Source organism: Bombus vancouverensis, chromosome 4, assembly GCF_051014615.1.
Source record: "Bombus vancouverensis nearcticus chromosome 4, iyBomVanc1_principal, whole genome shotgun sequence".
Classification (NCBI taxonomy): Eukaryota; Metazoa; Arthropoda; class Insecta; order Hymenoptera; family Apidae; genus Bombus; species Bombus vancouverensis.
The window spans coordinates 17680240-18652136 of NC_134914.1; the positions used below are offsets into that span (position 1 = coordinate 17680240).

Genomic DNA, 971897 nt, shown 5'->3' on the forward strand with positions numbered 1-971897 from the left:
AAAAATAGTCGAAGGCCTAAGACACCATTTTTCAACACAGAGATACTCAACTTCCAAGACATGATTGACATGCTCCACTTCTTCCCCTACGAAATCCACTTTTTCTTACTTCACCGCAAGGCTGGTAATCATTCTTTCTCTCTACCTTCATTCCCACGTGATCTGGAGAAGGCTGATCTCTCGGTTGCGTTGTCTGCGCCGAACATTTTAGTTTAACAGTCTTTGCAAATTTATGTTCAGACCCGATCCTTTATGCGTATGTACGTACCTCCAGATTCTGTAGCGAGATTTTTAAGCAAATTTTCACCAAATATTCGTGTAGTTGAAATAGTGGCCACGAAAAATGAAACACTTGGTAGAGACAGAGTAGAAACGTAAAGGACGAAAGTACGTGATACACAGAAATAAACGGTCAATAAAGATTTTATAGTTCTCAAGGATTTAGCTTAGCACGTTGCTCTCGTAACAGTATTTTCCAATATATATGTATCCTAAACCAAGTTTTTTCTGTGTCAAATATGAAGTCTCGCTCGATTCATTCTACTTTTTTTTTTTTAGCTAGAATTATCATTCTAAGATGTACTTTATTTGTTAGCCAAAGTTAACACCAAACTTTTCTACGAAGGAAGTCGATTCATTGTTATGTAACAAAACAACGAATTAAAGAGGATAAAGAATCACTCATTACCTCTTTATGATTAAAGCCGCGGTGTCAGGCTTCCTTCGCAAAAGTTCAGTTACCTTCACCCTTGTACAAACTCTCTTGATTCTCATCGCTTAAAAGCTTTGCAGTTTCTTCTTTCTCTATGTTCTCTCGAACACGAAACTCTAGCAAAAGGATCCGGAAACGGAGCAAACAATTTTCTAGTCAATCGTATTCCGTGAACGAGTCGATCGTTGACATACGAAGCAGAAGATACGCGCGAAGGTCCGTGCTGTGATAATTAGACAGAGATCAGAGTTTTCTTCTAGTTTCGTATACCTGAGAACGAGTTATTTCAGCACGCGCCAACTTCGAAAACACGCGGCTAAGATTTCTTTCTTCTCAAATGGACCATCGATCGTGATGCAACGAGACGGATAAAAAAAGGAGAAGCTCAATGTATCTGGCAAAAATACTTTGAACGATGCTTAATAGCAGAGAGCGGAGAAAGGAATTTTTGGTGGGCTATCGACATACATCACGACTTTTTCCACTATGCTTCAATTTCTAAGCATCATGGGATCCTGTCGAGCCGCCCCCAAAGCAGAAAACGAATCGATAAGCCGGCGGGAATCGGGCAAGAAATATTCGCGTGAAACACGCCATTTTAAACACCGACTAAATTACCGAAGCGCGTGAGAAAACGAAGTGGCCGATTTCTTTTTACCTTTTCCTTCTTTTTTCTTTTTTTACTTCGAGTTGCGACGTGGTTCGTTGCGAGACAAACTTAATGTTGACGTTGAAGAACTCCATCCTTGCCACCGCGAGCGATCTCGACGCTATTTTCAGCTCAACCCTGAATCTTAATGAGCGTTACAATCATGCTACTAGAGTAGGCAGAGCTTTGGGACCTCTGTCGAGGTTCTTGGACGAATTTAAGAATCCTTCCACGCACGGGACGCTATATCTCATCGTCATAATTCGCTTTCTCTTACGAAAGATTGCTATCATTTGCTTATAAATCTCTTTATACGCTATGAGATTGTCGAAGATGAAGGTTTTAAAAAGCGCATTACGATGCAAAGATAACGTAATGGAAACTTTAAAACTTGCCCAAAAGGTTTACAAAACAACGTGTATGTATAAAGCGCACAGTCGTAACAGTCTTTTTCAAATGTCGATACTTAATATACTTAAACGTCGAACGACAGTGCAACGATAAACGTTCTCTTCAACGTCTTTGAATAGCCAATAAACTTTACGCGAACTATATTATCAGTCCTTCTATCTCCGAAGAACAGTTTCGTTTGTTAAAGATGAGATATAATCCCAGTCTTTAATTTCACCTGCAATACCAATATTCAGACACCAGTTTTATCGCAATCGACGCTCTGGTAAGTTCGTTTCTTCCGTTCTATATTTAAAAAGCAGCGCAAAAAGATTTACTCTCTTCGCTGCCAACGGATCGATGCTGTGAGCAAACAGCGAACACTACGTCAAAATCGTGCAACGTTAGTATTCATCCGAAGGGAACGTTTATTGCGCTTTACTGGGTTCAAAACGAAGAAAAATATCATCGACATTGCGCAGAGCGAGTTTTTTGAGTGACTTGCACTCTCTACTCAATCTCAGAAACTATACATATATCATTTAACAAGGAGCGAACAGAGATCACGGACGATCAAGAACGCGTAGAAACGCTCGAATATCATGGAATATATGCAAGGGGAGACTCATGCTCGATTGCCTGTATCTCCATGGTTAGAGATGGTTAGTGATGGTTAGAGATTGAAACGTGGTCGCGGAAAGAATTGGTTGGATTTATGGCCGATCGAAGTGGCTTCGTGCTTCTTTCTTCTTTCTCTTCTTTCACGTTTCTCTTATTTTTCTTTTTTCTCTGCTTATTTTATACTTTTTCTGTTCTTGTATCGACATTGATACAACCCGACGGAGAGTAGACTTCTTTCTGCGAGTGTCCAGATACTTGTATTTATATCGAAAGTCTTTGGAAAGTCGAAATCTCTGAAGTTAGACGGAGATTTAGTTATAGCATTATATAGAGTTTAGTAATGGACTATAGATCGTAACGTGGGATATCAGAACGAAATGCATATTCACCACACCGAATCTCGTTAAAATCCCTAAGAGACGCAGAGCCAGATAGTTCTGCTGTTAGCCTTTCTTTTTCCATGGCTCTAGTTGAAAATACGCATCGCCGTGTAATATCGATGAAGGTAAAGAATGCTCCATTCGTTTGTATTTATTCTATCTTCTGTATCGAACATGGACGACGCTTTGGAAGTCTTCTTGAAAAATTCTAGTAACACAAAATTCTGATATAATTTTTTTTACATGACTTAAAAAAAATGGGTAATCAAATTTCTTTATATTTATTCAAAACATGTTACTTTGCATTTACTTAAATGTCTAAATGACTATACAAATCAAATACTACAATTATCTTACCATAAACGTTAAAATCAAAATGACGAGAACAGTTGATTTCCCAACGAAGCTTTATCAGGTGATTAGCAATGCGAGAGTTAACGTTAGCGCGAAGATTAGATACACCATGCAAAGATGTAGTCAAACATAGAAGGGAAGGGTATAGCAGCGCTGATATACTAATTGAATTAGTTATTTCGAAGCAGAAAGTTAAGGGCACGTCTGCGCCAAGTTTTCAAGCTGAAATAACTCGGAGAATCGACGTGCTGGTAAGGGTGCTCGCGTACTCACCCTGCGAAGTTCTTATTAAGCTGAAAGTTTCGTTTGATATCGAGTATGAATATTATTTAATTATTAATTCCGGGGTTCACTGTCTGATCGATTTCGCTTTTGTAAAACGATTCGATCTCGTGCGAAGTACAAAACGACTGTGATCAATATGAAATAGTTAGCTAGTCAATTCTCGAAAATTCACTACGTACCATCGTACACGCATTACACTTTATAGTCTGCTCGTTTTTCCGCCGATAAATCTGCGCTCCACTGGTCAGTCCGTTGAAATATTTGAATAGTTTGCATGAGAAAAGGCGTGGAATACAAATTACGAGCAATAGAATCCTTTTTTTACTCGAGCGAACACAAATGGAAAAGAAGAGGTGCGTGTTGTATGCTAATTTGGGAAAGTTTCACAAATGTAAAAAGAAAACGAAGAAAACTTGTACAGTGCATATGATAATTGGAAAAAGAAAGTAAAGAAAGAAAAATTATTACATTACTTCTTAACCGAAGTCGAAGAATAAAATCCTCGGTTGCATGATCCTCCTTTATGTAAAGGGAATATATGTATAACAAGGTCGGCGCAGCGCAGTTTATGTGTGATATAAGAACTTATAACGCAAACCATCCACGGCAGTAGTAGTGCCTATATTAATACTATCCGTGAAACTCTGAATTAAAATTTATACTTTTATTACGATTATTTGTGATTAAATCGCAATTCCGATGTAATACCTATCTAATCAGAACATATAATTCTACGATATTCACATTTCTTCTATTTTCCCTAAAAAATAAACAATCAAATTCAATTTCACTTTATTTTAATAAGTTAACTAAAAATTGATGAAATAAGGTTATAACATAAGGAATTGTTTGGGGACCTGTATTCGCTAATGAATTGCGAGGATTCCAAAGAACGAGAGAAAAGGAGAGGAAGATAATAGCGTGCCGGTCCTGTGTCAGGTTATTCTACTTAGGCATAGATATAGACTGGGACGATTTCAGCAGTTTCGCCTCACTTTCAGGACTATGATATATGCAAGCAGCTTCTCCATTCACGGCTGTAACAATAATGTACAACGTATTAACACGTGCCAGCGATGTAAATTGAGCGCTGGCGCAAAACCGCACTAGTTTTTCGATACATATTCATTAGTGGTAATCAAATGATTAATATTCCTTCGTATCGTCTAATTTCATCGAGCTTCTCTGATATACATTATTATTAATGCCAACTAATTAGGCGAAGGACGCAATTATAGTTGACGAAACACTCACGGCCGAGTTCCACTCGTTCAAGTGGAAATTCCCTTCGAAATTACGGAACATGAACAGAAATTGAACAAGCCAGCAAGTGTCGTGTTTCGGTAAAAGTTACAAAATATTTCGAGCGTGGAAGCATAATTAAAACTGGATAACACATACCGTTACCGTGGCATCGATAATGGCACACATGTTAAACGAAAAATATTTTATATGAATCATTGCCAAAACAAATATCAGAATAATCGAGGATTATAATTCATGGGCGAATTGAAACATAACTTCAGTTATTTTTCGAAAAAGATTTACTGCACGTGAAATAGAACATAAGAAAACCATTTTCTCTAAACATGATTCTGAAAGGAAATATGAAATCTGAAGTAGGAATCTGAAAGGAACATTTCCGTTCTAAATATATAAAATTGTACAATTTGTGTACTATGCATAATGTAATTCAAAGATTTTTAAATTACATAGTTTAAAAAACAAATCAATCACCAAAGTATAACATCCTGGAAAGTATTCACAGTGCAGAAAATAGTGTAGCATTGCATGTTTAGTCTCTAGATATGTTTTTGTCGACATGGTACTTGAATGATCGCGTGCCGATTGAGCGACATTTGTCGGACCACTGTCGGACCACTGTTTCACTTGTACGATCAAATGCTATCGTCACACAGTGATTGCACCAGATACATCTAAATACGTCTGTCGGTTACTACTCCGGCAAAACTTATCATTTCGGGGATAAGGTTTCTATAACTGTTCCATACACATGAATTATCGAGGATACATGGATAGGACCAAATAAAAATTAACAAGCACTATATGCAACTCGCTTAGATGATTTGATTGATTTGTGATGTAGTCCTTGACAACATATTTTTAGAAATTTACTGCTTTGATACCGTTCACGAAAGAATTTAATTTATTATAGAATTAAAAACAAGGTGGATAGGAGCGCGTGGGAGAATCCATTGCTTCATGTGTATGGTTTTCTAAAAATCTCAATTTTTTCTTTATTATACATAGTAACAATCGTAAATAATACATTCTTACCAAATTAAGTATTATTCTAAAATTCTTTATACGAAGATATAGTGCTTCAAATTCGATATTACCTCAATTCATAGAATTCGATCCTCAAATGTTGTACGCACTAAGAAATCTCGATATCGCGAGCTCTTTGAAATGCTGAAACGAGGGCATTTAATTGTACCGCTTCACTACAACCAATAGATACTCTTTTCTCTATTTCGGCTAGTTTAATTACTAAATCGATAAGTATGGAATCTGGAAATTCAACTAAAACGAAATGATTAAACTAATATCTTCGCTTATTTTTTATGAAATTGATAACTAAGAGACATACTTTTATTTACAAACAGATGCAGTTCTGTTAATATATCCTGCAATGCCAGTCCTTTCTTTAGTTTTATGTCTTGTATTTCTAAACATGTGTTAAGGCAATCGTAATTTAAAAATGAATAACTGCAGTTAATTATATAAAAAGGATACTACAATAACATAATTCATATGATTCATTCAACAACCAATTCATGATGTTTTTTATATCAATTGGAAGAGGATGTCCTACACAAGAATAAACATTTTCTTCTGTTACTGCACTGAAAGCAAGCGAAGTACTTTGGAGGACATTCAAAACTTTCCTCATATCTCCTCCACTCAATGTTATCAATGCTTGTTTTCCATCCTCCGAAACATTTAAACTGAAGCATATATAAAAGTGTTAGTAATAGATACGATATTTTATCATAATTTATATACCTACTTCTCTTCTTTAATAATGGTATCTAGCCTTGGTAAAATTTGGTCTGTAGACAATGGGCCAAACCTAAATTTAGTGCACCGAGACTGAAGGGCAGGGATAATTTGACTGAGATAATTACATATAATACAAAACCTTACATTGTCTGTGTACTTCTCTATTACTGAAACAATTTTTGCATAGAATGTGTCTTTCATACTTAAAGCAAGTAATTCATGTTACAACTTACTTCTCCTAAGAGCATTCTGGGCATCCTTTGTCATAGCATCAGCTTCATCAAGGATGATTAATTTAAAACCAGATCTGTACATTGTGCCTGTACTTGCAAAGCTAAGGATCTGTCCTCTAACTATACCAATACCTCTATCATCTGAAGCATTCATTTCTAATACCTGTATGGAAAAGAATGTTGTATATAAACCATAGTAAGTTGTACAAAATAAAGATGATATATAACAAAGAGTCAAACCATTGAATTAAATTGGGCTGGTGTATATAATTTACGTGCACAAGCAAGTATTGTACTTGTTTTCCCTGTACCAGGAGGCCCATAAAAAAGGAGATGAGGAAGCTGATTTTCATCAATGAATTTATTTACTGTAATACAAAATAATAATTTAATAAACGATAATCATACATTTTTGCAACATCATTAAATTCACACATATACTAACTAGTTTTGATGATTTCCTCGTGAGATATCAAATCATCTAATTTTTTCGGTCGATACTTTTCCACCCTGAAAGAACAAAATAACAATGTTATTGTTTATACTTATTCGATTATTTTTGAAACTCCACTGTAGATGACATAAACTTTACCATGGTAAATTGGTGGTTTGAGTAGGTTTCTCTGTCATAGTTTATAATTCGAACTTGTATGATAAACTTTGAAAAGTTACCTAAAAGGTTAGAATCTACATAGGTTTTGGCGCTCATTTGATCAATGCCGGTTGCGAGTAACGAAAATGCGCCATTTCTTTATTTGAATAGCACATGCTGATTGGTTGATATATCTATCGAAATACATTATGCAAAATATGTTAATAATTCAAATTGTTTTACATCTAATGATAAGCGAATATAAATCGAAAAACAAAAGACTGGCATCGTATGATATTCATTAGACTAATGAGTAAAAATAAAAGTCATGAGTAATTCAGAATTGTGTCACAGAACTCCTGAGCATATATTCCTTATCAAAATCCGATTTAAATTAACTCTGCCAAAATACCAAAATGATGAGAACTTAAAAACTGAATTACTCGATATAATAAAACGCGGAAACATGACACGTTACTACGAAGATGTATGTAAGGCATTCGACTGGAAAATTGACGAGAATCTTCTCGATGCAATGAAGCATGAAAACGAGCTTACGTGGAAGGAATTAGAGTCCTCTGATAATTTGACTCTTGAGGACACTGAAAAAAGAAATTGGCGAGAGAAGTTCGAGTTCTTTTGTGAAACTGGTAATCTCGATCGTGCCACAGACATTGCGAACTCCGTCATAAACGACGAAACTAATTCATCCAGCATCAAAGTCGAAGCTGCATTCGGTTTGTTTAGAATAGCACACATAAAAAATAATATTCGCTCGATGGGGCAAATAATTACCAAGATAACAAATCTGATGGAAGGTTCTCATGCATCAGGCAGCAATTGGTGTTGTCGTAATAAATTGAAAGTGTACGAAGCTGTTTACTATCTGGCAACGCGAAACTTTCCTCGCGCTGCGTGCCTTTTGCTGGACTGTATCCCAACCTTTGAATCCTATGAACTATTGCCATTCAAAGAGGTCGTAGAATACACAACATTATCAGGAATAATTTCCTTATCCCGATCGGAACTTGATTCTCGATTCAACAACAATGGCCTCTTGCAACAAGCTTTGCTCACTGAGGCTCCCAAATACAGAGCATTTTTTTATTCTCTCTATGATTGTCACTACAAAGAATTCTTCGAAAATCTCGCCTGGATAGAATGCGAGCTTAGAGCAAATCCTTTGCTTCATTTCCATTATCGTTATTACGTAAGAGAGATGCGTTTGAGGGCATACTGTCAGTTATTGCAAGCATACAGGACCATCAATTTAAGTAGAATGGCGACAGAATTTGGCGTGACAGAAGAATACATAGAACAAGAAGTGGCACATTTTATTGCCAATGGCAAATTGCATTGTAAAATCGATAAAGTGGCTGGAATGATCGTTACCATCAGCGCTGCTGGTTGCAACAGAGGGCAAGCACCTGATGTTTCATGCGATCGAGGATTAATTTATCAAAATATCATAAAAAGAGGCGACGCGTTACTTAATCGATTAAAAAAGCTTGGTCAAGTTGTAGATTATTAATTTTATGATAATTTATTCTTCAATGATAATCTGACATGTCATTATATCAGTGACAATATTATTATATACATATGTAAGTTTCGTAAACCTTCATGGCTCAAGATTTAAGATTTACTAGGATATTCAAAAATTTTTAATGTCGAATTATGTTTAAAGTAATTCGTATTCCCACGGTATTGAAAAACTTCAAGTCGTTTCGAAATTGATATTCAAACGTGCATTCACTAGTTACTAGTTATAAGTATAAAACGGAAGTGATTGAAATATTTGCGTCAAGTATGTCCAGAATCTGACGTATTTTTAAGTGTTTGATAGTATCTTAAATAGTATTTGTCAATTAAAAAAAAAAATATGCTTTAAGTTTTTTTGTTTACAAATGTTGTAACTAAATAAGTGGCGTTAGGAATCCTCCAGTTCAATAAACCATTTATTTTCTAACCTTATTTAATCCTGTATATATTCTGGAACGTTTTGTTTCGTTTTAACAGAGGTTATAGTAATTATTTTTTTCGTGAGTTTAATGAAATAATGGCGAAACGAATTCTCACGAAATATCCTCGATCAATTTACAAAGGAACCAAAGAAATTAAGCAACCGTTCAATTATTTGCTTGTACTGGACTTTGAATGCACTTGCAAAAAATACGAGAAAATTGATCCACAAGAAATTATCGAGTTTCCCTGTGCAGCAGTGTCTACGACAAGTTGGAAAGTTGAAAACGTCTTTCACGAGTATATTAAGCCAAAATACCATCCTCAGCTTACTCCATTTTGTACAGAACTTACTGGAATCATGCAGGACCTGGTAGACAATCAACCTTACTTTCCAGAAGTGTTTGGAACATTTTGTAATTGGTTAGAAGAACACAAATATTTTAAAGACGGGAACGATTCTGCATTTGTTACATGCGGTGATTGGGACTTAAAGTTCATGTTACCAAGCCAATGCGAGTTAGAAAATATATCATTACCTAAGCAATTTATGAAGTGGATAAATTTAAAAGGTAGCTTTTGTGACGCAATAGATCATTATCCACGAAATTTAACAGATATGCTTTTACATCTTAACCTTCCTTTGATTGGAAAATTACATTCTGGAATGTCTGATGTAGAGAATATGGTCCAAATAATACAAGCTCTCCAGTCACGGCATAATGTACAATTTAAGATAAATAATGTACACCATGATGCATTAAGGGAATATGTTATGAACAAATAAAGATTTTATTGATTAATTTATTTATAGTAAAAATATTGCTGATATAAAAATTAAAAGCTATAGGATTGTAGTATCTGTATAATAAATACTTCAATAAAAAATTAATTCTAAGATTTCAATTTACAATTACTTAACTGTTACTTTTATTTGTACATCAAACTTTTTGTTCTCGGTATAAATTTCAAGAACCGCGTTGAGATTCCGTTCGATTTTTCGTTTACACTGTATTTTTAGTTGAAAATCTCTTCTAGTAGGTATCATTCCTTCCGCAGGAACGACTCTTAAATACTCCGTATTTGATAAAAAAGTTTCAAACGGTTCTGCCACAGTACAAGGACTTCTTATTGTTACAACTGCTTCTGATCTAGTCGGTGGAGTTAAAATTACAACAGATGGGCTAATCATAAAATCGTCTGCATTCATGCCGTTTTGAAATGTACTATTTGCTACAAAAGTCCTGAAGATTTCTTTAAGTAAACATCAATGTCTATTGAACTTTATGACATTTAAGTTATTTATTACACTCACTCTGAGGGTAGGAAACTTTCACCATTTCCTTCATATATATGACTATTGTCACTACAAAGAGAATAAAACATTTGTGATTCGTCGGCATTATCGTGAAGAACGGACATAGTTTCATCGGCGCACACTTCCACCGTTAACATTATTTCATGTTGATGAATCCCTTGACAAAGGTCCCCAAGATTTTGCTAAATAATATTTAGATTTATAAATAATTTATTAATTAGAGCAGTTAGTAAATTCCTTGTTACTTACCACTGAATCTCGTACAGCATTTATATCCGATATTAATTGTTCTCCAGAAAAAGTTTTACATAATGGTTGAATAATATTCCTAAAAGTTTCATTTTCATTTCCACTCAATTCGCCTGTTTCTTTCATTTTATTATATAATCTAAAAATAAAAAATAAAAAAATGAAAAGTAGAATAATTTTTTATAAACTTAACACGTTGACTGCCACGCGTGTTTTCAAAGAAATCTCCGTCAGGCCACGCGTGCAGCAGTACCAAGCGTTCTCTGCTAGGTGCTCTCATCGATATTTTAGTAATGCGAGTCGCTCATGTGGTGGTCTCAAGAATCTTTCGTTTCGTTTGTTCGCAACATTAAAACCACTAGCTGTTGTTGAATATAATGAAGGAAAGTGTGGTATAGATTATTCCGACCAAATGGTTTTTTATGCCACCACAATTAGAAAAAGAATCAAATGGTACAGAAAACTTGGCATTCAACTCCTTCTGGGAAATTCTGTTGTAAACGCTTTGACGGTTTACAAAATTGCAACAAGGAAGGATATAAATATTAGAATATTTAGAGAATTATTAATTGCAAAATTATTAGGGTTGCCTGAAAATACAAAAAATCCTTGTCTTTGACGGAATCAGCATAATATCGCCGTTCGGAAAAATGATTCCGGAAGAAGCATTAGAAGATGCAAACTATGTTATGCGAATAAAAGACGTCGAATGGACCGAATAAAGGCACAAAAGAATTTGAAGAATACAACAACTTATTGTCCAAATTGTCCCAACCAACCTCAGTTATCTATAGAATGCTTTAAAGTTTTACATTCTAAATAATTTTTTTAATAAACCATTTTCGTATTACTTTTATAACAATTCAACAGTTCTATTATTTCCTCTGGAATATCTTTTCAAATACCTATGACGATCCTTTGCAAGTAGTCAAATAAGCGCCACCCGAATATGGGTTACGCGGCCCGACCTTTGCCGACACCCGAATACAGGTATCGTGACAGTCAACGTGTTAATATCACTCACCTACGAATTCGCCAGCGCGTAGGTTCATCTCCATGGGTAATTAATAGGGTTCCAACATGTGAGACATTAGATCGTTGCAGTAAAGCTAGATCTTCCTTTCGCGGTTCAAATTCCACAGTCACCCATTGAATTTCTTTCGAATTTAGCAACAATTCAGTTGGATTTACTTGCCAACTCGATGCCATAGTAGGATATACAGCTGAGATTATTAAAAAATAATTTAGAAAATGATCATTTACAATTCATATACTTAAGATACCTTTGGGTATTAATTTGATTTTAACATAGGAACACAGATCTCCAATATTTTGTAATTTGATCTTTGCACGTGGAGTTCTTCCGCACCTTAAAATACCAAGGGATAACCACATTTTTCCGCCTGTGTCTTTAAATGCTTCTGAAATTTCAACTTTGCTATAACCTCCATAACCATATAGAAATAGCTGCAAATGATATATTACAAATAGATTCAAATATTAATTAATTTATGAGAGTTTCAACAAACAATACGTTTATTTACCACTTTCGAAGATCCAGATTCAGACTCTTCTCTTTTTGGCTCATAGTGTCTGAATATTATTTTTCCAGCCGCTGCGCCTATATGATGAGGACTAAATAGAACGGACAGCATCCTACTTTCCAAACCTTGCAGAGCTAATACAATAATACCAACGGGCTGTCGTTCTCGAAGAAACTGAGAGAATGTCAAATGTTTTTATAAATGTAAAATATTAATTAAATGATATTCCAGTGGATTAAATATATTACTCGAAAATTTTTTTCACTGTCCGATATAATAGCTTGTATCCTTATTTTGTTGTTACTTGTATTACGAATAGTGAATTCCCTAATTTCTGACTTTCCTGTTTTCACGCTATTCCATATCAGAGCAGCGTGAGTTGTTCTGATAGGAATTTTATCGCCAGTAACAGTTGAACCAGATACTGAACTAAGAGGCGAATTTCTGCCAGATACGCCCGACCTATTATCGTGTAAAATGTCAACATGTAAAACTTTGTAGAAGCTTAATATAACATATAATATTAAATTTACTTGTTTGAAACCACGCTATGCGGAGACGATGGAGAACTAACAGGTGGTAAATACTGAGGTGTTTCACATCGAACATTTTCATTTTCTGCCTCTGTATATGTGTTTGATTCTCCGATTACAGAATAGTAATGATCATCGCCACCAGCAGTTAATTTAATTTTTGCATACCTATAAATATATGCAAAAAACAATAAAAAGACATTTATGATATTATATAGGTTTATAAAATGTCCTCTCACATTTTAGGAGTGCCTGATGTTTGTTGCTTGTATGTAATAAAGAAGCACCCAGTTTCCCTAGGTTGCACAAGTAAATTTTCTGGTTCAACTGAGAAATATTTTGAATTTTTTGTTAATTCAATTTCTTGGATAAATGAAGCTGTTATTAGCGTCGGTATCGTCCCAAGATTAATCACGGTCAAGGGCTTGCTTTGTTTGTTAGGAACGACCAAAGGTAAGTCTGTATCAATAGTTTGTATCTTATAAATTCCTACTTGTACAATAAGAGGAATTTCTTGGATTATTATACTGTTCTCTGGAGTACTTTCGTTTTGAATTATTAAAGTGCCAGCGTAATGTTGTAAGGATCGTTGTTGCGTCTCAGTATTTTTTTGCGCAACAGCCTTGCATTGAACATTTGTAGTGCGTACTTCTTGAGATTTAAGAGTAATGTGTTGTGATTCTTCTGGATTTTCTAAGCTAAATATTGCTGGTTCATTCTACATTGCATTAAAAAAAAAAAGATAGCAGACATAACAAATAAAATACATATGAAATTAATTAGATGGAATTATCACCTGTAGTATAGAAATTTTGATGGGTACATCGACATTATTTTTATTTTTTATTGTAATAGGTAAGACTGCTATGCTATTTTCAGCAATATACTGAAAATCTAATTCTTTTTTTTGAGAAGGGTTTGACACGTTTATATCAATTTCTTCGGGTTTGAGACATATAATATGTTTCATAATCCATTCAATTCTTGTTACCATATCTGATACTGTTATGTTTAAAACTGCAATAATTGGTTTACACATTTTCACCACTATTACGGTAATCTGAAATAATTATGTTTTAATTTTTATATTACTGTAAATTTGTAATCGTCTTTTTTTTACCTTAACATGTTGTTCTGCATTTGGTTTAATAAGAATAACATCTTTCGGCAGTGTAAGTCGGACATTATGCTTATCTCCTTGAATTTGATTTACGCTTAATGCACAAATGACCCATCTATCACTTTTATTTAAGAGTTCGATATCAATTTCTCTAGGTATAGCAACGATACAACTGCACAATTCTTCTGTACTTTTACCAATCACGACGTCTATAAAAAATAAAAATTAACAAATCATAAAAGAACAAATTAGAGGATGATATACTTATTGTGTTATATCTTACTATTAACATAAGATTCTTGTAAATTTGAAATATTTTCAATTTCTGATCTATCTTTACACGAAACATTTTCCTTTTTTATATTTTCTTTTTTTCCTATTTCTTCTTCTTCAAGACCGGTAAACTTATCCTCGTGACTAATCATTGCGTTAATTTTTGAAGTATAAGGTGATATTTTGTTTTCTGTATAATTTGGAGGAGTTAATGTAGAGTCTACCAACAATGACTTAAGCTCTAAAAGAGATAATATTCTTTGAGTGAAGTGAAATATAGGAATAGTTTTAAACTTAATTTATTCAAACAACTTATTAGTTGATTAAAACTTAAAATTTTTAGGAAAAAACTATACCTTGACTGTATAAGGATGGTAAGTTTCCACTACTTAACTCTTTCTTAAGTTCCTGAGAAATCGCCTCATAGTTTATTTTTGTACCTGAGTTAGAGTCAAATGAAAGCATTCTTGGAATAGAATGTTTAATATCTACAGTTTCATTGATGATTTTACTATCTAAAGATAATTTTGAAGAAAGATTTAGTAATCCCACATCTTTTCCAAAATTATCTATATTTCTATTTGAAGTAGCAGGCATGGATTTTCTACTTGAAGGCGATAATGTGTAAGTATCTCTAGCTACACTCTTCTCTTGCACTTGCGTGGATTTTTTCTTTTTCTTTGCCATGATGAGTTGATCCACTAATCTTCGTGGCGTGCCACTATCGATATCCTGTAGTGCTTGAGCAATACTGGTCAAACTCATAATACTTTGCTCTTCCACATCTCTTGTTATATTTGGAATATTTTGAGTTTTATCTTTTGCGATATTAGATCCAATTGAGGAATCTACAAGAAGAAATAGCCTTTTAGATATACAAGAAATTTATTTCAATAAATGCAAATAAGTAATACCTTCTGTTACAGAAGAGCAAGTTGAATCAACTAGAGGTATAAGATGATCTTTCTTTTTTGGACTGTTTACTGATAGACCCAAACTTGGCCTTTCTAACCCAGTATCCGATAATTCTCCAAAATTTCCACATTTTCTTCTAAAAAATTCACTCACAGATACCTTATGTCCAGCGCAGGATCTAAAATTTAATCGTATTTGATTATATTTAATAATATTTGCAATGCAAAATATTTGCAATTATGTACTTACTCTACTGATAAATCTAGTTCACCTATGATGCCAGAAAAACAGGATAAGTTTAAGTATTCTTTTTCAGAAGAAGCTGTTGTGGGAAGAGCATAGGGATAATTTTGTTGCCAAGATACTTCATCAGCTAACATTTGATTGACCATTTCAGAAGCTGGACGAAACTCTTCATTATTAAATTGAGCCATCAATTCAGCAGTTGTTGAATCAAATGTTATTTGATTCAAACTTTTACTTGAAGCTGATGATGATAAATTATTTTCTGAATTTCTACTTAATCCGGATGAACGTGCACTGATCTCTTTTGGCTCAAAAACAACCTATATATGACACTCATAAATTATCCCAACCAATTCTTCATAAAAAATCATACTTACACTATTTGCTTTATCCTTAACTGAATGTGAGATATTTTCATTCTGAAGATTAATTTGATTGGAACATACGGATTGACCATAATCAATTAATGTTGAAGGAATGATATTACTAGATAAATTTTGAATATTTGTATTGTTTTCTTTGTTTGTATCTGCAATGGTAAGAAGCCATATTCAATATTTATCTACAAATAGAGACTTATGTTTAAAAAATTAAGGTTTTTACCATATGTAATAGATGCACTTTTTATATCACTACATCTTTGAAGTAGCTTTCTAGCACATTCTATGTCCAATTTATTCTCACTTTGTTTCTCTACTTCTTCTATTCCACTTACTTCAGCTAAAACTATAAAGATACATTATTTATCATGACCATCACTATAAACTATATAAAACACAGTACAGAATTTACAGGAAGATATACTGTCCAGTATTCCAAGAGATGACTCAGTAGACTTCCGCGTAATATCATTTTTGTCTTTAACAAATTGTTTACAAATAGCCTCTTCAATATCCCTATTAAGAACATTGTTTTCCAATCTGAAAAGAGTAATTAATTTTTTTTTTCTAATAACATATCATAACCATTTGAATTATATCGTATTATTCAGAACTTGTGAAATACAAAATTTACAGACAAGACAAACTCACGTGTTTTTTCTTTGTACAGTTGAAGTTGCTTGTGGCTGAGGAGTACTTAAAACAGTCACGTCGATAAAATCTGCTTCTGTGGGCTTTAATGGTGTGAACATTATCAAAATTTTTCTTTGTCTGTCGTTCAATCACTGTTGACCGCTAATCTCTCATAGATACAATTCGTACACGTTGAAGATTCTAAGCGATTTATCAATCGCCAAATTAATGAAACAAAGGAGAGATTGTACCATATTACTCGCAACTCAACGTATTGTTTGACAGTTGATCGATCTTAGCGTTCAAATTTGAAAGTATTCTGTGATCATCAAACATAGAACATGAAATTCTTACTATGTTGGATCAACGATTCACATACGGTGAATATAATGAAACTGCCATCTAGCCTAAATATTCCCGAAGCAAACCATCACGTGTATCATTATCATTATTCGTTATAAGAAGGAATCGACAACATGTATGACACTGTACTAAATAATTCATAAACAGTTATTAATTTTCTGTAAGAGAGATGTTGAAAAGAAAAGATATTTTTATCTTAATAATGCATCGATAAAAAAGTATCGATAAGAAATTATTAGAATTATATGTTTTATAGTAAATATCCTAATTCGTTGTGACCGCATTAAAGTTTACATTTTCAAGATCACAATAAAAATTGTAACATATTGACAATAGAATGAACGAAAAGGCAGGGATGACGATGGAAAGGAAAAGATTAAATTATGAGAATAAACTTATATTAGCACCTATGGTACGAATTGGTACTCTTCCTATGCGTCTTCTTGCACTTGATTATGGAGCTGATATAGTGTACACGGAAGAATTAATAGACTGGAAATTATTACGATCATTTCGTCGTGAAAATGGTAAGAAAATGTTAGTATTAAAATATTCATCAAAACTAGCCTGGTTTAAAGAATTAGAAAAGTTACTTTAATGAATTCTTCTTTAGATGTTTTAGGTACAATTGATTACATAGATAAAACAGATGGTACAGTGACTTTTCGAACATGTCTTAAAGAGAGAAATAAAGTAGTTTTACAAATTGGTACTTGCGATGCAACAAGAGCATTGAAAGTAGCCAAAATGGTAGAACAAGATGTTGCTGGAATTGATTTAAATATGGGTTGTCCCAAACTATTTTCCTTGGTAGGAAAAATGGGTGCAGCTCTTCTGAAAGAACCAGAAATAGCTACAAATATTTTAAAAACTTTAGTAGATAATTTGAGCATTCCTGTAACTTGTAAAATTCGTGTATTGCCAGATTTAAATAAAACTTTAGAACTTTGTGAACTTTTACAATCGACTGGTATATCAGCAATTGCGGTTCATGGTCGAACTGTTAATGAAAGACCACAACATATGAACCGTAATGATGTTCTGAAGAAAATATCTGATAGGCTTGCTATACCAGTTATAGCAAATGGAGGGTCAAAAGAAATACAAAAATATTCTGATATCTTCAAGTAATGCTTTACTTGAATTTTACCTTTAAAAATACATATATTGTTTGCACAAATTAAAAGTAACTGCAGTTATTTATTTACAGATTTAAGGAAATAACAGGATGCAGTAGTGTGATGCTTGCACGTGCAGCTCAATGGAACTGTTCAATATTTAGTAAAGAAGGTTTACTTCCCATGGAAGATGTAATAAAATCATATTTAAAATATGCTGTGGATTGTGATAATTCACCTTCAAATACTAAGTACTGTATACAAAATATACTTAGGGAACAGCAGGAATCAACATTAGGCAAGAAGTTCCTTAGTTCTCAAACTTTAGAGCAAATATGGTATGATTAATGTTGTTAGAATAATATGACCATTTATTGTGACATTAATCAGTATCTTGTTTTAGTGATTTATGGAACTTAATTGATTATTGTCTTTCAAAGAAAAAAGAATTTGAAGAAAAAGGTCTATTGGGAAGATCTCAAGTTTCACCTATGAGAGAAGACGGAAAACAGGATGAGGGACAAGCATCAAATAAAAGAAAGATTTCAAAGGAGGAGGACGTAACCTTAATGCATTGTGCGTTTTTAAGAAATAATTATGTAACAGATCTTGAACTACCAAAAACTATTTTACATAAATGGACGCAAACTCAAAGGAAAAAAAAGCCAAATTATGATACACAACAAAAGGGAAAATTATTTCAATCCATCGTTACCGTCGATGGACGGAGATATGGATCATCCTTCTGGTAATAGACAGAATTGTATATTATGTTACATAGTTTTATTTTATTAACGTAAATGTACTTTAATTTATTTTAGGGAAAAAAATAAAAAGTGGGCAGAACAAGGTGCTGCTCTGGTTTGTCTTTTTTCCTTAGGTCTAGTCAATAAGAAAGCTCTTGCTACAAACTGCAATGTTCCTTGTTGATAACCTATGAGCGAAGAATAGGAGTAATCAATTATTACATCACGATTTTTGAAAACTGACCTCATATTTTTTTATTAATTTTGTTATTAATAAAAAAACATTTTTCCAATACAGAGAAATATAATGTTTTTACTTATCCTTTCTAACAGCAGCGTTATATATGAATAATTTTTAATATTTCTAGATATTTTAAAAATATCACAATATTAACATTACAATATTCGTTTTATAATATAAATTTTTCAGTAACAACAAGAAGTCATTATAATCAGTGGTTATCATTCAAGAATAATAGAACAATAATATCAGTGGTTATCATTCATAATACAAATAAAGATGCTTTTTTATATAAATCAGTCTAAATGCTAAAAATATAAAAAAATGTATATCATATCATGATATCATTATTTATAGAGTTAAAAATTCTTACTAAAGACTTAAGTAGTTTAACTTTTGTGTATCTAGCCTAACAAAAAATTACATCCGATGTTAGGTATATCTATACTATATTTTGTCTATGACTAACCATTTTTCGGATTGTGTTAACGTTGTTGGTATTCTAGTCTCCTAAAAAATTATTAATTCTGATTTAAGTGATAAATAAATTAGAGAAAATAATAAATCAGCGTTAAAAGTAACTATTTATAATTTAACAATTAAATTGTTAATTAATAATGGGCCCACCAAAACGTTTTAAAAAGGACAATGGTATGAAGGTATCTTATTTCATTAAAATGTTTTACAATTTTTACCTATAAATTTTATTATTTTTAGAGCAATTTCAATAAAATAAGAGTTAAGATAATTTTTATTACAATTATATATGAATGTCAAGTTATTTGATATTGTAATGAAAGCTGTCACTTACTTTTACAGATAGAGGTAAATGGAAAAAGCGTAAAGAGGATCCAGAAGAATACAATGACGATGATACTTTAGATGATAATGAAACTGAAGGTATACCTGATGCAGCCAAAAATGATGTTGAAAAGCAAGATGATACAGCATTGGAAGATGAATTTGGTGCAAAGGATTATCGTTCGCAGATGATTTTAAAATCTGATTGTACTTTAAGGCCACTTTGGGTGGTAATGTTATTTTTAATGTTAATCAATCTCTTATAATCTGATTTTTTGAACATATGTATACAGATTATGTTATTATTAAAATTTTTTTAGGCGCCAAATGGGCATATTTTTTTAGAATCTTTTTCACCTGTATACAAACATGCTCATGATTTTTTAATTGCTATCTCAGAGCCAGTATGTCGTCCAGAACACATTCATGAGGTAAAAATATAATTAAATATCAAATTTGCTCATATTAAATATAAAAAATTTTCATAATTCAAATTTTATTTTAGTATAAATTAACTGCTTATTCTTTGTATGCTGCTGTTAGTGTTGGGCTTCAAACTCATGATATAATAGAATATTTAAAAAGACTTAGTAAAACTAGTATTCCTGATGGGATTATAGAATTTATAAAATTGTGTACATTGTCATATGGCAAAGTAAAGTTGGTATTAAAGCACAATAAATATTTTGTCGAATCTCCATATCCCGAGGTATTACAAAAATTACTGAAGGATCCTGTAATTCAAGAATGTAGGTTGAAAAAGACTATAGAAGATGAAAAAGATGAGATAATCACAAATGTTCAAAGCAAAACAAAAGCACCACAGGTAATACTTTTTGAATATTAATAGCGTAATTATTTTGATGAAGTACAATACCAATATTTTCTATCTTTCCTAGTTTGGAGCAAAAGCAGTGACTAATGTTCCAACTGGAAACACTAAAATAACAGAAACGACTAACGATCAGGTTCCAGCAGAAGTAGCTGCTGTTCCCGAAGATATTACTACCTTCTATGATAAAATGGATAAAGAGGATGAAGATGAAGAAGAAGAACACGAATTAAAGACAGTTAGTTTTGAAGTAAATCAGGTACGGAATTTTTATCTTAATTTACACGAAGTAAAATTTCACGTGTTATTGAATATTTGTAAAAAATTATGTTGTAGGAAAAAATTGAAGTTATCCAAAAAAGATGTATAGAATTGGAGTACCCATTATTGGCAGAATATGATTTTCGCAATGATACCGTAAATCCAGACATAAAGTACGATAGAGTAGTATAACAGAATTGTGTCTTATATATGTAGCAAAAGGTGTCTGTAAAATTACTAAATTATATTTTAGCATTGATTTGAAACCGTCGGCTGTACTGAGGCCCTATCAGGAGAAGAGTTTAAGAAAGATGTTCGGAAATGGGCGTGCTAGATCAGGCGTTATTGTTTTACCTTGCGGTGCCGGTAAAAGTTTAGTTGGAGTAACAGCTTGTTGTACAGTTCGGAAACGTGCGTTAGTCTTATGTAATTCTGGAGTATCGGTAGAACAATGGAAGCAACAATTTAAAATGTGGTCCACCGCGGACGATTCAATGATTTGTCGATTCACAAGCGAAGCAAAGGACAAACCTATGGGTTGTGGAATTTTAATCACAACATATTCTATGATCACTCATACACAAAAACGTTCATGGGAAGCGGAACAAACTATGCGATGGCTCCAAGAACAGGAATGGGGAATTATGGTTTTAGATGGTAATATACTTTTTCAAAACAAAATAGATCGAATTACAGATTTTCATTAAATTATTTAATATACATATACATTTTACATTTAATATACATATACATGCTCTTAGAGGTACATACGATTCCTGCAAAAATGTTCAGAAGAGTGTTAACAATCGTTCAGTCCCATTGTAAATTGGGATTGACCGCGACATTACTTCGAGAAGATGATAAAATTGCTGATCTCAATTTTCTGATTGGACCTAAACTGTACGAGGCCAACTGGTTAGAATTGCAAAAAAGAGGCTTTATCGCAAGAGTACAATGTGCCGAAGTTTGGTGTCCTATGTCGCCGGAATTTTATAGAGAATATCTTGGTTGCAAAATGACTAAAAAATTGGTAAATAATCGCATATTAATTTAATTTCATTTGATATATTTGACAACTTTTAAATACTATTCTATTTGCAGTTACTTTATGTGATGAATCCTAACAAATTTCGTTGCTGCCAATATTTAATACGATATCATGAAAGGCGTGGCGATAAAACCATTGTTTTCTCAGATAACGTTTTTGCTTTGAAACATTATGCCATTAAAATGAACAAACCGTATATCTATGGTCCCACTAGTCAAGTAAGTATAAATATAAAAATGGAAACCATATCAATCGCAAGATACCTTACGACACAAATAATTTCAGAGCGAACGAATACAAATTTTGCAAAATTTCAAATTCAACACTAAAGTAAATACCATATTTGTGAGTAAAGTGGCAGACACTTCCTTTGATTTACCAGAGGCTAATGTCTTAATTCAAATATCTTCGCACGGCGGTTCACGACGTCAAGAAGCACAACGTTTAGGACGAATTTTAAGAGCTAAAAAAGGTACAATTCACTAAAAGTTATTTTACATGGAACGAATTAGACATAGTAAATATTAAATTCTTTCACAGGTGCCATCGCGGAGGAATACAATGCGTTTTTTTACACTTTGGTATCACTAGATACGATGGAAATGAATTACTCGAGAAAGCGTCAGCGTTTTCTTGTAAACCAAGGATATGCTTACAAGGTCATTACAAAACTTGCAGGAATGGAAGAAGTGCGTATTATGTAACTAGTAACATTGAATAATGATTTTGTAAAATTACTTTAGATTTTATTTCTTTGATTATTAAAATAGGAACCAGATTTGATGTATACATCTAGAGAAGAACAGGGTCATTTGCTACAACAAGTCCTATCTGCGAGTGACATTGATGCGGACGAGGAAAGAATACCTGGAGAAGGACCCAGACCTGTAAGTTTTAAGATATTAATGTGACTAAAAATTATACTCATCAAATTAGAAAATGTCATGTATTTTGTTGTTTGTTTTACTTTACCTAAACTATTATTTCAGATTGTACGTAAAGCCGGAAACATGACTTCGATGTCAGGCGCGGACGATGCAGTTTATTACGAATATAAAAAGGCTCCTAGTTCGTCTACAGCAAATAAACATCCGCTGTTTAAAAAATTTAGGACATAAAAAATTTGGATTGTATATATAAAAGTATTTAAAAAATAACATATAAAATCTTTCCTTAGTGTACATTTTTTAATATCAATCTTTTACTATACAAAAGAGCTTGAGTTCAGAGATATGAATTTTGTATTTAGGTTTGCAAATCACGTTTTGTAAAAACGGCGACCAATAACTTGCGACGTGAGTGACATACTGATTATTTCTTTATTCTTTGTATACCTAATACGTCTGTTTGCACGATTTACGTGGTAGCAATACGATTTACCAATGTAAACTGGATCCAAATAATGCGATAAAGATATTACTGATAAATGCGTTAATTTGGAGCGATAATATTGGCACACCTATAATACGTTTGATATTGCATTCATTCGAAGCTCCTTAAATAATCTCGGCGAGGACATAAAACTTAGATGTAGTAGATAAAAACAGTATAACGGTAAAACGCTATAACGGTATAATGTTCGTAAAATCATCAAAAGCTAAAGTTTACGCATTTTGGTCGTCTAAACATTAAACATTTCATTCGTAATTATTTAATTCTTTCATACCATACTCTTATACCATACATCCTAATTTTTAACAAAGATGAATTAAGTTTTAATGATACTATCACATAATTTTATCGATAGATCATGGACAGAATATCAAGAAACGATTTTACAAAAAGGCGCATAAATAACTTTAGGAAATGGCATTCAATCGCGTTATATCCTTCCTACCTAGTATGTATGTACTAGATACAAAAAATTCCAAGCATCTAAAATATTAGTACAAAACATAATAAAGAGAATCAATAACAAGGGATTAAATTATTGTTTCAAACCTTGTTACACAATTCATTTAACATAAAGATTAATTTCAAAATTACAGAATACCGCCAAAATATACACCTACAAAAATAACGTATGAATTCATAGAAATTCCAGTTTTCTATTACGTAACGATTCATTTCTTTTCGATTAGAATGTAATCGAAATCGTGCGATAATGGCACGATAACGATTAACAGATTATCATAAAAGTGGTAAGTTACGCGCGGAGCACGTCAGTTGATTGTAAGGTCGTCAAGGTAAAGTATGTTGTGAACATAGTAACGAACAAGCGGTTGAGTTGCCGGCTGTCGCCGTCACATGCAGCCAGTTATCCCGTCGACGTTAGGCGGTGCGTCGTTTGTACGTAAGACGTGTCGTTCAAACCGCTGTTTCATCTCTGTTTTTCCTCTATCGCCTTCTTATTCTACTCATAATCAGCTGGAATCGAGCAACAGAAATTTGGTTATCGACATGACATGCATCGGTACGCGTTGGCAGTGGCGTAGTTGCGGTCGAAACAGAACGGACCAAAGCCGTGTAGGCGCATCGTTATGAAAGGGACCAGTCGTCCATGAACACAAACGGAACGTACTATCTTGACGTTACACATGTTGCATTGAAAGGATCGGTGAACTCTGGTTGCTGAACGTGCACATAGTTAAACAACGTTATCGAAAGTTATTAATTGTTGGAAAGCGTTGTGCGCGGAGTAAAATGAGGTAAGAGGCAATAGAAAAATTTACTCTGCTAACCAATACGAAATAGATCCGGGGAATAAAAGGTGGACGCATCGTTCGAGGGTCGTGTTTGCTCGTATTGTGTCGTCAAAACTACATATGGGTGCGCGTAAGGAACGAGGAAATTCAATGTATCGGTGAAAATTGGGGAGGATCGCTGGTAGTACGTAGTGACAAAGAGGGTGCTTTGGTGTCAATAACTGTGAATAGCAGGGCGATCCTCCTATCTCTCCTATCGTTGTTCCGGTGGAAGGTGGAAGAAAAAGAGAAAGAGAGAGGGACAGAGAGGAGTACGTTCGGTTGGTATACCTTCGTTGACACAGCGTGCCGGCGTTTTGGAGCGCTCGTAGCCGTGGACGCGGCTACGTAGCTATCCTATACCTACCCTATAAACCGCGCGGGGGAACCTAATACGTGAATGTGTTGGAAGCGGTGGCCACGTCTTCGTCGTCGTCGTCGTCGTTGTGATCGCCGTGAAAACGGTGTTACACCGTGGGAATTGCCGAAAACACATCATCGATGGCCCGCGCGATTTTTCCACACACTCGGTATCCGTGATCGCGGCACGGCGAGAACCTCGTCAAGGATGCCGCGGATACCGTTTATTAGATATCCACGAAGGATGGCGGGCTTTGAGATCGTCGCTCGGATCGATAGGTACGAAAGGATCGAATAATCACGGAGGAAACAAGAGAAAGAGACAAACAGATAGAGAGAGACAGAGGGGGGGAGAGAGAGAGAGAAAAAAGACAAAGTGGTGAGGTGAGTCAGGAGACCTTCCCCTATCCGGAGGTTAGGCCTCCGAGTATCAAGGATCCTTATTCGAAGATGAACTCCATGATATATACCTTGTACGGCTTCGCTATATTTTTCATGATATTCTGGTCGGTAATGTGGATCGTTCATGTACTGGCACTGATAGCCGGTCACTGGAAGCTGCACCGTAAAGTCACTCAAGTACCAACCTACGAAACGCCCTTACCCGGTGTGTCGATCATAAAGCCTCTGATGGGCGTTGATCCGAATCTGTTCAGCAATTTAGAGACATTCTTTACGATGCAATATCCCCGTTACGAGTTACTGTTCTGCGTGGAAGACGACTCGGATCCGGTGTTGATGTTAGTACGTAAACTGATCGAAAAGTATCCAGAAGTGGATGCGAGACTTTTCATCGGCGGTTGTAACGTGGGCGTGAATCCAAAGATCAACAATATGCAACCAGCGTACGAGGCGGCTAAACACGAGTATGTACTGATTAGTGACAGTGGTATCAAGATGAAGGAGGACACGCTGTTGGACATGGTTAATTACATGACCGACAATGTTGCGTTAGTGCATCAGATGCCGTTTACCTGTGATCGCGAAGGTTTTGCCGCGGCATACGAGAAAATCTTCTTCGGTACTGTACAGTCGCGTATGTACCTAGCCGCTGATTTACTTAGGATCAATTGTCACACAGGGATGTCAGCGTTGCTGAGAAAAGCTCCTCTCGATGAGGTCGGCGGTTTAAAGACGTTCGGTGTGTATTTAGCCGAAGATTTTTTCTACGCAAAGTCACTGACCGACCGTGGTTGGCGAATCACTGTGTCCTCGCAGCCGGCGTTGCAGAATAGCGGTCACTGCGAGCTGCATTCGTTCCAGGCGAGATTACGAAGGTGGGCGAAGCTCAGGGTGGCTATGTTGCCTACCACGATCGTTCTCGAACCGCTTAGCGAGTGTTTAGTGTTAGGTGCCTGTGCTTCCTGGGCGGCCAGCGTACTCTTCGAGTGGGACTCCCTTGTTTTCTATTTGGTACACATACTATTGTGGTTCATGTTCGACTGGACGCTATTGAGCGTCGTCCAGAACGGTCCGTTGCCGTTCAACAAGTTAGAATTCGTATGCGGATGGTTACTCAGCGAGATCACAAGGCCTTATCTTTTCCTTCAGGCAGTTCTAGATCCTCTGATACAGTGGCGGTCGCGTGTCTACAAACTCAGGTGGGGTGGAGTCGCGGAAGAGGTTAAGGCAAAAGTCAAATATTAAATTGCACTATGAAACCAGCGGTTTTACTTTTTCCTCCTTTCTTTTTTTCGTTTCTTTCCTTTACTTTTGTTTCTTCCTCTTTCTTTGATACGTATGCAGGGTATTCCAGTTTTCTTCGATCAAATCTTGTCAGGATATTCTATGATCATAGGTAAATACAAAGAGAATGATACCAATCTTACGATTACTATGCTATAAGACGAAAATAGATTCGCTGTCAATATACAATGCAAAGTTCATTTTCACTATATTATTTGCTCGATGTATGTACATAACATTTTTTTTTTCAAAGTTAACTAGATATAAAAGTTTAGGGCGATATCATCGGAGGCCTAACCATCGTTCTCTTCGTATTTCTCTTTTGTTATAACTTTTTAATAAAGCTTTGAACAATTATATTATAAAATCGGTATACGTTTACACAAAGTCTTTTCCTTATTTATATCCGTAAAACATCCTGAAAATATTTAGCCCGAAAAGACTGGTACATCCGATATACACGTAGGGATTAATATGCACACATTGAGCTAGAAGCGTGGATGTTTTGTAATATCCGATATATTATACTATTACGCATGTAGTTCTTATTATACTTGAATTGCGTTATACCGTGGAAAAAATATACGCCGTATATACACGATATTTACTAGATAGGGGTGTTTACGCGTCGTGTGTACATGTACACGTATATACGTATGATTCGCTTACGTGAAACAATAATCGCGACACGCATGTATGCATGTGTGCCATCATTTTTCAATTATTCAGCATATCATCTCCGCCAGCTCGTTGGTATGCTCATTTCAAGTGCAATGTTTACAGAAAAAAGAAGAAAAGTATAACGTAAAAAAAGAAGGATCTATTATAGGTTATGTTAGAAAGAGAAAACACGTAGTAAATAATCGATGGATATGTGGCTTTTCTTCTTTTTTGTTTCTTCTTTTTTTGAAATCCTCGTCTGGAACGAGGTCCCCTTAAATCGTTATTGTAGTATATTCGGTGCGAAATTATTCATACGTTTTAAGGAAACGATTCCTGTAAAAAGCTATGGTTGCGCTGGCTTCGCGATCAATTTAACATCTTATCGACGTAGTTGGTGATTTATCTCGAAATATCTTTCGCGCGTTGTAGTAACTAATTGGTAAGGTTAATGTTGTTTTGGTTTTTAAGTAAATATTTATTTTTAACATTAAAAGGTATTTAACAAATGATTATATGATTAAGCGAAGTATAAGCACGTTCGATTATGGAAAAAGAATTTTTTACGGGTTTGATGATAATAATATTCGCTGCTAGTACTAACCAGTGTTTCTTTTCGACGTCTCCGTGTCGGTAAACTAGGAAGAAGTAGAATCAAATAAAAATATACATACGTGTTAGCCGAAACGATTAATTAACGCGTTATAGACGGTGCATATGTAGTAATTGAACATAACAAAGAAGCACATTTTTAGGTATCAAAGTGCTTAACCCTATCTTATATTCTTTCCTCTTCTTTACTTTTCTTTTCTTTTTAAGATTACAATCTTTGCTGAACTTTTTGTTTTATTACGCAAAATATTAATTCCAACCTAATTTCGATAAATCGCTAGAATGGAACAAATACGATTATGTAAATATTCATTTATTTGATATGTACCTTTTTTCGTTTCATTCGTTTAATACGCAACGCGTATATGTACATGCATATTTTCAATTAGAACTAATTGTTATTGTAAAAATCGTACCCGTGAAAGCAAGTACCTTCGCGTCGAATAATCGAAACAAATTGATTGTGTTACGTAACGTTCAACGTATTGACCATGTTACTTTCTATTGATGCACATTTCTTTCTTCAACGTCTAGTAAAGTTTGAATTCAATTTCATCTGTCCGTGCTATTATCGAAACACGTTTATATTTCGTACATAAGATATCGGACGCTTCATTACGATATCTCCCCCCCCCCCCAAATAAGAAGATTAACAAGTATTAATAAGTATTAAGAAGATTATCAAGTATTCAAAATAAATTCGGATTTATCTAAATCCAAATACTTGCCTACTTCTCGCAAGGTGTCGAGAAAAAAGAAATCGCACCATGTCGCTTAATTGTATTTTTCTACGAAAGAACTAATGTTTTCTAAGCGGTACTTGTCTCGCTTAATCGCTTACTAAGACTAATTAAGGGCATCTGCACGATGCATCTTTCGTGATTAATTTTTCTTTGAAAATTTCCTACAAAATTTAATCCCTTGTAATTAATTAATCATCAATGCTCAAAATTATCGCCAACCACGATAATGATTTAGATTATAGTTAGATCGATCGAACGTTATTATATAAAGAGAAAAACACTCGTGTAGTTTGTAGATTATCGAATGACAGGTATCCCAAAGGTTGTGTCGCTTCTTGACGCTAACTTTATGCTTATAATAATAATATTTACGTTGGTAATTATTTTCAAGTACTGCAACTTCACCCATTCCGACGATTTTTGAATATGTTGTACAAATTAACGTTTTCAACAACTTTTTCCTACCGCATAACCTTAATTGTCTGAAATGTTCGCAAAAATGTGTCGGTACCAGTGAATTCTATCTATAATCGTGCGTCCGTGATAGCTTATGTGTTAACATTGGTAAAATGACGCTTAACTAAATCTATATATGCTATAAACAAACGATAAGAATTAGTTTTGGGCCAGGTGCTATTTTATTCGGCCACAGTAAGATAGTCGGCAACCAGTACCAGCGCATACGTTGCCATGGATACACAAACAGGCAAAATTCACTGTAGTTGTACCGGCAGCCTCTTACGAATATCTCGGAAACTAAGGTCAGCCGAGGATTATATGTTTAGGAAAACGTTGTTCAAAATATTGATTTCTACACATATTAAAAAATCATCGAAATCGATGAGGTGGCAGTACTTGTAAATAATAACAATATTCCCTTACGTTTATTTTTGCTGGTAGATCGAATCTTGTTTTACGGGGAAGTCGAAAATTTACCTTTGATATTCTCTTACGCTTAAACACGTTCTCCGTACACGTTACGAGTATTGTCAGCGGCACGTTTAAATATATTGCCTCTTTACTCTTTTTATACTCGTTGTTTCTCGCCTTTTTTTAAATAAAACATATCCCTTCTGATTGCTTCGGATACATTTTGTAGATTGACGACAACAGTATCTTGTAAAGCATAGAAAAAAGGTTTCTATAAATATATCGCATAAACAAGATACGGACATATAAAATTCGATAAGAAACGACACGATTTACGAGATGACCTAACGCGATACTTTTATTTAGTAGATTCAAAATACTTAATATCGATTCTTATCCCTGCCGGTACAAAGTCATACGTTTCTCGTGCCTGCAGTCCTAACAATAAGTGAGATGACGCTAGTCATCCTCGCATCTAGGATGGCGTCGTAGAACTAAACGCTGGTTAACATAACGTTCGTGTACGTTCTCATACGGCACGCGTTCGATCGATTTCCTTGATTAGTTAAGATCAGAAAGGTTAATAGGGTTTGTCGAATCTAGTCTTGAGTGTAATTCGCTGTAGAAGCTTCGACAATTGTACATGGTATATATTATCCTTTCAAATACGAGTGTTCCTTGCTTTTTCTACATTCCATATTCATCGTGTATGTGTGTGTGTTTCTACGTGTGTGACGGTCGCCATCCTTATAACGTTTCGAACGAAACCATCGACTCTTTGTTCTCTGTCTTGCGAACCAATTAGTACAAACTAAATATGTTTGTAACCAGTGTTAATTACACTCTTCTATTGTTCCGTGCGTTTTAATTACTCGTGCAGCGCAATCTATATCTAAAACTATACCGCTTGATTAGAAAACGCACGACAACATCATTACGCCAAGGTCCGCTGTTATTAAGATTTTCCTGTGTTCCGCGAGCACGTCACCGGGTAACAATGAAAAAACAATCTATCGGGCAGGGTCATCTATACTCTGTGTTTAGTAAGTGGAGTCAGTACAGGTAAACAGACGCACGTGACTAGGGCAGAAACGTATTCATAACTTTCAGTTACAATGAAAAAGAATATCGATGTATTATTCCTTATACATTTAAGTATCTGGTGTAGCAACATCTTTTTATTTACACAAAATTGTTGAAATCGAGTTTTGTCCGGGTTTTCGGTACAAGCACCATCGTGCGTGTTACTCATCCGAGAGATAACGACGTAGGTAAATTTGCTCCTGATGTCAAATACTATCAATTTATTATCGAATAAGAAACGAACACAGAGGCAAAGGGTCGAAATGATATAAAAGTCTGTACAAAAAAAAAACGTTCTAGAAATCAATTTTCTAATTCCTACTTTTGCTTTTCCAATTTTCGATGTTTTTAATTTATTTCAGTGAACGAGTTATCTAAAAGGCTAATTGCTGTCGTTAATTTTTCAGAATATAAATATAGAAAAGAGATAGATCCGTGTTATCTGGCTGTTATCTGGTTCGATGGGAAGCGGGGTTTTAGCAAGTTTTCTACACAACGAGCGGCGCTGCGGTGTTTAACGACAAAAGTGAATCTAAGGCTTTTGAACCCTGACACTTTCATCAGTGAAGTGGTCAATTAATTGTGATATTTATATCGTACCCGTTCCACTACACAACCAATAACTGTTTAACCCTTGCCTCGTCAGGCTTCAACGAAATAGTGTGCGTGCGTTTAATTAATAGCAATTGTAACCGTACGATTTCGAATGGTTGGGGGCTATTGTGATTTTTCAATCGTAATAGTTTGTAATTGAAGGTCATTGATCGTGTTTACATTCAACTTATATTCAAGGTTTACATCCTAATTTCTTATTTGCTATAAGCCGTTAGTTTTCAGCATTTTTCTCCTAAATGAAATAATGCCGAGTTTACGAATATTTCTAAATCGATAATTATAATTTTTTAATTTCTACAACGATAGAATTTCATTGTCGTAGCAAATAAATTGTTATAAAATCTCTAAATTATTTACTTTATTCTTGTATTTCGGATACTTTTAATTCTATTACGTTTTTGTTGAACTCGTTCCAATAATCGCTATCATATAATATAAAACGGATTATATCCGTCAATTCGAAAATAATCGATGGAACTCTCTTTGGCCAAACATGGTTCTTATCAACGAACAGTAACTGTTTTTATTTAAACAATGAATTCTTATTTCGTAACTTGTCCGTCGTCGATATTTCGTTTCCTTTTGTCCTCGTTCGATAGTTCTTTCACTCGACGATTTCGCTTCATTAGCGCAAAAGAAAAAAGCGACATTTTTTGTGATTCTGCTGAAATCGATAACTCGTATTAAAATTGAACACTGTTTACGTGCGAAGAACGTTTCGATTCGCGGAACTAGAGGTCAGTTGTGTCGGCTAGATCTTTTTCCACGAATTGCCACGAGTACACTCTTTTTTATGCCGATGCAACACGGAATATTGGCCGCCCTCTATCTTATCGTGATTTATCGAAAGTCAAACGATTATTTCAACTCACTCGTCGACGTTTCCATTTATCAGGGTTTAAAGTCTTCAATATCGCACGTAATAATCTTCAATCTATAAAATTTATATATTCTATGTGTAGAACTAGAAAAAGGCAGGAAAGACGAGGGAGTAACTAAAAATGTGACAAAGACGTTATCGTCCAGTTTGAATGAACGAAGAAAACGGAACGACATTGGAGGCAATCTCGCGATGGGAATCTTTCAGGACTTGTTTTGCTCAGAGAGGAATTCCTTTTAAAATCTATCGTATAATAATTTTGAACGCGATTAAAATTTAGTTGAATCCACGTCGATATATTTTATCAGAAAAGACGTGAGAAGTGATGTCGCTTTTCTTAACCAAAAGGTGCAATAGCTTAACACGGAGGTCCCCTCCGTGTTAAAAATTAGATCGAATTATCATCGAGAGTATCCAGAGAATTTTGAATATTCTTCTTTTAGGAATTTGGTAATTTAAAATTATTGCTTCTAGCTTCTACAACGATATTTGTTTTATTTTTTTTTTTATCTTTCGAATAGAAACCTCTTAATACATGTAGTCCTGATAAAATTTATTTAGTAAGAGATACAAACACGTTTAAGGAATACACCCTTGTTTATTTGTAGTAGGATAGTTGGAAAAGAAAATTCTCGTAACTTTACGTAAAGTATTATCGAAACAGTCACGTTACGCTAACTTTGCTTTTTGGTTTTTTACTTTTTCCAAGACACGTAATCTATATTCCAATGTGCTGATAAGATTAAAACGACACGATCAATAAAAATGAAACTGCTGCTGACTCTATGTACAGGCAGTGCGAGACTGACTCGTGAGGCTGCCTCGGCACGAACCAACGACCGCTGGGTTCTTGGCGAGATCAAAGGTGCCTCGCAGCTCCTTCGTTTGGACACGTATATTGACGAAATGGATCGAGACGACTTTGTCGAAAGCGTAACCGCTGCTCACTTTGCTTCGCGTAATTACGTCGCGTACTCTGTGTTACGACAAGAGGCAGGCTCACGGGTAAACCTCGCACTGACTGTACATAACGTTAGACACAAAATCGCTTGAAATAGAGCGTCTTTTGCTCAACGTCGCTTTATTTTAACGTGCAATTCGAATCAGGCGTTTCAAGACTTTCGAGGATTCCTTTCATCCCAGAAGTTCGTCCAATTCTTCTTAATTGCCAAATAACACCATCCATCATTTTCAGCCATTTAAGTCACTGACGTAACCCTGTACTCCTATTGAAAGTTTATTATGAACTATGACTTTAAGATAATGTTTTAAACTTCGCAAAGAGATACGTACTCTGAGATGGACCATCGCTAATCTCCACGTACGGTAAAATGTTTCTAATCGTTATTTTTATTTTCAAGCAACGAGTTACTTAGTAATTGTTCCCAGCAATGTATAGTGTACTCTTAAGTATGCCCTACCTACGCAATGAGATTTGCCCCGAGGTATGTCTCCAAGTATCGTTCGAGGCGAGCTCATGAGACCTACTTATAAGAGTAGTATGGACATCTTTCGAGCAACGAAATGTCATTTCTATGCGAGAAACAGTTGCAATTGTTTAAGTATAGCAGTAGATATGCGTATGGAAGAGCAAACAATACCACGTAAAAGAAGAAAAGGATCTCGAAGAATCAGCTAATTGCCAATAGAATCGCTTTTTGGTCTCAGTTCGATCAGGACAATCTCGCCAATACTTTAATGAAATTTTTATTAACGAAAATATAGAAAATAAAAAAATTTCGTCGTTACATTAGCGTTTTATCTCACTGATACGAGGGCGAAACGCGTGGCTCTGCTGTGCGACACTCTCGAATACTTGAGATCAGGTCACGAGGACAAGGATGATACAATGACGGTAAAGACTGATGATACAAACAAAGCAATCTCACCCTCACCGTATCCCATCGAAGACGAAAGACCAAAAGTGACCATGAGGTCAGATAATATCTTACTGACAAATAAACGAAAGGCATCTGCTCTGCAAGAACGCAACCTACTGCTATATGATTAAATACAGTAACTTTCCGTCCGTTTTTATGGCTTTACATCTACGTCATGGAGTACAAGAAATTTAATCATGTCCAATTTATTTAACTTCAATTAGTATTACCAAAATACCTTGGTCTACCGGACTTCATCCCATTAGCATTTCCTGGCAAACTATAAACAAATTGACTTTTTATCGTTAGCTTCCTACGTCATCGAGTACAAGGTCGTAATAGGGCTTAAATTAAAGTTTATGATTCCCACTTTACGAATGAAAAGATCTGGCTGACTTCCGCTTGACTTCTGCCTGCCATAAATATGCAGTAGACCAGTTCTTTAATACATACGAGACCGTGGCTATTTTTATATCTTGACTAAAAATTATTATTAATGCGTTTTACGCTGTTATAAACATATATATGTATATATTAGTTTATTTACAGATATTTTACTCTTTATTTTGTAGAACCAGTCGTATGAAGGACAAGGAAAGGTGTGAAGCAATTATTACTTTTGTATTTGTTTTCCTCGTCTTTCATACGATAGGTCTTACAAGATAAAAGCTAAATTATCAGTCATGCTAGTGTTTTTTCGGCATATGTAAGTTAATAATTTGCTATAAAGAATATCAAGACAGGGCATTAAAAATTATACGATTCCATTTAAGGGAACATATATCACCTTCGTATGATCTTTATGCGCCCATCTATAAGAAAATTAATTACATCAGATTATGGTCCTCTTGAAATCATCCATTTTTTATCTGAACCATTTATTATATAACTGTCATTTTTACCAGTAATTCGTATTTATAGATTAAAATCGGTATATATACATTTATATGTTTACCGTAGTGAAAAATGCTCCCTTCTTCATTTCGCATTGTCGACGGCAATTAGTTTATTTCAGAAACAAATTTTCTAACGCCGTTTCACTTCGAAGTCAGAATGGATACTGATTGTAAGTAAGCTTCATGAGACCCAGAACAGGTCTCATGAGACCGAGAACAGGTCTCACGAGACCCAGCTCGCTTCGCATATTAGACCGAGGAAAATCCCATTGGGTAGGGCTCGCAATCATTGTAATCGCACTTTTTTCGATACGATTGCTGATTACTGTATAAATTTTCCAGTAGTTCTAGTAGACAATTAAGTCCTCGAGATTATATATGCTTAACACTGCGTTCTCCGAATTCCACCGTCTTATCCGTCACACCAATCAACATTTATCCTGAATTCAAGATTTCACGCAATCAGATATTACACAATCTTTCTTTATAAAATAGATTACAATCTTTATGTGTGTTTCAATTGCCTTATTCTTCAAAAAAGAAAAAAAATACGATTTCACGTAGCTCGTTCTTTATCTTAACTTCCTTTCAATTTGTCAGACCTCCATTGGGGTTAGGTTGGGGTTAGGTTATAGAAATAGCTTCGTGGTTTCAGGTTATGTAATTCGATGTTCCGACGATCAATTTTTGGTACACGAATATGTAGGATTTTCCTGTAATTCGCGATAAATTGTATCATTCTCAGGAAAAAGGGTTGCTGGGCTGCGCAAGGTTTGCGTTTTCGTTGAAACGACACGGCCACATGGAGAGCAGATCTTTTTGATGTCCTTTCTAGCAAGATGAAAGGAAAGTCGTACGAAAACACTTTTTGCACGAACCAACGGTCGCTTGGACTCGAGTGCCATTATGAAAGTGCATTTAACGAAAAAGGAACAACAATGGCGACTGTTACGAGGATCCATCTGTAGCATAATCTTTTTTTGCCGCGGCATAATTTGTCGCATCTTCTTTATGGGAATCATAATTTTAATTTAAAGGTGACGATTTCTTTTCTTCCTTCTTTTTGGTTCATATTTCCTTTTTTCTCATAGGAAAAGTAGCACGTTTTTCACCGATAAAATGATCGATCGTTGTTTGCAAAAACCAAGATAAATCAATCAGCTTTCTGTCCTAACTCATCGCCTTTCTATTTTGTCGTTTAGTGTTACTTTTCAGATAACGTATAACCACCAGTATATATGTTTGCTGATATAACTCAATGTTTATCGTATTTATCATATTTTTCATAAAAACGGAGTGAAAAATCAAAACGAAGCGTATATGAAAGCGGATATAAAAATAGCAATAAATGGTTTATTTACAGATATTAGTCGATATCAAGCGAACGATGATACGTTCATTATTTGTAAAAATTTGATGCAGCGTTGTAAAAACTTATTTCGTAGAGTGACTAAGGATTGATATCTAAAAATCGGGAAATATAGGATTATAAGATCATTTATGTAATAGTTATTAGTTAGTTTGATTATTATTACTTTATAAAGTTCGATTCTCGATGTTCCTGTTTCCTCCTTTCAGATTTCTTGCTATTAAATAACTAAATCAAAAAAATTCCTTTATTCCTTTCTGTCCTCACTATGAACGTGTCGTTTTGATATGCATAACAAAATTTGTAGAAACTTGTCCAGAGGTTGTTGAAAATGCTTCGTAAATATCGAAGAGTTTTCATCAAAGATGTATCATAAAAAAGTATATGTCGTACTTACAGTGCTAATTCGAGAATTAATAAAACAAACAACATCCAATTCCTGTGAGGGAAAATACGCGTTCTATAAATTTTAGAGGTTATGGTTAAGCGATATCGGAAATTCTATTCTACGACTGTTGTGTCAAATTTTCGATCCTTATCTCTCTTGTAGAGATACAGAGTTTTATAGTTTTTGGAATGTATTAGAGAATAGAACTCTTAAACGAGCGTGTCCAACCCAGTGATAAAATAACACGGTACATAATAATTGTGTGATAAACATGACATGACTCACGCGTGAAACATTTCGCTTCTCTCTTTTTCTTTGGTTCGTCGAGAGATAAAGTGACTTGTTGAATTTTCTATATCTTTAAAACACGCTAACTGAGAGATAATTCTCGGATTCGTCATCAATTATATTTTTCTTTAAAACTTTGTCCGCCTAGTCAAGAGTATACGAGGAAATTTCTTAATTTAAGAGGTTAAATCGCGAATTGTCCCTTTTCATATAAATATTATTTGTTAATCAGTTACCTGCGTTTGACGAGTATAGACGTCGTTGCTTGTATTTATTTACGCACTCTAACCTAACCTAGTGAGAAATTTCTAAAACTAAATTCTGCAGTTAACTGGCTAATGTCTTAATGAACAATACTTCTGCTTATTTTTACTTTTGTTTTACTTTTTGTTAATGAATATATGGAAATTTTTAATTTTACATCAGATGTCTATCTATCTAATATCTGTATATGTACAAGAATTCTAAAAGCTTTGCAATTTCCTTCGTTGATGATTTTTAGTTTCTAAACTTTCAATGTTCTAAACTTATTCATGCAAAAATACATATGCACAAATTGTAGTAATACTTGTAAGACATATCATATCATCGATAACAATAAAGGAAACCGTGTTGTGGCGCTGTTTTAAAATCAATAAGGAATTTCATTCAGCTAAATTTAGTAGTTAAACCTTTGAAGAAATAAAATAATCCGGTTTGTTATTTTTTAACAATGATTCATATCTGAGACATATGTCGATTCATTTCGATTTACCGGATATATATCAACATACAAATCATATCAAGAGTCTTGTTTAGTGTCACTATATAATTGAATATCTTGTCCTCGATTGCAATTCATTGTTTAGACTAATAAGTAGTCGTACAGGTGTTATTAAGCATCTGACGAACATCTGAATTGTCGCCTCTTAATTATCGAGAACCAGTCTTGTTCTTGACTATTATCGAAGATTAATTTTCATCTAAAATTTAGTTGTTTAGCGATCTTAATCGTTAACGTCGTGTTGTATACAGCCGAACGTTCGTAAAAAGAATTATTTTCAGATAAAGAGAGCATGAAATGTTTTTATTCGAAATAGTATCTCAACGTTCATCATTATTGGTACAATGAAGGTTATGAAAATCAAAGTAATCATCAGGCAAAAGGTTAATTGTGAAGAAAAGTGTGTTAAGGCATTGACTACCACATTGCTAGTCATCCATGACTCATCTTTCTTTTTTACTAAATCTTTTAGAATGATTAAAATAAAAAAACAAAAATTTTCGATAATGTTAATGGTTTAGATAACATTGTCAGAGGAAAAGCGAGCAAATATAATATAATGTTTTACAAGAACGAAACGTTATAATATAATATATTTCAATTTATTTCGGCTTCCAGGACAAAATACGTATATAAAATTCGCATGGCAGGCAACGCGTTAACGAAGATGTGGTCTCGAGGAAAGTTCGGCTAACATGAACGACGTAAAAATTGCTCTGAGCGTTTTGAATGCGAAACATGTTGACACAGGTCGACATTTGGAACTTCCATTGAAGGTTTCGTGGATCATTAAGTCTCTCGAAGGTTCTCGGAGGAATCGTCGCGCATAGAAACTGACGATGTTCGTTCTGTCCATGGATAGAATCGAAACGCGCGTCCGATAGAAGGAAACAAGCGTTCGATTTACATTGTGCCGGATGAATCATCGAGGGAACACGCCAGGCGACGAGAACAATACAAATGAATGAAGTTGGCCCGTTCAGATAGCACGCGAATATCTCGAAAACGCCCCGTCGCATCTGGCCGTGCCGTTCTGATGACTAATTTTTGCTTGTTATAATCTGTGATTCGACAGAATTTATTTGTAGAATGCCGTGTTAATATTTTACATTTGAAGTGAAAGTCGAAAAATTGAAAGAAAAATATCGCTAAATATCTTCGAAAAATCATCACAAGTCCATATTAATTACACGCACGTTAAAATGTGAAATCCAAGCACAATATAAAACAAAGGAAATAACGATTCGTTGAGGTAATTAAATCGAGTTATTTCCACGCTCTAAATGCGTCATTTCGAAGTCAGTTGTAAACCAAACTGGAATTTCCCCATTATTTTGTGTATCCGGGTGATGCCAACTGCTCTTGCAAAACCCCATTTCTATGGTATTCGCGAATCAACAACGCCGACAACGTTCCAAGCTCTTGAACGTTTTCGCAGCACGTTTCACACGATCGATTTCAAGGTCTGTGGTTTATTCTTCGAAAAGTGGAAGCTACACTGGTCTCAAGGTTCTCCAAATGCATCGTACTTGAAAACATCCAATACTGGTCCAAGTTAGTGAACTCGCTATCATTGATCTCCATTCACCGAAGAAAGACCATTCCACGCTGTGTCGACTCCGCGCTATTCCATGCTATTCCGCAGTAATGCCAACCTAATCTTTGATAATTTCACTACCATGATTTCATCGTGACGAATTTCATATTAATTTCAAATATGATTTCAGGTGACTCATTAAATATCGTCTAAGAGTCATTAATGTCCATAACATGTACTTATCGTAACCTACTATCATAATATGTAGTACTTAGTTTCATTCCCGTACTCACACTTCATTTTGTGATTGACAGCTTATGCAATCGATTTATATAATAAGTTAATTAATTATCGTGACTAGATATCTTACGACTATGTTATCGCCAATATGCGATCTTCAACTTGAAATTCACAGGTTGATTAAAAGTACAATTTAGTAATTTTTCTTTAGAAATTAATCTTAAAAGATCGGGGAGAAGTGGGACAGTGATAATAACACGAATAAATGAAATTATGCATATCTACAATTAATATCATAAATAAAAAATATATATATCTCGTTTTTTCGTATTTCTTATTTCATTGTACAGTGGGGGAATTACGATGGAAGAATGTAACGTATTCTCGACTGCGTGTCACAATGAATAGTGAAATAGTAATTTCTATTGTCATTGGGAAATTGGGACAATCATGAACAATACTTACCAGATTTTCTCTTTCTTTTTTTAACAATTCCATTGGCACGAATTTTTTTTATTACTCCGGAATCGAATTCCACGAAGTGCAACGAAATCAAAGGAACAAATTGATATTCAACGATAGGATTAAATTTGTTTTGGCGAAAGTTATCGAAAGTATCGTGTTTATTATTGTGATATCTGCGGTTTTATGGCAAATTTTTAAGGTAGACGAACGAAAGTTGATGAGCATGCGGAGAAGATATGACCTGAATGATGTCGAAAAAGGAAACACACGCTCTGTCTCAGATCTAACCTAACTACTTAATTCAAGCATAATTCATACGCATAATTTAGACTTAAAGCGCTCTATTTATTTAGTTTGCGAATTATTCAGCTTTTTGTATATAGATATATAGAAATCTGCCTCACGCGTTACGTTGTTTTACCCAACCTAACACACGATATTCAAATCTATTCCATTCTAATCCATAATCCAAATATTGGACCAATATACATATATATTTACACACTTCTTCCAACTAGTTTCAACTATTATAATTCAGATAAGCAGTCTGATAATGAGTATCGTGTAAATACGCGTGCGTATAGGTACACGTGGCGTTAAATATATGGCGTTAATTAGGTAGGGAAAATTTTTAACGTTTTTTTGTATTATATATTTCCTCTTCTTTACGTTCCGTTTCTATTTTTACGTAATTAATCACTCGATTACATTAAACGATTAGTAACGACCACACAAATACAGAGGATCCAGAACTTTCGAAATTCGTTCGGAATCGATATTTCTGTCCAACGAATAACAGTTATACTTATCAGTCAATGTGAAAGTGATACGAAACCTTTACAACTTTTTTAACTCCAAGATGAGAGTCAAATTATTTTTATCTTCTTAATTGTGACTTGGCTGAGATTTTCATTTCGCGCACATATCATTCACAGCTGCTATCCAATCCTTTTCTATAACAATTTAATATGTACATATATAATGCATATAAAAATTGAGTATTCGTGTTTATTTATACCAAATTGGCTGTACGATATTCTTCGAACAGAAAATTCCGAGTGTGTAGAATATCGAAAACAACAGAAATTTATCGATTCGACGAAACAAATTTTCGAAGCTTACAACTATTATATGTATTAAAATTCCACATCTCGGAATCGTTTCTCGGATGGCAGGTGGGTTATAAAGCGTCCTATTGAATTTTCTTCATTAACGTTTTTTCGTAAAGAGAGCGAGGAAAAAACTGAAAAATGAAAAATCGACCAGTAGTTCGTAAGCGTGTACGACGGAAGGAAGGTATACTACTTAAGAGTAAGAGAGATCCAAAATGTGACCAAGCGGAAGCAGCTGTGATCTGCTTAAATAGGATTTCCGCGCCTTATGTAATATATGTCATCGCGAAACGTCGCTGTGTCGACGGATATACGTTTTATCGATCAATTTGTTTTTACCTGGTGGTGCAAAGCAACTTGTATTCATATGCTGCTAATGCCAACGGATTCGAGTGATTTTTACTTTTTAAAGTCTTTATACATATATGCCCATATAATCGATTTTATTTCATTTATACACGTCGGATATCCTACACGTATATAATGTAATTATTAATGTATAGTATCGATACAGATATTATTAATAATAATACGAGAAAAATTATTAATAATATGTGTGATTAATAATATTATAAGAATATTATACATATAGATATGTATGTGTGTGTATAAAGACATCAAAGACTTACCGTTGCTTTTACTTAAAGCGCTTTATTCTTTTTGCGCCACCTGGTACATTATTTAAGTACGAACTCGTTAGTCTAACTAGTCATTCGTTCACGATGTCGTGTCATCGCGCATTGTAAAAGTCATCTTTTTCCTGTGAACCGTTTTGGATCTTACCCGGAATTGAATGACGTTGTGTCCGGCCAAGATTTAAAAGTTTCAGAGGAGACGATTCACCTGCGAGTGTGACGCCTATGCGCTTTATCTGCGAACAATTTATATCTCGTTTTGTAATTGAGTACGTCCGTTCCGGTTGGTAAATTCGAATGCATCAAACGCATCTCGCTGCAAGTGACTTTTGCCTTTGACTTGATTGTCCGACAGTCAATCACACCAAATTCGACACACACGGAATTCCCGCCAGCCTTGGAAAACCTTGAAAAGTCCGCAAAATAAAAAGTCGATTACGGATATACTCCCGACTATGAAACCAACCACTAACCTAGCCGGCGCGCTTTATTTCCAAATAAAACATTCCCATGGTTGAACGTATTAAAGGCACAGATTCGAACGTTCAATTATTCAGGGCTAGTAATTTCAAAGGCCGTTCGAATAAATTGGGAACGCGTTCTATAAAATTACACGCATAATAGGCGTGTTGAAATATCAAACATCACAAATCAATTCTAAATCAGGTACGAATTCTCGTTTCTTTAATCCAATATTTACTGTAAACAAATGGAAAGAAAGGGAAGGAACGAAAGAGATTTGCAGCGAATAGATCGATCTTTCATTTTGAATAGTAACTTTCATTCGATTGTTAATGGATGATCGATTGAATTTTCAGTTCGCGTAAAATGAAAGCAACAATAGCGATACAATTCCTAATTATTCGTCCGATTTGGCAAATGTCTCCCTTTCAGAGTTCTTCGCGCACGCGCTCTCGTTTGGATTATCCAGCGATCGTTCGATTTGATCCTATTATCATCATTGACGATAAGCCGCGTTAAGAGGATTTCAGACCGCGTTATTACGCGTGTGGGCGTCCATTTTCATTGAACATTCACGTCGAAAAACTTCTTTAAGCGTAATAAAAGATATCGTTGTACAGTACGCTTCATCCAAGTTCGTACGTACATTCTTATTTGGATCTCACAGATTGAAAACGTTAGGAGAACGTAAGTACGATCGTTTTTACCGGATTACATTTATTTGTATTCGCATGTGTGTGCGTGTGCGCGTCGCGCCGTCTACCATAGAACGCCATAAGTATCCATTCGCGCAAGTTTACCGCCTTCGCTTGGAGAGGGGAAAAGGAGGCCTCATGAATATGGGTTCGATTCGACATTCGTCGAGAGGCAGCAATCGATGATTCATCGACACTTTGAGCTGTGATCCGCGGGAAATACTGCGCTGTTATTGGCTTCGATACTACGTATCTAGGATCGTTTTGATTAAAGATCGAAAATATAATATGTAAGTAGTAAATTTAGAATACGATTGTAAAATCAATCGTATAATCATTTGTCAATAAATTAGCAAGTAAATACGATCGTTGAACACGCTGCCTGTCACAGTATACAGAAAGATATGATAACATTACTATGCATTGATAATCTGTGGTATTTTTACGCTACAAGTGTTCATTGTTGAAGATTAAAATCTACTTTCAGTTCCTTTTTATACTGTGATATCTTAAAATTTTTAATACATTGTCGACTGACCAGAGAGAACTCTTCTTTCCGAAATACATACGTACGTTACGATTACTGGCATTTTCATTTCCCCGATTTTGCCTCACGTTCTTTCCTTCTGGCATGGACGTATGGTTTTAAATTTAATCCAAAGCAAAATACGATGTTTGTAATTATTTTATAAAAATTCTGAAACGAACGAGTATACACATAAAATGCCTTGCTCGGTGATCCTTTGACTACAATTATAAAATTTCAATCCGCAGTCACAGTCGGCAATGTTTTAACAAACAAAAATATAACATAATCAGTTTCCTTTTCTTTTTCATTTTATTCTTTGACTTTCTCCATAATAATCGTTCGTATCTAAATGCTGCATGACTGTGAGCTAAAATAAATCGAATAAGCGTAAAAATTCGGCAAATCCGCTTGAATTTTTCTTTCCATCCAATTCCGACGAGGCGGTAAAGCGGTACGCTACGCGTTACTAACGCTGCATGCATAAATGCGGTTGCGAAAGACTGTGAAGTTGTACGAGGGTTGTTTCGATTCGAGACACTACAGCAGTAACGTTCCGCTGTTACGTTAATTAACACTTTCGCTGCGATATACGAGTCGCTGGTGGTTCGTACATTAGTCTTACCGTAATTGTTCACTTTCAATGATAATTCGCTCTACCTGAATACGCAGTGTGATTTATTGCTTAAGATAGTTTCAAATGTGGTAGGAATAACTCGACGCTACAAAAATTTCTTACTGCACAAATCGAAAGACAGATGCATCTCCTGAATAATTAAACGAACTGGATCAAGAAATGTATTCGTAACGAACGTGTTAAAACAAAGTGGCGAACAAAAGTTAACATGACAACCGCTAAACATTAGTACGTAAGAACGCGTATTCTATAACCACGGTGAACAAAGTGGAACTGTAAAAAGGCAAAGCTGACAGTTCAAACGAGGAGGTGGTAAAAAGATTGTAAGAAATTTTGTCGCTGATAAAAACAAAACACTCGTTACTTGTCTTAATAAATTTTAACGCTTCTCTAAATCAATAAATATGCAATTTTTGTTCACCGGTATACGTATACGCATAAATACACACGAAGATCTCATCCTGTCAAACAGAAACCGTGTACGAAATTGTCTTTGCTTTTCCTTTTCTTTTTCCGTTTCCTTTCTCTTTTTTTTGTGTGTGTTTTTGTTTATAAACGTTCCTTTCCAAATATAAAGGTCAAAGTTTCAGGATCGAGTTGGCCCTCTCCTCATTTCCAAGCAAACTTCTTTGCGTAGCTTTGTAAATAATGAATCTTAGATAAGAGAAACGTTGCATTATCACTCTAGGTGCGTATAATTCCGCAAAATTAATTCCTTAATTTCTTTACTGCCAAATAATAAGTGGTTGAAACGCTACAATCGAACGTTGTACAACTCTGTCGACGAAATCGATAGCCTGAGGTAATATTTGATAGCAATATATGTATCTACCGTTCGTTGGTGGAGCCTGAAACGTGAATATATCAATGGGGTTGTGTGGGTGTGAATATGAGTGTAGTGTTCGGGATGCATACGCGTGTATGTACACGTATGTACGTGCGATGTTTGTATGTAAAAAAAAAAAAAAATTAGGCGGACGTTCGTGTATTCTACAACGGTCTACACTCATGTGATCTGGATATCAGCGAGTTAATATCATCTTTGTCAATAATCGTTGGATTATAATTTTCAAGTTTCGTATTCGTAATTATAATTTGTTAAACTTTGCTTTGTTCTCAACATCGACATTGTCTTTAGCGAAATTTTATTTAGTGCCACTTATTTACGTATACATTCGTATCTTCAAATTTTCTCACTCGTTTCGATCATCGCCGAAATTACGTAGAAGAAATTCACGCGTGCCTATTTTCCCAACACGAATGTTCGCCGAGATCGAATCTGCACCATTTTTTGCGCACTTCTGTACAATATTTTTCCGCGATTTTTGCCGCACGAATCGTACTGTGACAGAGAGACGCAGGCAAAGAAGAGATTAATAAACTGAATGATGCGTTTCGATAAACTATCGCTATCTTTTTCTAAATCTTTGACAAGCTACAACAATCGCGCGCAATTTTTTTAGGCGTCAATTGTGGAGGGATGAGTTTGAAAAAAAACATATAAAAAGGAAGATGGAACGATAGCAAGAAAAAAACGAACAATTGTTACTTGCTGTAACTTTTTGTGTAACGCGAAACATTGCCAATTATAGTTTATAATAATTTAATCCAATGTGTACTAGGCGGGTTCGAAGTTGTTTATCATTTTACTGTGTTTCTCGGTCATTGTAAAATGACTCTACGAGTCCGCCCGTGTTCAAGAGATGATATATATGTATATACATATGTATTTACGTATGTATATATGTATAATATACATATATATATATATATCGTCAAATAATAATAATACGTTCAACAGAATACGTTCAACTGTACATGTTTATTAAAGTACCTGAATGGAAACCACTACCTTGTGTTTTCTCTTCGTCTTATAAAGGGCAGAACATGTTCTCACCGCATGTAAATAATACCAGCACACGTACTTTTCAGACTCTACCCTTTTTCTCACTTGTGTACATGTTTGTGTATATGTGACTGGTTTACCGTCACTTCCTTTATCTCCGGTTTCTACACCCAAATGCACTTTTCCATGCGTATACACCCGACAGGTAAACGTTCCCTCCACCCTTGTGCTTTTGTCGTTTCACTGCTTCCACATATCCGGAAGCCTGCCGTGTCGAGTATTTATCACAATACCGAGCTAATTCCTTTTTCGAAAAAGGAAACGCGAGCTCGATGTGAAAAACATCGGATAAAAGGGGCGGATTATTACTTGAAATCCACGACTCGTATCTGGCGACGATATCGTTTCCCGGTTTCCTGCATTATCGTAGATGATAAATTGTTACCGATCGGTGGTCGATACGCGACTTACGAATCGTTCTTTTTTCTTTTTGCTGTCCGAGCAAGTTATACAATTGCAATTCGGGTAATTTTAAAAGAGATAATGGTCCGACGGAAATTTTCGACGTCGATCATACACCGTTTCTCTGTTTTATTTGTTTTCGCAGCAATTGTCGTGGATACGCGGAACAAAATAACACGATGGGAAGGACTGATTCGGACGGAATACATTGATCGGCGTACCCCGTGAGAAAATGCATTACTTGGCTATCGCTACTTGGATATCGATCTTGTATCTACATCACGCGATACGTTAATCCAGGTATCGTGGTGCAGGTTTCGTATTTCTGTATCTAAGTAAACAATTTTTTACAGTCGAAGGCTCTTATACGCTATTAAGTTAATCCAAACAAGATTAAATTTGATAATGCTATTTTGCTGAATTTTCGAGAGAAATTGCAAATTTTCTAATTTGTGACATAATCGGAACAGCCTACCGTGCCAACAATTCTGCAAAGCCAATTTCTACTCGGCGGATTAAATGTTTTTATTTATACACATTCCGGATAGCATGGCATTCCCGATCGTTTCTTTTTCTTTCTCTATGTACAAGGCCGCTAGTAGACATTTAAGTATACCGTACAAGCTACATTCATTCATTTCGACAAATTATTTATGCGATTCGCGCAAAATTTATGATGCGCTAGATCTATCCAAGGCCAGAAGCTGTTATTTAAAGGAACCGCCTGTAATTCTCGAACGAATTACTCGAAGATTATACGAAATCTCGTGTTTGACACAGACAACGAAATCGAGCTTCTGAGTGCTTCGCTTTCTGGTATTTTAAAGGACCGGAATATTCGAGTTCTCGAGTGCCAAGATACCCGGGTAAGTCAAACGCTCGAGTGTCGACTTTCAAATTTCAAGTACGCGAACACTCGAATTTTTGATTTCCTGAATTCTCAAGTATCAAGGTATTCAAGTAATAGAAGTGGTCGAACAATTGCAAATTTAAACATAATTTATACGTATATTTATAAGTCGAAACAGGAAATATCATGGAGATCGATGAAATCACATGTGGAAGAGAGAACACAACACAGGTATATCTCTGAATGGAATGGATGGGAGACATCTGACAATGAGAAACTCGAGAGAAGTTTTCACTTTGTCCCCCGTCGGATTTTCTCTGTAACGAGCGCATTGAACCAGACATTAGCCAATAAAGTGAACGATTTCACGTAGTATTTAAAATCCGAAAGCAGAATTCATTAAATTTCTCCTTAATTGTTTCGAACGAAGACGAAGTAATTCTCTGCCGCCACCAAAGAGAACTTTACGGAAGCTGTTTTACAATTTAAAACTTTCGAAGACCGTCTTTTATCCGACGCAATGTTGTCCACTCCTGGATATCATCGGATATTAAAATATTCTATTTTCCCGATCCAATCTGAAAAAGTATACTTTTGCAACGAAAATACAAAATATATGATATTAAAATTAAACAGCTCAAAAACTAGACATCAAAGACAGAAGAAAGAAGAATATATTTTGCGTCGATGATTCTAACGAAATATTATTGAAAACTTAGAATGACTGTATGCAACAAGCGGAGAACAACTGGTCTGTCAAATAGTATATCAATAACTGATAACGGTGCATCTGGAATTTTTAAATATCAGGGATGGGGCAGTGCTGCGTGTCTAGGTCAACAAAGTTTCAAGATCCGACCCACTTTCAACATTGTAACTTCTCCTGCTCGCGTTTCTTTCTTTTTTACTTGCTTAATTAAACCTGAATCGTGCGGCACCGGCATCGACTAAATCGTTAACAAGCCAGGGTTCCGCAGTCGCGTCTTTTCAATACGCGATAGAGCTTCATTCGGGCAAAAATGAATGCTTTTCCGGCGTTGATAAGCTGATGTTTGGAAGTAATACCGCCGATAATCGTTTCGACAATAGCGTCTTTTACTGACAAAAACGATAGAAACCGTCATATGTTATCGTTGATTATGCGTCTTTATCTACATATTCGGTTCCGTGCATAAAAAAATAAAAAGGAAAAGGAGCGTGAGTGGGGGGCGCTCTCCGAAATGAAGAGGTGGGGATGTAAGTAGTGACGCAGAGCTGTTCTCCACTCGTCCACGCATTTAATTTACTATACGGACACCCTATTAAGACCTTTAGAACACAATTCAGAATGGCGATTTTGAGAAGGTATTTATTAAAAAATTATCGAGATTGGGGGTAACTGTTTCTTTGTAAATGTCTATCTTTCTTTAATTTGTATTGATTAATAAAATAACAGTTAGCTAAAGCAACTTTTATCATTCCATTTTACTTTTTTATGCAAACGAATATGCAGATAAAGATGCATAATTAACGATAACGGCGAAACTATAGAAGGATCGTAGAATGACCGATTACTTACTATCGTGTACGCTGCACACGATTGCTAATGTATACGTTGCCACAGACGCACAACTATAGGCAGAATTCAATAATGCAGTAGCGGTAGTTTGCCGCGAATATTTTGGAAACTAAACGAGGTCAGTCTTTATATAGAAAAAATTGGTTGGCGAGTTGATGGAAAAACGTTGAGCTTCGTAACATATCCAAAAAATCTTTTTAACAGTTTCAGCGCGATAACGTGGGTATAATAATTGTCAGCGAAAGATAATGTCGGTAAAATGGCTGTTGATGAAACGATTTTCGGTTATTTAAGATTTTATACCATAGGCTGACTTTCTTGTAATTTCTTTGAAATATTTTAATATATTATTGATAATATAATATAATATTTAGTATATTATCTATACATGATTGATTGGTCAGAAAGCCTAGCCTTACCGAAATGGAGATATTCATCTTCAGAGTTAAAAGTTTTAACATGTAGCTGCTATAGTAAGCCGCTGCGAAATTGATTTTTTCATTAATCATGGAAAAGCCATTCTCACGAAGTTGTTAAAATGTTAAATATCGGTAATTTCAGCGTTCTACTTGCGGTATACGTTATAACATAAAGTTAACGTTCTGTCCATTTCTGAACTGTTTGTTAGCGTACGTAATGCGAATTCTCAACTAATTAGCGATTAGTCAGGATGCAACTGATCGGTTGATATCGCGAACCGTGAACGCTATTAACGCTCAAGGTGGAGGTAGATTAAAGATGCAGAGTAATGTGATGTTTAGTGTATTTATTTCCACTGTTTGGTATAACACGAAGAGTATGACTGTATGATGAACTGTTTGAAGACTTGTTTTACACTCCCTGAAGAAGCCTTGCCTGGTATTTATGTACTAACTCCGCGTACTAACTCGCGCTACAAATACCTTAAAAGTAACTAGTAACCAGTTTACTCTTACCATTATCCTTATTAGAAATTTTTCCAAATTTCCCGATAATCAGTTCGCCTCTGGAACAAACTGATAATTTCCATATCTCCACTTTACGCGTATATTACCCAGTTTTGCGAAATAAAAATTAGTTCTGTTATCTTGGCCAACGAAAGTGGTCGTCGTCTAGATCGCTAAGCTTCGTAAGATAAAATGTGACATCATTCGTATTTGTGATATCTAGAAATCAATCAATCGTGCAATCTCACTGTCGTCATCATATTATACGGAAACGTAAAGGGTAAGAACGATACCGGAACAATTCTTTTTCCAACATGAGATTATCTTTAGATTCCAGGAGCTCTATCACGTGACATTCCTATCTTGTATTATGGCGAAAGTACGACGATGCACTTGCGACGCGAAGTTGAAAAATATAAAGTTCTTTAACGCTAAAACTACCAACCTGTTATATCGTATAATAGATACAATAAATTATATCTCGTTAGAAGTCAATTAATTTTGCTAAAATCGCCTGTATTTGTATTTTGAAATTGAAAAAATACGAAATTTAAAACAGACCTTTTCTGCTAATTTGATAATCGCGGTAAAGCGACCTAGCATACGCTGGAACATAGATATTGCACTGCACGCATCGACTGCTAGGTTTTATGATGCAGGTTAGTGTAAACTCGCATCGACGTATCGATTTGGGAATGGCTTACATCGATGCGTAAATCGATATACCATCCTAGCTGATGCGCAAGGCTAAATTCTAACGCAATTTCGTGAAATCTAGGAATCGATGTGCACAACATGTATCAGTGTGTGTTGGTCGTTTTAGAATATGATAATAAACTTTTTTGCCAAACTTTCTCAAGCTCGATGAATTTAAACGCTTTAAAATGTTCCAGAACTTCGTATCCTGCAATTCTACCTCCTCGTCCATGGTCAAAGGTCTAAATTATCGCCTAAATTGCAAATTTTATTAATAACTAGCTTCTTGTGTATCTTTGATTTCGATCCTACGTAAGTAACTTGCACACGTCGTACATATAGCAACTCGCAAAACTATTCGGAAGCTTATCAGAGATTTTTTTCTATGAGTATATTACGTGCAATATACAAAATTTGTTAAAATTTCGTTTGCACTGTAACGAGACACGACTATCGTGATTATACTAATAAAATTTGAAATCAATCTGAAAACATATATAAAAGTTACAAGACGTTTATTGCAAATATACTCTTAGTAAAACATTAGTATACGCTACAAATAATATCTAGTCTTGAGCATACAATTAGTGCTAAAAATGATCTCAATACATACTGTGACTTATTAATATATTCAATAATAGGCTGTACAAGTACTTCGGTAATTTTTGTGAGGAGTATGCTTCCAATAAATGTCTTCTAACTTCTACATACATACACGTATATGTTTTCAGATCCGTTTCTTTAACAATAGCTCTATCTCGTTACAGTGCTAATGGGATTTCAAAATATTTTATATAATATATACATAAAAATTTTCTAGGAGCGTTCGAATATTCTCGTATACTGCTATACATACGTACGGATATACGTATATATATAATAACCGAATATGCAAATTACCGAACATTTAACAATTTTAATATCCGCAATTCACTGGAAACGAACGTAAGCATATAAAAGGTTAGGATGTAAAGTTATTCGGAGAATTTCGATTGTGTTGCATAAATATTTCATAAGAAAACTTTTCTTGAGGAATTTAACAATATTCGTTAGAATTTTTTTTAGTAATAAAATTGAAATAATGGATTATAATACGAAGGGCTGTTTCTCTTTTTTTTCTTTCGACTTTGTGTAATGTAATTACGGTGTATTAAGTAATGCATCGTGATGAACAATAAAGTATACGCAAAAGGAGAAAACCCAAATACATAGATACGCATCGTTGACATTGGCAAACGGAAAACAAGATCGGTAATTTCCCCGTTCCTTCCGTCGCGTAACCTCGTTGCAACAGCGTTGTAATTTTGATCGTTAGGTAATGACTGATCTCTGACAAAACGAAGAAATATGACTCTGAATACATAGAATGTAATTAAAATCTTGCAATAGCACTGCAAATAAGGAGAAAATTAAAGTCAGAAAATATCAGGAATTTAAGGTAATCGGAAAGTCATTACATAAGAAAAATGAAAGTCGTTAAAAGAGTTTATTTTCTTATACAATGTTTGTAGAAGGGAATCCTTTCCATCTTTCCCTTGTCGAAAATCGTAATAAATCGCGATAATTTTTCTCAATATCGGTTTATAAATTAAATTATAGTTCATTTCACAAGGAGTTATGCGGTTACATTTTAAAATAGCATTTCTAGTGTCCAATGTAAAAATATCGCAAAATTCTATTTTTAGTAGTTACCTGCATAGGCGTGCAGGGGAAGGGAGAATGGTTATCTAATTATAAGAAAATATCCTGTAAACATAGGAGAATACGAGAGGCTATCTCGTTGTTTCAAGGTGTAACCATCCTGTTGATGTAAAGGTTTCGTTATCGTGTAAAAACGTTTGACAAAATACATCATCATACGGTTCGTGACGTTGTTTGCCAAAGAGTGATAATAAAATCATATTGGAAAATTGTGCTAGGATCATCATGACGATTATTAGGATTAATCCTCCTATTAATGCGCTGCACTAAAAAGTAGTACTTGTTAAATAATATTGCTACTTTTTTGTAATTCAAAAGATAAATATAGCTATTTGTAAATGAGATTTTTACCATCACATCGATCATTCTTTAATTCCAAAATAAACACATACATTGACACAGCTAAAATAAATCTTCGTTTAATACTAAATGTCATATATTAAATAAGAATTATTACTGGTACTACGTATTTATTTTTCGTAAATTTTAGAAATTTGTGTATTCCATAAGACCGATTGCCGAAAAATGTGATTATTTAATTAAACAAAAGTATCACATATGTGAATAGATAGCTTTTATGGAAATAATATACACTTAAGATATTAGAATTTGTGTGTACAATCATTTTGATATATGTGTAAAACGCGATTAGCAACTTTGTCAATTAGTATTTGTCATAAGAGCGATTTTGATCTGACAAATACCTTCGAATGTTCACTCGATAGATGGCAGCACTTACTTAATAATAGCTACGGATTCATAAATGAAGTATGTACCGTTTAAAGTCAAATATTAACAGTTATAATTTATAAATATCATTTTTAATCATTATCGTGTACTTTTACGAGATATGTAAGAAATTTATAAGAAATGAAAAAATAAGAAATTTAATAAATTAAGGAAATATATTTGGATGATTTTGTTCACACATACACAAAAATATGTTGCATACGAAATCAACGTTTCTCATTTGGAATGTTAAAAAATAAAAAAATATGGATCAAATGAATTACATCTTTGCGATTCATTAAAAATGCCTTATTTGTAAATCATTGGTATAAACAATAAAATTAAAATTTTTAATAGTATGAAGTTCGCATAAGGTTTAGAGTAGTGTAATGATTTCACGTCGTCCGCGCACGAACGTTTAGCGCGATTACACGGCAAGTTGTCAAGGGTAAAAATACTGCAGTACTGCTGCAAAATTTTTAGTAGAAGTGACAACACGTATCAGTGATGTACTCATTCTTATTAGTCATATTGTCGTTCTGAACGAAGGAAAGACGTTGACCTCTAGCATATCCTTCCTCTTTCTTTTTTTTTGCGCAAAAACCTCTTTCCTTGCGTTTGCTTAAAAAACTTCTTGATCCAACGCCAACAGTTGCTTGCCAATTCAATCCTTGATACTTCCCTTCATACGCAAGTATAATTATAGCTATTTGCACTGATATTCCTCTAATCATATTTATGATTCTCATTTTTTATTCACGTTATATGTAAAATGTACATAATGTTTTTATATGTCATTTGTAAATTGTTAAAATATACATATATATATATAAGCTTAAATGTCATTATACTAATACTTACTTTCATGAGTTACGAGTATGATACCTTTCTTTATCAACCCTCAAGGATAGAGTCATCAATTTTCAATCATATTTTTGCATAGATTTTATATTGAAAATTGAATAGAATATTTGAAAAGACGAATTTCTAATCAATCCAAATTTTTAATTAAATTATTAAATTAAATGTACTGAATCTATTAAATTTCAGATGTATTGTGATAATTAAAATATGTGGCAAAACCATTTGGAGACACAAACAAGATACCTACATATATGTACACATGTATATTGAGCTATCTAAAGAGAATACGATGTTCGTGCTGCTATCTATGCTGAGGATCGTGTTTTAATAAAGTTGAGCAAATTCAGAAACATAAATATAACTCGCGTAATGTAGAATGTAGATCAATCGTTAAGAGATAAAGTTTGATCATTACAGATCCAAGAATACATAACCTCATTCAAATATCAAACAAATTGTAAAAGAATTAGTATTTACCTTGTCAATAAAACATAAAGATATTTGTTCGTAACGACGTATTTTAACTTTGATCGCATGGAAGTTTTCGTTAACTTTAACGTATTACGCGATCTTAAATTAATTAAGCCAGAAAGTACAGTGTCTGTGAATAAAAGGTAGCTATGATCTGTCCAAGCAGCATCCTAGCACATTTAGCGAAATTCTTCGTGACAGTTGCTTGCATGAGAACTTTCAGTAATAAGTATGATAAAACAAGCACCTGGTCATTTCATGCCTTTCAAATTCTACTTTCACACTCCATACTGGGATTACTCAGGTTTGGTAAGAATGTATCTTCTAATAATTGCCTATATTTTGCATCTTGATATTTGCCTAGTATATTTTTAAAGCAGTGTTATCTGTACAGGGCCCCCTAAAAGTACGTCTTATATGTTAGTGGGGGTCATGCAGAGGATTAGTTGGTATGAAACTACATAAGGGTATTGTACTTATTTTTAAGTGTAAAGCTCCAAAAGAAGAAACATTACTCTCAGTTTATCATTTTATCAAAATTTCAACTTTGTTGGAACAGGTGGGAAATAATAACATAATTCAATGCACTTGTTTTTAAGCAAAATGTAAAACATAAAGAGTGATCCCAAAAAATGTCATCCTATAATAGATACATAGTATCCTATAATATATCCTTTTAGTTGCTACATAGTTTGCATAAGTATGTATATAGTTGAACATTATGAGAATTAGTATGGTAGATAGATAATAACTTTATTTATGTTTTGCATGCTTATAATTTCTTAATTTTGCTTATTACAGTATTATAAATACTGCGTTTTTAGCGTATTATAAATAGCGTTGCTTTTCTATATTTATTACTTACATAATAATGAAATTCAATTATGTACTATAGCTTTCATCCTGATATTATATAAATTTTTGTAACAATTTAAAGAAGTATAAATAATATGGATAAGATTTAAACTTTTTCTCACTTATAACAAACTTTTATTCTCTAATTCAAATAGTGATTATCAATTAGTTTTGGTTTGAAATATACGATATTATTTAAATATTAATTATTTCATAGAAATTTCATGAAGTAGAAAATGAAATAGATAATGAAATTTTTATTTTTGTTAAGAGCTAAAAGTATCCATTAATTACATTATTTCTCACAAGTTCCAACTGTGCATTTACTTTTATATCTGTAACAAAATTATTGATTATTCATTTATATATCATATTCAAAAATTAAAAATTGTTACTTTTTACATCTTTTTTGTGTTTTCCTCTAAACTTCTGGAAACTGATATGAACGTAGGTAAACAGTCAGAAAAATTGACTTTTTCATAATAGTTCTAAGAACATTAGATCTAGAAAAACATTTACAACTTCGATGTTTAAAAACAACTAGTTCACGCTATAAAACATAGTTAATAGTAGCATTCATAATATGTATGTGTGGTATAGAGCATATTATCTTTAGCAATATTGTTTCCAGGAGCTCCATTTTTTACATCAGCAACCAGTGTAGCAAAGTATTTAAGAATCTTCTACAATTGGTACTCTATGATCGTTGATGTTATATCAATGGCATTATTCACTGCTGGTATCTTACAAGGATATAGGATTACTGAGAGAGTTTGGCTCACAATATTTTCTTTGAGCATTTTGCCAATATTTTTTCATCTACAACCAAGGCGAAAAGAAAACCAAATACGAAGGCATCAGTTGTTCTTGAATGTAACTATTACTCTCCAATTGCTAATGATTATGTTGGTTGGTTTGAGAAATAGTAATTACAATGTTATTAGTTTAATTATCTCCTACATATTCGAAAGATTTTTTATTGATGAATTTTGTTATTATTATGATATTCCAAGTACTGATTTGACCCAATATTCTCTCTGTTTTGTAGAAATTTTCATGGTTTTCACTTTAAATGAAGTATAAATAATACATTTTATTGAATGTATAATATTACTCTTTGTATTATATATATATATATATGTCTGAAAATAAATAAACATTTATATCTACCCCTTTTGGATTCATAAATATTGTGCGATGCGGTAAATTCCCTAGAATTACAAAATATCCCTAAGCGAATGAATGTAGAGCGGGGAGCGGAAAATATGGTACTTTGAGGCCGCATTGATGATTGGTTGTAATCACATAAGCGCAATCGACAATAAAAACAAAAATTAAATTGATATTTGAATTTTGAATTTCATACAATTTTGCGGATTTATGCTCAAATCAATGCTCCCCGAAAATATATATAGCCTCCCCTTGCCTATAGTAGAAGTTTATGATCGTGGTATATGAATATTGTAAAGTTACTAGTATTAATAAAGTATATATAAATTTGTAATGTTAATAACAAATTTCATTCCTGAATAAAATATTTTAAAAGACATATGGTTTGTTTAAAATTCTTTAAATTTTATACATTCTCAAAAAATGTTAATAAAATGCCGATATACACAATGCTTCTCCTTTCATACGTCACATCCGTCAGACATTTTAGTTTGTAGCCTATCTATATTTAATATAGATTCTATGATAATACTTAAATTCCTATAATACAGTGGAAAGTTAATTTTCGATTGATTCTGCAAATCTTTGCTACAATGCTGTTGTTGAGAATTCAAATCTTCGAATTCGAGAATTCGAAATCAATGATGTAACGCGTGTTTTAGTAATTATTAAATAAATTAATGCAGTAAATGCGGATATTGATGAACGCAGATACTCAGACGAATTAGGTCAGTGAATCGTGTTGTAGTGAATTGTGCTATTTTCGCTTGATTTTTCTTTACCATATGAATTGTTCGGATTTGTAATGATAATTATTTTGCTTACAAATGACAGAAGGAACGAACGTGCAAGCAAATTAATCGTAACAGGATAAAACGAAGCAAGAGTTTACGCAGCTGTTACCAAACTGAAATGCAAATGCGCGTCTCTGCCATATTTTGGCAGGATAACGAATAAAACGTGCAATAGTTAATCTCAGTCGGCCGTAAATTCCGTGTGCCTTCAGCACTTGTTTTATTCATATTATCGAAAGGGAGATTAATAAAATCGTACCCAATGAAATCAGTCACATCTGTTCCGGAAACAAACTTCCAAGGTATCGGGCGTGACATGGCAGAGCGGCTTGGTCTGGGTCCTGAGATTCGAGAACTCAAACTGGGATCAACTTTTACCAGTAACAGATCAACGGCCTTTCACACTTTGAAATGTTAGTCAGTACATTTTTTTCATTTATAATCTACATATCCATAAATATTTTGACTATAATTTTCTTTCGTGTTTTTACATACTGCAAGAAATATCGGTGGTTAATAATATTGAAAATATAATTGATTTGTAGCTAATAATAGAAACATTAACGCGTTTTTTTATTCAGATGATTTTAAACCAGCAAGTGTTGATGTTTCCAAGGTGGCAAGAGTCGATGTTGGAACAAACAACATGATGACAGTTACTGTTCCACATTTAGATGGTGCTGGAATTCCACACACCGTTTTCAAGGGTTCTCAGAAACCTTATCACAAAGAATGTGTTTTGATAATAGATAATGTCACAGGCGAAATTACACTAGAAAAATTAACAGCAAATATTCAAGTGAAGAAAACTCGGTATGTAATTTTTTTACAAGATATTAGATCATCCAAAAAGTTTCTTTCATTTTATAAGGAAATAATGGCTGCACAACATTTTCCGTTTATATTATTTTATCGAATTACATATGATCCATTTTGTTCTATCAAAATAAAGATCACAATGTTTGACAGATTAGGTTTCATGTTTGTATAAAGATGCATTGTTGTAAAAGACGTGTTTATAAAAGAAAGATACTTTTCGGACAAACTAATATATTAGATCATAATGTGTTATATCATCTTTTAGAACAGAACCAAAGTCTCAGATACATTTAGGAGTTTCTGGGGGAAATAGTAGTAATAGACCTATAACTCCAGTAGAAAACAAAAAGAGCCCTACTCATGGTAGGGCAACTGGAAGAACAAAGGTTATAAGTGGGAAAAAAAGGGAACCTAGTGTTCAGTTACATCCAAAACAATATAGTCCTCTTAGAGTATCACCATATCACAGCAAAAGTCCACCTTCTACCTCAACTAATAGGTATAAAACGTTTTTTGATATTTTTAAGTACAAATATAAATATCAACTTTGATGAAAAAAATGAAATTTGTGATGCTTTTTAACACGTTGACTGCCACGACACCCGTATTCGGGTGGCGCTTATTTGACTACTTGCAAAGGATCGTCGTAGGTATTTGAAAAGATATTCCAGAGGAAATAATAAAACTGTTGAATTGTTATAAAAGTAATACGAAAATGGTTTATTAAAAAAATTATTTAGAATGTAAAACTTTAAAGCATTCTATACATAACTGAGGTTGGTTGGGACAATTTGGACAATAAGTTGTTGTATTCTTCAAATTCTTTGGTGCCTTTCGAAGTCGAAGTCAAGGATTTTTTGTATTTTCAGACAACCCTAATAATTTTACAGCTAATAATTCTCTAAATATTCTAATATTTATATCCTTCCTTGTTGCAATTTTGTAAACCGTCAAAGCGTTTACAACAGAAATTCCCAGAAGGAATTGAATGCCTAGTTTTTGGTACCATTTGATTCCTTTTCTAATTGTGGTGGCATAAGAAACCATTTGTTCGGAATAATCTATACCACACTTTCCTTCATTATATTCAACAACAGCTAGTGGTTTTAATGTTGCGAACAAACGAAGCAAGAGATCATTCTTGAGACCACCACTTGAGCGACTTGCATTACTAAAATATCGATGAGAGTACCTAGCAGAGAACGCTTGGTACTGCGGCGCGCGTAGCCTGAAGGAGATTTCATTGAAAACATGCGTGGCAGTCAATGTGTTAAAGAATGTAAAATAAGTTTTTAAAAGCTTGATTATGTAATAATGTCACAGTAATATATTCAGATTTTTTTGTAATCTTACTAAAAACACGGAACTTTAGTTCAGAAGTGCAATCTTCAGTGGCACCGTCTACTTTAGCCAGCTTACCAATGATTGGTTCTGATAATGATGACTGCCCTTTAACATCATCTGGGACATTCCCGACTATCAATTCTACTGCACCTTCAAGGTCATCATCCATAACTAATACTCAACCCAATATGAAAGCTCCTGTCATTATAGATAATGATGTAGGTGCTCTGAGTGATAGTACTTCGAGTAGTTCAAGTTCAGATAGTTCAGAAGATAGTGATTCAGACACTGAAGATGTTCCAGCTTCGACAGAACTTAATGGTATGCTTTCAATATGACTATTTTTACAATTTTTCTTTTTGAATATAAGCAAATTTCCTTTTTTGATCTATTTTACATTGTACATATTTCTTTTTAGGAGATTTAAATAGTACAACTCCATCTCCTCCACTTCTTATGCCAAATAATCTCCTAAATGATGATTTACAATTATCAGAATCAGAATCTGAGTGATTAAGGGTAATATATGTTCAAATTATAATATATTTATATCGATAAACGCGTTTCTACCAGAATATTTTCCAAGGGCAATAGAAGATTTCCTAAAGGTCTCTCCGCCAAAAAATTCTCTATTTTTACAACGCTTTATTTGCTGTTATATATTGAAGGATTAAAAAAAAATAGAAAAATTCAATTGTATTCCATATCATACACAGGATATGTGTCTAGTGAATCTGACAGCATACTCCACATATTCTGTATGTATTACAATAAGTTATGGTATATATGAAACAAAAACCTTTTGCTTCTTGTGCAGTAAATATATGAAAAAAATGTAATGAATACAAATGGTAACATATGTACGTTTATTTATAAGGTATTAGGGATTGTACAATTACTACTGACCAGTATTTAGTGTAATTATATGATCTTTACTTTCTTATATAATTTAAAGCTGGAAATCTTGCCAAAATATTTTATGTAATTTTTAGGAAACTGGCTATTTTTTTTCGATTCTATAGTTTTCAATTTGATTATTTGTGTTTTTTTAAATAGTTGTAAATATCTAAATGTCGTGCATAGCACATCTTATTGATTTTCTCTTACAACCTCTTTATAAATATAAAATTATGTGATGCGTTACGAAAAACAAAAGAATTGAACGCTTGTATTATTTACGAACTTATTTATTTAAATAAAATGTATAAATTTAATAAAGTATTCATTATAATATGAATTTTATTTACATGCATAACATGTAGAACATTTTAATATCCTTTATATCAAACAAAATAGTAGTATCATTTGGTAATACTTCCCTTACAATTTATCTTAGTAAACTATTTTTATAAGTTTCATAGTCTAGTATTAATCTAGCAAGTTGACTACGCCGTCCTAAATGATGATTCTTCGATCGTGTACAGAAATTGCTGATATTATCAGTTGTATCAAAGCAATCAACATTTTTATACCTTACTTTGAGAGCTGGTTCTATTGCGCGTAATATATGTAGGTTACTGAAAGAAACAAACATCTCGTATAAAGAAGTATCGGGAATATTCTGTGAAAGATTTAGCATCGATGAAATATCTCGATCGGAGTGTATTATTGGGATGCTAGCCTCAGTGGTTTTTCTCACTGCAAGAAAATGTAATATATTATATGAAATTAATAATACAAAAATATACATATAAATAGGAAAATATACATACTGGTGTTATAGTCTCTAACATAAAAGGCGATATTATTGAAATTATATTCGTCGTATCTTCCATGATTGCGATTAATATCCGTGTCAACTTGTTTTATATCGTTCATATGAGCTATATCAGGATGGTATTCCATGAAAGGAATTGGACTGAATACTTGGTATTGGTTTATGGTATTCATACGGATCTAAATATTAAATTTTTAATTAATTTGTATATACGAGATTTTTGTTAGTATTAATAATACACATACCCTATTTAAATAATCCAGCCGAAGTTGTATTCCAGTTTCGACGAGAAGTATTAAACTTTCGGGTGAAAACTTTCTTATACATAAATCTGCAATAGCTATGTTCAGCAACTGATTTGTTTCAATGGTCGTTACAATATTCGGTAAGCGTACAGAAAGCCAGGTAATTTTTGACTGTTGTTTCTTATATTTATCAGCCAATGATAGTGCATATTGTTTAATCTCATAGTATATATCTGCCCTTCCTTTAGATGCAGAGTCAAAATTATATAAAAGGACCTACATATAAATAAACAAGGTTAAAAAATACATAAAAGAGATTTTAAAAAATTAGCTCAAAAGAAATATTAACCATCATAAGGAAGGTTTTGTACTTTTTTTCCATACAGTCTATAGCATAGTGCTCCAAAAAGTTCAGCGCATCCCGTTTCTTTGATGGATTTATGGTTAGTATTATATTTATTCTCGTGTTTTCTGTTACATACGGAACAGGCAAGATCTCAACTTTTCCAAGCGGTTTGCACACTTCAACCCTCTTCCTCAATATTTTACCAGTATTAACATTGGTAAACTCCAAGTCTAATATGTAATTCATTCCTCGAGATGCATCGAACTTTTGATATCCATTCAATAATTTATTAAATTTGAATGTATATTGATAATCAGCGATTATACTAGAAGCTGTAATATTAATCGTTCGATCTATGTCAAATTTAGCATCGGTTTTTAATTCTTGTACAGTTGAAAAATCAGTATTTAGAAATATGTGAGTTTGATTAAAATATGACCATCGTAAAATATCAAAACGACCAATAGCTTTATTTCCTGGTTGATTACCGATTGGCCATGAAACATTGCGTTCTTGTGGAGGCCCTAAAATTGCCATATTTAAAATCGATTTCCGAATATTGGAAATCTTTTCTTGAATTTCCACGGACTTTGTCTAAAATCATTAAAAATTTGTATAAAATGTAGATTACAACTGAATTAATTTTTAATACATTCAACACACTCACTGCTGCAAAATAAGTGTTCAATTTGTAGGCAAGAAGATGGTCATATATTGGATATATTACAAGTGAACTTAGAAATTCTTTATTTCTAACTAATTCCTTCAGATTCATCTCAAATAAAAATGTTGGTTTCAATTTGGTATGCCAAAATTTCTGACCTTGTATGTGATTAGAGCAAGGTGTCGAGGTAGAATGAACAATACATCGTCCAAAATTGACATCATCCGAATCAGAATAAGCATTTTTTACACACCAATCCAAATTGTTCTTTAATTCTTGTATTATTGAATTGCTCAGAAGAATTCCTGAATCTGAAAATTAGAAAAAATTTATTATTAGTGAAATATTAAAGGAAAAAAACTATACATGTGAATAAATGAACAAACAATATTTAAACATGCTAAGTTTACCCAAGGAACAATAAGTTGGAGTGTCTCCAAGAACCCCCACATGAACATTTTGACTTACACTAATCTTGGTAACGAATTTTACTAATTTTTTAACATTGATGTAGCTTACATCTTTGATTAAGAAATAGTAATCATAATTTTCCAAATAATTATCAATTATATATTTCATAGTATGGAATGGTTTCAAAATGCTTCTGGTATCTGTAAATCCAACTATACCAGGAAGAGTAACATTAGGCTTTGTTCCTTCAGGTATAGAAATGAAATATCGTACTTTGTCTACAATGTGTGCAATAGTTTTATTAATTGCTATGTCTCTACTATATAGGTACTGTTGACTTGTTATCACTCCAATGAATAATTTCTCTCTGATTCCAAGTTCTGTAGAATAATATCTTGGACGTACTAATGCTTTAGAAACTTTTTGTGCCTGTTGAGGTTTGCTGTTAATATTTATTTTTGGTTCATATTCGTCCAAGTCATCTTGGTAATTTAAATAATGCATTGAATACTCTGTGTTCCCATTAGAATTATCTACATTAACTGGTATTAACATCATACTGAAACTTAGACCCATGCTAATCCCAATTATTAAATGTATATTTGCCCAACAATGGGTTAAAAATATTTTTAGCATAGGATTCATTTTTTGATAGTGTTTGGTCATATACTATATACATGCAATGAATACATCAACATTTATTGTACAAAAATCATTTTCTTTTATATTACAGATTTTATGTTATATTCAATCTTATGAGCAATCATCCTTTACATTGGAGCATTAAATATAAAAATATATATTCATTATCTTTAATAACCTGTAAAACAGTCTGCAATTATGCAAAGTTTAATAATTTCCTGTTAGTATATTATTCATCAGCCACATCGTTAATTTATTGCAAAAATACTGTGTGTATGTGTTTTTAATTATTTACCTATTATATTTATTAAATAAGATTGACAGAGTACAGGTTTATCATTCATTAAAAATATTCTAATACTTATGTAGTAATTTTTAAATATCACTGGTTTTAATTCGTTTGTTCCTTAATGGTAAATGACATATAATGTGATATGACAATAATTTGAAATTTGAAACATTTATCCTCCATTATATTAAATACCACACATATAATTATTTCTCTAATACATTTACAACAGTGGTTCTCAACAAATTTTGCAATCAATTTCTTCTATAAGAATGTTAAACTAGAGAGGAAATTTCTTCTCTGGTCAAACTATGGTTAAAAGATTTCACTAGAGTATGGATAGATAATAGCAAAGAGAAAACGAGAGTGTTTACAATTATAGTCCAATGTTCTCTGAAGGTGTACTTCACCTTCACTCTATATATACATATACATATAATATGTACAAGACCTATTTAATTCCATCATAAACGTTTATGGTGGAACTAAATAGGTTCTTATATATGCTAGTGTGGAAACGAACTGGGCACATTATAAACTTTGCAGGTTCTTGTATATGCTAGAGTGGAACACCTTCAGTATTTGGCCGTTGGGGGCAGCACTAGTCCGTACACACCCGGAACTATAAGCTCTCATTCTCTCTCTGATAATAAATACCAGTTAGTAGTGGCTATATATCAACATGCTAAATCTTTCATCAATAAGCACTTATACTTTTTGTTCAATAGATATGTATTATTGAAAAATATTGTTATAAAATTGTACTAGTATTAAATACTGACTGATAAATCAGTACTAAAAGTAAATTTATGTAGAATGTTATTTGTATATTTATATATCTGTATTACAAAATTTATTAATTCTCAAGAGGAAGTTATACAGAAAAATCATTGACGACGTTTATTTATATTTAATTGTAATATTTATGAATTGTATTTAAATTAAAAATTATAAAATTTTCTTTAATAATATGAATATGTTAATGAGAAGCATAATCATCTCGTTAAATAAATCACAAGTAATTAAAAAACATGCAAGTGTACAACAGACAATTGTTAACAATTTTCATAACAATAAAATTTTATATAATAAAGATAATCCCGATAGCGACATTACACCTTATCGTTTTAAGGTGCAAATAAAAGAAAAAAAAACTTTTTTGGAAATTATACGTATATATAAAAGGGATGACCATGCTAGAAAAGCACAATTACAATTCATACCAACTGCTTTAAAATATATGGATGAATTTAATGTAAATAAAGACTTAGAATCTTACAAGGCATTATTTGATATATTTCCAAAAGGAAAATACATACCAGAAAATAAATTTCAACATATGATGTATCATTATCCAAAACATCAGGATACAGCTCTATTAATACTTAACAAAATGGAAAGTAATTTTGTAATACCTGATTATGAAATGCAAAAGATGATTAAAGATACTTTTGGTAAAAATGGTTCAGTTATGAAAAAATGTTGTAGCATGTTTTATTGGTTACCAAAATTTTCTCATCTAAACCCTTGGCCACTGCCAACACCTATACCAACAGATGCAAAAGTACTTGCCCAATTTGCAATAGCAAAAATGTCGAGCATAGATGTACAAGCTAATGCTACTGTATATAGTACAAAGGATGTACCTGATGCAATTGACGATACATGGATTGTATCTACCATGAGTGAATCACAACAAAAACTTCTTGCTGTACAACCAATTGATAAATCATTAACTGTTGAAGGTCCTTTTGCAGTTTGGGTTGATAAATATTATATAGATTATTTTGTATTAAAAGGAGAGGCAATAAAAAGGGAGATCATTTATGAAAATTGTGATGGTAAAAGAAAATAAAGAATCTCGTATATTTCATATTAAACAATAAAAGTATCAATTGTTGTTTCATTTTCAGATATAACTAAATTGAAAATTCCATTTTGGGAAAAGCATAACTTTAAAATACCAGTTACTATTCATGAACAAGAAGATGGTGTATATTATGCAATGTGTGCTACAGGTACATCTTCTAAAGATTCCCTATTATCATGGATAAGATGCTTGCAAAAAACAAATCCAATTTTAGAAAAAGTACCAGTAACATTTAAATTAAAATCAATTACAAATGAACAATTATACATCAAAAATGATAAAAAACCTGATGTAAAACAAATATCTGAGAATGTGGATGCAACAGAAAAATAATTTATTAGTTTATGTAAATAAATTCCAACTGTAAATAAACATGTTTGTACAATAACAACTATATAATTTTTAATATAAGTTTTCTTCAAAATGTATAATAAAAGATTATGTTTTCTTAAACTTAGCATAGTTTTCCGAATATAAATTGAAGTAATACGAATTCAATTTTAATTGAAAGTAATATTTCAGCGCGGTTATCCATTACAAATATGTATTCACAATGGAACACTCTCGCCTATCAATATTCTTAAAATATTTTGACCTTTTTCATACACACAGAACTGAACGTGCCTCATACATACTTTATGCGCGAATGTTTATATGAAAATAAATTTGCTTAACTTTTAAATTCATGCATACATAATCGAGTAACATTCGTAATAATCGTAGTGAGTGTTCGATTTTCAAACAGTTCAAACATACAACAGGAAACTCGTGCAAATAAAGATAAATATTTTTAATACAATCTAATAAAGATAGAACTTAAATTATATTGTTAATTTCCTCCAAAAGTATAAGATAGTATTCATACTCTGATAATTAAAAAATAAAGTTTGTAGCAATATGTTAATAAATAAGTGTGTTCAAGTCACCACAACTTCTGCTAATTTATCATCTTTTATAAACTTAAAATGTAAGTATTTTTTTATTTATTAAATTTCAACTAATTTATTAAATACTGAATTATTTTATTACCGAAGAAATCATTCATTATATTCAAATGTGCTATACGAGTTTTGATTTTCACGATGCACTAATTGCTTTTCAACCGACGAATTTTTTAAATCACAAAAGATGAGTAACATATCATTATTATCTTAGGGTTCACTATACAAACCAGAAATTTCGTCACTACGGTGACAGATGTTTTAAAAATGCCTGATTGCGAATACGTACCTTTTACCTACAAGGTGAGATCTTTTGTTTGCATGTCGAAATTATTTTTTCCATAATACAAATACATAAAAATGTCTACTATTACATTTGCTTACGAAACAGATTACAAATTATAAAGAAATTAAAAAGGCATACGAATCGATCATATCTCCTTCTTTGAAGCAATTTTACAAAGAACCATTATTAATACACGAAGGTCGAGGGCAATGGTTGTGGGACCATCGTGGAAAACGATATTTGGATATGTTCGGCGGGGTTGCTACTGTGTCTGTTGGTCACTCTCATCCGTAAGAATAGCATAAAATAGAAACTAATAAAAAATGCAATAAAAAAAGATTCATAAATATAAGAAATTAAGTGATGCATATTTTCCAGAAAAATAACAGCTGCTATATCTGAACAAGCGTCTAAATTGAACCACGTATCTTCCGTTTATATGCATACCCATTTATATGAATATGTAACCAAGTTAACAACTAAATTTTCAAACAAATTGAGAGTAGTATATCTAACAAATAGCGGATCGGAAGCAAACGAATTGGCGTTTTTAATGGCTAGGATTTACACGCGCAACCAGAATATCGTATCACTAAAAAATGGATATCATGGTGCAACTTATGGAACCTCAGCATCTACAGCCATGAGTACATGGAAATTTCCATTCGTTGCACAACCACCTGGCTATTTACATGTATACATATACAAATTCCTTCCGAGATTATTATTGGATCTTTGATTTAAATGCCTGAACCGGAAATAGATGATTCTATAATCAATGTGTAACCATTTCAGGCGGTATATCCAGATGTATACAAAGGTGATTGGGGTGGATCAAAATGTAGGGATTCACCTGTACAAGTGATAGGAAGGGAATGTGATTGTGGAGATGAAGAATGTGTAGCTTCTGAAAAATATTTTCAGAAATTCGATGAATCATTTCGTTTTAGTTTTGCAAGTACGCACAGCGTCGCAGCGTTTGTAGCTGAAAGTATACAGGTATTCTGTGCTTCATTCTCAATTTTTCTATTTATAATTATTGACAATTACTAATTACAAAGGTTGTGCAACTTTTAGGGAATAGGAGGTGCAGTTCAATATCCCAAATATTTCCTTCAGAAAATATATAATTATATCCATGAAAAGGGTGGTCTTTGTATAGCGGATGAAGTTCAGACTGGTTTCGGTAGGACGGGAGAACATTTTTGGGGTTTTGAGAACCACGATGTGGAACCGGATATAGTAACTTTAGCAAAGGGAATAGGAAACGGATTTCCTCTTGGAGCTGTAGTGACAAGTAGTGAGATTTCCGAAAGTTTGAATTCAGCATTGCACTTTAACACGTTCGGAGGAAATCCACTTGCGTGCATCGTAGGATCAACGGTATTAGATGTAAGTATATTTCACTCTATATATTTTTTTACATGTTTCCAAAATTACTTTATAATTTTTTTAATTATTACAATTATTAATTAATTATAATATATAACGATGAATTAAAATAATTTAGATTATAAAAGAAGAAGATCTTCAACAAAATGCATATACAGTCGGGACACATTTGATCGATCGCTTAAGTACTTTGTTGTTAGAATTTCCCAATATCGTTGGTGATGTTAGAGGAAAGGGATTAATGATTGGAATTGAATTAATTTCAAACTTCGAGACGAAAAAGCCGTTACAAACGGAATACGTGCTTGAGATTTTCGAGAATATAAAAAATATGGGTGTTCTTGTTGGTAAAGGAGGGTTACATGCAAATGTAAGGTAACTGATGATTAAATATTTATAAAATGTAATAGATGAATATTTATGATGTTCAATGTACATAGGTGCTTCGAATAAAGCCACCTTTATGTGTAACGAAAATGGATGCAGATTTTACTTTTGCAGTTATTAAGAGAACATTGGAAATACACCAAGAAAAATATAAGCAGATTAAAGGATAAACGAATGTAATACGTGAATTCAGGTCCTTTTATTTGATATAATTATGTATGTTACATTTGTACAGTATATGTAGTTCTTTCATTTTATTCATGCAAATTGATTGTGTTTAAGTTTATTCTGTACATGGTCATTTACGATAAGCATGAACAGTGAAAATTAATAATTATATACAAATATTTGTTTCCTTCATTTGTCCTTCAATGAAGTACACTCGGGTACCTATCTAACGCGTTCGAGTATCTACCTATCGTGAACATTCGCAAACGCTGTGTGGCTGATAGATATCTGAATTAAAACTATAGTATCTACTAAAAGCAGATGTTTAAATTCAGTTTGAAAAGAATCGTAATTTTCATCCATACATATAATAAAAGGACGACAGAAATTGTAATCAACATTTTTATCTGCAGCTTCAATTATTAAACAGTCAGTCTTCGAAAAATAAAATGCGCATCAAATTTACTTGATAATTCGTCATATAGCATTTAAATATTATTTGATTATTCCCTGTTATTTTCATGCAAAATGCAGTTTTTTATATATTACATGTAAATTGCGGAAATTAAATACTTAAAATCACATATACGAGTACGTAAAGCAACTTGTACGAATTAAATAAGTTATTGCTTTTGATCTTAATACTTTAAAATCTCCATATTTCATATACTTGTTTAATTGTACATTTTTCTTCTATAATCTTTTCTTTCTAATCAGTTTCTCAATATGTTCTTTCATGTAAAATTCAAATTAATACATGTTTTGGAAGACTTTTTATATTATGTAAAAATACTACCCAAAGTAAATGCAAAGCTGCCAACATTACATAAAAACTATTGTATATCAACAAATGTAAATGCACTCAAATTTTTTAAATATGTGAAGACAACAATATATGGGGATTTCAAATATGTAAAAAATAAGATTTGGCACAAAATCTGTTTGTTTGAGAGAAAAAAATAAATAAATAGAAAAATGTAATATCAACATGATACTCTATTTGCCCTTGTTATTGTCTAAAAATGCTCACTAAAGTATATTTAATAAAGCAATTATTCATTATACTGTTGCTTGTATCACAAAATACTCAGTACTTTTAGAGTAATATTATGTGGGAAAGATGCATGTATAACTCTGTTATTAATGAATAATAAATTGAATTTCTCCAATCTACTAAACATTCTTTCATTAACTAGCCTATAACAAAGTGAATATAATAGTGTTAAATATGAAATATGTAGGCACCTAATTAAAAAATAAAATTTCCAATTTTTAAGCAATCAGATTTGTTAGAACGATTTTAGAGTCTGGTAATGTATCAAGAAGGTAATGAGAGGTTTCAGCCATTGAGGCAAGATCAGCTTCTAATAATGCCAGTTGAAGTTCCCTACGTGCTTTTTGTAAAACATATACCATCAGTGAAATACCTATTAGAATCTGAAAGTAAAATGGAAAAATTATTAGCACTTTCAATATCATAAAAAATGAATCTTAATTTTTTTTATACTAAAAATATACTTGGAAACAGAAAACAATGTAACCAGTTGCTGCTGTTGATCTATCTTCAAGGACATCTTGCATAGATCTTAAACTACTGCCCAGGTAAATATTGATGATTTGAGCAGGTAGTAAACCTAATGCACTAGCTATATGGTATCGAATACCACCCATATTGCTTACCTAAATATTTATGTATATTGTTAACAGTTTTTAATATGCTTTTTATCTATATTGTTAAATATTAATCAGAAAGTACATACCGCAAAAATGGTATTTTGTAGACCGAAAGGAATGGGAGTTAATCTTGCAAATAACACAACCTTGAAAGCTTGTGGTCCAGATATAACTCTGAGAATAGCTCTTGCAGTATCATTTTGTAAAAGAGCTCCAATAGGTAATTTAGATGACAACGCACTAAGAGTAACATGTGCTATAGCTATTCCTAAATTGGCAGACAAAACTACCATGACAATGCCTCTTAATATGCCAAATAAATAACCACTAGCAATGATAAGGAATAAATAACCGATTACAATAGGGAATGAGACCACTGTGAACAATGCAATGAATATTACAGTAACAATCCATATGTTCTGATGTTCAATCCAATAAAGCAACACTTTAATATAGTCTCTGCAGATAAAAACAATTGCACCCAAAAGTGCCAGCGTGGCAATTGTTACTACAATGTAGCACACTGAATTTGAGTTGATACAGTTACACTGTATCGAAGTAGAGTTCTTAGATGGACGAACACCAGTTTCCACATCTTCTATATTAATTATATCCATGTCCAATATGTCTATTCCTCATTATGAATAAGGAAAAAATCATTCAATTCTTTTGCTATGACCTGTTTGAAAAATGTCAAATGATATGTTAGGTACATGTAATACATTTACTTCTTATCAGTTTAATATTAGGTAATCAGTAATATTCAGTAATATATTAGTAAAATATATATTATATTAAAGGGTAATGTATTTGATGGTATTAGAAAGAAACATATCAGTTCATTTGCCTTAAATATACGTATTGTTATGTATGTTATATATAAATCATTTATGCAATAATTTTTTTTATAAATTTTATGATACTTAAATATGTACTTCAACTAATTTATACATTTATAAAACACAAATGTTTGATTATAATGTTGCGATCATTATAGTACCATGATTATAAATAAGACCACAGAGAACTATTCAATTTTGTATTTATTAAATATTTTTATATTGTTTACATAAAAACTAATTTCCTCAGAAACACGCGTAATACGGGAAAGAAACTTTCTGGTACAACAGAAATAACTCTACATTATTGTCTTAAATTACTGTAATAAATCCGTAAAAAAGCATGCAAATAAAAAATAACACGTAATAATATTTATTTTTACCTTATCACCTACCATAATAAACAATTTCGTAAATCGCAATTTTCTATACTTTTCCTATTATCATCAGATATTAGCAATATTATGTTTTATTTTCGATTTTTCTTTCATCCGTTATCATTCTTATCGAAAAATATAATAGTTTTGTGATAAAAAGATAAATAACATAAACTCGTAGAACATAATAATTGAAATCCGTTTATGATTTTCGTTTACGTCAAGCACTCTGTTGGTGTGAAAGCAGGAACATTTCATTTTCCAATACCACGCAGATTTATCAAAATAATTCCCATAACAATTCTATTATCTAATATTTAAATTAACAAAATTCTAAATATCATACTTAAAAACATATTTTTAATAAAAAAATTTTTCAGGATCTAGATATGGTGTCTATAAAATTATAGTTATATTTGAAGAAAATTTATATTAAAACTTGAAATATTAAAACTTTGATAATTAACTATTAACGGGTATTATTTAAATCATAATTTTTATTCAAATTTGATAACTCTGTTTTCGATGTATTATTCAAATCTTTTATTGTGTAAAATTTCAACTTTTTTCTTAATTACATATTATATCATACTATATAAATTAATACATTATATGATACATTAATTTAAATTGTAATACAAAATACACATATAATAAGTATTTTTGTTATATACATTTTGTATTGTAAATATATATGATTTATATTATATGGTGCATTTTCTCGAAAATTACTCGCGGTTCACGGTTTTATATACGAAGAAAACGAAGAAGTAAAAACAAAGAAAATCATGAAGTAGAACATTGAAGAAAAAATTAATCCCGGGCTTCTAAAACCACAAGATATATTCATATAACACTAAGGACAAATCGGTTAGATTTCATTTAGAAAGTGATAGGGCTAAGAAAGTAATATTTCCAGTTGCGCACTTGTCAACCTTGTTTGCGGTGACCGCGTCGTTATGGCGGCATAACGAATTTTTGCAGGTTACAAGCTAACAGGTGTAAGCTGAAAAACAGGATGGTCGTTCATACGTTCATTTGCTCGAATTAATTATTGTTGATAGAATACTGTGGTTACTAATATCAATCCACAATTTTAAGTAAATTCCAAGGTATCGATGTCACCGACACACAGTGCATTCTAGTTTTCTATGTGATATCGAATTTTGTAACTTGACAGAATGATTGTCAAGAGGATATTACAGTTAGGATTTCTAGTAACAGTGCTTGTAAACGTGCATAGTTCAGCCGATGAAAGTACGAACGTAAATGCAAAATGTCAATTTGGAAAGACCCTGCGGAAGCAAGTAAACGCGGAACCGCTTAATGGAACCTGTTTACGAGATATTGTAGTTCGACTGTCGAACGAGTTTCGGTCTATCACTGATGCCGAACTCGGTTTGAAACCGTTCCAAAGAATGCTCGGTGAAATGGAGTTCATGAATGTCTCGAGTAGCTTGAACATGAGACTGAGCTTATTAGTGGATAAATTAAACAACAAGCTATTATCCTATGCAAAGCTTGTGAAGCAGAGCTATAATATTATAGAACCTATTTTGGCAAAGAACGAAAATCAGTTTGATTATTTTGAATCTATGAATGGACTAGAATTGTTATCAAATGGATTGGCTGATTTTTGCTCACAAATTGCGCAAAGTATGTAAGATAAGTTTATTTAGAACTTGTAAATTCCAATCTAATGTGATTTTATGTATTTTAGAATTGGCACTTCATCTAAAAAATCAAGAATGGAAAAACTTACATTTGTTGCCTTTTATGTATCCGGTCACTATGTGTGGTCCATCTAGTGCAGGACATAATATTGGGCCTCTTTTGTTGTCTCAGTATTGTCCAAAAAAAAATGTGCTGTTGTTGCTTGAACATGCTGTGTTTATGTCTGAGGGAGATCTTACTCTAGCTCAAATAACTGCAGAGACAATAATTGACATGTTATCCCACACAGATTATGTTAATGTTATTGGCCTCTCTACTAATACTTCCATTCATTGCAAAGATGGTTTATTAAAAGCTACAGATGTTAATAAGTTTCAATTAGCACGTTATATTCATAGTTTAACAAGAATAGGTACAATTATCTTTTTATCTGTCATATTTCCTATTTATCATTATTTATAGAAATTTTTTGTCCCAATTTTAGAAACAAATGACACAATTGAATTTGATCTTAATAAGTTATTACAGAATGTAAAGGGTGAAGTAGTGTTTATACATTTGACTAATACACTTAAGCCTACTTCACACATAAAAAAGATAAGAAACATGATTTCTGCAGAGAAAGTAAGTGGCTATATAAGAACAATATTAATTCTTTCAGGTGAGTTTAATTATGTAATTACGTGCATGAGTTGTTTGTAATATATTATTAATGTAATCGTTTTTTTACAGATCAAGAATCACATTCAAACACTAAGGATTACAATGATAGCATTCTAACTCTTCCAACACAAAATATACTCGGTTTTGAAGTATCAAAGCTGTTTTCTGATTTAAAATGTTCTGAGGAACATAAGAAAGATTATTATTTATCTGATCCATACTTTGATTTATATAGTAAAACAATGACATTGTCTATTGGGCACATTACAAATAAAGCATTAATATCTTTAGATATTAAATTACGAAATTTCCTTGATGATATAACATATTTTAATGCTGGTATGCACGCATATGCTATACTGTTCGATAATAAGGGTATAGTTTGGATTCACAAAGATTTCCCACGAATGGAAACGATGCTAGATCAACCCCTCAAAGTTAATTTACATCACATAGAAAATATTAGTTCTGAAACTGTAAGAACAATGATAGAAGAATACGAGGGTGTTATAAACGTGAAAACACAATTAGGGAGAAAGGTACATCGGCATATATAAATATACGTAAAACTCATATTGATTTAGTTTTTACATTTCAGAAGTGGTATCGGTGGAAGCATTTGACGTACATGGATTTAATAGTATGCTTAGTATCGGCAACTAATGAAAGCGTATTACCTGTCGCAAAATTAGTACCGACATTATCAATGAATATTTTGCATCATCGTCTCGATCTTTTAATGCATAGTATCACCGATAAAAGCATTCTATGTACTTATCACAACAAGCTTTTGTCCTTGTGTAAGTTAATGAATTTTTGATAATTTGAAGAAATAAAAAACTTATCTAGCATTTGTATGGAAGAATATATGTATTTATGATTTAGCAACAGGAGTGGTCTATCTTTCTCCATGGTGTTTCCAGTCTCCAATAGAACAACTTAAATTGTTAGAAACTGGAACCGTTGTAACAATGCAGAGTTACATGGCATATCTAAAGGACTTAACAGGATTACTAGCTAATCCTGGTTTATATCAATCTGTCAGACCAGATGTAGCTATGTTGACTCAAATGTTGGGATACTTTAAAGGCAGGCATATAGAAAGCGCTTTAAATAAATTTATAATAAGAAGGTACATGTTATACTATTATATGGAACGAGATTTTAAAAGAATTAGAATTTTTATTTAATTTTGTTATAGATATATCGTTGGAGTTGTAAGTGGCGTATTAGAGATATATCCAGGAATTATGCTTGATTCTGGTTTTGATCCTAAGAGAAGAATGTGGTATGGAAAAGCACTGGAGCATTCTGGAAAATTAGTTTTCACACCTCCATATTTGGGTGTTGGTAGTTCTGGATATGTTGTTACTCTAAGTCACACGGTTCATCGTAATTCGGAATCAACTGCAAAGGATGATGCTATTGCAGTTGTATCTATGGATGTAGCATTAGGCTTTATTTCAAGACTTCTGAAAGAAATGTTCCCATTTTGTAATAATTCGACGGTGAAATGTTTCCTAATGGATGATAAAGGATATTTAGTCTCACATCCAGCATTATTAGAACCAACTGGTAAAATCGAGCAGCAACATTTGACTCACAAGGAATTATTGGTTGCAAATGACATATTAAATCACGAGCTTTTCGTTAAAAAAAAAGCTTGTGCAAATTACTTAGATGGTACTGTACAAAGGTATTACCAGTTTAATACTTCACTCGATGAGGTTCTTACAAACATAGTTCACGGCGAACATTGCGTCAAATACCAAGTAGCAGCTGTACCAGGAACTAATGTATTTTTAGGAGTAGTTAATGTGACTTGTAATTTATTAAGAGCATTTTGCCCATGCAGTACTATGGATCACTCATGTTTAAACTGCAAAAGAATGGAACAAACCGAATGCGAATGCCCTTGTGAATGCGCATTATATTACTCTAATTGTGCAGAATATACTATAAATGAAATGAACCTCGAATCCTGTCCGGTACCATACGAACAAGGAGGGAATTCGCAGATGTCCTGGATACAATCTACGAATTTGAAAACGTGTCCGTCCATTGACTGTAAGATATTCAAAGGAGAAAATGAGTGTCTCGGAATTGTAGGTTGCCAATGGTGTCATATGGACAATGATGGAGAAACGCCATTGCAAGCACCATTTTGTAGCGATATGTCCGTATGTTTTAGAGGTATTCTTGGACTTTTTATGCCACTTAGTGATGGCACGTACAGTAAGTATTGTATTTTTAATATATAATTTTTTTATATATATTTTTTTCTCTTACAAAATATAATTCCTTTCAGATTCTCAGTCAACAGAAGAAATTGCAGTACGCGACTGGCCATCAGTTGGGCCTGTAGCTGGTGGAATACTAGCATTTCTTTTGATATTAGGTATATTGTTATTTTGTTATAGACTTCGATCTGTTCAGTCTAGTGTAGAACATCAGTGTTTACATATACATACATCACCCGATATGCTGCGTATGACGCATTTAGAGGGTGATGCAGAACCTATGGAGTTAGAGCAAACAAAAAACAATTTAGATTCTCTGATAAGGGATGGCATAGCGCCCATTTCGCCATATAAGGTTTCCACAAATTATAGAAAACCACCTGGTGGTGATAGTGATCATGGATATAGTACAATGACACCTCACGACGATTCTGAACAACAAACATTTGCTGAACCGCTATTAGTAGTTGGTAGTAATACTGAGCCCGATCTGAAAAGACAGTCCACTTGTCTTCCCTCTCCAACAACAAATTTAGGGTCCCCTTATCATGTTTTAGCGCCAGTCACGGTTCATTGTAATATGGAAGCAAATTTTTGTTAACATCTATAACAAACAATAACCTGGAAATTTTTATGCAGGTATTGTTCCTTCAAAATAGTAAAACTTCGTTTGATTGAAATCAATGTTATAAAACATAATGTAAAAAACACACCTCAACCCTTATATCTCCAACTGACAAATGCAAACCAGCATTCTACTCCAAAGGAGTAATAAGGGCTAATTTTGAAAAGAGTTTATGATTTTTTATAAGTTCTTTTTATAAATATTAAGATTATACAAGTTATATAGTGATATATAGACGTGCATGTCTATTAGTATTATTTTAAATTAGTAATAATATTTCATTCAGATAAATCATACTTAATTCAATAATGAAATTGGATATGATTATTGACTGTTATCACAACTAGCAATGATACTGTTTTTTTTCGTTTCTATAATTAAGAATAATGCAGCAATTGTAAATGTGTTCGAATATTACTTAAAATAATCATATATTTTTTATATAAATCGGAAACGAACTATGTAACTGAGGTGTCTTGATATCTTAATGTAATAGCAAGATATCTTACTCCATAGTTCGTTTTCATTGTATACATTTTTTAGAAAACAACATCACAAATTAGCTATTTACGTACTGTGTAATGTAAGCCACGTAGTTTAAGATTTTTAATAGAATTTATTGGTAGATATAAATTCGCGTAAGCATAAAATATATATACATTTTTATACATGATAGTACTTTTGGAAAAAGTGTACAGTGACCTTTTTACGCATAATGAAACAAACTTTTATAGCTAAGAGCTAATCTCTTAGATATTTACATTTTATACGTATATACGTGACTGACTACTTATCACTTGATCTTGCCAATACACATAGTTTATTATAAACGCAGGTTTTACTATTTTTATAACTTGTAAATGTAGAACAGTTAGTTTTTGAGTACTTTACATGTTGATCAGTATTTTAATTATTAAAGTATATAATTGCTGATAAAAAAATGTAATTTTATTGTTATGATAAGTAAAAATACAAAAATTATCAAAACTGTTTGTTTATTCATTGTTATGTGTTTCAGTGACTCGTAAAAAATAAATCCTCGGTAATTTGATTACTTTAGATCTATTTAAATTATGAATTATATACCAAAAAGTCAACAACATACACGCAATAGTTTTCATTATATGTTATACTAGAACTTATATAAAATATTTTTTCCATGTAATTGTTTTATAGTTAAGGTATAAAGTCTGGATTCTTCCTTAAAATTACGAAACCTTCCATGATGGGTGTTAAAGGTATATATTCTTCGGTTGCAAGTTCTGCTCTTTCACCATATGCTAGTAAAACAGGAGTTGTATGTGTTTGGAAACCTGTAATCGTTTTGGGTTTTCCCGCTTGACCCACAACGTCTACAGCAAGACCTACCCTTACTGGTACAGCTAAAGGATTTAACTTTTCATCAAATGTTACTAACATCCTCGGTTGCATTGCAACTGCTAGCGTGTACAACAAATAATGAGATCGACCTAGAATGACTGAAAACAAAAATAGAGTCATAGTTATTTAATACATCTTAAATAATTACAATATCTAAAAAAGATTGATATACTTACTGTTTTTTACGTCGAGGAAACCAATTAAGGTAGCTAAAAGTCCAGCAAGTGCTACAGGACTTAATACTTGTCTATCACTGTGATATGGAGATAATGTCAAAGTTCCTTTACCAAGATGCGTCAAACCTTGTGCGATGCGAACCATGAATAAATTGTTAGGATCTTTCGCATGGAACTGAGCAAGCTGCCTTAACATTGCAGCCAATCTTGCGTTGTTTGTTCCAGCTCCGACCAAACCCATTGCGAAAATTGCATTATGCGCTACTTCCGGATCACTATCATGGGAGAATTTAGATAATGTATCGAGTATATTCAGTTTTGGATTGGAGACTGATATGAGTCCAAGTGCGAGTGGAACGGATCGCCTGATAACAGGCTCGCAATAACGCAATAAATGACCAAATGTTCTGTACGCCATCTCAGCACCAATTTCTTCTCCCATGGCAATTAAAGCAATGCCAAGCACGGCAATTGCTTGTCTTGAGCTGAGGTCCTTTGCTTTATCTTCCTTTTTTTCTTCTTTTTTATCTTTATCTTTACGATCGCTCTTGTCTTCCTTCTCGTTGGATGGTTCATAATGTTCAGAACAAATATGCAATAGATGTTGGATCTTCAAAACATTTCCAGTACCAGCGTACGCGCACACTTCTACTAAAGTCGTGGACATTGATTTGAAAGGTTCAGGTACTATTTCTAGGGCTGCTATTATAGCTTCTGCCGCTTCTTGTTTTCCTAAAAAGCATAATCCGAGGCCTAAAGGTAGAAATCGTGCGTACGTGTCTTTTAAATCTGCTTCTGACTTCTCCATGAGGGCGTGCATTATCGTTGTTGTAACGTAAGCATTGCAAGAACCTACTGCTACCATTCCTAGAGCAAGACCTGCCACGCCTATGACTTCCCAACTAGACTTGGGATCGCTAAGTACAGGAATTAAAAGACCATAAACAGCTTCCCGATTCGAACCCGCATATGCCAATCCAAGACCAACAATTGCACCAATACGCATTGTGTTACTGCTGTGTAATACATAATCAGATAGAAGTGCTAATGCAGGATCGCATTCAATTCTTACGCGGCAATTGACCAGACCACAAGCTAATAGAGCACCAGATTTGATATAATCTTCAGAAGAATAAAGATACTTGTCTATAGGTGTCAAACCACCATCAACGTCCCATAATAGTACAAGACCAAGGGATGCTGTTGCACTGAGCATTCCATGTTCTTTATTCTTATACAACCATTTATTCCCATCTTCAACCAATAGTTTATCTTGACCAAAAGCTGCATTGACAAAACCATTAACGAAGCTCGCAGCAAGATTTTGTCTTGCTGAATCTACTTGACCACCCCCAAATGGAGATCTAGAATTTTCTAAATGTGACTTGTATACATCCTCTGGTGTTTTTGGCTCCATTATGTCTAATTCACGCGCAAGATTAAGGAAATGGTAATTCAACAAAGAATTGGACATGATTTCAACTAGATCATCATATTCTGGAGTAGATTCTGGAAGTTCCAAGAAAATTTGCTGTCTACCTAGCATAAATGCTAGTTGCTTTTGAACAGAACTAAAAACGATAGTATATATTAATACAATTTTTTTTTAAATATTTATTTTAATAGCATCTTAACTTACAGATCAGTGCAGTTTGTAAATATATCTTCAATAAGTGGTAAATCATTCAGCTGCATTGCCAGCCTAACAGCCTGAGGGTACTGGCCAAACTTCCTATATAATTTGGCAGCAGCATGAAGCAGAGTACTATTTTCTGGATCTGCTACATATGGTACACAGCTTGTTAAATATAAACAAACTCTTTGATACGCACTTTCATCTACGTATTGCTCCAATAGATCTAGCCTTTCAATTTCCATTAGCAGATCACAAGCTTCCGTTTCAGCATTGTGGGCCATGTTATAAGGTACAATTTCATGTACCAGAGCTATTAGTTTTTTACTAATAGCTTCTGCATTGTCTGTTGGCTCATCCCATTCACCAGCTAATTCTCCTGATAGATGCCTAACATATTCATGTCCCCATTCTCCAATGGCTATAGCAGACCCAGTAAGTCTATACTTAAGACATTCTCTACCTTCACCCATAGTCATAGCAAGGACAGAAATGACATCAGAACATAATTCCTTAGACTTTACGTCTGTTATCTTTTCATAAATAGATTTCATAGTATCATAATGAGGTCTCATAAATTTAAGAGGTTTTGGAACACTAGTCATTGATGTTGTGGATGCACGGATATGGTTACGTAGAGACTCCAAAGCTGGATAATATAAACTTGTATTAGGATCTTGCAAACGTTCAACAAGGTGAGTTAACTCTTCTTGCAAAAGTTTGTCCTCTTCAGACTAAAAAAATATTAGAGTAAATAAATGTTATAATATTAAAGCTACATTTTTTTATATAATGAGAATTTTAACTAAATTTATAATAAAATCAGATACGTTCTCTTTTACTTTTCGTATTTTCTACTGTTGAAAATGTTTTTTTTATAATAATCCTGCAGCAAAAACTACAACTCACCAATTCATTTTTATCTTCTTCTTTTCCGCTTCTGACTTCTTTGCTTGTTTTTGACTCCACTTTCACGCTTTCAGGCATTTTGTTTCAATTATCACTTAAAATGATTGCAAAATATAAAACTCAATCCACCCTTCGACCCTAGTTGGAGCGTAGGTTAGAATAAATGTAGACCCTATTTGCGAGTCACCACTATTCATCATGGGTTAGGGATGTAATAGAATTGTGACATCAATTTCTGCATTTCTGACGAAGGTTTCCAGTTCCTCCACCAGATGGGCGTTCGACTTCCACGACTGTATAGTGCACGATTGATACTGTGAATATACAAGAAATATAGTAATCTATGTATCACTTTGTGCTTAAGGGTATATTTTGTGTAACGCTTCGCTTTGCGACTATCTGTGGATTGAACGTGGAAAATTGAAGAGTTAGTTATCCAATGATAATTTATAGTTACGGTATAATTGTGTAAAATATAATCGTGTTGAAATAAATCACGTTGTAAACGTTGCGACTAATTAACACGATATATTCAATTTTTTAAAAAATGAGTCGCAAAAGAATACATGAAGAGGAAGATGGATACGGTACATTCTCGTTTTTCTTATATTACCATTAATTAAAAAATTAAAAATTGTATATGTTGAAAGTTACTTTTTTTTACTCATGAGGAAGTATTATATTTTTATATAAATTTTATAGAACGGACGTATAAGAAACGTAGGAGGGTATCAGAGAATCAAGAGATTGAAGATCGACTTGAATCTCTCATCCTGAGAGTAGGAGAAAAATCTACATCATCCTTAGAGAGCAACCTTGAGGGTCTAGCTTCAGTGTTAGAAGCTGATCTTGGACTATTTCGCAGCAAAATACTTAGGATTCTAACTGAATGTGCAATTAGGATGCCAGAAAAATGTACAATTTATACCACTCTTGTTGGATTGTTGAATGCAAAGAACTTTAATTTTGGTGGTGAATTTGTTGACTACATGGTAAAGAACTTTAAAGACGCATTGAAAGCTTGTAAATGGGATGTAGCTAGATATTCATTAAGATTTCTAGCCGATTTAGTAAACTGCCATGTTTTATCTTGTGGATCTTTAATGCAATTGTTTGACAATATGTTAGATGCTGCTAATGAAGATGGTGTACCTCAAGTAAGACGAGATTGGTATGTAAAATGTATTCTATGTGATTTTGTGGATGAGTGTAACAAAATATATTAATTTATTATCATTTATTATAGGTATGTCTATGCTGTATTATCAACATTACCATGGGTAGGAAGAGAATTATATGAAAAAAAGGAACAAGAGTTAGACCATTTGATGGTTACAATAGAAATATTTTTAAATAAAAGAAGTAAAAAGCATCAAGCAGCATTAAGAGTATGGTCAAGTGACACACCTCACCCTCAGGAAGAATATTTAGATTGCTTATGGGCTCAAGTGAGAAAACTTAGGCAAGACAATTGGGCAGAAAAACATATTCCTAGACCATATCTTGCGTTTGACTCAATATTATGCGAAGCATTGCAACACAATTTACCTACTATAATGCCACCGCCGCATCATGAATCTTATTCCTATCCACTACCTACAGTTGTTTTCCGCATGTTTGATTACACAGATTGCCCAGCTGAAGGACCGTTATTACCTGGAAGCCATGCTATAGAACGTTTTCTTATAGAGGAACATTTAAAACAAATTATCAACAATTACTTCTTTGAAAGAAAAGATTGGTACGTATTTCCTACTCTTATCTAGTTTTTTTTTCGTATTTCTGTTCTGTAATTAAATATTCGCTTATAATGAATTACAGTGCAGCCCAACTATTGAACTTTCCATATAAAGCAAAAATACCATTGGATTATTGTATAGTTGAAGTAATATTCGGTGAATTATTTAGACTACCAGCTCCAAAGCATTTAGAAATATGTTATGGGTCGATTTTAATTGAACTTTGCAAATTACAACCATCAACAATGCCACAGGTAAAATGATAAGCATCATTATATTATAAATTCAAATATTTATCAGTACTTTTACTTTATGTTGATGTAGGTTTTGGCACAAGCAACAGAAATTTTATTCCGTCGCATAGACAGTATGGCCGCTACTGCTTTTGATCGTTTCGTATGGTGGTTCGCGTATCATTTAAGCAATTTTCAATTTCGTTGGTCCTGGGAAGATTGGGATTCTTGTTTGCAACGCGATCCAGAACATCCTCGGCCAAAATTTATTCGAGAAGTACTTCTAAAAGCTTTACGGTATATATGTTAAATTAATCATGGAAACGTTTTAGTGATATAAATAAGTTCATAAAAATAATATTTTATTTGTAATTTATACTTAGATTATCATATTACCAAAGAATACGGGATATGATGCCAGGATCGTACGCTGACTTAATTCCAGCACCTCCAGAGCCTATTTATAAATATACTTCAGAGGGTGCCAGTAAATACAAATTTTTTAATAATATTATTTATAGATAATAGATGAAAATCCTATCTAGAAAAAATTGTTCTATAGGTTCACTTCCGGGCACAGCAGCAGCTCATGAATTGGTCGTTTCTATAAGACGTAAGTGTACTCCAGAAGAAGTTCTCAACGTATTAAATACGTTACCAGGTCCTAGAGAAAATGAAGAAACGAATAATTTCAATCCTTTGAAAATTGATGTCTTTGTACAAACATTATTGAATTTAGGTTCAAAAAGCTTTAGCCACAGTTTTGCAGCCATAGGAAAATTTCATTATGTTTTTCAAGTAAGATTTTGAACAAAAAATATTTATAATCTGACAAAAATAATTGCAGATGTAATAAGTTTGTATTTTCAGGTTCTTGCTGAAACTGAAGAAGCTCAAATATGCATTTTGAGAAATATGTATGCATTATGGAAGAATCACTATCAAATGATGGTAGTCTTGACTGATAAATTCTTAAAAACTGGTATTATTGAATGTAGTGCAATCGCAAATTGGATATTTTCTAAAGAAATGGTATCAGAATTTACCAAGTATGTATAATTTTATAAACAATACTGTTTTAAAACATTTAACAACATTTATATTTACTATATCGCCTTTATAGATTATATATTTGGGAAATTCTTCATTTAACAATCCGAAAGAAAAACAAACATGTAACAAAGTTAAGCACAGAATTAGCGGAAGCTCGTGAGAAGTTGAGGAGAGCAGAAAGTAGGTCAGGTTCATCGTCAGAAGATGAAGACAATAATAAAGACAGGAATAGGGAAAAACCTTCGGAAGATGTTGTAGAAAGAATGGAGGAAAAGCTGGAAACAGCTCAAGCAGATCAGAAAAATTTGTTCCTTATCATTTTCCAGGTACATATAATTATCTTATTATTACTATTATAGAAATAAAAAAGATATTCACTAATATCTTTTTTCAGCGTTTTATAATGATTCTATCGGAACATTTAGGACGCTGTGATACTGACGGTATAGATTATAATACTCACTGGTACAAATGGACCATTGGCAGACTACAGCAAGTGTTCCTAACTGTAAGCTTTTTATCAAATGATAAAAATAAAATGATGAAATTCTTTTGTTTGCACACAATGTTAATTGTTTTTTCTCTTATTAACAGCATCATGAGCAGGTTCAAAAGTATTCATCAACATTAGAAACTTTACTTTTTACTCCAGACCTGGATCCGCATATCTTGGATGTTTTCCATCAGTTTGTTTCTCTACGAGCATGAATGTCATTTTCTACAGTAATCGTTATGTTAAATGTATTTTATGTTATCGAAAAGTTGGGAGTCTAATATCCAACTTTTGAATATTTTATATAATCATTGTTAGACACATTGTGACTTTTCATGACGCGATTGGCGAATTAGAACTAAAAAGAGGAAATTTTTATATTGCAATATATTCTGTGACAAATTATTTGATTTTCAGGACAGCATAATATCATGTAATATGTAACATAACATTATGTGTAAATGCTGAATGCGTTATTACGCGTGATGTAAATATATTTATCCAGCTTTAAGTGTATTTCTTTTCAACAAGGCATTACAGTATAAATGATAGAATTCATTATTTCATCATACATATGTATTGTAAATAAAAATACAAAGAACAAAATATATTATACTGATAGTTTCTATTAAATATATAACTAAGATATATTCATTTTTCATTTAAGTTTATATAGTCGATAATAACATAGTGAAGTAACTCATTGTGGTTTGAATAATCTGAAAATATAAATAATAATAAAATTACGTATACTTTTACGATTATCTAAAGAGTTACAATAAGAAATGTTTACCGCGAGAAACGTTTCCATTGACATGACCGCCATTTTGAAAGCTGTTATTTTGCTGAATTTCATTGTCCTTGCGATTAATAACATATATAAACTATGAAACTTTTTAGGGAGCATATACCACACTACCTCACATCTAAAGTAATTGGTTATCAATTAATCGTTGGAATGTAAAAGTTGAAAAACATCAAAGAAATATAAAATATTCTTACGTCGCGACATATACTTCTTCACTATGATTTAATAATCTTTGTCCAGGAAGGCAAAGAATGAATATATGTATAGCTTGTGCCAATGCAAGTGATCCAAATCGCGTCATTTCGTCCGTATTACCTAAGTTCAAGACAGTCTAAAAATAGCAAAGCATTTCGTTATTATTTATTATTATATAGAATTAAGGAAGAAGTTTCTAATTTACAACGGCGTACTGGCGATATTTCTATTGATATATTTGTAAAAAATTTAATACGAATCGAAAGTACATCTAAAATACTAACGAATCCAATCTCCTCCATTATTGATTACAGTTTGGCAATGTTTCAGCATACTTTCTGTTAATTCTTCGGTGTACGGTACAGATAATGACCTCCATATTTTTTGAACGCGATCTATTAAAGTGCTTAATTTTAAAATATGTTTTTCTTTCAATTTGTGTTTTATAATAGATCAAACATTTTATATGGAATTTACGTCAAGCTACGAACAGCCAGTCCAGCAAAATACCGCTTCAAATCGCTTAACATATACAGTATTCATTTCGAATAGCTCTATGCTTTTCAGTAATATAAACTATGGTAAGATATTATAAGCCAAAGCGTAATAACCACTCCCTCATTAAATATCAATTTTCGTAGATATTGCCAGTACGGTCTTGTGGGATAGACTGTAGTTGCATGTAAAAATACAATACCTACTCCAACTCCACCAATGCTAAGACAGATAATGTGAAAAAACATTTGAGCTAATATAAATTTGGCGAACAATGATTCCACGAGATTTGAGTATCTACAGAAAAAAGAAAAAAAAAAAGAAATGGATTAATTTCTCACACGAACGAAATAAGTAATGACTGTACATTAACAATAAACTATCGACCTTATTGCATTTTTATGTTCTTTTATACAAAGTAACAGTTTTCTAAAAATCTTCTCCTTTTCTTCCTGTGATAATTCGACATTTTTATACTTTTCGAGTAAACGATGATCCTTTAAGTTTATCAAGCTACTTGTATCCAAAATGTGTATAGTTCTTAATTGATAACTGTAAACAAATTTTTGAGATCAAATGTCACAGAATATTTGAATCAATAGAGATGAATTTTACCTCACAATTGCAAACAAAGCACAGGCATGTTGGACGTATAACATGTAAGCGCTATAGCTAGTAGAAATTACCATAGCTACTATGAATATTGCTATATATACAGGTATGAACACATAATAAAAATATTGTTGTGTATCCACGCCATAATCGACTATGACTGGTAAGCTTTTCTCCTTGGAATGATTCGATTGAATGAGATCAATTACTAGTGATATGGTTGGACCCAGTAAGAAAGCCAAAACTGTTGAATAAAGGTACGCTAAAATGGAAAATGCCTTTAAAGTCGATGAAAACAATTTCTCTTCATTTTGAACTAATGCACTCTTACAGAGATAATATAATATAATTTTGTTTCCTTGCGTGGTATAAAATTGAAGAATCTTATTTTCTGGCCGGTTTATGTAATAATTATGATCATGTTTAATGAATAAGAGTACATCTTTGACCTGTAATAAAAGAAAACAAAAAAAGATCATTTAATAAAAATAAAAAGAGTTTATTATAGAGTACAGAAATTTCCCCTCGTGAAAGTCCCCTCGTGCTTTAATCATCGCGTATAAATTTTAACTGCAACGAAAAACAAGTTGCTTTCATCCTGAGAATATTATTCCTTACTAAAGATTGAAATAGAATTAAATGAATTAATCGTTTTCAATTCTGAATATTCGTAGAGTAAACGAGGCAAGAGACAGTACCTTCTCCGTGTTAAAAATTAGGTTCAAATGCGACGACAAGCAGAGAGAGATTGTCACCAACGGTGGTATGCATTCAATGATAGCATTTTTGTTGACACTCCACTCGTTGGATAATCCTCGAATCTAAAACAAAAAAAGAAACGAAGTATTGAATTACAAAAGCAAATAAATAAAAGCTTATTCAAGATACTGGTGCTTGAGAAAAGTACGAAATTCTATTCCATGCCAAATTATCGCATTCTGCTATAATAATTACAATTTTCACTGATATATAAATAATTCATTAAGCTCAGGGAATTATTCCTTTAATTTGTTGCCAACCGATCATACGAGATTCAGACATTTTTCATTAGTTAAGTGATCGCGAGCAGATTCGTTTCCTGATCATTCATTCAGTGAAGTACTGTATATACTTCGAGAAGGACAATTAAATAATTTCTATATCACACTTTTTATTTGTAATTATAATTGTAGGATGTTTTATAATATAAAAAAGAAAGAGAATATGTGAAAAAAATGTTATACGCTTTAAAAATGTCAACGCGTAAGAATAAAACTAGTTCACACATCACATTGCCAATTTTGTCTACTGAACATCGAAGACATCGAAGAAGTTCTCCGCGCGAAGGGTTTATTAAAACTTACTATAAAATGAAAATCGTTCTAATGCGGAGAATCAATTTTCTATAGTCTACTTTTAACAGGACGTTTAGTAACAGTCGATCGTTTCGCTTATTAAATAGATCGTTCTGTGTAAAATGATAAAAGGAAAAGAAGAAGTACTAATATTCTTTAATTAGCTATCATTCTACGAATCTATCATTTTAACATTAAAGGAATAAAACCTCGAGGGAGAGCTTTTAAAGAACGTAAAAATCTCGTTTTTTTTTATTGAACGAACGCAGGAAGACGGACGCTGTGACTGTTTAAATAATTAACTAACTTGTTAATAATTTAACGAGCAAATCATCGTCGATTTTCCTTGTGTTTCGTTCGACTTTTTATTACTCGCCATCGTCGCAGTATATTATACTATGTCTTCGTCTCTTAGCTTCAATTATGAGTCGAAGAAATGAAAGAAACGCGACGATAATCGACATGAATTTCTTCGAGCAGCCTGCCTTTCGATTGAACAAGCGTCTTTTGTCCATCATCGGAGTATGGCCGTTTCAGAGTACTCTATCGAAAATATTAACGCAAGGCATCGTTTACTTATTCTACTTCTCTCTCTCCATAGCCGAGGTAATCCTAAAAATACGAATTATGTATAAATAAATTGATGTTACTAGAACAAAAGCCTAGAATAATACTTTGCTCGAATGATAGGATGAAATTGTAAAAAGAACAATGGCATGAAATTTATGTTTAAAAAGATATTTAGTGGTAATAATACACGATAGGATATTATGTAAGATTGTGTTGCAGTTTTATCAATGATTCAAGAAATTCACTATATTCCATGCCAAATCATTGTAAATCATATCTACTTACATATCTATGTACGTGTGAATTTGCACTATATATTTATGATAGCAAAAATCCATCGTTAATATAATATTTACTACTGGATTGAACTAGTATATAAAAATTGCCAGAATTATATGATAAATTTAATGCTTTTCTAACTATGCAGTGTTAATCCAATTTATGATTTAACTATCGAAACGTACCGACAAATATAATTCTTTATCTTATAACTGTAAACAAGACAGTCATGTTACTACGAGAATACCAATGTATGGCGACGACGATAATCATAACGAACGCCAGTAACGTCTATAAATTTGTATAAGTTTCACTACAGCTGAAATTTTAAAAATTAGATCTTCGTATAATTACACGCCTTAACACGCTTCAAGAAATCCAAAGGGGGAAAAGTAATAGACGCAAAATTGATTAAAGATGGATGAGGAATATCAAACGATATTGGTATCACAGAATGACGAATTCGAACGGTGGAAATACATTTTCTTCCAATAGTCTAGACATCCATAATTACGCAGGTCTTGCATAATGGTAATTCATCATTCCCAAAATTTATGGGAATTCTGTTGTTTTGTAAAGGATACAATTATTCGGAGATGGTTAACTTCAGTAACACTTCAATACTAATATTAAGTACAATAACAATTATTGTTTTTTAAATTGTTGAGGACAGAACAGTGAAATACGACGAGATTGTCTGTTTGTCCTATAAAAAGAAGAGAAATTACTGCAATTGTCGATACATAATTGATGAAGAGGAGTATGTAAGTATTGAGGCGGACGTTTGCACGTTCAGTTATATCATTTTTGACTAATTGATAAGATCTTACAGTATTTGCACTCAATTACCATGATACATTAGATGTTGGTGTCATAATCTATTCCGCACGATTCGATCGATTTACTTATCTGAGAACATAAGGTAACTTACATTTTAAAAGATATCGCTTAATCAGAGTGGATAAGTACCAATATGTTACAAAAAATATTAAACAAAAATTATATTTCGTATATAACGTCAAGCAGATCTTCCCTTGTTCAAAGACAATTGTTTGATGATTGGTGTTGCATTAATTTTAGAAAAGAAGTTGTTAAAAAGATAAATAAGACGTTCATGATAGTCGAATTATACGCCATGATACTTGTAAGGCCAAATCCTAGTCTTGCACAAAATCTATTTCACAAAATCTCAGGTTCAATTTTAAACCGTAACCGTTCAAACAACTGTAAATAGATTTTAAGCCTTAATTAATGGTATTCATGGACCATTTAATGGAACATTCTGTTATTTCAGACAATTGATGATAATGTGAAATTATTATAATTATTTACCATTTCGTATATCAATCAAAGTAGTTTGTATAGTTTTCTGCAAAATTTTTTATTTCTGTCCGACGAATAACTCAATAGGATACAGGAAATCATTTATGAAGAACGTAAATCTCCTCATCTCGTCCTTTCCTTAAACAATTTCATTTTATTAATTGATATTCAACAACAACGTCAAAAAATCAAAAAGAAAGAGGTAAGTAATAAGGAATTAAATCGTCGCTTTATCGGAAGAGTGATACAAATAGAAAAGGTATATTTTTCAAGAAATCGGTTTTATTACTTTTTCAGCGAATCAAAAGTAACGACTTTTTAGATGTGTCATTCTTCTGGCACTAGTTTCTGCTAGCACCGATTAAATGTGTATAACATGTATATACATGTATATAATGTATAGTGATGTCTCTAGAATGTTTTGAATCGTTTTGAATATATGCATGTGGCGGAAAATTCGGACCATTTCGAACATGATTTGATACTTCAAACTTTCGAAGGTCTTGACAAGTTTTAAATCTTAAGTTTTTCGATAGTTATTGAGTATTTAAATTTCGGATAAATCTTGTTGTGAATTTTGACAAATTTCAAATCACTCCAAAATTAAGATCCAAATGTCTATCACTAATAATACGCAATCTACACATGTAATATAATAAAAAGCTAACGATTCTTAATTCGTTTGAAACTGGCGCCATGCTAGTTATATAGACGTAGATTATAGTAAGAAACAAGGGAATTTTTTTCCTAGATTGGTGGCTATAACGCCTTCCACTCGTATATCTTTCGGTCGTGTCGTGATCGGTGTCGTGATTGTTCGATGAGTATAGTCTGGTATAGTTTATGCGAGGTACTTACGAATAATCGGTGCGTCTAGCGATTATCGGGGAGAAAAAATATCGGTGTCTCGTTTATCGTCAAATATTTATTCATAGAATTTTTTTAGTTAGGGTGATTTTATCCCGATAATATTGGTCCGTGAATCCGTGTGTGCCGTAATCATGAATAAGAGGATCATCAGCGCGATACTATTCGAATATCATGAACATAGTAACAGTGTAATCTAGAAATGGAAAATTAAATTAAGGCATAACAGTGGACAAATGATTTTTATACTTCGTTAGTTTTTGTGCAAACGATCGGTTGACTGTTGTTGCGTGTCTCGAACGTGCGGCGATAATCGTTTCTGAACGCAGAGCTCAGCATGGTGATACGGTAAATAGACCATCGTTTCTGAATGCCTAGGTTAATTAAAGTTGTTTGTACATTGTGATTCCTTTACGATCCATTCGTGCTCGATATTACTCCCTTTCTTTTTCTATGTTCCAAATCGGTAGATTTTTTCCCAAAGTTTTTAGTTCGCTGTTCGATCAAATAAACATTTACCTACATATATATTATTATTATTATTTTTAAATGTAACTTATAGAATGCCATCCAAATAATATTTTTCCAAAGATTGAAATCTATTGCTAGAGTTTAATATTCATTCTTAATATTTTTCCATAGGTTACAATGTTAAATATGATGTAAAATTAAAATGAAATTTTCTTTGTTTATTATCAATTTATGTGCCATAAACGATTATATATAAGACGTTTATATCGTGAAAACGATGGATAAAAATAAATTGGCAGATATATTCTACGTTTAATGAAAACATTTTATTTAAAATGACGATTGAATATACAATAAATATTTTTATATTTTACAAAAAGTGTTTTATTATTTTCTCCAAGGAAAAATATACACAAGTGTGTGTGATAGAAAATGATGGTATTAAGGATGCCTTAGCATTTATATAATGGTTGTGGTACTATGTTTATGATTTATATAAAATCAAATTAGAAATACTTAAAATAAGCACAAAAATGTAAATACATTATTGAATGTTTGTATATTTCTACAGTAATATGAAATAAATTAGAAGTATTTAGATTTAAGATTTAGTGACATAGAAATTAAACATTAGAAATTAAATAACTGCAGTTAAATATTACTTAAAAAAAAGAATATTTAATTTATTTAAATGAGAAGCACGTATCATTTAAATAAATGTTATTTGAATAAGTATGCATGCATCAATTCTTGGTTATAGTAATGTTTAATGTAATATATGTACTTGTTTATATCAATGCAATTGATGGGTGCAATATTTTGATAAAAATGAATATATAGATAAGATAAAAGAATCAACTCTTTGACCAATACAATCAGATGAAATCAAGAATAGCTATATCAATTAAACAGTCTCATATTGGTAATATATTTTCCTTAGAAGATATAATGTATTTTTTATTTCTTGCTTGTAATATCTGCTGTTCTAATTTAAATAAATATGTTATAAGTAAATTTTATCACGAGGGTATATTTTTTATGAACAAATCTATCTTAGAAAATATCTTGACCATACTGTATGACATCATGTATAGGAACAGACAGTTTTTCCTACAAAGCAATATCAATGTATAATGTTACAGTTATGTATAATTAATAAAATAATAAATTAATGTTCGCATAATATAACATAATATAATATAATATTCCAATATACCAATTTATTATACCAGGATAACAAATCCTTTCTTAGTTTTCTACTATTACTAGATTTTTTATCTTTTCTTAATCAAAGAAGTAACTAGATTGTTTGAAACTTTTATTAAATCTAGGAGAATGCTAAACTATACAATAGTATAGCAATTATTATTACACTGAATGTTTCTTATTGCAGATTATAATTACCAATTCACAGCATCCCATGTTGCACTTGCTCATGTTTGCTCAACTTTGCAAAGATACTTAAGACTGTCTGTCCTTATGAGTATCTTTTGAAGTACAGTGGAAGTAGTAATCTGTTAATTTTACTCAAAGGAGGATGCCAGTAACTAAACGTATTCCATGCCCTTCGCGGTAAGTAAGTGGTTTACGTATTACATACTGTAGGACAAGAAAAAACAGAGATCTACAAATAGGTGACTTATATTATATCTTTATATTAATTTTCAAATCTTTCTTTTTGTAATTCAAATTATGTAATCCTTCTTAGGAAGGTTCCCTTTTGTGATTTTTAAAATGAATTACAAAATACTGTTATTTCTATCATTTTAAAAATAACAGGTTTATTTTCTGAATTTTAGCACTTATGTTACTGACATCCACCTTAAAGCTATAAACTACTTATAATGTGTTAAAATATATGGAACAATTAATTTAGTTGTCCATTTTTATACATAATGACTGTATATTTTCTAGCATAAAAAGTGTAAGTAAATAAAAACAAAACTAGATACTTCCACACCATAAAAATGTTTTAAACCTATGAAAATATTTGTAAAAATATCTATGTTTAATACTAGGCTTAAGAATACCAACAGTGATACAATGTGTAAGGAACATAGACATTATATTGCACTATACAATATTGTAAGAAAGAAAAAAGGCAAAGGTGGCAGAAATATTAATCATTCACTCTTTCCTCAAATATTTCTCAATCTTAAAATAAAATTATTACTTGTAGTGTTATATCAATAACTATCATAAAAATAATATCAGTTACTAGTTTTGCTATTAATCATTACATTACATTTATTTCAGATCTGACGGTGGTAGCAGTGAAAGTCCATTACTTGTGGAAGAAGGAGAAACAGTTGGTGCACCTCACAGTCCACGCAGCAAACATAATCACAATCATACACATGCTAATCCTCATAGGTCCCACAGTTACCGCCATGAAAAACCAAAACAGCTAATAAAATATGGAGAATTAGTTATTCTTGGGTAAGAAGCTAATTTTTGTCTCTTACATTTGAATAGAAATATTAGTGTACGAAAGTATAAGTTAATTAAATATTTTTTAGTTACAATGGATTCCTTCCACCAGGGGATAGAGGAAGGAGAAGAAGTAAGTTCGTTTTGTTTAAAAGACCTGTACCAAATGGCGTGAAACGCAGTAAACATTACATCGTTAAAACACCTCATAGTTCGCAAGCTATTCTTAATACAAAACAACATTCGATATCGTATACTCTTTCTCGAACACAAGCCGTTATCGTGGAGTATACCGAAGATGAAGGAACTGATATGTTTCAGGTAAGTTTAATATTGTTTAATTCTTTTAAATATTGGAATATTCTCATTTACATCAATGCATTTATAAATATAGGTTGGACGTTCTTCCGAATCTCCTATCGACTTTGTTGTCATGGACACATGTGCAGGCGGTAGTGACGGTTCGAACGAAGGACGCGTTGCTCAAAGTACAATTAGCAGGTTTGCCTGTCGAATTCTCGCCGATCGATCGGATCCTAGAATCGCCAGAATATATGCTGCAGGTTTTGATAGTTCAAGAAATATCTTTTTAGGGGTAAGTTTCCTTTTATACCATATATAAATACTTGTTTCGATGGGATTATAAGAAAAACATAAAAATTGATTGTTTTAGGAAAAAGCAACAAAGTGGCAAGAAAATCGTGAGATTGATGGGCTCACAACAAATGGCGTTTTAATAATGCATCCGCGGGGTCAGTTTTGTGGCGGTGAAGCACAGTGTGGTTTTTGGAGAGAAGTCAGCGTAGGTGGAGGAGTTTTCTCGTTAAGGGAAAGTCGAAGTGCCCAACAAAAAGGAAATGTCGTAGAAGATGAGAACAATATTCTGCAAGATGGAACTTTGATCGACCTTTGCGGTGCCACGTTACTTTGGAGATCAGCGGAAGGTCTGGCAAAGTCGCCAGTAAGTGCAAATAATTTATAATCCTTATATTCGTATGAAGATTACAAATCGAAAATATAAAATATGTTTTACACAGACAAAGCATAATTTAGAAGAACTAGTTGATGCTATAAATGCCGGAAGACCACAATGCCCCGTTGGTTTAAATACATTAGTTATACCACGTAAAGCAGCTGCAGATTCAGCACAACAGCAACCATATGTCTATTTGAAATGTGGACATGTACAAGGTCTCCATGATTGGGGTCAAGAAAAAGACAAAGCCACTAGAAGGTGTCCAATGTGTCTAGTAGCCGGTTCAGTAGTTAAACTTTCTATGGGAATAGAACCTGCATTTTATGTGGATTGTGGCCCGCCTACTTATGCATTTAGGCCTTGTGGACACATGGCTACAGAAAAAACTGTCAAGTTAGTATTAAGTATACTACAGTACTTGTGGGTTTTCATTTGTTTAACGATATATATTTATAGTATGTAAAATTGTATCGTGTTACAGATATTGGGAGAAAGTTGCAATTCCACATGGTACAAATGGTTATATTGCAATTTGTCCGTTTTGCGCAGTCCCTCTTGAAGGAACACCAGGATACGTAAAACTGATTTTCCAAGATAATGTAGATTGAGGTTCGTTTATTGTAAGATCGTGAGTATGTGTAGAAACTATTAACTTCTTATAAAATGCAAGGACTATTGAAATTAATAAAATGTAAATAATCTTAATACGAATATATATATATATATAATATATATATATTAACAAAGTTCTATCTTCTTCCCACAAACATAAATTTAAGCAAAACTTTTGTATGTACAAATAGCTCTGCAATACTTACTATGTACATGGCTCTTAAAATAAATATCCCTTCTTAAACAGTATTAATTATATATATTTTTTATATATCGTGGAATCTCTTAATTTAATAACGCAAATTTTTTAGTTTTTAAAGTCTTAACGTCTTAATTTTGTAGCTACTGTTTTAAAACCAAAACTTCTGTTTTCTTATATGATTTGAATTTTTCAACTGGTGAAATGTAAGGTTATGAGAAAATGCATGGTTGCAGTGTTTGAATCAATAATTATTTAAACGTATATATTTTTGAACATATTTTCATTCTTTATGCTCGTATAATATTCACATAAGATCATGTAATCATGTTATAAATATGTAACATTTCCAAATATTATAGAATTACGCCTGAACTATCCATATTTACACGAAATAGTAACTAGATTTAAAAGTATACTTAATATATCAAGATCGAATAGAATAAGTATATCTAATAAATTTACTCCTGTTTTTACATTGACAGGTAAATATGTTTAGTTTTACACAAAGATATTTCGAAATATTGGTGTCTCGAAAAAGTTGTGACGGACAATGTATAAATCTCAGTTTATTTTATTCAGAAAAGATCTCTATTGAAAAAATGATGTTCAACAAATGCGATCCTGTTTTCTTTTTTTTTTTATTCTTTCTCTTTATACGTAATGTGCATAAGTAAGCACGTGAGAATTCATACGAGGAAAAAATTATTGAGCATAATTAAAAATGGTAATTAGTTTTATCTTTTCCGATCATTGGACCCACTACGACGAGAACGGGATCGACGGCTACGGCTACTACTCCGTGAACGTTTCGATCTGAAACAAATCAAACAATTATCTTTAATAATCATAACGTAAGCACTAATTATGTTTTATTTGTTTACAGATTCAACTCCGTAAGAACAAAAACTTATACCATCTAGTTTTTACGCTAGAGAAATTGTTAAGAATTGTTAAATTACATGCTAGTGCTCAATCAACTGTAACCAACCTTTTTCCACGACTGCGACTTCGTGAGCGAGACTTTCTCCTATCTCTATCTCTGCGTTCGCGATCTCGATCTCTGTCACGATCACGATCACGATCGCGGTCGCGGTCACGGTCTCTGTCGCGGTCACGATCACGATCACGATCACGATCACGATCTCGATCACGATCACGATCTCGATCTTTGTCTCTATAACCCAATCCTCCACGTCGACTGTCTCGATCTCTGTCGCGGTCATCTCTATCTCTATCTCTGCGTCTGTCTAACAACGATTCTCTTTTTTCTTTACGTCTTTCCTCCACGGTTTTTTGAAGCTCTGCCAATTTCTCACGGATCTTGATAAAGCCCAGATGTAATTTTCCACCGAAATGATCCGCTAATCGTCGATCGTTATCATGAATTCCAAGATATGCACTGCAAACTTCACAGACTCTTAGCTTTTGTTGTTGATAACTGGATGCTGGCATACTGTTCCGATATTCTTGTTCAGCCTCGTTCTTTTTCTTTCGTAACTCGTCAATCTCACCCATAAGCTTCATCGATTCTTCGACAAAGCCTTCTTCTCCAAGTTGTTCAGCTTTCGCCAACTTTTTGCCGATTTCTTCTGCGAGTACGTGAACGTTATTTGCTTTCGCCGCGACTTCGGCGCTAAGCTCTTCCTGCGTTTCTGCGAGTCGTTGCTTTGCTTGTTCTGTACGACGATCGCAATCGGCGATAAAATTTTGTAAATGTTCCATAGCCTTGAAACGTACGGTAAAAGAAAAAATTCAATTAAAAAATAGGCTATACGGCGTAAGTAAAAGTAAATTTTCTATTCAACTTAAAAATTTGATAACAGAAAGGAACAGAACTTACATCAATGTCGTAGAAATGGTCCTTTTTCTTTTGTGCAGCTTCATAGTCAGCCCGTAAGGCCAAGTCGTGAATCTGGGGGCATTCTCCCAGGTCCATGCGCTGCGATTTACAAATCATTCGATATTAGCTTATTATTACATTCGATCCTAAGAAGCCTTATTGGATTTATTTAATATATACATATATATATATACACACATATATATATACACGCATATATACACATATAGTCCCTCCCGACTTGTTTTATGAAAGATTATATTACGACAAGAACAAGGTTTCTCAACTGGCTGTTCCGTAAATAGAAAACCGAACTGGATAAATCGATAGCCAACTAAATAATTTAAAACGCAACAACCATAGAAGTTAAAGACCCTAATTATCCAGAAAAATACGGTCCAAGGATGTTCTTTATTATTCTTTTTTTTACGAGAACTTACAAATTGTAGACAAAGTATACAAATGTACACTTCCGGTATAGACATACGCGCTTACAAAGTAATTATATATACTTGTATATATATTTTTATCGAATAAATAAATATACCAATACATATTTATTTATTCTTATATACATACACGTATATACGCTTACATTCAATCGATATTATCATTATTTATTTTTTTGATTCACAGAAATTTTAAAGTAAAAATGCAGTTCAATTTACAGATAAATATTTTGTTATGTTCACTTACAGAGTGGCAACACCTCTCCGCCTGACACGACAATGCGATGGCAATGAAGCTACAATCAGCACACACCTTAAGTTCATATGTTCAATGGTCTATGAAACAACTTACAACCTAATAGGTTTATTATACTATTTACGGTAGAACACGAAATTGCGATATGTGAATCAATTCTAGACGATTTAGAAAACGAGTTCAATACGTACATCCAATGCTGAAGAAAATTTTTCTAACAAAACTGCCGTGCTGTATAGTTTCCCCTAAATAAATGACTCTCTCCCTCTCGCTCACTGTTCATGCCACTTTTCACTCTCTTTTTTCTCACCGATGACTTTATTATCTTGCAAATTGCCAAAATAAATGTTTAATCATTAACAATTAATGTACGATTTTCCCTTTGATTTTAGTATCTCATTTTATTACTGTTATTGTCGTTTTCAAATAAAACGGAGATTTAAAGTTAACTGCGTATGCATATCAACCGAAAGGTGCGCGTTACGATAGTACGGATTAGAATTAGTTTTGATAATAGTTTGATTATACATAAATCTCCCTAGTGGTACATACGTTTGAAATGAACGAATGAAAAGAAGAGTTATAGTATATCTGATGTCAAACATCACAAGACTAACATACAATGAAATCTCGATTGAACATTTCTCTAAATAATTTTTACGCAAATCTTTAAATTAATCGTTTACATAAAACAATAATATTCTTCTCTTTGTAGAAAAGAAAAATCAGTATTATAATATTTTTCATAAATCGAAAAATTAATAACACAGTGAATTTTCATAAAATGGCCAATCGAAGTTTCATCGCATTTCAAATTGATTGAAAATTTATTGAAAAAAAAGTTTAAATATGTTGAAAAAACATTTACAATTCCGAGACTCGAATTCGTAAAAAATTTAGTGTTCTTGGCAATTCGCATCCATTTTTATTTTTTTCCTTTCCTTTTTAAAATCTTTTTCTTTCTTTTTACTTACAGATCACTGCTTCATTTCCTGAACCCACTATATCTCCGAGGATGAATACGATTTTCACACATACTTTCAAAGTAAACTTGATTTCTACCTGCCGTAAACGGCATTATTAGTAAGAAGCGACAATAAGACATCGTCTCATGAGAATCAGCATGGCGCTACTCACCAACTTTACACTGGCCTTTTGGGGTCTCGGAATTAATATTCGACACTCAGCCTCGCCACCGTTGACCGGTAGAGGGGCTGAGGTAACCGCCCGCCTTTATGTATCATTAATCAAATTAATATACCTAGTACTTGAATTATGTTAAAGAGATAATCAAATTGTAGAATTGTAATACGTACGTCCTCTTCGCTTTTTCAGTACTTACAGTAACGCGCATGTGAGAGCGACAAGTACAACACGACATATGAGCGGACAATACTCGCAACAATATTGTACAATGGATCTGATTGGAATTGCTTTTTCCAGAGACTCTGGAAATAGAACTGTAGGTACATTGACATTAGTGAACTTGTATATTCATCATTCTCGCGAGTATTTGCCAGAAGTATTTCGTTTTTTTTTCTTTCTTAACAATTTCATTCATATAATACTCTTTATTGTGTTTTCAAATCAGTCTTTAAATACTTCGTTTTATTTATTGTTATTTTTTATATCTTACGTAGCTATTTTTAATTTTACCGTAATAAACCTGAGCGTAAGACATATACAAGGGTGCTTGCTAACTGCGATAAGAGACACCACCCTAAGCACCGAATGCTAGGTTGTAAGTCTCCTTTTATCATCCCTCAACATGCTACAGTACTTTTCAGCGGTTCAATTTCTTAAACACAAAATAAAATATACTTTTCTCCTTTTTATTTTTAGATCGAATTATTTAACAAAAGAAAAAAAAAACAAATAAGAACTAAAAAGAAATTCAATGATTCCCAGCCAAATGATACTATAGACTATAAACACTTAATATATATGCTTTATATAAAACGCATTTTTTACATTTTAATGAGAAAAAATTTTTTAAATGGGTAAAAGTTTTCTGGCCCTTCTATAAAGAAATGTGATATTATGATATACCAGTTACTAAAAACATTTTCAATATCACTTTAAAAAATGTGCAATCTATTCGAACCATCACAGAAATGCAGTTTACTTGTTAAGATTTTATTTTTCTAAAAAAATTCGCGTGAATATTTAATACATGAAAAAAGATTCATAATGTCGCCTTATTGCAAGTAATTGAGCGGATATAGAATCGAAAAATCTGAATTTTTAATTTTTCTTTTAACAAACACCCTTTAGACCAATTCGCACAAGATGACAAAGAAATGCGCGAAGCAGTACTAATATGATCGGTATTACGCTTGTCGTACGGAAAATCATGTTCTCACTGTAAACGTAGACGTCATACGTTCGCGATTTCCTGCATGTAGATACGTTCCGCGATTATACGGGGCCACTAGACTAAATGTCGTTTTAATTTCTAAGTTTCACGAAGAAAAGAAGTAAAATGAATTTAAGAACTTTTAGAATATTCTTAATATTATTTTGAGCAAATACTAATTTTTATTTACTATTGAAAATACTATATTATATCATGACATGATATTTCATATATTGATAAAATTAATAAAATTGATAAAAAGACAGATTGTTAATGATTTCAACCATAAATATTCCAAACTAGATATTAAAAGTTCTGCATCTCACTTCTTCCCCTTTCTGAGGAATCTGAAAGGCTTCTCCTTATTTATCATAAGTTGCTGCCCCGTGTTGCACTTCAACGCCTATCTGGTGTGAATTGATCGGAATCAATTCTCCGAGTCTATCACACAAATGTTATCCTATTATTTGTATGCCATAAGATTGACTTGTGTTGTTCAATTATTTGATATAATGTGTAAAATCGATCCGACCAATTGGCACAGATTAAAAATGGTATGATTCACAATATATGTATTTTGAACGATTTTTTTATGATATTCAAAACTATATAAAAACTACCATATGATAATATATGAAAAGAGATTTGTCAATGAAAATATATGTTGAATATAAAACAGTTTAATATATTATTAAAATAAGAAACGCTTCACTTTTTCCAATTGTCCAAATAAGATAGGCAACCATTCATCATTGAAAAACTTGACATAATGTGTACATAAAACTTAATTATGATAAATAATATCAATATTAAATAATTATTATAGTTACAGGATCCAAAATATATGTAAATATTAGATATAAATATGGATATTACATATATTATTTTGATCATTCAAATGAAATGAAATAAATAATGCATAGGAGCAATAAAATGATTTATAATATTTGATTATATCAATATTGAATATTGAAAATATATAACACATTTATGTGTATACATGTATGCATGTGTATGGTATATATAATTGCTTATAATGCATTAAATATATGAAACATTATGTTTTGTGCTCTTATAATATCTATACACTTATCTATAATTACTATGTTTTACTTGAACATCTTATAGCAAAATATAAATGTTTGCTTAATTATATAAAGCTACAATACAAAGCTTTTCTTTAGTGCACTTTTTTTATTCAAGTTAAATGCAATATTAACTCTAAATGGTGCCATTACTAAAGTATTTTATATGAGAAATATACAGCTTTTCTTATAATTTATATATTGTCATTGACATTATATGTTATCATTTATATCATATTAAAAACATATCTTATATGAATCATAACTCGTATAAAACACATACCTAATGCTATTACAAATTACAGGTATGCAAATTGAATGATATTAATGTAACAACTGCATCTGTAATCATCTTTGTTATGTATTACTCTCACTTTATATCAGTATAAGAAAAAAAACCAAATGTTCTTTACACATTGAAAATATATATAATTTAATCATTAAATTATTATAGCTTTTGAAAATGATATTAAAGCAATGTTACATGTGAGTGTGGAAAATGTATTAATGTTTTACAATGTATGAAAAAAAAGCTCAAAAGGAAGGCAAATGAGTTTATTAATAAAGTGAAAGCAATTGAATCACGTAACTAGAAGAGACTGAAAAAAATACAAATATAATAATGAAATAACTAACTGTGACATCAATACATACTGATGTCTGATTACTTTCATATTAATGCAAAGACGTATCAAAAGAGAGATACGATAATGCTCTATTATAGCGCAGAAGTGCCAATGGTATGTCATCGATATTCAATATGTAATAATTCAAGTAAACTCACTGTTGATGATAGGATTTCGTGTGGGCAGCATGCCAGCAAAAAGCTCTTGCAGACCTTTGGATCGGAGTATTTCACTTGAAATTTGTTATTTTCTCCTAAAATAATGATATATTTGTTAGTAATCAAGTCTCATAAACAGATGAGTATACATGTAATAGTAAAAGGTGTAAGCCACCATCTTGTATTTTTGTACGAGATTTCAGATAATTGTAAATAATAGTGTCATACGAAGAATAGTTAAATTCCATTTCTGAATCAATAATACGTACCATTCCGTCCAGTTCCCATCAACTGGTCAAGCATAGCACGCATTTGATCATGAGCAGTCATTTTTTATGGAAGTACAATATCTAAAATGCACTGTCAAAAATGGGGGAGAGCAATCAGCCACGCCGCCAGCCTTCGAGATTCGAGTTATTGTCCAACTCGTACTTATCGATCAGAATATCGTACGTACACCACTAATCGTGTGCGTGTGGCTTGCACAGGTCGTTCTAGACAATGTATAAAACTTCCGAGCATAAGTCAGTAACCAATAACGTTTCAGATCTTATATTCACATTCAGAAATTGTATTTGATTGGTAGTCCCGTTAATAACAATTCCATAATTTAGCCATCGACTTAATATATAATAAAAATAAGACAATATACGGAGTTGTTAATATTTGATATAAACCTTTTTAAAATTATCAATATTTTCTACATTTCCAATGTCTTTCTGAAATATTTCTCTATATGGCTTTAAGTTGGTAATAGAGCAACAAATTTTGCGAATTTCTTTCAAAAAAGATACACTTAATAATTCACAATTATAAAAAGCTATATAAATAAACGAACAGTATAAATTATAAAGGAAAATATTACCAAATTTAGAAAAAATTCACGTCTAATATACCTTAAATTCTAGATAAAATACGAAAATATAATAAAAAAAAATATGATATGGAAGATGCAATTATATATGAAGTTGCGTCGGCGCAAGAGAAACGCATTTTATTAGCCTCCGGAACGATCATCTATGGTCATTGTGAATCTAGGGAGTTCAATTAACTGCTATACATATATTCAGTGCACTAGTAACCCTACTGCGCGTGTGTAAAACGCGCCGGGGGTGGTTAGTCGATGGTTCAGTCTACGAACGTGAAAAATTGCTATTTCAATCAAGATCCGGTTATATTGTTTGTGTGATTTGTATAAGAAGAAGTAAAATCACATACTATATTCTTTTCACTGATAATTTTTCGAATAACGACGTTAGAATAGACGACAAGCACGATAGAACCGATTTGCGGAACTGCAGCGTACAATACGCACGCGGTGTCTAAAAATGGCGAAGGTGTTTCGCGCGGTGACAGTATCGACTTTGTCAAACAATGGACAGTCAACAGCAAAATTTAACAAGCCGGTCACGCTTAATATCAATTATGATCCACAAGGTCTCAGTGTTGAATTCCTTGCAGGTACTGGTTCACTGATAAATAATCAATTATGAATTATGTTAGCGTCGTTACAAAGTAGACAACATAACCATACTTAAATGATCGTATAAAGTCTCTTTTTTTTTTTTTTTTAATCAAAACTTAATGACTACTCCTAATAATATACCTCGTAATCATCGAATTTTTTTTAAAGACTTTCCTAATTTGTCATACAAAACGATTGACAAAATGTAGGATACTTATCTTTCGTTAAATATCCATTTAATTCGATAGAATTTGTATTTACGATGTGATTGTTTTGCTACATAAATATAATTTTCATTTATATTAAATGATAATAAATAGATTTCAATAGTCTCTTTTTTAAACATTTGAAATATTTAAAATATTGTGTTTCCATTATTTTCTGAGAGAGAAGATGCATACTTTATAATCTCTTTGTATTCATTTGATGTTTTTAAATATTCCCTTTTAATTATTATCAATTAATGAGTTTATTTTATTGTAGGAAATTTTTTATATAAAAGGAGAATATTGATAGTAAAAATTGCAGATGATTGTAAGTTATTTTGTGTATGTGAAAGGCAACTTTTTATGTTCTTTTTATTGTTTCATAATAGGAGAATCAACTGGCAGAGATAAAACAACACTATTGGAATTCCCAGTAACTCCTAGTACAGAGTGTTCTAGAGTTTCATCTAGAAGCTATGTATTCACACTTGATACCGATAGCTTACTTATAACATTTGTCAGTGAAACCGGTGAGCTAACAAATAGTCATGATTTAAATTGTATTGTTTAATTTAGTTTCTTATATCACACTAAAGATGGTATATTTTCCTAGATTTTAGAAATTTTCATTCACAAATATTGAAATTAAAGAACGGCAAAGGTGTTTCTGCATTTAATGAAAGGACTGAAGAGTCATCAGCTATGCAATATTTTCAATTTTATGGTTACCTATCTCAGCAACAAAATATGATGCAAGATTACATTAGGACTAGTACATACCAGCGGGCAATCTTGGGAAATTTGTCTGATTTTAAAGATAAAGTTGTGTTAGATGTAGGTGCAGGTTCTGGAATATTATCATTTTTTGCAGTCCAAGCTGGTGCAAAAAAAGTATATGCAGTAGAAGCAAGTAATATGGCAAATCATGCAGAACTGTTAGTTGCTGCTAATAACTTGTCAGACAAGATTATTGTCATTGCTGGTAAAATAGAAGAAATTGATTTACCAGAAAGAGTAGACTGCATAGTGAGTGAACCCATGGGTTATATGTTATACAATGAAAGAATGCTTGAAACGTATCTTCACGCAAAAAAGTGGTTAGTTCCAGGTAAATGTCATTTAACTGTTCTCTTGTTCTAATTTATTTTCAATAATTGTTATAGTAGAAATAATAAAATAATCATTTCACAGGTGGGAGAATGTTTCCCTCTCGAGGTGATCTTCACATTGCACCTTTTTCCGATGAAAATCTTTATATGGAGCAATTTAATAAAGCTAACTTTTGGTACCAAACATGTTTTCATGGTGTAGATCTCTCAGCGATGCGAAATAATGCGATCAAAGAATACTTTAGACAGCCAATAGTTGATACCTTTGATATAAGAATTTGTATGGCTAAATCTATCAGACATATTGTAGATTTTCAAACTGCTAATGAGACTGATTTACATAAAATAGGTGAATTTGTAGATCATGTATGATTTTTGCAATCAATGTATTTAACAATCAACATATTACATCATTTTATATATTGCTTAGAAATTGATGTGGATTTTCACATATTGGAAAGTGGCACTTGTCATGGTCTTGCATTTTGGTTTGATGTTGCATTTATTGGATCAACGCAACAGGTTTGGTTAAGCACAGCTCCCACAGAACCTCTTACTCATTGGTATCAAGTTCGTTGTCTTTTGGAAAATCCTTTGTTTTGTAAAAGCGGTCAACTGTTGTCTGGAAAAGTCATTCTTATTGCGAATAAAAGGTGAAACAATATAATTATAATGATGGCCTCTAAAGTTTGAGAATGTTCTTTTTAATATAGAATGTATGCGTAATTTCCTATAAAACAATGTTTCAGACAATCGTACGACGTAACAATAGAATTGAAACTAGAAGGGACGAATATGGAAAGTAGTAGTAATACTTTAGATTTGAAAAATCCGTACTTCAGATATACAGGAGCAGCTGCACAACCCCCACCTGGTTTAAATAATACGTCTCCTAGCGAGTCCTATTGGACTACTCTAGATGCACAAGGTGCCAGACAAGCGGTAAACATGGTTAATGGAATGTCTGTGAACGGTTTAGGAGAGGTTTCTATGGATGCGACCGCAGCAGTAAATCCCAGTAATTTGCTTGCAATAGGTAAAAAAAAATGTTTGTAAAAATGGCTTTTTATTTTAAGAACATAATATAATTGTTATTTGCGTGATTGTAATCTAGGAGGCCAACCAAATATTCATCCCGGTTCGATTTCGAGTACAGGGCGGGGACGAGTAGGGGGTACAGCGACGAGTACACAAGCAGCACAGTTAATAGGTGGTGGAATCACTCCAAATATGTTTACATCTCCCGCTACGGTAAGTGTAAAAGTATCTGAATTAGACTTCGAGCGAGCTACTGCCAAAATGTGGTACTAAGTGTACTAAGATATTTATATGCTCCGTACTCATGTTCAATATGTGTAAACATCTGCACCAAACAATAGCTCGCTAAATACTCGATTTATAAATCTAAAGCAAAAGGATACTAAAGTGTACGCCTGCCTGCGTGTCTTTCGCGCTACAGCTTGGTGTTACTTTCCAGCAATCGCTGGTCCTTGGCAATACTTCACATTATCCAGTGAATCCCAGCTTGATGATTGGAGATTACGTGACACCTGGTAATGGCATATCATCTCAAACGTATCGACAATGATCAATGGCTAAATCATTTTGCACCGAGTATTCTCATTCAGCAAAACAATTAAATGATCGCCATAGCTCTAGCAGTAGCGGAGATATCAGCAACAACAATAAACAGAGCCGCAAGTTGGTGTTTAGTTCCCCAGCAAGCAAATTACGACTCTCATCTGCTGTTCGTATCTTAAACGCGGTTAACTTGGCCAATCTTAATACGAACGTTGGTCACGTTAGTGGCAACAGCAGCAACAACTTCGCTTACTTTAATAAAGTCATCATTGGTTCTGGTTTTGGATTTGGATGGAGCGTTAGAAGAAATAAGTCACAATGGGAAGCACGTTGGAGGAGAGTGCGAACCGTCCTCTCGTAGTTGTCATTAATTTCTAATTAGCCTTTATTTAATTGAAATCCCTTGAAGGTTTGATCTTCCAGATCGAGAAGTGCATGCTTGCCAAATGTACCCAAGAAAATAATATTTTTTAACGACAATACAGTTTACTAAAGCGTAATGTTCCACGCGACAACTATTTTACGGGATCCTGATACAACATCGATTGTACATCAAAATCAAATTAACGAAAGCAACAGGAGTAATCACAGTTGCAATCTTTTTCCCCCTATTTCCTTCGATGTACACTGTTTCAAAAAGGTTTCAGTATCGGATTAACCGTGCATCTAACGATTAAAACTCTACTGTGTATACAGGTTTGATTGAGTTTCGATCTTAAGCGATTTTTACACAACGTTTAGGTATATATAGCGTAATAACGTTCCGAATATTTCGAAAAGTGCAAAAAGCAATAATTCGTTAGGGATACGATATGGAGCACTCTGTGGCATTGCCTGTTATTTATATCGATTTTATTTTCCAAGTGGTTATATTCAATGAATCCTTCTTATACTTTTCCTCTATTGAAAACGAAAAAAAGGAAAAAAATAAATCGAATATGAAAAATTCCGTATGGTTACGTCCACCATAATTTCATTTAATTTCTGAACTGTTATTTTTTATTTTTTAGTACGTAATACTTCCGTTAATTATTTATAACTTAGAGAAGAACAAAGAAATTGTATATAATTAATTACGTAAATCGATCGACCCGATGATATAATTTGCATTAACAATAAGAGAAAGAAGAACATATTCCAATAAAACGATGATAAATTATGTTGCGATTCGTATGTAGCTGATTTACTGTATTGTATTATTGCAATGTACAGATACTAGAATAGCATGTATAGGCACAATTTCAAATTTGTGACGTTTGTATTACATATCGGCCTTCGGTCAATAGGATTAATTCTATACTTTTAGTGTACTTCTATTATAGTAGAATTCTACATATATCATCCCCATTTGTCTCATATTGATTACTCATTTCATTGAGTAACTAAATCTTCATTTGTTGTAAATTGAAAGGAAGTGGATTTTGTTGTTTTAGTAAAATATGACTTATAATATTCTAATATTTATAAATTTATGAAATAAGAATTACGTAAACAATATGTAACGAAACAAAATCTTGTTTATTTAAATAGGTTTATTTTTCTTTTACTTGTTTCTCAGTATACATATTTTGTCTATTTCTATAAAAAGCATACATTAAACAAGATCCATTTGTTTCATTCTCCAATCTTAACAAATTTTTTTACGCGGTATATAATAAAAGTAGGAAAACATTTTTTTTATAGTCTCGAAATAACGAACGACTTATTTAATTGAATGGGTAATGATATATTTCTAAATTAAAGATTCAGGTAATCTTCTGATAATAAGGTATCTTTGTGATATTTGTAGAAATGGAGTAAACACGTGTAGTGATGTCAATGCGATTTTTACATCTTTCTTTGCTACAGTTTAAAGATACAGAGTTATAAAATCTTTCGCTTTATTTTATAGCAAAACCTGAAAAATATATAAAAAGTATTATATTTTTTTAGATTCTTGTTTTTTTTTTGCATATTTATGTATTCATTGTCACGGTTTCATTCTATATATTTTGGTGATCCTAAATTTTATTATTCGAAGATTATCTATTCATAACATAATTGTACATATGATACTCTTAATTTTTACAAATTGATTATATTCAGATCTCGGTAATAACGTTTAAGTCTCATTAGTTCCTAAGGAGTGCTCTTTAGTTGCTATTTGCACAAACTTGCTTTTCATTTTAAGATACTTGTTTTTTCTTTTAATATATCAGTCCTATATATCTCGGAAAGTACTTTCAAACTTAATGAACCAGTTAGGTATACATTGCTCTCACAAAGAAGGGAATCGTTTGGTTTGAGACCAGCTTATAGTCTTGCAGATTAAATTTGTCGGATTTGATGTGTATGATATAAACCTTTATTTTAACGTTTATTTTATTGATTTATTGTCATTCTTACAAAGGGTTTCCTTTATCGACGATGTAATGTTAGATGTGTAAATAATTTGCTAGTATTCTTTGATGTTTGTTTAAGGAGTGGTTGTAGTTGTACGTAACGGAGCATATAATTTTTTTAGTGTACGTATTTAATATTTGAGATCACATTGACTGCAGGCATTCCACAAGTGCTGATAACATTATACAATTCGTTACTCTATATAAAACATGAACATGCCTCTTCCAATCTCGTTCTTTCTCTATTTCTCTTTCACTCTTTCTCTTTCAGAGAAAAAAAATTGGAAACATTAAAAGCAATATTTAGAATCGAACGCGTACAAAAGTATTAGTTACCGTGTGTTTTAAGTTTCAATAGGAGAGACAAAAGATTGAGTAAAACTAAGCATATACCTTTTTTGATATTTTTCTAGATATTGCTTTCAGTGTTAGCGCGTGTACTTTCAAGCGTATGTTCTTTCTTTTTTTCCTTTGCCGTTTTTATTTCTCCTTTTTTATTATTCCATTTTAGAAAATTTTTAACGACTGAAAGATACAAAATATCTCAGGTAGCCAAGTAAGTTTGAAGGATACTGTTTTTATACATTTTCTGCCACTTTTCAATTGTGCGCTCGGATTTCGGAAATTTATGGTTACGTGTGGAAGAGAAAAAAAGAATAAGTTCTTCCCGTTTACTCTTCATAATATTGAGTTTAATTAATTCCTTTCATCTAAATACGAAATATTTGCAAGTAAAGAAAATGTACACGTATTAGTTTGGACAACAAATAATTGATAAAATGTTTGCGTACCACAAAAGATTTATTACACAATAATGTCATTTCTGATATTGTTTCCTAGTTCTCTTGTAATGTGTGATAAATGAAGAGTTATTAGATGGTGTAGAAAGTATTAAGTATTAATCGATTTGCAGCAGGAAGTATAGTTTTAAAATTTGAGATAAATCGTTTGTTTTAATTAATCAATAATTTATAAAGCATTAAATTTTATAGAGTGACATTCATTCCTAACAGCAATTTCCTGTTGCTAATGGATTAAACATTTTTCCATTTTCTTTTGAGTGGCCAAACTGAAGAGTGATTTATTTAATTATAAACATTTTGTAACTCGGTTTCGATTCTTTTTTCTACATTAAAATTTTTTACAATAATCGAAACACCCTGATTTCAATATTATTGCGAAGTATTTATTTCATAATTAATCGAAATTTTTTATCCATTCCAGATATCAAAATCTTAAAGTACATGTATCGAAATTTTCATTCTTGGACATCAGAAAAATTGCTTTTTAAATTATATTTAAATTATATAATTATAGGCTTAATTTAAAGACACGTAAATTATCATTATTCATTTAGAATTTATTATAATTAGATAAGAATAAGTAATTGTACATAAGCTCAAAGGTGACATAAATTTTTGTTTCACAAGCGATTGTTTTAACATATAACGTATAATCCACATTATGCTTTGTTTACCGTAAACTGATTAAGGAAATGAAAAGAGAAGTAAAAAGAGATTGATAAGTATGCACACTTTTTACTTAAGAAATTAGACCACACTAGAATTCCAATAAAAAGGAAATGCTCAGCTTTGTACAGTGCATACATATAAACGTATAAATTCGTGTATGCATACACACTCGTGATATATACAGTTTGCCTATGTCTTTTTTATGTATAATGTCTATATATGTATAAAAGAATCATGTTTTACATATACGACAGTCGCAAGGAAAAAATCTGCTTACACACACGTGCATTGTACTTCAACAAAACTTCGATTACTTTATATTTAGTGCATTGACAATTTATCCTGTAATTATTCTCAGGTAAAAAATGCCATAAAGTTCGATATGTACGGTGTGAATTGATTTCCCTGAACGGCCAGGAAATCATCAAATAGAATAGAAACAAACTGAACGTTGATATATGTTATACTAATACATCATCGCCTTTGTAAGCCCCATCTAATGATACATCCAGAAGAAATTATACACAAAACGATCATTCGAGAACTGACGAAGAAATTCAACTTCAATAACTGAACACGATACATAATTCGACTTAATCGATTTGTATTGATACATTTAATAGAAGCATTCAACGTCAGAGTGAATTATATATTCGCTTTTAATTCTATTTGAACATTTCATGATTCTGAAAATTCGTAAAATTACTTGAAATTTTGTCTGTATTATTATATACATATTACTTTAATTTAAAAATTTATTTATTGCATTGCAAATATTTGTAAGTATTGGTGTGTTGATAAGTTAATTCTTAATTCCTGTATAACATATCTCTAAAGAAAAGTACAGTAAACGAGCGAACATTAAACATTTGTTCTCGACTATATATAATATACTCATCTTTTAACATTTTTTTGATTGAACAAGATAGGAAGTAAGCACAATATCTAAGTAAGAAGCGTAACATATTAGAACAAATTTGCCTAGTATTTGCAATCTACTTATTTGTAAAATATTAATATTTGTATTCTGCCAACGTTTCTACAGATAAACGGAAAACGAGATTGCTCAGATTATTTCACCTTAAATCTGAGATTAAGTTAAAATAAACTTATTTACTTCAATATCATTGTGAAATTCATTTCCAAATGTCGCGTGACAACTTATTTTTCTGTTCTTAACATTTTAAAAGTTTATGTTATTGAAATAAATACATAATTTTTTAAATTCCTTTGTTTTCCCGCCTTTTTCTCAAATCGTAGTTTCTATGAATCGATATATCAACTCGCTGATTTGAAAATATTGATATAACGTTTACTTCACAATGAAAACGTTCTAGTCGTGTTCTAATTACAGAATGTTCTTAACGTCATATGTCTTAAATTACATCGCTTTGGGATGAAAATTAATCATTAAAGTATGATTATTAAAAAGTTTGACAATACGGTGTTATTTAATAATATGTATGAATGGAATGATCATCGTAATAAATGAATGTCTTTAATTAAGTGTGATTAATTAAGTAAATTGTTAGTGGTCAATGTGTTATAAATGGTTCTATTTTTTATCATTTGTGAATTATAATCACATTTCATTTTAATTTGATTTCATTTCATCGATGAAATGATGAACCAAATCTTACCTAAAGACACTCAATATGTACAAAAAGTTCTGATGTCGTTAATTTTTTTATGTATTACACAGTTATTTATTTATTTGAACCATGTACAACCTTATTATTTCATTGATGAGGTTTTTCATGTACCTCAGACTTTGCGATATTGCGCTGGCAATTTTACACAGGTATGTTTCAATTGTTTGTAATTAATCTCTATTTTTCATAACAAATTATTACAGTTTTTCTGCTTATTGAAGAAATAAATTATTTTCAAACTAAAAATTTAATTTTGATGAACTACGTTTATGAGATATATTACTGAAAATAAAATAAAATGTATTTCGTTATTTCGTTGAACTACATTTGAGGGATGTTATTTTCAGTGGGACCCTAAAATTACCACTTTACCTGGGTTATACCTAATTGCAACTCTGATATTATCACCCTTAAAACTCTGTAATATTTTTTATATGAGATGCATAAATTTGTTTGGAACATTTCTGAATCTCTATCTTGCTCACAGCATAATTAAACAAATTTCAATAACTCATTGGACGCAAAGATGGAATGATTGGATGAAATTTACTGTGGCTTGTAACATTATGTTTTTTCCACCGTTATTTTTTTGGCATTTTTTATATTATACAGATGTAGCATCAGTTAATGCAATATTACTAATGTTATTGTTACATTTATATAAAAAATTTAAAATGGCAGCTTTAGTAGGTATGTATAAAAACCAATGAACAAGATATATTGAATTTCAAAAGTAGCAGTTATCATTTATATCATGCAGGTTTTTTGTCTGTGTTAATTCGACAGACAAATATTATTTGGATTGCATTTATTACTATGGAACATTTATTTGACTTATTAGATCATAAAATGCACAAACCAATTTCACATGAACAGTATACTTCAATAATGTATTTAAGAGTGAGTAAATTATTGTTGAAATATTTGTCAAAAGTCAAATATTTTGCTTATTTAAAATTTACATTAAATGTGCTTTTTAGTTGCTTTGGGAAAAAATAATGCAAGAAACATGTCACGGATGGAAGTTATTTATGAAGTTCATCATTCAGTTGGGTGTACAATTGTTCCCATATATTGTAGTATGTTTTATGTTTATTGCTTTTGTTGTATGGAACAAAGCAATTGTAGTTGGAGATAAAACAGCTCATGTTCCCACTGTTCATATTCCTCAATTGTTATATTTTTCTACTTTCCTATTTTGCTTTTTATGGCCACATATGATTATTTACTGGAAAGATTATTTAAAGTTTATTAGTAAACACTGGGTGTTTGCAAGTTGTATCTTGATCCTTTTAACTATAATTGTTCATTTTAATACTCTTGTACACCCATATATGTTAGCTGATAATAGACATTATGTATTTTATTTTTGGAATAGGTTAATGGGAAGATATAAACAATTTAAATATTTTTTGGTACCAATATACTCATTCACTTTATATACAATGTTTCACGGACTTAAACATTTAAGATTTATGACACAAATTAATTACATCATTATGGTTTCTGTAGTACTTATTCCTCAGTTACTAATAGAACCACGTTACTTTATTATTCCATATATACTTTATCGGTTCCTTGTTAAGGAACCAAAGAAGTGGCAAATTATTGCAGAATCAATAACTGTAATTATAGTAAACTTTTTACAATTCTATATCTTTGTCAATAAAGTTTTCTATTGGAATGATCAGCTTTATCCTCAAAGAATTTCTTGGTAAATTAAAGGATGAAATTTTATGACTACAAACTTGTTATTTGTTTAATAAATTCTAAAATTTCCAAAATGTATGTATTTATTTCCATCCTGTATAATTCTTACAATACCTTTTAAATTCATATTTATTTAGAAGAATATCTATACAATATATTGTAGATAAGAATATAATATAATAAACATGCTTACACGTGTGTATATAGCACTTATATATATATATATATATATAATAGCAAAATACATCATATAATAATTCATTTTAAGATTCACCTTTTATATCATTTTTATAAGTCATTAATACTTATTCTTTTTTAATACTTTTCTCATAAATTTTTACTCGTAGAATACTTTTACAGTATTTAACAATAGCGCTTAACAATAATTGAGATTCAATGAGTGGAAATATAACAATTCAAGATTTGGAGTAAAGCTTGTAAAATTTCGCGTCTTCTGTATTGTATGTAGATTCTTATAATCTTCTTTCGCTTCTTAGAAATATATCAATATAATAGCGTAAATCATTTGTAACACATTAAGTGAATAACAAGTAAATAAATAAATATATGGACATTAATATTCGACAAATTGGCCATTAAATGCGATGAGATATAATCTCACATTTTTTGTTAATATAGTTTTAAGAAACAAGTGCTAAAAGACATTTCTTGTAATGTCCGGAACAATCACCCTGTAAAAAACATAGTCATTAGACTTAATCAGTTAATTTTCTTGCATTTTTCTATTGAATATACTAACGGATATAAATTCTTCTAGTGATTCATTATATAACTGTCTGAATGTTTCTTTGATTTCTCCCATGTCCACTTCGCAACGTGTGACAACCAGTCTGATTAAACGATCATCATCTGTACCAAAACCTTTCATGCTTTTGTATAATTGTTCAGCAAAGAAACCAGCTCTGTTTTTGACGCACTTCACTGTGGTGAAATTAATTCGATATCAATATACCGTTTCAATCAAGATTATAGTAAAACATAATATATTATTTACATACCGATGGCTAGAAGACCTTTTTTGATATCACCCGAGAATTCGTTCTCGATTGCATCTTCAATAGCATGTCCCGTAATATTTTCATATTCTTGGAATACCTGTTTCAATTGTGGAACATTTCTTTGAACCAGTATCGCATTAAACGTTGATTCATCAGTTCCGAAACGGAGTTCCCCTGAAAAGCAAAGGAAAGTGCAAATACCATATATTGATAACGTTATAAATCAGTTGCGTTATTTATAACATTACATACCAGCTCTGAGAAGTTCTTTGGCATCTTCTATAGCGGCTGCGTGATCTATGTCGAATGACTCATCTCTGTTGGCACAACATAACGATACCATTAACCGCTTGAAATTCCCGGAAGTATCGTCTGTTAGATCATCCTCTAATGTTCTTCCATACACTAAACAGTAAAAGAGAAATAATTGTGATTCTTCAATAAGGAAATTTGTAATTCTAAAAAAATTATGTCTAGTGGGACTTACTCGCTTCGTAAGCTTGTTTAATCACGCGAATCTCGTGATTGCACATAGTACACAATACTTCTATGAGGACGCATTCGTCGGTACCGATACCCGCCATTGCGTCATGTAATTCTTTGGCATAAAATTGCGGTAACGGCATCATCATAGCAAGAACTAATCTTTCGAAGTTGCCCGACAATTCAGACTTCAAATCTTTTATAAGATCCTATTAAAGAAAATTTGAATTAATTTAAAATAATATATACATATTAGTCTTTTTATAGCCTATAATTAAATTTTAACGTTTTTACCTTCCCATATAAGGTTTTGAACTGGACTGCAATTTCTTGGCGTTGCAGATTACTGCGATTGGCAAGCACATGAATAATAGCTTTTTCATCCGTCCCGAAACCCTTCATTGCTTTCCTTAAAACTTCTGCATCTGCTCTGGCATCAAAATCGTTGTATGGTACAACTGTAGGGGACAGCTGTAACATAAACCAACGATCATACTTAATATCTTCATTGGAGAAACAATGATTAAAGTATATTTTTTGTATATTAAATCATTCTTTGGGCAATGTAGGCTTTTAGACATCTTTTGTTAGTCTCACCTTAGGCGTAAACTGATTTCTCCGGGGGGCTGGGGCTGGGGTAGGTTGATAGGGAGAAGATCTACCTGTGTGTGGAGAATAATATCCTGTACCCTGCCCCCCAGGATAGCTTCCGCCTTGATAGGAACTTGAATTATTTGAGTGAGCATTGGAAGCAGAGGTATAAGGAGAAGGTATATTAAAACATTCTTTTGCATCTGGTGCATTCCGAAGATTTGGATACATATTATAATTTTGCTGTTGTGGATATACAGAAGGTTGTCTTGGATATGGTTGCTGCATTTGTTGGGATGGGTAAGGGGAAGGGGATTGTGGCATAGGTAAAGGTATTTGTTGAGCAGGAGCTCCTGGTGCTGGAGGAGGACATTGGTTTGATATAGGATGATTAGGTTGCACAGGATATGGAGAATAAGGTTGTGGCATACCAAAAGACACAGGAGCGGGACTTGTAAAACCTATGTTGCCACTTTGAGGATAAGGCAGAGCACCGGGGGCAGAGGGTGTACCAGGTGGAGCCCCAAATGATGTTGGTGGTGGTGCATGGCCAGGAAACTGAATCACTGGTGGTCCCTTTGATAGCAAGGTGCAAATAAAAAATAATACAATCACACTTTCATGTTCATTTGTTTTCTGACTGTAAATATTTCATGCTATTTAGATGTGTTTTTACGTCGCACAAAGATATGTGAATAAAAACATATTTAAAAAAAAGACGTAAGAAGTATCTGTAATAGTAAGAAAAAGTAAATACTCACTTGATAACCGTAACTCATCTTAGTTGACTTCTTGTAAAATGATCAATAGGCACAAAAATCTGTAATTAAATAATTATTATTCCAATTAAATAAAAAGCGTGATGTTTCGATGTTAATCTAATTGTAATAATTAACAAACCTAAGGATAAATAAAAGACGAAAAAAGGAAACTGTAAGGTTGGAAACGCCCAGTAAAGACGCACTTGTTATGAAACAATGACAAACAAATCGTATTTCTTCAAGCTTATATCGAAGTTATTTCTGTTGCACGAAAACGGTTTAGAACTGCTTAAGGTTTCGTAGAATTGTCACACTCTATAAGTATCGGGAGATTTTATTTTTGTGACGTATTAGTAACGGGACTTGGAACCTAAGCAGATGTTACAAATCCGAATTCAAGAGAAACGATGTTTCATCGAAAGGTATACGTACAATGTAAGTACGTATACGCAGTCATGGGATTAGTGGGAAAGGATAAAAAGCAATCGTTTACCAGTTACTGACGTCACATCGAACTGACGTAGCGACAGCGAGTTAGACGGAAATGCCACGATCAAAGTACGCATGTGTGGTCTAGGCGCGTAAAATTCAAAATATTTTCATCAGCCGTCCAAAGCTGTTTTCACTTTTCTTTTATTTTGTCATGATAAAGATTAAATGTATCGTTCATTTCCTTTTTTTATGATTGTTAAAGTCATTAATATCCACGCACGCAAAGACATGATTCGCACAAAGCCAACATTATCTAACAACGAGTTTATTGCTTTCATGATATAGTATCTCCGCTTAATTAGAGTACGAGTAAATTGCAGGAAATTGCAGACTTGGTTTAACAATTTACACGTTGTGCTCGATACGCTTTCACAAAACTATGTTTATGTGTCGACAAAATCTGGCTAATATATATAAATATATTTATAGTTTGTAACATAAAGATTATAATAGTGCTTCGCTAATTGGCCACGGGTTGGGACTTCTGGCCAGTTATTAAAGGAGGTATATTTCTAGAAAATTCCAATTATCCTTGATGTTCAAAAATGTCGGTCAGTTAACGCAGCACTACTGTAAAATCTTCAATATCGAATATTTCAAAAAATTATAAAAAATGAATTTGCGTTTGTCCTGTGAATTTTCAAAGAAACATGTAATATACAATTATATTCGCTCGACACTGCGGTAATAGATTTTTTGATAATTTTAATATTCATTACAACGTTGTTAGACTAGATAATAATGTTCCAGATGCGTGCAGCATTCTAAATTATTTTTCTTATTTATTTTGAGCAACAAGAGCGCGGAGAACTTAAACGTTTTGATAATGAAACATCGAGTTCCAATAATCAAGAACTAAAAAATATCTCTGTTTAACTTAGATTTTTTTTGTATATCACTTGCATTACTTTGGTAGGTTAATGTTGCATATTAAGATGAAGCTTCAAAAGGTCTATTAAAATTTCAAAATAACTTTTTAATTTCCATATTATACTCTACTTTCGACTTTAATCGTTGATCATTTAAAAGCCGTATAAATTAGCATTTCTTTGCGAGATTTGGTTACAGACCTTTTGAAACGCTTCGTTACATTTCATTTGTTTCCTATCTACGCATGCATTCGATATGAATTCACGTTCGACGATCGAAGTTCTTCCTGCCGCGAACTATATATAATCTTACGATATTTCATACAATCCATTAAAAACCGGTGTGCATAATGTCTTCCTTCATCGACGTTTTCTTTTTTTCATTTAAGACTGACTAATTTCATAATACATTATATTATACACGTAGGCAATCTCCTTAAAAGTAACACAAAATAATATGAACTAATAATATTAAGGATCCTAACTATAAAAACAGAACGTTAAAATATTAAGGGTTTCCTATTTGCTATTTCGCAAAACACTTTGTATTTGTTCGTTGTTTCATAAGACAAAAATATATTACGCTGTTATAGAAATATACTATAAAACAATATTTGTACAACAACGATAAGTATAAAAGGTAACTTGCATTCATTCTGTTTCATTAAAGATTTGATGAACGCTATTCACTGTGGAATTCTAAAAAAAATTGATCCGTTGAACACATATCAAATTTAGGGTACCTACACAGAAAACAAACAACTTGCAAGGCGAAACGGAAGATAATGCAAGAAGTTGTATATACTGAACAGTAAAGATCTTTCTTTCTCACAGTTCTCTTAGTTTTATCGTAACTCGATCGAATTAATTTTCTCGCGCTAATTGGTCTTTACCCTACGCATTATATATTATTCATTACAACTAAAATTAATACGTTAATATGTAAAATAACGCTCTATACTCTATGCTATACAGAAACATACCACTGCAACAAAGTTTAGTTAGTTCCCATTTTCTTCGCACATTAGCTTCTTTTAAAAATTTTGAGTTATAAAGAAAGCTATATTTTGTTTCAAATCTATCAGTCGCTCAAGATTAAATAATCTACATAAGATGGAATAACATGAAATAATCTAATATGATTCTATCATAGATCATAATTCCACTTTACAGTCTGTTTAAGAAAACAGCAACGTAAAAAGATAGCCTATATAGTGTCTTTTTATAACAAGGGAAATAACTCTGTTCAACCAGTCAACCAATAAAAAACCAGAAAAGAAGATCATTGCTACGCCAATCGTACTTTACAATACTTCAGGCACTGAATCACTTTGTTTGTCGTACTTATTAATGATTAAAATCAGATCGAACTCGGAAGTGCAATCGTAGTCAGACTACATCATACTATTTGTTGTTTCAGTTTAACTAGGTTCGTTTCACCATATAGTTTCATATCAAGGGGCACACTTGGTTCATTCTTTTTTGTTTGCGTGTGCCAAGCGAGCACCTTGGTGCAGTTGTCGGCCAAGAATTCGATGTCCTTTGGTTCGAATGGCGCCAAACTTTTCAGAAAACCGTCTTCCTCGTAGCCGGCTTTAAACGGCATCGATGCATTTGGCCTCTGAAGTAGAAACTTCACGCTTACCGCGAAACCTGCCATATCGACCGGGAATTTTCGTCCAGCGATCCAACCGTCGTAAAATCCAACGAACTTCTCGTTTTTAATGATGGGAGAACTTAAACCAAATTTGGTGCATAATCCAACGGGGAACATGGAGACTCGTTTCGTTTTACGGATCTAAAATACATAATTGCATTTCTGATTCTTACAATAATATTTTGAACTAACCGTAACCGTGATAACTAAATTACCAGAAGTAATATACAATTTTGTGCATTGCTTTAAATCAGCAATACTCGCTCTACGTAAATTAGAAAGAATTATATGCTCGCAGAAATAATACCTCGTCAAAAAGAGTTATGTCATAGGTATTATCGTCATCAGCAAAATAAAAAACGCCATTGGTCGCATTCGCTCTGATCCATTGCAAGCCACGATTTCGATTAGATACGCCTCGTGGTTTGGCACCCTTTTTCTGCTTATACTTCTCGGGCATTGGAGCTGGAAAAGAAAACGCAAAAGCGTCCGGGTGAGGCAACACCGTCGAATTCTGTGTCACGATCCAATATAAATTAGCTTATGCAAAGACCGACATGATACCCCGTTTGGGAGAATCGGCCATTACAACTACATATTCAAACACAGACTGGCCTGGCCAACAAAATCGATATAACGCTTTTTCATCGAGAGCTTTGCGGCTGTTTCAATTAATTCCCGACGAGACGGCAGTCGATCAACGGAATTAATTCTCACCGGAACTATTTACAGCGCGTGTGTCGACTCGATGGCGGGATATTTTGAAAAGACTGGAAATTACTTCTTTCGATCATGTCAATAAATGATATATATGAACAAATACAAAAATAACACGATCTTTAATTTTGACGGTTAGTGACGTATAACGAAAGAATTACAACGATATAATAAATAATGTAAATAATTAATATATCGTTGTTCCAATCAACATCGTTATGAGTCGCCCAGTCGCATTATGTTTTTATCACTCCGTAACGATGTCGTTACGAGAAACTCGACCGAAATACGTTTAACTTGGAACGAGAGGTACAAAGCGACGCGAAGAACATTTTTCCTAGGACAGAGTAATTATCTCGAAAGACGCTTGAAACATAGAAAGGAAATGGAGAAAGTATGGTTGAATAGCCGACAGATTTCGCCCAGGCTAACGATTGATACCATTTAGTCGTAGCTCCGTTTGAATTCCGTTCCAATTTCTAATCTATTGGATTTACCCGTCAGATGCTCGAACTTCAATCCTGTTCGCTCCAGCAGCCTCGTGACTTGTTTGGTAGCAACGGTCGCGTCCTCGATAACGAGCCAGTAAATGTTCTTTACCAACATCAAAGTATGCGACATCCTGGTGAGCTCGGGTATTTGTTCTGGTCGGCGATACGTCGGCGTGATTATGTACAGCGGTTCCGGTGTTTTGTTCAACTTCATCGACGATTCTTGCTGTTCGTTCGATGTGGCGTTTCGACTAGGTTCGAATCGCGCGATCTTCGAATTGTTCTCGCCCAGCTCGAAGATATTCTTGTGCAAATGATTTATCAGCTGTTGCACTAACATCGACGCTATGTCTGGACTAAGTCCGTTAATCTCTTGAACTCTGCGCACAGCGCTTTTGATCTACAAATAGAAGGACTGTGTTTTAAACGAGCGATTAAACGAACCCGAGGCGAAGCTTTCATCTTCCAACGTTTACCATTTCTTCGCTGAATTTCGACGTCCTTACGTAGCGTTCTACTTCTTCCTGGGATAGAACGGGACCATCTTCCGCGGATCCACCCGTGTTAAAGTCACTTATCTGATCGAATCTCACACTGGTAGACAAATGATATTGGTAGAACACCACGAACAGACCTATTATGGCTACCACACCCATTTTCATGGATGACTTCATTATACCAAAACCTGCGAACAAAAATTACCATTTATATACAATAAATTTATATACAATATTTTATTTTAATTAATACAACTAATAAGCCAAGCACTCTGAATCTCGTATAGGATTAGAGAATCGTACAAGCACGAAAGAGATAGTTATATAATTACTTAATGGCTATCGTAAATTGATCGTGAGTTTTGTAACGCTAATTTATTAACTGTTCGGAAGGTCTCGAGCATCTAGATAACGAAGTCGTACAGTCTTCGTTTTTCTCGCTTCACTGTCTTTCGTTTCTTTTTTTTTTTTCGATCAAGATGCTTTGCAAATAAACGAGCTCGTAAAATTAGGGAGTGTGTATACTGTCGTATACCAAAGCCGTTATAAAGGGGAAACGATAAGATATATGTTTCCGGTGATACGCATGCTCTTTTATGCATACATGATTTTCAAAAGTCATTAGGTTTTATTAATTTTAACATACGCCAGAAATACGTGATGCATCGTAAGTGTTTGTGATCTTCTATCGGCAATTATCGAGCTGCAACGTCCAGTTGCGCGTTATCAAGAATGAAAATTATCGTGGCTTACCGTTTCGCTCGAAGAGTAATGCATCATGATACGTTAAGGAACCGACAGCGAATGCAATTCTATTTCGCGAAATTATCTCGGCGATGGTATTTCCGATCGTTCGTTTCTACTTTCGCAGGCGATTCAAAATTGAGAAATAAATGAATAATGAGAATTGAGAATATCTTTGAATAAATGTTCCATTCGAAAAACTGTCTTCGCGTGTATTCATATATGTTCTATTTATCGGTAATCTTCTTCTCTCTAGATTCTCACCATTCTTCGATTAGTTTAGTCCAAGTTGCGTGAAACTTGCTTCGGTTTATTAATTCGTTACAAATCGAACCGATGTTTCGAACAACGAGTTTAATGCTTGGTATTTAAGTAAATTCGCGAACACGTCGTGGGTTCTCCAAGAGGTTGTTTCGATACGGATTCGACGGATGCTTAACGTCGACACGAATATACAGATTTTCAATCGTCGATACAATTGTAGTTCCTTAACTGAATTACCTACTGCGGTTTTTTAAATATCGTGAAAAATTTCAAGGACGTAACTTATCTCTGTGAACAAATAATAAACTGACGAACGTCACGCACAACATCCGAGTAATTTATTACGACGTTTTAAACATATCGATCAATATTTTCGTTCTAAACACAGAAACGATCGTCGTCTTATTCCTAGTCGATAGAAATCTGTATAAATGTATCCGCGCGATTAAAAGAGAAAAAAGGTAAAACAGAGACACCGACCTGCGATTGAACCGATCCGATACACATCAATTGATTTAGCAACTGACATACCTTTACGCAAGTGTTTATTCAATTCTTATATGATTCGATAAACTAATCTATTCGCTTTTATGACGATAACGTGTGTTTTCTAGAATTTAGCAAAGAAAAGAACTTACGTATCTATAATATTTTAGTTACTCGGTTAGTGTTAGTAAGATTAAACTTTGATAACGTTGGTACATATTTGTACGTTACTGTCTCTTTCGTATGGTCGATTGATTTATAGTTTCTATATCTCTTATAAACGGTGTATAGTCTAATAAAGGAAACGAAATAAAAGAAGTTAACGCAATGGAGGAGAATGTCTTTGCGACGATTGGCGATAGTAAAGTAGACGTTTAACACAACAAGTGAAACAAGTCGAAATTGTATCTTGTATCACCTGACCGTCTTACACTCGGCAAAATGATACAGAAACAAGCGTAAATATAAAAACTTCTGTTTCTTATTGCAAGTACGTCAATGATGGCGAAAGCGTTGATCAAATATTTATAATTACGCTCGATTGAAGATAACATTGACAAAAGAGGAATAAAAAAAAAGTAAAGAAATTCGATATTCGTGTGATACGATTGGAAATGCACCGAGGCTGAAATAATCCGATAAATTATGTATATTTCCACTAATTGTGTTTAATTACTACGGCGAAGAACCGCAGGCCTTGTCTGTTTTCGTCCAAAGTTTCGTTTAACTATCATTTAAATTTCTAAAATAATGTTCGATCGTTTCGTTGGAAAGAAACAGAAATAGAGGAAAAATTATTGGTATTTTTACACCGTTGAACGAAGTGCGTCGAATTTTATGGTTGTGCGATTATTTGAGAAGTAAAATTAAAATGGATTATATACATATTATTACATATAGTTAATAATTTCAGCTCGGGAACTATTTAAAATAAACAATGTGTAAAATATATTAGACATATTAAATACAACGTAGAGCAACCATATTTAATTCGAGCCCAAAGTGAATTGAGTGAAATGTAAAATAATCGCACATAGGCCCGTCACCATTATTCCTTGATGCAATATCAAAGATAGTTTCGATGAAAGCGCGCGTTTATTTCACTATGCAGAGCCGCAAATTTGCCACGAGAATGAGAATAATCTTCACGCACGGAATTCCATACAATTTCATCTGCAAGATAAATTACGCTCCGTTGCTGCTTCCACGGAATTTGCGGAACGAGTACATTTTTTAAACGTTAAGTTTTCTTCAGCGCGTTGTTGCTGATTGTTGTGTATGATTAATCGATCAAAGATAGTTTCTCTTTCATTCAGAGTTTTGCCATTTAATCTAAACTTTTGGCCTTGCAATACATAAGCTGCATAGAATACAAAAGCTGCTCGAACTGGAATTTTTTAGTTGAAAAATTATTCAACCATTCGTCCGATAAAATATGCATGTCTACGTTTTTGAGGCTGAAGAATTTATCATCTACTCGTTCATAATATATCTCACGAGTTAATTGTTTTTTCAAACATTCTTTTCGTAACTTTGTTTGTTCAAACAATCGATGAATTATCGACGACTATATTTCATCGTTACGCTGAATTACTTTTTCTCGAGCCCGAAAGTAATACGGAGCAGCTTCAACCACACTGGATAACAAAAAAGTTTTCACCAAGTTTGAACCAAAATTTCTTCCTCTCCGTGTTATCAGCCACTAACTCGAACGATCCCATGCGAGCATATGTGTTTGTAAATATATATAATCTGTCTATTCTTTACCACCTGGAATTTCATTTATCAAATTATGCTCGAATATAATAAAAATAAATATATAGATCGGATTGTTCGAACTCAGATATATAGAAATAGTTTTACCATGCATATACGAATAGATATACCAAAATATAATGATGTATTATATTATCGTTATTATTACATGTATTATTAAAATTATTAAACGTATTATTAAACGCGATATAAGTTTATCAGAACGATTCCGCCTGTATATATCGAAACCCAAATAGTCGATCGACCTGCAGAATATATTTCACGTTAATAACGATACAATTAATATGTGTAATTAAATTGATCGTAAAGAGTCCTGCGTGATTCTTGAAAAGTGGATAAGAATGCAAATAAATTAAAACGTGACAACAACTCGGGGCTTATAATATTACCGTTAAGTACCTTATATGTGAGCAGTTGGTCCAACGTAAGATGTCGATGCTCGGCAGTTCTACAAAAGCTATCAAATAAAGTGTAATATCAAGAAAATAAGAAAAAGAAAAATGAGAAAACATCTGTGTTGAAATAAAGACAGAGTGGAAATTGTAACGTGCGCGGCATTACATAATCAAATCAGAGGATTGCAAATAGTCTACTAAAGGATCGATTAGACTTAATTTAGCGCCATGACAGACGTACATCACTTGCTGCAGTATCAACTTCGGCCATATATGTAGGTCACAAAAAGCTGCAATTCTCCAACTCTTTGTTAACCCTTTCAATTTAGTGGCGCCACTTTAATGGCACCGGCGAATTTTCCTCTGCTTTTGAATGAAATCGTGCCTTTTCTTTTAATCAAAGAACTCCATCTATGTTCAATGTATGTTTCGAACGTTTCTAACTCAGTTTCCCCTCCTTTTCTAGCCGGTAATAAGCAGCAAAGTTACCGACACGCAAAATCAAAGTAGTTCGGTGGTTATAACCTCATCGCCTGGTTAACCCTCGGATACCGGGCCATGGGCTACTTTGTTTGGGTTAATTCTAACTTATAGTAATTTTTTCAAATAATTCGCAAAAATAGGAAAACAAAAACGTATGTGTCCTCCATCGATCAAAATCAAGTATGGAACATCAAAATATATTGCATGGACCGTTAAAAATACATTCCTTTGCTTTTCTCCAGTAGTCAGATCTCGTATGAGTCAACCATAGCCGGACAAAACGTACGAATAAGCCTGGATTCTTGTATACTACTTTTTAGTTATCAAAATTAGTTGTGCGAGCGTTAAACTTGGTTTTAATTTAATAATATTTAATCAATAAAGTTCAAAGCTACCAGTTTTAAGCATTTTCTCGAAAGTCCTCTTTCCACTTGATTTCTGTAGACTAACATGAACTTTCACGATCGACTAATTCATCTTCGATATTAGTATCGATCTAACGAACCATGAATGCCCCCTATTCAATCGAGACAATTAAAACTTACCTGATAAACGGTGTTCATGCTCCGCTCACGAGTAGTAATTGTTCTGCTTCTCGTTTATGTAACTTGTATAGAATTCGGCTTATCGCACATGTCAAATGTTCGCGCGTTTTTTACAAGACGAGAAACAATGGCACGGTAGCTATGTTACTGATATCGTTTAGTAACATTATTGATGGGACGTGGGGAGTCCCGATTGAAATTCGACACTAGTGATTTTCCTGCATACGTATGTTCCGTGATTGTTTCACCGTACCATGCATCCGTGCATCGAATTTAATGCGTTCGATAAAGGGAACAGTATAAACGACGTTGTTTTCTCATAATTTTTACCAACAAATTTCGTCTATATTTTCACAACGAATTCGCAAGTTTCGAATATAGTTGTTGCTACAAGGAGAAGATCCATTTAACAACTGCGACGGACTCCATCGATGCGCGATGATGTTTCACCGAATCGCGCTCGTTTCCCTGCGCGATGCAGATAGACTGACAAACGATCACGAGGCTTTCACGGCACGTGAATAACTAAGGGGATAATCAAGAGATTGCTGTCTTCGGTTGAGTTTCATAAATTTTCATGATATCACGACTACGTTCGAAAGACCGGGTGACGGAAGCACGTTGTCACTGACATGATTCAGAAAAAGAACGCCTTTCATTAGAACGTATCACTGATCTCTGCTTTCACTCTAATCTTGTAACACTTTGATAGTTTGGCAAATGTATTTTTAGCGAAGAGTCTTGAGCCGCTTCGAAATTTTGGCCACATGTCGTGTGTCTCGAACGAGAACTGATCGTTTTGAAGTCGACCACAAACCGACTGGATGTTCGTGACGACGTCGAACCCTAGTCGATTGTTTCATTAATCACGTGCCTGTCCACCGTACGTTTCATTCGTGTTCTGTCAGCGAAAAGCGGAAACAGCATAGTTGACGGAGAATTCGATCGAACAACGACAAAACGACACTCCTCCGTCGGCTGATACTGAACTGTTCCTTCGTCGCATTCCCCTTGTGCGATCCGTCTACGTTCGCATATCCCCACTATTTCGTTTCAGCTGGCGCAGCAGCCGACACGCCGCCGTCACTGCTCTTATATGTGTACATATATACATTATACATATACATCTATCTATCTATATATATACATGTATGTATGTATGTATATATAATACATATGTATATCGCGATATATATGCGCGCTGCACTGAATCACGTGGGAGAATGTACTTATTTGACGCAGAGTAGGTGTTTTTATCGATCTTTGAAACATCCGCGTGGTGACTGTTTCGGATCGAGCGATCAGATGGTCAATTGAATTTTGGTATCAGTTTTCCAATACATCCTCTACCTTTGTCGCCTTAATAAGTACAACTACCATACCCAATAGTCAAAATGACGAACTATGAATTTATTTTTACAATTATCAAAAACATGTAAGTGCTTTTGGCAAAATGAACTTTAGTTTTATTCAGATATGAGTATAATTATGTACATCCATTTACATCCACTATACCATTGTAATTATAATCATCTATATACAGGTTTATGACGTTTACTACTTGCAATGAAAATTGTACAATTTTAAAATACACTATCGAAGTTTATCGAAGATAAGTTATTGAAAAAAGTGTTAAATCCTGTGTCTCCTCGATAAAATATAATAACATCGATAGATTATACATCATAAATAGCAAATATATAAATCAAACTATAGATTAGATTGAATATAAATCTCTATCTGTAAGTAATCATCATACATGATAAGTACATTATTTACAATGTAAAATAGCTTTTTTTTTCTTAAATCCTTACGGCAAGTTCTAATTTCTTTGACTTTACTTCTCTTGATTACAAATTCTCGTGAATCCTTACCAACTACGATGGAAAGTTAATTTAGAAATGTAATCTCCGTCAAATGAAAAACATTGTGATGCAACTATCTGGATTAAACGTGGAGTTACATTACAAGCTATTGTTTAAGTGGGGAAATATGTTTTGTTGGGTACGATACAACGTGACTCAACTAAACATTCGCCGGTTGGCTACGATAGCGACTGGTATTCGAGGGTTAAGTTCATATATCGATTAAGCAAAAATATAGATCGATCATCGAACGGATAAATCTTTCAAGATATACCGATCCCAACTCTTAAGTTTAATCTATGACGTATTTAATGAAGCAAATAGATCGACCGGTTTTGTTACCATCACAGAAATGTAATGAAAGAGTGAGAGAAAATTTATTTGGCGGATTAATGAATCGGTTTTTAAAGCACTTTTTCGATCAAGTTGTTTAAACAAATTAGTTGCTCATTATTGTTTGTATACAGTGACAAAGTAAACTCAATACGAATTTTCCCCAATGTTTTTAACTCAACGGCCCCATAACAAGTGGAATCGCTCGATAACCATGCTCAACAGACACCATGCGGTAGTCTCTCTCTCTCCGAGTATCGTCGTTTCCACTACCTCTCACCTCGTCTTTCAGCGACCGGAGTATTGATCCAACCTGGCAATACTTATACACTATACACACGGTAGTGTGTAGTATTGTAAATGGCCACGGTTGCCTACGAATCTCGAGAGGGACTTGTAAACGATGTTGTCCGAACTTCCTTGTGTTTTTGGTCGTATCCTGCACTCGTTGCGGTTAAAATGCATAATGCAGGAATTACGTGTTCAATTGTCAAGCGTTGTTGCGTGAAATACGTATGAAGAGAGGAATGAAGGAAAAGAGGAAAAGAGAAGCATACAGTAAAGTCGAGCCATGACCTACACAGAAACGAACCATTTTATAAATTTAGAAAGTAGGTACTTTCGGCTTTTGCATTACCTAATCAGCAGAGTTCGAATGAGTTCGCGTGTAAATTCGATTATCAACGATCTAAAATAGAGCATGGAACTTCTATTAGCGTGCAGAATTAGGAAGGAAACGCTTGTTTAATTATCTGTATTTCTTATAATGCCTGTCACTGATTTTTATCGGCGGATGAGATAGGTTAGGAGAACAATAGAGATACGACATTTTTAAAGGAATCTCTTATCACGCAATTTTAACAATATATATTAGAATTGTTTATTTATTTAAATAGGTGAACGTCGTATCCGTGTTCAAAGAATGTTGCAACATTGAAATATGGACATATTATGTAAATTACGTAATAAGTAGTTATAGAATGAAACGTATGATTTTACGTTGACTTAAATGTAGTCGTTTCTACGTCAACATTTAAAAAGTAGAACGACTGGTTTCAGTGGGTAGTTTAGAAGTTGGCTCGTGTCTTTGACAACGAACGTGGAATTTGCTCAGCCCTCGGAACTATATATAACATATAATTTTCGAATAGGTAAAGAACGGAAATATAATAATGTACAGTTTCATTATTTGTAAAATAAAATATCTCGATAACCGAATGAATATAGTTCCGGATTTCTGTCAAAGATATCCTAATGTCGATTGTACGTATTTTTTAAATAAAAAATTTAATGTTTATATAACTGTTAATAAGGGTTCTAATTATTCATGTATGAATTTCATTTTAATACCATTGAGATATTAATGAAGGACAGTGACAAGTAAAAAAAGAAAACAGGAAAGGATTCTATAGCTATTCTACTGCGTTAATTTAACAACGTATCTTGGTAAATGAAAAATGCAAATCATACTTTCATACAGTGCGAAACGTGGATTATTTAAAAAAAGAAATATGTACTTAGTAACAACGCGCGTTGATGCAACTTCATTAGCGCGTTCTACTGCGTTCACGACAATGGTACTTCTCTTCAGTCTTTAAGGTGCACAATGCTGCGAATTTAATACAACAAAGTATTATATTAAAGCTAGATTATCGATCGCACTCAGTGGATCCACTTTAATTCTCCTCATTCGATGATTTGCTGAAATACGATCTTCTACGTAGGTATTGTCTAAAAAGTGTATGTTCGATTCTAACATTTTTCCTATTCAGTTATCAAACAAATAGTCGTTTGATCATCGATCGATCAAAACAGGCTATTTCACAGAATCTGACAAGCTTATCGATTTAATCGTATCAGTCATATCACGCAAGCGCGTCTTCTTGCTCATTTACGTGATTTGACACGCGATATTGCCATCACAATTCGACGTTAGACCCGCTACGACGAACATAGCGGTTGAAGTAATCGGGACGCCAACACTTGCAGCTTCCTGGCACCAGGAACCAATCGTAGTACAATCTTACCTGTATCGCATACAAACGGGGTCAAGAAACTGTTAAACAAAATTTTCACTTGGAACATTTTAAATCGTCCGATTACCTGGAAACAACCCATTTCGTCGACACCGTCGCAATGATGCTGGGACGATCCGCTGTTGCGAGCTTCATTCTCCCCGGCACGTTTCTGTAAATATTGTTGATAATTCTGGAAATCGTGAACAGGCGGCGGTGAACCGGCAGTATCCCTCAGGCCGTTGATTCTAGAATTTTGATTTTCTTCCAAAAACGTGTCAGGATAGAAGATCTCTGCTACTAGCAAACTAGTCCATCTTGGCGACGACAGACAGCCACCATCCAAGTAATGACATCTTGATTGCCTGTGAAAGATCGATTAATATTAAAAATCGCTCGACGATAACAATTGGTTACGATAATTGCATATGCTCTGTCATATTACATGCATCGGGTTACTTCGATCGTCTGAGTGAAGTAACCCTCGTAAGGGATTTGCACCACGTAGCGCCAAACTCCTTGATAGTTCTTGGCGAACACTGGTGTAGCGTACTCCACTTTAGCTGGACAAGGAGTGGGTGGACCGGTGTATTCTGGCTTCTCTTGTGGCGGTGTTCGTTGACGGTACTCAGGGGTGGAGGGCTCGTCACGGCGTTCAGCTGCTGAGGTAGCCAATGGTTCACCTTGTATAGCCTTGTACAGCATGCAAACTCTTTGGCGTAAAACAGAAATTATAGTTCAAAATTCAAACTTGTATTTTTGAAAATAATTCGTTTAGCGACTTACACTCCTCCACCATTTTCGCAGAATTTACGACCGTTTCTGAGAGTATCCAAGGCGCTTTCCGAATCGGACGATCGCTTGCTTCTACTTCCTTTCTCGTCGGTGTCGACACTGTCGATATTAGGAAAAAAAAGTACATTTTACAAAACGACAACCCAACGATAGATTTACGTTTCTATATAATTACTAACGAATTCTGGAAATAGGATTGCACCGTGGCGACCTTCGGCAATGAATCGTCAGCCTTGAGTATAGGCAGCGCTTTGCTTAGAAATTTCAACGTGTGATTTTTCAACAGCGCGCTATAAGAAAAAATGAGAAAGGATATCAAATCACGGTTAGAATTTATCATGATATCTCATCATATAAATAATTTTGTTACACTTACAAAGGATACGACGAGCCATTGAAATACTGATTCATAGGATTTCGCGGGATATAACCCTTGTTAAGATCCCCGCAAATATTGTGTATGGAAACGTAACCCTTTCCCTGTTTACCGGTGTCTAGAATCATTCATGTACGTTTATTTGGAAGTAGCAGAGAGAATAATTTGTATTCCTTCTTTGCTGACGCATGATATTAAAGTGGCACAACTTTGAAATGCGTACCATAGCATTCTTTGTCGCTATCTATATAAGGTGGCGGCCTCACTTTAGGCGGTTCTGCGTTCGGTGACTTCACGAAGGCGTAATATCCTTCTGGAGGTTCGTTAGATTCTGTCGTCGAATCGACGTCATTTGGTTTCGATTGTTTCGTGTCCGAATATTCATTTGCGTGGCACAAAATGCATAAAAGTACCATCTACAAAATTCACACATGATAAGTACAATACCCCTAACCTCTTTCGCATAAATATTTACACTGGTTCTCTTTATTTGCGACATTGCTTAATCACAATAATCATCTTTTTATGCCGTTTGTGAAATTAAATTATATAATCATTGTTATACATTGATTTCCTCTATTTTACCTTTTCGTCTGGATCGCGTATTTATCAGTGTCTCAAAACTACGAAACTTCATTCGACTTAATCGTTATTGTAGCTTAATTAAAATCTTAACTCAAAGCAAACAGACGGTTCGTGCTAACATTTCATAGATCCAACAAGTTGGCTACAACAGAAGGGAAGCTTTATTCGAATGGAAGCCAGGATCAACGAAATACAAACAACAAGTTGTTTGAACTAGCTTGTCGATGATCCTTCGTCTCTACGCGTTTCGGTCTTACAAGGTATTCCCCGTTAGTAAGATACCGACGTGTATCGTATTCGGCCTTAACGGTACTCGGTCCACGCTCCGCGGACTATTAATACCCCGAGACTATAGTCTTGTATACTGACTGCCCCACTAAGCGTGCACGTTCGCCAGCCGTTACATTCTTTCGGCTGTTTAACCTTCAGGAATTTCGAGGATAAAAATCGTCATGTGGAACTATCAGAGGATATTTCATTAATCGTGTAAGCTACCATAGATCATTTATTTTGCTGCCTCTTTGACTACACATTTGTACAGATTCACAGAATGATTATTCGTTTGACCAAGAAAATTGTGATAATCGAATCGACGAGAAATTTGGTTGCCCAAAAGATTTTTTCAAATTTCTACGCACACTGTACTATTTGTATCATTATTATATGTAAGCTGCGGATGTTTACGCGGATTCATATCTTTATAAACATCGATAAAGGAATGAAACCTCTTTATAAGAAAAAATGATTTATACTTTAAGTGCGAATATTCTCAAGAAATATATTATGAAACTACTTGAAAGATTATGGAGGAAAGATAATTGTTAAGTAAAATATCTAATACTACATTATCCAGACGCTAAGGTTTGTATCTGAGACATGCATGAAATCTACCTTTAAATTTCTTTAAAAATATACCTAACCTAACCTAACCCCAACCTAACCCAATACATATACAGGTTGGTAACTGGTGGTACAAGCGGAAAGAGAGTGATTCTACGCGAAAAAAAGAAGTCGAAAATATAGAATAAAAATGTTTCGTTCGAGGCTTCGTTTTCGAGAAAATCGACTTTGAATTTTCGCTCGGTACGCGTGCGGTAAGTTATAACGGATCTCACTGTAGATCGTTGTCTCGATGGAAAAATTAAAAAAAGAAAAAAATTAAAAAAAATATTTTTATTCTATATTTTCGACTTCTTTTTTCACGTAGAATCACTCTCTTTCCGCTTGTACCACTAGTTACCAACCACCCTGTATATAGTATTTTTGTGGTTGCTACTATCAAGAGTACATTTATTGGCTGTATCGTATGTTTTATCAGGAAAATAATACCGAATTAAGATTTCTGTGAATGAGTAGCATTTTCTTTCTATTATTTATCTGTTCTAATGCCTAGGGCACGATTAGGAAAGGTAGGATGCCAGTCCCCTGTCACTCGGTATGGATATGACAGGCAAAATTTGTATTCATAATTCGTGTCAAATTAGTCTATGGTGATGCTTTGTATGATTGTTAATCGAAATATTTACTCCATTCCCAGAATTGGAAAAATATTGTTTCAGCAAGAGTTACATAGTTTTGAGAGAGACATGTGGTTGAAAAGATCTTAGGTTTCTATTTTGTTTAATAGGTTATGTACTACTTTCTTTTTAGTTGGTGACAACTCTCAAAAGCAAGTTTTAATGATAAACTAATAAAATGAGATAGAAGTCATCGTTAGATTCCGTTACGATTTCCGTTGGTTTTGAAAATTTTGTTCATTGTAAAGTAAAATCATAAATCATTTTCAGAATACCAAGGCAAGGTATCAGTCAGATTTGTGATTATTTAAATCGCGTTCGATTAACATTTGACATTCCATTGACAAGAGGCGATATTAAAAAAGACGTAAAAGTATACTTTTCCCGCCATGACATTTATTACGCATTTGTGTAACGGTATTACTTTATACCGGTTCCCTGCGATTACTGAATGCGGGACATTTCTATAATAAGCATCGACTAACGTGAAGGTATTGAATTTATTGAACCTTTTCCGCTACAGTTCATCTAGAATGCGCACCGATCGAGTATATTTGGCGCTTGATTCCATAGAAATTGTAATCAGTTATACTTGTACGAGGTCAGTTTTGAGAAGAAGCGATTTAAAAAATATTATGGTTCTATATTCACTTTTATATATAATTCGTTCCAAATTATTGATTCATTATACTTACATGAAAATAATTTATTATTAAGAAAGCAATAGGATAAAAATAATATGATAACAATTCTTAGTGATTAAAAGATAAAAGTAAAAAAAGAAAAAGGAAGAGAAAGAAAATAACGATTACATTGTCAACTCACGATAAATGTTCGATATTCCATTGTAGTGTCGCTTTTTTTCTTCTTTGACAGGGAAACAAAATGTATTAAACTCAAAATAGGGGTTCTACCTCGGAGATGTCTCGTGACCAGTCGGCGGTCATAGCAAAACTGAACACATCGAACCCGTGCTATGGTATAAGGAGCCACCTGTCTTCGGTCCCGTACTCATCACCACCAAAGCCATCCACCATTCCACTTCAAATCACGCCCCAACGCACTTCAAAACTTAGTCATTACGTTTAGAATTTTTCGATATGCTTTAAAAATGCAAAGACGTTAAATTAAATTTTATAAACCCACAAAATTAAAAATTCGGAAATTCCAATTACAAATTTTTTTTAATTAAACGAATTTTTATATGTAATCTGTTAAACATAGACGAATCACTGTTGAATCATTATTAAAATTATAATTTCCATTTCCGCTTCTTACGAATATATAATTAGAAAAATTTTTTTTCCATATGTATATGTATAGTATAGTGTTCCTGTAATTAGAATAAGTAAAATTTATACCATGGCGCGCCGCGATCTATCGCGCATGCGTACGCGCGAGATATGCAAGATAGAAGTGACGATAGCGGGAAGTGATTCTGTGAGATAAAGATACGAACAGCTTATAAGCTATAGGTAACTACAGGTTATCAATGTTACTGTTACTCATCGCCATTTGTATATAACTGTCGCGACATTCCAATATAATCATTACTTTCCAGAAAGGACACAGTTTTTGAAAGGAATTTCTCTCGAAATCTGGATAAACAAATATGCACAACCACTCATATTAAGATTATATAAATAAAGTAACTAGAAAATTGTATACTTACATTTCAATTTTCCAACACTTCTATAGTTTTATTTTGTTTTCCGCTGGTTACAAATATATTTGTGATTTAATAGTATGAACACAAAATCATAATTTCGACATTTATTTAATGTATTATAAATTTTCCATTTATTTTGTTGAAAAAGTATCACATCGTAATACTATACTCCGTTTTTTAATAGAACATTCTTACCAGTTTTCTTTTGAACCACTATTTTATAGCTACATGACTTGTTACATAGAAGAAAGATCTCATGAGGCGAGAGCAAAGCATTTCCGGAAATGCACGTCGCTATAGTAGTTGGTCAAGGCCATCGACTCATTGAACATCCTTCCATGGCAAGGGTACAAAGAGGAATGTGGAACGGCAACCTGTCGATCTACGCATTGGCGTATAAACCGTATTTTTTATTCTTCACATGTTAATACGTTATGGTCATCCTAAAATTTTATAGTTACGCTTATCGTATTTAGGCGAATGATTACATATGAAATACTTGTCCTCTTCGAATTTTGGTTAAGTTCAACTTATACCGAAGTTTAACGATAAAATACATTGGGAAATGAATTTTTTTAAATTTCACGATTCGGAATCTATCTCACAACGTTATATATTTGGAAAAATCGTAGATATGAAAAAATCAAAGCGCAAAATTTGTAGCACGTTTCGTCGAAATTTAAACAATCGTGTTTACGACATTGGCGAACGAATGTATCAAGTTTACCGCTTGGAGCGCTGCAGGTCATTGATTCGTGACTCCATAATAGTTCTTGATGTTGGTTTAAAAAACGTCAACAATGACCTAATACTATATGAGCTCTAGAAAGTTTAACTGGTAATGTAGGAAATCCGTATACCGCGTCATGCTGCTCTCACATACTTAACCTTCATGACACAATGAAATTGAATTGCATGGATTTTCTATTGGGATCACATTAAGCGATATATGTATAATTTAACAAACTTAGAGAATTTACGATCAGTTTAAAAACCATCTACTATTATTATCATTCATCATATTTTCTATTTTGAAGATTAACTGTCAACCATCACAACCATCGCAATATTGTATTCGTTTTCCTTTCCTTTTTTGTTTCAAAAAAATATAATCATAAATAAAATTACCAAATTATTTTCTCCAATTTTATAATTCAAATAAAAATATAATATATAACTTACCAGCAAAAATAAGATACAACTAAATAACGAACGTTCTCGAGTCTTCTAGTATAACGATGTCGCCTTCTGCAGAAAATAGATGCATAGTAGAATTTGCTAATAAGCGGAAGGTATTATACAGAAAACAATTTGGACACTTGGTAGGATAGATGACATTTATTCCATTATTTTATTGTTATTACTTACTACTTGAATGCTATACTCGTAATAGATATCTATAATTATGTCTATAATTATGCGTGAATTTAAAGAATACGTGAGGTCAGCCGCAAGATGTACAGCTCGTGTCAGTTACATAGTTATATAGGTAAATAATTATAGAAAGAAATTTACGTTTTTAATTCTGAATGCAAACATTCGTTAAAAGGGTTGGGAACGATGGCAGCTCATTGATTTCTGTTAATCTCTAGTTTTTCGCTATCGATCGATTTTATAATTTACACACACTTCGATTCTTTTTATCGCGGCTAGGATATTCTTCTGTTCTATTATTTTCCTCTTTTTTTCGTTTTAATACGTTTTTAAAAATTACTCGATCACTGTTTTCCTGCCAACCTAACACCCTTACTTATTATAAATTCCTAATTATCTTACGAAATCGTAACGCGCAATAATAGTACACGAGATATCATTTCTTTCTTTTCCTCTTACTTCTTCTCTAATCACGGCAAGTTCAACTCTCATTTTAAACAATATACAAATATCTTTTCTTATATATATCCTCTCGACATATCGATTAAACTCGTGATCTTTTACAACTTATTCTGCGCTAAAAACGATCAAATACAAACTATATACTTCTTTCGTCTGAAAGTTTTTGGTCTACATTTAACGCAACACATCCCTCTAAATTTTTTTTACATTAAAATTTTGATCATAATACTTATCTATTCCATAAAAGAAAAAAAATTGTTTGCTATTTCGTTGGAACGAATCGCTATGGACGACGAACGAAATAACAGAAAAATAAAAAAAAAAAAAAACTCGTAAATTTTTGGTGACCATACAAAAAATGATCCCCATAAAAAAATTAAATATACATTAAAAGTAGACGCGCGAAACGTTCCGAAAAGTATTGAGATCCGAACGTGTCGTATCTTTAAATTCGGGTAAAAAAATATCACCATATATAATCCATCAACTTTTCCATTCTTCCTCTTTGCCATGAAATTCTTTCGCCCAGCTGTAACAATACACACAGATGATAACAAAATATATTTACCCGAATTCAAAAATTTCTTAACGATAAAAGGGCGGATGTCAATACAGTTTTGATGTTTCGCGCAATTAGCAGGAACACCGTATCCCGCTGTATATGTTATTTTAATCCGAATTGCACTCGACATTTTGTACAACTTATACATTTATATTTAATTACGCCGGAATAGTATACACGTGTGTGTATATACACGCCGCCATTCCCAGATTTGAGGCACGAACTAGGAGATAAACAGGCGAACGTAAAATTTATACACTTTATTCAATTTTCTTTACCCTTTGGACGAGTTACGATCGTACTTTATCGTGATTCTACGGTGACCAGGATTATTCCATCGAATGAGGATCGGATTTCAAACAACAAGTTAATTCCTGTTCCATCCTGTTATATAGTTACGTTCACGTTTGTCCGTTGCGCAATTCGCTGCTTTTACGCAGCTTCATATTTGCGAATGTCGCTTTTTATCAAGCGACAAACACGATACTATATGTGATTAAAAGAATTAACTCGCCTATGTACCGAATGCATAGTCGATGAAAGAGATATAGTGAGGCCGTAATTGTTAATAAATCTTTAACTAATTAATAATTACTAATTAATAATTACCAATTTAAGGATTACTTAATCGTTATCTATTCATCGTCGTAAAACCGGATCTGATGAAAAATATTTATGTAATAAATAATTAATCGCAGACACCGATTAACGCAGCGGTATCTAAACTGTGTCTGCGTTATATATTAGGAACAAGAAACAATTCTACATTCATCCATGTCGAATTATTGTTTCACCTTGTTAAGACTTGACTGATTTTATTACCTCCCTGTATATGTTTCATCAACAGTAAGCACCTTCATTCAACGTGAACGTAACGTTGCTATTGCGAATACTGAAAAATTCAATGGTAAAAGAATGAAATCTATAGGAAAGAAAGGAAAAAAAGAACAAATTCCATTGGCAGTTACACATAACTTGTTTTTTATCCGTAATCGACAAACGACGATCGTCTCGAATGAAAGTTTGTTTCGTGTGTACTATCGACGCACACTGGCCGGATTCCCACCATATCGGATTAAGTCCTAGGGGGAGTTTTAACAATGCGTTCTCTCGAGAACCGTTTCGTCGGGTTCCCCTCGTTCGGACACAGATAATACAAGCGAATTCTCGCGAATTCCCTAATAACCGAGTGTTCGATTTTTTTTTCGAAATAATGTTATTGCAGCCTTTCAGTACTGTGCGCTTCTCGAGTTAAATAAAGATCTGATCCAATTGTGCACAACACAATCGAGACTGCAACGTCTGTGCAACTGTTAACAATGCCCGTGAAGTCCTCCCTAAACGCAAATGTACCGATGTGAACAACGCTATCGATGCAATCGCTTGACGTTGCATCGCATTAGTCAATTTTTCGACACTCGATATCATATCGTTTCGCATGTTCCCGCCTTGCCATGTACAGTAGTGCTTCGCTAATTGCCCGCGGCTCGACATTTTAGCTGATCAGTTATCGAAAGAGGTATATGTCTAGGATATTTCGAGAATCTCTCTTCTTTATGGGATACAAATGAGATATGGAAACCTGATACATACACTGATTTATTTTATGTAAGTAATACCAGAAACCTGTGATAAATTGTCAAGCACATCAAATCGCGTCAAATGCATGCATGTAATGAAAAATTGGAATAACCTCAAATAGGATTCGATGCCCTAAAATTCGGGTGTTTTTTAAGTCTTAGAAGTCTCGTCGGTCTTGGATATTTTGATAAATCTTGAAAGCTTGGCGCGTAGTCGATATTTCACAAGCATTTTAAATGCCTTAATCTAAACGGTCAATTAAAAAAAAAAACCAGTCGAGGTAACAAAAATGCATTTACGGGAACGATTTACAACGCTTTCACGAGGTTAGGTTATCGAATCTTATTCGTTGTGATCCGAATTTTAAGAGTATTGAGGAGCACCAAACTCTTCTCGATAATATCAGTTTCGAGAATCGGTGAGGATAGGCGACGGGCAGTTGACAAAGCAAAATCTTGGTTAGTTAACGTGGCACTATTGTACATACTATACATAGAGCACGTTGAACGATCGATAAACCTAACGTACCTAGTTTCTTACTCCCTCTTGTAAATAAATTAAGAAGTCACTTTTTCTTCGTCTCACGCACACGATAATATCGATACCATTGACCACTCTAACACTAGCATCTATCGGGACCCCTTTTAAAATCGCATTCTTTGTATTGACAGAAAAAGAGCACAAAGGCGTTGCGTTCTCGTGGATCTTTCCTCGGGTATATGTATGTATATAACTTCATGGAAGATATCGATGCTTCTTTTCTCGGAAGGAATAGCCGACAGATCGACCGTAGAATGATGCCACAATAACGAGTACAGGTATTATGCTACCAATACTCGCAAATTGCTGCGCTGACGTACAATCTTACGCGGGATCGATCGATCGTTCCAAAAAAAAAAAAAAAAAAAAATTTAACAAGCATTTACGTCTACAAATATTTCACAACAAAACGTAGATGACATTTTGTGAAAAGAAGATCTTATTTTGAATAGAAATTATAAAATCTTTTTATTTGTAACACGACCCAAGCTATAGCTCTCAATAATGTATCATCTCAAAACTTATTACATTAAAGTGACGATAGGTTTTCTTTTCAAACAGAATCATGAAGTTTGTCGTATCAAAGATATCAGTATCGATCGATCTCGTTTCGAGAACAGTTTCGCAGAAGGCGCATGCGAAAAGTTTCGATTGTTTGAATAAAAATAGAGGAATCGTTTCGTCAACGTACGGAACCAACATTTGTATCAATATTAATTGAAATCAGTACAGAACGTACGTATAAAAGTGGTGTTACTCGAGCGTACACTCGATGTGTGTACTACGATTGTTTGTTATTCTACCTTCGAACAGATATACGATAGTATAAGTATGTTGTGTAATGTTTCATTTAAAACGCTATCTTATCACAGTTACTTATGTTTTTTTTTAATAATTTTATACACTGAAACTATTCGCTGTGAACAGACGATGTAGGAAACCGATGAAACGTCACTCAAGTATACTCCATAAAAACGTGTAAATAAAAACCGAAGGGTTCGAAGAAAGGGACAGAGAGAAGAGGAGAGATGACTACTACTTTCATATATAAAAACATCACATGTACCTCTTGAACTGTTTCTCGAACTGTACAAAAAATATACTTTTCTTTTAACTTAGGGCCAATAAGGAAGCACTTATTATTTTCCTGTTCTTATTTCCGGAAACAAAATCAGGTTCCCTAAGAAAGAAGGAGACGATGTAGGAGTTTATAAGGGGAAAAAAAAAAAAAAGAAAAGAAAAGACGACGTCGAAACGGGTCCACTTGTATGAATTGCAGACGGTAATGAGCAATTAGGCATTCGACTTTTCGTCGGCATGAAAAATCCAACTCGAGCGTGAGTATTGCTCGAAATGAGAAACATTCGAGTATGTTGGAACGTAATAGATTTCATAATCTTAGAGAGCATACTCGAGGACGCTCGAAACATCTTGAGCCCGTGCTCACTTACAAAAACGGTGAGTATCATCGATTGACAATGATTTAAGATGATTGTGTATATTATTATGGAGACATTTTGAAGAATGTACGTCAACGCGAAGTTACGAAAGATTTTACATGAAACAGTGCTCTCTTACTTTAAATGGTTAGATCCTTTCCGTGATCCGGATGAGGATGAAAAAATCTTGGGATGTGCCCCCCTCACTTCGCAAAGGGAGAAAACGCTTCTACAATCTCTACGTAAATCTCGTGCACTCTCACGGAGCTTAACCTTTTCTTTTTTCAATTTATCTTACTCTTTCCTTTCCTTTGTCTCTGCACACTGTTTTCAGTACCTCGATTCGAAGTTGCAGGGGGTTGGGGGGTTGGTGAAAGGAAGGAGATTATTGCGGAGTACAAGTGCAGTGAGGAGAATTCTGGATTTAAGGAAGAGAGAGAAAAAGAGAGAGAGAGAAAGAGGGGAATCGATTTGCGATTTGTTTTTCTTAAAACGTTAGTTTGGTCTCAGGGCCCAACGACTCGTGACGAGTTATTGTATATAATAATCGGGGTGATCTGAGTCCTTTTCAAACCTCTTCGCCTCTTCCTGCATGCTTTCCTTGATCTTGAGTATGGCCGCTGACTCAGTCTGATCCTGCGAATCAACCAACACCAGGTCGGTTACACGTAAGAGGTTAGGCAAGTCCACCATTAGGCGATACCTTGCCCATTTTGTTTTGGACTGGTTTCAGCGTTTCATCAGCGAGCTGAGAATACTTTTCCCCTTGATGTTTCAATATTCAAATCTCTGAATTTTTTAAACATGCAAATATTCCCTGGAAATGTAATTTCCTTTTCCAGCTTCTTGTTAAAATATAGAATCAACCGATTATAAAGTACATAAAGAGATTAATCGAACCCAGTCACGGTGAAGGTACTGCAAAAAGAAATTCAGGTGACGGAGGAAAGTTCGTCGCAGTTCGCTGATCCCAAGTGAACTCTCGGGGAAAAAAACGCTGACATGCTGCGTAAGTGATTGCGCAGCGCGGTGACGGTGCGTCGTGAAGGGGCTGGGCTCGTGAAACGCAAAACTTAAAGAGAGGATATATATGAAAGAACTAGGAAGAGAAACTTGGTTTTGATTTTTTGGGAACCGCGAATGAAGAAGAGAGAAGTGTGGTTCCACATCTCCAGGGCGCTCTGACCCACAACACATGGACTTTATGTAAAAAAGAAGCCCGTATCGAGCACAAAAAGAAAAAAAAAAACAGAAAAAACATTGAATAAAAAAAAAAGAAAAATATAATAAAATGTATAAAAAAAATTTCTTGCGCATTCCGTGTGCGCTGCCTGCCCCCCACTCACGCACACCTCACCGAGTGAACCAACAATGAAAAATTCTTATTTAGAGATTAAGAAAAAATTGTAACATAGAAACTCGACGTGTCATTCCTCACGGATTCTTAAAATAATTTTTTTTTTCACTCTTTGCTTAATTGAAGTACTTTTTTCCGTTTGAATCGTTTCTCGATACGATCTCGCAATCCACCAATCGCTTTGCGCTCACGCATCCATGTGCTACAGGTCAGTACAGGCTAGTACTATATACAGCTATCAGATTTCACTATTTCTTCTTTGTGTTTCAGAGGGCGATTTTCGTTCGATGAAAAGACATTAAAAGATCTTAAAAAGAAAAAAGATGAAGAAATTGAAGATATTTACCGTTCGATTAGGACGGTTAAGTAAATCACAAACATTGTGTTCCACAATATACGATAGTATCCGTTTATGGTGTGTTTCGATTTGTACCAGATACCGGAAGAACAGATCAAAATTGTAATTCATTATGCAGTGTATATACGCGTGCATAGTATTAGTTTGAGTTTACTGTTTCTGATCATGTAAGCAAGTGTCATCGTTGTTAATATTAGCGGCAATTTGTATAATGTAGACAATATTACGGCGACGTTAGAAACACATACTTTAGTTACATATATCGCCTTTGTTGTAAAAGCAACGAATGTTAATGTCTTCCGTGTACCTGGGTGTGTGTGTGTGTGTGTTAGAACCAATATCACGTGATTTGTGATGAGAAAAAAAAACAGAAAAAAAGACAAAAATACATGTAACAACTATATCGTATCGACTAAATTAGTTTAAGGATTGCATTCGGTTGCAACTAACGCGGAAATACGAGGACAGTAAGTGATCAAACGGAAACATTCGTTTGATGGCGGTATCGACGTCGCGACGTATAATGCAATGTGAAACACAAGTGACATGTGATTACCAGTGTGTCTAAGACAAAAAAACTTAAATCGATCGACTGCGTAAAAATAAATAAATAAAACAAGTAAAAAAAAAGACATAAAGTGTATATGAAAACAGATAGTCATATATAAATGTCTAGTAGCCAGCACCCTGCGGATTTGAACGCAAATAAAAAAGAAAAACGCAGTATTCTCAGTGTAACAGGTTTACATTTATTGTCTCGATCTCCCCTGGTTTAGGCATATATTAATAAATGTAATATTCATTGCCATTCATTAATGTGGCTTACAACGTGGGGCTGTATTAAAAGTAAAATCGACGATTTTCTTTTAAAAGTACCATTCTGATGCGCTTCACGCCATATATATATATATGTATATCCGTATATTATACATATGTATATATTGGTTCGAAGCACGCTCTCTCGAAATTTCTTTGAACAGCGCACGACGACGAGTCGTGTTACAAGCAACGAAAAGACTACTACCTACTGCTCTTATCATCGTTAACAATTCCACGTTTACTCTTTCTATTTTGGCTTATTTCTTCGTCACGAACTTCGAACCCTGACCGCGTGCTATCACCAACTTTTTCGCCTGTTGCAACAAATTAAACGAGCGTTTCTTTGTATATACTGTGCAAGTCGCACCGATTAAACGTATTAAAGTTGGTACAAGCGAATATTTAGTTATCTTTCGTTGTATATATGTATGTGTGTGTACTTCCTTTCTCCCAATTAAAAGTACGCATTTCATTGACATGGCGAATACTCCGGAACAACGGCAAGCAGCAGTCATATCTCTACGATGATATCCTTACAAATATTGAATGCTAAAAATACTAAACAAGACAGTCTTCTTTCACTATTAATAAGTCTCAGTTTATCGATTCTTTGCACTTTCAATTCGGTAAAACGAATTGCAGAACATAATATGTATATGCGTATGATCCGACTAGCGTTTATCAACTGTTTCGTATAATAAAAGCTTTGAAAATCGTACTTGTATAATAATTGCAAAGTCATAGAAAAACAGCGAAGAAGTGCGCTAGAACTGTTATACCTGATGTCGCTAACTTTTTCGTTCCTTATATAATCGTCACATTTTTCCTTCATCTTATAATATAATGTCATAAATATAAAAGATGTGTACTTTTTAAAATATATATATACATATATAATAAATATATATATATATGTATTATATATTATAAATATATATGCATATATTATATATATATATATTGTAAATATATATACATATATTATATATATATATTGTAAATATATATACATATATTATATATATATGCTGTAAATATATATACATATATTATATATATATTGCAAATATATATACATATATATTATATATATTGTAAATATATATATGCATATATTATATATAAAAACACATGTATATTATGTATGAATGTATAAAAAAAGATAGAAAATATGTAAAATTAAAAGTAAGAAAAGCGTGGCTCGTAGTATCAAAAAAAAAAAAAGAAGAAAAAAATTAAGAAAAAGAAATAATAATACAGAATCTTTCTCGAGAAGTCACAATAATCATGTGTAAAAAGACCTGCGTGTTTGATCGCCCTCGAGACCATAATCGATCTTGCCGGTGCTCCCAGAGCATACCCTTGCAATTGGCGCTCTCTCTCCCTCCCTCTCGCTCTCTCTTTCTCTCCTCTCTTATATCGTTTTACATAATTTGATATCAATACCTTTTACTTTTTTAATAGTTTAAGTTAATTTAAACACAACTAACAGCAGCACAGCATAGTCCGGTACTGACCTATAACCATTACGGACGGATGGATTCCGGGAGGTTCGCACGATATATTTTTCTCCATTATCGGCCCGTATTACCTCTTTCTCTTTCTTTGTATTTTTGTCACACTCATTCATGTAGGTTCAGTACTTACACCGTCTATGATTCTTATTCCATACAAAAATAATTACGTTATATATATATCGTCTATATATTGCCATGCGTACGTTATATATATAACATCTTTCTTTATACATTTTTGCCCAAGTACTTTTTTTTCGTTAAGTTATTCGCAAACGCCATTCGCCTCGCAATACTCGCCGGTACAGCATATCGTTCAAATAGGAAATACGATATTGCTGTACGCTTTCATTAGGAAAGAAAGTTGAGGAACTTGCTACGAAGCTGTTTTCGATGTTATCTCGTTTAAATTAAATCTTAATAGGAACTTTCTAACGAAATAAGTATCTGAATCATAGAATATTCGTACGTTTAGGAAATATTATTCAACGGGACAAGTAGCAAAAAATAAAATGCAAAGTGCATGTAAAATGAGGTTATGTTCGAATACCTGCATTAGTCGATCGATCGATTAAAAAAATCCTCATTTTTAAAATATAGTTCGATCGTGGGATCGCATGACTAGATTTGTACGCGTTCATTAGCTTTCGGTTCACTAAGGATATCGACGTTTTGCATTAAAATACACGATGGTACCTACATTCTTTTTCCAAACAAGGCACTAGGCGGAAATGATCCATTAATTCTAATTAGTCGTGTATATACTCGCGCGAAGTATTGCGATGTCAATGGCTGCGAATAGATGGTGCGCAAACTTTACTTTTCTACCAATATAATGAATTCTGAGCAAATAGTGGAGGGACTCGGTCTGAGTTCGGCTAATTTGATCACCTCATTACAGAGTTTTATTGGTTCAATGAAAAGGAATTTGATTCGAGAGATTAGGCAAATGTACCTCTAATACGTCTATCGATACGAAAACGATTATTCGAATAAATAAAATTTGAAATTGTTTATCGATGTAAAATTCATTAGGCGTTTCGCAAAAGCTTTGTAGTGAAATTTCAAAAGATTCTTTTTCCATTTTTCAACGACTGTTACGTCTTACCTGTCATACACTTAATATAGCGTATATTATTTTCTAACCTAATACTGCTTAGAATCCAAACTCTATAATAGGATGAGAAATAAGCCAGTTAGCTAGCGACGAGCTAGCGGTGCAATTAAAGAAAGAAAAAAGATGGCAGATGAAGTAGAAAAAAAAAAATAACAATCATCGAAAGAAGAAAGATAGGATAGAGAAAAGAATTAGAAATCGATTAACAATTATGCGATTGATAATCACAGTAGTTCGTGTTTTTCAGGCACCTTTGCTTACAAGCTAATATTCAAATAAATATAAATAGACGTTGGCGTTGATACGAGTCGATAAAAAGTACTGTCGATAATAAAAAGTATAGAAATAATTATATTTAAAAAAGAAAAAAGTAATAATAAAAATAAAGAAAAAGAATCATAAAATTCTAGTCATAAAATTCTAGTCTGCAACCTTGTGAGTATTTAGCAAGAAAAGCATATATATATATATAGAATATATACATATATATATATATACTTTTAAATATTTATGTAATGTATTTTGCGCGCGCGCGCGTGTTATAAATGATCCAAGTATCATAGTTTCGTAATAATAGCGTAATGAGCACTTAAATGCTAACCTAACTGATTAGGAGCGATTAATTAACAAACGCAAGTCGAGATGCGTCGACGCGAATGTATGTCTGTATCTTTTCTTTTCTCTCATTTCGTTTGCTTTCCGTTCTCTATCTTGACACGAGCGAATAATCGTGCTTGAGCCATTGACGAAACCGTTATGAATCGCGTACCACGTGACGATCGCACGTGACATAAAACTCAGGGTTTGCGTATCATCCTTTTCCACATTGCATGATTAATCGGGAAATCTACGGCATCTACGAACTCGGGGCTGGATCCAAGGCGACTTGATTTTTTAAAAAAACTGTCGGGAATACAGAAGGCGCACGTGCGAGATTACTGATTATTCTTTTAATTTAGAATCCTACTCACAATCCGAAATAATAACGTAAGATTAAAGAAGGAATATACCGTTTGTGCGCGCTCGTTAAAGAAATCGATTATTTTATACTATATTATATATACGATTTCCCGCAAGGCGTATCGTACTTGAAAAATATTAATAAGAGACATGGTTGTAGACGAGAATATCTGTCATTCGAAATAATTGTAAGTATTTAAAAAACCATCAGAGTTATAAAACGGAATTCGGTCTTATATCGCTTATCGTATACAAATGCCGCAAAAGTATCACACGATCCTTTATACTGTTGCCATGAAAATGAATCACATACGTCATATATGTGTATATACACCATTAAATTTATATGTACCAAGCAAGTTCATATTTTCTTATATTTTCTAACCATGATCGAGATTTGTATACAAAGAATATTGTATATATTTAAACAAAATCCATGAACGAATGAATATAGATAGATTACTAAATTAATTTTATTATGACAGTTATTAAATTCGATTAGCCAAAAGGAGATTTAAAATTAATATTGCACTGATAAGAATATTTTGAAAATTATTAAAAATCATCATCTCGACGTGTCTTTGTTATCATATACGATACACCTTATGGAATATCTTGTGTATTATTTTATGAAAGTTGATTCATACTCTTTTGTAAGTATAAAATGGGTAGAAAATGTTTTGAAGCATTTTATTACTGCAGGCATTAAAGAATCATTAAAGAATGATTTTTAGCTATGACCTTCCACTAATATTATGCAAAGTACTTTAATAAAACAGCCCATAACATAGAAAATTTATCTTATCACCAACATTTAATTTTTTATAGATATAAAAAATACTACTTTTTAACAAGTTGAACATTTCATTGTTTAGTAAATTAAGAATTCTTTAAATGTTTCGTGATTTTTTATACCCATTTTATGTTTGCATCATTAGTCATACTGTTAGTATGATAATAGTTAGACACAATATGAGCCAAACAGTTATAACATTAGATGCAAGTGGGTAATCTAAATTAAATCTCCCAAAGAAGCCTAAATGATTAAATAAGAATATTTCGAATTTTTATCAAATATTGATACTTTTTAGATTAAGCATTAACCAGGTGGTTGGAATAAGCTTGAGGATAAGCCCTCTAAATGTAATAAGACCCAAATTATTTTAACAGAATAATTAACTAACTGACGCATTGATGGAAGCACCTGAATCTGTTAATTGCTGAATAATTAGAAGAAAAGTCAGTTCTAATATGGACTTATATTTCAAACCAGAAATATCAACGATAAAGATCAACACTAATTTCTTTTTTAATTATTATTAATCCAAAAGTATTCACGTTTACTAGGAATATAAATTTACACAGAAAAAGAAATGGTAGCATATAAGTCCATACTAACACGTCGAGTAACTGTTACCGAGAGTATAAAAAACTTACTAATACTTACATTTTCACCAGGGCCTCCAAAACCACCCAGATTATAATCACCCATTCCACTTCCACTATCTTCCCGAGGTGTCCCAGGACCACCGTTAGCTGGACTGTTTTTCATTCCATCAAGGCCATCACCATTCAACACAGGACCCATTGTGTTTGGTCCCATAGGACCCATCGGACCACCTTCTGGCCCACCGCTCATTGGAAAGTCCTGATACAATCGAACAAATTATTATTGCTATTATATCTGTATATACTTTATTAACAGACATGAACAAAACTAAATATTGTCTTATAATGAATCATATTTGATATTACTAAATCAAAATCATACAAAAGTAGTAGACAGTTACTTACACCAGGCATATTTCCTCCAGGTACAGGTTTCATCATGGTATACATATTTTCACCACCGCTATTACTACTATCTTGAGGGCTGGGCATAATTGGTGTACCTGGACCTGGAGGACCTGTTGAACCAGGTGGACCTCCGTAATTACCAGGTGATGATGATGAATAATTCATTGGCTAAAATAAAAATTCATTATCGAATTATAATATGAACATTTATCTAATTATATCACTGACAATATATATAAAGACATATATAAAAAACATTTTGTTAATTTAAACAGGAATAAACTCTTTAAATATGTACAGATCGTAATCGTACCGTGGATGTATTAGGTTGCCATTGTTGTCTACCCCCTGGTCCAGCCATACTCATTGGTGGCATACCAGGGCCTCCTGGACCTCCAGGTCCCAAACTACTATTAGGTGGTGGTCCTCTCATTCCAGGTCCATAACTTCCTGGTCCCATTGGACCCATTCCTGGTCCTCGTGGAGGATTCATCCTTGGATTCATAGGATTCATGCCTGGAGGAGCTAGTAATAAAAACAATTTTTGATGCATTTTCCCAAAGATGTAAATATTAATACTGTTCTAGTTTATGTTAATACTAAACACTAATCGTGAATCTTTGGATCAACGGCAAATCATGTGTCTGTAAAATATTTCAACATATGAAAAAGAGTATTTTAATTTAGATCTTTATTCTTTTGTCTGTCTTCTTTTTTACTACAGAATTAAAACATTCGAGTCATGCTTTGCCGAAGTCATATGTAATAGTAAAGCAAGTGGATGACATGCTAAATTGGTAATTTGCATCTACACAAATTAATGAAATAACAAAGCTCATGCGAAGGATGAAAAACAACGCTACTAAGTAACTTTTACAAACGTATGAGCTTTTAACTTGACAAAGGAAGATAATAGCGCCAGATACATAACAAACAAGACAATCATTCAATTAATACCTAGTAAAAGGATTGCGACATCATACAGCAATATTTTTATACATTTATGTGATATGAAATCAATTGTAAAATATTGTAAAGTTATTGTTCTATAGTTGAAGATGATATTTTCCTTTTTAAGAACACATGAATCTTTTTCTCTTAAAACGTTACGAATGAGAAAGTAATGAGCAAGTAACTGCATTATAGTTCTTAGTATATGTTAAATTTACGCTACAATGATTGACAATGACAATAACAAACAGATATATTTTGTTAGCCACAAAATTATTGCATTATACCTATGCAATGAGAAACTGTAATGTTAAAACAGTTATTCCTTCTTCTTTTACAAATATAAATATATCTATGTTAATATTTCACATATAAAAATAAAGAATCTCTTTAAATGTGATCATTTTTTGTACATAAAAAACTGTTCTCAAGTTCAACACATTGATTCTATTATTATTAAATTACGATTGGCATACTGAATGCAAGATCGGACGAGCAAGTATCGCACAAAGAAACGAAGCTAGTGCATTTATTCATAAAAAGTGAGAACAGAAACTTTAAAACGAGCAGGAGAAAAAATAATAGTTAGGCTTGACTAAGTCATGTGAGTGTGATTTGGTTGCTGGGTTGCTTCCTACCTTGCCACCCTACAAATTCTCCAGCTTCGCCTGAGGAACACAAGAGCACACATTAGTACGGCAGGTAGGTAAGGTCAGGTTGATGGCGGTAAGGTCTAGTTACTTTGCGGTCGCATAGTGAATAAAGTTGTAAATATTACTTTAATGCTACGAAAATATATCGTTATAGCATATACCGACAAGTTGTATTGTATATTTAAATACTAGTTTAACGAGTTGCTTCTAAATCCTTATTGTTAAATATTGTTAAATAATATATTCACGTCAGATTTTTTTTATTTGAATCCTTATTTATATGTCGCAATAAGATTATAGATCATTTAAAACGATATTTCTTGATAATCAAAAAAATGTATAAAAAAATATCTAGCAACATTTTTATAATAAAAAATTCTTAAACAATTATAACAACTATAGGATTGTATATAGGACTATTATATATACTAACATTACATTATTATTAAGATGTTTAGTCTAATCATCACTGAAACATTAAATTTGTATCTTTATCTCGAATGCAAAAAAAGAAAGCAAGAATACATAGAGTCATATAAATATATAATGCTAATTATAATGATTTAACTTGAAAACTACACCACTGCACGTAACTAGACAATTCAAAAACCAATCCACTCCACATCACAGCAATCCAATCCACTTTTAATAATTACTGATTTATTTATTGCTGTGTGGTTTTTGGTATGCATGCGTCTATGCCATTCTCCTCTCGCAATTATTGTCAATGCCAGAAAAAAAATCAATGTGAATCTAGCATATAACTGAGCCCTTACCTTGCCTAGTTGGGTCCATACTATTTGGCATCATCGGTTGTCCAGGTGGCTAAATAAAAATATCAATATGTCAATAATTGTTGCAAATCGTAATTTAATGTACATTATTTACAATAGTTTGATCTGTTGGTAAAATAATAATACATACCCCATTAAAATCATTTCCCATTTGTGGCATACGTACTCCAGGTCTTGGTCCAGCAGGATATCGAGGCCCCATGAACTGTAACAAGTCAGGAAGTTATACATTAAGTAAATTATGTTTGCCAATATAATTATATAGCTAAAACCCCAGAATGTTATAACTATTGTATATCACAAAACTGACACACCAGGCAGCCGCAACAAGCAATTGATCACACATTAGGCAATATAATATATGCACTTTGATAGAAATCATCATAGTGCATCTGGAGGACACGTGTTATATTAATGTGGAAATAGAATTGCAAACCATAGGGGTTTATACTCAACAAAGAACAGATTATTTGAGTCGAAGTACGATGTGCATTTAACACAACTCTTACCTTAAAATAAGCCCATTACAGACAAAAATGATAATTTTTTTTACATTGTGCAATATTAAAGAAACCTTTTTTCTTACCTTAAAATTTCTGTTGTTACACATATTCAATAAAACTATTTTGTTTCTTTTTGGAGTACAATAAATACAATATTGCAAAATCATGTATTAATCGTTAATGTATTTAAGTGTAGAAAAGATACAAAAAATCTGTGCTTGAAACAATATCATTATCCGTAACCATTTAAGCGAATCCTGTTTGTATATTCTATACATTGTACTTGAAGAATGACGGGTTAAAAATTGTACAGTAGAAATAACTTTGGTAGGAAAAGAAGCGATTTCGAGCAAACAGTCATAGGTACACGATGATATGGTATAATGAGAGTGGACTGAGTGATTTTCCATGAGTGATAGTGTATGTGTCGAATGAGGCTTACCTGAGTGGACATCATCTGCGAGTGTGGAGGCGGGGGTGGCTGGGGGTGCTGGGGGGATGGCTGTGATGAGGGGTGTGTGGGCGGAGATGGTCGCATTGTCGAGTTGTTCTGCAACAAGCAACGCAAACGACAGACATGTAGCAACACTGCGATCCAGGCAACAGCTAGACTAGAAGGCTTGGGTATGATTGTGTTAATACTATGTTGGTCAGCACCTTAAAAATCTAAAAGTTATAATTACGAAAATACAATGTTATAAATATTGTTTCCAATAAAGATTACATTTACGATACTTATTTCAGCCTACATACGTTAATCAATACTTTATTTCGTAATTACGACTTTGTCCACGAAGTAAAATTTGATACTAAATGCCTGAGGACACCCTCCCTCCCGCCCATTTCACACTAAAACAAAATTTTGATAATTAAAAAAAAAGATAAATAAATAAATAAAAATATATATATAAAATAATTTTCTTTCATGGATATATATGGATGTATCAAAGTGAGATCGTGTTGTTTCTATCTGAACGTATACATTGTTATCCTAAAATGATTTAGAAGGCAATAAATATTCGAACAAGCAATATATGCATAACTAGACATTTTTTTCACCTACTTATATTGTTATTTAGATGTTATAATAAGCGGTCAACGAGAATATATTTTTCTCATAGAATCATTAAACTATCCATTTATACAGAATACAATGTTTATAGTTTCTAAGGGTATACTTAACTTATACTACATAAAATATGTGTATTTCATATATAGATATAAATTTGATCTTTTCCATGATGTAAAGGATGGTCATATATTATTTTCACTAAATTCGTAGACCGCTTGTACTGAATGCTAGACTACTATCTATGCAGGCTTTTATATTAAATATATTAGAAATCCTAAAAAGTGTGACCTTAGCTGACATTTTTAATCTTTATAGTTTGTTATATATTAAGAATTGTAGAAAGATAAATCCGTCTTAAAATATTATTCTAGGAGTAAATATATGCTTTCATTTTCAGAACTCAGACTGAAAATCGTTATACTAAGATATCAAGGTAGATCAGAAGTATTATAAGTAATAACTTGAATGAAGGAACAAATATATTTTGTCAATGTAGTTCAATAAATATATTCAATACTTTGTTATTGCAAAACAACTGTGAAGTTCTTGCACAGAACTAAAGTCAGCACAAGGTAGAACACTGTCAATTATAGACCTACAATATAAAATTATTCAAACTAAAACTATTCTCTAACATCTATACAAAATTTTTCCTGGTAAGTTTCTGAAATCTGCTTTATGCAGAGAGGAGATCAAAAAGTGAAAATGGTAAAGGAACGCACATACAAGTGTTAGATACATAGCAGAGAGAAAATAAGTACATAGATACAGTATAGACAAGCATGGCATGAGAATCTTATCCAAATGTACACTTGTTTCAAAACAAAATATATGTTTCAAGGGCACTGTGTACATTGACAGTAATCAGACGAATAACATTGTACAGGATTGTGTTATTATGTGTAAGAAACATTAGTACTAATTAGTAACACTTGGGTCTGATTATACATGAATTAAGTATAATATAACAGATTTTTTATATGTAGTATACAAATTACTATCATATTTATAGAATTGTTTTCCATAAAATATAGCTATTTATTATGACAGTATATCATAGATAATTAGATTATGTATTATGTAAAATTGAAACATTATTGTTTATCCCGAAAAATCAATGTCAAGAAATATATATATATTATTATAAGGTGTATTTAATAATATGTAATGTAAATTTATTAACAATCTGTACTTGATTAATAACAATCTACAGTTAGAAGAAATTTTATTTACTAACGTTTATTATACTTGATGTATTTAATAAAATGTTAAGAGCTTTGAATCAAGTGTAGAATTATAATGCATGAGAATTGTAACTAGGCATAACAATGATAACAGATATTTATACATATTTATGTATGTATATACATATAAATATTGTGATATGTGTTTATATACAGTTAATATGTCTGATTTCCCTATAATAAAGATTGTAAAGATTATAATGTTTTTATTCCTTTTAGAAGAATTAAGTTTAAAAATTTTTAATAATATATCTTAGATTACAATGTTATATTATATATAATCATATGCAGTAAAACTATTTCTTTATTTTCTTGCCCTCCCTTTCTTGAAACACAATATACACATGATGTATGTATATGTGCACATATAGACATAAAAGGCATATTTCACAATATTAATTATACTATACTATAGACTATAGTAGGAGAATTTCAAAATTCATAGTTGATTGCTTTGAAATAAGAAACTATCGTTAATAAATAATAATGTTTTCTATAAAAAATAAATATTTATCTAATCTTTTTACTCATATTTAAACAACAGAACATAAATGTAATTATTCATTAACAAAATACATAAACAGACATAGATAATTCAAATACTCTTCAAATTTTTTGATTCACACAATGAAATTAAGTGAAATAATATTGTTATCAGTATAAAGATGTAAAAAAACTTACTGGAAAGAAAGCAGGAGGCATTGGACCACCAGGCATACCATCATTGGGTGGCATTTGCCCTATAGGTGAAGGCGCTGGACCAGCATTCTGTAATCATTTGATAATTATCTACCAGTCAAATTTCAACATCTAATAATTTATTTAAATGCCAGTTAGATGTACATGCAAACTTTAGTAACAATCCCTGTTATCTACATACTCTAGTTTAGAAGTACATGGTCTTAGATCATATCAAAATATTCATGTAGGGTAGAACACTATGATTGAATAAACATATTTCTTATGTATGAAAAATAATACAACTCAACTTACATGGGCAATGCCATTAACACCATAACCGCTATTCACAAAACCCTGAGAACAAAAATAATCTCTTGTTTATACATTTGTAATATATAATTATAACTTTCACATTATAAAATTATACTAACATAATCATGAAAAGCTTTGGCTTCATTGCTGTGTTCACAGGAATCCCGTCGTTCTGGTGCTGCTGAATATAGGTCCCAAAATACGCTGAAATATTTTTAATTGATTATTTTGTATGTATATAAATAGGAAAACTATATTAAATTATGGATGTTTTCTGAAGAAAATTAATATTTTATAAATAAAATGCAATTTTGTTATTTTTATAGCAGAAGAATAAAACAATGTCTAATGCTTACCACCACCAAGAATGCAAAAATCCAGGCGGTTCACCAAGAGTGATATTTTTTTCCCACCGTATCTATGTAACAAAATAAGATATAATTATACCAATAATATATAATCGTTTTTTTTCACAGGTTTCATTAAATTTTCAAAATAATTTGAAATCATTACCTCTGACAAAAATGTTTGCGCCGCCTTTTGTGCACCAACATGTAATAAGTACTCGTACACATACAGGGCTAATCTGAAATATTATAAATAATCTGTAGATAAATATAAAACTAATTTATTTTTTTGATTTTAAATTATTTTCATATTATATAATAATATCTTTATGTAACATAAAAATGTTGTTTATCGTTTCCAAAGAGGTATACTCGCAACGATAAATGTTTAATTTATAAAATATTCATATTGAAATACCAATAAGTAATACAAAATACAAGCATCTGGGCAAAATATTTACGCATATTAGATTTTATAATATTTCACAATACAAACACAATATAAATAATGTACAATCACAGTTAATAAGTGATATTTCTATAAAGTTTTATTAGTATATAAACGAACTTATCAAACAAAACTAAAAAATTAGAAACTTTTTTAAATGCAACAAATTAAGCAGTACAGTCGCAGAATAATATTTTTAAAACTAAGAAAGAACAATTAGAATTATCAGTATTTAAAAAATTACATTTTCAATAATTGGTGTCATGGAAGGTGTTATCGTACTAATTTTTTCGTAAACTGTTTCTTGGTTGCAAGTTGCAAACGATAAAAACATGGCGCCCGATCGGCCTGCTTTGCCAGACAAGTAATTCTAGTGAGTCATAGCATACACTTCAGTCGAATTTACGATAAATCACATTGCAGGGAAGACAATTTTAGATAAACAATAAGATTCATAAAAGTTCAAAACTAAATTTGTTAGATTAATTTCACAACGATAATTAATTACAATTGAAAAAAATTAATTACAAAATTAGATTTTCTTAGATTCCTTATAAATCACAAGAAATTTTACAAAAATACGTATTAACTATTTTATTTTAATTCATTAAGTTTGCATCAAGATTTTCTCATATTCATTATAACAGAGCTCATAAATATTATCTTCAATAATTATAATATAAAACTTGTATCAAAGAAGTTAAAATAAAAAAATATATGAAAAAATACACATATAATGCAAGGGGAAAAACAAGAATTTATCACAAACAAACTTTATAAAAAAAAATCATTCGAATCCAGAAAAATGTATTGTAATAAATCTATAAAATTTCCATGAGAAAATAGAAATTTGTGATTTTTATTACTGTGGTAGTTCCAGCGTTAAGTAAGCCGGAATTATTCGACGAATCCGATCGCCCGGTTTGCAGATCAACTACTACCTACTACACGCATATACGTAGTATACGCACGCTTGGTATAAAGAAAAAAAATGGAGTCACTGGTCGATCAATTGGTAAAATTTTTTTCTCCTTCTCGCTTATTTCAACAAATACATAATGCACGATAGATTTTATTATAAAAAATAATACTTACTTTTCTCTTGCTTGAGAATCTGAGGGTACCGTAGTCCCCTTCCCCTTCGAGTACATCCTCGAAGACTGTCAATTTTTCCAATGTAAACAGAACCACCGTTTTCGTTCCACAGATAGCAATGTCCGACACCGTGGCAAGTCCCGCACGAACTGGCAGAAAGTACAACTTAATATATGCTTCTAATTACTATACCTATACTCGTGGTTCTTAGATTTTCGAAGGTATATGTTTCTACTTTCTAACACACTTGTTTCAATGGAAGAAACGTAACTATCAGAAACAGAGATTTATTGTATTTTCTATCGGGTCACACACACGTTACGAACACGTCGTACCACTGCCGCGGCCAGCAGCCTATACTAGATAGAGTACTTCGCATCATGGCTCGGCCAATTGTGGACGCATGACCGCGGAACGAACGCGCGTCGTCATCGTTCGTAGACTTCCCACTATATTCTTTCTCCCCCCTATAATGCAGCTCACTTTGCCTTTTTTCTTCCCTTTTGTTTCCCTTCCTTTAACTTTTTTCCTTCACTGATTATCAAAAAAAACCTACGTGGTACATAAGTTGCGTCTTACAAATTCAACATAAACGACGGTGCGTCCTCTCACTGCGATGCCCAAGTAGCGCTCGGTCACTTCACTCTCTTCACTCTTCACTCTCTTTAGCTGCGGCTCGCTCTCGCTGCTCACCTTACCTCACCTCACCTATAACTAAGCTTCACCTCGTCCCGTCTCACCTCATTAAAGATACAGACAAACAGACAGACATACACACTCGTATTTCACCTCGTCAGAAGTGAAGTTCACTTTAGCGACACGCCGATTTTACGATCCTCAATGCGTATACTTCGATGGTCTTACATACAGGACGACCAATAGGAGTTTGTTTCTATTTTGTTTCCTTTTTCCTTCTTCTATCACACCTACCTAGCAGGTAGTGAACGAACCACGGTGTCACTTTTACACACACAATCACAAGATATAAGTGAACTTATTTTTGTATAAACACGCACAAGATCGGAAATGTGTTTCGTACACGGCTTACGCGCAGTTCTCACACGCACACATATATACGGAATACGGGAAGCACTGCTGTCTTTCTCTTTCTTGTCTCTTCTCTGTCCTTTTTGCGTCTATAGGTCATAAAAGCTGCGCGCGCAACCATTGGTTTTCACGTCAGGACCGTACGTAAGTTAAATTTTATTACTCCGCTTTATTATCTCACTTTAACACTAGGGCCACCAGAGTGATCAGAGGGCTACCAGATTTTTCAAAGATTATTTATTTAGGTTTTATTTCAGATTTATTTAGATTTACTCATGGTGCATATTTGAAGATTTGAATGATTTTTTTGTATTATGTATCTTTTCATAAATCTTTTATTTTGATTTCTTTAATAGAAATTTTACTGTATATCCATCGATAGTTGTAAAGTTGATATTTTCTCATTTTAATAAATTCCAAATTGAATAGTCTAAATTTTGCTGTAACTATCCTATGATGTTTTCATCTACCATCTTTTTCGTTCATTTTATTAATGTATATAAAACTAACATTTTTTATGTACTTCTATCTTAAAAGTTTGAAGAACTCATTTTTTTTATTAATGTAAGAAAAATACAGAATAACATTTTATAAAAGACTAGATATATTATTTGTGAGATATTTATCGGGGACGCGTTGTAAAAATTAGTAATAGAAAAATAGATACTTATGTGCAATTGCACCTATTATTGCTACATTCCTGGTTGCACTTTACCTGCTATTGGATGCTAACTGTTCCATGGTGGGTATATCTGTGTATACACCGCACACGTACATTATACAAGCTCTCGGCGCAGGTATCCAATAGCGGGGATAACCGAACATGACCGAATACTAGCGAACATTGCCGATGCAAAATAGCCGACAATTGACTGAGCGTCGAGGGGTCGGACAGAAAAGAGACAAGCCATTCCTTCGGGTGTACAGCTTCCCCTTTCTCAACTTCATCATGGAATTAATGTATCATTGATTTTTATAAACTATGAACAATTATTTCAAAAGGTTCATACTTATAAGAAAACAGTAGAATCTATTATGATTAAATATCTTTGTTTATTCTATGTACTATAAATTAGTCTCGAGTCTTTCAATTAAGAAACTCAATTGTAAGATATTGAGTTTTAAAAGGAAATGTATAGATCTTTTTATCTTTAACTCTGTTGCGTTTTTCTATTGTTAAGGAATTTCTTCAATTTGAGGAAAATGCGGAAGAATTTCTAACATTAATTTTTTGCTAAAGTTCTTCTTAAAACATTAAAGCAAGATTTTTATATAAAAATCTGTGAATCGCAGCAGAATTAATATTATTGCTGGCGTAGTAGCGTTTTATTTTCGCGGAATTAAAAGGACTCCTTGATTTGCAATTTATTTTCGTTACTTATTAGTAAATACCCATATACTTATACCTTGTATAGTACACAATGTAACAAATAATTCATGCGCTGTGTAATGTATAAAGCTATAATTCCATAATATAGAACTGAATACATAGTAATTGTACATAATAAATTTTTACGAAATTTGTTGCTTGTCACCAGGGCTGTGAATTCTTAGAACGTAAAAGATTACCTTCGTAATACATTGCAAACAAGTATAGAAACAACTAGTACCACATTTGTCTGATTTGACAAATATCAATGGACGGCCCAGGTACGATCACGTGGGATGAATTTCTCGAGAATGCTGAAAGGTTCGTAGAAATGTCGAGTGAAATTTCTGACCGATGGGAACTTCGAGGTAATAAGGTGACCGTTATTTTTTACTGTTTGAGACCCCTAAACAAATAGAGACTTTTAAAATAGCAAATATCTATACACGATTTGCAGGATGTGCCAGGAGAGGCGTACATTGTCCACCAAGAGAGACAATACATATGCAGTAATAGTAACTTAAATGATTATTCGACACCAGAAAATAACGACTCCGCTGATGATTTCGACTTTGTATTGAAAGAAGATCCTTTCGAGGCCACTTGTCCTATCGAGAAACCATTAGTTACAGAACATCATGTGTTATGGTCCATGAGCTACAGCGTCCCGATACTTTATTTTAATGGATGGAAATCAGGTGAACGCGCCATATTTATTCGAACTATTGGAAAATTCTAAAGAAACGTTACAAAGAAAAAGATCATCTTTACGATTCATTTTTAACGATATCTTGTGAATGTCGTTAATTTTATAACGACTATACATCAAAATACGAAACATCTATTACAATTGTTCTCTGATCACCACTAGACCTTAATCGGGTATGTACAGCCTGTTGAAAGCGGCAGGCGATATAATGCTGATTGTTCCTTCGATTGTAGCCTATCTCAAACTAGGCTAAGAAGTCAGCAAAGAGATTAAGAATGACTGAAGGAGAGAGAAATAGAGGAAATCTATGTTTTACGGCAATGCATGAATTTGCGAATAATTTTTCAGTGTCTTGTATTTTTAAACGAATTCGCCGTTTTCTTATCATCTTTTCATACAACCGTTTCATGTGTTTGACGTTTTTTTTTGTATAATTAACTTTTGTAGATTTCCCAGGTATTAATCCAATATCCGCGGAAGAAGCACAATCCCTCGTTCGTAACGGAGAAGTGAAATATAAGGATTTATCTCAAGCTATACATCCTATATTAGGTACACCTTTTCTACACTTGCATCCTTGTATGTCTCATGAGCTTCTGCAAATTACAAGTAACAGGTAAGGGGTATAGAAAGAAATAAAAAATCGTCTTGTAAATATTTACCAATAGTATAATTATTTATAATCACAAATGAATGAATTATTTTCTTTCCTTTCAGTAAAAACAAAATAGTCAGTTGGTTGAGTACCGTCGCTCCTGCTGCCCTCAATTTTAAGCTACGTCCTGAATATTGTCAGTTAACTATGTAATGTACATACACTTTAAAATATTCGAATTGAACTGTAATATTTCCTATTGCTTTAAGAAAGTACACGTATACACGCGTGTATCAAATAAAAACAAATTAAAATACTTTACTTCAATATGGAATATTCCTTATATATACGCATATTTTATTAATTTTAATTATGCTCTTAACAAACGGATTTAGCAATACAATTTAAATTCCGATAGAATCGCTTATGGTTTACCGCCTTTGCGCAGAGGACGTGCATCAACTGGTGGAACTACAATTCAAGTAGGTGAACGCGATTGGCCCAACCAGTAACTGAAAGTTACTCGAGCACCAATCACGTCAAGCGGCCCATAGAACTGGTTTCTTTCTCCCTTCTTTCCAATTTCCCCACCACCCGCGCGCTTTTCGAACATTTGGCTCGAATTAGATGTTTCTAGTTGTAGCACAGTCCCGCGACTGTCATCACAGAGTATAGGTACATGAAATCGCGAGTGGAGCGTCGTGTTTGCACATGCCTTTTGTTCTTTCTATCATCTGAGTCGAAACGAACCTGTTATCATTTTTCCAGTAAACAATCGTCTTCGTAAACGCGTTTTGTCGCAAACGAAATCGGTGCGTATTTAATGTGCACGCGTAGTGTTTTGTTCCAAATACAGAAATAGACAAAAATCATCGACGCACAATTGCTACAGGTAAGAAATTTCATTTCTACTTTAATTATGCGATAGTTTCTATTAATATTCGTACGCTCTTTAAAACAGAGCAACTTTATTAAAATCGAACCAAACGACGACTTTTTTTTTTGCAAATTAGAAGGATTGTTTAGTAGATGACGTATAAACAAAATTAAAAAAGAATTGCAATTAGTTTTTCCTGATTAGTTTCGAAGATTTGTGCCAGTTATATACATGCTGAACATTTTATCGAAATCGGTTGATGCGAAAATATGCGGCAGGTGTCGAGAGATGTACGAATCTTTAGATTTTAGACTGAAAATCGTGGAAAACTGCGATTTTCATCATTTTTTCATCAATTTCGACTTGTGTACAACCGGTATATATCTTTGAAACGTGTCCTTTAAATTTTCTTTAGAAGTTGAGATAAAAATGTTACAAAATGTGGCCTTTACTTATTTCTTCGTGATTCCGATTAATTGCAATTTCTTTAAAATTTTGTTTATACGTCATCCGGATGATCCCTCTAACTCGTCAAAAAACTTCAAGTCGTTTGGTTCAATTTTAAAAAAGTTATTATGTGTTTTAAAAATTGTTCAAATATAAATGGGGTCCACTTATGTCCTGCATAACTTGTCACAATCGTCACAATTCTATCAATATACGAGTTTTAATTAACGTTAAAAAATTTAATATTTTGTTTGTTCAAAGTTAGAAAATTATAGCTTGTAAATACAAATATTCCTTGGTATGGGGAAATACAGAATGCAATCTTGTGATTTGCAAATTTGAAAGAAATATACGATACAGTCCTAACACGTGTCGGTGATAAAAATATAAAAGTATCAGGAGATAATTACGAAAAGATACTTAAGTCTGTTTTTCATCGTTTATGATTTTGTATCTTAGACTTCTACGAGCTGGATGTATAATAAAACGCAGGTTTTTAATTTTAAATTGAAATTTCCGCGCGCATTATGTGTTCTACAAAAAAGATATAATACATACGAGACTTTCGTACCTACGCTTTTCATTAGTAAGTATAATGTTCTTTTAGAATATAATCTATATTTAATTGCATACGTTTGAAGAACTGTATAGTCATAGGCGTAATATCAAGCATTTGGCCATTATATTCGCATCTATCATAAAAGAGATGCATATTTTGTACTCATTTATCATTTTAAACAAACAGATACAAGTTTTATACAAGTTTCAAGTAATAGAAGTAAAATGTATTGTTCTTGCTTGTCTATTATCATTTTGGAAAATAGAAATACGCGTAAGAATGAAACTATCGATTACACTATGGCAAGACATCATAAAAAGAGATTCAAAGCTGAACTTGTTATATTCATCGAGTCACCTTCCTCGAGTGATTTTTCATTTCAATCTCTATTCAATTTCTCATTTTCATTTTACGTTAGCTCTTTCTCAATCATTGAGAAGCTTCACATTTATCGAAGTGAGAGCGAGATTAGCAATTCGAGAATCGTAGCACAGTTAGATTATCGATAAACGTATTACAAACTGTGATCAAAACTATAGAGATGGCATACTCGCCATAGACTAAAACTTCCAAATATCACATACATATATATGTACATAATTGAATGATCATACTCGTTGGCAGACTATGTCATTTTACCAGTCTTACAATATCCGTAAACATGTTGCCATATGATGATACAAAATTATGTAAGTACATATAAAATGAGCAGGAAATATGACGCCTTGTTGGTTACCTTGATAAACTCTGGGGCATCTTATAATACTTATCTACTAAATACATTGATCGTATAATACAAACACAACGACCAACATTTGGAACACCGGGATTTCAGTTTGTTTTCAACATGATGATTTTCAATAAATATTTATTTATTAACAGGATTATGAAGATAAGAGTCGAATACGTCTGCTTAAACTTGTCACCTATTTGAACAGTGATTTCCTTACCGCGCATTAATTTTATCATCGAGCGCAGACAAATGGTTCTCGCATTAATCTTTTCAAACTTCATTACCATTATGTTAATGTACGTTGGAAGTTTTTATCACAATCGTTATAGATCGCTTTATTTCTAATAAGTACTATGTTTTCGACAAACGAATTGTTTCAGTCATGTTTCTATTTTTTGGAGAACTAAATAATAAAATTAATTTAATCTTTTTCTTCTTTCTGTACATCCTAAACAATTCTTTTTCTTCTAAATAAAAAATATTAATGTCTAGATATATAACGCTAAACAAATCGTCATGAATAATCAAATCTCACTCTTAAGTTTGCGGATAAATGCAACTTCATCCTTTTTTTATGAAAAGATTGAGATACCAATACCTTATATAAACCCGTGAATAGAAACGAGGTTATGGTTCGTTCGGCCTTTAACTTGCTCGATCGTTTCGCTCGTAACTTAAGAAAGGAAACCACGTGACAAATACGAATCTCCAAACCGATACAGTATATTTGAGAATAGCGAGAAATGGGCATCGATGACGTTCGATTTGACGAAGCGGCCATCGTATCATCACCGAAAAACGAAACTGCTGATTGCAAATAAATATGTAGTCACAACTAAATATAATTGCTAGTTTATCGGAAATAGATGCATTTTTTTTCTTATGCTCGTCGCGGTTCCGCGTCTAATTGACTTCATCTTCTATTACTTGCATCTTATTTTTTACTGTCTTACTTCGCCATGCTGTTTATAGTTACGTAAGTTTCTTGATCTTGAGTCTATTAAATAGTACACTGAAACATTTGTTGTAGCTGTTTGAAGAACAAGAATTAACTGACGAATAAGAGAAAAGATATTGCGATTCGATAAAGTATCAACTTTCTTAGTAGCGTTGAACATTATATTGATTCGTTTAATGTAATGTAAACAGTGTAGTAAAAGTATTGTTTACGTTTTCGTCGTGTTAGAACATAAACTGCGTTTCCGAATAACAAATTATGTATACAGGGTGGTTGGTAACCGGTGGTACAAGCGGAAAGGGGGTGATTCTACGCGAAAAAAGAAGTCGAAAATATAGAATAAAAATTTCTTTTTTTAATTTTTCCATCGAGACAACGATCTACAGTGAGATCCGTTATAACGAGACGTGGTAAAGTGCACGCGTACCGAGCGAAAATTCAAAGTCGATTTTCTCGAAAACAAAGCCTCGAACGAAAAATTTTTATTCTATATTTTCGACTTCTTTTTTCGCGTAGTATCACCCCCTTTCTGCTTGTACCACCAGTTACCAAGCACCCTGTATACTTTGTTAATGAATACGCTGATATCGTGCTGTTTGAGAGTCAGGTAAGTTGTGCGATATAGTTTTATCGTTGAAATTTGCATTGAAATACGAGCGTGTAAAAACTTGCACGATATTGCTTAATAATACTCTGATTATTGTCTTAAAAATTTATATAAAAAGATGATAATATACGTCGTTTTCTTTGGACCATCTTGTCGATTTTGAAATTAGAACTATTAGCCAACTGATACGAATAATTCGATAACAAAAAGACCCTCTTTTCTAGGTCGTCCAGCAAAGATCAAGGTTATCGTTTATAGAAAAATATCCGGAAAAGTCATTTCGGAGGTCATGAAAACTTATTACGTACATATATGTATTTCGAACTGTCGGAAGACCTTGATTGATAAACTTATCTCGTATAATATTCGTTATATGAGAAGATAATGTTTGTAATAATACCCGTGCAAAATTGAAAATTATAGTGTTTTTACAATTGTAGCTAATTGGTTGATTCAAGGTTTATAAGAAAATGAAAGTTGATAGCCGTTGAAAATCATTTTAAATAACTGTTAATTAGTGAAACAAAGAAAAATAGTATATTAAGTTAAGGTGGGGAACTAATTGCGCATTCGCCAAATGACAAATCGCCACCGAGAAGTTTCAAACGCACGAAATTTGACTGCCATCGGTGAGAATTAAAATTTTTTAATAGAAACTTCCAATGTTTCCAGATTGGAAGGAAAAGATTTAAATTCTCTTGTATCGCTTATTCAATTTCTCCATATTTTTAAGCACGCTATGAAATTTCATTTGCATCGTGCAGGACGATCAATTTACCGATATAATTGCACGTAATGAGAAAAGGGTAACGCGTTTTCGTTCGGCTAAATGTACGGGTAAAAGTGAACCATTCACCTGACTGAACATTACAATGAATATGATACATCGTGCGTATTTAACACGGTACACTAGAAGTCCATTTATAGGAACGAAATTTTAATTAATGCCCGATTAACTGAACTTTTGCTGGTTGGATTCACGCGAGCGCCTATTATGTGAACGAAAAATAACAGGCAGCGGGGAAAATACGCGAGCTCCTATTATTATATCGAACTCCAATTGTACAAACTGTTTGTCCCTTGGTTCGACAAGTTCAGATAAATGGAATTCTACTGTAATGAAAATACCTTTTCTATTAACAATAATGGTAAAAGCATTCTGCATTCGATTAAACTGTGTTACTGCCTATCAAGAGATAGAAGAGCCAATTTGGCTCTCAGTGCATTCTAATTGCCACTTTTACTGTCCTTTAATCCCAAACGAACGTTTTTATACGTTGCTCGTTTTATTCGATATAACGGTAAAATATGCGTATGTCGTGCTGCTGTTCACTAACTCGATAAACCAAAAACGGTCTAATACGATGGGTACACGTTTACTTAAAACAAAGGAACGTTCACAAAAGAACATTCGAAGTTTCCGCCTACGTTTTGATCCCATAGCTGCTTGTAATCATCAGCTGATTGCGTCACGGTCCGGTTTTATAATAGTTCATTAAATTGCCGGTAATTCGTGGTTGTGGGGCTATTTTATGTAGTATAAATGAATGAACATTATCGTGCAACACTTTGAAGCTGTTGCACGTTAAGGCCAATTTACGAGTCCGTGAACTACGTTGACTTTCCTCAGTTTTTCTATTTTTTAATTTCTTTTGTATAATAACAGAAGACAAAGATCGCGTGCAAATCTATAAACTAAGATGAGAGTTCGCATTTAAAATGTTGTTAATTTACCTTGAAATTCGAGCAGGTCTTGCAATTAGTCTGGGTAATTAATGTTCTTTACTCCTCAGATCCCTTGCGTTAAATTATGCGAAGTTATGATCACGTAACATGCGTTATGATCACGTAATGAATACGCGTCGATGACTAATCGCGAATATACATTCGCGCTATCGTATAATTGTTTAATTTATAGTGGTTCTTTATGGACGAATACGTAATCGTTTCCATAAATCGGCGCGATAAAAGCCACTATGTGTTCAAAGAATTGTTATTTCGTATCTTCTGCTTTCCACTCGTCGCCATAATAATAAGAAATAAGAAATAAGAGAAGAATAAATCAAGGTTTCGTTCAAACGTAATATCATTTACACGTATGTCTATAAAATTTGATGGAACTCCATAAATCTCGAAAAAAGGAGAAAAATATGATATTTGGAAACGTATTTTCTACAGATCGTGATGTATATCTGGGCGGAACACGCATTGTTTCTAGATTCCGTCGAACTGAAGAAACACTCTAATGGCCCGAATAACAGCGAAAGGTGTTGTTTCGCGCGAACAATCCGTTAAAGCTTTCTTCCTCTTGACACGAAACGACAAAAATGACCTACTTATGCCGCTTTGCCGTGGCAATCCTTACGCGTGAAAGGATTTTACGATTTAGGACTCCGAGATACGAGATTCGTGAAACGTACTGGTGGCCATCCTTCGTTCAATTCGGCGCACGACCCGAACGAAATTAATTATAAACTTGACCCATCTCGACCCGTCCTGTCAGCCAGAGATGCCCGAAAGTATTACAACTTCCTTCCTCCTTTCGAATGACCGCCTACGGAAAAGAAGTTGCCATTTCTTTTTTTCGTTCCTTCTCTTTATCCATCGTACTTGAACCGAAGAAACAGTTTCGAAGCTGTAGAACTTTACAAATTTACATTAATCCATTAATCATTAAGGGTCAATGTTGCGAGCATAGGATTAGTTTAAACGCAAAGCAGAGAAATTTTGGAAACGACAAGCTCTTCGAGACTAATAAGTCTAATCAAGTAACTTTCCTTCGCAGATCGAGAAACCATCGATCTCCGAAGAAGCTGTACGTCGCGATTCGCTCTTCGATCGAAGATCCACGAGCACCGTCGTCAATATCGTCGTTATCATCATTGTCGTCGATTTAATCCCGCTAGGAGAAGAGACGTCGGAGGAAGAGGAGGTTTATTGTGGAAGTCGGAAGGAAGGGATCGGTGTACATGATCGGAGGAAGGTGATTTGAGGAGAGAAACAGAGATAGACAGGGCAGGCGACAAACAATAGACCCGGTGCTCCCGATGGGGTCGTAGTTGCACGTATTTGTAATATATCTGACGATGATAGGCCAGCACGGCAGGAAGAGATCGTCGTAGGGGGATCACCATAGCTAATCGTACCACCCAAGGTGGCACAGATTGAGAGCTCTATCAGCACACATCCTCTCCTGGTCGAGCACGAGTACCCGTCGACGTTCACCCGGTACGCGAGCACCTAACCACGTATATACGTGCATTTTCATTAAAATCTCGACTCACTTTCTCCCTGAGTGTTTACACCACGAGCACGATGTATCTGCCCACCTTTACCTTCCTCTCTTTCGAAGAACCACTCGCATCCGTTCTCTGCCACTTCCACGCTCACCGTTTCCAATGGTGTGACGAGCTTCGAGACTTCCGGATGTAATTACTCTTCTTTTTCGATTCATCAGATCGATGATCGCTTCGTATTCGTAATTGGATTTCGTTGGATAATCGCAAGCGATAGTTAAAGTACACTGTACGATACGATCTATTTGTATGCAAAAGATCTTGGGAATTTCAGATATTAATTGAAATACTTCGGATCGATGAATTTATCGTTCTTGCATTCAGAACATTCGAGCAGCTTCCGGCTGTTAATTAGAATCCTTCGAGTCCTTTGTATCCTATTCTCTTAGTATCTTTCGACCGTTAAAACATTGGTAGTATATAAGGGTTGACGGTATATGAAGAAGACACGCATGAAACCTGAACGTTTTGGTCAGCCGTAACGACCTCCCACTCGTGAAAACGTCGACTTTAGGCGTAGAAACAATTCAACGTAAAAAGATTCGACAACTCCCGAAGGAAGTTTCCGGATCACTCCAACGTTCGACAATGCGAGAAAGTGGTACAAGTGCATCTTTCGCAAAACTTTTATGAGCACATGTAATAATATATATTTTAATATTTAGAAGCACATACACGTATTTTGTACGACGTATTTAATACCATCTCTCTAATACCATCACGCAGTTTATACCTGTACATCCTCGAGATCATTCTTTCGCAAATAAGATCTATAAAGATCTATACGTATAATGGTTCCTCGTTCTTTTTTTTTTCTCTTTCCTCCCTCTACGGTGACAACAGCGATCCAAGAAGTTAGAATCCGAGGCCAATACCATCATCGGCGATCAACGGATCAACGGATCGGATATCGTCGATCCCTTTTGAGCCTCTCGACCTCTCCTGCTCGTTGCACGCCGCCTTCCCTTCCCCATCGGGGCGCGAGCCGCACACACAGCAGCCGCTTCCGGCTAACCGGAAGTGACGCTCTATGCGAACGGTTGACCACCGTCTTTCGTCGGGATACCAACACCACGCAAACGTAGGCCAGCACTCCAGACGGGCATCATGGAAGTCGCCACTGAACTGTACGTATTCATTCAGTTTTCTTCCTTTCCTCTGCTTCTTATCGCTAACTTTGTCTTTGCTTTTCTTCCATCCTGCTATATTTCATTTTTCTCACCACAGATTACATTCAGTTTCGTTTTCTTTGGATTTTATTCAAATAATTAGGACGCGTTTAATTTTGAAGACGGACCTAATGCTTTTGGATCCAATCACTGGACAGTGATATTTATGCGAGTTTTGGAAATTGGATATCGCGCGTTGGTCACTCGTGGTAACAGAAACATCTTTGAAACTCTATAAAATACCTTGACGAGCTTTGTCGTCATCGGTGAGTTTTATCGAATCTTTTTGGAGACCTTGCAGATCCTTTGGATCGGTGGATTCGCGCTAAAATCGTACGAGACGCGCACCCATTAAGGCGACATTGACAGACAGATGAAGTTTCTCGTTCGTGTAATTCACTTACATCACCGGTTCGACTAATGAATTCGCGTAAAAGGATACAATTGCGAAACTGAACAGCGGCTTACCCGGTGTCTACTTTTAAGCCTATGAAATTTCTACGAAAAGTAAACAGTCCCTTCACTTTTGCCATACCGTTTCCTTTTGCAGTATTCCAAGTGACATCAGAAAGCACAGAAACTGATCGCTCGAAAAGCCGTACCGTGAAAGTACAATTTGATAATTGTCGGACCAGTTAAGATTAATCCCGGCCAACGTCGATGCTAGTTTGTCGGAATGATCCACGTTAGCGTGACCTTGTCGGCGAAGAACATTTTATTCGATCTTTTGCAACATTTAAACGTCAAAGTTCAAGGAGTTTCATATTAATTTGAATCTTTATGTAATTTAACGCTACGCATCGCTTAATTGCCATATATTTGCAAAAGAAGAGAGGAAGAAAGCTTGTAAGAAAACAAAGGAAGGTCTGAGAAAACGAAGATTGCATCATCGTCTAAGCTGGTAGCATTTTATTGTTACGAAATATGCGTGAATACCAGCTAAAGATTCTGATAAATTGGATAAACAAATTAAAGTTCTACGGGCTTTAACAGAAAATTATCAACGTTTGAGAATTTTGTAATCGGACTAGAACAGCCAAGAACTGGCTGAAAGGGCGACGACGTATCTCCCGGCAAGGTCATCGACTAGCGAGCAACAAGACTTTCAAGAATGGCCAGCAACTCTCTCGAAGCATACTTAACACGAGGTCACTCGTAAAGACTCAATCAAATCATAACGAAGACTACTGACCCTCGTTTCAAACGATAGGTTACGATAAGCATCGGCGCCTTTTACTTTGTTCGCAATTTGTAAATGTGCGAGGAAGATCTCGATCAAAGCCAACTACTGTTCGTAACCGTAAACTGGAAGCGCGTGTGTCACGGTATAACCACGGAACGTGGTTCGTTTGAAAATGAGGAATGTTCGATAGAAATGGATTTTTAACTCGCAACATCACTATAATACGTGTGTTGTTTTACGAGCGATTTTCTGCATCACGAGGAAGAACTTGAACGACGATGACAGATATCTGAAACCGATGAATTCGATGAATTTGAGACGTGGATACGTATACGGAAATTTACGTTTCGTATTAAAAAACTCTAAGATCCAATATCTTTGTATCTATACTTGAGTTGTATCTATACTTGAGATCAAAATAAGAGTTACTAGTCTCACTTGTTATTCGGTAATCGTAGAAAGTTAGTCGAACTATTAGAGTATTAAGCGTTCGAGTAACGTCTAATTCTACGTGTCAAACGAATTGACTGCTTTAATTCGATTAGACTCAAATGTTATTCACGCATGGTTGAATTAAGGCGCAGCGAAATATGTGCGGAGAAACAATAATAAAGCTAGGACAAATGACTGCCAATCATCGTGCTTTCCTGCACACTCATCGCACGCGTGGCTTCAACACTCGGCGTTTTGCTAATCATGGCTAGCAAATTACGTTTATCGTATGTCGAAAATCAGATCTAAAAGGCGTCAAAGTTACTCGCAAATTGAATTTAAATTTATGCTACGCTGTGCGTGTTCGATAACGTTGTTTGTAACGCTGATGTTCGATATGCATATAGGTAGTAGATAAATAATATTTATACGACCAGATACCAATGTAATAAGATCGATATATATTATAGCTATATTTAAAACTCCTGTTACTCGCATGCATATTTATCAATGAGCTATTAATCATTCAAGACCTTCAACCTTTCACGCTGTCACGACTAAAATATTACACCATAAAAAGTCTGCTACTATTTGTACACATTACGTAAATGCTATTTTATAAAAATATAATGTATTCGTAGAGCCTGGTAGAGTAGGTCTTCCACTTACGATCAAATATGGAAGATTAGAAAAGCTATCGATTTTAATTGAATCTTTATTTGTGTGCGTAGGTAACTTGAATGACCTAACGTAAACGGTTTGACTTAAACAAACGGTTTGACTGACTTAAATAATTTTTTAGTTTCTTTGGTAAGCAGACGCTATCGAAACCATTTCCGAAGGAGCACTCTAAGAATATCGCTTAGGATAGCTGTATACTCCGCCTAGAAATCGATCGTGTTAAGATTCTTAACTCGCGTCACGCATGCCTCTCGATCGTTCACAGATCGAATATATAAAATTCATCGAAGTTGCCAACGCATATGCAAATAGGGAATGACACATCGCGCAAAGAAGCAAAACAACATGCCAGAAAAACTACGATCACTCGCGATTCGAAGGAACTACCAAAGCAGCTACTACGTAAAAATAACTAAATGAATATTATAGAGAAAAGGTTACATAGGCGAAAGAGTCATGACTATTTGAACATAACGTTACCTTCCGTCAGAATGTAACGGAATTCTTTGTCCTTCTTCTAATACTCGCGTCATTTAGTCGGTTGTCGTTAAAACTAGCCAAACCAAGTTATCAGACCCGTTAACGCCGTTAAGGGACTAATTATCGCAATTAACCCCTTGTACCAGCAAATCATCTGTTTTCGGAATAAAAACCATTGCGAGTACGTTGTAAAAAAAGTCATTTAATCGTGAATGTCTATTTCAGGTCACCATTGTCAGGGTCCGATACACAATGCAAGATCACCGAACGAACTTCGTATTACCCCCAGGAGCCGAACAAAAGGCCAAAGACCAGACAGGAGAAGATTCGATCGTGTTTCAGGCACAATTCTCTGACTATTTTAACCGTCGTCGGTGTGTTCGGAGGAGTGATCCTTGGTATTATCTTGAGGAACGTGCGGAGTCAAGGATGGACGCGCCGCGAGATCATGTACATCAACTATTTAGGAGATCTGTTTCTGAGGATGTTGAAGAGCTTGATCCTACCGCTGATTATATCTAGCTTAGTCTCGGCCATTGGATCTCTCGATTTGTCATTGAGCGGCAAAATTGGCATGCGCGCTATAGTGTATTACATGGTGACCACTGTTAGTGCCGTTATATTAGGTCAGTAAAGCTAAGAGATTTCTGATATTCGAAAGTTATTTAATATAGATACTAGAATGACAACATAATGGCAGTAGAGCAGGCGGAGTATCGTGTAGATTGTAGAGGAACAACGTCATGACATATAGGAGTAATGACAAAAAAAAAAAAAAAAGAAAAACGATATTAAGATGATATAGTAGATGCAAATGATACAGAATTTACATAAACATCAGTAGTTTCGCGATAACAATATGGTATTGGTGCGATATAAAGCGTATTAAAAAAATGTATGATTTCGTTTCAGGTATCATTTTGGTAATTAGCATTCAACCGGGTGTAGGAAATGATCCGGATATTAAACCAAAAGAACGATCTCAAAACGTTTCAACCATCGATACGTTGATGGACTTAATTCGGAATATGTTTCCTCCGAATCTAGTAGAAGCGTGTATCTCTCAACATAGGACGGAAATGCAGAAACCGGCAAACAGTACATCAGGTTGAAATCTTCCTTAAAAAAGAAAAAGAAAAATCGTCTAATTTTATTAAAATATCTAGCAAACTATAGTAGTTACAATGAATATCTTAATACATTGTTTGTTGAAATAGATAACATGGATGATTGGGAACCAGTGCAAAGGAGCGTGCCGGGAATGAACATCATGGGCCTGGTTGTCTTCGCCACGGTGCTAGGTATAACACTAGGAAAAATGCAAGAACAGGGCAAACCGCTGCTCCTGTTTTTCGAGTCCTTATCCGGCGCCATGATGTTGATTACTCATTGGGTGATTTGGTAAATTCATATTTGACGAAACTACCTTGTGAAAGGTATTCCGGTCTCCAACTTTCTCGCGGTACCATTCAGTCCCAGACAATAACATCCCGAATTCTATCTACGTTATCACGAATTTTTATACATCACGAAAATAAGCTGTATAATTCTTTCGCGTAATAATGAAATATTTTATTCTGCAGGTTGTCGCCTGTGGGTGTCTTCTTTCTGGTAGCCTCGAAAATTACTGACATGCAGTCGCTGGACGAAGTGGTCGCTCAGCTAGGAATGTACTTCCTCACTGTCTTAATTGGTCTCTTTATACACGGTTTCATAGTTCTTCCATTACTATACTTTGTAATAACAAAAAAGAACCCGTTCAGATACATATCCAACTTAGCCCAAGCGTTGGTCACTGCGTTCGGCACATCCTCCAGTTCCGCTACGCTTCCAATCGCTATCAATTGTCTGGAAGAGCGAAACAACGTCGATCCACGAATTACCAGATTCGTCTTACCGATTGGTGCTACCATTAACATGGATGGTACAGCCCTGTACGAAGCCGTGGCTGCGATTTTCATCGCGCAAGTGCGTCAAGTTAGTCTGAGTTTTGGCCAGCTGGTAGCAGTCAGGTAACTGAAATATAAAACAAAGTTTTCTTTATATAGCGTTAAAACTTACACAAAAATTTCTATAGTATTACGGCGACTGCTGCAAGTATCGGAGCAGCTGGTATCCCACAGGCAGGTCTGGTGACGATGGTAATGGTGCTGGATACGGTTCGACTTCCGGCTGACGATGTTTTCCTAGTTATCGCTGTCGATTGGTTGTTGTAAGCACTCGTCTTTGCTCATTCCCCACCAATATACTTCGTCTTGTTTGTTCATTAAGCTAATATTGGATTTATATGAAACGTTAATCGTTGGATTTGCAGAGATCGTTGCAGGACGACGGTGAACGTGGTGGGCGATTCCCTAGGAGCGGGAATTGTGAATTATTTAAGCAGAAACGAGCTGGCTTCGTTGCCACACAATACACAGGCCCAAAACGGAGCGGATCATCATACCACAACTTCTATATGAGATGAAAATCGTATCGGTATTAATCGGTATTAATTGGTATTAATGGAGAAAATTTGAAAATTCTGGCAGGAACGATGAGCGTTCGCTTTTTTCAACACTTTGCTCGTTAAATTGCTGCACACTCCCACCGAACTTAACATTTTTCAGGTCGAACACGAAGTTCAGTAAGCATAATAATTCTTCGAAAGCAACGACAACGCATAGTAGCACTTGTGTAACTACTATACATACCATAATCCGTTTTGTTCGTAGCAAGTTCGTAGAGATCAGTCTTCCATTACTCAAGAAGAGAGTTCGATGATTCTTGTACGATAACGTTAGAAGAATTAGAGCGATATTTTTTTATATTTAACCGTACAGCTGCCAGATTCGTTCGATTTGCGTACAAAAAATAATCAAATAATCCGATCATGTTTTAATGGTCATATTTTCCGTTGATTTTATGTTAAGTTGCGAGGTCTAATTGAAATGGTACGAAACGACAGGGATTCGAAGAATCTAGATCTGATTTTATCCAAGTTGGAGCGTGGAAGCATGCTGGGAACGTGATTTGTTCAATTGATTCATCATGTGCCATATACTTTAAACTGTTAGAAAGTACAATTGTCTAGCCTGGTGTTGTTAAGTTTCGAGATATTCCGATATTTTAAAATTTGTACGACCTCATTTCCTGAAGACCATTTATTTATTCAAACGAATTTATCCGATATCACGCGAAAGCGTTATAAAAGTTAACGGTATAATCAACATATTACTGCCTAAGTGTTTTCTAATTTATTCGAAAAGTGTTCTTCTTTATCTTATTACCTCTGAACTCGTTTACGGCGAAATATCATTCTCTTCTCGCGAATCAACGAAGTTGTTGTGCAAACATTTCATTTCAAATTGCATCTTTTCACGAGTTATAACTTTCTTACGTATGTATACTTAGAAAATTCGATGGTACTTCAAAGCAATACAGAAATAGTGCGAATACAGTTGAGATATATCAAATCCTATTGTAATATATGGTTATTTTAGTCACACCGTTTGTATTAACGATAGCTATATCGCATCAAGCTATCACTTACATTTCGATCTTTGTCTTCCATTATTACATTACGACCTATAATCTTTTTATCGATTTCTAAATTCTTAATGGTACACCTATAAAATATTTCGAATTGAATTCAATTCCTTATAGATTTATACGCCTGTAAAAAGATTACGGAAAGATGCAGAAGAGATGTTGTTTCAAACTAGTTTCAAACTAGTACTATCTATAGAGAGCCAGTAAGAAGAATATTATGATGTTCAATATACCTCACTGCACTAGACGAAAAAAAGTGTTCAATTATTAACTAGAAAGTGAAAAAGCGTATTTTATTATCATCTGACGAAAAATAATCGAAGATGCATTATCACGTGTACTCTTTTGTGCAGTTACATTGGTGCATGCAGAGAATGTAACTGAACAGTTAATTTATATTTGTAATTTATTTACAACATTATATCGTATGTGGGGATCATTTAATTGACTCAAGAGACGATTAAGTATGTTACACTCTTTTTCCTTTTTGCATAATTAACGCCATTTTTTTAATGACAATTAAAATAACAATGTCAACATGATATTTTATTATAAAATAAATTCGTAAATTATTTAAAAGACCTGATCAATACGGATACATACTAACTTTCTAATCGTAAAAGAAATTGTGTATAAAGAAAAAGGATAACCATGATTTAATAAACATTCAGGAAAAATTGAATTGCTCTTCAGTATCATTATTTAGGAAGGAAATCAAGTTACAATGCATGTTTAATATTAAGGTATGATTCAAAACTAATAATCGTATTATCGTAATTAATCCCGTGAATCGATATACAGTTACACCTTATAATCAAATTCTATTAGCAGAATTTATGTACCTGTACGTAATTAAGTATTTGCCATAGTTGCTTAAAAATATACTGTATAATATTTATTTGTACAATAAATGTACAAACTGACGTAACAATAAAGTTATTGCTTATTTCTAAACAAAGTTAGATAGATTTTTTGAATATCAGTTGTTTTAACTCGTCGAAAAAAGAAAATATATATATTTTTTATACTTAATATTCGAATTGCTTCTCCTTCGTTGCATGGGTTAATTCAAGATATGAAATAATTCATTAAAATAATTACTGAAAATTATTTATTTCAATCGTAATTCTATCTGTGCATAATATAACATTTTTTTGGTTTTATCAATTACATTTCGATTTGCGTTGTCATGAGTAATATTAAGTGGCAGTTGCAGAAAAATAAGTGTATATTTGGGATGTTAAAAATCTGTAATATGTATTAAAAAGAATCTTAGAATAGTATTAAATGTACGTAAGAAAACAATAGTATTGCAAGGGCTTCTATCACATTTTAAACATAATCTATGGTCACCTACATATTTCTATTGTCTTGTTTGCAAAATGGATATGCAGGACTGATTCATATTGTGGATCACTGATTGATTTTATTATAAGCTGATACATTATTTGCATTAAAAAGAAACATATAAAAGATAAAGGATATTTTTGTTGTATATTTAAAAACTATAATGCATAATAACGTAATATGACTAGATAAAATGCACTTTATAATAATACTTTCAAATAACAGTATATAAAAATGCAGAAATAAAAATAAATTCAATAAAACAACTGGCAATTTTGGAATTGTACAATTTTGATATTTTTTCCATTATCATCTATATATAGTCGTAGATATATGTATAGATATAATAACAAACATTACTAAATATGCTATGCAAATATAGATGTTTAATTTTATTTCTTTGTCAAAGTAAGATCACGTTACATTCACTTTGTTTTATCCATAGATAGATAGAAACCAATTCATTATTTAATGCAATGATTAGCGATCACTGAATTGTCTGAATTTTTATTAAGGATAAAAAGCACTTATGATAACATTAATTATATAAAATTTGTATAGCTGATGTTAGGTGACCCTATAAAATGAAGCATGTTCTCGTGATACGATTTTCATACTGTCATCCCTTTTTCGATTATTTAAGAAGAAAAGTATGATAGTAGATCAAATCGCAAAATACATATTTATAAAGTTTTAAAATTTTAAACAGGCGTTGTTATGTACATAATATAAACAATTCGCTATATTATTTACAAAATTAAAATAGTTCACAAGATTTCGCGTTAATACTAAACATCTATAAATCACAATTGTCATCGATTTCGACAGTGTGTGTAAAATATTCTTCGTACCACGATAATAAATTGTGCTCAATTGTGTGAAAATTTCGATATAGAGAATAACTTCCGATGCACCTTTTCTTAAAACAACTTTTAATATTTAATTTAGAGAAATTCCTTGTATCCATGAACTTAGATCACTTGTGTCTTCGCAACTGAGACTCAATGAATTCTTTTCGTTCTTTCTCGACTCCAAAAGTACTTGGGCAGCTGTCCGACCGGTTAAATACGCCCCGTGTACCGTACTATAAAACGAAGAATGCGTATGTTCACCTGCAAATGCTATTACTATTTTCGAAGGATCATCTTCTTGTAGTATAGGCTCAGCTAAACAATTAATGTCTAATTGACTTGCACCAACAGCCATAGCAGTGTAGGAACCACGCGTATATGGCTGTGAATGCCACGAGGTGCACAAACAATTTTTTGGTGCTGGTACAAACGGATCGTTAAGAAATCTCCTTAATATTGATGTGCATACTTCTGCTACTTCCGCTCCATTTAATTTCTCCATGTATTCAGCAGCTTTTCCCGATATCCAACCCAGTAATAAAGTTTCCGAAATTTTCGTAAAGGAATAGATCTTTCTGAACCATGTTTTGCTGATGTCCTGCTTCTCTTCTTCTGACAGTCCTCTATCATCCCATAGGAGCATTATTTCTGACACACCAGGATTTAAAAATGGTCTTTCATATTCTAAAAATATTTTATCTACACAACCAAATAAAAGTCTATCTATGGCTTCAAGTTTGTCATTTGGTAAAGGTGGTTCAAATATATCATTGGCTTTTTCCTTAAGTACTCCTAGTGGCAATGTACAAATCACATGATCAGCTAATATTGTTTTTCCATTTTCACATTGTATTTCGACAGGTGAATTTGTATTAGAACAGCTATTAGAATTGTCATTGTTCATGCATTTGTTTCTTTGCCACCTATAATTAATATATTTATGTGAGAATCCATAACATAAATTTAACATTGAAAAGAAACCAATTTCAAGCTATGTTTACCTAATCTTAGTGACAACATGTTTAGTTAGAATGGTGTTCTTTGGTATGTGTTTTGAAACTGGTTCTAATATAGCACTGTATCCATTTGGAAGACTAATATTTCCACCTTGAAGTTCAGCATAAGATCCCATTTCCAACAAATCAACATCTTCCATGCTATCACAGCCAGTAATACAAGTTTCTCTTTTGAGTAAACAATCAAACAATAACTGTCTGACTTTTCTTTCTTCAGATGGCAAGGTTGATAAATAAATCTCAGCCTCTAATGACACATGTGCTCCAACATTGTTTATTCCATCTGGGGGGCTATAAGTACTTAAGAAATATTCCTCGCATCTTCTTAAAAAACATACATAAGCTTCGTAAATTTCTTGCAAAACTGGAAAAGGCAATTGTTTCCCATCTTCCATAGCAGCTACAACTTTGTGAGGCCTTGGTACACGTACTATATCTATTAATCCATTTGCCATAGCTAATTCAAACATTGGATTCCCTAGGACACCATGGATCCAATTTGCTCCTAATTCTACTTTTTCATTGCCTGTATTAAAGTGTATGGGTATTTAAATTTCAAAAGTTTTTATATAATTATTTCCATTAGAAATTAAAATCCATATGTACACATATATACAAATTTATATTTTTGTTTTATTTTTTAACAAGAATCTATCTTTTAATGGCAGTGCCATTAAAGTCCTAACCAAAGTATAAATGCATAGGTCAACAAACTCTTAATACCTTTTGTACTTTATCTATTTTTGCGTGTTTATCAAAAAATAATTTGTACAAAATACAAATGTAATGGTACAATCTTCAATTTATATTTTCTATGATTGCAACAATGATTGAATATTATAAATACATAATATAAGAAAATAAAAATTCAGGTACATATTATAATGTAACAATCATATTGAGAGGATAGGTAAATGGATCGATTAAAATCAAAAGTAAAGACCGAGAATCGAAATACTTATTGATTGAGAAAGTTCTAAAATAGGTTAAGTAGAAACTCACCGATTTTGGCAGCGATTATACGCCCACCTATGCGACCTCGTGCTTCGACAATCAAAAAATCGGTCTCTTGATTCTTCAGTAAATGATTTGCAGCTGACAATCCAGCCATTCCAGCTCCGATGATTAAAATGTTACACTTAATTTTATCATCCTCTGTCTTCGTAGATTCCGCCATGATCATATCATATCAGTTGTCAATGACAAAATTTACATAGCTTATTAATATTTATTTAAAAGGAAAGACAGTTAACAACGTTTTTTCTCATATTGATTCGACCATCATATTTTCTAGCATTGTCATTCAAAAGTACTTCGTTAAAATCTAATCAAAGTTTTTTGACGTTTTCCATTTTAACGTACATCCAAAATACCGCAAACCACAGACCGCAACATATAAATCAGAGAGGAAATGAGAATGCTCTCGCTTATGATTTTGGTTATTCCCGAGCTAGTGCTGCACCATACGGCCAAGCAGTGAAGGAAACTAGAGTTAGCATATACAAGAACCTATAAAATGAGGGATCTGGCCTCTTTGGTCGCAATTTAGTATCCTATGTATTTAACAAGATCCTATGTATTTAAGCTTAAACTTAAGGATCTGTCCTATGTGCTTGTACACTAGCAATATAACATAATATTTTTTCAAACACATATCCTTTTTCCTTAGTACGTACGATGGTGTTTGTTAAGACGAATACAACAGCCTTGTATATGAGATTATATATTTTCATTTATAACAAATCAAAAATAAAAAAGTTTGAGTTTTGAGTTAAAGGTCTTAGCTTATCGCAGTCCTATTTGTTGATCGCTTCGATTCTCAGTCCTTCTTTCTCTTTCACTAGCATTATCATTTCTTACGTTCGACACGTCTAAGATCTCAATTTCGAGAAATAGAATCGTTTCTACATCTCCATTATCGCAACACTTGGGTCCCGATTTTTGTGCAAAAAAACCAAATGTTTCCTGTATTATCACAAAACGCAATATTTGAGAAAGAATTGCTGTAAGAAAATACCAAAGGCGAATTCAAGGCAGTTACGTTTATAGCACGTTCTGTAGAATCGGAAATACTAAATTCGCGTGGTTCTACTTCGACGCTCGCCTACGTCGACGATTGTACAAATAACACTCGAAAAAACCAAGCGTCGCAGTTACAAAACGTCGGAGCCAGCTGGCCCATGACATCATACGGGGGAAAGCTTAATTTATGGCACTCTCAAGTGTTGACGCTTCTTTCCACAGACTAGGGTGACGAACACCAGGCGACTGTCTGGAGGAGGTTCTTGTAGCATAGAACTCAATAGGTTCTTGTCTATGCTAAATTACGGCCAAACAATACATATCCCTAATTTTATAGGTTCTTGTATATGCTAATTTTAGTTAAATTCAGCACCTGGTTGCACGGAGCAGCACCTGTACTATGAGATAATTAGAACTACGGGCGTGAGCACTCTCATTTCCTCTCTGATGTTAATAGGGTAGATCCCTAACTGTAAGTTTAAATACATAGGTTCTTGTATATGCTAAATTATGACCAAACAGGGCAGATCCCTAATTTTATAGGTTCTTGTATATGTTAATTTTAGTTAAACTCAGCACTTGGCCACATAGCACAGCACCTGTACTGTGAAGTAATTAGAACTACAGGCGTGAGCATTCTCATTTCGTCTCTAATGTTAATAAATCGTTTACCCCACTACTACTCTTCCGAATATAGATTTCACGAGCGATCTCCATATATCCCTGATCGAGAATCGAGGAAGTCTTCAAATTGAACCATATTACACACCTACGGAGCGCACATCTCCGCCTTGGCATAAATTATATGAAATATCAGTGGTTCATAGCATGTAACAAATAATGTAGCTATTCATTGATAAAAGAGCATATATGGTAATATTTGAAGGGAGGATTCGCGACAAAGTGAATCTTGACTTTCTAAAATGTTTGAACAACTCGAATCCAATAGACAACTAGCAGCGTCGCTCGTACAGCGCGCGATGTACGCCAAGGGTGGAGCCACACGTAAAGACACAAACAGCGACATCCACAAGAAAATTGAAGAACTCAAATCACTCATGAACCACTTTATTCGATCATAGATTCTTAACAATTCTTTCATTTTATCATTCTTCTCGCTTTCTATATAAATATCTCGATAATCTCGAGCGAAAACAAATGGAAATTTTCTCTCGATTCTATATATCTGTTCGCATTTACCTTTCTTTAGTAAGGCTGTGTCTCGCTTTTGCGCATAGCTGAATCTTTTTGTTTCGAACATCTTGTAAGATGGCGCTCCATATCTAAACGTCATGAGAACTGTCAATTCTTGCATCTACAAATCCAAAGTGCAAATGTCAAATCAACGAAAGTAAACAGTAAAATTTTTTTCTACTTTCGTTTTCTGCAAACGGTAAGTATCATATTAAAATTATTTTACTTAGTATGCTGTCGATCGCGTGAATACATGTAAATGTTCCTGAAAAATTAGAACTTGGATTTTCTTACAAATTTACATTTATTCGAAGATTGCCAGCAATATCAGCAACATTGATTGTAATTAATTTATTTCTTTAAATTGATAAAGATAAAGTTCATGTTTTAGGATGTAGAGCTAATCTCCTTAATGCGATTTTTATGTACTTAATACTACATATATTGAAGAAAAATGTCAGACGAAGAAGATACTACAATACTGTTAAACAGTGCAAATAAAACTACCGAAACATCTATAAGTAAAGTCCCAAATGATTATCAATGTTTACCACCGAAAAATTTAAGGAAACCACTTCCTAAACCAAATGACAACTTAACACCATTGACATCAGGAAATAAAAATATTTTTGTTTCCATGGTAGCAATTTTTGCAGGTATTGCTTTTGGAAGTGATATGGGTATTGCAAAACCTATAGCTCCTTTGATCAAACATGAATTTAATTTGAATTGCTTTGAAAAGGATTTTGTTATTAGTATTTGGTTCATTGGAGCTCTTGTTGGTGGTTCAACGGGTGGTAAGTGTAAATAAGTTTCTAAAAAATATAGAAATATAAAAATTAATAAAATGGATAGTACTAACGACACAATACTTTATAGGTTTGCTAATCGATTCATTCGGTCGACGTTGGACAATGATATCAACGCTCGTTTTTCTAACTTTTGGCGCCACATTATCAGCTTTGGCAAATCATTATATCTTGTTACTTGTCGCTCGGATAATTTGCGGATATTCTGGATCTGTTTCAGCAATAGCTCACTGCATATATATGGCAGAAGTATCCGAGCCAAATAAACGCGGATATAATATAATGTTATATCACTTGGGCACAGCTACTGGATTCTTAGTTTCAGTCATTGCTGCTGCTATAAAAAATATAGACTATCAGTGGCGATTTTCCATTGGTATAACAGCTGTTCCTGCTTTAGCTGCATGTATAGTAACCATTATATTTCTTCAACGATCTCCCCCATTCTTACTTTATAAAAGAATGGCAAACGTTTCGAAGACACCGTCCAAAAAAGCTTGGTATACGATTTTTGAGACTTTAACGATCATGGCTTTCTTACTGATATTGCAACAAGGTACCGGAAAACGACAAGTTTTGCATTATGCACCAAGATTGTTTGCATTATTAGGCATTTGCTCTAGTAAGTATTATAATCATATATTCTTTTTTCTATTTTTTTTTGTTTATTTTTACATGAACATTTCTTGCTTTATTCATTTCACAGACATTGCAGAAGTCACAGCTTTAATATCCCTTGGCATCGTGAAGGTATTTAGTACGATGTTATCTCTGGTTATAGTAGAAAGATGTGGGCGTCGAACAGCTCTAATTACATCGGCAACTATTTGTATGACAACAATATCATTATTGTCTTTACTTGCTACGATAGACAGGGGCGACGACAATTTAGATGTTGTAAATAACCATTGCAAGAATCATCATAACGAAGAAGTTAAAATTCATTCGATTTTACCTACTGGATCACCACCACCGTTCCCTTTATTGCCAACTCCATTAGCTATAGTCCCACCCAGCCCGGAAACCTGGACGCAAATTAAAGCATCTTGCGAAGTATATTTCTTTTATCTGGTATATTTACGATCATTAAAAGAATTCAATAGAATTGTTTTTATTTTATTGCAGACACAGAATATTGCTGTTTCTGAAGGTCTAACAGGTGGTTTACGTATTTTAGCAGTAATAACATTACTTGTATATGAAGCAGCATATGCTTTAGGACTTGGACCAGTACCACTTTTAAATCTTACAGAAGTTTTCCCTGCAGCTATACGGGGGAAATGTATTAGTTCCGTTTCTATGGTAATGTGGATAACACATATTATTGCCACGGAATCCGTCAGTGCTATGATCAGTAAGTTTCCTCCAACTTTTCTCTTTCATATATTTTAAACAATATGTAATAAACAATATTTCTTATCCAACTTATGCATATAATTGTTCTTCTTTCAGGATCATTGACATTAGCCGGATCCTATTTGTTTTATAGTTTCATGTGCCTCGTTACAATATTTTATGTTTTTTTATTCATTCCCGAAACAAAAGGTAAGTCTCTACATCAAGTTGCACAAGAATTACGGAAAATTTCTCTTGGAACACGTATATGTAATAATTTACGCAGTTTACCGCTCATTTGTCATATTCAATGGATTAGAAAATATGACGAAAACGCGAGTAACGGGCAAAGTACCCTAATTTGAGAATAAAATTCCCGACTATCAAAGTATTGGATTATCTTAAAAGTTTCCCGTAGTCTTTAATTATCAGGTTCAAGATCATTTGTAGGTCACAGAGAGTCACTAAACTTGTTTTATAATTGCTATTCCTGCTTTATAATTGATCGTTTCAAAGTCTTTTCAAAGTCATTTCAAAGAGATTTCAGTAACATTACGATCATTCAAAGTGAACAGTTTAAAAACTACAGCAAGTTTCAGGATAATCCAATAATTACATGTAATCCCTATGTGTCTACGAAAGTATTCCAAATACTATTAACTTCATCTCGTTTTGCAAAGTCGTAACTCTTCTATAAAGTATTGTGTTCAACAAATATTGCATAAAAGTAACACACACGTATTTCAATAAAATTTTCTTAACTACGGATTATTACAGAACATATCACACAAACGTAATAAAGAATATCGAAATATGTAAAACATTTTCGATGCGAAAGACTGACTAGTTTTTGAATTTCAACTGTTCATCTTTTCTCAATTTATTAAGTAAAAGTACCTAAGTAATAATTTTTTTCATTATTTATACATGTCTTATGTATTTTATTATAATTTTTAATGTTATTCAATGACACTTTTTATAATACTCACTTCTATGAAAAGTTTAATTGAGAAGGTGTGATTAGTAATCAAGTATTAGACTAGATATGTTGAGAATTAGATATTTTATAGTGTAATAACAGATCAAATTATGTTTAGAAATGCGTACCTTAGAAATTTCAATAAGGAAATGTATATGTTATATAATATATACCACCTCATATTAAGAATAGTCATCTTTTTTATTATACGTATCGCTACGCGTATAGAATTCTTCAAATATTAATTTTATGATGTTCATTTGGGTGTTCATTGCGATTTCTCTACTTATTACAATAACGTGTAATGTTCTTCGGTGCCATTTAAAATAAATATCACTATGTAAAAAATCTTTTATTATACATAACATTGCTGTATATAAAAATAATTTTCATATGTATAATTATTGCAGATTTACAATATTGTAAAATGTAATATTGTACTTGGCAATGATACAGTTGGTTTATGTACTTAATAAAATGTATAGAAAATATAACTGTTTTTTCCTTACATGTAAAAATGATGTTACTCCGAAGAGTAACTTATTTCAATTTTATGAAAATATTAATGTGCATTACTTTACATCATTCAGTCGACTTGTAAACCTTAAAAACATTTTCATGTATTGCGTAAATTAAATTCGATTTCTGAATTATATGTATATACATTATTCTTATTTCCTCCTTTACTTCGATCGATTAAAATTAATCGCGCGAGTACGGGAAAATGACATATTCTATGAAATAAAATTAAGTATCACTCTTGTAAAAACGTTTATCCTAACGAACAACAATTAAGTACATTAATCGTATTAAATCACTATCGCAATCTTATTTTAGAACTATTAAAAATGTTATTTATTCTATGTAACTAATCTTATGCAGGTTTTTTCACAGTAGATCCACTGAAAGACTTTCTTTTATTCCATGTTAATAATTTCGGCGGCGATAAAACTTGCTCCAAAAATATATGTCTTCTTTCTTTCAAATTTAAATCGCTACCGCACAAAGACTTATCGTTTTCGTAAATAAGATCGATATTATCTCGATTTGAATGACACCTATCGTTCGAAGTATTCTTTTCGTGACTTACTTTAAACGATGCGATAGGAGCTAAATTTTCTTTGTCGTACCTTGTACAATCGGATGACTTTTTTAAAATTACCGAGACATTTTTTTTCGATACATCTAATTCCGAAGAGGCAGCGGATTGTCCAATTTTAATAGCATTATTCGGTGTAACAACGTAAACTAATTGCGACTTGGATTCAAATTTTTCTTTTAACAGAGAAAATTTTCGTTTCGGATAATTAATCGGTTTTTTACGTTTGTCGTCAGACGGTTCTAATTTTTCTTCATTATTATTAGAATTTGCCGACTTTGCCGATTGCATGCAAATATTTGGCATAGTGGCTGCCCGCGTAACATCCGTAGAATTCATATTCATGATATTAGAGGACACTGTCTCGGATAAATTATTATGTACAACCTTAACATTTTCAACAGGTACCAATGGACTCATTTCAACGTATAAATCGTTCTCCTTTGAATCGGATTCATCCTTTTGACGTGCGATAGAAGCTTGTTTTTGCAGCTTCGCTTTATTTCCTAAAATAGGTGAATCGGAAAGTATAGCATCTATCAAAGGCGTCTTCTTAATCGATTCTATCGTACAGTATTTAACTAAATCTTTGATAGTATCTATTTCGCATTTACCTCGAACAATCGATTCTGATTCGTCCAAGCAATTAATGTAATTTCTGTTACACGTTGCGGAGTCATTTTTAAACAACGCTTTCGTCAGCTGCGCCTTCTTTATCAAATTTTTCGGATCAAAGTCTTCCCATTGACTACCCGTGGTATGATAGACATGCCTAGGAGAATTTTCCGCAGTATATTTCCTGATTTGATCTATCGTACTAACTAACGTACTAACCGAATCACCGGGACCGGGTTGGGTATATTCAAATTTTTCTTTCGTGGTAATTTCATCATGTTCCTCCAAAATGGTATCCAATGCGAACATTCCACCTTTATCATCTATTACCACCGGCTTCGCGATATACAGAGTGGGGTTTTGTTCGTCAATGTCGGAAATTCTTTTCGTAGAAATATCTTCATTGTATGTCGTTTTTAACTCTCGAGAATCTATCAAATCATATGTAAGCGTGTCGAGATAATCGTCTTGTTTCAGAATTCCTCTTAATACCGAACTCGCGCAAGTCGTGTCGGAAAACTCAGAACTGTAAGTAGTGCCGGTAGTTGTACTTGTTAAAGTATCTCTTCTTCTGTCTCTGACAACGCTATCGTCATGGATGTAAGTTTCTATATCCGTATATCCTTTCCAACTACGAATGCACCACGGTGGTCTAGCCACACCAAGAGGACAAACATTCTCATAGTCGTGAATCGAGGTAACACAACTCATCGTTTCATCCCTCTGCTGCAACTCCTTCGTCAATTTTTCTGTTTCCTCCGTTGCAATTTTCTCGCAAGTATCGTTAAAAATCGTTGGAGTTTCCAATCTCTCTCTTAACAATGTAATACTGTTAATATCCTCGCAAATATTACCACGAGAACATTCTTCTAATTTGTCGCGTTTCGTACTTACGTCCGGTACCAAATTTCTATTGGTCACAACCTTTTCCTGAACATCGTTCTCCATTTCAAGGATAAGCTGATTTGAGAAACAGATACCTCGTCTCTTTTGCAATGGAAGACAAGAATTTGGATCTTTCGTTGAAACATCTTTGTCGATATCTAATCCATGAGTCGTTGGCAAACAAATACCTCTGCGTTTCTGGCGATGAATATCTTTCTCATTGGAATCGTTACAATCGTTTTGAATTTCAAGGTATTCGCAGGTATTGTCACCAGTTACGGAAAATGTGTTTTTTTGCAAGCCGCTCGACGACATATTTTCGTCTTTCGAAATGTTGTGCGCCGACTCGCACTCCGAAATAAGGCAAATAGCAGTTGTTGCTGGTTCGTTTTCAATTTGACAGATTTGGTTGATAATACCATTTTCCGTGCATTCCGAATTTTGTACGATATTAGTTAATAAGTACTGTTTATCCGTGGTGATTTCCTCGGAAGTAGCCCTTGGAGAATGATCAATAGAACAGGAGGACGACGCGAATGAATTGGGATAATACTGTTTGAAAGATCTAGGGGTGACAGCTTTGTTGGTTACGGTCTTAGAGCTTTCATCGGTAGCTTTAGATATACCTCCGATTTTTGATGGGTGAAATTTTCCATAGTAGAACAACATGCTCGTCAAGCCGATAATCATTCCTCCAATTATTAAACCTGTCATTATCGCTATTTCTTCAGCTTTTATCGCATCTTTAAAACATAATACAAACACGATTAAAAAGACTATGTTTTCTATTACAATGACAGAGTAAAACACGAATACTCTATACCGAGATTTGCCTACGCGTAAATTAAAAAAATCGAAGCAATAAATAAATCCTATAATACAATTATAAATACGCTCTTCCCATACAGTTGGGCAAAAGTCTGTGTTTTGGAGAAGTACCCAAATGGTCATAAAAAGCCAGTGGAATCCTGTAACATTCAGAGTGGAACACGAACTACGTGAAAGACATGAGTTTATTTTGAGCAATCTTGCTAGTTCGCTCTCATACTTACCAAGAAACAATAAAGACCATTCTTTTAAACAAATTACTGTTAAAACCAAAACAGCTATTCGGGATATCAGCATTCCAGCTCGCCAAAGACCTTGAAGAGTCAGTACTATCCATGTTGCTTCATTATGATCAGGATTTATTTTGTGCATTGCTTTTGTATATGTACTTATAGCCCAGCTCAATGAACAAAAGGAGACTACAGCGGATAAACCTATTTAATTATTTATTTTAAAATGTATTAAACATTGTTAATTTTTTTATTTTTAAGATAATTGCCATTTGTATTTGCTCAAAACTTTTAGTCAGTGACAGTGACAGTGGCGGTTATATTATTTTTAGCACTACAAACACCCACCCTACTGGGAGAAGAGAACATTATTTTTAAAGTTTCAGTGCTGTAAGTTTCCAAATAGAATGCTTAGATAGTAACTGTGTAATTGGTTTCTAATAATGAAACATCTTAGAGTCTACAGGAAGATAGAATACTGACAATTATATCTATGCCACTGCCTTTGTTATCTATGGGGGCGGGTCAAAGGATGTGAAGATATGCAGCCATACAATATTAGTTTCTCTTCAAGTTCTTTAAATTCTAATACCTCTGTGTCTCAAAAGTATTATTATTTTAAACAATAATAGCGCATTTATATTATTTGAAAGTGAAATATATGTATGTTTTTACTAACATGTTCTCAGGACTACAAGTGAGTACTATTATCCATTTAATATAAATATTAAAATAATAAGCCGTTTATATTATACATGAACTATTTTTCTACAGAGACAACTTATACTATTAAAGTTAGTTATGATATTTGTTATAATATTTATGTTGTTTATATTATTATTAAGTTTGCTATGTAATTCATATTTACATGCAAGCAAACATGTAAAAATTGCAAATTATATCAGCAATGAAAATTATAAGCATAGAAATCTAATAAGCAATAAATCTACTATAGCCCTGTTTTCAATAGAAGAGATGAGGAATATAAGAATGGAATTAAAATCTAGAAAAAATGAATTAGAACAATATTGTAAAATCATTGGTAGAACAAGCTCAAACTTAGACAATGTATTATCGAATATGATTATTGATACGTGAGTATCACATAATTTACTGCGTCTATTGCATTGAAAAGTGTAAATTTATTGAATTTATATTCTACAGAACACATGGATTATCATGGTGTCCTATATATAAAGCAGCAAGTTCTACTTGGATGAAGCACTTTGCTACACTTGGAGGTGTATTAACAGAATCAGCTATGGAATTGATTCGCAAAAATATTTTGCAGATTAATACTATTGTTAGAAAAGCATTTCCACGTGATCGAGATGTTAAAAAAGTGTATCAAGTATGTAATATATAAAGACTACAAAGTAACAAAATATAATATACAAATATTTGAATGCCAAACATTCTTGTTGCAGAAGTTAAATACAACAACGAAATTTCTAATAGTGCGTCATCCATTTGAACGTTTAGTATCTGCATATAGGGATAAATTAGAACATATAGAAGGAAGAGATTATTATTATAAAAGATTTGGACGTCATATAGCACACAAATACCATCGCTATAGGAAACCAAATGAAACAAAATTAGAACCCACGTTTACTGAATTTCTTCGATTTATAGTGGAAGAAAAATATTTTGATGAACATTGGGCACCATTTATCGATACTTGTGAACCTTGTTTAATTCAGTATAATTACATTTTAAAATTTGATACTTTTGATAGAGATCAAAAGTTCTTAATACAAGAATTAGGTTTAAATGAATACCTGTATGAAAAAAATGACTTGAAAAATATAAATCCACGCGGAGTTACAACTACTACTTTAGTTAAACAATACATGCAAAATGTTCCTAGATCATTGCTCGATGAAATTAACAAAGTTTATGAACATGATTTTAAACTTTTTTCCTATTTACCCATATAATATCTCAAGATATTTAAGAGTAACAGTAGAAACAAAAGCATAATAAATCTAAAAGTTATATTTAATTCTTTTTAATACAATTTAAGCAATAATAATCTCTGCCATAGAATTAACAGTTTTTAAATTTTTTGGATTAAGATAACTGTTTTATTTGTTCTTACTTGTCCATAATGGTGTATAACGTAATACTGCCATGATATACAGTTGCAATATTAATTGTGGAGCAGCCCCCATAAATGATTCAAATAAATGCAACATACATATATCACTTTCCTGTCTATATACCCAATTTTTATCCTTCACAAATCGTTTGTTCCTTAATGAATATATTGTGGAGTAAAGTAAAATTAAATACCTAAAAATAAAATAATTCACCCTATCAGAAAAAACACAACTAACTGCTGGCTGGTAAAAACAAACTTAACACAATACCTGTGTAATACTCCCAAGAATAAAAAATGTAATAACCAATGTATGTTCTTAATGGAACCATCGCTGTGATACCATCTCAGACTAAATATTTGAATAACACCTGCAGGTAAAATTGTAAAGCTCAAAGCAAAGCATCCCCAAACAAACTCCCCTTGTAAAAAGTATTCCAAAAATACAATACTATCTATAACAAAAATTTTGTTTCATGGTAACTATTGTATACTTTTTATGTGTATATTAAAATATTAAACATATCTTCTATCACTTTTATTTTATTGTTTCAAAAAACACAACTTCGTTTTTATGTTTCAAATGTATATATTTTTCACTTAAGTAAAAATTAAAAAAATTTTAGTTATCATGTAATATAAATGATTTTAGGAAAGATCATTCAGTTCAAGCTTATACTCATTATATACTATACCCCAAGTATAAAAGAAATATACAGAACTTATAGATAATTTTAAGATGTAATTTTTATCTTACATTGTTATAATTATGTCATTAAAAAGTATATACAAATACAATGAATATGTACTAAATTAATTGCAATTGTAATATTCAGGTTTAAATATAGAGACCGTATTAAACATACATTGATTCAATAATTATCCTTTATATCTATTGAAATATGTTCTTTAATAAATTGTACTATTTTTCATACAAAGAAAAGCATTTCATTACAAGGAATACGGAGTAAACATTCATTCTTTGTTCACCTGTTGCTATATCGATGAAAAAAAAACTGACAGAAGTTAAGTAGTAAAATAAGTCTAACAATCTAAATTGATAACATTCTATTTCCCTGTGTAATGTTATTATCGATACATTTTTTTTCACAGTTTCATAGCACGAAACATTATCATGTTTTAACTCTGCCGCCGCCATCTTCCCGGCCATTCTTGATTTAATTTTACACAACAAATGAAACGCGTTCCGAAATCAGCCACATACTTTCCACTTTTTCTTTACTTAAAATTCTTTATGTCATTAAGTACGGTATATTTTAAGTTATTAAGTATCTTTTCAAGTATGTTATCAAGTTATTCCTTCGAAAAACAGAATTGAATATGCAGAGTTAGCTTGATTCATCGAAGGAAAATCATGGACATATACAGGCATAAATTTTACAACACATTGCACGCAAAACCTGCATATACACACGCGCAGGCGTATATAATATCTACGATTTTCAACATGTCGGTGAAATAAAATATGGCGAGTATTTGATGACTAGACGTATACGTACGATCTGGTGCTAGTTGCTTTTTGCTGACATTTTCACAAAATAAATGTTCTTCTGAGAATATGCCCATAGTTTAATTTTCAACGTAAATTGTACCGCAATATAAATCGAGAAAAGTAGTAATTATTGTACATCTTAACCTTATAGAGCAAAAAAATTTTTAACTCTATATAAATTAGAATTTTGAACAAAACCGGCGATGCCGTTAATTTTGAAATCACATTAACTATTGTCGAGAATACAAAGATAAATGACAATATTTTTCAATTATTAAGAAATGATACTTTTCTGCAAAATATTTATGTTTGGAATATATCAGAAAGTGAATCATTGAGTAAAACTGTCATCAACTTTGCCAGTAAATTGTAAGTACTGAAAAAATTATTGCTCATTCTCAAATATATTGAATCATAGAAAAAGCTGTTAATTGGTGTTGTTATTATTTTTTTTCAAAAGAAGGAATAGGAATGTTATGCTATTAAAAAGAAATCGAAACATCATGTACAGTTTTGAAGGAGATTACAGACGTAAACCACAGCAAAATTTAGCAGGTGCAAGTAGAAGAGATGAGAAGTCAGTTCTGCTGCAGCATGCACAGTTAGAACGTTTAAAACGAGAACAACAGCGTAAAAGACATAATGCAGCACTGAAGATTCAGGCACTTATACGTGGTTTCATAGTAAGGAAGCATATGAAAATAATTAAACGAAAAGAATTTGATGAAGAACAACAAATAAGTAGTCGTAGAAATTTAAATTTAGATGAGTTAACAATATATTTCCAAAAGTTATTGTTCTTTTATAATCACACCTTGGATGCTAACAGACTAGTTTGGATACTTCAACATTTTTTGAAACACCAACAAGAAATCAAACAGAAATGCGTGAATTGTTCAGAATGGCTATGGAGATTAAGGTAGGTTGTACAGCAAAAAATACGACATAGTAAGTGTCGCCTGTTGTTTAAAAATGTGAATAAAATGTATGTCATATATACAGATGGATTCTTCGCATGTGTATGCAACATAACTCAGAAGCTTTAATGAATGGAGCTTATTCATTGGCTATACCATTAAGAGCATTAGAAACATTTACAAGTCGAGAAGATGCAGAAAAAGTCCTACATGAAAATAGTTATAAATATCTAGGAAATATCTTTATTTATTTGATAAAACATAAATATTTTGACCAATTAAGAAAATTAATAGATAATAAAGTCCCATCTATGTTAGAACCAACCTCTGTTGCACCAACACCAATTTCAAAATGTTTACTGGACATGATTAAACGACCATTAGATTTAATTTCTTTTTTAGAACATGAAGACAATTTTTCTATGCTTGTTTTACAAGAACTTTGTAAAAGTATATTATCTTCTAAAATATCTGATCCAATAAGAATGTTTATCATTCCATCCTTATCCGAATTTGTAGGGTTTCCATATAATCAACTAATAAAATGTATCGATAGAATTGAACTAGAACCAACAATAAGTTTACTTTATTCCATTTTATCTCTGGAATCAAATCGAATTTGTAAGTATACAAAATAATCGACAGTACAATTAATGAAAATAGAAAAGAACATTAATTAATGAAATTTCCTCTTTATTACAGCCACATGCAAATCTAAAGATGTTGTTATTAATTATTTACAAGTTCTTGCATCTATGAGTTCAACTATAATACCATTAACTGTCGAAGAAAATATAGAACAAGGAAGTGATTCGGACTCTGAATCTACTGCAAATATGATTGATCAGGATCAAGCCGATATTTTACACGAATGTATAGAAATGCTAAATGAAGAGCAACGTGTTCAAGGAATACTCTTAGCGGTAGATCGAAGCAAAGATCCAGCTGTATTGCAACCATTGTGCCAACTCTGTCACCATTTGCTAATTACTGACAAATTAGCCATTCATAAGTATAAACTATTATATATGCTCGCTTTTAAGCCAGCATTTTTAAAGAATTTATGGTCTGCTCTATTATCGGCTTGTCAAATGTCCCTATTTGGTGGAGCAACCCCTCTCTTACAAATCATATCACGGGGAATTGGTCTTTCTACGGAAGATACGAAAAAAATAGTTCCACTGTTAGCCGTATTTTGTTCACTATTTAGTTTACTTATAGCAACGTTACACGACACGGAATTTTTCATTCAAGATCAATCTTTAGACATTAACGGACAACAAACGATGCCGTTTACTACTTCAGAACTGGTATTGCTGTCAAGTCATTTAAAAGGCGTTTGCTTAGGTTTAGTAGAGCTTGCATTTCCCGATAGTCGGCCGACCGTACGAGACGATTATAAGAGAGCTGTTCTTGGTCCTTCATGTTCTCTACAAAACCAACAGGACACGCAAATGTGGACGCATTTGTTCAAAGTAACAGTCGGCTTATTACGCCAGCTGCATATGCGAGACTTAAGACGGCAATTTTGTCCAGAAGGGCACTGGATAGCTTCGAATATTGTAATACCAATTGATAAACCTCAAGATTTCACATTTCGCAGACGTAGATTGAGAGGGTATATTCCCTTTCAAGGATTACGAGCGTTCACCCGAGAAGACTTAGAAGAAGGGCCACCTCTTTCCGCAAAAGAAGTTCGAACGTTGACACTCCTTCGCGAAATACCATTTGTTGTGCCGTTTAATAATCGAGTAGTGGCATTTCAATCGTTGATTTATCGAGATAAAACGGAACAACAAGGTGAACTGACGCACTTCATGCAAGGACCGTCGATACAAATATCGGTAAGAAGAAACTACCTCTACGAGGATGCGTTTGAGAAATTGTCACCGGAAAATGAGCCAGAATTGCGATTAAAAATGCGTGTACAGCTTTTTAATACAGCTGGTTTAGAAGAAGCTGGTGTAGACGGTGGTGGTCTGTTTAGAGAATTTTTATCGGAATTGTTAAAAACAAGCTTCGACCCTAACAGAGGCTTTTTCAGGCTTACCAAGGATAACATGCTGTATCCAAATCCTACAGTACAATTATTGGTTGACGATTTCCCGAAGCATTATTATTTTATCGGTAGAATTCTTGGAAAAGCTTTATACGAGAATTTATTAGTCGAACTTCCGTTCGCAGAATTTTTTCTATCAAAGATCGTTGGACGTCAGTCAGACGTTGATGTTCATCATTTAGCTTCCTTAGATCCGATTATGTATAGGAACCTTTTGTACCTAAAAAGTTACAAAGGCGATGTTGCGGATCTTGGTTTGGATTTCACTGTATTATCAGATGAACTCGGTGAAAGACGAATCGATGAATTAAAACCAGGCGGTGCTAATATTCCTGTTACAAATCATAATCGTATCGAATATATTCATTTGATGGCCGATTATAAGTTAAATAAGCAGATTAGAGCGCAATGTTATGCATTCAAACAAGGTATAGGTAGTGTGATTCCCTTGGATTGGCTTCAAATGTTTAATAATAAGGAGCTGCAGGTTTTGATATCGGGTGCACAAATCCCGGTCGATGTGAACGACTTAAAATTGCATACTAACTACACAGGAGGATATGCCCCTGATCATCCGACAATCATTGCATTTTGGAAAGTTGTTAATGAATTTAACGACCAGCAAAAAGGACAGTTACTCAAATTCGTTACGAGCTGCAGTCGACCGCCTTTACTTGGATTTAAGGTACAAAGCGGTTATTTCTTTTTTGATGACTAATCGATAGGTACGTGTATATGTATATAAATAGATGGATATACATATAAATATATGTTGATTTTTTTCTAGGAACTTGATCCGCCTTTTTGTATTCAACATGCCGGCAGTGTTGATCGCTTGCCGACTTCCAGTACCTGTATGAATCTGTTAAAGCTACCAGAATTTCCAGATGAGAAAACTCTACGCGAAAAACTTTTATATGCGATACAAGCTGGTGCAGGTTTCGAATTGAGTTAAGCTCAATTTTTTCCTAATTTTAAGCAAATTCTTTTAGTTAAATCGATGATACCTGATTGTATATAAATTGTAAACGTAATTAACATTAAGCACGTACTTGAAAACAAACTATGCAAAAGTTGTCATAATTCATTAATGGATAGGTGATTTGATGTTAATTAAGTACTTTAAATATAATGTGTTTATTTATAACAGCGAGTAAGGACAAAACAGATTTCATTTGAGCCATTTTTCGCCCGCCAGAGGGCAGAATAATTTGAGAAATCTTCGTCGGATCAGGCAATAAACATATAACATTGTAAGGAGGGGCCAATTAATTAGCGGTAACGTCTATTAAGGAGACAACTACGAGTACAGTGAACAAATATGTATTGTTTGTAAAAATACGTTACATTACCCTACAGGATATATACCAACTTATGTGCATATATGTATACATCCATATATACGCACACATATATGCATAGATATATATATATATATATACACACACACACACAACACATATTTCATTTGTTATAACTTTTCTGCCCTTGGCCTATAACTGTAAATTGTGTATATTTTTTGTATTCCATCATAATTACCGGCAACTATATATCAATATTAAATATACATGAGAGAATAGAATATATGTATTTATGAATTCGTTAATTTAGTGTAAATAATGAAAAGTCCTGAAGCGTTATATCTACATTTATTACAAATATGTAATTTGAATTTTACAAATAGTGTTCTATGTTTTAATAAAGGTTGTACACAAATAGAGAATAGGCTGTCTTAAAATATTAAAAATTTCAACTGAAATTTATTTAAATGAAATTTAATTACAATTAACTGCAAAATTAAATTGTACATTAAGGACATTAAATCGTTCACCGGGTCATGTTTTCATACAGCACTCGTCCTTAGATATGTATCTATAAAAATGGTACACATATGTATTTAGTGTTAAAGCTTATGTCATTTGTGTAACATGGCGTCCAAGGAGAGTAGCAATTTTCAAAAAGTTTTGGAGTTCAAAATTTATAAATGCTCCAGTTTTTCCTCATGCTATGTGCCAGAGTAAGCACTTTACTAGTATTTAAACGATTTTCCTTTGAATACATTTTGTAATTACAAAACAAAAATCAGTTATTACATGGTAATGATTCTCTAACCTAAAACGACGGTTATGTTGAACGATAAGAACCACTATATGTGAAATTATGAAATGAATATTTGCATTAATTACGCCGGATTTTTCGCCAAGTATTAAAATAATATTTTCTTTTTCTTTTTTTAGAAATATCCTTGTAGATAAACCATCAGATCAGACATCGCGCTGGTCTTCCGATATTGACACTTATCCACAGGTAAACATTGCTTAAAAATAACACGATTTATAATCAAAAGATTGAAAACATTGTTGCGAAATTTATAGAGATATTCAAATTACGAGTCTTTCTTTAATTACGTCAAAAAAATATTCGTTATTTTATGTCGCTGAAACTAATATTTCATAATAAATGTGTACAATAGATAATTTGGATTTTTCAGTTTCTTATATTGAAATTGCGATTTCCCTCGATTGTGAAAACAATTACATTTGGTAAATACGAGAAAACACATGTATGTAACATAAAAAAGTTCAAGATATATGGCAGTTTAGAGCCACAAAACATGATGGAACTTCTAGAAAAGTAAGTATTGAACTTGCAATAGAAAGGAATAATTTTAGGTGTATTTATATATTGTTAATCTATTGTTTACTATCTCTTTCAGTGGTTTAAGAAATGATTCAATATCAGAAACTTTTGATTTGAAGCATATGTTAGGAAATGAAGAAAATTATTTTCCAGTTAGGTATATAAAGATTGTTCCATTGCAATCGTGGGGTCCTAGTTTTAATTTCTCTATTTGGCATGTACAACTAACTGGTACTGATGATGTTAACATCGTAAAACCTAGTATCGAATGGTTTAATGCGGTAAATATATAACAATATTTAACTAAATGACAATGTCTCTTATGACAATATGTTTATATTTTAAGTATTCTACATACTTGTTCTGTACGAATATATTACAGTATCGCCAAAAAGAAGTTATAAGACTGTGTATGAAACACTTTAGAAAGCTAGAGCAGTCTGAAATTGTAGAAACATTGCAAAGAGTTACTGGTGTTCCACTTGAAGACCCTACATTGACCAGATTATATGATTTATTGGTTATAAAAGGTGACCACTTACAAGCTGAATGCTTCATAAGTAATGCTGTAATGAGTGAGTATTTTTCTCCTTTATTTATTGTTTTATATTATTCTGACACAATCTTAGAAAGTAATATGATTTATAATACAGTGGGTCTTTTAAATGACTATATCAATGCTCAGACTTATAGAGCAGTTTGGACTAAGTTATCATTCAATGATGGTAAACCAGGAATGAGAGGAGGCCACCAAATGGTCCTTGATCCAATTGCAGAACTTCTATATCTTTTTGGGGGGTGGGATGGCAATCAAGACCTTTCAGATTTGTGGGTGTATAATATAGCTTCTAACAGATGGACCATTATATGTAAAGATACAGAAGCTGTGGTAAGTTGTCAAAAGAAAATATATATTATTCTCGATAGAGAATTTAAATGTTAAATTATAGGGTGGTCCAAGCGCAAGATCTTGCCATAAAATGTGCCTTGACCCAGATCGCAGGCAACTGTTTACTCTTGGTAAATACTTGGATGCAGAATATAGAACGCCAGAAAATTTGAAGAGTGATTTTTTTGTATATGATATTGAATCGAACAAATGGACACAAATATCAGAAGATACGTTCGCTGTAGGAGGACCTCAATTAATTTTCGATCATCAAATGTCTATGGATGTTGAAAAACGGACAATTTACATATTTGGCGGTCGTGTTCTTGTATCCCCAACATGGTAAGTAAAACAATAGCTGCAACTGTATCAGTTGGTGCTCTAATATGTTCATTTATAATCTACAGTTCCGAAGATCACGTTATGATGTCAAGTTCGACTGAACCCACTTTTTCTGGATTGTATTCTTATCATGTACCAACTGGTACCTGGAACAAACTTGCCTGTGACATTGCAAAACCATGTCCTAATGCACCAACTATTAGATCTAGAGCTGGTCATTCTATGTTGTTTCATCCTGTATGTATGCATAATATCGTACGATGTATATTATGGATGTAATATAATTGAAAAATTTCATCCTCTTACAGGGATTGCGGAGATTATATATTTTCGCAGGTCAGAGAGGTAAAGAGGATCTTAGCGATTTTTTTACGTACGAAGTTGATACAAATCACATTGAACACATATTTAACGATTTCGGTGCTAAAGATTCAAATCATGTTCCGGCGGCTGGATTTACGCAAAGAGCCACTATTGACCCTGAATTGGGAGAAATATATGTTTTATCGGTTTGTATCATATAATTATTTTTGTTAATCATATCCTTAATACAAACAATACTCATTAACAGTAGTATTTGAATTCTTTTCTATTCCTATTTATTCAGGGTTTAAGTAAAGACAAAGGTAAAAGATTTGATAGTGTTCAAAATTCTTTTTGGGTGTACAGTATTAAGAACAATAAATGGTCTTGCATTTATCGAAATGACAATGTTGGAGAGAAATATTGGAGTAAAATGCAAGATTATGAACCATGTCCACGATATGCACATCAATTGGTTTATGATCACGTAAAGAAGGTTTGTTGTATATTATTTATAAGAAATTATTATGTTTGTGCAGTATACAACAATAACGTTACGTAATATATTATTAGGTTCACTTTTTATTTGGAGGGAACCCTGGTAGGTCCTGTCTTCCAAATTTACGTCTCGATGATTTTTGGCAATTAAAATTATGCAGACCGTCTCATGAACAAATCCTAAAGAGATGCAAACTACTTATTAGAAAGCACAAATTCAAAGAGCTAGCTTTGAACAATAGCGTCGAAGCACTCGAATATTTACAGACCAAAGTATCGGAAATAATTGATCATAACGATGTGGAACAAACGAAAGAGGTAGTAGCATTTTTTTAATCAGTAACGAATGAATACTGAATACTCCTTGCCAATGTTGCCTTTTCAAATGTATGCATTTCTTCGTTACAGTTTCAATTGTTAACATCCCTTCTATTCAGAGAACAAAACTCCTTGTTAGGAGAAGCCACAAATTCAAATAGTTCAGACGCCGTATTAGGAAATTTAATTAACATGGATACATCGTCGTTATGTTATTCGACTACGCGCGATATTCATAGTTTGAGAACTGAATTATACGATAAACTGACAGAATTTTTTCCTGAGTCATCGACACAACCCCGTGCTAATTTGATCGATCTTTTACCATTGTGATCCAACAATAATTAAAATTTAATTAAGGATATTTCGAAATGTAAAGCAGAGAGATTCCTTTCATTTTCGTGTAAAGACATTTACTATGATATCAAACGAATTTTATCTTTAAAAGAGGAACGTTATTTTTATAGCGTAATTCTTTGTATCATTTTAAAAGGAAAAGAATTCTCATAAAGCATGCAGCCTTCCCCTAACATATAAATACACAACTTTATTTCTTTTACATAAAGGATAACTTTTTTGGAAAGGAAAAAAGAAAAAAGCATATGTCGATATATATTTCACCGCGATGCACTTAAGCGAGGAGTTAAATTAAAACAAAAATTTATCCTTTACATTTTTTTCTTATTGAGTTTTCGTTTACATTGGATTGTTCTAGTTGTTTTTGTTACATGTAAATTTGTTAGATTTATTTGTTAAGTTTATTTCATAGAATGCGATTAATAAGTATCATAATTATTCACCCAAGTACTGTTACACATTGTTCAAATCGGTTCTCACTATTAACAAATCGGAATTATCTTGTCGATATATATTAACCATGTGTCTACAAACAACTATCATTCTTAAAGCAATTAAAAATTGACTATTTTTTAAATTTCTTTTTTATCCAATGTGTATATACTGAAGGGATGCTTTACAAACTCGAACGAAAACTCGTTAAACGTTGTAACGTTAATGAGAAATTGCAACATAAGTGCAACAAATAGGCGACGCATTAAAAAATATATATTCTTCTATTTTTATGGCTTCGCTTTGTTCGCCATTTAAAATATTTTATACAATGTATTGTTATCGAAGCATCATCTGTACATCATGCGAAATAGGTCAAACTAGCATTACCATTTATATTCATAATAAGAATTTACTATACATACTTCGCGATAAATGTTATAAAGCTTAGTACATAATAGTAAACTGTTATAAAGCATGGAGCTTTCTATGCATACTATGTATATCTGCAATATGTTTTATTATACTCTATGTTTGTATTATTGCTACATCGCTATTTAAATAATCAGTTATCACGAAGAAGACGCGTCAGCATATTTGCTTGTGATAGAATTGGTATAAAAAGCATTACCTTTGTTTTCGCGATCTTGTATATATTCTATGACCATAGGAAGTAATAGCTAAAGCCACCATTATTGTTAATCTTTTTGTATTATAAATGTTATTCAATGACATGCGCGGAACATCTTGTACATAGCATTGCTTTATCGGTGTATTTGTCTGAGCAATTATTTGTAGCATTATAAGATACGAACAGCGAAAATGTGATTATAGCGAACGTTATTAATTATTCGAGATACATGTACGAGAAGGTATTTCTCTTAAGCGTATCTTTGTATATAACTTTGTGCGCTAGAGAATGAAACGATTGTACAATTCGGTTATAGGATAAGAAGTAGTGGATCTATACGACGAACATTAGAATAACATAACAAGGAGAAAAGATGCGAAATTTTTTTAAAAATATTTCATTGCTATCAATCTTTCTCTGCGATTTTCAACGAAAACAGGATAAAATAATTTTTGCCCGGTAATCTGTTATAATTATTGGTTTAGTTAAGCGTGACTCTGGTATGTATGCGCAGTACAAGTATCTTCGATGTTTATCAGCTATCGTCGAAATCTATTTTATACGCGATCGTGAAAGTTACGTTGGTATTCGAAGGTACGTTGCGTATATACGTTCAACAAATGAAAAACATTACTTCCACGATGTTATGCATATATATCAAGATAGTAAATATCAGATTTGTCTCAGGATTTTATCTGATCGTTTTATTATAAAATTCGACAAGAACGTTGAGTAGAATTCTAAAGACGTGATATTTGAAGTTCTAGTCAACTAATATACGATTATGGGGGGAAAAAAAAAATAATCGCCACTCGATATTTACAGATGAAACGATAAAAGTATAATTTATAATGATTAAGAATCATAATCATATTGTCATGTAATTTTTCTGGTTTCATCTTGTTCGTATACCCTATCCGTTTCTAGTGATAATTCGACGTTTCCTTTACTCGAAAGAAAGACAGTTATTTGAGAATTTTAGAGGATCAAACCGTCAACACGTGGTATAGACAAAGATTAGTGGGAAGCCCTCATTCAAATGTCTTTTGTAAATTTATGGGCGGAATACCTACTAAACAGAGAGATATCCAAAAATTTTGCCTTCTTTTTTAGCATATCTTTACTAATGAGAACATATTATTTTCAACATGTATTTTTATTCTACTATTCGAACAAAGTATATAATATAATATATAACACGTGGATAGTTTGATCTTCAAATTTCATTTTCAAAAAGCACCTTTTACTTGTTTCTTATCTTCGATCATCTGTTCTATTTTTCTTTTTCCTACATTTAAATATAATCATTTCATTGCCAATGATTACGTGCATTTATTTGAAATCGTTATTGTTTTTTAAACAGTACTAATTGTAAGATAAAAACGAACTCGTGTCACATATGTGTACATATGAAATAAAAAAGGTGAACTTTTTGCAAGAATTACTTAAGCGTAATAATTTGAATCGCTACACGAGCACTTATAATTTGCGATAAATAACTTCCGGCAAGTTCAAAAACAAGTGGCGATATTCAACGTCGATTTTCAATTCTACGGTTTCATAACCCATTCTCGCGCGGATGCGAGCACAAAAGGGAAATTTATTCAAAAATAAAAAAATAATAGAAACAAACGACCCAGAGAAAAAGTTAAAGATGCCAGACGCAGAAGAAGAGGAAAGAATAATATGCGAAGTAACTGCAACATCTGACACCAAATTTCGCTGCGATATGGAGCAGTTGTCTAAAAATGCAATTAAACTTCGAAAGGTATATCGATCTATTTTTCTAAAAACGAGCGAAAATGAAAAGTTGATTATCGTTCGAAAGATCAATGACGAGAGCGGAGATGCGCGAAAGGTATTGGAATTAATGGCAACGAAGTCAAAGATTCGTCATGAAAGGAAGGAAAGTAATTGTCAGGTTATTAACGAATGCCAACTGGAACGGCCTCAGAGTTTCTACTTCGCGAAGATGAAAGAGTTTGCAAATAACTTACCCGCAAATACCCTGTTACCTGTACGTAATTTCAAAATGCATTATGTCGTTTCTAACGTATAATAAACGTAACGTATCGTTGCATGATTCAACGTTTAGGAACAGGAAGAGACCATACGAAGTTTAATATCGGCTGGGTTACGATACAAGTACGCGAATATTTTCGAGGAACAAATGCTCGAAACGAAGATACGTTATTACGAAGCGATGCACGATTTAGCTGTGAAAAGAGTAGTAGCGATCGAATGTCAAGATGTGTGTAATGTAGATTTAGAACAAATTCCTCCGTACAAACTCGCTGGACGGACAGAATTTTATTCAAAGTATTTAAAACATCGATGCGCAATTAGAAAAAAGTATTATTTACCTCATAAATTGATGAGGAACATTGTTGCAAAAGCTCATATCTTAATGCCAGAGTGGATTTGTAATTTTGGCCGATATCGATTGGATTTTGATTATCTTGATTTCAACAGGTGATATATGTAATGATTGTATAGTTTTTAAAAATTAATACCCGAACTGAACAGCGTTCCGTTCTTATCCCACACACGTTAGCGTATATCGAATAAAACTTAACCAATGAACGTTAATAGCCTTTCGTAACGGACAATCGTAGGTTCTTGGATTTGGTGGAAAACGATACGAAAAAAGGCGCGCTGATGATCAGTAGTACCTATTACAGCGACATCGTGCGATTAATTTCTCAACCCCGCTACATTTACGACGTGCCTCAACCCTCTTTGCCAGACTTTCTCAATTGCGCTAATAATTTGCTCGCGCTTCAAGTGGTCACGCGCATGATAAACACTATTGAATACTTGCTTCAAGTTTTAAAAGACAAACAATCGGTGCCTTTATTCAAGGTACAACAATTTATTTGAATATTTCGAATTTTTATCGTTCGATCGATTGGTATCGATCGATAAATCGTTCAAAGACAACTACTGCTGCTAACTTCGTAAAGTATGATTGAAGATCATTATTCAAATATGCAATTGGCAATGAGTCGAAGAAATATTCATTGATATTTTTGCCCTGCAGTTACAATTAAAATGCGAGAACAACAAGCTATTTCTTAGTCCGACGATGCGTGAGATATGTCACGCATTTCATAGCATAGTTGATCAAATTAGTCATGTCGGTCAACAATTACCGCCACTGGATTCTTGGGTCGGTGTAAAGATTCAGTGCGAGAACATTAAAGCTGTATTACCAGAACTATATCTAGAAGAAACGCATCGACGTCTCGCAGAGACTTTACAAGATACTTTTCAACCTTTCAATAGTTACATTGAAGAATTGTCTAATAAATTTCAAGTTGTTTTCGATCCAGAAACGCACAAAAATATCGTTGCTTACGTTAGGACGGGACGCACGTTTCAAGAATGTGTATCCAAAGTTGAAGATTTTAACCAATTCATTCGAGAAATAAATGGCATGGTACACTATTATGCACATACATAGATACACATATGACACAACATTTACTTAATTTGGAAGAAAGTAATGGGAGTTCACGAAATCTAGTTTTATTCCAGCCGGATCACGAATATTTTTCGATCGGAATAATTCATCAAGTCGCAGCAAAAGCAGGACTTCTTTATTATACGGAAGAAGTACGTAGGCTAATTATCGAGAAGTTGGTCGAAACCCATCGAAATTACAATCTTGAAATTTGCGATACGTTCGAAATGATCAGAGAACGTGCTTTGAACATTCCTCATACTACTAAAGAATTACTCGAATTAGGTAAATTTCTTAAATAAACGTTTTTAAATAAGAAGATTTTTTAAGTAAAAAATCTATTGGATTGGGGTTAGGTAGAAATAGAAGAAAATTTGTAAATGTACCAGACAGAAAGGAATTAAGTGATATAATTTCCTTTCAGGTGAATATATGTTAATTGCTGCATCAACGTTAATGAGATCGTTAGAAGAAAAAATTACTTTATCGTTGCGCATGATGGCGTCGTTAATCGGGATGACAGCATTAACCAAAGATCATATCGAATTAAATAACACCACTATTCATTGGTTAAAGCGGATAAGACCGGTATTCGAACAGAATAGCGCAGCGTATGAGCAAATTAAATTTGAATTAGAGGAGAAACTTCAGAAAAGAATCGAAGATTTAAACGCGGATGTAGAAAACATGTTTCCTAGGTAAACCCCTATGATAGGAGAATTGCTTGACAATTTTGAATCTCTTGTAATATATATTATAATATTGTATCATTATTTTGCTGATTTTAGATTGCAAATTATGAACGATATGGATGACGCAAATCGAATACGAGATTATATAGAATATATGCGAAAGTTTGCGCGTGATTTAGATCGTATGGATGAGAGAATAACATGCATCAACGACGAGGAGAAACTTTTCAAATATCCTCTCTCGCAATATCCACGAATCAATGAATTGAAAGACAATATAATGCCATATTATGAATTAATTTATCGTGGCTATCAGTGGCAAAGACATCGAGATGTTTGGTTAGATGGTCCGTTTGAGTACTTGGATTCAAACGATATCGAAAATAAGGCAACTGATTATTTTACTAATTTTAACAAAATCAGTAAACAGTACAAAACAAGAATAAAGTTAGAAATCGCAATGAATTACCCGCATAGGTAATGGATACAATATCGAACGTATTTAGTTAATAAAGATATCGAGTGTTAAGGGATCGCGATATTTTCGTTAGTTTCAAGGGATCGCCAGACGAACCGGACCCTTTTCAACAGCCGGCGCCCTTAAAGCTTTGTCATCAGCTTATCGAAGATATCAAGTGGTTCAAGGTGATTTTTAAGACACGATAGCCAGCTGTTTGTCAAGAATATTTTCTTACTGCCATTATTCTTAACGCAGCAATATATACCGTTGCTAGCTGTTTTTCGAAATCCCGCGATCCGGCAAATCCATTGGGACGAAATGTCGGCTATAGCCGGTTTCGATCTTACTCCTGATGCCGGAACAATATTTCGAAAAATTATAAATATGAATTTAATGGAAGACTTGGAAAAGTAACAGAATTTTTATTACTTTCATGCTTTTTTCTCTAACGTATTATAAATTAGATATTTTCCACTCTGTTTTATACAACAGACAGTTGATTTAAGTTTATATTCGATCAAGGTACGAAACGATAAGTATAAGCGCAACGAAACAACTTATGCTTGAGGAATTATTAGCAAAAATGATCGGCGAATGGGACGATGTACTATTTACCATTTCGCTTTATAAAGACTCAGGAGTAAACATCTTGACGCAATTAGATGATATTTATGCTCTATTGGAGGAACATATTATAAAAACTCAAACAATGCGAGGTTCCGCGTTTGTCAAACTTATCGAGGAAGAAGTTAAAAATTTTTACTTTCTTCTACTTCGAATACAGTCAACGATCGAAGAATGGACCAAAGTACTTTCAGAAGCTTCACGGCATATTCCCTTTACGTTTGTAGATATAATTTTTACATTTCTACATTAGGTTCAAGTACAATGGATGTATTTGTTACCCATCTTCTCAAGTAAAGATATTGTAGCACAGTTGCCCGATGAAGAAGTACTGTTCTCTCAAGTCGATAGAATATTTCGTAGCGCAATGAGCGGCGTTGCAAAGGATCCTCGTGTACGAGAAACTGCCGGTTCCGTAAGTTTTTGAATCGTTGTAGTAATCGTAACGTTAAAGTAACGGGACTATTTACACAGGTGGGTCTTCTAGAAATCATGCAGGAGGCTAATGAATTAATGGAAAAGGTAAATGATGGAGTACTAAACTACTTAGAGAAGAAGAGACTTTTCTTCCCAAGATTTTTCTTTCTGAGTAACGACGATATGTTAGAAATACTGTCTGAAACAAAAGAACCCTTTCGAGTCCAACCCCATCTTCGAAAATTATTCGAAGGGATAAATAAGCTGCGGTAAACTATCCTCGTTGGATGTTAATGGTTAGGAACGCGATAACAATTTCGATTTTCTAATAAAGTATAATACGATAGATTTGACGAAGATATGGAAATATGTTCGATGTTTAGCGAAGATTATGAAGAAGTTAGAATGCAAGAAAAAATTTCAACCATTGCCGCAAGAGGCTGCGTAGAACGATGGCTTATTCAAGTATGCGATCACAACATATTTACAGGAACAAAATTCGAATCGAATATACAACGGTATGCAACCTGTCTCGAGGTTATAGGTCGAAGAACAAATGTCAATATCTGTAAGGCATGAAATCCTTATGAGCTACCTTGATTATGAAGTTAATAAACGGGTCATATGGGTATGTATATGGCCTGGTATGGTCGTCCTATGCGTTTCTCAAATTTACTGGAGTATGGAAGTTCAAAATAGTCTCATGACCCATATTCCTTCGACAATGGAAACACTGCATACTAAACTTAGATCTCAAATCTTAGAGATGGTTGAGTTAGTCAGAGGTACACATGGTTCGCTTAAAGCATTTGCTGTTATTAAATAAAACGTACCATCCTTAGGACAATTATCGAAGCAAAATAGAACTACGTTGAATGCTCTTATTACTCTGGACGTGCATGCTATGGATGTGGTAAAATCATTGATCGACAAGAAAATCATAAACGAAACGGATTTTGATTGGTTAGCGCAATTGCGCTACTATTGGGAAGATGATGTGTTTGTTAGAATTATATATACAGCTGTGGCTTACGCATACGAATACATTGGAAATTGTCCTCGCCTCGTTATCACTCCTCTGACAGATAGGTAAGAAAGAAGGTGTTGAATTGTCGGAACAAATTTAACGGGACTCTACTCCATAGGTGTTACCGCACTTTAATCGGTGCATACTCGTTACACTTGAACGGTGCACCGGAAGGTCCAGCTGGTACCGGTAAAACGGAAACGACGAAAGATTTAAGCAGAGCTATAGCGATACAATGCGTAGTTTTCAATTGCTCCGAAGGTCTCGATTATAAAAACATGGGAAAGTTCTTCAAAGGTCTTGCTTCGTGCGGAGCATGGTCTTGTTTCGATGAGTTTAACAGGATCGAACTAGAAGTATTATCTGTAGTTGCACAGCAAATGCTTTCCATCACCCAGGCAGTACGAGCTAAATTGGAAACGTTTGTCTTCGAGGGCACCGAATTGAGGTTAAATCCTGCCGTTTACGTTTGCATCACAATGAACCCTGGCTACGCAGGTCGTACAGAGTTGCCAGACAATCTGAAAGTTCTATTCAGAACTGTAGCAATGATGGTACCGGATTACGCTATGATCGCTGAAATATTTCTTTACTCCTCTGGATTTAGTAGCGCTCGAGAACTCTCTACGAAAATCGTGACGACGTACAAGTTATGCTCCGAGCAACTGTCCACGCAATCTCACTACGATTATGGCATGCGAGCTGTGAAAACAGTCTTAACAGCCGCGCAAAACATTAAACTACAATTTCCAGACGAGGATGAGTCCATGCTTCTGCTTAGATCCGTGATCGATGTGAATTTACCAAAGTTCTTGGCTCACGATGTTCCACTTTTCCAAGGTATCGTATCCGATCTGTTTCCTGGATTGGAACTTCCATCTCCAAGTTACGAAGTACTTTTAAGAGCTGTTTACGAGGTTGCTGACAAATATAACTTGCAACCAGTGGATGGTTTTCTCCTAAAAATCATACAAACGTTCGAAATGATGATCGTTCGTCACGGATTTATGCTCGTTGGAGAACCATTCGGTGGGAAGACCTCGGTTCTCCATACCTTGGCCGATGCTCTAACTTTAATGCACGAACGGGGCGACGAGAACGGAGCGACGACGAAATATTATACGATTAATCCAAAGTCTATAACGTTAGGACAGCTGTACGGATGTTTCGATCCGGTTTCTTCCGAATGGACGGACGGTGTATGCGCTGTTATATTTCGAACGTATGCCGCCGAAGACTCACCGGATAGAAAATGGATTATTTTCGACGGACCGGTCGATGCACTGTGGATCGAGAACCTGAATACCGTTCTCGACGACAATAAAAAACTTTGCCTAACGTCCGGTGAAATAATACAAATGTCCAACGTGATGTCCATGATCTTCGAAGTGATGGATCTTGCACACGCATCGCCCGCCACAGTGTCCCGTTGTGGAATGATATACGTAGAGCCGCGCGTTCTTGGCTGGCAGCCATTCGTTCAATCTTGGATAAATAAACTGAATCCCGCGTGGAAGGAAGGTCAAGAGAAAAATATTCAGGAACTGTTCAATTGGTTGGTGGACCCATGTTTGGAATTTATTCGAAAATCCTGCCGCAAAACCATCAGTGCTGGTCAAATTCACGAGGTTGTATCGACGATGACTCTTTTCGAAATGTTGATGGAAGACGCGGTAGAACAGAATCCAAAAACGTACGATCAATTCATTGTACCTTGGCTACAGGCATCTATACTAACTTCGATAGTTTGGGGAGCCGCCGGTACGTTAGATTACGCATCCCGCGTCAAATTCAACGCGTTTTATTTGACTTTCTGGAAGAACGAACAGAAGGAACACCCGCTTCCCGAATTTCTCATCGAATCCCTGATCTCTATCCCAACAGATGAATTGATTCACGATTGCTTTTACACGTATCGAGGACGAGGAGCGTGGAGACGTTTCTCAGACCTGGCAAGGCAAGAAGAGTATTCGGATACCGGAAGCATCGTCCAATTAATGATTCCTACCATCGACACAGTAAAATATCAAAATCTGTTTTTAAAGCACGTTAATCACCGTAAACGTTTTTTATTGTATGGAGAGACAGGGACCGGAAAAAGTTTCTACATCAAAGATTTGATCATGAACAAGTTAAGCGAACAAGAATATCTACCAAATTTCGTTACATTCACTCCGCATATTACGGCTGCACAGACGCAGGAGCTGATCGTGTTAAAATTATACAAGAGACGCAGGAATCAATTTGGTCCTTTGTCGGGCACACACTGCATCGTATTTATCGATGATGTCAACATGCCTGCGAAAGAAACGTTCGGTGCCCAACCGCCGATCGAGCTGCTCCGGCAATTTTTCGATCATAAAATTTGGTTTGACCTAAAGCAACCGGAAATAATTTATATATACGATACGATGTTCATCTGCGCGATGGCCCCGCCAGGCGGTAGTAGACAAGAATTATACCAAAGATTCCTGAGGCATTTCAACCTGTTTAGCATCGACAACTTTACCGAGGATACTATCATCAGAATTTTTACAAATATCGCGTTTATCGGATTGCAACGGAATGGTTTCACCACAGCTGTTATGCCGACCATCATGGAGATTGTAAACGCGACTATGAACATTTTCCAGGACGCTCAGAAAGAACTCAGACCGACACCAGCGAAGTCTCATTATCTCTTCAACTTACGTGACTTTTCTCGGGTGATAACTGGTTGCACGATGATCAACGAAGAGTCCGTGAATTCGAAATCGGATTTCACAAAATTGTGGGTTCATGAAACTCTAAGGGTCTTTGGCGATCGTCTAATCGACACAAACGACCGACAATGGTTGTTTTTAAAGATCAAAGAAGTAGTTGGAAGCAATCTGAGAGAGTCGTTCGACATGGTGTTTGATTATTTACCAAAATTTAACGACCAGTTAACGGAGCAAAGTCTACGGAGTCTCGTATTTGGTACCTTCATGGATATAGATACGATTCCGAGCGATCGTCGTTACGAGGAAGTAAAATCGATGGAGGAATATTCGGAAGTAGCAATTTCTTGTCTCGAGGAATACAATCTTACACACAGGCACAAGATGGATATCGTTTTGTTTCGTTACGCTTTGGAACATCTCGCGAAAGTCTGCCGCATATTGGTAATTCCTTGTGGCAGTTTACTAATGGTTGGCGTAGGTGGATCCGGTAGACAATCGTTGACAAGATTAGCCTCCAATATGACCGGTCTCGGTATTTTCCAGCCAGAGATCGGTAGCGCATATGGCATACAAGAATGGCGGGACGATATAAAGAAGGTTCGTTCTTTAATCGAAATGAGATAATTAAATGGAATCCTGATAATAACTTGATAAACGCATGTGTTATATTTGCATGGTTTAGGTGCTCATGAATTCCGGCGGCGCAGGCAAAGATTTCGTGTTCTTACTCACCGAAGGACAAATTAAAAGTGAAATTTTCCTGAACGACATCGACAGTTTGTTAAATTCAGGCGAGGTGCCAAATCTATTTACTATCGAGGAAAGACAGGAAATTATTGAAATGGCACGGTTACCAGCTCAGGGTGGTGATCGAAATTTAGACATATCGGTACTCTCGATCCTTGCCTTCTTCGTGAATCGTTGCAAAGAGAAGTTACACATAATGCTATGCTTCAGTCCCATCGGGGACACCTTCAGAATTAGACTTCGACTTTATCCGAGTCTCGTGAATTGTTGCACGATAGATTGGTTCGATGTATGGCCAGAGGATGCTCTCGAACAAGTAGCTCTACGCAGCACCACTGCGATCGATATCGATGAACAAGTGAAGTTCAACGCAGTGATCGCGTGTAAATTTTTTCACGTTTGCGCCAAAGATATTAGCACACGATTTTACAATGCCACGGGTAGGCAAACTTACATCACAACAGCTGGATTTCTCGATCTCATACGAACTTATGCAGAACTGATGAAAGAGAAACAAGAAGCACTTATTCTCGCGAGGTACGCGTTCGGAATAAATATTCAGCGAAACTGAAAAAGAATGCAAATTTAAGACTACCCACTCTTTCTTTCTCTTATATCTTATACTTTCTTCTTGCGTATCGCAGAGATAGATATATCAGCGGATTGGATAAATTAGAATACGCGGCCGAACAAATTGGTCGAATGAGAGTAACGCTTTCGGAATTACGGCCTCAACTTGAAGCGTCTGCCAAGGAGACGGCCGATACTATGAAGAGAATTGAAACCGAGAATATCAGCGTGGAAAAGGCAAGAATCATGGTAAAGAGAGACGAAGATGTAGCGAATGTACAGGCCGAAATAGCGAGAAATTTGAAGACAGAATGCGAGGCGGATTTAGCGCAGGCTTTGCCAGCTCTAGAAGATGCAATAGGTACATAGATATATATATATACTCGTAAGCATCTTGCGCGCGGTTACGCTTTTCATAGATTTTAGTCACTTTACATTTTACATGTTCGTAGCCGCTCTAAATACTCTAAAGCCAGCAGACATAACGGTTGTAAGGACAATGAGAAGTCCTCCAGCCGGGGTGAAACTCGTAATGGCTGCGGTATGCGTGATGTTAAGCATACCCCCTCTCAGAGTTGAAGATCCAGTTAGCGGTAAAAAGGTACTCGATTACTGGACTCCAAGCAAACGTTTATTAGGTGACATGAAATTTTTGGAGACTTTACGGCAGTACGATAAAGATAACATTCCACCGCACATAATGCAGGTCATATTGTCAGTTACTGTTTATTCTCCATAGCAGCTTGTTTGCGTAAATATGATAAGCTTGACTCATAAAAAGAACCTTGGCAAATACAGGAAATCAAAACGACGTACATGACCGATAAGAACTTCGAACCGAAGATTGTAGCTAGGGCATCATCGGCTGCCGAAGGTCTCTGCAAATGGGTGAGAGCGATGGTTTTATACGACGAAGTGATCAAAGTAGTTGGACCGAAAAGAGCGAAGTTGGAAGGCGCGCAACGAGATTACGAAAATACTGTTAAATTTTTGAACGAGAGACGCGAAATGCTGGCCGAATTGACCGAAAGATTAGAACTTCTTAACGAACGTTTAAATGTAACTCTCGCCAAGAAGATCGAGTTGGAAAACGAGGTAACAGAGGCATAAACGGGTCGTATATTATGCTAAATGCTAATTGCAATTCCATAGGTGACAAACTGCAGAAATAAGTTGATTCGTGCGGAAAAATTAATTAGCGGCTTGGGAGGAGAAAAAAATCGTTGGATGATCGCAGCAGCGAATTTACAAAGTTCTTACGATACTTTGCCAGGAGATATTTTAATTTCCTGTGGCATGATAGCGTATCTAGGACCGTTCACGTCTAACTACCGTATCGAAAACTTGGAAAAGTGGATAGTCTATGTTAACAGTTTGAATATCCCATGCTCGAAAAGTTACGATTTCGTTGAAGTACTCGGCACCGAGATAAAGATCAATTCTTGGAATATATTTGGGCTACCTCGAGACTCGTTCTCCACCGAGAACGCCATTATCATGGATAATTCAAAGAGGTGGAGTTTGTTCGTTGATCCTCAGAGTCAAGCGAATAAATGGATTCGTAACATGGAGAAGCAAAACGAACTTGAAATCATCAAGATAACGGATAAGGATTACATGAACATCATAGAACAAGCACTAGAGTATGGTAATATATGTACATATGTATATGTATTATTTGACAAATATATCGTCACAATTCATTCTTACTGTTACTTTATGCACCTGCGTTTAGGAAAACCAGTATTAATAGAGAACGTTCTTGAAGACTTGCCACCGCCTCTTGATCCGATATTAACAAAGGCGATATATAAAATGGGTGCCTTGTGGTATATCACGCTTGGTGAAAAGTCAATTGAATACAGTTTGAGGTTTAGACTGTATATTACGACGAAACTACGCAATCCGCATTATCTACCAGAAATTTTCAACAAAGTAACCGTGATCAATTTCGCGTTAACGATCGGTGCTTTGGAAGATCAGTTGTTAGGTATTGTGGTTGCAAAGGAGAGACCCGATTTGCAGGAGAAGCGAGAATATTTAATCGTCCAAAGTGCCGCTAATAGACAAGCTTTGCAACAAGTGGAGGATAATATTTTGAAAACTTTATCGGCGTCAGGAGCTAGCATATTGGAGGACGAGGAAGCCATAGAAATTTTAGACTCGTCCAAAATTCTCTCTATCGATATATTTAAGAAGCAAGCTGCCGCGAAGAAAACGGAGGCACAAATCGAAGAATTCCGACAAAATTATAAGCCCATCGCAAGACATAGTTCCGCTCTCTATTATACGATCACCGATCTACCCAATATCGATCCTATGTATCAATATTCTTTGACTTGGTTTATCAACTTATACATCAATTCCATCGATACTGCGAACAAAAGTAAAATTCTCGAAAGAAGACTCGCGTTTCTGCGAGAAACTTTTACTTACAACTTGTACCAAAATGTCTGTAGATCTTTATTTGAAAAAGACAAGGTAAACTTACATACTATACTTTCTTACGATATAATTGAGTTGAAAATTTTGATATGTGTCATCTCCCCGATCAGATTTTGTATTCGTTTGTCTTATATACGACAATTCTAATATCGGAGAACATGATCACGAGAGAAGAAATGACATTCTTTCTATCTGGAGGCGTCGCATTGGCTGCGATACCAGACAATCCAGCGTCTAACTGGCTTCCACTTAAATCTTGGGGAGAAATTTGCAGAGTTCATATATTACCTAGCTTCGCCAATTTTCAATCAAACTTTATCCGCAATTTAAACAGATGGAAGCAGTATTACGATTTATCGAATCCGGAAAACTCACCGATACCAGACCCATGGGAAAAGAATTTAACGCCTTTTCAGAAATTGATCGTCACAAGAATGATCAGAACAGACAAAGTGATGATCATGGTAAAACACACAGACCATTATCCCCCTTCGTCCTTTTATTTATCCTCTTATACTTAATGCGAAAACACTAAAACGTTCTAGATACAACGATTCGTCGAAGCTGGAATTGGTTTGAAGTTTGTGTTACCGCCACCCTTTGACATCTCCAAATCGTTCGCAGAATCAAGTTCTCTAATACCATTGATCTTTATTTTATCTCCGGGCTCGGATCCAATGGAAGCGCTTACGATATTCGCAGAGAACATGAACTTCCATGAAAGATTTCGTTCGATTTCCCTCGGTCAAGGTCAAGGGCCGATCGCTCAGAAGTTGATAAGACAAGGACAAAACGATGGCGAGTGGGTGTGCCTGCAAAATTGTCACTTAGCTGCCTCTTGGATGCCTATGTTGGAAGATATCTGCGAACACTTCGATCCTTCGAATACACACAGCAACTTTCGTCTATGGCTTACTAGCTATCCTGCCACTCACTTTCCAATTACAATCCTACAAAATGGTGTCAAAATGACAAACGAACCTCCAACTGGATTGCAGAACAATATTATGAGGTGAATTTAACAAACTATTTAAACATAATCCATTAACTATCTATGTTTCAAACGTCCACAAATGAAACGAATAAATAAAGGAATGCTCGATTCAACCACTAGGTCCTACAAAGCAGAAGCTACCAAAACCATGGATTTATTTGATACGGAACCCAATAAAAAGAGAGCGTACTCGAAGTTGCTATATGCCTTATGCTTCTTTCATGCTGTAATACAGGAAAGACGAAATTACGGCGCTCAGGGTTGGAACATAAAATACGGTCCGTCAAACGCCTTTTTCTATTTTTTTACTTTAACTTTTCCTTTCATGTTCCTAAACTCAATAGCATCATACCTAAATGCTTGCAATGAGAAAAACTGTATAAGATAATTACATGCACAGGTTTTAACGAATCAGACCTTCAAATATCAGCCCAACAACTTCATCTATACATAAATGACTACGAAGATGTTCCTTTTAAAGCTATTATATATCTAACCGGTGAATGTAATTACGGTGGTCGAGTCACGGATGATAGAGATCGACGATGTCTAAACACGATATTACAAGATTTTTATAATCAGAATGTAATTACGGACCCGAATTATGCCTTCGCGGATATTGGATCTGAATACACTTTACCAAAGAAGTATTTCTATTATTTTTGCTCAGGCTTTTATCGCCGTAGAGTAAAAAGAGAGAAAGATTAACGTGCCGTTTTACATGCACGTAGGCACGAATACGAAGATTATATAAAACAAATTCAAGGAATTCCTTTAAATCCACCGCCAGAAGTACTTGGATTGCATATGAACGCAGGGATTACGCGGGATCTTGAATTGTCGAATGAATTCTTTGAGTCCATGATGTTAGTTCAAGGAACAGTGACGATAGGCGATACTACTAAGCAAGACGAAATGTTATTGAACATAAAAGATGATATTTATAACAGAATGCCTGAATTGTTTGATATCGAAGAAGCGCAAAAACAATATCCTATTATGTACATGGAATCCATGAATACCGTTTTGATACAAGAATTGATAAGGTATAATATACTTTTACATGAGATTCGGGAATCTCTCGATATGCTAGAAAAGGCGGTAAAAGGATTAATAGTGATGACTCCTGCGTTAGAGGTATTATGGAATCCAATGGCATTATACAACTATAATATTGTATATTTGGCGATAAATAAAATATGAAATATAATTATAGATTCTAGCTAGTCATATATTAAGCGCAAGAATTCCACCATCTTGGGTACAAGCATGTGCTTATCCAACTTTGAAACCATTGCCAAACTTTATCAACGATTTTCTTGACCGGTTAAGCTTTTTTCAAAAATGGTTAATACAGGATAAACCGAAAACGTTTTGGATATCTGGATTCTCGTTTGTACATGCTTTCCTTACGGCAACAACGCAAAATTTCGCGAGAAAATACAAGATACCCATCGATAGAATTGATTTTGATTTCGAGGTTTTACGATAGTTACAAACATATCTTTTATCGCGGTGAGGAGGATGTTAAGTATTTCCATCGTCATTTGTTCTAGGTACTTCCTACGTATGAATTACATACATCCCCAATTGATGGCGTTTACGTTTACGGAATGTATTTGGCCGGCGCAAGATGGGATATACAAAGCATGCTACTCGCTGAAAGTTATCCAAAAGTTCTTTGGGAGCCTATGCCAATCATTTGGATGAAACCAAAAGTAGTGGATTCCATTCATGTAGGAGAGCGATACGAATGTCCTGTTTACATAACTTCCGCGCGTTTTGGTGTTCTTAAGACGACCGGACATTCAACTAATTACGTGTTATCGATCCTCTTAAATACGAACTATCCTGTTAGTCATTGGATTAAAAGAGGACTGGCTCTCCTTTGTCAACTCGACAATTAAACAATCTCTCATAGTGATCTTTATCGCTAAACTTGTATTTTTTAGCTAGTTAATTACAAGATTACGAATCATACGTGTAATATGTATAATGCATAACATTTAATGAATATCCTATACATACATACATACATACATGTACATTAGTACATACATAAAAGAAGTTAAAACATGGCGCCTTTCTAAGCGCTTAAGGCATAAATGAAACATTTTGAATTAGCCAGTAAATGAAACTTGTTTTAATATATATTTTACATCTACATATTAACTAAGTTTGTACAACGGAATAAAGAAACAGTCGGATTTTAGCTTATCATTTAATCACTTTATTAATATGAGTAGTTCTACTTTTGTTCTTGATAATGGTGCCTATACCGCAAAAGTTGGGTTAGCTTCCGACAATGCCAAGTAAGTTATGATGCGGAAAACAATTAAATTAGAACAAAAAAGAGTACAATTATTAACGGATTTATTTTTAGATTAGTTCCAAATTGTATAATGAAAGCGAAAAGCGAACGACGAAGACCTTTTGTAGGAAATCAAATCGAAGAATGTCGAGATGCATCTGGTCTGTTTTACATCTTACCGTTTCAAAAAGGATATCTCGTAAATTGGGACGTTCAGAAGACTGTCTGGGATTATATATTCTCTAAAGAATGCTGTCTAGTAAACTTGAATCAGCTTTCTGTAATTGTAACTGAACCTTTATTTAATTTTCCAACCATTCAAGAAGCTATGACAGAAATATTTTTTGAAGAATACGAATGTCAAAGTCTCTTAAGAATCAATAGCTCTACTCTCTCTTGTTATCAATATAAAATGGAAAATCCTAATACAAAATGTTGTATTGTAGTTGATAGTGGTTATAGCTTTACACACATAGTACCATATATAAATGATACCAAAGTTAAAGAAGGTATTAGACGCATTGACGTGGGTGGAAAACTTCTTACAAATCACCTCAAAGAAATTATATCTTATCGCCAGCTTCATGTTATGGATGAAACTTATGTAATAAATCAGGTGAAGGAGGATTCTTGTTTTGTTTCTTCAGAATTTTTCAAGGATATGGAAACTGCCAAAAATAAGTTAGAAAACAATCCTATAGTCAAAGATTATGTTTTACCAGATTATACAACATTAAGACGTGGTTTCCTCAAAAATCCGGAACCTCCTAATGAACAACAAACTCTACGTTTAAGCAATGAAAGATTTGCTATACCCGAAATTTTATTTTTTCCCTCGGATGTTGGTATTCGTCAAATGGGTATTCCAGAAGCAATTATGGATTGCTTGAAAGCATGCGACGAAGAGACGTGGCCGCATCTTTTGTCTAATATTATTCTTACTGGAGGTAACGCAAAATTTCCTGGATTCCAAGAAAGAATTTACAAGGAAGTTAGAAGCTTAGCACCTGCAGAATATACGATAAATGTGCATTTACCTGAAAAGTAACGAAACATTTAATTTTATAACTGATACATCTGAAAATATTTCAATGTTCAATACATATTCTACTGTTACATATTGTTTCCAGTCCAATCACATATGCATGGCACGGTGGTAAAACACTTTCAAAAGATCCAATATTTTCAAGTCTTTTGGTAACTAGAGAGGATTACGAGGAAGAGGGCCAAAATCTTTGTTTCGAACGTTTTGATGTCTAACTTTAATAAATTTGTTGTATTGAATAACCCGTACATATGTGTACAATATTGTATATTGTATATAATATCGCGACATATATTAATCTCTTTTTTTTACGTGTGATACGAATAGTATAAAAAATATAAGTGGAATGTATAAATAATATTACTATTCGTATGAAATATTATTACTATTCTTGGAAACTCTTTGAATAAAACTCAAATGGATTTCATTTGTGCCATCAGTTCCTCTAAACTAGCATCAGATTCAGATGGAATTTGATTAATTTGAGATTTTTCATCCATTTGTTGATCTTGTTCGTCAAGAAGAGAAATTCCTGCAATGAAGCAATAGATCAATTTGTTAATCATGTACTAATATTTTATCTTTCCATATGTTACTTACCCCATTCATTATCTTCATGAAGAGGCTTATCTTCGACTGTTTTCTCTATCTTTTGTTCTGGTTTTGGTTTCAACGCATATTCTAGTTGATGTTTTCTACAATACCTATCTTCACAGTTTGGATTTGGTTTCAATATCATTTTAGGAAAAAAATCTTGCATAGCATTATAACCCAAATAATAGGTAACATCGCCAAAGTTTAAAAGATACTTCAATGCATTTTGAACTAAAAAGCCTGCAACAATTCCCATAGTTGTTGGCAAAGATGCTGCGCAAACCCCATCTCGTTTCAGAGTTTTTTCATCAATGTTTTCTGCTACTACTAATGGAGGAGCACACTAGAAATAAAATGATATTTTTCACAAATTAAGTTTAAGCTTTAATGCTTTGCCTATACTTTAATTTTTATTTTTATTCACCGCAAAACAAGCTGTTTCTCCAGGAATAATAAATTGAATATGACCTGAAACTGCATTTTCAGATACCCCACTTTCAAACCACTTCTGATTAAGTTCGTTACATGCGGTATTAATCGCCATTCGTGCTTCAAAATTGTCTACACAGCTCAAAACTAAATCTACTGGACCCTCATTTAAACTTGCTGTGCTAAAAATAAAATTTAATGTTACTTAGATATTGTTAATTACAATTATTCAAAAATTAGGTTTATGTACCTTATGATATTTGTAAAATCTTCAAAATGATCCATTGTAGTAATGTTGTAATTGTAAGTTTCAATCTCTACATCTGGATTAATATATTGCAATGTTGTTGCTGCTGCTTCTACTTTATTTTGGCCAGCTTGGTAAGGTTGGAAGAAAAGTCTATTCATATTAGCCATTTCTACTTTGTCATAGTCAAAAAGAATCAACTGAAATTTACTTGTTTGTTACTTAGAAAACAGATAAATTCTTCATTTATGACTTTATATAAGACTGTTACCTTGCCAATTCCACATCTTGTTAGCATTTCTGCAGTCACACTACCAACTCCGCCTATTCCAACTATAGCAATTGTTAATTCTTTTATTCTTTCATAATTATTTACTATACCCATACGTTTTAATGCCATCAAACGACTAAACAAAGGACAAAGAAACATTAAGATATTTTTCTTTCAATTTTGTATCAAAGAGTATATAATTGAAGTATTTATAATTCAAACTATTTAATATAATGGAAAAGTTTTATATAAGCAAAAATTACCTGTAAGGATTTGCATCAGTCACTTCACTTGACATATGTTCTATTTTTGCTCTTGTAGTAAACGTATTTTTATGTTGTTTTTGAAGTAGTTTGTCTTCAAGTTCTTTGATTTTTTGCCTCAATTCATCAATTTCATCCATTATGGATATTATAAGTAATTTTCAAAGATATGTAACCAGCTGTACTTACTTTAAACTGCAACTGCTGTTATGGCACGCTATTCTATTGCAGGTGCAAAGCAACGTATTTACACATGCATGTATACTTATACGATACGCGCTGCAAAATATAAATCTTTATACACATAACACACTGATAAAGAGAATAATCCAATTTTGAATAAAAATTATTTACTTGGTAATTAATCTCATATACGATATGTTCGAATTTTATAATAACTTTTACTGAATTTTATAATGATTTCTTAATTAGAAACATAACCTGTTCTACTTGATTTATCCAAGCAGAGTACGTACTTACGTATGCTACAAAATTAAAGGATATTTCGTATAGTTACTTATAAATTCCTACCACTTTTTTCCTACATTAAAATAATAAAAATGTTAATTTTTTCGAAAATCAATTATACAGATTTAAAATGAGATGTATGAAGATACGACTATGTGTAGAATTGTAATTATATGATAATGATGAAAAGTGAGAAATCAGTATGAGATATTGTTTAATTTCAGTAAAAAAATTCAATAATTATAAGATTTATTATTTCTTTTTAATACAAACAAAATTGTATCTGCTTCTTTTTTCAATTAATTCTATACAGCATTGTTTAGTATTACAGCGTTTCGTATCGTAAATTATACATATTGTTGTTACACTGCATATATGCACAAATGTTTTGTACCTGCATAAAGGAAAATTTTGAAACTTTTCGTTATTATTTATTTAGCCACTGTATCACTAATTTTAAGAGTAAATATTAGAAAAACATTAGAAACATGTGATCACGTAATACAGGATGGATAATTTTTTATTTTCATGCTTTTATGATCGATGACAAGTTTAAATCAAAGTAGATCCGTGCATTTTGGCTAATTTTATTGTCATACCTCAACCGCATTAGAATAATTCATTTTCCAATAGCCCGCGTTAGAAAAAAAATTTAGAACCGAAGAGAGAAACAGAAAACGAAGAAGTATGTAAACAATTTCACTTTATCGCTTTGGCATTATTATGAATGAATATAAAATTCGAATGTACATTTAGTATATATTGAAATATTAGGTGCACTTTCTTCTACCAGGATATAGCCGTTCTTAGACAAAATAGGAAAAAGAAATTTTTAAACTGGCCTATAATATATGATAATGATAGAACGGCTTTCCTAGTGATATTTGTTTAATAATACATTCTGTCCTCAAAATAGTGTTAAATTATGATGTTACAAGATAAAATATCAACGTTAAAATTTAGCATAATATATTAATTACATTAGTGACAATTCGTTATTTTAATTTTTTTTTTGTCTAAGTTAATTTGCAGATTTAAATAGTAGTTATTCAATAGTTTTTTCCTATAAAACTAAACTAGATTATCGTAAACTTAACGTATGAACAGGGAAGAATTATCAAATTTGGACAAACAATTATATTTGCGCCGTTCTTGCCATGTGAAAGTGACTTGAAATTAGATATTTGTCGCATTCGAGCAATACGACAGTTATAAGCAGAATAAATAAAATGTATTTATACTTGTACATAAAGTATTTCCTTTTTACATCTTTAACATTTATAGCGCAGTATGCATCTCATACGTCTACTCTTTCCACTTATTTTCACTTATCTGCGTTACGTATATATGTATATATATTTTTTATGCATTATTGAAAAATAAAATATACATATATATATATACATATAAAATCTTTAAATACATGATAATAAGGCAAAAACGGCGCAATGATCAGAATAAGAAGCGAACATTACTCTTTAACCGATAATATTCGAGAGCATACCTCGCTCTTCGAATTCAAATCCACACTCCGCTTGATAGGGTACGCATTTATAATATGCTACGTGTTTGTATATATATATATACATATACACACATATACACACACTTGTATATATATTTATATGTGTGTGCATGTATTATATATATATATGCATATGTAAAATTATTTTGTATATATATATATGTGTATATATATATATATATTGAATTGACCGTACTTTATGCATAATTTATACGTATAGGAACTGACGAATTCTTTCGAAATAATACGAAAGGACATGGTTTACAAGTGGAGTGTGCTCTATTCCTATACATTCTTTAAAAGTACGTCACTCTTCTTCTCTTTCTCCTTTTCTTCCTCTCAAAGAAAATTTTTGAAATGTACACAATAAACTGACTTACGGTCGTATATAAATAATTACATGTTCAATTTATAAACATATTGAATAAGAAACACATTGGTAATGCTGTATTCGAAATAATTCGATCGATTTAGTGGGTGTTATTGACATTAAGTTTTTGACCAGCGCGTTAAGCTCACAATGTACAGCAATACAAATGTTTCTTTTTTTCATTTATCGACGTGTGTCTTGTTCATGTACGTAGGCTTTTATTGGCGCCAAGTGTTTTAAGGTGCCTGTGAATTCTCGTTTTGATCAATGTATGAAAATTAAATTGAAAATCTTAACAGTTCTCTTTTCCTCTCTCTCTCTCTCTTTCTCTCTTACTTTTTCTAAATACAAACGGCGAAATGGTCATAGAAATGTGGATATTATGTTCTCAAAATTTGATCAATTAAGTCTTTACCAGTACTTTGGTAACATCTATTACTGGATATACAGGTATTCACAGAGCACAAAGAGTACTTGGCTATAACAAACATTTTATTCAACTATCATTGTATCAGATATAAACGAACATTTTTATCATCGTTAAAAGTACTAAATCGAGCGGCCTAAGGTACATGTTAAGTGTAAGCACATATGTGCTATGTGTATGTGTGTCGTACGCGCTTGTGTGGATGCAAATACATATAGTTTTTGTTTTGCATCATTTTTGTTATAATGTCTTATGACGGACGATCTTCGAAGTGACATAACATGATCTAATCGCATCTTTATGCATTTACAAATTTCCCGTGATCGTGACATTAGCAGCAGCGTTAAAGGAAAACAACAGAAATGACAGATTAAAAAAATAGAGAAAAGCAACATACAATTACTAATGGCACATGCATACCGGCCAATATGGACAGAGCACATACTTTGATAGATTTCATTTTAATATTCTATACTTTCTTCCGTTCCTAAATTATTTGCAATATAGTAGAATCGATAGTAGTTTTGAAACGTATCATTTGCTCCTCATTTGTGCCATTTAAGGTCTCGGTCGCACATAATGGATTGCTTCTGACATAACAAACGTAAATTCTTTTAAGTAATACCCAGGATAAAAAACAAGGAATGTCTAAAATGTAGAACTTTATACACCACGTCAACATATAATTGCCATTTACATAAAGAGTGGTCCGCCATCATACAAAATACTTTTCTTCTTCTTAATTTTGCAAGTTTGGGTGGAATGAAAGGTTTTAGTTTGTAACTAACCAAAAGTCGTAAACCGTGTGTTATGGATGAAACGGATGTGATGAATACTTCATCGTTTTCTGAGTCCCATTTCCAACTTGTCCTGCCACATTTTTCAGTCGGTTTATTCCACGAACCGGTACGCTGCTCACAGTCACGCTTAGGGATGGGATTAAGCCCCTCGCGCGAAGTATCGATACCTAAATGAAAATGTTTGATTCTTCGCACGCTCCTTATAAATACGCATACTGACTAAAAAGATGCCTGTTTTGAAATGACTGAGCAATTCAAGTCCAGTTGTCGTTTAATACGGATCGACTTATTTATAGAAAACACACTACATACGTATCTGTTATTAGTTACTAATCATCGAAAGATTTTGAAAATAGTGTATATCTGACACACTCTTTCTCGAAACTATCATTACGATTGCACATTTCATTTGTTATTTGCTGAACGTTCTATGTATCGATTATTCTGTTCCAATCTATTTACGGTTTTGGAGACTATTATATAAAGCTAGTCAGATCCGAATCTAAATAAATAAATTTCTATAATATTTATTGTTTGTCAAGGAGGAATCAAACATTTTCTTCCAGGTATTATTTCTAGTGCGTGCGACTTTTTCCCATCATTAATGTTGAGGGAAAAATGCATTCATCGCATAATCGGCGAGGTATCACTATAACCGATCTTCTGATGCGACAATATAAGAAAAATCAGCATTTTATACGCTTCATTCTAATCATACATTAATCGATACTAAACGACATAGACTTGAATCGTTTAAATATTTCAAATCAAACATTTGTTTAGTCGCATCTTTAGTCACATTACGACCATTTGAAACGATCTTCTTATTTCAAGAAACAGAAAGAAGATAAAAAAAATCAGTAGTCAAGAATATTTGAAATTCTGAAATATAATGTACCGCGAAAAATAAAACATATATTACTTGCAAAAAAAGATCGTTTTGCATTATTAACGGTCGACATTACTCTATTTCGTATGTTTTCTTTATAATATGACTATAAGTCGCATTGGTCATTCCATACACCTGAAATTTTAGATCAAAGAAGTATTACTAATGGATGTCTGTATTCTCGCCACAATGTAGTACATCTTGCTCTGGTTATTTAGATGCCTGGAATGACTTTGCGTAAAGCGTAACACAGTTGTTTACTTTAACTAATTCGCAATGGGAAAAATCTCCGTACTTAATAGCAAGGATTTGTTTCAACATAAATGTGTTTCCACGCTCAACGTTTGAACACTTTACAAGAACAGTGTTTATCATTGCGAATTAGTCAAATTCTACAGTGCCGGACGATGTCAACAATTGAATGCCAACAGAACTGCGTGTATTCGTACATTACAATACAAACACGACGTGTTCATATTCCCGGCATTCTTTCTCATTCTTTGTTTTTATAAATATCGTAAAATAGAAGTTGTGAATTCGAATCAATACAAACTTCATGGATGTTCAATTGATACGCATCATATTCGTAGATGCGAATGAATATTCACGGGATTCTCATGGTCGATTCAACAATACGTGAATGATATGGTTAAATAATTATAAATTGGAAATTGAGGTGGTGACATTACCTGGGCCGTTACTCACCTACAGGCAACGAACCTGTTATGGGAGTAGGTGACGATGATACCATGTTTAATCGACCTTGATCTTTTACTATTGGATCTAAAGTGAAAGAGAATGGAAAAATAAAAATGAAACTATCGGTTTTTCGAAGTATCACATCATTCATATTTTCTGTTAAAATTTATAGCGCAAAATTTAAATATACTTCATAATACTTACAAAAATAAGGATGTTCCATAGCTTCGCGTGCAGTAAGTCTTTCGTAATGATCATAACGCAAAAGTTTGTCAAGGAAATCAAGGCTTTCGTGCGATACCAAATGTTGATTCTCTGAATGCATAAAACGTTCCCAGCGTTTACGTGAATGTCGACCTAAAATATCATTGAAACGAGGATCCAATTCAATATGGTACTTTTCAAGATATTCAAATAATTCCTCAGTCCCGAGAACTTTTGCAATTCTCACTAGTTGGTCATAATTATCGTGTCCATGAAAAAACGGTTCTTTCCTGAATATCATACTTGCAAGCATGCATCCAAGGGACCACATATCTAATGAATAATCATACATCTGCAATACAGAAGAAGAAGCCATATTATCCATAAATTACTTATAACATACAGTTAAAGATATGAGAAATTGCACACAAACCTGATAATCTACAAGTAATTCTGGACCTTTAAAATAACGCGAAGCTACTCGTACATTGTATTCTTGACCTGGATGGTAAAACTCTGCTAGACCCCAATCAATTAACCGTAACTTCCGATTTTCATGATCTATCATAACATTGTGCGGTTTGACGTCCCTATGCATTATTCCCATACTATGGCAATAATCCAATGCCTAAACAGAAATAGGAGACGACCATTTCTTGTACATTATTAATGATTTTCTCTTTCGTTTTACATCTTATTCAACCACAGATGCAAAATGGATCAAACACTATCGACACATTACTTACTTAAATATTCATGAGTCCGAAAATTTTTAAAATTTCTGAAACTAAGGATTTTTTTTATATGCTTTGACTAATAAGAAAGAACAATTTCAGTATTTTTATAGAAAGGCACTACATCATATTTTCATTTGGTATATTCACTTTTAACCCTTTTGAGATAAGATACTTCTAAAATTATTATATTTTATTGTACTTCATGATTAGAATAAACTAATAAAAAGCATAAGAAAGAAAGAAACATAGAAAATTTATATATGCAAGTTTATAACTGTTTAAATACTTAAATTTCAAATATCATAACATTGAAAGAGTAAAGATATAGTTATAAGCAAAATAAAAATATAAAGATAAAATAAATTTCATATGAAGTATTTTTTTATCTAAAAATACTAATACTAAATAAAACAATGGTAATAGAGGGAAAAAATGAATTTGTATAAATAAAATATTTTCGAACTCTTCCTTGAACCTATGATATACACCTACATCTATCAAAATAATAATCTCGAAGATTCACATTGGACTGTTCCATTGCACTTAACAATACACGCACTTTTAATAATTCGTAGAGGTAGTATCTTATGTCGTAGTCTGTTAGCGTCTGGTATAATTGCTTGAAATCTGTGTTGTTCACATGTTCAAATATCAGTGCTGGCGTCCTTGACACCGGATCTTTGACAACAGCTTGGAGTGTAATTATGTTGGTCCCACCTTTGAGGTTTTCTAAGATTTTAATCTCCCTTTTTATTTTCTTCTTTTTTACAGGCTAGACATTAAAATCACATGAAAATTAGAGTTTTCGGCTAATTATAATTCGCTTACTAAAACATAATTTATTCTTTTTACCTTTAAAATTTTTACAACACATTTTTCATTATTTGTAATATTTATGGCTTCGAATACTTCACTATATTTTCCTCTGCCTAATTTTCTTACTAGTTGATAATCATCTTGTTGTCTATATAACAAAAAATTTGTTACAATTAAATAAAATGAGGGAAATACACAAATATATATATACATACAAACATAGATATGCACAAATATAGATACATTTATCTAAATACACACAGAATGTTTTATTGCACACTTACCCCCAGTCGACAACATAGGATTCATAGTCCCAGTAATCTCTGGATTTGTGTGAATTCACATCTGTGTAGACTCGCGCTCTACTGGGTAGTGCCATTTTTTCTGATATATCACTACTACTATTTATTTTGTGGATTGCTATTTTTTCACTGTTGTCTATTGAAAAATTACAAAAGCTAGTTAATTTATCTCTTCCACTCACCCAGTTATAAATGCGCGAGGACAAATATACACCTGAGTCATTAAAAAAAATCATATTAAAATTAAACATATTTTAAATTAATAAGAGAAATATAAAAAATTGATGATAATATATGAATATATATGAATGTGTAATAGTCTTTTGCTAAACACTAACTTATGTTTACATATGAACTGAATCAAATATTAAAATATTAGTGTCAATAATATAATTTATAATATCAATGATAATAGTATCTATTAAGGCAACTCAATATTGCACTTATATTCATGTATACATTGAAAAATTCATTAATACAATGCAATATTTAATCATAAATCTAAACATTCTCTTGATTCTTATATACTTTTTACTTAACTTGACACAACAATAAATGAGTAAATTCTAATATTTAAATACATCTATACTACATTCGATGCAAATAAATTGACAATTATGTGTATCAATTAAAAATCAATAATAGTTGCAACGTAATTAAAATAACATAGTAAAGAAAATATAAGTATCTCATTGAGTTATAATTGAAACATTTAATTTAATTTCTTGTAATATAAATTCTGCAGAATACAGATAAATTCATTTATAAACTATCTAATAGTATCTTTATTAAAAACATCTATATGATATTTAACTGAGTGTAATTACAAAAAGGAGTTATATGGTTAGAAGAATCAAAACAACTTCACTAAAAATAATTATATGATAGCAAGCAGACTAACCAAAGAAAAAACTGAATCCTGATATAAGAAACTAACAAAGTTTAAAACGTGTTCACCGATTACAACGAATGAACTGCATATTCCTTAGAAGTCTATTGATTGTGAGCTCACAGAACACTATCAATTCGTTTCTGTGATTTGAAGTTGTGATTTAGCAAAAGAGCAATTCTATATATACAAGCACAATTGGCATATAGGGAAAATTGGTATTTAAGTTAAAGATCAAAAATGTAGGTAAAAATTAATCTACTATCGCAACAGGGATTAGAACACGCACAAGCACAAGGCACGAACACACATGTACGAGATAAATCACACGCCATCGCAATCAGGAAATTAATGTTGACTTATTCTGGACTCACCTAATACATTCCGGACCCGAATCTTGATTAGTTTGACCGCAGCAGATCTCTAAATTCGTCGTGAAACCACGCAACCTGCTTAGGGAATACGTGAGGCCGCGCGAACGCGTGAAACTCAAAGATTTTTGCGGGCGGCCGGCTTCTCAAACGACCGAGGTCCAAGATGGCAGCCAACAATCCACCACAAACTTCAAATATATAGATTGAAAACTCCAACCTTCAACCGTCTCTTCAATCAAATCTTATTACTACTATTACTTAAATTATCGACTTAACCTTTAGAGATATTATTGTTCTTATATTATCGTTTACATCAATTAACTACATAGTTTTATATATACAGTATACGTGTTTGATATGTTTTATATAGGCATATAAAATTTAATATTAACTTCTCAATATTTTATACATATCATTCTCTTCACATAGTAATAAAATTCCATCCGCAATATGTACGTATTAAAATAAGATATTACTAACAAATAAATTATAAAAATATTAGTACTTATATAAACCTTTTTGTATAACAAGGTTTTTATTTAATCGAGGAATGTTCATTTTTATTCAAAAGAATTGTTAATTTTAATTAGAAGGGAAACTCATGTACATGTTTAGTAAAATATTTTAGTATACTTCATACATATTGACCAATCAGAATTTATGGTGATATCTTCATTATCGCGTGTCTCAACGTGTGTCTTTAATAAATTAAACGTGAAAAAGATATTAAAGATTAATATATAATGTAATATAATATAATAAATTATGCTTACACACGGCAGATGATAGTTTGTTATAATAAACTACTAGCTATATTTACGTTAAATGTTAAATAAACATAAAAATAAAAAAACATCTATATTTCAAATTTAACAGGGTTATTATTTAAATAATGTTTACAACATTTTAAGCTAAACAGTATCCTTGATTTGTGTTAATGAATGTATAGGATGTAATAAAGATAAGTCATTTTTTATTGAAAACCATTGCTGTAAAAGTTGTTCTATATTCTTAGCATTATCCTATAAGAGAAAAAATTTATGTAATAAATAACCAGATGGAATAATAATATGAATAACACTGCATATTTGATGTGCTATTGTCTAATTTACCTCATTCACATTCATATCAGTTATATGTAATTTTTTTTTAAGATTTTCAGCATCTAAAATCCAAATATGTGCAGATTTATAAACAATCCATAAATTTGTACGTAATAATCCAACAACAACAACGTCAGTATTTTCACATGGAGGACTGCAATGTTTATATTAAATGTTAAATAATAGTGTCATTAATGCATAACGATCTTCAATATTTACCTATCTAGAAAATTTTCAGTAACTTTTTTTAAATCTATATCCCAAGATACAGTAGTTCTCATGACTAAATTTTCTTTTTTCTCCATATTCATTGTTTTCATTTTTTCCAATGCTTTAAATAGTCTATTTTTATTCTTATTAATATTTACTATACATTTTTCTTTTGTTTCCACTTTGCTTTTATTGTGCTCTGATTTCTCATCGTGTGCCAGGTCTCTATAGTATCCACGTTCTTCAGGTGATAACTTTTTCCAAAGATTAGTTATTTGATAGGCAATTTGAGGTGCTGTCATATTAGGATCTTTTTCTATCACTAAAAATAAGAATACAGATCTAATATGTATATTTCGTATTTAAATTAAGTTGTGTATGTTAAATACTTTTACCTTCTGACCTGGCATATTTTGAAAATTTAAGAAAACCTGCACATAAATTTGTATGTGGATTGATATTTGGTGACTCCTTTGGTTCTATACAATTGTAAGATTCTATATCCGTACCTCCCTGTAAAAATCACTTTTTAATATATTTCATGTGATTTCATGAATTGGATTTCTTATAAATCTTACCTTCAACCCAGATACGTGTCCTTTACTCCATTCTTTTAATGTAATTGACTTTTTCATATTCAATTTATTTTCAGCATGCAAAATGTTTGTTTCTGCATTTTTTATCTTATTTTCTTTCTCATCTGTATTTGTATTAGAAGAATCGAACAATACAAAATCCTCACCTAGATCTACTATAGGTAACTGACTGAATGTTTCAGATGATGGACTTAGTTCAAATGGTGGAGTATCTTCTGTGTTTTCTTTTGTATTACTATCACTATACAAAGTAAAAAATATATTAAAAATAATTAGATTATATTTTTTATCCTATATTATAAATACTAACACTGAATTATGAGAAATATCGTTATTGGAATAAGTCAATGCAAAATTCTGTGATTCATTTGAATCTGATTCACTTAAATCTAGAGATGGTAATTGAACATTGAAGTCATCTACTTTTTTTCCACATTTTTCAGCACTTTCGTCATTACAAATTTGCATATTTATAGAAATTTGCGGTTGTCCTTTATGTTCGAAATTATTAATCTCGGTAGAATTTAAATTATTTATTACATTTTCATCGGTATTTATATTCCTTTCAATAGGTTTATCAAAATTTCCTTCTAAGCGTAATTTTCGTTTTTTGCATGCAGGTTCCTCATTTTCAATATTGTTAATGTTTACTTTCTGTGTATAATCTTGATAATCAGTAAATGAACTTTCGCAATTATTTTCTGGTTGCATTTCTCTTTGTATTCCATAAAAATTTTCTAGATATTTTTCTATTATATTGATAACCATGTTCTGTGCACATAATATACATCATATAAATTTTTAAAAAAGTATACAATTAACCATTTTTGCAAATATAACTACCTGATCCTTAAAAAGGAGAGAAGTTTTATTTGGTTCTAGATTAACATCTATGTTTGCTGCATTTATTAAAATATATACAAGAAATATTGGTTTTTTCCTTGATGACGATTCTTGTCCTAATGCTTCGAAAATTATTTTAATCACTACCTGGAAATAACTCTTAAATTCTTTGAAACTGCATCATCTAATTAAAAGAAAGGCTAAGTAAGGTATATACCTTTTCTAATTCTTTATATTTAATTGGTCTATCATTTACAAAAATATATTGTCCTCCGGATTGTAACACTTCAGTTGCTTGTGTCATCTTTGAAGGAACCATTATTTTAATTTTAATCTAAAACATATACTTTCATATATTAAAGTATGAAATATAGTATTAAATACATAAAATTTTGTATATAATTACATCTGTATCTGTAATATCTATCCAATTCATACAGCATGTTATTTTTTTACCAAGAGTATATGTAACTGCTTCTTCGAGATTACTTATACTAGGTTTTGCAAATATTATGTTATTATTTACTTTATAATTTATTCGTACATTAAATTTGCATATTCCATAACTTTTTATTAAGGACTCCAAAGTTCTAATATCTTGAGTAACTTTTTTTAAATTTGTTATTATTTGCCTTCTCACTGGCATTTGTTTAAATAATTGTTTAACTTGTACAGTTGTTCCTAAACAGAGATATATAAATGTATATTTAAAAAATTTGAAGCAAAATATTTGAAGTTGTCTTGCTACCTGTAGATCTGTGGCAATGTTCTGAATTTATGATATGACCATTATGATCTATAGTATAAGATATAGCTGCTTCATCTTGTTCTGTTTTTGATATGATTGTAAGATCCGATACTGCACTCAATGCATATAAGGCCTCACCTCTGAATCCATATGTTTCTAAAGATTCTACAAATAATAGTATGATTATAAATGCAAAATCATATTATGCATTGCTATGTAAATGTTTTCTTTGTAATATAACTACATACCTAAATCGGAGAAACTAGACAATTTTGATGTGTAAGATGATAAAGCCATGTAAGGAGCATCTACTTTTGAAATACCACATCCATCGTCCTTTACTTCTATTAATGTACATCCATTATCTATCTAACATTTTTAAAAATATGAACTTTATATAAAAATTTTTAAGTACTTTGAAGTAATTATTAAAGAACAAAATGTGCTCAGAATAAGAAAATTAATGTAGTACCAAGTTAATTTCAATATTTTTAGCACCAGCATCAAACGCATTTTCTATTAATTCTTTTACAGCAGTAGATATCGAAGTTATAACTTGAGTGGTAGTTATTAGTTTCACTGTGTCTTTGTCTAAAGCTGAGATGATCATTTTGAACGTCAGATTTATCGAACATCCATTAAGGCATTAACATTTCTTTATACATCAAATTTATATCTTGTGCATTTTGTACATCACATAATGTATCCACTCATAAATTAATGAGATCAACGCGCGAATATCTGTTTTAAAATTTGTTTACAAATGAAATGGAAAAGATAGATCGTATACGACTTTAGAAATGAAGAACGCGATTATAACGACATTCAGTGGACCGCATTTTCAAGCGCGGGAATTTATAAATATGAAACCCATAAGTGTCATATTTTAAAAATACGTAATTGACGACGGACCTAATTTAATAGTTAAAATTTAAAAGATGGGAGAAGAACAATTTAGAGATAACCCAAAATAACAATTTTATTTCAAAATATTATTTCGAAATATAAATCATATAAAGTCATACACCGATATAATACAGCGTCGTATTTGGATAACAAAATAATCAAACACTTTATTTATACTTCTCCAGCAATTTGTCCACGAATTTAATGTACCCTTCTTTCGCATCGTTCTGCGACATACCTTCCTTCGATTTCCATGCGTCCCATTTTGCTTTTCCCTTTAAATCCAGCATACCAGGTCTCGCTATACAGAATAATGGAATGATATAAATAAAATAATTGCATAAAATTTTATACGAAGTAAGACAAGCATAATCCATATACTTCTTATATAATATGTATTAAACATGTATGTAATAACTCACTGGTATTTATATTTCCCACTGTTGCTTGTTTAAACAACGCGTACAATTCTAAAAATTCTTCGTCAGTAGGACGTTTGGTAAGAGCTTTTACAGCTTCTGTTGCTTGCTCGAATTTCTACAAAATCACATATACAACTATGTACTATCTAGTCATATTAGTTATTGCAGATGCTCGTAACTATATTTTCCTTAATATTTAAATTTCGTATTTACTTTTATAGCACAAGACATTACTGAATAATGGAAGACAAATTATGACGTTGCACAAAATTTCACCTTTGAATCATTACGTTATCTAGTAGGAAAATATCGTTAGAAAATAAATTTCTTGTGAGTGAAATTGGTAATATATTATTTACGTAAATCATAGTTCCTCGTTTTCTTCCTACTGAGCAATCTTAAGCACTAACTATTTATCACAAATGACAACAACAATTATTATAACAAATTTTTCTTTCTGCTTTTTACAATTATACAATCCGATCTTGTATCAATACATAGTGATTTATTTACCGAATATAGTCACATAAATGAAACCGAACGCGCCGAAAAGTATTGAATCGATAAAATCGTAATTACCTGATCAAGAGACATCCTTTTTAGCAGTTAATGGTAGCTTTCGGTTAAGTACTGCCAGTGACCAATGGATCTACCTATGCATGGATTAAATATTGCTTCTGGAGTCCCCACCTTTTTACCAACTATGCTACATAACTGGCAATGACAAAAAGAGGTACATGTAAGATTTAAAAAAACTTAGTACGTACATACATCTACGAATAATAATCAATCCATGTCGATGTTTTTAAGCCGATTTATATATTTCATATATAATTTACTACCAATAGTTTACAAATTGTTGGCTTCGTAAATTTTTATCGATACTACCGAAGGTGCGATATTTTAGTGCACCTTTAGCTCTAAATTTTCGAATTATGTCTATAATAATTAAAAACGAATTTATATATAAATTAGGATGGTTGCTCGCTGATCTACTTTTGAGAAACAATGTCATGATACGCATGATTTGGTCCGGTCCAGCGATGGGAGACCAAGTCAACGAAAACCGCCTGGAAAGAATGGGGCCAACCTGCCACATCATCACCCAATACTCAGCTACGCAAGAATGTAGAAATTCTTGACTACCTGATACATCGTTTTACCTTTCCCTAACTTTGCTGTGCACGAGAATCTCTGCTCCTCAGGGCCGTGTTCGAAGACAATGTGTACATCGAAGCTCAGGCTGAATTTCAGAATTTCGAAACTGAACGAAATGAGTTTCAATCTCTCGAACGTCTCGCACAGATTACACGGAGAATTCTATTTCTTAGCACGTATGTTGTACGATGATGAAATTATACATGACAATATGGAATTAGATGTTTTATAGATGCGCATCGGATAGAAGCAATTTGATTGTGTAAATATCGAAAAAAGATTAGATGATAAACGTAATAAAGAAAGGAAGACAAGGAGGATAATTTCGTTGGTATTTAGAACCGCAGAATAAAATTTGCTACATGCCATAGGACGAAAGTACAGAAATAGCACTCATGAAGCTACGAGAACAGGGAGGGTGAATCATTTGAAGAATACGGGAATGGTTGACGAGTAGCAACGAAAACCGACGGAGACGACCGATTTCGTGTACGCGGGATCGCGGCCGCGCGCAGTCAGAGCAAAGTGGTTTCAAAATTCACCGAGTATGCGTGATTTGTCACTCGATCGCCGATCAGTTCGATCGGGACAGTGTTACTCTCTCTCGGAAGAGTACGCGGCCAGCTAACACTAGTGCTCGACAGACACGTCTGTCATCGTGTTTGCGATTTATCCGATGAACGGTATCGTCGGTATAAATATACTTGTAAGCGGCAAATGTATCCGTGGCCTTGTTAACGATACAAGTTCTTTACATCGAGTGTCGAATAAATTTTGTGATTGTTTACTGTTTATTAACCAATACGGGAAGAGAATCAAAGAGTAACAGTAGCATGGGAAGTCAGGAAGTTTGGTGTGAAATATCTCAAGTATCTCGGCAAGCGGACAAAGTACACACCGTGAACAAGGAAATTCAACGAGAATAAAAATATTTTGATTGTTGCGATTGCGTTTATCGTTTATTTAATAAGCGGTGATATGTATTTCGTATCGCTCGAGAAAACGGGCATCGAATAACGAACGATCGACAAAACGTGCAATGTGTCTTTTTGAATGTTACACGTTACGAAGGAACAGCAGACAGGCTTAGTTGTTCATTCCGAGAATCGTGATCTCTACGGCATTCGATGCGACACAGTCGACAAAGATATGGCCAGACCGCGTTCTCGTTTAATCGCGATTGCTCTCTAACAAGCATTACGTATCAAGGATATCAACGTTGTTTGACCAGCTATCGTATGATATCGATCGTATTATGTTAAAAATTTGTGCTGACAGTGGAGAAAAAGTTGTTGCTGTCACGTATGCGGCGACTACTGTGTCACGTTGCATAGCATCGAAAAAAAAGGTAGATAAATTCAATCGAATTCTTAATAACATACACGGGTATTTGCCGGTATCTGATAACAGATCGTGTTCCTTTCGTTATCGCTGGATCGTCGAAACAGCGCATCCATGGACTTTCTTCATTATGCGACACGATATTATGCAGTTGGACTATGATTTTCGCGTGATCGTTATCGAGAAATCAACTTTGGAAATAAAAGGTATTCACAATAGTAACATGACAAAATGACGATTCTTTGGGTGAACCGGTAATGACTAATTAACATATGATACCACTGGCTGACGTTGAAGTAAGAGAAAAGATGAGTATTGTACCAGTTGCGAATAGGAGTTTTCTCCACGGAGACCGGAAACCATCTCCAACTTCGGAGAAAATTCTTTATGCGACTCTCGATAGTCTGGCTCTGAAGAGAGCGACGTTACCTTTGCAATTGTTACCTATCAACGATGATAGCAACGCTACGACCAAAGCAACGAACGAGTCGATGAAGCAGGGGAAAATTCATACTGAGATGATTGCCAAGAGATCCAGCTTCAAGGTTCGCGTTAATTGTTCTTTAATAGGTGTTCAACTTCCAGACGATTTCTTTCAGCTCGATAAAATTGCAATTTCGCAACTGTCAGCGCTATTTCACGTTTGTCATTTCACAATCGTTGGAAAAACACAACGAACGGGGTAGTTGGAATCCCGTCGCGATGCGAGTTCGCGAAAGTTAAAACGATGCTAATAAAGGAGTGGCTTGGAAGCTTGTTAGCTTCCAACGATCGTTATTCGCCATTCGGTTTGAATCCTACTGACCGACTGATTTGGTAACAGATTCGAAATCACTTCGTTATCTTATCGCACTCGTACTATCGCCTTCTTCCTCGTACTTACATCCGTTAATTACCGACCGACGAGATCTTTTTTTTTCGCCCGTTTACATGCCTTTGTCGGAAATCAAGTTCTTCCGGTCAAATCAACTAGTTCCTCTGGTTCCAATTCCTCTAGAAATTGCAACTCGCAGAGCGACGGGGCGGTTACTATTTTGAAACAGTTAGGATTGCGATTTTTATCGTATTCCTTGAAACCGTATCCGCAAAACCGTTATAAATGTCCTAACTATAGTATAAGTAGGTAGGTATACAGGGTGGTTGGTAACTGGTGGTACAAGCGGAAAGGGGGTGATTCTACGCGAAAAAAGAAGTCGAAAATATAGAATAAAAATTCTTTTCTTTTATTTTTTTTTTTTTATTTTTTCCATCGAGACAACGATCTACAGTGAGATCCGTTATAACGAGACGTGATAAAGTGCACGCGTACCGATCGAAAATTCAAAGTCGATTTTCTCGAAAACAAAGCCTCGAACGAACAATTTTTATTCTATATTTTCGACTTCTTTTTTCGCGTAGAATCACCAATTATCAACCACCCTGTATATACGCAAAATAATGAATCGCGTGAAACGTTTCGTTCAGGTCGACGCGACGTGTCCTTCATCGAAGCAACATGCAAAATACCTTGTGGTTGCATCGCCGTTGTCGTCGTCGTCGTCGTCGTCTTCGTCGTCGAAGCCAGACTCGCAAGAAACGCGGTTGAAAGTCACCGCGATCGAACCTAATCTAAAAAAAGATATCGCCTGTTTGCAACGCAATTGGACCAATAACAGCGATATCGAGGATACTTTGATAAGAGATAGCGCGTCGGAGACTGATATTTTCGAGGAAACCTATGCCGGAGAAATTGCACGTAATTCCAGTTATTGTTGTTATATCGCGAACGATGTAGCAGCGAGTTCCACGAACGATAAAAATGGATCTCCATCGGACGATTATGAGAAAATAGAATCGGTGATCGGTACGGACGCGTGTTGCAACTTTCAGGCAGAAACGAACGATGACGAAGAGAGTCTCGAGAACGAGGAAGATACTTCGTGCACGAAAAATGTATTTGTCAAATCTAAATCTACCAATGATTTAGCTAGCAAGAGTTATTCGGACATGAGACTATCCTTAGACGGACAGTCTTTAGTGGGAACGTTTTCGGATGGAAAGTTAGCGAAAAGTTTGCTCTTTAGCAACGAATTTCCAAACTGCGGGAAAAAGAAGAAACATTTTGCGAAAAATGTGTTGCATTTCGTACCGGAATATCTGGTAAAGGGACAAAAAGGGAAGAGAAAGCAGAAGGAAAAAGGTATTCCGAGTCGATCGTTGAACTCTCTGAAAATTTCATCATCGGTAGATACAAAGATAGGGATAAATTCCAACGGCAGATACAGATCGAAAAGTCTTTCTCGGGAGGAATTGAAATATCTAAAAATTTCTTCGCCGACGAATTTTGTTCATATCGCGTCCGCCACGAATCCGAATCTGGTTTCGAACGAAAACACGATCAGATTTAGTTTGGGGCAAGTGGTAATTACACACGAGCAAAAGTGCGCCACCTTACCTCTTCTCGTTGCAACGAACTACGAAAATTCAATGGCCGAAAAACGAAGCGGCCAATCGTCGTCGTCGATCGTCGCAGAGTCGACTTCTTTCGATGCAACGTCGTCGGTCGTTGATAAATCAAATGAGAAAGCCAAACGTACGTTTTCTCTTTTGGGATTACTTTTCTCATTTAAATATCCATTTTCTTCGTCTCGTTTAATCATAATATTTTCTAATTTTAGGAAGAAACGACGGGTTCAATGTTGAAACCCTAAAACGCCAATTATTATCCGAGTTGCAAACGCGTTCGGCAAAACTATTGGAGTTAAGCCAGCAGGTGAAAACGGACGAATATCGGGCAAATATACGCGAGGGGAGTGACACAACGTACGAACTAGCGTATGAACCGTGTACCGAATTACCTGCCAATTCCAGTTTTCTCTGGAGCAATCGGACTAAGAATTTCCTTCTGGAGAATACGCGGACGATCCCCAATGAAAATACCGAAAATATCGAAGACGCCGTAGGTGAAGTATACGACGACGTTGGACCTCTGAATCTTAACAACCAGGTGATAATCCAATGTGTGTGTACGATGTATTAATGTTCAGCGAATCGACGTGTTTCTCTAATTCTTTGTTCGCCAGTTATTTGATACATAAATATTGGTCGCATCAGAACGCGACGTCATTTCAGCTTTTTCATATTGCGTTTTTGTTTATCTTAAGAAATATAATCGCTTGGCGGTTTATAGCGAATTATCGGGTTCTTTCGTGTTGCGTTACGATGCATTAATTATGCATTAATTAATGCATTAATTAGGAGGACGATTACGACGATGTGGGCACGCCTGATGCATTACACGTTACTGAGAATCGTATCAGCGAATCTTCGACTGCTTTCCAAGATTCCGATGACATTTACGACGACGTTATGGGTCCGAGTTGCGCAGTAACCGATTTTAAGGACAACGAGATCGAAATTTGCGATAACGAAGCGAAGCAAGAAAGCAGCGAACTATTCGTCACTAACGAATATTCTAGCGTAGACGAAAATATCGATGTATCAAATAACGACCAAGATGTATATGATGACGTCGGTTTACCGAGCGAAGAGCGAGTCAATAGCCTTTATACCGGCTCTACGATAGGTTCGATCTTGGGATCGAGTTGGATGTGCGGCAAAGAATCCGAGTGGGAGGATTTAGAGGATTCGACTATGATCGGGCTATCTCAATTTGCAAACAAATACTACACGTCGTAAGTAAGATCGGATACGATAAAATACTTCCTTATCATTTCTCTAGAAAGTAGTTTTTCTCTTGATGAAAAAAGGATAGAGACGCAAGTCGTTTCGAGTAGAAAAAGGTCGGGTCAGAGATGGTCCCGGATGATGAGAAAACAACGATCCAGAATATCAAAGAAAGACTTCAATTCGTCGTCGAAGCCATGCGAGTCTACGCTTCGTGGTAAGTTATTGCAAAAATATTATAAAAATATTCTAAGATGAAATACGTCATATGTGTATCGGTAATGTCAGGTATATAGATGTTTCTATAATTGTTTAACAAGTGATCGATTTTAGGCATTTTATGTACAAACGCGATGTCGTGAATAAATTGTCGTATCTCACAGACGATGAACGTTTCTGAGATTTTCAATGAAACTGATTTTCAAAAAATATCTTGTTCCCATTTAAGAGTTCGTATAGCACAAAGAGTTGAAACATCGACGACGCTTCAATGCTCGATGCGATCAATATACACGTCGTTTTTCTTTTTCAAAAGTATTAGACAGCGTAAAATGAAACATTTGCTACAAATTTCCGCTGGTTCACGCGACACGTGAATAGTATACGTAGGTATATACAGTAATAAGAGTAAGCTGACCATATAATTGATTCAGCGCTATTTGCATTCTTAAATTAGACGAATCATATGTCAAGATAATGTTCAAAATCGAAACATACAGCAATGAACGGAGTGAAAATTTTCCATCGATTGTGACTTCCTTTGCCTTCGTACATAATCTCGTTGGTTCGAGATTAAGAATCTCGAAGTAAAAGAGCGAAAAACGTACAAAGTAAAAGAAAGAAATAGACTTCTGGAATCAACGGCTATGGGACAGCTTGTGGAGTGCATTGTGCTGTTATATCGTTGGAACAATAGTCGGTTGCTCCAAGTAAAAGTTACCTAAATACATACTTACTTGTCGTATCTCACATGTCTCGCGATGAACGAACATCGCTGACAATCTACAAACGGTTGCACGTAATCGACCGATCATAAATTTTCTATCTGAACGAGATTTGCCCATTGAAATTTTTTTTGTTCGAAATGTTTGACACAGTTGTTATTCCTGAATTAAAAGAGAAATTGAGAAGGAGGAGAGACCGCATCAATCCTTCCGATCGCTTTCACGGGCATATTGCCCATACCTAAGGCGATTTATCGATATCTTGTAAGAATTAGCAACAGTGGGATGGACGATAGTAAATAGACAGAACGTAGGCGATGATTCGATGCGCGTGAAAATATTTTATCGAGGAATTCAGCCTGGAAACCGGACTCGAGCACACAGATGAGGGAGGTGAAAGCGCGTATTGCGCTCTCTCAGTGTCAGTCACGGCCGAGACGCTGCGCTGTTTGCGTCGCGTCGTGTAGCGTCGCGCTACTTCATATCGTATCGTGTCGGAACTCTCTATTATACTTTCGCGCGATTTTTCGTTCGTCGATTGCACAACGATACAATTCTTTCTTGATCATCGCTACCTGCTTAGTCTTTTACTTAATTCCGACACGAATTTGATATTTGTCCATCGGTATTCGTAAGCGAGACTCGTCCGCAACGAGTCGACATGTCGTGGAAATGAAACAGACCTTGAAAACTTTCCAACGACCGAATACACAAGGTAAATTACGTCGGTTATTTCGTACGATATTTTATTTTATACACGACATGATAAAGACTTTACAAAAATCGAGGTTTGTCCAAGACATAAACAGGACGAAACCGTTTACAACGTATCCCTTTTGTCTGACTGATCTCAACTTATTTGCTCGCCATTCAGATACTAGAAGTAAAAAAATCTCTTTTCGTCGCTTTTGTTCGTTCGTTCGGAAATATACATATATATAATGTAGATTTTAATTATTCTACTGAACAAACAATACGTTTTAAAGTATCCGATCGCGAGAGTTATTCAACGAGATCCGACAAGACGATCTGTGTTTAGAAATGAAAGTAAAAAGAAATTACACGCGACTCACGATCGAAATAATTTCACTTTATTCATCCGATGCACCATGGCTTCTACCTGTCCCCTTCTCCTCTTTGATTTCTCGATTTCTCGATCTTCCTGTTAACGTTTGAAACTTGGACAAATGTCGAGCACCACACACACACACACACCCACGTTATACCACATCGCACCACATCACGTTACACCATATACATATGTATTTGTACACGTGTGTGCGGTAAGAAAACGACATAGTAACGCTTGACCGTGAACGATGATTTTAAGTGGCTGTCAGCCTTGGCAACGGATCGGTGTTGCTCGTTGGCTGTACGCAGAATATCGAAGAATGGAAGAAAGAAGAGAGCGAGGACCGAACGACGCAACAAGATCCACAGAGAACACAGGGTCTTGTTCAAATGAGGGTCATCGACCTAGACGAAGACGTGGACACGCAGGAAACATCGTGCTACGTTCACGAAGGTCCTTGCAAGATTTTAGGAAGTTGCGCTGATTAAAATTTTCATATACTGTTAAACAACAACGAATTTCTATCGATTGTTTGTCCGTCTGTCTTACGGGAAGAAAAGATCTTCTATGTATCTCAAAATCAATCTTAGAAAAGAGATCTAATAAATTCTATGATTTACCTTGAAATCGTATTAAAACAAAAAACCACTTTCCTACTAGTTTGGCAGATAGAGGTTGGAACATAGCGCGAGCGCGTCTCGTTTTTCATCGACTTAGTCATTAACGTTTTACAGACGATACATCCGATGACAGCACGTACGAGAGTCTCCATTCCTTCCAGCCGGACGACTTCTGCACAGATTCGGAAGCGGAGACGACAACCGACGAGACGACAAGGGAGCGAGAATACGAAAGTACCGAAACAGAACAAAAGATTCCGATAGATTCCGATCGATTAGTGATCGCGTATTTGGAAGCACCCACAAGACCGAATCCTCCACCACCGCGCGAAGTTAGTCTGACTCGAACTCTTGGTAAAAGAATAAAGATGCTTCGAAGGACATGGAGTATTACCAAAGGAAGTCTGGGCCGCATACGAAAGAGAACCACGGTTGACGACGGTCATTCTTGCGACGAAAGTAAGGAATTCTCCAACGATCATTCGAATTTAGACGGTGGAAGATATTTTAGTTTTGCCAGACATTTTAAAAGAACCGTTACCGGACCTTTTTCAACCTTTTACTTAAATGGTTACATCGATTCCGCGAATGGCGATAACGATCTCTCAACGTCCAAAAATTCAAGCGAGGAACCAATGTATAGCAATACCAATGACGAGATGGGTAAGTCAGTGTTTGAAACTTATATATCTCTCTCTCTCTCCCTTCTTTCTTGATCTTCCTAATTTCTCACGTAATTGCTTTAGACCACTACAGCGTACTCGTCGATCAAGAACCACTCTATCAATTTTATGCAGCAGCTGCTGCTAGGATCGCGTCCGATTTCAGCTCAGACGATTACGAGGAGGTAATGTATTATATTACAGACCATTCGGAATATTCAAATGCTTCCGATACAGTCTAATTATCTATCTATTATCGATTATCAGGTCGAGGGTATGATCCCGTCGCGATCTACTACGGATTTGGCAAAACCGGGACATAGAACGTTGTGGTGTCAAACACCACAAGTCATAAATAATGGTCTTTTACGTAAGCGACACGTTACATTGTTGCTGTTTTGAATTTTCATATTTTATCCAAAGTCTATCCAAGATCACGTTTTACTCTTTACTAGAACGACTAAGTACGGAGGAGAAGAAGGTTCAAGAAGCGAAATTCGAGATTCTTACTTCAGAAGCGTCCTATTTGAATTCTCTACGTGTTCTAAAAAACGAATTTCTCAACGAACCCTCACTCGATGAAATTTTAACTCCGTTCGAGAAAGATAAACTGTTCGGCGGTATTCCTAGCGTATTGCAAGCATCGGAACAGTTTTTAGCTGAACTAGAAGCTGTATGGAGATACGATCCCATGTTGCACGGTTTGCCAGACGTGTTGCTTAAATATACCGACAAATGTTTAGATATTTACGTAGCGTATTGTTCTAATCAAGTTAGCATAGATACGACTCTTAAAGATTTAAGGTAAGTAGAAAATAATTCCTTCGGATGGTGATAAAGTTATATCGGTGAATTAATTTTTCCAGAACACGAAAAGGTTCAAAATTTATAGAAACCATATCGCAAATAGAAGCTCGTTCGACTTGTCAAAGTTTGTCATTGCACTCATTTTTAATGTTACCAATGCAGCGAATAACGAGGTAAAATAAATTCTGTTTAAATGTTAAAATTTCACACATGTCGAATAACGAATGAACGCGACAAAAGCATGTAAATTATTAAAAAGTATGTGAATCCAGGCTTCCTTTATTGGCCGATGCGGTTCTCTCTAAACTGCCAGTAGAATGTGAAGATAGATCACATTGGGAAAAAGTTTTGTCGAGTTTAAGTTACGTCGTTGCTGAATGTAACGAAGGCGCCAGTACCGCAGCGAAAGAAATCGAAATGGAAAATTTAATACGGTAATGTTTACGGCTTAATATAGCCCAAGAAAGTTGTATCGCAATCTTCCCTATTTATTTCCATATATGTGTATATATATTAAACAAGAAATTTTATTTTAACAGAAAATTGGAATATTCCGCAAAAATTAAACCAATTGTATTAAAAGGGAAACATTTGGTTAAAAGTGGACCAACCGTACAACTATCGACAAAAGCCGATGCGGAATACAAACTCACGTTTGGAAAAAGATTTAACAAGACGCCACTTTATTTATTATTGCTCACGGATCTTCTTCTAGTCGCAAAACAGAAATCTAAGTATGGGCTTTCGTCATAATAGCATTCTCCTGCTCTGCTATAAAATAGAAAATTATAGTTTCGTATAACGTGTGTTTTTTTTCTCTATGTCACAGTACTCACGACGAAATGTACACCGTTATAGATACTTGTAAGAGAAGTTTAATCGCTTTAGAACCAGTTCCTGAAGACTCGCCATTTGCTGGACGCAATGCGATGCTGTTGACGCTCTTAGAAAATTATTCTGGACATCAGATCGAATATATATTAACGTGTGAAAGCGACACAGAAAGACAAAGATGGCTGGAAGCAGTTTCATCCTCGAAACGCGGATTGCCAGAAGAAACTCTTTACGAAGTGTGGGATTGTCCTCAAGTAGTAGCTTTATATTATTACTCTCCAAATCAACCGGACGAATTGTCATTGCATCCAGGTATATAATATTTTTTGTGAAAAGACTACTTAATCTACTTTGACCGATCCTGCGTTTCAATTAACGCAAAAAGTTGCTTTTAGGTGATATTATAAACGTGTTTAGGAAAATGTCAGATGGGTGGTATCAAGGAGGAAAATTGTTAAATGGTGAACAGGGCTGGTTTCCTGGAAATTATACGAAAGAAGTAGCTTCAGAACATGTTCGTGCAAAAAACCTTAAACAGAGGCATCGTTTTCTTACACTAAGCGGAAACGCATTACAACGAAGAGCAAAACAACAATCAGCGACTCATTAAATGAATAATGATTCAACTATCGATTATTAATTTATGCAATTTTTAATAAATCAGATTTTACGATATTCTACAATAATCTAATCCGTATCGTTCTCACATAAATAACAATAAATGTAAGGATTAGTCAAAACTGAAAACATGTTTATAATAAAAGTATCTTATTATTTATTGTCTTAATATAAATACTATTATAAATGTTCCCTAATAATCTCATCAATCTATAACTGTACTTCATATATTTTAGCTAAAAGCCTGAGAGTAAAAACAAATGAAATTAATATTTGAATAATTTATAACAATCAATGGAATGTTTTGTTTATGCAAAAATAGGACATGACACGTACAGTCTTATAAGGCAGGCTTTCCAGTTCTTTCTGAGAAAAGAAGAATATCGTATCCTGACAGTACAGCGAACTTTAACTTAAACAAAATAGACTGTCTTCTATTACATCCTAAATAAACAATCCAGTATATTCGTTATTATCCTTCCCGCGATAAACGCACAAAATTTGTTCGTTAATCGCGCTCACAATCACAATGATACAATATGTCAATAATGTTTATATACCTGCTCTAGAATATCTAGATGGTTTCACTTCAAATAATTTTCTTACAAAATATACCTGTATCGTTGTTGTTACCATTATGACAATTATTTGGGCAATAGACCATGTTTGGACATAAGAATTATTATCCAATAATAAATTTAAATCTCGAGCTTCTCTACTTCTGCTCAAATGTTGAATTTGGAGCATTTCATTAATGTTTTTCTCCACATTGATTATTGCAGACTAGGAAAGAGAAACACATCATGAACAAATTGTCGCTTTGAAGTAAAAATAATAAATACTTACTGTAAAGTTTTCCACAGAAAGATTTAATTCTTCTAGTTCCATTGAATATTTATCCCATTCATCGTATCTGTATCAAATAAATAAATATATAAATTATGAACTATAATTAAAAGATATACTTTACAACATTATATATTTTAAAATGTATATACATATATGTATTTATTACCTGATTACTGTAATATATAAATTAACTAATTTTGAAGCAAATCTGGAAAACTGATTATCTATACAAATGCTATAATAGCCAGCATTTTTCACAGTATCTTGATAATCTGAGTTAGGAAGCCACTGATAAGGATGAACTATTACTCCTTCTGGATTTCGTACTGCGAAACCAGCTTTTCTATCTCCACCACGTACCACCTGCATTTATAAATATTCTTAAAAATTTTCTTATTTTCTCTTTTTTTCGAATATTTAAAAATCTCTAGGAATTTACGCTTAAAGAATAGAACCATATGGTTAAATATATTCAGATAAATCATAAGATTATACATATTTAATCTTGTACGAAAAATATTCGTTGATATTATACTATACTGATCCTCAATTTGAATAAGTGAATAAAAAAAATACTTTCTGTGAAATAACCGTGTGAAAATTAACTGTATACCTGGAAATTTACGTAGAAAGTAGCGCCAGCATTAACATATTGAAAGTAACAATCTTCTTTTCCGGCATCAATATGAACTTTATAATCTAAGGCCACCGCGGGTAAAGTTTCATACCATGGATAAGGCATGCTGGCGTTCGCGAGGCTAAGAAACACTCCGAAAACCAAACTTCGTAAAAAATTAGACATTGTTCACGTTTAATCAAACAGACCATCACAACAATCCACCCGGCCAACAATCGCTTTCACGATCACTGACAAATGTGTTTCAATGTGCTTCTTCTACATCCACCACAATCTTCAGTGGTTCACAACTGTCTTTATTCGACTCTTTATTGTAATGTATAATTCAAAATATTGAAATCTATTACAAATTTTATTATTGTTTCATATTAGAAATGTAAAAATAGAACAGTTTAAATGTACAAATACTATGATAATATTCAATGTAAAATATCGTTGTCAATATTTTACGAACGCCAATTCTACTATCATATATAATTTATTTAAATCGTTGCAATTTCACGGTGTTTTATGAAATGTATAACGAATTTAAAATAAAATCCATTACCTATTCACTGTCCATTAAGGAAACAAAAAAATTATAACTAATAAAAATAATAGTAATTTGAATATCTTAAATTTAAAAAGCTCTACTAGAAGTTGAAAATCATTAAATATGAATGGAAAACGATGAACAAAGAAAATAAATACGTGAGTAAGTATCATATGATCTGAATTTTGGCTTTCAATGCCGAGTGAAAACATCTGTGAAAGAGAGAGCTGCTTGGATTTAATACAAATAAAGATCTAGTCTAAAACAAATTAATATTGATTCAAAATCTTATACACTGAAGTTATTAAGCTCAGTACATAAGAATAAAAATCAAATGGTTGTATGTAACGATATGATAACATATCACATAATTTACAAAACGATCTAAATAATTTTTAAAAAATTTTTATAGGTAGAAGGTCAAGAGAAAGAAAAATTGAAAGTTTTATTCTGATATTCTGATATAAAATTATCCGTTATTTAATTATTACAATGAAATATATTTAACTTTTGTAAAACATTCAATATGAAAAATATCGGGCTATGTAAAGTCAGGGACTTTTATTATAGTAGCTATCCTTATACGTTTATATGATCATGGTTCGCTATACTTTTCAAATAATCATCTAGAGTGCACAACTTCAATTCATGAAAACGTTCAGAACGGTTCAGAGAGTTGGATTTGCTAGTTCGGAAATGAAAATTGTGGTGTAATTTGTAGTTGGTAGGTTACGTTTCTCTAAATAAATGGATATAATTGACAGATATGCAAAGAAATATTTATGGGAATACGTGGTACGTTTTTGAGAATGGAAAGTGTTGTAAAAATACAAAGATACAGTAAAATATCGTTGTTGTCTGTGCGGTGCATAGCATAGGATATGGTATCGCCATCCAAAATTCAACATCAGGAGCACAAGCAGCCATCAAGAGAAAATAAATTAAACAAACACTCACGTATGTCTAACATATATACAAATTTGTATTTATGTCGAAACAATTGATAATTGAGATTATTGAACTTTTATGAACAATTTCCTTTCGATGTACATACATACGTAATAAAACGTGCATTTGCATAAAAAATTATTTCTTCTATTATATTAACATAATATACGTATAGAATGATCTTTCCGCGCGTAATATACATATGTCTATTAATAAAAAGAACATGTGATATTTCATTTTTAATCAGCATATTCTCTTCTCTTACATGATGTATTATCTTGATATTTTTGTAAAACTGCTACAGACTTAAATCTGTTCAAAACTGTACGTTTTAATAGCATTTTAAAATTGTATTTTATCACAGGTATGGGAAAAAAGATAAAAAATTCTTATGACATTTCTGTGACATTTCAGATGTTCATACAAAGAAGGAATTGAAATCATTGGAAGGAAAGTCGTTTTACTTGGATATCAAGAATCATGCTACTACAACTAAAATAGAAGCTAAGATTAAAGATTTGGGAGGAGTAAGTGTTTAGTTATATGTAGATGGCATATATGAATGATGTGTTGTTACTTCATTGCATAGTTTCTCATAGTGTATTTGTAGTAACTCTTTTCTGACACATATATCCCCACTATGTCTCTCACATTTATTTAGTTTCTTGCTCATATTTGTGATATTTATCTTCTCTTTTGTTTTCCACCGCTTTCTATTATGACTTAGCCTATTAATATTAACTTTGCAAAGATATGATTTGTCATTTTCAGAAAAATTAATTTCTCTCATAATATTTTTTATTCATATCTATTTAAAATTTTTAGTTGAAGTTTAAAAGTTGAGATAATAAGAAATAATTTGGAAACATGTTTAATTGTTAACTCTCTGCTTATTGACAAACTGTTTTCCCTTGTACAATAATTAAAAATCACCGATATATCAAAAAGCAAACTGTATTTCGGACAATTTGAATATGGTACAGAAGGATTTTCGTAAAATATTTCTGTTGACAAACAACCGTTAAAAAACCGGGTCGTGTCACGCCATCTTTAGGAAAAGCTGAGAAGTAGAAGTGAAGTGGGGCAGATTCGTCGCTTTCAACTGTTGTGTTGTGGTTTGAAAAAACAAAAAATATGGACGCGAAAATACAGGGAAAAAGGATTTTCAAGTATTCAGCGAGGCTACCGTATTCATTTAGTCAGAGTATTCATCGGCGGAGAGCGAGCAAGAATGCAAAGCGCCGCCTCCAGGCTCGTCTGCCAAGCTGTTAACGGCGAATGGCCATTTTGTGCGTGACAGTTCTCCCCCGCGAGTAACGATCTTGTCGCGCGTCCCAGCGCTCTTTTCCTTTGCCTCCTTCCTTTCGTTTCACCGCTTGAGATATATCTCGACAAACTTCTCCCTTCAAACCCTGTACCGTGAATCGCATTTTAAATATTTTACAACGCGAAGTTCGAAATATTTGCGAATTCATAAACCGATAAACAGTGTGGTTCGAGGAAGTTGTTTTGTGTGAAGGTTTCATGCGTTTCAAGACCGCTTGACAGTAACTCAACATAAACTCACTGATTATTTTCATTACCATGAATTTCTTTCAAGAAATCCTTTTCAGTTGATTTCCCGATAAAAATTCCTTGAATTATTCCCTTCATTTGATCCCACGTGCTTCGTTATTGTCTTGATTGTGCGATTCGTAACATATTATTAGAACGGTGTGTAACAATGCGGCAACCATTGTTAACTACATGAGGATTTCCAACTACATACGCATGGCTCGCACTTCTGCGAATTCGATTGATAGTAGTGCGCTTAGTTGCGCTTGAGAAGAACACGAAATTGTTTGACGTCAGCATACCGCGATGTAAACGTGTGTATTTGTGCATCCGTCAACGGGTCACTTATCACCGGGCATCCACACATTACGTATCCTTTTGATGCAACTTCCAATTTTTTTCCCGTGAGTTCAATCACTATAAAGCCGGCAAACTTTTCTTCTTTGTTCTTGCTATTTTCTTCTCCTTATTTCTACCTTTTTCGCTTTTGGTCTTGCTATCTTTCTCAATTTGTTTTGTATTTCATTTTACTTTTACATTATTCATTGTAATTAATCTATAGTTCTAGCAATCTTATTTAAGTTTTATTTATAATTTTCTAGGTAATAGAATTATTTTTAATACGGAGTGTAGACCTGGTGATTAGTGACAGAGTAGACAAGACTGGTTACATAAATTTTGAAAAACATAAATGGGGTTGTGCCAGTGGAGGCAGCGGGGGACCTCCCTCGCTGAGGAGTTTAGAAACTCCAACCCCCATGCCAACTCCTCCAACATCATTTTTTAGTCCTGAATGCCCCTTGTCTAATACAACCAATCTACGGGGTCAAACTACCCAAAGATCTGTGAGTACCATGTCAAAGTAAAATTTCACCTCTACTTTTTATACAACTGAATTTTGTGCTTTGTAATCTATGTACTATTTTTTAGAAATCGCGGGTGGAGGCAATGTTGGAGCGTGCTCTGATACAGCCACAACAGTGTTCCGTGGATCCACTCTACAACGCTCAAAATTGGGGAATTCCTATTTGGGCAATTGATAAACTTCAGTCTTGGCTTGACAAAATCTACTCATCTGTTAAAGACACGAATCATTTGAAACAATTAAGACACTCACATCAACAGAGTTCAACTAAAGATATAAAGGTCAGACACCTCAAGGGTCCTTATTTGAAATTTGAATCCTTTCAGAGGTATGTTATTTAACATAAGATCTCTATAACTATACGTCAAATTATTCTAATATACAATGACATATTGACATAGGAATACTAGACCTGTATTTGTTGAACTACCTGTGTGGCCAACATTGAATTTTCACGGTGATCCAGGCTCTTGTCCTTTCAATACGAAGAGACGAGAAAAACTGGAAAAATTAGGGAAAGAAGTAAAAGAAAACAGGGAAGGTATTCCGGCTATCAACCAAGAGGAGGTAATGTTTGATACACATATTTATGTTGTATAAAGTTTGATCGTTAGACGCAAAACATTATATTGAATGTGAATAGAAAAAAGAAATGACTCGGCGACCACGAGCAACTGTCCGCACTCGAAGAACAGAACAATTAGCTTCCGGTTATTGTGAAATTTGCCGTATTAGATATAGAGATCTGGCCAAACATGTGCAAAGCGATCAGCATCTTAGCTTTGTTCAAAATGATGATAATTTCTTGTCTTTGGATAAATTGATCAATGCAGGAGCCAATGTAGAAGCGTTTTTAAAACTAAACAGAGGAAAAAATATAGAGTACGTAAAATATATTAATAATTAAATCACTTCTTTAACAATAAGTGTTAAAGTATTGCTTAATATTTTTTTGTAGAAAAGATTGCAATTTGTTTTCCAATGGGGATCGTAATCTTCATGACACAGTATTGCCAGAAGGGAAGGTTAATAGAAATGCAAAAAGTTTAGGGGATTTTGACGTTGGAGACATAAAGATGGTACAACGTAATGGCGCACGTCGGAATCTCAGTTTAAGATTAAACTCCTCTCATAATTTACGTACACGTACAAGACACGAAAGCGGCCATTTATTAAGATCAAAAGGTAGTCCCTGGCATGAAGCCGATAAAACGGAGAAGTTCTATGACGAATTCGAAGGTTTTACTATCAAAAAGCGAGCGAAAGGGACAATTTGGATCGAAGAAGATGAACCAGGAGACAAATATATAGAAGAACATGAATTAAAAGAATCTAAGCAAAATGAATACAAAATTAAAACATTTTCGGCGGAATTAGAAGAAAAATGTTGTAATGAGAAAAATTGTGAAACATATAACAAACTTAAAGATACTAACAATCAGGACATACAAAGGACAATAAATTGTAATAACGAAGAAAATAGTATTGGAAATGACCCTGAACGCATCAAACAAGAACAAACTCTTCCAAAGAATAAAAATCATGATCAAATTAATGGAAACATAAAAAATGGTTGTAATGAAAATCTTTTAAGTACAAATGATAACAGTCGTATTAAACCTTGTAAAGTTTCGCCTGGAAACGAAACTTTAAAAGAATTGACTTGCAAATTACAGTTAGAAAATACTCCATCAAGTGCAAAAAGGTTATCAGAGCACAATGATATCAATACAGGCACAATCTGTAATGGTCATTCTGTAAGGGATGAACAGAAAATTAATAGAACACTGAATAATACAGAAAAGAACGAAGTAGCAAAAGAAGAGAAATCAAAATGTTGCAAGTCAAATAGAAGAGGTAGTCGGAGCGTCAGAGGACGGCACAGGTTGTCCGTTGAAGAACGTTTGATTGAAGATAATCGTGCATATTATAAAGTGGAAGTGTTAGGAAGTAAGTTAAGATCGAGTGTATTGTCAAACAATAATTCTCAATGTACAGTTCAAAAAGATGGGGATAGTGAAGAAAAGAAGGAAGTGCCATCTAGTGAAAAACCAGTAGTTGTACGATTTAAACGTGTAAGAAAGTCGGAACTATCATTACTAAGCGATGAAGCGGAGTCTTTTATGTTTAGGGAACTTAAACGAGATGATTCGAGTGAAATAGGCGATGACGAACAGAGTAGCGTATTACCAAGGGATACTGAAAGTGAGTGCAACGTTAGCGGCAATTCTATCTGTCCTAGTTCATTCTTAACTTCTAGTTCACCTGCAAAATCGGAAACTACCGAAGACGATTCTCAAGACTCTTTAAGTTTGGGACGAGCTAGAAAAAAAAGACGGACACAAGCAGAAGCGCTGATCAAAGATAATGTTGATTATTACAAATTCGAAACTCCTGGGAGCAGATTAAGGTATCAGGCGCCTCTAACTGGTATTAAAGAAAATCAGGAAAAAATAGAAGGTAATATTGTCGAAAAAGGTATAGAAATAGCAAAGGTGTATCCGTCCAAACCCTCACCAGAAGTTGAAAAAATGCAATTTTCTTTTGAAGCCGTACCAAAGTCTGAACCATGGTATCAAACGTATCAGCGGCAAGATGAAGGAGCAGAATTTTGGCACTATTTTAGCGAAGGGGACTCACAAAAGCCATTTCTTTTACCATATGAAATTGAAAATTTTCACGAAATTTTGATAAAAAACCAAAATAGAGCGGAAAATAAAAGAAAAGGTCGCGGACGGAGTATAGGTTGTATTGGACGATCTCCTAGGAAAAGCCCTCGTTGTCATGCTTCCACATTAGCTATTATGTCAACAATTATAAGAAAAAGAGAACAACAGCAACAACAATCTTCGAATTTGTACACGATAGATGAATGCCAATCCATCAGGTCACATGCAAATACTCCCAGACCTGATCAGAAAACTGAGTTGAAATCTGATGTAGATGAAGATCTAAAAGAAATGGTAAAAAGTATCGATGAGATGCTTAATAACGCAAACGACAGTTTCGAGTTGATTGAATCGTTTGAGCCAGATACAACACAGATGGAATTGAATTTTTATGAACCAAATATCCCAAGAGGACCACCTCCAAACTTGCTTGAATTATTGGACAGTTGTCACGATATCGTAAACTGTTTAGAAAATTCATCATGTGCAAGTTCCGAGTGTGGTGAGGGAAGTGTCGAGTCACCTTTAAAACGAAGGAAGAAGAGGAAAAATAGAACCGGATGGCCTGGAATTAAAATGAAGAGAAGACTCCAAAGCAAACCTCTGGCAGACATAAACTGTGACAGGGAAAACCTAGTGGAGAAAAATATAGGGCAAAGCGAGAAGGATTGTAATGTGCAGGTCACGAATATGTCTAACAGATTAACGGAAGAAGGTAATATTAAAATAGCCACATCCGTTACGAGTTCCATCACAGAAGATGAACAGTCATTAGGCTTCGGCCAGAGGAAGGACGACGGACGTTTATTCGAAGTGTATACCTCGAATATTTCTTCTAATACGTGTCACGACGAAAACGAGAAGAAAGACGTAAGTATAGCGGTTCCTGATAATTCCATGTTACATACAACAAATGCTGAATCCTGCACAGGTTCACTTACATCTGATATATGCAACGAGACTGACAGGAATTTCATATTGAACAAAGACTATGGATTCAGAAAAAATTTGTCGAAGATCGAAGAAATGTCAGAAAATGATCACGGAAACGATGAAAATCACGAGAACGTGTTTCGGAAAGATGTTCATTCTATATCGGAACGTCGCTTTATCTCGAACGCAACCATCAAGAAACGACAACATGACAACACATCTTCTGAAACTTGCGAATCTCGTGTAGAACTCGAAAATCATGAGATATTGTGTAGAAAGGACGCCGAGACCAAAATTGTTTCAAGGAAACATCATAATACTAACGGATTACCGAGAAAGAGGCAACAGAAGACTCATTCTGAAAACTCTGACTCTGAAATTGAACAGCATCATCGCCTCCATCATCATCACCATCATCACCTTCACCATAGTAATGTATATAAAAGGAACAGAGTAACTTCGCGAAAACGAATTTGCGCGAAGAAACGGACGAGAAAAACTGACATATCTTCAGATACAGTGTTCGAAGATGAGAATTGTAAAAAGGATTCCTATTTAAGTATTACATGTAGAAAGCAACAAACTATAAAAGGTACAAAACGACGAGCCGATACCATGTCATCGGAAACACAAGATTCTGAAGTCGATTGTGCATTATCGGGACATGTCAGTCCTACGATTATAGCTACTTCAGAACTTGAACAAAGACGTTCGAGTATTGAGTTTCAACCAGTTGTTAGAATGATGAAGATTGACGATCAAGTTGAAATGGACCACAGTATTCTCTCGGTAACGATTGCAAGCAACAGACGGTTAAGAAGTTCCAGTTCTCCGAGATCGAATACTCAACCGCCGAAAAAACGTTTAAAGACCAACCGTGGTCAATTCGGAAGGTGGTTAAAAAGTAGCTGAAATCCTCAATACGACTTTCGTTATAGTTTAAATTTTAAAATCGAGATTCAGTCTTTTATACGATCTCGTTGTTAAAATTTAATCTATATGTTCTACCAACATGTAAATTATGTATAAAATATTTGTGTATGTAGAATAGTATTTAACACTACTGGCGCACCATCGATAGGGTTTTATTAATATTTTCCTTCATGTCCTTTTCCGATTTCTAAAGTTCTATTAAGAACTTTGTACATTGATATTTTGGTGCAGTCTTTGCGTTCTTGAATCAGAAAGTTGGCGTATGTATATATATCTGTGTTTAAAGAAAGTACTTTCTTTTATTTTCTTATTTCGGTATATGTACAAAAAATGTGTACATCTAAAAGAAATTATTTTTATTTGTAAAACCAGGCTTTAGAATGCGCTGTGCTGTAAACAAGCTTCATTATAGCAAATCATAATTTTCTGTCACAAAACGCATCATTGAGTGTAAGATATAATTCAATATATATGTATGTATATATATGTTATGTATGTATATACATATATATATACATTGAATTCCTTTGCGAGAGTATATCTAAATATTTTATTTCAATGAAAAATAATGTAAGCCTTTCGCGATTTCAAAAAAGAGATGACTATTAAAGATATGAATTTTCCATTAAAAATGACAACGAGATTCTACATGCTCCTAACCTATCTTGATTTATATTATACTTCGTTATTGTGTAATATACAAAAATAGTATTGTGTTTGACTTAAATTTTATTAGATAAGATATTATATAATATCTAGAGCAACAAATTGTTTAAATAATATATTATATTTTCGATTATTTTAAGTTCTCGCGTTCCATAAACGTATTCTTCAAATCTGCGAGTTTTTTTTTCTTTTGTCTCTTCTTAATGGAATCTTTTTTCATTAATCGTTCCTGTTGACTTTCCAGAGAATCCAGACCATTCACTAAATTATCTAATTTTCTTAACAATATCTCTCTAGCAATTTTTCTATTTTGTTCTAAACTTCTAGTTTGATGACATTTTATAACTAATCCTGTAGGTTTGTGTTTTAAAATTACTGCATTATTCGTCTTGTTAGTTGCTTGACCGCCAGGTCCAGATCCTCTAACATGTTGTTCTTGTAAATCATTTTCTTCTAGCCTGGGTACTTTTGAATAATCCAAGAAGCGATTGTATGATTTATATCGAATTTGTTCCTGGCTATTTAATAGGTTACTCCAATTGTTCTTGACTTCACGACATAAAAATCCGTACATTTTTTTAACAATCAATGGTGATATATGAGTATCATAAGATTGATTATTATATGCTCTATTTAACAGCTTCAGCATTGCTATAAACAATATATAATTATATTTGTTCAATTTCACTATAACGAACTATAGATTTACAATACTCGCTGATTTTGTAGAAGTTTTTGTCCTTTCTAAAAAAAATAACCTTTACGTTAAGTAATGTATATTGTTTTACTTTATTTAAACGCATTTGCAACTGGAAGTTTATAACAAAAATGCATTATATTTTATGATTACTTACTTGCAATTGAAAGTCAATCTCTATTTGATCAATTAAATGCTTATTTTGTTTAAAATTTTTACGAATTCTGTATCGAAAATATTCTTTGTCTGTATACTTCAAATTATCACCATAGCGCAATAAATCTTTGTATAATTTTAAAATCGTTTGTCTCATTTTATACTTTTATTTTAAAATTACAATTTTTCTGACGTTCGTTAAACTATTAGATTATTAGATTTTCTGATCATTAAAACTACGAATCGTCCTAACCTCCCAATGTTAGCGTTGCGTATTACTACTAAGGGATAAATCATCCGATCAAGTTTTTTCTAATATTTTAACATATATATGTATAAACACGCCCAAATAATCACAGTTGCAATTTTTCAGTTACAAAAAAAATATATGATTAATTCTTTTGATTACATTTAACTTTATCACTAATGTTATTACCATTACTAATTTATTAATAATTTTATTAAAATATTTTGATACCAATTTTATTTTTACAAATAGATTTAACATAAAAGAATAAATAAATTACACGTTAGTATACAAAGTAATAATTTATTTAAAAAGTTGTACTTTTGAATAAAAAACATTTGAAAAATTATTTGGTTTGTAAATATGATTTCCTATATTAATCCCATATAAACGAACGTTGCGCTGTTATAATTCTTGAAATTCCATTTCAAACAGTTTTTTAATTACATCATTCATTTGTAACTCTTCTGTTATTTCAATTATTAACTCCTCTATCAATTTATCAGATATCCTGTTTAAAAATATTTTTATCATTTAAAATTTGTAAGAAATATATAGGATAGTATACTCACCATGCCACGATATCCCATGGTTTATTTTGTGTATTGCTAGAATACATTGGCTTTGATTGACACAATTTTTTATATTCACATCTGTATGTTAGAAATAGTAATTCAGTTTCTTCTGAAATAGCAAGCTGCACTCCATTTTTGATGTTTGAATCAGTAACCTTTCCATTATGAATAATCTAGAGATTTTGTTAAAAAACATATATAATTTCTATCTATTCTAATTAGATGGAGTATATTATGTCACATACTTTTAGTGCTGTTTCATAATCTACTTGACACGAAGCATCACAATGTGTCATTTTAGGAACTTTGCCCATAGAAGATATACAAATTAATTGTACATTTTCATTGTGTCTTTTAATTTCAGATAAGCTGTCGCAATTCATAAAATATTCAATTTTATTGTGCTTAATGAAGATGTATTTTTATTACTGTATTCTATTTACCCATTAAGATTACAATGTGATTGTTCATAACTGGTTTTTGTTAAAGAAGCTTTAGTATCACAATCTTTAGGTGACTGATATTTTTGTAAAAATTCTCTTAATGTTTCCACAGACGTTTCCGAAACAGGTTGCATCTCCAATTCATTTTTCTATAATATAATTCACAATAGTGAATATTAAATAATATATTAATTTTCATTATATATATATGCATATATGTATATATAATATAAAATAAACTGCAATGAGTGTTACCTTTTTTGATACAAGAGCCACTAAGTCGTTTATTACAGGAGCTAGTGCAACCAAATGCTCCTTGGGAATTGTAGTTACTTTTTTAATTAAATCATCCTCCTCGTTAGTAAAATTGTTTGCTTCAATATTTACTCCTTTGCTTTTCGTATTTTTCGCCTCTCGCATTTCTGTAGATGTCCTTTTACGTATTGCAACCGATTGTTGTCCACTATTTGTTTCAGGTTTACGCTTAGTTCGAATTTCTATATTACTATCCTATTTTATAAAACCCAATGTTTTGTTAAATCCTCCTTAAGATATTTTATTTTTAATATGTCTTACATTTTCAGAATCTATCGTTAATCCATCCATCACAGTTCGAATGTCATCTTCTTTAGAATTATTTATATTTTTCGTGGAATCAATCTGAACAACGTCCCTGGAAGATGTTGTACGCGTTATAGGACTAGGATATAGTAGTTCTGGTAACGTATAATCCTGAGCGTATAGATTTCCGATTTCCTTAGTATTATTCTCATTTTCTTTCTGATAAGTATAGCCTGCAAAATATACACTTAAAGTTATAACATATTTAGAATAATATGTACCAAGTAATATAAAACCTGAAATAATTTTCGTATACTTTTTCTTCTTATATCGTTTCTTCTCTTTAGATTACCCTTAGACATTTTAACATCCATGCTGTACATGCTTAACCGATTAGATAGATTCTTGCGATTGCAACGCCCTTTGTTAGGTAAAAATATTGGTGCAGTAGTGATTACAGGTTGTACATTCTTGTGACTTGTGGATCCATATCTACTTTCTAAATTTAACTTTAATTTAGATAAAATAGCATCACATTTATTTTGAAGATTCTTCCCCTGCAGAAGAATACATTTTTAATAAATTGTATAATTTATAAATATTAATAATAAAATTTCCTATTTAAGCATTACCAACGGTATAATTGTAGTATCTCCTGAACAGAAATAGTAAGTAGAAATCTCAACTTTATCACAAATATTTATCAGATTGTAGACAACCTGTAACACATCTTGAAGTTTTGTAGAATGACCCTCAAGAATAGAGTTTGGAATATGTTTATAATAAGCAGTTAGAGCTTGTATTAATAATTGATGTGCAGCAACCAGCTTTTGCTTTATCATATCTTGATGAAATACAATATTCTTATATTGTTTTAATCCTAGTCTGGGAGAAATAGCTCTGATATGTCTTTGAATGCTTGTAACAAGTCTGTTAAGATTGTACAGATAATTTCTTGAAAATCTTATGGAAAATTCTAGTGTTTGCTGTTGTCTTCTTTTCAAATCACTATCACCATCTGGTAAAGGAATTCTGCATAATCTAAATGATATTTCATCTAGTAGTTCAGCAATTTTCTTTTGCATCGATAATAGTTTCTGTATGGTAAATGGATCTGGTTGTATATAAACAATATCATCTTTGTTATTACTTGAATCTGTATCAGAATTATTCTCAAAATGGTTGGTTGCACGAAGAAGTTGGTTTGTATAACATTTTTTCTCTGTGATAGAAGAATCTGACAAAGACTTTTTAGCCTTAGATTTAAAAACTGTTTTCTGTCCTTCAGATTCACTATACATATAAATATTACTGCCCCGAGAAGTTGGAACTGAAACATTAGTTTTACATGTACCCCTATTCTTTGTTAACGTTTTCTCCTTTGAATAATTGTCCCCGATGCTGTTTACCTAACGTAGATGAATTAATGAAAATTTGACGTTAGAACAATATAGTGAATTAACACATTATGGTACACATAACATAGATCAAAATAAAAGCTTCAAAACACTTACTTTTGTATAAATCACTTCATTTTTAACATTAGATTTAGGATTTCGAATTCCTTTACTTCGTTCAGGGAGGGCATCTTCTTCAAGTCTTTTAAGTTCTCTATCTACATTTTGCATATTTTCTTGCAACAGGTCTTTCATATTTTGTATAGAATAGTCAACATCTTTTTTGTCAAACCTCAAACTATTTAACTCCTGTTCTTTAACGAATGAAGCCCATATACGTTCCTCATCCTCTTTGCGTCTGTGTCTCTGTACATTTCTTACTATGTGTTTAAAATGACTTTCAGGTATATACTATAACAAAAGATATTATTTTATATTAATGGTTTTTGCCATTTTAATTATTATATATATTTAAATATGCTTGCATGTTTATATATGTGTATATATATACATATATATATGTTTACATATACAAATACCTTAAAGCTATAATCTTCAGTTACTTCTAAAGAAAGAAAATGTTCTCTATCTTTATTGCTTATTTCATTGGTTGGTATATTTTCTACCATAAAAGACATTTTTTCTAGGATGAATTAAAATTTTGCAGAAGCGACAATCAAATCTTTTTGTTTACGCGACAGTATGGCAAAAATTATCTCAAAGGATGTGTGAACTCGAGGAAAATGGGTGTAACCCTATTTGTTTCGAATAGTAATATAGAAGAAAGTTAAAAAATTGTCTTCTATTCGGTTTTTGAACAGGAGTTAAATTAGCATCTTAACCTCGATCTTTTGACAACATACCAAAAATACTTCAGAGTATTCTTTTACATCGAAATTAGGCCTCTATTGAATGTTATATATTATATGTATCTATGTACATATATACATATGTATGCATAGATGTTTAAAAATTAAAAACACACGTTTATAAATACACGTCTATTTTAGTTGATATAAATAATTTTTACTTATATTTAAAATAAAACACAATTTAGATTGTAATTTCTCAATGTTCAATTTCTTTAATACATCGGAAAATATTATATCAATACAAAAATTCTTTTGCTTCGTTAGAAATTACAATCAATTAAGTGCAGAAAACTACAGGAAACTTTACAATAGAAATATTTTGACAAATGATTCTTAATATGATTATGTATTAAAAACTAAGCAATTTTCTTTTAGTTGGACAAATTTTTAACTCATGAAGATTTACAGAATACAAATATAAATAAATAAGTTAAAATAGTATTGATAAAAGCTTGGGTGCGGTTAAGGCGTGCTACCATTTGTTAAGTATCATTGGATCAATACTCATGCGCGCAAGGATATAGAAAATACAAGTGTCATGGTTGTGAACGAGTTTTGTCCTGCGTATCTGAATAGTCTACCTGACGATCTATACCTTTGCGCGCTTGCTTTTCAAATTATCCAAGTAATCAGCATTACGATCAACCTTTATTATTCTTCTGTTATGATATCATTAATACATTGCTATACGTGCTCCCAAGAATTTCAAATCTCCTTATCTAAATATATTTAATCAACTATTTCTTAGAAACGACTAAATTTCTCTTAACAGTTTATTGTAAGTGACCGCAAAATTGTTGCTAAACCGTTAACCAATCCTTAGTTAGTTCGACGTGACGTCAGGAAATTCAGGCGCAGAATCACAATTCACCAGGCTCCCGATTACTTGCATGTTGTCGATTTTTCGCCTTTTATTACGCAAAACGTCTGGAAATTTAAATCTGATTTGGTAATGTATAAGAAGACAATTTCTTCATTCTTTCTGCAGATTTAATTTATTTTTATTTCTTTTTATTTTCTGTACTTGTCACATATCATTTTGTAATACTTATATTTTTACAATGATAAAATATGCCGAATAACAATTTAATATTATGGAATGATCTTAATGGTAACGAAAAACAATATGTTACTTTTCTGTTAAGAAACAAAACGATATTGCTGTATTTGCATTTTAAAACATATTAAATTTTCAAATTAATAGTCATTTAAACATTTTAAACAGTGTATTTCATTATATGAATATTTTATATTTCAATGTTTCTTCTATTTTTTATATCAGATGATGTTTTATTTGAATTGTTTCAAATTATAGTGTAATACCTTTTCAGATTTCCAAAACATGATATACATCTAAGAAAAGCTTTTTCTAAATAAGAAAGTAATTTATATCTCTGTGATTTCTGTTTGTGTGTGTGTGCAAAAAATTTTATATGTCATTGAATTTGCTAATATTTATGTCCTTATATATCAAGTAAACATACATTTTTTCAAAATGGCATCTACAGTATTAGTTAAATTATCAACTGTACCGTTTCCTCAAGTAAGTATCAGTTATATTTTATTTAAAATATAAATATTCATCTAAATAATACACATATTACTTTTAGGGAAAGAAATCACCATCAGAGAGAGATATAGTAACATTAACAGATAGGAATGAAGGATTGAATCAAAGTATAAGACATCAAACTATAAATATTGATAGAATAGCTCAATTGGAACAAAATATGAAATTTTTACAAGAACAACATCAAGCAACTTTGGTGGCTTTACATCAAGAAGTAGAATCATTACGTCAAAAAAATAGAGGTAAGCAGTAAATCATAACATTCTTTATCAATAATATGTTTGTTTCTCCATGGATAAATAAATCCCTAATACTTCGTAATTATGTGTAGATTTACAGTTTCAATTAGTATTCTCAAAAGGATCTACTTATGTACCTAGCAGTCCTTCTTCTCCTGAAGATAATGGAAGTGGGTTTGTGAAACCAAAGGTATGCTTTACAGTCTTGACGTGTTTCATGTAGATGTATACGCGTATATGCTCATGTGTGATATCAGGAACTTTAATTAGAAATTCTCTTTTACAGGGTAGCCCAGTATGTGTGAATGTTACACCATTACAAGTGGAACTTTTGGAGAAAGATTTACAAGATACCAAAATATCTTTACAAGTACTTAGAACAGAAAATCAGTATTTTTCTGAAATTATTGAAGAGCAGAAAAAGTTAGTAGTTGCAATAATTATCGGAAGTACTTAATTATAAATTATAAAAATAATTTTGTTCATTGCAGAAAGTTGAGTTCAATAGAAGAACAAAAGATAAATAAGAAGTCAATGATAGATGTAGGAATTCAAGTAGGACTTCATTCCCCTCGAGCACATTTAATTGCATGCTTTGAAGGCACAGAAGCAGCGATAAAACGATTACGCAAACAAAATGAGGAACAGAGAGAACAAATTGCAACATTGAAAGCAACATCACCAAATATGAATGGTAATAAAGGAGCTCGATCCCGTGACAGTAATAATAGTCATCATAGTCGCGGCTCACCTACAAGCACTATACAAGAACAAACTCCTCATATATTTCCACCATTACAGAGCTACTGGCATCACAAGTCATTTAGGTAATGAGGACTTAAAATGTTTATTACTATTTCAACATATATATATTTTACAGTTTATTTATAGTACCATATTGCAGGAACGGAAGAAATCGACACAATAAATCAGACCATCAGACGGAGATGGATTCGACTATGTTACCACAACTTCAAAATGGCAATATAAAATTAGATACGATGATGTTTGAATCTCTATGTTATCGATCTCGTGGTCATCGTAATTATTATCGCGATGAGAGTAATCGAAAATATAGAGGAAACATTTCACAAAAAGATCGTAGAGATAGTGAAAATCATCACCATCATCACCATCATCATCGACGAGATTACAAGGATAGGAGTTCTAAAAGTCATCAAAAAGAATTTCCAGATTCAGCAGAAGGATCTAGCGAAGCTGATAATTCTGCAGGTGGTAAATCATAAAACAAAAGTAGTCTGTTAATATACTAGTTATGTAGCAGACTTCCTATTCTTTACCTATATACGAACAATTACGAAAGACTCTAACAACGGTATATTTGTTAATAAAAGAACAATCTACGTTTTCTTATATCTGCTTTAATAAGATAGTATTAGTTATATGCATACAGCTTGGAGTAGGATAGTCGTAATATCAAATTAAAATTACGCAATCTTTAATGTAAAAATCTAGTCAAATTTTACTCATTATAGACTACTAATATAAAAACAAAATATTCGTGCTTAATGGATACAAAAGTATTAGCTTGTATGATTATTTCTGCTGTTACAAAATAAATAGAAAAATATATGACTGTACCATTTTTAATCAGAAAAGTGACAGTATATTTCTCTCCGACAGAAAATATGATCACAATGATGATTAGAAAGAATATGAAAATGAATAATAATAATAGTTACAATAATAGTAATAGTAATAATACAAATAACAATGAAAATGTTACAATCGATATTTGTGCAATGCTATGTTCTCAAGCTTTGAATGATAAAACCTTACACTTAATGTACACGTATGATATTTCAGTATTGTGTACATATATAATTTTCTTTTCTAGTATTATTTATATAAAATTGAGACTTAACATATAATTGAATGATTCAGTGATTATTTTTTGTTATATTTTTTAAATAATTTGACATAACATTTAATAAAATGTAAGTGATGTAAACATGAAAACTGTCCTGTAATGTTTATTTATTTAGTAAGATTGTAAAAAAATAATTAAATGTCAGTTTTTGTTTTATTTATTCTCTCCTTCACCTGAAACCTCTTTTTGTATTTTTCATTAAATTTTAATAAGAATAATTAATATCATTAAACATATAAAAGAAATATTTTAAAAGATACAAAGATATCTATATATATACTAAAAATGTAAAAATTAATCAGTTATTAGCTGTTGTCATAATAGAGAATTATTCTTTAAAACAACGGTACTTATAATTGCCGCGCAATAGCTCTTCGTATTAGAATCTACCAGGTATGGCAATTTTTATGGTTATGACTTGATATTGGATAGTTAACCAAGATAATCGAGATGTAAATTGTATGGACGATAGTTACTGTTTAATTATGCAGGACTGTATAATTTAAAATAAAATCTAATAAGAGGTATAATAACACATCTATATAAAGATTTATTTCTACAAACGTAATTATTATTAAATTTTGAACCTTTCTATATCAATTGAAATGATACATTTAAAAAAAAATGTATTTAGTTATTCTCGTTAATAGTATCTTGACTATTGAAACAAATATAATACAAAATATTAAAAGATTTTTTTATTTTTCATACTATATAACGTATAAAGATGAAAATGAATTAAACGTTGGTCGTAGCAGAAATGGTCGTCTCTGGAAGAACTCATCTCTGATCGTACCATAGTTATATAACTGTAATTGTATTTATATGTATCATAAATCTATTTGAGAACCACTGAGAAATGAAAACGGTTGTGTTGTGCGTTGTGAGTTGTGCATTATATTTGAATTGGTAGAAAATCTTGAAATTACGCGCGAATGTTGGTTGGTTTAGATATAACCAAAAAAAAAAAAAAAAGAAAAATAATAATAATAAAATAAAATAAAATAAAAAGTTAAATATACGTAGATTTGATGTCTTAGAATTTAAACAGTAGGTGTATCATTTTAATTTGTATCTCTCGATATTTATTAGTTGATTACAATGTTAAGACATCTGAGATGAACATCAATTGAAATCCTTATGCTAAATACTTAATAAATATATAGGAACTATATTATAACTACATTGTGTTTGTGTATCTCAGATGGTATGAAAGTGTAAGATAACAAAATTTTAAAGAACAGAAGAAGAATTAATTAAAAACAATAAACTTTAAATATATACATATGTATATGTGAATAACTAATTGAAATTTTTAAATGACACACATGACTGAGGTAAGTATATTCTAAATATTGTAATGAAAATTACATTTTTTATAAATTTAAAATTTATATTGCTATAGGTAAACTTTGCCGATTTTCAAATGGAAGAAAGATACAAAAAATTAGAACGAACTTTAAAATTAGCTTCACTTAGACAGGAAAACAGAACTGAAGATGTATCATGGCCATTACTTACATCCCCTAGTATTTCAAGCATTAATGCAGATCCATTTGACTCTACTACTAATATTCCATCTTTACAAGTTTCCAAAATTGATAGTGAAGTTGTTTCTTCAAGCAATAATTTGAGGAATATACTGTTGAAAAAGAAAGGCATTAATAGTAATCACAAAATGATTGCTACATCTAGCGTTAAGAAGTTTCGAGAAGAAAATGACTGTTTAAAAGATCGTCTTATGATGCCACCACCCAACTTTAATAATCATTTTTGTATCAAAAAGAAATTAAACAGCTTAACATCTCCTAATGCAAAATCTTTACCACGAATTAGAAGTAATTCTTCTGATATTGACATTGAATCACCTAAGAAAAAAGGAAATCACAGATTTTCTAGTAACGATGGAAACTATATTGACAGCTTTATTCCCTCACAAATTAGTTGTGATAATTTTGAAAATAAAAATGTTAGAATGTTTACAAAATGGAAAGTTATGTTAAATGAACAAAATGAGTTGGTTATTAAAGGAAAAATTGAGTGGTAAGATATGCAATATATACTGAGAGTTTTAATTTATTTGCTTTTTAATATTTATTTACTATCGATTTTATTATGTTAGTGGGAAGGTTGCTCAGAGTAAGCCTATTGTAAGAAGATTAACAAGTACTAAGATAGTATCCGTTTTTAAACATTTGTATCACTTGCAAGGAAATATTGTTGATGATGAGTATGGTAAATATCTTATAGTATTTATGTATGTGTGCACATGTTTATGTTTTGTATATATTGTATATTATTTCTTTATATTTAGAATTACCAGATTATGTTCGAGGTAAATTTTATAGTGGATTTCCTGATGATTGGGAAAATGTTTATCAAATTTGGAGAACATTTGTACAGCAAGGATGTAGTGCAACTTTTCGTTGGCCTACTCCCATTACAGATAGTGATGATGATTTAAGAAGTGAAATAACAGATATCACATTTTTCAATTCAAAAAGCCCTAAGAATAAAAGATCAAATTTGATGCCTTTTGAAGAATTCTATGCATCTGAAGCATCAGTTAATCTTGACTGTACATATAATATTTTGCAAACAAAGGAAAAACAAAATCTCAATTCACGTAGCTGTCAAAAAAGTGATTCATTCACACAAACATGTTTATCTGATACAATTAAGAACTCGCCTTACAGAGAAGTCAGCATTCAATCTTTAAAAAATCAATATGGTAATGATAAAGAAAATATAAATTTGAATTGCACTAAAACTACAGTGAACAGTTTGAAGGATAAATTGAACGTTATTGTAAACAACTTAACAGATAAAAATTGTGATGAAGAGTGTGTGGGTAAAATTATTGAAATATTTGATTGCTTAAATTATGTTGTATCATACGGGACAGTTAAATATAATGGATCTAATATTGAAAATTCAAAATTGAAAGGAGATAAACATGTAGTGGAAGAACGATATAATGGGATAAATGATAAGTCTCAAAATTGGGTAGAATCTGAATCAATTTCACTGCAACGTTCTGTAAATAGTACAGTTGCAAATCATAACAATTCATTACGAAGAAAGAGAACTTTTGCGGAAATGAGTAAAAATAATGATATCAGTACTTCCGATAGTGAAAATGAAATTTATGTAGGGGTTCCAAGGATACCGATAAATCGAATAATACGACAGAAAGACATATTACTGAAGCCTTGTAAACGTAGAATACGAAAAAAAACAATGTATCAAAAACATGATGCCATAGAAAAACAACATATTTCAAACGCACCATCAATTATGTCAGATAACAATAATGGAAGCTATATAAAAACAATAAGGTCTGAAAAAGAAAATGTTACAAATTTTAATGATTCTAGTATCAGTATTATAGAAGACGAGAGGGCTCATTTAAAAGTAAAGAGATATATAAGCTCAAATATTCAAAATGATGTAGATAAATATGTGAAATCTGATATCATGGGAAGAGAACAATGGAGAAAACCAAATGATTTTACGAAAATCGAAGATACACAGGAAATCCAGAAACATTCTGTACAACAGAATTCAACAGTTATTAATAAACCCATCAACTATTTGCAATATTCTAATAAAAATACAACAGACAATCCTGATCCTGAACAGACAGATCCTGAGTTTACTATGGCTAAAAAATGCAATAATACAATGACGCAAACGAATTCTTACTTACAGGAAAGCAGACATAAGAACGATCAATATCAAAATCATTCATCCTGTCAACAATATGAAGAATTATTATTACATCCAAAAAATACCATGACTGAAATGACGAAGCCTGCTGTAATTAGCTCAGTTCCTATTGATATAGAAATTAGAAATACACAATTACGTTTCTTACAAGATCCAAAGGTAAATGTAATTAAGGACGAAAATAAGGCCATTAAAGATTTAAATGAAAAAGTTAAAAATAGAAATTTGACAAAGAAAAGGTCTCCTATGAAATCTAATGCTATTTCAATGATGAACTCAAATTTATTATCTGATAGTACGCAATATTCTGAAGAATGCAGTAACATTCAATCGAGTAATGTCGATCCTATTATTTTGAAAAAGTCATTACAGGATAATTTAAAAGTTTCTAGAGATAATAAATTTATGAATAATTGTAAACCGAAATTATTATCTGCTTGGACACCGAACATTTTATCCAAATCAGGATTACATTTAATTTTTGAGGGAAAATTATTAAAGTAAGTAATTAAATTGTATAATGCACATTATTAATTTGGTATAAAACATATCATTATATTTATGTAGCGAAGTTGGCCACATCATACATAGGAAGTTTAAAACGGATATAATATTTCGCCGAGTATCACAAAAATTGGTCGAGACAATTCATCATGAATTTTATCAATTAATTGGTGACTTAAATGATACGAAACATGGTTAGAACTTGAAATATAATATTTAATAACATTAAAATATTTATAATTATATTTTATATATTAACGATATTATTCTATTTCATGTAGTTGTACCTAAAGAGTTGGTGAACCAGTGTCGTTATGGTTGCCCCACCAATATAGAACAGTTTTGTGAAATATGGAAATCATTAGAAAATGGTAAGCTCGTGATAAATAATAATAATAATAACAATAAGTAATCAATGATATTGGAAGTATGTATCTATTTCAAATTCTAAATAGAGAAATTATTTGTGTTTAAGCTGATATTACCGATTCGGTACACATTATAAATGTTGGTGTGAGTTCAAAAGGTAGAAGAATAATACCTCCATTAAGTTATTGGAGAGGTAAGAAATAAAGATTTATTTTTTCTTATCTATAAAATGATACATATCATACATGACATGATTATTTTTGAGCCTTTACCATTTTCAGGAGAGCGCATTGTTCTAAAAGACAATAATCCAGTATATAATCCTGGTACTTCTCAAAACTCTCTAATAGTTTCTCCTCATAAGTCTTCTGCTAAAAGCAACGACATAAAAAAGAGGAAAAACAGAAGTGATAGCAGCAAAAACAAACAATTAAACATATTGGCACAGGTAACAACTATAATTAATTAATGTAATCGTTATAATGTGCTGAGCTTTACAAGAAAGTGCTAAATTTATTATCGTAGAATGTACCTACAATTTCACCAGAGAAATTGGTTAAACCTACTAAAAATGATACAAAATTAGTCGGACACAACAGACCCACAAGGATTGTAACAAGAAGGAAGAGAAAAACTTTGCAAGAAGTATCAGAATCAAGCGTTTCCAGCGATGATAAAAATATTCCCGCATATGAGGTAATATCACTTATTTAATTCTTTGTCTTTCTCTTTCTATAGGTTTCTAATCCTTTTCTTTACTTTAGTAGAATCAGAAAATGACATTTAATTCCGGAAATATAATAAGTAAAGACGATGTAGAATCCATAAATGTTGAAAATTTGGTAAGTGATTCTTCAATGACATTTATATTTATCAATACATTTTATAAAATAAAAATGTATGTAATTACATTATTTTCGTAGCATGAATCTCGCATAAATCTTGTTACAACGAAACCGACAAAAACAAGATCAAACGCGAGAAAAGATATCGAACCGAATACGTCACTTAGCACTCTTCCTAAACAAATGTAAGGTATTTACAGTTATAATATCAATTTTGTGATCTTACATTCAATAGTATTGATACCGTATATTTATTCAGTCTTGGAAATCAGCCATCAGCTGGAAAATATCGTGATGTAGCATATACGTATTATCAAGATGTTGCAGGTAAAAACGACATATTATCAGATGATCAAGTCTCTCATGTATAAAGCAATACGACGTTGAAAAAATTTTATTTATACGCACGTTTTACAGTTATGACTAATATAGTGTAAGTGTTTTGTTACATTTTTAAATAAAAAAACAGATATATGACTATTGTTCGTTTGCTGATATATGTTGTTTATTTTTGTTTCAATTGAAAGAGGATATTATATGTACTACCACTTACTAGAAAAATTAAGTAAACTTACAAGATAAAATTGAGTTTATTGTTTAATGGTGTAATTTAACAATTGTATAAAGTATGTAAGAAACATGCTGCATTTCTAAGTTAAAAACATAAGAACTGTACAATAATCCAGCATCAATAAAATTAAAATTCAAATAAAAATATATAACTTTTATATGAATTAATATATGCTAAATAAAAATATAAGAAAAAATTCAAGGTTTTACTTTTTACATTGCACTCAATATATATATATATATATGTATATATATGTATAAATAAATATATATATTTTTTAAAGACAATCGAGTATGTAGTTTAATAATATAACATATATATACATATATAATATATATATACATATATTATATGTATCGTGTGTATGCACGCACACGTACACACATATGCGATACATATATATATGTTTTATTGTTTATTTAAATATATGAACGTAAAAGAAAATGCTGTTAAAGTTAATAACTGGGCTCGGTAAATGGTTTTATACAGTACTTTTAATGCTCAACGTTAAGAGCATTTTGAATGAGATATAGGTCGTGATTCTTTTACAACTTCTATCAAGATCTTTCTTTTTATATCACATGATATGATATAATCGGAAAGTATGATATATTATGTATAAGCGAACCTGTTAACTTTCATCATATAAAGGAGTACCATCTCCACTAAGAGACATACTTCGAGGACTTGAATTAGTGTGTGGTGTACCTCGAGGAGATTTATAAGAAGGTGTCCGATTCGAAGTTCTATTTCGCGGCGTTGTTCTTCCAACCGATTCTTCGTAATTTCGTGGAGTTCTCCTAGATTCTTCATATCTTGGAGTAGAGGTACTAAAAAAAAGGCGGGGAGGGAAAGAATTTAAATAAAAGAAAGAAACGCATAAAAAAATTATATAAGTTAAAAGAAATGCAAAAAGAAGAGACAAATACTTACGACACACGTGGTCCACTTTTTAATCGTGCCCATGCTTCCGCTGCTTTTTTCCAATCCATAGGATCGCCTGGTGTTGACATTGGAGGCGTAGGTCTATGTGATGGTGTTGATCTGTGATGTCCTGTAGAAGTTATCCCTGAAGGTGGAGGTGGATGAATGAAAGGACCTTGCTGATGATTAGGTGTTTGTTGCCCATATCTTGGAGTTGGTTGACCATGATGATGTGGAGTATGATGTGGCGTTTGATATGGTGTCATAAAGGGTGTTTGTCCCGAAGGTGTGTATGGAGTATTAGGATAAGTATGAACTCCACCATAACCAGCGGCATTCGCAGTTCCTGGTGTGTGTGGTGGATAATGATGAGGAGTCTGATTCGCCACTTGCGATAAAGAATGTAACATATGATGCGGAAGATTTTGCGCCACTCTTTGTATGGCTTCTTGATTCATTCCTATAATATTACAATAATGTTGATGTCAAACAATTTTGAAAAATTGATGAAAGTTGAAATACGTACCACTCACTGCTCCTGGCGTTGTATGATAAGGTGTTCTAGATGTCATTGCTCCACGTGGAGTACTAGGAGTAGATTGTCCAGGTACCGGATCACGAAAGTGTTCTTTGAACCATCGGAACAAGTCGCTCACTCTACCAAACATTTGCCCTCTGAATCTAAATCCTTCTGGTGATACTGTTACATATTCGTGACGACATCGAGTTCGCGGAAGATAAGATAGCAAAAACTTTCCAGGATAGTTCTGAAACAATGCAAAAACGTACACGAAATGTTCGAATCTTATTGCACGTCCGAACATATTTGAAAACGAATCTTACTAACCTTTGCAGCAGATATTATATACGGAATTCCTCCAGGATTTTCCTTCTTTTGTTCTTTTAATATCTCTTCCGCTTTATCCTTAATGCCTTCTACAGCTGGTTTATAATATTTAAAGTCCAATAATTCCGAAGCATATGCAGCCATAGGATTAACATGTCTCGCAATAATTTCATCCAAATCCTCGAATTCTTCGTTTCCAATCCACAAGCTTTGACCGAGAGAAAAGGCATTTTCTTTTCCCTCCTCTCTAACATCGATATGCTGATAAATCTCATCAGTAACTTTCCATGTGACAGTTAAATGATCAGCACCTTTACTGCTCGGTCTAACTATTGCTTCCCCTTGCTTCATAGTCTGCATTAACTTTTCAGCTTCTGCAAAACTGATGTTGTGAAAAGAAGGATGCACGATTACGCGTTTCACATATGTCTGCCGTTGCTTCGCTTTCTTGGCATCCTCTTCGACTTTCGCATCTCTTTGTTCTGCTTCTGTGTCATAAAACGGATCTCTTTGTGGTCTAAAAATAAGATTAAAATAATTAGAGAAAATAACATTTTAAAACAAACGCACGCACATATACACGCACGCACGTGCGTTCGCGCATACGGACACATTTACGTACCTCCATTCGTGATTTTTATCCGCGAGGTCGCTACTTTTACTTGTACATTCGACGCTGAATCGCTCCACTTCAATCTTTATTATCCGACAATGTATTATTTGTCCTATGTTTACTCTCTCTTCAGGATTCGCAACGTGTCTGTCAGATAAATTTTTTATATGAATATAACCAGATATTCCATTATCTAATCTTAATCTCACGCCAGTAGCTTTGCCGGGGCAAGCTCCGGCGTCAAAATGATTCCATACTTCGGATAATTCCGGAAAATCATTTTTCAAACAGAATGGACATTGCCACAATCCAGTTTCGTCGTTTCTTACAGGATTGGCTTGATCCAATTGATCACCTTGCGGTTTTCTGTGGCTTATCCCTATTACTGTGGCCAAGACTAATTTCCCTACGTAAAATGTTTCCGGGGTTTCCTTCGTTAGAATATCGAACAACCTTTCTGCGCTCAGTGACTGATATGGTACACGTAAATCTTTATATCTGCAATTTAATTCTGCTCTGATATCATATAAAGTGACACATTTATTGCCAAAACCTTGTCTTTCAAGTTCTTCCGCGAACGCGTCCAAATCAAGATCTTTCAGTCTCTCAGGAGATTCGAGAATCTCTTCCAGTGCTCCGGCTGGATTAGCATCTTCGTCGTCGTATTCTAAAGCGTCGACTGCCATTTTTCTCGCCCATTCATACGTTTCGGGATGTACTCGAGACCCATCAAGGACTTCGACATATGCTTCGGTGCTGTCTCCTAAACTGTTTGTATCTATCTTGATAAAACCCGCACAGTTAATAAAAACCTTAGGTCCCATGTGACAAGAAGTTACAAGCTGAGTTCTATTTTCCAACCTTTGATTGGTTTGTTTCAACATTTTGATCAATGCCTGTCCTTTTCTCGGCCCCAAACCACACACAAATTGAACTAAATTCCCGCAATAAGCTTGTTGTACCGCCTTATTCACATCAACACCAACTTCGTTTACACGATTCACGAATTCTAAATATAAATTATCCAAAAGTTCGTCTTTCGGCAATTGATCTTGCAAGTTGTGATACTTTAAACATAAAATTTCTTCGTCAGCGGTGCATAATTGAGAAAATTCCACCAAGGGATCTTGCATTCTTCTGCCCAATGAGATAGCCTGTCGCAATAATTCCGGATAATCCCGAAATTCGGATATACCTTTATTACTGTTCGAGTAAATTTTAGCCAATTCATTGTCACAAATTTCTATCTTAATGTTTGGGAATTGTTCTTCTTCTACTAGGTTCGCGATACATTCTTTAATATCAGCCGCGATCATCATTGCCTCTCTTGATTCACCACCTATAACTACAACATGCGGCTTTTTTGTTGCTATAAAATTTCGAATTGCTAACAAGTCGGCTTCTTTCATGGCTTTCTCGTCCTCTCGGTAACTATTCTTTCGTTTCATTATGTGTGGCAATCTCAAATAATCTGTACATTCCCCATCCGGTGCGATTAGACAAGTGAATGCGGCTTGAGAGTATTCTGGGACATAAGCTAAACCCATTACCCGAAGTCCTTTACTAGTATCCCATTCCTCATCTTCTTCCTCTGGAAATTCACAGGTATAAGGAGCAACTTTAATCCAATTGTACATTTTACGACCACATGCTCTCATTACGCATTCTTTAGCTTCTGCAATAAGATTTGCTTTTAGCTCTTTCTTTAGACTCGGTAAAACAATACGTGTAAGTGCCATTTCAACACTCCCAACTCTCAATGCGTTCCAATCCTGGACATTTTTACTAAACTCGTCTCGGTAGTAAAGTTGTTTCATTTCGTCAACGTAGTTGTTACTAGTATTCCCTTCGATACTATCACTCAATGTTATCGTAATTAATTTATCTTCTTCGGCTATAACCAAATTTAGGAACTGATCTCCAACCAGATCTCGCACTGGCTTATCCTTCAAATACTTCATCCCATAAACTGGATGGTTTTCGTCGATCTCTTTGATTCCTTTTTTTGTAGGTTTTACAGATATCTTTGCTCTTTCCATGTACATTTCTCGGACACACCTCCTTACCAAAGGTTCACGTGCTAATTGAATAGCTACCATTAATTGAGCAGCTTTTAGTACTTCTTCCGAACTACTAAGTATTTGACTACAGTATTCATTAGCAATGGTTAAAGGTTCCGTTGGCTCCTGATCTACTTCGTGTCGCTGATAATTGTCTCGTAAATTTTCGGCAAAATGTTCGGGAGTGAGACCGAACTTTTTTGCGAGGTTATCGAGGCCGGCCCGCCTGCAAATAGAATATGGACCAGTCCGAACAGCCTGTTTTAATGTTTCATCTGTTTCCTCTTCTTCCTCTACGTCCGCCTCCTCTTCCGGCAGAGGATCTTCTCCGTTTTCCTCGGCATCCGCAATTTGTTGTTTTCGTTTTTGAATCTTTGCTTCTTTCCGTGCTTCTTTCTCCTTCTGACGAGCAGCTTCCTGCATTGCTGGTATCTCATGACTATAATATAACATGAAGTGGTGATAAACGTCATTTAGTTCCTCGCTGGTTTGCACATTTTTCAATCGTTCTATGTCGTCATCTTTAATCAATCGTACGTTATCTGGTAATGGAGCATCAGGATTTTTCATAATTTCATCTAACTGATAATTTCGCATTTTATCAAATAATTTTAATAAATTTTCTTTTCTCTGACGAAGTTGACACCACTTGGCATCAAATTTGTACACTTTCCAGAGATCGTTAATGTTTAGTTCCGGTAGGACATATTCCTTTCTATAAAACGATATGAAAGGTACTTCGAATTGTTGATTTCGCATAAAGTCTAAAGCTTTTTTAATTTTACCGATCGTTTGAGGTCCTTTCCGAGCTCTTTCTTTAGCCTCAGCGTTTAGGTGTGCATCTTGAATTGAAATAGTTGGTCGACAGAACGCCTGTTTATAGATCCACTCTGCCTCTAAGTCTAGTTCATCAGAACCCTCTGCAACTGGTGTAACAGGAACAGTACGAAGTTGCATTCTCTCCGGTATATCTGTGTTCCGTATTTCATTATCCATATCGGTAAAATGACCGCGTTTAAGTTCGCTTGGTTCGTAAATTTCGAAAATACTTTTTCTCGTAGTTTTCTTTTTCAACTGTTTTTTCGGCCTTCGCGGTCTCTCGGCGTCTTCATCGTCCATGTATTCATCTTCTTCTTCTTCCTCTTCTTCCTCTTCTTCCTCCTCATAGTCCTCTTCGCCGTATTTACCAAATTCATCATAATCAAAATCAACACCAAAAATGTCTTGTGCTTCTTGCAAAGCTGCATCAGAAAAAATTGGCTTTTTCTTTTTGCGTTTCTCGGCAATTGGTCTACCATCATCGTCAACAATAAAATCATCAGCGTCTGTGTATTCTCCTTCACTTCCTTCCTCGTCAAATGTGTCGACTTCAGGTCTGTGACTACGTTCGCTCCGCCTTTCATCTTCCTAACACATAATAAAAATGGGGAATGAAACGAAAAAGAATAGATACAGAATAAATGAAACAATTTTTCTTCAAAGGTATTTTTATGTCCATTTTTACATACCATAGCAATCTCCCTTTCCTGATGTAAAGATAGAAATAAGCGCAAAAATATTGGGTATGTAATAGAAAGAAGTACAAATTTTGGACTAGGATATTTTAATAGTAATATAACTTACATCGCCAGAACCTTCGAAAAGTTCGTTTGCAATAGCATCTCTATCATCGTCTGCCTCCTTTTCCTGTTCCTCCTCTGATTCCTCATCTTGTATCCTTCGGAGGCGTTTAAAACGTTTCTAAAGTAAAGAAGTATATCACTTCATTTGTACTTCATATATAAGTTTACATACTTTAAATAAATGCATCAATTTGCACTTACTCTTTCAACTTTGACTCCCAAATTTTCTTCTATCAAGTCATAATCTTCATCTTCTAAACGATCGTCAAAGTCCTCATCATCACTTTTTTTACGTTTTTGAGATACTCCAGAAGCATCACTATCATCTCCCTCACTTTCTTCTATAGGGTTGTCGTCAATGAGATCCTTAAGTTCCTCCCGTAAACGATCCTCATCATCTGTAAATAAATGATAAGCATATTATGGTCATTCACTAATTATAGAATAAAATAAATGAAATATTACTGTATTTAGATGCATAAAAATTTAAAAAAAAATTATGATGTATGAACCTTGGAATGTATTATTCTATCCTCACCTTCCTCTTCTTCTTCATCACTTTCTTCCATAGCTTTTATTTTCTTCAGTTTCTTTTTCTCATTATCGTCTAATTCCTTCTCCTCCTAAATTTTAATAAAAAATCGATTAGTGACAGAAGTTTCAAACGATTAAAGAATATACATATAGATATACATATGATATCATTATAACAGCATTATATAAATAATGATAATAAACTCAACGATATAAATACCTCGCTTTCTTCTGCTTCTGAATGTAAAAAATCAGCCATTTTGTGAAACAAAGTTTGGCGTCTCAATTGACGGGAGTCTTTGTTCGTCTTCACCGACGTGGAACAACAGAACGTTTACAGATGAGACAAGAACAAGAACTGAATGTTGAACATTAGACCCAACTAGGTGCAAGAACAGTGAGGAAATGAGAATGCTCACACCCACTGTTCTACTTGTTCTGCAGTACAGGTGCTGCACCCACGCGGCTAAGTGCTGAAGTTGTTCTATGTTATTATATATAAGAACCTATTTAGTTCCACCACAAACGAGCTATACTGGCTGCAGCAGTTCTACGCTACAAGAGCCTATTTCATTATACGGGAAGTAATTGGTGTTATCGGCACTCCAACCAATCTCGAACGATCATAACATTCGATCAACCACGGGGAATAAAAAGAATGAATGAATCTTTTACCAACACATTTATTACATTTTCCTGATAAAAACGAGGCCTAACATGATTTAATTTGAAGTATATTTGCTTACTTAATAAATAATAATTGTGTGGCGGCATCATCACGTCGGGGTCACCAATTTGAGGTGTATGTGTTGCTCGTGGAAGAAATATAGATAGGACACGGGCGCCGGAATTCGAACCCGGATCCCGAACGTTCGTAACCTAAGGCGCTAACCACTGCGCTACCGTCGTCCGGTTGTAGTTCGCGTCGAGTGGCGGTATTTGTTGTCGGGTGCCGCCACAATTGAATACATATCAGATATAATATATGATAAACTAATAAAAAATATAAAAGATAAATAAATAATATAGAACCAACTAAGTTTAATTATCGTTATTATCTATCTTGGGTAGGAAAGTAGAACCATACAATGAAATAGGCTTTTATAGCATGAAACCACAGCGAGTATACCTCGTTTGTAGCATGGAACTAAATAGATTCTTATATATGCTAACGTCGAACACTTGGCCGCTGAGAGTAGCACTAGTCTGAAAACAACCAGTATTATAAATGTGAGCATTCTCATTTGCTTGGCAGAAATCTTTTAGTTTTGGCATTTCTACATGAAAAACTCTAGTGAAAGAAAACCATTGACTTACTTGATAAAATTTTTATATTTTCGTTGATTCTCAATTTATAAATATCTTTCCAATATCTTTAATAAATATCTTCCCAGTAAATATCTTTCCATTTGTTCTTGCTTATTTCATTAGTATCACGATTACTTTTTATAACTTTCGTTTCATATCATTAAAAAAATAATATAGCATGTCATACTATGTTATTACATAGTTCATATTTACGTGATACTTCACAATTTGAAAGTTTCGGTTAAACTTCTTGTCAATAAGTGATTCAATTGTAAGAATTAGATATTTATTTATATCCTGGATTATTCCAACATTTATATATACAATTTAATACAAATGTTGTACTTTTTACAATTAGGTAGAATTGATAAAGTTTACAGAAATTCAAATGGAGGAAAGCTTGAATCAGTGGCAAGATTCGCCCGGTGTTACAAAGAAAACGAGATCTTATGTTATTTCCGATAGCGATGAAGACAGTGAGAATACCGAGAAAGAACAGATTTTTGTAATTGAAAGTAGTGAAGCTAGCGTAAATTCATTAGCGGAGGAGTAAGTAGTACATTTTATTTAATGTAATATTCCGAAATTTAATATTTAATTATGTTCTTTATATTTTAGAGATTCTTCATCCGAAGAATTATCGTCAACAGAGGAAGGAATTAGACGTAGGATTAAAAAGCATATCCCTCAGTATTCTGACAGTGAAGATATCAGTGATCATAATGAAAATGATTCTGTATCAATCAGTAGTAGCGAAGAACATAATACTGATGACAGTACATCAAATGGTATCAAATTCGATTATTTTCATTAATAAATATAATAGCTTTATATTTGATATGATTAGTTATGTTTGCTAGACGAGATTGAAAGAATGATGAAGAGTAATGATAAAATATTAATGGAAGAAGGATTGAAAGATGTTCCAAGGAAAATCCAAGATAATTTAGAAACTAATGCTTCTAATATATCTAAAAATATATCCAGCAATAATAATTTGATGAAAGAACATGTTTCTAAAAAAAGAGAAAAATGTGAAGAATCATATTTTTCATCTGATTCGGGTATAAATATTTTCAACATTTCTTACTTCAAAACTATATGTGTATATATATATATATATATACACATATATATCATAAATTTATTATGTTTATGTTTTAATTGTTTTACAGAATCACATACAGATGAAGAAAGTAGTTCACAGCTTGGAACTGCAATATCTTTAGCAAAACAAGAAATAGGTGTTAATAATATAGATCCAGTGATAGCACAGAAAAGAGCTCTGCTTGTTTGTAAAATGGAACAGTTACAAAATGAATTGAGTAAGACAAAGGTAAATTCCAATAGTTAATAGGTAGTAATGGTTAAGAGCGAAATATACATTGTAAATGCTATATATATTTCCAGTTATTGCTTACTGCTGGTAATATCGATTTATTGCCAGATAAAGGAAAAAGATTACATGAAAGTATTGTAAGGCAAGAAAGAGAAATAGAAACAATTGCAGCTGAATTAGAAAGAACACCTTTGACACAAATTATTAAGTCTGAATCACACTCTGTAAAGCAAGAAATGTCATTTGTCGAAGAAGAAAAGAAGGAGAAAGAGCCATATTCTGAAAAATTTAATTCGTATTATGATTCATGTAGTATACCATCGAAATTAAAGTCATCCGCAGAAAGTGGAGAACTTGGGAAACAAGCTCAAGCAACGTTAGACAGAGAACGATCCTTGACGGTTGATAGGTTGCAAGATTTACATGGATCTCTTGTAGCTAGACCGACCGAGGAAGACAAAGCGGAAGATCCACAAGGCTTAAAAGTAAAATTAATGCCTCATCAACAGCACGCGTTGGCATGGTTAATGTGGAGAGAGCAACAGAGGCCTCCTGGTGGTGTCCTCGCTGATGATATGGGTTTAGGTAAAACTTTAACAATGATATCTCTGATTATAGCCAGCATTGCTAAAGGAAAATCGGAAGAATCGAATTCCGAGGAATGGATGCATTGTGATCCATCAATGGTACAGCGTTGTAAAGGGGGTACACTCGTAGTTTGTCCCGCTTCCTTGTTATCACAATGGGAAAATGAAATAGACCGTAGATGTAAACGTGGTATGCTCTCTGTTAAAGTTTATCATGGTACAAATCGGGAAAATGTACCAAAAAGATTAGCAAAAAACGATGTTGTTATTACAACGTATAATATCTTGCTCCGTGAATTTAAGAGTAACTCTATGGCCTACAAAATTCATTGGGAACGCATTATATTGGACGAAGCGCATGTAATCCGGAATCATAAAAGTCAAGCTTCTCAGTCAGTGTGCGGTTTAGTAGCGAATAAACGATGGGCTCTTACTGGTACACCCATCCAAAACAAGGAAATGGATTTATATCCTATTTTAAAGTTTCTCAAGTGTACTCCTTTCGACGACTTACGAGTATGGAAACGCTGGGTAGATAATAAGTCAACCGCTGGTCGTCAACGATTGGCAACTGTGATGAAAACGTTAATGTTACGTAGAACAAAACAAGAACTTCAAGCAAATGGCATGTTAGAAAGTCTTCCAGAAAAATTTGTAGAAGAGATACTTATAAAGCTAGATCCAGAGGAACAGTTGGTATATGAAAAAGTGTTAATATATTCTCGTACATTGTTTGCTCAATTTTTGGCTCAAAGAGCTGATAAGGATCATATGGTTGATTTAGCTGCTGGAAAATATGATAAACCAACGTTTCTTTCGAATCCAAGTAAGTACTTATATACATTATATTTTGTTAGTAATGCATTAAAATAATTGTTTGTTTTTTCTACCGATTGTCAGATAAAAATACTCAGTTTACGAAGGCGCAAAACAAGTTATTATCATTACACGCTGATGTCAAAACGCACGAAATTTTGGTTCTTTTACTAAGATTACGTCAAATTTGTGTTCACCCGTCACTTATTCACTCGATGCTAGATGAAGAAGATATAGAAGATAGCGATATAAGGGAAAAGGAAGACGTCAATTCAGATTTATTATCACAAATGAATAATATAACATTAGAAGAATCAGAAAATAACGAGGAGGAGACAAACGAAAAAGAGATTGGCATTGATCGCAGAGTAGCTAGTAATTTACTTACGTCTAAAAATCCTGTGTTTAAGTGCGATCGCGTGAGCTCGAAAGTGAGTTATCTTGCATATTCTCAAATATGAAATATCACGCATTTGTATTTGTTGTTTGGCATCGGTTGGCTGATTCGAATTTACTTATACTTGCATCTTAAACGCAGATAAGGAAGGTGCTTGATACAGTTACAGACATTTTACAAAAAAATGACAAAATAATTATCGTTTCACAATGGACGAGTACGTTGAATATTATTGCATCTTGTTTGTCCTCGATAAAAGGCGCTAGTTTTAATATGTTCACAGGCAATGTGCCGATTAAGGAAAGACAGGTAGTTTTTTAATGAAGTGATAATTTTCGATCATATTAAGTAATGCTGTTTGAAACGTGTGAGGTATTTTTACAGGGCATAATGGATTCATTTAACGCTCCGAACGATGACCCGAAAATATTATTGCTTTCGCTTACCGCTGGAGGGGTTGGATTAAATTTGGTAGGTGGAAATCATTTGCTGTTAATAGATATTCATTGGAATCCGCAATTAGAAGTGCAAGCTCAAGATAGGATCTATCGTTTCGGACAGAAAAAAGATGTCTTCATATACAAGTTAGTAATAGTCTTTGCTGTAACATTTGCAAAAGTTCACGAGAAGAGACCGTTATTTAATGTTGTATTATATTTCGTAGATTTATCTGTCGGGACACCATAGAAGAGCGTATAAAAAATTTGCAAGAAAGGAAAATCGAAATAGCTCAGAATGTTCTCAGCGGCGATAAGAACTCCGCTGTCTCGAAACTTACGCTTAACGATCTCAAATCTCTCTTTGGCCTTTAAAATATAAACTTTTTATATAATTTTATTTTTTAATAGACTCGATTATAATATAAAGAACGCTCGTTTTTAAATATCTTTACCTTTCTCTTATCATTAAGGCATCGAATCATTTTATCGCAATATTAAATCATTTACAAATTAAGTAACTTTGGGTATATACAAAACTTTTATTATGAAAATAAAATACAGGAAATAGCGTATCATTGAAGTCTGGCAAAATTGTTGGTTTCCCATGTTGCTCCGTTATCACAACTGTTTTCAGGTAATTTCTTGCATTTATCTTTCCTCATTTTACTATGCCAAACGCCATAACAGAAATATATTCCAAGTCCTGCAAGGAACAAAAGAATCATTTCTTCGATTATTTAATTTAAACGTAATCGATTATTTTGATATAGTCTACTTACCAACTATCATCCATATTAAAAATCTCACCCAAGTCATTTTGTCTAACATCATCATAAGATATATATTAATAAGAATACTGAAAGCAGGTAAAAATGGCACTAACGGAACCTAAAAATATATTCTTGTATGCGGTCAAAATTGTTATTGAACGTTCATAATAAAAGTGAACGATAACGAGAATGGAAACAGTATATACCGAAAAGGCAAGCTTCTTTCCAGAAGAAGGTTGAAGATAAATAAACGTAAGAGTAATGATTAGAGCTAACAGTAGAATTGCTAATAGAGCGACAAATGTAACATTACCGCTCGTTATTTCATTGATAAAAATCGAAACAGTAATGCCGACGCAAATACACAGAACATCTGTAAAACATATGTTACTAGTAAATGATACAATATTTGTAATTGTTAAAGATCAATAGTAAAACTCTTGGTTAATCGAAATAGTAAATATACAATACTATACCATAACACACGACAAGACACGTAACGATTTGGGATGTTAATTTTGTAGAATGATTTAAACCATTAGCGTTAATTAATTGTTTCGCAATGAATGTCAAGGTTCTTGGATCGCGATCTCCCTTTTTTTCATACGCTTCGCTTTTTTCATACCTGAAATGATACAATATATATACATAATAGAAATTGCAAGTTATTCCATCATTATTAAATCGCCATATTTTCTATGAAAACAAACGAATATTATTCTTTTACCGAAGCATTAGTACGCATGTTGCGACGATCGAATAAGCGAGCAATGTTCCGATACTCATCATATTTACGAGTTGTTGCAAGTCAAATATCGCAGCTAGTACACCTGAAATTGTAGTTGCGTTTCATACATTTAGCAGTTAGTGTAAATACCCGCTGAATATTGGGTATTATCAAGCAGTAGAAAAATCGTAAAATACGAACCTGTGAGAATCCCTGCTGAGAAGGTACCCATGAGAGGCGTATGAAATCGTGAATTAACTTTTCCCATCCACTCGAATATCAATCCGTCGGATGCCATTGCATAAATAATTCGCGGCAAGGGAAACATCGCACCCAGTAAACTGCATAAAAGGTTGCTGTCATTTACATCGGAACATCTCCGTAGGTGTACATGCATTTACACATATATTTGTGCGTAATTATATTGTATCGTACTTGTCGGAAGTTTTACCTGGAACATAGACCACAAATAGCACCTATGGTTACCAGCCATTTCGCCCAGTTCCAACCGATACTCTCGAATAGATGAGGAAACGGGGTTTCTGCATCCTGCTCGTAGTAAGGAAGGACGGTGGTTAACACCATAGAGACACCGAAATATGCTAGAAAGACGACGGTCAACGAGGCAACGATCGCTATTGGGATCGATCTTTGGGGATCTTTCGCTTCTTCTCCCGTTGTAGCGACGCAATCGAAACCGATGAATCCGTAAAAGCACGTTGCTGCTCCCGTTATAACACCCGCTATGCCATAAGGCGCGAATCCACCACTTCCGTAATCACATTTTTCTTCCGTGCACGTGGGCTTCGTTTTCCAATTGGTTATATCAGCTTTACGCCAAGTGCATATAAATAGAAACACGCACGTACACACGAAGAAACAATTACTTCAAGTTTAAATACTCTGTTACTCACCTTTGAGAGATCCGGCGATTATCACGAACAAAACTACCATGAGATTTGTAAGGGTGAAGATATTGTTCGCCACCGAAGACTCCTTTGCTCCGAACGCCAGCGCAGCTGTGTTAAATTTCGAATAGATTGGGATTGTGAAATAATGGATATTTTAGTGGGTAAATGCGTGCCTAGATAATTTGTATGATATCGATGTTTATTCGGTCGATAGTTCTTTACCAGAAAAGATTAGAGTGATCCCAAAGGCGAAGAAGTCCGGATAAGAAGAGAGGTGATTGATGTCGATATGCGCTGCCGTTTCAAACGCATTTCGCATAGTGTTGTTGAACAAGTTATCCACGTAGGTGCTCAGTCCTCGTACTACGCTAGCCGAGCCAATTACGTATTCGAGAATTAGCGTCCAACCGATCAGAAAAGCTGTAAATTCTCCCATCGTTACGTAGCTGTATATATATGCTGATCCAGCACGTGGAACTCTTGCACCAAATTCCGCGTAACAGAGACCTAAATAGTTTCTTCTTTGCTATTCATATTATTTAGGGTAAAACACAACGAACGAATCGGATATGAGTTGTACCTGCGAACATGGACGCGATTGCGGCAATAGCGAACGAAATTATTACGGCTGGCCCTGCGGTTGTTTTTGAAACGGACCCTGCGAGAACGTACACACCCACGCCGAGAGTTGAACCTATTCCGAGAGCTGTGAGATCCAATGTTGACAGACATCTCGCCAAATTTGTATCCTGAGGAAGATCCACTTCTTTTTTCCGACTAAACGTTCTGTACAGATTTTGTAACTTCCAATTCTTCATATCGCATAACTGAAAACAACGTTTGTTACGCGCGATATGCAGGAATTTCTTTTTTAGAAAAAAAAAAAGAAAATGAAAAATAAAAACGACGAAGAAGAGACGAAGAATCAAGACGGTTTGTTCGAAAATATCGTGATATCTTTCTAATTTGCTCACCGGGTAAAGTACGGTCAAAGGAGAATCCATTTTTGTCTGCAGATGTAGAGAGACTACAATAAGCGACCGACTATAGACTGAACATTCGGCACACGACTAAAGGAGCGCTAATTAATGTCTTTAAATCAAGCTCAACCATCAGTCACGGTGCGAGCACATAGAATCATTCAATTGGTCGGAATCGCTTCGCCGCTGTGAGTATATTAGAACTGTTCAGCGTCGTCTATATCGATCACTTGCTTGTAATATTGATCTTAAATCACACGATCTTTTATTTTGTTGATTTTTGTCGTCGATAAGTTCAGATAGCTTTTCTTTTACTGTTTTATGAAACGGATTTATGAAACGGATCGTACTTTTAATTTCATCGGATCGTGGATTAAACATTTTCTCTCGTATTTGGACGTACTATTGTATTTTAAGCGTGACCGATATACATAACTTTAAATTCGATTATAATAAAAATCGTCTACATTTTTCAAGTTCGAATATATATATTAATTTGATATTATTTCGATCGTCCATGACGTCAAGCATTGTGTTTGCAAGCAGTAAAGTTCAATCTATCATCCACATAGTTGATACGTCGAATAACCGATGCACATAGGCGAGCGACGAACATGTACACGTGCATACATATATAGTTATTACGTACGCGTAATATTTATTCCCGTTTCTCTTCGATTATATCTTATTTTACCAAATATTTCTTATTTAATATTTCTTACGCAGTAACACGTATATTTTCCCATGAATATATGATATCTTTATTTATTATTTCAACTAATTTAACCGGATACTATAGCGTATACAGAATGAGGAAAAATGCTGATTTTGTATATACTTACACAAGCAATGTACGCAAAAAGACGTTTATCCAAGGGTCGATTCGAACGATGCTGCTTGATGCTGTGAACGATACGAACTTATCCTTTGTGGGAATTGCGTCCCTAAATAATAACCGTGTTTGATTCTGCTTATCTGCATCAGATATAGAATATCCTCTAAGCGACTTTAAGTGATATACGATCCATTGTAAAGAGATACGTTGGTAGATTACGATAAATGGATGTATAATATACATTTTAAGATATTTTTCAGAGAAAATGAGTTTTTTATATGTTAGCTGCGCGTTGAAAAGGATATAATGTACATCTTTTTTTCAAAAAAATTTTTATATGAATTTTTTGGGATTTTTTGGGATTATAGGAATTTTTCAAAAAAATTAATATATGATGTGAAACTGTGTTAGAAATTTCATATTAAAAAATGGGGAGGCTTAGCAGTTCCACTTTTGAGGTAAGAAAGTACTAAGTATGTGATTCGATAAAGTTCTGAAAAAATAAAAAGCATGCATGTGTACAGATATAACACATCTATGCGTGTCTCTACGTAAGACGCGGGACTAGCTTATCAAAAAAGTTACTTCTATGCCTTCGCGCGACATACTTTTACGAGCGATTGTACTAGAAGAAATACCTTAAAAAAAGAGCGTGTTACATATTACATGTAATTTTATTAATTTTATCAACAAGTACAAAATATTTGTTAGTGCATTATTTAATAAAATTCTCTTAACAAAATGTATAAAAAGAGTGTTTGGACGGATTGGACAGATGTTATATTACCTTATATTATAGATTATATGATACGGAGAGTATGAATTGCTTTTATCGCAGAAATACTCCGCATCGTCTTTTTTTCCTAAATATGTTCCTTTCAGATACATGCAAAGTATCATCTTATATATAGTTACAATTAAAATATATATAATATATAATTATTCGTTCCATGCACGGTTGAAAAACATTGTTTTTCTAATGAAAAGGAATATCACTAGTTGCGAGAGGCCGACGCTGGAGCAATATCTTTTGACATTATTCGTCATTTCACTATATGCCATAAACTATGCAAAGATATCATTACGATCAGCCAGGAAACATGTATTTTCTCCGCTGCAGACTGAAAGAAAAGAAGCAAATTCCACGTATATAGTATATATCGCTAATGAAGCTTTTAGAATCAGTATGTAAACTATGACTTACGATAACATAATAATTGCATTTATCTCCTTGACAACAATCGGAACATTTCCAGTCTTCGTACCATATATACGTGCAATCTCCCATATTAGAATGTTTTATTCTTTCGCATTCTTTTCTTGTTGCACATCTCTTTGAAACATAAAACTGTTTCTTCGCACCTTGTGACCAATATGGTGTACCTATAAACGATATACGATGTTACAAGGATTTAAATCATCGCGCATTGGTTAGTGTAAACATAACCTCAAATGTTGCTTTCAAACGAATTGTCAGCTATGGAAACTTTAAAACTTACTTCCCCATTTTATTTCCGTTAAACACGTGTCTTGACTCTGTTCACAGATTTTTGTACTCTTTAAACATTTTTCTCGATTACCCTCTTGATTGGTACATACATAGCATTCCAGGGCGTGGCCTAAAAACATTCGTAAATAAACAAAACTATTCGATGAACCAGTATTTACTTAACATACTAAATGATAAGCAGCATGCGATGAAAAGGGCACAATATAATCCTGTTAATCTCATTGTGGAACAACATGTACACAAATTCAGATAAAAAAAACCAAAACCACTGTACAATCCGACACTTGTTCAAATCGAATGTAGGAAAAGATCGACGACTATAACGTTGGTACGAATGATGACGTTGACGCTCTCTATGAAGTTCGAATAATTTTATGGCTACGAATTAAAAGGGAATATCTATCTATCATGCTAAAATAACAACGAAGTATTATTAATTAAGCAGTCGAAAGTTCTTTAGCGTTTACTTCGATATTATTTCAGTTTATTCGTTTCTCCGTCGATCTCGTTGTAATTGGTAAAAGTGCGAATTAAGAAAGACGTACATCGATAATACAAAAATCGATCACGTCTACAAGAAACATTTCGTGTGAACGTAAGAAGTTCATGCATGATTTTGTTATTAAAAATAACTAGTACACACAATATTGACTCGCGAGTTAGAACTCGAGGTATATGCATCAATTTTCCGGTTGACTGGCTTAGGGTCGAATTATATTTGCTCCAATCTCTGATCAATCCGGTACATGGTTCGAAAATTCCGTACTGAATTTTTTCAGGTGAATTTGTTGACGTTGATCTACGTAACGACGTAATGTAAGAGCAAACGTCAAAATTTCAATCTTCCGAGCCTGTGCAATGCTATCAAAAGACATACGTACATCCAACGATGAATTCTAACGATGAAAAAACAGAGAACATGATGGAAATGACTTTATACGTATAGGAATGGATAAAAGAGTAAAAACGGAAGAATGTTAGAACCATTTTAGCATAGTAGAAGAGAAACGATATTGATTATAGAAAGGAGGAAAAAATCAAAGTCGCTATTGAGAAAGCACAAGAAGAAGCAGCGTATAATAGAGAAAAATACGGTAGAAAGTAAGAAAGCGAGGAAGCGAAGCAGCAAGGATGCAGGGGGAAGGTTAGCTAGTGCATTGATACTCCCCTCTCTAAGTACGTAGTCCGAACTCTCCCTCGGGGTTTCGGTGAGGTCGCATGTGCTCGCGGTTCTCGCGGATGTCGAATGTCGATATTCGAGTGCGCGGCGCAGGCTGAGCAGTAGCAGTGTCGAGCCACTGCGCCGAGAATCTAAAATTATCGGCCGGTTCATGAGAGGGGAGGGCAGGCATATGCAGAGGTGGAGAAGGCGAGAGAAAGGAAGGCGGGGAGGTTGACAGAACGATGCAGGAAAAAAGAAAAGAGAGCGAGGAAAAAAGAGAGAAGCAAAAGGATAAGGATGGAGAAAGAATACGTAGCCAAGAAGAACGGTGGCGAAAATTCTCATGGAGAACGAAAAGAAGGGAAAAAGGGAAGAAGGTCGATCGGAACGAGGAAGATGCGTGGATCGTTATGTTCGATGATTAATTTTATTCCTTGATAGGAAGGGACGAATCGACGAAAGTAGAAAGAAACATTAGAGTCAGGCTAAAATCCAAATATGAAATGACAAGGGCACGGAATGCAAAAAAAAAAAAAAAAGAAAAATGGAAGATGAGAAGGTGGATGATACGAAAAGGAAAATGGAAAGCTGGAATGGAGATGGAAGCTGCGGGTGGGCAATGGCTGGGCATTGGAGAGCATGGCTGGAATGAGGAGGGCGACGAGAGAGGAGTGCGGGTGAGGAGAACGGGCACGCGCGCGCGCCGTTTGGCATAGGTAAGAAGAGAGGAAAAACGTAAGGGAAGGGTGGTGAAGCGGGGATCAGATGCAGGCATAGAGAACAGGGTAGCGATGGTCGCGGAGGAGGGTGAGGAGGGAGAGGAGGTGGAGGAGGAGGAGGTGAAACGTTGTAGTGGTGGTGGCAAGCAGGCAGCGGCGGCGGCGGCGGCGGCGGCGGCGGCGGCGGCGGTGGTGGCGGTGACGGCGTTGGCAGCGAGCGAGGGCAGAGTCGTTGACGGTGACCGTCGGTCTCGACACGAGTTACCGTGACAAGTGCATTACTTATCGCACGTCGAGCGAGTACACATTGGACGCGCACGTCGAGCATTTCGACAACCGCGCAAACAAACGGCTTTTTCTCTTTCCTCGCTCCTCTGGTTTTCGTCTCTTTCTTCTCGACCGTACTCTTTCCCGACTTGTCCTCCCTTTCCCTGAGCGTTTCCCTGAGCGTTTCCCCGAGCATTCCTGTGGTTGTTGGCTCTCGCTCGGATAGCTTACTCTTCCCCAGCAAGGGTCGATTCGTATACGCGCGTGCATCTTTCGACTGACGTGTGACAGTCGAGGAGAAGCTGCCGCAGCTCCATACATCAAGGGAAGAGTGGCCTGAAAGTGTGCGAGCCACGATCAAACTTTCACAGATTTTTGCTCCGATCATTATCTAGGGGAATCGATTAGTCGACTGCACGATGGCGGACGATCAGGAAGCAAACAACACGTGTGAGGATTCCCTTGGGCCCGGCGACGCGAACACTGCATTCGCCAAAAAGATTAGGGGACGAAAAGGAGCTCTGAAGAAGAAGAATGTCTACGTCGTCAAAAATCATAGCTTCATGCCGCGCTTCTTCAAGCAACCGACCTTCTGTAGTCATTGCAAGGACTTTATATGGTGAGTCCTTTAAATCGTCTTTTTCTTTATCTCGTGTTCCATCCTTCTCTCGCGGTGTTCTCTGTCCTTACATCACCGCTCCACTTTTGTCTTCCCGCTCCTCTCCTTCTATCGATTCTCCTTTTCGCAATCGAATTTAATCTACGTACAATCGAATATCTGTCGCGTCTTGAGTTCCACTTGGAATGCGCGATTGTCTCTATTTTTCTCGTCTTTTTTTTTCATCCTTCTCCTCTTTCCCTTTTTCTTTTTTCCTCTCTCGCTTTCTCTTTCTTTCTGTTTCTGTCCTCGATGATACATAAATCCAGTGGCCGGTAGCTGCCGGTAGAGTAACTCGAGCAACGGTTAAACGGTCCGGCCTTGAGAATACTCGCGCTTCGTCTAAATTAGAAACGACGACCGAATGAGAGATCAATTTGAGCGCGGGATTTTCGAACGATTTCAAGCAATCCAGCATCCACGAAACGAGTCCTGCTTTGTCTCTTTCAAGCTGTATCGATTATGGCGCATCCGATAATTATGCTTATATTTTCCGTTGGTAAGATCGAGGAAAGTAGAATCACATCGAATATATGCGTCGGCAAGCAAAAACAATCGGCGATCGAAGCGATGACAAATCTTTGACCGACGATATTTCGTATTTGCTTAAGAAATATCGGATCGCGATTGTCCGATCTTCTCCGTATATTTTATACGATTTAGCGTACGATAGACGACGATACGTAATTAATTCGTTGTAAAGCGTCAGGTGAAAGAAGTTTACGGCATCGCATAACCCGGATGATATCTAACGAGTAACATTTACGTGCAGTTGAAACGGTTACAGGCATTGACGCACAATAGCGAGCGACCCAGTAACCAAACTAACTTGTTTCGCCGACATCGATTTTGCCGTTGAGAACGGACGCAACAGACGTTTCCGATCCAATTCTTCCATACCTTTTGTCGTTGCCTTCTTGCGGAAAAAGAAACGCGAAATGATGGAGAAGTCGTGCCGGTATCTTGCTTGGACTATCCCAACGATTCTCTTTCTTTCTTCGTGACGCTCCTATGCTCGCGCTTTCTTCCAATTTGATTCGGTTAAAAACATCGACGACGAATAATTCGGTTAAATTATCGTGTCAAATATGGTTAACCGTGATCCTACCCGTGATTCTTTTCGATCAACCGCGACGATCCGATATTGGATGCGATCCGATCCGATCCAATCGAATCCAAACCGATCTGATTCGATCCGGTCGTGTATAACCGGAATGTACGAGTCTACTTTGCTCGCCAGTGTTTGCTCTCATTTACGATCGACACTTGGATGTAACGTTCCGCCACCTTTTCTTCTCACGCTCGTTCGAACCTTGAACGATTGTCTTTCAAATATACGTCGATCGTATTTTTATTACGCAATATGCAGTTCGAATAAAGAAAGCCAACAGCGATAATGTTGTTATCGTTATTATTATTATTTATTACTCTATCCACACAGAATAGCGTTTGGGCATGACAATTGCATTTAACATACCGTTTAAATCTCAACTCGACTCTAAAACCTTAAACCTAAGTGCAACGTATTACCATACCTTATCTGATCACATACAAAAGCAATGTATGTTGGCGAGCTTCTCTCGAGCAAAATAACAGATCATTTCTCGGATTTCGTTACCTAATAATGGAAGTGAAGCGTCTTTCCGAGGATTGACGAACCTACTCGCGGTTCACCGCAAGATTTATTTCACTGGCTTCTGTCTATTCGCGAATCACGTGTTGCGATCGCCAGTAGTAACGTATTTAAAACTATAAGTCGTTATCGAGTTGTGTGGTTTCGCGTGACGAACTTGCATTATCCGTCAGCAATGGTGAACACAAGCTCGCCATTCATTTCTAATTACATGCTTAGGTGTTCTTTGCCACACCGCCACACCGACAATACCGACTGATTTTATTTACGCGAAGCTATAACGCTGCACTCTTCTCTCCTTCAATTGCTTGCTACACGCTAACGAGAAGATAGAAGCACGAAGAAGAGAATGTGCCTCTTGTCGAGGAATCGGTTGCACAACGAGCGATGGTTGCGCGTCGATATACATATACATACACACGTATACGGCGGTAGAGATGACGAATCACATACCAAACGATGCATTTGAGTTTCGTGAACCTTGAGATCGAGATGACGAAGCCAATCGACCACGATTCGTCTTCGACTCTGTGCAATCTTCGTCCACGGAAGAATAATACGCGCGATTCTAACGGAATATCGTAGATCGTGGACGTCGTTGCGTATTCGTCTATACATAGGAAGAGAAAAAAAAAAAAAAAGAGTAAAGATAGGTTGTACGATGCTAAAGAGGGTCAACGACGACCAAAAGACTTCCACTCGTTAAACAAAGGGATTGGCCCGTTCCCTTTGGATAAACATCGACTTGTCGATTTACAACCAATTGCTCGGAAGTATCTGCTTCCGACGTGGCTTGCTTCTGACAGGCCGATAAGTATACGACCGAGTTCAATGAAAAGGAAGCAAACGCGTTAGCTCCGTTGTCGAATTTCGAAAATTTCACCGCCAACGGTTATAACACGGATTCTAATCTCGTCTGCTTTTATTAAACGGTCGAACGCAAATTGATCTTTGGCTCGAAAAATTGCGAATCCAGCGAATAGGCAGAAATATTAAGTTCGTCGTATGTTACTTTAAAGTTTAATGCTTTCGACTTATCGATCGCATTGCATTGTAACGAAAGGAGAACAGCCTGTATCTACCTCGTCGGAATTCTCAAGCAACGCGACTATTATTTTTGGATCGTTGAAAACGCTCTTTATTTTAGAGATCGGTTACTTTTCGGCACTAGGAAGCTGGTTATCGAGTTTACGCAGAAGAGACACCTAACAGTTCGATCGTGAAAAAATTGAATACTCGTTCGAACGGAAAACTTTGCTTTACTTTTGGCGTACTCATTTTGTTCGTTTCTGCTCGTCTTTGCCTTTCGCTTAAACTCCCGTGTTTCTTATTTCGCGCGAGTAGGACGAACAAATATTTTGCACACGGAAGAACGCACTCTCGCATCGCTCAGAGTGATTTTCGTCGTTGGGTATCTTATCGGGTAATTTCTTTAAGCTCCTCAAACGATGTACGCGCGTCCCTCTTTCGCCGATCGATACTTTATCGATTTTAGACGTTTCCGCTTAGCGAATCAACAGACCATCCGATCGATTGGCTCTTTGTCGTATCAATTGTACCGTTTTACGATGTCGTATCGTTGAATACCTACGTAGTCGTTGATTAGACTGCACACGCGTGATGCAGGCTTATCTCGTGGTACGTTTCGTATTTCGCGAAAATGCGAACACGATGTGCCGGTAAATGGACGTTACCGTTGCTACGAAACGAACGTTGCGATTTATTCGTACGTTGGTTCACTCGTATTTGAGATTCGATGGAATATCAGGACACGGATTCCGACAATCCTGCCCATTCCTCGGAAATTCATGAGAATCCTGTCGCGTTGATCGTATCGGTGCGCCGCACACGCGCGTTGTGTCCACATACCTATCCAGTAGCTTTCAACTTCCATTTAATCATGATTTTATGGAATCGTGCCCGAAACGTATTCGAAGCTTGTTCGTTTTGTCAACGAGTTGGTCGCGTAGTCGTGTCGCGTAGCGTCAGTTAAAACGACACGCGAAAAATAGAAAATTCTCTTTGAGAATTCTCGTAGGAGACTGGTCGCTACAATTTATCAACAATATTTTTCGCCGCCATCTATTTCACCGCGTTCGCAGGAATTCCGTAAGCACTGGAATCTAAAAAAGCACGTTCCGTGAAAGCGAGCGTGCTCTGGCCGAAGGCCAGCGCCTGTCAGCTGCCTGTTGAATTTTCCATCGAACGTTAAGGATCTCGTTCCGAATCTCTCGTGCATCGTTCGCAATGCCAATACCAATACCAATCGATTCGGAAGAATTCATATTCATTTCTTGCAAATAAGACGTACGGAATCAGCGGATAGGAAAACAATCGCGTCGCGGACAAACGACCGATCGCTGTTCGTCGCCAAACTAAGCATCGCGACTACAGCCGTTCGTCGTTGCGCAAAGGTTTCGTTGCGAAAAAGTACTCGCCACATCTATTTCGGACTAATAAATTCGGGATGAAAGACGAGAGGCGAGGATAAACGCGAGTACGCTGGACGCTTCGTTTGGGAATTTTTAGCGGTCCGTTGCGGTTCATTGCGGTCCATGCGGGGGAAGAGCGAGGCCAGGCAGGCTAGAAAATCGATGGGAACCGAGCGAACCCAATTAGCTTAGAACAAAAGGCTTTCGATGGATTCTCGCCTGGATCGGTAAGGTCGTCGTGAGTCTCGATGAGCCCAGGAAACCCGTCACGGTCCAAGAAGCACCTGCGGGTTAAGCGAATATACATAGATGCGATATCGCGATCGATTACCTTTTCTCGAGGAGAGACTATAAAACCTTACGTTTGTACGATTCCTCTGGCAATCGCCAATATGTACGTTCATTGGCAATTTTCCGATCGAACTGCTCTTCTTATCGGTGCTTCCTTGTCGCTAGTCATATTTGTACGATCATTTGCGTAGGAATGTTATATTATAAGTTTATAGAAAACAGTGTGATAAATACGATATCGTCGCACTCACACGAAATCGAATATAATACCGCGTTTCGCGCATTCGTTTCGTATACTAATCCTACGACACTACGACGCAACGAAGCTCACACGACCACGAGAAATTCAACTCTGACGGCATTTTCCACGCTCATTTTTCCCTTAACATACCTTGGTAACGCTCGCGACGCTCCTTGACAACGTTAACGTATCTTGACAACGCTAATAAACAATTACCCCTCGCGCCACGTCCTTCCCTTGACGTCACATTATCCCACATTTGCATATTAGACACGCGTCGCGTATGTATTTGCGCGCTTTCAAATTTCCCATAAATGCGTAAAAATCCGTCTATTTTATTATCAGCTTTGCTATCCTTCCCTTTGCTACCGGGACCTCGATTGATCGTATCGTCCGGTCAGAGTGGAAAATCGTATTCGACACACGGTGAATTTTCATCGCGCGTTCCTCCTCTTTCACCGGATAGTCAGCAGGACGGAACTAACTCGTTCCCTCTCCACACTCTCTCTCTCTCTTTTTCTCCCTCTGTCTTTCATCCAGCTAACCCATATCGGCTTTCGCTTGAATATCCAGCTGATTCGACTAAAAAAATCGACAGCGCTGTACCGAGCGATGTTGTTCGTTCGTTTGGGACGAAACGAACGTCAAGCCAAACTCTTGCAGCGATAGCTGGTCAGAAGATTAACAGTATTTGGCGATCGTGTGTCGGAAGGTAGAGAGTATCGGGTAGAACACGGTGGCCGCCGGTCTGGTGCTCCCTTCCGGCTCCGTTACAGTGGTACACGAGTAGCGGATAGCCAAACCAGTCGACTAAATCGACCTTAATTTTCCAAAGGGCGGCTACTGACGATGTATCCCGCATCGAAAATAGAACCGATCTACTTGTTATTCCAGTTATAGTAACTTCCACGACATAGGCATGTATATGGTGCGTGTGTATACAATATATATACGTATATGCGTATGTACATCAAGCGTACGTATACGAAGTAGCAACGCTGATTGATGCGGCGACACTTAGAACGCTACGCAGCGTTCTATTTTTTCTTAATAGGGATTCGTTCCCGGACAAGATGTACGCGTTTCTCGATACGGCCAGGTTTCACGTTTAACGGATTTTATCACCGTGTTACGTAGCTTTAACGTGCGAAATCCAGTCTCTTTTATAGCGTTCGACGTACCTGCGGATCCACCGAGCGAATAAACTCTCATTTCTTACCGTGTAGTAAGCGATCGAAGCTCGTCGTTGAGCTCGTGGCACGGCATCGAGCCAATTGTCCAATGCATTCATCGCATTTGCCACGCACGCCTTATCGATATCGATACGGCACAAACGCCATGAAAAGGAATATACGAGACTTAACGCTGCGACTACCGATAGTTAACACGAAGCTATTTCTACCAAAACCAGCGAAAATGACTGGTCTTTGAAAGATACCTGATAACAGAATGCTTGTATATTTATTGATTTATTTCTTTCTTACAGAAACGATTCCATTATTATTAATCCACCTGCGACTACGATCGACCTAAACGAGGGTCGACACAATTAGAAAATCGTAGAACCAGTCCTTTCGACTGCCGTGGTGTTTCCAGCGTTAGCATCTAGCGATCTAGCGATCGATCTGCAATTTTCTTTGTCGAGGTTATTCGATGTGTAAAGAGAGAAAACGCGTGGATAAATTGTAAGGCAGAAAATATATTTAAATAGAAGCGTAATTATAAGTAAGAATAGAATTTGAGCTGGTGCAGATCCGCACGCTAGCTGTGTTACCCAATAACTGAAAAACCTCGAAGCCAACGTCGCCTGTCTACCGTTTATGGTCTGTCTTCGTCGCAGTCTTTTGTCTACGCGCTGTCGATGGCTTCGGTGCTTGAGAAAACTGAAAAGACCGGATGTAGAGTTTTCTTAGAAGTGGTAACCGCTTCGACATTCTTGATAACCGATATCATCGTATCGAAGGATACGCGGTAAAAATTTTGAAAACGTGTGGCGAGTCGTAGAAAACGAGGACACTGGTTAATCGGGTTTCGATAATCGGATCGCGGTGTCCTTTTACGCTTTGACGAGTACCGGTCATTTTGACCGCTATCAGGTACAAGTAGTTTCGATGCAAAATTATTTTCAGTTCGAATACACGAAAAACAAAATAAAATTCATTGTATTATTCTTTTGGTTATCGTTGCGGAATGAAAATATAACACGAGGTAGGAATTTTCGGATAAAATTGTAGAACCAGTCGATTTGACCGGTGTGGTAGCTCCAGTGTTAAGATTCGAAAGGAAAGACAGGGAAGGGAAGCAGAATGAAGAAAATAGGGAAGAAAAGAAAGGAAAGAACTTGGGTTTGTTCGATTATTAAGACGCCGTTAGATACAACCGAATATCGTTTATTCGCAAACTAACGCGAACAGATCTCCGTTATTCCGGTAAAATAAACAAAGATTAATAAGACGACGTGGAAAACGCAATTACGAAGAAAGCACACGGTTCTGAAATACGAAATGCCACTGTATAAGCATTTACGTGGATGTTGGTTCGATGTCGTTCACGTGCCCCGCTGTTAAGTGAACGATAGCCTTTAAGCTTCGAAGAAATGTAGGCTAATCTGGGATTTGTATCGATTTTTCTTCTTTCTTCCTTTTCCTTATTCCTTTCTTTTCGTATTCCACGTGTCCTTTCCGAACGTCTTCTTGTGTTTCATACACTTTCAACTTCTAATCCCCGATCCCTTCGTCAAAGTGGATAAAACGGACCAACTTGTCGCTATCTTTCTCTTCTTCGCTACCGTACGAGTTTCATTCTCGCGTTTCATCTCGCATTATCCTTTCTGTCGATCTGTCCTCGCGGCTTATCGTACGTAAGGTCGTTACGCTTTACGATCCGCCAATGATTCGTCCTTTGTTCGTTATCTTCGGTTCGAGCGACGCCTTTGAAACTGCGAACACGCGAATTCCGTTTGATCGCCGGCAATACGATACGCGTAATCGGAAGCTACGCTCACCCAAGTCTAGTCGTCTCGAATCGAAACCTTATTGGTATAGGAGCGAAGCCTTGAAATCGAACGATTTGCTCGTTAAAGCTGTGTTAATCACTCACGGACCGGTATAGATGGTTACCGCGCGTTGCATCACTGGTAAATAAACTGGTTATATCGGAAATGTACTTTGGATCGTCTCCCAAGATCCGACAAGTTCTCTTTCCTAGACACGCGTTCGTCCTGTTTAAGTTGAAGCTTCGCGGCTAATATCGAGACCTTGTTTACGTTGTTTGGCCAAGGTTTTAATATACGTGGTATAACGATTCGATAAAGTAGAATTCGTATCCTTTCTCGTTTCATTGAAATCGCCGATAATCGGGACAAAAAGATCTACTTTGAACGTTTATCGAAAGGTTTTTATACAGGTACTTTCTTATTTAACGGACTAACGTAGTAAAAGTGTACAGAGAGAACGGCTCGTTCGCACTTTGCTTTTGACAAGCCACCGAACGAAATGGATGCTGTTTCAATTGATCGAACATACAGAGACCTCGAACGCGTTTCCCCGTGCAGCACGAGACTCGTCAGTCCGTCGTACTACAAATAGTTGTTAGGTGCTTTGTTAGTCAGAAATAACAACTACAACAACAACAACAACAAGAACGAGAACAACAACAACAACAACAACAACAACAACAACAACAACTGGAACAACAGAGAAGGATGGAGCGTTCGATGGAAAAATTAATTTCACGACGAAAACTTTTGTTTCAGGGGCTTTGGAAAGCAAGGATACCAATGTCAAGGTAAGAACGTCCGAGGCTTCGACGCGATCGACCTCTTGTTCAGCCACGATTCGTCCCATGGAACAACTTTGGCTCCATTTTTGCCGCTTGTGTTTCAGTCTGCAGTTTCGTCGTTCATAAACGATGTCACGAATACGTGACTTTCACGTGCCCTGGCGCCGACAAGGGAGCTGACTCGGACGTGAGTATCGACGAATTGCATATCTCGTTACACACGATTCTTTTCGTTTATTATTCTTCTTTCTCGAAGCAGTTTTATCGCGCCTTTCTCTCTTTCGTCCGAAGCCAAGGACGTTCTAAACGCGCTTCGTTTCGAAAAAAAAAAAAAGAAAAAAAAGAAAAGAAAAATATCGCAGTCGCGATTTTCACGCGATTCGATTAGCTCGCATACCCCGCAGCGTGTTACCTGAACCGCGTATACGATTCATGGGATCGGAGCGAATTTCAAGAATAGCAGAATACGGAAATTCTGGGAGCAAAGAAATGCGCGTGTGTTGCGCACGGGTGTCCACCACGGACTATTGTATTACGCCGAGACAGCTTGCAATTACGTTCTCTGTTTCTTCTTCTCTGTCTCTCTCTCTCTCTCTCTCTGTCTGTCTTATAATTCTAGCTCGCTTACAATCTCTGTCATCTAAATACGTGTTAATTAATAGCAGCAGCGTTAAACACGCGTAGAGGGCCGAGCATATATTGGTAGCCGCTGCGAAAAGTAGCGACCGGTTAAGGAAGGTCGTTGCCGGATCGATATCGAGGTCGAGCTTTCCGTCGACCAAACGCGCGCGGATCGTATTTTTACAGTGTAATCGATTCGATGGATTCCGTATTTTAGCAGCTAATGAAATTCGTTCTATCGAGGAAAACTCGTGTTACCTAAGCTTACTTATGTCCAATGATAATAAGACGAAAGAAAGAAAGAAAGAAATACGCGTTTTACGTTACACGTCTGATAGAAACTGTAGATGAATTTATCTGGCGTTTAAATACACACGTCCATGTAATTGGAAGAAATGGACCAGAACGTAATTGCTTGCGCGTGTCGAGAAGAAGAGGAAGAAAGAGAGAAGGGTAACGAGCTAAAACGAATCGTCTAATAAACCGATAAATAAAGCCGTAACGCGACAATTAAAAGAACAAGGATGATCCTCGGCTGGAGCAAATAGGGAAAGGACACCCGGGGCTAAGAGCTATATATTTCTCCACGTTTTCTCGCACCGCGCACGATTGGCCTAAGCGTTTACTGCGCTTCGTTTAACCACGCTTGTAACACGGAATAATTATGCGGACGACTATAAGGAAATTCGTTGGCCCGGATCGTCTAAACGGGAACAACGCTCCCGACTCGTTGCGAGATCGCGACAAGCGAATCGGAAAATTCACCGCTCCCGTCGTCCTCCTGAGCCGACGCCTTCGAGAGCAACCTGTCGAAGGATCGACGAGTCGCGAACGTTTTTCCAATCACTGCGGAAGGAAATGGTTTTTATTTACATTTGGGTATTCGAACTAAAACGATCAATGTCCTAGCGTCTTCCTTGGCCCTGGTGCTGATTTCCTTGTGCTTCTGTGCTTCGAAGATGACTCTTTCTCGAAACCCCTGATCCCCGTACGTCCTTGCAGATCGAATTACGGCACAATTTCCCTGAAGGCGATATCTTTGCCAGCCAACGAAAACGTACGGTCGATCGATCGATGGAGAAACTAAATTTCAAAATTGGCTGCGTTTTCACGTCGGTTAACTGACACGTCCGTGCGCGTAACGGTTTCGAGTAACGGAGTCGTGCCAGGCAGAGTAATAATCGAGTTGGCGCTTTCGTAGTTTGAAAGCGAAGCATAACTTAGAGAACTTGATGGACCACAGCGCGGACGACACAGTGTGCCGCCTCGTGATAACACGTCACACGGAACCGTAGTGTCGCTTGTTCGTTTCAGCTGCGAAACTGGCTCGTTTCGCGGTTACCGCTGCCACCGATTCCGATGCTGTTCCACGCGACGGCTAGACGACCCGTTTCTAACTTCGACCAACGTACTACATAGCAGCGGTTTATTTCGAACGACGCGCTACACGCCTCTGTCACTGGCGAGCGCGTGCAAGCTTCGCGCAATGGAAATAAGCGCTGGAGCAGATGTTTCGAAACGAACGTGTCGCTATCACGTGATCGTTCTTTTCGATATCGTTGCGATCACGTGCCCGTGGAAAGCCGAGCACTGCGTTTATTCGCTTACCAGGGAAATCGATTGCCACCGATATGTCTTATATCCTTTCTATTCGATCTCGATCCTGATTTTCATTCCGTAATCCCGATTACGATCCCGGCTGCAATCCCGATCACGATCATGATCCCTACGCCATGACCCGAGAGTCTGCGTGTGTGTGCACGGTGTAATGGTGTAATAACGCAGGACACGCGGACGAAGCACCAATTCAAGCAACACACCTACAACAGCCCCACCTTCTGTGACCACTGCGGTAGTCTTCTCTATGGTGTCATCCACCAGGGCATGAAGTGCCAAGGTATCATATTAAAAAACGAAAAAAGAAAAGAATGGAAAGAAAAAACGAGTACACGCAACCAGTCACACGCACACAGACACACGAAAAGAAAAAGGACACAGACACTATCGCACTTTATACTGACCGTACACATTTTGTCTATGGTCCACCGTTTGTTCGTGGTGTTGCTTTATCTTCGTCTTGTTTCCTCTGATCTTCTTCGTGTCTTTTGATCTTCTACTTTTTCTTCTTTTTCTTCTACTCTCTCGTTTTACTTTCCCTCTTATTCTTCTTCTTCTTCTTCTTCTTCTTCTTCTTCTTCTTCTTCTTCTTCTTCTTCTACTACTACTACTATTACCATCACTGTTTCTTCTTCTTATTCCTCTTCCCGATGTTCGTACTTTGTAAATATTCTTTCGCAAAGCTTATCTCTGCCGCGCAAGAGTTTAACATAATCGTGCGTACGTAGCAGCCTGAACGCTCGCGAATGTCACAGAACAAGTTATCGTCGATGAGCGATGTATCGTTTTCGATCGGTTTTCTCGATCGCGCGAAAATCAATTTCTCCTTGGTGTTTCCCCGTTTCGGATATTACGATTCCGCGGCAAGTTCTCACGTGGAAAGCGACGCGCGCACAACTCGATCGCTATTTGCGCCTTCGAACGACTACGTATTCGTTGACACTCGTATCCGCGTACGTTTATCTCTATGTGCGCACAGAAACGTGTACCTATTTACTTTTCACGGGACGGGGATAAAGAAGCGAAGAGAAGAATAGAAGAGAGACAGCGAGATACAGAAGAAAAGAAATGGAAAGCTAGGGGAGAGAGATACACGATGTACATACGTAACAGAGGATACGATTCGACTTTGGTTTACTTTTCTGTCCGCTTCTTTCTTTCCAGTTTCCGCTCTCTGTTTCCCTCGCCCCTTTGCTCTCCTTGCGATCGTCGTGGTGACCGATGATCCGGCGATGGGACAAAAATCGGTTTAACGAAATCTCATCAGACTCGTTTCGTTGACGTGGCAACCGGGAAACTATGAAAATATGGAAACGTGGAAACGGCGTAGGTACATACCCATCGCTGGACGAATCCTGTCTTTTTCACACACGACTTGTCTTTTCTCTTTTGAAATTTAATGTGTGTGCGCGTGAAACGTTTCCTTCCCACTTACACCTTTAAACCTTTTCACACTTCTCCTCGTTCTACTTTTCACGATGTGTGTGTGTGTGTGTGTGTGTGTGCACAGACTTTGATGTTCGTATACATATGTATAATAGTTACACGCAATATTTAGCTTGGCCTTTTAGACGTCGAAGCTTGATATTTGCGTTACTTTGTTACATCTACGATCTTCTCTCGTAGTTGTCGGTGTTTCTCGAGATAGGCAAAATTGTGAATTTGAGGATGACGCGACCACCTTGAATGCACGAAGATCGCAAAGAACTCGCGATAGAAATAGCGAAAAGTAATAGTTTTCGCCACGTTGCTCGTAAAATTTCGAGTAGAATCGGATAGTAGCCAGCAGCGTGAAAGAACGAACGATAATATTAATTATGGTTTAGACGATAGAAAGGGAACGCGTGATTTCCATCATGCTGTGAATAACATCATCGACTCTGAGCTTCCTCCGAGTAAAGGCGATCTTCGATCCTCTACGATATTATACATATGATACATTACGTTTTACTTGTTATATTTTTGTAAATAACTCTTCTATTTTGTACAGATTGTCTCTATGCATTCTGTGTCTTTCCGCTTCTACGTGTTTTTTTTCGGATAATCCGATGTCCCGCACACTTTATACGTTGATCTATGCCGCATCATGTGTCACCGCAATTCGTGTTCTATAATGTACATACGTGTGATTTATGTGGCGCGTCCCTCTTTTCCCTTACGCCCCTTTCCGCGAGATACACGCGAAATCGGACGAATCGACATTCCTTTCCACCGTGTAATTTCCACTTTTCTATTTTATCGACGAGCCATGCGTAGAAATAACGAGAAATAAAAGGTAGAAATAACGAGAGGAAAAGTCGCAAGGAGACTTGCAGGCTCCACGCATACGGTATAGAACGTGTTTGGCGCCAAGAGAGTAAAAGAGAAGGAGCGTAGTAGGGGGCGGGCTGAATTGGAAGAAGAGCGGCGTGGAAACGAATTAAACGCTCGAGACTACCGGGGTCGGGAGAAAAGCCTGGAAAATCGAGGCAAAGGAGCGGGGCCGCGTTAGTGCCCCGAAAGACGGCAAAGGCCTACTTTGCTTCTCGCTTCCCTCGCTCTTCCTCTTCCCATCTTTCTCTCCGTTAGCTGGATCCCATCTTACTCACGGGCTAGTCCATTTCAGCTCGTCCTAGCCTCCCCTTCGGCCCATCAGCCCGACCGACCAAGCGGCCGCCCACCCTCCTACTGGGATTCTTCCATTTTTTCTTTCTCATTGTACGGAAACTAAGAAGAAAAAGAGACAAATTCAATTTGGCGTAGCAAACCGTAACCTTAACTGGGTTCCGAGTGAACGTTACCGAGCGACTAGCTGGCTATCTTTATCGCGACAAGGATTCCTTCCCGACAAATAGGTTTACACCGGTGGCAAACCACGTTCCTCCCTTCGCTCGAATCGAAAAAGATGTTAAAATGGCTTTTCCGTAAACCGTCTCCGATTAAATTTCAGATTAAATCGAGAGAGCGGTTGATTCGACCAACCACTGAGACGGACGCAGCAACACCTTTGTACTTTCAATTTCGGCCATCCTTTCTCTTCGTAGACTTTGTTCAGCAGCTTCGACCGGAATCCGAACGCGTCTAATCGTAGCGAAAAGCGAGAACCGGGAAACCATCTTTTTTTTTTTTTTTTTGGTCGACGTTTTTTTTTTTTGATCGACGAAACGATCGCCGAATTAGCTTCGAGCGACTAAATCGGTAAACGCGATAATAGCAGTTTCGGTCGAGCTTACGCGGTAGAGACGAAGTAGCGAGGATTCGGCTGGTATCGCTCGGAATCAGAGCATCAGATCACAATGAAGGACCGGGCTTTCCCGGGCCGCTATTTCTTGTTCCCAGATGAGCACCGCACACAAATGGGAGGTTTTCACGTACCTGACGCCAACCTTCTGCGACCACTGCGGCTCGATGCTTCACGGTATCGCGCATCAGGGACTTAAATGTTCAGGTAGTTAACAAACATTCAAATCAAACAAACTCAGTCCGCAATACATTCCACGAAGCGGCTAGATTTCGCACTCGTTTATCTCTTCACGTAGTTATCTTCGGTATAACGTACAAGTTCGCATTCGTCTAGATTCGAGTAGAAACAGCTGCTACCGGCATATCTACCCTCCGTCGCGTCGCTCGTATCGAGCGGCGCGCCTCTCGATATAATAAACTATGAAAACGCGTTGCGCTGTCTCTCTCTCGGATCCAGCTGGACCGCGATACCCATATATTACAAACTGTGCGATCAATTTTTCAAATCCGTCCTCGATTCTCGATTCAACGATTCAACCCGAAGAGAGTAGGTACGACGCCCCTCCGTACGTACTTACATTCTGCGACGACAAGTCGATCGAATAAATTCCCTCGATTACCACGTAAATGCGCGAAATAACGCAATACTCGATAGAGCTTCGCTTCTGCGTCTCACTTTCAGTATCCTTATATTCCCCGATCTTAATCCAACTACCATCTCTCCGACCTCGAAATCGCAGTTTAAGAAAATTCTCACTCGTCGGTGATCGCTAACTGCATCTACGATTCAAACGTATCCTTTTCTACGTTTCTTTCGCTGTTCTCGACTCGACTTTGGAAACCTCGGCAATTCCCATCGTTGCTCCCGTTGCTCATGTTAATTTCTAAAATAAGAAAAACATTAGGAAGGTTATCCCCGTGCATGACAAAACGTTCTACGTTCCCACCGTATTTTCCTCGTCGCTGTCATCATCGTGCCACCTGTTCGATGCTATCTCTCCGTAGTATCTTCTTTCCCTTCCTGTCTCATCTTCGTTGACATCATCGTCGTCGTCATAGTCCGTTGTTGTTCTCGTTTCCGTTCAGCTCTTCCACTCTTTTGCTATTTCATTCTTCGATTACGATGCTTTCCCAGCAGACCGATCGGTTGGTTCGCTCTCAGAACCTTCACCGGTTTCTTCCAACGACCTGCATCCTCGATTTACTTGCCATAAATTTCTCATAAAGCGTATATCCCACGTATCGAACTCGTTACATCGATATATCTACATATCATATCTACATATACATAGATAAGTCGCGTTTTCAAGCGATTTTTAAACTGTCTCGCGTGGATCGTGTACGTGGCTCGTAAGATCGACCATCTTCGACCTCTGCTCCGAAACGTCCGTACCCAACGTTTACGATGTTCACGATTCGTTGGTAGGTACGAATAATTTTCTTACCCTTGGAATATCGTTATCTCCGTGTCTCTGCCTGTTTGTCAAGAAGGAACGCTATCCCGTTCTGCTCGTATCTTCGTTCGATGATTGTCGGTGATACTGCACCCTCATTCGCTGCGAAACGTTACCCGTTCCGTTTAAAGTGGAAGATGGGAACACCTTGCACTTGGTTGTTTGCCTATTAGCTCCTCGCTTGCTTACCCCGTTGCTCTTTTTGCCACATCCTATCGCACAGTTAGGCGAGCTCACCGCCTCCTATACATATACATATACATCTATATAAAATACCTTAACAACACCTGTACGTACGGTATTTGTTCGCGATCTCTATACATAGATATTGTATATACGGTACATAATTGTTACACGATTGTACATACTACGATGCATGCTCGTAATTATCATAATACGTATACGTAGATTTGTCCTTTGCTCATTAGCGAGTAAACATGAACGCAACACCTACCTTTCTTCGTTGATTATGCCACCCTTTGATTGCATATTATTATTTTCAGATCATGCATACCATTCATACGTGTCAACTGCGATATTAGATTTTCCAGTATACTACTATATGTATATACAGATACATATGTACATACGTATCTATGTATGTGTACTCGCGTGTGTCAAAACTTTCCTTCGTATCCTTCGATGGAATTTCGTTAAATGGTAACACTTTGTTCTCTTCTGGTTTCTCTGTGATGCTTGGTATGCGCACGGGAGAACATATCTATGTACATATGTTTCACGATCGCTGTCTTTTCTTTCCTTTACGAGCTATCGATACCGATGCGAACGCGTAGATATCGATATCCAACGATAATTACCTGTTCGGTATAGATCTTGTATATATTATGCCAGATCACGTGGTTTGTCATAGTGGCAGCTTCTCGTTGTATTCCACTTCTCGCAGTCAGGATTACGAGGCGTTATCGACCGATCGATTCGCGGATCGCGCGAGAAGAACGTCTCGTGAACGAAACGAGATAGAAATAGCGAACGAAGAAATGGCCGTTAACTGCGTTTACCGGCAGTCGATAATGTCCTCGTAATTCGTACAAACTCCCTTTGTATTACGATTTATGCACGAACTTCCGTCGATCGAGCATGTCATTCGGACGGTTGTTCGTTCAAGTTCCGCGCGTGTGCACTTTCGACTGCAGCCGCGATCGCGCGTCTCGAATCGTTTTTCCATCGAGGAAAAACGAGAAGAACGGACCGAGCCAGCTTCGATCGCGTGTAGCGTTCGAGTAGCGTAAACGATAAGACAGTTGAGAAAAATGAACGAACGAAAAAGACAGAGAGAAGGAGAGACGGTCGACAGCTGCAGTTTCGATGGCTAATGAAACGCGTAATGAACCGCGCCCCCTATTCTGCATCCTGCTGCTCGAACCAAGACTTTCAGACAAAATATGCCGAGAAACCGTACGAAAGAAAAGAAGTAAATGAGTAATACGAAAAAGAAAAGAAAAAAAAAAACAGAAAATATACGAGATTACCGGTCTGGCTGCAACGTAAACGTGCCAGCGAGTAACGGACAACGATTATAACCGATCATGATCTAATAACGTAGCATGCGACATGAACGTACACAAGAGATGCGAGGAGAGCGTGCCGAATCTTTGCGGATGCGATCACACCGAGAGACGTGGTCGTATGTTGTTGCACATCTCATGTTCCGGAAACAAGCTCACCGTGGAAGGTACGTTTACCTACCGCTTTGCGGCTCTCGATTTTTCCTACGACGATTCCCCTCTTCGTTGTACGAGAGAACAACGGAGAAGAAAAGAGAAAGGATTTTCTAATTATATTTTCTACAACCGGAACGGAAGTTGTCTCTAGTTTAAGGGGGCGTTCTGAATTAGAACGTTTTAAAACGGCGTCTTTTTGTGATTTTTTTTTTAGAAGGGAACGAAAGAAACGAAATTATCGAATTTTGAGCTATGGTTTTATATACATTTAACGAATACAAAAAAAATTTTTTTAAAGCAAAAAAGAAAATTATAACAGATTTCTAAGCCTATTTCATGGGCCGCGGTTTTCAATCGAAATGAAAGATCCACCTCGTAATTCTTGACCGAAAGAAAAAACCAAAAAGAGGATCAAATTATTATACAGGGTGGTTGGTAATTGGTGGTACAAACGGAAAGAGGGTGATTCTAGGCGAAAAAAGAAGTCGAAAATATAGAATAAAAATGTTCTTTTTTAATTTTTCCATCGAGATAACGATCTACAGTGAGATCCGTTATAACGAGACGCGATAAAGTGCACGCGTACCGAGCCAAAATTCAAAGTCGATTTTTTCGAAAACAAAGCCTCGAACGAAAAATTTGTATTCTATATTTTCGACTTCTTTTTTCGCGTAGAATCACACCCTTTCCGCTTGTACCATCAGTTACCAACCACCCTGTATATTTTTCTTCTGGGTAAACTAAACAATGGCAGAAAAAATTGTGAAGTTAAAAATTTTGGAGGGTTTAAAAAAAAATGCTTTTAAAAAAAATAAACCAAGATACTATAAGAATTATTTAAATAAACCTTTTGACGAACTCTTTTAGTTCACCCGGAAGAAAAATATACAATAATTTAATCCTTTTTTGGTTTTTTCTTTCAGTCAAGAATTAAGAGGAGGATCTTTCACGCCGATTGAAGACTACAGCCCGTGAAACAGGCTTAGAAATCTGTTATAATTTTCTTTTCTACTTTAAAAAAAATTTTGTTGTATTCGTTGAATATACAGGGTGGTTGGTAACTGGTGGTACCAGCGGAAAGGGGGCGATTCTACGCGAAAAAAGAAGTCGAAAATATAAAATGAAAATATTTTTTTAATTTTCTTTTTAATTTTTCCATCGAGACAACGATCTACAGTGAGATCCGTTATAACGAGACGCGATAAAGTGCACGCGTACCGAGCCAAAATTCAAAGTCGATTTTCTCGAAAACGAAGCCTCGAACGAAAAATTTTTATTCTATATTTTCGACTTCTTTTTTCGCGTAGAATCACCCCCTTTCCGCTCGTACCACCAGTTACCAACCACCCTGTATGTAAAACCGTATCTCAAAATTCAACAACTTCGTTTCTTTCTTTCCCTTCTAAAAAAAAAAAAAAAAAAAATCACGAGAAGACGCTGTTTTAGAACATTCTACTTCAGAACACCCCTTTAAAGATAGAAAATATATTTTTCAAAAACCGCGACCAACCATCGCAGATTGCAATGGACCGACCGTTGCATCGAATGCCAAAGAGCGACTATTGCTGGTGTGCGTATTACGCGCGACAATCGTCTTTGTTCGATGCACGTACATAGATTTGCAACTTGAACGCCACAGCTGTGTAGCACGGTTCGCGTATAAAATGGATTTAGTCTTTTTACAGCATCCTGCGATAATTACCATTAAAAATACCCTTGTAATCGATTTATCGATTCTTTCGTCAAACGGCTGGCTCTGCAAGAGGTGAAATAGGGCCCCGGAGCGGCGCGACGCGACCAACGCAACGTCTTTATTATTAGATGATTATTACCGGTCAAATTAAGCTTCTTTCGTCTCAAGGCCGTGATATTAAACGGTCGTTGATTATCGTAAATGAAATTCTACCCTTTCTCCGTTGCTCGTAGAACGGAACAGTCGCGTAGGACGGTTGAAAGCGAGAGCGAATACCGAACCAAGCAATGTACCGAACACGAGGAAAATTATCGTAAATTTTGACTGCGATTACAGTGAAACAAGGACGAAATCTGATTCCGATGGATCCAAACGGTTTGTCGGATCCCTACGTGAAGCTGAAGTTGATCCCGGATTCGGACAACGTGAAGAAGAAAACGAAAACGATCAAGTCCTCGTTGAATCCCGAGTGGAACGAGACGATCATTTTGTAAGTGACGGTAAAATTCGTTTCTTCTCGAAACGATTTCGAGAGATATGGCTTTTGATCTCGACGCGAAGAGGATGTGTGGTATTGCACGCGAATAGAAGTAAGAACGTAGGCTAAAGAACGATCGATTCGATTTTTAGCGATCTGAAACCGGAGGACAAAGACAGACGACTTTTGATCGAAGTTTGGGATTGGGATCGGACGTCGAGGAACGATTTCATGGGTTCGCTGTCGTTCGGCATATCGGAGCTTATCAAAGCGCCTGCCAGCGGATGGTTCAAACTTCTCACGCAAGAGGAAGGAGAATACTACAATGTACCTGTGCCGGAAGAGGGTGTGGATCTGGCCGAGTTGAAGATGAAAGTGCGAGTATGTTTCTTGCTGGGCAATGTCGCGACGACGAGCTTGCGAAAAAAAAAAAAAAAGGGAAAAACAACGAAGCGACACGTTCCGATAATAAACGATCATCCTGATTTTTTCTTATCCCGTAGAAAACTTCGGTAACGAGGAAAACGACGGCGACTCAGGACAAGGAAGTGCCACACAACATGGGCAAGAGCGACTTAATAAGGGCGAGCGATTTCCACTTCCTGATGGTGCTCGGCAAAGGCAGCTTCGGAAAAGTCAGTCGTTCGTTCCATATACATAGATATTTAAACAAATAATGATTAATAAAATGAGCGTACGTTAGGATCGCGTCATGTACATTACGGGGGTCGTGTTTAAGGTGATGTTGGCGGAAAGGAAAGGAACCGACGAATTATACGCCATCAAGATCCTGAAGAAAGACATCATAATACAGGACGACGACGTAGAATGTACTATGGTGGAAAAACGCGTGTTGGCGTTGTCAAGTAAACCGCCGTTTTTGGTGCAACTACACTCTTGCTTCCAAACCATGGACCGACTGTATTTCGTGATGGAATACGTAAACGGTGGCGACTTGATGTACCAGATACAGCAGTGTGGCAAGTTCAAAGAGCCCGTCGCAGTGTAAGTCTCGATCGTCGAAGAGAATCGCGCGCTATTCGCGTGCCTAGCTATCATTCGCGTTAACGACCATACTCTCGTCGTTCGTAGATTCTACTCGTCGGAAATAGCGATCGGTCTCTTCTTTCTTCATGGCCGAGGTATCGTGTACCGAGATCTGAAGCTGGACAACGTTCTACTGGATCAAGACGGCCATATCAAGATCGCGGACTTTGGAATGTGCAAAGAAGGTATCAACGGAGACAAGACTACCAAGACGTTCTGCGGAACACCCGATTACATCGCACCGGAAGTTAGTGTTACGCTTCTTCCTCACCGAAGCTGTCGCAACATATACAGCATACTATATATACATACTATACGTACATCGCATGTATACGAGGATTCGCGACTCGTATCGATTCGTTTGCTCGTTTATTGCAGATTATATTGTATCAACCATACGGAAAGTCGGTCGATTGGTGGGCATACGGCGTACTGTTGTACGAAATGTTGGTTGGTCAGCCGCCGTTCGACGGAGAAGACGAAGAGGAACTGTTCGCCGCGATCACGGAGCATAACGTTAGCTACCCGAAAAGCTTATCGAAGGAGGCCAGAGAAATTTGTAAAGCGGTAAGCGTCGGCCGACGATTTTGTGGTTTAACCGCGATTAAATTATCTGATTTCGACGTTGGTTTTTCAGTTCCTCACCAAGAACCCGGTGAAGAGACTCGGTTGCGGATTACGCGGAGAGGAAGACGTCCGCAGCCACGCGTTCTTCCGACGGATCGATTGGGAGAGGATAGAAAATCGGGAGGTGCAACCGCCGTTCAAACCAAAAATCGTGAGTATGTCGCGTACACGCGAAGGCGAACGGTATGAAAGATAAATAACGCGTGAACGTTTGCCCGTAGAAACATCGCAAGGACGTGAGCAACTTCGATAAACAGTTCACCTCGGAGAAGACAGATTTAACGCCCACGGACAAATTATTTATGATGAACCTGGATCAAACGGAGTTTATGGGTTTCTCGTTTCTCAATCCAGAATTCGTGCAACACGTTTAAATCGATAGAATATTTAAGTCACTGGATAGTTTTAATCTCTCCATTTCCTTCGACGTTCATCTTCCGACTCTTTGCTACTCAGGGCTTTCACCGTCATTTCTCCCTATTTCTCTCTATGTCTCTCTCCCTTCCGTCCTTTTCCTCGCGTCCAATCACTTTCTCTTTTCGATCATTCTCCGTTGCAAATGCAACCCGAAACTTTTCATCTTGTATCTTTGAAATAAAGATCGGGGTAGTCTGAGACGTCTGGTCGCTCGTATCGCGCTAGTATCGTGAAAAATGACAGGACCGGCGTGAATAACGGATTCGTCGAACGAATCTGAGATCGTAAGAAAAAGAAGGAAAATAAACTACGATCATTCTCCGAGGAAACATCGTGCTTCCTCTTGCCCTTTTATCGATAATCGAGGATATTTCCTAATTACGATACTCGTTCTTCTCTCCCCCGTTTCCCTCTCCTCTGTACGTTATCGTTATACGTTTACTTCGGTATGTTCTACCGTTGCCTTCCGGAATACACATACACAGAAACACAGAAATACACGCGCATTTATATATAAACGATGCATACCGAACAAACGAATTATATTCTTACTGTCATATTATCACGGTTATTATTATATAGATAATCTTATAAAAATAGTCTGAAATTGTTAACGTTATACGTATTAAATTTCCATCCGCGTTTCGTTAACGTTAGATACAATTTTTCGTCTCTACGATCTTTACAAGTAGTTAAAGTACGTCTACGCATAGTATTCGAATGTTCTCATGCACCGGTTTTATCTCCCATTGAAATTGAAATTTCCTAGCGTTATAAATATTCGATTCATATTCTCCTTTCGTATATCTGCACTCGTTTACACTCTAACACACGTATACACAGGTACATGCTTACAATTTATACACATGTGCCGAAGCAGAATTATTACGCGATACAATCATTCTTGTTTCCTACTGTTAACGAATTATATATCGTCGGAGCACGAACCTGACGCGTGTTTTCTTACGAATTCTATTAATTCGTTCCCAGGAACGTGCTCGATGACCACCATATCGGTAATAAGACTTACGATCGTAAAACTAATTTCATACCACGCGAGGGTACGCGGTGAATGTCGGTGATGTTGTTACACGGGTTACATATACAACACATGGTTGGACCTGCTAAAAGATCGACGATGCGTTTAACGATCGCCAAGAGTACACGGTTGTTTTGCCTGTTCGATCGGACGTTCTTCTTGTCTAGTTTATAACCAACGTCCGTCAGATGTTTGCTCCCGTTTCAACGTTCACCGCTCGTTGAACGTTGTCGTTGGTCGAAAGAACGGCTCTGCACCTCGAGCAACGTGTTCGCCACGTGAATAGACCGTTCTAGACAATGAACAGCTGTTCTCGACAGCACACACACCTCGTCACCTCTGCTTCCTTTCGTTCGTCGATTTCGACTTTGCTCGAGATCGTAAAACGAGCAACGCCTCGGTATTCCCTGATGAAACTCTTCTCGTGCCTGAAATCCTCGCTCCAGTGATATACGCCTTTTCTATCGAACTTGTTTCGGCTCGCGTCATCGAGGACGAGAACGATCCGACGTAAAAGGATCGGACGAGCATCTCGCGTACAACGTCGCGTGCAACAGGAAGAAACGCAAGAATTCGCTGAGAATCGTTCGAGCTCGTGAAACGTTCTCCTCCTCGATTTCTCTTTCTCGGTCGGTTAACACGCCGACGCTCGATAGTAGGATTAATTATTACTTGTCGATTAACTGCGCGTAATTGTCGTAGATAGATAGATATACACACACATATGCATGCGCGCACACGCGCGTCAACACACATACACAGAGTTGACTGACTCGTTAACTCGAACGGACATCCCTTTTTTTTTTTTTTTTTTTTTTTCTATTCGTTTCGCGTTCACGACTCGTCGAGTGACGGTGTAATCGTACAACAACGGAACGTCGAGACAAATAGACGCGTTTGAGTTGGAGCGCGAACTACGAATTGCTGAAATACCTACCGTCTAGGTATTTTACTTGGTATCCTTGAGGACGACGCTCACTCGCCGAGAACCACGTGTATACGCTAAAAACTCGTGTCTTTTCGCTGCGCTCCAACGTTCCACGATCTTTCGTTTATCGTCGCATTCGACGTAGCAGGAACGACGAAGGTAGTTTAGCACCAGGAATTACTATACGCGGAGGTACGGGTATTCGTAGCACGAGATGCTCAAACCGCGAGTTTGCAGATCGTTCGATCGTCGAAAATACCAAAAGATGGAAACGCCGGTGGATCCGTTAAGACGTTAAAGCTTGGACATTTAATGATCCTGTGTTATCTCGGTTGTTGGACAACGAAAAGGTACGAGTTTGCAAGTTTGGAAAAAGTCGAACATAATAATTACATCTGATTAAGCGTGTTCCAATAAATAAGTAATTATCGTGACGTAGTTCTCGCCCCCTTATTCAGCGGGTGATCCAATCTTGTTCTTCTATCAGCAAATCGGGCGAATTTACGTAATCTCGTCCATATTCCACTGTCGTTGTCTGATCGAATTGGCCGCGTTACCACGGTTCGCTCGTTTATTCGTTAAGGAAACGGGTATTGTTTGATTCTCTGAACAAACGGTTCGTATAATTAATAATAGAACTACGCACGTGCTGGTTCTACCGCGTAGCTAAAGTTCACCTTTAATTTACCGAAAAGTCGAAAATAGCCGCGCGTAAATTACGTTCCGAATTCGTTTTACACCGCAACATCGATTTCGGAACATTTACGATAATTCCACCGACGAATCTCGTCGAGGTCCTAAATACCCCGGCACGAGACTACGTAATCTACGCCCGAGATCTATTTTTGTACGAAAAAAAGAAAAAAAGACCAACAAAAAAAAAAAAAAAAAAGAAAGAGGAATGAAATTCGACGAAGAATTTGCTCTATGCGCGATGGCGATTCTTCTTTCCTCTCGTTGCTCGTCGTCGAGAAGGAGATAGTACTTTTTCCCATCACTGTACCGTGACACCTTTCGTAACGCTCTTTTAGCCTCTACGCGACATTCGAACGTTGTCGTCAAAGGAACGTTAACCAAAGATAATCGTCGGATGATTTCGAGAGCCGTAGCCATCGATTAGCGAAGCGTTCGAACAATTCGATTCGCGAAATATATTTCGAAACCGAAATAATAGAGAAACTAGAAACGTAGCGATCGATCGCCCTACAAGTCGGTACTCAACGACGTAAGTACCTGCGTGCTTACGTTTTCGTTGTTTCGTCGAGACTGCGATAGCGCGCGTATTTACTTAAATACATACGTAAGCTTCGCTCGACGCTGGTGTTCCAGCGGGGCGACACAGTGATTTTACGATCGTCGTGCCGATTTATCTCTTTTGTCCTTCTCTTTCTTTTCTTGTTTTTTTTTCTCCATAAAAGGAAACAATGAAAAAAGAAGGAAAAAAAAATGATGTCTTTCTATCGATTTTTCTTTATCTCGGTTAGGGATAATAGTTGACTGTTTCCTCTCCGATTCTGCTTCTGACCTCCTTTTCTATACCCCTTTTATCCTTCGCACTCCGTTCGCTGTTCTCGATAAACTTACATTTTAAAACTAAGGGATAGAGAACGGTACCGTTTGCGCAGTTTTCAGTGCGACGAACAAACATATTCGCGTACCTCGATTTTAACGCGAGGATCGCCGCTACGTGTTTTTTTCTTTTTTCGCGCATGAAATTGAAATTAACGACGCTCGAATATTCGAAGCTCAAGATTCGACCGCGGTCCGGAAATCTTTGCACAAGTAGCGAAACAGAGTGGTTAGATCGAAAAGGTTTACGAATTTGTTTGTTCGAATACGGAAAAATTGACGTTAATAAGGAGAAAAGAAGAGGACGGGGATATTGGAAATGTAGCGAATGTAATCCGCGTAGTTCCGGTCACTCTCGAAGTTGTAATTCTGTTCTTTTATCTCGATTACACGTCGTATAACACTATACACACGTTCGCTCGTACACACATATTTTTAAAATGTTTTCTGCATTTATAATGTCGTAATAAAAGTTTCGAATCGTGTCATGAGAAAAATTACTCGTACGTACACTGACAATGAAAACCACTGCGCGTATACGAAGAATCTCGTTTGAACTTACCGCGTATTTGTTGCTCCAATCGGAACACACGCACTGGCAATGGCAGCGCACTCTTTCGGTCGACGTTGCCGTCCGCGAGAAGACGCCACTTGTCTCGCTACAAGCGTCGACGAAAGTTGAACCGCTCGAAACGCGGTAAACGATTCGCTCGTCGAAATTACCAGAAGATTACGAGATCGTGTTCACCGTCGACCTCGCCGTCGTTGATGTTTCGTACGACGATACGCACCTGGGGTCGTATTCGGCGTCGCGATGTACCGGTGTACGATTTCCTCGCTGTGTTTCGCGTCCTCGACCATCGTGTCTCGCGCAGCACGTCGATCTTTGCTTTCTAAATCGTTTTCCCGGCTAACGAGAGTTTCAACGATGTAAATCGTTCGCACGTTCCCATCGCGGACTCACCCACGGATTAAACACGCGCGATATCTCGTTCGTCGTGTGTGTTTTACTCTGTCTTACGCGAAATCGGTTTTCGTTTAAAATACGGCGACATGGTCCTCGAAAGACGTGAATCTGCGCGCGCGCCATTGCTGCCAGCTGCCGAACGAAAGGATCGCGCAGCGCGGCAACTGCGAAGGGAGCGACCAGTTGGTGAACATGGTTATGTTTACCGATTACGCGCTATTTTCACCTCGAACATTCGACTGCGTCTCGAACTCAAGATACGAACCTGAATCGTGGTAAGTGAGCTCGTTTTTCTTCCATTTCTGTGCACGGTATGCAATGAAAACGTCGTCAAGTTTACGAATATAACTCATTTATTTCGTTCGTACTCGATGCGTGCCAGAACATCTCTATGCTATAGTCGATACAAATTGGCTAAGGCTTTGGACTATCTCCGGTATATTTGCGACTCTTTCGCGAGACGTTGACGGCCATGTCCATATAGTTGAACTTGTAGACGCATATACGTGTCGCTGCGCGTATGCGTACGCACGTGTCTATACTCGAACTATGTACAATTTGGACGCGTAACGTAAACGAATAGGAAAACGAGTAGTAGGAGCAGGATGCGAGAGAAAAGTAACGACGAAATGTAGAGGAGGTAATAAAGACGCGAGACAACCGAACAAAGGTATAGAAATCGCGGTGGGAACACGTCCCGCGAAGAATCGACTCGCTGTTTCGCGAGCCTGGTCCGGGGTATTTATGTACAGTCGACGACGTCTCGTCGAGATCGAACATCTAATCGTAAAAACGTGCACGTTTATATACATACGAAGAAAAGAGAGAAACGACGACGACGACGACGAGGAGGAGAAGGGGAGGCGGAGTAGCGTGAAAGAAAGGATGGAAAGTAGGAGTGGTATCGCGGTTTTACGCGATGTCGGCTTAAATCCACGAATATCGAGGATTTAACGAATGCCGCTACGTAGACGATATGCCGCGAGCCTGCTCATCGGCCGAAATACTGCACGGTGCTTCGGAATCGTCCGAGCTCGATAGGATTCGCGATCGGATGAGGAGAGGGAAGGAAGACGTCGTGTACTCGCGAGGACGAAGGAGGGCGATCGTCGACGGGACGCGGGTGTACAGTAGTTGTACGATGATGCGCGATGCGTTTGCTCGTCTGCGGTGCGAATCGATCGGTTCGTCGCGGCTAACAAACGCGGTGACTAGCTGAGAATTTCGCGGAGCGATCGCTCGCGAATCCGGCAAACGCGGACAGAGACCGGGAGGAGAAGAGGCGCGAACGATCGTTTCCTCGCGGTCGCGGGACGTCGATCGCCTTGGACACCTTTCTCTCTCTTTCTCTCTCTTTCTCTCTCTCTCTCTCTCTTTTTCTCTTTTTCTCGACGCTCGAGAGAAAGGACAAGGAGGGGACGTACGCATGGATCAAGGAAAACGCGGACCGAGAGATGGGCCAGATCCCGAGAACTGGTCCCAACCGGTTCGACATCTGGTCGATTTTCGCCAGTGCGGCAATTGAATGCCCAGCCTTTTGCACTCGTGCGCGTATGCGGTGAACGATTCGCAGTAGCAATTCTCGGTCGGGCATTCGCACATGTCCTGTAGACAAGCCTTGTAGTACATGGTCGGGTTCACCTTCTTGTGACAAGCGTCAAAGATCTGCGACCTCAGCCTGTTGCATAACCTGCGCGACACACGTCCATGTTGTTACATTTGCTGGCTACTGTCGGACGCGCGCAATTCGAATAGCCAATGAGAGTACGACGGATAGATCGAATGTCACCGTACCTGTGATCTTTTCGTCCTCTGCAACGTTTGGCCCGATCCGGGCTCACGCTCGGCTTTGGCCTGACGCAGCTCTTTTTGGCCCCCACTAGCCAAGATTGACCGAACGGTTGAGGATCTTGCAACAGTTTGCCCCTACGATTGGTAAAGTCGTCCTTTGGTAGGGAATTGAAGTTGCCGCAGAGACCGCAGAGCCGTCCCCTGTACGAAGTCGGCGCCGATACTTCGAGGAAACTGATCCCATCCCACAGAACCTTGATTCCGATCTGCGTGCTCACGATTATGCTGTCCGTCGTGCGATTCACGTCCAGCCGGTTCGCCATGCGATACGGTATCTCCACCTTCTTCCCGTTTACCTTCACTCGCATCTTCTGCCCGAGATTCACCTTCAAGTCGCCTACCTACGACCACCACCGCGGATAGAGAGAGAGTCGAGACGAGACTGAGCTCGATCGATCGATCGATCGGCGCGCACATCTCCGTCGCTCACCTTGATCGCGATCGTTTTCGTCCATGCGGAGAATCTGGTGGACCTGGCGTCGTTCGTCACTCGAACGCTAAACGTGTGTCCCGAGCAATCGCTGGCTAGCTGGTACTTGCAAGGTCCCTTGAAGCTATAAAACTTGCCATCGAACGTACGATAGTGCGGATCGCCGAAAACGGTGCACACTCCGTCACCTGCGAACAACGAACGTGCGAAAGACGTGAAGGATCGCGACCACGTCTCGACGCTTGGCGGTGGTGGCGGTGCGCTTACTTTCCACGCAACGGGGGCAGCATTGGCCCTCCGGATGTTCCAATCTGGAGTTTGGAGGGCAGGGCAAATTCAACGGTGGGCACATCGGCATCGCGCAGCGTACTTTACCTTGCATGCAGGCGCATGCCTTGCACGAGTCAAGCTTCCAACTTTCGCCATCCTGCCTAGGACAAAACAGAACCTTTAATAAATCTTTGAACGAGGTCGCGTTGGACGAACGACGAGCAGCGGATCGATCGACCGACGATGGTTGTACTTCTCGATCGGAATAAATACTCGCCCCGTAGGTTTTGCCGGCGTAGGTGCAAGATCGTCGGACCTCCTCGACCTCGGAGCACTGGGGACAGCAACGACCGGGAACAGCGATCTGATGTTCGGCCAGACAGTCGTGTACCGGACAGGTTTCTCGAACGCAGGAGACGGTGGAATTGGAGCAGCTGCACCGCGTACACTGATCCAGGTAGAACTGATTGCCGGAATTGTAGATACCCGTTCCCAGCATGCACGCGCCTTTCGGCGGTGACAAGTATCTTCGACTGCCTGTTGACAACGACGCGCGTGCAGGGCAACATCGACCAGAGAACCGCGCGTATCGCTCCGTCTAACAAACTTGGCCTACCTTTGCAACGTGGACAACATTCTCCGGAATCGTGAACGATCTTCGAGCCGGGACAATGTAGCACCGGGCAGGCCTGTTTCGCGCACGTTAATCGACCGGCAGCGTTGCATCTGCAAGTAACGCAGGGATCTTCGGTGGTGGTCACCGATCTGTCTGCCGTCACTAGCTGTCCGTTTACGTTGCACCCTACGAAAGAATCGATCTTGCGTGTAGTCCGACATCGAGGATCCGGCTTGCCGACGTACTCACCTGCGCACACCGGGCAGCATTGGCCGGCTGCGGCCGGAATAGGATTCGCGCAAGGCGTATAGCAGTGCAGTCGAGACTCCGTGATCACTCCGGCCTTGCAAGTGAAGATTCTACACGGATCGTTCTCCTCGATCCACTCCGTCTCGGATTCATGATGGACTCCATTCCGCGTACAACCTTGGGCCGATCGAACCAATTAAACTTTGGAAAGGCGAGGAAGCGACGAAGAACGCTCGGATTAATTTCGCAGTGGGAAAATCAGGGCTCGTGCCGAGCGCGTTTAACAGAGACGAGAGAAGAGCGAAGGAGAAGAAGAGGAAACGGACGATAAGAAATCCTCTGGCCTCGATCGAGCAAAGAGTCGGTTCGTGGAGCAACGCAACGCGACGGTTGCCGGTGTAAACAGCCGATCGCGATGCCCAAGTTGCTCGGGTTTATCGGCGTATCAACGCGACGTATCGACGAACAGAAGCGCCTTTGTGCTCTAGGAACAATGCTCCGCCCCGGACATTCCACTCGCGTCGAAACTCACACGCTCTCTCGCTCTTTCTCTCTTTTACTCCGCGCGAATCCGTTTCTCCGGGAGCTGTGCACGATGCAGCTACTCGAACAAGCCACGTCGACCCGTGCAACGAAATTAGACCGATTCGAACGTCCATTTCCGCTTACCTTTACACCTGTGACAGCACTCTTCCTCGCGTGGTTCCAGCAACGTGTAGCAACCCTCGATGCTGGGGCACTGCTGTTTCCTACACTCGACGAAACCGTTCTGCGAAACAGAAGAAACAGCGGATCGTTTAGCGGTAGATGAAAAGATTCGATGCCCAAGGTCCGAGATCTCGCTTCCAGCCGCGCGACTATCGTCCAACTCCGGCGTAATTATTTCTCGCGCCTCTTATCGCGCGGCCTATAATTAAAGCTTTGTGGTTTATCTGCCGGTTGGATTACGTAAAGCTATTTAACGCGCGGGTCACGGATGGTCTCGCAGCGAGAAGGTCGAGACTCTCGAAAATAATAGAGATTATCGGCGATGAAAGCATCGGACGAGAGTAACGTTCTCGACGGCGAATCCAAGACTCCATCGATCCATTCGGTCTATCGGTCCATTCGGATCGAGTACGAACCGAAGATAGTCGTCATCGACGTCGTCGTTTCATCGGCCGTCTCACTGACATCGCGTTCGCGCCAACGATCGCCACTCATTCGAAAGAATTTCTGCGTCCGACAGGTTCGGATAAACGCGAACCGATTGCGAACGTGGCGTGGCATCGCGTTAAGGATTCTCGTAACGCGCGCGCGGTTGAACGCCGTCCTCGCGGAGCCCCGTCCTCCCCGTTTACCTTGCACAAACAGTTGAAACATCTGGTATTCGGGATCTTGTCCACGGTGAAATCTTCTCCTTCGATGTCGCATGTTTCTCGGCTTCCTGTAAGCAAAGGCCGTGAACGGCGAATAACAATGCGAACGGTGCGACGCGATCGGTACGCGTCGCGGTCGCCCGATATCGATTACGAGTGCCGATAAATCCGACGTCTGATCGCTGCGCTGCGCCACATCGTACCGCGATCGAACGACGCTCGTTTCGAGAATCGACCTTCGCCGTTGTTCCACGCTTCCTCGTCGCTCGCGTCGCCTTGTGTACCAAGCAAGTACCAGAGCGACGCGCTCGCTGATCGCGGTCGTCGAGCGGCGCTCGGCGTCGCGTCGTGGCGGTCGATCGGAATCTCGATTCTCCGTCGTTCTTTCTTACTTACGTGATACACAGCTATCGATATCCAGTGGGATCGATCGTGCGCGCATCGAAGGTCAAATATCTATGGGAGGTCGACGGTTCGGCCGGCCTTTCCCCAGCCGCGTTGTGTTAGGTCAGCGAAGCCATCGTCGCAACGTCCCTCTCGGTTTCCTCGCGCACATATTCCTGCACACTTTAAACAACCTTCCTTTAACATCGTGCGCCCCTAACCTGTTCGCGATTCGCACGGCCGTCTATCTCGCGAGCGATGATCGCGCATCGCGTTCTCCACAGCGCTTTTCCAACGCGAACGCGACTCCCGACGCTGTTTCTTACGCTCTTTTCACACTTGCACCGGCCTTCCGTCTCCGCGCGTCTCCGTTCCATTTCGTTCGAATTTCGGGGCGCGATAATTCGACATCGCGCTCTATCGCTAGTCGCGCGGCTCCTCATCGCGCTTCCGTTCGAATTTCCACTCCGTGGAAAGTGGAAAAAAACAAAAAAGCGGAGAAATCCGTTCCGTCCTGCTGCTAAATCACGCGTTTCTTCTTCCCTTTTCGGTTGTTTTCTTTTTGTTTTTTCTCAAGTGCGCAGGAATGCGTGCGAGAAAGACGCGGCGGCGTTGGCGTTCGCGCCGTCCGTTTCCTTCGCATTCTCTTTCTCCTTCCCCTCCCCCACCCCCGACTGGCAGTGTCCTCCCCGCGGCCTCTCCTCTCTCTCTCTCTCTCTCTCTCTCTTTCTCTCTCTTGTTTTTCCTTTCGCCGGTCGTTTTCTCTTGTTCCGAGCCGCGCGCGCGCGCGCGTCTAGTTCCGTTTCGCGAGAAAGCCGCGAACGCGACGACGAAACGAGAAAACGCGAGAGACGTTCGACGGGCGAACGCGTATCGGTGAAAGATCAACGGCGATCGGAATTTTCTTCGGTCTTCGTCTCTTTCGGGTATTCCGTTTTCGGGCGTTTCGAGAAGCATCGTGGGACGAGACGCGGTTGGAAATGGAAAGTGGGAGAAAGAACGGGCAACGGCGGAGGCGAAGAGGAAAGAAAAAGGAGGAAAAAGAGAGAGATTCGATTTGACCCAGCTACGAAACGAAGATGGAAACGAACGGACGGACGAGAAGGCTGTTTCGATGGATTCGATCGAAAGTCAAGGCAAACGCGCGGGCGTTCGTTGCTGCGCGATTACGCAACTCGACTCGTCTCGGGCAATCGCTGGAATTTCTCGTCTACCGTGGAGTAACGCGAACGGCTGTGCCGTCATTCTCAAACGTTCGGAGACCTGTTTTGCCGCGAGTCGTGATTCGACCCGACCACTTGCGGTGCAAATAGACCGGTAGATAATGGAGACGGACTAAGAATAGAGCCTTTAAAACCCGTTAATAGAGCGTGACCCGCCTCGCGTTCGCGTTCGTTACACCGACTTTCGATCGCGATCGCGATCGCGGTCGGATCGGTTAGCGCGAATCCGCGAATCGAGCGACACCGCCGCGTCCTTTGTCACAGCGAACTCACCTATTATGCTTTCCGAAGCGCCGCACCGACCGATCGGCGAAACGAAAGCCAGGGCCGCAACTAGGATCAACGGTTTCGACAGCGATCGTCTCGTCCTCATCCTCCACATCGATATCGTTCCGCTGTGCGCGTCGCCTTCGCTTCGGTCTTCCCCTTCGCCGCCGATCACGACGATTTACTAGAAAAGAGAAAGCAAAAGCTTCCGTGAGTGATCGTCGCGTTTCTGCGCTGGGCCACGTTCCACGATTTCCTCGCATTTCGCCAGCAACGACCATCGAAATCGGAGAAACGGACTCGACGAATGGATTTACGGGAAAAAGCGCGCCGGACTGGCGCGCGAATTCGGATCAAGGCTGTGTGGATAGCGGCGCGCCCCGCCGTGTCGAGTAACCCCCGGAACGCGTCGCTTCGCTTCGCCTCGCTTCGCATCGCCTCCTCTCCCCTCGCCGCGTCTCGCGAACAAACGGAAAGAAAAGAAAGGAACGATCGATCGAGAGCGGTTGTTGAGAACGAGTCGCACGATGGTAGAGAGAAACGCGCTCGCCACCGTCTATCCAACGATTGTTGTCGTAACCTTCCTGCCGTCGGTATATTTGCGCTAGATCTTCGTATATTTTCACGAGTCGCGCGCACAACCTACGGAATCTTTCTTCGGAAATCCGTAACAGCCGGTTCGTAGTGGTTCCGAGAAACGCGCAGTTACGGCCGACCGACTCGCGTCCTCCTGCGTGCGAGCGCGCCGATTCTCGCCAAACGATCTACTCCATCTACTCGCGGCCACCACGCGGTCGCCGGATGATCAGCCGCCCGATTCACGGGGGTCGCGCACCGTGTTACGCGGTGCCGTACGCGCGCCTCGTTCGCGTCGCATCGGCTTCGCACGTCGTCGTCGCTTCGTCCGGGGGCGACCGTTGCCGACCGATATTTGCATAGAATCTCGCGACGCCTTCTCCTACGACTGGGAAAAATGCGGCCAAACCTACGATCGATCGCCGCGCGCCATGCCGTTGCCTTCGAAGCTTAGAAAGTCGAGCGAAATTTTTCCGTCCGCGGTGACACTCGCGATCCGACGCTTCCAACGCGATTTCCATCGAACGCACGCCCGTCTCTTTGTTTTCGCTTTTCCCCCCGAATTCTCACTCGCTGCGCCGTTTCTCTCTTCGCCGCGTCCCGCGTTCCCGCGCGTCCTAATGGACGGGACGAGTTTCGTTTATCTCCGATTTAGAAGCAGAGGATAACGCCTGATCCGGACCTGGTTCGGTCGCGTTCACGGAGATAGGCCGACGAGGATAAACCGCCGAGGATAAACGAGCAGGCAACGGGTATTTGGTCGGGTTGTCGCGTCCCTCGGACCGAACGTTCCTTTTCGAACGCGATCCTCGGGACTGGATCTTCCTGCCCGATCGAGAACCGACGTTCGAACGCGAAGGAGGCCGGTGTACGCGTCGCCGAACCGCGTGAAAACTTACTTCGATTACCTACGGTCGCGTTACGTAAACGGCTGTTTCCTCGAGGCGAACGTTTTCACGCGAAAAACCGTCATCCGCGAGACTCGGTCTCGCCGGACGTTGTCCGAAAGAGGCGCGTTATCGTGCAACGTGCCGGTACGTTGCGCGCCGTTCTACCTCGTTTTTTCATTCGGACGTTCCCCGTGCTTGGCGAGACGCGACCGCGCGAACGGTACCCTTGGCTTGGCTCGAAAATTGAAACGCGCGTTCGTCTTTTTGCGAGTAACGTACGATCGTCGATCACCGAGTACGGTCGGACAGCCGCGTACGAGAGGACGAAAGGAAGGTAAAGACAAGGAAGAAGGAGAAGGGAAAAGAGAAGAGCAGGTCGACTTTGCATCGGAGCTTCGTTCTAGAAAAACGCGCGAGATCGTTGGCCGGATCGCTCGGTCGGACGATCGCGTTACGCGCCGCCTACGACCAAACAACGACGACGGCGTTCCAGGCAAAACGCCGATCGGCGAATCGTTCGCGGAACTAGCGACCGCGCGAAGACACCGACGACTCGATCGCGACCACGTCCACGATGTGGCAATCCGTACGAAAGCGACGAGACGAAACACCGTCTCCGAAGGTGGAGGACGAACGCACGCGCGCCATCCACGATGCGGTGTTCTTACACGATCGGCGAAGAGGCCGGCTCTCGACGAGTAACTGGAGGTAAGTGGCACGAGCTGTCGCGTGCAAGCACGCCGTGGCGGAACGACAACAACGGAACAGGTGCGTGGAACGAGAAGGGCCAGCGCGCGATCCGGCCGCGCGTGCGTCGGTATGCGAGCACCTTGAACGCGCGAGCTGGCCTGCCTCTCTACCTCGTTGCTCGTTGTTTTACGCGTCGGTGCCGGTCGAAGGTAACCGCGAGGGCGAAACAGGGAAATCGGAAGAAAGAAGGAAATGGAAACGGCGGGAACAGCCGAGAAACCGAGAGGAGATGGAGAGAAAAGAGAAGAAAAGGAAAGACGGACGGGAGAAGGGGAACGAGCCGGCGAGTCTTGGACGATCACGATCAGCGGGACAAAGCGGATCGCGTCACTGGCGACATCTAGCACCGTGTTCTGGGCTGTCAGACGGCTACGCGCCGCCTTCGATCCTGTATCGTGCGCGACCGTTCTCTTCCTCCTCTTCTCTTTAACCCTGCTGGATCGAGCGCAAATTCCACGCGCCACCACTCGTTCGATTTCGAATAATCGTTGGCGAGCTGCACCGATCGATCGATCGATCGTTCGATCGCGTGCGAACGTCGCGGCTACATCCTCGACGTCGACCGCGTTATACATCGTCACAGGTGTTCGTCGTTTCGTCGCATCGACGTTTCGTTCTTCGCGTGGGATTCGCAGGATCGCGAAACCGGCACGCGCGAACGTATCGTTCGGCAAACCGCGCGTTCCACGCGTTCCAGAATACGAAGCACGAAAAATTCGCTGGGGAATCGGAACGAATCGACTTACCGGAACCGTCGACGTCGACTCGGTCGAAGTATCGCCACGCACCCGTGACACTCGGCGCCGACGCGTCGACGAGGCTACTGTCCGTTGGCCGCGATAAATCGAGACTTGGTACATTTGACGAGCGGGAAAGCCCGAGACGTGTTCGAAACGACGCGCGCTCTCTCTCTCTCTCTCTCTCTCTCTCTTTCTCTCTGTGGAATCCCCGTAACAACACTGTTTCGACTAACTTTCGCGTTTCTGCTCGCAACCGCGTAAAAGACCGCGCGCGCGCGCGGTGCGTCGCAAACGAAAACCACCGTTCGAAGAATCGAACCGCGCTACTGCGTTCGCGGGGCAACCTCGACTACCAACTACCGACGATTCCGCGTCAGCTGCTCGCCGCAGCTGCACTAAAGTTCCGTTGCGACTTCCACCACCGTGGATCGTTCGAGCGTGTAACGACTAACGAGGCTCCGTAGCTGCGTGTTGGACTAGCCAGAGCGGAGGTACAGCGGGGAAAGGCGACTGGAAATGGCCGAGAGTGGTGGCTACGTCGGAGATGGTCGTCGGGCCAGCGGCGGAGGTGACGGTGTGGTGGCGGTGGTGGCGGTGGTGGCGGTGGTGGCGGTGGTGGTGGAGGAGGTGGCGGCAGAGTAGCAGCGCGGGAAGCTGGAGGAACAAGAGCTTGGGAATCGGGAGAAGGAGGAGAAGAAGGAGGAGAAGGAGGAAGAGGAGGAGGCAGTTGCCTCCGATAGAGAGTGGGTTCGCTCGGAGAACCGGTGAAGAGAACAGCGGAGGAGAAACTGCGAGCGAGGTTTCGACGAAGAGGGGGAGAACGTTCGAACTCGGCCTCTCTCTCCTCTCCTCTCTCTCTCTCTCTCCTCTCTCTCTCTCTCCTCTCTCTCTCTCTCTCTCTTGGAAGCATGGGTTAGGAGTTAGGACATCGCCGATTCGATTACCCGGTAGTTTGACAATTTTTGTACGCGACAAAACGCGACAGCCGTCCGATTTCTATCGATTCGGAGCGAGCGGACGAGCGTCTCGCACGACGACTACCGATCTCGAGAAGCATTCTTCGACGTAGCACACGGCGGCAACTCGTTCGATCGTGGTCGCGTCCGCGGCTGGTCATACACCAGCGATAAGATAGACGACGGCAGCGGTCGACCGGATTGCGCGAATCGGTGCTGAGAAAGGTAGAAGGAAGACCGATCCGCGAGACGAGGCGAGAGAAGGAAGAAAGACGGAGGAGAAAAAGTTTGGTCGCGTCGCGGAGCACGAACGAGTAGCTACACACCGGCTACGAAACGTACGTTTTATCTTAGGGGGCCGGTGGCGAGAAGAGAGGAGAGAAGAAGAGAAGAGAGGCTATCACGCGCGTCCCTATTCGATCGGAATGCTGGAAAATGCCGATTCCTCGGCGCGGCGTACGACCACTCGAGACGACTCGTCCGACCCCGAACTTCGAACGACCAGCGACACCGCTGACTCGCTGGACCAGCGTTCCCGGTTCTTGGCCGGTCGCGTATTCCTCTCGATCGGTGCCGTCGCGTTCGTCAACGGCAACGTCTTGGAAATCCGGCCGTTCTATCGACGGTGTTCCAATTCGATAATCGTATCGGCCGCGCGCATTCAATAATACGGCGTTTTTACGAGATATCCGGCAGCGGAATATCGAGGATTTCGCACAAACAGCCTGCTCGCCGACCCGATCGATCCGCGAGCATTAACCTCGATACCATTAACGAGTTTACGATCGATTCGACCCGATGCGAAAGAAACGACGCGCTAGGTATGCACCTCTTCCTTTCTTGTTCCGCGGCAGCTTAGCGAGCACGACGAGCGGCTCCGATCCTCTCGTCGCCTCCCTCTCTTTCCATCTTTGCTCTCTTCTCCGTCGCGTCTCGACGATGTGGAGTATTCCGCGAGCGGATCTTCGTAACGAGAAGTACTACCTACCTTGTTAGCTTTGTTCGTGGAAGCGCGCCCTTGCAACGAGGAGCCGCTCTGTAAGAAAGCTAGACCAGAAGCAGAGTCGCACGCCACTCGTTATTAAATTCCACTCGGTCATCGCCGAACGTGCAAACAACGTTCGCGTCGAATAGTTTCGTTACCTCGCGACATCGCGGTCGAACGCGCGAATCGGTTTTCGCGCGTGTCTCTGGAAAAAAAAACGCGGAATTAAGACTCGATCGCGCTATCCGCGATCATCGACGCACGCGCGAGCAGAACGAAACGGAGGAATCGAAGAACGAAAAACAGAGGAGAGCAGATTGGACGGACAGCGGAGGGAAACGGACGAAGGAGAGACGAGTGAGAAACGGTCCTGTTTGCAACGAGCGGAACGTCAAACTGCAACCGCGTCGTTCGCTTTTGCTTTCTTTCGCGTAACGAGTGCAAGGTCGTGCGGAAACCTCGCTTGGCACAGTCCTCCGACCGGGTATCGCCTCGCGACCGTTACGGAGAAATTTCGCCTACTACGTAGGACGCGGGGCTCCTTCGATGACGCGAGGACCGCTCTCGCTGCTCGTTGCAACGCCACGGGACGAGCACGAAGCCGAAGAGTACCGTTGCTCCGCGATATCTCCTCTTCCACTCGAACCTTACGTTCGTTTTTCTCCACGTAACGGACAGCGTTCGAATCTGTTTCGACCGAGCGTCGGGTTCGTTACACGATATCGCTGTTGTCGTTGTTGACGCGTTGTCGGTAGCCGCGCGCGTGTCGATCGCCACGGCTCGTATCCGGTAGGCGCAACGCTTCGCTCGAGCCGCGCCGTGATCCGCTCCACGATAATAACGCGTATCGTATCGTGTCGTTTCGTATCGTATCGCATCGTATCGTATAATATCGTAAGGTGTGACAGGGGATCGGATCGGATCGAGTCGAACTCGGATTAACTCGCGCGAGAACGTACGCGTACGTATTGCACATTCGGTGTACGTAACGTGGGACATGCTCGCGGCAAGGTCGTTTAGGGATATCGCTCGCACGCGAGCCAAACATCTTTCGCGACCTGAAAAGGCAAACCTCGGCCAACGAGTTCGCTTTCGATTCACCGGTCGACCGTTGCTTAACGTTCGCCCGACTTCGGCCGATTTTCTCGTCTCGCCGAGTGGCCCTTCCTCCCATCTTCCTCCGAGGCTTATCGCGAGAAAGAAACCACGCCGCGAAAAGACGTGCCAGCCGCGCGCCATAAACGATCGATCGAGAGCATTTGTTTGAATTAGCAAAATAAACGAGCGGCAAACGCTGAACAGACGTTCGCGTGGGAAGCGCCGTTTTCGAAATATCGTTGGCAGCGTCGCGGTCCGCTTGGCTACGCGACCACGCGCGAGCCGCGAAACGCGAACCACGCGACTCGTCTTTCTTCCATCGTAACATTCCGATTCGCGGGATCAACGAAAAGAAACGATTCCTCGAACAGATTCCAGTCGCGAAATTTATTTTCTCTTGCGATTCTACGACGCGACGACGTTGGCCGATACGCGCGCGCGTTACACTAGCGGCTATTTTCGGCGAATCGAGCGTACGCAGCCTTCGCGCGCGTAACTACCGCGCGATGTTCGCCGAGCGTTACTCGAAAAACAAAGCCGCGCGCTCGTCTTCGCCACGCTTTTCCTTTCCAACAGATAGCGAGAGTACGACGTCAGAGTACGTTCGACTCTGCCAGAGTTGCGAGCCCACGACTCGACCGGAAGCTCGAGTTTTCCGAGTATCAGAAAAACGGACGATAAATTTGCGGAAGTCTCGAGGGACCCTGTCGTTACCGCGCCTTATCTTACGGCTCATCGTTATCTTTCGGCTCATCCCTATCTTCCGGCTCGATCGGAACGATTTTCGTGGAATCTTCGAAACCGTCGGCCGCTCCATCTTCCATTAGGATGATTTACGAGAGTCCATCGAGCGAGACGTTGCGCGCTGCTTTCTCTCGACCCAGGCCGCCGGACGACCTTCTCGGGCCGCGCGAAATTTTCAAACACGCGACTAACGTACAAAGAAATTGCAAGGCGAGGTACACGTTGTAAGATCGTCAGGTAGACCGTAGACGAGGAAGAAGGCGCAAACGCATCCTCGGCTGGTCAGCTCGCAGTTAGGTGGAGAACGTTGGAACAGGACGATGGACGGCCCACACGGCTGGCCCGCTCGGGGATATCGACCACCGAAAGAGAGGCAATAGGTATTTAGGGTAGGAGCCGAGAACCGAGGTAATTGGTCGGAAGAAGAGCCCTGTGAGAGAATTCTCTAACCGCGCGCTCCCCTTGCCGCCGTTTAGTCGGTTCGACCGCCTCGTTATCCCTGATTACCGCTCTCACGGAGATTCCGATCCTCTTCGAAAGAACTCCATTGGTGGTCCCAGGGGGGTTCGAGAATTTAGCGAGGTGGTCCGCTTTTAAATCATGCGCCGTGCCGACGAGCCTCTCTCTCTCTCTCTCTCTCTCTCTCTCTCTCTATCTCTCTCTGTCTCTTTCGCTCTACGGCGGAACGACGCTCGACCCCGATAACCATGGCACGGCGTGGCGCGAAATTCAAAGCGGGCAACGTTCTTTCCGAAGCAGGTTCTCGAGGTCGCCACGCTCGCGACGCAATCTCGAGCGTGAAAAAGGAAGAAGGTTGCGGCGTACGATTCGCGCGTAATCTCGATCGCGTTTCCGGAAACGACCGTATCCTGCTTTAGCCTGGCCGAGCAGAAGGCGGAGAGAGAGAGCAGAAGTAGGAGGAGGAGATGGAGGAGAAGGAGGATCTCGAAGCGGCAAGAGGACGGGTGTGCAAGGCACGCGAGCGCGCGGGATGCCTAGGCAGAGGGGAAGTCGGAGGAACTCGAGCCGACCGACCGTTCTCGGTCGTCCTGGCGAAGAGGCAAAGAGGCAAAGAGGCAGGTTTTATCGGTATATGGTAAGCTAATTAGCGGCGTTCGCAATCAATCGCTTCCGGAGGCGGTAACGAGCTGTCCGTCCTGCATCGGTCGCGAACCAACGCGCGCGCCGAATTTTCCGTATCGCCGTAGCGTTTGCGTATAGAAACGTGTGTTTTTCTTTCTTTTTTTTTTTTTTTTTCTTAAGCCGACCAAAACAAGCGACCGATCGATCGCGTAGCTGTCGCAATCGTGAATTACCGTGTAAGAAAGAAATCGCGGTCGTAATCGCATCTCGCGTCGGATCGTTCTTTCTTCCGAGAAGGTCGTCGATTGCCGACTCTCGGACGAGTTTCCGCGTAATCCCCACGGCGCACAGAGAACAGAGACACCGCGCACGTATTACCGTTCTTCGTCCGTTCTCGGCGAACACCATCGGCAGCTAAGAAACGAAAGACGACGCAACGACTGGCAACGAGCAACGGTGAAACAACAGAATCGCGACGATTCTCGACTGTCCGTGACTACCGGTACGAAGCGAACGACGCGATGCGACGCGACGCGACTACGCGACAGGGAGAAGGCGAAGCGGAAAGGTTGGCGAATCTATTTGTCGCTCGATGTCTCATCGAGGATGCGGTCTTTCCTCTAACGCGTCGCTTCCGACCGCGAACGTTCGTTCCTCGAAACGGCCTCGAACAAAAGCTCGGTTATCGCGATAAAACGCGTCCGCGCTTGTCGTCACACACGAAACCAACGTATATCACCGTGGTCGTTGCTGCGAACCGTTCGACGATCAAACTCGCTCGAAACGAACGTTCATCGACCGTGCAAAAGATTTATCGTGGAATGCGGTGCACGCGAGGTCCGATCGCGTTTTATCGCGGATGCGTCGGTGCGTGTAACTATCGGAAAATCATGGAACAAAACGCGCATTGTCATCGAATTGCCAGACGAAATGACGAATCTTTCGACTCGCGCGATTCCTTCGTTAACTAACGAGTCGGCAAAGCAGAATCACGGCGCCAGAATGAATCATCGTGGCGTGGCTCGGCGATTCGAGCAACGCGTTTCATCGCGTTTTATCCACTTCTCGAGGATACCGCGGTAGCGTGGCTTGGATCGCGAATCGCGGCTCGTTGGCCATGAAACCGCGCGAGCAAACTCGCAATAGGAGCGATCGATCGAGCGAAAAGTTTCCACGCCAGCGCCTCCATCACCTGTTTCGATCGATCCAACAACCAGCTTCCCGAAACGCATTTTTCAGGCCAATTCGACGGAGAAGTATCGCAGGAGGACGAACGAAAATAAGCAGAAGGAGAGCTACTAAGCAGACTCGACGTTGCCGTCGTTCGGCTCGATCTCCGCGATGTCGGATTCCCTGGAGCCTTCGAGTCGTCGAATCGCCTGGACCAGCCGCGTCTTCAACTTGTTCACCTCCTTGTTGGACGCGATGGGTGTGAGCGCGTTCCACGTCGACGACGATCGCGTCTCCGAGCTTCCAGACTTTTTCAAAACGGACTTCAGCAGAGCGGCCAGAGCCGCGTCGACGATTTCTTCCCAGTCCTGTTTGCACACGCGAAGCTTCGTTATGTCTGAATGAACCGTGCGAAGCTGCACGTTATCGACGTTGCGTATGACGTTACTTACGAAACGATCGCACGGACGTGGTTCGAACCCGATCGCTGCCCGCAGCGCTTCGTATTTATCGTTGGTCGCGTTCGATCGTACCAGCAACAATAACAACTCGACGCTGCATCGAAGCTCGTGGCCGGCCCGTTCTCGTTCCTGAGACAATTCGTTGTGTTTAATTTACTTATCGATTTAATACTTTGACTGCCACGTTGGTCAAATACAATACGATCAAATACAATAATCGGTCATTGATGACCGGAGCGCTTCAACTTCTTACGAAACTTCCTCTACTTCTTCGACTTCCGTTACAACTTGTTAAAAATTGTACGAAGATTGACAGTTAGGGCATTTCGAATATTACCGATAAATAGAAGATACTTTGAGACAAAAAGTGTCCCATTGAACGATTAAACACTTTTATCAGAAAATCGATAAAAAAAAAATGAGAACAACTCTTGCATCTAACGATGCACTGTGTTTGCGTCCATATGTTCGAGGGGAAATCTACGAGTATTATTCCAAACACAGCTTAGAAAATAATCGTAAATGCCGCTTTATAATCGTATAATTGAAGTTAGAAGTGTGCACATACCTTACTGTTATATATAGAACGAGCAAATACCGTTTACTAATATCTTCTACGCGTTTCAACGATATATTCTGCGCGTTTTGCTCGCGACGAAATAACAAATGCGAATGGTTTGTCGAAATAAACGAAGACTCGTTATAATATGTCGCTATCAATTGTTACCAAGGCGCCACGGTGGTCACCCGTGACCACCGATGAGATAAACTGTCCATTGGGCAAGAACGTTGTCTTACGTCGTTAATTTATTATTATTTTGCCGTTGTACGCTTCGAATAATAAAAATACTCTCGTGGCGTACTCAGCGAAACTTGTGATTTCCGCGTGGCAGTCAAAGTGTTCGAAACCAAAACCAAGTTACAGCATCAACAGCTGACGATGTCAGATAGGATACTGTAATAATAATAAGACCATCGCCATTTGCAATCTTTGTAAAAAAATACGTATGCGGAAAATGCACACGGAAGAAGGAATAATTTAAGCTATATTTGTATTTTATTTATTCTATCACGTTTATTACGCTTATTATTATACAGGGTGGTTGGTAACTGACGGTACAAGCGGGAAGGGGGTGATTCTACGCGAAAAAAGAAGTCGAAAATATGGAATAAAAATTTTTCGTTCGAGGCTTTCTTTTCGGGAAAATCGACTTTGAACTTTTGCTCGGTACGCGTGCACTTTGTCGCGTCTCGTTATAACGGATCTCACCGTAGATCGTTGTCTCGATGGAAAAATTAAAAAAAACAATTTTTATTCCATATTTTCGACTTCTTTTTTCGCCTAGAATCGCCCCCTTTCCGCTTGTACCACCAGTTACCAATCACCCTGTACTTGTTATATTTACCAATGCAAATTTATTTTAATATTCTTGTTACCAAAGATTTTGCTACTGAATATTCTTCGTTATTGTACTTATTGTTATTATTAAAGTTGTTATTATATAGTTTTTATGATCTCTGAACATGGAGTTTCTTTTGTAAGATAACGACAGATCAATAAATATAAAGATATTCTACTGTTACGTATTTTTTAAAGACCAGTCGTTTCGACTGGTTTTGGTAGAGAATAGCCGCTTCTCGAATGTCGGTAGTTCTAGAGTTAACAGCTGATCGAACTTAGCTTTAATAGCAATAGTACCTGAGCGAATAGTACTAGTAAAAGTAACGACTTCAAGCGACTCGCACCGTGCACACAAACGGGAAGTCTCGTACAACGATTACCTCGCTTTGCTTTTGTAAATCGCTGGCTAACAGCTGCTGCGACGCGTATACGAGTAGCGTGGAATTCTTAATCGATGCCTGGGACATTCGAAGCGATTTCTTCGTACTTTATGAATGAAACGTTGAAAACATGCTACCGTTTAATATCTCGAGATATCGCGTTATGCGTTTCACGCGGAAGAAAACACTACTTGATTTCGCCTACTCTATAAATGACGCAGCAGTGGACAAACAAGGAACTACAACCGCTTTAGACGTTACTTTTTCCTTCTCGTTATCTTTTGCTGACCGTATTAATTAACCGTGTAAGAAAAACAACGCCTTAAAATCATCGAGTGTCGTTACGGAGCACCACGCGAATTTCCAAAAAACCTTTCGCCCTTAACTTCTCTAATTAAAAAATTGCATAATTTTTTCACGTTCTAAAATAATTTCATGGCTAATAAACAAATTTAGAAAATCGCGTTTTGCAAGTACCTTTTCGATAATTACGTGGCGTGTAATAAATTTTGAAATACAAAATACACGATAATACGTTCTAGTCCGAACGGTATCTTGTCCTTTTTTTCATATTTTCGATTACCAGCAAGCTATAGTCATTTCGAAATACGGAAAAATCATGCGAATTTGAAAACGTACAAAATTTGGCCCGTGTTCGAATTCTGCGTTCGCGTCGACGATTACACCGGAACAAAATCTCTCTGTAAACGAAAGCTTGCTATTAATATAGAACACATTTTTTCACGCTTTTTATGGCGAACGGAAGTATTCTAAAATATACAAAATATGTAGATTTTCTAGACCGGAGCTTCTAATTTTAATAGACCGAAGGGCTAAACAGTTCTGACGCACGCCGTGCCGACATCGCACTCGGGATAAACTGTACGGTACTTGACGCTCTGCTCCAGTCATACCCAGGATAAACTGTTAAGGGATTAAAATACTTTACCCGTCTCTAGTTATACCATACTTCGAATACGCGTCTCAAATATGGAATCCAGCACGGTCGAATCGCGTGAAATTGCTCGAAAGTATGCAACATAAATTTCTATTATAAGCAAAAACTTGCCGTAAGTATGAAAATATTCTTATCGCTTCGAACATGCTCACGCTCCATCAACGTGCCACCATACAGGATCTGACTTTAGTTTTAGAGATCCTCAACCAATTCGTTCACCATTCAGAAATTCTCGTACTTTTGAAAATTATATGATCCTGAGGTCATCGTTAAAAGAAGGCAACTTTTCCATATCGTTCCATATAGAAGTAACTTTGGTAACTTCGGCTGTATCGATAGATTTTGCTCGATCGTGAACTGTCTTAGCGAGATCGCTGATTTTTTCATCCTCAAACCCCTTAACCCCTTAACCTACGATTTACCTTCGAGAATTTACGTTTGATCCGATCATCTGCTAGGAGCTATGCTCGTAGTATTTACGTTTGGTCAGATCATCCTACTACGGGCCATGCTTGTAATGTTTACGTTTGGTCAGATCATCGTACTACGGGCAATGCCCGAAATATTCAGGTTTGGTCCTATCATCTACTACGGGCCATGCTCGTAATATTTACGTTTGGTCAGATCATCGTACTACGGGCAATGCCCGCAATATTTACGTTTGATTAGATCACCTACTATGGGTTATGCCCGTAATGTTTACGTTTGATCAGATCATCGTACTACAGGCAATGCCCGAAATATTCAGGTTTGGTTCTATCATCTACTACGGGCCATGCTCGCAATATTTACGTTTGATCAGATCATCGTACTACGGGCAATGCCCGCAATATTTACGTTTGATCAGATCATCGTACTACGGGCCATGCTTGTAATATTTACGTTTGGTCAGATCATTGTACTACGGACCATGCACGAAACATTCACATTTGGCCCGATCATCGTACAAAGGACCATGCCCGAAATATTCACGTTTGCTCCGGTCGTTGTACTACGGGCTACGCCCGTAGTTGTAGTTTAAGGGGTTAAGGCATCCACAGTATCTTAGACGAAATTGCAAAAGTCGCCGCTTATATTCAGTGCTCCTTCTTCTTCTTTAAATTAACTCCAACTTGGAGTATCCGGTACCAACCGACGCATGCTCGTTGAATGAAATAAGCAAAAAATGAATAAACTCACCGCTCGCGCTTGCGCGAGTTGCTCGAGGAGCGCGAAGATCGCGTCACAAGTGGAATCGAAGAGGAACGGCAATCCGGTATCGGGCAGAGATCGCTCGTTTCTTTCTCTCACGGCTCGCAGCATTTTTCTTTCCACGTTTCTCAGCTGACTCGTCAGCAAACCTATCTCGTTCTATGCTCGACAATGAATACAACACCGTATAGTTTCGACGATTCTATGAAAGACGACGTTGATCGGTTGCCTCCGTACTTACCGTTATTCTGTTAATCTTTTGTCGCGCGGCAAAATGATCGTCTATCCGTTGATGCACCAACCGAATATGATTTTGTCCTATGGTCGTCCCGACACTTTCCTCCTTTTTGCTCCTCGATCTGTCGATCAGTCGAGAAACGACCAAGGTCGACGACAACCCGTCGTTGGACTGTACCCGATATCGATTTCCGGCATTGCCGGAAACGACGGTGACCGTGTGGCCAGAATTCAGGTGCCGCAAACCCAGAGCGTTCCACCCTTGTCTTTGCGACTGATCCGCGCTGAATTCTGAACAGACAACGTTCGCGTTCCTGAGCCACGGGTCCATAACGTTAACGTGCAAGAATTTGTTCAGAATGATGAAGGATAGATTGGCCGTTTTCGATTTTCGCAGGAGCCGAGGAAGAGGAGGAAGCGATAAAAAGAAAGCCATCGTCGATCGACGGAACGGAATTTAAGACGCGTTTACCGGGGAACAGCTGGGTGAAGGTGAGCGAAGGAGCGCCGCTCTTGATCACGGTGACGAAGGAGGCCGAGCTTTCAGGCGGGCAGCTTCTCAACATCGTCTTCAGGGGCAATTGGCTGGTTCTTCGCACCGATCTGAAGGCACCTGCGTCCGTTCGGTAAGTCACGGTCGCTCTAATTTCCGAAGAGATCGCCGGCAAATCCCCGTCCACGTACACTCGGGTCTTCGTCGCGTGTCGCTCGCCTGGAAGTTGAGAATTCGGCTGACGTAAAACGTCCAGACACGAGTGTCTTCGAGTTCGCTTACAGAGATTCGGAAGAGCGTAGAAATCGTCAGCGACGACCAGAGGTTTGGATACGTCGACGCAGACCTGGACGTCGCTGAGGACCGCGTACGACGACAACTCTATGGTGACGTTGCAGATCGGTTGTAGCTGCGCCTCCACCTCGCTGTCTGAACGATGATCCGACGAATTCGAATCCAGCGACACGTTTATCGATACTATGAGCTCCGCGTCCATTCCTGCGTCGCTGGTGCGATCCTCTGTCGAACGATCGTTGTTCAATGTCACTGCGATCGTACGAAACGCGTGGCAGTAGCCGTCGTCGTATACACGCGCTATAGTCTCACCGGAATCCTTGCTCTTCCTCGAGAGAGCTCGCAGTTCCGCCAACTCCTGTTCCGCTGCGGTGTAATCGTAACCCCGTGGATGAAGCGGCGGTGCGACGAATAAACTCGGCTCCGAACCTAAGTAGCAGGCTTCCAGTCGACCATCGGCTGACAAGACTACGATCACGCCCTGCAGGTGCTGTAAACATCGCGAGCCACGACAATTGTCCCCAAACGTAACCGTGAAATGCAAAGAGCGCGGCCCTGTTTCGCGATAAGCGAAACACGCGTTGGCTCGACTCGGCCCAACTCGGACTCACCTCTAATTGAACTCTGGCAACGGCAACCGGCGCGAAAGGCAGTTGGGCCGACCATTTCAACGTGCTACCCTCGTAAATCATGAGAGTGCTTGTGTCGGCGATTACGAGCACCATCAACTTCCCGTCCGGTTCTGAAAGCATCGTCGTCATAGAGGTGGATCAGTGCGTCTGTGTTTTCCATTGAACCGATAACGCACGAACCGACCTCAACCATCCAGCTAATTACCGATAACGTAAGCTCGAAAGCAGAGCGGCTTGTATTCCAGCCTCTTGGCGTACTTGACCGACGTACAATTGTCCTTTAGACAGTACAGATGTTTCTCGCCGAGAACCACTATGCCAACCTCGAAGCTGCTCAAAGTGACAGCCTCGATGCCGAGAACCGCTTCGCCGATGTTGTACGTCCAATCTGGCTCGAGGCTCGTGGCATTGGCGCGCCGATGCGGCGCGTCGCGCTCCTCCGCGCCGTTCGCGCTCCCGGAGACTCGTTCCGTGCTTCTCGACCACTCCGCCATACTTTGGTACCTACGCAATGGCAACGCAACCCACGCCATATATCTTACTTACTTACTTACTTATTTAATTACGCGTTACGCTCGAGTCGCCACCGCGACACCGAGTTTTATTAGCGGCCGTGGTCGAGCGGACGACGCGACGACGCATCGAGCAAGCACGTGCCTGTGACACTCGAGATACCAGGAGGAGCTGGCGGCGACGAACAGATCGTAGCGCGGAACGTAAATGATCGGCTCGGCCAACAACCGATTGCGCGTCACCTGGCTGAACGCGAACATCTCCTGCTCGTAGAACAGAAGCGTGCCGTCCAGGCATTGAACGCAGAGAAAGTCTCTGCCGCGAACGCCGCCGAACGGTCCTATCGTCAACGATGCCGGAAATCTCGGCAGCGGATGCTCGTAAGCGATCTTCAGTTCGCACCGATCTCCTGTCAAGCAAACGCGACCGTGTAAACTTGATGCGAAACTGGGCACTCGGCTCTGGCAGAGACGGAGAAAGGATCGCGCGACTGCCCGATACCATCCGACCGCCGAATATTCGACGTCCACGACTTTACGCCCGGAGGCGTGTTCTTTCGCCGTGTCGCGTCTCCCGTGAAAGCCGTTCCCCGCTCTCGTCTCCGCTCGCCGAGAACGAAGAACGTGCGCGATCGTCGCGATCTTTTCCAACGCGTTTCGCCGTCGTTGCTTTCCAGACGATTGCGAAACGCGCGCGAGGAACGACGCAGGAGAGGACCAGAGGAGAGTTTGTACTATCGGCGGACAAACCGTATTCGGTGGATTGGTCGACCAGAGCCACGTTGTAAACAGTCAACTTGGATGGCGTCAATACCGCCAAACGTAGATCTTGCGATCCTCTGCAACCAACGATCGTCGTGAACCTCTCGTAATTCGCAACGTTTCATCGACTTTCGACCACCGATACTCACGAGACGAACTTTCCCGCCTTCATATCCACGATGCAACCGTCTAATCGAGTCTCGATCATCAAATCCGTGGACTTGTAGTTGGTCGGTGATTTCGTTTCGTCCACCCATCGCGACGACGGACTGTACATCCTTAGGTAACCGTCGTGACTTCCCACCACGAGCACATCTTGTCTCTCCTTTCCGAACAACGGCGCTGCCAACAGGCTGTGCTTATCGAATGTTTCGTTCGCACCGCACCTCGTTCGCCACCACTCTTTCGTCTTGAACAACGACATCGCTGTCTAAACGCTCGGGGACCAACGAAAATGGTTTACTATCTCGCAGCCGCTTGCCTCGCGTTTCTCTTTTCTACCCTCTATCGGCGTTACTATGGAGTCGCTGCTTCAAAACACGGCGTTCGAGCGGAATTTGTTACGTAACTTAAGTCGACCGACGTGGTTCGATCGCGGCACTCGCGTGCGTCGCTAGCCCATTCGACGCTATCGCCCGACGATCATCAATCGACCGACCGTTTCGACAACTTTTCCGTGAGAAGGATCAAACGTTTGGATCCTTACGTTTCTTCTCTGTATTCTTTTTTCTTTTTTCGGTTCGCTGACTCGATCGTTCGCGTGTGGATCCCGCTCGACGATCGAATCGAATTTGGCGCCGCGGGTACGTTAGTTATCCGCGACGCCGCTAGATAGCGAGACTTACCGGCAGTCGCGCGCAGCGCAAGTACGCGAAAGCGTCGACAGTGGCTCTGCAACGTACGTGACAGTTCAGTGGTTTGAATTTTGGAGAAATCGAAGATTACTTGGAGTTAAGAAAATTAAGACGATATGGAGCCCCAAGACGTTTACTACAGTAAGGCGGAATACGTAGAAACGGTAGGAGAAGTCGAAACTGGTATTCGATAACGGTAAAAGAATACGGACGACCTTAACCTCTTTTTCCGTTTCTCTTGATTTTAACGTTTCAGGCATCCGGCAATAAAGTAAGCAGACACACTGTTCTGTGTGGTTCGCAGAATATCGTGTTGCACGGTAAGGTGATCGTACAGTCGGATGCTATTATCAGAGGCGATTTGGCAAACGTTAGGACGGGACGTTATTGTATTATCAGCAAGAACGCTATTATAAGGCCACCATTTAAGAAGTTCAGCAGAGGGTTGGTAGTTGGCGGCTCGGTGATCGCCGACGCATTAAAGAAACGACGGAAAGTTTATCACCGGCCTAACGTCTGATTTCATTTCGTCGTTTCTTCAGCGTTGCCTTCTTTCCTTTGACGATGGGAGATCACGTGTTCGTAGGAGAACGGGCGGTGATTAACGCAGCTATCGTCGGCTCTTACATATACATAGGAAAAAATGCAGTAATCGTACGTATAAGGCATACACGCGTAAACTTTATTTATACGTATTTGCACGAATTGAAGCAACGGGATAACAGAAAGAGTAAGTGCTTGTTGAACTACGCAGGGGAGAAGGTGCGTCCTGAAAGACTGTTGCTACATCGAGGATGGAGCGGTGGTACCACCGGAGACCGTCGTACCCTCGTTTACCCGTTTCGCCGGCAACCCTGCCAAGTGCGTCGAAGATTTACCCGAGTGCACGCTCGACCTCATGCTGGAATTCACCAAAAATTACTATCAACACTTTTTGCCGTCCAACGTTTAACGGGTTTGTACGCGCGTGGAGAACAGAATTTATACGGAAACATGTTAACATGCATTACTTATCTCGTACGTTTTCATTGAACCGAATTCACCGAATCCCCGATGGTCGAACGTGTTCCTCGTCGTTGACGATCATCCGCGTCCTCTGACACCGATCCGTTCTCCGTTTCCTTGCTCGGCAAGCGACGGCTCTCCTCGATGAACTCAAACGGATCGCCTTCGTTCCAAGGTGTCGCGTTGTCGTTCGGTGTTTCACCGGGAAACGGCAAGGCGTCCGAGGCGAACCTCTTCACGGTCCGGAGATCGATCAAGCTTCCTTTCCTATGCCACAGATGTTCCACCGCCAACACAACGAGACTGAGAAGCGCCCCGTAGCCCACCGCCACCAACGCGAAATAGCACTCGGTGAGTCCTATGCTGACGAAGCTCGTTTGTCCTTGGCATTTGGGCTTCTTCGTGTACAAGCGGCTGTCTTCGCGGGTTTGCAGACCGGTCTCGGCCAACGTCAAAGCCCTGAAAACGATTCCTTTTGTTTCCTACCGTACCACCGCCGTGTATCCGTGCCGTCTTACGCATTTTTTACGATCTCCAGATACGGCGATCGAGTTGGGATCACCAGAAGCGGATATAACATGTTCAGTATATCGATCTCCGTGATCCCGCACTTCTCTTCCTCCCGATACGTCTCCTGCATTATCTTGTAGAACGCGCCCAGTTCCGAGTGGAACGCGAACAGCTCGTCTTTAACGCGTCGAACCCCTTCTTCGACCGGTAACCACGAGCTGTTGTGACCCTTTGGTTCGATCTTTTCCACTATGGCTTTTCGCAGAGGATCTTGAAAGCTCTGCGAGAAGATCGGCAAACGGACATTGTTACTGGATCGAGTTGGTAAACTGGGTTGCAGCAGGTACGATTCTTCGCGAATTCTTGGTCCGCCTACCTTGAGGTAGTGTCGAACGTGGACCACGTCTTGCGCCCCCAATTTTAACGGGCTGTAGAACAGGTCGGCGATAGTTCTGATAGAGTCGGTGGTGGATTGGAGCAGAGCGACGATATTGGCCGTGTAAGAGGCGTACAGGTTGAGAGCGGCGAGTAAAAGCATCAAAGTGACGATTCGCGAGGGAACGCGATACGGCTCGTAAGAGTATCCTGCGGAATTGCGGTTCCATTTTACCGACTCGTCGGAGAGGGAACGCGAACGAACGAAAGGAAGGACATACACCACCGTTCATAGTATTGGAACACTCGTAGAAAGCGAGGAAAATAACGACAATTAGGAGATCGTTAAAATATCCAAAAATTACTGACTGCTTTGATAGTTACGTATAGATGTATAAAGATTCGTAAGATAAAATCGTATGTCGCGTTGTATAACGTTATAATAATAATCTCATGGTTCGTCGATCGTTACTTTAACCAATTCCGATACTCGTAATAGTAATCTCTTTCTACTTTATTTGTTCTTATTTACCTGTAAATTTTGATTCGTGCTAGGTAAACTTTTCTGAACTCGTAATTTACACGTTAGAAGGATGAAAACGTACGATACGTCGCGAGACTTTTGCAAAACATGTGGCAAATTTTTAAAAAATTTTAATCGCTTAATCGTTCGTCTGATAACCTAAGCTAAGATTATCGTATCCCGTAAAAATTCGAATCGTGCGTTACATTGTTCCAATACTTGGAAACGAGAGCGAACTTACCTTGTTGCGCAAAAGCACCCAACACGACCATGAAATTATCACTGAGCGTTTGTTCGTCCAGATGAAATTGCTGCCAATATGCGGCGCTTTTCGCCGATGCTCCCCGACGATATTCCCATTTGGAGGAAAAGTAGAGCAAGCCGAGTACCAGCAGAAGAAAAACGCCGATCGCTATCCAGACGGATCGTTGAAACGGCAGCGTGAAAATGTTGCTCACGGTGGACAGCAAAGGCGCACGGAAAATGAATTTCGCTCTGTCGCGATTTAAGCTTGTACATACGTTCGCGCAGATGGTCGTCGCGTCCTTCGTTATCCAACGACACGACTTACTTGGTGCGGGTATAAAGTTGTACATAATCGATTACACCGATACGCTGTTGAATAAGGTAGGTTGCCGTGCCTCCTATATCGATCTCTCGTCGTTGCAGCATCCCGGTGAGGCCGTTCCACGACCCGTTCTCCAGTCGATATCCCCAGGTGTTGGTCACGCGAAAGTCGATGCTAAATCGATGCGGAAAGAAAAAAGGCAGCTCGTTAGAACGCATGATCTCCTAGGAGCCGAAAAGTTCGTCACAGCGGGAGACATTTCGGCCCCTGTCGGATGCTGGTTGCCATGCAAGAGAAAGGAGAAGCGACGCGGCAGGGGAACGCGAATGCGACTCACGTTGCATTCATTCGGCTCGCTATATGCAACATCCAAGGATAGTTGGCCTTCGTAACCGCATCTATATGCTTATTTTCGTAATCGGTTAAGTGGTTGATCGTATCGGGATCCGTCATCTATGGGAATGCAAATGCAAGGCTAATTTATTAGGCGACGATTATGTACGCTCGCGAGTTTGAAAACTCCGCCAGCGAACGAGCGTTAGACGCGACGCGACGTTACGCTCGTTGTTGCAATTTGCAAAACTCGTTATCTTAATTTCACTTATCGTTGTTTGCGCGATCCAAAGTGAAATTCATCGCGACACGTGTTCGCAAATCCGCGGCGGATAATTCTTTGTTCGACGATCGCGTGTCGAGAGATACCACGAGACAGGATTTCAGAGGCGTCCGTCGAAGGTTCCTTCTTCGTCGCGACGCCGCGTGCAGATTCGCCGCTCGAACGCCGCCATCCATCGTCCAGTTTCCTCGATCCTCCGTTATAACTGCGTGATACGGGCTAGGCCTGTACACGGACGTTATTTCCGCGAAGCTATCGTCGACTCGCAGCTTCGTCGCCACGATCACCTCGCTGTCTGGATAAACGGCCATATCGCTGAACGTTCGATCCACGCGAGCCATCGAGTTTCCAGCGATCGTGCCATCTCGAAGCAAAAGCCATCTGATCGGCGCTGAGAACTGGCCGCTCGCGTTTGCCTGCGAATCGGATGAACGCGACGTCGTTAGAGATCGAGCGCGGCATTTCGCTGGCTTCTCGTTTCGAACGTGACGACGCACCGCTCGCAAGAGTGGAATCGCGTAGTCGCAATCCAGGTCCACCACGTACAAAATCCGATGTTCCCAGCCGTCGTGGCGCGTTCGTAGCTCGAATCCCTGCAACTCGCCATGTATGTCGTGAGCCAGACCCTTTCTCGACATCCTTCTGGACAGCTCGATCGCGCCGTCTACGAGCGGGAACGATCGTTCGACTTATCGATGCGCTGCGTTACCAAACGTTAACGAGATTCCCACTTTCGCCTTACCATGGTCGACACGACAGAGATGCGCCGATACTCTTACCGGTGGAAACAGCACGGTGACGGAGTCGTGGATCAGGTCGACGAACCACGAGTCGAACGCAACCGCTGGTCGAGTAGCGGCGAGGATCGCCACGATACCGAGAACTCGACCGAGAAACAGCATGACGTCGTCGAAGGAACGAGCGTCGGGAAATACCGCGCGACTGTCCCTCGACGACGTCGGACGTGGGACGACGCTCGCTGTACTTGAAATATTCAAAGGTTTGCGAGGAACCGCCCTATCCGCAAACTACCGGCTTCGAAAATAACGGGCTAGCTACTCGCGCGGATACGTCGTGGATTCTCCGTGCCGCGTGGTTTTCCTCGCGACAGCGGCAATTTGCCGCTTCGTGGAAATCGTCGCGACGAAGGGTACGCTCGATGCGGCCGATGTAAATGGAGAGGCAGGCCGTAACGTAACGCGGTTCCTCTTTCCAATCGATGAATCGCTCGGTCGAAGATAACTATCGGCGATTAGACGATTGAGTCGAGACACGATTATTATCGGGAAGGCTAAACCGAATCGAAAGAGAGCGTCGCGCCGGTGCGGCGGACAAGCGACGGAGTAGGTAGAGACGGACAAAGATGGTGCGACGTAGAAATGGAAGAAAGAGGACGATATGCACGCGGGAGAAGGTTATTAGGCAATCGCGCGTAGAAATTCTCACAAAGGGGAGATGCAGCGTTGCGCGCGGCTCCCATCGGTGTATCGCGTGACGACTTGGTGATAGACACGTGCGCCGAGCCCACGGAGTAGTCGATATCAGCGGCAGGTCGTTTGTCGACTCGCGGAGGTGGGCTGCCCTCCTACCAAACGTCACGCCGGAGTATGCAACTGCGATGAGCTACGCGTGCTAAGGATTACATCGGATTTACGCGAAAGCGGCGCGTCACGAGACCGCTCGTGCCTCTGCGTCAACATCGATGGATCAGCATCGACATAGCGGTATTTTCCTCGAATTTCCCTGACCGATTCCTTCGGATCACGTGCGCACACCAACGCGTCGAAACAGCGAACGGAACGAAAGGGACTCCGGAGTCCTTAAGCTGCGATCGTCGAACGCCGACTCATTAGTTTGTCGACCTATCGATGGCGAGGTCGAGGCGAACAAGCTAGCGCGAACGCCACGGCAATCGTTGATTTCCACCAACGTCGAGGTCTCGTTAACCGAGAGCATTCGCGTTCGTGCTCGGAATAAGTTGCGGCGGAATGGAGCGCGATGACGCATAACCAGGTTGGATTCGTCGAGTCCAGCGAATCGCCCGCTTCTTACTAGATCGGAAGAGCGTGATGCTCGGACAATGGTCCGGGCATTTCCAGGGAGAGGCGATAGATAGAAGAGTAGACACCTTCGCGCGTAGACGTAGACGCGAAAAGGATCGTACGTGGAATTTTTCGCTCGCGATCGCGCAACGCAGCTTAAGTTTATCTACGGTGTCGGCGAAAACAAAAAGATGGACGAGTGGCGCGCGACGGTGAAGCAAGGAGACCGAGGACGGTGGGCGAGGTGCGAAGCAAAGAGAAATCGGAGCGGAGCTGCGAAGCATGGGGGCAAGGGCGGAGAGGAAAAAATTTGGAAGCCTCGACGCTAGCGGCAAAATTCTTTGATTTCCCGCGGCGATTCGGTTCGGGAGAAACGATATCGGTGCGTGGGGAAGGCGGTTGCGTCGGTGGGGTTCGAACCGCGTGTTCTAATTGGTCGCCGTCCATTAGGTGTATACGGCTAAGTGTCGCGAGTTCGGCAGCGTTCTCAACAGTAGCGACGAGACCGAGCGCGCGTCAACCTTTGCGACAGATCGCTTCCTGCTCAGTTTCGTTCGTAAACATCGGGCTCCGAGATCCAGCTATCGACAGCACGAGACATCGAACGCGTACGAGCATCTCGTCCTGGACGCCTTCGAACGATACGATGTCGACGAACGGTGTTGCCGTGGGCTCGCGCAAGTCCGAGACGAAGAGGCCCGCCGAGGTGTTCGAGACGGAAGTGCCCTTGCCGTCCGGTGAGTTTGCCATTCCGGTGATCGTTGCCGGGACTATACTCTCTCGTTGTAATAGCGAATTCTCGCCGCTCCTTGTTCCACGCCGCAGGAGAAACTCGAGCCACGGACGAACGCGTTTGCTTTACGTAACTAGAAACGCTGTATTTGCATAACCATTCCTGCTCCCTCGTTATCTCGAATTAAAAAACCAAACCGAGCACCTACGAGTACAGACGCGAAGTTAAACTAGCGAGAGAACTGGCCAGCCAGCTTTGCTCCAAGCTATCGTCTACCGCGCGCAGCTTGCACGCTCGCGCGCGCATTTCTACGCTTTTCCCTCGCTTTCTCCGAAAGTTACCCTCCGCGGGGCTGTTGCGCGTTTGCCCGTTTACCACGGCCGTTCTTTGTCCGCGACCAACGCGATCGGAGACAAAATGCCACGGATGATGTACCGCGAGTCCTAAACGTTCCACCGTCACGCTATCTCGCGCGATCACCTTGGTGCGTTAAGACTTGCGGTGAAATTAGCGATACGGAATACGGGCATTGCGTCGCAATCTTGTACCGCGACGTGACGGTACGAAGGGGGGACACATGGCACGACTGAAAATAATTTTCCTTCGCTGGAAACAAGATACACGCGTTTCGCCTTTTATCGCGTTTCGCCGTACCATTTTAAAACGAACGATTTACGAACCAACGATTTCCCAACGATCCTGACGAGATACTCGAACGATGGCGACCCCATCGCGCGTCGACCATCGATCATAATCGAGTCCATCTATCTTCTCCGAGACGTCCGATGATAACGCGCGTTCCGTTTCCCAACTTGTTCTCTCGTCGAAAACTTCGTCTTCTCGTACGGCGAGCCCTTATCGATTCGTCCATCGAAACGAGCCACGCGCATCGTCGATTTCGTTTCACTTTTCGCCTCGGTCGATTCTCTGCGCAACCAGGAATTTGGAAGAACGCGCGACCGAAACGATCGCTGTCTTGCCGACAACACGTACATACGTATATACAGGCGAAAATACGTGACCACTGACGCTGGCCGACTATCGGACCTTCTTTTTCAATTATCGGATGCATAATCGCCAACTGACTCGAAGCGTCATGGCAACAACGTATTCGAAGAGTCGACGAGCCTCGAAATCTTGTCAACGTCCACCTATCTTATCGACCACCGTGAAAGTCTGTTTTCTTTCTTTCACAACGATGCTCGACCATGTCTTGTCTCGACTCGTCGTTTTACGAGAACCTGCGCTTTAGAACTCAATCGCCCAGGATAAGGAAAACCGGAATGAACGCGGGGAGAGCGAACGATCGTACCTCGTTCGAACGATTAACGACTTGGAAAAATGTGACCGTGACGGAGCGCGCGTGGGTGCTTCGTAAATATGTATCGAACAAACTTTTTTGCTCGTAAATCGACCTTGCTTCCAATGATATCGAATCGACTGAAAACCGTTCACCATACGTTTCCTCTTTCGCGGTAGGAATTCACCAGCCGACCACAAACCTTTTCAAAGTGTGTTTTTCGGAGGACGAATAAGGAAAAGGAAGAAATTCTCTGATTTCGATAAAAGTTCCCGTTGGGAGAGGAGACGAGCGTGTCGTGCTTCGTCGTTTAGACGCGAACCCTCTCCCACATCCACTTCTCTTGAATAATGTATTACGCGGCTCGTACAACGCTCTCCTCTGTAATCGCCGGTCCTCTGTCGCCGTGTTTTCTCGTAGAACGAATGGATAAAGCACGCGCATTCAATAACAAGCAGGCAACCAGGCGGAAACGATCGATCGATAGAACACCGCAAATCGTCGCGGAATTCCAACGATACCCGTGGACCGATCGATCTTTGTCATTGGTAGCGCGTGTACCGCGAATTATAATTCCTTGTGTTTTTCCCCTTACCGGCGCGGTGCTCGTTGCTCGATCCGCGCGATTTCACATTACTAGCGAGAATATTGGCAGCCGAATATCGACAGAGCGCAACTGTCCGAGGGTATATACCAAGGAGCAAATAATCTACGTAGTTACCAAAGCTATCCATTCACGGAAGCGCGATTCGACGGCAGCGACACGTCGAAAACACGAAAGTAGAAAGTTTCTAATCTGGCACGAGATGGCTGTCCCCTGGAGCGTTCGCGTTCTACCTCGCGTTCACCGGTCAACGTTCCGTGACGTGCGTGTGGATCAGGGCCCAGGTTCTCGGGCAGGGCTCGATGTTCGTCTATCAATCGATATCTCGGTTGCGAGTACGTATCAGGAAACGCGTTCACGGAACAAACGCGGCAGAAACCTTGACACGAATCGTTGGAAAGTTCAAAGAAAGGAAGGGAAAGGTCGATGCGCTCGCGCTCTCGAAGACGGAAATCGTGCCGACCTCTCGGCTCCTGGCAATTTTCGCAAAGCGGACGTATTACTTTCAATTTCGAGTTCCGCCGAAAGCTTCCTGTACAATTACGCTCGCGCGTGCACGGTCTTTCGTTGTTCGCCCGAGGCGGACGCTATTTTCCACTTTACAAAGTGGATAACGCGTTTAGGGGACGAAGCATTTCCTGTAGACACACAGGCGCGAACGCGCCGTGCCAGTTGACTCGTATCAAGTCGATTCTCGAGCATCGAGAACGTCGAACGTCGAAGAAACGGAACGCTCTGTTCGTTTGAAAATTAGCCCGCGATATAAACGCATTGACGTCGACGAAGAAACGGAGCGTCGATAAACAAATGACCGTTTCGAACGTATCGGACACTCAGAGACCTCTTTGTGTCGAGAACACAGAGACTAGGTACAGATGGGTGTTCGAAATAACTCGTTACCGACCAAATCGTTCGGTCGATAATTGGTTGCCGAACACGACCCGTTTTTTCCGCTTGCCTTCTTGTCCCGTTGTCGGTAACACACCTAATTGCGCAACGAGTTCCGATTAAAAGCATTTATGTATGTACATACGTACATGTGTACTTACATAAATGCGTCGAGAGGTATTACGTATATTTCCCAGAAAAAAAGGAAGTTGATACTTTTTTCAAGCACATCGTTTCGCTCGAGCTAATCGCCGAAAGAATTACGGCTGATGATCCCCGTAAGATAGCGAGTAAACGCGAAAAATACGAGACGCAATTCGCCACACCGGATTCGTGCGAAATGGCCGACTAGTTTATCTCGCACTCGCACGATGCAAAGATTTTTGGCACGCGAGATCCGCGAATCTATCAATAGCAGCCCCCCGCGTATCTTTTATTTTTGTACGCGAATTGGCGGCGCGGTTAATACGAACTTTCCAACGTTCCAAACATTCTGGCGTATATCGATGCGAAACGATTTCCGCCTTTGATTTCGAGGAAAACGATCCTAATCCGCATCGTTCCGATAATTCACGATGATGCAACTTTATCTCGCGACGAAATACGAAAGTCATCGACGAAATCGGAATTTGCTGTGTACTGTGCGCGTTATGTCATGTCACGTATTCGTTCTGACAAACAGAATAAATCCCTGACCTTGACGCGATAATCATCAAACGGATGTTTCGTTAAACAAATACGACTATCTTACCGATGTGACTCACGATCGACTTCCATAGCGATCTTAATCAGCGGAGGCGGTGTATTCGTCGACGCGACAACGGACTTTCGTTGCTCTTCCACCAAGATCATAAACGACGTATGACGTGCTACGATTACGCCATTATTAAACAGCGTTGCGATTCGAGAGATAATAAATTCCAAGGGTTGCGCGAGTTGATCCGAAAGATAAGCAGCCAGGCCAGCCAGCGATAATTTTACCGATAATTTTTCCATTACGTAATATTGGTAGATATTTTCGGGCCGAGAATTCCTCGCGATTCAGGCAAGACGAATACATTTTTCTATAGAAAAATTTTAATGGTCACGGTAACTACAGTGAACTCTCGATCTCGTCAATTACCACCGTTTGCTATCGGATCATCGAAGCTCTTTTACGCAGATACTCTCAACTGCAGGTTCGACCGCGTCAACGTCATAAGTGAAATATGTGAAATAGACAATAGTTTTTCCTTTTCATTTTCTTGTATTTTCCTGTATTTTCTTTTATTATGCTATATTTTATGTTTCTGCGAAGCTTCGTATCCGCATATATTTTTGTATTATCTTAATGTTAAAAGGACTTTCCCGTCTATCTCAATAAATTAAGTTAATTTAAATGATCGGGCGTAACCTCGGAAGGGGCGCAAAAGAATAACGCTGAAAAGTAGTACGTTGAATAGTAGGCGGGCCAGGTCGAAGGATGAAACGTGCACGCCAGATGATCATCGACAGGAATCGATCGTAAGATCGTCGATAAGATCTAACGCGATTTAAAGATATAGTGTGAAAAGAGACGTGGTTTCGCGCGCGAGCCTTTGATTGGTGGAATCAGGGCAGGGACGCCAGATGGCGCCGTCGCGTCCAATAGAGGAAAGGGATTGACGAAGCTAGCGCGACGATTGGACGGGAGGTCTCGGGTGCTCGGACGATTCGTTTCGTCAGACCGCACCCCGCAGTTCCCCGCGGTTCCCCGCGGTTCGCGGCTTCGCATCGAATCAACTGGCACGAGGGAGAAAGAGAGAAAGAGGCAGGTGTGTACTCGCTTCTGATCACGGGTTCCTTGTTAATCATCGTTATCGGCTACAACGAAACCGTCAACCGATTCGCAGCAACGAGAAGCTGATATATTACTGGCGCACAGTGAGTGCTCGGTCGCGCCCGTGAAAATCGTTCTCCATCGTCTTTCTCGTCGGCGTGGTTGTGACCGTCGTCGTGTCGTGCAGGCCAGGGCGCGTGTTCGCCGAACGATCGCGTGCAGAGACGGCGTTCGATTTTCCTCGGCTGGTGCTAAGAAGATAGCGCGAGTCATCGTATCTCTGTTGTGTTGGGAGAAGCAGACAGGCAAGAATACGCCGTTACGTTTTCCTTCGGTTCGCGACAACGTATCTCGTTCGCAAGATCCGAGTACGAGAATTTCGCATTCTCCTTTGGCATCTTCGTCGATCGTTGGTGTTCGCGTTGGCGATTTACTCGGTGGTGCATCGATTTCGTGTGTGATCGCTTGTGCGTAGAACGCGTATCGAGCGTGCGATGAACAACAGCAACGGCACTAACGGCAGATCGAACGGAGAAAACAGGGGACGAAATGGCCACGTGCTTGTGTGGGAGCAACCAGGTTTGGAGGAAGAGGACAGACCTATCAGAAAACGTAAAAGTACGTCGGCCCGGCAGGCGCACGCGCTAGCGCGCGTGCATTCCTTCGTTTACGTAGAATTCTGTGTGCGATTTTCTCGAATTTTGGATAGCGTTTCGAGGTTGAATCCGTCGTCCATAGGCCGCCACGAGTTTGCCATTCGGACGAAACTCCGTTTACCCCGTGAACCGCGCGTCGAACACGTGCTCCCGCCGTCACTCTTCGCTCTCCTCTTCTTTCACTTCGCCAGTCTCGCCCTTTCCTTTTCTTCTCTCTTTCGGTAGCGCGCGCGCGCACACGTATGCCGTCGCTTCGAAGCTCGCAGCATGACGGGTTCGCCGACGAACATTTAATACTTAAATGCGATCACAATGCGGCTGATATCGAGTGGCGTAAACGTGGTGGCACGCGGCAACCGACCCGGTTTCCGGGCCTGGCAGCGAACTCGTTAAAAAAAGGAAGGGGCGAGTGTCGAACGACCCGATCCGTTCGTCGACCAACGCGTTCCATTTATCCGTGCTGTCGACAGAAATCGTGCGTGGGTACGTAGCAAGTCTCCTCTCTGTCTCTCCCTTACGCGAACGCGCGCCATTGGTCCAATCGTTCGTTTCTCAACTTCTTGCACTCTGTCGTTGCCCGAGAGATGCCGGATGAAAAAAGAACTGAAAGAATCGTCGGGCGAATGGTTAAAGGAAACTTTTTGAAATCGGCATGGAACTTGGTAGTCGCATTCGTGGCCCGCGTCAAGGAACATCAAACGATAAACATCGAAGAGGCAAAGGTAACGCGCGCGGTCGCTGATTCCCGGCATCGTTGTTCGATCAGCGATTAAACGGAGACGGAGACGGTTGGTGGGCGGCTGTCGCGTCGAAGCGTCACGTGCGTGGTGCGACCGCGCCTCTCCTCCCATTCGCTAATTCCATGTTGCTTTACGTCGCAGCGATAGCAATAGCGTCCGCACGACTGCGGTGCATGCCGACGTGCCGAAGTTATTTCTACCGAGCACGATCGACCACCACGTGCTCGATGGATGCCCGATGAATGCCAACTCGATACGTTCTTAGGGAAAAGTAACGATCGCGAACCGTACGCGAAAACCGTACGATGAAAAACCTTGAAACCGCGAACCGTCTGACTAACTCGATCGATTATCGTGCCGCGGTTGTTTAACCCGCGCGACCACGGCAATTCCTTCTCGGCAAATTACGCTTGACGAGCGACCGACGCGACAACAGACGAAACGTTCAAAGTTCAGACGGCTGTTACCGAAAACTATTCCTATTACGTACCGCGTATACATACGTACGAAGAAGCGTATCGTAACGCGGAATGGTGGGGAGCGCCGAAGCTTCGCGGTTCTCGCTCGTCGTCGACAAATCATCGCGATAATCATCGCGATTGCATTCCGAAAATAAAGCTTACATCGTCCCTCTATTATTAATTCGCGTGTTATCTCGACATCTCGTCGCAAAAACAACGCGCTATAAATAACCGAGGAAATCGCGCCTTGCCAAACCGGAGAAAGGACCTGTGCAGCGGCGCGCTTTTCCGTCAACGACCGACCAACGCGATTCTCGATTCTCCCCTCGACCTTGTCCCCTCGCGTGCTCGAAACTGTCGCGTCCTTGGCGTACCTCTGACCGTGGATCGCGAACGCGCCGTACAATTTGCCTCCGCCGTCTTTTTCTGTCTTTCTTCTTGCCATTCTTTCTCTTCCTTTTCTTTTCTTCTTCTTTTTTTTTCTCCTTTTTTATCTTATCGTCGGAGGATCGTATCCGGCGCTCCCAATGTATCTGCATAATTACCGTCGTTTTTCAAGCGTGGTTACGTAATTCGCAGATGTCTGCCGCTAATGGACCAAATATTTCTCCTAATCGACCAAGGAATTTTCCGAAAGATTTTCCCTGGCAACGATCGAGACGACGAACGAAACTCGAGCGGCTGGCCGATCCGATTCTATGCGTATACGCTGGTCGCCGCGTATTTATCAGTTAACCCTTCGTCGTCATGGTCATCGTTGGGCCGATCTTTAAACGACCGCGTAACGAACGAACGTTTGCTGTTGCAGCGTTGGTGGGCTCGCGTCACATAGTGACTTTGATGCTGTTCCTCGGCATGGCGAACGCCTACGTGATGAGAACGAACATGTCCGTGGCGATTGTCGCGATGATCAATCATACCGCCATCGTAAATAAGGAGGAAGTGGTGGTGAACGAGTGCGGGATCGTTAATTCCAGCATCACGAGCGTAAGTACGAGGCGCGATGCCGTCGACGTGCGCTGTCCGTGATGCCTCTTATCTAATCGTTCCTTCTCAGGTGTAATCACCGAGCAAGCGAAAGATCGGTAACCGTAAGTCGCGAACAATATCCATCGAATGTTCTTTGTTGCGGCAGGACCACGCTGGAAAGAGCAGCGACGGCCAGTTCGTATGGGACAGCACTAAACAGGGCTATTTGCTCAGCTCGTTCTTCTACGGCTACGTGCTCACGCAAATACCATTCGGAATCCTAGCGAAGCGTTACGGATCCAAATACTTTCTTGGAGTCGGCATGCTGATCAATTCGTTGTTTGGACTGCTCGTGCCTATGTCGGCCCGTTTAGGCTACTATTATCTGATGGGCGTTCGATTCATTCAAGGTCTAGGCGAGGTAAGCGATCTCTACGGGATCTTTCGATCCTGCGTTCTCCCTCCATGCGCGTACTCGCACGATCGGTCGAACGAAAAAGGATAGAAAAGCCTCTAATGTTTTTAACGTTGAACGCTTTTTGATCGTTCGGGTGTATTTCCTGCCCCTAGGAATGGATTATCCCTATTGCAGGGTCCCATCGTGCCTTGCACGCACGCGATGTTGGCCAAGTGGATACCGCCGAATGAGCGTAGCAGAATGGGAGCGTTTGTATATGCCGGTAAGCTCGTTCGTTTCGACGATATCTTTTCTTCCGCCTGCGTAGCCCTGTCGCACGTCCATCAACACGGTACGATGCTACCTTCTGGGATCTACCGAGCGATTCACCTTCTTCTTCTTCTTCTTTTTTCTCTTCTTCTTATTCTTCTTCTGCCTTCTTATTCTTTCTTCTTCCTTTGTTAATCTCTCTCATCTTATTCGAGGTATTCGCTGTCGAATTTGCCGATCGATCTATTCATCGTTCTCCGTGTGTTTCACCTGTAGGAGCGCAGTTTGGCACTGTCATCTCAATGCCATTGAGCGGTATCCTATCCGAATATGGTTTCGACGGCGGTTGGCCGTCGATTTTTTACGTGTTCGGTGCTGTCGGTACCATATGGTGCATCGCTTTCCTGCTGATGGTCTACGAGGACCCGGAAAGCCATCCGCGTATATCCGAGGACGAGAAGAAGTACATTCTGAGCGCTCTGTGGGGTAACGCCGGAGCTTCCGTGAGTATGAAAAAGGGTTTTAGCCGTGACTCGCAGGTCGCAAGCACAAGCAAGGTCGCTCTCGCCTCTAACGACAACGTTGTTTTCGCAGTCTCCGCCCGTACCGTGGAAGTCGATCGTTAGTTCGCTACCGTTCTGGGCTATCCTGATAGCGCACATGGGCCAAAACTACGGATACGAGACGTTGATGACTCTGCTGCCGACCTTCATGAAACAGATTCTACACTTTGACATTAAATCGGTAAAGAAACCGGGAAACTGGACAGGCGTCGCAACGATCGTAAACACGAGCGCAAAAAGCAAACTCGTCGTCGAGACGATAAACATCGCGTAAATGTGTTACAGAACGGCACCGTTTCCTCGCTTCCCTACTTGGCCATGTGGATATTCTCGATGCTGGTGTCTCACGTAGCTGACTGGATGATCTCTAGCGGAAAGTTCAATCACGGGTCCACGCGGAAAATCATCAACAGCATCGGCCAACTGGGACCAGCGATCGCTCTGATAGTCGCTTCGTACACCGGATGCAATTCCTGGTTGACAGTAACTATTCTTACGATCGGCGTAGGCTTGAACGGCGGTATCTATTCCGGATTCAAAGTGAATCATTTGGATATCTCACCGAGATTCGCCGGCGTTTTGATGTCTTTTACCAACTGTTTGGCCAACCTGGCCGGCTTACTGGCACCCATCACGGCTGGCTATATAATCGTCTCACCGGTAATTATCGCGTTCGGCGAATTCCGAGTCGGACGGCGGCGAGGAAAGCCCGGAATCGGAACCTGGGGTATCCAATGAAATCTCGCCTTTTTCTTTTCAGCCGAGTCAAGCGAAATGGAGGATCGTGTTTATGATTTCGGCGGGCGTGTATATCGTGTGCGCCTTGTTCTACGCGATATTCAGCTCCGGACAACGGCAGCCGTGGGACAATCCGGACAAAGACGAGGACAAGAACGAGAAAGAAGGCTTGGAGACTGTGAAAACTGTCACGGAAACGCACCATTGACGAGCCAGCGTGCTAGTTGCTTTTTACTTTTATTATCGGGTCCTTCTTCCGCATATTTTTTGTACTTTGTTCTTCGTTCCTCTGCCACTTTGCCGTTCAACGCGACGGTGTCGCCACATGGTTCGCAGTTGCTCGCCTTCTCCGCGTCTTCGCATCTCGCGCCCTTGTACGACTCGACCGTCCATCGTCGAACGTTCGCGTTATCGTTCGACGAGTGGCCGTTGACAAACACGAAACACGGACATCGCAAAACGCTAGACGGAAAACCAGATGCGAGCAAGACGATAGGAACGCGCGGGCATATATATTCCAAGAAAGAAGGATATTCGAACGAACTGCATAGTGATTTGTCACAGCGGCGGTGGATCGCCTGGACGATTAGTTGTTTCCTCCGACGCGCGAGGAGCCGTACATTCGCTGTTTGTCCCTTGCTCGTGTGCCAAGTTAAATAGCACGCAAACATTTGTACAGCAAGTAAGTCGAATCGAACGTCACATTTCTATATCAAGTACAGACAAAGTAAATTACGCGGATATATGTATGCTTGGATAAGTACGTACGTACGTGCGTACGTGCGTGCGTGCGTGCGTGCGTGCGTGCGTGCGTGCGTGTACGAGAGAGAGAGAAAGAGGGAAAGAAAGAATGATAAGCGTGTAAAGAAAAAAAAAAAACGAGCGAGCGAAAGATAGAAATTGCAGATAATTTTACATTTTTATAGTATTCATTTTTACTTAACGGAGATTACGTGCCTTAAGACCAAACAGCGTCGAAATAAAGATCGATGTATTTTTCGAAGCGTCAATTTTTATTGCGCGCTAATAGCGGTTATCGACCAATCAAAACGATCGATTAAAACTTCCGTCCGATTTCTGGATGCACGAGCACGGGCGAATCGCGCGTTTCTCTCTTTCTCGATCGAATATTAATCGGTGCTTCGCGCCATCAAACCCAGCACAAAGTACGATGGTGCGTTCGAGACGGTGACGCGTCCGAATGCCGCTTCTACGAGTAAACGGACAAGTACTATAACAGTATTAAAGTTAATATCCTCGCGTTTCTCCCATCTCTGTTTTCGTTCGTTACTTACCACGCGTTATCGCGAGCAACTGCCATTTTATATCGTGCGATTGAAAGCGATCGCGAGAAACGCGATAAATCGCTACCCGATTTCGCAAACGTCCGGGAATTTTCAAACCGTCGCGTCGCAACTAATATAATGCAATACAACAGTGGTTTATAATATAAATATTGTAAATATTTTTACGCATAGGTTTTTATCGAGTTGTAGACGTTAGACAATTTGTTGCTCTTTCTTATTTATGCAACGTGTACAAAGCAGAATGAAAGGATAGGCAGAACGTGAAAAAGACAGAGAACGAAAGAGAGCGAGCGTGAGAGAGAAAAAGTAGCCGTTAAGTATGCTAAAAAAAAAAGAAAAAAAAAGAAGGAAACATTCAAAGGAATTATATCTTCGTAGCAGAATGCATTTTCTTTTTCTAATTATTATTGTTATTATTATTATTATTATTATTATTATTGTTGCTGTTTATTGTTGGTATTATTATTATTATAATTATAGTTAGTAGTAGCAATAATATCGTAATTATCGCCATCGTCACTAAGATGTAGTCGTGAGTGCAGAATTATCGTATGACACACCAACGCCAAAGAAACATGTACGCCTTTGTTTCGCTTCTCTTCCTTTTTACCCCCGTACATGCAGGCGTTGTTACGGGTGTATACGAGTATACTTTATCGAATTACTTAGTCGTAATTCGCATGAGCTTAGCCCCGTTATGTAGTACGCGCGACGACACTCGAACACCACGTACCCTCGCGTTCAAGCGGACGTTTACAAAAAAAGCTCCCCTGCTCGGGACGTTCAACCTCTGAAACGACGTCGCTCCCGAGTGGAAATTTTTCAAATTTCTAATTACTTACCGTTCGTTATCGCGTATCTCTTTTTGCTCGACCGTCTCCGGAGCGAGCGTATCGCCGATACCTCTGATCGCGTAAACAGGGATCGCGGCGGATCAGTCTGAAGTACCTGCGTTTTTCTGTGATCGTCTATCTGAAAATGTATCTTCGACGACTTTCCCCAAGGTTACTACGTCGCTAATTTCTTGGTAACCCGTAGACTATCCAAATCATTGTTGTAGCGGAAATACGACCAACTGCCCGTATGAAATTTTGCGTACGCGAGGACATTGTTAAATTACGGTCACGTATTACACGCAACGCCTCGTACGATTCGTACCTATCTTTTTACACTAGGCTATCCGTATATGCCTATATGTATATACGCACGCGTGTGTGTGTGTATATATATATATATATGTGTGTATATATATACACACACACGCACACATACACATATAAATTATGTAACTGTGTATACTCGTGGCTGCGTACAGTTAGTGCGCGTGTATGCACGACTTACCGACAATCGCGATAGAAATTCTCGGGAACCCAGTTTTTATAAAGCCAATTGTAAAACGATTGATATTTTTATACGAATATTTATGGTCGTTGCGCAGCAAAAGCTGGCGCAATCTTTCTAGATCGTACGCGAAATATCTTTCATATTACCGAAATTGCAGAGCGTATAAAGTGTACACACGGGTAAATAAAATATCGCTCAACGAGTACATCACCTTCGACATCTTAATTCATTTTAGCGTAAGAGAATTCAACCGAATGATCAAGGAAATCGTGTATCTTCATCGATGCATAATAATCGGGAAATCGATATATACATATATACGTACACGCATAAATCGAAAGGTAATAAAATTTTCAGGTATTTCGCCGCAACGGTGGTCGATAAAATAGAAGTTTATTCGTTCATTGCGTTATCGGCCGAGAGATGGCGCTTCCGAGAATCGATACCTGTCAAAACAGGATGAGCAATAACCAGTTTGCGTTTGCAATTTATCCAAAACGTAAGTGATAGAGAATGATCGTAGTCTGTACTGTCCTCGGCGAATACTTTTGCGTGTTTCTCACATAATAATAATTGTTCAACACGCTGCGAATAAAGTTTCCTGATTGCTGGATCTCCTAAGCGTAGTAGTCACCTGGTCACCTAACTTGCTTGGACAATTTATAGGTTGGTTTGTCAAACGCGATCGTTGCGTCGTCAAAAAAACATTTCAAAGGTGATTCGTGTTCGAAGGATCTTACCGTCGGTCCGATACACCACGAACACGATACGAATGAAATTGAAATTGAAAATAAAATATCTGTTTCCAGATAAGTAACGGTGGACGACGCGGCGATGAGGATTCGGTCGATAATCTTGCTGGTGATAGGGACTGCGATGGCAGTGAGATGCAGCGACATTACTCCTGCGGTGTTCGGAAGCGTATTGGACGGCATGCCAGCCGCTTTCGGTGATTTCAATTCCGACGAATTGACCGACGTGTTTATGTTGCGCGAAAACGGTATGAAGGTTGAAATCTTTCTTGCTGCCGAGCAGGAGCCTCATTTGAGACCCAGCTCCGACCTAAGTTGCACCTTCCGTCATCTCATCGTCGGTGTAGTACCAGGAGATTTCGATGGAGACGTATTCATGGACGTGCTGGTGATCACGTACAACGAAGAAAATAAATTATCATACGGATACGTATTGTGGGGTGGAAAAGGTCGGTTAAATTGCACCAACGAACCACTGATAAAGATGACAGGTCAACCATTGGCTCTCGACTATAACGGCGATATGATAATAGATCTGTTCGGCTTGGATGAATATAAAAAGAGGACGTTCTGGGTATTCGACGATAGTAGAAAACCTCCGAAATCCGTGCCAATGAGGGCGCCGTTAGATCTATCGCTACCACTGCCACCGATCAGTCAACCCCATTCGAACGCTTATCTAGACCTGAACAACGATTTCTTGGCCGATCTGGTGGTCACTACGAACCAAAATTTTGAAATTTGGCTGGGAGTCGAGCAGGGATTCGAATTTCACAAGCTGATATCATTTCCCTATGGAATTTCAGAGAATTTCAACGGTATCCTCGGACAAACGCTCTATCTGGACGTCGAGCTAACCGGCAAAATGGATTTGCTTTTGCCCCTCTGTTTCGATAGCGCGTGTACCAACAGCACGATCATGATGTACTCCTCCGACACATGGTATAATCTCAAAGTGAACTTCAGGGACGGAGACAACGTACTGTGGGGCTTCGTGGAGCCTAACGGGCAACGGTACACCGACACAATTACCCTCCGCGGCGGTGACTTCAACATGGACGGATATCCAGACTTGCTGGCTACGCTCAAGTCGACTAGCGGCAAACAGACACGATCCTATTTGCTGGAGAACGTTGCGTGCGATTCGTGTAACACGTTCGCTCGAAAATTTCAAGTGAAGTGGCAGGCGTTAAATCCGTTCCGCAACGAAACCGCGATGGCGGTGTTCTACGACTTCTATCAAGATGGCATTTTGGACGTGATCTTGGTCGAAGTGGACAAAAGTAGCAGCAGCTACCGTACAGCGGCGTTCAAAAACAGTTTGGACTACGACGCAAACTTTGTCAAAGTGATGGTACTCACGGGCCGCAACAATAGCATGTATCCAATTTCCCCGGGCTCGCTCGGCAAGAAAAAGAGAACTTACGGGACGAACCTTCCCGGCCCGTCGATAGCATATCGGACCACCACTCAAGACGGCAGCCCGCGTAACGCGATTGCGGCTCAGCTACCGCAAAGCGCACACTTTTCCTTGAATTTACCATACACGATCTTTGGTCTGGGTAGAACACCAAACTTCGTCGACGCTCTCACTATCGGGGTAAGTATATTCGCGCGAACCACTTACCCGTCCTTCTACTTTCTTTGTTCTCTTTGTTCTCTTTTGCGCGTTGTTGTTCGCGAGCTGACCGATGTTTGTTTCTCACGACAGGTCGGCGGAAAATCTCGGGAGTGGCCGCAAATCATACCCAATTCCCAGATGGTAATGATTCCGAACCCGATAGCAGAACCTTGGCGATGGAAAGCCCAGCTATTAGTAACACCCAGTAAATTAATCTTGTTGAGCGCCGCCGCGTTGACGGGCACCTGCGGTTTGATATCCGCTATCATCGTCGCTCTTTATTGGAAAGAGCGAAGGGAAGATAAGATCGAGAAGCTTCAAGAAGCGCACAGATTTCCCTTTGACGCGATGTAAAGGTTCGATCAAGAGACCGTGTCAGATATCTTTATGAAATGTATTTAATATATCTGTAAATCATTTCGTAATCGGTAAATAAACAGATAAATTAACGAATCGATAAATTAATAAATATACAAACATCTACAAAATAAGTGAGCAAGTGAATAAACGAACGTACATACGAGGCTAGACGCGACTACACGCGACTAGACGCGATGCATAATACAAGTCGGTATACGATCAGCAATACGCGTGTGTATGTAGTTTACGGAAATCTTTGGCGATATTTTGTACAGTAAGTTTCTGAAATATATCACGCACTCTGCGCGTTTCGAATATAAATCGTCGTCGCTAATAAAATTGACAATTTATTGATTTCTCTTGGACATTCTTATTATAACACAGGACTCGTCGCTTCGTCTCGCGTCATAACCGACGCATCGAGTGCGAAATATATACTTACGATACTAGTTATATTATATATATATATATATATATATATAATATATATATATATACCTTTTTTATATATTGTATATTATATATATAATATATATATACCTTTTTATATATTGTATATTATATATATATATTAACAAACGATCTTTGCCGGCGTGATTTTGGTCGTTACGCTACTCGCGACATACGCTGTAGATCGAGGCAATTCATGTGGCATTCACTACTGACAACGATCGTTTTTAATGGCAGGGTTTAAATCGTTGAAGTAGGGATGCACCATTGCTTCGTCCGCTGACAGCCGTAACGCTGGATTGCATACCAATAACTTCTAAAAAGGACAAGTTTTCCTGGTGAGAATTTGAGACCAGCGATTTTTCTCGCGAAACATCGGATATGACGAGATACCTGTAATAAGTCTCTGCCTCTGGAATTAAGTTTCGGCGTAACTTGAGCCAATCCCTGAGCGGGATGATAGAGTGGAAATGGCTTATAGTCTGGAAGAGTGGTAAAATCCGGCCACGTTTCCTCGACCGGCGTACCCAGCATCTTGAATATTCTCTTCAATTGATCGTCTACGTCCGAACCGGGAAACAGTGGTCTACCGGCGTTTGCTAGTTCTACGCAGTCGAGATCGGCATCGTATTTTTCTCTCTTGTTTGTTAAAAGGCTACTTACCAGCAAATATACAACCGGCGCTCCACATATCGATGGACGTTGTGTATAATTTTGCTCCAAAGAGAACGTCCGGTGGACGGTACCATAACGTAACGACTTCGGCTGAGTAGCATTTTACAGGGATTCCAAAAGCTCTCGCCAGTCCAAAATCGGCTAACTTCAATTCGCCGTTCTAAATAGAAATTTAGATAAAGATAAAGCAACATTCGTTTTTTCAATTTCTCTGGAAATTACGAAATCACACGTACCTTGTTGATCAGCAAATTTTGTGGTTTAAGGTCCCTGTGCAATACGTTCCTACTGTGACAGAATGCCAATCCACGGAGCAATTGGTAGCTGAGAAGCGTAGAAAGCACACGGTCAGCATAGGTAGCGGGTCTATGTATAGCGACGACCGGCAAATCACAAACGAGCCATAAACGGTACTCACAGAAAGGATTTGACCACGTCCAAATCGATTTCTCCGTTTAGACTGTCGAAATACTTTTTCAAGTCCTGATCGCAATGTTCGAAGACCAACGTCAACTTTTTATCGCTGTGCAATACGTCGTACAACCTCACTACATTCTTATGTTTCAACTCTTTCAGTAGACATATCTCTCTGAGCGCGGACGACGGTACACCCTGCGTGCAACAAACGGAAAAGGTCGTCACGATAAATCGAGTTTCGAATCGGAAGGGAATCTGTAGTGACGCGAATGCGACAGAATCTCGTCGGCGCCATAAACTTACTTCGTCGTCTTCGTCCAATCGAACTCTCTTTAAAGCAACGATTTCGTGAGTCTCGCGGTTCTTGGCTTTGAAAACGGTTCCATAAGTACCTGAAGTACGCCAGAGATGAATATGTCGTTGGTATTCGCTAGCGAATCGCGAGAACGACGCGTTCTACGATCAGTTGTCAAAAAACACGCACACACCACACATTCACACGTCACATGCACTCGGCTCGGCACGCAGCACCGGAATCCCAAACGAGAAACCAGACGTAATCGGTAGTCGAAAAAGGATAGACGCTTGCTTACCTTCTCCTATTTTCTCGAGCTTCTCATATTTTTGCATATTTTTGGCGATTCTTCGGGCGGAATAATCACAGAGTGGTTAGCGCTGCACTCGAAACAGTCGTGCGCGAACACACCGCTGCAAGTGGCGCCACGAACCTTTTTTAACGCGCCGTTTCGCCACCAGGTTCGCACCGATCTTTGCCACGCGCCACTTTTAAACCGCTTTCAAACCAACGAGCGAAACGAATACGACCTCCGAATGACTTTGAACGCCACGCACACGACTTGGACAACCTCGAAAGGACTCTGCGTATCGTATCGACCCGACCGATCGGTGAATCTATATACGTATACCGACAGAACGAAGCAGATCGAGTCAATTCGAGCAAGTGCATTAAATTAATCGAGTTTCGCGATAACGGACGCGCAGTATCTGCTCAATTGCGCGTTACCGCTCGAAACATAGGCTTATCGTGGAAACTCGTTCGCCGAGAGAGGGAACGTTTATACACGCAAATGCACATGCAGCATGCATCGTTGTTGTACGTACATCGCGACACGAACTCGAGTGACGGATCGATGCGATTTCAACGGCACGCAAACGCGTACATACCGCGCTAAAGAACCACTAGGCGTAGCTGTATAATTTATAAATACCCGCGCGCGTGCACGTTATAAAACGCATCGCACGAGGGGAAAAACGTGGATAGGCAATTACTTGAAAGTTCGTACGTCGTTGGACTTTCAAACCGATGGCAAAACGATAACGTCGTTTTAATTACGCGGAATCCATAGCGATTGCAACGACAACAATACAAACGTCTTCGTTCGTATCATCGTTTTTCTTATTTCTTAATACGTATTCGTATTTCTCTCGTCATTCTTCGTTCGTGAAAATTATTTCCCTCGTTTCTTTCGTTTTTAAGATAATATAGGAAGAGTATGGATAGCGTAATGGACATGAACGTCACCACAAGCCTGTTATCGATTGTTTATTTTATCGGTTCTTCGATAAGTACACAATGTTGACAATATCAGAAGCAAGGGTCTGCGTGAACAACTCCGAAGGAAAAATATGATAGAAAAATGCGTTTAGAGGTAGCAGAATCAAGAAGCAAAAAAAAAAGAAAACAACAAATAAACTATACACGACCAGTGGACGAAGAGTTAGGATTAAATTATCCTTATTAAATTATCGCTCGGACGAGTATATACCCATCGAACATCTCGTGTCGAACGTTCTGATAAGATTTCGTAAAATCGAGAAAACGCAAACGGCACACACGAAACTGCGATCTTCCGATATTCTAAACGGAGGATCGATAGTAACGCGAACGGAAACACTTGGAATCGCGTGGAATAGCAGTCGTACGGTATACGGCGACGAATTCGTATCATTTCTAACACCACTCGATGCTCGAAGCTCTACGTATGCAGATTCCAAGCGATTCCACGTGTTCCAAATGTCAGCACCAAAGTTCGGAACAGAGAGGGAAATCGTATTGGAACGGAAAGACAAGATGGTTGGAAACGAAGTTGGCAGCGGCTAAGCGCCAAGTCGTGTTTTGTTTCGTCGAGGTATAAATTCGATAGGAGAGTACCGCGTGGAGGACGATGCCACGGGAAAGGAACATTTTCGCGGCGTTTCACGTCTGATCGTTGCGCGACGATGCGGCTCGTTCAACACGTGCTCGGCAGCTCGATCCCAATGTTCGTCAACATGGCGATTCTGTTCTACGTTCTTCAGCGCGTAAGCTACCACAAAACGAATTATCTCGTAACATCGGCCGCAGGAGCCGAAAAAAGACGCGTAACAGCGATCGTATAGTTTCTAGCGGCTGCGAGACTGCGGCACAAGATCATGACGGAGATGAGAGAATTCACCACGATAGTAACGTATTTTAGTCGATGAACGATCGATCGCGCGTACCAATCTTCCGCTAGCATTCCCCGCGTGTTGACAGGTTCGACGGGCACGCGACAATCTCCGCTACATCAGCGAACGAGTGGCCATAGGAATGAACGAGGTACGTATCGCTATCTTTTCCAATTTAACTCTATCGCCAAGGTAGAACTCGGTTTATCCGAATTCTACTTATCGGTGCGAAATTTTATTTCTTTATTTATTTATTCGTCTAACGGCTGAGAACCCTCGTACAGATACGATAACGTTGAACGGTGTAAAGCAATTAACAGCCGAGTAGGATGAGTAATTTCTCTGTATCCGGATTAACACTTTACCGACCGATGGCCGATTCACCGGTTTTCTGTCACCGATGGTTACCGATCGATAGCCAATTAATCGGCTTTTTGTCGCCGACGATCTTTCTCGTTATTCGAGCAGTAATTCGTTATTGAGTACTAAGGTACTTTGCTCAGTTGCGTCGGCTGCGTTGCTTTGTAAGCTGCCACGGTTTTATACCAATTTGAAAAACGTACCGTTCGCGATGAACAAAAAGAATGGTATTGGAGGGTCTAAACCGAAACAGAGGCGGCGCTAGGGAGAATCTGCTCCTGAGATGCCGGTCGGCCGTGCGTATGCTGTTGAATCGCCAGCGGTCGGTAAAATGTCAAGATCGCAAATAGAAAGAAATCGCGAGCTCTTATTGCGCGAGCGAAAAGTAATAGATGGCGAGAAAAATCGTTGACCCGCCGTTATACGAACTCCGATTACGTAAATCGTAAAAAGTTCGGATAAACGGAGCTTTACCGTACGACGAAGGCGAATCGGGCGAAGATAAAGAAAAATCGTTCGCAGATCGAGGAGGACGTCGGCAAGGAACTGCGAGTTACCGGTCGGATAACGACGCAGAGCGCGAACCTGGCAGCGGTGTTACGACGGTTCACGGGCCTCGAGGAGAACGTGATCGAGGTATGGTCGTCGTTTCTTCGCTCGTCGTCGGCCCCGAAACGTTCGGAGCAGCGCGAGACGGAAACTAATCGCGCGACGTTTCGATCGTCGGACACAGCTGGTACGTATGGATCGTAATCGAGAGAACGCGAAGGTGGAGACGCCCGTCGACGTAACGACGGAGATCGAGAGGGTAGTTGCAGCTGCCGAGAGGAAGAGCGCGGAGGATCGACGAGTTGCAGGAGAAAATGACGGGGTCGAAGAGGCGGAACGAGTCGGCGACGGTGCTGCCACGCGGAATCCTCTGTCCAAATTCTCGGCTTGCGGACACCGAGAGACCGGGGCGGTCGTGGCGCGAAAATCGATCGACGGTCGGAGTCGAGTCCGTACCACGCCGGAGGTTCGTCTTCTCGGCGAGTCGCGGCACACCAAATAAATTTTCTCTCTGGGACGAGACGATTGTTTCGATAGGGCTGCTCGATGGCGAGAAGCAAAACGGAGAAACAGAAAGAGAAGAAGGTGGTGGAGTATCGTGGCGGGAATGGGAAGCGATGGTTCGATGTTTTCCAACGCGTGGAATTTGTTTCAGCCGCGCTGTGCCAGCACGTTCGTCCTGCCGTCGCCGGTGACCACGTCGTCTGCGAGTCTCTTGACGAATCCGCTCCAGCCGACGCGATCTATCTCGTCGAGGTTTCGCTTGAAGAAATTGTCGAATGCCGTGCGGTCGATCTCGTCGATGTTTCGCTTGACGAACCGCTCGAGCAGTTGTCTATCGATCGGAGAGAGCGCGATCGATTTGCTGCGAACAAACGAACGACAAGGCGATAAAGGAGAAGCGAGGCAACAACGAGGCACGCGTCTTACCTGGCAGCCGACGACTCGTCGGCGTAGTCGTCGGCGAGATACCTCGTCGATCCGAAGGAGAGACGAGCCTGCGTGTCCCGCGCGAACGGACGAACGCGTCGCGGACGGTCGTCCGCTGGGTCGTCCTGGTCGTCGCGCTGTTTCCTCGCAGCTTGAACGAAACGGAGAAACGCGTTGCGTTAGTGAAATTTTCGGCAGCTGCGCGGAAGCGAGAAACCACGTCGAGGAGGCGAGAAGAGGCGAGAACGAGAGGTGGAAAAGAAAAAAGGAGAAAAGAAAAAGTCGACTCTGCGGCGCTATGCGATAATCGTGCGTTAGCCTTTATTACTATGGTTGCTCTAGTACTACACGCTACACAGAATCGACCGCGGAAACGCGGCCGAGCAAAGAACGAAATTTATCGCGTCTATGCGACGTCCGCGTTACCGAGGTGCTCCGTCCACGCGTCTCCGCGCGACGGCGTGCTACTCGGGTCGTCTCTACCGGGTCTCGGCCGGCTCTCGAGACCCGTCGTCGGGCACATTGCGCACCAAATTTCCTCCGCCGATCTGATCCAAATTCCTACGAAGATGATCGGCCGTGCCGCCCAGCCCGCGAACCAGATTCCCTCCACCGATGCTGTCCAAGTTGCGTTCGCCGCGATAGTCCGCCTCTCGAAGCAAATTTCCGCCTCCTATTTGATCGAGATTTCTCCGCGATGGCAACCAGCGACGGGAGCCGTCGTACGAGCTCTCTCGCTCGACCACCAGTCCCCTGCGCAACAGGTTGCCGCCACCGATCTGATCCAGGTTCCGCGAGAATCGATCGTCTTCGGCCTTTCCTTCGTGCACGTACCACCGACCTTTTCCTGGAAGGATCGATCCCCTGCTAAACAACCGGCGTTCGACGTTGCTCGGTCGAACCGACTGATATCGTTCGTCCTGCGCCGCATTCTCCTGCGGCGAACCTGAAATCCGTCGATCGTCGATCGCAGGTAAGAGATCGTTCGTCGAACCTCGTTCCCTTCACCGTGATGCACCAACCTCCGCCACCAGCACCCAGATCACGCGAAAGCGCGTCTTTTCGCCATCGGTCGAGCGTAGAAATCACGGCGGATACGACGCACACGAAGCGGCAGAGAAATTTCTTGGTTTCCTCCGCGGACCAGACAGAAGCGTATACGAGAAACAAGCGTACGAGATACGTGGAACCAGTCTTTTTTCACTTACCGTGACCTTCCAGGTACTCGACGAGGAATTCCGGTTTGCTCGGCCCGTAAAACTCTCTTCGCAGGGAGCTCGTTTCAGCCTGCAACCAACGCGTCGTTCGATTACGTTGAAATCGTGCCTCGTTGGTCGCGAACGCTCCTCACGCGACCATCCGCTCGATTTACAGTCACGCGACGTATCCGGAGATCGATCCCCGAGAAAGTTTCTCCGACCGCGAGATCTTCCGCGAGATTTCCCGCGTGATTTCGCCCGCACCGTTCGCCACGAACGTGCCCGTCTACTCTACGTCCTTCCTTAGCCGTACGACGCATCGCCGAATCAACGGAGAAACCGCCGCTAGTTTTTCCCCGTTGCCTTCCCGGCCAACGCAACGACGATCGTTGCGTTCCACGTATTCGCGAAACTTTTCTTCGTTGAATTTACGTTTCGTTGGTCCGTGACTATCTTGCGGAATGCTGGACGCTCAACGACGCTTGCGTACCGATCTCGTCGATTCGTTGGCGCGCCGCTTTTACGATCCAGTAGCGAACGATGCGACGGAAAGTGGCGCAAGCTATCGCCAACATCGCTGTTTCCGATCGCGTGACTCGAAATTCCGCGAACGATCGAAACTCCGACTTGCCTAGCTTCTTCGAACCGGAGGAACGACGTTACATCGACGAAATGACAAGCCAGAGAGAGAAAGAGAGAGAGAGAGAGAGAGAGAAAATAGTAAGAAAGAAGTTACCTGGACGGCCAATACGCAACCGGCGATCGAGAGAGCCAGAATCGAGAGAACGAAAGAACAGTGGCGCGTCATTGTGGATTTGGCACCGCGGTGGCTTCTATGGGAGGTGCGAACGTGGTACTGTCGGTGATAGTCGAAGTTGCGATGCGAGTCCGCGAGTGTTTCTTCCGCAAAAATCGCGTGCCGTGTACCGGTTCATCTCGTCTTTGCTCGAAATATATAGGGTGTAAGCGCGTCGAGTGCACGGACCGGGGGGTGAAACGCTCCTGGAGAACGCACGCGCCGAACCGTCGCACGCGCCGCCGAAATCCATTATCCGTTACGCGCGACCCTTCGCGCCTCCTGTCCTCGTCCCGAGCCATCGTCATTCGTCGACGAGTCGTCACGGCCCATCGAATCGACTTTCCACCACCCACCCACCGATTTCAAACGTTTCGAAAGCGAGTTTCAGCGTGCGAAAAATTAGCCTGCGTTATCGTAGCATCGCGTCACCATCTGTCCGGAAAGTGTTCCATCTATGCACGTATTTTTCCGCCTGGTTGTGCTAAAGCCGTAAAAAACAGATTTTCATACAGCTTACAGTGGATCTTTACGAGTAGCGAGCTGCGTGAACCTGCAAATATACGACTCGCCGTTTAGTTGCTCCCCCGAGCCTGTATCAGCCGTTAACGGCGTCGTTGGTTTCGCAGCTTTTCGTAACTCGAGTGGCAGAAATATCGACGCTTGACATTCACCGTAGGCGTCGCATCGGAGAAGCAGCTGAAGAAGAGATCGCTACGTCGTTCCGCGCAACTAGAATCAAACGAACGCTTATTAAATACGACGTAGCACCACGCCAGAATAATTTACTTAGAATTCTCAATGAGAATTGATCGTAAAATTCTTCCAAAAAAAAAAAAGGAAGAAAGGAAGAGAAATTCTTCTATCGGCTATCACTCGTTCTATTTATGTTCCCGCTTCGAGTCTCTCGATTTCTGCGATTCTCAAGCGAACAAATTCCCAGGCAGAATCAGCCGAATATGCGAAAAGATATCGTCAAAGCGATGTCTATCTGTCCTCTGTCCCGCTGTATCTGTAACAGCAATGACACCGATTATTAGTTATTCATTTATTTATTTATTTATTCATACGGCTAATACACTTTGGTTAGATGTAATCAACGTAAACGAACGTATATCAACGTATAACAAAAATATGACATTAACGATACACGTTGCCATGAAATTTAGATGAGCGTAAAGCTTTTTCGACGTGTCTCAATTAACGATGATCGATTTCCGATTATCGAGATACGAATGATTATTATCGGAGAAGTTATCGCGCGTTTTGTGGTTTCCGTGTTTCGGTAATCTGGTATTTTCTACCTTTTGTTTCTTTTTTTTTTTTTACGTGGAAAAATCCTCATGGACACTCCGCTGTCGCAATAATCGCGTAACAGCGGAGCAGTGTCGGACTCCTAGCGACTGAAACTCCACGATGACCATCCTACGCGTATGACAGGGGTGCGTGCTCCAGGAACCTCGTACGAATTAACTTCAGTTGCACCCCTTCCCTTGCGTTCTCTTGTTCTAGCCAGTCCTAATACTTTCTGACTATTGAATTGGCGTTAGGGGGGTCCATTGGCCCTGACGCTGTCTCTCCTTATCGATATTCAAGGGAGGCTTGCCTCGTGTGCTTCGACCATCCAGTGCCCCAGAGGGGCCCAACTCCGAGGGCGAAAATTGGCTTCGGCGCGTCTCGTCTTCGTCGACACGTCACGGGTCCGCTTAGATACACGATTCACATGGAAACAGCATATTAAAGCAACAATAGACAAAATACAGATGGCAAGGAGACAAATGTACTGGCTAACAAGTGGAAAATCCAAAGTAGGTATAGAAAACAAACTAAAAATATATAAAATGGTCATAAAACCAATCTGGACATACGGAATACCACTATGGGGAACAGCAGCAATGGGCCATATAACCAAAACAGGGGCAATGCGATCTAAAATGCTCAGAACAATAGTAAACGCGCGATGGTACGTTAGAAACGAGGACATTCGGAAAGACCTGGGAATACCAACGGTCAAGGAGGAGATTTTTTGTTTTTATTTATTTATTAAAATTACGATCAATTCTCGCGTTGAGAATTTTCAGTAATTTTTCTGGCGTGGCGCAGTGACATGGCTGATTATTTATAATAAGTTGATACTTATTATAGATAAGTATAATTTATAAGTAAGTGTTATAAATAAGTGAATATTACTCAATTTAGATAACTAATTGAATCTAGCGTTTAGGTCTAGCGGGTAGTGCCTCTTCAGCCTGCGAATCTGGTCCGTCGTAGCAAGTGGTCCAGTGATTAGGGGGTTTCGGTGTTTGTTGACTCTTTTGCTATATCTGTCGCTATATTTTGCTATTTAAGGAGATTGACAGATGTACAGAAGAAGGTACAGAGAAAGAACAGCAACGCACCGAAACCGGCTGGCAGCGGAAACGGTCGACGCATCAAACATAAAAAGAAGATTAAAAAGGAAACACCCAATAGATATCTCACAAAAGACATAACCTAACAAACACGACGATGGTACCCCGCTGGGAGTAGCCACCCACATGTTATATTAGTATACCGCTATAATATTTTACCAAATGTCCTACTGGACAAATTGTAAAATTTAATTAAATAAATAAAAAAAAAAAAAAAGAATAGGGCTTGAGCCTTGACGGTCAGACACTGAAGAACGTCGCACGGACCATTTCACGCGACGTAACACTTTGGCGTATTAAGTGTTGGAAATATAAATTTTATAACCCTGTTAATAGCAATTTTATACCACGTCAATTATCCCTATTATCCCACAAGAAATAAGGGGATCGATCTGCTCGTGGCGTCGATTCTTATAATCGTAACGGGAATTTACGACTCCCGTTGACGCGCTTCCTCGCGATCGCGTCTCCCCGCGATACATCGAAAATACAACGATTAACAACGATTAAATAACAAATAACGATTAACGCTGAACTATCAAGAGTCAATAACGCGTTTCTCTAATTGTTTTTGCTTCGCTTAACCTTCCGCACTTCGCAGCTCGGGGCAGAACGAATCTTTTGGTTCGAAATCAAACAGATTCTTTTCTTCGTTGGCAAATAAATCCTGAGATTTATAGTGGGTCCTTAGGCTAGCTGAAAATATTCCGTAAGAATGTATCGGCATCTGGCAATCGTCTTGTCCGAAGGATAGGGTCTTCGCGTAGCGAGCCACGGGACAGAAACCGTTGGAAAGTTTGCTGTCGAGTACCGCTACACGATAAACGCCTATTATACACGATATAGTACCACGCCAGAATAATTTACTTATAATTCTCAACGAGAATCGATTGTACAATTCTTCTGAATAAAAGAAAAAAAGATTAAGCACTTTGTTTCGGCGTATATGTCACGTAAATTTAAGGGTTGATTGATGGAATAAAATAGCTGAGTCGTAACACGACTATTAACTTTGTTTTAATTAAACTTTATTACGAATTCGGCAATCACAAGGTAACGCACATTGAATTAACATAAATCACAATCCACTCCAATCACGTTATATAAGACTTAGTTACAACGATACGTTGAGTACGCGACTGTTATAAGGGCAGAGATCGGTATAGATACGTTGACTATTCTGAGGATACAGAATAAGCGAGTCTTTCTGGCGATACCGTGTCTGAGGAAGGCTAGGGGTGGGTGTGTCTAAGGACACGGGACTATCGAATTTGTCGATGACGATTTTGGTTAAGGAAGCGAGGGCAGTAGACACCGTCTCCGATTGGATAATAAGACGGTTGGTGGACCAGGAAGGGTTTTAGCCGCCCTCGCGAGAAAGTTGCTAACGGAACGTACCAGATGCGAAGAAAACCAACTTTCTAAGCTGACACGTGGTAGACAATAAACGTGAAGGGAAATCTAAGACAGGAAATACTCGCTTGGTCTAAAGGACCTTAACTATGAAAATGCCAAGACCCCTGGTGGGTACTTAAGACTATTATTGAGGGTGCGCACCAAGAATGTGCAGACATCTGGGTGCCATCCTGTCCGCGGTGTGTGGCCTGGTCTCTGATGTGAATTTTTTTGTTTTTTATTTATTTATTAAAATTACAATCAATTCCCGCGTTGAGAATTTTCAGTAATTTTTCTGGCGTGGCGCAGTGACATGGCTGATTATTTATAATAAGTTGATACTTCTTATAGATAAGTATAATTTATAAGTGTTATAAATAAGTGAATATTACTTAATTTAGTTAACTAATTGAATCTAGCGTTTAGGTCTAGCGGGTAGTGCCTCTTCAGCCTGCGAATCTGGTCCGTCGTATCAAGTGGTCCAGTGATTAAGGGGTTTCGATGTTTGTTGACTCTTTTGCTATATCTGTCGCTATATTTTGCTATTTCCTCTCTGATGTGAATTGACGTTACAACATCATTCTCAACGCGAGAATTGATTGTAATTTCAACAAATAAATAAAAAAAAAAGAAAAGAAAAAAACGTTACAACATCGTCGCCGAGTGCCGCCACGATACTCTGTGACGAAACAACCATCTTCGAATCGAAACAAAATTAATAATTGCGTTACGACTCGGCTATTTTATTTCATCAACCAACCCTTAAGCTTACGTGACACTAACGTGGCGCTCGATCGATAGATCGACGATCATCATCGTCCTTGCACTTGCGTTAGAGCGGCTCGATTTCGTCGCAACGTCGCAACGTTGAAACAGAGGGGTAAGAGAGCAGGAAACCGCGATCGATCTCGCTTCGTATCTGGTGCGGAAAGTAATTCTCGCCGGCCGTGAATGCCACAACAGGTGCGTGCGTAAATGTATACGCGGTCGCGGCGAGTTGCGATGCGTCCGATTAAATTATCAACGTGCCGTTGACGCTTTACGAGGATCAAAGCCGTGGAGCGTGAGAAACTGCGCGAAGGGCGCCGGTTTCGGGCCGACCGGAATCGTACGTCGCGACGCTTTAACGCTCTCCGCTCCGACATGTGTCGCGTGTGCGTACGTCCGTACACGGCGAATACGTGGTCATTCGGAGAAGAAGAGGTTACACCTCCGTCAGGCAAAACGTCCATCCCGTGACCGTGGCTACGTTCGGCGACCAGTTGTGTCGCCTCGAGCCCAATCTCACTATCGCAAATCTCGAACAATTACGATCAGAGTGCAAAACAATATCCCAATAATTTATCATGTAAAAAGAAAAATAGGGATCAAAACGATACTCTACGAAGAAAACATAAATGGACAGACCGCAGACACCAGGTGGAGATACAACATGGCCCTCCCCCGGAAAGACACCAAAAACAGAAAAAGCACAAAAATATACTGGTGGATACAGAACCCATAATAAAATAAGAGAGAACATTAAACCGACAGAACTCAATTCTGACACCGCATAACACGGGTGTAAACTGTAAATAGTGTAAATACTTGTAAATAAATCTATTTGTACATCCCCCTCCCCCTCCTCCTCCCTCTCATCCCGCCCCTCCCCAAAGTTACACAGCACCCAAAAAGCAGACTACCGAAGCGTCCTGTTTTGCGACCAAGTTTTCAGGACAGAAAAAAAAATAAAAAAGAAATACATAGAAAAGCTCCGCTCCCCAGCGGTTTAAACCCAAAAATTGTATTATACAACGAAAAATGTAAAGCGCCGACACATAATACAGCATGGCTACGTAGTACCGACGCGTATCGGTACCTTTGCCTAACATATCATTACAAAAAATTCACCGTTTGTTGTGAATATGTACCTAAAACTGTATTCTTGGGCTCGATAAACACTTTAAATCGTAAAAAAATTACAATCAGAGTAAACGACAACAATTGCTTAATTACGGCTATGATAGAATCTAGGCTAAGGTATTAGAGGATTTTCCCAAAATTTCAAAGGAGATACTCCGGTTTCCTTTCATCTCCGACATATATTACACTCCGAAGACGTCGATAACCTTCTTGCACGCACGCTTGTTGTCAACCGACTCCTCCAGATTCTTCTAACGGCTTCCAACCGCCTTTTGTCTCAACTCAGGCCTGCACGCCCTCTGCTGCTTGCACACACGTTCACATGTACAGCGTAAATGTATCATCTATCTAACAGTATCTTTCTCCGTATACCACGCGCCAAACGCAACGATGATCTTCGAGTTTTCGACGAATCGATTCGTCTCGTTCGTCGACTCGTCATGGTCGAACGGTTCCTGCCAGTCGCGATACGAGTTACGAGATCCCGCAGAGGCTTATTATTCGAGCTCCCCTTGGCAAATGCCGAAATTGGCGATCGCGTCGCGACCATTTCCCATCTTTCGATCCAATTCCATTCCATTGCACTTCTCTTTCCTGCGGATACGCGTTCCAGTGCTGCGAGTACCGAACACCGGATGTAACATCGCTCCCGAAATTCCTAAATCGCAACTGGCATCTAAACGCGCTTTTGGTCGTTTCTATCCAATTTCGGACGCTAAACGAGATTGATCGTCCTCGCTTCTCGATTCGTTTCGCCTTCCATTCTCGTCCTTTTCGTTCCAGTAACCTTCGAGTATCCTAAAATGTCGAAAGTAGTCCGATCGTATCGTCGTTGTCGTTATCTTTACGAGTTACGCTTTAACTGCGTTTCGTCTTCTATGGACAGCGACGATAACGTAAGAAAAAAAGAACGCGAAGGAAAAAAGAAGCGAAGGTAGCGCTTTCTCTTTTTTAGCTTTTTTCGTTTTAGGGCCGACGATAGATGCTTGTAGTTGTGGCGGATCGGTACCAACAGAACGCCGACAGATCGAGACATCGACGCGGTCGTAATACCTCCCGGGCGATTCGCGGGTACCAACCGCCAACGCCAGAGGGCTACTATGACGACAACGAGCCTGTCTGTCTCGCTAGCGGTCGAATATACGGTATCACGATACAAATACCGCACCTAGCGAGACTCCCTCTATGTCTCAGACAGGGACTACCGGGCATAGCCTTAGTGACAAGTCCACCGGTAGTCCCGGGACGAAACGCGAATTCTTTTTCACCTGGCAACACCAACACTTCCTACATACTTTTAAAAAGTACAAAACGTACATCGATCATTGGACCATGCACCGATGCTCACGATGCGGAGCATGCGTTGTTCCACTGTCCTAGGTGGAGATTTACGAGAGGACTGAATTTGAAAGCTACGTTGGCATGCCACTTACGGTGTAAAATTTGATAAAGCCAGTAACCAGGAAACAGGACGAAATTGGACTAGGTTCCAAGCGTTTTCCAGGAAAGTTATGCAAGAGAGACAAGTGCAAGAGAGAATTGTGGAGAGCAGGAGAAGAGAAGCTAGTAAATTGAATTGAGAAGACAGAAAGAAGAACTATCGAGGGATAGGCACTAAGGCCAACCCTGAAGTAATATCGAAAGGCGGTTCCGGGGTTGGTTCCTGTACTATAAGAGGAGCGGATAGAGGAGAGGTGTTTTTAGTGGGTATGGCGACTCCATCCGCCGAGCCCCACATAGTCAGTTTCCGAGTTACGCGTAATAGCATTTCCCCTCCTCGAGAGAGAAAAAAGAAAAGAAAAATAAAAAGGGTCGACGATAAAGGATAAGAGAAGGTAGGAACACTTTAGCCTATATGGTCACTCGAGACGTTGTTTGCATGGCAATTGATTCATGCGTTTAACTTTATCCTCGTGTCTCTCGATCGTTTCCCCAACCCTCGTTCGATAGAGACAGCTTTCGACTAAAGAGCACTCCGTTTTTTGACGATAGCGCGATGGACAGCTACTCGACACCTTCTGCTCGATATCGTTGTCTTATCTCCTAGCAGCCCTTTTCGCACCGATGATACACCGATCGAACGACGGGTCTTCGTTTAGGCTCTCGATTTTATTCCGGAGTCGCGTTGGTCGTCGTTGTCGGGCGACTGCTCCCGCGGGATCGCGCGAGTCTGACCGAGAAGAAATTACTGCGGTCAATGGGAAAACGAATAAACTAGACTCGCTCCCTGGAGAATGACTTTTGTCGTCGTTGTCAGACGCCTGACATCAACTTTTATTACTGTGGCTCAAAGTTTCAGCTAAAAACCGACTCGTTGTTGTCGTTGAAACGTCGAGACGACCAGAACACCATGGGAGAACATTTGTTTGGTCGCGTTCCGGCTGCGCGGAAAACCGCTAGCCGACCTTTACAACGCAACGCGAGAACGGGTGACAACTAATTTTAGACTGTGCCTTGGTGAACGGATCTTTGTCGCGGCCGTAACGGAGTAGTCGCAAACTACTCGTTGCATGGAACGCCACGTATAATCGAGTAATTAATAGAATTACCGGAAACAGGAAGGTTTGGTAACGTTAATAGCTGCTAGCCGAACGTATCGAAGCAACTCCTGCTCTTTGCGCTTGATATAACTTGCCTCGAGCAAAACGCCTCGTCTTTCGAGTGACGATTCGAAAACGAACAGCAAAACGCTGCGTCGCACCACGAGCATTTGTAAGCTTTTAATCGTCATCTCCTGTGAGAAGAATCGTTTCAGCTACATCGGTAAAGCTACGCGATCAAATTACTTTAAAATGGCACGATTACGCAAATTATTATGCAAAAAGTTTCATACTTGCAAATCGAATTGGAAAACGCTGAATCGTTTAAAATCCTTGAAACATCAAATCCTTTCCAACTCTCATTAGCGTAACAAATCAGTTGTAAAGAGATAACGAAGAAGTCGAAGAAAATTGAAAATATTAAGAGAATAAAGTAGCAGAGATATTCGATAATTTTTTAAACACCTGGAAATATCGTCATTCACTGAGAAATTCTAAGAGTAAAAGATTTCCTGTTCGAACGAGATAGTCGACTAAAACAGCGTCTGTGATTAAAAAAGCAGAATCTCGATAGAAAATTGTTTTACCTACCGAGTCTTATAGAAAACACTATACCTTTTATTTATTCTTTCTTAAAAATTCCTAAAATTTCCTACAAATCCATAAAAATTTACAATCTAATCATGATACACATTTCTACCTATTAATAAACAATCTTTTATATTTCAAAAAATTATTTCCTTTTTGTTAAAGATGCGAGTATGCGAAATAAAAATGCGATCTTTAATATATTTATGTGACGGTACAATTGAATATAACTTCATATAAGTGGTATGTTAAGCCAGGGATAAGTGAGAAGATAATGAGCATGGAAAAATTTAGTCAGAAATACGTTTCAGAATCGGCTAAGGACGCTATAAACGTGGCATTAAAGGACGTGACGAGACACGGTTGTTTCTAAGGTTCTGAAATATCGAAAAATACCGGAAAAAGATAAAGTTATCATATCGCAGGCGAGATACGGAATAAACGTGACATTTGTGACGTTTGTGTCGGTAGGCCGACGTCTTACTGTTTTACCGACATAATTACGAGGAATTTCTGCATTTATCGCTGCTCCGTATTTGACGCGAATCTCCCCTGTATCACCTATACCTATTATCGCCCCTGTATCACCTATACCAGTCAATCGACATACACCTATATTACTCGCGATTCAATAAAGAATAAATGCACCGATAGACTCCAACTTGGTTTAATTGTCTCGCATCTCAGTTCAGTTAAAATATTAAGGATCGCAATTGACGAGAAGAGTCGAATAAAGTTTCGTTCGCTTATCTAAATCAGTGCAAAACAATTTTTAATTTTATCAAGCGGAAACGGGCGAAGTCGCGTGAAAATGCGCGCAAACGGAAGAAAACGCGTGGAAACACGCGTAAGATCGCGTCAAATAAAAGTTATAGATCTAGACAATATACGTCTTTCGTGTTCTTCTTAATGTTACTCCTTTTTTTATGACAAGCAGTTTAAGGGGAAAAAAACGAAGAAAAAAACTTGGAAATGATTGTATAGATCTTTTTTTCATTTGAAAATTGAAATTGTCTTGGTCATTTTATACCAATTAGAGCTAATATTTGGAAAAATATCATCATATTTTTTCAAATTGTAGTTAGTCTATCGATATATGTATAATAGATTCCGCACGAAATCACTGTTCCAATCAGTTGCAGAAGTATAGGATTCTATACTTTCTTTGCAAACTGTTCTATTCTATCATTTACTCGCAATTTTATAGGAAAATTAAATTTCAATTCAAACCACTACTATACTGAATCGATAACGTTGAATGCGATACGAAAATGGCACGGGGTGGTTAGGTGACCGCCCAAACCTTGCGACACGAAAAAGCATTGATTGTCATGTCTACCCTATACCTCGTTGGTAACTTCAAAAACTAGCGTCTCTAGCAGTAATTATACGGTACAATACTATATTATACGGTACAATATGTATGTACATCATATCAGATCTATGTGATCTCTGTATAATATATGTATATTATTGACATACATGTATCATACTGTACATATTTTTTTTAATTTTCCGACTATGTAATAACTTTGCCTTCGGAAAAACGTGTTTGTGCTTTAAAATGTGACGAAGTACCATTAAAAGAGTTTCCGAAGAGTATCGTATAAAGCAGGATTTGATTAAAATTTTTTGACATGGAAAAAGATAAAAGAAGTTGCAAAATTGCTAAGCTCTCGTTGCTTTATGGCCGCGAGATGGCGATCGCATCGGACGACCGTCGATCGATACGTTGTCACTTGCCACCGCGTCATTCGCGTGAAAATGAAAACGAAGACTGTTTTACTTTTTTTGACGTGTTATTTTCTCGCGGGAAGCATCGCGGACTACCAATTCCTCAGGGATAATTACGTTGAAGGTAAGGGCACGAATGTCAAACCGATTCCGGCTACGTCATATTGTGTATTCGTATTGTGTGCATTTCCCAGCTATACCAGACACGCGTATCCCGCCTTTCTTAACCTCGAACACTCGTTCTTTCCCGATCGTCGTCTCCTTTTTCAAGACCTTTCTCGAACGAACCGATCGAAAAGATTGTAATCTTTGATCGAAACATTGCAGAAGATGCACAACAGTACGACGATTTCGACCGATTAACCTCGTTACGACAGTACGCGTTTAACAATGACCGCGAGAGTCGTCGAAACATTGACGATGAATTGGAGAATTGGACTGGCCGATGGATGCCCGACAGGCCAAACGAGTTCACTCCATCTCCCAAAGTACTTGCAAAGGTCGATCAGATAACGCTTTCTGGATCCTCTCAATCCCTTCACGGAGTACCGATGGGATACCCGTCAAGAAACTGCGACGATGCCAAAGTACAATTTGCGTCTTTTGTTCTTTGATCGATTCTTCGACGTTGATTCTCCTATTTCCTTTTAGACCAACTTGACCATGGATTGGGACGGTAATCCGATCAATTACACCTGCTACGACAACAAAATCATCCCGAATAGAAACACGATAGCGCTCAAGTACTGCGAACGCATTCCAAAGTATTACGTGGCAAGTATTTAATCGCAACAGCGGTGGCAAAAACGCTAAGTAATCGACTCGAATGTTCACAGGCTACGCATAAATGCATGTACGAGGAGATAGAATACGACGACGACGTTCCGCTGTTGTAAGTACGCTGTTGTGTTGTTTCGTTAACGAAAAACCCGTTACGATGATATACTCGTAATACTAGCTGTGCGCTATCTTCAGCGGACCGCACAGGCCACTCTGGCCCATCTACGGCGAATACAAATTTTTACCGAAGCAGAGGTGGCTCCATAATCTCGAGGTAATTACAACGTCCAACGCATTTGACTGATTTATTTCCTCTCTTTCCGTTACCCGTCCCTATACCCGTTTGTAACCATTCTTTAATTTCTTTCTGCTTTCATCTTTTGCCACTGGGTTTAGCACGGAGCGATCGTCGCATTGTACCATCCATGCGCCAATCCGATGGAAGTAAGGCGTTTGAAGAGTCTGGTCTCGACCTGTCTACGGCGACACGTGATCAGCCCGTACAACCTGCTAGACGAACGCCGCGTAAGCTCTTGTAATTGCTAGAATTACTCTGTTTCGAAGAAACTGGATTAAACGCCAGATATCGATGTTTCAGCCATTCGTTTTGGTTGCGTGGGGGTGTCGTCTGAGCATGTCTTATGTGAATCCTGAACTGGTGGTTGGATTCATTCGCGAGCACGCCCTTCGTGGGCCGGAGGAGGTCGCGAGGGACGGCGATTTCGCAGAAAATCTGCTACATCCAGCTGAAATCGTGTCCGATCTCGACGATACAGTTTTGTGCCCGAACGTGCGTACAGTTTAACGCAATTGACATCGCGTATCCGTATCATACCTACGTGTACATACCAACACACCTGAACTCTTTACTACTTATTTATTAGCTGCGATTTCTTTTCCCTTCCCTCCAGCAGTTTCCCATCAACTTTCCCAAACTCTCCTCTCCTTTTCTCCTTCGTTATTCGTCGTTTTATCGTGACAACATACAACAGAAGAATTAATAAAGATAAAATCGAATCGAAAGGCTACGTTGAATTTTTTTTTTCCTTTTTTTCCCTTTTTCGCTCGATCAACGGACCCCTTTTTCCTTTATTTTATTCGCTAACCGGTGTGACGCGCGGCGGGCTGTATCGGCTGCTGGCGTCCAGCAACGAGGGCAAAGGAGACTAATAAATGGGACGCGCAACATACACTCCCGTTACATATTCTTGTATATTGTTCATCTTTCGAGAGAGAAGATTTAAATACATTGAACATCGTGTCGGTTTTTAAAATCTCTTTGCGGACCTTTGTTATCTACAGACGTATAGTAACTTCACTGTAGTGCTGACTATAATCGTTATTCCTGCGGATACGTATCTTCGATGATATATAAAATTAGGGTAAGACAAGTAACGCTATCATATTTTGGTAATGTAAAATATACTACTCATCTACTCAATAGTAAGTCGTTAACGTAAAAGAATATAATTGTACAGTAAACGCTTGGCTCTTTTTCTTTTTTGTTTTTGTTGTCGCTTCGACAGATCAATAGATCGAAGATAACTCGCAGAACGCGACGGAAAATCGGCGAATCGGGAGTCAGAGAGGACGAAAATGTCCCGAAAGGTCGAGACGAAACTGTTGTACGGTTATCGTATCACGACGAAAAAAGACGAAGATTCGACGATTCGCCAATTTAACGGTCACGCGGAGCGCGAACTCGTCGTACCCTTTTTTCCCCCCTTCGTCTCTTCTTTTTTTATTTTTTTCTTGGAAACTTCGGTAGCCTCTGTGTTGCAAAGCGAGCCAGACCTATAGGATCATCTATAGGAGCTACAGTCTATAGTGCAGTAATGCGTATGTATATTCAATACAGGCTCGCAGAGGCGTTCATATTTTTGTGCAGGATCGGGCGATGCTGAAAGGGCACCACCACCCTCGCTCGATCGCGCGTCAGATTTTCAACAGCCCCGTTGTTGTTTAGACCTAGACGATGCTGCAACGAGCTCTCTTCTCTCCATTGGGTGACAAGCGCGGACCTCGCCTCGCGTTTCTCTTCATTTTTCTTTTTCTGTCGTCAAACACAGCTAGTAAACGCGTTACGACGGTGGATCTCTTAAGATTATTGCCAACTTTGTACAGTGTCGATAATAATAATGGTAATAACAATAATATCGCATTAAAGATGGAAACGAAATAACGATCTATCTCGTTCTGTTCTCGTTTAACAGAGAGAGAGAGAAAGAGAAGTGAATGCATCCGTGCTCGCTCCACGCAAATACGACTCATAGGCGGAAAAAACACCGTTCGTTTATTTAATAAGTAATCCTTAATACAGGTCTCTTTTTGTCTTTTTCTTTTTCTATTTTTTTGCCTTTTCATCGTCCTTGTAATTCTCTCGCCTAATAGAAGTGTGTCTACGATAAAAAGTATTTCCATACCATTGTTCAACGTGCTAAATTCTTCAAAGTATCTCTTTCGTGCATCGGTTTCTCTCTCGCATGCACGCATACGCACTCTTTCGTTCAAACTTTTTTTTTTTTTTTTAACATCGTTCGTTCGTTCGTTTGTCAGTACATTCGTCCGATCGCACGTTGCTTCTCTTTCTAAACTGTTCCTCTTATTCTCTCTTTTCACATCCCTTTTTCCCAACTTTCTTACTTTCTTACTTCTTTTTTGCTTTCGTTCGTTCGTTCGTTCGCGCGCTCGCTCGTTCGCTCGCTCGTTCGTTCGTTCGCTCGCTCGCTCGCTCGCTCGTTCGTTCGTACGTACGTGCTTTCTACTCCTTCCTCTCCCACTCTCTCATTCCCTAATTAGTTTTCTCAATAATGTAAATTTATTATAATAATCTCACTTTGCCGCGTGGCAGTCAAGAGACACGACCACGTAACCTCTCTTATCGTTATGATTTAACACCAACACCCCAATCACGATCGCTCTTTATTTTTGTTCGTTTGTTCTTTTGTCTGAAAACATTCGCAAACTTACGATTTACGCTCGAAAGTGGAATTGACACTCATAAGGTTATTGAAATAGTCTCTCGAAGAGTAATAATTGCACCGATGCGACACGACCAATGTACATTCTCGATACTTTGTCGTGTTCGAGGTCTCTAAAGCGTTCCCTCTGCTTCGTCACAATTCCCATTTACCTCTCGTGTTTACTTCCTGATTGGCTCACGCTTTAGCCCATCTGTCGGTCTTGTCTTTCGTTAGTTCGCGTTTCTAACGTTCATCGGATGCAAACGCGTTTCCCGTCTCGATCGCTTTATGTATTTATTGGAAAACAAAAACAAGTACGTATAGTAAAGACAGGAGGAAAGAAAAGGGATATAAATGAAAGAAAGACAGGTAGACAGACAGATGGACAGACGGACAGTACCGTTGCGCGAATTAAGATCAAAGATTGATTCGCACTCGTGAAATCTCTCCTCGTGAACGAAAGGAAATCAACGAAGCCACAGGTAATATATGTGTATATATATATAACGTGTGAACGAGAAAATTCCTCTTTCCTAGTTTTTTTTTAGGCCAAAATACGTATTCTATGCGCATACCGACCGTCGATATTACCGACGTTACGTACACTTATTACAAATTATACATATAAATCTATCGTGGCCGGGAAAACTTATTCGATGGTACGAAAGTAAGTGTGATTGTTCAATTCCTATCGCGAGGATCGCTACACACGAGCGCGCACGCGTCTGAGAAAAACGCTAACGACAAGATACGAGATTTAAAGCTAGTCGAACAAAAGGTGAACGACTTGTCTCCAAATCGCGGAGGCTGATATATACAAAAATGATGCGCACAGGGGAGAGTTTGCGACGATCTCTCGTCTCGGTGCGGATACGCGATACGCGATCGATCGCATTAAGGCCGATAACGTGTTCACGATTGTTCCTGTATATCCGTAGATCGGCATCGAACCAACACCGAGAGAGGATCAACGATTATCGACCAATCAATCAACCGTGTTCGTCGAAGCGATCGCCACGATCACTCGGTGCACGCGATTCGATTCGATTTCAAAATGCGAAGCAACCAAGTTCGGAGGAGGGTGTCTATCGAGTAGATGGACCGCCGCCGTTTATCGTTCCTTTTCTTTCTTTTCCACCGACAACGCACATACGCGAAAGCGAAAGAAATTTTTCTTCTTGCGATCCTCCTCCACCTGCTTCTCCGCCGCCGACGACGACGACGACGACGACGACGGCGACGACGACGACGTTGACGCGACGTTGACGTTGACCGCGAGTGCGATCGCGACCACAACAACAAAATACCATCCGGTCCGATTCGAACAACCAGGCATATCGATCGACTCGTCACAGAGGGATTTTCCGCGTTTTTTTTACTTATTCCTTAATCGTATTCAACGATTAAATAATAGATCGTGGCAACGTAGCTACCTAAACTAACAATCAGTATGCTTCTGTACAATGCAAAGTGATTTGAAATATCGTTAATTATCGTTATCATTATCATTATGATCGTGTCGTACGTTCCCCTCCTTTCACCATGTATATTTGCCACGTTTTTATTATTATCGTAGCATCGTATCGCCGTCTTCATCGCATTATCGCATTCTACCTTTAATATCGTTGCTACAGCAACGTGGCCTGTGTGTAGCGTAACCATTTACCTCTGTTTCGTCTCTTTCTTATATCATTCTGAAACATTAACCCATAATCTTTGAAACGCATGTACCTCAACGTTCATATAATATAATCAACAAAACATTAACACGAACGTCGCCCATTTCTTGCCCGAAAAGCAATTATCAGACGACAGTTTACACGAGCAACAGGCGTCGCGAATAATAAATTATCATCGTTAATATATTACTCTTTTCGACTGTGCCGACTACCTATTTATATATACATGTAATATGTTTTTATTTTTTCTCTGTGAACGCGTTAGCGCGTTTCATGTAGGTGTGCGTGTGTGTGTGTGTGTGTGTGTGTGTGTGTGTGTGTGTGTGTGTGTGTGTGTGTGTGTGTGTGTGTGTGTGTATGTTACTGCGTAGCTCGTGTCTCGCGCTCATAACCGTGAGCTACGGTATACGCACGTATGCGCGCGCATTTCGTGTGTGTATGTGTGTGTGTGTATTCTCTCTGTGTGTATATACGTACGAGTGTTCTGTGTGTATATATATACATATATATACACATATAGCAATAAATATGTATACACTTTGTGTAGATACGATACATCGGTATGATCCAGATTTTATCGTCGACGATTGTATTAGCGTTAATTAGTTTCCCGTAACACCTATATCTTATTATTGCTGCAACTTTATAGATCTCCTCTTCTCTCCTCATCGCGTGTTCCTCGTCTCTGCGTCCATTTCCCTGCGTCCTTCAACAGCATCTTGTTCCTTGCGCCGTGTGACCGACCGCTTCAACAACGACGCACGCTTCTCGCGAGAAGCTCTTTTCGATTTTCAACCGATATTCGCTTCACGACGAAAACGTTCGCGAAACAGAAATCCAACTAAATGGGACAAAGTTGAACGAAACGAAATCGAAAGGAATGTTCCAGCAGTCTTTGTCGTCGTAATAGTCCTGGTCGTAGTCGTAGTACCGTCGTTATTGTCGTTGAATCGGTCATTGGCCGATTATCTCGGAGTACTTGACAACGTACTCAGTATCCATGAGCTGAACTGAAAAAACAAAACACCAGGCGGCTCTCGTGCGTGTGCGTGTGTGTGCGTGTGTGTGTGTGTGTGTGTGTGTATGTACGTGTAATCGAGAGAGAAAAGTCGCGAAACTCGGCAAAGATCGAAAGAGTTGCGACTTCTCGCGAAGGGAAGCAAAGCGATTACGCCGATCGATCGATCGAACCCAATACCCTAATGGCGTTTCGTGCAACACGAAGTCAATGACGTTCCACTATTCGACTCGTCGTTCTCGATTAACCGGTATCAACTTGCATCGACCAGTCGATGATGACGCCACGTCGAAAGCGAGAAACAAACTACTTAGGTGTATACGTATTTCGTCGAACGAAAGCTAACCTAACGTTGCGACGCGCTTGGAAATTCATCCTTTACGCTCTCGCGTGATCTAGCTACATATACGGTTTTGTTTTGTTCTTTTTTTTCTCTTTTTTTTTGTAAACAGAGTTCTCTGTCTTTGCCAATGATGCGTCTCGCCAAACTGTTCTTTGTCTCGCCGTTTCTTATCGTTCGGAGAATACGAGGGTTCTCTCGGTTCGTTTACGTACTCGTCACCGTCATCGACGATTACATCTCGACGCGATATAGCACCTGGCTCGGTTCGATCGAAGACCGTTGCGGCGATGTTAGAAGCAGCGAGAGAGGGAAGGCTCGTTAGAAATCTACACGCTTCGAATAGTACATGATATGTGGCGAGTGATCGTGTATGCGTGATGCGCGTCTCGAAAAAACTATCGCGCGACTATATGCTCGAAAGCGTTCGAAACATCCGAGAGGTCCGTAAAGAACTAATTTCCAAGCTCGGTTAAAAATCACAGTCAAAAGAATGCACTTCGGTAGGTAGTCGGTTTAATTGGACACGGCTACCAGAGCCGGCGCACCACGCCGAAAATGGCGTGAAAAACGAGAGGGTTACTCGGTAGCCTCGCGCGACGCCTCGCGTTACAGAAAAACTCCATTGGGTGTTAGGCTTGGCTCGGAACGAGATACATCGATACGACCTATTCTCGCAGGTAGCCACCCGCGAGAGCACCGCTTATTTTCTTTTTTTCCGCTCGTACTTACGTAGGCCCGGTAGCCTCGAGTAAAATCGATCGCGTACGAGCGAAAGTAAACGACGTTCGTCGCTCGACTCCGACGTTACGTCACGCGTGTCATCCTCGTCTCGTTGATTGTCGGCCGTGCAACGGCCAATAATCGCGATAGGCACCGTGATCGCTCGAGAGAGATCGACGAAGGACTCGCTCCGCCGCTTTGCTCGTTGACGTTCCGACGCGAATCTTGCCGCTTCGATACGTCGCCGAGCAACAAGGTCGCTTCGTCGCTATACGTCGTCCGTGCCTTTTATCGTTTCTCGCGTGTACGCGTTTCTGGCTGTCGGTATTTCCTATTTACTATTCGCTACTCGCTACTTGCTATTTACCGCAATTGAGAAATGACCGATCGCGTACGAAAGGAGAGGTTGGAAAAAGGGGTAAAGACGAGGTTGAGATCTAGCGAAAACCGAGCCTACCAAGACAAATCACTCTGGCGCTGTTAAGTTTTACGCTTCGTGATAGAAAGTGGAACGAAGCGAGGCTAGCGACGAAACTATCCGCGCATCGAGTCTGTCGATGGAAGCGCGTGAAAACGGAAAGAAACTAAGGAGGACGGCGATTCGGTCAACGATGGCGAAGCTAAGGCGACAAACGACGATCGCGCAAACAAACAACGACGACGGCGATTCTTCGTTCTATCAGCTATCGCTTTCCTCGTTTCCGTTCTCGTTCTTAATTCGTGTCTACGTCCGTTCTTTCCTCCTCTTTCTCTTCTTTCCTCCTTCCTGATGATGAACAAGTTGGACGCGTATACGTTAACGCGTAAGCGTAACAGAAGGCAAAATACAGCGACGATCCGTAGGACGAGGAGCGGCACGCGCGGACAAAAGGCCTGTCGACAACATCGCGATCGAGCCACTGTTCTTGCTGTTGCTGTTGCCGTTGACAATGGCGAAATTCCAATCGACGACGACCGTGCGACTTGGAACGGGCGAGGTGTCCACCAATGTTGTTTCGGGCCGATTTGTCTGGACTCGGACGTTGCCGACGTTTCGCGCTGACGAACGCGACGGCAACTTCTTTGGATTTGTCTGCAAAAGAAAAAGACAGAACAGGATCAATGGAAAACGCGTGTCGTTCTCGCCGATTACGTTCGTAATACGTGGACCAAAAGATTGAATGGACGGTACCTGGGTGCGACGTTTACAGCCCAAAATATCCACCGATGGTGGTAGTCAGAACGACGGCGAGTATAGCAAGGCAGATCATGATCATGATCTTCTTCTGCGCTCGGCATCAATGCATCGGCAAAAACATAATGATCGATTATCAACACGGTACGCAATTTAGCGGTTCGTTCCTATCGTAACTACTCTGATCTCCTCGGTGGTATATGCTACACGCCACGTTGCATCACGCCTCCCTTCTTTCTTCTCTTTACGCGTACACAACACCCACGCAAACATCGTATTCGATCTTCTTTTTAAATCGCACGTGTTTCGCATGCCTCTCTGCGTGTGTCACTGACCACTTGCTGGAAAACTGTTCGTGTGCTCTTGATCCTCCCAAAACCTCGTCGGATCGTCGGATCGTCCGATCGTGTCGCATCAAACGAATCCTAGATTCGCGCGTTCGCTTCTCTCTTTTCGTTTCTTTTATTTTGCTCTCTTTTCGCATCGCTGCATAGACACGATACGCGTTCAGATACGAGAAAAACGCAAATTTCTGGTTAACGAGATCGTCCGCCCTAAATATCGTCGTTACACGTACCTCTTTCATACAAATCGCCTACTTATTTACGGATCGTGCGAAATTAAGCGAAAATTCGTTTCGCGCGATTGCTGGACTGCTCGATCGGTCGGCACCGATCGTCGTCTGGTTTCATCATCGACCTCCGTGTACCTTCGACGAGCCACGGGAACGCGTGCTACGCGACCACTTTTATACGCGACAAGGTACGCAGCTGGAAATACACAAATTTCATAATAATTCTGGACACGGTTACGAGAAAATCGGGGAAGACGTTTAAAATGGCGTCGCACACGAGCGCGCACTTAGCATCGACCGCGCACGCGATTCTCGAGCAAACGAATCGAATACGAGGAGAACTCGTGCGAGTATTTGTAAATCGTCGACAGCGTCCGGCGTGTTCGCTTTCGAAACGTATGACGCGTGTACGCGAAAACGCCGCAGCTGTTGCTAGTTCGCGACCTTTTTCTGCGAGGTGGCTGGGTGTGTGTGTGTGCCCTGCCATTCAACGAAAACATTGTCTTTCCTCTCTTTTTTGTCTTTTTTTTTTACTTTTCTTTCATGGTCCACTTTCGTGTTCGCTTTCGTACCGCTTCACTGAAATCCTCGTATCGTCGATCTATCTTCTTACAACGCATATACCAGAATGATTATGAGAATGATGATCGCTATTGTCAGGCAAATTACGATGAACATCAATTTCTGCGAACAAAATACAACATTGCTGTCACTCGATGAACGCACAAAGCGCATCCAAGAACAGAGCCGCGAAAAAGAATTCTCGGTTGAGAAGTTGGAGCTCGGGCCAATGCTCGAGAAGCCGATACGATCGCCACAGAGGACGTGCGACCAACTCGTTACACGACGAGGAAGAATCGCGAGAGTTTGATTCGAGGCGCTCGAATCGCCGACTCCGCTGCTGCCCTCTTTCCTTTCGAGCTATCGCAGTGACTCCATTTTACTTTAGAATCTCGCGCGCACCGATTCTACGATGTTACGAGAGATCGCGCGAGAGGGCACAAGGGCGAGTCGGCGATCAGAGTGCGAATAGAAAAAGATTGGCGCGTTAGTGAGACGAGCGGTTGTGGGTTAATGAAGGTTATTGCGTTACGAACAACAAACAAGTTTCGTTTTTAGGTGTTAGAGACCAGAGCCAGGGGAAACAAGAGCTCGGAGGAAAATAGCGAAGCTGGTTCCGCTTGCCAAGAACGAGGCGCCTGCGTTCGCGCGTTAGAAACAATCTGCTTCTACGCAACAGCGTTTAGAAACGCGGCAAACCCGAAATCCTCCGGCGAATTCCGAAATCCTTCGACGAACGTGTACTCGTTTCTTGTCATCGTCATCGTCATCTATTTCTTTATATACGTAATTACGTGCGTCGCTGACCAACCACTCCGTTTACCACGAGTATAATATTCTCTAGCTGCGCTTCTTTGTCTCTTCGCTTGTTTCCTCGCGCGCCTATTATCGTCGCTTGTTCGATCGGCGCTCTTCCTCTGTTCTTGGTGTCGTATCGAAGCGTCGGTCAAGCGTCGCACACGCGTTCCGAAATCCCGAGTATCGCATCGTGTCCCATTACCCAATTCCTAGCGCGCGTTTCTCGAATTCTTTAGCTCGGAACGCTTCCTATTATTATGGCGATTAATATCACGACCGATATTAACACGCAGATTACGATGAAGATCATTTTCTGTGGACAGAAAAAAAAAAGATACGATTCGTGTGAGAAACCGGCGAAACAGCGACGAACGAATCCGTCGAAGCGCGGGCAAAGTGCAGAAATCACCAGAGGAGTAGGGAAACGTTGCGCCGTGTCGTTACCACGGTTCGATGAGAAAGCGGCAGACGCATCGGTTCTTGCACACTTAACAAGGAGAGCACGAAGGAGAAGAAGACAGGCAAGGCAAGCAGACAGAGATCGAGATCGAGATCGCGACCGATAATACTGGACGAAAGAAGAGATTATCAAGGTTTGAGTCGAGAGGAAGGGGAAACGTAAAGAGAGAAAAAAAAAAATAGGTGAAACACGCGTTTCTGCGCGAACTGTTGCGTCAGCTTCGATTCTAAAAATGGAAGTTTGCGACTGTTCGCAAGCAAGAAGAGAAGCGGCCGATGACGTACCTTTACGTTGCACATGCTGTTGATACGTTTATCTACGTCGGCGTCAGCTCTGCGCTCGAACGTATTGCACGACACACGACATACGACATCGAAAAGTCGAACAAAAGCAAAGCGAAAGAGAGAGAACGTACGTAAATAGAGAAAGAAACTCGTACACGACACACGATCCGTTGCCACCGCTTTGGAAAAGAAATTCGCAAAGCCAGAGTGAGCGATTAACGCGTACGATGATCCGTGTCGCGAGGCAAACACTGAACGAGTGGCTTCGGATGTCGACGAAAGGAGTCGTCGTTGTCGTCATCGTCGGAGAAATACGGATACGACCGAGGAGAAAGAAGAAAGAGAAGAAAGGAGAAACAGAGGTATAGGAAGGCAAGAAAGAAAGAGAGAGAAGAAAGAAATCGCGAGATATCGAGAGAAAGATATGCGTCGACTGGTTGCTGTCGTCTCGTGTTTTGGCCACGAAATCCTCGGGGCCTCCACCCCTCGTTCCTCCTATAACGAAGTAGGAACAACTATCGATGATCGCCGCTGGATAATTATCGCCCCTATCGATCGTTCTTTCTATCGAAAGCGATCCGGCGGCGATCAACCGTTATCGATTCGATTCGTTTACCTTACGAGCTTTGCTTCGATACTCCTCGGCCTTGATCAGCTCCTCCCAGGCTTGGCCAACGTGGTCGCCGGTTTGATCCACGAGGTATTCAATGCGGTCCACTAACTCACCCTGACGTGCCGTACCAGGAATAGGACGGATGGGACCGATGGAAACGAACAACGGGAAGAGATGGTGCGGACCGGAGCATGGCGATTGGGACCTCGGGGAGCGAGATCGAACGGGACGAAAAGGAATCGCAACGGTAACCGGTGGATCGCCTCCAACAAGGATGTACCCAAAGTTAATCGTTATGCTTCGTCGCACGCGTGTTCATGTGCGTTTACACGTATACGTACACGAACGTAATCGGATCCGACGACGAGCGTACGTATACGCATAAGCAGCGTGCACAGATAGAGGTAAACACACCATGAGCGAAGCCACACACCGCGGTACACCATATACCGCACACGTCGCAGCGTATCGGCAGCGCCATCACCCCGCGGGTAAGAAACAGCCGCGACGCCATCCCAAACAAAGTTTCACGCCCGTCGACGTAAAACGCGTGTACACGTTGTGTTTTCGCATATGACCGACAGGTGTACACGCGCGTGTACGCACAAATCCAATCGTAAACAAGAGTTAGACGGTTAGAGAGCACAGATTAGTACGTGAGATTTTAGTAGTACAAATAAGAGCCACATTTAGCACACTCATTTTCAGTAGGACAGAGCGACACAAGTAGAGAGACACAGAGGCACGCACACACACATATATATATATACGCGCGCGCACATAGAAAAAGTAGAGAAAACAATCAAAGTGGGTAAAGGACGCGTAATACATACATCGTAATACATAAATGCACATCGAACGTAAGAACGCACATAGGTGTGTAAGTATGCGCGCGAGCGTCGTTTCGATTGTACAAAATGTGGTAACGGAAACGACAGAGAAAGCGTCGTCGTTATTTGATGTCGTGTCATAGTAGTAGCAGTAGTAGCAGTAATAGTAGTAGTAATAATGGTAATAGTAGTAATAGTAGTGATAGTAGTAATAGTAAGCATACGCGTAAAGGCGCACCAGATAAACCAAAAAGCGTAAAAGGTTTCACATAGTAGCGTAAAAATGTACAGGATGAAAGAGAACCGCGAATACGTGGATGAACGCGATGAAGTAAGAGTGGATAGGCAGAGGAGAAGGGACAAAGGTTAAGAGAGTCGTCGTGAATGATAGAGAGGGGGAGACAGGGGATCAAAGGAGAAAACAAAAAGTGACCAATTAGACGCGAACGAAAGATCGATGGTTTGAGATCTGGGGAGGACTCACCCGTCGAGCTTTGCTTTGATACTTGAGCGCTTTTTTGGTGTCCTGCGTAGCCGTCTGCACGTAGTCCACCGCGTGTTCCACGTGGTATTCTATGCGATCTATCATCTCGCCCTAAAGTAGGTGCGTGGCGCGAATCCACACAGCGTAACAGGGGAAGAGAGAGAGCGATGTTAGTTGTATAGTCGGTTAAAAGCCGAGTAACGATTAAGATCAAGATTTTTCTCATGCACCGCTACACACGGAACAGGGAAAACGACGAGAAAGAAAAAGAGAGAGAACCATAGCCACGACGATAATAAAAAAAAAATGAAGTCACGAAGACGAGTCGAGCTAGAGTTGTCCAAAACTTGCTAATTACATTTCTCTGTTTGATAAAAAAAAAAAAAAAAGAAAAGATAAAAGATTTGACGTTATCGTCGTGTTAATATCGATAATATCGTTATTACTGTTATTTATTTAGTCGTTCGCTGGTATAGCATGCATCTTTAATTTACCAACAACGGCCATTGACCTATTCTTCCTCGTTAGCCGGTCGCGGTCAAGAAAACTGGCGAGAAAGCTCTGTCAATGGCCGCCGCGTTAGCGAACTCGACAAACACCAAAAACGAGATCAAAGCGAATAGCCGATGTGTTTGGCAAAGAAGAAGCTGGCCGCGAAAGAAAAGTTACATGGTTCGCGCTACGCCCCTCTTAAAATTCATCCTTTTCTCCGTCTCCCGAGTACTTCCGTGTGCTTCGTTAAACTTTGCCACCCGTATATGTTATACTTACCTCTAACGCAAACGAATGCGATTTTAAATAACAAAACGACGATAAATATCAAAATCTCGGTATCGCGTGAGCGTATCGAAGGAACGTTAACGAACGATCGAAATAAACAAACGTAGCGGTGACGTGCAGAAGTAGCAGCTGACAAAAGTACTATGCAAATACCGAGACTTTCTGTTTCTACGCTCATAGACTATCGTACGAAAAGACAAGAGGAAACATTTTTCAAAACAAAAAATGGATGCAATATGATAACGAATAATCGAAAAGACAAACTGTGGAAAGCAAAGTCGGAGGGTGAACTGGGGGACGATTAAACAACTGCGACGTTAGGTCGCGGACCTTACCTGACTTTCTACCAACATCGCCATGTCCATGAACATATCGTGAAGTTCCCTGATCGAATTTTCTAGTTTAATGATGTCGGCATGACGCGCCTCGATATCGGCGAGCGTCTGTTTCGCTTGTTGCGTTTCCATGATAATCTGCGAGAAACGCGTCTCGATACAGCACCATGTTTTCGATCCATGTAGAAACGAAGAAACGAAACGCTTACCCCCTGCGTGAACACCGCCGGATTTCCCTGTTCCAGCATTTCCTCCAGTTCCTCGTTGGTGGTCGTCCTACCGGCTAAAAGTAGAAACCGATGGTCGTTTAAACTCTAACATAAGGCGTAACACGCGGTCAACTACGTGCTCTTATACGATATACAGATACAAGCAATGATCCTCGCTTACTGATTTCCAGCTGTCGTTGTATCCTTCCCTTACACCGTTCTCTGTAATCGGTTTGCGTTCGATTGTACTCCGTCATCACTTCGACGAACTTCCTCGAAAGCGTCGAATGCTGTGTCTTGCGTATCCTCAAATCCGCCGAAGATTTGTTCGTGTGCTCTTCTTGCTCGATATTTTGTTCTATCACTGTCCACATGGGAAACATAATATCAAAACAGAGTCGGCTAGCGGACACAGTCCAAACCATATATACAACATGCCTGTCTTCTCAAAACGCGACTACTTTTTATTTATAGCGAGCAGAGGTGCCCGTGGCTTTCACCACAAATACCTTCGCGTGCAATCTGTGCGTGAAAATTTACACGCGCGTTCATTCAAGCCGAAGAACGATGTTGGCGCGTCCAGAGACAAAAGCCACGCGTACCTCTGTTAACACTATAAATACACCCCCAAATCAGGGCAAGACACGATCAAGAATCAAGCGTTCGATCGGCTTTTCGCAACGCACGGTCGATTTAACTACGGCCATCGTACGTATATAGTTATAGACATACTTTTAAAGTAAATCTCGCAATTGGGTGAATTAACGTTACGCGATATTTGTATAAAGGCTTGCATTCATTTCGTCGCGCATCTATCTAGGCTCTGTCTCTTACCCTTCAACTTGGCTCTGACTTTATTGGCCGTTTTCTTGATATCGGACATCAGGTCTTCCAATTCCATTTTAACCTCTGCAATGAGAAAACAAAAACTTGATTCATTCTGTTATCTAAGTATCTTGCCATCGTTTAACCACGTTTCTCGATACGTCCCTTTCCATGAATTCACAAGCAACTCGTCAACGGCCCATAATTCTTCTTTCGACGCGTAAAAGTATCGCTCGAGATACGTCGAAAGTATCGAAACCAGATAGTCTACGTTTTTTTCAAGCTCTCTCGTGGCAAATGCCTGAGTTTCGGTTACGTTTACGTTCGGAGTTAATTGCCTGAACGAGAGAACGCGACAGATGGCGACTCCTTAGGACCCGAAACGGAGGAAAGCAAAAATGCAACGACACGATTCCACTCGATCGGTATTTCCTGCTGTCATCGGCAAAGTCTTTTCCACCTGACCCGGTTGTCACCGGATACTCCCTGTAACCCCTTTCTCATCCCTGTTCGTCATTCATCGACAGGGTTGCCCGATCAATTCCACCAACCGCACGGAACCGTATCGCCAATTATCGCGCGTTTATTAAAACGTACCATATCCGTCGTACGCTACCCATGTCGTGTCGCGTACGTACTATGCATACGTACAACATACACCTATGTGGTCTACGTATCTATCTATATGTCGGTGATGAAAGGACATCGGGGCCTTTCTTTTGGAATTTTTGGGAACATCCCCAATACTTTAACCTAGACTTTTTATTATAGTTGTACTTAAATAACGAAACTTAGAAGTAGTTGTTTATGATTTAATCGGATTATGTTTGGCTGAGATTTATGACAGTAGGCTTGGGCTCGAAGTGACACAACTGGTCGGTAAACGTAGCCACGGTCACGAGATGGATGTTTTTACCTAACAGAGGTATGGAGTAGTTGTATAGCTCTCCTTAAAAATATAGTTGTGGCAGCACACGTGGACAAATCAAGCCACGCGTGGTTTTGCCTCGGAGTATCAATATCGTAGAACACACACATATTGTACTAATAATCGAGCTCCGGACAGAACAATGTCGCCGCTAACGTGCAACCGTCTAACAAAGGCGATTGGAATTTTATCGGTACCCCCTCGAACAATATAATATAAACGAACGCGGTCGTAAGGAGAGGAGAGTTTCATCACTCGCAGTCGCATGCGATCTCATCAGCGAGTTACATACCGTCTTTACGAGTTAATACCGAGCGTTCTAGCGAACATTCTTTGACTCGAGTGGTACAGAGAAAAGCATATAAGTGCAGTTCCACTTGGACTGAGCTAGTTAGTTGAGTTCTACTTGTACCGTCGATAAGTAAGTTGAGTTACGCTTGAATCGTGGACAAGTAAGTTAAGTTCGACTAAGGACTTTGAAAGAAAGCGCATTTGCTATCCCGTTGACCGTGGATTCGTTATCGAACCTAAGATCATTGTCACTAGCATCTCGAGTATCTAATCACCACGGTTCAAATTCTGTAATAATCATATTTGTACCAGTAAATATCATCTCTATTGTATAACAACAATGGCTAGTCCAAATGAAGATTCGTTACACGCCCCTAACCTCAATGAGAACTCGACTTATATATAAGTACCTACTGATACTAGTTAAAAAGCAAGGTTCGAGCCTAGAGACGTGGTCGAACGACGTACAGAGAAGAAAGGAAAACATTTTGACCGATCGAGATTTCCAAGATCGTATCTCCGATCGAATTTGTATTCGACATTGAATTGGATTCCGCTAGTATAGTCGCCGGCTGTGCACGCGTTCTCATAGGTGACGCGACGGGCGCGCGCATTCTCCTGCGTCGAGGGTGCTCGATGGAATTGGGTTAATACGGGGTGGAAACGTGCCAGACCTACTTCCAAAGCCTCTCGAGAACTCGGCACGCCCGGGAGACACGGGACGCTCGAATTCGATCGAATGGCGCGCGCGTTTCCTGTTCCAGAAAAATTTCCTCTTTTCCTCTTCCCTTTCTTGCCGCCATTCTTTTCTCTCGAACGACCAAACGACGAACCCGACGCGATATCGATCTCTCGGACGCTTCCGATTTCGGCAAACTCGTGCGTGACCCGGCATTCTCGTCCGCGATTTATCAAACGCGTTTCCATATGGAACGCCACGCTTCCGTTACGAATTGTACATATCGAGCGTAACGAGCAGCACAGCGAATGATAAAATCGAACTACCGCTTCGTCAACCAGCATTCAGCGACCTATTTATTCGAACGAATCCGTTCTATCGGGATACGCGACAGACGATCTTCGATACAACCTTTCGATAACAAGCGCTTCTCGCGATCGTGGCACGCCGCTCGTGTAACCGACAGCTAGAAAATCGACTCGATGCTATCTAAACCCAATCTAAATCGCGTTTTGATCGTATTCGGCGAACGAAGCCATCTGACCGTTTTAGGACGGTGCAGACGCTGTTTCACATCTCCACGACCGTGATCAAGCATCGTACGAGCACGTGGGAAGAAATAGATCGATAGAGATAGCGGCGATGAGAAAACCGTCGTCGGTTTCGTTTTTCGTTTTGAAACGAGATACGCGAGGAGCAAGAGAGCTCGATCGATCTTTTCGCTAGAACGCTTCCAAGTCAGCCGATGTCAGACGTAAAAGTAAGTACGTGTGTGCAGTGTGCACTCGTGGTGCATCGATCCGGTCGTCCTCTCCAGTTTCTCGCGACGAACAACGTCACTCGACTTGGTCGTTCACGGTGTTCATCTCCGTTCTTCGTGAATCATCGCGCGCGCACATTCGCGTCTCTACTATCCTTCGGTTCTCCTCCTCCCCTCGTTGTTCTGCCTATTTCCCCGATGCCTCGACTCCTAACCTACAGTTATAAAATAGCTCGCGTACACTGGACAAATCGTTCCAACGATCGATAAGGATTTTTTCGCATATATCGACGGGTCTACCGAAATCGAAAGATCAGTTCTCCGCTGCTCGGTGTATCGATGTAGGAGTTCGCTTTATATTCGAAAATTGTAATAATACAAGGAAACACGAATCGCATTCTCATTCTGTCGATTATATCCATCCTCGGACGTAGGAGAACATAATCCTGCTATTTATATCGCTTCCTATATACAATACATATGTAGATCCGAAGAGAGATCAGCCGCATTCAGCAAGCATACCAGCCGGAACGATGGGATCGAACTGATCGGTTCGCCGAATAAACGGAACGCCGGTAATCGAGCATCGTTAGAGACTAGTAAAAGAAGAAAAAGTATTATAAGCAACGAATCTCTAATTATAAGTGCCGAGTGGACAGTTACGATAGCAACGAGGGTAAGATCAATCGTATTGGACGATTCTAACGATCTTTGTCGTTCTACCGTTCCGTTCTTTTTCCCTGTCGTCTTTCCTTTTCTGCTTCGCTGGCTTTCTTTATTACCCGTCCAATTCTGTTCCTTTGCTCGTCTAACCACCATTTCCGAAAGACTGGACGAACGACGTACAATCCTTCGCGTTCGACTCGTACACGTTTTCCCATACTCGTTGCAACGCAGCTATTTTCTGCGGATCGTTTATCAGCCGGAATCAAACAGATTTGATCCTACGGAAAATTGGCCGTCTGCGTTCTACAAACAGCGATTAAACGTATCCAACGATGGAACAATTTTGATTTGGATCTCTCGCGCGATGGTTTGCGCGATCGATGCACGAGACGGATAAGATTAAGGAGAGACCGTTGGAACTCACTTTCGTCGGTTTGTGGTGCCGATAAGATGGCACTATGTTTTTTCTTCACATCCTCTACGTTCGTCTGGATCCTGTCTATCATTTCGCGGATCTCCTCCACCTATGGAAAAATTAGAAGACGTTAAACCACGTAGCGGTGTCGGTAAAAATCGAAGAAGATACAGAAACGAGGGAAGGAAAACAAATAGAAAAAGAGAGAAATGGGGAAGAATACATTGAAAAATATGAACTATCGATCGTGAGGTATACGACGAGAAAGAAGAACGGAAAATAATCCAGCAAGGAAGGAAAAGTATGCAATGGATGGTGAACTCGTTTGAATAATACGTAGTTTTCACAGGCATCGTATTACGAAGGCAAATCCACAGAACTTAAAGAGTAAATCGGTTAGTAGCTACTTCTTCGTAACATACGTGAATAGTAAAACGTTTAACATCGGTCGATAAGATCGTTGAAAGTTCAGTAGGAGAAAAGGCAGATTTAACTGATTTTATTTTCGAAAAGATAAAAGGCGACAAGTGGTTGATATGTCGTTTCTACGGTAACGATTCGCACCGATGTTTCACCTTTATTAAAATTGTCTCTTCCCACGCGCTGTAGAATAAAAAAGATCGGATACCGAAACAAGCGGTCAGAGTTAATACGAGCCCACGCAAATAGCAACGAACGTAAATGTCAAGGATCTTATTTGCACTGATTTCCTACATCGAATTGTCGGTAATGCGTAGGTGCGTGGTATCGAGTCGCGTTGGATTCCGATCGTTCGTATTTTTCCATTTTACGTTTCCCAAACAACGTTTGTTCCGGTGTGATGATTCGCATCGAGTATCGACGTACGCCATCCTTTATTATTATTACGATACCTACGTGAACTCCAATAAGAAACGTTAGACTATAAAAGATCCGTAGCGACTAGTTGCACGAACAAAAGAGGAAATTGTCATGCAAACGACTAGCAAGCACGGTTTATCAGCGAAGCTATTTTCAAAGCTATCTTTGAGAAAGCCGTTAGCTTCCAATAAACAACTTTCCTTGGTCGCGTGATTTCGCTGAAATATTTTACGGCGCCCTTAATAGCAAATCGCTCGGTGTCATAAACACCGAGTCCGAAACTATTCAACACTTTACTGACCGCTAGCGATTCAACAGCATACGCACGTCCGACCGGCATCTCAGGCGCAGATTCTCCCTGGCGCCGCCTCTGTTTCGGTTTAGACCCTCCAATACCATTCTTTTTGTTCATCGCGAACGGTACGTTTTTCAAATTGGTATAAAACCGTGGCAGCTCACAAAGCAACGCAACTGGCGCAACTGAGCAAGGTATCTTAGTACTAAATAACAAATTACTGCTCAAATAATGAGAAAGATTGTCGGCGACAAGAAACTGATTAAATAGGCCATCGGTCGGTAAACGTCGGTGACAAAGAACCGGTGAATCGGCTATCGGTCGGTAAAGTGTTAATTTTGCAAAAAGAGTTCGCCACGCGAGGCCGGTCCATACGGTCGATCAAGTCGCGACCCTCGGGCTCCAAGAAAATCCCCTTACGTCTACCAACTTCCGCTAACAACATTAACCATACAAAACGTACGAAATTCTCCGCGAACAGGAAACGCAGAGGTGCAGCCTCCGACGAGTACGGAACGTACACGCGTCAACGTAAAAATGAACCACTGCAAAACTATACTCTGTGATTGAATCGAACACGTATCCAACCATCCCTTCGGATCCATTTGTGTATATTCCATGTTTTAACGATAGTCTGGTCGATTTAATGTAGCAAATAATTATATTCTTTGATCATCGTTTTCATTCATTTTCACGTTCGTATTTTTTGCTGTTTGCCATGAGATATGCTGTAAATGATTCTACTGGGTTGGCAACTAAGTGATCGCGGATGTTGTCATTAGGTGGTAATGATAAAGTCCGCAATCACTTAGTTTCCAATCCAATACAAAACGTATTCGCACTTTGCTATCCTATCCAATTCATCTTCAATTTTTTCGATAGAATTTAAGTTAAAAAAAGGATAATAATTGTTAGATATAATTGACTGTACTGCGTTCATTCTTTCGCATAATTGAAACAAATTTCTAAATTTGTATCCTTGCATGATTATAAAATTCTGATCGATTAATCGTTTTCTTGATACTTTAGATTGATTGTCGCGTTTCCTATGAAACCAGTAAGTGTCCTAACACTAATGAACAGGGGCGTACGAGTAACGCGACCCAATGAGAAAATCGCGCAGCGAACAACGTGCAGACAGAATGGATGCGAATACGGGGGTTGAAATATTTGATACATTTTGTACGCGATAGGTGACGCGATATGGCCATTCGGCTCGGAGTCGTCTCGACCTAATTCTCCAATATCGAGACGAAACCATCCGAACAGAAATTTTCTTGCGTTTCGATATCGACGTGAGCTCGTTTGTCGACGACTGGTCGCGTCTCCTTTGTAACTGCGTTCCCTCGTTCATCGACGAATCAATGGAACCGCGTCAAATAGAAATGCCGATCAAGTAGGACGCCTTCCTGCGCTTACGATACGTAAATCACTTTTCATACGCATACCGCAGTTGATAAATTTCGTTCCATCGATATCGCGATTCCGTCGAAATAAACACGCGAGCGCGACAACGATACTTCGATCTCTCGCGTCTCAATGCGACCGCTGTTCGCGACTTTGAAAAGATTAATTCCACCCAATCGCTCAACAGATGGAATCCGATCGTCTAGACAACAGGAATCTATAGATTCGATCATAGCCGATCTTAACGTTTACGTGAACTTTCGATCTGCCGCTTAATCGCCCTCGATCGCGTACGTATGATACGCTGCTACGTATTGTCTCGCGGTTGTGTGAAATAATTGGGAAAAGAGACAGAAGAGGGAGACAGGGGGCGAGATGAATAGACGAGATCGGTCGGAGAATAGATCGAGGAAACGAAAAAGAAAGAAAAAGGGAAGAAAGCGTGTTTCTTGGCGATGAGATACCATGCTGGGAAATAGAGTCTCTTTCGAAACGAGATTTCACGTCCGCAGTTGTACAGATTGTATACTTACCTCCGCGAAAAATTCGGTCATAAAATCATCCGGCCCGCCAACGTTGACGGAAACATCGTCCGCCACGTCATCGTCGTCCGACTGGGCCTGAAACAAATCAACAAAGTATTCGTTAATGGTCGATTTGGTTTTTGCACTGGCGTGTATCGAACGAGCGATCAACGTCCATCATCCAGTCAGCATCTTTCGGATTACGTTGTTTTCAATTCGTGTACATACTAGCGATCGATCGGTTGATACATATTTCAGCCGTTTATTCGCCAAATCGGTTAACACTTTACTGACCGCTAGCGGTTCGTACAGCATACGCACTGACGCAACTGAGCAAGGTACCTTAGTACTAAATAACAAATTACTGCTCAAATAATGAGAAAGATTGTTATAGGCCATCAGTCGGTAAGCGTCGGCGACAAAAAACCGATTAATCTGCTATCGGTCGGTAAAGTGTTAACTGCAGGAAATAAAAAGTAGACCAAGTCGATGAAATTATAAAAGACTAGATGGAATTTAATTTAGCGATTCTAGATTCACCGTCGTTTGTAATAGAGATCGATATGGTAAATGGTATTCGAGAAACATTTGTAGGGAAGTGTTTTCCGACCGTCGGTCGAGCAAGACGCAATCGTGAAGTGAAAACCAAGCTGCGCTAATCCGACTTGAGTCGCATCTACGCTCATTGTTCGCTTCCTTAACCGTTTGAATGGCAGAGGTGTTTGAAAAAACAGGGTAGAAAAATCTTAATCGATTAAAAAGAGAAACAAGCGGCGCAATAGCTCTCATCATATTTGTTATTTTATGAAATACACCTATATTATTGTATATGCGTACTATTAATTTATAAATATTTCAAGTTTTCTTCGGTAAAAATTATTGAGAAGATAACGATAAAGTACAAAATACCATCAGTCGTTCGTAGCGTTCGAATGTACTGGGACTTTTCGACGCAAAATCTAAACAGCGCGATCGCGCTGCTTGCGACTCAAACGGTTAAGCAGCAGCGTATAATAAGATATAGTCTGTGTCCATCTGGAGGAAATGTACCTTCCAACGGTGAAGGAATTATATAAATCGATTGAATAGTTTCTGAGATTACCTCGGGCATACACATATACCTACGTAGAGGCTTTCTCTATTTACAGTATTACTATAGATAAGTATCAGTCGACTGCTTTAGCACAAAGTCCTGCAAAATTTCCAAAAATGGAAGTAAACATTTTGACCTGTGAACGGTACATTTTCGAAAGACCGATTCGCGAATGTAAAGAGAACGCGATGTCAACCGACGACAAGTTGCCGAAGAACAGTTCGTGGTGTGTAGATTCGCGTCGACGAATTAGCATGGAAGACACGATCATGAGAAAGGACGCGAAAGACCAGTCACATCGATACTGCTGTATTTTACTCGTGACCGATACGATACTCATTATTCCGTTCCAATTAACAAATTGCTATATGTGTTGCATTTCGTATCGAATAATACGATACCTTTACTCCACTAACAAACAGAACGTCCGATAATTATATCGTCAGTCCAATACGATCGATACTCGTAAAGCTTCGTTGTATTTTCAAACACGTGTCAAACAATGTCTAAATACGAATCAAACGGAAAATCTCGTCCGTACTGGTTCTCTTTAAACACCCTATATCTCATCCTCGTTCAAACCATGGAACTGGTCTAACGCTACTTTAGCTGTTTGCAATCGGCATATTTTTCTACCGCCATTACCGAACGATAAACATTTACAGTTTGAAAATAAATTTTGAATACCGCCACTATGGCGACATCCGACTTTGATGAGAAATTTTAAATGACGCCACAGTGGCGACATCCGACTATAAAGGGTTAATCGTCTCCACGCGAATATATTTTTATATTCCAGCTATTGTACGTTTTCATCGATCTCTCCTCCTTAACTCTTTGTTCGTACCTCCTTCATTTATCTACAGCTAACTAATAAATGCAGACCTGGCAAAATTTGTCTCGAGACATAATTCACTGAATTTCAAATTGTTTAAATGCGACTAATAAAATATAAAACTATCGATATTGTCATATTCTAGAAAATGTGTTAAGTATGTAATGAATGTGAATCTAATTGTTTCAACTACAGTATCAGATAGAGATATTAAAATAGAAATTACAAACAAATTTTAAATCTTGTAAAAAAAGGTTTCATAATGTATTTATGTATAATATTTACAAATATTACTAATATGTTCCTATTATAATTCTCACATTTCGCCCTCCGCCCAAGAAAGATTTCTATATCCGTCACACTGTTTCGAAGTCCTACTCGAGATTATATCAAAATGTCGAGATTATCGCACGATACATTATATAAAACACGAAAACGAAAAAGTAGGCCGTCCTTTCTCGATTCTTTCTTTTCGAAACTCTAATAGCTGATTTTTGGATAATACCGAACTATGCCGAACAAGTTCTACTGCTACTGCTTTTATCATACGACATAACCTATGCAGACGCAACAAGCGCATGTTCGTGTCATCCCTTTTTAACAAATATTACGATATACATACATCTTATTTACTTCTTATTTTTTTATGCGGTTCTTCACTTTGACTACTATTTTCAGTTGTATCAAAAAATAAGGAGAACTCGATTAGAAGTCGAGCGTACGATTCACTGATTTCCAAGTGTTTCGATCGTGAACGCATTCTCGTACGAAAATCCAGGCCGTTGAAGAAGAAAGAATTAGAACACAACGCAATGTCTAACGCAGCTAGGCACGCTAAACAAACTACACATATACTATCTACGTAACGCGACAAACGATCGAGAAATAAATTTGAACACGAATGATTTGTTCCTTGCACGGTATTGGACAATACGCGCGACAACCGCGTATAATTAACATCTAAAAAAAAAAAAAAAGACAGATAACAAAGCAAGTTGATTCTCACGATTGGTCGGAATATATGTAAGGGAGGGGGGAGAGTGTGGGGATGAGGGTGATTGTTCGTAGGGCAATTGTTTATCGTAATTAGAAACCACTGATTTCTTTCTTTCTGAAGTCAAACGAAAGAAGAAAAATAGGAAAACGATCGTCGAATGTAACCGATGGGCTCAGGTACGCCCAAATACATATGTAGCAGGTTCTCGTGAGTATTAGTCGGCGCCTCTGAGTCATCGACACCGACACCGACACCTCTATTCCTACGTACGACCGGTCACCTCCCAATGAAACTATAAAAATACTCGTCAATACCCGGAACATTGTATATTGTATCACAATGTTCGAACGTCATCCGGAAGAATGAATCTTCCATTTGAAAATGACTGCCTGAATGTACTTGTACCGGCATCGAGAACTCTGTCATCGTTATGAAATAAACGATGACGAAAAACATATATTGGCAAACACCTGTCAGTCACAGGAGGCATTGGTCTCTCTCTTTCTCTCCCTCTTTTCTGAACTCTCACGCTCGCTCACTCGCTCGCTCTCGCTCTCTGTTCAACTACCGAATAGTTGACAGTCAAGTAGACATCTCGGAAACGCCTTCTTTCCATTTTACCAGTAAACGAGCATCGATTCATTTGACGATTGGTGTTTTTAAAGGAACTGTTTGAAGTCGTCGAATGAAACGACGATGTACTATATTACAAGTATAAATACATATATATATATATAATATATATACATATATATTATAAGTGCATATATATCGCGAGAGAATATCGTTTCTTCGAACGTCACAAAATACGAACGATGCAGAGAGTCAGAGTAACAGAATTACAGACACTAACAAAACTGAGATTTGCAGGAGTAAGAGAGAGAGAGCGCGCATGAATTAGAGAAAACTAGAGAGAAAACCACAGAAAAAAGGAAGGTAGAAGGAAGGAAAAAGTAGACGGGCAAGTTGTCGTCGACCGTTCGGCGATTCGGCTTGATTTCGAAAAAAATATAGCTAGTTTTTGAAAACTCACCGCAACGAGGGCTGCTAATCTATCCTTGGTCATGGCGAGGGTGGCAAAGTGTTGCGAGTCAGCGGGTGTACGGAACGATGAGACTAGCGACTAATCCCATTCACGATTTTATCCATGTACTATGAGCACGACCACTAAAAACTAAAGGAAACGGACGCACTAGCGGCGAGAGACACGATCGTAAAATCGATACACTCGCGAACTCGGCTGCTTCTGCAGTGCCGTCCGTTCTGTTGCGCATGCGCCGCTGACGTCAACTATACTCAGGACCGAATCTAGACCTCGACGTAGCCCCACCTTCGTCATTTCCCCCCTCTACTTCCTTTACCATTTATTTACTCTAAGAATTTTCCTTTCCATACTGATCTATATTTCAGCCACCAACGTAAAATTCGGAACTTTTTCGATCTCTTCTTTCTCCAATTTATCGATATATGTTTGAATCTGTCGCCTTCATACGTGAATATTCTTCGAAGTCTGCAATACTCTGTTTCGTTAAATGAAACAAAAAAAAAGCGAGTGAATCTCCGTTATCAAAGCAACCATAAAAATATCAGACACTTTGATACGACAAACGCGAATCTTACGATCTACGTTTTGATGTGTTATATATTTCTATCGAAACGGAAGAAAGAAAACGAAAACGAAAGGAAACCATTGGGAAAAAGATGGGAGGTTAAAGTGAACGTGTGCACTCAAATTTAGCCGCCTAATGTGCGCCAATGCATCCTTCCACGTATACGCATACGTATACGTATTAATTCTCCCGTTAAAAACTGAAATTCTTCGATACCGGCTCGGTGTGGCGCGCATAAAATAGATGTCGCTGACTTACGTCATTTTCTACTTATAATTTAAAAAAAAACCACCGATTTACATATTATTTTAATGATTTAGACGAAAAAATATTCCAATTTAATTTTTTCATAGCGTATCGATTAGATACATTCGTTAAATTGAATGATATTCTACTTAGCGAATGATGAAAATGCGGACCCCTGTCGTCGACTCGAAGGAACGCCATTGTGAGCCGTAACGACTGTGTTGCAGGGTAAATTTTATCGGTCATTTTCACGTACACGTTACTTGCCGGGAAATTTTGTACAAATATTCTCTGATTTTCATAGATTCATAATAAATCTATCGTCGGTTTGTTCGATTCTTTGCGATTTCTATCAAAATTACGTGTAGTCGCGTGACAAGATTAACGCGAAAGCTTGTGTTACAACGAGAGGCGCCATTCTTTTAGCGGAACGTGGTAAATTTTGTACATCGAGCGCGGGACGTTAACGATAAACCGGCCTTGCAATTTACTAGAAAAGATACGACAAAGTAGTATTTTGATAGGTGTGTTCATATTATAATCGAGATATAACGTATTATTTTTAAATAATTACAAATATAGTGAAAAAACAGACACCTCGATCACGTTTTCGATGCGTGATTTTCGATCTAGTATCTTCCAGCAACTTCCAAGTGTCGGACTATTCTAATTTTTTAGTGTATCTATAATAACCTAATCGACAATACATTTCTCTTTTGCATTCGGTTTTACTCTCATCTAGCTGATCAGTTTTTATATATAAATGTTACTTTTTCAGATCTCTTTTTGTCGCATCAACAGTTTGTGGTCTAACAATCGGTATGGCACAAATGGCACAAAATGTTGAGATTCCAACTTTCAAATGTGTACTAGTAGGTGACGGTGGTACTGGAAAAACGACGTTCGTCAAGCGGCACTTGACCGGTGAATTCGAAAAAAAATATGTCGCAACTTTAGGTGTCGAGGTACATCCTCTGATCTTTCACACGAACCGTGGTCCGATTCGTTTCAACGTTTGGGATACAGCTGGTCAAGAAAAGTTTGGTGGTCTGAGAGACGGATATTACATTCAAGGACAATGTGCTGTCATTATGTTTGACGTTACGTCAAGAGTAACGTACAAAAACGTACCTAATTGGCATAGAGATTTGGTTCGTGTTTGTGAGAATATACCTATAGTTCTATGTGGGAATAAAGTTGACATTAAGGATAGGAAAGTAAAAGCCAAGAGCATCGTCTTTCATAGGAAGAAGAATCTACAGGTAATAGCATGTCCAAAGCATATAGTATTTTTGTAGTTTGATTTTACAAATCTTTTCTTTCTTCTCGTTTCCTGCAGTATGTAATGTACCAAATATCTTTCTAGTTTGACTTATCTTAAGCTATTTACATTCTTCTAATCTAACTTACCTTTAAATATAGGAACCGTCGACATAATGCACATTTAATCGAAACAACAATTTTCTCTATGTTTGCTTTAGTACTACGACATCAGTGCAAAGAGCAACTACAATTTTGAGAAACCTTTCTTATGGTTGGGACGTAAGCTGATCGGTGATGCAAATCTTGAATTTGTTGCAATGCCGGCTCTCCTTCCTCCGGAAGTTACAATGGATCCACAATGGCAGCAACAGATAGAGAAAGATCTTAAGGAAGCACAAGAGACAGCACTACCAGAAGATGATGAAGATCTTTAGTTTGCCACGTCGTGTGTATGATACGAATAGGGGCAAACCATATACGTACACGTGCATACTAAGTACGTTACGTACTTGTGCCTCTCTATAAGTCAGAGATTCTTTCTTGGATAGAATTAATGGGTACGATTACTTCTGTTTCATATTTAACTGTCATACGATGATAAAAATATTTCGACGATTCGTGTTTCTCGAGTTTTGTCTTAAAGGTTAGATGATACCAGGAATTGAACATTGCGTTTCCACGCATGTCATGATTTGCGTGCGTGAATTAGACACGAGGTCTAATTCCATACAAGTCAGTTTCAAAATACGATTTGACCGATACACATTGACCCAATGAAACTTTACGTATCGTGGATTACAGTCGATCTTTCCTTTATTTACGTATAATTGATATGAGTATGCGTGAGTACACGTATGTTGTGTGAAACGATGTATTTAGTGTAATGAATGCATAACTTGTCGATCAACCGAATTGTCGATTTGCTTTAAGGCATAGTGTCAAAGCTGTCGGATTTCTGTTGCTATCTTTATAATATCGTATGCCGAAACATTGTACGTGAATTATCTGTGGTGGAATGAATGAACGGGCTGCTTCGTAAAGCAAAAGAAGTGAAAAATTAATTCTGTAAGAAAGAATCTTTCGATACAGTCGCTGCGCTAATATTAAAAGCAACTGTTTACACATGCGTCTGCATATGCTTACGCGCGTACACACTCATGTGTACACATACACACACACGAAATTTGAGAAATTCTCAAAGTAGTTCAATCTTTACAAATAAATGACATAATCTTTGCTGCTACCTTGCGTATGTACACACAGGATCATCCAACGAACATAAATGAAGAAGGAAAAGAAAGCATTAGGCGTGCAGTGCCAGCAGTCGTTTTTACGAGTAATCTACGATTCTCAAACACAGCGTTGTATTTTGAAATAATATTTCGATTGAAGCGAAGTACAGTTTGTAGTCAGTTGCGCCTGTCCAGGATAATGAGGACTATTTACTATTTTTATTAGCGAAGGTGAATGTACCATTTGTTCAACTTAAATTATATAAACAGTGTTTTTTTCTTTCTATACAAATACGTTCGTTTCGTTATGGAGAGACAAAGCGTTGCACATGGTCCTTCCCCTAATTCCTTTACTTTATTGCCAATTGAATGCACCAAGTAATGTGTACACAAACACCATAGCACAACTATGGTTAAGAAATAACAGAAGTAAGAGGAGAACGAAATATTTCGTATCGGTGTCTCATCTGTTGTTTAAAACAACTTGTACCGTTGATGTATTGGATTCAATAAATCATCGTTGAACTGTTTTTTCAAAGTTAAGACATTTTCAAATCGTTTAAAGTACTTACATTCTCTATTTGTTGAGGAAATTATGCTTTATTGATAATAAAAATCGACCATTTTAAAAACAGAAAATTAAAATTGTATACAAAATGTTATTATATTATTATTACATACAAATTAATTTATTAATTTTCAACATAACTGAAAGTAACATTTCGAAGTCGAATATTTTACATATGTGTGTGTGTGTTTATTTGTTGAATTTAATTCTACATGGTTTTATTGATTGACACACGATAAATGCAGTAAAAGATTTGAATTAAGCTTTTGCCGCAATTTTCTTCAGTTTCTTTTTACCTGCGAGAAGTTCTAATCGCTCGGTTTCGGCGAGATTTGACAAAATATTCGTGACTACTCCAGTTGCTATAGATATCGAGCCAAATCTTAATGTAAATCGCTGGCCCTTTTCACACACCATTGGTCTTATCAATTTTAACGTAACACTGAAAATAAAAATCCATATCGACGTTGAATCGATTTATCAATTCGTGTAACTCGTTTTTCCGCTTGAATAACATTTAAAGAAAATTTACCTAGAGTCTTCGCCAGGCATGATCAAGTCCTTCATTTCCATACTTAACTGAGCTGCACAATCCCACGTCTTTGAAAACATTTGAACCTGCATGAGATTATTAATAGGTTTTTTTCTACCTCCTTCCGTAGGAGTCAGCATGTACATTTGACATTCCAAATGATCGCAGGCTTTCAGGCTTCCTGGTTTACACATTATCATACCCCTTTTAATGTCATCTCTTTTTAAACCTCTAAGCAAAGCACCCATTTGGTCTCCCGCCTCGGCTTCTTCTAACGTTTGATGAAACATTTCTATTCCTGTTATTGTGCTCTTCATTATTTTGTTGTACCCAATCACCTCACATTCCATGCCCTTCTTTATTTTTCCACGTTCCAATCTGCCAGTAACTACCGTCCCTCTACCCGTAACAGAGTAAACACTTTCTATCGGTAAGAGAAAAGGTTTGTCTAATTCTCTGACAGGGTTTGGAATATAAGAATCCACAGCCTCTAACAATTTCATTATAGCATCCCGTCCTATATTTGGATTAGTACCGTCCATCGCACAAAGGGCACTACCTTTAACAACAGGTATGTTTATTCCATCATAACCCATTTCGGTTAACAATTCTCTTATTTCCATTTCTACTAAATCGACCATTTCACTGTCTGCGATGTCAACCTTTATGAATAAAAAAAAACATAACGTTTTTGACAACAGAGAAGAGGGTCGAGGTAGTTTTTACATAGATACTACTCAACCAACTACACGAAAGATCTTACCTTATTGATGAAAACAACAACGTTCTCGACACCAATCTGTTTAGCAAGAAGTAAATGCTCTCTGGTTTGTGGCATGGTACCATCTGTAGCAGCAACAACAAGTATAGCTCCATCCATCTGTGACGTTCCAGTAATCATGTTTTTGATATAATCCGCATGTCCTGGACAATCGGTATGTCCATAATGACGTTTCTCTGTCTGATATTCAACATGCGCGATATTAATAGTTATACCACGTGCTTTTTCTTCGGGTGCATTATCAATATCAGAGTATTCTTTCGCTTTTGCGAGTTCCATTTGAGAAAGAACTACAACAGACAAGGACAACAATAAACGCAACAGATAAAATGATTAATATAAATGAAAATCAACTGCCAAATATACCTTTGGTAATAGCTGCTGTAAGCGTCGTTTTTCCATGATCAACATGTCCAATTGTACCGACGTTACAATGGGGCTTATTCCTATTAAACACTTGTTTCGTGCTATAAAACCTTTGCGTTATCAGACTTGGTAAATATGCTCCTGCTCGTAACTGACCATAAAATTCCTAAAAGGAAAGGTTTTATTTTGAGATACCCTGCTTAAGTTTAGAAACGTATCATGGAAGTAGAAGTTATGGAAATTCCATTGTAATTTTCTTACGTGTTTAACAAGATGCTCAACTAAAGATAGCTGCTTCGCAGTGTGCCTGAGTGCTGAAAGTAAAAAAAATGTAATCTTTTATCAATGATCTGTAATCAATCGATGAGCAAATTAAAGTTTAAGTTTCTTCGATTCTAATTTCGTTTGAGTGACTTCCATCTTTACGAAATCTTTCTACATTCTATCGTTGTCTTAAAGAAACACCAACTCGAAGCAACGACTCATTCGATACAAAGCGATTTTACGTCTACTTACCAGGATTGCAAATTATTTTCGTAGTAAATATCATATTTGATGCACAATTTCTTTAACGTTTAACCTGTACTTCCAACGAAACCCCTGAACAACCAATTCGCCGAGGGCGACGCGTACGGACAAGCTATTGGACGAGTTGCGTAATATTTATGATTACAATTCACTCGGATGTACACATTACATTAACGTTTTGCTTTTACTTATCTTTTCCTATCTTTTCGAACGGCATTCGACGCAAGAAAGAGTCTAAAAGTAATTTGTTACCGATAAATATCCTAGAAATGTCGACTATATAAAATCTTACGTAGTGTTCGTCCTCCCATTTTTTGATTGGGTGAAACCACATGCGGTAATCCAATTCCGTGAAAGATGTTGAAAGAGCGGCTTTTTTCAAATATCGCTTACATCGTCGGTATGAAAAGTTTCAAAGCGAAATTAGTAAACGAAATTTTGGCAAAATTAAAAACGACCTAGATCGAGAGACGCTTTTACGATACGTTTTCTGGAGTACGATCAAAATCATCTCTACGGAGAAGAAAACAGGAACAAGGATGCATGTACTCGTATACGCGCGGCAAAATTAATAAGTGAGATCTAATTAATTCGAAGAGAATAACGAGGCACGAGAAAAAGAAGAAGGTATAGAAGGTGCGGGGATCGGGAGGATTATCATTACCGTCGTTAGAGCATAATTTCGAGATACTCGGTCAGATAAGAGCATAGAATTGGGATCCATTCAGAATGAAACGTGAGATAAATTAAGGTAGATATTTAAATGGATTCCGGACATCCTTATTCGCACATTTCTCGAAGATAATCGCGGATGGAACGAGCAATCGTACAGCACCAAGGTGAGATCGATCGTCTAATCGAAGTGCGAAAAGAATTTTGTAAATAGCACGGTCGGTACGCTAGCAATCTTCCCTCAGCCGTCGCTTGTTTCGTAGCACACAAAATGTGCTACAATACGAACCTCGGACAGACAAAGCAAGGATGTTGTTGACAAATCGTGTGTTCCGAAGGCAGAGGCCCCTATACATACGCGATATAATAGATCTTTGCTGCTATTAGGTGATGTTGGTGACAGTGTTTTCGACCGATTTATTTCACGTTTCAGTGATTAACCTAACCCAAACCAACACACGATATATTGCGTTTAAGATTAGTATAAAGATCTATATATATATATATATATATAATATATATAATATATATAATATATATATATATAACACTATACAGGGTCTGTCTGTATCTTCCGAATGTACTATCTGCCGAAGCTAAAATTTTATATTTTAGATTTATTATTTGATCCTACGATGTGTACAAAATTTCGTCTAGATCAGCCACGGGTGCCTTTCGAAAGTACAGACGAGAGGAAATTATTCGTTCACGGATTAAAACGAACTGGCAAAGATTTCGACGAAGCGATCATTTCCCATCTTGCTTCGAGCCCTGTAGAATTTTATGGCACTTCCGTGTAGGTCTTTTACCTCGCACCCAACGCGCACTACGCGTTTCTCGCGGTTGGCTCTTCTTTTGTTCTCGGGTCTCGGTCGATTCTCCATTTACATTCCAACGTAGTCCATCGCGGCGCTTCCTGTTTCTCGGGCGACTCACCGCGTGCCGTTTCCCGCTTCCCGCTTCCCGCTTCACGCCTCCTTCTTTCGGCTTATCGAGCGGACCTAAAGAAAGAGTCCGAAGGACTGGCCGTCACTCGCGTCTCGATCACGAGTCGGATACGGGCCAAGGGTAGCTCGTGAAACGATGACGTGCCGACGAAACGGTAGGTTAACGATACCGTTCGGTCGAGCGACCAATCTTCCTCGAGGAGTAGAAATTAACGAAACCACATGCACCGGTAGATGTACCGGTGCGACGAGTAACACAACGGGCAAGACGACGAGGAAGACGATGAGAAAGGGAAGCGCGGCTGATCGAGCAGGAAGAAGAAGAAGAGAAGGGGTGGATCACGACCAAGTTCGTTGCTCGTTTCGTATTGGAATACCAATGAATTTTGAAGCAGTCTGCGCGTGACCCGAATATTATTCGTTCGTCACCCTTACTTCTTACCTTTTCCATTTCCGTCTTGCTCGTTCCTCGTCGTTGTTACCTCGTCCGACAGTTCCAACTATTATTCTCGAAGAGTCGCGTCATAGGCATAGACGCCAAGCGGGCAAAACATTGTCCAAACGAACCGCGAATTTGCCGATCACGATACGCTACGATCGCGGAAGGGAGAGTGAGTAGTGACTCGAAGAAGGATCGAGACCAGAAGTCCGGAACATAGACCGAGACGAAGACCGAGAGCGCGGTAAAGAGGTGGGAGAGCGAGGGAACACAGTTGTGTCCGCTTTTGCATCGTTCGTGCACGGGGACCAAAAGCAGCCAGGGTCGCCGTTTGCTTTCAGTCATTGCGAAGAACGCGCGGACATCGCAGTCGTGACGGGTACTCGTGCGAGATAGATCGAGTCGTTCGTCGCGAGCACGCTCTCGACGCAGAAGAAGAGGAAGATACAGCGTGATCGATCGATCGACCATCGATCGTCGAGGCGAAGAGCCGTGCAGCCGAGAGAACGATGCGTGGCAACGCTGAAACGATCGTCCTTCTTCTGTTTGCGATCGCGATCGATCGTTTGGTGAGTTTCGTTCGACGGTGGACCATCTCCGACGCAAATTCGCGCGCTACGTGATCGCCAAGATTTACGGTTTCGCGGTCGGGAAGAAGATAGGGCGGGTGAAGCGAGCCGACGGGCGCGAAACACGCGGAAATGGAAGGTGCGGTGCGTCAGCCGCGTAAACGGCCGTTCCCGCGAAAACAAACGTCGTGTTGCAGGAACTGGAAACTCTAAGTGCTCGCTGGCAACACCTGATTAACGGTGCATGTTACGCGGCTACTTTAAACTCGGGACGCGAATGTCGCGCCACGTCGTCTCGTTTCGCGCTTACTTCCTTCCGAGCATCGCCATGCGTCGGTAGTCGTCCCCTCTTCTCCTCCGTTAGCGATTCTTCCATTTCTCTCGCTACGTTGCACGTTCGACGTATTCCGTCTTCCCCCCTCCCTCTTTTTTTTTCCCAGCTACCTTTGTCTCTTCTTTACGGCCCTGCTCTTTCCATTCTACCCGGCTTGATTCTTCCGTATTGCCAGCAGTTTTTACCGTATTCGCGGCGCGTTTGTCCGCGCTTATTGTTCGACGATGAGATGAGAAACTGGCAAACGCGATCGAGGTAATGGGACAGGAAACAGGGTGAGAGGTGGTAGTGGGGCGCGTATGAATCGAACGCGTGGAAAAGACGAGCAAACGGGCGACGGGTAAGCCAGGCTGGTTCGCGCTCGTTTCCTTCCGGATAAACGAAGAAACGAGCTGCGGTTCTGGTTTACTCGTTGCCGTCGTCAGGCAAACGGGAATACGAGAAGATTGCGATGCGCGTTTCAGGGGACGATCGTTGTGGGCTCGACAGCGAGGACAGTGAGCGCGCGGCTGGACGAGCGATGTACCAGGGACGCGGAATGCGATTCCAGCATCGAGGGTAGTCACTGTCGGAATGGCTATTGTCGCTGTTTGCCCTACTTTGCCGCGTACAACGGAACGTACTGCCTCGAGGGTGAGAATTTGTTGCGATTACGAGCCTCGTTTCGGCGGCGAGAATATAACAACGAGCGCTGTTTCCTTTCTCGCGGCGATATACAGCGACTCTTTTGGGCCAGGAGTGTCTCGTCGACGAGCAATGCACCTTGAAAGTAGCCAACAGCGGCTGCTTGGATGGTTTCTGCGGCTGCAGGGATGGTTTCCTCCAATTTCGTCGGCACACGTGTCTGGGTCGTAAGTAGACGCGATCGTTAAACCGTTCTTCAAGCTACAGCGGACGAATCGACGAAAATAGAATTCCTACGAGTTTTTCTAAGCTCGTTTGCCCGAGTCTGAGAAGCGCAGTCTCCGGATATTTGTAAACGTCGCTTCGTCCGACCACTCGTTTAGAGTAACCATGACCTTACGCGTGTTTCGCTCGTTTCGTATCGGTCCAGTGAAATCGAAAAATGCTAAATTCCACGTCAGATGGTACCAGAAATTTTCTTGCGCGAACGTGGTGCCAATAATACGTTTATCACAGTGTCTATCCTAACTGTCTATGGTCTATAGACAGTTGAGGTTTCGTATCTCGGAATATAGAGGGCAAACGCGTCAATGAACGCATTATAGGGATTCTTTATTCGGAAATATTAGAAATTAGGATTTCCAGTGGTTTCTATGCCATATGATAATGTATTGATAGATGGATTTATTAAAAAACGGTGATTATTTAACTTGAACTTAATGCATAATCAACGACTGCGGTTGATCGTCAAAGGATATTATTGATGGCCGTTAGGCCTATTGAAAGTTTTCTGATCCTTTCGGCTTGTCGACATTTGCGCTTTATCGTCGACATTGTCTGTATGTACGAGATCCACTTCAACACCGTCTATTCGAACGACGAGACGGAATTATTAAAAAAGTCGAGTACGTCGGAGAAACGATATGGCGCAAGAATATTTCACATGCCGTTTAACATTGCGTCCAAGACTGGACTATATCGAAAACCGTCAGATTCGAACGAGACGATAGCTCGAATCGCTTGCCGGTCTCGTCGTATGCTCTTCGTCGAAGCTTCGACGAGTTCGAGTAAGCAGGGATTAATCTTCGATGAGAGATCGATCGAACGCGCGTTATTTCGTAACGTTTCAGCGGCGAAACTTGGCCAAGTTTGCTACGAACATGCCCATTGTCGTCTATGGCAGCGGAACTCACACTGTGACTTCTTGATTCCCAACTTGTTCGGACGTTGCCAATGCACGGCGCCTATGCGTCGCGAAAACGATATTTGCCGACCCGACGATCTGGTTAGACCTTTACCGCTGTTCGACGATTTCTCGACGGGAACGATCGCGACACCGACGGTAGCGTCCCGCCACGACGAGCAAACTCAGACGTTCGACGATCGACGAGAGGACGAGGCGGAGGAAGAGATGGAAACAGGTAACTAGGTGGCGCGGAAACGACGTTACATCGACTACCCACGTATTTCGTTCGGTTCTTTACAGGAGTTCGAATCGATTGGCTGAAAAATGACACCGCGCAGTCGGCAATCCCATCGTTTCCCCTAGACGCGACCACCGAGACGACGAATTCTTTCCACTCGCAAAACGTCTTACCGACGGCGGACTACGACAGCAGAGACGACGCTATCGTGGTCGAGGCACTCACCGAAACCGTGTCGTCGACGGCGTGGACGTCAGGTAAGATAAAAAGAAGAGGCAGACAGTCGATAAAAAGGGAGAAAATCGTTATCGATGAAACTTTTAAGCAAACTTTTACGCAGCGTCCGCTTCGAAAACAGAGCGACAGTCGGAGGTGGAGGCGACCGAGCCGCCATCGGCCATCAGTTTAGGACACGATTGCGTCTCGGATTTGGAATGCCGGCTGGCGGATCCTTACTCGAGATGCATCGACGGAACGTGCGACTGTGGTTTCCGAGGAAACGGAAGCTGCTCCGCGAGAAATACCGGTTGCGCGGCTGGCACCTTCCAGTGCAAGAATTCCGGAAAATGCATCAGTTGGTTCTTCGTTTGCGACGGACGGCCGGACTGTGGCGACGGCTCGGACGAACGATGCTCGGTGCGAGAAGGAGGGACGGAATGCCCTGTACAAGCATTCAGATGTGGTAGGAGCGACGTTTGCGTGTCGAGAGCGCTAATGTGCGACGGTAAACGGGATTGTCCGCGAGGCGAGGACGAGTTCGGCTGCAACAATCGACGGAGTAAGTGCTTCGTTGGCGATGACGCGAATCGCTCGATTCTCGAATGATCGAACACAACGAACCCGTGCCGTAGAATGTCCGGAAGGAGCGTTCAGGTGTGACAACGGACAATGCCTGCCAGCGTACGAGTTCTGCAACGCCGTGGTGTCTTGTCGCGACGGAAGCGACGAGCCAAAAGGAGTTTGTCGAAGGCAAGTGGGAAGCCGCGGCAGAGTCGCCACCAGACATTGTCCGTTCAGGTGCGACAACAGCAGGTGTCGATCGGACGCGATCGCCTGCAGCGGCCGCGACGGTTGCGGCGATGGCTCGGACGAGAAACGCTGTTCCGTTTGTAGTTAGTATGCCTGTCTTTTCTCTTTTCTCTTTTCTCTTTCCTCTTTACCAACGCTTGCAGCGACGGAACCGGACGTCGTGGATAAAAGTATCTAACTGGAATGCAACGCACAGCCGTTCGTCGAAGGGACTGCACGACGTCGTGTGTCTGCGCGCATGCCACTTAATTAGCTGTTAATTGTTATCGCATGGTCGTTAATGATTTTCCGTATCTTTGATGACAGGATGTCCGCAATTTCTTTAACTGGCCCCGGTAGGCGTTGCAACGAACGAGCTGGAGATTAGCCGAATGGTCGATGCTGCAAGCGTGGTGATTCACGAGATCCGAAGAGAGGACGAATCAACGGCGGCCTGACGTTGCATCATGGGGCAAGGTTGCGATGCGATGCGACTGCCGATCATTTGTATCCAAGCGTGTATTTTTTGCTAGATTCGCGATTCGAATAAACGCACTGGAAAACCTGGAAGAATCGATCGTTCCTTTCGTAACGTTCCCCCGATGTCGCGGTAGCAGCATCGTCGCGCGTATGTGGTCCGTACAACGAAACGGACGTTTCCAGCTGAGAGTCTGTGCGGACGTGGAAAATTCGATTCGGCCACGTTTCGATTCGAAATTGGAGGAGATGCGCGCATCTGCGCGAAGCGAGCCAACACTTCGGTGGGGTGAGTACGCGTCGATAGCCAACCATCGTTCCTAGTTCCTAGTGTCTCGCTGTGTTTCGACGACCACGCGAAACCTTGGTTCGTCGATTCGTCGCGTCGCGCCAAGTCGTATCCGCGACTCGGAAACCTTTCTCGTTCCTTTGTAACCTCCATTCGACTCGATCATTTGCCCGATATCCGTCAACGAAGATTCTACGTTGACGAACGCGAACCAAACACCTGCGTAAACTACCAAACCTAACCCTGGCGTCGCGTTGCCTCGCATTGGCCAGCGTTGGGTCGCATCGTCGCATCGCGTCGCAGTTTCTTCCGTTGCCAGTCCTCCCTACCCATCTGGAAAGACGCATTTGCCGTCAGTCGTCGTCGAAACGCGGTCGACTACGTTAGTCCGCGGTACGGAACGATCGAACGGAGAAACCGATCCGCATCGTGGAAAAATCGTCGCTCGGTGTCCACCGTTGGTTGCTGGCCGACGATCGAGCGCGATCGAGGTCGAAGGAAGGTTCGTTCTCCGGACGAATAAATCGATATCAACGACGACGGCCGCGACGACGACCACGTCGATCGCCAACGGTGGTGCGGCGGTAGCGGTGCAGAGATAGGTAAGCGGCCAGGTCGGCGTTTCCTAGCAGCTCGACGATCGCTCCAAGAACATCGTAATTCCGCGAGAGAGATCGATCGACCGGTGAGCGAAGGACGAAAGGCGATCGCCGGGAACCGGGCTCGATGACCGTTCGATCGGTCGCGTGGAAGCGACGCACGGTAGCGAGGACACGTGGAAGAATATGGTTTCGCGAACGTCGAAGTCGGTGCCTGTGGCCGACGAAATCTCCTCGCGGAAACTCATGAGACGGTCCCAGTTGATCGTCGATTGCCTTCGTCGACGACCGACTTTCGTTCTGCTGCTGTTGCCCGTCGCTTTCCTGGCCAGTTTCTATGTCGTTTCTTCGGAAAAGGATTACGATCTCGAGCCACGATATCCGTCCTTCGTCAAGTCGTACAACGCGGTCGACGGTAAGTACGATCGACGATTAGCCGACCAACGCGATGGATAATGGGAACGCGCGCGAATCTCTGCGCAGGTACGATGGAAGGCTACCTAGTGTGGAATTCGAGATGCCAAATGCCATCGAAGAAACCCGTTGACCCGTCGATCCGATCTTACGTGAAGAAGAAGGCGTTTGAAAAATGCGCCAACGAGCCGCCGTTTACCGGTTTGTCCGTACGAGAAAACGGCACCGTGGTTCTGTTTGTGAACCCGGCCACTGCGGCTCGTCATCCCGGCCTCAGATGCTGCTGGTCGCCGGTGTACAGAGCCGAGAAACAACCGAAGAAACCGACCAAAGACAACAACGTGGATACGTCGATCGTGTGAGTGTCTTCGGGTGAGACAGAGAACGAAGGTAAAAGTCGATTTATACTATCCGTTCAAACACGGAACGATTCGATTCCGAGTTGGTGGATCGGCCAACTTAAACGAAATTCGGTCTCTCCGGCTACGGATATCGGCTGCCGATTCGAGTATCAGATATGGCCGTGACTCGATAGGCTGCCGTATTGTGTGTGTATTTATACAATTGGTTCGCGTCTGGCAACGATAAACGATAAGCGTAAAGATAATAACGCGAAGATTCGAAACGTGGCAACGGGAAATCGTCGTAACTACCTGCGTTCCACGTAACTGTTGTATTTTATTTAAGCTTGTATTTTATCATACGCAGGTAGGATGATGGATCCTCGTGAAACGGGTGTCGTCGATCGAAGCATCGATAGAGCGATCTAATCTCGATTATTGAAAAATTCGGAAGAAAACACGATTTTGACGAACTCGTGGATAAATTCGTGGCTCTGCCGTAATATTCGAGCTTGATCGGGTTAGTACTAACGTAATGGGTTTCTGACTATTAATCTGGTCGCGTGACGTCGCACCGCGCCTGTGAATCCCCTTATCGATATTGATATAAACAAGGTTGGTCTGCCGCCTCAAGGCGCGGTGCGCGGCCGGATGAATATTACATAAGTACCACTAAGCCAAGTGGAAGTAGTTTGAAAATTAAGGCCGAGCGGCAGAATATTTTTTCGTATATCGCCAAAACGAAGGTCGACCGCCGATTACGCGCGTAGGAGATGATCGATCGAGATGTATCGACGAGCTTTACGACGTATTTTGAAATGATCGTAATCGTGGACAAGTTCGTCGAAACGGTAATTTTTTTCAAATTTCCAGCGATTTTCACATTCCTCCGTGGACGATTCACCGAACGACATCCTTTTCACGAGGATCCATCGTCTCGTACGTAAGGAGACGCAGCTGCTGGTAGCAGCAGTTCCTGATTGTATAAACTATAATTTCCGATTCATTCCGTCAGGTTCTCGTGACGCGTTGTAAAATATAGAACGGTCATGCGTTCGTCTGTTGATAACTAAATGAATATCATACGCGATATGGGTGCACGTATCTCTATGAATTCCATTCAACCGTGTCCTGATAACTTTGATCGGTTTGCCGAGAATATCGACCGTCGTAGTCACGCGTCTGAGGCTATATTACAGGGTGGTTGGTAACTGGTGGTACAAGCGGAAAGGAGGCGATTCTAGGCGAAAAAAGAAGTCGAAAATATAGAATAAACATTTTTCCTTTGAGGCTTTGTTTTCGAGAAAATCGACTTTGAATTTTCGCTCGGTACGCGTGCGGTACGTTATAACGGATCTCACTGTAGATCGTTGTCTCGATGGAAAAATTAAAAAAAAAAATATTTATATATATTTTTTTATATTTTTCTATATTTTCGCCTAGAATCACCCCCTTTCCGTTTGTACCATCAGTTACCAACCACCCTGTATATGTCGGGTTATCGTTAGAATTTAGGCCGCGTAACAATTCTTCGTTTGAATCAGCCATCGTTTTGTACAACAGAGATCATATTCACAGGTGCAAAAATGACTTTTACGAAGTTCAACGAACACAACCGTAGTGTTTAAACACGCAAGATGCATTTGACAATGTTCTTAGGTTCGATAACGAATGCACGGTCAACGGGGTAACTCTTTGCTAAGCGTAGAATGCCTTTAAGCGCAAAACGCGATTGCTGGGACGCTCGGTATAAACTGCTCGATGTGTAACTTTCCAAGACTACCGCACGAATCGCAGACCGATGAAAATTTTCCACTCTTTACGATTGCGTTCGTTTGTTAAATACTCGTTAAAAGCATCAAGAAAGTTCCAATCGCCGTTGCTAGGCATTTTCTGTCTGGAGTTTGATAACGGATAACGAGATAACGGATCTCACTGTAGATCGTTGTCGCGATGGAAAAATCTAAAAAAAAATTTTTTGTTTAATTTTTATTCTATATCGTCGACTTCTTTTTTCCCGTAGAATCACCCCCTTTCCGCTTGTACCACCAGTTACCAACCACCCTGTATATACACACACGCATAAATGCATGCTTATTTAATAAATCACAACGACGCTGTTCCGTGTTTGAACGGATGATACAAATCGACCTTAACGCAACCGATCGACCAATCAGATGGCTGCGTGACACGCCACGCGTTCGATTCCGACTATCTTTTTTCCAGGGTGAAACGATGCGAGAACTTCGAGAAGGAAACGACGACGCCCGACGACGCCCAGGCTGTGATGGTCAGCTGCACCGTGGATTCCAAGATCGACGGTGGCGGTGGACAACGCGGTAAGCCAATCTACGAGAACGTTCATGCCATTCCGAACCCCGAGAAGGTTCGCGATCGGACGCGACGCAACGACAGCCAGCAGTCGACCACGTTCGGCACCGTGGCTCTTTCTAGAAAGCTGAGCGTCCTGGTGCTTGGCATCGACAGCGTCAGTCGATTGAACTTTATACGTAGCATGCCAATCACCGAGAGATACTTGCTGGAAACCGGCTGGATTCGATTCGACGGATACAACAAGATGGGCGACAATACGTTTCCCAACTTGATGGCCATCCTGACAGGACAGAATCAGTCGCAGGCCTACTCGTTGTGCAAACCGACCGTTCCGTACATGCTAGATCGTTGCCCCTTCCTCTGGCGGAATTTTCGCGACGCCGGCTACGCCACTGCCTATGGCGAGGATGAAACGGCTCTCAACACCTTCAACTATCTCAAGATGGGCTTCGTCGAACCGCCGACCGACTATTACCTCCGACCGTACATGCTCGCCTGCGAGAAGCTGCTGAAAGTGAAAAAGAGGTAGATGCGATGGTCGGTTCTATGCGGTTTGTCGTGTCTTCTCCGCTCTTCATCGTTACCTACTTTTCAGGTTCGGGCTCAAGTATTGCACCGGACCCGAGACCAGCTTCGATAGAATTCTCGATTACGCGATCGAGTACGCGCGAGCGTTCCGCGGCACGCCATATTTTGGCTTCTTCTGGACGATCAGCGTGAGCCACGAGAACGCGAACGGACTGTCATCGATGGACGGCCGACTTCTCGACAAGCTGAAGCGACTGGAAAGCGAGGGCATCGCGAACGACACGATGATCGTCCTGCTGAGCGACCACGGAATGCGCTGGGGCCCGATCAGGAACACGTTCATCGGATGGTACGAGGAGAGGCTGCCGTTCCTCTACCTTTGGCTTCCCGAGTGGTTCCGAGAAGAACGGCCGGAGGCGTATTCGTCGCTGCGCGCCAATCAACGTCGGCTGATCTCGCCGTTCGACCTCTACGAAACACTGAGGGACGTGTTGCAGTTGTCAGGTGGCTCGGCCAATCCGTCCTCGGGGTGCCCCGGATGTCGCAGCCTGCTCGCGGGCCCGGTTCCCCTCGAGAGAGGTTGCTCCGACGTCGGAATCTCGTCTCATTGGTGCGCCTGTAGCGCCTTCGAGTCGGTGGATCCTCGCGATCCGATCGTTCAGAAGGGAGCGCAGGTGTTTCTCGATCACGTGGACAAGCTGCTCGACGGCTATCGGGACAAGAAGGGAAGACGGTTGTGCGCGAAGCTTCGTTTGAAGAAGTTGCACCGCGTAGACCGCGTGATCGACTTTGGAAGCTCGAGCAGCGTCGCCTACTTCTACATGATACAAGTGAGCCCCGGTGATGGAAAGTTCGAGGTGACGGTTCGATACCACGAGAACGGAACCTACACCCTGTCCGACCACGAGGTTAGCAGGATCAATCAATACGCCTCTACCGCGGGGTGCTTGGATCGCGGAACCAAGCAATATTGCCATTGTCTCAAGTAATTCGCGTCGAAAATCTCGGGCCGTATCGAAACCGCGACCACGCCAGATGTATTACGCGGGAACCAGGCCTAATAAAGTGCCAAAATCGATTTGCCTCGAATAACTTTAAGATTCCGTCTCGCTGAATTTATTTCGTTTTCTTTGGCAACCACAGGGCACTACTACGAGTACCACGGCCGACGAAACACCTTAGTAGACGCGCGAGTACCAATTCGTGCCCGCGTATGTACTATATTATTGCATACATATATTCGCATATATATATGTAAATATATATGTATATGTATATGTGTGTATAAGTATGTATATATATATATATATGTATATTTTACTACGTCTCTATAAGCGTAATCTCCTTACAACTTGAAGAGAGGTACGCGGCGAAAGGCGATCGGACGTCGCCGCGTTTCTGAGTCGCTACATATTTTCCGATCGTCGTTGCCAACATTACCAAAAATAAATCTTTTTCGCAAAAGTGTCCGTTGCTTGTTTCTCTTTCTTCGTTTCTACGTCCGTCCCGTGTCCCGTTTAACGAACGTAATCTTCGCCCGATGGAATCCTCGATCAATTCGAAAGACCGTCCAGACTGAGTCGAGAAACGCGTCCGATCTCGCGAATCGTTCCCTCCTCGCCGATAGGTCGTCGCCGTATAGCTCCGTGCTCCGGTGTTCCGAACAACATCACCGTTACCGATTGTTTCCGAGTGTGCGCGACCGCCAGGCCTCTTCGCGCCAGGAATCCGTCCAAGATCCTCATCCCTTCGTACAGACTCTGCAGATCGCAGCTCGAGTATCGTCGGTAGCCTCGTCGTTCGCGGTACGACGATCCGATCGAGACCGGATCGGAGGCGCGCAAATTCATCCGCGACTCTTCGAACTCGCCGTTGCACAACTTTTCGTAACTGCCGATCGATCCGATCGTCGAAGTTCTGCCGAGGTATCCGTCGCGCGAGCAAACCGGCAATTTCCTCATGGACCTTCCGAAGGTGCCGCACGGCGTCGAACTTGCCGTGGATGCAACCGTGGAGCCGGCGCTTACATTCTGCCATTTACCCATTCTCGCGCCCAGCAATTTCACGATCGTACTGCCTCTTGACTGATAGCTGCTTCCTCCTTCTTTTCCCTCCTCTCGTTCATCTTCTTCCATATCTTCGTCCTCACCCTCTTCCACCTTCCTATCCCTTCTCGTATCCACAGCGTTCTCCTTCGTTTCGTTTCGTTTCCGCTCCTGGCCCGATTTCTTTCCACTTTCCCTTTGCCAGCGTCGCCTGTTCGTTTCTTCCGCCGCCGACCGTTCCGCGCTTTGGTCCGCGGTAATACAACGAACCGACCAGAGGCGGCCGATGGTTCGCTCTCTGAACGACGACGATCGACGAACGGTGGCGCAGCCGCAGGCACCTTCGCAAGAGCATCCGGACGCGAAACCGTCGTCGGACTTGACGTTATCCTCGGTAACGCTGTCCACGACGGCATCCTCGACGGTTGGCTGGTCGCCCGGTTCCTCGCACGGTTCTCCGATCTGTTCTTCCGTGTCCGACTCGACGGTTGCTCCGGATCGTTTCTCCCCCTCGACCGTTTCTTCCGCGTCTCCTGCTGCGTCTCCGCGATCCAACGACTCCGTGTCTGTCGAAGCAGCGCGCGAGGTTCTCCGCTGCGAATCACACGAGACGCTGGCTGTTCGGATCGAATTCGAAGCGCTGCAAGTCGGCGAATACGCACCGAGAAATTCGACGTTGATCGAGACCAATGATCCCCGTGCTTCGAGGTCCCCCGGGGTGGACGGTCCTGGAAGATCGTCGTTTCCGCACAAGGACGACGAGAACGATTCGCCGGCTCGACGAAGCCAGTTCCGCCGACGCGATCCCTCGCCCTTCTCCTTTCCCTCCTCCCGTTCTTCCTCTTCGTCGTGCCGCTCGCCTGACGGAACATCCTCGCGTGAAACTCACACGTCCAGGCGCTCTTTGCCGTACCTGCTTAACCACGGCAAGTACCTACGAAAGTGGCAATACTTACGCGTGTTCGAATCGACCGACGCTAATCCGGATACGTTGAAATGTCGCGATATGGATCCTGGAGGAGTGACGTACGGCGGCGGTGGGCTCTCGGGCAACCGCCGAGTCGTAGTTCGGTTCTTCGGAATCCCCGCGTCCTGGTTGGAGCTGGACGTAGCGCGATCGCTGCCGCGACTGCTACCTGCCATCTCGGCCAGCGAACAAACCGAGGAGGATCGTTCGACGTCCAACCTTCGATCGGCCGAGCAATTCGTATTCGTATCGCGTGAATGCGTCGAGTGGAAAGAAAAGATACCGGTAGGTTACTTACGAGCAGCTTTGACTGGGAGAACTCCTACCGCGAGTTTCTCGACCAAACGCCCTCTTCTTTCTTCGAGCGATGATCTCCGAGTCGAATCCGAGCTTCACCACCTCGTCGTAGCCAGGTGGTGCTTCGTACACCGGCGGGTCGTCCGACACCGTGATTTCGTCGATTCGCGCTCCGTCTGCAATATCGAAAACTGTCGAAAGTGACGGTGAGAGAAATCGACGATGACCGCCGGTCTGTCCATGCTCTACCGACGATGACTGCCGTATTGAACGTACATGGTAACTGTCTTCCTACCTAGAAGCTCGCTGATCGTTTGCAGTCTTGACTGAAGTTCTCTTTGCTGCCTGGCTCTGGCGCCCATTCTGTACAGCAAGATGATCAGCGCCGATATCAAGACGATCAGTCCGAGGCTGCTCGCCACGAACACCAGAGTAGCCGTCTTCAGGTCTGGGTAACGATCGATCTTTGGAAAGTAGTAATTCGCCTTGTTCGCGTGCCATTTTCGATCCTGAGGTTCCAGCTCCCAATCTGCGAGACGATATTCGCGTCGGACAAAACGAAACCGAAACGCTTTAAACGATTGCGTTTATATACCTTGAAAGCAGGTTGCCGGTTCGTCGCTGTTGTCGCCGCAGTGATCGAAACCGTCGCAATTCAGCTGACTCGTTATGCATCTGTGATTGCGGCAAAGAAAGTCCGATCCCGCGAAACAGTCTGCGAATGATCGGACGAGAGGGAATGACGAATCGATCGGGATGAGGATTCGCGAAGGTTACGCTCACCCATGTAACTGAAGGCCGCGTAGGCAATCGCCAGGTGCGAGGACGAGCCAAACGTTCCTCGTAGACTGACGTGAAAGCCGCTGGTGACGGGAGCCACGTGCTCCCTGTGTCTCGGTGGTTGCACTTGACTCGCTGGATGTCTGAGGATCTCGAGCGGCAAAAGAGCCGAAGTGGGTCCCTGTTTTACCACTAATTCGGTATTGCCGGCTGAAACGAATGCGAAAACGAGTAGGATAATTAAACCGAGTCGCGCGTTTCTTCCAACGTTTGTCCGCAGACACTGTTTCCTATTCTCCGTGATAATGGAAAACAAAGTACAGACTAGTACGCGTTTATCCGCTTCTCTCGCTTGTATTTTGTCTTCGACGACGTATACGGATTGTCTGCGGCCAATCGAAGAAGGGGGAAAAGCAGGAATCACGCGTCTACACTCACCCATGTCCGCGAACGTGATCACCTTCAGATACATATGCGTTTTCATGTGTAAAAAGTTCTTGGGAGGCCTGATCAGCCACACGCAGTCGTAAGTTTTTACCCCTTCGCCCACCATATCCAACATGGTAATCGTGCCACCAAGATTCTCCACGTAACCGCCGCAGTCGGTTATCGGTTGCACGGATTTGTCCAAGGGATGTCCAATCACGAACGAATAGAAAGCCTTGTAACCCAATCCGGTGCCGCCATTCGCGTAGAATCGTATCAGCAACGAAGGGCCGGAGCTCATTATTACCGGTGGCCGAAATCTCGCGCCGCTACTCACGTCCAGTCGTTGACCGTTCCAATCGTAGAACTAGATCGCGCATAACCATCGTCGATATGACAGACGATCGTTTTTGCTTCGGTTAGTTTGCACTTACCTCCATTATCGACACAGTCGCCAACTGAAAATCACTGAACAGCAACCTGATGCGGCAGAACGGTGCTTCGCTCGGGCAGGTGACCACGTACTCCAAGCCAAGATCGCGAGGATACCGAGCCGGGAAGAACGGAGACGTTAAAATCCCACCGCCGGTGTTGTTCAATCCCTTGGCTGCTTGACCGGTCGCCGTTGTCAATTCGGTACCTCTCAGGTGTAATCTGTTTCCTGTCAATAGGTCGTGAACGTATCGATCGATCTTCGATCCAGCGCGCTATTAATTCCGCGATATTCTCGTCAAATTAATCTGCTTACTCTCCGCCGTGTACTCCAGCGTGAACGCGTGCTTGTGCGACTGACTGTAAAGCAGCGTGATCGACAGAGTTCTCGTGCTGGACCTGTACGTGATCGGCGCGTACAATCCGCAAAACGGAGTTCCGGACACATCCTCGTACGGCGGCTCCGAGATCCACACGTAATCACACCTGCGGAAACGAAAACGAAAGGCCAAACGAAGGTTGAACGCGTTGACGCCTAACACGCGCGTGCACGTAATTACCTGCACGGGCTATCCAATGTGACGCTGCCGTCGCCGCAATGATGCGACAACGCGATGCTCTCGAAGGTTACGATTATCACGCAGGACGGACATGTCACCAGCTCGAGATTGCACTGAGCGTGGGAGCTGTTGCTCGTATATACCCGCGAGCCCTCTTGTCTCGGCTCGTTCTTTATCAGCGAGACGTTTCTGGCGTATAAGATACCCTTCTCTCCAAGCTCCAGATACAATCGCCGTCCGTTTTGAGCTCCGCAGATATCCTCATTCCGGACGATGTTACCTTCACCCGTTACCACGATCGACCACCATAGAGATATCCCTGCAATCGCTTTTAGCGCTAGCATCGCGCGTTTTCGATGCCCCTCCTCTATCTATCTCGACACGCGCGAATACCGTATGCGTTTTCAAGATTTCTCGGTCTAGATCTTATCGAGCCGAAACCGATGGAACATCTTCTATCGACGGTAGGGAACGTTCTGCCTTTCGAGAAACTACCATCGCGATTACGCACATAATTTCATTAGTTCGCAACACTGTTACGTACCTCCTTATTACGGTATAAAGCATTTTTATGGTATCCTTTGCACGGTTCTCCTCGCTCTATACCACCCTCTCCTATCTCCGTCGTTTACAACCTATACAAACAGATATTTCACGCAACTTTCCATCGCCCTATCAATTTCTTATTGTCCGAGTAATGTATAGCAATAACGATTGCCTACACCGGTACTTCTACTTTCGTTTACGTTTTGGACGAATATGCCTTCGTACAGATCTAAAAGTTCGATACATCCGAACCAATCGATCCCATTCTTTTATTACCTAATTCGACAAATCAATTTCCGTGAACATACGCGTCTGTTCGACGACATATTCACGATAGATCTCGAATGCTTCCTTACAGTCTGCCATCGTGTTATCGTACCGCGCGCCAGCTATGCTTTCAAACTTTACTTGCAAGAAGTAACATCAGATGTCTCTGAAAGAAACAGAGAGCGTGTGCGCGCGCCTGTGTGTTTGCGTGCGAGTGAGAAAGAGAGAGAAAGGAGCTAGGTTGTCGCTCGCTATCAAAACAAAATATGAAAAAGAACGAATTATTGTCTGAGCCGCAAGAGTACTCCGATAATATGTCAAATATAGATCTTGCTATTAATTTGGAAAGGCAAAAATTCCCATTTTGTATAGTTTGGACACCTCTACCGATTCTGACGTAAGTAGAGCTAGAAAAATAACCTCAATCGGTGGCACGCTGCAATTCTTATATAGTACGAATCGATCGATATATGATATATCTGCGTTGCTGATTTCGCAATATCTCCCCTTATCGCAACCTCAAAGCGTTTGCCTTTGTTTCGTTGTGAAGATATTTCTTACCGATCATTGGTCACGTGGGGATTGCCACTTCTACCGGTGTGATACGAGACTTTGCTGGTCCGTATCACGTTGCGGAAGATAATATGACGTTTGGGAAGCCCACGAAATACTTGCAATTGAACTATACCAAAGCCAAAGGAGGCGTTCAGGGATGGGATTCTGCTGTCGCACATGCGAGCGAAATCTATCAAAATAGGATGGTTAGTGCTTAAGCTTGTTCTAATCTTCACAATTATTTTTCTCTAAGACTTCGTCCATCTTCTTCACAGCACAATTTATGCTGCGACAACTGTCATTCTCACGTAGCTACAGCGTTAGACCTAATGTCGTATGATAATTCGAATAATTGGAATATGGTAAAGGTTGCGTTGTTTATGCTTATCTGGGGAAAGTATGTAAGGTAAGAGAAGATTCGACGTCGACATCAATGTTGCTGGGCATCTTAGAACGCGCCTGTCTTTTTTCAGTTTTTCAGGTTTTCTTAAAACTTGGATGCCATTTTATCTTCTGGTGTTCGTCATCACCACGCTTTGTCTGGTACTACGATAATACACACGATATTTGTACAATACATTTTCTCTCCTGTTCGTAAGTGACGTTCGCAATCGATTCGCTACCAAACGTTGACAGGTGTATGTCGCGTTGAAAGAATCAATCGTCTGGTGATGCTTAATATTTATTAAAAGCACTTATTAACACATTAAAATTATACATCCGATACAAATGTACAAACTCATAACATATAATATAGAGTATACTTAAAATTATGAATAAGTGCTATGTTACAAACGCGCGTACAAAAACTTAGTCGCGTATTTTCTTTATCGAATAAATTTGTGCTCGTGCATTATCGAGCGTGGGTGAAGGTAATTTGGTTTAGTTTCTTTTCTTTGTTTTCCTTTCTTTCGTTAAACCACGAGTAGAAGGTACGCGTTTAATTACGAACGCATTAATCAAAGTAACGAGTGTAATGGTGGTTTAGACGATCTCGTGGACATTGCGCGTTGGAAAGGAAATCATTCGTCGCTTCTACTATTCATTTCTGCCATGATGCTTTCTTCCAACGAGAAACTATAATCGTAATTTCGATTTTCTATTCTCTCTATAAAAGACAAAATCTCGCTAATTCTAAGTTGGTCTATCTCGAAATCGTTGCTCGCGTTAATCTCCAGACGTTTGCACAATTTAAATGGAACTCCGTTCAAATAGTGCGGTGCGTTCTCTCCTTGATTATAGTCTTTGTGCAATTCGGGCGGTAAACCTTGGCCAAAGTTTGGAACAGGAGGAACGTACGGATATAAATTACTACTAGAATGCGTAGCCGCGGTGTTGTGGCTTGTATCCATTGGCATTGCTGGGGGCATTGAAATGATATCGAATCCATCGCTTTGACTCGATGACTGTTCTTCTTCCGTCGAATCGGGAGGCGAGTCCTTATGTCGTTTCTTCTTTCCGAATAACCAAGACATTTTTAGCGAATGCGATGCAACGAAATAGCAACGACGATTACTCCAACGTATCTCGAAAGGCGGAAGAGGTTATCTGTGTGAAAAAAACTTGGCAACCTAACCAATCTCGACCAATGGACATAGGTAAGTTTTTGAAGACGCGTGACTTGAATATACAAAGTGATTCACTCGACGCGAGTCAGCGAAAAATGAAAAAAGAAATACTCACGTACAATGGATTTAGGAACAGAAGAACGAAACGTAGGTCTACAAGCTACCCATAATCGATCGATGGTTAAGGGCCGTAGCATCAACGATATTTCTCGTCATCTTGGTTTAAAAGAAGTAAGCAAACAAGAGTAAAGTCCGTCGTTCGCATTTGTAACGCTCTATATTAACTGGGAGAATAACTCGAACAACTTTTATTTAGACCGATTGAGAATACAGCGTTTCGTTAAATGTTGGAACTATATTGCGAAAACAGATTATTTCGAAGATTGATTGGCAGATGGCAGCATCGTGGCAAACCTAACCCAAACTGAATATTACGCGGCGCAAGCGTTCGAGTAAACGGACTGGGGTTAGGAGGTGGATCAGAAGGAGAGGAAGAGAGAGCTACGCAACGTCATCGCGGTAATCCTTGTCGCGTTCGAGGCCGTTCAAGATACAGCAGTCGCGGTAGTTGGCAAGACTGCAACGATCCGCGAAGTTGTAGGTTAGAGATAGCTTGTACAAGTAGCTAGACGACGACATCGTGAAATCGCGAGGAGCGATGAAGCGTTGAGGAGCAATCGTAGAAAGTTTAATCGACAATTTGTACGCGTGGAACGGTGTCACTGTGTATACAAGGTGTTTCCAAGAGGTACACGTCGTTCGACGGAATCCAATTTACGCGTTCCTCGTGTCTCGCGAAACGCATGCGTGCTACCAAGGTAACCAAGTGCATCTGGCAATAATCGGACGAGCCGTTATAGTTGAACAAACCACGTCGAGGTAGCAGCGCGATCGCATTGTTTTTATGTTTCTCGTGTGTGTACATGCCATGCATATACGCTCTGTGTAAGGCGTATCGCGAGTGTCTCGCGAGTGATCAGCGTTTCTTCCTTCTACGCGTTCGCCGTTTTTCTCGAGTGTTCATACTAAAAGCGAGATTACACCGAGTGCCATCGCGAGACATTGGTTACGTTCGTGGTTCGCAAAGGTGTGGCAGCGTTAAGCCAGTAAGTCTTGGTGTTGGATTTGCGCGGTACCGACCATTGCTGGCTGTTCTCTTCGCTACTTCTTCGATGCGTTCTCCTCCTCCACTTCCTCCCCCTTCTTCTCCTCCACCTCTTCCTTTTCTCTTTTTTCTTCTTTCCTCTTTCTTTCTATTTCTTCTCCAATTTTCTCGGTCCTCCCTATTTCTCTCTTCTTTCTCGCTGTTTCTCCGTCCACAATCAATCTTCCGTATCTTTTCTCCTCTTGCCTTCACGTCACACGCACGCACGCACGCATGCACGCATGCACGAACTCACGCACATATGTGTGCGCGTGCTTCCATACACAGACACTCATCTATCTCTCCTCCCCCCTCCCCCCGTTTCTCTCTCTCTCTCTCTCTCTCTCTCGCGTTGACACATACATACGTACATGAGTAAAACATTCTCCACGAATCTACGCGTCGCATTTTTGCCACGTGTCGAACGATCAAAATGTATTCGTAGTTTAGCAATTAAATGATTTATTGTACGCGATACCAGTCTCTAAGCATAGTTTGTTCGATCTCTCGATCGTTCGATTCGGATCATCCGAAAATCGAATCTTCCATTTTGGGAGATCGAAGGAGTTTTGCCGATGAGAGCGAGTGACCGCTTTCGTGACTTTCGATCTGTTACCGCTACCGCTACCGCCGCTCTTTACCCACCACACGACCACTATCATCGCCACCGCTACTACCACTACCACTGTACCGCCACCACCACTACCACCATTAGTGCCACTATGTCCACTTCCACTACCGCCATCGCCACCACCACCAGCACCACTACCACCACCACCACCACCACCACCACCACCATCATCATCATCATCGTTGTCACGGACACTGACACGGGACTTGTTCACGAGCTACAAATACCGACACTAATACCAATACGATTTTCATCGTAACCGCGATTGAACGTCGAGCATGCCGCTCCTCAAACACAGAGTTCGATTTCCGAAATTAAAATCTTCGGAAATGTTTAATCTTTTTCAAAGTCTAGAAAATGATAAATGAAATTAGCATCACTCGCGCCAGCCTGTGTACGTGTGTATGTGTGTCTGTCTCGTTTTTCTCTTTTTTATCAGCTGTTTCTACGTAAACGATTTTCACGATTCGACAAAGAAGTCGTTCCATTCCATGTGATTTTGGCGTGCATACAAACGTTCTTACCTTCTTTTAATTCGACCGAAGGTTATATCTCGGCGCTTCCGCGAGCTAACGTTTTTCGTTTATTGTGTTATTATTCGACTCGAAACACCAATATCTATTCGTTCGGTATTCCTTATCGACGTTACTCGCTATCCTTTCTAGTCTTCGAATTGATTCGGTCGAGTTTAGCGAATGCCGTGTATACATGTCGTGCGTGCGCGCGAGGGTACGCGCACTCGCGAATACAAGTCGATCGATGTGGTTTCTTACATGGACGTTCGGTATATTTATTTAACGATCGTTTCTATCTAAACGAAACGTATACGTTACGCGCCAACTTTAGTATTCCCAACGTTTTCCAGCGAATAGAGAAATTTCGCGACTATTGGTTGTTATGAAACGAAACGGAAGTATTGCCCGACAAAGATGATATCGATCGCCCCCTCGAACGAATTGAGCGCGATCGAAGTTTAGCGCTGACGCAGCCGGTAAGCACGACAACCATTCGAGAGATCGCGATTCACTTCCACGATCGATCGTATCTGGCGAATCTCGAAATTTTGATAAACGAGATCGAGCGTACGCGCGACATGCGATACTCGGTATGCGATACGCGACACGCGACGCGCGACACCACGCACGATACCTACTAGAATAAATCTAATCGAATGAGAAATTTGGATTTCACGTTGAGAGTGGTGATCGAGTGGCAAAATCATGGCGTCGCCTGTGTCACGTGGACGCTTCTACTACCGCGTTTACGTTTGAAAAGATCGAAGAAAAACGAGGAACGTTCAGTTTTCGTGATTTTCAATTTCACAGTACACTTCGTTCTCTGACAACTAGGAGACAACGGAAAATTATCAAATCACGATCGTTATAACGTTCGAAATATCTCATTAAGATATAGCGGTTTGAAAGGTTTGGTGTATTGGGTAAAAACAGGGAATGTCCACTCGTTACTGGATCGAAACACGCAATATAACAAGGATTACAAGTACTGTACAGTAATTACTATGTTAACATTCTTTTTTCGTGATATCTAATCAAAGTATAAACTTCGCTTTATAAACAATGCAGTTAAATTTATCGAACATTGCTTCTTTACTACTGGATCAAAAAGATTAAAACTCGATTTTCTGAATAAAGTTATTTCCAGACGATCCTTGTTTTTTCCTCTTACCCTTTAGTTTCTAACTCGACGATCGCGTACGCTCTAGCAAGTTGTATCGTAGTTGTTTTTAAGAGAGAGGGAGAGAGAGAAAGAGAGAGAGAGAGAGAAAGGAAAAAAATTGCTTGTTCGCGTTGCAGGAAACGCATGCGACCAAGGCAGAAAAGAGTTACGACGTTGCAGCGTTGACGGTAAATGCAGGGTTCGGTGAATGTTGGAGGAAACAGAATGTCCAGCGAACAAGCGCGAGCAAGCGCCGTCGCGACCAAAGGTAAGTTTTCGACGTAGACACGTATACATTTGAACTGGATTTTCCGGTTCTTAATATCATTTCAACGTTGGAGTGGCAAGAACGGTGATCGATGAATTTCGGATCGGCTCGCGATTTCCGACTCACGATAAACGCGGATAAAGTGAACGAGAAGCGATGCGGTCGAGGTCACCGTCGACGCGACCCGTGATTGTGGTTGTTGGCGATATTCTAGCAGCGTGGGAATCGACGTTCGCAAACTCAGTGCCACGCGATCGAGAAACGATCGCGAAGATAACGACGAGCACAGCCTCCATCGTAACAATAATAGTCATGGTGACGAATACTACGAACGATTCGTCGTCATCGAGTCGATCCCAATGTCTCGACCGTTCTTGCCCCTGACCGTTCTTCTGGTCTATTTCGTTGATTTTCAACGGATAGGCGATAGGACCGCGCGCGCGATCCATTCTCTTCGAGACGAAAATTCTCCTCGAATCGGCCGCGAACGTCAAACCATCGTTACAAATGGCCTGTTCGCCGGTCTTACCAGGCGTGTACCGTGTTTCTCGATTACGAGCGACATCCAGGTAAAATTGATCTTTCGTTTCGCGCGTCGGTGCGAATCGGTTGTATGAGAATCGTAACAGGCTTCGAACGTATCGAACAGCGACGGTAATCGTCAAGTATTATGGTTTCTCGTGCCGCCCATGCATCCTTCGACCATAGCCGTCTCGCTTCTTACGGTTGATCGCGAAATCGCTGGCGCGCTCTCAACGTCAACGCGGTAGGTTCATTCATCGTTTGGTATATATTTTCGATCCGTGCCACCCCTTCTCTTCCGCGATCGCACTTGTTGCCATTGAGCGCCGAGACGAGCCGCGTACGTGCGCATAGATCATCGACGCGACACGATGTGACACGATTAGACCAGGCTAGACCAGACCGGAGACGAAACCGAACGAAACGAAACGAAACGAGACCGCGACACAAGCCGAGTACGGTAAAGGGCGGGGTGGGGGGCGATGGGCGAGCGAAGCAACGAAAGTCAAAGTCGATACTTTCGAGGAATCACGGTTATTTTAGAGATAGGGGAATTTACTCGCTCGGTACGCGGTTACGCGTAAGAGCGAGAAAAATGGAGGGGTGCAAGATGACGCGCGACGTGGTCCAAGAAAGAACGAGTAAAAATAAATCTCGAAACGCAGCGGGGATCTCTCGATCCGAAATAGATCGTAGATCAGCGACCGTCGTTATCTGTCATTCGCGATCCATGATCTATTATTCGTCGATCGTCGAAGCCACCAGCTGAGCAGTGCGCGACAGAGCGCGCGCCAGTGCTCGTGCGAATGAGAAAGAGAGAGAGAGAGAGAGAGAGAGAGAGGGAGAGAGAGAAAGAGCTGGTATAACGTTTGTTGCACGGTTTCTCGAGCTTTCTATTTTTAGACGGCCCGATCGAGCATACGGGCATCGTCAAGGCCGCGCGTTGCGAAACGATTATCGGTGGCACATGTTGCGCCCGCGCTACCAACCGGAACCGAATCGACCCAACCCGACCCGACCCACCCATTCCATCGCGACCCAACTCGTTCCAACCGAATCTCTTCTTCCTCGTTTCTCCGTAATTGTCCGGCCCTGTCTTGACGCGCGTGCAACTTTATCGTTGCGTCGAATCGAATCGAACTTTTTACAACGGTAAAAAACACGACGACCGTGTATCAGTTTGGTAACGAGCCGCTTCTCTTACTTCCTCGGCCGTATTTGTCCGCGAACGGTGACGTTGGATGTCGAGGTTCTCTGGTGATGATATTTGGTACGTAAGCTATGCGACGGCTCCGCAAATGCGACCAATTTCGTCTGTTGATATGGACGACGGACACCAGTAGCGTCAGAAAGATTCCCATGCATTTCAGCGTCATGATCTTTCGCGTGTCGTGCTCCGAAGACGCCGTCCACATTAGAAACTCTACCACGTCCTTCGCCAATTGCGACTCCGTGGCCGGTGTGCCATCGTCGTACTCGACGATTCCCTCGTAGAACATCTGCGAAAGCGTCGAAAGAAGCAACGGTAGTGGAAAACAAGTATCGATGAGACGAGGCGCGTTCGACTAATCGCGATTTCACCAATGCCGTACTCGTGGCATCATGGTAGATCCACCGGTAAAGTAAACGTTGAAGTATTGGCCTTCGTCCGGAGTTACCCCTGCTGGAGGGTCCATCCATCCGGTTAACAGGGAAAACACGTAATCTAGGCCGCCTCTGCGCGTCAAAATCATGTAAGTTAGATCCGGTGGCAGAGCGCCATAGTTGGCGGCTTTAGCCGCTTCCTCGTTCGGATAAGGAGACGGTATCGTGTCGGACAACATCGCCGGTCTCGTGTAATAGTTGCCTTGATCGTCGGGGCCGTCCTCCACCTGATCGAAAGCGTTCGCTCGGTTACGACTGGTTACGCCGGAACGTACGGTGATCGCGTCGCGCCGCGTCGGTCAACCACCGCGGCGCTCTAGCTCCGATAGAAACCTGGAACTCGGCGGCGATCTGTTTAACCTCTTCCGCCGTGTGCGTTACGTTGACCAGGTCAAGGAAACGAACGAATCGCAGACTGTGACACGCGTGGCACACGGTTCGATAAACCTGCCATCCTCTTCTCAGAGCGGCGTGATCGAACGCCTTGAACGTACCGTTGAACGCCCATGGGTACTTCGGTGGTCTAATCTCTATTCCCCCGAACGCCTTCACCGACGACTCGTTCAGAAAATAAAGAACAACGCCGCAGCTTCCGATCGTGGCTGCGGTAAATCCGAACCACGCCTTTATCCTTTTCCCATCGGACGACCAACGAAATCGATTCTCGCTGTTAAATTTACGACAGGCCGTGGACACGGCTCGACCGACTCTGCCGATTATCGCCATCTTTCTTTCCTCGAATAGACGCGATCGACGCTCGAACGACCTATCGATACTCGTGAATCGCGCTCGTCCGTTGTCGCGCAAGCCATTTGTTCGTGTAACTCGATGCGATACACGATACGTAAAGCGCAACGATGCGAACCACGCTCGTAAAGCGCGGAAATCGATTCGTCGTTCGCGTCGTTCGGCGATCGCAGCCCGTCGTGTTCGACGCGCGGTGCAGGGACGCGAGACGGTTGGTCGGTTGGTTCGTGAACGTGTAGTTTCTGTCGCGGTTACGCAACACGTAAGCCACGTTACACAACCTTTTACAATAAAGGTGTCGAGTGTATTTCCGCGACGTTATAAATAAACTACTCGGTTATGCTTGGCATTATGCATGCGCGCATATTGCCGAGCTTACGTCGAATCGGACCTACACCCGCTGTCTCGTGCGCAGCAGCTGTGTCGACAGGACGAGCCGCGCAAACAACACAGCTCGTGTTTACACGCGCGATTCTCCTTCATCGTGTTTCTCGAGATTTTTGCCGAAGCAATACGACGCGATCGATCGCGCCGCCGCGTCCAGTCGCTCGACTCTCGTTCGACTCTCGTTCGACTCTCGTTCGACTCTCGTTCGACTTAGCCCCCGGTAATTTCATGTTCGCGTCCTGGCGCATCGTGTCATCGGTAAAAAGGGTTGCGACGCGACCGTCCACGAGATGACGAACGAGCGATAACGTTACGGATGCGATAATCGGCGTGTCGACCGAGGCAGTCTAATAATAGATACCTACGTATCGATCCATCGCCACGACAAACCGTTATTGTCTTTGATATCGTGGTCGAGTCGAAACGCGCGTTAGCGAAAGATTGATTCGTTCGATGGAGAGACGAAAGAGCGTGGTTGTTATCAAAGAGCGTATCGAACCGCGCTATTTATACCAGCGACGCTCGTCGCGCTTCGATACGACGGTATATACGGGCTATACGGCAACGCTTGGATTAACCAACCCGCTAATCGATGCGCTTTGTTTCCGCGCGCGCTAAGCTCGTTTCAGCCGCCTCGCCGCTATCTGCTCACCGTGCGGCCCCTTTTGAAAAACGAATCGCTGTCTAAACGACGGCGGCGGCGACGGTGCGTGCTCGTTTTACGAGCCCAAACGAGGGTAAAAACTAGTCGGCGCACCTTTGTCCAGTTTCGATCTCGTCGGTGGAACGAGGTCGCCAGGGGGGCGCTCGGCCGGTTGCGCGATCGAGTTTGTCGCGGAGTTCGAATCGATCGCGTTCGATCCAAGTTTGCGTCTACATCCGCTCGGCAACGTTGACGACAACGACGACGACAACGATGACGATGACGAGTACGACGACAACGACTACGGCGGCGAACAGCCACGCGTGTAAAATCGTCTTTCGCGTTTATTTTCACCGGCTTCGTTTATTTTTGCTCGGATTGCCGTTTACCAAGGGTGCTGCTGCTTGTGAACGGCGTAGGGGCACGCGTTCGATAACTCGATGTTCCGCGCTGGTTCGGCTAAGTGGACGCGACCAGTCGATCGCGAGGCCAACTGTCACGAGCGTCATTCCGATTGCGCAAAGATCGCAGTTGTGCGCGCACGCGGAGGAAAGGTCGCTTTCACTGCGATGGCTAGCGCGCCAGAAGGAACGCAAAAGACTACGATGATCCATATATTTGGGATCTATTCAAAGCCGAGTTTTGGTAGTTTGCCAAATCTATTTTTCCGAGCGAAGGCGGGATCGCTTATTGTGCCCGTGCTAATTTTGTCGCGCCGTAACGCTCTCCATTCCGGAGGTGTGGGTGGTGCTGCTGCTTGCTCGATACTCACTACGAGAGTTTTCAATCGTTTACACGCGGCCAACATTCCCGTCCCCGTCGCCGACCAGTCGCCCTTCAGCCGAGCTTCGTGCATCGATTTTTCCAAAGTCCTCGCATTCACCAGCTACGTACACACTCGATGATATTCCGCGATCCTCGTCCGTCCTTTCTCCGCGCATCACGATTCCGATCCAATAGGATTCGATCGTGAAATTCACGTTGAAAAAAAAAAAAAAAAGGTTTCATCGGTTGGACAGCCTAACGGAAACGACCGCCGATCGATCGCCATGGCTATTTCTATTTTTATCGCAACAGCTAGTTGCTACGTGAACGGAGGTTACCGCTTCTTCGACGGTTTAGCTTACGCGATAGCAGATTCTGCCGGGCCTCTTAAACTTTGTTCCCGTCGCGTATCTCTCTCGTTGCAGAAAAAACATTCTCTTCTCGCTTCGTCGAGAATTCGTGTTCGCTTGCCTCTGCCCTTCCGTCCGCGAGACGCGCGGTGCAGCGCGTACGCCAGCGAGGGTGTATTTTCCAGACGAGAAAATGCTTGCGGCGTCGCGTCGCGCTCACGTAGGAGGCGCCAAAGTTCGTGCACGCGTAAACCTCGTGGAAGGTACTCGCGGAGTTGCAGAAATCAGGAGGGGGTAGTAAACATAACCCAGATTCGTGAACGGTGGCATCTGCCCGAAAGCAAGCGACCAAGTGGGATACAACCGATAACCTAGCTTAATAACGCGTTATAAAAGTAAACGTTGATCCGTGCAAAGGTCATCCCCCATCTATTTATAAGCGGCTCGTCTCTTTTAACTCTTTTTCCAACCTGTCGACCACCTCTCGGTCTCTAATTTCCTGCATACGCGTGTACGTCGCATTTGCATTTTCGCGAGAGAGGCAAAACGCGTTCCTAGATCGTGCTCAATCTTTTCTCTTTTCTTTTCTTCTCTTTTCTTTTTTTTTGTCTTTTTCTTTTTCTTTTCTTTCATTCGTCCAGTAATCTCAGGCGACGGTGACCCAAGACAACGACGGCGACGACGATGGCGACAACGGCGCGATCACGATCGTCGACGTCGCCGTCGCTTTCGTTTCCGATGAGTCAGTTGAAGCATCGCTACAGCCTGTCGGGGTGGCGCCAACGCGTTGGCGGACTTGCTCTGTACGTTTTACGACAGTTTGAAAATACCGACCGGGTGAACCGATACGATCGGCCTTCCGTGTTCGGAATTCCCGGTGTCTCGTGGCGCCGACCGTCTTTTCTCTCGGACCTCTAGATCCTCTAGCAGAGGGCACGCGACACAGCGGCGGCCGAACATAACGCTGGTAACGTTGGCAAGACACCGGCGCAGAGACGAGGGTCACGGTTCACGGCTTTCCTCTTTCTCTTTTCCAAACCACTCCGCCTGGCTTGATCACGCGGCTCCTCCTAGTCCCATCCTTTCTTCCTTCCTCGTCTCCTCCGTCGGCTCATCGTCCTCTAGTGGCACGAAAACACGAACGTCGGACGCACAGCGAATATTAATGCGTGTTTTTGCACGTGTAGACGTTTATTTTTGCTCGTATTTTTAGCAGCTGGTATTTTCGAACGGGACCGCCACTATTTTTGTCCTAGCACGCCATACGGCGTATTACCGTCCAGAGACCACCTACGAAGCGAATTCTCTCTCTCTCTCTCTCTCTCTCTCTTTTTCTCTCTGTTACAATTAGGCGGACGGACGGGTTTCTGTCGTGGACACAAGAACACGCAAGTCCATCTCCTGTCGCTTCGAGAGGTATTCGGTCGTTCCAGTTCAGTTGCAGAGATTCGAGAGGAATCGGGATAATATCGGACCAAGACGTCGCGGCCAGACCACGTACGTTCCGAACGTTCGTATCGATTCAGCTATTTCAAGCGGAAGCTGGTTTACCGTGTAATTGCGACAACACGTAATTAAACCGAGTTACGTGATCCACTACACGAATAAACGTCTCTCAGGTATCGTCGTGTAATTACGATACGCGGCAATGTCGGTTCGGAAACGCGCGTACGTCAACCAGACCGTGAACGTTTTCTCGAAACGAATTCCAGCGAAATTTGTTTGCCGCGTCGCTATTTTGTTCCGAGAGTACCCACCCACCTACCTACCTACCTACCTACCTATCTACCTACCTATCTACCTAAATATCTGGTATCACGCGTATCTCGTACGCGCCTGCATGCGTCGCATAAAAGAAACAGGACGGAAGGCGATTTTCGAGGACGTCGAAGCGAAGGAATCGTGGTCGGTGTTGGACCGTTGGACGCGTAACGAATAGCCTTCTCGTTCGCGTCTACCGCGGTGCTATTTCGAAGGGGTGAAAGGGCCGTAGCTAGGTAAGCCGCTAAAAATAACACCGGTACATCATATCGAGCGGTCGTCTATAAATAGTGGCAAGTGACGAGAGACCCTGGATGGATTGGAGTCACGAGCAGCGCTACCTAGCACGCGCCATCTTTTAGAAAAATTCAAAACACTGCCACTCCTGGCTGTTACCCTCCTTCTCGGTCTCGCTGCCCGTCCAACGCCGTCCACCTCCAACTCGATCGATCGATCGTAAATAACAATGGACGCGGCCATTCATTGACGCGATGTTGCCTGCAAGGTGGAACGAATCGACGAGCAAATCGACCTTACGGGCAATCGATTCTTTTCGCCAACTCGTCGTACAGTCGATGCGAACCGAATGGACGCGAGACGCAAATTCCTGCCGTATCCGAACGATGATCGACGAATTGCGAGAGACGGATTTTCTCGAACGTAACGACCACCGTTCCGCTATCGAGGCTCGTCTCGTTCGATCGATCGATGCGTTCGAGCTTTGGGGTGGTGGAGCGACCAAACGAACGGTACGAGATGATTCAAGAAGGGGGTGACCTTGTCTCCTATTTTCGGAAGATAGATTTCTCGCGACTCTCGCCGGTCTTACCGGACCTGTCTCCCGAAGGTAATCGAAGAAACACGACCAGGTATGAAGATCGACGTTCAACGAACGTTTGGAAAGTCGATCGCACGTGTATCGCCGTTTCCACGCACCACCTGCTAGTGGCGCGAAAATCTGTCGCGCTCGTCTCACAGTCAATAGCTTTCCGTATTTCCGTCTGTATAGATTTCCCGGTGAATCGTTTCGTGGATAGAATCGCGCTAGGCATTCCGGAAAATCTTATACATCACGTAACGGACGATTAAATTGCGTCAGCGGAACGCGATGCATCGAGAATAAATTCCTAATCGCGCGCGTATTTAGAAGCGATACGAGGCGCATCGCTACGCTTTGTCTCGACTCGAGCCATCCATCTGTCCTCCAGCCTTTGAAAATTCAGCGTCGCGATCTATTCCTCGCGTCTAGAACGTTTTGTGTTTACGCGAAAGACGGATCGAGTTGGCGGAAGGTAATCGTTTCCTCGATCGACGCAGAAGGAGAATGCAAGGAAAAGAAGGGAAGCAGGCGAAAGGAGTAGAAGGAAGGACAGGTCGGCAAAGTTTATCGGGCTGGTCGCTGTGCGACGGAAACGAGCGAAGAACGATGGCGAGTGTAAGTTTCGGCGATGGAAGAGCAGTGGCGGAGCGAAGCAACGTGGAAAGGACGAGGGGAGACGGTGAATTTGGCAGGGAGGGAACGGTAACACGGCGGTATAGCAGCGGAGAACAGAGCAACGCGCAAATGCGCTAGGAAGGCGGCAGAAGGGCAGGCGGCGGCGGCTGCTGCTGCTGCTGCTGCTGCTGCTACTGTTAGTGGTATAGAAGCTAGTGGGCGGTAAACTGGAGAGGCACGGAACGAGGCAGTTTTACAATTACGTTGGCGACGCTGTGCGCGCGCTCACGCGAGTAACACAAATGTGGTCTGAACGCAACAATACCGGGTCTCTATAAATAGCCGAGATTCGCGAGTCTCGCGAGGCAGGGCGCTGTCATCGTGTGCGCGCGACACCCTCAGAGAATGCGAGAGAATCGCGAAAGAAACGGTAGCGCGTACCGCGCGCGCAGTTCTCTCTCGTTATCCGTGACATGCGCGCGCGCGCGCTCCAGCAAATCCGCGCTCCAGTCTCTACGTTCCGTCGTCGTTCCGAAATTATCGTCGCCGTCGTCGTTGTCATCGTCATCGTTGCCGACGTCGATATCGACATCGCCGTCGTCATCGCCATCGTCACCGTCACCGTCACCGTCATCGACGGTGTTTCTATTACCGACGCATCGACTCATTCGCTCGACTCGATGGCCTATCTTCGATAAAACGTAAGCCACTATTTTTCACGTTGTCCGCGTTCATCCGTGTTTTTAAAGTGCTATGCAAGCGAATCAGGTTGCCGTTAAATTCGGGCTACGGGTGCTGGCTTTTGTGTTCGTTTGGTGCAAAGAGTGACAATAGTGCGCGCGATGCCGCTGCAGCCAGCCGATTAAACGCACGACACTACGTGGTGAACGTTCATCGGAAGAGCGACGATAAATTCGTTCGAGAGAAAAGTGCATTTTAGCAACGCGTGATCGCCAACGTACGCTTTCTTTTCTTTTCTCGTCCTATGTATTTCGCTTTTGCCGCCGCTTCTCTTTCTCCGCATCGTCCTTTCGATCGTCTCCCCTCTGGCTTCTCCGCGTTCCGTTTTTTGTCACACGATCGTTGGTAAACGGTTTCGACGCGTGTCACGAAACGATCGACGCTGTTTTATCGGAACTCGGCCTAAAAATCCGATGCCGAAATTCGAAAGTTTCGCGTTTCACGCAAAGTTCTCTGCTCTTTGCTCTCTGTCGCGTATTTTCCATTGCTGTCCACTTGCTCTGCGTTGATCGTTTCGAACGCTTCGTAATAAAATCCCGTCGAGGGATTTCCAGCCTGTATCCTGTATCGCGATTCAAAGTCCATTTCCAAATCGACCGACACCTGTTGTGCCTAGCTTGTAACGACGCGAGCGACTAGCATCGCTCCCGTAACTTTCTGTTGTCCCGTTGGCTGCTTTCTCTCTGTCTCTTTCTCTCTCCGTCCGCTCCCCTCTCCCGTCCTTCGTCTCTCCGCCGTTTCTCCCCTATTTACTCGGTTTTCTCGGGTTTTTGTGCGTTTCAAAACGAAAGGCAACGCTGCCGCGATCGACGTTCGTCAGTTCCATTGAAAGTGTTATCGTTTCTTCCGCGCGAGTCCTCGTTACTTGATGCTCGCTTTGCCGTCACTCGTGTTTGGTACCGTCCACGCGATATCGAACGGAAATGTCTCCGAGAGGGAAAAAAAGGAGGGAAAGACAAAGAACCAACGCGTTCGTGCACGAGCATGTGTAGCGTAATTGAAATTATAGAGAGAGAGAGAGAGAGAGAGAGAGAGAGAGAGAGAGATAGAAGAGAAAGACGTTGAACTAGTTTTTAGAGTTTTCAGTTTTCAGACCTCTTTCGAATATCGTTCGCGTCACAGCTAGAGGCAACGGGAGAACGAACTCCCGGCGTAACGATGCGGACGAACAAGGAGAATCGCGTTTGTTCGTGTTCGCGAGACTCGTCGACACCGCGTCGCGCGTTAGCACGCATGTGCGCCGCGCGGACACGATTCATCGTTTTTCCACTGACATTTGCGGGAGATCGCGGGCGAAAGCGAGCGCGCGCGCGTTTCCTGGCTTCAACGGCGCGTTCTTCTGCGTTTCTTTTTCACTTGATTTCCAGCGTATATTGGCGCGACACGAAATCGCGCAACACGGATCTCGAAGAAAACGACCGTAAACGAGCGTTTACGCGCGAGGAACGAGACGACGGTTACTGGCATCGGACGAATTTTTGCAAACGCGCGTACGACGGTCTCGAAATGAATCGAGCGGCCGGGATTCGCGAACCCGTCGCAACAAAGAGCAGAAACTGAAACACGCTTGACGTCACTGCGAATCATTCTCGCCACTTAGACGAAGTCACGAGTTCAATTTAGAACGCGAACGAGCCAGTACCGTGGATCCGATTCGCCGTTTCGTTTTGAAACCTGTGAAACGTCGTTGCGATCTTTTACGCGATCGCGTGTTACGCGCGTCTAACGGAAACGAAAGAGAAACGAGGCAGGGGAACGTGGCGAACGAGACATCGATCCGTTCGCGTTACCAAACACTTTTTTCGAGAAATAAGCAATCGAAATAACACGGACAGAGATAGCGAGTCTAATTCTATCGTCGGTCTGTGACCACCGCCGAGTCGATTCGCCTTGTTCCGATATCGCTTTCATTACGGGGTCATTGGTCTTCCTTCCTCTTGCTTGGTCTTTCGCCTCGAGGAAATACGTAGCACATACATACGAGTCGTACACGCCCACGCGGTCGCACTCGTACGATCGCGTTGTCTCGCGTCGCGTCGTTTAGCGTCGCCTGCTTTTAGCTCCTAGTAGATCCTGCCCTCTTCTGTTTTCTTCAACCTGTTGAAACCGCGATCCTTCGGGTCTCTTCTTCCTTCTTCCGTTCCTTTTTCTTAGCTTTGTTGGCCGTTTTGATAGAAAATACACGCAACCGCGCGCATAGAAGACAAGAAAGAAGGAAAAGAGAAGTTGGAGCGTAACCGAGGAGCGAATAATTACGAGGATGGCAGAGATCGATCGAATGCGTCGACATCCTGTCGAACAGAGTTAGCGCCGGCAGCCATTCGATTTACGGCGGTACGTAACAAACGCCGGTTCGTGCGGAATCTTGAATTTTACTCGCGACGCAAGATACCGGACGTTTTTCGACGCTTCGAGCATTTTATCGTCGAGTGGTCGTGTAAATCGAAGGGCACGGGACGATCGTTAGGTCGTTTCCAAGGTGCTGAGAACGTGGTGCGTGCGTGGCGTCGTTTCGATCACCGCGTTCGATGCGATTCGATCGACGCTTGAACGCGATAGTCGTTGCGCGATCGCGTTAACGCGCGTCGCCTGGCGCAACGCGTACGATAGGCTGTCGCGCTTCCACTTTACGCGTCGGACGAAGAATAGAGTTACGCGGAACAATCGGCTACGTATTACGGAGTCTGCGACACGTTGGAAGGAAAAGTGACGCGGACCAGACATAATTCGAACGTTGGTCGAAAGGAGAACGTAGGGACGAACGGAGAAAGTTGCGTGTGTGCGTGCGTGTGGGCGAGCAGCGGAGCGGCGGAGGAGAAAGGGGAGGCGCGTGTACCGTCGCGTTTAGTAGGTGCGTATATAAATGTCATCCTATATATAGCGAACGTTCGTCTAATCTTAGCTAGTCGGCCACCGGCCAGGAACACGAGTAAAAACTTACTTTGACTCTCTTTGCTCTCGGCCTCCTGTCCCGCTCGCACCGACCCCCATCCCTTTGGCGAACCAACGGCACGCAACGCGGCGCACTCCAATTTCCGCTCGAGCTCGCCTTTTCTCCCACGCGTTTACGCCTCGGTCCTCGTCCGATTCGCCGGCGATCTCAATTTATCGAGCGCTGCTCGGTCGGCCGACGTCCGATCGAACGCAAGACGGAGACCGAGTCGCTCTAAACTACCAAAGCACCGGCAAAATACGAACCACCGCCTGCGTGCTGGTCTCGCCGAACCGACCGCGGTCACCTTTTCCTCTCTTTATACACCAGCTACTCTCGACTGACCTACACACCGACATTCGCTCGCTAATAATAACGGTACATCGCGGCGAGGCGTCGATACCACGATTCCTCTTCTTCGTCCCGTCTGTTTTCTTCGCTTCGCTCTTCTGTCCCTTTTTTTGTCGTAAAATCACGACCACCGTCGTCTCGATCGTAGACGAACGGCGCCTACGAAATGTACGAAGCGCGAAAGCTAAACGTCGCCAAACGAGCAAACGTTATCGAAACGCGTATATCGCGATCGATGGCAATTACTTTGACCGATACGATGCAGCTGTGTTCGCGTCGGCCGACCGTATCACACAGGCGACGGAGGCTGGTCGGCGAATTAATAAATTCGAAACGTTCTCCTTTCGAACGACCACGATTGCGACACAGGAGCGCTTCCGCTAAGCGAATCGACCGATTTAACGAAGAATTTTGGCAGAGCGGATGGCACGCAGCGAGGTTCGTGTAAATACGCGGAAATACGTGGAAATACGAGCTCGCGTTGGAAGGGACGGCGATCGCAATTGCGGTCGGTACCTTTCGGCTGTGGCAACGGAAACACGAAGGAAAGAAAGGTGAACAGCGGAGCGAGCCTGTGGAGGAACGGCCCTCCTCCGCGATTAACCTTGGACTTGACTCGAAGGAATTCTCGCAGCGTACAGTGACCTCTGCTCGCCCGCTAACTCGACGCTCGTCGTCTCGACTCGGTTGGTTCGCACTCGCGCCGCGCTCATCTTCGCTCCGTTTTCGCTCTGTTTCCATCCGATTCCGAAATCCACTGGAATTCGTACGTTCGCTTGTTTACGCGCACACGCTCCACCGTACATCGATCCTATTTCAACGTACGTACATACGTACGTACGTACGGACGTACGTTCGAACTAGCAAGCCGCGCGAGCAATTTATTTAGTTATTTATTTATTTATTTATTTATTCGTTTCGTACACGGGAAGTAAAATCCCATTAGAGTACAAAGAATCGTGTGTAAAGAGAACGCGAATGGAATACGAACATAAATTTTCTTATATTTCTCCCTATACGTATTTATGTTGTTGCCGCTTCGGCGTTCTATCGCGTTACACGCGATTCTTTGTACTCTAATGGGATTTTACTTCCCGTATATCAGACGAATAAATTAAATTAATTGAGTCGAAAAGAAAAGGAGTAAGGAAACAAAGCAAGTCGGAAGATGCGGGAGGCTAGCGGAAAAGGAACGAAGAAGGGGAGAAATTGTAGAAGAGGAAGAAAGGAAGGAACGCGCGCGCGTTACAGAACTGTGAAAATTTAGCAGAAAAAGAGAGCCAGAAGAAAAGCCAGAAAAGCCGACGATCGTCGATCTAGCATCGCTAAACGTTTGCATTTTGCCTTGTTTCAGAAGACGTGGGTTACAGGAGCGTTGAGATCGCGTCCGCGTTTACGCATCTACCGCAGAAAGGTAAGCACGGGAGAAGCGGACGAAGCGATCGCGATTCGTCGTACGTATTCGTGGACGTTCGAGCGGAGACGCGACTGGAAACTCGCGAAAACGAAACGTCGGGTCGCGGTGTCCGAACCGGCGGACCGCTTCGGACGTCGAAAACGTTCGACGAGACATCGACGCTGGATCGAAACTCGATCGAACGTAAGAAGAGAACGAGAAGATACTTTTCGCGCGCGACGCTTCCAAAAATAAACACGCTATCGAGATTCCGAGACCGAGCGACGACGGACCGTTCGACGACGAAGCTCGTCGCGGTGTCCGTTTCCGCGCAGCAAACCAGACACTTTGTTGTCGCTGCCGCCTTCTTTCCATTCTCGTTATTCTCGTCTCAGCGTCGATGTTGTGTCGGTAGCGCTTCTTCGCACGATCGTCGATTACTTTGAAAGTGGAGCTCCGCGACGCGAAACACCGCGCGTCGTCCATGCGTGCGTGTATATATGTATATACGTGCACAGAGATGGCCCGGGATACGCCAGGCTCGCCAATGTCCAGACCGAGAGACCTGGTCGGCGGAGTTGGTGCTACGACCACCTTGACATCGGGCGGCTATCACGCTGGTTCCGGCGATCCAGCGAGCCTGCATGGTCACGTGCTGCAGCAGAAGATACTCGAGGTAACGTAATCGATTCTCGTTCGTGGTTGCACGATTGCACGCGCGTCACGATCCCGCTTTCCTCCTATCCCTCTCTTCGTTGCCACCGTTTAATGGCGGTTGACGCGCGAACGCGATCGACGCACAGGTTCGAACATACTCGTAATTGCCCCTGGCCGCGTCGTCGGCAGACTCGAGACCGGAGAAGATAAAGTTTCTGTCGAAGCGAAACGAGCGGTGACCAGCGACGTTGCACGGCTATGAAAAAGAATTTCGTTCGCACCGCTACCCCGTACGGGTAGCGGCGCGCGCATCTATGCGCGTACACACGGTGTTCTCGATTCGAATCTCGAATCTGTGCGTCGCGCCACCAAGACGAATCTGGAAATCGTTTCGAGCGTTACTCTGGACGCGTCGGTTGTGCTTTCAGCTACAGCAGCATCATCAACTTCAGCAACAAATACTGCGGCAACAGTACCAAGCCCAGGAGCGACAGTTGGCCGAGTTACACGAGCAACAGATGCACCAGCTAAAGGTAAGTCGCGTTCGTCGCGGCGCGTCGCGTAACGTTCGTTCGTTCGTTCGTTCGTTCGTTCGTTCGTTCGTTCGTTCGATAGCGCGTGTCACCTCCTCGTCAATTTCGTTTCTCGGTCACCGTTCCGTGCGGTTCTTTCTCTCTGGAGGGTGACGAACCACGCCATCACCCTCCCGAGTATCGAACCACCGTCGTCCAAGATCCATTGTCTTCGAACCGTCTCCGAGTCGAAAGTCCAGCGGAACCTTCCTATTCCCCGTAAACTCGATCGATGCGCGACGCGTCTCTATCGCGACGTACTCGAAAACGAGAGAAAGAGAAAGAGGGAGAGGGAGCCTAGACTGGCGGCGAGCGATGAAATTCCGCGCGTCGTACCTCGATGGGACGAGAAGTCGTAAATCGCGACGGATGAAAGATCGTCGAGTCCTTGGAGATTCGACTTTCGTCGTGTTCTCTGCTCCCCTTTCCTCTCCTCTCTTCTCCTCTCTTCTCCTCTCTTCTCCTCTCTTCTCCTCTCTTCTCCGCTCCTGTGCCATTTGCCCGCTGTGTCTTCCCCCTGTCGTTTCTCGCTTCCACTTTCACCCTTCTTGCGGTAAAATTATCGTTGGACGTTGCTCGCACTCTCCCCTCTCGCCCCCTCCTCCTCCCTCTCTATCTATCTGTATCTCTATCTCTTTTTCTTGAATGGACGATATCGGCCGTTACCGTCAATGTCCAGCACACCGTGGTCGTGTAACGCGTACTACCCGTCCGTCATATTATCGATCGAAACGAGGCGTCTTTTCGCTCGTGTTTTTTCCTCCTTTTTTTTTTCTTTCTTTCTCTTTTTGTCGTAGCTGTGGGAGCAGCAAAAACAGCTGGAAGAGCAGAGGAGAGAAAAAGAGAGACTCGAAGCACTGAGGAAGAAGGATAAACACGACCACAGTGCGATCGCTTCGACGGAGGTGAAGCAACGACTTCAGGTACTTGAATGGCGTGCAGGGCTCGGTCGTATCGGGCCGAACCCGTCCGCATGGGTAGAGAGAGGATTTTCGTCGTGGAAGGGACGCGAACAGGCTAAGTGATAGGCGAGATAAAAGGGAGCAGAAGAAGGTAGGACGGGCGGGGGGTGGGGGTGGAGGTTTCTAGATCAAAGAGAAGAAGGAACGTTAGACGAGACGTCAGGCTGAGAGGGCTTGGGAGATACGATTCGATCTAAAGCGTAACGTCGCTAGGTTCTCGTCGGTTTGTCGTTTGATAGTAGCGATGAATCGATGACGAGGGATGGTATGCGTAGAAGAGGGAAGGGGGAATGTTGCGCGCGAGTGTTCGCTGAGAGGGGAACCTTACGATTTCAGAGCTTCCTCGTGAACAAGAAGCAAAGGGAGGCCGCGGCCGCTGCGAACGGGGCCGTACCTGGTACACCCGGATACAGAAGCTGGTGAGAATTTTTTCGAGACTGACGATTCTCGCGAGCGGGTTCACCCGCCGCCCTCGATCTCGTTGTCGTCGATCTTCCTCGAGTACATCCTCTCGCGATATTTCACGCTTTCCGCCTATAACCCGTTCGCTTGCTCGCCCGCAATTTCGCTTTCTTCCTGGTCGCTGTACCGTGTGCACTTTCGTTCTCTCTTTCTTCTCTTCTTCTCCGCATCCCAGTTCCGTTTCCCCAGTTCCGCTTCCCCAGTTCCGTTGTTTCCATCTTCGCCACGCTTTTCGACGATACCGCGCTATACACACACACACACACACACACCACCCACCCACCCACCCATCCACCCAAGCCGCCAAGGATGCCGCAGGGGGTGTACTCGAGTAACGGAGCTCGAGTCGAAGAGCCGAGCGATACGATTCGATGGAACACGGTCGATCGCTCGATCGCTCGATCCACCGAGCGAACGACACTGGAATCGATTGAACAAGAAGCCGCGAATTTGTTGGTCAGGTTGCAACCGCAATCGGCGGAATCGGCGGGCGCGGCGAACGCTTCGCATCCCTACCGGATGCCACAGATGCTGCAAGAAAAGTTCGCCGATGATTTTCCTCTTCGGAAAACAGGTACGTACGCGCGACCACGCGCCGATACACGTTGTTATACTATAAATTCCCGTGTTGTCGAGTGATAAGCATATTTGGTGGAAGGTAGTCTCTTTCTATGTGTGCCTATGTACGATAGTAGAATGCCTCAACTAAAGCATGGTTTTTTGCGACGCCCCCCCGCCCCCCACCCCCACCCCGTCTCGATCATCTGGCCCGTCGACAAACGCACGAGCAAACGGACGAACACGCACGCACGCAAAGAGATACACACGACGGAGGCAAAGACGGACGAACAGACGGACGGACGGACGGACGGAAAGGCAGAGAGACACCGTAGCCCCTGCATCCGATCGACGATCATCCTCCGTTGTCCCGATCGCGAGCTTGTCGACGATCGACGATCCGACGAGCGATCGTGAAAAATAGCAAAGATAATAGCGCGCTACGGATATTCGTAGACGTGTAATTTATTGGGTTATCGGATGGATCGCGTGGACACGCTCGCACGTCGCGTCGTTTCGCGTCCTTCCTTCTCTCGTTCCTCGTTCCACGCGATCGCCCCACGCTCCTCGATGTCCGCTCCCCGAACCCTGTGCCATCGTTTTACACTACTCTCCGGCCCGATACGACGACGACCAACAACTAACCCTGGCTAAAATTGGCCAGCCTCGGAGCCGAACCTGCTGAAGGTGCGACTAAAGCAACGCGTGGAGAGGAACATGGCCGCGTCGAGAAATTCACCCCTGATGGCACGCCGGAAGGATCGCCTGCTGTCGCACCTCAAGCGGAAATCACTGCTAGCAAGTACGTCCTTCGATCGAGCTTAATCGAAATTCGTTCGATTAATCGTCGAGTTATCGACTCTTCCTTGCGTGAGCATTAGCAAACAATTCGTTGCACCCGTGTTTTCGATTAATCGATCGTTGATTTTTGCCTTTTTGCCAGTGTCCAGTAACAGCATGTCGACAACAAACGTTTACCGATTAACATTACGTTTCCGAGACCGAGTCTCCTCTCGTTTCGCCTCGGCGTCGCATCCCCGGTTCGCGCAGGCTCGCGTCCTGCGAACGTGGAAAACGCGAACCGAAGGCGGAACGACGGGCGCGATGCGTCCCTTTTTCTCGCGAAGGAATTCGGGACAGTAGCAGCGGCACGCTACGGGTCTGAGATAGGCCGAGGGGGCACAGGTTGCTCGTTCGCTTTCCCGAATTCCAGTCTCTCGTACGCGACGAGTTGCAGGCAAACCTCGCCACGCTCGTCGCCGCTCGCTCATCGAACGCTTTCCAGATTCTAGCAGTAATCCGGAATCTGGGCCTAATTCACCACCGACCGTAAACAATTCTCAAGCGAGCCCCACCGCGGCAGCCAACGCAGCGGCAGCCATCCAAGAAGTGAGTATACGCGAACACGCGTTGGAAGACTCTTCCTTTCTTTCTTTCTCGTTGTTCGTTCGCAGGAGACGGAAAACACCGGCTACGGAGGTCCATTGACCAGCAGCAGTCAGCAAGGTAGCCTGTCGGATCTGTCGTTGTTCAGTTCACCGTCCATGCCCAACATCTCGCTGGGGCGACCTCACGTTCCATCCGGTTCCAGTACGGTGAGTGTTTTAGCCGCCGACGGCTCCTACAACGTGATCGTCGATCGCTCTCTAAAGGACAACGCGTGGCTGGTTTTCGCGTGTCTATTCGCAGACCGGTACGAAATTGGCCACCGTCTCGGAGGCAGAGGTACGCGCGGCGTTCACCGCGCGACTAGGGATGCCGCTCACCGGACAAATGTTGCCCGGCACCTTGCCTTTCTATCCATCGTTGACGGTGATCGAAGGAGGAGACGCCACGTCGAGCGGCGGTTACGTTCACAAACAGATGCAGAATATGGAACACCCGTCGATAACGAACCGGCAACACCCGTCTGCGGTTTACGGCACCGCGACCGCCACGGCTCCCATCACCGACACGCAAGTAGCGCATGCGAGGCTGCAAAAGGCTGGTCACCGGCCTTTAGGTAGTATGTTCTCTCTTCTTTGCTAGCAGCCGATTTTTACAGCGCGCGTGTGCCATCATCGTTCGCGCACTGCCCACGATTCTCTCTCGCCCTGCGATCACCAGTCGTGTCAGATTTCCGGAGAGAGATCCGGACGGAATCGTAACGGCCGACGCCGAACAACTGGCACGCGCGAACGATTCTCATTGGCACCGGTGAGATCCCAAGGTGGAATCGCCGCGCGCCTCCTGAACATTTCCAGCGTGTGGCATCCGATTCACGCGTCCCTTGGTCGCGCTCCGTTCCCTTCCCACAGGTAGGACTCAGTCGGCGCCTCTGCCGTTGGGCCATCCGATGCTGCAAGGTGGCATCATGGCGCCGCAGACCCATTACGAGGAGTACCTGGCCGAGAAGCAACTGCACGATCAGCAGCAGGCGCACAACTACCTCAAACAGCAGATTCGTCAAACGGTGTTGACGCGTGTCGGATCTCGGGGACAGGCGAATCAGCTGGACGAAGCACCGGAGAACGACGAGTCCGCCGAGGTGATAGATCTTACCGGAGGCAAGAAAGATTTGTCGGAGGAGAGCGAGATCTCGAAACAGCAACGGGATCGCGAACAGTTTCTTCAGCAGCAGAGAGATCTGATGATGAGACACACCTTGCAAATATCCAACGAGTCGTCGACGGCCTACGGCGGAAGCGGTACCGGTGGCGGCAGCAGGAGCAGTCAGCCGAGTGCCAGACCGCTGTCCAGAGCGCTGTCCAGCCCGTTGGTTCACTTGAGTAAGCTGACCGCCCGCGATTCCTTTACCTTTGCTCGCCTTTAGGCGGCCGCGTTACCTCGTTCGTCGAACGGCCACCACCATCGTACGCTGTTCCACGCTCTCTCTTTGTGTCTGCTTAGCGCGCGACGCAGGTCCTCAGGGAAGCCAAGCCACCACCGGTGATCTGTTCGCGCGCGCTTCTTCCCATCGATCCACTACCGGTTTGGCCTACGATCCGTTGATGTTGAAGCACGCCTGTGTCTGCGGCGAAACGGTTCGTGGTCATCCCGAGCACGGAGGCAGGTTGCAGAGCGTCTGGGCACGGCTGTCGGAGACAGGACTGCTACAGCGCTGCGATCGAATACGTTCGCGCAAAGCCACCCTCGAGGAGATTCAAACGTGTCACAGCGAAGCTCACGCTCTTCTCTTTGGTGAGTGCCGCTGCGCCGTCACGCGTCTCCCATACGCGACGCTCGGTTCTCTCGTTTCCTCGTTTCCTCGTTTCCTCGTTTCCTCGTTTCCTCGTTTCCTCGTTCCCGATCCATCCTTCGGCCCCGCTTTTGACCCGCGCTCCCCTCTCTGCCACTTTCTGCCGCCGCCGCCTTCCTACGCCGTAAACGTAAAGTAAAGTAAAACGTGCTGTCGCGCGCAGGAACGAATCCGATGAACCGACAAAAGCTGGACGTATCGAAGCTCTCTCAACTTCCGATCAAGAGTTTCGTGCGGCTGCCCTGCGGCGGAGTAGGCGTCGATTCCGACACCACGTGGAACGAACTGAATACCGCGCCGGCCGCCCGGATGGCTGTCGGTTGTGTCGTCGATCTGGCCTTTAAAACCGCCATGGCTGACATTAAGAACGGTTTCGCCGTCGTACGACCGCCCGGACATCACGCCGAAACCAACCAGGCCATGGGTTTCTGCTTCTTCAATTCGGTCGCGATCGCTGCTCGATTGCTTCAGCAGAAGCTCGATATTAGGAAAATCTTGATCCTGGATTGGGTAAGAGCCAAACCTATAGCCTCCTTTCTCTTTCTCGTTTTTCTCGTCGGTTTTCCTCCGTTCGCGTCGCTGCTCGTCGCCCTGTATTGCGATCGCGACGATCGGGAACTCGCGCTCGGGATACGCGGTCGGTAGTCCGCTGGACGAGACTCGTCGACTCGACCGGTTTACCTTCTGTTTAGGATGTCCATCATGGGAACGGCACGCAGCAAATGTTCTACGACGACCCACGGGTGCTGTACATGTCGATACACAGGCACGACGAAGGTAACTTCTTTCCAGGAACCGGTGGACCGACCGAGTGCGGGGCTGGCGAGGGTCTGGGCTACAACGTGAACGTAGCCTGGTCCGGTGGGCTGAATCCTCCGATGGGTGACGCGGAATATCTAGCCGCGTTTCGTACGATCGTCATGCCGATCGCCAAGGCGTTCGATCCCAGCATCGTCCTCGTCTCGGCAGGATTCGACGCCGCCGTTGGCCATCCCGCGCCCCTCGGAGGCTACAAAGTTAGCCCCGCTTGCTTCGGCAAGATGACGCAACAGTTGCTCGGACTGGCGAACGGTAAGGTTGTACTCGCTCTCGAAGGTGGTTACGATTTGGCCGCGATTTGCGACTCCGCCCAAGAATGCGTTCGGGCTCTGCTCGGGGACGAACCTACTCAACTTCGGGAAGAGGAATTGACGAGGATACCTTGTCAAAACGCGGTCGACACGCTGCAAAAGACGATCGCCGTGCAGGTACGATCATCATCCGCTTGGCGACTCTCTCCTATTCCTTCTTCCTTCCTTCTTTCCTTCTTCTCGTTGCTTTCGATCTCTGGTCGAGCGTTTCTTTTATCTTTTTTTCTGTCGTTTGACACGCAGATGTCTCATTGGCCTTGCGTCAAGCTGAACGCGCACACGGTGTCGATGAGCGCGATCGAAGCTGGACAGAAAGAGCGCGACGAAACCGAGACGGTCTCCGCGATGGCCTCTCTGTCGATGCAGCAGCCTACCAATTTAACGTAAATCTATCTATCTGATCGGCGGTATGCTCGTCTTCTGCTTTTCCGCCGATTGCTTACAGCCATTCCTGTTTCAGGACTACCCCAGAACATTCCCGAGAAGTTTCCGAGGAGCCAATGGAACAGGATGACGCCAAATGAAGAAAGACGCGAAGCTGCTCGTCGATCGTGTTTCGAAATAGTCACGAGGCTATCGTTGCGTTCGCATCGCTTCTTTATAAAATATGAGCGACGACCGACACGAAGCCGCTGTGAGCTGTGAGTTGGCAGCTGCTGCTGACGCCGCAGCCGGTCGCCGCCACTGTCATCGTTGCCGTTCACACCGACATAGGTGTCGCCAACGCGCTGTATTATCGTACGATCAACGATAAAAAAGCGAGCCTTTTTCGCTGCACCTCTTCCGCTTCGCTGTCGCACGTTGTTTGTCTAGCGTAGCTTGACGGAGCTGAAATCGCGGAGATCGGGCGAAACTAGCTTCTCGACTAAATCTAAAAGACAGTAGGTTTAAGTGTTTTCTACGCTTTCGCGTAAAGTTGCCCTAGAAACGCGCGATAGCGCGCGTTCACACGGCCTCGCCTTACCCATCCAGATTTCACGTTTGATTCGTCGATCGTACACTTTCCGCGAGATCGCGGCGTTAAAATGTTACGAGAGTTTTTGAAAACGGCCCCAGGAAGGCCGAGGCGAATCGAGGAGGGAGGAGTCGCGGTACAAAAGAAAAGAGAAAAAAAGAAAAAATGGAAAACAGCGCGTTTTAAAACGATGCATCGAGGGCAGGGGGCGGAAACGACGACGTTCGCGGTGGCGAAAGCAGACACGAGGTGCGCAGCGATGTCACGCGGAAAAACGAAACGATTCGTTCTGTGTTTTCATCGTAAGACGGCGTTTCGTTTCGGGGGTCGTCTTTCTTCGAGCGGCATAGCACGATATTTGGTTGTCTTTTTTGTCGCGAACAAAGGCTGGTGTGATTTTTGTGATATTTTGTAAAAAGCAGAAATTTCATGAAGCATATAGTTAATTGATGATGTACAAGCGTACGCGAGACTGTGTGTGTAACGTTGTTATACTTACGATTAGAACGGAAGAATGCATGCGTCCGTGTGTGTGCGCGTGTAGCTATGCGTAGATGCGTGTAAGGAAAAGGAGAAAGAGAATATATGTAATCGAAATAGGAGCATTTATTTTTGTGCCGTGCATTTTACGAGAACACGGAGAATGCGAGCGAATCTATCGATCGATCATTTTCGCGAATCCATACGTTCTATGTGACGTTACGTACGGTTTAGCGTGACAAACATTGTATCGCGCGGATCAAAGATTTTAGCACGCAGACTCTTGTGTAGTATGCGCGAGATAAAGAAAAGCGCGTATGCGCGCGTCGAGTACAAGAAATACATGTGTATATTGGATGTTATGTGTCCGCAAGAATCTCAAGTGTTCGTCGTGTATCGTCCCATATTTTTACCAAAAATTTCGAAAATATCGAGCGCGAAACGTTCTTTTCGGTCGATTCGTGTCGCCAATTCCCACCTTCCTATGTCTCGTGCTTTCCCCGTGTTTTACGGCCCGGGAGCCCGTTTCTTTTCCCGCCTTCGTTGTCGTTCTCCTTTTTTTCCTCGTCCTGCCCGTTCGCTCGTAAACCTCGTCTCCGCGATTTGCACCGTTTATATCAATTTCGTTTCCCTTTGTTCAAAGTTGCGCGTTATCTCGTTCCAGACCCACCCACTCTCTCCCCTTTATATCTGTTTCGTGCGATCACTGTTCGATCGCCAACATGGAGGCGACCGTTTCTCTACTCTATATCAACTTCGACTCGATTCGACCGAACTCGATTCGTTCGACTATCGATTCCGGGATCGTGTATGGCGATCGTCGTAACGGAACTTGTTGTTGACATTTTTGCGAGAATTTTATTTGTTTCGGCCAAAGGGACTTGCAACATTCCGGTATCGTTCGTAGAAAATCGATACAAGTTAGATGTAAATCGTTGATAATTCGCATCGAAAGCTGATTCTAATAAATGAACAAGAAATAAGAAATCGAACTCGCAGAGTATAAGAACGAAAATGGAAAAAAAAGTGTTACAATTACGTTACTGCACGTGTACGAATATGTCCATATTGCGTAAGCTTAAATGTATTAGTCATACATTTTTTATGTATATATAAATGTACCTCGTAAAGTAATTTTAAATAAAAACTATAGTCATTGTGTTACGCATACATTAACGACGGTACGTGCTTCACGGTATACTGTCCTGGCTGATAGAAAACTACGTTCCGTTCGAAAGAATGAATTATTAACTCATCGAATACCATCGCTTGTAATTATTGCTTGTCAAACTAAAATCTCTGTAAAGATACGCGTGAACGCGAGAGCGAAACTATCGTCGGTTGCTCTCGAGAGTATCGTTCGCAAGTGAACATTGCTTTGAGAATCGCTGTCCGATCCACTATCGGATCAGATAATCACTCTCAACGCGGTGTCTGTTCACTTGGAAAAAATGCTCTTGAGAGCAACTAGCGATAGTTGTATTATCAAGTGGATGCGTACATTTACTCCACTCAGCCTGTTACATGAAAAAAGCCAAACTCTATAGAAAGAAAATTAAATTCGTTTCGAGTATACATTGTTACGCGTATGTACATGTAAGTGCAATGGCATGTAACGGTAAATAGAAACAGGGACACAAGGTTGCTATTAACGTATCGACGATATACACGATTAGTTGGATATCTTCTAAATTTTATTTTCTTTTTTCTCTTTTCGTCTTTTCTTTGTTTTTTGTGTTTTTGTTCTTCGGTATACAGATTTACGTGATTACGTCTAACCCTGGAAAAATTCGAACCCGCCGTGTTTTGGATCAAGGATCGATGTTATTCGGCCGCGTGCGAAATATCGTCGCGTTTCGGCCAATTCGGCCAATTCATAACCATCTATGCAGTGATTGTTTACATTCAATAACGACAACGCAGTTATTCGCAGCTGTCGCTTCATTTGCTACGTGTGCACATTCATATATACATACGTACATACAGGCGTGAGTCGCGTATACGTATACATGCATATGTAGGTACGTACTTATGTACACATGTATGCACGACGTCACCGATTAATTTTTACATTTATATTACTCATATATTTCTATATCATATTATATATATATATGATATACATTTGTTAAATTATATATATATATATGATATACATATATATAATTATTTATTTATTTATTTATATACCACAGACAACACACATGCACACATACGCGCGCGCGCACGCGCATGTATATATGGTTTATATACGTATGTGTGTATATGTGAGTTATGCCATTATCAATATGTTACACTATAGATTATGTTTACATCGTAGCGACTTATAAATCTACGGAATATTATTCTTTTTTTTTTTTTTGTTGTTGTATGTACAAGGATACTGTTACAAAGAAAAAAAATTGTTTAAAAACTTATCAATGCCACGCGTTTACATGCGCGTGCGTGTATGGGCACGTGAGTACTATCTGTCACGGAAAAGCTACATGATCTTTCGTAATATAAACATATTAACTTGCTAATTCCCCGCTTCTTTCTGGAGTCGGAAATCGTGCAGATCGCCGTCGAGAACAGATACAAAGATTTGAAAGGGTATACACACACGAGTACTTTCCCACAAATCCAACGAAAGAAAAAAATCGGCTCTTTTAGGTTAGGTCCCGTTAGGTTACCTTTATTTTCCAACCGTAATTAAGTTACTCTTTGTTCGGCGATCGTGAACGGCTAAAGACTCGCGTCAGTACAAACTATCGTGTTTCGAAATAAATAACGTCGACTCGTTTGCTTCGATCGTAACCCACGAATTCGAACGTACAACAGTTGAGAACGTAATACCAATATCGATATCGATTCAACGAAACGAAACGATACGCAACGAACGCGAGCAGAAACGAACAAAACAATCGAATCGGTTGTTCACGTCGAACGATCACGTCTTCCCTAGCATCTGCACGAATCTTCTCCGCGACTTTTTCTTTCTTTGTAAAATTATACAAAAATAAGTTGCGTCACTCGTTCTTGATGGCTACCAACCGCCAGTCCTTTCTCGCTCTTCTTCTATTCTTCGCCGTGTCTTCCTTTTCGCGCTCATCATTCACGTTCTCACATCGATTATTAATTATAAACGAGTTGTCAACCACAGTTCGATCAGCAGGCAAATACTTGCTTTTCGTTTCTACCACGTTTCGACACGGCGTGGCGCACCTATGCGAATTCAGTATGGAATAGACGTATCCTAACGTTTGCGAATATACTTCTACGAAATTACTGTTATCTATCGTTAAACGGTCCCTAACTAGACGTTCAAGGAATGCAACTTGGTTTACGGTCGCGCGCGATTCATCGTTACTTTTCGTTTTCGATAGTGTGTATGCGGCACGTGAACGTTTCGCGCGATCGGTAAACGCGCAATAACGAGATCGATTCCCTCGAACTGCAACCCGATGATCTTGTCGGTTGCTATACTTTGGCGATACTAATACTCTTTCGCGATTACGCAGCTACGTTGCTCGTCCTCGCGTGAAAAACGTAGTCAGTGGAAAAGTGAAACGGCAATATATATATCCACGTTGACGGGCATCGTGCTGCGACGCACGCAGTCTTTCAAACGAAACTTAGAGATCTGTGTAGCGATTCGCTTAGCGCGGTCTTTATCCTCCGGTCGTTCGTCTTTTGATTTAACGCGAAACCTTGTGTATGTATGTGTGTGTGCGCACGTATGTGTATATGTATGTATGTATATGTGCGTGCGTGTGTGACTATCTGTACGATGGACATATGTACAAAAGATATCGAATCGGATCACGCTTTGAACATCAGGTATATTCGTGTTCCGCGACTACAACAAACGGTAGGAAACATTTTAAACGATCGCTGCGTTTCACCCAGCTCGGCCCGTCGTCCTTATTTTACGGTCGAGAAGTTCTGTTGTGGATTTTGGTTCGATGATACCCACGTGGTGAACACGTCTCTGCAATGGCTGACCACGCATTCGTTGCTGCAATACTCGTCCTCCCATTCGCTGTTTGCTACGGCGGGGTTCGGGCATCCGTGACGTATACAAGCGTTCGACGTCGGTCTTTGAACAGCCATGTTCGCAGCCTGAGTTACAGAGTTCACTGCCGACGGTGAACTCGACAAAGAATCGCTCTTCGTTGGGTTCGAATGTATCATTTGCTGCTGCTGCTGCTGTTGCTGTTGCGACGGTTGCTGCTGTTGCTGATGATGTTGCTGCGATTGTTGCGGTACTTGCTGCACTTGCTGTTGCGGCATCTGCGAAAACGTACGTATTCTACTGTTCAATTTGCCTCGTGGTAACATCATACTCGTACTTGCTGCTGCCTGGCGCTGTTGCTGACAACTGGCAGCATCGCGGTATGAAATATCGTTGCTGTTTTCTTTGCGCTTGTCGCGGCTTTTTACGCGTTAAGCACATTCGAACGGAAATGAATTAAAAGTGGCAAAAAGGATGAATACGATGAAAGCGTGGGAGGACGAATCGAGACAGAAATATAAACGGAGAAGAAAATGATCGTCGAGGAGAAAAGAGATGCGAAAAAAAGAAAATGAATTCACATCGCTGCTGACCTGCATGTACTGTTGCTGCATATGCTGCTGCTGTTGCGATGGTTGTTGTTGCGAAATATGGGTTGGAGCCATCGATGTAGCCATCATAGTCTGAAAGAAAAGTATACGAAGAAGAGAATGGTAGCCAAGTTTTAAGACACGTAACGCGCGACAATGGAAAATAGAAAGAGGTGACAAACGGACGAAGAAAGACGATTACCTGTTGCGTTTGTTGCTGCTGCGAGTTTCCTGGCATGGTTAAATGGTGGGGAGATTTTTTTATTTGCATTTGTTGCGCGGGTTGCTGATGATGTTGAAGCTGTTGATGCGGATGAGGATGCGGATGTTGTTGCTGAGGCGAAGAAGGTTGAGGCTGCGGACTATACACCTGATACGAGACGTTTCCCGGTGTTCCGTTCCCGGCGTAACTACCATACGCCGTATATTGAACTTGTTGCTGTTGCGGCGATGGCTGTTGTTGCGGTTGCTGTTGCGGATGCTGTTGTTCGTTTTCGGCCGCACCCTTGCTAACCAGAGACGCTCTGTACGCCGCGAGTGCCTGCAGATATTCCTTTTTCGCTGCTTCGGTCTTCTTCTTGTAAACCTACATAAATATAAATTTCTTCGTACACAACGGTCGAGATGAAACCGAAATTTCTATAACGTAGTCCACGCTCGCTTTTCTCAAACGAATTTCACGAGGACGAGGAACGAAGCAGCAGAAAGAAGAAGGAAGAAAATTATGTTTCGCGAGTACTCACGTTCTTATGCTCGGTCTCCAACGCATCCCACATCGAAGCGACGATCTTGGAAACTTCGCCGAAGCTCGCATTTGGATTTTGTCCTTTTATCGCAGCTTGGGTATCTCTGAAGAACAGAGCGTACGCCGAGACGGGCCTGTAAAATAGATAGCACGTGTCTAATACGACGATGGCAGGAGAGCGCACAAATTTTTGACGAAGAGCGATTTAATCGATCTTTCGAACGTTCTTTATCGTGGTGTTTCTCTCGTTTTCCGAAACTAGATTCGATTCGATCTGGCTACTTTCCGGATCTATTATAGCGCACGCGCGCTACTACGCCAAAGAGCTCGGCGAAAAAGAAAGAGAGAAAGAAAGAAAGAAAGAAAGAAAAGTAAAAAGAATGCTCACTTTTGCGGTTCGTTGGGATCTCTTTTCTTCTTCTTTTTCTGCGATTTTGGTTTCCTTTGATTTTTTGCTGCAACGTCGGTCGGTTCCGGTGAGGGTCGTTTAATGCCGGTAATCTGGACAAACGACCGCGAATCGTGCCACATTCGTTCGTTGTTTATACATGATCGGTCAGATTCGAGATGCGTGCCAATCGATCGACTAAAACTCACCATTCCGGAATGAGGTGTACTGTCGTCGCTATCTTCGCTAGTCGTAGTATTGTTGTTTGCCTCGGGGATCGTGCTTGATTGTATCGCGGATGGACTACCACCCGTTGGACTCCTATATTGTATTTGTTGTTGCAACTGCTGTTGTTGCTGCTGCTGCTGCTGCTGTTGTTGTTGCTGCTGCTGCTGCTGCTGTTGAGTATGCATGTATTGCATATGTTGTTGCATCTGTGCCTGTTGCTGTTGCTGTTGCTGCTGTTGAAGCAACATTATTTGCTGATTTCCATGCTGTTGCCGCGGAGAATTCATGCTCGCATACGAACCCTGCGAGTTACTATACGTCGAGCTACCAGAAAACATCGAAGAAAAAGATGTTTGTAGATGATAGTTAACGAGGATCGTTTCTTGCGGATTCGAGAATGGAATTGGCGATCGCGCGCCGATTCTGCTTCAGTGGCAAGGTTATCTCATCCGTTATCTAAATCGCACGCGGATCCGATTACGACTCCGACTCACCTAACGTTCATCGACTGCTGCATCGAGTGGTCCTGCTGTAGATAAAGAGATTGTTGATATCCACCCGGATCGAGATTCAACCCATCCGCAGACTGTTGCACGTTGCCGGTTTGCATCATCTGCGAAAGCCATTCGAACGGTGCTGATCATTCGAACGAATCCGTAAAAGTGGAAGGCTCGCGTACTATACACATTTCATCCCCTGCGAAACTTTTGTCTCGTCTTGGATGAAATTTACCTGCGTTTGGTAACCGTGCATCGGATCGTGCTGAGATTGAGCCTGAGGCTGCTGCTGCTGCGACTGGTGTTGCTGCTGTTGCTGCGGCTGCTGCTGCTGTTGATGTTGATGCTGCTGATGCGAGTGCGAATGGATAGCCGGGATGTCGAAATCTTCATCACCGAAACTGGGAGTGTGAAACGTCTACGAAGGAGAGCAACAAACTGGACATTTTAATCGGTGATTCGAGGAGTACGATCGCCGATTCGGAACGTAGGACATCGCGCGTCCGCATGGCTGGTTGCTTCTGTTTAATCGGGCTTCCGCATAGTCTGTTCGATCAACGTAATACCCACGGCAGAGAGGCTTATAGAAGAGAGAGATTGAGAGAGAGAGAGAGAGAGAGAGAGCATCGTCGTCGTATCGTTTGAAATCCTTTCAGCGATTTATTAGCGTTTCGGAGCGGGGAACGGAGGAAAATACATTTGCCGTGTAGAGCGCGTCGGGACACGGGGAATAAAAGTTTTTAAATTGGATTTAATAGCATCAGGAATTTTCCTTTGAAGGAACGTACTTGCCTATTGATCGAGTACACCTCTGCCTCTCTTCCCTCGCCGTGCCCATCGCGAGCGTTACCCCTTACCTCGCGATGTTTCTCTTACTCTATCGTTTCGCTCTCGCCTCTCTCTTCTCTCCCCTGTCCCTTTTCACCGCGCTTCGCCCCGTAACGTCCCGACGCCGCCCGTGTGTACGCGTACCCGTACCCGTACCCGTACCCGTCCTATTTCAACTACTCCTACACCTTCTACTTCTACTCCTACTCCCGCGCACCACCACCTCCTCCTCCTCCTCCGCTTCCACGGCCTCCTCCTTCTCATCCTCCTCCCTTTCCATCTCCGAATCGACTACGCGCGTCTATCCATCTTCTTCCTCCACCGCGCACCGGTTCCAAACTTTTCTTTCTCTCTACAGCCCTCCTCCTCCTCCTCTTCCTCTATCTCTCCTCTCCTCTATTCTCCTCCCGCCCTATACCCTTCCCACCCGTTCGACACTCCTGCCCCCGTACCCTACCCAGTAACCGTGCCCGTACCCATGCCTGTTCCCGTTCCCATTCCCAACCCCGTCGCCGCTGCCGCCACCGCCGCCGCCACCGCCAGCTTCGCGTCCTCTGCCTATCCGGCCTAACCAAGATAGTCGTCCCATCTTTCCTACCCCCTTGGACCGCGCTCCTATTCTCATTCGCTCCCTTCGTTCCCCATGTATGTATATACGAAGACGGCTGGTGCCTGTGGCCCGTGGCCCATGGTCCGCGGCCCGCGGTCGCAACCCGAGCCCTCCACTCCCACGCGTCTCCGCCCCCACCCGTTTGCACCTGCACTGGCACCCATACCCTCAACCGTCCAGCACGTAACCACGGCCAGATATTCGAACAGGGTACGAGAGTCTTCTTCCCGACAGTCGAATTTCGTTGCCCAATTTCCAACGGCTTATTAATCCCAACAACTTTCGCGGTTAAAATATCGAACGAACGCTCTTCTCGTCGAGGGGTTCTCGCAACTTTCCGTCTCTCTCCACGGTTCAGTTTCGCTCCGCTCCATCACAGGCACCGTGACTGCCTACTTTATCAAAGCGGAGAAGAAGCGCGTCGAATCCCGCCATAAATACAACGCCATAGAATCGAGGCGGAATATTATCGAACTTACTTGATCAGCCATGGCGTAGGTATTGTGGTGGTACGACGTCGAGTGATGATGCTGCGGAACGTTCAACGAAAAATCCAGACTCTCGTTTCTCTGAAACAGACGAAATATTTGTATCGATTTGCGTGCACCAACGTCGAATTCGTTCGTCGAGTCGTTTAAGAAAGTTTTCCGTTCGGCCGATAACATTTCTTACAACTTATCTCTTACGTTACTATTTCTCGCGCTCGTAACCATATTAACGCGATCGGTAGAGGCCGCCATTCTATTTCTACGATCAATCCGCGAGGAGATTCTCGCGAAATATCCGCAATTTGTCAACCCCGTCTCGGTATCCTTTCCGCGACGGGACACGCGCGTCCTTCCTTCCTTCCTTCCTCCCTTCTATCGGTCAATGGCCTCGACGAGCGTAGCTTCGTCGATTCCATTCGTTCGATGTTTCGCACCACGAGTAAAAGCACACGAAATCTTCGTGCTTCCGCGTTCCCAACGGTCGCTTCCACTCGTCTCCAATTCGCTGAATTACACGCGACGGAAACGTTACGTCCCATCAAATCGTAAACATCGAGCGAATTGATTTTTACGCTGCACGGGAATTTTTTCTACGGCTGTGAATGCGTGTTCGAACGGACCGACGTTCCGACCAACTCTCTGTGCCCAAGCGATCAAATGTCTACCTATACAGATTTTTACGACCGCATACAACGAAGCCTCGAGGCGTTTCGTTCGTTCGAATAGGCATCCGCTATAAACATGACCCAACCAAGTTTTAGGACCCAAAGTCAAAGTCCTATCGGTGAAACGTCCGACGTAACGCTACGATTCTTCCGCCCCTGCTTACACTCGTCATTGTCATCGTCACCATCGTCTCCTCCACCTGCTCGCTCTTAGGGGACAGCGTTATTCGCGTTTCTACACGGTCATCGACCCGTGCATCTATTTCGACTTTACTCTGTCCGAAATCTCTTTTCCTTCGCCACGCTCTATTATCGATCTAACTTTTCCTACTTTTCTTTCTTTTCCATTACATCTTCCCTTGCTTACGTGTTTTAAACGATTCGACAAAATGTTAAACGATCCTTCCCTATTCTTCGTTCTTTACACCATCTTTCCTCGCCATCTGGAAGACGACTTTCGATTCTTACGGCCTATGTTCTCGTGGGAGGGTCGTGCCACGATTTTCGTTCGAACGAGTCGACCAGATGGCATCGTAACGCGTTTTATATCCCAAAGAAGAAACGAAACTCGATCGTAACTCGATTTAATATTGTGACCAAAATTCCAGACTAGACTCTATACGAAATCGGCAACTGGGGCCGGTAAACGAACATTTGAAACAGAGAGGACCGCACCGATCGAGGAAAGACGTTGTTTCTGTATCGATTCGATCCAACGACGATTATCGAAACGAACGAGTGACAACTACTGAAATTACAATATCGTTCGACGGTCGATAACGTCAATGAAGGAGGTAGACAGCAAGCAGTGGCAATGAAAGACAGCCGATGGTAGAAAGAGAAAGAAGAAGGTAAGGTGCACGATACGTTACTTTTTCCAGTAGAAGTAACAGCAGGCAGGCAGACAGGCAGGCAAGCAGGCAAGCAAGAAAGCAAGAAAGCGAGCAGGTAGGTAGGTAGGTAAGCAAGGAGGTAGACAGACAAGCAGGTAGGTAGGTAGGTAGGTAGGTAGGTAGGTAGGTAGGTAGGTAGGTAGGTAGGTAGGTAGGTAGGTAGATAGGTAGGTAGGTAGGTAGGTAGGTAGGTAGATAGGTAGGTAGGTAGGTAGGTAGGTAGGTAGGTAGATAGGTAGATAGGTAGGTAGGTAGGTAGGTAGGTAGGTTGGTTGGTTGGTTGGTTGGTTTATTGGTAGGTAGATAGATAGGAAGACAGTAACGTAAGAGACACGAACAAGAAAGTTAGATCGGGCCGAAATGAAAACGCCCTCGCGAATCTGTCGATTTCGACAAACGATATTAGTCCGATTAACGACTCTCGTTGGTTTCCTTGTTTCGTTCGTTATTTTATCGTTAGGGAAAAAATCAAACGACGTATCGAATTTTCGATCCTTTCTGCCTGGAGTAATATTTCGATTTTCCACCTGATCGAATTCGAAAGCTGTTTTTGCAAGTAACAACGCGGAGAATAGCTAAAACCTGGAGAAGAAAAAGGAGGCGAGGATGGGAATGGGGAGAGGGAGGGGAGTTATCTAAAGTAAGAAAACGGAAGAGCAAAGCGAAAGCAAGAGATCCAATAGACGTACGTACACGAACGAGTCTCTTACTCGGCGTATATAACCGATGTTAAACCTGTTCCCCGTTCCAATCCCCTCCCCCCACTCCCGCCATTTGCCCTCCTCATACTCAACATTACTACCATTTGTAATCCGTACCTCCTCGTTTCTTCTAATTTCTCCTGAATAACGTCGTTAAACATCCCCACTCCCCTCCTTCAACAAACCGAAGAAAATAGTACATTTTCGTATGGCCATAAATTATTTTGGTTATATTTGAATCTCTCTGGCCTAGAATAGATACAGCGAAACGCAAACGAACGTTAATTATAATCTTATTACTGTTGAAAATAGAATTTCACCGGTAAACGAATGGCTGTAACGCGCGAAGCGTGCTTTCTCGTTGTTGAATCGGACGACTGTTGAATAACTTGAAAATCCCACGATCGGTGTTAATTCTCTGAATATTAGAATCGGCGTCGTTCATAAAGTTGAATCATCGCCCGACAGATGGCGTTCCGAGTTTACCTCGAGCATAGTACGTATTTCGAAAGCAAATACGATCGTTTCCAAAAATAACAAATCTTAGCTTGACGATGTACAAATTTGATTCCAATCCCACGGTTCGACGACGAAACCCAAGAATTTTCGTACGCGAGAAAGGTAACATACCGGTTACCAATATTGAGATCGATGACTTACCGATGAGACGAACCGACTCGTCGTCGGGACGAGATCCAGGTTATCGTATGCACGTGCAACGTGCAGAGCGTGCCACCGCCGGTTAACCACGTTAATGTTATCACGATGAATTCTTCTCTTTTAAAACACAGCCCCTTTTCTGTAAGAGTGACTTCGCTCGGAAGTGAGAAAGATTTGTTTAAAAAAAAAAAGGAAAAAGCGAGACCAAAACGAAAAGATAGAAACGAAACGATTTAATTCGACGATTCTTCGTCACACAACCGTTTCGATGCACACGTCGACACTTGACAAGCAACACGTTCTCACATCACCACGCGTGTTCTCTGTTACGTTGCATTGATATAGAAAAACATGTACACGATGACTTTACCGAAACATAACACGTAACCAAAATACAGATCGCTGCGCAACATACACAAAATATTCGACTCGTGGCGTAACTAGTGACAGCGTGGCAAAACGACGCGCGCTCCTCGCGGCGGCCGGCGCGGGAATGATTGAAGGGAGGTTCATTTTGTGGCACGCTTCGATAGTGGGGATATATCTTTCGACAGGGGAGCAGACTCGCGCGCCCCCTGCTTGTATATTGCTAAAGGATACAATGCAACGGCACGACACGACACGACACGACACGACACGAGACGATACGACGTCACACGATACACGACCACCCAATTGCGAACATTTTTAGAAGACGAATAACGATGATTCAACGTACGAGAAAATCGTTAAACGGTATAAACGAAGATTTTCATAAATGTACCCAACGACGATGCGAATCTCAAAGAAGCAATTTGTTCGCCCTTTCCTAGATGCCTATTTTTCGATCCTGTTCGTCGATCTTCTCTAACTCTTAACACGCGTTCTATTCGTTGCACACTTTTTATACGTTTCGGGACGTTTTAATAATTATAAATGAACGTGTTCTCGGAGCGTCGCGTGAGATACAACGCATCGTACGATAATCGTATATGTACCGGGATGCGATTCGACTCGATTGGATCAACAATGACGCTGAACAAGGAGGCCCTTCTTCTCCAATGAAAACGAATCGTTTGACATTCTGTGATCGAAATATATGTACTTATATATATATATATATTCGGGCGGTTTAAATCACACGCTTAACCAGATTTCTAAACGGTTACTAGTTAAACATCTTTCTCCTGTTGTGTTTCTAACGCGATGTAGGATTTTATTTCAGAATCACGTTGAATCACGCGACGAATAACATTCGTGGTTTGTGGCCCAGTTAACAAGCTGTGATCGCTACACCGTGGAAGAAAGGGGTCGTCGGTTCGAAATATGGAGAGGGGCCAGCAGAAGGTGGGAGTGGGGTTTCTGTCGAACGGAGGGAGCGGAGGGAAATGGTGTGCAGGATTGAAAGAGGCCGATGGCGCAACGAATAGAGAAAAGAGGACTCGCGACGTATGACGCGCACGCGGTCAAACGATGACGAAAGGAACCGTGCGCGTGCGACAGGAGCATCAATGTTTCCCTTCTTTTCTTCCAACCAAACGATCAAAGGAATCGTACAGTAACTTTACTTACTCTGTATTCCCAAATATTCTCGAAATGATATATCCTCGATTTTCTATTTCTACGTCCTCTCGCTAAAAAATTCTATCCAACAGCGAAAAGCAAGCAGCGGTATCGAGATTGATCAATGTCACGTTCGGTTTCGATCTAATCCTGTCCCGGTTCGAGAATAGAAAACCGCAGAACGAACACCAGCTGCTAAAAGCTACTCTTCCGCGATTCGATACAACTGATTACAACGTAATTAAGAAGCAACTAAGAGCAAGTAGAATCGGTATTGGACGACGTAACAGCGTGACGGCTTAAACGCGCGTTAAACACGCGTTATCTACCGATACTCGGTTACTCGAATATTCCAAGAAAGTAGGACACGACTGTGTGTGATGGCAACCAAGTGTGCCGCGTGGCCCGAGGAAACAGGGGTTACGTCGGAGTTTATAAAGAGTCATTACATTCCCGTGAAAGGTAGCTTTAATTTCAGTGGCATTCCAATCGCATTAACGTATATACCCGCGTATTTGTATTCGTTCGCGAGAAGCGACAATCTACTCGAAACATTTACTCGAACGAGGTTTGTTACGGGTTCGAAACACGGCCGTGACAACTACGATTTTAACGGCAAATTCCTCGCGATCGATCTTGTAGTCTTAGTCGTCAAAACTAATCGCCCATGTTACTCGATGTTGCTTACACAGCAAACTGTGTGAATCTTCGTTATACCCGCGTAATCAACGGTATAGGAACCAAAAAAGAAAAGAAAGTGAAAAGCAAAAATGGAAGGGGGAGGGGGGGGGAGGAGAACGCTGTTAAAGCGTCAGTTTTTAATTTTCGTCGAAAGAAGGAAAATCTGGAGGCAGCCGACTAAAAGAGTTTTACGAAGAAACCGCACGCTCCGTCGCCGGCAGCCGAATCGATATTCTCTCGCGGGACGGTCTACCGCCGCTGCGCCGCGCCGCGCCATTTCGTTCCAAAAAAACGAGACAGCGTGCTGCCGTTGTCGGAAATCGTTGTTTCCAATGTCGATCACATCGAACAGCGTAATCAAGTACGAAAATCAACTGCCAGACGTTATTAAGTATCTACGATGCTCTCGCTGCTTCGGAGATTCATTAAACATGTTCTTCAACATCTTGGACAAATGTTGATTTTACAAATTCCTTTGAGCGAACGTTTGCACAGCTGATAATCGCCCCAGGCTTATCGCGCTGTGTGGTGATTTTCTCTTTTCGTCGTTCAACGTGTTTCTCCTCTTTTTTTACCATATGTTTGCACTTTCCCGTTTCCCTACTCGTTCCACGCGCCGCTCGGTACTCCGTTGCCCCGTGCCCCGTGCCCCGTATCCCGCGTCCCGTGCCCCGTTCCTCGTACTCCTTGCTCTACACCCTGTCTCGCGCACCACGTACCCCTGTGTCCCGGCCCCCCCCGCTTCGAGAAGTACCACCTCCAACCCTTTTAGTTCCACCACAACGCGTCGAGGTGAATCGCGCAACTCGCAACTCGCAACTCGCAAATGCGTTTCATCTTTGTCCCGTGTATACGTCGATTCGTATTATCGTCGACGGTCTCTTAAACCGGTTTTACTTATTACGCGAGCGTCCGCTTATCTCGCGTAGATCTCTTATTACCAGTCACGGTAAGCGAACGTTTCTCTGTTCCCGCGATCTGTTTCTCCGGAGTTCCTACCTTCTAATTCTTTTTTCTCTCTTTTTTTCTCTTTCTCCTTTCGAGGTGCTCGGCTGTTCTCCGTTTGAATACTCCACGCGGAAATAGAACGGATTCAATGGACAAATTTTATTCGAAGGAAAATTCGAAGGGAACGACAACTGAGGAGAAGAAGCAACGACGGCGAGGGCGCAGGAAAAGACAAGCGAGGGAAATGCGGAACGAAAAACGGGTAAAGGGAGAAGAAAGAAAGAGAGAAGCGTGCGAAAGAAGAAACGAATAATGGCGAGGGAAGAGGAGATCGTGCACCATAACCACGTGACCTTTTGACCGCAGGAAATTCTTCGGATAAACGGGCTTTTCACTGTACACAGCCAAGAAGGGAGCAACAAGTGTGAATCTTGTCTACCCTGTGGATCGGACGGTTCTTAGCTTTTCTCTCTGCTTTTCTACATCTTTCTCTCCTCTTTCTCCTTTTTCTCCTCCCCCTTCTACTTATCTATCTACATCCCCTCCACCATTATGCGCGCGCACACTCTTAACGATGCACACGTTGTGACTTTGATGACCTATTCTTCGGTCCGAATCGCAACGGATCGAGCGCCAATTGGGTACAAAATTTTCATGTCCCGACGATCTTTCGCGTCCCGTTTTCGATCGGAAGAGACGAAAAGCGTTAAACGCGCAAAGTCGAACGAAACGTGTAACGAGATTAGTTTCGACGCTGTCGGCAGCCGTATAGAAAATTTGTGCCACAGATTCGAAAATCGCGATTTGAAAAGCCCGATTCGTACCACGTAAGAAGCACGCAAGACGCGTAGAGCCCCGAACGTCGTCAGTACAAACACGATACGATACTCTGAAATGCTTATTCACCGCTACGGAATGAATAATGGATTGCTAGCAAAATACATCGAGACATAAATATTGTATCTGGAGCGCTATATATTACCTGTATCGAATACATTATCTAGATCGTTCTCCGTTCTCTGTTCTGCTAGTTCCTATCTGATCGAGATCGTTGCCATGGGAATGCGTATTCGCGACTCGATCCGATCGTTTCGTATCGCGTCGGTCTGTTCCAGTCTCTTCCAACTAGACACTGGTACTTTCTGATTTTTCGAAACGAGCGGTTCTTTCGCGTTTCAAAACATCGCTACTACCAACGGGCCACCCAGTCACGATAGTCACGACGACGCATCGTAACGTGTTCGAAAGCTCGAACGCTTGTCTTTTTCGAGTGGCTATTGTCCGTTCGATCGTCTGTATGTCGCGTCATCGTCGCGTCATCGTCGCTACTTCCACTGGCGTCCAGCGATCTCGCTTCGATCTCTTACGAACGTAAATAAAATTCTTTTTCGATTGTGCTCGATCGGCGAAAGATAAAGTACGATGGAGCGGGCAGAAATGGGGACGAGAGAAAGAGAGAGAGAGAGAGAGAGAGAGAGAGAGGGAGAGAGACTAAAAGCCTAGCCAAGATTCGGGCTGCGCGCGCGCGAGTAAACGTAATCATTTGCAATCCCGCGTAGAACCGCTTTGAAACTCTACGAAGGAATTTATTAAAGTTTGACTAAGTCGCTTTACAAAGTTTCATCGGTGCACCGAGGCACCGAAGAGTACCAAGAGGTGTACCGGCGGCGGTGTGAGAGCGGGGATTGCGAGGTGCTCGGCGAGGAGATCGGGTACCGCGCGGCAGCCGAGGGGCCAGCCACGACAAGGAAACGGAGGGGAATCCTCTCGAAGAAGCGGGACGAATTGCCGAAAGAGACGAAGGCGAAGGTTCGAGAGGCGGGAGGAGCGGTTGAAATGGATGAGAAAGGGCTGCTGGTGGAGATGGTGGTGCTGGTGGCGGTGGTAGTGGTGGTAGTGGTGGTGGTGGTGGTGGTGGTGGCGGTGGTGGTGGTGGTGGTGGTGGTGGTGGTGGTGGTGGTGGTGGTGGTGGTGGTGGTGGCGGTGGTGGTGGTGGTGGTGCTGATGGTGGTGGTGGTGGTGGTGGTGATGGTGGTGGGGGTGGTGGTGGCAGCGACGATGGTGGAGGAAAACCCGGCAGGAGAATGAGGAGGAGGAAGAGATGGCGGTGGTGGAGGTGTAGGAGGTGGAGGTGGAGAAGGTGGAGGAGGCAGGCAGCAGCGAACGCAAAACGACGATGGGATGTGAACGAGGTGAAGCGGCAGAGGGATGAGAGGAATGGTGGAACGAACAGACGGAGGACGAGGGAGGCGATGGGTGGTCGTCTTAGGCGGGGACGGAGGGGAAATACAGGAGGGGGTAAAGTTACTTTCCCGGAGAAATAAAAGTTAATGGAGTTCCCTACCCCCCTCGTCCCACTACCTCCACCGACTTTTTCTTCTTTTCCATCTCCTTGCCGGCGTACAACTTTCACGAAAGTTATTATATCTTAATTTACTATTGAACATTATCTGAAATTTCTCCAACGTTTCCGTTTTAATGCGCTGGAGAATACGAACGAAGAATATGCGCGTAGCATAGTCCGACCATACCAGAGACGAAATAACGTCGATACACCTTTCATCGCTAACAAAAGGAAACGAAACGAAAAATAGGGAAGATAGCGTGAGGAAGAACGTGCCTCGTTCGTACGTTTCGCCGTGGTTATGACTACGCGAGATAATACGTGCTCTTTTCTCCCGATGATCGGTAACTCGCGCGTTTCATAATTCTCGTGGAAAGAGATACATACTTTGCGAAACGTCGACTATCAACACTTTACCGAGTCTTTACATTCCTGACGTTTGCTTTGCTTCTACGCGATGTAACTTTGACCGTTATGCAAACATTATATCCTCGTTTATCGGATATTCGTTTGGCGATGTAGTCCTGGTGTCAACGACCTTGTATGTACAATCACTACCAACGTATTCTCGACTCTCGATGTCTTGTCCACGATGGAAACGAACGAATTGACTTATTTTACCAAGCTTCACCGGGACAGCCTGGTTTCTGCTATACCTAACGTTAACTCCCTCCTTAGCTCTTTCCCTCCTTCTCTCTTTCTCCGATGCTCGCTCTTTTTTTTCTCTCTTCCATTCCCGTTCCCATTCTTGTTCCTATTCCCCATTCCTATTTCCGTTCTCTTCCCTTCCTTTCCCAGCATTTCGTCTTCCAGGCCACCCCTCCCCCCGCTTTGATTTACGACCATAAGTTGTAATATTTGCGCCACTATTGTATGGTAATACGCACAGCAAAAAATATGTTAATGGTTGCCATAAAGAAGATATACAGCACGTACATATACATATGTATCCCATTTCGCGGCATGTACTCGCTGTACATATAGAAACTCCACTCTCGACATCCCATCTCTTTCATTTTCCTCCAAATGGTATCCTCCGCTTTCTTCTCTTTCTTTTATCGTATCTTTCTCTCTTTGTTTAACCTCCTCCCCTCCGTTTCTATACTTTCTTTACTTTTCCCTTTCTTACCTTTCCTGTTTTCAAACGGTATTTCGAACGGTATCGCTTTCGTCGATTTAACTAACGAAAGTACGAGCGTACGAAGATGGCTAAAATACAGTGCTATATTTCTTCTTGCTTTTAAATCGTTCGTTGGTCGATGCGTAGTTACGACCGGTGATATAGCCCAACGGTAACGATAAAACGATGTCGATATCGAACTAAAATAATCGACGGCGTTTATTTTTCGAACATCGGATGAAACTTTCTCGAATATCATAGTACGTAAAATATATGTGGATATATCGTACGTAGATCGTGTTTCTCCGCTACGTAGACGTAAACTAGCACTGCTTTGTCCTTGCATCATCGATCGAGCAATATCGAACGATCGATTGAAATTTATCGATCGGTATTCGGACGCTGAGATCGTGTCGTTTCGCCTTCGTAATCCCTTTTTCGCTACCACGGCTGCTGTTGCTGCTGCTTCTACCGCTGCTGCCACTGCTGCTGCGCTTCTCTCTTCCATAACTCGAACAATTCCAATAGTCGTTAATCTGTCGGAAACTTTCGGAAAACTTGCCGTTATTGCAGGTACAGAGGCGAGCAGTCGATGCAAGTAGGATAAGCGGAGAAGCGCAAGGAGAAGGAGAATGGTAGAGAGGAATTGGGGTAAGATGAGATGAGATGAGATGAGATGAGACGAGATGGGATGAGATGAGACCAGATAAGATAAAACGAGATGAGAGGAGACGAGATGGGACGAGACGAGACGAGACGAGACGAAATGAGATGAGATGAGATGAGATGGGAAGAGAGAGAGAGAGAGAGAGAAGATAAAAGAGAGTAGAGAAAAGGAGAAAGATGGTCGAGTAGGCGAAGAAGAAGCCTATTTGATGGGAGGTGGAAGGGTTCGGAGAAAGGAGTTCGCAGGGCAGATTCCACGCAGAGATGCGACTCTAGAAGAGTCGAGGGAGAATGGGGATGGGAACCGGTGTGCCGAGGTAAGTTAAATAAACTTGTTTAGTTTCGCGGAAACTTCTGCCTGGCCATTGTATTCGACTGCCTCGCTGCCGAGTTTGCTCTGAAACTTTCGAATACGAACGAACTCGGTTCTCCGTTACGCTTTATTCGCTTGCTTTACCAACTTGCTACCTACCGTTAGTTACTTCTCTCTCCCTTTCTTTCTTTCTTTCTTTCTTTCTTTCTTTCCTTCCTTCCTTCTTTCTTTCCTTCTTTCTTTTCTTCTCTTCCTCTTCTTCTCAAGATCCCAATGCTTTCTATAGGCATAGGCCGTATAAGCGTACCTCGTTGCTCTATTTTTTCGTCATCGCCGTCTCGGCGCTGCGACGCGACCGCGGCGCGCTGTCTCGATATCCCATCACTGCGAACGTTGCCCCCGTAACGTCTTCGCCTTGACCGTTCTTTGTTCTTCGCGTCGCCGCGTTTACGAAAAACAGACGGAAAGATTTCTCTCTGTCGTTCGCCGTTTCGTCCAGAGATTAGGCAGAAAAGGGAATCCGATCGGAAACAAAATCGGGCAAAGTGCCCCGTCGCTAGTGTGGCAGCAGACCGAATGGCTTATTGATTTAACGAGAGAGAGAAAGAGGCGAAAGAGAAACAGGAGGAAAGCAAGCACGGGGAAGAACGGGGGAGGCACAGGGGAGCACGGGGAAACACGGCTCGAGGTGGCTGGGGGGTCGCGAGCGGCAGCCTGGGGGAGGTTTGTGGGTGGCTAGGCTGAGACTAGGGAGAGGGTACGGGTACAGGAGATGGGTAACGCGGAATAGGCTAGGCGAAGGTGGGGAAGAGGAAGGCTCGCGGGTTCGCTGGCTCGCGAGCTCGGCAACGGAGAAAAGAGTAGGGTGAAGCGCAGGGTGAACCAGGGTGAATCAAGGTAAGGTAGGGTAAGATAGGGTCGGGGGCCGAAGAATAAGGGATACGGTTGCCAGTGTGCGGTGATGAAAAGGGCAGAAGGAAAGACCAGAACGAAGCAACGGTATAGAGACGATGGTTGGAAGCGAAACCGAAATCGTCGAGAAACAATCCGGGACTGGATAAAAAGCTAATAACTTGTTTTACCTTCCCGATCCGATGCTCTTTCAAATATTTTCTCACCTAGGTATCATCCGTATCATCCGTATCGCTTCCGACACGTGTACCGACTTGCGCGTACGTAAATGCACCAGCCGCGTATAATACGTACAGCGATAATACATATCCGATCTGTGATTTTCAACTTGTTTGCCTTTTCGCGATAAACTCTTATATGTCGGAGATGGAAGGACAGCGGGATTTCCCGTCCGGAATGTTGGAAAGAACCCCAATACCCTAGCCCAGACTTTTACTATAGCTGCACTTAAGTAATAAAAATAAGGAATAGTTTTAATGTTCCGATCTGACTTTGTGACGATGGGTTCGGGCTCGAAGTGACATAGCGGGTCACTAGACGTAGCCACGATCACGGGAGGTGACAGACAGAGTGCCTGACAGAGGTATGAAATGATTATATGGCTCTCCTTAAAAACATAGATTGATCCGAGAAGTGGGGACAGGAGTATATAAGGGCAGTTTCTTTTGGATGAAGAGAGTTAGTTTGTTAGTTAGTCGTTGGACGAATTACTGATCGAGTTATCGAGAAGTTGCCCGAATCGAGTAGTACGTTGATACTTGTCCTCCCGTGGACCGTGGATTCGTTATCGAACCTGAATTCGTTGTCACCATCGTCTCGACCATCCTATTGCCATTACTCGTAGCCTCTTGTAGTGTCCACGTTTGTACTGATAAATATTAGCTACATTGGCGACGGTAAAGTAAGTAAAGGTTCATCGAACGCCCCAAAATAACAACCTGACTCCGACATATAGATACAACGTGCTCGTACAATAGCGAGTCACCGATTCCACTTTGTTCGAATACGTAGAATTCGTTGTGTTTGCAATTCCCAAATCTCGTTCGATTGTCCTTCTTATTTTATCCACGACGTTTCCTCTTTTCTCTCTCCTTTTCATACCTTCGATATCACGATCTTCGTCTCCCTTTCAGTTTTTCGTAACTATAGTTTGGCTATTTTTCTTGTTAAATCGGAGAATTGGCTGCACAGAGCCTCGCTGGAATATCGTAATAGCAACCGTTTCGTTGAACGACGTTCGAGTAGTATCGAGGTGGCCGAATGGTCATTGGCCGATCAACAAGTGGCTCATGATTTTGTCAGTGGCTCTGCAAGCGACTAACCCCGCTGGCCGGCCTGTTGTCCGACCGTCCGGCTGGCCGACTGTCTGCGTCCGGTTACCCGATGCGGTCTACCGCTAAAACACTCGTGGCATTCTCCGACCCATCTAACTCGTCATCCATTATACTCCTTCGAACCCATGCTGTTTCGGGAAACCTTGATCGGTCGATGTAATACCAAAATATCTGCCCAATCCAATCCAATCCAATCAAATTTTCCTCCTTTCGTCGTATGTTCGACGAGTATGTATGGCTTCCGATCGGAAGCTTACGCTCATCCGCGATCAGTTTGCCTCTAGACAACGGGCGATCAACAACGGAAAACAACGGAACTTTCTAACGAGTATACGAAGCGTTTCGTACAATTTCTCGGTTTCCATAATCGTTTGCGATGTTGTTGCCGTCGTCGTTACCGTTGCGAATATCGAGGTATCGATGCTTATCGGTCGCGTCTGTTTTGCAAAGCATCGTGTGCGACACACTTTCTCTATGAAACAACTTGTCTACGAGCGAAAGAGAAAGCAAGTTTACCAGTAGCGGTCACTTTTCTACCACGCTTAATTCCTCGGTTCGGCTACGAAATTAGCTTGTACGGTCGTTGTAACCGTACTCAAATCGTTTTGAACATTTCGTACGAATGGTTGGAAATAAGCGAGAGACAAGTATACGGGCAAAGGACGAGCGCACGCGCGCGTGTGTGTGTGTCTGTGCGTGCATGCATGCGTGCCTTTGGAACGAGCAAGATAGAAGCCTGCCGGAAGAGACAAAGGATAGAGATCGCGAAGAAATCGAAGGATAGAAGACGAGGCAAATGTATTTTATTTTCATCGAGCGGCAGTAACAGCAGCAAACTCTTAATCAAACGAGTCGCGATAAGTAAATTCGATTACCGACGTTCGTTAGAACGAATTTACTTTGCGCGCTCGCGATCAGCAGGATTTCAATTTTTGCTTCAACGCGATAGGTATATGTAAATGTGGTAGAAATGCAGCACCTAGCCTGTACGTTTGCTTCGAGAGTACACAGACCTACACCCTTTTTTTATGCTGTTCCAATCTACGTTTATTCATTCTTTTATGGATACCAGCTCCCTCGTAGTGTAGGTTCGCCTTTCATTTTGTTTCAACCACGAGCAGGACCAAATGAAAAGCTGAAACGGTCAAAGAAGGTATACCATCCGATGCAGAAATAAAGGTAGCGGCAACGTGATGTAGCAAGATCTATGCCGTTATACGATCCGGTGTCGAGGCATTTTTCACTCTTTATCCTGGAAACGAGGAAAACGGAAAGAAAACACGATCCAGAAATCGGAAGAAGATGTCGAAAAAAAGACGGTAAACGACTACAACCGGAAAATGGAGTTGAGAAAGCAATTGGAGATAAACGTGTAAATTGGCCACGGTAACGGGAAAGAAAGGGATGCTTGAGCCTTCGACCGTGTCAACTCTTCGCGTATAAGACGTTCAGCTCGAGGAGGTATTGTTTCGTCGTATTAAGAAGACATCGTTTCGTCGACCTCAACCTCTTCTTTCGTTCGTTTCATTGTTATAGTTTCAAACGTTAACAAATCGCGATAAATATTTGCGGACGCGAAAGTCAAATGAACAAAGAAACGAGTGAGCAACGAAAAACGAAAAATGAAGGGAACGAAAGAATATCAAACGGTTATGAACTCTTTTGTGTAGACAAAATAGAATGATATTCTGTGAGAATGACAGGAGAGAAGAAACGGGACGGGACGGGACGGGACAGGACAGGACGGGACGGGACGGGACGGGACGGGACGGGACGGGACGGGACGGGACAGGACAGGACGGGACAGGACGGGACGGGACGGGACGGGACGGGACGGGACGGGACAGGACAAGACGGGACGAGACGAGACGACACGAGACGAGACGACACGAGACGAGACGACACGAGTCGAGACGAGACGAGACGAGACGAGACGAGACGAGACGAGACGAGACGTGACGAGACGAGACGAGACGGGACGGGACGGGACGGGACGGGACGGGACGGGACGGGACAGGACCGGACGGGACGGGACCGGACGGGACCGGACGGGACGGGACCGGACGGGACCGGACGAGACGAGACGAAACGAGATGAGACGAGACGAGACGAGACGAGACGAAACGGGACGATGCGAAACGAGACGGGACGAAACGGAACGGAACGGAACGGAACGAGACGAAACGAGACGAGACGGGATAAAACAAAATACACGATACGCTAAACGTCATATAAGTATCTACATACGTACATCGTACGATATACGAGAAAATACGTATGATTTGCAACATATATATTTTCATTCTATGATATAAGATATAAAACATGGTAGAAATATCTCGATGAGAAAAAGAATACTGACCTTGTAAGAAAACTGGTCGAACATTCTGCAGACATCGACATCGTTGCCAAGTATCGTGTAACCGGCATCCATGCTGTCTCGACGTTTCTTCTCGCTGCCTGGAACGAGGCTTCTGTAAGTGAAAATCGTTCGTCGAACAATACGGAAAGAAATTTCGCGGTGAGCCAGTACCAAACAGACTGATCGCGATTGCACCGACTATGCCGTCGCTCATCGTCCCGCGGCTTTTGCCGTGGTCGTCACCTTCCTGTCCGCCACCCTCTTCACCCGCTTCTCCGTCGCTCTTTCGTTATTTTCGTTTCTTGTTTTTCGTTCGCGTAACTGCCGCAACCTGCGTTAACCGACGACATACGAATCTTCGTGTTTCTTAATATCGTTCGAACGAAGGAGCGAGGCGCGAATCGTATCTCTTACGGGATCACTGATCGCGAGCCGAATCGATTCGATCGATCGATTAATCACGCGGTCGTGCGTGGCTGCGTGTACGCGTGTGCGCGTATGCGCGTGATGCCACTTCGATCGTAAGTTAGTCGAAAAACGAAGGATCGGCTTTCAACGATATTTCTTGCGTGTACACATCTTCCACGAATATCCCGACGAGAAAACGGAACTGCACCTTTTCAGACACCGCGATTTTCCATTTGCGAAACATTCGTTCGAGATCGGTCGCTCGATTCTTTGACTGGGTCGATTAAATCGCGAAAGAGCATAACGCGATCGTATCCAACTAAACCCTCTCTCTTCGCAGTTCTAACTTGAATCGAATACGCTTTATCGTTGGCATGACCGTGCAACGATTATTCAAAGATGCTTCGAAAAATCGATTTCTTTTCAGTTTTTCGTTGATCGACCTCGCCACTGTATCGTTCTCTTCCTCTCCTCTCGTTTATCTCGTACTTTTCTTCCCTCTTCCTTCTCGTATCGTCTCTAGTCCCGTTCTAGGTTCTCGAGTCTAGCGTTTGTTTTCCACGAACCTTCTGTACGTAGCATTCGATACGTCGACCATGCGACACACGCAACAAATACGTTTAACGTCTCGACGTTCAACTTGCGAAATCGATCAACTTCGAATCCTACGTACTTTGCGATACTTTGTTACTTTCGCGTTTACGTCACCATTTACGTCGCCTGTTCCTTCGGTTAGTCTGTCGATTAACGAGATATCTCACGGAAATCGAGATCGTAAGCGCCGGAATACCGGCTCGCCACTGCCGGCTGTAAAGCCGGAGCACGTGGATGAACCGCGTTTACCGTTTACGTTGCTCCGTTTTCGAATCTATTTCCTTTTAACCATCTAACACCAACCGCGACCACCGACTGCGCACCGGTACTGACAACGGCAACAGCAACGTCGACGCTGAGAGCGAAAGCAACGAGAACGGCCGTGATGTTGGCGGTGGTGGTGGTGGTGATGGTGGTGCCACTGCCGCCGCCACCGCCGCTATCGCCGCCGCCGTCGTACCCGCTGCAACCACCACCACCACCGTCGCCGCCGCCAATGTTCAAAATACTGTCAGTGGTGGTGGATGTAATACCATCGAGGTAGGGGGTGGAGATATAACAGTAGTGGAGGTAACGATGACATTGGTAGTGGTAATAGTTGAATTCTCTCTCTCTCTCTCTCTCTTTCTCTCTCTCTTTATTAACCTTTTCTCGTTCTCTTGTTTGACTATATACCTATTTACTTATTTGCCAAAACGTTTCATAGGTACTGCGCGGATAATAATACGAATTATTAAAGAAAAAAAAAAAAGAAAGCATATTGCCTTTCAGCTAACATTTTTTCGCAGAACGTAGATTCTGTATGCGATTGCTGCACGTCTTAAAAATGGTTCTCTGGTGGATGTTATCTCACGTAGGTCGTTCGATTACCAGATAAAACGTAGATTAAAATTTCAAACTCAGCTTTTTTTTCCCTCTGGATCCAGCATCCTATTATCGGAAGTTTTACGAACTTGATTAGTAACGACCGAAGGGAATCGGTGGCAAACAAAGAGGCAATTACGACGACGGAAAACATGGTGCTCGATTATCGATACGCGATAATTAACATCGTCGTAAATTTTGCGGAAAAATCGGTCAGGGTCGAGAACTAGAAATTACGGGTTCGACACGAACGGTCACGTGGATCGCACGTGGGTTTCATTCATGAAAGTCGCCCGTAGGTCTCGGAGGTGGCGTCAGCTGTGGTAACGGTAGTGGTAAGTAGCGGTCGGTGGTGGTAGGTAGTGGAGGAAGGTAGTGGTAGGTAATGGTAAGCAGTGGCAGATAGTGGTAGTGATTTCGGAATGGTGATGACCGAGTTGGTACATGCTATATAGTTTGTAGTAGTAACACCGGTATCGGTGCGAATCTAACCATCTCCATGATTCTCCCACCGTAGCCTGGATCAAATGGATGTTGTTACGCGTCCGTAAAAAAGGGCTGTTTCAACAGGGAGGAAACCTGGCAAATCTCTCGAAATTTTTCGTTCAACGTTAGGGACGTTGATCTACAAATCGGTCGATTTGCTTTATTATCGTCAAACTTCCTACTTACAACGACAAAACGATCGATCGTTGAAATCCGGTTTTCGTCTTTTCTTTCGTCGGCCTTTTTATTCATTTTTTTCTTTGCGTCTTTCTCGAGTCTTTGAGTCTTAAAACGCGCTCAACTTCTCCTTTCCCGGAGTAATACTTAGATACGTAGCGTCGTATACGTTCGCGTGTCGGCTATCACGCTCCGATTACCATCCTTATCTATAGTTCTCGAGCTGTGATGTTATTCAAGCAACGAGCTTGACATCGTGCCACGAATACTCTATAATCGAAACGACTCTCAGGGTTGCGCTCCATTCATATCCTCTCGTTTCCTTCGTTTCATCCAACCTTTTCTATCGACCCTCAGGCAATTTCCCTTTTATTCTATTCGCAACGTGTATTCGTTTCTAAGCAATTTGCTGGTACAAAAAGGATCGCACAATGAAAACCGAAATATATCTGGATTGTTAGAGACAAGGTAGACGAGACGCAAGAACGTTCGATTCGCGAGGTCAATTTACACGGAACGGGGTACGGGCTACATCTTTCCTCGCTAAGATGCAACTTTCATCCTAGGCCGTTCCGCTTCGGCCTACCACCCATTCGTTCGTTGCTACATACATACTTGCTCCTCTCATTTTCTTCAAAAGCGATTTGTTTTAGATTCCCTACTCCAGTGCCTACGGCACCGCGTCCCTCCCGAATCCCCCGCCCCCGCCCCCCGTCTACACCCCTGCCGCTCCTCTATTTTCCTTTCCTCCGGATGAGTCCAGATATAGATGCGCATGCCGCGCGACGCGTATACTTTTCTGTATGTCCGCCGAAGCATCGTACATACGTTTAGATTTCCGAGTCTCGTCGAGCGCGCGCATATCCCACGGGAATCAATATCCGCGTGTTTCTCCGCTTCCTCTCCCTTCTTTCCCTTCTTCTACGTTCTCATACTCGTCCTCCTCGTGCCTCTTGCCTCTTGCCTCGCGCATCGCACCTCGCGACTCGCGCCTCCGCGCTCCGCTACTCGACAACTTATCAACTCGCTCGCTCGCTACCCTCTTTCCCTCCAACTTACTCCCTTCTCCACGCTTCTCACCCATCCTTTCATCCCTGACTCTCTCTCTCTCTCTCTCTCTCTATCTGTCTTTCAGTCTCTTTCTCTCTCTCCTCCACCCTCCCCCTCCCCCCGCCCCGCCGACCCGCCCATGCTTTACCGGCTGGTTCCTTTTTCTTCTCCTTCGGCCGCACCTCCTTCGATACTGCATCGCGCTGCTGTTCGCCATCCGTCTCTGATAAACGTGATTTAAAGAAAAGAGTGGCGAGTATACGACCATCCAACTCCCTCCTCCTGTAGATCAGTCTTCGTTTGTCGTACTTGGTATTCCACGCTGCGTACCTCTGTCCCTCGAACCCAGACCTACCTTCTATCGTGTCCACCTTCCGTGTCTTTCCTCTTTCAGTCGCTCGCATCCCTTCCTTGTTCCTAACGTATATTCTCCGTCCACTCGCGATACTCGGGTCCACAGCCCTCGGTCTTCGTCACTCTGACCGACTGCCGCCCCCGTCTCACCTTTCCCTCCATTCCACTCCAGCGTCATTTCTGACAGCTATTTTTCTCACTTAAGTCGACACGCATCTGCGAAACAGTCGATTTTGATGCAAAGGTGTAACGTAATGCACGTTCTATGTGTATTACGTTTAATCGTAAACGTAATACGTTCATCGACGAAGACTATGATAGTCGTTGGCTCGATTTCGCGCTCTGTTCGAACAACGAAATTAAAAAACGATAATATAAGCAAGAACGCGTTCTTTCGCCGATGCCCGAAAGAATTTTCGATGCAACGATTAAGACTATACGATAACGAGGAAAAGGAAAAGCGAGGTATTCGTGACGAGGTATTCGATGTTTTTACCTATGTATAGGTAAAAGTCACGATGAGAATGATGGACAAATTCCGTTAACGTCAAACAGCGTGCAGACGACAAAGCTTGTTGACTGTGTGCACGATCTGTCTATCTAATAGCCAGGATAACGATCAAGGTAACGTGACATTAAGAGGCTACGAAAGAAAATCAAACCTCTCGATAGATAACGAATACGAGAAAGTAACGTTGTCGATGAAATCTCGAAGGCGAAAAAGCTCGCAGAGGATCCTTAGCTTTTATGTGATAACTTTCCGTTTTTCAAAACTCGATCGATATATCAAGTTTCTACGCCATACATCATCCTCTTTTTACTCTTTCCTATTTAAACGTATGTACCTTTAACGTCAAACGCACGCGCATCTAATAAGGTGATTAAGCTGGGAAAAAGTAACGGCTTTTCGAGAAAGTGAAATATTTCCAAAAATTCCTACAGATTAACCGGTCTATCGACCAGCTAATTAATTCCGATCGAAATTGCATTCGAAAGCGAGATATTTAATAGGATAATAGAGAAGAATAATACACGCGATTCGAGGCGCGGCAATCGAAATTCCGGCCTTATCGGAACAAGGAATTTTTCGGAAAGTAACACGCGAACAAGAGCCCAGACGCGTTCCCGTTTTGATTGCGCGATCGAGCAAACTGGTACGTACTATACGCTCGTCGCGACGCAACACGCTGACGCGCTTCATCGAAGCGTTCGCTGAAACGAACTGTACGGTTAAATCGAGCGTCGTCTAATCTCGTAAAAGAAATTTTGCATCGTTACCGTGCAGCATCGACGCTCTACAAAGCTTTTTTTCGGTCGAGTGATCTGCCGCAAAAACATTAGCGCGGTTAACGCAGCGACATCGCGATCCAGTTGCTGTCCCCTCCCCCTATTTCACCCACGCCACGAGCATTTAAAAATCTGTCGTTGGACTGGTCGTATCGAAAAACAGAAAGAGAGCTGGCAATTAAGAAGCCGCGTATATACGTAGCCACTTTTTGTTTTTTACAGTTTTTGAAATTCCCATGACCCCTTTTAGAATACGATTCGGTTGTAACCTGTCTTTCGTGCGCCGTAGAAAACGATCGTTCGCGAAATCGTCTTGGCAACTCGTTATCGAAGTTTCCATGGCTGGATCGCGATTGCTTCCCAAAGAACGTTTACTTCTAATCGTAAAGATGAAGGAACAAGATTTTCAAACGTTTGTCCGAAAGAAAAGTAGCGGACGGGGAATCAAAGGAGGAAGGAAATGAAAGAAAATCGAAAAATGTTTATACGCAGGATCGAGGGCCGGTTGAAAAACGAACGAACGAACGAATAAAGGGGCGAGGAGGAGAGGAGAGGAGAGGAGAGGGCACGTAAAAAAGGATGTTGAAAGGAGGAGAAGAGAGGTGCCGCGTGAACGAGAAAAGAAAAAAAAAGAAAAGGACGAACCGGCTCTGCTCGCCAGCTGACGGTCTCGTGCCGCAACCCAAAACTCTTTTCGAAGATTCGGTTGCCGGTATTTGTATATCACGTATGGTACCCGCGCAACTTGGCTGCTTTTGCGCTACCTGCCGTTGCTGACCCTCGCGACTCTGGCTACTCGATCTTTATCGATTCCACTCGATCGATTTCGCTACGCAACCTTTCGACCGTACACGCTTCCACGCGAAATAATCAGTCGATCGATCTTTGACCGTACCTAAAAGCCACAGAGACAATAGTATTGTTCGTATGATAGAAGAAATTGCCGCGGACGAGAACGATGTCGTTCGCATTCGTTGTTCCTCCTCTTGCGCAATTCTCTTCGTCCGCTCGCTCGTCTTCGTCGCATTCCCGTTGGTATTGATCCGTTGAGTTTTCGAAAGTAAAATAGGTTATGCCGTGAATCGCACGGAACTACAACTCCGGACAGCAACGAACGAGACGAAGCGGTGGTATGGAACAGAAACGATGAGAACAGAAACGATGAGAAACGAAACGAAAAGAGCGACGAACGAGCTGCATCCACGGATGAATACAAATACGTCGCTTAAACTGTTACTACCTACTTACCTACCTATCTATCTACTTACTACTTATCTACTATTTATCATATCTATCTATCCATCTATCTATCTATCTATCTATCTATCTATCTATCTATCTATGTTATCTATCTAGGTGTGGATACCGCCTATACCAATGTGCAAGTTTACACGAAGAAGAAACCGTGGTTACACTAAGGGGGCCGAGGAGAACGGGTGGGGACCAACTGGCGAAGCCAAAGGAAGAGACGGGGAGTTTGCAAAGTTTCGAGATTCAAGAGCGCTGCTCTCAATACGACAAGTTTGTGCAAACAAGAACTTACTTCGAAGGATGGATAATGTCGCAGATAAATCAACGAAATTTAATAAATCGACGTCTCTAAGAGTTTCGTTTAATTGTGTCTTCCTGCGCTCTCTCGATAATTTTACCAACTGTCCTTCATCTTCCTAGTCGCTGCACGTTGTTTTTACACCGATCACACAGCGAGACAAAATCGTGTATGCTTTCGGCATAGTGATCGCTACGGGCCACTTACATAATAGCTCTTTCCTTTTCTCTTTCTACAAATCTTAATCGACAACGATAGTAGATTCATCGCACGACCATCGATGCGAATACTTGACAGCATCTTTCGTCACTGCGACCACTCGATATTGTATTTTAACAATAAATTAATCTCCTATGCATTATCATTGGACGAGTCTCCACGGTCATTAACTTTGGAAAACCGTTGATCACTCGTTGCTTCGATATTTGCTTCGTAGCAGACATGTATTCACAACTATTACATAAGCTACATGTTGACTGGAAAATTTGGAGAAATTGCGATTTCGGTATCGTAGTAGTAATAATAATAATAATGATAATAATAATAATAAGGAGAAGGTGTGTAAGAAGAAGATGAAGAACCAAAAAACAATGAAACAAGATAAGGATAGAAGAAATAAAACGACGAAGAAGGATGAGAAGAAAATATAGAAGAAAAAAGGAAAAGGACCAAAAGAGCGATCATTCGTTTTCCTTTTAAAACGCGCCAACTTTGGTATATTGTATTTATCATCGAATTTCATTTCTCTATATCTTCTCGCTTTCGTTCTTTCAATCGTCCTCATCCTATTTTAGCACCCTTTTCGGGACTAGCTACCCGAGGGAATCAATAACCGACGAGGAAGCGACTGTAGATTCGGGAACTGGTGGAGAGAAGGGGAGACGCGAGGAACCAAAGAGTACCGAGGGGCGTCGCGTCGAGTAGAAGAGCTCCCCGCTGTTCCAGGAGGGTGTCGGAGGGTGCAACAGGGACCGCGAACTTTAGGGTGGAGGTGGCACGCGAGAGAGTCGAAGCTTGGCTCCGCCTCCGGCACGCGACCAGCACGCGACCATCGCCATCGACCACGCCGTCGGTCTAAGCCGCCGCCGCCGCCGCCACCACCGCCGCCGCCGCCGCCACCGCCACCGCCACCGTCACCACCGCCGCCACCGCCACCGCCACCGCCACAGCCGCCACTACTTTACCGTTACCATTACCACCGCGTCCTTCTCATCTCCACTAGCTTCATCTACGATTACGCAAGGATCAAACCCCCATTCGCATCAGTCTCTGCTCGATCTCTCACACTCCTATATTTTTCCTACTCTTCCTCTGTTCTTTCGTATCATTTCCAATCTTTAAACGATACAAATCTCTTTTATGTTCATCATTTCTATCGCAGAAGGCTTGACCCGTCGATTTTTCCTTACAACTTTCTTCCACCCTTTTGCTATTTATAGCTATCTTATTCTTTCTCAACCGTCGTATCTATATAGCCCTGTGTCTATATTACCACTATAATGAATTATCGAACACACATATCGTGACATCAAATCAAATAATTTCGCGATGAGAATTTTGCCGTTTAATGTTCGCAATTGTTTTATAGACTATTCGTCGTGCCAATATTTACTCAATCGATTTCTTCTCCGTTATAATCGTAATAACTTCGATATGCTAATTGTAAAAAGACCGACGCAGAGAAATCGAGAAAAATCGCGCGTTTTATTTTCATTTATCATATTTTCTTTTCGATATATATCCGTCCTTTTCTCGCGATTCATTTTTATCTACCAACTAACCAGTCGAGCAACCACTTACAATCAATCCGTCGATTAATCAATCGCTCAGTTGTCGGTCAGTCAATCGATGAATGAGCTATACAGCGAACCAATCAGTTAAATAACCAGTTAGTCATCCAGTTAGACAGCTTGTATTCTGTCTTCTACCAACCTTGTATCATCGGCTTCTTTCTATTCTATTCTACTCTCGTGTAATCAATTTCAAACTTAAATGAAATACTCTGGTGAAATATGAGGCTCATTTCCGTCTCCCCACCTTCTCTTCTTTCCTCGCACAACTTTTTCCATTTACTCAATTTTTTTTGTTTCGTTTCACTCGTGGATTACCTCGTTCAATTTTTCTTTTTTTACCGCAATTGAAACCACTACTGCTTGTTATTTTTTCAGATTTATTATTTTCAGAGATCGTCTACTAAATTTTTGATAAAAAGTAGTAAAAAAAAGAGAGACACAGTTCTGTGGTACAGAGCTTCTAGCGTTAAGCGATGTGTAAGCGATCGCGGAAGAATGATACGTAAAAACAAAGTGCGAATAACGGAATATTCGACTTAAGCAAGTACATCTATTTTCTTTTTATTAACAATAATAATAAATATAAAAAAAACAACTCGTATATAGTAATTAGTATAACGAAGAATATCGCACTGTATATGGTTTATAAATTGTATAACCACACACGCATACACACACACATATAAACTATCTGACTAGCATCATTCATTCGCTTTTCTTACCGTTCTTATCTACTCCACCTTCTCACCATTCTATCATTCACTTTTGTTTTAAGCTTTCAAAAGAAAAAAAGCTAAAAATACTTCAATGCGAAATTAAATTTCAAGAGGATGCGAGCAAGTAACAAAGCTTCTTTTTCTTTGGAACAAAACAATGAGACGTCGCGACTCAACTATGAGTTTAAAATAAATGACATAAATTCATACCAATACGATTTAGGGGTTTAATGAATCTTTTTTAATCGTATCCATCAAAACCTTAAACGTTTAATTAATCCTTTTCCTCCTGCTCGTCGTCTTTAAAGATACATTAAAAAGCAATCTATAAACATAGATGTTTTTCCATGTATTTTCTTCGTAACGTATCTCGCCATCCTCGTGATAATCAGGGATTAAAATATGAAGAAACGCAACTTCGATAATTTCTGATAATGTTTCGATTATAAACTGATTTCTAAACAACTTTTGTGTGAATTTGTTTTTATTTACGTCCTTGTTGTATGAAAGAAGACCATTGATTATACAATAATCTGCTATTGAATCAATCAATAAATATAAAATTTAATACGAGATACAGCTATCTCGGTCACACTTCCATTAGCAGCATATTACATATTTTGGCTTATTCTTGCTCTTATTTTTCTGCCCCATACCTATGAAAATAAGTTGTATTTCTTTATACGGGAAACGACTTATATAAATATATACAATATATATGGCAATATCTAACCAAGCATAATCAGAAAGAAACGAAAACAAAAACAAAAGGGTAAACAAAAAAAGAGAGAGGGAGAGTAAATCAGCAAACGAAGTAAGGATAGAAAGACACATTTTTACTTACTTACTTATCGATTTTAATACGTTTTTACTGTATAGTATGGTAAACAGAGTGAGCTAAAGAAATCTTCAATATCGTCATCTGTCCAATCAGTGAGTGGAAAATGTACTTGCACAGACTTAGAACTGTCGTCGTTTAATCGTGCAAGATCATCGTACATTACTCTTTTATTGTTATTCAACCGTTTTCCAACCAATAACACTTGTAATTCTGGTTTTAACACAGCGAAATTGCTTATCGTGTCAGCGGCATCGCTTTCCAAATGTTCTAACTTACATAGCTCGATATTATATCTATCAGATTAGTCAAATTAGTTATGTTCATGTTAGTTTAGATCTATTTTAGAAAATTGATTGTCACGTTCTACATGCAATCCAATATAATTTTTGCTTGTAACAGTTTTGACATGTATCGATATCATACCTACCTGTTTTTAAGTTCATGGAAGAATTCGTCAGTGCCCGACTTTAACATATCAGATCTCAAACAAATTGCACGCAGTTTGAAGTTTGAACAATGTTGCAGTTTGTTACTAGCGATTCGAGCAAGATGTATCATAAGGACTGACTCTTCGCTACCATCCAAATATATCCAAACATTTTCAGGTTTCTTATAATAGTTTCTACAAGGAAAGAAAGAGAAAGAAAACAAAAAAAAATTCGATGACACCTTATAATCGATACAAATAATCGATACTTTTTCCAGTTGTAGATGCATTACACGAATTTCTTAAAGGAACGCTCATAAAATGATCGACGTTGGGACTTTTGAATCCATGCTTCATACTTTGATAGACAATCCACATGTGGCGTACGATCATAATGTACTAGCACATTTCTCGGAATACGATTACAAAACATTGTTTTTGCTGTTTCAGTATCTTTTTCGTTTTCACTTTCTATGGTTACACGCGCTTTATAATATCTACAAAGCGATTTCAATTATCTACCAACTTCTTTATCATTTTTTTGTATTGTAGTCGATTTTATTACCTATTCCATTCCGGATACGAGCCGAAGGTAACAGTTGGACATTCTTGTGCAACTGCATATAAAACATCTGCGAATGATTCCTCTTTTGCATTTATGTAAACTTCAGTTGCTGCAAAACTTTTGTAGCTAGCAAAACATTCCTACAAAAACAAGATCTTTTCTACTCTCGAACAATTATTCAAACGATGTGTGCATATTATACCTTGCAAAATGCCTGAAACGATATTTCAAAAAACATGGGTGAGCCAGGGAAGATGTGAACATTTTCCACCTTTATACACGGATAATTCAGCTTTTTACCTGTGACTTGGTCTATCCCAAATTTAAGTACAGATTTAGTGGGTATCTTAAATTAAGAACCTAGTTTACATCGATCGTCAAACAAGTATTAACATACTATCATTTAATTTACACCATTCATTTGAATCATTACTTACATATGCCATTTTATAAGCCGGTGAAGGGAAAGTTCCATAACTGAAGCAATCTTTTATAATCTTCACTAGCGTTGGGTGATAGTGCAATGAATCGTTAAAGGCCAATGCTAAAGCTGTAAAATATAATTTCATTATAATGAACACTTACTTATGTACTCTTATTAATTTTCAGATTATATTTTACCTTCATATGTAACATCATCGTGAGTTGGTCCTATACCACCGGATGTAAAAACATAGTTGAACATTTTAGAAAAGTATTTTATCTCTTTGGAAATATCTTCAACATTGTCTCGTACGACCGCAGTCTAGGAATAGATAATTAAAATAAAAAATAGTATTAATAGAAAACAACAATACTTGACAGATAAACTATAGACATCATGAATTAAGTTATACCTACTTTCTGAACCTTGACTCCATGATTATAAAGCAGCTTACACGCATAAAAACAATTAGTATCTTTTACTTGCGCTTTTAAAATTTCATCTCCGATTACTAAGTAAAATAAGAACTTAACAGTAAGAAAAGCAGTATATCCAAATATATGATATTAGTAAAGTGTATATTACCGATTATTCCGGCAGTAGGATGCTTTCCACTACTTTTTAATCGAATTATGTTTGTTCGATAACATTTTAATAAAATGTTTACTACCTTGTATCGATGTAAATTTATCATAACGCTTTAATCACACTATTAACAATTATTTGTATATTATCTACATACAATACTGCTAGAAGATGCTACGCAGCGCCTTCAAACTTAAGTACTTTTACTTGTGTACATATGTATATACATATCTTTATAAGAGATTTTACAACTATATTTTTACTCTTTGATATATTTATATATTAAAAATACACATGTCATTATACAAAGTCGCTTGAGTTTTCTAATTATATTGTACTAATTATAATCTTCTTTTTATGTTACCACTTTTATTAACTTTAAAGACCGTCCAGTGATTTTACGCTATACTAGGGGTTTCTTTCCTTGTCCTATCATCATATTAATTTCAATTAAAATAGGATGAAAGAAACTGAATCGTAAACAATCGTGCAACTTCGTATTTCTTAACATTCTTACATAAAATTACACAATATAATATTCTTAACATTTAATAATTATTGTTTTTCTTTATATTTTCTCCAACTTTTCACTAAAATGGCAAGTACAAAGTTACGAGAAGCAGCTTTAAAATCGCCCAAACAGCTGTACAAATTTTTGCTGCGAGAATGTGAAAAATTACCAAAAGAAGCACAAGGATTTTATAGACATTCGGTTAAGCAGGTAAATTGTATAACAATTTTCATATTAACAAATACATTTGGAGATCAAATTCACTACTTTCAGTAAAAATAATGAACAATAAAACGTTTAGGTTATGCGGTAAAATATGTAATATTCACACAACGAACATGTGATTAATTTGATTTTCAAGTAAATTTAATTATTTAATAATAATTGGTTTTGTACTCTAATGCTTGCAGAGTTTTAAACAGCATTTAATCGAACCAGATGAGGAACGTATTCAGCAAATTATGAAAAAGGCAGTACAAGATGCAGATTGGATTGTTAAAAAGGTATATCAATATCAATAATATTATTAATATATATTTTGTGAATGCTTACCATCTTCTTCCTTCCTTCTTTTTTTTACATATCCTAATTATCTGTATTTTAATGTGATTTTTAGTACTCAAAGCAGGAAGAAACAAGTAAACAAACAGACTAACATGTATATAAAGGTAGTATTCACATCGTAGATGCATTCTATAAATTATCCTCTAAAGAAAGGATTTGCAATTGTATCATGTAAAATATGGATTTCAAAACCATAATACGTGATCAAAGCGGAATTAATGCGTCACAATTTTTCAAAGCCATTAGTATATGGCGTCGTAATCCTCAAACTGTAAACCGTAGAATTCTTGCATCTATTGAAATACTGGATATCGAAACTAGCTGCGATATCTTCCAAATTTTTCAGCGTATTAATACCCTGGATATTTCAACTTTAAGTACAGATCATCAAACAGACAACATTGATAACATAAAATTACTAGAAGTACTGCACATTTCTGATCAGGTGGCTGTTACAGCCAAAAGGAAGGTTCACTTATATGTGGCAAAGCAGTTGCCACGTATGCCACACATATTTTCCAGTGGTATTGAATTTCTTTTATCCAATAATGAAGAGGGTTGCATAATAAATGTCCACAAACCCTTTCTCTCGCATAAACAGTCTCTTGGTGCTAAAATAGCATTTATGTTACAACAAGGAACAGACGGTTATACATCCCTTAGTGTCTATGGAGAGAATAACATTATATCCGATTTCAGCATTGAATGGTTAAAGCAGAAACTTTTCCCATGTATCCTGAAATGGGCAAGAAGCAGTGACTCAGAAAGAACATCGATCCCGTTGACTTCATTGAATCTCGTATCAGCTGAAAAATATGCAAAATTGTATTGTAAGTTGAAGGAGAAATATGGTACGAAATTGATAAAAAACTGGCCTGAAAGTACAGATCCAACGAAATTTGTTTATGAGGATATTGCAATCGCTGCCTATTTACTGTTATTGTGGGAGAAAGAGAGATTTGAAAAGAAAACTAATAATTTACAATCGTTTCTCGATTTGGGATGCGGTAATGGTTTACTCGTGCACATCCTATTTAACGAAGGTCACCGCGGATTAGGAATTGATTTGCGAAGGAGGAAAATATGGGATTTATACCCACCTGAAACTCCATTGCAAGTATGTATGAGTATTATTTATATAAATTTTGTAATACAAATATTAATAGCAACTTATTTCATCTTATGTACATACATATATACGTGATTACGTATCTTCGATCTTACGATCGATTGATTAAATTTACTAAAACGTTTTGTACAGGTTTCTACCGTTGTTCCATCGTCTACGACTGTATATCCGGAAGTAGATTGGATCATAGGAAACCATTCAGACGAGTTAACACCATGGATTCCGATAATTGCTGCACGTAGCTCTAACAACTGTCGTTTCTTTTTATTACCCTGTTGTCCATATGAACTTAATGGCGCAAAGTATCAAAGGTACTGTGCCTCGAAAAGTCAATATTCGGAGTACATTGATTATGTGAGAAGTATATGCGTCCAATGTGGTTTTACAACACATCTTGATAAATTAAGAATTCCCTCTACGAAACGAATATGCCTGATTGGATGGGAAAGAACGCCCGAAGGGGTTAAAGAACTCGAAGATCGTATTCAACAAATGCTAAGTACAAAGACAACTTTGACTTGGCAAAAATACGAATTGAGTGATAAAACAGTCGATAGTGAAATAGTTGAAGAATGGACTTGTGACTTTAAGCCAAGGGACAAAGTGGAAAAAGTACGAAATTGTACACAATTAGACAAAACATTAATTGCAAATATTGTTGATATCGTATCGAATCAGTTGCTTCATGAAGGTCGCATTATGACTATCGAAGGAACACCCAAAAAACTTTGGAACGCTGGCAGATGCCTTGAATTACGTGAAATAGCTGAATCAATTCCTAAAGAAGCTATGATACATTTGCGAAAAGAATGCGGAGGTCTTCAAACTTTACTAAAAAATCATAGCTATATATTTCGTGTTACTCAAGGAAGGGTAGAATTTAGAATACCTGGAACAGGAGGAAGAATTAATGAAAAATCAAAAAAATATAAGTTACCATTGCCATGCACGAAGACTAAACCCTGTTGGTTTTATAAAAATCATCCGAATGGTTGTCCTGTAACTGAAACAAAATGTAATTACAAACATTAATATGATACCTTGATCAAACAGTTGTGTTTTAATATTAAAACGACATTACACGTTAAAAATTTATTTTTGCTTTCATATAAATCGGCGAACGTTTTATACATTGGATGCGACGACAGATTATATTTATTTGCGAGATAGTATCGAGTAATTATTTAACATATTAAATAGTAACGTAAATAAGAAGAATGTCGAAATATTATTGTCTCTATCATTTAATCAATATTCTATCGCAGTTAACAATTTTTGTCGAAGGCATAAAATTTAATTAAAAAGTAAAATGATAGTTTTTGTACCAGATGCATATTACTATTTAAGCAGCTCTACAAACGATATGTTGTCTAAATTTAGACTCTTAGCTTCGATCGTGTTTTCCTGAAGAGATGTTTTAGGTAGGAAGGATTGACGGCTACGTTTCCATTTCCTGATGTCAACAGTATCCAGTTGATGTACGCGTTTAACATGTGTTCGAAGATTGCCTTTTTGCGTAAAAGAATATTCACAGTACGAACAAGCGTAGGGTCGATCGCCAGTGTGGTGTTTTTGATGCATCTGTAGAGTTGACTTTTGGGCAAATGATTTCGTACATAGATCACACTTGTATGGCCGTTCACCCGTATGAATTCGTTTATGTCTTTCGACTTGATACGGTTTTGTAAATATTTTCCCACAAATGTCGCATTCCTTTTTCGATGGATTCCCTTTAATCGTCGGTTTATTGGCTACTACTGGTAACGTTTCTTCCGTAATCACCTTTGAAAATGGTTCCAGCTGTCGTTCCAATGAAGGTGTCACGGTTGATATCGCTAAAAGACAATTATTTGCTGGCGTTTTTAACATTTGTTCTATATGAATTTCATCCTTGGCATGTTGTTCGTTAGTATCAGATACGACGCTGGGTGTTGTTAGTGCACACCCAGTATCGGGAATCCCAGCCGGTCGATGCTGCGAATTGTTAGCTGGTGATGCAGATGATTGTGATAACAACGATTCTTCGGTTTGTATAGTAACAAGACCATTTGTCAGAAGAAAGTGTAAATTCGTAACTAACTGATTGTTTTCGTTTATGGACACTATCGTTTGATTGTTGTTCGATACGATACCTTCTGTATCGAAATTAATTTGATCAGATAAACAGGAAGCAGCTGTTTCAATACTATATGCCTCTAAATGGGACGTTAATCCTGCAACTGCCTGTGATAGCTGCTGCTCCTGTGCTATTTGCTGCTTTGGCTCAAAATTATTCATTTTCTCTTCCTTTCCGTCACATTTCTCAAGATCAGTCGCTACTTCAGCTATGACTGCAACCTTCAAATGTCTTTGTTTTCTCTTTGGATTATCTTTGTGTTCGCGTGCATGTTTCAATAAGTGTACTTTCCTATGGCCGGATGTTCGAAATCGCGAATCGCATATAGGGCATCTAAATGGTTTCGAACCTTCAGAAACATTGATCAAAATTTATTAAACAATTTACAGAAATATAGGAAAGAAATAGTCGATACTACTTATTTATATATGTCGGATTTTCATTAGAATTAAGGTTAGGGGCGTGAAACGAATCTTCATTTGGATTACACATTGTCGTTATGCAATAGAGAAGACATTGACTAGTGCAAATACGATTATTACAGAATGTGACAAGTAACAGTGGTAATTAGATACTCGAGAAGCTAATGACAATGATCCTAGGTTCAATAACGAATCCGCGGTCAACGGGATAACAGGATGCGCTTTCTTCCAAAGCCCAAATCGTACTCGACTTGCTTGGCTACGATGGAAGTATAACTAAACTAACTTTTTGTTAAAACGTGGAATATCCACCGAGCGTACAGACGCTAAGTAACTCGCCAATACGACCTCACGAGAGAATGACTTTCCGTCGCGATGATGCTGCAGAGGAAAACTATGATGGGGTGTGTCTAAGGACACGAGGTCATCGGATTCATCGAGGATAGTTTTCGTTCAGAAAGTGAGGAAAATTAACGTTGCTGTTAATTGGTCAATTTCCATGTCGGTGGTTAGAAAAGGATGCTAGCCGTCCTTGAGGGAAGGTTGCTAGCGGGAAGCGTCGTTCGTTGAAAAATAGATCTCCCCTATCTTCCGCTAGTTGGGACAAAGACTGTTTATCTGTTCAAAGGACTTTAGGTAACTAAATCTTAATGTTTATAACGGCTCTCAGGCTAACTGAACATGTACTGTGGAGATGCGTCGGCATCTCGTAACCATCATACCCGAAGAATAGGGTCTGCGTATGGCGAGCCACGTGACAGAAACCGTTGGAATGTTTACTGTCGCGTGCCGCTACAAATATTTCTTTTAAGGAGAGCTATAGAATTACTCCATACCTTTGTTAGACAAAGCGTTCATCCCGTGACCGCGGCTACGTTCGGCGACTGGTTGTTGCCTCGAGCCCAAGCTCATTATCACAAATCTCGAACAAATACAATCGGATCGAATGACGACAATTGTTTAATGACGCCTATGATAGAATCTAGATTACGGTGTTAAGGGATTTTCCCGAAATTCCAAAGGGAAAGCTCCGATGTACTTTCATCTCCGACATATATAACATATTATTATTATACAGAATGAAAACTTGAATAGTAATTATTCAACTTACCGGTATGTAAACGCATGTGAACTTTCAAGCTACCTTTAGTCGCAAATAAACTATTGCACACATGGCAGCGAAATGTCTTTTTTCCCGTATGAACTTTTGTATGAGAATCCAAAGTACATTTTACGGCAAAACTTTTACTGCAATAATCGCACTTGTATGGTCGTTCTCCTGTGTGTGTGCGTACATGTCTTATAAGATCGCTTGGCTTGCGAAAAGTTTTCGGACAATATTTACATTTGTTTGTATACTCTTTTCGTTCCTTCTTTTCCAACAAAATCTATATTGCGTATAAAAAAATTCAGTTAATAATCCTTTGTCAGCGTTCCGTTTTGCTACAACGTAGCAATAACTAATAAGAAACTTACTTCTACTTGATCCATTACTTCTTTTTCAGCTACTGTATCCAACAGAACTTTCTCAGAAACGGCAGAATCGGGTTCTATCATAATATTATGTAATGGTGAATGATCATTTGCAATCCGCGGTTGATGCACTTCCGATAAAAACGTCGAATTATCTGAATTATCATTCATCCCTGAAGCATTCCATATTGAAGTTTCATGAATTTTACTATGTGATAGTAATTGGATCCTATTGTTAAACTGCTTCTCACACGATAAACATTTAAATGGTCTACAAAAAAAACATAACAAAGTACAATAATCAATTATAATTCATGCCAATGTAACATTTTTTTCGACACTCACTGCTTGACGACATGAATCTTCGAATGTCTATTTAATCCACCATTTGTGTAAAATTTAGAAGAGCACTCTGTGCACTGATATTCCTTCGTTCCGCGATGGCTTGTCAAATGTTCCTTGCACCAAAAAAATACCTTCATTAAAGATTGACGAAGTCAACAATTAAATGTAACGGAGAACACACATGGACCGAATTAGCGAAACATAACGACTAGGAGAAGAAAGAAAACATCTATTATTTATTTTAAGATATTTACCTTTAAACCAACTGTCGTGAATCCTTGTTGGCTACACATGTGACACTGTAATAGAGATTGTCCACGGGATATTTTGCCCGTAGCGGTTTTAACGATTTCTGGAACATCGGATGACAAAGCGTGCATATTTGACTGAATCTTGAAATCTTGTGATGTTCCCCGAAAGTCTTCTCTACGCAAATTGAATATTTGTTTTCACTGTAATTGTTTCTGATTTGTTCGCGATAAATACATATATTAGAACAGCATATGTGTAAAGAGGGTAGACAGCTGAAAAAAGAAACTAACGAAAACTTACGTAAAGAATATCGGGTTGATTATACATTGTTTGTGAATACTGTTCTTCTGGGTTTCTTCTACAGTAAATTCATTTGTTATATTCTCTTTTTTGGAGAAGTTTGGCTGGGAAACAAATACAACCGTTTGCACACCAGACTTTTCTGATTGTTCAACATTTATGTTATCTGGTGTTGTAACACAAACAGAAAGACGATGTTCATCTTTTACATTTCTAGGTAGTATACTCGCCATACTAGTTGAATTTCTTGTATCTAGTCCAATGTCAATTTCAGTATCCGACTAACAGATAAGATCTTTATTGGTTTCACATTCTCTGTAACGAAGACAATTTATAGAAAAAGAAATCTTTATCTTACTTGCAAAGTAATATGGTCCATCTCAAATGAATCTAATTGCGTCGAAAATACATGTTCTCCAGCTGATTCTACGTTACTATTACAGTTACTGTTATTATTATTTTCATATATAACATTCAATACAGGTTGCTGTTGCTCTTTCATATGACTAAAATCACTCGTGTTTGTACTACTCGAATGTCTCGAGTGATTACCTCCCAAGTTAAGATTCATCCCGATATTAAAAAACTGTTGATTTAAAGTTTCTTCTATTTCTCGTATACTTTCCTATCGAAACAAAACGGATTTTAATGCCGAAGAGTAATTACAACGAACACCTTTTACTTTATTTACTGACAACTTGGTACTATGATATACAATACCGGTGTAAGTGTCTGATCGCCAGAGTAAACGGGCAACGTGACTGAACCAGCTTCATCAGCTTGTAATATTGGTGAATTTTCAAGATTTGTTACAGCTATTCCCGCTACATTTTCTAAAAACAAAAGAACAAAAGAAGAGAAAAGTGCATACAAGATTAACAAGCTTATACAAAATAAAAAAATATGATTTCCTGATACGTATAACACACATACGAATTTGAAACATACGATTAATAAACGTTGTAGTATCGCAATTTGTTGCTAAAACTGGTCTTATTTTTTCCTTTCCTTCAGTTATATTTTGAAACTCGGGAAAAGCTTGTGAAAGCTCTGATCCGAGCTGTGATTGAAATGATAATTCAACCGATCCAAGACGAGAAAGTGCAAGATTATCTGAAAACGTAGAAGAGGAAGTTGTGACGGTGGTAGGGGTGGTACTGGTAGTGGCAGTGGTAGTGACGGAGATGTTGCTGGTAATAGTGGAATTAATTGTAGTGATAGAGGCAGAAGAGGAGGAAGACGATTCAAGAGCCGCTTCTTGTTTAGAACTTTCCTTCATATTTGACTTGTCTGAAGCTTGTTCTTGTATTCTGATTTTCTGTTGTTCCAATTGCTACGAATTCAGAGAAAAACATAATGTTTCATGGTTAATGACGAATCCAATTTTTGTTTTCTTTTCTTCTGTAATAGATACTATACCCGTTGTGCCAGTTCATGCTTATGTATTTTCATGTGTTTCCGACAATTGACGTAAGTTTTGAAAGTCTTGTGACAATAAGGGCACATGAACGGTCTTTTATTACTGTGAGTAACCAAGTGTCTTTTCATGCTGCTTTGTGTAGAAAATTTCGCATTACAAAGAGAACAACCGTATGGTCTCGAATCTTCGTGAGTATGCAAATGCGATTTTAGAACACTATTCGATGTAAATCTCCTGAAATAATTTAAAACGATTTATTACTGGTTGAATAATACTCTTGTTAACAATTTATGTGCACAAAAAGAAAGGAGAAACAAGAAATTTATTAGATGTATGTTTTAAAGGAAGAAAGAGGAGAGATAATAAATCGAAAAAAAAATTTGCGCATGTACCTATCGCATTTTGTGCATTTATATGGACGTTCTCCAGTGTGGCGGCGATGATGTTGCTTCAAGTGACTGATCTTTCTAAATGCCGCCTGACAAATCCAACATTTGTGGGGTCTGGCATGATCAGTAGATGTATCATAAGCACGTTTTTCCTTTCCCGAAGATACCACGGAAATTTTATTTCCTGTATCACTAATTACCAACGGTTCTTGCAAGATAACTTGAGGAACCAAGCTTTCTGCTTCCGGTGATAATTTTAATTTACCCTTTATTTGATTTTTCGATTGATCAGTGGAATAAATGTCAGCATCAATTACTGCATATGTGTCGGGATCCTTATCATTGTCAGTGGTTTTATTTGAACAATTTTCGGACTTTGCATGCAATCTATTATAAAAGGCTTATTTGCATGTCATCCGATTCTATTATAAGAAAAAATGTAACAGTCACTTACCTAGTATGTGCAATTAAACTACTATGGCACACGAATGCTTTCTCGCAGGAACCACAAGCGTAACGTTTAACACTTGAATGCGTACGTTCGTGTGCTATCATAGTAGATTTCAAAGCGAACGAACGATAACAGTGGGTGCACTAAAGATACAAATAAGTATAAATGTTAAAAAAAAAATCTAAGATAAAGTAAGTAAAAAAAGATCTCTTCAAGATATGTAAAAAATGTTTTAATGTGCACATATAAGTACCTTAAAAGGCTTTTCTTGCGTATGAACACGCAAATGGCGTATCAAATCTGATGGTTTTTTGAATTCTTTGTGACAAAATGTACACGCGTACCATCTCACGTTTCCTACGCATCGTTGTTTTATTGTCAAATATTTTCTAAAGGAATAGCAAGAAGGAAAAACGATTTATATCAACTATTTGCTTTTTGCAATACACTTGCTTTTAACGATAAATTTTTTTATGCTTTTAGGTACATATAAAACGGATTACCTCGTATCACCATCAGGCGCTCGATCCAATAATGTTACAAAATTAACACGAGCTCCAAACTTCTTTATCTCTGATATACCGTTAATAAACAAAACATAATTAATTATTAAAAATAATTATGCCATAATCTTGTAGTTTATCGAGTGTAATGCGTACCTTCAGAAGCAATTTTATTTTTACTAGGAAGACCACTGTTTTTCAATGCTTGTTGTAAAATATCCTTTTTCGTTACGTTTTCCGATAATAAACGCGGTTCGAAATTTGACGATTCTGTAGTCTGATGAATGTCGGATTCTAAAGATGCCAGTTGTGTTATAACACTATCAACTGTTGAACGTATATCAGACTCCATGGTATTACTCGAATGAGTATTGTCATTAATGCTATTCTCCTAAAAATGTCATTGCACATCGATCTAATGATTTCAATGCATTGTAGCATTAATAACAAATGAACTGAGAGACATGTCAAGTAATAATTTTGGTCATAAATTACCTCGTTTACATCGGTATGCATACGTTTCATGTGACCATTCAAACTGCCGAGTTTTTTAAACACGCATGAACAATAATTACATCCGTATATAGGTTCTCCCTCTGGGACATTGTGAACTCTCATTATATGAGCATTCAAATTACCTGGAAGTATTCATATTTATGTATAAATAGAAGTAAGAGTGACTTAAAGAATAAATAAATAGCAATAAATTCAATCGTAAACAGTTATTGTAAAAAATTACCTTTCTGACTAAACTTGGCATTGCAAAACTCACAAGCATGAGGTCGAATACCATTGTGTTGCCACGTATGAATTTGCAGCGAACTCTTTTGCGTGAATGCACGACCGCAGTCTGTACACTTTGAAATTAAACAAAATTTAGATCATTTATCATCCAAAAAATACAATTACACAAAGTGAAAATTAGGTTACTTTGAAAGGTTTTTCACCAGTATGCACTCTAATATGCCGCATCAATTGACTTGGCTTTTGAAAAGACTTCAAACATATGGTACACTTATACATTGTTTTGTGTTTTGTCCCTCTTTTCGTTTGTTTTACTACTTTTGTCTGCAACTAAAGACGAAATAGTGGTACAAATTATATCAACCTCGCCAGAATCCTCTGGGAATCGTCACTTGGAATACATTTGACACTGGTAGCATCTTACCCTATAGTGCTCACGAATATGAAGTCTATATAAGGCGGGTTGACTGAACTGTTTATTACATAATTTACATTTTCGTACTTCTTCAATCGTCCACTTTTCCCCATGTAGCTTTAAATGTGCATCTAATTGAGTCTATAATGTTCAAGATTAAAGTATATCGTCAATAATTTTTAATTTGCCATTGATTTTCGAAAGAATAACTATTTTCATTTTTATTTTCTTATCTTTATTGAATTAAGACAAGATTATACTGTGAATAAATCAATTAGCAATTAAAATGTTTATTAATATGTCGGGTTTACATTAGAATTAGGGTTAGGCGCGTGAAACGAATCTTCGTTTGGATTACACGTTATCGTTATGCAATAGAGAAGACATTGACTAGTGCAAATACGATTATCATAGAACCGGATAAGTAACCGTGGTAATTAGATACTCGAGAAACTAATGACAATGATCCTAGGTTCAATAACGAATCCGCGGTCGACGGGATGATAGATGAACGTGCTTACAAATTCTAAGTCAGACGTGTAATATTCACTGATCGTAAGGGGTTACTCTCTTCGTCGACGAGATCGCAAGAGAATGAATTTCCGTCCCGATGATGCCACAGAGAAAAACTATATTGGGGTGTGTCTAAGGACACGAGATCATCGGATTCGTCGAGGATAGCCTTCGTTCAGAAAGTAAGGGAAATTGGCGCTGCTGCTAATTGGTCAATCTCCACATCGGTGGTTAGAAAAAGATGCTAGCCGCCCTCGAGGGAAAGTTGCTAGTGGGAGACGTCGTTCGTTGAAAAAAAAGGTCTCCTCTATCTTCTCGTAGTTGGGACACAGACTGTTTGTTTGAAGGACTTTAGTTAGCTAAATCTTAAGATTTATAACGGGCCCTCAGGCTAGCTGAACGTGTACTGCGGAGACGCATCGACAATCATCTTACTCGAAGAATAGGATCTGCGTGTGGCGAGCCACGGGACAGAAGCCGTCGGAATGTTTGCTGTCGCGTGCCGCCACAAATATTTCTTTTAAGGAGAGCTATAGAATTACTCCATATCTTTGTTAGACAAAGCGTTCATCCCGTGACCGCGGCTACGTTTGGCGACTGGCTGTCGCCTCGAGCCCAAACTCATTATCACAAATCTCGAACAAATACAATCGGATCGAAAGACGACAATTATTTAATTACGCCTATGATAGAATCTAGATTACGGTGTTAAGGGATTTTCTCGAAGTTCCAAAGGGAAGGCTCCGATGTCCTTTCATCTCCGACAAATATTAATACTGACCTTTGTCGAGAAAGCATCTTCGCATTCTGTACAGAATAAGTTTTCTTCTTTTTCATGTAACAACATATGAGACTTTAAGCTAGCCATTCTTGCAAATTTTTTCCCACATTCTGGACATTTCGGTTCACCTGTATTATGCGTTGCCATGTGAAGTGTAAAATTTGTCTGCAACATTAATATAAAATAACAACAAAATTTCTATCTAGAGTATACATTCCATTATATAATATGTTAATGTTGAAAGTATCAAATGAAACATTGAACGAAGAGGAATAGAATTATTACTACCGGCACGTTGAACGATGCAGAACATTTTGGACATCGATGTGGTTTTTCTTCTGCATGATTTTCCATATGTTTCCGATATAATGTTTGTTTACCAAATTCTTGATGGCAAATATCGCATATTAAACTATCTGTGTCCTAATGCAAAAAAGATTTGTTCTCTGTTACCTTTATACCATATAATGATTGAAAGATCAAATACATCGTATGTAATGGATTATTAATTGTACATATAATTTATTTGTAATCGCATATGGGAAAATAAAATGTAAGCAATTTCAAAATTACTTGAATTACTTGCAAAGAAATTGCTTTGTTTTTCTTGGGCCTTCCAGGGCTATTTTTTTTCACAGATGTATTAATTGGCTTCTGTTTACAAATTTTTCCATCCTTTTCGCTAGCTACTGAATCATTCGAAGAAAGAGACTGATATTCTTGCGTAACTGTTTCCTTGCATGTTAATTCTCTGCATGATGGTATTTGATCAATGCTATTAGGCTCAGTCTCAAAATTTTGTGTTGATTGCTGAAGTTCTGACTCATTGACAATATTTTCAACGCTTATTTGAAAAACAGGCTGAAATAGCAAACAACTGAAAAATAAAAGCTTCTTCTGTAAGATAAATAACGAAGCATAAGATAACAATGTACCGAATGTAATATTAGATTTCCATTAAAATTTTTTACATCTACTAGCGGCGATGCTGCTTCACTTTGTCCAACAAGCATAACTGGAGTTGCAACAATTTCCAACATACCGTCTTTATGTTCTGCAAAGTTTACAATGAATTGCTATAAGTGTTTGTTGCGAACATTTCCAATTTTATTGTCACAGACTCTTACCAGTTACTGCTAAAAGCGTTCGGCCATCCTCAGTAGCAACGAGATTTATAGGTATTGTATCGACATGTGAAGGTGATTCTGTAACTACACTGTGTCGCGTCAACATTTTTTCTCTATTTCAAAATGGTATACGACTCGTAAAGAAAATAATTCTTTAGATACAATCACGCATAACGAGAAAAACAGTGATGACAATTCTGAACCACTAGGCACATTCACAAAGATTTCTCATTGTATTAGATACTCTAGGAAAGTTCTGACATAATTCAAATGTTCGAATTTCTTTTGAAAAATGCATAACTCAATTTTCCTAGCGGACTTAATCAACTTAACCTATACTTTTACGATATGAGAGGTTAACTTGAATGATGGGTATCATTAACCATTAGCTAAATATAAGATAGACTTGACATTATATGGGACTTTGTGTCTCATGTTCTGAAATACCGACCTCAAAAAAATCCGAGTATATAAGATAGGTATAGAAGGAAACTGGGAAGAAGTCTCCTGGAAGGACTGCACACCTGATTGGTTTTTTTTACAAACTTTACACAGTCACAAAGTTAAGCACGTGTATTGGCCGAACGTGTCACATAACAAATAAAACAATGTATCAACGCGTGTAACGGTAGCGATAGAGAACAGTACAGTACCTCTTACACCTCTCTCATCTCTGTGTCGTCTCGTGAAATTTTTTTACAGTTCCGCATTTTTACTGCCACGTCTATTATAGTCGCATCTTTAATAATGTGTCTTGAAAATGATAAAAGGATCATGTTACCTTCCCAAAATATGGGATACTAAAATACATTACATATTAGGTCTATTCTCTATTTTGTCTATGGTCGTACATTTCACGATGATTACTTATCATACATAGATCTCGTTAATAAAAACTTGACTCGTGGAAAATGAACATGGAAGACGATAAATTTCTTGTTCTTGTAAATCAGGCAGAGATGAGCACCGTTCTTTTTTAGACATATCTATAGAATCCAATACTATGGAGCAAAATCATAAAAGTGTGATAACAATACGTAAATACTACGCACTCTGGCGTTTTTAAAAGTTTGATGTTCATTTACAATCATTCAAAACTAAAATTAATTTGAAACATTCAAAACATTCTAAAACTAATTTAAAACTTGTAACATTTCTAAATTTTACGTAACTGTACTTTACTTTCGCTCAAAATTGTATGTTTTTATTTTATACAGAAGTTCGTGTCTTTTGAAAATTGACGATGATAGAGCAATGCTTCCAGATTTGTGTTTAGGGCGAGCAACTCTATAAGGATAACCCAGTGGATATTGCAGAATAGAAAATAAATATCTTTTTGTTGAACAGTGTTATAGGCAACATCTTTATTAACTATCGGTATAGCACTGTACAAATACCTTTAACGTATAGATGTCGTTCGCAGAGATCGTGGACGTATACGTTAAAAAAATAAGGAGATAAACGAGGATTGCACGATAGAGAAGGGAGTTAACTAACGCTGAGTGAGCGGTATTACGTACTAGTGGGGCAGTGAGGATGGCTCACGGTGGAAAGAAAAGGAAAGAATATGAAAGAAAGAAAATGTTAAAAGTAGAGGAAGACGGTTAGAATAATGGCGGGCACAAAAGTAGTGTTTCGTGACATTTTTTTCACAATGGCTCGAAATTAAATTACTTGCAAATTGTGCAAGAAATCGCAAAGTATATTCTTGAGCTTACTTTTTCTCAATTTCCAATGACGTCTACCTTTGCGAACTTTACTATCGTCACTGTGCTCGATTCTCTTAGGTCGCCATATTACTGTGCCGTGCCGTGTAGTATCGTACTGTGTCGTGGACGTTATTACTTTCGTACCAAGGCCCTAGAAATATGTTAAAGTAATTCGATATATCATTGCATTTAACGAGAATTGAAAATAAGATTAGCGGATATGGTTTGTACAGATTCGTTCGATTAATTTATAGCAAACGAGTGAATCGAAGCGTCGATTCGATTGACATGAGGTGCATTTATGGAAGACGGTCGACTGTTTATTCCGAAATATAAAATAAGAGAAGAAGATCGGTAATTGTTATCCTAAAGTGATCATACGGATACGTGTATCGCTCATTTATAATTATGTATCTGCTGTACGTATACGTATATTGTCTGTTTACGACCATGTGTCCGTTTGAAAATACATTGATATAAAAGGTAATTGTGACAAAACGTTTATCACAAAGAAGATTATGTCTTGGAAAACGAAGATCGTCTGCCGCCGACACATCTTTTATGGCGAGCATCTTCGTAGAAGCACATTGACCGAAGTCTCTTTTTTCGATTCGTCCGCGTATAGTTGGTGTGGATGGACTTTTTAAGAGAGAAGAAAAAAGTCAAAGGGATATCCCTAATTGATTTATCCCTGTATCAGGGAAAACGAGGGAGTAACGGCAAGGGCGCAGCGAACACTCGATGCACGACACTTCCTACTTAAGGTGTGTACTTGATGTACTATGTAGGTATTAGTAGTAGCTACATTTCTCTCTCTTTCTCTCTCTTTCCCTTTCTCCCTCTCCTCTCTCTCTCTCTCTTTCTCACTCTTTCGTGCGCTCGCGCGTGTACGCCACACTCAGGTACACCGTACACCTCTCCTTTTCTGCTTTCCTGCTTTCCTTCAGTTTTATTTTTCAAACATATGCAATATCATGCGTTGCTTTCAATAATATACGCTACTTCATTTATCCATCATTTTATATTTTATACGGTCGCCTAAAAAAGTTGATTGGCATTTGTGTCATATTCACGGAAATTGTGTTCGTTTCTTAAAAGACGGATAGAAATTCAAACGAAGTTGGGTACTCTTTAAGGAAACACTTTATAGTTGTTTGAAAAACTTATTGAACCAGTACTATGTAAACTTTGTTGAAGAATTAGGATAACCGTGTACTGTATATATATGTTTTCGTTAATACAGCAAAATAACGTAACTTCAGAGAAAACAGCCGAATGTATTCTTAGTTTCTTATCGTACGCTTATCATAATAATCGCGATCGTAAATATTAAACAATGTCGAACCGTTTCGTTCGTTTATCGGGGCTGCGAATCGGCCGGCATAATTCAAAAAATGAGCAAATAATTCGTACACTCATAGTCGATTCTATTCGAAAGGACAAGATTAAAAGGAAAAAGAACGTTTACCCTATACTATAATTTAATGTAGATGTAAACGCTAGCGAGAGAAATGTATTCTGAACGCGCAAAAAACACGTATCCAATATGAATAGAAAAACAGAAGAGGACAGCAGAATCTTTCATATTGGCTACCGCAATGAGCAAATTTCTATCTTCTATACGTAAAACTATGCGATGTTTTCGGTTAATCTCGATGGCCGACGAAACGATGATATCTGCGGCGTTCTAAAATACGATAAGGTTCAGTGGTAGGATAAAGAGAAAATCAAGCCGTTTAAAAACATTGGACGTGTTTGATCGTTCTACATATGTAAAATAGGTTATACGATTTGTTATTTTAACTCCTGCTGAGATCGAAAAATCTGTTATTTTATGTTATATAAACACCGTTATTTTTGTCTTTAAAGTTTTATGTGTATTACATTTTGTAGTTAACCTCGCTGTGCTATAGAATTACAAGATAATCGAGTTAAATCGACGTAACGAATTATTCGAACGAGTTTTCCTTTTTCTCGTGTCATGCAGGATAAGTAAATCAAGCGGGACAACGAAAGATATTTCTTTCTTTCTTTCTTTTTTTTTTTTTTTTTTCGGAATTATTATTCCGACCTGAGTAAATTATATCAAGAAAGTATGTCGCGTTACAGAGAAAGTAGAATGGCTCGCTGCTCAGCCGTGCTATGTGCGCGCGCGTATATACGTAGAGGTATGTACATATACGTGTGTACGTTAATTCCAATATGTATAGTACACTTTAGGAACGAAAAGCATACGACTGATAAGACAACTTTCGTACATTGTAAATATGCGGCGAAATCGTCGAAAAGCACTTGTTCTATAAATATTACGACGTAGAATCGAATACGATTGAATTCTCGATTACTTGTGGCAAATAGTATTCCCAATGTTTTTCACTTTGCCAACTTAAGATACTTTGGTAATACGAATGTACAATGACGCTAAATTATCGGTTGTTTTCAGGAAACGGCACAATGGCTGAGGACCGAAATAATTCCCAACGGTTGGTTAGGCAGGCGCACACGGTACGTAATACCAAACGATCGTGCCAAACTTCGATTCGGTTTATTTTAGTGAGCGAAGCTGGGAAACGTGCACTTTCCAGACATAGCGCGAGGGTGGGAAGGGAAGAAATTGAAAGGATCGAGTCACCGAGCGCTTTTCCAAGCGCTTCTTCACCATCGACATCTTTTACTTCATGCTTTCACGCTCATTAACTTTTCCTGCCATTTAACATGTCTTAATGTTTTTAAATTAGCAACTCCTTACGCCTGTCCTTACTTTCTACCGTGTTTTTCTTTTCGATACGCGTTTCTATTTCTTTTTCCTTTTTTTGCTTCGCCGATTCTTCCTTTTTCTTTCGATTATGCCTTGCTCTCGCATTGTTCGTCGTTGTTACTTATAATAATAAAAAAAAAAAAAGGTTTTGTCGCAAGCAACATCAACGCTAATGCCTTGTTCTTATAATTGCACCAGTTGATCGGTAAGACGCGATATTCCTCTTTTGCTGTTCATTTCTCCCGCCTTTTGTATTTTTCTGCACCTTTCTTCTCTTTTCTTTCTTGTTATCCACCGATACCGGAACACACGTCTATAAAGGGGGAGAAAGAGCAAGCAGCGGGGGTTGAAAAGGGGATCGTAGCGTTCGATCGTTTCAATATCTTGGAAACAAACTAAAGTAAAATCGTTAAAAATGGCATATATGCCTATATGTGCGGACAGGATTCGTCTCAAGTTCAAGGTTGAAGAAAGAAGAGAAAGAATAGAATTTCTTTTAGATAGAACACGGTTCGTCACCGCCTCCAGTATCGACGCTTCCAACAGGATCAGGTGGTGGTGTCGGAACAATCGCTAGTGCGATAGCAACAACGGGAGGCGTTCAACGATACGATTCGCCACCCAGAGGTCCAAGAACGTTATTGTTGCGTCGCGGAGAAAATGGTTTTGGCTTTACCCTCCGTCATTTTATCGTTTACCCACCGGAGTCCTGTTGCGTGAGTATTCGTTTAAAATTGTCACTCGATTCGACAGGTTCTCGCCTTTCATAGAAAATGAATTTCCATTAGATGCTACCAGGACACGAACGAACGAGGATAGACGAGCCGATGGATACGATATTCGTGAAACAGGTACGTGGGAATTCGCCAGCAGCCGAAGCAGGATTACGTACAGGGGACAGGGTCGTTTCCGTCGACGGAAGACCAACGCGCGGTGAGCAATACGCGAAAGTAGTTCAACGTATCCAGCAGGCGGGCCCCTGGCTACGACTTCTCGTGGTCTCCAAAGAGGACGATATCTTGCAAAGATATTTCGGTGAAACTGCTCATAATCCTGAAACCAATCAACGACCGCGTCTTCGTTCTCCGGAGAGAAGTGGACACAGGCAACGCAGATCAGTCAGTATGATTCCCAGCTTGTCGCCAAGAACAAGACAGTCTTGGGTTTGTCCCGCGCGAAGCTCGATGCCGACACCGCTGTGTCAAGATCAAGATTCACCTCGACAGCTGATCGACGACAGCGTAGGAATCATCGATAAACATCAGCAACAATTGCAACGAAACATCGCTAAATCGAACATTTTTGTTGGAACCCTGACGAGAATACACGAAAATATCGCAAGCGCTGGCACTTTACCCGGTGAACGGCAATCGATAGATACGAAAAATGGTACTTCTTCTCTGCCTTCGTCTCCTGGACCTGAAAAGAAAGTAAACGATAAATTTCCGATACTACCGCAAGGACTTCAAATCGTATCGAAGCGAGCGAAACAGTTCGAGTCAGGGCGATTATTAAGCGACGACGATGAACCGACTGGTGATCGAATCAGCCTCTACAAAAGCGAGCTGTCGAGATTATCGACTAAGCATAGCGTGCCGAACGTTGCCGTTAGAAGAAGGGAATTTGAATCGAAAGCCGAAGCTCAAGAACCGAGAAGAATACCACCTGTGCCAACCAGGGAAACCAAATCGTTGGATAGTGGTAAGTTTTCGCATTTGTTTCTTCCTTCTTTCTGTTTTGCTAATCGAAAGATACGTTTATCGTGGGATTACGAATAAAATGACCTGATTCTTTGATTATTGTACATTCTTAATATACTACTGTGAATATCTAGGTAGCGGATTAAAAGGCAACAGAATAATACCTGTAGGCAGCAAACACATCCACTGTGAACCGCCGGGCAACTATAACACGTTAGAAGGTAGAAGAGAGAGTCGATTTAGTTAAATGTTGTGTTTGTGCCGGTGTATTTCTCTTTTCTCACTTATTCACTAATTTACTGATTCACCCATCTCTTTAATCCTTCTCCGCCCTTTTATCAGTCTTACTTCCATACATACGCACATCCTTCCTTCCTCTCTCTCTCTCTCCCTCTATCTCTCTCTCTATTGTTTTTGTACCGTTCCAGTGTCCGTCGCACAGCTTTTAATGTTGTGCTACTACATTGCTCTGGCCAAGCACGAGGTTTACTTGTTTCGTAGGCATACATACACGTTTTTGTACGTTCGACGCCATGATATTAAAAACTTACTAATAACTTGAGACATTGGTTCGATTTCAAAAGTACTCTAGTGTTTTGTTATTTTCGCATGATTTATATAGAGACACCCAATACGAGAATCACAGACGGGGAAACAGTACGGCCGAGGATTCGTAGCAACAGCGCTGAATCATGGGAATCTACTAGTACGAGCAATTTGTTAAATACCGTTAGACTTCACTGGTTTCAACGACAGGACGATACCGAACGAAAGCGAGATACGAACGGAAATGACAATAGCGTTTACGTTGATGCAACTAATATATGCGATGGAAAGGAGAAAATTGTCGAGAAAGGGTCTAGAAGACAACAACAGGATGGTTACGCGCAAATCATCAAAGCCGAATCTGGTTAGTTTTTTTCGTGTTATTTTATTTTCTTTTCCTTTCGTAAATTCGACGAAGTTACATCATCTTAATTCGAAATAATCGATTAAAAGAGGTATAATTAATTAATGATTTTGGCTGATTCAAAGGTGTATTGCCATCGGATAATGATATGCACAATAACGAAGTTGTATTCAGGCGGCAAAAGAATACGCAGATTGGTATGTATTTGTATCTATGTTTATATTTGTATAAGTATCAAGTATCGATAAGTTTAACGAATCAACCTGCTCACCAAAGAAATTTGTCTTCGTTTGTTTTCTTTAGCAGACGAAGATCGTGCCACAAGAAGGGTGTCCTACTTGAAAGCAACTTGGGGCGAACGAATTCATGTCGACAGTGATTTGGAACTAAGCGACTCCGAGCCTATTACCCATACTTCTAGAAGGTAAGTTGAGGAGATCGCTGCCACCATACATAGAAGCTTTTTTCTTTAGGTCTATCCACCTATGTTTCTTTTTCCTTCTCTCTGTCGTGTACGGGGTATAGCGTCTTTCTATGATGTTTGGGGTGTGGATCACTTGCCTGTCGTAGTATATCGTAGTTGATCATTCGCGAGTGTACATCAAGTTCTGCCTCCGTCCATATTTTCAGCATTCATAAGAGATGGCGGCTACCGCTACTTCCAAACGATATAGCATCGCTGCGTCGCATCTTCGAGGAAGTGACTCAATCGACGAGTTTAAACAAAAATATTAATCGGTGAGGATAGTACTATGCAGAACTGGAAAGAAGACTATCGGGATGGCACAAGGGCAAGAGGGATAGTCTGCTAATTTCCCTCATTAGACAATACAAATTTTAGAGTAATACGTCGCATGTGTATGAGATTAAGGTGGACCTAACGTATTACGATCAATCGGATGTCCGCATTCTTTCCGCTCGTTTTCTTTTCAATTCTGCACTGTACATGTTGAGAAAATTACAAAGATGGTGTATTCTGTTTTCGCAACCGTCTTGTCTTTTACCGCGTTTTCGTTATAAACGTGTCCTAAATACATGGTATATTTCCTCGTTACCGGTTGCGATTGAGCGCAACATATTAATACACTTATCGCTCGATTTAACTGCTTCGTTTCTAACAACAGTAATCACTAATCACTAATCATTCGTGTTTGTAGAAACGCGTATTAATTTCATCCTATACCTTCGCTGTATTTGTGTTTGTAGCTGGTACATATTGTTGGTTGGAAATAGAATTCTATGATCGATAGTGTTGGTAACGAAAGATGAAGGAAAAGAGAATCGCGTCGCCGAATTGTCCAAATGCATTCGCTCCTTTTGCTCGTTTCATTGTTATCGTCCCTTTCGCTCTTTTCGCTCTTTTCGCTAGTCTTATCGTGTACGATTAATATGGAAAAAGAATTGATCACGAAATTTCTTGATCAATTAGACAAATGTATGACAATAGTTATCGTATTAAAGAAAGTACACTGAACTTTTTCAGCGGCAATTCTATTTGTACTGGCCGGGAAGCAGCGACTGGCATTATAAAAGACATCGGACAAGTGGAACGAGAGGGACCTTTACATGTCAAATTTACTGTACTTGATGGCAAGGTAATGATATACATATTATGTATATACAGGTTCACTGATTGTGATCTATGTAACCAGATGCATTTAATCATGTCGTTTCTTACGTTTTATTAAATTTCAGCGATCTTCCGATCGATCATGGAAACAGCTATGGGGTGTTCTTCGCGGACCGATTCTCTTCTTTTATAAGGATCGTCAAAATCAGGTATTCAAAAAGCAATATGTATTTTCAAGTTGATCAAATTTAAGATTACGATCTATAAAATTTGTATATTATTATTATTTACTATATACAGTCCTTGCCTATCCGCTTGGGATAGACTTTTGGCTTTACTTTTCTCTCTGATATAAATTTTTATATAAATGTAATATATGTATACATTTGTTTTTGATTTTTTTTAGAGTCCTTCGTTATCCTGCGACGGCGAAAATGTAGCTCAAAGCGTAGATGTGAGATGTTCTCTTGTAGATATCGCGGAGGATTATACGAAACGTAAACACGTATTACGGTTAGCAAATCCGAACGCAGAAGTTTTGCTACAGACCGAAGACGCAGCGTCTATGGCGCTTTGGCTACGAGCTCTACATGAACATGCTGCTGCTGAAAAACCGTCCGTAAGTTAAGATGTTACAACCTGTAATCCTCATTTATTAAACTGTAACCTGTGTAACAAGTCACTCAAGCGTTAGTTTTGTTTTGTTTTGTATTTTAGGAAATTGCTCATAATAGTACTTTGAAGCAACAAGCTGTCCCGCAAACTCCAGGTCCCACCAGCAGTTCTTCAACGTGTCAAACAACCACGAATGCTAGTCCAATGACAATGTCGACTGCTAGTAGTAGTGGTGGTCAGCGATTAAGCCCCCTTCCAGGACATAAAGGCATCAAGAAATTAACTTCGTTTAGGAACAGATCTCCGACTGGACAATCACCGATAAACAAAACTCGAAAACCGAGTCAAACGATCGATAGTTTGGTTTCTCCAAAGACCAAGACATGGAAGGGTAGAGTCGCAAAACAATTGCGGAGAATGCATGGACAAACGGGATCTCCTTCTTCACCAACAACGCAATTACCACCAGAGGGTGCTACCTTCAAAGTACCGCTTGAACTTTGCCCACCGGTAATTGCTTTAATCTCTCTCTATTATTTTATTACTCGTATTTTCTTCGGTTAACGACAAACTTTCTTACTAAACTCATATTCTAATTGACTAAACTAAATTTTTTCGTTCTCGAATAGTCATCTTTCTCGGAATACGTGCCATTGATCGTTGAAATGTGCACGAGCATCGTCGAAGCGAGGGGTCTCGAAGTGGTCGGTATTTATAGAGTACCCGGTAACACTGCCGCTATTTCACATTTAACTGACAGCGTGAACAAAGGATTCGAAAATATCAATCTTCAGGTAAAAATATTACATCGTCATGCAGAACGATTATTCTATTATTACATTACTGATCATTCGGTTTATCTTGCTGCTTCTAGGATCCTAGATGGAGCGATGTAAACGTAATATCTTCTCTTCTGAAGTCGTTCTTTCGACAGCTCCCAGATTCACTACTCACCGCAGAATTATACCCTATGTTTATCGATGCCGATAAAGTCGAGGATCCTCAAAGAAGAATGACAACGATAAGGAAGTTGCTCAGGGATCTTCCGGAACATCACTTTGAAACTCTCAAGTATTTGATGTTTCATTTGAAAAGAATAGTCGAACATAGCGAGGTTAATAAGATGGAGGCAAAGAATTTGGCCATTGTGTTTGGTCCTACGTTAGTTAGAGCCAGTGGTTCCAGAGACAATATGGTTACTATGGTTACTGATATGTCGCATCAGTGTCGAATTGTTGAAAGCTTATTAAACAACGTATGTACCTAATCTATGATAGTTTTAGTTCTGTTCATATAAACAAGGATGAAACGACGAAAGAGAAGCACTTTTTGACTGGAATATTGATGATTAAACACCTGGTTATAGGTCGATTGGTTCTTTTCGGATGATGATTTGGACGATTTAAGTCGACTGAGCGTGAATCTCAGTCTTCCAGCTGACACTAGCGAGATCGAGACTACAACGTCGAGTAATAATCATAATCTCTTGTTGAACAACATTCAGAAAGTCGAAGGTACGATTTATAAATGGTCCACTTTTGATTGTTATTCTTCGATATATTTAATTCTGCGTTGCAACGATACATTTTTCATATTTCTATACTTTAATGTCGTTTTAAATTTTGTATGAACGAAATAGGACGCGAAATGGCATCTGCTAAGGACATTGTATCATCTATTATATCCGCTGCTAATCGAAAAATACAAAGAAGAAGGAAGTGTCAAGACGAGACGGATAACGAAACTCACGAAGTCGATAAGGTTTGGTTTTATGTGAGAGATATAAATGTTTGACTGTACACGTACTTATATTTGATTTAATTAATTTCCACAACGAAATGGTGACGATTTGTTACGATTTGCTACGATTTACGTTAACGTACACTTACGTAGACTAACGCATATTAACGCATTCTAACTGTTGCAATATCGCGTTTGTTTCATATTTAGCTGAGGATGAAACAAGAAGCAGAAAACCTTCAAAATCGGCGAAGTATGGCATTGAACGAGAGGCAATGTTCGGTCAGTGAGATCGTTTTAATGCACGAAAGTCAGAGTCAGTCGAATCGTTCCATCGATCGTTGCGACCGGTCACCGACGCTTGATCAGGCTGCCATTACTAGCTCAAGTATCGGTGGTTCCGATGTCATAGCTGATTGCACAATTAATAACCGTGATTGCACGTTAAACAGTCACGATGATGTTTCTTCGGAGAAATCGAACAGATATTTAAATCGTATGGTAGAGTCGGTTCCATCAATTCAACCGACTCATCGCTCGGCCGTCTCGTCGGCTTCAGAGTCTTCCCGACTCTCTAGCGAGACTGGCCTGAGCTGCTTCGATGCAAGTTCGACGCTTTCCAGCGCTTCGAACGACACCAAACAAAGCAATGACGAGGTTACGATAAGAACGTATGCTGGATTGAGCGCGTCTACTCAAGAACGTATACGAAGATTTGAACAGGAAACAAAGGCAATGTTACAGAGGGATCGGAATCGACAAAGACGCGAAGCTGAAAGGAGAGAAGAAGAGAGACGAAGAATCGAGATGGAATGGCAATTGGCTAAACGTGAAATGGAAAACGACGATCTGCTCGACAGTATAGTAGACACAACCGTGACAACACCTACTACTTATCTTTCATCCACGACAAGACTTTCTAGTTTTAACGACAGGCTTGCCGATAAATCTTTCCTCGATATCGGTTCCCGATCGACTGCTCGAATGCCGTCTTTATCGATAGCTGTGCAGCAACAACCCACGCCCGTTAGACGAGTGTCGCAACTCGCAGACGAACCTGCTACGATTCTGCCCTCGGAGAACGTCTCGAACACTATTATAAAGAAATTGAAAACCGATTCAGAGGTAAGCAGTTCGATTACAATTGAAAGAACAAATATTTGCGAATATAACAAGACACCTGTTATTTTACCATTATTACTGGGTTCTTGAAATTTGTAGCAGTCACTGGAAAAATCTACGACGCTACCACCAATTCGTTATGGCAGTTTGGATTCTCTGCACGAAACACACAACATTTCTCAGTCGTCGCTCTCACCGACCAATCAACAACGGAAACCCCTTTCCAGTGATGTCTCGGACGATGGTTAGTATCGATATATCAACTATTTTCCTGTGATATTCGTATTGTGTCCATATCCTTGTTTTATTTTTCTAAACTGAAACCTAAACTGAAAGCTATAGTGTGAAGCTTGTCTTTGAATCTCCTGGGTGTATATTTTGTTGTTGGTTGATCCTCCTTAATTATTCTCAATTATCGAAATACGAACTAGTCGAAAGAAACGAATGAGCGATACGTGCGCGATATCAATGTTGTCAAGTGTTCCGGCACTGACGATTATCACGAAACGTTAACTCTCATCCTACCTATGTATTTATTCTCTTTATATTTTTCTCTATCTAACGTTGCTTCTCCGACGCTCTTGGTGAGTGTAGCTGGATCTTGTTTTCTACAATGGACTCAGAAGATTCTGACCATTAACAAAAAGCTTTCTAGGTACTCTTTATTTGTTCTTTCTACTCTTTAACAGATCTTTACGAGTAACCGTCCGATATTGCACGATAGATGCATACGGTTATTTTCTTTAACTTTATATCTTTCTACAGACATTTCGAGGTTGTTGTTTCTCTTCTTTCCCTCTTTCTTTTTTCCATTACTAGCTCTTGTTCAATATTATAATATTTTCGCGAAAAGCCGACGATACAACCGGGCAACGATGGCACATTGCATTTTATGTAGATCGAAAGCACCTTGCTACGAAATTGTTTTTTATTTTTTTCGTTTCGTGCATGCTAATATGTATAACTAGCTCTATCTCTATGAATATCGAATGTCAAGTTGATTAAGCTTGATCGATTAATCGGTTGTGCGCTATTGAGATAAGTTTCAACGTGCACACTGTGATTATCAAACTTATATTTTGTTTTTCTCGAATCAGATTCGATGATTTTAAAACACGCGATCGGCTATTTACCTTCAAAGCTTTTTCTTCGCATCTGCATGTAACGTACTAAAGACGACAATGTCGAAAGAACAAAAATAAAAAAAAAAAAAAAAGAAACAGGACTATTCGTCGGGTACCGCAGCTTGATCGCTTGCTCGCTGAATTGTTCGCTTTTGATCTTGGCGTTGAAACTGCCTCCTGCTCGTTCTTCGAACGAGTCTCACCTAAACTCTCGGTGTATTACCTACTATAGTATCTGTAATTAGATGTGACCGTGCAATATCTTAAATGTACAAAGTATCTTTATAGTTTTCTATATTTCCCTTTCTATTTTTTCGTCTTTCTGGAACACGATAAAATCCTATTTACAATGTATGCGTGTACGTGTGTTTGTTTGTTTGTGCGTGTGTGCGTGCGTGCATGCGTGCGTGTTTGCGCGAGTTCAATCAGGAATATTAAATACGAAAGAAGAGACGTGTAAAGCCGAGTGAAAAGTCGCGAATACGCGAATACGCGATAGTCCGATACGAACTGAAAGAGTAGAGAAGAAAACAGCGAAACGAGAAGGTGGTGTCAAATGAAAGAAAAGTAAAGAGGAAATAGATTCTATGGAGGAAGGTATATTAGAGGTAGATCGATCTGTAATCGATTGGAAGATGAAGGAAAGAAGCCGAGAGGGTGTAAAAGTGTGGAAGAGGGGCAGGGGCAGACTCCTCGCTTTCGTGTTCGTTCGATGGTTTGCTCGTTTGTCACTGCCAGAAGCTGTTAGTACATGTTCTCGATGGGGTGTCGATTATGACGATGCGAATGCGTTGAACACTCTTAGGCAAACGGCAAATCCCGGTTTCTGGTGGTACATATCGTCTCACCTACATGGTACCGCAAGCCCCTCTGGTTCCGCCACGAAGACACCGGGCCCATCGTCAATGCCAATGTCCATGCCGATGTCAATACCAATGTCAATGCCAATATCAATGCCGATGTCAATGCCAATGCCAATGCCAATGCCAATGCCAATGTCGATGCCGATGCCAGGGCGAATGCGAGTGCCAGGGCCAGTGTCAGTGTCAGACGCAGCCGACATCGATGTTGTGCAACGATCATCGACACCCATCGCATCCTCCTCGGGAGTATCACCGGCCTCGGAGCCCTCCGAATTCTCGGAGCCTATCGAGCCCGTCGAGCAGTCACCACCGCGAGGGGTGTCTTCGGGCTCAGGGGCCGGATTGTCTTCCAAGACTATAAACAGGTTCCTTCGAGGTAAATTACTTCGTCTGCCAATAGGAATACCAAGTCGTAAACTGCTCGACTATGGTTGTGACTCGCTCACACGAATGGCTTTACACTCTTTATTTCTGCTAAACGCACGTTAACGAAACATCTGTCCTCCTACTCCGACTTTTATTTATCTTTATCGCTTTATCTCTGTCTCTTTCGCTCATGACATCTCCGTCATTCGAACGCTCCGTTGGTTATCGCGATGGCTGGCTGTTTGTCTATCCGTCTGGCTGTCTGTCTATTATCCTTTGCTTTCGATAAAGATACTTCTTATCGATCAAAATCTCTATACGTACTACGATTATTGCTCCCTTTCTTTTTTTTTTTCTTTTTTTTTGTTTTTCCTAATATTTCCAAGTTCTAGATTGTCGCTACTGGGAGAAGAAAGAAACGGCATTTTCTGTTATTCGATGCTTTCTCATCGCTGCACGATATCCTTTTCATTTGTTTCTTTGATTTCTATACACACCGAAGATGGCAAGATGATAATATTCAACGTTATTTGTGTTTTCCTTTCCTTCTCCTTTGTTTTACATCCTTTCTCCCTTCATTTCCTCTCGTTCTTTCCCCATATTTCCCTACGTGTCGTACTTTTGTTGCGTCTGCTCTTCGCTTCAATTAAGATATGCTAATCGATCGAGGTATCATCGTGGTTTAATTGTATTCGACGCGACATGCCGAGGGGTAACAGAAATTGAAGATTAAGAATATCAAGATGAGAGTAGCGAAGGGTTAAACGGATATGCGACAGTTTTTGATACTGACCAATCGTTATCAGTTGCTGGCAGTAATACCGCGTAGCAAGAACGACGATAGAAATGCAGTTTACGCAAATTGTGACTCGTAGTTGCTGTTTCATCCACATAACAATACCTTCCTAACGAACGGCTCAAGCTCGTTATCACGCTCGTTGTTTGCTGTTACGCGAACGACCATAATTTTATTTTGCGGTCGAGGACAATCACGACCATCGTTCGATGCTTTGTGTGTGTTTCTCGTTGAACCGTTCGCTTCCGATTTAATATACAGGTATCACGGTGATCGGTAAGATGGACGTGTTTCTATTAAAGCGAATCGATTGAATTGCAGGTAGCGATTTGCTGACCAGCTTGACGACCACGTTCGATCGTAAATGGAAGTCCCTGGTAAACTCGTCGAATCAAACGATTCGTGGATCCGCTACGGAGAATCTGTCTCTCAGCGACGAGGACGCTGCGATAACGCGAGACTCGCAAAACTTGCGAAATCAACGAGGAGGAGGAGGAGGAGGAGGAGGAGGGTTACGAGAAGAGAAAGAAGAACACAAAACAGCTTGTCCTCAATCATGCTCGATTGAAACCTATCGGGATCCGAGCCTCCATAAAACATCTATCGAAAAGCATCAATACGTTCGTCAAAAAAATGCAAGTATACACTCCAAGTCAAAGCGAATTAATGAAATTGAATAAAATTTAATGTAATCGTATAGCATCCATAGCACATATGCGCAGGTACATTCACTTACTCATACCATTGGTTGTTTTACTCGTGCGCAGGATGCTCCGGAAAAGGATACGGATTCATCGGTAACAGAGAATAGCAGCGTCGATCGACCGGATAATACCGATATGCCGGATAACGATCGAAGCGCTAACGTACGAAAAAGGGTCGAACCGAAACAAGAGCAATTACGATCGAGCAAGGAAACAACGACCACGGCAACGACGACAGTTTACGAAGCAAGTTTAGCTGCGAACGAACCGCAAGAATGCTGTAGGCACGAGAAGGAGACATCGGTGTTAGCGCAAAATGGTGGTAAAGCGATCGACGATGTGAAAGATTTTCGACACGATGTCGATTCGGCGAATTACTCGAACAAGCTCGAAAAATTTGAAAGTCTGACAAATTGCGAAGTCAGATCGCGGCTGAAAAGATCTGAATCTTTAAATAAGAGATCTGAAAATACCTCGTCCAAGTTGAAGAGGTCTGAAAGTTTGAACAAACATTCTGTCGAGAGGCTCTCGTCCCCGACCAATGGCAAGTTGAAACGCTCTGAAAGTTTGAACAAGCATTCGGAGAGATCCGATTCTCCGAACAGTAAGTTAAAGCGATCGGAGTCGCTGACAAAAACTGAAAAAACTGAGTGTAATATTAGCAAGAGACGACAATCCGTTAGAAAAGATAGTGCGACGAAATTAAAACGAAAAAATGGTATGCCCGAACGATCGATCAAGCGCAGGCACACTGTGGGCGGTACCAAGGATTTCGACAAAGTACATTGGTTGGATAATAAACTGCAAGTCGAGGCTGAGAGAGTGGTGAGGAACGAATATAGACCGAAGAAAAGCCAATTGAGAACAAGTTCTCCGGATTTAAGTACTGGTCGTATCGGTCTTACCGATACTAGTTTCCTCATCGAGGTCAGTTTTCGTGGCCCGAGCAACGTCGTTTTTAACGTGACTAACGCTCGTCCGCAGTCTTTACCGGATACTAGTTTGACTTCTAAAGTGTTTAAAGTACCTCTGGAGAGTCACGTGTAACGAACACGACGTAAGGTAAGGGGCAACGAAGAAAAAACAGAAGCGAAGCGAATACGAAGCGAAAAGAAATTACCGTGAACGTCGATATTTCGCTTATCGCGAGCACCGAAACGCGACGTTTCTTTTTTTTACATCGCAGCGTGTCAATTATTTACGTACCGTACTTGTAACCCAAGCGCGATTGTGTGCAATTTTTTGTACATATAACGTATATGTATATAGATTATATAGTGTGTAATTAAAAATTATAATTCTGAATGTTCTATAAGTGGTGCGCGTATGTGGCACCATTTGGTGCGTATGTATATTGCCCACTCTTAATAGCGTTACATAATATCGGATTAATATCGGAACAAGCGTTGTAACCCATAGATTTTCTACTTCTTGCAATTAGTGTAACCGAATACGATACGATTATACACATCGGCTGTGTGATGTCGGTCAATATCATCGACATTTATCATCTGTCTATACTATTTTAGACGTATGTATTTCCAGAATGGCAACGATTCGCTAATATACGTTGCTCATCTTCCCAGAACGAGTATTACTCGTTTCATCGATTATATACCCGTATACAGACTGGATTTGTTTGTACGTTTAACACGAACGCGAACGAACGGTGGTATTTCTTTTATTTGATCAAACGTGGTTTTATTATTGAATGTAATAGATCGATAAGATCGCGAGATCATGTAAGGCAGCTTACGAGCCTGACAATCTTAGATTTATAAGATTTTCTTAGACTTGTAAATACTTATAGACACGAATGTAAGTACGTAACGAATGAAACTGTAGACCGGCGATAAAGCGATATTTATTTTAAATCCGTAACAATCGTGATACTATTATTTATTGAATATGCGAGATACCTGGAATTGGAACAAGTATGTATTATCTACGAGTACATGGTATCGAATTTGTAAATAAATCTTATATATTGCTAAATTAAAAACCAATTCAACTTGTTAATTAGTAGATATTCTCAATCTTCTCCCGCATAAACTTAAACGATGTATGCATATACAGACAATGTGAAGTTGACCCACGAAACCGCCTCTCATTCGGCGAGGCAAGTAAGCGAAGTAAGGTGAGCCGTAGCTAAATGCGTTTAGAAGCGGTTTTGATGCGTGTACGATCCAAACGAAGCGAATAAGTTAAACAACTGACAATTATCGACTCGCCCCGAACCGGTACATACCTTTGGAATCGTCAAATTTGTTCTCCAAAAAGAATGTAGATGGCGCGCGCAGTCTTACGTATCTATTTGCCTTCCATTTTCAAACTCGTTGTTGCACATTTCACCTTGATTTTTCGATCGATCCAAGGAATATGAACGTAATACGAACTGAAACAGCTTTAAATGCACCAAGAAAACAACATGAAGCACGATTCTTGCAAGAATTCAACCATCCGTTAACGAAAGATCGTACGTAGCGATTTTGTTGCGAATACGTATAACCAGAGAAGAATTTCCTCTCCGATATAACCAATCATTTCTCCGCACGATTTTTTTATCGATCCTTTCCTATTTTTCATTTTTCTTCCATTTTTCTTTCCGATATGTACGTATATCCTTGCAGATAGGAAATTTGATATGAAGACAAAGCGAAGGAGAACCAATTGGAAATCAACAGCTACCACTTCGGAAGGCTATTCCAAAAGTCCGAAATTTCGTAATGCTCCAGTGCCATCTTCTTTATTAACCAGTACATCGCGTTATTGCGTCTCCAGGTAAGCCTCGAATGAAACGGTTTGAACGGTTCGTGATCAAATGATCACATACACTGTTCCTTATCGATAATGCCATTCGGCCATTGTTACAATTAGATCTGCAACAAAAACTACCACTGGTCCTTGTTCGAGCTTGCTCGAGTCTGCTTCCGGTGGTACAATTCTCGGTTAGTTGTTCTTTCTCTTCTTTTTCTCTTTATTCACTTTCCGGATAATTATACATATAAATAATTAACTAAGTATAATATGATTCGATCGAACAGCCATAACAACCGGCCGAGGTGATGCGAGATCGGAAGTAGGGATGGCCGCGTTGAATATCCGATGTCCACATTTGATTCTTTGTCAGATCAGCGATGCCCAGACTTATATTAACGCGTTAAGCAAATTGTATTTATTCGATCCAATGGAAGTAAGTGCTTTTGAATACATACATATTTCCATCTATCACCGTATTAGATTTGAAAAGGTTTCACAACTAAAATTAATTGAATTGATTCTTTGAATGAAATACTATGTGTAATCGACTGTGTTCGAGGGGCGAACCAATGATGATAGCGGTTTGAATATTGTAGGTTTTGATGCCAGACACGATATGCGAACGTACCACGGGAAAAAGTGCCCTTTACAATTCGATAATGGAGAAATTTCCTGAAGTAGAGCTAACCGCAATATCTCGTGTACACTTCAATGACACAGTCGGACTGGAACGAATCAAATCACTTTGCAACCCTGAATACTCCTCGGTGGAATTATTCGTTAAACAAAAGTAAACGTTACTTTCGGTCGATAATAATGTGATTATGCATAATATATGTACATGTATCATCCTCCATTCTTTTTTACGCATCTAATAATAAAAAGCGTAATAACGACAATATAAATTTGATACATGGTCTTAATGTTTTCAAAGTCGAATACACGTTAATGCATGATTACAGATATTACGCATTAGCCGCGGCTGCAGCACTAGTGAAATACGTCGAATACACTCAACGTATTATTTACACTCCAAAATCGATGAAAATCGAATTTCAAGGATCACCGAACGCTACTATGATAGGTAATGGTGATTGTATGGATAGAAAGAACTAGTTGTAGAAAATATAATAGAAAATATTATTGACTCCATACTCGTAGATTTGGAAAGCGCACAAAGCTTAGAGTTAGTCCAGTCGCAATGTGGTCGACGAAATATCAGTTTATTAGGTAGCTTGGATCGTTGTTTAACGCCAATGGGTAGGAAACTTTTACGCTCGAACATACTTCAACCCCCTTGTGAAGAACTCGTGATTCTCGAACGACAAGCCGCCGTTACCGAACTGGTATCCAACTCTTCGTTACGTGCGTTAATCCAGGTCCAAATTTTATTATTTCTTTCTGATATTCGATTTTATCATATCGTCCTGTTATTCAGCTTCAGTTTTTTCTCCATTTTAAAACTTGTAGCCCATCATACGACGACTTTATGGCGCTGATAGACTTCTGGCTTTATCGACGATGCCAGTTATGCACGAAAACAGCGTGCAAAATGCAGAGCACAATTTAAATTACGTTTTATTATTGAAAAATTTATTAGACGTCATACCCGAACTTGGGAAGATATTATTAGCTGGTGAGAGCGACCTCTTGCGCAGAATTCAAAAGGTTCGTGTAAATTTCCCACCGTGTCTTATCATCGTACGTGCGTGTATCGTTGTCATCCTCTCTATTTTTTTATTACCCTTTAGAAACTGGAAAGAGACGAATTTCGGTTAATGCGAGAAAAGATTGTTGAAACTATACATCCAGATGCGAGATCGGTAACTGGATACACATCTTCGAATATGCAACGTTGCTTTGCTATCAAAGCAGGAATTAGCGATCTGTTGGACGTTGCTCGACAAACCTATTGCGAATTAATCGATGATATGAAAAGTTAGTAAATAAAATTATGTTCGCGTCCTAAAAAAAGAAAAGAAATAAGAGACCTTTATATTTAAAATGACCCATTCGTGTTCCTTTTCTTCCGGTAGCTATGGTGGAAAATTTGGCATCCAAACACAAATTAACTTTGTCTCTAAACTGTAACGCTTCTCTGGGCTATCATATTCAAGCGATATTGCCGCGAAGTTTAAATACCGAAAACTTTAATCTACCATCCGAATTCATAGAGGTAAATATATATTTTCAAGTATTGTTATTACATAGCAGTTTTGAACGATAACGTATAATATAATGAGAATATTAATCGGATGATGATGCAACGCTTAGGTAAGGAAGAATAAACGAACGTATACGATGACTACCAATGCGCTTGTAACATTGAGTCAACAATGTACAATTGCATGTGAAGAATTGCACTTAATGAGTAACGTGTAGGTATCGAACGATCGAAAAAGAATTTTTATACTAGTTAATCTGCGATGAATTTTCAATGCGTTATATATGCGTAATGAAATACATTATTTTTCTATAAACAGACTTCTCGGTAACTTGCTACAAAATATTCGAGAATACATTGGCAGTATGTTCCAATTGAATGCAGATGTCGCAGAGCTGGACCTGATAACATCCCTTGCTCAAGTCAGTTCTCTTCAGACATATACGAGACCATTGTTTGGATCCAAATTGGAATTAGTTGAATCAAGACATCCAATAATGGATGTTTTTAGTCTGGATGGTCCCATACCTAATGATGTTGTAATTTCTTTTACTTCGATATACATACACATGTACCGAGTACCAGAAATGTCTACCTTACGATTACCTTTCTTATTTCCTTTTGGTGTTACAGAATGCATCGATACCGCGGAATCTATATGTAATTTCTGGACCTAATATGAGTGGCAAGTCGACTTATCTTAAACAAATTGTTTTGTTGCATATAATGGCACAGATTGGTTGTTTTGTACCAGCCAAGAAAGCGATGTTTCGCATTACAGACCTCATATTCTGCAAGATAGCTATCCGCGATGATATCGAATGCAACGCTTCCACGTTTGCTCTCGAAGTAAATAGTACTACTTCAATGTCAAATGCATTTTTTCTAATTGCACTAAACAATCAATTTTTTATCATGCAGATGAAAGAAGCTCAGTATATTTTACGTTGTGTTACGGCAAGATCGCTCATCATTTTGGATGAGTTGTGTAAGGGTACTGCTATCGAAGAAGGCGCTTCAATCGCTTGGGCCATATGCGAAAAACTTTTGAATACAACTGCTTTTATTTTTGCTGCAACTCATTTTTCTTATCTAACGAAATTAGCAGATCTATATTATAATGTGACAAAGTATGATTCTTTTCCATGTAGATTTAGTAGCGATAAATCTCTCTCTCTCTCTCTCTCTCATACTTTACTTACTCTAAAAATATGTAATTATCTATCTTTGACTTTTTCATAAAATAACACCTTAAATTATCATATTTCAGTCTACATTTTGAAACGACAAACGTTCGAGGACCGGAAACTGATAATTGCTCCCACCGATTAACTTATACTCATCGATTAAAATCCGGTGTGGCAGCATATTCTGACGATTATGGCATCTTTTTAGCTGAATTATCTGGTTTGCCAAAGGCAGTTACGGAAAAGGCACGAAGATATGGTTCTGAACGAGTGGTATTTATCGTCTGTTAATTCCTATCGTATTATTCCTATTACTATTACTTTCTCTCTCTCTCTCTCTCTCCTCTCTATTATTATTATTCCTATTGTGCAAATGTATGATTATTTTTGGTAGGTTACGGATCAAGTTACAGCGAAATCGAGTGTATGGGAAAGAACATGTTATAGCATTCTAGTTAGGTTGTACGAGCTTTTAGAGACTGAAACGTTGCATCAGGAGCAAGTGATCTCACTTATCCGGCGCTTCGTAAATCTTTGGAAACATCAAGATTGCAAAGACACTGTACAAGAAGAAAAGAAAACGACAAATGAAAATGACATCAACACACAGAAAAGCAATGAAAAGGATATCGACACACAGAAAGGCAATAAAAAGGATATCCACACAGAGAAAAGCAATGAAAATGAATACGTAGAAGATATCGTATCCAACAGAAAGAACATCATATATTCTGGAAAAAATTCCAATGAAACGGAACGACACGATACCTATGAAACTGCAATTTCTACAAATACCAGGTCGAAAGAGATTCCTCTTGTCTTATCTAATACTACAGATACCGATACCTCAATGAAGGCACATCAGATACAAAGTGAAACTCTTAATTTTGAGAATGATTCGTCCAGCATAAAACATAACCAGTATTCCATGTCATCGAATCACTCGTTCAATTCGATCGATCCTACATCTTCTTATTTAGTACCAATTGAAGATATTTCGAACAAATCTGACAAAATTTCGTTATCGTCGGATTACGTACAATTTCATAAACAGTTTCTGGAAGCCTGTGCTTCTACAGGCCCTATCATCGATAAAACTATTCCATCTCCATCGTTTATTCCATCGAACGAGTTATCATCAGTATCGATGTCAATGATCGAAAAATCAACATCACAATTGTTCGAATGCTGTCTCTCGGATGATGATTTCGAACTACCCGATGTTTCTTGCACCTCAGTTCTTACAAATTCAAGTCAATTGAGGATTAACGAAACTTAAGTGGCTAGGTCCAAAGTTATCATTTATCTTATTTTCCTTGATACACGTTAGAAGTACATTCATAATATTATAGTAAGCAATATTATTCATTTCGTTTTACTTTATGTATACTCCCTTATTTTTTTGTAGTTTTCTTTTAGAAATAGCGCTATCAAACGTATTAGTCTAATATCAGCACAGATATGTCTATAGACTAAATGATTAAAAGCACTAGGATTCACACATTTGTCTCATTTCTTCCTTTATTCTTCTTCCATTTTCTCACTCTTTATATTCGCAAAATTATTTGCTTTTACATTTGAAGCATAGCTATTTGCTTTTTCTTTTTGCCGTCAGATTTATTTCCCTTTTCTTCCTCTCTTTTAAGCTTCTTTATTTATTTACGTTCATTTTTCCACCCTCCCACGCTTCCTTTTCCTCTTTTCACCTTCTTCCTTCGCTACTCAAACCTTCCATATCCTTTTGTAGCATTTTTTTTTCTTTTCTTCTCCTCGATTCCTTTTCCCATCTGTTATTTTTTATTCTTTCCTCTTATAAATGAATATTAAATAGTTCACAAATGAATATTAAATAGTAATGTCACACTACCGGTGTGTATGTATTACTTGAGATGTATGTAACTTGAGATGAATTATGCGATAGATACACGGAGATAGAAACATGGAACATAATCCTCAAACCTTTATAAACACATAATTATACATATGTATACTGAAATAGTACGCAATTTCTTTCGACATCGGTGTTACGTCGCGTGAAATGGTCCGTGCGACATCCTTCAGTGTCTGACCGTCAAGGCTCAAGCCCCATTCGACAAACGCTCAATAAACCTCAATAAGACCCCACCATAAACCGAATCTTATTAGCTTACAGGAACCTTTAGTCCTGCAAGTATTCTCGGTTTATAACTGGTATTTAAAACAGTCCTTAGGTTTATTGCACGTTGGTCACCCCCGAGCCACGTTGGTAGAAGGCTTCCTCCTCCAATCTTCACTTATTAATATTGGCTATAACCAATGAGCATCGCGGATCGTTACCCTAACTGTCCTAACGAAAAGTGTGAACAACGAATCCACGTCCTTAGTTCAAAAGACACGGCCACTTCGAGTTTTCCTCCGTAATCACATAAGAACGAACTTCGCTTATTCTTCATCGTTAGAATAGTCAACATATCATTACCGGGTTTCTATCCTTAAAACAATCACTTACTTAACTTATACATACGCCTCAGTGTAACTATCTTCTGTACAAAGTTGTTGGAAATATAAATTTTATAACCCTGTGAATCGCAGCGTTGTACCACCTCAACCACCCCTATTATCTCAACGGAAATCAGGGGATCGATTTATTCGCGGCGTCGATTATTATAATTGTAACTCCCTTTGACGCGTTTCCTCGCGATTGCGTCTCCCCGCGATTGATCGAAAATACAATCGGTGTTTTTCCACTTTGAATTTTAAAACCATATTTTATTGTTACTATTATTTAATACACGAATATATTTTAAACGAATACAAACAAGTCAGCATGGCAGTCGATATCGTGATATAGTACTTTCTCATTTGCATCTACAACGATTCCATAGACAAACGCAGGCAAGGATGTGAAAAACGAGATAAATAACGATCATTGACAGCATGTCCATCCAAAAATTAGTTTCATCAAAGTCGTAACGATGTAGCACATCGATCCCTTCGGTGATGCAAGGTAATTCAGGATCAGTTGTTTCACAAGCTGCAGATTTAGAAAAGTAACGGTCCAATGTTACCATTTGACATACATTTTACAGTATAATACTAATCATAGCCATATGTATTGAAGAGCTATTACGTATATATTATCCTCTATACAAATTAGCAAAGTGAAACTTACATATGTTATGCACACCGTTCCATTGTAGAATGGAAAGTGCTTCGCTGGAGTGTAGCAGCCAAGAAATGTATTTAATCCATTGGATGTATAACGGTAACGATCTGAAATAAGTTAGTGAGTTAACTGACATATCTCCAATTAATTCATTTTTGCACGCAAGCACATGCACGTCACTTGCATGCACACAGAAAAGTGTTCTTCCTTTTTCCTCGCTATCTTTTCTTACCACCTAGAGCTAGAATATAAGCCGTAATTAAAAGTACCCTAGTTTGAGAAAGGGACCCATAGTAATCATAAGAATATAGTCGAACGGTATTAAATAAGCCATCGCTAATGGTACGCTCTCAAATGCCGTTGAAAAGAAACACCCTGAAACAAGTTTCCGTCAATAGCGCTTAATTCTCCCCTTAGATTCTCTTTTAGTCCAACTTTTAGTTTTATCGTATAGATAAATTGCTTTACCGCACGCAGTCGATACGTTTATAGTAAGTAGGAGCACAAGTAACGTGAACCCAAAAGTTTCGACGTTATCTCGCAATCCAGCTAACCAATATATGATCGTCGCAAATAATAGCGGCTCTATTATTAAACCAGGTATCTGGAATTCATGCATTTAGTTTTTAAATAATTTCCTTTTAGTATAAGACTGTGCGAGGAAATTGCTAATGATTCTTTACTTGCCAAAGAAAGTATACGCGCAGCATAGTACAGATAAACCGGGTACATCCCAGCTCGGTACTCCCTTCGAAGAAGCGGTAGCTCCTGCGGTATCAGGGCTAATGTAGCGTACATTGGAAAAAATGCGTTCTCAGACACCAAGATGAAAATGACACCTTGCGTAGCTTGAATTCCAAGCTGATCAAAATTTATAGCACCCACGAAGCACAGACCAGCGATTGTCGCCACACTCTGTTCAATTTGTCATCATAGCTTTAATTATTAACACATTATGACTGTATACGCTATGCTATACGGTACTAAATTCTCCTTTATCTTTTCAAATATTTCGCTATGGTTTGCACATGTAAAATCACTTACCACTTTCTGGAGTATTCGAATAATTTGTACCGATGGATCTCTCAGAACTTGCAAAAAGTGTCGATAAATCAACCAGTAAAGCCGTGAACAATATCGCGCTTCTTTTCTTCTATATTAAATAGTCATAATATACAGACATACGTGTATAAACAAGGACGTTAAACAGTGATCAGTAGATACTTGAAATTTTCTCGAATACTCACGTAATAAATTTGTCGTCAGAAAGTAATTCGGATCTAGACTGAAGTGATAATACAAAGAGATTGTTACTTCGTGTCTTATTATTACACGGACTAAAAGGCAAGGAAAAAGATGATCGCTTACATTCACAGAATGCATCGATTGCATCTGCGTTTCTAATATACGATCGATTTCGTTGTATGCTTTACTAGTTGAGAAAACATCGCATATCTCGTGAGCTATTTCTTCACCGTTCTCGTTCTTCGAGCCCGTAGCCACAATCGCTATTAGGAAGTCTGCTGGATTGTATTTCCGCGGACATTCGTATCCCTGACTGAAAAATGAATCAGTTTAATGGAAAAATATCGTTTTACATTACAGAAACGTACCTTGCAAAAAATTCCACTGCCTGGTCGATTCCACCTGCAAACGCAACTCGACCCTCGGCAATTAATATTATTCGATCGAACCAACTGAATATAGTGGAACTCGGTTGATGGATGGTGCACAACACTGTTCGTCCTTTCGCTGCGAACGATTTCAGTTGTGATATCAAACAGTTTGCCGAATGCGAATCTTGCCCGGTCGTTGGTTCGTCCAGGAACAATATTTTCGGATCTGTTAACAACTAAATAATATCTGTCAGTACGTTGCGTCGTCGGAAATGACGATAATCGACCACGATACAAAGGAAAGGAGAAAAAGCAGCTGAAAGTGTGCAAAACGAGTGAACGTTCGAAGAACAAATAATAATCAAGGAAGTTTGAAAGCGAGGCAAGAAGATAAAATATTATACAAAGGGGATGATTGTATCATACTTCCGTGGCAAAGGACAACCTCTTTTTTTCACCGCCAGATAATACTTTGTCGTCGGTGTCGCTACTACCAATTCGTACATCGCGCCTGCTGGTTAAACCAACGTCTCTCAATAAACTGTCAATTTTTCTTCGGATGTCTAATACTTGTACACGTCCGTCGAGTTTCATTCGAGCCTGCATGAAAAATCGAAAAATGATAGAGAATCGCGAGCAAATTTGGCAAAAAGTGTGTACTGGATCGTATACCTACCATAAACCAAAGATGTTCGATCACTGTCATCGTTGCGACAAATATATCCTCTTGATGCATGTAACCACTGTTATGCATCATGTAAGAAGAATCGACTGGCGTTCCATTTGCTCGTATATCACCGTGGATTAAAAGTTCGGCTGTGAAGAATCGGAAACTAAGGTAAAATATTGTATCGATGTCGAGGAAAAAGAGGAAAGAGGAAGGACTTACGTCCGGTGCGAAAAGCCAGCGCTGCCATCAATGAACTTTTGCCAGCACCACTGAATTCAAACAAAAGTTTGAAACAAGTACGAGAAGTATTTAAGATGTTGAAGCTTAATTATCGCAAATTATGAGCACAACAAAAAATGTTAACATACGACAAGAAATTTTGATTTATTTAACTCTTTATTAAAATCGTCAAAAAGAAAAAAAACACTTTGAACCATTCTATTGATTCAAAGTGGTACTCGAAGTGTAACACGATAACTAAAGAATATACATTTCCGATGAGAGTCATTCCAAATCGTCAGAAATAATACAGGGTTTTTCAAAGACGATTCAGAGACAATTTCGGAGACGATAAGCTGATAACTCGCTGGAAAAAAAGAAAGGAAAATAAAAGGAAGAAAGAATAGAAATTTACGCGGCATACGTATAATTTAAATTTCGATGATATTTGTTGTAAATTTTTTAATAGAACACTACCTTGCACCAATTATCGCTGTTAGATCGCCAGGTTTGGCCGCACCCTTCACTGAAATCGGGAAATATCGTCGATTATAGCTGTTTGATCTTTATTTTACGACAAATACGTTCGATAAGAGCCACGATTACACACCATTATTGATTAATTGTTTGCACATGTTTTTTCGTCCGCGATCCATTGCGTATACAGAAAGGTCTCTCCAGGTTAGCGTCACACCTCGCAAACAAACCGTATCCTCTTCCGTAAGGTGAGCTTGAGTTTTGGAAAACCACTGATTTTCTTTTAAAACATACATCGTGATCGATGAGAAATCTTGATCTTAATTATCTTCTACCGATTACACTGTTTTATTAAAAACACCAACGACCCACCAACCGGACAGCCGATTGAACCGAGTTACTCCACAAATAAGATTGTTACTGAACCCACAGCTACGCGATAGCTCTTGCCTTCCCACTCGACCCGTACCTGTTCTGCTTTTCGCTATTCTCTCGGCTGAATAAAACCTTGGAACGTACATATACATATGCATAATCTGCATGGTTTTTCTATTATTCTTATTGTTTGATAATTATTTCATTAATATATAGAATGAAAATACCGGAGGTTCTCACTGTGAATCTTATGATACATATCTTAATCACTTGGTAAGAACGAGCAATCACTGAAAAAATGTCATTTCTAGTAGTTATGCTTTTTTCAGGTACAAATAAACGAAAAATATACCATGTAATTGCTGAGACAACTAGTAAATGGTTACCTACTACTAAATTGTAACTTGTACCAGTTGTAAGGAAATATAAAATAGAAGGTGACTAAGGAGGGTTGAAACCAGATTAGACGTATTACAGTAATCGAAGATGGAAACCTTATACGTGTTTCGTAGAAGCCGTAAGAATTCCTCGTCCACGGTACCCTTTCTGATAGTATTTCCTACATACGATCACTATGAGAAGAGTTTCGTTCGATCTTTGCAATAATCAAGTACGTCTTTTCGTTACGTTCTATCGCAATGTTCGTCGGTAATTAGAAAAATCGAGACGTTTAGCGAGATGTTGGAAGAAGTTAAAAGTCAAAGAAAAATTAACTCGCGATATCGTGCAGAAATTTGTTAGCACGAAGCTCCGATAGCTTGCAGTTCGTTAGAACTGAAAGTATCGCGGAATATGCTTGTCTGTGAAATTTCAAGATTTAAAGCAAAATATACCTTTCAGTATAAGAATGTTCTAACGTGTATTATCGAACAGATATATCCGTATGTACTATGTTTCTTTGCTATTTCTTTCTTACGCATACACGGTCGGACGGTGTAAATAACAACCGGTTTGTTAACCGATATCAGAGTCTCAACCTGGAAGGATGGTCAACTATGGTGTACTTGTTTTTTACCGTCTACCGTTTGTCACCCGCAAAAGTTAACAGGAAACATCGACGGAATAATCTCACGGCTATATCGCTACTTTCTTTCGTCCTTCGTTTTTGATATTTTCTCCGTTTCTTTGCGGTAAATGCGTACGGCTGGAACGGAACGAAGATTATAGACACTAATACGTAATCGAAAAGAAGGCAATGCGTATTTTTTCCAAAACATTTTATTCGCTGTAAAACAGTAGTACAGAGTAGCGCTAGTTTAGTGTATCTTTTAGAAATAAATGAAAAAATGCAAGATTTTTACACACAGGCAATATACATGCATATACATATAATATAAATATACGTATAATATACAATACAAATATACACGTAATTTGCGTTTGATATTATCCGATTAAATTACATAAAATAACTTGGATTATTTTAATATGACGATATAGATAACTAATAAATGTTAAAATTAATCATTCGTCGTATATAAACGTATAGAATAAATAACATTACGAAGAAGCGTTATCCGGCGAAAACGGCACTGTTTGTGCGAGGTTCTTGATATCATAGCAACGATTGGCAGCGATCATAAAACGTAACTTTTAATTGCGTACTCTTTTTCCTATCTTTGTTTGGAATTGGTCCAAGTCTTTGACAGTAAAGCCAGAAATGCCAAAAAACGAAATGCAACGATTAAGGCGAACAGGCAGGCGATGTCAGTCCAGAAATGCTCCTAAAATCGAAAACAATGAGCAACGAATATCCGTATAGCAAGCATGAATATACGAACAAGTATAAAGGAAGATATAAATACGTAACGACAAGCATACGAAGTGAAATATAATATAACAAATGACAAGCACCTGCTTAAAATTGAACGTTTGCAAAACCATTTGACCAGATTTAGGGCAAGTCGCGTTGCTTCTTGTGCATTCTATAAACTCTACTTGCGACCATTGATTAATAAGAAGAGCTTCGTTACCGTAACGAAACCAAGATAAATAAGAGAACCATTTAAAGTAGGATGGAACGGACCTGTGTGAATAAGATGTAAAATCGACATGTGTATAATACATATATGTATGTGTATGTGTGTATGCAACATTAAATAATATTTATTAGATCGTGTAATACTTGTTAGATTTAATGGAACGTTCGTCCTTACGCTGTATTTAAGAAAAATCCACCAAACAACAGAAACGGTATTATCACAGGTGGTCCGATAGATAGCGCCATGGATAAGTTGCTGCTGACACAGGATATTAAATAGCCTAGAAAAAATAATGGAGAAGAAAACTTTCCCATAGTTAATTACATACAGAACTACCACTGTATATTTTTAAATGCACGTACAACTGTACCATATGCGACATCAAAAGGAAACAACGTACCGAAAGACGTGGAAACATTTGCGACAAGCGCAACAATACCAGCGGTAATGAAAAAGTGATCGATCCCTGGGTACAATCCAATCATGGGATAAGCGATGACAGTGAAGAGAAGCGGTACCGCGATGAAGATAGGTGCTTCTGCGAGTGTCTTACATAGAAAATACACATCGGTACGATACATACCGTTTCGGTGTTCTCGTAAAAATATCGGCAACTCTGCGCAGAAAACCTAAACATAAGGTAAGTGATACGCGTAAACGTATACGAATACGTATTAACAATCCGTCTAATTTCTTACTCTCTTCTTTATGTACTAACATAAAATAAATCTTACATTGATTACGGCAAAAACATTCTGAAAAGTCATGTTAGTCAGAAATATAAACAAAGCACCATTAATGTTCATTACTCCGTCTTGATCTAACCGTTGATCGAAATAAACGATTCCGACCAATAGAGACACCATCTGGAAGAAACGATAAATATACGTAGCACGTTTTAAAACGAACCCAATTTTGCCTACGATCAATTGCAACGTGGTATTCGTTACAGTAAGCACTTACGACGGTCTGCAACAGGCGGACTTTGATAAGGATCGGTTCCTTAATAACCGATAGCCAAGAACGCCATAAAACTGCATGAAATTGTTCGCACCAGCTTGCTTTATACGGCGATCGATTTTTCGAGTACTTTGCATCTTGCAGAGAGTCCTCGAATTCGCCGCTTACTGCCTCCGCTTCCAATGCAATCTTAATACCATGATCGCTCTTTTGGAATGTGTCGCACACGGTATTTATCGCGTGACGACAGGATGTCTCCTGCCCTGGCACGACCGCCAACATTTGAACAAAATAATCAGCCGGGTTGTAATTACTAGGGCAAGCAGCGCCGAGTCTAGAAACATCGTTTCGCTACTTACACAACTTAGAACTTAGAACAACGCTATTTAAAAAGATAAAAGCACTGATTCGATATACGTAAGTATAGATGTATGCGCGTCTGTCGATTACTTACGTCTCGAAAAAGGTGCAAGCTTGCGATGTTGTGCCCATGAAAGCTACTCTCCCTTCGGCCATCAACAAAATTCTGTCGAAGAGAGCGAACAGTTCCGACGACGGTTGGTGCAATGTAACGACGATCGTCTTACCGCGCGCTACGACATCACCGCTATCTCCCATTAACCGTTCTTATACACATACTCGTATATCCAATCTACAATCGAATCTATCTGTACGATCGACTTACCAGTTAAAGTTTTCAATACGGAAACCACTTGATGCGCCATAAAAGAATCAAGACCTGACGTAGGTTCGTCGCAAAACATCAATGGCGGATCGGTAAGAACTTCCGATGCGAACGATAGCCTTTTCATTTCACCTCCAGAAAGACCTTTGATCCTACCTGGTTGTCCGATCACCGTATTTTTGCATTTGCTCAGAGCAAGCTGAAAACCACGAAGAACAGCTAACTCATCACGCGTTGCAACTGTCATAAATATACACAGGTACACGGGTTTACATACACATACATACAGTTATGCACGTATGTTTATCTAGATAATATTGTATACCCTCATTCGACGTACCTCGTTGATTACTTGCTGTACTCGATCGAATCTCTGTTCCATAGGTATCCTTCGATCCATGCGAACCATAGCTTGAAACAAAAGATGCTCCTTAACGGTCAAAGTGCCAACGAATAGATCATCCTGTTGCACATATGCTGTTCTCGATGTCAGTATCGTAGAAGATACTCTTCGTCCGTTAGCAGCCATTACACCGGATGCAGTTACCCCAGAACCCGAACGAAACGTCAGCGCATTCAGTAACGTTGTTTTACCAGCACCCGATGATCCCATAATTACTAATAATTCGCCTGGATATGCTACTCCACACACTGTAATTTAATTTTAGTCGATCCAATTTTTTGCTCTCTAGAACAATCCTACCTACGTAATGGATTTCCATAGCTTCGCACAAGTTCTAATATTTCCCACTTTTTTCTCTCAACTTTCGATATCTTAATCAGGTATTTTAATAAGTATATTAGTCAATGCGTATATAATTACAATCGTACCGTCCTTCAACAAGTGTCTTCTTTCGACTGGTTTCTTCCTCCTTAAAAGACTGTCCCATGGCTTCTCGTCTCTTTTGGCAGCATACACGTTCAAATCACTCCATGTGTATGTAATTGATTCGTTTTCGATACTGCCGGTAGAACGAGGTATCAACGTCGCTATCAATGGCGTTACCACTGTACTCGAAGAATGTAAGATGGGCTTTAGTTTGAACGACGATGTATCGGAAGCTGTCTTACACGATGCTGCTGTTTTTCCATTTCCTTCTCCCTATGATCAAACGGGAAAGTGATGCAATTTATAGAAAAGATCTTTAGTAGCAAAATATTATACTTTATTTTATCATCCCTATCCCTATCCCTGTATCTTCGATGCTTTTCTATACATTTATTCAGAATCTAAAATTCTTAAAATGAAACGAAAAGAGATAATCCCGAGAAAGCTGCCAAGTACGAAGGAAGCCACGTACATGATCGTAATCTTCGTTCACGTATCTATTCATCGGTCAAGCTATTGTCTGACTGATTTTCAATATTTCTTCTATAAAAAAAGAATAACGCAAAAACTTTGCTAGATTAATATTTTGGTTGAATATTGCTTACCATTGAGATCGCATTGTACGAGACCGTTTGTGATTTACTTCCGCTAAAACTAGCAGAGTCTCTCGATGAAATTAGCGGTTCAGTTTCTTCTGTAGCAGTCATGTTTTCTTCTCTATTCTGATTCAATTTCTAATCAATTTCATCTATTCTTCGAATCGTCCTGAGTACCACACGTACCACCGAACATAAATATTATCCCTTTTACGCATTAATGTCTACTATTGTAACCGAACCGGTTTCTACCGGCACCGATCAGTGCACGCAAACTACAATTCTTTGTTTACCACGCGATTGAGTCCCAAGACAGAATAAATCGATGTAATCTTTCCTACCGAGGTGCCGCTCGATACCGGACATGCAGTTTGACCCTTTGAAACTTTCAAAAGAAGAAAGCACAAATATTCGAACGGACACGCTCGTCACTTATAGTTTCTTTTATTACTTGTATTATGCTTCAACTTAATCAGCGTGGAATCGTCGCGCATCGCGAAAACACACTTGATTCGATGCGTTCAACTGAAATGCATGACGGGAGTAGAGTTTAGGCGCGAGGTAGCCGCAAACGAAGTATATACATAACATTCTCGGGTTGCCAGTCTCCCACCTCCTGTCTGCATTCGTTGTTCCGTCACCGTCGTTGTGTCAACTTATGTAACGTGACTCCAGTGATCCACGAGCTTACCAGCAACGCGACCAATAACGTAGTAAAAGAATCCACACGACGGCCTTGCACACGTAATTGCATTCGATATAACTATTTTCTCTCATCGGTTTTCATTATACGTGTATGTTCGTTTAAGCTAGTTCTCTTATGATACGCCCTTTCTTTTCCTTTTACTTCTCATCTATGTATATTTATTTGCAAAATTCTGAAATTACACCGTCTAAGCATAAACATTGTTTCAAAAGATCAAACCCTACACGTCAGCGTGCGTATTTGTACTTCTTTCCCAGCTTTTCTGTTTATATTCGGTAACAGTGAAATAATTTAATACTGTAAAACAAACATTTCATAAATCTTTTTATAAAGGTTGTTCGAATAACGAAGAAGGAAAACAAGATGAAGAATAACTTCGTTTATTACAATCGATACAATAGTATTCCAGGATTCAGAAATTTCGTGGATTATTCAAAGTTTACTCCAAGCCTTTGACCATTCTTTGTTACAATCGGAAGATTATAAGACTGCTGGTAGAATAGCACAGCCGTGATACTGCAACAATCTTGTCAGGCGAGCGAATTGTCTTGAAACATTCCTTTCAAAGTAACGCCTGCTTATCTTCTGTTTATGAGAATCCTGCGATCGCAATGTCAACCAATGATATGTACTATACACGTATTTCGCTTCTATTTTCCGTCCACTTATCATAAGTGGCAAAAAGGGGGGTGTAGCATATAAATGTACAATAAAGAATCGAACGCCTGTGCGTGCGTAGTATGTGATAATGTGTATGAAATATAGAGAAAGAAATAACGAGGGAAAGAAAAGGAGTCAGAGAGGAGGCGTGGGGATAAGGATGCGCACGCGTTACGGTTATACGGCAACGAGAAAAATAGTTGCTGGTGATCAACAAAATCTGTCTAATCATTCCATCGTCTGCGTCTCTTCTTTACAGCAAACATGTATATTCTTTCCGTGAAGAATCATTCATCATCCAAATCAAGTTTTGCACATTTGAATGATACGATGGCACTTGTTCGTCGATAAGCATGTGCCAATCGAATTCATTCGTTTCAGTTTGTTTTATTTTGTTCCGCTCATGTCGTTTTATTGTTTTTCGACATATTATGAGAAGCCCAGTTTAACGAAGTTTTCCACGAATTACAAAGAGCTTCGTCAAATTTACTCCTAAAATGTTTTTGTGCCTCGCTTTCAGACATCTCGAGTACCTATTTATGAACAATCGCATCAAACCTCTAGCTAACATATGTACTCTTTCTAAATTCAGAAGGAAAGAAAAAAAACTGATAACGTACCAGAGTATCTCTTAAATAATTAAGATCTTTTTCCGATGATAATTCAGGTAATCCCGTTGATATCATCATAGCAAACAATGATAATATTAGACCTCCATGTTGTCGTAGAACGAGAAAAGCTTGTTCGCAGTGACTCTGAAATCGTTGAAATTCAACTGCTTGACCCTTCTTTGTCTGACCCTTATTTATTACATGTACGAAATCATTGGTCAACACGAAGGGCACGCGTTCACGCCTGAATCCAAATTTCTCTTTAAAGTGTCCAAGTATGTGACCAAAATCAACGTGAAACAATTGACCGGTTTTCTTCACCATTATATTATCCGAATGTCTATCCGCAATTCCGAGAACATACGTAGCCACGCAATAACCCGCGCAGCTTAAAGTAAATTCCTCGATAGCTCTATTCAACGCTGTCTCGGTGTGATTATGGTCTTTCAACCAAGCAAGTAAAGATCCTCGCCTATAGTGATACAAAAATAATTTGAAGAATATAATACAGATCGTGTGTCGTAAAGATACATAATATCTCTATTTGAATATACCTAAAAGCAGCAGTTGCCGAAAAAGTGCCTTTTTCCTTTTGAATATTTGCAATCGTTTCTGCATTTAGAACCACCTCGATCATGCCAACTCTATTTTCCGTTGATATGCAACCGTAAGGATTCATACGTAAATCTAGACCTTCTTTTTTCCACAGCTTATCCATGATTCGCAACATCTGCAGCGTAAGCATATCTTGCCTCAAATCATCTCCATGCTTCAATATCAAGTAAATATCATCACCGAACGGATCAGCATTTTCAAAAACTAACCAAAGTGGCCGCATCTTGCTGTCCATTACTCTACATTTCTCGATTCTGTAAACGATTGATATTTTTGTAAAAAGCCCAATGTAAATAATAAAGTTGCTTAAGATAATGAATTCAAGTTTCTGCATATCATCTTAATGCAGAAGCTTACTTAATGCGTTTCCATCGAAAACTTGGATCCAATGGATTTAAAACGTTTGACAACGCATCTTGACAATGAGGTTCTTGAATAAATTCTTGAAATCCTTGTAACGTGGCTTTCCGATCTTTTCGCTGTTTTATTTGTTCAGAAGCACATTTCAATTTGCCCAAACATTCCATTTGTTTAAACAGCGATCGCATATGCTGTTGGCTTCCTCTACAATACGCTTCTAATATTAAACCAAAACGAACTGATACAGCACCCACTTGCATCTCCGATCTAGCAAAAAGTGTTCATAAAAGAGAAATAAGTGATTATATAAGATATAAGTGAATTCGAAGAAATACGATGAGTACGAAATAAAAGAAACGAATCGAATACAAGTGGAGAATATACAGTACCAACCTAAGATGCCAGAATAAGAAATGACCAATGCTTCGATTGTTAAGAGCACGTCTCAGTAGAAACTCCGTCAGTTCACAAGATAAATAATTTTCGTGTTTTAACGCTTGTACCAGCTGCAATAGATAAAGGCTCAAATCTTCGTCGCTGACATCCATTAAACAACGCACAGCAAAACTTCGAACATTTTGATCAGCGTAAGCATAATCCAATAATTCAAGTGCCTTTTCGACGGGTAATTTGGGCCACTGTTGCACCAGCGCCGTAGCTTCAGCTACTTCCCTGTATACGTCGAGAATCGGAAAGTAGATTTAAACGTTCTCTTTTTCTATGAAAATGGACGACGTTAAAATAACTCCTATCATTTGGTATTTCGAATATTTAGATTTTCACCTATGATCATTCCATTCCACGCAGTGCAACAACCTGGCCAACAGCGTGGGTATCTCAAGAAGACAGTGATGCCTTAATGTCCACATTATCTTTCGTTCTTGCTCGTGAAGCTCGTGTAGTGGATCTCTATCCGCTAATAATCGAAGTTGCTCGAGTTGCTGAAGCTTACCGACATCAGATTCTTGATCAGGTTCTTCTTGGATCGAACGTTCGGCAGATGATTCCCGTAACTTTCTCGCATATTCCACCATTTTCTCCGGAGTTGGATAAAGAACGGATTTGTCTTTCCCATAACTAATAGAAATACGCAAACAGACAAACAACTCTAATGTATATAGGATGACGGAAGCGGAGTATAGAAACGGAGATTTTTCAGGAAATAAAAAGAAGAAAGAAGAAATAAGAGAAAGAAAGAATAAAAAGACTTACTTACTTTGGAAATGTTAACATTAAAGCAGCCGCTCTATCTATATGGGGATTTGAGACTACCGTTCCGAGAGGGTGCAGAAGATCGTCGTTTTGCATGTCCTCGGCATACGTCCACGTATAGAGTGTCATTGCTCCCGTTTTTAATTGAGATTTAAAATCATATATGGTTGTATTCGCCCAGCATAATGGATTTATAAAAAATTCCTGTTTGGTATCTTTAACTAGTCTACGACTTTTCAGTCCTTTCGCAGTCTTACTAATTTCATATAGAACAAAACACAGCCTAGCCATTCGTGGTATATCCCGCACTTTTATATCAAACCTCAACGGTTCTTCCCATTCGCAACTTCCGTCGGAACTGACAATAGTTTCTTTAGTCTTCTGGCTTTCACACAGAGATTTTCCACCATGAAAAAGGCCAGCTTGAAGGCCAATCTATAGAAACGAAAATTAAACAAGAAACATAAATCAGCTGCTGCAAAAGATAATATCTTGAAACGAGTCACGTTTACCGATTACCGAAGCGTGATTTATACCTCAACGGTACGATGGGCTGCATCGCAGTTTAATCGTGATATACCATTCACAGTAAAAACAAACGGTTCCTCTATTTTCCAAGCAGATATATGTTTACCCTTCTTACGTAAAGTTAACGTAGAAAAGGAAGGCCTTGTACGTTGTAAGGTATCTACTTCTACGTTCTCTGCAGTACTTTCTTGATCAACAGAGACGCTATCTCTATTTAGAGTAACCAATGTAGGAGTAATATCTTTCGCTAAACAATCTTGAATATAACTAAACTGTATTAAAGGATAATCTCCAATTAAATACTCTTCCTGTCCGCAAACCTTTAGAGTAAAATCGTTTGGATGTCCTTTTGACATTAAAGTGTTCGCTCGTTTATTTAAAATAGATACCAATAACTGATATGGCGTCGTAGTGTGTGGTATTTGAAATGTAAAGGCCGTCTGAAATCAAATTGCAGTTGCACGCAAATATTGTATATATGTCTTTTAGGAAGATAAAATAGCTTTCGTCTTTTAACGTTTAGTTTCAAATGTTCCGCCTTTTAATGTATAGGCGGAACGGAACCGGAAATAACTGAAATAAGGATCGAAGAAGTAGAAAGAGGGGGACAGACGAAGAGAGAGGGAGAAAAGAAATTGAAATTGAAATAGAAAAGAAAAGCATATCAACAACAGAGGTCTGTGCTTTTTACATACCAACTGTAATTGAAAAGAAACAACAATGGATTGGTCAGGTAAGATAAACAACGTGTGCGTGTGCCGAATGTTGATTTTTCAATAATGTTCGTCGTGTTTAACTTTGAATGTACAAAAGGTAACTTAACCTTTAACTATGTTTACACAAGATTCAATGAATGAAGGGTGCAATGAAGAATATATGGAAGATTCTGAAATACTTAATCAGAGTCGTTCCTATAATGTATTAAAAGCTGAATACGAAAAATGCAGACAAGAAAATCATGATCTAAAACGAAAACTTCGAGTAAACGAAGCAATGCTACGGGAGGTTCATGAGGCAAATGAAATACTTGAACATTCTCATGATCAACAAATTTCCGAGAAAAAACAATATATTTTAAAAGTCGACGAAAAGTAAATATACGAAATTTCTATGTAGCAAACAATCGTTTGTTAATCTCTTTTTGCTAGATACTTCTTCTATTCTTTCTATTTGTTCTTTGTTTTAGACATCGCACTCTCACGAAAGAGTATGAAAACACAATTTTGAATCTAGAAACGAAATTAGAGCAACAAGCGGAAGAAATTGAAAAATTACGACAACGTGCTGATCAATGTATAAAGACTGAATGCGAAGCTGTTATCGTAGATCAATTCGCAAATCTTTCTTTCGAAACAGACAATATCTCCCTAAAAAAACGCGTCGATGAACTTTTATCGATACTACAAGAAGAAAGAAAGAAATATGAATATGCGGAAGAATCGATCGCGGAATTAAAATCTCGATGCGACCATTATGAACATTATACACGAGTGAGGAGCGAATTATTCATGTATTTGATATTGAAAATTAAATTATTTATACCCGTGATCGTGAATCTCATAAAATAAAATGCAAAATCCTTTTTCTATCGATAGAGTATCAAAGAACAACTAGCGGAGAAAGATCAAACTTTGGAAGAAATTCGCGCAGAGCTTTCTTTGAAACGTACAGAACTGGAATCACTTCAAATGGATCCTACATGTAAATCACGCAAAGGTAAGCACCGATGCAAATTATGCAGTTTCATTACTATCACAGACTATCTAACTCACTTTTTTCTCAGGCAATTCAATATTTGCTGAAGTGGAAGATCGTCGGCAGAATGTAATGAATAAAATGAATGTATTACGTGAAAAGTACATGGAACTCAAACGCATATGTAAATCACAAATTATGGAGATCAAAAAACTGAGAACAGAACGTGTTGCAACACTTAGGAAGTTGGATAATGACGCAGATCATACATTTATAGAAAATGAGGAATTAATTAAGAAATACAAAAGTAGAATATCAGATCTTGAAAACAAACTGAAGATTGAAATCAAGAAAAATAGTAATTCGAAACAATTGAATTGTAGCGATACATCTTTTAGGTACAAAATGTTAATCAAATTATATTATGAAATTCTGCAATAACCAATATGTTTTTGTTCATTGCTGTCTTTCTGTGCTTTCTTGTTTCTATTTTTCTATACTATTTTCGAAATTATAGGTACTTTCAATCTCTGGTAGATACTCAGAAAAAAGAAATGGAAGAACTTCGTATAAAAGTTGAAGATCTTTGTACAAAACTTCTGATGCAAGAAGAAACAAAAATGAACATCACCAAACAACTACATTATTGGCGTTACAAAGCTTCCTCTTTGGAGGTAATTGTTTTTATTTTTTGTGCCTATAGAAATGAGAATGATCTTGCGTAACCATTTTTATATTTTTAAAGGTTCAAATGTATGCTGCGCAAGCAGAATTGAGATTAGATCTTATGAATGATGCAGAACATGAAGTTTCAAATGTACTTAAAGATGTCACACATAAGGCAGAACATGAAGATTCAAATGTACTCAAAGATCTCACACATAAGTATAATACTGGTGCAACAATTGACGAAAAACAATCCACTTCTAACCAAAGAATAAAAAGTTCTGCTCATGCACTTCCATTAAATTATTCTCTTGAAATTGAGCATACTGGTTGTTTGGTTGAGAATCCAGAAGAATATAAAACCCACATACAATTAACAGACAAAGAAAATAGCAACAATACTAGCAGTGATATAGAAGTCAAGATTATTACACCAAAAAGATCATGCAAATTTGAGCATAACCAAAGTACTAATAACGATGAGAACAAACCTTTCCACTCTGTGGAGAATACAGCCATTAAGAAGAGTAAGGTCTCACCAAGCACAACAGAACATGAATATCCTGTTGTTTACATATCAACTAATTTCAATGATTAATAAAAATTTGTTATATAACATGCATACCCGATATAGAGAAATATTTTAATTTTTATATACAAGTGACAATAAATGTAATAAAGCAGCTGTTGTCTTACCTCTGTATTCTCAAATTTAGTGACAAGAACGATATTCCCATCTTTTAATCGACATTCGATATTTTTTGGTATTGTGGCAGTTGGTGCTAATCGGGTAGGAAACTGGTAACGTACTTTTTCCATCCAAGACTTCTTTTGTCTTGCCATTGCAACTTCATCTCCTAAAACTCTCATTTTCCATCTGAAGTCATTCACTTCTGAATTCTTTAAGGCTGTAAACTCGTGTAATCCTTTTCCAATGAGAAGACCAATTTGGGAATCTAAATTTCTATCGCTTTTAACACCTTCACGCTCTATAACTTTAAGCACAGAACAAAATGGTTTTATATCACATAAACGTCTTGTTTCATCTCGTAGTTCTTCTGCTTCTGCATTAGAGTTGATACATGAAAATACATAGGACGGAGCATCTTTTAATGTACCATGAAGAGGATATTTGCTGGCTTCATCCCAGAGGTCCTATGTAAAAATATATATTGACATTGATATTTTAAGTTACTCTTGTTTATAGCATATAAAAAGGCAATATTAGTCTTGTTATGTTTTATTAAATTTTTGACCTACCTCTTTAATTTCGGCCAAAGTGATATTGCGATTAGTCTCTAAGGGTATAACGACCCCATTTGGCATTAAACAAGTTAGTTCAACAACTTCCGTGGGTGATATTGCCCAAAAGTTGTAAGTATACGCACTCGGTATATGTACCATCGTGTTAAATCTTCTCTTTAGGATGTAGAAAAATTTAATAAAATACAAAGAACCGTAGCTCAAATGCAATTAATTGAAGAAAAAAACACGAAATGTATCGTGCAAGTCGCATCGCGACCGAAAGTATCCTTTCTCTTTTAAGCAATATGACTTCATTGAAACGTTTGATAACAAGCTGTATAATACAGAAAACAATCATACGATCAACATATCTTTTCTATGGATCTTTTTCTTCATTTTTACAACCATACATACGACTGTAAATTTTATTCAACTATGAATTTCGTAAAGTTGTATACTGAGGCTAAATAGCAAACTTGCTTGGTTTTTTTACTAATTATTATCTATTGTATTTGTAAAGTTCAGTCCATCGATATCTATTGTGTGCTTTAATACAAAATGTAACTTTGTTCGACTTGGATCACAACTAAAGTCCATACAATCGCTTCTCTCTGTGTACGATACACTACTAGTCAGCCATTATTTTTATAAATGCATTCTACCCACCTACTTACACGTACATTTCAGTATATACGTGTATATCAAAGCAAAATTAGTCTCTTTTTCTATTGGGTCTCATTTCAATCGAATTCTATGATGCTGTTTCTTTAACTTCTTCATAATGCCTTTTAACTTATACTTCTTACTGTATATTTAATTTAATAATCTCATATTATAATACAATATTTCTAGTCCAAATATTGATCATTGTTTAATTTCACTATACAAAATAAAAACATAAATATACGATAATAATGTAAAAGTCCCTACTTGGCTCCGAATTAAAAAAGTTCTAGATGTTGTTATTTGTTAATTCAATTTAACAAAAAGGTTTCTAAATACAGATTTATCAACGTGAAACGTGACATACTAATTGCAGAACTTTTTTACCTTCTATCTTGTCTACCCTGCTGGTTACCGATTTATTCGTATGAAAATTATAATATCGTCACTGTATTATCGATTGACTTTCGAGGTTTGCCATTTTACGACGTATATTATGCGCACTTACGTGATATCTACGAATTTTACGTGTCTATAATTCAGTATCAATAATCAGCAATCGAGGTAGTTGAAACGTATGAATCCCGCGAAACGATATATTGTAGCTTTTCATATATCGTTTGTTGAATTCTTGGTAATATCATCAAAAATTTCATTTGTGTAACCTCTTTATCAAGTAATTATTTGTATCAAAACAAATTTTAGAAGATGTACAGTTTGAGAAGAATTCGTTTCATAAAATTGTAACAGACGATTTTAATGTACTCATAACAATTCTGCGACAAATGGTCAATTACAGTGAATGACAATTTATTCTTACTTCTGGCGTCTTAACGGTAACTTTCTTAACGTTTTAAGAGAAAAAGGGAAAGAAAATAGAGATCATAGTGTTATCGCGCGTGAATCTTGTGCAGTTCCGTATCACATTTTGATTTCATCAAGTTAAAGATTTCAGAGAATACTGTAAAATTTATAATAATACCTGAGTATATATTATTTAATATATTGTGTTTTATAGTTTTAGTAAATTTGAATCCGATGTAACGATGGATTTTATTATTTCGAAATATTTGTTTTGAACTTTTTTATTTACTATTGCAGGTGCCAATAAATATTAAAAACAAATTAGGATCATCCTATTAAGCATGTTTGGTCAAACTGGAAATACCTCTTTTAGTAAGTAAAACGAATTATATCTGTATTTTGTATTCCCTATCTTCTTTTATATCCTTATGTAAATCCTGTTTTAATTTATCTTTATTGTAGGTAGTTTTAATACACCGACGCAATCCAGTCCATTTGGGCAATCTGCGTTTGGTAAACCAATCACTACAACAAGTTTTGGTTCTGGTGCTACACCAGTCTTTGGCAGTGGTAATACTTCTCTCTTTAGTTCAAAGCCTGCAGGTTCTACCACTGGTGGTTTGTTCGGCAATACTACAACTCCACCTGCATTTACTCAACCATCTTTTGGAGGTAGCGATTCATAGATCATTCTACTAGCTCTAATTCAAATATCCATATAAATATTTGTAAAAAATATAAAATATCATTTTGTTAGCATTAATTTATAATTATCAACATACTGTCTTTCGTTTTTTTTACTGATCCTTAAATACAGTTAATAATTTGATCAACATAATGAATATAGTAAAAGTTTAAATTTTGTTATGTTTGTATATGTTTCTTGATTTGCAATATGATCGAATTTTATCTGTGTAAATGAAAATATCAGGTAACGAATTGTTGTTATACTAAAATTTTCTTTTCTATAGGGTTTGGTACAACAAATACAAATACCAATTTATTTGGCTCTCAGCAGAATGCAAGTACAAATCTTTTTGGTACAAATACTGCAACGTCAGCATTTGGTCAGTCAAATAAACCAGCTGGATTTGGTTTTGGTACTACATCTGGTACAAATTTATTTGGACAACCCCAACAATCAACTCAGCAAACCACGCCTTTTGGGCAAAGCAGTACCACTGGAAATACAAATTTATTTGGTGCAACACCTGGTATGTTTATAATTTATAGTTATATAAATTATAAGAAAAATCTATTCTACTATTTGATCTAGAAAGACAGATTTGAGAAGAATCTCATTCTAGGTTTTGGCAATGCAAACACGGCAACCACAAGTATAACTGGTACTGTCGTTAAATTTGCTCCTATGATTACTACTGATTCCATGTCCAAGAATGGTATATCTCATACTATATCGGTGAGACATTGTTGCATTGCGACAATGAAAGAATATGAATCAAAATCGTACGAAGAGTTACGTTTCGAAGATTATTCTGTGGGACGAAAAGGTAAAAATTATCACGATCTATTGTAATTATATGATCCAATTAATTGAAATTATTACATATCTATAATAATATTCTCTTGATACTTATACATGATATTATATATGTTGAGTGATTGCGAACAATACGAACCTGTGCGTGTGCACGTGTGTTAGTATGCGCGGTTGGTTTACAGAGTCGCGTGAAGATTTAACTGATTCTATAAGATGGACTCTATCAGAGTGCTGTGTTATTGATGAGTGAGAGAGTTTTAACCAAATGTGTTGTGTTCTCTATTCGAGTACGCGAATCCTACATATATCATGTTATTTGTGTTTCCTTTGATGCTTAGGACCCAGTACAGGAATCTTTGGTGCACCAGCACAACCTTCACCTTTTGGTAATGCAGGGGCAGGTACTAGTACTGCAACAACGGGTAAAATATTCTAATGCAAATTAGTTATTGCATATTTACTAGATGTTATACTTCAGGACTAAATAGCTTAACGTTTATTCTTAAAATTGAACTATTTCTATTGTTTATCTTCTCGATAATTGTTTCATATTTTAAATTAGGCTTTGGTGGAATGAGCGCTGGCTTTGGAGCGACCACACAGTCTGGCTCAAGTGGTCTATTTGGAAAGCCTATAAGTACTTTTGGTACACCCTCGACAACAACAACAAATAATTTTGCTTTTAATTCTACTCCAAGCACTAATCTGTTTGGTTCTAATACCCAGAATAAACCATTTGGTAGTAAGTATCTAATTTTTCAAATACCATCGGTAATTTTCGTTGTTGCTAATGTCACTTTAGAATTACTATATCGGTGTCGGTAAACACGTCTGTATAAATTATTTATATGCGCAAAATACAACTAGATTTATCTACAGCAGCAGCTCCAACCCCACTTTTTGCAACCAGCAATACTAACCAAACTGCTGGTACAGGTTTCGGTGGCATTAATACGGGTCAAAACACTGCTTTCGGCTCCGCATTTGGTTCAACGCAACCGAATCAGGTAATACAAAGAAGAAATAAGAGAAATTTTTCATTAATCATTAATCATAACCATCGATCGTGATTGTATTCTGATCGATGTTAACATTCTTATATTTATCTTTTTACAGAGTATTGGTCTATTTAACCAAAACAAATCAGCTTTTAACGCACCTTCCACATCGTCTAGCACTGGATTTTCCACTTTTGGTCAGACACCAATGAGCAATACGGGTACACCTTTATTCTGTTCTAAATCAACTGGAACGATAGGTTTCGGAGTAAATTCGACTTTCGGTTCGACTGCACCATCGACTTTTGGAACTGCACCAGGTTTCAATGCAGGTCAAAATTCCGGTACTTCGTTGTTTAATACACCTTTTAAGCCTGCAGGACAAACATCTGGATTTTCTTTTGGTTCAACTTCTACACCATCGTCCGGACTCGGTAAATTATTTATATGCTAGCCTTTAATGTGACTATCAATGCATTACGATAATTTCAAATTTCAGTAGCTTTATATTTATTTTGTTTTATAAAGTTTATCTGTATATAATTTTCCAATAGAATAGTAAATTGAATAAAAATAAAGAGAAACAAATAAATAGTGAGTTATATTATTAACGGAGTTTATTGTTAACGGTTATTGATGTTGAATATAAATTTATTTTATAGGTACAAATACGGGTTTAATGTTGGGTAGTGGCTCTACTTTATTTGGTCAGCAAAAATCAGGCGGTTTGTTCGGGAACAGTGGCAATAATGCACCGTTTAATACATCGGGGACGTTTGGATCTTCAACTTTCGGAAATAATACAAATGTAGGAACGGGTATTGGGACTGGATTACTCGGAGCTGGGTATTACATCGAATTTTTGACTATTTTTATTCACATCGATCACGCGATTGAAAGTATTTTAATATGTTTTGTATCTTATCATCACAGAAATACTACGAACCAAGTCAAAAGTTCCGGAACTGTCCCGGTGCATCAACAAATTTTAGCCTTGGTGTCAGCACCTTTCGGCGATTCACCGTTATTAAAAAATCTTTTACCAGTAAGTAGTTTTTAATATGTACGACTGAGAACTTACTTGAGAACTTATTAAAGCACATTTAAGTGATCCATAAATATTATTCGAATATGACATGACTTTAGGCTTCCGGTAAAACAGAAGAGTTATTAAAACCGGCAAACGCGCCATCCAAATTAATGAATGGTCAACAGTATAAGGTTACTGCTGATAATAAATCTCCAAAAATCAAGACCAAAGTTGTTACTCCTGCACAATTATCTAAGGTAAAATATCGATGTAATAAGAATGTTTATGTAATTGGAACTTTCTCCGCTCATAACTTACATGCATCATATATATGTGTAATGAAATTTCGTAGAAGTCAATGTTCGAAGGTCTTGAAGAGGAAGATCCACTCTCGGAAGCATTTCAGCCTCGTCCAAATGCAAAGCGTTTGGTACTACGTCCGAAATCCATATCGAACTCAATAGTTCCATCGCCTACAGAAAGTTCACAAACTGTAGGGAAAAACTTACAATCTCCCGGAAAAGGAGAAGAGAAATCATCTGTAACAAATACATATATTGAAAATACAACTATTGAAACTGTAGATAAAGAAAATCATAGTCAAGATAATAATCGACAATTAGTAAACGATCGAAGATCATCTTTGTCTTGGTTGAAAACGAGCCTTCCACGAAATGGAAAAAATTTAGACGAAGAATCATACGAGACTCAACGGTCGCTATTTTCTAGTCCGAACGCATTGTCCGAAGAGATGATAAACAATACTGTTACTGAATTGCGACCTTATGCTAACGCCAATTCATCAAATCAAAAGTGCTCTGAAATTAACACATCTGTGGATACGTCTTTAAAGAATTCATCTCTCGTTGATAAAACATGTACGGACATTGTGACTCAAAACTCTGATTCGAGTCAAGAATTGGACGAAAGTTCCTTTTCGACGTTACAAACTTCGAGCTGGAAACCAAATGCAGCTAAAGTGACGCTGAAACGTGCTGGTTACTATACAATTCCGCCACTTGATAAATTAGACGAGTATGTTCGCGGTGAAACGTGTATTGTACCAAACTTCACTGTTGGGCGTGAAGATTATGGGAATGTGTATTTCCCTGAATCGTTTGATATATATGGCCTGAATTTAGACGAAATCGTACATTTTCGACACAAGGAAGTCATAATTTATCCAGACGATGAGAAGAAACCACCTATCGGAGAAGGATTAAATCGTAAAGCACAAGTTACTTTAGACCAAGTATGGCCACACGATAAATCTCTACATAAGCCTATTACCGATCCCCAACGTTTAGCTGCGATGGATTACGAGGAAAAATTACGGAGAGTGTCAGCGAAACATGATACTAGATTCTTAGAGTATCGACCTGAAACTGGTTCATGGGTTTTTAAGGTAGCTTAAATCCCAAGCAGTTTTATAATCTTTCTAATCTCATATTTATATTTCTGTCATGGTTATATATCCTTTCAGGTAGATCATTTTTCTAAATATGGCCTAAGCGATTCAGATGAAGAAGATAATAATGTCCCTACAGCGAATGACACGAAAAGATTAAAATTGTGTGCAACTCAACAAAAATGTGCAACCAAGCAGGAGCAGTCAAAAGTAGTTTCAGTAAGACTGTTTTACTCGTTAATTACACAAAAATTGGAATGCCTACACAATCCAAATTTTTACAATCAATTTTTTGTTTTTAATTAGAATAAAGATACTTCCAAGGCCAATGGTTTGAAAACAGCGAATACAGACTATTCAGATTTAGATGCACGTGGACTTCTCTTGGAAGCAATTGTCTCACGCCGGTCGTTTAGAACAGGTGCGTGAGATGTATAACTTTATATTCAATTCGATTACGTATAATTCTATTGTATTTATTGTTACTATACAGTACGAAAAATTCTTTTTCAATAGATCAGAATCGTGAAAAACAACTACCAATAAGTCCAACTGGTGAGAATGCTCGCATTTTGGGTACAGACAGTCATAAACTGCAATTAATGAAGGCCAGCTTCTTTGATGGTAGCGACGAAGAGATTAACGAGGCTTATGATCAAGGTAAACTCTGATTGTGTTAAGATTATATTATTAATTTTTTTATTTATATAATAATGTTTATTCTTATTTAACATTGGAATATTATTACTATTTTAGAATCGAATCGCGCGTTATTTCTTTCCGATCGTAGAAGTTCTTTGCGATGTTTCACCAATACGCCACAAAAGTTAGATGAAGATCAAGACTACGAACCAATTTACAGTCCGATGTTACGATCTAATTTGACAATTCATCGGACGCCAACTATTGCTTATGAAGAATCGACCCTTTCGAAGACAGGTAATATCAGGTTAATGATGTATGTAAGATTAATATTTTGTACATTGTACAAGTTACAAGGGAATCAATTTGTGTTATAGATTCCAAATTGAAACGCTCCATGGACATCGTTGCTAAGACATCAACGATGTATGAAAAAGGTTTACCGGATCCTTCGATAACTCCAGTGACTACAATTCTTCGATGTATTTCTGAAGTGATTCCGTTATCAAAATCTATTATACATAAACTGGAGTCTCGTTCTGTTGCTGATATTGGTAAGCAGCTTTTATCATATTCGTATTTATTAAGAATTCGTGTAGATAATGTAAATAATTATATGCTATTTCTATGTATTAATTTAGGCATACAAATGGGAAGAAGGTTTAAACCAAGCTGGGGACGTGGTTTAACATTACTTACACTGAGTACGAAAAAACAGGCTGACGATGTACTATTAAATAATTCTTTTGAACAAATTGGATCTTACGTATGTGGTCGTTCTCCAGAAGATACAACATCCGTTGGGATAGTCCAACGTATACAAATTTTGGGTGGTAGTGGGACCGGCGAAGAACGCATTAAGACATTCAAAGTAAGTTTCATTTTTAAGCACTTACATTATTTAGATATAGACATTGTAATATTTATTCTTTTATTTTCATTCTTTGTAACATCATTTAAGGAAAGTATAGAAGGTCATCTAAAAATTCAGCTGTCACATCGTGTAATGAATCCAGATGAAGACTGTCTAATTTTTGACGTAGATACAGATATTAATAAGGCGAGCATGGCTTTACACGCACATTGTAGTTTAGCCGAAGAATTTGCAGAACAGTTTGCCACAGATTCCTTTGCTTCCTATGTTGCTAACGTTTGGAAACTCTGTGTAGCTCTTTGGGGAAATTTACCTGATATAAACGTTGCCACAGGTATGTATAATATATATGTTAATTTATAACTTGATCGTTTAATTTTTCAAATGTATTATAATTCAAATTCAAATATAATATTATTTCTTGCTCCATCCCCTCTTTCGTTTATCTTTCCTCCTCTATCTGTAGTCTTTCTTCCCCCGCTTTATTTATTTATTTTATTATTGTGTGTTTCATTATTTTAGAAAATTCAGAAGACCATAGCGTCGTAATTGCGCGGCGAGAGGCAATCGGGCAATGGTTAAGAAACGTTATACGAAAAACTCTCGTGTTGGAGGATACGGATATTAATTATGAAACAAAGATATTGCTTTTACTATCTGGTATGTGTACCTGATAAGTATTGTATGCAATTATATAGAATTTCTGTCTTCCTTTCGACTTATTTTTCTATCATCGTCTATTTGAAATTGTAGCTTTCGAATTAGAAGAGGCGTGTAAAATTGCAAGAGAAATGGGTGATCATTGTTTGGCTTTATTGATGGCGCAGCTGTGTAGTGGAATGCCAATAAAGGTATTAACACAGCAGCAAATTGCATTATGGCAAAATGCCGGTGTTGATGAAAACCTCTCGTTAGATCGGCTAAAGCTTTTTGCACTTGTGGCGGGTGAACCACCTAGTAAACATTGCCCAATCAATGTCTGTGAAGGCTTTGATTGGAAGAGAGCGTTAGCTGTTCATTTGTGGTAAACATCATATTTTCATAACATGATACAATCTTTTTTTTATTTTCATTAAAATATTACAATATACGTATATCTATATATTATATCGTTCGTGTATGGTGCAGGTATTTCTCATCTCCGACTGCCTCTATAAGAGACATATTAGACATTTACGAGGCCTCCTTCGATACAACCAAGACAAATGACGTTTATACGTCGATACCGAAACCTGAATACAAAGGAAATAATTTCGAACTTGAAATAAATAATGGGAAACCAATATATGATCTCTGTTTTCATCTTTTAAAGTTATTTTGCACTGGCAATCATACGTTGGGTGAATTATTGAATCCAGCAACACATACTGCTGATCCAATGGATTACAGACTCAGGTAATGGATCAATTTCTTTTCTCGCAATTTCAAATTCAGTTTAGTTTGTAATCTGAAATAATTTAATTTGATCTCAGTTGGCTGATGCAGCAAGTACTTTTAGCTTTGGGTTATTCACATCTTTCGGAACATGTTGCCATCTTGACACATGTTAATTTTGCAACACAATTAGAAGCATATGATCTCTGGCATTGGGCCATATTCGTAATGTTACATTTAAAAGATGCCGCAAAAAGGAAGACTGCGGTAATGAATTTGTTGCAACGGCATGTCGAAATAGACGATGCTAGTGATTGTCCTGATTTTATCGAGAGAGAAACGTTTTTACGAGAAGAATTGGGTATACCTTCGATTTGGATTCACCATGCGAAAGCCGTGAAAAGTTACGTAGCTAAAAGGTTAGTGGAGAGTAGGATCTATATTAATCATACAATACATGTTTACACATCAAATGCCGTTTCGCGCTAATGTAAACGCATGGTTGCAAACATTTCACATTTAAAATGCAATACACAAGACACATGGTATGATTTTACGTGGAATCTTGATTTGCATGTGTTTAGTTATGGACGAAACGGTTTGTGATGGTTATCGTAGCCGATAAATCTAAATCTCTGTAAATTGGATAAGAAATTCTAATAATAATAGAGTTTAGTGTAATTCTTGACCCAATGTAAGGGAATTTTTTTTCCTTATTTGCAGATACGGGAAAGCAGCTTTCTATTTTATACAAGCAGAACAGTGGAATAAGGCGCATGAAATTATTATTGAATATTTAGCAGCAGATGTTATAATAAACGGTATTATAATAAACGGTTTCATTATGAGTTAATGTTCAAACAGTGTGTTATCTCGTTATGTTAAAGTCATGACTTTTTGTTTATTCTCTATTATATTATTATAAACATTTTCATTATGTTAAAGTTATATGTATGACTTATTTTCAATTTTTGTTCAGAAAATTACGATTACCTGCGCAGCTTATTGCGTCCACTGACTCCTTTAGAATGCAGTAGCACTGTAAGTGGTTGGACATATCAAGGACAATTACTCTGGGAATATATGGAAATAACTATGAATGTTGAATCTTTGCTACGTAATGCCGATCCACGTGGAATAAGTTCTAAATTGGAATCACTAAAACAACGATTGTCAAATCTTCCTTCCAAAATCAATCAATTTCCATGTTTAACTGCGAAACACAGGTAAACTGTTACAATTCTTCCCTTTTACATTTTCTATACAGAGCGTAAAAGATCAGCAAATCGTTAATATTTGAATATGATTATTCTTTGTGATAGGCTTTGTCAAGCGGAAATTGCAAAGAGAACGATACACTTAGCTAGGAATTTGTTACAACTGAACGAGAATAAATCTACGTCGATATATCAACTGGTATCTCAATTACCATTGCCGGAAGACTATGCACAACAAGAGCTTCGTTTTGTCATTAATATGTGCGTGAACGAAATTATATATTAAGCAACATAATTGTTTTTTCGCGAAAATCAACAATCTTCTTCTTTCGGCCAAAATAGATATTTGTGATAATATTTCTTTTTTCATGATTTTGTAATAATAATTATAATGATTTATGAAACGATTTTATGATTTGTAACCACGATAATGGTGATGAAGATTGTAGTACAATTAATTGTGACAATGGTAGTGATAACAACAATAATAATGATAGCGTCAATAATACATTCAATAGTTAAGATTTATAACTTCTATAATTAACAATTAAGAATGTTTATACATATACATATATACATGCTAATTTGTTACTTAGGATATTCTATACCTATAAATATTTAAATAAGTAAATAACAAGCGGAAAAGGACCAGAGAAATGACACGGTTAATGTTGTAAGTTTAGATATTTGAACGATGCTTTTAATTCTATAGAGTGATAATTAAAATACGCATGTCATTATCTGATTGTTTTAATTCTAATTATAGGAAACATTTGAAAAATTTTTCGTTCTATATTGTATGTATTTTCAAAATATAAACCAAATATATTATTATTATTATGTTATTTTATTTTGATATTAGTATGTTATATTGATTATTTAATTAGATGAATTGCGAAAGACGAGACGGTTGTTTTTTAATTATGTGTTTACGTTTGAAAGTGATAAGGTACAAAGGTGGAAAAACCGTTGAAGCTTCCAAAATCCTTGGGATCTAGGAAGTTGTCTCTGCGCTTGGAAATATAGATAGGCGTTAAATCAATGATACCGAGCTTGCGCGCCCGGTCATTTCGACCATCTCTATTATGGTAAGAGATTGCGAGCATCTCGGTCTGCTCGCCAGCTTAAACTTGTCCGTTCGTTCGGTTTCACTCTTTCGCAAGGAACAGCTCCTCCTCGATAGTATTCGATCTATCTCTGTTCTCTCGTATCGCCTCTGCTCGTTTTCATATCTGGCAACCTTCACCTCCTACTGTCTACCTTCCCCACCTCGGTGTCGTCAATCTAAGCTGCTCTTCCCCTAGTTCCGTCGTTTATCCCCGATTCCGTCGTTGCCGCTGCTGTCGCCGCTCTCATCGCTGCAGCCTCCATCGCCATCGTCATCCCTACCACGCACCACTAGCATCATCCCCGCTGGTGCCAATGTCACCAACAACACTACTACCATTACCATTAGCTGATATTCGCCGACTGCCGTCATTCCTGTTTTCAGGGGTGGTTGCGAGCACGCGCTCGCACCAGTAGAATAACGTTACTCCTAAAACGCCCGAGTCTAACGTAGTACCGTAGTAAGAGTAATGCGCGCGCGCTAGACAACCAGCCAGCCACCTTTCGTTCGAGCATAAAGCGACTCGTACACCATCTTTGTCCGATTTTCATGAGGAAGTGTTATCAAAACGAAGTCATCGCGTGTAATATAGTTATTTTTCATCGGGGAAGAACCTATATTTTCGCTGTATATTATATTTTCGCGTATCGTATTTTTCAGTGCGCGCGTAACGCGTGCAAATACTTGATTTTTCTGTCATTTTTTTCTTTCTTCTATCTCCTCCGCATTCCCCTTCTTTGCTTCGTATCCCACCCCTTCTGGTCTCTCCCTTTCTCTCTCTCTCTCTCTTTCTCCCTACAACTACTCCCTTGTCCCACCCTCGTCCTTCATTCTTTCGGGTTCTCTGCGCGTTACGGTGTGAACATACTTGAGAGATCGCGCGACAAGGCGGTAATCGGTGGTGCAATCGTGAATCTCACAAAACGAATCGTGTCGACAGCGCATCGAACAATGTCTAATTTATTCGTGAAAAGAAAAATATACGTTCACTTGGAAAGGATACGATAATAAAGAAGAACACCGACTTACTGTCTGGGGGGTGATTTGACGTAGGATCGTTTTTTTCGTTTCTCTCTTGGTTGGTTAGTCGTTCGGTCCTTCGGGCGATCGGTCGATCGGGTGTTCATACGCGCGTACGTCGAAGACGCTTTTATTTTTGAGATGATTCGATCGTTAGAGAGGTTCGTAATATGTTCTGAAAAATGTTTACGACGAAAAACTGCGCGTTGGAGGTGAATTACGTGTTGTTGAACTTGCTTTGATTGGCTAGTTTTTACGAGCTTTTCCCTATACATCGTCGTCGTTATCGTCGTCGTAGACGTCGTTACCATTCTGGTTGCATTGTGTCGTCATTGTCGTATCGTTATCATCGATAGTGACACTTTCATCGGCGACACATTAAAAAAAATAATGATTTGATTCGGAATCGAAATATATAAACGAGCAAAGTCCTAGCGAACAATGCCAGACGCACAAATACGTACAAACGTTCGTCGCAATGAAACGTCGAAAACGTGCGTAGTGAAATGAAAGGAGTTTTTTACGTTCGACGGCTATACGATTAGCGTAGTTTCGATCGTCAGGTGCGAAGAGTACGTTTAAAGAAGAAGATGAAAGAAGGCGAAGAATCATACATAGAAGCTTCTACGTACTAGCGTATATAAGCGTTACAAAGTTGTGTTTTCTATCAAATGTATGTAGATGTATATGGATAAACAAGATTCCGTCGAAACGGTAAATTTACGCACGTAACGCTGACTCGCGTGTTCCGGCCGATCGATCGCTACTACGAGGGAGCGGTAAGACTAATTCTTTTCGAGAGGTTACTTCGAATTAACGTATGCGTTTTTTTTTAAAAGATTGGTTCGTTCGTTTCATCGTTTATTCGTATTCGGCTGCTCATCGATAGCATCGAAATAATGTTTCTGTCCGTGGAAAAATTTGTGCACTGTGGAGTGTTGTTACTGTTATGGATCAAATCAAGTTATCAGCAAGAAGAGGATATACCTCATAACGAGTAAGGATCTATAGCTTCTTTTTCTATCATATATCGTTTCAGTTTACACGTGTATTTAGCAAGTAAATGGGAAATGATAAAACAATGACTCAATTTAGAAGGGATTAATGGGATTAACAAAGCAAGGTGAATATAGAATATTATAAATGGAAGGGCGTGGATGTTTTGAGAAAGGAGTATATCCACATGCGATGTTAAACGTATCAAAACGTATTATCGATAGCGTGGTAATCGGTTCGACTCTAACACAAGTTAAAAATTAAAGAAAATCGAAATTCTAATTGTATTCTACTCCTCTTTTTGTGTGAAAAATATTTATATTTTTGTCTACTGTGGTAGAGGGGAGAGGGATAAAGGAGACACGAAAGATGCCGAAACCTAATACGTCACAGCGCGCAATAGTACAAATATGTATTTCCTTATATATATCTGACTGCATTAAAAGACAGACAGTATAGTACTTTCAATGATTCTCGAAGGAAAGCAACGAAAATTGGAAAGAACGCAGGCGCGTGTAGAGTTACGCGTACACAGTCGATTAACGAGGATCAGAATCGGCGTGTATGCGTACGACCTACGTGCGTGCGCACGTGAGCATGTACGTAAGTACGTACATACATACAAATGCATCAATGGTGCTCATTTACACGTAAAGCTATACGATGTATGCATATGTGGAAGCTGGCGAGCAGAACAATCGTCGATTTCGGTTCAAACCGAACCGTTAAGTAGCGTGCAACTTCATCGTTATACGACGTTTTCCCCAAATTAAGGCGCAATTAACAATCGATATAACGATATTCGTCTCGATATCTTCCTTATTCGTTTAGTGACGTATTTACGATTTGTTATCTCGATATCGAGTTTCATAATTTGAACGGTCAAATTCACTTCGCCGTTAGTTCGCAAGTCAGCGAACGAGAAAGAAATAAAAGAACTCGATAATGCTAATAATACCGTGAACTAACGTACTTTAACGATTCGAATATTTACAGAATGCAGATCAAAATAAACGAAACGTGTTTCGCCACAGATTCCAGTCCATTTAACGTTATCTTTGTCGTATTGCAGAGTAAAAAACTGGGCCTTAAAATTTGGCGTTGATTTATGGGAATTTGGCAAACAAGTTACGAAAATGAGCGAAATACAAAGGGTAAGCAACCGATCATTCTTTTTTAACTTTTGAGTAGCAGGCCTGGAAGAGTAGAAAGTTTTGAAATAGCGAAGTGACACGAATTTCATTCGAATAAAGGTTAACTATGCAATTACCGTGATATATCTGAACGTAATTTATAGGTAATGGTATTTTCATATGTCAGATTAAAAGGTATAATTTGTAACGTCAGTACGATACACGTGGAAAACTTAGCCTGTCGCACTTTCGTTTCAGAAATATCACGATATGGAGGCACAAGTTGAGAAAAAGGATGGACTGGTCGTTGTCCGAGACATAGCCACGGAAGTAAAAAACATGTTGGACTTTAAAATGAACGCCGTTATGGTAAGGATGATTGTATCACAAAAAACGAAAAGACCATTGTATATCGTTAACGAACATTTACAGAGGTTGGTAGAGAGTGCCGAACAGGCAGCTGTGTCGGCACCGAGAGACGGGAACGTAGTGCCGAAATATTATCCTTCTCAGCGTTTCGACGTTGCTTCAGACGGAAAAATGTCGGGAACGGGACAAGAACCCTTGCTCTCGACTAATCGACACTTCGATCACTTAGCCGTGAACATTACTTTTTCGGCCGTTTTATTACCTGCTGGAGTAAAAGAAATTGGTAGGTATACTTGAAAACCGCAGGATCATGGCCCTGATAGGAACGCGACTAATTAAACGCGAAAACCAAACGATCTAATTAGATGATGTTCTCACGCTATTACCCCTTCTCTGCAGATCGCGAAGTAGCCGCTGGTATCCAATGGAGTCAATATTTGGATTTGTTGTTTGTTAATAATTATGAGAGCGATTCTTCGCTTTCCTGGCAATATTACGGAGCGACTTCGGGATTCTTAAGACGTTTTCCTGGTACGGTTTTTCCCCACACGCATTATCGATTTCTTCTTACAATTTGTTTCGTCTCACCGAGGCTTCTCTCCTCCGTAACGATAATCGTTTACTTGTTTCAGCAATTTCTTGGCCACCTATCGAGGAACGAAGTTTCAGCGCTGGTAAAAGCGCGAATCGAGTCGTTCGAGACGTGTACGATTTCCGAATTTCTAACTGGTTCGTTGGAGCCGCGAATAGTCCGAAAGACCTGGCGATATTGGTCGATATCGACTGCTACGTCTCAGAGAGGAATAAGCGTTTGGCTGTAACTACCGTTAAAACTATACTCGATACCTTGGGTCCTAACGATTACGTTAACGTTTATCGTTACGGAGATACCGCGGAAGAGATCGTACAATGCTTCAAAGACAGTTTGGTTCAAGCGTCGCCTGAAAATGTCCAAGAATTGAAAATAGCAACGAATTCTATGAAGCACGAGGAAATGCCAAAAAATATATCGGCTGCTCTTGGGATCGCGTTTGAGATTCTTCATAAATACAACAAAACAGTACAAGGGAGTCAGTGCAATCAAGCGATCATGTTAATTACTACGGATAACGCTGGCCTACCTACAGAGGTGATAAAACGATACAATTCGCCTCACATGCCTGTCCGCATTTTTACGTATCTAATTGGTGGTGACAAAAGTCCGGAATTACACAACGTAGCATGCTCGAACAAAGGTACGTATTCGCTGTTCTTTTCCTTTTTTTATTTTTCATTTTTGTTTTCTAAGTTTTATCAACTATGCTCGATACTACAGTAGCATCAAGTAAAACTCAATTCCTGTGAACTTGTCGCAACGCGAATAGATTACGTACCTGATTGAACTTCGTACGATAGGACTCCACTGATTCCTCTCGCTACATCTATAATTCTTCGTCCATATAGCGAAACTTCGTGTTAAAACAATTGGATTTAACTAGTAAGAATTCATTTAATTGGGCATTGACTAAAATTTCACTGTATTTAACAAGTTCATTCGGTAAATCATAGTTGTTTATTGTACTATGCCTTTACGTAATTACATCATGTGTTATTCGTGTCTCCATATTTTCTATTATGCAGGATTCTACGCGAGGATCACTGAACTGGAAGACATTAGAAGTAAAGTTTTCGAATATATAAAAGTGCTCGCACGGCCTATGGTGCTCTACCAACACGAACACCCTATTCATTGGAGTCCAGCTTACGTTGGTGGAAAGGTGAGCAAATTGAAAACTCTCGCTTTTACTTTATATCCGTCTTATATCCAAACGTGATCTGCTGTACGCGGAGTTGTCTTCTCCTGTGTTTCTGTTTCAGAGCGGTAGATATGGTAAAGAACACATTGGCCAGTTAATGATGTCAGTCACCGCGCCTATCTTAGATCGCCGGAATTATACGGTAATATGTTTTCATCAAAATCTAGAATCTCGTCACTGTTTGTAACGATGATTTCATTTATCTAGTTTGAAATATATTAAAGTTTATCATAAGCTTATCATAAACATGTATATATATACGTTCTTTTCTCTTCCTCCCTTGCATATCATTATGTATCATTATGCATCTGTTGCAGATGAAAACTGCTAACTTATTGGGTATCGTCGGCACGGATGTACCTATAGAAGAGATACAGAAGTTGGTTTCACCTTATAAGGTAGATAAAATCGGTTATGCGAATATGTAACGTTCGCGCGCAATGGAAAGCGGATTATTCAGATTAATCGCAGATTATTTTTCGAATTTGTAGTTGGGTGTCAACGCATATTCTTTTATCGTCGACAATAACGGCCGCGTTTTGTATCATCCGGATTTACGACCATTGGTGAGCAATGATTTCGTGGAATGCTTTATAGAGGAAATTAATCTAATTGCTGTTGACTCATAGCCTTAATGTTCACTGACATCGCATTGTTTGTTTTTATTTACGCAGCCAGGAAACGTAGACGTAAGCAAATCAAATACACAGATCGTAGCATAGTACAAAAATTAACGTTTGCCAGTTGCAAAATTTCCGTTGCTCTCGTTTCGTTGCAGTACGAGGAAACGTTAAAACCCACGTATATCAACGTAGATTTGTCGGAAGTCGAACTTGCCGAGTACGATGGACCGTTGCACCCGTTGAACAATTCCCTTCTGCTCGATGTAAGTATCCTTAATAACTACCTAATGATAATATTATCGACCTTCTCTTTCTTTATTCTGGTATGTCGTTACACAGTTGAGGCACGACATGATTGATCAAAAAGAAGGGGAAACTAGTTTCGCGATCAAAATTCATTACGACAATATGGTGAGTGAAAGAACGACGTTGGGAGCGTTACATGCTGCCTCTTACACGTCTGTTAACGCTCGAATCGATTTTTTACGCGTCTATTTTGCCATACGTCGAAGAAAAGTTCTGATTTTGAAAATATACATATACCAACAGGTACGGTAAGAGGCAGTAGCTACCTCCACTCATGTACGTCCATATTTAAACTTGAGCCTTATCTTCGTACATGTAGAAGGTCTCCTCTATCATTGCGTTATTTAACATAGGCATTTTGTTATTTTTCCGGTACGCGCGCTCATGCGTATACATACAGAGACGAGTTACCATTAGGCGTCACAATTATTTTTATACACCGATAGAAGGAACTCCGTTTTCATTGGGGCTGGCATTGCCCGAAAACTATGGTATGTTTCAATTGAAGGCCGAACAAGAAATCAAACGTGCGATAATAAACGGTAAGCAAATTATCAGCAATATGTCTTCGATAGAAAACGAAGCAATAAGTAAAATAAAGTAATTTCTATAATTTGGTACGTCTGACGTTTTCAGTAACCGACTATTTCAAGGGGAACAATTGGAAGGTGCATCCCGATTGGGTGTACTGTGAATATAGTTCGGCTTCCGATAAGTGGTTTCCCACCCCCGAAGAGCGCGTTCTCCATTTTTTGGCACGAACGCAAAGCCCGGGGTGGAAATGGATGTCCTTGAGACCAAGGAGTCCGAGCTCGCATCATAAACAAGCGAGCAAGCCCGACAAAGATGCTTATTATTGTAAGTTGTAGCAACGAATAAGTGGTTCGTTACCTTTTACTCACCGTCGGTTTTACTCCGTAGGTGATAAAACATTAGTGCAGTCCCTCGTGTTGGATGCGTTGGTCACCGACGGTTTCGACAAAAGAGGTGCGATGCACAAAGAGGAAAATCAAAGGTAAGTGAGTTGCGTGAGTGGAACTCGCGGATGCATGTCCTCCATGCGCGGACACTTATAGTGGAAATATTGACAACGCACTGCAATGCACAAGCAAGCACGCGGTTTTTTTTTCACGCACCGATTATCGAATAACATATCTTATTTGATATCGTAAAACTGCTGCCTACTCTACTTTCTCCCCCTCTCGCCGTTGACTCGCATAGTCGTGTTGCGAACGAGATGTACCGTTGAACGATAATGAGAAGGGACTGCGTTGTTGAGAACACTGTTCAAGGTACGAGGGACCTCTTCGTTTTGCGACGAAAAGGGGATGACAAGGAAACGAGAGCCAGATTAAGGAGGTGTTTCATCCGTAGAAACGAAAAGGAAAAGGCAGCGCAACGACGTGAAATCAGAGAGAAAGAGCTGGAAAGCGTGCGAGAAGAGTAAAAAAGAAAGACGAAATAACTTTGATCGTTCTTAACTGTTCGACTTGTTATAATTTCTTTCTTACAATCACTTCGATCAAATAACATTAGAAAAGTATCTGTGTATTTATGTACATATTACACATTATACATGTATACTATAGTAGCGTTGTTCGTTCAAACGCGACACGTACTATGCGCAACGGCTAATCTTTTTCATTTACAATGCTACCTTTTATCGCATATTTTTATTACATTTTATATTGTGTGTCTCCACCGCTAGCCCTATTGCCATACTGATGGCTCTACTGCACAGGTAATCCATTATGCACAATTATTTGTATAAGCGCACTCGTCGATATATTGCACGGTGATCTTTTCCTAAATGTCGTTTTAATCGTTCGTTTTACGATACCTGCGAAAACATTCCCGATGATCCGATATCCCTTTCGTCGTTATGTTTTCGTATCTCTCTTGACTTTTTCTGAACGATCGATCGAATCGTATGAATCGTACGAAGTTCCTCGTTCCTCGACAACTGTAAAAGTACGGCATCGAGATTTACTTCTTTTCAAGAACATACGTAATCGCGAAGTTGTATCGTGCACATTCCATGTTCTAAGCAACATTAACGGAAATCGGAGAATGAATAGGTTTGATCGTACTTGAACTTTATTCTGCAAAGTACGTATTCTATGTATCGATTTTGCTACGCGGTAATTATTCATATTCGTTATCGAATATGAAAACAACGATACTTTGTGCTCTCTTATACTCTTATTGCGCCGTATCTTACTTATTTTATTACGTTCCATATAACTACCTTCGTGTTTGCAGTCAAGGAAAAGGCACATTCGGTGTAACAAGGAGTTTCATCGCAACGAAAAGCGGCCTATTTCGTTGGCACGAGCATCAACAAACTGAAGAAATCACGAACGAACCGTAAATGTCAAACATTCATTGTCGTTTAATTCCGTTTTCTAAATCTCATACGAATCTTTTTTTTTTTGTCGTCTCTTCTGAAATGCGTACATGTTTGTCTTTATAACAAAAACATCGACATATTAGAGTCTGATCGCGGTAGAAATTTCTTCGGATCGACTTTACGATAAAACCATTGGTAATGGTGACGAAAATTTTGCTGTTTATTTAGCCCGTTTGCTGACGAGTATGCAAGAGCTATAGATTCTTCATGGTATAAACGCGCCGTCGACCAACACTATATAGAACCGGAAAGTTTCGTTTTCAGCGTGCCTTTTGACGCCGGTGAGTAGTACTTGCAGCTTTCCACTTTCCACGGATCAAATAATAGTTGACCATTCGCGATCGACGTATTTTCTTCGAGGCACTGGCACACAGCGAACTGTCGTAGCTGGAGCAATCGACGTTTACAGTTCGAAGAGGAAATGTTAAATATCGCCACTGTGGCCACGTTGCATCGCAAATGGTTAACGCTCGAACATTATTCTATACCGATTTTTCTTTCTCTCTTTCGTCGTCGCTTCTTAACATCGTTCGTATAGTAAATTTAACGGAATTGATAATTAGCCGACAGCCCCAATCCACTGGTCACGGCCACTCACGCGGTTTTCATCGGGACGGGACACAGAGCACCAGCAGCGGTCGTGGGTTTACAGTTTCAACATTCTTCACTGGCCTCTCGTTTCGTCAACATTACTTCGACGGTAAGTTTGTAGGAGATATCGGTTACTCGCTCTATTTTGCTTTCCTTCCTGGAATACGAATCGAACCGAAGAACGAAGGCAAATCGCACGGATCACATCCGTTTTCGCGACTCGTTTAACAACGATTTTCTTCTACTTTTCAGTGCAGTGGTACGAGCTGCAAGAAGAACTGCGCTTCCGAAGCATTAGACTGCTACATCTTAGACAATAACGGTTTCATTATAATCAGCGAACGACACGAGCATACCGGGAAATTCTTCGGCGAAATCGACGGTACTATAATGGATTCTCTGGTTCAGGACAGGATTTATAGGTAAAAATCTTGAAGCGCGGTAATACTTTGAGATGGAAGGAAGCGTTGGAGAAAGAAGAAGAACTCTTTAGGCTCGTAGGTTTTCATCTTCGAGTTAATTTCGTTTGTCGATTTCAGGAAAGTAACGGTGACCGATTACCAGGGCACTTGCAGTCCGCAAGAATCTCATCAATCGGCCGCACCGAGGACTTTCTCCGGATCCATCGCGACAACGATCGCGATACTGGGAAATTTTCTGTGGAGCATGGCGTTCGGCTTTAATTTTCAAAATTTATGGCAAGTTGCTTTCGCGTTCGCTGGCGAATCCGCGAGGGCACTCGATGGTAAGACATACTCGCTCGAAAGAACGCTATGCCGAAAGAGAAAAGAGGCGAATTTCCTAGTTCTCGAACGTAAATATACTTTCAGAGGACTCGATGGGAGACGTTCACGAGTTCGATCCGTTCGTGATAAGTAGAGACTCGATCGACGAAACAACAGAGGGAAACGAAGAAGCGTTTCCAAGGCTTCCGGCAATTGCCGCCGCAACCCCCGTTTCTCCTGGAACAACGCGAGCTACGTCTGCCCATTATCCGCAGAGAAATTTGAGATCTTGCGAGAAGAAGACGGATCTTTATATTCTACAACCCGAGAGATTGAATACCAGCGGTCAAAGTAATCCGTTGAAAGGAAAGTTAACCAACTGTCATGACACCGGTTGCGAAAGGTAGGTGTATAAGTATATTTCACGTTCGGGAACCACTCGCAGCGAGATAATTTTCGATCGAGGATATTATTGAGAATGGCACCGACGATCGATCGGACGATATTTGTCTAGGAATCGTTGGGCGAGATAGTAGATCCGAGATATGAAATTTCGAAACGAAGATCTTATATCTCAGATTTACGGTCTCCTCCCTTTGATATCCAGCAAATTTCGGGATTACAACCTCGATCGACAGTAGGTAGACTTATGGTCGCTTTGTCGCAGCATTCAAAGATGTATATGTATGTTTACAGGCCGTTCAGCGTACAAAAGATTCGCCATACGAATTTGATTCTGCTGGTGGTAGACACGTTGTGTCCATGCGGGAGTAAACAATTGAGCATCGAGCCCATAGAGGCTCTGACGGAGCCTGGTGCTTGTATCGCGAGAAGAGAACGTTTGTATCGTCGTAGGCCTCCGAAATGTATAAACTACCATCCGGAGGAGATGGAGATCAAGTTTTGTGGTAGCGCGAGTCGTCCTTGTCATTTCTTTTCCACGTTGGTTATCGCGATTGTTTCAAGCACACTCGCCACGCGATTCGCGTGACTTTGTTCGAATTGATCTTACACATACACACGCACGCACATCTACACGTACACACACGGACAGATAGACAGAGAGCGGACAGACGGACAGAGACACACAGATACTCGTGAATTAACGTTTTTGAAATGAATTTAGCGTTGCCGTTTCTATGAAACAGTTATGAAAATGGTATACTAGTTTATCGGTTTAATACCTATATAATTGATAAATACGTGCATACGAGTGAGCGAACGAGTGCATGCGTATGCGCGTTCATACACGAGTCAGCGGGTGCGCGCATACGAGCTTCGTGCGTGAGCGCGTGAGAGAACGAGATACGAGTGTGCGCGCATAAACTACATATATGTATATACGTATATGTTGCGTGTGTGCTTATGCATGTGTGCGCGCGCGTGTGTGTATATATACATGTTTACATGCATACATACATACATACATACACACGATACGTATACGTATGAACGTTAATTTACACGCATTCACGTACGTGCATATGCACTCTATGTGTACGTAACAATCACATACATACACATGCTCACGCCTTTGAGGCAAGCGTGCGCACGCGCACAGAGACATGTACATATCCAAATACATAATATTAATGTTGATCTATGATTACATATCCCATTATAAATTCTGTTGCGAAGAAATTTGTGAATATTTCCTAATCGTAATATTTCGTAATCGTATTACGTCGAATCTAAGTCGTAATATATAAAACAAATCGATAAGAATTACATGTACTCGCGATGCGTGTTCGAACAGAGTGGCAACGACAATATGCGTAAACATCTAAGATCTCGTAATACATACATCCGATTACAGTCGCGGCAAGAAGCACGATCGTTTTTTATCGTTTGGACGAGCCTGCCGTGCCAAACGAGACGTTCTATTTCTTTATAATTCGATTCGACTAAGACGTAGCGTTACCGTTGTTTCCATACCTTCCGAGATCGGTATATGCTGGTATCAGCCGATAATCATTTACACGTGAAGCACACGTGCAACGTGTGCACGATCCACGCAAGTACGAGCGTGGTCAGTTTTATAATTATTAATGCTCCGAGCGCGCGTGTTGTTTCGTTCAAGGTGGTAATAGAAATTTTATCGAAACGTTCCTATTTCACGAACACGCTGTCGTCGTACGATCGCGGCAGATCGATATCGATGTTCGTCGGAAACACCAAAATTTCCCCTTGAATTCTCAATGTAATTGCCAAAAGCGTCGACCTCGTGTCGTATCGTGTACGTTACATAGCGTTAGACTTTGATATTACGCTTGCACTTACACTAGATCGAGTACCGATCCCTTTTTTCTCTCGTTTCGCCTTTCTTTAAAGTCGCGCGGTTATTAAACGCAACGCCAACAAGTTGTCGCACAACGTTCCGCGATTTCAATTCCAAATTACCGCTTGTAATTCTACGTAAACGCGATAGACTACGTTCGTCCAGAGTGAAGAAACGAGACGAACGCGAATGGAATATTGCGCGAGAAGCTTGGAGCAACGAAGAACCGACTAGGAAGTAAAGTGTCGTAGCACTTTCTTTTTATTAAAAATAAGGCAACATAAAATGTAACATATTTACGAGGAACTATCAATTTCAAATGTACGAAGACATTAAACGATACTTACGCGTTGTCGGTAATTTGACGACAATGTACGTCTGGCCAGATACTTGTCTATGTACTTGCGCGATTCCACACTGGCACGAAGACGCGAACGGAAAAGAGAGTTCGTCCGTGTACCATGCTGCGCGTATTTGTGCACGTAACGTCTCTTTACCGCGCGCAAGTACGTATACACGTGTCCGAACAAGATCACGGTGTGTCGGAAAAATTGAACGTACGACGTATCCGTCGTGTAATAGCCTAACGAAACGTGAAATGCGAAATAAAAAAAGGTGAATTAAATCGAATTGAGAGAGAAAGAAAAGAAAAGATTACAATACTCTATCATTACGTATCTCGCAGTTTGGTTACCTACGATAATTTAGTACGTTGTTTACAAATCTGCGGCTAGAAGTATATCGCGCTTCGTTTGCAGCGGCAACAGCGTGAATTACATGGATGAAGCTATCGAGAGGGGGTTTACAACAGTCTCGCGGAAAAAAGAACAATAAAATTTACGAATGTTTTAGGTAAGAGGTCGTCTTTTGAACAGCACTTCTAGGTGCTGCTATGTCTTCCATTATTTGTATATTGATAATAAAGTCGATTATTAAACACGCAGCGGTATGCGCCACGTGTGTGCATCATATATAGGTATATATGTGCCGAACATGTTCTTAGGTACGTGTATGCCTATATGACGAATAGGGTATCGAATACTTAAAATTATGTAACTGAAATACGGCATAATATTATATAATAAAAGTTAAATGCAAGATAAACTCGTGCCTTTCTCTTTTTTTAGGTTAGCAACTAAGTGATTGCGGATTTTGTCAATAGATGGTATCGATATATCCGCAGTCACTTAGTTGCCAACCCAATACATGTCAAACGGTTACGCTCCTTCGACGAAACGGAACCAAACGAACTCGATCGAAAAGCTACGATTGGCCGGCGATTTCGATAGACGCGATATTAGTCGAAAATGCGAGAGAAATGGATTCCAGAGAGAAGAAAGTTGGTGGAGACGTAACGACGATTCGTAACACGATACCGTTTAGTCGATGCGACTAGAGGTAACGGAATTAAACGAAAGACTCTGAATTTTTTGGTAGCGCGGCTATCGTATCCACGCGATTGGGAACGCGGAACAGCTACGGATCTATTCGACGGTGACCGTTCTGCTATCGCGACAAACGCGTTTGGCCCACGAACGATCCCGTAGCCACGCACATCCCCTTCGATGGTCGAAGGGGTCGAGGTTTCTTGCTCTCGCCGATTCCAATTCGGATTTTTCGTTTTCGTCGCAGCTGTCGACCCTGGACAAAAAGTTGGACCAGCTGGTGTGCGTGCCGGCTACCATATCGTCGCGTCGCGATCTCACGAAACTTAGAGGCGCGCGATATCGTCGTACGTTCGCCACGCGAATCCGATCAGGATATACGTACGAACGTGGTTTCGAAAACTATACTAAACGCGCGAGTCGTCGTATAATTACGTATTACAAAGTAACAGGATTGGAAAATGTTCGATGTTAAGAGGTGGCGCGACGCAGCGTCGCGTTTCAGGCTCGTCGAAAGAACGCTCGTTTACGGCAACGACGCGACTAATTAATCCGCGTCGGGAAAGGAATAGACGAGGAAGACGAGAAGAAGGAGAAGAAGAAGAAGAAGAAAAGCGTCCGTCGGAGAAAAGAGGATCGCTGCGGTGAAGAAAAATCATCCACGCGGAATCCTGGTCGAACGACCACGGACAGGTTGCTCCTGTTGTCAGTCAAGCTGCGGCGTATTCCGGTTTTCCCTTCGATTAAACCTACCCGGGGAGAATGATGATTTCCGGTGGCGTCTGTTTCTTGTCTTGGGCCGCGGGCGCAGGTTGAAATAGCGGCCGAACGAATAGAGGCGGCCCAATAGCGTATTCCGACGGCATTGTGCCGATACCAGTTTCTACGCTCTGCCAGTCGCTCCACGGTGAAGAGAGAAACGGAGCGACGAAGAAGGAGAAGAGGGACGTAGGGAAGAAAGGGGGAAGCAGACTTTTTGCCGAACCACGGCCGGGTTCATTCATGAACCCGTTCCTCGACGAAACAGCGATGAACGAACGACGTACCGGATGCCGACGAACGGCCGGGAATGCCGCTCTAAGGGGTTAATTGCGCGAATTACGTGAATTGTGCGAGCACGTCTCCGCATGGTGCATCTTAATCGGCCGGAATTATCGGCTTGCCGCCGTGTGTCACCGTTTTACCAGGTTGGTAAAAGGAGACCGTCTTACGTAACATCTCGTTCTCGCGACGTTCTTTCCGCTCGATCGATTTCGGTTCGTTTCGTAGGTGGATTGTCAAAGGGAGCAGGTAAAAGTTCACGGGTCTTAATTGAGTCGTTCAGGCAGGGCAGGGAAGAATTCTCCGATCGAGATTTGACGCGAGAAGGAACGGTTTGAAGGGAACTCGTTCTTTCGACACTTTGACCGCCACGCCGAAATCACACGTTTCGCCGAGGGCGCCACTGGAGTATTTTTATTATTCGAAGCATATAAAAATAATAATAAATCGAAGATGTAAAGCAACGTTCTTCCCCAATGGACCGTTTATCTTAAGAAAAATTTACTTATAATTCTCAATGAGAATCGATCGTAAAATTCTTCCAAATCAAAAAAGAAACTACTTAGACGACACGGTCGAAAAAGTATAAACTCGAACGTTATGGGATATGCTTCGACCTATCGCGTCGACGCGTTAACGTTTATCGTCTCTCGTAAAGAAACAGGCTCGTCCCCTTCACGTCATCGATGATAAACGAAACGAAGGATACAAAACGATAGATACCTCGCCGACGATTTGATAAATATTTGATCGTTGTAGATACGCGTTAACACTTTGACTGCCACGCCGAAATCACTCGTTTCGCCGAGGACGCCACAGGAGTATTTTTATCATTCGAAGCATATAAAAATAATAATAAATCGAAGATGTAAGACAACGTTCTTCCTCGATGGACCGTTTATCTTATTGGTGGTCACGGCTGACCACCGTGACGCCTTGGTAACAGTCGATAGCGACATATCGTAACGAGGCTTCGTTTATTTCGACGATCCATTCGCACTCGATATTTCGTCGTATGCAAAACGCGCAGAATATACAGTCGAAACGCGTAGAAGATATTAGCAAACGGTATTAGGATTATTTTTATGATTTCGACGAAACATTCGGCTGAAATGGTAGAGGTAAAAAAAATTATGTTTGCGATAAACCAATGATAGTGATAGATCACAACAGAGGAACATGTGCCGTAGATTTATCAGATCGAACGATAGCGTATTTTACACCACATAGAAGAACTCTCGAGTGGTATATAAAATTAGCTTTAGAGTTATCGTGAAATACGTCAATTTCAAACGCGACGATACTCCATAAACGAGCGACAAAAACAAAAATCAAGGTATCGGATTTTAGAATGGCACTCGCTATGCACCTTACACGGTGCCATTCGCCAGAGCCGTGAAATATACTTATTCGACAAAGATCGCGACGCGAAACGCGGAAGAAGGAAGGGCAAGCGTATCTGGCAGGAAAATTTCGCAGAGAGTGGTATAAAAAAATGTTAAACAGTTGGGACGAAAAATTGCTAAGAATCGGACGAAAAAGGTGACCACCTATCGTCCAGATTGTATCGACGAGCCACATTTACGTTTCAAGTGTTTTAACACGGTGCCCCGTTAGATGCCAGATTTCTTCTCATTTTTTTTTTATCGATGTTCTAATAAAAACGTTTAATCGTTCAATGAGGTACTTTTCGTTTCAAAGTATCTTTTATTTATCGGTTATATTCAAAATGCCCTAACTGTCAATTTTTACACAACTTTTTTAAGTTGAAGCGCTCAGGTCACCAATGACCAACGTGGCAGTCAAAGTGTCAACGATGACTTCGAGGAAACGACAGCCGTTTGATCGAACGCAAATAAAATCGACAACAGCGGCAGAGCATCGTTGTTCGTGAAAATAGCGGCGGACCTTTGCTTTTCTTTTTCTCTTTTTTAGAATATCCAATAGAGCAAAACGTATAGCCACAAATGCAAAGTGGACGCGATAGCGTAGAAGCGGAACGAGCGAAATTAACGTAACGTTTTTCACAGTGTCGACGCGTAAGCGTAAGAGGAGCCGGATGTTCGCGTACGAACGTAGACAACTGTATAAACGACTCGATAAATCAGACGCTAGCATTTACCAACACCTGGCAGAAGCAACGCCGTACCCCTGCAACGACAGGTCGATCTCGCGCGAGACGCTTAAAACGCGAAACAGGCGTTTCTCGATCAACGCGACGATAATTCCCCGAGGGTTCGATAGCCAAACGAGTGGAAGCCGAATCGCGTAAACGCGAGCGTTCGATGAAATACGATTAATTAATTATCGGGTAGGCTACGTCGCGGCGGACAGCACGATGTACGCGTTAAGCGGCATCGGTGTTACTATTTCGCGAATGCCAAATTAAGACCAGTCACCTTGTATGGAGTCGTCGTGCATCGACAACGAGCCTCTTGGCTCCCTTTAATTAATGCTTACAGGCAGTTGTTTAAAATCGCTCGACTCCGCCCACGCCTCGTGGCGCGCACTCGGCTGCCATTCGGACGAATATAATTGCGGAGAACGCGCCAAGCCGACACCATATAAAAACCAAGTGTGTCTATGGCGCAGAACGAACACGTACACGGAGAACGAATACGGAGAATGCGTTCGGGATACGCCGGTAACGACTGTAAACTCTGTTCGATTACGGTTGTTGCAGCTGGACGATAAGCAAGGTTCGTAGCGCGAAAGTTTTCGATCGGACGATCATCGGAGAAAAGGAGATTTAGGATACAATCGCGGCACCAGAAAGTTCGTTAGTCGGTAAACGAAGAAGTCCAATTTTAGACAAGACGCGATTCCCTTTGGAAATATAAAGCGAAAGCACGGAGCACGGTCTTTTTATCGGAAGTTCGGTTCTCGAGAAAACCGATTTTTCGCCTGGGTACTGTGGCGGCGCTCGACCACGGAACTTTCCAACGGCTTCGCGACACAAAGCGCTGTAGCTTCAAAGCCGACATGCCTAATGTACCATCGATATCCTTACGGTTCTTTCGCCGAATATTCCGAAGAACGCACACGAGGCGACTGTCGCGGGCATCTAACAAACGCAAAGAGGGGCAACGAAGAGAAGAATCCGTTTGGTTTCGAACCAAAGATTCGTTCTGCCCCGAGCCGCGAAGCGCCAAAGATTCAGCGTCGTAGCGAAGCAAACGCAAGCCGAGATACGCGATTATCAACTCTTGGTCGTTAATCGTTGATCGTGAATTGGCGACTGTTGATCGTTAGTGGCTTAATAAACCTTTTTTGTCGAACATCGAGAATATTTCTCGCGGACATCTTCGCCTACAACCACCGTACGTTTACGTAACGCGTAATCAAAACTGAGACAAAGTCCGTAAATCGACGCTTGCCGATAAGACGCGTCACGCATCCCGTAGAATTCACGTATCGTAGGTGAAACTTGCCAGTTTTTCCAGAGGCGAGCGCCATTGGCAAGTGGTATTTTCAGCGAAATAAATCGAACTTCGCATTGGTAATAAATGTCGGAGTAAACGACAAGGTGGCGAATTTACCTTTACTCGGAAATCCAATATTTCATTGCTCTGGATAATTTAGCCCGCGACCTACGACCTTCCCGCGCACACTCATACTCGGAGGAAATAAAATTTCTTTCGCCACCCTCGGCGAACGTGGCGCGAACCTCGAGCAAACCGACGATTAAACTCCCTTGGAAACTCGTAATTGCAAAGAACGTTAACTCCTACACGCGCGGCAATCTCGTTTCGTTGGAAGAGCGCGTGCGCGCACGCGTTATCCAGCCAAGTCAGCGGAGATATCCCGGCGGCGGGATAGGGGAGCGTGCGAGACAAATTGAAGTTTTTCGCGAACGAACCTGTCCGTGCACCGCGAACCTGTCTTTCTTCGACCGAACCGGCCGCAGCAGCCCGCTCTATCCGATCTTGCTCGCTCGCTTCACGCTTCACGCTCGATGCAATTCCGCGCTCGCAATCTCCTCGGCGTCTCAGCGGCCACCGACTCACCTTAAATCGCCGATTTACTGGATGCGCGAACTTCTTATCTTTTTGCCGTATAAGGCACTTGCCGACCCGAACGCGAGCAAACGCGGACAACGAGTACGCGTTTCCAGTTCTCTTCTCTTTGTATCTCGTGATCTCAGAATTTCGGAGAACGCGTATCTTCGAAAGTTCCAGACGTTCGCAGGAACGGAAGACGAAGCAAATTCGTCCGTTTCGACGACCGAGCGAACGTTCCTGCGGTCTTTCTACGACTCATCGACGCACCGATCCGATAACTTTCGCTCCACAGGCTTCCGCTTTATCTTGCCATCTTCTTTCCTACGCGTTTCCTTTTATTCTTCTCATCGATTTCTCGCTTTATTTCTTTGCGTACCGTTTTATCGAGTGTTTTCTCGCATCGATCTACCGAACTCGAGTCTTCGTCTTTGCCACGATCCTCGCGCGGACTTTTACGTTTCGATTTCGCTCTCGTTTCAACGAACGAAGGGAATTTGTTGTAAAATCGGAACGAGGAATAGCGATAACACGTTCTCCAGGATTTGTCCACACGGCGAACATATTTCTTAACGTCGAAGAGCTACAGCGGCACGGCTAAACGAAAATGCGAAGGTCGAGTATTCGTCTAGCCGAATCGTTTCCTCTTTTCCGTTAAGAAGCGAGAAAAATCTGACTGCGGAGGATCGGCTGGCCGAGGAATAATACGCGTTCGAGTAGCCGGAGGAAGGCAAAGTTACGAAGAGAGAACGGTAGTCGATTATTAAATTTCTGTGCCGGCAGCATCTAACGCGGCACGTTGCTTCCCAGGCCCCCGGTGGTGGCCAAAATTCCTCTTTTTTTCATCGAGTTCCGCGACGAGACCGTATTAGGAAACCTGCAGTCATTGTGCGCGCCACGCTCCGCAACGACGACACGAAGAAGAATGGCGACGACGACGACGACGACGCCTTTTCGCTTGGAGCAGTTGCACGTCACATTTTCTTCGCTCGAGTTCGTTCGTAAACTAAGCGTACAGTGTAAGTGGCACGAGAAAGACGATCGTCGCATCCTGTCGCTAGGAAAAATATCTACAAACAAAATTCGCGAACAGATCGCCACGTTTCTTTCGAGACGAAAATATCGTAGAATTATAGCTGCGCGATGCGCAGACTTTAAAGCGGCAAGAATTCGATTAAACGAACAATTTCTATACTTTCATCTCCGAGATCGTCAAATATTTAAAGCTCCACGTTCCGCTCCGACATCGACAAAATTAGCATTGCGAGTTTCAAACGTCGATGGTCTTTTACCGAAACGTTTCGTCTCGAATCGCTAGGAAAAATATGTAGAGACAAAGCTCGCGAACAGATCGCTACGTTTCTATTCAGACGAAAATATCGTAGAATTATAGCTGCGCGATGCGCAGACTTTAAAGCGGCAAAAATTCGATCAAAGGAGCAATTTCTATACTTTCATCTCCGAGATCGTCGAATCTGTAAATCTCCACGTTCCGCTCCGACATCGACAAAATTAGCATTGCGAGTTTCAAACGTCGATGGTCTTCTACCGAAACGTTTCGTCTCGACGAAATCCTCTCGACGAACGCGCGGTTGAAAGCGTCCGATCCGAAAGAAAATTCGAATGAAAGTGTAGCGACTTTGTCCAACGAGTTAATAAAATTTGCAAATGCGCGAGTTTAAGTCTGTGTAGGAAGACGCGCGTTCGAAGCGGTGAAGCGCGTCGAGTCGCGCCGCGCCACACCGCAACCACGTCCACATCGACCGACGATAAAAAGTGTTCAAGGTGAGCCGGAGAGACGTATGAATGGGCGTATGCATGAATGGCTGGCTGTACGCATCGAGCTGAGACCAGCCAGTGCGTGCACACTGCACACGCATCCTTATGCCTTCTCCGCGTGTATACGTCGTGCACGCGTGTACAATACACGTAACACATACTTATCTGTTCGAGCGAGCTGCATCGTGGTCGCGATGTATATGGATCCTCGGCCGATGTATCAATGAATCGTTCAGAGAACGTTTAATTAGGTTTCTCTCGGCAATTATCTTCGACGATCGTAACAAATACTTATACGTATACGAATACGTATTACGGAGTTTGCGACATACTCGGCATCGAATTACCGCGGTTACGATACAATCGCGTCACCAGGTGAGAAGGTAGCATCTTCTTACCCCATTTGCATCATGGCCCTATTTAACACGTTGACTGCCACGCGTGATTTCTTTGAAATTTCCGTCAGGCTATGCGTGTCTTCACTCAAATCTCCGTCAGGCCACGCGTGATTTGTCTGAAATTTCCGTCAGGTCACGCGTCATTTCTCTGAAATGTCCGCCAGGCCACGCGTGATTTGTCTGAAATTTCCGTCAGGCTACGCGTGTCTTCACTGAAATTTCCGTCAGGCCACGCGTGATTTGTCTGAAATTTCCGTCAGGCCACGCGTCATTTCACTGAAATTTCCATCAGGCCACGCGTGATTTGTCTGAAATTTCCGTCAGGCCACGCGTCATTTCACTGAAATTTCCGTCTGGCTACGCGCGATTTCTCTGAAATTTCCGTCAGGCTACGTGTGATTTGTCTGAAATGTCCGTCAGGCTACGTGTGATTTGTCTGAAATGTCCGTCAGGTCACGCGTCATTTCACTGAAATTTCCATCAGGCCACGCGTGATTTGTCTGAAATTTCCGTCAGGACACGCGTGATTTGTCTGAAATTTCCGTCAGGTCACGCGTCATTTCTCTGAAATGTCCGCCAGGCCACGCGTGATTTGTCTGAAATTTCCGTCAGGCTACGCGTGTCTTCACTGAAATTTCCGTCAGGCCACGCGTGATTTGTCTGAAATTTCCGTCAGGCCACGCGTCATTTCACTGAAATTTCCATCAGGCCACGCGTGATTTGTCTGAAATTTCCGTCAGGCCACGCGTCATTTCACTGAAATTTCCGTCTGGCTACGCGCGATTTCTCTGAAATTTCCGTCAGGCTACGTGTGATTTGTCTGAAATGTCCGTCAGGCTACGTGTGATTTGTCTGAAATGTCCGTCAGGTCACGCGTCATTTCACTGAAATTTCCATCAGGCCACGCGTGATTTGTCTGAAATTTCCGTCAGGACACGCGTGATTTGTCTGAAATTTCCGTCAGGTCACGCGTCATTTCTCTGAAATGTCCGCCAGGCCACGCGTGATTTGTCTGAAATTTCCGTCAGGCTACGCGTGTCTTCACTGAAATTTCCGTCAGGCCACGCGTGATTTGTCTGAAATGTTCGTCAGGCCACGCGTGATTTGTCTGAAATGTCCGTCAGGCTACGCGTGATTTGTCTGAAATTTCCGTCAGGCCACGCGTCATTTCACTGAAATTTCCGTCAGGCCACGCGTGATTTGTCTGAAATTTCCGTCAGGACACGCGTTATTTCACTGAAATTTCCGTCAGGCTACGCGTGATTTGTCTGAAATTTCCGTCAGACCACGCGTATTTTCACTGAAATTTCCGTCTGGCTACGCGCGATTTCTCTGAAATTTCCGTCAGGCTACGTGTGATTTGTCTGAAATGTCCGTCAGGCTACGTGTGATTTGTCTGAAATGTCCGTCAGGTCACGCGTCATTTCACTGAAATTTCCATCAGGCCACGCGTGATTTGTCTGAAATTTCCGTCAGGACACGCGTGATTTGTCTGAAATTTCCGTCAGGTCACGCGTCATTTCTCTGAAATGTCCGCCAGGCCACGCGTGATTTGTCTGAAATTTCCGTCAGGCTACGCGTGTCTTCACTGAAATTTCCGTCAGGCCACGCGTGATTTGTCTGAAATTTCCGTCAGGCCACGCGTCATTTCACTGAAATTTCCATCAGGCCACGCGTGATTTGTCTGAAATTTCCGTCAGGCCACGCGTCATTTCACTGAAATTTCCGTCAGGCTACGCGCGATTTGTCTGAAATGTTCGTCAGGCCACGCGTGATTTGTCTGAAATGTCCGTCAGGCTACGCGTGATTTGTCTGAAATTTCCGTCAGGCCACGCGTCATTTCACTGAAATTTCCGTCAGGCCACGCGTGATTTGTCTGAAATTTCCGTCAGGACACGCGTTATTTCACTGAAATTTCCGTCAGGCTACGCGTGATTTGTCTGAAATTTCCGTCAGACCACGCGTATTTTCACTGAAATTTCCGTCTGGCTACGCGCGATTTCTCTGAAATTTCCGTCAGGCTACGTGTGATTTGTCTGAAATGTCCGTCAGGCTACGTGTGATTTGTCTGAAATGTCCGTCAGGTCACGCGTCATTTCACTGAAATTTCCATCAGGCCACGCGTGATTTGTCTGAAATTTCCGTCAGGACACGCGTGATTTGTCTGAAATTTCCGTCAGGTCACGCGTCATTTCTCTGAAATGTCCGCCAGGCCACGCGTGATTTGTCTGAAATTTCCGTCAGGCTACGCGTGTCTTCACTGAAATTTCCGTCAGGCCACGCGTGATTTGTCTGAAATTTCCGTCAGGCCACGCGTCATTTCACTGAAATTTCCATCAGGCCACGCGTGATTTGTCTGAAATTTCCGTCAGGCCACGCGTCATTTCACTGAAATTTCCGTCAGGCTACGCGCGATTTGTCTGAAATGTTCGTCAGGCCACGCGTGATTTGTCTGAAATGTCCGTCAGGCTACGCGTGATTTGTCTGAAATTTCCGTCAGGCCACGCGTCATTTCACTGAAATTTCCGTCAGGCCACGCGTGATTTGTCTGAAATTTCCGTCAGGACACGCGTTATTTCACTGAAATTTCCGTCAGGCTACGCGTGATTTGTCTGAAATTTCCGTCAGACCACGCGTATTTTCACTAAAGTTTCCATCAGACCACGCGTGTCTTCACTGAAATCTCCGCCAGGCCACGCGTGCCGCAGTACCAAGCGTTCTCTGCTAGGTACTCCCATCGATATTTTAGTAAATAATTCTTTTAATAAACCATTTTCGTACTACTTTCGTAACAATTCAATAGTTTTATTATTTCCTCTGGAATATCTTTTCAAATACCTACGACGATCCTTGGCAAGTAGTCAAATAAGTGCCACCCGAATACAGGTGATTACCGGAAACATTGCTGTCACCAGGATACAGGTGTCGTGACAATCAACGTGTTAAGGGACAGTCGAAGGCATCAGCGGCGTTCGAGGAACCACCGCGCGCGGTCGGTCGTAGGTGCAGTAAATGACATCCGAATTCTTCGTGGAGTTTATCGAAAATGTACCGTTCGAAACGATTGTCGGACAATGTTACCTCGCGAACATCGCATCTTACGTTCTTTGTAACAGAGGAAGAAAGTAAAAATTATTTATCTAAAAAAAATTATTTAGATTAAAATGGAAATTAAACGATATTGTTTCTCGTGGAATTCTTTAAAATGGTCGATACGTAATGATACATCGCAAATATGGCATTTAAAGAACGTTTCTCTTCGAGTACGTTTAGATAAACACGCAACGCATCGCTTTAGTTTACGTTGTAAAGTTAGAATATTTTTTAAATTTGAATTTGTTAAATTTCGTTAAGATCGACGGTATTTGCTCGCAGTGGCGGTTAAAAAGATTTTCACGACAAGAGTAAGTCTCGTTTAGAAAATAATAAACCGATATAGGCGAGATGCCGACAAACGGGTGAAACGCGATCTCTCGCGTCTGAAAAATACTTTGCGATTGAGATAAAAAGCAGTCGCAGCAGTGGCGATAGAAGACAGTCGTCCGATCGCGTGATAATCCGCGCCTGGATGCAAATGGGTTACCTGATGCTTCGTAGACGCGCTACGTCTAAAGTACGGTTTTCCAACGATCGTCGTACGACGGGAATCTTTCTGCAGACTTTCTTGTTCGGTGTCGAGCGTATGGGAAACTAAAGGCTTGAAAATTGAAAATTTACGCCGCGTGGATTTATGGCTGGAAGCTCGTACACCGACGAAGAAGTAGACGAGACGAGATCCAAGTACAACAACGATCGGTAAAGCGCTAACGTGGTAATTACTTCTTTGCAGCTAGTTTCCAATACCAACGAATACGTCGAGAAGTGTGTCAGAACGAAGAAGGAGAAGAAGATAATCGTAGTAAATCGGCAAATAAATACACGTACGTCGAACATACAACGAACAGATTTATATCGTCGACCTTCCGCGCTTGCGACTCTTCTCCTCCCAACGCGATCGACCCTGCACGTCTCTCTTAATTTAATCGAACGAGTCTCTCGCTTTTCTTACAGATCGTCCTTTTTACGGTAGAAGAGGATACGCGTTGGAGAAAGGATGGAGCAGGCGCGAGAGCAACGAGACGCAAACCGAGCGATTTGCGAATCGTTGCAGAGGAGTAGCACCGCGCTCGTCCGTTCAACTCGTCGTTGCTAAAAATCAACAAGCAGTAAGATCACTGACGATTACGTTTTATTATTACAGATTATAAGAACCGATCTCCTCGCTATCGGCAATACGTACAAAATAGTTTTGCTTGTCGCCGCACAGGATAATAACGACACGGGTATAGGACGGTTCCTGTTGCATTTCCCCTCGTTCCGTCGCTTATCGTCGTCGCAGTTTCTCCTCCGACAACGGAGACCCATCGGCGCGTTTACGAACTCGTTAAATCGCTACGAACACGCCGGACATCCGCAAACGGGGCATCGTGAAAGCGAAAAGTCGACGAAAGCACGTCCCGTCGAGGGAGGCGCCGCGAGTCTCAGGTACGATCGTTTCTCATTGTCGTTTCAAGCCTTCTCCTATCGTTTTCGTCGGACGTTTACGAGGCGCCAACGCGACGATCTCCGCCCTTTCGATCGACGCATTCGATCACATGTTTCCACCAACGTCTACGCGTTTTCTTCCGTTCGTTTACCTCTTCGTAAACGCCACTCACCGACATAAACTATGTACGACTATGTATGTACATGTATAAATAAACCGTCATCTATAATAATAATAATAATAATAATAATAATAATAATAATAATAATAATAAAGAAAAAACACGGCTTTTGATTTAACAAAGAGTATAAATAAGACTAGATTTCGTTAGGCGTTATTAAATAAGATTGGCGAGTAATTTACGATTAAAAAATAATCACGTTAATCGTATAGTTAGAACGGACTCTGCCGTTTCCTCTCCTTTCACTCTCTTCTCGTTATTCCGTTTTTCTTCCTTCGAGATTATTCCCCGTGCCGAGGAGTCTCGCTCTCTGCCAACCTACGTATTCTCTTCTTTCCCCGATCTCGTTGCCTCTCGTTCTTGCTGTCTGTTCCTGGAAGCGCGCGAGCCTCGCGAAACGTATGGCAAAAATCGAAAGCCGAAGAAAGTCTCGCCTCGGCCATGGTCGGGGCAGCTAGAAAGCTGAATTTATCGCGTCACGCCTCTCGTTTCTTAACACGAGGATTACATATCCGTATCCGCTTCTAATCGGCGAGCACGAAACCACGCTCTTTGGTTAACTACGACAAACACGTTGTTTCAGCGCTATGTACATTCCAGTCTCCCATCTTTGGCACGAGCTACGATCGAATTAACATTATTATTAAATCACGTTACGCGACGATAACACGCCGCTGTCTCTTCTCTCTTTCTCTCCGCCTTGGCGTAAGGCGGTAGCAACGAAGTCTCGAAATCCGTGTGCGACGTTTAGCAACGCGCGCGTCGTCGTTCGATAAGAAAAAAAATACAACGGGAAAGTTCGATAAAAGAAATTTTCAACTACCATCGTGTTTTACACGCGTTGTAAAGTCTCGATACCGAGCCGTCGCGACGTTAACGGTCAGCTGACGTCGATCGCGAGCGCAGAGTGAAAGCTACGCGATTGTCTTTCGCGTTTAACCTGTTACCTTGTTCGCCGTGTTACGTTTCTTAATCGGCGACTTCTTCAGCCAAGATGGTAAATTCGACGAACGAGAAACCACGTCGATCGAGTCTTTCGAATATTGCGAATATCGCGCGTTCTCGATTTTGCGAACGCTGAATCGCCCGGTGACGATCCATCGAACAATCGACCAGATTTGGCGACGAGTTGTGGATACTTTGAAATAAACATAATCGAGCGGAAGGCGGCTAAACATCGAAAACATCGGTGACCTAAGAGACGAATTATTAGGAGAATCGTGTAACAGGTTAACGCGTTAGAACTGTCCTCTACGCCCTAACCGATCGGCTGTTTTTACGTTGCGCCAATTAGGTTTCTTAAAAATACCGTAACAAGGCGGTTTAACACCGACGAATGCAATAAACGCTAGCAACGATATAGCAACAACGACCAGGTATGTACCTGTCGAGACTCGTAACAGGCATCGCGATACAGAGTGACGCGCAGATCGACGAATGGCTAGAAAATCGCGAAAAGGAGACGTCGCTGAACCAACAAACTCGATGGACGAGGCGATCGGCAACGTCCACCCGCTTCCAGTAGATTTAACGATCGCGTTTTAACGACATTTTCTCGTCCGTTAATTTTGACAACCGATTCCTCCTCGGAATCTAAACGTTTCTTTCGTTTTCAATTCCTGTTACATCTCTGTCGGCCAAAGCTCATCGGCAACGCATCGTTACATCCGTCACGGCTTCAGGAATATCGTCCTACAATACGCGGTTTATCGTTTACCAAAGTTTCGTTTCGTTAGCTGATATCTTTCGTCGGATACGAAACACGGACGTACGAAACTCGCTCGGAGGAAGTGCTCCTCTCGACTATTTTTGGCCGTTCTTCTCATCGAGATCGATCGTCGTTCGAAATCTATGTACAATACGCTGGCCGTTCTTCGCTTCGAGCACTGGCAAGAAAAAGAACGATCGTTGAACCGATCGATATCCGCTGGATACGAGGCAGCGTGGCGCGCGTACTCCGCGGAGCCGGAACGCGGCACGCAACCGTGGCAAAAGTAGCGTCAAGTTGGAATCGTCCGACCGCCTCGGGCAGCGATTTCAACGTTTCACGTGAGAGGCAGGGCGCGATGCTCGTCGACGAAGCCAGCAGGAACGTCCACCATCATATTGGGACGAGGGACCGGCGAGGGTAACACGTTCGTGTCGCTCTCCGCGTCTCCGTCGGCCATTTCGTTGTCCGGCGCGCCCGTCAGCTCGCGCACGTTCCCCGGAAGGTAGTCCTTCCAGCTTCTAAACAGATACCTGGTGAATTTCCTAAGCTGCCGGAACTTGCAGTAAGTAGCGCCCTCGGCGGACTCCAGCTGCTGCGTCTGTATGAGAAATCCTTTCTCCTTGAACGTTTGCTCCAGCTTCTCCCTCTGAAGGGACTTTCGAGTCTTCCTCTTGCGACGACCTTCCTCCTGATTGCCGCTCCTCTGGCAGGCCGTCGGCTGAATCTTCTCGCCGGCGGCGTTCAGAAAAGCTCCCGTCGAGGAACCCGATTGCCCTGCCGACTGTTGAAGCGCTTCCCGCGGAAAGAACTCGTAGCCGCGCATACTCTTGTCACCGGTGCCGCTGTAGTATCTAAAGTTGCCGCCCGAATCCACCGACAGGCTCTTCTTCTCCTGTAGACTGGGCTTCGCACCTCCGGTGAATTTAAATTTGCATATGCTCACTTCCGTCGCTGGATTGTTGTTGTTCTCCGATGGCATGGGCGGGATGAATATGGCGGATCGTTTCCTCTTCGTCGGCTGTCCCTGAGCTTGAACCACGGACGCGTTCCTCTTCGGTCTGGGCGAGACAGGAGGCGGCACGACGGTGGCCGTCTGAGAGGCTGGTTGGACCGCGGCCGGCAACAGTGGCGGACTCTTCGTCTCCATCATAGAGTATATCGATTTTGGGACGATCTTCTGCTCCTTCGGATGTTGGTCCAAACCACGGGCATAGCATTTGTCGTTCTGCGCCATCTTTTGGTAGTAGAGCAGCTGCGATTGCAACGCCATCGGATGGATAAAGACTCCGGCGTTCGGCCAGTACACGAATCCGGGATTGCCAGCCAACACGGGCTCGATCACGTTGTTGTTGTTGTTGTTGTTGTTGTTGTTGTGATTGACGTTGTTGCCGGTGATGTGACCGAGATGATCCAGCGAACGGTAGCCCGGTTCCGAAGGGAACGTGGCGCCTATACACTCGATCTCTTCTCCGTCGCTGGACGTCTCGCTCTTCACCTGCCCAGACTCGTACACGTTGCCGTGTTTTCGCAGTAGCCTGATCTTCAGCTGGTTCAAGTCTCTGATGCACAGATTCAACGGCTCGTCCTGCTCCCTCGAGTTTTCCATCGCGCCGAAGCTTCGTCGCGACTCCTGAGTCAATCGTTTCTCCAACAAGCTACTGATTCTATTCTGAACGTCGGTCCGTTGGAACGGCATCTGCGGCGAGATCCTCTCGCGGCAGTCCAGCTTGTCCCTCGGCGACAGCCTTCTCTCCTCGTGGCCAGGAGTGCCGGGCAGTATGGTGCCGTAATTCTTGTAGATTAAATGGCAAATGTCGGCTTTCTTCGGTTTCCTACCGCGTCGCGGCTTGCTGTTGTCCAGCGTGATCTCGCCCATGTAAGGCAGATCCGAGTATTTCATCGGCGGCCTGCCGGATCCTTGAGACAGCGGCTGTTGCTGCTGACCGTGACCGTGGTTGTGATTATGGTGGCCCGCGTTCAACGCGTGCGTGGAGGTGGACGTGATCACGGACCTCCTGGAGCCCGACGCTTGGCACGAATTTACGGGCGAGCATTGCGACGACGAGATCCGCGGACACAGCTCTTGTTGCATCGCGGCGATCCGCTGCAGCCAGCCGTGCACGTCGGCGATGGGACTCGGCGTCGAGGTGGAGCTGGTTGGCGCCGGGCTCGGAATCGTCGGTTCCGTTAGCCGCGTCGGCGACGACGAGTTTAAAGCCTCTTGAGCAAGGGACGCCTCGTAGTGGTCAAGGTACTCCGGTGGCAGCGCCTGGTGATGAAACTTGAGCTTCCATCGCGACTTCCTGCGGCCTCGGCTGCAACAGACATCGACGGTCCGCTCGTTTTTAACAGATTCGCTCAAGCTTTCTCCGTCGCCGTTTTCTCAACTACTACTCGAACAGACGGTGTCTCTCGGTCGACCGTCGAATGGGAATATCGCGCGATAACGTCCGATCGCCCTACGGCTCGTAGCTCGTGATACGGAAAAAAGCAAACGGAAGATAATTTTCTCCTCGACCGCGTTCCTTTCTCTCCGCGCGATTCTTCTCCGCCACGGATTCCGCGAAATTCGCCGCGATTCGACCACATCCCTTCGCGTTCGCGATTCCACCCGGTTCCACCCGGTAATCCATTCGTAATTAATTTCTCGTTAGGCGTTGCAGAGCGTGGCGCGTAGAGAAACGTATGGAAATCGGATGCTCGACGCCGATAATTACATCGACGATACGGGCCTTTCGTTAACGTTCTTTTCCACCTAACTGCATTCCGAACCACACCTTGGCACGGCGATTTATACGAGCGGCTGCGTGCCACCTTACAGGCATATTATGCATAGAGAGAGAGAGAGAGAGAGAGAACGTGCCCCGCGCTTCTCTTCCACCGGTGGCTCTAGCGCGCCACGCGTTTAATGAAATTCAATAACGGTAATCGACTCGCGGCGTTTCAGCGACGTACCAAACAAGTTCGCTTTTTTCTCGTCCGCGCAAGAGTCCGCGAGACACGCGCAACGAACCAGTTTCTCCCGGCGAAGAAGTCCTTTTTGTCTCTTATTCAAAAGCGACCGTTTCGTTGCCAGCGCCGCGAGTTTTACGCGAAAATGATCGTTAAAGGGGTTTCACCGTGCACGTCCGATACGGATCACCGAGGCCTCGAGGCTGCAGGCGCGTACGCTTTCAGCGAGATAGCGGAAAAATCGTTTCTCGAGGAAAACGCTCGGATAACTCGAGCCGTGAGAGTTTCCGCGTTGCTACGCATCGCCGATTATCGTCGTTATCTGGCATTTTGGCAGCTGTCTTTGCTCTCGAGTATATATACAGCATCAACGATATCTTTGCCCTTTTAAATTTCACGTAAACGCGTGAACGCTCGTGACTCGTTAACGAATTATCGACCAATGATTTCGTACGCGAAACTCGTATTTCGAGCACGAAACGATGATTTCCATATCTGTTCTCAGAGTCGATTTATGGGTCGCGAGTAAAATAAAAAGAGGTTGCCAAATTTTCTGTCCATCCAAATTGATCGATTACTAACGCGACTATTGGAATGATTAGCAAGTTGGTATTATTATCAATACCATCTGATAAAATCGATCGAAACTAAGCGCGAAAGAAAATAACTAAAAACAGACTCTTTCATTTTTACGGACAAAGTCTTTCTTTTTTCTTTTTTTTTTTCTATATTATTTTCTTTTTCTTTTATATTATTTTATCGAATTAGCTATGACCCATTTCGTTCTATTTCTATTATTACGTTCGTGGATAATCCAATAAACCAATATAAAAGAAAAAATATCGTGCGTCTATTATTTTCTTATAAGACGAAAGAAATTTTTCGGGCGACCTAATGTATTGCCATCGCAAGGAACGCAAACCGTACCAACTCGATTTTCGACCTCGCAAAGTATTTCGCGGGAATAAAAAACGATTAAAACGACGATTTACCTCGGCCTTCCTCGGCTATTGAGATCCGTAACAGTCTGTCCTGCGCTTTCCTCCAGTTCTTGAATCTGATGATGGCTGGTTTCGTGTCCATGTCCGTGTTTGCCATCGACGGACGTCGGCGAAACGTCAGCATCTACTTGAGGACTATCGAATTTTCCATTAGCTGTGTGTCGCGACGAGCGAAGAAAACGGAACGAAGCTTTCGTATTTCACGTTCGTCGATAAAAATACGAATAAAGTAAACGCGCGAATACCTAAGCGCGTGGATCGGGTGAAAGTTGTTACTCGATGAACGTATGTATATATCTCGAAAGAAAAAGGAATTTTCTGCGCGATGTAAACATTCGTAAAACGTCATACATAAATCACACGGAAGAATCAGAAAACACCTACGACCTTTCCAAAACTTTCGTTTCTTCGCGAACATTCGATAGAGGAAATAAAGTATCTTTACGATCTTCCTTTCCAATGTACCTACGTAGAAATTGAACGATATATAAAAACTCGTGTCGACGCGAGATGATAACACCGATAGACGTACAGTGGCTGAGGAAATTATTCGGAAGCTTAGACATGCGAAATTGAGTGGCCGAAATAACGTACGTTAAAGTAATTTGCTTAGACAAGCAGATGTCGATAGGAAGATGAAAGTTTTAAGATTATGTCGGTAAAATTTGAAAAGGATTGAACAACGTAGGTAGGAGTTATGGCGCGTTTATTAGCTTAAACAAGCGTTGTAAGTGACTGACGAAAGTATTTGAACGCTTACATATGCGAAATTCGATGGCCGAAATAACGTACGTTAAAGTAATTTGCTTAGAGAAGCAGAAGTGAATAGGAAGACGAAAGTTTTAAGATTATGTGAGTAAAATTTGAAAAAGATTCAACAATATAGATAGGAGTTATGGTACGTTTAGTAGCTTAAACAAGCATTGTAAGTGACTGACGAAAGTATTTGGACGCTTACATATGCGAAATTCGATGGGCGAAACAATGTAAATTAAAGTAATTTGTTTAGACAAGCAGATGAGAATAGGAAGATGAAAGTCTTAAGATTACGTGAGATGATACATTTTTTAGAAACACGCATTGTGACTGACGAAAGTATTTGGACGCTTACATATGCGAAATTCGATGGCCGAAACAATGTAAATTAAAATAATTTGTTGAGACAAGCAGATGAGAATAGGAAGACGAAAGTCTTAAGATTATGTGAGTAAAATTTGAAAAAGATTCAACAATATAGATAGGAGTTATGGTACGTTTAGTAGCTTAAACAAGCATTGTAAGTGACTGACGAAAGTATTTGAACGCTTACATATGCGAAATTCGATGGCCGAAATAATGTACGTTAAAGTAATTTGCTTAGAGAAGCAGAAGTGAATAGGAAGATGAAAGCCTTAAGATTATGTGAGTAAAATTTGAAAAAGATTCAACAATGTAGATAGGAGTTATGATGCATTTTTTAGAAACACACATTGTAAGTGACTGACAAAAGTATTTGAACGCTTACATATGCGAAATTCGATGGCCGAAACAATGTAAATTAAAGTAATTTGTTTAGACAAGCAGATGAGAATAGGAAGATGAAAGTCTTAAGATTATGTGAGTAAAATTTGAAAAAGATTCAACAATGTAGATAGGAGTTACGATGCATTTTTTAGAAACACACATTGTAAGTGACTGACAAAAGTATTTGAGCGCTTACATATGCGAAATTAGATGGCCGAAATAACGTACGTAAATGTATTTTGTTTAGAGAAGCAGAAGTGAATAGGAAGACGAAAGTCTTAAGATTATGCGAATAAAATTTGAAAAAGATTCAACAATGTAGATAGGAGTTACGATGCATTTATTAGAAACAAGCATTGTAAGTGACTCGCAAAAGTATTTGAACGCTACATATATGCAATAGTTGTGGACTTACTTCTATTCACAATTCCGGCAATCTCGTTATATACAGGGTGGTTTTTTTTTCTTTTTTTTCTTTTAAATTTAAATCTACAGTGAGATCCGTTATAACGTACCGCACGCGTACCGAGCGAAAATTCAAAGTCGATTTTTCCGAAAACAAAGCCTCGAACGAAAAATTTTTATTGTATATTTTCGACTTCTTTTTTCGCGTAGAATCACCCCCTTTCCGCTTGTACCATTAGTTACCAACCATCCTGTATAATCGGAATATTCGTACTGTATATGTAAATAATAATCGTAATGTATATATAATCGGAATATTATTCCGCTTTCACGCTTTTCTTTCACACTTTTTCGTATTCATTTTAAATACTATTGTGCACATTTTTACGTTACTGTTACTGAAACGATATCCTAACATCAAGCGAACGTACCAATATATTCATTTACCAATGATGTTTACATTCGCTGCAAAGGAAGATGAAGAACTATCGACAGTTTTACAGCGTTTAATACTTTTGTGAGACACTTATAATGAATGTTTCTAACAAATGTATCATAACTTCTATATTATTCTATATTATTGAATCGTTTTCAAATTTTATCAACGTAATTTTCACACTTTCTTCTCACTATAGATACCAAATTATTTTAACAAATTAGTTTAGCACACTTCGTTTTATTAATTGAAACTTCTAAGTGTAAGCATTCGAATATTTTCATCAGACACTTATCATGAATGTTTCTAATAAACGTATCATAACTTCTGCCTATGTCATCGAATGGTTTTCAAATTTTACCAACGCAATTTTCACACTTTCCCTTCACTATAGATACCAAATTGTTTTAACGAATTAGTTTAGCACACTTCGTTTTATTAATTGAAACTTCTAAGTGTAAGCGTTCGAATATTTTTATAAGACACTTATCATGAATGTTTCTAATAAACGTATCATAACTTCTGCCTATGTCATCGAATGGTTTTCAAATTTTACCCACGTAATTTTTAGACTTCCCCCTCGCTATAGATACCAAATTGTTTTAACAAATTAGTTTAGCACACCTCGTTTTATTAATTGAAACGTCTAAGTGTGAGCATTCGAATATTTTTAAGACACTTATCATGAATGTTTCTAATAAACGTATCATAACTTCTGCCTATGTCATCGAATGGTTTTCAAATTTTACCAACGCAATTTTCACACTTTCCCCTCGCTATAGATACCAAATTGTTTTAATTATTTAACTTAGTACACCTCGTTTTATTAATTGAAATTTCTAAGCGTTCGAATACTTTCGCGAGCCACTGTATCTCGGTTGTTCGAAAAGGCGAACGTTTGACCGAACCGATACATTTTTTTTTCCTCTTTTCCGATCGTTTTGTGATCGTTAACGAACAGACGGAAAAGAAATTTGGTCTCGAAGGTAGTGGAAAGTAAATTATAAAATTATCACAGTCGATTAGACGTACACGTACGAAGGAACGTGATTCGCGAGCCAAAGTTTTAGAGATCGCTGTACAGTGTACATATACATACACGTGTATACACATTTGCGTGGTGCGAATCGACCCAGCCGTTTTCCCAACCATCCTCAAGTGCATAAATTACTTTTACGCGACTCGAAGGCGATCGTACTTGCTATACTCCATTAAAAAAATAATCTGTCGCTCGTAAACGCCAGCGGAACGTCCACCGACCCGAAAACCTACACCGTCCGTATGTATACACATACGTTTCGCGTAATAATAACCTTTTCGGTGTATTATTTCATTTCGCTGACCAGATATATTCATCTTGTTACGATGCGCAACGCGCCATAATAACAATAATAATAATAACTAATGCCTTTCTTATATGATTTACGTATGATACGATAATAACACATCGGCCTGTCGGCACGAGCGTTTATCTCGCTCGTGGAATACTAATTTCGGTCGTCAGGCTACGCAGTAGCATCGACAAAAAGAAAAAAAAAACGAAAAACAAAAAGAAAAATAGCCGACGAACGGAAACACGAAACGGAAACGATTCGTATTCAAAATTAGTTGAAAAATAAAAGAACGTTGTCGTACGCGATCCAAGAATCCAAGGATTAAATTTACCAGGAAAATTACGAGGAAAAACCTTAGATAAAGAGGAGATAGCATGGACCAAGTGGAAAAGCTTCGATCGACGTAAACCGTAGGCTCACCTCAACGCATTCGTGTCACGACTTCGTTCCTCCTCCTCCTGTGGTTCCTGCTTGACCGCCATGTGGAGCAGAGGTGGCAGCGGACACTTTACACGCGACGAACGATGCTGATGATGGTGCAGAGAAGCGTTGTCCGTGGGACCACCGTCTATACCAGTAGATTGCGCGCGAGACACGATTTCCTCGGTCTGCATAGTGCCCCCTGCAACGAGAAACGTACGTTGGTTACGTGGAGATCCAGCGATTTTTCACGTTTCGATTTGTCGCGTCAGGAATAAACAACGTCGGTCATTCCGTCTTCCTCTCTTTCTCTCTGTCTCTCCCTTGGCCTCCTCTTCTTTTCATCCTCCTCCCTCTTTTTAAATCGGTTCAATCTTAAATCAACGAACTGGATTCTACGATCGGTTGTTTCGCACCGAGCCTTCGACGGATCGCTGTGTCTCAGGCAGAAAACTCTTTGACGATTCTAAAGATATCCTTGTCGATACGATCCGATGGAAAGCGGGTGGCAGAGAGACGCGAGCGTTACGTTACGTACGAACGTCTTATCGAGTGCGATACTCGCGCGATCCAAAGAATCGACGATCTTGACGCGTTTGGGGCAATTTGGGGCAACTGGAACGATGCAACGCGTGCGACATAAAATTACGATAATTGCGATATCGTATGGACAGATACGCGAGAGAATCTCCGCTTCGGTTCTACCTGTTCGTACGACCTTCGATTCGCGCAACCATTCATCGATAATCGCCTTCTGCCGCGAGAAATAAGAAAAAATGGGACGCGTACGACGAATTTCGACCTATCGTTTCGTCGTATCGCTGCCAGGCGGTACGCGCGCGGGTCGAAAGGAAAAATTGCGCGTGGGCATCCGTCGCATCGACTTTTACGACGCAGCCCTGGATATCGATAATGGAATGGAATGGAATGGAATGGAATGGAATATTCATAAGCTTCTGTATCCACGAAACGTCGTTGGATTCACCGTAAAGGCCGGTGCGGCGTTTGTACGCGACGACAGAAGTAGACGTAGATTTCCACGTAGACGTAGAGCGGAGCAGGCGTGAGAAATGGAAGAAACTAAACAAATGCCCACATGCGAATCGCGAGGGGAATCGTGTGGGGTGTTGCGGCATAGTTGGGCCGCGTGTGGGCACGCAGACGCGTCCAAGGCTTCGAAATCGAATAAAAGGAAAACGCGCAGCTGCCGTGTATTACGCGACGGATAGGTTTAGGAATGCTCTTCGACTCGCCTCTACGCACACACCTGTCGCGTATAATTCCTCGTAACGTTCCTTTAAGCTCGTCGAAACGTCGATCCGCCCCGCCACGCACGTATAAATATAGTGCTCGGTCTAAGCGCGTTCTTCGCGCGTAATAATACGTACGGCAATCACAGGACGCAAAAATCAGCGTTGGCGAAAACCACGCTATCGAGAGAAGATGCGACTACGAGGTGAAAATAAAATCGCTTTCACCTATCGTCGATGTGCGAAAAGCTCGGTTACGTAGCGTACAAGACTACGACCGTATTCGTCAGCCGGAGAAGGTCCGGTACTCCCTGCAGAAAAGTCAGTTTTATTCGGATAAAGCGCTACGTTTGTCGGATAGTCATCGATCCGATCCGGTTACCACGACCGGAAGGAAGCTGCAACGTCGTTGAAAGCTCTGCAACAAACGACGACGAAAGATGGCGAATCGTCGTGAAAAATCATCGCGACTGGGGAGGAACGCGATCGAGTCTCTCGCGATTCGCGAGCACCGGTTCGCGTCATTTCTGGTAATATTGGGTTGGCAACTAAGTGATCGCGGATTTTGTCATTAGGTGGTAACGATGAGATCCGCGATCCCGACAGAACTAAATTCTGCCCCCGTGTAACACAACTGTGAACATTGTAAATATTGCAAATTTTCTAAATAAACATATTTAACATCCCCCACCCCCTCCCTCTCATCCCGCCCTTCCATAAAGTTACACAGCAACCAAAAAGTAGACCTGTTTTGTTAGTAGTTTACCGTTTACTGTTTAGTTTGTAGTTTACCGAAGCGTCCTGTTTTGCGACCAAGTTTTCAGGACAGAAGAAACAACTAAAAACAAAATCACGTAAAAGCTCCGCTGCCCAGCGGCTTAAATCCAAAGAATATATTAAAACACGAAAAATATAAAACGCCGACACGTAACATAGTATGGCTACGTCGTACCGTCGTACGTTTATCAAAATTCGTAGTTTATTGCGAATACCCAAATGTATTAAAATGTATCTTGGTCCAATAAACGTTATTTATCAAAAAATGAAATCCGCGATCACTCAGTTGCCAATCCAATACGTAACGGGCATACGCCCGTGACGCGATCCATCGATTTGTTCGTGGCGGGACAAATTTAACGAAAGACGATAACCTTTGATCGATGATATACAGGGTCATTGTTAACTGGTGGTGCAAGCGGAAAGGGGGTGATTCTACGCGAAAAAAGAAGTCGAAAATATAGAATAAAAATTTGTTTCTTTTTTTTAAATTTTTTCAAAAATCTACAGTGAGATCCGTTATAACGAGACGCGATAAAGTGCAGGCGTACCGAGCGAAAATTCAAAGTCGATTTTCTCGAAAACAAAGCCTCGAACGAAAAATTTGTATTCTATATTTTCGACTTGTTTTTTCGCGTAGAATCACCCCCCCCCTTCCGCTTGTACCATCAGTTACAAACCACCCTGTATATTAGGTTGTCCGGAAAGTGTCTTTCTTCCTCGAACGTGTTTTTCACAACAACGCACCTTCGTACAAACGCGAAACCAAGACTGTGAGATGTCGCGGTGTTTACTTCGAGAGAACAGAAAAGGATCGCGCGTAATTGGACGAAATAATATAAAACGAAAAACGTGTATTATTTCCTCGTAAAACGAAAGAAAGTTTTCGGACAACCTGATACATCCGAAGAGCCAAGGAGAATGAGACGCGTGTCTGAGCTACCGGATCCAAAAAGGACGGTCGACGAGAGGAAGAAAAAGGTGTGGCGACTGAACGATACGAGGGAAAAAGGGACGCGACTAGCTCGTAGACAAGAGCGGAAACGAGAAGCAGAAAAAGAGAAAGAATGGAGAGGCCGGCGTGTGGAATCGCAGAGATGAAGAAGCGTATTGTACATACTGACTTTGCAGCACCGTAGGATAAAAATATTCCTGCTCGAAAATAGAAACAGACACGCGTACGGTTCTACCCAACACCCGCGACTCTTGCTCCGTACTTGGCCTTAGTCGATCGGGTTTCACGCCTTACCTTCCTATACCATCTTCGTTCCCAGACATCGGTGTAGTCGTGGTCGAATCATGGCGAGCGACGACCGATTCCAATCAAAGATTTTCAATCCGTTTGCCACGCGCTTGTAAAACGTTTGTTCGTCGAGAGTCGAAAAGTTTCCATGAACAAAGACCACGAACGTCGGTCAATTCGTCTACGTAGCAGCGTTTTCACGCTGTTCGTTTCTTATCGACGCGAAAACGTCGATCGCGTCGCGCGTCTTTGATGGATCGCCAAGCGGTAAGCGCTTGGTAGGCGCGCGATATCGATGCAAATTTTGGCGAACGTTTTCTAAACTTGATCTAAATACTGTGATCGCGATACGGTGTAACGTAGAACGATGTTTCTCCGTCGATTTAAAGGAATAAAAGCTATTGTGGCAACGACGTTTCGAAAGCAAAGCGAACGTTCGAGCACCGTACAGTCAAGCTGAAACGATATCGATCGACCGCAGCTAATCGCAGCACCGAAAACGTAGCGAAACGCGGTTAATTCGTTCGCGGCACGTGCGGCAAAAGTTCTAATAACCCCGGACACGTGTCATTTAAAATTAAACGGCACGGAGAGCGTCGCGCTAGCTAGATCGTTCGAAGCAAAGTTGCGCCTCCACCTAGGTGTCGACCGACGTCGACGACGACCAAACGTCGCTCCAGTCGTGCACGCACCTACGAAACGTAAAATTCGATGGCAACGTCGTATCGTGTACGGTCGGTCTCGGTAAAACGATCCCTAGATTCGGCTTTCGAGCGATTTACCGCGCTAAAACGCAGGCCAAAAACGGGAGCAACGGGAGCTTACCGACCGGCGTGTCTGTGTGATGGTGTATTAATAACGGCGTGTGCGGGAGGTGGCCCGATTCATTGAAGACCAGTTATAGAATGATGCAGGCGGCCGCGTAACTACAATTTATTTTTTGGCTATTTTTAGCGGTTGGCGTAGCGCCACTATTTTCGGTTCTCTCAAATTTCTCACTCCATATTTGGGATTATGGATGACGGGCCCGCTGTGCGGTGTATCTTTACGACTAAGCCGGTTGAGACACTTTCGTTTGCCCGGTCGCTGATATACGCCGATGTTTCCTCGCCTCTGCCTTCTGCTCCCTAACTTCGGTATCCATTTATGCTCGCGCTAACTAACTCGCCACGCTACGACGCGCCGGTTACGCTCGTTTCACACGGAACATCGTTCCACCGCGCGCCAAATTTTCCATAGTACCATTTCCCAGGCGAAATTACCGCAAAATCCCCCAATCCATGTTCGGCAACGCGCGTCTATGCCGCACCGTAGCACGTACAAGCGTGCGTAGCGTCGGTGTAAATCGCCAGCAACCAACTGTTCGAACGGAAACGCACGATATATCGTTCGCGGCGATATTCCAACGACGTTTAGATATCCGGCCGCGTGGAATCGCGTTAGACCGATAGGAACGTCGGTGACTTTTGACGATTAACCGATCGCAGTTTTCCGCAACGCGTGGACAGTCGAATCGCGTGACGATCGCGACGCAAATGTCAGAGGCGACGACACGGCTACCGACGAGGCTGATTTTTTCGCATTACCCGTGACACGCGACGAGCGTACGCGATCACACGGGCAACAAGTGGACAACGATTCGTGGCGAGTACTCGCACGCGGTCGAGCATGCGTTTGCTCTCTAATTGGCAAGGACGCAAGTAGGTTAAAAACGATAAGTCGGCTGTAACGTGGAGGAATATGTCAAGGCGACGCGGTGGCGACCAAGGGACCGCGAAAAACCTTTTCCCTGCACCGATTGTCTCGTAGGTCAGCATCGTTGCGGTGGAAAATCGCGTTTCACCCGGAACGACGCTCCACGACGATTTAAAGGCGAAACTCGCGTTACGACGTACGCGACGACAAACCTGTCGTTGATGTGGAAACTCGGAGGCGCGACAGGATGCTGCAGGAAGAGCGAAATCGAACAATTTCGACGGACCGTGATCCACTGGCCCGATTACGCTACCGTGTCGCTGCAACACGCCTACGCGCAGGGTCGTCGTGCCGCGTGGTCGTGGAAATATCAAAGGGAATCCGGTGAAACGCGAACGTGGCCGTTGCTGTCGAGGTACCTGTGACGGGAAACTTGCTTTCTGGCAACATGAACGGTCGTTGCCGAAGGATCGTGGTTCCCGGTAAATCCTGTTCCACGGACCACCAACATTCGTCGTTGAAGCTCGTGCTCCGACTCCACCGGAAACCTCCGTCCGAGGAATCTTCGCTGGGCTGGTGGTGATTTCGTAGAAAATCACTGGCGCGATCGCGATCAACGGCGAACGCGGATAGGACGACGAACGATAACGAGAACGTGGCGACACGATGGTCGCGGTGCGATGAACTCGAATCGCGCGATCCTCGCTCCGGACACTTGTTGTCTCGACCGGGTCGTGTCGCGTTCGCGAGTTCGGCGCAGCCACGGACACGCTGGAAAAACGGGGAAAGCGTGGTCGATCGTATCGCCGACCAACTGGATGCCGAGAACGGAGACGGTAATCGAAAGAAGGAAGGTGCAAGAAGGCGGATAGAGGGCACGTGTCTGCGATGAGTTAGGTTATCCGTGGACGAGCACGGGACCAGCGATACGCGAAGAGGGAAGGAACACGCGCGAACGACTAGACAGAGAAAAGAAGAAGAAGAAGCGGAATAAGAAGAGGCAGAGGAATAAGAAGAAGAAGCAGCAGCAGCAGCAGCAGAAGAAGAAGAAGCGGCTGAAGAAGAAGAAGAAGAGGAAGAAGAAGAGAAACAAAGAGAGATCGAAGAGAGGAGTAGAAGAAGAAGATAGGGAAGGAGGAAAGGAGAGGAGAGAGAGCCGAAAAGGGGAGAGAAAGAGGAGGACGACAAAACGGAGCAGTCCGTTTTGAGGCAGTTTTGGCACTGTTACCAGCACCAACGGCCAAGCACCAACCCCGAGCAGCGCCTCCACCTCCGCCTGAGGAAGAAAAGAGGGAGAGGTAGCGAGAGGAATACAGAGACGATGGCGGTGGCAAAGAAGACGAGCAGAGATCCCCCTTAGAGGAAGAAGAGAGCGAGAGCGGAGGCGAGGGCGTATATTCTTGATTTGGGCGGATGGAAATCTGAGATTGCTCCATATCGGGCCGTGCGCCGTGACCACGGAGGTGCTCCGTAATAGCAGACGTCTCCGAACCTTCTCCTCGCTGTCTCTCTTCGTTTCTCAACCTCTCTAGCCTTCCATCTCTCTCTCTCTCTCTCTCTCTCTCTCTCTCTCTCGCTCATCGCGTGCTTCGTTCGCGTCTGTTCTTTTCTTCGCTTCTCTACTTCTCTGTTTCTACTTCTTTTTCTATTTCATCGCCGTGTCGCTGCGCGTACCTCGTTCGGTCGTATTACGTTCGATAAACCTTCCTCGTCCGATCCATCCACTTTGTCTTTGTATTTCCCAACAACGTTTTTAGTCGTTCCAATTTCGCCGATCTTTAATTACAGAAGCAGCGGCGTTTGAAAACGGCGTGGTTTTACGCGCGGCGAAGCAGTCGCGTTTCTTCGAAAACGTTTGCAACCGTTGGTTCGTTGGTTGATTCAAAACGCGATCGTCCCATCTTTTCGCAGTTAACAATTTCCTTGCCTCTGCATATATTCGTGATATTCGATATCCGCGAATTCACCCCGTTTCCTTTTCCCGTATTTATTTTTCCTCGCGTTCGTTTATTTATTTTTCCACGTTACCTGCTCTCCCGTCTTTTCCCATATGCGTATAATATTACCTTCTCGTCTCTACCTTAACGCGCTATCCCTTCCCCCTCTCCTCTCGGTTGTTCGGTTTCGCGAACGCGTATGATGCAAACACGAGGGTATATTTAACCCCGTGAACCAGCAGGGAAGAATCGAGCCGAGTGCAACCAGGATCTTCTTTTTCCACGTCTCTCGTCTCCTTTCTTTTTCCCCTCTTTCCTCCTTTTCTCGTCGCGTTCCACGCGCCACTCTCGCGTAATTCGTTGACGCAAGGTGCTTCGAAACTCGTCGATCGATCGATCGATCGATCGTAACGACAGTCGATCTTTCAACGCGTTCAATGCCACTGACATTCGATTTTGCCGAATCCTTTGCAATTATTCAAAAATAAGATAGGCTGGACGAACTAAAAATTAATTAAAAAATTTAGACGCAGCATCCGATATTTTGCATTATACGCCGTAGCGTATTTTCATCTATCGCGGCAAAATACGAAATTCGCGCAACTCGTTGGTGCTAATCGTAGAGTGAAATAATGGAATAATAATAATCGTAGAGTAGAAAACGCGAGCAACAATCGGCAGGCTAATTGAACGCTCGATTAATAAAAGTTAACGTCACGGTATGAAGAAGCGAAAGTAAGTCGAGTATTTACTCGAATTCCTTACGCGCAAACAAGTTAATCTACAAATAGCAGAGAACATTGTAACCGTTTGTTGGCTTGACCAGAAAATTACATGGTCGCGCGGTGGCTGTGCAACAACCGGATAAATGAGAGCAAAAAATCGAGCATCCTGAGTGCTGCCAACAGATCAGCCACGCTAACCGTCCGAGACACACCGTTTTGCCTATGTGAGGTCGGGCTGTTTACGAAACGGACGCGAATCGAAAATAGTAGAGCACCGAAAACTCGTATATATCTGGAAACCTTATACCATTACCGCTTATAAAACCGAAATAACACGGTATAATAGGAATAATATCTCATTCGATGTTTCGCGAGTCGTTTGTTTTCCGCCGTTTAAAAATATTTCTATGTCTCCTACGTCGAATGACTGCGATACGTCTTGGAAAATAGCCTGTGAAACATCTCGTTTAAAAATATTCTTAGAAACGAGAATTCGTTTCGAAGGAAAAATTCTCGTTTCTTGCACGAAGATCAGAAAATAGAAAATCTCGATACGTATCGCCAGCGATAATTACGGATTTTTCAAGTATAAGAAAACCCTCGGAATTCTTCCTTTCGTCCTCGGAATCGACGATACTCGTAAATCATCTTCCGTTAACGCGCCAACGTCCGTCTTTCTTGTCACGCAACGCGTTCGATTCGTTCGAAATAAGGAAAAACTCGATATATTCGAACGTCGACGAAAGCTTCTTTGGAACGTGGATGGGTAAACCGATCGGCGACAAACGTCGTGGAATCTCGGTACGTTTCGAGCAATTTCCAAATTTAGAAATATATTCGATTATGCAACGACAGAACCGTTACAGAGCTCGAGTGGAAACCACCAGTCAGTCCCGGTGTGTAATAACGGATAAGCTAACAATAGATATCCAAGAATCGAGACATTTTTAAACAACTCGTAAGCCAAGAACGGGTCCCAATAAACAACGGTGAGACGGTTCTCGGTAGAAAGAGCGGTCACTTTTCTCCGTAATAACGAATAAGCTAGCGATAGATAGCTATAAGTGATCTCGCAAACATCGAACAAACGAGAATAAATCGATTATAATAAATTATTGCAGTAGCGTGGACAAATGGCCTGGGAGATATCGACCGAACCATAAACAATGTCGCGAGAAAGCCGATATGCCGACAGGCCCAACAACGTATCGTCGGTTCTTCGATCGAGTAGTTTCGTGGAAAAGGCGTACGTGACCCTGGCCATGAGCGGTTGCGAAACACGTACGTGGTGGGGCTAAGACAAAAGGTAAAGGGACGCTAAAGGACAAAGACGAATTACTAGTCAGTGCTAGTTGAGAAGCGAAAGAGTGTAAGTTGAGAAGCCAGAGAATGTGAATCGAGAAGTCAGCGAGAGAGTGTCGCCTAGTGTTGTCGAGAGAGCGTTGGATGTGCGGTGACGAGAGTTGCTAATTAACGATCTAGTTGTCTTAATTACGATACGTTATTGCGATCAATTCAGGTTAAACAATCATCGTTTCCTGTTTAATCGACGTCTAATCAATTTGTTGTAAATAAATTAATTGTAGTAAAGCGACACTAGCGACAGGTAACAAAGCCATCTTGGAAATATCGAACAAACGAAGATAAATCGATCGTAATGAATTGCGTTTAAGTGGAAATCGAATTCTCTTTGGCTTAACACTTTATCATACACCTTCGTGGTATTCTTCGTATACGAACTCGATCGAACTGCGATAGCGAACCCGGCACCACACGTTTTCAAAATACCCGAATACGACGAAATAAAAAATTGTCGTTTTCGCTAATTTACCGCGCGAAACTAAAACGATCGAACGTGCTCCATCGAACGTCAAAACATGGCCTCGGTTGGTACAATTTTGTATAGCTGTATACGTCGATACAGGTTCGAACAAAAAGAGCGGGACAACGAGACTGAAGAACACGTTACATGTAACGACGTGTACAACCATCTCTTTAACACTGCAACTATCACACCAGTCGAATCGACTGCTTTTACAATTTTATTTTAAAATTCCTACGTTATAATAATAAAACGAATTTTTTTTGTTTTTTTATGTATTCAAGCTGGAAATAATTTTGCATCAAAGCTACTTATACCAATACCGGTCAAAATACAGCATGGCTACGTCGTACCGCCGCGTATCAGTACCTTTGCCTAACATACCAATACAAAAATTCATGTTTATTGTGAATAATGCACTTAAAATCTGTATTTTCCCCGATTAACCAATTTTCTCGTTTTCTACAACTTGCCACGCGTTTTTCAAATTTTTACCGCGTATCCTCCGATACGACGATATCAGTTATCAGGAAAATTTCGGATCGATCGCTACATCGCTAGATGCTAACGCTAGAAATACCACACCAGTGAAAATGACTGATTCTACAATTCTACAGGGTGGTTGGTAACTGGTGGTACAAGCGGAAAGGGGTGATTGTACGCGAAAAAAGAAGTCGGAAATATAGAATACAAATTTTTCGTTCCAGGCTTTGTTTTCGAGAAAATCGACTTTGAATTTTCGCTCGGTACGCCTGCACTTTATCGCGTCTCGTTATAACGGATCTCACTGCAGATCGTTGTCTCGATGGAAAAATTAAAACAAAAATTTTATTCTATATTTTCGACTTCTTCTTTCGCGTAGAATCACCCCCTTTCCGCTTATACCACCAGTTACCAACCACCCTGTGTAAATATATCAACCATCGTTTAGGTCGATCATGGTCCCAGATGGATTAATAATACCAAAAATGTACTACGTAACATGGAATTGCTTCTGTAAGAAAGTAATAAATCGATAAATATAAAAACATTCTATTATTACGTATTTTTTAAAGTCATTTTCACTGGTCTTGATAGAAATAGTTTCGCGTTAACTATCGGTAGTTCTAGTCTTAATCATCCGCTTGGATTTTATGTTTTCAAATTCTTCGGACGGTGCGATCAACGAAACGCGTCACTTATCCCCTCCTTGTCCGCTTGGAATGGCAAGTTGCGCTCGTCATAGAAACCACTGTACCTGCTCACTTACCTCGTCTGTTCGCCCCATGTACGCTAATACCTGCGAGTTTACCCTTGCAACTAATGTCGCAAGAAATACGTTGCGACGCAACGATATGCCTTTAAGCTGGACACGGCCGACCGCAATTATCCGTTCAACTGGCAGAAATGTAGCGCAGACGCGCGGTTACGTATGCACGAGTAACGAGTCGTCGAATGTAGCAAAGTTTCGAAGAAAGCAGCAGCCAGCGCGCAAGAGGAAATGCCAACGTAAATCTTCGAGTTAATGTTGCTGAAACTCCTGGCTAAGTAAAAAGATAGCCATGATCGAATTAATACGGAGGAATCGCCGTTGCCAGGAAATTGTACGTACAAAAGCATCCGATCCCTTGTTCAAGCAACCTTTAAATTCCAACGATAAATATTGCTTTCCCGACTACGGATTTCCGATGTTGATTGCGCGTTGGTCGATGTTAATTCGTTCTTTCGACACCCAACAGACGATACGTTGCATAATAATTTTTAAAAACACGTACTGCTCGTTAGAACTTTTTTTTTTTTCTATCGTGCGTTACCACGTAACGCGCGTATCTTATCTTATTTTTCTTTCTTCCTTTATCTTTCTACGAGCTCCAGCGTTTTATAACCCGTATTATCGCGCGATACTATATTATTCAAACTATCCCTATACTTCGATTTCCATCGCTGAGCAGCGCTGATAAACCGTATCGCGATTTTCCTCCAACATTCCACCGGCCAACGTTAAAACGAATCGCGTACTCGTTCGTAGTACACGAGCAACAAGTGGCAGCGAAGGCACGCCACGCGTTTCTAATTTTTCGTACGAATTCTTCGATGATGAACAGCTGGTGTAGCCAAGAATCCAGCGCGGCGATATTCTTCCTTCGAGAGCAAACACGAATCGTAACTTAACGCTTAGCCGATCGAACGGGCAAATCTCCCTTTTTGACTTTAGCAAGGCGTTTTCTTTTTTTTTTTTCGTTGTCGTTATGAGTTATTGTTTACCTGGAATTGTTGCTAATTAATTGCGACACTTTTTCTGCTTTTATAAAGTACAGTATATAATAAAATACACCAATTTGGTGGTGTTAAAATTAATTCAAATGTTGCACCATCAGTTATGACTAAATAAAGTTATGATGGAACGCTGTAAAAAAAATATTAAAACTCATTATGAATTTTTAATTTCACGTTCGAGTCGTGTTATTTATCTTTAGTCGTCTTTAATGTTTTTAATTTTACCCGTATCTTTTTATACTTTTAACATATACTTTTAATTCGATGTTTTGTATAAACGATATTTGAAATCGTTAAACAAAATATAATTGACCATTTAAATAATTTTTACGCTTCTTTATTTTTCAAGTGACGAATATTAGTCTTCCTTGCTTGGAAAAATGCACGGTGGACGGTGTATAGCGAATTTCCCTTAAATCGCGAAAAGTACGAGGAAGCAAAAGGAAGGGAAAGATATTAGGTTGTCCGAAAAGCTTCTTTCGTTTCATAAGGCGATAATAGACTAACGACAATTTCTGCTTTATATTATTTTATCGAATTAGGTGTGTTCCATTTCGTTCTATTTCTATTATTACGTTCGTGCATAATTTAATAAACTAACATAAAACAAAAAACATCGTGCGTCTGTTATTTCCTTATAAAACGAAAGAAACGTTTCGAACAACCTAATAGATCGCGTGCCGGAAGTAACCGATCGAGAAACGAGCGATTCGAAAGTCCAAAGCGATTGCATCCGCCTTAAGAATCGTTAAGAATCAACGTTCGTAAAAAAATTAATATTCGCGGCGAAAGCGAACATTCCACGGCCAGATTCGCTGTTCGAGAACGCGTAACGACCAAGAAACAGCGTAATCCGACATAACGCGCTATCTCGCGGGTTAACGAGCTTCGAACACCCCACCGGTGTTCGACATCTCGAGTTTCCCACACAGTGGCACCGAACGATACGACGCGATGCGACGCGCCATCTTCTTTCGTCCACGTTTATCCGCTAACTTGCGCGATTTATTACTCGTTCCGTTATCGCGTGTTCGCGAACACACGTCGCGCGTTGCCTCGTTTAGTCGACAGAGAGGATCGCGTTTGTCCCGACTGTCAAATATGTTAGCGCACGAACGAGCAGATTCGACAACCGTCGCGTATCGGAAATTCGATTCTTGGTTCGCGATTTCGTCGTCCAAATCGTCTTGTATCGAACGACTAACAAACGCTGACGCGGAATTTAGCCCGAGTCACGGTGCTACTCACGAAAGCATTTCAATATCATTTTCTCGACCCTCGAGTCGTCAAGTACAGTAACTAGAAAAGATACTGGCGCGAACTTGGATTTTGCAACGAAGCGTTCTTTCATCGGGTAGCAAATTCTCGTAGTCGTACGAAAGATATAAAACGACGCGAATATTTGTATTCGATCGATCAGTGCGTAAATCCTACAACGATGACGCAATGGCGGGTCAATGGAATAGTAAAATTAGGAATCGCCATCCGAGTTCTTTTCCTCTTCTGTGTCACGTACGTATACACAAATATATCTAAGGTGATCTTGGAAAACACGAAAACAGAGACGAGACAGGAGATGTAAAACGCGTCGCTTCGGTTCGCGACAGTAAAGTATTAGGTTATCCGAAAAGTTTCTTTCGTTTTACGAGGAAATAATAGACGCGTAACGTTTTTTTCTTTTATATTATTTTGTCGAATTACGTACGATCTATTTTGTTCCGTTGAGATAAACACCGCGTCATTTCACAGATTTTCATTTCACACCTAACCTATCGAACGTTGTGATCTTTATCTTGATAGAACAAAATGGATCGTACGCAATTCGATAAAATAATATAAAAGGGAAAATGTCGTGCATCCATTATTTCCTTATAAAACGAACGAAACTTTTTGGACGACCTAATACCATAACGTGAAATACCAGTGACGTACTCAAACTTTGTCGAACGTTGCGTACGAACGTTGCGAGAAGCGTTGTACTTGGAAACGTAAATTCGATACGTCTTGTTCCGCGCTCTATCTTTCACGCTGTTCTAATTGATTAACCTAATAATATTTTTATCGAGATACGTATAATTTCGTGCGCTAGACTAGATCGGCCGCGTAGTAGTGACACACGTATGTGAATATGAGTGTGCGGAAGTATGCGTGTGCATGGCGTCTCGAAAAAGGGAATAACGTAACTGTTACGTTGGTAGTGTGGTATGGAAGATGGTGAGACAAAGAGAGTGCTGAAATAAATCTAAAACTATTTTAATATGAATTCTAAGTGTAAGCTTACTGTTCCTCTACTTTTATTTCGGCAATTAAGATCCACAATTGTCAACAATTTTATTTAAAAATGTAAGAATATCGCCATAACCGTACTCGTTGACGCACTGTTGTCGTCGTCGCCATCACTCACGACTATGGTACGTTATATGCTACGAGTACGTTACGATTATGCATTGAAATTGTGGAATCGAAGAGTCCGTGAACTTTGCGTTGAATCAAATTGTACGTTTTCTTTCGATAAAAAGAAAGAACAAAGGCTTACATCGAAGGCGATGTTGTAGTCTATAACGTTTCTCGCGACGCATAACCGTGTGTTTATTGCTTCGAAGACGATAAACGTATAGCACGGATTTATGTCCAAGGAAAACTTTTGTAAGCGGAATTTAGCGGAAGATGTTTACACCGATGGTATTGCGGTATATCGAAGCCAAGAAACGTATAAACGTCCTCTATCGCGTCGGTTATATCGCGATCGAGTTTAACACGTTGCCTACGTGTTGTAGAAATTGCACAACCGGTGAGAGCATGCGTTTACGGTTTTCGTTACGTGCTTTTGACGATAACAGCGAGACAGAATCGGAGCACAAATTCTTTCTTTGCATATTACGCAAAGTATATTTTATAAATATACCTATTACCACATTTTTTAAGCTCGATATTCAAAAACAGCAGCCACCTACTGACTTTGAATAGAAGGCGTAGGAGAATACGGTAACACGCTTCTGATATTCAAATACCGACTATGCCGTGACAATTTATTGACGGAGAATTGTTTTTTCTTAATTAAGAACGATGCTGATATTCCACTCGTGTATTAGAATTTATTGCTTGGCGAAGAAACCATCCCTTGTGTCACAGTTTCGTTCGCAGAGCCGCTGAAACTTATTTCTAGCGATCAGAAACTTGCAACGACTCAGTGGTCGTTAAATTGGAAAGACTTTTTTCCCGAAACGAGCCCCTGATCGAACCCAAAGAACCAACATTCGATACGAAATTATTCGGTTTCGTTTCAAAAGAAACGAGATCAAACGAGAGTAACGTATGCTGCTGCGAAATTGTTTAATTACGTTCTATCGAAAGCGACGTAACTTGTTACAAAACTTTGAAAATCGTTTCTTCGTTCACGTAACGCGTCGCGACTACCACGGCGATCATCCACGACCCACGTTATCAAATTTTACAGAACGACAGAAAAGAGTACAGATAAAACTTCATACACTAAACAAATCTTCAACTATTTAGACAAATTCTACTGGCTCATTGGCAGACGTTCCAACTTAAGCGTGCAGAGTAAAATAACGCTATATAAAGCCATATTGAAACCTGTTTGGACCTATGGGATCCAACTATGGGGAACGGCGAGTAATTCCAACATAGAAATTCTTCAACGATTCCAATGAAAAACTCTAGGATCCTTAATAGATGCATCTTGGTATGTCACCAACGAAACAATACATCGCGACCTTAAGATACCTACAGTCGAAGAAGAAACATGAAAATTCAGTAACACAAGAGTTAACAATCACCAAAACCCGTTAGTTAGCCAATTACTTGACACGACGGATCAGATCCGCAGATTAAAAAGACAATACCCTTTAGATCGAAGCACTAGATTCAACTAGAATCAAACACACGAATCAAACACTTATTGAACACGACATAGTACCACAGCAGAAAAATTTACTTATAATTCTCCATGAGAATCGATCGTAAAATTCTTCCAAATCAAAAAAGAAACTACTTAGACGACACGATCGAAAAAGTATAAACTCGAACGTTATGGGATATGCTTCGACCTATCGCGTCGACGCGTTAACGTTTATCGTCTCTCGTAAAGAAACAGGCTCGTCCCCTTCACGTCATCGATGATAAACGAAACGAAGGATACAAAACGATAGATACCTCGCCGACGATTTGATAAATATTTGATCGTTGTAGATACGCGTTAACACTTTGACTGCCACGCCGAAATCACTCGTTTCGCCGAGGACGCCACGGGAGTATTTTTATCATTCGAAGCATATAAAAATAATAATAAATCGAAGATGTAAGACAACGTTCTTCCTCGATGGACCGTTTATCTTATTGGTGGTCACGGCTGACCACCGTGGCGCCTTGGTAACAGTCGATAGCGACATATCGTAACGAGGCTTCGTTTATTTCGACAATCCATTCGCACTCGATATTTCGTCGTATGCAAAACGCGCAGAATATACAGTCGAAACACGTAGAAGATGTTAGTAAACGGTATTAGGATTATTTTTATGATTTCGACGAAACATTCGGCTGAAATGGTAGAGGTAAAAAAAATTATGTTTGCGATAAACCAATGATAGTGGTGGATCACAACAGAGGAACATGTGCCGTAGATTTATCAGATCGAACGATAGCGTATTCTACACCACATAGAAGAACTCTCGAGTGATATATAAAATTAGCTTTAGAGTTATCGTCAAATACGTCAATTTCAAACGCCACGATACTCCATAAACGAGCGACAAAAACAAAAATCAAGGTATCGGATTTTAGAATGGCACTCGCTATGCACCTTACACGGTGCCATTCGCCAGAGCCGTGAAATATACTTATTCGACAAAGATCGCGACGCGAAACGCGGAAGAAAGAAGGGCAAGCGTATCTGGCAGGAAAATTTCGCAGAGAGTGGTATAAAAAAGTGTTAAACAGTTGGGACGAAAAATTGCTAAGATTCGGACGAAAAAGGTGACCACCTATCGTCCAGATTGTATCGACGAGCCACATTTACGTTTCAAGTGTTTTAACACGGTGCACCGTTAGATGCAAGATTTGTTCCCATTCTTTTTTATCGATGTTCTAATAAAAACGTTTAATCGTTCGATGGGGTACTTTTCGTTTCAAAGTATCTTCCATTTATCGGTTATATTCAAAATACCCAACTGTCAATTTTCATACAATTTGTACAATTGTAACAAGTTGAAGCGCTCGGGTCACCAATGACATCGTCAAAGTGTCAAGGAAGTATAATAAATGGACGCGCTGGAGGCGGCAATGATTTTTCCCTTTTCTGTTCGCGCGGGTATTAAACCTGCGTAATCGGCGATCGCGCGTTAAAATGGCAGCTTGTCAAGCGTGTTGTATGCCGTTGTATGCTCATGGGCTGTCGCCATGGCCGAGTAGCCGGCATAATGTCGATCCACGAGCGTCGCGGATAAAGCTCGGTGCCAGGATACTCCAGCGGAGTGGAAAGTAGCTGTTGACATATTGCTGCCAGGTATTGGGACACGACGCGCAAGTAGGCGGGGTAGCTTAACCTATGCGGTATATAATATACGCCTCCACGATATCCAACTGGCTTGGACGCACGAGACAGCAACGCATCATCGTAACAGCATTTTCGCGTTTCTCTATCGACGACAATTGCGAGAACGACGTTCACGCGAACGTGAATCAACGCGTCGACTGGCACGATGCTCATTCACGGTGTTTCGCGTTGTTAAGCTTTTTCCATCGATTAAGGTAAGATAAACTTCATGGAACAGAGAATGGCTAACGACGCGAACGACTCGCGCGAATGACATTGTCGGAGAAAAGCGCGCAAATACGATATAATATTTTAGAAAAGTCGAACGTCGTACGCACGCCGATCGACTCGATAAATTGAAAAATAAAGTTAATAATTGCATCGTAGGATCTTTACTACAATTAGTTTATTCGCGATAAATGGATCAAACAGACGTTGATTAGACAGGAAACGAACTAATCGCAATAACGTATTGCGATTAAGACAACCGGATAGTTAATTAGCAACTCTCTCGACAACGTAATTCGCACTCTCCGACTTCTCCACTCGCAATGACTGTTAATTCGTTTTTGTCCCTTAGCAACCCCTCGTCTTTTGCCTCAGCCTCGCGTCTTTTGTCTTAGCCCCACCACGCACATTTTCCGCAACCGCTTCTTTATAATTCGCCCAACGTCGCTCGTCCACCATACTACGCTATTCGTTAAACTCGTTGATTCGAACGAGTCGGAGTTTCGAAAGCTGACTGCCGACGATCGTCGTTATTCCGTTGTTCGTTACGCGCGTAAACTTCGTTTCCTCGACGAGCGTTTCCAAGCTCGCGATAACTTTATTTAGCCGTTAAGAACGAACGGTCAAAAGCTCGTTAGAGGCTAGATTCGCGATAATGCCAACCGTCGAATAGATGCGAGAAGATAGACGTAGGAAAACGAAACTTCTGTTATCGGATATTATCGCGCTATAGTTCCAGTGGATTAATTATCCGGCGATACGGCGAGAGATAGTGCGTTTGAACCGGTTCGCGGACGAAAAGAGTGCACGAGTCAAACTCGCGAAGGACGTATCCTCGATGGTATTATAACTACGGACTGGCATACGTCGAAAACTTGTTTATGCACTTGCACAGCGTATAGCGAATCGATTTTGCCTCGATGGTCGATGGTCAGCAAATTCGAATCCATATCGGTGGAATGGCTGGCCGATAGCGTAGGACGTAGACCACCACCGGCTGCTTCGTACTCTCGACTAGCTCCTAAATCACGTCGATCAACTCGTTACGACTCGAGAGAATTATCCAAACGTTTCGAGAAACGTGTAAAACGCTGCTCCGATATTTATCAACCTGATGTTTCTTATCTTCTATTCGTATCGCGTTTCCGTACAAATATCCATCGCGTCGGTCCATAGAATCGCTGAAATTTTCAAGTAGTTTCTTGCCTGCGTCTACTTCTCGCGAATCGTATCTTGCGTTTCAACGTTGTCGCCGAGTTTTATCTAAATTTCCGTTCTATCGTTAATCGCATAACGTACGCGTTACCATCGAAGGACGGTAAGCGTCGATTACGCGTTTTTTGGATCTTTTTAGAAACACGAGATCCCGCGAGATCGCACAACGCGAGTACGCGCGCTATTTTTTCGAACGCGTCGTCGAACAAGAATCGTCGTTACAGAGCGTAAAAATCGAATAACGCGCATCTAGCGCGACGCGTAGCACGAGACGAGCGACGGCTAACAACGTTTCTTCCTTTTGACGCAAAAAGCGGACGTGGAATTTTCGTGAAACGAGAACGCAGCTTTCGCTTGGGCGCGTGCGCGTTAAATTCGCGTTAGGAATTTCTCGTCGTAGTATCCGTTGCCACGATACAACGCAGATCGTTGTATCCGATTTTCGAATATACGCGAAAACGATCATCCACGCGGATGAATTTGAACGCGACGATCGGAAGAGTGGAACGAAGACGTTTCTAAATGTACGTTTACGAGGCTCGAAGAAGAGAAAACGAGCGTTTGCCGTAAGCCAGCGATGGACCACCTTACGCAGTTAGGCCAATTGGATCGCCCACGCACCGTAGAAATCCGTGAAAGGAATACCAAGCTCTGGGCTACCAATACCGTTAAATTGTTCCTGGCATTTCCCTTCGAGAAACTATTCAAGGTATACTACTTTTAATTTGGAACTGACGACTGACGCAATTCATCTACGAGTCTGTCATCGACGTAGGCGTTTTCTATTAAAACTCGTAAAACCGAGTCCATGTTCGGCGATATAACGTCCACGCGGAGCTATTTCGTATTCGTGACGTACAATTTTCCGATAAAAATTCCTTTCGCACGACCTCGTTCGACGATATCGTCGTTGCTGGTCCGTGGTCGCTCGTTCGTCGAATCGAAGAGAAGAAATTACGCGAGACGAGAGCATCGATCCGCTTTCAACGATTTCGAAAAGTGCAATTACGTGGCCTGTGAACAACCGCTCGATCGTTACTTATTTGCCATAATTTTGCCACCTGGGTACACGGAACACGCGTATTCCTTGCAAAGTTCCAGGACATCGTCGAGGACCGATCGTTTTCTCGATTTTCCGTCGCTGTACCCGTAAACTCGAACATTCGGCGCTGCGACCGTCGAACACTCGCCACGATGTTATTATAACCAAGCGTCGTGTATCGGGTTGTCCGAAATGTTTCTTTCGTTCTGTAAGGAAATAATAGACGCGCAATGTCTTTCGTTTTATGTCAGTTTATCGAATTACGCGCGAACGCGGTAATAGAAATGCACGCGTAATTCGATAAAATATAATATAAAAGAGAAATCGTTGCCCTCGGCTATCGTCGTCTTACGAAACGAAAGAATCTTTCCGGACAACCTAACGCTCGTCTCGCGTACGCCGTTCATCGACGAACGTTCGAAGAGCTTGCGAGCTTTCTCGCGACTCGAGTTCGTCGATCCGAGGGATCGTGCGTTTAGACGCTCCCACGTCGACCACGTTTGTACCGCTCGACCGCGCGCTTGGCAAAATTCGAATCCATACGATGTTCGCGAATTATACTCTCGTTACGAATTAAATTTACTAGCCGATGCTCGTCTCCGATCCGTCGAGATAAACGTTGCGAGAAATTACGCGCGAGTCTCGTAGTCGACGCCGTTCGTTGCACGCCGAAGCTGAAACTAAAATCTTTCACCGATGCGAGCGACGATTTACCCGCAAATTTATCGTACCGCGTTCGATGAAATCGCGTTGCAAGTAAATTCTAATCTCTTCTGGAAACAAAGAGCGCGTTCGAAGCTGACGCGAACGAGCTTCCCTCGTCCTCGACGCTGCTACTCGACAAAGAGAATTTCCGGGTTCGTCGTTACCAAGGTATCACCGTCGCGTTGCCTGCTACTTACGACGAGCCAGCGGCCAGCGGCTGAAACTATCGGTCGTACGAACGTTGGAAAGAAAAAGGCTCGTTCCGTCCAAGTACTTTCGAGCGATCGTTAAAATTCGCATTACCGCGACCAGGTTTCCACGGCGGGGCCAAAGAAACGGTGCTTGCAGCGATCTTTTCGAATAACAGAGCAGACACCGATAGTAACGATCTGCCCGAAGGAAGTCAGGCAAAAAGGAAGGCTCGGAATAGGGGACACCGTGTATATAATACCGGTCGGTGTCACTTGCACAAGCCACTTCTCTGGAACTTTGATTGGACGATCGAAGAAGGAGAGAAAGAGACGCACACGCGTTTGTAAAACTTTTCCCCGGGCTGGTATGTCCGAATGTAAATGTCAATAGGCGGATAGCCAGGAAGAAGGGAGAGAAGGAAGGAGCGAGAAACGCTGTTATTTCAGCGTCGCGATCTGTCTCCGGTTGCATGGGCAATCTCGCGGCTGCAGGTAAAACCCGCCGATCGCGATTGGCAGCTCTCTCGATGTGGAAATTCTCCCACCTCCGATCTCGGTACCCACCTTCGATTCCGCGTGCCTCTCGATCGTCCCCCTCCCCGCCATTCCAAAGAAGCGTCACGCGATCGCGATCTCCGCGGATCGAGCCGACCCTTCCTCTCCGCTTCGTCGCCATAGCCGCTAATTCCAGAAAATATGGCTGTCCGAATCGATCGCCCCGTCTGCTTAACGCGATCCACGTTCTCGTCGCTAGGCGTCGATACGCCTCTATCTCGTGCGCGATCGGATTGGCAAATTTACGACGCGCGTTTCCACGCGTGCGTCGAACAGTCGCGCGTCTTACAGGCTGCGACGCGCAACATACGGAAATCGCCGTTTAATTTCCGATTGCCTAGAAATTCGTCGTACTTTGCGTAATTTACCTGTTTTTTTGGCGCGTCTCTCGGTCGGTTTACGTAGAAATTGCCGTTCTTGGGAAACGCGAGAGCGCGTAATTCGCGAGGATCGACGATCGCGTTTCCATCGTATCCTGTACAAGGCGTGGATCGTAACGCGCGGAGAAACGTTACGTCGCGGCTGACGTTCGTCGAGACGATAACGAAACGATCGGACGCGTTCTTCCGATAGACGCGCGTCGTCTCGCACGGAGAAAAAGAAACAAGGAAAGAGACGCGCGAGATACATATCGAGTATTTTACAGCTCGTGCTAGATTTTATATTTAGGAAGCCACCGTGTAACCTTAGAACTACTGAATTAGGTTAGAACGAAAATACTGGCACCCACACGCTCGCCACTCTCGCGTCTCTGCGCGTTACGCGTTCCGCGTAAAACGTGGCAAAACTGACAATTTTTCGATGCGGTTTCGTGCAACCTGTTACGCCAGTCCGAACGATTCTCGTTGCGAACGTTGCACCAGGTACTCGACGAGCCGCGAGTAACCGGTAAAACGTAAGCAACGAGCTTTCTAAATACGATTTTCCTATAAACGCTTCGTTACAAAGTGGCGAGGAAACGTCGAACGCAAACCGAAATACACGAATTTCCGTTGCACGGAATATTAATATCGCGTTGTGGAACGCTTCGTTCGTCGCGACTGTTACGGCGAATAATTCGCGAGAGGTCGAAACGTCGAAAGCACGCACCTCGCTCTTGCTACGATAGATTTTCTTGCAATTTTACAACGAAGTCGTCCGTGGCGAAATTTTACAGACGCGACGTACCTTCTTTATTTTCGCTCGCAGATCGAATAGCGAAAGCCTGTAACCGATCGAAATGAGAGATACGTTTGCTCGAGTAGAAAATGCTGGCATCTTTTTTTTTAGATCCGTGGCATGTGCGTGGCTTTTAGAATCGCGTTACAATCCGAAAGCTTCTCCTAAAATATACAGAAGCGAGACGAATCGAACGCAATACGAACAAACGTATTTTTTCCGAGGATCGAAAACGCGAAGGTCGCCGACGAATTCGACCCGAATAAATAGATCGCGCTTACCAGTTCGCTAGGAATCCGAACACATCCGTTCAGAGGCATTGTTTGCCGCATTTATAGGTCGCGGGACGATTAGCCGGGAAATATCCCGGCGACGGAATACGAATATATTTTTGGGAATATTTATCGTAATTCGAGTTGTCGTGTGTGTATATATATATATATATATATATATAGATAGATAGATAGATATTCACGGGACGCGGTCGTTGGCATAGAAAAAGCGACAGCGATGTTCGAGACGATGTCGCTACGTTCGGAGGAAATCGATGTAAATGAGAACGCGGTATCGGCCGTTTGACTTAAGCGATACTTGACGCGAGGAGAAAAGTGGACGCGCGCGTACAGCCATAAAAGGCATTCGCAAAAAGGGTCGAAGTCAGGATGTAGTTGTCGAATATAAAACTAGTTCTGCCCACGTAATTACGAATCGATCGCGGCGTTGATAACCGAACGAGAACGCGCCACCACGCTGCGACGGGTTCTCCGTAATTAAAAATGACGAAGCGAAATTTTCGTGGCAGCCGGCGAAGATAAATACGCGTAAGTACGTGCCAATGGCATCGATCACGCGGTTCGTAAACGACCCTGCCAACGGTGCCAACCGGTCGCTCGTTACTCTCCTTCCTCTTCGAGCAACAACGTTTTACCTATGCAAACTGAGCGTTCGCGTTGAAAAAAAGCGCCGCAATTAGAGGCGGTATCGCGAGCAAACCGAGACTACCGTGCCATTAATCAAAACAAGACAGAAACGATTTAAGAAGCTGCGCTTGGCTCGCAACGTCGCGTTCGCCTCGCTTCGAGCATCCTCCTCGATGTCTTATCCTTCCGAGCAGCGCGGCCGGATTTAAATAAATTTCAATACCGTCGGCCGCGAGTAACCATCTCGTCGTGCAACTTTTACTTTTACAACGAAACTGCTTAATATTTATCCGTTTGATCGATCGCCAGCTTTTTCGAATCACCGCGTACGCAGGCCAGCTATATTCGTCATTCCGTCCGATCGTATCGCGTAAATACCGATAACGGTTCCTTCTTTCTTTAACGTTAACGAACGTGAAAAACGAACGTAAGAAACGCCAGATACTTTTAAAACGCTAACGGTAACTTTGCATATTATCTCGTCGGATATATAGCCGTTTCTTTCCTTATCATTGTCAAGTTTCGCGGTTTGAAATTCCCTTTTAACGCTTCGACTGCTACGCCGAGATCATACGTTTCGCTCAGCATACCACGCAGTTTCTCTTGCACGCGTTTCTTCTTTCGCCACTCGTCCACACCACCCAGTAGTCCTGACCTAACGTTACAATTTCATTCGCCACACTGCTCGTTACTACCGTTGCAGTCGGTCTACGTTTCGTCTCTGTGATCCACCCGTGCAAGGATAAGTAGCGAACGCCGAAAGCCCAGCTCTAACCGAGTTTTAGTTTCGTTCGAGCGAATTTTGTTTCTATCGCCGGGTGAACGCGTAACCGGCAGTGCGTCGCAAGTTTCGCGATCTAGTTCGCGAATTTAACGGTTGGTTAAAGAATTAGAAATTCCGTTAAGTAGATATTTTTAAGCATCTTCGAGATTTAAAGTCAAACTTTGAGTCGTTGAGGACGCCACGGCAGTATTTTTGTTATTCGAAGCATATAAAAATAATAATAAATCGAAGATGTAAGTCAACGTTCTTCCCCAATGGACCGTTTATCTTAAGAAAAATTTACTTATAATTCTCAACGAGAATCGATCGTAAAATTCTTCCAAATCAAAAAAGAAACTATTTAGACGACACGATCGAAAAAGTATAAACTCGAACGTTATGGGATATGCTTCGACCTATCGCGTCGACGCGTTAACGTTTATCGTCTCTCGTAAAGAAACAGGCTCGTCCCCTTCACGTCATCGATGATAAACGAAACGAAGGATACAAAACGATGGATATCTCGCCGACGATTTGATAAATATTTGATCGTTGTAGATACGCGTTAGCACTTTGACTGCCACGCCGAAATCACTCGTTTCGCCGAGGACGCCACGGGAGTACTTTTATTATTCGAAGCATATAAAAATAATAACAAATCGAAGATGTAAGACAACGTTCTTCCTCGATGGACCGTTTATTTTATTGGTGGTCACGGCTGACCACCGTGGCGCCTTGGTAACAGTCGATAGCGACATATCGTAACGAGGCTTCGTTTATTTCGACAATCCATTCGCACTCGATATTTCGTCGTATGCAAAACGCGCAGAATATACAGTCGAAACGCGTAGAAGATGTTAGCAAACGGTATTAGGATTATTTTTATGATTTCGACGGAACATTCGGCTGAAATGGTAGAGGTAAAAAAAATTATGTTTGCGATAAACCAATGATAGTGGTAGATCACAACAGAGATCATGTGCCGTAAATTTATCAGATCGAACGATAGCGTATTTTACACCACATAGAAGAACTCTCGAGTGGTATATAAAATTAGCTTTAGAGTTATCGTCAAATACGTCAATTTCCATAAACAATTTCGATACTCCATAAACGAGCGACAAAAACAAAAATCAAGATATCGGATTTTAGAATGGCACTCGCTATGCACCTTACACGGTGCCATTCGCCAGAGCCATGAAATATACTTATTCGACAAAGATCGCGACGCGAAACGCGGAAGAAAGAAGGGCAAGCGTATCTGGCAGGAAAATTTCGCGGAGAGTGGTATAAAAAAATGTTAAACGGTTAGGATGAAAAATTGCCAAGAATCGGACGAAAAAGGTGACCACCTATCGTCCAGATTGTATCGACGAGCCACATTTACGTTTCAAGTGTTTCAACACGGTGCACCGTTAGATGCAAGATTTCTTCTCATTTTTTTTTATCGATGTTCTAATAAAAACGTTTAATCGTTCGATGGGGCACTTTTCCTTTCAAAGTATCTTCCATTTATCGGTTATATTCAAAATACCCAACTGTCAATTTTCATACAATTTGTACGATTGTAACAAGTTGAAGCGTTCGGGTCACCAATGACCACCGTGGCGTCACGGGAGAAACCGTGGCCGGTCAGGTGGCGGTCAAAGCGTTAAACGATAAATACCTGTAGCTCGAATAGTTCGGATTATCAATTGTTTCAAGGAAATTCGGAGAGAGGCAGAAAGGAAAAGACCTTTTGCTTTCTCCTTTACGACGCTTGTACCGATCGGGGTTAGATTTATATTCTCCGTTTTAATCCAACCGATGTGCGCGGATCTTTTTTAAAAATATTCCGTTGCCACTCGTGTTCCCTTCCACGGACCGTGCATTATTAATTCATCGTAACCTTGCCTAGCAGAATTTCGCCTTACTTCGCCAACCGATCGACCATTGACTAACGAGCCTCGCAACGAGTTCGCCCACCCGTGGCCGATACGTCGTCGTTCGATATCCCTGGCGATTAAACAAGTATGTACACAGCATTGTTACGCGGCGGAATTTAGAAAAGGCGACGTCGAACCACGCAACGCTACGCGCTCTTTCTTCTCGTTTCTTTCTCTGTCGTGAAAACGCGAGCCGCGATGACGAAATGTCTCGTTGTCTCACGCCAAACCGTAAACTCGCCTATTCTATTTCTACGACGATTAGTATATACCTGTTGGAGATATATTTTTGGTTTCTCTGACTCGTCTCGGGGCATGGCACGCGAATTAAACGGTCGGTGTATCGCTTCGAGCAACGATGGATCCATCGCTTGCGAACGTAAGACGGTGCTCGAAGGGAAACGGTGATCTCGTCCGGACATCGTCCTTGCCGGTGAAACGAAAAATCTTCCAGCGGATAAATCAGTCGCAAGGAAGCTGTCGAAGCAGTTCGAATGGAAGCTGTCTTTTGCTGCGAAACTAATTTCGCGCGATAAACTAAATCCACGAACGTGTACGAAGGCTACTTTAGAAAATTCGACTAGCAAATTCGAAGCAATTCCCATAGGTTACCGATTTAAGGAATTTACAGAGATATATAATTCGATGAAATATCGTTGGGATATTGTTTGCCCGGAAGCAATCGATTTGTACGACGAATTAAAACGGTTTGTCAACCGTGACAGAGACGCGCGTCGCAAAACTATAGAAAACGGCGGATAAATGGCAAGAATCTTGGTGGTAGACGCGCGATATCCTTATAACGAAAAGAAAGCACGTCGACTCTCGGACAGCCTACGCCGCGAATACCTGTTGCTAAAAATCTACGCTGCCGAGATGCCAGCCTCTCCCAAAAAGGGCGTTTAATCTCCGTATCGATTTGCATACCCCACGTTCATCGAACTTTCTCGTTCCCGCAATGCCCGTTAATCGCTTAACCCGGTGCCGGTACACCCGAATCAGCTCGTACGGAGAGTGAAAATATCGCGTGGAAGCAACCGTCGGCATTTCACAACGACACACGGTCCTTTGTTACGCGTCGTACGCAGCGTGCTTTACGTTCTGGCACGGACGTACGTCTTAATTAATCAAGAGATCGTTCAGGCGGATAACCGACGCTCTTGCGCTCGACGAAGAAACGATCGATCGCAAGAATTCGAAAACCACTGGACGGGAGAAAGTTTCGTCGATGCGGCTAACGGCGTGCTCGATGGAGGAAAAACGAGAGAAGGCGAGACGAGAGAAGTAAAACGATAGAGTCGAACGAACGTTGCGTTTCAGGGGCGACCACCGTGATCGTTTCAAGGTCGTAAAACCGAGCACAAGTGTGGAAAAAGGACGTCAGTGGGAATCGGGTTTGATCGGAATCCATCGAAATCGCGTCGTCTACCTGTACCGTTAATTTCGAACAGCCACCAGTCGTTATTGTGTTGCGTTTTTTATATTGTTAACGCATTAACGGTCTTCCTGCATTTTTTATGCGTTTTTTATATTATTAACGCATTAACGCAATCGCTCTTGCCGCGCGATTTTCTGCGGAAAAATATGAAAATACTCGACCCAGTGTACCGCGCTACCTGTGGCTGTTCCAGCCGCATCGGTGGAACCACGCATCCCGCCAACTCCGTACATCACCGCGATATCGTCCGTAAAACGCATCCTCTGCAACGTACAGACACGCTATATTTTTTATAATCGTCAGAACTTTTGAACATCTTCGAGTCTCTGCGACCTTCGTAGTCTTCTCTTATCGGTGCAGGATCTTTACTACAGTTAGTTTATTTACAATAAATGGACGAAACAGACGTCGATTAGACAGGAAACGATGGTTGTTTAACGCGAACTAAATACGATAACGTACTATAATTTAGACAACTGGATGATTAATTTGCTCTCTCTCTCGTCACCACGAGTCTGTGACAACGACCATACCCAAATTCACGTCATTCCATATTATCTGATCAGCGAACCGTTAGGCTTTGACCTGACCTTTGCACATGGCCGAACATTACATTTTCCCCGTTACGTGGGGCAATCAGGATCCTCTCCTTGCCCCTCGACATCCACGCAACGCAACGTATAAAAAGCGCGAGCATTCGACCACGAGACTAGTCTCGTGTGCAGTTTTGGCCGCGATTCGAACAACTATGTCAACTTCGCTACTTCCTTGCGATATTATACTTAATCGTTTTCGCGAATAGAAGCCTACAAAGTTATAAAAGCACAATGAAGTTAAGTTATTGCTCGGCTACTGCTTTTTTATTTAGTCGTTAGTTAGTTACAAAGTCGGCAGTTGAACCAACGTTGGGGATCTTCCCAAAGAAAGAATTTTCAAAAGACAGACCGCGATGTTTTTTCATCTCCGACAGATATAAACAAGTGTAGCGACTCAGAGAAGGGAGAAATAATAATTACCGAATAATAATAATTACCGTTACTCGTCTATCGAGTAATAATAGTTATTATCGTTAGTCTATCGAATTATTATCATTTTGTTTATCGGAGAGTTAATCGTCATCTTGTCAACCGAAGAATCATTATTTGCCAGCCAATTATCAATATCGAAACCGAGTAAAATCTGAATAATCCGCTACATATTTTAAACTTGTTTACGAGCAACCTTAATCCTCTCTCGTGCCAGTATCCCTGCACGTAGCAGGTTAGCCGAAAGTGGAGCTTATTACCAGTCGAATTTAACGTCAGTTGACGCTATCTTCTCGTTCGGCAAACAAATAGAACGTGTAACAATCGTCATCACGTAACGAGAAAGTCCGCGATCGCTTAGTTGCCAATCCGATATTTGCCTGAGAGTCGAAACGCGTTCGCAGCTTAAGTAACTCGTGTTTTCCGCGAAAGAACGAAAGAGCGCAACGACGACGACAACGACGCCGGAGGTCGCCGCCACTGCGTCTGTCTCCGAAACACCAAACGATTCGAAACGCTGGAGTCGATGTCTTCCATGGAACGATCCTCCGGGTAGCTCCGGTACTATGGCGCGTTATTAAATAAAGCCAGCCGGTTTGTAAATCATCGGGTGTCGTGTGACCGCCGAGTTCGAAGAAACGTGGCGTAGGAGTGAACGTTACACGACCGATAAATGGTTATTAATCGTTACGCGTACGCGAACGACCGGCAGATCGACGAGAAAAAATATTAGCAACGGCGATCGTGGGTGAAACGCGACAAAAGTCGTCGGTTTCTGGTTCTGTCGGCTGGTCGACGCACAGAATCGCCTTGATGGCCAAGAAAACGAGGAAATATTCATGAAGCGATTGTTGCAACGCGTTATTAAACGAATATAATTGCCGCGTGAATCACGCCACGCCGTCATGGTTGGAAGCGCGAGAACCTTGGGCGCGAGAAGCAAATGAAACGAGACTGCAAATCGGAAAATCTTTTTACGGTATAATCTACCTCGTAAAATTTCATCCGACGCTTTTATCGACCAACGTAATTAACCAGTTAACGAGGCAGAGAGGGACGACGATTCCCAACGAACCGTTTTACCCGCGCACTAGTTAACACTGAAACTACCGTACTCGTCAAATCGAACGGTTTTACAATTTTATTTTTAAATTTCCACTTCGTGTCGTTACATTTGTTCCTTTACAATTTTTATTCGTTCAATGTGATATCGGTTATCAGGAAAATTCCGCATCGATCGCTACGTCGCTAGATGCTAAGGCTAAAAATGCCATAAAATACATCAGGCAAATTAACCGGGTTTACAATTTTATTTTAAAATTCCTACTTCGTGTTACATTTTTTCGTTCACAATTTTTACCGCGTATCGTTCGACTTCGGTTAGCCGGAAAATTGCAGATCGATCGCTACGTCGCTAGATACTAACATTAAAAATACCACACAAGCGAAAATGACTGGTTTCACAATTTTATTTTAAAATTCCTACTTCGTGTTATACTTTTTTCCACGATAACTAAAAGAATAATATAATGAATTTTATTTCGTTTTCTACGTATTCAAACTGAAAATAACTTTGCATCGAAGCGACACTTGCATACGCCTGCAACTGTTCTCCAGAGTTTTCCCGAAATGTATCTACCTGCTATTAAGTGCCGTATTCGCTAGCAACGTCGATGCAAGATATTTGTAAACACGTGGCGACTATACTAGGATTCTCTGTTTTTCGCTTTATACATTGACCGAAACTTTGATAGCATAATTTCACGGGATATCGAAGTTTCTCGGCGGATAAATTTATGCAGCTTTCGCGGTGTTAAAAGCCTTTCAAGATTGTATTTTGCGATAGCAAATGTTCCATTTTATCGATTAACAGCAACGATGTATATAGTACATGGTTCGAGTAGCATCGGTATAGAAAAGAAAGTTTTTTGTAAAATTTCACGAACGGATATCTACGAGAAAATTTGGCGAATGAGATTTATGGGAATTTAGAAATATTCAGTCTTCCGAGACTGATGTTCGAGGTAGCAGCGGGAAATTTATTTCATCGATTAGCGATAATAGCATTAGGTCGTCGGAAAAGTGTCTTTCCTTTACAGACGCGTCTTTCGCAACGACGCGTCTTTATACAAACGGGAAACCTAATCTATCGAACGTCGTGATCTTTATTTCGATAGAACAAAACGATAGAACGCTATTTTCTTATAAAACGAAAGAAACTTTTCCAACGACCTAATAAACAGCGACAGGAATAAAGGAAGGAGATTTATCAAAGCCGAATACGTGAACCAGGTATAGAAGTTAAAGATTCTCACGATCTATCTTCCTCGAGTTTGCGAATTTTTAAGAATAAAGTAATCGCGATCGCGATGAAATTCCTAGAAACGAGAACAGATAATTACCGCGTATTAATACGAATATTAAAGATCGTGCTTTTCAACGTGCAAACCTGAATTACAAAGACGCGTATAGGTACGCGTACGAGTCAAACGCGTGTAACTTCATTCGTACGTATATCTTCGCGCGTATGTACGCAAACGAGATTCGCGTATTTGCGTTTGAATTTGTTCGGAATTTTAGTTGGCCGTCCGTTTATGGCACGGTCAGGCCCATTTGACCTCTCAGGGCAGTAAACGTATTGACTCGAGACCAGGAAAAAACCCAGGAAAGGACCAGCCGGAAGGGCACGGTGGAAAGAAGAATTGAGTTCAGCTTCAACCATCGGACAGTACACACAGGACGACAGAGTCCCTACTGAGTTCAACTACGAGCAACGAAGACTACAGAGACACAGGACGACAGAGTCCCAACTTGGTTCGGTCAAGTGCTACAACGAATACAAACGAAGCGCCGTGAAAATCTAACGCTCGAGTTATTCCATCTCCTCCACCTTGAACGTTAAGTCAGTCGAGGTACGCGATATCGACCGATCGGTTTGACCTGGCCGGTTGCTCTCTAGTCGATAATACGCAGCAGAATTTCTGCAATTACGTAAATACGCGGATAGCCGAGTGTTGGAACACGCGTACCGGGTTAATTCGTCAGACGAGAGGAAAGTTTTGCAACAAAGCTACCAATCGCAGGTATCGACGACGAGTTCCCGACGGAGTTTCTTCCAACGAACGCGTTCGGTTCGAGCGTGTTGCGCAAAAGCCGAGGATTTTCTCTCGAGACTAACGCCGATATCTATAGAAATCTGACGAACACCTCCGTAGCCTAAAAGCATGGAAGAAAGCTGTTTTTGTTGGAGAATTAATAATTACACGACACGAGGGTAGACGTCATAAAGCAACGGGGAGGCAAGAAAAGGAATAAATACGAGTTAACTCGATTCGTTGGCCGGCCATATACGGACAAAACGACCGAACGAATTATCAGCGGCTAACGACGCGGGATCGAGCCTTTAAAAAGGCGACCCCGGCCGACTACTCTTCCCATTGAGAGGAAGCCAGCCAGACCTCGTTCGTCTGGTTCGCTGCTTCTTCTTCGCCTTCATTCATCAAACATCGTATTCCAGCAGCAGCGCATCGTCAACCCGGACATTATTCAGCCGCGTTTTTCGACGATAATAGCTGCCTCTACAAATAAGATCGTCGAACGAGAAACGTCCGGCAACTCGAGGTGCCTCGTACATTCCTAGAAGAGAACACCGACGCCGAGCGAACCTCGTAAACATTCCTCGTTTCTTTCGAGCTACTTCAAAGCGCGTACCACGGAAAGAAGTTTGCCGTGTGCCAGGCAAACGCGGATTCGTCTTTGGCAATTGTGTCTCGTCGTCGCGACAAGTTGCAGGAGTATCGGAGGAAAAGAAAGAAAAATTGTTCGCGCTCCGTTTCGAGGGCGATATGGTTTAAACTTATCGTTCGAAGGACACGCGCAGGACACGAAACGAACCAAGTCGAAGGAAAGAAGAAAATTATCAGACCGAGGACTTTTACGCAAAGACGTACTTTTTTGCAAACGATCGCGTCCAAGCAGAGTTTCTTTCGCCTCGTAAATATCTCGATAGCTTTCGTATCTCGGATATTTCGTAGATCTTCGTACGTTACGCGCGAATGCTACGCGTTTTTCCACCTGCGAATTTCCTAGGAACAAATTTGACGGTTTGAAAATCATGAAAATTTGAACGTTCGCTTGTTCGAATACCGAGTCGCTTTTCGAAAACAGTCGACACTGGAACTACCACATCGGTCAATTTGACTGGCTTTGCAATTTTATCTTAGAATTCTTACTTCGTGTTACGTATTTTCCGCAATGATGCAATGACTTTCGCAACGATAATTAAGAGAATATTATAATGAATTTTATTCTATTTTTCATGTATTCAAACTGAAAGTAATTTTGTATCGAGGCTGCTTATACGAATACCGGTGAAAATGACTGGCACTCGTCAAAATGTAGAAGGATCCTGCGATCCGTTTATCGAACTCCGATTGAACAGTTTCCTCGTTTTCTACAATTTGCCACACGCTTTTCAAATTTTTACCGCGTATCCTTCGATACGACGATATCAGTTGTGAGGAGAATTCCGGATCGATCGATAGATCGCTAGATGCTAACGCTAGAAATACCACGCCGGTGAAAATGACTGGTTCTACGATTTTATAAATGCGGCAACCCCCGTCTTGGGGGTCCTAGATGGATTAACAATTCCAAAAACGTACTACATAACGTGGAATTGCTTCTGTAAGAAAGTAACAAATCGATAAATATAAAAATATTCTATCGTTACGTATTTTTTAAAGACCAGTCGTTTTCACTGATTTTGGTAAAATATCCTCGTGTTAACTATCGGTAGCTTTAGTGTTGATAAACGATATGTCAGTGTAGTATCGTAAATTATTATGATTAGTTTATTAACGACAAATGGATCAAACAGATGTTAATTAAACAGAAAACAATGGTTATTTAACACGAACTAATTGCAACAAACGTATAATAATTAAAACAACTAGACAATTAATTAACAATTCTCTTAACAACGCTAACAACATTATCTCGACAACGCGATTCGCACTCTCTCACTTCTCAACTCATACTGCTGTTAATTCGTTTATCGTCCCCTAACCGTCCCCATCGTCGCGGACGCCTAACAAACTCGAGGACAGTGGGGATATCGAGGGGTGACGAAAGAAGAATAACCGAATCCGATCGCAAGTCGAGTTGTAAGAGTCACTCTCGAAAAGTCACGCTTAGAGCTCGGAAGCAAATTGTAAACCACCAAGTGTTGGGAAAAGAATTAAGTTCTTTTTTTTATTTTTCTTCTTAAATTTGTTTTCTTCTTCTTTTTTTTTTATTTTTACGTGACAATATCCCCACTACGCGCGCGTTTATTAGAAGTCCGCGACGGTTGCCGCATTCTTAGGAATATTCGGCGATAGAACCGTAGGGATATCGATGGTACATCACGCTTTGTGTCGCGAAGCCGTTGGAAATTTCCGTAGTCGAGTGCCGCCACTGAGTTTATCGAATTATGCACAAACGTAACAATAGAAATAAAACGAAATGGATGATCCCTAATTCGATAAAATAATACAAAAGAGAAATCGTTGTTCGTCTAGTATCGCCTTACGAAACGAAAGAAACTTTTCGGACAACCTAACGTATATCGTTTCGTAGCAGGAAGAACCGAGATCGGTGCAAAGATCGAAACGCGAAATCAATAACCATTCGGTGTGTACGCGAAGCGACAGGACGGTGACTCCGCGTTTGACCTGGCGATTGCGACATCGATCGCATCTCGACCTACGTCGGTGATAAGACATCGATCGCCGACCTTCGCACACTTTTGGACACATCGCCGCCTTATCGTCATAGCATACACCAAGGCTGTGACGCACCTTAGTCCACATCGGAGATAGGATATGGACCCCCGACCTTCGCACACTTTCCCACATCGTAATCTACACCTAGCCCCTCAACGTCCTAAAACGAAAACGTATATAAACCGAGACTTCACCCAGCTCGGGCAGTTCTCGTTCCTCTTCTAGTTGCTGTACTCGTACAACCCCTATTCTCCGGTTAGGGTGTTATTTTGTAAGCGTTGACTTTTATAATAAAGTTTTACAAAGGAAAATAAGTAGTTGGGTTACGACTCGGCCTTCTTACTACCACCCAAGTACCAACTTTACGTGACACGATCGTCGTGAAAGAGACGGAACAGGATTGTCGAAATGGTCGGTGCAATCGCGGCGAAATACCACGGCGGTTCGCGTAAAAACGCTAAGAAGCTGGTGAAAATCGTAAATAAGAAGAGAAGTTGGAACACGATGGATGACCGGGCGCAAAAACAAAGGAATTTATACGCAAGATATCGTGGCTTCTTGCCGCTATAATCGTAAATAGAGGTTTATACGTTTGCAGCGATACATAGATGCCCGAGCACGCTGGTAATCTGAGAAAAGCTGGATAACGAAGCGCATGGCGAATAAGATTTTATTGGATCGTTAAAGAGAATGGCGATTCGCGACAATTTGCCCCGTTTAATCCGCACGATCCATAACTTTCTCTTTAAATCGAACGATAGCAACACGCGCCATCCGTCGCAAATCTCTCCGACTTGTTCGCGGTGCCGTGATAACGTTTCCAGCTATTTCGCGCGTTCTATACTATAGGGTGGTTGATAACTGGTGGTACAAGCGGAACGGGGGTGATTCTACGCGAAAAAACAAGTGGAAAATATAGAATAAAGATTTTTCGTTCGAGGCTTTGTTTTCGAGAAACTTGACTTTGAATTTTCGCTCGGTACGCCTGCATTTTGTTACGTCTCGTTATAACGGATCTCACCGTAGATCGTTGCCTCGATGGAAAAATTGAAAAAAAAATTTCTATTCTATATTTTCGATTTCTTTTTCGCGTAGAATCACCCCCTTTCCGCGTGTACCACCGGTTACCAACCACCCTGTGTGTCGATAGCACCCCGTAGCGCAGGCTTCGCTTCTTTCCAAGAAGCCGAAAGTCGCAGCAGCTTTCCGCGAGTCGCTTTTCGATTAACGCCGGATGTGAAACGTCGCGTGAAAATTCACGTCCGCCTCGCGACGAATATCAAAGTGGCAGAAACGCTTTCTCCAAACGCTTTTCGAGCGGATCGAGCCGCGCATCAGTCACTTTTCCACGAAACCACGGTTTACGACGCAGTCGGACTTTAAACGTTGAAACGTTCGTATCGCGCGAACCATCGTTCACCGTACATCGTTCAACGTGTTTCCGATAAGACGCTGCGGCACCACATCGCACCGACGTTGCACGGCCAATCGTCTGTAATTCCACCCACGTGCCTGCGTCTGTCCTACGGTCTATTCATCAAACCGCACGAGTACTTAAGTTTCGCTCGTAACCGGGGAAAGATAGACGCGGTTGCGTCTCCGCGCGACGTGCAAACGATCCTATATGAATACGTACGTGGCCGCGCATAAGCAGCCCTTATCCCATATAAGACGAGCCTCGCAGCAGTCGAGAAGGAAAACTCGAGATAGCAGCTCGATGTAAAACGATCCGGCCCGGCGTTTATTTATTTCTGCCGCGGAGTACGCGTTCTACAGAGCGATTCCAACGAAATCGACCAACAGCGATCATCGTTCGCGGTTCGCGCGAGATACGAAAGGAGAAAGAAACGTCGCGAAAGGAACGAGTCGCGCCACACAGCGTCGAGAGAGAAACGACTCGTATCGTGATCCGAGTTCGCGTAATCCACGGATCAGCCGTCGATCGTTTTTCCATCGTTATCGCGGATAATACGAGTTTGCGTTTACACGAGCGAGTTGCACGCGAAAGGAAATAATATTTTCAAAGTTCCGTCGAGACGTTTCGTCGTCCTTCGTATTCGATAAAGTAGACGGAGATGAATCGCGAACCACTAACCTTCTGCCTCTTTTGGAATATCGCGAAGACGAGAAAATCGAACGCCTCCTATGAATCACTGTGTATGCGCGCAGTAACGCGCACATGCATTCGCAGCTTTATGTTTGGCGTCACGAGCACGATGATTTTATCCGGCTTGCACGATCGAGCCTTGATTTACGAGTTCCTGCCTCTCGATTGTTACTGGTGAGGAACTTGGCCTGTCACGCGATTATGTATTTCTACGGGAAAGCTGCCGTTAACCGATATCGATCCGTGACAAAGGTCGCACCGTGGTCGATCCGCTGATTCTCGCCGGTGAGTATTAATTTGCATTGCGCGAAACTTGTCTCGATCGCGACGTAAAAACGCAGTCGGATAATTGGAACGCTTTATTGCAAAAGTCCGTGACCCGGATGATAATCGAGCATAGAATAGGTTACTCTGGTTTCTCACGACGATCGTTTTATTCCTAACGCCCCCGGTTTACGCTCGATCGCGCTCCAACGATGAAGCGTCTAATCCGCATGCATCGCCGTTCAGAGCGTCGATCGGCGCGCTAGATCGTTGCACCGCGAGTAGAAAGCGATAATTTACGCCGATCGACCGTTCAAACGGAGAAGAAAGTAGTTGTTGGTTAAACCGTTCGCATCATGGCCCTACTCAAGGGGCCGTTCGAAGGCATCAGCGGCGTTCAACCGAACACTGGTCCTCGTCACCGCGCGCCGTCGGTCGTAGGTGCGGTAAATGACATCCGAATTCTTCGTGGAGTTCATCGAAGGCGTACCGTTCGAAACGATTGGCGGACGATGTTACCTCTTTATAACGGAGGAAGAAAGTAAAAATGATTTATTTAAGAAAAATTATTTAGATTAAAATGGAAATGGAAACGATATTGTTTCTCGTGGAATTCTTTAAAATGGTCGATACGTAATGATACATCGCAAATATGACATTTAAAGAACGTTTCTCTTCGAGTACGTTTAGGTAAACATGCAACGCATCGCTTTAGTTTACCTTGTAAAGTTAGAATATTTTGAAAATTTGAATTTGTTGAATTTCATTAAGATCGACGGTATTTACTCCGAGTGGCGGCTGAAAAGATTTTCGGCGAGATGCCGACAAACGGGTGAAAACGTGATCTGTCACTTGCGAAAAATACCTTGCCACTGAAATAAAAAGCGGTCGCAGCGCGCGTAATAATCCGCGCTTGGATGCGAATGAATTAAGAATCGCGTGTATCGCGTTTGCCTAGCCGGGAAACGCGTCTTCAGCTCGCAACGAGGCAAAGCGAAACAACGCGTTTTCCTTCGTGCCACGAGTTTTCGAAACTCGCAGCGAAAGAACGTACACCGAGTACGCTTCGATCGAGTCCGATCTCACGCTGCGATCTCCAGACAACTAGGCGAACGACTTCAATTTCGAAAAGACAGAGGCGGTTGGACGATCCAGGCCGTACATCCCATTGCACGCGTTATCGCCGATAACGACCAGGTATCGAGCAAGCGATGGACAACTGGCCTAAGATGGAGTATCGAAAAATCGGAAAAGAAAGGTAAAAGGCCGAAGGTAGAAGGTAGGCGCGTCGATTAATTTCCGCGTTGGTATTGTAGTAACTGGTGGATTCTTAGAGTAAGGACAAGTGATGATGGTAGAGTTTAAAGTTTAAGGTATTTTAATGAGTGATATTCGATAACAAAAGGACAAACTACGATATCGTCGCACGCCGACTCACACTCCGTGTCCGCTCAACTCGCACTCTGCTTCTCGACTGACTCTCTCTGGCCGTTTTAGCACTCTATTGTCTATTGCTGGGCCCACCGCACACGTGTTCTACAGACGCTCGTAGCCAAGGTCACGTAGGTCTTTTCGGCAAAGCTATTTACCTGAAGGACCCGGTAATGCATTGATGGAGCCGACAGCGCCTCGGCTCTCGCGACATTGTCTGTAGTTAGCTCGACATTTCCTAGGCCCTTCTTCCCGATACTACAGTATTGTAACGTCGATTCACATCGGAGACCAGGTCACACATGTCTGCGCATCCTTGGCCCGTACCCTCGACAGTCCTAAGACCCACCGGAGGTCTTGGAATTTTCATAGTTAACCTTCATAGTTAACCTTCGGACCAAGCGAGTATCTCTTGTTTTAGGTTTCCTTTTACGTTTATCGTTTACCGTAGGTTAACGCGGAAAGTTAGCTTTTCCTCGCGTCTGGTATGTTCCGTTAGCAGCTTTCTCGCGAGGGCGGCTAAAACCCTTCCTGATACACCAACCGTCTTATTATCCAATCGGAGACGGTGTCTACTGCCCTCGCTTCCTTAACCAAAATCGTCGTCGACAAATCCGATAGTCCCGTGTCCTTAGACACACCCACCCCTAGAGCTTTCCTCAGACACGGTATCGTCGGTAAAACTTCGCTTATTCCGTATCCTTAGAACAGTCAACGTATCTTTAGCGGTCTTTACCCTTATAACGCATCGGTGTAACTGAGTTTTACATAACGCGGTTCGAGTGAATTGTGATTTATGTTAATTCAGCGTGTATTCCAGTTTGATCGCTGAATTTGTAATAAAGTTTAATTAAAACAAAATTAACAGTTGCGTTACGACCCAGCTATTTTTATTTTATCATCCAACCCTCGAGTTCACGTGACGGTATCTCGGTGTCACACGCTGTCACAAGAAAGGCCACCCGCCCAGAAACGGTAATAAAGTAGACGATAACGACAAAATAACAAAACAGCGACCGAATAGCTGCCTCTGATATACGTCCGACGATAACCCCTGCAAAGGGACTGAAACCTCGATATAAAAACCCTGCTAAATTAGCGCCCAACGCGTTATTCCGTTGTAACACTTTCAACCGTCACTCTGTTGAATTTTTATATAATAAAATTCCCATCGTCTTGTACGAAGCTGAATTTCTTCAGCTTATTCGCGAAACGTTCGAACTGCGACGCCAGGAGATCACCGGCGATCTATCTGTCTCGTGATTTCTCGTGTCTTCGACGTGGCATCGGCCGTGATCGAGATCCAGAGCGTAAGGTGAATCTCGAGTGGACGCGAGGAAGCTGATGCAACGCGCTGCTGAAACGCATTGTTTGCACGAGGAACGCGCGCGCGCGTAACATCGACGCTCGGCCCCGCGATAGAAACAAAAGTAGAAGGCGGAGGCGAGCGGGGCGGCGCGGCGTGCGTACGAGGAAAGCCGACCGACCACATGAATGAAGCTTCCATTCATGCGTGCCTCTAACCCCTTCCTACAACCCCCTCGCACCGTCTATGGGATCTTGTCGGTCGCTACCAACGACACGACTATGCGACATACGCACGAACCTACATACACGGAAACACGTTGGAAGCGCACACGCGCGCAAAACGAAGCGCCGCGGCACACGTGATCGCCATTGTTGATCGCGAGGAAGAACCGGCAGCGCCAGCCAGCCGCGTTATTCCCGGCTTTTTTGCGATAACCGGCACACTGATAGCATACTCGTTCCCGTCCGAGTGGTACTCTCCAGAGTCTCTGTACCGGCACCAAGCTCATTCATTCGTTCGGTCACGTAACCGAGATATTAGGTGTGTTTAGCGCCGATGTTTTCAACGGCCAGCGTCCATCCTTCGACCGCTAACGAACGGTACGCTTTCCACGGTCTCCACTCCGCCGTGAATTACGGCTCGGTGCAGGTGTTTTTTGCCAAGTTCGCGTGGACCATGTGTCTCGTTTTGGGTTTGCCAAACATGGTTGCGGAGTATGCTGTTGAGACAGGTTTGTTTGGTGCCTTCATTCACTTGTTTACGACGAAGGAGAAATGTAAAAAGTTCCAAGAACATACTCTCTTCCCCTCGATCTATGGTACATCGAAGATAACGTCCAAGAGCCGATTCGTCGCACGAGAAGGTATCCTAAACTCATTGGCGTCGCTTGCTTCGTTCCGAGTTGCGCGATTCCTTCCACCGGAGAATCCATCGTACGAGAACAAACGAAGAGAAACTAAGCGATCGTTCGGATCCGCTTCGGCCACGTTCCTCCGTTTGCTCGTCGGTTTTCGCCAAAACGTCACGCTGACCTATCCTATTACTCTGCTGGTAACGCACTTGGCGCTTGGTGTATTCGCTCGAGGGACATCGCGTGGACCGCAAATGCGTCAGAGCAACGAAGAAACGGAGCCGGTAAACGAGGATGCAAATCAAATATGAGAAATATACGAGGAGTATAACAAATTTCCGCGACGAATGCAGTCGCTTCGGAACGTACGAGGTAGCTTAACGAGTAGCGACCAACGTCGACCAGTTGCTGAGAAGTCGAGGCAGAAGAACGTACGTCCGTTGTCTCATTCATCGGCGACGAGGAAGAAGACTCTTGTCCCATTCATCGTAGTCCCGTCACGCTTGACGGGGACCTAGGTTAGCTGGATTTTAAGCACGCAAGCGGTAAGAACGGAAGAAAACAGCGGCTGGAAGGGACCGGCGGTGCCCCGATGGCAGACGAAGAACGCGTTTCTTCTTCCTCGTCGAAAGAGTAACGAGAATGTCATAAGCGGCGAACGACGAAGAAGACTCGCTCGAAGATCCGTCTCTTTCTGTTGCGCGTAACGAGCGCCAACCACAATTACAGTACTAATGGAAGTCTGCTCTTTATATGGTAAAATAAAATTACCGCTAATAACGTCGAATTAAAATATCATCGAACAACCGACCCGTGGTATTAACCTTCTTTCTTTCTTTTCTCTTCTTTTCTTTCGTCCTTTCTTTTACTTTTCGTCGACGCGGAGAAACGCGACGCGATATTACCTTACGATCGATTTTCTTGCTGCGCTAACCAAGTCGGACTTTGAACGCAAACAGGGAAGGTTGTTCGCGTTTTGACACTGCAACTGCCACACCAGTCGAATCCACTGGTTTTACAATTTTATTTTAAAATTCATACTTCGTGTTATATTTTTTTCCGCAATGACGCGACGACTTTCGCAACGATAACTAAAATGAATAATACGATGAATTTTATTCCGTTTTTCATGTATTCGAACTGAACTTTCATGTATTAACCAGTTTCCTCGTTTTCCACAACTTGCCACGCGTTTTTACAATTTTTAACGCGTATCCTTCGATACGACGATATCAGATATCGGGAAAATGACTGGCTCTACAATTTTATAAATGCGTGAACCCTCGTTTAGGGGGATCCTAGATGGATTAACAATACCAAAAATGTACTACGTAACGTGGAATTGCCTCTGTAAGAAAAAGTAATAAATCGATAAATATACAAATATTCTATCGTTGCGTATTTTTTAAAGACCAGTCGTTTTCACTGCTTTCGGTAGAAATAGCTTCGCGTTAACTATCGGTAAGTTCTAGCGTTAAAAATTACATTTCCTCGGTTATACGTCGTAAATTCTGCGTTATTTGTCGCTTTCGTTTTATCCAGGTACCGTCGACTTTGTACATCCTTTTGCTACGAGGCTTCTCCAACGTCTACCATTTTTTCTTTACGCCTAACTTTCCATTCTGTCGTTCGGCAACCTAAATAGAAGAAAACGTGCGATTCATTTTCACTGTCTCTCCTGCGTGTTCCACGTATCGCACTCGCTTACGGAGTAAAATAAATCTTTGCGCGTTCAAATCGATTAGCTACCGACGTTTCCTTCGACCGGTCTATCGGTTGCTCTATTCGTTACGCGCTCCGATTATTCCTTTTCGCGCTTCGATAAAAATTATTATACCTGGAATCAATTGCAATTCGATTTAATTCGAATCAATTGCAAAAGCAATATCACAACCATCGAAAGAGTTTCCAGGTTCGTTTTCTCGCGCCTGTTTCGTTTAATCGCACCGCTATCCCCGGTGGTAACTGCACCGATCATTTGCAATTTCACACTCGTGAATATCATTACGCTCGTCTGGCGCGCGCCTATGGCACGAACCGACGTTTTCCTCCACCGAGAACAACAACCGTTTGTAATCGAAAACTATAAAGCAATGTGGGGAAATTACAGCGATGCGAATAGTCGCGCGTAATGCAATCGACGCGTAAAACATAAATATCGCAAATGAAATATCCGGATTCGCTGGTAGATGCGAATGGTAGCTGGTAGAATCGCGTTGTTGCTTTGCCTCGGAGTATCGACATCATAGTTAGAACGTACATAGTGCAATAATAAATTAACTCCGGGCGAAACAGTGTCGCCGCTACGTGCAACAAAGTGGAATTTCAATTTTCCGCTACTCCCTCCACCTGTATAAATAAACGATCGCGATCGTAAGGTGACCAGTTTTTCAGTCTCAGTCTCGAGCGATTTAAATAGCGATTTTAATTTTAAGGGCTGCGTCCTGAATGAGAATGTTCCAAAACAATAGGTTTTCTTTGTGATTTTTTTTTAGAAGGGAAAGAAAGAAACGAAGTTATTGAATTTTCAGCTACGGTTTTATATATATTTAACGAATACGAACAAATTTTTTTTCAAGTAAAAAAGAGCGTAAAGTAAAAATGGGCGTGTGGTCGCTGCAGTGTGGAGAAGATCCACCTCGTAATTCTTGACTGAGAGAAAAAATAAGAAAAGGATTCGATTATTATATATCTTTCTTCTGGGTGAACAAACAACGGCAGAAAAACAGTTTATTTAAATAATTGTTACGGCACGTTCAAGTTTATTTTTCTTTTTTAAAAACACTTTTCTTTTAAAGCCGCAAAAATTTTTAATTTCACATTTCTTTCTGCCGTTGTTTACTTCACCCAGAAGAAAAATATACAATAATTTAATCCTTTTTTGGTTTTTTGTTTCGCTCAAGAATTACGAGGAGGATCTTTCACGCTGATTGAGGGGACCGCAGCCCGTGAAATAGCTTTAGAAATCTGTTGTAATTTTTCTCTTTACTTTAAAAACAATTTGTTTGTATTCCTTAAATATATATAAAAGCATACCTGAAAATCCAACAACTTCGTTTCTTTCCTTCCTTTCTAAACAAAATCGCGAAACAACGCTGTTTTAGAGCGTTCTAATTCAAGAAGCAGCCCTTAATACATCGATTCACAGTCTTGGCGAATCAGTTAATACATTCTCTGTATCTATTATTTTAAATTCTATTATTTCGTCGTTTAAACCACACGACCAACCATCATCCTCTGCAGATGGTACGACGTTTGAAACAAGCTTGTCACAGGTAAACGCTGGAAAACTTCTTTTGCCGAGGGTACGACAAAGATTTTACAACGCGGTGCGCGTTCGCCGCTTAAATAAAGATCGTAAATAAAGAAGTTAACTCGTAATAACGCGCGATCATTGAGCAACGCGTAATTTATCAGGGCCAATTGCATCGTGGCGTCCCATCCCCACGGACAACTTCCAAGCGGTCGAGTTTCGAAAGCGACGAATTCGACGTAAAGGCCGCGCGGCACCGTACGCGATTTATCGATTTGGATCGCGAGACGTTCGTTGGACCAGGCTCGGGACCAAACCCGACGCTCGTTCCGCCTTCTTCGTTAACTCATATTTATACCGGTGATATTTAATTGATCGCGAGGATCTCTCAATGCCATTGTGGTCGCCTTTGAATGGAACATTGCGATCCAGATAAGCCCACGCGGCCGACTCGCCGTATCCCCGCGTCTACGTTAAATGCCGGCCGTGTGCGAGTAACAACGATGAAAATGGCTGACCGGCAAGCAACTAGTAGAGTTATTAATCACAAACCGGACGGTGATTATTTCTCTTGGAATAAATACAAGAACGTTAAGAAGGTACTGTTGCAGCGCGGCTAGGTACGGCGGCGGATAACGCGGCTGAGAAACGCGTGTCCGCGATACCACGCTACGCGTACAGCGAGTTTTATCGCGCGTATCTACGAACGAATTAACGATCGAATTTGCCGATTTTCGACCGGCGGTGAAAACTCGGTCTATCGCGAGGCTGATAACGCTTCCACGGCTAAAGTATAGCGATTATACGATCGGGTTCTACGACTCGTATAAAATCTGCCGTATAATTTAAAGCGGTTACGTTGTTCGTGGAACGCGACAAATATTAATCGATCTAAATTTTTCGCCAGCGTGCAAACTCCTCGACCGGTTTCGACGCGTGAATCTAGAAAGCCGTCACGGTTTCTCCGCGAATACTCTAATTATCTCGATTCTCGGCGAACATCGTCATGGAAAAATAGGACAAAGTTTGGTACAACCAAATCGGAAATATCTATCGACTAAACGTTCGACGTATCGTAAATCGAAAAGAACGCGATGCGAAAATATTCCCTTGGATACCGTTTCGCTATCGTTTTGGCACGAAGAAACGACGAATCGAGCGAGCGAATGTGACGTTTAAATAATCGTTTCGCGCGTCCCAAGAGCCGATCGGACCCTATAATCATCGAGGCTTCGCTTTAAACAATCTGTGCGGTTGCTCAGGTGCGTATGTATAGCAGAGACCCGGAGGATGCAATCAATCCTCGTTTATACTTTATACGCACGCTTCACCAGCTGGAATCCAGCATCGTTTTAAGAAAGCTATCATAAATTATTGCGTGCTCGGACGTGTCCCATATGGCATCGTAAGTTTCCAGGCATCGTGGAGAGTATCGGAACGGTGCCGTGGCAATTCTCCGCGATTCCGAGTCATCGCGAACCTGCAATAATAACCGTTTACCCACGCACCGGAATTAGAATATATCCGGCTGATAATTTATGGCGAAATTATGCGCGTTATTATGTATGTCAAGAAGACAAGGGAACGAGCACGTACACGCTCGTTTATCGTCGATCGAGCGCACACGTACGTCGTTTTTCCTCTCGATGACACACGACCACCGATAAAAAAATAACTCGAGTGATCGTAGTCGCGTCTCAGACGACCATGCAAAATGAAAAGAAAAAAAAGAAAAAAAAAACAGAAGATCGTGTTCGATGTACGCGCGACGCGGAATCTTCTGCGAGAAGTCTATCAGAAATATCGTTTTACGTAAAGATCGAGCGATCGGCAGTTGTTCGATGAAACAAAAAACGATATAGACATAATGAAAAAATATACAGGGTGGTTGGTAACTGGTGGTACAAGCGGAAAGGGGGTGATTCTACGCGAAAAAAGAAGTCGAAAATATAGAGTAAAAATCTTTTCTTTCTTTTTTTTTTTAATTTTTCCATCGAGACAACGATCTACGGTGAGATCCGTTATAACGAGACGTAACAAAGTGCAGGCGTACCGAGCGAAAATTCAAAGTCGATTTTCTCGAAAGCAAAGCCTCGAACGAAAAATGTTTATTCTATATTTTCGACTTCTTTTTTCGCGTAGAAACACCCCCTTCCCGCTTGTACCGCCAGTTACCAACCACCCTGTGTATATAGCTCTCGCGCGATGCCGTCTCTTTTCTTTTCTTTTTTCTTTTGCAGCTTCCTTTTTTTCCGGCAACTGTCTCGGTTATCCTCGCGCGCATTCGCGCGTTGCTCGCTCGATATTTCCCCCGGCATACGTCATACGTATATCTTCGATCTCCGAAGACACATCGATAAAATCGTCATCGCGGCCGAAAGGTTTCGTACGATCGGCTAACGTCGTCGTCCTTCGCTGTCTTCTATTCGCGTTACTTTATACCAGTCGTCTTGTTCAACCTTCGATAACTTTGTATTTTAAACGTTTCAAGACAAATACAGGGCGTGTAATGTCCGTGGCACGTTTGCGTCGCGTTTGTCTTCAGTTTCTGTTGCGAAAAACACGCGACAGCAGAGTCGCTCGTATCGGTTTTCAGGATATGCCGTTGATACGGTTCGTATTTTGTCTTGTCGAGTGTTAACGCTTTACCGACCGATAGCAGATTAATCGGTTTTTCGTTACCGACGCTTGCCAACCGACAGCCTATTAATCGGCATTTTGTCACCGACGATCTTTCTCATTATTCGAGCAGCAATTTCTTATTTAGCACTAAGATACGTCGCTCGGTTGCGTCAGGTGCGCGTCGCTTTGTAAGCTGCCACGGTTTTATACCAATTTGAAAAACGTACGGCTCGCGACGAACGAAAAGAACGGTATTGGTGCGAGTCCGAACCGAAACAGAGCCGGCGCCAGGGAGAATCTGCGCCTGAGATGCCGGTAAAGCGTTGAATTACTTTCAAGTTCTCTCAGCTCGAAACAGGCCACGTGACGGATACGGAAAATACGACGCGTTCTATCGGTCGTTAACCAACGGCAAAGCGACGGTAGAGAATACCACGACGATTGAGTTTCGGATCTTCTGGTTGTCTTATCGAAGCACAAAAGACGAGAGGATGAAAGAAGAGACGAGGTGGAATTAGGCGCACGAAAGCGGATCTCCTTACGGACGGAATATCGGGCCGTTCTTCGCGTGAGATCGGTCGTAGGGAAACCGAAAACGTGGCACATCGCGGACGTATCGGGAACGTGGAGACGGTTAAACCGCGCGTTATTATTATTTCCTCGAGTTTTACCAGAATCGAGGGCATAATGACCGGTTGTAAAATTTAACAAGCACCTTATAAAGCACACTCGTCGGCCGGTGTTCCTCGCTGTACGTAAAATTACAATCGTATCGTGTATCGTGTTTCGAGAGATTCTGCCGTCCAACGTACACATCCGACACCGCCGAACTCGTACCATTCGAGCTGTCGAAGAGCAACCGAAAAAGGAAGATCGTTTAAGAAGCGTGGAAGAAGGAGAGAATATCGAGGGAAAATTCGTAACGATTTCGTTGTTGCCGCGGACATCCCGGTTATCCGCGACAAAGAGTCGCGCTTTCACGGCCGTCCACCATCTGCCTCGGTTTCATCGATCGCGATAAACCGTCGAAAAGAACGACAAGGCTGGTCAGAACAGTTGGCGAAAAGATGGCGAATAAGCAAGGTTGCCGCGATGAGCGCCATCGTTTCTTTTCCTTCGAAATGACTTCATCCACGGACCATTCCAAGGATTTCGTTCGTGCGAGGAAACAAAAAGCAGGTAGCAGTCGCGTCATGGAATGCGCGGGAAGGTCGAAATAATAGCCGGTACCGCGGCGGTCCGAGTAAAGCGGAGCTGATTACGAGGAACTCGCGACCGCGCGATCCTCCGCCAGGCGATCCGACGACCAGAGATCCGCGCTGCCGCTGACTAATAACGCGATATTCGATTCTGTATCGCGTTAAATTCCAGCCGGTTATTTCTGCCGGTTTACGGGCCTCCTTCCGGGGATATCGCGATAGCTCGGCGATTAATTGCGCCTCGTTCCACGCCGCTCTCCGGCCCCAAGTAAATAAACCCGATCTTGACCTTTCGACGAGCCTGGAATTTCTTTGTGACTCTCCGCACAGCCCCGCTAAATAAACCAAAGCGAAACAAACGGACGCGCATTCCTTCTTTTTAAATATACCTCCAGATGGATCGGACCTTGCTTCGATGTTCTGCTCGGGGTTAGCTTGGCAAATTATACAGCTTGTATCAGCGATCGCGCTCCAGGCTCTTGACAAGAGTTGGGCCAGCTATTCGCCAGTCAAACCGATCGATCCACTCTGTTTCCTCTCTAAGTACGATATTCTCCATATGCTACGACCTGTGTATTCGTCAGCGTCGCCAACGATAACCAGATCAGAAATTGTTTCGGCGACTCTGACAACTCGTATCGAGGAATATGGGAAGATATATGGGTTGGTAACTAAGTGATTGCGTATTTTAAACGAGAAGGAAAGTTTAAAATTTTTGCGTAAAAATATAGCTTTGTTCGATTAGGAATCGACCTTTTGCCATCTTTCAGGCAGTGTCGTAATTCCATGTTCGTGAAACTTCTGATTTTTGCCGGAAAAATGAATAAGATGTGATTCTACATCGTCAGCGTCGTTAAAAATTTTACCATTCAAGGCCACCGCATGGAACGAGATAAATGGTAATCCGAAGGCGCAAGGCTTCAGCGCTGTATGGTGGATTTGACAACACATGCCAACCTAGTTGCAATAATTTTTGGCGAAAGACGCGTAGGGCTTTGCATCATCGTGCTGGAAGGAACACCCTTACAATTTCCCAAATCTCGCCGCTTTTCTTCAACCGCATCGCTCAGTTTGGCGAGTTGTTGAACCTACGCGTTTCGATCAATCGTTCGGTTTCTTGGTAAAAGCTCAAAGTACAGAATTCCTTTATAATCCCACCAAACTGACAGCATAATCCTTTTTTGGTGAATCTCAGCTTTCGGTGTCGTCTGGGCTGGTTCATCTCGCATCACCCACGATCTTTCCCATTAACTTCGTTACGGACTATCGAATTTTCAGTCGTTTCAGGAATGGATCAATTCCGTTGCGTTTCAGAAGCGAATCGCAGATGCTAACGCGTCGCGTTAAACGAATTTCCTCAGCCTGACGACCCATAAATCGAGTCTCTTCGCGCAGCCAAGTCGTTTGAATTTTTTTTTTCAATGCATATATGCGATACATCGAGCTTCTCTGCAATCTCACTTGTTCTACGACGATCTGAATCGATAATGGCCTTGATACGAGTCTCGTCGACTTGAACTGGGCGGTCAGGTGGTTGAGCATCTTTCGATGAAAAATCGGCAGAGCGAAATTCGGCAAACCAATTTTCACGATGCCTTTCCATATACGGCACGTAATTTCTTGCGTGCTTGCGATGCGTTCTTGCCTTTAATTTTGCAAATAATATTAGGCTGTTATTGTTGAAAAGTGTCTTCTTTTACAGAGACGTCTTTTACAACGACGCGTCTTTATAGAAACGGGAAACCTAATCTATCGAACGTCGTGATCTTTATTTCGATAGAACAAAACGATAGAACGCTATTTTCTTATAAAACGAAAGAAACTTTTCCGACGACCTAATAAACAGCGACAGGAATAAAGAAAGGAGATTTATCAAAGCCGAATACGTGAACCAGGTATAGTAGTTAAAGATTCTCGCGATTTATCTTCCCCAAGTTTGCGAATTTTTAAGAATAAAGTAATCGCGATCGCGATGAAATTCCTAGAAACGAGAACAGATAATTTACCGCGTATTAATACGAATATTAAAGATCGTGCTTTGGTACAAGCGGAAAGGGGTGATTCTACGCGAAAAAACAAGTCGAAAATATAGAACAAACATTTCTTTTTTCTTTTTTTTAAATTTTTCCATCGAGACAACGATCTACAGTGAGATCCGTTATAACGAGACGCGATAAAGCGCACGCGTACCGAGCGAAAATTCAAAGTCGATTTTCTCCAAAACAAAGCCTGAAACGCAAACTTTTTACCAACCACCCTGTATAAAAGGAAAAACGTCGTGCATCCACTATTTCCTTGTAAAACGAAAGGAGCGTTTCCGACGACCTAATATTAGGTCATCCCATAAGTTCGTGCCAACTTTTGCGTATACATTTCATGTGTCGATTTATAAACATACGGCGATAAGGGACCAATGCGCTTGAGCTTAGCTGATCGAGAACAGGCTAGAGCAGATTTTCGTGGGTATGAGATCGTAATGTAGTAACTGGTGGATTCTTAGAGTAAGGACAAGTGATTGCTGGTAGAGTTTAAAGTTTAAGGTATTTTAATGAGTGATATTCGATAACAAAAGGACAGACTACGATATCTTCGCACGCCGACTCACACTCCGTGTCCGCTCAACTCGCACTCTGCTTCTCGACTGACTCTCTCTGGCCGTTTTAGCACTCTATTGTCTATTGCTGGGCCCACCGCACACGTGTTCTACAGACGTTCGTAGTCAGGGTCACGTAGGTCTTTTCGGCAAAGCTATTTACCTGCAGGACCCGGTAATGCATTGATGGAGCCGACAGCGCCTCGGTTCTCGCGACATTGTCTGTAGTTAGCTCAACGTTTCTTGGGCCCTTCTCCCCGATACTACAGTAATATAGCGAACACAGTGACTTCTAACGGTAAAAAATCACGAGTGAAATGCGTATCCATTTTCCACATCTCACGTTATATGAATTTCGGAAAGGAAGTTCTGTAACAATCGAACCACGAAAAACGTATGTACCGTTTACGGAGAAAATGCGCTTTCATCTCGCACCTGTAGGAAGTGGTTCCAACGTTTTAGAGCTGGGAATTTCTGTTTAGAAGACGAGAAACGCTCCGGGCGTGCTCCTCAGACAGACGAAGATAAAATTCGCGATCTTGTTGAAAAATCACGAAGTTTGACGGTTCAAGAGATGTCGAATGTCCTGAAAATACCTAAGACAACGATTCATAGGTGTTTAAAAAAAAATAACATATATAACCGCTCGAAAAACGGCACGAACTTATGGGACTGACCTAATACGACAAAATACGTCTGAAATGCGCGTCTTGTTCTTGCATTTTTCAATTGGGATAAAAACGAAACTAAATATCTAATCGATACAATTTTTCTACTAAATTGTAGTATGGTGGACGAGGGGTCTGCGGGGTGTCGTGCGGATTGTAAACAAGCGGTTGCCGAGCACGTGCGTAGTGGGGCTGAGACAAGAGATACGAGGCTAAGACAAAAGACGAGGGTTTGCTCGGGGACGATAAACGAATTAACAGCAGTATGAGTTGAGAAGTCAGAGAGTGCGGATTGCGTTGTCGAGATAGTGTTGTTAGCGTCGTTAAGAGAACGTTGAATTTCGAGTTGACGAGAATCGTTAATTAATTGTCTAGTTGTTTTAATTATTATACGTTTGTTGCAATTAGTTCGTGTTTAATAACCGTTCGTTGTTTTCTGTCTAATTAACATCCGTTTAATCCGTTAATAAACTGATCATAATTATCATTAATAAACTGATGATAATAGTTTACGATACTGCAAAATTAAAGCTGCAAGTCCAAACGATAAGAAAACGATATAGGCCAAGTGCTTTGAACACGTTGACAAAACGAAAGAACGTGATACGACCGCCTATTGACAAAATCGTTCGCCACGGCGTATCGCGAATTGAACGGTCGAACGAAAAGCTGGGAAATTCCATATCTCGTCAATCTGGATTTTCCGAAAATCTACCGAAGCTTTCGCCTCTTAAATTCCCGTAACGCGTAATTTATCTAAAACGTGCCTCGGCTATGCGATAAATCATGTACCGCTGCTTGCTATGCGCATTAATTAATCGGCCGACCGAACATAGTAAAACGATTCTCCGATATAAACGTCGGACTACGAGCGTAATCGCGTTCACGTTCTACGTAAAAGTGATGTCTTAGAAAGTCAAGGAACGAGCGGCTGATAAAACTGGACGTCGGAAATGCGGACGTCGGGTCGGTAGTTTGTAGGAAATCGGAGCATCGAAAATTCATTCGCTACAGATAGTAACTTACGAGGATCGAGATACCGTTATAGAAAAGATGGTTATCCTGCCGGTAAATCTAGAGATCTCGTCGTTGGCGATCGCCACGAACAACGATTCCACTTTTATTCCTTGTAAACGATAGCTTTTAAGAAACCGTAAAATATGCATCTCGCGTTATCGATGAAATTGAGAAGAGGCCAAAGAGGAAGACGATAATTTGGTTAAAAGTGGAACATCGGTAGCGTTCCTTTCAACGGGCTAACAAAGATCGAGATAAGGACGCGAACAGATCGTTATCTTCGTATTAAATCCAGAGATCTGGTCCTGCGGGGTCGCGAGGAGCGACGACGCAATTTTAGTCGCGTGTAACAGCCAACTTTTAAGAAGTCGAGGAATATATATCTGGCGTTTACGAACGAAATGCACGCGAAGAAGTGGATAATTTGCAGGAAATTCGAACTCGCGTGGTATTCTCTGGCAGCGAGTTTGCGAGGATCGAGATAACACCGTGGAAAGATCATTATCGTGCCGCTCAATCCGGAGAGCTCATCCGCAGCGGTTGCAGCGACTAGCCGAGCGCGACTTCGCTTCGCGTTTTGCTCCTTCGATATATCTGCCTTATTATTGCGAAGCGACGTTGCAAAGATACGACGATAATTTTCCAATTAATTGCCAACTGCTCCCTCCGAAATACGAGGAGTCACCTTGATCTTGACTGTTTCGTGGAAAATTTTATACAAATTAGAAGGAACATTTGGACGAGAAATACGGACGTTCGGTAGGTCCGTTAAACGTCCTTCGGATTTCGCTTTCAACGTTTCGCAATTTTAAAGATCTCGGTTGTACGATGCGTCTTCTTCTTGCGTACGGCCAAATACGCACGTGGCAACGTGCATCTCGATGATTCGCTTAGAGAAATGTCGAACGTTGCTTGTACACGGACTAGTTGTAAAAAGAAAATTTTGTTGCAAAAAGCACGACCGCTTTGTGTTCCAAAAACTAATAAATAAAAAGAAAACAAAATACGGTCGTTACGCGCGATGAATCGCAATTTCCCGAACGACGGCTTGTTTTTGCGGTGACGCGCGAATTGCTACATTTGCACGGCTCGCTAATGGCCTTTTCCAGAGGCGGTAACATACGCCGGTCATTATTGTCATTCCGTTCACGATTATGAAAATATCCGATCCTTAGGCACTCATTGTGCCTATCGCGCTTGATGACATAATAGCACTCTCGCTGTCCCGATCCAATGCTCGCTACCAATAATAAGAAATGTCTTTATTCGTTGCAAACGCGCAGCAACATTGCCTTTCGATAATCGATCTTTACCAGATTCGACGAAATTTAACGATCGGAATGTTCGAAACCGGTTGCCAGAGTAAACGACCGGCAATTTGTTTGAAATTTGACTAATCTAGTAGTTACGGTACGCCGAGTTGTACGTATATTAGGTAGTTAAACTTCGTTTCGACATATCCGAGTTACTTTGAGTTATAAATCGAACGATGTTGTCCGTCTTGTGTGGTCTACGAAATTCGTATAATTATCCTCGAAAATATATCGTCTCTTTTATCCCAAAGCTACGAACGTATTTATATTCTTATGTTTTCCGGTAAAGTAGTAGGCTGGTAATGGACGTTTCCTATTCTTCTTCTTACCGTGCAAATTAAAACGACGACGAACATGATAAAACAAACGTATATAACGTAACAACGTCGAGAACGCTAACGAGAAACTCGATTCATCATCTCCATGATCGTTCGATTATTTTACGTACGATCGGAAATTTGTACGATCCGTGAAATCGTACATTCGCGATATTACCTAATCACTGTATTAGAAATCCGTATATTCAACGTATATGCGTACGTTACGCGCAAATTTAATTTGGTAGAAATGCGTAAACGTAGATAGATCGTTGGTTACGAAAGTACGAGAATACAGGCAAATTACAAAATGTCGAATTCGACAGGGTTGATAAACTTTGGAATTTTTCCAGTATGCATACATGGCGGAAGTTAACACCGGCGGCGATTTGAACGCGTTCGAGAAAAATGCGATGATGTCAGCGTATTCACACACCTGGAGAAGGATGTGCAACGATATCAAGAAACGACTCACCATCGGATAGGAATCCATAACGGGCCTGGTTCTGGGAACGCTTTTCTCACTTTGTCAATCTATCGACCCTTTGCCGTTTCCCCTCTAAAACAGAACTTTAGAACTTGTGGTCCTCGCGTAGCTAATCGGCGCGTATTTCGTATAACAGCGGAAACTTCAAGTCGTAGACAGCCACGCGGCACGTGCATGCACTAACGTAAAGGTTAGTTCGACGATTGACACATATATCACACTTTCGGTGTTCCAAGCGTTTGTCTTCCTTCGTCGCTCGTCGTTTAACCCCCGATGACGTATAGCACGATTACGCGGACGCAGCAAGAGGTTCGCGTGGAAACGTTGCACAAAGTTCGAAGCGTGATGAGGCACGGTGAGATTCTGTCACGAACGACGTTCGAAACCGCGTGTCGGTCGATGGATAACGCGACGTGCGCGCGCGTCGACGATCGTATTCAAGTGTCACGCGGGCAACGAGTTCATCGAGTCACTCAGTCGGACTCGGGGAAAATGTTTGCGGGCTTACCGGTGACGTCGGAAACGTCAGGCGAGAGCGCGGTGAGACGACGCCGGTGTCGGTGACGGGTCGCGGTAGCGCGCGTATTTTCGAAAACCCGAACACGCCACCGCGCCGTCGCGATTCGCGATAACGGAGAAACGAGAGAGGACGAACCTCGAACGACGCACTAGGGAGACAAGCGAGACAGCCAGCCCGTGCGCGCGTTCGAACCGATGCATCGCGGCAGTGCGATTCGAGCCGACTATTCGTCCGCGTTCGTTCGGCCTCGGCCAATCTCGGCCCCCTTCGGCGCGGCCGAGCCGATGCGCGGGCGGCTCCGCCGAACGAGAACCGCTTGCGCTCGTCGCCGCGCCTCAGACATTTCCAACGCTCATTCGGATCTTTCTGTCAATGAATCGAGTCAACGTGACTACCAAGTACACCGGTTTCGCCAACATAGCCGGCAAAAGAAATCGTTGCTTTCGTATTACGGATATACTCTGCACGAACAACGAATATCGATCGTTCACGTTCTGTTTGTTCGTTTGTTTTTTCAGTAAGGATTATGACAAGTAAATGAAAAATATGGAATCCTGTCAAAGTACAAACTGTTCGCTTTGCCAAATTAGATTCGAATGCCAGTTGCGATAGCGTTGTAGCCATTCCAGAAATTTACTTTCTCGTATTTCAAATATAAAAAATGAACATTTCTCTTTCGTTTCGGGTTCAGTTCGACCGAAACCGGTCTACCGTTGACTCGTAATTTACGCGATACGAGTGGATAAGGCGAGCGCATAATTTTATCGCAGGGACGTGTTTATGATTTGTGAACGACACGAACGATGCGATTGGATGAGAAAATTTTCGGGAGTCGCGCGGCTATTGCTATATCGATGCCACGTAAATACTTGGCGTTAAATAGCGGCGAATATAAACCAGTAGATGTAATAAATTGTTGCAGAAAACGTGTTAAACAAATCATGTTAGCGTGGCCCGCCAAGTGGACGAGGCAACGAGATTCGTATATTTGTAAAATTTTGCAATACGCAAACGCGTCAAGTGCTATTTGCCTTGCAAAATAGAAACCGATCCGTCATGGTTGAGAAATGTCGGATATCGTTTATCGTGCATCGATATCGACGCCAACTCGCTTTTATAAAAATCCCTATAACTATACAAACAACGAGTCTAGAGTTTCACGAACGAGATGTAGTTTATGCGGAGGTTTCCATATGCGATAAGCGTGCCACAACATATGCGGAAGCAAAACGCGTTACCGTGTCACAGTTCTTTCAACAACGGCTAAATCAGTTGATAAACGATAAGGGTTCAAGCATCTGCGAGTACTTTTACTCGACATTATGTACGTAACGCGATATCCGCGTTGGGCAAGTAGGAAAACTACGATATATGCGACTCTATTGGCCTGAGTGTACGAACAGCCTAACGCGCCGTCATTTCTTTGCTCGAAACGAGACAGACGTTTCGATACAAACGAGACGAACGATAGGTAAATGCGATCGAAACGATTCAGAATATCGAAAAACCGTGTTATCCGAGAGGACAAGACGATACTTTTTATTAAATGCTTCGATTATACCACTTTGATATGCCATTGATACTTTGGTTGTAACAGATCTGTAAAATAACCACACGCGTTGTGCAGTTACGAAGATGACGAAGGTAATCAAAGCATCGACGAGAAAACGACGTTAAACGTGGTTAAAAGTGCACGTCGAGGATCATAGAAAAATGTAATGAGATTTAATCGACGATTCCACCGATATTTCATCGTACAGATTATGTTATCCTAGAAGAATACGAATATAAATATCCAATGAAAACAACTTACTACGCTACAATATACTGACGCACGTGATTGAGCGCAAAGGTAATACGTAGCCTGAATCGCGCTCGTTCCAATCGTTAAACGGCATCTGGCACTTTACTCTAGTTTTGCATATCCGCTACAATTGCGCGTAGAGAAAGATCAACCTATCTACGTGATTTACATTCCCTGGCTTTTGACCAAGTTTCCTCGCTATGATATTGTACTTGAATGATCCGTATATTAGATTTCATCTGTCCATTCGAAGACGCAACAACGACGATCGAAGGACGATCGAAAAACGAGAAATACGTTGTAATTATCGATGCAACGTACTTTAAACGATCGATTAAAATCGTACGCTTTCTGTTACATCATGTTGTTACAAGTATAACGATTAGACGGTCTGTGTGTGTGAAATAAATCAAAGTATCAGCTTCGAATAAATGCCAAGGAAGTTGATATAGACGTTTGCTCGAGTAGATAATGGTACGGAAAATAGCGGTAAAAATTGCAAAATCTTAAACGTCCTGTTCTCGATCTTGAACGCGAAAATTGGAATTACTACTTCCGGCGATGGCGACATAACGTTCCCAGATAACGTAGCAACTTGTAACAATGTCCTGACTAACGTGCGATCGATTCCTTTTCCAATGGTAAAACCGTGATTCAGGTAAAACCAGTTTCTTCCTATATTCTCGACGAATTCTAAATTCCGTGATCGTAGGACCACCGAGAGGTGGTCATTTCCGGGCGTATTACTCGTCGATTCCACGTTCTGTGCATTCAGGTACGCGTATGCGTGTATCCGTACGTAATTACGTAAACCAGATGATACGAGCAGCGGTCACGGTTCACGATTGCAGTTACTTATACTGAAATGACTGAGGTAAGATGGAGTAAGTGCAGACTGTAATTCCGTCTGAAGTAAATGCGCCCACGCTGTCGCGCCAAAGAAGGTCAGAACCGAAGCACGGATTTGTCGTATTCGTTCATAGAACGTTCAAACCAGCTTAATATACGAGCCGGCCACGGTTTACGTTCCCCTGTAAAACTTGTTCGTTAATGCTCTGAAAATGGTGCAATATTTTTGCTTAATAACGCAGTCACGGGACACTATGGTTCTCACAACTTCGACGCGGCTATTCGCTCGTAATGACCACTTTCTCGCCCTTCCTTCGCGCATAACCTTTTCGACCAACATAGATATCTTGTCCGTGGAAACGTTTAACATGATTCCTACACGACGCAAATTAACCAGGATAACGTACGATGTTGCGCGTTTTAAGGCGAACGTATCGAATTCCAACAAAACCAACATCTGCTCGGCGGTGTAACGTAAATTCGAAAATTCGCAAGACGCATTGACGATCCACTGTACGTAAACGAGCTTCGCAGAATTTTACAGTGTCCTTAGCACGCACGCCTTAATAAGCGGACGAAAAGGTAACAAAGGTCCTCGCGAAAAAACCCTCCCACCTCGTTCCTTCGTCGCAAATTACGATCCATCGTCGATGAATACGATCCTTTTTTCTTTTTTCTTTTTTCTTTTTTTCAACGGCAGAGATATTCCACCGTAGGGTGCGCAATCTGTGGTGTCAATTAACGTACGAAACGGCAAGAAATATTTCCGTACACGGACGACCAGTTGCATGTATTTTTATAAAACACGAACGAAGGATCACGCGCAGCAAGCATATTCTCGCTCTTTTACGCCGGCAATATAGTTCTTGTTATTAAACCGTTACACAACCCGGCTCGTTCCTCTATACAAGATGTTAGAGAGGATGTTAGACGTCCTAATGTAGGGTAGTTTATCTCTCCATAGAAGGTATAGCCGTATTAGGAAAACCCTATTCGCGGACTATAATATTTCGTACGCAATTACGATTCAGACGTCAGCGACAAAGCTGAAACGCTGCAACAGTATCACTCGGTATGATTGTAAGATACGCTTATACCGTATTTAGCAGGCGGATGCTTTAACGCGAACATATTGCACTTTCGATATACACGCGTATACGTCTGTATCTGGCACTAACAGTCAACGTTATGAAATGGATTTATAATCGCGCTTCACGCGTTTCTCGCTGTTACGCAATCGAGCCACGTTAGCTAATAAACTCTATGAAAATCAAGGTGTGTTTCGATCCTTCCAGCTAACTCGCCGACGAGACGGTTTTTTAAATATTTCATTTCATGGGGAAACGGCGGAAAGTTCACGGGGACGCGTTGCGCGTTCCTTGCGTCGCAAGTTGAAAGAACGACGATTCAAAGAGCAGAAACACGTACTTTGAGACGAATACGCCGGTGAATATTAACGACCCTGTTAATGGAATTCCTTCGATGTAAATATCGTTGTATTATAATATTCGATCGCGTTATAATAATATTTACTACGATACACGATTTTCAAACGTTACGTAGTTTAATTGGAAAGAAACGTCTCTAACAAATAGCCAGGGAAAATTTGAATCGAACTCTTCTATTCGAAGTCTTAAATCGCTATGCCAACGAAATATTTAAATTAATCAACTTTTTCGAACAAAACAGGGGCTCCGCTTCATACTCGGGCATCGCATAAATAACTTTAATCTCATAAATCTGCACGAAGCTTTACACACGGATACGATACGAACAGCGTATATACGAGAAGAGAAGCAGTCGCACGGATGGAGGTCGTTTAAACCGAGTCGTAAGTGTTTGAACGAGCAGAAACCGGACGATAGTGTTGGTGTACGCGTAGAAACATGTACGCATAACCATGGAGACCGCGTGGGACCTGTTAGCCCCGCCCTATACCGACCAGATGTCATTACTCATTACGCGCTACGTCGTTGCGGGTTCCTCCTTCTTGATTAAAGGGCCAGAGAAAATCGTTCGATCGGACATCACCCCGTCTTTTTGCTTCTGTTCTTGCTGCGCGTTTCGCCTTGCTTCACAGGTGCGTGCTACGAATCAGCAGCGATCCCGAACTTATTGTTCGGAATTTTAATTAGTTGCCATATCTTGTCGTCGGAGAGAAATCTTTGGCATCGGTTCTTCTCTACCAAAATTTCTTGGAATCGTAATTCAGAACCACACCCCCAATTTTTACCGGACAGAGGTAAGCCTCGAAGATTAATCGAACTTATCCGAAGTTGTTACGGACCGAACGGTCGACCGAGACGGTTGATACCTCGCGAGTCGATGTAATCGAGTTTTTCGTGCGCGAACGATACGATATCTAGCGGTAGAATCTATAAAAACGTTGATGCAGTTCGCGCATGCTGATCTGACACGTAGTTCGTGCAATGAAATAATAATATCGCAGAAAGCGATCGTTCGCGTCATTCCCCGTGGAGACATACGCGATTCTAGACGGAACGCGGTTACGTACACCTGCCAACGTAACGACCAGCAGGATTATTCACGTAATGTACCCAGCGGAGATACACGAGTCACACCTGTTGCTTGGTTCGATACACCGGGTGCTTTCTCGGTGTTCGTTCACCCGTGGCGTGCCAACGTTTCCCCTCTGACTCATTCATCCGCAAAAAACCTCCGAATTATCCACAACATTTTGACCGGACAAACTCGCTGGTGACCAAATTCGCGAAACTTCGTCCTTATGACCGTCTAACGTAGTCGAAGTAAGTACCCATATGCGAATATTCAAGCACAACAGCTAGAAACATTCCATTCTCTCTAATTTACACTGCTATGTAATCTTAGCTGAATATTATGCATTGCGTTGTCTCCGTTGACTCGTGTACCCTTCCAATTTTCATGTGTGATACGGTAGAACTTCGTTCACGGTGTAGATACGTCGATAGATAAAACAGTACCGGTGATCTAATAGATCCGATAATATAAGTTCGATAACTATTCCCACCACGTGCTCTCGTTACGGTAATTCCGATAATAGGAATTGACATTCGCTCGTTCTGTATCCGAGATGCATGCAAATTATTGTGAACGCGAATGAACAATTCACTACGTTACACGATAAAAACTTAGCTATGAATTCGTATATTTGAATCTGAACGTTAACTTGCTCGTATAAACGATGCGTAAATTTTCTCTAATTACAGACGATTAAATTCTGATTCGTAAAAATATGGATACGCTTAATTCTTTCCTTTTATTCCTTTCTTATTATATTTTTCTTCAAAAATAGACGAAGGAAAGAATTGCGTTTCAAGCATAAGCTGCAATAGGAGATAACGATATGCAAAGCGGAGAGCAAAATGCCGTTTGTTTCTAAAACAATCCCATGGTTCGCTATCGTTTCACGTCGAATAGTCACATCTACGGTGTACATAAATGACACTTGCGCGCACACAACGCAACGCAACGCAATGCAACGCATAGAGGCACGTTCGTGGAACACTGTAATACTGGTTCAGTACATTATATGTTCATAGTAGGAGCCACGACCTGGGAGGCCTTTCAGATAATGCAGAAAGAAGAACAAAATGACGATCGAGGCTAAAGGAAGCCTGTCGAGCATATCTTATACAGATATGCATTATGCGTTGTTCGCATTAAACTTCTTGCAATATCTCGTACATGTGTGCGTTCGCTATTTCCATTGCTAACCTATTTAGCAATATCATGTAGCGATGCAATTTTCCTCTCTTGTTTTATACGATTTCAAATTTTCATGATTTATGACATAGCAGTTGCAGCAAGGAAACGTAATGTGAACGAGAATCGCACGAATTTTCTAATAAAAATAAATAGAATTGCAAACTGAAGTAGCTCTGTATAGGTTAGGAACGGCTTTCAATTTATTCGAGGAATACCTTGGAAATCACTATGTACGATAGATTTATTACGCTATTCGTACCACAATAGTACTATATGTTCTTTTTGGCAATTCGAGAATGTATAGATCTTATAAATCTCCCTGTCCTCGAATCTCGTCGCAACACCCACGATCGACGCGACGATAAGTCACGCGTCTGTTAATTCCTTGAAATAGTTAGTCGTGTAAATCATCCACCGAATTTATCCATACGTTATATAAGACTAATCGGTCGGTTTAGAAAATGGACGACACGCAAATTTCGAGTTTGTAATTCTGTCGGTGACGAACTAGACGCGTAACCACTATCGTTATTATACCATCGTTACCTATACTATTATTCTTTGCTACGGTGGTACTTCGTTCCGAAGAAAATCTAACTATATCGATGCTTTGTCCCATGGTTATTCATAACCTCATTGGCCAACATTTGACAATAGAGAAGACAGCGTTTCTATAATATAACCTAAGACAACAATTGCAATCGATTTATCTTCAAGATTCGGATTGCAATCGAATATTGAGCCATCCACAATTAATATCCTACATTTTGCACCTTTTTTTGGATCCGAAAACGTTTCGAACGAACGATCGATGTCGCAGAGTTAGTTTCGGTATTAAAAATAACTTTCTACCTATTTAGGAACAGTATTACGGCCAATCCAACCAAACGATCGCTAAATTGTTCTGACGTTTTGCTGTCTCTATGAATATGTACTTGGTATTTCGCGGAGGGACTTAGGGATAGCGATTTGCGTGGGATTGGAATGTTTGGGCGCGATCACGTTTTGCTGAAAACATACATATGTCTACGAATGTATATATGTACATAGTATCTATTGCAGGCCGTCGACCTCTCTAGGAACTATTTAAACGTTGCTCGTATCTGCCACGACATTAATACCTAAATAATCGATCTATCGTACGTTACGTTCAAAATTCCCTCGCATCTAGACCGGTTCTACTCAATGTACATAGTGTGTACATACACACTAGTAAATATGTACGAGCACACGACTGTTTTCGTAGATTAATTTACATCTAAAATTGCAAATTTATCGCGAAAGAAGTTAATTATCAACTAATCTTACTAAAGATCGTAACGCAACTGTTAGTAATTGTTACATGACTACACGATTAGGAATAGAAAATGAGCGGAATGTTTAAATCAACCTTAGAATTATCTTACGAGCCCGTTAGATTTGCAAATCGGATTGTTTCGAGCGGCAAAAAAGAAAACAAGTTTACTATAAAACTGTAGTCGCAATTGTCGAATGTCATGTTTTATTTCATTTCTTATTGTTTCTATAAAAACTACGGAATGTTCCGTATATCCTCAGATATATTAAATAGACAAAGTTTCGTTATAAACAATGGAAAGAGGACAAACTTTGTATACGCATATACAAATTTCCCGGTAAAGGATGATGCGAGTGAAATCACTTACGCATAAATCGTAAGTGAAACGCAATTACTCTCTGTTCCGGGAAACTTTGATCCTCGAAGAGCGTAAAAGCATCACGACTGAGAACGCGGCGAGTCGTGATGCTGGCTTACTCTTTCACCTGTTATCAAGGAGACTTCATTCACCGCGATACGATGGCGCAACCTGAATGGTGCTGCCATTAAGTGGTTGCCTCGCTCAAGTAACCTCGCTTCCTTCAAATTGAATCCGCATTAATCCTAAGAGAATGCAATACATATTACTCATAACCCATCGGATATCCCGGTTCGATAATATATTTTAAGTTGGTTTTTGACTTAGATTCAAACTTATCTTTCCAGCAAATATAATAGAGACTTCAAATTGTTGAAATAATTGTTAACCTAGAATCATATATCAGGTCGCGATATTTGGAATTTATAATGTGACAATGTCAGGTAAAAGCGTAAAAAGTTGAACCCTTCGACACGTCGCTCGAAGACGACATGACAATACCTGCGACTTCAAAAATATTACAAGCGCTTCGAAGAATGTCCGACGATGCACACGCGATTCATTCTTTTTCTGTACGTGCTATTTTATTTTTCGAACGAGAACGATCGTCGGCCCAATATTTCCCTTCGCGAGGCGACAACTTCACCTCGACTGTCTCTCGTACGATAGACGTTAAGATCTGGCAGACAGTTCGACAAGTGCTCGCGTGCACGTATGCACGTATCATGGACACACACACGCACAATGAAAGAACGAGAGAAAGAGAGTGCAGGGACCGTTTCACGAATCCGGCCGTACGAGTCCGTTGCAGCAAAGCCAGCCAGTTACTAGGCAGACACACTCCGGTCCAATGCAAATTTTCTCGACACCCGAGAGCACGGATCTGCTAGGCGTGTAGGCGAGAGATGTCCATCCTCTTACAGGACCAGTCTTCTACGTGTATGAGTATGAGACGCAAACTCGTTGGTAGTGGTGCCATAGGCGTCACCTAGAGTCCAACTCATGGTTCATTGGAGGAATACAAAAATAGCTTTGATTTCACTTATGGTTCCAACTACGTATTACATATTCAGTTTGTCGCACCTGCGAATGCACTTGTCGTAATTGCTATGCGAAAATGTGAAAATATGTTTACGATGATCGGAAAGGGAAGAGTCGAGATTATTTCAGAGATTATAATAGTTCGACCGAAATTAATCGATTGGTCAAAGATGTAACATCACTGTGCTGTTTGAGTATTCCTTCACTTAATTTATTAATTCTTTACGATATATATTTACTTCCTCTTAGGGTTGTTAAAACGAACTACGAACTCAAAATCGTTTCAGTTGCTTTCTGTTTCAGCTGCGCCCAAAGATATCTGAAACGTATAATAAAACTATACAAATTTGATAAAATCAAGATGACTTTGAACAATTCATTTATTTTTATTTCGTTTTGATGCGAGATAGTCGAGAATTAAGTCTTGCAGAATAATATATTATTTATTTATCATATGCAAATTATTATATAAAATATGCAATTCGTTTTTACTAGGGTGCATACATCTGTAACACGTATGTAATTTTATAAAATCTGTTTATACTTATTTAAAGGATCATCACACGTGAGTACATACATACGTAGTAACGTCGATCACGTAGTGACCTTATGGCCTATGGGGCAGCTAACAATAAGTCTGGAAATCCATGTACCTCGCGCATGGTGGCGCCCATGGTTGATACACAAGACCGGCACACATCGTAGTGGTTGATACACGGTGCCTATTGGGCGACTCTGTAGGTACATACGTACGACTCCGCAGGATCACGTGCAACTTTCCATATTGAGGAGTTTTATAGCTGCGTCTCGGTAGTAGGATAACCAGGGGCGCCTACACGCGTTCGACTTCGACCGCTTCGAACAGAAGTGGTCAATAAGACAAACATTCGCGAACGGGGGACTGCATTCGTGAAACGTGAATGCCGGGAGTACCATCGAAGAAAAGAGATGTTCTCTGCTCGCACGGTACAACGTCTTGTAGCCGTAATGTCATTGACTAAGTAAAGCTATACAAGGACAGAGAGCAGAGAGGTTCGTGTTTGTTGGCTAGAAGAAAAGTCTTATCATTCCAAGAAGTTTAAATATAATTTCTTCTTTAAGCATTTGGATATTTGCTATCATTATACTGTGTTGATTATTCATTTCGTACTTGAACATGTATCGACATAAATGTAATTTCAAACTTTTCAAGAAATCCAATTTTCTTATGTAAAAAATAAAAGTAAATCAGATACAAATAACGATAGATAAGAAAGGGTTTATAAAGAAATATAATAAATTTAAATATAAAAAAATGACAATCAATTTTATTCATTAGACTGTACTTAATCTAATACAATTTTTTCAGCATTATATCTTGTAAAATATTTCGCAACATATATACAAGAAAAAAAATTATACACATCTGTTAAATATTAATTGTGTACTATTCCTAAAGTTCAGACATGTCTAGTAAAGCATTTAGATGTGTTGGCATCCAATTCATGCCATTGTGACAAACGAATAAAACATTTCCATCTATATAAGCTTGGACATTACCAACTTTATAAACTTGTTTTGCTTCTCTGTACCGATTCGGTATTGGCATAAACAATATACCTTTTTCCTCGCACTTCTTTTGAACAAGGTCTTTGAAACCGTGAGGTATTTGCGATGCTGTCCTAACTGCTTCGGCAAGCCTCTGCAAAGGAAAGAACATAATATTATAATCGAAGTTAACATAATATCGGTAATATAATCATCTCACTTTATTATAGGTAGGTAAAACTAAATCGTACCTCCATTCTTGGTTGAGCTGTTGAAGGCATTTGTGACATAGTAGGTTGACTTCTCTCTAAGCTCGTTAAATAGGAAACTTGTTCCATTGCACCCGGTTGGTGACTCTGTGGCACGGAAACTGCTCTATTCATTATTTCTAACGCTTTTTTGAAATGTTCTGTAAATCAATAAGCGTATGAGTATAAATTGATGACTTTGTTTGTTTAGAGGATATTCAAAATATTTTATACTAAACACACACCTTTCACCAGCGGTTCGGCCAATATTTTTTCACTCAACATACTTTTCCATCCCATATACCAATTTGTAACTTGATCATAGTTAGGAGAATGATTTAGCCACAAGGCCAAAACTTGTAACCATTTAGGGAAAAAGAATTTATCCAACAGGCCTGCCATTATATGAGATGGAAGTAAGTCCTTCCATTCATATACCCAGTTCCATTGATCTAAATGTTGCTGATGGGGATTTATAACAAATTCTGAAAGTGCTATTTGCAATTTTGGGATGATATTTTTAACTAGGAAGGCTTCCATATCTCCTTTTGCGAAAACATTAGACCATGGTTGTAACATTAATCTGGCAGACCTGTCGGATGGGTGCCAGCCACCCAATGCGGATCCTAATTTACGTCGTATTATTGGATATATTAAAGTGTCTAAACGATTTCCTATAATAATAATAATATAACGTTACTGAAATAGTTCCTTTGTGTTTTCGTATAACTAATGGTAAATTTTTGTATGCATACGTACGTAAAAGTGGTAACCAAGGATGAATCCATGTGTGAATAGGCACTGTATCAGTAAGGGGATTCCATTCTTCTACTTCCAAGGTAAGTTTGGGGAGAACTAGCATATCTAAAATATTTTCTAATATCCAATTTGGAAGTAATGGGATCCAATGTTCTATTAATTCAATTAGTGGTTCTGGCTGCCTACATGTCCACTGCCTACAAAAAAAAAAGAAGGGCATGGTAAATATACATATACATAGTACTACTCGAGTATGTTAACGATCGAATTTTCTGTAAAACAGACTACTTACTGTATAGCACCTCTGATTGATGGCATCCACGAATTCCAAACAAGATGATCATACGGGTGCATAGTTCTTGTCTGAAGAGTGGTGGTGTTACCACTCTCTAAGATACTTTTCCATTGATCGAATAATTTAATACATTGTTTTGGTTGTATCAATGGATTCCAACTAATTAAACAATCTTTTATTTTTGGACCAACAAAACTGCTAGCTAATTCACCGAGTTCGTACATTTTATATTCCTCGTAATATTTATCTTGTAAATCTTTAAAAGCGTCCGCAGTTTCTTGTAACGTTAATTGATTTGTTTCGTCCATCAATCTGTCTACGATCGCAAGAACGTTTTCTAACGTATCTATTAATTGACCGTGTTGATCTATAACTTTAGACAAGTTTTTCTTTTCTGCCTCTAGCGCAATTACTCTATCGCTTAGATGCCGTGTCCTTCTATCGTTTTGTATAATATCTTGCTCACACATATCCACAAGTATGTTTAAATTATGCTGAAGTTCTGGCAATGCAAAATTAACTTTGGACTTTTTATCGGTAACTACGACGTTTTCGTCGGGTCGCTGTTGACCCCCAGCTATAGCATGATATCCACTGAGAATTCTTTGTTCCGGTCCAGTCATATCTATAACTTTAACCCTACTCATCTCGTTGGATATTCTTACCTTTTTGTTAGGTTTCAATTTCCCATCTTCCAAAACTTGATCAACACTTCGATATATATAATTTACTTTTTTCTTAGCAGTATTTCCATCTCCTTTCCTCCACTGTGATAACTTAGCTTTGGGGTCTTTCCCTTCTTCTATTTCTTCGTCTTTCTTCTTTTCTGCAACTTTAGGACCTTTTTCCGGTCCATAAGCACCAATCGCACCTCTACCTTTCCTCAAATGCGCTTCAACTGGCGCGCTTATTCCTTGTAACTGTTTACCCAATCCTTTTCCAGGTTCAAAACCCATCTAAATAATGAACAGAACAGCAGATATAAGTATATCTGTATGGGAGTATCAACAAAATAATTATTGTTTTATATATACCTGTAGCAACAACTTGGCACCAATACCTTTTGTATAGACTTCCCAACTCCCCATCCCACTTTGCATTAATAAGGGATTTACTTTATGCTTCTTTTTACGTAAACCTGCAATATCCCCATCCGTATTTAACGAAAACGACGTACGTTGATGCACAGAACTCGGCTTTTCATCTTCAGAACTATCGGCGAAAAGAAAGTTTACCGATTAGAATACTTGTACCAATATTATAAAATGAAATAAATAAGTCTTACTATCTAAAATTTACCTGGAACTATTTGGAAATTCTTTTTGTGATTTACTCTCGTTGTCGCTTTCATCGTCATCTTTGTCCTCCGTCTCCTCTTTAGGCTTTCCAGCTTGTTGAATACCTCCTGCTACAAAATTTACAGGGGTCGTATAATTCTTTGGTCCTTTATCAAATGTTTTAAACGATGGTCTAGCAGATAATTCATCTTCGTCGCTATCATCGCCCCAAATACCTGAAATATGAAATATGAAAAAAATATAAGTTTAATATTATACTATATATAGACGTAATAGTTATTGAAACAAAGAACTAACCAAGCATTTGTTGCTTTTTTGATAATTTACGCCTGGGACGATTAATATTGAATTCATTTTCAAGGTCGTAATCTGTGATTTCAAAGCTTTCTACTTCGTCTTCCGACATTTTACTAACGTTTATTAATATTCTGTCTGACAAATTTGATAAAAACTTGTATTAAACAAGTTTTTAATGATTGTTATTATATCAAATTTATATTTTAAACAAATTTATAGTTTTAAAAAACATAGAAATAAAGCAAAACGATAATGTAACTATCAAACATTAAAGGTTATGTTGTGTTTTACTCTCACAAAATTGAACCGATATAAGTTGATTGTGTTTGGTAGTGCTGCCAACGTATAGAAATGAACGTAGAGAACTGAGAAGAAATCTCATGGGAGGGATGCGAGCCACATTGGAGTAACAAAATATTAATACGGTGTATCATATGTATGTCCATACGTATATGTTGCATTTAGTTTGGTGCACGCAGTGGTTTGGTGCACAGGTATCCGTTTATCCGTACATGTACGTTTTATGAGATCTGGGAACTTTAGAGTTGATTCGAATGCCCACAGAACTACTCTGGTATATTTAGTACCCTTCGTTTAAGATTAGATTAGAATTAAAAACTATTGAATTATTTGAAAATTAACAAGAATAATGTATATTTTAACGACTCAATTACAAATTAAAAATCTTTTTTAAGACTTTCACAATTATGTATTTGCGTTCCGTTAGTACGTTCGGACTTAGTAAACACAGCGATGAGTCTTCGAAGAAGTCAAAGAATGATTTATGTCGAAATCTTCACAAAGGATATATCTTGACAAACACGAAGATGGTACTCCCTTGGGGGTAGCCACTCACGTGATAATCAAACAGATAAAAAATTTTACCAAATGTCCAAATTGGACAAATTGTGAATGTGAAATTTTAAATAAAAAGTCGAAATCTGTCCTTGTCCACGATCTTTCTTCCCTTCTTTCTTGGTCACCCAAGCTGATTCAAATAGTTAAGTTTGTCAGAGAAGCGTCAGGAATAGCGTCAGGAGTTGTGGGCATTTGCTAGATCTCCATTGGAATGGCCATCGCTGTGTTATAACGGCGGTACTACGAGTATGAACACTACCGATTCGACAATCAACAGCGGCGATTAGGCACTCGCGACGCTAGTGATAATGGTCTTAGGTTCGATAACGAATCCACGGTCAACGGGAGGATAGATATACTTGCTCCAACTCAAACGTGTACCGATCGTAAGGCGCTATTCCCTTCCTCGATGAGGTTGTCACGTAATTTTTTGGGTTGGTTGGTGAAAATAAAATATAGTTGAGTCGTAACACAACTATTTACTTTATTAACCTTTATCAACCTTTATTATGAATTCAGCAATCACAATGTAACACGCACTGAATTAACATAAATCACAATTCACTCCAACCACGTTATGTAAGACTTAGTTACAACAATACATTAAGTACGCGACTTATAAGAGTAGAGACCGACATAGATATGTTCTATTCTTTCTATTCTAGTCTAAGGATACAGAATAAGTGAAGTCTTACTGACGATACTGTGTCTGAGGAAAGCTAGGGGTGGGGGTATCTAAGGACAAGGGACGGAATTTACAGGAAATACTCGCTTGGTCCGAACGACCTTAACTATAAAAATGCCAAGGTCCCTGGTAGGCACTTAAGACTATTGAGGGTGCGCGCCAGGGATATGCAGGTATCTGGGTGCCATCCTGTCCGTGGTGTATGGCCTGGTCTCTGATATGAATTGACGTTACAAGGTGGTGGTCTAAGTACCCCAGATCCTCGGATCGACGTCGCTGTCGATTGATCGATTTGGGACAAAAGCTGTCTGTCCATTTGCAAACATCTTAATTGCCGAAAAAATCCAGGTTTTATAGCGGGTCCTCGGGTTACCGGGACTTGTGCTGTGTACGTGCCTCAATCTCAGGTATTAATTGTCCTAAGGAACTGTTACGCCAGGAGGCTTACCACAGGCTGTATTTTCTAACCGTCGCTCGCGGTGCTACAACGTCGCAGACGGAACGTCGCGGCTGCCCGGCAAACAAACATTGTAGTGGCAAGCGCATGGTTCATTAAGCAGGGCGACCTCCAGAAACGTCGACTCGTGGCCGTTATTTTACCTCGCGTAAAAGAATGTGGCGTGATCCGAACGTAGTGGGGGTCGCCTTCCAGAAAAGACGAAAATAATCGAAGGGAGTGCAGTTCCTTCTGACGAGTCAAACATGACACTTTGACAAATCTGACGAGCAAACGAATTTATCTAGAGATATCGCAAAGTCGAGTCAAATTTCTGTAACATCTTCATCATATTATTGTAAAATATATTGTTCTATGTTAACCTGTTAATACAGTATTACATTCATTAAACCACCTCTGTTATCCTAAACGAAACAGGGGAACGACTATTTCGCGGCGTCGATTAACATGATCGTAGCGAGAATTTACAACTCTCGTTGACGTGCTATCTCGCGATCGCGTCTCTCCGCGAACGGTCGTAACAGGAACCGTTAGCGTGTTTTACTGTCCGATACCTCTATGGGTAGTTCCTTTAACGAGGGTCATAACACCGCTCCGCACCTTTGTTAGACGGAGCGCCCGTCCCGTTGACCGCGGCTACGTTGGGCGGCAGGCTGTCGCCCCGAGCCAAAGCTCACCGTCACTAATCCCGGACAATTACCATCGGCTTGGATAACTGCGATTGTTTCATTTCGGCTATAGTAGACTCTAGATCACAATGTTAGGGGGTTATCCTGAAGTTCCAGAGGGGCCCCGGCGTCCTTTCGTCTCCGACAAGTTAAAGTTCTGCATCGGCTGTTGTAACGTCAATTCATATCAGAGACCAGGCCATACACCACGGACAGGATGGCACCCAGATACCTGCATATCCCTGGCGCGCACCCTCAATAGTCTTAAGTGCCTACCAGGGGCCTTGGCATTTTTATAGTTAAGGTCGTTCGGACCAAGCGAGTATTTCCTGTAAATTCCGTCCCTTGTCCTTAGATACCCCCACCCCTAGCTTTCCTCAGACACAGTATCGTCAGTAAGACTTCACTTATTCTGTATCCTTAGAATAGAATAGAAAGAATAGAACATATCTATGTCGGTCTCTACTCTTATAAGTCGCGTACTTAATGTATTGTTGTAACTAAGTCTGACATAACGTGGTTGGAGTGAATTGTGATTTATGTTAATTCAGTGCGTGTTACATTGTGATTGCTGAATTCATAATAAAGGTTGATTGAAACCAAGTTAATAGTTGTGTTACGACTCAACTATATTTTATTTTCACCAACCAACCCAAAAATTACGTGACACTGTCGAAGTCTTATCTTCGTGGGTGAGGGAAGATTGAAGCTTTTTAGGAGACCGCTTTATTCGTCTAGGCGGAAAAGAATTCACAAGAGGATGCTAACGTTAACTAACAAAATGCCTTTTCGTTTCCTGAATTGCCCCTTCTTATACGACTGTTTTCAATGAATATCTGGACAATATACCGTTCTTCGTTCGTACTATATAGTATAATTGACCACTTTAGATTATACTTATTAACACTAATCCTATCGACGCTTCGTGTATACCTATTCCTTCCTAAGTACGGTCAAAATGACCTGTAATTAAAGAAGCAATAGATTTTATGATTTAACTTAGATAATGGTTAATTCATAACTAAATGTATATAAAATACTTTCATAAAATTTCGTCCAAATTTACTTTTGTTTAATTACAATTATAGACAAATACAATTACACTTTTATCTATATAGAGATATATCTTACTCAACTTTGCTGCATTTTTTACAAATTATCTTATTATCAAATGTACATTTGCCGCATAAGTATTTCCCGCATCTTAAACAAATTTTCGTAATTTCGTAACGTTTACAATTTTTTACTTGACAAGTTTTTTTGTAATAATGGATCTGAACTTGTCGATAGTTTTATTGCATGGTTTCCCCCCCCCCGATTCTTTATATAAAAGTAATGTATGCACTATGTTTATAACAATTTTATACTACCATACTGTAGATATCATTGCAAATTTATTGGTTCGTAAACGTTGGCTTCTTTCGCTCTTCTTATCAAATCGTGTAAACCTCGTAATTTCAACAAACTCATTCCTGCTCATTGTTTTTGAAAAAAATACAGGTCTCCAAATTTTATTCCACAAATATAAGACATCTAAATTTTTTACCTGATGCACCGCGGGCATATAGCAAAGTGTTACGTCGCGTAACACTCTACCTAGCCCAGGCCACACACCGCGGGCAAGATGGCAACCAGATGTCTTCGGATACTCACTGCGTAGCCTCAACAGTCTCAAGTACCTTCCATAAATCTCATAGATTTCCTAGTAAAGGTCCTTCAAACCAAACAAACGTCTGTTTCCGAAGAATTTCCAAAGACTATTGTCTACCACGGCTTGACAAGGGAAAGTTAGTTTTTCTCACGTACGCTGCAACTTTCCTCCCACGAACCACTTCCTCTCGAGGGCGGTTAAGACCCTTCGTTTAACCAATTAACGACGAAGCCTATTTCCCTCACTCTCTTAACTAACATCGGCACCAACAAATCCGATGGTCCCGTGCGCTAGACACACCCATCCTTAGCTTTCCTCCGAGACAGCATCGTCTCCCAAGACAGTACTGATTTCACATCCTTCGAACGGTCAACATCCTTTAACCGGGTATACACACCCGTAGATCAGTCACTCACTCATCTCGTACATACGCACCAGCGTAACCGTCTTCGTTATAAGTTGTTGGAATAAACGGTGAAAAATAACTTACTAGACTGTGTCATATTCATTTAACCACCTCTGTTATCTTAACCGAAACAGGGGAACGACTACTTCGCGGCGTCGATTCACCGAATCGTAGCGAGAATTTATGCCTCTCGCTGACGCGTTTTCCTCGCGATCGCGTCTCTCCGCGAACGGTCGTAACACAGAGCAATAAATACATCTAGTTTTGTTGCATCTAGCTCCCTCTTAGTTCCCAGTACTCTAAATGCTTCTTCTTTTAATAATTTTTTTTGAAAAGTCTGGACATTTCTAGGGTAAATATTCAATAGGGAATATAAAATTATTGTCAAATTTGATGTGATTTACTTTTCCTTTTATAACGACTTTACACAAAATGCTCTGAGAAGATGCTTTCTGTCTGAGTTTTAGAGATAACAAGGTTAGATGTCGACTAATTGACCAACAAACTACCTTAGTCGAAAAGATAATAGCAAGTAAGAATATGGTCTGTAATGGCAATATTTATACGAAAGTATTGATAAGTATTGGCCGTTTTCCACCAACGGTTACTCGAGGGTGTAGTTGGGAATGCTTTTCCCGTGTTTTATCGCAATGAGCGATAACCCTGAGAAATTTCTCGACTTTTAAAATGTTTGTAACAATGGACTGCTTAGAATTATTGAATGGTTGCTTAGGATTACTACGGGCCTGAGTTAATATGTCTTGACAGCTGGCCATCTTGATCGAGGGACGAATTATGTTTTATGACAACATTACGGGTCTAACAGCTGTTATTATTTGTTATTACTGATTTTGTTTATCATTTGACTTTGAGATAGCCTTTTCTTTGATTGCATTTATTTTACAAATAACTAACATATTTTGTCGGGCGGTCAAAATGACCGTTCACGATAGGCAAGGCAGAGTAGAAATCTTTCTCAGAAAATAAAAGAGCAAACTAAAAACAAATACCGAAAAATATATTGTACGCGTGTTTTAGGAAAAGTCGGAAATTATGAAACGATATGATAAAATTTAAATATTGTTAAATTTGTGTAGAAGTTCGAGAGCGGTCAATTTGTTCGCTGCTGGTAGGTTTAGTCCGTTCGGGATTTTGGGTGACCCTCGGTTTGTGGTTATGACGCACATCTGCCTTTTTCTGGGAAAGTCCGAATTTCCATCCCCTAAATTGTAAACTTTACGATGCGGACCTCATTAAGAGAATGACACACCCCGAGTGTCCGATGGGTCAAATTTAAAGCAAACATCTGGTATGAATCAGCAATACTAGAGGATATGCGCCCACGAGAGTACACAATTACAAGATTTGAAATAATAGATTCCCATCCCATAAAAATTATAGTAAGAAGGGATAGTTGCTATATAAGGATCAGGTGAAGCTTCTTAGGAAGTATTAACGAAGTCATATAACAGTCATACTCTTCGTGTTACTCGTGTTACCTCGTGTTACCTCGTGTTATCTCGTGTTAGTGTAACCAAGTTAACTAAACATAACGTTATTGTGCATCTTGTACATACTTGTGTACACTAAAGAGTGCAAAAAAATAACATACTCCGCATCTCTACTTACTTCCACCTTGAGCGTTAATCTCGTTCAAGGTTCGTGATATTAACAGATAGTTAGTTGAGAATTCGCATCAGCGTCTGAAAATACAATTATCGGAGCTAAATTCATACAAGCATATTAGAGACAATTTTACGCGATAGTGCAACACGCAAATGCAAATACATTAAAATCGGATTGATATGACTATATTACGTGGTGTTATAATGATGTTCGCGCGCTAGCGTAACTCGTCCGTACATAAAACGAGTTTAAATTTCGCTCTTAATTCTATTGGCAATCCTGCTACTGCTGGGTGATCTAAATTCACACGATCGTGTAACGCGTAACAAATGGAATTTGGTGGTACCAACATTATCGTGTGACTAGAGATATTTTAGCAAAATCGCGGACTTAAATATTAGAACGTCATTTGTTGTACTGGTCATAAGTTCGTGACACTTATTATCTTTTCGATTTTGTAACGACGGTAATCCGGTTGAATGCGGTAAAACGACGGAACGTTCTCGAGTTGAAAGTTGGTGTTTTGATGTTTGCAGTTCCGGCGAAGTAGAACAACGAAACAGACCACGGGGGTCGCACGCGGGGTACCGATACGCGTGTACGGTGTTGCGCGGATATCATAAATAATTATTTTTTTAAACCCCGTCCCAGTTGTAATCGCGGTTTAATCGAAATCCTTCACGTAGCGTAGCGTGATTTCCGTGTTCGATTAATCTACGAGGTCGGTTCAACTATTGAACTCTTAATAAATATGGCGAACAGTGTAGCACCAGATTCATGGGAACAGCAGGCGGATAACGGAGACATCGGTCCACCACAGGATAAGTCCATCGAAAGCAAATTTTCCACTCTGAATGTAAATGCTGCGGAATTCGTGCCTTCTTTCTGCATTAATTCTTCACCGCAGAACAGTAATACGGCCGACAGTTCCTGCAATGTTGCTGTCATGATGAATTCTGTAACCACTTCTATGCCTCCTGAAATACATCATGGTTAGTTTTGAAATAAAACTCGATTAACCATTAATTATGTCTTTCCAAACAAATGTACAGGCTATTAATATAAAGGGAAAGCATGTAAGGTTCTTGTTATTGTAAGTCATTTGTAATGTAACTGATGCGGCTAACCCCCATTACTTTACTCGCATACTCATTCTTGTCTTTCATATATTTGTTAATGAAAGATGATAGTTGATTTCTGGGTTTAGTTTAATGTCTGTCTTCTCATTGTAAGTTGATATTACTAAATTGCTGCTTTTTGGGAAGAGACAAGTTACACACAATACATATATTTAATATTAACCCAATATTGTGCAATAATTAAACTGATGCTAAATTCAAAGCATTTATTTGTACAGCAATTAAGGGCATGAAGTTAGGAATTAGATATGTATACTATAATAATTTTGTTTATATAATAGCATTAATATAGATCAAAATATTCGTATACAAATTCTAATATTCTTTGAATAAAAATGTGTCAGATTTATAAGAAAACGTACTAGAGTAGAGTAAAAAGAAATATTAAATTTATTGGTTTATTTATATTTTGAGAAGAGAAGATGCATCGTTTGATTATTATTAAATAAGACATGAATATCAAAATAATATTTCCAATACAATATGATAATGTTTTGAAATGTTTTACATAACTTTACATTATAACAATGTATTATTTTCGATGAATCTACTATTTTCACGACAGATAGATAAATATTAGCGGAGGTAATAACTTATTACGTTAAGAGGGTTCATAAACATTTATGGAAATAAGATGATTATACAAGATGACATGGAAATATAGGGAAATAATAAACCATAGAGAGTTCTTTTGACATTCTTCTGGTTTATAAACTGTTAACGAGCATTTCTTTATTTTTGCTTTGATAGGAAATTTTTCCTTTTATTACAAATTTGTATATGTTTATTAGGTAATACTACGCCAGTAGTTCTACCAGATCCAGTGGGCAATCGTGTGGAGGAACCACCTGCTGGAGGAGGGGCTCCACCTCCGAATGTTACCGATCAAATGAATACTAGCCCAGAACATCAACCAGCTGATTCATGGGAAGAAGCAGCGGTAGATGGTGATCCTCTTTTAACTCCTGAAAATGAAGAAGTACGTCGAAGCTTTTATGTATATAATAAGATCTTTCTTAGACTTTGGTTTATCGTTTAAAAAACTCCTTTTATCAGACGATTACTTAGAATTTTTTGTTTTTACGTTTTTAGGCTGAAAACGAAGAGGATGAGGAAATGGTTGTTAAAATCCCTAAGAAAAAGCCTGTTAAAGTAACGGAAGATACTAAGAGTAAAAAGGAACATGTTAACGTAGTTTTTATTGGGCACGTTGGTACGTAAGAATTCTATTAGCGAGTTAAGATATGTGAGAATATATTTCAATCAGCATCGACTCCATTTTGATATGTATTATAGATGCAGGAAAATCAACGATCGGAGGCCAGATTATGGCATTGACAGGAATGGTTGATAAAAGAACTTTAGAAAAGTACGAAAGAGAAGCGAAAGAAAGGAGTAGAGAGACTTGGTATCTGAGTTGGGCTCTAGATACAAACCAAGAAGAACGAGAGAAGGGGAAGACGGTGGAAGTCGGTAGAGCGTATTTTGAAACCGAGCGAAAGCATTTCACAATTTTAGATGCGCCTGGTCATAAGAGTTTTGTACCTAATATGATTGGCGGAGCTGCACAAGCTGATCTCGCGGTGTTAGTTATTTCTGCGCGGAAAGGAGAATTCGAAACTGGTTTCGATAGAGGGGGTCAAACAAGGGAACATGCGATGCTGGCTAAAACTGCTGGTGTTAAACATCTGGTTGTGCTAGTGAATAAAATGGATGACCCAACCGTAGAGTGGGATGAAAGAAGATACAACGAGTGCAGGTATGTTGTATAATATATCGTAAATTTAAGATACGATAGTCTTGTTTAGAATAGGAAATTAATTTATTTATATGATTTAGGGATAAAATATTACCATACCTCCGTAAATTGGGATTTAATCCTGCTAAAGATCTTACGTTCATGCCAGTCTCAGGACAGCTTGGTTACGGTTTGAAAGATCCGATACCAGAACATCTTTGTACATGGTACACTGGTCCGCCGTTTATATCCTTCATCGATTCCCTACCTTCGCTTAATCGTAAAAATAATGGGCCTTTCATCATGCCCATTGTTGATAAATATAAAGATATGGGAACAGTGGTAATGGGAAAGGTCGAGGCTGGAGAAGCGAAAAAAGGACAATCGCTACTTGTTATGCCGAATAGGGTATACTTGTTCTATTTTAACAAGATATATATTTCAATATCGAATCGACTACTTGTGCTAATATATTTTATACCTTATTACGTTTTATTAGACGGCAGTGACGGTAGATCAGTTGTGGTCCGATGACGAAGAAGTGACATCGGTTGGACCTGGCGAGAACGTAAAGATTAAATTAAAAGGTATCGAAGAAGAAGACGTAAGCCCTGGATTTGTTCTTTGTGACAGCAACAATCCGATAAAAACGGGAAAAGTGTTTGACGCTCAAGTTGTAATTTTGGAGCATAAGAGCATTATCTGCGCTGGCTATAGTGCTGTGATGCACATTCACTGTGCAGCGGAAGAAGTTAGAGTGAAAGCATTGATCTGTTTGGTCGACAAAAAGACTGGGGATAAAAGTAAAACCAGGCCGAGGTTCGTCAAACAGGATCAAGTGGCAATAATGAGAATCGAATGCGCAGGTGTCATTTGCCTTGAAAGATTTAAGCTATTTCCACAGATGGGACGTTTCACCCTTAGGGATGAAAGTAAGTATTACGGGTTTTACGCGCGCGCGTGTTGCGTATATGCATTTAAATCTGAAAAGTTTCCATTTCAAGCGGATTACGAGTTCTTACTTATCAACGATCGAGTTCTAACTGGTTTTTTCTTGTTACTTTTAGATAAGACTATTGCAATTGGCAAGGTGCTGAAGGTGGTGGAGTAAAGTTGCTCAACTGTGACCACAGATTGGGATAATAATCGACTTTGATAACGAGAAATACACAAGAGATGCAAGCCGAATACAGTACGCACGAGAAAAAAACGGAACTAGCGTGATTACTCGCGAACTACTGTTAATGTAACATACACTCATCTTACACAAGAAGCAAAAAAAGTTCTACATCAAAGAAAAGCACATACATCGTATGCACAGACAGTTGGGTCGGGGTTTGGGGTTACGGGGGTGGGGGGGAGGGAGGGTATTTATAACCTGAGATAAAGAAAAAAAGCAAATAGATTTGATTATATAGATAAGGAGACAAAACCACTAAAAAAACTCAAGAGCGCGTGTTCCTCCTAATTAGGTAAGCTGAACCACAGCACTCACATTGAGTTCATTACAAATAAATTAATGATCAAATGACAAACAGTGTCTCCTTAATATTGTAAAACACGATATTTTTATTCTTCTGAGGTGAGAGACATTAATGAACGTAAAAGAAGAGAATAACAATTACAAGATAAAAACTAAGGAAAATATTATTAATATTATTATAATGATTATTGAATAATTATTATTAAATTGGTGGTAAGAAGCGAAAGGATACTAAAAAAAAACAAATACAGAAATTTATTAAATCTGCCAGATAGTGTTACACGACAATTTATAATTATAAAATTAATATTATTATTACTACTATTACACCGTTTCTTATTGCATTGTCATTAAAAAGAAATTTGCAACAAAAATGTGCTCTACTAATTTCGATAAGAGGTTTCATGTGTATGATTGATTTGCTTTTTCTTGCACGTACTGTTTCTGTTAATACGATTGGTGTTTGACGGCGCCAAGGTTCGTGTATTGTATCGATGTATTACGTGTCTATAACACCAGATATTCTTACACTGTGCTTCTTCAGAAAAAAGTTTCGATGATTTATAGCGTTATATGCGATAAAAGAAAATTAATGTCGAGATTTAACTGAAAGGAAGTTAATATAGAGAATTTTCAAAGCAGACATTTTGTGAGTGCTTTCTTTACATGTATTACTGCTTCTTTTTTCTTTGCTGCTAATTTTTATAGATATTAAAGTATCTACATCTCTTGTCCTATTCTTTTTACTTCTTACGTTTATTATTATCCTTTATTTCACGTCTCGTATCGGATCTGTTTGCTGACAAAACAGATTTCACAGGCAATTAATTTTATTCCTATAAATTGTTGCAAGTTGCAATTGCAAAGTTTGTGTTTTATGGTTGTTATATTTTTTTAAATTGTTAATATTATTACGATCGATACATTAAAAAAATGCTGATGTAATTTTTCTTTTCTTTTTTTTTTTTTTCTTACTCACCATAATTTCAGTAATACAAAGTAGAAGCGACAGCATGAAACATATTACGGTGAAAGGAAGGCGGTGATATATTTAATAGAAATAGTTTTCTTTTTCTATCATACGAAATATCTGTTCCCGTATGATTTTTTATAATTTAAAGTATATTACATTCGTTGTCCAAGTAAATTATATAATTACAGCAAAGGCCTAACGGCGATGCAGATTACACAAGTTGCTGAAATTTCGAGTTTATTTACTGTTATGGCGAACTCGACAATTTTAGTGCAATCGACTAAAGTAATTATCAAATCGAGTTTTTCCACGTGTGATTTTGTCAAGACGCTCTTCTATGCGTGTCAACTATATGCCATACGTAGGTTTATTACATTTTATATATGATTATTGAAACATTTATAATAAAAATGGTAAAAGCTTAATTACACTTATTATTGAGGATCCGGTGCTAATTTAGCGTAACCGAGTTTCCGAAGTACTTCCTTGATTTCGACGTATACCGATGCATCTTCCACTGTACTTGAAATCTACAAATAAAAGAACAAATATTTTACATCGACGATTAACGAATGAATAAATAATGTATTCTTATCTCGTATGCAAATCCAATTTCATTATTCGAACCGACAAAGTCGTTCGCTTATCGCCAATTTCTCACGTTTCTTCGTACGTTTCGTTAAACGATCGATTTACCTTTACCAGCTTCGATCGAGCTAAATTAGCGATAGATTTACGAATCAATTTTCCCGAACGTGTTCGAGGTAACGCTCTCACGGCTGCAGCTGTTTTAAAAGATGCTATGGGACCGATCAAGTTTCTTACTCGCGCCACCAATTCCTCGTTAATCTGTTTTTCGTTTCTCATCGCTTCTACAGAGACAGATACGTGGTATTATCAACAAGGTATATTCCCTCGATATACACATTTTTCTAAGCCAAAATCTTCACCTTCTTTCATTATATAAAGACACAAAGGTATTTCTCCTTTGGTCGGATCTGGAACGCCGACTACAGCCGCGTCTACGATATCTGGATGAGCCAACACGACGTCCTCGAGGGCGGACGTGGATAATCTGTGGCCGGCAACGTTGATAACGTCATCGTCGCGTGCCATCACATAAACGTAGCCGAATTCGTCTTTATAGCCAACGTCCATGGTGTCGTAGTAACCCTGTATTCGATCGGTTAAATCATTAAATCCTTGTAAAACGTCGTCGTCGTCGTACGTACGTGTACGTTTCGTAATGCGATCGTAAGGTAAAAGCGACGAGTTGTTGGTATCAAGAATAAGACTCACTGGATACGTGGAAAAATATATTTCCTCGAATCTGTCGTCGTCTTGGTAGAGCGTGGATATGCAGCCGGGCGGTAATGGTAATTTTATGGCGATTCTACCTAATTCACGCGCTTCCGCCTCGCTGCTGTTTTCTCGTAGTATGTCGACTAGGTAGTAAAAAGAAATTTTACTCGTATTCGTTAAAATATTCGTTAAAACGGAATAACTTTTTTAAAGGTTAAACATACAAACATGTTTTTGTGAAATAAATAATTATAATATATGAAAAATTTATCGGATTTAAATATATAATTTTTTATCGATCTATAAATAATGTTGATTTAGCAATAATTTTTATTAATAAATATTTGATAATCTAATATCAAAGAATTTTAAAGATTTAGATTAATTTCAAAATTATTAATAATATACAGGGTGGTTGGTAACAGGGTGGTAAAAGCGGAAAGGAGGTGATTCTACGCGAAAAAAGAAGTCGAAAATATAGAATAACAATTTTTTTTTTTTAATTTTTTTAGAAATCTACAGTGAGATCCGTTATAACGAGACGCGATAAAGTGAACGAAACATTTTTATTCCATATTTTCGACTTCTTTTTTCGCGTAGAATCACACCCTTTCCGCTTGTACCACCAGTTATCAACCACCCTGTATAAGGAATTAGGCAAATTAAATATGTCCATCTGTTTAACAAAATCATGGCTTAATGAATTTCATTTTGGATCTATCTGTCCAATCGGACCAAGTGTCTCGGACGAGTAAAGTGCCATTTTTGCACCATTCATTTCCACCTTTGTTTATCGTCCAGTAAAGCTATCCTTGCGACTTTTCGAGAAACTCGAATCGTTCGGTCCAATCTTAGAAACGTTACTCCGCTTTAAAGCACGTACGTAGCACGAGACTTACTGTGATAGCCGGGAATCGGAAGACCGGTACTATATTTCGGTAAACCAGGATTGTGCCCGTAATCGAGACACAATGCCGTAATAGGGTGTCCAGTTTCCGATTGCCACCAATTGTTGAGGATCGGTACCTTGAACGCTTTCTCTGCCCACGTTTTCGTCTTGTAGTCGCAGAATTCTCCAGCAACGAATACGGTCTTCAAACTACAAAATGCGAACGTCTGCTTCACCGAGACTATATATCGACTATACGCCACTTTGCAAAAATACGTACCACTGCATGGAATATTTTCGACCCAGCAACAGATCCGGATCGACGCGCCTTATAACGCGCAGCGCAGTGGGCACGCAAAACAATGCGTTCACACGGTGCTGATCGATCACCCTGTAAAACAACGGCTACTCTGTTGGACCGGTTCACGCGAGATAGGCGAAATTAATAATAACCGGGTTGTAATTGAAAGACGAAATTGACGATCGATAGTTGGATTTATAATATCGTTGTATTTTAACCCTTTGCACTGCTACGTCGAGTGCGACTCGACGTCGGTTTTTATCTCGGCAGCTCGTTTGTCGAGTCCTTTTCTTTTCGAAACGCGCGAAAGAAAAGCCCAGGATCGTGTCCTGGAAATTATTTCAAGATATATCGTACGCTGAGAAATCACAAGATACGACAATAGTGTGGATAAAACTGGTATTTACGCGAATTTCTTTCGTCCTTTGTTTATTTAAATTGTCTTATTTCTCAGTTCAAGTAAATTTCAGATAAAACGCTCGAAAGCGTTGGCAGCTGCTGCTAACGAAATTGAAATAAAATTCGCAGTGCAAAGGATTAACACGAAATAAGATGCACGTTAAATGTTCAAACCTAAAGTATTGCGCTGCATCCGGTGTCCTATCGGGTTTTCCCTCGTACATCACGCTGGTGGCACCATAGAGCAGAGGTCCGTAACAGATGTAAGAATGTCCGACCACCCATCCCATATCCGAGGCTACCCACCAAACGGAATCCTTGTCCATACCATAAACTGTTTTCATCGTCCAACAAACGGCAACCAAATGGCCACCGACCGATCTCAAAATCCCTTTCGGTTGACCTTTAGCGAAACAGTTTGATTTTCTTCGTGCGATATTCACGGTGAAACGAATTCCATCGTTTCTATCGCACGTGCTTTCCCCATAAATCCTTTACACGCTTCGTTCAAGGGCAACGTTTCCTCCGAAACGCGCACCTATCGCGCATCTAATTAAAAGTACGTGACGCCGGCTCATTTGACCGTTTAACGACTTTGCTACGCATAATATGAATTTTTATGCGTACCAAGTTTCGCGGCAAATGAAATTCGCATCGTACGATTCAAAGTTAGAAATTAACGAGTTTCGACGGAACAATACCGCGCAAGCAATTCGGAACGACCGAACAAATATTTCGATATAACGCGTACGAAGAGAGTCGTACGAGAGACGATCGATCGATTCTGCTTTCTCGCTCCAAGCAAATGCTCGCTCGACAAGTTGGAAACAGCTGATCGCAAGTTGAGAATATTTTTATGATATTTCTATCCAAAGTACGTGGTACAGCTACTATTACTACCAGAAGAAGGTACGTTACCTGTTGTTCCCGAGGTGTACAGAATGTACAATGGCGCGTTTGCCTCGACAGGCTGACACGCACGAGGATTCGATCTATCCATCACGTCGTCCCAGTCGTACTGATCCTCCGAAAGAGCACTCTGCCAGATGTTTCTTCTTTGAAATACGATGCATCGTGGCCTCTTTACCGAGATAATCTTCATAGCGCTGTTTAACATGTCGGTGTATCTGCGCGTAAAGCGAATTTCTCTATTTAGACGCGTATTTCGATGGCGAATTTTGCCGAAGCGCTGTCATTTCAGAGAACGTAAACGAGCGTACTTGACGATTTTCGACGGTTCCAGGCCACAGCTGGCCGCGATCACTACCTTTGGCTTCGCGTGATTTATTCTGACGGCCAATTCGTTCGCCGCGAATCCTAAAAACATACGATAACGAGATACACTTGTTCGTTAGTCGTCCTTCGAATCGTTCGACGTTACAATCCGCAGTCTCCTTCGATCGTTCGCGATATTACGAACATCAGGGAAACAGTTTCGTTCTCCTACGAGAAGCGTACGTAGATGGAACGATCGGTTCTAAGCGCGAACGCAAGTAGTACGAGTCGGTGTATTCCGCGGGTGCGACGCTCGATCGCGCGGCAGATCGTAGAGATCGTTACTTTTAGAAAATCTGGAAATAGTTTTACCGCCAAATACGACGGAGTGAACCGCGCCGAGTCGCGTAGTCGCCAAAATCGCTATTATAGTTTCGGGAATCAAGGGCATGTAGATGATGACCGCGTCGCCCTCGCCCACGCCCATATCGGCCAGCGCTCCAGCCAACAGGGACGTTTTGTCCAAAAGCTCGTTGTACGTTACTTTGCGAATCGTCGATATTTGAGGACTGTCGTGAATCAATGCCACTTTGTCCCCATTTCCAGCGAGAACGTGTCGATCCACCGCATTGTAACAGGCGTTCAATTCTCCGCCTACGAACCTGCCGAACGAACATATTTTTATTTAAACGACGATCCAAGCGGAGCATGCGAGATCACGGACAAGCAGCTTTTACCATTTCGTAAACGGTTGTTTAGAGTTATCCAGCACCTTGTCCCAAGGTTTGCTCCAATCTATGCACCGCGCCACTTCTCCCCAAAAACGTTCAGGATTCTCCAAGGATTCCTTGTAAGCTTCGTCGTACCTCGGACAGGGAATGTGATGGGGATTGACGATGTAATCTACACGAACAGAAGCGTTACACGATTTCGAGGGGAAAATCTTTTCTCGCGAGCTATTTTCTTCGATAAGAAAGCAACGCGATCCAACGATTCCGAAAGAACGAACTATCGATAAATCGTATTATTTTTTTTTATCCACGCTCTTCCATCCTATCGATTAACGTTCTCTGTCGCATACACGCTGTCGAATACGTACGATAAATGTCGATCGTTATATCGGATCATTTACGAAAAAAAAAAAAAAAAAAAGAAAAAAATAACGTGCTCGTTTAACGATCGACCGATAAATATCACAGACAGGGAGAGAATCGTGGTATTGATCGATCGCTAAATGAAAATTCAAACTGCGATTTAATGCTAAAATCGAGCACGCGTCGTGCCCATGTACGATACGTTCTCGAAGATTGGAATAAATCTCTTAGGAATCAAATGGACGTAAAGTCGCGTGGGGCAGATGGAAGTCGAGATCCCGCGAGCTTGGCAATCATTTTCTTACGAAGGGATATGTCGAAAAATGTAATCGCGATCCCGATTCGAGAACATCCAACGTCCGACTTCCGCAAATTTCGAGATCGTATCGCAACGTGTTAAGGATAACGTTGACTTCTGTAATCTGCGTTATATGGTCGCGTTTCATGAATATTTAAAGGTCGCGTGTTGGTATCGCTGTCTTACTGATATTTTTTACCTCCGCCGATGAATAATTCATCGCAAGTTGTCGGTACCAAGTTCATAGTAATTTCCTATGCTGCCCGCGCCCCTTTAACACGTCCCTCGCGTGTGTGCGTGTCTACTTCCGTGTGTATCGTGTGAATTACGAACGTCGTGTGAAAACAGTCTTAACGTATCGTTGTTTACGCTGCTTAAGATAATCGAAATTTTACCTTCAGCTTGCCAATAGCGCGATACCCCAGCTTCCCTCCGTTTTACACGCGTTCCTCTTTCTCAGACAGCTTCTTCTTAATTCTACTAGACGCGTTTATACTAAACACGATCGGGTAAACATCGTTCGAGAAAATTTTTATTTCGCCGGATACGGTGCAAACGCGTATAGATAGAAGAATACGACAAAATCGAAAGAGAAACGATTTAGTAATCGAAAGCGTGAAACGTTCGAGTAGGCGAAAGCTGGAAAATTTATTCCGTTCTCGACGGTCGATGTTCGTTCGACTTGACCGTTCCAAAAAGCAAAGTGAATATACGTGGCGGTTGTACCTATATATACGTACGCTGGCTAATTTAGAATTTCACAAGCTGTATATTTATCGTACATGTGGTACGTCTGAACTCTGAACGTTAAAGTATAGCGAAAGCAACTCGTCTTATTCGAAAGCATCGCGTGATAAGGCGAGTATTTCGTTCGGAACGACGATATTTCGACGAACACGTACGTACGTAGCCGTAAAAAATGTCCTCCTTCTCTTTAACGCTTTATTCGAGTTCCAGTAAGCGTACGATCTTCGTATTTTCTCTATTACTTTACCGTTCTGTACGTGTAAGTGTTCGCTTCTTGAAAGCGTAGCGCGTAGTACGTTGTTGTCGTCGTTACGTTCCTGTTGTAGGAATCGACCGCGTGTTTTTCGCGTCTTCGATCCAAGGATTCTCCGTGGCATGGAGATTCGGAGATCGAGCAGACCATCTAGCAACGCCAAGCTTTCGCTATTCCGAATATCGTTCGACGACACGAGCTCGATTTGCCTCGTTATCCGCTCGATAAATTCGATATAGTTTCTTCGCACCGAACTCTACGGCTTACGAAATTCTAAATGAAGTAGCGTAGGTGAGTATATGGACACCATCGTGTCCACGTACAACCGTAAATATTCGGTTCGAACTTCTCTTATGTCAACTGTTTCGCGCTAACCACCGTCAACGAATACGTTTTTCGCAAAATTCGTTCGTTCTACATACGAAAAAAGTATCGGATTCGGAACGAAATTTCGCGCTAGCTGCTTTATAATTTCGTTTACAGTGCCCTTCGTATGGAAATTCTCTGCCCTCCCTTCGTCCCCTGTCGCTATCTGCCGCACCGTGCATTTAATTATACGTCAACGTTTAGTAGCTCCGAATGCATCTGGAAAATAGCAGCTGCGTCGGATAATTTGATTAAAGTAATGGGTATTATCCGCGGACTTCCTTAACAATGAAATTTCGACGTTGCGCGGAACGGAAACTCTTACACCTACCGCGTCGACGTTAATCGCACCGGCAAGCGAAAATGTTCCAACACGGAGAAATCTAATTACGGATAAAACGCGTGGCAAATACGCGCGTCAGTTATTAGAAAAAACAGCGAGTTTCCGTAGAAAATTAGTTTGGCGACGATAGCGAGCTTTCGACGAGAGAAACGTTCCTTCTCCTTCTCCGCTTTCTCTTTCTCTAGTCTCCTCTTTGTCGGAGATTCGTCGCGCGACTCTTTAGAAATTTCTTTAAATCGAAATTGTTAACTCAAATATTATTCTTCTATCGAATGATTACCGTTCGATCGAAACGCTAGAAAAAGAGACGTTTACCTGATCCATCGCTGTTTTGTAGATCTTTCGAATTGGCGATCAACGATTGGAAACTCATCTCGCTCGAGATCCGACCGTGAGACATCGAAGAACGAAGAATCGAATTAAAAGGTGCGACGCTTTTCTATCTACTCGGAGGCTAAGTCCCACCACGATTCAGCCTGATAGATTTACGATCTATCGGATCGTTGAACGATATGCTGCAAATCACGTTAAATCACCGCCGCCTGATAGCCTGATTATCACACGTAAAATACGATTATGGCAGTAAATGGGTAAACACGGGTTTCGTGCGATTTTTCTCCGGCAAATATTACAGCGACAAGAGGTCGGCTATATCACGGCAACGCCAATACGTTGTCCGATCATAGAATCCTCCACCCTTGGATTTTGATAGGTCTCTGTCGAATCGTGGATCAGTGGAAAATAAGGTTCTTGTTAGTTTCTCGCTCCGGTATACGTATATAATGAATTTCAGCTAAAGGTTTGGCATATTTCGAGAAAGCGATAAACAATAACGTGATAATATTTCTTACTTTGTGTGGAGACGCGTCCGTGATAGAACGTCGAACGTTATATAAACGTCGATGTGCGATATAATGCGTCAATAGCAATAACAGTGGCAAAATACGTCGAGACAGGGATTTTTAAGTCGGATTCATGACAAATCGCGTAACCGACGATGACGTTAAAATTGCTACAATTAAGTAAATTCTGTTATCCTACGTTCAACGAATGGCATTCTTCCTTTATCGTTCTATTTTATCTTTCGTTGCGGCTATCGCGAATGCAACGACCTAAAAAAGGGACGAAAAATCGAGGGATAAAGACGAATCGGTCGCTTTCACCGTTCCACGAACTCGTAAAATCAATCTTGCGATGTTTGGGAAATTCGGAAACTCGTCATGGGCTACTATCTAACAGCGATAAAAATGTTTAAAGTCAAGGTATCGAGATAGCAAGATGGAAATTTCCAATTAACGTTACTTCGTTGATCGAATTGTCGGTTTTGTTCGCGGATCGAACCCTAATCTCTCGTAAAATCTTTCGCGGACGAAAGAACTTAAGGTATCTCCGCTTAAACTTTCCGATTGTTGTTACAAAGATAAACCATGGTGGTTAAATTTGAACTGTCTGGAGGGTCCTGGTGTTAGAACGGTACACAAATAATAAATACACTGAATGAAAATTGCGATCGAGTTCGAGCAGGAACCACGGAGCGTTGCCACGCGGACGATATACGAGCTGAAACTAACGATGATCGTTATTGTATTGAATTTCGTATTATTCACTTTCTGAATCCACTTCCCCGGTGAATTTTGATCCGAGGGTCGCTGCATTTAATTTAGACAGGAAGCTCGTTCACCAAATCAACCGATCTATTATTCCGTCCTAATAACGTCGATATTTTCGGCTACTATTCGAAAATGTCTTCTCCGTTCTTTTACTCGAATCGATCTTTCTAAAACCTTACATTTTTTCGCATTTTTTAAATCCTGTGTGTGTGCGCGCGTGCCCCTATATCTGCACCTACATATACATGTACGTGTATACATTATTCCGATCTAATAACATCGACATTTTCGGCTACTATTCGAAAATGTCTTCTCCGTTCTTTTACTCGAATCGATCTTCCTAAAACCTTACATTTTTTCGCATTTTTTTATTGTGTGTGCGCGGGCGCCCGCGTGTCCCTATACCTGCACCTACATATACATGTACGTATATGTACGTGTACATATTATTCCGATGTAATAATCGACATTTTCGGCCACTATTCGAAAATGTCTTCTCCGTTCTTTTACTCGAATCGATATTTTTAAAACCTTACATTTTTTCGCATTTTTTTAATCCTGTGTGCGTGCCCGTGTGTCCCTATACCTGCACCTACATATACATGTACGTACATATACGTGTACATATTATTCCGATCTAATAACATCGACATTTTCGGCCACTATTCGAAAATATCTTCTCCGTTCTTTTACTCGAATCGATCTTCCTAAAACCTTACATTTTTTTCCCATTTTTTAATCTTGTGTGCGTGCGCGCACCCGCGTGTCCCTATACCTGCATCTACATATACATGTACGTATACGTACATATGTCTAGAGTCAGCCGAACACATTTTATCTCCATATTCTATAACAATATTTGCATATTAAAACGATATTTAAAAGAAATACGATTAAATCAGAAATTATAATGTCTTTCACCTTTTCAACGACAAAAACTTGGCTCGATCATTGGTACTTACGCAGAACCTATGAATATAATTAATTGTTCGTAAACGTACGAACATGGTATTACGTCTGTTACATTTTTAATTTCTCCTAGATATAACAGGTACGTGTAACCGTTTTACTTTTTTCCTCCGAATAAAGCGAATAAATTATATGGCGTCCTAACGCGTCGAAAAGATTCGCAGTGTGAACGTTCTCGGCGTAAAGTCTTTTATTTAATATTACGTGTTAAGAAGCGTACGTAGATTATCGTTGCTAACCGTACACATATTCTTATCGCGATATCTCGTCGTTTCGCGATTATCAACGGTAATTTTGATGTTTTAGCGAAGATTCGATTCCACGGTAAACTTTGATCTCTAAAAAGTGAAAGCGAACGGATCTCATCTCGTGTTTTTTGCTTCGGTGGCCCTCGGTTCTTTGATTCGAATTCCACCTTCACCGTCCAACACATCGGAAAATTGTGAAAGAATATCCGTTCTGGCATGTAAAGAACTATATAAACACCGTGATCGACGAGAAAATCGACATCTCCGTTGTTTCCATTTCTTTCTTCGCGCGTTTCGTATTTCCTTGTTTCTCTTTCTTATCTGTATCTTCTTGCGAATATTTCAGACGTTATAGAGCACGATCTCGCTTATTAAGTTTATATAGCAACTTCTCATAGTCTCTCGTATTTACCCCTATGGCTATTTTATTACGCGCGATCAATCGATAATTCATTCGTATTTAGCTTTTCGTGAAAATCTTTTGTTTGTTCCTTTGATTGAACGCACGTATCTCGTATCGTGTGTATTAACGATATCGATATTCGTCCCTCGTTTCCGTCGAATACGTCCCTTCGCGTTTGTTTCGACGTTGTTTTCGGTTTTACGTGGCTTTATTCTAATATCAATTTTTCTTCGGTTTCTTTCGTTTCGTAATATGCACGCGAGATATTTGGAAGAAACGCACCGAGTAAGAGGCGTGGTTCGTTTTCCAAAAACGAGAGAAACACGTAGAAAAAGCCCAGGCAAAAATAGAGAAAGAGATATAAGTTATTACACTCGGTGACCACGTCCGAGATACAAGTTTCGCAACGAAAGATATTTAACGTGCCGAGGGTGCGTGCCGAAAAATTGAAATAAACCGTTTCTCTTGCCAATGCGTTTCTTTCGTATTTAACGAATAAAACGATATTCTCGACGGACGGCTGGAAAACAAACGAAAAGGCAATTTAGAAGGGACGATATTAAAATTCTGCGGTGTCTCATAAAGTCTCGTTAAGGCTTCCTATCGTTTTATCGCTCTGTAATTTCTATAACTTTTATCGCGTCGTTAAATTCATTACTCGGTCGATAACTCGATTAACCGTTTTCCTGGAGAACGTAATAAATTATCAAGGGGTCCGGGAAACGCAGAAACAACCAGGGAAACCAACCAGGCGAGGAAAAAATTCGAGAAAAATAAAGTAAGAATTTGCAAATGGTCCGCGTCTACGGAGATTCGGTGGCGGCTACGAGCGTTCTTCGACCAACAACGTTGAAGGAATATCGTCGAAGAAGACCCACAGGAACCGGCAAAAGTGCAGGTAGAACTAATCAAGAGTTGATAAGAGTTTTCTAGTCCGGAGAGTCGTGCCGTTCGAAGCGACCGTTTGACCGTTAAAAATCTCGTTTGCAGGCAACGCGCTCAAGCAAGAAAACGTGCGGCAACGAAGGCAGTTGGATAAGAGAAAAGGCACCCTCTGTTACGTAACCACCGGCATTTTCATGAAATTTTTATTCAGTGTGTCGACGGGGAAATTGAAAATGTACGTCAACTACGAGATGAGAGGGTGTAATATGCGTGCGATTTCGCCTGACTCTTCGTTGAAACGCGCATGGCCGTGGAAACGGCGCGTATTTAAGGGCTGATCTCTCGCGTATCTCCTCACTATCATCGTATCTTTGGATCTTAGCACAGACGTATATCGCACATCTGTCCCCGTATTCGCCGTTCGTCCAGTGTCCAGTGAATCGAGCAGCATTCGCAAGGATCGTCCACGTCGCAGTTTCTTCGACGTTCGTGCGTTACCTTGGACCTCTGCGTTCGTGAACAGGCAACAGGTATTCTCACTCTCAGATACCTGGTGTACCGTTGCGTTTCCCCTCGGTTAGATGGCAACGGCGAACGTTAAATCCGAACCCGTCGAATAATTTGCAAATTACGAGTCGTCGAGTAGCCAGGTACGCGAGGTTTTCGAAAGAGGCTGAGTTTTATTCATAAACGTAACGGAAAGTTGAAACTTTGATGACTCCCGGGACTCGTTACTTGTTGCACGAGAATATTCCTCGCGTCCCTGCCAACCCTCGTTAGGCTTTTTAATCAATTTTTTAAATTAAGTTACGAATCGGGTTTTTCCTTAAGCCCCTGTAATCGAGTTCCAAGCCAGCGGCTTATTAATCTTCTTTTTAACACTTTGATTCAGTTTTTAACGAGAGCTTTTATCGAACGTTTTACGCGACTTTGTCTCTTATTTGGTGAACGTTTTAACACGTCCATTACGTCGATACCGTCGTCATCCCGCTCGTTTCTGTGCCTTGTACAAATGAAAAATTCCAATCGATCGCACACCTGCACGCACGAACATCGTTTTTACGCGACGGGGCAAGAAACGAGCTTGTTCCAAACGCAAACATTAATTTCGGTCTACAATGTGGAACATTCCGTCTCAGGGGATAGTTCGCAGCGTTTCCTGTCCTTGCGAAACACGCGGACCAACGGTATAACGTACGTCCGCGAAACGTTTGTCGGTCGAAAGAAATTCCAATATATATGCATGCTGTCACGACATTCTTCGCCCACCCTCCGACCTCCGATTATTTACTATTATTTTGAAATACTTTTCTCCGCACTCGACTACCTCGTGTACGTACGTACGTAAACGTTCCTCTGTTTTACAATTTTTCGTTGCAAGAAAGAAACGACGAACGATACAGGAACTGTGATATTTTTTAAGATGTTGAACTTTTTTCCTTCGGAGCGGCTGTACTACGAGCAATTATCGAAGATATTTAGTCCGACGGTAAAAATATAAATTATCGTAGAAAAATATCGTAGGCGCGGGTAACCGAAACACAAAGAAAGTGAAATTTCTAAAATCAAACGATTCCATTATGCGGATTGTTCGCGATACACAAGTTGTTGCGTGAGTTCCAAGCTTTTTTCCAGATTATAAAGTTGAATGCGTTCCATAGGGAATAGGATATAATTGCGCGCGTCCTTCCTTCCGAATAAATCTCGTTCGACGTTCCCACGCGATCGCATCCTTTACGATCGTCGAGTTATTCTTCGACATCTACATAGGAATTCTTTCAACGGTGACCGTATAAATCATATTACGCTTTTACCATATTACTTGCATCGCGTCTGAGTTATAAATTTTTCTCCGCGAATCCCTCTCTTTTACAATGCGATTTACCATTGAAATTCAAAATTCAATTTCACCATAGACGTACCCGGCGCGAACTTTTAGATCGCAACGATTAAAACTGCCGAGTCACGCGGTTTAACCGTAATTCCTTATTAAACATTATATCACCAAAGTCTTTCGTAAATCTTTCTAATCCCGTAGCCACGGTTTTCATTTATTCTCCAAGACCGGCAGTATGGGATTAGACCCGATATTGGGTTAATTAGTTGCCAAGCTATTACCAAGCAAATTATTACAAAACACGTGATAAATGATATTCAACACCGATCGTATTTATAATTCAAGATATAATCTCGCGGAGATACGTTTCCAAGATATTACAAAAGAAAAGAAGAAGAAAAAGAAACACGCACGACATAATAACAAGAAATTGCGAGAAAAGGACGAGGTTGAAACAGAAGTTTCACTCGAGCTGCCTGATCTTCTACGAGGTACCGTAAGCTGCCTTGTTATAGCTTGCGCGGAGTTGACATCCCGGACAGCCTATTCGCGTCTATCGTAAGGACGACCAGCCATCGAGTATTTTGTTTCTCCATCTCGATTCCAAGAATTTTCCTCTCTTGTTTACTTTCAAACGTTTCTTACGAACGTTTCGCGTGCAAACCTTTGTTACGTTTAATCCACGTTTACCTTTAATCCTGCACATCGTACAACGTTTACGTTAACACGTTTCACCCTCTGTCCTATCCACGAGACTATCTAAAGACAGCGCCACTAATCTTCTTCGTGAAAATTTCACGGTCCACGCTCTTTGCAAATGTTTTCCTCGAGCTTCCATTCGTTTCCTCGCTTTTCTCCCTTCTTCGCGTCGCGCGATAGAACAAGACCGTGAACTAGTGCGACGATATTTCAGATACAAACTCGATTAAGAGCTGACGTTCATTTCCTCTTGAAATCTCCCGCGAGCGATATCTGTTCGGTTTCTTGATCGATCTGCCGCGAGGGTAGCTCGAGGGACAGCTCGCCGAGTGTCCCAAGCTGTTCATCAAGATTTACATAGGTCTTCCTAAAACAGCGCGGGCGAGTAATTCCAATGAACCTTTGTTAACATCCCCTGCTTGCAAATTTAATCATTGCTCGATCCAAAGTGTTTAGAAGATAAACGCCCGTTGTTTTCGCAACGGGCTCGAATTTTAAGCTTCGTCGGAGAAAGAACGACGCGCGAAGAATCGCGCGCTCGCCGCGAGACTCGGATCGGATCGAAATCGAGGGCGTGAAAAAAGATCGTGGCAGATGGGTCGATTGGAGAAAGAGTCAAAAACTGTTTGTCGCTCGTTACACGCGTTGTCTTTTTAAACGGACGATTATCGAGCTCTCGCGTCATCGTTTTTCCGCGCGTTAACGGATTCTCCGACGATATCTATTGCTCGTTCGAGTTGGGACGAATTATGGACGTACGAATACGTTTGATCGATTCATTTTTTTTTCTTGTCCGAGAAACGAGAAGTGGCGTTTTACTATCGTAAAAGGACAAGACGCTTCGTTTTATCAGCGTGGAAAGGAGAACTATGATGTTAAGTAGTAAACGTCGGCTTGGGTCGGACGTTTCCACGTATCGCGCGCGTTTTGCTCCGACTCAAAAGCGTAAAACTCGTGCTACTATGTTCGTTTACGTACATCTTTTCGTCCTTTCGTATTCCGTGCTAGCTGTCTCGAATATTTAAGAGGCAGGAAGCGCGTATCTCGCAGGCGTTTGAAAATGTTGTAAAAGACCAATTTCCTGCGAAATCATACGTGCTGCGCGGTATCTCTCTTAGTAAATTACCTTTTAGCGAAATTAAATTAACCGGAAGCGATTCCAGTCGCCGAAAGGAGATGGGGCGACTTTGGTAACGCGATTACCGGTCGACTGTTTTATATAAAACAAATGAAATTCGTAAAGTTTGAAAGCCCTATGGTACGCGAAAGGAACTTCGAATTGGAATTTGTAAAGGTTGCACTGTTGGCAGAAATTACTTTCGTTATAGAATTACGCTTCTCTCGTTAAACAAGCTTCGCTCCAACGCGTTAAAATATTTCGAACACGCTAAAATATCGCCGCTGTATTACAAACATTTTATGGCCAACGATTAATCCTTTTGGATGTTACGATCAACGAGTTTGATACGGGTTTAGTGGAGGCTGAAAGATGATGGAAAAAGAAAAGGAAACAGAGATAATTTCTCGATCGCCGCAGGGGGTGGAGAGCACGAGGTCACCAAAGCAATTCCAACTGATTCTATTCTCTTAATTAACTATCGATAGGCGTTCGAATTATTTACGAGTCGATCCTTTCTTACCGAATTGTACGCCGCAAGATGCGAACCAAAATGCTAATTTATCGCTTTCCCCTCTTTTCGCCGCTTTCTCACTCCTGCAAACCTATAACTATTCGTTCCATTGTATTCGTTTTATTCGATCGTAAATAATTGATTTTTCGTATCAGCGTCGCATTGCACACGCGGAAAACGTTCGAACATTCCGTCGAGCTAGAATACAGCGAAACTCTCGAGAACACGACGCTTTAAGCTGGTCGAACAGAATGGCAGAAAGCTACAAAGCGTTCAAATTCAATTGCTGATCTCATTCCGAAGATTCTGTCGCGCGCATCCTTTTCCTCCTTCTTTGCTGAATCTGCTCGACGACAAAACCAAGAGTACGTCGAATCGTACCATGGTAAAGTACCGTTTAGAATGTTGCACATACACCGTATCATGCGTCGCAACAACTCGCTTTTAAGATGCGAAATAGAAACTTCTCTTACACTTCTATACAACGAATAGATAACACAATGGATATACGATATACTGCAATCAAGCGATAATTACATTTACATTTCTCAGTGTCATCGATATCTATTTACAAATACAGAACAATAGTATATATTCCGCGTATGTAGTTACCTCTAGTGACTCATTGCTAAGGATATCAATAGCAACTGTCCGCTATTAATATCTGAATGATAATACGCTTCGAGCATTACTATTAATCAAACGCATGATAAAATCGCTCAAGGAGCTGTATACTTCCGTTTAAACGTACGACGTATGCGTTAATCGATTTGTTGGTACTTTAACGTCTTTAAAAATTTGCTGAAAAACAACCAAAGGGTTTCTCGTACGACCCTTCTTCGACAGACAATTTTCTCTTCCCTCTTTACCTTTCAGCCAACAAGTTGTACACAGGTATGTAAGTACGTACATAGCAGCCGGCATTCTTGAGCTTCTTGGCCATCGACTACGACAAAGGCGCGTTTCGTTTGTCCGTTTCCTTCCACGTCGATTTAACTCCCGTGGTGTTCGTTTTATATTTAGTTCGAATAAATTGAAAACTACTAAACATTCCAGTCACGTAGCACTGGTAATACGATTTCCCGACTCTCGGATCACCTCGGAGATCACATCGGAATCGGCGTGTTTTATTTCTTCGATACTCCGATTCCGTCTTGTGTAACGCAATACATGTCCCAAACAAACATTAAGCGATCCTTTCTCAACCATCTTCCTGTTGGATGTTTTAGAGTATTCGCATAATTTTGCACGTTCGGACGATTCTTTTATTTCTCAGGATCATTTTATTCGCAAATTTGATCGTCACTCGGCAAAGCAAGAGAGTAAAATATCTGAAATTACCGTTTATCTCGCGAACAACAGTGACGTTTTATGGTTTAACTTCGAGGAAGAACAGCTCGGTCCGGTTCTTCCGTTGTACCATAGTTGTTGACCACGTTGATAGCCGCGTTAAAAATACGTCGTTGAACCGTTAGCCGCGTACTCTTTATCGGAAAATTAATTCTCGCGTATTCATAAGTAACGAGCTAATTCTCTTGTCAGCGAGAGCGCATTCACCTTCTTTTGTCTTTAATCTCCTTGAAACTTTCTTCGTCCGAAATACGCCTACGACTCCGTCGAAATCTTCCGATATATGTAATAGCGCTTATACGAAAAATGTGTGACGATGTCTTTTTTTAAAGGATGATGAGCTCAACGATCGTGATCCTCTTTTCAATGACAACCATGGCCATATCCTATAACAATGTCCTGGCAGCTTTACCAACCCAATGTAATCCTGGCTTCTTGGATGATCTTCCACCGAGGATCCGGAAGGTTTGCGCCGCTCTTTCAAGGATATACGAACTTGGTTCAGAGATGGAAAGCTATATCGATGACAAGGATAATCATATATCAGGTATTTCTTCGTTTTAAAATATTCGCAATGTCGTAACTGTAGAGATTGAACTTATATTACGAAGAAGAAAAAAGAAGGACATCTCGTAATGAAATTATAATTTATAGGGTTTCACGAAAGCATCCCGTTACTAGACAGTGGCGTTAAGAGACAGGACGTGGATCATGTTTTCCTACGCTTTGGAAGGCGTCGTTAAATACGACGCAAATGACGCCTCGCACTTGAAACGATCCAACAGTTCGATTCACCGTATCGTCAAGCTACGAAAGAAGAAAAAAATGTCTGCAAACCCCATTTAGAGATCCTTACTTGGATTCACATTGCATATATCAATTTGTGTTTCTCCTTAATATCGAATAATTAAATCTGACAGTAACTATAAGCGAGCAAAAGTAATGGCTCTCTGATTAAAATCCCGAAAATTTACTCGTGTATCGTGCAGCTTCTGTTTTCATTTAAAAACTGTTTAAGAAGTTTCTCTTCCTTCCATCTCCTTGCTAATAAATTCTATAATGATGGCATTAACGACTCGCACTGATGACTCTTTCATTTTGTGGTTTTTTCGATAAAACAATTAGCAGCGTTCTCGCGTCATCGCGTTACGATGTAAAATTGAAAAAACAACTTTGACAGCCAGTTTTATGTACTATTTAACGATTTTAATTATTTATTAAATTTCAACATTTAAAATTATAATAAAGTTGTTGTATGACATCATCTTTCTTTCCTCGTTAAGAAACAACGAAAATACAGGATGCTTTAATATCAAAACGTGATTTAAAAAATTTTAATATTTAATTACACGACGATTTTATTTAATCACATTGTAACAGAGGGATTAATAATCAATAACTATGTTAAATTAAAACACAAATACATTTTGCAATGCACATTTATCACGTCGTTTAGTTCTCGCAGAACAAGCGTTAAATCGATAACAATAAATTCGTACGATTATCGACGAACAACGACCAAATGTAAAGGATTGGAGACACATGCATAACAATCCAAATACACAGGATACTTCGTAAGCCGTACTCTGTCTCGTAATCTAATTTTGTACATTTTACGTAGCTTTGAATTTCGGAAAAGATATTCCTCAATCTTAGACAAAAAGGTCGTAAAACTCGAATTTCTGTCCCATAACGATCAAGATTATTTATATGTATACCCTTCTCTTATTCTAATATCTGCAAAATTATAAACAAATGTTAACTGGCAAATTCATTTTTACGAGCCAGCAACGTCGATCGTTATCATCCTTTAAAGAGAGCGAACGCTTATCCACACTAACATCGATCATCGCACTTTCATCTGTGTCAGAACTTAGGAAGCGTCTACGTCTTTCCTTTTTGCTGTTATTGTTACAACCGAACGAAAAATGGGAATCCATTCAGATGCCTGAATCATACAATTTGCCTCCAACGACTACCTACTTCGTTGGACAAAAGAATTGTTCGCAAATTTTCTGTGCAATTTCCAAGGCACCTAATCATCGAAGCAGCATTTAGAATTCCTTAAAAGGCCTACCTAAGACCGTGCTGAATCGAACATGTGCGTCTTGTAACACAATTATCGTTTTCGTTAGAGAAAGCCGCTTGACTAAATTTACGAAATTTGATAAACTTATCTAAATCCATCAATCGAATTCTCGTAACTTATAGTACTTATACGCTAAAGATTCGAATATTTACAAACCCTATCCTATCACAGGATTGTAAGATAAAAGATACGATCTGTCCAAAACGATTAACGGAGTTCGTCGATCAGCGAGAAGTCAAATCTGCGACGTTGCTTCTCGGAGTGCGGTTGTAGCTATGGAGGTGCAGAATGTGGAGGTTGGGGTCAGCAATTTGAAACACCACAGTGTTTTTCGTCTGTGAAATACGACACGGATACCACATCTCCACCGACATTTATTAAACATTGACCCTAAAATATAACTTTCCCTTAGCTATATTCCACCAGTCGAACTTACTAAAGGTTAGAAAAATTATACGTACTTGGTTTTTGTGCGGACTGTGGAGGAGTACGCACTTAGTCATAAAAAATGCTACCATCGCATTACCACCCAAGGCCGTAATATGCGCGCGAACGATTGCCAAAACTTCCATCACAAAACTATGAGTAAATCCACTCAGACCACCATTCTGTAATAGGTAGAATATTATTAATTTTCGTCAATTTATTTCTTATATCCATTCATGTAAAAAACAATACTAACTTCTCTGATGGATGTGCTCTCACGAATGAAGAAAAAGTTTAAATTTCCTAGATACCTTTCTATGCGGCCACCCGGTAGATAAGACAGAGGTGTTATATCTACACCGTACCTTCCCTTTAAAGGCACCTGTTCGTTTTAATTACAATTTATAATCACAATCATTTGAATCGTATGCCTCACAAGATAATTCTTCTCACATCGAAACACTTACATGTTTATGTTTACGTGTTGTAAAAATCTTGGATCGTAATGGCGAACGAGTCCGGGATTTCAGCGATGGCGCATGAACTAAGGTAGCTGAATTCATATTGCTGCTAGATACATTATCCGACGAGACTTCCGTATGATCCACGTCAAGATTAAATATCATATCGCTATCATCTAAATATATAATACATTTTAATTAATAAATACTTCGAGTATAACAAGAATTTGTAAACAGCTTATGGTACCTACCTTGTCTTTTAACTTGGTCTTTACTTGCAGAATGACTTATCAGTTTTTTCTTAGATTTATTTATTTTTACAGGATCTCCTAATCCAAGGGCCATACCAATTACTGTGAATTGTATTTCATCTGGCTCGGGAAGCGCCAACTTAAATTGCATGTCACAGAGCGCACAGGGGATCATTCTTCTTAATTTGAAATATACAGACTGAAACGAAAGATCAATCATTTAATCTACGATTAAATTAATAATGATTTTATTACGCGTAAATTAACGATTGAAAACTAAATACAACGGTACCTGAAGTAATCTAGCAAAATATTTAGAGGGCATTGATGCAAATTGTCCAGTGGGAATTTTCGTTCTCGAAATTTGAGTAAACATTTGCAAATTCCTCACGATTTCCAACTCGTCTAAACCAGGAATCGTTTGAGTATTTACTACGTGGAAATCCTCCGGAGGCCTATCATCCATCAGTAACGATATTCTATCCATATCTTCGATGTCATCGACTTCTAGCACACAAGTATCTCTCGGACCTACGCTAAAATCTAAATCTGGGAGATCATCGTCCGATTCATCGGTATCAGAAGCTGTGACACGTCCATTTTCAACGTCCTATAACAAATACATAAGTTGATTATTGATTATTTTCAATTTCAAAAATGATCGATAAAACACCTACCCCAACAGATTTGAGCCGATAGAATTCTCTGTTCTGTTTGACTGTTTCGACTAAAGTTTTCTGAATTTCTGCTAATTGCTCCTCTTTATGCCAAGAATTTCCAGAGGCAATTTGTGGAACAGAGGGTGTGGGTAAGGCGGTTAAAAATATAGCCGTACCCACAGCCATACCAATGATTAGTCGTTCACCAACAGAGATCTGTAACTTCAAGCCAAATATCGAATTCATTCCTTTGACTTTTAATTTGTTTAAGAGTAAACTATGCAATTCGTATTCTAAAAATGGTAAGCAATCGGATATCTCCTTGGCATTTAATTCTCCTCTGAGATCTTTCTTGGCTTTGCACGCGGTAGCTTGAATGATGCATCCTCGTCCGGTCATTAATACGTTTTCTGGTAACTCTATAGTAGTGAACATCACATCCGGTACTCTGGCACGTTTGCATATACCGCATTTTGAAACGTTTACACGAAACGGAACACTCGCTTCGTTGTACGGTAGATGACAGAGACTGCATTTACTTTGAAATTGGACATCTCTCTCGTGATCTCTACTCTCTGACATATGCCTTACTTTGCAGGTTTGCATAGAAGTTGGCACAGACGTATCCGTATCGCTTTTCTCTTCTTTTATAGGTGCAGATTTCTGTTGAGCTTTCTCGCGTTCTACTTCCGTGGCATTAACACCGGATCCAGATTGTGCTTTGCTAACAAAAACATTGTCTACATCCTGACTTGAGCTATGAAGATTAATTACTGCTGCAGTTCCATATGCATTTAACACGCAGACATCATCGCTACAAGAAAAAGAGTAACAGTAAAAAGCGTAAAACAATGTCATCATAAACTACGTTTAAATGTCTTATCCTAGTTTTTACCAAATACTAGTTTCCTCTTTGTAACCAATCACTACGTTACACGCTAATGCTCTCGCATGCGATCGAACTTCCATTCTAACTTCTTTCCACCAGGCATCACGACTCTCGGGTTCTTCTAAATTGCTGATCCTTTCGAGAAGTTTGACTGATCTTGAGCTTACAAGACCACCTGTCTCGAAGTACACGCTTTATGATTAAACTTTGCGACAAAGTCGTAAATAAACGTAAATTAAGATATCTAAATAATGAAATGCTTACCGATATGCAAAATAAATCCTGGCGGGTACTGTTGCATCGTAATAAATGGGTATTCTAACATTTCAAATGCATCTTGATTCATGGTTCTTATCACAGCAGTTGACGTTTTCAATAATCCAGTCGTTGATCTATCATTTGCTCCAAATGAGTTGCCTATAATGTACATTGCACTTTCTATTTTTGTTACAAAGAAATAAATTAATCTAAGAACAAAATATTTATTGAAACATGTATTGTAATTACATGTCATAAAGAAAGAATGTCTCATAAAGTGATTCCTTGTTCAGCAATGTAGATATTCGGTAAGTAATAAGCAAAGAAGGAGATAAAGAAAATAATTTTTCAGGAAATGATACTCTTAATCATACATAAATTAAAAAAGAAATTACCTAGAACCATGTAGGATCATCATGAAATATGCTATTTTTGTTTCAGGAATTTCTTCTTTGCTGGCTATAACTCACTTTATGAGGCACCCTGTAATTTGAATTTTGACCCATAATAAATCACCTGCAGATCAATGGATTTCGTGAATAAAGTGCACTCGTGGCACTACATTAAAAACAACTCCAAATATGTATATTCACGAGTCATTCCAGATTGATCAAAAATAAATACGTTCTACATTCTCTATCTTAACTTAAGTTAGATAGAGATGTAATTAGTGTATAATTAAGAAAGCTCACCTTTTGGAGTAATGCTCAAATCGGAATCACTGGATCTTCGATGCAACGGGGCAGTGGGTTGTGCCTTAGTCGTCGGTAATTGGCATACTTTTGAAACCATAGGAGGAACAGCCGGAAGTGGATAAGACGGACTTAGAGATGCCTCATCTTGTTGCCTATGATCGAGGGAAGGAGGGGACACACACGAGTTGTAAGTCATATTAGCAGTGTTAGTAATATTAGTTAATTCATCCTGATCTAATGCTTTTCTTATATTACAAATGCTATGACTCTCATGTACCGCATGATCTACAGATGTGAATGATGTCGAATGGTTAGTATCTTTTGGCTTTAGTTGATTCATTTCTATGGTGTTACTATCATTTTTAAACGAATCGCTGCTTTGTGCATCTAGAGTTAATTCTTTCGCAGCAATCTCGTACGTTTTCGGATCGACTGTAGATCTTTTGGTTATGAAGTTATCTCTCGAATAAAAGGACTCAGTTGTTCTGCATAAATGTGATCGAATTAGCGTGTCGTAGATGATAACACTCTCGAGAGAGGAATTGTAGGACGAGGTGTCAGGTGTACGCAATGTTGGCATGGATTCGCCTAAAGGAAAATCTTTAGAGAACGAGGACACACGTGTAACTTTTGCTCGTTTGTGATTGTGGAGGTGTTTTTTCAGAAACTGATTATGCAAATTCTGATGTAAACTCCGAGGATTAATATTTCTGCATGCTCTATCTCGTCTTTTCCTTCTAAAGTGACCATCGTTGTTATTATGATGAAGCGGATGCACCATCATTTTCGTGTCAATTATTCTGATTAAATCTAACATACGACGTTGTCTATTCTTGTGAATTACATCAAAAGTTTCGTTGCACGAAGATTGTAATAAACTTTCGATGCTAGACGAAGTTTTCGACATAGTTTCTGGCGTTAGTTTATTATCCAGATCTTTTCTTGAATTTGACTCTGCAGTAGAGAATTCATACTGTTGTAATGATGGAAGTGATCGTGTTAATAAAGTTAATTTTAATGCATCGCCCTCCTCTAATCTTTCAGCATTTTGCTTATCTTTAAAAGAGCCTTTCAAAGTGATTTCATCTACCTCATCAATCACAGAAGGAAATCTTTGAAAGAAATCTCTATCTATCCGCCTAGGTATTGCTATCTTATCTTTACTTTCAGTTTTACTTGCACTTTGCAACAGAGAATACGCCGAGATAGGTACTTCACAATCATCGGCGTAAGATGATTCATTATCTTTCATATTGTCCACATCATTCAAAATATCTTCTGAAGTAGGTTCCCTTATTACAGAAATTTGATTACATTGTTTAAGTTCGTCACATTTTTCATAATCAGTAACAAGAGCAGTTAATTTTTTTGTTACATCAATAATTGAAGAATCCGATTTCGTTTCTTCTACAGAATTTTCTACGGGCGTACTCGTCGCGAGCGGAAGATTAAAGTCTTGTGAATTTTCACTACTTTGCTGGCTTTGTAAAACTTTCCCACCTTCCAGATTTTTATTAAACTCTGCTGCTGCTGTTTGCGGATGATCTTTCCTTATTTCCAAACTTGCAGCAAATTCGAAATTAAATGTCAATATTTGATTCATAGATAGGCATTTAACAAGTGGAGGGGATGTACTCTCTTCGTGAAGAGGACACGTATCGCTATCTGTTCCTTGTGACCTTACTTGCGTTGGTTTTCTTTTTAATGAAGGGAAAGTATCGGCTCTACGAAGTTTCCTAAACTGATCGATTACGTCCAATTCTTCGTCGGTTGAAAATTTTGAATCGTTTAAAATATTATAACTAGTACTATCAATTGATGATTCATTCGAAAAGCCGTTAGAGCTAGATGTGTTTTCTTCGAACGAAGAATCGTGTTCCCTCTTCATCTGTTCTTTCGGGGTTACGGTATAAATTTCACCTTTAAAATTATCCTTATCTTTTCCTTTTTGGATAGCATGTTCATCGACATTTTCGCGTTCCTTCGTATTATCAGACAGAGAAAGGGCTGTTGATAATTCATGATCTTCCTTAACATGCTCCAAAGGAACACTATGTATAGACTTTATTAAAAGGGCGGCAACTCCTTCTTTACTGTCCTTAAGTGCTTTCCCTTTCTTTGAATATTGAATACTTCCAACGGAAGACCTAGCTGAACTATTTAACCAAGAAGTACTAGATTTACTTTCTGTATCACTTGTACTAAACAGTCTCCTCAAATTTTTGCGGACGTCCAATATATTTTTGCTTTCACCTCTTTCATCTTCCAACGCTAGCATCATTCTTATGGACGCATCTTGAATAATGGATTCAGTTGAAGTTGGGTATGAAACTGGAGTTTTCTTTAAATTATTCGTGTCCGATGACTTCTCAATAGTTCTTACGTCGCGTAATTTACGGCAAGGACATTCAGTCTTTGTTATAATTCGCCGAGGATTTCTGGATATCTTTGAATGATGTGGAAAATCATCCTTTACACGCGTGGTTTGTGTACTCGCAAAACGAGGATCAAGGATATGAGTGGAAGTAACGGGATATAACGGCATACTCTCATCGAGTCCTGTACGTTCCTTTTGTGCTTTGTGTTGTGAAAAGAATGCCCTATGTTGACACATGCAGGTGGATAGAAAGAAAAAGGCCTAATTAGTTCGTATATAAGAATTCTCAATATTTTTCATTCAATTAAAGATCTCTAATCTCTTTTACTATCAATGATCAAAGTTGGATGCGCGTGTAGCGTACCTACTTATTTCCAGTCTATCGCAGTGCTCCGTTTTCTACACACATCGTCCTGGTTTTAATGCACGCGCATCAGACCTCGATCTAGCTTCTACATACCGGGTGTCCTAAAAAAATTATATACTGATTAGAAGTTTTATAAAGTATTGCTGTAGCTTTTGTAGTCTATATTTTTACGCTAGCAATCGCATCACGAAATGAAACGTTTCTCAAAATAAATAATAAATAGTACGTAAACGGAATATAGGGATAAAAAGATTATAAAATATTTATATCTTTTTATGTAAAAGTAACAATTCCAGAGAAATAGGACACCCAATGCGTAGAAGTTGAAATGAGATCGAATACGCTTGAAATATGTGATACACTATGAATGTAAAGTGGTTAAAATCTATTTATCTATTGTATACAGACGCATCAAACTTTAAACCATATATTTGAAAATGAAATAAATACACATTATCAGTATCAAGTACTTGTTGACTAAATGTTAATGTTTATTTTTGAGTAATAAAAAGTTTAATTAATATTTTATCACCTACTAGAATTAACTAAAAAAATTAGTAACTTTTTAATTGAAAAATAATAGTTTGATTCCTTTTACATGCACTTAGTTATGAATAAGCAGTATAACAATTCGTACTTGTACAAAAAATGTGCAGTAGGACAAACTTCATCTCTCAGATTAAATAATCAGCATTATAATTCACAACACAGAACACTTCAATATATTTTTAGTATTACCAACATTGTTATATTAAAAGATACTTGGTAAAAAATTTAAGTGTGTAAGAATTAGGGTACGATTAACGCAGAACTGGTCTATAAAAGATTAAGCTAAATGCGATACAGTGAACAGTATTGTATATACTTACTCTTCTATATCGTCAGATGAAAAGTTCAAGGTATCCTGCAATTTCACAAGTGTAACGGCTGTACCTATCCCCCGTGCTACAATTCCAGATTCACCTTCCAGGTCAAAATTTTGTAGATACCTAATTATGACAAAATAGTGTGATAAAAACTTCTACAATCAATATTTATGCATTGTGTCTGTAATTTACCCAATAACAGCATTTCCACCAAGGTCTAGAGCTTTCAAGCCAATTTTCCTTTGAACTTCTCCACTTAGTTTAAAAAATAATGTTTGCCTTGCCTCGTTTGAGGCTCTGGGTGTTCTTATCTTATCAATCCATTTGTATTCAGGATCATCACTAACAACTAATTCTTCTACAAAACCGTGTATACTTTGAGTATGATATCCGTGAGGTATATTTGGTGCTGAAAGAACATTATACTACATACCACATTTTAAAAAAATAATTTCTAATGTTTGATAAATACTCTATATATTTACAATAAAAAAATTGTACTCCACAGGAAGATTGTCTGAATCTATTAAAATCAGAAAATAACTCTACTTTAACAATAATATTAACTTCGCCACGAATCCCATGCATTGTATCATACACTGGTATCCATCCAGTCATAACAGAACCTAGAATAAAATCTTATTAAATTTGTTTGAATGTTCTACCGTTAAGAACAAATACACACCACTCTGAGAGCCAGCGTTGGTATTCATTGCAGCCTCTAATGTCCAGATATTTTTAACTGTGGGAGGAACACCAGGCAACAATAATGGATTTAAGTTTATATAAACTTTGCCTATTGCATCGTTTGCAGAATAGGTATCATGGTCCATTAATCGGATCTGCAATGGCTCATCCTGCAGTTCAGAATCCTCAACTTCGAACCTGTACCATTCTGAATTCCATTGAGGATTGAGCGATTTTCTGCATACGTCTGTTTTAAACGTTATATTGCCAAATTTTAATTCGACGTATGCATCCGTCGTATCACCAGAACGATCCATTACTGGCAGGTTGCGACCCGCCAATACTTTTACTTTTATCTTCCCTGGCATCCTGACGGATAACTACTTTAATAAGATCCTGCAACCAAAGTAATATAGTTTTTACAGTCATATAAAAGAAATTTGGCCAGTATGTCATCATTTTTTTAAGTAACGACACGTTTATTTGTATATGTAGTAACAGCGGAGGTTATGTTTTAAAGAGTTTTATTTCGAGGAATATGTTGATCGGTATGAAAACTAATTTTATAATACGTCGTAATCACATTTCCAGGAACAATAATACTTACTTTCGTCAAAACAATTTATGAGTTTTAATACACGTTTTCGCAACAAATTCATTTGACGTGCAAATTATTATTTTTTACATTAGTACATAAAACTTCAGCTCAGCTAATATATATATCAATGTTATATTAATCATTCTAATGTAAATTATTTAAAAGTCTATTAAGTAACGTTGAGCTGACGTTTGTTTACAGACACATCTTTCAGGTAATGCATTACGTGCTTGTTATCTTCACAGAAAAACTCCTCAGACGCATTAACAAATTTATTTCACACATTCTATAATTTATACAAAATAATATATAAGTAATACTTTTACTTATAGAAACGAATAAGATATATAAATTTCCACGAATAGTATCAACTATTAATTTTATCGATTACTTTATTCTCGTTAATATTCAGCTTACCTATTAATTTACCAATAACGTTCGAAATCCGAATATTATGATTATGTGATAGAACATTATAATTGGAATTGGATAGCGTCCAAATTATTACTCTTTACAAAATTCGTATGGTTTATCGCGTTAAACGTGAAGTGCGATTTCAAATTTCTTCTATATCGCATACTTCTATTTTAGGTTAAAGGACATTGAGAAAATGATACGTGCATACTTCAGTTTCAAATTTATAACTTTATTGCCCGCTGAGCAATTTTAATCGATTATAATGATCGTTTTTGTATGCAAGTAGATTAATGAAACTTATATTATTACGTTGATTCGTAGCAGTTCCCATTTGCCACGAGAAGTGAAAAAGGTTATTCGATAGTTGTTTGTTACCTTTCAATTGATACTTGATACCTACGTTGTACTATGTTCAATTTACCCAAGTGTTAAATAAATGATACAATTACAAATTAAATACAATCTTAATCTTTTCTCTCTGATGTTATATTTATTGCTACCTTTATTTGGGATAACCTGAACATATGTCGAAACAATCTTACAGAATCGACTTTGCTATATTAAAAATTGTAGTCTACCGGTGCGTAGAAAATTCCTCATTGTTTGTTACTGCAATTTGGCAGCATTCGGTCCACTGATGCATGGAAATACATATGTATATCAGCGATTCAGTCGATGTCAATCGTCAATCCTAAAATTCTGTGTTCTAAATGCATCATCTACTATACCTGTGTATGTTTTTATGAATATAGTTATATCATTCCTTGTACACACATATATTTTACATGTGTTCATACGCAGTATCGACATTACGAGATCAATATGGCTTCTTCCGTAGCTGCTGCAGCTACTGTTCGTGCTGTCAAAGGTAGAAAAATACTTGCTACACGAGCTGCGCTTACATTAGTAAGTGAATAATTAACATACACATATATAAATATGTAATAATTCTAGATTATTGGTACATGGTGTTAGTTAATATTGCTACGAACGTATGTATATTTTGAACACTGAAAGGTTAAGGTTCAGTTTTCAGTCTATGTTGATATGTTGATGTATAATTCTTATTCTTAAAACCAATGTTATTACATATAATAACACATTGACTACTTATTTATCTTCATAGAAATTTCCATGATTTTAGCTGTTTATAATTTTCACAAAACAATAAAAGATATGTATCAATAATTAGCTATTAATTTGTGGATAAACATTTCTTTTTGTAGTTATGAAATATCTTATAAGAACTTTGTATAGTGAATATTAAGTTATTCTCTATTATTCGGTATGTAAACATGTATAATTTGACTTTGTATTACTATTTATATCAAAAGTTAAATATAATCACATAATGTGTGACATAAATATAAGTATCAACAAATATTTATAAATATTCTCAGACACTTGTACAGATATAAATCTAGAATATTTTAACCGATATCTTCATTAAAATTAATGATTTTATACATAAAAAAATAATGAATTTATTAATTGTAATTGAATGATTAATATTGACATTTAATATAATATAACAAATATCTCAGTTCCTTCTTTAAGTTATATGAAACTGTATTAAATTTGTAGAATATTGTTGTAACATTTAATAAAATTCATCAAATGCAAGTAGAGCATTGTAAAAAAAAATAATAATAAATAATCTGTAGATAATAATGATTATATCCTTTTTATGAATTTTGTTTTTATACACATATATCACACATTGTATAATTAATCTCAGCATATTATTCCATATAATAGAATATGTATTCATTTCTAAATTGTGAGAATTATAATCTTGTACCAATTTGTTTATTTATAAAAATATTTGCCATTTCCAAATAAGCAAAAATATTTTAGATTTTCATGTTATAATTATTTTATTACAGACATCAAGTGCGGTAAAAAAAATTAAGGAATTATTAAAAGACAAAAACGAATTTGTGAGTAGACAGTTTGACCTCTACTTTAATACCTTCTTATTTATTATAAAGTAACTAAAACACTGTGTTTATTTTAAAATAAATTTATTTTCATATATTGACCATTTCAATTTTAAAGATTTGAATATTCTTACAACTAAGTACTAATTAAGTTGATTTTGTTCCAAGAATAATTGTTGAATTATAAATTATACAAGATATTAATAATTGATGTAAAATATTTTGTAATATAAAATAGCTGACTTTTTAGAGCCAGATATTGCATAAAAACTACTTCCTATTTCAGATCGGTTTAAGGGTCAGTGTGAAACAACGAGGATGTAATGGTCTAAGTTACACTCTTGATTATGCCAAAGAAAAATGTAAACTTGATGAGGAGGTTGTTCAAGATGGAGTTCGCATTATGATCGACAAAAAGGCACAGTTGTCTCTGCTAGGTACTGAAATGGATTATGTGGAAACTAAATTAAGTTCCGAATTTGTTTTTAATAATCCAAATATCAAAGGAACTTGTGGATGCGGAGAAAGTTTCTCTGTTTAGTAAACTTAAAAAATCGTAGTTAATGCAGATTACTTAATTATCACAAATTTTGGTAAAATGTGACATCACAAAAAAAAAATAAGGTATGATATAATATGAACAAAATGTTTTACAGATCTCTATTGGTTCAGATGTATAGGTTTATATATTACATTTGTTTTTGTATACTGTAAATTAGATTTGGCAATATTACATGGCTTGTTATCGTGGTAAATTCATTTCATTATCCTTTTTCTGTTTAAATAATAAATTTTGTTGATTATATGTATACGTATATAACTGTATACTATATGTATACATATATAATGAAAATTAATCGATTATTAATTCAAAATGTTCTGATTCCGATACAAAAACATCTTTCAACATTATTAACGTTTTCTTGTAAAATATTATTACATACATGAATCGTATTTGTTGGTAAACTAACTAATAGATAATAGACAACTAATAGATAAAATATGTGAGTTATATGAATTATTGAATGTTTATAATATTGTATACTTATTTTGCGACTTAGTACTGTATATAGGATGCTTCATATGATATGTATACATTTATAGTAATTAATATGAAATAATATCCTGTCTGTTACAATAAGTCTCCTATAAAAATTTATATATCATTCTGCATCGTACGTGTGTATTTTTGTATTTCGACGATTATTAGGATTATATGCTATACGTATCTATTAACAATAAATATATGTGTATATAATTATATGCGTATATAATTATACATGTATATATATGTGCGTGCATATATGTATATATATGTACAGCGAGATTTCTAAAAGAATAAAACAATGCTCAAAGAGTATGACAGTGAAATCATAAAGCATAATAAAGGCACTGTTTGTTCAAACTTTATGCGGTGGTTTTGACGTTGATGTGCTTGATTCATTTTGATTTATTGAAGTGTACTAGCAAAGCAAACAATTGCAAGGCATTGATAAATCGTGTTAAAAACTGTAAATAGTTCAATTTTAACATATTTTCACGTAATACTAACATATTGCGTATATTCGTCCGGTTTTACCGATAATAAAAAAAGTAATTGTTTTTAACTATTACGTTCATTATAAAAAGAAGTCTCTATTAGGATTTGGACCAACCTTTTTCGGATAGGCAAAACGATACCGTGTGCCTTTTTTCTTTATATTACATTTTTGTCAGTTATTTTTATTTTTGTCAATTATATTATTGCATTATATAAAAAGATACAAAAGAAATTTATCTACACTGCCGAATGTAAATATTAGCCTATCTATTTGTCATATTTTGTCAATATCAGCGTCACTCGTGTAAGACATAAAAGCTTTTCATTAAGAACGTAATCTTATTCGTAATTGTTACTGAACATTATCTTATATATGTTTTCTGTTCCTCAATTTCATCAATTTCACTGTTTGAATACGATAAATTTGCGCGCGCTCGTATATACGAAAATCGAGCGCTCCTATTGGTGCAATATATTTCGAAGTCAAATCGAGCGTGACTATTGGTGCAGAATATTGTCAAATAAAATTGAGCGTTTCTATTGGGGTTCCTATTGGAGCGTTCCTATTGTTACGTCAAATGTAGCTTTCCTATTGGTCCGAAATATTGGGATGTCGTAGTTTCGTGTCGTGAGGTGTCATTGTAGTCTTGAAAGTCGTGGAGCGAAAATTCGTCTCGTCGACCGTTACCTTGTCATTATTAGTACTTTGATTTCGACTTTATCAACATTTCTACACTTCTATCTGCTTCATTTAAATAGTACGTTCGTATTTAATCACTTATTAATCATAATCTTAGTAAAATTAAGAAATTTTCTTTTATTTTCATCATTGACTGCGTACTTGACAAGTTACAATCGTCGATAGCTCATATTATCGGCCTTTGAGGTATAATTTGGGTTATATTATTACTTTATTTCACTGTAATTGGTTTCATTATTGTAAACTATACATTTCTTCTTGATAGTTAAAATGATCGAAAATTCATATTACCGGCCTTGAGGCAGACTGTGGATTTTATTATTTCTTTATCTTACTGTAATTTGTTTAGTTATTGTAATGTTATTGTAAATTATTGATTTTTTGCCATACATTTATTTGAAATTGTTGGTTTTCTTTTGTACAGATTATTGTCTGGTCACGTGACTGGAAAAATAGAGGTTCACATCACAGACGCCACAGATGATTAATAATCGATAATTCGAACTGATACGAAATGGATGACACATTGATTAATAATGAATTCGTTGGTTTCCCATGCAGATTTGGTAATGATTGAGTTATAACAAAGCAGACATATGTACGTGATTATTTTCTCTTTTCATTGGATCAATGATAATATTTGCTGTATAATTACTATGCGACTTACAATTGATATATAGATATTATTTTCTAAATAATTGCATAATTTGTTGAAAATATTAAGATGAAAAAATCACTTTTCAACGATTAATGTTTTATATCAATATATATCAAATTATATGAATTATTTAATTGTTATTAGAGAATCTATTACGAAGTTATTATATTTTTACGTATTTGTACGAGAAAAATCAGTTTATTATTTTTTCGAAAGAATCTGCGTAAGATATGTTCAGACATGTTTCGCTGCAAGATTATATTATACTCTGAATCACTTCAGGAATGTTTAGTTAAGAACGTTTAATTTATTGTAAGCATTGTCGAATCTTTATAAAGTGCAGCATAATATGTTAGTAAAAACCATATTTCAAACTCTGATAACGAACATTCGCAATTGGATTCTTCCTGAGGAAAGAATTGATTTTATATTTTAGAATATTAATAAATATTTGAAAATATATTAGAAGATATTTTGCAATACATAAGCAGTTTGAATTGTGTGTAAAACTCGGGTGTCGGAGGCGTCCCGGGACGTTTTCTCTAGTGTAGGTTCTTGCGCCCGAGTCTTATGTATGAGAATCGAGGAGTGAATATGTTGGTGTGCATGTTTTGTCATTTTTTAAATATAGGGCTAGGTAGGATAGGTAGCACATTTTCTGGTGTGTCTGTCAATTATAAGTAGGTAGGGTCGGGCAGGTTGACACAGTCTCTGGTCGGGTAGGCGCGTTTTCGCGTGTTCAACCAGTTTCAGGAAATTTCGTTCGAAAAATCGACGGTGAAGCTAGGCACGAATGGAACATGCCATCGTCTCTGGCTTTACCTATCGATATTTTTAATTTCGCGGTCGCGATCGCGAGTGGGTTTCGACACGAACGTTTACGTATTGCTCGAGCATGCACATGCGAACGGACAGCGATCTGCATGATGCCAACGTACATGTCGACCCATCGTCATGTTGGGCTAATCGCGGTCTTTGAAATTAGCGTTGCGAGTCTAAATTTCGTGTTATCAATTAGAGTTACGAAAAAGTACTGATTTCGGTTTGGACTAGCGTTACGATGGGAAGATGATCGCGTTTGCTTTAGCGTTGCGAGTTATAAGATGTCGCGATTGTTCTTAGTATTTTCTATCGTGAATTATTAGAATTTGTCGAAAAGTAGAATTTGAATTTGTCGCGTTTTCTTTTATTTAAAGGCGAATTAAAATGACACGTTAGTTTTGAATTAATTTTTTTTTTCATTTATAGATAGTAACTTTATATTAAAATCATTTTAAGATGTAGCGTTGCGTTGATTAATTGTCGCGTTCTTATACGTAGTGTTGCGTCTATGAAATGCCCAAATTTCTTCCACTGGGTTTGGGACATATAATTACTAATTGTATCATATAATATGATATAATTATGAATTATATAGCAAATAATATGAGTTAATTGGCTGCTATCTCGATTATGTTTTTTGTACTATTTCTAACTTTGCTTTGTGTCATCGTACAAAATTATAGTTATAGTACAGAATTATATTATAACAATTAATTTCTCTTTCTTAGGCAACTTACAATTAGTTTCATTATTGCGCGATTTTGTCATTTCTTATATTTGTCTATCTCGAATAGAAAAATAGATATGAACTTTTCCATAGAACCGTACAGTTAGATAGGTTCTTGTAGCGTGGAACTTGATAGATTCTTGTCTATGCTAGTGTGCGACCAAACAGGATAGATCCCTAATTTTATGGGTCCTTGTATATGCTAACATCAATTAAACTCAGCACTTGGTTGCATGGTGCAGCACTAGTCCGGGAGCAACCAGCTCTATAAGCGTGAGCACTCTTATTTCCTTTCTGGTGATGTGAACGAGTGTGTGCTGTTTATTGTGAAGTTCAACAGTTTAACTCCGTTTTCGTTTCAACAAACAAAGACTTCTAATGCCTTAAGGAAAAGTGTTTCTATATATATATCTATATATATATTTTGGTTAAACTTCGGTTTAATGGTTATAAACTCGAGGACATATACACATAACTTTTGAATTACTGTGCTCCTAAAGTTAAGAGTTGCATTTTTTGAATTTTACACATTGAAAACTACTACAGTCATTTTATATCCATTAAAATGTATTCTTCAAACTTAACAAACTCCTTAATCACGCAAACTATAATTGGACTTGGTATGGTTAACTTTTAATAGATGCTTATAAAAGGAATGATAAAGAAATTTTTTGAATATACGTATATGTACTATAGTAATAATTGAAAATGGACACTTCATGGAAGAACACTCGTGACGCTTTAAAAGACTTTGCAAATATGTTAAAGTGTAACAAATGGTAATATTTTACTTAAAACAATTAACAAACTTATATCTATATTGTCTTTTAAATTTTCTCAAATTTGTGTGTGTGTGTGTGTCATTTATATATATTTTATTTTTAAGTTCCATTATTTACTTGCTGTATGAAGATAAAATTTGAACTTATTTTTACAGTCTTATTAAAATTGTTTTTAATATTACAGTTAAAAAATATGTCCAAAAATTAACATGCCTGATTAATTATAATAATACATTTCATATTTCTTACATAGTTTATCTCATATATTTAGCATTTTTTAAAATGTATAAACAAGTATGTTATAATTTTCTTTACTTTTTTTGTGTAGTGGAAATGAGCCAATAAATGCAACAAGATACACCAGTTGTGGTCATTTCTTTTGTAAACAGTGTGTTGGGAATGATTCACTATGTATAATATGTAAGATACCTGTACAGCCCATTGAAACATGTAGCGATCATGTAATTGAGAGTCTTATATCTCATTGCAATAATATTGCAGAAATAATACAGGAAAGGTATTATAAAAGTCAAAGAATAAATTTTCATATTTCTGTATTTGCATTCTTTAGGATATATTTAAATTGTTTCAAATATGCGAATAAGTGTATCTAATCTTATGAGACTTTATTAATATCTGATTATAGTTAATTCCAAAATTTTATACTAAATATGTTTTATACATACAAATAAAATTTTAATATGATATGCTCTACTCAATTTTAAATTAACATAAATTTAATAGAGATTTATGGAATGCAGCCACAACTTCAAATTCGATACAGTCACCTAACAGAATCAATTCTACAGTATGTAATTTAAAATATCGCATACCAAAAAAAAATATTAATAAACAGAACAGTAAAGGAGAAACACAATTACATACTGCGTGTTTGAAGGTAAATTTTTGATGCTCATATATATAATATAATATAATAAACAATTAAAAAATAAAAGATATGACTAAACTTATGAAATGAACATTAGGGGAAGATACAAGAAGATCATATAAAATTTCTATTAGCTGCTGGTGCAAATCCAAATACAAAGGATTATAACGGTTGGACTCCTTTGGTAATTATTACATTATAAAATAACTTTTTAAATTGAATATGAATAATGAAAATATAATTTGTGCAGCAAGAAGTTGTAAGTTATGGTTATAGCGACATATGTTATTTACTACTAAAATGTGGTGCATTACCAAATACACCTGGTGAAGGAAACAGAACGGCGTTACATGAAGCTGCTAAAGCAAATAGATTGTCAGAAGCAAAACTGCTATTAAAATATTCAGCTAACAAAAATGTGTATGATGATTATGGAAAAAGACCTATGTATGTGTTACTTAATATTGATTTATTAAACTGTCGAAGTAAATATTCTATATATTATATACACATATATCGATATTCTCAATATCTGTACAAAGTTGTTAGTAATATAATAGTTATTATATATGTAAACTTCTCTTCTTATTATCATTCTATATTTTCATTTCATGTTATATGTTGTATTTTAGAGATTATTGCGAGCCATACAGTAGGATGTGGAATATTTTGAAAGATGAAAATGAATTGGATAATGTACTTGAAACCACCAAAGATCTTAGTCATACTTTAAATAAATCACTTTCCATGGCATTTGATATGGTTGTTATATATATGTCAGATTTACAAGAAAAGAATAAAAGACATCTGAATGAAATAGCGTCAAAGAATAAAATTAAAATTGTATCTAGATTTCAGTATGTCGATGATATTTTTAGTCATTTTATAGTATATAGCATTATATTACATCTTTAAATGTAGGAGATTATAAATATTACATAATATATTGTAGATCATCTGTGACTCATGTCATAGTAGAAGCTAATAGTGAAAATGTCGTACAACCGTCATATGACGTAATGATGGCACTTTTACACGGAGCTTGGTTACTTAATACCGAGTGTAAGTTTGTTTCTAGATTAATACCTTGTGTACAGTTATACAAATAAATTTTTATAGCATCTTTTGTCATAAAAGGGATTCAATTAGGAATGGATATAAGCGAAATACTAAAAGGAGATTTAGAAATATTTGAAGTTAGTGGCACACCGATTAAAGGTATCCCAAAGAAAGCTAGAGAAAATGCACAAAAACAGGTAAAACTAATTGCAAACACATTGTGCAGGAAAATTAAATAATACATTGAATGTTTCTGGTTATTCTTTTAGAATCCAGGTCTCTTCAATCGATGTTATTTTTATTTTGCGTGGCAGTCAAAAAACGTTTATGCAAATGGTATACAATTAACAAAAGAGGCATTAATAGCACTAGTACAAGAGGGTGGTGGAACAGTTCTGAAAAGAGAACCAAATCCAGAAAATATAAAAGACCAGGGATTATTTATTCCTTTTCACATTGCGAATGAACCTACTCATTCTTTATATAAATGTACACATTATATCATATATGTACCAGAAAAAGATGAACCACGTATAAAATATAATATGCCTCATATAAAAACACTTCCGCTTATATGGCTAATTGAATGCATAGAAAAATTTACATTAATTGATCCATTGCAATTAGGTCTACTTAAACTTTAATTATTACTATTATTACTATTATTATTACTATAATTATTATTATTATTACATGTTTTGTGTATGTAATTATATTTTGTGTCTATAATTGCTGTACTAGAACTAATAAAGAAGTGCTATTAACTAGTAAAGTGTAATTTTTATATTGAATAGAATATTGTATATTTTGATATAATTAAATATGTTAGAGAATTTGAAAAATGTGACGAATTATTTAAATATACCAAAAAAAAATTTGTTTTTACAATTAATAGTCTTGTAGAATATTGAAACAAATAATAGGGTTTCAAGTTATTTTCTTGTTTGAACTTTTTAAGGAGACGTATGTTAATGTAGTACTATGATTACGAAGGATTGACCGTTGCGCAAAGAACGATAAATTCCAAAGGGAAATATCGTACGGTATCCCGTACATTTACGGGTAAAGTACCGCTAGTCGTGCACATATACTTACATATACATGCGGTGAGAAAGAGAGAACGGAAGAAAAAAGTTATAGGGGAGTGAGAGAGAGGCAAAGAGGAAGAGCAGTGCGAACATGAAAGATAGGGAAAAGAGAGATTCCGATATAGTTGAGATCAGATAATGAGGAAAATCGAATATAAGTAAAAATTAATAAATTAGAGAATATATAAAGCAATAAATAACATAAGACAGTAATTAAATTTAATGAAAGAAAACCGAGTATAACGATCATCATCGAAATGGTTTACGCCTATTTGTGTTATATGTTAATGCTATTACACTAATTTTATTGATAATATATGCTAGTAAATGGCTCATTCTTCATGGTTTGTAAACATACTTTGATTCAAAGCTGTTTGTTAATCTATTGTCAAAGAAGTGAGTAAGGTAAACAGGAAAGAAACATGTATATATTACGGATTACTAATAAATTGTAATAGCAGAATTGTACATATTTAAAATATCGTGCATAAATATCTGATGTTAATGCCAACAACCCTTCCCCCTCTTTTTGAGTAATTCTTAGTGAGGTCGTCGACGATCGTTCTCTCTATTTCTCCGCCTTCGTTCTTTTCTCTCCTTTTTCTGACTGGCGTAAAAGAGGGGACCCGCACCCTGACCCACAAGTGGGCCCCGGTACCTCCTCAGTCAGTCAGTCAGTCAGTCAAACAAGTCTAACAGGCAATGCGGGCCCACATAATACCGTGGCTGCCGAACTCGCGGTAAAGTAGTTTGACACGCACGTGTTCGAACCGGGTAACGACACAGTGTGTCTTTCTTTAACTGTTTTTGCGGTTACCTTTTTAAATTGAAGAAAAAGAAGCGGAAAGAAAGAAAAAGAGGAAGCAAGAGACAGAGAGAGAGAGAGAGAGAGAAAGAGAATGAGGAAAGCGAAGATGATACTAAGAACAGTCCCTGGGGGCATCGTCCTTTTCCTCCTACTTAGCGGATCGATCGCTGCTCAGGACGACGATTCTTTGGCTGGCACTTTCTTGTCAGGTAAATCAATTATTTCTTCTCACTTGGATACTATTGCATTTGTAATTATATACTCCTGTAAATTTAACATTTTCATAATATTTCGTTCTCATTCTTGAATGGTTTTTTACTTTTATTTGCGCTTTTTAATTTTTACACACAACATACACACATATACATATAGCTTGATGTATCAGCTGCGAACAATAAATGATAAGGAATATCTAATTCAATCTTATATTATTCCACATATTTCTCGATTTATTAAATGTCTTTCTTAAATTTTACTTATCTATTTATTTTTCCATTCTTAGAACGAGTTGTTCGATATATAATTTTATATAATTTTTAATTTATTTATTCTGCTTTCTCCTTCCCTGTAGAGAGATTTGTTATGCTATTTAGCTTATGAGTAAATAGCGATATATCTAAAATATTGTCTCAAGAAATAGAAAGAATTTTCAATTACCAAATTTGAAATGTACATTTTCCCTCGTAGTACAAAGAAATTTTTGATCGATTATATAAGTAACAACATTTAGTAAAAGTATATAGAAAATAACTGCAAATAAAATTAGTTCGTTGCAGAGGAGGTTTCGAGAAATAGAAATTCGCATGCGTGAATGTATGCTGTGTACGCTTGTATAGATAGTATCTGGAAGGATGTGATTGTCCTACTTAGGAGTTGTACAACGCTATGCGGATGACGCTCAAGTTCACTGTTGGTGAGAAGGCCATTGGCAAACTTGAAAAGTACGCGATGATACATATGTATATATTACGTACGTAATTAGCAATTGTTCGAATTTCCTGTCTTAATGAAAAAAATGAAAACTAAAAAATTTTAGATGCTTCACTAGCTTGTCGTTACGTTGTATCTTTTTTTTCTTAAATGATTCATTTTTAAATGACCAATACAAAGATATAATTCAAACATTATGTAACAAACATTGATTTTCAAATATTTTGATATTCAAAATATACAGGGCGAATCATTTAATTTTATCACTTTAAATTTGCTTTGAAAGTGGTTATATAAAAAATCTTTTTTCAAACAAAAGTTCTATGGTATCGAGGGGATTGTGTAATATAATAATTAGTCTTTTGTTATCTCCCTCTTTTATTTGCATGTAAAAGTTAACTCGAGTTCCACGAATGTAACGTATAATACTTGCATAAATTATGAAGGTATATGGGTCAAAGAAGCAGTAATTATTCTTTAAATGATCGTCTATATAAATAATTCTTAAAGTCAATGCAAGTGTGTGATCGCAGTAATTCGATCGTTCGTATGTTCGTGCATCGTTGGCAGCTCGCGATAAACTTCATTTTTCGCATATTCTCGGAAAAAGTAGTCTAATGAGGATCAGGTCCGGAGAACGAGTCGCTTACGAGTCCTGCAGGTTCAATCCATTCAAGGTTCAAGGTTCAAACCTTACACATTCATTGTACACAGCAACTGTTGTGTTGGTAACACATTGTTAAAGGAGTTTCACATGATAAATTATCTAACAAAGTGACAGTGTTTCAGATACAAAGATAGAACATTTCTGTCCTATCAGTGAGCCAACAATAAAATGTACTCGTCTGAAGTTTGTAAATGTGAACGTGTGAATAGGATATTTGGTAAAAATATATTATTTTCGTTTATGTAAAATATCTTCTTCGTCGCAGTGTTTCACGTGCTGATAATGCATTCGTTGTGATCAGTGAATTGAATCGATTGCCATGATTGCTCGTAGCAATTATAGTATTAAAATACCTTTCGTTTCTTACTATTTTTAGTCGTTTTACGTCTCGTATTGAGAAATTGCTAGATTTTCCAAACATTTCACTAAGCGTTTAAATGAAAACAATATTTTAACGCATACAGCGATTCGCACTCATAAAATTTTCTTCACAAGCACCGTAAACGACGACTGTATCTCGGTGTTTCACTATTGCTTAATCTCATTGATACAGAAATATTTTTCACGTTTACTTCTGTACTTTAATTTACTACCAATAACTTTGCTCTAGATGTCTAGTCGTGTTTGTAAACGCTCTAGTCCCCCTTTGCATAGAACGACGAAATATCTCGTCACGTTAGGTCTTCGATGACACGATTTGGACGAGATACCTCGCAATGCCGTGTCGTTCATGTGATATTTTGTACTTGGTATCTCGCGACGTAATATCGTTCGTGTGACGCTTTGGGCGAGATATGTCGCACATCTTTTCATTAGAATTCGAGGTATCTCGTCCATAAAAGTCAATTCGTAAGGCACTGCGTTTGTGAACATCGAAAAACGGGGACGCGAGTTATTTCGTTCAATTCGTTACTTCGTAGAATAAAATGTTCTTTTCGAGAATATAAAGCTTGAATATCAGTCTAGTGCGCACATATTCGTCAAATATATCGTTAAACTATATCGTTAAAATTTGATGTTCTTTTTATTTTGAAAACATATTTCTAGTTCCAACGAAGACGTAAAGAAAAAGCGTAAGTTCAAGAGCAGATAATTTCGTCTGATCAATTACCTTCATATAACAGAGAATTATCTTTCAATGCAATTTTCTAGAGTTGAAAAGATATAGATACGATGTTAACGCAATCGTACAACGCTAATTGAACATGTCTACGGAATATAGATGTGACTTTATTATCGATCTAAGACAATTATGTTAGAAATGGCACGTATAGTATCAAAAACGGTCATGCGATTAAGCCAAGCTGTTTAATTAACTACCGTTATGTTTGTTTGGGCCGTTATGCCTGCTAAAGTGAAAACACCTAGAATTCTACGCTATGAGACGAATTTCTTGAAATTTACTTACTTAATCATTGGAAAAATCTAACGATCGTTGTTCATTAGCTCAAAATAAAAAGTTGTACGTTTTTCCTTCGCTGTAAATCGTTGATTTAAATAATATACGTATATTTTCAATCGTATGGCGCGTTCGTCTCATTTGTAAGAACGTTGCGACAGTTGCGAAGCGTATTTGTGAAACGGCACAGTAAAAATTCTCAGCCAAAACACACTTTCTGCTTCAGGTAGTTATCGTGTAAAGACTTAAACGTGTAGTTTTATTTAATAGGCAAAAGAAAATAAGTTATCGTCACTTTTTAAATAAGGAGATACGCTCCAAATTACATAATTTGGCCTTATTTTAATCAGAAAAGCCTCGTAGTCACTTGGATAAACGTTTCACTTGATAAAGATGAAAAATTAAAAAAGTCTATTCTTGCGTTAATACCGTCTCATCGATACGTTTCTTTCGATCAATTCGACTCTCCGAACTCTTGCTCCTTCACTCGCGATGTCCTTTTCTACGTTCGGGGAAATCTCGAGCCTAATAATAATTAGGACCGATACACTGGATTTTTTGGGCATTTGTCCAATTTTTACCGCGTTTATTTGGTCTCCATATCGGCAATATTTTTAAAGAAATTGTTTTCCACGATGGCTTCTCACTCCGTAAATTGAATTACATCCTCGTATCATTATCACTTCTGTATTGATTCATCATCCTGCTTTATGGCTGGTTGTAAATGTTTCGAAATTAGTTCCCCTTTCCACTTTCTTGATACACACTCCAACTCTTCTATCGCCAGAATGAATGCTAAATTTACTCTCGTCAGCAAAGATAATGTTATTCTCCCATTGACTTTCTTTTGAAATAAGCTCTTTTACGAACTAAGATATTTTTCGTCTCTTGAATCAACGAACGACCTTCTTCTGACAATGTACATATTTGTCCATTGTAGTCCTCTCCTTGCAATCTTTCGTTTCTAATCGTTTAACGTTTTTTGAGAATGCACTGATTCTGCGTTCCTTCTTCGGCATTGCTGTCAATTTTCAAACATTTATCCGGAAGCGGTTCTTCCATAATTTTTCCCATAACAGTGGTGAGCGAAGAGGACAGTTTCAAGGAATTATTAATTTCGTTTAGAAGTTCACCAACTGTCAAGATCAAATTCAATCACGCTTGACCATTTCATTTTATAAGTGGAGCGTAAGATTACGTATGCAGGAATTTCTCTTGACTCACCGTGCCTTCGCACCTGTACCCGATAGTTGATGTTGAATTTATAATACACGTGTTACTCATTATCGTGCATAAAAATATCTCACAAGTAATCTTAGCAATAAGATATTATTAAACAATTGTCGTTTCCATTGAGTCAAAAATTTATAAATATCAAATGCTTGAGTATAATATTAGTAGAATTTCTAGCGCGATCGACGCTCTAACTTCGCTAATTTTTTAATATTTGTACTAAAATTTATGTGTACAGCTTTACAAACTTTCTTTAACGGATACATATTGTTACTAAATTATAATATGTAAAATACCCCATTTTAAATACCTTGAATATTCTTAGATACGTAAAAAGTCCATTTCCTAAAGTTGTTTGGTATCAAGCAAGTCATAACACGTCAGTAGTAATCCTTCTGTCGTGAGTAGAGATTTTAATGATATTTGCATCTTCGACACGAACGTAACGATCCAGAAATGTGGTGGACAGGTACACGAAGTGACAGGAATTTCATTAAATAGATCTCACGTGGATGTTTTTATTTTTTCTCAGGTCTATTAGATTCCATAACAAGTACAGCCAACAGTGCAGACTGTCCAGGTGTGTGTGTACACGCATTTGCAACGTTAATATGTTACGAAGTTCTTGAAGATGTAGAGTGCCCTACTAGTATGCGATGTTGTATCGAGGCACCTATAAATGGTACCGGAACTTCTGAAAGTGCCGCCCCTCCTCATGGCGATGACTCTACTTCAACTATTATCACTACCGTTAAGACAACGACAACTACGAGCACAACAACACCTTCAACAACTACAGCACTTACGACCGTATCTTCAACAACTTCCGTAAAAGCTACTTCTGTATGTTCACAAAATCGTATTCTTCGAAACAATAAATATAATTATTATGTCGTATAAGTAATAAATGCATGTTTGATATCTCAAACTTGACCACTGACGTGTTCGGCGTAATTATTATTACAGAATAAAGAATACACGGAATGTCGTTTCTTTAAAAGTGATCGGATTCATATCGCAATTGCCTCGTTAAATAGTGGAACTATTATTGTCGAAAAATTGATACGCACGCAAATAGATATATTCTTTAATATCTGAAAATAAGGACTAAAAGTATATAAACACTTTACTTATTTTTCAGGAAAATCAGAAAGAAGCAGTGAATAAAACATCATGTATGTATTTTTTATCTTTAACTATATATTAAAAAAGCGAGATGTTATAGTAAAATATAAAATCTTTATATACCTTCTAAGCTTCAAGTAACAATCCTTTTCAAGTTTCGAATTTTGTAAAATTGTACGATATCTTTCCATTTTTTTTCTGAAATTAACAATTAAATTTTCATCCAACTGGTACATAATCACAGTTAACGATTAGAGTGGCTATTCAATCGTCAATTAGATCATTGGTTAATCATTGCAATCTTCTTTCTTGTGAGACTGACGTTTTAATCTCTAACGAGTATCACCTCGGATCTCGTATGAATCGGTTTTAATTGTTAATAGCGTTCATTTAATATAACATACATTCTTAAATGTCAAATAGAACTCAATTTGGAATTTAATAACTTTTAACTTGTAACGATTAATTTCTTCTAATCGTAAGCATCGGTCAGTTAAAACGAACGAGGTAACTTTTACCAATGGCTTTTAATCAACCAGTGCCCGATCCTTTCTCAAGTAAAGTCATTTAATATTTTGCAATCAACGATCCAACGGTACTTATCACATAATTATTTTCTTTTAGCAAAAACGTGTTCAGGAATTTGTATGGCAGAGAGAATTGCCGATTACTGCGATGCGGTTCTGGTAATAGACACCCTTTGCAAGCCAGGATATAAATGTTGCGTATCCAGAGATGCGTTTGGGGATTCACCTCCTCCGGAACTACTAGTCATTGACCGAACGAATTCAAGTCGCATCGATGAAAAGACTGGTCTCAATACATCTTACAAAGGTTCTTCGCCTTTTACAACTGTAAGATCAAATATGATTACTTCTACGAGCATAGCCAGCACTACGATAGCAACGACTACTACGATAGCGAAACAACCAACAACTACGACAAGACCAAAGATTACGGTGAGAAAGCCGTGTAAAGGTGAATGCGTTAGTGGCTTCTTCGCTCTTTTATGCGATAAAGTGGATGGAGAAGCTGAATGCCCCGATGATGGATCTTGTTGCGTTATCGACGCTTTCTTAAAAACTGTAAGAAAGTAAAGTCGTTGAAAAATTAATGTTTCTTAAGAGACAACTTCGTATTTACGACCATAATCCGATTGAACAGGAAACGACAACAACAACGACGGTTGGACCAACCACGAAACCGCCGGAACCAAAATTACAACCATGTCCCGGATTTTGCTTGTTAACCATTATGGCAGCCTTCTGTGAACGGCCAAACGCAATAATAGCGAAGACTTCGACTTGTCAATCCGGATATATTTGTTGTGACAACACGAAAAGCTCGCCGCAGGTGATTCTATTTCTTTTTTACGGTAGAACCCTTTCAATGGAACGATTAAATTGAGGCAAGTAAGATATTGGATAACCCATACGAAAAAGAAAATTGAAATTACTCGCACATAGACGGTAAACGTAGTGACACCATCTTCTCCGTATCAGACACCAAGGCCAAGGCCAAGGCCCACACCGAGACCATCGATTACTACAGTTTCTTTACCACGAGACACACGCGCAGAGTGTCCTGGGTCGTGTATTGTTTCCTATTTATCATTCACTTGTTTCAGTAAGTATTTACCCTTCTCTTTTGTTACTCCTACTTTATTCGTTTGAAAACTTATCGTTACCATAAAATATTAATTGCGTATGTTATACAGCTAATAACTTCGTTAACGTTAATACATTTTTCGCAAATATGTTTTCGCTATATCTGCATCGTGTATTTCGAAATTGTCTTGCTCTTATTTTCATCGATAACGTATAATGTAAAATAATAATAATAATAATAATAATAGTTATAGACTCCCTTAGAAATTCATTTACAGATCCTTTATTTATTTTCTTCTTAGCTTGTGGTAAATTTTATTTTTTATTTTATATGTACTGTCTTTTAAGCGACTTTCAATTTTAAAGAAGCGAACAATTTGCTTCGAAAGTCTTAGTAATTTTAATTAGGATAACTACTGATTTAATTTAAGGTAACTACTGATAAACTCGTTAGCTGGACAATTAGAATTCAATTGACATTTCCAAGGAAAAGAAGACTTCGTTTCGTCGATTCCGTTGATCAGAAATTACCCAGAATTCTAAATACCAATCCACTGAAGGTCAAGAGCACACGTTTAATATTCTCTCGGCGCACTTTTTCTTGAAAATTCCTTTTCTTCGGTTTGACAACGACACAGTACTTCAGGATTGACTATTCGATTATTGAATCGTGACAACTGATTTTCTAATTTATCCTTTAGAAACTCTTATTTTATGACGTTATTTCTTTACGCTATTGAGGGCGACAGACACGAGTTTCTAAAAACTCTGACTAAACAATTCTGTCTTTCCTTGATGCGTTTTGGCATGCCTAAGCAACGAATAAAGACTCCAAAATGAAAAATAATTTTAGGGACGATACTACGAATTATTTGATCTGCTTGTACACATTCTGACGATAGCGGTTCTGTATTTATACGTAGCTAGATGAACAGTGTATCAAAGCGACATGATTTATTATTCACTGTAAGGATGCAAAAAGTTAAATCTATCTTTGTTCGAGCCTCTTTAATTAGAAAAATGCTAACCCTCGTACAAAGCCTCCTTTCAAGTCGTTTTCGGCCCTCCTTTATTCGAAAAATTCGATAAGGTAAAGATAAAAATTCCAGTAACGTGAAAATTTTAACACTTTCCTTGAGTTTCCAGTTACCGAGATTCCACTTTATTATGAATTTTTCCGTTTTTTAAGATAATGATGCAGCACAATTTTCGAAAGGGCAGATAGCTTTAAATCTTTAAAAGTTATAAAACTTCGATTCATGACTCGTACAACTGTTGTAAAAATACATAAAATTCAATTAGTTTTGTAATATTTATCTCCATTCCTTCTGCCTATTTCGCTGATCTTTTAAAAGTTTGTGTAGAAATTTAACGTCGGATTTTATGAATTTGTTACGTATGAATAACATTTCTCATTGCTTTTTCTTTTCTTTATAGGAAACGCTGAACTGACGAATTTGTTTAAATGTAAGAAACAAGGGCATCAATGTTGTGCTCCAAAATCATTGATACGAGAAATCAACGGTGGAAATTCTAGCGAAGCAATTTTGACTAATAGAAATGACACCATGTATGTTACTTCGAGGCCATACACAACACCATTTACAACAGCTATATGTAAGTTATACATTGATAACACTCAAGTTGAAGATTTATTCAAGATATTCGTACGAGCGGTTTTTAATTTATCTTGTAATTTTGAAAGATTTCGTACAACATACTACCGTATACGACGTTGTATTTATTCATAATCGTGTATTGTCTTTTAATACAGGAATGGAGAATTTAAGCAAAATTTATTTCTATGTAAAAAATTACGCTAACTTTGTAGATGAAACAACAACGATGATGACAACTATGAGAAGCCCCGTGTACAGTAAATACGTGTGTGGTGTAAAAGGAACCTCCCGCGGACCGATTCAAGCACGTAGTCTTGAAAGAGGAGCACGCGTTGTCGGAGGGGAAGATGCAGATGCCAATGAATGGTGTTGGCAGGTTGCCCTGATTAATTCCTTGAATCAGTACCTCTGCGGTGGTGCACTCATCGGCACGCAATGGGTCTTGACAGCTGCACACTGTGTAACAAAGTAAGTTTTATCGTGATCAGTATGTTTTGAATTTTAATACATTTACCACTATATAATATTAACCTACTTACTATAATCTTTCAAAACGTTGTAAAGTTACAGACAATGAAAAAGTGGACATTTAAAATGATTATATTACCTCGTTTTTACTTGTAGTATTGTACGATCTGGGGATGCGATTTATGTAAGGGTAGGTGATCACGATTTGACGAGAAAATATGGAAGTCCTGGTGCTCAAACTCTGCGAGTGGCGACCACTTACATTCATCATAATCATAACAGTCAGACTCTTGATAACGATATAGCGCTATTAAAGCTTCATGGACAAGCAGAGCTTAAGGACGGTGTTTGCTTAGTATGTTTACCTGCACGAGGGGTTAGTCATACAGCTGGTAAACGATGTACCGTCACTGGTTATGGATATATGGGAGAAGGTAAGATTCCCGTATTGTTTTTGTTCATTATACATATGTATGTACACGTAGCAAAGTTCCGAACAAATTGAAACTTTTTAACAAAATCTTTCATCAAAGTTAGTAGTAAATAGATTTTGTTATTATGAACGTTGTCTGTTGCTTATTTCTGCATCAACCGATTTCGATGAAATTGTCGGCATGTACATACGTATATAAGTTGACATAAATTGACATAAATTGCCAGGTATTTTATTACAGCGCGCACTACGACTGTGCGTAGTTAACTTTTATTTGATGAGTACAATAAAGAGTCATTTTCTTTGTGAAGTAAAGCATAATAAAGCATATTATCAAGATAATTTCTACATAATTCTATCCACTTTTACCAATTTCATATTCCTGAATATACGTATTTTCATGTAGAACATATATGTATATTTAATAAGGTGTGTCTACTTCTGTATGTAGCTGGTCCTATCCCGCTTCGAGTACGAGAAGCTGAGATACCAATTGTAAGCGACGCAGAATGTATACGTAAAGTGAACGCCGTAACTGAAAAAATTTTCATCTTGCCAGCAAGTAGTTTTTGCGCTGGTGGCGAACAAGGAAACGATGCATGTCAGGTAATATTAATTCTGCTTTATATATATACATACCATACAGTGAAATCTGCGTATTCGCGAAAATAACTCACAAAATCGATTGCAAATATAGCTGATAGTAGTAGTGTACACCACATACGATATTCATCTATGGCTCATTTATTAATCAAGCGCAATTAGATATTAACGAAAGTAACCAATACCTGTATAAAATAATACAAATTCTGTGATAATGATACAATTCCTACGTGATAAAGTGAAATGACTTTTACTTTTTTTAAATAGAATGGAACGATATTTTCTACATAGATGAGAAATGAAAAAAATAATAGTTCGTACATTTCATGATATTTACTATTTATTTGCAAATATAGTATGTTTTATTGGTCAAGTTAATACATGCAAAAGCACTGTTTATATTTTACTTAAACAATTATGTATAATAATTGCAAAAGCTAATATTTGATAGGGCGACGGTGGAGGTCCTTTAGTATGTCAAGATGACGGATTCTACGAATTGGCTGGACTGGTGTCATGGGGTTTTGGCTGCGGAAGATTGGATGTTCCTGGAGTTTATGTCAAAGTTTCGGCGTTCATTGGTTGGATCAACCAAATTATTTCCGTAAATAATCTTTAGCTTTTTTATGTTCTATTAATAAAAGTTAAAGTATTTATTTATTAAGGAAACATTGTAGTACCTTTACGCGCTTGATGACGTAACATCATTATGTTACGTATCCAGCAAAGATATCTAAGAAACATCTTTTTAAATATTATTTAATTATATCGATTAAAATATATGAGAAGAAAGAAAAATCTTTTTGACGCATGGTAAGAATGCAACAATTCGTGCAAAGGAATTTAAAATTGAGAATGTTACGATACTCATACTATATTTATAAATATCGTAATACTTGATAATTACCTTTAATAATTAAAGGTAACTAAAAATTTGTTTTAGCAATATGGTTTTATATAACTAATGCAGTAAACTTCCGTTTATCCAATTTTTGGAATACTTGAATCACCACGCTTCAAACATTGAATTATTTTCGCCAAAGAAACAAAGAAAAGATAACAAATACGTATCTATAATTTTTTTTGAGCTCTAAAGTCATTAAATCTTGGTAAGTAAAAATTACGTACTTTTAGAATACCAAAAACAAACTTAATTCTTAAAATTTTAATATCATGACAACAAGGTATAAATAAACATTATATTTATTAGTTATATATAATATATTTTGTAAATTTTAATAAATCTTGTTCCTGTAATTATTCAAACATAATTTTATGATATAGGAAAAACGAAAGTTTATTGTATCTATCAATTAAATAGAATCTTTTAGAATTTAAATTTTAATGTCATTGGTAAAATATATATAATAAATAAGCTTAATCTATGATTTCCTTCTAGTAATTGTGCCATCAAGTGCGTCAATTTTAGATGAAAAAATGTTGTCTTAATAAAGATTCTTAGATAATAATGAAGATTATACAATAAATTATAAAATTATTGGTAGACATAAATTTACTTGAAAAACATTAATTAAAAGATTATATAAAAGTACAAAATACTCTAATTTTGTAAAATACTAAATATAATGTAAAAATATTAAACATTAGTGTATTATTACAATAATACATATATACGATACATATGTTAAATATTAATAAGATACATAAAACAGATTTGATTATTGTAATAATTATAGCAACCTTCAGACATTTCTTATGAATTTTGTCGAGCATAGTTTGAGTAATTAAATATAAATCTTTTTACTATCGCGCATAATATATGTCTGCATATAATATGCGTAGAACTACATATATCATTCTGTCAGTTGCTTGTCACTTATTTTAAACGTTAGACAAAATGTTAATAAAAAGATAAAACATAATTTTAATTTTTTTGTCTTTACCAACAATTTTATAATTCATTGTATATATATGAGTATATACATGTCATTTATTTGTATTAAATGACATATTACAAGTGAAAGTCAATTTCATAGAAATTAAAACGGTTTTGTTAAGGCCAAAATATAGTGATATTTAATTACCATAGCAGAGAATATATATATATAATGTAATTTTTTAATAATAATTTATGTAAGACATTGCAACTGATATATGTATGTATGTATGTTTATTTTTATTATTATATATGTATATTCATCAGTTTTGTTTTATGAAATTGGCTCTTTATTTTATATATATGTTACGGGCGAAGGCTGCAAGACATACAAAATCGGTTTTGTCCGGGCAATGTCAGCATTATGCACCGCTGCCTGGCAAAGTCTGAAGAAATAGTTGAATACGGAATATAGTTCAATATAATACGAACAAAATTCACATTTGCTCACCATTGCGTGAACAATGTCGGAATTATTATGTACTTTGCGAACTTTGCCAGACTTGAAATATTGGGAATAATGATAACTCAGTCTGGACAGCGCTACGCTAAGTTATACCTGTTTTATTAATCTCAGTCACACCATTTCTTTTGAAATTAAATATCGGTATTGGATTAGGCATATAAAAATCTCTGGCCCGCAATTCTTTCGCCAATAGCATGGGAACGTCTACGCACGGAAAAACACGCGCGATAATAGTTTTCGGTCGTAATTGTGATCCCGTGCACAATCGGTGAAAGAGTTGCTAGCCAGAAATTTTTATATACCTAATCCTATACCGATACTTCGTTTCAAAAGAAACGCTATGACTGACGTGCGATGAATAAAACTGGAAGAACTTAGCGCGACGCTGTCCACTTGGATTTATCATTATGCACAATACCGACTTTACATTTCAAATAAATAATAGTTTCCGACATTGTCCACTCAATGATGAGATATTGGACTTGGACCATGTTCGCCATTGAATTATTTCCCCTGACTTTGCCAGACAGCGATATGCGGTGTGTAATGCCGATATTGCCCGAGCAAGGTCGACTTCGCCTGTAACATACATATACATACATTGTTCAATATTTACATTATGTAGATTCAGTATATTTGGGGACAATATCACATTGCTTTGTACATTATTGCATCACTCATAATGTATTCTTCAAGTTATAATTATAAGAATGTTTTATCGATTTAAAAAAAGAGTGAAAATATTAAATGTGAATATCAAAGTTAGTTATTAAGTGCTTTAAATCTATAAAACATTACTGTAAAACATTATTGTAAAAAATCTTTTATAATTCAACGTAAATATTATGTACCTTTAAAAACTAGACGTTATTACAAATATAAATTTTTTATTACAAGTTAATAACATAACTTGTTATCGAATCTAGATGCATAAGAAAAAATTGCAGAATTCGGATTATTTATATATTTTTTGGTCTACGGTCTAGAGTAGAATTTAGGCTGATAATCTAACTTATTTTTAATGTCAATTATTTTTCCCACGAATGCAATATAGGAAGATAAAACATTAACTTACAAAAATTGTGACATCAGTCCAATCGAAACAATTAGCCTCCCAAAATGGATCACTGGATTAATATGTAAAAATTACAAGTTATTTTAAGGACAAATATAGAGAAATTCAAAATTTTATAAGTCATTCAACGTTATTTGCGAAACCTCATAGTCGAGAATCATCTGTTTTCATCTTGTTTACGTCTTGTAAATATTATTTTTATTAGTAAGTATACGATTTAATAATTTTAAATAATTAAAATAATAATGATAATAACAATTTCAAAAGATAATAGGGAAAATGAGTATCTCAATCAGAATTATTAGCAACTTTAATTATTAACAATTCACAACTGACAGACAATAATTATTTTTAGTAACATATAATTTATATACTAAGATCATTTTTAGTACTTAAATGTAAGATATACATAAAATAATCAAATAAATTAGAAAATTTACAATTTTGACAAAAATGTAACAATATTCTTAACCATTTTATTAACACAACAACAACAAATATATCTATGCATACATCTAAACTTCTTTACAATTGAATTTACATGAAAATTATATTTTAATAGAAAAACTAGCACCACAGCTACAACCTTGTTCAGCTAATGGATTGTTAGTTATTCTAAATGCAGAACGTATCAATTCTGTGTGATACTCTATTGTCGATCCTTTAATATATTCTAAAGATGTTGTATCTATAACTACTTTTGCACCATCCTTTTGAAACACTCTGTAATACATCATTGCATTTAATTAGCTACCAGTGATACTATAGTCACATAAATATTTGAATTATTTTTATGACACTTACTTATCATTTTCATTTATGTTTGTATCCAAATCAAATTTATATTGAAAACCAGAACAACCTCCCCCTTCAACTGTAACTCTTAAATAAGCATTATCATCTGTAATTTCCTTTAAACGTTGAACACAACTGTCTGTAATGATGATATCATTTTCGGTTTTCAGTGCATTTTCCGTTACTGTTTTATTTAATAATGAATCTGTAGACACATTGTACCACTGAGAACTACAAACAAAAATTAATTTCCAGTTCATTGCAAACATAAAATAACACTATCAAATTTTGCCTCTTATGAATGAATCTCATATTCTATAATCAAATCAAAATTGTTTCATATGAAAAGAGATTCAAATAAATGCAATATAAATTAATAAACAAAATATTAGTTTAAAACTTACGTTAACAAACGCGAAAAATATCGATTTGCAGCAAAATTGGAAGAAACATTCCAAATCGCGCGTTTCAATTTCGCCATGTTTTCAATGTTTTGTGTGACAGTCATAAATATATAATATTATAGACGTGAATAAAATATTTATTTGACAAAAACAGATTTGTCACCTAATTCGTACAGCAGACAATATTGTAGAAAAATTCTTGATTATATATATTAGTGAATTTATTGTAGAATGCAATTTATTCCTGCAAAATACAACTGATGGTATATAAGAACAAAAGTAGTATTTGTTAGGATAATTGACATGAAATATTTATAACATATTCTAATTTTTCATACTTTAAGTTGCATACACATAATATTGTTGCATTACTGTGCATCTGCATTGCATAGATGCCTTAATTGTCCATAAAAATTAAGCGCGAATTCTAGACTGTTTTATAAAAATCACAACATAATCCTATATATTCGCTTGTGTTATTAATGCACAATATAAACTCTTCATTCATAAAACAATTTACTGTTGTTTATGATAGTAACCTTAAAAACACTTACTAAAATAAGAAGTTAACAATACATGTAGTTAGCTCATAACAAAATTGAGTTAAAATCGGAAGATTTATTAGTTAATACCTAAATTTAGTCAAATTTTTCAATAATGTAATTCGTTAAAATTTTGACTAATTTTGACTGTAAATTTTGACTATAAATTTATTTGTATTTTCTAGAGGGGTGTTGATTTTTGAAGACGGATTCACATGTCTGCTTTCTGTCGCTCGATGTGTGCGACTCTTGTTCCATTGCGATCACTGCCCGTTCTGCGGCAATAGAAGCTGTTACTAGCTCGCCACAAATCAGCGCAAGAGCATTTACAAAACAGCGCTCCAAGTGACTTTGTGAGGTACTACACATTTTAAATTGATGTTTAAATTGTAACGAATAATCTGCATCATTTTACATAGTAGTTTGATTGCAACGAAAATCAGCATAATTTAAATAATAATAAAGATGAACGACACACGGAGTGGAAGAAAGGAAAAATGTCAGCAGATACAAGTATTTGTTCGTGTTAGGTGAGTGATTTAGTTTTTTTTTTTAAACTGTTGTTTTAGAAGATTATGATATTAATATCAATAAAATATCAGTAGAATGTGTAAATTACAAGGTTTCATATATACCGAAAAAATTAAGAAGGTAAAAATCTAAAGATTCGAAAGAGACCTGAAACGAAATAAATATTTAGTAATAATAGCTATTGATATGAAAAAATAATCTTTGATATTAAAACATTTATATAAGTTATACATTCATGTAAGCATTAGTTGTTAGAATATAATTTATTTTTACATGAAAAGTTTGGTTTCTTATGTCTTATTTCCTAATTTTTATTTTCTTAGACCTATCAGCAATTTTGAGGAAAACAATAAATCTACATCCATATTAGAAGTTCCAAATAATAGGGAAATAATAATACATGAACGTCCAAATGACAAAGTTTCTAAAAAATTTAAGTTTAATAATGTATTTGGACCTTTGTCAAAACAGGTATATATTTATGACTAATGAACATCTATATTTAAGGAAAAGTTAGTTTATTACATATTTTTCAATTGATAGATCGATGTATATAATGTCGTTGTTAGTCCATTATTGGAACAAGTATTGGCTGGATATAATTGTACAGTATTTGCATATGGTCAAACTGGTACAGGGAAGACATACACAATGGAAGGAATTAACAATGATCGAACATTATATTGGCACAGTGTAAGATATTTTTTGCATTCATCTATTCATGAAATATAAAATTTCAAATATAAATAAAGTGGTAATAACTTCTATAAATATTTAATGAAGCAATGAAAAAAGAAATAAACACAAGAAATTTATATATAAGTATAATTTCCCAAAAGTACTCCATAGTAAATTACATAAATAATGATAATGAACATATTCATAATATATAAAATGTCAGTATTAGTAAATAATATTTTTATAAAATACAATAGTGATAGTAAACTAAAATAATATCAGTTATTAAGCATATAAGATAGATTTAATAATCATGTAAAGTATAAAGAAAAGAAATATTAAATAATATAATATAAAAGTGTAAAATAAAATATGAAAGGATATTATTTATACTTATACGAGACTATATAATTTGTAGGACTCGTCTGCTGGCATGATACCACGTTCTTTAAGTCACTTATTTGACAAATTGCAACTACTGGAAACGCAGGAATATACAATTAGAGTTAGTTTTCTTGAACTCTATAATGAAGACATATTTGATCTTTTATCATCTAGTAATGATGCATGTAAATTGAGGTATGTAATTCAAGTTCTTTAAACTAAAAAGAAATGCTCAAATATTTAGTTAAATTTTTTTTATTTATTTAAATTTTGATAGATTAACGTATACATACACACGTACACATCTAATATAATGATAATTGAATAGGCTATATGAAGATGCATCAAAGAAAGGTGCAGTAATCATACATGGATTAGAAGAAGTAACAATACACAATGCAAGTGAAGTTTATAAAATTATTAAGAAAGGGTCTGACAGAAGGCAAACAGCTGCAACATTGATGAATACTCAGTCTAGGTCATTATTTTTTTATTACTAAAGTTAATTTTTATATATTAGAAATGTCTGTAAATATGCATGTTAGCTTAAATATTAGAATAATCACTAAGTACTAGGAGATATGAGGAAGAGTTAAAAACTTTTTCTCTATCCTCGTGCAGAATATTTTTTTATATTATCTCATATAATGTCAAAGTGAAAATTTGTAGTTAAAAGTTACTTCTATGTTATTATACTTTGCATAAAAATAAAATGTGTTATTTTACTCATATCTCCTATATTTTACTAATTATTTCAGATGGTATATGTTTGCAAACATTTTGTGTATTATATAAGTTTACATTTTAAGTATATTATTGGTTCCAACACATGAAATGTCCAAACATGATTACAGCCGGTCCCATACTATATTCTCAATTACTATACATATGAAAGAAAGTACTGGTAATACAGATGGTGAAGAGATTCTGAAAATGGGGAAATTAAATTTAGTGGATCTGGCTGGTAGCGAAAATATTGGAAGATCTGGCTCTGTTGATAGGAGAGCAAGAGAAGCTGGTAATATTAACCAGTCTTTATTAACTCTTGGCAGAGTTATAACAGCTCTTGTTGAAAAAGCACCTCATATACCTTACCGGTGACAAAAATAAATATCCTGATTTTTACAGCAAGATCAGTTATATAACTACTTTACATTATTACTTTTTACATTATGTAGGGAATCTAAACTTACAAGATTACTGCAGGAATCATTAGGTGGTCGGACAAAAACATCAATTATCGCAACAGTATCCCCTGCTAGCATTAACCTTGAGGAAACATTATCAACGCTAGATTATGCACATCGTGCAAAAAATATCACAAATCGTCCAGAAATAAACCAGAAACTTTCGAAACGAGAATTTTTGAAACAATATACAGAAGAAATTGAAAAGCTGCGAAGAGATTTATTAGCTTCACGTGATAGAAACGGTGTTTATCTTGCAGATGATAATTATAGAGAAATGGAAACACTAATTTCACGACAGACTAAGGAAATAGAAGAAAAAATTAATCATATAAAAGCGCTTGAGAAAATTATGCAAGACAAGGAGGTACATCTTTATTAATGAAGAAAGTTTTGATTTCTCTACCTTATTGCCTATAATTTTAGTATATTGTTTTTATTTTTAGAGAATATTTAATGAACTTGAATTGCAAAATATTGCCCAGACAAAAGAATTAGATGAAGTTAAGACTAAATTAAATAATTTCTCTGAAGCTCTACAGTCGTCAAATTATCGATTAAAATTAACAACGCAGGAACGAGATGAGCATAAATATTTAGTAGAGAGACATATGAATACAGAACAATCTTTATTGAATCAGGCTCAGACTTTGCTAAATGTTGCAGATACAGCAATAACAGATTCATATAAATTACACGACAAAATTGACAGGAAAAGGTTTGTCTCTTTACATTTACAGTTTTTTTGACTATGCAAATGCTAATTTTATGATTCTTGAATGCATAAAAAATCTCTTAGTAGGCATAATATTTTATATTTTACATGTTATTGTACGATGAAATAATTGTTTTGCTGTCTTTCTTCTCCCAAGTAAAACAGAACAAAAATTTGAAGACCTTGGTAGAACCGTGAAAAGTAATGTTTGTGAATGTTTGCAAAATATAGAAAAAGATATATCTACATATGGTGAAAAATTAAAGACACTTTTTCCAGCAATGAAAAATGACATCGGTAAGAAATACTTTCTCACATTATAGAAATTCACGTATATATTCCATCTACTAATTTTTATTTCTATTTATTCTGTTGAATATAGAAACCTCTACCAAATGTAACGGTATTGACACGATAGTACATCGAAACGCGACGAGCAATTCGAATCAATCAGATACTACTAATTTAACAAAAAATATAAATGAATTTGTATGTATTGTTAATTCTTATCAAGTTGCATATTTTATTTCTACATCTTTTGATTTCCAATTACAAAGACTTATTGTTTTTCTTTAATATCTCAGCATTTAGAGTATCAGAATTGGATACAAAATGAAGTAAGAAATGTGGTTGGTACAGTGGAATCTGAAGATGAATTAATGAGTGTCGTTTCTCTGCAATTGGTTGAAAGCATCAACAGTATGATAGAAAATGAAATAGCTAAAAACCTGGAAATCATAAGGAATAATGTATCTGAAAAATTAAAACAAACTTCGACTCTTTTAAAAGAAATGATAGATGCTTCTTGTAATTATGAATTAGAGATTAATGATTGTATGAGCCAAAGTATCAAAAGTATTATGGAAGCTGTTGAAGTACTTCGTAAAAAACAGGAATTTAGTGAAAAACAACAGTTATTTACTAAAGTATAAAGAATATATCTTTATTCGATTCCGAAAATATTAATGTTGATTTCAAAATTATAGAATTATTGTATTTTAGATGATGGGAAATCTATTTTCACAGTCAAACGAATTACATAAAAGTCAAGGAAAACATTATTCTGCTACAATTGACAAATGTGATTATATTAGTAAAATTTGTAATGAAGCTAATGTTCAAGCAACAAATAGTTCTAATACAAATGTTAAAATGAGAAATGATTTAAAAGATTATATACAAAGGGATATAGAGAAAATTGAAAATAACGTTATTGTTACAACAAGACAGGTAATTTTCGAATTATAATCCTTTTTATTAATTCGAATAAAAAAATTGATTTTTATTTTGTCAATAGAATGAAGAAATTGCAAATGAGATTACAAAGCGAGGAAAGGATTTAATAAACGAATTGAAGTCAAATATAAATGAAAGTTGTAATATGTCGAAGCAGTATACAAATGATATGGAATGTAATATTAAGGAAGAGCAACTGAAAATGGATTCAGATAAGAATATATCCCTTTCATTAATCAATGTAAATATACAGGAAATGTTTTATTTAACATATTATGAAGTATCAAACATTAACAAATGCAGCGTCATGTTTATAGGATGCACATGAAGTAATTTCAGATATAAGTAAAAACCATTCAAGATTCGTGAACGATATAAAGGAAAATACTGGATATGTGTCTCAAAACGTATCTGCCCAATTAGAAAACCAAATAAGGGAATCAAGTGTGCGGAATGATAATATTATTGAACAGTTACAAATAACAGTTGGTGAAATTAACAAATTTTTTGATGAAGATTTGCAACGTGATGTCGCAACAGGTCTGTTACCGTGCACAGATTAATAAAAAAAAGGGAATATTCGCATTTAATTTAATTTGTGAATTTTTTCTAGGATTAACTCCAGCAAGGAAAAACTTTTCCTATCCTCGTCAATTTAAGGTAACGTCTCCACATGAACAAATTCTTAAAAAGTTTAGAGAAAGCAGAAAATTTCTTGAAACAACAGATGATGATGTAAGTGATACATGTGATAAAATATATTTTATGTACTCTTAATATTATCTCATATACGTCTATCATGTTTTTATATAAGTCTATACAAGATGACACAATCACCAATAGTGAAATAATGAAGGGCATTGCAAATTCAACTGCATTATCTGACATTACACTTGTATCTTCTGCAATTGATAATATAACATTTGATACCTCTATTTCAAGTAGTAAATTTATGGATTCTCATACTGAAAATATTACACAAATGTTAGATGTATCTCCAAAGTTGATACAATCCCATACTAAATCTGAATCTGCAATATACAGAAAGGTAAATACTTAATTACTTATACTCTTGATTTCTTAATTACTTTTATGTAATTATAAGTAATGTTTCATTTGATACTCATATTAATGTGTTACAGAATGAAAACAAGGAAAATAATAACTAATATACAACAATCAGAACACAAAGTGAAACAAAAAGTGAAGCTGATAGAAATATTTACAGTATAGAATCTTCTCCACTTATTTTTATACAATCTGTCCAATTAACATTATGTTATATGTGTACATGTTAGTTTAGAAAACATATATTACATGTCTCAATTTAATTATTAGGTGATAGAAGATAAAATAAATTTGTATTATAGAATTAAAAGAAATTAACTCTAATCATGTATTCTTGTATTTCGAGTGAAAGTTTTGGTCGAAATGTTGTCAATCTTCTAAGTATTACAATCCCGTGGGAAAAAAATCATACAATAATCTATGTGGGTCCATTTTAAAGGTTAAAAACTCTACTTTCTCATTCCTGAATTGAATTTCTTCGATTCCTTTCACTGAATTCGAAAAAGTTCCTTGTAATTTTTTAGCAGGAAAATCGTTTTTATCGATGATAATTAAATATATAGCTTTATTTGGTGAATTTTTAGATTAAATTCTGTTTGTGAAAATTTAGAAAAGAAATGAGTTATATTCTTTTAAGTTTCTTTCACATTATGTTCGTTTTTTCTGTTTATGGTTCATTTAGATAATAACATTATACATCTGTATTCACAGTGTACCTCATGACAGGATCGATGCTTGTAGGGGTGAGACTCCCATATCCGCCAATTGTTTTATGCCTGGGCATGCAAAAAAATGCCAATATGGATAATGCTGTGTAGACATTCGATTATTTCTAGCTAGATATAAAAAAGTACAACCTGAAGAAATGAACTGTAATGGAATAAAGTAGAAGGTTCCATTGCAAAACTTTGATAGAAGATAACATATCTATAAGATGTAATCGTTTAAAGAAATTTTTTCTACATAGTATGAGTTTAGAAAGATATTAAAAGAAAATGTAATGTTTCAAGTATTTCACAAAACTGAGCATTTAAAATGATTAATAATCTTTCAGTTAAGTTACCTTTATTTATTAAAATATAAAATTCAATATAAAGTAAAGGAAAAAATATATTTATTATTATTCCGGAAATATGGGAATATTTTAAGATTCTCTTATAAAAAAAGCAAATTTTCCAGTATGTTTAATTATTTTATTTATTATATATTAAATACTTAAGAGAATATCAACTTAGATATTTTAATTTACTTCATGTTGCATGAAATACAAGGAGAAGTTTGAACTTATGAAATAAAAATCAGTTGATGTAATGAGACTGTAAAATGTACATAAATGACAGTATTATGTATATTTCGATGCTACATAACCTATAATTTTTGTTGTTAATATTCATAAATAAAACACCAATAATAATTCTTATTTCTTTCATAAATAAGATAACATTAAGAGAAATTTTAAAATTTTCATAGCATATTAGTTAAAATATGACGGAAAATAATTACTGTTTGTCAGGCATAAGTTGCATATGTACACGAAATTCAAATTACTAATAATTCTGATTAAAGCACATTGTTGTAGGAATGTCAATAATCGTTACTTTATAACCTGACTTGTATCACTTTTGTTTTCCCTTTTTACTGTTCTGAAAATTATTAAACCATACGCTGAGTATTTAAAATAATAGCATTTACTTTTATAAGGAATTGTTACCTTATTTACAAGTTGGAATTTTAATTGTTGTATTTCTTCCGTTTGTGAAATGAGTTTTTCATTCATATTAGCAAGATGTTCGCTCATAGTACTGAGTTGTGCTTTATAATTTCCTTCTTGTATCTCTTTATCTTTTTGTAAAGTATTACAATTTGAAAGTGCTTCTGTGAGAGCCGATTCACATTTTTCTCTCTTTGATTCGCTTGTGTCTAAATGAACTTGTAGAACTTCACTCTAAAAAATATTTCTCGATTAAAAATACATCAAGTTTTACATACAAATAAATTGCATAAATATATTTAATTACATTAGCAGCCATAGCTAAATTTTTCACATGATAAATATGTTTTTCTGTTATTAATTTGTCGATTTCTTGTAGAAAATAATCTCGGATTTTTGCTTCTCGAGCTTCAATTTCTTCTGGTATCGCTAAAGGTACTGTTAACTTTCCAATCTGCTATAAACATTTATTGATTAGATTATTTCAAATAAAAATTCTTATAAGTAATTTGAAATAAACATTACCATATTATTTATTTCTGCAGATTGCAAAGATTCATGTTCAATCTGCACATTACTTATGCAAGCCTTTTGCTGTATCTCATCATATTTTATTTTAAGCATATGATATTGTGCCTTCCAATGGTTAATTTCTTTTTCTAGGTCACACGATTTTGAAAAATCAAAGTCGTTACTTTCTTCCTGTACCTTAGGATGACCTTCGCCAATAGACTTTAACGATCTACGTGATACAGATGGCGATGAAAATGGAGACGGTTCTACCTCTGGGAAATTGGAATGTCCTACCTTATTATCAGATTCGTATCCATCTCGTTTACCTTCGTTACTAGACCACGATACATTTTCTTCTTGCTTTTGTCTATCATTTAACTTTTTTTGTAAATCATTTCTTTCTCTTTCCAGCTTGTCTATAGTATTTTGATATTGACATTCTAATTCAATTTTGCATTTTTCACAATAATCTAATTTAGATTCTAGTTGTTGTATCCTTTCATTTAAGGTTTCAATTTCGCTATCTTTATCACTGATTTGCGATAATAACTGGGCATTTTCAACTATTTTCTTTTGAAATTCTTCATCCAAAATATGATTTGGAGATGTTAGTACCTGGCTATTATTTTCCGATAATTTATTCTTTCCCTTTTTAGATTTATTTTGTGCTTTGTCAAGTTCTTCTTGTAATACAGTTATACGTTTAGTTAGTTGTTGATTTCGGAATGACAAACTGTCTAATTCTTGTTCGGCTCTGCGAAGTTCTACTTCCTTCTCTTTCAGTTGCTCTCGTATATCAGCATTACGTGCTTGTTCATCAATCACAGCTCTCTTTAAAACATTTGCCTGAGCACGAATCTAAGGAAAAAATTCTTTCATAATGATCTTCTTATAAATATTTACAAATATCGAACTAGTAAGGGCGATAATTCTTTTTCACAAACAGATGATAGTATTAAAAATAAAAACATCTCTTAGTACATAAATTTTCAAAAACCAGATTATGTAAATGATATATTGAATATTTCTTACTTTTGAATATTCTGTGGCAATTTTTTGATATCTTATTTGTAATTGTCCATTTACACCCTCCATAACGTTTTCCATACTTTTTGTCTCCAATGTGTTGTTGAAATTTTCTACAGAAATCATTAAAAATTGCTTATGGTTCTGCAGCTAAGGCACGGTATTTTCTAACAGGAAATGTATACATATTAGCACTTTCAAACAAATGTCAATAAATTAGAAATTTTTGACAGTTTGTAATGGATTGTATTTATAGGAAATAAAGTTAATTATCTGTACAGTAACTTTTTAGTAAAACATAGCAAATAACACATAAACTTAACGCCCCCAAATGATATACATTGTACATATACTTTTATATGAAATTCTACATTCACTATTCACTGTCCAGTTGTCAAGATATCTTACTAGAGAGAAGTTAGTTGTTAATCGAGGTACGAGATTTGATTCATTAAGTTTTATTACGCCATCTATAATTTATAACATGGCGCGGATATAATTAGTTCGTTTGAATGTGCTCCGTTTATTTAAATAAAACTTTAGTTAGTGCCCGATTAAATAAACTTCTGGTGATTGAATTCATTTATTCGAAGTAAACTACTATTATATCGTAAGTATAGAAGTTGTAAGTAGTAAGGAGAATCAGTATGACCTTAAGAGGGTTCAAACGATCAATATTATTGCCAATATCGTCAGTATTATTGTCAATATGCAGCACTATATTCACAATATATATTGGTCGTCAATACTGAAAATAATATTAATCGTCTGAACGCTCCTTTATTATATGATCAGTTGTCCCGCGACAAGTTCAAATAACCTGTTAAATATTTATATGTATATTAAAGCTCTGAATTAAATTCCATCTTTTTCTGTTACAGATTTTTTACAATCTCCTACTTCCATATTGCGTTATGACTTCCAATTTCTGATGACTTCTTCTGGGCCGAGGTAAAATTTCTTTATGCTCTTCGCATTTACATATTAATGAATTGCATGCATTTTTATTCCTTTGATCAGCCAATTATGTCGTATGACAAAAATCTGAAACTGAACGGGTGGCTGGCTGGTTGTATTACGTAGAATTTTGTAGCGAGCACAGTGAATATAGATATCTATTTTATCCGTAAGTAGTAACGTTTCATTTTTATGTCTTTTGTTTATCAGTTTAGGAATTAGTTGATTATGTGTTTTATTTATATTCAGTCAATGTAGTAGGATATCCTCCGATTTAAAAAAATATCAATTCGAAACTTCATACCGAATGAAAGACATATTGTTTTTGGGAACAATTTTGTTTATTTTTCTTGTATATACAAGTAACACATAAGTACATACGAGTATCTAAAATACAGAAAACATATTCACGTAATTATTTAAATTAAAAAATAATTCCTATTGTACTGCCTTCCTTGTTTCTATAATAATGTGCTTGGAGCTGTGAGCATTTCGCTCCAAACAGTTGTTTCGTTAGAAGAATGAGCAACGATTCTGTATTTCGTTCCTGATCATAGGATATTCTTCTGTGCTATTCTTTATTTGTAATTTTATATCAAAAAGGTTGTCAGTTGGAGCCACTGTAAACATTGTAATCTTATCCTATGCTGAATCGGTAACGTTGGAAACTTCTGGCTGCTTCTTACTAAAAGTAGTCGATAAGAATATTGCAACAGAGGAAATGGTTTCGGTCTTTTCGATAACTGTGGTTATAGAGATACTCGTTGATTTTAACTTGAGAACAAAAAAAAATCTATTATTAGTAGTGATTTAGATAAATATCTATCAAAATAATTGTAACGATAAGATAAGCAAATGTTTGGGAAGGTAGAATGATTTGAGCAAATAAATTTAGATGAAATTAGTTAATGATAGTTTATTATCTGAGAACATATGCGCGTAGCTAAACTGGTCGATTTAAGTCGGGCAATTATACACATATTTAAGAGCAAGCAATTTGCACACCTGTAAAATTATGTCAAGTCGCAATAGATCGACCAATCGAGCATAATGTTTCCTTGACTATACAATATTTAAGGTATTTTATGTACAGGCCATCGAGAGGAGAAGAATAGAACGTTTATTACTATTCCTTATCTTTAAACTACTAGTATTCGCAGTTGTTCGTCGAGAACATTTATGTTTGCCCTAACAAATGCATGTTACGGTTGCTATTACAGTTTCAACTTAATTATTCATTCACTGGTACAATTACTATATGATTAAAAATGGATACGGTCAGGAATACCGAATAACATTCCAAGTATTTGACGATCTAAAATCGATTTTGATAGCGATTACACTAAAAAGAAAAATGAATATCGTATAGCCTAAATCGTGTAACAAACGCACAACGCAACCTTTCATTCGCTTTAACACTAACACACTTACACGTAACATTAACCATTTATCAAGAACAGTTCTTGTAGAAACGAACAAGCATTAGAAAATTTTCAACGATTTGTAATAATTTGCAAGTTAATTAAAATAGGATAACAAGAAGATATTAAATTAACTAATCGATATATTTCAATATAAGCCAAACCTCGTGAAAGACAAAGGCGCAATTTGTTTTAGGTGAATCACATCTTATCATGTTTTATTCTCTGTTACAATCTATCGAAACATTACAAAACTCACACGTCTGTTGCATTAAATCGATATGGTCGAATAGTAACATGCATTTTTTTAGGTTCGGTCGGTTTCGTAAAACAAAATTTCCACGAGATATACTTTGTTACCGGATTGCAATGACATAAGTTAGTATTCACAACGTCGTTCGGAGGTGGTTTTGCGATATTGTATACAATGCACACTAAATTATTGCGTACAATTTATTCGGCAGTTTTCTTCCATCGTAATACTGATCCGTTACTAGAAACGCTTTCTGGCGGATATGCACAAGAGAGGGAGCGATGCGAGATAATGTGCAATCATAACCTCAAAATGTTTCGATGAACTTTATGGCGAGAAGATCATCCAAGGAGGAAAACAAGGCTGGCGATTGTGACGTACAGACTTTTTAATTTTTCGTGATTCGTTCGCGCTGCGTTCCATTGATCGTGGTGAACTGCTGCTTGCTTCTCACCTACGACGAAGAAAATATAAGAAAATACATAAAGATATGAAAATCAAACGGTAAATATTCGCGATTAGAAACTTGTTTATAAAACGTTCGTCAAATTGAAGTGAAAGTGAGTTTGTAGCAGTATCGGTCGAATTTAAAGTTTTCATTTGAAAGATTAAATTTTGAATTAGTGGAAAGTTCTTAAACATTTTTAAACTTAATTCGATCAATTCATTTGGTAACCATAAGCTTGCCGAAATTAATTACTTCGATTATGCATGAAGTTCTACTTTTGGAACAGTAATTAATCTTCTATGATCTGAAGTAAGTAAAGTTTTAAATTGGCATCGCACCAATTGGAATGTTTTTGATCTTTAATTATACGAATGAAACGAATGACAGATTACTGTCCTTTTTAATTAAAACGCATAGTTAGTTCAATCGGAATCGTTTAATTGTCATAAACTATTTAATTTAGCTAAAATAGATTGAGCATTCTATAAATGTTATATGATTCTTGCGAGTAAATATCGATATTTACGAAATTTAACAAATTTCTCAAAGTCGAAGCAACATTTTCGGAAGACATTATTTAAAAATTTAACAAAATGACTCGTCATAATCCGATGTTACGTTATTCTTGATTTCATGGTTGGCTTTAATTTTGATAAATTTTGTAACGACGACGTCTGACAATAAATACCACTCTGTCGTTTACTATACTGTAGACGTTTACTCAAAGCCGGTTCGCAAATAGACTAACGAGATTACGCATTCTATACGATTGTTAAAAATTTCACCAAAGGCAACGGTTTTTATGCTACGTATTCGACGATCGTGTAACTTACAAGATGTACCTAAGCTTCAACGTGCATTTCCACATTCTATGTACGATTTATTTTAAAAATGAAAAAGTCAAGTGGATACTTGGTAATTTTTTAATTTCTTAAAAAACTCGTGGATCGAAGTAAGGAAAAGAATATTGATTTGTTGAGTGACAATTAGAATTTTGACTATATGTTGTATACAGGGTGGTTGGTAACTGGTGGTACAGGCGGAAAGGGGGCGATTCTACGCGAAAAAAGAAGTCGAAAATATAGAATAGAAATTTTCTTTTTTTAATTTTTTTTCTTTTTTAAATTTTCTTAAAAATCTACAGCGAGATCCGTTATAACGAGACGCGATATAGTGCACGCGTACCGAGCGAAAATTCAAAGTCGATTTTCTCGAAAACAAAGCCTCGAACGAAAAATTTTTATTCTATATTTTCGACGTCTTTTTTCGCGTAGAATCACCCCCTTTCCGCTTGTAGCACCAGTTATCAACCATCCTGTATAATACAAAAAAATACCTAGCGTGGCTACGTTTTAATTTTTCATTAATCTTCTATTTATGTATCTTCGCTATTTCAAACGAACCTCGCGCATTTTTTCCCGAATCTACGAATTTCGTTTTAAACTCCTTTTCGATCGTTTAAATATCAGGCTTTCTATTTTAAACGTTGTTCCCCGACATTTTATGCCTCTTTATTCCACGTTTATCCAGTTACCAAGCGGTTGCCTCTATTTTCTGTACTCGTCGTAGAACAAAAATCCTTTTTCAATGAAACTTAAATTTTGAACGTATGACCTTTAATTCAATTTACCATTCAGGACGTGAATATGCACCGCGGCGGTACTAAATTGGCTCACTGAGCATGAGTATTCGCCGCTGTCAGTCTTTTTCGCCTGCTCGATATATAGCTTGGTCACCAGATCTTCGTTCGACCTGAAAAATCAGTTGTCACGTTACATATCGGACGTACTTGTATATTTCCGCTGTTTGATCGTAGGATCATGGAGTATCGACAACAAAATTACAGTGGACTATGTATACCGCAGAAACTATACATATTGTTACCAGATTCCTAAAATCGGCCACTAAATCATAGCAGTATCCCGAAATGCAGCGATACAGATTGTAGCCAACGCTCGATGGATATGAATTTGTTACATTTAACGAGACAGCCGAGGCTCCTAATCTAGTAATTTAGATTCTAGCGAAACAGATGGAACCGTACTGAATGCCATCATAAAGGCGGACAGTCGGTCGACAAATAAAGATTCGCTTAACATGTGTATCGTATCTTGATCGGTTAATATAGAATTTGTTATTCGTACAGATTGTAATTTATAGCTACGGTAGGTTCAACAACTGCGATTTGAAAAATTTACACAATTGGAAAAATGTACGAGAGTGGAAAAATTGGGCAAAATACAAAAAAATGATAAAATTAATAAAATTGCACATTTACTTAAATCGACGTACCGATATCGCGCGATCAAATTCTTCGTCTATACCTTGACAAAGTTGGTCGAAACTTTGCAACTTGTGCTCAGTGCCATCGAAAACATAAATTATCAAAAAGGACAAGATAAGGAACGTATGTGAAGGCGGCGGCGGAAGCGACAAGTAGAAATGGAAGTAGCGATTGCAAGAGCACCGAGCGTCTCGCAAAACGCCTCCAGGGAGATTAAACGGTTCGCTCGTTATCCAGAAAGGACATAGGTGAAGGGAATACAGCTTTCGGCAGGCAGACGAGCCGATAAAACGTTACGTGTTCAGTGATACGTGGACACAATTGCACATCGATGAACGAAGGTAAATCGGAACGTCGGTTATCTATCGTAGTTCTGTTCGATCGACCGTTTTGCTACTCTATATGCTCACCCATTAATGTGATAAACGTTGACATGATCCGGCAACGTTTCACCATTTTTCCTCCAGACAGGGTGCGGTATCCTGGAGTCGGGACAAGAAGGTCGAGCAACGCAAGCTAGCTCGATACCGCTTCCGGTTTTGTAGTAACGATCACGTAGTTCGTGTCTAGCTTCGTCCAGAATCCTGATGTCTGGAGCTACAAAACGAATGTGACGAATCGTATCTTACCAAAAACGATGAAATCTTTGTCGTGATTTGATTTTCTGTTCTCCCGATATATCGTGAATACGCAGAGACAGAAATCTTCTTCGAAGGAAAAATTCAACTATCGTTTTAGAAACGGCATAGGGCGGAGAATCGAAGATGTTTGGGACGAATCAGGAAGATCGGATACTCGACTATCAGATTGTAAATTTTTACGTATCTGTGGAAAATTCCAAGATACATAAATGAACAGAATGCTATATTATGCTATACAATGCAAAAATATCCAGAGTATTTAATATCCACCCAGTGGATATGTCAATTTTCTGCCTAATTTCCATTTTCTAAGTTATATTCATAAAAATATGAATTTGCATAAATACCTGTAGTTTAGCAATTACAAATAACATAAGATAATCCGAATATATAATAGCAATGAGTAGTATAAAATACTTGATATAGTTGTTAGCTTGGGAGGATTTAAATCTTTGGGACGATGCGATTTCTGGCGAAATTTGGATTCAGAGAAGCCAAGGTTCCCGTTCGCAGTTATAATTTAGCGCGAGTTGCATTCTCCAAGAATCGTCTAATTCTGGTCACATGGCACTGGGACACTGGGTATTAGGAAACACGCGGCCTGCGTAAGCTACAAAGTGCTCTGTCTTATTGCTCGACCACGAGATGATACTATTTAGGATTTAACAACTCTAGACTGAGAGTAATCTGTATTCAGGAGCGCCAAGCGGTACGGAACGAATCTCAGACTCACGTCTGCGGATTTCTTCGAGTCGATGTTCTTAAATAGTAGCTTGGCGCGAACCCTACGAATCCGCGACGAATCCCTGGATTTATCCGCAGGATTTCCTAATTGCCAAGTTCCTGCAACGTAACCTGTTCGATGCTCTTCGTTTATTCGGTCATCTAAGATAAAGTCCTTTTTTCTTAAAACTCGTTCCAGATTCTAGAAACCTTTAAATTATGTTTCGAATATTTAACGTTCAGTTCAATTTTTCTTGACGCGCGATGCAGTTCTAACACGAAGGAAGAAATTCCAAATTAGTTTATACTCCTTGCTGCATCTGTCGTTTCCAACAAATGAACAAGATCACAGTAGCTCGTCCTATTATCTCTCGTGACGGTCCAACTTCTCGTATAGTTAGTTATTTCGTTAACGCGTATAGTCGAAATTCGATTTCCTACAGTCATAATCGTGCGATTCGTAGCAAGCCACGCTATAACGCAGCGAGCAAAGTTCTCCCATTTCCGGGAAAGCAGATTTTCAGGCAGCCGCGCGTTGTCGCGATTGTTTTCCCCAGACGTGCGTTTATTCTTTCGCGAGGGCAAGCAGTTCCCATTCGATAATTAGGTAGGGCGAACGCGAAGAGAAGTTTGGTGGGAAAACGCGCAACAAGGTGTTGCGTTCCTTTGGTTAAAAATGAGAAGGAAAATAAAAGAACGGAGGGTACGTGACACGGTACGTGCTCTCGTTTCGGCTCCCTCTCTCTCTCTCTCTCTCTCTCTCTCTGCTAGGTTCTGCAAGATTCCCCCGACGTAATTGAATCTTTTCAGGCACGAAATTCAAACTCGTTCCAGCATAGCCGCGGAAAACACTACGTTCCGTGCGCATTTCCAATCACAGACCGGTGAATGCGGTTTCCACCACACGATCGTGTTTGTATACAACGTAAACTGGCTCGCAAAAGCGTTGGAACACTTGTAGATACGTAACACTCGAATATGTTATTTACGTGATACTTGTACATTTAGAAATTTCATCGGCATTGTCACGACAGCGACGGATTGGTAACGTTCGAAATGTGAGAAAATATATGGAAATTAGGGGCATTTAATAAAGGCAACCTGTGAAATGCTTGGTATTGTATTATGTATATGTAGTTGGAATGATTTTCGATTGGACATTTGAAAATGTTAAAAGCACAGCTGTTTGTTTGGCTAAGCTTCGTCGTCGATGACGTTGTCGATAAATTTCGTTATTATTCGATCATGACGGTTAGTTTGATGAACCGGTTCAAACGATATATCCGTCGAAAGCACGTGAAAATGTAGCTTGTGCAGTGCATTAATTGGTAAACTGGAAATCATTCGCAGCGTCGATTATTTCCATATCGTACGTTGTCTCTTTTGTTTGGAATATTTCCTTTGCTAATCGAATCGCCGAAGCATCGAAAACTGACAACAGTTGTTTGGCTCTTGATATTTTTAAATCGAAAGTGTCATAGTTAAAAAATGCGTAGTCGGAAGGTACGCGATGGAAGGTATAAGTTTATGAAAACTTGTAAAATGTCAGCGCAAGAAATTGACGGACGAGCTTCACCAGAAGATCATATTTCGTTCCTGCAGAAGATAAAACTTCGTGGTAGAGTAACTTTTCACCCTGAGCGTATCTTATGCCTATCTGACTCTCTGTACGAGAAGGATCATCATTCGGTTGGCGATGACAAACGAATCTCAATCTCTGGTATTCTACCATAAACTTGATCTCTGAAACAATTCCAAGCTCATTCGAAGCAAGTTAAGAGTTATGTTATTCGAACGAATCGTCTTTCTACGTATATAGCTACGTATATGGTTCTATAAAACTCAAACGGAAAAGTCTCCGATGGTGAAATTAAAAGTAGACTTTATACCGTGTCACGTGCGCGAATTCAAACGCACGCAGAGCTTTGCGTGTAAAACGTTGACGCCTATGGTATTCGTAAAGTCAGTTTGATGACAAATAAAACTTTAGCGTTAATACAAAGATGTTTGAGGTGGATAGTTCGTGATAGCGTGCTGCTTGCTGCTGCGGTATAAGATTTTTATTTCCAACCGGGATGGGAGAATTGATTTTCCTACCAACCATTCGGACCGCTCCCTTCTTCTTGTCTAGGAATCGTGAAAAACAGGACTATGAGTGCCAGGATTCGAACCTGAGTCTGCAGCGTTCGTAACCAATTACGCTAACCACTGCGCTGCAGTCGTCCGGGCAGAAATCGTTGAAAAGTTTAAATAAATATCAAGTATACGGTGAGACGTCTTCTGCGCGAAAAGACAATAAAATACAAATTAGACTACGAAGTTTTCAGCGAAAAATAGAACATTCCAATTCTTATTCTAATTCTCGTAGTCTAATTCGAAAATAGTTCGAAGTCCACGGGATAGTATTACGGGACGTTTCCATCGCTATTGACAGAAAAGGTCGAGCTTCTTGACGTTTCTCTCGATCACCAAAAAATCGACATACAAAATCCCGCGAAATAACAACGGATGTTTTCTAATCTTAGGGCGATTGCGTGGCTCGAACGGTTGACATATAACTTTTATCGCCACGTATATTTCGTACTACGCCTATCGTTACTCACATCTCCACTGCTTTCTTATTCGCAATTGTACCTTCGATACGATTCCACTTCGCCTACCGTCAGGAATGACATATCGTATTTGCCTCGTGCTTTCATCTGCTTTCAACAATTTTCAACATCGTCGATTCACCGTCTATAAGATACGCAAACGCAAGAAACTAGTAGACGCACGTACGAGCATTATTACCGTGCGTACGTTGGTGAGTTTGCACGCTGAAGCAGACGTAGTCTGTCAAAGCGATCTATCAGAAATAACAATGGAAAACAACGACAAAGGCGACAGTGGGATAATTATCTCCGCTCGTTTGCGAGTAGAATGCTGCAAGTGCTCAAGTTCTCAGGTAGAATGCCGCGAGTGGTGGAAAATATCGAACGATCCAGAGGACGAAGGAAGCACGAAGCCGCGATTGCTTGCCAGAGGAACGTGTCTTAAGTACACCGTTGAACGGGCGTTGACAACGATAAAGGCGGCTAGAAATCATCTTATTGTGCTTTCGCGGCGTACTATCGATCGACGAAGCTTTACAGTGAAAGCTTCCTTCGCCACGACCTAATTGAACGCGCGTCTTGTACGCGAACAGTGATTCATATCGCGTGTGAAGTTCGACTCGCAAGTCTTCGTGTCTTTTCACGTCGAACGAGCGCAAATTGTCGCGCCACTCCGACCATCTGTCTCGTCGATCGCTGAAAACTCGGGTAAATACGCGACACGCGCCGAAAGAGAAGATTTTCCTGTCCGATCAGGTTTTCCATCTTCCCTTTTACGAGCGTGCCAACTGTGGATATTGCGACAGTAGTCGCAGCCAAATGATCGTAATTGCACATTTTTAGTTTACCTTTTTATTTTTCATACCTTTCTTAATGTTTCGGAATACATCGTTTTGTATCGTGATCGTGTGCAGTTAACCCTTTAACCTACGATTTACGTTCGAGAATTTTGGGCCGAAAACGTAAACAAGCTATTATATATTATATTATATTATTATATTATAAAAAATTTTTTTTAAATTTCTTTTTTTTAAATTTTTAAAATTTTTAAAAAATTTTTTTAAACGGATCTACAGTGAGATCCGTTATAACGAGATGTGAAAAAGTGCACGCGTACCGAGCGAAGATTCAAAGTCGATTTTCTCGAAAACAAAGCCCCGAACGAAAAATTTTTATTCTATATTTTCGACTTCCTTTTTCGCGTAGAGTCACCCCCTTTCCGCTTGTGCCACCAGTTACCAACCACCCTGTATATTATATTTGGCCCGATCATCGTACTGTGGGCTACGCCCGTAATATTTACGTTTGGTCCGATCATCTACTACGGGCTGTGCCCGTAATATTTACGTTTGGCTCGATCATCCTACTACGATGTGGGTTAAGGGGTTAATCTCGTGGAATTAGCAATCGATATATCGCGATAGGTTGCATCGATTTCGACATAATTTTTGGAAAAATCTTTGGAAAAAATTTGGAAAAAATTTTTGGATCGTACGATCTTTAACAGAAATTTCCTACCACTAAATTATTCGCACTTCGTACAGAAAGTACGAGGAAGAATCATCTTGAAATACGTCGTTCGTATCGTCCTAATGTCTTTTCATCGACAGATACTTTTCTTCGTAACACAGGTGTAATATCTATACTTGCGTAATTCGATTTCCATTACTCCGATAGTTCGTTGTCAATAAAGTAAAAGCTGGCGAAAATCGGTCAAAAAATAACGAACGAGAGTAAAGTAACTATTATCGTTGAAATAGACTGAACTAAATGTATTTCTATTTGCTTGATATATGCAGCGGAAGGAAAGCTTATCGGATGGAAATAGTATTAGCCCCGTTGATACTCTAAATAGTAACGCGTTCGATCGATAGTATAGTTGGTTTTTCCCAAGTGTATCGGGGAGTTCCATCGATCAAGATGTTTCGAACGATATCGCGAGAAAAGAGGGTCGAACGATGTTCGTGTTTAGTTTGTTCCTTTTCTTGTTCTTGTTGGAGATAAAAGAGTTCCTCGGGGTTTCGCGTGGCGCACCTTATCAGAGCTTCTGTTCGCGAAAGGGATAAAAATCGCCGGAACGACACGGGTGGTGTCGATACACCCTGGGTTTTTGCATATCGCGTTTATGCTGCAGATATTTTCGACTTTCGTCGTGTCTCGAATCTGATGGAAATAAATGATGGATCTGAAATCGAAGGTTCGACGCCACGCGATAAGAAGAATACCCCAGAGTGCATCCTTCCCCTTTTTGCTCGTCCTTTTTGCTTTTACTTGGCAAGAATCTTCTTGCCTTTTTTTTCCATAATGCAATCGATTCACGCACGTTTACCATAATAACCTGTCGACGATTTCTGATTCGTTTTACGCGGCGAGCGAAATTCGTCTAACGACGAGGCAATGGTATATCGATGCGTCTAGAAGGATGGTGGGCGGAAATGAAAATAAACGAAGCCGTGATACGATTTATTCGAACCCATATATAATCATTTGCAACCGTTTGCAAAGTTGCATGTGTATCTAATAATTTCCAGAGGTAAATCGCTATCGCGTTCGTTATATTAGGCTGGCAACTGAGTGATTGGGGATTTTCTCAGTACCACTTAATGACAAAATCTGCGATCACTTAGTTGCCAAACGAATACATAAGTATTCGTCGACGGTGATATTTCGAGAAATTTCGGAATAGCATTAAATCGACGTTGACGCGAGAAAAAGTTAACTTACGTAGTTGTGCTAAATAAAATAAGACGACGTAAAATCGTAAACAGGTTTTTAGATTATTCCGTGTTTTAGTTTGGCGCAATTCTTTTATTCATGGTATTAATCAAACGTTCATGTAAAATGAAAAGTATTTCGTACAGTGTGATGTTTAGCCAGAGATGAATTATTCATCGGCGGAGAACTCCTTGTAACGTAATCTATGAAACATCCTGCTCACGTTGACCCTTACTTCGGATACTATCCTCCTTGCCTCTTGCTTACCTTAGATATCGTGCTTACCTCGGTGTTGTTGCGAAATAGCTGCGAATCATCTTTAAATAAACCACCTTCGTTCGCTTAAGAAACACTCGCTTCTTTCGTACGAAATTAGCACGTTGTAAAACCATTTAAAAGAGATTCTCGTTACCTTTGCGCGAATCTAACCTTCCACAAAGCTAACCACAAAGACGGAAATAATCGAGTAATCTCTTGAATGTTAATTTCCAAATAGCTCTTCCTAGAACGTTCCGTTTGATTATTTACATTGGAAATATAATTTCACTTGGTAAAATTTACCGCGATTTTACCGCGATTTTCTGCAACAGATTATCGCAACGACATAATTCTCCGGTTGTATCTTGATCTTCTGTTCAACCAAAATTCATAATAATTCAAACTTAGATTTTTACGGAACCTTTCTTTTCGTTTCGTATGTGACAGACAGGATTCGACGTAAATGTACACTGTAAGTCTGAGAAATAACACGTATACCAGAGAAGATCTTCTTAAAATTGCGCACGATATGTTGGCTGAAACTTTAAAAAGAGTTTCCTGCAATATCATAAACGATGTAGCGTACTTTTAACAAAATTAGAAGATTATCGCAATTTATCGTTTCTATTTCGGCTAGATTTGAATTTATTATGTTCTCTTCTCGGTACATTGAAATTTCATTTAATCCAATTATCCACTTTCTACTATTAACGATAGAAATAGTCGATCCCATACGCTGTATTTCGAATTTCTCTTCCACCGTTCAACCTTCGCCCTCTCAACCTCGATGAAAAAACGAAAATTGCCGTCGAAATACCGCCGATTCGTTTACCAGGCGATTTATTTAGTCTGCTTTATGTTGGAGCTTTTTGGTTCGATGGCTTATAGTTTTACGAATTTAATTCCGCCTAACGAGCACGCGGAAACACATTAAATCTCGGCTAATTCGGTACATAAAGGCGGAGACCTCGAACGTATTGACTCGCGATCGAACGTATTGACCCACTGCTTCTGCAAAACTGGCCGACATACACGTTCGAAGCCGCTGAAAAGCGGCAGTGTTGTTCGTTTTTGTTGCGAGCCACAGCTTCTCAATTAACCTTTTATTATCCTGCTCATAAGAGCGATCGGGCAACTTGCGGTCGTAGTGGCGAAATTACTCGAAAAGGAATGTGCGACGGGTTGCTGGAAAAATCCGAGTTCGGCCATCTTCTAATTAAACGGATACTCTCCGGCTGCCGATAGCCTTGGAAAGAAATAAGAAGAACGGAAAGGGGAAAGAAAGGAGCCGAGAGACATAGGCTGGACCCAAGTAGCCGCCTGGATACGGACACAGAAGGCGAGTGGAGAGAAAAGGGTGGGTCGGAAGCAGTGTGCGGGGGATGAAAAATACCGTGTCGAGCTTAAGATTCCGTGAAGTCCGACAGAGCGAGGACTTTCCGGCCGGAAGCTTGCGGGAAACTCTTGCTACTTTTAACTAGATTAAACGGAAGTTCCGTGTTCCCTGGTCTTCCTTCGTTCGCTGCGACAACGGCTATAGAGAAAATCGTGGGGACGTCGTGGAGACATGGAAAAAGGGGCGTGTTGCGTGCAAGGGAACTGCGCCGAGCGACGATTCGGACGAAGGAGCGACTCGCGACAACGTCAATTTCGTTTCCTTCTCGCTTTGTTCTCTCTCTGATATCTTGCCCCTGGATTCGTCGATGCGAATCTTTGCATTTTCGCGGTGCTCGTGCGGCGGGAACAGTCGAGCGAAAGGAACATTGATCAAAGTTGGCGGTGCAATGCATTTGCGACGTATTTGCCACGTATTGGCGATGCATCGAAGAATTTTTCCAGCGGGTGAGAAAGGTCGTGCGGGCTTCGTCGAGTGGAGAACGCGCATTTGTCATTTCGTCGTGATTTTTGTCACGGGAATAGGGAGCACGCGATAATAATATTTTAATACGACGTAGTTGAAACTGGAAAGAATCTTGAAAGGAAGAAAGGCCGAAGGAAGACGATTTTCGAGGGTAGTCGATAGATGGACAAAGTTTGGAAAAGAGTTGTTGAGAAACGATATTTGAGTATCCCCGGTGCTTTGATATTACGACCAGTGAAATTCTTAAAATTACGCAGAGAATATAAAAATCAGGGAGAAGGAGAATTTTGTTAATATAGCATCGATCGACCGTTTACCGAATTGTGCTACTTTCGTAGCGCCCCTTTTCTCTGTTCTTCCTTTTATTTCCTCCCTTCCTTCTGCCAACGAAGAGCGTCAATTTTCTCCTTCGTTATACTACGGCTCCAACTTTTTATATTTCTACGGAGGAATCGTATAATTGTCCTACGCCATCTCTGGCAATAATCGAGAAGGAGAGCTGGAAGGAATTGACCCAAGTAAGCATTTTCCGCCGGGATGTAAAAACGGCCCTTAGGAACACCCTGTTCCAATTGTCGTGTGTATACAAACGAAGGGCAAGAAGAAACTGCGAATAAATTTCCATGGATAAACCGAGGCTCTTTAACTCGATCCGATACTCGACCGAGGTCTTTTCAAATTTCGGTAAACTTGCAAATTCCCCTTGACTAATCTCGATGGGGCATCTAATAAAGTTAAAAAACGATGGATCGATAAAGGGAAGAAAGAGTCGTGTTCCGTGAGCAAAAGGTCCACTCTGTTACTTTCTCGTGACAGGGTTGTCGCGAGTTTCCTATTAACCGGCGGAATAACAATTTTTCCAGCGTCGAAGCTATGCCTGGTGAATTAAAGATCAAGCTGGCTCGTGAAGCTCGGTAAACGTTAACGAGAATTTAAAATGGGCCATCCTCGAGCGTCCGTTAAAAGTTTCGACGTGGTCCGGGGGACGATCTGTAAACCGAGTCGCGAAGAGAAAATAGCAATTTGAAGTAGGCAGCCGCTTCGTGTTCCGATGTGGAGAGCCTCGGAGAGCTCGAGAGTATTCGAACGCATCCTCGATACGCCGCCAGCCCAATGGTTTTTCGATTTAAAAAGCGAGAACCAGTCGATAATTCAGGGGGACTCGGTCACGAAAGGAGGTCTTTATATTGAAAGGGAGGACGGAAAAGCGGCGTGCGTGCAATTAATCACTCGCCTTTCCTCTCGTCCATTTCGACCCGGCTCTCGATATGGTCCCGTCGATATTCTTTAAAATTATACTCGTGCTCCTCCTGTTTGATCGGTCCCTGTTCTCGTTGGAATTGTTTTCGTATCATCAGGGTTGAACGTTTTTTCGTAATGGAAGGTTTAAAGCTCGTTGACCAGGTTCGTCGATCGATTTGCCAGTTTTATTTCGCCAAATTCGGTCAAATTTTCGCCATCAAGTGGAATTTGTATAGCAACGCAGCCTACAGTTAACGTCTTTTACATAGATAATTTTAAAACGATGAAAGATGCTCGACGAATAACGCGCGAATCGTTGTAATTTTTCCAATTTTCCTGCGTCTTGATATGAAATAGCACGCGCGGTAAAAAATAAATCGACGGAAACTACTGGCCATTTGAAATTACTCGGATAAAATTGGTTCAGGTTTGCTAGGAACCCGTAGGGCTAAAATCCTCCAGAAACGTCGAATATTTTGCTCCAGATGTTGGGGCATTATTTTTATCCGAGATTTTTCTTTCCACGGGCTGTGATACGAAAACTGGAACACTTTGCGCCGTCGAACGACGGCGATAAAGAATATCATTAGAAAAATGTGATTTGTAGACGCTAGGCGAGGTGGGTTTGTGAATTACGACCCATCGAGCACCTTCAATCTGAGAAACAATCAGACAAAACGAGTCGAAAGCAGCGATTTCGTTGAGTTTCTTGGCCGATTATGTCGCCGAAACAAAGGGAGAATAAGGGAAGTGCGCAATCTAATTCACAGCCGGGGAATTGCAAATTCTTGTATAAATACGTCCCGCCGCGCTATAAAATCAACGCGCGCGCCCCTTGGCGTGTTCCACTTTTGTACTTTTGGGAGACGCTCGAGGCGCAGCCTTGGCGAAAACCTGATCCTGCCATCGCGTTAAACTTTCGGTACAACTGTCGTTTGAAACTGCCTCCGCGTGCGCGCCAACTTGATTAGCTACGCGATACCGATCTCTCGATAGCAAATTTCCTCGCTGCAACCGGGATTTACACGCGGCCTGCATAATTAAGCATTTTTCACCGCGTGGCTGCTGTCTCGTCTCGCTGTGAAACAATTGGTCGGCCGAAATTTATTTCCTCTTTCTCGCCGTTCAACGTTTGAAACTTCAACAGCCGTTTTCGTAGATTTCTAAAATTTCTAACAAACAGACCCCGGACGTTTACGCAATTCGTAGGAAATGTAAAATTGCAAGAACGCGCAGAATGCACTGGTAAATGCAACGACGTGGAAACGAAGCAGAGTTTTTAAAATGAATAGTTGATAAATAATATTTAAGTAGCTGGCTTGCGCGCAAGTGAATTAAAAATTCAATTTTATTCGCGAATTTCGTATAAATTTCGAAAGCAAATCTTCACGAGCAAAATTTTTACAAGCGAACGAATCGAAGGAAAGAACGAACGCTCTGGTAAATTTTTTGATTTTGACATTCTCCTCGATTTTTATTAACAACGTGTGATTATTATTGGTAACATATGAATTAATGGCAGATGAACGATCAAAAACAACGAGTATCTCGCGATGAGTATCTTCTTCCGAAATTAGCAGCTGTATATCGCGTGAAATTTAAATTGTTTCTCTGAAATGAAATATATTTAAAATTCGTCCAAGTGTCAAACGATTGTAGACGATATTATCGTTGAAATCAGTCGCGATAGTCTCTCGATCACTTTGAAACGTGTCTTGTCTACAGTTTGACGACCATACGAGCCGAGTGTAACGATCTCCTTAAATAAAATACCGCAGCTGCCTGACGTTTATCAATGGCGATCTTTTCATTGCACGATAACGCGATATTCCACGATAATTCGAACGAGGGACAAAGTGTCTCTTCCGAGTCTCCTCTCTATTTGTTTGTAATTTTCTAGCTGATTCGTATTCCGTCAAAAGTAAGTAAGCGCGCATATCATTTTGGGCGGTAATGTTACGCGTTTGTCTGCCTCTTACGAAATAGATAGCAACTTCTCGAGAAGTCATTCTAATTAACTAACAAGCTAGCTGCACTTGGAACCTTGTTAGTTTCCTATTTACTCTCGAGACTGGTATACGAAAGTGCATGAAGTTCAATAACAACTCATTCATTAGACAGAGCTACTTTCTGCAAACTTCCTGACAAATAATTATACCACGGGGTTTGTGATCAATGATATAAACAGAGAAACATTTGGTTTCTCCTGCTGTCCCGGTCTTAGTAAATCAAAGAACTTTGATTAAACTTCTCGTCGTTAATATCCTTTTAATTCAGAGAGGTTGGCAAACGTTATTTGTTACGCTATTGGTAAGGAAAAGGAGCAATATTGCAAGGACCTGTGCTTATTAAACGCCAAAGACATAGATGGATGAGCGAATTTGTAAACACGATGCTTCAATTACTTTTAGATGAGACGCATCACAGACCATTATAATATTTTAATACTCCTCTTGCAAACGCTATACGTATAATTATTTAGAGTGGCTGCCATCAGTTTGAGCGATTATAAATTGTGATTGATAGCTTGACGCGATATTTATGGAATATACTTGGCACAGAGATATCTCGCATGTTTATTATCCGGTTAATCAATAACACGGTATTAATAATGTCGTCAATTTATTTTTTATCGATCTAGAAAATATTTACACCTTGAGAAGTTTGGAATATACGTATATATATATGTCGGAGATGAAAGGACACCGGAGCCTTCCCTTCGGAATTTTGGGAAAGTCCTTATTGAACCTAGGATCATTGTCATTAGCTTCTCGGGTGTCTAATTACCACGGTTACTTGTCAAATTCCGTAATAATCATATTTGCACTAGTAAATATCTCCTCTATTGCATAACAATAATGTCTGATCCAAATGAAGATTCGTTTCACGCCCCTAACCCTAATCATAATGTGAACCCGACATATATATGTCGGGTTAATGTTGGAATTTTGGGCGTTTGACGAACCTTCGCTCGAATTTGCCATCGTGGTTATAGCTGATATGTATTGGTACAAATGTGATTATTACAAGAGGCTAAAGGTCGAGATGTCGATGACAATGAATTCAGGTTCGATAACGAATCCACGGCCAACGGGACGACGAATGCGATGTGATACACGATCCTGGTGTCACTCAACGTGCAAGTAGTACTGCTCTGAATAGATTCCCCCGCAGTCTAAGTGAAACTGCCCTTATATAGTCCTCTCCCCACCTCTCGGGTCGATCTTTGTTTTTAAGGAGAGCTATATAATTATTCCATACCTCTGTTAGGTACACGTGCCTCTCGTGACCGTGGCTACGTTCAGTGAGCCGTTATGTCACTTCGGGCCCAAGCCCATCGTCACAAACCTTGAGCATCCATAATCAGATTACAACTATTTCTTAGTTTTACTACTTAAATGTAACTATAGTAAAAGTCTGGACTAGAGTATTGGGGTTTCCTCCAACATTCCAAAAGGGAGGCCCCGATGTCCTTTCATCTTCGAGATATATATAGATCGTGCATTATTTCTAATGACAATAATAATGTATGCAATTTGAAAAATGACGGCTACCGTGTTATGCAGAAACTTGGGTAATCGATACAATGAAACTTTGGTATTCGACATGTTGTTAAGTTATCTCATAAAAGAGCTCAAGGCATTACACTTAATGGTGAAACTTTAGATATTTGCTTCAGAACACATGGGATATGATAAAAGTGGATCGAAACTTGTATGACTAATACCTATAGACAAGCACAACACGATTTATTTGTTGGAAAGTTGAGCAATTTGACAGCAATTTGCGGAAAGCTTAACTGTATCGAATTAATCCCACTAAATGTTACGCGACGTTATACTCGTAACACGTGGGATGATACAGTCATTCATTCAAATTGTATTCACCGAACATTCGAACAGATTTCTAAAAGTTGGAAAGAAATCCAAGGGTCTGAGAATCCAGTCGTCTAATCCGAAGGTTTGAAAGCTTATTACCAACATCGTTGATCCAAGAATTTCAAGAATTCAAGAACCTCGAAAGATTCACAGTATCTGCTAGTCGTCCAATCTTGCTAAATTTCCAGCGATCTTGGCATTCTCGAGATCTTGGCTTCTAGAAAATTTACGCGTGCTGCGCTGTTTATTTGCCTGTCGGTGGCCTGTGTTATTTATTTGTGAACACGTCAAATTCGCAGAATAAAATAAAAAATCTATCAACCTTAGATCGTCGGAGATCATCGATCGTAATTAATATGAAAATTCGTTCGCCAAAAGCACTGGATATTTCGCGACAGTTGCACTAAAACGTTTCTCTATATTGTCTTATCGCGTCAAGTTTAATTTGCTTGGATAAATATTGGTGATGGTATTACGGTTGACTATCTATATATTTTGTAACTAATAGAGAGAAAGCGTTACCGAGAACAGTGACGTTAGTGACGAGCATTCTCGGAGGATGCGTGTTCACTTGACAGACGTACAATCCACGATCCTCCCTGCGTACCCCGGCGATTGCCAGCCTCCAGTTGTTTGGATATTGGAAGCTAACGCTGTACCTGGGATCGGAAATGTGAGTGGTATTACCCAGAGTTAAAAGGGATGCCCAGTCGGCGTTGCGGCGTAACCATATGACCTATAATTGCGACACACATTCTACAGTTGCATGTGACTCTGCGTGAGAAGTTGTTTGGTTAAAGCACGAGAGTTTAAATCAAGTTACATCGTAAAACACCGATTGCGTGGCAGGCTGTGTGTTACGTATTTACAAGATTCTGCAATAGTCGTTTTAAGCGATTTCTATCAGCTTTGACTCGTCAACGCGTTAAGCAGTTTCTCTAATTTGCAGTATTTGTTACTTTCTAACTAGTTGTAACTAGCGTGTTTAACGCTTTTCTGCTACAAATTATTTCCATGTGCGATTCATTTTCTTTAATCGAATTAGTTTTGATCGTAACGCAGCCATTTCTCCACTAATTTCTCTTAACACGCAACGATAAAATCTAATCTCGATGGAACACGAAATCGTGGAGTTAGGATCTTTTCGTACGTTCGTTAATTTTTCTCATCTCTGTTTTATCACGATATGTATCTTTCTATTTCATCATCGGTGTTTTAGAATACTTGTTTCGCAAGCGGTGATCAGTAATCTGTAAGCGTTTCGATGAAAATCGTACAGATTCGTGATTGTTCCTGCTCTGTTCCTTCGATATGGAAATTTACGAACGAATACCTTTTTGCCAGAGAGCATCGCCACGCGACAATCGAGAAGAGCAGTCGCACCAAGATGCAACGCTACGTTCTGCGATCCATTGATTCCCTGGCCTTCTGCATTTTCGAAGTACGGACCCCAATCTGTCACTCGATGATGCCTCAATCGAGGAATTCGAAGGGGTGGCAGATTAGCAATTGTTTCCTCTGCAACAAACCATGAATATTTAATGAGTTTCTGCCAATGTCATTAAATCTTCATCTTCATCTTCCTTCGTTAATACACCCGTAAATCCGACAAATTGACACAATTTCAACCAATTACTCTCCTCTTTCGCTTTGGATATTTTTTCTTATTCGCATACAACATCAACGCGTTGATTTATATGTTACGAAAGATCATTAGTAATCGTCGTTAGAAGGAGCAATTTAATTTAATTCAAACGATATATTTACATAGACAAAGTGCTTATCACGTATTCCGCAACCCGAAACGCGTTCATTTTTTTCAAACGAAGGAGGAGGCAGACCGTACGCGCACGCGTGATATATTTCCCATAGTTTCATATTATTTATTATAGTTCACCATAAATGTAGAAAGTTGGCCGTATTATATTAGGTTGTCCGGAAAGTGTTTTTCTTTTACAGACACGTCTTTCACAACGATGCATCTTTACACAAACGTGAAACCTAATCTATCGAACGTTGTGATCTTTATCTCGATGGAACAAAATGGATCATAGGTAATTCGATAAAATGATATAAAACGGAAAATGTTGTGCATCCATTGTTACCTTCTAAAAGGCAAGAGAACTTTTCGGATGACCTAATATCTTCCTAACGAAAGGAAGATCGCGTCCCGTCGTGCTACAAAATGGAAGTAAAATAACACGGCGATTCTAATTCCTGCGAAGGTACAATTTCGCCAAGATTTTCCGGTAAGCTGCAGACATCTGTCTTGCATGGCGGCGCTGTAATAGGATTTTTACGGACGCGTCAGGTTCGTATAGGGAAAAGCGCGAAAAATGCGAGCACACCGTTCAAGTAAATTGCACTCTCATTCCATGAATCATTGCGCGATCGTTGATTTATCAGCTGCACCGTCGTTTGCTAACAACACTATTTGCTGGCGCGTAAATCACGAGAACGCTTTATTAAAACGTTATTAAAATATACCGCTTTTGATTTACGATGCTCGCAAGACTTTTTCATAAAACGATTGATCAATCCGAGCAAATTAACTCGTACGGTTTTCAGAAGCCTGTTGTATCGTCGAAGCTCTCCGTTAAGAAATTTCTATCTATCTTTTCGTGTTCTCGACGTTAAAGTGTTTATATTCCTTTTTCTTATCAAACATACGATTATTAATATCGAGCACGATCGGTTTCTCGATTTCCGCACAACATAGAAATTTAATGCATTTTCGATAAAGCGTTTGATATCAACAAGTGCATCGTATTCCTTAAATAAGTCGCCACGAACGATCATCGATTGCTCGGTAATAATTGCTTCAGATTTAAACTCGATTCTTAATCAACGACGAAGAATGTTGCAGCGACGCGAATTGTAGTTAATGTCGTCTCTGCATTTTTACAAGTAACCTAATAATACGTGAAGCAATGTTACGTGTCAAAGAGATTGAAGCACTCTCGTAGCGAACAACAACAACGATCGATTGGATCATTAAGCGCGACTGCTGTCGATCGAATATTTGCCAGAATATTCCGGGATACGGAAAAGTAAAATTCTTGGGACGCTCGAGATTGTTCGTTGAACGGGTTCGATGATATTTACTCACAGAGCTGAGTGAAATATCGCAGGTTGCGTGGTTTCTGGAACGCGAAGAATTTATCGGCACAGCCACCAATTTCGTGCATAAGCCGCGCGTTCATTTCCCGCCAGTTCTATCACAATTTGTTAATCGTGTCAGTTTTCGATACATCGTGTTATAGCGTTACCTCCACGTGTTTCTTCAACTGTCAACTGTCAACACAGTCAGATCGAGACTATTCGATATTATAAACCTGTTATTTCGACATGATTATAGTTCAAATATAATTCAGCGTTTAGTTTAAATATACAGAGATTTAGATTCAACTTGTCTGTAATTGACATAAATATAGGAAACGTATCGTTTAAATTTTCATTACAGATTCGTCAGATAAGATGGTTGTGAAAAGAAATTTGTACTATTTCTTCGCAAAATTTCTTTTACGCGTTATCCATTAAACTAGTTGTTTTAATCTCTCAAACAGACAAGCAATTTATTCGTTTGGTGGTAATTTTAAAGAAAGTTATTCTTTCTTAAAAGTATTTTAAAGAAAGAGCGACTGTAATCCTATGAGAAGGCAAACTGATCGACACAACTGTTCATCGATTTTTTAATTTCGTTACACGAGCACGCGATTAATATTCATAATAAGTTTCGAGGAAACAGATGTCTTACTTCCAAGAGTTGGCCCGGTACAAGAAAATGACACAAATAATATAAATCCTGAGAAGAAATGAAAAAAAGCAGCGTTCGTAACATCATCGGTTCTCCGTACTTTTCAATTTACAGAGTTAATCGATGTAGTTTCTGAATACCTTCTACCATCCTCTAATTATAAATTTCATCAAATTTCGATCGTTTTTTATTGATTTTCTTCGGTTCACGATTCATGCAATTTTTCACAACAGCCCGACTATATCCTATTTTAAATGAAATTCCTTTGATAAATTTACCAACGTTTTAATATAGCGAAATCAAATTTCCAGCATACGGAACCCGCTAACGTAAGCGTTATCGTTGTAAAATACTAAATTTCATTCGTCGAATCGATATTCGAAATTAATCAAGCGCTTCTATCGAACACATTTTACGCGTAAGATTTTGTCACCGATGAAATTCCGTTCCAACGTCTACTCGAGCCAAGCTCCTCGAGACATTTTTCACGCTTACTGTCGCTTCGAATTTCCTGTTCCTTCGATCACCAACGAGACACCTTTGTGGCGAAGATGAAATCTACGGATCGACCAATCGATTCCAGCGACAGGCGACATTCTACGAAGAGGATTCGCTTCTTCGAGTATTCAGATGCGATCGCTTTCGCGACTCGACGCAACGTTCGTTGAAAACGCGACAAAGCACCGAAATCACGAAATCCCAGAACAATCGAGAGCGGTCTTGATAAGACGAGAGGGTGTCGTGGCAAAGCTGATGAAATTTGTCTACGTGCGAAGAGACAGAGATAGGAAGAGTCAGAGGAAGGAGGAGAGAGAGAGAGAGAGAAAAATAAAGAAGGTACTAAAGCGAAGAAAACCGAGAGCAGAAGAAATGAGGCGTGCAGAGTGGAAGGAAGGTAGCGGAGAAATCGTTTCTCGTCTGTATTAGTCAGCTTTTTCTTTTTGTTAATTATTTAATAACGCCGTAATATTCTGAAACGACGAGTACCGTGGATCGAAGCAATAGGGAGAGTACAAAGAAGGATGGAAGATTGAAACTGACCAAGGACAGAATAGAGCGAGAAGGATGGAAGAAATTGCAGAGACCATGGGTCTGATCCACGTTTCGCTACTTAACCTTTCGACCTTTCGCGTGGATTTAACTTGGAACGATTCTTAGGATTCGCGTTCGAGGGGAAACAGGAAATATAATTACGTCTCCGTGAATAGAGCAGAAGTTGCGAAATTTAATACAAAAGGGAGGAAATCCTACCGGTTTTCGAAGTTGTACGAAGTTGATAAAAATAATGGTAGATAGGAAACGTTTCGTTTTCTTTTCTTCATCCGTTCATTTTATGTCGTCGACATAAAGTTTACGTTTTCCGTAATCAATCGTGGTCATTAGGGCTCGCTTCGTTTCAACATTGCAAAACGTTCGACGATTGCTTTCCACTATGTTTCAAAGTTTCGACTCTTTTCGATTCCTTTCGCCGACTTCTTCGAACAATTATTTCCATTTCTCAAAAGAAAGAATATTTTTGGTACCGTGGTATGAAAGGAGATGGAAAGAACGTCGCAAAAGTTACTCGTCTCTCAGGTAGACATCGTATCGTCGTCGTTGATAGTTTACGAGAAGGGAAATTAGTTCGTGTACGATAGCGTTCAACGATCGAGTCAACATCCGAACGATAAAACACGTGAGATTATCGGGTGGATCGCGTGTTGACACACCGAAAAGCGCGAAATTCTTAATTCCTGGTTTCTGGTTACACGGTTAGGCGATTAACAGAGGGTTTTCTCAAATGTGGTGGTTATACGTGGAGCGCGAAAAGGCTGCGCTTTCGTCCGCATGGCTACCGACGTCATGAAGAACCAGTAATTAAACTTTGTGAAAGTTGTGGAACATGTAAACCGGCGCTTTCTAATGCATTCGTCGCGTGCGCTGAAACGGTCATTGCTGTGTAACGGATACACGGTTATGAAATTCGCTGGCCGTAGAATATCTGCACAAAGTTTGCGCGCGATACACTCGTGGAAAGCCTCGTGTGCCGCAGAACGTGATTTGTTTACGAAAATTTGACGTTTAATGACATCTTCGAGCGAGAGAACTTTGCGTCTTACCACCGAACGTTACGTAATATTAACGTTGATTTTAACAAAAATATACTTCATAGACCGGTCGTTGATGCGAATACGAACATTTGACGGGGCGAAAAATCGCGGTCTAAGACAAAGTTTCGAGAGTTTGAACCTAAGTTCAAGTCGCGTGTTTCAACCCTTGAAGGAGTCGTTATTTTTTAATTAAGTTGTAATTTTATTCTTTTTATGTTTTCGTAACCCTTAAACACGTTGACTGACCCGTATTCGGGTGTCAGCAAAGTTTCTGGTCAGGCCACGTAACGCATATTCGGGTGTCGCATATTCGACTACTCGCGAAGGATCGTCGTAGGAATTTGAAAAGATTTTCCATAATAATAAATTGTTAATTAATAATTAATTGTAATAATAGTTGAATTGTTATACAACAAATACGAAAATGGTTTATTAAAAAAATTATTTAGGATGTAAAACTTTAAAGCATTCTATACATAGCTGAGATAGGTCGGGACAATTTGGACAATAAGTTGTTGTTTTCTTCAAATTCTTTTGTGCCTTTGTTCGGTCCATTCGACGTCTTTTATTCGCATAACGTAGTTTGCACGCGCGTCTAATGCTTCTTCCGGAATCGTTTTTCCGAACGGCGATATTATGCTGACTCCGTCGAAGACAAGGATTTCTTGTATTTTCAGACAACCCTAATAATTTTCCAACTAATAATCGTCTAAATATTCTAATATTTATATTTTTTCTTGTTGCAAGTTTGTAAACCGTCAAAGCGTTTACAACAGAAATTCCCAGAAAGAATCGAATGCCAAGTTTTCTGTACCATTTGATTCCTTTTCTAATTGTGGTGGCATAAGAAACCATTTGATCGGAATAATCTGTACCACGCTTTCCTTCGTTATATTCAACAACAGCCGGTGGTTTTAACGTTGCGAACAAACGAAACGAAAGATGATTCTCGAGACCATCGCTTGAGCGATTCGCATTACTAAAATATCGATGGGAGCACCTAGCAGAGAACGCTTGGTACTGCTGTACGCGTGGCCTGACGGAGATTTCTTTGAAAACACGCGTGACAGTCAACGTGTTAACTGATACAACTGATACAAAGTGGAGAGCGACGAGCGTTTGAACTTGTAAGACAACGTTTTTCTTAAAACGTTACTCCGCGTTTAATTTTTTCAGTCACACGAATACGAAGATTACAGCGAATTACAACGAATTACTCCTCATTTTACGTTGCGAATTTCAGCCAGTCGTTCACAGAAGATTTCACGTCGTTGTATTTTTTGTTGGATATTTCCCAAGCCGCTGGTAGAATTATATTATTGAAAGGTAGGGCGAGTCAAGATACTTTTCGAACTTGTAACAGGCTCCGTGCGGAGAGTTTGCCGAGATCAATCCCTGATTTTCTTTCGGACCTCGAGAACGTGCTATCCAATACGTCGTTACGCCTACGGTCCCATACGAAGAAGTCCATTTTCAACCGAGAGAAGATTGTCGAGAACAACCGAGTGGATTACATACAGAATTTTGAGGAAAATCTATTTGATCAAAAATCGGAATTATTTGTCTTGCGAAGAGAGGAGTTTCCATCAACGTTTTCAATTTAATTGGAATCTTTTTATTCCTCGTGATTTGTACGAACGTCGTTCTCGTCGTTTCAAATATTATTTATATTTGTTTAGGGTGTTATACGTATCTTCGAAGATTTGAAAGAAACTGGCAATCTCTGTAACTTCATCGTTAAATTTCGTCAAACTCTTTCGAAAAACTAAAGTACGTTCGTCTTTGCTTCGCAGAGTGTAACATTTTACATTTCAGAATTTAATTAAAATTATTCAAAAAACGAGCTACCTGAAAGTTTCATCTTTTTTCTTACTTCTTCTCCTAACTTTATCAGGTTTCTTTGTAATACAGCGAAGTAGCTCGAACGTTTCAATAAGTATCAATTAATATCAATAAACAGCTGAATCGCGAACAAAGTAGAAATATCTTTACTTCGAAGGACAAGATGTACATAAATTTTAACTTAAAATGCAGTGAATTTCATAAAAAATATAATTTATATTTCAGATATTTTTTAACGAACGGACGATGCAAATAACTTGCCGCGTTACATTAAATTATAGCATCACTCTGTTTATCTTTAATTAATGCTGTTTAATTAATATTGTTTGGTGACAACGAAATCTCTCTCGTCATCTGGTGCACACATTCGAATCTCTGTTACTCAAACATACCGTCTTCCGTTTATATCACTTTGGACAAGTTTTCAGTTATCTACTCTCGTTTAGTTAAGTCGTGCACATACACAGAAGTACGCTAAATGCGGAGAAAACAAATATACTGAAACGGTAGGTGTTACGTAGATAGCAACCGGATGTCCGAGCATCTTTACTGCGTACCCTCGATAGTCTTAAGGATCTATCATAAATCTGAGGAATTTTCTAGCTAAGGTCCTTCAGACCGAACAAACGTCTCTTTACCGAATCGTTTCTAAAGCTTATTGTTTACTGCGGGAAGACACGGGAAAGTTAGTTTTTCTCACGTACGATACTTCCCACTAGCATCTTTCTATCGAGGGCGGCTAAGACCCTTCCTAGTCCATCAACCTTTTATTCAATCAGAAGCAACGCCTACTACCCTCGCTTTCCTAACCAAAATTGTCATCAACGAATTCGATGGTCCCTCGCGTTAGACACACCCATCGCTAGCTTTCCTCCGACATAGTATCGTCACTTTACTTTACTTATCCAAATTAATACCAGATCACCAATTTGGATTCAGAAACAAACACTCCACTATAGAGCAAATGCACAGGCTCATTAACGAAACAATACTAGCATTAGAAAACAAACAATACTGTACAGCCCTCTTTATGGACATAGAGAAAACATTTGACAAAATAAACCACGAAAGCCTACTATAAACAATCAGGAAACAGTTCCCGGAGCAAATATACCGATTAATAAAATCTTACTTAAGCAGCAGAACCTTCGTAATAAAAATCAATCAACACATCCTCCGAAGTCAAAGACATCGAGGCAGGGGTTCCGCAAGGAAGCGTCTTAGGACCGATACTATACACACTATACACGGCCAACATACCAACAACTACCAATAGCAAAATACTGAGATTCGCGGACGACACAGCTGTACTAGTCAGGAACACTAACCCAGAAACAGCAGTCAAATTACTACGAGAACATATCACAAAAATAGAAAAGTAGCAGATCTTGGACGAAACACTCATTTTCTCTCTTCTCTCATTGTGTCTAAAGTATAGGTCTGTTAGGTGAGAGCCTTAGTGAAGAGTCCATACTAGCGCAAAAATAGAAAAGTGGCTGCAAGATAAACAAATAAAAGCAAACCCCGATAAATGCAACCATATTACATTCGCACTGCGAAAACAGACACCACCGAACATCCTACCGAACACGCACATACCGCGAACAAGGCAAATCAAATACCTAGGACTCCACCTAGAAACACAACTCACATGGAAACAACGTACTAAATCGATAATAGACAAAATACAGACGACAAGGAGACAAATGCATTGGCTAATAAGTGAAAAATCCAAATTAAGCATAGAAAATAAATTAAAAATATGCAAAACGATCATGAAACCAATCTGGACGTACGGAATACCGCTATGGGGGACAGCAGCAAAAAGCCATATACAAGCTAAAATTCGTAGAACAATAGTAAACGCCTCATGGTACGTTAGAAACGAGGATATACGGAAGGACCTGGGTATACCAACGGTCAAAGAGGAAATTGGCAGACACGCAGGAAAATATAAAGAAAGAATAGGAACACAGCCAAACCGGCTAGCTGTGGAAACGACCAACACCTCAGACATGGATAGAAGACTGAAAAGGAAACACCCAGCAGACCTCGCAAAGGACACGACCTAACAAACACGAAGATGGTATCCTACTGGGAGTAGCCACTCACATGATAATCAAACAGCTAAAAAATTCTACCAAATGTCCGAACTGGACAAATCGTGAATGTAAAGAATTAAATAAAAAAAGAAACTTTACTTATTCCTCATCGTTAGAATAGTCAACATGTCATTACCGGGTTTCTACCCTTAAATCAATCACTTACTTAACTTATACATACGCATCGACTCAATCGAACCACCTCTATTATCGTAACAGAAATAAGGGGATCGATCAGTTCGTGGAGTCGATTATTTAATCGCAACGGGAATTTACGTGTCCCGTTGACGTGCTTTCTCGCGATCGGGTCTCTCCGCGAATGGTCGAATAAACAGCAGGAATACGTAAAAATGGCCAAAGCGACGTAATTTCATTTCGTTTAAGTATTACGTTTCTTTATGGAACATATTACTTTGTAACTTTTAGGAAAAATTGCAAATGATTTTGCATAGAAATAGTTAAAACGCAAATGGTTGAAAAATCGTTCAAAATTCTCCGAGAGCTACACAGAAGCCTACGCGTTGTTTTTAGCAAAAATTTTCTAAACATCTGCAGGAAACGTTCGTCTCGAGATACCTGTTTGACGAACCCGTGCACTTTTACTTGCAAATTGCGTTTTTCTTATCGAGACAAGCTTCACCATCTAGATTTATGAACGGTGTTCCCAGGGGAATTCTGCTTTGCCCTTTACAATCTTGCTACCTTTTCTTGAATAGACTGGTCAAGTTTTATGAAACGTATAACGGAAAAAGTGAATAAATATGCAAGCTCTTCTCCATATATGCAGATTTCGTGTAAACAGAAAATGTACACGTTAATAATTTTACGTATGCGAAGATTTCATTATCATTAAACGATCAAGAGTAATTCAGGCGGTATAAATCAGCGAAATTAACGGAAAATCATGATTTTAATTTTTGCTTGGCTGTGAGGTAAAAAATCGCTGTGCGTTTCATGAAAAAGAAAGCCGAGAGAAAAGAGAAAAATTTGGAACATTTCATGAGATATTATTTTTGGTAATTATTTTTGAAACATCTATCGAAGAAGTACATTAATAAATCGGTGGAAAAGTTTTTCCACGTTTATCGTAACGATGCTTTTCGTTCGTTGCTTTGTTATTCGTTTTGCTCGTTATCTGCCGAGATGCTGCATCGTGCCATAACATAAATAACGCTGGAAAAGGAAAAGCACGAAGAACGAAGGAACAGAGACGACGATTAACGTGGCTAAGTAAATGAAAAAAGCGATTCGCTTGATCTCCCATACCGAAGCATTTGCCCTCGTAACTCACCGATTGGAAGATTCGTCGAACACACATGCGTCAAACACGTCGTGAGACGAAGTATCGCGTAAAGAATAATTTATCTCTTCACTTCGATTCACCTTTGTACGCGCGAAACCACTTCTTTCCAATTGCATCGTGGTTCTCGCTGCGTCCGCTGCACTGTATCCTATTTCACAATTCCATTAAAGCTTAAAGCCGGAAGGAAAAAGCACGCCTTCACCTATTTTCGATTAAAGAGGATAATCTCGAACGAGAAACGATAAACCGGGCCACTCTTAATTCGCGAAACAACGAGATTGTCATCGAGGAAGGCATCGGACGTAAACAATCGGACGTAAACAATCGGATAGCCGAGCTATCGATTCGACGAGCGTAGAAAAAATACGGCAAAAAGAGAGGAAAATACAGAGCGATGGATCCTTTCGGGTCGAACGACCGAGTTCCTGTAGCGACCGAAGGACTGAAGGGCCTACGAGAAGAGGAGGGTGAAAGGGCGAAGGGTGCACCCATTGCCGAAGACATTTAGTTCTCTACTCCGTTAACCCCGAGTACTCTGGCACAATCGAATCAACAACGGATGGGTAATTTCCTTCGAGGACGGAACAAAGCCGGCCCACTCGCGAGATATCGAGTCTGGCGGAAAAATGCACGCGAACAAAGAGCCGATAATTGTAATTGCGATCTACTAGTCCCGGGAAAAGCGATTTATCGTCGCCGGGCCACCGGAAACTCGTCGCGGTCTGTTAAACACATCCCTCGAGAAAAGATGTACAACTTTGTCTTTGAACTTTTCGCGATTCGATGACACATATTTGGTAATTTCGAGCGAATCACTTGGAGAGACAAATAACAAGAATCGCAGTAGAAATAGCAGGAATATCGATTTTACACTGCTACGACTATAGGTCTTTGGAATTTTTCATTTTTCCTACCTCGAATTGATAAAAATTTAATAAAGAGGCAGCTAGTTGTCGTATTTTATTAGAATATAAGTCGCACACGTATGTTAAAAACGACGCGCGTTTCAAATCTCAGGAGAAGCGAAAAATAATTTGCGGGTTGAGCTATTTACCGAGACTCATATTGGCAAAATGAATAGATCCCAGAGACACAATGGTTGAATAAAACGCTCCTCTGACACAGGACTGAGTTTATTTTGAATTGCGGCAGATTTGAAACGCGCGTGAGAAGAGCGTGCATTATGAACATATTCTACCGTACATCTGGTCGCGCATACGGCGCGATTTCAGCATATTCTACTGCGCGTTTCACGACGCATACGGTACGCCGTTGACGTGCGTGCGTAGAATCCTTCAACTCACTGAAGATACTAATAACGAATACTAAATTTCGGATATTTCATATGTTTTCGTATATTGCGTGTGTAGTAATAATTGACAAAAATTCGTAGTCTAGTTAACAGGTCAGATCTACGTACATTACGAGATTAAACTGGAATGAAACAAAAAAAAAAAAAAAAGAGAAAAAAGAAAGAACTGCACGGATGTCAAATTCTCCACGAGATTAAAGTCACGTAGAAAACACGATCGTCAAATAGAACGTGTCAATGTATCGTGAACAACGCAATTCGAGCGTTACTCTTTTCACAAGAATGACGAATAGAGAAACTGGCAGCTGGAGCGATACAACGTCGATATCGATACTATGAATGGTCCTAGAAACAAACAGGGCTGGACGTGCTTTACCGGATTTTTTCGAAAGCGTTTCCAAGATTCGTTAATATCACTGTCTTACTGGTACAATAGCTTACGCAAGCTGCGATTCTCTTCTCAGTTTGACAGCAGTTTTGACAATACGATTTATCGTACGAATTATACCGCATCGAACAGATAGAAGATGTGTTTCAACAAATTCTGTAAACGTCCCTCTTAATCACAATGAATCTCTTTGTAGATGTCGAGAATTTTGGATCTTAATTGCCGAAATAATGGTATAGAAACGCTAAATTTACATTTAGAATTTATATTAGAATAGTTGTATATTTATTTGATCAACGATTTCAAAGATATTCATCGATACACACTTGTACGAGTCCCACCTTCTTTCATACCAGACTGTTAACTGAACATTGTACATTCATTTGTTTTCACACACACATACTTCCACACACTCCTATTCACATATATGTATCACTAGTACTCGGTCAATCCAGTCTACCACATAAAATTATACATATCTCAATAGTATAATATAGATATGTCGGAGATGAAAGTAAACCGGAGCCTTTCCTTTGAAATTTTGGCAAAATCCTCTAATACTTTAGCCTAGATTCCATCATAGCCGTAATTAAGCAATCGTTGTCATTCAATCTGATTGTAATTGTTCGAGATTTGTGATAGTGAGATTGGGCTCGAGGCGACACAACTGGTCGCCGAACGTAGCCACGGTCACGGAATGGACCTTTTGTCTGACGGAGGTGTGGAGTGGTTGTATGGTTCTCCCTGGAAACGTGGTTGTGGCGGCATACAGCCTCAAGAACGGGCCTAGCCACGTGTGATTTTACCTCATGGTGGAGGTGCCAATATAACGGGGCACACGTTGTATTAATAATCAAGCTCCAGGCAGAAACGGCAGAAACTGCCTAGCAACGGCGTATGGAACTTTCTTGGTGCTTCTAACGAGTATAAAACAAACGAACGCAATTGTAGAGAGTGGAAAATTTTCATCAGTCTGTGATTCGTGCGATCGCCTTGGAAAGTCACGCATCGAGCAGTTTTATACCGAGCGTCCCAGCAATAGTATTTTGTGCTTAAAAGTATTCTACGCTTAGTAAAGAGTTATCCCGTTGACCGTGGATTCGTTATCGAACCCAAGAACATTGTCAATTGCATCTTGCGCGTCTAAACACCACGGTTGTTCGTTAAACTTTGTAAAAGTCATTTTTGTACCTGTAAATATGATCTCTGTTGTACAAAACGATGGCTAATTCAAACGAAGAACTGTCACGCGCCCTAAATTCTAACGATAACCCGACAGATATAAATGCTATGATGTGCAGATATAAAAGACCGCATTGCTTTTCAAATAAATATTAAATTAAAAAGCCAATAGCTTTCGTCACGTGGTAGATAAAGCTGACGTTTAAAACGGTCTGGGTTTTTAACGCGAAACAATAAAAAATAATTCAACTAAATGGAGCGCTAACTAATGCACAACGCAGCCGAAGGAAATTGCGCACGGACAGAATAAATATAAAATTATATATCGTGCTAGACGGAAGCGCTTAATTCATTTTCGCGGGGAACAAGTCACTCGTAATTTTTTTAAAAACTACGCGCCAAGCGGCCGATTAAATTAACTACACGCAGTACTCGAGAGCGAATGCGCGCAAATTGCATCCATGAAAAGACAAAACCGTACGAAGTTCTTCTTTCTTAAAGTTGACTTAGTGGAAACGTGCGCGAAGTCTGCTTGATTTTCTGGCATACCAAATTGGACAAAACTATCGTGCAGAACTAGAAATATTTCATCGGCAGAATTAATACGCTGCTGCGAAGGAAACGATACGAATGGAGATCGTAGGTACGATAATTGACGAAGAGAAATATAGCGTTCGTTATGCGGTCGATGCAAGAGCGAGTCAAAGTATCTAACTAAAGATTTAGTTGTTTTTTGTTAAATAAAAATATCGATACGATTCAATTCGTTTGGTTCGATTTAAACTGTGAAGGAGTTGATTTTACGGACGTTCGGTAGCATGACAAAGTGTCTATGGAAAAGAAATGTCACGGTTTTCTGTATTTTGGGATACAGAATCAAACCGACGTTTCATTGACAACTATCTGGATTTTCGACAGAGCTAACGGGAACGTTGGCAGTCGTTGGAATACTTTCGCGTTTCGACTCGATTTTCCAGTGAAAACAAAACCCTCTGTACACCGCGAAAATTCCGAACTATCGAAATAGTTTAAAAAATGCAATCGTGTTATACGTGTTAGAAGTGAAAAAGTATTCGGTCAAGCGTCGCGGAAAGTATTTGTGGCCGAAAATCGAATAAAACCGACTGCACGACAAAACCTATGAAACTTTGCACGATGCAAAGGGATAATTCAGGGTGGGGGAAATTTGGTTAAACCGCGCGCGTAAGCACGAGATCGATTCGCTCGGAGAACGAAGTTGTATCTTCGACCGTGGACAACGTCATTTCCGCTCGTACGTTTTCGTTTTTCAAACGGACCTGATTTGTCCCAATTAAGGCGTCGTATTACTCGTATGCTACCAGATCGGTGGCGTGTTTCAGCATCGATCTGGTCCAACGACGTTTGCCTATCGATGGCGACTGCGATATTCATTAATTAGAATACGCGGGAACAAAAGGTTCGTGCCACTTATGGAAAATTTTCTCATGAAACTAGGACACCGTTGTCCCGTGACCGAATATTCCGCTCATTGTCGCGTGTCAATGACACGCGAAATATTCATCGGCTGCTTCCTCGGCTGACGCGTGTCACAGAAGGTGGTCCGGCCTCGAAAGAACATTAATTAAGCTCCGCGTGTCCTTCAGGCATTCGAAAACTCGTGTATAGTCGGGGTGGGATGAAAAAAAGAAGAACGAAGTCGCTGCACGGATCTTTCATTAGCGCTAATGGGAAGCGGCTGAATTCGTGCTGAAAAATCTCTCCCCTTTCTCCCAACCCTTTCCTCTCCTCCCATTGCCATCCCTTTTTTGCCAGTCGATTCTTGGGAAAGATCGGGATTAAAGCGCCTCGTCCAACAGCACACTGCCATCGATCGGAAGTTTCGCGCCGATCGAACCACCAACCTTCGCATTTGCTGATTAGCACCGCCGCATTACCAAAGACGACGAATCTCAAATACAGCATCCGCTAAACGCTGTTGTCTTTGCCCGGCCGTACCTCGATTTACAGATTTAACCAGCACGGATTGCGAAATTTGTCTTGAATTTCCCTATGAATTTCTCGAACAGTCCGATACAAGCGTATTTTTACGAATGGAATTATTCGACAGTTGGAAAACGAGGCTTTGCTTTCTCTAAGAGAAAACGTCTCGCGCGATGCGGGAAACCCGGCATAATTTACCATGACGGTATTGGAAGCGCATAAACGAGCGAATGTATCGTAAATAAATTTGTATTCGTGTGCTAAAAGATCCTTATTTGTTGGAATGTTGAGAGTGTTCGTAATGTGGTGAAATTTACGATCGCCTATTACGTACGATATCGGAAAGGTTTTTTTGAAGAGGTCGACGGCCGTTCATAATGCTATTTGGAATATTTATAAGCGATGATATAAAAAGCGGGTTCGAGGAGAGTGATTTTAAAGTTTAATCTACCGCTATTATACTACACACTGGGAAATATTAAAGCGGAAGGATTTGTTGTCGTCATAAAGGACCCGCAATTTACTATTCACCGTATAAACAAAGAACCCTTGGAAAACGGCTTTCATAAGCACGACGAATTATTAAACCGTGACTACTCACTTGTTCGCCGCTGATGCGCGGTGATTATTTTCTAAATGGAGCGTCACAGTCTATTAACGCGGAAAATTTGTGAAAAAGAAAAAAAAAGGCAAACTCGCTGCAAGAAAGGCACGCGTATTCGAACCGATATCAAACTATAAAGTGCAAATACAAGAGATAATTTCGTAGCTTATTCGAATTGACAAAAATTCCATTCAAACGATCCTTTCGAAATTGTATTATCGGCTTAAACAATTCCGCGCGAAAGGTGCAAAAGCGTCGATTACTTCTTGTTTCATAGATAATAAAAACTACGCATGAATCTTTCTCCGATAAATCCGTCAATTTAAGCGAAGTTTTCCGAACACGTTTCATTGAAATTTGTTTGCGTTCTATCTTTTTCAATTCTATTTTTACGCTTACAAATCTGGCGTCGTATCAGCTTGATAGAAGTTTGCAACGTACAGAGTAACGAAAATAAACAGAATTACCAATGAATTTATCATCAAGCACTATACAACTACGAATGAAGTCGTGAATTAAAAATGGAACGCGCATTCTCGATATCTGTGTTGACTTATTCAAGTCGATTCTGTTTCAATCGCGAATGACGGAGACGACGGGGCAAATTGTTTGCTCGCTGTCTCCAGCTTTATTTATCGACCAGCTTCGCTTAGCTTACGCGTCAATTTTTATAGATTTGAATTTCATTAAAAAAAATTTCCTGTTGGAAACATCTCGTAGGAGTGAACAAAATTTTATCAATTACAAAATCGTTCGAATCCATCTATTGAGATACGTATAATTTTATATGCTTGACTAGATTAGCTGTGTTGGTAGCGATACGTGTATGTGAATATCAGTGTGTGGAAGTATGTGTGTGCGCGGCGTCTCGAAAACAAAGGAATATAAACCGTTCAGTCGGTTAACCCCTTAACCTGCAACTACGGGCATAGCCCGTAGTGCGATGATCGGACCAAATATAATATTTGTAGGAATGTTATATTATAAGTTTATAGAAAACAGTATGATCGTTGCACTCACACGAAATCGAATATAATACCGCGTTTCGCGTATTCGTTTCTCACTAATTCTACGACACAACAACACAACGAACTTCACACGACCACGATAAATTCAACTCTGACAGCATTTTCCATGCTCAGTTTTCCCTTGACATACCTTGGTAACCCTCACAACACTCCTTGACAACATTAACATATCTTGACAACGCTAATAAACAATTACCCCTCACGCCACGTCCTTCCCTGACGTCACACTATCCCACGACTTCGGCCATTCTGACAAACACATCTGCCCTCAGATGTGCCCAATATAACATTCCTACATATATAATATAATATATGTAGTATCGTGGAAAAAAGGCCTGTGACGGCACTCGATAGCAAATACCACCACTCGACGCTAATTAGTGTCGGACGACGGCAGCGCAGTGGTTAACGCCTTAGGTTGCCAACGTTCGGAACCCGGGTTCTAATCCCGGCGACCGGAGTCCGATTTTTCTTCCACGATACAAAAGTGAGAAGAAAAGCGGCCATACCCCCAGCATCGACATCTACAGCCTAAGTATCCGATACTACATATATAATAGCTTGTTTACGTTTTCGGCCCAAGATTCTCGACGTAAATCGTAGGTTAAGGGGTTAACAGTCTGATATGGAAGAAGGTGGTGAGCCGCGTGCAAAAGTGTGTATCGATGAATATCTTTGAAATCGTTGATCAAATAAATATACAACTATTCTAGTATAAATTCTAAGTGTAAATTTAGTGTTCCTATACCATTATTTATTTCGGCTATTCAGATGCAAAATTCTCAACACTATGAAACACGCAGCCGAGTATATATGCGATGTATTTATTGCCCTTTCTCGCTAAGTCGATAGCAAACACGTTGGTCTCTCAGGGATATTAATAGTCTTCGTTCAATCGACGAAAGCATGTCTGCATAGAAAGCTCTTCCTTCGATCTACGAGCGGAAGAAATCGAATTAATTCGTTGTCCGAATCGCCACCGTTGCTTTGAACGTAATAATTCATTTAGCCAGACGTATCCAATCTTTTGAATGCATTGTTACGTTTGTATTAAAAGTATATTATCGTACTCGCGTTTGTAAGGACAAAAGTGAATAAATTTGCATTCATCGATCTTCGACGTCGTGTGTTGAAAGAAAGTTCCTGAATAAGAACCAATCTATTTAATATCTATTCAACGAGTCTCTTTGAATTCTCAATTTACCTTGTTCGCTCCACTTTTCCCGGTTACCTCCGTAGAAAACAATATGTTTCGTTACACGTTGCTGCTCGAGACCTGGCTCTCGTTCATAGGTATCAGAACATCCGATAGTTTCACGAGAAACGTGAAATTTGAGTGCTGGAAAACCGCCTACTTCTACGAAATATGGGAAGAGCGAAACGCTACAGAGGATATATCCGGAACCGTAACAAGTGAAGTCAGCGAAATAATCCCATCCAGGTCGTTGTTGTGCCGGAGTCCCCTTATTTTCCTCGGTCGCGACAGCGCAACGTTTCATTGGGAAGAAACGCTGCGACAAGGAAACCTTTGTCCTCCGAGTTCTTTTTTTTCCCTGCCGTGTCTCGGCCTTCCGCGCGCGGAACCGACGCATCCAACGAGGTCAGCGCACGCCTCGTAATCGAGGTCGTCGCAGACGTTCCGGCTCGCCATCGACCATGTAATAAATGTACAACCAAGACGTCATTTGTTTCCGAACATTGCCTCACGGCGAGAAGAGCAGCGGGCAAACGGTGGAAGACCATTCGTCTTGTCGGTCGTTTTTCATCGGGGCGAGTGCCAGCAGCCGTGGCGCTGATGCCTTTCCTGTACCAACCGAAATGACGTTCAACTGCCTCCTTAAGCTTGTACCGCGAATATATGAAACGAAAGGAGAGAACGAGACAGACAGAGAGAGATAGAGAGAGGGGAAGGGGTGAGAAAGAAAGACACGAAAGCTGCAGACAGGATGCGGCAACTCAGTTTTAAGTGTTACTGTTTCTTGGCTTCTTGCTCGCGCTTTGACCGCCACTCTCGATCTTTTTCCACGCTTGAGAAATGACGGTAAAAAGCTTGACAGACTCGACCGCGGCGAGTGCAAAGTAGATGCAGTGAGGGGAACCGACGTTAGTCCTACGAGCGAGCGAAAATCATCGGTATACGCGTCGAAATTGACGTTTGTTGAAATCTATCGGCTGTGTCGGCGATTAAATGTCCGACGTTCTAGCGTAGCTTAGGATTATACGGCGAAGAGAATTTTAATCTTTCCATGTATTTCGTTGCCTGTTTCGAAGTTATACAGCGCGGTATATCTAGAAAACCAACATGTACGTCGACCGTTGATGCCGTGGAAAGTCGTGGTTTTCTTTTTAACGCGAATAGAAATTTAATATTCTTTGCGTTTCGTTCGAGTTTCTAGTCGAGCTTTATCGCAGTTGAAATATTTTTGGTGGATTATTGCGTCGCGTGTAGCCTTCTCTCGGTACAGGACTAATCCTTCCGTAAAAAGTTTAAAAGCTTCTTTACGTTTGTAAATTTATCTGGTGCTGTTTGAACGAAGCAACTTATATCTCGATAAATGCTGATAAAACGGTACGGTAGGTGCTTCCGAAGATATAAATGGTTTTCGAGAATAATTTATTAGTATCGTGAATCAGTTCGCTGGGAATCAGTCGACACTACTTTGACCCATTTTCCTGTGTGCGACTCTCACAAAGAAATTCAACAAATTTACATAGGATGCCCTATTTTCATCTATGAGCGGATTTATCTCGAAAAGTACATTCAATCGGAAAGATTGAACGAACAGCCCCTAAAGGAATTCTGTGAAATCATTAGAATTCCGCGGAGGAAAATCTGAAAACGGGAACATTCAAGATGTTTCACGATATTCTAAGTTTCTCCTCGAACCACGTTAACTATCTCGTTAAGAAAATAGAATTAATCGACTTGCATAATTTGCAAGATGGTCTTTAACGCATTTTCAAAATTCGTACGATCGTCTCGCAACCGTGTTATCGTATTTAATCCTTCCTCGGTTCGGTACATTTTTTCCAAAACCGGTTTATTCGCTTTATCCCTGCAAAGCATCGACAAGTTTCCTAGAATCGATTTTTCTCTCTACAAACTTTTATTTTCGAATATCTGTACTATCTTTGAAGCAAAAGTAGAGCTTCGAATATAACGTGAATTTTACTCTTTCTTTTTTCTTTTTTCTGTTTCCCTTTTTTATTTTTTTTTTTTTTTTTTTTGGCAAGACAAATTTTTTCTGTTTTAAAATCGTCGTTGAATTGGAGGAACGAGCAGAGGCGTAGGAGAGGAGGTATCCGAAGACTGGCTGGTAAACGCACGCGATATTAGTAGCTGGGCGACGTGGATTAGTAACTATAAGGGCATATAATTAGTTATCTTATCCAGAGCAACGCAAACTTCCGTAGTTGTACTTTGCCGATACGAACTTGTTTAATCAAGGAAGTACATCACGACTGCGCGTGATAGAGAGTTTCAAGAAGTACATTCGCTCGCTATTAGGCGCGAATCTTTGGATCAAGTTTGCCAACTCTTGATCTTATTGACATGCCAAGGTCATCCGTCTCGAACTTACGATCTCATCGATGAGAAGCTATCTCGCGAGAAGATTAATTTTGACATCAACGTTATCTCGGCTACGCTATCGAAAATCTCTCGCGGATATATTTGAATAATTGAAAGACACGATGCGATCGTGGTACGGATCTTTACTTTCCCCTGGCTTTGCTGACTTTTCCTTGGTAAAAGAAGTTTCTTTTGGGAAACGGAAATTAATTTTCGCATCTTCATTCGTGCTAAATGTAAAAATAGCGTGAAATATGAAAGAACGGTAAATCTGAAGGACCAAAGAATAGTCTAATTAGAGTCAGGAAAACCTGTGGTTGTTGCTTTAAACGGCGAGACAAGTGTCCTGCAAAAACTGCAAAAATTGCATGAAAACGTGCAGCCGCATTTTAACAATTCTTGCACGGTGGCGAGGTAGATTTTTAAATTTGGCGCACGTCGTCGAAGAATACGCGTAGAAAGTTAACTGGATGGTTAACCGAATCGAGTAACTTCGTAAACGAAGTACGCGATAAAAAAAAAAAAAAAAAAAAAGAAAAAAGAAGAAGGAAGAAGCGTCAAGTTATCGTCTGAGGAAAGGGTCGATTCAACCTTTACTCGATTATTTCGTTTTCGTGATACAGCACGTAATTTGAATAGACTGAAGATTTTCCAAACGTTCGTACACCTTACGAACCGATATAGATTTCCTCGAGTCAATAATAAATACTCGATTATTAATTTCTAATTTTTGTTTCTTTCGTTGGACGAAGGTCGAACATTCGTGTGATTTATTTCAGCGAATTGTTAGGTTGTCCGGAAAGTGTCTTTCTTTTACAAACACGTCTTTTACAACGACGCATCTTTATACAAACGTGAAACCTAATCTGTCGAACGTTGTGATCTTTATTTTGATAGAACAAAATCGATCATAGGTAATTCGATAAAACAATATAAAACGGAAAATGTGCACCCATTATTTGTTTATAAAACGAAAGAAACTTTCCGGACGACCTAATAGTTGGAAGGATAATTAAACAGCCAAAAAATTCTGGACACTAAATGTCCAAATTGGACAAATTGTGAATGTAAACAACTAAATAAAAAAAAACCTAATAGTTGGTAGATATCCAAATCAAATCTCGCGATATCGAAATATTTATGAACAAAACTGGACAGAGATTTTGAGATTACGTATTTGCGAAGAGTTTCAAGAAACGAATAGCAGGGTTTGATAATTAGATTGTTTAAGTTCGTGAGTTTCGTTCCAGTTACGAAGCTCACATTCTACCAAGCTCTGAACATATTCGCGGTTTATATGTTAAACAACTCTTATCGGATCGTATTTACGTTCTTACCTGTCTTCTTTGCACCTGTAGTTATATTTCTCTCGAGTCGTGATTACTTTAAAAACTAATTTCTCAAACTGGATACGAATTTTGCTAAATACATGTCTACGGAATAGAAAAGTGAAATTAAACGTTACGTCGTAGAACATTGTTGTCTGCTGTTCAATCCGACGTTTGAACATCGAAATATGGTAAATGATACACTCGTAACGTACCCTGGCCATCATTTTTGGATAATGAGATTTAGTATAGGCGAAAAGGGGGTTTGTATAGTCAGGTAACACTGAACTAATTCTCTGGCAAGGCGACATGTTTCTCAGTAACGATGAAACTTTCCACGTAATCCTCTCTGTAATCCTCTAGCCGGTGTACGATATTAAATCTCACGAGATTTCGTTCTCCCAGCAAGTCCCTACTTTACAAGACACCTTTTGATATTAATTATCGCAAATTAGTAGATCGTTTAGTAGCGCGATTCTCTTCTTAATCGTCTTCGATATCGAGTTCTATTCCCGAAATTCTAATAACGAAAGTAATTTCCGCTTTGAAGCGTTCGAAAGGCAGCAGCGAGCATTCGATTACGAATAATTTCATAATTTTCCAGTTTTAGTATTGAACGCGAGATAAATTGCTGTCGCTAACAAACGAGATCGTGCTTTAATAAATCCATCGGTGTTCACGATGCTATCAGGTACAATACTCGGTGCAAGACAATGCTTAATCACGGTTCAAGCAACATTTAATCGTTTGTCTGGCAATACGGAACATCGTCACGCTCGGTATGTAAATTTCCAACGAAAACAGAAGCAAACGTCGATCACGTTAAAACCTACAAACTGTACTTTAATACTTTAATCCATCGCCAGAGAGATATGGAAAACGGTGGTGGCTTGACGTGGATTGATACAGTGCTTCACTATCCGACGAATGTTTTGTCTACCTGTTAGTTATCCCTGTGCTCGTTGCGACCAGATAGTACGACCTCGCCGTTCCACTGTCCACGCTCTCGCGCTGTTTGTTCTGTTTCTACCGTTGCGAATCAACAACTCGCTGCATATATAGTCGTTGGCGATCGCATTTTGCACAGTCGAATCTACGAATCGATGAAACTGCGGTGTCTGCATTCCGGTTTCTCTGTGTCCATGTGCATCGTTTCGGATACCATTGTTCACGAGCGTCGTATGTCTTACCAACGATACGCTTGTACTCTGCTTCTACCAACGTCTGATCAAAAGTATTCCGTTGGTGAGAAACGCGGATCTAACAGATATCGTTGAGCTTGTACAGACTTTCGTACGAGGACTGGAAGACGAAAGAATGCAAACAGCAATTTGCTATTACGCGTAATATATTTGGCGAAGCGAATACGAGGCAGATTATGTTTAGAGTTTTACTATCTAATTTTCTTTTCAACATAAAACCTCTCTGTCGATAATTCGCTGTTTATTGTAACGTTGTTGTATAGTCTGTTTGTTCGGAATTTTGAACGGCCGTCCGTCTATGGCACGGACAGGCTCATTCCCTTCTTTAGGAAATTCCGAATTACGTGTCCTCTCCGAGCTGTAAACCTAATGCAGTATCGTGGATGAAAGGCCTGAGAGATATCGGGTGAACCATAAACAATGTGGCGAGAGAGCCGAGGTGCCGTCAGGCCCATCAATGTGTCGTCGATCCTTCAATGGGCCGATGGCGAGCTTAAGAAAAGACAAAGGGATGCTAAGGGAGAAAGACGAATTAACAGTCAGTGTCAGTGGAGAAGTCAGAGAGTGCGAGTTGCGTTGTCGAGATAGTGTTGCTAGCGTTGTCGAGAGAGTGTGGTCCGCCTGAGAGAGAGAGAGAGAGAGAGAGAGCGTTGGATCCATGGTGACGAGAGTTGCAAATTAACCGTTGAGTTGTCTAAATTATAGTACGTTATAGTGTGATTAGTTCACGTTAAACAACCATCGTTTCCCGTTTAATCAACATCTGTACAGTCCATTCATTGTAAATAAATTATAATAATTTACGATACTACACTAATGACTCCGAGGTCGGGTAAAAAAGCTCCGGGAAAGGACCAGTCGGAAGGGCACGATGGACAATGGCTGGTAGGGAGTTCGTCATCAGACATCGTACCATGCAGATGAAATACTTCGCTCTCGACAAGATCTTACCACCGCCGTGTTCATAACATCACACGTTACTTTTATACAACAAGCGCAAATACAGTTCTAGATTAATCTAACACTCGATCTATTTAATCTCCTGCATCTTGAGCGTTAAGTCACTCGAGGTAAGCGATATCGACCGATCGGTTTGACCTGACCGGTTGCTCTTTAGTCGACAACAATGTTTGTAGTCTACTCGAGTATAACGGTATATTTATTAAGAAGATTCGAATGGCAATGATTATAACGCTTGACAGGATTTTACAGCCAGTGGAAATGCAAATATTATTTCGCTGGAGACAATCGGCGAAAGGACATTTATCGAGAGAAGTAGTCCGAACCTCGTAGAACGTTCGCGACAAAGTGTATGCACAGCGATCGTTATCGCGCTTGATTTAGTAGGAAAGTGCAATAAGCTAATGTACGTCGGTGTCTGACCAACGACTGACATTATCTACTGTTCATTTGCGCGGCGCGGCGCGCTTCCGTCTACCGTCAATTTCCAGACGCGCGAAATTGTTTCGGAAGCGTGATGCATTAACGAGTGCCTGAGGAAATAATACTTTCATCAAGAGCTGTGAAATCGCGTTCGAATGGCCGCGCGAATGCAAAACGGCAATTACTCGAGGAACAGCAGTTTGTCGACGTCCTTTTTTCTCCCGGAGGATCATCGATCTTCGACTTGAACGAAGCTAAATTGCTTGCATTTGTCATTAATCGTGTAATATTTATCATATGCTACGTAGAATCGTTACACAACGTAGGAAGAAACAGATCTTACAAAGTTTACCGTAGAATTTTTGACCCGAGAGAAAGTTCGCTCAACCGAGAGATCTCTAGCAACTTCTCGCTTCTAAAAATACTTAATAGCTTTGGATACTTTGCTTCTTGCGCCAGTTTCCGTTTTTAGACACTTTTAGACGCTTCTAGACGTTATAATACTTTCGGAAGACCGCGAAATAGCGAAAATTGCACGATGAATTCGTTTTTTATTTTAATACGAAACTTACGGCAAGTTCGCGAAACGAGAGAAAAGATATTCGTCTTTTTTAAACGATATTTCTTTTCTCACGTCTTAAATACTCGTGAAGATCGAGATACCATGTTTATACCTCTTTAAATCATAACGACATTTTAAGCTAAGTATCGACCATGTTGACGTAAAAATTGGTTCGTCGATAGAATAGACGAGATAAGAATGGACGAAGAATTTCCAGCGAGCTGAAAATCGTAAGACGGCGATTCGCGAAGCTATGCGCGCATTATCCGACGTTATTCGCTATGGTGAAGCAACGTTGCACGGACACTTTACAATCTAAAGAGTCTACGATGCTATAGCCAGCGGCAAGTTGTGGCAGCGACAATGACCATTGTGTCCTGGGGTGCTCTCGACGCAAAAGTACGTCTCTTTCCACTGGCTACGCCAGAAAAAATATCTCCGCCTCGTATATCGTGCACATGGAAAAAACTCGAATTTTAATCGACTTTGATTATCGTCCTTGTACAGCCGGTAAGCTCGCTCATTCAGCATTATGGCGTTCAATTTTCCCTGAATTTCGTTGAATTTCTTATTCCTTTCATTCTCTGTAGAAAATGTAGCGTGCACTTGAGTCCTTATCGCGTACGGTTTGGTTTGTAGGGTAGTCGTGAAAGGGTTCGCGATCTTTTGAAAAAGAAGAATTATTAGCAAATGGATAAATATCTAAAAAAAAAAAAGAAAAATTATAACAAAGAATTAATGATTCTTTCGAGGTAAACGATATCTTATAGATGCAAAGGAGTCGTTGCGAAAAATTAATATCGTTATTCAAGCAAAAAGTAATGGAATACACAGATACTGTGTCGAAAATATGATACATTTAATTCATCTGTTTCATAAAGCAATATTCGCAAAAAAAGGGACACACACAAATCATTTTGACGCGTGCGTCGCTCGCAAATAATTACCCATAAATAAGAGCACGAATCTATCGTATCGTGATTTATAGGTTCCTTTTTGATGAATTCCCTTTTAAATTCCCTTTTATCGAGGCGTGAATTACGGTACGCACGCATATATCTGCAGTTGACAATAGAAAAGACTGAATTACGAGTTTTCGCGAAACTGATTGACTAAATGCCACAAATTAAAATATCGCCAGTCGGTAAAAAGCTTCCATTAATTGTGCCAAAAGTTAGACATATTTTAAGCATTAAACGACTGGCGCAAAGTCTATCGAAGTTATGCACTTTACGTACGCCGTATTGTTCGTAATACGGTGAAAAATTTCGAATGTATCGGCTTCTTGGCCGGGTACCAGCTCTGAATTATCAATCACTATCAACACCGATGAAAGGTGACATTAATCCCCGAAAGCCACGAACCTAGAGCTACACACGTTCGCAGAGCTTTTAGATTTCTTTCGGGGTTACGACATTTTCTCCCATCGTTCGCCAACTTTTCCCTAAACGTATAACTCCTTACAAGGCTGTGCAGATTCGAAAGCCGATTTCCTTCGAATCGATTTGCACTTCGTGGCCGTGATCTGCTCGGCCGACGTGTTCGCTATGATGGAACTACTTGAAAACTTCTATTCGAGCAAGTGTCTTTCATTGATTGAACTAACGAGCGGAGCATCTGCTCCGATGCTCCGCATAATGACGCTATTTAGAATAATCGCGAGTTCTTTGCTTTATTAACTTGTACAAATTGGGATAATTCCGCGCTCGTAATTACGTCGACGACCTATCCAGACTACGTTCAAATTCGATAATCGCGCTAGTAATAGGAAAAATATTTCAAAATGTAACATCCTTATCACGAAACAAGCGTACTGTGTCTTTTTTTAGAACCGTCACTGTTTCATCTAGCTGCAACGGACTTTAAATCCATTAAATTAATTCCAAGCTACCCGGGTACTTCGATCGTAAAGAGTATATCCCTTCTTTTGCGGAATACTCTGCTTTTTAAGAGGAAGCTTGAAATAACAAGGGGAAAGCAATTGGTTAAAAGAAGAGGACAACGAACGAAGAATATCGAAGAGCGTAATGCTAATTAAAGTTGGAAATATCATTGATAGAGACGTACTTTGCGGCAATGTTATTAATTATCGTCGTGTTTCAGGTATCTATTATGTTCGTAGAGCCTGAAAAATGTCTCCTAAAAGTTACAAGTGAATTTGATATCTTATAAAACTCGAAAGAGCGTTGAATTAATTTGCTATGCCGCGTAACATGGAATTTTCCAAACGTCTAAGCTCCTGTTCTCGTTCTTTCGAGTAAAACGATCGGCTTATTGGATAAATTTTTCGTTTCACGTCGACGTGTTATTACGGTTTGATGCAAGAGCTCTCGCCGAAATTACACGTCTTTCGTTTTACGTGTTTAGCGTAATGTAGTGTATCGGTACAGTTATTTTTCCGCGGCTCCGCCGCGAAATTACGTCGCATTAGTGTGTAAGTGGCGCTTTGAAGAAATCCCTTCAACGCGGGTCGAAATTGGACTTTCATGAGGATTTAGAGCTAGATAGTTGCCTGGCTAGCAATAAACAGGCCACCGTAATGTCAGCCACACTGTGTACGTACGACGATTAACTTGCGCTCGTATCGTTTCTATTACGCGAAAATTTCTTTCCACGGATTCGCGCCACTGAAAGAATTCTTCGATAGAACGTACGTGTCTCTCGATAGTTGCAGATCTCGGACGTACGTTACGCGTAAATGGCCGTTGCATGCAATTTTCGTATTTTACGACGCGCCACGCTACGTATAAGATGGCAAATTGTCGAATAAATGTAATTATCCTATCTCGTTTTAATAATAATTAAAGTATTTGTCGGGTCTTAAGCCAAATCGCGCGGAATAATTTCCTCGCAAAGTTTTGACTTACGCGATTCCCTTCCACGTGTCCTCGAACGTTGCCGGCTAAATTGATATCGAGCAATTGAACGATTAACGATAGACGATGGATGACTGCGTGCGTTTTGTCGGTTCGAATGATTTTGACACGAACAACTGTCATAGTTGTCCGAGTTTGTTTTCCAAAATATTAAATTCTACGCTCGTTCAACCAGCAGGACAAGGCGATTCTTCCGAGCATAACTTAAAATTATCTTCTGTATCTTTTTCCAAATTTCACGGTCACCGTTATAACGCGTAGCCGCTGAAATTTTCCCCATTACGTTCCGTTAAACATTCGAGTCTCGAGATGGGAAAAATCATTTCGCGTAAAAGATTGCGCGCGATACAGGCAGATATCAAGTTTGCAGATTATCCGTCGAACCGCTCAAACTCACCGTAGTCCGAGCTTTTTCACTTTGCTTGTTTACTCATAACACAGCAACATCGTTGGATCGCACTGTATTATCAAACGTCGAGCAATTAAACGCGCCAATTGTTACCACTAACGAGCGATCCGCTCTCGTTATCGCATCCATTAACGCGCATGAAAAATTTCAACGATCTACCGATCAAACCGGAAACCGCGTTATAATACTCAATATACTAGTAACGACGACGGTCAATGGTATCGATCGAAGAATTTCATTTGTCGAAGTTGCAGTCGGAAATTGTGGCTAATACGGCTGTTCGGGTCGAATCTATCCAACGATCGGTAATTTACAAGATTAAACCATACAACGACCGGTTGCATTGAAGTTTGGAGCCGCAGTAGCCAGTCGTTTGGTTCGCAGCCGATCGATTACCGAATTTCCCACGTAGACTATGAAACCGGACGTCGGTGGGATGGATTGACCCGAAAAAGTCTCCAAGTTGTCCGGTCTGATGCATGTACGAGAGGCATTATGCCGCGCTTGAATTATTATCGAACGTTGTCAAAGGATTGAATCCCTCGGCCGCTGGGGAATGCGCTCGTAAATGGCTGCAAGCGCGAACGCCCGTAATTCTGGAACGCGTGCATAAATAGGTAGACGAGGATGGCTTTTAACGGCTTTCCATAAAAAAAGAATATCGACGAAGAGCCACTTTCCGCGGCCTTCGGATGGAATTTTTGCTTTGTCGCAGGCTTCAACGCCCGGTTTCGTTACTGTTTCTTTCGAACAACTTAGCGAGGTTACGCGCTCAACGAAATTTCGAGATTCACCAAACTAGTTTCCTACGGTTGCTACAAATTCAGGGACACAGTCGGTAGATTGGAGAAACTATAAGTAGTTGTTTAACACTAGAACTACCGATAGTTAATACGAAGTCAAAATGACTGATCTTTAAAAAATACGGAATAATAGAATATTTGTATATTTACTGATTTATTACTTTCTTACAGAAACAATTCCATGTTATGTGGTACATTTTTGGTATTATTAATCCATCTAGGACTTTATAAAATTGTAGAACCAGTCATTTTCATTGGTGTGGTATTTCTAGTGTTACGTGGCGAAATTTAAATTTCCGGTTAAATAGTATTTCCTTGTTAAATATTATATCGACGATATAGTTGCGAATAGCACTTTTAATATTTACTCTGGTAAGAGAAATCGATCAATGCCAGTTGTTGTAAATATTCGATATAAAAACTCCATACGAATCGAACAAAAAAGTAAATAATACGTTTGATAGATTTATACAGGATTTTACAGGGCAATCTGGATTTGGTCGATATTTTTATTCCTCGCTGTGTATATGTATGTTCATGAGCCGATAGAATAAATTTTGCTCAAGGAATATGTGGTAAATAAAAGAGAAAAAATTAAACGAAGAAGGAAGAATTACAAAAATGTGGACCGTCAAAGGGAAAACGATTAAAATACTTCGACGATTTCCACGATAAACGTAGAGGTGTGGGCAATTTGGCAGATATCGTGGCGGAATTTCGCTTGGTTAACCGCTTCAACAACTTCCGCTCGATGAGGCGACAAATCACGCGTATCTGCACGCATCGTTCGGATAAATTCTGGCGTGGAAAGTGGCGTGCCAGCGCCGATATATTTCTGACGGTCGAGTGGCACTCTGTAGTCGAGCGAACGGTCTCATGCACGCGATTTGCATACATGCGTGGGCGCAGGTGACGGTGCGGCGCGGCTCGTAGCACGCGACTCGTCCACACCATCCAGTCCTGACCTAACGTTACAATTTCATTTGCCACACTGCTCGTTACTACCGTTGCAGTGGGTCTATGTTTCGTCTCTGTGATCCACCTGTGGAAGGATAAGTAGCGAACGCCGAAAGCCCAGTTCTAACCGAGTGTTAGTTTCGTTCGAACGAATTTTGTTCCTATCGCCGGGTGAACGCGTAACCAGCAGTGCGTCGCAAGTTTTACGAGGATCTAGTACGTGAATTTAGCGGTTGGTTAAAGAATTAGAAATTCCGTTAAATCGATGTTTTTAAGCATCTTCGAGATTTAAAGTCAAACTTTATTTGTTATATACTCCGTTGCAGAATTCCGTTAAGAACGATGGTAATACACGTTAGGAATTCGTTGCTGGAAATATTTCTAGAATATATTTCTTAACACTTTGACTAAAATCGAAATCACACGTTTCGCTGAGGACGTCGCGGGAGTATTTTTATTATTCCAAGCATATAATGGCAAGATAATAATAAATCGACGATGTAAGGCAACGTTCTTCCTCGATGGACCGTTTATCTTATTGGTGGTCACGGGTGACCACCGTGCCGCCTTGGTAACAGTCGATAGCGACATATCGTAACGAGGCTTCGTTTATTTCGACAATCCATTCGCACTCGATATTTCGTCGTATGCAAAACGCGCAGAATATAGTCGAAACGCGTAGAAGATATTAGTAAACGGTATTAGGATTATTTTTATAATTTCGACGAAACATTCGGCTGAAATGGTAGAGGTAAAAAAAAATTATGTTTGCGATAAATCAATGGTAGTGGTAGATCACAATAGAGGAAAATGTGCCGTAGATTTATCAGATCAAACGATAGCGTATTCTACGCCACATAGAAGAATTCTCGAGTGGTATATAAAATTAGCTTTAGTTATCGTTAAATACGTCAATTTCAAACGCGACGATACTCCATAAACGAGCGACAAAAACAAAAGTCAAGGTATCGGATTTTAGAATGGCACTGGCAATGCACCTTACACGGTGCCATTCACCAGAGCCGTGAAATATACTTATTCGACAAAGATCGCGACGCGAAACGCGGAAGAAAGAAGGGCAAGCGTATCTGGCAGGAAAATTTTGCAGAGAGTGGTATAAAAAAAATGTTAAACAGTTGGGACGAAAAATTGCTAAGAATCGGACGAAAAAGGTGACCACCTATCGTCCAGATTGTATCGACGAGCCACATTTACGTTTAAAGTGTTTTAACACGGTGCACCGTTAGATGCAAGATTTGTTCTCATTCTTTTTTATCGATGTTCTAATAAAAACGTTTAATCGTTCGATGGGGCACTTTGCTTTCAAAGTATCTTCTATTTATCGGTTATATTCAAAATGCCCTAACTGTCAACTTTGGCCAGTCAACTTTGAAACCGTGGCCAGTCGTCGCAGTCAAAGTGTTAAACATCGTTTCGATATAAAGGGAAAGATACGATAGGTTGGCTTTTAAAAATGTTCCCATTTTCGAAACATAATTTTCACGTGATGTTGTTGGACGACATACTGAATTTTAAAATTGTTTTTTATATAATACGAGACACGTGTCTTATCGTGTTCTTCACTTTTGGTCCTCGTACGCGTTAAATGTATTTCTACGAAAGAAATATATATTGTGTGTGTTGATTCTTTGTAAAAAATTCGTAATAATTTTAAAGAAATTGTATATCGTAAAATGAAGATCTGTTCGCATTATAAGAGGCTTATTCACGATCGATATTACGTCGATAACGTAAGGAACTTTTGAAATGCCATATTCTTTTTCTTCGCTTTATTATACAGATCCGGCGAGTACCAACAAAAAAACTTCAAGTACACGATGTCGTATAATTTTCCTTTCTGTCCGCGGCCTACTTTCCGCCATAGAGAAAAGAGGGAAATTTGGGTCAAGCCGGTAAATTATTTTACACTTAGTAGATTTGAGAAAAGCTTTCTTCCAGATCGATTTTCGACGAGCGAGGAATGAAAGTTATCTCGAAGTAAGAATCGTTTTGGGCAAAAATTCCTCGAAACAGAGGAATTACACCTTTTAACATCGCATCGTTGAATTTCATTTCCTTTCCGTGTCAAAACTCTCTTTCATTCCTCTCTTAATCGCTAATTGTCGTTTCATAATTAATTATAATCATCGTTCCTCGATATTAATAAAACTGATGTAATAAATTTAATATCAGCTTCTCCAAATATCACGGGAACTTAATTTTTCGATTTCATTAAGCTCAGTTACGAACGAAAGACAAACCAGAGCGAGAGAACAAACGTAGAAATCACCTGTATATTTATTGTCCGCGTATTCAACGCTTTCTCAATTATTCTACCGTGTTAACCGCGAACTACCTTTGTTCTCCATAGCTGTGTATTTGAACAAACAGCGATTAATTTTACAAACTCGATCCGATATGTACCTTTCGATCTATTTAACGGAATTTAACGCGGCTTTTAACCGTATCAACGAAAATCTGTCGTTCCTTTCCTTCATCATCGTGAATTTAATTACGTCCGCTCGGTTAATTGCGAACGTCGGTCGCGTTCCTACCGACGATCTAATCGACGGAGAAACGGATCAAAGCGCAACGTGATTTTCTTTCTTCGTTTCACGGCCGGTCAATACCGAATTAATTGGAATCACTCGTCGAGGAGGTTGGTCGACATCGAGAGATCTGCAATTAAAATTTAGCCATCGTGGCATCCTTCTTTTCGAAATATCTCTTCCAGTGCCCCCTGAAACCGAGTGACAGGGGGTTCAACGTCATTCAATCGCGGTTATCGAACGATCTGCGAATAATTTCGCTTTCCCTTTAATCCGCCGTTATTTCGATGACGATCGTTAACCAGACGACGTTTTCCGTGTTCTTCGCAAAATCTATTTCTCGTTAGCGCAACGTGGTTCGCGCGTTTCACCGTTATACGCCGTGGATCTGTTTAACCGATGAATCGCTACTCGCCGTTCGTTGTTATCGTCGAAAGAGCAGTCGACGAACGAAAGGGGCGATGAAACGTGTCTTGATCGTTACGATGGAAAATAGCCAGTCGAGAGTCCAGTTTTCAATATCAGAATTTATGCTGCGTACGTACGTTGTACAGACGATGTTAAACACCGACGCGAATATTTTCGATATTTTACGTATTTTTAAAGTTCCATCGTTTATACGCTCAATTGGAATAATATAACGAATTCATTGTATAATATTCTCTCGATATTAACAAGTTGAGTGGCACGGTACTCGTCGGTGAACTACGTTATTAAATTTCGCAGAACGATCAAAACGAAATAAATTTCATGGGCTGAAATTTTCAACAATGCGAATCATTTACGCAACATTGACTGACAAAAGTGCGCAAATACGATATAATATTTTGCGACAAACAAACAATGTCGTATATTTCGATCTATCGACTGACGCTTCTAGGACAACGCACGTGTACACGTAGAATTAGCGTGGTAATAAACGTGTTGAGGGGGTGTCCTGAATTAGAACGTTCTAAAACAGCGTCTTTTTGTGATTTTTTTTTAGAAGGGAAAGAAAGAAACGAAGTTATTGAATTTTGAGCTATGGTTTTATATATATTTAACGAATACAAACAAATTCTTTCTAAAGTAAAAAATGAAATTATGACAGATTTCTAAGGCTATTTCATGGGCTGACAGTTTTCAATCGGCGTGAAAGATCCACCTCGTAATTCTTGACCGAAATAAAAAGCCAAGAAAGGATTAAATTATCATATATTTTTCTTCTCGATGAACTAAAAAAGTTCGTCTAAAGGTTTATTTAAGTAATTCTTATAGCACCTTAAAGTTTATTTTTTCTTTTCATAAAACACATTTTCCTTTAAACCCGTCAAAATTTTTAATGTCACGCTATTTTCTGCCTTTTTTTTTAGTCTTTCCCTTCTAAAAAAAAAAAAAAAAAAAAAAAATCATAAAAGAACGCTGTTTTAGAACATTCTAATTCAGGACACCCCCTTAACCCTCGACTACAAAGTTTGAGCAACCGCGGCACAAATTATTGCGATAAAACGCCGGGTGATAAGAGTAACGTAGGTTGGTTTCATCGAGAAACACGTGTAAAATCTTGAGTAAAACGTAAAGTAGAACGATGGCGTGGAGAAATCTCGACCGATTAGCGGAAAGCCCGTGGAACGAAACTCGTTAAACGATACAATTTACTTTCGCTAAGCGGACCAGGCTTAATCAGCTTTCATTCTCATTCGTTGAAATTCCATCCTGGTCGCGTTAACACGTAACGCTCGCGAAAGCAAAGTGATTAACTGTTGAATAAGGGCGATGATGCTCGTATTCAGACGGCCACGATTTCAGAATTATTCATCGTGGCAAACGTTTCCGCTCGTCGTATCTGACCACGATTGTCCCGCGTCGTTCCACGCGACGATTAATTTCAACGAGATTTCGACAGTAACTCGTTCCGCCACCGAAAAACCAGACGAGGCACGTTTATCCTCCTTAACAATATCGTCACACTTCCGATTATTTAACGACGTATGTTTCAAGTCGATCTCCTTTCAACTCACGCGGAAGAGTCGATAAATTTTTGATAAAATCGATAAATCAGGCTGCTGTTAATATGGCTAAGCCAAGATTACAAATATCGCTAAGAATAGATGAAAATCGCAGTGGATTAAACGAAATTCTCTCGTACGATGCATCGTATCTCGTATCTCGGCACTGGATGCGTTTCGAAGAATCCGAGATTACTTGCATTTTTTAAATTACTAGACTAACCGACGCGTATTTTTCTTCCTATGATAGTTGCGCGTGAAAACGATCACCAGTTTCCTCGGTAATCGGTTTTCAGTTTAGTTCTGAATACTTTTTTTTACGCGGAATAAAAAGACGCGTGGATCGGTATATAAAAAAGTAATGGTAAAAGCTGAGAGCAACATCGAAAAGTTATTCAGACTTCTGCACTTTGGGAAAAAGCGTGCGCGACTTGTGACGCACCACTCGAAACTATTCAATTTTGCTTGGCGAAACTTTTTCTCCACGTTCGAACGCCTATGGCTTGGCTCGATCGCGGGAAACACTCGGTACATTTCGTTTCGCGTTTGATCGCTTGTTCTTCCCGTGTCGTACATTTCTTTTCCCTCGTTTTTTTCTACGAAACCAGCATCAAGGCAGCGTCTGCGATGGAATTCCACGTCGGGAGAAAAATGGTTGCTGAATTGTTCATTCAGAGAGAACTTTTCCGCTCGGAAGTTTCTCGTATTAAACCCTCGTTCTATACGGCAATTAACTTCTCCGCCGTTTATCCCGATACTATCTGCTACCGACAACTATTAAAGCACGCTCTAGCTTTCAAGTATACTTGTTTCCTCATACCATTAGTTTCTCCTATCGTTAGTTCCACCCAGTATATGACTCATTATATTAGGTTGCCCGAAAAGTGTCTTTCTTTTATTGACAGACACGTCTTTTACAACGACGCATCTTTGTGCAAAAATTGTTGGAATACAACGATATTACACACATAGACACAAATAGTCTTATACAGACATCTACACAGGCATTTCAACAGGACACTTACACAGGTCATGCTCACTACTGTATAGAGAGTGGGGTTGAAAATCTTTTAAGGGACCATGGTTCGCTACGTACAGTCGGTCTGAGAGTAACTGGCCGACTGTCAGCAATCCATAAATTCTTTACCTGTACACTTTGTTAATTATACCATATCACTCGCTTATGTTTTAAACATATTTGGTTCTGTGATTCTGTTTAATAAATATCACCTAATATTATTTCGACATAAACATTGTCTTCCACAGATTATTTATCTTAACTTTAAGATTAAATTCTAACAAAAATGAAAGCTGATCTATCGAACGTCGTGATCTTTATCTTGATAGAACAAAATGGATCGTACGTAATTAGATAGAATAATATGTCGGGTTTGTTGGGTTGGCGTTAGTTTTAGGGGCGCGTTGCGTACCTTCATTAGGACAAGCCATCGTATTTGTTCAACGAGGTTTATGTTTACAATTACGTGTACAAGTGTTGATTTAACAGGGTTTAACAATTTAACATGATTATTAGACACTCTTAAAGTAAAGACAATGTTCTTAGGTTCGAACGAATCCACGGTCAACGGGATAATTCTTTGTACAATCGAATATGTTTTGAAACTCAGAGTAACGTTAGCTGTGACACACGGTATCTTTCAGACTCCCTGACCAGACGTTGCGAGTAAACTCTCCAACGAGATCATAAGAATAAAAGACCGACACGATCACACTTGTCAATTGCATATTGATCGGGGTTATCGACAAAATTCCAGGCGCCGTTATTAGGCAGACCCGCGTGAAGCCGTCACAGCTCCTGCCTCGGGGCTTGTTTGTTAATACAGCGTGTGTCCTTCGATATTGATACTTCTACTGTTAAGTAAAACGTTCGTGCCGTGACCGTGGCTACGTTCGGCGACCAGTCGTTTCATCTGGAGCCCAAGCCCACTGTCACGAATCTCGAGCAAACGTAATGAAATCGTATCACAACTGCTACTTTTTCGTTTTATTATTTAAATACAGCGAATAGTTTAGACCAAAGTACATAACGAATAGTTTAGACCAAAGTTTTGGGAATCCTGCCAAAATTGCAAAAGAAAGGCCCGTTGTCCCTACATCTCCGACAAATATAAAACTAAAATGTTGTTGATCCATTTCCTTCTAAAACGAAAGAGACTTTTCGGACGACCTGATACACGTTATACCACGATAATATCGTTACGAAGAAGATACGATCGCTAGTTTAACGTTACTTGATTTTTTAAGCGTAATTATTCTTCACGCTGTAAATATAATTCCCTTTTACGAGCGCAACTTTTTAATATTTTCAAGTGCACTTCAACCCGTAATAAACACGAGAAGTGGGATGAAAGCAGCATTGTAATATTCTGGGGACTTTATCTCGCTACGAAACGTTTCACGCACACAACATAAACTGATAAACGTGTTTATCAATAAAATTTACATACACGCGCTTTCTACATTGTATTTCGTAACGCTAAATTCGCACTAACAGCGGTCTGTAATAAATAATGGAACGCTAATTGCTTCGATCGACGAATATAGAAAAGTGTACGGTTAATTAATTATTTCAGCATTCCTTAAATACTCGCTAATGATACGGAATCTAGTCTGCCGTGAATTACGAAAATTTGAAGCTTCTGTAAGCCTTTTAACAAAGCCGATAGCAGAGGTGCTTTAAAAGTAGAATTAACGGTATCGACAGAATTAATGGACCGAAGGAGTCTGTGACGCGTAGCGATAAAAGTTTGAGTCGAAATACTTTTTCGCGTAACGAAAGTTTCCGATACGACCTATGCAACGACGTACAAATTTTCAGGAAAATCCTGCGCTCCAGATTGAAGGAAATACCAGTTGAGTCGTGACAGAGGGTATAGGACGTGTAGCCTTTGCCTTTCGGCGCGCCGGTCGCAAAGGCGGAACCACATAAAATGTCTTTACAATTCGTCTCGCTGCCATCCTAACGTCGTTCCTTTTTCTCTGTCTCCTCGTATCTGTCTATCCACTTATCTCTAACTTTTCACGACGTAGCTTACAGATCTTACGGCACATCTCACGCGAGCTTTCGCCGTTCTGCGCAGTTTATTTGCCACCCAGTTGTAAAGAAGTCCAACAACAAGGAACCAATCCCTGCCGAAACGAGATTATTACGAAACATAATCTTCCCTTAGACTTTTCTTTAGATCGAAATGACCTGGGCTATGATTTTTCTTCAGCAAATATTCTTATAAACGTCGTTCCAAAATGGACAAAACAACCTGATTTATTCGCTAGACGTTCGGAACAGAAAGAAAAGACGAGATTTAATTTTACAATTCCTTCGATCGTCGATAATAAAAGAATAAGATTCTTCGCAACGATATTTAAAAATCATCGATACGATAAATCGTACGATTTGCTTTAACGATACTTGAAGAGATCGTATCGCTTTTAAATATCTACACGCACGACACGATTATTCCTATAGGATACACTTGCTGTACTTGTTATCGATTATGGCGTTGCTTTAAGATCCTGCTGCGATTAAAACACAGTCTGAAACTTGGGTTATAAATCGAATTTCTCGAAAACGATCTTCGCAGCAGTTACTGCTCGTCAATTTCCGCGAGACTAATAACTTTTGCAAATTAAAGGCAGGCTCATGTAGTAAAATTAAACCCCTTGCCATTTCAAGTACCGTGAAACTCTTATTCTCGCTTCGATTCCCTTTAATGATAAAAAGCGAGTGAACAAGAAGGCAAATGATTCGAAGATGAACGCGAAATTACTAATTCACCGTTGGAAATTCCAGCAGACACTCGGACGCGTTCAACGCTTTTCAATTATTTATCCGCAAAGTTACCCCGAATAAATTCCAGCCATTTTCTTCAACTTTTCTCATCGTTCGTTTGAAAAGTTGCTGTAATATTGTTCTCTTCAACCTCATGAATCTCAGTGAAATACGCTAACGATAGGGCAGTTAGCTTTCGACTTGATCGTATATAGGGTGAGTCACGAGAAACGGAACGTACATACGGATACAGTCGGAGACGAAGATAAGCAACAAACAGAGGAAACGAGTGTCGACGAAGTTTCGTTAAATATGACTCGCTTACACAAAACTGTACATACTTCTCTCAATTATTTGCTACATAATCTGAACCAGAAGAGTATTTATTATTTATTTATTATTGTTTAGTCCGTGCCTTTCGGCTTTGGACGAACTTTCGGTTTTACATCTTTAAAAACTGAGCATTAGGAACTATAAATTATCAATTAATGACTAAAAACTACTGCCACTTTGGTCCTTAGCCTCCTTGTTGTGCCTGCTCCTTGTCGTTTGCCCTTAGATATGACAACACCAAACTATATACTGGTAGAGGAATGCAAATTAATAGAAATGAAAGAAAAAGCACTAAAAAGAGCAGCGAGGTACGAAGAGAAAGCCCTAGAATCAAAAAAGGAATTAGCAAAGGAGTGCATGAAGGAATGGTCAGGAAGGGAAAAGAGCAAGGAAGAGAAAGAAGGGACTAGAAGAGGCGAGAAAAGGCGGGACGCAGATAGAAGCAAGAGAGGAGCAAGAAAGGATGACAGCAGGCCAAATTATAGAAGAAAGAAGAAAGAGAGAAACAGAAGAGAGGGGGAAAAGGATAAGGGAATCCAAGTACAACATACACTACCACTACAGAAATCAGAAGAGTATATAATATTTAAATAAAACCTACATGTGTTATCTTTGACCCCGACCGTAAGCACATTCGCTTCATTTTTTTCTCGTACGAAAAAATTTGTCAAGACAGTTGCGCTGTTTCAAGAGCATTACACGCAACGGTGAAAAATTTCCGTTTCCCGGATTATTTTTAGATATTTAGATGACCCGTTTGTCGCTGGTTTCGCCTTACGTACTCTGTTTTACAGTTTAAAATGGAAAGAAGGGAAAAAGAAAGACCGAACTAGGGGAGAGATAGAAAATTAAGCAGCCAGCAGCAATGGTAAGGATAGTAACCGCGTTTATTTAGCATGGACCGTGGCGGAGTGGTCGGTCGATGGAGTTATGTCGTAAAAGGCGGCTGCGAAACGAAAGTTCCGGTGGCCGTAGGTTCGAATAGTTGGGCGGCAAGAAAGTTGGCTGTAACTTTCCCGCTAGACGAATCACCGCCATGTTCGACTCGGTTTCTGAGCTTAGCCGCGTACATTGATCAACTCCCGGGGAGCTGGTAATTAAACGTGCTCGCTTCCTTACTCTTCGACTTCCTATCCCCACGCGTCGTTTATTATATTAAAACGGAATCGTAGATTCTCCGGCGTGGCGCACTTAATTGCGCGGCCCGGGCCGTTATTCTACCGTAAAATATCTACCGATGAACTTTCCTGATCCGTGAAGATACTCCATCGATCTGACGAACCTGAAGACTAAAAGCTTCCCCGAAAGCGTAGACAAACGAAGGTACATTAATCGGTGCAAGTATTATCATTATGCAAAGGCGTGAAAGTATAAAATTCGGCGAACGTGCATCTTCGAACAGTTATTTAAACAAGGACCGCGAATAACGGAATAGAAATTAAAACGAATGAAGATTTTTCAAAGAACCGAAGACTCGGTAATTGTCGCAAGAAACGATACATCAACTATTGCTCGATGTAACGTCGACAATGGCAGAGCCAAATATCGTAGCATGGTATTGTATCTTGTTAAAGAAATTTCCCAAAGTATCATTCTTCCGTTTGGTCCTCGAACGTTGCATTTTAAAAAAATTTGAAAATCGATTGCTCCAAGCCAAATCTCTATTGTTTCTATAAATCTGCGATTATGGAAATCCGTTACTCATCGTCGAAGGTATTTGCAAGCAAATATTTTAGCACCGTTGAATGAAATTGGAATAATCTAAAGCGAAATACGCGTAGTAACAAGCGTTTCTCCCGTTTGGTCCTCGAACGTTGCATTTTAGAAAAATTTGAAAATCGACTGCTCCAAGCCAAATCTCTATTGTTTCTATAAACCTGCGATTCTGGATATCCGTTACTCATTATCAAAGGTATTTGCAAGCAAATATTTCAGCACCGTTGAATGAAATTGGAATATTCTAAAGCGAAATACGCGTAGTAACATGTGTGTTAATTAATTATCTATACGAAGTACAATTCCGACGTCCTGATATGTCGAACTTCGCGATCAACCCTAAAGGGGCGCTGTAATTTCATAAGCACACGATCGTAAGTCGAGATCTTAATCGATCTGAATGTGTCTCTTGAATCTGAATGTGTCTCTTGAGGATATTACCGCCACTCTCGTACATCGATATAATTTCAATTATTACTAATATTACGCGATTATTACTAAGTCTGAATACTCTGTGTAACGAGACAGGATTGTCTTGCGTCTGTTTTGTTCCATCACGACAATGGGGACCAGCTGCAGTATGTAATTATTTGTAGATTGAATCTGGTTCAATGATTCGCTATGAGCAATTACTAGACGCAAGATGTTTCATTATACAGTGTTTTAGACAATGACGAACTAGGAGAGACGCGTCGTTGCTCGTATAGTTCAACTAATCGAATCCGAGCGTCGTAAACGACAGCGTGATGCGTAAGAATTTCAATCGCCCAAACAAGAATTCGGATAATTGACCAGCCTATAGAAATCGTTGGAAAAATTACGATTACCGAGGATATCTATCGAAATATGTTGTTGAAGGCATAAGATTGAAACTATGAATTTCACTTACGACGACGTAGATGGATACATAGTTGGTTCCACCTGTCCAGTTAAGCAAAGCTGACGTGAATTTATGACTTTCGATGACGCACCTGTAGCATCTGCAAGCGGTACATTTTCCCCTGATTTTTCGCTTCAATTTGTCGTGGATTTATTAACTTCGCAACTAAACGAAAACAATACGCAAGGCACAATATCGCGAAAAACTTTTTTAATTTGCGATACTTCGTAACGAGATTCCGGGGCGTTAAATAACAGTTAATTATATGTACTTAGTTTTCGCCGACACAGCTAGCGCCGTTTTTTTCACGCGATGAATGACAATGTTCGACTCGGCAGATAATTAAAACGAAACAAAATTGTTCTTCGTTCGTTTGTCTCTGGTTTTCTTCCTTCCAAGCCTGTACAGACATCAATCGTACGATTTATAACTCTGTAAAGGAATAAAATCGTAAATATATTCGTCAGGATGCAAGTCTGGTTCGCGAGTTACGTCATGCTTTAACGACGAGGCGGCAAACGAGGCTACGAAATGGGATTAAACGAGTAAAATAATTCGCCCTGGAAAAGGAAAGAGACGATCCGCTTCTCGACAAAAGCGTATTTAAACGCGTCCTCTTCGTCATTGGCTTTCCCCGCATTTGTTCTCCATTACTTGAAAATGTTCGCATAATAGGAGATCTGGTAACTCTGCAAACGCTCTTCGTAACGCATGGCCTGCAAAGCGATTTTAATTCGATGTAACGATGTTTGGAGAACGAATTCGCGACATGGATGTTTCTCGGTAGAGATCGAACTAAATAGCGCGTAAATCTCGATGATTCTTCAATTAGTATTTCTTCTCTCCTGAAATAAATTTTATTTCGAAGTAGAATCAGATAGGGAGAAATTGTCGTGTTACGACCGAAGTTGCTACGTCTTAGTTGAAACATTCTATTTGGCATTTCTTCGTTTTATAAGATACTTCGATGTTAAAACATTTCCTACCGCGTATTTTCTGTCTTTTAAAGATTACAAGATCATATTGTTACGATAACGCTGCTAAGGTTATTGTTACGAGATAGCGACTGAATATTTTATTTAATATTCGAACGAAGAAAAGAATGGAAATGAAGAAGAAAACGACGGAACTTCGGTTTCCTTCGATTTCGCAACGCTAGGTAGGACATTTTAACCGAAGAAGATTTTTTGAACATCGAAGTTTAATATCCCACGCAAATATTCCATTGAAGCCGTCGTTTCGTTTCAAATCCTCCAGCTTCTTCTACCCACTTCTCATCTTCATTTTCTCCGCGAAAAATTAACTCGCAAGTAGAAGTTTTCCGTATCGGCAGTTCACTTTGCGCAGAATTTCTCTGAAAAGCGACTGTTTCAGAAGAAAGTTGGAGAAAACCCTTTACGAGAAACTTTCGCAAATAATAAAAATTCCACGTGGATTTGTCCGAAGCGTTTCTGTCTGTAACAAAAATTTCGAAACGAAGCTAACGCCCGGAGAACGTGCGAACACTCGGAGGTGCAAACGGGTTAAGAAGTTTGTTGAAGCGTATTTTCATCGTTGTCGCTCAGTCTGGCGGCTGAAACGCGAAACAATCTGACGGCGAATTTTCCCGCAGGTAAGTCACTGATAAACTCGTGAATCAGGCGGCGGAACGTACGCGTCGGACGCAGAACGGCGTCGACGCCATGGAAAACGACGCGCCATGACGTTGCCACTCGTTTTTCATCGTGGCTCGATACTTTAGCCGCGTACCCAGAAATCAAAGTTGGCTGTATGTCCGCTCCTGTTCGGTCTTTGACGTGTCGCTCGACATCCTGAAATTGCTTTTACGACTGTCTATTCCTTTTTTTTATTACAACAACTCGTCTTCGTGCAGCTTTCCTTCGATCGAGCTTTTCTTTCGTTAAACACGTTGAAACGTTACGAGTTACGAGTTGGCGGTATCGATAAATATTAAACAGCCTTGCACAACGGTAACTAGTTTCGTAATGAAGAAGATAGAATTTTGCAAAATTCACTGTACTTGCTAAAGCTATAGGACGATAGAAGAAAAGTATTTTATAACTGTTTATTGGATCATTCGCGTAGAGACGCGATCGCGAGGAAGCACGTCAACGGGACTCGTAAATTCCCGTTACGATTAAATAATCGACGCCACGAACTGATCGATCCCCTTATTTCTGTTACGATAATAGGGCTGGTTCGATCGAGTTTACACTGAATTAACAGGTATAAATTAATGTTTATTCCAACAACTTTGTAAAGAAGATAATTACGCCGATGCGTATGTATAAGTTAAGCAAGTGATCGATTCAAGGGTAGAAACCCGGTAAACAGACGTTGACTATTCTAAAGATGAAGAATAAGCGAAGTTCAGTGACGATGCTGTAGCGGAGGAAAGTTAGCGAGGGTGTGTCTAGCGCACGGGACCATCGGATTTGTTGATGACAATTTTGGTTAGGAAAACGAGGGCAGTAGACGTTATTTCTGATCGAATAATAAGAGGGTTGCTGGATTAGGAAGGGTCTTGGCCGCCCTCCACAGAAAGTTGCTAATGGGAAGCATCATACGTGAGAAAAACTAACGTTCGTCGGTCCTTCGATTGAATAGTTTCGTAGAAAAGCCAACGTGATCCTGGCCACGATCGGTTGCGGAACACGTGCACGGTGAGGCTAAGACGAAGGGACAAAGGGATGCTAAGGGAGAAAGACGAAATAACAGTCAGTGTCAGTGGAGAAGCCAGGGAGTGCGATTTGCGTTGTCGAGAGAGTGTGGTCCGCGTGAGAGAGAGAGAGAGAGCGTTGGATCTGTCACGTAAAGTTAATGATAAAAAAGGAGTAGCTGAGCAATGACTTAACTTGACTGTGCTTTTATAATTTTGTAGGCTTTTATTCGCGAAAATGATCAAGTATAATATTACATTGAAGTAGCGAAGTTGACATAGTTGTTCGAATCACGGCCAAAACTGTACACAAGACTAGTCTCGTGGTCAAATGCTCGCGGTTTTTATACGTTGCGTTTGTGTGTGTTGAGGGACAAGGAGAGGATCCTGATTGCCCTACGTAACGGGGAAAGTGTAATGTTGGGCCACGTGCAAAGGTCAGGTCAAAACCTGACGGTTCACTGTCAGATAGTATGGAATGGCGTGGATTTGGGTATGGTTGTTGTCACAGATCCGTGGTGACAAGAGTTGTAAATTAACTATTGAGTTGTCTAAATTATAGTATGTTATCGTATTTAGTTTACGTTAAACAACCATCGTTTCCTGTTTAACCCCTTAACCTACAACTACGGGCATAGTCCGTAGTACGATGATCGGGCCAAACGTAAATATTACGGGCTAATCGTAATATTTACGATTCGTAGGTTAAGGGGTTAATCAACATCCGTACAATCCATTCGTTTTAAATAAGTCGTTATAGTTTACGATACTACGATCTATATAGCTCGAATACGACGCTGTCGTATGTTCGAGGAAAAGAGCAATCTACGTACAGGAACGATATGATTTCCAAAAGGAAAATTATCCAAAATTTTACTCGGCGTGTTTTAATTGTGCCTTCGTTTTCTGTTTGCCTTTTCTTGTTACGGTCGGAAGTAAATTGAGAACGGTAAAAGAACAAAATGCTTGGAAAGACGTAAAACATACGTTGCCGTGCTTTTTTAGTCCCGTTGCGTGGCTCGTTTTTTGTTGCACGGTTAGAAAAAAGTCTCGAAAGTACGACTCAAAATAGTATAGCTGGCTTGCATACGTTCCACTTACGACCGCAGAAAAATTAGTAGTGCTTTAAATGAACGAACAACTTATCGTCTATATAGCGATCCTTTTATTTGCCTCTGTCGCTTCGATCGCCACGGTTTACAACTGCGGTTGTTTGTCTCGAATTTTTTCCAAACTGGAATCGCCGAACAAGAAACTGTACCGGATTAGGCCGTTGCGAAAGAAGTTGCGAAAGAACGACGAGTCTGTAAACGATTGGCTTTATGCCTGCGCGATGTTTTTACTCGACGCGTCGTTTTCTTCGCGAAATATTTTCCAGGTAGCTTTGACACGCGTATTCGGCGCACGTTTTCTCGCTCGTAACAATATCAGTTCTGCGTGTTCAAATACAGCGAATTGGCGGAAACCTCGTCTACATCGCGACTGCTCGCGACAAGAGTTCCCATCGTACGCGAATATTCTCGACAATTGGAATTGATATTTCTAAAAGACAAAGAGAAGAAAAAAACGAATTAGAGGCTGTCGCTATATCGAAGACACGTGGATTTCGAGTTTCAAGATTCTTACGTAGAGACACGTGATACAACTGGTGCACATAAAATGGAAGTTCGGAAAATCGAAGCCGACAGAATTTCTAAAATTTAACGTACGTTCGATGAACGAATCGAACGAACATGAATAGTCCGAAACTGAATTATCGAATCGAGCGATTGCTCGCGTTTAAATAGCACTTACCTTCTAATCGAGTGACGTTCCTGGTGACTTTGTGGCTGTTAACGAGCTGCTCGCGCAAATGAGTCCTCTCGCGATGTCGCTGATAATTGCCGATAACGATCGTGGTCGTCACCAGCACGAGAAACAACTTGGGCCCCCAGGCCGGTCTCATCGACATCGTCCTCCGGTTTTCGCATCCCCCGAAGCTTCTGATATTTCGCGGCGTCTGTTGATTTTACCGGGCCACCGACGGAAACCCAATCCCAGCCGTTTTGCTGTCTCTGAAATCCAAACAGCGGCTTGAAAGTCCAACAGCGGTAGCCATCGCGGTGTTTCTTCAACGTCTAAAGGAAAATTCGCGGAAGCGAATATCCGATGAATGCGCGTTCCCGCCAAAAGCGGCGCAGTTTATGTACTTTGTGGAGAAAGCGGCTTGGAAATTGATATTTGCCATCTGCGTGTTTGCAAGATTTTTGCCAGCTGATCTTAATAGACGAAGGAAGTTGATACGGTACCGAGGCGAGTCTGTTGGTCGAGAACTGCGGGAAAATTCGGAACTCGGTTGGATCACCAACGACGCTAGTTTGTCCATTTTCCGGAATGAGTGGAGGATCAATATTTACACGATGAAGACTTTCTACGACTTCTGGAAAATCGAGATAAGAGACGGATGGAAATAATACGAGCTGGAATAATTAGTAGAGCGCGGATATTTGCGCAGCGTAAAATATGTAAAAGAACAGGCGAAATTTATGCGCATAACGAAATATTCAGTTTTTCGTTTGCGAAAATATTCCCTATCTACGAAATAAAAATTGCCGCAACTTTGTGATGCAAATTTTTTTTACCGTTGCTCCGGTTTATCGAAAAAAAAGGAAAAAAAAAGGAAAAATGGCATTCTACGGCCAAAAGATAATGGAAATATATATTTCAAACGCTTGTCACATGTTTAATTTAATCGATCGCGCAATCTGTGGTTTCTCGAATACGAGTTACGTTTGTTCGATATATCAAGCATCGATATGAAAACTGTACATTTCCGCTTCGGTACAGATCAATAGGAATATTATTTTACAAATGTAGGTCAGACTAGAATATTTTCATTTTGTAAAATTTGATACGAAACTCGATACATCGGCACGCAAAGTATAATTGCTCTATTCGTTTCAGACATTGCGTTACGTTCAAACGAAATCTGCTCGTAAACTAAATACCGTAACATATAAAACGATGCAAAGTAACAGATCGTGCGAACGTGTTGATAATATCAAAACGACCCAAGTTTTCGTCGAAATAACAATTTTATTTGGCAATTTCGTCGACAGCGGAAATAGAATGAACGTTTTATCGAAACGATGAATATGGCGATAGCGAAAGGCGCGATTACCGATGAATTACGTCATAGAACGCTTTATCATAGTCAGATAACTATTAACACAGGCAATCATACGTAGTTGGTAATAACGTTGTCGAGAATGCAATAATAACTTGGATTGCGAATGGAAGTGCGTTTGGCGTATGATTCGGTTCTCATTGATCATAGTTATGGCTCGATTCCCTCCAGATGAACGTGAATTATCGGCAGAAAGCCTGCAATGATGGATTAAATGCAATCGTCGAGCGAGATACACGATTTTCACGAATATTTTCACGAAACGGTAATACGCGTGGTACGTCGGTTCGTTGTACGATTTAATCCGCGTAATAAACATTTGTAGCCGACAGTCAATTTGCATTTCGTTAGCGAAGAAAAATTACACAAGATGCAAATGGAAAACACCAGCTTCTCGCGTGTAATCCACTGCGCTCTTTACCGTGCAACGCGGTATAAAATTTCAGCAATCCCTGACAATCTACTTGCGCGCACATGCTTCTGCACGATCTATCCCATACGAGATAAGCTGCTCCTCGGTGCAGTACTTAGAGAACACGAATGCAATTTCGCTGCCGCATCTCGAATCGAATTTACGGTTACGTTTACAGCTACGAGACAGGCTCGTGTCGACGGTTGAACGAATCTTGTTGCTGTAAAGATGCGACACGAGTCACTCTGTATGGATGTTGATCGTCGAGCGAATCTGAGACCAAAATGAAAATACAGCGGGGAAGAAACGCGCGAGAGGACGGACGATGGAAGCAGACATCGATAAAGTTCGATCGAAGCAGCGCTAGTTTTATTTATCGTTTTTAGTTTTATATCCTTACAGTACGTAGATTATTTGCCGAATAATTGAAACTAACGTTCACATTTTTCTAAACAGCTCGTATTTAATTGCGTCGATATCTATTTCCACTATCTGTATCCGACTGCGCGTGTCAGTGTGATGCATTAGATACGACGCGATCAACGCGACAAATTAACTTTTGGGTCAAGTAATTTTTCAAGCGCGTCATCGTTTGACACGAGCGGCCGATTCTAAACGATTTTTCGCTAGCGCGTAAATACTGTCAAAGTCTCGTTTCGAAAAGCCACGATCATTCAAAGCTTGTAAAGCGACGAACAGAGGACAGGGACGGGAGAGACGGCAGGAGGCGGCAGCTATTCTAACGGAGATGTGATCAAAGTACGAATGCACGCCATTGCATGCACCCTACACAGATGGAAGTATCCGTCGATGCACCGCATAGAACATTCGGCAGCCCGACCGAGAATGATCTATTCAAGCATCCAGGTCGTCGGCGTATCCCTTTCATCCCCGTGGCATCTCGAAAAATCGCTGAAACTCCGTGCAACTTGGTCGAAGATCGACGCGAATTTCGCCGACCAAGAAACACCTATTCTTCCTTTGACACGTTCGCGAGAAAGTTTGCGAGAAAGGATCAGGGTTTCAGGGGTAAATGCGTCTGCCGATATTTCGATGCAGGGCAAAGGATCCTTTGCAATCTTAAATTTAAGGGATCGTAGGTTAGAAATTAGCCGGAGTATCGATATATCCTACGATCGTTTGAAAAGTTGCTTATAGAATTGCATAACTTTTTGTTATTTACTTACTACGAGTTACGATATGTCGACTGCCAAGTCCAAGCTCTTATCTAGTTTGCATTGCTTGACTCGAACAAGAGCGCACGGTGTACTGCGTTTGATGTTTAAGAAGGGACGCGATATATTTTCCTCGCGTGGAATGCAGACAAATTAAAGGCAGAAATAAAGATCGTTTAAGATCAGAATATCGAAGAAGATATCTGCAGGTTTCTTAAATTTCGGAGAGACTCGTACGGAAATTTTGATTGAATTTCTCCGAAGCATAAAGATTCGCCAGAATTATCACTTGAAAAGAGACTGTTGAGAATTGTGGATCTTAATCGCCGAAATAAAAGTAAAGCAACGCTAAGAGTACACTTAGAATTCATATTAAATAGTTTTAGATTTATTTAATAAACGATTTCCTGGATCTTCGTCGATATACGCGTCTCAGCATCTTCCATATCACACTGCCAACGAAACAGTTGCATTCGTCTGTTTTTCCAGACGTTATGCACGCATACACTCATATTCACATACGTGCGTCATTACTACGCGGCTAATCTAGTCTAGCACACAAAATTATACATATCTCAATAGAGACAGCGACCGTGATTAATCATGGATAACATGGGATAATTGGCGTGTTAGAATTTAATCTTGGAATTAAGATTAATAACCTGTGGAAGACACAATGTTTGTGTTGAAATAATATAATCTGATATTTATTAAACAATTATTACAAGAATTATAAGTGTGTGTTCTGGAATGTAGACAGTTGGCTAGTTATTCACAGACTGACTGGCTTAGTGACCCATGGCCCTTGAAAAGGTTTAGAACCCTACTCTCTATGCAGTAATGAGTGCGACCTGTGTGGGTGTCTGTGTGGCGTCACACGTGCCACGGAACCTTCTAGTAGCTTCTCGACGTGCCCATCGAGAATGTTCCATCCATATCCTCACGCTTCTTCCGGCGAATTCTCGAAAGAGCATGCACGCGCTAGCCGCCGTGGTGCATCTCACGAACGCACGCTAGTGGGGATATCGCTGGGCAACGAAGGGAAGAATCCGTACTATCAATCACCTCATCTGCATGCGATTGATATCGTTGTATTCCAACATGTCGCTACTTATAGCTGTTAACGATACTTAATATAATGCCATTTATGTAATTCGCGCTTACACACCGGAAGTAGAATCGCGTTAAACGAACGTTCCTTTGAAATTTTCCGTACAGTTATTCTTTTCAATCACATCTCGTTCGTGTGATCCGTGCAACGGCAAGACCGAAGCGAATTATCCCGGACGGCGTTGGCGAACGATAGTTGAAAGACGTTTTACGTTTCCTACGTGAAGATTAACTGGCATTTATCCGGGAAATTTTGAAGCGACGAGACTTCGTTTAATCGTCGTGCCGATCTTTGTCGCTTCGTCTCGACCAGCTGAAAGAGAGAGCGAAAGAAAAAGCATGCGAAGAACACAGCCGCTTGGCAACGTAATGAGTCGCGCGAAAAGCGTTTCGACTGTTGAAGAAAATTCAGAAATGTATAGGGATAAGCGCAGTTTCATCCGTTTAATTACTGGCTCGAACATCTTTTTTGGGATCGTTGAATAGGTCAACAGAGTGAAAACCGCGTGCGAGAATAACGAGGCGAGCAACCGGTTAAAAACTTAACAACGCGTCTTATCTTAGAACGACGTTTCGCACTCGACCTGTCTAGTCGTGGGCATCGATTATATATCTATTCTTCGTTGAAATATCACCGACTCGAAATATCTGCGGCTAAATGTCACGTTCCTATCTGCATTTGGTGGACAAGCGTATCTATCAGAATAGCAAGCAACCGGTTCGAGGATACTAAATGTCGCCGGTCGTTGAATAGCACCATTATTATTCGAAAGCAAGTTACGTGAATCACGGCGGATTGATGGTTTCCTTAATTATTTATGCCAACTGTCCGATTTTACGTAAAACCAGGTGTCCTAGTATTTAAGAAGGGTATTATGTTGTATCTGTTTCGAACGTTGTATTCGAATTTGACGCGCTGTTACCGCTGATCGGATTTTTCTCATCTACAATGGCTACGAAAATTCGTAGTATTCGTGTTGTAATTATTTTCCATCGAAGCGTTCTTCGAATGACTGGAAATTTATTACAGTCGGATTTAATTAATTATATCATACAAATGAAATGATAAAAGCAACGCAGTAAGCTATATACGGTAGGAAAATATTTTATTAGGTTGCCCCAAATGTTTCCCTATAAGTGAAATAATAGATGCGCAATATTTTTTATTTTATATCATTTTATGGATTTATGTACGATCCATTTTATTCTATTGCTACAAAATGGATCGTAAATCGATAAAATAATATTGTAGTATCGTAACTACTATAATTAATTAGTTTATTAATAATAAATGGATTAAACAGAAAACAATGGTTATTTAACACGAAGTAATCGTAACAACGTATTATAATTAATTAACAACTCTCGTCAACACAGATTCAACTCTCTCTCAACACCGCTAACAACACTATCTCGACAACGCGATCCGCACTCTCTGGCTTCTCAACTTATACTCCCTTTAATTCGTTTACGTCTCTTAGCAACTCTTTGTCCTTTGTCTTATATCTTTTGTTTAAGCCCCACCATGCACACGCTCAGCAACTGCTTGTTTATAATTCGCAGAACACCCCCCTAGGCCCCTCGTCTTCGATACTGCAATATAAAACAAAAAATATTGTGCATCTACTACTTTCTTGTAAAACGAAAGGAACTTTTCGGACAACCTAATACAAGCGACCGGGAGACGATTTTCTATTTATACAAAGAATAGATGCGAGACACGAAACAAAAGCGTTTTATTCGAAGCTTAGTTTTCATCCGAGTACGGGTAGAAACCGTGTACTACGATATGTGTGATGGAACTGTTACATGAGCGCCTCATAAGCTACAATTACGAGGCCAGTAATATGTGGCATGTTACAGACCCACAACGTGACACGCACAGTCGTGATCCTAACCAAACTGTAACACTTTGATCTAATTTCTGACAGCCATTCATGTAGCAGTATCCGCCGATCAGTTGCAGGATAATGAAGGGATGACGAGAGAGATAAAGCGTAATTTAAGATCGGCGTACGTAAACTAAATACATTTGATCCTTCGCTGTATATACGATAAGCGTAATACATGATATAAAATACAAAGTATTATTTCACGCATCATTCGTCTTTTTTCGAAATATCTCGTCGTGTCTTTTTATATATTTTTGCCCTGTAACTTGATTCCACCAATGGATAGGAAAGTGACAGTATCGGCCGTATTTCAAGGAACAGTGTTGAAAATTGTGGATCTTAATCGCCGAAATAAAAGTAAAGGAACACTAAGGTTACACTTAGAATTCATATTAAAATAGTTTTAGATTTATTTAAGAAACGATTTCAAGGATCTTCGTCGATATACATTTGCACGCGTCTCAGCACTCTCTTTGTCTCAGCATCTTCCATACCACACTGTCAACGAAACAGTTGCATTCGTCTGTTTTTCCAGACGCTGTGCACACACATACATTCATATTCATATACGTGTGTCACTACTACGCGGCTAATCTAATCTAGCACACAAAATTGTACATATCTTAATAAACAGACTTAGAAAATTTTCGTCCCATATACCGATTTTACGGTAACATCAAATATTGGGTTGGAAACTAAATTTTTTTTTTGTTTATTGATATTTACAATCAATTCTCGCATTGAGAATTTTCAGTAATTTTTTCATGGCGTGGCGCAGTGACATGGCTAAATATTTATAATAAGTTAATACTTATTATAGATACGTATAATTTGTAAGTAAGTATTATAAATAAGTAAATATTACTTAATTTAAATAACTAATTGAATCTAGCGTTTAGGTCTAGCAGGTAGTGTCACTTCAGCCTGCGGATCTGGTCCGACGTATCGAGTAATCCAGTGATTAGGGGGTTTCGATGTTTGTTGACTCTTTTGCTATATCTGTCGCTATATTTTGCCATTTCCTCTTTGACTGTTGGTATCTTGAGGTCGCGATGTATTAGTTCGTTGGTGACATACCAGGGTGCAGTTGTAATGGATCTTAGCGTTTTCGATTGGAAGCGTTGAAGTATTTCAATGTTGGAATTACTTGCTGTTCCCCATAGTTGGATTCCGTAGGTCCAGACAGGTTTTATTACGCTTTTATAGAGGGTAATTTTATTCTGTGTGCTTAGGTTGGAGCGTCGGCCAGTGAGCCAAATAGAATGTTTTGAGTTTGTCCTTGAGTTGCTTCGTTTTGTCTGTGATGTGATTTTTCCAGGTTAATCTCCTGTCCAGGGTCATGCCCAGGTATCCGACTGTATCCTTGCTAGGAATTGTTGTATCGTTGATGGTGACCTGGGGGCAGGTTTGTTTTCCGAGCGTGAAGGTTACATGCGTGGATTTTTTTCATTAATTTCGAAGCCCCATTTATGAAACCACTTTTTTCCATCGAGTCGAGACATCGCTGGAGAGTGGATGAAGCAATTATCGGGTCTGCGTGGCAAGCTAATAGCGCTGTGTCGTCAGCAAATGTTGCTATTGTTATCTCTGTTGATATTGGTAAATCGGCAGTGTAGATGGAGAACAGCAGGGGTCCGAGGACACTACCTTGGGGTATGCCAGATTCTATTGGGAATGTTGTGCAAGTGGCGTCTAAGTATTTAAGGAAACTAAACGAATGCGGATTTTGTCAGTACTATCCAATGACAAAATCCGCAATCACTTAGTTGCCAACCCAATATACGCATAACAGTTTTACGATTAAACTTTTTCGTAATAGTTGAAAGGTTTCTCCAGAAATTATCACAAAATTCCGTCATTTATATTCTCGGTATAATAAGTTCGTGTGTCTCGAAGCGTTTCATTTCTGGGATTAACACGTATAGAGGCGCGAAAGCTTCAGAAACGGGGGAAAATATGGTTTGCGTAAGTACGAGGGGTTCGCTGTTCGATGTCAATTCGATTTGCAGTTTGCAGAACGATGGACCGTTAGATGGAATGTGGATTTCCGGACAATGAAAAAGCGATGGGAAAGAGAATAGCGATCGCGCCACCTTTTTCGCGCGAGTTTCGTGTATCGCTTGAATGGGATTCCCATTGAGAAAGTTGGCGTAAACACGCGAGTTGAATTCTCTTTCGCTTCGTTCGTTTCGTGACGAAACAAATTAATCGCGATTCGCTGTTTGAGCGTTCTTTTCCGAATAAATTTCACGAATAAATATTGTTCGTTCGGGAGTACGCGAAACCTTCCACCGTGATTTAAATATGAACTGAATTGTTTGCCATCGAAGAGCTTAAAAATTTTACATGGACCATCGAATGGTGGCTGAAACTCATAGAAAAATATTTAATTAAAAATTTGAATTTTCTTTACCGTGTAGAACACCCATCAATTGAGGTAAACAAAATTAACAGCTCTGTAACATGAAACAGGTAAAAGAACGTTTTTCTATATGACGGTAATTAGTCATGCTGGTTATAACGCTTTAATTAACGCTTTGTGGTAAGAAAAGATGTTTCTCCGTTTTTCCTTTCTTAGAGTTTATCGTTGATCGATTATCGTAGAAATATTTTTCGAAATTAAACGACCGATGAGCTATCTTTTTATAGAAGAAACAGACGGCGGAAATGCATGCTTACAGAGTAAATGTGGTAAAGTTTAATGCAAGGGTAGACAACGTATGCAATGAATGTCGATAACAGGCTTCTTTTCCAATATTGCTTTCTGCTCGTAACTTTTAATTTATTGTAACTGCTTGCTTAAAATAGGTCACACTTTGGCGTTTATATAGCAGCTACGGACACGGTTTCTTGCAATTAATGTCAATTTATAATCCACTATCATGTATTAATACACGCGACCACTTGCTCGTAACAAAGAAAATTTTTCTCTTCGGAAAACTTTGCATTTTAAATTGCTATATCCAATTTAAGATGATGGATCACTTCGATGTAGAAGTTTCTCCTCAGCTTTGCCTTCATTAACTAACTTGTACTCTTTGAAATAATTTACTTTATTACGTAAAGTATCGTTTTGCTGTTACAGGGAATGACGTTATTAAATAAATAATAGATAGTATAACAAACATTATGGAAAGCTTTAATTTATAGAACAATCGAACGATATAGAAGGTAAATTAACGGTTGACTTTTAACTGACATAGTGCACCTAACTATACGGTTCGTAGGAGGAAAATTTGATAATTAACCTTCTTTTTTATTAATTGAATTTCTTTATTTGCCACGTCAAACGGTTACTTTCTGTCTACGTAAATCGGCCGATCGATAGAAATCGACCAGGTTAATTCGCAATTTATAACACGCGTGAAGCTGTAGATGTGCAGTAAGGAACCGATCTCGTAGCTGTTCTCTGTGGGACGCCTGCGTGCACGTTTTCCTAGTGGAAACACGGGACAATTAGAGAGTTGGGTGGGAAAAAAAGGGATTACAAGGGGAAAAGGAATGGGAACGTGACGTGGAGTTGAAATTAGACAAACGGTAAACGCTGCCGTAAGCTGATAGAGGAGAAAGAAAGGAGGTCAGCGTGTAACCGAGACAGAAATTTAAAGACAGGTGGCGAGAGCTTAGGAAATATGGAAAAGAGGCTTGCAGCGTTTGAACCGCTTCACTGAGAACGAGAAAAATAAGTGAGCGAGGCGATTAGAAGGAAAGGTTCGACGAAATAGCAGGGAAACGATCAAAAGTGGACAGAGAAAGGCGCGATACCGGTTAAAATCTCCCACTTGTTGAGAAAGTAGGTCGTTAAAGAACCATTCAAAATGCAAAGTTGTAAAAAGCGTTTGCATAAAATTTGAAACTCTGTGAAACTTTTTACAAAATGCCATGCTACTTCTAATTAGGATGATTCGAATCAAACGAACACAGGTTTTCAGCTTTTCAGGCGGTCAGCGGCGGTTATCGAAAATGTATTATTGTTTTGGATATAATTTTTGTGACTCCCGCGGATAAACAACACGGCGAATATTACGAAATGGAATTAGCACAATAGTGAGCTTAATGTTTCATAAACATTCCATATAGTTGCTGAAAACTTTCAGCGGAAGCAACTTTCCCTTCTCAAGCTGAGCAATTATGGAAATACGCTAGAAGCTGTAAACTACCAACATTTCATACACACGTACACACACACACACATATATATATACACATATACAGAAACCATTTTCATTAAAATTAATGCATTAAAATAATACCAACGGCGGATCAGTGTCATACATTTGCGCTAAGCTCGAAAACGAAAAATTAACAGTGAAAAATATTATGGAAGATAGAAATTCAGTTAAATAAAATAGAGAATAATATATTCAAGGTAAGAGATTAAGAAAGGAAATAATAGAAGATTAGGACAAGGATGGAGATAAATAAGGAAAAAGATGAGAAAAGGAAGTGGAAATAAGGGAAATAAGATTCAGGCTTAAAGGACGGAATTAGGATACGCGATGACGTTTTCCAGTTTGTACGAGATTTCGCTGTAACCGGTGGTGGTCGGAAACGGGAAACCGCGACTTTTCCAGCCGAACAACCGAGTCGTCGCACCGTTTTCGTCCTAAGATATGCGCGCGCCTGGTTAGCATCGTTAGGCAGCCGGACTATTGTGTCCGCGTAATAAAGTAAATGCATTTGCAATGCAGAGTTTGTGGTTCTTACATAAGCAACTGGAACGGTGCATTGCGCGTTCTTCGAGCGTACGCATCGAATTGCGACGTCTTTTAACGAAGTTTCGCGTTTCTTCGATCGAACTTGCGTCTTCGTTCAGTTTCACGGGCAGCTTTAAATCTGGCACGCGCTGTCGAGTGATTTGCGAATTCTTGGATTGCATTGTGAGGGAAGCAGCGTTGGAAATCCAATTTCGAGATTGAAACTTGAAGAAATTTTGTAGATTGAATTCTAGAATTATATTCTGACGTACAGTGGCTCGCGAACCTCTTCAAACGCTTATTACGGAATTTGTTTTCGCTATAACGTAACTTTTACGATATGTAACGTCGCAACGAGACTCGACCATCTTAATCGCATCGAAGAAATTCGAAGTCAATTAAAAAATGCGTATAGAAATCACGACGCGTTTATCGCAGATATGCAATTAATAAAAAAGTCAATTATGATTTAATAATAGCGTAATAAGAAGGTAAGAAGATAGAAATTTTATGGAAAGAGAAACGTCGCGAATTAGGAGTTGTTTTGTTCCTGTAATACGAGAATCTTTGCGGGATAAAGCATTGGTGTAGCTCGTTTGTTGCAATAAAGCAGACAGCATAAACACACATGCGTAATAGTTGATGTAACGAGAAAAATGAAGATATAGAGGTCTTGAATAATTTTCAGTGTTCGCGTCCACAGAAGAATCTTGTTTCGTTGACGCATTGTTGAGAGACCCGAGAACAAGCCAGCAACAGCCGTTCTAATTACATTGATTAACTTCATGCTTCAAAGGTTAATTCGAGGAAATTAGTATGGCAAACTGGTTGAGCTTATACCGAAGTCTCGTCACGTGTCGCAATTCGTTGATTCGAGTTTTGAAGATCGAAGACACGCGAGAACTTTTCGAATATATTTGAAGAAAGCAGGGAGAACATTCTAAAACTAGCGAAGATTGAAAAACTTGGCAGCGTTAGCGAATCCGCCGATAGCGGAAATTTGTTATTCCGAGAAATATCGAAGATCGATGGAGTTCAATCTTTTCTTGGAAAGCGAAGCTTATTCTTCTCTAACGATCAGGATCATCTCGATTATAAAATTCATCGATAGTGGTCACTGGTTATCCGAAAAATATTTTATCACGTACCAATATTTTCTAATAATTTCATCCTTTGAAACATCCTTTCAAGATCCGGTAAAATCATTGCGTTCCATCGAAACAAAAATTAGCTTCTTCCGTGAGAAGTTACAAAATAATCGTCATTTGTAGTCTCCGTTTTTCTCGATTTAAAGAAAGCTGTTAATACAGGCGGATAACTCGTGAAACAGCGACTCTGAATTATTAAGAATCAGGACGCGCGATAAGTATCCTTCCATGAGTCGCGACAAAATCCGCCGACATTATCTTCTCGGAATGCGATAAAATCCCTCCTTGGCACGGTTCCTGCGATGAAAACGCAAATACGACGGAACAATAAACAAGCGCGTGTGTACATGTAATAGAAACGTAGTACGTGAGACTTTAAAAGATTTTAGTCCGAGTAACGGCTTGTGGTCTTTTCGGATTTGAGAACGGAGTACGCTCTGGGAAGCTCGTTTCGTAACGATATTTATGACGAGGTTCGCTCCCTGCGAGGGAAATCGTGAAAACGGGGCTTAAGCAACGGTGGAACCCTTCTGTAGTCAGGAAACAAAACGGTAAATAGGCTAGTTAATGTTGTTTTACGAGACAGATGAAATCAAACGTCTAATTATGTCAGACATAAAATAAAATTGCCAACGAGAATAATAAATTTGGGATTTTCTTAACGAAGAGACTCGAATATCGTAGGCACGTTAATAACGAAATAGCAGAATATTGTTGTTGAGAATTTTGGATCTAATAGCCGAAATAATGGCATAGGAACACTAAATTTACACTTAGAATTCATATTAGAATAGTTATATATTTATTTGATAAGCGATGTCAAAGATATTCATCGATACACACTTGCACGCGTCTCACCTTCTTCCATATCAGATTGTTAACCCCTTAACCTACGATTTACGTTCGAGAATTTTGGGTCGAAAACGTAAGCAAGCTATTATACAGGGTGGTTGGTAACTGGTGGTACAAGCTGAAAGGGGGCGATTCTACGCGAAAAAGAAGTCAAAAATATAAAATAAAAAATTTTTTTTTTTAATTTTTCCATCGAGACAACGATCTACAGTGAGATCCGTTATAACGAGACGCGATAAAGTGCACGCGTACCGAGCGAAAATTCAAAGTCGATTTTCTCGAAAACGAAGCCTCGAACGAAAAATTTTTATTCTATATTTTCGGCTTCTTTTTTCGCGTAGAATTATCCCCTTTCCGCTTGTACCACCAGTTGCCAACCACTCTGTATATTATATTTGGCCCGATCATCGTACCACGGGCTATGCCCGTAATATTTACGTTTGGTTCGATCATCTACTACGGGCTATGCCCGTAGTTGTAGGTTAAGGGGTTAACCGATTGAACAACAGTTTACATTCATTTGTTTTCGAGACGCCGCGCCCAAAAATACTTCCACACGCTGATATTCACGTACAAGTATCACTACTACGCATCTAACCTGGTCTAACACATAAAATTATACATATCTCAATAATTGTTATTAACGAAATGAGGAAAAATATTCGGGATGAGGTCCTAATTAACATGAATTCAGATTTGTTTAAACTTTTGCATACGAGGCGAATCCGCGTACGTTGCGACAAGAATAATTGTTAAAAAAAGTTGGCTGCTTATCTGACAATTGGAATTGCTGGCATAAACCATCGGTGTGTATACAGCGGTTAGATTACTGTTGCAAATACATTTTGTTTGATAAAGCACTCTGCAGACAAAACCGCATAACTATGCTTCCATGCAAAAGTAAATGTTACCGAAACTCGGACAAATTGAATGCGCTTTAGAGACAGATATAGCGTACCAATACATCGCACGTGCGAATAGCAAAAGAACGTAGATACTCGTAAGTTTATAAGAATAAAAAACTGTCGACGGTGTATGAAAAATATTTTGCAATCGAGGAGAATAAAAGACGGTAAGTTCCAAAGACAAGAGATTGATGAAATTAATGAATTATTACGATGAATCGTTACCAATGAATCAAAGAAAGTTTGATACGAAGAAACACGATAATTTTATAAAACAGATTAATTTACACTTAAAGTATCTAATAGTGGAAAGATCAATTACAAATTTACAGAAACAGTAACTTCGAAAAGGTACTTCAACCTTGATCATTTCTTACAGCTGCGAATAACTCAAACCAAATTTCCAACTCGGACGATAGCTTTGATGATGGATAGCGTTTCCCACGGTGAATACGTATTACTTCGACATCCACAAATGTGACGATAGGGAATCATAGCGAAATAGTACACAACAAGTGGTTGGAAAACCACATTTCCATAGACGAAGCGAGAGGCGTGATTTGCAACATCCTAGAAACAAGCAACAAGATCCGGAACGTTGGCAAAACGAGGATCTTGGGATAGGCCACGCCAAGATCAATAGTTTTCGACGTATATAACTTGGAGATCAAGGGGCACTAGACGAACCATCTTGCCATCGAAAGAACAGTCTCTAGCCACCTTAGGTGCGATAAGCCCAATATTTATAATCACGCGGAAACAGATTTCTATAAGATCGTACAATTCTGATGACAATGGTGTCACGATGTCTATGGACCTATTACCAGCTATTTCCAAGCTGCAAGACATGTCGTAAGAGCCCCGTACTGCCAGATATCAGCTTACGGTTCTCATAGATTCGAGCGAAGCAATCAGAAAGAGGAATATAACAGACTACGACGCGGGAATCCAATATTCATGATCGCAGACCCGTGATACATCGGAACGTTAACGCAGAACAATGATACAAACGTCTAATGACGCACAAGGAACCTCGTCTAAATCATCCAGGTCTTGTATCGTCTATAGATCTGCCATTACAAGGTTGGAAAAGCTGATCTAGATCGCTCCAGTATCGAAGAACCTTGACATCTATAATTTCGAGGTCGAGAAACTCGATGCACACTATTGTAGGTCAACATACCACTTGGGATTTGTAAGGATCAGCCGCTGTCATAGATATCGAGGTTACTAGAACCACATTTCTCGAGCTAAGACGTTGTATGTATCGAGGTCTGCGATTCTAACGGTTATTCTGATAAAATTCCGTAGTCTCAAGAACAGAAAAACTGGTATTTCCGTGTTGCTGTGTTTCCAATCGTATCTTTTGCCAAGTTACAGCCTCGGTCGATTCCTTTGATCTTCGTGTACATATATATAACGAGTGCTAGGTCTCTATAGCTTTTTGGTAACCTAGGTTGGACCTATTGTTTCCGAGGTCGTGGATGTTAGAGTTGTAAGAGGTAGACCAGGTCGTTTTGCTCGGCTCTTGGACTCTGGCTACCGTAGTTTCTCGATGTTCGGCTGATCTTTCCGGTCATTTGTCCTCGAGGTTACTCGTATCGCGTCGGATGACACTTGGTTGCATTCCTCGTCCCAGTGGCGATTTCAGTTGTTTCCTAAACTTTTGATTAATACGGGTTACAGTGCAGTAGTTTAGTTGTCTTCATTTATTCATAGGGTTATGCTCTGTAAATAATTTGTTTCTCCAGTTCTGTCTTGGATGATCGAAATATCGTGTTTACAGTACCTATGTTTGATACTATTAGGCTGTCCGAAAAGTGTCTTTCTTTTGCAGACACGTCTTTTACAACGACGCATCTTTATAGAAACATGAAACCTAATCTGTCGAACGTTGTGATCTTTATTTTGATAGAACAAAATCGATCATAGGTAATTCGATAAAATAATATAAAACGGAAAATGTTGTGCATCCGTAGAGGATGGTTGGTCGTGTGGGTTAAATAACGAGATAACTCAATGTCGAAACCGTCAAATATATTTAAAATAATTAATAAATACAGAGAATGTTTGTTGAGACGCTCGGTACTAACTGATTCGCTAAAGACCGTGCACTGATCGCTAATAAAATCGCTCGAGACTCAGACTGAGAAACTGACCACCTTGCGATCGCGTTCGTTTATTTATACTGCCCAGGAGTTTATTTATTATTACATTGTGTATGTCCTAACGATGTTGATGCTCCGAGACAAAACAACAACACGCTTCGAATTGTCCTCTAGCTCGTGCACCGCTACACATCCATTATTTCCTCGTAAAACGAAAGAAACTTTTCCAACGACCTAATACCATGTGTCATTTGTATAATTTATATTATCTTCGACGTAAATACCAAGAGCAAGATTAACATGTCGTGTGTTTTACTGTTTTGCAAATATCTTTATCGCTCATCCTGTAGACACTCGCCTAGCGAGCAATCCATTTAATCCATTTAATGCCAATTGATTATGAAATTCGTTTTAATAGTTCATCAAAGGTCGAGTGAGCTCGATATAACGAATTCTCTTTCGTCGACAACAGCAGCTTCATTAGCAGTAAGTTGTATCAGAGATATAATCGAATGTCAGCATCCTTATTGCATAAACCCACTAAGGGTGCTATTATGGTGACGTTTACAAGGACCAAGTAACCCGGTCTTTATAGGGATATATCTCATGAAACTACTGAACCAGAACAATTAACAATAGGTGGGCCGAAACAAAGGGGCCAGAATTACCATAGCAGGCAACAACGATACAAGCTGTTGGATTTTCATAGTTAAAATTTCAAAGTTGCACGAAATTTTGATACGTGCAAAAAGCTGAAAATACGAGCAGCAGGTGTACAAGAATTCTAGAGAATCCGAATTAATGCGTAACAAATTACAGGACCTTTGAATTATAATATTACGTTGCATAAACTATTATGTTCGCGTATTTACCTGTATCGTTTTCTCGTATGCGATAGGTTTCGTAAGAAACATAAACAAACACACAGTTTCGCTATGGTTGAAAATTTACTAAATTTAATTATCAAAATCTCTCTATTACGTATTATTGCGAGAAATACTGAAAACTTCAAAGTATTAAAAATTCTCCAAATTTCAAATTCAAATACCTCCTGTCCATCCATGTGTGAAGTTTGAATGTTAAAAATATTAGAATCAGAAGTATGACGGTAAATGAAATTATCCAGAGAGAGAAGCGAGAAATGGTTAAGAGACAAATTGTTAACGACTCGATCTTGCAACGATCGCCAGCTGGGATTCCCTCGTAAAACCGGTCGTTATTTGCATATGTAACGCGAGCATTTTCTTAGTTCTTTCTAGGTTCCTTCCGAGCATTGTTAAACCACCGCAATGACGAGAATGCGAGTTGGTCGTTGCACAAAAGAGAATCGATCGGTAGAGGGTTGTTTTCAGAGATGAAACTCTCACGAGATCTGACGATAGTGTCTCCTGGTCCTTTCAGTCGTCCAAAGACGTTCGTTCGATGAACAGGATATCCAAACGAAGAGTAGAAATCCGATTCCTTGTATTTTACGTATAACTTGCGTTTACTTTTCAAAGAGAACTGGTCGTGTAATTCGTTTTATGTATAATTAAGCGTTCAAATAAATCCCGTTAAGTAGAACAGATCCATGACAGATTATATTAAACAAGTGGCGTTATCTTCCAAGCAGGAAAATAAAAGTAGATAAAAGTAAAGTAGGTGGAGTTTTTCAGCACGTAAAAGAAGTATGAAATTTCTAAAGGAGTTTATAAAATTGAAACTTTGTCGAGCATGCGTGTCTAAGAAGGCTGCCTTTATTTGACGCTTTTTTTGCAGAGAATTATTTTCTTCAAAGATAGAAGACGATATTAAATTACGATATTAAATGTGAGTGTTCGCGTTGTTTCTAATAAGAACTATCCTATTTACATTCGATGATATTTGTCGCTCGCAACACAAATAAATATTTCAATCTGATATCGGATCCTATTTGAAACATAAGATAAAAAAGAATGTATTCATAGCTCGTTCTAAATTTCCCATTAAACGTGAAATATGCAAATTCATAAATATTCCAGGATTCGTACATCAATCGATGCAAATTCCCCAAGAGTAGATATTATACGATGCTCTAAACCTTTATGCGTGTATCGCTCAAAATCAGAAATGGGCACGTAACGTTTGTATTTCGCTATATATCAGCGAGTGCGAGAAATTTCGATATCTCGCGTATGTTTATATTATTCGTGCTATTTTACCCCCGCGAGCATCTCTCTTCGATAAATGGATGGCTAAAAGAACATTTTCCAAAACTCGTAATCAGACGAGATTCGAAATCTAAAATAACTCTGTGATTACCGAAAGCAGTTTACGTCATGAAATCCTCTTTGCTTACGATATAACAGCGGTATATTGCTATTGTTCCGACGAAATGAAAAAAAGAGTAATACGATAAGAGAAATAAAGTGGATTTCAAGTATAGAAATAGTAGTTGAACGGAGTGATGGAATACTTTACAGTGGAATAGACTAAAACCCAATATCGCGTCGATATTAATAGGGCAGTATCGCAACGACACACACAAGGAGACGAATATAACGAACGTCGAAAATGGTTAAGTGATTTCAAAGTAGACGTTAAAACGCGTTGCAGACAGGTGGACGAGTAGTCTGCTGTTCGGCTATTGAAATATTTGATTCTATCGGTGAGACGCGACGCGAAACGAGGCCTTTACGAATACAAATTGTTTCAGCGGCTTAATTTTAATTTCGAACGAAATATATGCAATTTATTCCGCGCCCTTTCAATTATTCATCGCCATTACAGCGTCTGTGCCTTTCGTGTTTTCACGTTACGCGTTCGTTTCGCGGATCCAATGAAATCCGACAAATATTTGTGGGGAAATGTTTGGGTAGGCCGAACGAAACTCCACGTCTTGCATGTGTACGTGCGTAATTTATAATTATCGTTGCGGGGTTTTGTAAAGAGAATCACTCAACAACGTTCAAAAATCGCGTTCATTAAAAAGAAAAGGCTACTCCGTTTCAACGAAGAAATTACCACCTACGATGTGTCTCGTCATGCACCTCTCATTTCTCTTGGCATTTCCCAAGACACGGTAAATTTTTAAAGAAGAACTCGCTGAAACCGTTCCGCACTTGCACAACGTTCAAGTATCGCAAAAACGGCTACGTGAAAGCTAAGGGGAACGACAAGCGGAAACTTTTTCACCGTCTCATCGTGCGAAACGAACGCGTTGCCGCGACCGGGGTGGAATCATTGACGTTTTAACTCGATGGAATGCGGAGAGCGACTTGAAATTTAGAGAAGAGGTTCACGGAAAAGAATAAAATCAACGGGCGAGACGGTCGATGCTCGAGGTAAAATATAGCGAAAGAGCGAAGCTATAGAAAAGCGTCGTAAACGCAAGAGAATACTATGGCGACTGCGTTATTTCAACATTACGTCGCACACTCGACCTCGCGTAATGATGACTTTTCTTGCTTGGAAATTTGCCTTTCTTGCAAACGACTTTCTTTACGAGTAAATAAACAGCTTAGCTAGGTTGTCGTGCACCTTGTTAACCTGACATTCCATATGCTATTTACATTTGTAATCAGTTCCGGATCGTTTGGAACGATCGAATAGCATCCCTTTGAAGACACGCAGCTCCAGTTACGTTCACGTAAAATTGCTTCAACTTATCGCATCTTAATGGAAATGTATTTATTGGTTTTTCGTTTCCATCGCCCTTTATTACGCAACAAATTGGCTAATTTTTGTTGAAGTGGTTACTACTTTTAAGAAAACTCTACGTCCGGTCTTTTTAGTTTTCTCAAGTACCGAAGCCATCGACAGCGTATAGACAAAAGACTGGGACGAAGGCAGACCATAGACAGTTGAGAGGCGACGTTGGCTTCGGGGCTTTCAGTTATAGGGTAACTAGTGCTAGTGTGACATCAATCAGATCTCAACCTACATCAGAGATAAGACATCAACCCCCGATCTTCGGAATCCTTTGGACACATCACCACCTTACCATCATAGCATACACCAAGGCTGTGATGCACCTTATCAGAAATAGGATATCGACCCCCGATCTTTGGACACTTTTCCACATCATAACCCTACACCGAGCCTCCTCAACATCCTCAAACCAAAACGTATATAAACCGAGACTTCACCCAACTCGGGCAATTCTTGTTCTAGTCACTGTTCTCGTACAACTCCTTTCTCTGGTTCAGTGTTTGGTGTTAAGAGTCCCTGTCAGGTGAAAAGAGCATTCGCGTTTCGTCCCGAGACTACCGGTGGACTCGTCAGTAAGGCTATATCCGGTAGTCCCTGCCTTAGACGTAGAGGGAGTCTCGCTAGGTGCGGTATTTATATCGTGACAGCGTATATTCGACCGCTAGCGAGACAGACAGACTCGTTGTCGTCGTAGCAGCCCTCTGGCGTTGGCGGTTGGTACCCAAGGATCGCCCGGGAAATGTTACGACCGCGTTGATGCCTCGACCTGTCGGCGTCCTGTTGGTACCGATTCGCCACAAGTGTTATTCTATTATTGTAAGTGCCAAAATTTATAATAAAGTTCGATAAAAGAAAATTAATAGTTGGGATACGACTCTTACACTTCAAGTATCAATTTTACGTGACACTAGCGTGCGGATCTGGACCAGCACAAATTATATTCCTACTTATACTTACACTTCTGTATTAAAATATATTTTCTACCTTGCAATTTATCCACGCGTTTCTCTTTTTATACATCTAATAACCTCAACAATTTGAAAGAATCCACGTGCGTGTAATATGCAAAAATATGTTTTTTAATCGGCTCTTTAATCAGCAGATAAATTCGACACGAGAAGAAGCGTGAAAAGCAATCGAGCAATGAGAACTTGAAATAGAAGTTGGAGCGGAACGAAAATGTTTTCCAACAGGAATACTACTCATCAAGGATATAACCTAACAAACACGAAGATGGTACCCCACTGGGGGTAGCCACCCACATGATAATCAAACAGCTAAAAAATTCTATCAAATGTCCAAATTGGACAAATTGTGAATGTGAAATATTAAAAAAAAAAAAAAAAAGAACAGGAATACTATTACCAGTATCACGTACGCTATTGCAATTCATAGAGAAGCTATCACTTTACAACGGCATCCGTATGTACGTAACGAAATTGAAACTGTTCGAAAGATTCGTCATTTGTGATGTAACTTCTTAAAAGCACGCGATCGCGCGTAATGCTTGGATATAATATGGTTGTTCCGTGACAATCAGCAACTTGTTGAAACGTTAGCCTGAACTTTAAAGTGAAGCTAGCTGGTGAACTTTGAAGGAAAAGGTAAATAAAAGGCAATTAAAAATGCAACACTCTGGCATTGTTACCATGACGAGGTGAAAATGGAACAATACTTAGCTTTCCTTTTCCTAATGCACACGCGAATGTTTGCTTTCACGAAGGCAGCTCCGTAATGGAAATACCTTCGTTTTTTCTGCGGCCAGAAATGCAAAGGAAATATCAAAGTCACGTAATTCTTGTTCTTCCTTGCTTTTTAACGCGATACCAAGTCTTACAATCCTTTGTGAAATAAGTAGATTCTGATTGAACTGTGAGCTCGTAGCAAGAAGCTTCGAGTTGATAATTTTGTTTAGTTCCTTTTTATTATTCGCTTCGTTAGACCATTATTCTCTCATATTCATTGACTTTGATACGACTAAGATATATTTTCTTCGCTCGAATCGCTTGATCTGTTTGTTTGTTGTTATTTTTAATCGCAGTCCAATTGCAATTCGCACGATAAAAGATGTTTCATTAAATGTAGCTGTGGCAAATTAATTTTCCACATTTATTAAATCATCGCCTGTCGATATTTCATAATATTATTTTCATGATATTTGTCTTCCATTGGTTTTCGCTAATTATTTTCATATCCTCGTTTTAATTAAATTAAATTAAATTAAATTTAATTTAATTTAATTAAGAGTAAGTACGAAATTTCATGCGTATTGTGCGTATGATTGTACATCGTATTGTCGTATCGGCAGATAAATCATAAGTATCGCAAAAACACGTTGTTCTTCGATCTTAGAAAATTACAGCCGAGTTCGTAATGGCACCGGATAGCAAAGAATATTTCACATTACGTTACATACATTACTACGCGAAAGTATCTTGCGATTTGTGCGTTTTTATAAAATTTCCAAATTTTTCTCGTAGCATCTTTTGCAATTTATAGCTGCTCATTCGATATGCATACGTATGAATATTGATTTTAATAGCCAGTACTTGCGAATTTTATCCTCATCATGCTCCAAGCATAAAATAGATCGACCTGTTTCCTGTCAATCGATATTCTATGGCAGAGCAAACTGTGTTACAAATAACATTTATCACGTTCTGAAATTTTTGGAATATTCTGCACTTACGTAGAACAATACGAGGAACTCGGTCTATTCCGATGCTTTCAAACCGCTCGGGCAATTTTGTTTTTATTAGGACCAATGACGTGACGTTTGAAACGTGATTTTTAGGAGCTATGCCGATCAACTATTTTTCTCAAATTTTCTAAAATTTGCTCGCTTAATTCTCTGTCAATCAACGATAAAGAAATTCACGAAAATAAGTAATTTGTCTCTTAAGATTTGAAGTTCCAATCGCCTGTCTGATTCACGATATTGAGAGCTTCACAGAAAATGAATCGATCAATTTGACTTTCGAGAGGCTCGAAAAAGGAACTGCATTTTACTTCTGTGAGAAAGGCAAAGCAAATTTGTTCGACGATCGACGCGTTAACGTTGAAACGACTAATTATTAGCTTGTCTAGTTTCTTTACCTTGAAAAAGCAACGCGCTCTTTGTTTCGCGCGCGTCTATAACAAACCTGTTTTATTTAGTCGGAAGAAGTTTGCTGCGTGAATTTCAATTTTAAACGCGCGCAACAAAGATCTTGTTAAACAGAAATCTATAATGTACGTGTTCACGGTGCTAATGTCGACGCTCGAGCTGCAAGCTACACGATCCGCTTTTACCATTCCAATATGCATCTCGTGACTGCAAACTCGTCGATGAATGCAAATGAACAGGATTCTTTCTACCCTTGTTCCGTTAAACGTGATCACGCGCGACGATAGGACGCCCGCCCCGCCTTCGAAACAATCGTTTCGCGGTATGCATTCCGACATTCGTTTAATTGAATCTCGCGGACAGCTGGACGCGCATTACGGTCATTTAAACCGTGTGTTTGGCCAACTGATTTTCATGGCGCCAGATTGCACGCAACTACTGCTGCTCTGCTGCTGTTCACCGATGTCGGACATAAATTTGGCACGTTCGTTTCGGAAGAAAGAGCGAAACAGCTCGTTGCTCGCGAATTTTTGTTTCAAGCAGATCTCTCTAGCTTTTGCAATTTGTCACTAGCGAACGACGAACGAGAATCCTGACTTCTCACATCTTCTTTGCAGATGAAAAACAATTATTTCACATGGCTGGAGATAGATGTTAAATTTCTATAGACATTAGGCAGCATAATATAGATATGTAGAGGATGGTCGGTTGAGTTGTTGTTTAAATGACGAGATAACTCGATGTTGAAACCGTCAAATACAGGGTGGTTGATAACTGATGGTACAAGCGGAAAGGGGATGATTCTACGCGAAAAAAGAAGTCGGAAATATAGAATAAAATTTTTTTTTAATTTTTCCATCGAGACAACGATCTACAGTGAGATCCGTTATAACGTACCGCACGCGTACCGAGCGAAAATTCAAAGTCGATTTTCTCGAAAACAAAGCCTCGAAGGAAAAATTTTTATTCTATATTTTCGACTTCTTTTTTCGCGTAAAATCACCCCCTTTCCGCTTGTACCACCAGTTACCAACCAACCTGTATATTTAAAAATAATTAATAGATACAGAGAATGTTCGCTAAGACGCTCGGTAGTAACTGATTCGCTAATAAAATCGCTAATAAAAAATAAAAGACTGAGACTGAAAAACTGCAACCTAGTGACCACCCTACGATCGCGTTCGTTTATTTATACTGGTCGGGGGAGTGCAGGAAAATTAAAATTCGTCTTTGTTTCACGGTTGCACGTAGCAGCCACATTGTTTTACCCGGAGTTTATTTATCATTGCATTATGTATGTTCTAACGATGTTGATACTCCGAGGCAAAACAACAACATGATTCAAATTGTTCTCTAGTTCGTGTGCCGCTGCAGGTAATATTCTCAAGTTGTCGATATTTCCAATAAAAATAGTAAAAGTAACATTTGCCTATAGATATAAGAGACTTCTGTCTGGCAAATAATTCAATTTATTCATCATTCCCTGTAGCACTCTGTAGTCGATTTCTCATAGAACGCGTAAGTACACAGAAATATATTACTTTTATGCACGATCCGAGATTGCTCGTAAAAATTCCCTTTCATGTTCCGCTAGCATCGGGAACGTACCTTCTCGGCGTGTAAGTACATCGCGATATCGAGCCACTTCGGTCAGATGGTCGAACAAAATAATAAAAATGGACATTTGCGATGCACCCATTCACCGACGGTCTATCGAGAATGCCCCAACTCGAACCACAGACCACTGTGCTACAATTTCAGGATGCATTTCGTGCTACGTGCACGGATTACCGATTCTTTCCACAGTCACGCGATACAAATTGGCAGCTTGCAGAGGATTTTATTTTATATCAGCTCCTCCGTCACCATCGTCGTCTTCACCTTGATCTTTCATTCGATAATTTTAATAATTAATTATTACGAGACTGTCATATCTATTTGTTTGTCGACAATATTTGACGTAGGTTTTATTGTTCATTTTTCATTACATTTCGTTTTATCCCTACGTTTTCATCCTAGAAGTGTAGGATTCCAAAGTTTTCCTGTCAGAGATTCACGTTTACGTACATTTAACGTTTAGATTACGAGAAACGTCGACATATATTCCAAGAAGAAACTTTATAAAATATTCTATGGTTCTTCCAGCACTAAGCAATCTTTTGTTTAAAACAACCTTCTATAAAAAATAGCTGCCAAAAGGGGGAAAAAATTAGAGTTTACTCGCGTTGAGGTTGAGGTTAACTGATTGAAGAACGGGAGGATGAATTTGTAATAGAAAAGTATATTGAAATAATTAAAGGTATAAGTTTATGCTGATTCAGATCCTTACTCTCTTAGTGTTACTGAACAATGGAATGATAAGGAGCACGTTCATATATTTATACCAGAAGGACATTACCAAAAAAGTTAACCTTATAGCTTGGGCTAGAGGCTACAGGGAACATAAATAGAAATCTGTTTATTAGTTCCTTTGTTCCTAGACCTTGCAACCCAAAACATAGTGTATACTCAAGGGTACAATAATACGCAGCGCTTCGTATTTAGAATACTTCTGCGTAATGGCAGTCTCTAGGTCACGGATATACATAAATAAAGATGTAGAGTTTTTCTTGAAGTAGTTACTTCAACAATTCGTATTACTTGGAAAAGCGAGATCTTCTCGTTTCATTAACCTTCGATAGGAATTTATTAAACCCCGAATACACAGTGTTGTCACAGTTTAATCCGAAATCTGAGAATCTGTGTGACGAAATTCAGACACTCTAAGGCTACAGCCTAATTAGAGAGCATTGACGCGCGCAGGATAACACGATTTCCCAATAAATTCGTTAATCCAGACCGCGAGCTGACCGATGAGTGGTGCGCGTTTAATTAAAAACTCAATTCCAGGAGGGTGGCCCAAGGGAAGCGCGAGGTACGGTCTCTGCATGTCTATTTAATGTAATTATTAACAGCAGACCGTAACTTTGAGTCGGGTTTCGGTGTGCGCCCATACAACGATCCTAAATGGCTACACGAAGAGCTACCAGCCTCCACCGTTCTTGATTATAACGATTGCATACGGTTAACCAACTACCACCCTGCATCGAGTTTCGAATTTCATAATTCGGAAACGAGACCGCGACAACTGATATCGATAGGTTCGATACCGTTTCGTCTTTCTGTGTACGTGTGCCAGCGTGAAATTGTCACTTCGTTTCCAAAGCTGCGAATTATACGTCTCACGATACTTCGTGATGAAGAAACCTGAATAAGTCTTGCACGCCATTTACCTGGTGCCACTGTAATTCGATCGTTCGATCATAATTTCGTGCGTGGGAAAATCGAGCGTCTAACGATATAACGTCTTGGAAAATCGAACGGTAATAATTTTACGACGTACAAGCGTCGTAAGACCTCTTTGTACCGCGTCTCACGCAATCAGAAAATTTCGCGACAATGTGAAACAAGCGAGTAGGCTCTTGATCGAAATCGTAGACGTAAAAATTCCGAGTAAAACGTAGCGACAGAATGTTTCGATCCGCGTAACAAAACTATTAAAATAACGTTTCTAATGCTCGATGAAATATGGAAATAAAAATAATTGCGAAATGATATACCCAGCGAGGAAATTTCGATTCTTAGCGGATGAAGACAATGAAAGAGAAAAGATTGATAGAGAAAAAAAATGGCAAAGGAGAAGTTGACGGCGAGTACTCCATCGCGCTTCCAATAACACCTAATATTCATCAACTGTAGCGCGCGAGTTTTAAAACAAAGTCATTATCAAAGTTCGGCTGCAACTTCTGGTTTAGCTGGTCGAGTTATCGCGTTCTTTGCAGCTCTGTTAAACGGCGCAGCGGAACGTATAAAAGCGCTTGGGAAACGTTTCATGCGTAAATATTAAACTCGTGAAACCTTCTAAACAAAACGGCATGGAATGAAAGGAAACAACGAGCCGAGGGCACAAAGGCAAAAAGCAGCAACGATTTTTACCGCTGCCTTCTCATTGTGGCCGATCGTTCGGGGCCTTGCTATGCGCCTTTGTTCGTTCGAGTTTCGTTTATCGGATACTGCTTTAAAAGGTTGGCTCCGGTCAATTCCGGTGTCATTTAACCGAAGACAAAGTGTGCCCGGCCCGTATTTCCTGAAACTAACCTGCGAGAGGTGGCGAGGCGAAACCTTGCCCCAACATTCACCAACGCCATCACCTAGCAGTTCGTAATCCAGCGAATTTATAGCAGGGATCACCGAGTACACGCCAGCCACAACGTGCGAGCCATTTTTACCTTGCAAAAGAGGAAAAAGCACTACTGATCGCTTTTTCCCTTTTTATTGGAATTATGTAAGGGACCTTGGACCGATTGATTAGCAGTGTGATCGAATGGAAACTATCGTGTGCAATCTTCGAAGGGCAGATTCTGTTTGATGGATAAATGTTTTCGCGCTGGATTGCGAGAAGGAACTACGATGAGATATGGTAGTTTGCGATAACACGGCACACGCGAAACGAAGAAAATCGTTACGATTATGATTCGCAGGTTTCGATGAATTTCTGAAGTGAATTATATTTTTTCAATAAACCTCACCGATTTCATCGACCTCGATACATATGTTTGTCGAGGTTAATGTTCCGAGTAATTTCGCTTTGTACATATAACAGCCGCCTGAATTTAGTTACGATAACATATGTACGTCGATATCAATGAAATTTGTAAGATACGTTCTTCCGTATACAAAATAAAATGCGGTAGATAATAGTATTTGATATGTTATTAAATAGGTTTTGGAGTTCGATATTTAATTGATTCGCACAGATTCAGTTTTTATATCCTGTATTTCACCACCATGTACAGCCATATGAACACACCAGATACACTCAGATAATTGACACGTGGCGGACGCCAAAACAAAAGAACGTCGTTAGAAGTCGTACCAACTTTGCATGTAGGAACTAGTGATCATACCAACCTAATATTTTCCTCAACGTATTGGTTGAAGAAGTTGCTGTAATAGTGAGGCAGCTCCATTTTTTAGTAATTCGAGTAAATCAACAGAAATTAATTAAAATTCAAATATTTTTTCACACGTCCTACAAATTCGCAGTCAAGCAATATTCGTAATAGTAAACTTTTGTGTTTCCGAACGTGGAACCTACAACGTTGTTCTTTCAGTAATTATTAGTAATTTTTAGTAAATTTAATAAAATAAATTTTTGTGTTTCTGAACATGGAACCTACACCGTTGTCTTTCTTTCGCTAAACACGATTCGAATATCGCAGCTACATACCTCCTTGTTGCTGCGAATCGTTAAATTAATATTGTTGTAAAGTACTTTGGATATCTACATTTTATTAACGTTAAAAAGTATACTCAGCTTCTACGATGATATATTCAGGAAGTTAGGAAGGAAAGCATAAATAGGAGCATACAGTGTACGGCCAAACTATAATTTTCCTCCCGCTTTTCGTTCATATATTTTTCACGGACACCTTTTCCGTTCCATTGAGAAAAAACGTCTCTATTACAGGTAATACCGGCGCACGGCATACCGCCATTTTTCTTGAATATAACTGGGGTCACGAATGATTTTTCTTAGATATCTTTCAGTTGTTACGCTATTTTCTTCTTCTCCTTCTCTAATGAAACTTCTGACAGGGTCGACGTGGCTCCTCTTTTTAAATATTTAGCATCAGCCACGGTAACAACATTCTAGTAAAGTATACAAATATTATTAAACTTCTCTTCGTACGTAATTAAATCAAGGGTGTCATGTCGCTTCTCATGAAACTATGCATCGTCTGTTAGAGTCATCACCGGTAGACTTCTTATAACCACAAAGTCTCGGATAATTGTCTCACTCTCCGGTATTACGTATCTGTATGTTGTAGTTAGCATATGTGCAAGCGTGGCACGCGTGTTAAACAAGAAATATGACGCAAGTCTAGCGAGAGGATTTTTCACGAACGATGCAATACGGATCATGTATCACGCTTAAACGCATATGGAATTACCTACGAACACGTAATGCATGGATTACCGGAACGCGAAAAGCGAATATAAATTAGAATACTTTTGTTAGCTACAAGGAGCGGTGAAGTTGTTTTAGCATTTGAAATCTCGATGCATGTTTCTCGAATCTTACACGAGTGTGTTTGATAACCTATGACTCGAGTAATAATTTATCGACGATCCGATAACGAGCACAATTCATTTGTGTCTCGTAAATCTAAGAATGAGCAGAGAACGAACGAACGAATGGACATTAATGTTGTAACGTACTATGCAACTTGTTCAATAAAAACCAAGAAATCTTTACGAATCTTAAACATCTGCGAAAGTATCGATCAGTCGAATCGCGAGTGTGTTTAGTGCGTCACTTTGATATCATAAAGTATCGTGGAAGTTTGCGAATTGTTCCTTACATAGACAAGATAACTTCATAGACATGATCATGTCAACGCGGTAACAAGATTTTGCAGCTAAGCGCATTAATGTAAATTACCTGGAAGATTGTAACGTCCTCCTATTTACCCGAGAATCGATACTTTGTTACAACACTTGTTATAAAAATAGGTAGACGAAGGTGGTGGCACAGTGTAAATGCATAATCACTGCTTTACACGTATCATTTTGTCGACGGGCGTATGCGGAATATGTCAGGGACATTGAAAAATTGTATGAACGCGAGTCAAATGATTAAATCACGTTTGAGTTAGTAGGTTACTCGCTTATTTATACAAATATGTAATACAAAATTAATTTTTCAATTTTTTTTTTAATCAAATATTCTAACTGGCATTATCTTGATGCATTGCTTTACTGATCTAATATTTTTAATCGGCTTATCATCATCGAGAATCGCGATTCGTAATAATACGCGTCGCTTCTTTTTTACAGAGAATTTTATTTCTACTCACACATACCACGATCTAAAAACCATTCGATTGGAAGAACGTTTATATTTCTCTTGTTATCAAGAAGTATATCGAAAATTATTGCTAATATATTCCATTTTCCACGTCAGATACGCTTGCATTCGGTAAAACGCTAAGAAGAATCCACTCATTGTTCTTTTCGCTGAGTAAATTTATGTTGCACGTTTCCTTGTTTGAAGTTTCGTTGAAATCCGTTTCCGCGTGTATATGGTACACGGCTGGGTATATTGCTTGCTTGGTGCGCGTAACGATAAAAGAAAAGGAGGAAAAAGGGTCATGCATTCTTGTATCAGAGGTCCGATAAATTTAAATTTTCATGAGAACTATTTCCAATTGTGTGTTGCATATCAGCTCGGCTGAAATTGAAGGTAAACAACGTTTGTAAAACGCCAGCGTTCTACTTCGCTACGTTCGATCATTTTTCTTTTGACCTTTCCACTCGCCTTGCTTCGATATCGCTGGCTTGCAAGTAATTTCGATCTCTTTCTATTGGCTCCACCGAAAGCCTATTTATTTTTTTAATCCGGCACACACGTACACGCGGCCAGCCACGGCTTGATCCTGATGAGTGTGCAGTTTTCATTTCGAGGGACTGTAGTTCATCAGTCGCCTTCTGCGAAGCTTTTCTCTATTTTGTATCGCGGTAAGAGCAGCACTTTTATTCCGCTGGATTATGTTTGGCCAAACAACGCCATTCTGTGTAGATCACGCGTGAAAAGATATTCAACGCGCCATGGACTTTTCCATGGCAAGACACATATGAAGTTTAAACATCGTTGATCTTTGTTTCAGGTTGTAAACGATATAAATTTAACAATTTTTTGCCAATAGAATCGATCAGGTATACTTTGTTTTAAAATACATTATTCAGCAAAGTTTTTCAATAAAATTCTACGGTACAGACAAACTTCGATTTCAGAATTGAATTCAATACTTCAAAACTATAACTTTTTTTCTACCGACAGCTTTTGATACGTTAGTCGTCTCAAAACACTCGAAAATTTTGACAAGAGCGAAAAAGTGATTTTCGCTGAATCGCTTTTGTTGCGTTTGTTATATGTAAAGGCAAATATTATTGTTCCTCTAAAGATGAATATGAAGCTTACATATACACATACTCTTTGTCTATCTGTCTGTCTGCCTCTGCCGCTATTCTTTTTAATATATAGAAAATATACCTTCAGGCTTTTCGCTGATTAATATTGAAGAACAGATTTATGTACTGTATAATAGATTGATTGTAAGTCATACGGCCCCCAAAGTTAATTATTGGTAGAAACTAATTACGAGATACTAGGTCGTTCGTAACAATATTTGCGATAAAGACAATACGACGTTACGGAAAACACAGTTTGCATATTATTAGCAAATTGTTACATTCCGAATGTTTTCCGTAGAAATATCAATTTTCGATATCGCGTCTGTTGTCACAGATAACCGAATAATCTACAATTTAACAGAATGGAAACGGTTTCGATAATTAACAACATATGATTTTATTTCTGGTTTCAACCAAAGATAAAACTTGAACATGAGAAAACTAAGGCAAAATCGGAACGGTCTATGATTAAACGAAAAATCGGAACAAATGCACGAATCAACGGTATCTCGGTTAAACGAATGAAAAATCGGCATATGCGTATATTGAAGTATTTGTTGAAAAAAATAAAATGTGAAAAACGATTCGAGGGGAAACCACGCAGGTATCGAAAAGCAACGCGTGAAGCAACAATTTGAAACAGACGAATGCTTTGAATAAATTGTCAGCTTTCAAGAGTTTCGAGTATCGTTCGGCCACTTTGAAATTGATGCTATTAAACAAATATCGTGTGATCGTTGTTTTATTCGAACGAATGCTAAGCAAACGTCATATCATCGTTGACTTATCCAAATGAATGCCAAGCAAATGTCATATCAACGTTGATCGATCCAACCAAGTCGTCAACGCAGAGTTTAATAAAAGTATAGCTTCCATAAGTCACAACGTTCAGCTTTTACGTCCCATATATTCTCGTTATGGGTTTTCACTGCAAAATATCCGAAATCTCGGAGCGTGTCGTTTCACGGTAGACGTATTTCACCGCTTTTAACGTTACGCGATTTATTACCGATCTAATTTCCATTGATTAAACGTCGTCGAAGTAATCGTTAATTTCCCTTTTGATTATCGGCTAAACGGTATTCTAATTAACCAACAGTTTCTCTCTCGTTGCCCGGCAAGTTGACAGGGTTGCAGTTGACAACTCTGGCCAACAACCGCACCGACGCCGTGTTATCTTTTCAAGCCCGAATGGCTGTTTAACGTTTGTTGTTTTCAATTAGATTGTCTGCGTGTCGCGTGCCTCCCTGGCCAATGCAACTCCACGCCTATAATTAATGAGTCTGAACGGGGTTAACTGGCCGCGTTAAATTTCACAGCCACGCGCTTACTACAATTTCGAACGTTGATCCTCGCCCTGTAATCGCGCGACTCCGCTCTTTAAAGCTACGCTTTTCATCAACGAACGATTTCGTCCGATCAACTTTCTGTCTTGTGCTTCGTGACGAGAATTAATGGCCAGATTCGATAGATCGCGTTATACAGATTATATCGTTATCCGGTCTTTAACGGGTTAAACTACTCGTCATTTGCAAATCAAATACATTTTGCGATCGCTCTACATATTCATATTCTACGAAGAACAAATTCTTTCTTAAAACGTTCCTTCTAAGACAATGGAAATAAAATTAGAAATGATCTTACACGTAAATTTCGCGCTATATATTCCGTAATATCCTTTTCGCACACATTTCTCAACGTCTCCAGTTTCCATTAGCGAACAAATAGAAACGAAGATAGAGGAAATGCATTTTTTTTGCCGCGATATTCGCACTGCTCTTTCTCTTCGCTTTCCGTCTACACGCAACAAGAGGCACGCGCTATTCTTTTCGCATGGCCTAAGGCGTATCATTTTTCGCGTTTGTATTGTAGCATCGCGTTGGCCAGAAATTTCCCTCTACGTACGATGAAATCACGCGTCAGCAATAGCAACTTCAACAACCGAACGCTGCTACTTGGCGGTCGTACGTGTCAAAGATATGCCGGATGAATTCAGAATGCATAGATTTGCACCGTGGCAGATGCACGGGCTAGGAAAATAAATTGTTTACGTCTTTGATTTCCCCCACGTAATAAAAGATGCACCGAAACTCCCCGACGCGCGGTCTGCCGCAGCAAAGTTTTGCAAGCGGTATCGCTTCGTTGAACTTCGTGAAAATTTTAACGCGACCTCGAATTATTAAGCCTCGGTTCGTGTTCATCCGTTCGTGTTCCTACAGGAAGCAAACGGCTACTTCACATTTACGATTACGTATGATTTCGTTGTTCGATGAAAGGAACAAAGCGCGAAGTTGGATCCTTAAGTAGCCAACGATATTTTTACGAACGTTCTGTGTTCTACGATTCTCTTCTTCCGACACTATCTACAGAAACGTCAGTAGGATTTTCTTTCTATTTGTTTCGTTGTAAATCGGCAAAATTAGTTTCTTTCGACGTCAGAATATCGACGCGTTACTTATTAAGGATTTTGTTACGCCCCGAGGCTTACCATAGGCCGGGTTCCTAACCGTCTTCCTGGGTACTACAGTGTCGCAGACAGATCGTCTTACATGACCGGCGAAGTATATCCAAAGTAGCGATAAGCGTGTCACGTAAAATAAAAAAAAGAAATCGAAGATGAAAACAAAAATAAAAAATAAGAAAAAATAATAAAAAGAGAATTTATTTTTTAACACTTGGTTTACGCTAATTACAATTTGCCTCTGAACTCCAGCCGTGACTTTCCAAGACCGAAGCTCTTACAGTTTGACTTTCGATAGGATCTGTTTCTTTTTCCTTTGTCACCCCTCGATATCCCCATTATTCACGCGTTTGCACGCACGCCTTCTTCTCGAACATTCGGCAGAAGGACCGTTGGGATATCGATGGCTCATTAGGCACTTTGTTAGGCACTCCGTCATCGGTTCATCGGATTTGAAGTGTGTCGGTCGTGACAAGCGCATAGCTGTCGTCAAGCAGCGAGTTCTAGAAACATCGATTCGCCTTCAGTCCCCTGTTTTACACAAAGAAAGTGGCATACGTGATCATAGGCGCGAACAGTTGCGAGACGCGAGCGTCGTGGGGGTCGTCTCCCAGACAAGACAAAGGAAAAATTCGAAGAGCAGTCAGTATCGTTTGAGGATTCAAGCGGAATGTATCGAGAGGTTCAGACGAGTAAAATCCAGGTCTCTTAGTCTAACAAATACATCGAGAAATATAATAAAGTTGGGTCGAATTACTGTAACAAACTAACTGTATCATCCTTTAAATCATTTGTGACGTCTTCATTATAATTTTAAATATTGTTAAATGTACAAGTTTATATTAATCCTGTTAATTCAGTGTTAAAACCGTTTGATTTTATCCATCTCTGTTATCCTAATCGAAACAGGGGAACGACTAATTCGCGGCGTCGATTATCAGAATCGTAGCGAGAATTTACGCCTCTCGCTGACGCGTCTCTCCGCGAACGGTCGTAACAGATTTCTTCGTCAAAATAATATTAGCACTTTTGAGCGAAATAAAAACGTGATTATCAGACTTCGGATATCTACGCAGATTCACGTTCTTATGAACGCAACTAGAAGAATACGACCTAGACAGGGTTTTAGCATTTGTTTAGTTTACCAAATACTGTAACAGGTACTGTACTCACAGGTGTACTGTGGAGTACACATTTCTCCAGCATTAAATTTCTCATAAATGTGCAAAAATTCGTTGTTCAGCGAACGTACTTGATTATTTTCTTCACGCCACGTAAATTTGAGTTATAATGGAAAATCGTCGATAGTTCTACTGTTGAGTGTGTCACGTTAATTTAAAATCTCTCGTTTTACCAAACACGTAAGTGTATAATTCCCTACTTAACCTATATAGCGGGGAAATAACATAAATCTAAGGCATATTAGTCATCGGTGAATGTTATTTCGGGACTGATAAGAACGATAAATCTTCATCTTGCTCCTTCGTACGCTTTCATCATAAGGCATTGCTGCACTTACGTACAGTAATAACTCAGAATTAAACGTACGGCGATGAACACGAGACACTGTTCTACGTAAATTTCAAGTAACACGAGTTTCAGTAGTACGTGACACATATTTGTATCACGAGATGCGAAATGCAAAATACTCGAGTCACGTGTAAGAAGATGGCCACCGCCTTCGTTAGATGCGCAATAGCGGGCGAAATTAATAAATTTGAGAGATAAATGGCACGAAAGGGCACCATAATTTTACAAAATGAAATTATATGTGGCAAGAGTAACGAACCAATGTAATGTCCATATATCCAAGCATATATTACCGTTGCCGATACGATATTTCAAAACGTTTAATAGAAAATTTAGCACGCTTATAAAATAATTTGGCAACCTTTCTGTTCGTTACTGTAAATGCAGAATGGAATTCGCAATTACGTATTAGACGAATCCTCCTCTAAAACATGATTTTCAAAAGCACTGTTCGCACATTGATCGTGATATTGGGTTGGCAACTAAATGATTGCCAATAAATGATTGTCAATATTATCACCTATTGACAAAATCCGCGATCACTTAGTTGCCAACCCAATACGTTGTGTTTATGAGAAACCAACCATTTTTCGGTACAATTTGGTTACGCTAGAAACTCGTGGGAAACGAAAAACGCCGAGGAAGAACGCGCTAGCCTTTTTTCAGTTCTATCGTTATTTCTAAATGCCATTGACCTATTCCAGTGTTAACGTAGCACGTGAAGTTAATCTTACGCCGGCACGCCGGACGGAAATAGTTTATTGGCAGACCGACTTCCTACGGATGATGAAACACTGGCTCGGGTTATCGCGCGAATATAAAGAAAAAGGCTGAAAAAAGTGAAGTGCCTTCCGCGATATATTTCCTCGCTTCTCGAACGGAATACGTTAAAGTTTAACGCAATTTCATGGTGGGAAGAACGTTTCGTTCACCTTCCTATAACTCGAACGTGTATTGCTCTACACACGTGGCCCGTGGCATTTTTTGGCACCTCCAGAAATCTGTAGAACGGAAGAAATAAGAAACGTGTGTTGCCAAGGACGGCACAAATTGTCTTCGCAAGAATATACAGCTTATTTCTTTGTCCACAGGAATACATAACGAAATTTTTGTCCGAATGCATTCTTAATGGAAAATGAGAAATTTTAGTTCTGCGTGGATGCAGGTTAACGACGAAGAAGAGACGTCGTTGAAAAATTTGATAGACTCTTCGGTGCAAGCGATCGTACATTATTGGAGTGTTTTTAATGAAATGTTAACGTAACATATTTCACGCGAGATTACAACGAAACGGTTGAGGAGTTTCTACACACGTGTTTTCACATGCGTTTTATGTTTAAATTTGAGTAACATAATTGAATATTTATTACGCAGAATTGCAACACTCGTAACAAAATTATTTCAGCATTCCCGATTTTCCCTCAATTATGTTTTAATGAATATTGGCAATATTTTTGTAAAATACATTGTATCCGTAATAGTAGTTGAATAAATGAAAATAACGAAAATAAATCGAGTAAAGGTATCTCCGTGAAATTTCACCTCTTTTTTTTCTTTTTTTTTTTGATTGAGCCATGCACATGCATAAATGCAGCATTTGAAAACAGATATATCGACTGTATTTTTTCGATTTCAATTTGGCACATTGGAGCAAACGGAAGAATCGTACTTCCGTTTCCATTATACGATTTTACGTGTATAGAACGTCGTTGGGAAAAATATGATAAAGAGAAATAAGGTGAAACACGATGTATAATAGCATTTATTTTACAGATTTGAAATACATCTGCAGCTTGGTATTAATTTAGTATATATATCTAGTCCTCAATAGCATATTCGGACAATTAATAGCGCCATTATCACAACATATATTTGCTATGGTATTTAATTGTTAGAGTATCGACGTTGAAGTGGAACGCTGACCGTCGATAAACAGTATCAAAAGCGTTCATTATACCAAACCACGTAACAGATCGATTGATGGCTGTGTACGAGCCAACGATAGATTAGAAGATGATCAAGGTAACGCCAATCAAAGCCCACTCGATATATCATTTGGAAGTAAGCAACCCATCACAACCAATTCCAATTGATTGCATCTGACTGCTTTGATCGCTTGCAAAGCGGTTTTCTTTATTTTATCCACGCGTATCATTGTTCTGTCAATGGCTTTTGGCAAAATTCACAAGAACCGTGAAATCTAAATAAACCGAATCAAAGACGTTAAGAAATACAGGAAAGTTGAAATTTTGCATAAAACGCAGAATGTTGTAACGTGAATATTATTTCGGTTGATCGATAACGGAACAACGTGTTAGTAATTATCGCGAAAGTGTATGAATAATATGAATTTGAAGCGAATTCGGCTGGAAAATGAATACTACCATTGTGTCTGATTATCGCTTGACTTGTACTACTTGTTGGTTCGCAACAGTATACGATAGCGACTGAGATACGTGTTTCTGAATATTCAACATAATATTGTAATACCTAGGTGCTATATCGCGTTTCGTCAATTTGAAAACGTTTGCTAAGACAGGATTTCATTTTATTTTAATTTTATTCGACTGTCTGTTTCGATCGAAACTCGTCTGAAACTTTACGTGGGATTTATTTCAAAATACCGAAATTATATTCTACTAATTTCAACGTTGAAGAGTAGACAACGCTGCAGCATATAATATTAAAGCAAGAGCAGCGCTCTGTTAACAAGAATGATATAAATTATGCTACGAAGAAAAAAGCTTGCTTCCTGCATCGTATTTTAAGTACGCCTTAAAATAAAGAAGTTGGATTAAAACGACTACTATTAAATGGAGAAAATAAATTTAAAGTGGGTTGTAAACTCGAAAACACCTAGTATTTATATCATAAAACGGGATAATATTAAGTTATCCGAGAAGCTTTCGTTTTATCAGGGAATAATAGACGCACAACGCTTTTTGTTTTATATTTTTATATTTTGTCGAGTTACGTACGATCCACTTTGTTCCGTTGAGATAAACACCGCGACATTTCACACACTTGGTTTCACGTTCGTATAAAGGTGCACTGTTGTAAAAAACGCGTTTACGAAAGAAAGACGAAAGAAGACAACCTAATAGCAAGACCGATATTCGACATTGAAACAGTTCTACGATCTATTATAGTTTCTGTACTTTGCGTGTTTGAACAAATGTTACATAAACAGTCTTGCGATTAATGGAAAATGAAATTGATAAAAGTTTGAAACTTTAGTGATCGATAGGGTAGAAAGCTTTGGTGTAAAAATGAGAAAAGATTTAAAATGTGCATTTTGTAATTTGCTGATGAAACAGGATTTAGCATGTTATACGTGTTATATGAATACACTTGTACTGAAAGTGATTTCCAGAATGCGATATCGAGCGTCCAGATAATTTTCACGTACTAATGTACCAAGTACGAGGGAATATTAAACATTTTTAAGTATTTAAAATTTCAGCGGAACCATCGTTAAAATATACTTTTATATTCGTACTATTTTACTGATATTTTGTACCAATTTCCCGTAAAATTCTTCTACAGAAGCTATTTTTCTATACCTTGGGCTCTTTACCCGTTCCAGTAATTTAACTTTTTTAAGTTCGTCAGCAGCATTTTCTGCCAATCCTTTACGTACTTTAAAACTTCGATACCTAAAAACTCATATAATTCCCCGGAAACTGGACGATTCGTACGAAAACACCAACGTAATTAGTCGCAATATTATTTATTAACATAAATCTAAATTAATCGAGTCTCATGCACACCTTGTATAAAATCTCCGTATATTTTTGACCGTTTTAATATTTGAACGAAAATCTTGATAGGTTAAAGTCGTTTAAAATAAGCAATTTGCAACATGTTTACTCCCTTTCCGTACTCCTCCGCCATTTCTCGCTCATTTTCAAACAAGCAAATGAGATTTCGAGGTCAACAAACAGTTCGTTTGAAATGAAAAACATTCTCGCGAGTTTGTTGAAGTAAATAAAAAAAAGCTGAGGCAAATGTTTATGCAACTCTATGCTGCGTTATATGAGCTTCATTTTAACATCTCGTGGAAAGCCCCGAATATAAAAAAGGTATAAAATACTGTGAAGCTTCTTTAACAATAACCTTCCGCAATTCTTGTTTCCAATCTCCCTTACACAGGACCATTTCCAAGTTTTTCATTAATCGACGTTCCGATGGACGATGGTTCTCTTAAAATCGGTATTTTGATAATCAAACGTCTACTTTGTCCGATATTTTATCATTCGTGGTTTCAAATTAACGTTGATTCCTTCTTAAATTACCTAAATTCCAAATCACCCGAGAGCGAAATTTATTATGCAGAGACTTCATATTTCACTTGAAAAAGAGATGGTGAACACAATTATGAAATACCTGGCATAACTTTAAGAACGTAGGGGATAGCAAATGAGAAATTACAAGGACCTCTGACCGAGGATTAATAGCGCAAAATATCCCAGTAATCTTAAACGATTTAATGCTGATCCCTTGGCTCGTAATATCGATTGCTTCGATGCTTCTCATCGGTGACCTAAATCGGGCAGGGGGGCCCGACGTTTAATTATTCGATCAATAAAGTAACGTGTCCGATGATCGAAATTCGTATCGGTATCGGTATCTCGGTCGATACGATCATGGATTCCACGTGATTCTACGTGGAGGGAAATCGTCAGGTTGGATTGCGCCGTTCACGTTGACACGTTTGTCAAGCTCGACTCTATTCCTGCCGATGTACAGGTTCGATGGAAATTGAACGGACGGCTTACGAGCTCCGTTCGCTGTACCGAGTCGTTTACATGCTAGACCGGAGTAAGATGGATCACCGATCGTGTAAACCATTATTCGACATGGCGCGTGGAATCGATTATCGAAATAACGCGTCCGTTCGCTGTCTACTGCCACGTGTGTGCTTCAGCTGATCGAACCTATCGAACCTCTGCAGCGTATTGCAGACGTTTCCAGACGTAATTCTTCGCTTGGTCCGAGAAAACTCGGTTTCAGAAATTCCCCTGACACTTTGATCTTGCCACCTCGACCATAAAACTCATAAAGTCTTATTGAAATCAGCGTCGCGTTCCAGATGAAACGCGAGGCTCGCGTGTCAAAGGATCGACCAGTTCACCGCGCCATCATTTTTCAGAACGGTTCGTGACATTCAAATTTCTCGACTTCCTTCGAAAGGATACGGGGAAAAAAGAAGAAACATATAGTTGAAACTCGGACGATCGACGCAAAGGAACCTGACTTCCTTCGTTCATATCGTTTCGATTTGCCGATCGTTTAAACCGCGTACTTGAGAATTTCACGTACAATGAGATTATCGATCGCATTTACGATCGATCGAAGAAATTGGCATAAAGTTTCGACATAAAGCGTGTGAACTATAATTTTAGTATATAACTTGGAGATAATGGCTCGAATCGATTGATCACTTGCGGGAGCACTCGAGACATGTGAAATTTAGATATCTCGATCCTTCGAATTTCTATGGCTGAATAATTACATTTACATAGTAGTTTTTTTTATAATCCACTTCCTAATTAGATGCTTATGATAATTTTACCTGGCTGATTCATATGGAAAGTCGAATCACTCGGTAAGAAATTCCATTTTCTAGGAAATTTGTTTGAAAAATTCAGGATGCGATTTCAGTAACAATGTTAACTGCGCTGTGCTCTCTCTATTTGTATATGTATACGTACATGTATACGTATATGTAGTATTTTATCGTCTTCATATGCTAAACGCGGAAAGCTGCAAGTCAGCGCTGTTAGCAGAAATATAGCTCAATCTTACCACCTTTTTATTTTTGTAATTAATAGTCCTGTGAAACGTTCTTTAACATAATTTAACTTTATAATTCTCGAACGTTTAAAAAATTCTTCGTCCTCTATTATAACATATTTTGCAATTTTAACGATGCGAAAGTTTGGTGGAATATTTTCAAAAACTACATTCGCTATTAGCGGCTTATTAAAAAGACCCTATTAATATTACATGCGGATTTTGATCGCGGAATCGCTGTAAGTTTAACCACGTACGGGAAAATTACGCGGATTCCGGAAGTTTTCCATTGTACCGTTCCAAATAGAATATCAAAGAATTTTTGAACAGAAGATCCACGGGACAAAAGGGTATATTTTTATCCAATATTTCATTCAATTTTATTCTATTCTTATAGTTTTTCATAGTAACGATTTATATACATGTATCAAAAGGAATTAGATGCGTCCGTCGTTTGTTGATCACAATTAGAGCGTGCAATTTATGCAATAGAATTTCCGCGAGTTCATATCTTTTTTACGAATATAATTAAAAAAAAATGAAATCCAGACAGAAGTTTGTCTTCCACACTGAATATCGTAACAAGTATACTACGCGTTGCATATTTCGCATATTTTGCCGCATTACGCGCATTCTGTGCGTTTTTCAACCTTTAAACGCACGTAAACGCGTAAAAATCCGTAGTCCGACGATATTACTTGAAGATACGCATATAAAAAAATTCTTCGATTCTTCGATGAATTAAACCATGGAATAACGCGTCGATCGTTCGCGGACGAAATATTTCACGTGCAAATTGCCACGAAAGGATACGAGAGGAGCTAAGGAGAAGCGACTCTCGACGCAGAAGCTATTCTCAGGTCGGTGGTAACCTGGAATGGACAAGCATGGAAGCGGAACGGCACGAGCTTGCAGCCTTTGTTAAAGGAACAATTAGCATTCTGCATACTGGGAATCTGGCAAAGGCGCGACATCCTGTCAGGAACGTTAAGAAAATGCCGAATGGTTGGCGGTTCGTTGCAACGTGGTGGCGATTTACATTTGCCCGGGGACAGAAAGCGGGGTCATCGTCGACCCATCTCCGATCTTCTCTATTTCCGTTTCCGTGTTTATGCGACAAATTGCTTCTGAAGGGTGAATTGAATTCTGTTTGTGGATGTTCTCGAACATCGTGAAAAGCTTTATAAACGGAAGAGAGCGCTGGCATTTTATCCGGCGGAGAAGGAAATTGCTGGCCTTGTTTTTCTGAAACTTTGTCGAAGTCTATCGAACTCTAATTCTATGGTAATCCCGAGCGAACGTACGACGTTTTAGACGAAGATTCAATTTCGACACCGTGCACGTATCGAACACGTAATGAAAAATGCCTTTTGTTCTTCGGGGAAAAAAAAAGGAATTTTAATGAGGTGGTTTTCAAATTGCGGCCATTCTATCGAACCTAAGTGCCCCTCTCTCGCTCTCCGTCTCTCTCTCTATTTCTAGATTTTTCGAGCTTCGACGAACGGTAATTTTTAGGCCGCGAATTCGCGCGGATAATCAGGATATCCGAATTCGATATCAGCTATATGAAAATGTGTATGGATTATCGAACGACCCAGCCTAGTAGCTCGCAACAGACTTCTATGGTTTGTGTTCACGGACCATTCTTAACGACGCGTTCGTCTTTCGTACCGATCACGTTCTTTCGCATATTTCCGGTAGGATATATTGGATCGGCAACTAAGCGATTGCGGATTGTGTCATTAGGTGGTATCGACAAAATCTGCAATCATTTAGTTGCCAATTCAATAAATGACAAAGTTTTATAAGAAAGCTGTGGAAAAGGTGTCACGCGTCTTACGAGTTAGAATAATTTTTTAACGGAATTTTCCGTTCACGCCGTGAGAAACATAATGTTCTAGGCATGAAAGATCGTGTTTAATACCGCCAACAGCTTTGCAATAGCGTAATTCATATTTCCGGGTTAATAAATTATTCTTTGTACGAGTCCTTTAGAAGCGAATCTACGAGGGAATAAAGGTCCAATAAAATGTCGAAGATCTACTACCGAAAAATACGAGTAACCAGATGAATTATAGCCCGTTGGTTTTTGCGACAAAAAACATGTCTTCGAGAGATGTATCAAATATATTAGCGTAATGTTCGTTCCTAGCTGAATATTTGTGCATATTGCGCATCCTGAAAGTAAATGGCACATACACTGTAAGTAACGAGAAACATCAAACTTCACTTTCATATCAAACTGCACAAACTTATCCATCAACATCGTACCACGAATTTTCTTAACCTCGAACGAAATAAGATGAAATTATTAGAATGAGGAACACAGGAGAATAAAAGGATACAAGATGTTTGATTAAACGTCTCTGAAGCTACGTAGCTATTTTTCGTTCTTTCGTCACTTACAAAGTCACGTACCGGTTTTGCTCATCGTTGCTGCGTATGTTTTAAGACGTGGACTATCGGACTAAAGTACAATTACAAAATACAAAAATACAAAACACAAGTACAAAATACAAAGATTAACTTATATACGATTGACATTAACGATAAGAGATCGTAAATGGAAATCGAGTGGCTACGAAAGGTGAAAAATCAAAGATCAAAAATCATCGATTATTGTCCGAACGACGTTCGCAATTTCATCCGTTGTACCGTCGCAGTTCTTCGCGCTAACAAGATCCGCGCTAACGTAACAAGTCGCAGGCGTATTCAATTCCGCGGAACAAAAGCAAGGAGCAAGCGAAAACAAGCAAAAAGGAAAATCGAAATCAAACAATCGTTGCAACTTTGCCAAGCAGTCCGTTCAAGCTGCGCCGGGACGACCCGATCAGGACAATCGAAACTTTCTTTATCGCGCCAAGGAAATTATTGTAAAGATCTCGCGAGTTGCTGCGCCTCCTGATACGCGCGCAATTTTCAGACCACATTTCCGCCGTCACTTTTATTCGAAATATCGCGACTGGCAACGAAGGATTAAATTCACGAGCGCCCAGCTGCGTTGTTATTGAATAGCGTCGTTGCTGGCCTCGTGTAGCCTTTGACAAGGCTTGCTGAAGTGTTTGATGAGACGACCGGTCGTTAGACGAGTTTTCGAGGTTTCTATTTAAGTTGGCGCGTGCTCATGAACCGCGTCAACGTTCGCCGCGCACCGCGTCTTTCCGCCGCTTTCTCAATCTCCAGCTCTCTGACACCACATACGTCATAATTATCACGAGTTAAGATGTCCCGAGCATTTCTTTTTTCTCCTCCCAGACACCGTTCAGGAAACTAATTAGCTACCGCATAACGAGCGTCGCGCGAACAAAAAGAAGTCACGTAATTAGTCAACGCTAGGGACTCGAGCCGCGTATCGATCTCCCCGCGAAAGATGCACGGTCACCGCACGAATATTATCGTATACATGTTGAATGTAAACTGCGATTGTAACGAGAGGTAGCGGAGTCTCTTTGTGGCAGCCAAACGAGACTCGAACATCCAGCCGGCTGAACTATTGTCTCTGGCCATCGAAGTGGGCCACATGCAAGAATTTCACATTTCTAGCTAAGACACCGTGTCCTTGGTTGGTTAAATTATCGCCAGATATTTAGAAGATCGTGTACGCGGACAGCGATTAGTTTATCGCTGCTGATTCTTCGCAGAATTCTTTAGACGCTGTCGACACGATGAGATTATATGTTGTCGAAACAGACGATGGTGAAATTAATAAATTCTTCGATATCATTACGATACTATTACCCATCGATATGGTTTCATGAAAAAAAAGGAATTTGCATTGCGTGGAAAGGGTAAGTCGCGAAAAGAAAGTTCGCTGAAGCTTCAGTCTTCCGATTCTTCCGCCGGAGTTAAAACTTTCTAAGCGAATACGACAGGGCATGGCTATCTTTAAAATCTCTCAGCTTTCCCGCGCAAACAAGTTCTCCATACGAAAAGTTGGAAACTTTCCCAAAAGTTGGTTGAATGACATCCGTCGCGCTAATTTACAAAAGAAGAAGCCGATCATTTCTCCGTGTAATTTTAATTCCGGCGATTTCTACGTGTAAACGTTTAGCTCGAACACATCCAGCGAATTACGAGTAAAAGCCGCTGGAAAATACGAATTTCTCCGATCAACTAGACACGAAATGTAACATTTTTCCCGTCACGAAGTGATTCTCGTGCGACCAAAATTATTTGAATTTAATCGTCCGACAAAGTTCAGGCAATTCAACGAATAAAGTTTTACTTTTGTTGTTAAACTTACCGACAACGATGCACAGTTCGCGGTTTCAAAAGCTGTCACGGTATTACGAGGACGATATCTCCTGCGACAAAACACGACAACATAACTCACGACTCGTGCAGCTCGGTCGGCTGGCGACTGACTGCTCGCAGTTTGAAAGCTCGCAAGTCTTAGAAGCGACCTCTGCCACCACCACGTGCTTCCGATGGATCCGGCGACTACAACGCCGTAAGCGGTGATCCTACGAAGCCCTCATTGTCCTGGAAAATCTTCGTAAGCTGGAGCTTTCCAAGCCGCAACACCCGATCCAGCAACTTGATATCGTCCCGATGATCAACGCGCCAACGTTGGAAACTACAAATAAAAGAGGGCTTTGTCGTTGCGGCCGCGGTAATCCGTTTCCAGTTGCAACTTGCATTCATTGCGGCAACCTACAGGAATTTACGATAACGCCGCGTGTAATTCTTTCTTCCCTCTTCTTGTTTCTATTCTTCGCTAGCTACGTTTCTGCTTTGTTAAAATCGATACTTTGTCCAAGCGTCGAACTTAGCTTTACAAAGAGACTATCTCAAAAATTTGTTGCCACCGGCAACGTTTTGAAAATTTTCGAGCTGAGGAACGACTAAATATACAGGTAACAGGTTGATAACGTGAGATTGGCAACGTATCGAGCTTTAAATCTGCTTCCACGCTGAAAATAAGAAGCGCGATTTATCGTGTGTTTCCCTTGGAGTCATCAACGTTCATTTAAAAGTAGAATTCTTACGCGAATAGGCGACCACAGCGAACCACTCGAATTTCTCCGTTTGGAAATGCTTTCGTAATAAAATATAGAATGGCTATGTGTTTTGAATTTTCACGAAGCACAATTGCGTATACTAAGTATAGGGACAAGCTTCTTCCCGATTTTTTGGCGAAATAAAAATAAATTCGTCGGAAGCAACTCATTTCTACGTCTATTAGATAGCTAACGCGAAAACGTCTTAAAATAGTCTGGAAAAATCAGTTCGCGTAAGCGAATGCCGTCGTTGCGATGAACATCGAACGGAAAAAAGGGATGCCGATAGCGAAAGCGTTAATTGAAATTAGATCCTTTGCTGGAAGCAACTCGTATCGCAAACGGCCAAAGCGAAAGCGTTCAAAGCGCGAGTTACAAAAGTTAGAGGCTCGCAGCATAACGGGAAACGGGCAAATGATTCCGATCGTTGGTTTTATCTATCAGTCGAAATGAAATATCACCGGTCGTTTAATCGCGACGAAACTCTCGCAAATCTCGCTCGATCTCCTGCATATTTGCCAGAGATGATCCAACGAAAGGAACGTTCGAAGCTGACGAAGATTGATGATCGATCCCGGTTGAATGTATCGCTCGCGTGGTATTATTCGTTGGAACTTCGCGGTGGTTCCTTCGACCCCGAAATAGTCTTTTTCGTCGTATACGGCTAACATTCTCTCTACAAAAACAAAAGCACGAATCACTTGTGTGGGACACACGTGCTCGTAAATCTCCGAGCTTGTGACATGCTTGCGACCTTCCAATTACATTCGACGGATTAATCTCACGATCGAATCGTCGCTGGACGTTTTCGGGTCGTCGACCCGCAACAAGGCTTCTCCGATCCGCGTGTTTTCTTCTTCTGCCGCGTTCTCCGCGTCTTGCTCTTTTTCTAATTATTCTCCATGGTGCGTCCATGGTGTTGCGCGATCGTGACACGCTCGCGCGTACTTGATCCTCTGGCAGCTGTTGGGCCTGTCCATCCGTTTAAAAGCTCGTTTAAAGTCCTTCGATCGATACAGGAATTTTCAGACGAAACCGGGGCGTAGAAGCAAGGGAAGCGGAAGATTCGTCGCGATTTTTATCTTCGCTCTGCTCCGCGCGCACGCCGCGTTTCTTTCGAGATTGGATTTTTATTTATAACGAGGAAACCATTCACGTTGTATCGCTTTATCGTATCGATGTTAGGAAAATCAGCGTCGTGCGTACGCGACCGTTCTTCCAAGGGGAATTAAAATTCCGTCGCAGTTTCTTCCTTATATCGATTTACCTACGCCTGTGATGTACACGGAGTTTATTAAGAAACGTTAAACGTTAGCTTTGATACGGTATGCGATTTAGAATCGCGATAGACATTGATCGGCTTTCACTGAACGATGAAGCGAATTAAACATTTTCATCCGGTCGTATATTCTGCCCGATAAAACATCGTATCGCGCGTGCAGTAAAACGTAAACGTTTGAAATTGACGATACATATTTTCTATCTTTTATTCATACATAGAACATTATGCTTTATAAATATTCGCAGGAAATTATATTCGCTATAACCTTTGCTATCGATACGCCTATTCCACGTTGAAATACAAAGTCCTTTTTTTTGACACGTATCAATTATTAGGGGCACGATACGTCAAAATCGAACTGCATATTAATGAAATGCCTGGAACAGCGGGCTGATCAGTTGGAACGTGGCAGTACCCGTAAAATACAGATTTCCCAGTTTGTAACAAAACATTGGTTTAGGTCTTATCGGTATCGAGTTTGCTGTAATTAAGCATCGTTTAATCCCCTCTGCAACACCATGTCACATACGAATTGCATAGCTATAGGCTTGCTCTGTTTCGCTTTTATTTCATTTGTCTACCATCACGTTGTATCGTCGTATTCTTTGAAAGATAGGCAATTTTATTGCTATCAAAATCGCTCTGGTTTATTTTTACTGGTTAGATTTCGCATTCGGCACACAAAATTATAACGAGTCGTTTATTCGTTTAAATCTTCGATCACAGATGATTTTCTAAACACGGAATGCTAAGATATATTTCTATAAATATCACGTCATAAACTTCTTTCTATGTCTGGCTGCGTGACAAACGAAAACATTCGACGGTAGTTGTTCGTGTTTCGCGAATTCGAACGAAGCTTTGCTCGAAAAGCTTTTATCCCTCTTCACGACTTAGAAATCCACTTTAGTCCAAGTTGATAAAAGATTTATACACCCTTGTAAATCTCATAAATTCGCGATAGCGTAACCGGTTTTCATCGGCGATTATTGTGTACCGCGTTAAAAATGAAAACGCTTGATCACGATAACGAGACTGTTACTATTATTCATGAGTATATCATGCGTATTTTCTTACCTGACCTCGTTCGAATAGCAAAGACGAAGAAAGTTTGATCGTAATTTTGATTTAAGGCTACTTTGATTTTTCCAAACTATCGGTACATTCAGCACTGTAAAATAGTCAAGATATTTTTTCTTGTTATTTTCGACGAGCACCCAAGGGTTTAGATTTTGAAAAGATAACAGGAAAATTCCTAGAAAGCCTCGAAAGAAATATATTTATACATATTATTATTTTTATTATTATTTATCGATGTAATTATGTAATACCAGTCAATATAATCGTTGAGAATTGTGGATCTTAATTGTCGAAATAGAAGTAAAGGAACACTAAAGTTACACTTAGAATTCATATTAAATTGTTTTAGATTTATTTAAGAAACGATTTTCAGGATCTTCGTCGATATATAATACATTTGCACGCGTCTCAGCATCTTCTATACCAAACCGCTAACGAAACAGTTGGATTCATCTGTTTTTCCAGACGCTGTGCACATACATACTTCCATACGCTCATATTCGCATACGTGTGTCACTACTACTCGGTTAATCTAGTCTAACACACAAAATTATACGTATAATAATTATTATAATCAATAATAATTATAAAGGATAAAGATTACGATATATCGTTTCTTATTCGACGTCAACATCATATATGGTAGACATGCAAAAATCGAAAGCTGCCTGGGTCGATTTCTACGTGACATCTCGACTGAAAAGTTTCCGACTGTGCAACGTGGGTTACGAAACTTATCGATAGGATCTCCTTAATCGGTTTATCTTGGCATCTGGATCGAGAATCGCTATATCGTTGGTCAATAGCTGGCCTTCCTTGTTGTTGCATCCGCGTATCGCCAACTTCTACCGGGAAAATTTCCTTCATAACTCGCCTGGCACGTAGATTACGTGATTCCATCGTACGATACCAACGATCGTCAGATTTAAGTCACAAATTCGCTATATTTCGTCATTAATGGTTTACCTCTCGTGCCCCTTTTAAATTCTTCGCGTAACAGTTTTAGTTTATTTTATTAACAGGATACACGAACTTTATCAATTTTACGAAGAACAGAATTTCTAGCAGGATATTAATAAAGAAATGGATGGCAAATAAAGGGAACATAATATTAGCGTTGGTGAATGTTTTTTCTTTCGTGAATTAATTTCCGTTCTTCGGTTATTTAGAGAGATCCATCGGATTGTATAAATTAAGGTATTTCCATGGAAATCCATGTGAAAATATTTTCCAACCGTTGATTTACCTAAGTATTCTTTAATCGATGAAAAGTATTTACGCGTGCCTCCGTTTTCCAATCGAGTGTTTTCATCGGTTTCGTTTTATTCTTCATCGTCAAAAAATAGATACAAAAAAAAAAAAAAAAAAGGGAAATGATACAGAATGATACGAAATTTAATAAAGGCGGATCTAATTAATTAGTACGCAAACGTCACAATAAATACAACGAGGTGTAAATATATTTCGTAGCCACTGTATTTGTTTCATATAGAAATTAAAATGTACGCGATGGAACAAATAAAAATCTGAGCAATTTAAATCTATCGAAGAAGACGAAACGACAAGTCTCCTAATTATTCTCTTATCGTACAATTAAATTATTCCGTTACATTTTACATGTACAATTACATTTGCCGTGTGTACTATTCTCGTGTTTATATGCAACGCAAGAAATATTCCCGATATCCCGTACAACAGCGTATTCGGTCACAGATTATGCGACATGCACCGAATAAGATTTATGTTGTCATTTTTCCCCTCACCATCTTTCTTCATTCTCCGAGAAACCGTATAAAAAGTTGCGACTTCCATGGGAACCATGATTAATGGTTATCCTTGTCTTAAAGTGTACGCAAAATCCACGCATTCACGCGCTGAAAGTCGACCCACGGGGATTATCGATAACGATTCCTGTAGGTGGCCTTCTTAACGCTCGTTCATCCACGGTAAGACGATGAGTTTCCAGTACAAGGTAAAAAGCGTTTTAAATTGAAGCCATCGCGGTAAAGTTTATCGCTGGGATAAACGTAAATCAAGTTGCGTGTGACGCTGTCATCTCTTAGATTGTTTTATTTCACGCGTTACGAAGGGAAAAGGCGAATTGGTTCTTTAAATATAAATCGGAAAACACGTTTATTTCGTAGAATCTGTTTCGGTTTTTCGGCTTTTTCTCGTTTATTTCAATCTTGCGAACTTCGAATTTCTTCTCTCGGGCTAACGATCGATTCTGAACGTGAAAAATGTATTTGGCTTTGAGCTTTCACATTTTCTGTCCCACGAACTGAATTCAACCGGAAGTTATCGTAAGCAACGTCGCTGCTGTTCTTACACGCACAATTTCAGCGAATTTTCGCAGTGTCATTCGTGAATTATATTTTCTTATAATACTTTACGCAGGGTGCGCATTTCTGTATTTTATGTTACGCACACGCTTCGAGGACTTCCAGAGACACCGAAAGTTCGAAGACTCGCGGAAAATGGACGTCTAGTGTCATTGATTTCCACGTATCTACATAATTTTGTCGTGAAATTTTATAGCGAGTTTCTTCTCAATTTTAAAAACGTCCACGTACTTGAGAGATTTGTGAGTCAATAAACTGACCATTCAAGCCCTTTCCATATTTACATGCAACGCGTTACATAGAAACAGCTGCTGACTTTGTAGAATCTACAGCAACCGAAATTTCCATCTCGGTTAATTATCTATGCAAGGAGCTTTTACTTTGACGCTATACTCGAATGTAAATGTATCAATTCCACTTCATTTTCACGTCCATTGTATCTCCGTCAAGATTGATTCGTACATTTGGAATATTTTATTTATTATATTTATTATATTATATTTTATTTGCAATATGTTTCATCGCGCAGTGAAAAATTATTATTTTTGAATAAGTGTAGCTTAGACCAGTTCCATAATCGCTAGTGCGAGGCGTGAAACGGTTCAGAAATCTTCGCCTAAACGATCTTTTTGTTAAAGGAATCTCGTGAGATTTAGAGGTGGCAATTTTTGTTCCGCTAATTACTGGTGTTTCGTGGCAAGTTGCGCATTAATTGCATAAAGTACGGCCTGCAAACCGTTTATCGAAGATACGAAATTAAAGCAGCAGCGTGACGTGGCTCGAAGCTAATAACTCATGCTTGACCCTACCTGGCTTTCATTTGTCAACTGTGCTTAACGTGTCACCGTTGCATTTCCATTGTCACGAGTGCACGAAAAACTTGTATGACGTAAAATAACAAGGAGGCAAAAACTCTGACCCGTTCGTACAACGGATGGTTCGTGTTTTTGTTAACGTAAATTTCCTAACTGCTCAACATAAAATCACCGGCGGACAAACTGTTCAACAGCGAATGTGGAAACGTTCGGCCGTTTTTCAAGAGGAAACCACGGCCATGGAACACAATTGTCAAGCAATCTTCCATTCTGTGAAAATCAGATTTCGACGTTACGTTGTTTGTTTTATCGCGGTTATGTTTGTTTTCTTTGTCGTTCCGTGTACTTCCCTTGGCGGGACCTTGTTCCCGCTTGCCAATGGAAAATACTGGAGAGTTTCCAACAATTATCCACAATCGATTCTTTAAAATACCCGCACGATAATGTTTTTAAAGGGGATTCTTCACGCGACGTTTACCTTTACCGTAAAATTGCCAGAAGCTGTCCTTTCCTTTAGCTTTACGCGCAACGTTTCGCGGTAATCGGAGGAACAACGTAAGCGATTTAAATCCGAAAATCTTCAAACTAGATCGATTTATCGATGAACGACGAAAAACGAAGGCAAATCATCTCCACGTATAGAACTGGGAGCGAATCTTTGCGGAATTAAGCAGATTAAATAAAAATGTTTACGTAAGAAGTTACTAGGCAAACTAGATGCCTTTTAGAAGAATTAGACGCTTATCAGTATTGAGATATGTATAATTTTATGTGCTAGACTAAATTAGCTGCGTAGTAGTGATACATGTGTGTGAATATCAGTGTGTGGAAGTATTTGTGTGCGCGGTGTCTCGAGAACGAAGAAATGTAAACTGTTCAGTTAAGATTCTGGTATGGAAGAAGGTGAGACGCGTACAAGTGTGTATCGATGGATATCTTTGAAATCGTTTATCAAATAAATATACAGGGTGGTTGGTAACTAGTGGTACAAGCGGAAAGGGGGTGATTCTACGCGAAAAAAGAAGTCGAAAATATAGAATAAAAAATATAGAATAAAAATTTATAGAATAAAAAAAAATGTCAATCGAGACAACGATCTACAGTGAGATCCGTTATAACGAGACGCGATAAAGTGCACGCGTACCGAGCGAAAATTCAAAGTCGATTTTCTCGAAAACAAAGCCTCGAACGAAAAATTTGTATTCTATATTTCTGACTTCTTTTTTCGCGTACAATCACCCCTTTCCGCTTGTATCACCAGTTACCAACCACCCTGTATAACTATTCCAATATAAATGCTAAGTGTAAATTTAGCGTTCCTGTACCATTATTTCGGCAATTAAGATCCAAAATTCTCACCAGTCAGTTATTTTGCATTTCCATGGAACATATTTTTCTAAGGTTGGCGAACAGATCTTTGGTATTGAAGCCGTGTTTCACCATATCGCGAGAGCTCTCTAAATGCACTCGGAAATTCGTCGTGTCTCTGTGACGCGATTCTTGGCGGGAAATTGCACGAGTCGTAGGATCGAGAATCCACCCTGCGCACCCAGTTACTGAACGTGCCTGAACTTTTAAAAGAGCTGCGGCTGCGAAACGTAGCAAGCAGACTTCGAAATTTCGCAGCCAAAATCACGCGACAATTTTCACGATGCAAGTGATCGGCGCGGTAAGCTCTCGATCGACGCTTCTTCCTTCCGTCTGCTTGCAAAAAGGAAATTTGACGAATGGATAGACTCTGGTTAAAGTAACGGACTACGTAAAATATTTAGCTAGGAAGAATGTTATTTTTACACTCGTTACTCAGAGTTATTATTACTCGGTTAATCCATTGAGTATAGTATTAGGTTGTGCGAAAAGTTCCTTTCGTTTTCTAAGGAAGTAGTAGATGCACGACATTTTTTGGTTTATATTATCTTATCGAGTTACGTTTGATCCATTTTATTCTATTACTACAAAATGGATCATAGACAAATCCATAAAATAATATAAAATACAAAATTTTGTGTATCTATTGTTTTATTTATGAAACGAAAGAAACTTTTCGGGCAACCTAATAATTCTTTTACCTAGGTATTTGTTATTTTCCGTTAAAATAAATTAGATATATTATATTTAAGCTTCCTCGCGAAATTTAGCTTTATTAATTTTAGCCGATAAATTATTAATTCTTTATTCTGTGATTATTAAAACTTCTAGCTACGACTTGGCTAACAGCTTAAGTAGAATAAGGAAGACGAGTCAGACATTGAACGCATCGGTTTCGATAATAATTGGTCTACTGATAATAGAAATCGCAAATATTATATTTTACACGGACGATTGATCGTAATCTTTTCGAAATCTACAAATTGGGTCCATGTAGACCCATGAAGAAGATGCAGATGAAATCTCGAAACATCCGACAGACTACAGTGAAGCCCTTCGGGTGAGAAATAGTCCGATCTGCAAAATATATTTTGTTTCTAGAGATAATGTACAGTTGGCGTGTATGTTTGAAACTAGATTCTGTTAGCGGTGTTCTTTTTACTACGTGTCATTAGGACAGAATCACGAATTGGTCAATGCGCAAAATAACTCGAATTATATTTGCAAAAATCGAAGAAGAATGTTAATCGTCGAAAGAACGAAGGGAATAGGAAAATAAAAGAGATTTAAAGGGAAGGGGCAACGATTTTGATTGGACAGACGCACAACTCCGTAAGATGATCTAGTTTTGTCTATTGCACGATTCGTAGCATTAGGCATTGTTCGCGGTCGATAGTTTCCCGCTTGGCTGACGTATACACCGGGGCCTGGCAGTTGACAGTTTTTGCTTGATTAATTGTAACGCACGTCATCAGCCTACGGGAATAGTTTAGTCTGCTGCGAGCGAGCTTGTTGTTCTCTCAGCCCTCGATTCTGTTCTTCGCGTTACGAGTCAGCAAGAAAAACCGAGATTTTTTACAAACTGCTGTTTAACATTAACACCGTGCTTGGACATATCGTTTATGAAACTGTTTTTATTCGCGTATAACGGAAATTAAAAGTGAAACTAATTAGAAATAATTAATCGTGAAGCTAATTAGAAAATTAAGCAGTTCAGTAGAAAATTATTGTCTATCTTTTCCTTTTATCGATTTATTTATTCGGTTGGCAACTAAGTGATTGCGGATTTTGTCATTACCATTTAATTACAAAATCCGCAATCACTTAGTTGCCAACCAAATAAATAAATCGGTAATAAACATTTTGTCATTAAGTGGTAATGACAAAATCCGCAATCAGTCGCCAACCCGATATAACACCAGAGTTTTGTTTCGTTCCATGCGATATCGTTCTGCACGAGAAACAAGATTTAAGTGATATATGATGTCGAAAGCAAAAGCCGGTTACGCCGGTGAATATGTGCACGTATCGCTTTCAACGGGACAAGAATGTACGTTAAATAAAATCAGATCGCTCAACTTTACCGGAAATAATTTGATTCTCGTCCGCGTGTTCGGATATTTTGAGTATTATAATTCCGCGATTGAAAAGTTAGTAGGATACAGAGTGTGAAATATCGTTATTGCAACCATCAGGTGATACTTTACTGTAGATTCATACGGCGAGTCGAGATTTTTAACGCAGTACGTTCGTTCGTACATATTCCTCGTCGACCATATTCGATTAGATTCGTTTCGACAGAAGTAGAAACTTCCATTAACGACTAACTTGTCGAATTTATCGTTGAACGTAGCAACGTTCGCTAGTTGCGATTATCTTCGTCCGACGAAATTTCCTCGAATAATATGATTATCGAAAAATGAGAAAATTTCCAGCGGTATACAGTAGCTGGAAACTTTATACGATTCGTCGATAATTCGATCATTTTGATGAAAATATAACAACTTGCGCGCCATTTACCCGATTGCTGACGTCACTACAGTCGTATATTACTTGGTCGAAGATGAATTACCGCGTAACAGAACGTGTTCGGTGAGATAGAAGGGCGACGAAACAATAAATTACGCGTAATCTCCACTCGACTTAAAAATATAGCCACGTAATCACATTCTTCCGCGTTGTTGAAACTCCTTGTTACGTCAGTCTTACGTCGAATATCGTTAGAAGCGAAGGAGATAACAGAAAGAGGATTGTCATTGCTCGAACTAGGCGAGCGATTTAAAATTCTTGCTACTTACTGTTCATAAAACGATCAAATTCGAAGATGGTATCTCACTGGGGGTAGCCATCCACATGTTACTTACCAATTAAGTTAGAAAAATTTACCAAATGTCCAACTGGACAAATTGCAAAGTATAAATTAAATAATAAAAAAAAAAACTTACTGTTCATGGCTGGTAATAAATTTCACGATATCTTTGAGCGTCGTATTTTAAATCGATCAGGTATTTTGTTTACAGAAATAAATATATTATTCGTCGATCTTTAAACAATGAAAAATATATCTAACCTTAGAACCGACATAGAAAATTTCATTTAGTTTCGTAAGAGGAAGAATTCCATCGGAGAAGCTAAAATAGAAACTACTCGTAAATTCCATTATCAACATCGATAATGTTCTAATTTGATCGCTTTCTATCGACAGACCTTCGTATTCTGTTTAAATATTAGAGTACCTGTGCAATTATCCAGGTGCATTTAAACCACTGTTTACCATTCTACAGATTATACGTAGAAACGCTGTCTTTCATCGTTAATTGAATTTCATTAATCGAATAATCGGCTGATCGAACGACGCGTTCCCAACGACGTTATCTTGATCTGGAGGAAATACATGTAGTATCGGGGAAAGGGGCCTAGGAAACATCGAGTTAATCATGAACAAAATTACTGAAAATTCTCAACGCGAGAATTGATTGTAATTTTAACAAATAAATAAAAAAAAAAAAGAAAAAAAAACCATGAACAATGTCGCGAGAGCCGAGGCGCCGTCGGGTCCATCAATGTGTCGTCGGTCTTTTCAATTGTATAGTTTTGTAGAAAAGGCCTACGTGACCCTGGCAACTAGCGTCTGCGGAACACGCGCGTGGTGGGCCTAAGAAAAGGCACAAGGATGCTAGAATGGCCAGAATGCGAGTTAAGAAGCGGCAGTGTGTCAGTTGAGAAGCCAGAGAGAGTGAGTCGAGAAGTCGCACAGTGTGAGTGGAGGAGCCGGAGAGTATGAATCGGGAAGTTGAGAGCCGAGTATGATAATAAGACGTACGACGATATTGTAATCAGTTTTTTGTATTGAGTATTGCTTGTTAAACTAAACTTTTTTTTTTATTTATTTGTTAAAATTACAATCAATTCTCGCGTTGAGAATTTTCAGTAATAAACTAAACTTAACTCCAAATAAAACATCATTACTTGTCTTTACTCTAAGACCCATATAAGTTACCACATACAGTTTAAGAAAAGATGGAGAGAATACGTTAGAAAATATGTATCTTTCCGTTACACTTGCGACTAATTTCAACTCTTCCTTCGAATCGCATAGATTAAAGGGAACGCGTTTCGTTATTCCGCGGCAATGGAGATTCTGTGTAGTCTAGCTCTTTTCCCTAAAGCCTCGTGCAGATTAGTCAAGTTATTTGAATCCGAGTCTCCGTTCACACAGGTTCAGCTTCGCGTTCGTATAAGTCAAGCCACTTAACATAAAGTTGTTTCAGTTTAAACGACCTTGTTTCAAGTGGATGCCTAATAGAAAACAGATATCTAAAATGTTGGCGGAATTGAAGCACGCGAGTGGAAATAATCTGCCAACTGTTCGTCATCGGTGCATGTATCCCATACGGAAGTTAAAATTCGATCTCTTTCTTAATACAAAAGCTCGTTCCACGAGTTATAGTCTTCATAATCCGATAAAAGCAAAGTGGACAAATAAATGGCGCGTTTATCTAAATTTACGATTACAATCGTTTCTAGTTTCTCGTCTTATTCCTTACGTTATCCGTACTTATTTTCTATCGGAGAATCTAATATTCGAAGGATCTGATCTTCTGGAGAACGAAAAAAAAAAAATAGAATAAACTGGCCGTGAAATTTGTAATTAACGAGGACGAGCGTGGAAACTCGAGTGGAAATGCTTTCGAGTTGCTGGAACCCGTTGAATTCGTTAACGTAAATCTGGCCCAATGAATTTATAAAAACCAAGGACATAAATGTCGCGACCAAGCACGAGGAAGAACTTATTGCACGCGGTATTAGACACGCGTGTGCAGATGCATGTCAGGCACACGGATCTCGTACTGAAATTGAGACAAATCGCGGTTTTTGACGTTCAACGATAACCATGGGTCGGCGGTGTATGTATAAGCTCGCGTTTTCGGAGCGCGTCATTCTGTAAATAACGTTCCGGCGCCTAAATTATGTCGCGCTGTGCCCAGACCGCAACCCAGAATGGAATAGAATTAAAATTTCAAGCTGGTCCCTCGTTACATAAATCGGACTCCCAAATAGCGTTGGTTGTCTCCAGGGCGCACCGCGAAATTTGCCTTTCCTTCTCTCTGCCTCTGGTCCTTTTTTCTTCGCCGTACTTCTCTCGTTCGAAGTTCAGACCTTTTTTTTTTTTTTTAAATCGCGTGGCGAAGTTTTGTTATGGTAATGAGGCTGGCAATATGTTATAGAGATTGTTGTAGCGGAATTAAAGAATCCGAAGGTGAATAGCAACGCGTACGTAATGTTCCTCGGCGAGTATCCGCGGCCTTTCGTTGTCAGCGATTATTTTCGTGGTAAATTCTAGCGTACAGAGTTTTCAGGAACAATCGACACGTTTACGGACAGGATTTTTCAAACGATAACGTGCATCACTTGATCTAACATTTTTTTATTAAAGAACTTTACTACAGATTTGTAGCGGCACACGAGTTACAGGACAATTCGAATCAAGTTGTTGTTTTGTCTCGTAGCATCAACATCGTTAGGACATAATGCAATAATAAATAAACTCCGAGCCAGTATAAATAAACGAACGCGATCGTAAGCTGACCAGTTTTTCAGTCTCAGTCTCGAGCGATTTTATCAGCAAATCGGTTAGTACCGAGCGTCTTAGCGAACATTCTTTGCATTTATTAATTATTTAAAGGTATATTCGACGGTTTCAATTTCTACTAATCTCGTCGTTTAAACCAAACGACCAACCATCCTTCACACCTACGATAGTTACGATCCGATGCTTTTTAGGCGGCACTTTTGCAGCAACGAAATTAAGCAAAAGAAACAAAGAGCAGTAAAAGAGTGAGCGGGTATAGAGAAATAGCGGAAATGGCAGAACGCGGATTCATGCGCGACGCTATCTATAACTTAGAGCAAAAGGCAGTAGTTAGCAGCCGCAGTATTTCCCTGTCAGCCGCAGTGCCCCATATGGGCCGTACACCCAACTACGTATACGTGTACGTCCGCCGTAATCATTCGACGTCTGGACACGTGCGTCCGCACATGCGCCCTTACGGACGTTGCAAATATCGCAGATGCGCAATATTTGCAACAAACAAAGGGGACAACGTGCGATCGTAATATGCAAACCTGGTGCAAACAATCAAACTTTTAGAATTATGGCATTACGTTACTTTCGTATTCATTTCTGCTATATTGTTGCACCGTTTACTATATTTTGTTTTTATCATTTGGAAAACAAGTTTCTGTATTTCTTCCAATGTGTTAGGTCGTCCGAAAAGTTTCTTTCGTTTTATAAGGAAATAACGGATGCACGACATTTTTCATTTTATATTATTTTATCGAATTACGTATGGTACATTTTGTCCTATCAAGACGAAGATCAGAACGTTTGATAGATTAGGTTTCTTGTTTGTATAAAGATGTATCGTTGTAAAAGACGTGTCTGTAAAAGAAAGATACTTTCCGGACAACCTAATGAAATAGTCGAAAGTCGGCGAGATTTTATCGTAAACAATGCTATGCTGGTTAGCTATCGTACAAAGTTCGCGAAGGAATAGTCGATTTAACGGTTTACCATTTGATACCTATCGATCAAACGATTAAACTTTAATTATTCTTCGTTTGTTTCGATTACAACAGTTTGAATTTTCGGTGTTTTGTCGAAGGTCGACGTTATAAATGAAACAAGAAGGGCAGAAATCGTACGAATGTTGGTACATGCATCGTCAAAAATTCTTGAACGGTTACACAGAATCAGTTCTGGTAGAAGTTGAGCTGATTAAATTAGGATAAATAATTCGAGTCCGTGAAAGCGTCTGTTATATTCTGCGATTACAAATTCAAACAAGTTGCACGCCAGAGTACGAGCGAAATACATATATGAATATCTTGCAATTAGTAAAATAACAAGAGAGTTGGAAACATGGGCTTAATAAATTACGAAATTACATTTTTAATAGACACTGATGCATCGCAGAAAAAAAGTTACGTGGAACGTTTCATAAATCAGAACGCGATTAAAATTATCGCGTTAAGTTGTACTAAAGGCACGTTGAAACGCTTGTAAAACGAAAAACAGTTCTCCCCAATGGCAGAAACTCCGGAAAATTATGATTTAAACGATTTAAATATGAAAATTATAATTTAAAAAGCGATAGCTACACAAATGTTTCACGAAGGATAGGAATACGAAACACGCGACAAACCAACGACAAACGTGCATTCTCCTTTTCGTATAATCAGAAACGTCCAGGTCACTGGTGAAATAGCCATCGGAAATAGAAAAAAAAAAGAGAAGGAAAACTGGATTCAGTGCTATTGTGGACGTAAAGATTCGTTATTGCACGTAGAATCCGTCGCGATTGCTGTGCCATTATCGAAATCAATTAAAACAGGACAATGATTTTATTTCGGCGTTTTCGATTCGGTTTGGCTGAAAATCGTCGACGCAGTGTCGTCAGTCATCGTTTTTGATGGAAACGTCAATTGCCTCTCGTCAGGCTGCACGGTGGATCCACGACGCCCGCGAAAGACAAAATGGACGAGTGTACGCGGCTCGATAATTTATCTATTTGTCATATTTCCAATGGGGGAAAAAACAATTTTCGTAATAAACGACTTTTGCCCCAGCAGGCGAATACGAGCGAAACGAAAGAGTTGTGGATTCAGTGCGATTTTTTGAAATGTAAACTATCCTATACCACGTAGAAACATATATGGCAAAGCTTCGGGCAAACGAAACTATTTCTTTTTTCACGTTCTTTGAATTTAGAGTTACTCTTGTCAATAACTTTTTTCTTTCTTTTTCCTTTTCCTTTTTTTCTTTTTGTCTTTTTGGCTTCTTGCTTCGACTTGCTTCCGATGGTTTACGGAGCAATTCGTTGATTATTCAGTTCGTTAGACCGTATTATGAGAGAAAGTTGCGCTGCTGCTCCAATTTTGTCGATAGTCCGATATTACACGAGGCTCCTTACGATATTATGCAAAATTTGTGTAATTGGTTATTACACTGCTTTACATAAAGAAACGGATGTTACACGTTGATATTATACGCTTGGCTTGCAGAAGATCCGATTTGTTAGCCGTCGTTTTAAATAGAGCTTTTGCTGTCATATCGATACAGTAATACGAGTAACGTAATTTAGCATGAACCTAATTTAATATCATATAATATTAATCGTACGGAATTAAGCAATGCACGAAGAATCTTGAGATGACAGTTATCATCGATCATGTGTTGTACATATGTCGTAAATAATTACCATCATCCATTAACCCTTTCCACCTATTTCAAAGCTACGTTTCCTCGCCAATCTTCCCAATATTCGTTTCTTCTTCGCAAACCTTTTCGAATCTTCGTACAATTTCCTTGATTAACTGGCTGCCTTAATCTGTCTTATTAACAGGTTGACTGGCGCGCGTGTTTTCAATGAAATCTCTGTAGTATCGTGAGCTGCTTAGCGCTGCAGATGTAGCTGCTGGATACGGCCGCTTTTCTTTTCATTTTTTTGTATCGTGGAAGAAAAATCGGACTCCGGTCGCTGGGATTCGAACCCGGGCCCCGAACTTTCCTAACCTAAGGCGCTAACACCACTGCGCTACCGTCGTCCGGTAGAAGTTAGCGTCGAGTGGCAACAAACGTCACCCGAATATGGGTGACGCGACAGTCAACGTGTTAAGTCGTCTCGTCGTAAACGATTCACAGATTGCCGTACCGATTCAATTCGAATAAATAATCGCGTTTCATTGTCGGTATTCAGTGGCTGATTTTTCAATGATCGATTGCAAAAACGCCGATCAAGTTGTAGCAATTTTTATGCTGCGCGTTGTGGATCCAGAACGCGTCGTTGTGGCAGCGCGATCACGATCGATGCACGCACGTTCCTCCGCCAACGTAAACAGTCACATCAAATTGAAAGTGAAAACACGAGAACGCGAGGGCGCCGCGATGAATCGCGGCCTAATTATCTTTTAAAGGTAATTATTTGGCCGCTTTTCAAACCAGCCGCGATTCAAGCCGCGGCCAAACCGCAGAACGCGCGTCGCAATCGGACTTTGACTATTTACGCGTCGGTCACCGAACCGCCGTACGATTAGTTAAATTCAACGTGCCTGTCTGACAACGTCATTTACCTTGATAATTTCGAGTGGTCGCGTTACAAACGCACTGTATTTATTCGTCTGGCCTGAACAAGCGGAAATGGATCTGCTAATGATGGATGATCTTCAACGGGCGAGTCACCCGTACCGCTGGCAAAATAAAGCAAAATGAAACTTAATCTGAACGGATGGAAAGAGGAAATGGATCACCAGAGACTCGTTTCTGTGGATAAATATATCGATAGAGTACATGGATGTTTGCAAGTATATTAAAACTATGTCTTGAAACTAACGACGCGACTCGAAACTAAGACTCGAAATAAGAGCTTGAACGTAGGGCCTGATTAAAACTTAAAGCCGAGACTTAAAACTGAAGCTTAAAGCTTGAAACAAAAAATAAATCGCTCTTGCTTCAGTAACAAGGCTTAGAATTAACCTAATTTAGATCTTGAAAGTAGAACCTATTTAAACTTAAGAATTAAATAAGATCCGAGATCCAATTTACATTCTTTAAAGTTCAGGACGATTTCAGAAGAATTTAGAGGCAACTGAAGATACTAATCTAAGGTACGTCAGATCGCAGCCTTACTGACAGCCTTTCTTATCATAGATCTAACCTTGAGCGGAATTAAACAACGATATATCTTGTTATTAAACAGATAAATCGTATCTATTGCTCGGATGAATGAATTCAATTGCCGGAAGTTTATTTAATCGAGCATTGAGTAATGTCTTGTTTAAATAAAGAGAGTGCGTTCAAATAGACTAATTACACTCGACGCGTAATAAATTTCTGAATGATCGGTATTACAGAACGTGTGATGCGACGTATCGTAACACGACTAGCCCAGCTTTATCGCTTTCAACGATTGAATTGAATATAATTCATATATTCGTTGTAGCAAATCGCAGAGGGCGTAAAAATCACTCTGATTTTTCTCAAGGTCGATATTTCAGAACCTGAGACACGAAATTCCATTTAATGTACAGATCTGTGTTGCCCTAAGTCAATGACGGTAAGAAGTCTCAAATTATCCTCGTGGTTGATATTTCAGTGTACCTAACATGTAGTACAATAATAGTATAGAGTGGTAGATCTACTCTCCACGGATGTGTAAATACACGATACAGAAGAAAGTTTTCTTATATCTGTTTGAAACTTAGAACTTGAAACTTAGATCGAATGCAATTTCCAATGTAATCAATTGTAGCTAACGCAAGAAATTATTGATTTTTCCTAAGTCGGTATTTCAGTTCAAGCAACTTTACGTATCGCGGGTAACTGCCCTTTCGTTGGTAAAACAAAATTGGTAGAGTAGAGTATTCACACAGACGAAGTGCAAGTAGAAAATCTACTTTTGCCACAGACGAAGTGCAAGTAGAAAATCTACTCTTGCCACAGACGCGGCGTTCGATCTGTGCTCGACCATTTCTACTTGCGATACTCGCATTAGAAATTTCCTATATTATCATAGTTCGTTACGACAGGTCATTAAGCTATCGCATCAAAGTACGTATTCCTTTTTCACTAATACGAGTACCATAAACGTCATACATTTTTCCATATCAAAATCATTTACTACCTTAGTTAACGATTTGACAAAGGAATTGTTCAAAGAAGTAGCTCAATGCTTTTTACCACACGAATCACCTTAAGCAGAATTAAAAGCTTGTCTATCGATACGATTCTCTCGCAAACGCTGAACACAGAAGCACATCCGTTGATTGATTCGCAAGGTTCGTTAATCTTCGCGATACGACGACGTCGCTACGAGTTCGTCGACGCGTCAGCAGTTTGCATTTTCAACTTTTACCAACACAAACGTGCACTGCACATATATTATTCCGATATCGTTTAATACTTCCGACGTAGAATTTAAGGACAGAAGAGAAGCAATCACGAAATTCCCATTCGTTTGCCGTTCATTTTCACGGGAACGGCGCCATTCAGCGTCGAGACGCGTCAAATCCGGCGCTACCGCATCAGCGATGCGTCAAAGCGCTCGATTGACTCGTGAAAGTTGAATGATACCGAGTTTCAATGTACTTGAAGGTTCCTTTTTTAGTACGAAGGTACGTAAAATATATTGTATTACTTCGCGTAACAATGTCGCAAAAGAACCAATTTGTGAACTTACATATATTTTTTTACGATACATTATACACTGATTCGGAAAATGAAATTTTCATCGAAAAATATTTCAAGTGGTAAAGAGTCTACTTTCACATCCTGAAATTCAGTTTTCTCGTAGAAACTTTTACATCGAAAGACGGAATGGTATGGACACAGTGGGTTGGCAACCAAGTGACTGCGGATTTTTTCATTACCACCTAATGACAAAATCCGCAATCACTTAGTTGCCAACCTAATATATCGTGGATGGTTTTTGTTGTAGAAAATTGTTCAAATTCACGCAACTCTATAGAATTTGTGGACGAGTGTAGTATACATATGCAAATATTACGTATAAATCTGAATTTGTAAGGAATTATTTTAAGCGAACAAAATCGAGAAGGATCGAGTATTATGAAGAATATTTGATCCTCGACTAATTTCCAAGGCGATCGACGAAATTTTTCGATGCAACTCGGACGCAGGACGTTTAATTGGGTTTTCCAAGTTATCCTGGTCGTCCCTTTTCTTGCGTTCGTTTTTTTGCACCGTCGCGATAAGCTGTCGTTTCATGATTCTGCCATAATACTTTTAAAGGCAGTGCATTTTCCCTTACCGGAGGGAATTCTAGCGATTTTATTCAACTGGGCCAACTTGGATCGGTGTTATATTCGGCTATTATGTTCCATATTTTTTTATTACTTCCATGAAATATATTTATTATAGAAGCTAAATTTAACGTTAGTTCATTACCGAGCAATTTTCATCTGCGATAATATCCTCACGGAGAATCGTTATTAATTAAAATTCGACGAATATCTAATAATTAAATACATACAAAATTCGATTGAGTTTTAATTGATATCCAGGTGTAATTTATATCAACCAACATTATTTTAACATACAGCAAACCTTTTAAATAAACATTATATCATCGAACGTTTGCAACGTTCCACTTACTTTGTGAAAATGTACAAACGACCAACAGATATTAAGTAAACTCTTGCAATTATTTTTCCTACAACCACGATGTTCTATAACGTAGATTCGCTGAAAGATAATCGTACATAAAATATCAAGTTGACGAGTCTAAAGATAATTATTTAGTACTGTAGTAACGTAAACTGTTACGATTAATTTACAACGAATGGATCGTACAGACGTTGATTAAACAGGAAACGATGGTTGTTTAACGTGAACTAAATACAATAACGTACTATAATTTAGACAGCTCAACAGTTAATTTGCAACTCTCGTCACCACGGATCCAACCCTCTCTCTCTCACGCGGGCCACACTTTCTCAACAACGCTAACAACACTATCTCGACAACGCAACTCGCATTTTCTGACTTCTCGATTCACACTCCGCGACTTCTCAACTCACACTGCGTCCTCTCAACTAACATTTTGGCCCTTCTAGCATCCCCTTTGTCTTTTCCTAGGCCCACCACACGCGTGTTCCGCAGACGCTCGTGGCCAGGGGGTCACGTAGACCTTTTCAACGAAACTATACACTTGAAAAGACCGACGACACATTGATGGACGCGACGGCGTCTCGGCTCTCGCGACATTGTTCATGGTTAACTCGATGTTTCTTAGACCCTTTTACACCTGTTTGGACCTGAAGTGTAATAGTAGTCGTCGCGATAATGCTGCTTGCTGATGTAGACGTCGCTATAAAAGCTATTGCTGCTTTCTTCTCATTTACGTGCCATGGAAGAAAAATCGGACTACGGGCGCCGGGATTCGAACCCGAGTCCCGAAACGTTCGTAACCTAAAACGCTAACCACTGCGCTACCATCGTCCGGTAGAAGTTAGTGTCGAGTGGCGGTATTTGTTGTCGAGTGCCGCCACAAATATCACGGGCAACAACTACACTTACGCCTCGGATTCAACTAGAATCCAACATACTATAAACTCTTTATAATTCAAGTTACAGTACCACGCCAAAATAATTTATTTATAATTCTCAATGAGAATTGATTGTGAAAAGTCTACGAAATAACAAAAAATGTTCTAATTCTAAGAATCTCGTTCGAATACTGCTTTCCATTTGGTTTCTGGTATCTCTAATCTACATAATGCATAAAGATATCGCAACATTATAACTAAACGCATCCGACCCTCGAACGACGAACTTTCGTCTCGAATCGTCTTTATACTGTTTGCAGACACGTTACGTTCGCGTATCTCGCGCATACGTTCGCGTTCCTGCCTCTATCAATGCTATATTCTCGTTGATTTTCGGAAAGGCATCGCGATGCAGTATTCCGCTTGAATCGTTCTACCACTGCAACGTTATCGCGCTGATATTATATCGTTGCTGCGATAAAACGATGTTGCTACGGCCGTTATTGCACTGTATACGGGATACGTTTATGTAAAATCCTCGTTACGCAGATATTACAGACTTTCGTTCGAGCGGATTATTTGCAGTTATCTTTGACGAATGTTTTATAAGGAGTGGTTAACGGAAAGATAAAATTCTTTATCACAGGCGAACTTAGGCGGAGACTTAAAAATCTTGTGAGGAATATTTTATAAGCTGCCCTTCTGGATTATGTCAACAGAACATACCTAGTATCTCTCGCGTTTACATACTTTTGCTGCGACTCGAGAAGCTGAGAGTAAACGAGGCAAATGTCTTGACTTTTACCTCGATATCTAAACGTTTCCTTTATTTTCATTAACCCGTAAGCAATGAAACGAAATAATTCGCAAACTCGTATAAACGTGGCATCGTTGCAAAATATAACTTTTCGTTACGACGAAGATTAAACAGCGGCGACTTTAGCATCGAAATGGTTTCTCGATAATAACGTGGCATTTGTCGCCAGTGGAAAATTATTTCTTGGTATTAACCTGCACTGTAATCGTAATTAAATATAATTTATATTAAATGTTTCTAACATTAAAAACATAACGTTATAATTTTAGAAAATTTCAATGTCTTAACCCTTTGCACTGCGAATTTTATTTCAATTTCGTTACCAGTAGCTGCCAACGCTTTTAAGCGTTTTATTTGAAATTTACTTCAACTAAAAAACAGAACAATTTAAATAAATAAAGGAAGAAAGAAATTCACTTAAATATCAGTTTTATTCACACTATTGTTGTATTTTGTAATTTTTAAGCGTATGATATATCTTGAAACAATTTCCAGGATGCAATCCTGCTTTTATTTTGCACGTTCCAAAAAAAAAAAAAAAAAAGGCGAGACTGAAAGAATGTCGAGTGCGACTCGACAAAGGAAGGAGATCCTCAGATAAAAACTAATGTCGAGTCACACTCGACACAGGAGTGCAAAGGGTTAATAATCGAACTATTTCTTCCTGCCATAGCCTGGTCTTGTCTAACTTTGCAACGACATACGCGATAATATCACGTTCGAACGCTGTTATTTCAGGAGAAAAACGATTGAGACTTATTTCGCTGGAGCCAGTTGTATGTCCTCAGGCAGCGAAGAATTTGCGGTGTTTTTAACAAAATCAATGGGTCTGAGAATCTCGGAAGGCTGGACAACAGCCAGGTTCGGGTGTCGTCTGAGAGAGGACACTGAACTGTCGTTTCGATCTCTCACTCTGCAAATTTACCAGGCCTTTTACACGCCCGTGGATAAAAAGCGCTGGGATTCGAGCCAAACAGATCGGTAACGATTCGGGAATAGAGAAACAATGGTACAAAGGGAAGGCACACGACACGACCAACCCGTACTTTGAATTTTTATCGACGCATTGGTTGGCAAGCGGCTTGGTTTTTACACCTCGTCGAACGTGACTACACCTTGCACCGTGATTACACCGTGATTACACCCTCCTACTCAAATGAATCTAGCTGTTGGAGGTTTGATTTCAAAGTACCTCTGCTCTGTCAAGTTTTTTTTTCCTAATCTGTGATAGCTTTGGATATTTTCTATGCTCGAAGCTATTTACACATATAAGGTTCAATTCTAGGATAATTCAGGGATCGATTCTGAAAATCGAGGTTATTGTGAAATTACTTAAATGAAATACAGGAGTAAACGACAATTAATAATTAACAACAATTAATGACAGTAATAATTAAATAAATAACAGCCAATTAATAACAGTAAACGATAAATAGCAAGTTCTGTGCAATGTCTACCTGAAAATCGAGAATCGATTTTCAACGTCCTGAGCTACCGATCTTTCTCCGTCGATCTTCAATGTTTTAAATAATTGCTCTTTCTTCTGTGATCTTGTCTATCTCCGATGTTGATCTCTGTCCGTCCGTTTGGGAAATGCGTGTCTCTCAAAATGGCTCAAATGGCAAAATGGCTGTCTGAAACAAAAGAAGTCGTGCTGTCCGTAAAACAGAGAAAGTCCCCTTGTTTATCCGCATTTGAACTCTTAAAGAGTTTACACACATATTCTATGCTATAGTTTCTATGAAAAATACGGGCTGATTGTCATTGTTCGGGATTTGGAGTGGCCGTCCGTTTATGATTTGGACGATACACGTGCCTTTTTTGGGGCAAATCCGAATTGTCTACCTGCCCAAGCTGTAAACCTTGCGATGCGGGTATCGTTAACCCCTTGACGAACAAATAAAATGAAATCTATTTAATTTGGCTCAACCGTTATGTGCAAGTTTAGAAACAGAACGTTTCATTTCGAAATTTACATTGTTGTATAATATTTAATCAGGTTGATATACAGGGTGGTTGGTAAATGGTGGTACAAGCGGAAAGGGGGCGATTCTACGCGAAAAAAGAAGTCGAAAATATACAATGAAAATTTTTCGTTCGAGGCTTTGTTTTCGAGAAAATCGACTTTGAATTTTCGCTCGGTACGCGTGCACTTTATCGCGTCTCGTTATAACGGATCTCACTGTAGATCGTTGTCTCGATGGATATTATCGCAGTTTAATGGATAGTAATTAAGTCACATTATAAAATAATAAATTAATAATTGCATAACGTATGATACATTTAAAAACATTTTGAAATATACAGAGGAACGAGATTTTTTACACTGTCAAGTTGTTTGTTGCAAGGATATCGATTCACGTGACGATCGATGTTACTATTTAGAAGATCTTTAGAGGATCTACGATCCTTCTAAGAATTCTTATAAAAATCATCTTGTCGCCAAGTTGTAACGCTATGAATGGAAATGAAGAAAGAAAGGAAGTGGCGAGGAAAATCAAACCTCGGAGGCGAGATATTCTCAGGCTTAAAATACCAACTGCTATTGGACGGCCGCTGTTTGAATCGACGATGAAATGTAACGCCCGTTATAAGACGCCTGGTTAAAGGGGGGCAAGAAATTGCAGAAGATGGAAGATCTGCTTGCACTTGAAAATGGCCTCGATATAATAAGAAATCCGGGGCTGAATAATAGCGGGTTATATTTCTGGAGGCTGCGGCACTCTCTAAATTCATTCGTAGGTCTGCATAGCGTCTCTCGCGTCGAATTTTCTCGGTCTCTTACGAACAAGAATCGCGATTGTTCGAGTAAATCGTCACTGTTTCGTTTTAACGTGCTGCAATCGAGTGTCTTCGTTCGATCGGGCGGGTCTTCTCACCCTGGCACACTGTCCATGTTGTTGTTTCGATAGCCTGCGGGATGTTCGTTAGGTCTCCCTGGTTTTTCTATTGCTAATTTATAGCTTTGTGACAACCGCGTGGATCGTTGCTTGGTTCTGGAAAACTAATTAGCAAACGAAGTAAAAAAGTAAAAAACGTTCGTAAAATGTATATTTGCATTGGGTATTTAATCGCAGAATTATAAATTTTCAACAGGTTTATTAAAATTCCGAAGAAGAAAGTTTGAAGTTTGAAGAAAGCTTCGTTATTTTTACAACTAACTCCGTCGAAACTGACATACGATAGATACGGATGCGTACAGACGTATGAACAATAAAATGATAATACATATTTGATCGAAATGTACGATGATTGCATACCGCCAGAACAAATAGAACTTTTACATTGCACTGAAAGCGAATAGTCAGTCATCAAGCGGGAATTTACCTCTGCCCCGATTGGATTTGGTGTCAAACGTTTGACCGATCGAAATTTCGTATTATTCATAGTTCAGCACAGTTGAGTCCCTAGTGTTAACGTCAATAGAAAACAACGGTCGAATACGGCTGTCTAATCATCGAAACGTTTAGATTCGACACAGGCGACGTGCAAATAAACAATTACTAACGCTGTTCGTACTCTTCTTATCTGTACGTTGCGCTTTTCCATATTTGCTATCGAAACAATGGTCTGTAGATCTGAGCGAGTTACGACACGTTGCAAACCATTGCAGAAATATCGAATTGATCTCAGCTGCCGTTAGGACAGAATTTTATTTTATAATTCAAAGTGCCTTATTATCGATCATCGATCAAGTACACATATACTCGACGAGTTTCGCAGCTTGATTTTTTCGAAGATACAGCTTTCAAAGCAAGTTCGTTATTCTCCACTTATTTTCCACTTATCTTTTTTATTCTCGTCTTATTTGGGTCACAGAATCTGTCTGTGGCGGCACTCGGTAACAATGCATATCGCCACCTAATGAGTCGTCGATATCCCAATGGTTCCTCCGCCGAATGTTCGAGAAGAAGGCGTGCGTGCAACGGTCGCGGACGCCTAACAAACGCGTGGATAGCAGGGATATTAAGGGGCGACAAAAAGAAAAGAATCGAATCCGATCGACAGTTAAGTCTGAACCAGGAAGCGATAAAGTCGAGTTGTAACCGCGCAGCGAGATTGACTGGCGAAACCGAGAGCGATACGCGACGCGATCAAAAGAAGACACTTGTTCATAAATATATCGTTGGCCTGAACGATTATTTAACGCACTACACCCAGTACCATTTCGTGTCTGACCAATTTCCTTTGTATCGCGAATTTAGGCCCACGCTCTATATTTTCGTATGTTACACGTATTCCGTGCATTTCTGCATCTTTAAACATCGCTTAAACGTAGCAGAATCCGTAGTCTGCCGATGATAATGAAGTCGTTATCGCGTTACAAGACTTTCTATCAACCACACAATCACTTTAGCTGCAAAACAGAATACAGGGGAGGCGGTCGTTATCGGTCAGCGACATATCGAGAACCGGATGACCACAGAAATCTAATCATCTCGTTCGATCCCATTTTCCAATCGAGGACAAAGAGCATATATATATATATATAACGATATCGAGGAACGCTCGTTCTCTTTTCCCAGCGACAATCGTGTTGGTAGCTGGAATCGTGATCCGTGGGTCCCAGGATGATTCGGCGACGAAGAAACAAAGAAGAAAGCACGGGCGAAACGAGAACACGGGAAAAAAAGAATTGATAGAACGATAGCAGATACGGAACGATACGTGGAGAAAGAAAGGAAGAGACAAACAAAGGGAGGCTGTATTACTATTAGAGCATGATATCGGCTGCGAGATATCTACGGGTTGTTGCTCGTAGACCTTTTGAACCTCGGACCGATGTACAGCGATATCGACGCAACCTCGGTGGTACTCGGAGGAGGCCAGCGTGGCTAATGGGTATGTCATTTGGTGAATCTACGAGCACGTAAAACCGAGAACTCTTTCGGTTGTATTCCAATTCCCGCTATGTGCCATTTGATCCGGCAGCCTTGTAAAACGAGCTGCTTTAGACCTATCTTAGAAATCCGAGTTTTCGTAATCGGACGAAGTTTCTTCGGTATTGCGACTCCACGTAGTTTGCACAGCTTTGAGATTGTGTTTCGCAGTTTCCCTCCATGGCGTTATTTTCTGTTATACTCATAGTTCGAAGGAAGCTCTGCGAGTTTGCTCGCGGGGAAAAATCGAAGCCGGCGTATTGGAAACAGTTTAAGACATAGAAATAGCAATCGAAGTTGATTAGAATTCTTAATGCTCGTACTGATCGACTGAGACACGGTCGATCTTCCGTACCAATTGTAATCAAATTTTAAGATACGTCACCGAATAATTACTTCGAGAGAAACTCTACATCTTTACTTTTGTATATCCGTGACCTGGAGACCGCTGTTACCAAGAGAATAGAATTTAGTGGAACAAAAGAATTGGAATAAACAGAGGTCCGTATTATCGTGGCCTTGAATGTAAATTATGTTTTGGGTTACAATGACTAGGAACAAACGAGCTATAAGTAGATTTCCATTGCTGTTTCTTGTAGCTTTCAGCCAGAGTTACGAGGTTAACTTTTTGGTAATGTCCTTTGCTGTAAATATACGAACCCGTGTTCCCCATTGCTTCTTCCATTGTATTGCAACACTATAAGACTGAGGATCTGGATCAGCATACATTATACCTATACTTATATTTATACTTGTCGGAGATGAAGGAACATCGGCATTTCCCGTCCGGAATGTTGGGAAAAACTCCAATACCCTAGTTCAGACTTTTACTATAGCTACACTTAAGTAATAAAAATAAAAAATAGTTCTAATGTTCCAATCTGGCTTTATGACGATGGGTTCGGGTTCAAGGTGACATAGCGGGTCACTAGACGTAGCCACGGTCACGCGAGGGACGTGTACCTGACAGAGGTATGGAATGATTATATGGCTCTCCTTAAAAATAAAGATTGACCCGAGAAGTGGGGACAGGAATATATAAGGGCAGTTTCATTCGGATTACGAGTTAGTTAGTTAGTTAGTCGTTGGACAAATTGCTGATTGAGTTATCGAGAGAGTTACCCGAATCGTGTATTACGTTTGTACTCGTCATCCCGTGGACCGTGGATTCGTTATCGAACCTGAATTTGTTGTCACCATCATCTTGACCATCCTATCGCTGTTATTACTCATAGCCTCTTGCAGTGTCCACATTTGTACCGATAAACATTAGCTACATCCGCGACGGTAAAGTAAGTAAAGGTTCATCGAACACCCCAAAATTCCAATCTGACTCCGACATACTTATACCTTTATTTATTTCAATATATTTTTCTACTACAAATTCATCCACTCGTTATTCCATCAGTCAGCCTCAACACTTTCGAACAGTTTGGTCGGACAATATTGTAGTATCGTAAATATAATAATTAGTTTATTAATAATAAATGGATTAAACAGAAAACAATGGTTAAACAAATTAATTAACAACTCTCGTCGACACAGATTCAACTCTCTCTCAACAACGCTAACAACACTGTCTCGACAACGCGATCCGCACTCTCTGGCTTTTCAACTGATACTGCCCTTAATTCGTTCATGTCCCTTAGCAACGCTTTGTCCTTTGTCTTATATCTTTTGTTTAAGCCCCATCATGCACATGCTCAGCAACCGCTTGTTTATAACTCGCACGACACCCCCTTCCCCAGGCCCCTCGACCACGATACTACAATATCGTACGATGATGAGTTAAGAACAACGACGTACAAAATTGCACGCGAGCAAAACTATGTTTGGACGTGGTGAAGCGATGAAAGACGTTCGATCAGGTACGACCACCAAAGATCGTTATTCCAGGTGTAAAATGGAAGCATCCTGCGTTGACCTTTCTCCTGTGGCTAAACACAGTATCGTCGGACGTGGGTCATTAAGGTCCCACGGGACGCAGTTTCTCAAGCGAGAAGCAGCTTCGACGATTACAGCATGGAACGCGAAACCATCGAACATTCTTTTAAGTTTAAAGGACACGTCCCTTGACTCTTGTCGCGCTACGTCGCTCGAATCTCAGGCCCTTCTAACCCTTTCGTTTCCGTCATCTCTTCGGAATTGAAACACTCTTCGTGTTTCCGAGGTTTCCGGCGTAGACCGCGGAACGGAGGGTCGAGCTGTAATTCAACCAAAGTTCCCTAATTAATCAGACTCCCAATTAGTTGAAGTAACGAAGGTCCGATGGTTATAACATGGAGGCAAGAGAAAGAGGAAGACCGATAGGGAGAAAAAGGATGAAAGGGAAGGAATAGTTGGAAAGGAGAAGAAAAGGAGCGAAGGGTGAAAGAGGAAGGTAGGAAATTGGAGAGTGGCACGTCGGTGAGTCACGTCGGAGTCGATCGACGAACGGGTTGCCCGATTTCCTTTAAAATTACGTTTTTCGTTCTAATTCGACGCGCAGTGGAGCGAAAGAGGCCAAACTGCGAGAAAAAGCCGCGGATACGAACGATCCGCGTTAATACCTTCCCTTTAAACCGCCAAAAACGTGGAAAATGTAGCGCGGTTCGTCAGTCTTCTCGGATAGATTTCCCGTATTTATTTATATCTGCGTGTTTCCTGATCGGATAGACTTTCGACAATTTCAGAAAATACAGATAAATCTGTTGAGAATTGTGTATCTTAGTCTCTGAAATAAACGTACAGAAACATTCGCATTACATGTAGAAATGATATTAAAATAGTTTCATATTTATTTAATATGTGATTTACGAGATATTCGTAGATACACGTTGCACGCGTCTCGGCACTCTTTTCGACTCACCATCTTCTTTATCACCATGCGTATGGAACAGTTGTATTCTTCTGTTTTACGAGACGCCGCGCACTCACATACTCCCCCACACACTCATACTTGTATTATATGTGTATCACTACTACACGGCTAATCCAATGTAGCACACAAAATTACATATATGTCAATAAAATCATTGGAAAATCAAATCTCTTTTCCATGCATGTTATCGCGTAACGATGGTGTTTCACGTATTAATAACTTTCTCGGTAAAAGTTGGATATTTGTCGTTTTTGTGGAAAAATCAAGCGATACAGATATTTCCGCTATCATTTTTACCGTTTCTTTGATCGTGGTGCTTTCATTCTACTTGTCACGCGTTATATGGATCTCTCGCTGCTACCATGGAATATTCAATAATAATGCGGATGTGATTTACAGACTTTGGAAGAGACAAAAAATGCTTATCGTTCCTATGGAGATTGTGGGATTTATGACGTCCCTTAACGAACAATGCGAAGATTTATTAAGTGGTATTTAGATCTCTGATCGTGAATGGCGACTTTGAACCGTTGCCGTTACAAAGAATCGTGACGCTGTAAAGGGGAAAAGATTCAACAATACCTTGAAAACATAAAAATGTGAATTCTGTATAGAGCACAATAAAATTTATGCTTGATTAACGTTCAATTTTTATTTTCCACGTAACGCCAGCGAATAATTGTTTCCTGTACGAAAAAGGAACCAATTCCCAATTGTACGTACGCGACAGAATTTTTGCAATATTTTTATTTGTTTTTCAGTTAATGTACGAGGGGGAAAAAAATGTTCGTAAAATTCGCGAGTAATTTAGTTTTTCGCGTTTGTTGTCCCACCTTCGAAATTGCTATATCAAATACGAAAGAAGGAAAACGTACGTTTACGCGCGTGTTCTTGTCTCGAGAAATAAAACGATAAAAAAAGAAGGTAAAATTAATTTAAAACACGTAGCGCCTATAAGAAATATACGTTCTCTTACGTTGTTTCCAAAGTTAAAGAATCTGGTGGGAAAATCACGAAGTTTGTTCTTCGTCTCATTTTCGTTAAATTTTTCTTCGTTTCTTTACGGCTGCATTATATTTTCTTCGAATTCTATGTGGACAATTCCATGACAAATAGAAATAGCAATAGTAATAGACGTCGCCCCTGTTTGTCTACGATGTTTAAACGACCGGTTTAACTCAGGCAACTTTAGAATACTAGCGTCTTGGAAAATGCTCGCGTGGATTGTCCTGTTTCCTCCGACGATTCGAATAAACATGCTGCGCATATGTACCAGTCCGATACGATTGCGTCTCATAATCGAATCTATTCTATTGCTTATAAAATGTCTCGTATATTCGCTTGAAATTTCAGTCGCCTCTAATAAGTTGCCGCTAAAAAGGAAAACGACGTACGAAAATAAGCGCTAACAGATATCAAAGTTGAATTAATATTTTTAGGTATTGTGTTGGCAACTAAGTGATTGCGGATTTTATCATTAGGTGGTATTGACAAAATCCGCAATCACTTAGTTGCCAACCCAATAGAACACTTTATCCGGTGCGTATCCGATAGACGAGAGTAAATAAACGAAATTAGTATTTTTATCTAACTAACACCTAAAATCTATTACATAAAATTTATTATATAAAATATATTATATCTAAATTAGTATTTTTATTTAAAACATTTATCGATTCTAACGAACAAATGCGTAAATCGATAGTAATCTGCATTTACGGCAGTCAAGTCCAATTGTCCTATACACTATGTATAATAAATGTGTATCGTAACTAGCCGTATTGAAAGTTTCACCCTTGGTTCAAGAACCGTATTAGCATTTTCCTCTTTTCTCTTCCTCTTCCGATAAATCCAAATACGAAATAATTTTTTCGACCAAATTTCCTGGTACAGCAGGCTGAAATTATCTTCCGTTTTGCGGCTCGGTGAATGGGCGACGGCAAACGAGCTATCGCTGCAGCTTCCTGTTTCTCAATGCTTATCGACGTTCATCTTTATTACGTTGCGGATTATCTGTTTCTTCGCGAGCTGCCGTGAGCCACATACGAAATTATTTCTCGTTCCGCGACGTCGGGAGAAAAATATTCGTCAGAGTCCCGAAAGACCGAACACTGCTTTTCCATCGTTTCAGCAAATTTTTTCGGATACTGCAAGTCGAGGATCGATGATCTTACGAGGCTCGACCGAAGATAAAACGCCTCAGACTTTCTTACGTGTAACTTCGTAAATCCGCAGACTTACCAAGTATGTGAATTTTTGGCGATGAGTGTGAAACGTTAAAGGGATGCAACTTGCACGGCGAGATGTTAGAAACTTTAGTTGTAGAACTTGCAAAGTTAATCGTAGATGTGCAATGGAATTAAAACTCGTCGAAATTTCTTTGCTAGTCTGATCTATGCGAGCCAATTTCCCTTAGGATTGCAAAGTGCTCTCTTCGGTGTTTAATAACGAAACTGCAAGGTTTCTAAGGTCTGTTCAGTGCACAGTATCACATTACAAGTGTTTAGATTTTGAAATGTTTCCCAGAATTCGAACTATATAATCGCAGCGACGTTATACCAAGCAAAATTCTTCGTCGGAATTCATCGTACGAAAATTGTCTGGTTCAATTAACGTAGTTACAAAGTTTCGTCTATTTAATTTCTATAGAAGCGTATAACATTCGTATTCGCATTCTATCGCGTACGCTAATTCGAGTATACTAAGTGTTTTAAAAGTAATACCTTGTAATTAATTAAATCGCTAATCCGGTTATTAATTTTGTTTTAACAAAGTCTCGCGCGTCTTGAACCAATTTCTCGTTTAATCTCTTTATCGTCGCGTTTATTCGTAGGCGAATAATCTTTGCGACAAAGCGGCTTCTTTTAAAATGGAAATTCACAGCCTTCAATTATGTTAATAGCATTTACGGAGAGTGACATTTTTTAAACCAAACTATCCCCAAGTATAACCGTAACGATTCATTATCGTGGCGCTTTGAAGGTTCTATTTCTTGTAGATAGACGGAACAACTTTCTACGGAGCTAAAGCTTTTCTTTAAGAATCTATTACCGAGCTATCAAAAGTTTTTCACCCGTTTAAGCTGTTCGGAGCACAAAACGTCGATTCCCGCCGTTGGTATAGCAAGAACGTAACAAGTCGATAATTGGAGAAGCTTACCGAATGTCGAGATTTTTGTTAAGACGAATTCTTTCCCGATCCCGCCGGTTCTATCGACCAACTTTTCCGGCCACGCTGATTATTTCAGTTTCCCGTGTTATTCTAAAAGCAATTGCGCAAACGACCGCCAACAATTATCCCAGGGTTTCTGGCTGAAATTAAAGCGAGGCTTACGCTTTTGTTAAATGCCGGTGCATTAAACATTTTTAAATGTACAAAATTCCGAAAAATCTCTTCGTTATGAGTTTATTCGTTCGTGCTGTAAAAAATTGTTGGGCATTTTTCTCATTTCTGTAATCACCGTGTATTACCTTGTTACGTTTATTTCGTACTTTTCTAACGTTTCCGTTTCGTTTAATTTTTTAGGGAATTGATAAATACCGTAGTTTTGCGTCGATAGGTCTTTCAAATTAATCAGATAATTTAATCAGATAATTTAAGAACTATATTACGTTTAACTTACTTTTTCCGATTACAATTGCCATATCGAATTGTATTCGTCAATATTATTACGAACAATCAACGAACTTGCAATTGTATCACTTCAAATTTACCATTCTATCTTTTATAAGCAAAAATACGTAATTATTAAATTGATACAGTAGTTTAGAAACACCGATGATCGCGTTATACACAAATAAAAGTACTAAGAATATAATTTGAAAAAAAACGTGAGAATTTGTGACGAGACTTATTTAAATTCAAATTAGATTCAGGCGATTAATTTCTCAAATTTTCCACTTTACCTTCAACGGCATTATAAGCCAGGTGACAGCTTATCGCTAGGCGCGCGTGGTCCTCTTAATTACCGTCAATTTTAATCGAATTTTAGGACCTCGAATCGAAAACTGATAATGAACTTTTTGCCTCGACGATAATAACTCCGGTCCTGTTCATCGTATTCGATGAAAGCGCGAGCTATAGAATTTTCTCGTTCCCATAACGAAATTTTCAATGTAATTATACCTTCATGAACGTATGAAAATGGCTGGAGAGAGCGTCCGCATATCGTTTATTTTTTAATCATTCGTCAAGCAATTGTTGCTTTCAGTCGCTATTATAGTTAATATTCCCAGTGCAACAAATCCATTGTTCCGTTTCAATCCATTGACTTTTTATTAAACCGTCGTCTGGGTTTCATTGAAGGATAATCACACAGATGCAATTTTAAAAATATCGATGTGGCTACTTTTTGTAAAGGTGATGTTTCTTTTTAATTCTTTTTACGATAAATGTAGCGTTTCCTATTTGGTTTACAGATACTTTTAAATTCCAGATGGAAGGCAGATAGAATTTTAAGATTCTGGTTCTAATAGATTTCGAATAAAAAGAGAGGTTCGTCTTTAATATCTTTCCTCACAGGGAAAGGAACTGCTTTCAATTTATTAAAGCAGAACTCGTTTGAATTTATTTAAATTTACTTGATTAATTTATTTAAAATCCCTATTCTCGAATATTTAACATTTAAAAGTTACATACAAGTAGAATCTACGATAATTCTCGCAACTTTTACTTTTAAACGATTCCACGTTCTTCGAGTTTTACATATCCAAACGATTTAATAAACACCTACAATATACAGGGTGGTTGGTAACTGGTGGTACAAGCGATAAGAGGGTGATTCTACGCGAAAAAGGAAGTCGAAAATATAGAATAAAATTTTTTTTTTAATTTTTCCATCGAGACAACGATCTACAGTGAGATCCGTTATAACGAGACGCGATAAAGTGCACGCGTGCCGAGCGAAAATTCAAAGTCGATTTTCTCGAAAACAAAGCCTCGAACGAAAAATTGTTATTCTATATTTTCGACTTCTTTTTTCGCGTAGAATCACCCCCTTTCCGCTTGCACCGCCAGTTACCAACCACTCTGTATATTAAGTTGTCGGAAAAGTGTCTTTCTTTTTCAGACACGTCTTTTACAACGACGCATTTTTATACAAACGTGAAACCTAATCAGTTGAACGTTGTGATCTTTATTTTGATAGAACAAAATGGATCGTACGTAATTCGATAAAATAATACTATTGAGATATGTATAATTTTATGTGCTAGACTAGGTTAGGTGCGTAGTAGAAGTACTTGTATGTGAAAACAAATGAATTTAAACTGTTCAGTTGGTTATAGTCGGGTATGGAAGAAAATGCTGAGACGCGTGCAAGTGTGTGTCGATAAATATCTTAGAAATCGCTCGTCAAATAAATATATAATTATTCTAATATTAATTCCAAGTGTAAATTTAGTGTTTCTATACCATTATTTATTTCGGCTATTAAGATCCAAAATTCTCAACAAATATAAAATGCAAAATATTGTGCGTCCATTATTTCCTTATAAAACGAAAGAAACTTTTCGGACGACCTGATATAAAGCCTAAAATGTCCAAAAAATGACATTTAAACGCTTCCTGCTTGCAAAACTCTTACGAATCCTATCTGCTTTAATGCTCCGTTACTTGAAGCACGGAATCTTCGGAGATGCTTATTGTTAGAGGGAACCTTTGTTAAAAATTTCACGGTAATCCTGCGACGCCTGGCTCTTCCTATTTCCTTTTAAATCCCGCAATACCCGACGAAGAAGATCGTGTTAAAGCGACAACTGGTCGATTCGGTAGCGACGGTGTTTCAGTAATGCGCGATTTAAAAATCAGGCTCGGCTACGATGCAAATTCGTATAGGTGTAGCTTGTCGGTAAACCAGCGATCCTCTTTTGTAGCAACAATCCCAAGGCGTCTCCTCATCCCTTATTCACCTGCGGTCGAGCCATAGCTTTCCAGAGTCACGAGGGTTGGTCTTTCGAAAATCCCAGCCGCTGGTCCGCCAGCAGAAACGCGCGCTTATTACGTGCGCTGCAAATAAACAAACCAGCGTTATTTCAAACTTCCGCCTCACGATTTCAGCCGGAACAATACCGGGAAAATCTGATGCAGCCACGAATTCAAAGAGCTTCGATACACTGTCTCAGAATTGTTTTACTTTTCGATTCGAAACGCGGACGCGAGAAATTTGCTTTTGCAGATTTGCATTTCGGGCTGAAAGCTTCTTGAAAGAATTTACATATTTTCTGGTCTGTAGGATATTAAGGGTTTACGTAGAAATTTTTATCTAATTTTTTATTCAGGCGGAAAGGAAAAAGAAACGAGATGGAGGTTCAGAAGTTGAAACGTTCGAACGCCAATTGATTTTCAGTTCGATTTCCAAATGATTTGCAATATCTGCGCGACTTTTACGAATCGTTAGCCAGAAAATAGAGCAGAGAATAGTTTCATTTGTAGATTTTGCTTTGCCAGTTAAATAGACTCGTATCATCTCGTCGCAATGTCAAATTACGAAATTTTCGAAAGTTTCGTATTATACGCAAAATATACACAAAAGATTCCGTGGTAAAAGTTCGAATATTCTGGTGGATAAAAAAATCATATTCCGCGTCTCTAATTTATCTTTGTAGACGGAATTACATTCTGCCTGCTTCGGTCGTACCCTGTGAAAGATAGACGGTTTAGATAAAGTTTTCATTTTTATATTTCCCCTTCTATCTTGCTTGCAAGCTTCGGTCCGCGTAAGAATGCAAAGTATTTGGTTCGGTCGTAAAGAACGCGGATCTTCGTTTTTACGTTGGTAATTCGCGAACAGAATAAAACATAGATAACACGAAACTGAAGGATTACAGGGGCAAAGAAATAAAATTATCGCACCCATGGTCAGAAACAGCGATGACAGATTAAACAAAGCGACATGCACACACGTATTTATACGTCCAGGAATTTAATAACACGAAATTTGCGTCAACGTTCGATAATTTAAATTCGGTAGGACGCCTCAATGGATCCGTCCTATTATTATCTTCTTTTGAAATTTCAATTAATACGGTGAATCTCCTATAATTTGATTTGAAAATCAATTGTAAACTTGTGTGTGAACTTTGAATAAAATAAATGTAAATAATACGCGACAATTAACAGATAATAGTAATAATAATATACGAAAGTTTCGATAGACAAACGTTGGTTACGAAAATTCCAACGATTTATTTTCCATCGCAGCACGTAATCTTTTTCCCGTATCGATGTTTATCTTCCGAGGATGATTGAGAAATTATTTTCAGCATCATTTATCAGAATGTTTTGTGGATGATTTCTATTTGCATCTATTTGCATCTATCAATGTATCTATTTGCAATGTAACTCTTCCTGTGCACAGGTCTACTCAGTGAAAGCATATGTTCAATATATTTTAATTCTTCAGCCACTCGAACAATATATCATGAACCTCTCGTCACAATGTGTCATCGAATCGTGCATTTTCGTTTGAAATTACGAATTGCAACACAAACGATATAATACTGTTGTTACGTCGCGTAACACTCTACCTAGACCAGGCCACGCACCGCGGGCAAGATTTTTTTTATTTATTTGTTGAAATTACAATCAATTCTCGCGTTGAGAATTTTCAGTAATTTTTCTGGCGTGGCGCAGTGACATGGCTGTTTATTTACAATAAGTTAATACTTATTATAGATAGGTATAATTTATAAGTATTATAAGTAAGTGCATATGCTTAATTTGGATAATTAAATGAATCTAACGTTTAGGTCTAGCGGGTAGTGCCTCTTCAGCCTGCGAATCTGGTCCGTCGTATCGAGTAGTCCAGTGATTAGGGGGTTTCGGTGTTTGTTGATTCTTTTGCTATATCTGTCGCTATATTTTGCTATTTCCTCTTTGACGGTGGGTATCTTGAGATCCGCGGGCAAGATGGCAACCAGATATCTTCGGATACTTACTGCGTACCCTCTATAAATCTCAGGAATTTCCTAGTCGAGGTCCTTCAAACCGAACAAACATCTGTTTTCCGACTCATTTCTAAAGACCATTGTCTACTACGGCTTGACAAGGGAAAGTTAGTTTTTCTAACGTACGATGCAACTTTCCTCCTACTAACCACTTTCTATCGAGGGCGGTTAAGACCCTTCCTAGTCCACCAACCTTCGTTTAACCAATTAACAACGAAGCCTATTTCCCTCACTCTCTTAGTCAAAATCGTCAGCAACAAATCCGATGGTCCCGTGCGCTAGACACACCCATCCTTAGCTTTCCTCCGCCACAGCATCGTCTCCGAACATCACTGATTTTCTATCCTTCGAACAGTCAACATCCTTCGACCGGGTTTACACCCGAAGATCAGTCACTCACTTATCTTATACACACGCATCAGCGTAACTATCTTCTTTACAAGTTGTTAGAATAAACGGTGATTTATACTTACTATACAGTGTTACATTCATTTTGTGTTGGATTTCAAGTTGTTGGATTGTGAAAACATATAATAACCTGTTAGTAGCAGCGTTATCTTCAATTTAACTACCCTTATTATCCCAAAAGAAATAAGGGATCGAACGATTCGCGGCGTCGATTAGCAAATCGTAACGGGAATTCACGACTCCCGTTGGCGCGCTTCTTCGAGATCATGTCTTCCCGCGAACATGCGAAAACAACTGTAGAAATTCAGCAATATCGCGTTAAAAAATGTATCAACTCGTATATCTTGTACCCCTTCGTCGTATAATAACATGCAATTGTGCCAGCTTTCTGTTGCTAATAAAATAACGTAATGGAATACGAATTATTTAGGAAACCGAGTAATTCGTTTCGTGTTTAATAAATAAAATATTCAAGGTGAGTCTAAAGAGTGGTAAAGCTCCATAAATATTCTACTGAGAGTCTTTTTCGACGTTTTATTGGGAACAAATTTCACCTTCGAATAATACATTAAAAATATTCTATAAATAACATTTACATTCAATCGATCGTACCGTTTCGTGTGTTTGACGAGAAGTACGAGCATATTCTAATTATACGTCCTTAAAGATTCTAGAATTAGGAAACGGATTTGACAGAATGGAAAACGCCGAATTCGAAATCGGATCACGTCCGTAACGAGGACAGTCCACGCAAATCCGCCGTATCTCTACTTCAATTTCAACAAAAACTATTCTTATTACACTCTGTCATCCTGATTATTCTCTTCCCTCTTCTCATTTTAAATATCGTAGCTTATAGCAATTTGTGCTACGGCAAATGCCACTAATTTCACTTTTTATTTTTCTCGCTGGGAGAAGAACTTGCTTCGAGGATAGTGTCGCCTAACTAATGTGGAAAAAACTTCTTTCGGGTAAGATCGTTAATCGTATGTGCAAGAAGTGCAATCTAGTTTGCTCCATTTTAACGTGCAACCATTACGACCAACTGTTTAAAACACGAATTTTAACGCCGTTTGCACCGTAAACGAGAGCTAAGGAGTCGAACACTGTGCGTTTAATTATGCAAAGGCATTAACGTTTTCAACTTTTGCTCTCCTTTTTGGTTAAGAATCGCCGAACTTGTACGTTGTAAATTCTACTCGCGTCACCATGTTAAAGATTCTTTGCGTATGCTGGTTATGATATGTCAAATAAATTGTAGATACAATTTCTCACACGCGAGACTTAATCGAACTTAATATCGCGCTAATTGCCACTCGCATCAAGTCACGTTGAAAATATTGACGTTTTCCCCGATAGAGATCGCTGGACCACAGAGTTTTCTGTAATTTCATATTTTGATCGAGACGGGACGTGTTAGGTTGTCCGAAAAGTTTCTTTCGTTCCATAAGGCGATAACAGACGAACAACAATTTCTGTTTTATATTATTTTATCGAATTAGGTGTGTTCCACTTCGTTCTATTTCCATTATTGTGTTTGTGCATAATTCAATAAACTAATATAAAACAAAAAACATCGTGCGTCTATTATTTCCTTATAAAACGAAAGAAACTTTTCGGACAACCTAATACATTAAATGTTATAACAAGTACGACGCTTCGAATATTTCTATATTTTCGAATCTCTTAATTTTTCTGTACAAAAGTCCGCGATCTATCGTTTACTGAACGTTGAATGCACATGGTCGAAGCATGATCCAAAGCGTATGTTTCGCGTTACCAACCAACAATATCAATTATCCAGTATAAAACGAGTACATGCCCATGAAACGAACGGATCCAGCCCCGACAAGATTTATAGCATCGATATCATCCATAATACGTTAACTGTCCTTAGTCTTATCGAAGGTATCGACACGACAGGTTCACCATTGGGTGGCCTACGTACGGAGTTTATACATTTGGCTGTTAGCGAGAAGAAGAAGAAGAAGAAGAGGATATGATAGAAGGAGAAACAGAGAGTCAGAGGGGAACAGGTGAAACAAGGAAAAAGAAAGAGCGAAAGAGAATGAGAGAGTGGCACGTTATCCAGCTGCAGCCTGAGAAAAATGGCCCGTCTCGTAGTTTCTCCCTCTCGTACCGAAAAATCCGTGCCGACCGATAAATCAGATCGCGTCGCGTCTAGAACCGATGGTGCAACTTTTGTCCAATAACGTGATACGTAAACGTCCGTATACACGAGCCGGTTAAACCCGCTACGACTCGATATATTTGCTCGATATTTGGAAATCTGTATTCCGTTTCTCTTCCGTGTTTTACGCATTACAGCGTTCGGTTCCGGCTTGTTACTTCGTAGCCTGCTTTCAGCACGTAATAGTCGTCTTTTGTGCAGTGATCCTTCGAACAAAGTTCGAAACATGCAATCAATGCTTAACACTTTGTTTGCTCGCTGTTCCATGCAGAAAGTAAGGCGTGTCGTCGAGTGAAGAATTTATCGTCAAAGAATACGAGAATTTTGGTTGTAGGTTTGTAGATCACGGTGGAAATCATCGACTGTCTACATTTTTCACAAAATGTATTTACAGTCACGCATTCTCATTTCCTCTGTTTTATAATTTTTACCACTCACATTGGACGAACTGCTTTCGACAAACGACCTTCAAGACATATTCGATCACGTTTACTCGGCTGGACGTATCACTTTCTTCTTTCGCATGCCAATTTCAAGTCGTTGATCCTCTATCACTCCTCTGCTATTGGAAACTCACTATAAACGTTACTTATATCGTCTTCTTGCGATAAATAAATTTATGAAAGTATCGGATTGGTCGATAAGTTCGTGCACGTAGCCGAATCTTTCGCTAGATATAAAGAAAAACCAAGATATAGAATACAGAAATGGAACGAATGTGACGATACTCGATTAGGTAGATTTTATATGAAACAGCCGATGTACTCTTTTACAGTAAAAACGAATAATTATTTAATCTCGTAAATAAGTGAAATTGGAATATATTTAGAAAAAGTAGAATTGATGAGACTTAGACTTCCGAGAGACTTACGTATATGCAACTAGAGCACAAAGTTGATAATCCCAATGCGGTGGGCTCAGTACAGAATCAGCTCTGAAACGTTGTCCGCCAAATTCCTAACGCTAGTGAGGTGGAAGTCGCCTAGAGCATCTCCAATGTCGTGGTAAATCGAACTTCACGACACAGAAATCGTTGGAATAGTCACAGATAACTCTATGGTCTTAGAACTTTGATCTTAGGCTAGCCAGTGTTGCTGAGAATCACTACCAAGGTCATTGAACTACATAACTTTGCGTTCGTAGGATTCGAGGAGATCACTTTCGCGTCATGGAGATCCAGGTCTCGCCAATTTCCACTGTATTCGGATTAGGTCACGATATTAGTTCAACCAGGAACGAAAAGACAGTTGGCTAGTTATTCTCAGACTGACTGACTTAGAGACCCATGGCCCTTGGAAAGGTTTTGAACCCCACTCTCTATGCAGTAATGAGTGTGACCTGTGTAGATGTCTGCGTGGCGTCACATGTGCCACAGAACCTTCTAGTAGCTTCTCGACGTGCCCAATGTTCCATCCATATCCTTATGCTTCTTCCGCCGAATTCTCGAAAGAGCATGCTAGCCGCCATGGTACATCTCACAAACACACGCTAGTGTGGATAACGCTGGGCAACGAAGAGAAGAATCCGTTCTATCAATCACCTCATCTGTATGCGATTAATATCGTTGTATTCCAACAGTTTGACAAATTACCGTGGTGATTAAACACTCGAGACGTTAGTGATAATGTTCTTAGGTTCAATAACGAATCCACGGTCAACGGAGTAACTCTTTGTTAAACGTAGAATATACTTTGAAGCACAAAGTAACGTTTGCTTTGACGCTCGGTATAATACTACGCGTAAAGACGATGCGCAAACTCTGCAAGGTGATCGCAAGAATAAAAGACTGATGGAAATTTTCCTCTCCTTACGATCGCGTTTGTTCGCATATTGGCCGGGAATACCAACAAAATTCCAGCCGCCGTTGCTGGGCAGACCCGCGTAGAGCTGACATTGCTCCTGCCCGGGGTTTGATTGTTAATACAACGTGTGTCCCACGATATTGGCACTTCTCTGTTAGGTAAAAACGTTCATCCCGTGACCGTGGCTACGTCCGGCGACCAGTCGTGTCACCTCGAGCCCAAGCCCACTGTCACGAATCTCGGGCAAACATAATAGGATTGAATCATAACAACTACCTCTAAGTTTTATTATTTAAGTACAGCTATAATAAATACTCTAGACTAAAGTATTGGGTATCTTCCAAAAAATTGCAAAAGAAAGGCCCCGATGTCTCCTCATCTCCGACATATATATATATATACATAATATATAATACAAGAGATTTGTTCAGTAAAACTCAGTTTATATAAACCAATTAGAAGATAATCAGTTTATATAGTACAAGTTCATCGGTTCATTCCACTACATACGATTTTTCCTTATACGACAGGAATTTTCGTTTAAATAAATGGATATGATGGGTAAAAGTTGATTCGATCAATAAACAATGATTACATCTAAAAATCATAGCTCTCGCTAGATCAGAATCCTACTGCGGTCTTCGAGTTCCTTTCGAACTATTTCCTTATCGTTACGAAGTAAAAGAATTATCTTTTATGTGCAAAATTTCACATTTGTATTCTATGTATGAAGATCTTTTTTATAACATGAAAAATCTTCTAATTGGTCGAAACGAAAATAAAGTTGAGAAATGAAATTTCTAAAGGCACAGGGAAGTTAAAGAATATTGCGTTCAGGTTACAGGACTTTTTGATACTAAAAAGTGCTTTAAATCTCCTAGATAACGAATTATAACGATCTCAAGATAGTCGACGTCGAACTACTGGATCGATATCATACGCGTCAGCAAGATAGGCTTGTTCCAAGACTACCAAAATCGTATCCAATGACACCGATATAATATGCGGTTTTCCTCGATCTTGGAATAGCGTTGGATCAGTACTATGAAACCATGGACGTGGAATTCGTTATACGGCGACTGTGAGGTTACCAAGATCGCTCCCCTTATTCTCATGGTTGGAGTGCTCAGCCCTTACGCTTTTGTGGTTCTGTGACACTGATTTCACGTTCGTGGCAAGTATTCTATCCTTACTGGATTATCCGTTGACGCTCGATGAATATACCAAAACGTATCTTATTTCTTTTTGTTGGCAACTGGAGTTGTCATTACGTTTCAACCATCCTCTTTGTTATATTTATTATTTCACGTTTTCTTCTGAAATTCAACAGGCCCGAGATCATAAGATAGTTGGCATAATTTTTTAACATTTGTAAGAATACTTGGACTAAACAGAGTGCAACGATTGTCCGTGTTACCAATCCTTGGTTTTGTATATGAGATCTGATAAAACCAAATTGCAATAATTGACTGTCCTATTGATCGATGAAGCGAATACATTCGTGTTAGTCAATTATGTTTGATGTTTTTTATACTGCGGATCTTACGTATGTTTTTTTATCTGTATATATGCACGTGTTTCTCATGTTTCGGTAGAAAATTTAGGTCTGTCGTTACATAGTTTTCACGGATCTCATTTCTAATTTATTTCTTGTTTATGTAACTATCGCGAATGTTTTATCGTCTCTCGTAAGATATTCCGTGTCGTAATGTGAAGTTATCGCAGGTATGTAAGAGAAGAAAGGAAGAAGTTGATAATAAAGGTTAAGAGTAAAAAATTGTGCTGGTTGGATCCCAGTGAGACCGACTGCAATGAGGGAATACGTATAATGCGAGACGAGGTGGAATTTTTTCTTCCACGTGCTAGGTCATATGACGTTTTGGACGGGAAAATGATATAGGTTAAAAATACGTGAGCAAAATCCTTCAAGAGGCCAAGGGACAACCGGAAATACGGAGTCGACCCGCGTCCCCGAACGATTTCGTGTGATTTCACCTGCCAGATGAAAGGACCAATTCACCAGACGTATTCGAGAAAGTATTATTCTCTGAAGAAATACGATTACAAATATCGAACGGGTATCCGTCAAATATGAAAAGAGCGCTTTTCCTTCTTTGCTGAAACGAAATATCATTCCAAATTTTCATTTTCATACAAACGAATCTTCGTCGAATCGTTTAAACGATACTTGAATATCGAATGTCGCGTTAACTTTTCGTGACGTCAGAATTTTGCGTTGTGCAAGATTTTCGAGGTGAGTGCGTCTTTTGCGAACGAAAACGTGTTACATTAACTTCAATGCGAATAAAATAATCGAAGTTGACAGGCATTTATCGATATCGATTAATATCTTTTTCGCAAGAACAGGATTCAAATGCGCAATTTCTGATAGGAAAGAGGAATTTAGGAAATAATTTTGGATAGAACTATAATGACTTTGAAGTAGCTCAAATTTCTGTCTGATTTTGACGTTAACCTAACAGTAATTAAGAAAACGCAAATAGTCCTGTTGTAGCAAAAAGATTTCTTTGAGAAATTCAAAAATACACAGTTTACGCGGATACTTATCGAATCAAAGATGTTCCACGCTCGCTTAAAAAATCCTCGAACTTTCTTTGTCCCATTCTCCTGACGATTTCCATGCAAACCATGTCCATTTTCATCCAACTGCCCACGGATCTTCTGGCAATCTGCAAGCATACGATAAAAACAAAGCTGTTACCGTTTTACTGGTTGGAATTACACGCCACGCTGGTTATACTCCGGCAGCGCGTTATCTACTTCGCGAGACGTTTAATATTTCGTTGTGAAACGAACGGAAGAGGCTGAAATTACATAAAAACCAACAAACTTGATCAACATATCAAAAAAAAAAAAAAAAAAAAAAAAATACGGAACCGTGCACGTAGACTTTCGTTTCTCGCAATCAGATTTCTCTTTCGTCGATTCGCTTCGATGCAAGAACGAAGGGGAAAAGGCGAAATCGTAACAGAACCGGAAGGAAAACGGAAGAAAGTATAAAAACGTGTGCCGTACTTTTACGAGTCTTCTCTACTTTCGCGAGTAATGTCCCAGGCATATGGTGACGGCTGTTACTCCTTTACGACGTCAGGCCACCCTTTCCTGACTCTCCACCCTCCGGTATTCCCGCCACGCGTTCCAAAATCACCAGCTGCTAAAAACGTGCATACGAGACGAGAACGTCCCCCCCCCAACCCAAACCGATTTATCGACGATTTCAGCTCTATCCTCCGTCTTTTCAGCCGGTTGGATTAAACACGTGTTCGATCGCTATCGGCGATTTCCTCGTGCGATACCGCTCGCTTCGCGTATCGAACAGTAAACACGAACACGTTCGATGATATTGTAACGCGGCGAGGACCAATTAGCATAGCTCGATACGAAAATCACGTGATATGAGTTTCGGCGAATATCACTGGTGCACGGTGATTCATTTTAATGCGTGGCAAGCTGCTCGTTTCTGGAAGTGCTATTAGCTTTAATGGAACGAGCCACGGATAAATAGGAGGAGCTGATCGAAAATTCTTGCGTGTTGCTCTGATACGTGCGTCGGACACTTGGAAACTTGAAAACCAAGTTTCTTCGCTGCTCCTTCTGTTTCCGCTGCTCGCGTTTCGATTACGAATGAGCAAGCTCCGTGAAAATCAAGAACTCGTTTCCTCGGTTGGTTGTGTCAGGTTCTCGTACGTTAAAAGCAGAAGCAAACTGAAACGTTCTTTAATTCCATTGCATAAATGTCATTTACATTAATTTTTCTTTTATACGTACGAACGTCACAGCTGAAAACCGTAATAACTCTTTTATAGAAGAACAGTTTTTTAATTCAATAGTTATATTTTCAATCGTTAAATAGGAAGATCAGAAAAAATTAAATAATTCGATGGAAATTCTGTATTATTCTATGATCAATTCAGAAGCATCCGTTATCTTCTATTTAGCGAGCGCAAACCAACATTTCCTCTTTTTTCAACTCGTTGCTGTTACTTTTTTCGCGCTGGGACAATCGTATTCGGTTAATTTCCAGCAGAAGTTGTTTATGCCGCAGTTCCGCGCAATTTTACTCCGGTTACTGAACTTTCGTAAGGGTAATCTCGGCTCGACAGTCTTTCGACTAAATTTATTTAATCGCGAGGAAAATTCTGTTGGAAGCAGCGTCGATCAAGACATTTTTAACATTTAACATTCGCTGATTTCGTCGAAAGATCCGCCAACCGATATATTTAACGCATTATCTATACAATTTATCACCCAAAGGAAACACGTGCCAGTAATATTCTGGAAATATGGTAGAATGAATTTTTCCTTCATGCAACGTTTGTACCATTCGAGTTCTTCCTTCTCCAGAGCTTTGTGTCCGAGTAATTCGTCGAATATCATCGATTTTCGTCGGGTCTCTGCTTTTTCTATCCTCCATTGCCTTTGCAGGCCGATCTTGTACGTTTCCACGTCGATCGTTTTTTTGATACCCAACGATAGAACGTGCAGGCTGTCCTCCAAATAATCGTACACTGTGTCCAACTTTTCTTGCACGAGGTTCTTCTCTTGATCCATCGAGGAACGTGGTTGGAAAATGCCACGAACCAACTGGGTACACGATTTTGAAAAATTACAGTTAGAGAAAGGTAAATGATTTCTAGATTTAATATACTACATTGTATTATGTGTTTATGGAATATGCATACAGCATGTAGTATAGAGTGATTTTGATAAATTCAAACTTCAGACTATCGTCCTCTGGAATACGAACAATCGCATTTACTAAAATTCGATTATTCCAAATGTAAGTTTTCAAGCTTCCTTAAAATTATCATTCGTATCTTTCGCTCACCGATTATCGCATCCACTGTTATAATTTGTTTCGTTGTTCTATTAGTACGTACACAGAGATCAGAGGAAGAAAGAAGATTAGAAGTATATTTCTGTCGATTTCTCGATTTCAGAAACTTACTCGAGACAAATCATTTAGTCTATTTATCTGTATTTACATTAACAATTAATTTTGTGAAATTTGGATCAATTAAATTTACTCGAAAGCCAAGCATTTTGGTGGTGGAATGCGGCTGGCTGGTCGATCGAGTAAATTTAATTGGAACATCTGGCAATAGGTTGATAAAAAGGACATTAATTCACTAACGGACATCCAATAGCGCCCGAGTGCTCTTTGGAGATCGATCACTGCATTTCCACCTGGTTCCTTGAATCCACGCAGAATACGAATACTCAATAATTCGGGCAAAGCTTCGACGTCGCCCATTAATGGCAGGTCATGGGTATTTTTCCAAATACCATTAGCGTTCCTTCCAAATGGGAATAGCCAATCGTACGGAATCGAATAAGTACTGCGCAATATGTCCCTCCTATCGAAATTCGTTGGCTTCACCTGATAATCCTGGTGGCGGTGAAATAAAAATACGAACAAGCTATTTCCTTTAGAAAATAGATTTACACAATTTCACGATCAAAGCGAATATAAAAATTGTAGTTGCGTGCGTTCCTTTTTCGTGATTTCAATTCTGAAGCTTTCAATTGCCCGTTCAACAAAGTTGCAAGATTCTGTCGTTACTCTTTTGGAAACATTTTTAAGAAAATAAAAGTTCTCGCGTTTGAAAACAAACTTTTACTTGTCTCGGTAAAGCTTGTTAAAGGCACTTGAAAGTTCTTTACCGTTTTCTCTTATCTATTATACAGTTACTCATAACAGCATGGAAAATTAACCTTTCCTCCTACAAACATTTAAACTAAACGGTAAAGACTATTCGATACGATTTAATCGAATGCCGAAACTAATATAATTCAAAGCGCGGAATACAAAAGAAAATTCAGCTTTTAGTAGATGAAAACAAACAGTGAAAGCACCGAAACGATCCTTAATTATTTCCTATTGCTATGATAAATTAAAATCGCCTCAATGAGGCGAGAACTAGAGAACGTAACGATTCAAAGATCTTGTTGTATTCTATGAATCGCTCTCTCGTTATGTCTCGTTGCTCAAATTAAGCGAAGTACAGACTCTACGACTCTACGCAATTATCTCGCTATTGTACATTTCCTCTTATTTCTTCTACGAATAAAAGTATGAAAATTAATCAATCTAACCGGGAACGATAGTGCGTTTTTCAGTCGAGATTCAGTTGCCACAGGTTCACACGCGACGAGGCGATGAAGTGTCGGTCGATTGGGGCTCGGATATAAAATGATGCTCGTTTCCTTATCGAAGATCGCTGTCAGCTCCGTTTGATTCCTGGTAAATCTATGAACGTACTCGTAAGCCGTGAGATCTCGATTTATGGCAAATATTCTACAATTAATTCTGTTGCTCTTGAAACAGAGCGTTTCATGACTGCAGGAAAGTTCAAGGTCTTCTTCGAACTTTTCGTCGTAATATTCTTTTTCCTTCGAGTCGACGGCGTTGGCGTCCGCTTTCTCACGTTTTAGCGTTTCGGCGCTCGGTTTGTAACGCGTTTTGCCATCGCTTGTTACTTCGAATACGTTGCCAAAGACGTCAGTGGTGGTGAATATGACGGCTGATGACTCGGAAGGGAAGAAATTGTACGTGGAAGTAGATTGGTTGCCGCAATTGGTGCACGTATTGCCTTTGAACGACAGATCGTCTTCGTTGATCTAGTAAAAATGTATTTTCTTGTAAAATAATACAAGTAGCAGCGTGTGAATTTTAGCACATTCGTCTGAAGTTTGAAGGTGTCAAAATACACGAGAATAATAATTTATAGCAACGTATTAACATAGGGAAATATATTAAACGTTGAAAATATAATCACTAAAATAATTTCCTGCCTAGATTCTATCTTTCCAATTATCTTCGTAAAAGTGCCTGCAGGCGAGTAAATTTTCTATCGCTGGTTAAAGAGATCGAAGTATAGACACTTTCGTTTTGTAGGAATTATCGGGAAAATGTTATCATCGGCAGCTTGCTAGTCGGCAAATTAAAAAATTACGAAAACCAAACTATTTATTCAGTTGATATGGAATCTTAGAATTACTAGATAGTAAAATTGTAGAATTGTAAAATCGCGAAATTTTTTCGTGAAAACCGAATATACCCATGAAAGGTTGGATCAGAAAAAGCTACACGAGACTCGCCATTCTAAGGAACCTTTTATCGACTCTAAAATACGATTTTAATCGCAATTTCTCGCAAAGACCGGAGAGTACCGGAAGTGCTATTAGAGTCACACGGTTGGTAGATATCCGTTTTCCAACGAATCTCATCTAGCAGGTTTTGATTACCTTTAGATTAACTCCGTCCGCCATCGAAACTTCGTAATGACCTCTTCTCGATATGCTGACTCGAAGATCGTCCGGCATCGATAAAGTGCAGTTAACTGCTGACTGATCGTAGAACACGGTGGCATAGTTCTTGTGTTCCATGCGACACGTCAACAGGACGGAGACGAAACTGTCCCTGATCAATAGCTCGTTTATTTTCACCTCGTAATCCGCGTTCACTTTCGGCGAAGAAGCTTCATCGACGTATTTCAGATTCGATAACGACGGATCGATGCAGTGCTGCTGCTCGTCTTCCTTTATTCCATCAGAAACGAAGTATAGTAGAATTTCTTCCTCGGTCCAGTCACACATCACTGGCTCCTTTTCTATAGTGTAGCCAATCGTGATACGCGTACCGTCTAGAACCGAGCTTTGAATTATACCGGACCTTTACGCCATAGGAATCTTTCTATAAAACTTTCAAAACCGTTCCACCATGCGATAATCGTTTTTGTTATTTCCTTTCTCGACGTAATATTATCGGTTTTGTACGCGATAAAATTGTCAATTGAAAGCAGAAAAATACCTCGCCTTCGCGCTGATAATCAGGCGATATGTTCCCAAAGCTTTCTTAACGAAATATAGTAAAGGTAAAAAATGCATTAGTATCATGAGAGAGAGAGGGAGATTTTTTGTTTCGATAATAAAATGGATCGTTAGAAAAATTACTGCAGGCTAATAGACAAAATTGGCAATTCATTAAATTGCATAAGTCATTTTCTCTGGGAAAAATTATGCGAATGGCAATAAAAGAACGTGGATCTACCAAGTCAGAGTTGGTGCTTCAAGAATTTCAATTTCGTAATTATTTGTTCTAATAAGAGTACGTGTGTGGAACTTTGAACGTGTCTTACATATTAGTTCAATTCGGATTCGATGTTACAATTTTAAAATATTCTGACTCTCTTCGGTGTATCGGCCGATCTAATGACACTTTCTGATCACTTCGGTTTCTGTTTTATTAGAAACAGTTGAGAATGTGATCTTATTAATTGAAATTCGCATTTGCTAGACACATGTTATGTGTGTCAAGAGCCAAGGACCAGAAAGAAAACGTTCGTTTTAATTCTACCCACGCAGAAATGAAGTAACATTCCTTTCGACATTGCGTGTTTCGTTTTTCACTCTACTCAGAACAAATATATATACGTTACAAGTACCTAAATAACAAATTCGCGAGCAATCGCAGCCAATTTAAGAAATAATGAATTTCAAAGTACTTGAGGCTATCACGGTTATGTTAAGATCGATGTTGTTGCGGAGCAAACTTTCTGGAAACTCGTTCCACGAAAGAATTTGCTTTACCTAACCGACAACGCAGCCGAAAAACTTTCATAATCAGATTACAATCTTAATTAATTTGTTAATAATGTTATTGATCATTAATCGAGAAAAAAATTCAATCACTGGTGAAATAAATATAAAAATGAGAAAAGAGTACAGTATAATGTGTGTGTGTGTATGTGTGTGTGTAGAAGAGTAACGATCACGTTATAAAGATATAGTTGAAAAATTCGAGCGTTTCTATTCATAAAGCTATGAAAGTCAAGGAACGTTCGATACAGGAGTCGATACGTTCGAGTCACGTTCGCTTGGAACCAGTTTCCCAGCGGTAAAATTTTTTATTTCATTCTATGGCTTCCCACGAGCCATTTATAAATAAAACAAAATGAGTCACCTGGCTCTCGAACGTACATACTAATACTTTCGATACAGAAAAGTGTGTGTATCGAGTTTAGACGGATTAAAAAAGAACGATCGATAACGAGGTTCGTTACGAGTTTCTTTGCCTCTGATGAAAAAAGAATTAAAGGGTAGTAGAATCATTACGTTAAAGTGCTATCGACGCGCTTTACTTCTCGTAGTAGTTGGTCAAACGTTTGTAGGAACTGCATTCAACCGAGCAAATAAAATACAGGCGGAGATGAGGAAAGTTTGGACGAAAGTTTATGAACTTGACTTTCGCATAGGTTACGAAAATGTTTTGTACAACACAGCCGTGAATCGTAGCATGATTTTCCAGCGTTGCACAAGATAAATATTTGTCGTTTGATAACGTTAAATCGTAAGGCAGAGTGTTTAACAAAATTATAAAGTACACAGCAGCGCGGATCGGTATCGGACTGTTGAAATCATTCTGTTTGTCATCGAAGATAAAAGAGCAATCAAATGCTTAACAACGCTGAGTTTTTAGATTACAGAGAGCTAGTTTGCCATTTACTTTTTGCTCGAAATTCATCGATTCTGTGGTGTCATTCTCAGTTTATTTTTCAACTCGCTGAAAGTTTAGATAGGTATTTTACAAACATGGATTCTTTTGACTTTAGACGTTTGTTAACACGATAGAAATATACTATAGAACGAGATGTCGTATACAAGTGACACTTTATCGAGAGGATATTTTTTACTGTGAATTTTGATGGAACCGTATCTTTTGGATTAATTGAGATATTAATGTGAACATTTCAGAATATAATTTAAAGAGATTTTGATTATTGTATCTACGTTATCCAAATTAGATATCGTCGCTCTAGTTCTTAACTGTTCTACCTCCGCTAGTTTGTAAACTGAGAAAACTGAGTTCAAAGTTTATGAAGTGTGTCATTGTGTGTGTATGCTTAGGATTGAATATTTAATTAATAAAATTAATTTATAAAAGAACCGAATATTTATACCAAGTAGAATTTTCATAATATCAGCATAAATTTGTATTCTTTATAGAGATCCTATCAGATATACGTGGATCGGTTGATTACATTCTTTTATTTTAAATAGAGTTCGAACGGTTAAGAACTAGGGCGACGATATGTAGGTCACAGGTAAAAATCACGATAAGTCATATTTCCTATCTTTTATCGATGTTCTATATTCCATAGAATTCTATAGAAGAGGAATTTTTAAACGCGATATATCGTCAACCATTTCCACATCAAAACTATCTTTTAATTAATCAGTTTCTCTTAATTAAGCCAAGCTTTCCTGCAAAACATTTCGAACTGATCGTTTTTGTTCAAAAAGTTTGTATCTTCGACTGTATCAGGTTCTTCCTTTCTTCGATTATTTTACGTCGAAAGCAATGCAAAAGTAAAAAGGTCGGTTAAAATAGACTCGTCATACTTTTCCCGTGTCACCTTTATATTACTCGCAATACTTGCGATGTAATTATTTCACGATAGACCAATTAGCGTGTCTCGTCGTTGAAGAGTTAATATTCGACGACAGAACAAATTGATAAATTCGTAGTAAGAAGAGGAAAGTTGCAGAATGAAAGATGACGACAGGTATAGACTTAACTGTTACGTTTATTATGAAGCGCTTACGTAACTTCTCGAACATTTTATCCGATTTAGATGTATCGATCTCATTGAACGAAATATAATGGCGCGCAGAAATCAGAATCCGCCCTACAAAGTGGCAGGTACGCTGAAACGTACCTGGGTATCTGACGATCAATTCTCCATCGGAATTCAGCAACATGTTGGTACCGTCGGCGCGACGGGTGAATTTCTCGTCGACCTCGTAGTCTGACGCCATTCTCACGAGTAATCGATGCTGTTCACTTACGATCAAGTCGTCTAGCACCTCGTACAGCCCACCGTCGTCATTCAACACTATGTACCGTGACACTTTGACCGTGTTGTCCATCGTTGACAGAACGTCGTCACGATCCTGAAGGCAAGTCATGTTCCGATCAACGAAGACCAAGACATGTTTGAATGCTGGCAATCGCGTTACGATTTCACGTGTAATACGGGAAATTGTTGTTGTTGTCTAGCAAATAATTCAAGCTTGGGAAACGAAGAACAATTCGATGAATAGGAAAGGAACGATCGAAAGAGGAACATTTTATTTGTTATCGTTTAATTACGTTTCCTTGCATTTGTTTGTGATTTTTGCTTTCTAGGAGCACATCATCGAATAGCTTTAATTATCAGGGATTTTATTTGAAAAGGAAGACGAAGAATATTGGTTTTCCTTGTTTTTCATAATCTTTGAAAGAAATTTTTATTGATCGTAGATTCGTCCTTGCGAATGTCCAACTATTAAAATATCTTTGTCCATTGAGTAGGTATTGATGGATTTTAAAGTAATCGACTAACTTTTTTAAACATTACGTTTCTATATTTCGTATTAAATAATAGAAGAAATTGTGTATTTTATTTTCTCACTGATTGTGCAATTAGTTTATGCATTCCAACATAAACGACCAAGCGTCGATGCTTTAAACGTTTCCCTCGAGTTGAATTCTTGTCGTATTAGATCAGATCGGACTCGTTCGTGGGTTAAAACGAAATTTAACGGGTACTTGACTCACCATCGTTAAATTCTGCTGTGCAGACACAGAATCTACCTCGTCCGCTTCGAGCAACGCAGACTTGAAGCCAGTCATTGGCTTTCTCTTGATTTTAGATAGAACCTTCGGCTCTTTCGGTCTGTCGCCTTTAAAAGTGGAATACGGATACATTTTCAAGGCTCGTCTCAATTCACAAAGCTTAAAACAATATTCAGAATACGCGTTAAAACAGATAACAGTCAACGGTAATCCTGAAATAGAATGCATAAATTTGTAAATTACAGTAGAACGCCGATTATCCGAACTAATTGGCAGACAAATCCGTCCGGATAAGAGGTTTTTCGGATGATCGGTTCGAAAGAACCGTGGACGTGTCATAATTCAACTAGAAAATAAACTTTGGGAAATAAATTTTCCAAATATGAATGTTTATTACGCGAAGAATACACACTCGGTAAGAGAAATGCGATACAAAGAGTAAGTTAAACGCTTTTAAATCCCGCCAAGTTGCGGAATCCCTCTGACACGAACATTTGTACAGTATCCGTTTCTTTTCGACGTTTTGCCCATTACAATGCGATATTCAACGCGTTTTCAGCTCCGCTGTGTGTTAGGATACTGCGCCGGTTAATACCACATTCCGTCATACCTTCTTTTGTATAAACATTACTGGATAAAATAATATCGTCGTGAGTCGTACTTTTATATCCTGGATTATTTTTATCTATATTTAACCACTTCTGTATATCGTCGTTATTACAATCTTTGAATCCGTTTCTATATATTGCGTGCCAAACTTTTCAATTCACCATTGGTTCCAATTTGTCTAACATTAGCATATGCAGCATTGCACGATCTGTTCCATGCTCGTTTAAGCGTAGCTACGTGTGTTATTATGTTACGCGTTAACTTTTCCCATGCTTTGTTCAACGCATAAATGCGATCTTTTAAATCAAGCTTCTTACAAAATTGTAACACAACTCGTGTTGTTGTCGTCAACGATTAACAAACATCGCAATAAATTCTTTTGGCAATATCTCTCGAAAGATGCAATAATTAATTGATCCATAGGACGAAGCCCTGATGTTACGATACATCGGGAGATAACGAAAGATGTTTACCATTTCGCTTTCAAATTGTAGAAGTTGCGTGGAAAATTGCCGGTCTCGTCACAGTTATAAATACGATCTTAATCTTAATCCTTTTCTTGCGCGAGAATTATTAAAAACTTGAAGAAATTCTTTAGCCGTGGAACTGTCAGCGGATAATTTTCCTTCCGCAAGGTCGAGTTTACGTGTTCCATATCTTAATTCAAATCGTTTTAGCCAACCAGTAGGTGCTTTAAAACTTCTATTATTGCCTAACTTCGTATTCAATTCAAAAGCTTCCTCTTGAATTAATGGACCCGAAGATGCTGTACCAGTGCTTCGTTTTTGTAAAATCCATTTGTACACAACCCGATCTAATTTATCATCCTTTGATATTTTCAAACTTCTACGGAGACGCAAGTTACTTTCATATAAGTTCTTCCGAAGTTGAAATAATTTTGATTCGCTATCTTTGATGTCGCTAGTTACAGATTTTCCAGCATCGTATTCTGTGATTAAATTACACGCACTTCCATCCTTTTTTAAACGTTAAATAATATTTGATTTATCTTGTACTGACAACACCATTCTTTTTTTCTTTTTATACTCATGGTACATGTAAAATCTGTACGTACGCGTTACATTCAGACGATACATTAAGACATTACAACGAGAGATTTGAAGCAGCAAGAACGCGTGTACAAAACTGCAAGCATTGTTCAAACATCGTCAGATATTTAGTTTAAACGTGTACTTTGTACATATGTAGGTGCGCAAATGATTCATCCTGTATTCGGATAATCGGCGTTCTACTATATCATAAACGACACATTTTATTTTTGCTTTGATATTTTTCAAAAAGCATTGCAAATACCTGAACCATTTTTTGGCACGTTAACCTGCTCATCGTGATTTTCGTGTCGTTCGACTCGAAGCTCCTCGAAGGCTATACAATTGACGATTACTCCGTTAGGCCGAAGAACTGTTACTCTGCCATCGTCCAGATATTTTAGAACGGTGCCATTTCTCAGAAACCTTCTGCAAATTTCACGATCACCTTCGGGGTTAGTGTATCCCTTTGGTATGTAGGACTGTTTAATGTAATATGGATTATCCGGACCGTCACCGATGATTGGTTCTATCAGTAATCCCGTCGGCCACGAGATTCTTTGCTCGACGTTCGTGTCTTGCCAGGTATGAAAACGATTCTTTGACGTATCTAATGCAAATTTACCAAATAATTAATTACGGGAGATGACGACAAAAATATCGCTAAAAATATCGCAAAAGTATTGGGTTGGCAACTAAATCAGGTTACGAAGCGCAAAAAAAGGACATTTTCGATATTATAATATTTCTATTGTATATGAAAATTGCAATATTTATTTTTAAACGAAATAATAAAATACAGCAAAGAAATATTTAATTTTGGAAAATTTGATCGTTTAGTGAAACTATTCTTAAAGTTAATAAATAGAAGTTGCACGTGAATCATTCTTTTGTAAATTAACTGTACTAGAAATTGTTATAGAATATGAGATGGAACAATTCGTGTAAGCGCACGATGAAATCTGGTACGCTTACATGGTTGCAAAGTTTGTTGCGTAGCAGCATACAAGCTGCATGTTAATCAAAACTTGATTCAAACGTCACTTCCATAGTGTCTTTTGCAGCTACTCCTACGATATTAATTTATCTCGCAAAAGGTACGTACGTCACGGTGCATAGGATGAAATTTAACAAGGAATATATTCACCGAGTCAGTGTGATCGACATTGTCTCTCGTCGGTAACTTTTTAAGATTTTCATTTTAATTAATTGAATTAAATCGTTTCGATTGATTCGTCACATACAAGGGTTGAATCTTTTGATCCTATTATGCGCTTGATGCTCGTTATCGGACTGTGGATATTTATGCGAATTCATATTTTTATGAAGATAATTAAAAAACCGGAGTCTAGCAACAAGTTTGTTTCATTTTCTAAATATTCTAACTAGTACTGTATATTTGATAATTTTGTGCTTTTAAATTTAAACAAATGCACGAAACTTCACATTCCGTATACTTTTAAAATAACCAAATAATATCGTCGATTCATCGGTTTAAAAAGGAAGAGGAAATTTCTAAAATATTTGACTCTTACGTGACGACGCCAGTTTCTTCTGGAAAGCAAGAATAATGCCGATTCTACTCGTTACGTGCAATATCTCGTTCGTTTCAGGACCATCGATTCTATGAAACAATCGTAAACTGTATCCATGCAGAGTAACCGTGATTCGTAAGTTCTTGGTTTTGTAAAGCCAATCGTCTATTTCCACTTGTACCAAAGTGTCATCGGCCGAGTAAAACGTTTTCTTGCGATTTGTCACTTGTACACGTAGTCTCTCAAGATCATAACCTACGAAATCATAAACTGGTTCCCTCTCGGTATCGGGTGGAGCCAGTGACACTTTTCCAGTAATCAATGGAGAGATTTCATCGGCGATTGACTTCTTCGAACTGATCCTTCGACTGGACGATTTGTCGTTCCTCTTTTTCCCTTCCTTAGGGCTCTTCTTTCTCTTTTTTCCGGCGTTCGTCATTTCTTCTATGGGAGTAAGGGGCGATACATCTACGAAAGAAGATTCTATTGGCGTCACAGATTTCATTACTATCGTATTTCTCATACTGGAACCGTAAGACCGTCGAAAATAAATATCTTTGGAAATTATTATATCCAATACCGAGATAGTTTGATCAAGCGAATATTGAATTTGAAACGAAAGAATACTAAACAGCTGTTAATATCAGAATTCTTAAAATCACGCAGTTTCCTTAATCGAAAGAACAGGATCGCGTCATTGGCACACATACTACATATACGTATTTGTATATGATATAAAATATGCAAAGTGTATGTTCGATGGACAGTTTAAAGAAGACCTGGAGATCGAGTCGAAAGGATAGAACGTCTTCTTACCGACGTCCAAACTACTTTTTTGCCTATCAAGATCCCTGCTGGCTTGCGAATCTTTTGCTTTTAGTGTCCCAGGGAGAATGAAGTCCTCGTCACGGAACAGCATCGTCTCCTCGTATATCTCGGCGCTCTTTCTCATCAATCTTTCCATGGACTTGGCCGTCTGCAATCTGTACAGCTCCTCCTCCCGGCGTAGCCAATCCTTCTCCTCGGGCACTACGTATTTGCAGAAATCACGAAGTCGGACCGGCGTCCGAATACTAGACATTCTTTCTTCGGTGCTTACTCCATTGATTTTCCACTTGTTACAGAAACACAGCAACAGAGAGTCGGTAGGTTCGAAGTATCGCAGACCGACGTGATCGAACGCAAGGAGACACTCGTAAAGAAACTGTAGAAAAATTGCCTCCGATAATAGTTCGACGTCGCTGAAATCTTCGAGACGAGCTCTATCCAATACTCTTGTCTTGAACACGTTCTCTTCCAAATAACCCGGGACTAATAATTCACGAGGGTCTATCAGGTCGAACAGCGGCGAACACTCGACGATATCTGGAACGATTTTCCCGTAATCGATGTTACCATCGCTGAGAAAATGGAGTTCCGGCGTCAATTTCGAGGTTAGGCTCGGCAAAGACTTGCTACGTTTCGGTGAAAGCGCGAACGCTTCGTTTCGCATCGTCTCGTTCGAATCTTCTTTCGTTTTTATACCTTTTATACTCTCTAGCGTTTCGGAATCTTTGGTTTTACACTCCAACGATCGAAATATCATTCTGTCGAACATTAAAACGTGCAAATAATGTCGAACCTCTTCGTCGCTTATCTCCACGTCGAAATAACGTCGAATGTTATCGATGTGACGGGCGTATTCGTTCAATTTTTTCTCTGAGATTTCGTCCTTTCGACGAAAACTCGCGACCATTGGATGCCGGAAAATGGGCAAAATGTTGTCGATCAAATCTGTCAGGTTTCGGATCACTGGAATCGCGCAGTCATCGAGAAGACGAATGGCTTCCAGCAGACTATCTCCGTGAAGGATTAGTTCAATGTCAGTCGGGGTTTGTCCACCATCGATGTTGTATTCCACGTCATCGAGGTCGTATTTAATATTCAGAATCTTCACTTTTTCTTCGACGAACGAGACGAGGGACTGATTTGTCATTTCCGCTTTCGTTTTCGTCTCTACGTCGTGCTACGCGTAATTATAAAACGTTACTTTTTCACCATCAATTTGGTAAAACTTTCTTCTTCGCTCAGATCAAATCATTTATCTCGTAATCTGCATATTCCGCGATACAAAATATTCCATAATACAACATTCGTACGATGGAATTTACAGAAAATTAAATGTTTTCTATCGTTTAATTTCGGAATTAATATATTTCAGTTAACTGTGGTCCGCGAATGCAGTTTGCATATTTAATCTTTTACGCGAGCCGTACAAATAATTAGAAAAAAAGGTATGAAACTTATCAGCTTACTTGTTGACCTATCTTCGCATCCCCTTTCTCGTCGATGCAATTTTCCACCGTAATTCTTTCCTCATTCGCTTCAACTTGCGTCAATATTGCAAACAATATCAGCGGAACTGAAACGCACTCTGGAGGAAACGCATCCAGCAAGGTCTCATAAACTTCCGCATTCGCTTTCTTCGTACTTTCACCGGCGATACCCTTCTCCACTTTCATGCTTTTCAAATAGTTACCATGCTGTCTATAAAGATCGTAAAAATCGTATACGATATACGACACTCTGTCGTACATGTCCTTCTTCAGAGCTTCATACTGCTCCTTATTTGAAGTTTCTGGCAGCAGCGGTGGACAAAATATGAGAAAACCGATATCACAATATTCTTGGTACGCTACAGGATCCATCAATCGTTTCTTCACTTTCGTCCAAAAGTTAAACAACCTAATCTTACTGACACTATACTCTTCTAGAAAATATAGTTTTCTACTTTCTGTGGATTCCTCTTCGATATCTTCGTACTGTACGTGATCCAATTGTTCGTTCGGTCGTTTGATCTGCATCATGCAACTTAATGGCACGCCAACGTTTATCAAATGTTGTGGTAGATCCGGATCGTGGAAGCCCGTGAGAATTATGTAAAGATTTGGTCCATTCACGGGGGCATCGTCAACGTAAACAGCGTCTCGCCATTCTTCGCCGCGCTTTCGCAGTTTCGTGTTCGCCTTTCCGTCGAATATTTCCGGATCCAATTTCTTCGTGGCTGGCTGCGCTCCTGTCGAGACGATCATTTCAATTTCGACAATTTACAGAAGTCGATCCCATTCCCCTTGCCATCGAAGACCACACGAAGAACAACACGACAAGTTCATTTTTCTTAATTTCTTGACTTCGATGGCACTCGTTACGCTCGCGAATATGACTTTCCTGAAAACAGGTGACGAATCCAATGAAATTTTATAAACGATCAAGCGAAGAATTTGAAGAAACTGATTGCTGCATTTTGAAAATCGCTTATCATGTTTTTCGCCCTGTGATCTTCGATTGCTTTCGTTCCATCCACGTCGTTTTAGAAAAATTGTAAGAGAATTTAACCCATTTGCATCCAAACGCGGATTAATCCGCTGCGACTGCTTTTTATTTCAGTCGCCAAGTATTCTTCAGATGTGAGAGTTCACGTTTGACCCGTTTGTCAGCATCTCGCCTATATCAGTTTATTGTATCGACCATTTCAAAGAATTCCACGAGGAATAATATGACTTAATTTTTTATTTCTTATTTTTTTAAAATAAATAATTTTTTCTTTTTTCCTCTGTTATAAAGAACGTAAGATGCGATGTTTGCGAAGTAACATTGTCTGCCAATCTTTTCGAACAGTAAATTTCGGATAAACCCCATGAAGAATGTCATTTACCGCGCCTACGACCGACCGCGTGCGGTGATAGGGACCAGTCCTCTTAAGTAGAGCCATGATGCAAATGGGATAAAATTGTAGCGGCACATGAGTTAGAGGACAATTCAACTCATGTTGTTATTTTGCCTCGGGACATTCACACCGCCTTCACGCACGCAACGTAACGATAAATAAACTCCGGGCAAAACAATGTAGCCGCTACGTGCAACCGTCGATCAAAGACGAATTTGAATTTTCCGACTCTCCCCCGACCAGCATAAATAAACGCACGCGATCGCGAGCGAATCAGTTGTTAACGGAGTTACAGTCAGTTGTCGATCAGTTATCAACCAGTTATCAACGAATTATCGATCTAATTAACGAGTCATTAGCGGTCCTATTTTACGACTTATACACTGTACGAGCATCTCAGCGAATATAGTTTGTATACTAATTTATTATTTTAAATATATTCGACGGTTTCAACAACGAGCAATCTCGTCCAATAAATCTCACGGTCAAACCTTCCTTAAATGTTACAACAAGTACTTCACTTTGAATATTTTTTATATTTCGGCATCTTACGCGCAATTTTTACATCGTCGCATCTTTAAATTTTCAATAAATAATCAATTTTACTCTATTAAGAAAACACGAATGATCCTATTACCGAATCTAACCCTTAATTCTACTCAAATTACTTTATACCAGAATTTTATCGTCATAATTAGAATGTCAACGCACCTATCGTCTGGTCAGTTGCTAATAACGTTCCCCATAGACGTTAGGGGCGTGATTTTGCACGCGAGCTACTAAAGCCGAATCGCCTACCCCAGTCTGCGACTGTCTGTATAATCCAATACTCCTCGTCTATCTCTCGCTCCAGGTCAGCTAGCCTTTCCACTATACCGATGCTCTCCTCCCTGGCACGATATATTAAGTACTTGATGATCCGTGCCATCAGCCAGCTTGGTAGCGCGTCGTTCTCCTCGTTCAAAACCTTGTTCGCGTAATGACAAACGCCCTGAATCGTTGGACATTTATCTAGGCTCTGCTTCGACAACGTTCTCACGCTGGCCAGCGTTTTCTGACAGCACAGAGAGTAAATGGCTTTCCGCCTACCCTCTTCAGCGGCCACGTTGAAAAGCGACACGCACCTCGAGTGCTCGGTAATCGTCTCAACCATCATGGTCACGATGCACCACCACTTCTCGTCGTTGATCGAAATCGCCTCCAAAGGCTTCCGCCACGCGTCCTCGTCGATCTGCTTCCTTCCTTTGCTCGAAGCTTCGGAATTTGGCGATTTCTTGCTTCTTCGCATCCTTCGTCAATTTTTATACGTTAACCTAGATTTTATTTTCTGTCAACTTTTCACACGGTTACATATATTTCATCGGTTATCGAACAATCGATACTTTATTCATAGGAAGAGCGAAACAAGGAGCATGAAGTTCGTTGATATAATACAATACGTGTATTTTTACGTAAAGAAAATATAGGTAAATTTAATAAATAAATCGTAGGTGAAATAATTTTCTTGCACATAGAGTCGCGCACGAGATTCAACGAAGAGATAGGGCGAATAAGCAGCGGTGAGGTTTCGTTATTTACGGCCTATTTACGTGAAAATGAAAATATTAATTTCAACTAATTATTAAATAATCCATATACTATAAGAATATTTCATGAATGAGACTTAATCCTTTGCACTCCTGTGTCAACCGTGTCTCGATATCAATTTTTATCTCAGTCCCTTTGTCCAGTCTCACTCGACATTCTTTCATGTCCATTTTTTTTTCTAAAACGTGCGAAAGAAAAGCAGGATTGCATCCTGGAAATCGTTTCAAGATATATCATGCACTTAAAAATTACAAAATGCAACAATAGTGTGAATAAAACTGGTATTTAAGTGAATTTCCTTCTTCCTTTATTCATTTAAATTCTCTTATTTTTTAGTTAAAGTAAATTTCAAATAAAACACTTGAAAGCGTTGGCAGCTGCTGGTAACGAAATTGAAATAAAATTCGCAGTGCAAAGGGTTGAGCTAGTTCCACTTAACTTTATCGATATCTACTTGTATTTGTTTTTGTGTCCAAGAGATATGTGTCTATCAACGACAACGACGAAGGTGGAAAGTATCGTAAGAATAAAAAATTGTATGTTTCATGAGATAAACTATAAGAAAAATACGGGTTTGTATACTTTTAGAATGATACATGCGTTAGTGGCAGGTGGTCCGATGCTGAGCAGTGTGAACATGACGGCTTCTGGTTTCGGACAGTTCGGGTTTCATTTTCGGTCTCTTCTCGTCCACGTCAGGTTGATTTAAAGCTGATTTACACAGCACGTCAACCTGTAAACGGCGCGATGCAAGAGTGACAAAACGTTGTCTAAACTGCGCTAAAATCGACTACAGTCGTACCGTCGACAAATCTGCACCGTTTGGAATCGATACGAGGAATTTACGTAGCGATATTTTTTTAAACTGTGAAACGCTCCAATGATTTATTTCCGCTAGAAAATGGAAAATTCTTACGAATAATTTCTTATAAATTAGAACACGTTCGTGGTATTTCACGTGTAAGTCAAACATTTTGCTATTAAGAAACGATACATATTGCTATAAAATGTAGAAATTATATTATATTACATTTTATCGATTTATTTTGATATTCAGTGGTGTGCGCTATGAACGCGAATCACAATGAACATCACGAACAGTAACGTGATAAACAATTTAAAAATTCGATAATCGATTCCATGTTATCAAGGTTGTTGTTTTAATTCGTTATGGAATTCAGTACGCATTTTTGCATCTTGTTCCGCGTTTCAAAAGTGATTGTTCGTTCGATCGTTTACAAAGTTTCATGGATTTATCGACTGTTGCCTATTTTCAGAAAATTTATGTTTAGGAATCGCCATGTCCTTTTTGCATACTCTTCGATTAACAATCGCGGATCTGTGGAAAATACGATAATACAAATGTTGGTTTATTTCAATTTGCAATAACAAGCATTTAGTCGTCGTACCTGTCCGTATGCTAATTGGATTGCGTTACACAAACTATGCGAGCGCCGATAAAAAACTTTATGACAGAATAAGGAATAAAATAAAGTAGGAACGATATAGTGCGGCAAATAAAAATGTAAAATAATATTTTATATTTCACCGTGTGAAAGCTACCGGTGTACGAGCATATTAATCCACACGTCCAGCTACAGATTAAACACGTGCAAGCTACTTATACTACAGCTCGTGGATGTATGGATACCTACTTAGATTTGTGGTAGTACGTAGTATGTAAATTTTGCCAAAATATGAATTTTACGAATTAGTGAGTACGATTCGATAAAAAAATGTCACAACTCGGTGTAATTGAGTCTTACGTTAAAAGAACATCGAAACGATCAAGCACAGATTTCAAAGACTAAAAGTGACAAATTACAAAAATAATATTCGATCTTTTAAAAAATAACTCTCTCGAGAACTACAAAATAGCTTTCCGCTTTTCCTGAAAACTTGTTTCGATCTTCGGTTCTAGATGTGCACGATTGTCGATGAAAAATGTGCGCTGAATATTTATGAATCTGCTTTACGAAAAGTAACATGGAGATGCTTGTCAGTCGTTTGATACCAAATATCAGACACCATCTTGAATCGTAATTGATATCCTTCGCTCGACGGGCAGCGTTCGTTAATTAACAAAGTTAATGTCACGGAATGGCGTACACGTAACGAGGACTTAACGAGGTAAATCCGAAATTGGTAGAACAAAGAGAAAGGGTGCGCGAGCCATCGTTCGGTTGTTAATATTCGGAGAGATGGCAGAGCGACAGGACACGTACTGCTCGTGATTCTAACGATTTTTCACTTGAAACGGTGATTTCGTGACGCGGACTCGCGCGTAACTCGTTACGTTTGATATCTATCTACACGAGCCGTGTAGCTGACAGGAAAATTACACTAACTCACCAAAGTATTTCAACGTTTATTACGTTTTACGAAAGTGTTTCCTAGGGCCCACACAATCCATTTGTAACACCTTCCCACGTACAATTTGTATAACTAGTATAATATACATGTTGTACACGTAAATATATCGTAATGAATATGCAAAATTGTCCTACGGAATATTGAGGCTCTGAATATTTTCTACCTTTCGCGTACATTTTCAGATTTCTTGCAAAATCCGTCAAAATGATCGTGATAGGTGTCGTAATAACGTTAATGAAATTTGAAAGTGTTTCCTAGAATGCACATCATATATTCACATGTATCGATCATACGCATCGTAAAATCTATGTACAAGCGTTCCAATACTTGGGTGAGCTGACGCGTCAGTTGCGACTGGGTCAAGACTCCGCGGGCCCGCCATAAAATACTGCGTTCATTAATTAATTCGTCGGTGAAATATCGCGGCGATACGTCACGCGACAAGTTGGCCCGAATCTCGCGACAGTTTTGTTAATGGACAACGTTCTCTGCCGTAGCTGTCGTGTTCGCAGATCCATTAAACAGGTCGCGAGAGCGCGCGGGAATTCAATGAAAAGAACGCCGGATCGTTGTCTTTTCCCTGTGGACCGAACGACACGCGGAAACAGCAAAAACGAAGAGAGACAGAGAGCCGATGCGCTCGTAACGATTATGAAAACGACCGGCAGTCGCGGAATCAACTGCGAATCTCGTCCCAGAGGAAGAAAAAGAGGAATGGATCCGCTGTGAAAACTGCCGCTGATGATGATGACTACGGTGACGATGATGATGATCCCAGTGATTAGGAAATTGAAGATGAGGAACTTTGTACGACCGTGTGTTTCACTTGTCGGGTTTTTCAATTTTCGTGGAACGGTCGCGTGCAGAAATTTCGCGCTGGATCTACCCGCTGAATGGCGACCTGTTTCGCCAACATGTCGTGTTTTCTACGTTCATCTTTTGCTAGACACTAAATGTGGGTCCGTGGAATGAGAAAAATTACGCGTTAAAACCGAGACTGATAAAACAAAATAAAATTGGATATCGAATTGGATTTAAAGAAAACCCAGGCGACGAACTCGATTATTCTTGTTACTCGGTGTAATAATACATGTGCGTAATTCGTGTTCTTGAATGTAAATTAACACAGATCAATCTCCCGCCAGGTAAATTCACACGAATCAAGTTTGCCTAAGTAGAGACCGAATGGAACCATTTCGAGCAAGTACCTTTCGCATGTTTTAAATTCTTTGAACGAAAAACTAATAATTTACGACTTATGCGAATGACGATGCTTAAATATCGAGATACCTTTCGCCGTAGTACGAGAACGATATTAACAACGGAAGATATTTCTGAAGATTCTGTTCGGGATTTGGAGTGGCCGCCTGGTAATTACCGCGACGCTTTATGTGAACCAGATGCGATCTTCGGGCACGACGACTGTCAAGGATCTACGCTACCCTAGTACGGACCCATCAGAAACAATGGGCCTATTGTACAGTCAAGGTACTTTAGGACCCCACGGAGAAACCTCTTTATTTTATGCTACATCTCAGGAAGACCGGACACGCGGGTTGCCCCAAGCGTAAGGTCACCCGCGCGCGAACCTTCGCGAAGGCAGCCAGTCCATCCTCGAACATACGTCTTTACCCAATGATCAGTTAGGAACAGACTTGAGACACACCCACCACGAACCTTCCTCTACGACAGCAACATCACCAAGAGACACTCTTGCACCAGTATTCTAAGAGTCAACATATAACAGTATTCAGTCAGTGACCATTATATTTAACAGGATAGTCAGTGAACTAAAGACAGTTGTATTCAGAGTATTAAGTGGAACCCAGTGAACTTAAAGACAGTTGTATTCGGAGTATCGAGTGGAATAAATAAGGTGAACTGAACCTCGTTCTGTCCATTTATTATAATCCTCCACCTTGAACGCTAATAACGCTCAAGGCTCGCGATACCAACCGATCAGTTGGTAGTTAGTTGAGTGTCGCAACAGATTCTTTAGACGAAACGACGTATCAAATGATTTTTTGATATTCGGGTACGAAGAGAATCACCGAAAGAATACCGTTGTTTAAGGAATTTCGAAAACTTTTATCTCTGTCTGGAATTTAAGAGCGCAAGCATAAAGTAATATTAATTCTGGAAACTTTATTCCACGTGAGTTTCGGTCGTGCCTAATCCGCAAAAACTCTCGTTTGCGCAAACTTGTTGAAACCAGCTTCGTAAAATGCGAGGCACGAGGACGATTTTAGGTGTGTGCAGAATCTGCCAGCTCTCCGGCCGCGTTAAGGAAAACTTACAAAAGATACGTAACACGGAGCACGTGAAACAGGCTGCATAAAGTGGGATAAAAAGTATAGGAAGACGAGCCAGCAGCGAAGAAAGGGTGTTCGGAATATTTTCGTTGCCTGTGAATCGCATCAAGGATAAGATTATACACGTCGAATAGGATCAATTATTAAACAAAGGTTAGGCAGAGGAATATTCATGCGAAGAATTTTCATGTAAATTGCCAAATGAAAATTATCACGTTGAATCTAAAGATGATTCGAACTTTCGTGTATTTTCCAAGCATATTCTTGTTTCCTTTGCTAAGTTCACTTCTCTGTTCTTCCGGGAATCTTTTTGAGAGAAAATTAAATTCGATGTTTAATGGTTTTTAATAGCCTAATCACCGCGAAGAACTTCCAATTTCTTATAGATTTCTTTTTAAATATTTATGACGATAATCGCGATTGCTTTAACGGGTTGTCTTACCTTTTGTTTTTAAAAATAGTTTTGTTAGTAAATGCCATTTGCATTCTATCTCTGTAGTTTCAAATTTCTTTGAATTTTCGAGTTGCAAAACTTCCCTTTTGATTAAAATGATTCTCCTCTCACGGTACAAAAATGACAAAGAAGTTGCCGGGTCTACTTTCCAACGAACTGCAGATAAAATCTCATTTTATAGGAGCCGAGGTCAAAATCATAACGCAGTTTACTCGTTATCGCGTTAAGGAGAAATGTCACGTAAACGTGACTTGACAAATTAATTTCCAGATTCAGCTTTCCGTAGGAAGTTACGGCGTTTCAAAGTTTCGCGTTAGAGAAAATGTTGAAAGGCGCTTTCCCGAACACGAAGAAGAAGCTTTGTGCATCTCCTTTGTACAGCATACTTATTCTCTTAATGGTTCGAATACCTCGCACAGCTTGGTCGAGAACTCTGGCATTCTGGCTTTTCCCGAGTAGCTAACTTTCATGGAAAATAAACCGGCTGTTTAGAAGATAAACTCGGTACATCATCGATCAAGGCGCACTGCTGGCGTGCGTATCGGTATTCGCGTTGAAATATTTAAGCGGATGCATCGATGGCGAGCCAAACGGTTTCGTAAATCTCAAAATATCCGGCCCGACTGTTCTAACATTTGCTCGTGTATCTTTAAACTGCGATCTCGTGCAGGGATTTCTTCGGAGCTTGCCAAACATTCGCGACTCCCTATTGAAATTCACCGTTTATCCCGACTCGATTTACCTTGGCGGGGATCGTCAAACGCGTCGCGTCAACACGCCAAAGAGAACGGAGGAAAGAAACTTTGCCATTTATTCCGCCCATCGAAATATCTCGTCGAAACGTCTGAGAAAGTTCCATCGAGCGCCCGACACGCTCCGAGTAGCGTCGCGCGCCTAACATCCGAGAGGCGAAGCGACGCTCCGTGGAATCGCGCGGTCGACTCTCATTTCGAGTCGAACGATGCTACGAGTGAAGGGGAAAGAGAAACAGGGCAAAGTTTGGAGAACGATAGCCGGCCGTTTCAGGGAAAAAAGATACAACGAGGCTGGCATTTATCCTACGGAGAGTGCGAAACTCTCAGCCAGAGTAAACAGACCGGGTCACGGTCGAGCCCGTGGGTGGAGGTTGGTTTTGTCTGGCCTTTTCTGTTTGCCTCTGCCGGTACGCATCCCTACACACGGGATATTTCTGTATAACTGGCCACCTCGTCAAGCACTCTTGTTCCGACATTGCCTCCAAGTAATTTTCGTTGGTCCGTTTTCTTGCTCTATCGAAACGGTTCGTAAAAAAGTTCGACGCGTCGTTCGAATTGAATGCGAGTGGCAGAGGGAAAAGGAAAGATTACGAGTACAACGTAAGATTAAACTTGAATATCACAGACGGACAAGTATGTTTTGGATCGACCGAGAGATGCAAATATTTCTGCCACTCTTTCGTTAAGAGTGTTCTTTGTTGTAATGATTTTGTGAAGCAGACAGAAACAGATAGAAACAGTATTAAAAAGATGGATAGAGGGAATAAAAGAGGAGATGTCGGTTCGCTGTCAAGAGAAACGGTGAACGTCTTGACGTATACGATGAATCGGACGTAAGATGTATCGTAGTGGTAAAACGGCGTTTGTTCCCCTCGTTTCCTCGTGTCACTAATGCTTCTTTAACGTGTCAAGCTTTCTTGTACAGATCAAGCGGTAATCGAATCGGATTTAATCAGATCACACGTTATTTCAAATAATTCGTATCTTATTCTCTTTAAAAACTGCAAGTTTCTTTCAATTTTACGTTTTCCGGTATTCTATTAGGTTGCCCGGAAAGTGTCTTTCTTTCGCAAAAGTGTTTTTTACAACAATGCAGCTTCGTACAAACGTGAAACCAAGTCTGTAAAATGTCACGGTGTTTATCTCACAGAATAAAATTAATCGTACGTAATTCGACGAAATAATATAAAACAAAAGACGTTGTATTATTTCCTCGTAAAACGAAAGAAACTTTTCGGACAACCTAATATTTGATTCCATATTTCTCATTCCTTAGAAAAAAAATAAAAATAAAAAGGAATATTCAGCTAGAATATTCGATGAAAAAGTCGGCTTATTTTATTCATAAATAAGAAAATTTAGTTGAGGGTAGAAGGCAGCTGCGTATTAATTTTTTTTTTTTTGGAACAAAGTAGTTTCGAAAGTTTTTATTACAAAAGCAAAGTTTCATAAAGAACAAGGAACAAAAATGGAATAACAGCGAGTTTCGTTAATCGAAGCCTAAAGAAGGTGTCATTTTCAATTAATTAGCTTCTATCAAAATCTGAAATTTCAACAGAACAAGTAACGCCATTCATCGGTGGAACGTGTCATTTTCAATTAATTAGCTTCTATCAAAATCTGAAATTTCAACAGAACAAGTAACGCCATTCATCGGTGGCACTTAAATCACTCTGTCTGCGTAACGAACAAAAGAACGGAATCTCGCATTCGAAGAGAGCTTAAGTATGCATCTGAGAAAGAGCGGAGCGGTAAATTATTTAAAATGGATTAGGAAGTTTCGTGGAGCGAAGAGAGCGAAGGCGAGAACGTATGCAAGACGATACAGTGTAACGAAGAAGAAGAAGCAAGCCGCGTAAGAGTGATAAATTATTAAATCGGACCGCTTTAATTCCCGGGCGATGTTGAACGATGAGAGGCTGTAGAGCAAATTAAATCAAACAGAAGTAGAGGAGAGGCAGAGTAAAGGGTGGAATAAAGGAAAGATCTCGGTGTTTAGAGGCGGACACCGTAAGAGATGCTAGAAGCATATTATTTCGGGCCAGACGTCACACCGTTTGATGCATTACGGTAATATAAATTACACAGTTGCACGGGTTTGAATTAAAGAGAGATACTTGCGCGCGTAGTTAGAATTTTATTCCTCAGAATGGAACGAAAACAGGGAGAAACTCGAGAAAAAAAAAAGACTAAACGCTCTGCTTTGGACCGTAGTTCGATTCAGTCGATCAATATCCATTTACTTCGAACTACTTCAAATATTTTTAATGTCTCGTCTGCTCGAAAGAGCCAGATCTTCGTCGGATCGGTAACTGCATAATTTTACATGGTTATTTAACGCGATGGGAAAACGCGATATAGGTAAAACTTCGTACGAGCCACGATACAACTCACTGAGAAATAATTTCTCTGTAAATATCCATATCCCCTCGTTTATTGCAACGATACAGCTTGTTTTTCTCTAATTACTCGTAACGCGTTACCTCTATATTCATTTTATGCACGATATTACTGGTTTCGCGTAAAACTTCACTTGCGTGTGTGTACCGGTATGAGGTATACGCTTGGGTTTGAAATTTGTTTGACAACTTGTTTCATATTAATTGATTACTTTATTACGACTGTAGGGTACATTTAAAGTAAACGCGTTGCGAAGCAATCAGACGGCGAATTGATAGAAACATTAACCCGTTAACCGAACACAACGAATTAACTCGTTGATCAAATTCTCCTACTCTGCACGTTGCGTTATTATCATATTCTGGCGGAAGTAAATTACGTCGTATTTATTTCACTCGATCGGCAGACAATATCGATGCACGAGGATAGCTTCTATTTTCGTAAAATCCAGGCAAATCGAATACGTGGCGTCGATGTGTCTTGCTAGATCTTTGATCCGGGGCTTTGGACGTACGCAATTCCTCTTCCGTGAAGATTACAGTCGTGGGACGTGAACGCGCACGTGGCAAAGAGGCTGAAAGTGTGCAAGTACGTGCGACTTCCGGCTGAGAGCGTCGTAGCTTCCGGAAGTTTTGCCACTTCGCAGATCTTCTGGAAATTAAGCACTCTGAACGAGCTTGTAACGGCAAATACACGCGTCACAGTTGGCTTCATCCTCTCGATTCGCTCTCCGTACTCGCTTCTGGTCTTCGATTTAACTAGGAATTTCCACGCGGCATGTCAATTCGCTTGTTTACAAATTTACTTCGGCATGCGATGGTTTTCAAAAGCGTAGATAACTGCGGTGCGTGTCGCGTCACGCGAATTAAAAGGATTCCGGGAATTTCGTGAGTCGTTATTTCTGCGGCGATTAAAGGATCACGCAACGCAACTTAAGAGATAGAATTTGTCCAATCTGGTTCTCGCAGTAGAATAGGCCGTTCAGCCACGTAAAACCAAACACGCAGTAGAATCGAACACACGATAATATACGACACGCAATAGAATCAGACATAGCAGTAGAAGACACGAGAAGCTGATTTTCAGAAACAGTAGACGTAGAGGGAAAGAAGATATATTTCTCACCATGACAGGTAATTCTTTACATGAAATAAATAGAGATAAAAATAAATCAAACATGTTGGATAAGACTTTGTATACGTTTCACGATTATTTTTTACTGTACTCTAAATAATTAAATAGTCCATAGTCTATTGGACACGTAACAAAAATAAAGTAAAGAAAGGTTCGATGTTGTATTTGGAAGTAATATTTTATTTACGTTATAGGGAAACTAAAAGCGTAGGTATTTTTGTCTCAAGCATTTCGTTTACTATGTTCCACTTAAGTAGAAATTTATTTAATCCGTTAAATATTATAACAAATACTGAATATTTCACATATTTTTTCACATTATGTGCATTCTGTGCATTCTTCAAATTTTATATTTCCTGGAAATATTACGTTCGAAGTAATATTTAAAGGTGTGTGATTAAATTATTAGGTTAAAGACATTCGTGTCCCATCTACCTAATTATTTCAATTGCAAAGATAAATTATCAAAGAAAGTACACTTTATACAAATTAAATTGTCAAACCCGAGGCAATTCTGCGAAATGTACACGGTGTATCTTTACGTGTACTTTGGAAAAGCTGGTTTCCAGAAACTTGCGATGTAGGACGAACGTTGAAACTAACCTGTTGAAAACGACAAGAGTTAGAATGAGCGAGAAGGGGCGAAATGTCCTATTGACGCGTGTTTCGACGTCCTATTTGTTTAACTTATCGGTACCTGGTATTTTACGTAGAGTGTGAGGCATTTGCTGGACGGAACGAGTCCTTTCCAACGTCTTTTCCCGAGGTTTCAACAACGCGACTGCTTTTTCCTCGCCTTCGACGAAAATTACTGTTTTCAGGTTTCCTGAGTTTCGTCGTTAAGTACAGCCTGCACATCCGTGTTATAATGTCGGCCGTCTGTGTCCCTGCTGACAGAACTTACAGCTGCAGTAATACGTTTTCCATTACTACTGGTCGAGACTCGTGAAATGCTCGATTTAACTTCAGCCCAGTGCAACTGGAACGGCAACAAACAAAAAACAATCAAAAGTACAAGCCAACGAATGTTTGCCGCACCTTCCTCGAAAGAGAGGCCATGTGATTTTTTAATTACCTGCGATGCAATTGCACGTTTAAGTGCCTCGGTAACCACCGTTTTATTTGTTCTTTATGGCCTGGTTTCGAGGTTGCTTTTATGTTCCAGAGAAAGACATTGAGAAAGTGGAGTATCGAAATTGAACGATTTATCGAACAAAGATGTTTTTAATGTTTGTAATATTTGGAAATTTTGGTAGAAATTGACGTTTTTCCTAGTCGACTCGTGGTTACGCAAACTCTCGCGCTTTCTCTTTGCCACGCCCGAAATGTATCGTTTGTTTTTCCAAGCTCCGTTAGTTTTTCGTCGCTCAGTCGTTGGTATAGTCGTGCTGCTATGCTCTGGCGACGAAACTGGCGCAACATCGAGTCAACAAATTTAATTAATTCTGATAATTGAGAAGTTTATCAAGTCGGGATCGGCCGGGTGGATCGCGGTCGATGGTTTGGCCTCGAGAGACAGAGATTCGCTAATTTGTCGACAGTTTTGCGAACGTTTCGGCCAGCTATAGAAACGAAAACGAGGCTGACGTTCCAACGTTCGTGCACACCGACCCCCGTCAAGGGGCTTTGCTTTTAATTAAATCATAATGTAGTTTGCAGCTCGTGTATCTGTGCATACACTTCGAAACGCCGCAAGCTTCCACACGCCTAGCTGTCTCTTTCTTTTGCTTGTAGGTTTTCCTGTATGGCGTTCTCTCTGTTCGAATATCTCGTGTGTTGCTTTCGCCAATTTTGTCTAAAGGGGATCGCGAACAAGAGGAGGGGCACGTCGTTATTCGACTTTAGTTCGAATCTACTGTTTCCGCGGAGACGTCGGTTGTCGTCACGACAATCCCTCGGCATTTCGCTATTGGCATTCTTCCTGACTTTCCTCGTGTTAATAATTAAATCGTCACTCTACTGCGTCATTTTAATAAATCAAACTGAGCTATGTATTTCCGAGCTGTGAGGTGGTTATTACTTCAAAGTAGTTTCTTTTCCTCCGTCCGTAACCGCTTCATCTCTCGAGTGGTTTAGCGACGAGTTCATTCTCAAAAGAGCACACAAATGTCGTTTCTACTTTCGTATAAAATCTTTCTGTGCATGATCAATCGGTAGTTTCAATTCTCCAGAAATATATGAGGTGTATAGGTGTGATAGGTGCGGAAGAGCCTAGTGCTGGTGTGTAGAGGCCGAGACAGAAGTTCTGCTGCGGGTGTAGAAGATGTCGCTGATGGGGTACTGCTGTTTTTCTTACATTTTTGATGCCTGGAAGAAAAATCGGACTCCGGTCGCCGGGATTCGAACCCGGGTCCCGAACGTTCGTAACCTAAAGCGCTAACCACTGCGCTGCCGCCGTTTTTTAAATAATGTTTATTACACCAAGATACAATTTTAAATACATTTTGGTATTCACAATAAACTATGAATTTTGGTAATGGTGTGTTAGGCAAAGGTACCGATACGCGACGGTACGACGTAGCCATACTATATTATGTGTCGGCGCTTTACATTTTTTGTGTTTAATACAATCTTTGTGTTTAAGCCGCTCGGGAGCGGAGCTTTTATATGATTTTGTTTTACTTTGATTTTTTCTGTCCTGAAAACTTGGTCGCAAAACAGGACTGCGCTGCCGCCGTCCGACACTAGTTAGTGTGGAGTGGTGGTATTTGCTGTTGAGTGCCGCCACATATATATCCTTCGTTAAAAAATTTAGAAACACGTACACCATGTGTACACATACGTATAGGTTCTATAGAACACATACATATATGCAACAATGAAAGGCGAACAAACTTTATTACAGAAAGCCAATAATTGAGATTCGAAAACATTGAACTTTTGTGCTTGGAACAATCGTGGAACACGTATACCTGATATCAGCTATCGACGTTGTATGACCGTACAATGTAACCATAGAGTAGCAACGAACCAATTTAAAGCAAGAGATCAGCAAGCGAACTGACCTTTTCGAAATAATTCCGACGAGAAACAATGACGCTGAACGCTTAACCATCGTAACAGGTTGAAAAGAGGCGGTCGGTTTGCCGAAAAGTCACTTACCGACGATGGGGCACTCGATTCGAGTTAAACGGTCGTTCATGGCCGACGAGACAGCGGATTAGCGGCTAGGTAATTGCGAAGCGACACGAATGGACGTACGGACGGAAGCGAGCCAGTTTTCGAGCGGTATCTGGGACCTGGATATCGCAGGTAGAAACGATGATAGGTAAGCCAGCGTAATGCGTCGGCCCATTTAGACCAGCAAGTATAATGACAACGTGATGCAGGAGGAGGAAGGAACTAGCTAAGAGGGAGATAGCTTCAACGATGTTCGAAAGCAGGAAAGACGAAGAGAACTGAGAAAAGAGTAAGACAGAAGTGGCAAGGTATCGAGGGAGAATGAGGCATTAGACGGAGAAAGTAAATGAAATGAAACGAAGCGAAACGAAATTGTGTGTGTAGTGTTGTTACATGAATGGGGTTGCATCGTAATTGCGTGAAACGAGGAAGAAAAGCAAAATCGTGAAGAAAGGTCAATGGGAAACTAAAGAACTGGCGAAAGAAGAGAGTCCATCGAGTTTATCGAGAAAGCGATTACCAGGTAGAAGATACGTAGAAAGCGAGAGAAGAATTAGAAGATAGAAACGGACAACGGAAAGGTGAATAAAATAGAACGAAAAGAGGATGAAAGAGGAAATTGACAGAACTACGGTGTTGAGCGCGCGATCGATTTAGATGGACGATAGTTTGTTTGAGTAAGGCGATGATCCTGTCACGCGATCCTGTAATGTTTCAGCATGTGAATCCGACAAGGATCATTTATTTTCCAGGACGAACCCTGGCCGAGTTCCGTTTCGTATTCAGAGAGTGGCGTTCCATAACTACGAGTTACAGTTACGAGTTCAAAGCGCGACCACCTACTTTGTATCAAATCTAAAAAGCGTACATTTTCACCAGCTATTATTCCTACGATATACGACGCTCAACAGATCTGGATACAAAACTGGATAGCTTGTTTGAGAATTAAAAATCGCGTAATTGTTTTGTACGTGTTGAGGTTTCATTTTGGAATAGAGAACGGAAATACGTGGATCAATGTATAATAGAAATATATTTAACACTAGAACTACCACACCAGTCAAATAGACTGGTTTTACAATTTTATTTTAAAATTCCTACTTCGTGTTATATTTTTTTCAGCAATGATATGATATCAGTTGGTGTTGAGGTTATTTGATGTATAAACAGAGAAACTCGTGGATAAATTGTAGCAAATATATTTTAATACAGAAGTGTAATTATAAGTAAGAATACAATTTAAGCTGATCCAGATCCGCACGCTAGCAGTGTTACCCTATAACTGAAAACGCCGAAGCCAACGTCGCCTGTCTACTGTCTGTACGCTGTCGATGGCTTCAGTGGTTGAGAAAACTAAAAAGACCAGATGTAAAGTTTTCTTAGAAGTGGTGACCATTTCAACAGTTGGTATAAAATACTTATTACATACATGGTATACTTAATCTAGTACCACGTGTGAGAAACTCTTTTATCTTGTTCTGTGTATTCAGAATATGTATTCAAAATTACTCAGTTTAATTATATGGTCACTTATTTTATTTAGTACTTTATTGGTATTAGTGAATATTTCATTCATTTGGGAACGTAAATATTATTTTCATTAAAAGATCCGACTTTCTGCAAATGGTATATTATGCGACTAATATGGAGTATGCACTGCATAACTAAGATATATTAATGCGGAGTTTGTAATTCACGTTGCTGACTTTCTACGAAAATCTTTGTTCGACTATGTTTTTGCTCGTCACTCAAATTAGTTATTCAGCTTAACAAGTGATCCAGTTTTTCCGCCAATTATTTAATTCCGGGTCAGAAATATATTAGACCATATTTCGAAACAATAGCCACGAATTTAACACGAGGATTCCGCTTCGTGGCTAATTGACATATAGGTCGTACTTGACTGGGAGAATCGATATTTCGACGCGTATGGTAAAATGATCGCGTAATATCATCGTTCCCTCCTGTGTACAGAAACCGCTAGTAACCGAATAGAAATGCCGAGAAATCAAAATTCAGATTCAAATTTCAGAAAAATCATGAAGGATATAACCTAACAAACACGAAGATGGTACCCCGCTGGGGGTAGCCACCCACATGACAATCAAACAGCTAAAAAATTCTACCAAATGTCCAAATTGGACAAATTGTGAATGTGAAATATTAAATAAAAAAAAATTTCAGAAAAATATTTGCACACCTTTTTATTATAGAACCAGTTGTATTCTCAGTAATTCTGGTTACGAAAAGTATGTGTTAGGTGTAAAAATAGGCATTTAAAGCTGCTCGAAGACGATAGACTTTTGGAAACAAATTTTTATCCGGGAAAGATAAGACATTTCCACTTAAATCCCAAATGAGTCTGTCTCGAATTGTCATTTTTATCTTCTACAATCGGAAAATTTTAGTTTTCGTATCATACGTATAACCTGACATTAGAAGTAGATGGCGGATATTTTTGCGCTTCTGGGAAATTTAAAAATGTAAAAATATACATGACATGGTAGGATATGTAAAGTGTCAAAGTGGAACGCTCGTGATAATGTTTAGTAGTGGGAACGAATATGCATATAAATTTCATTTCTTAGCTATATCCATAAAAAAGATATGAAATTGCATAAATCACGCGCGATCTAAACACGAATCACGATAGTACGAAATAATCGTGTATTTTTAGCCATCTTCCATTTTTATCAAAAAGTTCTCTTTCGCAATTCCAATCGAATCGTCAATAAGCAAATCCTTTTTTAACCGTATCGATGTATTAAAAGAATTATTTTTAAAAAACTATCTATAAACGATCCTTCTTTCTCTTTATAGTTGAACCGCTCTTGAAAATGTTGAACAGGATTGCGGGAATCAATCAGAATCGCGTGAATGACATCGACTCGTGTAATATTTCTATCTTTATCCGTAATAGATGGAAATATCGGTCTGAATATCGTTACGCTCGAGCAGATCCGTTATAAAGGTAGGAACATGTATTCGCGCTCCCATTGAAACATTCTGCGTAGTCCGAGCATGGTAAACACCGAATGACTGCGTTTTAATTAAATCTCTATCGATCGTGTTTGCCGGGTCGATTCACGCATTGATGAGTTTTAATTTTAGCATTTGATCTTTGCCGTTGAAACGCAAATACCTTTCTTCAATTCACCATGATCCCTCGAAAGAATTTCGGATCTCTGAATATTCTCATCCTTTTTTACAATTTCCAATTCATTCTAGCTGAGCAATCGTTGCTTGTATAGTCGAGTGAAAAAAGATTAAACAGCTGTTTCTTTGATAAAAGTCTACATTTAATTTTCCTTCCTGATATCTAACGACTACATAGATCGAGGAGTCGATGGTCGGACGAATTCTGTTAACAACGAGTTTGGAAGGTAATAGACATTTTTATTTAGATAATCAATTTTTAATTTTGCGACTCAAGAGAACAGAAAGAGGAAAGATAAAGTGGAAAATCGTAGAAGATTGGAATATTTTCCCTTTCGTTTGATTCTTTACGATCAATCGCTAAACCGTTTTAATAGTTGTGACTCGGTTGAAACGACAGATAGGATTTTATCATCTTTACGCAAGCTTGCTCTGTTTTAAAAATGTTTGCCAATCGTAATATTAGATGAACATTTTCTCTAGCATCTGTTAACATTAAATCTATTATTTCTCGATACTTCCAACAAAATAGTGAATATTTGTACAGTGATCACAAAAACGATACCTTCTTTTTCACAAACGAAACAGATACCGAGAGAAGGAGGAAATAGAAACGTAGAGATAGAGGAAGGATAGAAGCTATAGGAGCATCACGGGAGAATGATATAGCAGACAGGAAACATCCGTGCCAGATAGAGTGAATCGGTCCGTTTCAAGGGATTAGTATGTGTAGCAGAACGGTGGCATATTGCGTTATGTACCTCTGGAGTATCAGAATGCTCGATCGGCAGTAGGCTTACCCTACATCGCTTAATTCATGATCAGGTATGTCGGCCAATCCCCGGATGTTCTAACGGTTGTTCTACCAAAAATCACGCACACAGAACTGTCCCGGCAATTCGTTTTGAGCTATCGCTCGTATCTACGTGATCTAGTACTCTTACATACAGATAAACGTAGCCCGAAACATCCTCGTCGATACCATTTTGCGTGTGCTATATCTGTTCGGTGAGTCACTAGATGAACGACGCTGTAAATATTTAGTTAACCATTTAACAGTATGAAAAAATGTAGAAGAATTTGGAGTGATCGGATACAGAAAGATCTATTTACAATTATATTACGTTCGAGGATATTTAACACTTTGCACTTTTATGTCGAGTGTGACTCGACGTCAGCTTTTATCTGAGGAGCTCCTTTGTCGAGTCCCACTCGACATTCTTTCAGTCCCACCTTTTTTTTATGAAACGTGTTATCGTTAACGTGAGTCGGTTATCGAACAATCGATACTTTATTCATAGGAAGAGCGGAACAAGGAGCATGAAGTTCATTGATATAATACAATACGTGTATTTTTACGCAAAGAAAATATAGGTAAATTTAATAAATAAATCGTAGGTGAAATAATTTTCTTGCACATAGAGTCGCGCACGAGATTCAACGAAGAAATAGGGCGAATAAGCAGCGGTGAGGTTTCGTTATTTATGGCCTATTTACGTGAAAATGAAAATATTAATTTCAAGTAATTATTAAATAATCCATATACTATAAGAATATTTCTCGAATGACACTTAACCCTTTGCACTCCTGTGTCAACCGTGTCTCGATATCAATTTTTATCTCGGTCCCTTTGTCCAGTCTCACTCGACATTCTTTCATGTCCATTTTTTTTTTCTGAAACGTGCGAAAGAAAAGCAGGATTGCATTCTGGAAATCGTTTCAAGATATATCACACACTTAAAAATTACAAAATGCAACAATAGTGTGAATAAAACTGGTATTTAAGTGAATTTCTTTCTTCCTTTATTCATTTAAATTGTCTTAGTTTTTGGTTAGAGTAAATTTCAAATAAAACACTTGAAAGCGTTGGCAGCTGCTGGTAACGAAATTGAAATAAAATTCGCAGTGCAGAGAGTTAAGATGTGTCGTTTGAAATTTTTCAGTCGAGTAGACTGCGGTTATTCATGCAATTTCATATTTTTATAAATACAACTAAAAGAGTAGAATCTAGTCAAGGAATTGTTTCACCTATCTAATGTTATAACAAGTACTACGATTGAAATATTAATCAGTGTGGCTTCTGAACGACTTATATATTTATGGGACATTTAAACGCGCAGAGGTGCAGAACTTTGTGACATCAGATTTAATACGAAAATGTAATATGAACGAAGTATAGGCGATCGGATATATTAATGAAAATTTCATCTGATCGAGCGACTGGGACTATTACATACATTATGAGAGGAAATGATAATATTGAACGAATTAAAGCGGGTAATAATCGATCGGTGTTACTTGTATGATATAACTTTCGATAGCGCAATTAATATAATTACTGTCTGAGTTATCCGATCTATATAATGCGAAGCAGGTTGCTACTCGTCGTACTTCTGACTTTGATAATGGCTTTATCTATGTAAAAGCTTCCGAGCTTATTTCACGAGAGTTATGCTTTGGCTCACGCGAGAAATAAATTTAATAGGAGAAGCGTATAATGAGAAACGATTGTGCGATTAAAAACGAAAGTCCATCCGAAAATAATAAGTGGCGTCGTTTCTAATTATTCTGAGAGCTTCGCTTTTTCATGATGCAGTCAAATGTGCAGGATTCTATCAATTCTAAGTGAATTCCATCAAGAGATAATTTTGTCTAAAAAAAGTAAGAACAAATTTAGAAAGAATTAACCAAATGCAAGGATTCTATCAAAGTAGATAATTGTTCTAAATTTTAATGAAATAGTATTTTCATATACTTTCAAATGTGCAGAATTCTATCAATTCTGAGCGAATTCCATCATGAGATAATTTTGTCTAAAAAAGTAAGAGAAAATTTTGAAAAGAATTAGCCAAATGCAAGGATTCTATTAAAGTAGATAATTGTTCTAAATTTTAATGAAATAGTATTTTCATATACTTTCAAATGTGCAGAATTCTATCAACTCTGAGCGAATTCCATCATGAGATAATTTTGTCTAAAAAAAAGTAAGAACAAATTTAGAAAGAATCAGCCAAATGCAAGGATTCTATCAAAGTAGATAATTGTTCTAAATTTTAATGAAATAGTACTTTCACATACTTTCAAATGTGCAGAATTCTATCAACTCTGAGCGAATTCCATCATGAGATAATTTTGTCTAAAAAAGTAAGAGCAAATTTTGAAAAGAATTAGCCAAATGCAAGGATTCTATCAAAGTAGATAATTGTTCTAAATTTTAATGAAACAGTACTTTCATGTACTTTCTTTTCTAAATCCTCTGTCGCAATTGCATAATTTTAAAATATGAAAAGCACTGTGATTAAAGTTCTTTTGGTGTGCAGCTTGATCAATCTAAGAGAATTTAATAACTCGTAGTCTACATATTCAATGAAGTTTTGATAAGATGTAGTCGAGCACGTTTCAAGAAAGTATTACAAAGTGTTAAGAGGAAATCTATTAAGGGTATGTTCTTTCGCTATAGCAGTTCATAACTCTTGATAAATGGAACTACTAATCTTCCCCCTGCTTAACTTTCATATTTACCTTTTAATTCAAAGTTCCAATTTTTTATTTTCTAAATGACCATGTATTTTCCGTGTTTAGTGTAACAACTTCGATCCTTAAGTTTGCCAGTAATTCGTTTTTACATAGTAACATAAAAGCCGCATAATATGCAGATTCCACTAATTAGCGAATCGTTAGGATAAAAGCATCGTTAAGATGTTTCTTGCCTATAAAATTTAGTTGCCACTCGTATCAACCCTCGCTCTTTAAATTCCCCTTTTCTCGCTACATTGCTCGTTCGACTGCTCTTCTTCTCGACCGATAACGCGTAAATCAGCGAGTCGATGAAACAGAAACCAGTAAAAAAGTTGTCTTATACAGACCGTCTTTCCTTCCATCTATATACGTGGCTTGATCGTAAGATTATCGCAGGAATTCAATTCGCTAGCTGGTTCGGTGGCCATCAGCTTGAAATCTCTCTTCATAGAGTAACCGTTGCTGTCATTTTTCTTCCATCGATGCTCGCTACATTTATTGACATTTAATGGCTTTAGCTATTTATTCCTATCGTGAAAAATAATGCATCGTCATCGGGTTTTCGCGAAACGAATCTGCGTGCTTGAAATTTGAAAGGTGCTCTCGTTTTAGAGGTTTCAGGACAACATTCGTATCTTCTTTTTGCGATGATCAATCGTAAAATGGGTTATAGAATAATTTTAAAATAAAAAATACCGGCGAAAAGAATTAAAGCGCCGTGGATTTTACGCCCGATGTTTGGTATTTGAAACGTCTCGATTCCACCTTCCAAGTTTCCAAGATAAAATTCATCTTTCCTTTCTCCAACAGCCTGTTATTGATGAATTGCCGTGGAGCGATCATAAAATAAATAATACCAGCGAGAGTTGCAAAGTTAAGGTATCTGAAGCGAAGAATACGAAAAGAATTACAGCAGTGCGAGCTGTATACGTGACACCTAAAATTCCCAACGTTTCTCGCATCAAACTTGCCAAGAATTTCCTTCGCTCTTTCATCTCCTTTCTTCGATAACAATAAATTCCTCGTAAATGATGTAAAACGTACCGTTATACAAAATTTATCTCCAAGCAAAGAAACCAGACACCCACAATGGTTTAACTTGCCACACAACTGCAGATCCTTGGATGCATGAACTGCGATTTAAAGTAGAATCAACGCGCGCAATAACGAGCAGTGAAAACGTACGATCAAGGTGGACATTTTATTGGACGAGTCCGTTGGGGTGGTTCATGTTCGACGCTCGATGCAGGAAACTCGAAATGGCTAGAAACGAAAATCGAAACGGATTTGGCGGTTGAAATGCGAGAGCCATGGTAGCGACGTCGTAAAATCGAGAGTTAGCGACCGTACACCCTGTGTAGGAGGTTCCGCAGGGTGAAGTTGTGCGGTGGAAAGGGGAGGGAAAAAATAGGAGCCGCAGCCACGCAAAGATGGCAGATTGCCCCGCAGGGATAGAAGTCGGAGTAACAGTGGCTGGTGATTCAATAAACCAGATAACATGTAGAGAACAAGGTTGTGGAAACCGGTTTGCCCAGCTGACTGTTGGAACTTTTCCAGGAAATCTCCAGGAAACAGGCTGCCTTAAGTCATTTTCTAGTACGCAGTGCGAGTAACTTGCCGTAGATAATGTTGCTAGACAGTCGCAACACTGAAATAAGATTCGAAACTGGGAAAACTTTTGGCAGGGAGTATTTTGTCAACGCGACGTATCAAATTGACGATGCAGATATTCACAGGCGAATAACTTGCCTATTTTAAGTTTAATCGAGTCCCTGAAATCTTGAGACGCGTCGTAGAGAATCTCGATCGATTACGATACGTCGAATAAAACAGATCTTTTGTCGTTAAAACGAGTACATCTTGAATTAAATTGAAATTTTGATTTTTTCTGAAGCATCGCACAACAGTCCACCTGGGCTTATTTTAAAGAGTGAAATCTCTGTTTTCATACCTTCCAACTCCATTTTTTAAGAGATAAAAGAAAAGTTGCAAAACGGAATAGGAAGCTGAGGCTGCTTCCTTCTTTTCAAGTTTTACAAATTCAAACGACTCTACGCGGTTTATACATTTTTTAACAATGTAATAAAAATTCCAGAAATATGAAAAGTAATCGTAAATGAGATGCATTTCTTTCAATCACTGTTTTCTTTCCCTTTCTCTCTCTCTTTCTCTTTGGTTCTTCTTTATGCGTACTATACCGATAAAGAGGAATAAAATGAAATTGTTAACGTAAATACAAGCCCACTTTTATCGTCTCGAAGTGCTAAGAATGTTAAAATGTAAACGCAATGAATGCCAAATTGCTGCAATAGTTGCAATCTTTGAGAGATAATAGAAAACTCTTAGAACGCAACTCGTCACTGCTAAATTCTCAGCATTGTGTCGTTGGCTCTGGAGGAAGTGGCCTTCTCGGAATTAAACTCTCGACGTATTATCGTAAAATACTGCAACGAAAGTTTACATCTATGATGCAACGAATAGCACTTGTTTGTTGTCGCAAAACAAAAAGAAACGAGAACGAGGAATTAATTATTATTTCGTATAAACTCGCGTATCTTGATATCATTTTTTCAGAGTTTGAAATGGATAAAATATTAACTCGATGCCAGAGATATTGATCCCTCTGCCAGCAATTTATAAAATATTTAATACTTCTAACGCGAAACACGACTGCCTGCCAGTTTGTACGCGACTAAACGAAAAATGAAATAAGAGAACGAAAACGAGCGAAATGTAAGTACAGAGCTATGGAGAACCAAAACTCGCTAAGTAATTACTGTTGGATGACTTCCCGCGAGAATTCTTGACCTAGACGAAGAATGGTGCATGAAACCTTTTATCTATATAACTTTCCGATTATTAATTTTCTCTAACAGTTCGATTTGGGAAAGATATGCAAATTTGAACGAATAATGATCATACCGTTTTTGAAATAGTTCAATTTATACATTTTAATACGGTTCGATATTGTTATTTCTCTTCACCAATACTCAGAGTATCAGATTTTATCTCAATTATTTGTATTTATTAATTAAATGTATCTTTATCAATGTTGAGGATATTAGACTCCTCTTCAATTATTTGTATTTCTTAATTAAATGATCAAATTACTGAGTGTCAATATTATTCGACAAAGAACTTTTACTGAATTTCCGGTTTTCACATCTTTATTACATTTGTATATTTTTCACACGTTTAACTGAAACTTCTTTCTATACGCAGATTACCTTACGTTAACAAAGTTTTCTCTTAACGAATATAAATTTCTCAACTAATTCATAAATTTTTAACTCTTGATTATTTTTTAATTGCTGTTCAATGAACTATAAACGACGTTTGCGACGAAAAACATTTGGCAGAAAGTTAGTTTGCAATTGTAAAAGAAAAGCACGAAGAAGAAACTTGAGAGATAAACGTATAAATGTTCACGAAAATGTAATTGTACCAATCTGTATGGATTTCCTTTGATCCTCATTAAGTGGACAAACCGATATTACGATTATCGAAATTATTGTCGCAGCAGTCTACACCTCTGATAGAAAGTGAACATATTTGCGTACGTATTTGCAAGCTATTGGAACAGACCACAGCCTGGGTTTGCCATTGCATCCGCAAGGCAAACGGAACAAGCTGCCGAAGGAAACTTGAAAGAGTAAACCAAACAAACCGCGTAGAATCACGTTGCTTTTAAATTGCAAATAGAATTCGTATCGTAAAGAAAATTTACTCGCATATATAAATAATAGTCTTTACTTCATCAATAACGTTTTATATCATCGTATCATAATGAAAATACGTGGTTTGTTGCACGATAGGTGAGAGGAATTTTCGCGTTAAAAATAACAATATTAGTAATATTGGTTAAGGTATTATATTCGAGTGTATAAATTCTATTATGTAAATTGAATTTCTCTAACGAATGTGAATTGAGAGTGAAATAAAAGCAAGGCTGTTGGACGATCTATAAGCCAACTTATGGAAAATCTGATATCGACAAGCGGCTCTTTCTGTTTAAAATATCGACTTTTATGAATCCATTTAGATTTAATGTTTTTAGTTCAGACGAAGCTGATAAAGAAAGTAATATTTTGGATTTCTTTTCGCAAATATTTTTTTTTTTTTTAGAAAATGAGAAAGAAGGCGAGATATATACTTGCTTATGATGGTATTACATGCAACAAATTTTATAGTCATTCTATTTATAAATTGAAAATTTCATTCAGTGTCCGCTTTCAATATATCTGCCATATAAAACATTAAATCATTTGATATCTTACATAACGTCGTTGAGGTGTTGACTGCTAATGTGAAAGCAAGTGACATTTTTCTTGAATTGAAAACGTTCTTTAAGACGATTAAATATCAAGGAACTCTGATGGAAAAACGAATGCAAATGCAAACCATGGAGCACGCACTGATTCCTTTCGAACGAAAAATTGAAAATTGCATCGAATAAACGAGAAATTACACTGAATAGAAGAATGAACACAAAATACCATCTTGAACATCGATGTTTAACCCCCGGATAGTTCGTATTTTTACCACTATTCCAACTGTAAACTCTGTCAGATTAAATGAAAATAATATTTGTTAAGTTACTGCACCGTAAAAAGAAATCCAATGCAGCTTCTCGTTTAATGACATATATCTTTTTAGATTTTTTACGATCGGTGCCCTTACTCAAATGTTGCAGCTGCTGAAACTTTCTATTAAACTGTATTAATGAAGCAAAACTCGAAACTTCTCTCGAAGATCAGTAGTATCTTGTAATAAGAAGTAAAACTGATTTAAATATTAATTTAAGACACTTTTTTTCTTTTAAATAAAGTTATTGAACGAGGAAACGTAGATAGTGTCTTGGTATTTACCTAAGCAATATTGAGAGAAGCGAGACACCCGGTTTATCACTGTCAGCTTGAAGGTACAGCAGACGGAAGAAGAAGAGAGGAGAAGCGAGTGGGCGGACAAGTGGAGTAAATCTACGGCTCGTTTAAGACGGAAACATTCTCAAGACAATTGAATTCATTGTCTCCTGAAGAACATTCCGGCAACAGAAGGGCGTAAGCATTTCTTCCAGATACTCGTAATTATCACCTTGTAATTGATTCGACAAATATCGACATTTATCTTTTGTACAGACAGACGCAACAAATAAAAAAACCTTCAAAAATATTTTAAGAAATCCTCCAGTTTCGCTTAGCACAGTTTAAGCAAAATTCTTTTACGAACCAGACCGTTGGATAAACGCAATTCCCACAGCTATAAACACATTCTTTTCACGGGAGAAACCCGCATAACGAGAAAATAACGTGGCAAAAAACAAGTAAAATCGTCGGTATAAATGTTTCCTTTTATCCAATCGGTGTACACAATTGTTTGCTGCTGTGTAAAACGAATGCAGAACTGAAAATCGTATAACGCATTGATTGCGTTCTTTTGAGTCTCTGTACGCTGCGCTAGTCTGATTACACCGATTAAAACTCGTCGATGCTCCTGATTCTTCCATTTACCATCCTGTTTTCATTGCTGACGAAATATTATCTAGAACAACCAGAGAATTATTTGTATTCATTATGCTGATCATTATACACAACGTTTCAGCGCCTCTGAAAGCCTGAAAATGTATCGTATCAAATGGACAACGATTGAACACAATACCTTGGACTACCTTGAGCCACATTAGGCAAACTTTAGTCACCGTTTCCATTATTTCCTTTATTCTTTCGTTATTTCCACTATTGGTAATTCTTACAGGTACTCGTTCTACTATTCGCTTTTGCATATACAGGGTGGTTGGTAACTGGTGGTACAAGCGGAAAGGGGGTGATTCTACGCGAAAAAAGAAGTCGAAAATATAGAATAACAATTTTTCGTTCGAGGCTTTGTTTTCGAGAAAATCGACTTTGAATTTTCGCTCGGTACGCGTGCACTTTATCGCGTCTCGTTATAACGGATCTCTCTGTAGATCGTTGTCTCGATGGAAAAATTAAAAAAAAAATTATTATTCTATATTTTCGACTTCTTTTTTCGCGTAGAATCACCCCCTTTCCGCTTTTACCACCAGTTACCAACCACCCTGTATAATTTTCGACCTGGTCTTCAGTACCTAAATTGACAGGCCGCTATCCTAATAGAAGAATCTACTAATTCGATAGACCTGATTAACCGTAGAGTGCTTTATTCCATTAGCAGACCCCAAACGAAACATTTTCTTCAATTCGTTCCCTTTTTTTTTCATTCTTTGCAACGTATCGCCAATCAGCATGATCGAAGAGTTACGAGTGTCCCCATGCACCTTGACGCTTCGACTGGACTTTCATGATTTCAGGAATACACGTGTCAAAGAGCTAATACTCTGGGGTGCTTTAGTACTATGTCCTGCAGCTTCCGTGGCAGTGCAAGGCATCTCGCATGACCCTCTGGTTTCTGATGCATATTTCACGCTTCTGGATATGTCTGAAGCTTCTTCTGCGGGTTCTAGGTGGTTGAAGTCGTATCTTGCGGTTTTCGGTTGGTCTTGGCTGACCCGCAGTCCCTGCGGTAGGTTGAGCATTGTTTCACGTTTCCGGTGCCCTACTGTTTGTCGTTGCATATGCATGTTCTGTATGTTTTACATATGCATTGTGAATGTCTGCTTGTCTCTTATTGTTCTTATGCTATGAAAAATGTATAAGGAATCTTTTAGCTCTCCGTAATGCTAGTCATCGTGGTATTCGTCTGTTGGTGTACTTCATATCTATTTCAAAGTTGCTGATTCAACGATATTATATTATATTATAATTTATATGTTATAATGATATTTTAATTTATGGATTTACCGATGGACTGAGTCTTCAGATTGACACATATTGTCTGTAATTATTGGAAATTTCGGATTTGATCGACACGATGGTCGTAAAGGGCATAATTTAACAGGACGCAGGAAAATTACACGGTTTACGGCATGGCATGCGATATTAGAATTATTCAAATCGCAAGAGAATTAAAAGTTGCGTATTAATAAAATTCTATGTTAATATTGCCTGCTGTTTCTATTTCCATCGAGTCTTCAATATTTTCAAGAATCTCCTCAGATATAGCAAGCTTTTTTCTCCGGCTCTTTAAAGTTCCGGATAATCGAACGTAATATTTCCCAGAAAACGACAGTTTGATATGACAGCAGTTGTCTCGGAAACATTGTCTCCTCTAAGCCGTAACGATAAATTGATTTGAAAGGAATAAGAGAAAAAATACACGATACCATCAATTTGTTCCTTTGGTATTGCACAAAGTATACTTATCATTCTTTATTTGCCTTGCACAGTATTCTCTTCGCAGTGACGTATTTTACCAAATAAATGCACCGACCATTATAAAACTTTTATTGAAGATATTTCAATTTTTACATTCAGCTGAATTGGTTACGCTTTTTCAACACATTTTCACGCGAATTTTTATACGCTTATAACGAATCTAAATGAATAAATAAATACAGAGTATTCTGCTTCTAATATTTAAGTAACGAAACAAATTAATTTCCATTTAGAGTCCGAGCTTCGTAGTTGTATTTATAGAAAAATTCGTTTACCCGTAGTTCACTGACCATAAATTATTCGAAGTTCATAACGCATCGTTCGAGAATAATTTCTCTTCTCTTCTCCGCTTCGTTTAATCGCAACGGACAAGATTTTTAATAATTCTCAGTAGCCGTGATGGTAAAAATTGTTCGGTATCGCTTGACTCCTCGTTAGAATTCATAATTTCAGTTTATCCTCTCGACTACGGCAAACTCTTTTACCGTACCGCAGTTTCTTAGTACCAATTTTTCCTCGGAAATTCTCCATTAAATTTCTCTATACCATCCGTAAAAACTCCGTACCGATCTCCTCGTTTATCTCCATTTCTCTCTCTCCACGATTTGCGTAAAAGAACGGCTGGAATGCAATTTATAGCGCATGGAGCAGCTTCGACGAACGGGGAAAAAATGTTTCGAACGGTTTTTCAATGGACTCACGTTCAGTGGCCAGTCATTTGGAGCGGTTTTCTCGGACATTATTTTATATAAACCATTCTAGCATAGTCCGATAAAATGATCGGATAACTGTCGAGGGGACAATAACTACGCACGGTGTGCTGTACGATATGCATCCGGAAATTGTATCCCGCAACTCCTGGCTCTCTTTCGTGTAGTTATATCCGCGAATGTAAATTTGTTTTAAGCTGCTATTTCCGTTTCGCAGAGGGCGCAATTATGTTCTTAACACACGAGTTATCAACGTCGATCAACGAACAATTTTTCTATAATGTACGTATTTTCAATAACACATAACGTTACTTTTCTTTGGACATCAAATGGTAAATTTTACATTCATTCCAGATATCATTGCAGTCGCCTTCGAGCTAAATTTTGAACTAAAAAAATGTTGAACTAAATCGAAGAATAATAATTCGCGTGAACTCGATTTATAGAAATTTCATCGAGAAGCTAATAAAATTAAAAATATCGAAGCATTGATGAAAAATTGACGAAAATTAGTTTTTCATATTAAAACGAGGCATCCTTTATTGAACTAAAGCGATTGAAATTGTTAAAAGCGGATATCACTTCCGGTTGATTGAATTTGCTGGTAAATAATTAACGAGAGGAAAAGAAGCATCGACAATATTCCTATATTACTACGAGGAACTTGATATTTTTTTTGTGAAAGAAATATACTGCGTCAGAACCCTTTTAAAAATGATAGTTGCTTAAAATAACACGTTCCAGCCGATATGTAGATCAACGGCCCTATTTTTCAGAACGATGTTGTTACACAATTATCCATATGAGAATGAATAAAATTGAAATATACCGCGTTGCCACACTTTTAACGAGATTAGTATCAGACATTAATACCATAAATATATATATAAAGAGAGACATTCGATTTTTCCACCTATAGTTACTTTCAAAATTAATCTCGTTATACGCTACGTAAGGTAAATTGTTTTAATTTAGCTTAAAAAATTATTTTATCGTACGCTTCTCTCGTAATTCATTCATTGGTGATTATTATGCGTTACAAAAAGAAGTTTGTAAATCTTGCCTTATGGGAGGTTTCCAGATACACTCATGCCCTTTTTCGAGTAATTTTTACCTTCCTACCATCGTTATTTTATGATTATTATAGTCCAGGCTGTCTTGATCGTCTTTTCGGTAAAATCGCCGAATGGAAAGAGACGTTTAACATTTATGAAGGAATTACTTCACGGCAAGTGCTTTTTGAGCTAATCGACAGGCGAGCCGCGCCACATGAATCGATGAACCGCGTCTCGTTTTCATTTTACCTGATAATAAGCAGGATCTTTCGCGGATATTCGATACTCTTGCAAGCTCCAGCTGATCCTCATTCAACCCATTCTTACGATATGTATGTTGGTTTTAGCCCGTGGAGATTGATATTCCTAACATTCGTTGAAACGGCTGGCTTTACGGCAGCTTTCCTGTTGAAACGTGCCCTCTTCTTTCGTTTCAAACTCTCCGAACCTCCCATCTCCATTCTCTCTTTCGATCTCTTTCTACGTTTCTTCGACCTCATTTTTTTCTCTCTTCAACTCTCTTTTATCACTCGCGCGTAACTCCGTGTGCGATTATTTTCTTCAAAGATTATTTACAACGCTTTAAAAGAATTCATTACATCGCGATGTTAAATCGTGAAATTAAATCTTTTCGTTATATTTCGATAAAGATCTTTCTTGTTTTACGTCACATTTTGTTTGTACCGCGCTTTCTTTCTTCTTTAATGGCTTTCTTTCCATTAAATTACGAATATCCTCGATTGTTCCCCCCGCTCGTTATCTTCCACCTTTTATTTGCTGGACCTTCGCGGTTCTTTGTCCATTGTCTTATCCTCGTACGGATACCACGCGTTGATTATCTTCCTCATTCCTTGGTCTAATTATTTCCTCAACTTTGTCGCTCCTTTGCAACTCTTCTCCATCTCTATCGTTTACCTTTCAATTACGTACAGTACGTATTATTTTTCTTACCTTATTTACTGAAATGTCACCCACCATTTGCTTTTTATACGAATACATTTGATACTTTTAATTATCCAGCTCCATAAGTTTATTTATTGGAAGAAAATAACAAGCGTAAACATGTCAACGCGTTTTTACGTTGTTCCACGTATACGATATACGTATCGCCAATTTATTTTTACAACAACAAGACTACGCATTGTCCAAAGATCTTAATTAATTTGTTAATTATACTAGAATCTCGTTTGTTTCGTTTGCAAACAATTAGCCAAAGCTATTACTTGATCACGTAAGATAATTCGTTCGTATCGTGGCACGTACCGTTACGACTTGCAAATTTCCTTGTTATTTATTACATTAGTCGAAGATATCGCGAAAGTAGCAAGGATGCCAGAAATGATCTGCCTAGCATTGCACTCTGGAAATGCCGTGTTTCCAATAAACCATGTCGGAACACGATCGATCACGTGAAATTCAAGCATGCCCGCCATTTTCTAAGAGCTTCCGAGCGTTTCCACGAACGAACAATGCGACCGCGGAACTGAAAGTAAATCCCTGCTCAAAGAGGGGGTCACGAGCGTTCGATTTCCAAAAAGAAAAGAGAAAAAAGAGAAACAAAAATAACTGGTCGATGAAGAGAAACACGTTCTAAGACGGGCAGGGTTATTCCTGGCCTCGTTCCATATTCGCTTTCGTGCGTTTCCTTATTTTTCATCGTTCGGCCGGAACGTGGAAGCGAGACAATTTAGCAGAGAGGAGAATGTCACTTTAATCTCGTTGGCCTTAATTATAAGACCGACGGTACGCGCTTCGAAGCGATGAATAATATCGTTAGTCGATAATAACCGGTAGACGGGCCCCGTGAGGGGAAAACGAGCAGGAGGATGTTTAATAATTTGCAGTTCGGCCTCGCTGAGCTGGAAAAATGGCCGTGCGTGGAATTATTATATCCCTGGCGGTCTTCTACGTTTGCTCGCTGCGGCGAGCTGCCTTTACAATTTACGGGAAATGGAATTTTCTGCTGAACGATCCCGCGGGATTCCTGATCGGGAAGCCTTGCTAAAAAGGATATCGTTTATCACGATGATCCCCTTAGCGTTGTTTTGCGATCGTATGCCCCGCGAAAAATTTACTTCGCCTCGTTCTTCTGACGAATGAACCTGTCTCGATGGCAACTCTCTGCCTTCGCTCAGGTTTTATTCAGTTTTATTAACACGACGCTGATCCGCTACCTTCACAACGCTACAGAACGTTTTCTTGATTTAAATAAATTCGATAACTTTCATTCGCGTGTAATTTAGTTACAGAAACTTAAATAAAGAAATTTCTTATACTTCTCACGCATATGTAATATCAAAGAAAAGGGGTATACGCTTGGTCTGTCATATATTTAAATTCGAGTTTTCTCGGGATAGTACAAGTTGTAAATTTAAGGTATAAACTAAGAATCGTCAGAGTGCTGGGGAAGAGAGAAAGAGAGAGAGAGAAAGAGTGTAGGGAAGAGTGTATGCCTTGGTGATGTCAAAGCTAAATGAGTAAATGAGTGGGAGAAGGGTGCGAGGCTTGAGGGTCAGCATTTTCTGACTTGGGAAGACAGAAGTTGTGTGCCTAGTGTGAAAATAACACGTACGAATATATTGTAGTCAGTCTTTACATTGAGTATTGCTCGTTAAAATAAAAGTAAACTTCATTTCAAATAGAACATCCTTTCTTGTCCTTACTCTAGACTATTTAAGATACTACATATATGTATCAATAGGTAACTTATGTCAAGTATCGTAGTATTTTGTTTAACGTTATGCGTATCTGTATTTCAATGTCAGTCATTTCCTGCGTATTTATTTCATCGTCGATCAACCTACGCTTTGAAATCTTCGTCTCATTTTTTACAATTCCGGACCATAGGAAATAGAATAAAAGAATAAAGCAAGCAAAACATGTAGCAAACATTAACAGTCTCGGGGTAAAACCCGAAATATCGTCGTAAAGATGTCGACGTTTAGAGAGCGGCATATGCTGCGCCGTTTCCGGTGTGCTTCCGCAAAGCATCTCCTCGGTTTACTGGGATAGAGCTTTGCCGGCTGAGCAAGACTACTGCGAGAGATTTCACTGGATTCGTCGAACTCGCATATTTTTCGATTTTCTTTGCTTTTGCCTCGCGATGCTCCTATTCTTGGCGAGTTCCTCTTACTAACCCGAGAAGAAACTCAGGCGCATCCACAGTCGTTGCGTTTGTACTTCCATATATAGGGTGTATAAAAATAAGTGATCGATATTTATGTACCTCGTTCGTATCAGACCATTTTTTATCGTAAGACGCGATAATTCGTTTGGATGGTTAGACGCGCGAGGTAACTAGGAGAAACTTTGTATAAAATGTATTCGTACGAGTCAGGAGAGTCATTTTATCGCTTGATCTGATTGGCAAAACGTCGTACGAATTGGAGATATTTTCGTAAAGTCTCGATTGAAATTTGGAATTACAAGGGAAAATTGAATAACGCGCGTGACAGGATTGATTAAAAAGTAACGATCGCGAGCCGTGGTAGACGTAAAAATTAAAGGAGCAATTCAACTTTATTACAATACGCGAATACGAGATTTTTATCGTAACGTTGATACATATTCGTATGAATTCTTCATTCGTTTTATATTCTCTGACCCTTGTTTAAATTAAAATTTAAACCAAACAATAATCGTTATAGGCTTTAACAATTTCCGCTTGTGACGTTAAGCTCGCTTTTCGTCAGTGTTCTAATCTTTAGAATTATGAGAGTAAAATAGAAAGAAACGTCTGTCGGCTGATTCATCGACTCATACTACTTCCACTGTAATTCTATCGTAATATTAGGTCGTCCGAGAAGTTTCTTTCGTTTTATAAGGAAGCAATGGATGCACAACATTTTCCGTTTTATATTATTTTATCGAATTACCTATGATCCATTTTGTTCTATCGAAATAAAGATCACAACGTTCGACAGATTAGGTTTCGTGTTTGTGCAAAGATGCGTCGCTGTAAAAGACGTGTCCGTAAAAGAAAGACACATTTCCGACAACCTAATACGATTGACTTGTTCACAACTTGAAAAATCAGCTTCTCAATCATTTTTATACCTCGATTTTCCTCGTTGTCTCGGTGTCTAGAATCGCGTGTTATAAATACCACCCTCCATTTTTAACGCCCTGTACGTACACGCGCGTATAAATACGCGTAAGTACATAGATGATCGCGTGGATGTGTGTGGTGTTGGTCGAACGTTCTATACGCATCGTGTAGGGTGTATCGAGGTTGAGAAGACGGAGGATAGTAGTAGTGGTGGAAGGTATCGCAATGCTTGGAATGTTTAATACCGGCGCAACGACACGGCACGGAGAAATGGCCGACTTCAGCCACGGAATAAATCTCGTGGAATCATACCTACCTGACGCCATTTTTTGCCTGCCAGCAAACGCCCACTTGAAAATTTTTCAGGCTGCCGCCCGAGCGAAAACGCTTATTGCAGCCCGATGCAAGAATATTCTCTACCCTCTGTTCTCTCGCTCTTCGTCCTCCTTTCGCGCGTTTTAAGAGTCTGTGATTGCTCGATTGCTTCGGCTCTGTCGGATTCCATTATATTCCACGTCAACCTAAAGTGTGTACTGAATTAATCGCGGAGAGAAATAATTCGTTTAACTATAGATCACTGACTAGGGTCGATTTATTTCGTTATACTCAACCGAAAGATATTCATTTGCGAAGGAAAGAAAAACATTTATATCGAAGATTTCCGATTGAATATCGTAGCGTTTTACTATTATTTATTTAAAATGGATTAATCAGGAAACGATGGTTATTTAACGCAAACTAAATACAGTAATGTGCTATAACTAAGATAATTAAATAGTTAATTCAACAGTTTCAATAGTTAATTAAATAGTTAATACAACTCTCGTCACCACGATTCTAACGCTCTCTTTCCACACTCTCACAACGCTGACCACATTCTCTGACTTCTCAACTCACGACTGACTGTTAATTCGTCTTTCTCCCTTAACGCGTTGACTGCCTCGCGTGTTTTCACTGAAATCTTCGTCAGGCCACGCGTGCCGCAGTGCCAAGCGTTCTCTGCTAGGTACTCCCATCGATATTTTAGTAATACGAGTAAATAATTTTTTAATAAACCATTTTCGTATTACTTGTATAACAATTCAATAGTTTTATTATTTCCTCTGGAATATCTTTTCAAATACCTACGACGATTCTTCGCAAGTACACACCTGTCACCAGGATACAGGTGTCGTGGCAGTCAACGTGTTAAGCATCTCTTTGTCTTTTCTCATAGTCCCACCACGTGCGTGTTGCGCAACCGTCTATGGCCATGGTCAGGTAGACCTTTCTTCCGCGTAATTATTTGACCGAAAAACCAACGACACATTGACGAGCCTGTCAGCACTTAGGTCATCTCGCGACATTGTTTATGGTTCACCCGATATTTCTTAGGCCATTTGTCCACGATACTACAATATGTATAGTTGTGTTAATTTTTATTACTTATAATACGCCGCATTGCATGTTCTTCCATAACATCACGTCGAATGCTGTACACTTATTGGGACTTATTTATTAGCAGCTGTTCCCGTCATTACAATTTCCTCACACGTAGTTCAAAATTTGCTAATGAAAGTTTCAGATTACGTTGCTCGTATCTTCTCGTACCTGTAGCGGAATTAATCTCCCGATACAACGAAGGCGAAATGTTTTATGTATCTCTTTCTATCTTCTCGTCGAAATAAAGATAAAAATAGAGAAGAACCAAGAGGAACAAAAGTTGGAAAACACGGGTCCATCGGTATTCATAATGCGATTTCGCGTACGTGGCTGGAAGGATCAACGGAAATTTGTTTCTCTCTTGTTTCGCTAGCGTCGTGGACTCGTCATCTCGTCGTATCATCGATGCTTCGCGGGATTTCGTCGTTCGTCGCTTAATTTTCCGTCAATTATCCGCTATGCCTATTTCTCGTACTTTCCTGAGAGACAACATTATAACAAATTCGACTGTCATTTGAAAATAAAATTAACTAAGCTTCGATACCGCAAAAGAATAACGTTACAATATAAAATATTTATTTACCTGAAAAAGCCAATATTCCCTCCGAAATTGTAATATGCTGGACACTTAGAAGCAAAAGTGTAATTCGTTACGAATATTTTAGCCTTCGGATCGTTTTATTCGCGGGAATAATAACAGTTGATGAAAGCGTTAGTTTAGCCATAGACAATCACAGACAGTGAAACACATGATCTTAGCAACGTGTTAGCGAGCGTTTAAGTGACGCAACGAGGCTGTCGTGCTGGTACGCGATGTTTGCCAAGAACGTTTAATTGAGACTGCCGCAAGTGGACTCCGCGGCATGGCAAGTTCGTTAGAATTTCATTAGTAAGTTCAGACGTGGTGGAGTGATTCGCTTTGGAAGGGCCGTCTCCTGTACGTAGACACGTAGCCCAGTCTTCGTATTTACCACGTGTCCACCGTTTTCAACTGTCCCGCCATTTGCATGCGTGTAAGCTGTTAAACGCGTATACTAACGAAGACAGGGAGCGAAAGAGAGAGAGAGAGAGAGAAAGAAAAGAAAGGACAGAACCGGGAGTAACCGTGTTACACGTGTTCTTAGTGGTCTCGCGGTAATTGTTCCCTTTGCACTGCTGCTTCAGCTGAAAAGCACGCGAGTGTTGCGAGCAGTCGAGTGAAGTGGCGAGCAATATAATTGCTCTCGTTGGTCTATTAAGGATGTAAATGTGTGTATTAGAGGAAGAACGTAGCGTAGGTAATAATCGTTCGTCTTAAGAACTTTTTCGTTAGCGTTTCAATGGTTTAAAAGGAGAGGGTGGAGCAAGTAAGCGGTGAATGAAAGTACAGTTGAATGAATCGAAGAGGACGAAATATGACAAGTCGTAGCTTCCGTCTTTCGCAGAAAAGCGATGTTTTAAATTCGATACACCACCTACTGGATAATTCATACCACTGTTTTATTAAAAAGTGTACAAATTATAGAAAAGTATACGCGCGTTATAAAATATTGTTTCCCAATGAAATCCCTTGAAAATAATAAATGACGAAGTGAGAATTCTTATTTGTTCAAGGGATAAACTTGTGGCTTATAATCCATATAATTCGTCGCGTTACAAGACGTTCTGGTAACTTGATCAATTATGCTAGCAGTATACTTGGTTCGCCGCGATGGCCCGCCACTGACAAACATACTAACAGGCTTACGCGTTTCCTTGATAGCTTTGTCGTATGGCTCGCTAGAATACGATGGGAATTTGTGGAAGCAACCAGAGTGATTTCCACCGGGTTTCTTTGGGAATGGAACGTAAAGAATACCAGGGCCTATTATTTTAGGCGCGTGATCAACCGGTCGTACGTAAGTAGGTCCAAAATCCTTGTCCTGGTAAGGATTCGGCGGAAAATGATCCAGTGGCGCGCTGGCGTTCAGAAATCGTCCCGGTTGCACTGTTGCGTTTGAGAGTAATTAGTGTAGGAAGGAAAATTAATTAATATAAAGTAATAAATCATTTTTTTTCTTTTTGAACGCGCGTGGAACACGATGTAGTATTTTTAGAAAGCATCTTTATTCAGCGTGACTCGCCACAGAGCGACCGGTACATAATTAATCTACCAGGCTAATAATAATTAAGCGAGCGAAAATCACCGGTTTAGTTAACTCTGCGTGTTTGAAGACCTCTTTCTTTTCCTTTTAAATTAGTCTCGACAGAAGTTTGGAAGCTCGCATAGAGCACGGTAAAAGAGCGAGGAGAAAGAAAATAGCCGTCTAAGCGTAGCTAGGTTTCATTTTCTTTCCTCTCTTACGACAAAAATGTAATTAGTTGCACCAGCTTGGGAAACAAAATGTTACCAAAAAGAGAAAAAAAAGCGAAAACGAGGGTGAACGCGGGTCTCCAATCTTTTTCCGCGTTAGAAGCCTTCTGTATATTACCTCGATAATATTGTCTGTCTTGTCTACCGCTGCCACGGACGAGTAACGAACAAAAAATAAGAAATAAGAAGCGAGACCGACGTAGCAAATACAAAAATTAGAAGATATTTGACGCTGTAGCATATGCTCGTTCACCAACGTATTTGAACGCTTGCTCGAAAGTATCTGTTGTACGAAATTTTGAAATTTCATTTGCACCGTAATAAGCAGAGTGTGGATATTTATGCAAATTCGTAATTTTATGAATGCAATTTAAATAATGAAACCTAGATGGAAGTTTGTTTTACCCACTGAACGTCATAACCCGTGTTACACTTTGGATATTTCATACGTTTCTGCGAATCGAGTTCGTTTTATGCATTTTGCAACTTCCAAGTGTCTTATAAAACATCCATAAAATTCGCAATGTGGTAATAAAATACAACCATATTTTTTTTCACATTTGTGTCAAACTGTACCAGTGCAATCATGGCGCAGATGTTTCGTTACGGTGTTCATGAATTTTCAAAATAGTCCATTACAAAATAAAATCCATTACCTACGCGTTCTTGCGGCGGGTCATAAGGATCGTAGGAATACGATGGAAAGGGATTCAAGCAAATGTTGGCGTATCCTGGACCACCGAGAGGATTGGGTTTAATCTTCACGTTCGGCAGTTCGGGTCTCCGTCCTCCCTTTTTACGTTCTTCTGCCACAGTTCTGAAGTAAGTTACTTTCTCGAAACATCCATGATAATCGCCAGGCGTGGAATGTTTCTTGGCAGGAGAGGGTGGCAATAGAATTCCCCCGATTTTTGCCTTATCACGTTCCAACTGCGAAACGGTGTATGTATCAAGTTGGCTTCTTTAGCATTGTCGCTAGAACTGCAAAAGTAAGACTCCTCAAACTTCCATATTTGACGCGTGTCTTAATAGCTCTTAAGTTTTGGTACAACTTTAAATTCCAACCGATAGAAAATTAACTTTGTGATTTTAGATTCTTCAATTTCGAATTTAAACGATATCTCGTTGCACTTTGTAATATTCCTCAATAATTTTAATATATTAGGTCGTCCGGAAAGTTTCTTTCGTTTTATAAGAAAATAACGAATGCACAACATTTTCCGTTTTGTATTATTTTATCGAATTACCTACGATTCATTTTGTTCTATCAAAATAAAAATCACAATGTTCGACAGATTAGGTTTCGTACTTGTATAAAGATGAGTCGTTGTAAAGAAAGACACTTCCGACAAGCTAATAGTTTCAAATCTCGATTTACGACTCGGAGAATTGCGTAAGAAATTTTCGATTTTTCAATTTCGAAATGTGACTACAGATGCCAAACACACGGAGAAAGACAACGCTGCCAGCGATGAATGAATTCGACCCAATTACATCGTGCGATTACCTGTTCTTTCGCTTCGATGCGCCACGGCTCGTGCAATGCCTCTCCATCAAAAATTCGCACGAATTTCTCCTCAAATAGATCAATCGATGGCCCCGCCAGCATTTGAGGTCCTTTTTCAATACCTTCGCGAAATTTCACAGGAATTGCCTGATGCTTGTCGAAGGGTGCCGGGGATGGATCGTGGAAATACCCTTCGGAAAATAAAACAGAAGTATCAGCGAGTAAAGGAAGTTCTCATCCATCGACGAAGTATACTTTACCTATTCTATCGAGATCCGTTTTTCCAAATCGTTTGCCCAAAGGTTCCAATATGTATCTCCTTTTCCCCATTGTTGTATCCGACTTGATACTTTAACTTATTTTATTTCGTATCTGAAATACGAATAACCTGAAATTTTATCTGATCTTCGTATGATCCTGAGCGTCAATTGTCCGAACAAACAACAAATTCGTTGATAATTCAATTTTCAACATCGGAAGATCTTTCTATGGGAGAGTTTTTCAAGAAAATGTCTTTTTTACCAGCATCGTTTTTAAATCATATTTCGCTTAGGCACTTACGTAGTTGTTCTTCAAATATTTTGAAAAAGAAATCTTTCAACGTGATCTTAAAATCTTTAGGGTCCTTCGGACGTTGTTTCGTCGATTTTTCGGAAAATTGAAGCAAAACACGTTTTTCGGTAACTATGTTTGATATATTCGGCACTTTTTCTCGCAGTCAATATTTTATTCATCGCGAAATACTAGATTTATGGAGCTATTGGCCCTAGAAGGATTCAAAGTTCAGCTTGTTTAAAACTGTTATCCTCTTTACCGACATATCGATCAATACAAAAAAGAAACGAAACAAGAGATCGTTCTATAAAACGTGACTATACCTTTGAATCAAACAAACAGAACTACTGACGATATACATAGCAAGTACATAAAATTGAAAGGTAAAATCTAAGACGAGTAGCAATGTGTTGCAAGTGAAATAAGTACAAATGTAATTGAATCCTTTTAATTCGTTTCCTACGTACAAAGAACGCAAACACGGTCAGAGACGCGATCAAAGATATTATCGACACGTGTTTGTCTACTTTGTAGCATCAATAATCAAAGTATAACAAATTTGTCATGATAACGAAAAAATATTGAATCCAATATACAGGGTGGTTAGTAACTGGTGGTACAAGCGGAAAGGGGGTGATTCTACGCGAAAAAAGAAGTCGAAAATATAGAATACAAATTTTTCATTCGAGGCTTTGTTTTCGAGAAAATCGACTTTGAATTTTGGCTCGGTACGCGTGCACTTTATCGCGTCTCGTTATAACGGATCTCACTGTAGATTTCTAAAAAAAATAAAAAAAAAAAATTTTTATTCTATATTTTCGACTTCTTTTTTCGCGTAGCATCACCCCCTTTCCGCTTGTACCACCAGTTACCAACCACCCTGTACATCGTGTACAATGGCTCGACAAATTATTCGAACGCGCGCTACTAACACCCTAAGCGATAAAAATCGCAAACAAATTTTTCCAAGCCATCTTCCATCGATAAAGTATGATTTATTAAGTCTGTGAAACCGAAAAACTTTCGAATCTGGGATAAAACTTGGCTCGTATCGACTCGATTCTCGCTTGCTGACGTTCGACACATTTCGCGTGAATGAAAATCCTTTCGACGAACACCGATGTAATTGCAAATCCTCGCAATCCTTGGAAAATCTTCGCTCTGGTTTACAAGCAGTCACGGAATCGATGCTACTTCGTGACAGACATTCGTCGTTCTTGAGATTCCTCGGCTTCGGATAACTGAATAGGCAAGAAAACGTTTTCGCCACTGATGAAACGTTCCTAACCGGTCTCTTCACGGTAATGAGTTGTTCTTAATGAGTTGATGTTGCCAGACGAGATGTTACCATTCGCAATGGTAATGGTGGAAACATTTCATTACCGCGTTGTTTGTGAACACCGTTTATCTGCTTGCGCATGATTTATATACATAGACCAGACAGAGTGTACTTTCCAACCTACGATTCGCATAATTATTCGGGACAAGAGTTTTCGTTCATGGAAATGGAATAATCCTTCCACCAAGAACAAGCTGAATCGGTGGAATAAGTTTCGTTACCGTAAATCTTCTACCATTATCGGCAACGTTAACTTTCAACTTCAAAATCGAAGTTTACGTTCGCGGATATTCACTTTTAGAAAAATCCCCATTAAATTAAAATTGGACATCGTGAAACGGAAAGATTACATTCTTTCGACCTACAAATAACGACGACAATTTCCATTCGGTTGTTTAATCTTAAAATTAGCTCTTCTATAAAACTTTCTATTAGGTTGCCCGCGAAGTGTCATTCTTTCGCAAACGTGTTTTTTACAACAGTGCGAACGTAAAACCAAGTCTGTGAAATGTCGCGGTGCTTATCTCGACAGAACGAAATGGATCGTACGTAATTCGGCAAAATACTATAAAACCAAAAACGTTGTGCGTCTATTGTTTCCTCATAAAACGAAAGAAACTTCTCGGTCAACCTAATATATTCAAAGGCTAAACATTGTCTGCAAAATTTGGATTGATTATATTTAGCATATTTTTCTCCTGTGACCTAAATAGCAATTTAAATGTAGCTTTACTTCGTGTTTGACTATCGCGCTATTGCAAATTCGCTGGCGGTAGTCGGTAGCAGACTGTACACAGACATTCGGCAAAAAGACGCTGTCTCGTCCCATGTTCCCCGACGATTTACAGTCCACTCGGTCTGGCCGCGTTCTCGCGCACGTGTACACGCTCTCAGACGTAACTAAGGTTACTGCGCTAAGTTGCAGGCAAACAGATGTAATGGCGAAGCTATGCCGGATAAAGCGGACGTGTGTTTACACGCGAGCCTGAAACATACGGACGTGCATTCGGATGTAGCGAAAATTAGCGCATTAAGCGCGAAATGGAGCACACCGAGTAAAATTCCGCGCACGGAATTTACAACCGAGTCAAAACACGCGCACGGTTGTTGCTTTAAGTTTCGCGGACGAATTATTCGTTAACGAATATTCTAAAAAGCAGCGCCAGCCGAGGTTGCGTTATGAATCCGTAGAAACGTAAACTTTCCGCGTATAACGTCTCGCTTAAGTTTTTCTCAATCCACTTTCAAATTGTTGAAGCGGAGTCGAAGCGTTCATTCGTAAATTGCTGTTACGTAGAGCGAATGGTCCAACTTTATTGCCACGTTTCGTTGATCGTACAGCGGCACGTGTGTTGCGTACATGCAGTTTTCCGATTTAGGATGTTTGCGTAGTGTTGCAGACAAAAAGAAAGTAGTTTTTCAAATTACATATTTCCCTAACCTTCTCTGAAACGACAATTTCATCGATCGCGCAAACGTTCGCAACGTTCGAGATTTCGTCGAATCGTTAATCAAATATTCAATAGAAAATCTCACTGCAATTAGCTGCGATCATGAAAATATAAATTTACGCGAACACTCGCAGTCTACTGATCTCTAGTCTTATAATACAAACTTCGTCGTATTTGTTAGAAGTGTTGGTTTATTACAGAGACGGATGATAAAATTGTAATAGTCAGTGCATATTAAAATCGCTTTAAATACAAGTACAGAGATAGTGTACGCCGGTCGTTATCATCGCTCGCTCAATGCTAATGTTCGACTTTGCGCTCGCTATTCCACTGTATGACTCGCTATCATGATTATTCTAGAGAGCACGTTCGTCTATTTGTATCGACCGGTGGTGTTACAAAGCAAATGTCAAACTGTGATGAAATATTCTTAAAAATTGGAACATGGCGAAACCGCAGAACCCAGCCGAATCCAACCGAAACGGAACGAAATCCCTTGAAACGTCGTTAACTGTAAAGCGCATCACGATGCCGTGGCCGTAGGTTCGTGATAAAGTTCGCGGAAGCGGGGAACTCCATTATCCAGAGAGGCGACAATACAACTTTCCTTTTCAACGTAGCTGCAGATCGTTCCCGGAGCGAATCTCTCGGAGGATCGGTCGCTCCACCGCGGAATCGGGTACGCGTCGTACCGGCAATTTCCTGCACCCTATCTGCCGCCATATTTTCATGGGATCCGGCTGCAGTCGGCTCGCGGAACCGGAGCGACAACGGCTGCGATAATAACTAAACTTTCGATTGCCGGGGCGAACCATTAAGATAAGACGAGGCAAAAGGGAACGACGCCCAGCTTTAAGGAGACCAACGGAAGATGAACAGAGTGTGGGAGAGAAAGCGAGATAGAGAGAAAGAGGGAGAGAGAGAGAGAGAGAGCTCGACTCTCGAGTTGGAAATCGGTGGATGGCGGAAGATGAGAGGAGAGTCGGGTGAGATCGGAAAAGAAGGTGTCGGAAAAAGGAAGCGGAATGGAGACGGTCTCTCCTGAAAGGAAGCCGAGTTACCGGAGAAGGAGGAAAAGGAGAAAAGGACACGGATATATATCTGCCTTTCGAGAGATCGATTAAGATTAAACGCCTAGTTGCCGGGCTTAAGTCCCGGATACAATAGGGAAGCTGAGATTGGGTTTCACGGATTGAAATCAAGGACGTGGTCGTTTAATTTGCAAATGGAAAGGATCGCGGCCACTCTGTCGTTTCTTTTAAGGTGGTTCTCAGAGGGATAAGGTCTGACAGGTGACGCTCCGGTCAAGGAATATTCCCGCGTTGCTGCGGTCCAACTTGCTCCACCTTGGAACACGGAAAGAGTTCCAGGCAACTATAGTACTTCGTACGAACTCGAAAGAGTCGGTTTCCGATTGATGTCGAGATGTCCGAAGTGGACGAGTGTGTTTTGTATATTGATTCGAAAGTTCAAAGACGGTAATTAGAAGTTTGAGAAAATATATTCGGCAGAAAATGTAAAGTATGTGTCCATAAGTAGAGGAAAGAAACATTACAAACGTTATTTTTTAAATTGACTTTGTTATTTACTGTTATACGTGTCACTTGCTCAGGGTAAATGGATATACATCGTCTGTTTGTTATTATTAGTTAGAAAGTAATAATAAAGAATTAATAGCCTTGGCATTAGAAAATAAATCGATTATTTGAGTAATCCAGATCATACAGCATCCGAGCAACGATCGGCATCCCAGCTGCGAGGATTACGGCGAAAATCGCGAGATAAATGCGTCAAATATAGGTTACACCTCGACTGCGGATTTTTCTGCATTTATAGGAAGTTGGAAGATGTAAAGATACGTAGAATGCCTCAAGTACAGTGCTTGTTATAATATTTGGTAAATAATATGATTTTCTACCCGGGTTCCATATTTTTAAATATACCTGGTATCTTGTCGACTTTTTCGTAAAAGCGCCGTAAAATCATTTGGGCGACTTTGTGAAAAAAGAATTATTAGGTGCCTGGACTTGCACGAACGCGATTAGGTGGCAATTAGTTTGCTCGGGCGCAGTGGAATCGTCAAGCGGAGGCGGGGGCTGAAAATCATTTTCTGTGCCGTGAATCCGTGTGAGTCGTGCAAAAAATGACTAGAAACGCGAGGATCCAGAAAAGATTAATGCGTTAACGAGAGTTTCGGGTCATCCTCTTTATCTGGAGGCCGGCTACACCGGAAGATAGGTAATTTAAAAGTCCCGAACGCGTAGATACTGTTTGCCCTTCCCCATTCTCGATATTCAGCCCATTTTTTATTCGTTTCTTTCTCGCTGCCCCTCCTACTCTCTTCTTCTTTTTTATTTTTTTTTTTTTTGTACTTATTACAATGTCAGACGAATAATCTCTTCCGTGACCCGATTCTTGCCACGAGCGTGATCGAAGAAATCAAGCTTCGAATTAAGAAATTTTTACATTTCATTAACGATAACGACAAGCACCTAATCCGTTATTGTAATTATTTCACCATATTTGTAATTATTTTAGAAAGAAGAGTAACGGGGAGACAAATATCGCGAAACTTGTAATAATTAACACTTTCGCGCTTTAAGAGAAAACCAGAGGTCGTTCGTTGTGGCTAGATAATATTCATCTTGACAAACGTAAAAATAACTATAAAAAGGCTAAGGATGATTAGAATGAAAAATGACTTGAACGTATTAGTACGATAATAAGAATTACACCGGAGACTTGCGAAGGGGTAGAATTCTTTATTCGGATTTTTCCTCCAATGGCAAATTATTTCGAAAACGATCGATGACGCACCGTGTGCGTCATTAGACGCAAAAGTATCAATATCGATGTGATCTGTTAACAATGATCCGACAATGTGCTCGAAGTTAGAGGAGACGAGTCTTTGTCGGCATTTACAATTCTAATTACAATGTTTCTCTGATTTCATTTCGCGTCTATGATGGAACTCGAGCAGAACCGTGCAGTCAATACGAAAAAAGATCGATGCGATTAGATTTGTGTCGCGTATCGAGCTTTCCAAATGGTCGTTAATTCCGCGTTAGTTCCCTGTTTTTCGCGACCGTGTGCCATTCGTTTCACCCCATGGCGAGTGCACCCGTGGATAATCAGGAAGTTTGTCACGAACGCGACCTCTTTGATATATGCGTTCATCGCAGGATAACGAAATTAAGGAAGCGCAGTTCGATCCTTGCTATCGGTCTCTGGGAACATACCTTGGCCTGACTCGATCTCATTAGTCCGAAAGGAAGAACGTCGCGGAGAAGGAGGAGGATTCCCTGGAGAATACCGAAACGCTGCTTCCAACACGACCTGACAAAAAATGAACGGAGATTGTCTCTGTTTTTCGAGTCAGGAGAGATTTCTCGACGCCGATCGTTTTCCCTCGTGTTCGTTTGACAACTCATTTCTTTTATATCCAATTTCGTTGTACTTCGATGTGACGCAGAAATTTAGCGACTGTTTATGGAACCGAGGATTTTTAACGAATACTGTTATTTATTATTCGGTTCCGGATTTTCATACATATACATATTTCTATAAATACAAGCAAAGAAATATACCAAATATCGCTGAAATATTTCGAATTTGAAATATACCGAAATTTGTTTCGCTCGTTAGAAATTACAGAGAATATTCTACGTTAAATATCTTTGCGCATTGTGAACATTCTGTGCATTTTTGTACTTTTATGGTTCGCATAAAACTATCAGGTTTACGTATTTGTCGATGGAGAGAAAGAAATCGAAGGAAAGCAAAATGTTAAAGACAATTAGAGTTAGATTATCGTTAAGTCATTTAAAATTATTTACAATGAAATAATCGTCACATAACGTCGAATTTTTAATCGTGATTTCCAGAAACAATGTGCAAGGTATTCCAAGATATAAGATTTTAACTAATTGGTCTGAATCTTCGTATACGTATAATTCTATTTATTTTAAAAGAATCCTGCTGAAGACTGGTATTTGGAATTAACTCGGTGGCAAATTCTGTCTGCATTAGAAGGCTGAGTATACCAGCAAAGAATTTTCTTTAGTTACTTAAGCAACTTTGCCGGGTTTCTCGTGTAACGGTTTTCCCTAAGAACAGTTTCCCAAGGAAGCTTAAAGTTTCGTTGAGCATCGTGAGTTTAACCGGAACAAAAACATTTCTGTTCGTTGGTAAAGCCACCCGGACCACCCTTAAACGGTCGAAACGACTTCAATCATAATACGGTATCGCGACCCGCAATAAAAAATTTCATTAGCAAAGTAATTAATTAAACGAATGTCAAACGCGGCGATACTACCGATCATAACGTGCTCCTTTACCGGTTTTTGCGGGACAACGCCGAATGTTATATCCTCGACCATGAAAATTTAATTCACAAATACGCCATCATCTGCAGTTTTCTTTCGCGTCGATCCTGTACGATCATTTACGATATAATCAATATATTATTGAAAAGATGCGAGCGTGTATGAATAGAACAAGATGGGATATAATATAGAATAATATACAGGGTGGTAGGTAACTGGTGGTACAAGCGGAAAGGGGGTGATTCTACGCAAAAAAAGAAGTCGAAAATATAGAATAACAATTTTTCGTTCGAGTTCATTATCGCAGTTTAAGTTTGTTTTTGCCGTAACGGAAAATTAGGAATACATAATGAAATAATATGAAGTAATCATAAAGTTTATTATTACAGAAATTGCTGAAAATGTTGCCCATTCTGCCGAACACATACTTCTGCTCTTCTAATTAAATTTCTATGAACACTTTCTAACGTATTCGATTGTTTTAAAGTATGAAAGGCTACAATAATCCTTTCTTTCAATTGCTCGCAACTTGCGATTTCTTCAGAATAGACAATTGATTTAATATGGCTCCATAAATAAAAGTCAAGCGGAGTTAAGTCAGGAGAGCGTGGTGGCCAAGCTATTGTTCCACCACGACCAATCCAGCCTTGGTAATGTTGGTTTAAAAAATCTCTCACATGACGACTAAAATGTGGCGGTGCACCGTCTTGTTGAAAAATTAAACTTCCTCTAGTTCTCAGCGGTACATCTTCTAATAATTCCGGTAGTTTGTTTTGTAAGAAATCGAAATATGCTGCTGACGTTACATTCAATCGAGACAACGATCTACGGTGAGATCCGTTATAACGAGACGCGATAAAGTGCACGCGTACCGAGCGAAAATTCAAAGTCGATTTTCTCGAAAACAAAGCCTCGAATGAAAAATTGTTATTCTATATTTTCGACTTCTTTTTTCGCGTAGAATCACCCCCTTTCCGCTTGTACCACCAGTTACCAACCACCCTGTATAAAGAAATATAAACTAATAGATAAAGATGAACAATAAGAACTATAGTATATATTTCCTGTGAAAAATATATTTTTTTTTATTTGGTAGACTCTTTACAATCAATTCTCATTGAGAATTATAAGTAAATTATTTTGGCGTGGTACTGTAACTTGGATTAGAAGAGTTTATAGTGTGTTTGATTCTAATTGAATCTAATGCTTAAATCTAAAGGGTCATTTTAGTCTACGGATCTGATCCGTCGTGTCAAGTAATATGAAAAATAATAATTCCTGAAAAAATTGTGGTCGTATTTTCGAATTTAAACATGGAATTTTAGCGCATCGAACGGTCAGTGTTGATTCGATTAAGCTTTTCATTGGCGAAAGTTCTCGCTGTAATTACTTCGAAAGGAATTTAATAACTGTAGTTCATTGTGATGTTAATGTTCAATGAGTATCGGTATAGTTGCCGGAAAACAATTCCTGCAAGTTTGGTCGAATTTCAGATTATAATTATATTTGTTCGTTATAACGCTGGTTCGAGAAAATCCGATGGTATCGAACAGGGTCCGAAATCGATAAATAGATACGTAATTAATTTGTTTCTGAAAAATGCGAGCTAACTGGACGACGTAAGGAAACTATTTATGTTGTTTCGTTACTGGAAACTATTTTCCTGATGCATCGGAGTTATACTTATGTAATCAGAGTTTTATTTATTTAACGTTAATCCAAATTTTATCAGTTTCATTTGCGTCGTTCAAACGAGCCTCTTAGAAGCCAAACTGATCCTTTTATCAATTTCTTAATTTCATTATTTGACTATACGATTAAAAAGTTTAAAAAAGCAGATGATTTATTTCCTCAAGTTCATTCATCGCAAGAACACAGCGTAAATAATTGTAAATTCTGACGTGAATTTAAAAAGACAATATTTGTAATATCATCGTTGTTCCTTATTTTTCGATTCATAAAGTTGATCAATGTGGCTGGCTGTAACTCACTTTGATATTCCTTTCGTGTTTTACCCGACAGAATATAATTTGAAATATCAGTGTTATTTACTTTGAAAAATTATGGAGAAGTTTTAATCTGAGACGAAATTAATGCTCTATTCCTATTTCATTTGTTCCGTTTGCATAGAATGCGCAGCAGCTAGTAATCGTTTGCGTTAAAATCATCGTCCACTCTGCATTGAGAATTTCATTACAGAAGAGATATATACGTCATTGTGCTTCATGAGTGGTTGGAATAATTTACATTTCGGTACCTTCATAAATTATTCTAGCACAAATATCGCATGACTTGATGCGTTCTACATAATTTGTACATTTAGTAGTTAGAATATAAATATTTTGAATAAATCTACTTATAGCTTGTGTTAATACGCATAATCGATATTATATCTATGAATTACGCGTAGCGGTGCATTTGTTAAAAAAGAAATTCAATGGTAAAATAATCGAATTGAAAGTTTCACGCTATTTTTTCAAATTCTACGACCAGACCGTCGCCTATGCATCGAATGTTTACGATCCACTTGGCGCATTGAACATCGCCTGCTCGTTTATTTTCCTTTCAAAGAAAAATGCTCGAGTGCGGTCCCTCTTTTGTTCCGACGATAAAGATCGTTTGTTCGTGCACTCATAAACCAAGAGAACAATAATTTTATCAAGGCGCACAGTTATGTTTCTTACCGTGAAGGGTTTGATCCGTAAAATTGTCGCGTTATTGCTCGTAAACGCTACGAACTGACCGTGAAATAAAATATTCTCGCGTGCTCTGTAATCAAAAGTTTCATGCGTCGGCTTCGTTATAAAAATTTGACGACCTGTCCACTCCGAAAGCCGCGTAACAATTGGATAAAAGGTAACGTCCATTAGATTTTCACTGTTTAATTCCAGGATAAAAATCATCGATTCAAGTTCCTTGAAACTTTTTAATCTTCGAAATGTTCCATTTCTGATTCACGGGAGAAGTGTAATTTTTTATTCTCCAAGTTCTGAAAGCTTTGGAGAAGTTTTAATCAGATAAATTATATATTTTTAACTCAAACAACACTTTTAGAGGGAACAACTCAATTAGTACACTATCCGGGAATAATTAATTCCCTCCAGGTTATTCTTTTGTACACTACGCGATGATAATGAATTTTGTTCCTTCGTTCTTTTCCTACGCTGTACTAGATTAATAAACCTCGTGGAGGAAAGTAATTGAAAAATTATTAATTGCGGTAAACTCTAGGGGGGGGGGGCAAAGACAGTGTTTCCAACAAATTAACCTGTAACGTCTAAATTTCAAAATGTTTTACATAACGCGCATAATACGCTGTTACGTATCAAAGTTTTCTATGTTGAATGTCCAAATATTTCCACTGTACGCGTTCAAACAACGCGAATAGTTTTATGACAAAGAACATTGACACGATGGCAATGGACGGATTGAACGACCAGGGCAAGACATTTCTGCTTCGTTAATTCGAAACTGGCAGAAGTCAGCTCGACGACGACGTAAAGCCGATCGATCTTTGCCAGCAGCTTCCTTGAAGAGGATGTTGTTCGATGGTCGAAGCAACCGCACAAACAGATCGCCAGAAAGGCGATGGTTAAGCATCAGACGAGATACGTAGCCCGGTTGCCCATGTCGTAGGAGCGGCACGCGTCCCAGGACCAATGGGAGAAGCCACAGAACTGCAGAATTATCGATGCCGCGGTGGCATTGCGGCGCCGTGTCCATTAATTCGACGTTAGCCTAAGGGGCTTTAAATAATTAATCCCGCGGCCCACCTGCCGCGATTAAACGATGCAATTAAACCGACCCGTGGGTTTACTTAACCGAAGATTGCCGACCTTCCGGCCGCTGACTTCCTACGCCCTAAAACATCTGGTCGGTGGTATGAAAATGGGAAAAGACCATTAAAAGAACTGCGAACACCGCGTCGAAGCGAAGACGATGGACGAAGGAAGATATATTGGTAAGAGAAAATTTACTTTGAGATTATTTCGCGAACGAGTGAGTTTTAGCAAGACGATAAGAAGAAGGTTGGATTATACGCGAATGACGAGGCTGCATTTAGTCGTGGAATAGTTTTAGAACGTAGGTATGATCATGAAGTTTCATAGAATTAACGAAAGCTGAAAATACTCGTCCGTATTCATCTTTACATTTTTACAAACGTAACTAAAGGAATTTGTTTCGTTCGTTACATATCTCCACTGTTGTTTTACATGCTCTTCTATAATATATTGTACGAACTCTGTAAATTTGTACAGCTTTAAATTTCCTAAAAATGTATGAACGTTCGCGTTCTACGCACGCGGAATCGTGATTCGTCTGATAAATCAATTCTATCAGGTTTAACATAGTATTAGGAAAGTGTTTTTCTTTCGCAGGCGTGTCTTTACAACAGTGCACGTTCATACAAACGTGAAACCAAGTCTGTGAAATATCGCTGTGTTTATTTCAACAGAAGAAAATGGATCGTACGTAATGCGACAAAATAACATAAAACAAAACACGTTGTGCGTCTATTATTTCCTCGTAAAATACTAATACTAACGTTCGTTCTCTGTTGTCTGGACAAAGTTATCGCACACCTACAATTTTATCGAACCTATAATCTGTCAAACATTCCGAGTACGCTTCATCAAAAGTCGAATTATCCAAGTATTTCGCAATAAATCAGACCACTTTGACAAGCAAATGACTAGAAAATCGCTCGAAATTGCTCCATAAATACAAATCTCTATCAGAAGCTAATAAGAGTGGCGTAATCATCGGTAATGACGTAAGTAGTTAAGGAGAGTAGAAGTCAGCCATAAGGAGAGCAGAATGTACAACTGGCTGAGGCAATATAGTCGGTGGAAGGTGTCCCATTTGGGATGGTCCAAGTGTCAAGCCGTTTATATACACGGTCCAGTGTAGCTATTGTTGGCAAATTGGCGGTGGACGGATCCGTCGACGATGACCGGGGTTTGATGAAGTAATGGACGTTCTCTGTCGACGTGTTGACCCGTACCGATTATATACACTGTAATAGTACATACACAGCAGACTACAGGCAACATAGTGACTACCGATACGTGTACACACGGCTTTGTACGTGCATCCTTTACGTGCACGCTGTTACCTGTATATGCATGTAGACGAGCAAACGCGAGATCGTCTACTCTTGCTTCAGTCCTGTTTCGAATTCCGATGAAACCCTATCAAGTGCATTCCTTGGTCTCTTATCGAGCCGAGACTGGCGTTCGATAAATGATCCAACCATCCTGCAATTTTAAGCCTATTACATCTTCTACGTTTCATCCTGGTTTACGCCGCGTGTTCCACTAGTTCTCTGATAGATTTTATTTTGAAACGCTACTTTGAATAATATTCGTAGTTCTTGTCAATCGAACCGTTCAACCTGTAATTTCGATGTGTCCGAGCGATAGGTACAGTTAATAGATGTTCGTGGATTATATCGTTGTCAGTATTTGACGGTCGAGTGTATATCGTCAAATCGAAAAGGGAAATCAAGGAAACGATCGGTGTTCGATCGATGTCTGGGTTATCGATTAAATACAAAACGGTCGAGACACGTGTATTCTGAATCGCGTCTCGCTATTCTGTAGATTGTAAAAAGTAAACTGCGATTATTATAAGTAAACAGTAATTGTCATTGGAGGAAGGTCGCCAGCGATCGTGCAATAATATTAATATTTTTCAATTTCTTATGTTTACAATTAGCAATTGTTCCGTAAGGTTTATCGTTATCTATTAAGTAATCGATCTGATTTTATACGTATTATGGATCAAAGCATTGTCAATATTTCTTTGCTGTATGGTTGTCTTCCAATTTTGACTAAATTTTGCCAGCTCAAAAGTCTCGGGACAGATATTAGATGCGTTCGCTTTGAAATTGAGAAAAATTCTAGATAAATGATGTTTTCATATGAAATTTAACGCGATATTTTATACGATAACGAAAGCATATGCCACTAGTAGATTAACGATTTTATTAAAAGATGCGCACAATTTAAAATTCGTAATCCACGTGGAAGGTAAAAATTTTTATCAAATATAGAAGGTGTGGTAAAACTTTCGAGCAGGAGATGAATTTCTCTGATTTTTGATTCACCGGCTTTCTATTCGACGTTATTATTACGGTTACTATGGCAAACAAATATTACGTAATGCTCGTAACCGTGTATTGATTACAGTATACAGCTAATGTACGGAGAGATATTAATGAAGGATTCAGTTTGACAGAGGTATTAATTTATCCAGAGTATGTAGTAGCTTTGATTATTACATTCTCTATTTCCATTTTAATTAAATAGCTACGGAATATTGTTTCATCCCTGGAATAGTAGAAGTTATTTTTCATCGTCCCTTCCATTAACGTCGCCATCTGTCAAATCAATATTTAGAAAACGATATTCTCTGGAGTGTGTTCGCGTAACATATGAATATCAAATTGTTAATTGTCAGAGCAATGTGTTATGCAATGGCGTCGACACAATGTATTACATGGCATTCATTACCACCACACACTGTCACGCATTGTTGTGTTATACAATATCGATTACTGCCATGCGAGTTATACCATCTATTACGCGATATTATGCGCCATTAATAATTGTCATTCCACTTAAAATAAGCCAAACAGCGAACAATAAACTTTATTTGTAAATTAAAGTTCCCTTCAGTTTGTCAACATCTTTTAAAAGTTTATCGATGTATGGAATAAAACTGGAATATACCTGCAGACCCGAATAGAATAGTAGAATGGTAGAATAGTGGAATAAAAGTACAGTAACAATAGAACAGTAGAATAAAAAATGATTCATAATTTAGAATGCTTAAAATCGTGAAATACGCTAGAAGATAACGCAATAATTGAATATTCGGTATTTTACAAATATCTTCTAAATTCTTAATTCATCAGAGCTTTTCAGGCAGTTAAATGTGTTTGGTTGCACAAACGTAGAGTTTTTCCAATGTTCTATATGGAGATGGAGCGCAGAGGCACGTTTTTGATTTACACCGCGTCAGATTTTCGATTATTTCCTTCGTAAGATTCAGCAGCATTCGCTCTTTGTTAATGGCAGTCGGTTTTGATGAAAGTCTTTCACTACCTTCGTTGTGTTATCAGCGAACCTGAATATGTTTGAACACGATTATAAAAATCCTGATCTTATTCATCGATCTTAACAATGGGGTCGAAATTGGTCGGATTTTTTGAACGGGATGAATTTCTACGATAATTAATCGCGACGAGAGTACTATATTTAGTAATCTGAATATTTTCTCAATATATAAATAACCACCACCTCGAATTATATACGTCTTGATATATTTTTGATTTTCGAATGTTAAAATCACGTTCGTTTATTTTACGATCGTCTGGTAAAGTTCGAAAAGTTCCTCCTGTTACGCTATTATTACTGAGAAAATGAAAAAAGGTACTCGCTATTTAGTTCACAACCTTTATGGTTCGCAACCATTAACGACACAGAGGAGAGAAACTACACCGAGAGAATAAATGGTCGACCTATACTACTTACAACTGTGAAATTTAACGTTACATCGAGAAAACTTCATTTGAAATTTCACCATCGATATTTTTCTAAAATCGGAGACAATTTTAGCTTCGTCGAACATAATTTGTAGAAAAATGAACTTAAATTATAATTAATTTATTCTTCGCTTGTTTATTTTACTCGTACTCAGGATACTGACAAGTTGGATTATAAAAGAGAAAATTTCATTTTAAAATAATTCGCGAAGCTGCAACTAAATTTCAGTCCCCTAACCAACAGTAAATACTCTCATTTTGCAAATAAATTAACACATCTTGAATATCATCATAAATAAGAAGACACGAAAAATATGAAAATACCGAAAATACTGGGTGTTTCGCTTTTCAATCACGAACCTGAAAAGTATAGAAATCTTCGTCTTGGAACATAGTAATTTTCCTTGGACGTAAATACGCGGATGATCAAACAGAAGTCACTCTTCATTGTAGCGAATACTATGGTCGCGTAATCACGCGGCAGTCTGGCCAAAACGCATTTATTTTCGTCTGGTCGGCTAGTTTCTGCGATTACGCTCTCGCGCAATAACTTCTCGTCGTCCTACGGTCAGTGCCACGGATTCGCTGAATTTAATTAAATCTTCGTGAGATGTAATTTTCTAATTTAGTGAAAAACTAGCCGAATCTGTTCCGCGTTAAACGTTCCCTCGTAATAAATGACTCTGAAATTTATCCTAATAGGAATAACAGATTTACCAATTTGGATTTTTATGTACGTGCTTTACGGGGAGCAGAAATATGAAGTGATTCGTTTAATATGCAAAAATATCTGCGCCTCGCACGCGTATGAATATAAACTAACCAACGTGAATTAGCATCGGAATACGGGAAAATTAATCTTAGAAAAGGCGAAACGTTGGAACGCAATCCAGTGTAATTTTATTGTCAATTAAAAGGGAAAGGGTGAAATTTAATTCCTATGGAGGAGATTTTTGTCCGTGTTTGGAAGAATTTATTCGAATAATGCATTTGTAGAGATGGTATTTTCGTATTTTTATAATGAATTTTATTGTTATGGGTAAAATCGTAATTTCAATAGAACGTGGACAAGTCGTTACATTTTTTAAGGAAATAGGGCGGCTGAAGAATTAGATGTCTGTGGGAACGCACCCTAGTCATCCAACCCCTGTCTTTTTTCCCTTTTTTTTGTAAATTCAGGCAGCGAAGTTGTGTCACGATGATACATGGCCGACCACCGGCATGCGTCCAGAGATTCCAGCCACGACATAGTAGCATCGTGCCATCATGATGCGAAATTATGACGGAAGGCTATTCCCTTTTTGCTTCTGTTCCACCGCAAAGAGCAGAGAAATGGCACGAATCTGACTGAAATAAAAATTATACGGCTAGAAATTGTACAAATGCAGATTTTCCATTTATCGCATCTGTGATAGTTAAAATCGTAATTGAATATTTAGAGAAACTGTTTATTGAAACAGTATATATTTTGCAAGATTATCGTATATGTAATATAATATCACTTTATCGTTGTTTGAGTTGAATGTAAAGTAAGTGGAATTAATTCGAAGAAGTTGAATTATGCAAGTATGAATTATTGATTGAGTGGAATTATTGAATTATTATGAAAGATTGCGATGTCGTGATGTTACCGATACACAAAGAGCTACGCATTCATAGCGGTTAATTAGGCAACATAGAGACGTGTTTGTTCGTCAATATCGAATGCAATTTATGCAATATTCATGAAAGATAATTTCCACTTTGTTAGCATACGTTTAATTATATTTGCACAAACTGTAAACTCAATTGCTTAATTAATGCTAATTATATTAAATATGACTATACATTATACACTAATATTAATACACTAAAATTAAAAAATCCTATATCGTATTATTTATCAATCATTTGTGTTTCAGCCTTAAGCAGAAACGTATTAAACACACTCACGTTTTTCAAATAGAACGTCTTAAACGATACCAAAGCGTTTCAAGAATTTATTGATCGAATTCAAATTTTAACAGCTTAACGCTTTGACTGCCACGCCGAAATCACACGTTTCGCTCAGCACGCTACGGGAGTATTTTTATTATTCGAAGCATATAATGGCAAAATAATAATAAATCGACGATGTAAGACAACGTTCTTCCCCAAAGGACCGTTTACTTTACTGGTGGTCACGGGTGACCACCGTGGCGCCTTGGTAACAGATGATAGCGACATATTATAACGAGGCTTCGTTTATTTCGACAAACCATTCGCATTCGTTATTTCGTCGTAAGCAAATCGTGCAGAATATATCGTTGAAACGCGTAGAAGATATTAGTAAACAGTATTAGGATTATTTTTATGATTTCGACGAAACATTCGACTGAAATGGTAGGGGTAAAAAAAATTATGTTTACGATAAACCAAAGGTAGTGGTAGATCACAACAGAGGAACACGTGTTGTAGATTTATCAGATCGAACGATAGCGTATTCTACACCACATAGAAGAACCCTCGAGTGGTACATAAAAATAGCTTTAGAGTTATCGTTAAATACATCAATTCCAAACGCGACGATACTCCATAAACAAGCAACAAAAACAAAAATCAAGGTATCGGATTTTAGAATGGTAATCGCAATGCACCTTACACAGTGTCATTCACCAGAGTCGTGAAATATACTTATTCGACAAAGATCGCGACGCGAAACGCGGAAGAAAGAAGGGCAAGCGTATCTGGCAGGAAAATTTTGCAAAGAGTGGTATAAAAAAAATGTTAAACAGTTAGGATGAAAAATTGCTAAGAATCGGACCAAAAAGGTGACCACCTATCGTCCAGGTTGTATCGACGAGCCACATTTACGTTTAAAGTGTTTTAATACAGTGCACCGTTAGATGCAAGATTTGTTCTCACTTTTTTTTTTTTTATTGATGTTCTAATAAAAATGTTTAATCGTTCAAAGGGACGCTTTTTATTTCATAGTATCTTCTATTTATCGGTTATATTCAAACTACCCTAACTGTCAATTTTCATACAATTTTTACAATTGTAAGAAGTTCATGCGCTCGAATGTGGCAGTCAAAGTATTAAATAACATTATAGAAAACAATTTTCGTTCACGTATTGGAAGTGACGAACAGCGGAAACTTCTGCCCCTATATTTTGTTCCATCCGAATGTACGTTCACTTGTTACGCTTTTATTTCTGCATCGTGCGTTGTCTCGGTGGATGGCCAGAGATGCCATTTTCGGGACAGCGAGTTTAATTAAGACGCATTCCGTGCTTTTTGATCGTGTAATTTCCTTAGCCGGGACGATGACTCTGAAAAATTAACTGCGTTTCCACCGGTCGAATATGAATGCGACAGCGGCGAGGCCTGAAAGGCGTCCTTGAGGTCTCGGCTACATAACCGCGCCGCATGCTAAGTTATGGAAATGAGAAAACTCTGACGACCGCGCGTGCGTATGCCGATTTATTGCAGTGCTGACCTGATTCCTTTCTTCTTCTTCTTGAGACCGTGGATGCTGCTGTGACGAAGACCTGCTTCAGAATAAATTCACCGTTAAGCGTGTAGTATCGTAAAATTTCGTGTCAAGTGGACCAGGACATAGGCTTACGGGGAAGAGGATCTCGCGAACGTGCGAGCCTATCGAGTTTTCCGGCTCTTCGATCGAACAAATTACGCCGGCACGATGGCGGAGAAAGAAAATGGGTTTAAAGCGTACGTGAGGTGATAGAAATATTAGGAATGAAGCATCGGGTCACGCGTTAAATTAATATCTCGCGATTGCTTCAATGGCACACCGTGATGAGCACGTTCGATCATAATTATTTAGAGAACGAACCTCTTCGGAATGAATAAAATTTCCTATGTTTGATAATTGCACTTTCGAACACGAAATATAAATATCGCGCGAAACCTTTATTGCGTGTGATATTTGGAAACGGGTACTTTAATTGTCAAAAGTTTGTAGGTAATTTGCCAGAATAATTCTCTGTATAAGGAATTTGGAAACGAACTCTTAATATACATCGTTCCTTTTGAAGATTATCTGGTCCGTTTAAATTTTACAGCAGTCAGAAGAGGTTTTTATTGGACGATGCCATAAATAACGCGACTGTTTTTTAAATAATTTTCCAAAGTAATTCTTTATGCGAAAAGTTTGACAGAGCTCTTGATAAATATCGCTTCACTTGTAGATTATATCGTTGCGTAATTATTCAACAGTTCAAATAGGTTTTTATCGGCCAATCTCATAAGCAATGTGAATGTTTTCAATATGTATGTCAACCGAAGATAAAAATCTATTTATCAGCGATTAATTAACAACGTATTTTCTCTCATCTTCTATAATCGTTTCCCATCTCCCTGCTACATTTCCTGTGTCCCATTTATCGTGTCTCTATCATGACAAATTATTATTAATTATCAATTATTAAATAATTATTAAATCCAAGTTTCGCGTTACTTACGGATCGATGTGACAGATTAGGGTGAATTCAAATAAAGTACAGGATCGATTAGGTACTATGAATTTTATTGTATTTACCTTGTCGAATCTTACAAATAGTGAACAGCGAATATCGACGTTAAATTAATTTTCTATCGTTTCCTTTTCCGCTTTCGTCCTTTCTCCCGTCCCACGAAAATGGAATTTCCCTACAACGTGTCTGCGCCACCCTAACCGCGTTAACGACCATTAATAGTACCAATAGCTTACAGATGCTTATAGACATGTCTTCTTATTTACTTTATCGTTACCGTATCGTGGATATATTACTATGAATGATGAGACGTGATTAGCGATGAGCAAGTATATCGAGCCGAAGACTTTACACGAATCTTCTTCGATTTTTACACACATGCACTCTGACAAATGGAATCCGGATCGAAGATCGAAATAGACACTTTGTGTAATTATATCGGGAGAAATCGTCGTTTTATTTTACACACAAAAAGAATAGATTCTGTAGCTTTTGCTTTATTCTTTATACCGCGTACGTCTGAAACGCACGTACAAAAATTGCATCGATCGAGTATCGCTGGTTTCCTTTATACCTTATTTATCTCCGATGCAATTATTAAAATTATTAATGCAATAAATGGCTCGAAGCTTTGATAGTTAACAAACAGCTTCGAATGGGACGAAAATAAAAATTTGTACGATACAAATGCAAGCAGATGAATCTTTTACAATCGATTATAATTACATATAATCGATGGCACTAAGAGCTCTGCGTCGATTAAATATCGTCTTATTGGGTCGCATCGATCTCTTCGCAGATTTAAGTTCAATTTACAAGTACTCGCTAGTAACTAAAGTACATAGAACTAATATTCGTTAAAAATTCTAAATTATAAAAATTCACAAGCATCTATCAACTTATCAAATGTCAAGCGTATCTAATGGTATAACGGCGACTTTTCCCCTTCTGCGCATGATTTTTCAATCTCCGATCGGGATAAGTCCCGTGTGACTTACTTTCTCTAACTTCGTAATACTTTGTTTTTTTCTCTTACGTTACTTTATCTTACTTACGATCTGTTTTTTTTTCTCCTTTTTCGTTTCTTATCAAATGCGTTCCGAATAGCTCGTGTACTCGTACTCGAAGATACATACGCGGGGACGCACACATACAAAGACCGTACATACGCATGCACACGAAAATGTTCTTACTCACTCGCGAATGGCGTTGCCGTTATTTGCATATCGCGCAGCACGCGGCCGTGAAAATTTCATCGTTAATACTCATTCGATCGAACGAAGATTAAAGATCCATTAGGAATGTTTCCATGATTTTGAAAGCAGGATTTATTCATCCTCCCTTCGTACAAATTTGTAACGTACGATTCGATGCAAGAATTGAATTTTTCATCCAGTCTCAAACGATATTTTGACGTATCAACAATGGCAAACCGAATATTGCGGAGAACAAATTTTAACAATTAATAACGTAACGTTTTCTATTGAAGGGAAGAATCAACGTAATTGAAAATTTTACTAATTTCCTAATTAACGACATTATCATCGAAAGATTCCATTCTGTTATTTCTTGTGATTTTCAAGTGTTTTATTTTTAATTGCAACTCTGTGAGTTTGCTTGAGAGCCGGTGAAACATTCGATTCTTCCATCGATAATGTACTTGAAAAATCGATTGTATTTATCGTACGTTACGCGATGATCGTGTTACATTGTACGTCGTCGAGTGGAATCAATTTAATGCTCGATCGATTGTTCGTTCGTATCTTGCGATATTTCGATCGCTACGAAACTCCTGGTCGTACGAACGTGTTTGTCAAGTTCGTGAAATTTCTATGAAAATCGGTGCAGATTTAATCTGTCTCTAACAAAAAAAAAAACTAATTTTCAATATCACAAGATTTAAAAAATGCTTGTTTCGCGTAAAAGAAAATCGCGATTCACTTATTAACAAATCTCACTTTGTTTCATATCGAAGTAATAATTCAGACAACTCGCAATTTTTCGACATTGAATTTTCAACGGTGCTGAATTGTTTGGTGGAACAGAAATATTTAGTTTTAAATGTATACACCTTCGACGATCCATCGATCGTTTAATTAATGTTTTTCGCATATTCAATGCGGTACACAAAATCGAAGGAGGTCCCTGCTGTCGGAAATCTATTTTTCCATAACGCGTGTCTATTTATCCAGGGATCATCCACAAGGAAATAGGAAATCGTCTTCCGCGTTCAATGCGTTAAACAATCCCCGTTTTTCACCGATCTACCGAATAGACGTATAAGAGAAAATACAGCTTACGCTGTGGAAGATAATAAATGAACAAAATTCCAGTTAAAATCAAAATTCGATTAAGTAGGTTTCGCTGTTGAAATTTTACGTAATTAATATTTAAAGCTCCGAGAGAGCCGAATTTCACGCATAAACATATGAAATGCGAATTTTAACAAATTTTTAATTAAAACGAAAATCATCTTTTTAATTAATCGCGAATCATCTTTAAAAAAAAAAAAGACGAGCGGTATTCATCTGCATTATATTTTCATTCGATATTATTATTTAACAACGCCTATATTGTTCGTTTTTAAAGATTTCTGCTCGGTTATAATGTCAATCGTAACTTTTGCAGAAATATTTCTTCGATTCTATGTGTTTGCCATGTTCAATAAGAAGACAGGAAATTGTGTCCAAACCAATGAAAATTCCATCAAACAAATTCTATTACATTCATGACTGGCGTTCATTTCGATTACTGAAATTCCTTCTATACGTAGTTTCGTTATAGAGTTTAGCAGTTGTCGAGTGAAACGATGCGAAAAATTTCTACCCATCGTTCCAACGATCAACGAATATTATACCCAACAAATATTGTACTAAATGTTCCAACAAACATGAAATAGTAACAGCGATATATTTAGCGCTCGACAGTTTCTAATAGAACTGAAAAAGTAATATAGTTGTTAAACTTGTACGACATGTTTTAAAAATTGATCGGTGTAAAAATGGCATAAAAAGTAACGCGTAACAGATTATACGGTGAGAGGAAGTTTAATTCAGAATAATAAGAAGTTAAATCATTTACTGAAACAATAATGAGAAAATATACGCGGTTAAATGAAAACGTAATTCCCGATATGCTTCTCATTTTCAATTTAAAATAGATCCGTTCGACTTTGATGAATTGTAGAGACCGTAGAAACGACAGTGCGCACAATGAAAGCTTTATGCCCCTTTAAAGCAAGTCTCGGTTTCCGTGGAACGCTTTCAGTTCCAATTTAGACCCAATTATAGTGGCATTATATTTAAAAAATTGCGAAGAATCGTATGTGTTTAGTCTTCCAATATAAAAGCCACTAAATAATTTCACATTTTCCTTTTCTCGACGTTTTACCATTAAATAGAAAGGCTCGATTATTTCGAAATATATTTGAAATTTTACAATACCTAACAAACTATTACATTTTATCGTAACAGTGAGATAGAATTTCAGAAAAATCTAAAAGGAACGTCTTACACGTTTTAAATTTTGAACTCCATCTTATGAAGATTCCAATGAATAAAACTCTGCTCGAA

The 971897-nt window shown here is 39.2% G+C and overlaps 96 protein-coding genes and 5 long non-coding RNA genes across 243 annotated transcripts; 53 read left to right on the top strand and 48 right to left on the bottom strand.

Annotated features, from left to right (window-relative positions):
* Positions 1–5619: 5619 nt before the first annotated feature.
* On the bottom strand, positions 5620–7936 carry RfC3 (replication factor C subunit RfC3). Its single transcript, XM_033350702.2, has 9 exons — positions 7799–7936; positions 7241–7434; positions 7094–7158; positions 6889–7016; positions 6649–6811; positions 6423–6582; positions 6149–6360; positions 6003–6080; positions 5620–5935 (listed from the first exon to the last, which is right to left on the bottom strand). The coding sequence occupies exons 2-9, from the start codon at positions 7276–7278 to the stop codon at positions 5790–5792; spliced, it is 990 nt and encodes a 329-aa protein (XP_033206593.1). The 5' UTR covers positions 7279–7434; positions 7799–7936; the 3' UTR covers positions 5620–5789.
* Positions 7569–10115, top strand: LOC117166603 (26S proteasome non-ATPase regulatory subunit 6). Its single transcript, XM_033350704.2, has 2 exons — positions 7569–8723; positions 9288–10115. The coding sequence occupies exons 1-2, from the start codon at positions 7569–7571 to the stop codon at positions 9987–9989; spliced, it is 1857 nt and encodes a 618-aa protein (XP_033206595.1). The 3' UTR covers positions 9990–10115.
* Positions 10103–16831, bottom strand: spd-2 (spindle defective 2). The gene is made up of 19 exons (XM_033350699.2): positions 16432–16831; positions 16193–16320; positions 16004–16126; positions 15778–15929; positions 15404–15720; positions 15154–15332; positions 14596–15087; positions 14250–14480; positions 13967–14175; positions 13643–13906; positions 13086–13564; positions 12847–13014; positions 12562–12775; positions 12314–12487; positions 12053–12236; positions 11794–11992; positions 10770–10908; positions 10518–10702; positions 10103–10446 (listed from the first exon to the last, which is right to left on the bottom strand). The coding sequence occupies exons 1-19, from the start codon at positions 16530–16532 to the stop codon at positions 10116–10118; spliced, it is 4269 nt and encodes a 1422-aa protein (XP_033206590.1). The 5' UTR covers positions 16533–16831; the 3' UTR covers positions 10103–10115.
* A 55-nt stretch (positions 16832–16886) lies between these two features.
* Dus2 (Dihydrouridine synthase 2) lies at positions 16887–18935 on the top strand. 3 transcript variants are annotated; one of them, XM_076617733.1, is made up of 6 exons: positions 16888–17031; positions 17113–17303; positions 17390–17903; positions 17987–18232; positions 18298–18642; positions 18716–18935. In XM_076617733.1, exons 2-6 carry the CDS (start codon positions 17114–17116, stop codon positions 18822–18824), a joined length of 1404 nt encoding a protein of 467 aa, XP_076473848.1. In that variant the 5' UTR covers positions 16888–17031; position 17113; the 3' UTR covers positions 18825–18935. The 3 variants fall into 3 exon arrangements, with proteins under 3 accessions (XP_033206591.1, XP_076473848.1, XP_033206592.1); XM_033350700.2 differs by having other exon boundaries at positions 16887–17303; XM_033350701.2 differs by lacking the exon at positions 16888–17031 and having other exon boundaries at positions 17173–17313.
* A 414-nt stretch (positions 18936–19349) lies between these two features.
* hay (ATP-dependent DNA helicase hay) lies at positions 19350–22993 on the top strand. 2 transcript variants are annotated; one of them, XM_033350763.2, is made up of 13 exons: positions 19350–19532; positions 19701–19912; positions 20003–20113; positions 20188–20508; positions 20582–20773; positions 20851–20948; positions 21029–21432; positions 21537–21805; positions 21877–22041; positions 22109–22295; positions 22364–22512; positions 22594–22710; positions 22813–22993. In XM_033350763.2, exons 1-13 carry the CDS (start codon positions 19499–19501, stop codon positions 22939–22941), a joined length of 2388 nt encoding a protein of 795 aa, XP_033206654.1. In that variant the 5' UTR covers positions 19350–19498; the 3' UTR covers positions 22942–22993. The 2 variants fall into 2 exon arrangements, with proteins under 2 accessions (XP_033206654.1, XP_033206655.1); XM_033350764.2 differs by having other exon boundaries at positions 19351–19540.
* Positions 22994–24004: 1011 nt separating this feature from the next.
* On the top strand, positions 24005–45712 carry GlcT (ceramide glucosyltransferase). 3 transcript variants are annotated; one of them, XM_076618315.1, is made up of 2 exons: positions 24005–30709; positions 30929–45712. In XM_076618315.1, exon 1 carries the CDS (start codon positions 25318–25320, stop codon positions 26512–26514), a length of 1197 nt encoding a protein of 398 aa, XP_076474430.1. In that variant the 5' UTR covers positions 24005–25317; the 3' UTR covers positions 26515–30709; positions 30929–45712. The 3 variants fall into 3 exon arrangements, with proteins under 3 accessions (XP_076474430.1, XP_076474432.1, XP_033206657.1); XM_076618317.1 differs by having other exon boundaries at positions 24005–30084; XM_033350766.2 differs by having other exon boundaries at positions 24005–26468.
* Positions 45713–52977: 7265 nt separating this feature from the next.
* On the top strand, positions 52978–56055 carry LOC117166812 (uncharacterized). 3 transcript variants are annotated; one of them, XM_033351126.2, is made up of 4 exons: positions 52978–53367; positions 53728–54321; positions 54407–54461; positions 55499–55638. In XM_033351126.2, exons 2-4 carry the CDS (start codon positions 54162–54164, stop codon positions 55575–55577), a joined length of 294 nt encoding a protein of 97 aa, XP_033207017.1. In that variant the 5' UTR covers positions 52978–53367; positions 53728–54161; the 3' UTR covers positions 55578–55638. The 3 variants fall into 3 exon arrangements, 2 of the variants coding, with proteins under 2 accessions (XP_033207017.1, XP_076474433.1); XM_076618318.1 differs by lacking the exon at positions 54407–54461 and having other exon boundaries at positions 53025–53367; positions 55499–56055; XR_004466311.2 differs by lacking the exon at positions 52978–53367 and having other exon boundaries at positions 54179–54571; positions 55499–55635.
* Positions 56056–56554: 499 nt separating this feature from the next.
* Positions 56555–60215, top strand: Eaf (ELL-associated factor). Its single transcript, XM_033351119.2, has 6 exons — positions 56555–56765; positions 56872–57244; positions 57413–57644; positions 57916–58149; positions 59023–59315; positions 59413–60215. Exons 2-6 carry the CDS (start codon positions 57094–57096, stop codon positions 59505–59507), a joined length of 1005 nt encoding a protein of 334 aa, XP_033207010.1. The 5' UTR covers positions 56555–56765; positions 56872–57093; the 3' UTR covers positions 59508–60215.
* Positions 60216–63812, bottom strand: Chpf (Chondroitin polymerizing factor). 2 transcript variants are annotated; one of them, XM_076617677.1, is made up of 7 exons: positions 63315–63812; positions 62353–63197; positions 61970–62277; positions 61306–61896; positions 60957–61232; positions 60707–60890; positions 60216–60632 (listed from the first exon to the last, which is right to left on the bottom strand). In XM_076617677.1, exons 2-7 carry the CDS (start codon positions 63041–63043, stop codon positions 60322–60324), a joined length of 2361 nt encoding a protein of 786 aa, XP_076473792.1. In that variant the 5' UTR covers positions 63044–63197; positions 63315–63812; the 3' UTR covers positions 60216–60321. The 2 variants fall into 2 exon arrangements, with proteins under 2 accessions (XP_076473792.1, XP_076473793.1); XM_076617678.1 differs by having other exon boundaries at positions 62377–63197; positions 63315–63810.
* An 80-nt stretch (positions 63813–63892) lies between these two features.
* Positions 63893–65614, top strand: ECSIT (evolutionarily conserved signaling intermediate in Toll pathway, mitochondrial). The gene is made up of 2 exons (XM_033351112.2): positions 63893–65149; positions 65222–65614. Exons 1-2 carry the CDS (start codon positions 64279–64281, stop codon positions 65509–65511), a joined length of 1161 nt encoding a protein of 386 aa, XP_033207003.2. The 5' UTR covers positions 63893–64278; the 3' UTR covers positions 65512–65614.
* A 24-nt stretch (positions 65615–65638) lies between these two features.
* LOC117166801 (alanine--glyoxylate aminotransferase 2, mitochondrial) lies at positions 65639–68746 on the top strand. 2 transcript variants are annotated; one of them, XM_033351104.2, is made up of 8 exons: positions 65639–66145; positions 66334–66422; positions 66511–66695; positions 66784–67099; positions 67201–67404; positions 67483–67797; positions 67916–68172; positions 68238–68746. In XM_033351104.2, the coding sequence occupies exons 1-8, from the start codon at positions 66076–66078 to the stop codon at positions 68248–68250; spliced, it is 1449 nt and encodes a 482-aa protein (XP_033206995.2). In that variant the 5' UTR covers positions 65639–66075; the 3' UTR covers positions 68251–68746. The 2 variants fall into 2 exon arrangements, with proteins under 2 accessions (XP_033206995.2, XP_033206994.2); XM_033351103.2 differs by having other exon boundaries at positions 65645–66145; positions 67916–68167.
* On the bottom strand, positions 68362–71542 carry LOC117166811 (transmembrane protein 64). Of its 2 annotated transcripts, none has more exons than XM_033351123.2 (4): positions 71261–71542; positions 70113–70705; positions 69871–70032; positions 68362–69789 (listed from the first exon to the last, which is right to left on the bottom strand). In XM_033351123.2, the coding sequence occupies exons 2-4, from the start codon at positions 70641–70643 to the stop codon at positions 69625–69627; spliced, it is 858 nt and encodes a 285-aa protein (XP_033207014.2). In that variant the 5' UTR covers positions 70644–70705; positions 71261–71542; the 3' UTR covers positions 68362–69624. The 2 variants fall into 2 exon arrangements, with proteins under 2 accessions (XP_033207014.2, XP_033207015.2); XM_033351124.2 differs by having other exon boundaries at positions 71249–71542.
* Positions 71543–71920: 378 nt separating this feature from the next.
* LOC117166795 (VWFA and cache domain-containing protein 1) lies at positions 71921–77480 on the top strand. The gene is made up of 8 exons (XM_033351097.2): positions 71921–72898; positions 72963–73328; positions 73401–73577; positions 73649–74118; positions 74178–74379; positions 74465–74711; positions 74781–75814; positions 75888–77480. Exons 1-8 carry the CDS (start codon positions 72424–72426, stop codon positions 76418–76420), a joined length of 3504 nt encoding a protein of 1167 aa, XP_033206988.1. The 5' UTR covers positions 71921–72423; the 3' UTR covers positions 76421–77480.
* Positions 77041–80738, bottom strand: Rpn1 (regulatory particle non-ATPase 1). Its single transcript, XM_033351098.2, has 4 exons — positions 80543–80738; positions 79640–80367; positions 78001–79571; positions 77041–77922 (listed from the first exon to the last, which is right to left on the bottom strand). Exons 1-4 carry the CDS (start codon positions 80618–80620, stop codon positions 77621–77623), a joined length of 2679 nt encoding a protein of 892 aa, XP_033206989.1. The 5' UTR covers positions 80621–80738; the 3' UTR covers positions 77041–77620.
* Positions 80739–80886: 148 nt separating this feature from the next.
* Cbp80 (nuclear cap-binding protein subunit 1) lies at positions 80887–84571 on the top strand. Its single transcript, XM_033351099.2, has 11 exons — positions 80887–81129; positions 81245–81713; positions 81789–82283; positions 82364–82535; positions 82606–82811; positions 82898–83001; positions 83077–83312; positions 83385–83563; positions 83638–83893; positions 83962–84075; positions 84162–84571. The coding sequence occupies exons 1-11, from the start codon at positions 81090–81092 to the stop codon at positions 84273–84275; spliced, it is 2385 nt and encodes a 794-aa protein (XP_033206990.1). The 5' UTR covers positions 80887–81089; the 3' UTR covers positions 84276–84571.
* Positions 84572–84639: 68 nt separating this feature from the next.
* Positions 84640–87211, bottom strand: LOC117166809 (uncharacterized). Its single transcript, XM_033351118.2, has 10 exons — positions 87199–87211; positions 87059–87132; positions 86869–86991; positions 86502–86619; positions 86174–86432; positions 85946–86110; positions 85765–85855; positions 85063–85199; positions 84854–84986; positions 84640–84779 (listed from the first exon to the last, which is right to left on the bottom strand). Exons 1-10 carry the CDS (start codon positions 87209–87211, stop codon positions 84729–84731), a joined length of 1164 nt encoding a protein of 387 aa, XP_033207009.2. The 3' UTR covers positions 84640–84728.
* A 3241-nt stretch (positions 87212–90452) lies between these two features.
* Pli (E3 ubiquitin-protein ligase pellino) lies at positions 90453–100400 on the top strand. Of its 3 annotated transcripts, none has more exons than XM_076617604.1 (9): positions 90453–90891; positions 92408–92586; positions 93271–93453; positions 93534–93765; positions 93839–94039; positions 94118–94405; positions 94482–94813; positions 94902–95029; positions 98756–100400. In XM_076617604.1, the coding sequence occupies exons 2-8, from the start codon at positions 92552–92554 to the stop codon at positions 95026–95028; spliced, it is 1398 nt and encodes a 465-aa protein (XP_076473719.1). In that variant the 5' UTR covers positions 90453–90891; positions 92408–92551; the 3' UTR covers position 95029; positions 98756–100400. The 3 variants fall into 3 exon arrangements, with proteins under 3 accessions (XP_076473719.1, XP_033207002.1, XP_076473720.1); XM_076617605.1 differs by lacking the exon at positions 98756–100400 and having other exon boundaries at positions 90493–90543; positions 90623–90891; positions 94902–95281; XM_033351111.2 differs by lacking the exons at positions 92408–92586; positions 98756–100400 and having other exon boundaries at positions 90454–90891; positions 94902–95281.
* On the bottom strand, positions 95462–102500 carry LOC117166807 (putative RNA-binding protein Alsin2). Of its 3 annotated transcripts, XM_033351115.2 has the most exons (5): positions 102274–102500; positions 102005–102099; positions 97075–97173; positions 96223–96959; positions 95462–96047 (listed from the first exon to the last, which is right to left on the bottom strand). In XM_033351115.2, exons 1-5 carry the CDS (start codon positions 102332–102334, stop codon positions 95969–95971), a joined length of 1071 nt encoding a protein of 356 aa, XP_033207006.2. In that variant the 5' UTR covers positions 102335–102500; the 3' UTR covers positions 95462–95968. The 3 variants fall into 3 exon arrangements, with proteins under 3 accessions (XP_033207006.2, XP_076473722.1, XP_076473721.1); XM_076617607.1 differs by lacking the exons at positions 102005–102099; positions 102274–102500 and adding an exon at positions 98754–98835; XM_076617606.1 differs by lacking the exons at positions 102005–102099; positions 102274–102500 and adding an exon at positions 97771–98756.
* A 577-nt stretch (positions 102501–103077) lies between these two features.
* Positions 103078–110175, top strand: Art4 (arginine methyltransferase 4). Of its 3 annotated transcripts, none has more exons than XM_076618329.1 (8): positions 103078–103465; positions 104065–104205; positions 104289–104783; positions 104867–105133; positions 105215–105437; positions 105534–105820; positions 105899–106035; positions 109971–110175. In XM_076618329.1, exons 1-8 carry the CDS (start codon positions 103333–103335, stop codon positions 109983–109985), a joined length of 1698 nt encoding a protein of 565 aa, XP_076474444.1. In that variant the 5' UTR covers positions 103078–103332; the 3' UTR covers positions 109986–110175. The 3 variants fall into 3 exon arrangements, with proteins under 3 accessions (XP_076474444.1, XP_033206992.1, XP_033206993.1); XM_033351101.2 differs by lacking the exon at positions 109971–110175 and adding an exon at positions 106244–108975; XM_033351102.2 differs by lacking the exon at positions 109971–110175 and adding an exon at positions 106262–108975 and having other exon boundaries at positions 103079–103465.
* Positions 110176–111450: 1275 nt separating this feature from the next.
* Positions 111451–113654, top strand: Alg10 (alpha-1,2-glucosyltransferase Alg10). Its single transcript, XM_033351108.2, has 4 exons — positions 111451–112019; positions 112218–112560; positions 112631–112770; positions 112851–113654. The coding sequence occupies exons 1-4, from the start codon at positions 111840–111842 to the stop codon at positions 113586–113588; spliced, it is 1401 nt and encodes a 466-aa protein (XP_033206999.1). The 5' UTR covers positions 111451–111839; the 3' UTR covers positions 113589–113654.
* Positions 113271–116892, bottom strand: LOC117166802 (annexin B11). 2 transcript variants are annotated; one of them, XM_033351105.2, is made up of 9 exons: positions 116574–116892; positions 116435–116493; positions 115680–116249; positions 115377–115553; positions 115087–115291; positions 114852–115004; positions 114600–114773; positions 114341–114522; positions 113271–114272 (listed from the first exon to the last, which is right to left on the bottom strand). In XM_033351105.2, exons 2-9 carry the CDS (start codon positions 116450–116452, stop codon positions 114222–114224), a joined length of 1530 nt encoding a protein of 509 aa, XP_033206996.1. In that variant the 5' UTR covers positions 116453–116493; positions 116574–116892; the 3' UTR covers positions 113271–114221. The 2 variants fall into 2 exon arrangements, with proteins under 2 accessions (XP_033206996.1, XP_033206997.1); XM_033351106.2 differs by lacking the exon at positions 115680–116249.
* Positions 116893–117030: 138 nt separating this feature from the next.
* Positions 117031–126857, bottom strand: GlcAT-P (Glucuronyltransferase P). Of its 3 annotated transcripts, none has more exons than XM_033351113.2 (5): positions 125851–126857; positions 121137–121345; positions 120667–121060; positions 119760–119917; positions 117031–119593 (listed from the first exon to the last, which is right to left on the bottom strand). In XM_033351113.2, the coding sequence occupies exons 2-5, from the start codon at positions 121332–121334 to the stop codon at positions 119195–119197; spliced, it is 1149 nt and encodes a 382-aa protein (XP_033207004.1). In that variant the 5' UTR covers positions 121335–121345; positions 125851–126857; the 3' UTR covers positions 117031–119194. The 3 variants fall into 3 exon arrangements, with proteins under 3 accessions (XP_033207004.1, XP_076474445.1, XP_076474446.1); XM_076618330.1 differs by lacking the exon at positions 125851–126857 and adding an exon at positions 122646–122686; XM_076618331.1 differs by lacking the exon at positions 125851–126857 and adding an exon at positions 122166–122467.
* A 2658-nt stretch (positions 126858–129515) lies between these two features.
* spz6 (Spaetzle domain-containing protein 6) lies at positions 129516–135452 on the bottom strand. Of its 2 annotated transcripts, none has more exons than XM_076617616.1 (8): positions 135009–135452; positions 131458–131650; positions 131235–131352; positions 131038–131148; positions 130850–130957; positions 130509–130775; positions 130152–130428; positions 129516–130075 (listed from the first exon to the last, which is right to left on the bottom strand). In XM_076617616.1, the coding sequence occupies exons 2-8, from the start codon at positions 131648–131650 to the stop codon at positions 129968–129970; spliced, it is 1182 nt and encodes a 393-aa protein (XP_076473731.1). In that variant the 5' UTR covers positions 135009–135452; the 3' UTR covers positions 129516–129967. The 2 variants fall into 2 exon arrangements, with proteins under 2 accessions (XP_076473731.1, XP_033206902.1); XM_033351011.2 differs by lacking the exon at positions 135009–135452 and adding an exon at positions 134162–134292.
* On the top strand, positions 132192–135001 carry LOC143302543 (uncharacterized). Its single transcript, XR_013058135.1, has 2 exons — positions 132192–132305; positions 134213–135001. It is a non-coding gene; the product is annotated as an uncharacterized LOC143302543 (long non-coding RNA).
* Positions 135453–136328: 876 nt separating the features above from the next.
* Ssdp (Sequence-specific single-stranded DNA-binding protein) lies at positions 136329–157127 on the bottom strand. Of its 6 annotated transcripts, none has more exons than XM_076617614.1 (14): positions 156986–157127; positions 155609–155681; positions 155452–155513; positions 155215–155299; positions 155096–155137; positions 154784–154870; positions 152229–152336; positions 151414–151488; positions 151266–151314; positions 150475–150504; positions 149199–149410; positions 148883–149053; positions 148536–148736; positions 136329–137370 (listed from the first exon to the last, which is right to left on the bottom strand). In XM_076617614.1, exons 1-14 carry the CDS (start codon positions 157039–157041, stop codon positions 137308–137310), a joined length of 1314 nt encoding a protein of 437 aa, XP_076473729.1. In that variant the 5' UTR covers positions 157042–157127; the 3' UTR covers positions 136329–137307. The 6 variants fall into 6 exon arrangements, with proteins under 6 accessions (XP_076473729.1, XP_033206896.1, XP_033206900.1 ...); XM_033351005.2 differs by having other exon boundaries at positions 136329–141599; XM_033351008.2 differs by lacking the exon at positions 136329–137370 and adding an exon at positions 143405–147031.
* On the top strand, positions 156202–161029 carry Atg10 (Autophagy-related 10). 8 transcript variants are annotated; one of them, XM_076617629.1, is made up of 6 exons: positions 156202–156263; positions 156765–156905; positions 159571–159777; positions 159859–160099; positions 160558–160726; positions 160828–161025. In XM_076617629.1, the coding sequence occupies exons 3-6, from the start codon at positions 159670–159672 to the stop codon at positions 160916–160918; spliced, it is 609 nt and encodes a 202-aa protein (XP_076473744.1). In that variant the 5' UTR covers positions 156202–156263; positions 156765–156905; positions 159571–159669; the 3' UTR covers positions 160919–161025. The 8 variants fall into 8 exon arrangements, with proteins under 8 accessions (XP_076473744.1, XP_076473743.1, XP_076473742.1 ...); XM_076617628.1 differs by lacking the exons at positions 156202–156263; positions 156765–156905 and adding an exon at positions 157763–157869; XM_076617627.1 differs by lacking the exons at positions 156202–156263; positions 156765–156905 and adding an exon at positions 157785–157922.
* Positions 161030–161337: 308 nt separating this feature from the next.
* Positions 161338–176616, top strand: LOC117166744 (excitatory amino acid transporter 1). 2 transcript variants are annotated; one of them, XM_033350995.2, is made up of 9 exons: positions 161338–161597; positions 167672–168114; positions 169026–169309; positions 172353–172753; positions 173040–173234; positions 173345–173528; positions 173711–174139; positions 174205–174339; positions 174442–176616. In XM_033350995.2, exons 3-9 carry the CDS (start codon positions 169290–169292, stop codon positions 174587–174589), a joined length of 1512 nt encoding a protein of 503 aa, XP_033206886.1. In that variant the 5' UTR covers positions 161338–161597; positions 167672–168114; positions 169026–169289; the 3' UTR covers positions 174590–176616. The 2 variants fall into 2 exon arrangements, with proteins under 2 accessions (XP_033206886.1, XP_033206888.1); XM_033350997.2 differs by lacking the exon at positions 167672–168114.
* Positions 176617–176752: 136 nt separating this feature from the next.
* LOC117166743 (peroxisomal N(1)-acetyl-spermine/spermidine oxidase) lies at positions 176753–181171 on the bottom strand. Of its 2 annotated transcripts, XM_076617612.1 has the most exons (4): positions 180914–181171; positions 179875–180837; positions 178858–179398; positions 176753–178779 (listed from the first exon to the last, which is right to left on the bottom strand). In XM_076617612.1, the coding sequence occupies exons 2-4, from the start codon at positions 180053–180055 to the stop codon at positions 177945–177947; spliced, it is 1557 nt and encodes a 518-aa protein (XP_076473727.1). In that variant the 5' UTR covers positions 180056–180837; positions 180914–181171; the 3' UTR covers positions 176753–177944. The 2 variants fall into 2 exon arrangements, with proteins under 2 accessions (XP_076473727.1, XP_033206885.1); XM_033350994.2 differs by having other exon boundaries at positions 179875–181171.
* Positions 181172–181890: 719 nt separating this feature from the next.
* Positions 181891–185705, top strand: LOC117166742 (solute carrier family 2, facilitated glucose transporter member 10). The gene is made up of 6 exons (XM_033350993.2): positions 181891–182287; positions 182480–182885; positions 182968–183519; positions 183604–183950; positions 184023–184251; positions 184350–185705. The coding sequence occupies exons 2-6, from the start codon at positions 182543–182545 to the stop codon at positions 184595–184597; spliced, it is 1719 nt and encodes a 572-aa protein (XP_033206884.1). The 5' UTR covers positions 181891–182287; positions 182480–182542; the 3' UTR covers positions 184598–185705.
* Positions 185289–192351, bottom strand: LOC117166739 (uncharacterized). Of its 4 annotated transcripts, none has more exons than XM_033350986.2 (5): positions 191960–192351; positions 191241–191424; positions 190970–191163; positions 186925–189072; positions 185289–186816 (listed from the first exon to the last, which is right to left on the bottom strand). In XM_033350986.2, exons 1-5 carry the CDS (start codon positions 192138–192140, stop codon positions 186086–186088), a joined length of 3438 nt encoding a protein of 1145 aa, XP_033206877.1. In that variant the 5' UTR covers positions 192141–192351; the 3' UTR covers positions 185289–186085. The 4 variants fall into 4 exon arrangements, with proteins under 4 accessions (XP_033206877.1, XP_033206876.1, XP_033206875.1 ...); XM_033350985.2 differs by having other exon boundaries at positions 185289–188778; positions 188863–189072; positions 191960–192350; XM_033350984.2 differs by having other exon boundaries at positions 185289–189072.
* On the top strand, positions 189067–191073 carry LOC117166751 (carbohydrate sulfotransferase 9). Its single transcript, XM_033351016.2, has 5 exons — positions 189067–189258; positions 189326–189565; positions 189643–189962; positions 190033–190219; positions 190296–191073. The coding sequence occupies exons 2-5, from the start codon at positions 189530–189532 to the stop codon at positions 190806–190808; spliced, it is 1056 nt and encodes a 351-aa protein (XP_033206907.1). The 5' UTR covers positions 189067–189258; positions 189326–189529; the 3' UTR covers positions 190809–191073.
* An 87-nt stretch (positions 192352–192438) lies between the features above and the next one.
* On the top strand, positions 192439–197181 carry LOC117166740 (ubiquitin-protein ligase E3C). Of its 3 annotated transcripts, none has more exons than XM_033350989.2 (5): positions 192439–192851; positions 192943–193401; positions 193485–194020; positions 194102–196183; positions 196246–196380. In XM_033350989.2, the coding sequence occupies exons 2-4, from the start codon at positions 192959–192961 to the stop codon at positions 196174–196176; spliced, it is 3054 nt and encodes a 1017-aa protein (XP_033206880.2). In that variant the 5' UTR covers positions 192439–192851; positions 192943–192958; the 3' UTR covers positions 196177–196183; positions 196246–196380. The 3 variants fall into 3 exon arrangements, with proteins under 3 accessions (XP_033206880.2, XP_033206879.2, XP_033206878.2); XM_033350988.2 differs by having other exon boundaries at positions 192441–192851; positions 192946–193401; positions 194102–196143; positions 196246–197181; XM_033350987.2 differs by having other exon boundaries at positions 192442–192851; positions 194102–196143; positions 196246–197181.
* A 22-nt stretch (positions 197182–197203) lies between these two features.
* muskelin (muskelin 1) lies at positions 197204–202562 on the top strand. The gene is made up of 12 exons (XM_033350991.2): positions 197204–197475; positions 197696–197765; positions 197950–198092; positions 198175–198379; positions 198481–198673; positions 198752–198987; positions 199049–199329; positions 199395–199566; positions 199638–199838; positions 199937–200128; positions 200206–200448; positions 200539–202562. Exons 1-12 carry the CDS (start codon positions 197387–197389, stop codon positions 200779–200781), a joined length of 2268 nt encoding a protein of 755 aa, XP_033206882.1. The 5' UTR covers positions 197204–197386; the 3' UTR covers positions 200782–202562.
* A 960-nt stretch (positions 202563–203522) lies between these two features.
* Dhc62B (Dynein heavy chain at 62B) lies at positions 203523–217916 on the top strand. The gene is given in 28 exon segments (XM_076617824.1): positions 203523–203885; positions 203964–204340; positions 204484–204730; positions 204909–205307; positions 205406–205616; positions 205756–206029; positions 206120–206500; positions 206575–206668; positions 206739–206893; positions 207006–207291; positions 207361–207522; positions 207582–207793; positions 207872–207989; positions 208069–208613; positions 208670–211850; positions 211936–212537; positions 212645–212931; positions 213023–213276; positions 213369–213665; positions 213723–214218; positions 214306–215051; positions 215126–215479; positions 215561–216027; positions 216130–216287; positions 216410–216656; positions 216741–217146; positions 217226–217489; positions 217566–217916. Coding segments are annotated over 28 exon segments (11934 nt in total).
* Positions 217917–218092: 176 nt separating this feature from the next.
* On the top strand, positions 218093–219613 carry Arp6 (Actin-related protein 6). Of its 2 annotated transcripts, none has more exons than XM_033351013.2 (3): positions 218093–218321; positions 218393–219364; positions 219451–219613. In XM_033351013.2, the coding sequence occupies exons 1-3, from the start codon at positions 218248–218250 to the stop codon at positions 219578–219580; spliced, it is 1176 nt and encodes a 391-aa protein (XP_033206904.1). In that variant the 5' UTR covers positions 218093–218247; the 3' UTR covers positions 219581–219613. The 2 variants fall into 2 exon arrangements, with proteins under 2 accessions (XP_033206904.1, XP_076473732.1); XM_076617617.1 differs by having other exon boundaries at positions 218096–218321; positions 218398–219364.
* On the bottom strand, positions 219568–221784 carry Uba5 (Ubiquitin-like activating enzyme 5). Of its 8 annotated transcripts, none has more exons than XM_076617621.1 (8): positions 221650–221784; positions 221359–221448; positions 221170–221272; positions 220907–221042; positions 220639–220835; positions 220384–220570; positions 219966–220302; positions 219568–219897 (listed from the first exon to the last, which is right to left on the bottom strand). In XM_076617621.1, the coding sequence occupies exons 3-8, from the start codon at positions 221202–221204 to the stop codon at positions 219779–219781; spliced, it is 1011 nt and encodes a 336-aa protein (XP_076473736.1). In that variant the 5' UTR covers positions 221205–221272; positions 221359–221448; positions 221650–221784; the 3' UTR covers positions 219568–219778. The 8 variants fall into 8 exon arrangements, with proteins under 8 accessions (XP_076473736.1, XP_076473738.1, XP_076473740.1 ...); XM_076617623.1 differs by having other exon boundaries at positions 221524–221655; XM_076617625.1 differs by lacking the exon at positions 221650–221784 and adding an exon at positions 221524–221617 and having other exon boundaries at positions 221359–221463.
* A 2222-nt stretch (positions 221785–224006) lies between these two features.
* Positions 224007–229858, bottom strand: CkIIalpha (casein kinase II subunit alpha). 4 transcript variants are annotated; one of them, XM_033351002.2, is made up of 8 exons: positions 229670–229858; positions 228389–228542; positions 228141–228252; positions 227848–228060; positions 226985–227179; positions 226552–226903; positions 226354–226431; positions 224007–224926 (listed from the first exon to the last, which is right to left on the bottom strand). In XM_033351002.2, exons 2-8 carry the CDS (start codon positions 228481–228483, stop codon positions 224574–224576), a joined length of 1398 nt encoding a protein of 465 aa, XP_033206893.1. In that variant the 5' UTR covers positions 228484–228542; positions 229670–229858; the 3' UTR covers positions 224007–224573. The 4 variants fall into 4 exon arrangements, with proteins under 4 accessions (XP_033206893.1, XP_033206891.1, XP_076473728.1 ...); XM_033351000.2 differs by having other exon boundaries at positions 228389–228620; XM_033351003.2 differs by having other exon boundaries at positions 224787–224926; positions 226338–226431; positions 228389–228620.
* Positions 229859–230329: 471 nt separating this feature from the next.
* On the bottom strand, positions 230330–234010 carry LOC117166686 (PMS1 protein homolog 1). 3 transcript variants are annotated; one of them, XM_076617911.1, is made up of 12 exons: positions 233642–234010; positions 233418–233538; positions 233170–233334; positions 232966–233102; positions 232639–232755; positions 232422–232568; positions 231889–232349; positions 231561–231819; positions 231378–231495; positions 230992–231304; positions 230782–230926; positions 230330–230691 (listed from the first exon to the last, which is right to left on the bottom strand). In XM_076617911.1, exons 1-12 carry the CDS (start codon positions 233777–233779, stop codon positions 230581–230583), a joined length of 2232 nt encoding a protein of 743 aa, XP_076474026.1. In that variant the 5' UTR covers positions 233780–234010; the 3' UTR covers positions 230330–230580. The 3 variants fall into 3 exon arrangements, with proteins under 3 accessions (XP_076474026.1, XP_033206777.2, XP_076474027.1); XM_033350886.2 differs by having other exon boundaries at positions 232828–233102; XM_076617912.1 differs by having other exon boundaries at positions 232828–233102; positions 233418–233534; positions 233642–233692.
* A 120-nt stretch (positions 234011–234130) lies between these two features.
* On the bottom strand, positions 234131–235211 carry LOC117166599 (acyl-CoA-binding protein homolog). The gene is made up of 3 exons (XM_033350698.2): positions 235077–235211; positions 234498–234612; positions 234131–234376 (listed from the first exon to the last, which is right to left on the bottom strand). The coding sequence occupies exons 1-3, from the start codon at positions 235089–235091 to the stop codon at positions 234243–234245; spliced, it is 264 nt and encodes an 87-aa protein (XP_033206589.1). The 5' UTR covers positions 235092–235211; the 3' UTR covers positions 234131–234242.
* Exn (Ephexin) lies at positions 235120–246276 on the top strand. 4 transcript variants are annotated; one of them, XM_033350692.2, is made up of 16 exons: positions 235120–235230; positions 235473–237541; positions 238461–239568; positions 239654–239982; positions 240234–240670; positions 240746–240879; positions 242937–243131; positions 243413–243961; positions 244045–244145; positions 244228–244330; positions 244416–244764; positions 244827–244940; positions 245040–245201; positions 245307–245501; positions 245597–245913; positions 245997–246276. In XM_033350692.2, the coding sequence occupies exons 2-16, from the start codon at positions 237269–237271 to the stop codon at positions 246209–246211; spliced, it is 4581 nt and encodes a 1526-aa protein (XP_033206583.2). In that variant the 5' UTR covers positions 235120–235230; positions 235473–237268; the 3' UTR covers positions 246212–246276. The 4 variants fall into 4 exon arrangements, with proteins under 4 accessions (XP_033206583.2, XP_076474023.1, XP_033206584.2 ...); XM_076617908.1 differs by having other exon boundaries at positions 246019–246276; XM_033350693.2 differs by lacking the exon at positions 242937–243131.
* A 76-nt stretch (positions 246277–246352) lies between these two features.
* LOC117166598 (transmembrane emp24 domain-containing protein 5) lies at positions 246353–247996 on the bottom strand. Its single transcript, XM_033350697.2, has 4 exons — positions 247682–247996; positions 247235–247431; positions 247066–247132; positions 246353–247002 (listed from the first exon to the last, which is right to left on the bottom strand). Exons 1-4 carry the CDS (start codon positions 247868–247870, stop codon positions 246772–246774), a joined length of 684 nt encoding a protein of 227 aa, XP_033206588.1. The 5' UTR covers positions 247871–247996; the 3' UTR covers positions 246353–246771.
* Positions 247997–248890: 894 nt separating this feature from the next.
* LOC117166814 (uncharacterized) lies at positions 248891–256771 on the top strand. Of its 5 annotated transcripts, none has more exons than XM_033351132.2 (8): positions 248891–249194; positions 249600–249712; positions 251342–251584; positions 251670–251932; positions 252006–252171; positions 252248–252486; positions 252563–255143; positions 255205–255399. In XM_033351132.2, exons 1-8 carry the CDS (start codon positions 249119–249121, stop codon positions 255253–255255), a joined length of 3732 nt encoding a protein of 1243 aa, XP_033207023.1. In that variant the 5' UTR covers positions 248891–249118; the 3' UTR covers positions 255256–255399. The 5 variants fall into 5 exon arrangements, with proteins under 5 accessions (XP_033207023.1, XP_076474022.1, XP_033207018.1 ...); XM_076617907.1 differs by having other exon boundaries at positions 248892–249194; positions 252563–254064; positions 254155–256771; XM_033351127.2 differs by having other exon boundaries at positions 248892–249194; positions 252563–256771.
* A 79-nt stretch (positions 256772–256850) lies between these two features.
* LOC117166723 (mitochondrial translation release factor in rescue) lies at positions 256851–257454 on the bottom strand. The gene has a single exon (XM_033350961.2). It carries the CDS (start codon positions 257452–257454, stop codon positions 256936–256938), a length of 519 nt encoding a protein of 172 aa, XP_033206852.1. The 3' UTR covers positions 256851–256935.
* A 3-nt stretch (positions 257455–257457) lies between these two features.
* LOC117166817 (mitochondrial ribosome and complex I assembly factor AltMIEF1) lies at positions 257458–258090 on the bottom strand. Its single transcript, XM_033351138.2, has 2 exons — positions 257660–258090; positions 257458–257549 (listed from the first exon to the last, which is right to left on the bottom strand). Exons 1-2 carry the CDS (start codon positions 257813–257815, stop codon positions 257511–257513), a joined length of 195 nt encoding a protein of 64 aa, XP_033207029.1. The 5' UTR covers positions 257816–258090; the 3' UTR covers positions 257458–257510.
* Positions 258091–258194: 104 nt separating this feature from the next.
* Positions 258195–262477, bottom strand: LOC117166815 (uncharacterized). Of its 4 annotated transcripts, none has more exons than XM_076617910.1 (10): positions 262349–262477; positions 260999–261292; positions 260117–260893; positions 259801–260041; positions 259500–259717; positions 259179–259433; positions 258924–259072; positions 258726–258849; positions 258478–258653; positions 258195–258416 (listed from the first exon to the last, which is right to left on the bottom strand). In XM_076617910.1, exons 2-10 carry the CDS (start codon positions 261134–261136, stop codon positions 258311–258313), a joined length of 2184 nt encoding a protein of 727 aa, XP_076474025.1. In that variant the 5' UTR covers positions 261137–261292; positions 262349–262477; the 3' UTR covers positions 258195–258310. The 4 variants fall into 4 exon arrangements, with proteins under 4 accessions (XP_076474025.1, XP_076474024.1, XP_033207026.1 ...); XM_076617909.1 differs by lacking the exon at positions 262349–262477 and adding an exon at positions 261867–262163; XM_033351135.2 differs by lacking the exon at positions 262349–262477 and adding an exon at positions 261745–261846.
* Positions 262478–262563: 86 nt separating this feature from the next.
* LOC117166816 (uncharacterized) lies at positions 262564–265597 on the top strand. Its single transcript, XM_033351136.2, has 7 exons — positions 262564–262702; positions 263085–263296; positions 263364–263565; positions 263655–263752; positions 263849–263985; positions 264054–264389; positions 264467–265597. The coding sequence occupies exons 2-7, from the start codon at positions 263249–263251 to the stop codon at positions 264807–264809; spliced, it is 1164 nt and encodes a 387-aa protein (XP_033207027.2). The 5' UTR covers positions 262564–262702; positions 263085–263248; the 3' UTR covers positions 264810–265597.
* Positions 265598–266248: 651 nt separating this feature from the next.
* LOC117166654 (uncharacterized) lies at positions 266249–271298 on the top strand. 3 transcript variants are annotated; one of them, XM_033350820.2, is made up of 12 exons: positions 266253–266790; positions 266859–267496; positions 267576–267688; positions 267768–269682; positions 269750–269880; positions 269968–270057; positions 270162–270248; positions 270337–270503; positions 270581–270751; positions 270823–270897; positions 270979–271090; positions 271160–271296. In XM_033350820.2, the coding sequence occupies exons 1-11, from the start codon at positions 266773–266775 to the stop codon at positions 271087–271089; spliced, it is 3516 nt and encodes a 1171-aa protein (XP_033206711.2). In that variant the 5' UTR covers positions 266253–266772; the 3' UTR covers position 271090; positions 271160–271296. The 3 variants fall into 3 exon arrangements, 2 of the variants coding, with proteins under 2 accessions (XP_033206711.2, XP_033206710.2); XM_033350819.2 differs by having other exon boundaries at positions 266256–266790; positions 270979–271085; positions 271160–271298; XR_004466277.2 differs by lacking the exon at positions 271160–271296 and having other exon boundaries at positions 266249–266790; positions 270820–270897; positions 270979–270996.
* Positions 269710–278505, bottom strand: LOC117153139 (transcription elongation factor Spt6). Of its 2 annotated transcripts, XM_033326871.2 has the most exons (10): positions 278292–278505; positions 278076–278160; positions 277739–277935; positions 277539–277655; positions 277424–277441; positions 273865–277322; positions 273243–273759; positions 272922–273162; positions 272405–272855; positions 269710–272301 (listed from the first exon to the last, which is right to left on the bottom strand). In XM_033326871.2, exons 1-10 carry the CDS (start codon positions 278328–278330, stop codon positions 272103–272105), a joined length of 5322 nt encoding a protein of 1773 aa, XP_033182762.1. In that variant the 5' UTR covers positions 278331–278505; the 3' UTR covers positions 269710–272102. The 2 variants fall into 2 exon arrangements, with proteins under 2 accessions (XP_033182762.1, XP_033182763.1); XM_033326872.2 differs by lacking the exon at positions 277424–277441 and having other exon boundaries at positions 278292–278503.
* Positions 278506–278564: 59 nt separating this feature from the next.
* lds (transcription termination factor lodestar) lies at positions 278565–283387 on the top strand. Of its 2 annotated transcripts, none has more exons than XM_033326873.2 (10): positions 278565–279301; positions 279738–279928; positions 279998–280167; positions 280240–280443; positions 280555–280715; positions 280790–282131; positions 282206–282552; positions 282660–282827; positions 282903–283102; positions 283183–283387. In XM_033326873.2, exons 2-10 carry the CDS (start codon positions 279768–279770, stop codon positions 283328–283330), a joined length of 2901 nt encoding a protein of 966 aa, XP_033182764.2. In that variant the 5' UTR covers positions 278565–279301; positions 279738–279767; the 3' UTR covers positions 283331–283387. The 2 variants fall into 2 exon arrangements, with proteins under 2 accessions (XP_033182764.2, XP_033182765.2); XM_033326874.2 differs by lacking the exon at positions 278565–279301 and adding an exon at positions 279582–279650.
* A 90-nt stretch (positions 283388–283477) lies between these two features.
* On the bottom strand, positions 283478–287463 carry LOC117153143 (cationic amino acid transporter 2). 2 transcript variants are annotated; one of them, XM_033326879.2, is made up of 11 exons: positions 287189–287463; positions 285947–286193; positions 285589–285873; positions 285370–285474; positions 284907–285285; positions 284657–284796; positions 284456–284558; positions 284205–284353; positions 283935–284101; positions 283738–283846; positions 283478–283661 (listed from the first exon to the last, which is right to left on the bottom strand). In XM_033326879.2, exons 2-11 carry the CDS (start codon positions 286182–286184, stop codon positions 283531–283533), a joined length of 1806 nt encoding a protein of 601 aa, XP_033182770.1. In that variant the 5' UTR covers positions 286185–286193; positions 287189–287463; the 3' UTR covers positions 283478–283530. The 2 variants fall into 2 exon arrangements, with proteins under 2 accessions (XP_033182770.1, XP_033182769.1); XM_033326878.2 differs by lacking the exon at positions 287189–287463 and adding an exon at positions 286341–286476.
* A 373-nt stretch (positions 287464–287836) lies between these two features.
* On the bottom strand, positions 287837–289305 carry LOC117153148 (UPAR/Ly6 domain-containing protein cold). The gene is made up of 4 exons (XM_033326890.2): positions 288859–289305; positions 288681–288800; positions 288386–288564; positions 287837–288302 (listed from the first exon to the last, which is right to left on the bottom strand). The coding sequence occupies exons 1-4, from the start codon at positions 288911–288913 to the stop codon at positions 288225–288227; spliced, it is 432 nt and encodes a 143-aa protein (XP_033182781.1). The 5' UTR covers positions 288914–289305; the 3' UTR covers positions 287837–288224.
* Positions 289306–290784: 1479 nt separating this feature from the next.
* Pkc53E (Protein C kinase 53E) lies at positions 290785–315137 on the top strand. 3 transcript variants are annotated; one of them, XM_033326875.2, is made up of 13 exons: positions 290785–291458; positions 299849–299880; positions 299979–300061; positions 302281–302392; positions 308353–308481; positions 310500–310653; positions 310794–311022; positions 311145–311276; positions 311381–311646; positions 311734–311935; positions 312067–312255; positions 312326–312466; positions 312537–315137. In XM_033326875.2, exons 1-13 carry the CDS (start codon positions 291259–291261, stop codon positions 312687–312689), a joined length of 2022 nt encoding a protein of 673 aa, XP_033182766.1. In that variant the 5' UTR covers positions 290785–291258; the 3' UTR covers positions 312690–315137. The 3 variants fall into 3 exon arrangements, with proteins under 3 accessions (XP_033182766.1, XP_033182767.1, XP_033182768.1); XM_033326876.2 differs by lacking the exon at positions 302281–302392 and adding an exon at positions 305431–305539; XM_033326877.2 differs by lacking the exons at positions 290785–291458; positions 302281–302392.
* LOC143302589 (uncharacterized) lies at positions 304053–308357 on the bottom strand. Its single transcript, XR_013058204.1, has 3 exons — positions 307243–308357; positions 306282–307031; positions 304053–306218 (listed from the first exon to the last, which is right to left on the bottom strand). It is a non-coding gene; the product is annotated as an uncharacterized LOC143302589 (long non-coding RNA).
* Positions 315138–317570: 2433 nt separating the features above from the next.
* On the bottom strand, positions 317571–332113 carry cv-2 (crosveinless 2-secreting protein). Its single transcript, XM_076617825.1, has 11 exons — positions 332084–332113; positions 326846–327188; positions 321992–322077; positions 321321–321420; positions 320652–320828; positions 320403–320588; positions 320064–320323; positions 319784–319943; positions 319517–319704; positions 319030–319427; positions 317571–318925 (listed from the first exon to the last, which is right to left on the bottom strand). Exons 1-11 carry the CDS (start codon positions 332111–332113, stop codon positions 318667–318669), a joined length of 2187 nt encoding a protein of 728 aa, XP_076473940.1. The 3' UTR covers positions 317571–318666.
* On the bottom strand, positions 322441–346086 carry LOC117166725 (Bardet-Biedl syndrome 9). The gene is made up of 23 exons (XM_076617826.1): positions 345391–346086; positions 345146–345312; positions 344735–345064; positions 344370–344485; positions 344036–344206; positions 343706–343959; positions 342943–343151; positions 342575–342846; positions 342080–342515; positions 340347–340627; positions 340186–340274; positions 339581–339845; positions 339129–339427; positions 338903–339033; positions 338604–338781; positions 338280–338516; positions 337977–338216; positions 337509–337795; positions 337256–337426; positions 333328–333465; positions 332898–333243; positions 323890–324067; positions 322441–322576 (listed from the first exon to the last, which is right to left on the bottom strand). Exons 1-21 carry the CDS (start codon positions 345548–345550, stop codon positions 333004–333006), a joined length of 4671 nt encoding a protein of 1556 aa, XP_076473941.1. The 5' UTR covers positions 345551–346086; the 3' UTR covers positions 322441–322576; positions 323890–324067; positions 332898–333003.
* LOC117153147 (Dynactin 5, p25 subunit) lies at positions 341056–342064 on the top strand. The gene is made up of 4 exons (XM_033326889.2): positions 341056–341215; positions 341308–341495; positions 341594–341705; positions 341806–342064. Exons 1-4 carry the CDS (start codon positions 341168–341170, stop codon positions 342001–342003), a joined length of 546 nt encoding a protein of 181 aa, XP_033182780.1. The 5' UTR covers positions 341056–341167; the 3' UTR covers positions 342004–342064.
* A 1205-nt stretch (positions 346087–347291) lies between the features above and the next one.
* On the top strand, positions 347292–359663 carry Picot (putative inorganic phosphate cotransporter protein picot). 5 transcript variants are annotated; one of them, XM_076617916.1, is made up of 9 exons: positions 347301–347427; positions 354450–354590; positions 354679–354857; positions 355006–355260; positions 355432–355519; positions 355783–356009; positions 356101–356250; positions 356355–356729; positions 356830–359663. In XM_076617916.1, exons 2-9 carry the CDS (start codon positions 354569–354571, stop codon positions 357013–357015), a joined length of 1482 nt encoding a protein of 493 aa, XP_076474031.1. In that variant the 5' UTR covers positions 347301–347427; positions 354450–354568; the 3' UTR covers positions 357016–359663. The 5 variants fall into 5 exon arrangements, with proteins under 5 accessions (XP_033182775.1, XP_076474031.1, XP_033182774.1 ...); XM_033326884.2 differs by lacking the exon at positions 354450–354590 and having other exon boundaries at positions 347292–347427; XM_033326883.2 differs by lacking the exons at positions 347301–347427; positions 354450–354590 and adding an exon at positions 352024–352631.
* LOC117153144 (T-cell immunomodulatory protein) lies at positions 347403–362284 on the top strand. 4 transcript variants are annotated; one of them, XM_076617915.1, is made up of 3 exons: positions 347403–347427; positions 360268–361810; positions 361922–362284. In XM_076617915.1, the coding sequence occupies exons 2-3, from the start codon at positions 360293–360295 to the stop codon at positions 362183–362185; spliced, it is 1782 nt and encodes a 593-aa protein (XP_076474030.1). In that variant the 5' UTR covers positions 347403–347427; positions 360268–360292; the 3' UTR covers positions 362186–362284. The 4 variants fall into 4 exon arrangements, with proteins under 4 accessions (XP_076474030.1, XP_076474028.1, XP_076474029.1 ...); XM_076617913.1 differs by lacking the exon at positions 347403–347427 and adding an exon at positions 359809–360173; XM_076617914.1 differs by lacking the exon at positions 347403–347427 and adding an exon at positions 359811–359957.
* A 234-nt stretch (positions 362285–362518) lies between these two features.
* Positions 362519–365198, bottom strand: Cdk5 (cyclin-dependent kinase 5). Its single transcript, XM_033326888.2, has 7 exons — positions 364327–365198; positions 364037–364125; positions 363735–363928; positions 363553–363640; positions 363305–363476; positions 363035–363246; positions 362519–362957 (listed from the first exon to the last, which is right to left on the bottom strand). The coding sequence occupies exons 1-7, from the start codon at positions 364361–364363 to the stop codon at positions 362850–362852; spliced, it is 900 nt and encodes a 299-aa protein (XP_033182779.1). The 5' UTR covers positions 364364–365198; the 3' UTR covers positions 362519–362849.
* An 84-nt stretch (positions 365199–365282) lies between these two features.
* On the bottom strand, positions 365283–370141 carry LOC117166727 (orcokinin peptides). Of its 2 annotated transcripts, XM_076617919.1 has the most exons (4): positions 369956–370141; positions 369229–369307; positions 368021–368171; positions 365283–367955 (listed from the first exon to the last, which is right to left on the bottom strand). In XM_076617919.1, the coding sequence occupies exons 1-4, from the start codon at positions 370025–370027 to the stop codon at positions 367742–367744; spliced, it is 516 nt and encodes a 171-aa protein (XP_076474034.1). In that variant the 5' UTR covers positions 370028–370141; the 3' UTR covers positions 365283–367741. The 2 variants fall into 2 exon arrangements, with proteins under 2 accessions (XP_076474034.1, XP_076474033.1); XM_076617918.1 differs by lacking the exons at positions 365283–367955; positions 368021–368171 and adding an exon at positions 368320–368966.
* Positions 366167–367592, top strand: LOC117166726 (uncharacterized). The gene is made up of 4 exons (XM_033350965.2): positions 366167–366196; positions 366270–366332; positions 367064–367177; positions 367275–367592. Exons 1-4 carry the CDS (start codon positions 366167–366169, stop codon positions 367590–367592), a joined length of 525 nt encoding a protein of 174 aa, XP_033206856.2.
* Positions 370142–380520: 10379 nt separating the features above from the next.
* LOC117166783 (uncharacterized) lies at positions 380521–382388 on the top strand. Its single transcript, XM_033351081.2, has 7 exons — positions 380521–380709; positions 380913–381172; positions 381237–381359; positions 381422–381477; positions 381561–381639; positions 381762–381890; positions 381964–382388. Exons 1-7 carry the CDS (start codon positions 380538–380540, stop codon positions 382168–382170), a joined length of 1026 nt encoding a protein of 341 aa, XP_033206972.1. The 5' UTR covers positions 380521–380537; the 3' UTR covers positions 382171–382388.
* Positions 382389–383637: 1249 nt separating this feature from the next.
* Syx1A (syntaxin 1A) lies at positions 383638–407023 on the bottom strand. 6 transcript variants are annotated; one of them, XR_004466299.2, is made up of 11 exons: positions 406779–407023; positions 402830–402916; positions 399764–399863; positions 396025–396099; positions 395372–395554; positions 395191–395264; positions 394982–395119; positions 392556–392666; positions 391940–392434; positions 389260–390520; positions 383638–389160 (listed from the first exon to the last, which is right to left on the bottom strand). XR_004466299.2 is itself a non-coding variant. In XM_033351082.2 (10 exons), the coding sequence occupies exons 1-9, from the start codon at positions 406809–406811 to the stop codon at positions 389273–389275; spliced, it is 882 nt and encodes a 293-aa protein (XP_033206973.1). In that variant the 5' UTR covers positions 406812–407020; the 3' UTR covers positions 383638–389160; positions 389260–389272. The 6 variants fall into 6 exon arrangements, 2 of the variants coding, with proteins under 2 accessions (XP_033206973.1, XP_033206974.1); XR_004466301.2 differs by lacking the exon at positions 391940–392434 and having other exon boundaries at positions 406779–407021; XR_004466300.2 differs by lacking the exons at positions 391940–392434; positions 392556–392666 and adding an exon at positions 393867–393977 and having other exon boundaries at positions 406779–407019.
* Positions 407024–407754: 731 nt separating this feature from the next.
* Ran (RAN, member RAS oncogene family) lies at positions 407755–410639 on the top strand. 3 transcript variants are annotated; one of them, XM_033351086.2, is made up of 3 exons: positions 407755–407829; positions 408380–408863; positions 409083–410639. In XM_033351086.2, exons 2-3 carry the CDS (start codon positions 408423–408425, stop codon positions 409296–409298), a joined length of 657 nt encoding a protein of 218 aa, XP_033206977.1. In that variant the 5' UTR covers positions 407755–407829; positions 408380–408422; the 3' UTR covers positions 409299–410639. The 3 variants fall into 3 exon arrangements, with proteins under 3 accessions (XP_033206977.1, XP_033206976.1, XP_033206979.1); XM_033351085.2 differs by lacking the exon at positions 407755–407829 and adding an exon at positions 407836–408125; XM_033351088.2 differs by lacking the exon at positions 407755–407829 and adding an exon at positions 407836–408036.
* Positions 410640–410829: 190 nt separating this feature from the next.
* Positions 410830–413265, bottom strand: LOC117166782 (elongation factor Tu). 2 transcript variants are annotated; one of them, XM_076618299.1, is made up of 6 exons: positions 413164–413265; positions 412605–412657; positions 412344–412509; positions 411960–412267; positions 411197–411858; positions 410830–411106 (listed from the first exon to the last, which is right to left on the bottom strand). In XM_076618299.1, the coding sequence occupies exons 1-6, from the start codon at positions 413180–413182 to the stop codon at positions 410923–410925; spliced, it is 1392 nt and encodes a 463-aa protein (XP_076474414.1). In that variant the 5' UTR covers positions 413183–413265; the 3' UTR covers positions 410830–410922. The 2 variants fall into 2 exon arrangements, with proteins under 2 accessions (XP_076474414.1, XP_033206971.2); XM_033351080.2 differs by lacking the exon at positions 413164–413265 and adding an exon at positions 412860–413059.
* A 2023-nt stretch (positions 413266–415288) lies between these two features.
* Positions 415289–419461, top strand: ImpE1 (Ecdysone-inducible gene E1). Its single transcript, XM_033351078.2, has 8 exons — positions 415289–415498; positions 416297–416465; positions 416552–416683; positions 417587–417877; positions 417943–418137; positions 418221–418658; positions 418732–418992; positions 419216–419461. Exons 1-8 carry the CDS (start codon positions 415439–415441, stop codon positions 419233–419235), a joined length of 1566 nt encoding a protein of 521 aa, XP_033206969.1. The 5' UTR covers positions 415289–415438; the 3' UTR covers positions 419236–419461.
* LOC117166779 (uncharacterized) lies at positions 419372–425339 on the top strand. 2 transcript variants are annotated; one of them, XM_076618297.1, is made up of 4 exons: positions 419372–419654; positions 420737–421025; positions 423235–423867; positions 423938–425339. In XM_076618297.1, the coding sequence occupies exons 1-4, from the start codon at positions 419372–419374 to the stop codon at positions 424857–424859; spliced, it is 2127 nt and encodes a 708-aa protein (XP_076474412.1). In that variant the 3' UTR covers positions 424860–425339. The 2 variants fall into 2 exon arrangements, with proteins under 2 accessions (XP_076474412.1, XP_033206967.2); XM_033351076.2 differs by lacking the exon at positions 419372–419654 and adding an exon at positions 419661–420668.
* Positions 424960–430298, bottom strand: Culd (CUB and LDLa domain). Of its 2 annotated transcripts, none has more exons than XM_033351075.2 (10): positions 429378–430298; positions 429134–429303; positions 428820–429046; positions 428398–428752; positions 427963–428169; positions 427775–427894; positions 427475–427708; positions 427181–427355; positions 426872–427101; positions 424960–426775 (listed from the first exon to the last, which is right to left on the bottom strand). In XM_033351075.2, the coding sequence occupies exons 1-10, from the start codon at positions 429719–429721 to the stop codon at positions 425424–425426; spliced, it is 3414 nt and encodes a 1137-aa protein (XP_033206966.2). In that variant the 5' UTR covers positions 429722–430298; the 3' UTR covers positions 424960–425423. The 2 variants fall into 2 exon arrangements, with proteins under 2 accessions (XP_033206966.2, XP_033206965.2); XM_033351074.2 differs by having other exon boundaries at positions 427181–427370.
* Positions 430299–430375: 77 nt separating this feature from the next.
* On the top strand, positions 430376–431621 carry LOC117166786 (transmembrane protein 222). The gene is made up of 4 exons (XM_033351089.2): positions 430376–430587; positions 430741–430951; positions 431021–431151; positions 431219–431621. Exons 1-4 carry the CDS (start codon positions 430457–430459, stop codon positions 431298–431300), a joined length of 555 nt encoding a protein of 184 aa, XP_033206980.1. The 5' UTR covers positions 430376–430456; the 3' UTR covers positions 431301–431621.
* On the bottom strand, positions 431410–432676 carry LOC117166787 (uncharacterized). 2 transcript variants are annotated; one of them, XM_033351090.2, is made up of 2 exons: positions 432429–432676; positions 431410–432293 (listed from the first exon to the last, which is right to left on the bottom strand). In XM_033351090.2, the coding sequence occupies exon 2, from the start codon at positions 432218–432220 to the stop codon at positions 431768–431770; it is 453 nt and encodes a 150-aa protein (XP_033206981.1). In that variant the 5' UTR covers positions 432221–432293; positions 432429–432676; the 3' UTR covers positions 431410–431767. The 2 variants fall into 2 exon arrangements, with proteins under 2 accessions (XP_033206981.1, XP_033206982.1); XM_033351091.2 differs by having other exon boundaries at positions 432433–432675.
* A 226-nt stretch (positions 432677–432902) lies between these two features.
* On the top strand, positions 432903–459891 carry HDAC4 (histone deacetylase 4). 12 transcript variants are annotated; one of them, XM_033351063.2, is made up of 19 exons: positions 432903–433419; positions 435903–436033; positions 442443–442588; positions 449666–449725; positions 450226–450383; positions 450793–450897; positions 451734–451859; positions 452235–452317; positions 452822–452934; positions 453583–453720; positions 454204–454307; positions 454373–454513; positions 454608–454923; positions 455216–455686; positions 455808–456098; positions 456320–456666; positions 456849–457403; positions 457530–457669; positions 457747–459891. In XM_033351063.2, exons 1-19 carry the CDS (start codon positions 433237–433239, stop codon positions 457808–457810), a joined length of 3672 nt encoding a protein of 1223 aa, XP_033206954.2. In that variant the 5' UTR covers positions 432903–433236; the 3' UTR covers positions 457811–459891. The 12 variants fall into 12 exon arrangements, with proteins under 12 accessions (XP_033206954.2, XP_033206956.2, XP_033206959.2 ...); XM_033351065.2 differs by having other exon boundaries at positions 454608–454920; XM_033351068.2 differs by lacking the exon at positions 453583–453720.
* LOC117166789 (uncharacterized) lies at positions 437756–438925 on the bottom strand. Its single transcript, XM_033351093.2, is given in 3 exon segments — positions 437756–438055; positions 438058–438426; positions 438533–438925. Coding segments are annotated over 3 exon segments (1062 nt in total).
* A 2631-nt stretch (positions 459892–462522) lies between the features above and the next one.
* Positions 462523–483575, bottom strand: LOC117166780 (uncharacterized). The gene is made up of 11 exons (XM_033351077.2): positions 482402–483575; positions 482231–482328; positions 467081–467170; positions 465399–465581; positions 465161–465279; positions 464648–464990; positions 464439–464551; positions 464049–464184; positions 463508–463891; positions 463309–463398; positions 462523–462993 (listed from the first exon to the last, which is right to left on the bottom strand). Exons 1-11 carry the CDS (start codon positions 482442–482444, stop codon positions 462625–462627), a joined length of 1968 nt encoding a protein of 655 aa, XP_033206968.2. The 5' UTR covers positions 482445–483575; the 3' UTR covers positions 462523–462624.
* On the top strand, positions 476693–489174 carry LOC117166788 (uncharacterized). The gene is made up of 2 exons (XR_013058282.1): positions 476693–477626; positions 488807–489174. It is a non-coding gene; the product is annotated as an uncharacterized LOC117166788 (long non-coding RNA).
* Positions 489175–491974: 2800 nt separating this feature from the next.
* LOC117166521 (FAD synthase) lies at positions 491975–495070 on the bottom strand. 2 transcript variants are annotated; one of them, XM_033350521.2, is made up of 10 exons: positions 494351–495070; positions 494182–494276; positions 493963–494086; positions 493779–493891; positions 493544–493687; positions 493342–493481; positions 493070–493273; positions 492777–492971; positions 492357–492642; positions 491975–492164 (listed from the first exon to the last, which is right to left on the bottom strand). In XM_033350521.2, exons 1-9 carry the CDS (start codon positions 494457–494459, stop codon positions 492366–492368), a joined length of 1401 nt encoding a protein of 466 aa, XP_033206412.2. In that variant the 5' UTR covers positions 494460–495070; the 3' UTR covers positions 491975–492164; positions 492357–492365. The 2 variants fall into 2 exon arrangements, with proteins under 2 accessions (XP_033206412.2, XP_033206413.2); XM_033350522.2 differs by having other exon boundaries at positions 492353–492642.
* A 202-nt stretch (positions 495071–495272) lies between these two features.
* LOC117166520 (putative tRNA (uracil-O(2)-)-methyltransferase) lies at positions 495273–497604 on the top strand. The gene is made up of 3 exons (XM_033350519.2): positions 495273–495364; positions 495478–496542; positions 496687–497604. The coding sequence occupies exons 2-3, from the start codon at positions 495604–495606 to the stop codon at positions 497584–497586; spliced, it is 1839 nt and encodes a 612-aa protein (XP_033206410.2). The 5' UTR covers positions 495273–495364; positions 495478–495603; the 3' UTR covers positions 497587–497604.
* Positions 497422–508492, bottom strand: LOC117166519 (uncharacterized). Of its 4 annotated transcripts, XM_076617599.1 has the most exons (25): positions 507806–508492; positions 507614–507732; positions 507252–507539; positions 506967–507101; positions 506679–506843; positions 505394–505525; positions 505156–505299; positions 504965–505082; positions 504721–504863; positions 504382–504616; positions 504226–504295; positions 503976–504111; positions 503726–503865; positions 503275–503658; positions 502882–503116; positions 502411–502795; positions 502183–502295; positions 501821–502087; positions 501463–501743; positions 501165–501336; positions 500911–501023; positions 500569–500836; positions 500204–500480; positions 497880–499019; positions 497422–497557 (listed from the first exon to the last, which is right to left on the bottom strand). In XM_076617599.1, the coding sequence occupies exons 1-24, from the start codon at positions 507909–507911 to the stop codon at positions 497893–497895; spliced, it is 5553 nt and encodes a 1850-aa protein (XP_076473714.1). In that variant the 5' UTR covers positions 507912–508492; the 3' UTR covers positions 497422–497557; positions 497880–497892. The 4 variants fall into 4 exon arrangements, with proteins under 4 accessions (XP_076473714.1, XP_033206408.2, XP_033206407.2 ...); XM_033350517.2 differs by lacking the exon at positions 497422–497557 and having other exon boundaries at positions 497632–499019; positions 507261–507539; positions 507806–508491; XM_033350516.2 differs by lacking the exon at positions 497422–497557 and having other exon boundaries at positions 497632–499019; positions 507806–508491.
* An 827-nt stretch (positions 508493–509319) lies between these two features.
* On the top strand, positions 509320–525801 carry RhoGAP19D (Rho GTPase activating protein at 19D). Of its 10 annotated transcripts, none has more exons than XM_076617651.1 (21): positions 509320–510278; positions 511958–512019; positions 512773–512988; positions 513061–513973; positions 514107–514193; positions 514595–514882; positions 515008–515079; positions 515186–515306; positions 515513–515620; positions 516366–516477; positions 516578–516661; positions 516859–517071; positions 517170–517577; positions 517697–517861; positions 517942–518322; positions 518434–518581; positions 518707–518828; positions 519018–519932; positions 520029–520173; positions 521859–522292; positions 523400–523538. In XM_076617651.1, exons 2-20 carry the CDS (start codon positions 511969–511971, stop codon positions 522275–522277), a joined length of 4968 nt encoding a protein of 1655 aa, XP_076473766.1. In that variant the 5' UTR covers positions 509320–510278; positions 511958–511968; the 3' UTR covers positions 522278–522292; positions 523400–523538. The 10 variants fall into 10 exon arrangements, with proteins under 10 accessions (XP_076473766.1, XP_076473761.1, XP_033206478.2 ...); XM_076617646.1 differs by lacking the exon at positions 521859–522292 and adding an exon at positions 523846–525801 and having other exon boundaries at positions 509323–510278; positions 520032–520173; positions 523400–523713; XM_033350587.2 differs by lacking the exon at positions 521859–522292 and adding an exon at positions 523846–525801 and having other exon boundaries at positions 509324–510278; positions 523400–523713.
* Positions 525802–526639: 838 nt separating this feature from the next.
* LOC117166728 (mutS protein homolog 4) lies at positions 526640–531172 on the top strand (the record flags this gene model as incomplete). Its single annotated transcript, XM_033350967.2, has 14 exons — positions 526640–526730; positions 526827–526975; positions 527139–527332; positions 527505–527626; positions 527704–527921; positions 528013–528210; positions 528294–528480; positions 528579–528718; positions 528817–528920; positions 529026–529245; positions 529340–529555; positions 529628–529836; positions 529977–530166; positions 530288–531172. Coding segments are annotated over 14 exons (3123 nt in total), but the record flags the coding sequence as incomplete, so codon positions are not given.
* A 1448-nt stretch (positions 531173–532620) lies between these two features.
* Positions 532621–536573, bottom strand: LOC117166712 (protein scarlet). Of its 5 annotated transcripts, XM_033350951.2 has the most exons (14): positions 536154–536569; positions 536021–536069; positions 535544–535593; positions 535331–535470; positions 535081–535254; positions 534652–534890; positions 534407–534596; positions 534286–534323; positions 534083–534191; positions 533726–533953; positions 533507–533642; positions 533308–533413; positions 533045–533145; positions 532621–532906 (listed from the first exon to the last, which is right to left on the bottom strand). In XM_033350951.2, the coding sequence occupies exons 1-14, from the start codon at positions 536314–536316 to the stop codon at positions 532731–532733; spliced, it is 1899 nt and encodes a 632-aa protein (XP_033206842.1). In that variant the 5' UTR covers positions 536317–536569; the 3' UTR covers positions 532621–532730. The 5 variants fall into 5 exon arrangements, 3 of the variants coding, with proteins under 3 accessions (XP_033206842.1, XP_076474141.1, XP_076474142.1); XM_076618026.1 differs by lacking the exon at positions 532621–532906 and having other exon boundaries at positions 533271–533413; positions 536154–536573; XR_013058227.1 differs by lacking the exons at positions 533308–533413; positions 533507–533642 and having other exon boundaries at positions 532767–532906.
* Positions 536574–537595: 1022 nt separating this feature from the next.
* LOC117166711 (protein white-like) lies at positions 537596–542040 on the bottom strand. The gene is made up of 11 exons (XM_033350949.2): positions 541457–542040; positions 540854–541124; positions 540363–540673; positions 540023–540221; positions 539792–539930; positions 539341–539671; positions 539112–539243; positions 538778–539006; positions 538552–538657; positions 538250–538421; positions 537596–538119 (listed from the first exon to the last, which is right to left on the bottom strand). Exons 1-11 carry the CDS (start codon positions 541556–541558, stop codon positions 538009–538011), a joined length of 2103 nt encoding a protein of 700 aa, XP_033206840.1. The 5' UTR covers positions 541559–542040; the 3' UTR covers positions 537596–538008.
* A 477-nt stretch (positions 542041–542517) lies between these two features.
* Positions 542518–550628, bottom strand: Pi3K92E (phosphatidylinositol 3-kinase 92E). The gene is made up of 11 exons (XM_076618025.1): positions 550160–550628; positions 549761–550079; positions 549197–549655; positions 546148–546579; positions 545616–546046; positions 545183–545476; positions 544793–545071; positions 544397–544666; positions 543979–544293; positions 543434–543896; positions 542518–543346 (listed from the first exon to the last, which is right to left on the bottom strand). The coding sequence occupies exons 2-11, from the start codon at positions 549902–549904 to the stop codon at positions 543215–543217; spliced, it is 3219 nt and encodes a 1072-aa protein (XP_076474140.1). The 5' UTR covers positions 549905–550079; positions 550160–550628; the 3' UTR covers positions 542518–543214.
* Spindly (spindle apparatus coiled-coil protein 1 spindly) lies at positions 546720–549199 on the top strand. Of its 2 annotated transcripts, XM_033350953.2 has the most exons (7): positions 546720–546872; positions 546984–547230; positions 547326–547629; positions 547735–547855; positions 547923–548232; positions 548352–548508; positions 548580–549199. In XM_033350953.2, exons 1-7 carry the CDS (start codon positions 546860–546862, stop codon positions 549096–549098), a joined length of 1671 nt encoding a protein of 556 aa, XP_033206844.2. In that variant the 5' UTR covers positions 546720–546859; the 3' UTR covers positions 549099–549199. The 2 variants fall into 2 exon arrangements, with proteins under 2 accessions (XP_033206844.2, XP_076474143.1); XM_076618028.1 differs by lacking the exon at positions 546720–546872 and having other exon boundaries at positions 546971–547230.
* Positions 550629–550752: 124 nt separating the features above from the next.
* On the top strand, positions 550753–561093 carry Nup98-96 (nuclear pore complex protein Nup98-96). Of its 9 annotated transcripts, XM_033350934.2 has the most exons (28): positions 550887–551042; positions 551114–551244; positions 551510–551584; positions 551675–551884; positions 552184–552426; positions 552520–552723; positions 553052–553135; positions 553276–553455; positions 553581–553720; positions 553830–554145; positions 554374–554557; positions 554645–554756; positions 554858–554998; positions 555094–556146; positions 556225–556368; positions 556456–556570; positions 556666–556809; positions 556906–557088; positions 557169–557345; positions 557433–557662; positions 557753–557999; positions 558188–558325; positions 558419–558689; positions 558794–559060; positions 559138–559458; positions 559763–559860; positions 560019–560265; positions 560362–561093. In XM_033350934.2, exons 3-28 carry the CDS (start codon positions 551554–551556, stop codon positions 560540–560542), a joined length of 5661 nt encoding a protein of 1886 aa, XP_033206825.2. In that variant the 5' UTR covers positions 550887–551042; positions 551114–551244; positions 551510–551553; the 3' UTR covers positions 560543–561093. The 9 variants fall into 9 exon arrangements, with proteins under 9 accessions (XP_033206828.2, XP_033206825.2, XP_076474137.1 ...); XM_033350937.2 differs by lacking the exons at positions 550887–551042; positions 551114–551244 and adding an exon at positions 550753–550880; XM_076618022.1 differs by having other exon boundaries at positions 550887–551244.
* Positions 561094–561716: 623 nt separating this feature from the next.
* Positions 561717–574715, top strand: stol (voltage-dependent calcium channel subunit stolid). 3 transcript variants are annotated; one of them, XM_076618024.1, is made up of 24 exons: positions 561717–563163; positions 563224–563381; positions 564453–564534; positions 564772–564882; positions 564946–565165; positions 565282–565413; positions 565515–566117; positions 566503–566639; positions 566740–566820; positions 566996–567076; positions 567170–567244; positions 567353–567367; positions 567457–567564; positions 567641–567712; positions 568008–568149; positions 568244–568465; positions 568529–568622; positions 569870–569974; positions 570186–570298; positions 570581–570717; positions 570861–571030; positions 571148–571353; positions 571439–571736; positions 572030–574715. In XM_076618024.1, the coding sequence occupies exons 2-24, from the start codon at positions 563284–563286 to the stop codon at positions 572322–572324; spliced, it is 3597 nt and encodes a 1198-aa protein (XP_076474139.1). In that variant the 5' UTR covers positions 561717–563163; positions 563224–563283; the 3' UTR covers positions 572325–574715. The 3 variants fall into 3 exon arrangements, with proteins under 3 accessions (XP_076474139.1, XP_033206837.2, XP_076474138.1); XM_033350946.2 differs by having other exon boundaries at positions 561717–562413; XM_076618023.1 differs by having other exon boundaries at positions 561717–563381.
* Positions 574716–586418: 11703 nt separating this feature from the next.
* LOC117166582 (uncharacterized) lies at positions 586419–654638 on the bottom strand. Of its 5 annotated transcripts, none has more exons than XM_076618045.1 (4): positions 654570–654638; positions 596681–596882; positions 592574–592717; positions 586419–590944 (listed from the first exon to the last, which is right to left on the bottom strand). In XM_076618045.1, the coding sequence occupies exons 1-4, from the start codon at positions 654601–654603 to the stop codon at positions 588964–588966; spliced, it is 2361 nt and encodes a 786-aa protein (XP_076474160.1). In that variant the 5' UTR covers positions 654604–654638; the 3' UTR covers positions 586419–588963. The 5 variants fall into 5 exon arrangements, with proteins under 5 accessions (XP_076474160.1, XP_033206557.1, XP_033206556.1 ...); XM_033350666.2 differs by lacking the exon at positions 654570–654638 and adding an exon at positions 650288–654551; XM_033350665.2 differs by lacking the exon at positions 654570–654638 and adding an exon at positions 602065–603290.
* On the top strand, positions 603524–606452 carry LOC143302608 (uncharacterized). The gene is made up of 2 exons (XR_013058234.1): positions 603524–605296; positions 605429–606452. It is a non-coding gene; the product is annotated as an uncharacterized LOC143302608 (long non-coding RNA).
* On the top strand, positions 608973–654746 carry LOC143302607 (uncharacterized). The gene is made up of 2 exons (XR_013058233.1): positions 608973–609897; positions 650166–654746. It is a non-coding gene; the product is annotated as an uncharacterized LOC143302607 (long non-coding RNA).
* Positions 654747–661161: 6415 nt separating this feature from the next.
* Positions 661162–664637, bottom strand: sip1 (septin interacting protein 1). Its single transcript, XM_033350879.2, has 8 exons — positions 664301–664637; positions 664005–664218; positions 663740–663917; positions 662703–663661; positions 662411–662607; positions 661897–662325; positions 661655–661812; positions 661162–661557 (listed from the first exon to the last, which is right to left on the bottom strand). Exons 1-8 carry the CDS (start codon positions 664407–664409, stop codon positions 661309–661311), a joined length of 2493 nt encoding a protein of 830 aa, XP_033206770.1. The 5' UTR covers positions 664410–664637; the 3' UTR covers positions 661162–661308.
* A 6382-nt stretch (positions 664638–671019) lies between these two features.
* Positions 671020–674873, top strand: eRF3 (eukaryotic translation release factor 3). The gene is made up of 7 exons (XM_033350741.2): positions 671020–671643; positions 672582–672769; positions 672883–673003; positions 673087–673549; positions 673630–673936; positions 674028–674460; positions 674596–674873. The coding sequence occupies exons 1-7, from the start codon at positions 671403–671405 to the stop codon at positions 674637–674639; spliced, it is 1797 nt and encodes a 598-aa protein (XP_033206632.1). The 5' UTR covers positions 671020–671402; the 3' UTR covers positions 674640–674873.
* A 1083-nt stretch (positions 674874–675956) lies between these two features.
* LOC117166618 (acyl-CoA synthetase short-chain family member 3, mitochondrial) lies at positions 675957–683616 on the bottom strand. The gene is made up of 12 exons (XM_033350740.2): positions 683507–683616; positions 680828–680993; positions 680463–680752; positions 680096–680192; positions 679794–680002; positions 679050–679278; positions 678456–678566; positions 678186–678385; positions 677284–677429; positions 676935–677157; positions 676681–676856; positions 675957–676514 (listed from the first exon to the last, which is right to left on the bottom strand). The coding sequence occupies exons 1-12, from the start codon at positions 683589–683591 to the stop codon at positions 676419–676421; spliced, it is 2028 nt and encodes a 675-aa protein (XP_033206631.2). The 5' UTR covers positions 683592–683616; the 3' UTR covers positions 675957–676418.
* On the top strand, positions 682374–693752 carry Ms (neuropeptide receptor myosuppressin). 3 transcript variants are annotated; one of them, XM_076618314.1, is made up of 4 exons: positions 682374–682773; positions 683529–683617; positions 693156–693370; positions 693478–693752. In XM_076618314.1, the coding sequence occupies exons 3-4, from the start codon at positions 693157–693159 to the stop codon at positions 693564–693566; spliced, it is 303 nt and encodes a 100-aa protein (XP_076474429.1). In that variant the 5' UTR covers positions 682374–682773; positions 683529–683617; position 693156; the 3' UTR covers positions 693567–693752. The 3 variants fall into 3 exon arrangements, with proteins under 3 accessions (XP_076474429.1, XP_033206937.1, XP_076474428.1); XM_033351046.2 differs by lacking the exons at positions 682374–682773; positions 683529–683617 and adding an exon at positions 687671–687836; XM_076618313.1 differs by lacking the exons at positions 682374–682773; positions 683529–683617 and adding an exon at positions 692183–692367.
* A 403-nt stretch (positions 693753–694155) lies between these two features.
* On the bottom strand, positions 694156–704346 carry LOC117166755 (C2 domain-containing protein 5). 3 transcript variants are annotated; one of them, XM_033351021.2, is made up of 15 exons: positions 703864–704346; positions 702847–703244; positions 702647–702787; positions 702354–702570; positions 702165–702284; positions 698549–701151; positions 697863–698015; positions 697605–697773; positions 696728–697523; positions 696343–696660; positions 696051–696249; positions 695806–695975; positions 695595–695720; positions 695374–695520; positions 694156–695302 (listed from the first exon to the last, which is right to left on the bottom strand). In XM_033351021.2, exons 2-15 carry the CDS (start codon positions 703214–703216, stop codon positions 695216–695218), a joined length of 5616 nt encoding a protein of 1871 aa, XP_033206912.2. In that variant the 5' UTR covers positions 703217–703244; positions 703864–704346; the 3' UTR covers positions 694156–695215. The 3 variants fall into 3 exon arrangements, with proteins under 3 accessions (XP_033206912.2, XP_033206911.2, XP_033206915.2); XM_033351020.2 differs by lacking the exon at positions 703864–704346 and adding an exon at positions 703456–703591; XM_033351024.2 differs by lacking the exons at positions 702165–702284; positions 702354–702570; positions 702647–702787; positions 702847–703244; positions 703864–704346 and adding an exon at positions 701293–701396.
* Positions 704347–704485: 139 nt separating this feature from the next.
* Positions 704486–707213, top strand: MagR (Iron-sulfur cluster assembly 1 homolog MagR). The gene is made up of 4 exons (XM_076618312.1): positions 704486–704595; positions 704665–704769; positions 705750–705803; positions 706090–707213. Exons 1-4 carry the CDS (start codon positions 704539–704541, stop codon positions 706342–706344), a joined length of 471 nt encoding a protein of 156 aa, XP_076474427.1. The 5' UTR covers positions 704486–704538; the 3' UTR covers positions 706345–707213.
* Positions 707214–707910: 697 nt separating this feature from the next.
* On the top strand, positions 707911–713752 carry LOC117166758 (BRCA1-associated RING domain protein 1). 2 transcript variants are annotated; one of them, XM_033351033.2, is made up of 10 exons: positions 707911–708101; positions 708468–708609; positions 711361–711549; positions 711777–711930; positions 712019–712105; positions 712172–712368; positions 712554–712778; positions 712874–712983; positions 713059–713177; positions 713250–713752. In XM_033351033.2, exons 2-10 carry the CDS (start codon positions 708599–708601, stop codon positions 713622–713624), a joined length of 1467 nt encoding a protein of 488 aa, XP_033206924.2. In that variant the 5' UTR covers positions 707911–708101; positions 708468–708598; the 3' UTR covers positions 713625–713752. The 2 variants fall into 2 exon arrangements, with proteins under 2 accessions (XP_033206924.2, XP_033206922.2); XM_033351031.2 differs by lacking the exons at positions 707911–708101; positions 708468–708609 and adding an exon at positions 710530–711029.
* Positions 713753–714728: 976 nt separating this feature from the next.
* On the top strand, positions 714729–729038 carry mas (trypsin-like serine protease domain-containing protein masquerade). 4 transcript variants are annotated; one of them, XM_076617719.1, is made up of 11 exons: positions 714729–715085; positions 719638–719948; positions 720247–720280; positions 720855–721315; positions 721395–721583; positions 721697–721856; positions 723275–723454; positions 723669–723924; positions 724081–724358; positions 724809–724963; positions 725412–729038. In XM_076617719.1, exons 1-11 carry the CDS (start codon positions 714968–714970, stop codon positions 725577–725579), a joined length of 2310 nt encoding a protein of 769 aa, XP_076473834.1. In that variant the 5' UTR covers positions 714729–714967; the 3' UTR covers positions 725580–729038. The 4 variants fall into 4 exon arrangements, with proteins under 4 accessions (XP_076473834.1, XP_033206920.1, XP_076473835.1 ...); XM_033351029.2 differs by having other exon boundaries at positions 721733–721856; XM_076617720.1 differs by lacking the exon at positions 714729–715085 and adding an exon at positions 716342–716490.
* On the bottom strand, positions 728691–729890 carry LOC117166760 (iron-sulfur cluster assembly 2 homolog, mitochondrial). Its single transcript, XM_033351038.2, has 3 exons — positions 729598–729890; positions 729203–729424; positions 728691–729121 (listed from the first exon to the last, which is right to left on the bottom strand). The coding sequence occupies exons 1-3, from the start codon at positions 729699–729701 to the stop codon at positions 728947–728949; spliced, it is 501 nt and encodes a 166-aa protein (XP_033206929.1). The 5' UTR covers positions 729702–729890; the 3' UTR covers positions 728691–728946.
* Positions 729891–730182: 292 nt separating this feature from the next.
* Positions 730183–736289, top strand: LOC117166756 (kinesin-like protein Klp61F). 2 transcript variants are annotated; one of them, XM_076617718.1, is made up of 18 exons: positions 730183–730497; positions 730559–730669; positions 730994–731141; positions 731214–731363; positions 731767–731927; positions 732061–732210; positions 732587–732829; positions 732911–733286; positions 733366–733637; positions 733792–733931; positions 734017–734123; positions 734219–734560; positions 734637–734864; positions 734932–735111; positions 735188–735410; positions 735484–735605; positions 735685–735918; positions 736013–736289. In XM_076617718.1, the coding sequence occupies exons 2-18, from the start codon at positions 730605–730607 to the stop codon at positions 736037–736039; spliced, it is 3168 nt and encodes a 1055-aa protein (XP_076473833.1). In that variant the 5' UTR covers positions 730183–730497; positions 730559–730604; the 3' UTR covers positions 736040–736289. The 2 variants fall into 2 exon arrangements, with proteins under 2 accessions (XP_076473833.1, XP_033206918.2); XM_033351027.2 differs by having other exon boundaries at positions 730183–730669.
* Positions 736290–736429: 140 nt separating this feature from the next.
* On the bottom strand, positions 736430–739607 carry LOC117166759 (uncharacterized). Of its 3 annotated transcripts, none has more exons than XM_033351037.2 (5): positions 739195–739607; positions 738175–739020; positions 737957–738106; positions 737650–737883; positions 736430–736714 (listed from the first exon to the last, which is right to left on the bottom strand). In XM_033351037.2, exons 1-5 carry the CDS (start codon positions 739312–739314, stop codon positions 736709–736711), a joined length of 1356 nt encoding a protein of 451 aa, XP_033206928.1. In that variant the 5' UTR covers positions 739315–739607; the 3' UTR covers positions 736430–736708. The 3 variants fall into 3 exon arrangements, with proteins under 3 accessions (XP_033206928.1, XP_033206925.1, XP_033206926.1); XM_033351034.2 differs by lacking the exon at positions 736430–736714 and adding an exon at positions 737118–737581 and having other exon boundaries at positions 739195–739606; XM_033351035.2 differs by lacking the exon at positions 736430–736714 and adding an exon at positions 737118–737581 and having other exon boundaries at positions 737957–738103; positions 739195–739605.
* Positions 739608–740658: 1051 nt separating this feature from the next.
* On the bottom strand, positions 740659–849438 carry LOC117166676 (zwei Ig domain protein zig-8). The gene is made up of 7 exons (XM_033350875.2): positions 849323–849438; positions 804831–805090; positions 759794–759978; positions 758983–759196; positions 744962–745148; positions 743898–744019; positions 740659–742273 (listed from the first exon to the last, which is right to left on the bottom strand). The coding sequence occupies exons 2-7, from the start codon at positions 804985–804987 to the stop codon at positions 742161–742163; spliced, it is 978 nt and encodes a 325-aa protein (XP_033206766.1). The 5' UTR covers positions 804988–805090; positions 849323–849438; the 3' UTR covers positions 740659–742160.
* A 96954-nt stretch (positions 849439–946392) lies between these two features.
* LOC117166680 (cilia-and flagella-associated protein 96) lies at positions 946393–948981 on the bottom strand. The gene is made up of 4 exons (XM_033350881.2): positions 948912–948981; positions 948652–948842; positions 947801–948074; positions 946393–946778 (listed from the first exon to the last, which is right to left on the bottom strand). The coding sequence occupies exons 1-4, from the start codon at positions 948979–948981 to the stop codon at positions 946393–946395; spliced, it is 921 nt and encodes a 306-aa protein (XP_033206772.1).
* Positions 948982–971897: the final 22916 nt, after the last annotated feature.

Coding starts and splice junctions, on each gene's coding strand:
- GlcT (XM_076618315.1), top strand. CDS start 25,318: ATGAACTCCATGATATATACCTTGTACGGCTTCGCTATATTTTTCATG.
- LOC117166812 (XM_076618318.1), top strand. CDS start 54,162: ATGATCTGTCCAAGCAGCATCCTAGCACATTTAGCGAAATTCTTCGTG. Junction 54,322..55,498: donor ACTGGGATTACTCAGGTTTG/GTAAGAATGTAT, acceptor TATTGTTTCCAG/GAGCTCCATTTTTTACATCA.
- sip1 (XM_033350879.2), bottom strand. CDS start 664,409: ATGTCGGAAGACGAAGTAGAAAGCTTTGAAATCACAGATTACGACCTT. Junction 662,608..662,702: donor TCAATCAGAGGTGCTATACA/GTAAGTAGTCTG, acceptor TTTTTTTTGTAG/GCAGTGGACATGTAGGCAGC. Junction 662,326..662,410: donor TCCTTGGTTACCACTTTTAC/GTACGTATGCAT, acceptor TTATTATTATAG/GAAATCGTTTAGACACTTTA.
- LOC117166744 (XM_033350995.2), top strand. CDS start 169,290: ATGGAAGTCGCCACTGAACT. Junction 172,754..173,039: donor TGTTAGTGCCGTTATATTAG/GTCAGTAAAGCT, acceptor ATTTCGTTTCAG/GTATCATTTTGGTAATTAGC. Junction 173,235..173,344: donor ACCGGCAAACAGTACATCAG/GTTGAAATCTTC, acceptor TTGTTGAAATAG/ATAACATGGATGATTGGGAA.
- Nup98-96 (XM_033350937.2), top strand. CDS start 551,554: ATGTTTGGTCAAACTGGAAATACCTCTTTTA. Junction 551,885..552,183: donor TACTCAACCATCTTTTGGAG/GTAGCGATTCAT, acceptor TCTTTTCTATAG/GGTTTGGTACAACAAATACA. Junction 559,061..559,137: donor CCAATGGATTACAGACTCAG/GTAATGGATCAA, acceptor ATTTGATCTCAG/TTGGCTGATGCAGCAAGTAC.
- Spindly (XM_033350953.2), top strand. Junction 547,231..547,325: donor ATTTTAAAAGTCGACGAAAA/GTAAATATACGA, acceptor TCTTTGTTTTAG/ACATCGCACTCTCACGAAAG. Junction 547,630..547,734: donor ATTATGAACATTATACACGA/GTGAGGAGCGAA, acceptor TTCTATCGATAG/AGTATCAAAGAACAACTAGC.
- LOC117153143 (XM_033326878.2), bottom strand. CDS start 286,370: ATGGATTCTCCTTTGACCGTACTTTACCCG. Junction 286,194..286,340: donor CTTTGACCGTACTTTACCCG/GTGAGCAAATTA, acceptor CGTTGTTTTCAG/TTATGCGATATGAAGAATTG. Junction 283,662..283,737: donor TTTAATATGGATGATAGTTG/GTAAGTAGACTA, acceptor TGTTCCTTGCAG/GACTTGGAATATATTTCTGT.
- LOC117166520 (XM_033350519.2), top strand. CDS start 495,604: ATGGATTTCAAAACCATAATACGTGATCAAAGCGGAATTAATGCGTCA. Junction 496,543..496,686: donor CACCTGAAACTCCATTGCAA/GTATGTATGAGT, acceptor CGTTTTGTACAG/GTTTCTACCGTTGTTCCATC.
- LOC117166816 (XM_033351136.2), top strand. CDS start 263,249: ATGGCATCTACAGTATTAGTTAAATTATCAACTGTACCGTTTCCTCAA. Junction 263,297..263,363: donor CAACTGTACCGTTTCCTCAA/GTAAGTATCAGT, acceptor TATTACTTTTAG/GGAAAGAAATCACCATCAGA. Junction 264,390..264,466: donor TGGCATCACAAGTCATTTAG/GTAATGAGGACT, acceptor ACCATATTGCAG/GAACGGAAGAAATCGACACA.
- mas (XM_076617719.1), top strand. CDS start 714,968: ATGAGGAAAGCGAAGATGATACTAAGAACAGTCCCTGGGGGCATCGTC. Junction 721,857..723,274: donor TTTATCATTCACTTGTTTCA/GTAAGTATTTAC, acceptor TTTTCTTTATAG/GAAACGCTGAACTGACGAAT. Junction 723,925..724,080: donor GCTGCACACTGTGTAACAAA/GTAAGTTTTATC, acceptor TTTTACTTGTAG/TATTGTACGATCTGGGGATG.
- LOC117166727 (XM_076617918.1), bottom strand. CDS start 370,027: ATGACGCGCCACTGTTCTTTCGTTCTCTCGATTCTGGCTCTCTCGATC. Junction 369,308..369,955: donor GTTGCGTATTGGCCGTCCAG/GTAACTTCTTTC, acceptor CGTTGGTTGCAG/GCTGAAACGAGCTCCCTGCG. Junction 368,967..369,228: donor CGAGTACCTGGAAGGTCACG/GTAAGTGAAAAA, acceptor GACGGATTTCAG/GTTCGCCGCAGGAGAATGCG.
- LOC117166782 (XM_033351080.2), bottom strand. CDS start 412,893: ATGATATTTACTACGAAAATAATTTGCAATCCTG. Junction 412,510..412,604: donor TTGAGCATCTTGTTAAACAC/GTAAGAAAATTA, acceptor CTTTCCTTTTAG/GAATTTTATGGTCAGTTACG. Junction 411,107..411,196: donor ATGCCTGGCGAAGACTCTAG/GTAAATTTTCTT, acceptor TTTTATTTTCAG/TGTTACGTTAAAATTGATAA.
- Eaf (XM_033351119.2), top strand. CDS start 57,094: ATGAAATCAGTCACATCTGTTCCGGAAACAAACTTCCAAGGTATCGGG. Junction 57,245..57,412: donor GGCCTTTCACACTTTGAAAT/GTTAGTCAGTAC, acceptor TTTTTTATTCAG/ATGATTTTAAACCAGCAAGT. Junction 58,150..59,022: donor CCTTCTACCTCAACTAATAG/GTATAAAACGTT, acceptor ACGGAACTTTAG/TTCAGAAGTGCAATCTTCAG.
- LOC117166814 (XM_033351127.2), top strand. CDS start 249,119: ATGGTATCGCCATCCAAAATTCAACATCAGGAGCACAAGCAGCCATCA. Junction 251,933..252,005: donor AAATTTGAATCCTTTCAGAG/GTATGTTATTTA, acceptor ATATTGACATAG/GAATACTAGACCTGTATTTG. Junction 252,172..252,247: donor CGGCTATCAACCAAGAGGAG/GTAATGTTTGAT, acceptor GAATGTGAATAG/AAAAAAGAAATGACTCGGCG.
- LOC117166739 (XM_033350984.2), bottom strand. CDS start 192,140: ATGGCCGGGAAGATGGCGGCGGCAGAGTTAAAACATGATAATGTTTCG. Junction 191,425..191,959: donor TTTCATCGATATAGCAACAG/GTGAACAAAGAA, acceptor TTTTTGTTATAG/ATAGTATTGTATTTTTGGAA. Junction 189,073..190,969: donor TTATACACCATTATGGACAA/GTAAGAACAAAT, acceptor ATAATTAAATAG/GTTTATCCGCTGTAGTCTCC.
- LOC117166740 (XM_033350988.2), top strand. CDS start 192,959: ATGCTATTAAAAAGAAATCGAAACATCATGTACAGTTTTGAAGGAGAT. Junction 193,402..193,484: donor GAATGGCTATGGAGATTAAG/GTAGGTTGTACA, acceptor TCATATATACAG/ATGGATTCTTCGCATGTGTA. Junction 194,021..194,101: donor TCTGGAATCAAATCGAATTT/GTAAGTATACAA, acceptor TCTTTATTACAG/CCACATGCAAATCTAAAGAT.
- LOC117166751 (XM_033351016.2), top strand. CDS start 189,530: ATGTATGTTTTTACTAACATGTTCTCAGGACTACAA. Junction 189,566..189,642: donor ACATGTTCTCAGGACTACAA/GTGAGTACTATT, acceptor ATTTTTCTACAG/AGACAACTTATACTATTAAA. Junction 190,220..190,295: donor ATGTTAAAAAAGTGTATCAA/GTATGTAATATA, acceptor TTCTTGTTGCAG/AAGTTAAATACAACAACGAA.
- hay (XM_033350763.2), top strand. CDS start 19,499: ATGGGCCCACCAAAACGTTTTAAAAAGGACAATG. Junction 19,533..19,700: donor ACGTTTTAAAAAGGACAATG/GTATGAAGGTAT, acceptor TTACTTTTACAG/ATAGAGGTAAATGGAAAAAG. Junction 19,913..20,002: donor CTTTAAGGCCACTTTGGGTG/GTAATGTTATTT, acceptor AAATTTTTTTAG/GCGCCAAATGGGCATATTTT.
- LOC117166676 (XM_033350875.2), bottom strand. CDS start 804,987: ATGTCGATGAGACCGGCCTGGGGGCCCAAGTTGTTTCTCGTGCTGGTG. Junction 744,020..744,961: donor AACGTTTATCACATTAATGG/GTGAGCATATAG, acceptor CTGATTTTTCAG/GTCGAACGAAGATCTGGTGA. Junction 742,274..743,897: donor GCATATTCACGTCCTGAATG/GTAAATTGAATT, acceptor TCTTCGTCGTAG/GTGAGAAGCAAGCAGCAGTT.
- LOC117166743 (XM_076617612.1), bottom strand. CDS start 180,055: ATGATCATGGCGGAATCTACGAAGACAGAGGATGATAAAATTAAGTGT. Junction 179,399..179,874: donor TATAATCGCTGCCAAAATCG/GTGAGTTTCTAC, acceptor ACTTTAATACAG/GCAATGAAAAAGTAGAATTA. Junction 178,780..178,857: donor CATGTTGTCACTAAGATTAG/GTAAACATAGCT, acceptor TATTAATTATAG/GTGGCAAAGAAACAAATGCA.
- lds (XM_033326873.2), top strand. CDS start 279,768: ATGGAGGAAAGCTTGAATCAGTGGCAAGATTCGCCCGGTGTTACAAAG. Junction 282,132..282,205: donor AACGTTTCTTTCGAATCCAA/GTAAGTACTTAT, acceptor ACCGATTGTCAG/ATAAAAATACTCAGTTTACG. Junction 282,828..282,902: donor TGCCGATTAAGGAAAGACAG/GTAGTTTTTTAA, acceptor GTATTTTTACAG/GGCATAATGGATTCATTTAA.
- LOC117166603 (XM_033350704.2), top strand. CDS start 7,569: ATGAGTAATTCAGAATTGTGTCACAGAACTCCTGAGCATATATTCCTT. Junction 8,724..9,287: donor ATATCATAAAAAGAGGCGAC/GCGTTACTTAAT, acceptor TTTTTTCGTGAG/TTTAATGAAATAATGGCGAA.
- LOC117166755 (XM_033351021.2), bottom strand. CDS start 703,216: ATGCCAGGGAAGATAAAAGTAAAAGTATTGGCGGGTCGCAACCTGCCA. Junction 695,976..696,050: donor AGACCAAGTTAAAAGACAAG/GTAGGTACCATA, acceptor TTATATATTTAG/ATGATAGCGATATGATATTT. Junction 695,721..695,805: donor CAACACGTAAACATAAACAT/GTAAGTGTTTCG, acceptor TAAAACGAACAG/GTGCCTTTAAAGGGAAGGTA.
- Pkc53E (XM_033326875.2), top strand. CDS start 291,259: ATGGCGGACGATCAGGAAGCAAACAACACGTGTGAGGATTCCCTTGGG. Junction 311,277..311,380: donor GCAAAGGCAGCTTCGGAAAA/GTCAGTCGTTCG, acceptor GTCGTGTTTAAG/GTGATGTTGGCGGAAAGGAA. Junction 312,467..312,536: donor CGCCGTTCAAACCAAAAATC/GTGAGTATGTCG, acceptor GTTTGCCCGTAG/AAACATCGCAAGGACGTGAG.
- LOC117166787 (XM_033351090.2), bottom strand. CDS start 432,220: ATGTCTTGGTTATTCGGAAAGAAGAAACGACATAAGGACTCGCCTCCC.
- stol (XM_076618023.1), top strand. CDS start 563,284: ATGTTTCTGTCCGTGGAAAAATTTGTGCACTGTGGAGTGTTGTTACTG. Junction 568,150..568,243: donor CAAACGTGCGATAATAAACG/GTAAGCAAATTA, acceptor TGACGTTTTCAG/TAACCGACTATTTCAAGGGG. Junction 569,975..570,185: donor GAAGAAATCACGAACGAACC/GTAAATGTCAAA, acceptor CTGTTTATTTAG/CCCGTTTGCTGACGAGTATG.
- LOC117166654 (XM_033350819.2), top strand. Junction 267,689..267,767: donor TATTGTTGATGATGAGTATG/GTAAATATCTTA, acceptor CTTTATATTTAG/AATTACCAGATTATGTTCGA. Junction 269,881..269,967: donor CTTAAATGATACGAAACATG/GTTAGAACTTGA, acceptor TATTTCATGTAG/TTGTACCTAAAGAGTTGGTG.
- Rpn1 (XM_033351098.2), bottom strand. CDS start 80,620: ATGCCTGAAAGCGTGAAAGTGGAGTCAAAAACAAGCAAAGAAGTCAGA. Junction 80,368..80,542: donor AAGAAGATAAAAATGAATTG/GTGAGTTGTAGT, acceptor ATATTTTTTTAG/TCTGAAGAGGACAAACTTTT. Junction 79,572..79,639: donor TTTACAAACTGCACTGATCT/GTAAGTTAAGAT, acceptor TATCGTTTTTAG/TTCTGTTCAAAAGCAACTAG.
- Culd (XM_033351074.2), bottom strand. CDS start 429,721: ATGCTAGCGCTAAAAGCGATTGCAGGGATATCTCTATGGTGGTCGATC. Junction 428,170..428,397: donor GATCACGTTCGCGGACATGG/GTGAGTGTAGAC, acceptor CATTCGTTTCAG/CCGGCAATACCGAATTAGTG. Junction 427,709..427,774: donor ACCGGCAACCTGCTTTCAAG/GTATATAAACGC, acceptor ATCGTCTCGCAG/ATTGGGAGCTGGAACCTCAG.
- LOC117166786 (XM_033351089.2), top strand. CDS start 430,457: ATGAAAAAGAACGAATTATTGTCTGAGCCGCAAGAGTACTCCGATAAT. Junction 430,588..430,740: donor ACACCTCTACCGATTCTGAC/GTAAGTAGAGCT, acceptor TTCGTTGTGAAG/ATATTTCTTACCGATCATTG. Junction 430,952..431,020: donor AAATCTATCAAAATAGGATG/GTTAGTGCTTAA, acceptor TCTTCTTCACAG/CACAATTTATGCTGCGACAA.
- LOC117166756 (XM_033351027.2), top strand. CDS start 730,605: ATGAACGACACACGGAGTGGAAGAAAGGAAAAATGTCAGCAGATACAA. Junction 732,830..732,910: donor GCACCTCATATACCTTACCG/GTGACAAAAATA, acceptor TACATTATGTAG/GGAATCTAAACTTACAAGAT. Junction 733,638..733,791: donor GACAAAATTGACAGGAAAAG/GTTTGTCTCTTT, acceptor TCTTCTCCCAAG/TAAAACAGAACAAAAATTTG.
- LOC117166801 (XM_033351103.2), top strand. CDS start 66,076: ATGTTAATAAATAAGTGTGTTCAAGTCACCACAACTTCTGCTAATTTA. Junction 66,146..66,333: donor ATCTTTTATAAACTTAAAAT/GTAAGTATTTTT, acceptor TTATTATCTTAG/GGTTCACTATACAAACCAGA. Junction 68,168..68,237: donor AAGGAGGGTTACATGCAAAT/GTAAGGTAACTG, acceptor CAATGTACATAG/GTGCTTCGAATAAAGCCACC.
- muskelin (XM_033350991.2), top strand. CDS start 197,387: ATGGCGTCCAAGGAGAGTAGCAATTTTCAAAAAGTTTTGGAGTTCAAA. Junction 197,766..197,949: donor ATATTGACACTTATCCACAG/GTAAACATTGCT, acceptor TGGATTTTTCAG/TTTCTTATATTGAAATTGCG. Junction 198,093..198,174: donor ATGATGGAACTTCTAGAAAA/GTAAGTATTGAA, acceptor TATCTCTTTCAG/TGGTTTAAGAAATGATTCAA.
- LOC117166758 (XM_033351031.2), top strand. CDS start 710,959: ATGGACACTTCATGGAAGAACACTCGTGACGCTTTAAAAGACTTTGCA. Junction 711,931..712,018: donor TACATACTGCGTGTTTGAAG/GTAAATTTTTGA, acceptor AATGAACATTAG/GGGAAGATACAAGAAGATCA. Junction 712,369..712,553: donor GATTATGGAAAAAGACCTAT/GTATGTGTTACT, acceptor GTTGTATTTTAG/AGATTATTGCGAGCCATACA.
- LOC117166519 (XM_076617599.1), bottom strand. CDS start 507,911: ATGTTGACGCGACACAGTGTAGTTACAGAATCACCTTCACATGTCGAT. Junction 505,526..506,678: donor AAGATGCTTTCTCGACAAAG/GTCAGTATTAAT, acceptor TGAACATTATAG/ACTCAATTAGATGCACATTT. Junction 500,837..500,910: donor AAGATTCATGTCGTCAAGCA/GTGAGTGTCGAA, acceptor TTTTTTTTGTAG/ACCATTTAAATGTTTATCGT.
- LOC117166742 (XM_033350993.2), top strand. CDS start 182,543: ATGTCAGACGAAGAAGATACTACAATACTGTTAAACAGTGCAAATAAA. Junction 182,886..182,967: donor TGTTGGTGGTTCAACGGGTG/GTAAGTGTAAAT, acceptor AATACTTTATAG/GTTTGCTAATCGATTCATTC. Junction 183,951..184,022: donor AAATTAAAGCATCTTGCGAA/GTATATTTCTTT, acceptor ATTTTATTGCAG/ACACAGAATATTGCTGTTTC.
- LOC117166811 (XM_033351123.2), bottom strand. CDS start 70,643: ATGGATATAATTAATATAGAAGATGTGGAAACTGGTGTTCGTCCATCT. Junction 70,033..70,112: donor TACAAAATACCATTTTTGCG/GTATGTACTTTC, acceptor ATAAATATTTAG/GTAAGCAATATGGGTGGTAT. Junction 69,790..69,870: donor ACATTGTTTTCTGTTTCCAA/GTATATTTTTAG, acceptor TTTTACTTTCAG/ATTCTAATAGGTATTTCACT.
- Ms (XM_076618314.1), top strand. CDS start 693,157: ATGATGAGCTCAACGATCGTGATCCTCTTTTCAATGACAACCATGGCC. Junction 693,371..693,477: donor CAAGGATAATCATATATCAG/GTATTTCTTCGT, acceptor TATAATTTATAG/GGTTTCACGAAAGCATCCCG.
- Ran (XM_033351086.2), top strand. CDS start 408,423: ATGGCACAAATGGCACAAAATGTTGAGATTCCAACTTTCAAATGTGTA. Junction 408,864..409,082: donor ATAGGAAGAAGAATCTACAG/GTAATAGCATGT, acceptor TGTTTGCTTTAG/TACTACGACATCAGTGCAAA.
- ECSIT (XM_033351112.2), top strand. CDS start 64,279: ATGAATATGTTAATGAGAAGCATAATCATCTCGTTAAATAAATCACAA. Junction 65,150..65,221: donor CATTTATGAAAATTGTGATG/GTAAAAGAAAAT, acceptor TTTCATTTTCAG/ATATAACTAAATTGAAAATT.
- Syx1A (XM_033351082.2), bottom strand. CDS start 406,811: ATGACCAAGGATAGATTAGCAGCCCTCGTTGCG. Junction 399,864..402,829: donor TGACCGAATTTTTCGCGGAG/GTAAGTATACAA, acceptor ATTTTTCCATAG/GTGGAGGAGATCCGCGAAAT. Junction 395,265..395,371: donor ACAACGACAGCTGGAAATCA/GTAAGCGAGGAT, acceptor TTCTACTTTTAG/CCGGTAGGACGACCACCAAC.
- cv-2 (XM_076617825.1), bottom strand. CDS start 332,113: ATGGTGTTCGCCGAGAACGGACGAAGAACG. Junction 327,189..332,083: donor CCGAGAACGGACGAAGAACG/GTAATACGTGCG, acceptor GGTAGTTGGTAG/TCGAGGTTGCCCCGCGAACG. Junction 320,589..320,651: donor ATGCTGCCCGGTGTGCGCAG/GTGAGTACGTCG, acceptor ATTCTTTCGTAG/GGTGCAACGTAAACGGACAG.
- LOC117166780 (XM_033351077.2), bottom strand. CDS start 482,444: ATGAGCGACGGCATAGTCGGTGCAATCGCGATCAGTCTGTTTG. Junction 464,552..464,647: donor GTACACCTCATTCCGGAATG/GTGAGTTTTAGT, acceptor TCGTTTGTCCAG/ATTACCGGCATTAAACGACC. Junction 462,994..463,308: donor TGCAGCAACAGTACATGCAG/GTCAGCAGCGAT, acceptor ACGTTTTCGCAG/ATGCCGCAACAGCAAGTGCA.
- CkIIalpha (XM_033351002.2), bottom strand. CDS start 228,483: ATGGCACTACCCAGTAGAGCGCGAGTCTACACAGATGTGAATTCACAC. Junction 228,061..228,140: donor GTGTTGTAAAAATTTTAAAG/GTAAAAAGAATA, acceptor TTTAATGTCTAG/CCTGTAAAAAAGAAGAAAAT. Junction 227,180..227,847: donor ACCTCTACGAATTATTAAAA/GTGCGTGTATTG, acceptor ATTTCTGTTTAG/GCATTGGATTATTGCCATAG.
- LOC117166726 (XM_033350965.2), top strand. CDS start 366,167: ATGACGGAGATGAGAGAATTCACCACGATA. Junction 366,197..366,269: donor TGAGAGAATTCACCACGATA/GTAACGTATTTT, acceptor GCGTGTTGACAG/GTTCGACGGGCACGCGACAA. Junction 367,178..367,274: donor TCGAGGAGAACGTGATCGAG/GTATGGTCGTCG, acceptor CGTCGGACACAG/CTGGTACGTATGGATCGTAA.
- LOC117166817 (XM_033351138.2), bottom strand. CDS start 257,815: ATGAGACAAACGATTTTAAAATTATACAAAGATTTATTGCGCTATGGT. Junction 257,550..257,659: donor AGATTGACTTTCAATTGCAA/GTAAGTAATCAT, acceptor TATTTTTTTTAG/AAAGGACAAAAACTTCTACA.
- LOC117166725 (XM_076617826.1), bottom strand. CDS start 345,550: ATGCTGTTTCTCGGTCGAGTTCTCGGTATCGTGGCGATCCTCGCCGCT. Junction 338,782..338,902: donor TTGCCAGAGTTCAATTAGAG/GTGAGTCCGAGT, acceptor CGATGTTTACAG/CACCTGCAGGGCGTGATCGT. Junction 333,466..337,255: donor AACTCGCGCAAGCGCGAGCG/GTGAGTTTATTC, acceptor GAATTGTCTCAG/GAACGAGAACGGGCCGGCCA.
- GlcAT-P (XM_033351113.2), bottom strand. CDS start 121,334: ATGAAGTCATCCATGAAAATGGGTGTGGTAGCCATAATAGGTCTGTTC. Junction 121,061..121,136: donor CGAAATTCAGCGAAGAAATG/GTAAACGTTGGA, acceptor TTCTATTTGTAG/ATCAAAAGCGCTGTGCGCAG. Junction 119,918..120,666: donor GAAGTTCGAGCATCTGACGG/GTAAATCCAATA, acceptor TTTCTTTTCCAG/CTCCAATGCCCGAGAAGTAT.
- Cdk5 (XM_033326888.2), bottom strand. CDS start 364,363: ATGCAAAAATATGAGAAGCTCGAGAAAATAGGAGAAG. Junction 364,126..364,326: donor GCTCGAGAAAATAGGAGAAG/GTAAGCAAGCGT, acceptor GGCGTACTTCAG/GTACTTATGGAACCGTTTTC. Junction 363,929..364,036: donor GATTGGACGAAGACGACGAA/GTAAGTTTATGG, acceptor TGTTGCACGCAG/GGTGTACCGTCGTCCGCGCT.
- LOC117166783 (XM_033351081.2), top strand. CDS start 380,538: ATGGCCGCGAGATGGCGATCGCATCGGACGACCGTCGATCGATACGTT. Junction 380,710..380,912: donor CAGGGATAATTACGTTGAAG/GTAAGGGCACGA, acceptor GAAACATTGCAG/AAGATGCACAACAGTACGAC. Junction 381,640..381,761: donor GGTGGCTCCATAATCTCGAG/GTAATTACAACG, acceptor CACTGGGTTTAG/CACGGAGCGATCGTCGCATT.
- LOC117166815 (XM_033351133.2), bottom strand. CDS start 261,519: ATGTCTTTTATGGTAGAAAATATACCAACCAATGAAATAAGCAATAAA. Junction 260,894..260,998: donor ATGAAGTGATTTATACAAAA/GTAAGTGTTTTG, acceptor CATCTACGTTAG/GTAAACAGCATCGGGGACAA. Junction 259,718..259,800: donor AAACGATATAAGAAGAAAAA/GTATACGAAAAT, acceptor TATATTTTGCAG/GCTATACTTATCAGAAAGAA.
- ImpE1 (XM_033351078.2), top strand. CDS start 415,439: ATGCGTGGCAACGCTGAAACGATCGTCCTTCTTCTGTTTGCGATCGCG. Junction 415,499..416,296: donor CGATCGCGATCGATCGTTTG/GTGAGTTTCGTT, acceptor TGCGCGTTTCAG/GGGACGATCGTTGTGGGCTC. Junction 418,993..419,215: donor GAAACGCTGTTCCGTTTGTA/GTTAGTATGCCT, acceptor CTTTGATGACAG/GATGTCCGCAATTTCTTTAA.
- LOC117166809 (XM_033351118.2), bottom strand. Junction 86,111..86,173: donor GCTTTGTTTGCAATTGTGAG/GTAAAATTCATC, acceptor ATTTGTTTACAG/TTATCAATTAAGAACTATAC. Junction 85,200..85,764: donor TTAGCATTGGTGGAGTTGGA/GTAGGTATTGTA, acceptor TGCTATTTTTAG/ACTGTCTTGAACTTAGGTAA.
- Picot (XM_033326882.2), top strand. CDS start 352,912: ATGCCGTCGCTTCGAAGCTCGCAGCATGACGGGTTCGCCGACGAACAT. Junction 354,858..355,005: donor TTAATTCCAGCATCACGAGC/GTAAGTACGAGG, acceptor TTGTTGCGGCAG/GACCACGCTGGAAAGAGCAG. Junction 356,010..356,100: donor GGGGTAACGCCGGAGCTTCC/GTGAGTATGAAA, acceptor TTGTTTTCGCAG/TCTCCGCCCGTACCGTGGAA.
- spd-2 (XM_033350699.2), bottom strand. CDS start 16,532: ATGTTCACACCATTAAAGCCCACAGAAGCAGATTTTATCGACGTGACT. Junction 13,565..13,642: donor TCAAAATTTCTATACTACAG/GTGATAATTCCA, acceptor AATGCAATGTAG/AATGAACCAGCAATATTTAG. Junction 11,993..12,052: donor AATCAAATTAATACCCAAAG/GTATCTTAAGTA, acceptor TAATAATCTCAG/CTGTATATCCTACTATGGCA.
- Alg10 (XM_033351108.2), top strand. CDS start 111,840: ATGATGAACCAAATCTTACCTAAAGACACTCAATATGTACAAAAAGTT. Junction 112,020..112,217: donor GCGCTGGCAATTTTACACAG/GTATGTTTCAAT, acceptor TGTTATTTTCAG/TGGGACCCTAAAATTACCAC. Junction 112,561..112,630: donor TAAAATGGCAGCTTTAGTAG/GTATGTATAAAA, acceptor TATATCATGCAG/GTTTTTTGTCTGTGTTAATT.
- LOC117166723 (XM_033350961.2), bottom strand. CDS start 257,454: ATGCTGAAGCTGTTAAATAGAGCATATAATAATCAATCTTATGATACT.
- eRF3 (XM_033350741.2), top strand. CDS start 671,403: ATGGCGAACAGTGTAGCACCAGATTCATGGGAACAGCAGGCGGATAAC. Junction 673,550..673,629: donor AGAAGATACAACGAGTGCAG/GTATGTTGTATA, acceptor TATATGATTTAG/GGATAAAATATTACCATACC. Junction 673,937..674,027: donor TACTTGTTATGCCGAATAGG/GTATACTTGTTC, acceptor ACGTTTTATTAG/ACGGCAGTGACGGTAGATCA.
- Ssdp (XM_033351005.2), bottom strand. CDS start 157,041: ATGTACTCGAAGGGGAAGGGGACTACGGTACCCTCAGATTCTCAAGCA. Junction 155,300..155,451: donor TTTTTGCATTCTTGGTGGTG/GTAAGCATTAGA, acceptor AAAATATTTCAG/CGTATTTTGGGACCTATATT. Junction 149,411..150,474: donor AGAATTTGTAGGGTGGCAAG/GTAGGAAGCAAC, acceptor TTTTATTACTAG/CTCCTCCAGGCATGAATCCT.
- LOC117166802 (XM_033351105.2), bottom strand. Junction 115,292..115,376: donor TCAAAACCTTATATGGGAAG/GTAAAAACGTTA, acceptor TTTCTTTAATAG/GATCTTATAAAAGATTTGAA. Junction 114,774..114,851: donor CAAAGAACTTCTCAGAGCTG/GTATGTAATGTT, acceptor TTTGCTTTTCAG/GGGAACTCCGTTTCGGAACT.
- LOC117166686 (XM_033350886.2), bottom strand. CDS start 233,779: ATGATCATCTCAGCTTTAGACAAAGACACAGTGAAACTAATAACTACC. Junction 233,539..233,641: donor AAAATATTGAAATTAACTTG/GTACTACATTAA, acceptor TAAAAATGTTAG/ATAGATAATGGATGTACATT. Junction 233,103..233,169: donor ACATTGCCACAGATCTACAG/GTAGCAAGACAA, acceptor ATCTCTGTTTAG/GAACAACTGTACAAGTTAAA.
- Atg10 (XM_076617629.1), top strand. CDS start 159,670: ATGGACGGCCCAGGTACGATCACGTGGGATGAATTTCTCGAGAATGCT. Junction 159,778..159,858: donor GGGAACTTCGAGGTAATAAG/GTGACCGTTATT, acceptor CACGATTTGCAG/GATGTGCCAGGAGAGGCGTA. Junction 160,727..160,827: donor CTGCAAATTACAAGTAACAG/GTAAGGGGTATA, acceptor CTTTCCTTTCAG/TAAAAACAAAATAGTCAGTT.
- LOC117166760 (XM_033351038.2), bottom strand. CDS start 729,701: ATGACTGTCACACAAAACATTGAAAACATGGCGAAATTGAAACGCGCG. Junction 729,425..729,597: donor TATTTTTCGCGTTTGTTAAC/GTAAGTTTTAAA, acceptor TTTTGTTTGTAG/TTCTCAGTGGTACAATGTGT. Junction 729,122..729,202: donor AACATAAATGAAAATGATAA/GTAAGTGTCATA, acceptor GATGTATTACAG/AGTGTTTCAAAAGGATGGTG.
- LOC117166712 (XM_033350951.2), bottom strand. CDS start 536,316: ATGTATGTTTTAAAAGAAAATCAGTGGTTTTCCAAAACTCAAGCTCAC. Junction 533,954..534,082: donor TTCGAATACTCCAGAAAGTG/GTAAGTGATTTT, acceptor CAAATTGAACAG/AGTGTGGCGACAATCGCTGG. Junction 532,907..533,044: donor GAACGGTGTGCATAACATAT/GTAAGTTTCACT, acceptor CTAAATCTGCAG/CTTGTGAAACAACTGATCCT.
- spz6 (XM_033351011.2), bottom strand. CDS start 134,182: ATGGAATATCGAACATTTATC. Junction 131,149..131,234: donor AATGGCTCGTCGTATCCTTT/GTAAGTGTAACA, acceptor TTTTTCTTATAG/CGCGCTGTTGAAAAATCACA. Junction 130,776..130,849: donor TGCGAAAATGGTGGAGGAGT/GTAAGTCGCTAA, acceptor TTTACGCCAAAG/AGTTTGCATGCTGTACAAGG.
- HDAC4 (XM_033351063.2), top strand. CDS start 433,237: ATGCCATGCATATACGCTCTGTGTAAGGCGTATCGCGAGTGTCTCGCG. Junction 436,034..442,442: donor AAGCGCCGTCGCGACCAAAG/GTAAGTTTTCGA, acceptor TGTTACAATTAG/GCGGACGGACGGGTTTCTGT. Junction 456,099..456,319: donor AGCTCACGCTCTTCTCTTTG/GTGAGTGCCGCT, acceptor TGTCGCGCGCAG/GAACGAATCCGATGAACCGA.
- LOC117153148 (XM_033326890.2), bottom strand. CDS start 288,913: ATGAGATTAACAGGATTATATTGTGCCCTTTTCATCGCATGCTGCTTA. Junction 288,565..288,680: donor AACGGAAATAAAATGGGGAA/GTAAGTTTTAAA, acceptor TATCGTTTATAG/GTACACCATATTGGTCACAA. Junction 288,303..288,385: donor AATGCAATTATTATGTTATC/GTAAGTCATAGT, acceptor CTTTTCTTTCAG/TCTGCAGCGGAGAAAATACA.
- LOC117153147 (XM_033326889.2), top strand. CDS start 341,168: ATGGAGCCCCAAGACGTTTACTACAGTAAGGCGGAATACGTAGAAACG. Junction 341,216..341,307: donor AGGCGGAATACGTAGAAACG/GTAGGAGAAGTC, acceptor TTAACGTTTCAG/GCATCCGGCAATAAAGTAAG. Junction 341,496..341,593: donor TTTAAGAAGTTCAGCAGAGG/GTTGGTAGTTGG, acceptor TCGTTTCTTCAG/CGTTGCCTTCTTTCCTTTGA.
- LOC117166521 (XM_033350521.2), bottom strand. CDS start 494,459: ATGATAAATTTACATCGATACAAGGTAGTAAACATTTTATTAAAATGT. Junction 494,277..494,350: donor TCCTACTGCCGGAATAATCG/GTAATATACACT, acceptor TATTTTACTTAG/TAATCGGAGATGAAATTTTA. Junction 494,087..494,181: donor ATGGAGTCAAGGTTCAGAAA/GTAGGTATAACT, acceptor ATCTATTCCTAG/ACTGCGGTCGTACGAGACAA.
- LOC117153144 (XM_076617915.1), top strand. CDS start 360,293: ATGAGGATTCGGTCGATAATCTTGCTGGTGATAGGGACTGCGATGGCA. Junction 361,811..361,921: donor TCGACGCTCTCACTATCGGG/GTAAGTATATTC, acceptor TTCTCACGACAG/GTCGGCGGAAAATCTCGGGA.
- Pi3K92E (XM_076618025.1), bottom strand. CDS start 549,904: ATGGTACATATACCGAGTGCGTATACTTACAACTTTTGGGCAATATCA. Junction 545,477..545,615: donor TTAATGTTAACATTTCCAAA/GTAAGTAAGTCT, acceptor TATTTCTATTAG/TTATGGGAAAGACAAATCCG. Junction 544,294..544,396: donor TTTCGATGGAAACGCATTAA/GTAAGCTTCTGC, acceptor AATCGTTTACAG/AATCGAGAAATGTAGAGTAA.
- Dus2 (XM_033350700.2), top strand. CDS start 17,114: ATGAACGAAAAGGCAGGGATGACGATGGAAAGGAAAAGATTAAATTAT. Junction 17,304..17,389: donor ATCATTTCGTCGTGAAAATG/GTAAGAAAATGT, acceptor ATTCTTCTTTAG/ATGTTTTAGGTACAATTGAT. Junction 17,904..17,986: donor AAATATTCTGATATCTTCAA/GTAATGCTTTAC, acceptor ATTTATTTACAG/ATTTAAGGAAATAACAGGAT.
- Arp6 (XM_033351013.2), top strand. CDS start 218,248: ATGAGTAGTTCTACTTTTGTTCTTGATAATGGTGCCTATACCGCAAAA. Junction 218,322..218,392: donor TTAGCTTCCGACAATGCCAA/GTAAGTTATGAT, acceptor ATTTATTTTTAG/ATTAGTTCCAAATTGTATAA. Junction 219,365..219,450: donor AATGTGCATTTACCTGAAAA/GTAACGAAACAT, acceptor TATTGTTTCCAG/TCCAATCACATATGCATGGC.
- MagR (XM_076618312.1), top strand. CDS start 704,539: ATGTCAATCGTCAATCCTAAAATTCTGTGTTCTAAATGCATCATCTAC. Junction 704,596..704,664: donor GCATCATCTACTATACCTGT/GTATGTTTTTAT, acceptor GTTCATACGCAG/TATCGACATTACGAGATCAA. Junction 704,770..705,749: donor CACGAGCTGCGCTTACATTA/GTAAGTGAATAA, acceptor ATTTTATTACAG/ACATCAAGTGCGGTAAAAAA.
- Art4 (XM_033351101.2), top strand. CDS start 103,333: ATGGCGAAGGTGTTTCGCGCGGTGACAGTATCGACTTTGTCAAACAAT. Junction 105,821..105,898: donor CAGTAATTTGCTTGCAATAG/GTAAAAAAAAAT, acceptor ATTGTAATCTAG/GAGGCCAACCAAATATTCAT. Junction 106,036..106,243: donor TGTTTACATCTCCCGCTACG/GTAAGTGTAAAA, acceptor TTCGCGCTACAG/CTTGGTGTTACTTTCCAGCA.
- Uba5 (XM_076617618.1), bottom strand. CDS start 221,309: ATGGATGAAATTGATGAATTGAGGCAAAAAATCAAAGAACTTGAAGAC. Junction 220,836..220,906: donor CAAGATGTGGAATTGGCAAG/GTAACAGTCTTA, acceptor AGTAAATTTCAG/TTGATTCTTTTTGACTATGA. Junction 219,898..219,965: donor TCATGAAGATAATGAATGGG/GTAAGTAACATA, acceptor GCTTCATTGCAG/GAATTTCTCTTCTTGACGAA.
- Exn (XM_033350692.2), top strand. CDS start 237,269: ATGATACCACTGGCTGACGTTGAAGTAAGAGAAAAGATGAGTATTGTA. Junction 244,941..245,039: donor CCAATGCAGCGAATAACGAG/GTAAAATAAATT, acceptor ATGTGAATCCAG/GCTTCCTTTATTGGCCGATG. Junction 245,202..245,306: donor GAAATGGAAAATTTAATACG/GTAATGTTTACG, acceptor TTATTTTAACAG/AAAATTGGAATATTCCGCAA.
- LOC117166711 (XM_033350949.2), bottom strand. CDS start 541,558: ATGACTGCTACAGAAGAAACTGAACCGCTAATTTCATCGAGAGACTCT. Junction 539,931..540,022: donor CGTATTGAAAACTTTAACTG/GTAAGTCGATCG, acceptor GTGATGTCGTAG/CGCGCGGTAAGACGATCGTC. Junction 538,120..538,249: donor AAACGTTCAATTTTAAGCAG/GTGCTTGTCATT, acceptor TTTCGATTTTAG/GAGCATTTCTGGACTGACAT.
- Chpf (XM_076617677.1), bottom strand. CDS start 63,043: ATGACCAAACACTATCAAAAAATGAATCCTATGCTAAAAATATTTTTA. Junction 62,278..62,352: donor ACTTAGCATGTTTAAATATT/GTTTGTTCATTT, acceptor TCTAATTTTCAG/ATTCAGGAATTCTTCTGAGC. Junction 61,233..61,305: donor ACAAAACCTTCCTTATGATG/GTTAATATTTCT, acceptor ATTTATATGTAG/GTCCTTTTATATAATTTTGA.
- LOC117166795 (XM_033351097.2), top strand. CDS start 72,424: ATGATTGTCAAGAGGATATTACAGTTAGGATTTCTAGTAACAGTGCTT. Junction 73,329..73,400: donor TCATAGTTTAACAAGAATAG/GTACAATTATCT, acceptor TCCCAATTTTAG/AAACAAATGACACAATTGAA. Junction 74,712..74,780: donor AATAAATTTATAATAAGAAG/GTACATGTTATA, acceptor ATTTTGTTATAG/ATATATCGTTGGAGTTGTAA.
- LOC117166582 (XM_076618045.1), bottom strand. CDS start 654,603: ATGTTCGCGTTAAAGCATCCGCCTGCTAAATACG. Junction 592,718..596,680: donor CGTGACACGAATGCGTTGAG/GTGAGCCTACGG, acceptor AAAATTCGATAG/TCCTCAAGTAGATGCTGACG. Junction 590,945..592,573: donor AATAGCCGAGGAAGGCCGAG/GTAAATCGTCGT, acceptor TGTCTGTTGCAG/CCGAGGCCGCAGGAAGTCGC.
- LOC117166759 (XM_033351034.2), bottom strand. CDS start 739,314: ATGATTTCTGTAGAAAATTTCAACAACACATTGGAGACAAAAAGTATG. Junction 739,021..739,194: donor TTGCCACAGAATATTCAAAA/GTAAGAAATATT, acceptor TTTTTTCCTTAG/ATTCGTGCTCAGGCAAATGT. Junction 737,582..737,649: donor AATTCCAACTTGTAAATAAG/GTAACAATTCCT, acceptor AATAATTTTCAG/AACAGTAAAAAGGGAAAACA.
- Pli (XM_076617604.1), top strand. CDS start 92,552: ATGCCAGTAACTAAACGTATTCCATGCCCTTCGCG. Junction 92,587..93,270: donor CGTATTCCATGCCCTTCGCG/GTAAGTAAGTGG, acceptor CATTTATTTCAG/ATCTGACGGTGGTAGCAGTG. Junction 93,454..93,533: donor GGAGAATTAGTTATTCTTGG/GTAAGAAGCTAA, acceptor AATATTTTTTAG/TTACAATGGATTCCTTCCAC.
- LOC117166599 (XM_033350698.2), bottom strand. Junction 234,377..234,497: donor AGTGGGAAATATAAATACCA/GTGAGTTATTAC, acceptor TATTCTGTATAG/CGAGACCTGGTATGCTGGAT.
- LOC117166680 (XM_033350881.2), bottom strand. CDS start 948,981: ATGGGGAAAAGGAGATACATATTGGAACCTTTGGGCAAACGATTTGGA. Junction 948,843..948,911: donor AACGGATCTCGATAGAATAG/GTAAAGTATACT, acceptor TATTTTCCGAAG/GGTATTTCCACGATCCATCC. Junction 946,779..947,800: donor CCCGCCGCAAGAACGCGTAG/GTAATGGATTTT, acceptor CAAACGCAACAG/TGCAACCGGGACGATTTCTG.
- RfC3 (XM_033350702.2), bottom strand. CDS start 7,278: ATGACAGAGAAACCTACTCAAACCACCAATTTACCATG. Junction 7,017..7,093: donor CGAGGAAATCATCAAAACTA/GTTAGTATATGT, acceptor TTTGTATTACAG/TAAATAAATTCATTGATGAA. Junction 6,583..6,648: donor CCAGAATGCTCTTAGGAGAA/GTAAGTTGTAAC, acceptor AAATTGTTTCAG/TAATAGAGAAGTACACAGAC.
- Cbp80 (XM_033351099.2), top strand. CDS start 81,090: ATGAGTCGCAAAAGAATACATGAAGAGGAAGATGGATACG. Junction 81,130..81,244: donor TGAAGAGGAAGATGGATACG/GTACATTCTCGT, acceptor TAAATTTTATAG/AACGGACGTATAAGAAACGT. Junction 83,002..83,076: donor ATATACTTCAGAGGGTGCCA/GTAAATACAAAT, acceptor ATTGTTCTATAG/GTTCACTTCCGGGCACAGCA.
- LOC117166618 (XM_033350740.2), bottom strand. CDS start 683,591: ATGTCTCACGGTCGGATCTCGAGCGAGATGAGTTTCCAATCGTTGATC. Junction 680,003..680,095: donor GAACCGTCGAAAATCGTCAA/GTACGCTCGTTT, acceptor CTTTACGCGCAG/ATACACCGACATGTTAAACA. Junction 678,567..679,049: donor GATGCAGCGCAATACTTTAG/GTTTGAACATTT, acceptor GTTGTTTTACAG/GGTGATCGATCAGCACCGTG.
- RhoGAP19D (XM_033350587.2), top strand. CDS start 511,969: ATGGCTGAGGACCGAAATAATTCCCAACGGTTGGTTAGGCAGGCGCAC. Junction 515,621..516,365: donor TTAAACAAAAATATTAATCG/GTGAGGATAGTA, acceptor GAACTTTTTCAG/CGGCAATTCTATTTGTACTG. Junction 520,174..523,399: donor CAGTGATGTCTCGGACGATG/GTTAGTATCGAT, acceptor ATTGAATTGCAG/GTAGCGATTTGCTGACCAGC.
- LOC117166779 (XM_076618297.1), top strand. CDS start 419,372: ATGCGATGCGACTGCCGATCATTTGTATCCAAGCGTGTATTTTTTGCT. Junction 421,026..423,234: donor AACGTGGATACGTCGATCGT/GTGAGTGTCTTC, acceptor TCTTTTTTCCAG/GGTGAAACGATGCGAGAACT. Junction 423,868..423,937: donor CTGCTGAAAGTGAAAAAGAG/GTAGATGCGATG, acceptor CCTACTTTTCAG/GTTCGGGCTCAAGTATTGCA.
- LOC117166598 (XM_033350697.2), bottom strand. CDS start 247,870: ATGTCTAATTTTTTACGAAGTTTGGTTTTCGGAGTGTTTCTTAGCCTC. Junction 247,432..247,681: donor CTTTCTACGTAAATTTCCAG/GTATACAGTTAA, acceptor TTATAAATGCAG/GTGGTACGTGGTGGAGATAG. Junction 247,133..247,234: donor TTATATATTACAGTAATCAG/GTAATAAATACA, acceptor TATTTGATACAG/ATACGATGAATGGGATAAAT.
- LOC117166807 (XM_033351115.2), bottom strand. CDS start 102,334: ATGACTGCTCATGATCAAATGCGTGCTATGCTTGACCAGTTGATGGGA. Junction 102,100..102,273: donor GATGGGAACTGGACGGAATG/GTACGTATTATT, acceptor TCATTATTTTAG/GAGAAAATAACAAATTTCAA. Junction 96,048..96,222: donor AGTCGCAGTCGTGGAAAAAG/GTTGGTTACAGT, acceptor GATTTGTTTCAG/ATCGAAACGTTCACGGAGTA.
- LOC117153139 (XM_033326871.2), bottom strand. CDS start 278,330: ATGGCTGATTTTTTACATTCAGAAGCAGAAGAAAGCGAG. Junction 277,656..277,738: donor TGGGAGTCAAAGTTGAAAGA/GTAAGTGCAAAT, acceptor TCTTTACTTTAG/AAACGTTTTAAACGCCTCCG. Junction 273,760..273,864: donor GATAAAAATCACGAATGGAG/GTACGTAAATGT, acceptor TCTTATTTTTAG/ACCACAAAGAGATCCGTTTT.